The sequence below is a fragment of the Lissotriton vulgaris genome, chromosome 9 (assembly GCF_964263255.1).
Source record: "Lissotriton vulgaris chromosome 9, aLisVul1.2, whole genome shotgun sequence".
NCBI lineage: Eukaryota > Metazoa > Chordata > Amphibia > Caudata > Salamandridae > Lissotriton > Lissotriton vulgaris.
Window position 1 is genome coordinate 846,521,019 of NC_141697.1, and position 986,053 is coordinate 847,507,071.

The window sequence follows — 986,053 nt, forward strand, 5'->3', positions numbered from 1 at the left end:
TTAAGAACCAGCCAGGGGTGGCAAAAGCTATGCTTCAGCCCCTGGTAGGCCTTGGTGGCACCTATGCCCTGGGCACCTATAGTGCATGGTACAGGGGCTGACAAGGAGTCCATTTCCAATTGTGGTATGTACCTATAGCACATGTATTATAAATTTAGAGAGAGAACAGCAGGCTGGGGGTCTGATTAGCAGGCCCACAGCCTCAGTAAGTCGAAAACCAGTGAAGCAAAAAGCAAAAATTGGGGTGACCATAGGATAGCAGACCCTACTCTCCTACAGTGCTGCAAACTTGCTTTAACACATGAACTTTCGAAATAGCGCACTCGCTATAAACTGCATCTACCATGATGCTCCTGGGGTTCACCCGCTGGTGGGTGGAGTTGGAGTGCGACCCATGACCTTCAGTAATATGGCTCCCTTGAGCTAAGAGCTGACGAGCTCGGATCCCGCACCCACGCGCCTTGAGAGGTATCAACCTGAGAACACTTGGCAGCCTGCACAGCAAACCCCTGACCGACCTACACTCTGCTGATGAGGAACAACAATTCCGAAACACCGGTGTCCAGAGTTGGTGCTGCAAACTTGCTTTAACACATGAACTTTCGAAATAGCGCACTCGCTATAAACTGCATCTACCATGATGCTCCTGGGGTTCACCCGCTGGTGGGTGGAGTTGGAGTGCGACCCATGACCTTCAGTAATATGGCTCCCTTGAGCTAAGAGCTGACGAGCTCGGATCCCGCACCCACGCGCCTTGAGAGGTATCAACCTGAGAACACTTGGCAGCCTGCACAGCAAACCCCTGACCGACCTACACTCTGCTGATGAGGAACAACAATTCCGAAACACCGGTGTCCAGAGTTGGTGCTGCAAACTTGCTTTAACACATGAACTTTCGAAATAGCGCACTCGCTATAAACTGCATCTACCATGATGCTCCTGGGGTTCACCCGCTGGTGGGTGGAGTTGGAGTGCGACCCATGACCTTCAGTAATATGGCTCCCTTGAGCTAAGAGCTGACGAGCTCGGATCCCGCACCCACGCGCCTTGAGAGGTATCAACCTGAGAACACTTGGCAGCCTGCACAGCAAACCCCTGACCGACCTACACTCTGCTGATGAGGAACAACAATTCCGAAACACCGGTGTCCAGAGTTGGTGCTGCAAACTTGCTTTAACACATGAACTTTCGAAATAGCGCACTCGCTATAAACTGCATCTACCATGATGCTCCTGGGGTTCACCCGCTGGTGGGTGGAGTTGGAGTGCGACCCATGACCTTCAGTAATATGGCTCCCTTGAGCTAAGAGCTGACGAGCTCGGATCCCGCACCCACGCGCCTTGAGAGGTATCAACCTGAGAACACTTGGCAGCCTGCACAGCAAACCCCTGACCGACCTACACTCTGCTGATGAGGAACAACAATTCCGAAACACCGGTGTCCAGAGTTGGTGCTGCAAACTTGCTTTAACACATGAACTTTCGAAATAGCGCACTCGCTATAAACTGCATCTACCATGATGCTCCTGGGGTTCACCCGCTGGTGGGTGGAGTTGGAGTGCGACCCATGACCTTCAGTAATATGGCTCCCTTGAGCTAAGAGCTGACGAGCTCGGATCCCGCACCCACGCGCCTTGAGAGGTATCAACCTGAGAACACTTGGCAGCCTGCACAGCAAACCCCTGACCGACCTACACTCTGCTGATGAGGAACAACAATTCCGAAACACCGGTGTCCAGAGTTGGTGCTGCAAACTTGCTTTAACACATGAACTTTCGAAATAGCGCACTCGCTATAAACTGCATCTACCATGATGCTCCTGGGGTTCACCCGCTGGTGGGTGGAGTTGGAGTGCGACCCATGACCTTCAGTAATATGGCTCCCTTGAGCTAAGAGCTGACGAGCTCGGATCCCGCACCCACGCGCCTTGAGAGGTATCAACCTGAGAACACTTGGCAGCCTGCACAGCAAACCCCTGACCGACCTACACTCTGCTGATGAGGAACAACAATTCCGAAACACCGGTGTCCAGAGTTGGTGCTGCAAACTTGCTTTAACACATGAACTTTCGAAATAGCGCACTCGCTATAAACTGCATCTACCATGATGCTCCTGGGGTTCACCCGCTGGTGGGTGGAGTTGGAGTGCGACCCATGACCTTCAGTAATATGGCTCCCTTGAGCTAAGAGCTGACGAGCTCGGATCCCGCACCCACGCGCCTTGAGAGGTATCAACCTGAGAACACTTGGCAGCCTGCACAGCAAACCCCTGACCGACCTACACTCTGCTGATGAGGAACAACAATTCCGAAACACCGGTGTCCAGAGTTGGTGCTGCAAACTTGCTTTAACACATGAACTTTCGAAATAGCGCACTAGCTATAAACTGCATCTACCATGATGCTCCTGGGGTTCACCCGCTGGTGGGTGGAGTTGGAGTGCGACCCATGACCTTCAGTAATATGGCTCCCTTGAGCTAAGAGCTGACGAGCTCGGATCCCGCACCCACGCGCCTTGAGAGGTATCAACCTGAGAACACTTGGCAGCCTGCACAGCAAACCCCTGACCGACCTACACTCTGCTGATGAGGAACAACAATTCCGAAACACCGGTGTCCAGAGTTGGTGCTGCAAACTTGCTTTAACACATGAACTTTCGAAATAGCGCACTCGCTATAAACTGCATCTACCATGATGCTCCTGGGGTTCACCCGCTGGTGGGTGGAGTTGGAGTGCGACCCATGACCTTCAGTAATATGGCTCCCTTGAGCTAAGAGCTGACGAGCTCGGATCCCGCACCCACGCGCCTTGAGAGGTATCAACCTGAGAACACTTGGCAGCCTGCACAGCAAACCCCTGACCGACCTACACTCTGCTGATGAGGAACAACAATTCCGAAACACCGGTGTCCAGAGTTGGTGCTGCAAACTTGCTTTAACACATGAACTTTCGAAATAGCGCACTCGCTATAAACTGCATCTACCATGATGCTCCTGGGGTTCACCCGCTGGTGGGTGGAGTTGGAGTGCGACCCATGACCTTCAGTAATATGGCTCCCTTGAGCTAAGAGCTGACGAGCTCGGATCCCGCACCCACGCGCCTTGAGAGGTGTCAACCTGAGAACACTTGGCAGCCTGCACAGCAAACCCCTGACCGACCTACACTCTGCTGATGAGGAACAACAATTCCGAAACACCAGTGTCCAGAGTTGGTGCTGCAAACTTGCTTTAACACATGAACTTTCGAAATAGCGCACTCGCTATAAACTGCATCTACCATGATGCTCCTGGGGTTCACCCGCTGGTGGGTGGAGTTGGAGTGCGACCCATGACCTTCAGTAATATGGCTCCCTTGAGCTAAGAGCTGACGAGCTCGGATCCCGCACCCACGCGCCTTGAGAGGTATCAACCTGAGAACACTTGGCAGCCTGCACAGCAAACCCCTGACCGACCTACACTCTGCTGATGAGGAACAACAATTCCGAAACACCGGTGTCCAGAGTTGGTGCTGCAAACTTGCTTTAACACATGAACTTTCGAAATAGCGCACTCGCTATAAACTGCATCTACCATGATGCTCCTGGGGTTCACCCGCTGGTGGGTGGAGTTGGAGTGCGACCCATGACCTTCAGTAATATGGCTCCCTTGAGCTAAGAGCTGACGAGCTCGGATCCCGCACCCACGCGCCTTGAGAGGTATCAACCTGAGAACACTTGGCAGCCTGCACAGCAAACCCCTGACCGACCTACACTCTGCTGATGAGGAACAACAATTCCGAAACACCGGTGTCCAGAGTTGGTGCTGCAAACTTGCTTTAACACATGAACTTTCGAAATAGCGCACTCGCTATAAACTGCATCTACCATGATGCTCCTGGGGTTCACCCGCTGGTGGGTGGAGTTGGAGTGCGACCCATGACCTTCAGTAATATGGCTCCCTTGAGCTAAGAGCTGACGAGCTCGGATCCCGCACCCACGCGCCTTGAGAGGTATCAACCTGAGAACACTTGGCAGCCTGCACAGCAAACCCCTGACCGACCTACACTCTGCTGATGAGGAACAACAATTCCGAAACACCAGTGTCCAGAGTTGGTGCTGCAAACTTGCTTTAACACATGAACTTTCGAAATAGCGCACTCGCTATAAACTGCATCTACCATGATGCTCCTGGGGTTCACCCGCTGGTGGGTGGAGTTGGAGTGCGACCCATGACCTTCAGTAATATGGCTCCCTTGAGCTAAGAGCTGACGAGCTCGGATCCCGCACCCACGCGCCTTGAGAGGTATCAACCTGAGAACACTTGGCAGCCTGCACAGCAAACCCCTGACCGACCTACACTCTGCTGATGAGGAACAACAATTCCGAAACACCAGTGTCCAGAGTTGGTGCTGCAAACTTGCTTTAACACATGAACTTTCGAAATAGCGCACTCGCTATAAACTGCATCTACCATGATGCTCCTGGGGTTCACCCGCTGGTGGGTGGAGTTGGAGTGCGACCCATGACCTTCAGTAATATGGCTCTCTTGAGCTAAGAGCTGACGAGCTCGGATCCCGCACCCACGCGCCTTGAGAGGTATCAACCTGAGAACACTTGGCAGCCTGCACAGCAAACCCCTGACCGACCTACACTCTGCTGATGAGGAACAACAATTCCGAAACACCGGTGTCCAGAGTTGGTGCTGCAAACTTGCTTTAACACATGAACTTTCGAAATAGCGCACTCGCTATAAACTGCATCTACCATGATGCTCCTGGGGTTCACCCGCTGGTGGGTGGAGTTGGAGTGCGACCCATGACCTTCAGTAATATGGCTCCCTTGAGCTAAGAGCTGACGAGCTCGGATCCCGCACCCACGCGCCTTGAGAGGTATCAACCTGAGAACACTTGGCAGCCTGCACAGCAAACCCCTGACCGACCTACACTCTGCTGATGAGGAACAACAATTCCGAAACACCGGTGTCCAGAGTTGGTGCTGCAAACTTGCTTTAACACATGAACTTTCGAAATAGCGCACTCGCTATAAACTGCATCTACCATGATGCTCCAGGGGTTCACCCGCTGGTGGGTGGAGTTGGAGTGCGACCCATGACCTTCAGTAATATGGCTCCCTTGAGCTAAGAGCTGACGAGCTCGGATCCCGCACCCACGCGCCTTGAGAGGTATCAACCTGAGAACACTTGGCAGCCTGCACAGCAAACCCCTGACCGACCTACACTCTGCTGATGAGGAACAACAATTCCGAAACACCGGTGTCCAGAGTTGGTGCTGCAAACTTGCTTTAACACATGAACTTTCGAAATAGCGCACTCGCTATAAACTGCATCTACCATGATGCTCCTGGGGTTCACCCGCTGGTGGGTGGAGTTGGAGTGCGACCCATGACCTTCAGTAATATGGCTCCCTTGAGCTAAGAGCTGACGAGCTCGGATCCCGCACCCACCCGCCTTGAGAGGTATCAACCTGAGAACACTTGGCAGCCTGCACAGCAAACCCCTGACCGACCTACACTCTGCTGATGAGGAACAACAATTCCGAAACACCGGTGTCCAGAGTTGGTGCTGCAAACTTGCTTTAACACATGAACTTTCGAAATAGCGCACTCGCTATAAACTGCATCTACCATGATGCTCCTGGGGTTCACCCGCTGGTGGGTGGAGTTGGAGTGCGACCCATGACCTTCAGTAATATGGCTCCCTTGAGCTAAGAGCTGACGAGCTCGGATCCCGCACCCACGCGCCTTGAGAGGTATCAACCTGAGAACACTTGGCAGCCTGCACAGCAAACCCCTGACCGACCTACACTCTGCTGATGAGGAACAACAATTCCGAAACACCGGTGTCCAGAGTTGGTGCTGCAAACTTGCTTTAACACATGAACTTTCGAAATAGCGCACTCGCTATAAACTGCATCTACCATGATGCTCCTGGGGTTCACCCGCTGGTGGGTGGAGTTGGAGTGCGACCCATGACCTTCAGTAATATGGCTCCCTTGAGCTAAGAGCTGACGAGCTCGGATCCCGCACCCACGCGCCTTGAGAGGTATCAACCTGAGAACACTTGGCAGCCTGCACAGCAAACCCCTGACCGACCTACACTCTGCTGATGAGGAACAACAATTCCGAAACACCGGTGTCCAGAGTTGGTGCTGCAAACTTGCTTTAACACATGAACTTTCGAAATAGCGCACTCGCTATAAACTGCATCTACCATGATGCTCCTGGGGTTCACCCGCTGGTGGGTGGAGTTGGAGTGCGACCCATGACCTTCAGGCCTAACAACCTCTGGGGCAGTTCCTTAATCAGGGGTAAGATCAGTTCCCTGAGGAGGCTGATCCTGTCCTAATGTCTGGTGAGGGGGAGATTTCTCTTCCTCCTCCATGCTCTCAGTTTGGGTGGAGTGATCCATCATTTCAGGCTTCACAACCCACATATCTGTTTGAGTTTGGGCTGTGGCCATCACAGCCCCGCCAACCTTTTCAGGAGGAGACTCAGTTTGGGTATCTGCTGTTATCATAACAGCTTTGCTATTCTGTTTAGGAAGAGCTTCTGCTAATGATGGGGCTGGGTCTTGCACAGCCCTACCAACCTTTTCAGGAAGGACATCTTGGGTTGGGGCTGTAGCCATTACAGCCCCACTAACCTTTCCATTGGCATTTACCATTCTAGAATGGGTTTCCTGTTCAACCTAGCCCAGGCTGAGATTTCCAAATCATTACCTAGTAGACAGTCTACAGGCAAGTTTGGTGACACTGCCACTCTCTTTGGGCCAGTGACACCTCCCCAGCTGAGACTTACTACTGCCATGGGATGATTGGTTTGTATTCCATCAATGTTTGTTACCTGGTATGTGGCACCTGGTAAAAGTTGCTTAGAGGGGACTATACAGTCAGCCACCATGGTGATGCTAGCCCCTGTGTCTCTAAAGGCTTCAACTTTCAAACCATTGATGATGGGTTCTTGTCTATATTTGCTCAAGGTATTTGGGCAATCAGAGAAGTTGGCAAACCCCATGCCAGTCTCATAAACAAGATCATTTGGGGATGGGGACCTGGATAGGCCAGGGTCCACCTGGGCTCCAAAAAGTAAACCCACCCAGATTCCTGGGTGTGCTCTCACTTCCTGGGGGATTACTGCTGACAGTAACAGGAGGTGTTGGAGATGGCTTTGGAGGTATATTCTCTTTATTGCAATTCTTGGGACAACAGCTGTTTGTTTTCCAATGCCCAACCTGTTTACAGGCATGACAATAAGGCTTTTTCTGAGTTGAAGAAGTGTCTTGGGACCCACCCCCATTCTTGGAGTTTTGGGTCCCTGGGGAAGTCTTTTCCTTGCTTTTATCCCCACCCTTTTCTTGAGGCTTGGTAGACTCCTTCTTCTGGTTACTGTCCTGATTCTTAGGCCTAATCCTGGTTCTGACCCATTTATCCGCCCTCTTTCCCAATTCTTGGGGAGAGGTCAAATCTGAGTCCACCAGGTGCTGGTGTAAGAGCTGGTTCTGACAATTACTTAGGATCTGCTCCCTCATAATCAAATTATACAATCCTGTGAAGTCATGTACTTTGCTGCCATGTAGCCAACCCTCCAGAGCCTTAGTAGCACAATCTACAAAATCAGTCCAGTCCTGTGTCTTTGTCTTCTGGGTGACTCTGAACTTCAACCTGTACTGTTCAGTGGTTAAGCCAAACCCATCTATTAGAGCACTCTTCAGGACTTTGTAGTTTTTAGCCTCCTCATGTCTGACAGTGAGGAGCTTATCTCTCCCTTTCTCTGAAAAGGAGTACCATAAGATTGCTGCCCACTGTTCCTCAGGAACCTGCTGTACCATGCAGGCTCTCTCAAGAGCAGTTATCCACTTGTGGATGTCATCCCCTTCTGTGTAGGGGGGCACAATCTTTGTCAGGTTTCTAGTATTATAGGTCCTGTCTTTCTCTCTGGGATTATTGTTGCTGCCACAAGTGGCATCTAAGCCACACATTTTCTGTTCCCTTGCTAAAGCAAGTTTAACTTGATCCAAGGCTATCTCTTCCCTCTCTATTTGGAGTTGGACAGCCCTCATCCTGGCCCTATGCTCTTTCCTCTGGGGGGAAGTCATTCCCCTTTGAGATTCTCTTGAGACACTAGAAATGTGAGAGTCCCCTGATGGAGATCTCACCCTTCTGTTGCCTGGGAGAATTATGTTATGGGATCTGGGGAGGTGCTGGCCCTCTCCATTCCCATGTAGGTCTAAGTTGGCCTGGTTAAGCCTGGCAACTTCAACCTGGTTACCCCTCTGATCCTGATCCTCAGTGTTAGAAATGGGATTCCTGGCTCTGGCTGGCCAGGGCTTGCGCCAAAGTCAGTCAGAGACCACCACTCCTAAGTCAGGGCAAGGGAGTTACACGCCAAGATAACCCCTGCTCACCCTCTAGGTAACGTGGCGCGAGCAGCAAGGCTAAACTTGGAGGCGATGTGAGTTAAGTATTTGCGCACGCACCCCAGCAACAACACCCAAGGACCACCACAAAGAAAACTCCACACAAGGTTATATATAAAAATAGCCTTTGTATTACACCAAAACACATTAGATAAAACACACACTTTACAATGTGCCAACAGGCACAGGCAGAATTTACAGGGGATATGTACAAGACAGGGCCACATGGACCACTGTCAGGAATCAGCACTTTTAAAACTTAGCACTGGGTAGATTTAGCACTTAGAACATGGAATATAAATCACTGTAGCACAAAATAGAACAGAAAGTACACAACCAGTAACTACTGGTAACCAGGACCTCACTAGCACCACCTGTACTAGGAGAACAACCACCTAAGTATAACAATACATGTAGGGGTGTAAACATATAACACATGATGCATAACATACATTCAGAGGTGTAAGGAACAAGGCACATGACGCATAAAAACACATTCAGAGGTGCAGGGGAGAAAAACACACGATGCCTACAAACATTCAGAGGTGTATTAAAGAAGGAAAACACATGATGCATTAAACAACACTTTCAGCGGTGTATTAAAGAACAATTGCGCCAACTCAGGTAAGTCACCACCTGTGACTGTCCTTAGGCCCTCTGGCCTTGTTGGGGCAAGGACGCCCTGTGTCCCAAAGTCAGGCCTAAACGGAGCAGCTGCCCACGACGTTCTGGGCAGCTGGGACAATGGGGGGGCCACGTGAGAGCCTCTCAGGCTCTGAACAAATGACTGGGCCCCCTTGAGCCTCTCTGGGTTCTCTGCAAACAACTGTGGTGCTTTGGAGCCTCTCGTGGCTCAACAACAAAATATGCCCTTCGTGGGAGTCCCCCCTCTGGGGACTCAAAATAGATTGGGGCACCTAGAGCCTCTTCTGGGGTCTCAACATTGGCGCCTGAGCCCCTCGTGGGCTTCTCGACAAAGGTGCCCTCAGGTCGTTGGAGCGGCCCTCTGCACACCGGGGCCGCTCAGAAACAAAAGGAAACTGCCCCTGGGATCGCGCTACTGGGGGGGTGGACACCGGCAATGTGTCCCGACGCCCCCCCCCCCCCTCTGCTCTGCACACTCACCGGGAGAACAAGGAGACCTTCGGACGGCCCGAGCCTGGCTGGGCTCGAACACCAGCAGTGCCCCTGAGCCCCAAGACGCCCACACTCACCGGGCCTCCTGTGCGGCGGCGGCTCTCTTGAGAGCTCCCGCTCCTCGGGGGCTCTCCGATGCGGCGGCCGGACTCCTTTCTCCCCGGGTCTCTCCCTTCACCTGGGAGCCCCGGCAGGCAACTTCCGGCTTCCTGGTCATGGCGGGCCAGGCCCCGTCACGCTGCAACCTACCTGACTTCCTGCCTCGGGTGGCTGCCAATGACAGCGCGGCCCGAGCAGGGAGGCGGGCACTTCCGGGTCGCACTAGGCAGTGGCCCGGCAATGTTCCAAAACACTCCTCGGCTGTGGCGGTGAACTCGGTGCTACGAGGGGTGGGCTCCCTCTAATTTAAATAAAGCGAAGTGCCCCGAACGGCACAAATGCGAGATGGGCACTCGCTAGGGCCGAAAACCAGCACGCAGGCAAATGATGCCGGGTAGGCACTGGCCAAAGCACCCAGAGTGCTCCTAAGCACCAATGGGCAGAATAAAAGCGCTCTTAAGCGCTCGAAGCCAAGCAAAGCGCCCCCAGGCGCTAGGGGAGAAATGAAGCGCTTCCAGGTGCTTGGCAAAGTCCAGCAAAAGGTCCTAGGTAGGCAGGGGGCAAGGCTGGGCCCAGAGCCAGCTCACTGGGTCTCCAGGCAGGGAGACAATACAAGTGGTGGTCCTCTGGCCCAGCAACAGCAGCAACCCCCTCAGGCAGGATCCTGGAAGAGAACAACATCTGTGGGGACACAGCCCCATTTTTTTACACCACATTCCTTTGTCTAAGGGTGCAGGGTGGGGGAGAAACCAGTCGCAGCTGGTTTTGGAGCACTCTTGATGGCTCAACCACCCATTTCATTCACTGGCAGGGCTAGGGTCATCAGTCGCACCACAGGGGGCGGAGCCAGCATTGTCTTGGGAAAACCCAGCCTCACTCAGGACACAGGTACACTCCTCCCCAGCCATCAGCATGCTAATCTCCACACTCACCACCGGGCAGACCCATCATGACTCATGGAGCCTGGCATCCCACCCAACTCCAGCCAATCACACGCCAGCACCTTCACAGCCCATACACAGCCATGTCTAGAAGTGGCACTTGTACACAAGACACACTCATGCCACATACACCATTGCGCAGCATTCACTCTCACGAGTTCGCACATATCAAATTCGAACCTGTACACCCCACGCATCAGGAACTACCAGGGACACATACATTCCCCATGCATTCCTATGGGAGGGCAGGCCTATCTCATCACATGCACTCAGAGTGCGCAGGCACTTTCCACTGGGACACAGTGAAAGTGCGCAGAACCCAAAAATCACCATCACCAGGTCACCATTACAAGCAAAAAGTCTAGGGGTGAACCTGCCAGAAGGGCCAAGTTCAACACTCAGGCTCATCTACTTCTGAGCCTTCCTCCTCCTCTTCCTCCTCTTCTTCTTCCTCTTGTGGAGTTGTCTCATTCTCAGGGGTGTTCACTCCATCTCTTAAATCTAAGGGAGCTGCACTCGCCTTATCTAAGTCATCCTTTTCCAGGATGGCTATCAGGGAAGGAATGGTGGGGTTTCTACCCCTTTTTAGCCCCCTTGCAGTGCACAAGGCACTCAGGTCTTTGTGGCTAAGTTTGTCATAGCTGAAAGTTGCCTTGGTAAGGTCAACTGTCACAGGGGCAGAGCCTGAAGCTCTTCCTGTGTCAGACATGACTGCTAGTGAGGTGCAAGTGGTGCACTTACCTACACTAAGTGTTTTCCTACTGTACCTTGCTAGTGAGTTGTAGTCAGGGTGTGCTAATCCCTTTAATCTACAACTACTAAGTTCAGTAGAACTTAAATATGCTAAGCTTTTGATTTATATGTACCTGTGATCTTTCAATTTGATAAAAAGATTGCAATGGTAAAACAACAGCAAGCTCAAATCCGCACCGCTGCACACCAATGTGAGAAGCTGGCCTGATATATGATGTTTCCAATTCTTGAACCACCTTGTATCAGTCCAAACAATCCCTTATGGTGTCTGGTTGTAAGTCAACCTTATAGACAAGCTATCTTAATGGTAGCATAGACTAAGCAGCCTTAAAGGCTAAACTCAAGAGGTCGTGTTAAGCGAGCTGTTTTACCAATCACAATCCTGTAATATCAAATGAAAGGACACCACACAAGTATATATTAGAAAAATATATGTGTTTATTTCTAAAATAATCCCCAGTACTCTTTATGAGCAAAGGGGCACAAGCGTTAAATCAAAAGCACAGAATAACATACAAAGTTGCACAATTATGGATGAGGGCGGGTGGCCACTCAAACCATATATTAAGAAAGTGCTATAAGAGATACCAATCGAACAGTGGTTAGGCCTAGGGCCTAGGGAATTGCTGGGAGCAGTCGGGACAAGCAATGCTGTAGTTGGGAAAAGCCTGCGGGATTCGGGTGCAGCGCTTAAAGCACACGCATGCACCAATGCAAAGTCAATGGTGCGTAAAAGTTACACAAATAGAGTTTAAGGATACTTCCGCTGAGCCTAGATGGACAAAACTTTAGACACAGGCCCTAGAGGTGTGTACCAGTGTGGGAACACCGGCGTTGCTGAGTTACCTCACCCACAGGAAGCGGGTGCATAGGGTCGAAGTGGCGTCGGGTTTCGTCACGCAGGTTGTTGGTGCTTGAAGATGAAGATGCTGCAGGCGATGTGAAGGAGAAGTGTCCGGTGTGATCCAAGGGTGGGTCAGAGTAGAAAAGTACCTGAAAGCAGAGGGGACAGAGTCTGGGTCACTCAGCAGTGACCAGGGTGGAACCAGGAGGGAACCAGGCAATGTCGGGCGCAATCAGGTGGTTGTCGAGGAGCTTCTCTCCACTGCCACGTGGGCTCTGGGGTTTCTGCGATGTCCAGGAGCGGGTCACTAGCTGTCCCACGCAGGCTCTCACCGTCGGCGCTGTCGGCTTCAAGATCGGATCAAACAACACTTGGCAAGAGCAATCCACGCAGGACTGGAAGATTGCTTCTCACTCGGACCAGGAGGGTCAGAGCGGGTGCTCCTTTTTAGAGGAGCTGGTGCAAGTCTGGAGCAACCAGAATCACAAGTCGGTTTTAGGTTTTCGCCGGCACAGGGGCCACAAGCCAGCTGGCAAATGACCGGGCCAATGCGTCAAGCCAAATAAAGCAGAAGGGCCCCACGCAGCACTCGTCGAGTGTGGAGGGGTGAGCTTCGGTGCAAGAGTGGCTCAGGGTTGGGGCTTCTGAAACCCCAGTGTACAGCTTCAAGGGTCACTCGTGGGCTGCACAGTCAGCGTCTCGTGGTCTTTTCAAGATGGCGTGCCCCACGCTTCCGGTCGCCTCCACGGGTCTCAGCTCTGCAGGGACTGTGGATCGGGCTGTAAAAAGGCAGGCAAGCTTGATCTCGTCGATCTCTGTCGCTCGAGTTCTGGCGGGAACTGCAACAAAGCAGACGTCGAGGTGCTGGATGGTGCCTGTTTGCACAGGGTGGTCACTCCTTGACCACAAGGGAGATTCTTCAGTCTTCTACGTTGAGTAGGATGTCGAAGGGTTCAGAGTTTCATTTCAAATGTTTCATCAGGATAATCTGAGTGCGTTGGCACTGCTCCCATTCTTATACCAATCTAGGGGGCTGGATTACCTGCTAAGTCCCCGCCTATGGGTGGGACCCAGGAAGGGGGTGGATACACCCCTTTCCTTTGATCCAGGCCGCGCTGGGACTGGGGCTGGTCTGCCCTAGAACCGGTTTGGCCGGATTATACAAGGGGAAGCCTTGTGCTCCCCAGGCAGTGTCTGGTTTCTTTCAAACCTCCCTGCTACAATCCACTATCTCCTGTCTGGGGTGGTGTGACACCTCCCTGTGACAGGAAACCCTTTGTCCAGGCCTCTTTGGCTGAGTTTCGGTCAGCTGCAGGAGGTCAAACTCGTGTCTGTGGCAGAAGCATCCATTTTTGTGGTGCTGAGGCTCCTTTTAAAATCAACCGCGTTTTAGCAAAGTAACATGTTGTCTCCCTCTAGAGGGGTGGAATGCTACCGCCGTTGCCAGGACTGGTGAGGGGGTAGTATTCCAAATCGTATGACACCTTACACGACATATTTTGATAAAGCCAAACCAAAGTTAACATATAACCGCAAGGATTATAATGCACTTAATAGTATATGGTATGGCATTATCCCGGAACAGCTTAGGGAATTGGTCCCGACAGCTGCAGACAGGCTCAGCTCATGCTAGTGCACCATCTCACATAAATACAAGCACTCTGCCTCCAGGATTGTTAAGGCCTGCCATAGGAGTGACTGATAGGTATGTATGTGTCCAGTTAGGTTTAGTTATAGGCATACTATATCTAAGCAAGGGGTGATTACACCACCTTGCCCTAGCTGAGTGATCAGCTAGTTGTGTCAATTTTAGATAGCCAGCCAGGGGTGGCAAAAGATATGCTGCAGCCCCTGGTAGGCCTTGGATGCACCTATGCCCTGGGCACCTATAGTGCTCTGTACAGGGGCTGATAAGGTGACCCAAGCCAATCTAGTTATGCACTTAGGGTACATGGAATCCATTTTACAGAGAGAGCAGATAGCCTGGGGCCCTGATTAGCAGAGAACCAGGCCAACTAAGTCGAAAACCAGCTAAACACAAGGCAAAAAATCTGGGGTAACCATAGTCAGGTAGCCACCTTCCTACAATGGGTCAGAGGCATGCAAGCAACATATATGGTGAACTCATGTACTGTATTCTATTTCCTGCTATCACAACTGTGTAAACTGTACTTGCTTGTCACACCTACACTACAATGTATGGTATTTTTATTATAACCTGTCTGCCCTCCTGTACGTCACTGCGGTATCACTCCAACTATCATGCTAAGGAACTTGAGTAACTTATTGTTTTCTATTACTTTGAAATTCCTATGCTTTGTAATTCTTATTATTTATTTGTTGATTTCTTGAAATTCAATAAAAACTATTTCAAATAAAAAATTTAAAAAAGTAAAAAACGAATGGTAACAGGTAATGTGGAGCGCGGCGCCCTCTTGAGGGACACCGCGCTCCGTTAATTTGTCTAAAAAAACTTTATACAGCATTGGTTTCATTCAGCTGCCGAATCAGCCACTGGCGTCGAAGTTAAGGTGATTCAAGATGGCTGAACGTATCCCAGTTCTACCTCACACTATATCTATCTAATTTTGAGTACAATGTTTACGGTGACTCACATGAACGATGGAGGTTTGTTCATAAGTGGATTGAAAGGTTAGCCATAGTGAAACAGCTGTGACATATTATAGCCATTAGTAAAGGGCTACTGTTGCAGTGTATAAAGAAACGGTCGGCCGCAGCAGCGGAGACTTCAGTTCACACAGGGACTGCATTCAGTTCACAGGGACTGCATTCAGTTCAACGCGCTAACTGTGCACATGACTGATTATGAACATGACAATTTACATTATTTGTATGTGCTTGTATTACATACGGTGCATATCAACTAAGTGGGTGCTCATACTATCTGCAGTTAAAGGATGAAAGCATGGGCCACCCCTGCTATAATTCCCACATTATCCCTGCGGGTTTTGAATGGGCTTTCAGTCCCATGCGCTATTGAAGTTGCCTGTAGGCTATGTTAATGCAGGCTTTTCCCCCTTGGTTTTCTTGTTTTTCTTTTTTGTTTCTCATTTTCTTTCTTCCCTTACTTTAATTCTTTCAATTCATTTTCCCTTTCCGTTGCCTTCCTGCGGCTTCCTTTCTTCCCCATTCTCTTTCCCATTAACTCTTACTTCTTACTCATTTTCTCTTTTTTAATTGATTTGTTCTTCATTCTTTTTTTCTTTGCTTTTCTTTCTCTCATCCTTTTCTCCTCTCCATTCTTTTTCTTTTGTTTTCTCTTCAGTACTCTTCTAATGTTGTTCTCCCATTGTTTCCTAATGCTTTTTGGCCCTAGCTTTCTTTATGGTTCTATTTTTTGCCTTCCTTCGGGCTATTTCATCATAGCCATATAATAAGGTTATTTTTGTGCGCAGCCTCACTTTTTGCCATTAGGTCAAAGTTCATCATTGGTCGAGGGAAGTGTGTTGTTATTCCTTCTGTGGTTATGATTTTGGTAAAAGGAGCCTAGAGGTTTATTTTTCTTAGCACAGATGTCGTGCTTCTTCTCAGAGGACAGGCGGCTGAGCATTTCACATCACAAGAGTAGGTTTTAACAACCATTTGCAATGCAATAGGTCTCGCATTTATGCAAGTTAAAGGTATTGGCTTTGTAAATGACAATTCTTTTTATGTTTTAAAAATCAAAACATAAATATAAGGCAGCGCCATTTACAATGTCAATAGCTCAAACTTGCGTAAATGCAAGACCGATTGCATTGCAAATTCTTGTTTGAAGACAGTCAGTCTTCCCAGGGGTTCAGGAAGTCACTGGCTATAGGACAACAAGATTTTTAGCACAGGATCTCTGGAAACTGCAGGTCGGCAAGATGGCCGGCACTAAAGAGTGGGCTTCACCTCTCCTCCTGTTATATTTCATATTGGTACCCTGACATAGGTCCAGGGAACATCGTACACTTTCCCTACATCATATCTACTGTATAAATACAGCACCTCTTGCTATCAGTAGGCAAGAGGGAACCGAGACTTCAAGGCCGACACACTGACCAGAGACACTGCGGCTCGAGCATACCATCGCTCCAACCGACAGTGGTCTGACTATCCTTTGCAGGGTGCCCAACTTACGTCCAGGACGAAGTCCCACACTCTAACTGTTCAAGTGAGGGGGTTCGACTAAATCCTAGCGGGATTCTTGGCTCTTAGACTCTTAGGCTTAGGCTCTTTCGCACCTACTCACAGGTACATTTAGGTACATATAGACAGGCATCTTAGGAGTACGCACTTTATTTTATAAATGCATTTTTTATTCATGTATGTGTTCATGACTATTGCAAAATGGTAGAACAATACGATTCCTTTTTATTCACTGTACTACTGATTCTATATCTCTGCTACTGTGTCACATTTGTAGCAGCACATTTGTTTAACATGAGAAGAACAACGGTACAATACATTCTTATTGTAAACACGCCCAACTGTTTCTTCTGTGTATCTCTCTGAGAGCAAAACAAGCAAGCATGAGTGACTGGGTGATAAGTAGTATACGAGTCTGAGGTTTGTTGTGTGCTGAGGTTGCCAAAAAATCTCTCTGATAATAGGAGATACTAGTGGCACTGCGAGCAAGCTAATGCAAAACATAGACTAAAATATTCGGTGGAGGTGTACAGAGTCAGTCTACCAGCAGCCCCACAGTATATGTTAACCGTAAACAGCGCAGGTCCTGCGTGAAGTGTACAATAGGAACTACACTATACTCCCCCACCTGAGGGGTGGGGTTGGCAGAGATGGGCACACTTTCTGGACTGCTCACATTTTTCCTGCTGAAAAGTGAGACAGGAAGGGACCTGCTCATGATAGCAGGAGAGGCTGATGACTCTTCCTTACCTGGGCGAGGTGTGAGCACCTCCTCCCAGCAAAGGCCTTATTTCTGGGCCCAGGTGGCAAAAGCTCACACCCCAGGGGTCCAGAAACATGTTTTGTGGTAGCAGGCTGTTGTGTACGAGTCAGGGAACCCACCAGAGGCTGGTAATTTTTTCAGGGGGCATCTCTAAGATGCTCTCTGAGTGCATTGTATAAAAAAGTCCCAAACTGTCATCAGAGTGGGTTTATTATGCTGAGACGTTTGCTACTAAACATTAAGGAATTTAGTAAAGCCATTATGGTGCTGTAGAGTTTGTAATGACAAACGTCAAGACCATATACTCTTTTATGGCTTTACTGCACTTACAATGTTGAAGAATGGACTTACAGACTGTAGGGGTACAGTGTACACACAACTGTACCAGAGGTATACTGCACACAGCTAGAGGGGTGTCTTACCTATACCATAGGCAGTGGGTTGCAGGCATGGCACACAAGTATGTGTACCATGACGACTTTTCCCTTTTCTCTGTACAAAAACAGGCAGCCTGCAATGGCAGTGTGTTTGTGTTGAGGTACAGGACCTCTAAGGGTGACACAATATGTGCAGCAGCCCTTAGAAGCCTTCCCTGGTCACAGTGCCCTTGGTACCAAAAATACCTTTTATAAGGGACTTACATGTGGCCAGAGAGGTGCCAATTGTGAATATCAATGTACAGGTTTGGGAAAGAACACAGGCCCTTGGAATCTGATTGGCAGGGACCCAGGGAACATTAAGTCAAAGTGCACCAGAAATCTGGCAAAAGTGTGGGGGGGAGGGGGTTACTGCCACAGAAACCCAGTGTTGGACTTGGCCCTTCTGAGAGGTTCACCCCTAAACGTTTTGCTTTTAATTGTGACATGGTGTTAGTGATTTTAGGCTTCTGCGCACTTTACCACTGTGTCCCAGGGTAAAGTGCGTGTGTGTAGTGAGGTTGGCCTGCCCTCCCATAGGAATGCATGGGGAATGTATGTGTCCCTGGTAGTTCCTGATGCGTAGGCAGTGCAAGCTCGAGTTTGGCATGTGCGGACTCGTGGCCAGCTCAGTCAGGCATTTTAGTAGTCGAGTTTTAGGATCATCTTTCTCATCAATGGCGACCATCAGCTGGGTGTCGTCAGCATAAGAACACATTTCAACACCCCACTTTCTTCCAATGGCTGCCAATGAGGAAACAAATACATTAAACAGGGTTGGGCTTAATGAAGCCCCCTGAGGAACCCCATATTTAATGTTTCGCTGGGGAGAAATGAAATCACCCAGACACACTGATTGTGTTCGATCCGCCAAAAAGGATTGTAGCCATCCCAATGCTTTGTCTCGAATACCTTTCCCTTCCAGGGCTTTCAGTAGTTGGTCATGTGGTACGGTATCAAAAGCCGCCGATAAATCCAAGAGTATCAGGACGACTGTCTTACCCTGATCCACCTGGGCCCTGATATTATCCGTCACCGCCAAAAGTGTTGTTTCAGTACTGTTGTTCGCCCTGAAACCTGTCTGAGAGACATCCAACAGTTCATTGGCTTCCAAATAAGTGGATAGCCGTCTATTGACCAGTTTCTCCAGCACTTTTGAGAGGTACGGTAACTGGGATATTGGTCGATAGTTGGCAGGGTTGTTTACATCTAATCCTGCTTTTTTTACTAATGGGGTGACTAGGGCCTGCTTCCAAGATCTTGGAAATTTAGCAGAGCCTAAGGAAAGATTGAGTGCTTTCGTTACGGCAGGGCAAATTACAGGGGTTAGCTGAGAAAAAATGTGGTGCGGACATGGATCTAGTGAGGATCCTGACTTAACTTCGAGCATGACTTTGCCTACCTTCGCTTCTGAAAAAGGGCCAAAACTTTCCTTTCTAGACCTTGCCCCTGGGCTTTTGGGAAGTCCTTTGACCTGCAGCGCCTGGGGAGTGCTGGTCTCCCCCTCCAGAAATAGCGTGTTGCGCCGCTGGTGCGGCGATCCCTGCCTCAAGGGATTCCCCGGCATGCGGATCCCCCCTTTTTTGGGCTTATTTGTGCCTACCCTGCATTGTGCCGACTTTCTACCCCCTGTCAGGTGCCCACCCCGATTTAGTAGTTTTCCCGGGAGCCTACCCCGGATATTGCCTGAGTGAAACCACCGCCGCAGCCCGGACTACACCAGAAGTCAGGCAGCCCCGCCGCCAGCACCAACAGGAAGCAAACAGGAGCCTACCGCGTGCTCCTGTGCTGAGAAAGAGAGCCTGCCTCTGCCCTGAAGCTGAGAGCACCGGCCGCAAGAGCAGCGAGGCTCCCCGAGTCCGGCCAATGCAGAAAGCAACAGAGCCGCGAGAGGACGCCGCCACCAGAAACTGCTTAGTACAGCCGGGTGCCGGTGTTGTGTTTGTGAGCCCCCGAGCGGGACTCTGACTACGGGAGCATTTCTTGTGGGCCCCTGAGGGTCCAGGGGGCATTTTGGTATTCCGACTCCCCAGAGGCGGGACTCCAGCGTTTGGGCCATTTGGTACTTCGAGCCTGAGAGGCTCCACCAACGACTGGGGCACATTGTTGTTGAAAGCCCACGAGAGGCTCCGGGGCATTTGTTGATTCATAGTCCCCCGAGTAGGACTCCTATGATTCTGGGGGCCATTGTTCTTTGAGTCCCCCGAGCGAGATAATTTAGGGGGCAGTTTTTGGTGGTAGAGCGGCCCCGGCTGGCAGCGGGCCGCTCCCCCAACACAAAGGCATTTGTTTATTTAGAGCCACAAGGCTCCAGGGCGTACAGTTCGCTTGAGCCCGAGGCTCCCACATGTTCTTTGGCCCTATTGTTTCCTCAAAGCCCCAGAAGAGAGCCAGGAAAGAGAAAGTGCGCCAAAATGGAGCATGCTTTTAATTCCTGTGGTCTGTTTAGATACAGTATGTTAGAGTTGGTAAGGTTCTGTGAAGAGAGAGGCATAGGGGTGGGTGAGTCAGACACCCAGTCCAAACTGAGGGACAACCTAATACTATGCCAAAAGGATCAATGGGATCTTGAGCGCAGTGAGGTGGAAGAAGATGACACTGCCTGGACGCCAGTAGATACTGAAGACCCCACAGATAGGGAGTCCCTTGCTGGGTCCAGTGTCAGGAGCAGCGCCCCATTCCTTTTCTTGTCCCCAGAGGAGTGGGTAGATAGGAGGGAAGAAAGGGAGCATCAGTTGGCTTTAGAGAAACTCCAGAAGGAGAGCTATGAGCATATGAAGAATAGGAAGTTAGCCTTAGAGGAGAAAATGGCATTATGGGCTCAGGAGTTGAGTCTTAAGACGTTGGGCCTTGAACAACAAAAGCTGGCGACTGAGAGGTTCTTAGCGCAGGAGAGGATAGAGGAGGCTGACAGGGCCTTCACCAGAGAGAAATTCGCTCACGAGGGTAGACTATCCTCTGCGCGCAGTTGACGTTTTCTGGACTCCCCAGGGAGGGTTGAGTCCAGTGGTGGCAGCAATATAGACTTCAGTGCAAGAAGTCCCATTCCCAGTTCCCAGAGTATGGTACCTGTTTCCCAAGAAGGTTGAAATTCAGGGGCAGTAGGAAACTGTCTCACCAGTCTTGGGAGGAGTTTGAGGATGAATGTGAGGATGCACTGTTTGAGTGGGTAGAGGTTCACATGGAATCTGATTTTTTCACTCTGTTCAATCTGGTTCTCAGGGATCACCTGCTCAGCTGTTGTTCACCAGGGTTGCGCCAACACCTGTGCTTGCAAAGGAAGCAGGCCTCTGGGAAAGTGCTAGAGGTTCTGAAGAGTCCTTGGTGAGTGATTCCAAAAGTAGTGGTTCAGGTATCTTCTAGCCCAGCATGGTGGAAGAGGTTCAGAGTAGCCCAGCTAGGTCCCAGTATAGTGAGGGGGGTGTAGGGCCTTACGACCTGTGTCAGTGGAACGGGAGTGAGTGGGTGACCAAGAGTCCCCAGCCCTGTCTCAGAGCCTGGATGGTTTCTTCAGGGAACACCAGGTTGGGGAACTAAACTGTCTTGTTAGTCCATTTGAGGAGGATCTCCTAGTGTATAGAGGACCTGGAGCGTCTGTAAATAGAGCTCCATTGGTTCTAGTGTCCGGCAGTGCTACTCCCGAAGTGAGGAGTAATTGGGGGATCGTTCCCCAGTTGAAAAACCAGTGGACCAGGGACTAGCCAGTTGGGCTAGATTCCCGTAGGGGGACTCGGGTGACGCCACTTCTGTTCTGGGGGGTCTTCATGCACTATCAGATGGACAGGGGATGGGAGATCAGCGCCACACAGACAGTCACACAACATATGAGTCATTTTTAGCCTCAGTGGGATGGTGTGTAAGTCCCCAGAAGTCCTGGAGTGCCAGGCAAGTATTCCACCAAAGGTTTTAGACCAGAGGTTGGGAGGCCCGGTTCAGGAGCCGACTGACCTGAAGGGTAGGATGTCTGTAACCAGCGTCCTGACCAGTTCATCTACCAGGGATACCACTCCAGTTGGGAGGGTGCAGAACTCTGGAATGGGGTGCAGAGGGTGGGAGAGCCTGCCTCTGACCACTGTTCAACCTGAGGGGTTAAAAACAGGTTTGGGAGAGTGGTGTTCTAAGGGTACCCCTCGCATGAGGAGGAGGAACCCTAGAAGAAGAGGTAGAGAGAGGAGAGCCTCCCCTGTGACTCCTGGTCTGCCTGAGGGTGTAGACCCTAGGCTGGAGAACCAGTGGCAGTCTAACCCTGTCCTACAGACAGGAAGAGTGGAGAATGGCTACTATGTACCAGGGGTTACTAACCCCCACTCTGTGCATAAGCAAGGACCAGTGGCAAATGGGTGGCCCAGGGCCTGGTCCTGGCCACGGACAACTTGGAAGTAAAAGTGGGGTAGCCCAGTTGTTCCAGATAGGGGTTTTAGAAGGAATCCCATGGGTTCACCGTGGCGTAGAACAGGAGGGTGTCCCTGCAGTTGCGGGCCTGCGTTCGTGTTCTATCGCCCGAAGCAGGGAAGCCCATCACGGTGGTGATTGGTCTACCCTGCGTTTTGGCTGGAACGGGGTTGTGTTGGACTTGGCCCTTCTGGCAGGTTCACCCCTAAACTTTTTGCTTTTAATTGTGACATGGTGTTAGTGATTTTTGGCTTCTGCGCTCTTTACCACTGTGTCCCAGGGTAAAGTGCGTGCGTGTAGTGAGTTTGGCCTGCCCTCCCATAGGAATGCATGGGGAATGTATGTGTCCCTGGTAGTTCCTGATGCGTAGGGAGTGCAAGCTCGAGTTTGGCATGTGCGGACTCGTGTGATTAAATGCTGCGCGATGATGTGTGCGGCATAAATGTGTCTAGTGTGGAAGTGCCAGTTCTAGAAGTTGGCATGTCTGAGTAAATTATGTGAATTGGCTGTCTGGCTTGTGATTGGCTGGAGCCGGCTGGTGAGCCTGGCTCCAGGAGTCAGGATGGGTTTGCCCCAGTGGTGAGTGGAGAGATCTGCATGATGTGAGGGAGGAGTGCACCTGGAACCTGAATAGGGCTGGGCTTTCCCCACACAAAGCTGGCGCCGCCCCCTGTGGTGCGTCTAATGTCCCTAGCCTGGCCAGTGAATGAGAAGAGGGGCTAAGCACACCAGAGTGCTCCAAAACCAGCTGTGACTGGTTTTCCCCCACCCTGCAGACACAGACAAAATGAAAATGTGTATAAAAGAGGGGCTGTGACTCCATGAAAATGTTCTCTTTACCTGATCCTAACTTGGAGGGTGCCTACTGCTGCTGGGCGCCAGGAGGACCACCACTGGGGACTGCCTCCCTGCCTTGAGGGCCCTGTGAGCAGGCCCCTGGGCCCAGCCTTTGCCCCCCTGCCTCCATTTCCTTTCTAGACCTTGTCCTTGGGCTTTTGGGACTCCTTTGACCAGCAGCGCCTGGGGAGTGCTGGTCTCCCCCTCCAGAAATAGCGCGTTGCGCCGCTGGTGCGGGGATCCCTGCCTCAAGGGATTCCCTGGCATTGGGATCCCGCCTTTTTTGGGGTTATTTGTAAGGCAGGTGCCCACCCTGCATTTTGCCGAGCCAATCAGCCAAGTTTTGCGGCATGGGTGCCCACCCCGCTTATTTGCCGACTTTCTACCCCCTGTCGGGTGCCCACCCCGATTTAGTAGTTATCCCGGGAGCCTACCCCGGATATTGCCTGAGTGAACCCACCCCGCAGCCCGGACTATACCGGAAGTCAGGCAGCCCCGCCGAGGTCAAGGGCGTGGCCTCCAGCACCAACAGGAAGCAAACAGGAGCCTACCCCGCGCTCCTGTGCTGAGGAAGGAAGCCCGCCTCTGCCCTGGAGCTGAGAGCACCGGCCGCCAGAGCAGCGAGGCTCCCCCGAGTCCACCCGTTCAGGAAACAAAAGAGCCGCGAGAGGACGCCGCCACCAGAAACTGGTGAGTACAGCCGGGTGCCGGAGTTGTGCCTGTGAGCCCCCGAGCGGGACTCCGACGACGGGAGCATTTCTTGTGGGCCGCCGAGGGTCCAGGGGGCATTTTGGTATTCCGAGTCCCCAGAGGCAGGACTCCAGCGTTTGGGGCCATTTGGTACTTCAAGCCTGAGAGGCTCCACCAACGACCGGGGCACATTGTTGTTGAAAGCCCACAAGTGGCTCTGGGGCATTTGTTGATTCAGAGTCCCCCGAGTGGGACTCCAACGATTCTGGGGGCCATTTTTCTTTGAGCCCCCGAGTGGGACTCCCACATAATTTAGGGGGCAGTTTTTGGTGGTAGAGCAGCCCCGGCTGGCAGTGGGCCGCTCCCCCAACGTCAGGGCATTTGTTTATTTAGAGCCACGAGGCTCCAGGGCACACAGTTCGCTTGAGCCTAGAGGCTCCCACATGTTCTTTGGCCCTATTGTTTCCTCAAAGCCCCAGAAGAGAGCCAGGAGGCACACTGGTGCCAGGCTCAGGTTCTACAGCTGCCCAGCACTTAGTGGGCAGCTGCTACGTTTAGGCCCCTGAGAACCCTTGCGCATCCTTCTTTGGCTGCCTGCGCAGCCTGCCCTGACATTTTGGACACAGGCCGTTTCAGCCCCTGAGAGGCCAGGATGGCCTGGGATCAGTTCTGTGTACTTTTTGGCGCGATTGTAATTACCTGACTAAAGTGATTTCTGCATCATGTGTAATGTCTTTGTGCCTATACCTCTGAATGTATTGTTATGCTTAGGAGGTTGTTTTTCCTAGTATAGTTATGCTAGTGAGCTCATGGTTCTCTGTGTGATATTTGCCTAAGGTGTTTAGGGTTGCGTAGGTGGAACTTACCTTTTACCAGTGGTTACTGGTTGTGTGCTACATTTGTAATTTGGTGCCACAGTTTTCATTTGTGCTATGTGCTAAGCGTGATTCCTACAAGTGCTAATTCTACCAAATGCTAGTTCTAAAAGTGCTTATTCCTGACAGTGGCCCACGTGGCCCTTTCCCATGTATATAATCCCCTGTAAACTCCGCCCGTGCCTGTTGGCACATTTTGAAGTGTGTGTTTATTGACTAATGTGTTTGGTATAATACAAAGGCTATTTTTATATATAACCTTGTGTGGAGTTTCCTTTGTGGTGGGCCTTGGGTGTTGTTGCTGGGTGCGTGTGCAAATAGTTAACCTACATTGCCTCCGGGATTAGCCTTACTGCTCGTGTCACATTACCTAGAGGGTGAGCAGGGGTTATCTTTGGCGTGTAACTCCCATACCCTGACTAGAGTGGTGGTTTCTGCCTGGCTTTGGCGCAATCCTTAGCCAACCGGAAATCGCCATTTCTAACACCCAGCTTCCTATAATATCTAATTCTTTCATAACATTGAATAATATGTTAGTGCATTTTACAAACGATTACTTTGCACTCTCAATAGGTACCCCACATAGGATACAAATCTTTTCCTTTATCAACTCCCCCATCTGATGACAGTGAGTCATCACAGATTAGCCAATCTCATCAGATAAGCCTTTCAAAGATCATCTAGGAAGGTAATCAGCTAGACAAAACAATCTCAACAGATATTGTTGCCATCCTCCATTCCCTGAACTTCTCCATACACCTCAAGTTATTTTAATACCTGTCCAGCAGCCTTTCTATTGATCAATCCTTCTCTTTCTGATCTATTTCCATTTAGTTCACCCTATACCACTTGTATCCCTTCACCAATCCAATCAACACAATGACACAGATGGTAACAATCAATATGGGCTGTTGAATATATCCCATCAATCCACTTCCAAGGTTTGTAAACCATCTCCCACCTACACAAAATCCTTGTCCTACTTTATCCCAAACACCTTCAGTAGCTAGGTCCCTCAATTCCTGATGTAAGTCAGTTATATTACTAATGTCCTTCTGCAAATCCATGCTCATGTCAGGGATATAAGTGCAACACTGTTGGACCTTCAGTGTTCAACAAACTGCCTTATTTTGCGAGCAAAACATCTAAAGCAAGTCAGTTCTGCATTACCATATCCCCGATCGAAAGCATCTTGCCATCTATGAGCAACAAAGATCTGGCAGTGTCTGTAGATAGCTTATCAAATGTAGGCACCTTATACCGCCAGTGCGTTCATCTGTCTAAAATATTTCCTGCAACTGAATACTTGTAATCGAATACCTGTTTTTAAAATTTACTAAAGTGTGAAACCTATTTTTTGGAAGTTCGAAAAAACTGCATTTTACTCTGAAACATTTACTTTACATTTTAGCGATGTGTTGGGCATTAGGGTAGCAAGGGTCTCTCCGGTCCACCACGGCTCCGAATTTGCGGTTTGAGTGGAGAGAGGTAACCCCCTCCGAGTGACACGAAACTTGGGCGCCATTTTGGGCAGTTAGCGCTCTAGCGCCAGGCTGCCTTATTTGCATATAAACACTGCATTCACGAGCGCGCAGCGGACCCGCGCAGCGGGCGTGCCAAAGGTGCGCCAAAGGGAAGCCCGTCTACGCCCGTCCGCACCGGTACGTTGCCAGATGGCAGGAAATTCTGCTCCTTCTATGATGCTGCCCATGATTTACTCGCGGGAGAAGCTGTTGAAGGTAAAGATTTCCATGCACCTTTCGAGCTGTGAAGGCAGGATCTCTCTAGATAATGAAGATCTGTCTAGATGCTGCTCCCACTGTGAATGGAGTATAGGCCAAGTACGAACAATTCAAGGCCCTCCTAAAAGCTCACAGATCTGCCCAAATTCAGGGTTGGAGCCCAGATTAGGCAAAGCCCAGACTATAAACGGCCGGGACAGAACTGTTAATTGTTTTTATATTAATGCACGGTCTCTATCTAAACATGCCTCAGAAATCTGGGACCTGCTAGATGTCCACAAGCCTGATATTTGTTTATTTACTGAAACCTGGCTCTAGCCACACTCTGCGCCTTCCCTAACAATCGCCTTCCCCCTAGAATACACAGTAGTAAGGCTGGATAGAGCAGTGAAGAGGGGAGGAGGACTAGCGATAGCCACCCGCTCCACGCTGAACTTAAAAATTCTGGACACTACCTCTTCACCTAATTTGGAGTTGTTGATTTTTTCTTTGGAATTTGCTAGTTGCCAGAAGGTCACAGGGGCAGTAATGTACCATCCGCCAGGTGAAAATAAAAAGATTTTTTGCACCACACTACTGGAAACCCTTGCCTCTTATGTTCTAAATGCGGACAAGTTCTTTATGGTGGGGGACTTCAACTTTCACTTTGATATCATCACGGACCGTGACACAGAAGATCTCTTGGCATCTATGGACATGTTAGATCTTTCACCTAAAATCAGTGAGCCAACCCATATAGCAGGACATACTCTGGACAATATTTTCACCAATATGTCTACGCTTATAACCAAACCTCTTCTTATAGTAAGCTGGTCTGATCACCTGGGGCTAAGTTTCTCTTTCCCTGCCCATAGAAGTCAGTCCAAGGCCCACGGACGTAAAGTCACCCGCAGACAATGGAGGAAAATTACTCCTACTACATTTGGCCCAGTATTCTCCCCTCCATCCTTTAAGGAGTACAATGATGTAAATGAAGCCATAACTACTCTTGAGAAAGAGATGAGCAGGGTCTTCGACATTATTGCCCCTATAACCATCTATGCAAGACTTTCCCCGCCCCTCTGGTATTCTGACAGTCTGAAATCAGAGAAAGCAGCATGCAGAGTAAAAGAACGTAAATGGAGGAAAACAAAAATCAAATGAAGATAGACTGGCCTATAATGTATCACTGTAATATGGCCAGGCGTTCACATCTAGCCACCCGAATAGGGGGAGCTAAGGGCTCCTCTAAAGAACTCTTCAGAATTCTTAAGGAGTTCACTACCCCTAGTGTGAGCAATCTGGCCTGCCCCCCTTCGCACAAGACTTTTGTGAGGAGCTTGCTCTACATTTCAACAGTACAATAGATAACATCTATAACTCCTTTGCTTTAATTTCGGAGCATATGTCAGAAACCCCAGTTCCAGAGAAGTCCATGCTCCCAAAACTGGAGTATTTTGACTCCGTAACGATGGAGCAAGTCCTTGGGTTATAAAAACAAAGTAAATCAGGTTCTCCAGCTGATGTGGCGCCTCCACACATCATATCTGATTTGGGACGGGAGCTGGCTAACCCTATTTAGGAAATCTATAATCTATCTTTAACGTCTGTCTCGTTTCCGTTGAAATGGAAAAAGGCATTCATTAAACCTTTACCTAAAAAACCCTCGGCTAATCAGGGCGATCTTCAAAATTATAGGCCCATTTCTCTTCTGCCCCTTTGCTCAAAAATCATGGCGTCTATGGTGAACCAGCAACTTTCAGACTATCTGGAACAGCATAATCCTATTGACCCCTCACAGTCGGGCTTCCGTGCAGGCTTCTGCACGGAGTCTGCACTAACTGAGGTGTCAGACACGATCAGGCTGCTTTTGGATGAAGGAACACCTACGATGCTAGTTCTTTTGGACCTATCAGCGGCCTTTGACACCATCTCTCACAGGATCCTATTAGAGAAACTGCGAGGGATTGGTGTCAGGGGGAGGGCGCTGGAGTGGGTTCAGAGCTTCCTCTCTGAAAGATCTCAATGTGTTCAACTGGACACTTTCGTGTCCAGGACCAACATTGTGGATAAGGGGGTTCCTCAGGGCTCTGTGCTAAGTCCCACACTGTTAAATACCTACGTGTCGTCTTTGGCCTCCGTTATTAGATCATGCGGGTTTCATACCATCTCGTATGCCGACGACACGCAGATTGTGGTCCCTATAGAGAAGGACACAGGTGGGACCAGAGACAGATTCAAGCTATGCATGTCCAAAATTGCAGTATGGATGAAAAAGAAGTTCCTGCAATTGAACTCAAATAAAACTGAGATTCTCCTGTTCGGCAAAGCTGAGGAGATATGGACTAAGAATTGGTGGCCGGAGGAACTTGGTGAAGTTCCCGGACCCAAAAATTGGGTAAAAAATCTGGGTGTGCTAATTGACTCTAAACTATCGATGGAGGAGCACGTGAAAACCTTATCTGGCAAATGCTTTGGACTAATCCGTATGCTAAAGAAGATCTTCCCCTGGATTCCGCTCTCCATCAGAAAGGTCCTGCTACAAGCACTTTTAGTCAGCAGGCTTGACTATGGAAATGTCTTGTTGGTAGGGATGAGGGAAGATCTATTTTCTAAGCTTCAAGTCGTGCAAAATAAGGCGGCCCGCTTAGCTCTCAATAAACCTGCACGCACCCCCTCTGCCCCATTACTGAATGAGTTGCATTGGCTACCGATGAGGAAAAGAGCAGTATTTAAGCTCCTGTGTCTGGTTTTCAAAGCCTTGGTTGGGCCAGGAGCAGAATATCTAAGGAAAAAATTAAAATGGCACACTCCATCCCGTCAGCTAAGATCCAGTGGCCCTAAGCTCCTCCAAATACCCAGAATCAAAAAGGTCAGGATGGGTGGGTGTGATTTTTCTCATGTTGCCCCTAAATACTGGAACGCATTACCAGAAGACCTGCGGATCTGTCCCACATCGTGGCCTTTAAGAAAAAACTAAAAACATGGCTATATTAGTGCACTGATGCTGTATATCGTTGTCTGCTTCTTCCGGGTGCCGAGAGATCCCCTTGGGGATGATTTGTGTGCCATACCAATAATAATAATAATAATAATAATAAAAATAACTATGGTAGACAGCTTCCTAATTTTAATATCATTCAACACTTCTCCTATACGAAGTATCAAGGCTCCAAAGATGTCTCCTATAACCTCTCCAGCGCTCACTCTAGGTTTTCATCTACCATTTGTCATGCCACTCAAAGCATCCGGTTCCTACACATGGTATATCTTTTGGAATACCACAGCCAGGTAACTAGTACCATACCACTTATTAGGCAAACCCATGTATGCTTTCTTCCCACACACAAAATAGACTCCTGGAATAGGATATACATTACAATCCAAAAACATATTTTATGGACCATGAATCAAAAATGTGTGATCACACACAATCTCCCCCACAAACATAGAACTACACACTCTCAGCCTGCTTAACACACAACCTTCTTTTGTGTTGCCAGTCTACAGCTAAAGGCCCTGAGCTCCCTTTTGCACGATGATCTAACTCCTCCTTTGTACAATTACGGTATTTGTAAGGGTTATGCCCTTCCTTTACTACAACTCTAAACCTATCTCCTGGTTGTTCTATAAACTTCTTCTCTACATCTGTTAAGGTACAAGTCAATTTGTGTCTATGAGCATAAACAGTATCTAAGGCAGGAAGGAGTAAAGTATAACTCCCTTTAATCTCAACAGTCTTTGGTGTCATATTTGTTCAAATGCTTATAAACTGGCACTTCAGACAATACTACATTATAATTGGAAAAGTAATATTCATAATGGCCTTTCTTATAAAACATACTAAGAAGCAAAATACACCTTATGCCGTAAATTATGGGTAGGTGATGGTAGGTAGGCTACAGATGCGGATAGCTGCATACAAACATAGCAATTCCTAGCTTCTGTAGTGTCTATATATTCGACCAACAATCTAGCCTAAGCATTAAGGTTGAAATCGTCCTTAGATAAATCTCCTTGGAGATGTGGCTCTCCCTTAGCAGCAGAATCATTAGTTGATTCTAGACTACCTCTTTTTGAAACCTCGGCCCAGGGGTAGCCACCTTAGGGACAACATCCTTTCGTCCCTCTTCTAGAAATCTATGAGCTAATTTCGCTATTAGTACTATTATCACTACCACTATAATTATGAGTGTGCCTACAACCCATCTGCCACTACGGTTCAGATTTCCAGACTCCAATTTTAACAGTTTCAGCTTCAACTTGAGTGGAAACTCAGCAGCCACAGACCCTCTTTTCTTGGTTAGGTTCCACTGGAACAAAGCAAGAAACACTAAAGTCTCTTTAGCAGGTCTCAGACACTTTTTAACTATTCTCTTTTCTGTTTTTCTTCTTTTTCTCTTTCTTATTTTCTCTATAGATACAAGTCTGTAAGGCCACCTCAACCCTATTACGCATTCTTTTAAGTGTAATCTCTAATTTTATTCTTCATCCATTCGGATCTAGGTAATCTTCTTCTTAAATACTCTCATCAAAGTTCATAAAGTTCATCCAACATCTGCAACGAGCACTGAGCCCAAGTGTTGTTCAATCAGTTGCAATAAATCAGCTATCAACTCTGCTTCTTTCACCGATCCTGGTTCTATGCCTAGAGGAGGGGAAATAAATATCATTCAGAATAAGGGATCGTTGGCCACTCAGTCTTGGTAGATAGGGGACAAAATGGAAGGAGAGCATGCTCTTCATTCCCAGGAATCTTTAAGAGAACTTCGATTTTCAGCAATGATGTCTCTGAGCTCGCCCTCATTAGGAATGGCAGCTAAATAAATCCACTCAGGTGAAGAGTACCTTCGACAAAGCACTCTAACTCGTTTGGACCTTCTTGAACTCAGACTCTCACCCTCAGCATCACTGAGTTCAGAATAATGACAAGCCCTCTTTCAGGTGCAAGCCTCAGATTCTTTCTTCGTTCTCTTTCTGGCCAGGTCTCTATCGGGTCCGTCCTCGATTTTGACTTCACTTGCCCCGTTCATTCACTGACTCCCTCATTGGGGTCGGGTCCATCTCAGACACCTCCGTCTCGTCTTCTTCCTGGGTATTGTCAGTGCTGTGTTCAACTAGACCCCTCTCTGATCGTTCCAAATCTTGGTCAGCCCACAACAATCCCTCTACAGCTTGGCTCATCCTCTGTGGTGACCTTCCGACCACATCCATCAGTTTGATAGACAGAGGCACTGTATCTTCAGAGGGACTTGGCACTCCTTGTGTGTGAGGGGCATGGATCCAACACAGAACTCCACCACACTTTACAGCAGTCGTAGTCACCAATATAACTTGATATGGTCCACCCCAGCGGGGTTTGAGGCAGTTCTTTCTTCTCTTTACAAGTACACAGTCTCTGGAAAAGAAGTACATCAGCCAATCATTCACAGGAGTAGAGAAGCAAACCATCCGTCATGTTAACAAGTGCATTCGCAGGCACGGCAGGCAATCGTATCGCTCTCCCCATAAGAATCTCATGAGGGGACAAGCCAGTCCTCCTATCAGGGTTACTGCACAGGCTAATAAGCAGTAGGGGCAACTCATCAGGCCATTTCATGGAAGTGGAACCACACACTTTCGCCAATCTGGATTTCAGAATTCTGTTGACCTGCTCACTATTCTTAATGCCTCTGGCTTGTAACAGCAATGCATTCTTTGTTCCATCCTCAAGGCTGCATACAGGAGTTTTAAGACCTGTTAGAAGATTGCCTGGTATATTATGACCACTAATTCTAGTGAGCACCTTGTACCAGTCCAAACGACCCTTATGGTGATTGGTTGTAAGTCAACCTTATAGACCAGCTATCCTAATGGTAGCGTGGACAAAGCAGTCTTAGGCTAAACTCAAGAGGGCATGTGAAGCCAGCTGTTTTACCATATGCAATCCCTTTTAATACCAAATGAAAGGACACCACACAAGCGTTAAACAAAGGACACAGTATAACATACAATACGCTGCACTGTTATGGATAGTCCGGGTGACCACTCAAACCATATATTAAGAAAGTGGTATAAGAACCACGTCACGAACAATGAACAGGCCTAGGGCCTTGGGAATCGCTGGGCCTACACTGGACTAATGAAGGTTAGGTCGGGAGAGGCCCACAGGATACGGGTGCAGAGTCTATAGGCAACCGCGTTTACCATACAAGTCAATAGTGCGCAAAAATCAGAAAGGTATAGGTTTCAGAGACTTCCGACTGGACTAGAACTTAGCCACTTAAAACTGGGACACTAGAGGTGTAATCCCCTATTGGAGCACCAGAGTTAGCTCATTACCTCACCCACAGGAAGCGGGTGCATAGGTGCCAAAGTGTGTCGGGTTTTGTCGGTGAGTTCTATGGAGCCTGTAGATGAAGATGCTGCAGGCAGCCAGGAGAGAAGAGTCCGGTTGGATCCAAGGGTGGATCAAAGATGTAGAGTACCTGAAAGCAAAGGGGACAGAGTTCAGGTCCCTAGCCAGTGACCAGCAAGGAACCAGGAGGGAACCAGGTGATGTCGGGTTGCAATCAGGTTATGTTGAGGTGTTTGTCTCCGCTGCCACGTGGACCAGGAAAGATCGAGGATGACCAGCTGGTGAACACAAGCTGTCCCACAAAGGCTCTTGCTGTCGGCGGTGTCAGTACTCGATTCGGAGTCGCCAAGCCTTGGCAAAGGCAACCCACGCAGGATTCGAAGATGTCTTCTTGATCAGACGGGGAAGGTCAGATTGATGGCTTCTTTTCAGGGGAGCTGGGGACAGTCTGGAGCAACCAGACCAGTAGTGTAGTTTTGTAGTTTTGTCGTCACAGAGACCACTAGCCAACTGGCAAGCGACCGGACAATGCGTCGAGCAGAAAAATGCAAAAGGGCCCCACGCAGCACTCAGCGAGTGTGGAGAGGTGATCTTTGGTGCAAAAGCTGCTCGGGGCTAAGGCCTCTCATACCCCAAAGCACAGCAGCAAGGGAGCCTTGGGAGCTGCACTTGAAGCACTTTGTTGACTTTTCAAGGTGGCCAGTGCCACGTCTCTCGTCGCCTTCACGGTTCTAAGCTTTTCTAGGACTGTGGATCGAGCTGTTGGAAGTCTGGGAGTCTAAGTCTTGTTGGTCTCTGTCGTTCGAGCTCTGGCGGGAGCAACGGCAAAAAAGTCTTGCCGCGCTGATGGTGCCTGTTTGCACAGGGTGGCCACTCCTTGACCACAAGGGAGATTCTTCAGTCTTCTACGTCGAGTAGGATGTCGAAGGGTCCAGATGTATGTTTCAAAGTTTCAGTCAGGATGATCTAACTTGCATTGGCACAGCTCATACCTTTATTCCAAATCAAGGGGCTGGATCACCCGCTAGGTCCCTCCTATGGGTGGAACCTGGGAAGGGGGTGGTTACACACCTTTCCCTTTGTCCAGTTTCGCACCAGAGCTGGAGCTGGAGTGCCCCAGCACCGGTTTGAACTGGGCTATGCATGGGACGCCTTGTGCGCCGAAGGCAGTGTCCAGTTTCATTCAACCCTCCCTGTTACAATCCACTATCTCCTGTCTGGGGTGGTGTAACACCTCCCTGTGACAGGATACCATTTGTCCAGGCCTCCCCTGCCAGAGTTTCGGTCAGCAGCAGGAGGCCAGACTTGTGTCTGTGGTAGCAGCATCCATTTTGTGATGCTGGGGCTCTGGTTAGATCTAAGCGCGTTTAAGCAAAGTAACATGTCTTCTCCCTCTAGAAGGGTGGAATGCTACGGCCATCGCCAGGACTGGCGAGGGGGTAGTATTCCAAAGTGTATGACACCTTACACAACATGTTTTGATAAAGCCAAACCAAAGTTAGCAAGTAACCGCGAGGATTATAATGCACTTAAGAGTATATGGTATAGCAATATCCCAGAACAGCTTAAGGGAGTTGGTCCCGATAGCTGCAGACAGGCTCAGCTCATGCTAGAGCACCATCTCACATAAAACCAAGCACTCTGCCTCCAGGATTGATAAGGCCTGCCATAGGAGTGACTTATAGGTGTATATGTGTCCAGATATAGGTTTAGATATAGGCATACTATATCTAAGCAAGGGGTGATTACACCACCTTGCCCCAGCCGAGTGATCAGCCAGTTGTGTCAGTTTGGATAGCCAGCCAGGGGTGGCAAAAGATATGCTGCATCCCCTGGTAGGCCTTGGATACACCTATGCCCTGGGTACCTATAGTACACTGTACAGGGGCTGATAAGGTGACCCAATGTCCAATTGGGTATGTACCTAAAGTACATGGATGTGAATTTAGAGAGAGAACAGCAGGCTGTGGGTATGATTAGCAGGCCCACAGCCACCTTAAGTCGAAAACCAGTGAGGCAAAAAGCAAAAATTGGGGTGACCATAGGAAAGCAGACCCTACTCTCCTACACAACCCCCCCCCCCCCCCCCAAAACGCAGGGACAATAAACTTAACCTTGACCAGCTAAGTCTTCATGTTCTAAGTGGAAATACCTGGAGAGACCATCTGCATTACCATGGTCAGTCCCTGGTCTGTGTTCCACTGTAAAGTCCATCCCCTGTAGGGAAATGGACCACCTGAGGAGTTTGGGATTTTCACCCTTCATCTGATTTAGCCACAAGAGGGGCTTATGGTCTGTCTGAATCCGGAAGTGAGTGCCAAACAAGTATGGTCTCAACTTCTTCAGGGCCCAAACCACAGCAAAGGCCTCCCTCTCAATGGCTGACCAACTATGAGAAGTTGGCCTGATATGTGATGTTTCCAATTATGGAACCACCTTGTATCAGTCCAAACAATCCCTTATGGTGTCTGGTTGTAAGTCAACCTTATAGACAAGCTATTCTAGTGGTAGCATGGAGTAAGCAGCCTTAAAGGCTAAACTCAAGAGGTCCTGTTAAGCGAGCTGTTTTACCAATCACAATCCTGTAGTACCAAATGAAAGGACACCACACAAGTTATATATAAAAATATATGTATTTATTTCTAAAATAATCCTCTGTACTCTTTATGAGTGCAGAGGCACAAGAGTTAAAACAAAAGCACAGTTAAACATATGAAAGTTGCACAATTATGGATGAGGCCGGGGGGCCACGCAAACCATATATTAAAAAAGTGGTATAAGAGATACCAATCAAACAGTGGTTAGGCCTAGGGCCTAGGGAAGGGCTGGGAGCAGTCGGGACTAGCAATGCTGAAGTCGGGAAAAGCCTGCGGGATTCGGGTGCAGCCCTTAAAGCACAAGCATGCACAAATGCAAAGTCAATGGTGCGTAAAAGTTATAAAGTTATTGTTTAAGGAGACTTCCGCTCAACCTAGCAAGATGAAACTTTAGACACATACACTAGAGGTGTGTACCAGTGTGGTAACACAGGCGTTGATGAGTTACCTCACCCACAGGAAGCGGGTGCACAGGTGCGAAGTAGTGTCGGGTTTTGTCACGCTGGTTGATGGTGCTTGGAGCTGAAGATGCTTCAGGCGTCGAGTCGAGAAGTGTCCGGTGTGATCCAAGGGTGGATCGAAGTTAAAGATGATCTGAAAGCAGAGGGGACAGAGTCTGGGTCACTCAGCAGTTACCAGGCCGGAACCAGATGGAACCAGGCGATGTCGGGCGCTTTCAGGTCGTTGATGGTCGCTTCTCTCCACTGCCACGTGGACTCTGGGGCACCGAGGATGTCCAGGAGTGGATCACGAGCTGACCCACGCAGGTTCTCGCTGTCGGCAGTGTCGGCTTCCGGATTGGAGTCAACAACACTTGGCAAGGGCAACCCATGCAGGATTCAAAGATGGCGTTACACTCGGACCGGAAGGGTCAGAGCGAGCGCTCCTTTTCAGGGGAGCGAGTGCAAGTCTAGAGCAACCAGATTCACAAGTTGGTTTTCAAGGTTCGTCAGGGCAGGGGCCACAAGCCAACGGGCAAGTGACCGGGCCAACGCGTTGAGCCAAAAGATGCAGAAGGGCCCCACGCAGCACTCGGGGAGTGTAGAGGGGTGAGCTTTAGTTCAAGAGAGGCTCTGGGCTGGGGCTTCTCAGACCCCAATGCACAGATTTGAGGATCACTCATGGGCTTCAGGGTCAGCGTCTCGTGGTCTTTCCAAGATGGCGGGCCCCACGCTTGAGGTCGCCTCCACGGGTCTCAGCTCTGCAGGGACTGTGGATCGGGCTGTTAGAAGGCAGGATCGCTTGGTCTTGTTGAACTCTGTCGCTCGAGTTCCGGCGGGAACTGCACCAAAGCAAACGTCAAGTTGCTGGATGGTGCCTGTTTGCACAGGGTGATCACTCCTTGACCACAAGGGAGATTCTTCAGTCTTCTACGTCGAGTAGGATGTCGAAGGGTCCAGAGTTTCGTTTCATAAGTTTCAGTCAGGATAATCTGAGTGCTTTGGCACTGCTCCCATTCTTATACCAATCTAGGAGGCTGGATTACCTGCTAGGTCCCCTCCTATGGGTGGGACCCAGGAAGGGGGTGGTTACACCCCTTTCCCTTTGTCCAGGTCGCGCTGGGACTGGGGCTGGTGTGCCCCAGAACCGGTTTGACCGGATTATGCAAGGGGAAGCCTTGTGCGCCCCAGGCAGTGTCTGGTTTCTTTCAAACCTCCCTGCTACAATCCACTATCTCCTGTCTGGGGTGGTGTGACACCTCCCCGCGACAGGAAAGCCTTTGTCCAGGCCTCCTCGGCAGAGTTTCGGTCAGAAGCAGGAGGCCAGACTTGTGTCTGTGGCAGAAGCGTCCGTTTTGTGATGCTGAGGCTCTATTAAAATCAACCGCGTTTCAGTAAAGTAACATGTCTTCCCCTTCTACAAGGGTGGAATGCTATCTCCGTCAACAGAACGTATGACACCTTACACAACATGTTTTGATAAAGCCAAACCAAAGTTCACATATAACCGCGAGGATTATAATGCACTTAATAGTATATGGTATGGCATTATCCCGGAACAGCTTAGGGAGTTGTTCCCGACAGCTGCAGACAGGCTCAGCTCATGCTCGAGCTCCATCTCACATTAAACCATGCACTCTGCCTCCAGGATTGATAAGGCCTTCCATAGGAGTGACTCACAGGTTTATATGTGTCCAGATATAGGTTTAGATATAGGTATACTATATCTAAGCAAGAGGTGATTACACCAACTTACCCCAGCTGAGTGATCAGCCAGTTGTGTCAATTTAAGAATCAGCAGGGGTGGCAAAAGCTATGCTGCAGCCCCTGGTAGGCCTTGGTGGCACCTATGCCCTGAGCACCTATAGGGGCTGACAAGGAGTGCAGTTCCAATTGGGTTATGTACCTATAGTACATGTATGTGAATTTAGAGAGAGAACAGCAGGCTGGGGGTCTGATTAGCAGGCCCACAGCCTCATTAAGTCGAAAACCAGTGAAGCAAAAAGCAAAAATTGGGGTGACCATAGGATAGCCGACCCTACTCTCCTACACAACCCCCCCCCCCCCAAATGCAGGTACATTAAACTTAACCTTGACCAGATAAGTCTTCATGTTGTAAGTGGAAGTACCTGGAGAGACCATCTGTATTACCATGGTCAGTACCTGGGCGGTGCTCCACTGTAAAGTCCATCCCCTGTAGGGAAATGGACCACCTGAGTAGTTTGGGGTTTTCACCCTTCATCTGATTTAGCCACAAGAGGGGCTTATGGTCTATCTGAATTAGGAAGTGAGCTCCAAACAAGTATGGCCTCAACTTCTTCAGGGCCCAAACCACAGCAAAGGCCTCCCTCTCAATAGCTGACCAACGTTTCTCCCTGGGGGTCAGCCTTCTGCTAATAAAAGCAATGGGCTGGTCATGACCATCTGTATTCGGTTGTGAAAGCACAGCTCCCACCCCAGACTCAGAGGAGGACATAGTCCACATTATAACCATTTGCCGCGAGCTGATGCAGGAGCGCCGGCAACTAATCAGACCAATTTTCAACAAAAACCAAATACGGTCATGCAGACAAGCGGTGCTTGCAAGCTGCTCTGGCCAAGATACTCAACTAAGCTGCTGTCTGGTAAAGTTTTTAATTGCAGTTGATCTTCATTTTAAAAAAAAGTGCACACAACCATAACAGTGTGTTAAGCATACAATGTCAAGTTTCTTTCTCCACACCCAAGCCTCAAAGGAAACTATTGAAAGGCTAACTATACGACATACTTTGCACAAACCAACGGAAGCGGAGGCAGCACTATGCACTTTAAATCGGCGCATCTCGGTCTGTCATCGTTCTGAAGTCAAGATTTTAATAAGGGGGGTACTTTTATCTCACGGACTGCCACTAATATTCGCCGGCCGAAGTGAAGAAACAAGATTATGGACTACCGAGGCCGGGGGTGTGGATTTTCTTCCCAATCTTAAGGCATGTTTTTGTTTAACTATGGCTATTAGCTTTTTTATAAAGAAAATTGAGGTTTTATTGTTTATAATAGTGGGTCAATCATTGTAATGGTTTTAATTAACTGCACAATACATTTATTACTTACTTACCCACCCCCAACTCAGAAGAATCTTTCTGTACAATGAACTGTTTGGAGTAGTCAGGACGCTTCAGGATAGGTGCAGAGCACATGGCCTTCTTCATGTCATCAAATGCCTTTTGACAGCTAACTGTCCACTGAACCTTTTTTGGCATCTTCTTGGATGTCAAGTCATTTAATGGTGTCACAATGGACCCATAGTTCTTCAAAAACTTTCTGTAATGCCCAGTCAGGCCCAAGAAGGCTCTGACTTGTGTCTGGGTAGTTGGAGGAGCCCAGTCGTGTATGGTCTGGATCTTGCTCTCCAATGGTTGAACCTGACCCCCACCTACTAGGTGGCCCAGGTACACAACCTTGCTCTGCCCTATCTGGCACTTAGTAGCCTTGATAGTCAGGCCTGCCTTTTGCAGGGCCTCCAGAACCTTCTTCAGGTGGATCAGGTGATCCTCCCAGGTGGAACTAAAGACAGCAATATCATCTAGATATGCTGCACAAAAGTCATCCAACCCAGCAAGGACTTGATTCACCAACCTTTGGAAGGTGGCAGGTGCATTCTTCAAACCAAAGGGCATTACCACAAACTGATAATGTCCACTAGGGGTAGAGAATGCTGTTTTGGCTTTTGACTCTTCCGCTAACCTGATCTGCCAGTAGCCAGCTGTCAAATCAAATGTGCTCAGAAACTTGGCAGAAGCCAATTTACCAATGAGCTCATCTGCTCTTGGTATGGGATGTGCATCTGTCCTAGTGACAGCATTGAGACCTCTGTAGTCCACACAAAACCTCATTTCTCTCTTTCCATCTTTGGTATGAGGTTTTGGCACAAGGACTACAGGGCTGGCCCATGGGCTCTCAGGTGGCTCAATCACTCCAAGCTCAAGCATCTTTTGCACCTCAGCCTTTATACAATCCCTGACGTGGCCAGGTTGCCTGTAGATTTTATTCTTCACAGGCAGACTGTCACCAGTGTCCACCTCATGGGTGCACCAGTTAGTTTGACTGGGTGTGAGTGAAAACATATGCCTGTGGGCCTGCAACACCTGTCTGCAGTCCACCTGTTACTTCTCAGTGAGGCTGCCTGCCAAGGCTACTCCATCAACTGAACCATCATCAGGGTTCTGGGAAAGCAGGTCTGGGAGAGGGTCACTCTCTTCCTCCTGTTCCCCATCTGTGGCCATGAGCAGGCTCATGTCCTCCCTGTCAACAAATGCTTTCAAACGATTTACAAGGAGCACCCTGTGGGGGCTCCTAGGGGTTCCAAAGTCAACCACATAGGTGACTTCTCCCTTTTTCTCAACAATAGGGTAGGGTCCAGTCCATTTGTCCTGGAGTGCTGCTGGGGGCACTGACTCCAACACCCACACCATCTGCCCTGGCTTGTACTCAACCAGAACAGCCTTTTGATCATGCCAAGCTTTCTGTAATTCTTGACTGGCCGCCAGGTTTTTGGATGCTCTCTCCATGTATTCAGCCATCCGAGGGCGGAAAACCAAGTACATAGTCCACAACATCTAGCTTAGGCTTTTTGAGAGGTAACTCCCATCCTTCCTTCACCAAACATAGTGGACCCCTCACAGGGTGGCCAAACAAAATTTCAAAAGGGCTGTAGCCAACCCCCTTCTGTGGGACCTCTCTGTAAGCAAAGAGCAAGCAGGGTAAAAGGGTGTCCCATTTCTGCCTAAGCTTCTCTGGTAATCCTTTTATCATTCCCTTGAGGGTCTTGTTGAACCTTTCAACAAGCCCATTGCACTGTGGGTGATAGGGTGTGGTAAACTTGTAGTTTACTCCACACTCCTTCCACATTGCCTTTAAGTATCCAGATATGAAGTTGGTACCTCTGTCTGAAAGAACCTCCTTTGGAAAACCCACTCTTGAGAAAACTGCAAGAATGGCCTTTGCCACAGCAGGTGCTGTTGTGGTCCTCAGGGGAATTGCCTCTGGATACCTGGTGGCATGATCCACTACCACCAGTATAAATCTGTGCCTAGATGCTGTTTGAGGATCCATGGGACCCACAATGTCTACTCCAACTCTTTCAAAGGGTACCCCGGCCACAGGTAAGGGTATCAGGGGGGCCTTTGTTGTGCCACCTGACTTACCACTGGCTTGGCAAGTGACACAGGAGCGACAAAACTCCTTGACATTTTCTGACATATGAGGCCAGTGAAAGTGAGGGACAAGCCTGTCCCAAGTCGTGTTCTGGCCTAAGTGTCCTGCAAGGGGAATATCATGGGCCAAGGTAAGAAGGAAGCCCCTAAACTTCAAAGGTATGATCAACCTCCTGGTGGCACCAGCCTTGGGGTCTCTAGCCTCTGAATAAAGGAGCCCATCATCCCAATACACTTTATGGGTACCTTGAGCATTCCCTGCAGCCTCAGCAGCTGCTTGCTGTCTGAGGAGTTCAAGAGAAAGGCAATCTAATTGGGCCTGCCCCAGGTCTGTCCTTGAGGGTCCCCCTGTCCCTAGAAACTCAACCTGATCAGGTTCAAGCTCCTCAGAGACAGTCTCCTCTTGGACTGCAGAACCAGCTTCCTGTGAAGTCTGATCCTCAACCTGGGGCAAATGGGAAGGCACAGCCTTAACCCTTTTGCTCTTCTTTTTGGGTTGTGGTTGGTCTATTGTTCCAAGATCCACCACTGGTTCAGGAAGGCACTTCTTAGCCTGAGTCCTTGTCACTGCAAGGACATGTGCTGAAATCCCTAGCATTTCTGCATGAGTCCTGTACTCCACTTCTGACCAAACTGAGCTTTCGAGATCATTGCCTAACAGACAGTCTACTGGGAGGTCTGCACTCACAACAACGTTCTTTAGGCCACTTACCCTTCCCCAGGAGAAGTTCACAACAGCCACACTATGTGTAGTAGTGGTGTTGCTTGCATTGGTCACTAGGTAATTCTCACCTAGTACAATCTGTCCAGGGTCCACAAAGTCAGGTGTCACCATAGTGACACTGGCACAAGTGTCCCTGTAGGCCTGAGCCAGTTTCTCATTAATCAAAGGCGTCTGCCTATACTTGCCCAGGTTACTGGTACTCACAGTAGTGGACAAAGACAAGTCCACATCATAAAGCAGAACTGCCTGAGTAGGGACTCTGACTAGGCCAGATTCCATCTCAGTACCCAGGGTTAACCCTACTTTGCCCTTAGGTTGTGTACTACCACTGCTGACTGTACTAGGGGGTGCAGGTGCTTTAGGAGCTGCAGTGGTAGGAACTGGATTTTTCTTGGTGCATTCACTCCCCCAATGGGAAATGGACTTACAGGTATTACACCAAGGTTTTTTTGGGCCATCATTCTTCTTCTTTTTGTTACCATTTTGGGAACCACCCTTCTTAATAGAATTTTGTGGGCCTGAAGAAGACTTCTGGTCTTTTTCTTTATCTTTCTTATCCCCACCCTTCTGGTCTGTTTTCTTCTGGACACCACCATGGTTCTGGGGTTTCTGCTTAATCCTTGTTCTGACCCTTTTGTCCGCCTTCTTTCCCAATTCTTGGGGAGAGGTCAGATCAGAGTCAATAAGGTATTGATGCAACAGCTGGTTCTGACAGTTATTAAGGATCTTCTCTCTCATTATAAGATTGTACAATCCTGTATAGTCTGAGACTTTACTTCCCTGCAGCCAACCCTCCAGAGCCTTAGTGGCACAATCAACAAAATCAGTCAAATCCTGGGTCTGCGCTTTTTGGGTGTCTCTGAACAACAACCTGTATTGCTCAGTGGTTAGGCCAAACCCTTCAATAAGAGCACTCTTCGGGACAGAGTCGTTTTTGGCATCCTCTGGTCTAACTGTGAGGAGCCTATCCCTCCCTTTCTCACAAAAGGAGTACCATAAAATTGCAGCCCACTGATCCTGAGGAACCTGCTGCACCATGCAGGCTCTCTCAAGAGCAGTCATCCATTTGTGGATGTCATCCCCTTCCTTGTAGGGGGGCACAATTTTTGTCAGGTTTCTATTATCATAGCCCCTGTCTTTCTCTCTAGGAATTATGCTGCCGCCAGTGGAATCTAATCCACACAACCTTTGTTCTCTTGCTAAAGCAAGTTTAGCTTGAGCCAAGGCTATCTCTTCCCTCTCTATCTGAAGTTGGACAGCCCTCATTCTGGCCCTATGCTCTTTTCACTGAGGGGAAGTCATTCCCCTTTGAGATTCCCTTGAGACACTAAAAATATGAGAGTCCCCTGAGGGAGATCTCAACCTTCTATTGCCTGAGGGAACTCTGTTATAGGATCTGGGGAGGTGCTGGCCCTCTCCATTCCCATGTAGGCCTAAGTTGGTCTGGTTAAGCCTGCCAACTACGACCTGGTTACCCCTCTGATTCTGAACTGACTCCTCTACTTCTGAGTCCTCCTCCTCCTCTTCTTCCTCTTCTTATTCGTCCACCACTGGGGTGTTCTCAGTCTCAGGGGGGTTCACTCCATCTCCTGCATCTAAGGGAACTGTACTCGCCTTATCTAAGTCATCCTTTTCCAGGATGGCTATCAGGGAAGGAATGGTGGGGCTGTGACCCCTTTTTAGCCCTCTTGCAATGCATAAGGCACTCAAGTCTTTATGGCTAAGTTTGTCATAGCTGGAAGTTGCCTTGGTAAGGTCAACTGTCACAGGGGCAGAGCCTGAAGCTCCTCCTGTGCCAGACATGACTGCTAGTGAGGTGCAAGTGGTGCACTTACCTACACTAAGTGTTTTCTTACTGTACCTTGCTAGTGAGTTGTAGGCAGGGTGTGCTAATCCCTTTGATCTACAACTACTAAGTTCAGTAGAACTTAAATATGCTAAGCTTTTGTTTATATGTACGTAAGGTACTTGATGTGATCTTTCAATTTGATAAAAAGATTGCAATGGTAAAACAACAGCAAGGTCAAATCCGCACCGCTGCACACCAATGTGAGAAGTTGGCCTGATATGTGATGTTTCCAGTTCTGGAACCACCCTGTATCAGTCCAAACAATCCCTTATGGTGTCTGGTTGTAAGTCAACCTTATAGACAAGCTATCCTAGTTGTAGCATGGACTAAGCAGCCTTAAAGGCTAAACTCAAGAGGTTGTGTTAAGCGAGCTGTTTTACCAATCACAATCCTGTAATACCAAATGAAAGGACACCACACAAGTTATATATAAAAATATATTTATTTATTTCTAAAATAATCCTCTGTACTCTTTATGAGTGCAGAGGCACAAGCGTTAAAACAAAAGCACAGTTAAACATATGAAAGTTGCACAATTATGGATGAGGCCGGGGGGCCACGCAAACCATATATTAAAAAAGTGGTATAAGAGATACCAATCGAACAGTGGTTAGGCCTAGGGCCTAGGGAATTGCTGGGAGCAGTTGGGACTAGCAATGCTGAAGTCAGGAAAAGCCCGCGGGATTCGGGTGCAGCGCTTAAAGCATAAGCATGCACCAATGCAAATTCAATGGTGCGGAAAAGTTATAAAGTTATAGTTTAAGGAGACTTCCGCTTAACCTAGCAAGATGAAACTTTAGACACATACACTAGAGGTGTGTACCAGTGTGGGAACACCGGCGTTGATGAGTTACCTCACCCACAGGAAGCGGGTGCACAGGTGCGAAGTAGTGTCGGGTTTTGTCACGCTGGTTGATGGTGCTTGGAGCTGAAGATGCTTCAGGCGTCGAGTCGAGAAGTGTCCGGTGTGATCCAAGGGTGGATCGAAGTTAAAGATATAACTTCCTTATAACAGGCGACCTAAACATCCATCTCGAGGATCCCCTTGACACTGGGGCAACCGACTTTATTGACGACCTAGCGGCCTTGGGTCTGCTTCTCGCCAACTCTGACCCAACTCACACGAAAGGGCACCTTCTCGACCCGGTGTTTTCCAACATCCCCTCCCTCCTTTTCATTAATTCCCAACCCCTCCCGTGGACGGACCACTTTCTAGTCACGACCCATCTCCCTGGAGCTTTCAAAAGGCCTCAAAAACCCCCCACCTTCACCAGAGACAGAGCGTGGGCCAGACTCTCGGTGGAGGATTGGTCCACAGCCCTGGACGCTTCGACCCCCAGTCTTTCTGAGGACCCCTCCACCGCCGACTCCCAAGTCAGAGACTGGATATCCTCCACTCTCGACAATATTATCCCCATAAAAAATCGGGAGATCAAAAACAGGATAAAGGGCCAGGCCCCCTGGTATACTCCTGACCTCAGGGACCTACGCAAAGAGTGCAAAAAGGCCGAGAGGCAGTGGAGAAAGGACTGGCTCCACAGTAACAAAGACCTCTACAATAGTGCAGTTAGACGCTACAAATCAGCTCTCAAACTTGCCAAGGCAGGATTCTATGACAACAGAATACAAAACGCCACCAATTCCACAAAAGAAGCGTACCTGATTGTCAAAGAACTCCTCAACATTCCATCAGCACCCACCGTTTCCCATGCCCCCCAGACAGAAGTAATGACTTTGCCTCCTTCTTCGACTCTAAAATCTCGCGAATACTGGACTCTCTCCCCAGCATCACCCCCCACAACTCCACTGATACTGAGGTCTGTACTAACAGCCCGCGGCTGTCCTCCTTTAGAGCAACCTCCCTCATTGAGGTCTCCGCCACGTTAGCCAAAATGAAAAGCGGCTCTCCTCTTGACCCAGCCCCGGCCAGACTATTAAAAGCTGCCGCCCCTAGCATAGCCACTACCATCAGGGATCTCATTAACATCTCCTTGCGCCAAGGCACAGTGCCGCCCAACTGGAAAAATGCGGTTGTCAAAGCCCTGCTAAAAAAACCCCATCTGAATCCTGACGACATGTCTAACTATAGACCCATATCACTCCTTCCCTGCATCAGCAAGATGGCGGAGAAACTAGTTAATTCCCAACTCTCCCAATTCCTTGAGACCAACAAAATCCTGTGCCCATCTCAAACTGGCTTTCGGCCCGGCCAGGGCACGGACACAGCCCTCCTCTCCGTCATTGAGGAATCAAGGCGCATTCTGGATTCAGGAGGATCAGTGTCGGTGATCCTCCTGGACCTCAGTGCCGCCTTTGATACGGTGGATCACCGTGTCCTTCTACATCGCCTGGCCAGGGCAGGAATTGTGGGCTCAGCACACGCCTGGATTAACTCCTTCCTATCAGGCCGTTCATTTCAGGTGTGGGACGGCAACTCTCGCTCAGACCCCCTTCCACTCACATGTGGAGTCCCGCAGGGGTCCTCGCTTAGTCCCACCCTGTTTAATGTTTACATGGCCCCCCTGGAAGACGTCGTGACCCCCTATGGGATCAAAATTGTCAACTACGCTGACGACACCCAACTTGTCGTCTCCCTCTCCCAGCTGGATAAACACCCAGACAGCCTGCGGAACTGCCTCCAGGACATCTACTCCTGGATGTGCGAATCTTCCCTAAAATTGAACGGTTCTAAAACCGAAATTATGCTCCTGGGCAACAAATGGTCATCAATTCCCGCCTCGGTGTGGCCGGACACCTTTGGTGAGATACCCACTCCAAAGACAGAAGTCAAAACGCTAGGCGTTTGGCTGGAACCAAGCCTCACCATGAAGACCCAGGCAACCAAGACCGCTGGAACATGCTTTGGCCTCCTGCGGTCAACCCGCAAAATTCTCCCTCTCCTTCCTCCGCTATCCAGGAAACTGCTGGTTCAAGGGCTCATCCTAGCCAGACTTGACTATAGCAACGCCGTCTACCTCGGTGCACCGGAGTTTACCTTAGCCAAACTCCAACGGGCACAAAACGCTGCGGCAAGGCTCATAATGGACCTCCCCCCTAGAGCCTCTGCCAAATCAGCCCTCAAGGCCCTGCACTGGCTCCCTGTCCGCCAGCGAGTTGAGTTTAAAGCAATGTGCACCAGTCACAAACTCATTAATGGTGCCGGCCCGGCCGCCCTGAAAGACCTGGTCGCCCCCTACAAAGCCCCTAGGTCACTGCGCTCGGACGACGAGCATCTGGCCATCGTCCCTAAATTTAAGAAGGCTCGGACCGGTGGCCGTCGCTTTTCGGTCAAAGCCTCCTCAGGCTGGAACGCACTGCCTCGCCACTTGCGTCTGGAACCCTGCCACGCCCTCTTCCGGAAAAAACTAAAAACTTTCTTATTCCCCAAATAGTCTTCCGGTCCCCCCTCCTCTTGGATATCACAGCTCTATAGCGCGGGGATGCCTCCGGGTCACCAGGCGCTTTATAAATTTATAAATAATAATAATAATTTATAAATTTATAAATAATAATAATGATCTGAAAGCAGAGGGGACAGAGTCTGGGTCACTCAGCAGTGACCAGGCCGGAACCAGATGGAACCAGGCGATGTCGGGCGCTTTCAGGTCGTTGATGGGTTGCTTCTCTCCACTGCCACGTGGACTCTGGGGCACCGAGGATGTCCAGGAGTGGATCACGAGCTGACCCATGCAGGCTCTCGCTGTCGGCGGTGTCGGCTTCCGGATCGGAGTCAACAACACTTGGCAAGGGCAACCCATGCAGGATTCGAAGATGGCGTTACACTCGGACCAGGAGGGTCAGAGCAAGCGCTCCTTTTCAGGGGAGCGAGTGCAAGTCTGGAGCAACCAGATTCACAAGTTGGTTTGCAAGGTTCGTCGGCACAGGGGCCACAAGCCAACGGGCAAGTGACCTGGCCAACCCGTTGAGCTAAAAGATGCAGAAGGGCCCCACGCAGCACTCGGGGAGTGTAGAGGGGTGAGCTTCAGTGCAAGAGAGGCTCAGGGCTGGGGCTTCTCAGACCCCAATGCACAGCTTCGAGGATCACTCGAGGGCTGCACGGTCAGCGTCTCGTGGTCTTTCCAAGATGGCGGGCCCGACGCTTCAGGCCGTCTCCACGGGTCTCAGCTCTGCAGGGACTGTGGATCGAGCTGTTATAAGGCAGGATCGCTTGGTCTTGTCGACCTCTGTCGCTCGAGTTCCGGCAGGAACTGCAACAAAGCAAACGTCGAGGTGCTGGATGGTGCCTGTTTGCACAGGGTGATCACTCCTTGACCACAAGGGAGATTCTTCAGTCTTCTACGTCGAGTAGGATGTCGAAGGGTCCAGAGTTTTGTTTCATAAGTTTCAGTCAGGATAATCTGAGTGCGTTGGCACTGCTCCCATTCTTATACCAATCTAGGGGGCTGGATTACCTTATAGGTCCCCTCCTATGGGTGGGACCCAGGAAGGGGGTGGTGACACCCCTTCCCCTTTGTCCAGGTCGCACTGGGACTCGGGCTGGTGTGCCCCAGAACCGGTTTGACTGGATTATGCAAGGGAAAGCCTTGTGCGGCCCAGGCCGTGTCTGGTTTCTTTCAAACCTCCCTGCTACAATCCACTATCTCCTGTTTGGGGTGGTGTGACACCTCCCCGCGACAGGAAAGCCTTTGTCCAGGCCTCCTTGGCTGAGTTTCGGTCAGCAGCAGGAGGTCAGACTTGTGTCTGTGGCAGAAGCGTCTATTTTGTGATGCTGAAGCTCTTTCAAAATCAACCGCGTTTCAGTAAAGTAACATGTCTTCTCCCTCTAGAAGGGTGGAATGCTATCCCCATCGACAGAACTGTCGAGGGGATAGTATTCCAAATCGTATGACACCTTACACGACATGTTTTGATAAAGCCAAACCAAAGTTAACATATAACTTCGAGGATTATAATGCACTTAATAGTATATGGTATGGCAATATCCCGGAACAGCTTAGGGAGTTGTTCCCGACAGCTGCAGACAGGCTCAGCTCAAGCTCGAGCTCCATCTCACATTAAACCATGCACTCTGCCTCCAGGATTGATAAGGCCTTCCATAGGAGTGACTCACAGTTTTATATGTGTCCAGATATAGGTTTAGATATAGGTATACTATATCTAAGCAAGAGGTGATTACACCAACTTGCCCCAGCTGAGTGATCAGCCAGTTGTGTCAATTTAAGAACCAGCCAGAGGTGGCAAAAGCTATGCTGCAGCCCCTGGTAGGCCTTGGAGGCACCTATGCCCTGAGCACCTATAGTGCATGGTACAGGGGCTGACAAGGAGTCCAGTTCCAATTGGGTTATGTACCTATAGTACATGTATGTGAATTTAGAGAGAGAACAGCAGGCTGGGGGTCTGATTAGCAGACCCGCAGCCTCATTAAGTCGAAAACCAGTGAAGCAAAAAGCAAAAATTGGGGTGACCATAGGATAGCAGACCCTACTCTCCTACACCAACGTTTCTCTCTAGGGGTCAGCCTTCTGCTAATGAAAGCAATGGGCTGGTCTTGACCATCTACATAAAGTAGTGAAAGTGCAGCTCCCACCCCCAACTCAGAAGCATCTGTTTGGACAATGTACTCTTTTAGTAGTCAGGACTCTTTAGGATAGGTGCAGAGCACATGGCCTTCTTCAGGTCATCAAATGCCTATTGACAGCTAACTGTCCACTGAACCTTCTTTGGCATCTTTTTGGATGTCAGATCATTTAATGGTGTCACAATGGACCCATAGTGCTTTACAAATTTCCTGTAGTACCCAGTCAGGCCCAAGAAAACTCTGACCTGTGTCTGGGTGGTTGGAGGAGCCCTGTCCGGTATGATCTGTATCTTGCTCTCCAGTGGTTGAACCTGACCCCAACCTACCAGGTGGCCCAGGTACACAACCTTGCTCTGCCCTTTCTGGCACTTGGTAGCCTTGATAGTTAGGCCTGCCTTTTGCAGGGCCTCCATAACTCCCTTCAGGTGGACCAGGTGGACCAGGTGATCCTCTCAGGTGGAGCAGAAGACAGCAATATCGTCTAGATATGCTGCACAAAAGTCATCCAACCCAGTAAGGACTTGATTCACCAACCTTCGGAAAGTGGCAGGTGCATTCTTCAAACAAAAGGGCATTACCACAAACTGATAATTTTCACTGGGGGTTGAGAATGCTGTTTTTGCTTTTGACTCCTCAGCTAGCCTGATTTGCCCATAACCAGCTGTCAGATCAAATGTGCTCAGAAGCAAATTTATCTTAGAGCTCATTTGCCCTTGGAATAGGATGAGCATCTGTCCCAGTGACAGCATTGAGACCTCTATAGTCCACACAAAATCTCATTTCTCTCTTTCCATCTTTGGTATGAGGTTTTGCACAAGGACTACTGGGCTGGCCCAGGGGCTCTCTGATGGCTCAATTACTCCAAGTTCAAGCATTTTCTGCTCCTCAGCCTTTATACAATCCCTGACATGGTCAGGTTGCCTGTAGATTTTACTCTTCACAGGCAGACTGTCACCAGTGTCCACCTCATGGGTGCACCAGTTAGTTTGACTGGGTGTGAGTGAAAACATGTGTCTGAAAGACTGTAGAACCTGTCTGCAGTCTTGTTGCTGCTGGTCAGTGAGGCTGCCATCTAAGGCCACACCATCAACTGAACCATCTTCTGGGTTATGGGATAACAAGTCTGGGAGAGGGTCACTCTCTTCCTCTTGCTCCCCATCTGTAGCCATGAGCAAGCTCATGTCTTCCCTGTCAACAAATGCTTTCAATCTGTTCACATGGAGCACCCTGTGGGGGCTCCTGGGGGCGCAAAGGTCCACCAAGTAGGTGACCTCTCCCCTTTTCTCAATGATGGTGTGGGGTCCAGACCTTTTGTCTTGGAGAGCTGCTGGGGCCACTGGCTCCATCACCCACACCTTCTGTCCTGGCTGGTACTCAGTCAGCACAGCCTTTTGGTCATGCCAAGCTTTTTGGAGTTCTTAGCTAGCCTCAAGGTTTTTGAATGCTTTCTCCATGTATTCAGCCATCATGGAGCGGAGACCAAGTACATAGTCCGCCATGTCAAGTTTAGGCTTTTTGAGAGGTAACTCCCATCCTTCCTTCACAAGACACAAGGGACCCCTTACAGGATGCCCAAACAAAAGCTCAAAAGGGCTGTAGCCAACCCCCTTTTGTGGGATCTCTCTGTAAGCAAAGAGAAGGCAGGGTAAAAGGATGTCCCATCTTCGCCTAAGCTTTTCAGGTAACCCTTTTATCATCCCTTTTAGGGTCTTGTTGAATCTTTCAACAAGCCCATTGCACTGTGGATGGTAGGGTGTAGTGAATTTGTAGTTAACACCACACTCCTTCCACATTGCTTTTAGATATCCAGACATGAAGTTGGTACCTCTGTCTGAAAGAACCTCCTTTGGAAAGCCCACTCTGGAGAATACTCCAAGTAGGGCCCTTGCCACAACAGGAGCTGTTGTGGTCCTCAGGGGAATTGCCTCTGGATACCTGGTGGCATGATCCACTACCACCAGTATAAATCTGTGCCCAGATGCTGTTGGGGGGTCCATTGGTCCAACAATGTCTATCCCCACTCTTTCAAAGGGTACCCCCACCACAGGTAGTGGTATGAGGGGGGCCTTTGTGGTGCCACCTGATTTGCCACTGGCTTGGCAGGTGACACAGGAGCGACAAAACTCCTTGGTATCTTCTGACAAGCGAGGGACAAGCCTGTCCCAAGTCTTGTTCTGGCCTAAGTGTCCTGCTAAAGGAATATCATGTGCCAAGGTTAGAAGGAAGCCCCTAAATTGCAGAGGTATGACCAACCTCCTGGCAGCACCAGGCTTGGGGTCTCTAGCCTCTGAATAAAGGAGCCCATCATCCCAATACACTCTATGGGTACCTTGAGCATTCCCAGCAGCCTCAGCAGCAGCCTGCTGTCGGAGGGGTTCAAGAGAAGGGCAAGTTAATTGAGCCTGCCCCAGATCTGCCCTTGAGGGTCCCCCAGTCCCCAGAAACTCAACCTGATCAGGTTCAAGCTCTTCAGGGACAGTCTCCTCTTGGATCACAGAATAAGCCTCCTGTGAGGCCTGATCCTCAACCTGGGGCAAGTGGGAAGGCACTGCCTAAACCCTCTTGCTCTTTCTCTTGGGTTGTGCTTGGTCTATTGTTCCAAGATCCAGCATAGGTTCAGGTAAGCACGTTTTGGCCTGTGACCTGGTCACAGCAAGGGCATGTGCTGAAATACCTAGCATCTCTGCATGAGTCCTGTACTCCACTTCTGACCACATTGAATTCTCTAGATCATTGCCCAAAAGACAGTCAACTGGGTGGTCTGCACTTACCACAACTCTCTTGAGGCCATCTACCCCTCCCCAGGAGAAGTTTACAACTGCCACCCTATGGGGAGTAGTGACATTGCGAGCATTGGTCACCAGGTAATTATCACCCAGTATGAATTGTCCAGGGTCCACAAAGTTAGGTGTCACCATTGTGACACTGGCACATGTGTCCCTGTAGGCCTGAGCCACTTTACCATTAATCAATGGTGTCTGCCTGTACTTTCCCAGAGAACTGGGACTCACAGTAAGGGACATATCAATGTCCCCCTCACAGATCAAGACTGCCTGAGTAGGAACTCTGACTAGGCCAGGCTCCATCTCAGTACCCATGGTTAAACCCACTATAACTTTAGTTTGGGGACCACGACTGCTGACTGTACTAGGGGGTGCAGTTGCCTTAGGGACTGCAGTGGCAGGGGCTCCACCTTTCTTAGTGCACTCACTAATCCAGTGAGAAACTGACTTACAGTAATTACACCAAGGTTTCTTTGGGCCATCATTCTTCTTCTTTTTTCCATTTTGGGACCCCCCCTCCTTAGTATTATTTTGGGGGCCTGAAGAAGACTTCTGGTCTTTTTGTTTCTGGTCTCCACCCTTCTGGTCTGCCTTTTTCTGATCACCACCTTGGTTCTGGGGCTTCTACTTAACCCTGGTTCTGACCCATTTGTCTGCCTTCTTTCCCAATTCTTGGGGAGAGGTCAGATCTGAGTCAATCGGGTGCTGATGCAACAACTGGTTCTGGAAATTATTAAGGATCTGTTCTCTCATTATTAGATTGTACACTCCTGTATAGTCTGAAACTTTACTTCCCAGCAACCAACCTTCCAGAGCCTTAGTGGCACAATCAACAAAGTCAGTCCAGTCCTTAGTCTGAGTCTTTTGGGTATCTCTGAACAACAGCCTGTATTGCTCAGTGGTTAGGTCAAACCCTTCAATCAGAGCACTCTTAAGGCCAGAGTAGTTTTTAACATCTTCAGGTCTAACAGTGAGGAGCTTATCTCTTCCTTTTTCTGAAAAGGAAAGCCACAAGATTGCTGCCCATTGGTCCTGAGGAACCTGCTGTACCATGCAGGCTCTCTCAAGAGCAGTTATCCATTTGTGGATGTCATCCCCATCTCTGTAGGGGGCACAATCTTACTCAGGTTTCTATGGTCATAGGACCTGTCTTTATCCTTGGGGATAATGTTGCTGCCACCAGTGGAATCTAATCCACTTAACTTTTGCTCCCTTGCCAAAGCAAGTTTAGCTTGGGCAAGGGCTATCTCTTCCTTCTCTATCTGGAGTTGGACAGCTCTCCTCCTAGCCTCATTTTCCTTTCTCTGAGGGGAAGTCATTCCCCTTTGAGATCCACTAGAGGCATTGGACTGGTCAGATTCCCTTGAGGGAGATCTAACCCTTCTATTCCCAGGGTTAAGTCTACTATTGGGCCTGGAAAGGTGGACACCTTCTCTAGTCCCATGTAGCCTTAAGTTGGCCTGGTTCAGTGCTCTAACTTGAATCTGGTAACCCCCCCCCTTCCTGATCATCTGACTCATTTCCATCCACATCCTCGTCTACCTCTTCAGGATCAACTTCTGGGACATTAATATCATGAGGTGAGTTTTCCTCTCCTATCTTACTTGAAGGACCTGAAGTAGATTCCTTCTTAAGAGCAGCTTTCTCTAGGATTGCTATGAGGATAGGGATGGTGGGGTTGTGACCGCTTTTCAGCCCCCTTGAAGTGCATAAGGGACTCAAGTCCTTGTGGCTGAGTTTTTCATAACTGGATGGTACTTTTTGAGAGTCACCCACAGGTAGAGAACTGGAGGGTTCACCTGTGCCAGGCATGACTAGTGAGGTGTAAGTGGTGCACTTACCTACACTATTTGTTTTCCTACTGGAACCTCTATAGAGGTTGTAGTCAGGGTGTGCTAAGCCCTTTGGTCTACAACCACTAAGTTCAGTAGAACTTAAGTATGCTGAGTTTTGTTTATATGTACCTAGGTACTTGATGTGAGCTTTCAAATGATATTGTCAAAGATTACAATTGGTAAAACAACAGCAAGCTCAAATCCCAACTGCTGCACACCAATGTGAGAAGTTGGCCTGGTATATGATGACCACTAATTCTAGTGAGCACCTTGTACCAGTCCAAACGACCCTTATGGTGATTGGTTGTAAGTCTACCTTATAGACCAGCTATCCTAATGGTAGGGTGGACAAAGCAGTCTTAGGCTAAACTCAAGAGGGCATGTGAAGCCAGCTGTTTTACCATATGCAATCCCTTTTAATACCAAATGAAAGGTGTGAGAAGTTGGCCTGATATATGATGTTTCCAATTCTGGAACCACCTTGTATCAGTCCAAACAATCCCTTATGGTGTCTGGTTGTAAGTCAACCTTATAGACAAGCTATCCTAGGGGTAGCATGGACTAAGCAGCCTGAAAGGCTAAACTCAAGAGGTCGTGTTAAGCGAGCTGTTTTACCAATCACAATCCTGTAATATCAAATGAAAGGACACCACACAAGTATATATTATAAAAATATATGTATTTATTGCTAAAATAATCCCCAGTACTCTTTATGAGCAAAGGGGCACAAGCGTTAAATCAAAAGCACAGAATAACATACAAAGTTGCACAATTATGGATGAGGGCGGGTGGCCACTCAAACCATATATTAAGAAAGTGGTATAAGAGATACCAATCGAACAGTGGTTAGGCCTAGGGCCTAGGGAATTGCTGGGAGCAGTCGGGACAAGCAATGCTGTAGTTGGGAAAAGCCTGCGGGATTCGGGTGCAGCGCTTAAAGCACACGCATGCACCAATGCAAAGTCAATGGTGCGTAAAAGTTACACAGTTAGAGTTTAAGGATACTTCAGCTCAACCTAGAAGGATAAAACTTTAGACACAGACCCTAGAGGTGTGTACCAGTGTGGGAACACCGGTGTTGCTGAGTTACCTCACCCACAGGAAGCGGGTGCATAGGGTTGAAGTGGCGTTGGGTTTCGTCACGCAGGTTGTTGGTGCTTGAAGCTGAAGATGCTGCAGGCAATGTGAAGGAGAAGTGTCCGGTGTGATCCAAGGGTGGATCAGAGTCGTAAAGTACCTGAAAGCAGAGGGGACAGAGTCTGGGTCACTCAGCAGTGACCAGGGTGGAACCAGGCAAATTCGGGCGCAATCAGGTGGTTGTCAAAGAGCTGCCACGTGGGCTCTGGGGCATCTGCGACATCCAGGAGCGGGTAACGAGCTGTCCCACGAAGGCTCTCACCATCGGCGCTGTTGGCTTCAAGATCAGAGCAAACAACACTTGGCAAGAGCAATCCACGCAGGATGGAAGATTGCTTCTCACTCGGACCAGGAGGGTCAGAGCGGGTGCTCCTGTTCAGAGAAGCGGGTGCAAGTCTGGAGCAACCAGAATCACAAGTCGGATTTCAAGTTTCGTTGGCACAGGGGCCACAAGCCAGCGGGCAATTGACCGGGCCAACGCTTTGAGCCAAAGTAAGAACAGAAGGGCCCCACGCAGCACTCGTCGAGTGTTGAGGGGTGAGCTTCAGTGCAAAAGTGGCTCAGGGCTGGGGCTTCTCAAACCCCGTTGTACAGCTTCGAGGGTCTCTCGTGGGCTGCACGGTCAGCGTCTCGTGGTCTTTTCAATATGGCGGGCCCCACGCTTCCGGTCGCCTCCACGGGTCTCAGCTCTGCAGGTACTGTGGATCGGGCTGTTAGAAGGCAGGCAAGCTTGATCTCGTCGATCTCTGTTGCTTGAGTTCCAGCGGGAACTGCAACAAAGCAGACGTCAAGGTGCTGGATGGTGCCTGTTTGCACAGGGTGGTCACTCCTTGACCACAAGGGAGTTTCTTCAGTCTTCTACGTCGAGTAGGATGTCGAAGGGTCCAGAGTTTTGTTTCAAATGTTTCATCAGGATAATCTGAGTGCATTGGCACTGCTCCCATTCTTATACCAATCTAGGGGGCTGGATCACCTGCTAGGTCCCCTCCTATGGGTGGGACCCAGGAAGGGGGTGGATACACCCCTTTCCCTTTGTCCAGGCCACGCTGGGACTGGGGCTGGTTTGCCCCTGAACCGGTTTGGCTGGATTATGCAAGGGGAAGCCTTGTGCTCCCCAGGCAGTGTCTGGTTTCTTTCAAACCTCCCTGCTACAATCCACTATCTCCTGTCTGGGGTGGTGTGACACCTCCCTGTGACAGGAAAGCCTTTGTCCAGGCCTCCTGTGCTGAGTTTCGGTCGGCAGTAGGAGGTCAGATTTGTGTCTGTGGCAGAAGCATCCATTTTGTGGATCTGAGGCTCTTTTAAAAATCAACCGCGTTTTAGCAAAGTAGCATGTTGTCTCCCTCTAGAGGGGTGGAATGCTATCCCCGTTGACAGGACTGTCGAGGGGATAGTATTCCAAATCGTATGACACCTTACATGACATGTTTTGATAAAGCCAAACCAAAGTTAGCATATAACCGCAAGGATTATAATGCACTTAATAGTATATGGTATGGCATTATCCCGGAACAGCTTAGGGAATTGGTCCCGACATCTGCAGACAGGCTAAGCTCATGCTAGAGCACCATCTCACATAAAACCAAGCACTCTGCCTCCAGGATTGTTAAGGCCTGCCATAGGAGTGACTGATAGGTGTATATGTGTCCAGATAGGTTTAGATATAGGCATACTATATCTAAGCAAGGGGTGATTACACCACCTTGCCCCAGCTGAGTGATCAGCCAGTTGTGTCAATTTTAGATAGCCAGCCAGGGGTGGCAAAAGTTATGCTGCAGCCCCTGGTAGGCCTTGGATGCACCTATGCCCTGGGCACCTATAGTGCTCTGTACAGGGGCTGATAAGGTGACCCAAACCAATCTTGTTATGCACCTAGGGTTCATGGAATCCATTTTACAGAGAGAGCAGATAGTCTGGGGCCCTGATTAGCAGGGAACCAGGCCAACTAAGTCGAAAACCAGCTAAGCACAAGGCAAAAAATCTGGGGTAACCATAGTCAGGTAGCCACCATCCTACAAAAGGACACCACACAAGTTATATATTATAAAATATATGTATTTTTTTCTAGAATAATCCCCTTAACTCTTTATGAGCACAGTAGCACAAGCGTTAAACAAAGGACACAGTATAACATACAATAAGCTGCACTATTATGGATAGGTCGGGTGGCCACTCAAACCATATATTAAGAAAGTGGTATAAGAACCACGTCACAAACAATAAACAGGCCTAGGGCCTTGGGAATCACTGGGCCTACACTGGACTAATGAAGGTTAGGTCGGGAGAGGCCCACAGGATACGGGTGCAGCTTCTATAGGCAACCGCGTTTATCATACAAGTCAATGGTGCGCAAAAATCATAAAGTTATAGGTTTCAGAGACTTCCGATTGGACTAGAACTTAGCCACTTAAAACTAGGACACTAGAGGTGTAATCCCCTATGGGAGCACCGGAGTTAGCTTGTTACCTCACCCACAGGAAGCAGGTGCATATGTGCCAAAGTGTGTCGGGTTTCGTCGTGGAGTTCTATGGAGCCTGTAGTTCAAGATGCTGCAGGCGGCTAGGAGACAAGAGTCCGGTTGAATCCAAGGGTGGATCGAAGATGTAAAGTACCTGAAAGCAGAGAGGACAGAGTTCAGGTCACTAGCCAGTGACCAGCGAGGAACCAGGAGGGAACCAGGCGATGTTGGGTTGCAATCAGGTGATGTCGAGGTGTTTGTCTCCGCTGCCACGTGGACCAGGAAAGATCGAGGATGACCAGCTGGTGAACAAGAGCTGTCCCACAAACTCTTGCTGTCGGCGGTTTCAGTACTCGATTCGGAGTCACCAAGCCTTGGCAAAGGCAACCCACGCAGGATTCGAAGATGTCTTCTTGATCGTACCGGGAAGGTCGATCGATGGCTCCTTTTCAGGGGAGCTGGGGCCAGTCTGGAGCAACCAGACCAGCAGTGTAGTTTTGTAGTTTCGTCATCACAGAGGCCACTAGCCAACGGGCAAGCGACCAACAGCGTGTCGAGCAGAAATATGAAAGAGGGCCCCACGCAGCACTCAGTGAGTGTGGAGAGGTGATCTTTGGTGCAAAAGCTGCTCGGGCTGAGGCTTCTCGTACCTCAAAGCACAGCATCGAGGGAGCCTCGGGAGCTGCACAGGAAGCACTTTGTTGACTTTTCAAAATGGCCGGTCCCACATCTCTCGTCGCCTTCAGGGGTCTAAGCTTTGCTAGGACTATGGATTGAGCTGTTGGAAGTCTAGGTCTTGTCGGTCTCTGTTGTTCGAGCTCCGACGGGAGCAACGGCAAAGAAAGTCTTGTCGCGCTGATGGTGCCTGTTTGCACAGGGTGGCCACTCCTTGACCACAAGCGAGATTTTTCAGTCTTCTACATCGAGATGGATGTCGAAGGGTCCAGATGTATGTTTTAAAGTTTCAGTCAGGATGATCTAACTTGCAATGGCACAGCTCCTACCTTTATTCCAAATAAAGGGGCTGGATCACTTGCTGGGTCCCTCCCATCTTTCATCTATTGACACCCAAATGTTGTTGACTCACCTTGTACACCATGATCTGATCCATCCTTACTGCTCCTACTCAGACACTTCCTCCTGCAAGCGTCTCACCTCATCCCAAGTATCTGCCACAGCCAACATCACATTGAAATTGGTCCCTTTCATTTTCTCATTCTTATATTCCCCATTAAAGGTACAAGCATTCAAAGCACATTAATGAACAATTTCATCTGCATAGTTATTTCCAGAAGCCACATAGTCAGCCCCAGTCCAGTGCGTAGAGACCCAGATGAGGTCATGAATACCCTTTGAGAACACAGCTGTCTGAAGTCATGAATAACTCGGAACCCATACTGGTTACAATGTAGATTGTCACACAAAGGTTCTCAGAAACCCAACATACACCAGTCGGAGCAACTAGCTCAGTCACTTGCGGAGAGTGTACTCCTTGTAACCAAGCAGCTTCCACCACACCGGTAACAGTATAAACAGCAAAAGCAGCTCTCAAATTTCATCAATTGTCCCTTAAAGATGAGCCAACAACAAATAGATCATAATCAGAATTGGGCAGTTGATTATCGACAATGTCACGATGTGGTTTGATACACAGTTCAGTGACATCAAGACAGTCAAGGTCTTCACTTTCCTGGAGTAGGTAACAAGGTAGCAGAGTTAAATACAGAGCAACGTTTCAACGTGATGTTTTCACCACCAAAATTATCTGCTCATATTTGTTCAACCAGTTGCTTGTCAAATGTTGCGACTTGGTTCTGGTTAACAAAATTTCACTTTAGTAGGGAACATATACAGTTAATGGGTGACTCATCATGATACTCTTGCATCGTTCAATACTGACACCTGTTGCAACAATGGCTTGAGACATCCAGGCAATGCTGAAGCCAAGGGATCCAAAGTAGCAGAGAAATAGTCAACTGGTGTACAGGCACTACCATGTAACTGTGTGAGGATAGAGAGTGCACACCCTTCTCGTTCATGGAAGAACAACAAAAATGCTTTGTTGCAATCAGGCATTCCTAGAGCCGGAGCGTAGCACAGGCTCTCTCTCAGCTCCATGAAAGCAAATATCCCATCAAACCGGATACATCCTTATGTGTTGGAGTCTTCAAAGGTTTAGCCAACAGGGAGACTGTTGGGAGCCACTGTCGACAGTAGCCCAACATTCCCAGGAACATCCTGACCTCCTTTTGGGTTAGCGGTGGATTCATTTGCATGTTTTCTGACACTCGCGCTGGTGACACCTTCCTCTTGCCCCTCTTGATCGGATGTCTTAAGTACTGCACTTCATTTAGACAATACTGAAGATTACTTGGGGGAAACCTTTTACCCAGCAGCAGCTCGCACAGGAAAACGCTGTGGGGCAGTGAGGCAGGGTGAGGCGGGACAGGGGGGGGGTAGTGGAATTCGACATACAATGGGAATGTGAACAGTAAATTAATAAATAAATAAAACCACTAACCTTGCATTCGCCACATCGCTGAGCTTGTACCTTATGAGCCTGTATATTTTGGGTGGGTTTTATCACCATTTTTAAATATAGGGATTATAATCGAAGTGCACCATGTAGGTGGTGGGCCTTGGGAGTCATTATGGCAAGCAGCAAATTTGAGTTCAGTTTTCAATTCTATTGAGTTGACTGATCACGGCCGTATGCAATTAAAACCATACCATATTGCAAACAGATTCTCGTGTCCTTTGTTGATCGAAGTTCCCACTTCAACTAAAAATCCCGCTTTAAAGACATGGTGTTTTCTGTAAAGTGGACAAAATGCAATTCAAGTTTGAATCAGATGTTGTGCAAAAATACAGCATGTAAATGAATCCGGCCATGGTGTGGAGAAGCTATGGAGGGCTCACGCACTACAAAATACAATGCTGTCATCTGCCATCCATTTACCCACTGTACATCAAAGTTTTAAAAAAGGCAAAGACGGGGGAATGTATGCAATTAACATCAAAAATACTGCATTAATATCAAGGAGTCACAGATACAGAACTCCAATAAAGAGTAGTGCATGAACCTGCATTGGCAATGCACCAAAAGTTATTTTGAATGTAATTAACTTGCCAGTTGAGGAAACAGAAAAGTCAGACAAAAGGAATGGGTTTATTCAGGGTTCAGAAAACTAGCAAGCTGTCTGCACAGAATCAGCCTGATACATCATTCTCCCGTTTTGCGAGGCCCTAATAGAGATTCATAGCGAATCGCTATTAAGGACTCGCAAAACGGGATTCATGTAGAAATTGCATGAAGATATGCGATTCCTACATATTCCTTATTTGCGATTAGCAAATTGCTAATCGCAAATAAGGAATAACTCGCCATTCATTCCTATGCGCCAAAAGGCCCATAGGAATGAATGGAGAGTATTCCTTATTTGCGATTAGCAATTTGCTAATCGCAAATAAGATAGCGATTTGAAGGGTGCCAGGGGTGTCCAAAGGACACTCTGTAGCACCCCTCAAATGAAATTTTACACAGGTGTTGCACACACACATGTCCAAAGGACATGTGTGTGTGTAACATGCAACTCAGAAAAATGCATTTGAATACATTTTTCTGAGTTTTCGCAATTTACCATGAGGTCTGACCTCGCGGTAAATTGCGGCTAGAAATTGCGATTTCGCAAAAATAAATTGGATGATGAATTGCATTTAAGGAATCTCAAATAGAGATTCCTTAAATGTAATTCCTCGCAAAATTGCGAGATCGCAATTAGCGATTTTTACATTTGGGATGCTGAATCCCAAATGCAAAAATCGCTCTCGCAAAGGGCCAGATTCTCAGAATCTGGCCCTTTGCATACGCTATTTTCTTTGAGGAATCGGGCGGATAGTGACCAGATTTGTTGTGTTCTAAATCCTGAGAATTGCCCTGAAAAAGACCTAGCCATAAGAAAGTATGAAAAAAACCTTACCTTAAAAAGAGGGGATTTTGAAAACCTGCTGGTTAATTGACCACAGATAATGTTTCAGGATTTTGTTATAAATATATTAATTCAACCAAGCAAAAGCTTCTTAGTTAGTTGGCTGAGTTGCACACCAGAGAGCTACTCACAGGTAGATGGAGAGCCAGCGTTTGCTCAAGAGCTACTCGGGGGGGGGGGTGTAGCAATTGAAAGAGACACCGGTATCTTCAAGTAATCCGGTTCTTTATTAAAACCCCCAATACAGGAGACATCAGAAGTACAGCAGTAAGTAATCAGGATCCTCTCATAACTGACTCCCACGAACCCCATACACAAGTCAACAATTCCAGAACACAGTAAACATTCCACTGGTACTACATAGCTCTTAAAGCGACATACTACACAATCCCCCTTCTTAATGAAACAATAAAAAAAAATAGATAGTTAAGTACAATCAAACAATTCCAAATGTTTTGGTTTTTTAACAATTCTCCCACTTGAGGTTTTAACAATGGTGTTATTAGGAACACTGGATGTACTTGGTGACGAAATTTTGTCAGTCAAATCATCAGGATACACATTGGATGTAACATTGGATGTACCAGGAATAACATGGGAAGTACCAGGTAACACATTCTCTTCAACTTGTAAATTAAACTCAGGAAAAGAATTACTGTCATGAATGTCAGAGTCCAAACACTCATCCCTAGGTTGATTAAGGTTACACGAGACATCCTTGCACTGAGAACTCTCAGCACTAATGTCCCACCAACATGGTGCACAACTTTTTTCCTCCACTTGGTTTTCCCCTTTGGCTACAGGAGCGAGACGACTAAAATGCCATACCTCTCCATTTTGCAATAAAGCTGTGTTATTCATAACTTTGACTACCAATCTGGGTTCACTGTACCTACTCTCACCCTTGATGGTTTTCCTAGCACTTTTCACATGAACCCATTGGTCCTTAGACAAATTAACCTCTTTAACTCCATGTTTAGAATCATAGTAGATTTTATTCTTCATCTGAGAATTTTTAATGTCCTCTCTCACCTTAGACAAATCACAATTAGTCATACCACCTTTATCCATCCACCCTGGATTGACCTTAGTATGTGGAATTCTGCCTCTCATTAGCGAAAATGGACTTTGATTTGTAGAACCATGAATAGTGTTCCTATAAGCCCAAAGCAACTTTTTTAACTCAAAATTCCATGACAAACTGCCTTTGTTTGCCAATTGTAGCATACCTTTAATACTGCGATTAGCCCTTTCTACAATACCATTTCCAGCCGGATGATAAAGAGCTGTAAATCTCTGTTGTATACCAGAAGACAATAAGTAATTTTTCATTTCTTGGGATTTAAATTGTACTCCATTATCCGACAAAATGTACTTAGGACAACTTTCCCTTAAGAAAATCTCATCCAAGAAATTAACCACGGTCCTGGTATTGATAACATTGACAACACTAATTTCTAACCACCTTGAAAACGTGTCAATCAACACTAAAATGTATTTCTGTACACCATCTTGCCACACAACAGGGCCCATAAAATCAATAGCTAAAACCTCCCAAGGAAGCTTTGGACAATCCGGTGATGCCAATGGTGGATTAAAAGTTGTAAAGGTCTTATCAGAAACCTCACATTGAACACAAGACCTAACACACCTCTCAACTTCAACATCCATCCTAGGCCACCAATACAGTTCCTTTACACGAAGTTTGGTACAAGTAATGCCAGAGTGACCCTCATGACACAGGTCAATAATTTTTTTCCTCAAGTCTTTAGGTGGAACAACTCTATTACCACGAACAACCAACATATCTGAGATACTAAGTTCATCCCGAACTTCCCAGAATCCTCTTAAATCATCATTTACAATCTTCTTATCCATGCCTTTCCAACCTTTAACAACTAGTTGTCTCACCACACTCAAAATCTGATCAGAGTTTTCTGCATCACGCCACTCTTCCTTGCTGAAACTACTCTGAGCATTGTCAAAAGATACATGAGCAATAGAAAAATCATTCCACTGATTTTTATCCAACTCAATCAAAGGCAAAGACATACAACTTAGAAAATCAGCAGTGAAATTCCTTGCACCAGGAACATAACGAATGTTATACATGAAATCCTGGAGTCTCATCGATAATCTAGCTATCCTAGCTGTGGCATTGATGAGACCATCAGTCGTTAACAACTTAATCAAAGGTTTATGATCACACCGAACTACAAACTTCCGTCCCCACAAGAACTTACGGAAATGTTCTAAAGCCCAGACGACAGCAAGTGTTTTCCTCTCAACAACAGAATAACGTTCTTCAGTAGGAGTAAGAGAGCGTGAGGAAAATGCAATGATAACCTCTTCATTGTGTTCATTAATCTGGGTAAGAACACTGCCTAAACCTTTGCTGCTGGCGTCAGTCGTAACAAAGGTATCAGCTGTAGGATCAAAACCTTGTAAACTAGGCGCTTGGGCAATAGCTATTTTTATCTCCTCAAAAGATTTCTGACAAACATTGCACCAATTAAATTGTACTTTGTTTTTCAAAAGAGACCTCATGGTGTGAGTTTTTTCTGAGAATTTGTCAACAAATTTTGCATAAAATTCTGCAAGACCTAAGAATGATCTCAGGTCTTCTTTTGACTTTGGTGCTGGAGCATCCCTGATAGCACTTACCAAACTAGACTTAGGCTTTATCCCTGAGGCACTAACCTCATGCCCAAGGTAAGTGACACTCTTCTACGCAAATGTATATTTTGATGGTTCTGCCGTGACACCTTTACTCTGGAGAAAACTCATAACTTTTCTCAAACGCTCATCATGCACACTCTTGTTAGACCCCATAATCAAAATGTCATCTTGAAAAAAAATCACCCCTTTGAGGTTGCCAAACAATTCATACATTAACCGCTGAAAAACTGCAGCCACGGACGCAAGTCCGAATGGCATGCAGCAAAATTGATAGCACTCAAAAGGGGTACAGAATGCAGTAAGATGTTTACTCATGGGATGTAGAGAAACCTGGTGATATGCACAGGATAAATCAATGGTTGAAAACCATTTAGCACCTCGGGTCAATGTCAGCATCTCATCAATCCTGGGAAGAGGAAATTGATCAACAAAGATGTTATCATTTAAGTACCTTAAATCTATACACATGCGGATTTTCCCATTGGAACGTCTGGCGATCACGATCGGAGAAATCCAATCGGACGCTTCGAGAGGTTCAATTATACCAGCATTTAGCAATTTGTCAATTTCCAATTTTACTTCATCACGGGCAATCAGAGCTATGTGACGCACCTTATGGATTTTTTGCAACAGAATTAGGTTTGACCCTGATCTTATGAGAAAAGCTTTGGAGATTTCCAATACTCCCATTGAAAACTTCAGGAAACTCCTTCATAACCCAAACTTTTGTATTCTCAGATTCACACATAACTAAAACTTGCTCAGGACTAATAGGGTTTAGAATTATGTCCAATGACCGCTGATCTCTCCAGCCTAAAACAGGTGGTCCATCTTCCGCTACATAAAGTTTGCATACAGATCTTCTACCTTTGAATTCAAACATCAAAGTTCTAAAACCTAACATGCCAATATTTTGCCCAGTGTAACTTGAAGGAATTACATCTGAAGGTTGAAATTGTGTTCCAATCTCACACACAAATTTATTGACCCAAATAGATTTAGGTATAATAGTAAATGGCGAGCCAGAATCAGCTTCCACCTGTACATTTATGCCACCAAAAGAAACAATACATAAAGGTTTGTTAGTGTCATCACACGTAATGCTCACAACCACGTGCCTAACTCTGCTGCTAGGGGTATTCGAATTCTCCTCACAAAAACTCTCATCATCATCAGATAAATCAAAATCATCACTTGTTACACAAGCAACTTTAGTTTTCTTTTGTGAACCCCTTCTGCATTGTTTAGAAAAATGACCAATGAGGCCACAAACTGCACATTTAGATGATACAGCAGGACATTTATCAAACCTAGCAGTGTGTGATGTATAAGCCTTCCCAATTTTTTGCTTGTTACAGGTGTGGCAACCTGTAACAAGCAAAAAATTGGGAAGGCTTATCCTGTTTCTTAAAATTCTGGCGTGGTTTCCAATTTTGATATTGTTTCGACTGCTTAAAATTAGGATTTTTATCTCTCCTTGTATCAATGATCTTATTAACAGACATTTGATCACTGGAGCTAGAACTAGAAATAGCCTTCTCACATCTGTCTGAAAGTTCTGCCTTCTTAACTAAAGTAATTATGTCCTTAAGACATGCATCCCCTTCTATTCACAATTTATCTTGAACATTCTTATTTTTGTTGCACATAACAATTTGATCCCTAATCATATCATCATGAAGTGACCCAAATTTGCATGTAATGGCTAAATTTTTAAGTGCAGATATGTAATCCTGAATGCTCTCATTCGTATCCTATTTACGTTTGTAAAAAGTAAGGGGCAGATTTATGTTAACTGGCGCATCCCGAGGGATGCGCCAGTTAACATGCGCCACAGTGCGCCACAGCTACGCCACCCATGGTGCGCCGCATTTATGATGCGGCGCACCATGGGGCAAAAACGGCACAGATACGTCACGCATCTGTGCCGTAAAAGTGACGCATTGCTGGAGTTGTGTCGCAAGCGCGACGCAGCTCCAGCAATGCTCTGGGGGGGCCTATTCTTTCAATGCTGCCTCAAGCCTTACGCCTGCTTCAAGCAGGCGCAGGGTTTTGACGCAGCATTGCCCTGAAAGTGACTGAGTGAAATCTCATAGATTTCACTCAGCCACTTTCAGGAGGCGTTCCTACGCAGGAACGCCCCCCCCCTGCGAAGGAACGCCTCCTCATGGCGCAGTGCTGTACAACGTGACGCATCTCCTAGATGCGTCACGTTGTAAATAGGGCGGATGGATGCGCCACGTTTCCGCGCCATTGCGTCACGCAACGGCGGCGTAAACGTGGCGCAAGCCCTTCATAAATCTGCCCCTAAGTCTGGAGACTGCCACACAAACAATCGGGAAATAATGTTCATCAAGGTCTGAAATAGCACTTTTAAAAACATCAACATCCCCACTCCTCTCGGCTTTCTGCATTTGTAAATATACTCTGAGACCCTCAGGTCCTAAGCAGTGCATAAGAATTCTCTTTTTCCTTTCAGGAGACATAACGTTGCCATTATCTTCAAGAGTAGCTACATAGTTCAAAAAGTACTCTTTCCAATCTAGCCACTTAATGATTGGTTCTCCTGGATTGATTAAAAATTCTTTAGGATCACACAGGTTAACACCCATGTTGCCAGAAGGAGTAGTGTTGCCAGATGGAGTAGTGCTGCCAGAAGGAGTAGAGATTGGGACTGAATTGTCACCTTGTGCAGCAGTAGTTGTTCCTGAATCACGATTCATTGTAAATGATAAGAATAGGAACACAAAAGAAAATGAATAATTAAAATCTGTAGTCTTACTTAAAATTCGATCAAGTAGTAACGCTATGCTGTTGATATTCAAGCTGATGACTTCGTAGTTAACTGCTTGTTGATCGTGCTGAATAAAGCCGATTTGGAAGACTGCACTGTTAAACGCTTGCTAATCGCGTTCAATAAAGCTGGTTTGAAAAGAGAAAAAAAAAACAATATGGCCGACACGTTGCGTGATCCCAGCGTGACCTATGACATAAATACGTAAGGTCTCTGATGAGGAGAACTGTGACGAATGACGTGGAAATCGTCCTCATAGAACTCTCAAGGAAGACTGCATGTGCTGGAGACATGCACACACGCGCTGGCAACTTCGAAAAAAAGAACATGGCACGCTCTTGCAACGGTAAACGGCTCTTTGCTCCCTCGCTGAGTTTAACAAAAGAGCGATACTATTTTAATTTTAAAGTTGAACTATAAAGATCAATTCACTTGAAATATGCTTGCGCTGTAATGTCTACGCATAAGGCTTAAGTAACAGCGAAAGAGCCTTAAAGTTTAAAGTTTAAGAGAAAAGTCGAAAGTTTTGTCTTCTCTTTTTTTAAAAACTCACGAACCACCGGGGTCCAGATACTTCTTTTTACTCCCGATAGGTCCATATAGAGGAAATCGAAACGTTCGAAACTCAATAGGTGATCGGGAGCAGAGGTGCTGGTGGAGCACTCTGTCAGAAGGTTCGAAACCCAGATCGGGGTTCGAGAGCTGAAGTGCTGGCAGAGCACTTTGTCGGAGAAATCGATAACTCTTACCGGGTTTTGGCTGTTAGCTGCAGAGAGGGAGTAACGCAGGCATTGCAAATTTAACTGCGGGTGCTGGTTTTAGCCCTTGGTGGTCCTGTCCTGATCCAGTCTGGCTTTACCTGTCCTGATTCTGATCTGCACCTGCTTGCCTTTATGGTGCCTGCACTTTCGGGGTTCTGTCCTTTAAACTGGCCCGTGGCCAGGGTGAATTCTTCACACCATTCTAGGTAAATATTAAATGTGGGTATGTCATTGTACTGTTTCCTTCTCTATTCCCATCCTCTTGTCACATGCGTAAAGACTGCTTTATAAAAACTCTGCATCTTCTCATTCTAATCGTTATTTCCCTAATGGAGAATTTTCTCTTGTTCAATGCTTGGATGTGAGAAGTTGGCCTGATATATGATGTTTCCAATTCTGGAACCACCTTGTATCAGTCCAAACAATCCCTTATGGTGTCTGGTTGTAAGTCAACCTTATAGACAAGCTATCCTAGAGGTAGCATGGACTAAGCAGCCTGAAAGGCTAAACTCAAGAGGGCGTGTTAAGCGAGCTGTTTTACCAATCACAATCCTGTAATATCAAATGAAAGGACACCACACAAGTATATATTATAAAAATATATGTATTTATTGCTAAAATAATCCCCAGTACTCTTTATGAGCAAAGGGGCACAAGCGTTTAAACAAAAGCACAGTATAACATATGAAAGTTGCACAATTATGGATGAGGCGGGTGGCCACTCAAACCATATATTAAGAAAGTGGTATAAGAGATACCAATCGAACAGTGGTTAGGCCTAGGGCCTAGGGAATCGCTGGGAGCTGTCGGGACTAGCAATGCTGAAGTCGGGAAAAGCCCGCGGGATTCGGGTGCAGCGCTTAAAGCACACGCATGCACCAATGCAAAGTCAATGGTACGTAAAAGTTACACAGTTAGAGTTTAAGGATACTTCCACTCAACCTAGAAGGATAAAACTTTAGACACAGACCCTAGAGGTGTGTACCAGTGTGGGAACACCAGCGTTGCTGAGTTACCTCACCCACAGGAAGCGGTGCATAGGGTCGAAGTGGCGTCGGGTTTCGTCACGCAGGTTGTTGGTGCTTGAAGCTGAAGATGCTGCAGGCGATGTGAAGGAGAAGTGTCCGGTGTGATCCAAGGGTGGATCAGAGTCGTAAAGTACCTGAAAGCAGAGGGGACAGAGTCTGGGTCACTCAGCAGTGACCAGGGTGGAACCAGGACAGAACCGGGCAATGTCGGGCGCAATTAGGTGGTTGTCAAGGAGCTTCTCTCCGCTGCCACGTGAGCTCTGGGGCATCTGCCAAGTCCAGGAGCAGGTCACGAGCTTTCACACAAAGGCTCTCACCGTCGGCGCTGTCGACTTCAAAATCGGAGCAAACAACACTTGGCAAGAGCAATCCACGCAGGACTGGAAGATTGCTTCTCACTCGGACCAGGAGAGTCAGAGCGGGTGCTCCTTTTCAGAGGAGTGGTTGCAAGTCTGGAGCAACCAGAATCACAAGTTGGATTTCAAGTTTCGTCGGCACAGGGGCCACAAGCCAGCGGGCAAGTGACCAGTCCAACGTGTTGAGCCAAAGGAAGCAGAAGGGCCCCACGCAGCACTCGTCGAGTGTAGAGGGGTGAGCTTCGGTGCAAAAGTGGCTCAGGGCTGGGGCTTCTCAAACCCCGTTGTACAGCTTCAAGGGTCACTCGTGGGCTGCACGGTCAGCGTCGCGTTGTCTTTTCAAGATGGCGGGCCCCACGCTTCCGGTCGCCTCCACGGGTCTTAGCTCTGCAGGGACTGTGGATCGGGCTGTTAGAAGGCAGGCAAGCTTGATCTCGTCGATATCTGTTGCTCGAGTTCTGGCGGGAACTGCAACAAAGCAGATGTCGAGGTGCTGGATGGTGCCTGTTTGCACAGGGTGGTCACTCTGTCCTAATTTGACAATGACTGGGTTAGCGTTAAGCTTCTGCTACACGTATTTCCCTTATCTTGGCCTTAGTGTTAAACGCCATTTTGTATGTTGCGGCGGCCATTTTAGAGAACGAGCCGTCTCGTGGTCAGCGTGCCCTTTAGTCCTTTGTCCTTACCACTGACCACTCGAGTTTGCCCAGCAACAGGCTATTTTTAGCAACGGTCAAGCCCGCACATGCGCAGTTCTGTCTGACCAGTCACCTCTCAGGAATGTTCCGTCAAACTGACCAGTACTGTTGTAACTCCTCCCATGAGTTGGCTGTGCTCCAAAAATGACCATATATGTACATAAACTCTGTAAACCTTGTACCGCCTATCTTTTTATTACCTGTATAATGTATAAAAGAGGGACTCACACCAACGTTCGGTGTGATACTTCTTGCATTGCCGAAGGGTGCTGTAGGAATGTACCACCACCCCATGGGGTCTTAATAAACTTGTCTTTTGTACTTTTCAGTTTCCGTACCAACAGTTCTTTTGGTGTAAGTGGGTATTTCTGCGGAGCATGTAGGCCTTGGGAACCCAATACCACAAATTGGCGACCACGAAGGGACTCATCGGCGACTCGGATGCCTGAAGGAGAGGTCGTGTCGAAGGATTGGAAACTCGCCATGGACGCGTACGCTGCCTTTGAGTGACCCGAGTCTGGCACCCGTGGTGTTTTCTTCCTTTCCTTCTGATCTGACCTTCCAGGTGGCGCCGGTCTCCGACTGAGATCCTGATCGTCTGCGTTGCTGTACAGTGCCTGTTTGGCTGATTCGGTTAAAGACCTTGGCAGTTGGAATCTGGACGTTTGAAATTTGGGTAAGAATTGTGAGTGGTAAGGTAGTCTGCGGACGCTTACCGTGGTTCTATGACTGTGACTTTGATTTGAGTTAGCTAACATTTTGAACTTGTGAACTTTGAATATATATGTGTAGTGCACTTCACATAGGCAGGCATGTAGAGATGTTTCTCTAACTACTGTTTGAATTTCGAGGGCACATTTGTGTGAGGCTTGGTAAGTGCCAATTTTTACGGTATCACGCTTTCGTGGTACTCTTTGAACATGCCTGTTTTAAGCACACTCCGAGGGATGTGCTGTCTTGGAAATGGTACAATGTATAGACTAAATGAATCTCAGCCGGCTCCCCCAGAGGGGACTCCAAATAGGGAAATGTATGTGAAACATGGCCTTCCCCCTATATTATATAGCAAGTTATGGCATAAATACACAAAAACAGACCCCGAGTTGCAATGGCCACTACATGGGTCATTTGATTTACGAAAGGTTCAGTTTGTGGAGCAATGTTTGTTTCAGCGCAGATCTCGACAGGATATGTTTGATTGTGTGCGAATGTGGGAGAAAGCAGTGCGTGAACTTATGAAGCGTGAAGTTGCCTTGGCTTCAGGATTCAAGCAAGCCGGGCCGAAGAGGCTGAAATGCCAGAAACCGGTCCCCGGTAGCTTGTCTCCTTTCTGGTAAAGAATTGGCTTTGTAGTTTAGTCTGCCCTGTTCCCATGATACACTGGGCCAGGGACAGACTGATTTGCATATAGCCAGGTTCTGAGCTGGGATGGGGCAGTGAGATAAATAACGGTGATGGATCAAGCCCTGATCTTTGGACTGGGTAAGAGTGGTCTGCTCAATTCAGACACTCTGTTCATCACCACCCCCTTTTGTAAATCGATTTTGGCGGAAAAAGAGCAGCGCAAGGCTGCTCGAGATAAGGCTTTACAGCTTGAGGAGAAGGAGGCGCAGGAGAAGAAAGAGAGGGAGGCACGGGAACGTAATTTGCGAACGACCGGTCAATTTCCTATTCGTCGTCCGCTTTATCCTGTCCTTAATAATGAAATTGATGATTTTTCGTTATTAGATCGATCTCCGCCTCCGTATGTTTTGCCTACGGCTCCGACTGAGGATTCTGGCGATGAAGACCGGGATAAGTCGGAAGGGAAGGATAAATCGGGTGTCAGGTTATCTGCGGAACGAGCCGCGGAGTTGCGTAGTTATGCTAGAAAATTAAATACGAATCACGTAACTGTGGCAGATGTTGTAGCTGAAAGGAGTAAATGGACAGAAAAAGAATTGCTGTGTTTTTTGAATACTTTTGCAGATGAAGTTGTTACTCGATTTCGTAAATATTCAGACACCTTAGAACCTAAGGCTGGGTCGGTCCATCGTGAGAATTTGGATAAAGGTTTATTTGTTCTTTCAGATGTCGATGACCTTTTCAAACGACTGCTCCAGCTACGTGATGAGGCGTCCACATTACGGGAAAAAGAGAAAAAAGCTAAGGAGTCCGTGCCGGGGTCGGAGGAGCAGTCCAAACAGTGTTCTATCCTGGGTTCAGATAAGAATTCTAAAGTGCATGTTATGCCTATGCGTGAAGCTGCACCTTTGTATGTTCCACCAAAAGGGGACGGTACAGATGAGGATAAACTGTCTGCAAATTCAAAGGGGTATTTTATATATAATTGGGTGTATACGCCTTGGAATAGAACTGATGTTATGGCATTGAAAAACGCTTTACCTGATCTCCGTAAGAATCCGGCCGCATTCTATGAAGGGGTGGAGGGGGCCATTTCTTCTTGTGTTATGACTCTTGTTGATATAGATCTTTTCTTTGGATTAATTCTTCCGCCTGATATGTGGAGCTCGATTCGTAAGACTAATGATCAAGCGACGTTCGGGGCGACCTGGAAGGAGTTAGTTCAGGCTGATTTAGACAGGGAACCTGCATGCAAACCATGTGAGCTAATTTTAGAACTCCCAACGGCTATTTTGACCAAACTTAAAACGCTTGTTCCCCCTAAAAAGATCGATTGGACTATGTTAGCTTCGTGCAAACAAAAGCTAGATGAATCGGTGTCAGATTTCTTTACACGCTTCGAAGAGGCGTTCCATGACTATAGTGGGCAATCATTAACAGATGATTCGGGTAGGCATCTGTTCGTTGATAAGTATGTAGCTAATCTCCTACCGGAGATTGCAAAACGATTGAAGACTAGTGAAAGTTCCTGGACCACGGCGACCCCTACGTCTTTGTTAACTATGGCTCAGTATTATGAGCGGCAGGAATTAGAGGCTAAGGAAAGTGTTGATAAGAAAGCGAAAGAGTTGAAGACGAAGGTGATGTTGGCACAGGTTCGTGGTACACAGTTTAGAGGGAACGACAGAGGCAGGCGAGGAGGGAGTAATGCGTCGTACGGTCGTACGGATATTGCGGAGGACCAATGTGCCTATTGTAAAGAGTTTGGGCATTGGGCTGAAGATTGTCCAGTGCTCCGTGAGCAACATAGTCAGCGTGGTCGGGGAGGTGGAAGGTCGAGAAACAATTATTCAGGAGCGAGGGGTGGCGAAAGTGATCGTGGTAGGTTTGAAGCGAGGGGCCGTGGTCAGGATGAACGAAATACTTTTGATCGGCGAAATCAGTACCAGATATCGGAAAATGAGTATGTGGAAAGTCAGGATTATGTGCATGCATAGGATTGCGTAGGATGGGGTGTGGAATCGGTTGAAGTGCAGTAGATCAAAGAGGTCCATATGTATCAGCGGGCGTTTTGGGTTCTACTGATCAGTTTCTAGTTGACACAGGGGCTACTCGTAGCGCTTTGTCTAAAGACTTGGTTCCAAGGGCTCCCCTGTCTGGCGAAACAATAACGTGTATAGGGTTCGACGGCACACTCTCTCCAAGCCCATTATCACAACCTCTTGCATTTTGCATTGACAAATTTTTCAGTTTGAGTCCATTTTTGTTGTTGCCACACACTCCAGACAATATCATGGGCATAGATTTGCTCAAATACTTTCTAGCAACGATACGCTGCACTCCTGAAGGAGTGCGGGTCATTTTGAATGACAATTACCCAGATGTCAGCAGGTTTTGTACCATACAAGAAATTGAAGCATTAGCCTCTCTCCCACACACGTTATGGGCGATATCAGATACGGATGTGGGACAGATGCTTATTCCGCCTATTCGAATTACTGTCAAGGAGGGAGTATCTTTGCCACGTGTTCCACAGTACAAGATCTCCAAAGAAGGTGAAATTGCCCTGACACACATTGTCCAGGATTTGATTATTGCAGGGGTAGTGGAGGAAGTTCCCTACAATGTTTGTAACAGTCCGATACTTCCGATTCTTAAGAAAGATACTGACGACAAAGTCTATCGATTTATTATTGACTTGAGAGAAATAAACAAAATTGTCATTCCCCAGTATCCGGTGGTATCAGACATTACCACCCTACTTACTTTGGTCCCCCCCACAGCTACGACTTTTTCTGTCATTGACCTCAAGAACGCGTTCTTCTCCATTCCCATCCATCCCGATAGCAGATACCTATTTGGCTTCACGTTAAATAATAAATCGTACAGATTTTGTCGTGTTCCCCAAGGTTACACGGAGAGTCCTAGCATCTATAGTCAGGCTTTAAAAAGACAGCTTGACTCTTTTGAATTGCAGTCCGGGGTGGCACTTATACAGTATGTTGACGATCTCCTGTTGGCTGCAGATACCTATGCACAATGTGAGGAGAGTACTCTTGCCTTGCTTTCCTTTTTGGCTCAAAACAATCACAAAGTTTCTAGGAAAAAATTGCAATATTGTAGACCAAAGGTGACCTACCTCGGTCATCTTTTGTCTAAGGAGGGGCGCGCATTAACATCTGATCGAATTCAAGCAATTTTAGATACACCAGTTCCCCGCACTCAGAGAGATGTACGTGCTTTTATAGGATTAACGTCCTTTTGCAGACAGTGGATAATGGGGTTTTCGCACATCATAAAACCTTTGTTAGCGTTATTGTCCAAAACTACACCAATGCCCCTTGAATGGACAGATGAATGTCAGAATGCTTTTGAACAATTGAGACAGGCCCTTTGCTCTGCACCCGTGTTAGGTACACCAGACTACACTAAGATTTTCACGTTGTATGTGCACGAGAAGGATGGGTGTGCATTATCAGTGTTAGTGCAGACACATGGGGATAAGCAGAGACCATGTGCGTACTTCTCGGCCATTCTTGATCCTGTGGCACGAGGTTTGCCTGGGTGTTTCCGAGCAGTCGCAGCAACAGCAGTAGCTATACGGCAGAGTGAGGGAATAGTTTTGTCACATAAACTGTTGGTGTTAGTTCCCCATGCGGTAGACGCTCTGCTAAATCAAACGAAAACACAGCATCTCACGAGCGCACGTTTAACAGGATACGAGCTTACACTTCTGGCGCCACACATCACACTGAAAAGATGCGCTACTCTGAGCCCTGCCACTTTATTGCCGTATCCGACTGCTGAGGGCCAAGAGGAAGAGCACCATGATTGTGTTCTCCTGACCGAAGAACAAACAAAGGGTCGTGTCGATTTACAGGATACGCCACTTCCAGATGTGGATGGGGAACTGTGGGTCGATGGATCGTGTTTGAGGCTGCCAGATGGCACGACTTCTGCAGCATATGCGATCACGACACTTAAGACAGTGGTAGAAACAGCACGAATACCACAGAAATCGGCCCAAGCAGTGGAGCTAATAGCTTTGACAAGAGCCTGCGAATTGAGTGCTGGCTTATGTGTGAACATCTACACAGACAGCCGGTACGCTTTTGGAGTAGTGCATGGCTTCGGCCTACTCTGGAGAGAGCGTGGGTTTTTGACCTCACATGGAGTACACATTATGCACGGAGAACTAGTGCGTGATCTCCTGAATGCGTTACTTTGTCCAAAGAAAGTGGCGATAATCAAATGTAGCGCACATAAAAAGGTCACTGACAAAGTAGGACAAGGAAATGCTTTTGCAGACAGTATAGCAAGACAAACGGCTATGTCACGAAATGACTCCCCTATGTATGTAGTGCAATCGCAGGCTGAGCGATGGCATGATGTTAGAGCGGAGATAGTAGACATTCAGAAGTCAGCCACTGAAGCAGAACTCACAACCTGGGCGGAGGAGGGAGTGCTAGATGACGAGGGTTGTTGGAGGAGCAAAGACATGGAACGATGGAAATTGCCTGCAGCCTACTTGCAAGCGATGGTTCAAATGACACATGGATTGGCACATGTTGGAGCTCTGTCTATTACTCGACTGTTAACACGAGTTTGGGAGCATCCTGAGATTGCCAATACTGCTAAGAGAGTAGTGCAGACTTGTTTGATATGTTTACAGCACAATCCTGCAAAAGGGACGCATACTCCGAAAGGAGGTTTCGTTCCACCTTCTTCGCCATTTGAGGTACTTCAAATGGATTACATCCAGCTTGAGCGTTGCAATAACCTTAAGTATGTCTTAGTGGTGGTGTGTGCTTTTAGCAAATGGGTTGAGGCCTTCCCCACGAAAGATAATACAGCTTTGACAACAGCAAAGGTTCTGCTCAAAGAGTACTTCCCTCGATTTGGAGTTTGCAAATTTTTATGGAGCGATAATGGTCCTCATTTTGTTGGGAAAATTGTGGAATATGTGCTAAAGGGGCTGGGGATTCAGCAGAAGTTTCATGCTGTGTTCCACCCTCAGTCAGCAGGTCTTGTTGAGCGGTATAATGCCACGTTGAAATTGAAACTGGCTAAGATTGTGGCGTCCACGTCATTGAAGTGGCCGGATGCCTTGCCGCTAGCATTACTCTCTCTTAGATCATTGCCCCATTCTCGAACTGGCCTCACACCGTATGAAGTGGTGTTTGGAAGGCCTATGAACATCTGGGGGGTTCCTAAGCCGCGATTGTTACATGATGTGCCTTGTATAATGATGAACGATTATTTGGCACGATTAACAAATGATTTGCTTTCTATTCATCAACAGGTTCGAGAAGCGCTCCCTGACAATTCTATTGGAGAGACCCATAGTCTCCGTCCTGGAGACTATGTCATGGTGAAGTCGTTTGAGAGGACGAACAGCTTGGAACCGAGGTGGCGTGGCCCCGAGCAAGTCCTTTTGGCGACTCGAACAGCTGTGCGAGTGACCAACAGAAAGTGGTGGGTGCATTCAACTCACTGCCGTCGTGTCTCTCCGGATCTGGTGAATCCTACTGTGCTGATCGACTACAAAGAGATCTTGGATAAAGAAAAGAGCCCAGCTGTGACGTCGGCCGAAGTTGAGGGAGCCTTCCCGGACCACACTGTTTCTGGACGACATCGCTACAATTTGCGGCCAAGATAGGAAGAAGATTTTTTTTTTGTTGCGAGACTGGTTGGTTACCGCTCTGGGGTTTGTGAAACGGAAACCGGGAATCTCAAGGGGGGGGATCAGTTCTGCCAAGAGTAGCGACACTCGTCTTGACCCCGGAGAAGAAAACAGCGGCTACCTCGGAGCTCAGCACCATATTTTTCCTTTTTAGATATGTACATTTGAGACATTGTGAACTCTTCGAACTATGGCGTCTTCTGCATCACAAGACAAGAGAATTCTTGGTGCCATCTTGTTTGTACTGACAATTGTGGTGATAGCAGTGATAGCCTGGGTAGTTGAACTTGTGGTGCCTGTACGAGAACATTTGCTGCCGACTACCCCGGCTCCATCTGAACATTTTCACTTCACCTTACCCTACCATGAAGAAAGGCACTGACAGACTTACTTGAACAATAGCTTCATTCAAATTCTGCATCATACTCATAATATGACGAACACGTCTAACTGTTGGGTATGTGGGATGTTGCCTGGTCATCAGAAGAAAGGGGGTACCCCGCTCATTCCGCTCCCATTTTCCCACAATGGTTCCTGTAATGCCTGATATACTCTCTTATTCACTCTGCGATGGCCAACAAAAGGGGGAGTGCTTTTCCGGTTAAACAAAATATGTTACCATGACCGGGATGGTTATCCACGAGCTGAGGGTACTCGATTTGAATGGGAAGAGTACCGCCCGACAACTCATCTGCACCCCGAACTTATAGCAATCAAAGGAACATTAACATGTCCAGTTCACATGTCATTAATGTTATAAATACCAAGGCTGATCTATGTATACGTAATAAAGGTACAATACCGGTTGGAAAAAGTGAATGTAACACAACACTCACCTTTGACAGTCCGAATGGCATATCATTTGTGGCATCCCGAAATACATACTTCATCTGTGGTAATAAAGGCTATCATCAGCTCCCTTTAGGATGGCTAGGTACATGCTATGTCTCTTTTGTATTGCCCCCTGTATTCATTGCCCCACCAATGTACCATAATGATTATGTGCTTTATCACGATTTTGTGTTAAATCGAGTTAAACGTGCTGTGGTCTTAGATGATATGGATCAGACTGACACTGCCTTACAGCAATATGTAGACTTTAATTTGGGATTTTTTTCCTTTGTGGGGGCTGCTTTAAACAGTCGGAAAATTCAACGACTGACCCTTGTTGTGGAGGCTGTAGCTAATGACACTGCTGTTGCATTAGGCAATATAACGGAAGAACTTCAAATATCCAGAATTGTTACGCTTCAGAACCGAATGGTTCTTGATGTGGTTCTAGCTGATCGAGGGGGGGCATGTAGGATTATCGGAAGTAGTTGTTGCGTTTACGTGCCAAACAATTCACCATCTGTATATGATGCAATTTCCAAACTTCACAAAATTGCTGCTGAGATACACACGGACAATGGTACATGGACTTTATCGGGGTGGTTCTGGTCAATGCTGAGTACTTGGGGCTGGAAGCTACTGACAATCCTATGTATTGTAGTTGGGATATTATTCTTCCTATGTTTATGTATACAATGTGGCCCTGCATTATGTTCTATGTGTTTATCAGCCTGTATTCCATCTAGACGAGCTCTTGCCCAAAAAGAATTGATACTTCATAAAGAAGTGGCCCAAATCATGTCAATTGATATCGAAGATGAGTATCCCGACTATGTTCACTATGAGGTAGCTTCGGCTAAACGCTAAAAGGGTCGTCTGTCGTAATTTGACAATGACTGGGTTAGCGTTAAGCTTCTGCTACATGTATTTCCCTTATCTTGGCCTTAGTGTTAAACGCCATTTTGTATGTTGCGGCGGCCATTTTAGAGAACGAGCCGCCTCGTGGTCAGCGTGCCCTTTAGTCCTTTGTCCGTACCACTGACCACTCGAGTTTGACCAGCAACAGGCTATTTTTAGCAACGGTCAAGCCAGCACATGCGCAGTTTTGTCTGACCAGTCACCTCTCAGGAATGTTCCGTCAAACTGACCAGTACTGTTGTAACTCCTCCCATGAGTTGGCTGTGCTCCAAAAATGACCATATATGTACATAAACTCTGTAAACTTTGTACCGCCTATCTTTTTATTACCTGTATAATGTATAAAAGAGGGACTCACACCAACGTTCGGTGTGATACTTCTTGCATTGCCGAAGGGTGCTGTAGGAATGTACCACCACCCCATGGGGTCTTAATAAACTTGTCTTTTGTACTTTTCAGTTTCCGTGCCAACAGTTCTTTTGGTGTAAGTGGGTATTTCTGCGGAGCATGTAGGCCTTGGGAACCCAATACCACAACTCCTTGACCACAAGGGAGATTCTTCAGTCTTCTACGTCGAGTAGGATGTCGAAGGGTCCAGAGTTTCATTTCTTGTGTGTCATCAGGATAATCTGAGTGCGTTGGCACTGCTCCCATTCTTATACCAATCTAGGGGGCTGGATTACCTGCTAGGTCCCCTCCCATGGGTGGGACCCAGGAAGGAGGTGGATACACCCCTTTCCCTTTGACCCAGGCTGCGCTGGGACTGGGGCTAGAGTGCCCCAGAACCGGTTTGGCCGGATTATGCAAGGGGAAGCCTTGTGCTCCCCAGGCAGTGTCTGGTTTCTTTCAAACCTCCCTGCTAAAATCCACTATCTCCTGTCTGGGGTGGTGTGACACCTCCCTGCAACAGGAAAGCCTTTGTCCAGGCCTCCTCTGCTGAGTTTCGGTCAGCAGCAGGAGGTCAGACTTGTGTTTGTGGCAGATGCATCCATTTTGTGGATCTGAGGCTCTTTTAAAAATCAACCGTGTTTCAGTAAAGTAACATGTCTTCTCCCTCTAGAGGGGTGGAATGCTATCCCTGTCGACAGGACTGTCGAGGGGATAGTATTCCAAATTGAATGACACCTTACACGACATGTTTTGATAACGCCAAACCAAAGTTGCTATATAACCGCGAGGATTATAATGCACTTAATAGTATATGGTATGGCATTATCCCGGAGCAGCTTAGGGAGTTCTTCCCAACAGCTGCAGACAGGCTCAGCTCATGCTCGAGCTCCATCTCACATTAAACCACGCACTCTGCCTTCAGGATTGATAAGGCCTTCCATAGGAGTGGCTCACAGGTTTATATGTGTCCAGATATAGGTTTAGATATAGGTATACTATATCTAAGCAAGGGGTGATTACACCAACTTGCCCCATCTGAGTGATCAGCCAGTTGTGTCTATTTAAGAACCAGCCAGGGGTGGCAAAAGCTATGCTGCAGCCCCTGGTAGGCCTTGGTGGCACCTATGCCCTGAGCACCTATAGTGCATGGTACAGGGGCTGACAAGGAGTCCATTTCCAATTGGGTTATGTACCTATAGTACATGTATGTGAATTTAGAGAGAGAACAGCAGGCTGGGGTCTGATTAGCAGGCCTACAGCCTCATTAAGTCGAAAACCAGTGAAGCAAAAAGCAAAAATTGGGGTGACCATAGGATAGTAGACCCTACTCTTGTAGAATAGTAGAATCCTCCTGCTTCGACCCCCACCAGGCAGGCTTTCGGCCTGCACACTCCACTGAAGCAGTAGTCACAACAGTCTTGGACACCCTGCGTGACTGCGCCGACAGACGCTCCCCACAGGCCCTGGTGCTCCTGGACCTTTCGGCCGCTTTTGACACGGTCGATCACAACATCTTGGTCGACCGTGTCGAACAGGCCGGCGTCCGGGACCTAGCAGCCTGTTGGTTGAGATCCTTCTTGACAGACCGCAACCAAACACTACACCTTGGTGATCTAATGGGTGCCAAACAGGCCATCACCTGCGGAGTGCCACAAGGTTCCTCCCTGTCACCTCACCTATTTAATCTTTACATACTTCCCCTGATTCAGACCCTAAGAGACAAACAGGTGAGAGTCTTCAACTACGCAGACGACTTACAACTGCTCTTTACCACCGACAACACTGAAGACTCCATACTGCACTTTCAGTCCACCATGAGTTTCATTAAAACTTGGATGGACCAGAACCAGCTCAAACTAAACCCGGGGAAAACCGAGTTAGTTTTGACCGGCGACAGCACCAAGTACTGGGGCCTCCACTATTGGCCTTCTGAATTAGGCCAAGCTCCAACACCTTCCTTGTCAGCCAAAACACTTGGAGTCACTGTGGACCGCGACCTATCACTGAAAGCGCAAGTAGGTCAGGTGGTCTCCAAGTGCTTTTTCCAACTAAAAAAAATTCGGAAGGGACGCCGTCTGCTTACTTCAGAGGCAATCACCCAGGTTGTGATCTCAACTGTACTGTCCCATCTGGACTACGCGAACGCCATCTACCTAGGTCTTCCCAACTACCTAGTTAAGCGACTCCAGATGGTACAGAACCATGCCTCAAGGCTAATCCTGAACCAACCTAGGCGACACGCAGCTACCCCTCTACTAAAGAAACTACACTGGCTCCCAGTAACCCAGCGCTGTGCCTTTAAAACTGGTTGTATAATCTTCAAGTCCCTCTATTGTAAAAGCCCCTCATTCATTAACCAACTGATTTCCAGATATACTCCATCCCGCAACCTACGCTCACTCCATTTGAGCCTCCTGCAGACGCCCTCCTTCAAACTTAAGTGCGCAGGAGGCCGTAGGTTTGCTACCCTTGCTTCCTGCTTGTGGAATTCCTTCCCCCTGGAGATCCGGAATTGTCAAGACCTCCTCTCTTTCCGGAAAGCCTTGAAGACCTGGCTCTTCAGACAAGCATTTCAATAACGCAACTCCCCCCCTTTGTTCATGTTACTGCTGATCACAGCGCCAAGAAACCAATCGGTGAAAGCGCGCTTTAGAAATATTTTAATAACATAACATAACATAACATACTCTCCTACATTGGATTATGACATTTTAAAGACTTTAGATAAAGAGTTTAAACCTTTCCTGAGTTGTGGTTATTTTGTGAGTGCAAATGTTCTTATTTGACCTATTCTAACACCTTTGATCCCTTAGGACTCTAGGTACCGATGGCGGAGATTGGCACGTCAATGGTATAGGTCCTAAATGAAAATTATAAATCACTGATTAGAGTAAGTGCACAGGTTACCTGATTAAAATCTCCTCATATGTTGTTTATGGGCCCAGGTGAGTATGGTAATCTGAGTCGGGTGACCTGCGCGCTCTATCACTCGCTGCACATGAGTTACCTACCCATTTTGAAATGTTACTCAGTATGCCCAAGTTGGGCCATTAAGCACATAACTCTGAATATCTGGGATGCTCATTATTGGATCATAATCCATAGTTACTGATATTAAAGTGGGGGAGGCCTAGGAAGGTCATACCTAACTGGAAATTCCAAACAGCTGCACTGTAGGGTGCAGGATTCAGGCACACAATCAGATAAAGCATAACCACCTACTTTGTAGAAAATGAGGGGGTGATTTAAGACATAATAACAGAGTGGAAAGCCTTCAAAGTAGTCCTTAGAAGAATATGCTTTAAACATATACTTAAAGAGAGACATTAGATCTATGACAGAGCATATGTAACCTCAAAAAGGTGGTAATGGGGAAACATGGCTATACGAGGACCCAAGGAGGCAAGAGCAAAATACAAAAACCAAACTAGAAATAAAAGATGCTTAATTGTAAAGCATATGCAACAAAACAGAAGCAGAAGGAGACAGGACAGGTACATTACTCACCTGACTGCAGAAATCAACCAACTCAAGACCACCAATATTATGTCAAACTCACCATTGAAGCGACATTAGTCAACACACAAGACAAAATAAAAGTTTACTCAACTTTTCTCCCGTCTACCCTACCAACAAAATAATAATATAGACCCATACTTTCGTACAATTGAGCTCCCTACAATTTCATAGCAACATGTGAAAGACTTACATGCAAGCATAGCTCTGACAGAGATTTTAATTAGCCATAGACCAACCTGCCAGGGATGAACATCAGAGTTTATGGCATCCTTGAGGAATTCTAAGCTACGTGTACCTCACAACTGATAACTTATTGAAAGACAATGTAGGATGAAACAGAGCCCTAACTACCCTAATCAACTACGGAAGAAGTCATATTAGTCTTACCAAAACAGGCTGGCCCAGAAAAAAAGTTGAAACCTATCGGCCTGTGCCAATGTTCATCCTATATATTTACAACAAGGGGTGGTGAGGGACAGAGTCTCTGAATTAAACAGAATACTCTCACCCAGTCAAGAGATCAGGGCTAGATCCAACACCGTTTTTTAGCTCACTGCACCATCCCAGTTTCAGAACCTGGCTGTATGCAAATTAGTCTGTTCCTGTCCCAGTGCATGATGGGAACAGGGCAAACCAAACTACAAAAGCCAATTCTTACACTGGGAAGGAAACAAGCTACCGGGGACCGGTTTCTGGCATTTCAGCCTCTTCGGCCCGGCTTGCTTGAATCCTGATGGTGCAATGAGCAAGGGACTCACATCTGAGCATACCCTTCCACGCTTAGGGTGGACAAAAATATTTACAACAAGGGGTGGTGAGGGACAGAGTCTCTGAATTAAACAGAATACTCTCACCCAGTCAAGAGATCAGGGCTAGATCCAACACCGTTTTTTAGCTCACTGCACCATCCCAGTTTCAGAACCTGGCTGTATGCAAATTAGTCTGTTCCTGTCCCAGTGCATGATGGGAACAGGGCAAACCAAACTACAAAAGCCAATTCTTACACTGGGAAGGAAACAAGCTACCGGGGACCGGTTTCTGGCATTTCAGCCTCTTCGGCCCGGCTTGCTTGAATCCTGATGGTGCAATGAGCAAGGGACTCACATCTGAGCATACCCTTCCACGCATAGGGTGGACAAAAATATTTACAACAAGGGGTGGTGAGGGACAGAGTCTCTGAATTAAACAGAATACTCTCACCCAGTCAAGAGATCAGGGCTAGATCCAACACCGTTTTTTAGCTCACTGCACCATCCCAGTTTCAGAACCTGGCTGTATGCAAATTAATCTGTTCCTGTCCCAGTGCATGATGGGAACAGGGCAAACCAAACTACAAAAGCCAATTCTTACACTGGGAAGGAAACAAGCTCCCGGGGACCGGTTTCTGGCATTACAGCCGTCTTCGGCACGGTTTGCTTGAATCCTGATGGTGCAATGAGCAAGGGTCTCACATCTGAGAATACCCTTCCACGCTTAGGGTGGACAAAAATATTTACAAAAAGGGGTGGTGAGGGACAGAGTCTCTGAATTAAGCAGAAAGCTCTCACCCAGTCAAGAGATCAGGGCTAGATCCAACACCGTTTTTTAGCTCACTGCACCATCCCAGTTTCAGAACCTGGCTGTATGCAAATTAGTCTGTTCCTGTCCCAGTGCATGATGGGAACAGGGCAAACCTTGTTGTAAATCGTTTTTGGCCACTATAGGTGTGGCAGGGTATACTCAGACATGAGTCCCTTTCTCACTGCTCCATCAGGATTCAAGCAAGCCGGGCCGAAGAAGGCTGAAATGCCAGAAACCGGTCCCCGGTAGCTTGTCTCCTTTCTGGTGAAGAATTGGCTTGGTAGTTTAGTCTGCCCTGTTCCCATGATGCACTGGGCCAGGGACAGACTGATTTGCATATAGCCAGGTTCTGAGCTGGGATGGGGCAGTGAGATAAATAACGGTGATGGATCAAGCCCTGATCTTTGGACTGGGTAAGAGTGGTCTGTTTAACTCAGACACTCTGTTCATCACCACCCCCTTTTTGTAAATCGTTTTTGGCCACTATAGGTGTGGCAGGGTATACTCAGACATGAGTCCCTTTCTCACTGCTCCATCAGGATTCAAGCAAGCCGGGCCGAAGAAGGCTGAAATGCCAGAAACCGGTCCCCGGTAGCTTGTCTCCTTTCTGGTGAAGAATTGGCTTGGTAGTTTAGTCTGCCCTGTTCCCATGATGCACTGGGCCAGGGACAGACTGATTTGCATATAGCCAGGTTCTGAGCTGGGATGGGGCAGTGAGATAAATAACGGTGATGGATCAAGCCCTGATCTTTGGACTGGGTAAGAGTGGTCTGTTTAACTCAGACACTCTGTTCATCACCACCCCCTTTTTGTAAATCGTTTTTGGCCACTATAGGTGTGGCAGGGTATACTCAGACATGAGTCCCTTTCTCACTGCTCCATCAGGATTCAAGCAAGCCGGGCCGAAGAAGGCTGAAATGCCAGAAACTGGTCCCCGGTAGCTTGTCTCCTTTCTGGTGAAGAATTGGCTTGGTAGTTTAGTCTGCCCTGTTCCCATGATGCACTGGGCCAGGGACAGACTGATTTGCATATAGCCAGGTTCTGAGCTGGGATGGGGCAGTGAGATAAATAACGGTGATGGATCAAGCCCTGATCTTTGGACTGGGTAAGAGTGGTCTGTTTAACTCAGACACTCTGTTCATCACCACCCCCTTTTTGTAAATCGTTTTTGGCCACTATAGGTGTGGCAGGGTATACTCAGACATGAGTCCCTTTCTCACTGCTCCATCAGGATTCAAGCAAGCCGGGCCGAAGAAGGCTGAAATGCCAGAAACCGGTCCCCGGTAGCTTGTCTCCTTTCTGGTGAAGAATTGGCTTGGTAGTTTAGTCTGCCCTGTTCCCATGATGCACTGGGCCAGGGACAGACTGATTTGCATATAGCCAGGTTCTGAGCTGGGATGGGGCAGTGAGATAAATAACGGTGATGGATCAAGCCCTGATCTTTGGACTGGGTAAGAGTGGTCTGTTTAACTCAGACACTCTGTTCATCACCACCCCCTTTTTGTAAATCGTTTTTGGCCACTATAGGTGTGGCAGGGTATACTCAGACATGAGTCCCTTTCTCACTGCTCCATCAGGATTCAAGCAAGCCGGGCCGAAGAAGGCTGAAATGCCAGAAACCGGTCCCCGGTAGCTTGTCTCCTTTCTGGTGAAGAATTGGCTTGGTAGTTTAGTCTGCCCTGTTCCCATGATGCACTGGGCCAGGGACAGACTGATTTGCATATAGCCAGGTTCTGAGCTGGGATGGGGCAGTGAGATAAATAACGGTGATGGATCAAGCCCTGATCTTTGGACTGGGTAAGAGTGGTCTGTTTAACTCAGACACTCTGTTCATCACCACCCCCTTTTTGTAAATCGTTTTTGGCCACTATAGGTGTGGCAGGGTATACTCAGACATGAGTCCCTTTCTCACTGCTCCATCAGGATTCAAGCAAGCCGGGCCGAAGAAGGCTGAAATGCCAGAAACCGGTCCCCGGTAGCTTGTCTCCTTTCTGGTGAAGAATTGGCTTGGTAGTTTAGTCTGCCCTGTTCCCATGATGCACTGGGCCACGGACAGACTGATTTGCATATAGCCAGGTTCTGAGCTGGGATGGGGCAGTGAGATAAATAACGGTGATGGATCAAGCCCTGATCTTTGGACTGGGTAAGAGTGGTCTGTTTAACTCAGACACTCTGTTCATCACCACCCCCTTTTTGTAAATCGTTTTTGGCCACTATAGGTGTGGCAGGGTATACTCAGACATGAGTCCCTTTCTCACTGCTCCATCAGGATTCAAGCAAGCCGGGCCGAAGAAGGCTGAAATGCCAGAAACCGGTCCCCGGTAGCTTGTCTCCTTTCTGGTGAAGAATTGGCTTGGTAGTTTAGTCTGCCCTGTTCCCATGATGCACTGGGCCAGGGACAGACTGATTTGCATATAGCCAGGTTCTGAGCTGGGATGGGGCAGTGAGATAAATAACGGTGATGGATCAAGCCCTGATCTTTGGACTGGGTAAGAGTGGTCTGTTTAACTCAGACACTCTGTTCATCACCACCCCCTTTTTGTAAATCGTTTTTGGCCACTATAGGTGTGGCAGGGTATACTCAGACATGAGTCCCTTTCTCACTGCTCCATCAGGATTCAAGCAAGCCGGGCCGAAGAAGGCTGAAATGCCAGAAACCGGTCCCCGGTAGCTTGTCTCCTTTCTGGTGAAGAATTGGCTTGGTAGTTTAGTCTGCCCTGTTCCCATGATGCACTGGGCCAGGGACAGACTGATTTGCATATAGCCAGGTTCTGAGCTGGGATGGGGCAGTGAGATAAATAACGGTGATGGATCAAGCCCTGATCTTTGGACTGGGTAAGAGTGGTCTGTTTAACTCAGACACTCTGTTCATCACCACCCCCTTTTTGTAAATCGTTTTTGGCCACTATAGGTGTGGCAGGGTATACTCAGACATGAGTCCCTTTCTCACTGCTCCATCAGGATTCAAGCAAGCCGGGCCGAAGAAGGCTGAAATGCCAGAAACCGGTCCCCGGTAGCTTGTCTCCTTTCTGGTGAAGAATTGGCTTGGTAGTTTAGTCTGCCCTGTTCCCATGATGCACTGGGCCAGGGACAGACTGATTTGCATATAGCCAGGTTCTGAGCTGGGATGGGGCAGTGAGATAAATAACGGTGATGGATCAAGCCCTGATCTTTGGACTGGGTAAGAGTGGTCTGTTTAACTCAGACACTCTGTTCATCACCACCCCCTTTTTGTAAAATGTTCATCCTAGACCGACAGGTCTTAAGCCTTTGACTTCCGTGGACCCCCACTGATTCACTACTGGAATGCCTGGGACCCAGACCTCAGCAATTTCTATGATTTGAACTTCAAAACAATACACAAAACAAAAGAAACGAGCGCACATCAAGTAAACAAATTAGGGCATTTTGTATTTAACTCACAAACAGAAGCAGTCACAAATCAAACTTGTAATTTTAATCAGATGTTTGGAGCATTTCAAAATGGAATTTTATTTCTAAAAGATGAAGTGATACGCTGCATTCCAGCATATTATTTTGTAGTTTGTGGTCCAAATGCAAGCTCTCTTTTTGTCAACATTTATCTGTGCTTCAACTGGGACCACCAATTCTTCATACTAGATTCCTTTTGCTGTACTTGTGGTGTTCCCACAATTCAAGATAAGGATACCAGCTTAATTTTTATCCTCCAATTTCAAATTAATTCACACACAGGGTATTTAAATTTACAATTTTGCTTTTTTATGTATACATACTTCCTTAACCCTTTCCGTGCGTTGTCACGGTGGGCGTGTGCGGAGGACGGCCTGGGGCTGTCCTTACCACGCCCACAGGGGCGTAAAACAGGCCCCCGCAGCCCCCGCGGTGCGGGGAGGCCCCAAGCTCCAGGGGGCCCCCTTGGCACTGCACTCTGGCCCGAGAGCTCCTGAAAGAGCCCGGAGAGGGCCCCTCTAAGTACCGTGCGGGGAGGCCCCCTTACTTTTCGTTACACCAGTGCACGCCCAGTCATAAATCTCCCGCCCGCGGCGGAATTCCAGCCGTGGTCAACGGGTTAATCTGCTAGTAATATTTAGTTTTCTAAACAGTTGTTGGCCCCCTAAGTAAGCTTTGCGAACCCCCAGCTGCCAGCAGACCCCGGGTTAAGAATTACTGCTCTAGTCAATAGAATACTGGCAAAGGAGCTGGCAAATAGGATAATTCTGCTACTCCTGGAAGTGGTACATCACAACCAAAATGCACTTGTCACAGGTTGCAACACCCTCTTAAATCTAAGAAGGCTTTTCTGTTTGATGGATGCAGCTCCTAAAGAGAGGCTCACACTGGTTCCGGTGATATTGGATATTCAAAAACGTTGAAACCCTACAATGGGTAAAGGGTATTTGGTGAAATATTCAATGCTGTGTAAAAATATTAGGAACAGTAAGTATGACTGTGCATATAATCTCCTATATGATTCGTTTCTGGAACTGATGAATTCAGATCGGCAGACTGAGCAGAGTTGAGGTAATTCTTACTAATAGCTGTTAACAGTGCAGATTCAAAGCCACATGAATGTGGCAGCAAGTGTTTTGGAAAAAAAACAAGCTACTATTTATAAACGGTAGATCAGACACAAACATTTTGAAAACCTACTTTTGATTGTTATATTGCACCTCTGGCCTTTATGTGAGAACACCAAACAGATGTACCAACCCACAGCGTACAGCAGAAGGAGGTTAATTGTTCTGTGATAAACAGAAGAGAAGGAAATTGCCTCAGCTAGTGAGGAAGAAGGAAGCCAAAGCCAGGAAATTGCTTCACATTAGTTTTGCTTTGATACCTTTTAGTACAGCAAATTTGCATTTGAATTGAGCTGTCAAGGGGGGTTTATGTATGTTTCTACTGCGCACTGCAGTAATGACTTTTTGCTCATTTTTGTTGCCCACTCTTGCACAGAAGACATTTTGTATTTTTGTCAAAACACGTTGACTGTACCATCGTACATCTTCCCCAGACAATTCCAAAATACAATTTAGACGTTCCCCTTTTGTTTCTGGCTCCCCTGTGGGGTTAGGTGTTCCTTCCCTAGTAAGCACTTCAAGCCTTGATTCTAATGACTGACTGCGTATGGAACCACAGAGAGCTATACAAGCTGGCATAATCGGTTGTACCATCACTTCTCAGCCTAGAGAGGAGGCACTTAGAGCCAGATGTATCAAGATTCCGTTTTGCGAATCCTTAATAGTGATTTTTTGCGAATCGCTATTTAGAATTCGCAAAATGGAATGTATGTACAAAATCGCTATTTTTTAGCGATTCCTTATTATTCTTTATTTGCGAATTGCGAATAATTTCCAATGCATTCCTATGGGCCAGGAGGCCCATAGGAATGATAGTGCAATAATTCTCAAATTGCGAATTCGCAATTTGCTAATCGCAATTTGAGAATTATTTCAAGGGTGCAGGGGTGTCTCGAAGACACCCTGCTGCTCCCCTGAAATCTACATGTGTGTGCATGTGGCACACATACATGCCCTATGGGCATGTATGTGTGTCACATGCCACCCTCACAAATGCCAAATAAGGCATTTTTAAAGGAAATCGCAAATTACCACCAACTACAAGTTGGTGGTAATTTTCGATTTCTTCACACAAAATCGCAATTTAAAAATGTTTCATACATATCATTTAAGGAATCGCAAAATTTGCGATTCCTCAAATGCTATGGTAAAATAAGGAATCGCAAATTATTACGATTCCTTAAATTGTGATTTTTTAATACATTTGAAAAAATGCAAAAAGGCCGTTTGCGAGTCGCAAAGGCCGAAATTCTGCGAATTTCGACCTTTGCGAGTCGCAAAAGCCTTGATACATCTGGCCCTTAATTTGAGCGTTTTACCGGTAATTAATAGTCTATTGCATTCGTTGGAAGTTCCTGGGCTAATAGATTTTGATAATTCTTTGAGCCCTACTGTTCATGAAGTTAGTATAAGGGTGGATGAGGGAGCTAGCGGTATACCTAATGGTCTGTTAAATGCTACGCCTGTATTGCCCCCAGGGAGACTCTGATGACCTCCCTGTCTGTTCTGTCATGGAATATAGCTGGTTTGGATTCTAAGACTAGCTCCCCTGAATGTCAGTCTCTGAGTATGATGTGTGTCTGTTTCAGGCAACCTAGGCTATGGAACCGATGTTCTGCATAGGCTATTTGAATTTTTATGTATCTGCGATTGCAGGTGGAAAAGGTCGACCATCGGGAGGTCTATCAGTCTGGGTCCGCCAAGATATTGGTTTTATGGTGCAGGCTTTAGAGTTTCACAATAAGGATATACTAGCAGTTAGATTATCTTGGGGCAAGGGCAAAAAGCTTGATGTGTATAACATCTATGCGAGGGGTACCAAGGGAAAGAAGTTGGATGTGTTGGTAGCCCTAGATTCATTGCTTGATCACCATTCCAAGGGCAACAATGTAATATTAGCAGCTGATTTTAACCTGACTTTTGAACCTCTTTTAAACGGGAACTCAATTTTTTATGATGCTGAAGATGAGTTGTGGAGTATCCCGAAATTAGATCTAACCCCAGTAAAAAAATGGACTGAAACCATAATTCAGATGAATTCCCTCTGTATGGAGAAAGGCCTGAGAGTCACAAACGGCAGAACCCAGTCAGATAGAGATGGTGCACCCACTTTCAATAATGGCTCTACTCAAAGTCGTATTGATTATGTTTTAATTAATTGTGAGTTATGGCACACACTAAGGGACATGTGTGTTGTTGACCTTATTGAAAGTGATCACAACCCATTAGCTGTGCTTTTTGAAATTAGAGCAGAAAAAGCTATATTCCACCCTGAAGGTGATTTAATAACCCTAGATTTAATTCCATCAAATAATATGAGACGTTTGAAATGGGAAAACTTGCTAGTTAATCCTGAAGTCTTAGCAATGTTGGCAGTAGATGCAACTAATGCAACCTCAGACTTGGAGAAACTTTTGCTCAGTAGGGCCTCGTCCGAGGAGGTTATTGGATTTTATGCAGAGTTTTTTAGACAGCTTCGCACCTACTTTTTTAAGACTTTTAAAAATAAGGGAACCAACCTGAAAAAGGGAAGTGTCTGGTTTAACAAGGATTGTAAGGAGGCATGTAGCTCCCTGGGGAAAGCGATAAAGTGTGGCGACATGCCTATGGTTCGGTATGCTAGGTAGAAATATAAGAAAGCCCAGGAAGTGGCAAAGAAATCCTGGGATGATAAGAGGTGGCAGGAACTTAAAAGCGCCTGTGAAAATAAAAACCAGAAGCTATTTTGGGATGTAGTAAAATGGGGCAGATGCGGGACCCATGCAGAAACAATCAACTATGTAAGCCAAGACCAATTGGTAAGCACTTTCAATTACAATACGAGTGTAGTAACGATGAGGAGGAACAATTTGATCTCCCTTGTGTCTACTACGATGGTTCGGCCTTTAGTAAAGTGGATGTTGAAATTGCATTGGACACCCTGCAGGGAGGCAAAGAGACAGGCCCTGATGGCATCCCAGCTGATATTTTTCTCCATGATAGAACCACATGGAGTTGCTACATTTTACTTTTAATGAACAAAATTGCCAAGGGTGCACCAATCCCTGAGTCCTGGAAAGGAGCTGTGATTATCCCAATATTCAACAAGCATTTGCAATGCAATAGGTCTCGCATTAGGAAAGTGTGAGCTATTGGTATTGTAAATGACACATTTTTTAAATTTGTGATCGCTTTGAAAATATATAAATTAATAGCATTGCTATTCACAAAGCCAATAGCTTACACTTTCCTAATGCGAGTCCTATTGGCTATGGCAATGCTTGTTGGTAGCAAACAAGGACAGTGCTGTTGTGGTGCTGAGTGATGATGTGTTTGGGCTGAGTGATGTGGTGGTGCCCCTGAGTGATGTGGTGGTGCCCCTGAGTGAAGTGGTGGGTCCCTTGAGTGATGTGGTGATACCCCTGAGTGATGTGGTAGTGCCCCTGAGTGATGTGGTGGTGTTCCTGAGTGATGTGGTGGTGTTCTTGAGTGATGTGGTGGTGTTCCAGAGTGATGTGGTGGTGTTCTTGAGTGATGTGGTGGTGTCCCAGAGTGATGTGGTGGTTTCCCCGAGTGATGTGGTGGTGTCCCCGAGTGATGTGGTGGAGTCCCTGAGTGATGTGGTGGTGTCCCCGAGTGATGTGGTGATGTCCCTGAGTGATGTGGTGGTGTCCCTGAGTGATGTGGTGGTGTCCCTGAGTGATGTGGTTGTGCCCCTAAGTGATGGAGGGTGGAGTTGGAGGGTGGAGTTTGAGGGTGAAGTTGGAGTTGGATGGTGGAGTTGGAGTTGGAGGGTGGAGTTGGAGGATGGAGTTGGAGTTGGAGTTGGAGGGTGGAGTTGGAGGGTGGAGGTGGAGTTGGAGGGTGGAGTTGGAGGGTGGAGTTGGAGGGTGAAGGGTGGAGTTGGAGTTGGAGGGTGGAGGGTGGAGCTGGAGGGTGGAGTTGGAGTTGGAGGGTGGAGTTGGAGGGTGGAGTTTATTTCTTCGGTGAGAAGTGTGTATGTACCTTTAAACTAGCTGGAACAAACAAGAGGGTTAGAAATGAGGAGAGTCAGCTGGTAACGGTAAGGCAACCTTTCCAAAGTAGTGGCGAACAGATATATATTACAACAGTGAGCGGCAAGTGATTTACGTTTCTTTTATTTATGCAATGAAGTTCGGCATTTGAATCTATGTATGAACGGTACGGAAACACCCTATTGGTCAGGCATGGTCAACGCAGAACACAATGTTGATTTATAATGCCTGTATAAACTATGATTAAAAACATTGTTTGTTGGTAATGTTTTTAAGTCACTCGTGGTCAATGTCAAAAATCCCCTCGCTCTAATCTATGAAGCAAATTGTGTGGCGGTCATTTTAATCCCTGTCTATTCTATTACATGGGTTGTTAATTTTGCACAGCAAAACTCTCACGGGCATGCTAATCTGGAGCTGGTTTGGGATGAGAATGCAAGCTCCAGATAAAAGTAAATAAAGGCTCACTAGAGCGAGGCCAGCAAGTTCGGGAGCACATTCCTTTGAAGTCTGATGGGGGGCGGGGGAGCGGCTTCCTTTGAAATGTCAAAGTCTTAGAAAGGCACATCGCTAACAACTTGATGGCGGAAAATAAGCACCCAGGAAGTTGTACGAGGCGAATAATTGGGCACGAGCCCGTTTGGCGAGGGAGGAGGCTGCAAGCACGTCTGTGTGGAACGAAAGTGAAAACATCTGTAGAGCACTTCCGAGCTGAAGCAATAAGGGGGTTGAATGGAAACAGGCAGGACAGAGGCTCGTGATGGGAAGAGAAGGTGCTAACTGGGACGGGGTAGGAAAGAGGGGAATGGACGGTGGAAAAGGCAGGTAAAAAGATAGATGATGCGGAGGGCAGGCGAGAAGGGGCGGTTGAAACAAGGTCTCGGCATTGCTGTGGCAGGGGGCGGGCGGGGGAGCGGCAGCCTTTGAAGTCTGATGCCGAGGCTCAGACAAATGGTGGTGTGCGAGCGGCTTCCTTTCAAGTCTGATGGGGGGGCGGGGAGCAAATGGCGCACATGCACTGGCCATAATTCGCATTCCAAAGCCCTCTTTGTAGGATTTTCTGGTGCCCCTCTATATCTCTCGCCAGCAATGCGCAAGCACATTGGCAGACAAGACCTAATAAGTCCAATCCAGGGAACTACAGACCTATAAGTCTAATCGACTCAACTCAAAAAATCATGGGTCATCTTGTATTGGATAAAATCCAGGATTGGCTTATCGGCAGGACATCCTATCTCCCCTTCAAGCAGGCTTTCGTGCGGGCATAAGCACTATTGATCAGACATTTCGCTTCACTCTTCTGTACTTGAAAACGGTGGTCCTGGAAAAATGTAGTCTGTTTGCTGCCCTTGTAGATCTAGGGGCAGCATTAGACCTCGTTTCTCGAAGTAGATTATGGAGAGTCCTGTCTGATCTAAAAATGCCCCATGATTTGCTATCTCTTGTTGCTAGACGCCATAAGGACTACTATGCGAAGATTAGGTGGGGAAGCAAGGACCAGGTCACTCCCGCATTTAGAGTGGGCAGGGGGGTGAGACAAGGCTGCGTTATGGCCCCAACTTTGTTCTCTTTTTTTATAAATGGCGTTGCAAAATTCTTGGAGGATACCCCAACGGATGCACCTATATTGGCGGGCATAAGAATTCTGATTCTTATGTTCGCCGATGATACCCTCTTAATAGCAAAAACTCAGAGTGGTTTACAGCGAGCACTAATACTCTTTGAGGAATTTCGTCACACGAGGGGTCTTGAGATAAATGTCTCAAAAACAAAATATATGACATTCAACCCACAAAGATCCTCAGGAGGAGAAATGCTATTGAACAAGTGCCCCGTGGAGAAGATGAAAGATTTCACATACCTAGGCGTTATTATTCAGGACAACATGAATTGGGGTAAGCATCTAGACATGGCCACACTAAAACATCGCCATTTAGCAGGTACTATATTATCTGAAATTAATGCATCTTTTACCATGCCAGTGACTTCCCCTCTGACTATCTATAACATGAAAGTTGTCAGTGTAGTCCATATACGGGGCAAAACTTTGGGGCTTTAATAATTTGTCTAAACTAGCTGTAGCGGAGAATACTTTCTTCAAAAAAATTGTGAACCTCCCGCAAAGCACCCCGGTAAAGCCCCTGCTTTATAATCTAGGAAGGAAGGCATTGGCGGATTGTGCTAGACTAGGCCCCCTGTTGTACTGGCGGAGAATCTGGACAACTCCGGAACTGGTATATTATGCTGAGGGCTTTAAAGATCTGATACGATGAGATCATTCTAAAAAGATTTCTTGGTTACAGCAAGTTAGATCGCTTTTGTTAAATATTGGTCTTGTGGCCTTGTGGGAGAACCCTGAGAATGCACGGTTCCCGTCCAGAGAGCAAATGAAAGAAATGTATTGGGGATGCGTGGATGCTAATACATTTAGGAATAATGACCCTTTGACACTGACGGGTCAATTCCTCATGGCTAAACCAGTTAAAAAACTAGAACCTTATTGGGACACTATTACAAAGCAACGAGATAGAAAGCTCCTGTTTCAACCAAGAGTAGGCATGCTTCCAGTCAATTTGTTCTCTGCTAGGTGGGAGGCATCAATGGATACTCTTTGCCCCAGTTGCAATGGAAGCCCTGAGTCTTTGGCTGATTTGCTATTTGCCTGCCCCGCCTATATAGTTCTAAGGTGAATATGGCTGGCCCCTATTTGCCGAGCGCTGGGGACAAGGAAATGTGACAAGGCTTTAAGATTGATTCGCACTGAAGCGTGGTTCCCGCTTAACATCGCCGTAGCCAAGTATTTATGTTGGACATGGATTATAAGAGCTAGAGCAATCGTGGCATCATGATCAATGTATATTGTGTATATATTTCCAAATTTTGTAAATCCATGTAAATTCGTGTATATATATGAATTTATACCCGGTCATGGCCGCCTAATGAATAGCACTTTATTGCTCAATTTTTATTGCCATTATGAGCTATGATTCCATGAGTGATTACTGATTTTACTCTTGGTGTTTTTATAACTTTTTATACAGATGGTTCATAATTGAGAGATACTACTCATTCTTCTTTTATCTGTTTTACTGGGTGTTTTATGCATTGGATTATGCTTTTATGACAAAATGTTGAATAAAGCTTTATTGATGATGATGTTGACTGTACCATTCTGAGGTTATTGGAACCCCTCAGCCATTTACCCTGCACGCCTTTACAGTCGGAGTCAATACCCCGCATTCAACATTACCACATGTTACTTTACCAAGCAAGTTGGTATTACAACTTGCTTTAGGGAGCAATGGACTTTGGAATAGTATAAATTACTATTTCAGCTCCATTCGACCAACAGTAGCAAAGGTGTTGAACTTAAAAATCCAACACCAGTTCAAAAATGCACCCCCTACAGCAAGTCGCTGTAACAACGTGCATGCTTAAGTAACGTGTCGTAATGTCGCATGCGAGGTACCAACCTCGTTGTAAAGGCTGCATGATAAATTATGTTTCCCCCATCCTGACGTGCCCTAAGAAAGTCAACAGGCATTTCATTGTTCAGATGCCTGTCCTTGGCTCTCAAGTTTCGGGTGACTCTGCCTTTCAATTATAATCATTTGTGGGGGTACCACAATGACAACCTCATCCTGCAGCTCCTGTTTGCAAAAATCCATTGCAGAATCTGGCAAAGTCCCTGTGGTCTCTGCAGTGGCTAAATGTAACTCATAAAACAACGAACTAATGGTTAAATGAAAGAAATGTAAATGTATAGGAATTTATATATCGCAAATCACCGAGCGGTTTCTAAGCGCTTGCTTAGTGAACACGTCCTGGTATTCCCCTGTGAGATAACCCCAGCAGGTTATCCGCAAGGTGAAAGCCAGGCATCCCATCGCGAGGGGCCGTTGTGGAGATTAAGCAAGCTATTGCCCAGAGTCGCAGAGTGTGAACCCGTGAATCGAGTAGGCACCAGAGCGAGAATTGTCGAGTCCATGGACATTTTATGACTCAAGACCCCGCCGAGCCGGGAATTGAACCCTGGTCCCGGGCTGACCTCTGCTTCCAGGTCTGCCTCCTCTAACCAGTGAGCCACACTTCTCCACAAGGTTTCTAGGGATGGTTCTCAGTCATTGGGTTAGAGGGTTAAGTGCAGGAAGACTGTAGAAAGATTTACATCTAAAGGAGTTGATGGGTGATGATGTCTCATATTAATTACTTAAAATTAGAGCCTCTGACGTTGTTTCTGTATTAAAGAGGTACTCAGTTTAGGGAACCTATAGGGTTTGGCTTGCCCCTGCATGATGCCATCTACAGTTCCCTCTTCAGGGACTAAAAAGAGTCTCATAACTGGGATATTTCCAAGTCTTTAAAACATTTGTGTTCTTTGCTGTTTTTTTGAAGTGGGTTTCTTTCCATGCTAGGTAACTGGCAAGGCAAATACTTGTGCCCTTGGAAGATGTGGTTCCACGCACCCTGTTCAGCAGAGGGTGAGAGTTTCTGTTAAAAGCAGTTATGCATTTCAGTTTATCCTATTATTTTTCAGTCAAAGCAGAAACTTATGTCTTATGTCTCTAAATCTACTCTGAAAATATTTCGAAAAGCTGGCACCACACTAGAAACCTTGGATCATAATCGTTACCCATGATCGCACACTGCACCTTCAACTGCCAGGTGTTAAAGGAATTCTCTGGAGTGCTGGGCTAATAGCTCTGAAGGAGAATGCAGTCCCAACTCAGAACTGAACGTCTGATTCAGAAAACTCGCACCAAAACATTCTTTTTCGTGAAAGTCATTTTGAAAAACTGTTCCATTATGCGCAATTTAGAATGTGGGAGGTTAAAGATCCTCCCACCCAACTACACATAAATGACATGTATATAATTATTTAATGTGTATTTGCTCAATAATTTATTTTAATATACTAGCACCATAAAGTGATTGCAAGATGACTAATTAGCTCTACCTTAAAGCACATAAATAAATAATGTAATTGCCTGATTGCTTGGTAATGATAGAGTAGTAAATGCAGTATTGGTCAATTGTCTCCTAAAACAGTTCTTTGGCCTCCTTGGTTACTTACACCTATTACAAAAGTCTAGTATTCCTAAACACTCTAAAGAGTGTGGTGGGCCATAGATTGGTTTGCCTGGCCAGATGCATCTAACCAGAAAAAATGGCATATTCAATCCTAATTTTACTTTCTACCATCAAGAAAATTTCATCTGGCCCTATACTTCAAGAGAGTACATAGCACCAGTGTCTAACATTGTCCAGACATTAGAAGTTTCTTCAATTTGCAGCCGCAGTTCACCACTATTAATGAATGTTCCGTTATTAAATGTTATAACATTATGTAGAACCAGGCCCTACATTTTTCACCTGACGTTATCAATGTAGACATCATTCCTACACACAATAGTTGTGCTGGTTAATCCCTAGTTCTATGATTGGATGGTCATCTAGCAATGTACCAATGGGTTTTGGAGGATTTCTGGGTTCTGTGTCACATCTGGAATTGTTAAAGCTCACAAAATCATTAGAGCCCTCTTTGTTACAGTCTGAGCCAGAACCTTTATTATTTCTTGATGCATAGTAAATATCTAGGGGTATCCAGCAGTATGCCATCTTTTCACTGCCTTAATGACTAGGGATGAATGTCAAAATGTGTAATCATCTCATGTGTTCTAGGCTGTAGCTTAAATCTCTAGAGAGCTTTGTGGGCAGTTATTGGTCTTTTTCTATGATCACATTTTGGGTTTCACATGCTTCATTCTAAGTATTTGGGACCCCTCAAATGCTTTGAGTCTGATTTAGAGTAAAACACAAAAAGATAATGGACGAAGTGATGAAACTTTTCAGACACTCAACCCCAGTCACTATGAGATCTTCGTTACATCCATTATCATACTTCTGCTCACCTCGCCACCCTATTTCAGACCAGACATATACAAATTCTTGATCCTGTTCCTCTTTTGAACAGTACAGCCCTGAACTGCCAGGCAAGGTCCTTTCTGGACTGTATACAGGCATCCTAGGACCTATTTTGACGTATCGCTCCTCATCAGCCAGGCTAGTTTTAATCCAGTGGCGAAGTGAGCAAGGGACCCACGTCTCACCATACCCTGTCAACTAAGGGTAAACAAGGCAAACCCAATAAGAGGATGGAGGGAGCGCAGAAACTTTTCAGACAATCACCCAAAGTCATCAATAAATCTGAGTTAAATCCATCATTGTTCTTCTACTCACGTTGTAACCCCTGTTCAGACTCAGCCATATGCAAATTAAACTTGACCCTGTTCCTCACTCTGATTAGACAATGCAATGGCTGTCAACTTTTCTAGGTGTTATTCAGAGTATACACCCTGTTTCTAATACCCCTCTATTTTATGAACTACCTGACATCAAACTAGAGCTTGTTCATCTGGATATTACACAAGTACTGTCCTACTCTGGACTGCTCTCCTGATACCTCTTCCACCCATCAGTCCTAATTCAACACACCTATTTATGAAAAGCCTAACCTGCACACAACCCCAACCCTTTCAAGAATTGCTCAACACACATTGCTGTTAATGCATTCCTCTCCCTGAAATAGTCAGATCACATAAAACATCCATAGTTATAAGTTTGTAACATAATCAAAGATTATTCTGTCCAAAGAAGCTCAGAAGAATTTTTTTCTCTTCACCCAGTCACTAATCTCCTACACATCACATCAAAGCGGCCTTTATGAATATAGGTGTGTGGTCTTTAAGGCAAACTCAATTCTGCCCTAACTCAAAACTGTGATCTTGACCCTATGGCATTTACCGGAAACCTGTTTCTGCTCAAACTACATACAATTATTTTACCACTAAGATACAGCATCTCCACTTCAATAAAACACGAACAACAATTGGAGTTATTTATTTATTGTATTTATTTATTAATTTTATTTTATTTTTGTCCTCATTTGTGCGATCTTGTTGTGAAAAACAACAGGATCACCTCTTGCCATGGGCCCTTAGGAAGAGTTAGAAGACCAGGTCTTGATGCCATCAGATTACCATCTTTGCATGGGTTTATACATTGCTTTCCAAGCCCCTACAAACGACATGTGGCTCTTGATTGTGTTTATTTAAATCATTGCACATCCCTTCCTATCCTACCCTCTATAAGTGCCCCATAGACCCCCAATACTTTGTACGTTTGCTTTCCCCTCTGAGACTATTCAAGTTCCGAAATGTATCTACTGACCTAACCCAATCTTCTTCCTTAGGGGGAGAGGGAAGAACCCAATTTATACAGATCTCACGTCTGGCAATTAATATAAGTGTGAACAAAAGGTGTTTCTGGTTCCTTGTAAGGATAGCATTACATTCATTGATATCTAATATGCCAAAAATAACATTAAAAGTTCTTACCTTAAAAGGCGCTTTTAGACTTTCACCAATAATCTTACCAATTTCACACCAATATATGTCTAAATGATGACACGAATGAAACATATGAATATCATTGGACTCCCTCTCTCCACATCTTGGACAATTCTTGGTCACCTGGGAATTCATTTTAGATAGCCTTTCGGGGGTCCAGTAAGATCTGTGCAAAGTAAACAAATGATTTTTCCTGTGAGGTGTAGAAATTATAATGTGCCATAAAAAAGTGCAGGATACTTGCCATGCTTGTTGCGAATCTTGGGCTGGAAAGAACTTCTTTCACTTTAGAACCGGAGTGTCGTTTTCTGTTTCCATCTTTTCCACCAAATGCCAGCACCACTTTGAGACTTCTTTCTTCCCAGGGGCTTTATATAGTTTGTGGTCTAGAGACTCAACGTAGTCTGGCCATGACGCTTGCTCTTTATCCCAGCTCGCCAACTGGTAGAATTTAAACCTAGATATTCCATTGTTTGTCATTTCCACTAACTCGTCCCATGGTTTTAGTTCACCAAGTTCCAGTAACTCTCCTCACCTGGTAATTCCCACTCTTTTCAGTAGCAGCGCTAAATAGTCTCTCATAAATTCAGGGGTTCCAGGAGAGTTCCATACCGGAGCTTGGGGGCTATAGTATGGATACCGCCATAATTTCCTCACACCAGTCCAAAGTTTGAAAGCAGCTCTTGGTATCTTTAACCTATTTTTTTTTAAATACTTTTGATGGCCAAATTTATGTAAGCAGTGACCATGTTTGATCACTGCTTTCCAGTAAGGGGGGGGGGTAAGTCTCATGTCCTCCGAAAAGATGTCTTATATTCTTGAACTGAAAAGCTTTGTAGTAAGATATGAAGTCTGAGCTAGCTATCCCCCCGATTCTTCTTCTGGCTCAGTTTCCTCTAAGCTATCCTGACACTTTTGGATGCCCAAATGAACAAATTTATTTCGCCCTGAACTTATTTCAGATATCGTAAATCAAACTCCAAAGGAATCGTATTGAAAAGGAAAGTAAATTTAGGAAGGATGGCTATTTTTATGACACTGGCCCTCCCCATAAAAGTAAGTGATAAGAAATTCCAGGACTTCAGTAATTTCCTCATCTCTTTAGCTTTTATTTTTATTTTTGTCTTAGCTATGTCATCAATATTTCTCAAGACTTGGATTCCAAGATATTTGATTTTACTTTGGGATACTATTCGTGGGCTTAATATATTCCAATGCATTACCTCAGTTTTCTGATAGTTTATTTGGTAATCAGATATTACTCCAAAGCTTGTTAATATGTCAGTTATGCTATCAAATGACTCATTGAGACTGCTGGTATAAATCATCAAATCGTCTGCATATAATACCACCTTTAAATCCCAACAGTTAAAACTAAAAGGGATAATCTCATCCGAGATCCTGATCACATTGGCTAGTGGCTCTATATATAAATTAAAGAGATGTGGGGAGAGAGGAAATCCCTGCCTGGTGCCTCTTGTAATTTGAAAGACATTTGAGGTACTTCCATTAATAAGTATTTTCCCTATTGGTGCTGAATAGATATTATTAAATACTCATGAAAAATTCTGACCTAAGTTATTGTGTATAATGACTTTTTGTAGATATGCCCAATTGACGGAGTCAGAAGCTTTGGCCGCGTCAAAAGTGAAAATTGCTCGGGGTAACTTCTATTGTATGGCTATGTCAATGGCTCCAAGCAGTTGATGTGTAAGGTTGTGTAACTGTCTCGCTTTAATAAACCCTTTCTGGTCATTGTGTATACGCTTGTCAGATAGGGAGCTTAGTCTCTTTGCTAAAACTTGAGTAAAGATTTTATAATCTGCGCTAAGCAGTGGAATTGGTCTATAAGACTCACAAAGGAGGGGATATATCAGACTAATTGTCGCCTCATTCCAAGATTTTGGAATTGGAAGGCCATCCATAAAAATAGCATTAAAAAGGTCAGTTAGTCTCGGTGCAAAGCAGACTTTCAGAGTCACATAAAGCTCACTAGGTATAGAATCAGGCCCTGCAGCTTTACGTTTTTTGAGATTGGTAATTACATCCAGGACCTCTTTCAAGGTTATGTCTGCATTTAAACTTGTGCATGAGTCTGCATCTAACCTCATTACACGTGAGTTATCTAAGTATGTGTCTATTGCTGTGGGAGACGGTGATAAATCTTCCTCATATAAGGCCTGAAAGAAATGTTCAAAAGCCTCTTCAATGCCTGCCTTATCTCCTATTAATTGTCCACCTTTTCCCTCACGAAGGGGCGTTACCTTGTTTCTATTTAAATCATTTTTAAGTTTCCAGGCTAACAATTTTCCGCTGTTCTCCCCATATTCATAATTTGAGAGAGTACTAGCTTGCCATTTCTTCCTTATTCTTCTCTCAAGATCTAAAACCAGTTCCTGCTTTAGATCATTTATTTCGCTCTTTAGATTAATCTGGTCTTCTGCCACGGTTGTAATATCCATTAAGGCTTGCCTCCCAGGCTTGCCTCCCTAATATGTCAGCTTCAATTTGTGATATATTTAGCTTCTTTAATTTATTTTTACCCATCGCTATGCCTACTAATGTACCTCGGAGCATTGCTTTATAGGCATCCCAGACTGTCGTTTTAGACACATCTCTTTCACTATTTTCCTCAAATTAGTATTCCGTTATAGAACTCAACTCGCTAATAATTTCTTGCTCTAAAAAGAGTGTTCGATCTATAGTCCATCTTCTTTCGCCCTGGGGTGCATCAAGCTTAACTTTTAGAAAAACCGGGGAATGGTCCGAAAGGTGTGCAGGCAAATGTTGGACTTTTTGACATAATTACCTAGAAGATTATCTATGAAGAAAAAATCTATTCTTGAGGCATGTCCATATTTGCAGTTTCTAAAAGTAAATTTATTTATTTGGTCCCCTTTCGAGTGCCAAATATCAATTAAGCCTAAGTCTTCTTTAAGCCTAACCAAGCACTCTCGCATATTGGGTAAATTTAGGACTCTAACGGGGGGTGTCTGTCTTTTTTAGGGTCTATCAAAATATTAAAATCGCCTCCTAATATAATTGGTGTAGACTGTAGTATTAGTTGTGTATATAATGATTGAAGTGGTGCAGGGTCATCTACGTTAGGGCCATAAAATCCCACCACCGTGAGAGCTGTATCCCTGATTTTTATTTTAGCTATGGCCCACCTCCCTCTTGAGTCTACTACTTGTCCGACCAACATGTAGGACTGTGATTTTTTAATAATGATGCCTACACACTTGACATTAGATGCTTGATTCCTGCATACAGAATCCCCAATCCAAATCTCACATTTTATAGCTTCAAGCCATTCATCAAGAGATGTGTTTCTTGTAGTATAAAAACATCACAATTCTGCAATTTGAGGTATTCAAAACTTTTTGGCGCCTCCCCCTTGTTCTTAACCCATTCACATTCCAAGTCATTATACTCAACTCATCCATTAAATTTGAGATCCTTTCCGCTGCTTATAATTCCTACCCTGTCTGCTGTTCAACTTGCATATAGGACAAATATTTGTTTTACTTTTTCTCCCAAATGCTCCCCACCCAAAACCACATCTAATGTGCACAAAAAGAAAACAGAAAAACCGTGTTTACCCCCACCTTGGAAAACCCTCCCTGTTACCATTGAGCAAACCTGGTTACCCAGTGTGCGAACTGTAGTGAATGGATGATTTTTTTAGAGAACAAAGAGGCTCACTACTTATCTTTGTTTATCTGTATGTGATCAAGCAGTAGCTCTGCTTCTTTCGGGTCTCTGTAATTATAGGTTTTATTACGCCACATTATACGTAAAAGGGCTGGAAATCTCATTTGAACGGTGGCTCCTTCGGCCCTAAGGTCCTGCATGTATTTCCCTAGGGCCCACTGTCTATCGGCTGTTGCCTTGGCTATGTCTGAGCGTATTTTGTAATTATATCCATCTCTAGTAGGGGGGAGCCTGCATTTAAAGCCTTGCTCAGTATTTGCTCTTTTATTGAGTAGGTCCTAAAATTAACTAGAACTCTACGTGGTTTTTTCCTACCTCTGTTGATCTGGAATGGGTCTCTGTGGACTCTCTGTATATCTTCATCCACATTTTTAATATCGATATCAGGAATAAAATCTTTCAGGAGGTTTACTACAAAAGACCTTATATCTTGTCCTTCTTTACCTTCTGGAATATTTAATAAACGTAAATTATTTCTCCTGGAGTTGTTTTGTAAGGTCTCAATTTTGTCCTTGAGTTCTCTCTCTGATAGGGCTAACTTCTCGACTTCACTTTGGTAGAGCTTCACTTCCTCTCTGACTTGTTCTAAGGGTCTTTCAACCACTTCCACTCTTTCTACCAGAGCATTAAACTTGGTCTCAAGAAACTCACACGTAGCCTGAATTTTCCCTTGATTTATCTCTGAATTAGCAAACCCAGATTTCATTTCCATTAACAGAGAGGCCTCTAGCCCTCCTATATCTCTTCCCTTTGTAATAGCCTTATCTTGCTCGTTACCTTGACCCTTATCAGGCTGAGGAACATCCTCTATTGGAGTTATTTATTGACAATTTCCTTGAACGTCCTATGCAAAATATATGCAACATTATATAGAAGGGATCCTTCATGTTTTTCCTGAGTGTGTGCTGTGTGACTGAGCTTTCATATGAAGTGCACGGTAACCATGTGCAATGTGAATGGAGACATCTGTGAAGACACATTACGTTGCACACAAGACAGTGCACGATATACCTATTGTGTAAATGATCTAAAAACGTTTCTACCTTTTTGCAATTGAGACTACTGTAACTGGTTTTTATTCACTGCTTCTCACTATTCCAATACTGAATTGGCATTAGAGAATAGAGAGTGACCCAACGAGTGTGTCACATATTGTAAGCCTGTCACAACACAATGTGGATGAGTGGCACTGAGTGCAGTAACTTCTCCACTATTATGGCATGCACACTGCATTTAGCATGCACTATCATGGAATAGGCACTTATAGTCATATACAGAGAATGTCTATAATTATGTCCACTTGTGATTTTTTGCCCTACAGACGGAGCCTGGCAATACAGAGAAATTGCAAACAGACACGAGGAGAAGCTACTCTTCCCTCGCCACAAGAATAGGATAGGGACCCCCCTTCCTTTTAATTCCCTACACATAGAGGGGGATTTTACCTACAGCCCTAAAGAACGTTCTGGACCTTCATGACCCTTACGGACTACAACAATTCGGCACTAGGGTCTTAGGACCATTAACATCCAAAAATGACCCGTTTTTAGAAGTTTATTGACCCAACCAGACCCAAGAATAAAGGGAAACCAGGGGTCTGATTGAGGTTTTTTTATCTTTAAATCCCCCATCCTTCATCTATCTAAGAGCTACCCAACACTGTGGTTGAGCCCACCTCGCCATCTAGGGGTCAGGGTGACCCGATGATGAAGCATGACACCACTAGGGTGTGTGAGGGTAACTAAAAAGAACTCGTTTCCTTTCCCCCTGAACATAAGGACATGACTGGCATGATCCTCGCACTTTAAGTGGGTGAGTGCACAATCCTCCTTACCAAATATAGTGTAATTGTTCCTCATGTTACACACTATCTGACACCTTGTCAAGACATAGTGTTATTGGAGTATTTTGTTGTGAAACATAATTCTCAGGGAGTACATACTCCAGTTACTTTCCTCTCCAAGCCCCGCCCCCCCCCCCCCCCGGCCACTGGAAAGTATAGCAGTGGACCTTTGGTGTTATTGACAAGATGTCATCCATGCAAAACTTTGGAGAGGTAGAGTAGAGTAGAGAAGTAAGTGTGCACCTTGCAAGTATTGTACATTGCCTTTGACAGTTATCTTGGCCTATCTGTCAATTAATTATGAGAGAATTAGATGACTGTGTACAAGTGGAAAAATTGAGCTTGCCTGGATGAAATAATTTTGACACTTATGCCTGTGCAATGTGATAAATTCTGGTCCTCAATGTCAAACAAGATGACCCTGCAGATGTTAACTCACCAAAACATTGCTGATGCTTCAGGGAACTCTAAAATTCCAATTATTGCAAGTGGAAGGATTGACAATGAGAAGTTGGTGCCTGCAGAGACATATTCAAAAGGTACGAGCCATATTGTTCAAGAATTTAATAGCAAATTGGAGGAAGCTGACCTTCGTGTTGTGCTACATGTTGAGTGGGCTGTTTGAAATGGTTCTAATTGAGTCATTGTACTGTCAAATGAACCAGATGTTATTATTATGCTAATTAGATGTGTTGCTATGTTCATAAGTCCAGGATTATCAGAGTTATGGATACATTATGGAACAGGCAAGAAAACACTCTTAATCCAGCTTTATATTCTGTTCAAGAAATTTAACAAAGAGATGCCCATTGTTCTTATCAAAGCACATATTCTTAGGGGTGATGACACCTATGAGCAAAATTGGAACAAAGCTTGGCACTTTAACTGCTGAACCAGTGAAGTTTCTAAAATGATTTGCTGAGACATAAGAAGAATGTGACTTTAATGAATTAGAAAAGTACCTTGTGCCTGTGTGAAAAACGAGTTCCGACTGTTACACATTTGACGATCTTTGGTAAAGTGAGTTCAAGAGTTCAGTCATCCTAAGTGACCTTCCACTGATGTCATATTGTGTGTGTGGACACATTAAAAGAGCATTCTACTTGATTAGATGCAGTGTAAAGGTTGTGGATCATACAAATGTAGAGAAAGATTAGTGTGAATTTGGTTGGGAGGATATTGATCAAGTCCTTAAAAACCTAAGAAATTTCTAAAACCTCTACCCACAGGACTTACACATACATGTACTTGCAAAACCTGTGCTACAAAAAGATGACACTTTCAATATGCTCTTCTCAAATGTTCAATATTCTACAAAGGTACCACATGTGATTGCCGAAGGAGATAACTAAAGTGAACTATGAAAATGTGTCTAAAACAGGAGTGATAAATAATATTTATTTTACAATATTCTGATCATACACATTGTTTGGTGTATATATAAAAGGATTAAAAAACATTATTATTTGTCTCATTTCTATATAAGTCTCTTCTTCCTTTATTATAGTCACCATTTTGGATCTCACTGAGTGTGAACCCATAGCCAGAACTCAGGAGTGGCTTTAAATCTTTATTTGCTGTTTCAGACTCTATAGGAGGAAATCAGCCCAATCAATTTATCTTATGCTGTGGAAAAAACTATAGAATCCTGGAAGAAGTGCTAAATAAACACCAGATTTATTTGGAAGACAACAAATCACGAAAATTTAAAAGAGACGAGAATGACTATATTTCAGGGAGAGTTTTTACCTTTGCTCGCATGTTCGACAATATCCAACTTAACCTACAAAAAGATCAAACCAGCATAGGGGACCTTAACAGTGGCGTTTCCAATAGTGAGTTGGGTATTTCAAGCATTAGAAGTGAACCGAATCAGGGGCCCAGTACTAGCACCAATACAGGCACTACCGTAGTAGCACCTACATCCACATATTTTTTAATGGAAGTGGAATGATACAGGAAAGGGGCCAAAGGGGAATACAACAAACGATGAAACTCTAGCAAAAAATAACAGGAAGTGTTACAACAGATCATTCAGAGACAGAAAAAGAGGGTTATCTGACCAGGTCCAAGACTCAGAAGAAGTAATTGCATCTAACTGTTTAAGGGATGTGGATACCAATGATGTTGCTTTGTGTAATGAGAAATTGAATGATATTGCGATTGTCAACCTATCACAACATGTTCGTAGTGATGATGAAATAAAACGAATGTCTAAAGGCTTGAATTTCTGTCCAGTTTCTAGACCCATTTTTCACTCAAATACCCATTGATGTTTTTAAATTTCTTTGCAAGATGAAACTAAAAAAGTTATTTGCTTTACATCCAAAGTTTGTTACAACTCAGGAGACACCTATAGTTGCATGTAGTAATAGGACTATTCAGGACATGCATAATGTACAAAGTCTTTTAACATTAACTGAAGAGGAACACAATATCCCCACTATGTCACAACTTTTACACAATTTGGATATCCCCACAGATTTAAGTTCAGATAATGGCCTGAAGCCAAAATCTACTTTTCAACCAGTGTTGGGAAGTGACAATACCCTAGAAACCTTTCATTGTTTAGTAACAATCGACTTATTTCAATAGGAGGACTCATATGTACAAAAAGATCTTGTCAAAATTGACAACCTCACAGGGGGCAAAAGGAGAGCTTTAAAAGAACTTAACCAACTCCCAGGTCTAATTTTGATGGAGACCGACAATGGGGGAAATTTGGTCCTTAAGGACACCAGTGACTATCTCCTGGAGATTGACAGACAATTTTCTGATGTGAAAGCGTATGCCAAATTAACATCTAATTCAATGGGGGTTTTTACCAATTTGTTGGAAGTAAACCTTAAAAAATGGAGGGGGCTTGGCATCATCAGTGATCATGAGTTCAAGTATCTATTTGTTCCATGTCCGGGGGCAGCCTGCTGTATGTCTTACCAAAAATTTACAAACCCGTTGGGTTTCCATCAGGCAGACCCATCATTTCGGGAATTGGCTCTTCCACAGAGCACATTTCCGAATATATAGATCACTTATTGCAACAATAGTAAGTAACCTACCTTCCTTTGTCTTAGATACTAAGGATTTGTTGAATCAGCTTAGTGACTTCACTCGGACAGAAGAATGCTGTTTTGTTACATTGGACATTGCCTCCCTTTCTATCTTGATACCTACTGGTTTGAGATTGGAGTCGGTCAGACATTTAATGCTAAGTAGAGATGCTTCCCTTTGGAAACATACTGAAATGTTACTTGAGATGATTGCCTTAGTTCTTGACAACAATGTGTTTTTACGTAATGGCACTTGGTACAAACAACATCAAGGTGTAGCAATTGGGTCCAAATTTTATCCTTCAATAGCAAATCTGTTTTGTGGGTTGGCTTGAAAAAATGTTTGACTGGTCCAAATGTCCCACCCCTCTGATCAATCATGTTGTATATTGGGGGCGCCACATAGATGATATTCTTATGATTTGGACAGCAGATAATGATTTGTTACATGAGTTTTGTACTTTCCTTAACTCTCATAATTGTAATATCGCCTTCACATACCAACATAGCAGAGAGGAAATGTGCTTTTTGGACTTGAAACTACATGTCAAAAATGGTTCCATTCTTTCAACGCTATTTAGGAAACCAACAGTGTGTAACGCAATACTAAGTGCAGATACTGCACATCCTAGATCACAAGTGGAATCCATACCACTTGGCGAAAAAACACGTATTAGACATAACTGCAGCGAAGATGCTGTGTTCTAGAAGGAAATGGGGTATACTATTACAAGGTTTATGACTAGGGGCTATAGTAAAAAAACACTTGAAAAGGCCAAGAACAAAGATTTGGATCTCAATCGTCAAAAATTGTTCACTAACAAAGTCAAGACGAAGAAGGGTACCAAGTTTAAAGATAAGATTTCTCTAATAACGCCATACAATTCAGCCAGCCATGTGCTCTATAACAAGCACTGACACATTTTGCATGTGGACCCAATTGGGAGCAAAATTATACCTGACAGACCAATCAATCAATCAATCAATCAATCAATCAATCAATCAATCAATCATAATACTTGTATAGCGCACTACTCACCCGGAAGGGTCTCAAGGCGCTTTGGGGGAGGGGGTCCTCTACTGCTTGAACAGCCAGGTCTTGAGTTGTCTCCTGAAGGCGAGGTGGTCCTGGGTCAGCCGAAGGTAGATGGGCAGGGAGTTCCATGTCTTGGCAGCCAGGTAGGAGAAGGACCTACCTCCGGCGTTGGCTCTTCGGATGCGTGGTATGGAGGCGAGGGCGAGGCTAGTAGATCGTAGCTGGCGGGTGGGCGTGTAGAAGGTCAGGCGGTCGTTGAGGTACTTGGGGCCCAGGTCATGGAGAGACTTGTGTGCATGGGTGAGGAGCCTGAACGTGATCCTCTTGTTGACGGGGAGCCAGTGCAGGTCCCTCAGGTGGCTGGAGATGTGGCTGCGTCAGGGGATGTTCAGGATGAGTCGGGCGGAGGCGTTCTGGATTCGTTGGAGTCTTTTCTGTAGCTTGGCTGTGGTCCAGGCATAGAGGGAGTTTCCGTAGTCCAGAAGGCTGGTGACGAGGGCCTGGGTGACCGTCTTCCTGGTTTCGGTCGGGATCCATCGGAAGATCTTGCGAAGCATGCGAAGGGTGTGAAAGCATGATGAGGAGACGGCGTTGACTTGTCTGGTCATCGAGAGGGAGGAGTCCAGGATAAAGCCCAGGTTGCGTGCGTGGTCTGTTGGCTTGGGAGCGGTGCCCAGCCTGGGGGCCACCAGGAGTCGTCCCATGCGGAGGGCGATGGTCCCAGGATGAGGACTTCCGTCTTGTCTGAGTTCAGTTTCAGGCGGCTGTTCTTCATCCATTCGGCAACGTCTTTCATCCCTTCGTGTAGGCTGGTTCTGGCGGTGTCGGGGTCTCTGGTGAGGGAGAGGATCAGCTGGGTGTCATCGGCGTAGGAGATGATGTTGAGGTTGTGTTGGCATGCGATGGCAGCAAAGGGTCTCATGTAGACGTTGAAGAAGGTGGGGCTGAGTGACGATCCTTGCGGGACGCCGCAGATGACTACGGCGGCCTCGTAGCAAAACGGGGGGAGGCCGACTCTCTGTGTTCTTCCGGCGAGGAACGAGATGATCCACTCCAATGCCTTCTCTTGGATGCCGGTGTTGCTGAGGCATTGGACTAGGGTGTGGTGGCAGACAGTGTCGAATGCTGCAGAGAGGTCCAGGAGGATGAGTGCCGCTGTTTCTCCGTTGTCGAGCAGGGCTCGGATGTCGTCGGTGGCTGCGATGAGGGAGGTCTCGGTGCTGTGGTTGGCTCTGAAACCGGACTGGGAGGGGTCGAGGGATCCGTTCGTCTCGAGGAAGGCGGTAAGCTGTCTGTTGACAATCTTCTCGATGACTTTGGCAGGAAAAGGAAGGAGCGAGATGGGGCGGACGTTTTTGAGGTCGGTGGGGTCCGCAGTAGGTTTCTTCAGTAGTGCGCTGAGCTCCGCATGCTTCCAGCTCTCCGGGAAGGTGGCGGTGTTGAAGGAGGTGTTGATGACGTCTCGGAGTTGGGGTGCGATGGTGGAGTCAGCCTTGTTGAAGACGTGGTGGGGGCATGGGTCAGTTGGAGATCCGGAGTGGATGGTGTTCATCGTGTGGGCTGTGTCTTCGGTGGTCACCGTGGTCCAGGTGCGGAGGGTGGCGGTGGGGTGCGTTGGTTCGACGGTTGGGTGCGTGGATGGTGCGCCGAAGCTGTTGTGGATGTCGGCAATCTGGTGGTGGAAGTACGAGGCAAGGGAGTCGCAGAGATCCTGTGAAGGAGTGATGTCGTTGTTGCCGGTGCTGGGGTTGGAGAACTCCTTGACGATGTTCCTTGCTGTCGTGGGCGTTGTTGTCCAGTCGTTCCTTCAGTGATTTCTTCTTGGTGGTGCGGATGAGCTGGTGGTGCTTGCGGGTGGCGTGTTTGAGGGCGGTCATGTTGTCAGCGGTCTGGTCGAGGAGCCAGGCTTTCTTGAGGGTGCGGCAGGTCTTCTTGGAGTCCTTGAGTTCGTCGGTGAACCAGGGGGCCTTCTTGCTTCTGGGTCTGTTAGGAGGGTTCTTCAGAGGTGCGAGGTCGTCGGTGCAGGCGGTCAGCCACTGCGTGAAGTTGCGGGCTGCTTCCTTGGGGTCCGTTGTGCTGGCAGGTGGGTTCTGGCTAAGGGAAGTGGTGAGCTGGTCGGCGGTGATCTTGCTCCAGCTTCTGTGAGGAACCTGTTGCGGGTGGTGGTGGGTTGTGTTTTTTCTGAAGCTGAAGTGGATGCAGCTGTGGTCGGTCCAGTGGAGTCCGGTGGAGTGGCTGAAGGTGATGTGCTTGCTGGAAGAGAAGACGGGATCAAGCGTGTGGCCGGCGTAGTGGGGGGGGGGGTGTTGACCAGTTGCTTGAGTCCGAGGTTGGCGAGGTTGTCCAGCAGGGCAGTGGTGTTGCGGTCCTTGTTGTTCTCCAGGTGAAAGTTGTTGTAGATGGGGTCAAACTCTAGGCAATACTTTATGCCCAAGTTTTTATAATCCTAAAACTCCTAACAGGAATACACATTGGATGGGGTCACCCCCAGCTAGTTTCTTTAAATGCGGGCACTGTAGTGGATGCTAATATGGCCTAGATAAAACAAAAAGTTTCAAATATAATACTCATCCGGAACACAATATTAGAACGTTCATCGTTTACTATAATATTTGTTCATGTAAGAAAATCTGTGTTTGTAGTTCTATCAGATCAGCAAAAGAAAGAATACAAGAACATATACAGGTGATTAGGAATGTGAACATTGATTATCCCTTGGCTGTGCATTTTACTTCAACACATGGATCAGCGGAATTAACTTGACCTGGATTAACAAATTGATGGCGGTTGACCTTGGTCTCAATATTGACAGGGAGCTGACAGTATTTTTGAAAGAGTGAAGTGTTGAAGGGGTGTATTGCTGTCTGTTACCTGTCTTTTAAAAAATTAAAAATTTAAAACTTACATTTAAAATGTAAAATCCAAAATCCAGTAATGAAGGATAGAAATTGGGATCCATCTGCTCCACTTCTATATCAAATTTTTGGATAGACTTTATATTGTATATATTGATTATAAATGCTACTTATGTGTAGTTTATATGACCCCAATGTTGAGTTGGGTTGACATTTCCATCATTACATGTAAACTTTTCCCCCCTTGTATCTTTTGCTGCAAAAAATATGTGTGTAATGTGAACTTGAGGTGGAGAGAATATAGGTTAACACTATGCAAGCTAGGCGTAGCTACGCAAACTGCATAGTGCACTGTGCAAAATGCTGTTCGCACTGATTGCACAGTCCAAGATGCTTGTGCAATCAGTGCAAACCGCATCTTGCACAGTGCAAGCAGTTGTTTTACACCGGGATAGGCGTATCTTAGATGCAACAGTTGAGCACGTTTAGTCAATGATTTTAAGTATGTATATTTTATCCGTTTTAAGTATTTTATGGCTCAGAAACCATATAAATGCTTAAACAGTATTATTTCATAATACTTCTTTTACTGTACGCACTTTACTTCATGATAAGTATTGCAATTGTGGCAAATCATTTCTCTTGCATGAGAAAGAAGACTGCTCAATAAATAACAACTTTTATTGAAAACGCCCGTCTCTCTATTTCTCTGCACTCCTGGTGAAACTAAGCATGCACGATTGACTGAGCGAAATAGCTGTCTATTGTTTTCACACAACTCTGGAGATATACTCCTTATTCTAGGGGGAGCAAAGTTGTCATGTTTATGCGGTTGTCAGAAACTAATCCCTTCTTGTATATTCAGGAAAGTTAAACCCTTCCTGTTCACTTGAGAAAGTTTCTAGTGACCCTGAGCTAGCTGGCATACCTAATTAAGTCTAACATATTCAGTAGAGACCTAGTCGACCTCAGTCCTACGTCTAAACTACCGTTTATGTTATTCCAATGTGCAGAGCCTATTGGGAATATAGGAACTACACTACATGTTGCTCAACGTTTGGTAAGGCAATAATCTAACGCAAGATACTAGAGTAACTCAGTCGTGCTGTTCACACAGACCCCTTCTCCCGTAAAAACTCCAATAGACGTCTGGAGTTGGTAAAAGGTTTAATATCCGCCAAAACTTAGTAGGAAAAGATTCCTATGTATTAGTTTTTGGTTTAGTCAACGTTGAAGGATACAGTGTTCCAAAATATTGTGCACCTAATCTTTGTTTCCTTGAAACATACTCTGCAAACTTTCTGTCAGTAAAAATGTCAGATAGCGAGTAAGAAAGGGAGAGAGCTAAATTAGCAGCTCATCTCTTAGCGGAAGACACAAGTCTCCAAAATGATGACCAGAATGCTATCATCATCCTGGTCAATATAAGAAAAACAATAACTATGAAACTTATAAAAAACGGAGTATCATCAAGAGGTGGTATGGTCATATTTGTGGTAGAGGCCCATGAATATCGGCAGACAGAGGTATTCTATTCCTGGATACATTTTCCAGCAGCACATGCTGCGACACGCGAGTTCCACTACTACAAAATAGAGGAACCTCCAGAGGAATACGCCCCTTTTGAGGACGTTGAAATTCCACTAACATACCAAGAGCACCAGCTCTGGTTTAATGGCGTCCTAAAACATCAAAATCACATTACCAGGCTCGGTCCACTAGGTAGACCAGGAGCCACATGGCCGGTTCTAGCCAGCTATACACCACATCCCGGCATTGAAAAAATGTCAGACCGAGAACTTTTAGTTCAACTAAAACAACTAATTAAAGTACATAGACAATTGGTCCAATGTGTCATGCAGACTTCAACAGTCCAACCAGAAATTAGAATTCCACAGCAGACCCCTCATCAGGGGAACACAAATAAAATTACACCATAGACTATACAATCAGTCATTGGTAAATTACCTGCAAAACGGGAACAATTTCCAATCTGGTTAGCTCAAAAAATAACTCAAATAGAGGCAGTATTTCCTGATACTACACCAAATGACAAACACAGAATTCTGACTATCTGTCTTCCAATGGGGATCGCACCACATGTGGAGCATTGTGCCACTTGGGGCACAGTCTTTGCTTCGATATACACAAAAACACATGGTGTTCCGTCTATGGCGGTTATACCAGACGTACTAAGACAGATTCAAAATGAATACGGTCCAGAACCTGCTTTAACTCTAGGTATGAAATTACTGAAAGACTTTAAGCAGGTCTCGGCTATATTACTAGCCAACATAAAAGGAGAAGCAGCATCTGTGGCGATCCACCAATAATTGAAAGAAACAGACATAGCAGACCAACCTTTTGAACTTGCCAGAATAATTGAAAAATCCTATAAAGAATTAGGTAGGGACAGTGTGGGTGGGAAACCACTAAAACCCCAACTAACTGAAAATCCTGAAAAAACCTTTATCAAAAATAATCTCAATACTCCAAAAAAGAGGTGGGAGGGTAATAAACAAACCACTCCCAGAGAAAAACAGTTTCAGTCCAGAGGAAAGTTGCCTCAACGAATAGATAGATCTCCAGAAAGAGGAGGCAAGTCTCCCCAAAGGGAGCCCTCTGAAAAAAGATATAACCTTAGAAATAGGGATAATTTGAGAAAACCTGACAGATATCAAGATATTGATACACGTCTCTCTCGATCTTTTCAGAATTCCTCACAGAAATTGGAAAGAAGAGGACGGTCAGAACACAAAGAAGAGCACGTCAAGTCCAAAGACAAGGAACCTGCTCATCAAAGTAAAAAATTACAATTTCCAAAAAAGAAGGTAGCTAGTATTAAAATAAAACATGCTGAGGATACTGAGGACACAACTGAAAAACGGAGAGTGGGCCCAGACAATGCTAGACAGCGCAGCAGAAGTGACCATAGCTCGCAAGATCCTGATGAATCTTCTGGAGACAGTGGACATGAATGAATACATTCAAGTGGAAACTGCAGACACCAGAGTTAGCATACCCCATAAATTATATGAAATAACATTGCATATAGAGGGGGACAAAACTAGGAAAATAAGAGGTCTCTTTTGGGATAACTTATTTAAAGGCTATGATATCCTTCTAGCTGAGAAAGACTGGCCACCAGAGTTTGTCAGGGAATGCCCACATGGCGAAGAAATGATTATGCCTGCCTCCTCAAATCACATTCCAATTCATAAAAAATACACATTTGCTAAGAAATGGGCAGTGGCCCAAGCCCCTGCATTATATAAAAATCATGTAGGATGGGATGAGGATTCTCCTCACCATAAATTCCAGTTAAAAAATCAACCTACTGTAGATTGTGCTACTAAGGCTCTGGAAGGTTGGCTACATGGCAGCAAAGTACATGACTTTACAGGATTGTATAATTTGATTATGAGGGAGCAGATCCTAAGTAATTGTCAGAACCAGCTTTTACACCAGCACCTGGTGGACTCAGATTTGACCTCTCCCCAAGAATTGGGAAAGAAGGCAAGTAAATGGGTCAGAACCAGGATTAGGCCTAAGAATCAGGGCAATGACCAGAAGAAGGAGTCTACCAAACCTCAAGATAAGGGTGGGGATAAATCCAAAGAGAAGACTTCCCCAGGGCCCCAAAACTCCAAGGATGGGGTTGGGTCCCAAGACACTTCATCTACTCAGAAAAAGCCACACTGCCATGCCTGTAAACATACTGGCCATTGGAAATCAGACAGCTGTTGTCCAAAGAAAGGCAATAAAGAAAATGTTCCTCCAAAAACAGCTCCAACACCTCCTGTCACTGTTAGCAGTGGTCCCCCAGGTGGTGGGAGCACCCCCAAGAATTTGGCTGGGTTTACTTTTGGAGCACATGTGGATTCTGGCCTAACCAGGTCCCCTGACTTAGCGACTCTTGTTTGTGATAATGGCATGGGGTTTGCCAACTTCACTGCTTGCCCAAACACTTTGAGCAAGTACAAACAGGAGCCCCTCATCAATGGTCTGAAAATTGAGGCCTTTAGAGACACAGGGGCTAGCATCACCATGGTGGCTGAATGTCTGGTCCCCTCAAGGCAACTCATACTTGGTGCCACATACCAGGTGACCAATATTGATGTAATTAAAACCAATCATCCCATGGCAGTAGTAAGTCTCAGCTGGGGAGGTGTCATTGGCCCAAAGAGAGTGGCAGTGTCACCAAACTTGCCTGTGGACTGTCTACTAGGAAATGATTTGGAAATCTCAGCCTGGGCTGAGGTTGAACAGGAAATCCATTCTGGAATGGTAAATGTCCATGGAAAGGTTAGTGGGGCTGTGTTGGCCACAACCCCAATCCAAGATGTCCTTCTTGAAAAGGTTGGTAGGGCTGTACAAAGCTCAGCCCCATCTTTAGCAGAAGCCCTTCCTGAACAAGTTAGCAGAGCTGTTATGATAACAGCCCATACCCAAACTGAGTCACCTCCTGAAAAGGTTGGTGGGGCTGTGATGTCCACAGCCCAAACTCAAACTGATTCCTGTGTTGTGAAGCCTGAAATGATAGATCAATCCACACAAACAGAGAGCATGGAGGAGGAAGGGAAATCTCCCTCCCACCAGACATTAGGACAGGATCAGCCTCCTCAGGGAACTGATCTTACCCCTGATGAAGGAACTGTCCCAGAGGTTGTTGGGCCTGACAGAGCCCCTGATGGCAGTGGACACTTCTCAGGTGGGACCCAGTCTGGACCAGGTAACCTGCCCCTCTCTGCCTTGGCTTAGTCAGCCCAGGGCTGCAGAGGACAAGAAGGACAGTGAGCCCCAAAGGGACCCCTGTCAAATAAAGCACCCCCATCAGCAGATTAGGGGCACCGAAGCTAGCAGCCCTAGCCAGGTGAAAACTTTAAAAGCTCCTGAGGGATCCCCCTTAAAATTAGTTAGGGACCTCCCACAGTTGGATTCTGTTGGGCACAGCCAAACCTGGGACCCAAAGGGCCCAAACCTGAACTGTCCCTCCAGTAAGCCAACAAAAGGGACCGAGCCTCCAGCTTTAGGTAGCCAGAGGTTGACCCTGAGAGCACAGTGCAACTCAGTTGAAGAAAGAAAGGCACACATGGTGGAAGATAATTGGAGGAAGCTGAGCCCTAAATTAGTGGAGCCTCACTTCAATTAAGCATGGGCGGAAAATCCGTTACGCTCGCGGATTTTGCGGATTTTGGGTAAATTCGCAATCCGCGAACGCTCGCGAATTTACTGAAAATCCGCAAATTCGCACGCAGTGGATTTTTTTTTCTTTGCGGTGTGAGTTCGCAATTGCGAACATGTAGGTGCGGCGGGCAACAACAATCTCGCACTCGCGAAATAACAAAAATTGCAATTCTGCACAAGAAATCTACTAGCAAGCAGCATAGACCTTCTGAAAATGATGATTTTTATCAGAATAACTCCTCAGGTTGACATTTGCCTGCACTTTTTTGGATTTGAGGCCTTTTGATTTTCTTTGGATAACTTTTGGATTAGAAATCAACTTTCTCATATAAGCTTGGTGGGGCATTACAGTTGCTGTAATGCTGTTCTACAGAAAAACGAGTTTTGCAAAAGTGAAAGCAGGTTCAAAAGTTCAAACTCATCATTAGTAACCGTTCCCTGTAGTGCTTCCTGACAAGGGCCCCTCCTGAGTTCAGTTGCTAGTTGCAACAATTGTATGAGCCTGCTCTTACCCTCACAGCAGGCTCATAGAATAGCTACAAGTAGGCCACAAAGGTCCTGGAAAAAAAATTGCACTGCAACAGAAAGCAAATTACAGACAAGGAAGCAGGTGCCAGACTGGAATTTTAAAACAGTGACACATTAATAAATCAACCCCAAATTAATTCATGTCAGTTGAAGCAGGCAGGTGTGCTTGCTTTTTCCCCCCATAATCTACAGTGATGATGAACCAGAGGGTGGCATTGATGTACCAAAGGGTGGCATGGGTGAAACAGAGGGTGGCAGGGGTGAAACAGAGGGTGCTGGGTACCTGTGATGATGAACCAGACGTAGAAACAACATAATCGTGACCGTTGCGAGCCGACATGTACGTTCGCAATTGCGAACTGTTACAAAACCCTCGCGAACTGTCAGAAATCCTTGCGAACTGGCAGAAATCCTTGCGAACACAAAAAAAAAAATTCGCGAGAATTCGCGGATTTTGCGGATTGCGAGTTCGCAAATTCGCAAAATTCGCGAACGCCAGATTCGCAAAATTCGCCCATGCTTAACTTCAATGCTCCATATCAACATCAGCCTTTTACTTTGCAAAAACACGCCCAAGGTAGTGATTCCCTATGGTGAAGACCCTCTAAAAACCAAAGGGTGAGGGATTGCTTAGTGGACCAAGAGACAGAGGGTAACCATGCTAGTGCAGGTACTTCCTTATATGGCCACTCAGGCAATATAGGCTTACCTGGTTAAGGATAGCCTTATCTCCTTTCGTTTGGGGGGGGGGTGTGTGTAGGAAGGTGGACACCTGACTATGGTTACCCCAGATTTTTTGCCTTGTGTTTAGCTTTTTTTCGACTTAGTTGGCCTGGTTCCCTGCTAATCAGGGCCCCAGGCTATCTGTTCTCTCCTTAAAATGAACTCCATGCACCCTAGGTGCCTAACCAAATTGGTACTGGACACCTTGTCAGCCCCTATATAGTGCACTATAGGTGCCAAGGGCATAGGTGCATCCAAGGCCCACCAGGGGCTGCAGCATAGCTTTTGCCACCCCTGGCTGGTTCTTAAATTGACACAACTGGCTAATCACTCAGCTGGGGCAAGTTGGTGTAATCACCTCTTGCTTAGATATAGTATACCTATATCTAAACCTATATCTGGACACATATAACCCTATAAGTCACTCCTATGGCAGGCCTTATTAATCCTGGAGGCAGAGTGCTTGGTTTAACATGAGATGGTGCTCGAGCATGAGCTGAGCCTGTCTGCAGCTGTCGGGAACAACTCTCTAAGCATTTCCGGGATAATGCCATACCATATACTCTAAAGTGCATTATAATCCATTGCGGTTATGTGCTAACTTTGGTTTGGCTTTATCAAAACATGTCGTGTAAGGTGTCATACAATTTGGACTACTATCCCCTCGACAGTCCTGTCGACGGGGATAGCATCCCACCCTTCTAGAGGGAGAAGACATGTTACTTTACTGAAACGCGGTTAATCCTAACCAGAGCCTCAGCATCACAAAATGGATGCTGCTGCCACAGACACAAGTCTGACCTCCTGCTGCTGACCGAAATTTGGCAGAGGAGGCCTCGTCAAAGGGTTTCCTGTTGCGGGGAGGTGCTACACAACCCCAGACTGGAGATAGTGTATTGGGGCAGGGAGGGCTGAAAGAAACTAGACAGTGCCTGGGGCGCACAAGGCTTCCCCTTGCATAATCCAGTCAAACCGGTTCTGGGGCACACCAACCCCAGTCCCAGCGCGACCCTGGACAAAGGGAAAGGGGTGTAACCACCCACTTCCTGGGTCCCACCCATAGGAGGGACCTAGCAGGTAATCCAGCCCCCTAGATTGGTATAAGAATGGGAGCAGTGCCAACGCACTCAGATTATCCTGACTGAAACTTATGAAATGAAACTCTGGACCCTTCGACATCCTACTCGACGTAGAAGACTGAAGAATCTCCCTTGTGGTCAAGGAGTGACCACCCTGTGCAAACAGGCACCATCCAGCACCTCGACGTTTGCTTTGTTGCAGTTCCCGCCAGAACTCGAGCAACAGAGTTCAACAAGACCCAGCTTGCCTGCCTTCTAGCAGGCCGATCCACAGTCCCTGCAGAGCTGAGACCCGTGGAGGTGACCTGAAGCGCGGGGCCCGCCATCTTGTAAAGACCACGAGGTGCTGACCGTGCAGCATCCAAGGCCCCCTTGAAGCCGTGCATTGGAGTTTGAGAAGCCCCAGCCCTGAGCCTCTCTTGCACCAAAGCTCACCCCTCTACACTCACTGAGTGCTGCGTGGGGCCCTTCTGCATCTTTTGGCTCAACGCATTGGTCCGGTCACTTGCCCGTTGGCTTGTGGCCCCTGTACCGATGAACTTTGAAATCTGACTTATGAGTCTGGTTGCTCCAGGCTTGCCCTCGCTCCCCTGAAAAGGAGCACCCGCTCTGACCCTCCTGGTCTGAGTGTTAAGCGATCTTCGAATCCTGCGTGGGTTGCGCTTGCCAAGAGTTGTTTGCTCCAATCTGGAAGCCGACACCGCCGACAGCGAGAGCCTTTGTGGGAAGCTTGTGATCCACTCCTGGACGCCCTCGGTGGCCCATATTCCACGTGGCAGCGGAGACAAGCTTCCCATCATCGACCTGATTGCGCCCGACATTACCTGGTTCCTTCCTGGTTCCACCCTGGTCACTGCTGAGTGACCCAGACTCTGTCCCCTCTGCTTTCAGATCATCTATATCTTTGATCCACCCTTGGATCACACCGGACACTTCTCTTCTCAACGCCTGCAGCATCTTCATCTTCAGGCACCATCAACCTGCGTGACGAAACCCGACACTACTTCGCACCTGTGCACCTGCTTCCTGTGGGTGAGGTAACTCAGCAACGCCGGTGTTCCTACACTGGTACGCACCTCTAGTATATGTGTCTAAAGTTTCATCCTTCTAGGTTAAGCGGAAGTCTCCTTTTGCAGTAACTTTATAACTTTTACGCACCATTGACATTGCATTGGTGCATGTGTGTGCTTTAAGCGCTGCCCCCGAATCCCGTGGGCTTTTCCCGACTTTAGCATTGCTAGTCCCGACTGCTCCCAGCGATTCCCTACGCCCTAGGCCTAACCAGTGTTCGATTGGTATCTCTTATACTACTTTTTTAATATATGGTTTGCGTGGCCCCCAGGCCTCATCCATAATTGTGCAACTTTTATATGTTTAACTGTGCTTTTGTTTAAACGCTTGTGCCTCTGCACTCATAAAGAGTACAGAGGATTATTCTAGTAATAAATACATATATTTTTATAGTATTTAACTTGTGTGGTGTCCTTTCATTTGATATTACAGGATTGTGATTGGTAAAACAGCTTGTTAACACGAGCTCTTGAGTTAAGCCTTTAAGGCTGCTTAGTCCATGCTACCCTTAGGATAGCTTGTCTATAAGGTTGACTTACAACCATCACCAGAAGGGATTGTTTGGACTGATACAAGGTGCCCCCAGAATTGGAGACATCATATATCAGGCCAACTTCTCACAGGGACTTTGAAAATATTAATAATATGATGCCAGATTTAGAAATGGCAGCAAAATTTACAGAACATGATTATTTAGAAGGTTCATCGAATTATGAAGAAATGTTTTGTTTCAATCACTTTGGAAATCATTATTTGCATAAATCTGCTAATCCTAGAAGTGTTTTCAGTTATAATCAGTGGGAACATTGTCCAACTCCGCCAAAAGGCAGTTCAAAAACATTTTATGAGAAATTCCCATACTTCTCAGGGTTTAATATCACTGATCCAGAAACGTTTTATTTTAAAATTATGAATAAGACAGGAGTGAAAAACATGTTGACAAATACTAAATTGATTTATTCTGAAAATTTTTATGAAAAAATGTCTACATTTGGTTTTGAATTTTGGAGAAACAACATTGAGACAAAAACTGTCTGGGGTACAAAAGAATGGCAGGTACAAGGTTTAGAATCATTTTTTAGAGCCTGCATGATCCCAGAACAAATAATGCTCCTGAATGACACCATTCAACAAACAACCTGTCTTGGCCTAGCCAAGATAAAAGATTTGAACAACCCATCTATACCAAAGTCTATGCCTGATAGAAATAACACTACAGATGAGGGAATAGACGAGTCCTATATTTTACAACAAAATAGAACCATTCCTGATTGGAACAAATGGTTGATCTGGCCCACAGACACTAATAACTGTCAAGATAGATTCCTGAACAAAATACAGGGGTTCAAACAGAATAGGCCAGACCCAAGATATTCCCAGAGACAACATCCAGGGATTATAACAGCATACAGTGTAGGAAAACTTTGCCTAGAATGGCTACAGAAATCCACACTACCCGAAATTAAGCAACACTTGACTTTACTTAAAGAAGGTGCTGACTTGCGAGATTTCGTACTGGGACATCGCAAACAGCGTCAAAAACGTTTCATATACGCCGGTATATACGCAGCCTACAATGAAGCTTGGAAAATAACACAAATTGAAACTGCAGAAAAAATACGAGAAGTTGATCGTATTAATTTGGAAAAATAACTTTCTGTAGTCGACAATGGGTTAACGACTCTGTCCTCCAGAATTTATTCACTGGACAGCATTGTATCATCTGCTATTGATATAATAGAACAGAATATGCTAATTTTACAACATGGTCAATCCCAATTACGTTCTATTGTACAGCTAGGCTGGATGTTACAAAACTTGCATTCAGGCAATGTGCCATGGCGTCTAAGCAACACAACGTCATTATTTTCTATCTTTAACCTTACTGATAGACAAATCTCTTTGGCACAAAGAGGGGCAGACTATACGGTTCTGAGCATTGAAAAACTAGAAAGATTGCCATTGACAATGTCAGAACGACCGGTCATTGAATGGATGATACATGGCACCATTACAATCCTGATAACAACTTTTCAGTTTCAATACTGCCAAAAGTATATACCAGCAGGCCTGTATGAAAGGTTGGGTAAAGGATACATCAAGTCAACCTGGAATTTGCCTTATACACATAGATGTTGGATTGGGGAAAAGAAAGAAGTATTTCTTAGTGGAAACAACTGTAAAAATTCCCTAAGCGGTACACTTCTGTGTCAAGGAATTAACTTGCATGGAGCCTGCGAAGGTTCATCAAACAACCTTTCATGTCACCTGCACAGCACCCCTGCTACACAGATAGAGCCTTTTTTCAGACAGCTTTCCAACGGCAGCTACGTTGTAATTAATGACCGCAGCTGTTGTGGCATGGTGCCAGGAAAAGCCTATCTTGTGAGCGTTACTTCCATGGTCACTTGTTGTATGCAAGTATTGTATCCAAACAGTAATCCAGACATGGAGGTGGCAATATGGCCTTCTTTGAATATCTCTTCTATTCGAATTGATACTTTAAGCAGAATTAAGTCTATTCTTTTACAGACAACTGTGCCTTTAACCTCGTCTAGAGAAATGTATGATCTGCAAGTTGCAAGAACAGCAGCAGAGATACATACCCTATTATCAACAAATTGCCCCATGCATTTAGTAGAAATGTTAAGTCAAATCTTAAACATGTCTGATACCAGTGGCATCGCACATGTATTTAAGACAATTTTTTCAGGACTGCTAACACCCTTCGAAGCAGTTCTTGGCATCTTCTCGAATTTTGTGAATTCTGTGTTCGGTGGCCTGCCTCTTCTTTTGGGACTTGTAGCAGGAATTTTATTTTTCTTCCTTCTGCTCCGATATGGCAAGCCAAGCCACAGACAAAACTCATGCTACGATGGAAGAAACGATCCTAGCAATACGATACCGAGAACGGATCACTAAAGTCCTCGGATTGGCCCGGCTAAGAGATCTGAATACTACCTGGTCTCTTTCATTCAGACCAATCTGGCAAGATTGCATCTTACCTGTGCTTCGATGTCTGCTATGCGGAGAAGAATGCGTGTTGGACATCTGTCTTACACTACCATCAGCAGTACCAATGGATATCAATACTTTGCTTGGTTCGGTAATGTCTCATGCAACGTGTTGTCCCCAGCGGCTACCTATTCTGATGATGGCATTCGTTGAGACTTCACCATTACGATTAGGTGGCGGTGAAGTACGAGATGAAAGTGGCACCACTCAGGTACAACCTTCTGTGAGCATTGCTGATGTAGAAATCGATGATGACAATGATTCTCACATATGCACTCTTTCAGCTTTTTCGGACCTGGTCCAACTTTCACCTACTGTTGTAGACAAATTTTATTCCAGCCTATCTGAGTTAATGTTCTCTCCTAACAACGAGAATAACTTTTGAAATAGCGAGCACACAGCGTTCCCTGAACTTTGAATTCGGCCTTCAGTTTTGATAAACAGAACTCTAAAAAACATTGGAACTATTTTTTTTTCCCTCCCGAGAGAAAAATTATTTTTCTCCAGTTCCAAAAATATTTACCCTTTTTTGGCACATGGTACTCTGCTTAAAGTAGAACTATTCTTAGAGAACAGAACTTCTATTTTTATGAACGCTAGAGATAATATTTTGACTTAGCCTCTAGCACATGTACAGTATTGCATTAATATGTGATGAAATGGTCTCGACCTTCTCTTCTGTATTAAGAGCCATTTCATAAATGTAAATTTCGTGTGATGAAATGGTCTCGACCTTCTCTTCTGTATTAAGAGCCATTTCATAAATGTAATTTTCGCAAATCATTCAGACAAAGTACCATATATGCATTATCTGAATGTTACCTCTGCTTAAAACATACAGTATGATACTCATTTTTCGTGTACATACCATTTCAAATGCATTTTATGTATTTTGGGGTGGGTTGGAAAACACATGCATCGTTATATGTTTAGTATTGCTTAGTATTTAGTAATGATGGACATTATACATGGAGTGGGTGTTGTAATCGCATCTAGGACCCTAATTAAATATTCCCGATTCATGCCCTTATGTGGTAATAACAAATCATATCCTTATAAAGGCATAAGAATCATATCCATATTTAGTCATAGCCAATTCAGTCCAAATACAGCAAGGCTACTCCCCTAGACTCCTAGAAAGTACAACGTGTTCTTTAAACAAACCAAGCCTCCAGCAGCCCGGGAATTCCCCCTGCTTTTGTTTTGATTTGTCCTGGAACTCCTGAGAGTCATGAAATAACTGCCAGTTCTTAGTGACGTCTTATGTCCAACCTTACGTCGAACTCAGCACTTTCCAGGTATAAATATACCAGCATCTGCCTTAAGCAAACACACAGTGGTTTGGAGCAGATTGGCTATCTACTTATCCAAAGCCCAGCTGATGCGAGTGCCGAAGGAAGCCGACCCTCCCATTGACGCACTGAGAGAGATGCTGTCTTTTCTCCTGCCGAGAAAACCAGCTCCAGTGTTTCCAGTCACCCTTGCGGGTTGCTGGGAGATCGAGTCCTGAGAAAGAGATACAAGACCTTCTTCATTCTATAACCAAGGTACGGAGCTGATTAGATCCTCAGAGAATTCTTGATTTAGATTCTTGGCAAAAATAACTTAACTTAAACTGCAGCTCACTTACTCCTTCCAACGTACTAGGCTTAGGTTAGGTACACCGGGGTAGGCGTATCTTAGATGCAACAGTTGAGCACGTTTAGTCAATGATTTTAAGTATGTATATATTTTATCCGTTTTAAGTATCTTATGGCTCAGAAACCATATAAATGATTTTACAGTATTATTTCATAATACTCCCTTTACTGTACGCACTTTACTTCATGATAAGTATTGCAATTGTGGCAAATCATTTCTCTTGCATGAGAAAGAAGACTGCTCAATAAATAACCACTTTTATTGAAAACGCCTGTCTCTCTATTTCTCTGCACTCCTGGTGAAACTAAGCATGCACGATTGACTGAGTGAAATAGCTGTCTATTGTTTTCACACGACTCTGGAGATATACTCCTTATTCTAGGGGGAGCAAAGTTGTCAGGTTTATGCGGTTGTCAGAAACTAATCCCTTCTTGTATATTCACGAAAGTTAACCCCTTCCTGTTCACTCGAGAAAGTTTCTAGTGACCTCTGAGCTAGCTGGCATACCAAATTAAGTCTAACATATTCAGTAGAGACCTAGTCGACCTCAGTCCTACGTCTAAACTACCGTTTATGTTATTCCAATGCGCAGAGCCTATTGGGAATATAGGAACTACACTACAGAACTGCATGCAATAACACCCAGGCTACCACTATTGATGAATAGGTAGCCATTTGCACTTCTGTGGAGGCTACTCCAAAAGGTTTGCCCAACCAACCCGTCCAGACTACGGGGGCAATTCTGAAGAGGAAGCGAGGAGGGGGTGCACTGAGGGGAAAAAAAACAAAATGCCTAAATTGAACAAGCATGGAGACCCGCCCAGTACTATACCCCTATGCCCAGGATTATCACACGTGAATATACCCTCCGTAGTCTCTCCACCAATTACCTTTCTTGTTGGCTCTTTGCCCTCAATGGATGAGGGTTTTTGGCTAAAAATTGGCTGCCTCATCACTTCTTCCTTACAACCTCTATTCGAGAGGCATTCATCGATTGAGGATAGGTTGGTGAAATTTGAACAATTGACTATAACCAACCTAGATGGTATCCAGAAGAACCACCAGCGAATGGACAGGATAAGAAAATAACAACGGATGGATGTAGAGGCTTGGGTGGCAGCAACCTGACCTCCGATATCCATGCTCCTGACCCAATAGAAAGTACACCACACGGGAACATTGTAGTAAGTCACATCGCTGACACTGGCCGAGCCCTTTTGGAAGTTCGAGACTCTGCCAGGAGAGGGAGAGAACAACCACAATTATCGGAAGTGGGCCCGGCCATAATCTTACGGGGGTACAAAGGGATCTGATAATTATGAGAATATGTTGTCACATATTGATTTGCCCCCTGAGTCAGCACCTTACGTTGTTGGGTCCCGGGTTTAGCCGAGGGAAGTTCTGAATCATATATTGAATTAAGGAATAAAATCATCCATTGGCTGAATACCAACAGACCCCTTCCTCCAAATGTACATAGCCAAATCCTGTTTGCCCTCAGAGTAAGTTGGGTAGGTCGGAAAAAGAAGGATATATCAGGCAACTGCATAGTAGTCAATTTTTGAGATAGACGGGCAGTGCGCCATATTTGTGAGGGGCCGCGCCAAAACTTGAGAACCTCTATCCAGGCACTGGATCTTAGCTACTTTTATACCACTACACCAAGTGTCGAGTTGTTTGGTTATCAGGAAAGGACTCGGGAGGAGCGACTTCTACCCAGAAATTCCAGCAACAGAACCGGGTTGGATGGTTTTGGTTTTCTCCCTAGTATCCCCCTAAGAAATAGATATAGTGTTCTTGAAATGGTTGACTGACTAGTGCCAAACCGTATATTCCTCCCCACGTCGTCTAATCATTTGGGTGATTCTACCTTGGGTATGGGGGTTGAGTTTCCGGGCCAACAGTTAGAGCGAAGGGGTGCCTTGGGGCATGAAGAGAGAAAGAGAAATAGCATACTCGGTTCACGTGAGGGTGTGGGTAATTTGGTAGTTGAGTCTAAACCCAATAGCGCAACAACTGGTGAGGAGGGCTCACATTCCCAAACTTCCATGATTATTGTAACAACCCAGGACCGATAGTAAACACAGACAGCGGAGAATTGGAGGTGAATCCCGAGGGTGAGACGGAAGTAAGTCTAAACGGTCTCAAGCTCATGTCATGAAATATAGAAGGACTAATGGGTGAACTAGAGCAGCCGAACTGGGGCAACTTCGTGGATGCTCATGAGATTAGTCTTTTCCAGGAAACCTGGGCCTTAAAACCCTTACACAGAGTAGGCTTCACTGCATATAGTGAGCCAGCAGTGAAAGGTGCAAGAGGCAGACCATCAGGGGGTTTATGCATAAGGGTGGATACACACTTAGGGGCAGATTTATGTTGGGAATGCGCCACGTTTGCGTCACGCAACTGCGGCGTAAATGTGGCGCATCCCTACGACCCATTTACAACGTGACGCATCTAGGCAGATGCGTCACGTTGTAAAGCCCTGCGCTACTTGTGAGTGTTCCGGCACAGGGTGGGCGTTCCAGGGCAGGTGCACCTCGCAAAAGTGGCTAAGTGAAATCTATAAGATGTCACTCAGTCACTTTCAGGCCAATGCTGCGTCAAAACCCTGCGCCTGCTTGAAGCAGGCGTAGGTCTTGACGCAGCATTGTAAAGATGGGGCACCCCCGAGCCTTGCTGGAGCTGCATCGCGCTTGCGACGCAACTCCAGCAATGCGCCACCTTTACGGCACAAATGCCTCACGCATCTGTGCCGTTTTTGCCCCATGGTGCGCTGCATTGTAAATGCGGCGCACCATGGGTGGCGGAGCAGCGGCTCAAAATAACTGGCGCATCCCTGGGGATGCGCCAGTTAACATAAATCTGCCCCAAAGGGTATACTGTGAAGCGAATAGATACCCACTCACCGGATATTTTATGCATCCTCCTCACCAATGTAGATTTACCCAATCTGGCCACCATCAATGTCTATTCCAGGCCACTAAAACATGGGCATACATCACCAACTTTGGATTATTTGGCGGCCCTACTTGCCACACTTTCGAGGAAAGCATCTTCCATTATAGGTGGGGACTTCAATTGTCATTTCGAACTCCTTAATGGGTTGTCATCACTGATTACTTCTGAGGAGGATGTAAGACTATCAATTCCTGCAGCTAATACTTACCCAATAAGGGGATGGACCTCCTTGGTCCTCCAAGTGGCCTCCCTAATTCTCACGCATTCGCTGAGGTCTTGCAATGGCCGGTTCCCAGACGATAACCCGGGGCATTTTACCTGTAACAAATCTGCCCAGGAATCTATAATAGACTATATTTTAATAAACACTGACATCTGGCATAAAGCAGTTAAGTTGTGTGTCCTCCCCGGGGTAGAAAGTGACCATAACCCTCTGGTCCTTACATTAGAAGCACAAGTACCAGAACTAGGGCAAGCTTTGGACCATAACCATTAAGACAATTTAACAGTACTAGAGTCCCCAGATACGATGGCGGACATGTACTCCTGCGTTGTCCCTATGCTGTAAAAGGCAAGTCTTCTCACAGGCATCGGATCCTGTAAGGATGACAACATAGAGTTGGGAAAAGTAAATCAGGATTTGGTCGCAACCCTGGTGGCCTTTTATAGTAACAAACCAATCAAGAGCAATCGCCCCAGAGAAAAAAATCTCTGGTATAACTCGGCATGCAGGGACGCTAAAAGAGTGCTCCTGACATGCCTCAAAAAGGGTGAGAATTTAAGTAAAAGGGAAAGTAGGTCTTTTAAAAAAAAAACGATTTTATATGCTAAAACAGAATGGAAAATGGAGAGATGGGAAAGGCAATAAAAATGCTTTGAATCACAAAGATACAAGAGGCTTTTGAAATTTAATCCATACTGGACGAGTTGAGGGAAAGACTACCATTGAGCCTAATATTAGTAAGGATGCCTGGCGTCTTCATTTTAAGGATTTGTATTCACTCCCAAAAGAAGATCAAAGTACGAACGGAAGCACATGTAATGCCCGAACTTCAGCCTTCTCTGGGGACTCCCTGCCTTGTACCTTGGTCGAGGTGTTTGCTGCTATTGCGAAGGTTCTACCAAACAAGGGCCCTGTGTTAGATAGAATCCCTGGGGACTTGTATAGAAGCGAACAGGCAGTGTGGGCCCCATACCTTCAATTGCTCTTTAACGCAATCCTTAACTGGTTGTCGCCTCCCCCTGGCTGTGGCAGAGATCATCTCAATCTACAAAAAGGGGTCTCCAAACGACCCTGTAAATTACAGGCCAATTAGTCTCATTGACGTGTTCCAAAAAATCTATGCTAGGGTGTTACTGGGCAGGCTTCACGAATGGGTGGAGGACCATGATATTTTAACTCCCCTCCAAGCCGGATTTAGAAGCAAAACATCGACTATAGATCAGTTGTTGAGGTTACAACTGATCTATTGAAATCACATAGTCCTCGAGGCTGGAAATTTTACCTCACGTTTGTGGATTTAAAATCGGCCTTTGATATGGTGGAACTCGATCAGCTGTGGGGCATCTTGTTTGACATGGGGGCCCCACCGTATTTATGCCACCAGTTCAGATGCCTCCATGAGGGAACTTTTGCAAGGGTGAGGTTGGTAGGAATGGGAAACTGACATCTCCCTTTCCCGTTTAAAAGGGGGTGAGACAGGGTTGTGTGCTCGCGCCTACTCTTTTCTCCTTCTTTCTCAACGGGTTAATTGAAGACATTCTTGCTGTTAAAGACATCGACCCCCCACACTGGCAAACCTCAAATTTCCTGCACTAATTTTTGCGGGCAACACTCTGCTCCTCTCGAAATCACCAAAGGGGATGCAGTGTGTTCTAGAGGAATTTAGCCAGTTCTGCAAGAGGAGGAATTGGTGGTTAACATCAAAAAGACAAAATATATGGTCTTTAACGCGGATGTCATCAACTGCCCACGCACTAGAATGGATGGTAGACCCTTGGATAGGGTCTCCATCTTCGATTACTTGGGACTTACCCTAAACGACAAAATGGGGTTGGGGCTCACAAATCAATAAGGTTAATTTAAAACTAACCCGGGCCATCGGATGGATTTTAAAACTTCACAAAACCTCTGCTCTAAAGGCCACAAGCCCGCCAATCGAAATTTTTCAAGTCCAAGCTAGGGGATCCACCTTGTATGGGGCAGAACTGTGGGGGTATTGTGCAGCGAATGTCCTCACAACAACTGAAAATAGTTTAATGAGACAGATCTTAAGTCTGCCCAAAAATACACCCCTAGTACCACTGAGAAAGGATCTGGGTATCTGCCCTATTGCGTATCTACTATCTTCGCGTCCATTGCAGTACTTGCGACGGCTGGTGAGCACCCCAGAATTAGCCCATTATAGGGACGAACTAAAAGTGTTACTGTCCACATTGGAGGTGGGTAGAATCCCCTGGCTGGCCTTCATTAGGGACTCATTCAGAGCAATGGGTAGGGAAGACTTATGGACTGCACCCGAAGTAATCTGTGCAGAAATATAAAAAAAAATCTCTATCAAGTGCCATGAAGGTATATAATGAAATGAAATGAAATGAAAAATTGCACTTATATAGCGTGTAACTACCCGGAGGCCTCGCAGCTAATCTGGCACACATTGTACAGACGGCTGACTCTTCCAGTCTAACATATGGGTTTCTCGATATTAAGTGCCAGTATAAGTTTGAGCAAGTCATAGATACCAACCAATCTGTTTTAGCTAAAAAACTGTTCCTGCAATTTAGATATGGGACGCTCCCACTCAACGCCCGAACTAATAGGTGGGCAGGTTGTATAGGCCCCCCTGTCCTGGGTGTCTAGTGGAAGAATAAACCGTGATTCATGTGTTTTTTTTCTGTTCAGCTTATAAGAGTCCCAGATCTAAGTGGGTGATCCAACTCTGCAGAAACCTGGGTATTACAAACTTTACAGAATTCTTTAGGATTTTAAAAACAGACACTGACCCGGTTTTTGCTGTTGTGATCTCAACATTTTTATTTGCAATTTGGTCTAAGCAAAGGCATCTGCTCGAAAATTGCAATGAGAATTTATAACACCTGTCGCTTACCCACTTCTTTCTGTTTAAGGATCACGCAAGACTTATGGTTATTTGTGTAGGCACTTGTTGATCAATTGACTGAAATATACTAAATGGCTGCTAGATGATGATGGGCTTCAGATATATTTTTGTATGAAAATGTTATTTGGTTTTAATATTTAGATGTTAAATTATATTTTTAAGACATTTATAGAAAACCATATTTCCCATAGTGATGTTTATTTATTGGCCAAGTTTCCTAAAAGTGAGCTCACATTTGTTTGTGTATTATTTATCTTTGTACTTGCCAATTGACTACTTTCCTGATCCTTTTTAAGAGGTTGTAAAAAATTGTGTTCTTTTTAATGTTCTTTTATGGCTGTAATAGCCGAAATAAAGTTTCAATGAATGAATGAACTACTTGTGGGATAGTTACAATGACTTTATAATCATTCATGTGCTCCGTAACAGCATGTGGATGTTTGTAAACTAGGTATTATGTCCATTCTAAGATGGTATCGAATTACGATGTAGAGGCACCTCTGCATGACGTCATCTTGCTCGATTTGAATGAGCAATGCCGCCGGGCCTATGTATGTCTGCGTTTACGATCGTCAACTCGAGGACACCTCCACACGAGGCGGGACGCGTTGATACATGCCAAGTTAGGTCCCTATGGAATCAATCTACTATCCTGTACTTAATTGGCACATAGTTCTGTGGCAGAGAGTATATATTAGACCATTAGCACAGCGTATGTGGGATATGGAGCGCATGTACTTAAAAAGTAGACTAAGATGGTGTGTACTATCCCCTCCCGTTTTAACAGTCGAGGGTACCATTTGGACCCGTTTGCGACCATCATTGCTATATTCAAAGTGGGTGCAAGTTGTCACAAATCTGAAGACGAGTGCTTGGAAATTCACGAGGCACGTGACATAAGTAATGACAACAGTTTTCTCCCTTTATCTACTGATTGGGCATTAAAACCTGGACAGACAGATTAGTTTTGGGAAACGGTGAGGTGATATTTACTTTGTTCTAATTAACTTATTGGCTTGGAAACTAATTTGGCCTGTGTTTTTTTCTACAGCTCTCGTACAGCCGTGACTATATTTGCTGTACTACTAGTTTACATTCCTTGCTCTGAGGCTTTGTTTATTATAATGAGCAGACTGGCTTTCTACAGGTTGTAAGGCCTGAATGCCATGTGTTAAGGCATTAAAGGGCCTTGCATTCGCCCACATTTCCGAAACCAGCCTTTAAAGTTGGATTATACACTAAATGGTATTCTCTGTTGCAATTATTTATAATGCATATTACCTCCTCGTTAGTCTTCCTCGCCACATGACTTACATAGTGAGCATAAGCTCCACGACAGAACCCTCCAAAGCAATAAAAGCCTCCCACCCCCTCCCAACATGGCCGACCAGTCCCACCTGACCTCTATAAGAGGCGGGCCGGCCCAACCAACAGCCTGTTTTTTTTGTTCTGCGCGATTCTCTCCAGAGGCGCTGTACAGGTAAGATGGGCCGGCGTGAGCTGGCTCTTGGGTTTTAGGGTTGAGGACCTGCTCTAGCGGTCCCTGGTGCCTTTAAACCACGAATCCCCCCCCCTCTTCCTTCCCCCGGTCCTGTGGGGCCGGTTAGGTGCTGCTCTAGCGTGCCAGGGGTTTACAGGGGGGGGGAGGCGGCCGGGGTGGTGGGGTGTTGGTGCATTCCCGTGCCTCCCCCGGTCGTTACTGTAGGGCCCTGGCCCGTTGTGGGCTTCGGGTCCGGCGCTGGAGGTTCCCCGGTGTGTGTGCTGGGGCTCCGGTTGTTTTCTGTGCGCTGGACGCATGTGTTCCCGGGTTATTCCCGGTTTTTCTATTGCTGTACGGGCGTCCCCTGAGTAGTTGTGGTTGCCGTGCATATTTGGTCCCGAAGGGTTTGCTTGTGGACTTATGGGGTTGTGCTACACCCGTTTACGGGTAGGGATGCATTCACATGCCTTTGCCCAGGGGGCGCTTCAGTGAGCACTACGTGCTAAGTGACAGGCGTGCTCGGTTAAGTTCCTTACAGCCTGATTCATCAAGGTGAGTAATTGCTATTCCCTAATAGCGATTATTAAGGAATCGCTATTAAGGAATAGCAAAATGCTATTCACCAAGAAATCGCGAAATAAATTGCGATTTCTAATTATTCCTTAATTGCGATTAGCAAATTGCTAATCGCAATTAAGGAATATCTCCCCATTCATTCCTATGGGCCCAAACGCCCATAGGAATGAATGGGAAGACATTTCAATGTGCGAATCGCAATTAGCGATTTGCATATTGAAATTGCGATTTCAAGGGTGCAGGGGTGTCCAAAGGACACCCTGTAGCACCCCTGAAATGTATGCTACATTGGTGTTGCGCACACACATGTCCCAAGGACATGTGTGTGTGTAACATGAAACTTAGAAAAATGCATTTAAATGCATTTTTCTAAGTTTCCGCTATTTACCACGAGGTTTGACCTCGCGGTAAGTAGCGGAAAATTTTAGCAAATTCGCAATTTAAAAATGTTTCAAGAATAGCATTTAAGGAATCTCTAATAGAGATTCCTTAAATGCTATTCCTCGCAAATATGCGAATTCTTAAATAGCGATTTTTGCATTTGGGATGATGAATCCCAAATGCAAAAATACCGCTCGCAAAGGGCCAGATTCTCAGAATCTGGCCCTTTGCGACCGGATTTAACAATGATGAATCAGGCTGTTAAACCCTACAGCCTGACTTCCTGAGTGCTTCTCAGTGTATGTTTTTTACTGTCTCCTGCTGCTCCATTCAATGTGTGGCGTTTACTATTGCAATCTCTTCCTTTATACAGATGGCCAGCCTTGTTTTCTGCCGGAATCCGAAACAAGCAGGCAATGGTCTGGCGAGTTTGGACCCGGGGCCTCATTCATGCAAGGCATGCGCTCTGCCACTGAGCTGCATCCCCGTGTCAACGGCGCCCTTACAGGCGGTACTTGCTCTGCGCCTGGCCGGGGTGGTGTGCCTCGGCGTGCGGCACGTTCCGGTCTGGAGGCGGGCTCGGTCCTACCTCGTTTTGCTGCATACGCTGGCCGGGTCCGGGTGCTCCTCTCCGGCCGGCCTGGGACTCAGTTACGCGGCGCTGGTCGCTGCCGCCTCCCTTCGTGTGTTTCTGACTCCCCTACGGGTCGCGGCGGTTTGCCGCGCTGGTATTGGCTCCGGTCACCTCCCGCCTCTCGGGGGCGGGGTTGGGTTGCCTCCAGGTGCGACCGATGATTCCTTCATCGGTCTTGCGCGGCATTCTCCTGCTGGCGCTGCGATTTGGACGCGGCATGCGCAGCGCGGCTGTCTCCTTCTCGGAGGGTCCGGGGTTCGATCCTCGGTGGGGGCATTTTTGAATTTGGATCGCATTGGTTGGGTTTTCATTCCCATTTCGTATATGTTTTTTATGTCGGCCAAAAACTTTTGCCTGCCCCCGGCTGGCTGTGACATGCATCTCGGGGAGAATGGATTGTGTTGTTTGATGGTCCCTATGATTAGAGCGGCTGGCCCTGCTGCAGAGGTCTAGCCTGGGACCAGGGTTCGATTCCCGGCCTCGGCGGGTCTTGGGCTCTAGAATTCCACGGACCTATTAATAATTTTTACCGCAACAGGAGACCATACGGCCTGTGACATTGTCTCGTTGCCAGCTTTACAGTGCCACACTGGCGCGCTCTATTGGTGCGCGGTGCACCGTGGGGACGGGTCCCTTGTGTCTGTATTCCCTTTCTGGCGCCCTGGGGGCCCGTGCTTTTCTCTTACGGGCCCTTGACCGTCTGGTTGCGCCGGACTCGAGTGAGTTTGTTCTGCTGGGTGGCTGTGCCTTCTGGTCTCCTCGGGCGGCCGGGGTTTCCTTCTTTCGCCGTCTGCGGGGTCTCCCTGTTTTACGGCGCTTTCCCTTCTGGGGGTCCTTACGCGGCGGGGTGCACTGGCCCTCCTCGCCTCGTCTCACTCTCGGTGGCCCCCGTGGGGGGTGTGGCCCTATGGTTGGTGCTGCGGACCCTGGGGCTGTGGTCGGGCCCGGGCCCTGGGTTCGGTTCCCCGCCTCGGCGGGTCTTGGGTTCGGGTTCATCCTCGGTCCTGGTATTTCTCGCCTCGGTGCCTGTGCCTCTCATGGTGTACCATTCTGCGGCTCGGGGCACTAGCTTGTTTTTTCTCCGCTTCGGCACCCACAATACTTCGGATGCCTGGCCTCCACCTTGGGGGGTGTCCGGGTTGGGCGCCTCAGGGAGTTGCCATGATGGGGTCCACTGCAGCTTTCGTGCGAGCGCCTGGTGCCCTGGCGGGTGTGTAGTGCGCTATTTTTGTATCGGGTTGCGCTTCTGTGAAGTGCGGCGTGGCCCCTGCGCAGAGATGTCTCGCAAGTTCGTGTTTTCTTTCCAGGTTAGGTCTCTTTTGCCGCTCTGGTGGCCGCGGGGCTGGCTCGGCCGTCTGGTCTGGCTGCGTCCTTGTCTGCGGTGACGGCTTTTTTGGCAGGACCCGGTACGGATGGCCTGCTCTGGCTGTCTCCGGTCTTTTCCTTTGGGGCCCGCTCCCCCGGGCGTGGCCTTCCTTCGGAATCCTCGTCCGCCTGTGGGTGAGGGCGTCCCGCCCTTGCATGGGTGGGGGCCTTCGGCTTTTCCACCCGGATTTCGGGTGTCAGTCTTCACGGGGTGCGTGCGGGTTTGACGTCCGGGCCCGTGTTACGGCTTTTCCCGGTCTCGTACTGGTGCTGCCGCTCCCTTTTTCGCCCTAGATCCTGCCTTTCGGCCGTCTCACTCCAGGGGGTCCCCTGGGGGGGCGGGGGGCTGTTGCCTCCGTTACGTCCCGTCTTGGGACGTGGCTGTCCCGGTTCTTGGGCTCTTCGGGCCTGCTGGCCGGTGTCCGGCCTGCGAGTGGGCTTGCCTTCTGGCCCGTGGATGGGAACTGTGCTCCTGGCTCGCCTGGTGGTTCTTCTTCGCCGGTTGGGGGTCTTGGTGTTCCCGGTCTGGTCGTGTGATTCATCTCGGCCTCGTATCTTTCGTGGGTGAGGCTTCACGTCAGGCGGTGTATCTCCTCCGTCGGCGCCCTGCTCTAGGTACGGTGGTCCCTTCGGTTCCCGTCTCGGGCTTGTCCTCCTTCGGGGGTCGTGTGCCTGGTCCCGGTACTTCCCTCTGGTTCATTCTGGGGGGGGGCGTCCTTTGGCGCCGGGTCGTTGGGGGTCGTTGTGATCTCCTGCGGTCGCGCGGCTCCTCGTGCTTCGGGTGTTGCGGGCAGTCCTCCTGGCCTGCCGTCTTTTGCACCTGTGCTTCTAGGCCCCCATGTCGGGGTCCGGTCGGTCGCCCTGGTGGTGTAGGGGTCGCCGGTCCTGTCCCTTCGGGCTGTCTTTCCCCCGGGGTCCGACTAGGTGGAGGCGGATCGACTGGTTCGGCTCTTCCTTCGTTGCCTGGTCTCGCCCTGACCCCGGTGGTGTTTCGGCACCTGGTGCCTCGACTCGGTCTGCCCCCGGTGGAGCTGTTCGCGGTCGGGGTCTCGGCCCTCCTGCCCAGGTTCTACTCTCCCCTCCCGGGTCCGGGTGGATGCCCTGTCTTTCGCTTGGCCTTTTCGGTCTGCTGTACGCAATTCCCCCGTTCCCTCGGTTGCCACGGGTCCTCTACTGGATTCGCTTGGGCAGGGCCGGGGTGCTCCTGGGTGCTCGCTTCGGCTGCGCATGTACTGGGTGTGGAGCGAGGCTGAGAAGTTTAGCTTGGCCCCCGCGCTGGGTTGTCACGCATATTCGTTAAGCGTTCCATGTTAGGGTTCCCGGCGGGGTCCACCGCCCCTGGTACCCTCTCCTTGTGCGAACGGACGGTTCAGGCATACTGGCCGATCCCGGTTCTTCCCGTTCCGTGGTTGGGTCCCCCGCTCCAGGAGTCGGTGTTGAGCCGGCTCTTTCTGCGGGCCTGACTCCTTCTGCAGGCCTGATTCTTGAGCGGGTGACGCTGCTTACTCGGGGTTGTTCTTCTGGGGTTGTGGTTTTGCTGCTGGGCTCCCGCAGGTCTTCCACTTTCTCCTCGTGTGCCCGGCACTGGGCTTCCTTCTCGCATTGGGGCGGTTGGCTTGGTGCTGACCCCGCCTCCGTGGACCCCTTGCGGGTCTTGGATGTCCTGGCTGAGGGATTTTCCTTGGGCGTGGCCCCTTCTTCCCTGTGGGCCCGGTGGGCTCCTTGCGGGCCTTCCGCAGTCCGGTGTTCGACGGGCGGGTTTCCCGGGTGGCTCGCTTGGCTCCGGAGTTGTTTTCTCCATTGCCCTCGGACGTTCGGCCAGTCTCCGCCCTTGGGTTCTCTCTCTTGTTCTACGAGCTCTTCTGGGTCCGCCCTTTGTGCCCCTGGCCTCGGTGGCTTTGCGGTTCCTCACCTTTTCGGTGGTGTTTTCCGGGGGGCAGTGGTGTCTGCTGGGCGGATGGGCGTGCGGGGGTCGTGCCTCCGCTCCCCTCCCTTCTTGCGGGTTTTGCCGGACAGGTTGTCCCTCCGGCTTGTCCCCCATTTCCTTCCCGGGGTTCCTTCCCTGGGGTCCCGGGCTCGGGTGGTGTCTTTACCGTTTTTCCCTGCCGGCAAGGTCCCTCTCTTGTCCGTGCTGGTTGTCCGGCGTGCTGTTTTGGCTTTTCTTGGCCGCACGTCTTCCCTTTCCCGGTGGGATGGCCTGTTTGTGGCTTTTGGCCCGGTTCGTTCGGGCCACTAGCCCTCTCTTTCCGCCTTGGTTCGCTGGCTTCCACAGGCTTTCATCCTTTCCTATGCTTCGCTGGGTTCGGTGGATCCGGCGGGGGTCCAGGGTCGGTCCACGGGGAGTGGCTCGGTGTCCTGGGCCCCCTTCATGGGTGTCTCCTTGGTGGAGATTTGTCGGGCGTTGACGTGGTCGTCCCCCCCCCCCCTTGTTCTTGGATCACTTTCAGTCCCGGGGGACGTTGCTGGGGCCGTTCTGAGTGCAGGTGCTGCGGCTCCTGGTTGGCCTACTTTTCCTTTTTGTCTTGATTTCAGGTTTCCTGTGTTCCCTGTTTTCTTTTCATTTATTCTAAATCAACCTTGTGTTGGTTTCTCGGCATCACCGTGTGGTGTTGTTCTTATGGTGGTCAATGAAGCCTTTTTGGCTTGGGTATTTGCTCACTATGTAAGTCATGTGGCGAGGAAGACTAACGAGGAGGTAATGCCCCGGTTACTTACCGGTAATCTTCATTACTCCGAGTATAGTCTTCCTCGCCACATGAGTTCCCTCCCCCCCTCCCTGTCTAGCTATCGGCTTCATTGTTTGCTTGGTAGTTCAGGCTGTTGGTTGGGCCGGCCCGCCTCTTATAGAGGTCAGGTGGGACTGGTCGGCCATGTTGGGAGGGGGTGGGAGGCTTTTTTTGCTTTGGAGGGTTCTGTCGTGGAGCTTATGCTCACTATGTAAGTCATGTGGCGAGGAAGACTATACTCGGAGTAATGAAGATTACCGGTAAGTAACCGGGGCATTATTAACGCACCATCCCTTTTTTAACTATACGCAATGTGTTTTCATCTTTGTATTTTCCACTTCAGATTATCTTTTACCTTTGCTCTTTGAAAATTGGATACACCGAACCGTACATTACTCACAACCCACCACCTATTAGCACTGAAAATCGCTTGAAATTGCATTGAAGGTATGAGTGAGGCATATTACAAGGTTATAGGTACATAATACCCTGTATATATGGAACATATTTGCACTTTAAAGAAAGTGAGCACTCTGGGATTGTTCAATTTTGACTAATTCTGACTATCCTGAACTTTGGATTTGATCTTGTTTTTAATAAGTTAGACTTTGATAATTTTGCCACTCACATATGTGGTCAGAGGTATTTTGTTTTTCCATATCAAATTACATATTTGGCGCCAGATTTGCCCTTCCACTTTCTCAAATTTGTCCCACTCTAGTGCATCTATTGTTTCACTGGCATAGCTCAGTGTGGGTGGGATCTTTATTTTATAGAATGATATAATATGTGAGAAATGTCTTTTCCCACAGTGTGTGTACAAACGGTTGATTGCAAAGGCTTGTGAAATTGCATATGACTACTAGCTGAGCACCTGTTTGTAAATAGTTTTCCAAAGTATGGATAACATTTTACTACTTCCAATTTCTCTTTTCCCAAAAACCAGTGCAACTTTTTTTGACCTTACATCCTTGACAACGAAAAATCATGACTTTACTCTTTAAAATATTTATTTTTAAATAGTACTCTTCTGTATACCTGATCAGCTTGGCAAGTCGTCTTTGTAGTCCAATTGGGGTTAAATCCATTATTATGGCGTTATCTGGATAGAGCAGACAGCTCAGCTCCAAATGTCCTAATTTAGGGGGTTCCCCTTTACTGAGCCCCACTCTTCTTGGTAAATCATTAATATAAATAGAAAAAACTAAAGGGTTCAAAAGTCACCCTTGCTTCAACCCATTATTAGTTACTATTTGTCTTGAGAGGCCTTGTGTTCCCTCTAATAAAACCTGAGTCCAAGTGGAGAAGTGAACAGCAATTACTAATCATAAAAGATTCCCTGGTATCCCCATGATGACCAATTTCCTCCACAGCTTCCCCCGATCTACCCTGTCTAATGCTGTGGAGAAATCTATAAAAGCTGAATATAACGGCATTCCCCGTCTTACTGGATATTTTTCAGTTAAAGTTTACAAAATGGTGATATTATCCAAGGTGCCACTATTTTTATGAAATCCTGTTTGTTCCAAAGGGGTGAAATTATTTCCAAATGCTCACTCTTGCAGATGCGTGAGAATGCTCTTTGCAAATAATTTCCCAGTCGCATCCAGGAGAGAAATCTGTCTAAAACTGGCAGGGGAGTTTTTGGGACCCTTTTTGTATAGTGGAACTATTATACTTCCCTTCCAGGGTTGTGGGATATCACCATGGGTATAACAATGGACAAACAACGGATGCAGAAATTTCACCTACTCTTCACCATCCTGTTTTATTATGGCTATTGGTACGTCATCTGGGCCCATTGCACTGGAATATCTTGCCCCTTTAATGTAACCCTCAATCTCGAAGCATGACAGTGCACCATTGTCACTCCCAGCTGGCGGGGCAATGCTAACCTCTTGATTCTGCCCAACTGCGAGATTTGAAGCATAAAGCTGGGAAAAATACGTGGCCCATTCTGCTTCTGGGATTATAATAGGTTTTGACTTCTCTCTCCCATCACAACATTTTGCAATCAGTACCCAATACTTCCTAGTGTCCCCAGAAAGAGCAACCTCTCAAAGTCAAACCCATTTTGAGTCTTCAACCCTTCAACGATCCAATGTCATTTTCCTTTTCCGTACTTGTTTCAGTCTATTAATTTCTGTTTGCCTTTGTATCGTAGACTGCCTAAATTGGTCTCTAATTAAACCGTTAATTTCCCGATTCCGTTTTTTAATTTCCCATGGTATTATTACTAATAGTGCAAATCTGATGATTTGCTTCTTTTTTTCAAAGGTTCTAATTGCAGCCAAAACTCTCTCAAACCTGTGAACCGGGGTTTCTTTTGTGAAAATAAAGGCAGTATTTTCAAAGACCCTCATAAAATTAGGAAGCAAATTATTTGACCAGCAAGTACGCCCATTATTGTGATTATGTGAGACTTTTTCATCCCTCTTATTTGAGAGTTCAGGATTCTCAGTTTCTATATCCATATTTTCAGCAAAAATACTATGGTCACTCATATTTGTGGTAAATACCTTAAATTGTGTACATACATTAAATAGTTGGTAAGATACTGCCATGTAATCAATTAGGGAGTGACCATATGCGCCCCAAAAGGTATAAGCAGCAGGGGAGTCCTCTGGAAATCTACCATTTAACGTTACAAGGTCTAAAATTCAAAGATTATGCAGAAATAACAAGCCACGTTTATCTGATCTTAGATGTAAATGTACAGGAATTTATATAGCGCAAATCACCAAACAGTTTCTAAGCACTTGCTTAGGGAACCCGTCCTGGTATTCCCCTGTGAGATAACCCCGGCAGGGTATCCGCAAGGTGAAAGCCAGGCATCTCGCCGCGAGGGGCCGTTGTGGAGATTTAGCAAGCTATTGCCCAGAGTCGCAGAGTGTGAACCCATGAATTGAGTGGGCACCGGAGCGAGAATTGTCGAGTCCATGGACATTTTTGACTCAAGATCCCGCCGAGCCGGGAATTGAACCCTGGTCCCGGGCTGATCTCTGCTTCCAGGTCTGCCTCCTCTAACCAGTGAGCCACACTTCTCCACCATAGATGGACCAGCAATACAGAATCTGGGATGGACCATGCCTCTTCCAATTCAGGGTTGGAAAAAGACATAACTGCACTATTAGATAATTTAGCAATAAAATCAACCACCATCATTATACGTGAGCATTCTTTGTTGTTACTTAACCTTTGCACAAAAGTACAGATTGAATAGACCAATGCGTTCAACACTCTCCCTGGAATAATATACACGTTTACCAATAAAAGAGAAACTGCTTGCCCCAAGTTATCTTCACCAATCCTCAACTTCACTCCAATACAGCATTTTAGGAGGTGCTTATAGATCACAGGATCCCATCTTATTGCACAGCTGAGTAAAATAGCTAAACCACCACTTGCTTGCCCTTTTACAGATTTTTTTGCTGTACAAAAATACACATAAAAGTTCTCAAACTGAAAATCCTCCCCCATCCATGTTTCCTGGAGGCAAATTATTTTGGGGTCATATTCTCATAATGATTTAAGCTTTCAACTCCTTTTCCCTACCCCCGCTACATTCCAGGATAGGATTCTTCCCAATTGGCTACCCCCGCACTTTGGGCTTTGTAGTGGATATTTTTGACCCATTCAGGGTACTAGCTACCCAGCTCCACTTAGCTACCTCATCAACTACATTGGGACTACTAAGCCTTCAGGCTTTGGGATCTAAGATGTTAATTTCTCTGTTTCCTAAATTTCTCCCTACTGTGATTTCAATGTCTTTAAGGTTTATAGGGATGTTTGCACCCCTGTTATTAGAGAACCCCTACCCTTGCATCTGAAATCATTTCTGAGCTTCCAGATGGAACTAGGCACAGGGGTACACTAGAAATGACATCTATACCTCTTTTCCTAAAGCAATCTACATTGGCTATTACTAACGCTGAAACTACCCCTGACGTGCATGTAACTCTAGTACTTGGGGTTGTGCTCCTCCAATCTAAGTAGACCACCTCAAGATCTTTACTTGTAATCGGATCCAAGACTTTTATCACTGATAACAACTGCAGCAGGGCACTTCTATTCAGTAACATTGGTTCAGTATTAAACAGCGAGACAAAAAAATAGGTCCTGCTCATATGCACGACTACTGACCCTGTATTCCTTATTGGCCTATTACCTGGCTGCCCTAAGACCGGGCCCCTCTCTAACATGCCCCTGTTACTATTACAAACTATGATCAAGTCCCCCTCCCCAACTATCCCCTGGCCAGTATCAAACCATGCTGGGAAGGTATCCCGTCCACGGGCATGGAGAGGGGCACCTCCAGTAGCTAAATCTTGATCTATTACAGTCTCATGTGAGTTTTCCTATACGTTTCCAGGTGTGGGGTTGATAGAGCGCGCAGGTCACCCAGCTAAAAAAAATGTACTAATACTCACCTGGGCCCATATTATCCACACACCTCAATATTTATTTAGGTAACTCACGCTCTACTATCAGTATAACTTGAGACACTGTGCCTATTCTCTAGTTCCCATACCTATAACCTAGCAATATAGATACTAGGAACCTAAACTCACAGGATCAGGGAGTTGAGTTATAAATTAGGTATACTAGAACATTTATAACATTTGAATAATGAAATAAGCACAGACTCCGGGTAGGTTCAAAGTTTTATCTAATCATCATCATCATATGTCATGAGCTGAAAAGTAATGAGACTATCTATAATCAAGATCATAAAATGCGTATAGCCATGCAGAAGATAGAGAATTTTAATCATTTAGAAACTTGAATTAAAGGGAAGGTAAGAACAAGGGACATGCTAATTTAAATCACTGACTTTCGCAATGCTACTAAAGGAGGGTAAAGAAAGGGTACATACTAAATCAAAACAAACTTTCACAATTCAGATGGCAGTTTTAATAGGAAATGAATTTTTAGGCAATTCAGTTATTCAGGTTTAGCTTATTCACTAAAGGGAAGGTAAGATTTGGAACATACTATTAAATTCAGCTTATTCCCTAAAGGGAAGGTAAGAAAAAGGAACATAAACTATATGGAAATGATTTAGCATTTAGCTAAAGGTGGGTAGGAAAATGGGAACACGCTAGTAATAAATGAAACATGTGAGAATTTTATCTACCAAAGGATGGGGAAAGAAAAGGGAACGTTTGCAATTTAAGCAGACTTTGCAAAATAGGGTAGGATAAGAGATAGGAACACAAGATAATATCAACACCCAGACAGACTTATATTTACCTAGGATAGAGTGAAGACCAACCCTGGCCACGGGTCAGTTGGAAAAGACGGGAAGAAACCCCAAGGACTTAGGTTCCAGTAGGCGAGCAGGTGCAGCTCATGGACGGTCAGGACAGGATAATACCAGAATTTGGATCAGGACCGGTTCATCAAAGGTTTAAGACCAACACCTGCAGCTTCGGATGCAACGCCTGCGCTACTCCCTCTCTGCAAGGAATCTGCCAAAACCCTGATTGGGTTTCCGAACCTTTCAGCAAAGTGCTTCGCCAGCACTTTCACTTCCCAAAACCCCGAATGGGTTTCTCGAACCTCCCAACAGAGTGCTCCGAAGCTCTCTGCTTAAGTCACCTATAAAGTGCGTTGGGTCAGTGACTGGTCAGCTATTCGGACAAGTCGGACAATTTCTCCAGCTAAATCTACGCTAGTTATACTGTTTTTCGTGACAGTGTACCACCCCCCAATGTTGCAAGTGTAAGGATCCCCAATTTTGATTGGACAAGGGAAGAGGACAGGTCATCACACCACCTAGAATTTAGACTTTCTCAGACTTAATTTTCAATTTCTGTACCCGCCCCTCAAATTCCATGTTCTCATGACATATGCCTTTCGTATAACAATGGTGAATATAACAGTTATTACAAATGTATCAAATCCTAGTACAGTTCAGCTTCTTCTCGCTAGGTCGCAGGTCGGTTCCCAGGAGCATCTTGGCTGTGGCTGCCAGCTGGCTGGGTTCCACTGCTGCAGAGTTCTTTTCCCTCCGCAACGTGACTTGCGCAGTAAGGACTTTCAAAATGGAGTAATAAGCACCTCCCAGGCCCAAAGAATACGATACATGAAAAGTAAGAGAAAACAATTTAGAACACAGTAATAAATGATTACACTTTATACCATGAATTTCTATACTACATCCATTACTTTATAATAACTAAAGCATTATTGATTATGCAGAACAGACAGCTTTGCGAAAGCAGCAATGCAAGCTTTGAGCATGTGAGAACACAGAGCAGCCATCTTAGTTTTCATTGCACATGTGCAACCGTTTTCCCTCCAAGACATCGAATACGTCACGTCACATGGTTATGACCAACACATGCGCAGTCTAAATTCCCGCGTAGCAGCGACCATTTTAATATGCAAGTGTATTATGGTTAATAAACACATAGGCAAGCATCTCTCGGACACCCGAATGTTGGAAGAGGGGCAGATTAGTAAGACAAAACAGATTGATTTACATAGTTAGGGGTATTCGAGGTTCATGAATACAAGCAAGTCGCATAACGTGCGAATCCTTGCTCCATCAATCCCCTCTTTGATGATATTTACTATCATAACAATTAATGGAGCCAGATGCCAACTTTTCACATTTCACTCATTTCAATCTCTTCAAACTTTCTATTTAGCTTTTTCTCAGCCCCTTTATTGGGATGAGAATTTTTCACTCTTTTATAAATCTGATTATTTAATTCTTCTAATTCGAGTTCATCCACGTTTCTCTTTACTCCTCTCTTATTCACTGCATACTTCTTTTTGTGTTTTCGACATTTGCAGCAAATTATTATAATAAACACTAGTAAACCTATTACCGCTATTGGCATCAGTATTTTACTCACAAGACTTTTACCTAGATTAGACAACCAACTACCTACTGAGGAGAGACCATCAGTTAGTGTCTTCCAGGCACTATCAACCTCCAGTGGTTTGAGTCCTCTTTCCAAATTGGTGATGTTTTTCACATACCTTTTAATTTCTACACTTTTGTCTGGAATGTAAGTGCAACAATGTTGCGCTTTCAACATTCTACAGACTCCGTCCTCTTTTGCTAATAAGGTGTCAAGAGCAAGTCGATTTTGTAAAACCATAGATCTGATCGCAACCAATTCGGTATTGACCATCAGGAAACCTCCAGCAGTATCAGTTGATAACCGATCTACTACTGTTGACAATTTGCAGAATTGGTGTGTATTCAGAGCCACTCCCACTGTAGGTATCAATGCACTAAATATATCACATATTATTCCTCCAACACTTTCTCTTTTACTCCGTATTAATCCATTAGTGTTTTCATTGTTTCCAGTGACTTCATTTACATGGTTTATCTTTAAAAAGACAATACCAAAATAACAGCTTCCAGCGCATACGCCCACTGGGGCGGGATATTTAACTTTGCGCAGATAGTTCCCTTGTTGCTGCCGCTTTATTTGTTTGCCAGTGATCAAGGACGGAGACACGCCCGAAACACGTTTGGCTCTACATTCGAGCTGTGAGTGACAGGAGGACTACAATCTTCTGATTAAATGGATTCAAGCTCATCTTGTGTGGCTCCCTCATTGTTGGGCAACTCCTTCATTTGTGTGTATATATAGATATATATATTGCAAACACAGACCTGATGTTGCCAAAGCGCTGATTCCTCTGACTTCTCTCTGGACAGCGAAAACCAGGAAATGAACCACCACACAGCAATGAAGTATTTCAGTGCCTTATTCCTCCACCAAAAGCAGACATGATGTGTTTCGACAGGAAAACCCCTGTCTTGATCACATGACATGCCCCAACCTATCAAGTGACTTTATACTTCATATTAGAGCATATACTCCTCCCCCACAATCTTAAAGGTGGACAAAAGACTCAGCAACAATGTGAATATATATAAATAAATATTCCCTCATCTGAACAGAGTCATAAAAACAATGAATAGATAAATGTTGTAACAAATCAGATTATTTCAATTTGAAAATGACTTAATTGATCTGACAATGAATGTAATTGTAGAAAAACTTATGGGCAAGTGCCCTTATTATATCAAACCATTGAAAAGTCTATATTCTTATTAACAACATCATTTAGATTTGAAAAATGTTGCCAAGTGCTGTGTGCTCAGGGCAGTATAAAAAGAAAATAAATTAATTTCAAAAGTGTGTGCTAAAAAAGATAAAAGCAACTCCATCATTAAAATTCATGAATGGCTAGCCATATTTTTTGAAAAAAACTTAAATAAATACCAATGTATTCACCATGATAAAAACATGAGGATACAGTGACAGATAGCTCTAGTTCCACAACTATTGTGTACACATGAAAGTGCTAAGTGCAAAATCAGTGCAAAGCCAGCGAACATTACATGTAGATGTTAAACAATGTATATAAATCAGAATCATTGGAATTATTACATTCATAATTGACTGCTGAAATACTACATGTATATCTGAAAGCTTGGTCTCTGATTCACAATTAATTCAAAATTAACACAATCCCCAAATCTCATAATTTATAGGTTAAAGTCATGTGCAAATAGCAATCAACGGCCCCTCCACTCCACAGACACCAGATAAAACCAGTAAAAACAACCACTAGTAAAGCCGGTTAAAATCCAATAAAAGCAAAGCCAAAAGGCCGCCTAAAACCATCCACACATAACTCAAACCCAATATAAAAAATATATTTATAATAAATATTAATATTCATATTTACAAAATATATCAATATTTTCAAAGAGCATAGCAGCAGATCACCTCAACATGAATCACTAATCATGCAGGTATAGCAGCAAATAGGAACAGTTCACAGAATCACAGACAGTACATAAAAAGATATAAAAAGATTCATAAAAGACCACTTCATAGAAAATTGTATAGATCTTCCCCTGTGTTCAAACCATTAGGCCTTTTTATATCAAGCTGAACAATATACTGACTCTCCAGTCGTCTTAATTTTCTTTCTCTTTTGCCCCCTCTAATAGATTTGGGCACGGCATTAATCATAAAATAATTTAAATCATTTAGATTGTTTTGATGTACCACTTTGAAGTGCCGTGCCACCGGGTAGCTAGAGTCGGAATTAACAATTACACGCAAGGGCTGCAAAATGCGATTAAATACCTGGAGCTTTGTGCTGCCTACATATTTTAAGTGGCATGTATATTCTAAAATGTAGACAGCAAAGTCAGTTTTACATGTAAAAAATCCTTTGATTTTGCACATGTCAGGGGGAAAAGCATCTGAAAATTCTGTTTTATTAACCCCAAATTTACACGCTCTGCAGGAACTGCATTAAAAAATCCAGTCCTGTTGGACAGCCAATTCCCTTTCTCCTGCACCTCGGGACTTGATTTAACCAGGGCATCCCTCATTGAGGGAGCCCGTCTAAATGTTATAGCTGGTGCATCACCTATTTCTGTTGCTACTGTAATGTCAGATTTAAGAATAGGCCAGTTTTTATTGATAATACGTCTGACCAATTTATGGTGACAGCTATATGTTGTTATTAATCAAACCACGATACACACACTACTCTTCTGCAAATTCTATCAGGATTTGAGGAAACAGTGGCTCACTCCTATTTTAAATATTACGGGCCTACGTAGGTGTCGCCCGGCATTCCTTGCTCTTCAATTTCTAGAAGTTGAACCTTTTGCTAAACGGATAGTAAATTTCCTGAAATTGGTCATTAAGCACAGGCAGAATCTAGAGCAGCATTGACCCGTTCCTTCTGTAATAGTAAAAAGTTGATTTGCTTTCTCATTCCCTACATTCTGTTGTACCTTTGTATTAGTACAGAAACTGTGATTGTTTCCTATTTTTAACTTAAAAGCTTTTCACGTTGAGTGTATTGTTTCATTCCGTGTACACGCATTAGCAGCTTATACTCCCATGGTCGTAGCTTTCATATCAGGAGTAAAAAGCGCTTTCCTACAGGAGGAATGGAACATTGAGAAAACCTATTTTTTGCTAATCGTTTTTAATCTATTTTATTATCTGTTTTTATAATCCTTTTTAAATGTATCCTTTTTTACCAACATTTTAAATATACTGTGCTTTTATGGATGTTTTCTCTACAACCGAATAAAGCTTGATTTGATTTGATTAATCTGACTAGAGCTTTTTCTACAGTGGGCTCTCGCTATTAAAGGTGACGGGCTAGGGCTGTCTTTACTAAAAGTTACCGTTGTGTTTTGTTGATTGTGTAATTTGGTTAAAGCTGCTTTTCGATCACTCATCGTATATCCTCTAGTTAAGAATCTCTGTGCTGATTCATTTAAGCATGTAGTTAGGTAATTGACATTACTGCATATCCAGTTGATTCTAAGGAATTCCCCATAGGGAATGCTCTTGATAAGGTGTCTGGAGTAGCATGGAGAGCTGAATTACCAGCTGTTGCCTTTCTGTGAAGTTTAGTGTGTATGATGTTATTCTTAGTATATACCTCTACATTTAGGAATTCTATCCTCCCCTTGCTTACGTGGGCTGTAAACTCCAAGTTCATATTGTTCATATTGTTCATATTGATGACATCAACAAATCTCTGTGCTGAATCGGCAGATCCCTTCCAAACCACACAAACATCATCGATGAAACGCCACCACTTTACAATGTTTTCCATGAACTGGCCACCTTGGACGTGGTGAAGGACATGCTCCTCCCATGAGCCTACATGTAAACATGCATCGCTGGGGGAGAAGCATGCCCCCATCGCCACGCCCCGGAGCTGTTGGTGAACTTGTTTGTTTAACAGAAAGTAGTTGTTGGTCAGGCATAAACGAATCATGGTTAACAACATCTTATTATGTTCGTTAAATCCAACATCTCTATTGGAAAGATATTGTTGGACAGCTTTAAGACCGTCCTCATGGTTTATGCTGGTATATAAGGAGCATATATCCATTACAATGAAACAATATGTTTCATCCCATGTGATCTCCCTGAGTTTTTGCAAAAAATGACCTGTATCCTTGATATAGGAAGGAAGGCTTTCAACATATTCTCTAAGGAAAAAGTCTACATATTTCGACATGCACTCTAGTAATCCTCGCTGAGCTGATATTATAGGACGGCCAGGTACAGGGTTAATCTGCTTGTGTACTTTGGGTATAAAGTACAAGGTGGGAGTTATAGGGTGGTCAGATTTTAAAAAATTGCATTCATAAGACCCTCCCTTTTCCACTGAGCTAGTTCCTTAAAGACTAAATCTTTTGCAAGTTTTAAATCCATAAAAGAAACCTTCCTGTAACATGCTGGATCACTTAGGTGCCTGTTGGCCCCAGTCATATAAGCCTCTCGGGGCCAAAAGACAATATTACCCCCTTAATCAGCATTGTTGACAATTATGTTGTTGTGGTCATTAATTTTTCTCATTAGTTTGGAATATTGTTGTTCCTTGTAGCTCCTATGTTTGTTTTTGACTGTCACATTTCTATTCAAAGCTTTCAAATCATCAATTATATATATATATATATATATATATATATATATATATATATATATATATATATATATATATATATATATATATATATATATATATATATATATATATATATATATATATGTATATTACCTACTGGCGGTCGCCAGTAGGTAGTTATAGTTAGGATTTTTTTCAATGTTAAATCTCAAAATTCTATTTGGAATTTTTTGGCACCGGTTGACGAATCTGCCTGAAAATTTCCTGAAAATGGCCTCTTCAAGCTCCGGTCCTTCCTTGAAAGTTTGGGGGGGATACGTCAAGCGGGGGCCGAGATAAAAGGGGGGTCCCAAAACACGTTTTCCCCATGTTAATTTCCATAGGGCGGTCGATTTCACTTTTAGCCCGAACGGCTGAATGGATTTCCAGCAAACTTGGCAACATTGAAGGGACTGGTAGCCCGATGTGCCTTTGCTATGTCTCAAGATGTGTGCTGCAGTGGATTTTGAGTAATTTAGGTTAAAAAAAATATATATATCTATAGGCGCTCCTGGCGCGACACGCGACTTGTGCGCAGAAAGCTGATTGGCTCTTGGGTGTCTGTAAACATTCTAAACAGTCTGGAGCGGCCGCCATCTTGTGTCTCGGTAAAATCGAGACACAAGGGGTTTGAAAAAAAAAGGGGCAAATGACCATAAGGGGGAAGAGTAGACCCCCTCTGACCCCCTAGGTTTGATGTGGGGGCTAAAATAGGGTCCTGCGGGGCATTAAATTTGTTATTTTTTTTCGTTTTGCGCGGGGGAAGCGCATGGTACGCGCACCGGGAAGCGAAGCACGGGGAAAATCCAGGACCATATTTATGAAGGCCTTGCACTGCCAGTTTTGCGCCACCTGTGCGTCAATTTTTGTGACGCACCAGCGGTGTAAAAAAATGCGCATTGTTACGCAATATTTAAAAAGTGACGCATCTATCTAGATGCATCACTTTTTAAATATAGTGCAACGAGGCACATTTTTTTACACTGCTGGTGCGATGCGTCACTTTTCTGTGCGCACTCCTTGTGACATTCCAGATGTGTCATATTTAATGTATGACGAATCATGTTGCAAGGAGTTACAGATACGTCAGTATTTCTGACATATCTGTAAACATAAAAGTGACGCGAGGCAGGCGCAAGATTTTGACGCAACAGCATCCTAAAAGTGACGCAGAGAAATCTCATAGATTTCAGTACGTCGTTATTACCAAGCTTTTTGCGGGGGAATGCCCCCTCTGCATACATTATACCTGACGCAGATATAATGTGGCGCAGAGTTTTAAAAAGTGACCCATGTACCTAGATGCGTCACTTTTTAAAAATAGCGTCAGGTATAATGCATGCAGAGGGGGTGTTCCCCCGCAAAAAGCTTTGTAATAGCAACGCAGTGAAATCTTTGAGATTTCACTGCGTCACTTTTAGGATGCTGTTGCGTCAAAATCTTGCGCATGCTTTACAGCAGGTGTTAGACTGACGCAAGACCTTTCACATGGTGCTTTTTCCATGTGAAAGGACACATTACTGGAGTTGCGTCACTTTTGTGACGCACTCCAGCGATGCGTTACTTGGAATGTCATAAGGAGTGCGCACAGAAAAGTGACGCATCGCACCAGTGGTGTAAAAAAATGCGCCTCGTTGTGTTATATTTAAAAAGTGACGTATCTAGGTAGATGGGTCACTTTTTAAAATCAAGCGCCACATTATATATCTGCGTGGGGTATAATGCATGCAGAGGGGGTGTTCCTCCGCAAAAAGCTTTGTAATTGCGACGCAGTGAAATCTTTGAGATTTCACTGCGTCACTTTTAGGATGCTGTTGCGTCCTTTAAATATAGTGCAACGAGGCACATTTTTTTACACTGCTGGTGCGATGCGTCACTTTTCTGTGCGCACTCCTTATGACATTCCAGATGTGTCATATTTAATGTATGACGAATCATGTTGCAAGGAGTTACAGATACGTCAGTATTTCTGACATATCTGTAAACATGAAAGTGACGCGAGGCAGGCGCAAGATTTTGACGCAACAGCATCCTAAAAGTGACGCAGAGAAATCTCATAGATTTCAGTACGTCGTTATTACCAAGCTTTTTGCGGGGGATTGCCCCCTCTGCATACATTATACCTGACGCAGATATAATGTGGTGCAGAGTTTTAAAAAGTGACCCATGTACCTAGATGCGTCACTTTTTAAAAATAGCGTCAGGTATAATGCATGCAGAGGGGGTGTTCCCCCGCAAAAAGCTTGGTAATAACGACGCAGTGAAATCTTTGAGATTTCACTGCGTCACTTTTAGGATGCTGTTGCGTCAAAATCTTGCGCCTGCTTCACAGCAGACCTTTCACATGGTGCTTTTTCCATGTGAACGGACACATTACTGGAGTTGCGTCACTTTTGTGACGCACTCCAGCAATGCGTTACTTGGAATGTCATAAGGAGTGCGCACAGAAAAGTGACGCATCGCACCAGTGGTGTAAAAAAATGCGCCTCGTTGCGCTATATTTAAAAAGTGACGTATCTAGGTAGATGGGTCACTTTTTAAAATCAAGCGCCACATTATATCTGCGTGAGGTATAATGTATGCAGAGGGGGTGTTCCCCCGCAAAAAGCTTTGTAATAGCGACGCAGTGAAATCTTTGAGATTTCACTGCGTCACTTTTAGGATGCTGTTGCGTCCTTTAAATATAGTGCAACGAGGCACATTTTTTTACACTGTTGGTGCGATGCGTCACTTTTCTGTGCGCACTCCTTATGACATTCCAGATGTGTCATATTTAATGTATGACGAATCATGTTGCAAGGAGTTACAGATACGTCAGTATTTCTGACATATCTGTAAACATGAAAGTGACGCGAGGCAGGCGCAAGATTTTGACGCAACAGCATCCTAAAAGTGACGCAGAGAAATCTCATAGATTTCAGTACGTCGTTATTACCAAGCTTTTTGCGAGGGATTGCCCCCTCTGCATACATTATACCTGATGCAGATATAATGTGGCGCAGAGTTTTAAAAAGTGACCCATGTACCTAGATGCGTCACTTTTTAAAAATAGCGTCAGGTATAATGCATGCAGAGGGGGTGTTCCCCCGAAAAAGCTTGGTAATAACGACGCAGTGAAATCTTTGAGATTTCACTGCGTCACTTTTAGGATGCTGTTGCGTCAAAATCTTGCGCCTGCTTCACAGCAGACCTTTCACATGGTGCTTTTTTCATGTGAAAGGACACATTACTGGAGTTGCGTCACTTTTGTGACGCACTCCAGCAATGCGTTACTTTTGTGTTTACAGATACGTCAGAAATACTGACATATCTGTAACTCCTTGTGAATTGATTAGTCATATATTAAATATGACATATCTGGAATGTCATAAGGAGTGCGTCCAGAAAAGTGACGCATCGCTGTTTTCACGTAGCGATGCGTCACTTTTCAGAAATGAGGCATCCAGTTTATTCACTGTGTCACCTCTACGACCGTTTCTTGCGTCAATACGTCCCTTTTGCATACATTACACCTGAGGTAGGAATAATGTGGCACAGGGGTTTACAAAGTGATGTATTTACCAAGAAACACCACTTTGTAAATATGAATAAATAAGGTGCATTTTTTATTGGAATGTTGTGTCACAAAAAGTGATGCTTTGGTGGCGTTAAAGTGACGCATGGCTTCATAAATGAAGCCTTCTACCTTCAACTCCAGCAATGCATCTTTTCTTATCCTTCAACACTCCTGTTCTTTTTCAACATTTTCATTGAATATCAACATTCCCCATATTCACTCTTCTTCTCATAACTTTCTTTTCTAACACTCACCTTCTTTCATTCCTCCTACTTCACTTCCTTTCACCTCTCATACCTTTCTGTTCTTTCTCACTCATTCTCCTTTCAATTATCAATGCACTATATTTCACTTACTCTTCATTTTTTTAAGAATATAGCTCTTTGATGAGAATTGGAGGTAGTTCTGAAAAGAACTTTTGGTTTTCTTCTTTTAACTGAACAGGAACAAAAACAGGGAGTGGAAACTGCTCAACAGGAGCAAAAAGAAAACAAAAAAATTAGGGGTGGGAAGGGCAGCGATGGTTCTCCAATGCTCGAACCATGAGCTGGACACTTTGCTCCCCATAGGTGAGGAGTTGATTGCAGTATCTGCATCTGAGGACACCATGGTTAAAAGCAGGTTGTATGTTTGGCACCTGCTCCTGCGATTGCCCTCTCCCAGAAGAAGTTGCTCCTCCGGTTGATGTAGAGGCCCCATCTCTGGGAACCTCTTGTGCCAGAGCCCTGACACTTTCCCGGGCAAAATTCTGGGGGTGCCTCCTCTCCACATGTCGGATCATCGTAAAGTTCCCAAAAGAGTACTTTTTTTTTAGGTCACCCTGTGACAGGACCTGTTTGCAGATCCTGCACTCCACTTTTGGTGCATTCACCTTCTTCTGGTCAGCTGGAATCTTAAAAAATTTCCATATGAAATGTTCCTTCACCTTTGGGGTAGGAGGCTCTTCATTGATGAACTCAGGTTCATCCTCACTGCTGGATTCTCTGGCAGCCATGGTAATTCACAAAAGATCCAGGTGCAAAAAACAGGTCTTTCAGTCACAAAAGTGAAAGAAGAAGTGAAGGAAATGGGTGGGGATTTCATTCATTGTAAAAAAAACTGTTAGCAACCAATGAAAAGTGTTATTTTAGGGTCACATGACCCGACGCGTTTACGCTGCGCGCTCCGGAGCACTTCCGGGTGCGTTTACGCAGCGCGATCGTAGGCGCTTCCGGGGTGCAAACGTGGCGCGATCGAAGGCGCTTCTGGGTGCTTTTACGCGGCGCGAACGTAGGCGCTTCCGAGGGCACTTACGTTGCGCGCCGAAGTGACGTCATCAAACTTTTACAGAAATGCATAATCATTTTCCTTATAAAAAAAAACTAATTTTATTTGTATGGTACGAAATGTTTTGCATTATTATTAACTTTTCATTCATATTTTTTTTCACGAACAACAGTAGCGCTCTGGGTGCGCTTTCAGGTGAGCTCACCGAAAAGCTTACCAGAGAGCTTAGCTGAAAGCTTCTCGGAGCGCGCACCCAGAGCGCAAAAGAAAAAAATTATATAAAAAAAATGAATACTTAAAAAAAAACAGCAAATTGTAAAAAAAAAGAAAAGGTTAGAAACTCGATATACTAAGGAATTAGCATTTAAAAAACCTATGAAATTCACTGAAAAAACCATAGGTTTCACACCAGTTATAGTTAGGAATTAGCATTTAAAAAACCTATCAAATTCACTGAAAAAACCATAGGTTTAACACCAGTTATAGTTAGCTGGAAATTTTACTGATATAAAACCATTGAAATTCCCACGTTATAGTTAGTTGGACTCACTATAACTTGCACGTGTAATGCACTGCTGATGACATCACATATTACATCACTCATGACATGGTCAGTGACATCACTCATGACATCACTGATGACAGAGAGACTGACCTACTTTAACTTGTAATATATGTATTCACTAAGATACACTTAATAAGGCAGATATCCAATTATTTTTTTTTAAAAAAACATCCATTAAGACAATAATTTAAACAAATATTCTTCCATCGACCTTAACATACATATATAAAACATATTTATTTATCTGAAAGACACACATTTACTGGATGGTGTCATCAGTGCATTACACGTGCAAGTTATAGTGAGTCCAACTAACTATAACGTGGGAATTTCAATGGTTTTATATCAGTAAAATTTCCAGCTAACTATAACTGGTGTTAAACCTTTGGTTTTTTCAGTGAATATATATATATATACATATATTCACTGAAAAAACCATAGGTTATAGACCATATATAGTTATGAATTAGCATTTACAAAACCTTAATTTACTCGCCCCACACCATTGAAATTCGCATATATAGTTAGTTGCGCTAACTCTATATCACGCACCCGCAATCCACTGCTGATGATGTCACATATTACATCATTCATGACATGGTCAGTGACATTGATTACTGTATTTATTGAAGGTTCGAATTGTCGACACTTTTGGTACTTGCTCACAATGAATTATCGATATGATTTTGTTGCACTTGTCGCACTTTTTACTATGAAATCAACGACCACTAACTCTGTTATATTTTCCACAAATAAATACCCCCCCCATTTACAGTTCCAGCCTGCTCCGTGGCCGGCCCACGGGGTTGTAGGCCCGTATTTGTGCACCAACATTTTTATTAAAGGTTTTTGAAAAAGCAAACGTAGTTGTAACGCGTAGATTGGTAAGTTTCGAATAAATGGCCACTGCTTCCGATATAAAAAGACAAAAAAAAAAAAAGCAGGTGAAATGAAGCAGCTCGATTAGTTAAGGGTTAAAAAGTATAGTACGCAGAAGCATTGCAAATATGAATGGTCCAGGTTTCTTGTATGTGTTTTTCATTTTTGTACAGCATAAAGCAATCGATAAAGATCCTGGTATTTAGCCTCTACTTTATATGCTACCTGTATCAGGGAAGTTGTTTTAAATGCCCCTAAGCCACCCCGAAGGAATGTCACCTGGCCCCCCTAGTACGAACGAAAACGACCCCGTACCACTGTAGGTTATCTCTCTTCCTCAAAGGAGAGCACGAGCTCGCCCCCACTTTACACCGACTGCCCTTTGTTTTGACCCTCCCCTGCACACGATCCGTAATGCCACACTTGGGCGACCTATGCTATCCACAGGCCTCCGATAATTATCTCTCCCACATTACCGGTCCCCCCTGGGCTTAAACGCCGAGATGGTAGGGACTGCATCCCGTGGAGATAGGCCGAGTATGTAGTAAGGAAAAGCCTTTTCGGGTTTATGCTCGCTGATGTGTTTTAAACGCTGCCCCCGCCCCTTCTTTTTCCCTCTTTTCTGCAGGTCACTTCGGAACGTCCATTAAAGTACGGAAAAATGGTGACTTAACAGCCGATGGGATGGGAAAAAGGGTTTGAATATGGTGCCTATACACTTCCTGATTTCCTTCGAATCGAACGTTAACAGACGTCACGCAGCAAAAAAAAAAAAAAAAAACGCTCACGCGCAGCCGCTGGAAGACAAGTATCAACATATATGAGCATCCTCAGCCACCCTCAGAAAACATAGGGGGTCAGGATACGTCTCCCGTACCCCCTTATACCCATTTCTTGAATTATTTTTCCTCCATCTTGTAATTTAATTAAAACGAAACACAAAATGGCGAATTCCCGTTTCGCGTCCCGATTCGTTACCCAGTTCGCGAACCGGAAAGCGCTTCTTCCGCAAAAAATCAATTTTTTTTTATTTGCCCCACGGGACCCTTTAATAACCCCAACATCATTCCTAGGGGGTCAAGATGGGCCTACCTTGCCCCCTTTCATTAAATTCACCCTTCGTTTTTCTCCTCTTCTTGTCTCTCGATCCTACCGAGAGACAAGATGGCGGCCGCACCGGACTGTTTAGAATGTTGACAGACACCGGAGAGCCAATCAGCTTCGCTTCGCAAAGCTCCGTTACGCGAAAAGTACGCGATCTGGAGCGCTATCCAGGACACTGTCACAGATATATCTGTTTTTTTAAACGTTAATTTCTCAAAATCCACTGGAGCACATATATTGAGACCCAGCAAAGGCACATCGGGCTAACAGTCCCTACAATTTTGCCAAGTTTCGTGTAAATCCATTCAGCCGTTCGAGCTAAAAGTGAGGCCAAACGCCCTATGGAAAAATGAATGGGAAAAATGCGTTTTTGGACCCCCCTTTTTTCTCGGCCCCCCCTTGACGAAACCCCCCCAAATTTTCAGGGGCTGCTCAGAAACGAAATGTGCCATTTTCCTGAAAATTTCAGCCGATTCCGTTCACAAACGCCAAAGTTATTAGACATAGAATTTTCAAAAGTTCCATAGAGAAAAAATCCTAACTATATATACCTACTGGCGACCGCCAGTAGGTAATATATATATATATATATATATATATTACCTACTGGCTATCGCCAGTAGGTATATATAGTTAGAATTTTTTCTCTATGGGACTTTTGAAAATTCTATGTCTAATAACTTTGGCGTTTGTGGACGGAATCGGCTGAAATTTTCCAGAAAATGGCACATTTTGTTTCTGAGCAGCCCCTGAAAATTTGGTGGGGTTTCGTCAAGGGGGGGCTGAGAAAAAAGGGGGGTCCCAAAACGCGTTTTTTGCATTGAGTTTTCCATAGGGCGGTTGGACTCACTTTTAGCTCGAACGGCTGAATGGATTTGCACGAAACTTGGCAAAATTGTAGGGACTGTTAGCCCGATGTGCCTTTGCTAGGTCTCAATATATCTGCTCCAGTAGTTTTTGAGAAATTAACGTTCAAACCAAGATATATATCTGTAACAGCGCTCTGGTCAGCGATCCGGTCCGCTTACTTTTCGCTTATCGGAACTTTGCGCGCAGAAAGCTGATTGGCTCTCCGGTGTCTGTCAACATTCTAAACAGTCCGGAACGGACGCCATCTTGTCTCTCGGTAGGATCGAGAGAGAAGAAGAGGTGGAAAACGAAAGGGGAATGTAATGAAAGGGGGCAAGGTATCCCCCTCTTGACCCCCTAGGAATGTTGTTGGGGTTATTAAAGGGTCCCGTGGGGAAAATAAAAAAAAAATGATTTTTCACGCTAGAAGCGCGGCCGCGAACTGGTAGCGAAACGGGAATTCGCCATTTTGTGCTTCGTTAATTAAATTACTAGTTATAAGTGGGTGCGGGAGACGTATCCTAATCCCCTATGTTTCCTGAGGGTGGCTGAGGAGGCTGATATATGTTGATACATCTCTTCCAGCGGCTGTGCGTGAGCTTTTTTTTTTTTTTTGCTGCGTGACAGTCCGGAGCGGCCGCCATCTTGTCTCTCGGTAGGATCGAGAGAGTAGAAAAGGTGAAAAACTAAGGGGGAATGTAATGAAAGGGGGCAAGGTATCCCCCTCTTGACCCCCTAGGAATGTTGTTGGGGTTATTAAAGGGTCCCGTGGGGAAAATAAAAAAAAAATGATTTTTCACGGTAGAAGCGCTTCACGGGCCGCGAACTGGGCCGCAAACTGGTAGCGAAACGGGAATTCGCCATTTTGTGCTTCGTTAATTAAAGTACTAGGTATAAGGGGGTGCGGGAGACGTATCCTAATCCCCTATGTTTCCTGAGGGTGGCTGAGGAGGCTGATATATGTTGATACATCTCTTCCAGCGGCTGCGCCATCTTGCCTTTTTTCGAATGCCACAATTTTGTCGTGCACGGCAGCCATTTTAGATGCCAGGCTGGTCCCAGGCTATCACCTAACCCTGCGGATGTAGTTTATGGCCCCAGCTGTAGAGAATTCAGACATGCCAATCCTCCTGATTCAGGCGTGTGAGTACTGATTTCAGTGCTAGTCTCCCGCCTCCCGATTTCTGCAAGCAAAAACCCGGGGGCATATTACGAACAACTAGCGATAATTTTTGTCTCTAACTTGTTTAGAGACAAAAATTATCGCCGCACATCGGCGATTTTTATCGCAGATAAACCTTTCTATTATCGCAGAAAAGTCAGCGATATTCATGTATTATCGACCTAATGCTCTTAGCCATGTTATCCACCTCCCACTGGATAACATGGCTAAGAACTGCTCAGGGCAGGTGTTAGATTTTGGAGATATTCGCGCTTAGCGCGAATATCTCCAAAAGTTGGTAATAGAAGGTAGCGATGTTAGGGACTGTTTCCAGTCGCTAACATCTTGGCACGCCACTTTGCATGTCATTAGTGATAAGTATCACTGACATGCAAAGCGGGTTCCAAGATGGTCGCTATCTCCTTTTAGCTGTCACTAACTGGTGTTAGCGACAGCTTGGTAATAGGGAAATAATTTTATCTCCGCTTTCATGGCTTTTAAAGCCAAAAAGGCGGAGATAAACCCCCTTGATAATATGCCCCACGATTCCTTGGGGGTTTCAGCTGACAGGGCTTGGTATTGTGTTACATGGTAATTTTTCCATGAAACGTCAGAGGGTCGATGCAGGGGTTCTAGAAGAGGTGATAAACCATTTAAGCCTCATGAACAAGCGCATGGTCTTTTAAAGATTTGTGAAGTACTCGGGGCGGCGGTGTGTGTGTGCTCTCTTTCAGGAGCGGGCGGGGGGGCACTGCCAGCAACTTGCCAGGTCAGGTAGTGTTCAACACGTGCATCACCCTTTCTCTGCCTGCTATTGAACTCCATGCTTCGGAAAGGTAAGAAAAAGAACGTGCATTTGAGTTTGAAATGTCCGATCCTGCAGCAGCACACTTCCAAAGCCCACACATGACAATAACCCGATTCAAGGCCCCATTCACCCGTTTTTAAAAAAAATAGATAACACTCCAAGAAAGTAAGGTTATAAAACTTTATTAACTACTAACTTTAACGAACGGAACAAAAACTAAAAACATTTAAACATTTCTCAACACAAAAAGCAACAATGGTTAGAAGCTGTCTTTTGTGCGAATAGTCCCAAGGCAGCACAACGTGCAGAGTTCTGGACGGCACCCAGGTGATGTCGCCTGGGTGCCGCACTGGTTTAGGGATCCTACAATGCTGCTCCGAAAATTGGCGTGGGGCGTCCCGGGTGGGGCGGGGGGAGGCCTCGTCAGTAGCGGTCTGTTGTGCGAATAGTCCCAAGGCAGCACAACGTGCAGAGTTCTGGACGGCACCCAGGTGATGTCGCCTGGGTGCCGCACTGGTTTAGGGATCCTACAATGCAGCACAGAAAAACAGCGTGGGGCGTCCCGGGTGGTGCGGGGGGAGGCCTCGTCAGTAGCGGTCTGTGTCCAGTGTCACATGGCTGACACAACATGTACGACAGGCACCCAGGTGATGTCCAGTAAACTGCCGCACTGGTTTTGGTATCCTACAATGCTGCTCCGAAAATTGGTGTGCGGCGGCCCGGGGGGGGGCGTGGGGGAGCCGGCGTGAACGGGCCTCCCCAGGTGGCGGCCATCTAGCTGAGTTGCGCTCGCTCTTGCGGCCACAGCGTCTCGCTCACCATGTTGTTGAGTTGCTCCCACTCTTGCAGTGCAGCGATAGGCGGCTGCCACATGGCTCTTAAAATGGCGGACAGCTCCTCGGTTTTAGGCCTGGTCCACTGAAATGGCCCTGGGACACTTTGGAACTCGGACGCTTGCCTGCTAGGGCTTGGGCTCCATTCACGAAAAGCGTCCCCTCAGCCGTGAAGATTGTATAAAAGTCTTGGGGGGCCCCCGACTCCCGCAGGCTTCCGGTGGGGAGCGGCTGCCATGATTGCTCGCGGAATGACCACGACGGAGCCACGAGATGGTGGTGCTCTCATGCTGACGCCAGCTTCAGTCTGAATGATCCAGAAACAAGGTGGGGCTTTCATCGTTTGGGAAAAAAAAATGTTCTAAACCAATGAAAAGTGTTATTTTTAGGTCATATGACCAAGCCTTCCATCTTTAGGAAACCAAAAGTAAAATGAACCAATGAAAAGTTTTATAAACAAGTCACATGACCTGTTATGCGGCATAGGGCTACAAAAAGCGTAGAAAATCTGTTGGCACGTGAGGCGGCGTCAGTAGCGGACCGATGTGCGAATAGGCCGAAGGCAGCACAACGGGCCGAGATCCGGATGGTACCGAGGTGGTGTCCAGCAAATTGCCGCACTGGTGTGGCCATCCTACAATGCTGCGCCGAAAGACGGCGTGTCCAGCTGAGTTGCGGTCACTGTTGCGGTACAGTGACTCGAACGCGCCGAGATCCGGATGGCACCGAGGTGGTGTCCAGCTAATTGCCGCACTGGTGTGGCCATCCTACAATGCTGCGCCGAAAGACGGCGTGTCCAGCTGAATTGCGGTCACTGTTGCGGTACAGTGACTCGAACGCGCCGAGATCCGGATGGCACCGAGGTGGTGTCCAGCAAATTGCCGCACTGGTGTGGCCATCCTACAATGCTGCGCCGAAAGACGGCGTGTCCAGCTGAGTTGCGGTCACTGTTGCGGTACAGTGAGTCGAACGCGCCGAGATCCGGATGGCACCGAGGTGGTGTCCAGCAAATTGCCGCACTGGTGTGGCCATCCTACAATGCTGCGCCGAAAGACGGCGTGTCCAGCTGAGTTGCGGTCACTGTTGGGGTACAGTGAGTCCAACGCGCCGAGATCTGGATGGCACCGAGGTGGTGTCCAGCAAATTGCCGCACTGGTGTGGCCATCCTACAATGCTGCGCCGAAAGTCGGCGTGGGGTGCCCCGTTGGTTTATGAGGTGATGTCAGTAGTGGATCGATGTGTGAATAGGTCGGAACCAGCACAAGGCGCCCTGCACTGTTGAGCCTTTTTCAATGCCTGTTTTTTGTTGTTTCCCCTCCATCAAAAACAAAACAAAAATACAAGGCGCCAAGATCCGAATGGCAAGTCCTGGATGTTGAGTGCCTCAGTTGAGAGTTCTGAGCAGTGCTTGTAAGACTGTCTGAAGCTTATTTGCACCTGCTGCAGCTTCACTAGGTCCGGCGGAACTTTTTGCCTTTTCCTTTCTGCTTCTTTTCCTACAATGCGTTTCATCTGAAGACACGACCAGGTCCCTGAATGTGTGCAGGGGGACGCTATTGATTGAATGAAAATGGCGGCTTGACACAAAGCTGACTCAAGCGTTACTGTTGGTGCTATACAGACAAAAATTGGTTTTCAGTTTGTACATTCTTCAGGTTTTTTTTTTCCATCCAAGTCTTATTGAGAGTTTGTAGAAAAATGGCTTCAGATTTTCCACATACTACTCTTCAACATTCTTCCTAAATGTAACAATGTGAGACTCACTAGGAGAACGGCTGTTTATCTTTCCTTTCAAAATGCTGCCAACAATATTTTCTGAATGGAAGACACCATCTTGTAGCATAAAGGGCCGAAAGGGGTTCTGGTCTGGCCGATGGTTGGTGGAGACATTTTGACTATATCTTGGACCTGCCCGGCCTCGCCCAAAATGGCGCCGGTATAAATGGGACTCGTAACTCCTTGCCCGCAAATGTATATCTAGAAAATGTTATTGTAAGTGGCCCTGTCGTATTTTAATTACAAAATGTACGTCCACCGATTCCGCAACTGTTAGACACCTTTGTTCTTGCAACCTAATGGCCCGCTCGTTACGTTCTTCTACAGTGTAAATGTCTCCTCATCATATACGATTTCAGTTTGCTCCGTGGCCGGCCCACGTGGTTATAGGCCCGTATTTGTATACTGACATTTTCACAATAAAGGTTTTTAAAACAAAACACGGTAGTAGTATTTACATTTGTAAAGTTTTTACTTTTAGTGACTGTTTTCGAATCAGTAAAAGGCAAGTGAAATAAAGCAGTCCAATTACATGACGGATAAAAGGTATAATATGTAGGAACGCAGTAAAGATAAATGGTCAAGGGCAGTTGTGTTTTTCATGTCTGCAACATAAAGTGATCGATAAGAATCTGATAATCAGGCGTATCGGCGACTAAGACAGCAGGCCGAATCTCTTTTACTCAACGGCTCCGTCATGGAAGGAAGAAACGCCCTTTTTCTCGAAAAAGGAATATATTTTACTTGCAAGACAGTTGTAAATTTTCCGGGAAAGTACATTAGCCTGGAATATTATAACATATGTTTGAAAAAAAAATATTGTTCGAAAATAATAAAAAGCGTAATTTTTAGGTCATATGACCAAGCTTTTCATCATTAAATTAACAAAAGTAAAATGAACCAATGAAAAGTTTTATTAACAAGTCACATGACCTGTTATGCTTACGTTACGCGCTGCGCGCCGCGCCTCGGATCACTTCCGGGTGCGCTAACGCGGCGTGTCATAAAACGCATTACGCGACAACGTAGGTCAAGAATATAGTCTAAATGTCTCCACCAACCAGCGTTCAGAACACAACCCCTTTCAGCAGTCCAAAAAGTTCTGTTAAATGACAACAGAGGGGACAGGCAACAAGAACCATCAGTCAAAGAGGGGAGGGCAAGTTCTTCTCTTCCGGGTCATGTTGGGGCGCTACCGGAACTGATCGAATTGGTAGTCTACAGTGTTTCTGGATGTTTCAGACTAAAGCTGGCGTCAGCATGAGACCACTACCATCTCGTAGCTCCGTCGTGGCCATTCCACGAGCAATCATGGCAGCCGCTCCCCACCAGAAGCCTGCGGGAGTCGGAGGCCCCCAAGACTTTTGTAGAATCTTCACGGCTGAGGGGACGCTTTTCGAGAATGGGACCCAAGCCCTAGCAGACAAGCGTCCGAGTTCCAAGGTGTCCCAGGGCCATTTTAGTGGACCAGGCCCAAAACCGAAGAGCCGGCCGCCATTTTGAGAGTCCTGTGGCAGCCGCCTATCGCTGCACCGCAAGAGCGGGCGCATCTCAACTACATGGTGAGCGAGACGCTGTAGTCGCAAGAGCGGGCGGTAAACAGCTGAATGGCGGAAGAGGCACAGTGTAGCAAAAGCGGGCGGAATGGCAACTAAAACGATAAAGGGGCGCCCCACTACAGCTTGTCTTCAGGTCAAACGGATTGTGGGACAAGGTCCAGAATTGAAGAGTCATCAAAAGGCAAAAAGTTCCGCCGGACCCCGGGAGCCGGCCGCCTATGTCGGGGGCGATCTCAGGCTACACCAGTGCTATAAGACTTGGGGAGGGTGTCGGAGCCAAGCGTCTTCTCCGAGTCCATGGCCGTCACACCGCCCCTCAGGGGCCTCCGTCAAGCTGTTTAGGAAGGTAACATATCACATTGTTTTCTAATGCAGTCAGGTCCACAAACGACACTCACTTACTTTGAGAATAGTGAAGCTGCAGTAGGTGGAAATAAGCTTCAGACAGTGTTACAAGCACTGCTCAGAACTCTTAACTATGGCACCCAACATCCAGAACTTATGCTATTTGAGAATGATAGTGACATCGAAGCATCTCAGGGACCAAAACCATTAACGTACTTTCACGTATGAAAATCTTACTTGGGGAGGGGGCAGGAGCGAAGCGCCCCCTCCCAGTCAGCGCCACCACACCGTATGTTGAAAATCTGAAGCCATCGTTCTACAAAGTCAACCAAACTTGGATTGAAAAATCTAGAAAAATGTACAAACTGAAAACCAGTTTTGGTCTGCATAGCATCAGTAACAACGCTTGAGTCAGCTTTGTGTCAAGCCGCCATTTTGATTCAACAAAGCACAGGCATTGAAAAAGGCTGAAATTCAGAACTCTAAACTATGGCACCCAACATCCAGGAGCTTGCCATCCGGATCTTGGAGCCTTGTGCTGTTTTCGATCTATTCACACATCGGTCCACTACTGACATCATCTTATAAACCAACGTTATGTAAATAGTTTTTTAATAAAATGTTTTACCCTGTTTCTTTGCTGGTGTGTTGTCTATATTTTTAATATTTGCATAGGGTTTGTCGTTATTTTGTGCGGGATGGGTGATGGAGCCGAGCTGTCTTGCAGCGCTCATGGTGTGGAGCTCAGTTCATCTCACTATTTTCGTATTTCTCATGAAGGGTTGTTCCTAATATTTCTATTTTAGCGGGGTCAAAAAGAGATCCAATTAGTGGCCTACTGATTTTGCTCGATTACTTTTACTTTTTTACACGATTTTTCACTATCTGCAAAGACTAAACAGAGTATTGCGACTTTGTGTTTGTTTGTAAATAGAGAATGATCCAAAGAGAACCAATTCTAAAACAGTAAATGCTTGGACAACAATCAATCAAATGGAGAGACAAGGAGGCACGACGGATTACAACGGGGGTAAAGGCCTGCGTTAACTACCCTTCAGTATCTGCAAAGAGAGAGTACTACTAAGGCAAAAGAGGGGAGGGGGGGGGTGCAGCGTTCAAAGCACATCAGCGTGCATAAATACGAAAATGTTTTTATCTATCACGTACTTGACATTTTAAAGCTTTTCATATTTGCTATTAAAAAACCAATGAAATTCACAGAAAAAACCATAGGTTATAGTGGATATATAGTTAGGAATTTGCATTTACAAAACCTTGAAAATTCAATGAAAAAACCATAGGTTATAGGCCATATATAGTTAGGAATTCGCATTTACAAAACCTTATTTTACTCGCATAAAACCATTGAAATTCCATATATAGTTAGAAGCGCTAACTATATATCGCGCACCCGCAATCCACTGCTGATGATGTCACATATTACATCATTCATGACATGGTCAGTGACATCACTGATGACATCACTGATGACATCTCAAATGACATCACTGATGACAACTCAAATGACATCACTGATGACATCTCAAATGACATCACTGATGACAACTCAAATGACATCACTGATGACATCTCATTTGTCATCACTGATCACATCACTCATGTGATAATACAATGAACCTCTTCAGACTCTAATATAACCTTACATACACTCAGTATAAACAGACACTCACAGACTGTCACTCATCCATGGAGTTACTCACACACCTAGTCAGTCATGCAAAGAATCAATCACACCTCCATTTCCTCAACTATAAAGTTATACACATCTTACTTATTCAAACATATAATAACACATATTTATTCTCTTATATAATCCCTGATACAAGCTCACAGTGATCGATACAGCCACTCACACATTCACTGGCTCTTATGTTCAGTTATTTATATATCTCAACTCTCACATGTATTGTGTTTTACATACGTACTTACTTGCACATGTAGCAATGAGAAATCCATTCACTCACCAACACACCCATGCACAGTCAACCGCCCATATAGCTGTTTCCACATGCACTCTTGAACTCATACTCCTAGTGAATCAACTGCTTACACATCTATGCACAGAGTCACGCACCTCCCAGCCACCCACACACACACTCAGCCTCCCATTCAAATACTTGGGCAACCAATCAATAACCCATATGGCCACTCTTATAGCTACTGATCAACACATGCAGCAGCTTACACAACAACAAACATACTGATGCACAAATTAAGACAGTTTAGTCACTAACCCATGCACTCAGTGAGACACATTTAATCACTCACTCATACAGTCAGTCATGCACCTACTAAATTCTTCATCCAGACACTTATACATCCACTCATTCTTCAATATGTGAAACATATTTAAACTTTACAGACACATACAATCACTGGATGTTGTGATCAGTGATGTCATCAGTGATGTCATTTGAGATGTCATCAGTGATGTCATCAGTGATGTCACTGACCATGTCATGAATGATGTAATATGTGACATCATCAGCAGTGGATTGCGGGTGCGCGATATATAGTTAGCGCTTCTAACTATATATGGAATTTCAATGGTTTTATGCGAGTAAAATAAGGTTTTGTAAATGCGAATTCCTAACTATATATGGCCTATAACCTATGGTTTTTTCATTGAATTTTCAAGGTTTTGTAAATGCAAATTCCTAACTATATATCCACTATAACCTATGGTTTTTTCTGTGAATATATATATATATATATATATATATATATATATATATAGTTAGCTAACTATAAGCGCTAACTATATATCGCGCACACGCAATCCACTGCTGATGATGTCACATATTACATCATTCATGACATGGTCAGTGACATCACTGATGACATCACTGATCACAACATCCAGTGATTGTATGTGTCTGTAAAGTTTAAATATGTTTCACATATTGAAGAATGAGTGGATGTATAAGTGTCTGGATGAAGAATTTAGTAGGTGCATGACTGACTGTATGAGTGAGTGATTAAATGTGTCTCACTGAGTACATGGGTTAGTGACTAAACTGTCTTAATTCGTGCATCAGGATGTTTGATGTTGTGTAAGCTGCTGCATGTGTTGATCAGTAGCTATAAGAGTGGCCATATGGGTTATTGATTGGTTGCCCAAATATTTGAATGGGAGGCTGAGTGTGTGTGTGGGTGGCTGGGAGGTGCGTGACTCTGTGCATAGATGTGTAAGCAGTTGATTCACTAGGAGTATGAGTTCAAGAGTGCATGTGGAAACAGCTATATGGGCGGTTGACTGTGCATGGGTGTGTTGGTGAGTGAATGGATTTCTCATTGCTACATGTGCAAGTAAGTACGTATGTAAAACACAATACATGTGAGAGTTGAGATATATAAATAACTGAACATAAGAGCCAGTGAATGTGTGAGTGGCTGTATCGATCACTGTGAGCTTGTATCAGGGATTATATAAGAGAGTAAATATGTGTTATTATATGTTTGAATAAGTAAGATGTGTATAACTGTATAGTTGAGGAAATGGAGGTGTGATTGATTCTTTGCATGACTGACTAGGTGTGTGAGTAACTCCATGGATGAGTGACAGTCTGTGAGTGTCTGTTTATACTGAGTGTATGTAAGGTTATATTAGAGTCTGAAGAGGTTCATTGTATTATCACATGAGTGATGTGATCAGTGATGACAAATGAGATGTCATCAGTGATGTCATTTGAGTTGTCATCAGTGATGTCATTTGAGATGTCATCATTGATATCATTTGAGTTGTCATCAGTGATGTCATTTGAGATGTCATCAGTGATGTCACTGACCATGTCATGAATGATGTAATATGTGACATCATCAGCAGTGGATTGCGTGTGCGCGATATATAGTTAGCGCTTATAGTTAGCTAACTATATATGGAATTTCAATGGTTTTATGCGAGTAAAATAAGGTTTTGTAAATGCTAATTCCTAACTATATATGGCCTATAACCTATGGTTTTTTCATTGAATTTTCAAGGTTTTGTAAATGCAAATTCCTAACTATATATCCACTATAACCTATGGTTTTTTCTGTGAATTTCATTGGTTTTTTAATAGCAAATATGAAAAGCTTTAAAATGTCAAGTACGTGATAGATAAAAACATTTTCGTATTTATGCACGCTGATGTGCTTTGAACGCTGCCCCCCCCCCTCCCCTCTTTTGCCTTAGTAGTACTCTCTCTTTGCAGATACTGAAGGGTAGTTAACGCAGGCCTTTACCCCCGTTGTAATCCGTCGTGCCTCCTTGTCTCTCCATTTGATTGATTGTTGTCCAAGCATTTACTGTTTTAGAATTGGTTCTCTTTGGATCATTCTCTATTTACAAACAAGCACAAAGTCGCAATACTCTGTTTATTCTTTGCAGATAGTGAAAAATCGTGTAAAAAAATAAAAGTAATCGAGCAAAATCAGTAGGCCACTAATTGGATCTCTTTTTGACCTCGCTAAAATAGAAATATTAGGAACAACCCTTCTTGAGAAATACGAAAATAGTGAGATGAACTGAGCTCCACACCATGAGGGCTGCAAGACAGCTCGGCTCCATCACCCATCCCGCACAAAATAACGACAAACCCTATGCAAATATTAAAAATATAGACAACACACCAGCAAAGAAACAGGGTAAAACATTTTATTAAAAAACTATTTACATAACGTTGGTTTATAAGATGATGTCAGTAGTGGACCGATGTGTGAATAGATCGAAAACAGCACAAGGCTCCAAGATCCGGATAGCAAGCTCCTGGATGTTGGGTGCCATAGTTTAGAGTTCTGAATTTCAGCCTTTTTCAATGCCTGTGCTTTGTTGAATCAAAATGGCGGCTTGACACAAAGCTGACTCAAGCGTTGTTACTGATGCTATGCAGACCAAAACTGGTTTTCAGTTTGTACATTTTTCTAGATTTTTCAATCCAAGTTTGGTTGACTTTGTAGAACGATGGCTTCAGATTTTCAACATACGGTGTGGTGGCGCTGACTGGGAGGGGGCGCTTCGCTCCTGCCCCCTCCCCAAGTAAGATTTTCATACGTGAAAGTACGTTAATGGTTTTGGTCCCTGAGATGCTTCGATGTCACTACCATTCTCAAATAGCATAAGTTCTGGATGTTGGGTGCCATAGTTAAGAGTTCTGAGCAGCGCTTGTAACACTGTCTGAAGCTTATTTCCACCTACTGCAGCTTCACTATTCTCAAAGTAAGTGAGTGTCGTTTGTGGACCTGACTGCATTAGAAAACAATGTGATATGTTACCTTCCTAAACAGCTTGACGGAGGCCCCTGAGGGGCGGTGTGATGGCCATGGACTCGGAGAAGACGCTTGGCTCCGACACCCTCCCCAAGTCTTATAGCACTGGTGTAGCCTGAGATCGCCCCCGACATAGGCGGCCGGCTCCCGGGGTCCGGCGGAACTTTTTGCCTTTTGATGACTCTTCAATTCTGGACCTTGTCCCACAATCCGTTTGACCTGAAGACAAGCTGTAGTGGGGCGCCCCTTTATCGTTTTAGTAGCCATTCCGCCCGCTTTTGCTACACTGTGCCTCTTCCGCCATTCAGCTGTTTTCCGCCCGCTCTTGCGACTACAGCGTCTCGCTCACCATGTAGTTGAGATGCGCCCGCTCTTGCGGTGCAGCGATAGGCGGCTGCCACAGGACTCTCAAAATGGCGGCCGGCTCTTCGGTTTTGGGCCTGGTCCACTAAAATGGCCCTGGGACACCTTGGAACTCGGACGCTTGTCTGCTAGGGCTTGGGTCCCATTCTCGAAAAGCGTCCCCTCAGCCGTGAAGATTCTACAAAAGTCTTGGGGGCCTCCGACTCCCGCAGGCTTCTGGTGGGGAGCGGCTGCCATGATTGCTCGTGGAATGGCCACGACGGAGCTACGAGATGGTAGTGGTCTCATGCTGACGCCAGCTTTAGTCTGAAACATCCAGAAACACTGTAGACTACCAATTCGATCAGTTCCGGTAGCGCCCCAACATGACCCGGAAGAGAAGAACTTGCCCTCCCCTCTTTGACTGATGGTTCTTGTTGCCTGTCCCCTCTGTTGTCATTTAACAGAACTTTTTGGACTGCTGAAAGGGGTTGTGTTCTGAACGCTGGTTGGTGGAGACATTTAGACTATATTCTTGACCTACGTTGTCGCGTAATGCGTTTTATGACACGCCGCGTTAGCGCACCCGGAAGTGATCCGAGGCGCGGCGCGCAGCGCGTAACGTAAGCATAACAGGTCATGTGACTTGTTAATAAAACTTTTCATTGGTTCATTTTACTTTTGTTAATTTAATGATGAAAAGCTTGGCCATATGACCTAAAAATTACGCTTTTTATTATTTTCGAACAATATTTTTTTTTCAAACATATGTTATAATATTCCAGGCTAATGTACTTTCCCGGAAAATTTACAACTGTCTTGCAAGTAAAATATATTCCTTTTTCGAGAAAAAGGGCGTTTCTTCCTTCCATGACGGAGCCGTTGAGTAAAAGAGATTCGGCCTGCTGTCTTAGTCGCCGATACGCCTGATTATCAGATTCTTATCGATCACTTTATGTTGCAGACATGAAAAACACAACTGCCCTTGACCATTTATCTTTACTGCGTTCCTACATATTATACCTTTTATCCGTCATGTAATTGGACTGCTTTATTTCACTTGCCTTTTACTGATTCGAAAACAGTCACTAAAAGTAAAAACTTTACAAATGAAAATACTACTACCGTGTTTTGTTTTAAAAACCTTTATTGTGAAAATGTCAGTATACAAATACGGGCCTATAACCACGTGGGCCGGCCACGGAGCAAACTGAAATCGTATATGATGAGGAGACATTTACACTGTAGAAGAACGTAACGAGCGGGCCATTAGGTGACAAGAACAAAGGTGTCTAACAGTTGCGGAATCGGTGGACGTACATTTTGTAATTAAAATACGACAGGGCCACTTACAATAACATTTTCTAGATATACATTTGCGGGCAAAGAGTTACGAGTCCCATTTATACCGGCGCCATTTTGGGCGAGGCCGGGCAGGTCCAAGATATAGTCAAAATGTCTCCACCAACCATCGGCCAGACCAGAACCCCTTTCGGCCCTTTATGCTACAAGATGGTGTCTTCCATTCAGAAAATATTGGTGGCAGCATTTTGAAAGGAAACAGAAACAGCCGTTCTCCTAGTGAGTTTCACATTGTTACATTTAGGAAGAATATTGAAGAGTAGTATGTGGAAAATCTGAAGCCATTTTTCTACAAACTCTCAATCAGACTTGGATGGAAAAAAAAAACCTGAAGAATGTACAAACTGAAAACCAATTTTTGTCTGTATAGCACCAACAGTAACGCTTGAGTCAGCTTTGTGTCAAGCCGCCATTTTCATTCAATCAATGGCGTCCCCCTGCACACATTCAGGGACCTGGTCGTGTCTTCACATGAAACGCATTGTAGGAAAAGAAGCAGAAAGGAAAAGGAAAAAAGTTCCGCCGGACCTAGTGAAGCTGCAGCAGGTGCAAATAAGCTTCAGACAGTCTTACAAGCACTGCTCAGAACTCTCAACTGAGGCACTCAACATCCAGGACTTGCCATTCGGATCTTAGCGCCTTGTATTTTTGTTTTGTTCTTGATGGAGGGGAAACAACAAAAAACAGGCATTGAAAACGGCTCAACTGGAGCAAAAAAAAATTACTTCTTGGGTGCATTAGGGCATTTATGATTTTCGAATGCCGTATTCATCAGGTTGATGCTCATGTTGCCATAGGACAGCATAGCACCACAGTGTATACAAGTTAACTTCATATGTTCAGATGAGGCAGGTGGCATATTTAGCATTCACCTTCTTTGATCCAGGAGGGATGGAGAAAAACTGCCAGATGAAACTTGAAACTTGGCCATCCAGATCTCGGCGCGTTCGACTCACTGTACCGCAACAGTGACCGCAACTCAGCTGGACACGCCGTCTTTCGGCGCAGCATTGTAGGATGGCCACACCAGTGCGGCAATTTGCTAGACACCACCTCGGTGCCATCCGGATCTCGGCGCGTTCGAGTCACTGTACCGCAACAGTGACCGCAATTCAGCTGGACACGCCGTCTTTCAGCGCAGCATTGTAGGATGGCCACACCAGTGCGGCAATTTGCTGGACACCACCTCGGTGCCATCCGGATCTCGGTGCGTTCGAGTCACTGTACCGCAACAGTGACCGCAACTCAGCTGGACACGCCGTCTTTCGGCGCAGCATTGTAGGATGGCCACACCAGTGCGGCAATTTGCTGGACACCACCTCGGTGCCATCCGGATCTCGACGCGTTGTGCTGCCTTCGGCCTATTCGCACATCGGTCCGCTACTGACAGTGACCGCAACTCAGCTGGACACGCCGTCTTTCGGCGCAGCATTGTAGGATGGCCACACCAGTGCGGCAATTTGCTGGACACCACCTCGGTGCCATCCGGATCTCGACGCGTTGTGCTGCCTTCGGCCTATTCGCACATCGGTCCGCTACTGACGCCGCCTCACGTGCCAACGGATTTTCTACGCTTTTTGTAGCCCTATGCCGCAGAACAGGTCATGTGACTTGTTTATAAAACTTTTCATTGGTTCATTTTACTTTTGGTTTCCTAAAGATGGAAGGCTTGGTCATATGACCTAAAAATAACACTTTTCATTGGTTTAGAACATTTTTTTTCCCAAACGATGAAAGCCCCACCTTGTTTCTGGATCATTCAGACTGAAGCTGGCGTCAGCATGAGAGCACCACCATCTCGTGGCTCCGTCGTGGTCATTCCGCGAGCAATCATGGCAGCCGCTCCCCACCGGAAGCCTGCGGGAGTCGGGGGCCCCCAAGACTTTTATACAATCTTCACGGCTGAGGGGACGCTTTTCGAGAATGGAGCCCAAGCCCTAGCAGGCAAGCGTCCGACTTCCAAGGTGTCCCAGGGCCATTTCAGTGGACCAGGCCCAAAACCGAAGAGCCGTCCACCATTTTGACAGCCATGTGGCAGCCGCCTATCGCTGCACTGCAAGAGTGGGAGCAACTCCACAACATGGTGAGCGAGACGCTGTGGCCGCAAGAGCGAGCGCAACTCAGCTAGATGGCCGCCACCTGGGGAGGCCCGTTCACGCCGCCCCCCCCCCCCCCCCGGGCCGCCGCACGCCAATTTTCGGAGCAGCATTGTAGGATACCAAAACCAGTGCGGCAGTTTACTGGACATCACCTGGGTGCCTGTCGTACATGTTGTGTCAGCCATGAGACACTGGACACAGACCGCTACTGACGAGGCCTCCCCCCGCACCACCCGGGACGCCCCACGCTGTTTTTCTGTGCTGCATTGTAGGATCCCTAAACCAGTGCGGCACCCAGGCGACATCACCTGGGTGCCGTCCAGAACTCTGCACGTTGTGCTGCCTTGGGACTATTCGCACAACAGACCGCTACTGACGAGGCCTCCCCCCGCCCCACCCGGGACGCCCCACGCCAATTTTCGGAGCAGCATTGTAGGATCCCTAAACCAGTGCGGCACCCAGGCGACATCACCTGGGTGCCGTCCAGAACTCTGCACGTTGTGCTGCCTTGGGACTATTCGCACAAAAGACAGCTTCTAACCATTGTTGCTTTTTGTGTTAATAAATGTTTAAATGTTTTTAGTTTTTGTTCTGTTCATTATCGTTAAAAGTTAATAAAGTTTTATAACCTTAATTTGTTGGAGTGTTATCTATTTTTTGAAAAACGGGTGAATGGGGCCTTGAATCGGGTTATTGTCATGTGTGGGCTTTGGAAGTGTGCTGCTGCAGGATCGGACATTTCAAACTCAAATGCACGTTCTTTTTCTTACCTTTCCGAAGCATGGAGCGCAATAGCAGACAGAGAAAGGGTGATGCACGTGTTGAACACTACCTGACCTGGCAAGTTGCTGGCAGTGCCCCCCCGCCCGCTCCTGAAAGACGGCACACACACACCGCCGCCCCGAGTACTTCACAAATCTTTAAAAGACCATGCGCTTGTTCATGAGGCTTAAATGGTTTATCACCTCTTCTAGAACCCCTGCATCGACCCTCTGACGTTTCATGGAAAAATAACCATGTAACACAATACCAAGCCCTGTCAGCTGAAACCCCCAAGGAATCGTGGGGCATATTATCAAGGGGGTTTATCTCCGCTTTTTTGGCTTTAAAAGCCATGAAAGCGGAGATAAAATTATCTCCCTATTACCAAGCTGTCGCTAACACCAGTTAGTGACAGCTAAAAGGAGATAGCGACCATCTTGGGCCCCGCTTTGCATGTCAGTGATATTTATCACTAATGACATGCAAAGTGGCGTGCCAAGATGTTAGCGACTGGAAACAGTCCCTAACATCGCTACCTTCTATTACCAACTTTTGGAGATATTCGCGCTAAGCGCGAATATCTCCCAAATCTAACACCTGCCCTGAGCAGTTCTTAGCCATGTTATCCAATGGGAGGTGGATAACATGGCTAAGAGCATTAGGTCAATAATACATGAATATCGCTGACTTTTCTGCGATAATAGCAAGGTTTATCTGCGATAAAAATCGCCGATGTGCGGCGATAATTTTTGTCTCTAAACAAGTTAGAGACAAAAATTATCGCTAGTTGTTCGTAATATGCCCCCGGGTTTTTGCTTGCAGAAATCGGGAGGCGGGAGACTAGCACTGAAATCAGTAGTCACACGCCTGAATCAGGAGGGTTGGCATGTCTGAATTCTCTACAGCTGGGGCCATAAACTACATCCGCAGGGTTAGGTGATAGCCTGGGACCAGCCTGGCATCTAAAATGGCTGCCGTGCACGACAAAATTGTGGCATTCGAAAAAAAGGCCAGATGGCGCAGCCGCTGGAAGAGATGTATCAACATATATCAGCCTCCTCAGCCACCCTCAGGAAACATAGGGGATTAGGATACGTCTCCCGCACCCCCTTATACCTAGTAATTTAATTAACGAAGCACAAAATGGCGAATTCCCGTTTCGCTACCAGTTTGCGGCCCAGTTCGCGGCCCGTGAAGCGCTTCTACCGTGAAAAATCATTTTTTTTTTTATTTTCCCCACGGGACCCTTTAATAACCCCAACAACATTCCTAGGGGGTGAAGAGGGGGATACCTTGCCCCCTTTCATTGAATTCCCCCTTAGTTTTTCACCTTTTCTTCTCTCTCGATCCTACCGAGAGACAAGATGGCGGCCGCTCCGGACTGTCACGCAGCAAAAAAAAAAAAAAGCTCACGCACAGCCGCTGGAAGAGATGTATCAACATATATCAGCCTCCTCACCCACCCTCAGGAAACATAGGGGATTAGGATACGTCTCCCGCACCCACTTATAACTAGTAATTTAATTTACGAAGCACAAAATGGCGAATTCCCGTTTCGCTACCAGTTCGCGGCCGCGCTTCTACCGTGAAAAATCATTTTTTTTTTATTTTCCCCACGGGACCCTTTAATAACCCCAACAACATTCCTAGGGGGTCAAGAGGGGGATACCTTGCCCCCTTTCATTAAATTCCCCCTTCGTTTTCCACCTCTTCTTCTCTCTCGATCCTACCGAGAGACAAGATGGCGTCCGCTCCGGACTGTTTAGAATGTTGACAGACACCGGAGAGCCAATCAGCTTTCTGCGCGCAAAGTTCCGATAAGCGAAAAGTAAGCGGACCGGATCGCTGCCCAGAGCGCTGTTACAGATATATATCTTGGTTTGAACGTTAATTTCTCAAAAACTACTGGAGCACATATATTGAGACCTAGCAAAGGCACATCGGGCTAACAGTCCCTACAATTTTGCCAAGTTTCGTGCAAATCCATTCAGCCGTTCGAGCTAAAAGTGAGTCCAACCGCCCTATGGAAAACTCAATGCAAAAAACGCGTTTTGGGACCCCCCTTTTTTCTCAGCCCCCCCTTGACGAAACCCCACCAAATTTTCAGGGGCTGCTCAGAAACAAAATGTGCCATTTTCCTGAAAATTTCAGCCGATTCCGTCCACAAACGCCAAAGTTATTAGACATAGAATTTTCAAAAGTCCCATAGGGAATTTATCCTAACTATATATACCTACTGGCGATAGCCAGTAGGTAATATATATATATATATATATATATATATATATATATATACTATATCAAAGTAAGGGGTGATTACACCACCTTACCCAGGCTGGAGGTGCAGACCTGTGGTGCAATTTTGGAAGGCTAACCAGGGGTGGCATAATACATGCTTCAGCCCCTGGTAGGCCTCTGGGGTCCCTATGACCTGGGTACCTAGGGTACCATATACAAGGGTGACCCAGTAACCAATCTGGTATGTACCTAAAGTACATGGTATCAATTTAGAGAGAGAACAGCTAGGCTTTGGCCCAGATTAGCAGGGCCATAGCCATACTAAAGTTAAAAAAACAGTGAAACACAGCAAAAAGTGGGGGTAATCATAGGAAGCAGACCCTACTCTCCTACACTCATCATATGTGTCACATTGATCTGATTGTTCAGAGCTTTCCGGGATAGTTGGTGGTACTCGTCCTGTGGTCAGGCAGCTTCTCAGAATCATACCTCTTTACCTCTTTTAGGGCAAAAGTCTCCGGGTACAACTCTTCTGGTTGTGGCCCTTCAGTACCTACAGTTGACTCTCTCGGACCCCCCTCAGGCCAAATGGGTGCTGTCCTAGCAGCTTGCTGGTCCTCAATAGCTTGAATAGCCTTATCCCTCTGTCTCACTGTTACCACCAGTAGATTAGGAACACGTGCTGTTGTATCATCATGGGCACTTGGACTCTGTGGGTATGGCTTACATGCCGAATAGGTGACTAGCATCACCTGAAACTGCCCCTTCCAATACGGTTCCTGACACATTCTATGCACATGTATCTTCAATATTACCCAGTCCCCCGGACTGAGGTCATTGCATTGGTGATGTTGGCCAGGGCTTCGTTCCCAGTGTTCGGTTGGGTTTGACGCCAAGTTTCCCTCCCACCTGCCCTGCTGTCCTGGACCTGTGGCATCACCACTTTAAGCACTGGCGTACTCTTCCTGCCCTCCTCAGATTGTGGGGTGGGGTGATCATCCTCTGAGGCAGGGAGAGTGTTCCAGGCAGCTCTGTTGGTGGTGGTGGTGCTGGAGGCCCCACAGGTTTTTACAGCAGGGGTCAGCGTAGTTATTGTTGCTGAGGTGGTGGCAGGGGGACAGTGGGATCCTACGACCTGTTGCACACTAGCATGCCTGATCGGACGGCTTCTGGCTCCGAATCCAAGCAATATAGGGAGTCTGCATCAGAGAGTCCATGTTCCGGGTAGTGGAGACTGGATCTGCAGGTTGTTGTGATCATCTTCTGCTGTCAGTTCTTGGTCACCTGTGGAACAGGGGGGAAATGGTCATTGAAGTACACCGCTTAAGCTTGGTGTTAGATGTTTCTTATTTACAAGTTATACACCACACAGTTTACATTGATATCACATTGTATGTCTGCATAATACTGTGCATCATGACATGATGTAGAGGTACATACATTACTTGTCCATGGTGTGACATGTCAATAGATACCATGCACCACATGCAGATTTTGTGATTACAAGGACATGTTGTCATCTAACGACTAGCAGCACAACAACTTTATGTGAAGCATCTTTGTTGATTACTCTGCATGGAAGACGTTACATCCGAGCATGAACTAGACATTGTAATCTCATGCATGCCTTTGTCATGTCGTGCTTTGCTTTCTTTGTACTACAGATCATGCTTGTTTTGTTTTCATGTGGGCCTTGATGCTCTGCCCCCATGGCACAGTGCTGCGCATGATTGTGCACTGAATTTCTTCAACATGTGATTTGGTGAGTCACACTTTGGTTTCTGTGACAGTTACATACGCTTAGCTGTGGGATGTGAGGGCTGGTGCGGTCATATGGCCCCATGCTTTTTAAGAGAAATGGTGGGGTGCATGCACTGTCTACTTACCTTTTCTGTGGCACATGTGGGGGGGAATGTATGACACATCTTTCTGGGTGTGTGGTGGAGTGCTCCATTCTGCTGAGCTGTGGGGCAAGGCGGCCTGTTGGGAGTTGTAGTGTTGGCTTCCCACCCACAAACACTCCTCCCTATGAAGATGGCTACCTACCAGTAACTTTGATGAGTGAGATTCAATGTCTGCCACATGGTTTTGGGTGGGGGTGTGGTATTGGGTTCTCCAGGCCTACATACTCCGTAGAATACCCTCTACACCATAACAGATGTTGGCACAGAAACTAGAAAATGCAAAAGACAAGTTTATTAAGACCCCATGGGGTGGTGGTACAATTCCTACAGCACCCTTCGGCAATGCAGGAAGTATCACACCGAACATCGGTGCGAATCCTCTTTTATACAGTTTTACAGTAATAAAAATGTAGGCAGAACATATTTACAGAGTTTTAGGTACATATATGGTCATTTTTGGAACACAGCCAACTCATGGGAGGAGTTACAACACCACTGGTCAATTTGGAGGAACATTCCTAAGTGATGACTGTTCGAACTTAACTGCGCATGTGTGAGCTTGACTAATACTAAAAATAGCCTGTTGCTGGGCAAACTCGAGTGGTCAGTGGTACAGAGGAAGGACAAAAGGGCATGCTGACCACGAGGCAACGCATTCTATAAAATGGCCGCCAACACATTCAAAATGGCTTCCATCAACCATAGTAAAGATAAGGGAAATTCGTGTAGCAAAGCTTAACGCTAACCCGATCACCGTCAGATTACGACAGACGACCCTTTTAGCGTTCAGCTGAAGCTACCTCATAGTGGACATAATCAGGGTACTCATCTTCAATATCAATAGACATAATTTGTACTACCTCTTTATGCATCATTTGTTCATTTTTTGCAATAGCTCATTTAGATGAAATACAAGCAGATAGGCACATGGAACTTAGCACAGGGCCACACTGGATACAGAGGCATAGAAAGAATAATATCCCAATTATTACACATAGAATCGTCAGCAATTTCCAGCCCCATGTACTAAGTAACGTCCAAAACCACCCCGAGAATGTCCATGTACCATTATCAGGATGTATCTCAGCAGCAATTTTATGTAATTTAGATATTGCATCATACACAGAGGGTGAATTATCTGGCACGTATACACAACAACTACTTCCGATAATTCGGCATGCTCCTCCACGATCAGCTAATACTACGTCTAATACCATGCGGTTTTGGAGCGTTACAATTCTAGTAATCTGAAGTTCCTCTGTTAAGTTTCCTAAAGCGAAAGCTGTCTCATTAGCAACAGCTTCTACAACACGTGTCAACCGTCTTATTTTTCGACTGTTCAAAGCAGCTCCAACAAAGGAAAAGAGGCCTAAGTTAAAATCAACATATGGTTGTAACGCAGTGTCGGTCTGATCAATATCTTCAAGAACTAGTGCTCTCTTTACTCTATTCAATATAAAATCATGGTACAGAATGTAGTTATTATGATACATAGGTGGGGCAATAAACACAGGGGGTAATACAAAAGATATGTAACATGTTCCTAACCATCCTATAGGGAGACGATGATAGCCTTTATTTCCACATATGAAGTACGTATTTCGGGAGGCCACAAAATGTAATGCCATTTGGAGTGTCAAAGGTGAGAGTGGTGTTACATTCACTTCTTCCTACTGGGATTGTACCTTTATTACAAACACAAATATCAGCTTTTGTATCGATAACAGTAATCACATGTAAACTGGACATATTTGTATTCCTTTGATTACTATAAATTCGTGGTACTGACACGTTATCAGGGCGGTACTCCTCCCATTCAAACTTAGTTCCTTCAGCTTGTGGATAACCATCTCGATCGTTGAACCAGATTTTGTTGAGTCGAAAAAGCAGCCCACCTTTCGTTGGGCATCGCAAAGTGAATAAAAGTGTATACCAAGCATTACAAGAACCATTATGGGAAAAAGGGAGTGGGATAAGAGGTGTGCCTCCTTTCTTTTGATGTCCAGGCAACATCCCACATACCCAGCAGTTCGAAGTATTGGTCATATTGTGGGTGTGATGTAGAATCTGAATAAAGCTGTTATTCAAATAAGTCTGTCTATGTCGTTCTTCATGATAAGGCAGAGTAAAATGAAAATGTTCAGATGTAATCGGGGTAGTTGGAAATAAATGTTCTCTTACTGGCACCAAGAGTTCTACCACCCAAGCTATCACAGCTATCACAACAATTGTCAAAACAAATAGTACTGCACCAAGAATGCTCTTGTTTCGCATTGCAGAAGATGCCATTGTTCAAAGATCAAAATGTCTCTCAAAAATATCTAAAAAAATAAAAATATGAGTGCTGAGCTCCGAGGTAGCCGTTGGTTTCTTCTCCGAGATTCAAGACAGGTGTCGCTACACTTGGCAAACTGATCCCCCCCCTTGATATTCCCGGCTTCCGTTTCACAAACCTGGAGCGGTAACTCAACCAGTCTCGCACAAAACAACTGCTTGTCGTGGTCGTAGGTTGTATCTCTCTCTTCCAGAAACAGTGTGGTCCGGGAAGGCTCCCTCCGATTCAGTAGACATTACAGCTGGGCTCTTCTCTTCGTCCAAGATGTCTCGATAATCAGACAGCACAGTTGGGTTCACCAGATCCGGAGAGACGCGGCGGCAGTGAGTGGAGTGCACCCACCGCTTCCTGTTGGTGACTCGCACAGCCGTTCGAGTTGCGAGCAACACCTGCTCGGGGCCACGCCACCTCGGCTCCAAGCTGTTTGTTCTCTCAAAGGACCTGACCATCACGTGGTCACCAGGACGAAGATTGTGAGCCTCTCCAATGGAATTGTCGGGGAGCACTTCTCGAACCTGTTGATGAATGGAAAGTAAATCATTTGTTAATCGTGCCAAATAATCGTTCATCATTATACAAGACACATCATGTGACAATCGAGGCTTAGGAACTCCCCATATATTCATAGGCCTTCCAAACACCACTTCATAAGGTGTGAGGCCAGTTCGGGAATGGGGCACTGATCTGATAGATAGCAATGCCAGAGGCAGAGCATCCGGCCATTTCAAAGACGTGGATGCCACGATCTTTGCTAGTTTTAATTTCAGAGTAGCATTATATCGTTCAACAAGACCTGCTGACTGCGGATGGAATACAGCATGAAATTTCTACTGAATTCCCAATCCCTTCATCACATATTCCACAATCTTCCCAACAAAATGAGGACCATTATCGCTCCACAAAAATTTACAAACACCGTAACGAGGGAAGTACTCTTTGAGCAAAACCTTAGCTGTTGTCAGCGCTGTATTATCCTTCGTGGGGAAGGCCTCAATCCATTTACTGAAAGCACACACCACCACTAAGACATACTTAAGGTTATTGCAACGCTCAAGCTGAATGTAATCCATTTGCAGTACTTCAAACGGTGCAGTAGGTGGAACAAACCCTCCTGTCGGAGTATGCGTCCCTTTCGCAGGATTGTGCTGCAAGCATATCAGACAGGTCTGCACTACTCTTTTGGCCATATTGGCAATCTCAGGATGCTCCCAAACTCGCGTTAACAATCGAGTAATTGCAAGAGCTCCAACATGTGCCAATCCATGTGTCATTTGGACCATCGCTTGCAAGTAAGCTGCAGGCAATTTCCATCTTTCCATATCTTTGCTTCGCCAACAACCCTCATCGTCCAGCACTCCCTCTGCTGCCCAAGTTACGAGTTCTGCTTCAGACGCTGATCTCTGAATGTCTAGTATCTCCTCTCTAGCATCATGCCATCGCTCAGCCTGTGATTTCACTACATACATTGGCGAGGCATTTCGTAACATAGCAGTTTCTCTCGCTATGCTATCTGCAAAAGCGTTTCCTTGTCCCACTTTGTCAGTGACCTTTTTGTGCGCACTGCATTTGATTATCGCCACTTTCTTTGGGCAAAGTAACGCATTCAAAAGATCACGCACTAGTTCTCCGTGCATGATATGTACTCCATGCGAAGTCGAAAGCCCACGCTCTCTCCAGAGTAGGCCAAAATCATGCGCTACTCCGAAGGCGTACCGGCTGTCTGTGTAGATATTCACACATAAGCCAGCACTCAATTCGCAGGCTCTTGTCAAGGCTATTAGTTCCGCTGCTTGGGCCGATTTCTGTGGTATTCGTGCTGCTTCTACCACTGTCTTAAGTGTCGTGATCGCATATGCTGCAGAAGTTGTGCCATCTGGCAGCCTTAAACACGATCCATCAACCCACAGTTCCCCATCCACATCTGGAAGTAGCGTATCCTGTAAGTCGACACGACCCTTTGTTTGTTCTTCGGTCAAAAAAACACAATCATGGTGTTCTTCCTCTTGGCCCTCAGCAACCGGATACGGCAATAAAGTAGCAGGGTTCAGGGTAGCACATCTCTTTAGTGTGATGTGTGGCGCCAACAGTGTGAGCTCATATCCTGTTAAACGTGCACTCGTAAGATACTGGGTCTTTGTTTGATTTTGCAGTGCATCTACCGCATGGGGAACTAACACTAGCAATTTGTGTGACAAAACTATTCCCTCACTCTGCCGTATAGCCACTGCTGTTGCTGCAACTGCTCGAAAGCACCCAGGTAATCCTCGTGCCACAGGATCAAGTATTGCCGAAAAATACGTGCAGGGCCTCTGTTTATCCCCGTGTGTCTGCACTAACACTGACAATGCACACCCATCTTTCTCATGTACGTACAACGTGAAAATCTTCATGTAATCCGGTGTACCTAACACTGGTGCAGAACAAAGGGCTTGTCTCAATTGTTCAAAAGCATTCTGACATTCATCTGTCCATTCAAGAGGCATTGGTGTAGTTTTGGATAATAATGCTAACAAAGGTTTTATAATGTGCGAAAACCCCATTATCCACTGTCTACAAAAGGACGTTAAACCTATGAAGGCACGCACATCTCTCTGAGTACGGGGGACTGGTGTATCTAAAATTGCTTGAATTCGATCAGATGTTAATGCACGTCCCTCCTTAGACAAAAGATGACCGAGGTAGGTCACCTTTGGTCTACAGTATTGTAGTTTTTTCCTAGACACTTTGTGATTATTCTGAGCAAGGAAAGAGAGCAAAGCAAGAGTACTCTCCTCACACTGTGCATATGTGTCTGCGGCAAGTAAAATATCATCGACATATTGGATGAGAGCTACTCCAGACTGCAAATCAAAAGAATCGAGCTGTCTTTTTAACGCCTGGCTATAGATGCTAGGACTTTCTGTATAGCCTTGAGGAACTCGACAAAATCTATACGATTTATTATTTAATGTGAAGCCAAATAGATATCTGCTATCGGAATGTATGGGAATGGAAAAGAAGGCATTTTTGAGATCTATTACAGAAAACGTGGTGGCAGTGGGTGGAACCAAAGTAAGTAAGGTGGTGATATCAGACACCACCGGATACTGGGGCACTACAATTTTGTTGATTTCCCTTAAATCAATAATAAATCGATAGACCTTGTCATCAGTATCTTTCTTTAAGATCGGAAGAATCGGGCTGTTACAAACATTGTAGGGAACTTCCTCTACTACTCCTGCAATAATCAAATCCTGAACAATGTGAGTTAAGGCAATTTCACCGTCCCTAGATATTTTGTATTGTGGTACACGTGGCAAAGCCACACCCTCCTTAACAGTTATTCGAATAGGTGGAATGAGCATCTGTCCCACATCCGTGTCCGATGTGGCCCATAACGTATGTGGGAGAGAGGCTAATGCTTCAATTTCTTGCATAGTGCATAGCCTTCCTACATCCGGATAATTGTCATTCAAAATAACCCGCACTCCTTCAGGAGCGCAGCGTATTGTTGCTCGGAAGTATTTAAGCAAATCTTTGCCCATAATATTGTCTGGAGTATTCGGCGACAATAAAAATGGGCACGGGCCGAAAAATCTGTCAATGTAAAACATAAGAGGTTGTGACAATGGGCTAAGAGAGGGTGTTCCATCAAACCCTATGGATGTAATCATTTCGCCAGACAGGGGAGCCCTTGGAACCAAGTTTTTAGACAGAGCACTACGAGTAGCTCCTGTATCAACCAAAAACTGATCAGTAGAACCCAAAACGCCCGCTGATACATATGAACCTCTTTGATCTACTGGCACTTCAACCGATTCCACACCCCATCCTACGCAATCCTATGCGTGTACATAGTCCTGAGACTCTGCATTTTCACCCTCCGATATCTGGTACTGATTCCGTCGATCAAAAGTATTATGATCATCCTGACCACGACCCCTCGCCTCAAACCTACCACGATCACTTGCTCCACCCCTCTCTCCCGAATAACTATTTCGTGTCCTTCCACCTCCTCGACCACGCTGATTACGTTGTTCACGAAGCACCGGACAATCTGAAGTCCAATGCCCAAACTCTTTACAGTATGCACATTGATCCTCAGCAATGTCGGTACGACCAGAAGACGTACCCTACCCTCCTCGCCAGCCTCTATCATTCCCTCTCGGCTGCGTAGCACGAACCTGAGCCAGCATCACTTTTGTCTTTAACTCCTTTGCTTTCTTATCAGTACTTTCTTTGGCCTCTAATTCCTGTCGCTCACAATACTGAGCCATAGTCAACAAAGATGTAGGGGTCGCTGTGGTCCAGGAACTTTCACTAGTTTTTAAACGTTTTGCAATTTCTGGCAGGAGATTAGCCACATACTTATCAACAAACAAATGCCTGCCCGTGTCATCTGTTAATAATTGCCCACTGTAGTCATGAAACGCTTCTTCAAAACGTGAAAAGAAGTCAGAGACCGATTCGTCCTGCTTCTGTTTACAAGATGCTAACATAGTCCAATCGATCTTTTTAGGGGGAACAAGCGTTTTTAGTTTATTCAAGATAGCTGTTGGAAGATCTAAAATTAATTGGCAAGGCTTACATGCAGGTTCCCTATCTAAATCGGCTTGGGCTAAAGCTTTCCAATCCGCTCCCAAAATCGCTTGATCGTCAAACTTACGAATCGCTCTCCACATATCAGGGGGCAATATCACCCCAAAGAAAAGATCGATATCAACTAACGTCATAACACATGAAGAAATAGCCCCTTCCACTCCTTCATAGAAGGCTGCCGGATTTTTACGGGGATCAGGTAAAGCATTTTTCAATGCCATAACATCTGCTCTATTCCAAGGCGTATAAACCCAATTATATACGAAATAACCCTTTGCATCCCCTGACAATTTATCGTCACTTGTACCTTGCCCTTTAGGAGGGACATACAAAGGTGCCGCTTCACGCATAGGCATAACATGAACTGTAGAACGCTTATCTGCTCCAAAGATAGAACACTCTTTGGATTGCTCCGTTGACCCCGGCGCAGGCACGTCTGATGCTTTTCGTGCTTCCCGTAATCTGGACGCCTCATCCCGTAGCTGGACCAACCGTCGGAAAAATTCATCTGCATCTGCAATAACAAATAAACCTTTACTCATATTCTCACGATGAACTGATATATCCTTAGGCTCTAAATCAGGCGAATGTTTCCTAAATCGTTCGACAACTTCATCTCCAAAAACACTTAAAAAATACAACTGTTCTCGTTCCGACCACTTACTCATTACATCTTTAATCTCTGACATAGTTATTTTGTTCAAATTAAGCTTACGAGCAGAACTGCGCAATTCCGCAGCTACACTAGCAGTTAACCTCATACTCTTACTCCCTTGATCATCTTCTTCCGAGTCCTCGTCCGGGGCCGTAGGCAAAACGTACGGGGGCGGGCACCGATCTAATAATGAAAAATCATCAACTTCATTAGTAAGGACAGGGTAAAGCGGACGCCGAATAGGAAATTGACCACTCGTTTGCAAATTACGTTCTCGTGCCTCCCTCTCTTTCTTCTCCTGCAACTCCTTCTCCTCCAGCTGTAAAGCCTTATCTCGAGCAGCCTTACGCTGCTCTTTTTCCGCCAAGGCTATTTCACGCTTCATTCGTTCACGCACTGCTTTCTCCCACATTCGTACACAATCAAACATATCTTGTCTAGACCTGCGCTGAAACAAACATTGCTCCACAAACTGAACCTTTCGTAAATCAAACGACCCATGTAGTGGCCATTGCAACTCGGGATCAGATCTGGTGTACTTATTCCATAATTTACTGTATAATATAGGGGGAAGACCGAATTTCACATACATCTCTCGATTGGGAGTCCCCTCTGGGGGAGCCGGCTGAGATTCATTTAATCGATAAGTGGTACCATTTCCAAGAGAGCACATTCCTCGAAGTGTGCTTAAAACAGGCATGTTCAAAAGTATCACGGAAACGTGATACCGCAAAAAGGGCACTTAATATACTCACACAAATGTTCCGTTCAAACACAAACAAATTTTAGAGAAATATCTCTACATGCCCGCCTATGTGAAGTGCTCTGCACATATAGTTCAAATCATAGAATCAAATGTTAGCTAACTCAAAACATATTCAAAGAGCCACAGTAAGCGTCCGTAGACTATCTTACCAATCACAAGCTTACCAAATTCTCAGATATCCAGGTTCCAACTGCCAAGGTCTTTCATCAAATCAGCCAAACCGGCACTGTACGGCAACTCGAACGAACAGGATCTCAGTCGAGGACCGGCACCACCTGGAAGGTCAGGTCAGAAGGAAAGGAAGAAAACACCGTGGGTGCCAAGACTCGGGTCACTCAGTGGCAGCGTACGCGTCCATGGCGAGTTTCCAATCCTTCGTCACGACCTCTCCTTCGGGCATCCGAGTCGCCGATGAGTCCCTTCGTGGTCGCCAATTTGTGGTATTGGGTTCTCCAGGCCTACATACTCCGTAGAATACCCTCTACACCATAACAGATATTGGCACGGAAACTAGAAAATGCAAAAGACAAGTTTATTAAGACCCCATGGGGTGGTGGTACAATTCCTACAGCACCCTTCGGCAATGCAAGAAATATCACACCGAACATCGGTGCGAGTCCTCTTTTATACAGTTTTACAGTAATAAAAATGTAGGCAGAACACATTTACAGAGTTTTAGGTACATATATGGTCATTTTTGGAACACAGCCAACTCATGGGAGGACTTACAACACCACTGGTCAATTTGGGGGAACATTCTTAAGTGATGACTGTTCGAACTTAACTGTGCATGTGTGAGCTTGACTAATACTAAAAATAGCCTGTTGCTGGGCAAACTCGAGTGGTCAGTGGTACAGAGGAAGGACAAAAGGGCATGCTGACCACGAGGCAACGCATTCTATAAAATGGCCGCCAACACATTCAAAATGGCTTCCATCAACCATAGTCAAGATAAGGGAAATTCGTGTAGCAAAGCTTAATGCTAACCCGATCACCGTCAAATTACGATAGGGGGAGTGCTATATCTTGCTCAGCTTTGGGACAAGGGGGCCTGGTGGGAGTTATAGTGCTAGCCTCCACCCCAAACACACCCTTCCCTGTGAAGATGGCTACCTACCTGTTAGTTTGATGAGGGTGATGTAATGGCTGTCAGATGCTTCTGGGTGGGGTGGGGGGGTGGGGTGGGTGCTCCAACTTGCCGAGCTGTGGGACAAGGGAGCTTGGTGGGAGTTAGAATGCTGGCCTCCCACCCACAGACACCCCTCCCTGTTAAGATGGCTACTTACCTGTTAGTTTGATGAGGGTAACGTAATGGCTGCCACATGCTTCTGGGTGTGATGTGTTGGGTGCTCCACCTTGCTGAGCTGTGGGACCAGGGGGCCTGGTGGGAGTTGGTGTGCTGGCTTCCCACCCACAAACACCCCTGACTGGGGAAATGTCTACCTACTTGTGAAGTTGAGCAGAGGGAGGGAATAGGTTACACGTGGCTCTTTGGGTGGGGGGAATGTTCTATCCGGCTCAGGGGTGAGGTAAAAGAGCATAATCTGGCTACTTACCTATTAGGTGAAGGTGAGCAATGCAAAAGCTGCCACATGGTTGTTCCCTCTCTCCCCAAACTCCCCTTTGGTTGTTGTTGTGTGTTTTCTATTTCTATTTACAGGTACAATGAAACCTCTCATCACTTGGAGAACCAGGTCATAAATTTACCTATTCTTTCACTTATTTCACTACTTTCACCCCCTGGTCCTGAAGAAAGCTGCATGACAAATTGTCAAACAGAGCTGAAACATGTCGACCATTTTATTAGACCACTAAAGTGTGCTAGAATCCATAACAGATTCCACAGCAGCACAAACTCCATTTTTAACAATAGCCCAAATCCAGATTTAATAAAATTTCGAGTACTGGCTATCCGGACTATATTTTAAATCACTCACCACTGTCCTGATCACTTTATTTCCACGATCACTACTGCCTTAAAACTTAAGGTATAACCTCCTGGTGGAGGGTGCACACAAATGAACTGACCCAGTGATTAGGCACGCACGTGTGATACAAGCGGGGACACATCATATACCGCTAACGAAAGCAAGCAAGAGCTAAAAACACACGTGTATGAGGGTCATTTTATTGGGAGACACCCAGTTACCAACCTGCAGACCTGAGTTTTTCGCAGGACAAGTGATCCTTTCCCCATTTGATGAAATGTAATTTAACAGGAGTTTGAAAGGATCGTATCTCCTACTCCCCCCCTACATTGATTACCTGTATCAAGCAGCGCACAGCTGTGGGAGCTCAAAATAGGGAACTGAAAACACATTCATCCCTAAATTATCCACCCCGCCTCAAGAGTCCATCATGGCGGGAAGTTTTGGACTCAGTTACACTTCTGAGGACATTGATGAAATACTTGCCAGACCACCACTGCTCATGGAAGGTGACCTCACCCAGACTCTATCTTCAACAGCGGAATGGGATGAGTTAAGTGAAGCCAAGAAAGAACAAGTACGCACGGCTGTGCATGGGATAATAATGACAGAATACCTCCGGGTTAATGCTGCACCAAGAGGACTCTGGGTAACGAATGCGCCCCGGATTTTTCTCAAAGACCTTGCTTTCAGGACAGATTGGTCCGCTATTTCCTGGAAGTGCACCAGAGACTATTTAGTCCTAATAATAAAGACAGCTACAAGACTAACAAATGAACTAACTGTAAAAATAGAAATCCTTGAGACAAAACTAAACAATACCGTCAACATAACCATCTACAAAACTCGCCTAGAGGAAATCAATAAAGAGATGAAGGAGAGTCAAGAATACTTAATCTAAACAAAATTACAGAAATTAGCGAAAGAACTCAAGAGGTTCTCACTAGAACGAATCCATCCTTACAGCAGTAAAGATTACAAACCCAATGAAAATACCACAAATTTGGATTCCAGTAGTGCCTCATCCAATGACAGTTCAGATCAAAGTGGAGATGAACAGTCAAATCGAGGCAGAGGCAATTTTCGGAATAAAAGAGGATACAGAAGAGGCTATAACACTTCAGGACGCCCTCCATATCATCAGAACAGTGGACAAGGAATGCCCTTCCACCCCTTTAATCCCTTATTCCAAGGATGGCCAAATCCCTATTTCCAACTACCTCTAAACCACCAAATGCAGGCACAAGGCGGACAAAATTACCAACAAGGGATTCCTTTTTTAGGGAATGGCCGAAACAATCGTCGACCAAAACAAAAAGGATTAACCTGGTCCGACCAGACAAGACTGGTCGAGACCAGGAGCGTAACCAAGGCGAAAACAGGTCCCAACCCAACGACCTCATCGTAAACTTGACGAACAAAACCCTCACCAAGGAACAAATAAGTGTCCTAAATAAAGGACTTGGGTACGTACCAACTCCTAAAACAGACATTTTCAGAACAAAATGTGAAATAGCTAATTTCTGTCGCACTCTCAAATTGAAAGCCTTCTTCAAGGATGAAGCACCACCACCCTAAGAAGGAGACACCACTTTGAAAAATAAATCCAATTTCTGTCCCTTGAATTCCCAAGTCCCTATCGAAATCTGTACATTTGAACAGGCCATAATGAAGGAACTAGATGACCTACATCAACAACCACAAAAGGTTTTTCAGAACATCACAAAAGCAGAACAATTGGCCCTAACAGATCTACGGAATGACAAAGAACTAGTAATCAAACCGGCTGACAAAGGGGGGGGGGATAGTACTCCTAACCCAAGAAGGATATGACAAACAATGCACTGATCTACTGGCTGATACAAAATTCTATGAAATCCTTACTTCAGATCCCACTGCACGTTTACAGAAAACAATATCACTCATGATTGAGGAAGCTGAGGCCAATAACTGGCTATCCAAAAAAGAAGCGGACTATCTGGTAACCAAGTCACCTACAACACCCTACTTCTACTCCCTCCCAAAAACGCATAAAGGGAGAATACCACCACCAGGACGACCAATTGTTTCAGGAATTAATTCAATCCTGGAACCATTGTCCGAATTTGCTGACCAGTTTCTGAGACCATTGGTTCAAAAAACCCCTACATATCTCAAAGATACGAGAGATCTTTTGAATTTACTTAACTCCTTTGAATACTCTGAAGATTCCATGCTCCTGGTGGGGCTAGATGTAGAGAGCCTCTACACGAGCCTACCGCAACAAAAAACATTAAACATTCTAGAGAGTATCCTCTTCAGTATTGAATGGCCTCACAAGACCCCTAGACACTTTGTGCTGGAATGTTGCAGACTGGCCTTGATGGAGAATTTTTTCATGTACAAAGATACCCTCTTTCTCCAACGCCATGGGACCTCGATGGGCAGTAGATTTGCCCCCAGCGTGGCTGGTTTGTATGTGAGCAATTTTGAGAACAGGTTCATCCAAAATGAAATCAACCCTTTCCTTGATAACATTGTCTTTTGGAAAAGATATATAGACAATATCATATTGATTTGGAAAGGAGATGAACAGACCCTCAATTACTTTCATCGGTGGCTAAATGACCAAGACGACTGTCTAAAATTCACGTATACTGCCAACAAAGGAACACTAGATTGTCTAGATATAACCATCTTTGCGAAGAACAACTCCCTACATACCAAAACATTTTTCAAACCAACGGCCAAAAACAGCTTACTATCCTTCAAGAGCTTCCACCCCCGGCCATTAAGGGAGAACCTTCCTTACAGTCAATTTCTCCGTCTTAGGAGAAATTGTAGTACGACAAGTGACTACAAGGACCAAGCAAATGACCTTTGTGACAAACTCACAGCACGAGAATATCCCAAGAAAATAATCCTCTCTTGCAAAAAACGTGCGCGAAATCAGCCTAGAGATGCACTGTTGGAAACACACCCTAAGATACGAGATAACAGAACAACATGTGTCACCACCTTTAGTCCAGTCTCAAATAAGGCCAAGAAGATAATCAACAAGAACTGGAAAATAATCACATCGAATAACCTTGAGTGGCCAAAACCCCGTTTTGCCAACAAAAGAAGCAGGAACCTAAAAGATCTGCTAGTTCATACCAGACCTCCACCTAAAAAGAAAAAAGAACAACAGGGTTTATGGAACACTACCCCAATAACAGGACATTATCCCTGTGGAACTTGTTCAGCCTGTGGGACTACCAAACCCACCAAAGAACTGCAATTACTCCCAGATCTGACTTGGAAATTAAAGAGACACACCAATTGCAATACCAGTCATGTAATTTACATGATAACATGTCCATGTCAGATGAGGTATATTGGCATGACCTGCCGCAAGGCCAAACAACGGATGTATGAACACCGCAGCAATGTTAACTGCAAAAGAACAACAACAAAAATGTCTACACATTTCAAAGATTTGGGACATACGGTTCAAGATCTACAGTGGGTCATTTTAGAGACCCTAGAAACTGTAGATAGAAATGCCTCAAAAATTCTGTTTGAAAAAGAAAAACGTTGGGTGCACAGACTCAAGACTGACACCCTGGGCCTCAATGATTCTATCCATTGGCTTGCCCTTAATAGATAACTGAACCTAACAAGATCAATTCTAACTTGGCTACTCTCCCTCCTTAACTCCCCGGTTCAATAACCTTCTCCCTGTAACACAGACTACTTACCAACAATTTTCCAATCAACTTGGTAATTTCATGAGACATAGTATAATAGTGTTCGAAGGTTTAGCAAATTCCACGACATTGCCTAAAATATATAATAAATACACCCGTTGTCCCCATAAAACGTTATTCTTAAAATAACAAGAAAAACTCCAATAACAACCGGCATGCAAAAGGTTTCTTCTATCTCTATACTGCACTGTTTAAAAACATCCGCCCCATCAACCACAACCATTTCCGGGTGGACGGAGGTAGAGACAGCACATGCTGCAGACGAGGACGCGAAGGCGAAAGGTAGAAGACGAAGGCTCCGCGTAACTGCCAGACGGAAAGCACAAGTAAAATCTGCCCACACTAACTAATATTTTACTTCCTCTAGCGCTACCTTCCTCTTCAGAAAACCCCCCTCCCCTGATGAAGCTACTAGCTACTAATAAGGAGGTAGGCACAATCGCTAAGACTCGAGAGAAACTCACGCCCTACCCGATATCAGTCACGGTTCCAAGACCGCCGTTCCCAAATAGAATTTCGGAGGGAAGTTAAAGGGATTCCCGCCTTCTTAAAATAAATATATATTTTTTTTTAAATACACTTTGTAAAACACGGGAAAATGAGAGGCATTTACCCTTTATATTTAGTGGCAATAACGAGAAAACAACTAGTATCTAAAACCCTTCACAAAATCACATTAAGAGCACTTTGTGCCTATAAATAAGCATGTCACATCACCATGCGAGAGAGACGTGAATACACCAATGACCGGTAACAGTTAAGAGCACTATACAACAGTTCAAAGTTCAAAGTTCAAAAGTTTATTATGATTTGGCTCTCATTGAGGGCCACATAAATAACATACATATTAACATAGCAATAATAAACACAAGCTACATACAGCAACAGGAATAACCACTAATTATCTGCAGATAATGCAATCATCAGCATCTCCCGGAAACACATTAATATATATCTAAAAATTCTTTAAAATATTTAAAAATTCTAGAACAGAGCATTTCGTTAGGGGGGCAATAAAGTGCATGGAAGAACATTTTTACATTCACAATTCCCAGTTGTAAACAAATTGGTTTTATCCATTTTTTGCGCATAAGGCGCAATACCGGACAAATAAACAGTACATGGTTAAGATCTTGAACAGCATTATTACATAGATTGCATAAAGGAGAAACTCCATACCATTTTGCTAGGAGTGTATTAAGTGGAAGCAAATTATGACGTAAAAGGTACCATATCCTACGGACACCATGAGGAATGTTCCAAATTAAGTATTGTTGGGCTAGTTTTGGTGTATAGGTTAAGACCAGGGCTTCCCTTTCTTTATACTTCTGTTGGGCGAGTATATCCAGCTTATAACAAAGTTCCCAGGACATACTTTTTAACTTTAACTTTAACTCTAGTGGAGAGAGCAAAAATAACGTGCTTTCATCCAGTTCAAGCAGCGAAAACGCTTTTCTAAAATTTTTTACCAGCTGCGAGAAATCATTAAAGTTGCCCAATAATTCCTTTTTTAAGATTTCTCGTAAGGTGCCTGGTTTACCTCTGGCCAAGCAGGCTACCCATCTTACGAGTGCAGCCAACCCCTGAGCCCAGCAACTTCGCAGTCCGAATTCCAGCCTGCATGAAGATGTAGAGCAGGCTGAATTAAATGAGGAGATTTTCCTTAATACCTTTCCCTCCATTTTTTGCATAAAATCCCATTGTTTCAGAATCACTAATTCCATTCCATAAAGGAGGGTAGCAGGAATTTTCGCTCGGAATACCTCCAAGCATAAGGAGAAATGCCTCTTCCCTGTCGCTTTATACAAAGAACATAATCCCCTACCATGGGCCATTGCTTTTCGAGAACTATGTTCGATGTGGGGCTTCTCACTAAGGTTAGCAGATATTATTTTGCCTAGAAACATGTAGGAATTAACTACCTCAAGTTTTTCTCCGCTTATTGTCCAGTTGAAGCTACTAGATCTGCACTTCTTCTTACCAAAGATGCACATGATTTTGCTTTTAGAGCTATTAATTTTCATATAATGTGCATCAGCGAATTCATTCAATGCATGGAGACGATTAGCGAGACCTTTCGGGGTCAGATCTAAAACAAGTATGTCGTCCGCATACATTAGAATTGATATAGCTGTCCCTCCAATTTTCGGGGCTAGTCCCTCACAATCTGCAACAGCGGTTGGCAAATCGGCCATATACAGGGAAAACAGTGTGGGTGCCAATATACACCCTTGTTTTAGTCCGTTCCGGGAGGGGATAGATTGAGAGAGACCCCTTTCACCGCCTTGTAACACCTTGCACCATGTGTTCCAGTGTAAGGACTTAACTAAATCCAATAAGTATCCCGGCATACCCAATGCCGACAACTTTCTCCACAGCGTCGGACGGTCCACCCTGTCGAACGCTGCGGAGAAATCTATAAATGCTACGTATACGTCACCACCACGTACACGAGCATATTTATCCATAATTACCTGTAGCAATGTTAGGTTATCTAAAGTTCCGTGCTCTTTTCGGAATCCTGTCTGTTCCTTAGGTATAATATTATTTAAATTTGCCCACTCTGTTATTGACACTAATAAAAGTTTAGCAAAAATTTTCCCTATTGCGTCTAATAAGGCAATTAGACGATAATTGGAGGGATTATCCCGATCTCCTTTTTTAAAAATTGGGATCAGGATACTTCCCCGCCAAGAGTCGGGGACTGTTCGAGTTTTAAAACACGCCAGAAATACTGGAAGAAGAATCCTGCTCCAAGTGGTTACGTCTTGCTGGATTATAGACATGGGCAATTCGTCGGGTCCCATAGCCCCGGAGGAGCGCATGCTCTTTATTGCGGTAGCTATGGATTGCTCAGTGGGGAGTTCCATTTTAAAATCGGTATTAAGACCTGGAGCCCATGAATCGCCCCCTGCATCATTAGGCGCATATAAGGTGGTCACAAATTGGGACCAGACATCTTCAGTAATAACAATAGGAGTGGACGTTTTTACAGATCCACATCCTTGCCTTATTATGGACCAAAAATCTCTAGAGTTTTTACAAGTTGATGCCTCTCTTAGCTTGATCCATAAAGTATCTTCTTTGTCTCTTTTTAACTTGGATCTCAATCTTACCCTCCTTCTTTTTAATAGAGCTAACTGTAACTCATTCTCCCCTGATCTATTAAGGTATTGCTTCCTAACAAGTTTATTGATCTCTTTATTTAACCTTAATAGAGGACTAGGAGAAAAATATTTCTTTTTGTGATTTCCGGTACTCCTAGCCATTGCGGTGACTTTTTTAATGAGGTTTTCAAGGAACATGAATTCCCTACCTTGCCAGTAGTCGAGCTCAGTTAGTAATTGGGTAAGGATGTTTTGTACACCCTTGCTATTAATAGATCCCCAATAACATCTATCTGTGTGACAATTAATAGTAAAACCTCTGTTCTTTAAGGACCAGAGGTCAGTTTCAGGGGGTATTAATGAGACAGTTAATTTGATAATTGTATGGTCACTCAAGGGGGTATGAGTGATTACCAAATCTTTAAGAAAAGAGAACGTGTCAAAGTCTGTTATTACATAGTCCAAAATAGATTCTCCCCTAATTGAACCATGTGTATAATTAGCCGGGGTATCTGAAGGCATTCTGCCATTTATAATAATTCCCTCCACGGAACTGAGTTCCCCGAGAAGAATCTTGCCTCTTTTATTAGATTTTATTTTATTGGGCAGGAGGGCTTGGGGAATATTATATACTTCTTCCTTTACTTTATTTCTAAACATGTCTAAAGAAGTATTAGACACTTTACAATTTAGGTCCCCCACCAGTAGTAAGTATGGGGGGTCATCCACCTCTATTAATTGTTTTACATAGGAAAACATACGTTTTAAAACTATCGTAAAATTATCTTCAGGAGGAATGTAGGCATTTAATATTATAAACGAGGACCGTTGAACAACGGAGTCCAGGTTAGAAATGGTTATGGATTGGAATAGATTACTCTCATCCTTGTAATGTGAGAATTGCCATTGTAATGCATTAGATAACAAACAGGCAATTCCGCCTTTAGCATGGCCTTTTTTAGATGGAGTCGCAGCGGCCTCTAGGACGAAGTAGTCATTCCCTCCATATGGAAGAGTTTCACACCATGTTTCTTGGATACATAGCACATCCGCATTCAGGGAGAGGAGATAATCAAATTTCTCAGGGCAATTAGACAAGCCAGCGGCATTCCAAGAGACAATTTTTAAACAGGGGTTAAAGATGTGAAGATGGTCGTGGGTTTCTCGAGGTGGTATATACAACAGTATAGCACAATCACCTCACGCTGACAAGGCATGGAAATGGATGAGTTGACGCCTGAAATGAGAGTGATTCTGCGCTAAGTATTGCCATTTTACAGTTTCTTTAGTCGAAATCAAGTGATTTTGAATGTGTACATATTTGTACTTTATCTAGTTCCTTTTTCCCTCTCTCCCCAATCTCCCCTTTGGTTGTTGTTGTGTGTTTTCTATTTCTATTTACAGGTACAATGAGACCTCTCATCACTTGGAGAATCAGGTTATAAATTTACCTATTCTTTCACTTATTTCACTACTTTCACCCCCTGGTCCTGAAGAAAGCTGCATGACAAATTGTCAAACAGAGCTGAAACATGTCGACCATTTTATTAGACCACTAAAGTGTGCTAGAATCCATAACAGATTCCACAGCAGCACGAACTCCATTTTTAACAATAGCCCGAATCCAGATTTAATAAAATTTCGAGTACTGGCTATCCGGACTATATTTTAAATCACTCACCACTGTCCTGATCACTTTATTTCCACGATCACTACTGCCTTAAAACTTAAGGTATAACCTCCTGGTGGAGGGTGCACACAAATGAACTGACCCAGTGATTACGCACGCACATGTGATACAAGCGGGGACACATCATATACCGCTAACGAAAGCAAGCAAGAGCTAAAAACACACGTGTATGAGGGTCATTTTATTGGGAGACACCCAGTTACCAACCTGCAGACCTGAGTTTTTCGCAGGACAAGTGATCCTTTCCCCATTTGATGAAATGTAATTTAACAGGAGTTTGAAAGGATCGTATCTCCTACTCCCCCCCTACATTGATTACTTCCATCAACCATAGTCAAGATAAGGGAAATTCGTGTAGCAAAGCTTAACGCTAACCCGATCACCGTCAAATTACGACAGGGGGAGTGCTATATCTTGCTCAGCTTTGGGACAAGGGGGCCTGGTGGGAGTTATAGTGCTAGCCTCCAACCCAAACACACCCTTCCCTGTGAAGATGGCTACCTACCTGTTAGTTTGATGAGGGTGATGTAATGGCTGTCAGATGCTTCTGGGTGGGGTGGGGTGGGGTGGTATGGGTGCTCCAACTTGCCGAGCTGTGGGACAAGGGAGCCTGGTGGGAGTTAGAATGCTGGCCTCCCACCCACAGACACCCCTCCCTGTTAAGATGGCTACTTACCTGTTAGTTTGATGAGGGTAACGTAATGGCTGCCACATGCTTCTGGGTGTGATGTGTTGGGTGCTCCACCTTGCTGAGCTGTGGGACCAGGGGGCCTGGTGGGAGTTGGTGTGCTGGCTTCCCACCCACAAACACCCCTGACTGGGGAAATGTCTACCTACTTGTGAAGTTGAGCAGAGGGAGGGAATAGGTTACACGTGGCTCTTTGGGTGGGGGGAATGTTCTATCCTGCTCAGGGGTGAGGTAAAAGAGCATAATCTGGCTACTTACCTGTTAGGTGAAGGTGAGCAATGCAAAAGCTGCCACATGGTTGTGGGTGGGGTGGTGTTCCATCATGCTGAGCTGTGGTACAATGCTGCCTGGTGGGAGTTGTAGTGTTGGGCTCCTACCCACAAACACCCCTCCCTGTTAAGATGGCTGCCTACCTATAAGTTTGGTTGTTGAGATACAATGGCTGTCACATGCTTCTGGCTGGGGGAGTGTTCCATGTTGCTGAACTATGGGACTTGGGGGCCTGTTGGGAGTTGTAGTGGTGGCCTCCCACCCACAGACACCCCTCCCTGTTAAGATGGCTACCTATCTGTTAGTTTGATGAGGGTAATGTAATGGCTGCCACATGCTTCTGGGTGGGAGCTACCTTGCTGAACTGTGGGACATGGGGGCCTGTTGGGAGTTGTGGTGCTGGATTTCCACCCACAAATACCCCTCCCTGTTAAGATAGCAATCTACCTGTAAGTTGGGTTGTGTTAGAACTGGCTATTTCTGGTAGGCTAAGGCGGACGCCAAAGCCAGGCAGAAACCACCAATCTAGTCAGGGCAAGGAAGTCACACGCCAAGATAACCCCTGCTCACCCCCTTGGTAGCTTGGCACGAGCAGTCTAGGCTAAACTCGAAGGCAATGTGTAAAGCATTTGCGTCAGCGCACAATAGCAACAACATACTAGGTACACCACAAAAGAGACTCCACACAAGGTTATTATAAAAATAACGTTTGTATTGTAAAAACACATCAGATAAAATCACACATATACATGGTGCCAATTGGCACGGGCAATATTCACATGGGATTATTCACAAGACAGGGCCACAAGGGCCACTGTCACAATCAGCACTTTAGTAGTAATGAAATACTATCAGAACTTAGACTAAAAGAGTATAAAATCACTGTAGCACAAAGTAACAGTTATGAATCACATCCAGTAACTACTGGGAACAGGTAAGTACACACTACGCAACCCTAAACACCTTAGGAGCATGTCACGCAGGTAACCAGGACCTCACTAGGACCACCTGTACTAGAAAGAACAACCACCTAAGGATAAAATCCACTTAGGGGTATAAATCAGAACACATTACCCATGATGCATGAATATACATTCAGAGGAGTAGCAAAGAAAGAAAACACATGATGTATAGACCTACACATTCAGCGGTGTTAAGGACAGAGCACATGATGTAATCACAATACATTCAGGGGTGCAGCGCAAGGAGACACATGATGACTAAACATTCAGAGGTGCAGCGCGTGGAAAGAAAGACACATAATGCATCAAACATTCAGAGGTGTCAAGAGTAAAGCAATAGCGCAAAAATCACATGAGGCCTAAAAACCTTCAGAGGTGCAGGAATAACACATGATGCAAAAGATCACATTCAGAGGTGCAATAACCATACCATTGCGCAAACTCACATAAGCCGCCACCTGTGGCAGTCCCTAGGCCAACGGCCTTGTTGGGGCTCAGACGCCCTGAGTCTCAGTGTCAGGGTGCGCTGCCATGCAGCGCCAGTCTCAAAGTACCAAAAAGCCTAAACGTAGCAGGTGCCCACTAAGTGCTGGGCACCTGGGGAACAATAAAATTGCGCCAGGGCCCTCACTGGCCCTCAGGCGCCAACTGCGCCACTGCTGGAGCCACACAGGCTCTGGGCATAGCACATGCCCCAGACGTTGGAGCCACAGAGGCTCTTAAACAATGATGCCAACCGTTGGAGCCATACAGGCTCTTAAAACCATGATGCCCCCATGAGCCTCACCGGACTCTAGCCCTCACACTCGGGGGCAAGAAGGGACAAGCACCGAAAATATGCCCCGAAGTCCCCTTCTCGAATATGGCCCTCTCTGGAGCCAACCGGGCTTGTAAACATCACGCGGCCCCTCTGAGCCTCTCTAGGCTCATGCGCGTTGGGGCGACCCACTGCCAACTGGGGCCGCCCTTGAAGGCTTTGTAATGCGTTGAGGCGACCCACTGCCAACTGGGGCCGCCCTTGAAGCCCTCGTGGCTTCGTAATAACAACAGGCGCGCTCTCGCGCCAGGGGGGGGGCGGACACCGGCAACGTGTCCCGGCGCCCCTCCTCCCTTCTGTCCCCCTCTGCCCGGCCCTCAGTCCCGACTCACCGGGTCTCCTGTGCGGCGGGGGCGGGGCTCGGCGGCCACGGAGGAGCTCCTGCTCCTCCCAGACTCTCCTCGCTTGGCCCGGTCCCCCGTCTCGGGACCGGGACGCAGAGTGGAACCAGCCAGGCTCCCGGGGGCAGTCTCTTCTCTCGCGGCAGGACGGGGGCGGTCGAACTTCTCTCTTCCTGCAGGGCTCCCTCGGTACACGGGAGCCCTGCCAACCGGCCGCCTCGTCTCCTCGGGGCCCCCTCAGCCGAGAGGAGCCCCTCGAACGGCCGCCATCTCCAGCGCCTCCTCCTTTCTTCCTCCCGCCTCACAGGCTGAGGGGCGGGACTTCCGGCCGTCCGCGAAGAGATTGGCTGGCCGGCCAGGTACTTCCGGGTCGCCGCGGGCAGCGCGGCGGCCCTCGCTAGGCAGGCAGGCGTGCAGGTAATCAAACTATCGGTGTGGGCAGCCGATCCAAAAGCGCCACATAAGCGAGGTGGGCACTCGTAGATCCAACAAAGATCCAGCGGGGCAAATCCACGCCGGGTGGACACCGGCTCCCAGCAATAAAGCGCTCCTAGCGCTAAACACGATCCACAGCGCTACGGAGCAGGAAAAGCGCTCCTAAGCGCTACAAAGTCCAGAGAAGGCGCTCTCAAGCGCTTGGGGGAAATAAAGCGCCCCAGAGCTCTAGACAGCAGGCAGAGCGCTCCCAGGCGCTCAGGGGGAAGCACAGCGCCTCCAGGCGCTCGAAATCAACTCCAGCGCTCTCCCCAGGAAAAGGCAGCTTCTCCATGCTGCCAAGGTCCCAGAGCTTCCCCAGGGGCAAAGCCAAGTCCCCCCTTCAGCCCAGGCAGGGCAGAAGGGTCCCCCAGGAGTCCAGGAATCCAGGCACCCAGGGGCTGGGCAGCGCCCACCCCTGGTAGATCCAAGTCAGCCACAAGAGCTAGAACAAGAACAACTTGGAAGGAGACTCATCCCCTTCTTATAGCCAGAAATGCCTTTGAAGTACTTCGTGCAAGGGACCCTGAGTGCTGGAATGTTTCTGGTTTTCGTCTTCCTGACAGCTTCAGGGCCAGAGGTGACAGTGGGCCATCAGGAAGGAGAGCTAGCAGGGTGGGTGACAGGCACGGCCCGGCACCACCAGACGCTCTTTCCTCCCATCCCTGACAGCAGAGGGGCCTTTCATCCACGGCTGACTCAGACCCCCTCCTCTGGGGCCTTGCAGACCCTGCAGACCCTGTCCTACTCAAACCGGACAGTCCATCCACCAGCAGGTCCAGGCACTCCTGGGCAGACTCACCAACCAATCACACGCTAGCACCAACTTACACAATTATGCCAACTTCCAAAAGTGGTACTTCTAGACTAGACACAGTCATGCTGCATACATCATTTTGCAGCATTCATTCTCACGAGTTCACACATATCAAACTCGACCCCTGCACTCCCCACACAACAGGAACTACCATGGGCATACATATTCCCCATTCATTCCTATGGGAGGGCAGGTCACTCACTCTTCATACAGAGAGCTCAAGCACTTTACACTGTACCACAGTGAAAAAAGTGCGCAGAGGCCTAGAATCACCAACACCAGGTTCCAGAAACAGGCTAGGAAAAAGCAAAAAGTCTAGGGGTGAACCTGCCCAAAGGGCCGGGTCCAACAGGTTGGTGGGATACAAAGGCTGCCACATGTTTCTGGGTGGGGTGTGAGACAAGGGTGCCTGGTGGGAGTTATAGTGCTGGCTCCCTGTATACATGCCCCCATGGTAATGTTGCTAGCTACCTTTGGGGTGAATCAGAGGGAGTGAAAATTGGATCTGTGAGACATGTGTTGGGGAGAGTATGTTGCAGATGAATGGAATTGGGCCTAGGAGGTGTAGCTTTGTAGTTGTGCAAGACAGTACATAGCAGTGTGATGGTGGACTTTTGTTTGTACTTACCAGCCTCCACTCCCCCAGCTTCTCCTGTGAGACTCTCTGGATGCAGTATGGCAAGCACCTTCTCCTCCCATGCAGTGAATGTTCTTGATGGAATGGGAGGGCCACCGCAACTCATCTGAGCCAGCTGACGGTTCTTGTAGTTCTTTGCTTTCACCTGCCTCTTCAGGTCATGCCACCGCTTCATGATCTCCTTCTTGGTGTGCAGGGTGTTTCCTACTGCATTGACCTTGTTGACTGTCCTTCCCCACATTTGTGCTCTGGTGGCTAATGGTGTCTGTTGGAGCAGCTTATCAAACAATTGTGGTTCTACTCTGATTATCTCATCTGCCATGACTGACAACTCATTGTCAGGGAATGTGGGCATTTTCTTTTGTGCCATGGTGTGTGATGTGCAAATGGTTTGAGGTGCAGGTGTGAGTGTCGTGGGGTGGGGTAGGTGGGTGTGTGTGTGTGTGGGTTGGTGTGCTGGTGAGATGTGTGGTGGTTTGCCTTTCCAGTGTGCTGTAGGGTTTAGTCCCTTCAGGGCTGGAGTAGTGCAATGGATTCTGGTCAAGAAAGGGGCAGGTTTTATACTCACCTATGTGGGTGTGTCAAAATGGTGTATTGCTGTCAGGAGTGTTGTGTGAGTTGTCATGGGATTTATATATTTTTTTAGTTGCCATTGGGGTGTGTCCTTGAGGTGTTTTAGGTGCTTTTGGGGGCTGAGCTAGTTTGATGTGTGCACTTGGTGGCCTTGTGGTGTGTTTATTTTTGTCGACCGCCACAATAGGTCCGGTGCAGCTGCGGAGTTGGGTATGCAACAGCCCTTCCGCCTGCTCTCCTATTCATCACTGTTAACGATCGGGTAGTCGTAAACAGCGGATCATTCCTCTGTCACCTCAATAGTATCCTAATTGTGCGTGCAGTCACTCCGCTGGCCTTGCAACAGATTTGGGTTTTTCCGCCGCTAATCCGACTGCTGCGGATGGATTTTTACCTGCTCCGCTCGCTACCGGCGGTCTTTTGTGACATTGTTCCACCGCGGTCGGATTTTTCTGGCGATTGATCCTAATTGACCACCGGTTTTCCCGCAGTACCTGTGGACGGTTCATTTCTGCTACCATGGCGGTCGGAATGGTTTTCCGACCACCATCCTAAACATATATAATTTACTATTCCCACCCCAAACTGTATTAACTCAGGGAAGGTACTACACCCTAAACATAATATCTTACTCATCCCACTCCAAATTACATTAACTCAGGAAAGATGCTGGACACTAAACATATATAATTTACTATTCCCACTCCAAACTAGAAAAAGTCAGGGATGATGCTGGACACTAAAGATATATAATTTACTATTCCCACTCCAAACTACATTAACTCAGGGAAGATGCTGGACAATAAGCATATATAATTTACTAAAGGAAGTTTCTGGACACTAAACATATATAATATACTATTCTTATACCAAACGGTTTTAACTCTGGGAAAGTGCTAGACACTAAACATATATAATTTACTGTTCCCACTTCAAAATTTATTAACTCAGGGAAAGCGCTGGACACTAAACATATATAATTTACTATTCCCTCTCCAAACTGCATTAACTCATGGAAGGTGCTGTACACTAAACATATATAATTTACTATTCCCACTCCAAACTGTATTCACTCAAGGAAGGTGCTGGACACTAAACATATATAATTTACTATTCCCACAGCAAACTAAAAAAAAGTCAGGGAGGGTGCTGGACACTAAACATAATAATTTACTATTCCCACTTCGAACTGCATTAACTCAGGGAAGATGCTAGACACTAAACATATATAATGCACTATTCCCACTCCAAACTGTATTAACTCAGGGAAGTAGCTGGACACTAAACATATATAATTTAATATTCCCACAGCAAACTAAAAAAAGTCAGGGAAGGTGCTGGACACTAAACATATATCATTTACTATTCTCACCCCAAACTATATTAACTCAAGGGAAATGTACAAAAATACACTCATAAAATTAGAAAAATACATATAAAATAATACACTGTATACATATACATAAACATTTTCCCAATTATAAAAACGTATCCCCCAATAAATATGACTTTTTTTTATAAATGAGATTATAATAAATATTTAAAAAGTACTTAAAAATTAAAAAGATTGTTATTAATTTTATATAGAAATATTAAACATAAGAAATGTACATAATTTGTTTCAAAATCAAACATTAAACATCTTTAAAATTTACTATTTAAAAAAATGTCATTAAGTGTTTTTAATTATTAATCAAAATTTACATTTTTTTAAATACACAATAATACCAGCTTAACACTAAACAACTCTACATTAAATAGGAAATTGTTCTTTTTTTAAATTAATATTTCACTGCTATAGTACCAAATCAAAACAAAAGTTAATATATATGTTAATTTTTATTTCAACTTTTCACAAATTATTTGCAAATTTCACAAAATATCACAAAAAATAATATTTTTTAAATAAATGTATAATTTATTTTTAATATATTTAAAGGTATTATACCCCCTCATCACCTATAACCAAAGCATTCCACTCTTAAATCTTAATAATCTATTTATATCAAATATAATATTTTTTATGAATTTCACTTTTTTTTAAAAACCCTCTCCACCCTTATCCCCTATAATGCCGAAAAAAACTACTATGGTTTTAAATATAACTTTATACATTTTTTTAATATATATTTTTTTAAAACACTCCCCACCCTTATTCCTCATAACCCCAACATCCCGCTCCTAAAACACAAATTTACATTTTTTAAATATTAATGATAAAGAAATGTAATTACATTTTTAATTAAAAAAAATGTAAACACTCCTCACCCTTATCCTCCTACAACACAATTTTTAATATTAATATTAATTTAAAAAAAATTTAATGTAAAATTATATATTTTTTAAATATTCCCCACCATATAACCTATAAAGCCAACATCCCGGCTTAATAGGGGATACAAATTATTAATACATACAAAATATATACTATAATAAAAATTTCACATTTACAAAATCGATATTTTTCAATAACAATATTTTCAAAATTAATATTTTTAACAACAATATTTCATACAACACACTGGCCCATGCATCAAACAAAATACTCCTCGCTAAATTTGCGAATCGTTAAAATAGGACGTTAGCGAGCGCAAAACAATATATTCCAATGCATCAACCCCAATAGCGAAAAAACAACATAATCGCAAAAAAATCCCCTGGTAATTAACCGAATCGCTAATTAGAGATTCGAAAATAGCAAATACATCAATTGAGCGTGCGATTTGCAAATAAAGAATCGCAAAGGAATGCATCAAAAATTTCAAATACCGAATCTCATCAAAATCGCAATTTAGCATGAGCAGAATAAGGGGAATCTCAACCAGGAGGTAAAGTTGATGAAACACAAAAAAAAAATGAAATTTACAGGTGTAAACTATCTGGAACCCTTCAAAAATGGCACTGGAGACCCCGTAAGTTTTTCAAAAAGGCAGCCCTCTACGTGCTTGCAAGGAGGATGAAAATAAATGCAGCAATACAGCGCAGGAGGGGGATCCAGGAGAGGGTATTCAGAGTGCACATTGCATTGCTGGGCCAAAATGACGAGGAAGTATATGACAAGTACCGTCTGAATCGTGCCATGATAATGCGCCTAATTGCTGACCTGGAACCACTACTGCAGCACCAGACCCGTAGGACCAATGCCATTCCAGCGCACGTCCAGGTCCTTTGCAGTCTGCACCTACTGGCATCTGGAAGTTCCCAGGGGACCGTAGCGGTAGCCGGATGAGTCTCACAAAGCGCACTTTCACGCTTCTTCCGTAAATTCATTGATGTCATGCTGACAATGATACATACCCACATCACCTTCCCCACAACCCCACAGCAGTTGAACCAGACCAAACTGGAGTTCTACCAGGTGGCCCAATTCCCCCATGTCATAGGATGCTTTGACTGCATGCATGTCCCCATTTGTCCCCCCTCAGCCAACGAGTACATCTTCCGTAACAGGAAGTCCTATCACTCAATCAACGTCCAGGTCATGTGCAATGCCAAGCACATAATTACGGATATAGTGGAACAATTTCCAGGGAGCACACACGACTCATATATATTCTGGCACAGTGGCATCCACAGGCGTCTGCTCAACAGTGAATTTGGAGATGGACACCTACTTGGTACATACATATACCTATTTCTTACATCATTATCCCATTTGTAATTGCATTCTTGCGGCTAACCCTTTGCTTCCCACCATGTAGGCGACAGCGCATATGCCTTGCTGGAATATATCCTGACCCCCTACCTCAACCCAGCAACACCACAGGACCAGCGCTACAACGCGGCACATATTAGCACGGGAAATGTGGTCAAGAGAACATTCAGGATCCTGAAAAGTCACTTCCAGGTCCTACATAACACTGGTGGTGCATTGCACTACAACCCCGAGACCTGCTGCAGGATTGTAGCAGTATGTGCCATGCTGCACAACATTGCAACCAGAAGGGGGATACCCATTGAGATGGACGGAAATGACAACGATCGAGATGACCAACCACCTGCACAACACCAACAGCCACACATGCCAAACACAGCTGAAGGTCAGAGGAGACGGACATACATCACACAACATCACTTCTGAGCGTGGTAAGAATGAGCCATCACAAAATATCTTTGAATGCAAACGTTTTATTCACATGAGCACAGGTACAAAGTACATTTTCATGTTTAGGAAACATGACGGGCATTGGTTGATTAAATGAAATATAATTGTTAACAGCACGGGAGTGTAATCACAATATTAAAGTGGAACATGGTTACACCACCATGAACAAAGAGGCAGAAATGCATGTCTAGCGCCTCTTACCACGTTACCCCCAGACTCCTGTTGCATGACTCCTCGACATCACCCTGATGTGTGCCTGTGGCTGTTGAGCTGCGCGAACTGCTCCTCCTGCTAGTGGTCTCCGGCACGGACACGCTACTCATGCTCAATGCCTCCTTACTACCCTCCTCTCCTTCCAAGTTGATGGCACTCACTGTCCAAGACTGTAGATGTTCCACAGCAGTGGTCACTTGGCCTAAGGCCTTAGCAACATCCCCGCAGTAATGTCCTAGGTCAATCTGCAGTGACACAGAGCGGCGTGAAAAGACAGCAGTGCTGTTGCAGAGCTTGGTGATAGCCCTAGTATTCGCAAAAAGATGAAGCAAGCTCTGCCGATGCCTCCTGCGCTTAGTGCGTTGTCCTGCTATGACGGCATGGGTGAGCTCCTGTAGGCTCTTGTTTATTTACTGATTCCCCTCTGCAACAACTGTTGTTAGGGCACGGACAGAGTCTGACATCGTGCTCATGTTTTTGGCCAGCTTGGAGATCTGCAGGTTGATTGTGCCCATTTGTCTCCCCTGCAGGCGCTGAACACATAGCATCTGCGACTCAACCCCAGCATAGACATTTGGAACCAGTAATGATTCTAACGCAATCCTGTTCCTGGACCTGCGCCGTTGCCTGACTCGGCAACGTGCTGGTGTTGGAGCTGGTGAAGGAACACGTGTCTGGCTGGGGACTGTTGTGGGTGCCGGGGTCAGCTCAGTTTCCATTTCCTGCGGTGTGGGTACATGTGCCCTGCATTTTGGTGGTCGTGGTGGTGTGGATTGAAGGTCCAGCGGAGTCTCTCCATCCATCACTGCCGGTGTCTCTTAAATGATGAGGCACTCACTGTCATCTAAGTTCACCGGAGATGTGTGTGAAACAGTGCATTGTTATTTTAGTGTGTTCATCTATCTGTTTATCATTTAGCCTATTTCTCACATATTGAATCACAGATTTAAACACACTGTTGGGCATGTACTGTTGATATCTTTTCTTGCGCATTGGTGATTATCCATGCACACTTGGTTAACATGACTACAACTCCCATGATGCTATTCGTATGTGAAGGTATATTTGTAATGGACTTCTTCCTGCACACTGTGATTTGCCTGGGGGGATGTGTATGGGTATACAATATGCAGCGTAGTAGTGCAGACCTGCATCTTACCTTGTTGTGTGGTTGCTGTGCCGGAAGTGTCCATTTGGGTGTCTCCCATGACTGCCTCAGGCTCAATCGTCCCCTCAACGAGGTCCTCCAGGGCCGTGTTGTCGGGTACTTTGGATGGTCCCCCTCCTGTGCCAGCTGCTTCCTTCACCCTTTCTGCTATGCGCTCCTTGGTACGTTTCCTGAGGTCTTACCACCTTTTCTTCAGCTCGTCAATGCTGCGGTGTGTGACTACCAGAGCATTTACCTTCTCCTTAATGCGCAGCCATATTTAGCACTTCTCAGCTTCTGGCACCTTCAGGGACATCTTGCCAAACAGTTTTTCGTGGCTGCTGCTCATCCCCTCTATCAGGTGTTCCAGTTCCCTCTCTGAGAATGTTCTCTTCCTCTTCCTGGGCGTGGCAGTTGTCTTTGCAGCATTGTATTTCCTCCTGGCTAGGTGTAGTGTAGCTGGATTGTGAGGGTGAAGTCTCTCAGGTCAGCTTCAGTCCTCTGCCTCCTCCTCTGACCTCCTCAGGGCACTAAATGAAGCATGAGCTGGATGACTTCCTGGTTGTTATGTCATCAGCCTGCTTTTAGAGCAACCCGTTTTTAGCGAATTCGCTATTACCGATTTTGCTAATACCGATTTCGCTATTACCGATTTCACTATTAGCTAATTTGTTTTTTGCGAATCGCAATCGTGTATTCGGTCTTTTTTAGCGATTTGTAGCGATTCACTAGAAATTACTGAATCTGTACATGCATCCCGATAAGCGATTCCTTATTTTTCACTAATAAAGAATCGCTTTACCGAATTTTGATGCATGTGCCCCACAGTAAATCAATATTCTTGACCGATATGATACACAATATTTTTTACTTTTGACATTTTAAACTCGATATTATAGCAAAACGATATTTGAAACGCAATATTTTATCTACTTACCGTGTGCAAAATGTATTTTCATCCTTTTGTGCCTTTTAATCGGTAATTGTGTCTTGTATTATAATTTTAAAAATCTTGAATCATCAACCCACAACTCTACTGTACTCAACTCTCTCTATGCCACTCCACTGCACCCGAATCCCGTCTATGCCGTTACACTCAACTCTATGCCACTCCACGCTATGACACTCTACTCTACTCTCTGCTACATCAATAACTTTTAGCCATGTTGAACAGCAGCCATGCTGGTGTACAGCATGGCTAAAACACATTGGCAAAGCCAATAGCTCTTTCATTTGCAAGACCTATTGTGTTTGCAAATACTTGCTAGCCCTGGCTCTCCAGTTTCTTTATGTATCAGAAATAACTTGCCTCACAGGCTTTGGCTTTGAAGTGCTGTTCACACAGCATTCCTATTACCAGGAACTGATTACTTTCTGTGCAGCGCTGCCTGATAAATCGGAGCATTAAATGCTCTTCCCGGTGTGAACATTCAGCTCACTTTCAAACGTTTGATTTCCACAGAGTACCAGTAATATTGTAAAACTGCAAATATTCATGCTTGATGACGTTTATGATGCTGTCTGAGGAATATATAGTGAACTGCTGCAAATCTGCTTAATTGTTTGTGTTCTAACTCTACAAAAACTGACACGAGGTCTTAAGCTTTGAGTAGTGCCTTCACTTCGTGGCAGCTGCTAAATGAACTTAATACTTTCCTCATAAGCTTAACGCAGAAGCAGCAAAAAACTGGAGACACGTGATGACACTAGAAACCCCATGGGGTATATTCACAAGAACATGTGATAACTACCGTCAGAGTAGCGTAACGCAACTTTCAACAATGCATCCCATCGCGGGAAAATAACCCTGTGTCAACATGGAATTCACAACAAAGCGGAAGCATGCGATAGTCATCATATAACACGTCATAAATAAGCGAGAAAATCAACACCACGCCGCAAAAATGTGACATGCGAATGCAAAAAAACCTGCGATTAGGCCAATCGCTGTACAAAAATCTGAGAAAACCAGCCACAGGCTTGCAAATGCCACGCCTCTGGTGGGAAAATGCACTATAAAAGAAAGACATACCTTTTAAACTGCATAGCACCATGGATGCACCCGGACCGAGTGCAGAGGACAAGCCGAACCCCAAAGCCCCACGGAGGACCAGCATGGAACCCAGTGTTCGGGCAAAGGCAAGGACGAGAGGAAGAGGAAGACAGGGTTCAGTCCACAGGAAGACCGGATCATCATCACGGAGGTCATAGGACACTACCAACAACTGTCCGCCACCTCCACTGCGGCACTAGAAACCCAAACGGAAATATGGCAGGCCATCGTCAACAATGTCAATGCAGTCGGAGGGGCGAGGAGGTCAAAGGAGGAGGTCAAGAGGCGTTGGCATGAAGTGCACAGCCAAACCAAAGAGAAGCTCTCCGCCAACAGGAAGGCAGCAAGGGGGACTGGAGGTGGGAGTCCTGCAACACAGGAGGAGCTGGATGATCGTGAGGAAATGGTGGCCACAGTCAGCAGTGTGGAGACGGTGGAAGGAATTGGGGGCCTGGACACACCACAATATGACCTGACCCAACCGCAACAAGGTGAGTAACGACCAGAGACAGGGGGGCCGTGGGGAAATTATGTGTAGCACACTGCACACCCACAATGAACCTGGATCATGTCACTGAGAGGCTTGGCACACTGCAGCATATATAGAAACGCCAAGTAGGCCCCCATCCACAATGTGCACAAACGATCACCAATAACACAACTGACCCATGCACATGTGCTGAATCCAGCAAAGCAGCGGCTCTGTGACCCACACTGACTATGCAAGTAACACTGCATGGCCGATGGCATGGCAGCAGCCCAAAAACATGAGATGGCCCACAAATTGACATGGAGGTAGCCCAGTACGGATCACATCCGTAAAGGAGCAGGACACACTTCGACATGTCCACGTGCACACACAACCCCATGCCGTAAAAAAACACGCAGCAGACGAACAATGCCCCGGGCCGCAAAATCTGTCCGAGAGCGCATATAACCCAAGTCAAAGACAAAACAGGCCCGAAAAGCACACAATTCAAAGGCACTCCGCCCCAAAAGAAAAAGGTTACACAAAATCAGAGCTGCAGGGGCAACTCCCCCACAATGCAGCACACACACGTAGCAATCACAGAACATCAGCAATGACAGCAATGAGGTACAAAGTGCAACAGCAGCATCATAGGACACAGCTCACAACAGGTCCTGTACGTGCGTATTAACTGTCAACTCAGATCAGGCATTCCCTGACACTGTGTGATGACAATGCACGGGTACTACCACACATCAGTCATGTAGTCAAAAAACACACTGACTGCCATCAAATAGCCAGCTACACCAAAACAGTCCCAATGTACATTGGCATGCAGTCTGAACGTAAACATCTGCAAATCTCCAACATACATGAACAACTCTGTTAACCTGCATCTCCCCTTTCACATTGCAGAGGAGCAAACAACACTCCAGCAGAGCCGGCCAGACATATCTTCAGTGACGATGAAGAGGACCCCCTGGTCATCTACACCGACACTCTCCAACGGATAGTAGATAGCCTCCGCACCCCATCCCCAGAAGCAGAGCAGGCCACCTGCCCCAAAGGTGAGCCTACCACCTGCACAGAACACACAGCAGGAAACACACATCACCGCGGCTGTTCCCTAGCACCCCCGACTAGTTCATGGAGTTCCAACAACATATGTGGCATTGCCAGGTGGAGTTGGCTGACCAGCTGTGGGTGGGCTTCAAACTCATGGCAGCCAAACTCGATGCCATACGTGGGTGTCTGAGTCCCATCAGGGACCACGTACAGTCCATATCAGACCCCCCCTGTACGCACCATGCTCCACCACAGACCTTGGCTGACCTTGCTGGGGTAATTAATCGAATACAAGAAATGTGTGGTCAGACAGGCACCAGCGATCAGAGCACAGAGTTGGCACAGATGCAGAGGTCAATGGAGACCATGGAGCAGATGCAGGATGGAAGTCTGTCTGCCACGGCTGGGCACCAGCGAGTAGTAACTGGGAACCTCAATGCCCTTCAGTACTTCATCTTGCCATTGCAGACACTGAGCAGGTCCCAGATGACTGCAGCGGGAACATCGACACACACATCTCAGAGCCCTGATATGTCTGTGGCCAACAGTGATGCTGCACCATCACCTTCACAGTCTGTTGTGTCAGTAGCACACAGTGATGCAGCCATCCCCCCACCACACACACCGGACACAGAACCTGTATCAGGTGAGTAAGAAGGGGATGGGAATTACTTTGTGAGGATGGAGGCAGTAGAATCTATCACCGCCATATTCCCGGTCCCTGCCTGGTTATGACCTATGCATCATGCCCTGGGAAACACCTCTTACTGTCCCCCAGAACACTCTGTGGCATGCACCCGGACCCCGACACAAACTGATATTTCATCACTGATGGCCAATTACACACCAATCCTGCTGCGGACTGCACTTTCCCACTTCATAATCAGTTCTCAATCCCCAAAGGACTCTGGTTGGCCCACCACTGGGCTTCCATGTGATGTGGGCTTGGATGGCCACGTATAGCACCAGCTCTGTCACTCACCTGAATGTGAATAAAACATTCTAAATCACACAGATTTGTCATTACTATGTTCACTCACGTATGGAAGTATGGCTGGATGTAGGGACAATGATTGCACATGAAGGTACATTATGGTAACTTCCACCTCTACGCATGTGTATCCATATGACTGACCAAATCGGTAGCAGGCCAGGAGTGGTGGCCTACATCAGATGTGACAACAGAAACAGCATGTCGCACACCCACTTACACACATCTGTGTGGACACATTCTGTTATGATGTATGACATTGCTCCACATGGTCAGAGGTTGCACCCCATACTCACATTGCTGAATTTCCGTAAGTGCACATGTTGGCCAGCACCTAACCCATAACAATGTCTGGCTCACAGAGGTGGAGCTTGCAAAAGGTACACACCACCATTGCACATGTGTCAGTCAGTCCCTCCCTGTGTAGGACGTCCACCGGTTGCCGGATGAGAAACGAACAGGAACCCTGACCGCACTGTCCGTATTGTGACGGCACCTCATGGTGAAATCGCTGCTCGAGTTGTGCCTCCAAGAGAACGCGGATGCGGAGTACGAGCTACCCATTACCTTGTTTTACAGAGGATTATAAGCCATGGTATCATTCAAACTATAAAACGCTATCTAAAAGGCAGAAGGCGACTACCGACTCAAACCTGTCTATATTCCCCGCCTCTCACCCTCCTAAAACACAGATTTAGGAACTTAGGAAGGCGTTGTAAACGTGCCATCTATTGAAAAGGATTGGTCCTCGTTTTCCTGCAGCACATGATACGTTGAGGTGTTTTTGAATTCAAGAGTGCCTGGATATCAGAATTAACTATTTTACTGTTGAGTACAACCCCTCCCTCCCATTCCCTGCCCTGACGAAGGTGAGGCCTATCTTGGAGCCTGGCACCGAAACGCGCGTCGGCGTTGAAACCATCTACCCTGAATTTATCATCTTCTATCCCCGGCCTATGGCTGAGAGGAATATTCAGGATGTTCTCAGAGCAATTTACCTCAAATTCCATCTGAGTTGAATGTTTGAATGAGTTTTGTATGAGTATGATTGGCTGCGATGTATGAAGTTTGTTGAAGTTTGAATGCTGGAAGGTTGATGGGTTGTGTATGCACATATATGTTTTTATCTTATTATTATGAAATTTTTCAAAAAAACGATTTTGTATAATTGTGTTATATATAAAACTATATGAATTAATTACGAATAAAAATTATATATTTTCTATAAAAGTGCCTCTGTCTAAAGTGTATATGACCTTGATTAATTGGTGAGCGCTAAAATGGGTGACTTTTGAAGAATTTGGACTCTGACTGAGCCTAGACTTGATCAAATACGGGGCAGATCTACTCTCCTCTCTATGTAATTTATCCCTCCCTGTGTAGGGACAGTGCTCAATGTGGCACATGAGTGGACAATCAAATCAACACACCTCACAGTTAGACATCAGTGGGGTAACATAGTCTTTATTGGCATGTGTATGTCAGTACGGATGAGGCAATGGACACAACAGGCAGGGACATGCTTAAGACACTTGCACGCAGCATGGGTATATGTTGAGGTTCATACATTGTTGTTGCAACAATGGATAAGAATCATCACGTATGGCAACGCTCCCAGCCCACCTTGCCTTGCTGGATGAGTCAGGTGTTGTTTGGCATCTGCCCATTGCCCCGTGTGAGGGGGCACGACTCACTGCCCGTTGGATCTGCAAAGTGCTCTGCCACCAGAGTGCGCCTATTGTCTGCTCTGCTGACAGTGGTCAGGTGAAAGTGTCCGACAGGTTCACATGTCGTCACACAGTGCTGTGTGTGTGCTGCACCTCAGCAGTGTGTCTGATTTGGCAACATTGCCAAACAAAACTGTGTTGCTACGACCATGGACCTGCCTCGCCTTGCACAGGTGTGTGTACACACACGTTGTTTCACGCACATGCATCCAGAGTTCGGACGATGGCAGACGTGTCCTCTGTTGTGGTGTAATATGTGAGAAATCCCCACGATGCAACATGTTGTTGGGACCTGTGTTGTGGATAACAATCAGATGTGGCTGCAGGAACCTAGTTACTCGTCCATGAATGCCTGTGCAGCTTCATATGCAATGTGTTCCAATAGTACGTCGTTGTCGTGTTCAAGGAACACCAGGGTAAGCCAATCCATTAACTGGTCCGGGCAGGTGTGCTCAGCCCACGCCGTTTCACCAATCTGCAATACAGACCAATAGGGTAGCACCTCTATGTGGTCACTGCACACGAGGAATTGTGCAATCTCCCATGCACAACTGACAATACATACATAGTATGTCAAGGCATCCCATGCACAGCTGTCTCGGTTACACTCCTGTTCGTGATCCAACTGGGAGCGCAGACACAAGTCATAGTCCAATTCATCTACGGTTGTGTTGGATAGACAGACATCCAAGGGACACTCGAATGTGCATGTTCAGCAGCGGAACCAGGGCTGGACGTAGGTGACGTAGGCAATGCGAAAGCTGAGCCGGTAACTGATCCGCAGCACTGCCAGTGGCACTGCGCCTGGTGAATGCAGCATGCGTGCACAGTACTGTTCCACGTGATGGGGGTTGTGCATGTGCCCGGTATGGCCTGCCATTGCCTTGGGGCGTCTCGTGGAACCAGAACTCTTCTATACTGCTGCAGTTGTGAGGAGGATATGCCACAGCTCTGAGCAATGATTCAAATGTGTATGCAACATTGGGCTGAATGGGTTGCTGTTTTCGTGACAGTCAAGGCCATCCCATGCAGGAGTACCTCAGGCAGGGGCTTCAGTGTGTGGTTAGTTCTTTTGCGCAATGCGTGGTGTGGGACTCATCCACATCTGCCATGGTATCTCTCTCAGGGTGTTCAAGGCGCGTTCACGACCAAGGTCTGAGGTGCAGGTGTCCTCCCACCTTCTGCATTGGAACAATGGAGCTTTCATCCCTGAGGTTTGTCTGACTACTACTTGCGGTTTTGGAATGTGATATGGCTTTGTGGCTGAGATTGGGACACAGCCTTGGGCTCATGGTGTACGGATGGTGATACACACACACATGTTGGCATGTGGTGCCAGGTCCCCTGCAAGGCCTTGCGCTGCTTGTGCAATCTCACTCCGTCTCTCTCCCTCGCTCTCTCCCTCTCTTTCTTTTATGGGTGCATGGCACACCTTCTTCTGTTGGATTTCGTCTTCCAGGCTCTGTCCTACGGATTGCCCAGTGTGGACACGATAGAACTCATCCGAATGGTTGTTTTGTCTTTTGTTCTTTTGTTTGTATGGTGTTTTGTGTTGGTGATTGCATTGTTGTATGACTGGTTCTCCATTTTCTGGTGATGCCTGTATGTTGATTTTCCTGCTTTTACGACCTCAGGCAACTTATTTGTTTTGTGATTTGTGGTGTTGGGGTGCAGTTTCTTGGTCTGAGTTCAGGGGGGTCCAGGTGGGGGACAGGCCTCGGTGTATTATTGGTGGGTTTTGTGGACCTCTTGAGTGTCTGTGCTGCATGTTCAGTTGCTCCATGGCATCTGTTTGTCTTCAGGTGTGGCTGTGGGCTGTGCTCCCTTTTGTGGTGCAGACTGTGGTCCAACTTTACACCAGGTCAGAGCAGGTGTAGATTTCCTGCTGCTAACGCGGCTTATCGCATGTTTTGTGTCTTTTTCGCCATTCTCTCTGGTCTTTGTGAATGCTGTGGTGTGGTGTTTTTGCTGCTTTTGGCACGGGAACGCCTACTCTGCATCTCATTAGCGATAGTTGGGGTGGTCCTCTGTTGCGATGTTTTTTGCAGCTGCTATCTCGGGAAAACTGATGCTGTGGGCTGTTAGCACCATGTTGTAAATGATGAGGTAAATTTATCACGACATTGGCTGCGATAAAGTGTCGTTAATTCGGCAATAGCTCCTTGTGAATATACCCCCATATTTTAAGAAAAGTGCAAGGAAAGCTTAGCTTAATGCAGTATTACTTTTGACCATTAGAAACACTAAAGTTGATGCTGGCAGTATATAATATTGAAAGGTAGCTGACTGTTTTTAGGTCTCGCTCGCGTTGCAGCATGAATGTGCTGCCATCGCTTTGCGAGGTATGCAGTATGGAAGCTTCGTGGAAGCTCCGCTCACTCTCTGGCCCATCTTCTTCATTGGCTTAGGTTATAAATGCTGCCTTCCGATTGGTTTTAAGCTTGTTAGTCCCTCCCCATGCCATCCATGTAGGTCATTTGTATCCTTCCATGGCTACTGCCCCTTCACAGCACTGACTTTTCTTCCTGTGCCCCCCCACCCCAGCAGTCCGATTTCTTCTCGCCACCGCCCCCCCGTAGTTTTGTGAGGGTGCAGCGTCTCTGCCATGTGTATGTGCTGTGACTACAGCAGTTTACTTTCGCTTTCAGAAAAGTTCTAGTTCTCTTCGGAAATTCAGCCCCATGATTTGCGGTGTTAAAAACCCAGGTTTTTGCTTCTCTGTGCAGCGCAAGGCACTGCTGGATGGACATTGCCCGTACCCTGCCTGACTCGGCCGGTACAGCGCTCTGTTGTGGCATGGCTGACACAGAGCCCTGCCTTCTCCACCGGATCAGCTGTTTGTTGCCGCTGCAGCGCCAGGACCTCTCATCCGTCCTGCACACAAAGCTTCACATTTCGCTGGAAGGCAGCCACCAGAATCGCTCCCTGGATGACTGAAGTCAATGCCTGGGGCCATGTCAGCCAGCCCTAAGCAATTTTAACCTTACTGGGGAGCGCCCCCGTCTCCCTTACGCCACCACGTCCCAGCCCAGTCTCCGGACGTCCTACCTGCCACGTTGCCCCTGTGCACTGATGCGTTAGATTTTAACGAGGACAATTACCTGCAGGGGTTCAGCAAGGTACAGGGTGAAAGAAGAGATGCTGAATCTCTCTGGGGATGCTAACGGTCCAAGGTTATGCTCGGGAGGCAACTTGCCCTGTTTCCCGCCTATCTGAAGCTTCTCGGCACTGCGTCAGAAGCCACCTGGAAAGTGTTGCACCAGAATTCAGGGGGTCCCTTGGAGCAGCGAGTGCACGCAAACACCAGCCTCCTCCCTGTAAGGGTGCATCGCACAAGGGCTAGCATGTGGAAAACAACTAAATCCTCAGATAACAGGGTTGGTCCTTTAAAAGAGGAGATTCGTCGACTGGCACTCCTTGTAAACACAGCCCTGTGCTTTAAATGGAAATACAGAAGTGCTGGTAAGCACTGTCGGAAACCCTGTTTGCTCCTACAAAAGTGCGATTAACTCCTCCCTCACACTGATCCCATATGAGATGTCTAGTATGCGTGATTTGGGAGATGTGCAGTTGTTATGTATGGAAAATGAAGACCTCTATTAGTGGGGGGAGGGGTAATTAGTAACTCCTAATAATTAATTCAGGGCTTGCCTTTCTGTGAGCCGAATTAATAGGAATGGTCATTGTGCAAGCAGGGTCCAGGCAGCCTCGGAGCCTCACAAGTAGAACTTTGCCTCCTATCTCCCTATGTTGGTAAGTAGCCCAGTGGGGTTTTACTCCCACTTTGGAGTGTCTCAAAAATGCAAAAATCATCATACCCACATGTGTTTCCAACTATGAGATCATATATATTAAGTACACAGTGCTGGCCATTGGTAAAATATATGGGATTTGGGTGCATGGAAGTTCAAGGGTGTAAGTGCTAACTTAAAGCATTGATATGTTCATCTCTGAAGTAACTATTAAAAATTGTGTTATTTTTTACCCTTTTCAGTTCAAGTTCAGCTAGCCAGTTACCTTGCAGCACCATAAGCAGGAGTGAGATTAGTAGTGTGTGTAGAAGTAGTACATTGTCAGCGCACTGTAATTTCAGGCAGCCCGGCCCATCACAGACGCTGAATCTTGGTGGCCTGGACATATTTCCAGGTGAAAACAGCACCACTCTGCTTGCCTGCAACATATCCCAATCTGGCATTCACTCAGAAATTGATCATGAATAAGTGCACGTGAGAAAGTCACAATCAAAACGTAGACTGTGGGAACATTAGGAAACAAGCATTTGCAATGCAATAGGTCTCGCATTAGGAAAGTTTGAGATATTGGTATTGTAAATGACAAATTTTGTATTTATGTGTTGGTTTTGAAAATAGCTAAATTAATAGCTTTGTTATTTACAATGCAAATACTTTTACCTTTCGCAAATGTGACACCTACAGCATTTGTAATGCAATATGTGTTGTATTTACGTGACTTAGATGTATCGATATTACAAATAACAATTGCTTTAAAAAATGTTTAATAATTAATACTTAAATAAAAGTTATTGTAATATTTAAATGGCAATAGCTTAAACTTTTGTAAATAACTTTTGTGAAGATTATGTTCAGTGTATTTTATTGTGACGAAAATCCAATAACAGAAGTGAAATATTAACATCTTTTTGTGACAATTGTAATAAAACTTGAAACATTGAGAGAACATATTTGAACCAGTTGTTGTTGAATGGTTGCACAAAATGATGCTGTTGTGGTGCTGAGTGAAGCTGTGGCGTTCAGTGATGCTGTGGTAGCGCATAGTGATGTTGTGGTGCCCCTGAGTGAAACTGTGGTACCCCTGAGTGATACTGTGGTGGTGCTGAGTGATGCTGTTGTGATGCGATAGATACAGTGAGGGTGAAAGATAGATAGAGGGAGGGTGAAAGAGAGATAGAGGGAGGGAGGGCGAGAGATAGAGGGAGGGAGGGCGAGAGATAGAGGGAGAGAGGGCGAGAGATAGAGGGAGGGCGAGAGATAGAGGAAGGGAGGTCGAGGGATAGAGGGAGGGCGAGGGATAGAGGGAGGACGAGGGATGGAGTGTGGGCGAAGGATGGAGTGTGGGCGAGGGATGGAGTGTGGGGCGAGGGATGGAGTGTGGGGCAAGGGATGAAGTGTGGGGCGAGGGATGGAGTGTGGGGCAGGAGAGGGAGTGGGGGGATGGATGGATGGAGTGGGGGATGGATGGATGGAGTGGGGGGATGGATGGATGGAGTGGGGGGATGGATGGATGGAGTGGTGGGATGGATGGATGGAGTAGGGGGATGGATGGATGGAGTGGGGGACATGGATGGATGGAGTGTGGGGATGGATGGATGGAGTGGGAGTGATGGATGGATGGAGTGGGGGGATGGATGGATGGAGTGGGGGGATGGATGGATGGATGGAGTGGGGGATGGATGGATGGATGGATGGATGGATGGATGGATGGATGGAGTGTGGGGATGGATGGATGGAGTGGGATGGATGGAGTGGGGGGATGAATGGATGGATGGATGGATGGAGTGGGGGTTAATGGATGGATGGAGTGGGGGTGGATGGATGGATGGAGTGGGGGGTGGATGGATGGAGTGGGGAGATGGATTGGGGGGATGAGTGGTGGGATGGATGGATGGAGTTGGATGGATGGATGGAGCGGGATGGATGGATGGAGTGGGGGATGGATGGAGTGGGGGATGGATGGATGGAGTGGGGGGATGGATGGATGAGGGGATGAATGGATGGATGGGGGGATGAATGGATGGATGAGAGGATGAATGGATGGATGGAGTGGGGGGATGGATGGATGGATGGAGTGGGGGGGTGGATGGATGGAGTGGGGGGATGGATGGATGGATGGATGGATGCAGTGGGGGGATGGATGGATGGAGTGGGGGATGGATGGATGGATGGAGTGGGGAATGGATGGATGGAGTGGGGGGATGGATGGAGTGGGATGGATGGATGGAGTGGGATGGATGGATGGAGTGAGGTGGATGGATGGATGGATGGAGTGGGGGGATGAATGGATGGATGGAGTGGGGGTGGATGGATGGAGTGGGGAGTGAATGGATGGGGTGGATGGATGGAGGGAGTGGAGGGTGGATGGATGGTGTGGGGGGATGGATGGATGGAGTGGGGGGATGGAGTGGGGGGATGGATGGATGGAGTGGGATGGATGGATGCAGTGGAGGGGATGAATGGATGGATGGATGGAGTGGGATGGATGGATGAGTGAGGTGGATGGATGGATGGACGGAGTGGGGGGATGGATGGAGTCGGGGGGATGGATGGAGTGGAAGGGTGAATGGATGGATGGATGGAGTGGGGGATGGATGGATGGGGTGATGGAGTGGGGAGATGGATGGATGGAGTGGAGGGGATGAACTACTAGAAGCAAATTTATTTTCGGAAAAGCAATGATTATGGGGGTTACATTTTAAATTACGGGTGTAGTGTGCTGTAACATACACTTTACATGCACCCAGGATAACCATTTAAAGACAACCGTTCATCAATGGCCTAACAAAGGAGAGTTGAATAGACTGTTTTTGGTGGTAGGAGGGAGGGCACCCTACGGGGAGATGGAGCTTTGGAGCTGAATGCTCGGAGCTCGTGAAATGTCCGCCGCGCTGAATTGTTCAAAGCCCTGCAAAAGAAAATAAGCATGTTGTGTACACAGCGGGGGTGGAAGGACAGTTAAATAGACACTGTTTTTGGTGGCAGGAGGGAGGTTGCAAAAGATGGTATTTTCACCATAACGCAAGCAGATTCTGCTTACAAAATAAATAATAAGGCAGCCCCTTCCTCCCGCCCCCGGCACACACACAGACCCTATTCTTAAAACTGGTTTCAAGTCTTGGCGGGACAACATCCTTTGATTCTGGACAAATCACTTATCTTCTCCGTATGTGCCCATCTGTAATGCAACTCGATCCTCATGTAAAACACTCCGAAACCTTCAGGTCGAGTTCGCACCATATTAAAGTGCAAAATAAAACATAAAATACATGAGACTGAATTTAAAAGCACACACTCATATGGAGTGTGTGGACAAAGTTAAAGGATGTGGCGTAACCGCTGGAGTAGTCCTCTTTAAAGGCTGGGGAACTGGGTTTGAGTTTCGGTGGGAGGCTCAACATACACAGCTCCCAGTGTACGAACAAGCGCATGAATAAACTGAATTTGCAGCCCCCCCCGCAAAAAAAAGTATGTGCTATAACAGGACGTGGTGAAAAGTACAGAGCTGCCGACTTTCGTACTTGGAAACAGGTTTCGAGTCTTGCCACTGCCATGCCTACAAAAAAAGATATCGATCAGCAAAATTAAATAAACAGTGGAAATCAAAAAGAAAAAGAAAATTACAAAGGCAATCATTACAACTACCTAATCCGGCAGCGGGGTGGGGGGCGTGTTAGGAGAGTTAAATAGGCAGACTGTTTTTTGGTGGTAGGAGGGAGCAGGGAGGGCACCCTATGGGGAGATGGAGGAGCTTTGGAGCTGAATGCTCGGAGCTCTTGAAATGTCCGCCGCGCTGAATTGTTCAAAGTTATTTAAACGCCCTGCAAAAGAAAATAAGCATGTTGTGCACACAGCGGGGGTGAAAGGACAGTTAAATAGACACTGTTTTTGGTGGTAGGAGGGAGGTTGCAAAAGATGGTATTTTCACCATAACGCAAGCAGATTCTGCTTACAAAATAAACAATGAGGCAGCCCCTTCCTACCGGCCCCGGCACACACACAGACTCTATTCTTCAAACTGGTTTAAAGTCTTGGCGGGCCGACATCCTTTGATTCAGGACAAATCACTTATCTTCTCTGTATGTGCCCATCTGTAATGCAACTCGATCCTCATGTAAAACACTCCGAAACCTTCAGGTCGAGTTCGCACCATATTAAAGTGCAAAATAAAACATAAAATACATGAGACTGAATTTAAAAGCACGCACTCATATGGAGTGTGTGGACAAAGTTAAAGGATGTGGTGTAACAGCTGGAGTAGTCCTCTTTAAAGGCTGGGGAACCGGGTTTGAGTTTTGGTGGGAGGCTCAACATACAGAGCTCCTAGTGTACAAACAAGCGCATGAATAAACTGAATTTGCAGCCCCCCCCCCAAAAAAAGAAGTACGCGCTATAACAGGACGTGGTGAAAAGTACAGAGCTGCCGACTTTCATACTTCGAAACAGGTTTCGAGTCTTGCCACTGCCAAGCCTACAAAAAAAAGATATCGATCAGCACAAATTAAATAAACAGTGGGAATCAAAAATAAAAATAAAATTACAAAGGCAATCGTTAGAACTACTTAAGCCGGCAGCGGGGTAGGGGTGGGGGCGTGTTAGGAGAGTTAAATAGACAGACTGTTGGAGCAGGGAGGGCACCCTACGGGAAGATGGAGGCGCTTTGGAGCTGAATGCTCGGAGCTCGTGAAATGTCCGCCGCGCTGAATTGTTCAAAATTATTTCAGCGCCCTGCAAAAGAAAATAAGCATGTTGTGTACACAGCGGGGGTGGAAGGACAGTTAAACAGACACTGTGTGTGGTGGTAGGAGGGAGGTTGAAAAAGATGGTATTTTCACAATATAACTCAAGCAGATTCTGCTTACAAAATAAACAATGAGGCAGTCCCTTCCTCCCGCCCCCGGCACACACACAGACCCTATTCTTCAAACTGGTTTCAAGTCTTGGAGGGACAACATCCTTTGATTCTGCACAAATCACTTATCTTCTCCGTATGTGCCCATCTGTAATGCAACTCGATCCTCATGTAAAACACTCCGAAACCTTCAAGTCGAGTTCGCACCATATTAAAGTGCAAAATAAAACATAAAAAACAGGAGACAGAGTTTAAAAGCACGCACTCATATGGAGTGTGTGGACAAAGTTAAAGGATGTGGCGTAACAGCTGGAGTAGTCCTCTTTAAAGGCTGGAGAATCGGGTTTGAGTTTCGGTGGGAGGCTCAACATACACAGCTCCCAGTGTACAAACAAGCGCATGAATAGACTGAATTTGCAGCCCCCCCCCCCCAAAAAAAGAAGTACGCGCTATAACAGGACGTGGTGAAAAGTACAGAGCTGCCGACTTTCGTACTTGAAAACAGGTTGCGAGTCTTGCCCCTGCCATGCCTACAAAAAAAGATAGCGATCAGCACAAATTAAATAAACAGTGGGAATCAAAAAGAAAAATAAAATTACAAAGGCAATCGTTAGAACTACTTACGCCGGCAGCGGGGGGGCGTGTAAGGAGAGTTAAATAGACAGACTGTTTTTTTGGTAGTAGGAGGGAGGGCACCCTACGGGGAGATGGAGGCGCTTTGGTGCTGAATGCTCGGAGCTCGTGAAATGTCTGCCACGCTGAATAGTTCAAAGTTATTTAAACGGCCTGCAAAAGTAAATAAGCATGTCGTGTACACAGCAGGGGTGAAAGGACAGTTAAATAGACACTGTTTTTAGTGGTAGGAGGGAGGTTGCAAAGGATGGTATTTTCACCATAACGCAAGCAGATTCTGCTTACAAAATAAACAATGAGGCAGCCCCTTCCTCCCGCCCCCGGCACACACACAGACCCTAATCTTCAAACTGGTTTCAAGTCTTGGCGGGCCGACATCCTTTGATTCAGGACAAATCACTTATCTTCTCTGTATGTGCCCATCTGTAATGCAACTCGATCCTCATGTAAAACACTCCGAAACCTTCAAGTCGAGTTCGCACCATATTAAAGTGCAAAATAAAACATAAAAAACAAGAGACAGAGTTTAAAAGCACGCACTCATATGGAGTGTGTGGACAAAGTTAAAGGATGTGGCGTAACAGCTGGAGTAGTCCTCTTTAAAGGCTGGGGAATCGGGTTTGAGTTTCGGTGGGAGGCTCAACATACACAGCTCCCAGTGTACAAACAAGCGCATGAATAGACTGAATTTGCAGCCCCCCCCCCAAAAAAAAAGTACGCGCTATAACAGGACGTGGTGAAAAGTACAGAGCTGCCGACTTTCATACTTGGAAACAGGTTGCGAGTCTTGCCACTGCCATGCCTACAAAAAAAGATAGCGATCAGCACAAATTAAATAAACAGTGGGAATCAAAAAGAAAAAGAAAATTACAAAGGCAATCGTTAGAACTACTTACGCCGGCAGCGGGGGGCGTGTAAGGAGAGTTAAATAGAAAGACTGTTTTTTTGGTAGTAGGAGGGAGGGCACCCTACGGGGAGATGGAGGCGCTTTGGTGCTGAATGCTCGGAGCTCGTGAAATGTCTGCCGCGCTGAATAGTTCAAAGTTATTTAAACAGCCTGCAAAAGAAAATAAGCATGTTGTGTACACAGCGGGGGTGGAAGGACAGTTAAATAGACTGTTTGTGGGGATAGGAGGGAGGGCACCCTACGGGGAGATGGAGCTTTGGAACTGAATGCTCGGAGCTCGTGAAATGTCCGCCGCGCTTAATTGTTCAAAGGTATTTTTACGCCCTGCAAAAGAAAATAAGCATGTGTTATATTCTTGTTCATTATACTTCTCCTTTAAGTGCATTGCTGTGGTCGCATGCCTGTGCATGTGACATGTTTATCTTTAAAAGTGTTCTCAGTTCTAGAGTTTACTAGCTAGAGTTGAGGTCTGTTAGAAATCAGTACAGGCTGAACTTATTGATTGATGGATGCCATTCGTGCTGCTAATAAATCAAGACTATTTTACCATAAATTTGACTGGATTAATATTACAATTTTGGCGACTAAGGAAATCACAACCTGCAGCACGGATTTAAGTGGTGTTTAGAACCCATTTTTACAATTTTCTCCTGACTGAGAAATTCGTCTGGTATGTACAAAACCTATTTTTAAGCATTTTGATTGTGCCAGCGGCTGTACTTTATCTATGTGGCTTGATAGCACCTGCGGCAGTGTTTTTCATTTATTTTAACCAATTTTTATCCTCTGCTTATTGAATTGAATACGGAGCAAACAATACGGAGCAAACAAAGTGCATTTGTTCGCTGTATTTTCTCTACTGCCTTTGTTTCCGATATTTTCCCTGCTTATTTTATCGACCTCGATATTTAAAATTGAAGTTTCAGCGCATCTTTGGAGTTGAGAGTTCTACGCGACCTTGTTTAATTTTAAAAATTGAAGCTCGGGTCTTACCTGGTCCTGGAACTTTCCTACGCGGCTCTCAATGATGTCAGCAGAGCTAGTTTGTAATGCGCATGTGTGAAGACGTTTATCACGCACCACGCAATACGTCCGGCGGCCATTTTGCAGTTACCATAGTTACACAACGAAACTTCACGGAGACATCGTTTTGAACATCAACATCATTTCGATTCCACATATTTATCTATTTTTCTACGGAAGTAAGCATTTTATTTAATTTCCAACGTTTGATGCATTTAAACCTTTATGTTCCTCTAAAAGTTAATATTTTCAGTGATTTGGTTACTGGTGCTCATTGGGGAAGTTTTTTTTTTGTACATTCATATCCCAGCTTCTCTATGCAATACAATTCAAGGGAAAGCTTATTTATTGGTTCTTTTAAAATTCTTTAGTACATTTTATCATATTTACAAGCAAGATGAATTTTGACCCTCCCACCAAATTTTACAAACAAAAGGTGATCCACCCATGCCATGGACAAGGTGGAAAGAAGAGTTTGTGGCACAAACAAAATACTGGCTTCTCCACAGAGCCTACTGGACCCCATCAAGACTCCACAAAAGCGGAATAGCAGATTCAGGCGAGTGCTGGAACTGTCAGAAAGAGGAGGGCACACTTGAACACCTTATCTTTGGGTGCGTCAAAGTCAAGAGGTTCTGGGCCCAAATAAACGCATTCATAAATGACATGCTCCAAACAGACTTAGTACTAAACTATGTGACACTGGCGACAGGGCATGTAACAGCAAACCTGAACGGCAGGGAAGAAAGAGACCTCCTAGACCTGCTCCTGACAGCAGCCCTGAAGATAATCTTAACGAACTGGAAGAACACGGCGAAAGCAAACTTCAAAACATGGATCAACTGGGTCACCTTCCTAAGAGGAGCAGACAACATCACGGGCAACCTCTCGAAAGAACACACGCCCCAAGAGCACATGTGGAAACAACTCGACGAACATTTAAAGAAGCCACACTAACTCCCCCCCCCCCTCTCTCTTTTTTTCTTCCTCTCTCTCTTCAGCACTGTTGTAAAACTGCCAATGTATATGCCACTTTATTTTTTTCAATAAAAATCCTTAAATCAAAAAAAAAAAGTAAATTACATGAAAGCTATTGATGGTGAGAGGATGGGTGCGGAAGGAAAAAAAGTATCCTTCTTCATTGTATGGGCTCAGAAGGACAAGAAATGTTTAGATCTTTGCCCCAAATTACTTCTAGCAACGAAGGTGGTGGAGATAATTTAAATCCTTATACTGAAGCTCTTGCTAGACTTGAAAAAAGATTTAAACCCAATTTAAGCATTGCACTTAAACGTTTCACGTTCTATACTAGAAAACAGAAAGAAGATTAATCTTTTGAAGATTGTTTAACTTCTCTAAGATCTTTAAGTCTTCATTGTATATTTGGTAACATCACAGATGAAATGATACGGGATCAGATTATTGTTCATGCCAAGTGTAAAAAAAACCCTGGATCAACTGTGGGTTATGGGTGATCGAATTTAGCCGAAACCATTGCTGTAGCTAAGTCACAAGAACAGTCTGATTTATGGATGAACACTGTAAAAAACAACACAGAGAAGAAACAAATTGAGGAGGAAGTTTGTATTGTTAAACATAAACAAGGAAATAAACATGAATCTTCTTTCAACAAAATAAAACAATTTTCTTCTCAAAGGTCTTTCAACCAGAACTTTCAAGGAATGTGTTTCAGATGTGGTAATAAATTTCACATTGCTTCCTTTACAGGTTGTCCTGCTTTAAAGAGAGAATGCAATTTTTGCAAAAGAATTGGACATTTTAGTAACATGTGCAGGGACAGACGATCTCCTGTACAAAATAAAGGGGCTGTATCTTTGATTGCTGAGGGAAGTGTAAACAATTGTATGAGTAGTAAGTTTAGTAGTGAGTCTAATGAATCTAGCAATGAATCGGGTTTTGTGGTATCGATTGTAAATAGTCAATCCGATTTACAACGTAATTCACCAAAATGTATATTTACAGTTTGTGAAATTGATTTATATCTTATGGTGGATTCAGGATCTCCATGGACTATAATTACTCAGGATTATTTTAAGAGTACTATTTCTCATTCAAAAAAGTTAGGCAATATGAATGTACCTGATATTTCTCCCGTTAATTTTTCTGGTACAAGGATTGAAATGATTGGATTTTTCCAAGTTAAAATTCAATTCAAGAACAGGAAAGCCACTATAAAGCTATACATCTCCGTTAAAGGCATCAATGTATTGGGATGGTTTGATCAATGGAAGTTAGGTATCATCTTAAATCCCAGGGCAAAAGAACCTGTCTCTCTGTGTGATGATAGCCTAATGGCTATAGTTGAACTATAGTCTGTAGTTGAACTATCCAATAACTCCCTATTGAGTGGTAAGGGATGTGATATTATCAAACATTTTGATTCAGTTTTCTGTGAAAAGCTAGGGAAACTTAAGAACTTTTCACACAATATTATACTAAAAAAAATCATACACCTGTCATTCAAAAACTCAGAGGAGTTCCTATTAACATTAGAGAAGAACTCAAGGTCATGTTAGATGACTTATTGAAGGAGGGGATTATTGAACCTATAGAGTCCTCAGAGTGGGTATCTCCCATAGTTTTGGGAAGAAAACCGGATCAAAAGTTAAGATTGTGTGTTGACCTGAGAGCGTTAAATTCCAATATAGTTATTGATTGCCATCCGTTACCAAACATAAATGAGTTCGTGTCACTTTTTGATGGTGCAAACATTTTCTCCATATTAGACTTAAGATCTGCCTACCATCAGATCGAATTAACAGAAGAGTCTAGAAAGCTTACAGCATTTATAACGCCACAGGGTCTTTTTCAATATGTACGCATGCCATTTGGACTAGCGTCCGCTGCATTTCTCTTTGAAAGGGTCATGTTTCATATTTTTAGAGATATAGATACAAATGTAAAATGTTTTCAGGACGATATACTGGTTTTTACTAAAGATACAAAAGAACATGAACATCATTTGCGGGAAGTTATGTAAGAGACTACAGAATAATGGTTTAACAGTTAAAGCACATAAGTGCAAACTTTTTCAAGATTCAGTAGAATATTTGGGACATATGTTATCAGGTAAGGGTGTGTTTCCGAAAAAATCCAATGTGGAAGCTATTACTCAAGCTCCAGTTCCAAAAAACAAGGATCAGTTGTTATCATTTGCTGGTATGTGCGAATACTACAGCAAGTTTGTGGTGAACCTTGCCAATAAGATGGAACCGTTGAGAAAGTTGTTGAGACAAGGAGTTGAATATATTTGGTCTGATGTACAACAACAAGCATTTGATGAAATAAAGATAGACATAGTTAAAGCTCCCAATTTAAAACCTTTTAGAATTAACAAAGAATGTATCATCACAGTTGATGCCAGCTTGTATGGTTTGGGTGGAGTGTTGTCTCAAAGGGAAGGTAGTGAGGAATGGAATGTGGCATTTGCGTCGAGAACATTGAATGAGTGTGAGCGTAAGTATTCTGTAATATTGAGCATTTTAGACTTTATGTTTGGGGATCCAAATTTACTTTAAGGACGGATCATAAGCCTTTAGTTAATATTTTATCTGTGGGAGGTGGATGGAATTCCACAGCCAGAATCGCGAGACTAACTTCTAGGTTACAGGAGTATCATTTTGTCACTATTTATGTACCTGGAAAAAAAAATGTTACAGCCGATTGTTTGTCACGCTTGCCGTGTAAGGTGGATGATGTCTGTGTAGTTAATGAATGTGATTTTGTATTAGCTATCCAAGACGTGTTACAAGGGAAATTTAAGATCATCACAGAATCTGATTGGAAAGAAGGTGTTAATAAAGATTCAAGATGGGAAGATTTGGTGAATTATATTCAGAATGGTTGGCCAAATAAAAATCATATCAAGTCGGAGTTGGTGCCATTTTATAGTGTGTCGGATGAGTTGGAATTTGATTGTGGTTTCATTTTCAAGTCTGGCAAATGTATACCGCCAGAGGGCATGCAGGAGATCATTTTACAAGTTGCGCATGACACTCATCCTGGTATTTCGTCCATGAAACGGTTAGTGCGTTCATTTTTCTGGTGGCCAGGTATTGATAGATTTGTTGATAGGACAGTTAGAGAGTGTCAAGAGTGTGTGTGCAAGGAAAGGATGTTAAAGGTATATACTCCACCACTCAAAATAGTGAAATGGCCTTCGGAGCCATGGCAAAAAATTGCTTTTGATATATCGGGTCCTTTTAATATTCTACCAGAATCTTCACGTTATGCCTTGGTGATAGTGATTATAATTCCAAGTGGCCTGAGATGAAGTTTGTTCCTAAGGCTATCACTGAGGCCGTAATTAGTTTTTTTAAAGAAGTTTTCACTAGAGAAGGGTGTCCTTCGATTATGGTTTCTGACAATGGTGTTCAGTTGACTTCTAGTGAAATAGCCAAATTTCTTAAGGACTGTAACATTGTTCACAGGTTAACCTCGTTATACGAACCGCATGAGAATGGTGAAAGGTTTAATCGAGTTTTGAAAAATTTTGTGGTGGAATCAGTCAAATCTGGAGTGAATTGGGTAAGTGCTTTCAGGGGACGTTTGTGGACTTACCGCATTAAACCCCACATTACCACTGAGGTGAGTCCTTTTAAGTTGTTCAAAGGCCGTAATCCAGCATCAGTTTTACTGTCAGTTTTTAGTGAATAAGGATAATATGGATGATGTAGCCAGACGTGTAAGTAGGAGAGTGGGTGAGAATCCTTAGACCAGGTTTGTTATCCAAAGGTTCTAAAAAATTTAGTGATCCCATTCAGATCAGGAAAGTATTCTCCAATAGTGTTATGACACAAGATGGTAAATTTTGGAACATTAAGAAATTAGCAAAATGTACTGCTATGAGTAATGAGAGAAATCAATCTGATAAGCAAAATGAGTTGTTTGGTAATGATTCCATTGCTCATAGAGTGAAAGATACCAAATGTGTCATCTACATGCCTAAAAGATTTGTTAATTGATTTCATGTCTAAAAGACTTCATCTATATACCTAAAGACATGTTAATTGGCTTATGCTTTAACTTTTGTTTTTCTTTGTTATATTGTTTTTTTGTAATAAGGGAGATGTGTTATATTCTTGTTCATTATACTTCTCCTTTAAGTGCATTGCTGCGGTTGCATGCCTGTGCATGTGACATGTTTATCTTTAAGAGTGTTCTCAGTTCTAGAGTTTACTAGCTAGAGTTGAGGTCTGTTAGAAATCAGTACAGGCTGACTTATTGATTGATGGATGCCATTAGTGCTGCTAATAAATCAAGACTCTTTTACCATAAATTTGACTGGATTATAACTACAGCATGTCATGCATAAATACAAAAGCGGGCACCGTACTGTAAAGAAGCATGTCATGTGTATAAATAAACAATGAACAACAAGGGAAACAAGTTTTTAAAAAAGTACACTGGGAGGGGGAGGAGAAATGCGAGACACGGCCTGTCGGCCGTGAAGTGTGAAGCAGTGGAGGGGAGAAATGGGAGACACCGCCTGGCGGCCGCGCAGTGTGGAGCAGTGGGCGGGGGAGCCCTTTGCAGTGAAGCTCTCCGAGGGAAAAGCGCATGCTTGTGTTCAAGTGAACTGTCGGAAATCCGCCTGATGGTTTGAGGACTTATTTTGCCCACTAACATTCTCCCCTATCCATTCCGCGAGCCCTAAAAAATGAGGTCGACACTAGCCCCGGAGACATTTTTAAGCACAGGACCGCCATCTTCCAAGTGGCCTCTGGGCAAGCAAACTTTTCCTCTGTTATAATTCTATTTCCCTATTGCATCCTTTAACATGGAATTCAATAATGCTTGGCTACATTCATGGTGCTTGAATTAGCAGAAGATGCATAGTAAAATTCTAAGTTATTCAGATATATTTTGTGACATTATGTCTTGTGTTACATTTTCAGTTACCACAGTAACTGGAGGAGGTGCGTGGGCAATTATGACTGAAGTTGTTCTCGTTGTACTACCCCAAGAACGCAAGGTTTTGCATACCTATAGTAGTTTATTCCGTTATTAAATGTGTTCCAAAATGCAAGCAAGCAAATGGGGCAACGCAATTCTTGTACAGAAAATGGTCTCTTTTATACTCCTAAGTTTAGGTACGTGTGCATCATTTAGACTGGGTGGAGTGTTGTGCCATCCTGCAGGAATCCATCTTTGGTTCTCCACTGCCTGTGCCACATCAAGTCGCCTCCGGGCGCTTGAAATGTAAATGTAAATGTATAGGCATTTATATAGCTCACTAGTTACCCGTAGGGTCCCAAGGCGCTTCGACCGCTGCGAAACCCTTCCTGGCTTCCCTGAGAGATGGTCCCTTAATGGGTATCTCCAGGGTGAGACCAGGCATCCCCGGCGGTCTGGTGGGGCCGTTAGTGAAGATGAGGCAAGCTAATGCCCAGAGTTGCCGAGTGTGATCGCTGATCAGAGTGGGCACCGAGGCGAGAGAATTATCGAGTCCGCTGACCCTGGTCCAGAAACCTGCCGCGCGGGAATCGAACCCTGGTCCCGGTGAGGTTCCGTGACGATTTGAACCCGTGTTTTCAATATTGTCGGAAATACATAATATTGGTATCAGCGAACCGCAAATGATCCATTTAGCATATCCTGATGTTTTCGCTATGCTACGAGCAAGAGCACTCCTGTTATGAACACATCTCTGATCTACCCACGGCATCCATCTTAGATCATGGCAGCCATTTCGTGTTTCTTGCCCTCACATACGCAATAACCTCTGATCACTTCATTTCGATTAAGGACACGTAGCCTTAGCCGGGGATTCACCTTTTTCATGACACGTGCACCTTAAACCAGATCACGCTGTAGCTGCATGACTCGACAAAGGCTGCCTCCTCTGCCCGAGGCCAGTCCTGCTAAACTGGTCTTCGTGTCCATTGTCCTGATCATGATTAGGCAGCCGAAGCCGGTAGCCTTGCCCATTTACAACCCACAAACATCTCTTATCCCGCTTTCCTATCTTCCACACCTGGCTCCGTTCCTTTCTTTCTGAATCTTTATTAGGGGGAGGTAACGAAATTTACGATGAGGCGGTCCGGCTCTTGAATGCAATATTGACAAGGGATGGTGATGAACTAGTGGGAACCCCTCTTCGTAATGTTTGGCCTCAGATATTATCGACGGTTCCTGTGTAACGCCAAATATTTATTGTTTTAGACACAAAGGTTTTGAGAATGTATTACATGTAAAGAATTCGCCCCCAGCTTAAAATTCAGTATATAAGGAGCAACCCTCTTTGTACAAATTGAACAGGCTCCTAGACACTGCCCATGCGTGGTTTCTGTGACTTCTGTGTCCCTGCAGTAATAAACCTTTGGTCTTTGACGCCATCATCGAGAAGCCCGTGTTTCTGTTCATTTGCGCACCAAGGCAGGTGGAACTCCGGGGTCTTTGGGTGTTGTTCCCTGACACCTCTGGACGGAACCAAAAAGTCCAGAACTCCAATTGGCGCCCAACGTTGGGCGACGTCATTCGGTACCGGTCCAAAAGCCTGAAGAGTTCGAGAAGCTTCGTGTGAAGATTCCTGAGGGAGGCGCCCCACTTCATCGATCCCGGCATATCGCAAAAGTGGCCCGAAGTTCTCTTCCACGAGGGTTCCCGTTCAGGACGGCTGCAGTGGGCCGTTGCCTTGACCGTCGCCCTGTCTTGGACCCGAGGTGCAGTCCTTAGTACAGCGAAACGTGACGGGTTTCTCCTTGGTGACGTCTTCAGTGCCTCAGTTAAGTATTTAGTGGTTGCTAGCTGGTTACTTCGTGAGGGTTGTTAAAATCCTTTTTGGTTCTTGGTTTGGTTTGGTTTTGTAAGATTATCACTGGTTGTTCTGGTTACGATAATCTATTTGGTTTAGTTTGGGTATCGATACATCAGTTCGCTTTTGGTAGGCCTAAGTTCTTGGTTCAGGTGCACATATCTGTTTCGTGTTTCGTTTGTTTTGTGTTCCGGATTGCAAAATGGTAAGTCGGAGAAATTGTATGTTGTCTTGTTTTAGTTGCAACAGTGATTCACGATTGGAGGACTCATGTCTGGTTCCTCCGATTGGGACTCCCCTATATGACTTGTATTGTAAACATGGTGTGGGTCCTATATCTTATAATGAGGTGTGGGTCCGCTACACTAAGAAAGATGGTGTCCTTAGTTGGCCACTGCATGGTAGTTTTGAACCCGAAATTCTTGACAATTTAGAAGCGAAATTGTTTAGGAAGAAAGCCCGGCCGGCAATGTTTGATTCTTTCCGTTACTGGCGAAAAGAATCTAAACAGAGAGAAATGAAAAGATTGAAGAAAGAACAGAAAGAGCAAGAAGAGTTGACTCTAGAGCAAGCGGCTAAGCAGCTGCAAGTTAACGAGTCTGAGAAGGCCATAGAGGTGGCCATCAGAGAGCATAATTTAGCGATCGACAAGTGCTATCCTGCCTTGCCATCGAGAACAGCTAAGATACTGGAGGACCCCGAAAACGATCCTCTGTTATCTTATTTGTTACGGTCACCTCCACCGTATGCACAAGGTACTACGGTTCCACCTTTACCGAATGTTCAATTGCCGGTTGCTGGACAACTTGGTATTCCTGTCCCTCAGAATCAAGCTCCTGTACCTCCTGTGGTCAATGTGAATGTTCCTACGGCTCCTCCTCCTCCTGGGTTGCCGACTTCTATACCTGTATCTGTATCGCTTACACCTACTGTTCCACAAACTATCTTCCTCGATACTCCTACTGTTCCGCTATCTGTTCCTACCTCTACTGTGTTCTCTGCGTCTGCGAGTGTGTTGACTCCACTTTCTGTTCGTCGAAGAATCACTGATTCTGTTTCTAACATTCTGTCTCCTTTCTATAACACTTTAATCAAGACTCCTACTTCTGACTCTGTTCAAAGACGTAGTCAGCTTCTGAGTACTGAAGAACGGGGAATTTTAGATTCCACGGCTCTCAGATGGATTTCGAAGAGTAGGAGATATAGTACGAGAGATGTGCTAGATACATTTATGCAGTGGAAGGAACCAACGCAACGGTATGTTTTTGATGAGATGTGCTCGCTGTTACGTGAGGAAATAGAAGAAGATGATGTTGAATCAAATTTAGAAGATTTAATTAAGGTTCAGAAAGAGTTTGCTGCAGGAATGATAGTAGGCCAAAATATAGAAGAAGCGATGGAACTGATTTTAAGTTATAGAAATGACCCATCACTTCGTTCACCAAGAGATTTAGAGAAAAGTAAGACGAAGCTAAGTCGCCAATATCCAATGAGGGAGGTTCCTCCAATTTGGCGCGAAGCTGTACAAGCTGATGTACCGAATGGTGTTCTTGCCGCTCCGGCCCAATTCCAAAGAGTGTGGATACACATTCCGTGGAAGCGAGCCGAAGTACTAGCAGTGAAGCAGGCCTTGCCAGACCCGCGTAAGAATCCTGCTGGATACTATAAGGAACTAGCGCAGACAGTTGAGGCTTGTATAATGAACTTAGCAGACATCGATATGTTATTTGGTAATGTAGTTCCGCAACCAATTTGGGCTAAAATTCGTAAAGAGAATCATCCAGTTGCCCTAGGTGGTGATTGGGCAGCTATCATTGCAGCGGATGGTGAGCAAGTAGGTGGTGCAAAACCCGAACCCCTAATTGCTAATCTTCCAGGTAGAATAATCGACTTAATGAAGACTCTGATGCCCGCATTGCGTGTTAATTGGGACAAGTTGTCCGCATGCAGGCAAAAGAAAGACGAAAGTGTCTCCGACTTTTTCACAAGGTTCGAAGAGACTTTTGTAGATCATAGTGGTCAGGATATGAGCACAGAAGGAGGACAGAGACTGTTTGTGGATAAGTTTGTGCATAATTTGTTACCTGAGTTATGCAATAAATTAAAGGATTCAGAGAGTGCGTGGGCTGTCTCTACAACTGCGCAAATACTTGCAACTGCACAGTATTATGAAAATAGGGATAAAGAGGAGAAAGAGAAATCAGATAAGAAAACGAAAGACTTAAAGACTAAAGTTCTCTTGCAACAGGCGTATCCGCCTCGCATGAATCAGACTAATACGCAACAAGGGTCGTATCAAAGAACAGATTATAGCTCACCAAGGCCTCAATATCAGTGGAACCAGTGTGCGTACTGTAAGAAAGAGGGTCACTACAAAAATGAGTGTCCAATCTTAGCGCAAAATAATGCAGCAGCAGCTCAGAGAGGTCGTGGTGGTTTTGTGCAAAATTCTAGAGGTCGAGGGCGAGGTGCTATGCCTCCACAGACGAATGATCGTCCTTCCAATCACTTGGATCAACGAAATGGACAATCTGCCCAGCAAAATAGATCTCAACAGTATCTTGTTGAAGACTATTGTGAAGTGGATGAGGGATTTCAGCAAAATGGGTACTAGGACAGCCATGGACAGAGAGAGGGAGTAGTATCCGTTCCAGTAGATCAGAGTGGGCCTTATGTCGCAGTAGCAACATCAGGTGTAGTCGAACCGTTTCTGTTGGATACTGGTGCAGCAAAAAGTTCTATCATTCATGCGAAACTCCCTGGCGCACCTTTGTCTGGCTCAACAAATGTTTCTGTAGGTTTTTCAGGCGCCCCTGTTTACAACCCCATATCTGGTCTTTTGTCTATTTCTGTTGGACCGTGTCAATTAAAAGCCCCTCTTATTTTGACGACGGGTTGTAATGAAAATCTGCTTGGTTTAGACTTGTTAAAACGACTATATGCGACATTGTACTGTTCTCCGGAAGGAGTACAGCTTACATTGGGTAAAAGAATCACCTCTCCGATGTACTTGTCAATGGATGCACTCCCGCCAGAGCTGCGTTCTCTCCCTGATACTCTTTGGGCGACTGGTCCTAACGATGTAGGCCTTTTGGAAATACCACCATATGTAGTCACTTTAAAAGCAAACGTAAAATTTCCACGAATTCCTCAATATAAAATATCTAGTGAAGGTGAGCGTGCACTTCTATTGATTGTACAAGATTTGATTAAGAAAGGTGTGGTTGAAGAAACTAGAGGAAATGTCTGCAACAGTCCTGTATTACCGATTTTGAAACGAACTGATCCTACAAAGCCTCCAGTGTATAGGTTTGTCATCGACCTCAGAGAAGTTAATAAGATTGTGGTCCCGCAGTTTCCTGTGGTTCCAGACATTACTGCCTTGTTAACATTGATTCCTGCTACAGCCACATGGTATTCAGTCATCGACTTGAAGAATGCCTTTTTCAGCATTCCGATAGCCGAAGAAAGCAGGGATATTTTCGGCTTCTGTCTAGGAGGTCGAAGTTTCAGATTTAAACGCGCTCCACAAGGCTATTGTGAGAGCCCATCCATTTACAGTCAGGCACTAAAAAGTCAGTTAGATACCTTTGTCCTTCCTCCAGGTTCTGCCCTAGTACAGTATGTAGACGATCTTCTAGTGGCTGCCGATGACAAGGAAACTTGCAAAGCAGCTACAATTTCGTTATTGCATCATCTGTACAATTTGAATCATAAGGTGTCACCTTCGAAAATGCAATACTGCTGCCAAGAAGTGACCTACCTAGGTCATCTCTTGTCAAAGGAGGGAAGGAAGTTGACCCCAGAGAGAATAAAAGCAATTACGCAGATGAGTGTTCCTCGCACGCAGAGAGAAGTACGTGCCTTTCTAGGTATTACCTCTTACTGTAGACAGTGGATCCCAAATTTTTCTCTTTTAGCAAAACCGTTGGTAGATTTGACTGGGAAAAATGTTCCGAGTCCGGTGCCATGGTCTGATGAATGTCAGGAGAGTTTTACTGAGTTACGAAATGCACTATGTTCAGCTCCTGTATTGGGTACACCCGATTACAGCAAGCCATTCACGCTCTATGTTCACGAGAGAGAAGGTTGCGCGTTGAGTGTTCTGACACAGACATTTGGTAATAAACAACGCCCTTGTGCGTATTTTTCATCAACATTAGATCCGGTAGCTAGAGCGTTACCTAGTTGTTTGAGAGCTACAGCGGTAGCTGCGGCTTCCATTCGACAATCTGCTGGTTTGGTGATGAACAACATGCTAGTGGTCATGGTTCCTCATGCAGTGGATACACTCATGAACCGAACCAAGACACAACACCTTACCAGTGCGAGATTATCTGGTTATGAGCTGACGTTACTAGCGAGTCATATTCAGATCAAAAGATGTAATGTATTGAATCCAGCAACGCTGTTGCCGGCTAATCAAGAGTCGAGTGATTCAGAGCCACATGATTGTGGTTTTAGAACGGAGGAAGAGACAAAAGGACGTATTGATCTGAAAGATACTCCATTATCAGATCCAGATGGCACGCTGTATGTGGATGGGTCATGTTTTAAATTGGAGAATGGTGATGTGACTGCTGCCTATGCGGTAACGACTTTGAAGACGATTGTGGAGACTGCGAGAGTGAGTCAGAATTCTGCCCAAGCTGCAGAAGTAATAGCTCTAACAAGAGCATGTGTTTTAGCTAAGGGAAAGAGAGTGAATGTGTTTACAGATAGTCAGTACGCATTTGGCGTGGCCCATAGTTTTGGCCGTTTGTGGAAAGAAAGAGGTTTCATTACGTCCCATGGGACTAAGATCCAACATGGTCAGCTAGTTAACGATCTGTTGGAATCTCTAACCTTGCCGACTGAAGTTGCGATTGTGAAATGCAGTGCTCATAAAGCAATCACGGATGATGTTGGTCGAGGGAATGCTTTTGCTGACGAAACTGCTAAAAAGACCGCTAGAGACATGATGAGCAGAATGTATGTTGCTACGTCTGCAAGATGGATTGCTGAGTCTGGAATGTGTGAGGATACAATGGAAAGTGTGAAAGAGATTCAGAAAGAGGCAACTGAGGAGGAAAAACGTGTATGGAGAGAAAGTACGGGCAAGTTGGATTCGAATGGGTGTTGGATTGATTTGTCAGAACAGCAGCGTTGGATGTTGCCTGATGCGTATGTGCTTGCAGTGGTGACAATGGCGCATGGAGTAGCGCACATAAGTTCTAAAGGAATCTGTAAGATGTTGGCTCCAGTCTGGAAGAATGATGGGATCAGTAAATGCACAGAGAGAGTGGTGAAAAATTGTATGGTATGCCTGATGCATAATCCTGGTAAGGGAACTCCAACTCCTGCTGGTCACTTCGCTCCTCCTTCCTGCCCCTTTGAAGTGATTCAGTTAGACTTCATTCACATGGATCGCTGTAATAATCTGAAATACGTTCTGGTGGTAGTCTGTGCTTTTTCCAGATGGATCGAAGCATACCCACTAAAGGACAATACTGCCCTATCAACTGCCAAAATTCTTCTCAAAGAATACTTCCCTAGATATGGTATGCCACGGATTGTATGGTCAGATAACGGAAGTGAGTTTATAGGGAAAGTTATGCAGAGTGTGTGTGCTGGTCTGAACATAAAACAAAAGTTCCACAGTGCGAACCATCCCCAGTCTGGTGGTTTAGTTGAGGGTTACAATGGCACCCTCAAACTAAAACTAGCCAAAATACAAGCATCCACGGGTTTGTCCTGGCCAGACGCACTTCCTTTGGCTTTGTTATCAACGAGAGCAACTGTACATTCTAGAGTGGGGCTTAGCCCCTATGAGATTGTCTTTGGCCGCCCGGCAAATATTTGGGGTGTGCCGAGGCCTAAAGAGTTTTGTTCTCTAGAATATCCTATGTTGATCGACTACCTTTACGACTTGACTGCTAAATTGAGTCTTATTCACCAACAGGTTTTCGATGCATTGCCAAAGCCTCCGGAGAGTCCAGGGCATCAGCTGAAACCCGGCGATCAAGTCGTGATCAGAAACTTCGCGAGGACGAAGAACCTTCAGCCCAGATACGTCGGCCCCTTCCAGGTCCTGCTTGCAACGAGAACAGCAGTTCGTGTAGCTGGTCGCAAGCACTGGGTGCACGCGTCCCATGTCAAGCGTGTACCTTTGCCACTTCCTTACGACGATTGGGTGAAGAAGGGAATTGGTGCCTCCGAATTTGAAAAAACGCCAAAGTTTATCCCTTTCAGCGATGCCGAATTGATTACCGACACTCCAAACTCTGACTCTCCTCCTGAAAAGACTCCTTTGAACTCTGAACATTTGTCCTCTGCACCAGAAAAAACTCTGTCATCTGCGAACTTGAACACTGCAACAACTGCTAGTAATACGCTATTTGCCGATCAAACAGTTCCTGCAAAGCAAAGATACAATTTACGACCTCGTAATATGGACAAATAAAGCAAATAAAGCATTGTGATATTTTGAAATTTTGAACTTTTGCCTTCAGCCAGGAAGTTTGCTATTGTTTTATTGTTTTTAAAATTGCCTTGCCGTCTGGGTAGCCGTAGGGTCGTGGCTGTGTGCCTAGTTGAATCTGCGGGGGTCTGACACAAGGTCGATCTTTCTGTTGGTTCTGGGAACTCCCAGGGCTGATAGAGGCATTTTCATCTACGTACACATCATCAGTGGTCGCGAGCGGATTGTAGAAGATGTTAAGTATTTAGTGGTTGCTAGCTGGTTACTTCGTGAGGGTTGTTAAAATCCTTTTTGGTTCTTGGTTTGGTTTGGTTTTGTAAGATTATCACTGGTTGTTCTGGTTACGATAATCTATTTGGTTTAGTTTGGGTATCGATACATCAGTTCGCTTTTGGTAGGCCTAAGTTCTTGGTTCAGGTGCACATATCTGTTTCGTGTTTCGTTTGTTTTGTGTTCCGGATTGCAAAATGGTAAGTCGGAGAAATTGTATGTTGTCTTGTTTTAGTTGCAACAGTGATTCACGATTGGAGGACTCATGTCTGGTTCCTCCGATTGGGACTCCCCTATATGACTTGTATTGTAAACATGGTGTGGGTCCTATATCTTATAATGAGGTGTGGGTCCGCTACACTAAGAAAGATGGTGTCCTTAGTTGGCCACTGCATGGTAGTTTTGAACCCGAAATTCTTGACAATTTAGAAGCGAAATTGTTTAGGAAGAAAGCCCGGCCGGCAATGTTTGATTCTTTCCGTTACTGGCGAAAAGAATCTAAACAGAGAGAAATGAAAAGATTGAAGAAAGAACAGAAAGAGCAAGAAGAGTTGACTCTAGAGCAAGCGGCTAAGCAGCTGCAAGTTAACGAGTCTGAGAAGGCCATAGAGGTGGCCATCAGAGAGCATAATTTAGCGATCGACAAGTGCTATCCTACCTTGCCATCGAGAACAGCTAAGATACTGGAGGACCCCGAAAACGATCCTCTGTTATCTTATTTGTTACGGTCACCTCCACCGTATGCACAAGGTACTACGGTTCCACCTTTACCGAATTTTCAATTGCCGGTTGCTGGACAACTTGGTATTCCTGTCCCTCAGAATCAAGCTCCTGTACCTCCTGTGGTCAATGTGAATGTTCCTACGGCTCCTCCTCCTCCTGGGTTGCCGACTTCTATACCTGTATCTGTATCGCTTACACCTACTGTTCCACAAACTATCTTCCTCGATACTCCTACTGTTCCGCTATCTGTTCCTACCTCTACTGTGTTCTCTGCGTCTGCGAGTGTGTTGACTCCACTTTCTGTTCGTCGAAGAATCACTGATTCTGTTTCTAACATTCTGTCTCCTTTCTATAACACTTTAATCAAGACTCCTACTTCTGACTCTGTTCAAAGACGTAGTCAGCTTCTGAGTACTGAAGAACGGGGAATTTTAGATTCCACGGCTCTCAGATGGATTTCGAAGAGTAGGAGATATAGTACGAGAGATGTGCTAGATACATTTATGCAGTGGAAGGAACCAACGCAACGGTATGTTTTTGATGAGATGTGCTCGCTGTTACGTGAGGAAATAGAAGAAGATGATGTTGAATCAAATTTAGAAGACTTAATTAAGGTTCAGAAAGAGTTTGCTGCAGGAATGATAGTAGGCCAAAATATAGAAGAAGCGATGGAACTGATTTTAAGTTATAGAAATGACCCATCACTTCGTTCACCAAGAGATTTAGAGAAAAGTAAGACGAAGCTAAGTCGCCAATATCCAATGAGGGAGGTTCCTCCAATTTGGCGCGAAGCTGTACAAGCTGATGTACCGAATGGTGTTCTTGCCGCTCCGGCCCAATTCCAAAGAGTGTGGATACACATTCCGTGGAAGCGAGCCGAAGTACTAGCAGTGAAGCAGGCCTTGCCAGACCCGCGTAAGAATCCTGCTGGATACTATAAGGAACTAGCGCAGACAGTTGAGGCTTGTATAATAAACTTAGCAGACATCGATATGTTATTTGGTAATGTAGTTCCGCAACCAATTTGGGCTAAAATTCGTAAAGAGAATCATCCAGTTGCCCTAGGTGGTGATTGGGCAGCTATCATTGCAGCGGATGGTGAGCAAGTAGGTGGTGCAAAACCCGAACCCCTAATTGCTAATCTTCCAGGTAGAATAATCGACTTAATGAAGACTCTGATGCCCGCATTGCGTGTTAATTGGGACAAGTTGTCCGCATGCAGGCAAAAGAAAGACGAAAGTGTCTCCGACTTTTTCACAAGGTTCGAAGAGACTTTTGTAGATCATAGTGGTCAGGATATGAGCACAGAAGGAGGACAGAGACTGTTTGTGGATAAGTTTGTGCATAATTTGTTACCTGAGTTATGCAATAAATTAAAGGATTCAGAGAGTGCGTGGGCTGTCTCTACAACTGCGCAAATACTTGCAACTGCACAGTATTATGAAAATAGGGATAAAGAGGAGAAAGAGAAATCAGATAAGAAAACGAAAGACTTAAAGACTAAAGTTCTCTTGCAACAGGCGTATCTGCCTCGCATGAATCAGACTAATACGCAACAAGGGTCGTATCAAAGAACAGATTATAGCTCACCAAGGCCTCAATATCAGTGGAACCAGTGTGCGTACTGTAAGAAAGAGGGTCACTACAAAAATGAGTGTCCAATCTTAGCGCAAAATAATGCAGCAGCAGCTCAGAGAGGTCGTGGTGGTTTTGTGCAAAATTCTAGAGGTCGAGGGCGAGGTGCTATGCCTCCACAGACGAATGATCGTCCTTCCAATCACTTTGATCAACGAAATGGACAATCTGCCCAGCAAAATAGATCTCAACAGTATCTTGTTGAAGACTATTGTGAAGTGGATGAGGGATTTCAGCAAAATGGGTACTAGGACAGCCATGGACAGAGAGAGGGAGTAGTATCCGTTCCAGTAGATCAGAGTGGGCCTTATGTCGCAGTAGCAACATCAGGTGTAGTCGAACCGTTTCTGTTGGATACTGGTGCAGCAAAAAGTTCTATCATTCATGCGAAACTCCCTGGCGCACCTTTGTCTGGCTCAACAAATGTTTCTGTAGGTTTTTCAGGCGCCCCTGTTTACAACCCCATATCTGGTCTTTTGTCTATTTCTGTTGGACCGTGTCAATTAAAAGCCCCTCTTATTTTGACGACGGGTTGTAATGAAAATCTGCTTGGTTTAGACTTGTTAAAACGACTATATGCGACATTGTACTGTTCTCCGGAAGGAGTACAGCTTACATTGGGTAAAAGAATCACCTCTCCGATGTACTTGTCAATGGATGCACTCCCGCCAGAGCTGCGTTCTCTCCCTGATACTCTTTGGGCGACTGGTCCTAACGATGTAGGCCTTTTGGAAATACCACCATATGTAGTCACTTTAAAAGCAAATGTAAAATTTCCACGAATTCCTCAATATAAAATATCTAGTGAAGGTGAGTGTGCACTTCTATTGATTGTACAAGATTTGATTAAGAAAGGTGTGGTTGAAGAAACTAGAGGAAATGTCTGCAACAGTCCTGTATTACCGATTTTGAAACGAACTGATCCTACAAAGCCTCCAGTGTATAGGTTTGTCATCGACCTCAGAGAAGTTAATAAGATTGTGGTCCCGCAGTTTCCTGTGGTTCCAGACATTACTGCCTTGTTAACATTGATTCCTGCTACAGCCACATGGTTTTCAGTCATCGACTTGAAGAATGCCTTTTTCAGCATTCCGATAGCCGAAGAAAGCAGGGATATTTTCGGCTTCTGTCTAGGAGGTTGAAGTTTCAGATTTAAACGCGCTCCACAAGGCTATTGTGAGAGCCCATCCATTTACAGTCAGGCACTAAAAAGTCAGTTAGATACCTTTGTCCTTCCTCCAGGTTCTGCCCTAGTACAGTATGTAGACGATCTTCTAGTGGCTGCCGATGACAAGGAAACTTGCAAAGCAGCTACAATTTCGTTATTGCATCATCTGTCCAATTTGAATCATAAGGTGTCACCTTCGAAAATGCAATACTGCTGCCAAGAAGTGACCTACCTAGGTCATCTCTTGTCAAAGGAGGGAAGGAAGTTGACCCCAGAGAGAATAAAAGCAATTACGCAGATGAGTGTTCCTCGCACGCAGAGAGAAGTACGTGCCTTTCTAGGTATTACCTCTTACTGTAGACAGTGGATCCCAAATTTTTCTCTTTTAGCAAAACCGTTGGTAGATTTGACTGGGAAAAATGTTCCGAGTCCGGTGCCATGGTCTGATGAATGTCAGGAGAGTTTTACTGAGTTACGAAATGCACTATGTTCAGCTCCTGTATTGGGTACACCCGATTACAGCAAGCCATTCACGCTCTATGTTCACGAGAGAGAAGGTTGCGCGTTGAGTGTTCTGACACAGATATTTGGTAATAAACAACGCCCTTGTGCGTATTTTTCATCAACATTAGATCCGGTAGCTAGAGCGTTACCTAGTTGTTTGAGAGCTACAGCGGCAGCTGCGGCTTCCATTCGACAATCTGCTGGTTTGGTGATGAACAACATGCTAGTGGTCATGGTTCCTCATGCAGTGGATACACTCATGAACCGAACCAAGACACAACACCTTACCAGTGCGAGATTATCTGGTTATGAGCTGACGTTACTAGCGAGTCATATTCAGATCAAAAGATGTAATGTATTGAATCCAGCAACGCTGTTGCCGGCTAATCAAGAGTCGAGTGATTCAGAGCCACATGATTGTGGTTTTAGAACGGAGGAAGAGACAAAAGGACGTATTGATCTGAAAGATACTCCATTATCAGATCCAGATGGCACGCTGTATGTGGATGGGTCATGTTTTAAATTGGAGAATGGTGATGTGACTGCTGCCTATGCGGTAACGACTTTGAAGACGATTGTGGAGACTGCGAGAGTGAGTCAGAATTCTGCCCAAGCTGCAGAAGTAATAGCTCTAACAAGAGCATGTGTTTTAGCTAAGGGAAAGAGAGTGAATGTGTTTACAGATAGTCAGTACGCATTTGGCGTGGCCCATAGTTTTGGCCGTTTGTGGAAAGAAAGAGGTTTCATTACGTCCCATGGGACTAAGATCCAACATGGTCAGCTAGTTAACGATCTGTTGGAATCTCTAACCTTGCCGACTGAAGTTGCGATTGTGAAATGCAGTGCTCATAAAGCAATCACGGATGATGTTGGTCGAGGGAATGCTTTTGCTGACGAAACTGCTAAAAAGACCGCTAGAGACATGATGAGCAGAATGTATGTTGCTACGTCTGCAAGATGGATTGCTGAGTCTGGAATGTGTGAGGATACAATGGAAAGTGTGAGTGAGATTCAGAAAGAGGCAACTGAGGAGGAAAAACGTGTATGGAGAGAAAGTACGGGCAAGTTGGATTCAAATGGGTGTTGGATTGATTTGTCAGAACAGCAGCGTTGGATGTTGCCTGATGCGTATGTGCTTGCAGTGGTGACAATGGCGCATGGAGTAGCGCACATAAGTTCTAAAGGAATCTGTAAGATGTTGGCTCCAGTCTGGAAGAATGATGGGATCAGTAAATGCACAGAGAGAGTGGTGAAAAATTGTATGGTATGCCTGATGCATAATCCTGGTAAGGGAACTCCAACTCCTGCTGGTCACTTCGCTCCTCCTTCCTGCCCCTTTGAAGTGATTCAGTTAGACTTCATTCACATGGATCGCTGTAATAATCTGAAATACGTTCTGGTGGTAGTCTGTGCTTTTTCCAGATGGATCGAAGCATACCCACTAAAGGACAATACTGCCCTATCAACTGCCAAAATTCTTCTCAAAGAATACTTCCCTAGATATGGTATGCCACGGATTGTATGGTCAGATAACGGAAGTGAGTTTATAGGGAAAGTTATGCAGAGTGTGTGTGCTGGTCTGAACATAAAACAAAAGTTCCACAGTGCGAACCATCCCCAGTCTGGTGGTTTAGTTGAGGGTTACAATGGCACCCTCAAACTAAAACTAGCCAAAATACAAGCATCCACGGGTTTGTCCTGGCCAGACGCACTTCCTTTGGCTTTGTTATCAACGAGAGCAACTGTACATTCTAGAGTGGGGCTTAGCCCCTATGAGATTGTCTTTGGCCGCCCGGCAAATATTTGGGGTGTGCCGAGGCCTAAAGAGTTTTGTTCTCTAGAATATCCTATGTTGATCGACTACCTTTACGACTTGACTGCTAAATTGAGTCTTATTCACCAACAGGTTTTCGATGCATTGCCAAAGCCTCCGGAGAGTCCAGGGCATCAGCTGAAACCCGGCGATCAAGTCGTGATCAGAAACTTCGCGAGGACGAAGAACCTTCAGCCCAGATACGTCGGCCCCTTCCAGGTCCTGCTTGCAACGAGAACAGCAGTTCGTGTAGCTGGTCACAAGCACTGGGTGCACGCGTCCCATGTCAAGCGTGTACCTTTGCCACTTCCTTACGACGATTGGGTGAAGAAGGGAATTGGTGCCTTCGAATTTGAAAAAACGCCAAAGTTTATCCCTTTCAGCGATGCCGAATTGATTCCAATTGATTCCAAAGACTCCTTTGAACTCTGAACATTTGTCCTCTGCACCAGAAAAAACTCTGTCATCTGCGAACTTGAACACTGCAACAACTGCTAGTAATACGCTATTTGCCGATCAAACAGTTCCTGCAAAGCAAAGATACAATTTACGACCTCGTAATATGGACAAATAAAGCAGGCAACTGCCCATTGTGATATTTTGAAATTTTGAACTTTTGCCTTCAGCCAGGAAGTTTGCTATTGTTTTATTGTTTTTAAAATTGCCTTGCCGTCTGGGTAGCCGTAGGGTCGTGGCTGTGTGCCTAGTTGAATCTGCGGGGGTCTGACACAAGGTCGATCTTTCTGTTGGTTCTGGGAACTCCCAGAGCTGATAGAGGCATTTTCATCTACGTACACATCATCAGTGGTCGCGAGCGGATTGTAGAAGATGGAACTTCCTGCGCTGCAACGAGAAAATGTGATTTATGTTCACAGAAACAGACTTTACAGAATTCTTCACAGCAAATGCTTTTTGATACAATGTGCCATTACATTTTTGATTGTTTTGATAACATTGGTGGGTGGAATCGTCTTCGGTATGAGTTTAATTTTTGTGCCAGTAGTCACAGTACCTCCCCTTGATCCTGCTACTTCTACTGTTTCTTCTATACACTCTTTTCATTCGTTTCCTGAACATGAGCAAGCTCGACGCTCAGAATTCATTAATAACACTTTTGTACAGCTCTTGCATCAACACCAACTGGTAGTTAACACTACAGACTGCTGGGTGTGTGGTTTGATACCCCACACTATGGATAAAGGTATTCCCTATCTGGTTTTGCCTTTCAGCTACAATGGATCATTTCAGGCCCTTCAAACCATCTTTGCTTATGCCCTTGAAACCTATCCTCCACGTCCACCACGTTCCACTAAATATAACTCTGCTAACAAAGCTTTAGTCCAGGGAATTATTGACATGATCAAGGACGTCAATAATACTCCATCTTACCCTAGAGACGAATTACGAGTATATTTAAGTTGGAATTCTTCAGAGTATCGCCTTAGTTTGGGAGAAAGCAAGCGTAAAAGCTCAACTCCAATCTGGGTCGTACCTCACCGAGGTCAGGTCTGTTTGCAAGGTAATGGGAGAAATCCGAGAGCTCAGCTAGGGAGGAGTGAGTGCGTAGAGACTTATGTGTTTCCGGCTAACTCTTCCCCTGCCTTTCTTACCGCTAGGGGTACTTATTTCATCTGCCGAGACAGAGCTTATACATGGTTGCCTGCCGACTTTTCAGTATCATGTTATATTGCTCGATTGTTGCCCCCAACATACACTGCTTCATCTGACTATCACAGGACCAGAGTAGCGAGAGGTGTCTTCAGCAAGGAAGATACTGCTGGTCAGGAAGCTGGAGACTTCTTCAAAGGCTTCCTTCCGTTCTGGGGGCCTATGGCCAATAGTAGAAACATACGTCAGCTAACACGGGTAGTTGAATCTACTATTACCGAAACTGCTGGTGCCCTTAGCAATTTGACAGCTGAGCTTCAGGCGGATAGACTCATGACGTTGCAGAACCGTATGGTTCTAGACGTAATACTTGCAGATCGAGGTGGGGTATGCAGAATGATCCAATCGAGCTGCTGTGTCTTTATTCCTAATAATGCTCCAACAGTCTATGAGGCGATCTCTAAGCTACACAAGATTTCCGACTCTATTCATGTAGACAAGGGAAACTGGTCCTTCATGGAGTGGTTTTGGACTCTGATATCAGCGTGGGGATGGAAGGTTCTAATGGTCATTGGTGTCATCTTAGTATTCCTATTCTCATGCTGCCTGATTATCCATTGTGGTCCTGCTCTGTGTAGTCTTTGTGCTGCAACCTGCTTTAGGAAACCACCTGCGTTTGGAGAAAAGGCACGAGAAAGGATGATGATACAACAGCATGTCACTGACCTGATGAGCATAGAATTAGACTCTGACATAGACTGAGTAATTGCCTATGTAAGGGCAAAAGGAGGGTCTGAGGTTCCGTGACGATTTGAACCCGTGTTTTCAATATTGTCGGAAATACATAATATTGGTATCAGCGAACCGCAAATGATCCATTTAGCATATCCTGATGTTTTCGCTATGCTACGAGCAAGAGCACTCCTGTTATGAACACATCTCTGATCTACCCACGGCATCCATCTTAGATCATGGCAGCCATTTCGTGTTTCTTGCCCTCACATACGCAATAACCTCTGATCACTTCATTTCGATTAAGGACACGTAGCCTTAGCCGGAGATTCACCTTTTTCATGACACGTGCACCTTAAACTAGATCACGCTGTAGCTGCATGACTCGACAAAGGCTGCCTCCTCTGCCCGAGGCCAGTCCTGCTAAACTGGTCTTCGTGTCCATTGTCCTGATCATGATTAGGCGGCCGAAGCCGGTAGCCTTGCCCATTTACAACCCACAAACATCTCTTATCCCGCTTTCCTATCTTCCACACCTGGCTCCGTTCCTTTCTTTCTGAATCTTTATTAGGGGGAGGTAACGAAATTTACGATGAGGCGGTCCTGCTCTTGAATGCAATATTGACAAGGGATTGTGATGAACTAGTGGGAACCCCTCTTCGTAATGTTTGGCCTCAGATATTATTGACGGTTCCTGTGTAACGTCAAATATTTATTGTTTTAGACACAAAGGTTTTGAGAATGTATTACATGTAAAGAATTCGCCCCCAGCTTAAAATTCAGTATATAAGGAGCAACCCTCTTTGTACAAATTGAACAGGCTCCTAGACACTGCCCATGCGTGGTTTCTGTGACTTCTGTGTCCCTGCAGTAATAAACCTTTGGTCTTTGACGCCACCATCGAGAAGCCCGTGTTTCTGTTCATTTGGGCACCAAGGCAGGTGGAACTCCGGGGTCTTTGGGTGTTGTTCCCTGACACCTCTGGACGGAACCAAAAAGTCCAGAACTCCACCGGGCCGTCCTCTGCTCTCGGGTCTGCCGCCTCTAACCAGTGAGCCACACTACTTCACATGTATGGAGTGCCTCTGTGGCTCCTCTAACACACACACCAGAGTTTTTACCCCCGCTGCTCTCGTCTTTATTTGCCCCAAGCAGTAACTTGCTCCCCGTTTGCACCCTGTCATTGTGATTGTGGGTTCAGATGTCCCCTGGCACATGGGACTGTGCACATCGCATGCATGCTCCTGTGACAGAGTAAATGATTGTTGCGGTACCGTTTGCCATCCACAAGGCTCTTCATATTTTGTAACTTGATTCTGAGGCCTCGTTCTGATCAGATTTCACTCTGGTCCGGACCAAGAGAGTCTGAGAACAAAGCTGGCAAGACTGCGCCAGTGAGTGAAATACGGGCAGGAGACGAAGGGGGCGCTCGCCGCAGATACCAGACCCCATAGCCCACAGCTTGTTATAAAAGTATTTTACTTGCCCCTTTTTTGGTCGAGCATTCAAGACCTATTGTATATACTTTAGTATATACTTATAGGTGTATGTACTTTGTAGGCTCTGGAGATTAGCCCTAGGACTTGTCTGCTTCCACTTAGGGACTTTTTTCTGTTCAGCTGCCTCTATTTAACTGTCTTAATAGAAAACGACCTGCAGATGTCAGTAAAATGCCAGAATTGCTTTCTACTGAGGGACTTTCTTTTTTCTTTTTTTCTGTCAACTGCCTCTTGATAGAAAACTACCAGCAGAGGTCAGTAAAATACCAGAATCACTTTAGCATTCTCTAGATTCTAGTCCATAGAAATTGTCTTCCATAAGCACCCTTAGGCAAAAATATTTTTTTCAAATCTTGTATTTTTAGTGATATGACTGCAAAAGGCCCTGATTTTTATTAAAAACAGAGCTTTGGACTATATCTTTTCCCACTGAAAGGCAATATATTTCTCTCCATGTGTTCCCATACCTGGCTTGTCACGCAGTTTGGTGCCTACTTTCCTCATGTTAAAGATCAGTAGATGTTTCAGCACCCAGGCTAATGTGCTGCATAGCTAAATGCATATAAGGTCCCAAAGGCGAGACCAATTGCATTGCAAATGCTTGTTTCATGCACAACCTCCGTCGTGCTGATGAATGTAATCTCTTCCATCAGAACTTACCAGCCTCCCCCTCAAAGGGCACCCTCATTCAAGAATCTAATCCCTATCCCCCTCATCAGTACAGACACTCACATCACCAAAACAGTTGCGTCAGACCTACACTGTATGCTCCATAACTGCAGATCTGCAACCAAACACAAACTGGAAATCTCCGACACCATCACTCACCACAACCTCGACATGCTCTTTCTCACTGAGACCTGGTTTAATACTCCTCTTACACTTCATTTGATCTTTTGTTACCTACTGACTACTCTATTCTCAGAAACGACAGACCAGGCCAGATCGGAGGAGGTGTTGCGATTATCTTCAGAAACACCCTCCAAATCAAAGCCTCTCCCACTACCCTCTTTTGCATATTTGAATGCCTCTCCCTAGAATTCCAAGTTCATCATGGCACACCCTTCAGGTTCCATACCATCTACCACCCGCCTGGAAATTGCTCTTCCTTCATGGAGGAATTCATTTACTTAATTAGTGACCAATATTAACAGAGCGACAAGCAGATCTTCAAGGTGATTTCATTCTCCACTGGGGCTCTTTGGAAGACTCGGCTGCCAACAAGCTTGCAACCTTTCTTTCCACAAACGATCTTGCACAACACTGCTCGGAAATTACACATGCCAAGGGCTCAATTCTGGACCTTGTGATTTCCAAATCAGACCAGATTACCACTGCTCCACCCATCCTTGTGGACTGGTCTGACCATTTCCTCATTCCCTTCTGTTTTCACCTCTCTCACATTTTAACTCTTGCCCAACCCAAAAGAGCCTCTACGTGGTTCCGCAACACAAAAAACATTGATCTTGAGACTCTATGTGATTCTGCTATGCAGTCTCTTCCTAGTCTAGACCCCAATACGGATGTCAACGATCTCACTCCCCTTTGCCTCTCAATCATCGCAGTCTAAATCGACAAGGTTGCTCCAATCCAAAGCAAAAGGAAAAGACCCACCCCATCAGCTCCTTGGTTCAACAAAGCTCTTTATGACGAAAGGAAAAACCTCAGAATCTTAGAGAAGCACTGGAGACATTCTCCATTCAACCCCAACCTCTCTCTTTTACGTTCAGCAAGATCCATATACCACAAACACATCTTCCAGGAAAAAACATCACACTTCAGATCTCTCCTCGATTCAGCTAAAAACAGACCCAAAAAACTTTTCAACCGCATCAAAAACGCAAATTGTTCTCCCCAAACCATCAAGCCTGAGGATGCATCAAAGAAAGCAACTGAGTTCGCCATATTCTTCGACCAAAAGGTAACATCTCTGGTGGAACAGGTCACCCACCCCACCCCCATCGAGGAGCGAAAATCCTTAGTCACTTGGCAGAACTTTACCGCCATCTCAGAGGTTGATCTCAAATGCATCCGTGAAACCAAACCCTCCAACCATTCCTCCGACCCCATTCGCAGTGGCATCGCCATTGATTTCTATACTATAGGTCTCTCCTACTGGACCAGGCTAGTCAATCTCTTCCTCAGTCAAGGATCCCTCCCAAGTGTCCTCAAAACAGGACAGGTTACCCCCTTCTAAAAAAAACCTCTGCAGATGCAAATGACCTCAATAACTTCTGCCCCATCACCAATCCCCCTTTTCTTTCAAAGATCACAGAAGAATGTGTTGCAAAACAACAGTCCCAACACATTATGGACAATAATCTCCTCGACATGTTCCAGTCGGGCTTTATTCAAAACTGCAGCATTGAAACAACCCTGCTACAAGTGATCGATGATGCGCTGCATATTCTCGATTCAGGGTGTAGGAAGGTGGATACCTGACTATGGTTACCCCAGATTTTTTACCTTGTGTTTAGCTGGTTTTCGACTTAGTTGGCCTGGTTCCCTGCTAATCAGGGCCCCAGGCTATCTGCTCTCTCTGTAAAATGGATTCCATGTACCCTAGGTGTATAACTAAACTGGCTTGGGTCACCTTATCAGCCCCTGTACAGAGCACTATAGGTGCCCAGGGCATAGGTGCATCCAAGGCCTACCAGGGGCTGCAGCATATCTTTTGCCACCCCTGGCTGGCTATCCAAAATTGACACAACTGGCTGATCACTCAGCTGGGGCAATTTGGTGTAATCACCCCTTGCTTAGATATAGTATACCTATATCTAAACCTATATCTTGACACATATATGCCTATAAGTCACTCCTATGGCATGCCTTAACAATCCTGGAGTTAGAGTGCTTGGTTTTATGTGAGATGGTGCTCTAGCATGAGCTGAGCCTGTCTGCAGCTGTCGGGAACAACTCCCTAAGCTGTTCCGGGATAATGCCATACCATATACTATTAAGTGCATTATAATCCATCGCGGTTATATGTTAACTTTGGTTTGGCTTTATCAAAACATGTCATGTAAGGTGTCATACGATTTGAAATACTATCCCCTCGACAGCCCTGTCGATGGGGATAGCATTCCACCCCTCTAGAGGGAGAAGACATGTTACTTTGCTAAAACGCGGTTGATTTTAAAAGAGCCTTAGCATCACAAAATGGACGCTTCTGCCACAGACACGAGTCTGACCTCCTGCTGCTGACCGAAACTCAGCCGAGGAGGCCTGGACAAAGGCTTTCCTGTCGCGGCGAGGTGTCAAACCACCCCAGACAGGAGATAGTGGATTGTAGCAGGGAGGTTTGAAAGAAACCAGACAGTGCCTGGGGAGCACAAGGCTTCCCCTTGCATAATCCGGTCAAACCGATTCTGGGGCACACCAGCCCCAGTCCCAGCGTGACCCTGGACAAAGGGAAAGGGGTGTAACCACCCCCTTCCTGGGTCCCACCCATAGGAGGGGACCTAGCAGGTAATCCAGCCCCCTAGATTGGTATAAGAATGGGAGCAGTGCCAACGCACTCAGATTATCCTGACTGTAGGAAGGTGGCTACCTGACTATGGTTACCCCAGATTTTTTGCCTTGTGTTTAGCTGGTTTTTGACTTAGTTGGCCTGGTTCCCTGCTAATCAGGGCCCCAGGATATCTGCTCTCTCTGTAAAATGGATTCCATGTACCTTAGGTGCACAACTAGATTGGCTTGGGTCAGCTTATCAGCCCCTGTACAGAGCACTATAGGTGCCCAGGGCATAGGTGCATCCAAGGTCTACCAGGGGCTGCAGCATATCTTTTGCCACCCCTGGCTGGCTATCTAAAATTGACACAACTGGCTGATCACTCAGCTGGGGCAAGGTGGTGTAATCACCCCTTGCTTAGATATAGTATGCCTATATCTAAACCTATCTGGACACATATATACCTATCAGTCACTCCTATGGCAGGCCTTAACAATCCTGGAGGCAGAGTGCTTTGTTTTATGTGAGATGGTGCTCTAGCATCAGCTGAGCCTGTCTGCAGCTGTCGGGACAATTCCCTAAGCTGTTCCAGGATAATGCCATACCATATACTATTAAGTGCATTATAATCCTCGCGGTTATATGTCAACTTTGGTTTGGCTTTATCAAAACATGTCGTGTAAGGTGTCATACGATTTGGAATACTACCCCCTCGCCAGTCCTGGTGACGGGGGTAGCATTCCACCCCTCTAGAGGGAGACGACATGTTACTTTACTAAAACGCGGTTGATTTTAAAAGAGCCTCAGATCCACAAAATGGATGCTTCTGCCACACACACAAGTCTGACCTCCTGCTGCCGACCGAAACTCAGCACAGGAGGCCTGGACAAAGGCTTTCCTGTCACCGGGAGGTGTCACACCACCCCGGACAGGAGATAGTGGATTGTAGCAGGGAGGTTTGAAAGAAACCCCCTTTTCTGAATCGTTTTTGGCCACTATAGGTGTGGCAGGGTATACTCAGACATGAGTCCCTTTCTCACTGCACCATCAGGATTCAAGCAAGCCGGGCCGAAGACGGCTGAAATGCCAGAAACCAGTCCCCGGTAGCTTGTCTCCTTTCTGGTGAAGAATTGGCTTGGTAGTTTAGTCTGCCCTGTTCCCATGATGCACTGGGCCAGGGACAGACTGATTTGCATATAGCCAGGTTCTGAGCTGGGATGATGCAGTGAGATAAATAACGGTGATGGATCAAGCTCTGATCTTTGGACTGGGTAAGAGTGGTCTGCTTAATTCAGACACTCTGTTCATCACCACCCCCTTTTCTGAATCGTAGATGCCACTGGTGGCAGCAATATTCCTAGAGAGAAAGACAGGGGCTATGACAATAGAAACCTGACAAAAATTGTGCCCCCCTACACAGAAGGGGATGACATCCACACGTGGATAACTGCTCTTGAGAGAGCCTGCATGGTACAGCAGGTTCCTGAGGAACAGTGGGCAGCAATCTTATGGTACTCCTTTTCAGAGAAAGGGAGAGACAAGCTTCTCACTGTCAGACATGAGGATGCTAAAAACTATAAAGTTCTGAAGAGTGCTCTAATAGATGGGTTTGGCTTAACCACTGAACAGTACAGGTTGAAGTTCAGAGACACCCAGAAGGCACAGACACAGGACTGGACTGATTTTGTAGATTGTGCTACTAAGGCTTTGGAGGGTTGGCTACATGGCAGCAAAGTACATGACTTCACAGGATTGTATAATTTGATTATGAGGGAGCCGATCCTAAGTAATTGTCAGAACCAGCTCTTATACCAGCACCTGGTGGACTCAGATTTGACCTCTCCCTAAGAATTGGGAAAGAGGGCAGATAAATGGGTCAGAACCAGGATTAGGCCTAAGAATCAGGACCATAACCAGAAGAAGGAGTCTACCAAGCCTCAAGATAAGGGTGGGAATAAAAGTAAAGAAAAGACTTCCCCAGGGCCCCAAAACTCCAAGGATGGGGGTGGGTCCCAAGACACTTCATTTACCCAGAAAAAGCCATACTGTCATGTCTGTAAACAGACTGGCCATAGGAAATCAGACAGCTGTTGTCCAAAGAATGGCAATAAAGAGAATACACCTCAAAAGCCAGCTCCAACACCTCCTGTTACTGTCAGCAGTAGTCCCCCAGGAAGTGGGAGCACACCCAGGAATCTGGGTGGGTTTTGTTTTGGAGCACAGGTGGACCCTGGCCTATCCAGGTCCCCATCCCCAAATGATCTTGTTTATGAGACTGGCATGGGGTGTGCCAACTTCTCTGATTGCCCAAATACCTTGAGCAAATATAGACAAGAACCCATCATCAATGGTTTGAAAGTTGAAGCCTTTAGAGACACAGGGGCTAGCATCACTATGGTGGCTGACTGTATAGTCCCCTCTAAGCAACTTTTACCAGGTGCCACATACCAGGTAACAAACATTGATGGAATTCAAGCAAATCATCCTATGGCAGTAGTAAGTCTCAGCTGGGGAGGTGTCACTGGCCCAAAGAGAGTGGCAGTGTCACCAAACTTGCCTGTAGACTGCCTACTATGTAACGATTTGGAAATCTCAGCCTGGGCTGAGGTTGAACAGGAAACCCATTCTAGGATGGTAAATGCCAATGGAAAGGTTAGTGGGGCTGTACTGGCTACAGCCCCAACCAATGTTCCCTCTAATTTTTTTCTTCTGTGTGCGGCAGTTTAGGGTCTCTGTGCGCTGCAGCCATGGCTATGTGCGCCAGAAACCAGACTGCGCGTGTGTGCAGCGCCAAATATCCCTCCAAACTTTTGTTGAAAATACTGTGCTTTTCAACACCAACGGCGCCACATTAAGGGTCTTAAGGCAGATTTGCAATTTGGATACACAGAGGCTTATGCTTGTTTAAATCCGCTGAGTGACGTTAACCATGGTTATGGAATGAGGATATGTCATCTAGAAGTGCGTTCACACTTTGGTTTTCTTTCGAGGCAGCTATCATTTTGCCCGGCTGTTGCTCTGCTGCTTTTATACGTCAGTGTGGTTACGTCTTTCTGGGTCCCTTGATTTCTGGGCGTGCACCGGCGCTGAAATGTTGCTCATGCACATTCGGTATAGCTGCGGTTTCTCTCCGTTGTCGCCTCCTATGGCCTGCCAGCTGCTGTGAGGCATACTGTGGGAGGGGTGGCACCATGCCACCAGAGCTCAGCTACTACCGAAAACGGCGCAGTTCCTCTTCGTCCCACCTTCACCCTCGGTTCTTTTTTTGGCACTTATTCCCTAATCGGCCTGCCTCCGCCCTGGCTTCTGTCTCATTGTCACCTGTCCCACAATTCTCTCTGATGCCCAACCTCTTCTGGTGTGCTAATAATAATAGCAGGAACAATAATGTGTTTTTGTATAGCCCTTTATATACCACGCCTCATTTATAAGGACTGGAAATAGCAAGCAATATTATGCAATCATATAAACTCCAAATGCACGTGGATGTGGGCAGTGAGCATTTTATTAACTTCGGGGTGATGCATGGCTACACTGTTCCAGGCCCTCCGTGCCCCATCATCACAGCTATTCCAAGATATCAGCATACTCTTTCTTTCACATAAAGAAAACTTTGACATTCTAAAAGTATTACTTTTTGTACGTGTGCAAATTTCTGAATATTAAAACAGATATTATATACAGTATTTTATATCAGAGAGACCCCCCTGGGGCCAAATTCTGAAACATTTTCAGGCCCACAGGAGTACAGGGGACGCATTGACTCCCGCAAGACTCCAGCAGGATGGGAAAAACATTATAAAACAAGAATTTGCAGTGCAATAGGTCACACATTTACGACGAGTTTGAGCTACTGGTATTGTAAAGGACAATGCCTTTTATTTATGTGTTGACTTTTTCTTCAGGCATTTGCCAGTTGTCTGGTGCTCATTGGATGCTGGGCGGGAGGTGTGTATTCAAGCTGGTTTGCTAATAAGAAAGATAACACGGGCATCTGGGTACTGGAAGGTGTCCCGCTAATTGCACAGTGTGTGATATGGCTTCTGTCTCAGTGATCGCGGCGTGGCTATGGCTACCTGTGAGTGGGGGAACTCACTGTCCATCCTTAAAAACACTGGAGGCAGGCTGGGGCCACCGGGCGGTAAACTCCTATTCCAGTGGCCCACTGTGGTTCGTGCCCTGATCTTGCCAGTGCCTGCAGCCTCCTGGGTGGCCTTGGCAGAGTCTGTATCGCTGCCGCCAATGGCAATGGAGAGGGATAACCACCGCAATCGGACTCCCATCTGCAGCTGAAATATGTTAAATTTACCAGCCTGTGTCTCGCACCGTGCGATCAGGTGCTAGCTGGTAGTAATGCTCAGAAGGTGTAATAGGTGGCCGGACCGGCGCCGTGTGAGGTATCTAACTGCATGTTTCATGTTGTAGGGCCTCTCTGACATCGGTTCCCTCTTGGGCCGGGTCACTCACATGACATCAGAGAGAGGCCCAGACCCTATGTTTTCCTGATTTTTATGGGAAGGAGGGGCCCACGACAAAGGCTGGCAACCTGTGTTTGGCAAAGGCTGGTAGCAAAAGCCTCCAAACAACAGTACAACCAAAAAAAACAGCCCCTAGGCAATGTACAGAGTCTTGATTTAATATATTGCAAATGAGGTTTCTGATATTGGTATGACTCCAAGTGTATGACTTAGACATGAGTAGCAGGCAGTCTATGTAAGTAGGCGCTTGGGTACCCCACATTGGGGGGGTGAGGGGACTACGTGCTATACAAATACTACAGTGCAATGCGAAATCCCATATGCAAATGGCATAATTATTTTTAGAATTTAACATCTTCTGATTGCATGCTCTCAAAAGGCCTCCTCTGTATTCCTAAAACTATGCATCCCTATAGCTTTTACCGAGGGGCAGCGGTAGTCCGTCACGTCCTGCTGGCTGACACTGCCAGAGCGGGTAGTTTGGTTGTGAGGAACTTAGGCCGTCCAGAATCATGCTGCAGCTCGGTCTACAATGCTACTGTTTCCATATGACCAGCCTGTCCACCGGTGCTCTGCTTTATTTATGATCAGCGGCATTCAATTATAATTTCCGAGCCGGCCGAGGACAGCCAGCAACCTGGACCAAAGTCTAAGACCAAGGCAGATTTCCGCAGGGTGTGTGGCTTGCGGCCTGAGTACACAGCTGCATTGTTGCAGTGTGACTCGCTGACGGGCCAATCTGACTAAAGATCCATTAGTAGACAGTGTTTTACCAGTTGCCAGCCCTGAGTTTTTGTCATTGTTAACACAAATGTACGGAGAGGGCAGGGACTGAAATCTGAGGTCCTTGTGCTGGTGGTACCATCATCTTTGCCTGCAGTGTCGGCCCGGATCCAACAGCAACTCCAGAGCTGAGCCGGAGGTCACTGTCCGAACTGCCTGTAGCTCAGTGTCAGGCTGCCTGCAGCAGCTGATGTGATCTGGTGCCTGCTGCTGGGCAGGTAGGGGCACCGCTCACCGATTGGGGTCGGCCACCCAGCTCGGGTAATGATGTTTATTGGAATTGAGGCTCCTAAACTAGTCTTTACATAATGAAATACAGCCTGTTATCTGTGCGTGCCTCACTCAGCCTCACTCTCCTTTGTAATTTCTAATATTTTAATGTTTCCCGTGTCTTCATTGGTTGATTTTCCTCACGAGAAATTGTCAGTCATAGTCCTTGAAATGTCACTCATAATAGCAAATTATGAAACTGTCACACATGGGAATCTTAAACCTTGGCAGCTATGCCCCTCCCGCTCCGGCCTCTCTTCCCCTGCTCGATCCGCCACCCTCTTCCTCTCCGAGCCCCTGTCTGACAGGCGCCTCCTCCCTTTCTCTTCAGCGTCTGTATTCATATTAATTGCAGCGCACTTGGGCTGCAATTAATCTGAATACTACCTCAATGGCCCTCAATCAGCCCCGCATCTGTGCACTGTTAAGAAAAGAAAAAACAGTGTCAAACACCGCGTGTGCTAAAGCACACGTCGTGTTTGAAACTCAGTTTTTCTTTTCTTAACAGTGCACAGATGCGGGGCTGATTGAGGGCCATTGAGGTAGTATTCAGATTAATTGCAGCCCGTGTGCGCTGTAATTAATATGAATACTAACTCAATGGCCCTCAATCAGCCCCGCAGCGGTGCCCTGACAGGAAAGGAATCGTGCAAGTGCTAGGGCCATTTGCACGTTAACGCGAACTGAAAATGACGGGTTTTCGCGCCGCTCGCACGTTAATAGCGGCGGTGCGAACAGTCTCAGAATGTGCGCGCTAAATAATGAGCACTGCGCGCTTGGGGTGCCTTCAATGCGCGCGAGCGCAGGCGCGCAGGTTATTGGGAACAGTGGCCCCAACCCAAGATGTCCTTCCTGAAAAGGTTGGTAGTGCTGTGCAAGACTCAGCCCCATCGTTAGCAGAAGCTCTTCCTAAACAGAATAGCAAAGCTGTTATGATAACAGCAGAAACCCAAACTGAGTCTCCTCCTGAAAAGGTTGGTGGGGCTGTGATGGCCACAGCCCAAACTCAAACAGATATGTGTGTTGTGAAGCCTGAAATGATGGATCACTCCACCCAAACTGAGAGCATGGAGGAGGAAGAGAAATCTCCCCCTCACCAGACATTAGGACAGGATCAGCCTCCTCAGGGAACTGATCCTACCCCTGATGAAGGAACTGCCCCAGAGGTTGTTAGGCCTGGCCTGACAGAGCCTCTGATGGCAGTGGACCCTTCTCAGGTGGGACCCAGTCTGGAGCAGGTAACCTGCCCCTCTCTACCTTGCCTTAGTCAGCCCAGGGCTGCAGAGGACAAGAAGGACAGTGAGACGCAGAGGGCCCCCTGTCAAATAAAGCACCCCCATCAACAGATTAGGGGCACCAAAACTAGTAGCTCTAGTAAGGTGAAAACTTTAAAAACTCCTGAGGGAGCCCCCTTAAAAATAGTTAGGGACCTCCCACGGATGGATTCTGTTGGGCACAGCTAAACCTGGGACCCAAAGGGCCCAAACCTGAACTGTCCCTACAGCAAGCCAAACAGAGGGACCCAGCCTCCAGCTTTAGGTAGGCAGAGGTTGACCCTGAGAGCACAGTGCAACTCAGTTGAAGAAAGAAAGGCCCACATGGTGGAAGATAATTGGAGGAAGCTGAGCCCTAAATTAGCGGAGCCTGACTTCAATACTCCATATCCAAACCAGCCTTTAACTTTGCATAAACACACCCAAGGTAGTGATTCCCTATGGTGGAGACCCTCTAATACCCCAAGGGTGAGGGGCTGCTTAGTGGACCATGATACAGGGGGTACCCATGCTAGTGCAGGTACTTCCTTATATGGCCACTCAGGCAATACAGGCTTACCTGGACAAGGATAGCCTTATCTCCTTTCGTTTGGGGGGGGGTTGTGTAGGAAGGTGGCTACCTGACTATGGTTACCCCAGATTTTTTGCCTTGTGTTTAGCTGGTTTTCGACTTAGTTGGCCTGGTTCCCTGCTAATCAGGGCCCCAGGCTATCTACTCTCTCTGTAAAATGGATTCCATGCACCCTAGGTGCATAACTAGATTGGCTTGAGTGGGCTTATCAGCCCCTGTACAGAGCACTATAGGTGCCCAGGGCATAGGTGCATCCAAGGTCTACCAGGGGCTGCAGCATATCTTTTGCCACCCCTGGCTGGCTATCTAAAATTGATACAACTGGCTGATCACTCAGCTGGGGCAAGGTGGTGTAATCACCCCTTGCTTAGATATAGTATGCCTATATCTAAACCTATCTGGACACATATATACCTATCAGTCACTTCTATGGCAGGCCTTAACAATCCTGGAGGCAGAGTGCTTGGTTTTATGTGAGATGGTGCTCTAGCATGAGCTGAGCCTGTCTGTAGCTGTCGGGACCAATTCCCTAAGCTGTTCCGGGATAATGCCATACTATATACTATCAAGTGCATCATAATCCTCGCGGTTATATGTCAACTTTGGTTTGGCTTTATCAAAACATGTCGTGTAAGGTGTCATACGATTTGGAATACTACCCCCTCACCAGTCCTGGCGACGGGGGTAGCATTCCACCCCTCTAGAGGGGGACGACATGTTACATTGCTAAAACGCGGTTGATTTTAAAAGAGCCTCAGATCCACAAAATGGATGCTTCTGCTACAGACACAAGTCTGACCTCCTACTGCCGACCAAAACTCAGCACAGGAGGCCTGGACAAAGGCTTTCCTGTCACAGGGAGGTGTCACACCATCCCAGACAGGAGATAGTGGATTGTAGCAGGGAGGTTTGAAAGAAACCAGACACTGCCTGGGGAGCACAAGGCTGCCCTTGTATAATCCGGCCAAACCGGTTCTGGGGCACACCAGCCCCAGTCCCAGCACGGCCTGGATCAAAGGGAAAGGGGTGTATCCACCCTCTTCCTGGGTCCCACCCAAAGGAGGAGACCTAGCAGGTAATCCAGCCCCCAAGATTGGTATAAGAATGGGAGCAGTGCCAACGCACTCAGATTATCCTGATGAAACATAAGAAACAAAACTCTAAACCCTTCGACATCCTACTCGACGTAGAAGACTGAAGAATCTCCCTTGTGGTCAAGGAGTGACCACCCTGTGCAAACAGGCACCATCCAGCACCTCAACGTCTGCTTTGTTGCAGTTCCTGCCGGAACTCGAGCAACAGAGATCGACGAGATCAAGCTTGCCTGCCTTCTTACAGCCCGATCCACAGTCCCTGCAGAGCTGAGACCCGTGGAGGCGACCGGAAGTGTGGGGCACGCCATCTTGAAAAGACCATGAGACGCTGACCGTGCAGCCCACGAGTGACCCTTGAAGCTGTACACCGGGGTTTGAGAAGCCCTAGCTCTGAGCCACTTTTGCACCGAAGCTCACCTCTCCACACTTGACGAGTGCTGCGTGGGGCCCTTCTGCTTTCTTTGGCTCAATGCGTTGGCCCGGTCACTTGCCAGCTGGCTTGTGGCCCCTGTGCCGGCGAAAATCTAAAACCGACTTGCGATTCTGGTTGCTCCAGACTTGCACCAGCTCCTCTGAAAAGGAACCCCCGCTCTGACCCTGCTGGTCCGAGTGAGAAGCAATCTTCAATTCCTGCGTGGATTGCTCTTGCCAAGTGTTGTTGACTCCGATCTTGAAGCCGACAGTGCCGACGGTGAGAGCCTGCATGGGACAGCCAGTGATCCGCTCCTGGACGTCGCAGATGCCCCAGAGCCCACGTGGCAGCGGAGAGAAGCTCCTCGACAACCACCTGATTGCGCCCGACATTGCCTGGTTCCATCCTGGTTCCACCCTGGTCACTGCTGAGTGACATAGACTCTGTCCCCTCTGCTTTCAGGTACTTTTCTACTCTGATCCACCCTTGGGTCACACCGGACACTTCTCCTTCACATCGCCTGCAGCATCTTCAGCTCCAAGCACCAGGAACCTGCGTGACAAAACCCGACGCCACTTCAACCTATGCACCCGCTTCCTGTGGGTGAGGTAACATTGCAACGCCGGTGTTCCCACACTGGTATACACCTCTAGGGCCTGTGTCTAAAGTTTTGTCCTTCTAGGTTCAGCGGAAGTGTCCTTAAACTCTATTTGTGTAACTTTTACGCACCATTGACTTAACATTGGTGCATGCGTGTGCTTTAAGCGCTGCACCCGAATCCCGCTGGCTTTTCCCGACTTCAGCATTGCTTGTCCCGACTGCTCCCAGCGATTCCCTAGGCCCTAGGCCTAACCACTGTTCGATTGGTATCTCTTATACCACTTTTTTAATATATGGTTTGAGTGGCCACCCGCCCTCATCCATAATTGTGCAACTTTGTATGTTATACTGTGCTTTTGATTTAACGCTTGTGCCCCATTGCTCATAAAGAGTACTGGGGATTATTTTTAGTAATAAACACATAGATTTTTTAATATATACTTGTGTGGTGTCCTTTCATTTGATATTACAGGATTGTGATTGGTAAAACAGCTCGCTTAACACAACCTCTTGAGTTTAGCCTTTAAGGCTGCTTAGTCTATGCTACCATTAAGATAGCTCGTCTATACGGTTGACTTACAACCAGACACCATAAGGGATTGTTTGGACTGATACAAGGTGGTTCCAGAATTGGAAACATCATATATCAGGCCAACTTCTCAAACTGACTGAAACTTATGAAACGAAACTCTGGACCCTTCGACATCCTACTCGACGTAGAAGACTGAAGAATCTCCCTTGTGGTCAAGGAGTGACCACCCTGTGCAAACAGGCACCATCCAGCACCTCGACGTTTGCTTTGTTGCAGTTCCCGCCGGAACTCGAGCGACAGAGTTCGACAAGACCAAGCGTGCCTGCCTTCTAACAGCCCGATCCACAGTCCCTGCAGAGCTGAGACCCGTGGAGGCATGGGGCTCGCCATCTTGGAAAGACCACGAGACGCTGACTGTGCAGCCCACAAGTGACCCTCGAAGCTGTACATTGGGGTTTGAGAAGCCCCAGCCCTGAGCCTCTCTTGCACCGAAGCTCACCCCTCTACACTCACCGAGTACTGCGTGGGGCCCTTCTGCATCTTTTGGCTCAACGATTTGGCCCGGTCCCTTGCCCGTTGGCTTGTGGCCCCTGTGCCGACTAACCTTGACATCTAACTTGCGAATCTGGTTGCTCCAGACTTGCACTTGCTCCTCTGAAAAGGAGCACCCGCTCTGACTCTCCTGATCCGAGTAGTAAGCCATCTTCGAGTCCTGCATGGGTTGCGCTTGCCAAGGGTTGTTTGCTCCAATCCGGAAGCCGACACCCCCGCCAGCGAGAGCCTTTGTGGGACAGCTTGTGATCCACTTCTGGACATCCTCGGTGCCCCAGAGTCCACGTGGCAGCGGAGAGAAGCTTCCCAACAGTGACCTGAAAGCACCCGACATTGCCTGGTTCCGTCCTGGTTCCACCCTGGTCACTCCTGAGTGACCCAGACTCTGTCCCCTCTGCTTTCAGTTTATCTTTAACTCTGATACACCCTTGGATCACACCGGACACTTCTCGACTCGACGCCTGCAGCATCTTCAGCTCCAAGCACCATCAACCAGCGTGACAAAACCCGACACTACTTCGCACCTGTGCACTCGCTTCCTGTGGGTGAGGTAACTCAGCAACGCCGGTGTTCCTTCACTGGTACACACCTCTAGTGTATGTGTCTAAAGTTTCATCTTGCTAGGTTAAGCGGAAATCTCCTTTAACTATAACTTTATAACTTTTACGCACCATTGCATTGCATTGGTGCATGTGTGTGCTTTAAGCGCTGCACCCGAATCCTGAGGGCTTTTCCCGACTTCAGCATTGCTAGTCCCGACTGCTCCCAGTGATTCCCTAGGCCCTAGGCCTAACCACTGTTTGATTGGTATCTCTTATAACACTTTTTTAATATATGGTTTGCGTGGCCCCCCGGCCTCATCCATAATTGTGCAACTTTCATATGTTTAACTGTGCTTTTGTTTAAACGCTTGTGCCTCTGCACTCATAAAGAGTACAGAGGATTATTCTAGTAATAAATACATATATTTTATAATATATAACTTGTGTGGTGTCCTTTCATTTGCTATTACAGGATTGTGATTGGTAAAACAGCTCGCTTAACACGACTTCTTGAGTTAAGCCTTTAAGGCTGCTTAGTCCATGCTACCATTAAGGTAGCTTGTCTATAAGGTTGACTTACAACCAGACACCATAAGGGATTGTTTGGACTGATACAAGGTGGTTCCAGAATTGGAAACATCATATATCAGGCCAACTTCTCACACAGGGGAATCGTGCCTTCTGATTCTTCTTGACCTCTCTGCAGCTTTTGACACTGTTAATCACACCACCCTCCTTAACATTCTTCAACAGAGAATAGGCGTGGAAGGCACAGTACTCACATGATTTACCTCTTTCCTCACAAACAGATCCCAAATGATCAAGATTGCAAATAGTCTCTCGTCTCCACTGGTGGTTGGTCAAGGCTCCCTCAAGGCTCTATCCTTGCTCCCACTCTGTTCAATCTCTATCTGGAACCATTAGGGAACTTTCTAAGCAAATCTGGAATCCTCTACCATCTCTACGCGGATGACACCCAAATCTACCTCAAGGTGTCTTCCCCTCATGATCTCTCACTACTCAGCTCTACTCTCAACACTATTCACAACTGGATGCTAGTTCACCAACTCATTCTCAATCCCTCCAAAACGTAATTCCTCCTCATATCTAGCTCTCTCTCTCCGCCTCCAGTTCAAGCCTGGATGGATCAATCAAATCTACTCAACAGTAAACCCATCATTGTGGACTGCGCTAAATCCTTAGGTGTCATACTTGACAAAAGACTCAACCTAATCTCACACATCAACTCCATGGCCAAGAGCGCACGTTATCAACTGCGACTCTTATGGGGGATTTGTCGGTTCTTCCCGTAGAATGACCTAAAAACCTTGGTCCTATCGCTAGTTCTCTCTAGACTTGACTATTGTAATTCTCTTCTGACAGGCCTTCCCAAATCTCACCTCTCCCCCCTCAAATCCGTCCTCCATTCAGCAGCTCGCTTCATTTCAGGGTCCAAACTAAGTGACCACATCACTCCTATCCTGTCTTCTCTCCGATGGCTTCTCATTGAGGCTAGAGCTATCTACAAAACAGCGTGCATCACCCACAAAGCTTTGCACTCTTCCTCCCCTCGCTATCTGGCGAATAAACTCAAACTGTCTGGAGGCTCAAAACCTTCTCGGAATGCGGAAAAGTTCCTTCTTGAACCCCCCTCCTTCAAACTAGAAAAACTGTTGGCACAATCGTTCTCAGGTAATGCGGTGAGAACCTGGAACTCGCTTCCTCCTTCGCTCCGTGCCATCACCTCCATCCAGATCTTCAAAGCGGACCTCAAATCTCTTTTATTCCAAAGACACTTTCAGAACTAATTCCCTCCTTCTCAGACCCTGCCAGAAAGTTCTTTAGTCTTTGTAAATTTGTCACATATGTTTATATTTTTGCTGTACATCCTGTGCTTGCTGTGTTTGAAATTGTTTTCCTTTTGTCTCCGTTGTTTTGATTCTATTGCCTGCTATTGTTCGCCAGGAAGTTCTTTAGTCATTGTAAAATTTGTCATATTTCTTCTTACTTTTGATTGTACACTCTGTTCATGCTATTTTCTTTTGCTCAATGCCTGCAACAGTTCTCTCATGTAACGTAACTGGTTCTATTGTACAGTGCTCTGACACCTTCGGGTAAAGTCCGCGCTTTATAAAAATGCATTAAATAAATAAATAAACATTTCAGTTCAGTTTTCGGAAAAGCGCCACCTAGCGGTAACTTTGAGGTCTCTGCGCTATACAAAGAAATGATAATGCAACACTGCGCCTTAGCTCACTCCTGCTCCAAAAACATGCATTTATGTGCTGCGTGCAAGAACTGTACAGTTATACTGACAGTGGATTTTTTTTTCTTTTGTGCTCTTGAGATAGGTTAAAGCTAAAGTGCAGTTTTAAATACCAGTTTTAAATAACATCCTTTCTTCTTCACTAAAGTCTGGGATTGCTCCCTGCTGTGATCAAACTGGACCTATTGTCTCTGAAAAGTATCGCTGAGTGGCATCGTGGCTGTAATGCCAAGTTCCGATTCCAGTTAACGCTGTTGGGTGTTTCCAGGAGAATTTGCATGCGCACTATTTCTGCCTATATCGTATTTGGGGTGAAAAGTGGCCATCCTAATAAAAGGCTACAGACTGCTGTATACTTTAAAGTAGGGAATGTATATTTTCTACTGCCTACTGCCATAAAAGGGGAAGTCCTTGCTACGGCCCATCCCCCGGATTTGTTTTTATCGCCGCGGGCTGCTTCCAGTTAGAAAGACAGTGTGTGTGCCTCAGAGGAAATAGCACCGCTCAGAAGGCGGAAGGAAGGAGAGAAGGAGTGAGTGAGACTAGAGACAAGTAACGAGCGAGCGCCCGGCCTCCCTCCCCTGCACATCTGGAGACTCTCGGTCTCCTCGGCGCCTCAACCTTCTTTCTTGTCGCGAGCCGGTATCTCTTCGTGGGCCCTCAGTCGTCTTCCCTGCCGGCTTGTGTACGTCCCTCTTTCACGGACTGCTCTGGTATCCCGTCTCGCTTCTCCTCCGAGATGGGGGGTGGCTGCTGCTGGCCGCTGCTGAGAGCCCTGCTGCTGATGGCCGCCCTCAAGGGCCAGGGGTGGCCCCTGCTAGCCGAGGAGCCCTCGTGCCAAGGTGCCTTCGACCTCTACTTCGTGCTCGACAAGTAAGTATAGGCTGCACTTCAGGCACTGGAAAGGGAGCCTTTTTCATCTACGAGAGTTCGATTTTCAGAGCACCGTAATGAAATGCAAGGATTTGTAAGAGTGGCAAGTAGAAAAATAGGTGCAAATAGAACCAATATCCGTGTTTCAGGCTGCTTGCTAGTCGGGAGGGAGGCTATGGATTCCTATTTCTCCCACTGAATATGCCATGAGGAGCGTGAGAGGCAAAAAGAGACAATTGAGTACGGCGATACACTTTTGGGGCGAGGTGGACTTATGAACAAAAATAAGACACTAGCTAGCGATTGCGAAAATTCATAATAAACCGGGACACAAATTTTGAAAAGGACAGAGTTTAAATTGTAATACCCCAATTGTTTAAGCTTTTTGGCTCTCCTGCCATTTAAAGCACAATTGTACTGGAATACCGTGGGAGATATGACTGATTATTATGGAATTAAGTGTATTATTGAGTGTATATCGCTTAGTGGAGACTAATAAAATGATAATATGGCGCCCTGCTGACTAATTGGAGGCGAGCATGGAGAGTATTTTCTCGTTGTTTATGTGTTTACTATTTGATCCCGCTTCACTGTCTATGATTGTGTTATAATAACGGAATCACAGCTCGCGAGCAAAGCGCTGGTCAAAACTAGCAGTCCTGGTTTCTTTCTTTCTCTTGTCAGAGTGATGGGTTGAAGTGTGGACTTTACTTGCTGAAGGTAGGGGCGTAGCTGCCACTGCGGTACATGCGGACTCCCAACCATTCAAGGGGGCCCATTCAGCCCAAGGCCAATGAATATCGGTGAGATATGAATGACTGGGCGGGGGATGAGAGACGGGCTCCTCATCACATTATCAGGGGTGCCACATCATTTTGTGTTAGCCACTGGCTGAAGGAGGACCTCTTCTATCACTTTTGACATAGTGAAAGGTTTTCCTTGTATTTTGCCTTCCTGTTAGCGTTGCTTAAACATATGATAGTTCTTCTCTGAGAGAATTAATCAGGCACATCCTTGATGCAAGCAACTACCAGTGAATCCTCCCGTGTTTGAAAATAAACATTTTAGATGCAGAACCTGAAGCAGAAAATTACACTGTTGCACATTATACTTTATTGTTGTTAAACCTTCTCTTTTACTTAAGAAAAGTATATTTTAGAATGAATGCGTTTTAGTTTCTTACAATGCACTTTATATTTAAAATGTAACTTATGATAATATACATTGTTGCATAAAGAGATTTTAAATATTAGCACTTTATCCCCAGTGGCGGCTGGTGACATTTGAAAGTGGTATGGCGTAAATGTTGGGTATGAGTCCCAAACATTTACGTCATACCACTTTCAAATGACTATGTAGCGTACGACTACTATGTAGCGAGTGAAGTGAAGAAGCTTAATGGACAAACGTGGGATCCAGAGTGGTTCCTCCTGACCAAGAAAAATATTGAAAAAAGATTTACAAATGGTGCATTTGAAAGCAAATGAATTTAGTGAGAAAGCAACGTTTATAAAGCAGTGGGAACGTATAATGTTGAAAAAGTAAATATTAAAAACTGTCCTTTATCTTACTGCATTAATATGTTCAACAGTTACTTTAATGTGAAAATTATTCATCATGACAACTTCAGGCCCTTTAAAGTGTATGCTTTCCCAGTGTCTTGGCTGCATGGGGCATCAGCCTTAGAAGAAAATGCTCTAACCAGGCTTCGGGAAGCACCCACAGCTGCAGGCTGCAATCAGTCATATAGAAGTATATACTGACAGGGCTTTACATCAGATGAAAAAAGTGGGGGCTGTCTAAAAAGGAACATGTAAAATAAAGAGAAACCACCCCTGCCAGTGTAAACAACCTGGGTAGTGACCCATACGCCACTGCACAGTATTCATTTTAGTCGCTCATCCAAAGTGAGACATTCCATGACAACAATGAGAGTGGGCAAGGCTTAGCGCTGCATAGCGCGGGCCGCCATTATGGCGGTTGCGCCGGTCCCCGGTGACCTGGGGGAGGTGGGGGTGTCGCTGAGCCAGTCGATGACACATTTCCCCCACTTCCGCCACGCAGCCAAAGGGGGCATGTTATGGGCATGAACCGGAAGCACTTTAGTGCTTCCGGTTCTAACGATCCTGCAACGTAGGGGCAGACCTGTTTAGACCGACCTGCCCAGTGCCCCCCCTTTAAAAAGGGGGTACGGGGAGCGGGAACAATCTCGTGTTCCTTCGCTCCCCTGCAGGTGCGAAGTCCATATAACATTGTGACTGTCCAAACAGATTTGGTTATGTCACATCTCTACGTGCTATCATGACATGCGTCTCCGCAGCACATACAGAACAAAAAAAAGAAAAAAAAGATTGTAGAAAATACCAGTACACCAATTTGATTTAAAAATATAAGCAGCCTCTTCATTGGGAATAGAAATTTGCACCCTTGCAGCCCCGGGAAAGGAACAGACGAGGAGCGCTGTTTCGATTTGATTTAGAGTTCTCCTGTGAAACCTATTAATAATACGTTTTTTATGACTTTTGTCCACTCTGTGGATACTGTAGTTTGCTATTTGCCATCTTGTGAATTGCTTTAAAAGGCCTCTGAAAGCCCAGACATTAGCACCTATTGCACCTCCTTGTTTGTACCTGAAATATTAATGATATGACTGTCACTCATGGATGACACTAGGGTATACTGCCTGGCGATGAATGAGAGAGCTCCAGTAGCATGCACGTGCAAGCCTTATTGAGAACGAGTATGGCAGCAATTGATTTTATAAACCAAAGAGCAAAAAACATTAGGCATCTGTAGAAGCGTCTTTTAACCCCTTCGATGCTGATGACGAGCTCAGCTCGTCATCAGCCACGGGGGGCGTGTGCGGATGACGAGCTGAGCTCGTCATCTAACGCGGCTTTTAGAAAAAAGCCGCGTAGTGCGAAAATAACCGCCGCAGCGATGCGGTTAAATGTCCTGAAACGGCATTCATTAGGGGCACGACTTTCCAGCAGCAAGCAAAAGAAAGAAATGCATGGGTCATATCTGCACTGGATAGCTCAGTCTGGCGTGGTCTGTGAGTAAATATGAGATTAAAATATGCAGCAGCTCTGGGTAAAGCATGGGAAAACTGTGCTGGTACTTATCTAGATTTAGATCTCTGCATACCTAACATATAAAAGGCCCAACCCTGTGTGGCAGCACAATGTGCCAAATGAACACAACAGCTGACAATGCTTGCCCAAGTGATCATTGGTGAAACAGAGGACCTTGGGATGTTGGCCAGCGATTACAGGGGAGCCCTTTTCTAATATCTACACCCTTTGCCAACATTGACCCACGTCAGTTAGAGTGCTATAATAGAAGGATACCATGTGGCTATAAGGGAGTGTATTAAACAAACAGACAAGATGTATTATATAAAAACATACCAAAAATCAACTTACCTTAGCACCAGAGTCGATATTCTACACTCGAGGCCCGACTCTATCCACATCCCGTGAAGAGCTGAGCAGTTCATGCTGGGTGGGCAAGGTGAAAATAAAACCCCATGCAACTCAGCCAATATGAGCTTTTTATATTAGTAAACAGCATTAGAGCAGTGCAAGGATTGACAAGTGACCATAGCGCTCCATCTGAGAACGATGAGGCTGCGTTGCTTGTCCAGCTCCCTGGCAGATATGTCTAGAGGGAAACCATAAACTGCGCATGTCATGTTGGCCATAAGCAAAATACCGGCCAACCTGATATGACCAGTTCAGTGAAACAGTCCTAGCTGCCAGTCATCAATAAAGCCACTCCCACTACTGTTTGCCAGGAGAGGGCAAGTGTTGTAGCGCCACTTGGTCCATTTTCTTAACTAACCCGTTATTTCCTAGCACTACACTTCAGGTCCATTTAGTTGGTCCTATAATGGATCTTGCTTCGTGCCGAGAGGGCTCAGACATAGAGAATCCAATCCAGTTATCCAGTGAGGACCAGGAATTGGTTAACTGACGTACAAACTCGTATTTAGATTAATAAATTTAACTCTCAAAACTAAGCTATGCAAATGAAGTATTATCACCGGTAGACCAAATCTCCTGAAGATATTCAGTCGAACTAAGATCATGCAAACCAATAATTCAGTTAAAACTATGCAGAATTACAACATTAGTATCTGCTGTCCAGAGATCTCCCAAAATAACCAGTTGAAATGCACAATCAATTATTGGAGACAAATCATGGAAAGACAAAAACAGAATTTAGTTAAAGTTAGATTTTATCAAAATTATTAAAGGAGTGAATACATCAATCTCAGGCATTTAAGATTTAAGAGTGCAGGATCATCAAATCAATTTCTTTGACTGCCTATAAATACCAAAGATTCTAGAAAAGTTCAGGAACGGCCATGAACCGTATTTGCTCAAAGGTACTCTCTCATGGGGGAAAGATGTCGGGGAATAGCGCGCATAGCATATGCATCAGCCAAAAGAAAAACCAATAGAGTTTGCAAGGAAGTTCCAAAAAGTAGGAAGAAGCTAATAATGTGTCTCTGCCTCGCCTCTTTCCATCACATCAATGTATAATATAATCCTCAAGTTCTGAGGTGACACCTCCTGGGTCACCTCATCTGGTCAGACCACTCAGTCCATTGGTCAGTTTGTATTGGGTTATTGGCATGCAGCATAATAAAGACACATATTATAGCAAAAAGGTGGTAACTATCACGTAAGCTGTCAAACCATCTGGTATGTATAACTTCCAAGCAATATTCCTTTTGCAAAAGCACATGAGTGAGTTCAAGAGGACAGTTTCTTATGGCAGATGTTCCCAAAGTAGTGGCATTGATACAACTAATCCTCGTATGTAAATGGGCACTCTCGCAACGAGACATAGTTTCACTTCATATTGAACGTTTACGGAGCTTTTCCATGATAACAGACTCAAGCAAGTAAGGAAAACTTAGGCCTGAATTGATTTTGACTCATAAGACACAGAATGAAAAGTAATACAAATATAAACTTTATTCATAACCATGGGATTCTGTGTATTTCTTTCAACTTATTTGCACTCATAAAGCATTTTAGTTTAATTGCAATTAACATATGTAATTAGGACATATTACTGCATTTCCAAAATACGAACGTGTAAAATTATTTCAAAATATAAATTATTAATATAGTTTCTAGTAATTCACATTAGTACATTTATGACGATTATTCATTAAAAGTTTCAGAGCATTTGGTTTTTAGTATAGAAGTACTGCACCTTTCTCTCCTTTCTCACTTGATGCACAGTTTCACATATACAAAATATGGAGTTAAGAATGAGGCTCCTCAATGACACACATAATATCCTCTAGATTACATTAGTTTCATTAGTGCTTGATAAGTGTTTAGACCACAGGAATTTATCTCTTAATATTTTTTCTATTACGTTTTGAAAATATTCACCAATACTAGTTAAGGGAGTTCAAACTTTGTTATTCATTTGACCAAATCTCATCTAATTTACTCTAGTCAGCATGCTTTAACTATGAAGTAACCGAGTCTTCAAGATTTTGTCATGTTTTCTGTAACGTAAAGTTAGCACAATTGGTGCATGTTTTTCCTCTTTTATTTCAAATGTGTCATAATTGTTTTTTCTGCTTCATCAATCCCCCATTGGATGGTGAATTAAGCCAACCACCATCACCATATCTGATGTCGCATATTACAACTCTGTAGCCTTCATTCATTTTAGTCTAGATTGTTCTAAAGACTTCATTTCTTCATAGTACCCACTTTGTCTGTCTTCCAGTTCTCTTTCAGCTCTTTTCCTTTTTATTCCTCTATTTTTTTTCAGGGTTTTTAAACATCTATAGAACTTAAAGATGATAATCAAAGTCAATATACAGATAGGAATTGTCAAAATGGCTTCAAGATTTTTCCCGACAATCTACTTCCTAAATTTACAAACCATTCATCTATAGAGGGAAAATCCTTTCTCAATTGATTCCCAAGCACCATCAACTTTTAAGTCATTCAAGTCATTTTCAAGACCTGTGATGTTCTTAATGTATCAAATCCATACTTTTATCTGGTTCATAAGTGCAACAATGTTGTACCTTTAGCATTCGGCAGACTCCACTTTGTTTTGCAAGCAGGACATCTAAAGCAAGACAGTTTTGAAGAACCATGGATCTCATAGCAATCATTTCAGTATATATTGCTAGGAATACTCCAGCAGTGTCAGTTGACAGTTTGTCTACTACAATAGAGAGGTTTCGTATATTGTGAGAATTTAGTATCACCCCAACAGATGGCATTATGGCTCCAAAAATGTCCCCAACTATCTCTTCAATACTTGCACCTCTTTTAAGTCTTTGGTGTGTCACTTTGTTGGTTTCATCAGATTGACCCACATGATACATTTTCAGAAAGACTATTCCCATGTAACAAGATCCATACCATTATTTAGGCATCCTATATTAGGCATTTTTTCCCACAGATGTAATAGATTCCACATGTTAGATTGGGGGTCTCTAGTTGTCAGAGGTAGGTACCTTTGACCAAATAGGGACCCTTGTGTCTAGTCAGGGTAAGGGGGTACACTCCTAAAATAACCCCTGCTCACCCCCTTGGTAGGTTGGCACGAGCAGGCAGGCTTATCTCAGAGGCAGTATGTAAAGCATTTGTGAACACATACAGTAACCCAGCGACAACACTACAGATGGACACCACATATGTTGTAGTATGAAAATAAGTATTTTTAAATAGACTTAACACAAGACCACAAATGATAAAAATCCACAATACTGTACTTTAACAAAATGGTGGAAATAGCTTAGTTCTCTTTAGATGATAAGTGCGACACTTTATACTCAATGTACCTTTGGATGCGTAAAACTATACAACGAAAGTGTTGCAGGGAAGGTGTTGTGGCGGTTCCTTACACGCAAGAACGGTAATGCGTTGGTTCCCTACTGCTGCGTAGGGGACGGTGATGCATCGGTTCTTCTCGGCATGGGGAGGTGATGCATTGGTTTCTTACTATGCTTCTGTGGTGATGCGACCAGCAGCGCCGTGATGCGATGAAGATCCGGTGTAATGAAACAAAATGGCATCTTCTTCTTGATGCGACAAAGGTGCGTGCATGCCCGTCGGCTGTGCTGCTATTCGATTAATCTTCTGAGCCGCGACAGGCCCTGCGACACGCTTCTTTGGTGCTGCGACGGCATCTGCTGCGACACTTCTCCAGGAATGATGGGCGCCTCGGTGATGCAGTGCGACAACGGCAGCAGTGGCACACTTTCTCAGCGATGCGACGACAGCGGCTGCTGCAGCGACACGCTTCTCCGGTGATGCGACGGCGTCTGCTGCGAAGGCGACACTCTTCTCCGGTGGTGCAAGGCGCTTCAGGTGATGCAATGGCGGCAGCGGCAGTACGCTTCTCCGGTAATGCAACGGCGTCTCCTGCGACAGCGACACTCTTTTCCGGTGATGCGACGACAAAGGTTGTGGCTGCAGCGGTGACACGCTTCTTCGTCGCGCTTCCAGCTCCCAGCGACACGCAGTCTCTCAGAAGGCCCAGCTCAACAGCAGTCACTTCAATTCCCAGCAAGGGAAGGCAGGGGAGCTGGTTGGTGAAGTCTGTTGTCCCTGAGACTTCAGCAGGAGGCAACTGTGAGAAGTTGGCCCGATATGCAACGTTCGCTATTCTAGCGACCGCTATGTATCGTTCCAACGACCCTTATGGTGTTTGGTTGTAAGTCAACCTATAGACCAGCTATCCTAGTAGCGTGGATACGAGCAGTCTAAGGCTAAAGACTCGAGAGGGCGCGTTAAGCCAGCTGTTTACCACACATGTACCCCTTGAACACCCAGTGAAAGGACACCACACAAGTGTTATGAAAATAAACAGTATATTTATTAAGAATCACAACAGCCCTGTACTCTTTATGAGGACAGGGTACTAAGCACAAACCAAATCTCTTTAGCAAATACTTCAAGTGCACAGTTTAAAGACAAGTGTCCGAGGACACGGAAAGGTTAAGGCAAGTCGGAAGCGAGGGACTCGGGACCCTAGAGTAAGGAGGCTATGCAGGCACCGAAATGCCGAGTTACCTAGCCACGAGGGCTGCGGCTGCACAAGTCTTACAGGCGTCGGGGTCTTCGCTGACGAGCCAGGAGCCGGAAGAAAAGGAGTTGCTGGCCGGCGACCAGTGATGAATAGTTCGTAGAGATCCAAGCCTGGATCGGAGATTGATGAAACCTGAAAGCAGAGGGGACCAAGTTCGTACTACTAGCCAGTAGTCAGAGGGTACCAGGAAGGCACCAGTTGGCCGTCACCTCGACCAGGTGAGTGGGCGACGCTAGGCTCTGCAGTCTCACGGACCAGGGGGCGTTGTCGGCGACCACGGTGGAGGTGCGAGCTGTCCCACGACGGATGTCGCTGTCGGCGTCTTGAGTGGACCAGGAGGGTCCGGGGTGCTTCTCAAAAGATGGAAGCAAGGGCCAGTCTGGAGCAACCAGACCGGCAGTGTTGATTCTTGGTCGTCGTCACAGAAGGGCACAAGCCAGCGGCTAGTGACCAGACAACGTGCTGAGCAGCGAGCAGAAGGGCCCCACGCAGATCGTGGAGATACTGGGAGGCTGCACTTCGGTGCTAGAGCGGCTCAGGGTCGGGGCTTCTCGGACCCCAGAGCACTCACCAGAGAGTTATCTCGATGGTCGTGCTGGTTTTTAAGAGCGTGCAGGTTCTGATGATGGCCGGTCCCTCGAGGTCTCGTCGCACCCACAGATCACAGCTGAGCTGATGACGTGGGTAGAGGTCAGAGGTGCCAGGGAAGCCGGTTCTCGTCGAGCTGGGCCGTCGGATTCCTTGAGGAAGGACTTACAGCAAACCGCAGAGTTCTTAGATGGTGCCCGCTGATGCAGGGTGACTACTCCTTAGTCACAAGGGAGAAATCTTAAGAAGAGTCTTGAAGTCCTTTCGTAGAAAGTATTCTTGATTCAAAGATGATCTAATTTGGAAGGGTCCCCGCTCCGGCCTTTATCCTAAAGAAAGGGGTGGGTACATGACTAGGTCCTGCCCTAAGGGTGGGACCAGGAAGGGGGGTAGTTACACCCCTCTCCCCTGCCGGACTTTCCCCAGGCCAGGGTTGTCGCCCCTGGAACTGGTTCTAACCGGCAGATGCGTAGTGAGCACCGGGGTGCCACTCCGCAGTCACCTTCTCGCAAAAGCCCTACCTACCCAGAATACACAAACCCTGTCTGGGACGGTGCGAACACCGCCCTCGACAGGAAACCCTTTGTCCAAGTGCTCCTCGCTGGAAGGACTCCCAGCAGCAGGAGGTCAGACTTGTGTCTGTGGTGGCAGCATCCATTTTGTGGAACTGAGGCCTTCGTTAACTTTAACCGGGGTTCACAGTTACGTACATGTCGTGTCCCTCTAGAAGGGCGGAATGCTAACCTCGTCGCCAGAGTTGGTGAGAGGACAGCATCCCGATTCGTATGACACCTTACTCGACATGTCTTGATAACGCGACACCGAAGTTACCGATATGGTACGCGTTATCATGGAACAGCCATTGGGTCTTGATTCCGCAAGCTGCAACCGGGCTCGGCTCGGGCCAGAGCTTAGTTCACGCGAGCCCATGCACTCTGCCTTCAGGATTGTCAAGGCCTGCCATAGGAGTGACTGATAGGGACTCGGGTGTTCATTGGAGGGTTAGATATAGGGCTACTATATCTAAAGCAAAGGGTGATTACACGACTTTGCCCCAGCTGTCATGCAGCCAGTTGTGTCAAATTTAGGAGGCCAGTCAGGGGTGGCATAATACATGCTGCAGCCCCTGGCGGCCCTGGATACACCTATGCCCTGGGTTACAGGGTCTGATAAGGTGGCCCAGTACCAATTGGTATATGCACCTAGGGTACATCTTGTAATTTAGAAAGAGAACAGCCAGGCTGTGGGTCTGATTGGCAGGCCCACAGCCAGAGAAAGTCGTAAACCAGTGAAACAAAAGCGAAAAATCTGGGTGATCATGGGATTGCAGACCCTACTCTCCTACATGACCCCCCCCCCAAACGTCGGAACAACTAACTAACCTTGACCAGGTAAGTCTTCTTGTTCTAAGTGGAAATATCTGGAGAGCCCATCGGCATTGCCGTGATCAGTACCAGGTCTATGTTCCACTGTGAAGTCCATCCCCTGTAGGGAAATGGACCACCTAAGCAGTTTGGGGTTTTCACCCTTCATCTGATTTAGCCACAAGAGGGGCTTATGGTCGGTCTGAATCTTGAAGTGAGTGCCAAACAAGTATGGCCTCAGCTTCTTCAGGGCCCAAACCACAGCAAAGGCCTCCCTCTCAATAGCTGACCAATTCTTCTCTCTAGGGGTCAGCCGTCTACTTATAAAAGCAATGGGCTGGTCTTGACCATCAAAATTCAGTTGAGAAAGAACAGCTCCCACACCCAACTCAGAAGCATCTGTTTGGACAATGAATGGTTTGGAGTAGTCCGGACTCTTGAGGATAGGCGCCGTGCACATGGCCTGCTTTAGGTCATCGAAGGCTTTTTGACAGCTCGCTGTCCACTGAACCTTTTTTGGCATTTTCTTACTTGTCAGTTCATTTAATGGTGTCACAATGGACCCATAGTTCCTGACAAACTTCCTGTAGTATCCAGTCAGGCCCAAGAAAGCTCGAACCTGAGTCTGGGTGGTTGGAGGAGCCCAGTCCCTGATTGACTGTATCTTGCTCTCCAGTGGCTGAACCTGACCTCCACCGACAAGGTGGCCCAGGTACACAACCTGTGTCTGCCCTATCTGGCACTTGGTGGCCTTGATAGTGAGACCTGCTGTTTGCAGTGCCTCTAACGTCTTCCGCAGGTGGACCAGGTGATCCTCCCAGGTGGAGCTAAAGACAGCGATATCGTCAAGATACGCCGCACAGAAGTCATCCAGCCCAGTAAGGACATGATTCACCAACCGTTGGAAGGTGGCAGGTGCATTTTTCAGACCAAAGGGCATCACCACGAACTGATAATGCCCACCAGGGGTTGAAAATGCTGTTTTAGGTTTGGCGTCCTCAGCTAACCTGATTTGCCAATACCCAGCTGTCAGGTCAAACGTACTTAAGTAGTTGGCCGAAGCCAGCCTATCAATAAGCTCGTCTGCCCTTGGTATTGGGTGGGCGTCAGTCTTAGTGACTGCATTGAGACCCCTGTAGTCTACGCAAAACCTCATCTCTCTCTTACCACCCTGGGTGTGAGGTTTCGGCACTAGAACTACGGGACTAGCCCAAGGGCTATCCGAGGGTTCAATGACTCCCAGCTCCAACATTTTCTGCACCTCACTTTTGATGCAGTCTCTGACGTGATCAGGCTGCCTGTAGATTTTACTCTTTACGGGCAGGCTGTCACCAGTGTCGACCTCGTGGGTGCACCAATCGGTCTGACTGGGTGTCAGAGAAAACAGATGTCGGAACGACTGAAGAACCTGTTTACAGTCGCTCTGTTGATGGTCGGAGAGGCTGCCGCAAAAGACAACACCATCTACCGAGCCATCGTCAGGATTCTGAGAGAGCAGGTCGGGGAGAGGGTCACTCTCCTCCTCCTGTCCCTCATCTATGGCCATGAGCAAACTCATGTCCTTCCTGTCGACATATGCTTTCAGCCTGTTGACATGAAGCACCCTGTGGGGGCTCCGGGGAGTTCCTAGGTCGACCAGGTAGGTGACCTCTCCCTTTTTCTCCAGGATTGTGTGGGGCCCGGACCATTTGTCCTTGAGTGCTGCTGGGGCCACTGGCTCCAACACCCACACCTTCTGTCCGGGCTGGTAAACAGTCAAGACAGCCTTTTGGTCATGCCAAGCTTTTTGGAGTTCTTGGCTGGCCTTAAGGTTTTCAGATGCCTTTTCCATGTACTCAGCCATCCGCGAGCGGAGGCCAAGCACATAGTCCACTATGTTGGTTGCAGGCTTTTTGAGAGGTCTCTCCCATCCTTCCTTCACCAAACACAGGGGTCCTCTTACAGGATGCCCGTACAAAAGTTCAAAAGGGCTGTAGCCAACCCCCTTCTGTGGGACTTCTCTGTAGGCGAACAAGAGGCAGGGGATCAGGACGTCCCATCTACGCCGAAGCTTTTCCGGTAGTCCATGAATCATCCCTTTTAGGGTCCTGTTGAATCTCTCAACAAGCCCATTGCATTGTGGATGATAGGGTGTGGTGAACTTGTAGTTGACACCACATTCCTTCCACATAGCAGTTAAATAGCTCGACATAAAGTTTGCACCTCTGTCGGAGACGACCTCCTTAGGGAAGCCCACTCTGGAGAATACTCCAACTAGGGCTCTTGCCACAACAGGTGCTGTAGTGGTCCTAAGGGGAATAGCTTCAGGATACCTGGTGGCATGATCCACTACCACCAGTATAAACTTGTGCCCTGATGCTGTCGGTGGTTCCATGGGACCGACGATGTCGATCCCCACCCGTTCAAAGGGCACCCCCACCACAGGCATTGGTATAAGGGGGGCCTTTGTCGTGCCACCTGACTTACCACTGGCTTGGCAAGTGACACAGGAGCGGCAAAATTCCTTGGTATCTTCGTTCATGTGCGGCCAGTGAAAGTGCGAGACAAGCCTGTCCCACGTTTTCGTCTGGCCTAAGTGACCTGCTAAGGGAATCTCGTGGGCCAAGGTAAGTAGGAAACCACGCTGAGACAAGGGGACGACCAGCCTCCTGGTCATGCCAGGCTTGGGGTCTCTTGCCTCAGTGTACAGGAGTCCATCTTCCCAGTATACCTTGTGGGTACCTGTGGCGTTCCCAGCAGCCTCAGCAGCAGCCTGCTGTCTGAGGGGTTCAAGAGAAGGGCAGTCTAATTGGTCCTTCCCCAGATCTTCCCTTGAGGGTCCCCCTGAGCCCAAGAATTCAACTTGATCAAGTTCGAACTCTCTCGGCTCAGTTTCCCTCAATTCCTGTAGGTCAGCCTCCTCTGAGACTTGATCCTCGACCTGGGGCAAGGGGGAAGGCGCAGCCTTAACCCTACTGCTCTTTTTCTTGGGAGGTGTCTGGTCCGTTGTTCCAGGATCCAGCACCTGTTCAGTGGGGCATTTCCTGACCTGTGACCTAGTCACAGCGAACACATGTGCTGGCAAACCTAACATTTCCATGTGAGTCCGGTGCTCCACTTCTGACCATTGTGACGACTCCAAATCATTGCCCAACAAACAATCCACTGGGAGGTCTGGACTAACTACAACCTTCTTTTGGCCAGTTACCCCTCCCCAGGAGAAAGCTACAATTGCCATACTGTGATTGGTAGTGACATTGCTTGCATTGGTCACCAGGAATTCGGTACCTGGCATGATCTGTCCAGGGTCCACGAAGTTAGGCGTCACCATGGTGACGCTGGCACAAGTGTCCCTATAGGCCTGAGCCATCTTTCCATTGATAAAAGGCGTCTGTCTGTATTTGCCCAACGTATTGGGGCTTACGTCAGGGGACACGTCCGCGTCCCCGGTACTGACAAGGACAGCCTGAGTGAGTGTGCCAACTAAGTTGTCACGCCCCTCAGAACCCAGGGTTAACCCTACTAAACCCTTGGGAGGCGCACTACCACTGCTGACTGTACTAGGGGGCACAGGTGCCTTAGGGGCTGCAGTGGCAGGAGTCTGCCCTCCTCCTTTCTTGGTGCACTCACTAAACCAGTGAGACTTACTTTTACAGTACTGGCACCATCGTTTGGATTGGCCTTCTTTCTTCTTTTGGGGAGCCTGACCCCCACCCTCTTTGGGTTGTTGGGGACCTGTCGAAGACTTCTGGTCATTTTGTTCCCCCTTAGAATCTTTACCCTTCTGGTCTGCTTTCTTCTGACCACCTTGATTCTGGCCCTGGTTCTGTTTAACTCTCGTGCGAACCCATTTGTCTGCCTTCTGCCCCAATTCTTGAGGAGAGGTCAGATCCGAGTCGACAAGATGCTGATGCAACAACTGGTTCTGACAATTGTTTAAAATTTGTTCTCTCATCATCAAATTATACAATCCTTTGTAATCAGTAACCTTACTGCCCAGCAACCAGCCCTCAAAAGCCTTAGTGGCACAATCGACAAAATCAGACCAATCTTGAGACTGCGTTTTCTGGGTATCCCTGAACAGCACCCTGTACTGTTCAGTGGTTAGGCCGAACCCTTCAACGAGTGTATTCTTCAAGACTTGGTAATTGTTGGCGTCCTCTACCCTTGTGGTGAGGAGCTTGTCTCTTCCTTTACCTTCAAAGGAGAGCCACAAGATAGCTGCCCACTGACTCTGGGGAACGCCTTGCACAGTGCAGGCCCTCTCCAAAGCAGTAATCCATTTGTGGATGTCGTCCCCTTGTTTAAAGGGGGGCACTATCTTCCCAAGGTGTTTCGTATCGAAACTCTTTTCCCTATTACTAGGTACATTGCTGCCACCAGTGGGGACTGTCCCACTTAACTGTTGCTCTCTAGCGAAAGCAAGCTTTTCCTTGGCCAGGGCAAGTTCTTCCCTTTCGATCCGCAGATTAGCTGCCCTTTCTTTCGCTTCGTACACTCTCCTCTGAGGGGACGTCATCCCTCTTTGAGAAGAGTTGTGAGAGCCGTTGGTATGAAGGGATCTGCCAGAGCCTCTTGATAGAGATCTGGCTCGTCCATTCCCCATGTTAAGCTGACCTGATAGTGGCCCCAGGAGTCCCCCAGTACCGCTATCATGTTTGCTTAAGTTGGACCTGCTTAGTCTGCCGACTTCTACCTGTCCCTTATCTGCCTCGTCCCCTGAGAGATCCTCATCCTCATCCTCCTCCACATCCTCGTTCTCGGTTGCGAGGTGAATGAGGTCAGGATCGTCCCGGGTTCCCTCGAGGGGAGGCATGTCTCCTTCTGGATTAGAAGAGCTACGAAGTTTCTCAGCTCTCCTGGCATCATAAGTCTCCAAGAGACCAATCAGAAAGGACGTTGTGGGGTTAGACCCCTGCTGAATCTTCCGGGAGTGACACAATCGTCTTAACTCCTTGAAGCTCAGCACAGTAAATCCTGAAGGGATGACCTGTGGAGGGTCAACTGACACAAGGGGAGACCCAGAGTTTCCTCCTTTGTCCGACATACTGTTTCTAGTGTGGTGTGAGTGATGCACCTACCTACACTACGTGTTTACCTACTGTACCCTTGCTAAGAGTTGTAGCCAAGGTGTGCTAAGCCTTGAGGAGCTACAACAGCTGGTTCAGTAGAACTCAGAGTATTCTAAGCTTTCGTTATATGTACTAACAGTACTTGTGCGATCTTTCAACAAGATATTCTTAGGATACGTGTGGTAAAACAACAGCAAGCTCAAATCCCAACCGCTGCTCACCAATGTGAGAAGTTGGCCCGATATGCAACGTTCGCTATTCTAGCGACCGCTATGTATCGTTCCAACGACCCTTATGGTGTTTGGTTGTAAGTCAACCTATAGACCAGCTATCCTAGTAGCGTGGATACGAGCAGTCTAAGGCTAAAGACTCGAGAGGGCGCGTTAAGCCAGCTGTTTACCACACATGTACCCCTTGAACACCCAGTGAAAGGACACCACACAAGTGTTATGAAAATAAACAGTATATTTATTAAGAATCACAACAGCCCTGTACTCTTTATGAGGACAGGGTACTAAGCACAAACCAAATCTCTTTAGCAAATACTTCAAGTGCACAGTTTAAAGACAAGTGTCCGAGGACACGGAAAGGTTAAGGCAAGTCGGAAGCGAGGGACTCGGGACCCTAGAGTAAGGAGGCTATGCAGGCACCGAAATGCCGAGTTACCTAGCCACGAGGGCTGCGGCTGCACAAGTCTTACAGGCGTCGGGGTCTTCGCTGACGAGCCAGGAGCCGGAAGAAAAGGAGTTGCTGGCCGGCGACCAGTGATGAATAGTTCGTAGAGATCCAAGCCTGGATCGGAGATTGATGAAACCTGAAAGCAGAGGGGACCAAGTTCGTACTACTAGCCAGTAGTCAGAGGGTACCAGGAAGGCACCAGTTGGCCGTCACCTCGACCAGGTGAGTGGGCGACGCTAGGCTCTGCAGTCTCACGGACCAGGGGGCGTTGTCGGCGACCACGGTGGAGGTGCGAGCTGTCCCACGACGGATGTCGCTGTCGGTGTCTTGAGTGGACCAGGAGGGTCCGGGGTGCTTCTCAAAAGATGGAAGCAAGGGCCAGTCTGGAGCAACCAGACCGGCAGTGTTGATTCTTGGTCGTCGTCACAGAAGGGCACAAGCCAGCGGCTAGTGACCAGACAACGTGCTGAGCAGCGAGCAGAAGGGCCCCACGCAGATCGTGGAGATACTGGGAGGCTGCACTTCGGTGCTAGAGCGGCTCAGGGTCGGGGCTTCTCGGACCCCAGAGCACTCACCAGAGAGTTATCTCGATGGTCGTGCTGGTTTTTAAGAGCGTGCAGGTTCTGATGATGGCCGGTCCCTCGAGGTCTCGTCGCACCCACAGATCACAGCTGAGCTGATGACGTGGGTAGAGGTCAGAGGTGCCAGGGAAGCCGGTTCTCGTCGAGCTGGGCCGTCGGATTCCTTGAGGAAGGACTTACAGCAAACCGCAGAGTTCTTAGATGGTGCCCGCTGATGCAGGGTGACTACTCCTTAGTCACAAGGGAGAAATCTTAAGAAGAGTCTTGAAGTCCTTTCGTAGAAAGTATTCTTGATTCAAAGATGATCTAATTTGGAAGGGTCCCCGCTCCGGCCTTTATCCTAAAGAAAGGGGTGGGTACATGACTAGGTCCTGCCCTAAGGGTGGGACCAGGAAGGGGGGTAGTTACACCCCTCTCCCCTGCCGGACTTTCCCCAGGCCAGGGTTGTCGCCCCTGGAACTGGTTCTAACCGGCAGATGCGTAGTGAGCACCGGGGTGCCACTCCGCAGTCACCTTCTCGCAAAAGCCCTACCTACCCAGAATACACAAACCCTGTCTGGGACGGTGCGAACACCGCCCTCGACAGGAAACCCTTTGTCCAAGTGCTCCTCGCTGGAAGGACTCCCAGCAGCAGGAGGTCAGACTTGTGTCTGTGGTGGCAGCATCCATTTTGTGGAACTGAGGCCTTCGTTAACTTTAACCGGGGTTCACAGTTACGTACATGTCGTGTCCCTCTAGAAGGGCGGAATGCTAACCTCGTCGCCAGAGTTGGTGAGAGGACAGCATCCCGATTCGTATGACACCTTACTCGACATGTCTTGATAACGCGACACCGAAGTTACCGATATGGTACGCGTTATCATGGAACAGCCATTGGGTCTTGATTCCGCAAGCTGCAACCGGGCTCGGCTCGGGCCAGAGCTTAGTTCACGCGAGCCCATGCACTCTGCCTTCAGGATTGTCAAGGCCTGCCATAGGAGTGACTGATAGGGACTCGGGTGTCCATTGGAGGGTTAGATATAGGGCTACTATATCTAAAGCAAAGGGTGATTACACGACTTTGCCCCAGCTGTCATGCAGCCAGTTGTGTCAAATTTAGGAGGCCAGTCAGGGGTGGCATAATACATGCTGCAGCCCCTGGCGGCCCTGGATACACCTATGCCCTGGGTTACAGGGTCTGATAAGGTGGCCCAGTACCAATTGGTATATGCACCTAGGGTACATCTTGTAATTTAGAAAGAGAACAGCCAGGCTGTGGGTCTGATTGGCAGGCCCACAGCCAGAGAAAGTCGTAAACCAGTGAAACAAAAGCGAAAAATCTGGGTGATCATGGGATTGCAGACCCTACTCTCCTACAGCAACCTCTATCTCAAGCCCTTGGAGATCCTTTACAATTTGATTTGAAAGTAGCACAACGTTTCTTTCTCCTTTCTTTGGCAGTCAGGCAACCACTGCAGGCCAATCCCCCAAACAGCACTCAGCTTAGGGATCGTCTCCTCCTCAGTTTCTCTGGTTACTCTCCTCAGGAAAGGTTCTTCTTGTTTCCCAAAGTGATCTAAATTTCTGGGGTTTGAGTCCCCTCTTTTATACTCATTTTCTCTTTGTTCTTTGAAGGCAGAGAGGCCTTTGCCTAGTCCAAACCAGTTCTGGTCAGTCCTGGAGCACTCTGTTTACATGACTCCTTCTTCTCTTTCACAGTGTAGGCCAGGTACATCAGACACACCACAGGAGGTGGAGCCAGCATTGTGGAGGGAAGGCACAGCCCTATTCAGGTCCCAGGTGCAACTCCTCCCACCAATCTACATGTAGATCTCTCTCTTCATCCCTGGGATGGCTCACCCTGTCTCCTGCAATCACCTAGTCCCTGTCACTCAAACTCCAGACAAGGAATACACAATCTAGCAGAGGCAGGCTTGGATAGTTGGGCAAGAAAATACCTACTTACTAAAAGTTATATTTTCAAACACAGAATATTAAAACCAACTTCACTAAAAGATGTATTATATCATTCTGAGTTCAGGCATACTAAACTCAAATTTCTACCTAGTCCCTTGAGTCAGTTAGGATTATAAGATGTTATAATCAAACAGCCTATTCTGGCCTTTGGGAAACAGGTAGTCTTGCAATACTGAAAAATCAAAATGGTTTGTAATTCACTATTAGGACATGCCACACACATCAGGGCGTGTCCTACCTTTTATCTACAATGCACCCTGCCCTTGGGCCTGCCATGGGGTGACTAATATGCAGAAAAGGGAAGGCTTAGGGACTGGCAAGTGGGTGCACTTGCCTAGTCAGCATGGCAGTACCAGACTGCCCACAGGCTCTGCAATGGCAGACCTGAGACACATTTTACAGGCTGCTTCTGTGGGTGGCCCAACCAGTGCTGCAAGCCCACCAGCAGCATTTGGTTTACAAGCCCTAGGCACACGCAGTGCACTGTACTAGGGTCTGACAAGTAAACCAAATCAGCCAATCATTGAGTCACTACTCCATACATAAATTTTACCATGGGGAGCACTTGCACAGTGTCACTGGACAGCAGTGGCACAGTGCCCAAAGCATCTCTAACAAGCAAAAACCAATACAGGATAAACAGCTCCCAGAAACAATCCACAATTTCACAGAACTTGGAAGGTATGTTCACATTCACTGGAACCTGCAAAGTTTGTATCAGCTTCAGTCTTACACCTTAATATACATAGCTTTTCTCTATGTTACCAAGGTAAAGTACTACAGCAGCTCAGTTTCTGATTGTTTTGAGATCGGGTTCCTTAAGTGCTCATGATGGTATCCTTGTATGGTTTGCAGCTTTCATCATGATCTCTCTTCGTTTATCCTCTATAGATCCTACAAATTCCCTTTCTATGTTATACAAGAGGTAGGTTTAGTTTTGTCGTTGTGCATAAGTAGTGTCTAAACTTTGCATAGACTTAAAGAATTCTCCCATCATTTCAGCTGTTTTGGTATCAGGCACAGGATTTAAATGTTTTCTCACAGGCACTTGTGAAAAGATTCAATCATAGTTAGAATAGTAATACTGAAATTGTCCTTTGCCATAAAATAAACTCATTAATACACTACAAAAATCACATGTGTTACAGGCACATGATGATAGGTCACTCCCTCAGAAACGGTTATAGGCAATTGCAAGCACACATAACAGTCTCTAGCATCCATGGTGTCAACATATTCGTACAAAAGGTTTGGACATACATTCATTGAAAAATCACCAATAGACAGATCTCCATGTGATATCTTATCATCTGAAATGCTTAATCAGATTTTGTCATATATTTGATGGGGGAAATGCTAAAGTATAAGGAATACTAAAAGGGCTACAGGAAACATAGCAAGTATACATGCACATATACATTTGTGTTTTGATGATATCGCATTAGGATCCATTGTCTTCCCTGGAACCAGACCTTATGACTTTGATAACAATTTGATTAGATGTTAATAGCATTAGCAGTACAAGTAATATTCTGAAGCTTGTTTTTTCAAGACTTCAGCTATGTTTCTTTACAGTCTTGTAAATGCAGATCCTCAGTAAAGGCACAGTTTGCTTATTTAGAAATGTATTTCAAGACTTTCAGTTGGAACACGGAGTTTCCTCAAGGTGACTCATGCAAACTTGGATTGCTGTAGCAAAAGGCGTGATATTCCTTTTCCCAGTCATACAGTGCCAAGTAAGTCCATTCTGGTGCCACGTATTTTTGACTTGGTATCTTAGCTCTTTTGGACCATCTCACTGATGGTCCTTCTTCATCATGTCGCTTTGTTCAGACTGACTGGAGACTTTTGCAGTTGTTTGTGGTACTCTTCCTTCTGTCACAATGTGTCTCAATCTGTCTTGTCTTCTGGGCTAACGGTCTCCTGGTGCTACTCGCATTTCAGGTGTACTGCTCCCTTCAATGAAGTCAAAATCATGCCTAGTTATCCCTTCTTCTTGTTACCCTTTGGTATCCACAAAAGCTAACTCTCTTGGAGCTCCTCAGGACCAGTGCATGCAGTCCCAGTAATCGGAGCCCCCTCAACAGCATGGTTAGCCTGGGTCATTTGTTTCTCTGTTACCACTGGCACATCTGAAACAGGCACTGTATCTTCAAGAGAACATGGAACCCTGTGAGTATGGGCAGCATGCACCCAATTTGGAAGACCACCACACTTAACAGCAGTTGTAGTTACCAGGATCACCTGGAACGGCTCACGCCAAAGAGGTTCCAATCACGACTTGCGTACATGTTTTTTCACCAGGGCCCAGTCACCAGGAATGAGGTTGTGGCACTGCTCCTGTTGAGGTGCAGTATCTGCTTTCTCAACCCGCTGAGACACACAACATACCATGTCAGCCAGACCTTTCATTTATTGAGTACCAGATCATCTGGAATATTCACCAATGCATTAGAAGGAACTGCAGGCTGTTTCATAGACCTCCCCATCATCTCTTCATGAGGAGATAATCCTGTTCTTCTGTCTGGGGTACCTCTAAAACTCATAAACACCAGAGGCATTGCATCAGGCCATTTTAGAGAAGTTGAATCACACACTTTTGCCGACCTAGATTTCAGTGTTTTGTTTATCTGCTCAACGGTTCCAGAGGCTTCTGGATGATAAGCACAATGGAGCCTTTGGTCAGTTTATAATGCTGCACATAACATCTTTACAACCTCATTGTTAAAATGTGCCAGTCGGTCTGACTCCAAAGAAGTCAAGAATCCAAAAGACAGTATCAACTTCCTCAACAGTAACTTGGCTACAGCTACACTGCCATTTAGTCTTGCAGATGGTCTGATTCAGGCAAATGGGTGTCAAGCATAACTAGCCTTGGTTTTGTACACAACTTAGTCACATCCAAGCAATCATGATTAGCCTCATCAATCCCAATCTCATTCCCAGGAAAGAGCATCAAAGTAGCAGGATTCAGACTCATGCATCTTATCAAAGGCCCATTCACAGCTCCCAAGATTACCGGCTCATACCTCGTAAGGTGGCTGTTTGGGAGGTGTTGCATTCGAGTAAGAGTAAGCAATACCTTAATTGAGTGTGGCACATATACCTTGAGTGGATGTCCCATCACAATGCCCTCACTCTGCTCCAAACCCACACATGTTGCTGCAACAGATTATAAACCTCCAGGCAATGTGGCAGCAACAGGGTCAAGAGTTGCAGAAAAATATGCTACAGGTGTGTGTGCAGTACCATGCATCTGAGCTAGTACTGATAATGCACAGCTCTCGCGCTCACTGCAAAACAGAGTAAAACTCTTGTTGAAATCAGGCATTCCCAAAGCTGGAGCTCGACAAAGACTCTCTCGCAGTTCTGTAAAAGAGATAATGCAATCATCAGTCCAGGGTACCTGCTATGAAACATCTTTGTGTGTCAGCCTCTGGAGAGGTTTTGCTATTAGAGAAAAATTGTCAATCCATTGTCAACAGTAGCCAACCATTCCCAGATGCATGCAAACTTAGTTTTGAGGACTTGGTGAACTCATATTCAGAATCGCAGTGATCCTGTCTTGAGACACGCTCCTTGCTCCTTTCTAAATATGATGTTCAAGATACAGAACATCTCTCTTGCAAAATTGCAATTTGGATGGTGACATCTTATGTCCATTCACAGCCAAATGATTCAGTAAAGTGATGGTATCATGTGTGCAAGCCTCCTGAGTACTTGACGCTACCAGCAAATCGTCAATTAACTTGCTGAGAACAAAATGATTAGACATTTCCATAGACTCACATAGTTTCTTTAAAATCTGATTCAATATTGAGGGGCTTTCTGTTTACCCTCGTGGAACTCACAACCATGCCAAAATACGACTTCTGAACCGAAAAGTAAAAAGATATTGACTGTCCTTGTGCAATGGAATGGAAAAGAAGGCTTGACACAAATCAAGTGACAGAGAACCACTCAGCTTCACATGGAATCTGGAACAAAATCACAGCTGGATTCAGTACCACAGGACAACATTGGACTGCAATCTGATTAATTTTGTGCGAATCTTGAACAATACTATATTTACCTTTGGGTTTCCGCAAACCCATAATAGCAGAGTTACATGGACTTCTCATTAAGTCTTTCAGGATTCTTTGCTCAATCTTCAAATCAATCAAAGAAGCAATCCCTGCAGTTGTTTATGGACTCAAAATGTACTGCGGGATTCGTGGGAATTCAGAATTACGACTCATAGTAATTTTTACTGGAGCCACACCTTTGATCAGACCAATATCTTTTCCTTTAAAGTCCCAAACTTCCGGAAATGTGGTGTCTCTCAATCTAAAGGCAGATCATCTCTAGTTAGCAAGGGGAACAATGCTTAAATTTCTGAATTCTGTTTAGCCAACTTAAAAACAACACCCTCCTCAATAGTGCAACATTCGATTACCTATGGAGTACAGCAATTGAGTTTGCAAAACAAGTCCCTTCCCAGTAAGTTTACTGGACTTGAATCACAGAATACATTTGTGTAAATCCTCAAAAGACCCTATTTTCACATGTTAAGGTTTTGTTACTGGGTTTGATAATTGTCGGTTTGTGACTCCTACAACTTGGTTTCTTTCTCCCGAGAGGGGTAGGTTTGGAACTTCTGCTGTTCTTACAGTGGAATGGGTAGCACCATTGTTAACAAGAAATGAGATAGAAGACCCATTTACTTTGGTGCCCACATAGGGACCACTCTGGTGTACCTCTAAGGATGCGCCAAGCACGCATTCCTCCTCTCCTCTCGGACATCGTAATTGTGACAGGTCTGAATCTGCATTATCTATTTGGATCAAAGAGTATTGCTGAGACCAATTCTGATTTGCATGGGATTCTGCATCTGCATGAAATAATTTATTCAAACTGTATTTCTGGATCTGACCAATCATTTGGGGCATAAGGCCCCCGGGCCCATGTGAATTTGATTTCTTTGCCTGTGAACCTGTTGAGTCGGTACCATTCCATCTGCCCGTGACTGTGCATTTCCAGTATTTTAAATCTGCCCCCATTTCCTTGATGAATTGGATTAAGTTGACATTTGCACTTCCAATGCATTAACTTCCGCAAATTTGTACTGGATTTGTCCTCTTCAATACATCAATTGAAACACCTCGACTTCTACCGTGGGGCTGTATAGCCTGCTGTTGTCCCCCACTTACCCCTAACATCGTTGTAGGTTGCTGTACAACAGGCTTTGAATCAACACCTGCTCCACCTTGACCCTTCTGAATTGCTTTATTTTGGGCAATAATTAATTTCTCCATGAGCTTCTTGTGTTTTGATTTAATATCATCTCCGTAGTATTTTGCATAACAGAGAATTTCTTCTACATGCTGACTCTGCCAACAAATTAAATGTTGCTGGAACCTGCTTCTAATCTCTGGTCTGAGTACATACACAAACCGATAAATAATATGTCCCATATTCTTTTCGGACACATTGTCCATTCCACTGTACTAATTGAATGCCTGCAATAACCTCTCATGTTTCTTTCAATTCTTGAGTCATCCTGTCAATTTTTACCCAATCAATTTCTTTAGGAGAAATGTTCCCTTTAATATAGGTAATGGCTTTGTTATATTTCTCCAACACCTCAGGAGATGGTGCAAGTGTGTGAGCATTCCTTGCTGGTTCTGTTTCGGGCCAATCTACAGCAATTTTAAACTCTGCCCATGTTAGACCTGGCACCATTGGCGTGGGTCTCCCTTCCATTTTTTCTGTTGCCTCGTGTGTTTTCGCTGGTGTTAGATGCTTTGGGCACTGTGCCACTGCTATCCAGTGCCACAGTGCAAGTGCTCCCTATTGTAAATTGATGTATGAATCAGTGGTTCCATGTTTGGCTATTTGGTTTACTTGTCAGACCCTAGTCTAGTGCACTGAGTGTGCCCAGGGTGTGTAAATCCAAATGCTGTGAGTGGGCCTGCAGCACTGGTTGTGCCACCCACAGAAGCAGCCTTGTAAAATGTGTCTAAGGTCTGCCATTGCAGAGCCTGCGTGCCGTCTGGTACTGTCATGCGGACAGGGCTAGTGCACCCACTTGCCAGTTCCTAAACCTTCCCTTTTCTTCATATCAGTCACCCCTATGGTAGGCCCAAGGGCAGGGTGCATTGTAAGTATAAGGTAGCACAAGCCCTGATGTGTGTGGCATGTCCTAATAGGGAATTACAGTCATTTTCGTTTTTCACTATTGCAAGGCTACCTGTTCTCCATACGCCAGAATAGGCTGTTGGATTGTTACATGTTTATAATCCTAACAAACTCAAAGAACATGGTAGAAATTCGAGTTTAGTATGCCTGGACTCAGAATAATAAAATACATCTTTTAGTAAAGTTTATTTTAATATTCTGTGTTTGCAGATACCACTTTTGGAAAGTAGGTATTTGCTTGTCTAACCATTCAAACCTGCCTCTGCTAGGTTGTGTATTCCTTTGTCTGGTTTTGTGAGTGACAGGGCTGGGGAATTCCAAGAGATAGGCTGAGTCACCCAGTGGTGAATAGAGAGATCTGCATCTAGATGGGAGGGAGGAGTTGCACCTGAACCTTGAATAGGGCTGTGCCTGCCTTCCTCAATGCTGGCTCCACCTCCTGGGGAGCGGCTGATGTCTGTGCCTTGCACACTGAAAGGAGAGAAGGAGTCCGGTAAACAAAGTTCTCCAAGACTGTACTTGCCTTCCACAATGCTGGCTCCACCTCCTGTGGGGCGTCTGATGTTTTTGGCCTGCACTGTGAAAGGAAAGAAGAAGTCTGGTAAACAGAGTGCTTAACTGGTTTGGACTGGGCAAAGGCCCCTCTCCCCACAGAGAACAAAGGATTTTACGGTATAAATATTGGGACCCTGATCCCATGAACCTAGATCACTTTTGGACTACAAGAAGAAATCTTTAATGAGGAGAGGAACCTGAAGAAACTGAGGAGAGACTATTCCCAAGCTGAAGTGCTGCTTGGGGGATTGGCCTGCAGTGGTTGCCTTTCTGCCAAAGGAAGGAGAAAGGAACTTTGTGTACTTTGCTTTCAACTTGTGAAGGATCTCCAAGGGTTTGGAAAAGAGCTTGCCGCCTGCTGAAGTCTCAGGGACAACAGACTTCAACCCCCAGCTCCCCAGAGTTCTTGTGAAAGTACCTGATGCTGTTTTGGGCCTTCTGAGCAACTGCGTGTCGCAAGGAGCTGGAAGCGCGAATCAACGAGAAGAAGCGTGTCGCCATCACTGGGCCTGCCGTTGCAACTCCGAAGGTGGGTGTTGCCTCTGGAACTGTCGCACTGCATCGCATCGAAGAGAAGCGTTCCTCAACGAAGAGGAAGCGTGTCGCTGCTGCTGCCGTCGCAACTCCGAAGGAGGGTGTCGCCGCTGTCGTTGTCGCACTGCACCGCATCAGGAGAAGAATCTCACAACGAGGTCGGAGCGTGTCACTGTCGCTGTGCCTGCCGCCGCAACTCCGAAGGAGGGTGTAGCCGCTGGAACTATCGCGCTGCACCGCATCGAAGAAGAGCACCTCGCATCCCCGAGAAGTACGCCGCTGTTGGAGCTGCTGCCGTCGCATCTTGGATGTCGCTGCTATAGTTGTCGCAACATGCGGAAGCTTCACGCATTGTGGGAGAAGAGCGTCGCCGCTGGAGCTTCTGCCGTCGCATCTTGGATGTCGCCGCTGTAGTCCACATATCGAACCGAGAACTTCTCGCATCCCCGAGAAGAGTGCCGCATCTGGAAGATCTTCACGTCTTTATTTCTTTGTATCTGAACTTTGACGCATTTCCCATCGCTGCGACATTGCTTGTCGTGGAAGCGCAACTCAACCTAAGGTACATTGACGCAGAGTGTTGCATCTAAGAACTGAACTGAACTAAGCTTAAATCTACCATCTTAAAGTAATCATAGTGTGTATTTTTGTCGTTTATGGTCTTGTGGTAACTCTATATAAAGTCTACTTATTTTTTATATAAAACCTGTGTGGTGTCCATTTGTAGTGTTTTCACTGGGTTACTGTATGTGGTCACAAATGCTTAACTTACAACGTTTCCGAAGTAAAGCCTTTCTGCTCGTGCCAAGCTACCAAGGGGGTGAGCAGGGGGTATTTTAGGATGTAATCCCCTTATCCTGACTAGAGGAGAGGGTCTCTATTTGTCACAAGTACCTACCTGTGCCAACTAGAGGCCCCCAAATCTAACAGCCCACAAATCAATTGGGACCACAATATCAAATAAGGTATCTAATTCCTTCAGCAAAACTTTGGAAACCTTAACCAACCATTCAACTTATTTGTACCATTCAACAGGATTTTCTCTTAATTTTGGAAAGTCATTTGGAAAGGACAATATGCCTGGTTTAGTCCAGGGGACATGTACATATCTTCCTCCATGTACCTCTCTCACAGGGAGCATCCTCACTTCCTCAACCTCATCATCTTCGATGACTGGGAACATTTGTCCAAACCTTTTTTGTTTCCTTCTTCTTGGCCGATCGACCTTCTAATTTTTTCAGCTCTCCACATTTCTTAAGGATAGATAGTAATGTTTTAATCTGCATCCTCATTCCCAAAGGTCTAATGTTTTCACTGAAGTCTATTCTAGAGAATTGTTGCAATGTTTCTGAATTTTGTACATTCACTCCATATATCTGTACCAATTCAGATAACTTTTCATGTGTGTTTCAAGTACATCTGGTAATGTCCTGGCAGGTGAACAATAATTCATCATCCTGATAAGCAACAATCCTAGCAGGGCTTATCTTCTCTCTATATATAGTCCTTTATGCATTACTACACCATTCATCCGATCAGCATGAAACTTTGGCAAGTTGTGGAGTACACTCCCGCGAAGGTTTCTGGGAAAAAAACCACAAAAAAAACAATTTGTTAAAAGTTGTTGAGTACACTCCCGCGAAGGTTTCTGGCAAAAAAATAAATAAAAAGAAAGACAAATTTGTTAAATATCGGCTCCCCGGCCCCCCAGGGCCCTCATAATCTTTCCAATACTGAACGTTTACAGTTTCCGGTGCGACTCGATTTTGCAATGACCATCAACAAAACACAAGGACAATCGCTGCAAGTGTGTGGACTAGATTTGGAGAATCCGTGCTTCTCACATGGACAACTGTATGTGGCCAGCTAACGCGTTGGAAAACCTTCTGATTTATTCGTGTACGCACCAGACGGAAAAACAAAAAATACCGTGTATCCACTAGCACTCGAATAAATAAACAGAATTAAAACAACACTTTAAAATGTTTTCCATATTAAAATAAATAAGTTTCAATAAAAATGACACAATGTAAATTAAATGTTATCATAACAAGTTTCCTTTCTTCTGAGATCGCAGTAACGCGCGACGGGTAAGCTAGTGGTTCATAGAATCATTTCTTCCAATTCCACTTTGAGTCTCATGACATCAAGGGACCTATCTTTCTTCATTCCCAGGTCCTTTGTTCCATCAATTGCAACATCTGTATCATTCACAGCAGTAACTATGCCTTTAAGCCAATTATCAGATTCTTGAGAGGTTGGACCAGTCTGTCCTTCTGTTGTATTCCCTAATAAATCCTCATGTGGACCTTCTGTTCTTGCAATAGGTGTAGAATGTAAAAGGGACATGTCAGACTCTGGTGTTACCTTCAAAATAATGTTTCTTGTAGTATTTTGAGTTACCTGTGGTGGAGTAACCATAACATTCTCAGGTAAATAGAAAGTTTGGGACTGTTTGGCCTTCCACTGGAAGAATGTAATCTAGTGGAATGTACACTCAAACCAGCGCTAGATCCATAGGAGATATCAGCTGGATTTGGAATTAAAGGTATCTAAGTAGGCTATCTCAATCTCAAATCAGCAGGAGTAGAAGGTGAACCATTTATCCCAGTAGGGACAGACAACATATGTACATGCTTCCTCTACTCCCAAGCTGATATAAAGAAACTACAGGGCCTATAGTCACTGGGACAGCCAAGGCATCTGGCGGATTCTAAACAGTCTGATTATTCACATCAGGTATCCCTATGTTTACACCCACTGGCATGAACGTTGTGTGAGGAACTGGGTCTACAGGCACAGCAGGAATTTCCCCAAATAAGAATTGGTTAAATTCTGAGGTTTACCTTCATTATGAGGTAGATGGACTGTTCAGTATTTACTCATGATAAGAATTCTACACGAACGAGGTGATTATACAAGATCTTGCTCTTAAGCCATTTGCTCCTAGTGGACACCATCAGTGACCAACTACAATACACCTGACTGTATGAACCTTGTATAAGGTTTCACAATAACATGGCTACCTGATGAAGGCACAAGGCCGAAAGAAGCGTAGAATGTATTATTAGCCGTGAGACTGTATTAATAACCAAGAGAGATATATGAATGTATTATTAGCCATGAGAATGTATTAATAATCAAGAGAAATATATGAATATACATCAAATCTTATCCCCCTTCCATCCCTTTTCCCCTGTTTTCTCATATTTAGTGTATAGTGCATTATGAATATGTATATTTAATTGAAAAGATTGTTTGTGTAGATCAATGACTATACTGTATATAGGCAGGTACATCAATTGAGAAATTGCCTTCACAAGTGAATGATATACAATGTTTGATCTTATTAATGAATGTATAAACTTTTCTTCTCCATTCTTTTTAATATAAAAAACTTGATAGAATAAATAATAAAAAAATTGAAAAATAATTTTGACTTGTATACATCTGTGGGTGTTTACATGTTTATGTAATTAGCCAGTCCACTATCTATTGTGTTTCCTATATGTTTTTTTCACATATGTCATGTAGACCCTGATATAGGAAACGTAATTAGCAGTACCCCTTTTAGTTACATATTTATGACTTTTCAAGATGCTTTTTTTCCCCCTATGCTTCCATCCTCCCTCTTTCTCTGTAACTATTATGGGATACATTCTAGTTCTCTCTGCTATATCTGTTCTCCAAGGCTTCTGCTTAGCATCCCATCTAACCTCAACATACCAGTTTGGAGCATTCTTGTACCTCTCCTGAAATTTCAGTTTCTCTTTTTGATTAGCTATATGTTCCCATTCACTAAGGGCCCGATGTAGATAATTCCTATTTACCTACTCTTAAATACCGAATCATACCGATTCGGTATTTAAGAGTAGGTAAATAGGAAGGGGCAGATGTAGGTAATTCTTATTTTAGAATTACCAAATCTGTAAGTCACTTTGACACTCTGTAGCACCCCAATTCCAGGCTTGTGTGCCATGTGGCACACATACATGCCCTAAGGGCATGTCTGTGTGTCACATGGCACAGGTGTACATGCACAGATGTGCATGTACACCTGAATTCGGTATTTTACCCCCCAATTGTATTGGGTGATAAAATACCGAATTCTGAAGGCCTGTAGCACTGTAAACAGTGCTACCTACATCTGGGATTTACCGAATCGGTATAATTACCGATTCGGTATTTTACAGAATCGGTATTTTACAGAATCGGTATTTTACAGAATCGGTATATTTACTGATTCGGTAAATTTACAGATTCTGTAAAATAATGGCCCCTACATTTCAATCACCAAATACCGGTCAGTAACGGCCGAATTCGGCCGTTACCGACCGGTATTTGGTGATCTACATCGGGCCCTTTGTGCCTTAAATTTCATAGGCCTAGGAGGCATTTTAATCTCATATAGTTGTCTCCTCAAATGTTTCAAGAATTCTTATATTAAATGTTCCATATTGGGGGAAAGCTAATGGTCCATCATTTTTGGTGTATTTCATCCAATTTTCAAGCCATATACACATATGATATTCTCTCTCTTGGGACATATACAACACTGGTGTACGCTCAGGCGGGACTGGTACCCCTCCTCCAGTGGGTGCGGGTACATCCTCCGCATTAAGCTCCTACATATTTTCAAAACTTTCATTATTCACCACATTTTAAATGTTGTCCTTTACCAATAACTCACCTCAATCAATTTCTCTTATACTTCCTTGTTTAGATCCTTCACAGCCAATACCAGTGTGTTGCACTGTGATGTAGTCGCCCTATCCCAGCATGACGTTACGCCAACCAGCCAATACCAGCATGCCACACTTTGACATCAATCTCACTCCTCACAGTGGCTAGCACTCCGTTACAATCCTTCATGCATGTTTTCTCAAAGCAAAAATCTTCATATAATGCAAGCTTTTCCAGAAACTCTGTTTGCTGCACTAAAGAAATAATAGGTCCTTTCACACAAGAAATTTAACCAAATCAGGCCCGGACTGGCCGTTGCGGGCACCGGGCAATCCCCCGGTCGGCCGCATGGGTGGGGGCCGGTTTTGGGCCCCCGGGGGCCGTTTTTGTTACAGGGCCGTTTTTTGCGAAATCGGCCCTGTAACAAAAACGGCCAAAAACCGGCCCTGGCAATGAGTGCGGTCGCACCCCCAACCCCCCCGGCCGAGCACTTTGCCAGGGCCGGTTTCGGTTCCCAGTCCGGCCCTGAACCAAATACAATGATCTGATCTACTTTGCATACACTTAAATTGAGACCTTGGCCAGCGCAATCTCACTCAGGCTGATGCAATATGTTTCCCGTGCACTAAAACAATTGTACCAACAGTACCCTCAATCTTACAAAGAAATGGTCCCTTCTCTTGGTGGTAATGCCAATGACATCTCAAGAATAGCACCATTGAAATACAGCAGACAACTTACTCAGCATATGCCACACTTAGACATACCCATAGGTGTATATCCCTGGATCTTAGGTCACAATGGACCCAATAACAATTTAATCTTTTTTGCATAAAGAGCCTCACTCAAGCGTGGACTCCAACTACTTTGCATAACCTCATACAGCCATTTCACATTAACGCATTCTAAGCTCAAGCATTTGAAAAGTGCAACCCTATTGATACTCACACCAATGCTTTAAACAGTCTTTGTCATACTCCTCCATCAGTACCTGCACTTGGTCTCCTTCAACCGAACATAAACTTTGAGTGTGAGCTGGGGTGGACACTCTTTTGACAGGGAATTGCAACGGGGATCTCAGTAGGGACTCCCCTATATCCTAACTTCCTAGCTTCATGGGACAGAAAAAACATACGACATGCTACCGGACAAGTAATGTAAAGGCTATGTCTGCAGTCAGGGGGTCAATGCCCCTGCGCACCATGTGGAACCGCTGCTGACTATCCCTATTATGTGGGTGGGGCATGGGGGAAAAAGGGAGATGTCAAAAACTAGACTTTTCGCATTTTAACTCACAGAGGCTCTTTGCTTTTACTACAGAAAATACCACTGAGCACAATTACTCCAAACTTGCCATGAAAGTAGAAAGTGCCTTTGCCTAGTTTGGTGTAAACCTGTTTTGTAGTCTTTAAGAAATTAGCAGTAAATTGGTTTGGAGTGGGCTTGAAAGGGTTTAAATAGTTAGAAATACCTGGTCCATTAATCTGTGGTTGATTCTTAAGCCCATATTCGCAGACCATCAATGGACTAAATTTAAAGAACTCAAAAGATCTGATTGCATGAGCGACCTTTTTCTCCTATCATGCATTTAGGGTAAGTTGGGGCCAAAGCTGTCTGATTGACTAGTTGCACAAGAGAACATTTATTAGGGGCTTGGAATTGATTTAAGAACCAAGGAATGACCCAGCAAGGTTCAGACAGCTTCTAAGAGGTTGATAATCCCTACAGAATCTGCAAAACCTCCAAACAATAAAAATAAAATAAAAAGCAAAAAATAAAAAATAAAAAAAAGTGGATAGTGGGAGTTGGCTGCCTGCAGTGGGTTCTCTGCAGGTTCAGCCAGTGGCTCTGTGGCCTACACCTGAGCGTCTGTCTTTTGACCGTGTACAGCTGAGGATTGACACCTCCAATGAGTTGGTGTGGCGGGTTGGTACCCGTGTGCCACTGGGAAAAGAATAATTTCAAAGAAGATGGATGAACAGTATGCCATCAAACAACCTTGAAAATCACTGAAAAACGTACAATGAAATTGAAATTATGGTTAGCATGTTTCACGCTCTTAATGGTCTCAGCAGGAGATCCCCAGCACTTCTTTAGGACCAAAGAAAAGGTAAGATACAGTGTATGCATATTAGAGTTTGCCTCATCAAATGAAGTAGTGCCGCCAGTGAGACCCTGGTGGCGCCATCTATTTTGCCAAAAATCTTTGTCCCTGCATATATTTTAAAAAAACAACATTAAGGTAAATCATACTCCTCCTTAAGGTCCAAAAATGTACGAAGTACCCCCTCAGAGAAAGACAAAAGCTGCCCAGCAATGGTTATACTCTTATGTGCCCAAATTTGGCAAACAGTATAGCAAAGTATGTTGTTAAAAGATGTTGGTCCTCTTAATGGAGGCTTTTGCCTTTGGTAATAATAAACACTTTGCACCAGTCAAGCCAGATTTGTCTTGCTGCCTCACTCATCTTGAAGCGCTCACATTTATAATAATTGGGGGTCTGTAAATGTTATAAGGCAACCAATTTGCATCAGGTTCAAGGCCCATCTGTAGTAATCTGTTTTCACAAGCATCGGATTGGTGGCCACACAAGTATTGTCCCAATGGTGCTCAAGAATATAATTTGGAATTAGAGCAGACAGATCTACCTTTATGTAAGGGTAAGTTTATGAAACAAGAACAGGAGCAAGAAACAGAATGGAAAAGAATAAACCCAAGCATTTGAGGATATTCATTGTTACTACTTTACAGTGGCCAACAACAAATTGATAATCAACGACAGAGATGCTTTTTAATGATGTATTGTTTAAAAAAAGCTTCATAGGAGTTTCATAATTTAAACTAACAATCTGCCCGACACCACTGCATTTTATTACCTAAATAGGTTGCTACTGAAACGATCGAAATAGTGAGCTTTTCACACTTTTGATTAATAATTACATGGGATTTAGCAGACTTAGATTTGTACCTAGAATCTTCCACAAAGCACACTGCTTCCTCCTGTTGTACTAGAGGAATAGCTTGTCTGATAGTAGAAGATCAAACGAGTATATCATCTGCATAAGCAGTAATTTTAGTCTTAAATCCATTAATTTCTACATATGATGTACATTCATACTTTATCATAAATTAAAGATAGGGTTCTAGATATATTGCAAATTACATTGGGGTAATGAGGCTCCCGTAACATATTCCACAAGTTATCTGTAGCATGTCGGAAGTTGTCCCAACAATAACCCTTGCAGTAGGACTAGTGCATAGGGTTTGCACTGGATGAAGAAATGATTTGCTAAAACTTATCACACCCATGACTACCCAGGAGGATCATACCAACCTGTCCATGTAGAGTAGGCAGCATCAAATAGGGAGAAAGCACTGTTGCAGATGTATCAAACATTTATTAACCTAAGATAAGTGCAATGCAAGAATCTTCTAACATATTTTAGCATCTGCCTTAATTAAAGAAATAGAGCGAAATATGCTTGCTCTTCAGCAGGTTTCTTCCTTTAAAAAAAATATATCAGTATTAATAATGTTTCATGGGGGGTGGAATTCCCGGGCGCAGATAAACCCCTATAACAATATGTAATATAGTGGGACTAGCAAATTCTAGAAACATTTGTAAAATTTGAGGGGAATGGCATCTTTACTAAAGGCCTTACCAAATGATAAAGATCATATAGCTTGTTTAACATCTGGAGTGTAATAGCATTCAGTGTTGATTTCTTAGTAGAGAACTTAGTTGAGGGACATTAACCTAACCTGTATGAAATAGCTCTCGGATTCTTCAAGAAGAGAGTTTGTATCCTCTGCATATAACTCTTGAAAAATCTGAAATCTAAGACTATCTTGGGATGAATGACAATATTAGTGTCCTCATCCTCAACACTTTTAATAATGGCCACATTAGATCTTTCTGTAGTTTTTGTAAGCCAAAACTCGGCCAAAGGATTTTCCATATTCTTATTCCTGTCCTTTTGAGCAAAATGTGCAGTGTCCGACTTTTCTCTAAGATGCAGAAGAAGTTGAGATCTGCATTCTATCATTGTATATAAATGTCCCTTTTATTAAGAGTACAGAACTAGAAAGCATTAGTGTGTTTTATTTCTAATAAAGCAAACACAAGGAGATGATGGATGGAGTGCTGAAACCTTTCTGACACTCACCCCCAGTCATGGATCAGGTTTGCATCCATCACCGTTCTTTAGCTCTCTTCGCCACGCCAGTTCAGACCCAGCCATATGCAAATCAGCCTTGACCCGGCTCCTTGTGGGAACAGTCCATCCCGAACTGCCAAGCCAGGTCTTCCCTGAATCTGAAACAAGCATCCTGGGACCGGTTTCGTGCTAACACCCCTCATCAACCATGCTAGCTTGAATCCAGTGGCAACGTGAGCAAAGGACCTATGTCTGGGCATACCCTGACAACTTAGGGCGAACAAAGCAAACACAAGGAGATAATGGATGGATGCTGAAACTTTTCAGACACTCACCCCCAGTCACAGATCTGGGTTGAATCCATCATCTTTCTTTAGCTCACTGCGCCACCCCAGTTCAGACTCAGCCATATGCAAATCAGTCTTAACCCTGCTCCTTGTGGGACCAGTCCAGCCCGAACTGCCAAGCCAGGACTTCCCTGGACCGGAAACAAGCATCCGTGGACCAGTTTCAGGGTAACACCCTTCATCAGCCAGGCCAGCTTGAAATCAGTGGCAAAGGGGACCCACGTCTTGGCATACCCTGCCAACTTAGGGTGAACAAAGCAAACACAAGGAGATGATGGATGGAGTGCTGAAACTTTTCAGACTCTCACCCCCAGTCACAGATCTGGGTTGAATCCATCATCGTTCTTTAGCTCACTTCGCCACCCCAGTTCAGACCCAGTCATATGCAAATCAGTCTTGACCCTGTTCCTTGTGGGAACAGTCCAGCCCGAACTGCCAAGCCAGATTTTCCCTGGATCGTCAACAAGCATCCTAGGAACGATTTTGTAGTAATACCCTTCCTCAGCCAGGCTAGCTTGAATCCAGTGGCAAAGTGAGCAAGGGACCCACGTCTGGACATACCCTGCCAACTTAGGACGAAAAAAGGAAACACAAGGAGATAATGGATGGAGTGCTGAAACTTTTCAGACACTCACCCACAGTTACAGATCTGGGTTGAATCCTTCATCATTCTTTAGCTCACTTTGGTAGTAAACTAATACACTTTGGTATTAGTTTAAAAAGATTTACGAGGATTTGTCATACCATGCCAAAGTTATTGGCAAAACAAAACATGCTCTTCCTATGGAAACTAGAGTCCTCATTACGATGGCCTGCGGTCGGACTGCCGGCCTCAGTTACAGTGGTCAAGAGGCCGCCGACAAGCATGCAAGTGGTCCACGTGTCCTGTTGCAATGCGACCGTCTGGTTGGCAGTCACAAAGTGCAGTGTTAAGGAGCACCTTGGGCACATTCATGCACTGTGTGTCAGGCACCATGTGGTACCTGGCACATGGATGTGTGTGCGGGCACTACATGTGGACCCCAGGTGACCCTGCAGTGGCCCCCATGGGAAGGGCCCTGTTTGGATCCTATAAAATCTGTTTCCTACAGTCTTTCCATGGCTAGCAGACCACCATGAAAAGGATGTTGGAAAGGGGCAACAAAATCCCAACAGCGGCACAACCGCCTTTCAAAGGATACGATTATGACCTCTGCCCCGACAAGATCTTAGATCCTGTCAGAGGCGGCAGTCTGTGGCTTGACGGTTGATGGTCTGACTGCATGCATCTTAATGCAGGGATCGGACCGACGGTCTTTCAGCGGTGGGAACGCCACGGCCTCCTGTCGGTGGCGGTCCTGTTGCTATTGTAATGACCCCCTTTTGTAATGACCCCTGGCGGTAGGTTATTTATTTTTATATATATGTTTTGCCAATAACTTTGGTGCCGCATGACCAATCTTCATGAAATTTTCAAAAAACGTCCCTTTTTTGGTTCAACCTCTGCGTTGAAAGTTTCCGGATGAGGGCTGAGAAAAAAGGAGGTCCCAAAATGTGTTATCAGCATGTTATGACTTGGGGGATTTTTAATTTTTTTAAACACGACTACAGCCCAATCACTTAACGGAATTATACCAGATTTGGCAGAAAGCTAGATGTTGGTCCAGAAAGCGTGCTTTTTGTGATTTGGTGTAAATCCATTCAGTAGTTTTAGAGATATTTAAGTTTAAAAAATATAGATATCTGGGAGCCCAAAATTCCTACTAAAATTTGATTGACTGCCAACACTTCAAACCAGGAAGTGTTAGCAGCCATCCTGTGACTCGGTTGCATCGAGTCACAGAAATAAAATGTAAAAAAGAAAAAGGGCCAGGGTGGAAACACCCTCACTGGAACACCCCCAGGCCCAAAAAAGCATTCAGAATGCTCTTGCTTACTATAAGTGGAGAAAAATAGATTTTGGACAGAGGGAACTGCATGTTTACCAGCTCTCTCTGTCCAAAAGCATTGCCAGCTCCCATAGGATGTGGGGAGCCAGCAGGGACCGCAGGGGCCTTCAGGCTCCCCCACGGTCCCCAACGTGAGAAACTGGGTGCCTTGGCCCCCATCCTTGTTTTAAAAAAATAAATAAAGGGCAGGGCTTGGGGATGGGGTCCTTGGGGAAATTATTGGCCCAGGGAAGTGGTCCATGCGGCCTTCTTCCTTTATTTAAAAAAAATGTTGATAAAAGAAAAGGCAGTCCCCAGGGAGGTGGGGTTCTGGGCCTGCGATCGGCCCAGGGAGTGGGAGCTCGGAGCTCCCCTCCCCATTCTAAAAAAACCTGGCCCCTTGGGATGGGGTCCTCTGAGTCAAAATCAGCCCAGGGATTGGGGCCACACGGACCCTCTTCCTTTATAATAAAAAAAAGAAAAAGCTATCAGCCCAACACCAAAGGCCCGCCTTATTTCTGCACTACTCTGCAATTGCACCTCCTGGAGCGCTGCTGACTGGAAGATAACGTCTCCATGGATGCTGAGGGTTCTTGGAGGCCAACAAACCCTCCTGTTACCTCCATTAAGTCCCACACAGTAGGATTGCTGAGAGGTGGTCGGAGGCTAATGTCACTGGCCATGTGATGAGTCATGTAATATGTGAGATCATAAGCAACACATTGCGGAGCATAAGTTCTAGTTAGCTCATGTAACTATGATTGCCGAATTTCACTACTAACCTTTGTTATTTTCAGTGAATTTCTAAGGTTTTTTAAAATTCCATTTGCTTACTATAACGACCCTGTAACATTTGTTTTTTTAAGTGAATAATACATTCACTTGTTGGGTAGGTTCAAAGTTTGTGAGGGTGGACTTACGTTATATATTTAGAACTAAAAGTCCCCGGGGCAGGGATAATTACAAGAACTCACAGGCAAGTTCTTGATTCATAATCTATCATTTATTCAGGGACGGCAAGACCCTTTTCGACTCATGCCTTTATCAATTGCTGCGACAAATGCAAAAACAACAATTGATGGACAGAATGCAGAACAATGTCATACATTCACCCCAGTACAGAGATCTAGGCCTAAATCCATCTTTTTTTTTTTTTTTAGTCCCTTGCTCACTTTGCCACTTGTTTCAAGCAAGCCCGGCTGAAGACCACTGTAATGCCAGAAACCGGTCCTGGGTAGCTTGATTCCGGTCCAGGGAAGACATGACTTGGCAGTTCGGGCTGGACTGTTCCCATGAGGCACAGGGACAGACTGATTTGCATATGGCCATGTCTGAACTGTGGTGGCGGAGTGAGCTAAAGAACGGTGATGGATTAAACCCGGATCAGTTGACTGGGGGTGAGTGTTTGTATTGTCAACGCTCCGTCCATCACCCCCTTTGGTTTTTCTTTGTTCGCCCTAAGTTGGCAGGGTATGCTCAGACGTGAGTCCCCTGCTCACTTTGTCACTGGTTTCAAGCAAGCCCGGCTGAAGACGGCTGTAATGCTAGAATCCGGTCCGGGGAAGCTTGATTCCGGTCCAGGGATGACATGGCTTGGCAGTTCGGGCTGGACTGTTCCCATGAGGCACAGGGTCAGACTGATTTGCATATGGCCATGTCTGAACTGGGGTGGCCGAGTGAGCTAAAGAACGGTGATGGATTAAACCCAGATCAGTTGACTGGGGGTGAGTGTTTGTATTGTCAACGCTCCGTCCATCACCCCCTTTGGTTTTTCTTTGTTCGCCCTAAGTTGGCAGGGTATGCTCAGACGTGAGTCCCTTGCTCACTTTGCCACTGGTTTCAAGCAAGCCCGGCTGAAGACGGCTGTAATGCCAGAAACCGGTCCTAGGAAGCTTGATTCCGGTCCAGGGAAGACCTGGCTTTGCAGTTCGGGCTGGACTGTTCCCATGAGGCACAGGGTCAGACTGATTTGCATATGGCCATGTCTGAACTGGGGTGGCGGAGTGAGCTAAAGAATGGTGATGGATTAAACCCAGATCAGTTGACTGGGGGTGAGTGTTTGTATTGTCAACGCTCCGTCCATCACCCCCTTTGGTTTTTCTTTGTTCGCCCTAAGTTGGCAGGGTAAGCTCAGACGTGAGTCCCTTGCTCACTTTGCCACTGGTTTCAAGCAAGCCCGGCTGAAGACAGCTGTAATGCCAGAAACTTGTCCTGGGAAGCTTGATTCCGTTCCAGGGAAGACCTGGCTTGGCAGTTCGGGCTGGACTGTTCCCATGAGGCACAGGGTCAGACTGATTTGCATATGGCCATGTCTGAACTGGGGTGGCGGAGTGAGCTAAAGAACGGTGATGGATTAAACCCAGATCAGTTAACTGGGGGTGAGTGTTTGTATTGTCAACGCTCCGTCCATCAGCCCCTTTGGTTTTTCTTTGTTCGCCCTAAGTTTGCAGGGTATGCTGAGACGTGAGTCCCTTGCTCACTTCGCCACTGGTTTCAAGCAAGCCCGGATGAAGACGGCTGTAATGCCAGAAACCGGTCCTGGGAAGCTTCATTCCGGTCCAGGGAAGAGATGGCTTGGCAGTTCGGGCTGGACTGTTCCCATGAGGCACAGGGTCAGACTGATTTGCATATGGCCATGTCTGAACTGGGGTGGCGGAGTGAGCTAAAGAACGGTGATGGATTAAACCCAGATCAGTTGACTGGGGGTTAGTGTTTGTATTGTCAACGCTCCGTCCATCACCCACTTTGTTTTTTCTTTGTTCGCCCTAAGTTGGCAGGGTATGCTCAGACGTGAGTTCCTTGCTCACTTTGCCACTGGTTTCAAGCAAGCCCGGCTGAAGACGGCTGTAATGCCAGAAACCGGTCCTGGGAAGCTTGATTCCGGCCCAGGGAAGACATGCCTTGGCAGTTCGGGCTGGACTGTTCCCATGAGGCACTGGGTCAAACTGATTTGCATATGGCCATGTCTGAACTGGGGTGGCGGAGTGAGCTAAAGAACGGTGATGGATTAAACCCAGATCAGTTGACTGGGGGTGAGTGTTTGCATTGTCAACGCTCCGTCCATCACCCCCTTTGGTTTTTCTTTATCAATTGCTGCAACACAAAACAAACATGGTTCGCAAAATGCTTTTAAATCTATCCAATGATGCTCCTATTGGAGGGAAGCAGTGGGCAATGTTAGGACTACGCCATCCAACTACAATACCATTTTTTGGCCACCATCTTGGGTGTACAATACATATATGCAGCATATAGCTATAGTCAGACCCTCCAGGATATCGCGATTTCGCGATTTGCCGCAAAATCGGCACTTTTAAAAAAAATGCAGCGATTTTTACAAAAATGCCCGCGAAATCGGCATTTTTGTAGAAATCGCTGCATTTTTCGCTATATCCTGGGGGGTCTGCTTTATCAGCAGCATTGGAGAGGCACAGCGGGATTGCAACCCTCACACCTCCAGCCCTTGATGACCTGTTAAGAGGTGCTTCGAAGGTGACTGAGAGGGAGAGGCTGCAGGTTCAGGAGCAGTGACATCTATTCACATGCAAACAGCCCTGCCTGATGGTGGAATCCGCGACTGCCATTTCCCTCTTGTTACCCCGAGCCAACAATCAATTTGTCTCCAAGTTGATGCTAATTATCAGATAAAAGCACCTTTCAGTGGCTAGCCTGCGCCCCATTGATCCCACCTCGCACGTGCTTGTTAAGGAGCAGACAGGTTCAGCTATCCAGCCACGGAGAGCCCGAGAGGGGCCAGCCGCAGAGGTCACAGGGTCCCAGGAGGGCAGCACGCGCCAGCAGGTGGAAGAGGGGCTGGGGAGAGGTGAGGTTGGAGGGTTGTCTCTCGAGCTCTGGGGCGGCAAGCGCCCTGCGTCTGTGAATTCCTGTACGAGGCAATGTGTCATGTCTCTGCTATTTAGAGGGGGGCTCACACATTCCATTTCTACCCAGGGCCCGAAACATCCACTCGGCCAGATTACACCCCTGATTACACCGAGGCAGCACGTGGTTCTCTTCACAGAGCGTAATTACTGTCACTAAATTGTAAGCAAACCTCGGTTCTTCAAACATGCAGTCTATAATTTAAGAAAATAAAGAAATGGAAGGGTAGCTGGATGATGGATGAGGAGAAAGATGGATGAGGGGAAGGATGATGGATGAGGTGAAGGATGGATGGATGGAGGGGAAGGATGGATGGGTGAGGGGAAGGATGGATGGATGGAGGGGAAGGATGGATGGATGAGGAGAAGGATGGATGGATGGATGGATGGATGGATGGAGGGGAAGGATGGATGGATGAGGAGAAGGATGGATGGGTGTTGAGGGGAAGGATGGATGATGAGGGGAAGGACAGATGGATGGATGGATGGATGGATGGATGGATGATGGGTGGGTGAAAGGATGGATGGAAGGAAGGATGGCTAAGTGAAAGGGTCGATGGAGAGAGAAAGGGAGGATGGATGGATGACTAAAATAGTGGATGGGTGGAAGGATTAGTAAGTGAAAGGATGGCTGGATTGGTGAAAGGGTAAATGGCTGAATGGATGAGTGAATGGATGGATGGGATGAAGAGTGGATGGATAAGTGTACAGATGGATAGGGTGAAAGGGTGGATGGATAATGGAGATGAGTGAAAGGATGGATGAGGGGATGGATGAAGGGATGGATGAGTGAAATGATAGATGGAAGGATACATGATGGATAGGTTTGCAAACGGTTGAATATGTTTGGAAATGGCTGGGCTTACTTATATACTATTGCGCGACCTCTGATGTGTCTGTAAAACGTACCTATTGTCCTGAAGTTTTGTCCTGAATTTTGAGCTCCTGTCCTGAATTTGTGTCCTGAATTTTGACCCTTTGCCAGTTGGTCACCCTATTCGCTGGCTTGGAGACGGAGCGCCGTGCAGAGATGTCTGTCCCTCAAGATAAACAGACAGAACCACTCAGCCGAGAGAGCTGAGGCGCACACGGGACGGGGTATCTGCAGAGGCGCGCTGGACAAGGGATGAAGTCAGAGGGTTGAGCTCACCTATTGCAGACCATTTCCCCCTGGGAGTGAGCCATGGGAAAAATCCTAGAGGCGAGAAATTTAACACGGGCGTCAAGTGGCCCCATGTCATGGGTGTCAACTTCAATCAGTCCCCGCTTTTAAATCTGAGACGATTTGCAGGCTGACATTTTGCAACGAAACTACAAGTACCAACATGCAGTTCGCTACTGTTTAACAAGTGACCACTTGGCGGTTTTGACTGCTCTTTCTCTAGTGTTTAGGTCTGTCGAACGGGCATCCGGTGGGATATCAGGTCGTGTTCAAAATACACTGTACTATTTAACGTGCTTACTAATAAAAGGGGCAATGGGTATAGCCATCATTAGTGCAGCAGGTACAGTGGCACCAAGCTCTAAGACTATTGCAAGACACAAACTGACCTGCAATGGTACGCCTCTTCTGGCGCAAGGCTTTGCAACGTGACGCATCTGGGAGATGCGTCACGTAGTAAATACCCTGCACCATGGTGCATCTTTTGCGCCGCCGCTGCGTCACAAAAGTGACGCAACGGCGGCGTAAAAGCAGCGCAAGTGGCTTGTAAATCTGCCCCAAAGTGTCTACATTGTAAAGAAACCAAATATACATAGCTTCATGTTGTTAAGTAACTAAAAAAACTAAGATATCTGTGTTTGTTGTAGGAAAAATGGCCACATAAAATGCTGCAAAATTGCCGCTAAATTTCCATATTTGTGCCGCTAAATTTCCATTTTTGTGCCGCTAAATTTGCTAATCCATGCCACTATATCCTGGGGGGTCTGGCTTTATAGATATAAGTCCACTTTATGTTACAGTCAATTCAATTCATAAAGCTTTATTCGGAGCATAGAAAACATGTCCATAAAAGCACACACAGTTATAAATACAGTACATTTGATCAATTTAAAAAAGAAACACATAATACATTATTATCCAGAAGGGGATGGAATAAATAATTAAAAGCACATACTTTTCCTGGCACCAATTGCTTTAAGCAGGAAAGTAGCAGTAAAAAAGCAGATGTCCGGGTGGTGCAATTTAAAAAGCAGTTTCATAGAGTCATTAATTGTTCTTACTCCAAATCTTTTCAGCATAGGCTTTAGGAACATTTTCCTCAGTTCACCATACAGTTGACACAATAAGAGAAAGTGCATAGTGCTCTGCTCAGCATTATTATCACAAGCACAGGGTCCGGATGGACGCATTTTTACGGTGGGGCACGCAACCAGGTAATGCACTGTCCCCATCCTCATCCTGGTCAGCACAAACTGATGCGAAACTCTAGTCACCTGAGTCAAGTACGGTTGGAGTCCAATAAAGTCATTCATACTGTTATACAGCATACAGGTAGAGAGATTCGGTTCCTGCAATGCACTCCTCTCTGCACAATAATTCAAGAAGGTGACTTTCAAATTAGGCTTGGAAATGTCAGAGGCACAATGTCGATCATTGGATACATTAAGCCCAAAAACCTTTTGAAAACTGTCAATCGTATATTTGATCCATGGGATCTTTAAATGATGATCCAAAGTGAGGCAATCATCGATAATGGCTCTATTCAGGGAGGTACCATCATTCAGCCATACCGAGCGCCACAATAATAGGGGTCTTAACATAATCATATCATTCAAAAATTGAATCCCCAATTCCTTGTGGACCAAGTTATTAGAGGTAGATTTGGGTAAACACAGAAGCCTTTTCAAAAAATTATTCTCCTCTACCTGCAGACTCCCGGCTGGTGACACACCCCATACTCCAGCCCCATAGAGGGCCGCGGAAAGACATCTAGATTGGAAAATATTTAACATGTCTTTAATCCGCCTGTTCCCCAACTTCTTAGCGAAAACACATACCCCATTAGCACTCCTCGTCATCTTTGTTTTAACAGCCTTATGCTCTATATCCCAGCAGCCGTTTTTGGAAAATGTAATCCCCAGGTAGCAAAAGTTATCAACTTTATGGACCGGTTCACCTTCTATGAAATAATGGGAATTAAATTTTGTTTTAGATCGTCCTGTCCCACACTCCATAACGTAAGTTTTAGTTCTATTAATCACCAGTTTCCTGCTTTTGATGAACTGTACAAACCTGTCCATCAAACGTTGGAGGCCTAATGGGGTCCTAGACAGCAATACGGCATCATCCGCATAGAGTAACACAGGGATGTTAAAGTTGTTAACTCTCGGGGCATCTGCCGCAACTGTCTGTAGAACAGAATCCACCTCATTAATGAAGAGTGTGAAAAGCAGGGGTGCTAAGACACACCCCTGCCTTATTCCCCTCCCGATCCTGAACTTGCTAGTACACTCCCCATTAGGTCCATACCGGACACTGGTGCATAATTTTTCGTACAGGCGAGCCAGGAAATAGACTATACCTTCGGGTGCTCCCATTTCAATCAGTTTGGCCCAGAGTATAGCGTGGTCTACCATGTCAAAAGCGCTGCTTAGGTCAGCGAAACATAAATATATACACCCTTTTTTGGCCTGGGTATATTTCCCTACCAAAAGTTCTAAGTTTAAGCATTGCTCAATGGTGCCACGCCCCTTCCTAAACCCAAACTGACTGTTGGTTAAAATCCCGTTGGTCTCTGCCCATTCCTCTAATCTGACTAAAAGGACCCGGCTCATAACTTTTACAGATGAATCCAGTAAGGATATTGGCCGGTAATGTTTTGCATCACCCCGATCACCTTTCTTAAAGATGGGGACAATTATTGATTCTGCCCATGTTAACGGTATCTCACAACAAACTGCTGCGTTAAAAGTCTTAACCAACAATGGGCCCCATATCTCCGGGGCTGTCTTGTACACATCTATAGGCACCCCATCTGGTCCCTGGGCCTTCCCTCCCTTACTAGCTCTAATCATATCCATGACCTCAGGTGTGGTGATATTTAGGGCAACGATGGGCCAACCATCTCCAAAGGAGACCGGTCCATTACCAGAGTCAAAAATAATGGAGAAATGTTGGATCCACGATTCCATGCTCACATTTGATGTTAGCTCCGGTACCTTCTCATCCTTAAGAAATGGGCAGTTCACAGTGGCCCAAAACAGTGTACAATTTTTCAATTCTCCAGCTTGGCTAAGATTGTCCCACGCTTCCTGCTGGAGTTCGGCCTTTCTGCGCTTAAGGGTCAAGTTGTAATTCAGCCTAAGTTGGGTCACCAGACTCTTATCTCTGGGTTTAACTGCTAAGGCCTCTTTTAGGCCTTTCCGGGCGATAGTACAAGCATGGTCAAACCATCCCCTTTGTTGTCTACTCTTGTGCCCAGCTATTCTGGTGAACTTTTTGTTGATGATTGCATTAATTCTAACAAAGTGATCAATACTTTCAGACGTGATTGCTTCCTGTTCGAGGATCACCGTAATTTCTGTCATACAACTATTAATGATAGAATCGGATGTTATTTCGGCTTTATCCCCTTTCCACCTCAACCTGAAACCTTTGGGTCTATGGGGTTCAATATTAACAACAGTACCCGAATGGGAAACAGGGGCAGATTTCCAAATCATGGCTTCAATAGTTAAGCAGTTATGGTCACTTAGCATAACATCAACCACCTTCGGTTCTGAGCACAAGGGGATTAGGTTAGAGGACATGCACATAAAATCAATGACAGTATTAGCCCCCCTCCCTATGAAAGTCGGTAAACTTTCTCCCGTCATTCTTCCCATTTTCCAAAATTTCCATATCATGGGCTACCAATAAACAGTTCAGAGATTCTCCATACAGATTATGGGGAAAATGGACATCGGCATCCCCTAAACGATCGAAGACACCACATAAATTCTGATAGGATAAGGGGCAAACTGAAATGTTAAAATCCCCCACAAAAATAAATTCATAAACAACATTAAAATTATTCACAATACTACTTAGCGCATTTTCTAAGTCGTTAATTACTGTGTGCCTGGTACCATCAAATATATTATTATAAAAATTAATCAAGAGGATATTTCTACCCACTTCTTGTGCTAGCCATAGAATTTGGGAGTGAGCCCCCACTAATACATGCTTTTTCACAAAAATTGGTAACTTGACTGAAATCAAAACCAACAACCCCCCTTTTGCCCTACCAGAGGGCGATGCCAAGGCGGGAAGTTCGTAGGATACAAAGCCATCATTACCCTTGAAATGTTTACACCAAGTTTCCTGCAGGCAAATAATGTCAAAAAGACTGATAAATTCTTTCCATCCTAAAATATCCTCTTTGGCCATCAAGCCTGCAACATTCCAGCTGGTGATATAGCAAGTTCCACTTTTCCTACAATGGCTAACATTTGGTGGGCCATCACTAAGTATGGACATGTTCTCATTTAAATTAAAAACCTGAGTGTTATGCCTAGAAGTCTCATCATTTCCTCCAATGGACACACAATCTATAATCACACTATTTACCAATTCATTTTCAGACATGGTTGACTCTCCATTACAATTTTGGGATGGCTGAGTAGTCTTTAGTCAGTCATTTGAGTCTAAACCGCTCAGGGCTTGATATCGATTGAACGTTGGTATCTCCAGGCCCCTATGCCTAGAGTCCCCCCAGCCTCCTCTCCCCCCTGGACTTAGTTTAGGCTGAGCAAATAAATGCCTATAAAAATATCCCAGGGGTCTAAGTGTTATTCCTTGATCGCTAGGTGGGCGTGAGGTAGCTCTGATCAGAGAGGTAGTGGCTAGATGCGGGTCCTTAAAATTCACTATCACACAGTCACCACTAATATTTTTCTCAGATTTACCAATCCATTTAGTCCTGGTTGTAGCCAAGATCTGATCGGTTAAATCTAATGGAAAACCACATTCCAGGTTAAGCCAACTCACAGTTCTATTCTTTAATGACTCATGGGTTTCCATGTTACCGTGAAGCCCTGACTCATTCACGGGTGGTACACTGGTCAGAACTGCCACATACGGGGCACAATCTGGCGGTAAATCCGGTTGGGAATACCCATATCGCCTAGGTTTCCCTGTCCCTGACTTTGGTTTAGCCCCTGGGGTGTTGGCACTCACTATATTTGGGACTAACACAGGCCTGATAGTAGGGGCAGCCTCTGTGACTACGGCTTTTTCAGCAGGAGTGGTCATCTGAATCACCGCTGGAGGTGATTCACTAGACTTCCTGCTAGCTTCAAGGGTAACATGGTCTGAGTTAGATTCCTTCAGTAAGCCCCCTAATCTCACCACCTCCCCTGTAATAAAATCCAGTTTATCCATTAATGGTTTAATTAATGTCTCAACCTTGGCATCAATGATATTAATAAGCAGATGAAGCTGGTCAGAGTCTAATGTTATCTGGTGACTGTTGGCCATAATGGTAGGGTCACAGCTAGTGGTATCAGCTACTGGGGCTAATCTCTTCTTGGCCGGTTTACCTCCTCGTTTTTGTAAAATAGGCCTCCCAAAACTTCTACCTGATCTTAATGTTCTCTGTATTCTGGGGGCTGGAGAATCAAATACACTTAAATCAGAAACATCCGGGGAAGCAGGTACTATATCATTGGGAGGGCACTCAGAGCTGACCAGATTAGACTCATCCCCCGTTATTGTGTTGGTTACGCTAGCCAAATTTGACTCATCCCCAGTTATTGCATTAATTAGGAATGCTACAAGGGGGTCTGGATCACAGCTAACATCAACTAGAGTAGTTGATACCGGCGTTGGTAAGGGGGATTGATAAAAGCACTCAAATCCAGGAGTAGTTGTAGAGTAGCTTTAATATGCAACTCATCGACAAGCACAGCAACAGCAACTGAATCCACAGCAATTGAAATGGCATCATTCTAACAATGATGTAATCAGCTAGGAGATTCTTAAAGATACAGTAAACATAACACATCCCCTTTACATAAAGAAGAAATAAAACAAAGCTTGGAAAACAGTGTAGAGTAACAAGAAAGAAGGAAATACAAGCAATAAAATATTAATGCATCACAAAGTCATTGAACTTCCTGGGGAGCTGTAAGGTCCTCCTAGGAGTAGCTCTTTGGAAACCAGAAGGAGGAGCAGCACTAGGATTACTGGAAACACTAGGAGGAGCAGCACAAGGATTATCAAAGCACCTGGAATCACTATTGAAGTGAGGCTTGGCATCATTGCACTTGGCAAGCTTAGACATATTCCAAGTGCAACCGTTATCCAAAGTGACAACATTTTTCCTAATGGAAACAATGGTGAAAGGACCAATGAAGTTCAAAACACCCTTGTGACCAAATTTCGTTTTTTTCACAAGCACACAATCCCCCACATTCCATTTCCTAGATTTGACAACCATCCTAGCATCATAAAGTTGTTTATATTTCTGCTGATAGTTTGTCAAAGCCTCTCTCCTTTTCACTACCTTTTCAACACTGTCACTACAAACTCTCCCCAGAAGCCAAGTAGGATTCAGCTTAGAGCAAGCTAATCTCCCCCTCAAAGCCTCAAAAGGAGATCTCTGCATGACAGCATTAGGAGTCGTTCGATGTGCCCACCACGTCTCCCTCAAAACACTGGCAAAAGAGACTTTGGACTCCAAAGCCCTCTGCGCACAACTCTTCACCACTCTATTCATCCTTTCTGTGAGACCATTCGCCTGAGGAGAATAAAGAGCTGTTTTCTGATGAATGATTCCCAAGTTACTTAAAAAACAACTCATCTCATTGGATGTGAATTGTACGCCATTGTCAGTGAGTAAGAATTTAGGCACACCTTCAGACACAAACACTTCTTTCAAAAATTCAATCACAGTCCTGGAATTCACAACACCCATGCATTTGGAAACCACCCATTTGGAAGTGTAATCCACCAACAACACAACAAATCTCTCATGAGAAGGCATAAGTTCAAACGGACCTGCAATATCTAACCCCAACTTTGTCCATACAGTAGCAGGAACCTCAACAGGAGAAAGCGGCGCTTGGCTGGAGGTGCGTGATTTATCATTGACAGCACATAAATGACAATCTTTGACTACAGATTCCACCATTCGATCCATACCAGGCCACCAGTACCTTTCTCTAATTCGAGCTTTCTGAAGATTCCTTCCTAAATGCCCTTCGTGAGCAAGATTAACAACTTTTTCCCTTAGGCTATTTGGAGGCACTATTCTGTCACCTCTCATTAAATTATCTTCGAAAATAGACAAGTCATCCTTTATTGTCCAATAAGGCTTCAAATCACACTCAAGAGTATCATAGTTGGGCCATCCGTTCTTGATGACGTTCTTTAATAAACGAAATATGACGTCATCCTCGACACACTGTAACCATGCCTCCTTGGAAATGCTAGACTCCAATATCCAATTTATACATGCGGAGACACCATCAGTAACACAATCTCTTTGAATTGGAAGACGTGGTAAACAATCAGCAGGCTTATTATTCTGTCCAGGAATATACTGCACCCTGAAATTGTACTCCTGCAAGCCTTCACTCCATCTTTTTAACCTGGGAGTCATATGATCAATCTGATGACAAGAGAAAATTTGAACCAAGGGACGATGATCAGATTTCACAATAAACGGTATCCCCCACAAATAAAATTTGAAGTGAAGTACAGACCAAAATACTGCCAATGCTTCTCTTTCAATACATGAATAATTGAACTCAGCTTCCTGACAGCAACTGAATCCACAGCAATTGAAATGGCATCATTCTAACAATGATGTAATCAGCTAGGAGATTCTTAAAGATACAGTAAACATAACAGGGATTTTAACAGAGGCACTGGTAAAGAGCCACGTCCCAAGGAGAGTCGCCGCTCTTTATTTATTTTATCCACTACCTTGATAAGATAGTGGATAAAATACACTGCTCTCCTTCGACATAGTTACACACTCAATCACACAAATATATTAAAAACGAATATAAGCCTTAATGAATAGTATTGGAATATCCGCAATAGTAAACAATTTAAGATAGGGGGCCCAGCACGGGGGGGATCAGTCACAATAGTTCTTTAGTCAGTTGTAGGAGTTCAGTACCTTTTATTTATCTCCTGTATCATCCCGGATGCAGGGTCCGTGGCCCTGCCCTGTCTACTTCTGTCTCTGACTGTCTAGGACTGTCCCGCCCTTGTCCCGGGCTACTCCCGGGCAGCTCCCGCGCACGACTCGCGGGTGCGAGGGGCGTTCCGTGCTTTAAGGCGCCTCCGGGCGCTCGTGCGGCGTCACTCCCGCCGCCGGGGCACCTGGGTATTGTAGTTCTGGCGTCACCGGGAGCACAGGCCGTTTCCCTCACGGCGGTGCTGGAGTGCTGGAGCCTGGACACGCTGGCCGTTCACCTCACGGCTTTTCGGTGAGTCCCCCAAGGAGCTCAGGGCGCTCCGTGCTTTAAGGCGCCTCGGGCGCTCGTGTGGCGTCACTCCCGCCGCCAGGGCACCTGGGTATTGTAGTTCTGGCGTCACCGGGAGCGCTGGCCGTTTCCCTCACGGCGGTGCTGAAGCGCTGGAGCCTGGACACGCTGGCCGTTCACCTCACGGCTTTTCGGTGAGTCCCCCAAGGAGCTCAGGGCGCTCCGTGCTTTAAGGCGCCTCCGGGCGCTCGTGCGGCGTCACTCCTGCCGCCGGGGCACCTGGGTATTGTAGTTCTGGCGTCACCGAGAGCGCTGGCCGTTTCCCTCACGGCGGTGCTGGAGCGCTGGAGCCTGGACGCGCTGGCCGTTCACCTCACGGCTTTTCGGTGAGTCCCCCCATGTTACAGTCAATATTCAACCTATGTTAGGTAATTAGAAGCAAGCCAGTGTAACATCATCCTTATTTCACCATACACTGTCCCCATGAAAAATCTCTCTCTGCATGAGCCACCCTCTGTTGCCTTTATGGGCCGTTGTTTTACAGTCATTTACTGTCCCTCTGGCACAAGCGTTCAATCCCTCTTGCCCGAAACAGCTAATCACAAAGTTGCTCAAATATACTGTTCAAGCTTGGTCCTCAGCGACCCAAACGAAGACCGGCACTTTCCCCTGGGCGTGAGGAGCCCTAGCAAAATTCACCCAATTCCGTTAGTAGATCTGAATGACACACACTCCAGGAGATTATGCAGTAACAATATAATGATTATTGTCAGGCAAATGACCCTACTCATCTGAGCCCCACAGGCCCTTGATCACAGGTACAGGCATAGCATAAAGAAATTTTTTTATGCAGTGAAAAGTGATACTGGTGTGTACAACAAAAACAAACACCATAACAGTTACGTAAAATGGATGTACAAAATGATCACGCATGCATTTGCAAAGCATGTCTTTACCACTCATCACTTACAACATAATGCCTTTACCACCCAAAACTTTGCCATGTATATACCTTCACCATGCCTGCCTTTACAATGCAAGGTAACTATACTTAAGGTAAGTGAAACCGATATATACATATATTAACTACAGGTGGTAGCTAGAAGATAGTTAGAGTTGTAAACATGTTTCCATCGGAAAAGCTTTTTTTAACTTGCCTATATCTTTGGCGCCGCTTGACAAATCTTCACAACATTTTCCAATTTGTTTTTTCAAGTTTGGTCTTGTTGTGCAAGGAAAGTGGCGGGGCGATCTGTCAAGGTGAGGCTGAGAAAAACAGGGGTAACCAATGGGGAGTTTTCACATGCTAATCACAATAGAGATTTTAGACACGACTAGAGCCCAAACAGCTGAATAGAAGTATACCAAATTTGGCAGAAAGGCAGCTCTTGGTCTAGAAAGAACCCTTTTAGGTCGATCATTGCGGCAGCATGCATGCGCTGCTCGCTCTGCGAGGCATGCTGTATTGAGTATGGAATACAAGCTCCGCCCATTCCTCCCATCTTTGCAAATGGCCCGTCCTTCCTAAATTGTTGCTTTTCATTGGTAAATAGGCTTACCACACCGCCGGGGCCTATGCTTCTGCAGCGGTTTCAGTTTCATAGAGTTCGGAGTGCGTTAAAGGAAGTATTGGGCCCTGAAATGGAGGAACCTCCGGAGGTCCCTGAGCTCACTTATGTTATTAATTCCACGTCATCCCATAAACTAATCTCCAACCTGAACAAACTGGGTGTTACACATCAACAGATCCAGCATTCAAAAGCTAGAGATGAGTGGCAAAGAGATCTGCAGCTGCCGATTGATGACGACATGTGGAGATACTGCTGCTCTAGCACGAGAAGACTCTCCCTTAATGGAAGGCATAGACTAGTGCACTTTAAGTTTCTACAGCGGGTATACTACACACCGGAGAGGCTGCACCGATACGGGCTCAGGCAGACGGCGGAATGCGAACGGTGCCACGCGCCGGTTGCAGACTTTATCCACATGGCGTGGTATTGTCCGGGAGTTCAGAGATTTTGGGCGGAAGTTTTCTCAGAGCTCAACACGACTCTGGGCTCGGAGTTGACTATTGGACAGGCATTGGCGCTTCTGGGGTACTCTAAGCCACTTCCGTTATCCCAGCGACGACTTGTAGATATGGCCCTACTGGTGGCCAGAAGGGTAGTTGCCCAGTGTTGGATGAGGGGACCGCTTTCCACCAAGAAGAGATGGGCGGGCGATTTACTCTACTGTTGCACTCAGTCAGAACTTTATAGCGAACTACTCCCTCCCAGAAGCAGGCCCAAAAATTTCTGGGGTCTCTACCAGGCATACATACAGCAGAGTGAGGAGGAGAGCTCGGACAGTGACGGGGCACTGGACCTCCCGGAATCCCCAGAGGGTCATGTGGGGCAGTAGACGTAGTGTCTTGCGGGGAGGGGTGCGGGGGGGGACTTGGTAATAGCACACGCAGTGTCCCTTCCAGGCAGCCTAGATCTTGGAGCAGGGATCCCGGAGTAATAGCTGTAGGCAGTGAAGTATGAACTAGCCGATAGTACCAATTGGAGTACATTACTAGGAACATGATTGCTGGCACACGGGGGAGGGAGGGGGTTAGTTGGGGTAGCTAGTTTGTTTCTAGGCCTTTTTCATATACCTAGGGTTTTGGGCACATGTGAAGGGGCGACCGCCGATGTGTGACTCACGGGCACAGCCGTGGCATGTGTATGTTGGAGAAGTCAGGTACTTGCAAACACTTATGGACCTATACATTCTACTGCATTGATGTGGCTAAACACTGTTGACTCTGCACGTCTGCTGCATTGTACGCCGCCGGGCCCCAGGGATGCCGGCTAAATGGCTGTGTCCAACATGCTTATGCTATGCCGCTAAGTAGAGTTACTTTGACTACACATACGAGATTGTGAGATATGTAATGCATACTGTTTTATGAAGAATAAAGGTCTCTTTATTAAAAAAAATAGGCTTACTGATCCCTCCTTGGTACCGCCTTGTCTGCATTTGTAACCTCCCACAAGGACTGGAATATTTGCTTGTGGTGTTATTCGGTGTGCGTCATATAGTCGGTGAGCACTATTTTCTTTAATGATCTTTCCCTATTACACTAACGACATCGCAGCATGCCTCGGCGCCCACTTTATAATTGTTGTCTTGTCAATAAGAATTACGTTGCCTTGTTTTTTAACAGTACGTAACACTGCATGCAATTACCGCTGAACGAAAATTAAGCAAACAATGGCAGCCGCACTGCTCACCCAACCCCATCTACATCTCCGCTTTTATTTTCACAACATAGGCGTCACGCTTTAGGTTGCATCACGGTGCCCCCTTTTCCATTATTTGCTCCTCGTTTCTGTCCCACACCAAGGCTAAACTTTAAGTATTAGCAATAAGGGTGCCGCACTTCATATTTTAGTAGGCACCCGTTTTTATATATTTTTGGAGGGGTTAATTGATGTTAATATATATATTTTTTAAACCATATTAACACTGCATGTAATCCCGGCTGACCGGGGACTAAGCAAACAATGGCAGCCACACTCGGCTCGCCCAACTCCTTGTTAACATCTCTGCTATGGTGGGGGGAGGAGAGAGAGGGGAGGAGGAGTGACACGCGACCTTCTAATCTGCTTTACTTATCAGACGTAGGTGCAGGGAGATTTTCCTTGTGCCATAGTGAAGTCTGCACCAATGGCTAAGACTCGGAGCCTCACCATACCACCAGGTGGGCTCTGGGCTACTCCTTTGCTGTTCCTGTAGTGGGGTTTGCCAAGCTAGGCCTCCACAGGCTGTAGCAGCAATGCCCCGTCAGTCCTGTAGTGTAGTTCCTATTTTCCCAATAGACTCTGCGCATTGGAATACCATAAACGATAGTTTAGACGTAGGACTGAGGTCGACTAGGTCTCAATTGAATATGTTAGACTTAATTAGGTTTGCCAGCTAGCTCAGAGGTCACTAGAAACTTTCTCGAATGAACAGGGAGTAGTTAACTTCCCTGATTAGACAAGAAGGGATTAGCTTCTGACAACCGCATAAACAAGTTTGCTCCCCCAGAATAAAGAGTATATCTCCAGAGTTGTGTGAAAACAATAGATAGCTATTTCACTCAGTCAATAGTGCATACTTAGTTTCACCAGAGTGCAGAGAAATAGAGAGATGGGCGTTTTCAATAAAAGGTGTTATTTATTGAGCAGTCTTCTTTCTCATGCAAGAGAAGTGAATTGCTATAATTGCAATACTTGTCATAAAGTAAAGTGCGTACAGTAAAAGGAGTATTATGAAATAATACTGTAAAAGCATTGATATGGTTTCTGAGCCATGTGATACTTAAAATGTATAAAATATATACATTACATACAATTATAAAAGTTGACTAAATGTACTCAACTGATGTTTCTAAATACGCCTACCCCAGTGTACCTAACCTAAGCCTAGTACGTGGAAGGAGTAAAGGAGTTTTTTAAGTTAAGTTAGTTTTGCCAAGAATCTGACTCAAGAATTCTCTAAGGATCTAATCAGCTCCGTACCTTGGTTTTAGAATGAAGGAGGTCTTGTATCTCGCTCTCAGGACTCGATCTCCCAGTAACCCGCAAGGGTGACTGGAAACACTGGAGCTGGATTTTCTCGGCAGGAGAAAAAGACAGCGTCTTTCTCAGTGCGTCAAATGGGAGGGACGGCTTCCTTCGGCACTCGCATCAGCTGGGCTTCGGATAAGTAGATAGCCGCTCTGCTCCAAACCACCGTGTGTTGCTTAAGGCAAACGCGGGTATATTTATACCTGGAAGGTGCCGTGTTTGACGTAAGGTTGGACATAAGACGTCAATAAAAGATGTCAATATGAACTGGCCGTTCTTTCGGACTCGCAGGAGTTCTAGGACAAATCAAAACAAAAGCATGGGGAATTCCCAGGTTGCTGGAGGTTTGGTTTGTTGAAAGAACTTGTTGTACTTTCTAGGAGTCTAAGGAAGTAGCCTTGCCGTATTTGGACTGCATTGGCTATGACTAAATATGGATATGATTCTTATGCCTTTATAAGGATATAATTTGTTATAACCACATAAGGGCATACATCGGGAATATTTATTAGGGTCCTAGATACGTTCAAAACAGTCTTTATCACCATCGATGCTCATGACGAGCTGAGCTCGTCATCAGGCACGGCGCTCCAGTGCTCATGACGATCTCAGCTCGTCATGAGTCATGGAACGCTCACACGCGTGGATAATTCCCCTGCTGTGCTGAGCATTCCACGGGAACGGGTGCATCTGTGACGAGCTCAGCTCGTCATGGGCACCGGAGTGCCGTGCCTCATGACGAGCTGTGCTCGTCATGAGCATGTAGGTGCTGTGCGCGCCCCCCAGCACAGCGGGGGAATTACCCCCCGCAGCGAAGGGGTTAACGCCTAACCCCCAGTCAGATCAAAACACCAAGCAGTAGCCACATTTAAGAGTGATGGATGAGAAGAGCATTTGAAATTTGAGACTCATTTCTAAAAATGTTAATCCCTGTAAAGACGTCCAGGAGCATCTCAGGAGTAAACTTTGTAACATATGCAGGCCCACAAGCTAGGAATGTTGTAGAGAAACGCAAGGAGAGACTTACAGTAAAATAAGGAACGTTTTCATACAACAAGTATGTTTGCCATCAGAAATGGATGACACCGGAAGAAAACCAGTGTACTCATGCTTGGAGGGAAACATCTACTACAAGGAATAAGGCCATTTGGTCCATCAATGGCTCCTGACAGACAGTTTGGCTTCACATTTGTGCCATGTGCACTTTCTGGCCTACTTCCCCATGCACTACTCAATGCTCTCTTATTGTCACATAATGAACCCAACTAACCTCATTTTTTTATCCATGTCTCAGTCAGTGAAGCTTGGGCATAGAGCCCTACAACTAATTATGCATTAACCTCTTGGCCAGGTCATGCTTATGTACTGTAGGTTTTGATTTCGAGTTCTCTTTTCCCAACACTGGTGCTCACCCTCACTATTTCCTACCTTTTGTTTTGTCTTTTATTCACACATTATTCCTGGGTGTGTTTTTTCTCTCTCTGGTCAGTGGCTATTTTTTTGTTTTGGTCTTTTTTTTGTGTGGAAATGCAGGCAGCGTTTGAATGAACATCCTGACTGTGTTTGGAATGTGAGAGGCAAAGGATGTCCTGGTCAAGTTCAGGAGTCCAGCAGAGGTCAATTAGAGGGTTTAGAGGAGATGGGAGCGCCAGCCTCCCTGCATCTAGTTGAATGTGAACCTCTGTGTGTCTTTGTATGGATCTTACAGAAACAACTACTTGCAACTGTAAATATTTTGGAACATGCTAAAATGTACTTGTCTTTGTTATGGATATTGAACTTCAAAGTTATTTCGGTCATTTGAAATTCTGCTACAGCGAGAGCATTTAGGTGAAAGCATTTTGTATAAACTTCTGAACTTCTATTCTCAAGCAATCAATCAATACATTGACACTATCAAACAATCAATCAATCAATACATTTGTAAAGCGCACTACTCACCGTGAAAAAAAGAAGGGACTCATATGGCATGGGACGCTTGGGAATTTTGTGATCACATTGTTATAGGTGAGTTGCATTATTTTCCCCATGTTTGCAGATTCCTCTTGTAGCATCCAGACTCACATCTGCAGACGCAGGGCATGGTTATTCTTTAGTGTATAGACTACTAGAGGCTTCCTCGTGGTCTGACCACCTCACCAGTCTGCTTTCCTCCTAAACGTCAAACCAATCCAAGACGGTGCAAAGAACCCAAGATATTTTTAACATCGGTTGTTTATGCCTTGCCTGATGGCTCCCAGTAACAATGGATGGCGCTTGCTATTCCTTCTTGGGCAGGCATTGAGTCTGGAAATATAAAAGAGCCATTGGGGATCTGTGGAATGCCCCACTGCAGGCGAACTGGAGATAATTTACATTCAGATCGAGTCACGTAGTACGGTACTAGCGCCTTTAAGGTTTGCTGTCGTTTAATTCTATTAGCTCACAGACACAATGGTGAGTTGCCCTGAATTTTGCCGTCCACATCCAGATTTTAACTAGGAACCGTGCAAAGGCTGAAAAAAGCTGAGGAACTTGAGGAAAAGGGAGTGCTCTGCTTTGAGCTATCTCTCTACGATATTACACCTTCTAAGCTATATAAGCTTTATAAGCGCAAAACTTACCACGGGATTCAACTTGCAAAACTAAACAAAAATATATAGTACTATTTGCATGACACTGTTCTTCAACTTAAGTGAATGAGCATAGAATAACGTGTTGTTTGGGTATGCATTAATTATAATAATTTTAGGAAAAAAAAAATAATGTATTGGTACCCTAATTTCTCTCCTGGTTCTGTATCATTCACTATGCAGCTGATCGTTCTGCGTAGTTATGGCACCTCAGTACAGCATCACTAAGTGCGTTTTTAGGTGAAGCCTGGGCAGCGAATGCGTTGCTTGGGGAGACATGCTGTATTCGAGTATGGACTTAAAGGTCCCCCCACTCTCCGTTCATATTTTTCATTGACTTGTGTCATTGTCCGTTGTAAATGCTGGCTTCTGATTCGTTAATAGGCTTGTTAGTCCCACCTTAGTACCACCTTGTCTTCATTTGTAACCTCCTATGAGGACTTGCCCTTTTACTTCTGCTGTTACACAGTATGTCTTATTTAGTCTGTAATCACTATTTTCTTTAATGAGTTTCTCTTACTGCAGACAGGACTTGCTTTCCTGCAACATTCAGCAAGTCATGCACGCTTTCACTTTCCAAGCAGCCCGGGACAACGGCAGCTCCTTCTTTGAATATATAGGTCTCGCATTTACAAGAGTTTGAGCTATAGGCTTTGTAAATGATGAGGCCTTTTTGTGTTAATTATCAAAACATAAATACAAGGCATTGTCTTTTACAATGCCAATAGCTTAAACTCTTGTAAATGCAAGACCTATTGCATTGCAAATGCATGTTGTTATTTTGTGTGAATCCATTCAGTAGTGTTTCACTTACTATAAGAAACCCAAATGTGTATATGTAGGGACACAGTATCTCCGAGGATATGACAGTCCGCATGCTGAAATCTGATTGGCTGCCAACACTTCAACCAGGAAGGGTTGGTAGCCTTTTTCAACATTTTTTTTTAAAAACAGGAAAGAGGGCAGGTTAGGAATACCCTGATCCCTTAGGATTGCTCAATGGGTCCCAGAGGAGCCCCAAAAGGGGCACAAAGTGTGGGTTCTGTGCTTGTTTTTCATGAAGCCCTCGGTTGCACCACATTCTGTAGGCAGTTATTAAAAACAAGAGGGGAGCACACAGGGCCCACCTCCTAAGGCTCCTAGAGAACCAGAGACCACAAACTCCCCAGGCTTATTTACAAATTGAAGGGGGGGCACGTGGACCCCTTTCCATGGGCTCTTTTCAGCCCTGGGACTACCACCTCCCTGGGGCTTAATTTAAAATATTGGAAGGGGCCGAGCGGACACCCCTCCATTGGATCCTTTGAGCCCTTGGAACCCTCACCTCCCCAGGGCATAAGACTAATAATTAGCCATGGCCATGTGGACCCACACACCCTGAGGACCACTGCATCCCTGCGGCTAGCATTTACAATATATGTGGGAGGTGGGCTGTGCAACCCCCTCCCGGGCCTTGCATGTCCCTGGGGACTGCCACCTCCCTGCAGTGGCCTGTAAAAAGAGAAAGAGGGAGTCAATTGCACCCCCCTGCAAGAGCCAATAATGGCCCTGGGGACCGCAACCCCCCCCCCCCCCCCCCCCCAGGGCTGGCTCCTGCTGTGTCCCAAAGTCCCCATCCATGGACCATAGCTGTTCGCTTATGCTTAGCAAAAGCAAGAACTTCAGTTTCGGTGGGCGGGAGCTGTCAAAGTGCTCCCGCCTGCTGGAAGTGGAGATGTCATCTCTTTCCCTGCCCGCAGACATACTGTGCCTGGAGTGGTAAAAGGCTTTTGTCATTTTACAGCTCAGCGTGGATGGCACTGTGCTAATCCTATACCTAAAGACTTTGCGGTAGAAATAGCAAAAGGCTAGCCCTTTTTATCTTGGGGTGGATGGCACTTTGCTAATCCTATGCTAGAAAACCAGACATTTGAGGTAAGCAAATTCAGACTGTCGTCGGTGTTGTAGGGTGCTCTATACAAGAGCTGCTTTCCACCTTAACTTGGGAACTACTTCTCTGCTCTTTTTTTGCATAAAATGTATGCAGCACTCTATGCCTTAAAGAGGATTGTTTTATTATATATTCCCTACCTGGTGGAGGTCATCAACAAGTGGTTATAGTTAGGTCTGTTTTTCCAAAAACATAGCGTTTTTTGGTTTGCTACTAACTTTGGCCCCATTTGAGAAATCTTCACAAAACTTCCTGAATAATAAGTTATTCTATCTCAGCACCTTACTAAAACATTTTGGGGTGATCCGCCAAGTGCGGGTCGATAAAAAAAGGGAGGCCAAAATGTAAAATCGCCATGCAGTTTCCATAGACTTCTTAAGCCAGAGCTATAGCAAAAACTGTTGAACGGAATTACACCAGATTCAGCTGGCAGCTAGATCATGGTCTGCAGATTGTGCTTTTAAGGTCTCGCCTGAGCCAGTGCGCATGCGTTGCACTGCAAGACATTTAGTAAGGACGTTAAACTTTGGAACACATGCTCATGCGTGTGCCTTGGTTTTCTTCACTTGCTATTGGCCTTTGCATGCGTCTTTCTATAAAAGACAGCACGCAATTGGCCAAAGGCAGGTGCATGCCCCGTCTTCTCTCTGCCCTGGCCAAGGGTCTGCGGGAGCGAGCACGGCTTTCCTCCCTTGTCATGGCTCATTAAGCACAGCGTGCACTTTCAGCTCCAAATGCGGTTGCTTTCACTTTTGTGTACAGCGCTTGTTTTATTTATTTATTCTTTTCTTTGTGAGCTACTCTCACCACGTCCACCACCACCACGTCCACCACCACCACGTCCACCACCACCATGTCCACCAACACCACGTCCACCATCACGTCGACCACCACATCCACCACCACCACAACATCCACCACCACAACCACCTCCACCACAACGTCCATGTCTGCCACCACCACATCCACCACCACGTTTATGTTTATGTTTATGTTTAAAAGACTTGTAGAGCGCACTCATACCGATTGGTTTCATGGCGCTGTAGAAAAGACAAGGAACAGATTTGAAAGGGCTTTTAGTTGTATACTTGAATTCAGTGCTAGGCTTGCTTATAGAGACAGGTCTTAAGTGCTCTTCTGAATTTCATACGGTCCGGGCAGATTCAGATCTCAAGAGGAAAGGAGTTCCAGAGGCGAGGGGCAAGTGTCGCAAATCGACAGCCACCTGTGCACTTCCGTTTGAAGGAGGGGTTATGCAAAAGTGAGAGATGGGCTGAGCGCAGATTGCGGGTAGGGCTGTGCCTAGTTATCAATTTATCAATAAATTTGGGGCTTTTACAGTGTAGGGATTTAAAGATCATGCAACCTGTTTTAAAGGTATAGCGCTGGGACATGGGGAGCCAGTGACGTTTCATAAGTAGTGGAGTGGCAGATGTTGAGGGAGTCGGAGATGGCCCCATGTCTGTCGGCCAATAGTGTGGGCCCCAGTGTTTGACACTGTCCCCTGTGAGTACCAGCTCAGTCTTACCCGGGTTCAATTTAAGATGATTTTGTTCCATCCAAGCTTGGATGAACCTCATGGTAGACTGAAAGCTGGAAATTGAAATTTCGGTATTATCAATCGTAAAGAGCAATTGCAGATCATCTGCGTAATTGAAAACCGTCACTTGCCTTTCTCTAAGGGACTGGATTAAGGGGAAAATGTATAGATTAAACAAGTGGGGGGACAGGGAGGAGCCCTGTGGGACACCGCAAGGGATTGTCTGTTTGGGGGCAACCAGGTTTCCAATGCGAACTGCCTAAGATCTGTTCTCCCAAAAAGATTTTAACCAGCTGACCACTGTGCCCCAGATACCGGCCTGAATGACACGGTCGATCAAGATGGTATGATCGACTGTGTCGAATGCGGCCAAGAGATTCAGGAGCACCAAGGCCTGAGGGGAGCTGTTGTCTGCGCAGTCGCGCAGTGTATCCAGTACAGTGAGTACAACAGCCTCCGTCGAGTGCGCAGGCCGGAACCCTGCCTGGTGGGGCTCGAGGTAGTTTGACTCCTCCAGAAAGTTGGACAGACATCTGGCTACATGGGCCTCCATCACTTTTGCTTAAAAAAAGGAAGTAAGGAGATAGGGCGGTAGTTTCCCTTGCATGTTGGATCAGCCCCAGGTTTCTTCAGAAGAGGTACCACTGTTGCTTCCTTAAATGCTAATGGGACTTGCCCCGATGATAAAGAGTCATTCAGGAGAGTACAGGCGATTTCAGGGAAGACAGAGAAGCAGTCTCTAAGAATATGGGGGGAACAGCTATCTGAAGGGGCACCAGATTTAACTTTAACGAGGAGCTCTTGAAGTAGCTCTGGGGTGATAGGAGGGAAGCTGCTGAGAGTATAATTATTTATGACAGTAGCAGTGACGAGAATGGTAGAATTGGGAGATTCCGGAATACTGGCTTTGATATCCGAGATTTTCTCGATGAAGTAATTATTAAGTGAGTCACAGAGGGTTTGGGTAGGGGTCATCCTAGGGCGGACACTATCTAAATTGGTTAGTTCATTCAATATAGAAAAAATGTCCTTCGATCTGTTAGTAGAATTGAGGATACGTGAGGGGAAATAAGCAGCTTTAGTGGAAAGGATATCCTTCATATATTCCTTCCGGGCAGTAGTGAATCTACTCTTTAAGTCAGGAGTGTAGCTACGGCGCCATTGTCGCTCGATTTGGCGTAAGGCCAATTTCTTCGCTTTCAGCTCAGTCGAAAACCATCTCTGGGCGTCTGCACGTCGCACCAGTTTAACTTTCTTATAAGGGGCATGTGCGTCACTCGCTGCTTGCAGCCAGCCAGAAAGGTTGGCTTTGTGTATATTAATATCAGAGTGAGGGGGCGGAATAGTGTTGGTAAGTGTCTGCAAGAATTCCATTTTATCTAATGCATTCCATTTCCTAGCCCAGCCACCAGCCATTGTGGCAACTGTCTTGGTGGTAGAATAGACAAGATTCAATTTGAGTAGAAAGTGATCGGACCAAAGGCAGGGGAATGTTGCCGGGGTCATGACCAACGAAGAGTTGGTCCAGACTTGATCCACAATATGGCCTTTACAATGGGTAGGCAGGGGGACCTGCTGAGTAAAATTTAAGTTCATGAGAAGCTCTGTCAGTTCGCTAGAATGCGGGCCTTCAAGGGGGTCATTGAACCAATAGTTGAGGTCACCTAAAAGGAGAAGCCTAGGGTCTATACACGAGCACGCACGCAATGGTTACGTGGGAAAGAGCGAGTTTTAACACCAGATTCTCCCTGTCCGGGAGATTAGGGCAGGTGAGAGCATTTACTTTAAGGTTGGAACGAATAATGGCCGCAACCCCCCCGCCAGGTTTACCCGACGGACGATCAGCATGTAGAATGTAATAATCCAATGGAAGTGCTGCCAGTATGTCAGGGGCAGAGTCGGGTGTCAACCAGGTCTCGGTTAGAAAGAGTATATCAGGTCTGTCTGCAGCCAGCAGGAGAAAGATATCTAGCTGATGTTTCACAAGGGAATGGGTGTTGAGATAGAGAATGGCTAGGGGAAGGAAACTAGGCTCGGTTTGTATGGAGGAGTCTGTTCTTGTAGAATTAATTGGTATCGTAGGTTCCGGAAAGGAAGTGCTAGGATTCCCTGTTTATTGGCCCGATTGCAGATGTCCTTAGGCGGGCGACCTTAACCTACGTTGTATCTAATAAGGTCATCGCAGGGATATGTAATCCTACAGGCAGCATGGCTGGCCCCTGGCCCCGTCTGGGCACGGACGGGTGCAGACGGGCTTGCCTTTGCCGCGCCATCGGCCACCCGCTGCGCGCGTCCGCTGCACGGTCTTGCCAAGGGCTTCATATGTACCACCGTCTACCACGTCCACACCACCACCATGTCCACCAGCACGTCCACCACCATGTCCACCACGTCCACCACCATGTCCACCACCACGATCACATCCACTATGTCCACCACTTCTACCACCACCACCTCCACCACGTCCACCACCACCACGTCCACCGCCATCACGTCCACCACCACCACATCCATTACCAGGTCCACCACCACATTCACGACCACCATGTCCGCCACCACCACATCTACCACCACATCCACCACCACCATGTCCACCACCACCACCACCACGTCCACCACCACCATGTCCACCACCACCACCACGTCCATGTCTGCCACCACCACATCCACCACCATGTCTACCACCACCATGTCCATCACCACCACCACGTCCACCACCTCGTCCACCACCATGTGCACCACGTCCACCACCATGTCCACCACCACGTCCACCACGACCACATCCAACACATCCACGACGTCCACCACCACCACCTCTACCACGTTCACCACCACCACGTCTACCACCAACACGTCCACTACCATGTCCACCACAACATTCACCACCACCACGTCCCCCACCACCACATCCACCACCACATCCACCACCAAATCCACCACCACCATGTCTACCCCCATGTCCACCACCACCAGTTCCACCACCACCATGTCCACCACCACGTCCACCTCCAGATCCACCACCACCATGTCCACCACCACCACATCCAACACCACCACCACGTCCACCACCACGTCCACCACCACGTCCACCACCACATCCACCACCACGTCCACCACCACCACATCCACCACCACATCCACCACCACCACGTCCACCACCACATCCACCACCACTACCATGTCCACCACCACCACCATGTCCACCACCACCATGTGCACCACCACCACCATGCCCACCACCACCACATCCACTACCACATCCACCACCACCACCACATCCACCACCACCACCACCACGTCCACCAACACCACGTCCACCACCCCCACGTCCACCACCACCACCACATCTACCACCACTTTGTCCACCACCATGACGCCCACCACCACAACATCCACCACGTCCACCACCACCACTACCACATCACCACCAAATCCACCACCACTATGTTCACCACCACATCCACCACCACGTCCACCACCATCACCACCCATGACAGGTAAAGCGTCACTGGAGGGCAAGGGAAATAGGAGTGTAAACCCCGGCTGTACATGGGACATTTAAGGATGCACTGAGTGCGAGAACACAGGAATTGGGGCTAAAAGTATTACACCAGACCCAAGATACATTTTGAAGAGGCGCAATGTCACAGGGGCTCCTGTAAAAGCACTAACAGCATCTCTACCTCACAGTGGCATACCTGCACGAGCTACTCACTCAAAATAAGCATTGGCATAGCCAATAGGTCTCGCCTTTGGGACTTTATAAGTGTTTAGCCATGCAACACTTCATGTTATTGCACCAAGGATATTGTGCTGGATAACTAAACACTCATAAGGTCCCAAAGGCGAGACCTATTGGCTATGCCAATACTTGTTGTGATTTGGTGTTAATCTGTTCAGTAGTTTTTTGAGACATTGAGTGTGAAAAATAATTGTATATTTTGGCAGTTGGGCTCGTGAGATTGTTGGAAGCCTTCTGGATGAGCGCCAAATAAAAAATGGAGCCCTGTGATTGGTCAAGAGGCCTGTTTTTCCCATGAGCCTTCACGCTTTTGTGGGAGCGAGAGGCTCCTGCTAGTCCCACAAGAGTGAGTGCTCTGAATGGCTGGCTGTTGCAGTGTTAGAAATAATGTAGTCGCCATTACTGTTTACTGTGAAAAATTGGAGGTGTTGAGGGAATGAAGTAAAAAAGCCACATAAGTGGGTAGCAGAAAAGCATGCTGTACCCCTAGATTTAGACAAGCGATATCTAAGGGATAAGGGCAGTGAAAAAAAGAAATGTATGTTGTATTTAACAATTTTTACGATTTCACTGGATTCTCGCAGGATCATGAATAGTAAAAAGGAGTAGATGAGTTCTCAAAACACTGTATTAGTAGGAATGCATTTTGCGGACCTTATTATTGAGAGTTAGTGTGTAAATCATAAGCACTGTGATAATTAGAATTCTTTATCAAAAAAATTTGATGATGTCCAAAGACGCTTGGGTGATTGTGAAAAATAGGAAGGAGTAGGTGATCACCCTACTACGCACACCCACCATCTGAGATAGAGATCTGAAATGAGATGCTAGCCCCTCCCACACCCTACTGCATACAGATCAATACAAAGAGAGGTCATCTGAGAGAGAGGTGTTACAAGGAAGGGATCACCAGGGCCTAACAAGCTCGGGGAGCGGGCCATGCGACTCTCCTCCCCTTTATTTAAAGAAATAAGACCCAGGGAATGGGGTTCCCAGGGCCTATTAAGGCTCAGCGAGGGGCGTGACCCTCCTCCCCTTCATTTACAAAAAAAGAAGTCCATGGGAATGTGGTCCCCAGTGCCTTGTAAGGCTTGGGGTCGGGCCGTGCTGCCCCCTTACCTTTATTTAAAATTAAAGGTGCTGTGGGATGGGGTCCCCAGGGCCTCATAGGGCTCGGGAAGGGGGGCCTCTTGGTCCCCATCCCCTTTAACAAACATTAGGCTCTAGGAGGAGGGCCACAGTCCCCCCTCTCCTCAAAAAGCACTCTTTGGGATGGGGCCTCCAGATCTGAATAAGGCTCAGGGAACGGGCCACCCTAAAAAAAGGCCCTGGGGATAAAAAAAAGGCCCTGAGGTGGGGTCCCCAGTGCCTAATAAGGCTAGGTATGGGGGAGGTGGCCACCCTCCCCTTTATGTTTAAATCATTAGGTCTCGCCTGTCGATGCGCATGCGCATCGAGCAAGGCGAGAGTATTGGGACTTATCTACTCTTTATCTAACTTGCAAGGAATCGTGGCGATTCCTTGCAGTGCCCGTGACTTTTAAGCTCAATGCGCATGCGCATTGAGCTTAAAAGCGCGTGCACATGCCCCAGCCGCCTGCCTTGCCTACTCTCCCGCCCCCTCACTTCTTGATTGCACGGCCGCTAGGCCGTGCCTCCCCTACTCCTCCTCCTACTCTCCTCCCCTCCCGTCTGTTCCAGCACTCCTCCCACACCCCCGCTCCGCCCCCTCACTCTCTCTGCCCGCCCGCTCTCCACTCTATCAGGCAGCCAGCCGCACTCCTCCCACACCCCCGCTCCGCCCCCTCACTCTCTCTGCCCGCCCGCTCTCCACTCCATCAGGCAGCCAGCTTCAGGAGAGCAATCTGCGGGGTGCCGCCATTTTAGCAGCACGGGCTTTCCCGATCACTCTATTAAACTGTGAACGGCTCACTCACCGTTGACCACTTTCTAAGGTGAGTTTATAGCAACCGAGGCCTGCATGCTCCGATATAGAAAGGCAAGCATCCCATTTTTTTTTTTTTACCCGCTCCGCCCCATCCCCCAGCTCAACTCGTAAATGCTGTTACATCAGATTATGTGGGGTTTTTGTTGTTGTTTTTTTGTTAAAGTACCCATGTCACGTCCCTTACATTTGGTTAATAGATCTCCCAGTACCTTAAACATGTATTTTCCTATTATTTCTAAACGCACAATATCTTTTTCAAAAATACAAACACAATTTAGCACAATTTAACACAAAGCTATTAAAATCCTAGAGATGGAGTTACTGAACAGTTTAAAGGCTGGTGGTCGATGAAACACAATTTACTTCCACTCACCCCCAGCCTACAATGTGGAGCAAAGAGCTGCCCATTTCAGTCACCGGCTCTCTTCATTGTGAGTGACAGCATCTCGCACACGTGCATGGCCGACTAAATTGAAGTCCATTCAGTAACAGATTGGGGCCAATCCCTCTTTTTTTTCTATTTTAATGTCATGTTTTTAAAAAAAATATTTACGAAGGGTCTCTTTTTACTTACCCCCGGCTGAAACCGTGCCCAACTGCCTTTAGCCCTAGGACAACCCTGGTAAACAACCCAAAATCTAACACTGGAAAAAAAGAGTGTAGAGCCGAAGTTCACTTCGTCGTCGCCCCCCCCCCCCCTCCCTTAAATACGTAAGGTTTAGTAAACAGAGAAAGGGCGTTTACAATTATGTTTAACTTTAAAACACAACAAACATCCATCGAAAGGCACGCTAGTTCGTTGCATGTGAAAATATTTTGGAAAACATATTTCCTATCATACTGTAAAAGCAAAGTAATGCATTGAAAGTTGCAAACACGTTATTTACTCGTTCAAGTAGTTTTGCTGATTTGACTGTTGTGGCTTCATTTGTTGTCCATTATTTCAGTAAAACTTAAAATGTGGGCGTCATCCACAGGCAAGTCTGAAAAGACTCGCGGTGACGTCATCATACAGCACATAAGCTTTCATAAATAGGATCGACTAATGCAACATTTATAAAGGCTCGTGTTAAACTTGCTGGTCACACATGTGTACGTACCATCAGTAGGGCCTGCTCCGCCTTTCATCCATCCTTCTGAGATGGATGCGAGGCGTGCAGGCAGATAATATTAACGTGGTTTTTACATTTCAATAAAGCAAAAATACACTTTGGAACAAACGCTATTTAGAGAAAGAAAAAACACTTTTGCAGCCTGAGGGCGAACAACCCGTGGCGTTTGTGACCTCCAATCACACCCCCTGGGGCGCAGCACTTCCTCTCCAAAAATGTGAATGAATAAATTCGTCCTTCCTGGTAACCTCGCGGGCAAAGCATCCCCGCACAACCACAAAAAGAACACAGCTTCCGCTTCCGGCGCACTTGTGCAACCCCTGCCTGTCCTGGGGACATTGCGTCATCCTGCCACCAGAGTAGTAGGCATGCTTTTCAGCTTGAAAATACTAAACCCGGGTTTATCTTTTTATTTTTTTTATCATCATTTAGGTGGTTTGTTAAGCGCTGGTTGTCATTTTTGGACAGCCTCTAGGCGCTGAAGGCCGGATTAGGGACCATCCTGCTCCGTGGTCTCCCAATGCTGACATACCCAGTTCATTTCAGCCCATCTCGCGACACTGACACGACTCCTGAGCCGACATGCACGCCGCGACGCCCGTTTCCAGGCGCATGCCATACGCAGAAAGACACGTTCTGCATTTTTGAAAGTTCAGCTGCTCCTAGCAGCCTCCCCCCGCCTCCCCACCCCGGTGGACCGGGGCCAGATTCACATTAAAGCCGCCCTGAGCTTCTGTTTGTCAAGTGCGCTGGCGCCGCAGGAGCAGTAAATATGTTTACATTATAAAGCGTTTTTACAAACGGGTCAGGGCGCCCCCCCCCCGCTTGCTGAAAAGTATACACAACACGTAACAAAGTGTCCTGTCATCAGGCAAGCGACTGACTCTGCCCCAGCAGAGCTGGCCTTTCAGAGGTAGCATATCTATAAATTCAACAAGGAGCACAGTGGGAAAAAGAAAAGCAGGTGGCCCTCCACTCAAAATCTATTCACACACAAAGACCTGCCTTCTGAGGCGTCTACTTTCCAAGCGCTCCCACTAAAACGTTTGCACAATACTGTCGTTTTCTACTTTACATAAACGCCTCTTATTCCTTTACTTTTTGAGGTCGCTGCATCACCCTCCACCCTCACTCACCCTCAACCCCTCACCCTCCACCCTAACTCACCCTCAACCCTTCGCCCTCAACCTCTCACTCACCCTCACTCACCCTCAACACCTCAGCCTCACCCTCACTCACCCTCACTCACCCTCAACCCCTCACCCTCACTCACAACTCCTCACCCTCACTCACCCTCACCCTCACTCACACTCACCCTCCCTCAACCCCTCACCCTCACTCACCCTCAACCCCTCACCCTCAAACCTTCACCCTCAACCCCTCACTCACCCTCGCTCTCACTCACCCTCACTCAGCCTCAACTACTCTCACTCACCCTCAACCCCTCACCCTCACCCTCACTCACCCTCAACACCTCACTCACCCTCACTCACCCTCACTCACCCTCAACACCTCACCCTCAACCTCAACCCCTCACCCTCACCCTCACTCACCCTCACCCTCACTCACCCTCACCCTCACTCACCCTCACCCTCACTCACCCTCACCCTCACTCACCCTCACCCTCAACCACTCACCCTCAACCACTCACCCTCACTCACCCTCACCCTCCCTCACCCTCACCCTCCCTCACCCTCACCCTCACTCACCCTCACCCTCACTCACCCTCACCCTCCCTCACCCTCACTCACCCTCACTCACCCTCACCCTCACCCTCACTCACCCTCACCCTCACTCACCCTCACTCACCCTCACCCTCACTCACCCTCACCCTCACTCACCCTCACCCTCACTCACCCTCACCCTCACTCACTCACCCTCACTCACCCTCACCCTCACTCACCCTCACCCTCACTCACCCTCACTCACTCACCCTCAACCCCTCACCCTCACTCACCCTCACTCACCCTCACTCACCCTCACTCACTCACCCTCGACCCCTTACCCTCACTCACCCTCAACCCCTCACCCTCACTCACCCTCACCCACCCTCACCCACCCTCACTCACCCTCAACCCCTCACCTTCACTCACCCTCACTCACCCTCACTCTCACTCACCCTCAACCCCTCACCCTCACTCACCCTCAACCCCTCACCCTCACTCACCCTCACTCACCCTCACTCTCACTCACCCTCAACCCCTCACCCTCACTCACCCTCAACCCCTCACCCTCAACCCCTCACCCTCACTCACCCTCAACCCCTCACCCTCACACAGTGCAATAGGTCTCAGACCATTTCAGTTACAGCTTTAAGAAATGTTTATGGCTTTTTTTATTTGTAATTCTTTAGCATTGTCTACAGGAAACAAAAATGCTAAACATTTACAAAAAAAACCCATAAACAATTCTAAAAGCACTAACTCTAATGGTGCGAGACCTATTGCATTTCCAATGCTTGTTTTTATTGTGGCAACACAAAGAAATACAACATACATAGGAGGTGTAAGGCCGAAAATAACATAGGGGATAGGAATCCCCAGGGCCTAATAAGGCCTGGGGAGGGGAATCACATGGACCCTCCCGTTCAAAAAATAGCACCACAGGGCTTAATAAGGCATGGGGAAAGGGCAACTAGGCCCCTCTCCTTTAAAGCAAAAACAAAGGCCCGGGGGTTACAAAAAAGGCCCTGGGGAGTGGGTTCCCCAGGGCCTAATAAGGCTCGGAAGGGGGAAAATGGCTGCCCTCCCCTTTAAAAGAATAAGGGCATTTGGGATGGCGTCCGTAGGGCCTAATAAGGCTCGGGTAGGGGGCCCCCTCCCCTTTGTAATACATAAGAACCTGTGGCCATTGGCCATGCACAGCGGAGGGTTGCTTCTACATACTGTAATGAAATATTACTTTATGTTAAACGACTAGAAATACACGTATAAGTGGTGTTATACTTAGGTTTTATAAAAAGATTTTTTTTTAAACCTTAGATATTCAAAAGGTTATCATTAGGTGAATATGTCAATGATAACATTAACATTTAGTACTGAAAAACACAGAAATTCATCAGTCATAGTTAGCAGAGCTAACTATAACTTGCGTATCCAACATGCACTGCATACAACCCATATATTACATCACTTATGACATGTTTGATGACATTATTTACAACATCACTGATAATATCTCAAATTACTTTGTTGATGACATCATCTAAGCATCTTTTGTACACATTGCTCTATAAATGGGCATAGCATTAGAGCTATGAAAGTAAGTGCAACATAGCTCAGTTTAATATGCCGCTCGTAGTTGTGACTGCGTCCTGTGCTCGCCGAGGGATTCTCTTGCCATTTGCCGGCCCTGAAGTCGGGACCCTTGACCCTTGAGCCCGTGTGCTCTTTCTCTACCTGGACTAATCTGCCTGGTAAACGGAACTCTGCCTGAGCCCGTGTGCTCCATCTCCGGGTTGCCCAGCAGCTGAGGGAGTCGAGGCAGTCAGCGGGAGCGGGACTGCGAGGCACAGAGGTGATTGCTCCTGGTCATCGCGCGCACCTGGTGCCTCTTCCCGCCCCCTCCTCCCTGTCAGCACTTAACGACTCGCGGCCCCCGCTCCGCGGGTACCGCTCGTAGTTGTGACTGCGTCCTGTGCTCGCCGAGGGATTATCTTGCCGTTTGCCGGCCCTGAAGTCGGGACCCTTGACCCTTGAGCCTGTGTGCTCTTTCTCTACCTGGACTAATCTGCCTGGTAAACGGAACTCTGCCTGAGCCCGTGTGCTCCATCTCCGGGTTTGCCCAGCAGCTGAGGGAGTCGAGGCAGTCAGCGGGAGCGGGACTGCGAGGCCCAGAGGTGCTTGCGCCTGGTCATCGCGCGCACCTGGTGCCTCTTCCCGCCCCCTCCTCCCTGTCAGCACTTAACGACTCGCGGCCCCCGCTCCGCGGGAGCCGCTCGTAGTTGTGACTGCGTCCTGTGCTCGCCGAGGGATTTTCTTGCCATTTGCCGGCCCTGAAGTCGGGACCCTTGACCCTTGAGCCCGTGTGCTCTTTCTCTACCTGGACTAATCTGCCTGGTAAACGGAACTCTGCCTGAGCCCGTGTGCTCCATCTCCGGGTTTGCCCAGCAGCTGAGGGAGTCGAGGCAGTCAGCGGGAGCGGGACTGCGAGGCCCAGAGGTGCTTGCGCCTGGTCATCGCGCGCACCTGGTGCCTCTTCCCGCCCCCTCCTCCCTGTCAGCACTTAACGACTCGCGGCCCCCGCTCCGCGGGAGCCGCTCGTAGTTGTGACTGCGTCCTGTGCTCGCCGAGGGATTTTCTTGCCATTTGCCGGCCCTGAAGTCGGGACCCTTGACCCTTGAGCCCGTGTGCTCTTTCTCTACCTGGACTAATCTGCCTGGTAAACGGAACTCTGCCTGAGCCCGTGTGCTCCATCTCCGGGTTTGCCCAGCAGCTGAGGGAGTCGAGGCAGTCAGCGGGAGCGGGACTGCGAGGCCCAGAGGTGCTTGCGCCTGGTCATCGCGCGCACCTGGTGCCTCTTCCCGCCCCCCTCCTCCTACTTAGCCCAGCCTCCAGACGCGTACGCGGGACGCGCGCGGACGGAGGCGTGGGCGAAGCCCGGGCAAAGGGCGGGCCGTTGTGTGGCCGTTAGGTGGCAGTGGGAGGCTGGGCTGGGCCACGTCTTTTTCATTCCCATTGTGTTCTTCCCTAGTCTTGAGTTCCCTTCGAGGTTTAAAGCTCTGCATAGTATCTTCTAGTCCTGAACTGATATTCCTGCTTAAGCCCCATAGGTGTGTATTCCCCTGCCAATATGGACACTGCTTCACCTGGGATTGCGGGGGAAACATCAACAAGGGCACATTAGATAATTATTTCAAGAAATCTACTTCAGAAATTGAAAGAAAAGAAGCCCTAGTGGAGAGAAGGGTGGAGCGTCGTCGTTCCGTCGAGGGTTATAAGGCCGGACTCTCTCTGACATCATCCCCGCATATCATAACGTCCAGTTCAGGGGTGGCCCCTATTACTGAGGACCCTTTCGCTTCCCAGGGAATTCGAGAACTTTTAAGGGACACTTCTCCTACACCTCCCTCTCCTAGGGCCCCACTTAGCCCACCTACTATCGCTCCCTCACCATCCTGTAATTCTGACGTAGGTCAGGAAGTAACACCAGCTACCCTCCATACTGGTAAAATCACCGCCAAAAATCAACCGAGGAAGATAGAGGTCCCGAAAACTCATGGTCCACCGCCCAATAAGAGAAGGAGGAAGGGGGGTCCTATTCAAAAGGGCAAAATTAGCCACTCTGAATTCGGCATGGGGAAAGGGGGGTGCAGCTTCTGCCTCTAAACCAACAGTGGATACAAGACCTGTTATCACTTTAGTGACTACACAAGAAACACCACCACTTATAACTGCCACTGCCTCCTCAAGTACCTACACCGAGGACACTCAGTCGATCGCCCCCACCCTGGAGCTTCTTGAGCAAATGCTTAGGTCGCTCACTTCTCCTATTGTAGACAGATTATTGGCCATTGAACAACGGCTAGGGAACCTGGAACAGGCTATTCTCAACAAGCCGGACAAACAGAAGGCCCCTCCTATTCCTAATTCAGCATTGGCTGCGGTCGGTTTTTCCAATACCTTAAAACCTACTTCAGCCAAGACGGCTCATACAACATCTATTACCACCACAATGGCCTCATTTTCTAAACCCAACGCTCCTGCTAAAATAGTGACCCATAATCCCCAAGGGACTACAACCTCTACCTTTCCTTCCCGACCTGCCATGCATACGGATGGTGCCATCCCGAAGGGAGGAAACAGTACGGCTGCAAGACCATCGCAGCCGGCTGGAGAGAGGGAATCCCTAAGCAGAGTAGCAAAACAAAGAATTCCTCAGGTTGAACTTCCTCCGGAAGCATTACCCTATGTAGTGGTGCTTACGGGTGTTCCCACCCTTGACCCCGATAAGCGAGAAGGCCCATAGCAGCTTAAAAATAAAACCATGTATTGGCTGTCTAAGAATAGGCCACTCCCAGGTAATGTTAATGGGGACACTGTGCATGTGCGTCGACTCCCCTGGTTGGGGGGGCGTGAGAAAGACATTGAGGGCGACTTGATTGTGATCAACTTTAGGGATCCAGAAGCTGTTAGGCACATTTTGAGCTGGATGCCAGGGAAACTAGGCAAATCAATTATGCCGTGCGACCTTACTTATTTCTATCCCAGAGCCCTAGTAGCTCCCCTGTCATGCCCCTGGCCTTCTATGGCCCTGACAGGTAACTTAGGTCCAAAACAAAACAATCATTATTTCCCCCCGCAGCCTGGCCCCATGGTCTCAAAGAATGCATATGGGTGGGAATCTATCCCGCCAAGGGGTTATGGTACCAACCCTAGGAGGTCGGACTATACTCTTGATACAGGGGGGATGGATCATTTGCTTCCTTTCACACCCCTGGAAGTTAGCAATAGATTTGAAGCTTTTTCTGGTTTGGATTCTTGTGATTGACGCCTGGGTACCTCCCCTAGTCATCTTGCTTTAGAGAGGAGGTTAAGCGTACAGGATGTTAAATCTTATTTATCTGGTGCAAACTCCCCTCCTCAGATGCCAAGTGATTCAGATGGCACGACTCAAACCCTTCCAGTCACATCCAACCATAGTCCATCTCCTCCTCCAGGGGTTCCCACCTCACATGTAAGTTGTGACAGTGGTACTACAGGGGGGCAGGGACTTACATTGCATACTTCTTCTAGAGCCCTGAGGGTACTGTCATGGAATGTTGCAGGAATTGCCAATCAAATATACACTGAAGACTGGGACTCCCTAATAACAAATAGTGACATCTGTCTCTTTCAAGAGACATGGGCGAGGGAACCCGTGCCCAAAACTGGCTATGCAACATTTGAAATTCAGGCCACCTGGAATGGCAAGGGGAGGCCCTCGGGTGGTCTGGCGGTGTGGATAGCGTGTCACATTGGTTGCACAGCGGAAACCATAGCCACGTCCTCTCAAGACATTCAGTGCGTTCTACTGAATTGGTCTGGCGCCCCTAAGTTGGCAATTATAAACGTTTACTCCCGCCCAGTTGGCCCAACGGCAGAGTCCACCACACTAGAAGATCTTGTGTCCTTTTTGGGTCAGTTGCCGACCGATTATAAGGTGGTAATGGGTGGAGATTTCAACTGCCACTTCGAGCCCTTGGAGGGCTTGAGGGAAGGGGCCCTTACGGCTGAAGACGACTTCTGGGGCATTCCAGTGTGTCAATCGCCCCACCCTAGATCCTGGTCCCCACTTGCGGTCCAAATTATGTCACTGACCCTTAATTTTGCCCTAAGAGCTTGCAATGGACGTACACCCTCAGACTCCCCCTCAAAATGTACATTCAATAGAAAAAATCATGAGTCACGACTAGACTACATCTTTATAGATACCAGTCTCTGGTCAAAGGTTGAGGATTTCAAAATAATCCCCCGCACAGATAGTGATCACAATGCTCTCTTACTCTCTCTGGCCTATCTCCCAGCATATCCCGGATCACTACCACTTGAGGATAGAGATGATCGGGGTAACCTGGTACTAACCTCCAACAGGCGCAGGGTGAGATGGCAGAAATTTTCCAAGTCAGAAGAAAATATTGGCAACATCTACAATCTGGTGCTGCCTAAATTCGAGGCCCTGGGTGAACTAGTTAGTCAATCCAGTTCCCAGAATTTACATAGAGTTTTACCTCTTATTCACGAAGACCTAGTGGGAGTTCTAGGTGAGGTTCTCTACCCTGAGGTGCCAAAGCCAAAGCAAAAGACCAGAACCTCCTCCTGGTACAACTCAGATTGTAGAAAGGCCAAATCTGACCTTATCACCGCAGTCAAAGATGGTGTCGCTCGGACCAGGGTGGCCGATCTGCGGCGCCAGTACAAGGCCATAATGGCCCGTGCGAGGTCAGACTGGGACTGGGATAGATGGCAAGATCTTTCAGCAGCCCTAACAGCCAAGGACCTTAGAAGATTCTGGTCACTAGTCACCACTGGCTCTGGGGAACTCAAAGCTGCAGTCGAACCCAATATTGCAGCACATATATGGGAAGATCACTTCAGCAAAGTCTATGCAGATACTCTAGAGAATACTGATACCGTTGTTCCAACACTCCTATCCCTTCCTGGGGACACCTTGGAGTTCACGCTAGGGGAAGTGGTCAGTGCAATAGATGGTCTTGCGTTGGGAAAGGCCCAGGGCCTTGATAAACTACCAGGTGACCTTTTCAGGTCCCAACCGGAGATCTGGGCGCCTTACCTTCATATTCTCTTCAACTCAATTGCACACGGAATGGCGATCCCCTGTACTTGGTTGGGGGCAGAGATAGTCCCAATCTTCAAGAAGGGCTGTTCTCTGCTCCCATCCAACTATAGGCCGATCAGCCTCATAGATGTCCCCCAAAAGCTTTATTCCCGACTTCTACTGGACCAACTCCTGGACTGGATGGAGGAAAATGAAATCTTAAGCCCCCTCCAGGCTGGCTTCAGGAAAAATACGTCCACCATGGATCAAATCTTCCGCCTCATCCTCCTTTTTTGGAAATCGGTGAGCATAGAGGGAGGGAGATTGTACATGGTGTTCGTAGACCTGAAGTCAGCATTTGACTTGGTACCACGGAAAAAACTCTGGGAGGTCCTGAAGGAGATGGGAGTGCCCATTAACCTACTACAGGCCATAATAAGACTCCATCAGGGCAACTTTGCCCAGGTACGATGTGGGCGGGGTGGAGTTTTGTCAAAAAGGTTTCCTGTTTCCCGGGGGGTTAGGCAGGGATGCGTCCTTGCCCCTACTCTTTTTTGTCTCTACGTGAACAGTGTTATCTCACACTTAGTTGACGTTAGGGACAATGACGCCCCGGTTTTGGCTGGCAGGAGGGTGCCGGCAATTATGTTTGCCGACGACACCCTCCTGCTCTCCAGATCCCCCATGGGTATTCAGCGAATCCTAGACGGATTTGGTCTTTTCTGCAGGCAGCATGGCCTTGAGATCAACACAGGGAAGACCAAATTCATGATTTTTAACCCCTCTCCCACAACCAGACCTAACCCATCCCTAAATTCCACGGTATTGGAGAGGGTCAAAACATTTCAGTACCTGGGCGTTACACTACATGAGAACCTATCCTGGGGACCACAGATCTCAAGTTCGCGAATAAGGCTTTCTCAACTCTCTGGGGCTATCTTAAGGGTTACGAACACCTCAACCTACAAACCCATAGCCCCTGCAGTTGAGATGTACAAATCACAAGCGAAATCAGCTGCACTTTATGGTAGTGAACTATGGGGACATCAAGCTGCAAATGAGTTGGTGCGTGTCGAAAATAATTTTCTGAGGCGTCTTTTGGCCCTCCCAACTGCAACTCCTCTGTTTCCCTTACGCCTAGATTTGGGTTTACCGTCCATTAGGGAGGACCTTGAATCCAAACCTTTAAGATTCTGGCACAGACTTTGGTCAACAAATTAGCTCAGACACTACAGGCAAGATCTTGTACATGTTATGAACTTAAATCACAGTGATAAGATCCCTTGGCTATCCTTTGTCAAAAGAGAACTGTTCCGGCTCGGTTTCAACGAGCTGTGGGAGGTCCCAGAAACAGGTTGCAATAGGGTCCCCCGGAAAAGACTTGTGGAAGCCTACAAGGAACAAAATCTTGTCTCTCAGGTGACTGCACCCTGCATCGGCACCCTAACTCATCGTTTTACTGAATTCAAAAATTCTTATAAGTTTGAAACCTTTATAGATTTTATTTACCCCATCATGGCAAGGAAGCTATTTATACAGTGGCGGTTCGGCACCCTACCTATCAAATCCTTCACTAGCAAATGGGCCAACGGAGGGGACAAAATATGCCCTGGCTGCAATTCATGCGATGAGGAGGAAATTCATATTCTGTTTTTTTGCCCTTCCTACAAGTCACCCAGGAAATATTGGCTTGTGCCCTTATGTAGGAATATGGGAATAAGGAACTGTGTAACATCTGTCAGAATATTGAAAACTGATTCCTCCCCCTACATTGTCTTCGCAGTCGCAAAATATCTTTTGGCCATGTGGCGCATCAGGTCCAAGTTGATTAAGGCAAAACCACCATAGGATGTATGCCTACACCACTGTGTCATTGTAACCTCTGGCTTCCGCTGACAACGTCTCCTATCATATTCTGTCTATTCTATTTTCAATGATATGAAATGTTGCTGCCTGTTCCTTTTATGCACTTTACATACCAGATTTTAAATGTTACAAATGTTGCTACTTGCTCCCTTCATGCATTTTATAGGTTTGAATTTTAAATGTATGTATGTCTTTCTTATGCATCTTTTATGGCCTAAACGGCCGAAATAAAGAATTTTTGGATTGGATTGGATATGAAGAATTATTACTGCTATCATACCTACAACTCTCATTGGTAACGCAAGCTTGTGTTATGTGCAGTGTTTGCTCTATACCACACACTTCATGGGTATCCATAATCATGTTGACTATGAACCACAGATGAACGGGTAACCTATTCTGCACAAGATATTCAATCTTTTCAATACAACTGTTCAGGGAAAAACAAGTTCCTTCAGATACTGAACCCTGTTACATAACTAATTCCCTGTTCCGGACAGTCTTTACCTGTGTCAAACTCCTGACAGTTACTGAACCTACAGTATAGAACATGTTAAGAATGATGTAATATATGAGGTCATAAGCAGTGCATGCCGGGGGCGCAAGTTATAGTTAGCTCTGCTAACTATAGCTTGTGAATTTTTGTGTATTATTTTAGCCTAAAACATTAATTTTGTGACTGATATCTTCACATAAGTATAACATTACTTTAAGATCTGATTTAGTGAATGTTTTATTATAACTATAATTTTACTTTAACCTCTGTTCTTTCAGTGGAAAAAAATATATACATTTTCAAAATTCATTTGCCACTTATATCAGCCGCAATTTGGAAATTTTCAGGGTCATTCGACAAGCGGGGTCTGAGAAAACAGGGGTCCCAAAACGTGTATTTACAGTTCAATTTCCCATAGGGATTTTTAACATGACTACAGCCCAAATCGCTGAACAGAATTACACCAAATTTGGCAGAAAGCGTGATCTTGGTACAAAAAGAGTGCTTTTTGTAACTTGGTGTAAATCTGTTAATTTGTTTTGGAGTTATTAAAGGAAAAATATTTATGTATATCTAGGGACGTGGAGCCTCCGCAGATGAGACAGATCTCATATTGATATCTAATTAGCTGCCACCACTTCAAGGAAGATTGTATGTATATATATTCTATTCAAAAAGCATGTTTTCTTTTGCGAATATCTTTGGCGCCATTTGACGAATCTTTGACATTTTGAAAACCGCTCAGGTCAGCTCCTGTCTTGAAAAGTTCGGGGTAATTTGTCAAGCGGGGGGCGAGAAAAAAGGGGGGTCCCAAAACGTGTTTTCTCCATGTTAATTTTCATAGGAAACTTTGGACACAGTTACAGCCCGAACTGAATGGCACCACATTTGGCAAAAAGGTAGCTTTTGGTCCAGAAAGCACGCTTTTATTTAAATGGTGTAAATCCGTTCAGTAGTTTTTGAGAGATTAAAACATTTACAGATATCGATATTTGGAAATGGTGGGATCTGATTGACTGAACCCTCCCAATCCCTTTACGGCCCCCACTATTCCTACCACCTGCGGAGTCCCTCAGGGTTCTTCCTTGTCACCGCTACTTTTTAATTTATATCTACGCCCCCTGCTGTACTCCCTTAGGAACACCAGAGTCACCATCTTCAACTACGCAGATGACTTGCAGCTCATCTTTCCTTTAAACACCGAGGACTCAGTGGTAGTGTTTCAAAACACCATGTCTCACATCCTGAGCTGGATGAGCTGCAGTCACCTGAAGCTCAACCCAGGCAAGACTGAGCTGGTCTTGCCTGGGCAGAGTGTACTCAGCTGGAACCCTGTATTTTGGCCAGCCAGCATAGGAGCCCCACCATCTAAATCGCTCTCAGTTAAGAGCCTTGGAATTTTTCTTAGCGAAGATCTTTCTCTGAAAAGGCAGGTCAGCGCAGTGGTGTCCTCCAGTTTATTTCAGCTGAAGAAAATTAAGAAAATCGCTCGTTTCTTCTCTCTGGAAGCGCTCACACAGATTGTCATCTCCCTGGTTCTGTCTAGACTGGATTTTTCCAATAGTCTTTACCTTGGGCTCCAGGCCGGCGAATTAAAACGCCTCCAGTTGATTCAGAATCAGGCAGCCAGACTTATTCTTAATCTACCTAAGAGGCAGTCTGTTAGAGCGGGCCTAAAAAACCTACACTGGTTGCCTGTTGAGCAACGGGTGGCTTTTAAGACCGGATGTATTTTATTTAAGTCCTTACACCAATCTGGTCCCCTATTCATCAGAGACTTGTTCAAAAAATATGACCCTTCCAGGAATCTTCGCTCTATGCATAAACATCTTCTGACTGTCCCTACTTACAAAAGGAAGCGTCTTGGAGGTTGCTGCTTTGACCATCTTGCGGCCGCCTTCTGGAACTCCCTCCCTCTTCACCTTAAAACGTGTGGAAACATTCTCAGCTTCAGACACTCCCTCAAAACATGGCTCTTTTCCCAAGCGTTCTGTTGAGCTCCTCTATGCTTCCTCTGTTTGATGCGTTGTGTCCCTGTCTATAGCGCCATGAAGCCTCCGGGCGAACGAGCGCTCTACAAATACATTTCAATATCAATATCAATATATCAATCACGAGCTTCACTCTGATTGGCTGCTAACACTTCAAACCAAGAAGTGTTGGCAGTCATCTTGTGATTCTTTAGAACAGAATGTAAAAACAATTGTTGACGGACAGAATGCAGATCAATGTCGTACATTCACCCCAATAGAGAGATCTTGGGCTAAATCCATTGTTTTTTTGCTCACCATGACATTCCAGTTTGAACCCAGCCATATGCAAATTAGTCTTGACCCTGTGCCTCATGGGAACAGTCCAGCCCGTATTTCCAAGCCAGGTCCTCCCTGGACTGGAAACAAGCATCCTAGCACTGGTTTTGTGGTTTCACCCCTCTTCAGCCAGGATAGCTTGATTCCAGTGGCATTGAGAGCACGGGAACCATGTCTAGGTATACCCGTCCCACTCGGGGTGACAAAATGCAAAAACAACAGTTGATGACATGGCTTGGCAGTTCGGGCTGGACTGTTCCCATGAGGCACAGGGTCAGACTGATTTACATATGGCCATGTCTGAACTGGGGTGGTGGAGTGAGCTAAAGAATGATGATGGATTAAACCCAGATCAGTTGACCAGGGGTGAGTGTTTGATTTGCTCAAACTCTCCGTCCATCATCCCCTTTGGTATTGCTTTGTTCGCCCTAAGTTGGCAGGGTATACCCAGACATGGGTCCCTTGCTCACATTGCCACTGGATTCAAGCTAGCCTGGCTGATGATGGCTGATTAACCAGAAACCTGTCCCAGGATGTTTGTTTCTGGTCCAGGGAAGACATGGCTTGGCAGTTCGGGCTGGACTGTTCCCATGAGGCACAGGATCAGGCTGGTCTGCAAATGGCCATTTCTGAACTGGGGTGGTGGAGTGAGCTAACGAATGATAATGGATTAATCCCAGATCAGTTGACTAGCGGTGAGTGTTTGATTTGCTCAAACGCTCCGTCCATCATCCCCTTTGGTATCTTTAGAACAGAGTCACAAGAAAAAGGTAAGAAAAGGATAAACAAAGAAAAGGAGGCCAGGTAGGAACTCCCTGACCCTCTAGGTCTAGTCAGAAAAAGCATTTGCTTTATCTTTTTAATCCCCCGGGTGGGCCAGGTCCCGGGGTTATTGTATAACTGGTATGTGGGGGCCCGTGGGGGCCTCAACAGACCCGGGGACGGCCACCTCCCCGGGGTTTTGTTAATTATGTGTGGGGGCACACGGCTCCCCGCAGCCCCGGGGACTGCCAACTCCCCGGGGCTTTTATTTATTTTGGTTGGGGGTCCTCGTGGGCCCCCAAAACCCGGGACCCGCCACCTTCCCCAGGCTTCAAATTTTATTAAAGTTTTGGGGGGGCGCTCATGTGCCCCCCCACACCCCATACTGCCCCAGGGACAACCGCCTCCCCCTCAGGGCACTAATTATTCCAGCCCTGGGGACCACCACCTCCCCGGGGATATCTACAAAATGGGAGCACACCTTGGCTCTGAGAAATTTCCTGGGGTGCCCAACCCCGTTACATTGCAGTTTGCTATGACAGGGCGGGAGCATGGCTTCCGCCCTGTCATAGCAAACACTACTTTGCTTCATGGAAGCGAGGGTAGGAAACCTGCTCTTGCTTCCTGAAGCAAAGCAGAATAGCCTTAGGGGTCCCCGGGGCCAAAAGTGTCCCTGGGAAGGGGGGCCACGCATCCCCCCTCCCATAAATAAATTCAAAAAGAGTCAAAGCCCCGTGGGATCGGGTCCCCGGGGCCGAAAAAGGCCTCTGAGGGAAGGGCACATGGCCCCACTCCTTTAAATGTAAATAAAAAAAAATAAGTGGCCATGCCCAGTGGATTGAGTTCCTAGGGCCTTAATCGGCCTGAGGACAAGGTCGCGCGGCCCCCTTCCCGTTTTTTGAAAAATATTATTTAAAAAATGGTTCAGCCCCTGGGGACAAAAATATAATAAAAGAAGGGGGGCCACACAGCCCCCTTCTTAAAAACAAAACAGAAGGCGGAGTCTCGCCAGAGGCCCCGCCCCCTCCCTGCACTAGTTGGCGAACATGCCTCCTGGCACGTTCTGTGTTTGGGTATTAAGTCCTCTTGAATGCTAAGGGTTCTTAGGGACCAACTAGCCCACCAGGACCTCTAGTATGCACACAGTGGGATTGGTGAGAGGTGGTCTGAGGCCACACCCCTTTTTACACCACTCTGTAAACGAGCCTCTTGGCGCTCTGCTGGTGGGGCGATGAGGTCCCCTTGTGTCCTGAGGACTTCAGGACTAAAGTGGACTTCATCCCCCATGCAGCAGTGCACCAGGAGGGGCATTTGCAGAGTGGTGTAAGAAGGGGGTGTGGCCTCTGAACACTCTCAGCAATCCAGCTGTATGGGGCTAACTGGAGGTAACAGGAGGGCTATTTGGCCCCCAGGGACCCTCAGGAGGGAAGGAGACCTCATCCCCCAACCAAGAGCGCACCAGGAGGCACGTTTGCAGAGTCGTGGAGAAAGGGGGCATGGCCAGTGTCCTCCTCTCAGCAATCCCACTGTGTGGGGCTTACTGGGGGTAACAGGTGGGCTAGTTGGCCCTTAAGGAGCCCCAGCAGCAAGGCAGACTTCAATCCCCATCCAAGAGTGTGCCAGGGAGCTTGTTTACAGAGTGGTGGGCACTAGGGGGTGTGGCCTGCTATGAGAACTTAGCAATCCTGCTGTGTGAGACTTACTGGAGGTAATAGGAGGGGTAGTTGGCCCCTAAGGATGCCCATGCAGTGGGATTGCTAACGGGACTTCAGAGCCCACGCCCCCCTTTCTCCACTACTCTGCAAATGTGCATTCTGGCACACTATTGGTTGGGGGATGAAGTCCACTTTACTCCTGAGGAACTTTGGGGGCCAAGTAGCCCTCCTGGTACCTCTTGTAAGTCCTACACAGCGGAATTCCTAAGCACTGGTTGGAGGCCCAGGCCCCTATCTACACCACTCTGCAAACGCAACTATTATGTTACAGTTAAAGACTAGCATTTAAAAAACCTTAGAAATTCACAGAAAAAGCCATATGTTTCAGGGACGTTAAAGTTACAAATTAGCATTTAAAAAACCTTAGAAATTCACAAAAAAAAACACAGGTTTCAGGGACATTATAGTTGGTTGGACATTTCACTCGTACAAAACCAGACAAATTAGGCTGTTATAGTTAGTTAAGCTAACTATAATGTGCGCCCCCGCAATACACTGCTGATAAAGTCACAAATGACAAACTCATGACATTGTCAGTGACATCACTGATGACCTCATTGATGACATCTCAAATGACATCACTGATGACATCTCTGTCACCTCCTCACACCCTAATATAATGTTTCATACACCTACTGAGAAATACAGACTGACATTCTTGAAACCATAGACACACCAATACCAATTAGAACATACCCACTCACTGATTCATAGGTCTAAACACACATTCACTCACCCATACAGTCACTTATACACTCAGTGACTCATCAATACAGCCACTGATATATGTACTCATACGCCTATACAGATACTCACACACCGCCACTCACCCATAGAGTTATTCACACACCTAGTCAGTCACCCAAAGAATCAATCACACTGCCATTTACTCATTATACAGTTAAGCACACACCACCTCACTTACTCATACAGAGAATAAAACATATGTACGCTCTTATACAATCACTGACACAAGCACACACTCATCCATACAGCCACTCTGACAGTCACTCACTCTCTCATATAGTCACTTATATACTCCAACACTTGTTGTAATCGGATCTAGGACCCTAATTAAATATTCTCGATTCATGCCCTTATGTGGTTCTAACAAATCATATCCTTATAAAGGCATAAAAATCGTATCCATATTTAGTCATAGCCAATGCAGTCCAAAAACGGCAAGGCTACTCCCCTAGACTCCTAGAAAGTACAACGCGTGCTTTAAACAAACCAAGCCTCCAGCAGCCCGGGAATTCCCCCTGCTTTTGTTTTGATTTGTCCTAGAACTCCTGAGAGTCCTGAAAGAACTGCCAGTTCTTAGTGACGTCTTATGTCCAACCTTACGTCAAACTCGGCAACTTCCAGGTATAAATATACCAGCATCTGCCTTAAGCAAACACACAGTGGTTTGGAGCAGATCGGCTATCTACTTATCCGAAGCCCTGCTGATGCGAGTGCCGAATGAAGCCGACCCTCCCATTGACGCACTGAGAGAGACGCTGTCTTTTCTCCTGCCGAGAAATCCAGCTCCAGTGTTTCCAGTCACCTTCGCGGGTTGCTGGGAGATCGAGTCCTGAGAAAGAGATACAAGACCTCCTTCATTCTATAACCAAGGTACGGAGCTGATTAGATCCTCAGAGATTTCTTGATTCAGATTCTTGGCAAAAACGAACTTAACTTAAACTGCAGCTCACTTACTCCTTCCCACGTACTAGGCTTAGGTTAGGTACACCGGGGTAGGCGTATCTTAGAAGCACCAGTTGAGCACGTTTAGTCAATGATTTTAAATATGTATATATTTTATCCATTTAAAGTATCTTATGTTCTGAAACCATATAAATGCTTTTACAGTATTATTTCATAATACTCCTTTTACTGTACGCACTGTACTTCATGATAATTATTGCAATTGTGGCAATTCATTTCTCTTGCATGAGAAAGAAGACTGCTCAATAAATAACCACTTTTATTGAAAACGCCTGTCTCTCTATTTCTCTGCACTCCTGGTGAAACTAAGCATGGACGATTGACTGAGTGAAATAGCTGTCTATTGTTTTCACATGACTCTGGAGATATACTCCTTATTCTAGGGGGAGCAAAGTTTTCATGTTTATGCAGTTGTCAGAAACTAATCCCTTCTTGTATATTCAGGAAAGTTAACTACTTCCTGTTCACTCGAGAAAGTTTCTAGTGACCTCTGAGCTAGCTGGCATACCTAATTAAGTCTAACATATTCAGTAGAGACCTAGATGACCTCAGTCCTACGTCTAAACTACCGTTTATGTTATTCCAATGCCCAGACCCTATTTGGGAATATAGGAACTACACTACATGGCGCCCAACGTTTGGTAAGGCGATAATCTTACGCTAGATACTAGAGTAACTCAGTCGTGCTTTTTACACAGACCCCTTTTCCCGTAAAAACTCCAATAGGCGTCTGGAGTGGGTAAAAGGTTAACATTCGCCAAAACTTAGTAGGAAGAGATTCCTACGTATTAGTTTTTGGTTTAGTCAACGTTGAAGGATACAGTGTTCCAAAATATTGTGCACCTAATCTTTGTTTCCTCGAAACATGCTCTGCAAACTTTCTGTCAGTAAAAATGTCAGATAGTGAGGAAGAAAGGGAGAGAGCTAAATTAGCAGCTCAACTCTTAGCGGAAGACACAAATCTCCAAAATGATGACCAGAATGCTATAATCATCCCGGTCAATATAAGAAAAACAATAACTATGAAACTTATAAACGGAGTATCATCAAGAGGTGGTACAGTCATATTTGTGGTAGAGGCTCATGAATATCGGCAGGCAGAGGTATTCTATTCCTGGATACATTTTCCAGCAGCACATGCTGTGACACGCGAGTTCCACTACTACAAAATAGAGGAATCTCCAGAGGAATATGCCCCTTTCGAGGACGTTGAAATTCCATTAACATACCAAGAGCACAAGCTCTGGTTTAAAGGCACCCCTAAAACATCAAAATCACATTACCAGGCTCGGTCCACTAGGTAGACCAGGAGCCACATGGCTGGTTCTAGCCAGCTATACACCACATCCTGACATTGAAAAAATGTCAGACCGAGAACTTTTAGTTCAACTTAAACAACTAATTAAAATATATAAACAATTAGTTCAATTGACAATTGACGGTACAGCGATCCGCCAAAAATTGAAAGAAACAGACTTAGCAGACCAACCTTTTGAACTTGCCAGAATAATTGAAAAATCCTATGAAGAATTAGGTAGAGATAGTTTGGGTGGGAAACCACTAAAACCCCAAATAACTGAAAATCCTGAAAAGTCTTTCATTAAAAATAATCTCAATTCTCAAAAGAAGAAGTGGGAGGGTAATAAACAAACCACTCCCAGAGAAAAACATTTCCAGTCCAGAGGAAAGTCGCCCCTACGGAGAGATAGATCTCCAGAAGGGGGGGGGGGGCAAGTCTCCACAACAGGAGCCCTCTGAAAAAATATATAACCTTAGAAATAGGGATAATTTGAGAAAACCTGACATATCTGAATTCACCCTGGATTGAACTATGGATTGTGTTAGGTGTACTTTTCCTCCTGCTCTGGCTCATCTTGGTTTTAAGTTTGGGTAGATTTATTGATGGAAAATATAGTACAATGGACACAGCAAGTCAGAACATCAACTTGGTCCTAAAACCACACGGATCTTCTCACATCGAAAAAAGAGAACTATCATCAGTGAACATCACAGTCTTTCCTATACCTGGTAGTGTAGCATGGGACAATACTGACTATGAAATCTATGGCCCAGTTGAGCTCCTGAAATATCCACATCAATTCAAGATTTCTTTAAGTGACTTTGTATCACCTACTACTTTCTCTGATGAATTATCAAGAAATGTATTGCTTCAATCACTTTGGGCGTCATTATTTGCATAAATCTGCTAATCCTAGAAATGTTTTCAGTTATAATCAGTGGGAACATTGTCCAACTCCGCCAAAAGGCAGTTCAAAAACATTTTATGAGAAATTCCCATACTTCTCAGGGTTTAATATCACGGATCCAGAAACTTTTTATTTTAAAATTATGAATAAGACAAGGAGCGAAAAACATGTTGACAAATACTAAATGGTTGATCTGGCCCACAGACACTAATAACTGTCAAGATAGATTCCTGAACAAAATACAGGGGTTCAAACAGAATAGGCCAGAACCAGGATATTCCCAGAGACAACATCCAAGGATTATAACAACATACAGTGTAGGAAAACTTTGCCTAGAATGGCTACAGAAATCCACACTACTCGAAATTAAGCAACACTTGACTTTACTTAAAGAAGGTGCTGACTTGCGAGATTTCTTACTGGGACCTCGCAAACCGCGTCAAAAACGTTTCATATACGCCGGTATATACGCAGCTTACAATGAAGCTTGGAAAATAACACAAATTGAAACTGCAATTTTTTTGGGACTGGTAACACCCTTCGAAGCAGTTCTTGGCATCTTCCGGAATTTCGTGCATTCTGTGTTCGGTGGCCTGCCTCTGATCTTGGGACTCGTAGCAGGAATCTTATTTTTGTTCCTTCTGCTTCAATATGGCAAGTCAAGTCACAGACCAAACCCAGGCAACAATGGAAGAAACGATCCTAGCAATACGATACCGAGAACGGATTACTAAGGTCCTCGGATTGGCTGGGCTAAGAGATCTGAACACTACCTGTTTTTTTTCATTCAGACCAATCTGGCAAGATTGCATCTTACTTGTTCTACGATGCTTGCTTTGCGGAGAAGAATGCGTGTTGGACATCTGTCTTACACTACCATCAGCAGTACCTATGGATATCGATACTTTGCTTGGTTCGGTAAACGCTCATGCAACGTGTTGTCCCCAGCGGCTACCTATTCTGATGAAGGCATTTGTTGAGACCTCACCATTACGATTAGGTGGCGGTGAGGTACGAGATAAAAGCAGCACACAGGTACAACCTTCAGTGAACATTGCTGATCCAGACACCGATGATGGCAATGCTTCGCACATTTGCACTATTTCTACTTTTTCGGACCTGGTCCAACTTTCACCTACTGTTGTAGGCAAATTTTTTACCAGCCTATCTGAGTTAATGTTCTCTCCTAACAACGAGAATAACTTTTGAAATAGCGAGCACACAGCATTCCCTGAACTTTGAATTTGGCCTTCAGTTTTGATAAACAGAACTCTAAAAAACATTGGAACTATTTTTTCCTCCCGGGAGCAAAATTATTTTTCTCCAGTTCCCAAAATATTTACCCTTTTTTGGCACATGGTACTCTGCTTAAAGTAGAACTATTCTTAGAGAACAGAACTTCTACTTTTAGGAACGCTAGAGATAATATTTTGACTTAGCCTCTAACACATGTACAGTATTGCATAAATATGTGATGAAGTGGTCTCGACCTTCTCTTCTGTATTAAGAGCCATTTCATAAATGTACATTTCGGGTGATGAAATGGTCTCGACCTTCTCTTCTGTATTAACAGCCATTTCATAACTGTGATTTTCGCAAATCATTTAGCCAAAGTACCATATATGCATTATCTGAATGTTACCTCTGCTTAAAACGTACAGTATGATACTCATTTTTCATGTACATACCATTTCAAATGCATTTTATGTATTTTGGGGTGGGTTGGAAAACACATGCATCGTTATATGTTTAGTATTGCTTAGTATTTAGTAATGATGGACATTATACGTGGAGTGGGTTTTGTAATCAGATCTAGGATCCTAATTAAATATTCCCGATTCATGCCCTTATGTGGTTATAACAAATCATATCCTTATAAAGGCATAAGAATCATATCCATATTTAGTCATAGCCAATGCAGTCCAAATACGGCAAGGCTACTCCCCATGACTCCTAGAAAGTACAACGCGTTCTTTAAACAAACCAAGCCTCCAGCAGCCCGGGAATTCCCCCTGCTTTTGTTTTGATTTGTCCTAGAACTCCTGAGAGTCCTGAAAGAACTGCCAGTTCTTAGTGACGTCTTATGTCCAACCTTACGTCAAACTCGGCACCTTCCAGGTATAAATATACCAGCATCTGCCTTAAGCAAACACACGGTGGTTTGGAGCAGATCGGCTATCTACTTATCCGAAGCCCAGCTGATGCGAGTGCCGAAGAAAGCCGACCCTCCCATTGACGCACTGAGAGAGACGCTGTCTTTTCTCCTGCCAAGAAATCCAGCTCCAGTGTTTCGAGTCACCCTCGCGGGTTGCTGGGAGATCGAGTCCTGAGAAAGAGATACAAGACCTCCTTCATTCTATAACCAAGGTACGGAACTGATTAGATCCTCAGAGAATTCTTGATTCAGATTCTTGGCAAAAACGAACTTAACTTAAACTGCAGCTCACTTACTCCTTCCGACGTACAAGGCTTAGGTTAGGTACACCGGGGTAGGCGTATCTTAGAAGCACCAGTTGAGCATGTTTAGTCAATGATTTTAAGTATGTATATATTTTATCCATTTTAAGTATCTTATGGCTCAGAAACCATATAAATGCTTTTACAGTATTATTTCATAATACTCCTTTTACTGTACGCACTTTACTTCATGATAAGTATTGCAATTGTGGCAATTCATTTCTCTTGCCTGAGAAAGAAGACTGCTCAATAAATAACCACTTTTATTGAAAACGCCTGTCTCTCTATTTCTCTGCACTCCTGGTGAAACTAAGCATGCACGATTGACTGAGTGAAATAGCTGTCTATTATTTTCACACGACTCTGGAGATATACTCCTTATTCTAGGGGGAGCAAAGTTGTCATGTTTATGCGGTTGTCAGAAACGAATCCCTTCTTCTATATTCAGGAAAGTTAACTCCTTCCTGTTCACTCGAGAAAGTTTCTAGTGACCTCTGAGCTAGCTGGCATACCTAATTAGGTCTAACATATTCAGTAGAGACCTAGATGACCTCAGTCCTACGTCTAAACTACTGTTTATGTTATTCCAATGCGCAGAGCCTATTGGGAATATAGGAACTGCACTACACACTCATATATACTGCCTTTCACATATGTAGTTACTCATTGTACATTGAGGATGCCCTTAACCTGGCCCCACTACTTCTTTGGGTGAAAATGTGGCTGAACCCGAACCTGATGCTAAACCGTCAAATTATTACTGACTGCATGGGGAGAGACAGAGTTAAAGATATAAAATGGCCAAGCTATATTAAGTCTGTTGCTACTCATTTGGGTCGTCCTGATTTGTATAGTAATCCCGAGAGGCTATGTAAAGAGGATGTCACATGGATTAAAACACATTTTATAGAGTCCAGGAACATGCTTCGTGAAGCCCAAGAAATAGAGAAAACAACTGTTAGGGCTCACTACACTGTTGTTTCAACCATGACCATCCAGCCTTATTTGAGGGTAGTGAATAGGCCATACCACCGGTGGCTTCTCACAAAATTCCGTTTCAATCAGATGCACCTTCTTCTGGGTGATTATCCGAAATGGAACAAGCCAAGGTATCATGCCCCATGTAAATGCGATTCTTTCTCTGACCAAGACCAGATCCATTTTGTATTTTTTTTTGTCCTTTTTTTGCGGAGGGGAGAGAAAAATATTTACTACCGCTTTTGAGAAACAGGGGATTTATGCAAGTGAAACCCGCATTGCTGTTTTTACAAATTATGGAGACCCCTATTGTAATGTTTGGGGTTGCTAGTTTTTTGGTTGCAGCCATGAGAGCTAAACGACTTACATCACTGAATACCTCAACAGATGAATGAACCATGTAAATATTGAGATGTAGCATATTATAAAACATATCTCCTTATGATTTGCATAATTAAATTTGCTCCGTATAGTTTTAATTTGTTTTGAATATGGCAATGAACTACCTTTAGAATATAAAAGTGATGTTTTAATCAAGGGGTTTGATCTATCCACAAAGTTAAAAGTAACACCTGAACCCGACTCATCCTGCATAAATGTTCTTTTTAAACGTCCTTTTTTAACATCTTTTTAAATGTATACTACATAATGTACTGTCTTGGTGAAAAATGAATGAAAAGTACGCCTACTTCATTGTCATATGTGTTTCTGTGTTTGTAGTATACTTTTATGATTTTAATTAATCGAATAAAGTATTTTTGACTTGACTTGACTAGTTACTCATACATGTACCACTGAGACGTCCATTCACTCAGTAACACAGCTATACAAATACTCACCCATCCATACAGCCCCTCATAGATGCACTAATGAACCTATACTCCCACTGAATCACCCACTCACAGAACCATGCAGGGAGTCACACACCCCCACCCACACACACAGACACTCAGGCACCCATACAGGTACTCAGACAACCAATCATTAACCCATATAGACACTCATGTAGCTACTCACTAACCTATGCAGCCACTTACAGACAGACTGACAGACTGACCTGCAATACACCTCATACTAAACCTTCAACACTGGAAGGGTTTCCAATACTTTCCAATTCCCTCATGAGTGTGTTCCCTATCACTACTCAGAGTGTTGTGGTGTATCAATTTTGTAAAACCAATGTCATCAAACCATCATAGATGGGTGAGACACATAATATTGAATCCTTGATGCAAGAAATTAAGCGAAATGGATTTTTTCTGAACGAGCAGATCAGGTAGGATTGAACGACTCCATTGAATGAAATAAAGTCAGTAGACACTGAGAACCTGGTGGTTATTCCGTGCCCGCGTTCATTATCATTCTGATCCATTGTTGGTCCCTTTACTACACCGCAATGCCTTGATGATATACAATTTAGTGTTGTGGGTTGTTAGATATTGGTAGGACTATTATTACATGCACCTTAGTTATGCCTGTTATCCATCAGGACAGAGTGATGGTGCAGTAAATGGCTAGATACATGGGCTGATGATGTATACGTGGCAGGCATATGTATTGCACAAATTGGAATATCCTCGGTCCATCACACGGGCACCTGTTGAGAATATTAGCTCCTCCTGTGTATTGTTCAAGGGGTTGAAGCGGGACATAATACTATGCACACCCCTGATGGCTTGTGTTTTTAGATGTCCCCTTTTTGCTACATGAACACTCGTGGACGTTTGTTGGCGAGTGTCTTAGGAAAAGTAAAAATATTTTTAGAAATTTTTTTTTTACAAGTTCTTTAAATGCAGAGGGGCCCTGTCATTACCACCTTGTCCTGTGCAGCTCCCAAAATTAGCATGATGCTCCCCAATCAAGTGTGTAGTCCGTGCCTTTAAAAACCTTGATTTCTTTCATCTGGTTTCACGTTTAGATCTGGCTATCTTTCCACATTTGCTGCTCGTTTACATAAACTGAGTATTTAAAACAACAATCTAACGGACTCTTATAGTCACTGGCTCCACTTTAGGATGGCCATCTTTGGGGAAGGGTTTCTCCATTGACCACATGGGGCGCCCACATAGAGTGAGGGCGGGGTTTGTTACGTACTTCTACAGAGCGGGTGTGAGAGCTCCAGACGGAGCATCACAGACACCGGCGGGACGCAGCAGGGGTAAGACGTATGTGTGCCGGGTCTGTTACATACGGGTAGTGCCGGGCTTTGTGAGCTCTATTATGGAGCGTCATAGATGCCGGAGGTACACGGCAGGGGCAAGGGCTGCACTGCCCGAAACGCGTTGTCGTGAGATGTGAACAATAAAGTTCTTTTTTGCCTGAAAATCTGCTGCAGAGGCCTGAGTCTCCTTCCTCGCCAGGTGCTTGCTGGAAGTGGTCGGGGTAATCTTTGGATATATTTATATATATATGTGATCAAGACTGGGGTAACCTAGTCGAAACGCGTCATGTTGGTGGAAATAAAAACTGCACTTTAAAAGAACTACCTTTCGTTGTGGTCCGTTCCTGGTAAGAAGCGTTGGGTGGAGATTTTGCCCTGGCAAGCTGCTTCTCAAGGACTTGTTTATCATATATATATATATATATATATATATATATATATATATATATATATACATATATATATATATATTCACAGAAAAAACCACAGGTTTTACACACGTTATAGTTAGGAAGTAGCATTTAAAAAACCTATGAAATTCACTGAAAAAACCATAGGTTTGACACATGTTATAGTTAGCTGGAAATTTTACTGATATAAAACCAATGAAATTCCACGTTATAGTTAGTTGGACTCACTATAACTTGCGCGTGCAATGCACTGCTGATGACGTCACATATTACATCACTCATGACATGGTCAGTGACATCACTCATGACATCACTGATGACACCATCCAGTGAATATGTGTCTTTCTGAAAAATAAATATTAGTGAGTAATGTTTAAATATTTAAATATATATATTAGTGTTTCACTTTGTGTATAAGTGGCTACATGTGTTGGTAAGTAGCTACATGCGTATGTATATGGGTTATTAGATGTTTCTCTTAGTATCAGTATGAGTGTCTATATGGTTTGGTGGGGGTATTACTTAGCACATAGATGCATGAGTGACTGACTCTCTGTTTGTATGTGTTTTGAAGACGGCATATGTGCAGGACTGTATGGGTGGATGAGTGTGTATATGTGTTTGTAAGTGAGTGAATGACTGTCTCACTAGTGTCTTTATCAGTAACTACATATGTTTTAATCTAGTATATGTGAATATTGATGTATATAAGTGAGTATATGTGAGAGTAAGAGATTGTAAGAGTTCCTGTTTAAATAAGTATGTGTTTCTATAAGTGATTGTTTAAGAGAATAAATATGTGTAATTTTCAATAGAAGTAAGGTAGAAGTGTGTGTATAACTCTATATTCAAATAAATGGATGTTCAATAGTTTATTTGCACGTGTGAGTATGTGTGTGAGTAACTTTTGGATGACTGTCGGTGTGTAACAGGATGTATAGGTGTATCACTTCATATGATGACTGAGTATATGTATGAGTGACTATATAGAACTGTTGGTGAATGAGTGGATGTGTATATAGATGGTGGAATTACTGAATTGCTTGTTGTAACTGATATGGGTATCTCCATTTTTTTTTTAAATTTCAGTTTCTATTTTTGAATATGTGTTTCAAGGGTTACATTACAGTGAAAGGAGGTCTATCACTATGTCACAAGGATGGTGTCATCAGTGATGTCATGAGTGATGTCACTGACCATGTCATGAGTGATGTAATATGTGACGTCATCAGCAGTGCATTGCACGCGCAAGTTATAGTGAGTCCAACTAACTATAACGTGGAATTTCATTGGTTTTATATCAGTAAAATTTCCAGCTAACTATAACATGTGTCAAACCTATGGTTTTTTCAGTGAATTTCATAGGTTTTTTAAATGCTACTTCCTAACTATAACGTGTGTAAAACCTATGGTTTTTTCTGTGAATTTCATTGGTTTTTAAAATGCTAATTCAGAAATATGTCGTGTATGCAACCTATACTTTTGTCAATAAAGTTGTGGCAATATTTTTTTCGAAAACAAGCTGTTTTCTTCACTGTTCAAGTTGCATAGAGACTCCTTGTAAAGCGATACAGAATTCGAAAGTCTGTACCTTGCCTTTTTTTAAACACATTAAAATTTGTCTGTAAATAAAAATAGCCTTACTAAACTTTCGTGCGCGACCCGGTGTGCGCACTCTCGGCAACAGTTGTCAATAAAATGGATATCGCATTTCCAGGCTTTCGTGCGCGACCGAATGCGCGCACCTGCCTATATATTTCGTGAAAACTTTGCAATTTGAACTTATTGAATTTCTTCATACACCCCTCAAAGAACTTATAGTACGTCAAAGAGACTGTACCTAGACTTCTTTTTTATTCTTATTAATCTTTTCAGTAAATGGAGCCGAATGTCTTTTTAAACTTTCGTGCGTTACCGGATGTACACACCTTGGTATTTTTTTTAGAAATATAAAACGTTTCATACTTTAACAATTGTGTGCTTAAATCCAGCTCAGAAGATATACAAAATTAGGATGGTAGTTGGTTCAACCCGGACCGTTTATTAGAGGTAGATCGTCCGACTCCACCGGAGGACACCCCTAATAAAAAGGACATATATATAAAATGCGGACTAGCCGCTGTATCGTGCTACCAAACTATAACATATAAATCGTTAGAAAAAACAAAAGGAATCGAGCAAAATCAGTAGGCCACTGATGGGATCTCTTTTTGACCTCGCTAAAATAGAAAAATTAGGAACAACCCCTCATGAGAAATATGAAACTAGTGAGAGGAACCGAGCTCGACGCCATGATGGCTGCAAGACAGCTCGGCTCCGCCGCCCACTTCACCCAAAATAACTACAAATATTATAAAGATATACAACACACCAGCAAAGTAACAGGGTAAAACGTTTTATTAAATAACTATTTACATGGCAGCCTGCTGTAACATGAAAACAACACTTTCAATTGGTTCTTAATAGTTTCAATTCTGGAATTTACACGCAGCACTCCACCCACTTCCCTCACTATCTTTTCTACTCTCAAGAGAGAACAACGTCCTACATCTTTCGGAAGACTTTGGTAAAATGGCTACCGTATCTCATTCATCTTCCGAATCTGACCAAAATGATCGACTACCTTTAATAAGAAAAAATAAATCTTTCATCTGGCAAATTTTCACTTATCCTGAAGATCAAAAGAAAGTGAATGCACCAAAAGTAACCTGCACGATATGTGACTTGGTTCTCTCAAGAAGAAATCCAGCAAAAAAATATTCCTTTTCCATGCATACCATGGTGCGGCATGTCAAACAAGTGCACCCTGTGCAATTTGCAGAGGCAACGACAAGAGCCCTGGCCACGCTATTACCATTAGAGGTGGCCAGCACATCTTCTGATCGACGACCTGTATCTCCATCGAGTGCAGAGATGGACTTCAGATATTTAACTATATATGGTCTATAACCTATGGTTTTTTCAGTGATTTTCTTTGGTTTTTTAATAGCAAATATCAAAAGCTTTTTTCTGGAAAATGACTAAAATTAGGTATACATAAGCGGCATTCATTTATGTTCACCACAGTCACTGTTAAAAGTAAAGTGAAAGTCGCGAAACAGTGGCCACGCCATCTAGTCCCTTTTAGGCCCCATCATGCACGTAAGTAACAGCCATTTTCTGTGTCATGGCCTCTCTGCCCACTGCCAATAGCCTATGATTGTTCGAAATTGGTTCTCTTTGGGTCATTCTCTGTTCACAAATAAGCACAGAGTCGCAATACTCTGTTTAGTTTTTGCAGATAGTGAAGGATAGGTAGTGCACACTTTTGTCCCCTTTGTAACCCGTCATGCCTATCTCTGCCCCGTTTGTTGGTAGTTGGTTCAACCCGGACCGTTTATTAGAGGTAGATAGTCCGACTCCACCGGAGGACCCCGCTAATAAAAAGGACATATATATAAAATGCGGACTATCCGCTGTATCGTGCTAGCAAACTATAACATATAAATCGTTAGAAAAAACATGAAACTAGTGAGAGGAACCGAGCTCGACGCCATGATGGCTGCAAGACAGCTCGGCTCCGCCGCCCACCCCGCCCAAAATAACGACAAACACTATGCAAATATTATAAATATATACAACACACCAGCAAAGTAACAGGGTAAAACGTTTTATTAAATAACTATTTACATGGCAGCCTGCTGCAACATGAAAACAACACTTCTAATTGCTTCTTAGTAGTTTCAATTCTGAAATTGAACACCCAGTACATCCAGACGTCATGTCCGACAAGTTGTGTGGGGGGATGCCTTGCTAATGCCGCCACCCCCACCACCTTCTGTAGGAAGGACTCTGGATATGCTTGGTCCCTGAGAGGCTTCGATCTCCCTGCCTTGCACAAATGTCATAAGTTCTGGATGTTGAGTGCCATACTTCAGGGTCCGACAAGTTGTGTGGGGGGATGCCTTGCTAATGCCGCCACCCCCACCACCTTCTGTACGAAGGACTCTGGATATGCTTGGTCCCTGAGAGGCTTCGATGTCCCTGCCTTGCACAAATGTCATAAGTTCTGGATGTTGAGTGCCATACTTCAGGGTCCAAGAAACGCGGACTCGGAGGGGGTGCTTGGCTCCTGCCCCCTCCCCAAGTCTTGTTCCCCTGGTATGGCCTGAGATCGCCCACGACATAAGCGGCCGGCTCCCGGGGTCAGGCGGAACTTGTTGCCTTTTGATGCCTCTTCCATTCTGGACCTTGTCCCACAATCCGTTTGACCTGAAGACACGTCCTGCGGTGCCCTGGTCCGACCATCACATATACCTGCGCCAGGAGACGGCGTGGGGTGCACTGGAAGGGAGAGGCGGCGCGAACGAGCCTCTCCCACCTCACCAGGTGGAGGTTTCTTAGCTACACCCCAGCGCTTCACTCGGCCAGCTGAGTTGCGCCTGCTCCTGCGGCACAGTGCCTCGCTCGGCCAGCTGAATTACGCCTGCTCTTGCTATTACAGCGTCTCACCCGCCATCCGGCTGAATTGCACCCACTCTTCCGATACAGCGACAGGCGGCTGCCACGGAGCTCAGGAAATGGCGGTTGGCTCCACAGACTTGGGCCTGGCCTGCAGGGATGGCTCTGGGCAACCCTGGAACTCGGACGCTTGACTGCTAGGGCATGAGCCCCATTCTCAAAAGCGTCCCCTCAGCCTTGAAGATTCTACAAGAGTCACCGAGGCCCCCGACTCCTGCAGACTTCCGGAGGGGAGCGACTGCCATGATTGCTCGCGGAATGGCCACGACGTAGCCACGAGGTGCTCTCATGCTGACGCCAGCTTCAGTCTGAAACATCCAGAAACACTGTAGACTACCAATTCGATCAGTTCCGGTGGAGCCCCAACGACGTATCGCGTTGTTGCGTAATCCGTCATATGACGCGCCGCGTTAGCGCACCCGGAAGTGCTCCGGTGCGCGAGGCGCGAAGCGCAGCTTCCCGGAAGCAATCCGGGGCGCGGCGCGGAGCGCGTAACGTAAGCATTTACATTTCAGTTGGTTCTCCCTCACAATATTTTCAATGTCACATAAAAGTCACCCATCACCCACTGCCATCTCTGGCTGTTTCCATGGCAACACCTCATTCTGCACCTGGCTGAAGGCACAGGTCAAAAGTTCATATCTCAACGTTCTACAGCAAAGTAACAACACTGTTTTCCCTCCAGAAACACCTGCCTATCCACAGCTCTGTTACATGTCATTTTTTTCACACCCAATAGTACTTTTAGTTTTACATAACATTAACATGCAACGTAGTCTTCAATCTTCACGTATTAGAATCAACCAATCATTTTTTGTTTTTCAACCACACCAAGCCTCATCCATTTTTTTATCCTGACTTTCAGCTTCTAACTACCATTCCACTTCCAGAACCCATCGGAGTATGAGTGCATCTGCCTTGAAAATGAAGGTTTGGCTTTTAGGACACAGCTACATTCACTGGACTGATAAGCGTGGCTCAAATCCACTGGAGTGACTTACAGCACTCACCTATAATTACCTTATAGGAAGTCAGCCGGACAGTGGAGAAGTATAAACAAAAGTCTTTATTAGGCCAAACAACACTCATATGAGAGGGCCCTGTCCGACCTCACTCCTAGGAGTGCGAACGAGAGGACTGACTCTCTGCATCACAGCAATACATTATAATGCAATACATTATAATGCAATACAGTAAATGGGGTACGCCCCTTGTGGAAAATTACCGAGCCTCAGACCAGTGGACAATGCTCTCATACAGCAGGCATCTGCACCTGCAAGGGATACATTATTATCTCTGCTCAAGGCCATGGAGCTAGGCTTCGGCGTCTCTGGGCATGAGAACATTACAGATAACAAGAATTGTTAGTTTCGGTCACAGTGAGCCGAGAAACGAAAACTGCTGTCTTAGTATATTTCTGTATTCCTGCGGGAGGGGCATGAGCGAGCAGAGCCCGCAGGCACAGAGAGTTACACAAAATGGTGGCACACAGGCTAAGCTAAGAAACTAATATGGTCACGCATACATTTGAATATAAGTAATAGGTAAGAATATGAATTCAGCATAAGTGCATATACGAAATGCATTAGTTAGTCATATGATGCTAACTCACACGTCATCATAGGGTAATTAGAGCATCGAAAAGTGAATTCTATCAGACCCTCCTTTTAGCATCATTGGCTAACTATAGCCTCATTTATTTGCCAAAGGTAGTGCCGACATCCATTCTAGGGGCAGGGCTGTATTTCTTCAGTCTAGAACATCTTCGGCAATAAACATCAACCAACTGGCATCAGCAGGAATTTCAGTAATCATAGAAGTGGCATATTGACCATGTAACTTTTTTTTCGGACGTATATTTGCAGCACACATTGAACAACATGGAGGGAGGCAATATATGCAAAGGCAGCATGACAGAATTACACTCACCACTCCAACCAAACCCATCAATATTTTCCAGCCCCAGGAAGAAAAGGCACCCCAGAGCCACCCTTGGAGAGACCATGTCCCATTATCTTGGTGTAATTCAGTCGCTAATCTATGCAATTTTTGCACTGCCAAGTTAACAGTCGGGGCGGAGTCAGGGATATAAACACAGCAAGAGGTCCCGATGACGCGACAGGCCCCGCCCCTATCAGCTAGTATGACGTCAAGAACCATCCTGTTCTGGATCGTAAATAATCTCATAGCCTGAACCTCAACAGAGATGTTAGTCGTAATGTCAGCCTCAACCAGAACCACCTTTTCCATTACCCTAGAGAGTCGTCTAATAGCTCTACTGTTGAATATAGGACCCCAGAAAGGAAGCAAACCCTTAGAAAAATCAGTCCATTGCTGATACGAGGTATCTGTCTGATCAACGTCCTCAACCTGAAGTTCCCTCCTTTTACGCTGCTCTTGCGGCTGCTCCTGAGGACTGGGGAATCGTCGATGAGTTCTGTGATAATCAGAGGGGGCCACATACACGGGAGGAATCATATAAGCCAGGTAGCACACCCCACCCCAACCCTCGGGCAACCATAAGTATCCATTTTCACCGCAAACAAAATAGACACTGGGTGGGGCAATCAAAGAGGGGCTAACGGGCAGGCGTATTGAAGCAGTCACATTACAAGAGCTATTTCCAACCTTGATGGGACCCCTACCCTCTATACAGAAAAATGGTGGAGGACCCACCACAGCCAGAGGTATCAAAGACTTGGAGCTGTCGTTACTCTTAGGGGGATGCCTATAAGACAAAGTGGCGTTCAATTTCATGAAACTATCCCTGAGTCGATCAGTATCATTAGGTGTCAAGAATCGACCCAACTTTTTCTCACATGTCTCTATAAAGGTCTGGTCAAAACGTCCATCAGTGTATATTCGTCCAAGGGAAGCTGAAGGCAAAGGCCGCACTCGCATTGTCATTGTCCACCCCCTATTCTGCAGGCGTGGAGTCAAAGAATCTGGCTGCTGAAAATATTTAACAAGACCTATAAGAGTATACCACCCCACACAACTATTCACTGGAGTTAAAGGGAGAGCGAGGAACCTATCTTTTTTATAGGCAGCAGAAGGTAAAAGCCCACAAACCCAGCAACCTGTCATGTTGGTAGTGGCATGTGCATGATGCAAAGTTTTAATAAAAACATTGTCTTTATAATTTTTACGTATCATTCTCTCACCATAATCGACAGTTATCATTTTGTGTTCCGGAACAGCAGTAGGTGTGGGTGCAAATGTATGAACGGGATAGTGTTTATCTAAGAAAAACAGTATTCCAAGAGTCACCAGAAAGGCAATTAAAACTATTATGATCACTACTATTTTACCCTTTCGGGGGAGGGCCAACCAGGGGGAATCAGGCTCACGTCTCGGGGGAGCTGCAAAAGGCTGCTCCTCATCAGGAATGGGCCGCCCAAAGGGGTACATTTCGAATAATCGTTCAAAAGTATCAAAAATCAAAAAAATAAAAATCACACTGTTACTAAAAAAATAGTCCCAGACAATCCTCAACCGGCCAGAGGGGTTCTTCAACCCTTAAAAAGGGATCTTCTCCCTGTGTCCTTCAAAGCCTCACAGGCAGGCTTTTACCGTCCATACCTACTCCAACGTCGCTGGTCAACACTTTGTAACAAGGGAAGCACTTAATTCGGGCCCCGCGCCACTCTATAGTCTCAAAGAACACAATCTTCGGCTAAACACCAGGGCTCTTACAAGTCCATCCCTACCACTAAATCTTCTTTTTCAGAATGTCCACTAAGCCCTTCTTCCAGTATTTAGTCCGTCATATTCCAGCACTGTACTTATTTTCTTCGGGGCCGCAAATTATAGCGAGTGCTCCCTGGCACTTCGGGGTCAGAAAACAAAGCAGGTGTATCAGTGGCAGATGCTGAACTTTCCGATATCTCTTTGCTAGCAACAAAAGGAGTGGTAGAGCTCACAGTATTCTCAATTCCGCTTCGCTCTTCTCCAATCAGTGAAGCATCCGAGAAAGGAACATACCTCGGGATATGTTCGAACTCCTGGTCAGCGATGCCATCTTGTACCCATTGATCATAGGGCAACGGGAGCGGGACCCTCTTCACATGAGAGGCATGGGTCCACGCTTTTCTGCCTTCAATCCGAAGCGCCGTGCGCGTAGTGAGGAGCACCTGGCGAGGCTCTGACCATCTCGGCTCCAAACAGGACTTCCGCTGATATCTTCGGACGACGACCCAGTCCCCCGGGTGGATGGTGTGTCCAGGCCCCTCTGGCAGCGGCTTCAGAGTGTCTGCTACCTGCTGATGAATAGAACGAAGATCTTTAGTCAAAGCATACAGATAATCCGTCAACAAAGGGTAAGGTATTTCAGTGAAGCATTTAGGCCTAGGCACCCCCCAGATATTGGCCGGGCGGCCGAATACCACTTCATGTGGGGAGACGCCCATTTTTGCATTTACAGTGACTCTCGTGGAAAGCAAAGCTAAGGGAAGTGCATCTGGCCAACGGAGACCTGTACTCTCACATATTTTGGCCATCTTGAGCTTGAGCGTACCATTAAACCGCTCCACGAGTCCTGCTGCCTGAGGGTGTAAGGCTGAATGAAATTTCTGCGATATATGCAAACCTTTACTAATTTGTTTCACCAATTCTGCATTAAAGGACGTGCCATTATCACTCCAGATCACCCTAGGTAACCCGAAGCGGGAGAAATACTCCTTTATCAACATTTTCGCAGTGGACATGGCCGTACAGTCTTTCGTTGGGAACGCCTCCACCCACCTACTAAAAGCACATACGACTACAAGGACGTACTTCAAGTTATTGACTCTTTCCATTTCGATGTAATCCATCTGAATCACCTCAAAAGGGAAAGAGGGGGGTGCAAAATTTCCAGTTGGGACAGGGGTACCCTTCCCAGGATTGTGTCTCAAACACACCATACACTGACGAACCAAATTTGTGGCCATCTTAGAGATATTTTTATTGCTCCACACCGGGTCTAACAATTTGCAAATGCCCTTGGCACTCACATGGGCAGGCCCGTGTGCCATCGTCACTACTGGAAGGACATACGCATTCGGTAACATCCATCGTCTCTTGTCTGTCACATCTGTCCAACATTCATCCGCATCCAGTCGTCCCTGCCCATCCTTCCATGCTCTCAATTCCTCATCCGTCGCTTTGCTTTGTATGTTCTTGACACTCTGTACCGTGTCTGCGAACATATGAACATCTGGGACCCATCGTGCTGGTCCTGCCACAAACATGCGTGGTAATTTTTCTCTAGCAGTCTCTTTTGCTGTCTCATCGGCAAAAGCGTTGCCTCGCTCGACATCGTCCACTATTGTCTTGTGTGCGCTACATTTTATCACAGCCAATCTTTTGGGTAATGTCAGTGCCGTTAGCAGTCATAATATCAGTGGACCATGTTGTATGCGCTGTCCGTGAGACGTCAAAAATCCCCGTTCTGCCCAAAGTCGCCCATAATTATGAGCCACGCCAAAGGCGTATTGGCTGTCAGTGTAAATGTTCACATCCAACCCCTCACTCAACTCACATGCTCTCAGTAAGGCAATAATCTCGGCGGCCTGAGCAGAATTGTAAGGTATTCTAGAAGTCTCCACCACCGTCTGTAATGTTGTTATTGCATACGCTGCTGTCGATGTACCATCTGGTAATTTAAAACAGGATCCATCGACATACAGTTCCCCGTCTGGTTCTTCCATGGGCCTGTCTGTCAGATCCACCCTCCCCTTTGTCTCTTCCTCAGTCCTATACAGACAGTCATGTATGTCATCATCATTTGTGTCAGTATCTGTGGGGATAGGTAACAAGGTGGCGGGGTTCAATGTGGCACACCTTTTAATTGTTACATGGGGCGCAAAAAGAGTCATCTCGTAACCCGTCAGACGAGCGCTTGTTAAATGCTGCGTCTGTGTCCTGTTCAGTAAAATATCCACAGCATGCGGTACCATTACTGTGAGATCTGATCCCAGCACGAGCCCTGCCGATTGTCTTATAGAGACCGCAGCAGCCGCCGTGGCTCTCAGACAGCTCGGCAGCGCTCTTGCCACATTATCGAGCATTGCGGAGAAGTACGCACACGGTCTCTGCTTCCCCCCAAAACACTGAGTTAAGACAGACAACGCGCAACCTTCCGCCTCGTGCACGTAAAGAACAAAAGGCTTCTGGTAATCAGGTGTTCCAAGAACTGGCGCAGAACACAAAGACGTTTTTAGTGACTCAAACGCTTCCTGACATGCGGGGGTCCAGGGTAGGGGTTTGCGCACTTCTTTGGTAGTCAGATACAATAGGGGTTTTGTTAGTAACGCATAGTTAGGTATCCACTGACGACAATACGATGTTATGCCTAGGAACGCGCGCACCTCTCGCTGCGTATTAGGTATTTGCATGTTAGTGATCGCTTTTATGCGCTCCGGCGTCAATCTCCTCCCCACTTTCGAAAGGAGGTGACCGAGGTAGGTGACCTCCGTTCGACAGTATTGAAATTTCGGAAGGGACACTTTATGCCCCCTTTTTGCCAAATGGTGTAACAATTTTACAGTAGCATCCCGACAACCCTGCTCATCATCCGATGCTATTAGGATATCATCCACGTACTGCAACATTACGTTGCCAGGTGGAAGTTCCAGGTCATCCAATTGTGCCTTTAGAGCCTGACTGTATATACTAGGACTCTCAGTGTACCCCTGAGGAATTCTCTTGAAGCGGAAGCTTCGGCCAGCCAATGAGAATCCGAAGAGATAACGGCTTTCCTCATGTACTGGAATACTGAAGAAAGCGTTTTTCAAATCTAGGACAGAGAAATATTTGGCCGAAGGTGGAATCATAGTCAATATTGTAGTGATGTCCGAGACCACCGGATACTGTGGCTCCACTACTCTATTTACTTGCCGCAAATCAATCACAAATCTATAAACATCAGGAGTATTATCAGTAGCATCAGGTGACCGTCTTTTAAGTACAGGCAAAATAGGACTGTTACATATATTCGAATCAGTCTCTTCCACTACTCCAGACTGTATTAAATCTTGAATTATTTGTAACAAGGCCTTCTCACCCTCCCTAGGTATTCTGTATTGTGGAATTCTGGGCAATTTGGCTCCCACCTTCACTCTTATTGACACCGGGGCAATATCCATTCTCCCTACATCATTATCACTGACAGCCCACAAGCTGTCGGGTATGCCTCGAAACTCAGGTGGCAGCGGGTCGTCTTTTGAAAAGCACTGTAGTGGGCGGGCAACATTGGGGCCTAGAGTAAGGTACACGCCATCCGGAGAACAATAAATGGTGGCATGCAATCTCTTCAATAAATCTAAACCCAACAAATTTTCTCCACAATTTGATGTCAATAAAAACGGTGAATCAACAGTAAAGGGACCAATCGTTAACGTGAGAGGTTTAGAAATGGGGCTAATCACCGGAGTTCCTGCGAAACCCACGGATATGTTATTCTTGCCAGACAGAGCCGCCCCTGGGACCCGAGAACGAGCCACTGAACTTTTCATTGCACCCGTATCCACTAGAAATTTCTGTTGAGACCCTAGTAAGTCGGCTTCGACATAAGGTCCCCTCTGATCAACTTCCATAAGTACTGGTCCCATGCTCTGTCCTACGCTGTCCTAGTTGTGGGAGAACCCTGTCAAATCGTCCACTGAGTAATCATCGTTGTAATACTGGCCCCCGCTCCTCTGTGACTGTTGTCTATCTGTCCCGTTGTCAAAGTAATTGCCTCCCGGTCTCCCGCCTCCTTCTGATCGCGCAGCCTGTCTCCCAAAATCACCACTACCTCGTCCACGTCCCCTTCCTGGACCAGTACCTGACTGGAGTGGCGGACAGTCTCGCCACCAATGCCCTTCCTGCTTACACTTGGCGCACTGGTTCGGTCCCAGCCTTTCCCTACTCTCACCTCTCCCAAAACCACCTCCGCGACTCAGCGCCGCACCTCTTCCTCTGCCTCTTGCCACCTGCTGCAACAAAACCCTCGTCTTCAAATCTTTAGCCTTCCTCTCCTGCTTGTCCTTGTTCTCATTTTCCCTGTGCTCGTAATATTGCGCCATACTTAGTATTCCCGAAGGAGAGGACGTCGTCCACGTGCTCTCCGACGCTTGCAGTCTAGCTGATATTTCAGGCAATAAATTTGTGACAAACCTGTTAACAAAGAGTCGCAACCCTCCATCCTGTGACACATCCTGTCCACTAAAATCCATGAACGTTTCCTCAAACCGCGTAAAGAAATCTGAGACCGCCTCATCCTTTTTCTGCTTGCAAGCCGTTAACTTGTCCCAATCCACCTTTTTCGGGGGAATAAGGGAGTGCATATACTTTATTATGCGCCCCGGTAAAACTAATATTTCAGCCCTCGGCTTCTCCCCTGGCTTACGCTCCTTGTCCCAGTCCTGTAACTCCTGCCATGTACCTCCCAGTTCCTCCCTATGATCCGTGCCTTTCACCTGCCGCCACACATCAACCGGGACCAAAAGCCCGAAAAATAATTCCACATCAGCCAACGTCATCACAGTAGAAGACGCTGCTTCCGTAAGCTCTTTATAATAGGCAGTCGGATTCTTTCTGGAATCCGGCAGCTGAGCCTTCAATGACAACACCTCACTTCTCTTCCATGGCGTATACACCCATTGCTCCTGAAAATGCGCATCAATTTTGTTCCTTGTAACAGCCCTCGTGACTGGGTCTAACAACTCGGGGACCTCAGGATGAAAAATAGGGTGCACCTCTCGCATTGGGTGGAGACCTGGGAAGTGGGGTGTACCGACAGAGGGTAATTCATTCCTGTATTGCAATAGCGCGCGCAGACTACTCATCACTTCCTTCACCCCCGTGTTCGTTCTGTACGCTCCAGCCTGTATATCCCGTAAAACCGCCGGAGCCACACCTCCATATCCCTGCTCCCATAGCGGTATCAATACACCAGCCATGTGCCACAAAGCGTGCTGCTGCATCAAGGGCTCAAAATCTTTCATGGTGGACCAAATGTCTTCGAACGAATAAATATTATTCCTGGCCCATTGGCATGCCTGATTAGCCACCATACTTTTTTCATCTAAACCAACTGTAGAACGTGTAAGCAGCTTCCGTACCTGTGAAAACAATCCGCTACCTGCGCCGCGACTCGGTGTTAGCATCTCCTGACTGGGGGTGGTACTAGCTGAAACAGTAGGGAGTGCTAAAGAAAATGGTGAGGGGGCAGGTGAAGTGGTCTGGAGTAGAGAAACGAGGGGTGTCGAGGGCAGGGATAGTTGGGGGGCACTCGCTGAAGGACCTGGTACGGCACTACTAGGGGCCGAAAGTGGCAAGGAGGGGTACAAGGGCTGTGGGGTATAAGGGGGAGGGGGTCGGGCATTCAAAATGTCCTCCATCTCATCAGGGTCATCTTCTCGTACCACATAACTTTTATTTTCTTTCAACCTACAAAGCCTATCTGCGCGCTCCATACGAAGTGCATTTTCATTCCCCACCTGTTCCTTCGCTTTCTGCGCCATAGTCTGGGTGGACTTTTTATACTCCTCTTTCTCCTCTCGCATCTTACGTTTCCTGGCCTCTTTCTGCCACACTCGCAAAGAGTCGAACATACTCTGGCGGCTACGCCTAGCAAACAGTTTGTCTTGCAAATAATCCAATTTAGCTTCATCAAAAGAACCCGTCAAAGGCCATTGTAAATCCACATTATCAGCAGTGTACCGATGCCACAAAGTACCAAACAGAATCGGGACCAGTCCATGTTTAACATACATATCAAAACTCGGCGTCCCTTCAGGGGGTGCAGGCTGGCTCTCGGCCAGTCTAGTATCTGAGGGTCGACAACAGCATCCAAAACATCGCAACTTGCTAAAACAGGGCATCTTTACTTTATCTTGAATCACAACTCAGGTTCATTCACACACAAACATATAGACGGACATCAGAGAACCACGTACACATATACAATATCTCCAAACACGTGTTACCAAATGGGACAAGGCCCGTCGACCAAGTCCTGGGGAACCTGGACTCTACCGCAGACCGAACAGTACGCTAACTGTTCTGAGGAAGGGGAACAAATCCGCCACCCGTGCGGCACTGTGGATCACTGCGCACTTTACCGCGGGAAACCCAGATCACACCTCCACTGAATCACCACACTAGGAGTTCAGGGTAAGCGCACCAGAGTCTGCCCACAATGAGCCACGCCTTCACCACAGTACCATTCGGTCGGATCACTACAAACAATTACCTCGACATACGTCCCCAACCCCGTCAAGTCTGTCAGAGCACCAACTCGTACTCTGAGTTCCCCGGAGCACACTAGCCCCAGGAGCACACCGGCTCCTCAAACCATCGGAGACACTCTAGTCTCCCGGAACACTCCCGTTCCTGAAGCAATCACAGGTGGACCACTCACCTTCCGTAGGCGGCACCGACCTCTACCGTTCTCCACCTCCGGCTGCCAGGACCAACACGGTCAGCTTCAAGTTCCGCCTTCTGGACCCCGGCGTAAGATCCGAACCGGGACCTCTCCCGATCAGCAGGGTGGGGCAGCGCTGCGAGAACCAAGCTCGGCATCAAATGGGATCCCGGGCCCACCGTGCCGACCAGCGGGTCCCCGGTCTTCTGCTACCCACTTACGGGTGAGAAAGATCCTTATCGCGGGGTCCCTATTCGGGCGCCATCTGATAAGCGTGGCTCAAATCCACTGGAGTGACTTACAGCACTCACCTATAATTACCTTATAGGAAGTCAGCCGGACAGTGGAGAAGTATAAACAAAAGTCTTTATTAGGCCAAACAACACTCATATGAGAGGGCCCTGTCCGACCTCACTCCTAGGAGTGCGAACGAGAGGACTGACTCTCTGCATCACAGCAATACATTATAATGCAATACATTATAATGCAATACAGTAAATGGGGTACGCCCCTTGTGGAAAATTACCGAGCCTCAGACCAGTGGACAATGCTCTCATACAGCAGGCATCTGCACCTGCAAGGGATACATTATTATCTCTGCTCAAGGCCATGGAGCTAGGCTTCGGCGTCTCTGGGCATGAGAACATTACAGATAACAAGAATTGTTAGTTTCGGTCACAGTGAGCCGAGAAACGAAAACTGCTGTCTTAGTATATTTCTGTATTCCTGCGGGAGGGGCATGAGCGAGCAGAGCCCGCAGGCACAGAGAGTTACACAAAATGGTGGCACACAGGCTAAGCTAAGAAACTAATATGGTCACGCATACATTTGAATATAAGTAATAGGTAAGAATATGAATTCAGCATAAGTGCATATACGAAATGCATTAGTTAGTCATATGATGCTAACTCACACGTCATCATAGGGTAATTAGAGCATCGAAAAGTGAATTCTATCAGGACTGGAAAATATGCAGCAAGCAGACGAATTTCCAACCTTCATTTACCAAATGTGCAAATAACGTGGATTGGCCAAAGAGGATTGAGATGTCACCAATTAATCCCATTGGTGAAAACTTTTATGCATCTCCCAGAACCACACCTTATAATTGTGCACTGTGGTGGGAACGATCTAGGCACATTGACTGAGGTAGGTCTGGAAATGCTTCTAAAAGACACCTTTCAACAATTGATGACACTTTTTCCTCGAACTGCCTCGGTATATTCCAATATATGCTAAAGACAGAAATGGAATTGGTCCAATCAACATTGTGCACAAATTGAGAAAGCAAGGAGACATGTAAATAAATCTGTTTCTGCATTCCTCAGAGATTATAGCATGGGTTCTATTTACCACAACGACTTGCGTTACCACATGCAAGACATCTATAGGAGAGATGGTGTTCATTTCACGGATGAGGGAAACAGAATCTTCCTCTGCAACATCAGGCTCTGCATCGGTACTTATAAATGCAGAAAAAACTCAATTAACACAAGGGCTCTTTTCAGAGCCACCTTATATCAAAGCACTCAAACTTCTGATTTATCTCCATTTTCACACTCTTGTAAATAGGTGTGCGCGACCGGGTGCGCGCACCACGCAACTTAAAAAAAAAATATATATATATATATTTTCGCCTTTAAGGGCCTTACTGCACACCCTGAGAAAACCTACGCAGCAAAACAATCTCTACCTTCTCCCCTTTCCATGTTCCAACGCTTTGAAATCAACAATATATTTACTCGCAATGACAAAATGGCGGTCAACACTTCCTGATTTCCTTCGAATCGAACGTTAACAGACGTCACGCAGCAAAATTCCGCTCGCGCGCGCAGCCGCTTGAGTGCGCGCACCCATCCGCGCGTATAGATATATAATTGACTTTAACTTTAATTTCCTCAGCAACTACTGAACGGATTTACACCATTCCAAAAAAAGCGTAATCTGCGAGCCGGACTGTACAGTTTTGCCAAATTTCTTATAAATCCATTCAGCCGTTCGACCTGTAGCCGAGTCTAAAGGTCCTATGGAAAATAACATGGAGAAAACACGTTTTGGGACCCCCCTTTTATCTCAGCCCCCACTTGACCAATCCCCCCCAAACTTTTAGGGAAGGAGCGCAGCGGACCGAGCCATCTTCTTTGAGAAATTCGCTAAGATTCTTCAACCAGGGCCAAAGTTATTCCAAATAGAATGTTGAGGATTTCCTATGGAAACTAGGTCCTAACTATAACTACCTACTGGCGACCGCCAGTAGGTAATATATATATATATATATATTCAATGAAAAAACCATGGGTATAGAACATATATAGTTAGGAATTTGCATTTACAAAACCTTATTTTACTCGCATAAAACCATTGAAATTCCATATATAGTTAGATGCGCTAACTATATATCGCGCACCCGCAATCCACTGCTGATGATGTCACATATTACATCATTCATGACATGGTTAGTGACATCACTGATGACATCACTGATGACATCTCAAATGACATCACTGATGACATCACTGATGACAACATCCAGTGACTGTATGTTTCTGTAAAGTTAAAATATGTCTTACATATTGAAGAATGAGTGAATGTATTAGTGTCTGGATGAAGGATTTAGTAGGTGCATGACTGACTGTATGAGTGAGTGATTAAATGTGTCTCACTGAGTGCATGGGTTAGTGACTAAACTGTCTTAATTTGTGCATCATTATGTCTGTTGTTCTACAAACTGCTGCATATGTTGATCAGTAGCTAGATGAGTAACTGTATGGGTTATTCATTGGTTGTCCAAGTATTTGTATGGGAAACTGAGTGTGTGTGTATGGTTGGCTGGGAGGTGTGTGACTCTGTACATAGATGTGTGAGTAGTTGATTCACTATATGTATGGGTTCAAAAGTGCAAGTGGAAACAGCTGTATGGGCGGTTGACTGTGCATGAGTGTATTAGTGAGTGAATGGATATCTCAGTGCTACATGTCAAAGTAAGTACATATGTAAAACACAGTACATGTGAGAGTTGACATATATAAATAACTGTGCATAAGAGCCAGTGAATGTGTGAGTGGCTGTATGGATCATTGTGAACATGTATCAGGGATTGTATAAGAGAGTAAAGTAAATATGTGTTAGTATATGTTTGAATAAGTAAGGTGTGTATAACTGTATAGTTGAGAAAATGGAGGTGTGATTGATTTTTTGCATAACTGACTAGGTGTGTGAGTAACTCCATGGATGAGTGACAGTCTGTGACTGTCTGTTTACACTGATTGTATCTAAGGTTATATTAGAGTCTGAAGAGTTTCATGGTATTATCACATGAATGATATCATCAGTGATGTGATCAGTCATGTCAAATGAGATGTTATCAGTGATTTTATCAGTGATGTCATTTGAGATGTCATCAGTGATGTCATCAGTGATGTCACTAACCATGTCATGAATGATGTAATATGTGACATCATCAGCAGTGGATTGCGGGTGCGCGATATATAGTTAGCGCATCTAACTATATATGGAATTTCAATGGTTTTATGCGAGTAAAATAAGGTTTTGTAAATGCAAATTCCTAACTATATATGTTCTATAACCAATGGTTTTTTCATTGAATTTTCAAGGTTTTGTGATACGGTGCCTCCCTAAACCGCTTGACGGAGGCCCCCGAGGGGCGGTGAGATGGCGCAGACTGGGAGGGGGCGCTTGGCTCCTGCCCCCTCCCCAAGTCGTGTTGCCCTGGTGTGGCCTGAGATCGCCCCCAACATAGGCGGCCGGCTCCCGGGGTCCGGCGGAATTTTTTGCCTTTTGATGACTCTTCCATTCTGGACCTTGTCCCACAATCCGTTTGACCTGAAGACACGCTGTAGTGGGGCGCCCCTTTACCGTTTTAGTTGCCATTCCGCCCGCTTTTGGTACTCTGTGCTTCTTCCGCCATTCAGCTGTTTACCGCCCGCTCTTGCGACTACAGCGTCTCGCTCACCATGTAGTTGAGTTGCTCCCGGTTTTAAGATTTAACAGAACTTTTTGGACTGCTGAAAGCGGTTGTATTCCGACCGCTGGTTGGTGAAGACATTTTGACTATATTCTGGACCTGCGTTGTCGCGTAATGCGTCATATGACGCGCCGCGTTAGCGCACCCGGAAGTGCTCCGGTGCGCAAGGCGCAGCTTCCCGGAAACGATCCAGAGCGCGCCGCGCAGCGCGTAACGTAACCATAACAGGTCATGTGACTTGTTAATAAAACTTTTCATTGGTTCATTTTACTTTTGTTTTCCTAATGATGTAAGACTAGGTCATGTGACCTAAAAATAACACTTTTCATTGGATTAAAACATTTTTTTTCCCAAACGATGAAAGCCCCACCTTGTTTCTGGATGTTTCAGACTGAAGCTGGCGTCACCATGAGAGCACCACCATCTCGTAGCTCCGTCGTGGCCATTCCGCAAGCAATCATGGCAGCCGCTCCCCACCGGAAGCCTGCGGGAGTCGAGGGCCCCCAAGACTTTTGTACAATCTTCAAGGCTGAGGGGACGCTTTCGAGAATGGGACCCAAGCCCTGGCAGACAAGCGTCCGAGTTCCAAGGTGTCCCAGGGCCATTTTACTGGACCAGGCCCAAATCCGAAGAGCCGGCCGCCATTTTAAGAGTCCTGTGGCAGCCGCCTATCGCTGCACCGCAAGAGTGGGAGCAACTCAACTACATCGTGAGCGAGACGCTGTAGCCGTAAGAGCGGGCGGTAAACAGCTGAATGGCGGAAAAGGCACAGTGTAGCAAAAGCGGGCGGAACTTCACAAATCTTTAAAAGACCATGCGCTTGTTCATGAGGCTTAAATGGTTTATCACCCCTTCTAGACCCCCTACATCGACCCTCTGACGTTTCCTGGAAGAATTAGCATGTAACACAATACCAAGCCCTGTCAGCTGAAACCCCCGAGGAATCGTGGGGCATATTATCAAGGGGGTTTATTTCCGCTTTTTTGGCTTTAAAAGCCAAAAAAAAGGAGATAAAATTATCTCCCTTTTACCAAGCTGTCGCTAACACCAGTTAGTGACAGCTAAAAGGAGATAGCGACCATCTTGGGCCCCGCTTTGCATGTCAGTGATATTTATCACTAATGACATGCAAAGTGGGCGTGCCAAGATGTTAGCGACTGGAAACAGTCCCTAACCATCGCTATCTCCTATTACCAACTTTTGGAGATATTCGCGCTAAGCGCGAATATCTCCAAAAGCTAACACCTGCCCTGAGCAGTTTTTAGCCATGTTATCCAATGGAAGGTGGATAACATGGCTAAGAGCATTTGCTGGATAATGCATGAATATCGCTGACTTTTCAGCGATATTCATGCATTGCGGCCGTTTTTTATCGCATTTGCGATAAACCTTGCTAATAGCAAAGTTTATCTGCGATAAAATTCGCCGATGTGCGGCGATAATTTTTGTCTCTAAACAAGTTAGAGACAAAAATTATCGCTAGTTGTTGGTAATATGCCCCCGGGTTTTTCCTTGCAGGATCGGGAGGCGGAAGACTAGCACTGAAATCAGTAGTCTCACGCCTGAATCGGGAGGATTGGTATGTCTGGATTCTCTACAGCTGGGGCCATAAACTACATCCGCAGGGCTAGGTGATAGCCTGGGTCCGGCCTGGACAATCGGACACAGAGGAAGAGGAGTGTCAGAGGGTGCGGTAGTGAATAGGGTGAAAGGGAGGTGTCGGGCGGGCACAGGGTGTGATTCTCAGGGAAGAGCAGCGCAGATGGGGGGAAGTATATGGCCCATGCATGAGAGAGAGAGCGGGGGTGACCAGTGCGTGGGGGAGATGCTTGCGAGGGTGGGGAACCGTGCTGAGAATCGACGGCGTGCAGAGAGAGGGTCTGGTCAAGGCATCTAAAATGGCTGCCGTGCACGACAAAATTGTGGCATTCGACAAAAAGGCAAAATGGCGCAGACAATGTTTATCAATAAGGATTCATTTATAACAAAATATTTACTCGCAGTGACAAAATGGTGGTCAACACTTCCTGATTTCCATCGAATCGAACGTTAACAGACGTCACGCAGCAAAAAAAAAAAAAAAAGCTCACGCACAGCCGCTGGAAGACATGTATCAACATATATGAGCCTCCTCAGCCACCCTCAGAAAACATAAGGGGTCAGGATACGTCTCCCGCACCCCCTTATACCTAGTAATTTAATTAAAATGAAACACAAAATGGCGAATTCCCGTTTCGCTACCAGTTTGCGGCCCAGTTCGCGGCCCGGGAAGCGCTTCTACCGTGAAAAATATATATTTTTTTATTTTCCCCACGGGACCCTTTAATAACCCCAACATCATTCCTAGAGGGTCAAGAGAGGTATACCTTGCCCCCTTTCATTAAATTCCCCCTTCGTTTTTCACCTCTTCTTCTCTCTCGATCCTACCGAGAGATAAGATGGCGACCGCTCCGGACTGTTTAGAATGTTGACAGACACCGGAGAGCCAATCAGCTTTCTGCGCGCAAAGTTCTGTTTCGCGAAAAGTAAGCGGACCGGAGCGCAGCCCGGAGCGCTATTACAGATATATATCTTGTTTTGAACGTTAATTTCTCAAAATCCACTGGAGCACATATATTGAGACCTAGCAAAGGCACATCGGGCTAACAGTCCCTACAATTTTGCCAAGTTTCGTGCAAATCCATTCAGCCGTTCGAGCTAAAAGTGAGGCCAAAGGCCCTATGGAAATTAACATGGGAAAAACGCGTTTTGGGACCCCCCTTTTTTCTCGGCCCCCCTTGACGAAACCCCCCCAAATTTTCGGGGGCTGCTCAGAAACAAAATGTGCCATTTTCCTGAAAATTTCAGCCGATTCCGTCCACAAACGCCAAAGTTATTAGACATAGAATTTTCAAAAGTTCCATAGACAAATAATCCTAACTATATATACCTACTGGCGAGACGCCAGTAGGTAATATATATATATATATATATATATATATATATATATATATATATATATATATATATATATATATATATATATATATATTACCTACTGGCGGTCGCCAGTAGGTATATATAGTTAGGATTTTTTCTCTATGGGACTTTTGAAAATTCTATGTCTAATAACTTTGGCGTTTGTGGACGGAATCGGCTGAAATTTTCAGGAAAATGGCACATTTTGTTTCTGAGCAGCCCCTGAAAATTTGGGGGGGTTTCGTCAAGGGGGGGCCGAGAAAAAAGAGGGGGCCCAAAACGCGTTTTTCCAATTCATTTTTCCATAGGGCGGTTGGCCTCACTTTTAGCTCGAACGGCTGAATGGATTTGCACGAAACTTGGCAAAATTGTAGGGACTGTTAGCCCGATGTGCCTTTGCTAGGTCTCAAGATATGTGCTCCAGTGGATTTTGAGAAATTAACGTTTTAAAAAACAGATATATCTGTGACAGCGTCCCGGGTAGCGCTCCGGTTCGCGTACTTTTCGCGTAACGGAACTTTGCGAAGCAAAGCTGATTGGCTCTCCGGTGTCTGTCAACATTCTAAACAGTCCGGAACGGCCGCCATCTTGTCTCTCGGTAGGATCGAGAGACAAGAGGAGGAGAAAAACCAAGGGGGAATTTAATGAAAGGGGGCAAGGTAGACCCCTCTTGACCCCCTAGGAATGATGTTGGGGTTATTAAAGGGTCCCGTGGGGCAAATAAAAAAAAATTGATTTTTCGCGGTAGAAGCGCTTCCCGGTTCGCGAACCGGTAGCGAAACGGGAATTCGCCATTTTGTGTTTCGTTTTAATTAAATTACAAGATGGAGGAAAAATAATGTGAGAAATGGGTTTAAGGGGGTACGGGAGACGTATCCTGACCCCCTATGTTTTCTGAGGGAGGCTGAGGTGCTCATATATGTTGATATATGTCTTCCAGCGGCTGCGCGTGAGCTGATTTTTTTTTTTGCTGCGTGACATCTGTTAAAGTTCGATTCGAAGGAAATCAGGAAGTGTTGACCACCATTTTGTCACTGTGAGTAAATATATTGTTAAAAATAATTGTTATAAATTAATCCGTATTGATAAACATTGTCTGCGCCATCTTGCCTTTTTTCCAATGCCAGACTTTTGTTGTGCACGGCAGCCATTTTAGATGCCTTGAACAGACCCACTCTCTGCACACCGCCGATCCTCAGCATGGCTCCCCACCCTCACAAGCATCTCCCCCACGCACTGGTCACCCCCGCTCTCTCTCTTATCATGCATGGGCCATAAACCTCCCCCCATCTGCGCTGCTGTTCCCTGAGAATCACACCCTGTGCCCGCCTGGCACCTCCCTTTCACCCTATTCACTACCGCACCCTCTGACACTCCTCTTCCTCTGTGTCCGATTGTCCAGGCCGGTCCCAGGCTATCACCTAGCCCTGCGGATGTAGTTTATGGCCCCAACTGTAAAGAATCACCCCTCTCTAAAGGAGTTACAGTAGATCAAGGCCCCCACCCCATGAGATCCGTCACACCACATGCGTTCCTACTATCTGATAACGATCCTGTATTGTGATTGGGGAGGGGATTCTCACTGTAAGGGTGTGTGGGACCGAGCCTGAAGCGGAAGATTCCAGGGATGCCTTTTTGTACATCAAAGTCTTCACAATTATGTGTCACATTAAAAATATATAGCACTCCAACAAAGTAGTAGGATTATAACACTTTAATAACTTATAAATATATAGAACGCTCCAACAAAGTAAACACGTTAAAAAAAAACATTTTAAACAACTATTTACATGGCAGCCTGCTGCAACATCCATCTCAAAGCAACAATGGGCTGCTTTGGTCTGTCTTTTAGTCGGCAAAATCCGTCGGCCTGTGAGGTGGCGTCAGTAGCGGTCCGTTGTGCGAATAGGCCGAAGGCAGCACAACGCGCCGAGATCCGGACGGCTCCCAGGTGGTGTCCAGCAAGTTGCCGCACTGGTCTGGCCATCCTACAATGCTGCGCCGAAAGACGGCGTGGGGCGCCCCGGGGGGGGAGGCGGCGCGAACGGGCCTCCCCCGCCTCCCCAGGTGGAGGCTCCTCTGCTGCAGTGGGGCGCCCCTTAGCGTTTCAGTCGCCATTCAGCTGAATTGCGCCCGCTCTTGCGGCACAGTGCCTCACCCGCCATCCAGATGAGTTGCGCCCGCTCTTGCGGCACAGTGCCTCACCCGCCATCCAGCTGAGTTGCGCCCGCTCTTGCGGCTACAGCGTCTCGCCCACCATCCAGTTGAATTGCGCCCACTCTTGCAGTGCAGCAATAGACGGCTGCCACAGGACTCTTAAAATGGCGGCCGGCTCTTCGGATTTGGGCCTTGTCCACTAAAATGGCCCTGGGACACATTTGAACTCGGACATTTGCCTGCTAGGGCTTGGGCCCCATTCCCGAAAGCGTCCCCTCAGCCTTGAAGATTCTACAAAATTCATCGGGGCCCCCGACTACCGCAGGCTTCCGGTGGGGAACTGCTGCCATGATTGCTTGCGGAATGGCCACGACGGAGCCACGAGATGGTGGTGCTCTCATGCTGACGCCAGCTTCAGTCTGAAACATCCAGAAACACTGTAGACTACCAATTCGATGACTTCCGGTGGAGCCCCAACGTGACCCGGTAGGGAAGAACTTGCCCTCCCCTCTTTTGACTGATGGTTCTTGTTGCCTGTCCCCTCTGTTGTCATCTAACGGAACCTTTTTGGACAGCCGAGTGAGAAAAAAAAAGGTGGGGCTTTCATCATTTGGGAAAAAAAAATGTTTCAATCCAATGAAAAGTGTTATTTTTAGGTCATATGATCAAGCCTTCCATCATTAGGAAACCAAAAGTAAAATGAACCAATGAAAAGTTTTATAAACAAGTCACATGACCTGTTATGCGGCTTTGGGCTACAAAAAGCCTACAAAATCCGTTGGCCTGAGAGGCGGCGTCAGTAGCGGACCGATGTGCGAATAAGCCGAAGGCAGCACAACGCGCCAAGATCCGGATGGCACCAAGTTGGTGTCCAGCAAGTTGTACTGGTGTGGCCATCCTACAATGCTGCGTCGAAAGACGGCGTGGGGTGCCCGGGGGGGGGGGGGGGGGGGGGGGGGGGAGGCGGCGCGAACGGGCCTCTCCCGCCTCCCCAGCTGGAGGCACCTCATCTGTAGTGGGGCGCCCCTTAGCGTTTCACTCGCTGTCCAGCTGAGTTGCGCCCCCACTTGCTGCTACAGTAGGCCGAGAGCAGCACAACGCGCCGAGATCCGGATGGCACCGAGGTGGTGTCCAGCAAGTTGCCGCACTGGTGTGGCCATCCTACAATGCTGCGCCGAAAGACGGCGTGGAGTGCCCGGGGGGGGGAGGCGGCGCGAACGGGCCTCTCCTGCATCCCCAGGTGGAGGCTCCTCAGTTGCAGTGGGGCGCCCCTTGGCGTTTCACTCGCTATCCAGCTGAGTTCCGCCCGCTCTTGCGGCACAGTGCCTCACCCGCCATCCAGCTGAGTTCCGCCCGCTCTTGCGGCACAGTGCCTCACCCGCCATCCAGCTGAGTTGCGCCCGCTCTTGCGGCTACAGCGTCTCGCCCACCATCCAGCTGAATTGCGCCCACTCTTGCGGTGCAGCGCTATGCGGCTGCAACAGGACTCTCAAAATGACGGCCGGCTATTTGGATTTGGGCCTGGTCCACTAAAATGGCCCTGGGACACCTTGGAACTCGGACGCTTGCCTGCTAGGGCATGGGCCCAATTCCCGAAAGCGTCCCCTCTTTTGACTGATTGTTCTTGTTGCCTATCTCTTCTGTTGTCATTTAACGGAACCTTTTTGGACTGCCGAAAGGGGTTCTGGTCCGACCGCTGGTTGGTGGAGACATTTTGACTATATCCTGGACCTGCCCGGCCTCGCCCAAAATGGCGCCGGTATAAATGGGACTCGTAACTCCTTGTTGTGTACTGGTTGCCCAACCTTGATATCACGAGATACGTATGCAGTTTTGAAGCAAATGGCGGGCGGGGACGAGTACTGATTGAACATTTGGACATCCCTATTGATATTAAGTTCTGATGTGTTATTGATTAGTGTACTATTGAAAGGTCGAATTAACGTCACCCATGGTACTTGCCCGCAAATGTATATCTAGATAATTTTATTGTAACTGGCCCTGTCGTACTTTAATTATAAAGTGTACGTCTACCGATTCCGCAACTGTTAGACACCTTAGTTCTTGCAACCTAATGGCCCGCCCGTAACGTTCTTCTACAGTGTAAATGTCCCCTCCTCATATACGATTACAGTTTGCTCCGTGGCCGGCCCACGTGGTTATAGGCCCGTATTTGTATACTGACATTTTCACAATAAAGGTTTTTAAAATAAAACATGGTAGTAGTACCTAGATTGGTAAAGTTTTGAATAATAGCCACTGTTTTCGAATCAGTAAAAGGCAAGAGAAAAAAAGCAGCCCGATTACATGACGGTTAAAAGGTATAATATGCAGGAAAGCAGTAAAGATAAATGGTCAAGGGCTGTTGTGTTTTCCACTCCTGCAACATAAAGTGATCGATAAGAATCCGATATTCATGCCTATCAGCGACTAAGACAGCAGGTCGAGCCTCTTTTGTTTAACGGCTCCCTCATGGGACGAAGAAACGTCCTTTTTCTCGAAATAGGAATATTTTACTTGCAGGACAGTTGTAAATTTCCCGGGAAAATACATTAGCCTGGAACATTGTTAGTGATAAACTGTAAATGCATCTGGGTCCTTTGCTTTACAAGTCAGAGTGAGAAAAAAAAAGGTGGGGCTTTCATCATTTGGGAAAAAAAAATGTTCGAAACCAATGAAAAGTGTTATTTTTAGGTCATATGACCAAGCCTTCCATCATTAGAAAAACAAAAGTAAAATGAACCAATGAAAAGTTTTATTAACAAGTCACATGACCTGTTATGCTTACGTTACGCGCTGCGCGCCGCGCCCTGGATCGCTTCCGGGAAGCTGCGCCTCGCGCACCGGAGCACTTCCGGGTGCGCTAACGCGGCGCGTCATATGACGCATTACGCGACAACGCAGGTCCAGAATATAGTCAAAATGTCTCCACCAACCAGCGGTCGGAACACAACCCCTTTCAGCAGTCCAAAAAGTTCTGTTAAATGACAACAGAAGGGACAGGCAACAAGAACCATCAGTCAAAGATGGGAGGGCAAGTTCTTCTCTACCGGGTCACGTTGGGGCTCCACCGGAACTGATCGAATTGGTAGTCTACAGTGTTTCTGGATGTTTCAGACTGAAGCTAGCGTCAGCATGAGAGCACCACCATCTCCTGGCTACGTCGTGGCCATTCCGCGAGCAATCATGGCAGTCGCTCCCCACCGGAAGTCTACGGGAGTCGGGGGTCCCGGTGACTGTTGTAGAATCTTCAAGGCTGAGGGGACTCTTTTGGGAATGGGGCCCATGCCCTAGCAGTCAAGCGTCCGAGTTCCACGGTTGCCCAGAGCCATCCTTGCAGGCCAGGCCCAAGTCTGTGGAGCCGACTGCCATTTCATGAGCTCCGTAGCAGCCGCCTGTCGCTGTACCGCAAGATTGGGTGCAATTCCGTTGGATGGCGGGTGAGACCTTGTAATAGCAAGAGCAGGCGCAATTCAGCTGGCCGAGCGAGGCACTGTGTCGCAAGAGCGGGCGCAAGTCAGCTGGTCGAGTGAAGCGCTGGGGTGTAGCTGAGAAACCTCCACCTGGGGAGGTGGGGGAGACTCGTTCTCGCCGCCTCTCCCTTCTAGTGCACCCCACGCCGTCTCCTGGCGCAGGTATATGTGATGGTCGGACCAGGGCACCGCAAGACGTGTCTTCAGGTCAAACGGATTGTGGGACAAGGTGTGGAGCAGGCGCAATTATCTCGGGGGCCTCCGTCAAGCGGTTCAGGGAGGCACCGCATCACATTGTTTTCCAATGCAGTCAGGTCCACAAACAGCCCCCACTTACTTTGAGAACAGTGAAGCTGCAGCAGGTGCAAATAAGCTTCAGACAGTGTTACAAGCGCTGCTCGGAACCCTCAACTATGGCACCCAACATCCAGGACTTATGCCATTTGTGCAAGGCAGTGACATCGAAGCATCTCAGGGACCAAGCAACATACCATATCCAGAGTCCTTCCCACAACCTCTGCCTTCCTTCTTACCTAGTTATTGTTCTTTCACTCCCACTCCAGGCTTTTAGTCTGTGGATGGAAAACCATGAACCTACACTCACCTATGAAAATCTTACTATTGATGGATGATTTTGAGCCACAAACACAAAGGCTTGTTTGGATCGATGTTGCAGCAGGCTGCCATGTAAATAGATATTTAATAAAACGTTTTACCCTGTTACTTGTTGATTTTGAGCCCCAAATACAAAGGCTTGTTTGGATCGATGTTGCAGCAGGCTGCCATGTAAATAGTTATTTAAAAAAACGTTTTACCCTGTTACTTTGCTGGTGTGTTGTATATATTTATAATATTTGCATAGGGTTTGTCGTTATTTTGGGTGGGGTGGGCGGCGGAGCCGAGCTGTCTTGCAGCCATCATGGTGTCGAGCTCAGTTCCTCTCACTAGTTTCGTATTTCTCATGAGGGGTTGTTCATAATGTTTCTATTTTAGGGAGGTCAAAAAGAGATCCCATTAGTGGCTTACTGATTTTGCTTGATTCCTTTTGTTTTTTTAACGATTTTTCACTATCTGCAAAGACTAAACAGAGTATTGCGACTCTGTGCTTGTTTGTAAATAGAGAATGAACCAAAGAGAATCAATTTCAAAACAATAAATGCTAGGATAACAATCAATCAAATGGAGAGGGAAGCAGGCCCGACGGATTACAACGGGGGCAAAGGCCTGCGTTACCTACCCTTCACTATCTGCAAAGAGAGAATACTCCTAAAAGAAAAGAGGAGGGGGGGGGGGCAGCGTTCAAAGCACATCAGCGTGCATAAACACGAAAATGTTTTTACCTACCACGTACTTGACATTTTGAAGCTTTTGATATTTGCTATTAAAAAACCATTGAAATTCACTGAAAAAACCATAGGTTATAACCATATATAGTTAGGAATTAGCATTCACAAAACCTTGAAAATTCACTGAAAAAACCATGGGTTATAGACCATATATAGTTAGGAATTAGCATTTACAAAACCTTATTTTACTCACACAAAACCATTGAAATTTCATATATAGTTAGTTGCACTAACTATATATCGCGCTCCCGCAATCCACTGCTGATCATGTCACATATTACATCATTCATGACATGATCAGTGACATCACTGATGACATCACTGATGACATCACTGATGACATCTCAAATGACATCACTGATGACATCTCATTTGACATTACTGATCACATCACTGATGACATCATTCATGTGATAATACGGTGAACCTCTTCAGACTCTAATATAATCTTAGATACACTCAGAGTAAATAGACACTCACAGACTGTCACTCATCCATGGAGTTACTCACACACCTAGTCAGTCATGCAAAGAATCAATCACACTTCCATTTCCTCAACTATACAGTTATACACACCTTACTTATTCAAACATATACTAACACATATTTACTCTCTTTTACAATCCCTGATACAAGTTCACAATGATCCATACAGCCACTCACAAATTCACTGACTCTTATGCACAGTTATTTATATATGTCAACTCTCACATGTACTGTGTTTTACATATGTACTTACTTTGACATGTAGCACTGAGATATCCATTCACTCACCAATACACTCAACAGTTTGCCCGATAATGCCATGGGATGCCATTGATGCATTCTCTGAAACAGTGTTAAAAGAACTAGTGACAATGAGAGGCAAACATAGAACATCTAAATGGGCTGATAATATCACAGTTCAACAAAGGAACGCACTCAAAACATTAGAACAAGATAAAGAACTCATCATAAAGCCCTCAGATAAGGGCGGAAACGTTGTGCTCCTCACCAGGGAGTACTATCATAAGGAAGCTTTGAAACAACTAACAGATACCCAGTATTATCAAAGAACAGATGGGGAGAGATATAAAGAGAGCATAAAACAGTACGATGAACTTGTAAATAAATGGTACAAAAGATCTATGTTGGGCAGTGAGGAGAATCTCTTCCTACGGAGTAATAATCCAACGATACCCACCTTCTACCACTTGCCAAAACTACATAAAAATGCCACCGAACCACCAGGGAGGCCTATTGTCTCATCGATTAATGTCCTAACGGAGAATATGTCCAGATTCATCAACAGTTTCCTATTTCCTCTGGTGATACAGCTTAAGTCTCATATTAGGGACACCAAAGATTTTCTGATGAAAATTGAGGATTTTATATGGGAACCAACATACCTACTGATGGTACTGGACATATCTAGTCAGTAAAGATGAGGACAATCCATCCACTAAAGATGAGGGTTTTGGAATACCAAAGAGCGATTGAAAAAGTAGATCCATCCTACCCAGTCGCAAGACACTTCAATGAGACACACAACAGGGACAGAAGTAAATTACAATACTTCGGACTGGACAGCATTCCAGCTAGCGTTCGGGGTGGAGACAGGCTAAAACAACCGAGACGTCTTGAATCCAGATATATAATAGACCTGATGACAAAGGCACCTCGAGGGCTAAATAGCGGGGAAGAAATGGTTTTACATTTAGGAAGATAGACAACATATGGTACAAATTAGGATCTCTTTTTTTTTTTTTTTTTTTAATTTTATTGAGAAGATTCCGGGCAACATAAAGGAATACATACATACATAGCTTAACAAGATACAGTTCAGGTATTCAAAAGTGCAAAAAATAACATAATATATAAACACAATCAAAGAGATTCAACCTAATCAGACAATAACACATGCAAAAACATATAAGTAATAAATTCAATCTCTTCACTTTGATCCTTACTTTCTTGCTCATCTATTTTCTCTCCACTTTTTGAGCGGAGCCCATATCTTCAAACCCAATTCCCTCATCTTTCTTCCTTTGAACCTGTACAGACATTCCTCGACATTGTGCATTCCCAGCAGTTTAGTTATCCACAACTGGAAAGTGGGGGCTACAGGATCTTTCCACCCAGCCGAGATTAGAATCCTCAGAACAGCCATGGAGATGAAAATAAAGGCTTCAGCTTCAAACTCTAGCCTTAGACTAGCATCCCTACTGATCAAAACAATAGTAGAGGATAGGGTATCTGTACCTCTAACAACCCTGTTACAAATCTTTCAATTTCTCTAAGGACAGGATTCAAATTCTGACATTTATAAAACATATGTGGTAAGTCTGCTGGTCCTTGGTCACACCTGGGGCATCTATCATTATCCCTCTTACCCCATTTATACAGTTTGGAAGGTGTATAAAATGGTTTTATAATGCAGTGCTTTTAAATTCGAAGCTCTTAAAACCTTTTTATTCATTGCAAGGACATAGTCTACATCCACATCTGGATCGTTAATTCTTTCCGCCCAGTCTGATTCAACTCGACCAATATCATCCCCCAAGCCCTGAAGAAGATAGCTGTATCCAATTTTTATCTTCTTACCACCATTCCTCACATATTTTAGAATTGGGTTGAGCTCCTGAATCCAAATCCTAGGTCTAATAGCCTTCAATGTTTCTTCTAGCTGTCTATATAAGAACCATTGGTTAGTTGGTATGCCAAATTTTTGTTGAAGCACATCGAAGCCCAATATTTCATCCTCTACCATAACATCACCCAAACACTTAATCCCTGCTTCCTTCCATAGCTTACTATTTCTATTCTGTCCAAGATGCTCAAAAGGATTTGCATGCCAGATATCTATGATACAATTAATTTTCGGGATCTTCAAATATCTCATTATTGCTTTCCATAAACCCCAGGCACTCAACATCAGTCTACTCCCACTCCTTTTGAGATATCTACAGTTTATTTCTCGAGTAAACAGACCCACTGCTTTTCTACCAACTAGTAATTCATATATTGTTGGAGTTCTATCTACTATATTTAAGACATCACTATCATCGTATTTAAACAGAATATTCATTTGTAATATTAAACAGGCCCAATGATATAATCTCAAGTTTGGTGCCGTCAAACCCCCACCCTCCAATGGAGCCGATAGTCGAGCTAGAGATCTTCGAATTTTCCCATACTGCCATAAAAATTGTGAAAAGACCGCTTCCATTTTCCTGAAGACACTCTCTTCTACAAGTAAAGGTATGGCCCGGAAAAGATACAGAATTTTTGGGAACATAGACATCTTCAAAACATTCACTCTACCGATTAATGATAAGTGTAGGACATCGATTCTTCTCAGCTCTCTGTCTATTGATGTAATCAAGGGTACGTAATTATCTTGTACAATTTTCTCCACATTCGTATTAATCCTCACCCCCAAATAAACTGCTGAATCCACGTAGCTTCGATCGACCTTATGTATATTCTTAGTACTGATTAATATTGTTTTTCCTTCATTTAGCTTGTATACCGATCGAGACCCAAAAGTTTTAGCTAATTGAATCAATTCTGTTATGGCCATCTGTGGGTTGGTAGTTGTTATTGCCAAATCATCTGCATAGGCCAGTATTTTAGTAGAGTGACCATTCAGTATGACCGGGGAGATTTGATCTGAATCCAAAATTCTTCTAATTAATGGGTCTATGTACAGAGCGAAAAGTATAGGGGAACAGGGACACCCCTGGCGCGTCCCTCTCCTAATAACCACTTCATCTGACTGTAATCCCATAGTTGTAATTCGGGCGACTGGATCTTCATACATGGCTTTTAAAGCTTTCATACAATTCCCTCCAAACCCTCTACTGACCAAAACCTCCCATAAGAATTTCCAGACCACTCGGTCGAAGGCTTTTTCAGCATCTAGGAGAATCATGGCCATCTCCCTCCCCGTGGCAGCCGACGCATCGAACAGTGAGATTGCCCACGAGATGTGGTCTGTCGTACCCCTTCCCGGGACAAACCCATGCTGCCAAGGAGAGACAAGTTGGCCAATGACTCCCCCCATCCTCTTTGCCCACACCTTTGAATACAGTTTAGTGTCTGCATTTATCAAAGATATTGGCCTATAAGAGCCCGGATTATCTTCAGGTTTACCTTTTTTATGGAAGACCACGATGTTAGTCTGTTTCCATGAATCTGGAATCTTCCCTGAGCATACTATTCCATTAAAAAGATCAAGAATTATAGGCAATAATTCCTCCCCTAGAGTTTTATATACCTCAATAGGTATCCCATCTGGGCCTGCAGCTTTTCCTGCTGCAAGTTCTTGTAGAGCAGTTCTGATCTCCTCTGGGGATATATCTTTCTCCAGCTGCTCTGTGTCCTTTTCTTCTAATACTGGATAGGAAATTCCAAAATCTTGTCTAGATGGTATCTGACTGGCCTCTTGATCGTATAATTTTTGGTAAAATCTCTGGAAAACCCCCATTATCTCACTTGGTTCAGTATGTACTATTCCATTCTCTTCAAGCTTCTTTATATTATTCTTATTGAAATCTTGTCTTATGCGCAATGCAAGCGCTCTGCCCGCTTGCTCTCCTGTCTCATATCTTTTAGCTCGCGAAGTCTGATATTCTCTAGTCTCTTTTTGCGTGAATATTCTTAGGATATCCCCTTTAATCAGCGCCATATTTTTAGCCGTTTCCCTCCCATCATTACCTAGTCCTATTTCTTCTGTATGCCGATTTTCTGATTCTGTTAGCTCTGAGAGGAGCCTTTCAAGCTTCTTTCTATCCTCCTTTCTTAATCTTGCGGAGCAGCTAATTGTTTCTCCCCTTAAAGCTGCCTTAAAGGCTTCCCAAACCCCATTCCTGGACGAGCTATATCTATTTATTTCAAAGAACTCCTTTGCCCACTGTTTTATATGTTTAACAAATCTGTCATCGTTTAGGAGTTTCCTTTCAAAAGTCCATTTAGTTGTCTTTTTAGCTAAATTATATAATCTGTATGTCATTATCAAGGGGTTATGATCTGAGACTAATCTTGGTAATTTGGTAATTTTAACCTTACATAACTCACTAGTAGAGACGAAAAAATAATCTAACTTAGAGAATTTCTGAGCTGGAAATGAAAAATATGTATATCCTGGGTCTCCAGTAGCTTTTTCCGACCATACATCAGACAAACCATGAGACTTTACGAGAGAGCTTAATGCTCTATACACCTTCTGTTTACGTCCCTTGTAATTGCCTATTTGCCTCCAATTTACCGAAATGTTTAAATCGCCACATAACACCAAGGGGGTACCCCAATTAGCCAGTTCCTCCTCCATCAAATCGAAAACTGCTGGGTCATCGTCATTTGCACCATATATTACACCTAAAGTGATGCCAAGCTCTAGCTCAACCAGGGCCCATCTACCTGAGCCATCTGTTTTGGTGCGTCTCACTCCCCCCAGATTACATCTCCCCATAATGGCAACCCCCCTTGTTGTAGATGTTTGTGACGAACAGCCTAACAATTTATAACCGGGGATATTCAATAAGTTCCTTTTAGTACAAGGTAGATGTGTTTCTTGGATACAAACTATATCAATATTGTTATACTTCACAAATTGACTCAATCTCTGTCTCTTCTTCCAGTCATTTAGGCCCCCTATATTAATAGTGCATATCCTAATGTCTGACATTATTGTCTTTTTTTAACTCCAACCTGATTGTATCCATACATCTGTCACATACCGATATTTGGCCCTTTTTCATCTCAATACCTTTTTCCCCCTTTTTACCCCCCACCACCATCACCCCCCCTGCCCTCCCCTCCCCCCCCAACTCCACCCCTCCTCCCCTTTGACCCCTCAGCCCCCCCTTCCTCTCCCCCCCTTCCTCCCATTTTCAGAGGCGCTCAGACCCAGCGGTCTGTGCATGTGATGGTTAGCAGTGCTGACTGAAGAGATTCAATATTAGCCATCATGGACCCTTCGACCCGTTTGCCTCCTTAAATCTATGCAACCCCTACACCAACACCCTGCACGGCTCTATCTAGTCACATCCATAATACAACCATAATACAGCCTAGGAGCTTTGAGAATCGAGATACTCCTTCGCTTTGATTTCCGAGGAAAAATACAAGGTTCTCCCACCATTAATTATTTTCAGTTGTGCCGGATTAATTAGATATGCTTGCATGCCCTTGTCCTGAAACGGTTTTATCATCTGTCTGAGTCTCCACCGTCTCTCCACTGTAACATGACAAAAATCCGGCCGTACAAAGAAAGAAAAGCCATCGATATTCTTTTTTAAATCCGGTCTTGCTTTTTCTGAAATTGCCTGTTTCAGGTTAAAATTACCAAGGAAAATTAAAATCGCTCTAGGTTTATCTCCCTCTTTAGCATTCTTATGAATTTTGGCGGGGATACGATGTGCCCTCTGGATCTCCTTCGCCCAGTCCCAACCCTTCAGTTCAGTGAAAGCATGCTCAAAAAGTTTTATTACGAAGGCTCTTGTGTCCGTGTTTTCTGAACCCTCCGGTATTCCAAGAATGCAGAGATTATTTTGTCTTGCTCTGTTTTCCAACGCCTCAAGTTTCCACTGCACATCGATCAGCTGTTCGCCTTGCTGATCCACTTTGCGCGAAGCAGCTGTCGTATCTGACTCTGTTGTGACAATTCTTTCTTCAAGATTGGTCACCCGTTCTCCCAAGTTCGTACATGCTCTCGCCAATTTTCTTACCGCCCCTTGTATTTTCCTGGCTGCAGCTTGTGATTTACGACTCTCTTGTCGAGCCTCTTCTCTGTGTGCCAGTATTTCTTGATGTATTACCTCCAGCAGTGACATCTGTGCTGACTCTCCTCCAGGGCTCTCCACTAGGGGGTTATGCTGAGGCTGCTCATGTCTCTGACCACATACTCCTGGCCCTATATTGGATTTTCCAACTGATGTTGAGGGTAAAACCTCTTCCTTATCGGGATCACTTTCCGAGGCAGAGCCACTATCCTCTTGGTCCAAGCTGCCTTCATCTTCATCCGACCATTCCCCTCCCTCCGAGAGTGAGAAGAAGGCCTCACTAGGAGCCTCTTTTTTATCTTCAAAGTTTTCTGCATTATCTGCATTCTCTGCATTCTCAGTGAACTCTTGCTCCAATTCCTCCTCCAGCTCCTGGATTGGAATTTCAATGGCTGGGTCTAGTACCGGCTTAGTACACTTATTAGGTGAAGGCTGACATAATGACTGAGTGGGATTTTCAATTCTTTCCATTGCGTGTACCTGCACATTACCATCCCCCTCTTTATTTACGGAATCCATCAGCTGACTCTGTAAAGCTAGGTCCTGTTCGATCATCATTTTCCCCTTCAGGTTGTCTTTCTCTGTGCCCCCTGCTTCTGAATCCTCCAACACATCACCAGTAAATTCTTTATCCTTACTTATCTTTTGAAAGATATTCGATATTGGGGTAGTGCCATGGCTAGCTTTCACTGCTCCTTGTTGCGCTGTTTTTTTAACTGGGGATATTAAACTTTGATTCTTCTTTTTTAATCCATCTCCCCCCTTTTCCAATAACAACTCTGCCTGCTCTGCAGCAGCTTTCCTTTTTGCAGCCGCTTTAGCACTGGCACTCATTTTTGGAGCCATAATCTCTTTTCTCCTCTCCTTATCCCCAAAGTGCACCTTACCGCTAGCTTTAATGTCCTGGTCGCTTTCCTCCTCTTCTTTTACAGCTTCCAGCTTGCACCGTGATCCTTTAGGCTCTGCTTCCCCCTGAGGGCTCGTTTTCTTCTTCGTTCTCTGCCGAGACCTGTTCTGCTGCCGAGACCTGTGGAGCAAGCACCGCCCGCCTCGTAGGCTCCGCTTCCAGTCGGCAAACTCCGCGAGCTCCGCAATCAGACCTCCCCCTGTTACGCCTCCTGACGCAACCCTCCTCGCGGTCTGTGTCAGCTCCCGTAGGAGCCGCCTGAGCGGCCGATCGTAGATAAGGGGCATACGGCGAGTTCAGAATCTCCGTTTTTTTTTTCGGAGCCAATCCTTTACAAACCGCAGGGATACACGGTTATACAGTGGCTGGGTGCTGGTGCAGGGTTTAGTCTCCAATACGGGTCATATCGGTTGCCGGCATCTCTCCAGTCGCCCTGCCGCTCAGCCGTCCTAAGCGGCCGCCATCTTGCCTCTCAAGCAAAGGTACAAATTAGGATCTCAACGATGTCAGAACTTGTTGCTACATCCTGTGCCCTCTTAGAGACAACAACAGTATATCTTGGAATATGAATTTCAGACGACCCAAACTGACCACATTTTTGTAACATTTTTGTAATTTTGTACCAGTTGTGATGAACATCTGAGACCTAGAACATTATTGTTTTGTTATCTACGGTTTATGTTTAATTGACTTGATCTAACGGTTTATGGGCTCATAAACTCTTTAGCTTCAACGCAGGGAAAATCTAGCTTTGTGATATGATATGATACAAAGAAAAAACTGTATGTTTATTGCTGCACTATTTTTTTTAAACAGAGAGAGTTCCTACATAGGAAATGTATTGTTTTGTATACAAGACAACATGTGTCAAACTTTTTGGTCAATACAACACCGGGCGGACATTAATTTACAATGGAATAGATAGAATAATGGAGATTGTTTCGCAGTGATACATGCCCTCGTAGGAGGTTCCGAGCGAGGGCGCTTAGCCGATCCACGGCAGTACACTGGGGTTCCACAGATTGGCCAATGTCATGTGATCACATACTGGGATATACAGTACTAACCAGTTTAGATGGGATAGCTACCCATCAGATATCAAGGAACCAGGGAGATCCGCGTTGGGCCAAATTTTGAAACCCACGATTCACACGTGAGATTATACACCCCGATATAGTTTTTATCCGGGGTGACATGCCGATACACGGCAGTATATGTTAAATTCCACTTGTACCACACTTGGGGAGGCAAACATCAGTAAGTTTATAATCTTAAGTTGCTCAACTGGGATTGCTTTTCCATTTAAAGATGGCCCCCGAGCATGTGTTGATGATGCGAGTCCGTTTTTTATGTTTGACGCGTGACACACACAATATGTATGGCTAATCTGCGGAGTGCAATTGACACCGAGGAAGGCTTGAAGCCGAAACACGTCTGTTTACTCTGTGCTAATAAACACGAGTGCGAGCATCAGTCTGTTTACGAGTGCTGTTTTCCTGTTAAAATTACAAGGAATTGGAGCTGCATACATTTGCGGGAACCCACTACCGCAGACTGCACCCACCCGCGAGTGCCCCGACTGACCAGTGGGACTGGGAGCCTCAATATATATATATATATTGTGAGAAGTTGGCCTGATATATGATGTTTCCAATTCTGGAACCACCTTGTATCAGTCCAAACAATCCCTTATGGTGTCTGGTTGTAAGTCAACCTTATAGACAAGCTATCCTAGGGGTAGCATGGACTAAGCAGCCTGAAAGGCTAAACTCAAGAGGTCGTGTTAAGCGAGCTGTTTTACCAATCACAATCCTGTAATATCAAATGAAAGGACACCACACAAGTATATATTATAAAAATATATGTGTTTATTACTAAAATAATCCCCAGTACTCTTTATGAGCAAAGGGGCACAGGCGTTTAAACAAAAGCACAGTATAACATATGAAAGGTGCACAATTATGGATGAGGGCGGGTGGCCACTCAAACCATATATTAAGAAAGTGGTTTAAGAGATACCAATCGAACAGTGGTTAGGCCTAGGGCCTAGGGAATCGCTGGGAGCAGTCGGGACTAGCAATGCTGAAGTCGGGAAAATCCCGCGGGATTCGGGTGCAGCGCTTAAAGCACACGCATGCACCAATGCAAAGTCAATGGTGCGTAAAAGTTAGAAAGTTACTGTTTAAGGATACTTCCGCTCAACCTAGAAGGATAAAACTTTAGACACAGACCCTAGAGGTGTGTACCAGTGTGGGAACACCGGCATTGCTGAGTTACCTCACCCACAGGAAGCGGGTGCATAGGGTCGAAGTGGCGTCGGGCTTCGTCACGCAGGTTGTTGGTGCTTGAAGCTGAAGATGCTGCAGGCGATGTGAAGGAGAAGTGTCCGGCGTGATCCAAGGGTGGATCACTGTCGTAAAGTACCTGAAAGCAGAGGGGACAGAGTCTGGGTCACTCAGCAGTGACCAGGGTGGAACCAGGACGGAACAAGGCAATGTCGGGCGCAATCAGGTGGTTGTCGAGGAGCTTCTCTCCGCTGCCACGTGGGCTCTGGGGAATCTGCGATGTCCAGGAGCGGGTCACAAGCTGTCCCACGAAGGCTCTCACCGTCGGCGCTGTCGGCTTCAAGATTGGAGCAAACAACACTTGGCAAGAGCAATCCACGCAGGACTAGAAGATTGCTACTCACTCGAACCAGGAGGGTCAGAGCGGGTGCTCCTTTTCAGAGGAGCGGGAGCAAGTCTGGAGTAACCAGAATCACAAGTCGGATTTCAAGTTTTGTTGGCACAGGGGCCACAAGCCAGAGGGCAAGTGACCGGGCCAACGCGTTGAGCCAAAAGAAGCAGAAGGGCCCCACACAGCACTCGTTGAGTGTAGAGGGGTGAGCTTCTGTGCAAAAGTGGCTCAGGGCTGGGGCTTCTCAAACTCCAATGTACAGCTTCGAGGGTCACTCGTGGGCTGCACGGTCAGCGTCTCGTGGTTTTTTCAAGATGGCGGGCCCTACGCTTCCGGTCCCGTCCACGGGTCTCAGCTCTGCAGGGACTGTGGATCGGCCTGGTAGAAGGCAGGCAAGCTTGATCTTGTTGATCTCTGTCGCTCGAGTTCCGGCGGGAACTGCAACAAAGCAGACGTCGAGGTGCTGGATCGTGCCTGTTTGCACAGGGTGGTCACTCCTTGACCACAAGGGAGATTCTTCAGTCTTCTACGTTGAGTAGGATGTCGAAGGATCCAGAGTTTCATTTCAAATGTTTCATCAGGATAATCTGAGTGCGTTGGCACTGCTCCCATTCTTATACCAATCTAGGGGGCTGGATTACCTGCTAGGTCCCCTCCTATGGGTGGGACCCAGGAAGGGGGTGGATACACCCCTTTCCCTTTGTCCAGGCCGCGCTGGGATTGGGGCTGGTCTGCCCCAGAACCGGTTTGTCCGGATTATGCAAGGGGAAGCCTTGTGCTCCCCAGGCAGTGTCTGATTTCTTTTAAACCTCCCTGCTACAATCCACTATCTCCTGTCTGGGGTGGTGTGACACCTCCCTGCGACAGGAAAGCCTTTGTCCAGGCCTCCTCGGCTGAGTTTCGGTCAGCAGCAGGAGGTCAGACTTGTGTCTGTGGCAGAAGCATCCATTTTGTGGATCTGAGGCTCTTTTAGAAATCAACCGCTTTTCGGTAAAGTAACATGTCTTCTCCCTCTAGAGGGGTGGAATGCTATCCCCGTCGACAAGACTGTCGAGGGGATAGTATTCCAAATCGTATGACACCTTACACAACATGTTTTGATAAAGCCAAACCAAAGTTAACATATAACCGAGAGGATTATAATGCACTTAATAGTATATGGTATGGCATTATCCCGGAACAGCTTAGGGAGTTGTTCCCGACAGCTGCAGACAGGCTCAGCTCATGCTCGAGCTCCATCTCACATTAAACCACGCACTCTGCCTCCAGGATTGATAAGGCCTTCCATAGGAGTGGTTCACAGGTTTATATGTGTCCAGATATAGGTATACTATATCTAAGCAAGGGGTGATTACACCAACTTGCCCCAGCTGAGTGATCAGCCAGTTGTGTCAATTTAAGAACCAGCCAGGAGTGGCAAAAGCTATGCTGCAGCCCCTGGTAGGCCTTGGTGGCGCCTATGCCCTGAGCACCTATAGTGCATGGTACAGGGGCTGACAAGGAGTCCATTTCCAATTGGGTTATGTACCTATAGTACATGTATGTGAATTTAGAGAGAGAACAGCAGGCTGGGGGTCTGATTAGCAGGCCCACAGCCTCAATAAGTCGAGAACCAGTGAAGCAAAAAGCAAAAATTGGGGTAACTTTTAAGCACCATTGACTTTGCATTGGTGCATGCGCGTGCTTTAAGCGCTGCACCCGAATCCCGCGGGCTTTTCCCGACTTCAGCATTGCTAGTCCCGACTGCTCCCAGCGATTCCCTAGGCCCTAGGCCTAATCACTGTTCGATTGGTATCTCTTATACCACTTTCTTAATATATGGTTTGAGTGGCCACCCGCCCTCATCCATAATTGTGCAACTTTCATATGTTATACTGTGCTTTTGATTTAACGCTTGTGCCCCTTTGCTCATAAAGAGTACTGGGGATTATTTTAGTAATAAACACATATATTTTTATAATATATACTTGTGTGGTGTCTTTTCATTTGATATTACAGGATTGGGATTGGTAAAACAGCTCGCGTAACACGACCTCTTGAGATTAGCCTTTAAGGCTGCTTAGTCCATGCTACCACTAGGATAGCTTGTCTATAAGGTTGACTTACAACCAGACACTATAAGGGATTGTTTGGACTGATACAAGGTGGTTCCAGAATTGGAAACATCATATATCAGGCCAACTTCTCACAATCAGGATAATCTGAGTGCGTTGGCACTGCTCCCATTGTTATACCAATCTAGGGGGCTGGATTACCTGCTAGGTCCCCTCCTATGGGTGGGACCCAGGAAGGGGGTGGATACACCCCTTTCCCTTTGATCCAGGCCGCGCTGGGACTGGGGCTGGTGTGCCCCAGAACCGGTTTGGCGGGATTATGCAAGGGGAAGCCTTGTGCTCCCCAGGCAGTGTCTGGTTTCTTTCAAACCTCCCTGCTACAACCCACTATCTCCTGTCTGGGGTGGTGTGACACCTCCCTGTGACAGGAAATCCTTTGTCCAGGCCTCCTCTGTTGAATTTCGGTCAGCAGCAGGAGGTCAGACTTGTGTCTGTGGCAGAAGCATCCATTTTGTGGATCCGAGGCTCTTTTGAAAATCAACCGCGTTTCAGTAAAGTCACATGTCTTCTCCCTCTAGAGGGGTGGAATGCTATCCCCGTCGACAGGACTGTCGAGGGGATAGTATTCCAAATCGTATGACACCTTACACAACATGTTTTGATAAAGCCAAACCAAAGTTGCTATATAACCGCGAGGATTGTAAGGCACATAATAGTATATGGTTTGGCATTATCCCGGAACAGCTTAGGGAGTTGTTCCCGACAGCTGCAGACAGGCTCAGCTCATGCTAGACCTCCATCTCACATTAAACCACGCACACTGCCTCCAGGATTGATAAGGCCTTCCATAGGAGTGGCTCACAGGTTTATATGTGTCCAGATATAGGTTTAGATATTGGTATACTATATCTAAGCAAGGGGTGATTACACCAACTTGCCCCAGCTGAGTGATCAGCCAGTTGTGTCAATTTAAGAACCAGCCAGGGGTGGCAAAAGCTATGCTGCAGCCCCTGGTAGGCCTTGGTGGCACCTATGCCCTGAGCACCTATAGTGCATGGTACAGGGGCTGACAAGGAGTCCATTTCCAATTGGGTTATGTACCTATAGTACATGTATGTGTATTTAGAGAGAGAACAGCAGGCTGGGGGTCTGATTAGCAGGCCCACAGCCTCAATAAGTCGAAAACCAGTGAAGCAAAAAGCAAAAATTGGGGTGACCATAGGATAGCAGACCCTACTCTCCTACACAACCCCCCCCCCCCCAAACGCAGGGACATTAAACTTAACCTTGACCAGATAAGTCTTCATGTTCTAAGTGGAAGTACCTGGAGAGACCATCTGCATTACCATGGTCAGTCCCTGGGCGGTGTTCCACTGTAAAGTCCATCCCCTGTAGGGAAATAGACCACCTGAGTAGTTTGGGGTTTTCACCCTACATCTGATTTAGCCACAAGAGGGGCTTATGGTCTGTCTGAATTAGGAAGTGAGTTCCAAACAAGTAAGGCCTCAACTTCTTCAGGGCCCAAACCACAGCAAAGGCCTCCCTCTCAATAGCTGACCAACGTTTCTCCCTGGGGGTCAGCCTTCTGCTAATAAAAGCAATGGGCTGGTCTTGACCATCTGTATTCAGTTGTGAAAGCACAGCTCCCACCCCCAACTCAGAAGCATCTGTCTGTACAATGAACTGTTTGGAGTAGTCAGGACTCTTCAGGATAGGTGCAGAGCACATGGCCTTCTTCAGGTCATGAAATGCTTTTTGACAGCTAACTGTCCACTGAACCTTTTTGGGCATCTTCTTGGATGTCAAGCCATTTAATGATGTCACAATGGACCCATAGTTCTTTACAAATTTTCTGTAATACCCAGTCAGGCCCAAGAAGGCTCTGACTTGTGTCTGGGTAGTTGGAGGAGCCCAGTCCTGTATGGTCTGGATCTTGCCCTCCAATGGTTGAACCTGACCCCCACCTACTAGGTGGCCCAGGTACACAACCTTGCTCTGCCCTATCTGGCACTTAGTAGCCTTGATAGTCAGGCCTGTCTTTTGCAGGGCCTCCAGAACCTTCTTCAGGCGGATCAGGTGATCCTCCCAGGTGGAGCTAAAGACAGCAATATCATCTAGATATGCTGCACAAAAGTCATCCAACCCAGCAAGGACTTGATTCAAAAACCTTTGGAAGGTGGCAGGTGCATTCTTCAAACCAAAGGGCATTACCACAAACTGATAATGTCCACTAAAGGTAGAGAATGCTGTTTTGGCTTTTGACTCTGTCAAATCAAATGTGCTCAGAAATTTGGCAGAAGCCAATTTATCAATGAGCTCATCTGCTCTTGGAATGGGATGTGCATCTGTCCTAGTGACAGCATTGAGACCTCTGTAGTCCACACAAAACCTAATTTCTCTCTTTCCATCTTTGGTATGAGGTTTTGGCACCAGGACTACTGGGCTGGCCCATGGGCTCTCTGATGGCTCAATCACTCCAAGCTCTAACATCTTTTGCACCTCAGCCTTTATACAATCCCTGACATGGTCAGGTTGCCTGTAAATTTTATTCTTCACAGGCAGACTGTCACCAGTGTCCACCTCATGGGTGCACCAGTTAGTTTGACTGGGTGTGAGTGAAAACATGTGTATGTGGGCCTGCAAAACCTGTCTGCAGTCCACCTGTTGCTGCTCAGTGAGGCTGCCTGCCAAGGCTACTCCATCAACTGAACCATCATCAGGGTTCTGGAAAAGCAGGTCTGGGAGAGGGTCACTCTCTTCCTCCTGTTCCCCATCTGTGGCCATGAGCAAGCTCATTTCCTCCCTGTCCACAAATGCTTTCAAACGATTCACATGGAGCACCCTGTGGGGGCTCCTAGGGGTTCCAAAGTCAATCACATAGGTGACTTCTCCCTTTTTCTCAACAATAGGGTAGGGTCCAGTCCATTTGTCCTGGAGTGCTGCTGGGGCCACTGGCTCCAACACCCACACCTTCTGCCCTGGCTGGAACTCAACCAGAACAGCCTTTTGGTCATGCCAAGCTTTCTGTAATTCTTGACTGGCCTCCAGATTTTTGCATGCTCTTTCCATATACTCAGCCATCCTGGAGCGGAGACCAAGTACATAGTCCACAACATCTAGCTTAGGCTTTTTGAGAGTAACTCCCATCCTTCCTTCACCAAACATAGTGGACCCCTCAAAGGGTGGCCAAACAAAAGTTCAAAAGGGCTGTAGCCAACCCCCTTTTGTGGGACCTCTCTGTAAGCAAAGAGCAAGCAGGGTAAAAGGGTGTCCCATTTCCACCTACGCTTCTCTGGTAATCCTTTTATCATTCCCTTGAGGGTCTTGTTGAATCTCTCCACAAGCCCATTGCACTGTGGGTGATAGGGTGTGGTAAACTTGTAGTTTACTCCACACTCCTTCCACATTGCCTTTAAGTATCCAGACATGAAGTTGGTACCTCTGTCTGAAAGAACCTCCTTTGGAAAGCCCACTCTTGAGAAAACTGCAATGAGGGCTTTTGCCACAACAGGTGCTGTTGTGGTCCTCAGGGGAATTGCCTCTGGGTACCTGGTGGCATGATCCACTACCACCAGTATAAATCTGTGCCCAGATGCTGTTTGAGGATCCATGGGACCCACGATGTCTATTCCAACTCTTTCAAAGGGTACCCCCACCACAGGTAGTGGTATCAGGGGGGCCTTTGTTGTGCCACCTGACTTACCACTGGCTTGGCAAGTAAAACAGGAGCGACAAAACTCCTTGACATTTTCTGACATATGAGGCCAGTGAAAGTGAGGGACAAGCCTGTCCCAAGTCTTGTTCTGGCCTAGTGTCCTGCAAGGGGAATACCATGGGCCAAGGTAAGAAAGAAGCCCCTAAATTTCAAAGGTATGACCAACCTCCTGGTAGCACCAGGCTTGGGGTCTCTAGCCTCTGAATAAAGGAGCCCATCATCCCAATACACTTTATGGGTACCTTGAGTATTCCCTGCAGCCTCAGCAGCAGCTTGCTGTCTGAGGGGTTCAAGAGAAGGGCAATCTAATTGGGCCTGCCCCAGGTCTGCCCTTGAGGGTCCCCCTGTCCCCAGAAACTCAACCTGATCAGGCTCAAGTTCCTCAGAGACAGTCTCCTCTTGGACTGCAGAATCAGATCCCTGTGGAGGCTGATCCTCAACCTGGGGCAAGTGGGAAGGCACAGCCTTAACTCTCTTGCTCTTTCTCTTGGGTTGTGGTTGGTCTATTGTTCCAAGATCCACCACTGGTTCAGGAAGGCACTTCTTAGCCTGAGACCTTGTCACTGCAAGGACATGTGCTGAAATCCCTAGCATTTCTGCATGAGTCCTGTACTCCACTTCTGACCAAACCGAGCTTTCAAGATCATTGCCTAACAGACAGTCTACTGGGAGGTCTGCACTCACAACAACTTTCTTTAGGCCACTTACCCCTCCCCAGGAGAAGTTCACAACAGCCACACTATGTGTAGTAGTGGAGTTGCTTGCATTGGTCACTAGGTAATTTTCACCTAGTACAGTCTGTCCAGGGTCCACAAAGTCAGGTGTCACCATAGTGACACTGTCACAAGTGTCCCTGTAGGCCTGAGCCAGTTTCTCATTTATCAAAGGCGTCTGCCTATACTTGCCCAGGTTACTGGGGCTCACAGTAGTGGACAAAGATAAGTCCACATCATAAAGCAGGACTGCCTGAGTAGGGACTCTGACTAGGCCAGATTCAATCTCAGTACTCAGGCTCAACCCTACTAAACCCTTGGGTTGTGTCCCACCACTGCTGACTGTACTAGGGGGTACAGGTGCTTTAGGAGCTGCAGTGGTAGGAACTGGGTTTTTCTTGGTGCATTCACTGCCCCAGTGTGAAACTGATTTGCAGGTATTACACCAAGGTTTCTTTGGACCATCATTCTTCTTCTTTTTGTTACCATTTTGGGAACCACCCTCCTTATTAGAATTTTGTGGGCCTGAAGAAGACTTCTGGTCTTTTTCTTTATCTTTCTTATCCCCACCCTTCTGGTCTGTTTTCTTCTGGTCACCACCATGGTTCTGGGGTTTCTGCTTAATCCTTGTTCTGACCCATTTGTCCGTCTTCTTTCCCAATTCTTGGGGAAAGGTCAGATCAGAATCAATAAGGTATTGATGCAACAGCTGGTTCTGACAGTTATTAAGGATCTGCTCTGTCATTATAAGATTGTACAATCCTGTATAGTCTGAGACTTTACTTCCCTGCAGCCAACCTTCCAGAGCCTTAGTGGCACAATCAACAAAATCAGTCCAGTCCTGGTTCTGTGCTTTTTGGGTGTCTCTGAACAACAACCTGTATTGCTTAGTGGTTAGGCCAAACCCGTCAATAAGAGCACTCTTCAGGACAGAGTAGTTTTTGGCATCCTCGGGTCTAACTGTGAGGAGCCTATCCCTCCCTTTCTCAGAAAAGGAGTACCATAAAATTGCAGCCCACTGATCCTGAGGAACCTGCTGTATCATGCAGGCTCTCTCAAGAGCAGTCATCCATTTGTGGATGTCATCCCCTTCCTTGTAGGGGGGCACTATTTTTGTCAGGTTTCTATTATCATAGCCCCTGTCTTTCTATCTAGGAATTATGCTGCCACCAGTGGCATCTAAGCCACACAACTTTTGTTCTCTTGCTAAAGCAAGTTTAGCTTGAGCCAAGGCTATCTCTTCCCTCTCTATCTGGAGTTGGACAGCCCTCATTCTGGCCCTATGCTCTTTTCTCTGGGGGGAAGACATTCCCCTTTGAGATTCCCTGGAGACACTGGAAATATGAGCGTCCCCTGAGGGAGATCTCATCCTTCTATTGCCTGAAGGTACTATGTTATAGGATCTGGGGAGGTGCTGGCCCTCTCCATTCCCATGTAGGTCTAAGTTAGCCTGGTTAAGCCTGGCAACTACAACCTGGTTACCCCTCTGATCCTGATCAGGCTCATCTACTTCTGAGCCCTCCTCCTCCTCTTCCTCTTCTTCTTCCTCTGGAGTGTTCTCATTCTCAGGGGTGTTCACTCCATCTCCTGTTTCTAAGGAAACTGCACTTGCCTTATCTAAGTCATCCTTTTCCAGGATGGCTATCAGGGAAGGAAAGGTGGGGCTGTGACCCCTTTTTAGCCCTCTTGCAATGCATAAGGCACTCAAATCTTTATGGCTACGTTTGTCATAGCTGGAGGTTGCCTTGGTAAGGTCAACTGTCACAAGGGCAGAGCCTGAAGCTCCTCCTCTGCCATACATGACTGCTAGTGAGGTGCAAGTGGTGCACTTACCTACACTAAGTGTTTTCCTACTGTACCTTGCTAGTGAGTTGTAGCCAGGGTGTGCTAAACTCTTTAATCTACAACTACTAAGTTCAGTAGAACTTGAATATGCTAAGCTTTTGTTTGTATGTACCTAAGGTACTTGATGTGATCTTTCAATTTGATAAAAATATTGCAATGGTAAAACAAAAGCAAGCTCAAATCCGCACCGCTGCACACCAATGTGAGAAGTTGGCCTGATATATGATGTTTCCAATTCTGGAACCACCTTTTATCAGTCCAAACAATCCCTTATGGTGTCTGGTTGTAAGTCAACCTTATAGATAAGCTATCCTAGGGGTAGCATGGACTAAGCAGCCTGAAAGGCTAAACTCAAGAGGTCGTGTTAAGCGAGCTGTTTTACCAATCACAATCCTGTAATATCAAATGAAAGGACACCACACAAGTATATATTATAAAAATATATGTGTTTATTACTAAAATAATCCCCAGTACTCTTTATGATCAAAGGGGCACAAGCGTTTGAACAAAAGCACAGTATAACATATGAAAGTTGCACAATTATGGATGAGGGCGGGTGGCCACTCAAACCATATATTAAGAAAGTGGTATAAGAGATACCAATCGAACAGTGGTTAGGCCTAGGGCCTAGGGAATCGCTGGGAGCAGTCGGGACTAGCAATGCTGAAGTCGGGAAAAGCCCGCAGAATTCGGGTGCAGCGCTTAAAGCACACACATGCACCAATGCAATGTCAATGGTGCGTTAAATTTATATAGTTACTGTTAAAAGAGACTTCCGCTTAACCTAGAAGGGCGAAACTTTAGACACATACACTAGAGTTGTGTACCAGTGTAGGAACACCGGCGCTGCTGAGTTTCCTCACCCACAGGAAGCGGGTGCACAGGTGCGAAGTAGTGTCGGGTTTTGTCACGCAGGTTGCCTGAAGATGAAGATGCTGAAGGCGTCGAGAAGAAAAGTGTCCGGTGTGATCCAAGGGTGGATCGAAGATAAAGATGATCTGAAAGCAGAGGGGACAGAGTCTGGGTCACTCAGCAGTGACCAGGGTGGAACCAGGAAGGAACGAGGCAATGTCGGGCGCTTTCAGGTCGCTGTCGTGAAGCTTGTCTCCGCTGCCAGGTGGACTCTGGGGCACCGTGGATGTCTAGGAGTGGATCACGAGCTGTCCCACGAAGGCTCTCGCTGTCGGCGGTGTCGGCTTCCGGATTGGAGCAAACAACCCTTGGCAAGCACAACCCACGCAGGACTCGAAGATCGCTTAATACTCGGACCAGGAGCGTCAGAACGGGTGCTCCTTTTCAGGGGAGCGATGGGCAAGTCTGGAGCAACCAGACTCACAAGTCAGATTTCAAAGTTCGTCGGTACAGGGGCCGCAAGCCAACGGGCAAGCGGCCGGACCAACGCGTTGAGCCAAAAGATGCAGAAGGGCCCCACGCAGCACTCGGTGAGTGTAGAGGGGTGAGCTTTGGTGCAAGAGAGGCTCAGGGCTGGGGCTTCTGAAACCACAATGCACAGCTTCGAGGGGGCCTCGAATGCTGCACGGTCAGCGCTTTGTGGTCTTTCCAAGATGGCGGGCCCCACGCTTCCGGTCACCTCCACGGGTCTCAGCTCTGCAGGGACTGTGGATCGGGCTGTTAGAAGGCAGGCACGCTGGGTCTTGTCGAACTCTGTTGCTCGAGTTCTGGCGGGAACTGCAACAAAGCAAATGTCGAGGTGCTAGATGGTGCCTGTTTGCACCGGGTGGTCACTCCTTGACCACAAGTGAGATTCTTCAGTCTTCTACGTCGAGTAGGATGTCGAAGGATCCAGAGTTTCATTTCATAAGTTTCAGTCAGGATAATCTGAGTGCGTTGGCACTGCTCCTATTCTTATACCAATCTAGGGGGCTGGATTACCTGCAGGTCCCTCCTATGGGTGGGACCCAGGAAGGGGGTGATTACACCCCTTTCCCTTTGTCCAGGGTCGCACTGAAACTGGGGCTGGTGTGCCCCAGAACCGGTTTGACCGGATTATGCAAGGGGAAGCCTTGTGCGCCCCAGGCACTGTCTAGTTTTTTTCAGCCCTCCCTGCCCCAATACACTATCTCCTGTCTGGGGTGGTGTAGCACCTCCCTGCAACAGGAAACCCTTTGTCCAGGCCTCCTCTGCCAAGTTTCGGTCAGCAGCAGGAGGTCAGACTTGTGTCGGTGGCAGCAGCATCCATTTTGTGATGCTGAGGCTCTGGTTAGGATTAACCGCGTTTTAGCAAAGTAACATGTCTTCTCCCTCTAGAAGGGTGGAATGCTATCCCCATCGACAGGACTGTTGAGGGGATAGTATTCCAAATCGTATGACACCTTACACGACATGTTTTGATAAAGCCAAACCAAAGTTAGCAAATAACCGCAATGGATTATAATGCACTTAAGAGTATATGGTGTGACATTATCCCGGAACAGCTAAGGGAGTTGTTCCCAACAGCTGCAGACAGGCTCAGCTCATGCTCGAGCACCATCTCACGTAAAACCAAGCACTCTGCCTCCAGGATTGATAAGGCCTGCCATAGGAGTGACTTATAGGTTTATATGTGTCCAGATATAGGTTTAGATATAGGTATACTATATCTAAGCAAGGGTGATTACACCAACTTGCCCCAGCTGAGTGATCAGCCAGTTGTGTCAATTTAAGAACCAGCCAGGGGTGGCAAAAGCTATGCTGCAGCCCCTGGTAGGCCTTGGATGCACCTATGCCCTTGGCACCTATAGTGCACTATATAGGGGCTGACAAGGGGTCCAGTACCAATTTGGTTATGCACCTAGGATGCATGGAGTCCATTTTAAGGAGAGAGCAGATAGCCTGGGGCCCTGATTAGCAGGGAACCAGGCCAACCAAGTCAAAAACTAGCTAAACACAAGGCAAAAAATCTGGGGTAACCATAGTCAGGTGTCCACCTTCCTACACAACCCCCCCCCCCCCAAACGAAAGGAGATAAGGCTATCCTTGACAAGGTAAGCCTATATTGCCTGAGTGGCCTTATAAGGAAGTACCTGCACTTGCATGGTTACCCCCTGTCTCATGGTCCACCAAGCAATCCCTCACCCTTGGGGTATTAGATGGTCTCCACCATGGGGAATCACTACCTTGGGTGTGTTTTTGCAAAGTAAAAGGCTGGTGTTGATATGGAGTATTGAAGTGAGGCTCCACTAATTTAGGGCTCAGCTTCCTCCAATTATCTTCCACCATGTTTGCCTTTCTTTCTTCAACTGAGTTGCACTGTGCTCTCAGGGTCAACCTCTGGCTACCTAAAGCTGGAGGCTGTGTCCCTTTTGTTGGCTTACTGGAGGGACAGTTCAGGTTTGGGCCCTTTGGGTCCCAGGTTTGGCTGTGCCCAACAGAATCCATCTGTGGGAGGTCCCTAACTACTTTTAAGGGGGATCCCTCAGGAGTTTTTAAAGTTTTCACCTGGCTAGGGCTGCTAGCTTCGGTGCCCCTAATCTGCTGATGGGGGTGCTTTATTTGACAGGGGGCCCTCTGGGGCTCACTGTCCTTCTTGTCCCCTGCAGCCCTGGGCTGACTAAGGCAAGGCAGAGTGGGGCAGGTTACCTGCTCCAGACTGGGTCCCACCTGAGAAGGGTCCACTGCCATCAGAGGTTCTGTCAGGCCAGGCCCAACAACCTCTGGGACAGTTCCTTCATCAGGGGTAAGATCAGTTCCCTGAGGAGGCTGATCCTGTCCTAATGTCTGGTGAGGGGGGAGATTTCTCTTCCTCCTCCATGCTCTCTGTTTGTGTGGAGTGATCCATCATTTCAGGCTTCACAACACAGGAATTAGTTTGAGTTTGGGCTGTGGCCATCACAGCCCCACCAACCTTTTTAGGAGGAGACTCAGTTTGGGTATGGGCTGTTATCATAACAGCTTTGCTAACTTGTTTAGGAAGGGCTTCTGCTAAAGATGGGGCTGAGACTTGCACAGCCCTACCATCCTTTTCAGGAAGGACATCTTGGATTGGGGCTGTGGCCAACACAGCCCCACTAACCTTTCCATGGACATTTACCATTCTAGAATGGATTTCCTGTTCAACCTCAGCCCAGGCTGAGATTTCCAAATCATTTCCTAGTAGACAGTCCACAGGCAAGTTTGGTGACACTGCCTCTCTCTTTGGGCCAAGGACACCTCCCCAGCTGAGACTTACTACTACCATGGGATGATTGGTTTGTATTCCATAAAAATTGGTTACCTGGTATGTGGCACCAGGTATGAGTTGCCTTGAGGGGGCTAGACATTCAGCCACCATGGTGATGCTAGCCCCTGTGTCTCTAAAGGCCTCAATTTTCAGACCATTGATGAGGGGCTCCTGTCTGTACTTGCTCAAAGTGTTTGGGCAAGCAGTTAAGTTGGCAAACCCCATGCCATTATTACAAACAAGAGTAGCTAAGTTAGGGGACCTGGTTAGGCCATAATCCACCTGTGCTCCAAAAGTAAACCCAGCCAAATTCGTGGGGGTGCTCCCACCACCTGGGGGACCACTGCTAACAGTGACAGGAGGTGTTGGAGCTGGTTTGGGAGGAATATTTTCTTTATTGCCATTCTTTGGACAACAGCTGTCTGATTTCCAATGGCCAGTCTGTTTACAGGCATGACAGTATGGCTTTTTCTGAGTAGATGAAGTGTCTTGGGACCCACCCCCATTCTTGGAGTTTTGGGTCCCTGGGGATGTCTTCTCTTTAGATTTATCCCCACCCTTATCTTGAGGTTTGGTAGACTCCTTCTTCTGGTCATTGCCCTGATTCTTAGGCCTAATCCTGGTTCTGACCCATTTGTCTGCCCTCTTACCCAATTCTTGTGGAGAGGTCAGATCTGAGTCCACCAGGTACTGGTGTAAAAGCTGGTTCTGACAATTACTTAGGATCTCCAACCTCATAATCAAAGTATACAATCCTGTAAAGTCATGTACTTTGCTGCCATGTAGCCAACCTTCCAGAGCCTTAGTAGCACAATCTACAAAATCAGTCCGGTCCTGTGTCTGTGTCTTCTGGGTATCTCTGAACTTTAACCTGTATTGTTCAGTGGTTAGGCCAAACCCATCTATCAGAGCACTCTTCAGGACATTGTAATTTTTAGCATCCTCAGGTCTAACTGTGAGGAGCTTATCTCTCCCTTTCTTAGAAAAGGAGTACCATAATATAGCTGCCCACTGTTCTTGAGGAACCTGCCGTACCATGCAGGCTCTCTCCAGAGCAGTCATCCATTTGTGGATGTCATCCCCTTCCTTGTAGGGGGGCACAATCTTTGTCAGGTTTCTAGTATCATAGGACCTGTCTTTCTCTCTAGGAATATTGTTGCTGCCACAAGTGGAATCTAATCCACTCAATTTTTGTTCCCTTGCAAAAGCAAGTTTAGCTTGGGCCAAGGCTACCCCTTCCCTCTCTATCTGGAGTTGGACAGCCCTCAATCTAGCCTTATGTTCTCTTCTCTGGGGGGAAGTCATTTCCCTTTGAGATTCTCTTGAGGCACTAGAAATGTGAGAATCCCTTGAGGGAGATCTCAATCTTCTATTGCCTGGAACAATTCTGCTTTGTACTCTGGGGAGGTGCTGGCCCTCTCCATTTCCAAGTAGGTCCAAGTTGGTTTGGTTAAGCCTCCCCACTAGTACCTGGTTTGTCCTCTGATCTTGATCTGAATCATCATTAGTATCTGATTCAGGTTCCTACTCTATTTCTGGGGAATTCTCAATCTCAGGGGGGGGTCACTCCATCTCCTGCATCTAAGGGAACTGCACTCGCCTTATCTAAATCATCCTTCTCCAGGATGGCTATCAGGATAGGAATGGTAGGGTTGTGACCCTTTCTCAGCCCCCTTGAAGTGCACAGGGCACTCAAGTCCTTGAGGCTGAGGTTGTCATAGCTGGAAGGTGCCTTGGTAAGGTCAACCATCACAGGTGAAGAGCCTGAAGCTCCCTCTGTGCCAGCCATGACTGATAGGGCCATATGTATCATCAAACTATTTTGCATTTCCTAAATAGCAAATTTTAAGGAATCGCTATTTAGGAAATGCAAAATGGTATGTATGAACAAAATTGCATTTTATTTGCGATTCCTTAAGCTTCCTTATTTGCGAATTCGCATTTTGCGAATTCGCAATTAAGGAATAATTTCCAATGCATTCCTATGGGCCAGGAGGCCCTTAGGAATGAATGCAAAATAATTCTCAAATTGCGAATTCGCAATTTGCTAATCGCAATTTGAGAATTATTGCAAGGGTGCAAGGGTGTCTCAAAGACACCCTACTGCACCCCTGAAAAGAACATGTGTGTGCATATGGCGCACATACATGCCCTATGGGCATGTGTGTGCATCATATGCCACCTTTAAAAATGCCAATTTGTGCATTTCTGGAAGAATTCGCAAGTTACCATCAACTGAAAGTTGGTGGTAATTTGCGAATTCTTAAACAAAATTTGCAATCTAAAATTGCTACATACATAGCATTTAAGGAATCACAAATTTGCGATTCTCTAAATGCTATGGAAAAATAAAGAATCGCACAAGTTTGCAATTCCTTATTTTGGGAATGTTTCATACATTCCAAAACGTGCAAAACGGACGTTTGCGAGTCGCAAAGGCCGAAATTCTGCGAATTTTGGCCTTTGCGATTAAAAAACGGCTTGATACATATGGCCCCTAGTGAGGTGTAAGTTGTGCCCTTACCTACACTAAGTGTTTTCCTACTGTACCTTGCTAGTGAGTTGTAGGCAGGGTGTGCTAAGCCCTTTGATCTACAACTACTAAGTTCAGTAGAACTTAAATATGCTAAGCTTTGTTTATATGTACCTAAGGTACTTGATGTGATCTTTCAATTTGATAAAAGATTGCAATGGTAAAACAACAGCAAGCTCAAATCCGCACCGCTGCTCACCAATGTGAGAAGTTGGCCTGATATATGATGTCTCCAATTCTGGGGGCACCTTGTATCAGTCCAAACAATCCCTTATGGTGATGGTTGTAAGTCAACCTTATAGACAAGCTATCCTAAGGGTAGCATGGACTAAGCAGCCTTAAAGGCTTAACTCAAGAGGTTGTGTTAAGCAAGCTGTTTTACCAATCACAATACTGTAATATCAAATGAAAGGACACCACACAAGTTATATATTATAAAAATATATGTATTTATTACTAGAATAATCCTCTGTACTCTTTATGAGTGCAGAGGCACAAGTGTTTAAACAAAAGCACAGTTAAACATATAAAAGTTGCACAATTATGGATGAGACCCAGGGGCCACGCAAACCATATATTAAAAAAGTGGTATAAGAACTGCCAATCGAACAGTGGTTAGGCCTAGGGCCTAGGGAATCGCTGGGAGCATTCGGGACTAGCAATGCTTAAGTCGGGAAAAGCCAGCTGGATTCGGGTGCAGCGCTTAAAGCACACACATGCACCAATGCAATGTCAATGGTGCGTAAAAGTTATAAAGTTACTGTTAAAAGAGACTTCCGCTTAACCTAGAAGGACGAAACTTTAGACACATACACTAGAGTTGTGTACCAGTGTAGGAACACCGGCGTTGCTGAGTTTACTCACCCACAGGAAGCGGGTGCACAGGTGCGAAGTAGTGTCGGGTTTCGTCACGCAGGTTGATGGTGCCTGAAGATGAAGATGCTGCGGGCGTCGAGAAGAAAAGTGTCCGGTGTGATCCAAGGGTGGATCAAAGATAAAGATGATCTGAAAGCAGAGGGGACAGAGTCTGGGTCACTCAGCAGTGACCAGGGTGGAACCAGGAAGGAACCAGGCAATGTCGGGCGCTTTCAGGTCGCTGTCGTGAAGCTTGTCTCTGCTGCCACGTGGACTCTGGGGCACCGAGGATGTCCAGGAGTGGATCACGAGCTGTCTCACAAAGGCTCTCGCTGTCGGCGGTGTCGGCTTCCGGATTGGAGAAAACAACCTTTGGCAAGCGCAACCCACGCAGGACTCGAAGATCGCTTAATACTCGGACCAGGGTGTCAGAGCGGGTGCTCCTTTTCAGGGGAGCGAGGGCAAGTCTGGAGCAACCAGACTCACAAGTCAGATTTCAAAGTTCGTCGGTACAGGGGCCGCAAACCAACGGGCAAGAGACCGAACCAACGCGTTGAGCCAAAAGATGCAGAAGGGCCCCACGCAGCACTCGGTGAGTGTAGAGGGGTGAGCTTCGGTGCAAGAGAGGCTCAGGGCTGGGGCTTCTGAAACCCCTATGCACAGCTTCGAGGGGGCCTCGGATGCTGCACGGTCAGCGCTTCGTGGTCTTTCCAAGATGGCAGGCCCCACGCTTCCGGTCACCTCCACGGGTCTCAGCTCTGCAGGGACTGTGGATCGGGCTGTTAGAAGGCAGGCACGCTGGGTCTTGTCGACTTCTGTCGCTCGAGTTCCGGCGGGAACTGCAACAAAGCAAATGTCGAGGTGCTAGATGGTGCCTGTTTGCACCGGGTGGTCACTCCTTGACCACAAGGGAGATTCTTCAGTCTTCTACGTCGAGTAGGATGTCGAAGGGTCCAGAGTTTCGTTTCATAAGTTTCAGTCAGGATAATCTGAGTGCGTTGGCACTGCTCCCATTCTTATACCAATCTAGGGGGCTGGATTACCTGCTAGGTCCCTCCTATGGGTGGGACCCAGGAAGGGGGTGGTTACACCCCTCTCCCTTTGTCCAGGGTCGCGCTGGGACTGGGGCTGGTGTCCCCCAGAACCGGTTTGACCGGATTATGCAAGGGGAAGCCTTGTGCGCCCCAGGCACTGTCTAGTTTCTTTCAGCCCTTCCTGTCCTAATACACTATCTCCTGTCTGGGGTGGTGTAGCACCTCCCTGCGACAGGAAACCCTTTTGTCCAGGCCTCCTCTGCCAAGTTTCGGTCAGCAGCAGGAGGTCAGACTTGTGTCGGTGGCAGCAGCATCCATTTTGTGATGCTGAGGCTCTGGTTAGGATTAACCGCGTTTTAGCAAAGTAACATGTCTTCTCCCTCTAGAAGGGTGAAATGCTATCCCCGTCGACAGGACTGTCAAGGGGATAGTATTCCAAATCGTATGACACCTTACACAACATGTTTTGATAAAGCCAAACCAAAGTTAGCACATAACCGCGATGGATTATAATGCACTTAAGAGTATATGGTGTGGCATTATCCAGGAACAGCTAAGGGAGTTGTTCCCGACAGCTGCAGACAGGCTCAGCTCATGCTCGAGCACCATCTCACGTAAAACCAAGCACTCTGCCTCCAGGATTGATAACGCCTGCCATGGGAGTGACTTATAGGTTTATATGTGTCCAGATATAGGTTTAGATATAGGTATACTATATCTAAGCAAGGGGTGATTACACCAACTTGAGCCAGCTGAGTGATCAGCCAGTTGTGTCAATTTAAGAACCAGCCGGGGTGGCAAAAGCTATACTGCAGCCCCTGGTAGGCCTTGGATGCACCTATGCCCTTGGCACCTATAGTGCACTATATAGGGGCTGACAAGGTGTCCAGTACCAATTTGGTTATGCACCTAGGGTGCATGGAGTCCATTTTAAGGAGAGAGCAGATAGCCTGGGGCCCTGATTAGCAGGGAACCAGGCCAACTAAGTCGAAAACTAGCTAAACAAAAGGCAAAAAACTCTGGGGTAACCATAGTCAGGTGTCCACCTTCCTACACGGGGCGGTCACCCAACAGTGGGCTGCAAGGGAAAAAACGACCAAGGTAGAGACAAAAAAGAGAAAGGGAAAAAGCAGTAAGGGGGCTACTGAAGAGGGGAGGAGACAAGGAGAATTCCATCAATACAGCCTAGCCAGGTCCCCCATCAACACAGCACAACTGAGCAGGCTTGCAAACATGTACCACAACAAAACTGACGCCAAGACACTAGTGAAAGGATTTGAGGAGGGGTTTGTTATCCCCTTCGAGGGCACCCCGCCCGAGGCAGGGCAAGAAACTTAAAATCGGCCCTGCAACATCCCAAGGTAGTCTCTAAGAAGTTGGGAAAAGAGAAAGCACTAGGCAGAATAGAAGGCCCCTTGCCTCCCCTTTTGCAGGCGGAGCTAGTGGTCTCTCCACTGGGGTGGTACCTAAGAAGGATCCAGGTCAATTTAAATTGATGCATCATCTGTCAACGACGGGATCAGCCCCGAAGCGTACTCAGTGGGTTACGCCACAGTAGACGACGCCATCGACCTTGTACGAGCAGCGGGCCACGGAGCCCTCATGGCTAAAGCAGTCATAGAATATAGAATCGGCATTCCGCCTCTTCCTGGTCCACCCTTCAAGTTTCCACCTCCTGGGTTTTCAGTGGGGGGGACCTCTACTTTGAACATAGCCTTGCCCATGGGTTGTTCAGTGTCTTGTGCATATTTTGAGACCTTCAGCACGTTCCTAGAATGGGCCCTCCACGCCAGGCACAGGGATGGAGGGAAGCTCCATTACCTGGATGACTTCCTGTTCACAGACCCGGCCGATACTGACATGTAGGAGAGTAGGGTCTGCTATCCTATGGTCACCCCAATTTTTGCTTTTTGCTTCACTGGTTTTCGACTTACTGAGGTGTGGGCCTGCTAATCAGACCCCCAGCCTGCTGTTCTCTCTCTAAATGTGTAATACATGTGCTATAGGTACATACCACAATTGGAAATGGACTCCTTGTCAGCCCCTGTACCATGGACTATAGGTGCTCAGAGCATAGGTGCCACCAAGGCCTACCAGGGGCTGAAGCATAGCTTTTGCCACCCCTGGCTGGTTCTTAAATTGACACAACTGGCTGATCACTCAGCTGGGGCAAGTGGGTGTAATCACCCCTTGCTTAGATATAGTATACCTATATCTAACCCTATATCTGGACACATATAAACCTGTGAGTCACTCCTATGGAAGGTCTTACCAATCCTGGAGGCAGAGTGCGTGGTTTTATGTGAGATGGAGCTCTGGCATGAGCTGAGCCTGTCTGCAGCTGTCGGGAACAACTCCCTAAGCTGATCCGGGATAATTGCATACCATATACTCTTAAGTGCCTTATATTCCTCGCGGTTATATAGCAACTTTGGTTTGGCTTTATCAAAACATGTCGTGTAAGGTGTCATACGAATTGGAATACTACCCCCTTGCCAGTTCTGGCGATGGGGGTAGCATTCCACCCTTCTAGAGGGAGAAGACATGTTACTTTACTGAAACGCGGTTGATTTAAAATGAGCCTCAGATCCACAAAATGGATGCCTCTGCCACAGACACGAGTCTGGCCTCCTGCTGCTGACCGAAACTCAGCAAATGGTGGCCTGGACAAAGGGTTTCCTGTCGCAGGGCGGTGTCAAACCACCCCAGACAGGAGATATTGGATTGTAGGAGGGAGGTTTAAAAGAAACCAGACACTGCCTGGGGAGCACAAGGCTGCCCCTTGCATAATCCGGCCAAACCGGTTCTGGGGCACACCAGCCCCAGTCCCAGCGCGGCCTGGATCAAAGGAAAGGGGTGTAACCACCCCCTTCCTGGGTCCCACCCATAGGAGGGGACCTAGCAGGATGTCCAGCCCACCAGATTCGAATAAGAGTGGGAGCAGTGCCAATGCAACTCAGATCATCCTGAAGAAACATAAGAAACGAATTCTGGACCCTTCGACATCCTACTCAACGTAGAAGACTGAAGAATCTCCCTTGTGGTCAAGGAGTGACCACCCTGTGCAAACAGGTACCAACCAGCACCTCGACCCTTGCTTTGTTGCAGTTCCCGCCAGAACTCGAGCGACAGAGATCGACGAGATCAAGCTTGCCTGCCTTCTCCCAGCCCGATCCACAGTCCCTGCAGAGCTGAGAGCTGTGGAGGCGACCGGAAGTGTGGGGCACGCCATCTTGAAAAGGCCATGAGACGCTGACCGTGCAGCCCACGAGTGACCCTCGAAGCTGTACACCGGGGTTTGAGAAGCCCCAACCCTGAGCTACACTTGCACCAAAGCTACCCCCTCCACACTTGACGAGTGCTGCGTGGGGCCCTTCTGCTTGTGTTGGCTCGACGCGTTGGCCCGGTCACTTGCCAGCTGGCTTGTGGCCCCTGTGCCGACGAAAACTTGAACAACTTGCTTTTCTGGTTGCTCCAGATCTGCACCAGCTCCTGTGAAAAGGAGCCCCCACTCTGACCCTGCTGGTCCGAGTGAGAAGCAATCTCCTTGTTCCGCGTGGATTGCTTTTGCCAAGTGCTGTTTGCTGCAATCTTGAAGCCGACGGTGCTGACGGCGAGAACCTGCGTGGGACAGATCGTGACCTGCTCCTGGACATCGCAGATGCCCCAGAGCCCACGTGACAGCGGAGAGAACCCTCTCGACAACCATCTGATTGCTCCCAACATTGCCTGGTTCCGTCCTGGTTCCACCCTGGTCACTGCTGAGTGACCCAGACTCTATCCCCTCTGCTTTCAGATTCATCTCGACTTTGATCCACCCTTGGATCACACCGGACACTTCTGCTTCCCATCGCCTGCAGCTTCTCCAGCTCCAAGCACCAAGAACCTGCGTGTCAAAACCCGACGCCTCTTCGACCCTGTGCACCCACTTCCTGTGGGTGGGGTAACATTGCAACGCCGGTGTGCCCACGTTGGTACACACCTCTAGGGTCTGTGTCTTAAGTTTTGTTCCTCTAGGTTCAGCGGAAGTATCTTTAAACTAACTTTGTGTAACTTTTACGCACCATTGACATTGCATTGGTGCAAGCCGCACTTTACGTGCTGCACCCGAATTCTGCGGGCCTCTCCCGACTTCAGCATTGCTAGTCCTGACTGCTCCCAGCGATTCTCTAGGCCCTAGGCCTAACCACTGTTCGATTGGTATCGCTTATACCATTTTTTTAGTATATGGTTTGAGTGGCCACCCGCCCTCATCCATAATTGTGCAACTTTGTATGTTATACTGTGCTTTTGATTTAACGCTTGTGCCCCTTTGCTCATAAAGAGTACTGGGAATTAATTTAGAAATAAACACATATATTTTTATAATATATAATTGTGTGGTGTCCTTTCATTTGGTATTACAGGATTGTATGTGGTAAAACAGCTCGCTTAACACGACCTCTTAAGTTAAGCCTTTAAGGCTGCTTAGTCCATGCTATCCCTAGGATAGCTTGTCTAACAAGGTTGACTTACAACCAGACACCATAAGGGATTGTTTGGACTGATACAAGGCGGTTCCAGAATTGGAAACACCACATATCAGGCCAACTTCTCACATTGGTGCGCACCGGTGCGGATTTGAGCTTGCTGTTTGTTTTACCATTGCAATCTTTTCATCAAATTGAAAGATCACATCAAGTACCTTAGGTACATATAAATCAAAAGCTTAGCATATTAAGTTCTACTGAACTTAGTAGTTGTAGATTAAAGGGATTAGCACACCCTGACTACAACTCACTAGCAAGGTACAGTAGTAAAACACTTAGTGTAGGTAAGTGCACCACTTACACCTCACTAGCAGTCATGTCTGATACAGGTGGAGCCTCAGGCTCTGCTCCGGTAGCAGTTGACCCTACCAAGGCAACTTCCAGATATGACAACCTTAGCCACAAAGACTTGGGTGCCTTGTGCACAGCAAGGAGGCTAAAAAAGGGCAGAGGCCCTACCATTCCTTCCCTGATAGCTATCCTGGAAAAGGATGACTTAGATAAGGTGAGTCAGGCTCCCTTAGATTCAGGTGAGGGGGTGAACTCCCCTGAGAATTAGGATCTTCCAGAAGAAGAAGAGGAGGAGGAAGAGGAAGAGGAAGGCTCAGAGATAGAGGAGCCTGAAGATCAGGATCAGAGCGTGACCCAGGTACAGATTGCCAGGCTTAACCAGGCCAATCTAGACCTACATGGGAATGGAGACGGCCAGCACCTCCCCAGATCCCATAACTTAATTCTCCCAGGCAACAGGAGGGTGAGATCTCCATCAGGGGACTCTCATGTTTCTAGTGTTTCAAGAGAATCTCAAAGGGGAATGACTTCCCCCCAGAGGAAAGAGCATAGGGCCAGGATGAGGGCTGTCCAACTTCAGATAGAGAGGGAAGAGATAGCCTTGGCTCAAGCTAAACTTGCTTTAGCAAGAGAAAGAAAATTGTGTGGCTTAGATGCCACTGGTGGCAGCAAAGTTCCTAAAGAGAAAGACAGGGCCTATGATAATAGAAACCTGACAAAAAGTGTGCCCCCCTACAAGGAAGGGGATGACATCCACAAATGGATGACTGCTCTTGAGAGGGCCTGCATGGTACAGCAGGTCCCTGAGGATCAGTGGGCAGCAATTTTATGGTACTCCTTTTCTGAGAAAGGGAGGGATAGGCTCCTCACAGTTAGACCTGAAGATGCCAAAAACTACTCTGTCCTGAAGTGTGCTCTTATTGAAGGGTTTGGCCTAACCACTGAGCAATACAGGTTGTTGTTCAGAGACACCCAAAAAGCACAGACTCAGGACTGGACTGATTTTATAGATTGTGCCACTAACGCTCTGGAGGGTTGGCTGCAGGGAAGTAAAGTCTCAGACTATACAGGATTGTACAATCTTATAATGAGAGAGCAGATCCTTAATAACTGTCAGAACCAGCTGTTGCATCAATACCTTATTGACTCTGATTTGACCTCTCCCCAAGAATTGGGAAAGAAGGCAGACAAATGGGTCAGAACAAGGATTAAGCAGAAACCCCAGAACCATGGTGACCAGAAGAAAACAGACCAGAAGGGTGGGAATCAGAAAGATAAAGAAAAGGACCAGAAGTCTTAAGGCCCCCAAACTAGTAATAAGGAGGGTGGTTCCCAAAATTACAAAAAGAAAAAGAAGAATGATGGTCCAAAGAAACCTTGGTGTAATACCTGCAAATCAGTTTCACACTGGGGCAGCGAATGCACTAAGAAAAATCCAGTTCCTGCCACTGCAGCTCCTAAAGCAACTGCACCCCCTAGTACAGTCAGCAGTGGTAGTGCACAGCTTAAGGGGATAGTAGGGTTAACCCTGGGTACTGAGGTGGAATCTGGCCTAGTCAGAATCCCCACACAGGCAGTTCTCCTATATGATGTGGACTTATCTTTGACCACTGCAGTAAGCCCCAGTAACCTGGGCAAATATAGGCAGACTCCCTTAATCAATGAGAAACTGGCTCAGGCCTACAGGGACACTTGTGCCAGTGTCACTATGGTGACACCAGACTTAGTGGACCCTGGTCAGATTGTACTAGGTGAACGTTACCTAGTGACCAATGCAAGCAACTCCACTACTTCACATAGTGTGGTTGTTGTGAACTTCTCCTGGGGAGGGGTAAATGGCCCAAAGAAAGTTGTTGTTAGTGCAGACCTCCCAGTAGACTGTCTGTTAGGCAATGATCTTGAAAGCTCAGTTTGGTCAGAAGTGGAGTACAGGACTCATGCAGAAATGCTAGGGATTTCAGCTCATGTCCTTGCAGTGACAAGGTCTCAGGCTAAGAAGTGCCTTCCTGAACCAGTGGTGGATCTTGAAACATTAGACCAACCACAATCCAAGAGAAGGAGCAAGAGGGTTAAGGCTGTGCCTTCCCACTTGCCCCAGGTTGAGGATCAGGTTTCACAGGAAACTGATTCTGCAGTCCAAGAGGAGACTGTCTCTGAGGAGCTTGAACCTGATCAGGTTGAGTTTCTGGGGACAGGGGGACCCTCAAGGGCAGACCTGGGGCAGGCCCAATTAGATTGCCCTTCCCTTGAACCCCTCAGACAGCAAGCTGCTGCTGAGGCTGCAGGGAATGCTCAAGGTGCCCATACAGTTTATTGGGATGATGGACTCCTTTATTCAGAGGCTAGAGACCCCAAGCCTGGTGCCACCAGGAGGTTGGTTATACCTTTGAAGTTTAGGGGTTTCCTTCTTACCTTGGCCTATGATATTCCCCTTGCAGGACACTTAGGCCAGAATAAGACTTGGGACAGGCTTGTTCCACACTTTCACTGGCCTCACATGTCAGAAAATGTCAAGGAGTTTTGTCGCTCCTGTGTCACTTGCCAAGCCAGTGGTAAGTCAGGTGGCACAACAAAGGCCCCCCTGATACCACTACCTGTGGTGGGGGTACCCTTTGAAAGAGTTGGAATAAATATTGTGGGTCCCATGGATCCTCAAACAGCATCTGGGCACAGATTTATACTGGTGGTAGTGGATCATGCCACCAGGTACCCAGAGGCAATTCCCCTGAGGACCACCACAGCTCCTGTGGTGGCAAAAGCCCTCATTGCAGTTTTCTCAAGAGTGGGCTTTCCAAAGGAGGTTCTTTCAGACAGAGGTACCAACTTTATGTCTGGATACTTAAAATCAATGTGGAAAGAGTGTGGAGTAAGCTATAAGTTTACCACACCCTACCATCCACAGTGCAATGGGCTTGTTGAAAGGTTCAACAAGACCCTAAAGGGAATGATAAAAGGTTTACCAGAGAAGCTTAGGCGGAAATGGGACATCCTTTTACCCTGCTTTGTCTTTGCTTACAGAGAGGTCCCACAGAAGGGGGTTGGCTACAGCCCTTTTGAACTTTTGTTTGGCCACCCTGTGAGGGGTCCATTGTGTTTGGTGAAGGAAGGATGGGAGTTACCTCTCAAAAAGCCTAAGCTAGATATTATGGACTATGTACTTGGTCTCCGCTCCAGGATGGCTGAGTATATGGAGAGAGCATCCAAAAACCTTGAGGCCAGTCAAGAATTACAGAAAGCTTGGCATGACCAAAAGGCTGTTCTGGTTGAGTTCCAGCCAGGGCAGAAGGTGTGGGTTTTGGACCCAGTGGGCCTAGCAGCACTCCAGGACAAATGGACTGGACCCTACCCTATCATTGAGAAAAAGGGAGAAGTCACCTATGTGGTTGACTTTGGCACCCCTAGGAGCCCCCACAGGGTGCTCCATGTAAACCGTTTGAAAGCATTTGTTGACAGGGAGGACATGAGTCTCCTCATGGCCACAGATGGGGATCAGGAGGAAGAGAGTGACCCTCTCCCAGACCTGCTTTCCCAGAACCCTGATGATGGTTCAGTTGATGGAGTAGCCTTGGCAGGCAGCCTCACTGAGCAGCAACAGGTGGACTGCAGACAGGTGTTGCAGGCCCACAGGCATATGTTTTCACTCACACCCAGCCAGACTAATTGGTGCACCCATGAGGTGGACACTGGTGACAGTCTGCCTGTGAAGAATAAGATCTACAGGCAACCTGACCATGTCAGGGATTGTATAACGGCTGAGGTGCAAAAGATGTTGGAGCTTGGAGTGATTGAGCCATCAGAGAGCCCATGGGCTAGCCCAGTGGTCCTTGTGCCAAAACCTCATACCAAAGATGGAAAGAGAGAAATGAGGTTTTGTGTGGACTACAGAGGTCTCAATGCTGTCACTAGGACAGATGCACATCCCATTCCAAGAGCAGATGAGCTCATTGATGAATTGGCTTCTGCCAAGTTTCTGAGCACATTTGATTTGACAGCTGGCTACTGGCAAATCAGACTAGCTGAAGAGTCAAAAGCCAAAACAGCATTCTCTACCCCTAGTGGACATTATCAATTTGTGGTAATGCCCTTTAGTTTGAAGAATGCACCTGCCACCTTCCAAAGGTTGGTGAATCAAGTCCTTGCTGGGTTGGATGACTTTTGCGCAGCATATCTAGATGATATTGCTGTCTTTAGCTCCACCTGGGAGGATCACCTGATCCACCTGAAGAAGGTTCTGGAGGCCCTGCAAAAGGCAGGCCTGACTATCAAGGCTACCAAGTGCTAGATAGGGCAGAGCAAGGTTGTGTACCTGGGCCACCTAGTAGGTGGGGGTCAGGTTCAACCATTGAAGAGCAAGATCCAGACCATACAGGACTGGGCTCCTCCAACTACCCAGACACAAGTCAGAGCCTTCTTGGGCCTGACTGGTTAATACAGAAAATGTGTAAAGAACTATGGGTCCATTGTGACACCTTTGAATGACTTGACATCCAAGAAGATGCCCAAAAAGGTTCAGTGGACAGTTAGCTGTCAAAAGGCATTTGATGACCTGAAGAAGGCCATGTGCTCTGCACCTATCCTGAAGAGTCCTGACTACTCCAAACAGTTCATTGTACAGACAGATGCTTCTGAGTTGGTGGTGGGAGCTGTGCTTTCACAACTTAATCAAGATGGTCAAGACCAGCCCATTGCTTTTATTAGCAGAAGGCTGACCCCCAGGGAGAAACGTTGGTCAGCTATTGAGAGGGAGGCCTTTGCTGTGGTTTGGGCCCTGAAGAAGTTGAGGCCATACTTGTTTGGTACTCACTTCCTAATTCGGACATACCATAAGCCCCTCTTGTGGCTAAATCAGATGAAGGGTGAAAATCCCAAACTGCTCAGGTGGTCCATTTCCCTACAGGGGATGGACTTTACAGTGGAGCACCGCCCAGGGACTGACCATGGTAATGCAGATGGTCTCCCCAGGTACTTCCACTTAGAACATGAAGACTTATCTGGTCAAGGTTAAGTTTAATGTCCCTGCGTTTGGGGGGGGGGGGGGTTGTGTAGGAGAGTAGGGTCTGCTATCCTATGGTCACCCCAATTTTTGCTTTTTGCTTTACTGGTTTTTGACTTACTGAGGCTGTGGGCCTGCTAATCGGACCCCTAGCCTGCTGTTCTCTCTCTAAATTTGTAATACATGTGCTATAGGTACATACCACAATTGGAAATGGACTCCTTGTCAGCCCCTGTACCATGCACTATAGGTGCTCAGGGCATAGGTGCCACCAAGGCCTACCAGGGGCTGAAGCATAGCTTTTGCCACCCCTGGCTGGTTCTTAAATTGACACAACTGGCTGATCACTCAGCTGGGGCAAGTGGGTGTAATCACCCCTTGCTTAGATATAGTATACCTATATCTAACCCTATATCTGGACACATATAAACCTGTGAGTCACTCCTATCGAAGGCCTTACCAATCCTGGAGGCAGCAGAGTGCGTGGTTTTATGTGAGATGGAGCTCTGGCATGAGCTGAGCCTTTTCTGCAGCTGTCGGGAACAACTCCCTAAGCTGATCCGGGATAATGCCATACCATATACTCTTAAGTGCCTTATAATCCTCGCGGTTATATAGCAACTTTGGTTTGGCTTTATCAAAACATGTAGTGTAAGGTGTCATACGAATTGGAATACTACCCCCTCGCCAGTTCTGGCGACGGGGGTAGCATTCCACCCTTCTAGAGGGAGAAGACATGTTACTTTACTGAAACGCGGTTGATTTAAAATGAGCCTCAGATCCACAAATGGATGCCTCTGCCACAGACACGAGTCTGGCCTCCTTCTGCTGACCGAAACTCAGCAAATGGTGGCCTGGACAAAGGGTTTCCTGTCGCAGGGCGGTGTCAAACCACCCCAGACAGAAGATAGTGGATTGTAGCAGGGAGGTTTCAAAGAAACCAGACACTGCCTGGGGAGCACAAGGCTGCCCCTTGCATAATCCGGCCAAACCGGTTCTGGGGCACACCAGCCACAGTCCCAGCGCGGCCTGGATCAAAGGAAAGGGGTGTAACCACCCCCTTCCTGAGTCCCACCCATAGGAGGGGACCTAGCAGGATGTCCAGCCCACCAGATTCGAATAAGAGTGGGAGCAGTGCCAATGCAACTCAGATCATCCTGAAGAAACATAAGAAACAAATTCTGGACCCTTCGACATCCTACTCAATGTAGAAGACTGAAGAATCTCCCTTGTGGTCAAGGAGTGACCACCCTGTGCAAACAGGTAACAACCAGCACCTCGACCCTTGCTTTGTTGCAGTTCCCGCCGGAACTCGAGTGACAGAGATCGACGAGATCAAGCTTGCCTGCCTTCTCCCAGCCCGATCCACAGTCCCTGCAAAGCTGAGACCCGTGGAGGCGACCGGAAGCGTGGGGCACGCCATCTTGAAAAGGCCACGAGACGCTGACCGTGCAGCCCACGAGTGACCCTCGAAGCTGTACACCGGGGTTTGAGAAGCCCCAACCCTGAGCTACACTTGCACCAAAGCTACCCCCTCCACACTCGACGAGTGCAGCGTGGGGCTCTTCTGCTTGTGTTGGCTCGACGCGTTGGCCCGGTCACTTGCCAGCTGGCTTGTGACCCCTGTGCCGACGAAAACTTGAAAACTACTTGCTTTTCTGGTTGCTCCAGATCTGCACCAGCTCTTGTGAAAAGGAGCCCCCACTCTGACCCTCCTGGTCCGAGTGAAAAGCAATCTCCCGGTTCCGCGTGGATTGTTTTTGCCAAGTGCTGTTTGCTGCAATCTTGAAGCCGACGGTGCTGACGGTGAGAGCCTGCATGGGACAGATCGTGACCTGCTCTTGGACATCGCAGATGCCCCAGAGCCCACTTGACAGCGGAGAGAAGCCTCTCGACAACCATCTGATTGCGCCCGACATTGCCTGGTTCCGTCCTGGTTCCACCCTGGTCACTGCTGAGTGACCCAGACTCTGTCCCCTCTGCTTTCAGATTCATCTCGACTTCGATCCACCCTTGGATCACACCGGACACTTCTGCTTCCCATCTCCTGCAGCTTCTCCAGCTCCAAGCACCAAGAACCTGCGTGTCAAAACCGGACGCCTCTTCGACCCTGTGCACCCACTTCCTGTGGGTGAGGTAACATTGCAACGCAGGTTCAGCGGAAGTATCTTTAAACTAACTTTGTGTAACTTTTACGCACCATTGACATTGCATTGGTGCAAGCCGCACTTTACGTGCTGCACCCGAATTCTGCGGGCCTCTCCCGACTTCAGCATTGCTAGTCCTGACTGCTCCCAGCGATGCCCTAGGCCTAACCACTGTTTGATTGGTATCGCTTATATCATTTTTTTAGTATATGGTTTGAGTGGCCACCCGCCCTCATCCATAATTGTGCAACTTTGTATGTTATGCTGTGCTTTTGATTTAACGCTTGTGCCCCTTTTAGAGTACTGGGGATTAATTTAGAAATAAACACATATATTTTTATAATATATAATTGTGTGGTGTCCTTTCATTTGGTATTACAGGATTGTATGTGGTAAAACAGCTCGCTTAACACGACCTCTTAAGTTAAGCCTTTAAGGCTGCTTAGTCCATGCTACCCCTAGGATAGCTTGTCTAACAAGGTTGACTTACAACCAGACACCATAAGGGATTGTTTGGACTGATACAAGGCGGTTCCAGAATTGGAAACACCACATATCAGGCCAACTTCTCACATGACGTATGCGGACAGACTTTAGCCGCATTCCAAGCTTTGGCCAGGGAATTAGAGGTCCCGCTAGCGGCGGAGAAAACAGTGGGCCCAGCAGCAACAATCACGTTCCTAGGGATAGAGCTGGACTCCATTGCAGGCACCTCCAAGTTGCCAGAGGTAAAGGTGACAGAGTTCAGGGAGGATATCAGGAACCTATGTGGAAAAGAAAAAGCGACACTCAGGGAGCTCCAAGGGCTGATTGGTAAGCTCAATTTTGCGGCAAGGGTGATCTCGGCAGGCAGGGTGTTCGCCAGGCGACTGACCCAGTTGACATCAGGCATGACACGCAAACACCACCATGTTAGATTAGGAGCGGGCGTGAAACAGGACCTACAGATCTGGGACTCATTTCTGAGGAACTTTAACGGGATCCTCATCTGGAGGGAAGGATGGGTGACATGGAGGCAGGTCGCACTTTTCACAGACGCAGCCGGTAGCCATGATTTTGGGGCCATCCTGGGCAGCAAGTGGTGCAGGGGGCAATGGCCAAGCGCTTGGCACAGTTCAGGCAAAACAGGGAACTTAACATTCCTCGAACTATTTCCCATCGTGTTGGCTCTGGCGGTTTGGAAACACGAGCTGCGCAACATGAAGCTCACAATCTGGCCCGACAACAAAGGGGTGGTACAATCGATCAACAAAGGGGCGGCCAGGTGCCCAGAGATACTGACACTAATGCGCCATCTGGTTAAATTACAGTTGGAAGGCAACATAGACCTGAGTGCACGGCACGTACCAGGGGTGGAGAATGAGCTGGCAGACGCCCTTTCAAGAGCACAGATGGACAGATTCAGGCATCTGGCACCCTGGCAGATCAGGACATGATCCCTTTCCCGGGGCACGTATGGGACCTAGCGGAGTAGACCTTGCAGTATTGGTGAACCAGGTCCTCGCCCCCGAAGCAGCGAAGAGATATAGGAAGTATGTGGGCACGGTAATGCAGATAGGGGGTATCCAAACCCAGAGGATGCCATGGCAACAGGCACCGCTGTGGAGAGGTTCATCCTTTGGGCATACAACAGTAGGAAATCAAGGTCCTGGGCCCAGGCGCACCTAGCAGCAGTGACACACTTCACAAAGTTAGCGGCTGGGCACGACCCAGCAGCATCTCACTACATCAAGGCAGCCATGAAAGGTTGGAGGTGCGCCGAGGGCAAGAGAAGGGACAGCAGACGGCTGATAGATTTTTCCAAGCGGGCTCTCCTATTAGAAGCCTTGGGAGGAGTCTCGAGGGACGCATTCGAACTCAGCCTATTTAGAGCAGCCTTTGCCATTGCTTTCTTCAGTGCTTTCCGCATCAGCGAACTGGTGGCACCGAACAGGGGGGGGCCGCTGACGACTGCCTACAAGCCAGGGACATAACACTGCAAAGGGCCCAGATTGAGATTCGGCTAAGGCGCTCGAAGACCGACCAGGCTGGGGCGGGGAGCACCATCCGGCTGCACTGCATAGAGGACCTGAGGTATTGCGCAGTATGCTGCCTGCAGGCTTTCATGGCAATTAGACCGGTAGGAGAGGGGCCCCTCTTCAGACACAGGGATGGCAGCCATTTGAGCAGATTCCAATTCACAACGGTAATGCGCCTAGCGTTGAGCAATGCAGGTCTCCCACCTGCCTCCTTGAGGTCCCACTCTTTCAGGATTGGGGCGGCCACGTCAGCAGCTCAGCATGGGATGTCAGAGGAAAGAATAAAAGCAGTGGGTAGGTGGCGATCCCGCGGATTCCAGGCATTTGTCAGGCCCCACCTGGTAAAAAAAATCAATTGATCGTCAACAGGCTCGGGGGCATCACCCCGGTAGCAAACTGACTATTGTAAATGTTACTCCAGCAGGGAGGAGACCTCAGCTGGTGCTGGTGGTGGGCCATTCGTTCGTGGCCAGATTGCAGGCCTGGTGGCAGCAAGCCAGCTGCAAGCGGAAGGATAGGCCGGTGGACACATGCATCCGGTGGTTGGGCAGGCCGGGGATGAGATGGGACCAGCTACCGGCGACGCTGGAGAGAGTGCAGGCAGACACACCCTGGCTCCCTGATGTGTTGATCATCCACTTAGGGGGGAACGACCTGGTGAGCAGGGGAAGGAAGGCGCTCTTCCATGACATCCAGAGAGACCTCACAGAGACGGCCAGAGCGTTTAAGAGTACGGCTGTCATATGGTCGGAGCTCATCAGCAGACCGGTATGGCGCGGGACAGAGTCAAGAAGAGCAGTAGAAAATTGCAGGAGGAAGTTGAACATAGCAACAAGCAAATTCTGCAGAGTCAACGGTATGGAAAGTGTAAGGCACGGGCTCATCCACCCGGGCCGCCCCGAGCTCTATGAAAGGGATGGAGTCCACCTGTCTGATGTTGGATTGGAGGCGTGGTGGAACAACCTGTGGGGTGCGATGGCACTGGCGGGTTGCAAATAAAAAAAGAAACGCCCTGTCTCGGACACAAGGGAGGAGCCGCAGGAAGACGTAAGCCTCCCTGGCGGCGTGGCATAAATAAGGAGATAAACAAGAGGAAGCATTCTCCCAGTATAATTTTAGGTCCAGAGGGGGGAGAAAAGAATAAACTAAGCAAACGGATTACCTCTGATTAGACCTATATTACTTTATCACAGAAATTTATCAGAAATATTGTAGGAAAGGATGCTGTAAGTAAGAGAAAGGCCTGTAATTATTTCAAAACATTATTTTATTATTTTTCTTTTCTGATTTTGTTTTTCAATTTATCTGTTTGTACATAAATACAAATTATTTTGTGACACGCAAACATAATCTTAAATAACAAACTATCTAACTAAGATTTCATAAAGTGCAATTGAAGCAAAACACCCCTAACAATTCATCTTCTCCTATTATCATTCATTCTGTCAAGCATACCTCTACATTAACTACCCATTCCCTCGTGGAAGCTGTGTGTACGCCCTACCTGTTGTTGGAGCACTCGCCTGTGTTCCTGCGTGTTTCTGGACCTGGGATCTTCACAGCGCTACTCACAAGTAGAAGATCACGGATTTGTCCTGTCAATACAAATAGAAATTGAAGAACTCCCCATTTTTTAAATTGGTGTATTCATGTATTTATGTTTTGTCCTATTAGTTTTCTTCCTGAAGAAGGTGATTTAAATATCAACTGTCACCGAAACGTACGTAGGCCGTACACACCAAAGACCTGGACATGTATTATAAATTTAAAAACAATGTATAGATCAGTAAATGACCAAGTGGTAGGACTTCTCTCCTTTACATCTACAGAGGTCTACCTAGAACATTTTGTGTTAGTCTTATGTGAGGTTTTTTCATTATGTCTATATTTGTCTTTTTAGAATGGGTAGTGAATGTAGAGGTATGTATGACAGAATGAATGATAATAGGATAAGATGAATTGTTAGGGGTATTTTGCTTCAATTGCACTTTATGAAATCTTAGTTAGATAGTTTGTTATTTAAGATTATGTTTGCTTGTCACAAAATAATTTGTATTTATGTACAAACAGATAAATTGAAAAACAAAAACAGAAAAGAAAAATAATAAAATAATGTTTTGAAATAATTACAGGCCTTTCTCTTACTTACAGCATCCTTTCCTACCATATTTCTGATAAATTTCTGTGATAAAGTAATATAGGTCTAATCAGAGGTAATCAGTTTGCTTAGAAATAAGGAGATAATACTTGCTACGGAGACACACCGAAGGGTGGTGTGTAAGAATTGGGACCCTCACACTGGGATGCCGAACGGCAGGTTGAGGGGTCTAACAAGGAGAAGGGGGTAGCAAACGGAGACGGCACTCGCCGCCCAGCCCCCGCCGGCTGGCAGGGCCCAACAGAGACCAGCATGGTGGCGAGTAGGGTCCTAACTCCGGGAAGGAAGCTACCCCCGCGCAGAGGAAGCGCTTAGACAACCCAAAGGAGAGAACGAACAAACCGCCAGTCCAAAGGGACAACGAAGTGATCAGCGAAACGCAAGCGGATGATTTATGACCGTGCATGACAAGTCATAAAATAGTGCTGTATGACAAATGCCATATGACGTATGAATATGCATGTATGATAATAAAACTGCGGCCAACATTGCCACTAAGAGAATAAAACAGTGTTGGCTTATTTATTCGGAGGACCATCAAAGGTCCCAGGCATATGGGTACATACGCATGAATGGGTCGCAGTGCGGGGGTGAAGCAATCCACACGTTTGGGAACCTTGACGGCCAGATTCTTAGACGTTAAACCTGACCCTAGATTCGAGTCATTTTGGACTATATAAACCCTCCACTTCCTCGTTAATTGTATATCAAGTTCAGACTAGGACATTTGCCATTAGCATACTTTACCAGTAATTGGAGGGTTGTTTCCCCTACATCAAAACTGTGCCTTGCTTGTTTTGATGCTGATGAAATGGAGGAACACCTCCTATTTTTTCTGCCTGGCGTATAAAAAAAATGGCTCACAGATTGTTCCCCTCCATAGGTTGCTGGGGGGTTCGACAAAACAACAATACAGGGTAATTCTGGGAGTTTGTAAATATAATACTTGGGCCTGCGTAGTATTCTCACTTGCAAAATACCTCAAGTCGATTTAGCATAGGAGAAACTGGCTAAGTGCCCAGATTCAAGCTAATTGTGGGCTAGAATACTGTATTCATATGAATCGTACTGAAGATTTTAAAAGTAACTCATGCAGAAAATCTCTAGCGCAACTTTTTGGAATTAGTAATTTTGTATGTAATGTACTAACCCACTTTTGTCTGTTTAGAAATCTTTTTAATATCTATAATGTATTCTGATAGTTTTATAATTTGTATTTAATTGAAGGAATTACCGATTGTGTATAACTGCTTTCTACAAAATGTGCATGCATTTGACTATGGATTGTATCTGAAATGACCATACACTTTGATTTGAAGAAGAAAGTCAGGTTAGGTGAAAACATGATCACTTTCTTCTCACATCTAAGCACTGAAACAACGCCTTGGTTGTAGTAGACAGACAAAGGAAATATTGAGGGTTGGGGTGCAAACCTCAATGATATACTTTGAAATGCTCTCATGAAGGGAATTCGCTTCAAATGTAATGAAATATTTTCAGGGCAATTCGAGAAGGCGGCAAATTGAGAGTATTTTTAATGCTTATATGTTTCATCTTTGAAAAGCTACTCAGAGCATTGTTCTGATATCCTGTCAGGAATTATTACATCCTGCTGGGAACTTGAACAGCCATAACCTGAACCTGCGGTTGACTCCGTGTATGAGGGCAAGGAGGGCTAGACCACTGTAAGCTTAGAGAGGGCTTGTTAACCGGTTGAACTGTGGTATGTATATTCGCTGTCTTGAGTGCAGGAACCTCACGTCTGTTTATCGCTGTGTTTACAGGTCTGGCAGCATAGGACAAAACTGGCACGAGATCTACGGCTTTGTGGAGAAGCTGACGCAGAGATTTGTAAGGTATTGTGCGCAATTTCTACATTCTGTCCTGAACTTGGAAAGGGGCGTTCATTGCGTCACCCAAGTACATGTTGACACAGAGCTTAGAGAACAAACTATTCGATGCTGCACAGGAAATTGCTTCATTTTTATATTCTTTTCTATCTTAGTTTCCTCCCTGAATTTTCTGAGTAATGTAAGTGACTAAATCGGACTTGACAGGAAGTGATACATGATTCGTTTCTGATTCACCTAACTAGTTCAGACACTGCAGCGTGAGGGAGAGAAACAGACCTGTTATCGGAAAGAGGATGTTTGGTTATGTAAATAAAAATAGTCCAATCAAGCGTGTTGGATTATTGTATCCACTCCTCGGTGTATCATGACTGCTCCCCATCTCTGAAGTATTGTGCATTCATTCATGAGACCTCGTCTGTTGTATTGTCCCCACTCAGGCTCGAGGTCCTCGCAAAGCAGTGTGCCCACTCAGTAAGTGAGGCCTGCTAGGGAGCATTTACCCAACGTATTAGTCAGAAATCATCTGGAATGTTGTCCCCACCCAGTCATGAGAAGCTACCCGGAGCATGTGAGTACTCAAGGGTGAAGCTTCCCTTACCCAGCTGTAATCACTAAAGACTTCTCTTGCACTATGACAATGACCTGTTAGGCTTCCAATGTTTGGTGCTTGCTTATTAAGATCGCGTCTGCTGAATGGTGAGACTTTGACAGTGGTACTGCAGGTAGACATTAAATAAAGGTTATCACCTGGAATAATGGGCTGATTCACAGAGGCATTTATCAATTTTTGAAGTAGTACCCAAGGAGTACTCTTTCATGTACTCTTACACGCCTTTGTGTTTTGGCTCTGAAACTTCCAACTCCTTATTCATAAAACTGCAAACAGGGGAAAGTCCTATCTATACTAATTGTATATGAATATTCCTGGAATATTTAATACCAGTTTAGTTCTTTATGGGCCAATTCACAAAGACATGAAGGAGAGCGTAAAAGAGTACTACAGCACAAACTCTAAATTGCCTTTATGACTAGGCCATACCGTGAATGTGCACAGTCCTTAGTACATGACTCTGGGTACTGCGTACACTCATTTGCGAGATATTCTCAAATAAATTGTGTCCACTCGGGTGCAGGGCTTTTTCCTGGAGTACTGTGCTTATCCACTCAAAAGGAGTACCACAGTCATTCAATAGTGAGACCTCACCTGAAGTATTGTTCCCACTTACATCACCAGGCTTTTTGCCCCATTCTTCATTCTACTGCATCACACCCTGAGGTGAGGAACAGCCTACGTATGCTTGTTGGGTGCTTCCTTAGCACAAACACCGTCGTACACAGTTGACTTTCTGAAGAAGCCCCCACTACACTTATATAAACTGTAAGAATGAGCTTCCTGGCCAGAATTTATTCCGATGAGACACAAGCTGCATTGATACTTCAGGCAGATGCTGCACTGAGATCATTAGGTCATTCTCAGTCAGAGATCTCTCTAGTGACATTCTGTAGTTCCACTACGGAGACACACAAGACTAGGAGTGTCAGTTTATAGAAAAGACCCTCAGCAGACAATTGTCCGTTTGTATTAGCTAATGGAAAGAACATGAACAGATGCTTCATAATTTAATATCTGACATTCCTTCCAGACCAGATCTCTGAAAACCAATTTGAGCTTATAAAATAGAATGCATTGAGTTGCACGCACATTATTCTTTGAAAATGATCTTGTGATAGGGACCAGGTTGTGTTACATTTTGAAAAAGTGCTAGCAGTACCGTTCTTTTCTCCGTTGGAACTTGTCCTTCAAATAAACACTATTATGTGTTTTACACGGGTCTCTTCAATGTTATAGTTGGCAGTAGGAGTAGTATGGTGTTGGAAACCTTAGTGGAAACCTTCGCAAAGTCGAAAGTCAGTAATGTTCATTTTTCACCAGTGCAAATAAAGATTTTTCAGGGCAAACTCAAAGGAGGGAAAAAGTGGACTGAGTGGGGTTAATGTTATTTTACAATAAGACATGGGGCATATGTACAAAAAAATGTTGGTGCTTGGAGATGCGCCAGATTTGGCAGCGCCACGCTCCAACATTTTAAAAACACAGGGATGCCAATGCAAGCACCCTTGCATCATAGTGCAAGGGTGCCTGCGTTGCAGGGAATGATTGTTTATATGCAGGAAGGGACATCTTCCTGCACATAAACAATCCATTATTGCTATTTGTTACTTCTATGTTTGATGCATTTTGCTTCCTGCTTCTCGCTAACAGTATTTCAATGTAAAACTTTGTTGCTGCAGTGTATATGACTTCACCTGCTTCTGTAAACTTATATGCTTTTGATGAATCCTTGTCATTATGCAGAACACTCCATTGTCTATCTGAGTAGGTCTAGGCTCTATAAATATTACCAAGAAAAAAAATTAAACTAAACAGGTCTTTGACTAGGAACATTATTCTTTGGCCCCTGGGTAAAGCACCTCTTGATTCCTCTTGGAGGTTTGTTGCTACCCTCTCTCCCCTCCTTACTATGGTTCCTGCACTTACAATATGTACCAGTACTTTATTGTAGCTTACCTTAAAATAAACAGGAATTGAATTATTCTGGTATGTGCGGTAGATTGAATGAAGGAATAAAACAAGTATAAAGTGCAAATATAAATTACTCTTTATTGCAGGACCCTCTAAGCAGTTTTGGTATATGTGCCAAAGCATCAAACATGTCTTTCTCAAGGGTACTCTTAACATGCTATGTTTACAAATCAGTGCATAGTATGCTAGGTAGCCCAACTGGTTGAGTGTCAGCCATTGACCAGCCAATCGCAGGCTCCTGTAAAGGTTGTCTCAGCTTTTTAGGTCTCGGACCGTAGGCTGCGCTTGCGCAGTCTTGCTCTGAGATTTAATGTTTTTTAGTATGGGGGCTTGAACCTGCCCCTCTTCTCCATTGGCTGGCTGCCTAAACGGAGGCCAGCCATTAGAGGAGAGGGGTGTCACTCTGTTCAAGCCCCGTCTTTTTCCGATTCGGGGGAGTCTTTTTTTCGCTTCTTTCTTGTTTTCTTTCTCTCATCTTCCCATTGGCTGGAATTTTACCTTCCAGCCAATGGGAAGAGGAGAGAAAGAAAACCACGCCCCGATTCAGAAAATGACCGTGCTTTCTCCGAGGCGTTTCTGCTTCGCCTCGTAGAAAGATGGTGGTGTCATGACGTTGTCTGGTCGTGCCACAGACAGAGACTCCCCACCCCCACCTGAGCAGGTACGTTTTTTGGCATTGTTCCCTCGTGCTTTCAGCCCCCATTGTGCAACTGTTCCATCGTGCTTCCCCCCCTCGTTGTGCCTCTGTTCCCTCGTGCTGTGATCCGGTTTTCGTGCCTCTGTGCCCTGCTTGTGATCCAGTTTTTGTGCCTCTGTACCCCCCTGCCCCCTTGTTGCTTGTGCTTGCTGCCCCCTCGTTGCTTGTGCTTGCACTCCTGCCCCTGCCCCCTCGATGCTTGTTGTGCCTCTGTGCCCTGCTTGTTATCCGTTTTTTTTGCCTCTGTGCCCCCTCCCCCTCGTTGCTTGTGCTTGCTCTCCTGCCCCCTCGTTGCTTGTGCTTGCTCCCCTGCCCCCTTGTTGCTTGTGCCTGCTGTCCTGCCCCCCATCATTGCTTGTGCTTGCTGTCCTGCCCCCACGTTGCTTGTGCTTGCTGTCCTGCCCCCTCGTTGCTTGTGCTTGCTCTCCTGCCCCTGCCCCCTCGTTGCTTGTTGTGCCTCTGTGCCCTGCTTGTGATCCGGTTTTTGTGCCTCTGTGCCGCCCTGCTTGTGATCCTGTTTTTGTGCCTCTGTGCCCCCCTGCCCCTCGTTGCTTGTGCTTGCTGCCCCCCCCTCGTGCCTCTGTGCCCTGCTTGTGATCCCGTTTTTGTGCTTCTGTGCCCTGCTTGAGATCTGGTTTTTGTGCCTCTGTACCCCCCTGCCCCCTCGTTGCTTGTGCTTGCTCTACTGCCCCTGCCCCCTCGTTGCTTGTTGTGCCTCTGTGCCCTGCTTGTGATCTGGTTTTTGTGCCTCTCTGCCCCTCTGTCCCCTCGTTGCTTGTGCTTGCTCTCCTGCCCCTGCCCCCTCATTGCTTGTTGTGCCTCTGTGCCCTGCTGGTGATCTGTTTTTTTTGCCTCTGGTTTTTGTGCCTCTGTGTCCCCTTGCCCCCTCGTTGCTTGTGCTTGTTGCCACCTCGTTGCTTGTGCTTGCTCTCCTGCCCCTGCCCCCTCGTTGCTTGTTGTGCCTCTGTGCCCTGCCCTGCTTGTGATCCGGTTTTTGTGCCTCTCTGCCCTGCTTGTGATCCGGTTTTTGTGCCTCTGTGCCCCCCCTGCCCCCTCGTTGCTTGTGATTGCTTCCCACTCGTTGCTTGTGCTTGCTCTCCTGCCCCTGCCACCTCGTTGCTTGTTGTGCCTTTGTGCCCTGTTTGTGTGATCCAGTTTTCGTGCCTCTGTGCCCTGCCCTGCTTGTGATCGGTTTTTGTGCCTCTGTACCCCCCTGTCCCCCCGTCGTTGCTTGTGCTTGCTGCCCCCTCATTGCTTGTGCTTGCTCTCCTGCCCCTGCCCCTCGTTGCTTGTTGTGCCTCTGTGCCCTGCTTGTGTTCCGGGTTTTGTGCCTCTGTGCTGCCCTGCCCCATCGTTGCTTGTGCTTGCTGCCTCCTCATTGCTTGTGCTTTCTCTCCTGCCCCTGCCACCTCGTTGCTTGTTGTGCCTCTGTGCCCTGCTTGTGATCCGGCTTTTGTGCCTCTGTGCCGCCCTGCTTGTGATCCGGTTTTTGTGCCTCTGTGCCCCCCTGCCCCCTCGTTGCGTGTGCTTGCTGCTCCCTCGTTGCTTGTGCTTGCTCTCCTGCCCCTGCCCCCTCATTGCTTATTGTGCCTCTGTCCCTTGCCCTGCTTGTGATCCGGTTTTTGTGCCTCTGTGCCCCCCTGCCCCCTTGTTGCTTGTACTTGCTGCTCCTCGTTGCTTGTGCTTGCTCTCCTGCCCCTGCCCCCTTGTTGCTTGTTCTGCCTCTGTGCCCTGCTTGTGATCCGGTTTTTGTGCCTCTGTGCCCCCCTGCCCCCTCGCTGCTTGTGCTTGCTGCCCCCTCGTTGCTTGTGCTCTCTCCTGCCCCTGCCCCCTCGTTGCTTGTTGTGCCTCGGCGCCCTGCTTGTGATCCGGTTTTTGTGCCTCTGTGCCCTGCTTGTGATCCGGTTTTTGTGCCTCTGTGCCCCCCTGCCCCCGTGTTGCTTGTGCTTGCTGCCCCCTCGTTGCTTGTGCTCGCTCTCCTGCCCCTGCCCCTTCGTTGCTTGTTGTGCCTCTGTGCCCTGCCCTGCTTGTGCCTCTGGTTTTTGTGCCTTTGTGCCCCCCTGCCCCCTCGTTGCTTGTGCTTGCTGCCCCCTCATTGCTTGTGCTTGCTCTCCTGCCCCTGCCCCCTCGTTGCTTGTTGTGCCTTTGTGCCCTGCTTGTGATCCGGTTTTTGTGCCTCTGTGCCCTGCTTGTGATCCGGTTTTTGTGCCTCTGTGCCCTGCCCTGCTTGTGATCGTTTTTTGTGCCTCTGTACCCCCCTGCCCCCTCGTTGCTTGTGCTTGCTGCCCCCTCATTGCTTGTGCTTGCTCTCCTGCCCCTGCCCCTCGTTGCTTGTTGTGCCTCTGTGCCCTGCTTGTGTTCCGGTTTTTGTCCCTCTGTGCCGCCCTGCCCCATCGTTGCTTGTGCTTGCTGCCTCCTCATTGCTTGTGCTTTTTCTCCTGCCCCTGCCACCTCGTTGCTTGTTATGCCTCTGTGCCCTGCTTGTGATCCGGCTTTTGTGCCTCTGTGCCGCCCTGCTTGTGATCCGGTTTTTGTGCCTCTGTGCCCCCCTGCCCCCTCGTTGCTTGTGCTTGCTGCTCCCTCGTTGCTTGTGCTTGCTCTCCTGCCCCTGCCCCCTCATTGTTTATTGTGCCTCTGTCCCCTGCCCTGCTTGTGATCCGGTTTTTGTGCCTCTGTACCCCTCTGCCCCCTTGTTGCTTGTACTTGCTGCTCCTCGTTGCTTGTGCTTGCTGTCCTGCCCCCTCGTTGCTTGTTCTGCCTCTGTGCCCTGCTTGTGATCCGGTTTTTGTGCCTCTGTGCCCCCCTGCCCCCTCACTGCTTGTGCTTGCTGCCCCCTCGTTGCTTGTGCATTCTCTCAGGCCCCTGCCCCCTCGTTGCTTGTTGTGCCTCTGTGCCCTGCTTGTGATCCGGTTTTTGAGCCTCTGTGCCCTGCTTGTGATCCGGTTGTTGTGCCTCTTTGCCCCCCTGCCCCTGTGTTGCTTGTGCTTGCTGCCCCCTCGTTGCTTGTGCTTGCTCTCCTGCCCCTGCCCCCTCGTTGCTTGTTGTGCCTCTGTGCCCTGCACTGCTTGTGCCTCTGGTTTTTGTGCCTATGTGCCCCCCTGTCCCCTTGTTGCTTGTGCTTGCTGCCCCTCGTTCCTTGTGCTTGCTCTCCTGCCCCTGCCCCTGCCCCCTTGTTGCTTGTTGTGCCTCTGTGCCCTGCTTGTGATCCGGTTTTCGTGCCTCTTTGCCCTGCCCTGCTTATGATCCAGTTTTTGTGCCTCTGTTCCCCCCTGCCCCCTCGTTGCTTGTGCCTGCTGCCCCCTCGTTGCTTGTGCTTGCTCTCCTGCCCCTGCTCCCTCGTTGCCTGTTGTGCCTCTGTGCCCTACTTGTGATCCGTTTTTTGTGCCTCTGGTCCACCTTGCTTGTGATCCGGTTTTTGTGCCTCTGTGCCGCCCTTCTTGTGATCCAGTTTTTGTGCCTCTGTGCCGCCCTGCCCCCTCGTTGCTTGTGCTTGTTGCCCCGTCGTTGCCTGTGCTTGTTCTCCTGCCCCTGCCCCCTCGTTGCTTGTTGTGCCTCTGTGCCCTGCTTGTGATCTGGTTTTTGTGCCTCTGTGCCCCCCTGCCCCCTCGTTGCTTGTGCTTTCTCTCCTGCCCCTGCCCCCTTGTTGTTGTTGTGCCTCTGTGCCCTGCTTGTGATCCGGTTTTTGTGCCTCTTTGCCGCCCTGCTTGTGATCCGGTTTTTGTGCCTCTGTGTCCCTCTGCCCCCTCATTGCTTGTGCTTGCTGCCCCCTCGTTGCTTGTGCTTGCTCTCCTGCCCCTGCCCCCTCATTGCTTGTTGTGCCTCTGTGCCCTGCTTGTGATCTGGTGTTTTTGCCTCTGGTTTTTGTGCCTCTGTGTCCCCCGCCCCCTTGTTGCTTGTGCTTGCTGCCACCTCGTTGCTTGTGCTTGCTCTCCTGCCCCTGCCCCCTCGTTGCTTGTTTTGCCTCTGTGCCCTGCCCTGCTTGTGATCCGGTTTTTGTGCCTCTGTGCCCCCCTGCCCCCTTGTTGCTTGCGCTTGCTGCCCCTCGTTGCTTGCGCTTGCTCTCCTGCCCCTGCCCCCTCGTTGCTTGTTGTGCCTCTGTGCCCTGCTTGTGATCCGGTTTTCATGCCTCTGTGCCCTACCCTGCTTGTGATCCGGTTTTTGTGCCTCTGTACCCCCCTGCCCCCTTGTTGCTTGTGCTTGCTGCCCCCTCGTTGCTTATGCTTGCTCTCCTGCCCCTGTCCCCTCGTTGCTTGTTGTGCCTCTGTGCCCTGCTTGTGATCCGTTTTTTGTGCCTCTGTGCCGCCCTGCTTGTGATCCGGTTTTTGTGCCTCTGTGCCGCCCTTCTTGTGATCCAGTTTTTGTGCCTCTGTGCCGCCCTGCCCCCTTGTTGCTTGTGCTTGCTGCCCCCTTGTTGCTTGTTCTTGCTCTCCTGCCCCTGCCCCCTTATTGCTTGTTGTGCTTCTGTGCCCTGCTAGTGATCCGGTTTTTGTGCCTTTGTGCCCTGCTTGTGATCCAGTTTTTGTACCTCTGTGCCCTGCTTGTGCCTCTGTTCCCTGCTTGGGCCTCTGTGCCATGCTTGTGATCCGGTTTTTCGTGCCTTTGTTCCCTAGGGCGTTACTGGGCAGAGAGCTCTGTCTGTGTGAGTATGGCTCTGTCTGTGTGTGTGTTTGGCTCGGTCTGTATGTGTGCGGCTCTGTCTGTGTGTGTGTGGCTCTGTCTGTGTTTGTGTGGCTTTGTCTGTGTGTGTGTGGCTTTGTCTGTGTGTGTGTGGCTTTGTCTATGTGTGTGTGTGGCTCTGTCTGTGTGTGTGTGTGGCTCTGTCTCTGTGTGTGTGTGTGGCTCTGTGAGTGTGTGGCACTGTGTGTGTGTGTGTGGCTCTGTCTGTGTGTGTGTGGCTCTGTCTGTGTGTGTGTGGCTCTGTATCCACTAATACTCTCTACTACTCTCTAATGCTCACCTATTGCGTTTGTAAATGACAATACCATTTATTTATGTTTAAAAAAAAAAGAAAAATATTCCATTTGCAATGCCAATAGCTCTAACTTTAATAAAGCTGAGACCATTGCATTGTAAATGCTTGTTATCCTTTCGAAGATGGTAACATAAGGGCTATTGTTTGGGCAATGGTAATACCTATCCTTAAACTAAGAAGTGTTGTGTGCTACAAAATAGCCATTGTAATATATAACTCAGTTTAGAGGAGTTCTTGGGAGAAGAGAAAGAGAAAAAAGAGCAAGAAATGTGAGCAAGAATAGGGGGAAGAGGGAGAGACAGTCGAAGAGGAACGAAGTGAGAGAAACAGCAAGAGACGGAGCTAAAGAGAGTGATGAAAAGAGAAAATTAGGTGAAGAAGTCAGAATGATAGAAAAAAAAGAGACAGAATAGAGACAGTGAGGGAGCGAGATCTTTTGTGAATTGGTTTTTGTCACCTTTTGATTATACAAGGGCACCTAATATGTAAACCTGATATCAATTAGAGTTTAAATTATTTGACCTGTGATGTAAAGCGGAAATTAGTATAAATCGTAACTCATTTGAAATACAGATGTCTAAAGTCAACACGTCTAAAATTGAGTTCTTAATATACTTTCAATTTATGGTTTGTGTTGATTACTATTTTCGTCTTCAATTTTGGGGAGTCAATACTTGAGCCGGATGTTAATGCTAATGTCATTTATAGTTTAGACTTTTAATTTGCGATGCCAATACTTAACTTGCCCTATTGTTCTCGTGGAACTGGAGTGGATTTAACATTCTCATAGGAGCTGACCTCAAAAGGGCATTGTAGTAAGCTGGCTCTGTATAAACTATACCAAAGTAATGTATGTTGGGCAGAGTCCCATGGATCCTCAGAGGCTTGGAGACGCTAATGTAGATAATACTTTAAGCTCTCTTTTGTGGTACTGTAGTGAGCAGTTAGGCTTATCAGAGGCCTTTGTTAAGCATTTGTGGTACACACTCAGGCAAGTAATTATTACACACACTCGAAGACTGAATCCAAAACCAATTGTTTTGTATAAAAATATTACTTTATTAATTTTATTTTAGGACCAATAGAAACTCAGTTTAAGATAAGTAAAATAGCAATACTTCTCAGCTACAGTACGAATGTGTTTGCAAAAGCAAGAAGTATACTTTACAGCGATACTGAAACTACTTTGTGGTGTCAATCAACAGTAGCAGTAACTTAGCAATCTGAAAGATAGCCACTAAGGGCCTTATTATGAATTTGGCGGTCCTCCCGTAGGCTGCCATGACAGCGTCCTGCAGGAGGACCACCAAAGCTGTTCCCACACCGCCTGCCGGATTATGATTATAATCTGTGGTGGGTGGTGGCATGGCGCCACTGCAACAGGGGCGGTGTGTAAGGCTCATTGTAGAGCTGTACATGCAGACCGTTTCAGTGCCAGCGCCATCTGCAAGTTTCTGCACGGTGCGGCATGCACCATGTGGTGCATGCTGCACCGTGCAGGAACTGAGGGTGCATAAATACTGGGGGCACAACATGTGTCCCCCTGATTGCCCCCACAGGCCCTGCGGTTATACTTTGTGTCTCTCAGCCACCCTATCCTTGGCTGTTGCACTGCCATGAAAAGGTGGCAGTGAGCCAACTCAAAATATGCTCAATGGTGCCGGTTGTTGCACTGCCTGCACATTTTTCCCAAGGAAAGACTGCAGCAGTTATAATAATGTAGGCGGTCCCACAGTGTAGTGGTCATCGGACCACCACTGCAACTATGTGGTCCTATGGACCGCCATAGGCGTGATAAGGCTCTTACTGCAAATAGCAAGAATCACAATGCAATCCTAAGGAAGGAAAACAATTATGCACATTTAAGTACTGGACATACAGATGCAGCGTTCAGGGTTTTAGCCCAACACTGGCCAAGGGTCAGATCAAGGTATGTACCTCACAACCAGCTGCACAGGGGCGGCTCGTTGCTGAGGTCACTGAGCCCAATGTTAGTCAAAGGAGACTGGGGGCACCCACAGAGGTGGCTTGCAGGTAGGTATCCGCAGTTTCAGGACACAGGGCCCGAGGTTGAGGCAAGCTAGGGGGTGAGATGAGCGCCCAATGCCTGTGAATGAGGAATCTCCGTTGCACAAGAAGCTGCAGGATCGGACCAGGAGGCTAGACGAAGGTGACTGTGAGAAGTTGGCCTGGCAGATGATGTCCACTGTTCTAGTGGGCACCTTGCACCAGTCCAAACAACCCTCTGAAAATCAGGTCTTTTTTCGACTTTCCACTTTATTTTCAGAGTACTCTGAAAATAAAGTGGAAAGTCGAAAAAAAGACCTGATTGTTGGAACTTTGATTGAAACTACTTTCTTGGAGCCTTTGAAATTGGAATACTGGACCATTCAAATGTTGGAAGTACACTGGTGGGAGATTGCCCCACAGTGATCTCTGTTCTCTGGACTGACCTGATTTGGTTTTATGATTACAGATATAGTGATAGAGTGTGCTCTGGTGTAGCTGCAAGAATGAAATGTCGAAGGTCCAAGATTTATGTACCAGAGTTTCATCTAAAGTCTCAGTGACTGGGTTCCTATACTTGTACTAAGTTTAGGGTTGGACTAACTCTAGGGTCCCACCTATGGGAGGACCTGGGAAGGAGGTAGTTACACCCCTTCCCCTTTGTCCAGTTTCGCGCCACAGCTGGAGCTGAGTGCCCCAGCAACTGGTTTGAACTGGGAAATGCATGGCACACCTTGTGTGCCCCAGGCTTTGTCTGAAAAGCATTCACTGAATGCAACCCACCCTGCCCCAAAACACTAAAGACTGTCTGGGGAGGAGCTGCTCCTTTTCTTGGTAGGCAACTGGTTCATTATTCCAGAATTCAGTGCTGTCCAGTGTTAGGCTTTCTCACCTGTGATCTAGTCATAGCAAACACATGTGCAGGAATTTAAAGCATTGCTGCATGGGTCCTCAACTCCACTTCAGACCAGGCTGAAGTTTCCAAATCATTGCCAAGCAAGCATTCTGCAGAGAGGTCTGCACTGATCACAACCTTCTTAAGGCCAGTTACCCCTCCCCAGGATAATTCAACAACTGCCATGGCATGGTTAGTCCTGGCATTGCTGGCAGTGATCACTTGGTAAGTCTCACCAAGTATGACTTGTCCAGGGTTCACAAAGTCTGGTGTCACCATGTGACACTGGCCTCTGTGTCCCTGTAGGCATCAGCCTTTTTTCTCATTAATTAAAGGTGTTTGTCAGTACTTGCCCATATTACTGGGACTCACAGAGGAGGTCCTATCCATGCCTCCATCACAGACTAAAACAGCTTGAATGTGCACTCTAACTAGGCCAGAGTCCATCTTAGGTCCTAGAGTTAACCCTACTACACCCTTCTGCTAGTAACCACCACTTGTAGCTGAACTAGGGGGAAAAGTTGCCTTAGGGGCAATGGTGGCTGGAGCTGTCTCCTTTTTTATGCAGTCACTAGTCCAGTAACTATTGTGTTTACAGACTTTGTACCAGGGTTTCTTTTGATCTTCTTTCTTTTTAGATTGGGGACCCCACCATTAAAAGCTTTTTGGGGACCTTGTGAAGACTTTTGGTCTTTACCTTTCTCCCCACCATTTTGATCTGGCTTCTTTTGATCACCATCTTGGTTCTGTACATTCTGCTTCACCATGGTTCTGACCCATTTGTTTGCTTTCTTTCCTAATTCTTGGGGAGAGGTCAGATCAGAGTCTACCAGGTGCTGATGCAACAGCTGGTTCTGACAGTTATTAAGAATTTGTTCTCTCATGATCAGATTATACAATACTGTATAGTCACACACTTTACTGCCCAGTAACCAGCCCTCCATAGCCTTAGTAGCACAATCTACAAAGTCAACCCAGTCCTGAGTCTGTGCCTTCTGGGTGTCTCTGAACTGTATCCTGTACTGTTCAGTGGTTAGCCAAACCCATCTATCAGAGCACTCTTCAGGACCTTGTAATCATCAGCATCCTCTTCTTTTACAGTGAGGAGCTTATCTTTACCTTTGTCTGCAAAGGAGAGCCACAAGATTCCCGGACACTGCTACTTGGGTACCCTCTGTACTTTGCAGGCCCTCTCCAGTGCAGTAATCCATTTGTGGATGTCATCCCCATTCTGATAGGGAGTGACAATCTTGTTTAAGTTTCAATGGTCATAAGACCTATCCCTACCACTAGGGACATTGCTGCCATCATGGGGCTCTAGCCCCATCTTTGTTCTTGCTCTTTCAAGCTCTAGGGTCTCCTTCTCTAAGGCTACTTCTTGTCTCCTTATTCTCAGCTGGGCTTCTTTAATCTTAGCATGATGCTCCCTCTTCTCAAGGGAGGTACCCCTCCTATGAGCAGAGGCAGAGGACCCTACAGATGTACCAGGATGATTAGACTCCTGGGAAGGATACCTTTCTCTTCTAGGCACACCGCCAACTCTACCTAGGGGGACAAAGATAGGGCCACCTTGGCCTTCCTCATCTCCTGGCAGATCTGGATTCCCCAGGTCTAGGTCATTTTCACCTACCTGGTCCACATCATCATCAGAGTCCTGGGGAGGTAACTCACCAGTGTTCTCTTCTTCTGATGTACCCACTGCACTGCCTACCTTGTCAGGATCTGTAGCTTTCTTAAAGTCATCAAGCAATAACACCTCTATAAGGTGTTGGGTATTGGGATTCTGTCCTGGCTTCACTTTTCTTATGGCACACAAACCTCTTAACCCTTGGAAAGAGAAGGTGTCATACTTATATGTCTGTACCAGACTGACATTTGGGGCAGACCCACTGGGTTCTTCCTTTGAAGTCATGACTAGTGAGGTGTGGTGTATGCACCTACCTACACTATTTGCTTTCATACTAAACCTCTTTTGAGTTGTAGAAAGGGTGTGCTAGGCCCTTTACACACAACTCTAAGTTCAGTAGAACTTACTGTATTCTAAGCTTGTATTATATGTACCTATGGTACCTTTTAGTGGATTTTCAAATGATATTCTCAAGATTATCTGGTAAAACAATGCAAGCTGGAATCCCACACACTGCACACCAATGTGAGAAGTTGGCCTGGCATATGATGTCCACTATTCTAGTGGGCACCTTGCACCAGTCCAAACAACCTTTATTGATGGTAGGTTTAGACAACCTTTATAGAAAGCTATCCTAGTGGTAGCTGTGGAGAGCAACCTTCAGGCTAAGTCGTGAAGGAATGTAAAGCAGCTTGTTTCACTAGTCTATAATCTCTTGAAGGATCAAATGAAAGAGCACTGCACCAAGCATATATATATAAAATATATGGATTTACTCTAAACACAACCCCTCTAGTCTCTTTATGAGGCTAGAGGCAAAAGGACAATACAAGAACTTAAATAACAAACAGTAAAATAGCACAGTATACGTTTTGCACTAGAGGCCTCACAAACCATATACTAAGAAAGTGGTATAAGTACCTCTCTCAACACAGAGACCAGGCCTAGAGCCTGTAGAACCGCTGGGGGAACCAGGAACCACCCAAGGTAGGGACGCAGGAGACCCACGGGGGACGCGTGCAGTGTCTAAGCACAGCGTAGAATCACCATTGACTTCTGTGGAGAAAATTAGAGTTACAATGTTTAAAGTTTAAGGACACTTAGGAGTAGACTATGGTAAAACCCTTTCAGTACTGGACACTCCGAGAGTCAAGACCCACAGGAGCACCGAAGTACTCGTGTTACCTCACCTAGGGAAGCCTGGTGCATAGGTGTCTTTTCGTGTCGGGTTTCGTCGTCGATTCCAATGGAGAGCTGCAAAGAAGTGCTACAGGCGTCCAGGAGAAGAGTGTCCGGATGGATCCAAGGGTGGATCGGACATCTGAAGAACCTTAAAGCAGAGGGGACAGAGTCTGGGCCACTAGCCAGTGACCAGGATGGCGACAGGAAGATGCCAGCCGATGTCGGGTGCTTTCAAGTGAAGTAGGTGAAGCTTGACTCTTCAGCCACGTGGTCCAGCAGTCGTCTAAGACAACCAGTAGCTGGATTCGAGCTGCCCCATGTCGAATGTCGAGTTTTGCAGCATCAGTATCCGGATTGGAGCCAACAAGCCTTGGCAACATCAACCCACGCAAGAGGACAAGATTGGCTTCGGTGCAGACCAGCAAGGTCTGAGGGACTCACCCTTGAGAAGGGGAGTCAGGCCACGTCTGGAGCAACCAGGAAAACCCAAAAACCAAAAGGATTATCCTTCGCGGGGACCCACCAGTCGATGGACTAGGAATCGCGAAGGCGCCTTGAGCTGAGATGCTGAAAGCGGGCCCACGGAACACTCGCGGAGTGTAAGTCCACAATCTTTGAAGCAAAAGGTGCTCAGGGCTTGTACTACAAGTAGCCCAATGCACAACTTCGGGAAAGCTTGGGAATTCGATGACTAGCAAATGTCCAGGATGTCCAGGAGTTTCAGTCCCACGTCTCTCGTGATAGCTACAGGTCTCAGCTTCGGTGGGGTCTTGTGTCAGTCTCGGAGATGTCTGGAAGTCCATGTTCTGTGTCGCAGATTCTTCGGGATCCATCAGGAGCCTTGAAAATGCAGACCTGCAAGATGCTTCTTTGGTGCCTGTTTGAACAGGGGAGTCACTCTTTGACACAAAGGGAGATTTCTTCCATCTTCCAGTCGATATGGAATGTCAAAGGTCCAAGATTTATGTATCAGAGTTTCGTCCAGGGTAATCTAAAGTCTCAGTGACAGGGTTGCTGTACTTATGCTAAGTTTAGGGGCTGGACTATCTTTAAGGTCCCTCCTATGGGTGGACCTGGGAAGGGGGTGGGTACACACCTTCCCCTTTGTCCAGTTTCACGACAGAGCTGGGACTCAGTGCCCCAGCAACCGGTTTGAAATGGGAAATGCATGGAACACCTTGTGTGCCCCAGGCAGTGTCTGAAAAGAATTCACTGAATGCAACCCACCCTGCCCCAATACACCAAAGCATGTATGGGGAGGTTCTGGCACCTCCCTTGACAGGAAACCTATTGTCCATGCCTCCCCTGCCGGAGTTTCGTCCAGCAGCAGAAGGTCAGACTCGTGTCTGTGGCAGCATCATCCATTTTGTGATGCTGAGGCTCTTTTAAACATTTACCGGATAAGTATGTGTGTACTTGTCTTTTCCCTCTAGAAGGGTGGAATGCTACCCCGCCGCCAGAACTGGCGGGGGGGGGAGGGGGTAGTATTCCACACCTAACACAACATGTTTTGATGAAGTCATTCCAAAGTTAGCATTAACCGTGAGGATTATAATGCACTTAAGAGTGTATGGTATGTCCATACCACAGAACAGCTATAAAGAAGGGATTCCGAAAGCTGCAGAGCGGCTCAGCTTACGCTAGGGCACCCTCTCACACAAAACTAAGCACTCTGCTTTCAGGATTGTCAAGGCCTGCCATAGGAGTGACTTATAGGCTTATATGTGTCTATATGTATAGTTAGATATAGGTATTCTATATCTAAGTAAGGGGTGCTTACACCACCTTACCCAGGCTGCAAGTGCAGACCTGTGGTGCCATTTCCAAGGGTGGCATAATACATGCTTCAGCCCCTGGTAGGCCTCTGGGGTACCTATGTCCATGGTACCTAAGGTACCATATACTAGGGACTCAAAAGGGTAACCCAGTAACCAATATGGAGTGCACCTAATGTACAGGGAACCAATTTAGAGAGAGAACAGCTAGGCTGTGGTCCTGATTAGCAGGGCCACAGACAGACTAAAGTTGATAAACCAGTGAAACACAGTAAAAAGTGGGGGTAACCATAGGAAGCAGATCCTACTCTCCTACAGTGACCAACAGCTGTGCAGGTCAGTAGAAGTAATGGATGGCTCCCCAGAGAAGGGGGCTGAGGATGCAGGGGTTCCTTCTGACATCGGAATTTATTTAGCGAAGCTGATCGCTGTAAGGGTGACCCTTTGAGATGAGGCTGCAGGCTTCTTCATGGAGCCCAGGAGAGGTCAGCCACTGATGGTTTTGAGGTCAGGATCACTGGGGAGATGTCACAGGACAGGTGGGCCACTCAGCCTCGGGTCATGGGCGTCCGGTGCAGAGAGGGCAAGAGTCATGGTTCCAACTGGATCCGTAATTCTTGTAGTTAGTTTCTTGAGGACAGGACTGCTGTCCTCGGGAGATCTAGTCTTTGTTGAAGTGCAGGCAGTCTTCCTCAGGTTTCTAGAAGTTGCTGGCTGCAGGACAGGCATTGTCTTCTTGCAGAGTCTTTAAAGCTAGAGACCGACCTTTAGGGCTGGGGCCAAGTCAGTAGTTGTATTCAGGATTTGCTGCATGGCATCTTCTTTGTCCTTTTTCTTTTTTGGTTTCCGGAATCTCAGGATCAAGTTTCAGGGCTGCCCCTAAATACCTAATTTATGGGCATCACAGGTACTGGCAGGTAGTAGCCAATGTCTACTTACCTTTAGGGTGCTACACCCTTTGTATGTCCCATTTTTGTGGGTAGGGGGTATCCGCTAGCTAAAGTCCTTTCATCCAATATAGAGGATTTTCTAAGGAGGGGGTCACCTTGGACTAGGACACTTAAGGGATGGTTCTGGCAGAGAGGGGGCACAGCTATCCTGCTTACTATTTTTTCTGCTGACCTTGCTGCCAAAAGTTGTCATTTATCAGAGGGGCGGGCCTCTCCAGTAGCTGAAGAGGATCTGGCTAGCATAATAAAGGGGCAGGAAGCCTTTGAGGCTTACCACCTTGAAGGATGTTCCGGCTTTGTGGTAGCAGACTTTGTTCCTGACCCTCAAGATCACAAGGGCTCCCACCTCAGAGGTTCAGAAATATGTCTGAGGGTGGCAGGCTGGTACATACCAGTCAGCTGTACACTAGGGAGTTGGTCATTTTTCAGGGGGCAACTCTAAGATGTCTTCTGAGTACATTTTGTAATAAATCTAGCACTGGCATCAGTGTGGGTTTATTATGTTGAGATGTTTTATTCCAAACGTCTTAGCATTCACTAAAGCCATCATGGAGCTGTGGAGTTTGTAATCACAAACTCCCAATCCATGTACTCAATATGGCTTCACTGCACTTTTAATGTCTAAGAAATGACTTAGACACTGTAGTGGCATAATGCTCCTGCAGCTATGCCCTCACATGTCATATAGGGCTACCTGTCTTAGTGCTGTGAGGCTGCTTAAGGGGTGACTAGCCTATGCCACAGGCAGTTTCTGTAGGCATGGCACACAGGGATGTGTGCCTGTCAACACCAAAATACACAGTCTGCAATGGCAGTGTATATGTCTTAGGTGAGGCGCCTCTGAAGGTGGCACAATACATGCTGCAGCCCTTAGACACCCTCTCTCGTCACAAGGCCCTTGGTACCAGTGGTACCTTTCACAAGGGACTTATGTAGATCAGAGTTGTGCCAATTGTGGAAACAAAGGTAGTTTTGGGAAAGAACACAGGCACTGGGAACCTGACTGGCAGGGGCCCATTGCACATTCAGTCAAAGTGCATCAGAAATCAGGCAAAAAGTGGGGGTAACCATGCAAAAAGGGGCACTTTCCTACAGTCATCGATTATGTTTGCACAGATGAAAACCCACAATTATATGGAGCAACATTAACACACTTTTATTGCTCTGCCTGGGTTTGTAACCTACATCAATATATCAATCTAGATGAACGTAAAATCATTGACACAAGGAAAAGACATACTGGATCACATAACAAAAATCAAGGGGTGGCAGTACAGTATCACACCCCCCTTGACAGTGTAGGGGATAAGAAACTAAGTCACACAACCTAGATAGTTGCAAAGGAAGTGTCATCTCATGCCCTTTGGCCCTAAATGGAATCTTCACTAGAGGCATCACATTAAAACATCAAAAGACGATGGGCAGAATTGTAAATAACTAAGCCACTGACATTCGAGTCTTTTGGTTTTTACCCACTGCACCACTCTAGTTGGGCAAAACCCATAAGTAAATCAGTCTTGGTCCTGCGCCAGTAGAAACAGAGGAGCCAAAAACGCTAGGTGAAACGCGCTCTTCAAATTAAGACATTCAATACCAGACAATTCTTAGTTATATTGTGTCTTATCACTGAGCTGCACAGTGAGCACAGGGTCCTCCTCTGGACATACTCACTGCACTTAGGGTGTCACATTCAAACAGTCTGATGGAATGTGTGGAATTCTTGAGAAAGGTTTGGCATTTGGTTGAGCCACATTCCAGTCCATCATTTCTTTACTCACTGTGCCACCTCATACAAGGATGATCCTCTATATGCAGGTGTGTCAGAAATAGCTCCATTGACTCCCCTGGATTGTGCACAATACAAGTACTTGGCCACCACTAAACCACCGTAAAATCCTACTAGGAGACCCACTCCCCACATTCCTGTACACTTACCCTCTCTTATCTATGTACAAACACTATAAGTAGCTTAATTAATAACATCATCTCCTAAAACCTTGAGCCTGACTCCTAGCTATTGTAGAATATATACCCCGAAACACACCTGCATTTCAACTGTTTTCAAGAAATTGGCTTTTAAAGAGAAGTTCAATTGGAAATGAAGCTGTTAAAAGTTAGGTATATCTGGACCACTGATGTTGAGATATTCTCTAATTGGCCAACTTAAAAGGGACTAGTCAATCCTGATTGGCTGAGCACAGCATGAACAATATGTTGTAGCACCATTACAGGACTTGGTAATATGGTCCAATTGTCATGAAATTGAATAGAAAAAAATTAAAGGGGGCAGGATGAGTACTCTGTGATCCCCAAAGGGCATGTATTGGATACCAATGGACCTCCCCTTGATTGTCTGGTCACAACATTGACAAGATGTTGTGGCAGCTGTTACAGGACTCAAGTCATTGTCCCCATTCAAATACATTGTAGTGAAAGCCTATTTTTGAAGGTTACAAAAAGGAACACATATGAAGGGTGATAAATGATTTTAGTTACAATAAAAAATCCTTTGTTGGTGTTTTTATACTTATTTTACGAATTCTGATGAGTTCTCTGCTTATATTGCCCTGAGACAAATGCTGACCCTGTACTAACACATGATTCATTGTTTTACTCTCATGATGTTGTCACAAAGGTTATGGAAAGTGCTCTAGAAGCTAAAGCGAGAGCACATTTTCTATATGTTCACACTAACTTCCTCAGCCTTGTGAGAATAAAGTCTGATTTCACAAGTAAATTATATACTTTTAACTGCGCGAGCAGGTTGTAAATTGATTCCCCATAGTTCTACTGCAGCTTCCCACACTGCTCTAATAAGCAACACCAGGAGCACTAATGTTCTGTATTTATCGACAAAAGTGTGACCCACCTGAGCATCATCTTGAAGTAAACGAAGCTGTAAAACCTAAGAAATATCCTAGAAAGGATACTTCAGTAAAGTAAGCAAATTAGTCCTCAAATATCTTCCAGATCCTTTTCATTAAAACATCTGACATGCAGAGTGAAACACTTACTTCCAACTCCCACAGCATCTGTCAGTTTACTCCCTAGCAATCAATTGCAGCATCACCATAGAGTTCCAATGAACAACTAGAGAGCTAATGGTTTGTATTCAAGACAAAAGTGAGTTCGGCTTAAACACTATTTTGTTGGAATAGGAACTGCTGAATTTAAAGGCTTTCCTGAAAAGCAGCGTGAAGTAAATTAGAACTGAGATACTGATGCTGGCATAAAACCAGGGGGTAATAAATGTGAGAAGAGCAATAGCTTTTCAGTAACTCGAGGCATAATGTATTTTTGAAAGAGCTAAAAATAGTTAAGGAGAGAGATGTATGCATAGGTACAGCATCCACCTTCCATGTCTGTTTACTCTACCTACCCATCTTCTCAATCGCATAACAGCTCCCTCATGTTAAAATAGTAGCATTTTGGTAGACGTGTGTGTGTGTGTGTGTGTGTGCGTGTGTGTGTGTGTGTGTGTGTGTGAGAGTGTGTGAGAGAATAGGACTCCTTGAAGATGCCCCCCACTGTTTGCCCTCCATTTACACTACTAGATGCTGGTTTTCGACTCTTGACAGTGCACTGGAGCCTGCCAAAACTGTTAGGTGTGAATCGTCAACCTTAATTGGAAAGTATTTTATACCCTTTAAAGACCCTAGTATATGATAACAGGGGTACCCAGGGCATTGGTGGTAAAGGGGACCCCAGTATGCAGCACGGTTTTGTACCACCCTTGGTGACCCAACTAAACTACTGACAGCAGGCCTCCCATTGTAGACTGCAAGGGCAGTGCAAACTGCTCAAACTCAACTGTGCTCTCACCATGTGTGGGACAGTAAAAAGCACTACCTAAATATATATGTCAGACACCCCTAAGGTAGACCTCCTCAGCCCACGTGGCAGGGTGCAGTATATTAAAGGTGAGGACATATAAGTGCAAACGTATGTGTCGCTATAGTATTGTTCCCCATTGGAAACTACTAAAAGTGTTAGCGGTCATCGGATAACATGAACTGCCAACCGGCACACTTGAGATTGGTAGCTCCATCATGGCACCAGGGGAACATAGGTCGAGGTCGAGGCAGACCTACCACCACTCGCCGCAACACTCGCTCCTGGGGCCCTGACGCTGCGTGTTTCCCCCGCCGCCGTTGCTTGCAACACTGCACGGCCGCTGTGGGGGGGGGACTACAGCTCCCAGCCAGCACAGTGACCAGCACCGCCCACTTCCTGTCTTTGCGTGCCCGGAGGCGCTTAAACTGCGGCAGCTTCCACTGAGGAGCGGGGAACATAGGAGACTCTGCTAGGGTCGAGGCAGACTACCACCACTCGCCGCAACACTCGCTCCTGGGGCCCTGACGCTGCGTGTTTCCCCCGCCGCCGTTGCTTGCCACACTGCACAGCCACTGAGGGGGGGAACTACAGCTCCCAGCCAGCACAGCGACCAGCACCGCCCACTTCCTGTCTTTGCGCGCCCGGAGGCGCTTAAACTGCGGCAGCTTCCTCCGCGTCGCGGACGCGCGCGGGCGGCGCCGGGCTAAGCCCGGGCAAAGGGCGGCCGTCCGGGGCAGGAGGAGGCAGGGCTGGGCTTACCCTCTGACATCGCCTGATTAATGGGTAAGCGCAAGAAATATCCACAGGGAGAGGAGGGGGGGAAAATGCAGAGGTTCCAAGACATTCTGAGAGTATCATATCATACCTTTCCTCTGCTGTGGGAGCACTAACAAAAGAAATTGCAAGCGCCGAGCACGAGCTAGGGCTGGGCCCTATTACGTCTTTAAACAGTAACAACTCTGTTGACACTGCCCACTTATCCCACATCCCCTTACAGCCAGAGGTGATCGTGGTCAACCCACCACCAACTGTGCTACCAGCACCCGCCCCCCCTTCTTGTAACATCTCGGGAAAGACCTCTCAACCAAATCGGCAAGAACCAAAGCAAAACTTGAAAAGACGGAAAAAAACGGAGGGCAATGCTATTACCCCAAATGTGTCAGACGAAAACTTGGGTGCGCAGTTGTAATTGTTATTTGTAAATCGCATTGATCCCCTGTTAGTGGGCATTGCCAAAGACATCGTAGAAACTCTAAATACCTGTCTCACAGGTCTGTTGAAGAAATGTGCATTGATTGATAAAATTGTACAGGGTCATACATCAGCACCAGCATCACATAGCCTGGGAACAGTCCAACAGGGCACATGCCCGATGGAGGGTATTGGCAACAGTGGCCAGCTGTGGGGGAATACCGGGGAGGATGCAGGTAACAATGGGAGCGGGGTCCCAGACACAGCTCCCCTTAGCAGTGAGACTATACACCCTGCCACACGGCCCACGGGTAAGGACTCACAGCCCCTTAGTTTCGTCCCAAGCAGGCGAGTAAAAGAATCACAGGTGAAACTGAACCTGCCCCCGGAGGCCGCACCTTTAGTCGCAGTATTCACGGGTGTCCCACCACTAAATGAGGGACAGTGCGAAACTGCTCAGGATCTTTTAATAAAGGCCAGAGCCTGGTGTGATGACTTTAGTAGTGGCGGGTCTAACATCGCAAGCAGAATTATTATGGTTAGAAGGGTGGGGTGGATTGGGATGCGCCCTAAGACTATTCAAGGAGATTGTGTGGTAGTTAATTTTAATTGTTACAACCAGGCTGATAGCCTGTTTTGGGATGGCTCAGAGCTTTCTAGTTCAGGTCACATGAGGCCGGTACCCCTGGGCTTTTTTTATCCGCCGTCACCAACTTACATTGGGGCATACTGTCTTGTTCCTGTAGGGGGAAGCCTGAATCGTCCAGCTGGAGGGGATAGCGCAGGTGCCTACACTTACACACAAAAAGGGGGGTGGTGATGAACAGAGTGTCTGAGTTAAACAGACCACTCTTACCCAGTCCAAAGATCAGGGCTTGATCCATCACCGTTATTTATCTCACTGCCCCATCCCAGCTCAGAACCTGGCTATATGCAAATCAGTCTGTCCCTGGCCCAGTGCATCATGGGAACAGGGCAGACTAAACTACCAAGCCAATTCTTCACCAGAAAGGAGACAAGCTACCGGGGACCGGTTTCTGGCATTTCAGCCTTCTTCGGCCCGGCTTGCTTGAATCCTGATGGAGCAGTGAGAAAGGGACTCATGTCTGAGTATACCCTGCCACACCTATAGTGGCCAAAAACGATTTACAAAAAGGGGGGTGGTGATGAACAGAGTGTCTGAGTTAAACAGACCACTCTTACCCAGTCCAAAGATCAGGGCTTGATCCATCACCGTTATTTATCTCACTGCCCCATCCCAGCTCAGAACCTGGCTATATGCAAATCAGTCTGTCCCTGGCCCAGTGCATCATGGGAACAGGGCAGACTAAACTACCAAGCCAATTCTTCACCAGAAAGGAGACAAGCTACCGGGGACCGGTTTCTGGCATTTCAGCCTTCTTCGGCCCGGCTTGCTTGAATCCTGATGGAGCAGTGAGAAAGGGACTCATGTCTGAGTATACCCTGCCACACCTATAGTGGCCAAAAACGATTTACAAAAAGGGGGGTGGTGATGAACAGAGTGTCTGAGTTAAACAGACCACTCTTACCCAGTCCAAAGATCAGGGCTTGATCCATCACCGTTATTTATCTCACTGCCCCATCCCAGCTCAGAACCTGGCTATATGCAAATCAGTCTGTCCCTGGCCCAGTGCATCATGGGAACAGGGCAGACTAAACTACCAAGCCAATTCTTCACCAGAAAGGAGACAAGCTACCGGGGACTGGTTTCTGGCATTGCAGCCTTCTTTGGCCCGGCTTGCTTGAATCCTGATGGAGCAGTGAGAAAGGGACTCATGTCTGAGTATACCCTGCCACACCTATAGTGGCCAAAAACGATTTACAAAAAGGGGGGTGGTGATGAACAGAGTGTCTGAGTTAAACAGACCACTCTTACCCAGTCCAAAGATCAGGGCTTGATCCATCACCGTTATTTATCTCACTGCCCCATCCCAGCTCAGAACCTGGCTATATGCAAATCAGTCTGTCCCTGGCCCAGTGCATCATGGGAACAGGGCAGACTAAACTACCAAGCCAATTCTTCACCAGAAAGGAGACAAGCTACCGGGGACCGGTTTCTGGCATTTCAGCCTTCTTCGGCCCGGCTTGCTTGAATCCTGATGGAGCAGTGAGAAAGGGACTCATGTCTGAGTATACCCTGCCACACCTATAGTGGCCAAAAACGATTTACAAAAAGGGGGGTGGTGATGAACAGAGTGTTTGAGTTAAACAGACCACTCTTACCCAATCCAAAGATCAGGGCTTGATCCATCACCGTTATTTATCTCACTGCCCCATCCCAGCTCAGAACCTGGCTATATGCAAATCAGTCTGTCCCTGGCCCAGTGCATCATGGGAACAGGGCAGACTAAACTACCAAGCCAATTCTTCACCAGAAAGGAGACAAGCTACCGGGGACCGGTTTCTGGCATTTCAGCCTTCTTCGGCCAGGCTTGCTTGAATCCTGATGGAGCAGTGAGAAAGGGACTCATGTCTGAGTATACCCTGCCACACCTATAGTGGCCAAAAACGATTTACAAAAAGGGGGGTGGTGATGAACAGAGTGTCTGAGTTAAACAGACCACTCTTACCCAGTCCAAAGATCAGGGCTTGATCCATCACCGTTATTTATCTCACTGCCCCATCCCAGCTCAGAACCTGGCTATATGCAAATCAGTCTGTCCCTGGCCCAGTGCATCATGGGAACAGGGCAGACTAAACTACCAAGCCAATTCTTCACCAGAAAGGAGACAAGCTACCGGGGACCGGTTTCTGGCATTTCAGCCTTCTTCGGCCCGGCTTGCTTGAATCCTGATGGAGCAGTGAGAAAGGGACTCATGTCTGAGTATACCCTGCCACACCTATAGTGGCCAAAAACGATTTACAACAAGGTTTGCCCTGTTCCCATCATGCACTGGGACAGGAACAGACTAATTTGCATACAGCCAGGTTCTGAAACTGGGATGGTGCAGTGAGCTAAAAAACGGTGTTGGATCTAGCCCTGATCTCTTGACTGGGTGAGAGCTTTCTGCTTAATTCAGAGACTCTGTCCCTCACCACCCCTTTTTGCAAATATTTTTGTCCACCCTAAGCGTGGAAGGGTATTCTCAGATGTGAGACCCTTGCTCATTGCACCATCAGGATTCAAGCAAACCGTGCCGAAGACGGCTGTAATGCCAGAAACCGGTCCCCGGGAGCTTGTTTCCTTCCCAGTGTAAGAATTGGCTTTTGTAGTTTGGTTTGCCCTGTTCCCATCATGCACTGGGACAGGAACAGACTAATTTGCATACAGCCAGGTTCTGAAACTGGGATGGTGCAGTGAGCTAAAAAACGGTGTTGGATCTAGCCCTGATCTCTTGACTGGGTGAGAGCTTTCTGCTTAATTCAGAGACTCTGTCCCTCACCACCCCTTTTTGTAAATATTTTTGTCCACCCTAAGCGTGGAAGGGTATTCTCAGATGTGAGACCCTTGCTCATTGCACCATCAGGATTCAAGCAAACCGGGCCGAAGACGGCTGTAATGCCAGAAACCGGTCCCCGGGAGCTTGTTTCCTTCCCAGTGTAAGAATTGGCTTTTGTAGTTTGGTTTGCCCTGTTCCCATCATGCACTGGGACAGGAACAGACTAATTTGCATACAGCCAGGTTCTGAAACTGGGATGGTGCAGTGAGCTAAAAAACGGTGTTGGATCTAGCCCTGATCTCTTGACTGGGTGAGAGCTTTCTGCTTAATTCAGAGACTCTGTCCCTCACCACCCCTTTTTGTAAATATTTTTGTCCACCCTAAGCGTGGAAGGGTATTCTCAGATGTGAGACCCTTGCTCATTGCACCATCAGGATTCAAGCAAACCGGGCCGAAGACGGCTGTAATGCCAGAAACCGGTCCCCGGGAGCTTGTTTCCTTCCCAGTGTAAGAATTGGCTTTTGTAGTTTGGTTTGCCCTGTTCCCATCATGCACTGGGACAGGAACAGACTAATTTGCATACAGCCAGGTTCTGAAACTGGGATGGTGCAGTGAGCTAAAAAACGGTGTTGGATCTAGCCCTGATCTCTTGACTGGGTGAGAGCTTTCTGCTTAATTCAGAGACTCTGTCCCTCACCACCCCTTTTTGTAAATATTTTTGTCCACCCTAAGCGTGGAAGGGTATTCTCAGATGTGAGACCCTTGCTCATTGCACCATCAGGATTCAAGCAAAGCGGGCCGAAGACGGCTGTAATGCCAGAAACCGGTCCCCGGGAGCTTGTTTCCTTCCCAGTGTAAGAATTGGCTTTTGTAGTTTGGTTTGCCCTGTTCCCATCATGCACTGGGACAGGAACAGACTAATTTGCATACAGCCAGGTTCTGAAACTGGGATGGTGCAGTGAGCTAAAAAACGGTGTTGGATCTATCCCTGATCTCTTGACTGGGTGAGAGCTTTCTGCTTAATTCAGAGACTCTGTCCCTCACCACCCCTTTTTGTAAATATTTTTGTCCACCCTAAGCGTGGAAGGGTATTCTCAGATGTGAGACCCTTGCTCATTGCACCATCAGGATTCAAGCAAACCGGGCCGAAGACGGCTGTAATGCCAGAAACCGGTCCCCGGGAGCTTCTTTCCTTCCCAGTGTAAGAATTGGCTTTTGTAGTTTGGTTTGCCCTGTTCCCATCATGCACTGGGACAGGAACAGACTAATTTGCATACAGCCAGGTTCTGAAACTGGGATGGTGCAGTGAGCTAAAAAACGGTGTTGGATCTAGCCCTGATCTCTTGACTGGGTGAGAGCTTTCTGCTTAATTCAGAGACTCTGTTCCTCACCACCCCTTTTTGTAAATATTTTTGTCCACCCTAAGCGTGGAAGGGTATTCTCAGATGTGAGACCCTTGCTCATTGCACCATCAGGATTCAAGCAAACCGGGCCGAAGACGGCTGTAATGCCAGAAACCGGTCCCCGGGAGCTTGTTTCCTTCCCAGTGTAAGAATTGGCTTTTGTAGTTTGGTTTGCCCTGTTCCCATCATGCACTGGGACAGGAACACACTAATTTGCATACAGCCAGGTTCTGAAACTGGGATGGGGCAGTGAGCTAAAAAACGGTGTTGGATCTAGCCCTGATCTCTTGACTGGGTGAGAGCTTTCTGCTTAATTCAGAGACTCTGTCCCTCACCACCCCTTTTTGTAAATATTTTTGTCCGCCCTAAGCGTGGAAGGGTATTCTCAGATGTGAGACCCTTGCTCATTGCACCATCAGGATTCAAGCAAACCGGGCCGAAGACGGCTGTAATGCCAGAAACCGGTCCCCGGGAGCTTGTTTCCTTCCCAGTGTAAGAATTGGCTTTTGTAGTTTGGTTTGCCCTGTTCCCATCATGCACTGGGACAGGAACAGACTAATTTGCATACAGCCAGGTTCTGAAACTGGGATGTTGCAGTGAGCTAAAAAACGGTGTTGGATCTAGCCCTGATCTCTTGACTGGGTGAGAGCTTTCTGCTTAATTCAGAGACTCTGTCCCTCACCACCCCTTTTTGTAAATATTTTTGTCCACCCTAAGCGTGGAAAGGTATTCTCAGATGTGAGACCCTTGCTCTTTGCACCATCAGGATTCAAGCAAACCGGGCCGAAGACGGCTGTAATGCCAGAAACCGGTCCCCGGGAGCTTGTTTCCTTCCCAGTGTAAGAATTGGCTTTTGTCGTTTGGTTTGCCCTGTTCCCATCATGCACTGGGACAGGAACAGACTAATTTGCATACAGCCAGGTTCTGAAACTGGGATGGTGCAGTGAGCTAAAAAACGGTGTTGGATCTATCCCTGATCTCTTGACTGGGTGAGAGCTTTCTGCTTAATTCAGAGACTCTGTCCCTCACCACCCCTTTTTGTAAATATTTTTGTCCACCCTAAGCGTGGAAGGGTATTCTCAGATGTGAGACCCTTGCTCATTGCACCATCAGGATTCAAGCAAACCGGGCCGAAGATGGCTGTAATGCCAGAAACCGGTCCCCGGGAGCTTGTTTCCTTCCCAGTGTAAGAATTGGCTTTTGTAGTTTGGTTTGCCCTGTTCCCCTCATGCACTGGGACAGGAACAGACTAATTTGCATACAGCCAAATTCTGAAACTGGGATGGTGCAGTGAGCTAAAAAACGGTGTTGGATCTAGCCCTGATCTCTTGACTGGGTGAGAGCTTTCTGCTTAATTCAGAGACTCTGTCCCTCACCACCCCTTTTTGTAAATATTTTTGTCCACCCTAAGCGTGGAAGGGTATTCTCAGATGTGAGACCCTTGCTCATTGCACCATCAGGATTCAAGCAAACCGGGCCGAAGACGGCTGTAATGCCAGAAACCGGTCCCCGGGAGCTTGTTTCCTTCCCAGTGTAAGAATTGGCTTTTGTAGTTTGGTGTGCCCTGTTCCCATCATGCACTGGGACAGGAACAGACTAATTTGCATACAGCCAGGTTCTGAAACTGGGTTGGTGCAGTGAGCTAAAAAACGGTGTTGGATCTAGCCCTGATCTCTTGACTGAGTGAGAGCTTTCTGCTTAATTCAGAGACTCTGTCCCTCACCACCCCTTTTTGTAAATACACTTACACACATCTCCCTAGTAGGGGGATAGGCCCCCGGGTGGCTCCTCCCCTCCACCACTATCCACATTTACAGAGGTGTTGGACCAGCTCTAAGTAACCGCTTTGCCCCACTCTCAGAGTTAAAGGAATTGGACTGACAGTCACCCCCGGGTATGACCACCACCCTGAGGGCTCCCATTACCGATGTACCAGCTGTTTGTAAAATCATCAGCTGGAATGTAGCTGGGACCAGAGCAAAGAGGGCAGATGCAACCTGGGTTGACTTTGTTGGCAGTCACAACATTATAGTGATTCAGGAATCGAAGGACACCTCCCCTAGTTTCTGGTTGGATGGTTTTACCAGTTTCATTGCCCCGGCCACTTCAAGTCCTGCCGGCAGGGCCAAGGGTGGCCTTATAACCCTTTTTTCATTAAAACTTAAGGGCACCCTCCACATGGTTAAATCCTGCTCTCCAAATCTCTTAATTGTGGAATGGAAGGTTTCCCCTTGTCACAAAATTATTCTAATCAATTTCTATAATTCTTGGGCCAGGGAAAATGGTAACGAGCATATGGCTGCCCTGGTATTTTTTTTAATAACGGTTAGTCAAAACACTCATACTTCGTTTGAGCTCATCTTAATGGGCGATTTTAATGTTCACCTATGTAATAATATGTGCAATATGGGGTAACCTGAGGGACCAGTTTGCTCAATGATCCCCCACTTTGAGCATACTAAGGCAGGGGAGGCTCTTGAGGAAATGTTGGCCAATTTTAATCTCTTTGAATCAAATATCACTGAGGGAGAGGGAAGAATAGCTACTTATAAAGGCTCTGACCCTGGGTCTGTAATAGACTACATCTTCCCGACCTCAGGCATTTTACACAGGGTTGCGTCTTACAAAACAATTGTATCGATATATAGTGACCACAATCCTGTATTGCTCGAGTTATATTGGGGAGGCCCCGTGGGAGTTAAGCCACTTGAAGTTCAACCTGGCCCGGCCTTAAGCCCTGATACGGTGGGATTTTTTATCTCTTTTCTGATAGCTACAGATCTAGATCCCAACTCAGGTCGACTGAATCTTTGTTACCTGTCATTGAGTAAAAGGCAATCTACTACTAGGTTAATCAAATTAACTTACACGACTCTGAAGAATCACTTACTTCGATAAGTTTAAAGGTTTTATTACAAAGCCAAAGATAACTGAAGGTACAAGCATCTCAAAATAAGGTTCAAAAAGTACACTGGCACTAATACAAACATAAGCTCTCTAAATGTTCTTAGACGGCAGAAGAATACCACCAGCACCAACTCGAACACCATTAAGTTAGCAAGAATAGTCACGATTTGCAATCTGTTCGGCATTTACAAAAAGAAAGAAAATTCAGGTTAGACTGTCCCTACACTAGGCTAAGTGACATCCCTACTTAACAAGATCTTAACCTACATAAAAAAGGTGTCAGCAGTGGTGTCTTCCAAAGAAGATCACTCACCTCCCTTAGTCGCTGGTTGCATCAGTATCTTGCAGTTACCCTATCTGCCTACCCATCCGCTCTCTTAGCTTCTCCAGACCATCTGCTCTGCCTCCACCCAGGGGTGCTGTCCCTAATACAAAATCCCAATTACAGTTGAAACGCCCCTCAGAGACGCCCATCACGTACACCCCTCACGTGGTTTCGGTTCTGGTTTCTTCCATGCTGATACTCCTCTGGGCCCTTCATTAGCGTTGACCTTGCTTCCCAGGCTTCTTCTCCGGCAAGCCGGTACCCCCCAGGAAATTCCTGAGCCCTCCTCCAGGCCTGTGCCTGTCTCCCAGAACAGAGCCCTATTCATTATTTTCCTGATTGGAACCCCCTCGCACCTGCGAACAGACACTCTTGAAGTGGGCCCCAAATTCCGGCATCCATCTTATCTTCTTGCTCGTAAAACTTCAAGCTTAGTTCACAATTTATGCTTAACACGACCCAATTCCAACGAACACGTGCAGATCAAACGAAACGGCCTTATCTCATCCGGCCAGTTAGGATTGCATGAAATGGCCTGTGCACTCTATGAACCCTCGTTCTTAGTTTAAACAATATTCTAACTTATTTCACACTCTGGTTACATGTAACACTTCTACAAAACTTATGATTTCGATTCTATGATTAGTAATGGTATACATTGTGACATCAACACTCCATATCATGTAAAACTGTTGTACATTCTCTTCTCTTCAGCAACTGCCATGTGGCCTACACGTCCTACGTTTAGCAGCATTACATTTTCCCTCTTAACAGTCACATAACATGAACTTAATATCAGCCTAACATTGTTAACACACCTACATTAGTTTTGCACACACATATATGTATTATCTAATGATTAAACATCCTTTTCGTTATGCATTACTGTAAATTTAACACTCTAATACATTGCTTGATTAAACTGGTGCACTTGGCCTATAGATATGGTGCACTTCTACGTTTTTTCTTGATTTGCGCTCTCTCAGTTCCCCCCTTTGATGACCTTTAGGGGTCATCACCATTATAACATCACTTCTGAGGAATTTGATTGAATCAGACGGAACTCGTTGCAGTGCTCCCTCGCTTCATCATCCCTAGAGCCCTCAGACTCCGGTACTGATTATCCTGCATCGCGGCTAACCTCTGCTCCTGTTCTCTCATAGATCTCTGCAACCTTTTTGATCTGTACCATTGATACAGCCGTACCAATCCCCATAATGTAATTACACAGATCACTATGATGATGATAGGTTTCAAGATATACCATATGAAACTTTTCCCTAGGTTGGCGAACCAACCTCCAACTTTACCCATTCCATGACCTACTTTTTCCCACACGTTTATCCGTGTTAGGTCTTCAATCTCCTGGTGTACTTCTGTAATGTTCTGTATACCCTTTTCAAGGGGCTTTGAATTGTCTGGAATGTAAGTGCAACATTCCTGGACCTTCAAAGCTTTACAGACTCTGCCCTCTTTGGCCAACAGAACATCTAGAGCAAGTCGGTTCTGAAGAACCATTGCCCTTATCGATTGCATCTCTCCTTCCACCAGCATAAGGGATCTAGCAGTACTGGCGGATAACCTATCTACAACTGTTGCCAATCTCCGGATTTTGATATCATTCAGGATTATTCCCAACAGAGGGAATGTAGCACGAAATACATCTCCAACTACTTCAGCAGCTCCTACATCCCTTTTCCCTCTGGCTGGAGTTCTATCGTGTATGATCTCCAAATCCTTAGCATGATATATTTTGGGGAAGACAATAGCTAAATAACATGATCCATACCAATTATCCGGTAGTTTCATGTAGGCATTTCTTCCACAGACAAAATATACGTTTGGGATCACTTGCATCCCCTTCAAGAAATCCTTTGTATAATATTCTATTTGGAAGGTATGTTCACAACTTACTTCTCCCACAAACACATTCTCATAATAGGTTTTACCTCTGTATATGCATAGTTTCCCTTTTTGTGTCCGATCTAAAGCTATTGGACCGTTACTACCCTTCCTTTTGTGTTCCTTCTCTTCCTCGGTCCAATCTGTTTTCCATTGCCCTGACATTTTCAGAATCTTTTGTCTTCTCTAACGATCATCCACCTGCCCTATAAACTTTTTCTCAATTTCAGACACCTTACAAGTCAGATTATTTCTTCGGGCATATGAAGTATCTAGCGTGTTCCAAGGAATGAAAAATTTCTTTAATCGGTCCTCCCTCTTATAATAGTCCCATTTATTTAAATGCTTGTAATTCGGGACTTCTGGTAAAACGGCATCATAGTTCGAAAAGTAGTATTCAAAACTATCACGTCCATAAAATATACTTAACAGCAAACTACAGGTGATTCCATATGTCAATGGAAGGTGATGATACCTAATACCCTCGTCTACGGAGGCTGGCAATTGCATGCAGACATAACATTCCTTTGCCTCCATAGTATCAACATATTCATACAGTAACATGGCATAAGCATTTGTTTTGAAATTACCTTGCGATTCATCTACATGTAACCTACGAATTTCTGCTGCTAACAAAGCTTTATCTTTTTCTGTATCTTCCCCCTTTTTCCCAGCATCGTTAGGTTTCGGTGTCACTAGAACTTTTGCTTCTTTTATTGCTTTTTCTTCATTTTCATGTCCCACTATATATGATACAGTAACTACTAAGACTATAAGAAAGATTACTCCCGCTAAAATTGAGCCTACTATACATTTTGCCCTGCGGTTCGGGTTGCCGGTCTCTATGATCCCACGATAGTGTAGTTCGAATCTCTTTGGTTACGATAAAAAGTCTCTTTCTTTGTTCCTTTAACCGTGCTCTTCTTTCGTTTCTTCAGTCTTTCTCGAACCACACCCAGAGCTGACAATCCCTTTTGCAAGTTCAGTCTTTTGAATTATAGCAACAGACAACCCTAGCCCTTCTCCGTCCTCTAAATAAAAAGGTCCCTAATTTTATTCTTCTTCCACTTGGCGCTAGGTTATCTTTCAATCTTGTTTATTTACAAAGTCCTTTAGCTGTCCACAATTATGCGGGTTCCAGCTGCTCTAATCACGTATTCCAGAATCTCTAAATGAAGAGTGATCTCCTCAAGTGATGGCGACGTTGGGTTGAAGGTTGGAAAGCCCATCCGGTTTAGAAATGGATCTCTTATCCTACTCAGGTATGGTGGGGTAGGGATGGTGATTGTCAGTAGTCCTTCGGCTTCAATTCCAGGTACCACCAACACCACTTCCAGTGTTATTATTGGTTCAGCACTGGTCACTGTCACTTCCCTCACCCTCCCGAATCTCCGTGGGCAAGACATCTGCTGCCAGGTAGGTCCACTCAGGAGTAGCGTATCTTCTGCAGGGCACACGCACCCTCCTTGATCTTCTTGGACCTTCTGCCTCTGGATCCTGTGCACTTTCGTCCAGGTCTGAGTCTTCGGATATAGGACCAAGGGTTCTCTCTGGAGTTGACTTCAGGCTTGGCCTCTTCTTTCTTTCAGGCCAACTAGCCTCTCCATGCCTTGTTCTCCTACTTCTTGTTCTCACTCCCAGTTCTTGATCGCTTGCAACTTGATCAGTGTCTGATTCGTACTCACAGCAACTTTCCCCTTCTGTGGCAACGTCAGTTTCACTGTCGTATTGTCCTTCTTCTACTTCATCCGACACGCTCCCAGCTTCTTCCGACACCCCCACAGCTTGACTGGTCCCCTCTATTGTCTCTTCGTTCTCATCCGGATTTTCGTTCGAGAGAGGAGCTGTTTCTTCCAGGGGTGCTGGAACTCTTCGCGTATGGGAGGCGTGAATCCAGTTGGGCAGCCCTCCAACTTTAACAGCAGTATTCGTGGTTAAAATAATCTGAAAGGGTCCGCGCCAACGCACATCCAAGCAATTCTTTCTGACGTGTTTCTTCACCACGACCCAATCACCAGGGCACAGGTCGTGGCACAGGTCTTTAGACGATGGGACTTCGGCAGCCTGCACCTGAAGAGACACAGAATGAATGGCATCAGAAAGTCCCTTGCAATAGTCCAAGATCAAATCATCTGTAATATTCAACAAAGCTGCAGTTGGAATTGATGGCAGTCTCATTGCCCTCCCCATTAAAACTTCATGTGGAGAGAGACCTGTTCTCCTGTCTGGTGTGCTATGTATGCTCATGAGTACTAATGGCAGTGCATCAGGCCAGCTCAAGGATGTCGAAGAACACACTTTGGCAATTCTGGATTTAATTGTCCCATTGATTTGTTTCACGATTCCTGAAGCTTCTGGTCGATAGCTACAGTGCAACTTCTGGTCAATATCCAATGCAGAGCAGAGCATCTTTACAACTTCGCTGTTGAAATGTGTCCCTCTATCTGATTCCAAAGAGGCCGGCACCCCGAACCGTGGTAATAACTCTCTAAGCAACAACTTTGCTACTGTGAGTGTGTCACACCTGCGTGTGGGGTATGCCTCGACCCATCTGGAAAATATGCAGACAACCACCAGAACATACCTCAGACGGTTGCATTTTGGCATTTCAATAAAGTCTAGTTGCATCCGGTTGAAAGGACCACCTGACCTCCCAAAGTGACTCAATGTGACTGGTGTTCTTTTGCCTACATTCAATTGCTGACAGGTTACGCATCGCTGGCACACTGCTTCTGCAGCCACTCTAAACTTGGGGTTATACCAAGTCTGTCTAAATACCCGCAACATGGCATCTCTGCCTAAATGTACTGGACCGTATATCTGTCTTGCCATTGGACTCACTAGTTCATTTGGTAACACTGCCCTTCCATCTGCTGAAACCCAAAAATCCATTTCACTTCTCACACAACCTGCAGTTTCTCATGCTTTTTTCTCAAAGTCTGTTGCGTTTTCTTGTATGCCTCTTAACTCATCCCAGGTAACTACAGTTTCTAGTATCATAGTTAACTCTGTCTTTTCTTGTGTCCCACCCACTTCCACTTCTGTGAAAGAGTATCCTTGCTCCACGCAGTAGCACGCGACCTCATCAGCGTACTTATTACCCTGGGACACAAAATCAGTTCCTTTCGTATGTGTTGCACATTTGACAATGGCAATGGCTGCCGGTCCTTGTAAAGCTTCCAACAGTAATCGTACAAATTCCCCATTTCGAATAGGTGAACCTGAAGAGGTCATGTAACCCCTTTGAGACCACAATTGCCCATAGTCTCAAACTACCCCGAAACCATATTGGCTATCGGTGTAAACGGTGACTCGAATTTTAATACCCGCCAGACAGGCGGTTGTCAATGCAATGATTTCAGCTACCTGAGCGGAATATACTCCTTCCAGGCAAGCGGCTTCCACAACTCCAGTAATGGTGCAAACAGCATAAGCTGCTCTCAACTGACCAGTATTGTCTCTTATACATGAGCCATCAACAAAGAAAATTTCATCAGGGTCGGTTAACGGCTCATCCACAATATCTGGTCTCGGTTTGGTGCATAGTTCAGTCACATCAAGGCAATCGTGATCTTCACAATCATCATCTTCTATATCATTTGGAAGTGGCATCAAAGTAGCAGGATTCAGGACAGAGCATCTCTTAAGGGTCACGTTCTCCGCAGCAAGGATAACTTGCTCGTAGCGCGTGAGCCTGTTATTTGTCAAATGCTGTGTCTTGGTCCTGGTCATTAACAGTTCCACAGAATGCGGTACATACACCACTAACTGGTGTCCCATCACTATGCTTTCACACGTTTCAATGCTGACACCCGTTGCAGCAACGGACTTGAGACATCCGGGCAACGCTGCGGCTACTGGGTCTAAAGTAGCCGAGAAATACGCCACTGGTCTACGGGCATTTCCATGAGTTTGAGCCAGAACTGACAAAGCACAACCTTCTCTTTCGCAACAGAAAAGTAAGAATGGTTTTTCGTAATCTGGCATTCCCAGAGCAGGAGCACGACACAAGTCCTCTCTCAGCTGCAAAAATGCCATCAGACAATCCTTGTCCCATGGTACCGGATCACTCACCTCCTTGTGCGTCAGTTTCTGCAAGTGTTTTGGTTTCAGGGAAAAGTTAGCTATCCACTGTCGGCAATAACCAACCATTCCTAGAAACATTCTGACCTCTCTTTGTGTCGTAGGCGAATTCATGTTCATGATCGCCTCAATCCTGTCGGGTGACACCTTCCGTTTCCCTTTTTCAATGCGGTGACCCAAGTACTGTACTTCTGTCAGACAGTACTGCAATTTGCTCGGAGACACCTTATGCCCATTTTCAGCTAGATGGTTCAGCAAGGTGATGGTGTCTGTCTTACATGCTTCTTCCGTTTCTGACGCAACAAGTAGGTCGTCTATGTACTGTACCAGAACCGAGTTCTGTGGCAGTACTAGACTTTCAAGATTCTTTTTCAATAACTGGTTGAAGATCGATGGGCTTTCTGTATACCCCTGTGGGATACGACACCATGTTAAAACACGACTTCCCAGCTTAAAAGCGAAAAGAAATTGGCTTTCCTCAGCTAATGGAATGGAAAAGAAAGCCTGGCAAAGGTCTATCACTGTGAACCACTCTGCTTGGAATGGTATCTGAAACAATATCACTGATGGATTCGGTACCACTGGACAACATGAGACAACTATGTTATTAATCTTCCTAAGATCCTGCACTATTCTGAATTTACCGCTAGGTTTCCGCAAACCCATGATCGGGGAGTTGCAAGGACTACCCACGATTTCCTTCAGTATTCCCTGCTTAATCATGGAGTCAATCACGGGATTTATTCCGGCAATCGTCTCCGGAGTCAGTTTGTATTGAGGCGTTCTTGGATATTCAGCATTTGGCTTAACCATTATTTTCACTGGTTCTACTCCTTTAATCAATCCTATCTCTTCCCCAGTGAAATCCCACACTTCAGGTGACACCGTCTCTCTTAAGTCCCAAGGAAGCTCCTCCACTGTCAGGGTAGGATACAGTTCTATGCATACTTTTGAGTTTGCGACTTTGAAGGTAGTATCCTCATCATTCGTCTGTACCTCCACTCCCTGAGGCGTGCAGTATATTGTACAGTTTAGCTTGCATAACAAGTCTCTTCCCAACAGACACACAGGGCTAGAATCACATACTACGAACTGATGTTCCTCGCTGTAGTTTCCTATTCTCACTAGCACTGGTTCCGTCAAAGGGTTAGTCATTCTCCTGTTGGCGACTCCTACCACTTGAATTGTTTCCCCTGACATGGGCAGGTTCGGAACCACCGCCGATCTCAAAGTGGATCGCGTAGCCCCGGTATCTACCAAGAAAGTCGTAGGGCATCCTGCAACTTCAGCTTCAACATAAGGTCCTCTGTGATCCACCTCTAAGACTGCGCTGAGGGTGCAGTCCTCCTCTCTATTCACTCGCCGTCCTGTTATAGGATCCACGTAGTAACACTCTTCTCCTCCTACAAAAAGAGGCATTTGTCTATGGACCTTTCCTCCTAGCGCAACCCTTGGTGGCTGGGGAAACTGAGCTCGAGGAGCCAGGGTCCCCCCTTTTACCACCCTATTCTTGGTTACTGCCATCCCTTTGGTTGGGACTGTCTAAATTTCCTCCTCTTCTACCTCTAGTTCCCCATTTTCAGGGTTGTAGGGACACTCGCGTTTTCAATGTCCCACCTCGTGACACTGGTGACACTTTGTCGTCTTTTTCAGTGTAGCAATGTCTATCCTAGGTTTCGAATTTTCCTCACTGTCTTTATTCTGATTATTCGACCTCCTCCCCATCGTCCCTGTTCCCTGATGCTGCTGTCCACCCTTTCCAACCGACTGCATCTGCACCATCATCAACTTCTCCTTAAGTTTCTTTGCTTTAGAATCTATTTCATCACTGCAATACCTTGCGTACCTTAAAACTTCATCTAATGGCTTGTTCTGCCAGCAAATCAAGTGTTGTTGAATCATCAAGCAAATATCAGGTCTCAGTCCCAACACAAACTTCGATACAAACTGCCCTATGTCTTTGGGATCCATCACATCCAATCCACTGTATTGTTTGAATGTTTTCAGCAATCGCTCATAAAATTCATGGACTGTCTCTTTAGGTTCCTGTCTGGTTCTGTCTATTTTCACCCAATCTATGTCTTGGGGTGGCACCTTGTCTTTCAGCCATGTCATCACCCTTTCGTACTTGGCCATCACTGTCTCTGACGGTCCGTTAGTATGTATATCTCTTGCTGGTTCCGATGTGGGCCATTCGACACTAACCTTGCATGCTATCCACAAATCTCCAGGGACCACAATGTCGAATAGAGTGTTCAAATCAATCCACAATACCTTAGAGATCTTAACGAACCTTTCTACCTGCTTGTACCACTCCACCGGGTTCTCCCTTAATTTTGGAAAGGAGTTGGTAAAAGCAGCCAAATCCCCCCTACTCCAGGGCACATGTACATAACTCCCATTTGCTATTTCTCGCAAAGGGTATGCCTCCATCTGCAGTGGCCTTCCCTCTGGGGACATCCCAATCATGCTTCGCCTAACAGTTCCTTTCTTGGACCACCTTTCTTCCCATTTATCCAAATCTCTCCATGTTCTTATTCCTGTGATCAATTCCCTTATGTGCGTCTTTAATCCAGTCGTCCTTCTCTCATCTAGATCCTGATCTGAGTATTGCAACCTATGGTTACCCTGTAATGCCTTTGTTCTCGACAGGTCTACCATATACTTGTCTGCCAGTTCAGACAGTTTCTCGTGAGTTGCTCTTGCTTTACGAGTAATATCCTTAGCCATAAACAACAGCTCATCTTGTTCGTACAAGTCAATTCTTTCTAAAGGCAATGTACCATCTATTATCTAATCCAGGTCAGATTTCAAGCTGTTTACATCAAGCCTCTTTGCCTTTACTACAGCTTTCAGTAGGGTGTCCCTGGGGAACCCATTTACATCTCTCCCATCACAGCTCTGAGTCCTACGTTTGGGCTCAGGCGTATTATGGGGAGTCCTGCCATGCTCCCATCTCTCTAGGTCCCATGCAGTTCCATCCCCCGTTGGTGTGTGGTGAAACACTGCTCTATTTTCCAAGATCCCATGCCTCTCACTCTGTCTATTTTCTCTTGGTGTATGATAAGACACTCCATTACTCCCCATGCTTTCACCATTTCCCTGTTGTCTATTGTCGCTCAACACATGGTAAGTTTCTTCACAGTTTCCCATGTTCTCACAATCCCGTTCCTGTCCTTGATTGCTTGGCGCATGGCGAGACACCTCGTGACTCCCCAGGTTCCCGCGATTCCAGTGCTGTATATTATCACCTGGTGCATGGTGAGTGCACCTAAAGCTATCCCTGTATTCTTGGGTCCTTCAATCCCCTTCACTGTGAATGGGGCGAGATGCCCCACCACACCCTATACTTCTGCCTTCCTGTTCTTGTCCATCCCTACCATGAGAGTGACGGATAGCTCCTTTACTCTCCTGACTGCTTTCGCTAGCCCCATAGTGAGATAAGGTCCCGTTGCCCCGACTTCCACATTCTGCTTCCGTTCTTGACCTACTACTCTGTGACTCCATGGCAGAATCCCATTCTCTCAAATCAGCCCTCAATTCCTTAAAGGATTTTGGTCGTGGTCCCCTCAGATCCATCGGTCCTCTCTGACCCCCCTGTTCTGCCCTGGGATCCACAGCCAAATTCAATGGGGTGCTCCCTGCTCTTGGTCCTGGCGAGTGCCTCCAGGCATTCGTCATGTTATTTCTCCTTTCCATTTCAGCCCTTTCTCTATCTACCCGTACCTGTTCTTTTGCCCGCTCTTTTTCTGGGTTGTAAACCGACACTATAGGACCTATGGTAACTGGTACTTGAAGAGCATCTGGCAATTGGTAAGACTCAGCACATTCCGTTTCCGGCACCTTCTGCACCACGAACCTTCCGACTACTCTCTGTACCGGACTAGGTTGAGGTGTTTCGTCACCTTGGGTAGGTTCCCAATCTGATATAGGAAGTGGTCTGTACCCTTCTATGACAGCCCCATCTGCCCTTGGGAGCCCAACACCGTCTATCTCTCTATTGTACGGAGGTGGTCTATCTATCAATAATCTATTTATTAGGCTATCCTCCGACTCGCTCTCATCGTCTTCCTCTGGAGTACTCTTTTTCCCCGTAACCTCTATCATTGGATACAACTTATCCACTTCAAGAGTCTGTACCCTCCATTTCTTGGCTTCTTCATCCCATTTGGCGTCCTGTACTGCTTTCACCGATCGTCTCACTCTTTCCTGGCGTCTGCTCTGATTCCTGTTGTGCGCCTCTCTAAGCCACGCATTAAGGGCTTCAAACTGTGTTGGTCTAGGCAGAGGTCTCATTGCTGACATGACTGCTTTTAACTGATGCAACGCTTCTAATCTAAATGTTCCGTATTTCAGAAAAGTCAGTTCCTCATTCCCTTCCGTGGTCTTACTCCATTCCGCGAGCCACAGTATGGTATGTAACCCAACATTCGTAGCCATATAATGAGCTGGTGTACCCTCTGGCGGAGCCTCTTCCCCGTAATAAGATTCCCTTCTGTTTCTCTTAAACATCTCTCTCAAGCATTTGAAACACTTCATAATCAAATTCGACAAATTTTCCCCTATTTCTCAGCGTTTGTTTACTTCCTGATGACAATCCACCAATCCTAGCGCGGCTTTCGCTGACCGGCCTATCACAGCGCGGTTCGCGACAATCAGCCTATCACAGCGCGACTCTACACCAACCGGCCTATCACAGCGCGGCTCTCTCTGACGTCACTCGTCTCCCTTCTGCAGCAGTTCCCCTCCTTTCTCCGCTCGTCTCCCGGTCATGCATGCGTCCCATTCATACTTTGAAAATGATTACTTCCGGCCAAGCGATCACTTTCCTTGACTGTACGTCCACAGTCTAACTGTAATTGTCACCTTCTGACGAAATGTCTTTCCGTGTACGTCCAGACAATCGCCTTAACTAATAGGTTACTTACACACAGTAACTTCCGACCTGCGTCCGTTACTCATACACTCACTCTTGCATTCCCCCTATCACGGTCCTGCGGGCGATCAATGGTACCTCATGACCCCCTTTCAATGGTTTGACAATTACTCTGGGTGTTCGATACACCCGAACCACTTAAGCTCTTCTCTGAACTTAGATTTTCACCAGGTTGCGCGCGGTCACAACCCTCTCTCATTCACACTACAGGCATTCAACTCCGCATGACATCACAATACAGATACAACACAAAACACCGCAATCTAGCAACGCATGACCATTTTTATACTCACTCTCGACCGACTCTGCTGCTTTTCTCTCGTACCGTCAGCCCCTTCTTCGGCTGGTAATTCTTCGGCTGCTCATCTCTCGAACTCTAGGGGCCTCGGGGTAATCTTAACCTAGTCTAGATCACCTTCCTCAAGAAGGTAACCATCCTACTACTGCTACCAACTGATACGGTGGGATTTTTGATCTCTTTTCTGATAGCTACAGATCTAGATCCCAACTCAGGTCGACTGAATCTTTGTTACCTGTCATTGAGTAAAAGGCAATCTACTACTAGGTTAATCAAATTAACTTACACAACTCTGAAGAATCACTTACTTCGGATAAGTTTAAAGGTTTTATTACAAAGCCAAAGATAACTGAAGGTACAAGCATCTCAAAATAAGGTTCAAAAAGTACACTGGCACTAATATAAAGCTCTCTAAATGTTCCTAGACGGCAGAAGAATACCACCAGCACCAACTCGAACACCATTAAGTTAGCAAGAATAGTCACGATTTGCAATCTGTTCGGCATTTACAAAAAGAAAGAAAATTCAGGTTAGACTGTCCCTACCCTAGGCTAAGTGACATCCCTACTTAACAAGATCTTAACCTACATAAAAAAGGTGTCAGCAGTGGTGTCTTCCAAAGAAGATCACTCACTTCCCTTAGTCACTGGTTGCATCAGTATCTTGCAGTTACCCTATCTGCCTACCCATCCGCTCTCTTAGCTTCTCCAGACCATCTGCTCTGCCTCCACCCAGGGGTGCTGTCCCTAATACAAAATCCCAATTACAGTTGAAACGCCCCTCAGAGACGCCCATCACGTACCTCACGTGGTTTCGGTTCTGGTTTCTTCCATGCTGATACTCATCTGGGCCCTTCATTAGCGTTGACCTTGCTTCCCAGGCTTCTTCTCCGGCAAGCCGGTACCCCCCAGGAAATTCCTGAGCCCTCCTCCAGGCCTGTGCCTGTCTCCCAGAACAGAGCCCTATTCATTATTTTCCTGATTGGAACCCCCTCGCACCTGCGAACAGACACTCTTGAAGTGGGCCCCAAATTCCGGCATTCATCTTATCTTCTTGCTCGTAAAACTTCAAGCTTAGTTCACAATTTATGCTTAACACGACCCAATTCCATTGAACACGTGCAGATCAAACGAAACGGCCTTATCTCATCCGGCCAGTTAGGATTGCATGAAATGGCCTGTGCACTCTATGAACCCTCGTTCTTAGTTTAAACACTATTCTAACTTATTTCACACTCTGGTTACATGTAACACTTCTACAAAACTTATGATTTCGATTCTATGATTAGTAATGGTATACATTGTGACATCAACACTCCATATCATGTAAAACTGTTGTACATTCTCTTCTCTTCAGCAACTGCCATGTGGCCTACACGTCCTACGTTTAGCAGCATTACATTTTCCCTCCTAACAGTCACATAACATGAACTTAATATCAGCCTAACATTGTTAACACACCTACATTAGTTTTGCACACACATATATGTATTATCTAATGATGAAACATCCTTTTCGTTATGCATTACTGTAAATTTAACACTCTAATACATTGCTTGATTAAACTGGTGCACTTGGCCTATAGATATGGTGCACTTCTACGTTTTTTCTTGATTTGCGCTCTCTCAGCCCCATGGATCAAGGGAGAAGGCTGAAATCGGCGAAGGTGGTTCCCGAAAACTTTTTGGAGGAACTACTCCCGAATATTGAGGGTAATATGTTGATTTGTCAGGACTCGAACGCTACAAACAATAAGATCATGGGTGCCTTTGAAGCAATATGCATACACATTTCTAAGGCACTGTAGGAAGGTGGATACCTGACTATGGTTACCCCAGATTTTTTGCCTTGTGTTTAGCTGGTTTTCGACTTAGTTGGCCTGGTTCCCTGCTAATCAGGGCCCCAGGCTATCTGCTCTTTCCTTAAAATGGACTCCATGCACCCTAGGTGCATAACCAATCTGGTACTGGACACCTTGTCAGCCCCTATACAGTGCACTATAGGTGCCAAGGGCATAGGTGCATCCAAGGCCTACCAGGGGCTGCAGCATAGCTTTTGCCACCCCTGGCTGGTTCTTAAATTGACACACCTGGCTGATCACTCAGCTGGGGCAAGGTGGTGTAATCAACCCTTGCTTAGATATAGTATACCTATATCTAAACCTATATCTGGACACATATAAACCTATAAGTCATTTCTATGGCAGGCCTTATCAATCCTGGAGGCAGAGTGCTTGGCTTTACGTGAGATGGTGCTCTAGCATGAGCTGAGCCTGTCTGCAGCTGTCGGGAACAACTCCCTTAGCTGTTCCGGGATAATGCCATACCATATACTCTTAAGTGGATTATAATCCATCGGGGTTATGTGCTAACTTTGGTTTGCCTTTATCAAAACATGTCGTGTAAGGTGTCATACGATTTGGAATACTATCCCCTCGACATTCCTGTCGACGGGGTTAGCATCCTACCCTTTTAGAGGGAGAAGACATGTTTCTTTACTAAAACACGGTTAATCCTAACCAGAGCCTCAGCATCACAAAATGGATGCTGCTGCCACCGACACAAGTCTGACCTCCTGCTGCTGACCGAAACTTGGCAGAGGAGGCCTGGACAAAGGGTTTCCTGTCGTGGGGAGGTGCTACACCCCCCCAGACAGGAGATAGTGTATTGGGGCAGGGAGGGCTGAAGGAAACTAGACAGTGCCTGGGGCGCACAAGGCTTCCCCTTGCATAATCTGGTCAAACCGGTTCTGGGGCACACCAGCCCCAGTCCCAGCGTGATCCTGGACAAAGGGAAAGGGGTGTAACCACCCCCTTTCTGGGTCCCACCCATAGGAGGGACCTAGCAGGTAATCCAGCCCCCTAGATTGGTATAAGAATGGGAGCAGTGCCAACGCACTCAGATTATCCTGACTGAAATTTATGAAGCAAAACTCTGGACCCTTCGACATCCTACTCGACGAAGAAGACTGAAGAATCTCCCTTGTGGTCAAGGAGTGACCACCCTGTGCAAACAGGCACCATCCAGCACCTCGACGTTTGCTTTGTTGCAGTTCCCGCCGGAACTCGAGTGACAGAGATCGGCAAGACCCAGCGTGCCTGCCTTCTAACAGCCCGATCCACAGTCCCTGCAGAGCTGAGACCCGTGGAGGCGACCTGAAGCGTGGGGCCGGCCATCTTGGCCCTTCTGCATCTTTTGGCTCATCGCGTTGGTCCGGTCGCTTGCCCGTTGGCTAGCGGCCCCAGTACCGATGAACCTTTGAATCTAACTCATGAGTCTGGTTTCTCCAGACTTGCCCTCGCTCCCCTGAAATGGAGCACCTGCTCTGACCCTCCTGGTCCGAGTAAGAAGCGATCTTCAAATCCTGCATGGGTTGCGCTTGCCAAGGGTTGTTTGCTCCAATCTGGAAACCGAGACCACCGACAGCAAGAGCCTGCGTGGGACAGCTCGTGATCCACTCCTGGACATCCTGGGTGCCCCAGAGTCCACGTGGCAGCGGAGACAAGCTTAATGACATCGACCTGATTGCGCCTGACATTGCCTGGTTCCTTCCTGGTTCCACACTGGTCACTGCTGAGTGACCCAGACTCTGTCCCCTCTGCTTTCAGGTACTCTTCATCTTCGATCCACCCTTGGATCGCACCGGACACTTCTCTTCTGGCCCCCTGCAGCATCTTCATCTCCAGGCTCCATAGATCTACACGACGAAAGCCGACACTACTTTGCCCTGTGCACCCGCTTCCTGTGGGTGAGGTAACTCATGAACGCCGGTGCTCCTGTACTGGTATACACCTCTAGTGTCTATGTCTAAAGTTTTGTCCTTCTAGGTCAGTCGGAAGACTCTTAAAACAGTTACTCAATAACTTTTACGCACCATTGACTTTGCATTGGTGCATGTGTGTGCTTTAAGCACTGCACCCGAATCTCGCGGGCTTTTCCCGACTTCAGCATTGCTAGTCCCGACTGCTCTGAGCAATTCCCCAGGCCCTAGGCCTGACCACTGTTCGATTAGTAATACTTATACCACTTTTTTGATATATGGTTTGAGTGGCCCCTGGGCCTCATCCATAATTGTGCAACTTTTATATGTTTAACTGTTACTTTGTTTAAACGCTTGTACTTCTAGACTCATAAAGAGTTTAGAGGATTATTCTAGTAATACATGCATATATTTTTATAATATATAACTTGTGTGGTGTCCTTTCATTTGATATTACAGGATTGTGATTGGTAAAACAGCTTGCTTAACACGACCTCTTGAGTTAAGCCTTTAAGGCTGCTTAGTCCATGCTACCCCTAGGATAGCTTGTCTATAAGGTTGACATACAACCTGACACCATAAGGGATTGTTTGGACTGATACAAGGTGCCCCCAGAATTGGAGACATCATATATCAGGCCAACTTCTCACAGGCACTTACTGTCAAGCCAGGCTCGGGGGGTATTAGACAACATAGATAGTTTGATTCTAATTGCTCAAGAGCCCATAAGGTGTTATTGCAAGCAGTTAAATCCACCCCGAGAGACAAGACAGCTGTTGCTATGTTAAGGAAGGAGTATAAGTAAACAATAAATAGGAGAAAGATCGCCCTAAAAAATGCAGCTTCAGAAAAACTACTTTCTGTCAATGTACTGCCTGACAGTTTCCAGTTTTGGGCCATAATAAACCAGCCTTTCTTCTCTGACTCAGATAATTACGACATGGACTGCGTCATCAATGACGATACTTTGGTGCATCATTTTAGGCATGTGTATGGGGATTTAGATTCTGCAGTTCAAGGAGGACCACGGGTAGTACCCGGGCCTGCTTCCCTTATTTTTACCCAGGGTGAAGTGGAGAGAGCCATTATGGAGACATCCAAGAACAAGGCACCGGGACCGGATGGTGTCCCGGACGATCTCTATAGACTTTTCCCAATGCTCTGGACTGGGGTGCTCACTAATGTTTTTAGGGCAGCAAATGGGAATACCTTCCCTACTACCTGGGCTACATCAATAATTGTGCCAATCTTTAAAAAAGGGCAGCGTAACGATCCGGGATGCTATAGACCCATCTCTCTTTTAGACTCTGCGATTAAGATACTAGGCAGAGTCTTATTATTTAAGTTAAGGGACAACATCGAGAGAGGTGGGGGACTGTCGAACATTCAGTACAGCTTTAGAGCCAAGAGGGGTACCCTGGATCAGTGCTCTAATTTACATCTGTTAATCGCCAAATACACTGTAGCCTGGGAGGGGTCGCTTTTTTTGGCGTTCATGGACCTCTCCTCGGCTTTTAACTTGGTGAACAGGGCTAAGCTCTGGGCAATCCTCTTAGAGATTGGGATTGATGTATCTCTAGTAAACTTTATGGTGTCTCTTCACCAGGACCTGTTCGCGACAATCGGGGTCACAACGGAGGGGAGATGCACTAGTAGTTTTAAGTCAGAGCGAGGGGTGCGCCAGGGTTGTATCCTGGCCCCCCTCCTCTTCACCATCTACATCAACGGCTTGGGCAATCACCTTGAGTCAGTGGAGGGGGACGTTCCGCGTGTAGGAGGAGCCAAAATACCGGCTCTCTTATACGCGGACCATGCGGTTTAAATGGCTCGCACCGGGGTGGGTCTCCAGGGGCTTCTGGACTCCTTTGGCATTTTCATGGACCAATTGGACCTAAAAATAAAAGCCAAAAAGTCTCACACGATGGTGGTCGGTTATCATAGGATTAAACGTAAAACCAAAACCTTTACGAGCAAGGGCGTCATGGTCTCTAGGGTTGCTGTTTTCCCCTACCTGGGGGGTGCTTTTTGATGAGAGGGGTACGTGGGGCCCCCAGGTGAGGGCAAAGAGCAAATCCATGGCCAGATCAATGTCTGCTCTAATGGGGTTTTCGAAGAGGCAAGGGCGAGGCCTATGGAGGCCCTTTTGAAAATCTACAAGTCCAAATGCATTCCAATTGCCACGTACGGATCACCCCTATGGGGATATATGTCTAACAACCTGATCCAAAGGGCTGAGAACAGGTTCTTGAGACACCTTTTGTCTGTCCCGCAGTCCACACCAACCTTTTCAATACATTGCGAGGTGGGTCTGGACTATGTAACCGACAAACTTAACCTGGCCCCTCTTACATTTTGGGTAAAGACGTGGCTCAACCAGGAGTTAAGTCTCAACCACGCAATCTTAACTGATGTTATGTCATTGGACTGTGTCAGGAAAATACCCTGGTTGGAATACTTGAGAAAAACCTTTGCCCTGCTAGGACGCCCTGAACTCTTTCTTTCACCATCCAGCATCAGGAGGGAGGACGTAAATTGGACCAAAGGGCATTTCTTGGAAAGGGCTAGATTGGCTCGTGAAGAGCAGGAATTGTTAAAACCCTCTGTAAGAACACATTACATGCTAATGATTTGTCCCTCGCTCGAGCCATACCTCATGATTGTAACCAAGCCCTTCCATAGACTGCTTCTAATCAAATTTAGGTTCAATCTGATCCATTACCACTTGGGTAACTATCAAACGTGGGCTAAACCTGAGGAGGGTCCTGTTTGCAGTTGTGATACATTTTCAACGCAGGATACCATGCATTTTATCATGTTTTGCGGACTGTTTACTGATATAAGGCGAAAATATCTGGTACCCATCTTGAGGGAGGCAGGTTTCACCTATGTGAGGCCGGCCCTAGTCCACCTACAGTGCCTGAATAACATCCGCACCGTATTCTCCGTGGCCAGCTTTCTAGTAGCGGCAACTAAATTAAATCAAAACAGTGCTCTTTAACCTAGCACAACGTATGCTTCTTAGTCACATGCACTATTTACGCTGTGTATATTATGATTATGTGTACATACTTGATTATGCTGCTTCCTACGGTGTTTTTGTAATTCATGATGTAGATGCTTTTATAATGTTCTTACGTATGTACATAAATGTTTTAATCCTTTTATGATTTTAAAAAAAATCTAATAAAGTGTATTTGACTGACTGACTGACTGACAATAAAATGTCATCTTTGATATCAAACCACGTGCCTTCTCACCCCTGACATGAATCTCATGCCCTGGGTGATGTGGCATGCACCCAGTTAGTGACCATAGAGGGTACCCACCTGGTTGCCCCAGCTTCATTTTGTTCTGGCTGACCAACCTGCGCTGTCCCAGGAGTCGGGAACAAAGCCTTGGGCAGGAAGGAAGTCACACCTCCCTCCTCCCAAGCAGGCTAGTGTGGGGGCACCTTAAGGCTATGGGCCTCCATGGCTACACCCCCTCTGATTTACGCAATTCTACCTGGGCAGGTGGGAAATTAGCTATGCAAGATGGTGTACACCCGAGAAGGCTGGCCACACCTCCAGGGTGAGCAGCCTGGTCTGTACACCACAAATCGATTTCTGCCATCTTTAGGAGTGGCAGAATAGAGGGCTCAGGGTAGAAAAGATGACCTACACCCCCGAATGTGGTCCCCTCAGGAGCTGGTTAGCTGCAGGGATACACTGTCCATTGGCTACCAGCTCCCACACCCCTAACTACCCTAAATCTAGCTTTGAAAGGACCCCCTGACACTAGATCTGAACTACTTTCATCATGAAAGGACCAAGAGGAGAACTGTGTCATTGACAACAGGACTTTGCCCACAGCACCAAAGCAAAAGAGGGATACTGTGGCAACAGATTCAGACCTGAACGAACAACGCTTGTCCTCTACTAAAACTCGGCACTCCTGAAGAGAGGGACCTCTGTGGAAGACAGACGCACCCTCAGAATCCCCAGGACTAGTTGCACTAGTCCACTGCAAACTACAGGTAAAACCATTCACCAGATCCAAACAATCGCTGGCTATCGGGCCCTTCAGGGATTGCCCAAATCCAGGTGGTCTAGTGCATTGTGGGAGTTGTAGTCTTGCCTGCCCTGAAGCTTCAGGCCACTACGTCACTCCCCCGGACCCAGTGAAGTTCTAGTATCTTTTTACTGTGTTTACCGTTGCCAAGGCTTGTTGGCTATCAATCCGATAACCAGACTGCACACTCAATGCTGCATCTACAAAGAACATCGTGCAACTATCATCCGACATCAGCAGTTGTATATATGTTGTGTTTTTCAATTCTGTTTCTTGCAGCACTGTGTAAGAAGTAAAATCGCCAGCAGCGCAGCTCCAGTTAAGCACCAAGGACAACCAGGACAACTCGGACAACTCTGCACCCTGACTCCTTGGGCAAGGGAAAATTGCTCAGTTTGTCATGGCCTGGTCCTGGGGCCTGCATGACTTTAACTCTGTGAAGGCTTCCGTAACTCGACCTTTAAGTGACCAATTGTCACTAATGGTTTTTTACATTGACTGCAATATTAGCTTTTCCATATATTTTACTGTTCCCTGGAAAAAGGTTGAAGCGGCATTATAGTTAAGTATGGTATTCCGATCTTTGCCTATGTTTTCAGAAAAGACCCAGAAATTCACTGGAAAAAAACAAATGTAAAAGTGATGTTATAGTTAGGTGTAGAAATGAGATAGGAACTTATGTATAAAAGCAGAAGCACCCCAGAAATTCTCCATGGTATAGTTTAGAGAACTAACTATAACTTGCACCACTCATCATGCACTGCTTATGACTTCGCATATTACATCACACCGTACTTTTTAAATGCCATCATTGATGGCATCAATGTTGAGAACTCAAATAATACCGACTAATATACAGATAGTAATATAAGGTGAATATAGAGTTATGTATGTACAAATACATGTATATAAACAGATGTGTGGTGGCCCTACAAGCTTTTTCAGTGACCCACTATACCCCGTCCCCATGTTCCTCCCTTTAATTCACTTCTAAAGATGCCACTGGAAGCTGTGGTTAGAAAACTGTACTCAAAACCCACTGAAATTCACCACTTTGTGTTAGCTCCGCAATCCATACTTTGCACGACAGCCATGTAAACCATAAATCACACATCAAAATTCAATGCTTATGACCTCACAATATTTATACCAATGGGTAAAAATACATGAGCACACCATAAAAAAACAACATGTAATCAAAGCAATAAATAGTATTGTATTCATATTCATCACATTAATAGTGTGAATGGCAACTTAATTCTATTCTATTCTATGGTTTGGTAAAGCGCAAACAGCTGCCGCAGCGAAGAGGCGTCCCGGCGCTAAGGAGAATCACAGACCCCCACCTGGGCTAGGAAAAGAGGGAACGAGGTAAACTTAAACAGAGGGGAACAGGAGGGTCTTAATAGCCTTTCGGAAAGTGGGAAGGCTTTCTAAGGAGCGGATATTGAGAGGTAGAGCATTCCAAAGCTTGGCTCCCAAAACCCTAAAGGAGCGTCCGCCAATGCGGCAAAGCTTTGTGCGGGGAACGTTCAGTAAGTACTGGTTAGAGGAACGCAGATCACGTCGTGGAACATAAGGAGTGAGGAGAGATTGTAAGAGAGTAGGGCTTCCCAGTTTAAGGATTTTGAAGGTCATGATGAGGGCTTTGAAGTGAATTCTGGAGTCAACGGGTAGCCAATGCAATTTGCGAATAGTAGCTCTAACTGAGCATCTGCGGGGAAGGCCGACTAATGCTCTTGCCGCCGCATTTTGCACGCGTTGCAGTCGTGTTATTTCTCCTTTGTTGGCGCCTAAGAGGAGGACATTGGCGTAATCCAAGCGAGAGAGGATTGTCGCTTGGATAATAAGTTGTCGGACTTTAGCGTCGAAAAAGCCAAGTATAGGGCTGAGACTCCTCAACAGACCAACACAGGTGGCAGCCACTTTCTTGGTGTGAGTCTGATAACTGAGTGATGCATCCATCCAGACTCCTAGATTTTTTACTAGGGACTTGGGAGGAGGAATGGGGCCTAGGGATGATGGCCACCAGTGCTCATTCCAGTGGCTGGTGTTTTTACCAAGGAGCAGCACTTCCGTTTTTCCCGCGTTGAGCTGTAAATAGTTATCCGTCACCCATAGGGCCACTGCCGCAAGGCCATCCCTGAATCTAGAGGCCAAGATGGAGGGGCCTTCCGTGAGAGTGATGGCCAGCTGGGTGTCGTCGGCATACGACACCAGCGTCAGGCCCCACTCTTTGGCCACTGCTGCAAGTGGCTGCACGTAAAGGTTAAAGAGGGAGGGGCTCAACGCAGAGCCCTGAGGGACTCCCTGTGCAATGGGAGGGGGTTTGGATAAGAATGGAGGGGCTGACACCCGGAAGGATCTGTCCTTTAGGAAGGAGCAGAACCATGTCAGAGCAAGGCCGGAAACTCCAACCGTCTCCAGACGATTAAGAAGGATGTCGTGGGATACCGTGCAAAGGCTGCGCTGAGATCTAGAAGGATCAGCGCAGCACTTTGAACGGAATCTAAGATCGTCCGGAGGTATTCGGAAGTAGCCAGGAGGGCAGACTCCGTACTGTGGCCCGGTCTGAACCCATTTTGGGATGGGTCCAGGATGTTATTCTGGTCCATATCTTGGGACTGGACGCTATTTACATGGGTCTCAGCAAGTTTGGACAGCCATGGGAGCAGAGATATGGGTCGGAAGTTTTCCGGTTTAGATGGATCTAAAGTGGGTTTTTTGATAATGGGTGAGACCCACGCTTGTTTCCAGGCTGTCGGGACACTAGCTGAGAAGAAGGAAAGATTGAGTATGGCAGCTATGGAAGGCAAAAAGAAGTCAAGTGAGTCCATGAAATGAGTAGGGCTCATAGGATCCGCAGGGGAGCCTGATTTCACCTTTCTGCACAGTTTAGTAAGGTCGTCAAGAGAGATATCAGGGATATGAGTTAGGAGGTTACAATTAGAGGTGAAGTTGGTGGGGTTGATAGGATTGGGGGAGTGCTGAGAGAATGCTTTGTAAATATTTTGAACTTTCTCTATAAAGTACGTGGCGAGGTCCTCACATTGTTGCGCAGACGAAATACTGGGGGAAGGTGACCTAGTGCTCTGAAGTTCTTGAACTAGTTTGAAAACTATTTTAGCAGGGTTAGGACTCGAGTTGATATTGTCTGCGTAGAAAGCTGCGCGTGCAGCGCGGATAGCTTTATGGTACAATTTTTGTTTTGATATATAGTTGATTTTGTCCCCACTGTTGAATTTCCTTCTCCAGAGACGCTCAGCTTTTTTACAGTCCTTGAGCATGGATTTAAGGGTGTCATTGTACCAAGGATTGGAGGGTGAGGTGCGCCCTTTGGTCCATTTAGCTGGGATGAGAGCGTCTAGACCTCCCGTAATCCAGTCGTTAAAAGCGCCATATGTCATATTAATGTCCCGGTTGGCCTCCCGATGGAATTCACCAAGGGTGACGTGAAAGTCACTGGTGGATAGTTTGTGCCATGGTCTTTTAAGGCGGCGAGTTGGTTCAGTTGTATGCGCACGACCATTGACTAGTACAGTCAGTTTAATGAGGTAGTGGTCCGTCCATCCCATTGGTATAGGCATCTCTGTTATGACCTCCTGGATGTTGGTAAAAACCGGATCTAAAGTATGTCCAGCTGAATGTGTTGGGGCCTGAATTAGGGAGTTAAGTTGTAAGGCAGAAAGATCTGCAAGAAGATTTTTAATAGTGGAGTCGCTAGAAAGGTCAAAATGAAGGTTGAGGTCACCTAGTATGGTGAAATTAGCAGATTTCGTCACTAGTGAGTTTGCTACCTCAAGAAGAGCTTCGATAAATCTAGAGGCAGATCCAGGTGGGCGGTAGATGTAAAGGCCAGACAGGGCAAAGTGTGGGCTAGTTGTAATTTTAAAGCGGGCACATTCACAGCCGGGGAGGTCTTCTTTGGTGAATGAGCAAGATAATTGCTTTTTGTAAATTACAGCGATGCCGCCGCCTCTCGCATCTCGATTTAAAGTTGACATGTGGTAGTCGTCTGGAAGCGTGAGGTTGGGTATGGCAGACGTGCCGTACCGTAGCCAAGTTTCACAGAGGAAAAGGATGTCAGGGTTTTCATCAAGTATGAGAGAGTTAACCTCAAGGTGATGTTTGGTGAGAGACCTGACATTGAGTTGAAGGATCGTGAGGGGGTAGGTTTAGGTGAGTCTCGTTTTTCTTGAGTACGACGGGGGCTAATAGTAGTAAAGTAGCAAGAATTACAATGGAGACGCGTGTAGCCAAAAGTACCTGTAATGTCAACACATCTCCGCCCAGGGTTCAAGGCAAGGAGGTGTTCTCTATCGTAATGAAGGGGTACCTGAGGAGTTCGACCAGGGGGACTGGCGAGAGGCGATGTTTTGGCGATGACGGGCGTAGACGGCCTTGCCTTAGGCGCGCCCGCTGCGCCCGTCCGCTGTGCGTCCGGTGAATACACATGTTAATCAGGGAGTGAAAAATGGGCGGGGGCATGGCCTCGGAGTGGGCGTGGCCTCGCAGCACGCCGTCAATGGCGGCAGGATTGTTTTCAATTTGGCTATTCCGCTGCAGCGCTAGATCCGCTGCGCGGTCAGATCGAGGGTTCAGGTCCTGAAGAATGCCAGGGACCAAGTGAGTGCAATAGTTTTAAAATAAGCACAGTATTCGTGACACACAAAGGTTAAAATAAGCAATACAGGCTCCCGGCTTCCACCTCAGGGGGAAATGTGTTTCTGGGCAAGAACGCTTGCAGTCAACATCCTATACCGGTAGGCGGGGGCGTGGCCTCGGAGTGGGCGTGGTCTCACAGCACGCCGTCAATGGCGGCAGGATTGTTTTAAATTTGACTATTCCGCTGCAGCGCTAGATCCACTGCGCGGTCAGATCGAGGGTTCAGGTCCTGAAGAATGCCAGGGACCAAGTGAGTGCAATAGTTTTAAAATAAGCAAAGTATTCGTGACACACAAAGGTTAAAATAAGCAATACAGTCTCCCGGCTTCCGCCTCAGGAGGAAATGTGTTTCTGACCTATAAGATCATTGATAACTTCGCATCTGCACATCAAGGGTGAGGTCATGGCTAATGTAATGCTGATTCCCACCATGGTTTGCAGAATGAGCAACACCCAGACTGTTGCAGCTCTTCAGATCACAACACACTTTTCGAACACGCCCATTTAAATACCAGCTAATAGACTGCTCCATACGAATGATGTTCGAGTAAAGTTAAAAATAATTCAATTTATTTTTATTATATATGGCTCCAGTTGACAAATAAATTCCCCAGGGTTCTCATCTTGCTGCGGTTCTTTGTAGCTTCAGAAATGCCAGGAAGGTGCTTGTCACTTTGAGGCTGCAGCACGAAGGTCCATGCTGAGTAGGTACAATTAATAACTTGATGGAAAGCTAGAAGAAAGTTGCACACAAGAGCAATTGAAGGCTCAAGCTTGGCGGCTTCTCTGCATCAAATAAGAGACTGCAGCTCATCTGCAGCTCTTCTTCTTTGACAGATAATGTATGTCTTTCCTGTTGTACATCCTGCCGCTCTGCCTTTCCCGTTCCCGTCATCATTTCCTTTTGCTGCCATTGCAGGTGCAATGTGAAACTCAGCTCTCACTCAATTCTTTTAAACCAGAAAGGTGTTCAGGTCATTCAGCATGCATCCGCTTTCTATGTTTTTTCATCTCAACCTCTAAGATTTTCGACAGTAACATGTCTCCCTTTTGCCATTTGTCATAGAGTGGAGTTGATTTCAGTTCGCCGAAGTTAAACAAGCATTGGCAAAGCCAATAATCTCACCAATGCGAGATCTATTGGCTTTGTCAATGTTTTTTTAGCAATATTATACAGTAGTGCATCTGCTTTGTAGCATGATTAAAAGTACATAAATGTGCTAGGATGTAGTCAATGCTGGTCGCTTTATGTCGCTTTGTTTACCTTCAACCAAGCTTCATCGCAGCCACGCAGCTTTACAACATGGCAAAGAATCCATTGAGAAGGCAAACAGTAGAGCTATTTGTCTTTGTCAATGTTTCTTTGCCATATTGTACAGCTGCATGGCTACTCTGCAGCATGGTCTAAAGTTAAAAAGGTTCTATAAAGCGTACACTCTTGACCACGTCATAGCACTTTTTTTGTACTTTTGGCTATGCTGTACAACATAGCTAAAAACCATTGACAAAGCCAATAGATCTGGCATAGACGAGACCTATTGGCTTTGGCAATGTTTTTTTTTTTTGCAGTGTTTATGTAGCGCAAACTTGGCATTGGATCCCTTTACATGACCGCTAGTTACATTACACAAAGACGCAGTTTCAGTGATACGCCTAGAATCATAGGATGTTGAACCGGGACTGGATCCTGGTTTCCATTTCCAAAGTCATCAGCTTTAGCGGTAATGCCACATCCTCTCCCCTGGCTACAGAAGGATAATTTTGCAGAGTACTGTTGCATCCCTGGCTGTCAAGGGCACAATCAGGTGTTAATTGGAAGCAGGATTTGATGAGAAGCATGGTGGAGCTGTTTAACACTGTCTTTGTGCAAGATTCCAACCTATTCCTCCATGCCGCTTTCCTAGAAACTGTTGTCAAGGGGCTGCAGCCCGCTGCAGTGAGCAGATGTGATCTTGACACAATCAATCATTCAATAAATAGCTTTATTCGGAAGTATGATAACAACCATAACAACATTATGTCAGAATGTATAATGCATAATAGCAAATAAAACAATAATTATAAAGTTAAAACATAAATGTGTTAAAATAATTTTAGGACAACATAGACCTACGAGCTCGCACAGCACATTATGAAAAGGCCCCAACATGCAAAACAATTTCATCATTATGTAGGGTCATTAAAAGTCTAAGGGTGGGCCTGTACTGCCCAGTGCTTTGTAAATACTTTTTTAGTACTGGAATTAAAAACAATCTCACATACCTTACATAAAATGTACAAAAGAGGATAAAGTGGTGCATTGATTGGCCTGAAACATTATCACAGTGACATGGTACAGCCTCTAAATTGTGGACAAAACCCTGGGGAAAGCACAACAGGTATTTCATTGTGTTTGGTCTAAAACGAAATAGCAAAGATCGCTCCCATCTCTATTCCGTGCATGTCAAATGGAATTGGAAGAACAATCAGATTCACATAATTCGATATATGCAGACACATTTAGCTTCACCAAAGTACCCCTTAGGCGCTGTGATTGTTCATAATCATAAAGTGCATGTGCTACTATCTTTTTATCTATAGCAATGCATGTTGATGGTTCAGTGAAAGCAGTTTCCTTTCCAATTTTACGATACTCATCTTTCACATATGCCAACCAGAGAATAAGTGAACCGTTATCCAGAGAGATACAATCCAAAATGATGTTTTGTGTTAGCAAGCCACAATAATACGGGACGAACATTAACACGGTCAGCTTGATAAGGAAGGCTAAGTCCATAACTCATAGTAACTACGTTCAGTTGTTTTTTTAAACCATCAAAGTGTACAAAAAAAGATCCATAATGTCCTAGTCTTCACAAGAGAATAAAGTTGACATGTATAAGTGGACATAAGTTTAAAAAGAATACAAAACAATAAAACAATTATACTTCCAGTTAATCGAACTTCCAATTAAAAGCTTGCACCAGATACAAGTATATACAAATGTAATCTCATGTACAGGACACAATACAGCAATTCCTATGGCCATTGCTTCAGCAGTCTGTTAGTTCCATTATGTTAACAAGACATTGCAATCCAAGCTCTTTATGGCAAATATAGTGTGGAGCAGCAATAGAAACAGACAAAAGTTTTTGACAAAATCTGTTTTCCTCGCTCTGTATGGCCTTTCAATTAAAAAAGCCCCAAATCTCATCACCATACATGGCGATGGGTACACATTGCACCTTATAAATCTGTAAGAGAGGCTTAAGAGAGCCACCCCCAGCAGGTTGGGGGAGGCTACACAAAGAGCCATTAGCCATTGCAAATTTCCACGCAACGGTGCACAATATTAGCCGTTTCATTATTATTTTTTATTATTAAGGGAGATTTGTAGAGCGCATGGTTACGCTAAAAGCGTGTCCCCGCGCTAACTGAAGCACTCAGGGGTAGCAGTAGGGGATGGAGCCCAGCTATTTTGAAAATAGGTGTGTTTTCAATTTCCCCCTGAAACTGGATTCAGAAGGATCCAGACGGAGATTAAGAGGTAGAGCATTCCAGCTCTTAGCCACCAGGTAGCGGAAGGATCTTCCTCCCATGCGAGCCCTTTTCACCCTCGGGACCTTAAGTAGGCCTTCCTGCGAGGAACACAGAGCGCGAGATGGAACGTACCTGGTGACTAGGTTCTGGAGTGGTGCTGGCGCCTTCTTATCAAGGATCCGGTGGCAGGTGCAGAGGGATTTAAATTCAACTCTGCTCCTTACTGGTAACCAGTGGAGGGACTGAAGGGCAGCTTTAGAGTCCGATCTTTTAGGGAGTTTTAATATGAGGCGAGCTGCAGCATTCTGTAGCACCTGAAGTCGATTTATTGCCTTACAGGTAGCTCCCCGATAGAGTAGGTTGCCAAAGTCCAGGCGTGATGTGACCAGGGCATGCACCAGTGTTCTGCGGGCGGCCGTAGGGAGGAGAGCTAGGACCTTCCGTAGATTTTTTAAAATGCTGAAGCAAATGCCCGTCACCCTGTCTATCTGGGGTCCGAACGACAGGTCAGAATCAAGCCAGACCCCAAGATTTCTGACTTCTTGCCGAGGTGTAGGGGCCTCCCCTAGACATGGTGGCCACCATGCCGACGACCAGACAGATGGGTTCCCTCCCACCACGAGCACCTCGGTCTTGTTGACATTTAATTTCAGGCAATTTGTGGACATCCAGGTTGCAAGATCTTGCATGCAAGCCCTGAAACTGTCCATGGCAAGGCCGGGTGCACGTGAGAGGGAGACAACCAGCTGCGTATCGTCGGCATAGGATACAATTCGCAATCCATGCCCCATAGCAATCGGAGCCACTGGGGAGACATAAAGATTGAAAAGGGTTGGGCTCAGGGACGATCCCTGTGGAACGCCCTGACCCAGTCCTATGTCTCTGGAGTAGTGGTCACCTTGGCGGACCTGGAAACTTCTCCCAATCAGGAAGGATTGGATCCATTGGAGTGCGGCTCCAGATATACCTCCATTATTCAGACACTGTAGCAAGGTGGAATGAGCTACAGTGTCGAATGCCGCACTCAGGTCCAATAGGATAAGGGCCATAGTATGACCCTCATCCACCCCCTGTCGTAGGGACTCCACAGCCATCAGTAGTGCCGATTCCGTTGAGTGGCGGGGGCGGAAGCCAAATTGGGTGTCGTGCAATAAGGCAGCTTTGTCCACGAAATCCATAAGTTGAAGATTAACCGTTTTTTCGGCCACCATGGCCAGATAAGGTAAGAGAGAGATAGGCCGTAGGTTGTCTAATTTATCAAAACTGATAGTGGGTTTCTTCCTAAGAGGAAAGACCACCGCCTTTTTCCATTCTTTGGGCACTGTCTTTGTATTGAAAGACACGTCCAGTAGATGCCTAATGTAGGGCTCCAAAACCCCTAGGCTATCCACTAGACGTTTAGGTGTAGTAGGGTCCCGTGGAGAACCCGACTTCACAGATCTGCAGATTTTTAAGAGAGCCTCTGGGGGCGGGGTGACAAAATTGGTCAGTCTAAGTGAGTCTCCCCATTCCCTTGGGCTTTCCACAAACTCTATCCCATCCGTGGGTTGAGTTGGGAAAGCCGAGTAAATTTTAGATAATTTTTCGGCAAAAAAATCTGCGATTCTGTCGCAGGACTCGGGCGAGCAGTCATCAGGGACAGTGGCTGATTTTCCACTAGAAAGAGTTCCTTCGTTGAGTTACCAGCTTCGTTGATCCTGGTCGCGTAATATATAGCTTGCGACTTTCTGATCAAGCCATGGTAGAGTCGCCTCTCTGACAAGTAGGCATCTCTAGTATCTTTAGAGGGAGCCCTACGCCATTGCCTTTCGGCTCTCTTCAATACGCTTTTTGCGTCTTGCAGTTCATTACTGAACCATGGTGCAGTTTTTTGAACACGGCCACTTGATTTGGTTTTAGATAAAGGGGCTGTAAGATCTAGTGCATCGTTGATGCGCTTACAGAGATAGAAGTTAGCCGTGTCTGCATCATCCCCCCCGGGGTCACCTCCTCTGGTCAGTTCCTCGCAAAACTTAGACTGGGAGAAGGTAGCCCATTTTCGCCTGAGATGATACATTGCTGTGGGTTGCAGAGATCTACCTTCAGGAATTTGGATGGTGAAAGGTACCAAATAATGATCCGACCAGGGGATGGGGATGGGAGTCGTCGCTTCTACTTCCCCCCAGTTGACGAATATGGGATCTAGCAGGTTTCCTAACTGATGGGTGGGACCACTTACGATTTGATTCAGTTGTAAAGCTCCTAATACTTGACAAAAGTTCCTACTAGTGTTATCGGAAGGGTTATTAAGATGCAGATTAAGGTCTCAGAGTACCATAAATTTATCTTTGCATAACGTGGTCTCTATAATGCTTTCAACCAGACTCTCCTCAAACCTAGCTGAGGGTCCAGGGGGTCTGTAGATTAACATGCCTTTCAGTGTGCAGTTGTTATTCACTTTGATCGTGAAACTCCCTGCCTCACTGTCCAGGATAGGCGAGTGGTCTAGTTGGTATCGTAGACTTCCCTGGGCAACAATAGCAATGCCCCCTCCTCTACCTATGGGTCTGTCCTGTCTATGTATTGTATATCCCTCTCGGAGTGCCTCTAGGGCATCAGGCGTGGATTCGTCATCTAGCCATGTTTCCGTGAGAAATACCAAATCCCAATGTTTTTCGATGAGTAGATCGTATAGATCTAACTTGTGTTTGCGTAAAGAGCGGACATTAATCAGTCCGCATTGTATAGAATAGTCCGTGGTGACCATACTCCTACCAGGATCATAGGAGAAGTGACAGTGTTCGCAGCCTATGTTATCCTCCACTCGTAGATTGTACTTACACAACTCAGCAGTGCTAGGTCGGAAGGCTAGCAGTTCTTGCTTACTCCACCGTATATGGTTCTCCCGAGGGACATGGGGTGTGGCCCTGGACCGCATACGATCGCGGACGGGCGCAGACGGGCTTGCCTTAGGCGCGCCTTCGGCGGGCAATCGGCGCTCCCGCTGCGCTCGTCCGCTGCGCTTGCGTGAAATGCACATTTATAGAAAAAGGAGTGGGCGTGGCGTCTCGAGTGGGCGTGTCCCAGCGTTCAAGCCGCGATGGCGGCAGTGGAATCTTTCCCTGACAAAGCGCTAGGATCCGCTGTAGCATGGTAACTGGTTGGCGAAAATACAGGGAAAGTGCTCAGGGTTAGTGCACAGTGGTTTTTAAGATACAGATAAGCACAGTTCACAATTTTTAAAAAAGAGCGAGCAAACACCTCCGGCTTCCGCCTCAGAGGTCAACAGTTTTCATTTGGCGCGCTAGCAGTCAGCGTTTTATCAGGGTTTGGGGTGGGCGTGGCCTCTCGAGTGGGCGTGTCCCAGCGTTCAAGCCACGATGGCGGCAGTGAACTCTTTCCCTGACACAGCGCTAGGATCCGCTGTAGCAGGGTAACTGGTTGGCGAAAATACAGGGAAAGTGCTCAGGGTTAGTGCACCGTGGTTTTTAAAATATAGATAAGCACAGTTCACGATTTTTAAAAAAGAGCCTTCAGCTGAAAAAATCATGCCAAGATATGGAAAAGTATGGGTATTGCTCAAATGCTGAGAACCAACCAACATATTTGGTATAGGAACAGCCTTCAGTCCGCATGAAAATGTGACATTGTATCACATTTTTTGCAAATCGAGAAGGGCCATAAAATCCACAAAAGCCTGCACCAGATGACACAGTGCCCTGGGTGCACGAACCATGAGCACTGCGTCATCGCCATATAGTGTTGGTAGTGGCTTCCCGCTCATCTTGACACAGGACAGTCCAACTGTTTGTCTTGTCTCTCTCCGTACAGTTGCTTTAATGTGGGCATGAGATGCAGGACTGCACCTTTAGTAACCTCCTTTCCGTTCAAGCTATTGTTCGTTTTTTGACAGATTTAAGTCTCTCACTGCCTCCTGGAAAAGATGGAGTGAGGAGGTGGTGCTAGGGATAATTCACTACGGGCCAAATGTCAAAACATTTTAGCGGTCAGAAAAGGTCCAATTGGGCCGTTTCTGACTTCAAAAATGCTTTTTCATATGTACAAATGCCAAATTATTATTTGCAGTTTGTTTTAGCAGTTGCTATTTGGAAGGGGCGTGTTCACAACGTCCCTTCCAAATACCGAATTACAGTGTTATGTATGAATGTTTTGTGATCGAATTACGGTTGCAATACATCAGGGGCACATTTAATACGCTTACACGCAGCGCAGCGCAGCAAGCCACCTTGCTACGCTGTTTGAAAGGGCAGGAGTGTGCTGTTTTTAACATGATATAGCACATTCTTGTCCTTTCCTTGCGCTGGTGCACAATGGGCTCCCTAGCGCCAACGCAGGCACCCTTACTCAATGGCGCAAGTGTGCCTGCATTGCATACAGGATTGATTTTTTGCAGAAAGGGACACCTCTTTCTATGTGTGCTACAAAATGCCGCACACTTAGAAAAAAGAAATGAGGAGAAATACAAATATTTCTCCTCGCTACTCCACACCTGGAGAGGCATAGAATTTTGATGCATTCCCAGTTTTACCAGTAATTGTAAATGTGGGAATGTACCAAAATCCATGGATGGATGTGTGGGAACACCCACGCTCCACGGAGTAACACAACGCAGCGATTTGCACAGCGTTGTTCTAGATTTATTAAGCCACACAGGGTCATGCAAGGTGGCCTTGCGTGTCTTGATAAACCTGACTTAGTAGTTGCGAAGCCCTTGCGCCCCCTTGCTTGGCGCAAGGGCGATGCAACTCAATGTTAAATGTACCCCTCTTTTTCCCGACTACTAAAAGGCATTCGTAACCATTTGCAAATGGGAAGGGGCCCCTTCGCATTTGTGATGGTCAGAAATTATATTTTTTAAGGAAAGGCAGTGTGCCCACGGAAAACTGCCTACTCTTAAAAACATGAAACTTCGAGTTCTGGGAAAACGGTCTAAATAAAAAAAAAACGTTTGCTGTATTAAAAAGCAATCACAGACATAGTGGTCTGCTGACCCCAGCAAGCTGCCATCCCTGTGATGGCTATCATTCCTAATGGGTCGCAAATTTCTACCTTTCTCATTAATATTCATGAGGTAGGTCGATTTGCGACCTATTTGGAACCTCAATAGAAAACAATTAGAAGTTTCTTACATTGCAAATTGCGATTTGCTAATTGCCATTCGGTAAGAATAGCAATACCAAGATGTTTTACATATACCCCTAAAAGCTTTTTTATATGACAACTGCTTTAACCGCATGCGCGCTAGCGGGTTTTCCCGCTGCGCGCTGAAATTTAAAAATCGCGGGTAACGTGACAAAGCCAGCTCGTCATGCGCGCAGCGCAGGTAACGCCCATGACGAGCTGGCTTTGTCATCCGCATCGAAGGGGTTAATATAAAAGATGTCTAGTAGAAAAGCCATCAAAAGATTTCTATTATTTTAACAAAAGAAAGAGAGACAAATCGCCTGGATAAGCTCTCTGTCACAGCAGTACACCAGTGGGTAACAGTGTTTACATCGCACGCGCTACAATGCATTTGATTACAACGCGGTCTTTACAAAAAATTACAATGACCGTGTTGTTACAATGCAAGTCATTACATCGCAAGGGGCGTGCTAAACTAAGGAATAGTATAAGTTACTATTCCAACACCTTCTCTACTGTTGCACACGCTGGAGTTGGAATAGTAAATTATACTATTCCTAAATCCAGCGTGGCCCCTACAGCAAGTCGTACAAAAGACTTGCGATGTAATGGTTTGGGTTGTACCAATGCGGTTGTTGTAAGGACCACATTGTAATCGCATGCGTTGTAGAACTTGCGATGTAACATCGCATATTCTACACCAGTACATCCAATTTTACTAAACCAGTTTCTTTTGTTCGGAGGAGGCTGCAGTACTGGGGACCCTGCCCATCGTCTAATTATTCTCCTTGTTCTTTTTCTCTACTGCTTCCTCATTGGCTTTGTAGCTGCCTTTGGCTTGTGGGGAAGGAAACAGCATGTTTTTACAACATGCACAACAGCTGTCGGGTGCCACTCTCAAATTCTAATCTAAGTCATATATTTAGTCTTGATAGGGAAAGTTTGAAGGATGTTAATACATTTTCACAAAAGTTATATGGAGTATTGTGCCAGGGTGGGAGAATGAGGGCTTTTTAAGTTGAAGGAACGCATGTATGGTATGGAAGCACCAAGGAGCGTTTCCTAGGAAGGGAAAACGGCTGTCCACCCACGGCGCTGGCTGAAGAATGTTATTAAAAGTAAAGGGCTCTCCTTGCCTCAGAGTCCCCAAACCGATGGCATACACCTCTGATTTAATCCCTGAGAGGTATCTAATCTGCTTGATCTGTTATGAACCTTCATGTAGGGGTTTTCAGATGGGGAATCCTCCTATATGTGCCTCGGGTATCAGCAGCTTGTCATTCCGGATTGGCTGAGACCACTAAGAATGGGTGCTGCGAAACACTGCTCTCCTGTTCTTGCATTGAGAGGATTCCAATTTCAAAGCATTAAAGTTTGCGTTCGAATGATAAACACTGTTCTCATTGGATAGGTTCAAGCTGCCTACAAGAGATTTCGGAAGGTCTAGTATGGGTGCAACAACCATTCTCGAGATCATTTAGAGATGATTTAGACTTTTACTCCTTGTGCACTTCTTGTAACCTAAACTTCTTGCAGCCTTCGATATTTGTAGCATTTACTATTTATCTCCACTTCAACTTTCATTTCAGTTGCTATTCCAAGGTGTTTCCACTTTTACATCCAGTTTGACTTTTTATGCCAACTGCAAAGATTATGCAAATCATGACCTACATTACAAGTTTGAGCAGTGTGACAACTTTCAAGCTTATGACATCTTTAGCTAATATGTCAATATGAATGCTTGTGCCACCTTTTACATGACAACCTTTATGGCAAGCCAGCATTTACTTGTGTGTTAGGTCGACTGGCCGGAGTAATAATACACCAGTGCAACTGACTTGTCATTCAGCACACAGCAATCGGGAAGCTGTCAGATGAAGACAAAATCCATATAATTACTGGTAAGCAGGGTAAGGATTGCCTATAGCAACTCCTATTGCATGGGAGATATGCTCCAGGTTAATTAATTGTGTGAACTTAAACAAGCTACATTTTTTCTGTGCTGTCTGATAGCAGGGCCGGACTGGCAATAGCGGGCAACGGGCAATCCCCCGGTGTGCCGCATGAATGGGGTCCGGTTTTGTGCACCTGGGGGCCGTTTTTGTTACAGGGCCGTTTTTGCAGCATAGCTGCAAAATCGTCCCTGTACCAAAATCTACCGAAAATCGGCCCCGGCAAAGAGCTTGGCGGCAGCTCCAACCGCCCCCCCCTCACCCACGAGTGGGGAGGGGGGCCGGCCGAGCACTTTGCCAGGGCCGGTTGTGGTTCCCAGTCCGGCCATGTCTGAGAGCCTAGGGAACACAAGTGAAGTTGGTAGCATGATATTAACACAAAAGTGAGTGATCAACAAATGGTAACCATAATTCTCATTAGTTGATGTGTCAGAAATCTTTGAGAAATGGCACCAACTGACAAAGTCACAAGATTAGCATAGAAAGTACTGAGCAACTGCAACAGGTGTTGAAACCGAAGAGCTTTCATCATCATCTGGAAATGTTCTGTTCCGTGAAAAGCTTTATGTTGTGCATTGTGGTAAAATACACTGCTCGTGTAACTTCCTTGTGTCACATATTTCACAGATAGCTCTGCTTGGGAGAACTGATTATTGCGTTTGCTCACTCACCCATCTCCAAAATCAAGAAGAGGCAATAAGTTATAAGCCAGACCTATGGTACAGGGGGTACTCCAGCAGTATCATGTGCAGTTGCCATCTTTGGTTGGAACAACACTGGCAAAACCCAGAGGCATTTAAAGTACAATAAAATAAACTGGCCTGCCATTCTGCAAGCTGATGTTTGTAACATATCTATTGAATGAGTCGTCAAGTAATTACCTATGTTTGTGGCAAAATATCTTTTGCTGCCTCCACTCATTTTGTGGTCTCTTAATATCTTAGCATCCCCTCCACACAAACGCTCACACTCCCAATCCGGCCCTTGGGTGCCCTGGTACAGGTTCCTGTATAAACAGATGTACTCATAAAACAACTATTGCACAGCCAAATACTCTTGTTTTTTTAACACCACCGTCTTCCTAATGCATGAATTCTAAATAACTTTCACCCACTGTATTGCATAAAGTCGGCACAAACCAAAAATTACTTTGACTATGGCCATCAAATACATACCTTCCACTGCATGTCCTGCTCACCTTTTTCTACTCCTATTCAAAATGGTATGTTCTCGTTCGACTGCTACACAAAACGGCATGTCCTCGTACCTATATTTCTATATGAATTTTGTGTGAATTTCCCACATCCCCACCAATAATCCATAACCACTTCCTGCTCACAAACTATTAATCACGTGCCTTCAGTTTGTCAACAGAATTCTTTACCCTAACTACTCCTTAATCAATACTCTAATCCTCATCTACCCTATCCAATCACCTCACCAATCGGCTCCCATGAGCTAACACACCTCCTCCCCTATCCCCATTAGCTCTCTCCTCTAATTCTCTTTGATTCCACTACAAACTGTAGTAAAGCATGGAAGTGGCTCCCTCTGACAACACAAGACTAACCCCAAACCAAAAACCACTACATTAACCACAAACCTTTGGTTCCAAAGTAGCACACTACTCACGATAAAGTACCCCAATGCCTCATTAGTATTTAATGCTATATATATATGATGATAATAATGATATACCACAATTTGCTTGGGTAAGAAGATGACAGATCACCCTGCAGGACAGGACAGCTTTGACAAATGCAGAATTGCTGATGGAGGGCAGGATTTGACCTCACTGGCTCACTGGTTAGAGGCGGCAGACCCGAGAGCAGAGGACGGCCCGGGACCAGGGTTCAATTCCCGGCGCGGCAGGTTTCTGGACCAGGGTCAGCGGACTCGATAATTCTCTCGCCTCGGTGCCCACTCTGATCAGCGATCACACTCGGCAACTCTGGGCACTAGCTTGCCTCATCTTCACTAACGGCCCCACCAGACCGCCGGGGATGCCTGGTCTCACCCTGGAGATACCCATTAAGAGACCATCTCTCAGGGAAGCCAGGAAGGGTTTCGCAGCGGTCGAAGCGCCTTGGGACCCTCCGGGTAAGTAGTGCGCTATATAAATGCCTATACATTTACATTTACATTACTCTCATCTCTGAGCTAGCTACGTTTACAATAGCTACTTTCCATGGTAGAGTAATATTTGGTTTGAAACAGCACCGAAGAAAGGTTTATCTTGCCATCTGTGAGAAAAGCCTTCTTTTATTTTCATTCATTCTGTCTACACTCCTATTAGTAAATGAAGTAGGGCATTGACTGGCCTTCTTCTATCTCTTTGAACAATTCTGGATATAAAGGAAGGACTGACTGTAAGATTCCTGGAAAAATTACTGGACACAGGAAGCTTTAATCTTTTTAAGTGTATTCCTTGAAGAATCCCATCCAACCATAAGCATCAAGCAGTAGCAGTTGATCAGAGCACTCCCACTGCCTCACAACCTACTTGGCTTCTTAGCATGCATTGCTGGGGGGCACTTCTCTACTTTGGTAATTTTGGACTGGGGCCTGGGCAGCATACAGACAATGACATACCACACGAAAGCCTGGGTCCTTGGGCTGCTACAGGGGACAGTGTGTGATAACCCAGTGGGTTCCATGCGCTCAGTGGAGTGTGCTTTCCCTGTAGTGAGAGGGTCTGATGGCTGCCTGAACACCATACTTTGCCTGCTCCTTTGTGGTGCTCCTTTCCGTGAACTACTTTCGGAGGGGTGGTGGACGGTAGCCGGTCTGTTTCTTTCTGTACATTCTCCTGTCTGGCCCAAGATAAGAGGTGAGCTGTAATCCGGGAAGGAGGGACTGGAAACTTTCCCAACATCTCTGTTGGTAATAGTCATGTGGTGCCCCTCGCCCTGCGGTGCTGAATGTGTCTTTGGCCCAGTTGGTCTGTGTGTGCCCCGACCCCTGCTACTAGTGGGCCTTCTAGGTCAGCAGATCGTTTTTTAAAGACCTGCACATCCGTGATCTCATGATTTGATACATTTTAGAAGAACAACCACAGCATGCAGATATATACTGTCTCCATACTTAAATCCGGAGGACTAAAGCACTCTGAGGAAATATTTTCTACTGAACATAAAAACATGTAATTCAGCAATTGCTGGCAGCCCAAGCACAAATATTAAGTGCAAGCCTCTACCTAACCTATGCAACATAAGGTGACTGGAATCAAGATAAAATCACAACCTTTACTATGCCGACATTTCTGCGCTGAAACCCTCACTGGGGGGAAAACATTGATAACATTGTCAAACAACTTTGTGAAGCATACTGTCTTATGTGCTTGCGCCCTGAACCATTAATGACACCTACACTAGAGGTAAGGGCATATATGAACATATACTACCAACATGCTCTGTACCACCACAAGCGAAGCATTTGTCAATTTAAAGTGTGAAAAGTGCAATTGAAAGCATTCCCCAAGCTGCGATCTATAACACTTCAGAATAATCTGCTAACTAATCAAAAACTACAATGGGGAAAGACAACCACCAAACACAACAAATTATAGTTTGATTCCACGTCTGCCATTCACAATCAGCGAAAGAGAGGGGCAGATATCATCAGACTGTTCTCCAGATTCCACTGCTCAGTTTGAGGAACCAAATGTCAGGTCTCTTCTGTTTGAGATGTATAAAAAGGCTCAGCAACAAAGACAATAAAGTTTACCCCTTTGCAAATAGAATGGGGGTAATGAAATATTGGCTCAACAAACAAGGGGATCATTTGGAAGTAGCTAAGGCCTTGCATGTTGTCATGAAGAAACAATCTGGGCATCTTGGGCGTACTGGAATCAACAGTTAGGGCAAGATAGAGAAATTCATCGAATTCATGCTCACCATTTTTTTGGGCATAGGCAGTTTTTCCTGTTTATTCACTTTGGAGCTGGCTCACCTCTCACTTTGGTCAGGAGCTCCGGTCTCTGGTCACCATCACGTCCCATCATTGCACACCTATTTAATTTTCAAGACATGACACAGTGCTAATTCTAGCCAGGGGGAAAGGAGGCATTGTGAATGCTCTCAGTTCTATTTCAATATCCCCGGACTTCACCATGGCGGTGCAGGATACAAGTCTTAAAATGTGGTGCAGGAGACAAGATTAGAATTCTTGCCTGCCAAGAGGAAACAACAGCAGCCAGGCCTCTGATATATTATGCTGTCCTCAATAGGCCTCAGCATCTGAACAGAAGAATTTTGCAGGTGCCTCTCTATGAAGTGACACTGGTAATGTCACCCCTACAACAAAGCTCAATGATGGTGAATGTCCAGAAGCAGAGATATGTGGAAATTGTAGCTATTCTCAAGTGTTCACCTCATCGAAAACACTAAGCCATTTCATCAATACTTCCTCCCGATATAATCTATACTACTAGTATAAAGAGAGAACAGAAACCTTTTGGCAAGGTAAACACGGGAACCACAGCGCCAATCCACACACCCAATACATTGCTGGAATCCTCAGGGTGTGTAGATGGACATAGGCGACATAAAATAAAAAATAAAACGTAAATTAAAAAATAAAAATTTCAAAACAAAGTAGTCCCTTAAAACTAGTGCCGGCCGCGACGTAGCGCTGACCGCGACCTAGACGTGATGACGACAGGCGGGGAGGAGCGGTGACAAGCGGCGAGGAGTGACGGTGAAGTCCGGAGCGGGCGGCTTAGGTAAGGCAAAGGCAGGCGGGAGGCAGGAGGCAGGCCGGAGGCGCGAGGCGGGAGGCGGGCGGGAGGCGGTCTGGGCAAAGGCGGGTGGGAGGCGGGAGGCGGGCGGGAAGCGGTCTGGGCAATGTATAAGGCAAAGGCAGGCGGGAGGCGGTAGGCGGGCAGGAGGCGGTCTGGGCAATGTCGGGGTAGGCGGGGGCAGCGGCGAGGCGGGAGGTGGGAGGTGGGAGGGATGCGGTCTGGGCAATGTCGGGGCGGGCGGGAGTGCACAGCAGCATAAATTGCTGCCCCCAGCCCCCTTCTGCCCCGGGCAACGCCGGGGCGGGCTGCTAGTATCAAATAATCTTAAAAGGAGGATTTGCTTTCATCCATTGCAGATCCTTCATGATACCCAGGGGAGATGTATTATTATCCAGGCTGTGCTGGCAGAAACACTTCACTATCATAATCGTGAACGGACCCGATAAAGAAGATCCAATGTTCATCCAGGAGATGTGGAATAAATGCTTGCAACTATTCCCCCAAGCAATGTTCTCAGAAGGAGACTTAGGGGTTCCATTAGGATGGCGGGCAGACTTTAGTCCACCCGCTACCCTAGCGTGCTGGGACCAGTCGCCAGTGGTGCGACGTTCCCACCATGGCAATTAGGATGCCACGGTGGTGGTGGCATCCTGCATATATTACATTGTGGCAGAAGGTGCTGTAAGCTGCACCCACAACAATGTAATATATGCATTTTGTGCATTGGCATGCACAACATGACTAGCACCGCGCGGTCCCTACCACCTTGTGCATGCCAATGTTGGGGGTACCATGGGTCCCCCACAAGTGCAGCCACCCACCCTACCCACCCCCCTTAGGCCCCGCACCAGGCCCCCAAACAGAATTCTGTATGTCTTTCCATGGCGAAGTCACTGCCATAGAACGGCATTGAAAATGCCACATCCTAATGTGGATGGCTGTGCCTGCAAGGCACTACCACCATATTATGGGCCTTTTCCGCGAAAAAGCAGTGGACGGCCTTTCCGTCCGCCGCGGTACCCCCGCCATGCTAATGTGGTAGGGGTAACAGGCCGTCCAGCTGGTTGTTTTAGCGGGTGGATCACCACCGCAGGTAAGGCGGTGGCGATCCACCTGCCATGCAAATGACTCCCTTTATTTTAACCATAGACCTGCATCTAGATTTATCAGGCTCACCATAGTGCTCACAAACTGCTGCAGGTGCATTATCAACAGAACTAATAAGAGCACATGAACTGGTTGATGTATGGTCTGACAGACATCCCACATCTTGGGAGTGCCCCATCATCTCCATGGTATGCAATACATGGTTCCGAAGTGCTTATGGGTGACTACCAAAGATGTTTGCTGCAGGGAAATATCTGTTCATCACTTAGCTATAATTTTATCTGATCACTCACCAACGCTATTTAACATCAGAATCCCAGAACACAACACCAAGCCCACATCTGTTGACATCCCACCATTGCTTTATCAGATCCGGTGGTCAGAGATGTAGTCAAAGCTGCAGTACTTTACTTTTAATGAAGACTCAGTGGACAGCATGGAAGTGCTGTGGGAAGCAGTCAAAGTCCTCAGTGGCGTCTGGATAGCCAAACAGTGCTGCATTTAAAAAACCCTCAGGACCATATTTGTTAAAAATTAACGCAGCGCAACAAGTCACCTTGCTGCACTGAGTTACATGGAAAGGGCAGGAATGCGCCGTATTTAATACAATACGGCACATTCCTGTCCTTTTCCCTGCACTGGCGTGCCATGGGCTGCCTAGCTCCAATGCAGGCACCCTTTATCCATGGTGCAAGGGTGCCTGCATTGCATGCAGGATTGTTTTCATGCAGGAAGGTCACCTGCCTGCACAAAAGCAATCCCCTGAGGCATATTCCTCTATGTATTTGTGCTGAAAGAGGAAGTAGAGTGTAGAAATAAAGATATTTCTCCTCAATACCCCTCACTTGGGAAGGTAAAGCATTTTGGCGCATACCCAGGTCCACCAGCATTGGTAAATCTGGGAATGCATCAAAAGCCACTGAAGTTGTGTGGGAACACCCATGCAACATCCATGCCCTGCTGTGTGTAGTTACTCCTGATTTATTAAGCTACTCAGAGCCTAGCAAAGAGGCCTTGCGTGGCTTGTTTCATTTTACATTATGCAAACACGATGCAAACCCTTGATAAATATGTCCCTCAGTGCGCCTTCCTTCGCAGACTAGAGCTAGATCTACTCGTGCTAGAGTCCAGGTTAGTAGACTCCTAAGACCCAGGAGTGCTGGCTAAGATACAAAGCAAACCTTCGGTAAATACGGAATTAGCTGGAAGACAGCTTGAATACCCAGCTTATAGACTTATGGAGAAAGTCTGGATAAATCCTACTTTGATACCCCTGGGCTGCAAACACATTTTTTATACAAATAACAAGACGAGAAGAACAGAGTGCTTGATGCAGAATCTGTACTAAACTTTTCCACTAAGTTATATTTCAAACTTTACTCCTCTAAATCCAGTAACATGTGCATCAAAATTAATGGTTATTTTGAAAACATCACTCTGGCATGGCTGGAAAATGCACATTGACAATATTTAGACAAACCCAAAACAAATATATCCACATCCTAGCTCAGCACCTCTTCGTAATGTATGACTGCTATCACTGCTTCCAATCATAATTCTGCTTGACCAGCCGGGCTTTATCCCCGGTAGATCCACGTTGTATAAGTTATTAAGTTATTTTAACTTATTCACTAACTTGGCCAACAGATGGATGCAGCAGCAGTGTTCTTCGATGCCACTGAGGCATTTGACTTATTGGAGTGAGAATTCCTTATTACAACTCTCTAGAGGATGACACAGTGAGCCTCGTTTAAAGATTTGGCTAAATTACTTTATTTCCACCCTACCGCTCAAATCAGACCAAACAACACCATCAATTGGCATTACAAATAACAGTAGACAGGGAACCCCTTATGCACCACCTTCTTTGCTATTTCACTGGAAAAACTGGCTTGCATGCCCAGACATCATCACTCCGATTTAAAACACAATGCTTGTGAAGTAATACCATTCACACATCCAGTACTGTGTGAGAAACTCTTCAGTATGAAGAGTCCATACTATCTTCAGGCTCCTTCTGAGAAGAGATGCCAACATTGTTGAGTGTCACCCGAGTGAATCATATAAAAGGAGGGGGACAGAAGGACAGGAATTCACCAAAGCAGCTATATTCTACAGTAAGATAACACCATAACGAAACAAGTGGAAAATTAATTAATATCATTACCATAGTCATAGCTACTATATACAGCTTAGGATAAATTATGAGACATTTCGTACCTAAGGTAAAAATATTCAAATTATATTCTAGTCTTTGTGCCACTCTGATACAGATTGATGTCTCTTACTTTCTCATTTTCTCTCATACTGTTCATTGCTCATTTCCGCCGTGAGAATCCTATGTTTCATAAAGATGGGATCTTGACAAGCCTGTCCATGATCCCTGTTTGCCCATTGTCCATTCTCACCACATTGCATTTAACACTGGTGATTTGCATAGGTTTACAAAATACACTCAATTTGTTACTACGAGCCACTGGTTTCTTTACCACTGCCCAATCACCCACTGCCCAGTGGTACACTTTGATCCCTTGTCTGACATCATATTGACTGTTGTATTTACATTGATAAAGTTTAATTTTGTCTGCTATGACCTTTCCGTCCTCAGACTGATAACCACCATTAAGCCAGTTTGGACATAGTTTAGTATCATGTTTCCTGACCCTAAAGGATATAAACGGGGCACCCCAGAATGTGCACTGGGGTTGGGATGGTACAACCACAACCATTGCTGTAATACATTTCTCTACAGAATAGCTATTGATGCATGTCATTTGAATACATTAATTTATCATACAGTTAGATCTTTCTACCAACCTGGGCCAATATAGGCTTAATGAGAACAATGAATAGTTCAGAAAAAGTCTTTGATTATGTCCTAAGTGAATTGAACACAATTATCTGTAATCAGACCTCTGGAAATGCCTTCCTCAAAGAAGGTATTTTTCATTAAGATTATGAAACCACTCATGTTAATCTGGGTCATCGATTTAGTTAAAATCCTATACAAGTGATACTCGATCAGTACTAACCTAAACATCTTGTTAATACCAGGGTAATTTAAAGGTTCTATGACATCAAGTGCGACTTTTTCCCATGGACTACCACAAAAGCTAAAGGAGCTTTCCGGTTAATCTTATTGTTGTCGCTGCTAATTTACTGAGTCCATTCCTGGGAACCAGTATAACACTCATGCCCTCCTCTTGTTAATGCTTCTTCTCAAGTGTGCAAGATCTGAGTGATAGTAATTTGTCAATTAAAAAGACCTTGCCCTCAAATATGTCACATTTGCTTCTTACTTCCCAGAGTTTTTAATTCATCCTTTAGGTCACTACATGTAGGAGGCCACCTCTACATAATTCTCTCCTTAATCTGTTTAAGTATTTAATACTGTCCATGGGTTAGAAAGAGACTTATTTAATGCTTTTAATTCCTGATGGGTTGATACGGACAGAATAAGAGGTTTACTGATCCTTATCCCAGAGCTGATATGGAGCTTCATTTAAAGGGTTAGTCAGGTGACAATGCAATGAGGAATTGTCCTCATTCCAATTCAAGTTGGATGTCTCGATTGCACAGGAAATGCTATTTTTACATAGCTGCATCAATGTTTGCGCAAGGCACTTTGATAAAGCACTGGTCGTATAATTTTTCTAGGCTGAGAGCAGCGTTTCATTAAATTCAAACTGTTTATGCCTCTTTGCACAGTCATTTAATGATTCCTCTAAGCTCTTTGATAATGCCTTTTTACACAGTTGCTGTATGTACATTGTACATTCGCACTAAGCATGTTGCACTAGGCATTTGGTAAAGCCCTGTAGCATAATTTTACCAGGCTGACAGGAGCGCTCTCATATGTTCAACCTGTCTATGCCTCTTGGCACAGTTGTGTCAATGTTTTCTTTATTTACTTTGACAATACCTCTTTGCACAGTTGTGTTAATTTTTGATCTAAGCACTTTGACAATGTCTCTGCATGTGCAACCCTAGCAGGTTGATAGGAGATGACGAATCACCTTAAAATTGTTTACACTGTTTTTCCCCCTTTGCACAATAAGCTCTCAATATTTACACTGTTTTTTTCCATTTGTGCAGTAAGACCTCAATATCTGCATGTTGCACTGTCTGAACGATTCTCTGCGAGCTCAAGATCATATATTTTATTTATGTATTTTATAAAGTAGTCTGTGATTTATCTGTGCCAACTTACATGATACAGAAGGGCTAATTATTTTAAATTAGTAAAAATTTCCACATTTTTGTCCCATTGTCTGAAGAGGGACACTCATTGATTGTTAGCTATCTGCCTTTGTATAGCATGATTCTAGATTTGGTTTTATGCACCTTTGTATGACCCATTGGTTCTTAGATAGGCTGAAGTAGAGATTCACTGATTTAAAATGTATTGCATTGGTGATTAAGTTTTGGATTTTGTGTATGTTTATAGTTTTTATTAACCAATAATTTTAGGGAGTCATTAGGATTGCGGTGAAACTGCCATCGTCAGGCTGCTGATGGCGGTTTCACCACCATCGTCAATCACTTCTCCGCCGCCATATAATGATGGTGGGCGGTGTGCTAGCGGACGCAAAGTCCACCCACCACTGGTCTGCCACAGGAAATCGTTTTGATTACCTGACAGACCCGGCCAGCATCCATAAAGGGTGGCGATGCCTAGCAGGCACCACCCGCCAGATTAGGATGCTGCAATAAGCAAGCCTTTAAATAGCGGTTCCCCGACATTCAAAGGTTGGCGGAGATTGACTTTGGGGGACCATTGCTGGCCCTCCTTGTGCAGGGGCACTTTTGTTTTGTGTGCCCCCCCTACATTTCCCTGCACCAGGTGGCAGGTAGTGCGCGATACCTGCCATGTACTGTAGAGAAAAACAAAAAGTGCACTTTTAACATTGGAGAAGGTGCTGCAGCCAGCAGCACCCGCCGCAATGATAAAACTGCATTTTGAGGCGCCATGGTGGCGGCCACATTGTAATTAGTAGGGCAGGAACACCACCATATAGGCAGGTTGTCTCTATCCCCGAGATGACCCCCTTAATCTTTAATTGAATTAAAGTATTTAATTCTTTTCTCTAAACTCCTCCCGCTCATTTTTAACAATTGCTTGAATATTTATTACAATTATTGGTGAGTCGAAATATTGTTCCTTCTCTTCTGTACACTAGATTCCAGTTACCTAATACATACTTTACCTTGAAACAATATCAGTTTTAAGCCTAACCACCACCTACCAATTCAGGATGTGCTGGGTTCTGCTCCATTAGGGGTAAAGAAGAATCTAATACGTTCCTATTTGTAATTGCAGCCCTCCCTAATTAAAACCTGCAATTAGTCACAGCCCAATACCAAGCTAACACTTCCCTTTCTACCTCTGAGTTGCTACGTCCTGGGTTGAGGAAAGAACAGGAGAGGCAAATGGTACAATTTTCTCTTTTTCTCCAAGTACTTGGAAAAGTATGGCTCCTAAACCTTTATTACTTGCATCAGTATGTAAAATAGTTTTCCTTTTAACCTCGAAATTATGCAGAGGACTTTCAAATGGGACAAATCGGATAATTCCGCAGATACTTCTGATTTATGTAATGGAGGACGGCAGGATTTAGTACATGTGTTATCAATTTGTCCAAACGCGATTCTGGTAAAGGCCTGGTGCCGGCATATAAAGCCCATATATTTTAGACATAATCTTAGATCTGCAAGAAGTTTAATTGAGTTTTGTAATTCACCATCGGATGAATTTACCTGTTATAATCTATATAAGTTTTTTAAAGTTTCTTAAGATTGTTTTAATATTGAATGATACAATTGTTTTATTATCTTTTAATCATGTATTTGTTGACCTCGGCTGAAGTCTAAATCAAATTCAATAAAATTCCAGAGGAAGTGCAGGTACTATGGCACTTTTGATCATGTCAAAAGTCTCATGTCATTTTGGACCGCAAATGGACTGATTTCCTCTCCTCAACAGCATACGTGGGGTGTGAGCGATATCTGCAAAATTTCTCACTAACTAATATATGTATTCAACTACTTCTAAAAAATATTTTCGTTTTAGTTTGTCCTTGTTGAAGGCGGTGGAGCATTTTTTACTGCATCAGTCAAGCTTACCTTGGATCTAATTCCATCCGTGGAATCAGCATGCCCCAATGTTCCTGGCCTGCTCGGATCCTCAGGATTGGTTTGATGCTATATGGGGTCCACCTCTCAACCGCCCCTAGTCTGTATTTTGAACAATACACAGACTAAAAGATGGTTAAGCGAGGGAAGGAAAGGATAGGAACAGCAGGGAGGGAGATCTGTGAGAAGACACAAAGAATAACAGAATAAAGATACTAACAGTCTTTCCCTATGTATAATAACACTGTACACTTTGCTAAAGATATTTCTCTATACCTGAAATAAGGTGAGGAAACACTTCTGCTCATTCACCACCCCTGTAATAAGAAAAGGACAGCATGCATAGAAATGAAATAATGGTCTTTGGATCTTTATGCTTAGCATTCATGGAAGCATATTGCATCATCAGACATCAGGTAAATGAAGCAATCCATAAGATGAGGATCAAATCAAGAGTTACGTCACTCTTTATACTTTAGTTGCATGACATGAATCACGGGCAAAATCATAGTTCAGTCACACCAATAAAAGGTCAAATAAACCTTTCCCTCGCAGGAACTCAGAGACATCAAAAGTAGAAGGAGTTCTCCCACGCAGGGAAATATGGACCTTAAGCTTCAATGGAATATCCAGAAAGAATAATGGATCCTTACTTCAAAACAGTGGAGTTTCAAAGTCTAGAACCGTATTAGCCAACACACAAGTAAACTCACAAGCAACTACAACGGTAGTTATACAGGGTTAATAAGCACGATGCGAAATGCCCAAAACTACTGCGCCACTCCCATGGAATCCAGATCGGGGAGAAATAATGGCACCAGGCAGCAATACAGAGTACTGACTACAGAAAATCAGATTCTACAATCAAGAGGAACCTCTGCCAGAAGAAGGACTGCTGAAGGAGCTGATGGAAGATTGCCTTGCTGTGTGCTTTAAGGGCTGACCTATCCTGCTGTCCAACTGAAGGAGAGGAGAAGAAAGGGACTTTGCTGTGTGCTGTGACCCTGCCTGCTTGAACTAAAAAGACTTTGCTGTGTGCTGTGTCTACAACTTGAATCTCCAAGGGCCTGAGAAGAGCTGGCCCCCTGTCTGCAACCCAGGAACATAAAGGTTGCCCAAGGACCACCAGAATCTGCTGTGTCCCCTGAAGCTGCTGTGGGCTGAAGAGATCGTGAAGCCCTGCTGTTTGCCTGACCGTCGGCCCTCTGTTTGGCTGGAGGGTGCCGCGCTGTGCATTGCCTGCCCAACCGGCTGCTGTGCCGTGCTGTGAGGTCGCCGTGTTCATCGACACGTGTTATGTGCAGACCGAAGGTTTGTGGGCCTTCCCCGAGCAGAGCGCACTAAAGCGACCTTTGTGCAGCTTCACCACCGCGACCCGGGGTCAGTAAACCCCCGACGAAGGGCCCCGTACCTTGCTGGTACCAACGCGACTGAGAACGAGCCCGCTACTCTCCGATTGGACGAGAGAGCCGAGCCCCCTCACCAACGCCGCGACGGGATTGGCCCGTGCGGGGTAGCATCACCACTGTTGCCGTGTGGTGATTGGTTAGTGAGAGGAGCGTCATCGCAGGCTTGACCCGGGAGCCGCACTGCCATAGGCTGACTCCCGGGTGCTTTGGAGGCTCGCCCGTTTTGCCGCGATCGGATTGGCCCGCTCGACTGGAGGAGCCGAGAATTCACCGCGATCACCGCCGGGCCCGGGGAAGACTGACCTGAACTCGCCGAGGGATCCGATCGAGTGCTCCAGCCCCCGGCCTGCCGTCTCTGCTCCCCGCTGCTCCCTGGAGAACCGAGAGCGGGCGGAAGAGCGTCCTGAGACCGGCCGGGCTGGAGCGCTAGTGAGCGCTCGCCGCGAGGTGCGCCTGGAAGGGAATCCCCCCTCCCAACAGCATTGCGGTGAGGGTCGCTAGAAGAGCGAAGGGTCCCTGACGCTAGGGGCCGGGTCCCGTGGAATTATAAAACATTGGCATGGTTTCTTTGCTCATTTTAAGAGCGCTTGAATTACAAAGCATTGGCATTGTTTCTTGGCTCATTTTGAGAGCGCTCTAATTACAAATCAGTCGCATACCTTTTTACTGAGGCTAGAGACTTGAGACTATTACTGTTGATACAGAAACTTCCTATTTACCAATGCAACCACTAAGATTATGAGCAACATTCACCTGAAGAAGTAATTAATGTATATTGATGACTCTTTTTTTTTTTTTTTTTTTGAAAACCTTTATTTAGCACTGTTCAAAAGACAAATACGGGCCTACAACCATCCGGCCGGCCTCGACACTTCTTAAGCTAGGTAGCAAAGTATATGTCCACTCGGTATCACGTCAGCACATAGAAGCACAAAACATGTGTCACATTAAATTTCACGAGCACCAAGTGTCAGGAGATATTAAGGTTAATTTTCAAATAATTTTTATATAAGGAGATACAGAAGCTAGAACGGATCAGTGCACAGTACAGCCATCTACGTAATATGCGAGCAACGTCCATCAGGAGATTCAACAAACAATAAACATAGCTAAAGTGGCGGCACAAAGCTAGAACCACAGGACGATGAAACATAACGAGTTGTGCCCCCCAGCCGCTACCCTCCTAACATCAGACCTACCCACTGACCCAGAAAAAGCACATAAGAAAGAGAACAGAAAAAGAGAAAAGTAAGGCCCATAGAAACAAAAAACGAACCAAGGAAGACCCCCCACCCTACACGCATGCCGAGGCTATGGCCTACCCCCCCCTAGCAGTGTGTCTGTCGCCCCAAAAATAGAACCCGAAATGTAGAGACAAGTAAAGAGAGAAATGAAAAAGTCCAGAAAGTCACGGAAAGAAAGGCCCATAGAACTAATTAGGAATAGTAAATTACCCCCCCACCCTACACCAATGCGGAGGCTATGGCCTGCCCCCCCCCCAGCATAGTGCCTGTCGCCCTTGAAAACCCGAAATATAGACAAGAAAGGAGAACAAAATTAAATTAAAAGAAGACAGAAAAACGTGTACACCTATGTTAAAGGGGGTGAGAAAAGAATAAAATGATTCTAATCTAAACCCCCAAAAAGGAGAAGATGGGGAGGAGCCCACGTAACAACAGAGCGTCCGGAACCCTCGGCCATCTATAGCTTCCACACACTGAAAACCCACTGCGCCAAAAGCAGTCGTGTTAAAATGAATTGTCCCAGCATTATAGATGGAAAGAGACAGTTCGCGACGAGCGCACACAACATATACACAGCAATTCCAATCCCAGTCCAGCCCACCCGTGAAACCATGGCGTTATCAATCAGCCTAACCCTGGCCTGATCGCGGGCGTGAGAGTAAGCCAGCCCCTACATGAAGGCCCCGCATCCCGTGCAAACAAAGACAATATGGCCGCTTAGAAGATGTAAGTGAAGTAGAAGCATAAAATGGCCGCCGGCCGTCTGTAGAGGACCCTTCGTCCACCACACAGAGTCCCAACTTGGCATCCAAAGCGCAGGAGTTCCACAGGAAAGAAGACGAAGGCCACAGTAAATGAGTCCTCGAGAGTGTTAGGTGCTGCCCAGCCGGATAGTCCTGCAAACGCGGTGAGGCAGGCAACAATGAAACAGGCGTCAATGGACGAGGAAACAAAGTATCAGCAGCTGAGCGGGAGAATAGTTGATCATGGGTGCCGGGAAAGCCAGTTGCAGGCACCAATGCAGCGCGATCACATACAGCAATTGTATCCCCGTCTGAAGACGAAGGCAGACCCCCGCCTTGCTGGTGACAAACGAGGCGCTCACGACCCGCAGCCGAAAGCATGGAGTCAAACTGCACACTCAGCGCCTGCAAACCTGCACGCATTTGCCAATGAAAGTCCCGTAGGACGGCCAGAACGGAGCCGCATGACAGTGGAGGCTGCATCCCCGCATCGGCGTCAATCCGGGACGGCACTTTAGAGCCGGTGCCTGATGTGGGGAGGGCGAAGCAGGCAGCGGGCAGGACCAGGCTATCGCCCCCCAGCCGCGGGCAGGCAGATAAAGTCATGTGTACCGCGGGACGGTATAGTGGCCGGGGGGGGGGGGGAAGGAGGACGCATCAGAAAGTCAGCTCACCTCAGGTCCTCGCCGCCACAGAGAACGCCGACAGTCGTCACCCGTCCCTCAGGTTTCCCATGCAGCCGGGTAGACGATAGGAAAATGGGGCCAGCAGCCTCTCACAGCGCGTCCCACAGATCGGGGCAGGAGACTCGTTCCTCCGGGGCTTACCTCACAGCCCCAGTCCTTCAGGTGCAGGGTGCAGTAGTTGCTTTGGCCATTACCTCCCAGGCGCAGCCGGCGGCAGTCCGTGATGCGGAGTGAGGTCAGGACCGCGCGGCTCGGATTGGCGCTAGCGGGTCCGGTCACTGCGGAGCCTCCAGGGGCCGGCGAGGGCAACAATGGAGCGAGGGTCCAGGGCGGGGAGCAAAATCACACGCAACTCCGGCATCCGGGCGGGCTGGGACTTAGGGAAAGTACCAGCGTGGTCAGCGCGTCGTCGCACACGTTTCACCTCCAGAAACGGTAAGGATAGGAATCAGGATGTTGCTTCAGAACCAAGGGCCGACGGAGCCGGGCGCTTAAGCGTCTGCTCCGGTCGCCATCTTGGCTCCTCCCCCCATATTGATGATTCTTGCTGCTGAAACTAGATAAAGTTATATATTTTTATAAAAATATACTTACCTTCTCATGTGCTTTGTTGGCCAGAACCACAGGAGGCAACCATTCAGATCACTAAACAGGATCAATAATTCCCAAATCTTTCAGTTTCTTTAGTTTGATAATAATCCTTCATTAACTGTGGAACAGGACACGGTTTATGAATAACTAGCACTGCTCCTGATTTTAGTTTGATCTTATGTTGAAAATCATAATTTTTTCTTTCAGTGATAGAGCTATCCACCGTAAGAACATTTTCAACATTGTTGGGATCAAGAGTAGTACCTAACTCTGTTTTGTACTGCCAGTCTAATAAACATGAGCCTTTGTTAACAGCATAGAACTTTCCAATTGTGGAGCGATCTTTAAAAGATATACTGATTCCAGGATAATTGGAGCCTTATGATCTGCTACCATGTTAGCTATCCAACAGGGTATACCGGGCGCAGTGCTTGTTAATGGTGTCACCAGGTTATGGTTGGTTTTGTTCGCCCCCCCCCCCCTTTGTTTTGTACTTGTTTCCGTGGGTATCTTTCCTTTCTGTCATGTTGGAACTGTCTGGGTGCGACCTTTCTGGATTAGGGGATGGGGGCACATCCGAGCGATGTAGCTGTGGGGCTCCTGGTGTATCTGTAACTGCCTGTGCGCAAGGCAGGTCCACAAACGAAGAAGTTAGGGAAAAGCTGGTTTCTAGCTCGTCTGGCACTACCAGGACAGGGCCTTCCTCTGAGTCCTGGATCTCTATTGTAGGTACTAATGAAAGTCGTCTTTCGGTGTTAACAATAGCGGATGCTACTGCCCCTATAGTTTGCTGCAGCATCTTGTCAATTGCAGTTAAAGATGGTAATGGCTGTGACGTATCAGTTTTTTGTTTCGAGTTGGACCTCAGTGTTGGCATCCTACTCGTCTTAACCCCTTTCCTCATACTTGTGCGTTCTATACTTCTCTAGTTGTATAACAAGTATCCCCCTAGGCAATAGTACTCGCAGAGAAAGTCACAATGTATGTTTTCAGGAAGAAAGCCGGATATAAGGGTTGGGAGACAGTACCTTTGTAAGTTCTTAGTCGCGTGATCACAGGCCTGATGTGAGTGGGGTGGCCCAGCCCAGCCTTATCTGGCCTTTGAGGGCCGTAGAGGGCCCGCCCTTTGCCCGGGCTTCGCTCGGCGTCCCGCTCGCGTCCCGCTACGCAGCAACCAGTCCTTAATAAGGGGGCGTTGCGAGCGGGGGGCGTGGTGTCCAGGGGGCGCGGCGGCAGTTGCTGGCGATGCGCTGTGCCTCCTGGTCAGTGCAGTCACTGACGCTTACTCCGCTTGCTCCGCCTCCCGTGGAATCCTCGTTGCTTCTGGATGGCTTCTGGATGACAGCACCTCCTCAGAGGACAAAAGACCCCAGCGGCCCCTCGCCGACCACGCAAAGCGGCACCCGTGAAGCGGGTGAGGCGAGCGGTGGTGCTAGTCAGCGGTATCCCCTTAGAGAGGGGAAAGGGCAAGCCTCGGTCAGGAGCCTCGAGTCCCGCACAGTGTCTGCACACAGGTATGATGTCCATTAAATACCTTGCAAGCAAGAGTCAAAGGGAATGGCCCAGCCCAGCCTCCTCTGGCCGCTGATGGCCGTAGATGGTCCCGCTCTTGTCCCGGGTTTCTCCCGCGCAGCGGCTAAGCGTATCCGCTTTAAAGGGTCTGTGACGTCCTGTGGGCAGGGCTGACCGGGAGAGTGGACCAGGTGTTCTCGGTCAGGATGCCAGGGACTCCTGGGTGATTGAGTCCCTGAAACGCCGCTCTCACACCAGTCAGGATGTTGAAGTGCCTCACAGCGTCCAAAGCCCCACAAACACGAGTAGAACACAGGTCCCGCAGGTAAACCAAAGTGCAGCAACAACGTGGCTGGTGCGGCGAATTTCGGAAAACAAAGTGCAGGGTTCCGGTCTCCTAACAAAGGCTCCTTGCAGTGTCAGTCACAAGAGGTGTCCCCCTCTCACAAAATATTGTCTTGTTATTGAACATTGGCTCTATAAATTAGAATATAATCTTGAAAACATAGTATGATTCATGAACCATTTAAAATATGTTACATAATTCTTTGGAATACTACAGCAGCAGAACAAGGCAAATTGTACCCTGTGTAACCGGTAAGATAACATGGGTTGCTAAATGAAGTCAATGAGTTTGATTCTAAGTGTAATTCTATATCTGGTGATATATTGTTGCTTAGATCTTGCAGGTCTAATCACAGACGGAGTACCTTCTCATGTGCTTTGTTGGCCAGAACCACAGGAGGCAACCATTCAGATCACTAAACAGGATCAATAATTCCCAAATCTTTCAGTTTCTTTAGTTTGATAATAATCCTTCATTAACTGTGGAACAGGACACGGTTTATGAATAACTAGCACTGCTCCTGATTTTAGTTTGATCTTATGTTGAAAATCATAATTTTTTCTTTCAGTGATAGAGCTATCCACCGTAAGAACATTTTCAACATTGTTGGGATCAAGAGTAGTACCTAACTCTGTTTTGTACTGCCAGTCTAATAAACATGAGCCTTTGTTAACAGCATAGAACTTTCCAATTGTGGAGCGATCTTTAAAAGATATACTGATTCCAGGATAATTGGATCATTGTTGTACCCACTTAGTGAAATATCAGGAGTTTCTATTACATAATCATTTACCTTGAACATTTAATTGAACACTTTACTGTTAACTAATGTAACAAGCATTGGAAATGCAATCGGTCTTGCCTTTGTTCAAGTCAAAGCAATTTGCTTTGCTAATGGTATTGTTTTATATCTTTGTATTAATCAGTGTATGTTTGTGATATGTTGTGATTTTATGTTTTTAGAATTGTATTTGTTAGCTGTGTAGTAGGTTAAAGCATAGTTTAGTAGGAGAGGAGCAGTGCTTAAGACTTAGGTAGGAGAATTATTAGAAGAATAGCATGAGGGTTAATGAAGTATAGTAAGGATTAGAATAACATGTGGCAAAAGAAAAGTGTGCGGATATTAAATAGGGAGAAGGAATGAAGTGTGGATGAGTTTAGTGTTTTGAATGTTGGTAAGTGTGGAGAGCAGTATGAGGTATATTGGTATTGTAAATGACAATGCTTTTTATTTATATTTTTAAAAATCAAAACATAAAAGGCATTCAAAATAGTGTACTTGCGAGACCTAGTGCATTGCAAATACTTGTTGAAGTTGTAAGCCATCAACACAAAGTGGTCCTTTTAATTATACTTGCCCTTCACACACAAATAACAATATTATCCTGATGCTGCCCAGGACACAGAGCAGCGACCATGACTGTACCAAACACCAACGGTGCATGGGGGGGAGAAAAATCAGGGAGGGGGATACATTTAGAAGATAAAAATGACAAATCCTAGTTCAGTATTTAGCAATCAGCCTGTGCAAACCACAACAACGTAACACCCCCAGCATAACACCAGCTTTACTACCCCTTGATTATACAAGACAAGACAAAGTACGCACAACATAAAAAAACATACACACAAGTACAAAGGAGGCGATCAGGAATGACAAATACATGCATTAAGTACATCTTCCGCCTACTTTTGAAATCAATATTTCGTTCAAACTCCCAGAAAACCATTTGATAAATATAGGCCCACGATCAAAAATACGGAATGCCATACATAAAAGGTGTAATGGTTACAGCCTCACTTTGAAAACAAGGGCGTTAAATAGATCCTCAGTGTTGCTCTTTGTGAACGATACTGTTCCTTCCTGCGCCAGTGGGTAGCCAATGATAAATAACTAATTAGAATCTGAGAAATAAAAATAACTTGCAGGCCACGAAGCTTGCATTGCCTACTTAATACAAAGCAACTGTACTAAACCATTCCTGCATTTTGGTTGCAAGTTTTCCATTAAAGTCGAGGCCTAGTGAACACAAACAAAAACAAGCATTAGGAATGCATTAGGGCTCGGGTTTGTTTGAGTTAGAGAAAATGGCATTGTAAATGGCAATGTGTTTTAGGCATGTGTTTTGGAGTGGAAACATGTGGTGTGTGTTGGAGATATGTGTGTTGGATTGGAATGTTATCAATGGTGGCATGCTGCACTTTAACGCAATATCTTTAAAAGGTAAAGTGCAGCATAGTGCGATAGGTACAATATTAATTGGTGGAAGCGTTATCAATTGGTGTGTGCATTGATGTGTGGTGGATGTGTGTGCCTGTAGGAATTTTGCAGTGAGGGCTGTTGGTGTGTGTGTTTGGTGGAAGCGTGTAGTGGTGGCTTGAGGTGTGTATGACTGGTGGTAGCGTGCAGTAAGAGCTGTTAGTGAGTGTGGCTGTCAAGCGTACAGAGCTGGATGGTAATGCGTGTGGTTGGTGAAAGGGTGCACTGACAGCTGTTGATGATTGTGCCAATTGAAAGAGTGGCTGGTGCACTGTCAGCTGTTGGTGTGTGTGTGTGTGTGTTTAGTGAAAGTTGCACTGACATTGTTTGTTGTGTGCGTGAGTGTTTAGCGGCACTGATGCATGGTCGTGTTTGTTTTTGGTGAAAGCGTACATTGATGGTTGTTGGTGTTTGTGCCTGGTGAAAGCATTCATTGACGGCTGGGGGTGTGTTGTTGTGTGTGTTGTTTTCTGTGTAGTGGTGAGTGTGTGGTGGTGAGTCTCTGGGGGTGAGCCTGAGGGGGTGAGTGTGTGGTGGTGAGTGTGTTGTGGTGAGTGGTGATGAGTGTGTGGTGTTGAGAGAGTGAGGTGTGTGGTTTGTGTGTGTGTTATGTGTGTGTGGTGCATGTGTGTGTGGTGTGTGTGTGTGTGGTATGTGTGTGTGTGGTATGTGTGTGTGGTGTATGTGGTGTTTTTTGCACACTCACACATTGCCCCTACACATTCACACACTGCTCACCCGCACACTCCCAATGCCACCCTGCATAGTCACACACTGTTTATCCTGCACACTCATTCTGCACACTAACACAATGTGCACCCTGCACCCTTACACACTGTCTCTGCAGTCACTCTGCACTCACTGTCACTTTACACTCACTCTGCACTCAGTCACTCTAAATCTGCACTCTGAATCTGCACCCTGCACTCTGAACTCTGCACTCACAATCTGCACTCACAATCTGCACCCTCAAATTGCACTCTCAATCTGCACTCTGCACTCACACTATACACTCTGAATCTGCACTCTGAATCTGCACTCTGAATCTGCACTCTGAATCTGCACTCTGCACTCACTATCTGCACTCTGCACTCACAACCTGCACTCTCAATCGGCACTCTCAATCTGCACTCTCAATCTGCACTCTGCACTCACAACCTGCACTCTCAATCGGCACTCTCAATCTGCACTCTCAATCTGCACTCTCAATCTGCACTCTCAATCAATCTGCACTCTCAATCAATCTGCAATCTGAACTCTGCACTCACAATCTGCACTCTGAATCTGCACCCTGCACTCTGAACTCTGCACTCACAATCTGCACTCTGAATCTGCACCCTGAACTCTGCACTCACAATCTGCACTCACAATCTGCACTCTGCACTCTCAGCACACAGCACTCTGCACTGTACAGCACACAGCACTCTACAGCACACATCACTCTTCAGCACACATCACTCTTCAGCACACAGCACTCTACAGCACACAGCACTCTTCAGCACACAGCACTCTTCAGCACACAGCACTCTACAGCACACAGCACTCTACAGCACTTCTCAGCACACAGCACTCTACAGCACACACCACTCTACAGCACACACCACTCTACAGCACACAGCACTTCTCAGGACACAGCACTTCTCAGGACACAGCACTCTACAGCACACATCACACAGCACTCTTCAGCACACAGCACTCTACAGCACACAGCACTCTTCAGCACACAGCACTCTTCAGCACACAGCACTCTACAGCACACAGCACTCTACAGCACACAGCACTTCTCAGGACACAGCACTGTACAGCACACAGCACTCTTCAGCACACAGCACTTTACAGCACACAGCACTTTACAGCACACAGCACTCTTCAGCACACAGCACTCTACAGCACACAGCACTCTACAGCACACAGCAATTCTCAGGATACAGCACTCTACAGCACACAGCACACATCACTCTTCAGCACACAGCACTCTACAGCACACAGCACTCTTCAGGACACAGCACACTACAGCACTCAGCACTCTACAGCACACAGCACTCTACAGCACACAGATGCACACAGCACTAAATGGGAAAAGAATGCACACGTTTTTAGTGTAAAATGTAAACAAATTGTCAACTGTTATATTCCCTAAAAGAAAAACCGAGAACCATTTTGTCAACATTGTGTAGCAATATGACGTGTTTGCCTAAGCAGTGGAAATGCATCTGCGCATTTTGGTCATTAAATAGACTGGAGTGTGCACAGTTTTATTCGGTACCTAAACGGAAACAGCACTGATTTACTCAGTAGGGGAAATAATCTTGCACTGCTTTAGTCCAGAATTGAAAGTGCTCTGTTTATTCCTGGGCGTAACGGAGTGTGGCCTGTTGTGCTTCTGTAACCGAAAGCAACGTGCCGAGGTTTACTTCCAAAATAGACTTGAATGGGGACCATTTATTCACTAATGCAAAGGAGTGTGGACCTTTTATGCTTCAGTAAGGAAAGTGCACTGAGAAGCGAGCATCATTGGCCGTCTCTCTCTCCAAAATACATAATCATATTTCATAGATTGTTTGAAATTGTATATTTTTGGGTGGGAGTTGGTGGGGTAAGGATGGACCCAGTGACCATCCCCTTGAGTTTTGGCAGCACAACAGTGCGTTTCATTTGATGTTAACATCTACCCTTAAAAATCCTGGGCCTCATTGATGAGGCTGTGCGTCACTTTTACGCCGCCGGTGCGTCACTTTTTGTGACGCACCAGTGGTGTAAATGCGCTTTGTTGTGCCATATTTACAAAGTGATACATCTAGGTAGATGCGTCACTTTGTAAACCCCTGCGCCACATTATACCTGCACCAGGTATAATGTATGCAAGGGGGGCGTATTGACGCAAGGAAGGGTTGTAGAAGTGACGCAGTGAAATCTATGAGATTTCACTGCGTCACTTTTAGGACGCCGTTGCGTCAAAATCTTGCGCCTGCCTCACAGCAGGCGCAAGACTGATGCAGGTTCTTTCACATGGGGCTTACCCCATGTGAAAGGACGCATTGCTGGAGTTGCGTCACTTTTGTGACACACTCCAGCAATGCGTCACTTTTGCGCTTACAGATACGTCAGAAATACTGACGTATCTGTAACTCCTTGCGACATGATGCGTCATACATTAAATATGACGCATCAGGAATATCGCAAGGAGTGCGCACTGAGAAGTGACGCATCGCTGCTTTCACGCAGCGATGCGTCATTTCTCATAAATGAGGCCCCCTGTACTTGCCAATTGATGTTGAACATCAGTGGCATTCAGTCGAATTTAAATAGTTTTATTTTTTTTTAAAGGCTGGTCTTGATTGCTGTCAAATAAGGTGTATATTGGCGAAAGCAGTAAACAGTGCTGCAACTACAGCGCAAAATGTTTTCATTGGTGGTAATATTTGGTCAGACTTTAAAATTATTGTGGTGGATGCTGTTAATAATGTGCTACAGTAACCTTTTAAATATGAAGATAGTGTGTTTGCAAATGAAATGGTAGCCTAGGTACAATAATTGTATGATTTGGTAGTAGTAAGCTTTATTTCGATATAGTACATATCATAAAAGCAATACAAAACATCAGTAAAAAACAGTTCAACAGTACTCAATATAAAATGTGCTAAGAGATCAGCAGTAAGATTTAAAAAAACATTAATGGGCGAATTATAAAAGACAGTACGAGCAGGGAGCACATTACTGGATCAACAGCTTCTTTACAGTTCTTATTCGCCATGCCCAGCCTAAGAATTTTGCCATACAGCAGGCAAAAAAGGGGCGGGCATCTGTACGCAATATGCGTAAGGCTTCCAAATGTGATCTCGTTCCCAGGCTCCTACATAAGGGCTTTAACCATCTCGATCTAGGCACTGCATAAGCATTGCACTCGAACAACAGATGGGCGACGGACTCGACCCTTGAGTCACAGAAGGGACAATATGGTACAGTTTGTAGTGGTGGTTTCCAGGTAGAAGTTAACAGTCCTAAAGGGAGTACACCCACCCTGAATTTGAAGTACAATGATCTGTCGCCCGAGTTATGGATTAAGTCCAGGTAGGGTTCCCTATAGGGGAGCTCCTTAACTAGCAGAAACTGGGCAACAGATTTACAATGATTTGGATTGCACATTCTCTCATTGTCCACCCATGACCAATAAGCCTTCTTTAGCAGTTGTTTTGGCGGTGCTGATTTATTGACCTAAGCGTCTCCTAAACCCAACTCATAGAGAAGCCGTTTAACCTCCCTGAGCCAGGTTACCTTATAACAACCCGAAAGGGACAAAAGTTCACTTAGGGCATCTGCGTAACTACACAGTTCAGGGACATTCCATATCATGGACCATAATAACAGGGGACGCAGTTTTGCTTGCTCACATATTGGGCGGGTGCCTGCATCTAGCAGGAGGGGGATTGTAGGGGTACTGTGGGGTAGCCTCATAAGATCTTTATGAAAATTATTTTCGAGGTGGGCCAAGGTGTCAACTCTCTGAATACCCCACAGTTCTGCGCCGTACAGTGCTGCGCTCACAACCCTTGCCCTGTAAATGTCTAATAGTGCCCCGATTGGTTTTATAGATGAGGCACGTTGTTCTTTGAGCAGGGCACCTGCGACCCTCTTATGAGTCAGAAACACCTTTTGGTGGTGTGCCTTCCAACTCATTGTGTCGCAGAGACGTATGCCCAGATAGTCAAATTCTTTGACTCTTTCGAGGGGAACACAGTCTAGAGCAGGAGGGGCAACAGATTTCTTAGGGGGGTTAAGGACAAGGAATTTGGTCTTACCTATATTTATAGCCAGGCCCTTGGTGTCACAAAAGGTTTTGAAACTGGAAAGCAATTTTTGAATGCCCGCTGGTGATTTCGAGATTAGAAGGGTGTCGTCCGCAAATAGGAGCGTCAGAACTTTCCTTCCAGCCAGGGAAGGTGCATCCGATGGATGTTGAAGGAGATGCTCCACCACTCCGTTTACATAAAGAGAGAACAGAGTGGGGGCAAGCACACACCCCTGGCGGACGCCCCTATCTACAGGGATACGAGATGTTTTTTCCCCCTGGACACCCCATCTGATCTTGGTGAAATTGTTTTTATGGAATTTTATAAGCAAGGCCATCAAATAAGAGGGTAGACCTAACCCGTCGAGGACATTCCACAATAGAGCTCGTGGGACCAGGTCGAAGGCTGTTCGCAAGTCTATAAAGACTAAATACAAACTGCCCCCTCCCAGTACCACCACCTTCCAATATATCATTAGAAGGCGAAATGTCTGCTCGATTGTGCCTGTCCCTGTTCTAAAACCTGCTTGAAAATCTGACAGGATCTGTTTTTCTTCTGCCCACTGCAAAATCCTACCCAGTACTACTTTGCCTGCAACCTTTTGAGTTGAGTCCAGCAAACTGATAGGGCGATAGTTGGCTGGGTCGTCCCTACAGCCTTTCTTGAAAATAGGGACGACTTCAGCGCCCCTCCATGAGTCAGGGAGAGAGCCTCCCAGCAAAACCTCATTTAAGAGTGAAGCAATGAATCTGCTCCACAATACTGGGTAGTTCTTCAGCAAGTCACCCGGGATCCCATCAGGGCCTGCAGCCTTATTGGATACGATACACCCAATTGCCCTTTCTACTTCCTGGCTAGTAAAGGGGCTGTCGTTGAATGGAAGGTCAACTGTGGGACTGGGCAAGGAACCCATACTTAAATCAGGTGGCCCTAGTGGAGCAGAGTATAGCTTGGAGAAGTGGGCAAACCAGACGTCACCAGGGATGTTACAAGTTATCTGTTGGTCAATGGGCTTATCCCTGGCTCTCAGTAAGTCCCAGAACCCCTTGGAATCTTTCCTGGTACTTGCCTCTACTAGCTCCCACCAAAAGTTGGATTCGTAAGCCTCCTTTGCCTCAGCCACAGTTTTTTTGTAAAATTTCCTCGCGGATCTAATACTAACTGGGTCCTTATTTTTTACTGCAGAGATAAGTTCCCCCTTGGCAGCTCGGCATTTGGGGGAATACCATTTGTCTCTAGCCTTGGAAACGCCTTTCGGTACAACCCTGGCACTGGATTGGGGAATGATAAACAGTTCACTCAGTGCCGCTATAGTCTCTGTGAACATTGGTAAAACTTTTTTACTAGAGGGACATAAGGCGTCAAGCCGAGGCTCCACCACTGACAAGATGGTCCCGGCTTGCGCCATCCTTGCCTCGTCCGCTGCTGCTTTTGCCCACTTTAGGCGCCTGCCACAGTTTGAGGGAACAATTTCATGGGATGATTTCCACTTGTGGACAGTCTTATCTTGGTTCCCCACCTGCCAAGGGGGAGTAAGGGTTAAGGAAAGAGGGTTATGGTCGCTATCACAAGACACTATGACCTCCATGTCTTGATGGAATGACCAGAGATTGTAATTCAGCATGATGAAGTCAATTCTGGAGGTGTGACCCGTCCTGTTGTACGTATGAGCACCCATAGAATCCGATTTGGATCGACCATTTGTTGGTCTCAAGTTGTGTTCCATGCAAAGAGCATTGATGTCTATCGCACTTTGCGTCCATTTGGGAATCGGGTCGAGGGTCAGGATAGGGATACCTCTCCTTGTATCCTCATCAAAGGTATCCAAAATGTCTTCCCTAGCCAGTGGCTCAAAACAGCAATTGAAGTTGCCTGCAAGAAGTACGTAGGAATCGATGTTGCAAGCAGCTAGATCGCTGCTTAGTCCTGTTGAGGTTAGACATGATGCCCCACCACTGGCGCCCCTCAAATAAAGATTAAATACTTCTAAGTTCCGTCCCCCTTGGCAGTATATAGTTATCCTCTGCAGGTCAGGAGATTGAGTAGTCCTTTGACTTACATTTAAACCCAGAGCAATGCTGACCCATATAAGAAGGCCGCCAGACGGGCGACCTTTGGATCCATGTTGTTGGGAAGCTGGGACAAAGTAGGTTGAGAAGCCTACTCTGTGCCTGGGTTCTTGGCACCAGGTTTCCTGGAGGAGGCAGATGTTGTAGGGTTCTAAGAAAGCGTTCCATTCTGGGTTTTCAAGGTTACGGGCAAGCCCTGCCACATTCCAGCTTACAATCTTTAGCAGGGGTTCACCTGGGGTAGACTGCCTAGGAAAATAGATAGGTGTAGATGGATTAGTCACAGCCGCTCTAGATGGCCTTAGTGGTGGCTCAGTCTGAAGGTAATTAAGAGCCATAACTGCCCCGGGCAGCTTTCTCTCTATTAAGACAGTCTGAGTGGGTGACAGGGGTAACATACAGGGTGAAACCAGCTGATCTTCCACACCTTGAAGACCTAAACCGCTTGGAGCAATCAACCCCCCTTGAAGATCTAAGCTGCTTGGAGCAATCAACCCCCCATGAAAAAGCAAACTATTTGGTGTTCCTACTGGACCTGCTGGAGGGTCAGGAGCTAGAGGTTCGGTTAGCAAACAGGGAGATTCTAGAAGCCCTAGGACCTGTGGTGGCGGTGCTTTTCCCATTGATTGATGAGCAGGTTGCCTAGAGAGTCAATCTACCTCCTCCAGGCCACCAAACCTGTTTGAGGTTGGAAGGCCATTCCAATGTGAGAGGAAATCCTTATGGTTGTTAGGACGGCTTTTCCATGAATGGTGATGTACCAATGACCAGTCATCCGCCTGGTTATGTCTGGGGCGTGGTGGGTAGAAAAAAGACAGCGGCCTAGGTATGACAGGAGACCCTTCGCTGCTGGGCCATGAACAGATATGCTGTGCCGTATGTGGATCGTCAAAAGTCACCACTATACAGTCCCCAGGACTGGTTTTCCTTGTAGGGCCCACCCAGGAAGTTCTACGAACCATCAGGACTCTGCTTCTCCGGCCATTAGGGATAGGTCTATTCACGTTAAGCCAATACATTATCTTGTTTTTCAGGGACCAGTGGTTCTCGTGTTGACCATTACCAATCTGGGGGACGCCCGTCAGCACGACCACATAATCATTGGCCTCTGGGGGAAGATCAATGTAACCCCCTCTAAAGTTATTCTTTGCAGGAGGGCCCTGGATAGGCTGGTGAGCCACTTCACTAGGATGGGGTCTAAGAGGGACTCCAGGATTAGGGTTTACTGGTTGGTGCGTGGAAGCCCGTTTGGGAGCCTTAGGTTTTGTGGTAGTGGAAGTTTGATCCACAGCCACGGTCCTCGGTTTAGGAACCGGCCGTACAGTGGCTGGTACTGGGGGGGAGGTTGCTGAGCTTGAGGTGTAGGAGCTAATGATGTTGGATCAGCTACAGGGAGACCCTGGTTTTCAAGACTTCTCAGGCCGAGAGTGGCCAGAGCAATGATGCTCTTTTCCATCTCAAGTAAGTTGTTTTCGATCCGTGAGAGTCTGAGGTCGAGGGGGGAAAGGAGTTTTTTAAGGGTTTCCCAAACCAGATCTATAAATTCCCTTTCATTCTTGCCCAACCCCTCTGCCTGTGAGCCCTCATCCTCTAGAGTAATGGTGGATGAAGCAGCAGTTGTCCCCTCCCCCCCTCCCTCCCTTGATGGCAGCTTCCTAGGGGTACGCTCTCCTTTTGCATTAGATACCGGGGCACTCGTCAATGCCAGATGTTGTGAGACCGCAATTTTCGCCTTCTTGCGGGAATAGGCAGAGCGGGAGTGGCGTTTTCTTTTGGGTTGTTTGCCACTAGTGGCGCTAGAAAATGTCAGGGGGGGTGGGTTGAAAGTAGCATTCTGATTGTGAGAAGCAACAGATACATTCGCTTCGTCTGATTTAGTTAGTTGCTCTAGCGGCGGGGAAAGGGGGGAGGGAAGCGGGGTCTGGTGAACATCAACCTGCGTGACTACACAATGGGGAATGACGGGACGCTCCGGGGTGACCGCAGCGGCTATGTGGCCTAGGGAGGATTTTTTAGAAGTTGCAATAACCTGGGACAGTCTTCTAGCAGCTACCAATTCTAGGGAGACCCGAGTTTGGAGTTTAGATATGATTTGGATGAATATAGGTCTGTGTAATGAGCACTGCAAATAGTTATATACTACTACAAATCATACTAAAAGGTTAAAAGAAAGATGGCTTTCCCAATGGCACAAACACGCGAAAAGCCTGGCATCTGCCTTCAATTACCGGCACCTCTGACAGCTCGTAATTGAGAATTCATGGCATTCTCCTGGCCGGGGAGACAGCATGCGCGCACTTACAGCTCAAGAAAACTACAGACTCGTGAATGCGCGAACGGACCCTGACATCTGTTAATTTGGAATTTATGGCATCTGAGGCGCGTTCTGGCACGGAATATGCAGGAACTAGAGAGAGCAACATTCCTAGGGCCTATTGCGTGAAGCCTTACAAAAACACAGCTGTGAGAGGACCAATTCCCATGCAGATGGGACAGAACACCACGAAAATTCTCACGCACTGAGGAATTTTAACTTCACCATTCTGAGCCCCTTAACAATACAGCTCGGAGCTCCGCCCCACTTCTGACGAAGTGGTGACGTAGGCCGAGCCCTAAAAAGAAAGACAACACAAATGCATCTGCGACAGTGGATTAATTCAGTCCCCATCCATATTCACACACGTATTGAAATCTAGCCTTAACTGGGATACAGAGAATCCAGTTGGCAGGAAGGGAACGCATGACCCTTTAGAGTTCAACATATGATTACCATAAAAACCGCTTGTGAGCTGCCGTACATAGTTCCATGAGATTTTGTCGTAGCTGATGAGCAGATTTAAAAACAGGGGAACGATGTGGAACACGTCAATATGCCCCCCCCTTTCAGAAGTGAACGTTCGTCCGCCACACTGGGAAGTAAAAATAATGAGGCCGCCAAGTAAGTATGAGTGGATGAAAAAAATCCCAAATTTAACAGGAGAGGTGCAAGCAGAATAAAATATGCACTGAAGGACCTCAGCCGCAAAAAAAATAAAATTGCAAAGATAAATGCTGCAACCTAGCGAAGCAAGAATGACTAAAAGAGGAGATGGTCTGGTTTTAAGCCTGACAACTAGGTATGTGATATGGTTCCATAGCAGCAAGGAGTTAGGCTACGCTGTGAAGATGTCTGCCCATTTCCCATACTGTTAACTGTCTAGCACTTAGCTTTTAGTGGACCGCATCCTCGGGCTTAAGGTAAATGCGACCGATTCTAGCATGAATGCCTCATTAATTGTACCCGTGTAAAAAAGTAAATTTCGACCACCGACTCAATCTCGTGTGACCTGGGAAGAACATGAACCAGACTGCATATTTCGTCAAACTTGAACAGAAGCGCCATCCACTCACGGTCTCGGGCGTGTGGTGCTCGCCTTTCCGCAGCTTAAGATGGCTTCATCCCTAGCACCAACCCGAGACATACGAACGTCGCAAAATAAACATTGTGAACCCCTTGCTTATATCTCATTACTCTGCCCGTCATCTTCTACCCAAACCCCGTGATGTGTTGCAGTATGTCGGATGAAAGATAGAAACAAACAAGCATGCACAGAAAAAAAAACGCATTTGGTAAGCGACCACTAAAATATCACGTTGGGAGATTCCCTCGGATATGTACACAGTTTACATTATGCCCCTTAAACCAACCCCACATCCCCTCCCTGTCACAGGATCGCGCTGGAGCTTGTCTTTATAGGGTCATGTGCTTGGAACACATGGCCCCATAAAGATAAGAAAACGTTTGCGACGGGAAGAAAGCAGGCGAGGGAGTCCAAGTAGGCCGTCCCACAAAGCCAATGGGGAGGCAACGTAGAAATCTCTATTCCAATGGTTGGCCACCGTTTAGCATAAACGGTGACGCCAGCCAATGGAAAAGAGGGGCAGGGCTTAACCCCTTGCACGCTGATGACGGAACCGCTCCGTCATCAGCTGCGGGTGCGATGTGCTGATGACGGAGCGGTTCCGTCATGGCCCGCTCGCCGCTCATGCGCGGCGCGAATTCCGCGCCTCCGCTGAGCATTCTATTGAGCGGGGCGGGCCATGACGGAACCGCTCCGTCATGAGCACAGCTCAACCGAGGCTGGTGACGGAGCGGTTCCGTCAGCAGCATGCGGCCGCCGTGCGGCCGCCCCGCCCCCTTAGCACTGCGGCGGAATAGCCGCCGCAGTGAAGGGGTTAAAGCCTTTTACTGAAACTCCTCAAAAACATTCAGTCTCGCCGAGCGATCTGCGCATGTGCGCAGCCACATTAGCCGAGACCTAAAAAGGGAGCACACGTCTGCTTACACAGAAATAACTAACAAAATATTGCAATCAGGATTGTTTACTTGCATATCATGCTATATGTTTTTACCTGAAAAACTAGTTTGTTCACACTTTGGTTCAGGTATTCAAAAGTGTGAGCTTCTATGCTATCTTGTGTTTTTTCACACTTGTAAAGTGTATCTGTCTGCATATGATAATGACATCTTGGGGACTTTCAGAAGTTGACCTAGGGATGCATTCCACCCGTTGCTTGCTATTGGCTTTGTGGTTTGTAACTCATGTGTTCTTCCTTTCCAGTTTCTGGCTTTATTTGCTTGAGGCTGTCCAGGTTCAATTCGATCGTCCCCTTGCCTAAACCATATTTACAGTATTGTTCCATGAAGTCTTTTTCTGTAAACAGGTCTTCGAATCTTGTTCTTATCTCATTACATTTGCTGGGCATTGAAAGACCTAGGTCAAATGTCAGGCATTGTCTTATCCTTCCGAGTGCTTCCTTTGTTTAAACAGGCCCGTAAATTGTGCTCTTATCTCGTCACATTTGCTGTGCATTCAAAGACCAAGATCAAATGTCATAGGCTGTCTTCCAAGAGCGCTTGTTCATTTTGAATGCTAATCTGCCTGCAAATCTGTCCTCCGAGGTTTTATAGCTGCCATATGGAAGGGAGCAAATATACAACACGAACACGGAGAACAGGGGCCGCTTTCATTCTTTTGTGAAAATGCCATTGTGCTGCAAGCCAGCAAAATATGTGCAACAACTTCCTTTTATCTTGAGCCAAACCAATTTAAATGAGTCATTCTCACATCTCCATGAAAAGCCCTGATGGTTCCTCAGTTGCAAGTATATTGCAGGTATTACAGACGAAATGTGAAAGAGCATTTTGTGTTTCACTCACAGCAATGAACTCATGCTAACCACCAGTGCATCCCCCCCACCCACCACCCCACCCCACTCCCCAGCATTCCTGCAACTCATATTTCAAGTCCCTGGGCTGAGAACCCACTGTGCTGCACCTTATGAGTGACATCCAATGAAAAGAGGCATGTGCAGTTAGGTCTCCCACCATTGTTAATTGTAGTATATATGTTCATCATAGCCACTTGCTGCTAACGTTCTAGATTTCTTGTGGAAAGAGTTAAGAAAATTCTGTGATGAAAAAGTAAATAATGTTAAGAGAGAACATGTGTCTCTACATACAGCTGCTAGGTTGAGTTCCAGCACAATGATATGGGACGTCCAGTCAGATTGTGGGTTTAAAATCTGTTATTTGTCCATTTCTTCAATGTTGAAGTATTTGTTAGAGTGCTGTGCCAGCAGTCCATTCTGTTCATATAAAACTCTCTGAAATAAGATTTAACTTATATAATTCATTAACCAAATCTACCAGAGCTTTCATCGCCTTGATGCATACTGCTCTGTGCTCAATTACTTCGGCAATTTTGATAGCTTCTTGAAGACCTGGGTTTTTAGTTAATAATTTTTAGGTCTCACCGAGCGATGCAGCGCATGCGCTGCTCGGCTTGGCGAGCCTATTGTTGTCGGTTTGGTGGGCTAAGGGGGACAGGCCATATGCGCGCCTGGACAGGCGATGTGCACGCGCATGGCGTCTCCTTTGGCGTCTCCTCTCAAGCGATGTTAGCTTTCACATGCTCCCACCGCGTGCTTCGTTTAGCTTTCAGTTTCACTGCGCACTTCAACTATACAAGGCAGACATATGCGCTGGCTTTCCATTGCATTCTGCGTGCCTTTTCATTTCAGCGTTTCAGCAGAACACACACGCATAGGGACAGGAGATATGCATGTGCGCTTTAACGTGGAGACAGCTTGTTTATAGGCAGGATTAGTTCCCAGGTTCACTCTGCCCTTTTGCAGGCAGCAGCAGGACACTTCTCAGCGACAATGAACCTTCCCCTCTTCCTAGCGGCCGAGGGCCCCCCTCTTTCCTTTCTCCCACTAAACGCTGCTTCTACCCCTCCCATGGGGGGGGGGGGGGGGCGGACGGACCAGGGACACCCTAGCCTACCAAACACACAGTTTTGTCCTCTGGGTATAATCTGCAGCCTCGTGTCCCCAACCCATCACCCCTCCCCGACATAAGTAATATTTCCCCACTGCCCTTGCTCCTTCCCAGTCCCAGAGTCTCCCAAGGAACCCTGCGCCCCTTCCTTACTGGTAAAGCACAGCACATAATGGATCACCTAGGTCGTTATCTACAAGAAAAAGATCCACCAACACGGTTCCAGGAGTCTCCGCATGACAAAATGCACATTGAAAGAAAACTTGTTGAATTTGTTCCGCCGCCCCCGCAGCCAGCAAAGAAAAGTTCAAAAGGTCAAAAGCCACACAAAAATCCGGTCCAGGCACGGCACTGCTGGGCCTGGCGCAGGACAGCAGGGGCTGCTCACTTGCAGGAATCTCCGAACTTGGTTTGTCCGGGAAGGAGGCGCAGTAGAGAGGCTTCTTCCCAGCCACCGGCGGCTCCTCATGCAGACCGGGCTGCCCAGGTCCCGGGGAGGCGCGTAGTGAGAGGCACCCGGAGCACGAGGAGGCTCAGTCCATGCGGCTGCACGGGGATGGGGAGGAGCGCGCTGGAAGCTTTCCATTTTCCCATACATGAAGTACAAGCATTTGTAATGCAATAGGTCTCGCATGTACGCAAGTCTGAGCTATTGGCATTGTAAATGACAATGCCTTTTTTAAGTTTTGGTTTTTAAAACATACATAAAAGGCATTGTCATTTACAGTGGCAATACCTTAAACTTCGTAAATGCGAGACCTATTGCATTGCAAATGCTTGTTCTTGAATGCTTGAATCATAGTATGCCTCAGTGGCTGGTCTTTAATAAGACAGAGTATTGTTTCTCTGCTATTTCTCCTGGTCTTACTATTGGTTCAGGAAGAGTTTCATATATTTTCTTCCCCCCCGAATACCCACATTATCTCTTCACCAATCGCTATTAAATATGACTCAAACTATTTGACCCACTCCTTCCATCGTTTATTTGGATCACCAATTTCATACAGGAAAGGAGATGGCTGTGTTATTCTTGCTGCTGAATTTAAGTCCACTTATGTTTGTTATATTTTTACAGTAGGCTTCAAAACACAGAGTTGCCTGATACCGTATTGCTGCTGTTTACACAAAAATGCAGATTTTGCTTTGAATTACTTTTTGACAATTATTAAATAATTTTAAAATCACTACGGTAAATGCATATCCTGTGAAAATAAAATTTATGAAACTACTATGCAGTGTGTGTATCACTGTGATACACTAAGGGGCCCATTAGGATGTCTGGTGGATCGCCACCGCCATGCGGGCGGTGGCGATCTGCCAGACATCCTCACCCGCCTGCCACCCATTTCCCCCCCGCCATATTACTATGGCGGGGGACCGCAGCGGGCGGAAATACCGTCTGCCGCTTTTCTGCCCCGGTCGCCTTGCGGCCGGGGCGGAAAAGGTTTAATATGGTGGCGGTGTCTATCAGACACCGCCAGCCATATTATCATGGGCCGAAACAGATGCCTGCCACGGAAAGGCAGCTGGTCTTCACTTTGTGGGCCCCCTGCAGGCCCCCATTGTGAAGGCGAGGTGGGGGTGCACCTGGGAGGGATACCTGTGGTACCCCCCTTCATTTGCACTGCGCGGTGCCTGCCACTTTGTGTATGCAAATGCATACATGCATTTTTAGCATTGTGGCGGGCGATGCCGAGAGCACCGCCCGCCACAATGTTAAAAATGCAGGATGCGACCGCCACTGTGGCGGGCGCATCCTAAGGCCCCCAACAGGACCCCCGCCCTTAGGGGGGCGGTCCCATTCTCCGATGCTAATGACCCCCTAAATCTGTAGAATCCTTCTGTTGTTGTTAAGAGGATGAATGTCAATGGTGTATTTTGCCTGAAGGTGTGTGTGTGTAAACATGACACACATATCGTTACATTGGTAATATCCCAAAAGTTGTGCTTTTCATCATGACATGCCAAGTCTGAGGTTTTTGAGAGGGATTCTGTGGTGTGAGGATTCGAGAACAAGAATGTGATTAATTACTGTTGTGTGCATCGCCGTGGTATGCTCATAGGGCCCGATGTAGGTAGCCAAATACCGGTCGGTAACGGCCGAAAATCGGTAATTTCGGCCTTTACCGACCGGTATAAGAGTATCGAGATGTATGTGTTGTAAAAGTTACTGATTCGGTAAAAACCAGTCGGTAAAATACCGAATCGGTATTTCACGAATCGGAATATACCGAATTCATATTTACCGAATCGGTAATTAAGAAATGGTAATTTTCCGATTCGGAACATACCGAATTCTTATTACTGAGTCGGTAAATAAGAAATGGTAAGAAATGGTAAAAACGGCATATCGAGATGTAGGAAACCCAAAAAATACCGAATTCCATGAAAATCGGTATTTAAGAGTCGGTATTTACCATGGATTGAAAGCAGGTGGAAACTAGGTACAGGATATAAAAGAAGGCCCCAAAATGCAACAGTGCAACCACAATGGCGGCTTTCTACATTATGACAAGACGGCTACGGATACAGGCAGCAGGAGAGAGGGTCTGGCTAAGGGAGGAGCAGGTGTATAGGCAGAGGATCACCCTCTTCCAACTGACTGAAGCTGAGATCCTGCAAAGGTACAGACTCCACCCCAGAACCATCCTGGACTTGATCAGGGACCTCCACCCATATCTGGAACACCCAACCCCAAGAACACACGCCATCCCACCCCACGTGCAGGTGTTGTGCTGTCTACACCTTCTTGCTTCTGGGAGCTACCAGCATGTGATTGCTGCGGTAGGTGGGGTGTCCCAGAGCTGCCTGTCACTTTTCTTCAGAAAATTCCTTGACGCCATGATGCAGAGGATGGAACACTACATTGAGTTCCCTGACACACCTGCTGAACTAGCAAAGACCAAAACCGATTTCTACCAACTTGCACAGTTCCCGCACATCATAGGCTGTATCAATGGGACGCACATCCCACTATGCCCACCTGCAGCAACAGAACACATATATAGAAACCGGAAGTCTACGCATTCAATCAATGTGCAGGTGATCTGCATCGCTGCCAACATAATTACGGACATTGTAGCAAAATTTCCAGGGAGTACCCACGACTCCTACATCTTCCAGAATAGTGGGATATACAGACGCCTTGTGGCTGGTGATTTTGGGGATGGATACCTGCTAGGTAAGTAAGTGTGAGACACCCTGATAGTCAATGCAGAAGGATCAATCATGAGTATGTGACTAATCAAAATTTCATTTTCCACCCAGGTGACAGTGCATATGCCCTGCGTTCATTTGTTCTCACCCCCTACCTGAATCCATCCACCAGGAGCGAAAGGCGTTACAACATGGCACACAGAACAATACGTTGCGTGGTGGAACGCACTTTTCGACTGTTTAAAAGCAGATTTAGGTGCCTCCATAAGAGTGGAGGTGCACGACAGTACACACCAATGATCTGTTGCAAAATGATTGCGACCTGCGCCATGCTGCACAATCTTACCACCAAGGAGGGCACAGAGGTAGAACTCACATATCATGAGGACATAGATGATGGGACAGAACAAGCCGATCACAATGCAGCAGGAGCAGCGCCAGCAACAGATGGTAGACTGAGAAGCGCAGAAATAACAAACAGATATTTCTAATAGAGTGATGAAACACAGGCATGTTTAGTTCTTGAAGCACTCAGTTTAATACACACTACTGTACTTCACATATTCAAGACCACATCAACCAAATAAAACTGGGTGGCCAAAGTTCACTTCACTGTGACCTGTCCTGTGTTCTGGATGATATGTTAATGTTTGCGTTTACGCAGTATGTTGTGGGAGCCACGGGGCAGGGGGTCAACTTGCGCAGTGGTGCCAGGGTCATCTGCATGGAGCCTGCTGCTCCGACGAACGTCCTGTACAGGCGTGCTGGATCCACTCCTGCTTGTGGACTCCTCTGTGTCCCCGACACACGTGTTACCAGCAGAGGATGTCTGCTGTGTCAGCAGTACCTCCATAGCAGAGGTCACCCTCCCCATCCCCCTGGACAAGTCACTGCAGCAGTGCACAATGTCAGTCTGCATGTTCACTGACCAGCGGCATAGCAGTGTGGTTGCAGTTGCCAGATGGTTCATGGACTTATTCAGCTGCTTAACTTCATGCCTATTCCCGCGCCTTTCTGTCTGGTCACTCTCCAGCCCGTCACAGAGGGAACCCATGCGCATACCCATGTCTCTCACCCCCTCTGCCATGGACTCCATTCCTTTGGCCTAGGACTCCATTCCTAGGGCCATGGAGCATATCCCCCGATCAATGTTTGACATCCTGCTGTTCAGGATGCACACCTGTCTGGGCACTGCCATGATCCCTTTGGCCTGCATGCGCTGGATCCTCACCATGGTGCTTTCCAAACCAGCAAAGACCCCCTGCATATCATGCCCCTCTTCTCGCGCACGTGCCCTACGACCATGGGTACTTGCACGCCCAGTTCCTAATGACCCCTGTTGCCCTGCGTTGCCAGCCAGAGCTGGAGTGCTAGGTGTGTGAACCTCCACCTCTTCCTCATCAGAGCTTTCCAGGATCCTGAGTGATGGCACGTCCTGCCTCCTTGGCCTCAAATGCACAGAGGACCCTGAGCTTGGTGTTGTGGCACCTGCAGGTGCTGCCGGAGTCTGTGTCTCAAACAGCAGGGGTGACAGTGGCTGTGCTGTGGTGTCTTCCTCCATTGCTGTGGGTGCCTGCATTGTGGAGGTGTCCTCAGGGACAATGCTGGGTCCTGCTGTGTCTGTGGGCTTCTCCCTCGCAGCCGTTGCTGGTGCACTTGCCTCCCCTCCCTGCGCTGTACTGCGCGATGACTTTCCTGTGGGCAGACATGGACAATGATCAACTGTGTGTTTTCATTAGACAAATTCCTATCACACAATTTCCTATACCTCAGCTGCTTGTGTATGGGGAGTGTGGCATTCAGTATTCTGTGTTGGCTGCTTTGATGAATATTCCTATGACTACGACTACCATGATGCATTGCTGGTGACTACTGACATCTGTTCTTGATTGTGATTAAGTCACCCACATTGGGGAAGGGGCCAGGGAATGGGTGGGGATTCATGTCCATACATCTTACCTTTCTTTCTTGCAGCTCTGGCTGAGCTGTCAGCCTCCCCAATACCGTGTATGCTTTCAGGCTCCATGGTGGATTCCACAAGCTGCTCCAGTTCAGTGAGGCTTGGTGCATGGCTCTTCCCTCCACCTGTGGCTGAGGATTCTTTCCTCTGGGTTGCAATCTTCTTTTTGGTGGTGATCCTCAGATCATACCGCCTTTTCTTGATGCCTTCGATTTCACGATGTGTGACCCCTAGGGCATTTACTTTGCTCTGGATCACCAGCCAGGTGTTTCTCTTGACAGACTCTGCTATTTGCAGGGATTGTCTCCCAAAAAGCTGGCTGTAATGCTGCACTACCTCCTCCACCGATTCAGAAAAGGGGGTGGTGATGGACAGAGTATCTGAATTAAGCAGAACACTCGTACCCAGTCAACAGATCAGGGCTTGATCCATCACCGTTTTTTAGCTCACTGCACCATCCCAGCTCAGAACCTGGCTACATGCAAATTAGTCTGTCCCTGGCCCAGTGCATCATGGGAACAGGGCAGACCAAACTACCAAGCCAATTCTTTTACTGGAAAGGAAACAAGTTTCCGGGGACCGGTTTCTGGCATTACAGCCGTCTTCGGCCCGGCTTGCTTGAATCCCGATGGTGCAGTGAGCAAGGGACTCATGTCTGAGCATACCCTTCCACGCTTATGGTGGACAAAACGATTCAGAAAAGGGGGTGGTGATGGACAGAGTATCTGAATTAAGCAGAACACTCGTACCCAGTCAACAGATCAGGGCTTGATCCATCACCGTTTTTTAGCTCACTGCACCATCCCAGCTCAGAACCTGGCTACATGCAAATTAGTCTGTCCCTGGCCCAGTGCATCATGGGAACAGGGCAGACCAAACTACCAAGCCAATTCTTTTACTGGAAAGGAAACAAGTTTCCGGGGACCGGTTTCTGGCATTACAGCCGTCTTCGGCCCGGCTTGCTTGAATCCCGATGGTGCAGTGAGCAAGGGACTCATGTCTGAGCATACCCTTCCACGCTTATGGTGGACAAAACGATTCAGAAAAGGGGGTGGTGATGGACAGAGTATCTGAATTAAGCAGAACACTCGTACCCAGTCAACAGATCAGGGCTTGATCCATCACCGTTTTTTAGCTCACTGCACCATCCCAGCTCAGAACCTGGCTACATGCAAATTAGTCTGTCCCTGGCCCAGTGCATCATGGGAACAGGGCAGACCAAACTACCAAGCCAATTCTTTTACTGGAAAGGAAACAAGTTTCCGGGGACCGGTTTCTGGCATTACAGCCGTCTTCGGCCCGGCTTGCTTGAATCCCGATGGTGCAGTGAGCAAGGGACTCATGTCTGAGCATACCCTTCCACGCTTATGGTGGACAAAACGATTCAGAAAAGGGGGTGGTGATGGACAGAGTATCTGAATTAAGCAGAACACTCGTACCCAGTCAACAGATCAGGGCTTGATCCATCACCGTTTTTTAGCTCACTGCACCATCCCAGCTCAGAACCTGGCTACATGCAAATTAGTCTGTCCCTGGCCCAGTGCATCATGGGAACAGGGCAGACCAAACTACCAAGCCAATTCTTTTACTGGAAAGGAAACAAGTTTCCGGGGACCGGTTTCTGGCATTACAGCCGTCTTCGGCCCGGCTTGCTTGAATCCCGATGGTGCAGTGAGCAAGGGACTCATGTCTGAGCATACCCTTCCACGCTTATGGTGGACAAAACGATTCAGAAAAGGGGGTGGTGATGGACAGAGTATCTGAATTAAGCAGAACACTCGTACCCAGTCAACAGATCAGGGCTTGATCCATCACCGTTTTTTAGCTCACTGCACCATCCCAGCTCAGAACCTGGCTACATGCAAATTAGTCTGTCCCTGGCCCAGTGCATCATGGGAACAGGGCAGACCAAACTACCAAGCCAATTCTTTTACTGGAAAGGAAACAAGTTTCCGGGGACCGGTTTCTGGCATTACAGCCGTCTTCGGCCCGGCTTGCTTGAATCCCGATGGTGCAGTGAGCAAGGGACTCATGTCTGAGCATACCCTTCCACGCTTATGGTGGACAAAACGATTCAGAAAAGGGGGTGGTGATGGACAGAGTATCTGAATTAAGCAGAACACTCGTACCCAGTCAACAGATCAGGGCTTGATCCATCACCGTTTTTTAGCTCACTGCACCATCCCAGCTCAGAACCTGGCTACATGCAAATTAGTCTGTCCCTGGCCCAGTGCATCATGGGAACAGGGCAGACCAAACTACCAAGCCAATTCTTTTACTGGAAAGGAAACAAGTTTCCGGGGACCGGTTTCTGGCATTACAGCCGTCTTCGGCCCGGCTTGCTTGAATCCCGATGGTGCAGTGAGCAAGGGACTCATGTCTGAGCATACCCTTCCACGCTTATGGTGGACAAAACGATTCAGAAAAGGGGGTGGTGATGGACAGAGTATCTGAATTAAGCAGAACACTCGTACCCAGTCAACAGATCAGGGCTTGATCCATCACCGTTTTTTAGCTCACTGCACCATCCCAGCTCAGAACCTGGCTACATGCAAATTAGTCTGTCCCTGGCCCAGTGCATCATGGGAACAGGGCAGACCAAACTACCAAGCCAATTCTTTTACTGGAAAGGAAACAAGTTTCCGGGGACCGGTTTCTGGCATTACAGCCGTCTTCGGCCCGGCTTGCTTGAATCCCGATGGTGCAGTGAGCAAGGGACTCATGTCTGAGCATACCCTTCCACGCTTATGGTGGACAAAACGATTCAGAAAAGGGGGTGGTGATGGACAGAGTATCTGAATTAAGCAGAACACTCGTACCCAGTCAACAGATCAGGGCTTGATCCATCACCGTTTTTTAGCTCCTCCTCCACCAGCACCTGGAGCTCAGTTGTGCTGAATTTCAGCTTCCTTGAATGGGTGATACCGATTCAGTGATTACCGATTTGGAGATTACCAAATCGGTATTTACCGAGTCCGGATTCCGACTGTTACCGATTCGGTATTTTTTACCGATTTTTTTTAGCTACATACAGTTTTCCGATTCATAAATACCGATTCGGTATGAATCGGTATTTATGAACCGGTAAAATGAAATTACCTACATCGGCCCATAGTCTTCTGTTTATGGCAATATGAGACTTTTCCACTTGAAAGCACACCTTCTCAGATGCAGTACCAGCGTATCTACAGATACACAAGAGGCGTGTTTGTAGTAAAGACAACCCCATTTACACTTGCACTAAAGTGGAACAGCATATCCCCAGCTGAGTGGTGGGTGGGCCTACCAACAAGACGACTCTGCATACTAAACATCCAGTGTAGCTGCACAGGAGCAGAGCTCCATTAGTACAGAGTGTGGTGCGGATTGTAAACTCCCAGCTTTCTGTCCACAAGAACAAACTAGGTTGTGTAGAAAGGGTTCACGGATAGAATATTGATTACAAAAAAATAAATGTAAAGAATATCGATGAAAAAATATAGAATGTAAAAATATCGACTTCCTATACTTAAACAGGTAAGTACAAAAATATTGAATCAAAAAAATCGAAGTTAAAAATATAGATGTAAAAAAGTATCGGTTTAGAAATATAAATACAATAGTCCATTTATTAAATACATAAAATATTAATATTATCCTTAACAAAATAAATTAAATTTAATATACATTTTAACTAAATATAAAATTAAACTTAATTTAAAAAATAAACACACAAACATAATAATTTATACATATACATATATTTACTTTAAAATAATTCATTAATTATTATCAATATTTAATTTAGTAACTTTTAAATTATATAAAAATAAAATATGTACATATATCAATAACTTAACATTTAAAAGGAATTTTATAACTAATTAAAACATTAAATTATTTTAAAAAAAATTAAAACATACATTTCACAATACAATAAATACAACAGATGGGAAAATGGTGGATAGCGGAATAATTGAATTTACTATTCCCACTCCAGTAAGTGCATTGTAGGGAAATTGTTGGATAGCAGAGGGGTAAAAAATACTATTCCCACTCCAAAGAGTGCAACAGTAGGGAAAGTGCTGGATTGATGAGGGGCAAAATGTACTATTCCCACTCCATTGATTGCAAAAGTAGGGTAAATGTTGAATAGTGGAAGATTTACATTTACTATTCCAACTCCAGTGAGTGCAACAGTAGGGAAAATGTTGGATAGCGGAGGGGTCAAAAATACTATTACCACTCCAGTGGGTGCAACTGTAGGGAAAGTGTTGTATTGCGAAGGAGTAAAAATTACTATTCACACTCCAAAGATTGGAACAGTAGAGAAAGTGTTGGATAGCAAAGGGGTAAAAATTACTATTCCCACTCCAGTGAGTGCAACTGTAGGGAAAGTGCTGGATAATGAAGGGGGAAAATTTACTATTCCTACTCCAGGGAGTGTAACATTAGGAAAAGTATTGGATGGCGGAGGGCTCAAAGTTACTATTCCCACGCCAGTGAGTGCAACAGTAGGGTAAGTGCTGGTTAGCGGAAGGGTAAAAATTGCTATTTTCCACTCCAGTGAGTGCAACAGTAGGGAAAGTGCTGGATAGCGAAGGGGTACAAATTACTATTCCCACTCCTGTGAGTTCAACAGTAGGGAAAGTATTGGATAGCAGAGGGGTAAAAATTACTATTCCCATTCCAGTGTGTTGCGGCTCCAGGCCTAATCCTCGGGAGCGAAGAAGGACCTTGACTCTCCCACAGGGTACCACCAGATCAGTTTAGTACCGGGTTACTAGTAACTACCCCTAAGGGAGAGATGAGACAGCTCAGGACCACCAAGGTGAAGGACAAGCATGGTATGCTCAGGCACTGCAGAATTATTGGCTGTAAGCGCTGAAGTCCTATCAGGAGGCAAACAAAAAATATTACCAGGTAACTCTGACAATAATTATTTCTATTGTTATATAATATACCCCCAAGAGCTATGTCCTTTCTCAGGTTGTGTACCCCACTAGACTCACCATAATCAGCAACAAGGATGCGTAGAAATGAGGACAATATTCCACATTGGAATATGCACAATGTTGTGCGTAGAATCCAACAAGAATTCAGGTAATACTCCGACAGGGATTCAAGCGTAACTGACTCCAACTTTACGTCAGAATGTTCACTCACAAGGAAAAATAATCCTTACACAGAAGTTTCTTGAGATTGTAGAGTAGAGCTGCTCAAATAGCTAATGTGCAATATTTAATGTACAAAACATTCAGGATATATACAATGCAGCCGAGAGAGAACCGGCAACGCCGCAGTGAGTAAATCAGCAACGCCCTAAAGAAAATTCCCGCCACCGGGGAGGGAAGCGGCCAGGATCAAAAATGTCCAGGATAATTAACAAGGCAGCCGCGAGGGAAGCTGCAATGTCGCCGCAAGGGAAGCGGCAAGCTGTAATAATCCAAAATTAATGCCATCAAGGAAATGACAATGCCGAAAACAGATAAACAAAATAGTAGTGCGCATGCGCAGCACCAATAAACAAAAGACGAGATGGGAATATAAAAAGGTTCCCTAAGAAAACTCGTCACCAAAATTAAAAAACAAAAAAAACGAGGAAAACAAAAGACAAATTGAAAGTACAACAAAACAATTCACCTCAAGTATAGACAGTTCAATCCAAACTTCAAAATGTCAAGGAGGAGATCCAAAGGGGAAAACGAAGATCCAAACAGAATTCCAAAGCAAGGGTAGAAAGGCGTGGTCCACTAGGACGTTAGTTGCCAAGTACCTGTACTTGGGAGCAGGCTTCTGTGACAGGTCATGTGACAGGGTCTAGGAGAGTACACAACCATTTCTCCCTAATGATGCATTCTGATTCTTGTAGTATCTTACACGTAAATCAGATGTAATGCTAATTGGTAACACAGTGAATGCAACTGTAGGGAAAGTGCTGGATAACAAAGGGGTAAAAATTACTGCTCCAGTGAGTGCAACAGTAGGGAAAGTGCTAGATAGCGGAGGAGTGAAAATTACTATTCCCACTCCAGTGAGTACAGTAGTAGGGAAAGTGCTGGATAGCGGAGGAGTAAAAATTACCATTCCTACTCCAGTGAGTGCAACAGTAGGGAAAGTTTTGGATAGCAGAGGGGTAAAAATTACTATACCCACTCCAGTGAGTGCAATAGGAGGGAAAGTATTGGATAGCGGAGGGGTAAAAATTACTATCCCCACTTCAGTGAGTGCAACAGTAGGGAAAGTATTGGTTAGCAAAGGGGTAAAAATTACTATTCCCACTGCCGTGAGTGCACCAGTAGGGAAAGTGGTGGATATCAGAGAAACAAAATTACTAATAACATTTAAACAATTGAAAAAAATTAAATAATCTTTAAAATAAATAAACAATATTTTAAAAATATACGATTAAAAATTATAAACTTATAAAAAGAACATATATTATAATATTAATTACATATAACAAAAAGGTACAAATAGTATATGAAATAAATTAATAAATACATGTATAGACAATTTTTATTTAAAAGGAGCAAATATTACGAAACAAACAAATTATTTAAAACATAAATGTATTTATTTTATTTCTACCACACCAATAAAAAGACTTCATCATTCAGGCCAGGTCCGGGTGCCCAGAATCCTGGGGAGTTTCTACGATCGTCCCAGTTTTTAAGAAAGGAGATCACAACTGCACTACATGCTACAGACCGATCTCTCTTCTGGATTCTGTGGTGAAAGTGGTAGGTGGGGTAATTTTGGAAAGACTCTCTGTGTAGGCTAAAAAAAATAAGATCATGGCAGATATACAGTATGGCTTCCGCACTGGTCACTCCACTCTAGCCCAGTGCTTAAACCTTTATCTTATTACAGGAAAGTACACAATGGCACTCCAGGGTACAATATACATGGCCTTCATGGACCTCTCCTCAGCCTTCGATTGTGTTAACCCGGGGAAGCTGTGGAGGGCCATGAGGGCCATGGGGGTAGAGGATAACCTGGTTAACTTTTTGGGATATCTACACTGTAATACTATGGCGAATATCAAATATGCCCAGGACCTCCAGGTATCCAGCAAATTTAACATCAAGAGAGGGGTGTGCCAGGGATGCATCCTGGCCTCCTTTCTCTTTAATCTGTACATTAATGACCTGGAGAAATATCTTGTTAACACCAAGACTGATTTCCCCCGCATAGGGAAACGGGGTCTCCCCGTTTTACTTTACGCCGATGACGCTGTTCTTATTGCAAGAACATCTAGGGGTTTACAGATTCTATTAGAGGCTTTTCAGAGTTTCATGTCAGAGCGGGACCTGAACATCAACGATGCTAAATCTTTTATTATGCAGGTCGGCACCCGTCCCAAGACCCAGTACCCTTTTGGAGCAGGTAATGCAAAGGTCCCAATAACTCGATCCTTTTGTTATCTGGGGGTGTTGTTTGACGACACCCTTAAATGGGGCCCTCTCCTCCAGAGAAAAAGGGGGGAGGTTACCTGGGCGAATACTGCCATATTTAATTTTGCCTCTAAAATGGGCAAGCGGCCAGTGACGGCATTGTTGAAACTGTATCAGACCAAAAGTGTAGCGAAAGCCAGCTACGGCAGCGAAATTTGGGGTTATGTCGCTTTGGGTGCACTGCAAATAGTTGAGAATGCTTTTTTAAAACGTTTATTAGGGGTGCCTAACAGTACTTCAAATGCGGTGGTACATGAGAAACTGGGAGTGCAAGTTTTAAGTGATATATTGGCTCTACGTCCCATACTTTTTGGGCTAAACTGCTGGTTAAATAAGGAGTTAGTTCTTACCCATCAGATTATTTCTGAAATAATGAGTCTAGATCATAGATTACGCATCCCGTGGGTAAGGTACATAAAAAATTGTTGTGAGGAGCTGGGGCGGACGCATCTTTTTTACAAACCTGACCGGATCATTAAACAAGATGTTGCCTTTACAAATATTATTTTCTTCTAGTAAGGTCTATGAGTAGAGAAGACCAAGATTAGGCAAACAGAGTGTCCGCAGTCATTTACTGTTAAAAACTGTTATGGGCATTGAGCCCTATCTCAAGTACCCCATCTCTACTCAGGAACGTTTTCTATTGACAAGATTCCGGTTAGACTTTTTACATTTGTTAGTAGCAGTACCAAAGGATTAGACATAGTCTGCCCGATTGAATTGATCATGTATGACGCATTTGTTTTAAAAAAAATTATGTATCTGTTGTGTGTACCGTGTAGAATCCTGTACAGCTTATTAATTTGAATAAATTATGCTGAGTCTTGTCAAGAGGATCTTCATGGTTGGTATACTCTTGTTGAACTGTTTTAATATGTTTTAACTATGTACCTTTTATGGTTTTAAAACTTAAAACCGAATAAAGTGTTTTGAAAATTGAAATTGACTTCATCATTCTTATTTAAATGTATTTCCATAATTAACATAACTAATAATGAATTAAAAACATATTTTAATAAAAATATAATAAACATTCATTGAGTACACATTCTTTAGCACTATAATATCCAAAACACACCTAAAATAATTACGTAATTACCATAATTAATTTAAACTAATTAATAATTCATTAAAAAAAATGAATTATTTGCCCCCCTTTCCACCGTTTACACCTATAAACACCACAACGCACACCTAAAATTGATTACGCAATGACTATAATTAATTAATAATTAATTACCTTAAATTAATTAACAACAAATTAATAATTAATTAATACAAAATAAATTACTTCCCACCCTTTCCACCTATAAACACCACAACACACACCTAAAATTAATTACACAAGTACCATCATTAATTACTAATTAATTAATTTAAATAATTAACAACTCATTATTAAATACTTCTTAATTTAATTTACACATTTACCACTATAACATCTCAATTAAACAAATGTTAATAAATAAAAATTATTCAATACATGTAATAGAATTAAATTACTTCCTACCCTATTCCCCAATAAACTCGCAACCCGCTACGGAACAAAAAACACAAAATTCAAATAAAAATATAATAACTACTAAAAATAATCAATACATTTTATAAAATTAAATTACTTCCCACCCTATTTCCCTATAAACCCACAACCTGCTACCGAACTAAATACGTAAAATTCTAATAAAAAAAATTATTAACTACTACAATTTTAACTCATAAAATAAAAATACAAAGTTTTTATACAAAAAAAATACATCACACACATATTAAATATATACTAAAATACATAACTATTAAAAAATTTATATTTTTAACAACTATATTCTTGCAAATGATATTAAACCCTTCAATATTTTTTAAATCGATATTACTTACCTAAAATCGATATTCTTGACAGCGAGATTTTGTCTGACAATATTCCTGACCCACGATATTTTTGACACAATATTTGTGTAATTCAATATTTTTTACTCTATATTCTGTCTGAAAGTTGAATCACTTCTTAGGGTAAGCAGCAAGGATGAATGATCAAACAGAAACACTTGGTTATAGCCCTGTGAAAGAGGTTTTATGAAAGAGGTTAACCGAGGGACAATTTACAAAGTTATTTTGAACCCTCCTTGGCAATTTGCACTTTCTCACGCAGGTTCAAGAATTTCTAGTCTTACCTTGATAGAGGTGGTAATGTTCGTACTGGAAAGCAAGTTCCTATTAGCACTGGGGAAAAGGATGGCTGCCCCCTTCACAGCTTAACATGCTTGTTGCCAATGAAGTTATATCATACAAACTCTAGTACAGTGTATGAAATATTTATTCCAACGTATCTTGCTAGGCTTTCTTCATGCCCTCTTCAAGTGCCTTCTGAGAGAATCCGGTACAAAAGGGGATGCTCCGTTCATCATCACCCCCTTTTGTACCGCTTCTGAGAGAATCCAGCATTCTAAACTGTCACCATTGGGCGAGTGAACCAAATGGAAGAGGTGTAGATGACAAGGACTAGACTACACCAAGACAGTTATACTTTATACAATAAGATTATAGGATGAAAGCACCATATCAAAATGAATGGAAAATAGATTAACAAGATTGCCGTTGCCAAAATATTTTTACAGTTTAGGATAAATTATACCAGTTTGATCGGTTTATACTAAGCTGATGACATAGTACACTTAATACGAAACCCAGGACTTAAGTTATCCCCCATCACCCAAAACTTTATAAAATATTGCCCACTTTCTGGCTTGTCTATCAACCGGTGTAATGAGCAGATCTTTCATATCACTCCAAAACACTGGAATGCTCTTGGATTTCACATTACAACCGTGTTCAGTCTCTAACAAATATCTGGGGATATGTGTCCATCATGATATTAAGGAAATTTTGCAAAAAACGTATGGTGCAGCAACCTTGTAAAAATGGAAGCCGGGTACAATGCTGGATTACCCCTCCTCTTACAATAGCATGCTGAATAACCTTAATGAAAATGGCAATCCTTCCAGAATAGCTGTCCCTCTTTCTTAACATACCAGTCTCATCAACCAAGCCTGATTTCCAACTTCTCAGTTCTCAAATGATAAAATGTACATGGGCTTAGAAGCAACTAAGAATAACATGGGAAATCTCACTCTTTCATACAAGCAGGGCGGATTCTCAGCACCTGACTTCAGACTGTACTATCTGCATTTTTGTACACTATTAGTATGCCCCACCACAATACATGCCCTATTTTAGGTATTGAAAGTGACAGACCATGCCCCATACCTCTAAAACCGCTTTGTGCCATCTGGCTACCCACCCTGTGGCGGTAATTGTCAAAGTAGTATGCCCACCATGGGCCTGGGACAAACTCTGAGTCAGGACATCGCAGGAAAAACATTACTCTTCCTTCACCCTCTCCTTCAAGAATAGCCCCTAGTTACACTAACTCATTAAAAAGAGAGTAACATCACAGCTATGCACCTTATGCCTTTCTAACCTAGGTGGTGTCTTCCTTGATGGCTTTTTCACCCCGCATCAACTGATAATTGACAGTCTATCATACTCTGCTCGATATTTTGCTGTATTACAAACTTTGATGTGTATGGAGAAATACATTCTCCATATTTACCCAATAACAACCTCAACTCAAGACATTGACACTCATGACAGGCTCCAGGTGCGGGATTCCTCCTTCTGGCCTGGTCATGTCATCCAATAGGTACCTGATTGCAAAAAGAAGTTATTAATATTTCCAGTGTGGTGAACCAAACAATCCAATCAACACCTAATATGGCCCCACGGGATTATGTGAGAGATAACCTGACAGAAATACACTGTACACGCATTGCTTCCAGCAAAGAGGCAAGTTGCCTTGCACTTGGGACATGGTTTGACAGCAACAACCAAACACTGGACAAGTGACTTGGTATTCTGTACTAGCAATTACAAACAAATGAGGTAACGATTCCTCGGGCCCCTAGTCAAGAAGATATTTGGGAACCTTTACCCTCCTTTTTGCTATGAGCTCATACTAATTCTACTATGTTCAATTAATCGATTTTTAAGAATAAACCATAAGCGATGTTAGTGATTGTACGATAATTGACATTCACTGAAAGTATTTAACTTGCCAGGATAGCATACTGAAGTCAATACATATGGTATACATCCTGGCATTTTGTCAGAATGTCTTGATCATGCAATTATCTGAGACGATTTATGCAGACGTCTACCATCAAATGTTACCTATCTTATCTTATCTTAACAATAATTTATTCAGCGCATGTTCACCCAAGGGTTTCTTGGCGCTAACCAACATATCCAGAGAAAACCACCTGACGAGGGGCCGTATAGGGATTAGGCTAAGGTCTAGATAAATAACCAGGTCTTAAGTTTCCACCTGAACTGTAAGAGAGTGGTACAGGAACGGATCTCTTTGGTGAGGGAGTTCCACAGTTTAGTGGCAAGTGTGGCAAACCTACGGCCTCCTTTCCGTTGGAGTTTGTAGTGAGGGACAGTCAGGAGGATTTGTGAGGCAGAGCGCAGGCTACGTGAAGGAGTGTATCTAGGGAGGAGCGCCTGGATAAACTTGGGGCTACGTGCATGGAGGGACTTAAAAGTTATGCATGCAGTTTTAAAAAGTACACGCTGAGTAATCGGTAACCAATGCAATTGATTGCTGATTGCCACAGTGGAATGCGGTATATAAGCCTAGCTGCCTGGTTCTGGGGCCATCTGAAGGCGTCTACCCAAAACGATAGAAAGGCCCAGGTAGATGGCGTTGGCGTAGTCTAAATGTGACAACACCAGGGCCGACAAGACCTGGGTCAAAGCAGGTTGGGTAAGCATCCGGCTAAGTTTTTTTTATTTTCCGGAGTTGAAAGAAGCAGGATGAAACCACTGAATTAACTTGAGGTCTTAATGAGAGATCATCATCAATAAGTACACCTAAGCTCTTCACCGTACTGGATGGGGTAGGGGCCAGACCCAGTGATGGAGGCCAATAGTGTGGGCCCCACAAGGATTTGCTTTTACCAAAGAGGACCATTTCTGTCTTCTCAGGGTTTAATTTTAGTTGGTTACTATCCATCCAGTGGCGTATGAAGAGCATGGTGGACTGAAATTGATGGATAGATTCTGGGGAGTCGTCGATAGTGAAGGTAAGTTGCAGATCGTCTGCATAATTAAATGTGTTGACTTTAAAGGATTTTAATGAGTGAAGTAGGGGAAGCATATACATATTAAACAAAAGGGGTGAGAGCAAAGAGCCCTGGGGGACTCCACAAGTGGTGTGGAGTTTAGGAGACAAAATAGGGGACAGGCCCACCACTTTCAAGCTGCCGTTTAGAAACGACCTGACCCAGTCAAAGGCCGAGCCACAGATGCCGGCTAGTCTGACACGGTCGAGAAGGATGTCATGGTCGACCGTGTCAAACGCGGCCGACAAATCAAGCAAGACCAGCGCTTGGGGAATGCCTAAATCAGCATTGTGGCGTAAGGAATCAATTACTGCTGTTATAACCGTTTCAGTTGAATGAGCCGGACGGAAGCCGGCTTGAGCAGAATCCAAAAAGTTGGATTGCTCAATGAAACCTGAGAGATGAGATGTTACATGGGCTTCCAACAGTTTGGCCAGATATGGTAGTAAAGAAATAGGTCTATAATTAGATAAAGTAGTGGCTTCCACGCCAGTTTTTTTTTAAGGGGCATCACTACTGCCTCCTTAAATGAATTAGGCACTATGCCTTGAGTCAGAGAGGTGTTAAGAAGTCTTAATATACGAGAGGGAAAGGCGGAAATCACCTCTTTTAAAACATGGGAAGGACAGCAGTCATATGGAGAACCCGACTTGACCCTGGTCGTGAGGGCAGACAAAGCCAGGCCATCCAAAAGAGGAATGTGATCCATTGAAAGTGGACTAGGGGTGTGAGTGAGGTCAAAAGAAGAAGGGGGACAAATAGGGATACTTGTTTTAATAAGTGCAATTTTATCTAGAAAATAATGGTTCAGGGTATTACAAAAATCCTGCGTGGCTTCAGATTTAAGTTGAGTCCTAGCAGGATTCGTGAGTTTGTCATCGATGGAAAAAATGTCCTTCGATTTGTTGTTAGACATTTCAATAGTTCTGGAAAAGAATTCCGCTTTTGCTAAATAGATGGCCTTCATGTAATCAGAACGGGCCGTCAGATAGTTGTTTTTTTCGAGAGAGTTGTAATTTCTTCTCCAATCACGTTCCTTCTGACGGACAGTTAGTTTTTTTGCCCTCAGGTCAGGAGAGAACCATTTGTGCGTGAGAGATTGACATAAGGTTTTTAATTTTTTCAGCGGAGCATGTATATCACTTGCATTTACCAGCCAGTCTGAGATATTGGCTACAGATTGGTCAAGATCTGCATTATGGGAAGGGATAGAGTTTCTCAAGATGTCCAAGAAGGCTGGAGTATCAAGAGAGCCCCACTTTCTAATTAGGCCTGCTCTGTTGTCAGTGTTTATGGTAGGCTTAGAAATAGCAATGCTAAATTGGATCAAAAAGTGATCAGACCAGACGCATGGGGAGATAATAGGAGGTGAAATACTAAGATTGGAACTCCAGATCTGGTCGAGCGTGTGCCTTTTTATGTGAGTGGCAGTGTTAATATGGTGACTGAAGTTGAGCCCTGTAAGAAGATCCAGGAGCTCGCTCGCCGAAAGGCCGCCAGATGGACTATTGAGCCAATAGTTGAAATCGCCAATTAACAGAATCCTGGTATAATCGGTTACCAGTGTTGCCAATTGGTCACACAGCGAGAAATGGAACGTAGGCATGTTCTGGGGGCGGGGGGGGGTCTATAAATAAGCACACAAAGAAGTGGGGCCGACTTAGAGTCCAATCTGATAACCAAGTTGTCCGCTACCAGGAGGTCAAGGGACGTCAATTTAGAGAATGCTAGGCTTTTATTAATAATTGCTGCTACGCCACCACCCATCTTGCCTGAGGCACGATCTGCCTGCAAAATGTAGTAGTTGTCAGGGAGCGCTGCTAAATTGTCAGGGGAGGAACCACTAGTGAGCCACATTTCTGTAAGGAACAGAATGTCCGGTTTTTGACAATCGAGAAGCAAAAAGATGTCCAGTTGATGTTTTACAAGAGATCTGGTGTTAAGATAAAATATATTTATTTGTTGACTTTCTGCTGGGACAGTCCTCATTTGCGAGGAACTGTGATGTGTTTGTGATGGAGGTTAGTAGATGCCTAGTTGATTAAGGCGACTTACCGTAAGTGGACTGGGAGGGCCGGTGAAACTTCGCAGGTTCACCAGGCTCTCAGATGAATAGGTCGGTGGAAATGTGGCCCCTAGCCCCGGCCTGGCGCGGACGGGCGCAGACGGGCTTGCCTTTAGCGCGCCTTCGGCGCTCTCTCGGCGCGCCCGCTGCGCGGCCGGAAGGGGATACACATTATATGCAAATGAGGGGCCGGTGTAAGGCAGACTGCAGCGTCAACCCTGGGCTACCCCCAAGATGGCGGATCCCCTGCCAGTCCCGGTAACAGCGCCTAATCGGCTGTGCGGGAGGATCAGGCAGAGTTAGGAGTGGAGGGAGGGGGAGTGCGCCAAAGTAAGCAATCAATATTTTAAAAAAGACAAGAACAGTTAAAATTATAGCATTTGATGCATCTATGTGAAAAACAGCAATAAAAAAGTATCTTTATTTTGTTTTTTTTACTTATAATTCCACCTATTTATTTTGTCTGCATTTCAGGTGGCTGGTTAGATGGCAATTAATTGTCATCTTTTTTTAAAGGTGCCAATATAAATTGTTTTAGTGTATTGTAATATTACAGTTGCTTTTGATTAATGTTTGTCTCCTTTATAACAAAATAATTATAAAAATGTATGGCAAAGCTGAAAGTCGCATTATTTACGAAAGCCACTATCAGGCAGCCACATAAGTGAATGTTTTTTAATAAAACAAAATTAGGACGAGCATGTGGCAGTCATGTTTTAGTGGGTACATGTCATTGCATATTCTTCCAACAAAAATCTTGAAAAATACCCATCGCACCAAATGTCAAGACCAGACCTATTGCCTATGCCAATGTTTGTTTCCTTTAACGTCCATCACATTTTATTTAAAACTATGATCACATGTATTGCTTTTCTTAGGATTGAAGACAATTAATTGATTCACTGGAAGGTTTCAGGACTTTGGCTAGCCAGACGTGCACAATTGGGAGTTTTTTTGCAGTGGGAAATAGCGATTTAAAAAAAATCTCTATCTCTGAATAACAAAATAGTCATACAAACAAAGTAAAAACACAGATTAAACATATGAAGGAAAAAAAGCAATCGCTGAAAGAAAGCGTAATATTTACAAATGGGTTAAATTACATTGGCGATGGTCTAGCACCTAGAATGTAACGAGTACATGCAGTACAATATCCCATAAATTTGTAGCCCTCTACATGTAGTAGAAAAACATACATTTACAGTTCATCAAGATTCATATTTTAAAATGTCATGTGCATATTCAGCATTTCCAAAATATTCCATACCGAGAGGCCCCATGCAAAATAGTGCAGTACTATATCATAAAATCAATCAGAGCTCACCATGATTCATATACCAGTGAGGAGAGAAAACATGGGCTTTATATAGTATCCCCAGGCCCCTTGTTGCTAGCATTGCCGGCTTCGTCTGTCTAATTCTCCACGTTCCCAGCAGGAATCTGCTTCCCCCAAATCCAATTAATCAGCTTGAATCCTTTCTTCCTTGCTGCTAGTGGAATTAAGAACAGGTGGGCATTCAAGATATCTTAAACCATTGAGTCTGATTTGGTGCCAACAGATGTAAGAGTAAACATTATATATATAATATGTCAAGTCACCAGGCATAGTAAGGCACATACATAGTAGGTCAAGAGAATCCACCACCTCTTGCAGCTGTCCTGCAATGGAGGTTTTCACCCATGTTAATAGTCCACCTGACGGCCTTCTAGAACCGGATGGAATAGCTGCCTTAGAAAAGTTAGCAATCCCCTAAATTAAAAAAATCCCTGATAGTAATACTGTATTCTTTACAATTAACAAATTGGCATTTGCAAATTGTGCATGTTACAGAGACAACGAATGATACCATCACACATCTGGGAAGAACTGTACCCAAAACAAACCCCGAGACAGAAGTCTGCGAGTACAAAAGAAAGGGCCCTTCAGGATTCAGGCAGGGTATCCACAAGAATTTTCTAGGCATCTCGTTCTCTCCCTTTCAAATGTGCCGAAAGAGTTACATGCAGCTCAACAGACCTGTCAGACAGTATTCGACATTGGCAAAAAGTGTACCCTCAGCACCCAACCCTTCATATTCTAGGGAGTTCAGAAGAGTCATCTCTCCCCATTCAGGTCAGCCTATTGTTTGCTCTTGGGAGGCATGTCACACCTTTTTCCACACCTACTTAAGGCTGAGCACAGGCTTAGAAAGCTGGCAGATGCCTATGCTAATTAGTCTTCTGAGAGTTCAGGCAAGTCAAGGGTAACTTTCTAAAAGTTGCTTATATTTATTGCAAATCTAACTTCAAAATTGAATTGAATGTTTAACAACTGTTAATAACAGTGGTTGAATTATTTTTCTATCCGGTCCCATTCCAGAGATAGAATATTAATATTTACTTATGATTCCCAGTGCTTCTCTGTAGGTCAGCTAGCCTTCCTACAGTGAAAATAGCTCAGTCACTGTAAGGATAGGTTAACTTTACATTTCTACATGTCCTGCATATGTCCTGCATTGTGAACTACAAGGCCGACACGGAGTGAATTATTAATATTTATAAGGAAGCTTTTTACCTGTAAAAAGGTTTTTTTTTTTATAGGCTGCAGTGCATGTTTTGTACTCTTACAGTCAGGCTACATTAGTAGGCCTGAAGCCATGTTGCACCGTCACTGTAGCCGATGCACATTAAGTGCTGCAGTTCACTAGTGGCAATTCACTTCCTGGCCTTGGGTGCATTTTGTACTATATAATAGGGACTTATAGGCAAGGTAATTATACGAGTCTTGAGTATGCCAATTCAACCATGTTTAAAGAGGGAGAACAGGTACTTTACTACTGTTAAGAAGGGTAAAGTGCACAGACTTCTGAAGCCAACAAAAAAGATAGGGCAAAAATCTGGCGGACTATTACACAAAAGATTGTCATTGCCTACATATATACACCATGCTATTTTAGTGAATCAAGGTTTACTGACACAGTAAGCCGGTTTGATAGTCACTAACCATTTTGATAAGGGTTTGTGACTCGCTAAACTGTTGTTTCTCAGGCCCTTTGCATCAAACTGAAACTTGGGGCCTTATTTAGTCTTTGTCAAATGCAGGAAGTCTGCATCTGTCAGATAGTGGTGGGTATCCTGTCTGTCCAATTTGGAGTACATACGGGCCATTAACACTCAAAATAGGGGGGATGGTACACCCACCGCTTTTTGGTAGTTGTCTTCTTGCAGCCGAACTCTAAATAAGACCCAAGAGGGGTTAAATCCTAAGGCTTGAGGAGGTGCTTGCACCGTGTTGCACAGCTTTGCTCTGCACCCGCAGGCTTTTATAATGGTAAGTAAATGGACACAATGCATTGTGTTGCTTTGGCCCACACACGCACCCAAGCAAAACCTCACTAAATAACTCCCACTATGTTTTACTCTTGGTACTATTCAATCCCTGTTGCTTTGTAGGTTGAGCTTGGGCAGCGCATGCGCTGCTCTGCAAGGAATGTTGTATTCAGGTATAGAATAGAAGCTCTACCCATTTCGTGCCCATCTTTTCGATGGGCTCCTGTAACTGTGCTTTCAAAATGGTTACTTTTGATTGATAAATAGGCTTAGTAGTCCCGCCTTGGTACTGCATTGTCAGCATTTGTAATCTCCCATAAGGAATGGAATTTTTTATTTGTTTTGTTAAAGGTCTGATTTTTAGGTCTCGCAGACCTGCGTTGCAGCGCACATGCACTGCCCGTTCTGCGAGGCTTCTTGTAATCAAGCAGATTTCAGAAGTGGAGTGTAGGCTCTGCCCCTTCTTTCTATTGTCTTGCATCATCGTTCAGCAAAACACACAAGATGATGGACGGAATGTTGCACAATGGCAAAACATAAACCCCAGTCACAGATCTTGGTTTAATCCATCGTTATTTTGCTCACCAAGCCACCCCAGTTCAGACATGGTCATATGCAAATCAGTCTTGATCCTGTGCCTCATAGGAACAGTCCACCCCGAACGGCCAAGCCATGGCTTCCCAGGACCGGAATCAAGCATCCTAGGACCGGTTTCTGGCTATCAGCAGTCTTCAGCCAGGATAGCTTGACTCCAGTGGCTTAGTGAGCACGGGACCCACGTCTGAGCATACCCTTCCCACATAGGGGGAACAGCAAAACACACAAGATGATGGACGGACTGTTGCACAATGGCCAAACATTCACCCCCACTCACAGATCTGGGTTTAATCCATCGTTATTTTGCTCACTAAGCCACCCCAGTTCAGACATGTCCATATGCAAATCAGTCTTGACCCTGTGCCTCATGGGAAGAGTCCAGCCCGAACTGCCAAGCCATGTCTTCCCTGGACCGGAATCAAGCATCCTAGGACCGGTTTCTGGCTATCAGCCGTTATCAGCCAGGATAGCTTGATTCCAGTGGCTTAGTGAGCACGGGACCCACGTCTGGGCATATCCTTCCCACATAGGGTGAACAGCAAAACACACAAGATGATGGACGGAATGTTGCAAAATGGCAAAACATTCACCCCCAGTCACAGATCTGGGTTTATTATTTTGCTCACCAAGCCACCCCTGTTCAGACATGGCCATATGCAAATCAGTCTTGACCCTGTGCCTCATGGGATGAGTCCAGCCCGAACTGCCAGGCCATGTCTTCCCTGGACTGGAATCAAGCATCCTAGGACCGGTTTCTGGCTATCAGCCATCATCAGCCAGGATAGTTTGATTCCAGTGGCTTAGTGAGCACGGGACCCACGTCTGGGCATACCCTTCCCACATAGGGTGAACAGCAAAATACACAAGATGATGGACGGAATGTTGCACAATAGCAAAACATTCACCCCTAGTCACAGATCTGGGTTTAATATTTTGCTCACCAAGTCACCCCAGTTCAGACATCAGTCTTGACCCTGTGCCTCATGCGAACAGTCCAGACGAACTGCCAAGCCATGTCTTCCCTGGACCGGAATCAAGCATCCTAGGACTGGTTTCTGGCTATCAACCGTCTTCAGCCAGGATAGCTTGACTGCAGTGGCTTAGTGAGCATGGGACACACGTCTGGGCATACCCTTCCCACATAGGGTGAATAGCAAAACACACAAGATGATGGACGGAATTTTGCACAATGGCAAAACATCACCCCCAGTCACAGATCTGGGTTTAATCCATTGTTATTTTGCTCACCAAGCCACCCCAGTTCAGACATGGCCATATGCAAATCAGTCTTGTCCCTGTGCCTCATTGGAACAGTCCAGCCTGAACTGCCAAGCCATGTCTACCGTGGACCGGAATCAAGAATCGTCGTCATCATGTGTCATCGTTCATACTAAACGCTGGCTTTCGATTGTAAGTGAGGCATTTTAGTCCCTCCTTGTTACCGCCCTGTCTCATTTTGGCCCCCCACACCTGGACTGGATCTTTTACTTGTGGCGTTACACTGTCTCCTTTAACCAGTCGGAAAGAACTACATTTTTTTAGCATAAATACACAGGTGCCGACGCCGACCTTTTACAGTCCCCCATGCTTCTTAACACATACCCTTTCCTCTTAGAGAACTATTACGCTGTTCGCTTTCTGTGGTTGGTAAAAGAAAAGGGCGATCTTGAATTTACTTTTCACTGGTATGTATAACTTCCCGTCAAGCACCTGCAGCTGCTGAGCCTGCACCCAGCAGCAGGGCCGGGTCAGATTACCATGTAGACTGTGCTGGAGGCAGGTCACTGGGGGATCGAAGGAGGGGGCCCTCTATGTCATGGCTTCAATGTAGGCATTACATGCTTGCCATTTACGCAGGTCTGATGTTGTGGAAGTTCGAGCCAGGAAGCGCTGTACTGCGCATGTCTGCCGATAGCAAGTGAAGGATTGGGCATGCGCGACTACTTTTTTTTAAGCTGGGACTATCCCAAAACAACTGGAAAAGTTTGATAAGTGCAGGTCCACTCATGTGTTATTGATTCTAAGGTACTTCCGATGATACGTGTTGGCAATGTTGCGTTGCCAGTAAATGTGGGGGAGTTTAGGGGACAAATGCTTCTGAATGTAAAAAAGAAGAGTCTGTCCCTTGGGCTCGTCGCAGCTCTGATTGTTTCACTGCAGCTGGTGCCAGGCTCATTAAATATTGAGCAGCCATGCTGCCTGCTGTGGGCTCTTGTGTTACCACAGACAGTGAGAGGTGAGAGCAGCAGCAGGATATGCTCTCATGCAGTCTCCACACACCGCGGAGGGGTGCACTGCCCATAAACACCTCGCAGCCGGGGTGTAACTACAATTGGTGAAGAAGGTGCGGTGGCACCTGTGGTAATTGTACCCTGATAACGCTGCAGTTTACTGCCCCAAGAAGTAGGCAAAAAGGTAATTTTGCTTACTTGCACCAGGGCTAATTGCATCTTTGCTGCGCTACAGCTCAAAGCAACAGTGTGTTGACCTTTACAGAACCACAGAGAACAGGAATCCAGCGACAAGGATGCTACGGGCTCTACTGCAAGCAAGGAAATGTCCCCTGAGTACAGTTAGTGTAGTTATATATAGTAATATGTAGGGTTCATTTGTCCCTGGAGCCACTGCACCTGATGAACCATTGACAGCTATGTCCATGCAGGAGACACCAAAAAATAATTGCGGGTTAGAACACAGAATAGTACAAAAATCACACCGGGAGCTAACTACGCCAAGCTCCTACCACCCTAACTTCATAGCACGTTGGAATGCGGTTCATACAGACACATAGCTGGCACACACTGCGGTGACTGATTTCAGAGTGCAAGATTCTTTGGAAAATGAGAGCGTTTCAGAAGATGTCAGTATTTTTTTTAGCGGAAAAGATTTTTTTTGAGAGGGTGAGAGTTTTTCTGTGTGGGATTTTTTTGAGGCTGAGTGTTTTTTAGCGGGTGAAGTTTTTTGGAGGATGAAAACGTTTTTCAGAACTGGGCCTTGTGTTTAGAGAGAGTAAGGGAGTTTAAGAGGATGGGAGTTTTTTTCCACGGGTAATGGTCTCTTTTTATGAGGTTTTTTCCCTTCAGGGGTGATTTTTAGAGGATGGGAGTGTTTAGTACGTAGAAGAGATTTTAGTAGATCATTTTTTGAATGTGTGATTTGTTTTAGTTAGCAGGTGTTTTAAGAGGATGGGAGTGTTTTAAAATTTCGAGGATGTTGTGGGAGGTTAAAATGCGGCTCGCTTTTAAGAGGCTGAATGTGCTTTCAAAGAGTGAGCGTTAATATAGAGAGTGTGAGAGTGGTTAACTAGAGGTATCTTACCATGGTGCTGAACCAAGTGGCTACCAAGCTGTAGAGCGCACAGGACAGGGAGTGAGTGGTCTCAAGGTCTGGCCAGGGGTCAAGCACAGTACATTCTGCACATGCCGGTGACAAGCTCTTGTAGGGAGTGCTCCTCAGCTGCCTGGCGCGGCTCCAGCCCTTTTCTAACTTTAAAAACAGCGCTTCTCGCCTCGCATGCTATTTGTATTATTTACAAAAAATAACGTCTCACCGCTCTCTATACCTTCCTTCAGATGCCAGGGGCGGCCTTAGGCCTGTGCAACTGCACAGGGCCACCAAACCCCAGGGGCCACCATGCCAATATATATCCTTAATGTAATAATCCTCTGAGAATGGATTCATATTTGCGTGCGGTCCCTGGCAGGGATTTGGGGGCCTCTGTTCCACTTCCAAACACCCTGACCCCCCCTCTTCACTGGCCTCTGCGCTACGCCCCGCCGGGACCCCTCTTACGGGCCCCCTACCTACGCTCCCTGCCCAGGGCCACCATCAGCCTAGAGCCGCCCCTGCAGATGCGTCCTCTGTGGAGTGGTATAAATACCATGCAGTGCGTGCGCTAACAACTTGTGCAAGTTATTTTTGTTTTGTAATAAAGCAAAAAAACTCTTTGCATCCAATATATAACAAAATGACACGTTATCCCAGTATTTTATAAAACGGAAACTAATCACCCCTAAGGGTTTCAAGGCGCTGTTGGGAAGATGAAGCAAGTTATTGCCCAGAGTCACGTGGTGCTGGGCTGAGTTGCCACCGGCACTAGAGATGGAACCTTGAGTGAGCCCCGTGCTTCAGAGTCAGCCGCCCTGGCCGCGTTCATGTGCACTGGAATAAAGTATTAGCAGCTATAGCGTTATTGATCGGTCTCATTTTGGAAACTCCAGTCCGTTTCGTTACAGGCTAATAAAGAGACCACTGCTTGTAATGGAAAACTGCAGGTACTCATTCCTCGTGACTTCCTCATTCCCTCGTTGAGCCTCAGAGCCTGCCCTGGTGCCTTGTCTCATTGACTCTCGTCACAGTTCTGGCTCAAACAGCATTCTCAATTAGCTGTCTGGAGAGCGATTCTTGGCCATGTCAGTCCATGTCCGTGTCTCCTATTTGTAGGTCAGGCAGTTTTGTCAGCCTCTTGCATAGCTGCCAAGGTTTCCGGTTGCTACGTGTGAGATGTTCATAATTTCAGTGTAATTATGAGTGACATTTCAACAACTATGAGTGACACTTTCTCGCAAGCAAAATAAAGCAATGAAGACAGGGAAACATATTGATATCAGAAACTACATATAATAAACAACAAAGGAGTGACTGTGATACAAAAAAATATTAAATGTGATAGTTGGGAGGTTTGTTAAAAATAAACTCCGCTGTGCGCCGCACGCGTGATCAATGCTCACACGCGTGTAGAGCACACAGCGGGGTAGTCTCAAAGTCCCAGATTGTGCCCAGGAGACTATCCTCAACTTGGAGAAGAGTATAGGGGCTTGTTGGTCACCCAATCGTGGGTGGAGGGAGAAGACCCTACTTCTTTGAAGGACCCTCACTCACCACTAGTTGGTGACATGCTTCATCATCGGGCCCCCGCTGGGGTGACCGAATGTCTCCCCAGCGTGCTATGACGCCTGGTTACAGCGGAGCAGGATGTGGTGAGTGCAACAGTGCCCAAATTAAGAGGTGACTCAGGGGGCTCAGCTCTGCGTCAACGGTTGATTAGCAACAAAGGTGTGTGGGCTAACGGGATTGATTGAATGATCTCTCGGGGGAGGTGGGTGAGTCGGTGCTTGTAGCACTAAGTTTGGGGGTTCGAGTCCCCGTTCTGAGCACACCTCGGGTCCGGTTTTGTGATTGCCAGAACGCAATAAAGTCAAATCAAAGGGACTCTTATCCCTTTTTGTTCCCACAGGTATTCTCATACATCCCTACCAAGTGTGTAGTGTGGTGTTGATGTATATTTTCCGTGTAATTTCACTGTATATATATTTTTCACACTTAGAGCCTCTCAGGAGGGTGCGCCTTAGCGCGGGCATACCTACTCGACTCACGGGGTCACACTCTGCGACTCTGGGCAATAGCTTGCTTAATCTCCACTACGGCCCCTCGCGGCGGGATGCCTGGCTTTCACCTTGTGGATACCCTGCCGGGGTATCTCACAGGGGAATACCAGGACGGGTTCCCTAAGCAAGCGCCCTGAGACCTTCGGGTGATTTGTGCGCTATATAAATCGAATACATTACATTATAGACATTCGATTATAAAGGGATCCACAAAAAACGATTTAGTATTGGGGCATCTTCTGCTCTGTGTACAATTTTCACTCAACTCTGTTTATTATTGCAGTTTATAAATAAGTAAACATCACAAAAAGTGTTTATCAGATTGCCAACAAGTTATCTTTAGTGTCATTTTAGTAAATCACTCTGTCCACTATGTCCTCAATGCACAGATATCACAGCTAACGTCATGACTCGACATCTCTGTAAGCGATGAATGTCTGATTTATATAATTAAGCTGCGCAAATGTTCACGTGTGTGCATTCCTGCATTAATCAAGCTTTTCTTTTATTGCAGTCCTCGGATGAGATTGTCCTTTGTACTATTTTCTACCCAGGCTTCCATTCTTCTACCGCTGACGGGAGACAGGTCAGTTGAGCAATTTTTGATTTACAGTTTTATCATTTCAACAGAGTTCAGATTGTTTAAAAAGAGTGGGCCTTTAAAGCAATGTTTTAAATAATGTCTTTTCGATCAGTACTTTTAGATTGTTTATGTAATGTCTCTGATATTGTTTTAGTGTATTGACAATATGCACTGAAATTGGAGTGTGCACACCATATATTCTTTGTTTTTAACATTCAGGCGTCCCAAGAAGTATTTTGAGGAATGTTTGAATTAATCTCAACCACTTGGGCTTCCATGAAGATCTGTCACATATGACTCAAGCTGCACCCTTTGCATATGCTTGTTCCCTGTCAGTATTGTCAGAACGAGATAAAAAAAAAACATTTAATTGAATTGGGCTTAGAATAAGTACCAGTGGATTCACTCAAACCATCCATGTTTTATTTTCCCATGTTTTGCTTACTGAAGCCACCATTAATGTTACACTAGTTACTGCCTTTATACATTATTTAGCCATATATTAAACCAAAGCAACTGTTGGGTATAGGTGTGGGAAGGGGTAGGGGTAGGGGTAGGGGTAGGTAGATGGCAGACAAAAGAAATATGTGATACTGTATGTTGTGAAACTGGTTCCCAAACTGTGGTCCACGCCACCCCCAGGGATCCGTGACACAGTCCCAGGGGGTCCACTAGCAGCAGTTGTAAAAGCCCTGCAAAGTTCCTTGTATAATCAGCAGCTTTCGGGCAACAATAACGTTTCAAAATAACTGGTGATTAATGTGCCTGCTGGAGAAAGATGGGAGTTTTGTCCAGTGGCAGCTTTGAGTCATCTAAGGTAGTGCAGAGGGTGAATATGCCTGCTGCAAAAAAACATGCATTTCAATAAACAATGTTTTATGTGCATAGGTCAGTGGGCAACTGCTTTGTCACTGAGATTCTGTTATTACTGTGCAGTTCATAAATTACAATCGTTATCTAGCAAAGTGTGCTATGAACTGCCATCAAAGAGCTGCATGGTACAAGTGGGTAGGTTATGTTTTTTTACCCAGTCTTTATCCTGAAGCTGCTAAAACATGTTTGTTTTTTGTATAAATACATTCTTATTATTAAAGTCAATGCTAAACACTGTGTTATGTTATGTCCTGAGTTTGTGCTTCTTCAGACCAATTACACTTAAAAAAGGCCTACCAGTATGGATGATGTGAATCCTACACTTTGTAGTCCCCTTTAGCTTTATGTAACATTCTCTATACAGTGATTTACACACGTATGATTCCTTGTCTCTGTATGTGTGTGATGTAAAGTGCTCCGACACCCTACACTGGTATGAGAGGTGCTATGAAGCAAATTAAATACATTTGACAGAGTGTCTATGCAGAGAAAAGAGGCACTGTTGAAGGCTGATAGTGAGGGAATCATTGAAGAGCCCCATCAATATATAGGGAGAAATGTGTTTTAACCCCTTCCGTGCTCATGACGAGCTGAGCTCGTCATGAGTTGTGCCGCTCGCATGCTCATGACGAGCTCAGCTAGTCATGTAACGCGGCTTTTTGAAAAAAGCCGCACAGTGCAAAAATAACCGCCGCACGCATGTGGTTAAAATGCACTATTTTCTCCCAATTTTCTCGGGGGAGAGCCCCCCCAAGCCCCCATTGTAATAGTCATGCTCACTCACTGCACTTGATGTGCACCGCGGGGACTGGTCTTACAACATTTGCCAGGGCTGCTTTGAGTTTCCAGTCTGGCAGGAGCAGGAGCTTCATACTACGAAATAAAAGCAAACATTGAAATGTAGTCGCTGAGATACAACATGAACCTTCCCATTAAATGTTTCGATTTTTGCACATTTCTTCAATATAAAATAATACAATCTTTAGTAATTTGAGCATTTGTTTGGAATGCACTTGTTTATATATTTGTTTGCGAATTACAGTTATAATTTTTTTAATTTAAATAGTACAAATGCTTGGGCCCCCCGGCTTCTAGCAGTGACTCAATGATGGTCCTCAGGAGTCAAACGTTTGGGAGCCACTATTGTAAAAGATCCTTCTTCATGTGAGAAATACGGAAATAACCTAAATGATGTGATTTTTATTTTGATGAGCCAGGAAATTGAGCAGACACTGTGGAATATGTTTAGCAAATAGACATCCTTCTTTTTACACAGTCCGTACATTTTAAGTGAACCCACTCCTGACAAATGCAGTCATGATCGACTCCATCCACAATTTCTTTAATCTGGCCCCTTACTCCCTTTCCTGTTTGTCATACTTAAAGCCTTCCAAAGTACCATGCCTCCTATCGTTTCTTTGTGTCCTTCTGCACAGTCGGAATTCAGATGAGTGTATCCTTCCTGTACATGGATTCACAGCTATTTATGTAATGCCGAGCCATGGAGCCCCTCGGTTGCAGTGCTTACTAACCCTGGGCGGAGTTGGCGGAGTGGGGCTTCGCGGAGCTACGCGAAGTGGGCGAGAAACTACGCCCACCTCCGCACTCCGCGTAGCCCCACTCCGCAAACACCACTGGCCGCCAGCCCCGCCACCCGCCTCCCTCCCGCCCTCCCTAAATACTTTCAAATAAAGGAATGAAATAATTTAAAAAGCACTTACCTTGCCCGCCGCTGCCCGCCGCGTCCCCGGGGCTCGCTATCTTCCGTCTTCCATCTTCTTTACTAATGCGCATGCGCGGGCGGCCGCGCATGCGCATTTTCACGAGAAAATGCGCATGCGCGGCCGCCCGCGCACGCGCATTAGTAACGAAGACGGAAGACGGAAGATAGCGAGCCCCGGGGACGCGGCGGGCAGCGGCGGGCAAGGTAAGTGCTTTTTAAATTATTTCATTCCTTTATTTGAAAGTATTTAGGGAGGGCGGGAGGGAGGCGGGTGGCGGCCAGCTACGCTCCGTCTGCGGAGCGTGCGTAGTGCCGCCTGGCTACGCCAGCTCCGCAAAATGCGGAGTAGGCGGCACTACGCACACTCCGTGCACGGAGCGTAGCTGGCCGCCCACCGTTAGTGCTTACCAGTCTGGGCGCATTGACCCGGTCCTTGCTGTTGCCACCGTGGGAGCAGCCAGCCTTAGCAGGTGACTTAGCGCCAACCTACCCTGTGAGATGCATTTTACAGTCTCAGCAGTGGCGGCTGGTGACATTTGAAAGTGGTGAGCGTAAAAAGCTAATCACACTGCACCGTAGCGAGCGAGCGTAGCGAGCGAGGCCGAACCCCCTAAGGAGGGTTCGGGGGGAATTCCCCCCGAGAAAATTTTGAAAAAAGAGTGGACAAATGGTACATTTTCAAGCAAATTTGTGAAAGCAGGAAGGTTAATAAAGCAATTGTGAAAGTGCAGTTATTACATTAATAAAGTGGTGTCATATAACATAGGCAGCTGCTTATTCATCTTCATCATAACCACAGAGCTTCATAACAGACTTTGAAACACAATGCATTGCTGAGTACCTCACAGATGTATTTTAATAACAAACAAATAAACAGGACGGACCAATCCCTGCTACAATTCACCACCTTGCAGTGCTGGATACACTGCGTGGGCAAAAAAACGAGGGCACCCCTGTATGCCCTGGCACTGCCCTTGATAGGCGTACTGCATGGCAACCTCAGAACGAAATTGACCTTTGACCAATTGTCAGCCTTGACAGAGGTGGATTTAAACACAGAAGGAGGCTGCTATCAGCAATCTACCCTTGCCCCGGTAATGACGCTAAACATCCTGTGATTCTGGGCAAATCACTTCATCACTCCATGCCTAACAAAAATGAATGTTTCCTTTTGTAACTGGTACTCATGTAAAGCACCATAACACTTTTTGCGGAGCCTTGAGACTTATGAAACTGAGTTTAGTTATCATCTTTATTAAATGCCCTACTCTGTGGTTTAAAAAACAGTCCTTTGGCTTTCCCGTTACCTCTTTTTCAACAGATCACCGCTAAAGTTGAGAGGGAAATCCTCTTTCATGACCATTCACTAATTGGCTTCTCTGTACACAGATTGGTTTAGGGGGAAGTTGGAGATTAGCCTCTGTGCCCACTGGTTCTTGGCCTCTTTGTCAGTATACCAGCACTAGGGACGAATGGAAAGTCTGTCTCTTTTAGGTGGGACGATAGACTCTGAGAAGAGAGAGCTGGGTGAGGGGCTCTGTCTCAGACAAGCAACAGCTGGGCTCGATATCTCTAAAGTGACAGCTAGCCAATGGGAGTATTTGACCAGAAGGTGGTAGAATAGATGCAGAGAAGAGACAGCTGGGTATGGGGCACAGAGAAGCAACAGGTGGGCTTGATGTATTTTATCTGACAGCTAGCCAATGGGAGGTTTATACAAAAAGGTGGTAGACTAGACTCTGAAAAGAGACAGCTCGGTATGGGGCTCAGAGAAGCTGCATCTAGGGTTGATTACTGTAAAATGACAGCTGGATAATGGGTAATGGTGGGATAATAGAGTCTCAGAGCATGAAAACACACAGCTGCAGCCAGCAAGTGTTTACATTTGTCCGGGGCAGCTCTCTTTTTCACGTTACTTGAACAGGTGACACCAGGGCTCTGATTATAAGTTGCAGGGTACTTGTGTCGTGCAAACTCGGCATAAGTTGGCATTTCATAGAGGAGTAATATGGGCACTAGCATGGCATTACCTGTCACCAGGGAGATACAACTAATGTGCAAAGCTGAGCCTGTATGGTAAACTGCACCAGCCCAAACACCCCCTGAAGTCAGCTCTCGGGTATAACATCAGTGAAAATTATACGAGCCTCAGGGTGATATCCTCAAAATTTGGGCATGGTGGGGAATGAAAGTACTGAGAAACAAAAAGGGTGTGTGGAGGGTCGGGGGGACCATTTTAAAGACCTGTCTGCTCACTCCCCTATACCTAGATTCAAAACACAAAAGAGCAGATCAAGTCTGGGAGAAGTGTGTGTCTGCAATAGCAACCGCGCGGTACTAAAGGTGTCTACGTGAAACAAAGGGTGTCAGACATAGAAACTGTTAGTGACAGGAGGCTGAAAGAATTCCCATCAGACCACCCATTTGGTGGAGTTTGCGTCACGTGGGAATTCATGATCATGCCATCCCAAGACCGACCAGTTAGTGCCGGTGCTGGAATAGATATTCAAAAAGTATCATTATGTGCATCCTAAAGTGATGTGAATTAAGAGAGTGCAGTGCTCGAAAAGATACATGATAATTAAAATTGGCTACCCAGACTCCAAAGGACGTGAAAACTAGAGGTCCGAGTGTCAAAAATTAAAAACACGCTAGGTAGTGAAGACTACGCTATGGCGCTAGGCAGTGTGGTCGACATGTTTCAGCCTTGAGGGCACCTGACCCGGCTTTCTTCAGGACCTTTGATAACAATTATAGCTACTGCAATTACAAATGAGATGTCATAGTGAGAGAAATGCACTGACAAACATGTACTTGAAAAGTTACATCAGAAACTTGAAATACTTAAATGTCCACTGGAAGGGAAGTAATAAATCTTCTTCCTATCAAAAGAGAACCAGAAAGACAATATGTCATGTAACCCCAAGTACCACACAAACACCATAGCACACACACAGAGAGACAATCCAGACACACCTGCATGAATAATTTACATTCTGCATTCGAGAGAAGCATACTAGCGTAATCACATTGAGGAATTTCCTCACGGTGATACTCACCCAGCTTTGTGTGGGTGATGGCCTCACCTCACCCGGCAACAGCTCGGGAGTATGAGGCCCCGCTCTGTAGTGTAGAAGAAAGCACAGTAAGCACACAACTTTACTCTGCCTAGCCAATTGCTCTACACTTAAAATCCAACAGACGTGTGGTAGCTACCCCTCTGCCTGGGTCAACACCGAAAATCATCCAAAGTTACAAGGAAAGTGTAGGAATCGCACATTGGTTGTTGTTAATCATGTTGTGAAACATGTTGTGAAACAAAATCCAGATAATTAGGTACCCCTGGGTAACTCTATTCAAAGTGATATATTAACAACCCTGACCTCTTGTGCAAACAGGTCTCCTGAATAAATGGTAGCTGCATTAACGTTCACCCTTAGGTACCTTAGCCTGTCTTAAATGCTAAGAAAAAACAGAGAGCAAGGACACCACCCCAACGATGAGTAGTGTGGGGGCGAGGGGCCATATTGGCTCTCCTGTCTATGGCTGACTAAGTAGCCAAACCTATTAAGCAAAGCTACAATGCACTGAGGTCAAACCCTGACCGTCTTACCTATCCGTCGGTGCCTCAGAAATGATGGCGAGCGGAAGTGGAGGTAATCTCGAGCCAAGTTACTCCTCCTTAAATAGACTCCCCCAGTGAGGAAACGAGTCCTCTAGACTGTACCACATAGGCAGGAAAACGCCAGGTTTCGCGGAAAAGACTGCTAGCTAGTAGCGCATGCGCAGAGAGGTGACAGAAACTACTCTCTCGCGCATGCGCAGACAGCAGTTCGCGCGAAACCCCCGAGCCACAGCTGTAAAAAGGGGGTTAGCCGTGTAGTATTACATATGGAATATCGACTAACCAGTCGACTTCTTTAATGGATTAATTACAGAAATAATTTAGTGGTTTCCTAAGATTTGAACGTCACTAAGGACAGGTATATTACCGTAGGAGAGATTTTTTGCTGATATGAATTTCACAGATCCCATCGAATCGAGTATAAAAGCCTAATGACACATCCCCAATATTAGATGGAATGGAGCGTAATGCTTCATCACTTGTGTCAGGCGTTGGGAATTGATGTGAGCATGTATCCATAAGTGGACATGGTCTGAGAGCCCGTGTCAAACAGGGAGACATATGTCAGGGGGTGACTAGTCAGTTGACTGGTAATATACCAGGGGGTGACTAGTCAGTTGACTAGTCACCCCCTGACATATGTCTCCCTGTTTGACACGGGCTCTCAGACCATGTCCACTTATGGATACATGCTCACATCAATTCCTAACACCTGACACAAGTGATGAAGCATTACGCTCCATTCCATCTAATATTGGGGATGTGTCATTAGGCTTTTATACTCGATTCGATGGGATCTGTGAAATTCATATCAGCAAAAAATCTCTCCTACGGTAATATACCTGTCCTTAGTGACGTTCAAATCTTAGGAAACCACTAAATTATTTCTGTAATTAATCCATTAAAGAAGTCGACTGGTTAGTCGATATTCCATATGTAATACTACACGGCTAACCCCCTTTTTACAGCTGTGGCTCGGGGGTTTCGCGCGAACTGCTGTCTGCGCATGCGCGAGAGAGTAGTTTCTGTCACCTCTCTGCGCATGCGCTACTAGCTAGCGGTCTTTTCCACGAAACCTGGCGTTTTCCTGCCTATGTGGTACAGTCTAGAGGACTCGTTTCCTCACTGGGGGAGTCTATTTAAGGAGGAGTAACTTGGCTCGAGATTACCTCCACTTCCGCTCGCCATCATTTCTGAGGCACCGACGGATAGGTAAGACGGTCAGGGTTTGACCTCAGTGCATTGTAGCTTTGCTTAATAGGTTTGGCTACTTAGTCAGCCATAGACAGGAGAGCCAATATGGCCCCTCGCCCCCACACTACTCATCGTTGGGGTGGTGTCCTTGCTCTCTGTTTTTTCTTAGCATTTAAGACAGGCTAAGGTACCTAAGGGTGAACGTTAATGCAGCTACCATTTATTCAGGAGACCTGTTTGCACAAGAGGTCAGGGTTGTTAATATATCACTTTGAATAGAGTTACCCAGGGGTACCTAATTATCTGGATTTTGTTTCACAACATGTTTCACAACATGATTAACAACAATCAATGTGCGATTCCTACACTTTCCTTGTAACTTTGGATGATTTTCCGTGTTGACCCAGGCAGAGGGGTAGCTACCACACGTCTGTTGGATTTTAAGTGTAGAGCAATTGGCTAGGCAGAGTAAAGTTGTGTGCTTACTGTGCTTTCTTCTACACTACAGAGCGGGGCCTCATACTCCCGAGCGGTTGCCGGGTGAGGTGAGGCCATCACCCACACAAAGCTGGGTGAGTATCACCGTGAGGAAATTCCTCAATGTGATTAAGCTAGTATGCTTCTCTCGAATGCAGAATGTAAATTATTCATGCAGGTGTGTCTGGATTGTCTCTCTGTGTGTGTGCTATGGTGTTTGTGTGGTACTTGGGGTTACATGACATATTGTCTTTCTGGTTCTCTTTTGATAGGAAGAAGATTTATTACTTCCCTTCCAGTGGACATTTAAGTATTTCAAGTTTCTGATGTAACTTTTCAAGTACATGTTTGTCAGTGCATTTCTCTCACTATGACATCTCATTTGTAATTGCAGTAGCTATAATTGTTATCAAAGGTCCTGAAGAAAGCCGGGTCAGGTGCCCTCAAGGCTGAAACATGTCGACCACACTGCCTAGCGCCATAGCGTAGTCTTCACTACCTAGCGTGTTTTTAATTTTTGACACTCGGACCTCTAGTTTTCACGTCCTTTGGAGTCTGGGTAGCCAATTTTAATTATCATGTATCTTTTCGAGCACTGCACTCTCTTAATTCACATCACTTTAGGATGCACATAATGATACTTTTTGAATATCTATTCCAGCACCGGCACTAACTGGTCGGTCTTGGGATGGCATGATCATGAATTCCCACGTGACGCAAACTCCACCAAATGGGTGGTCTGATGGGAATTCTTTCAGCCTCCTGTCACTAACAGTTTCTATGTCTGACACCCTTTGTTTCACGTAGACACCTTTAGTACCGCGCGGTTGCTATTGCAGACACACACTTCTCCCAGACTTGATCTGCTCTTTTGTGTTTTGAATCTGGGGAATGAAAGTAAACATATCTCCAGAAGCTCAAACTGTCCCTGCCATTTAACCAATGCCATTATTTTATCCCTAAAATGCAGTCGGTCTACAGGTGCAACTCTAGTTAGCTCCTTACCCATCCACTTACATCTCTAAAACAGAGTAATAGGATTTTTTCCAAAAGGGATCGAGAAGAACGGTTTATCAGTTGCTTTATTACATTCTCAAAGCACAGACATAACCCATGAGCTGTTAATAATTTGAAAAATGCAAAGAGTCAGCTTAACTTGATTAATATCGCCATTCAATTTGCGAAAATAACTTATTGTAATAATTAAATAGACATTTCACCACTGGCACATTAATAGATTACTATTTACAGATCAGGAGGGTTGCACTTAATGTGCAAACATAAAATCTAAACGTTATGAATCTGACAATATATATTGCAATAAACTCATCAAAAGGCTTATTCCTAGGATCAGTAGCGATACAAATCAGTCTCACAAACTTCCATTCTCACCAGCCCCTTCAAATATTACAAGGAAAAATGTAGCAACATATGAAAATATATCCTCTGATTTCACAGGCATATTCATTTCGAATCAACATGCTTTAAATACACACTTAAAATTGCCACATAAGGTATTAGTTATTACATTTAATATGCCACGACTACCGTAGGCCTGCACTGTTATGTAAAAGAAAAATAACCTTGTGTGACAGTTTAACATTGATCGATGTATGTGTCTGCCAAATGCAGGGAGATAAATAAGCAGGTGTCGTGTCGATGAATAAACAACACTTCAAGTGAAGGCATTACCTGGCGACGGCGTGCATAAAACGGCGCCAGACACCTAGGAGCGGTGGGTGGCCGAAGGTTAGCCATTTCATGCCCACTCAGTAAAGCACGTGCGCCAACTTTACTAAATGAGGGCCATAAAGTCACTAAAAGCAACACGCGTCTTTCATGTGCTGTGGTGCTTTCAGGTAGATGACGTCAAAAATGTAGGTTATGCCATGGCCATGCCCAAGCGGATCTTTTCACTTAATGTGCCTGCAATAGCTCCTGCAATGAGGCTGCTAATGTTTTTTAATCCCTTCATAAAATAAAAATCATCACAAATATGATCACTATAACCGTTATGTTTTCGCATGAACACGATGCAAACTGCTTACAGCAGCGCACACTCAGTGGCATTATAATCAAAGATCTTGCAGAGCTAGCACTGAGCAACTTTTGCGCGGGAAAGTTTTTATGATCTGAATGTCTCTGCTAGAACAGCATTAAATGCCATTGCGTCATGTAATATGAGACCCTATATAACAGATGCCAAGTGGGAATTGTGTTTTACTGATATCTCTGTAACTTAACTCTTGTGAGGCCCAAAGATCTTTCTTTGTGGTCATGTAAGGCCTATTCAACTGTTTTAATACTTGGACACAAAGAAGTATCACAAAGAAGTATAGTGCACCTGACTACACCAAAGAGGAGCCAGAAGAATGCACAAATCACATGTCCACAGCAGTCATCAGCTAGGCACATGTGTCTCGTATGTTAACAACTGAAGCAAACCGGGTCAGCTTAAATGAAAACACCAATGCTGTGGCATGTAGAGTTCAATTGACATCTATAACACTAAACCACAGACATATACGCAATTCGTGACCACGTCAGTTTAACTAAGAAACATATTTAATGTAATGCACCACGCTAATATCTTGCCAGATAATAAATATGCAATTTTCATGACTACACACTCACACAAACATAGAACTACACAGTTGCCCTGTTCACCAACACCGAACTAGTCACATTCAAATATGCTATATGTGCTTCTAGTGACATATGCTCACTAAGCAAATAGTGGTAGAAAACGTGAGACACTGCATTCCTTCAAATCATACACAGTGCTGTTTCAGACAACCACCCTTAATAATGTATCATTTCAACTGCAGACGCACTGCTCTCAAACTTGTCATGCTAACAAAGAATTATTGACAATTTGACACAAATTCTTTTTCACTTTCCAGGTCTTGGCTGATCCAGAATAGCAAGACGTGAACAAGCACTGCATATTTTTTCCTAAGAAAGGTGGTAACACTTGGGAAGTCTGTTGTGTTGTCTCCGTTTGTGCCGCGGCGTCCTTTGAGATCAGCCGACTTTGCGCTGGTCTGTACCCCTCGTGTTTTGAAAGCTAGAGTGGGTGGTCGGTCCTGCGCAACTCTGGAATTTGCTCCCTGTGTCCATCCGAGCCATTCAGAACCACCTTGCCTTTCGAAAAGGCAATAAAGACCTGGCTTTTCCCGGTGTAATCTTTAACTTTCTCTGGTTCTCACTGAGGAGTCTCTGGATGCGCTGGGACGCCTCGTCGCTGGGGCAGCTATGCGCATTACAAATCCGACAAATTTGGACATTCGGCATTTGTTGGGGAGTCACCTGGTTTCCCTACGGCCCAGCTGTCTGGAAGATTTCTGATTTCTTTATTGCCATCTGTCAAGAAGTCTCCTGATTTCCCTGTTTCCTAGTCCACATCCCTCGGAGAGTCTACAGATTTCCCTAAAGCTTAATTGGACAGTGTGAGGAAGTTGCCCGATTTCCAGATCTCCTATTCAGCCCCTGTAAGAAAATTCCCTCATTTCCCTGCCTTCTAGCCTCTGTCCCAGAAGCCCCAGAATGAATTGTCTTCCAGTTGGCACATAAAAGGGAGTCTTACGATTTCCTTTGACATCCTCTATTTTCCTTCCTCCACTTTACGGCATACACATTTACTGACTCCCTTCCTCACTATTGTCACCTTCAGGCTTTTCTCAAAACTTTCTTAAAATTAATTTTCCACATATTTTTTTACTGCTTTTCACCCCCTTCTAAGGTTCAACTGTAACCACATCTTCTCTTATCAACTTGCTGTCTGTCTCACACACACTCACACTGACTGTTTCAGATCAGCAACTCACAAAACTTTGCCTACAGACACCCTCTCTTAAATCCAACTTTCTATCATTAATCCTTATCAGACACCTCTTCCTCCTGAATCTTTGAGGCCATAACTTTTCTCAAACTCTTCCTTCTCTCTTTCCTGCATCTCTACTTCTTTTTCGCATCTCCCATTTCTCATATGAATTATCTATCCCTCAGTGTATCGGACACACTCTGTTTCTCATGCTATCACTCCGGCATGTTTTAAATGATGAATTTACAAACGTACACTGGTGAAAAAACTGTGCTGCACAATTAGATAAAACTGACCTAGTGGCTTTTGATGTAAGTTGAGCAAACCCAAGCACATGGCTGAAAATGTAAGTAATTGCAGTGATGATATCAAGCAAAAAATTGCTATTTACATGTAAAAAATAAAAAAAGAAGCAAATAAAGGTTCATGCCATTTTTAAATTGCTAGACTTGTGTATTCTTCCATTTTAGGTATTAAAGGGTTAAACCTATGAGGTTGGGGCGGGGGCCATAGGGGGGCAGTCTTATCTGGAGCAGCCCAGCCACCTCCTAAGTAAATACCCTCTAGACAGGGGGACAGGGATGGGGGTGCAACAACTGGTGCAAGAGAGTCAGGCCTCAGTGGGAGGCCAATCGTTTAATTACACATTAACCTATGCAGGCTCTCTTCCCTCCCACCCATTCATGCTGCACACATCACTGTGCCCCTGGCAGCCAACGACCCAGCATGGAGGCCTGGCAGGGGGTGGCTGAGGACAATGAGAGCTTCAGGGAGCAGAGGCCCACTTTCCCCTGTGGCAGGCCTCCACTCCACCAGGCGCCAAAACGGAAACATGCTGCCAATTGCCACGGCATTCGAAAACCCCTTTATTCTTTTATATTCAATCAATGTAGACACAAACACAGGCACCTTAATGCTGGCAGGCGGCTGTCATATAGAACTGCGTGAGTTGGTCTTAAACTGTATTTAAATGCTAGACTTTACAAGCAAAGTCGAATGATGTTGCTATGGGTCAATTTAAGTAAAGTCTAATTATGTTGGCCCCAGTAAATTTTAAAGGCAAGATTTGGTTCTCAACCCACAACCCAAGCAGATAGAGTACCCCGTCTCCCTTCTGAGAATGTATTATCCAAAATAAACATTTACATGGCCTGCCAGTGTCATCTTGCTTTCACCTGCGCACATAAAATATGATTAGTGAGCCTGCCAAGAAAAAAGCGCAAATTAATGCTGCACGTGGATGGTGGGGTTTTAGGGCCGATTTCGGTAAAACCCAGGTCACATTGAGCAGGTGCCTGTCCAGGAGCTGAGTGAGTGCGCACATAAAATACGATTCCTGAGCCTGCCGACTTGCCGAGCAGAAAGCGCAACATGAGGGACGCTCAACTGCCTGTGACTCTAGGCAAATCGCTTAATATAAATCTGTAACAAAGCTCATGTAACGCTGATACCCGAGATCTTAGGGGCTAGTCCGTGCTATAATAAAACTCTAAATAAAATGTAATATGCAATTGCTGTAAAAGCTGCCACCTCCCCGGAGTAACATGCATTAGCTGGTAAATATTGCCACCACCGCAGACTAACGTGCATCAGCTGGCTCGACTCTGCCACATCTACACGTCATTTCCAAAAACGGAATATAATTTGGACGGAGATTAACATTTTCAAATGCCCGCTCACGCTCACGCTCACAAACATAAACTATTATTTTTACACCGGAAAAATTATGTTACTGGCTGGTTTTTTGACATCGCTTCGTGATCAATCGCAAATAACTTCATACGAATCCTTGAACTTTGGGAATTAAAACGTGACACCAATTTCAGAGTCAACGCCCCATCGTTTCATTCTTTTTAAAGAGAATTTTGGGAATTGAAGAAAATACATACTTAATTTTTGCACTTCAAAAGTGCTTAAGATTTCTTTTCTTCTTACTGTAAAGGAAATCCCCAATTGGTGGATGGCGCGGGAAACAGTCTGAGCCTGAGGTCAAGTCTGCGCAGACTCACATCCTCGGCTTCCCCCCTACCACACCCCTTTCCCAACTCGTCACAGGGTGGGTCTCACCACGCCCTGTAATGAGTTGGGAAAGGGCTGGGTGACAGCCTCCACTCCCTGATTGACGTGGAGGGTTAGCGATCCCGGGCTTGGAGATAAAACGCCCGGGGCTAACTCTATCTTCACGCCATCAGGGGGTGGAGACTGGGCTTTGAAGCTCAGTTTTTGCAGAGCTGATGACATCACAGCCTTCAGGGCTGTGAGGTTCTCAGCCGGCAAAACACTTAGGCTTCTGTCAGTCAGTGAGTCTCATGTCACGTGATGCTTCCCTTGAAGTCACGGCGGTGGTATTGGTGACTGGCCGGGGCTGCTGGGGAAGAGAGTAGTGATGTGTTGATTGTGTAACTAACACTAGAGCCAAAATTAGACTTTTAAAACGTATTTTTTTTTAATGAAATAAATATGATTGAGATGCATTTTGGAACCGGGGCGGAGCCCCGACGCCCGTGGGGAGAAACCGCCACTGAGTCTCAGGCACGTTTGTTTGAATCTGGAATGGCAGTAGGGCTTGCATAAGGAGACTTACCATCCATTGGCAGTTTCCACTTAGCAAACCAAAATGCCAATGCAGTGTGGTGGTTTAAACTGGCAAAGCAACACAGATTGTCCATGTGTTCCAATCAACATCTCGGATGAATGGGGGTTGGGATGGCATTGCTCCATGGTGGCTATGGCGCCCTTGGGTTCCATTGCCACATAATTTGACAACGGTTCAGCTATGAGTTATCTTAGTCCTGATTCCCCCTTCTTTTACCAGCCTTGACTGAGAATGAAAAGAGCCATCTGCACTTAATGGCATGGCAAGTGATCAGGAAGGGTTACAGCGGTAGGGTTGTTTAAGGGAGATGTCACAGAGAACCGTCAATCTTGCCAGCTGGCAACTTTGCACCCTCTACACCTTCAGATTTGTGATTCATTACGTATTTTGGATTTTTTTGTGGGATGACTTTGTTTTAAGTGTGTCCATCTTCTTTTGGAGGTCAGTGTTCTGTCTTTTTGGTATTTAGAGAAATGTGCTTGGGGGATCCCATACAGAGGCAATAGTCAAGAACTTCTTGTAGACCTTTAAACACCAGGGGGCTGTGAACCATTTTGGTGCTGGCGAGGCATCTTATGAAGGTGTTATCGCGTCCAACTGGCTATTTTTGAGCTGTCGAACTACGTGGACATCTCTCATCTCATGCATAAAAGGCTATTTTTGTTGGATGTTACATCAGCATAGTAGGTGAGTTGTATTTCTTTCTAAAACTAGTCCTTTTTCTCCACTTTGTTCTGGGCCCCAGTGGTTTTAATGCCAGATCCTTCTTTTCGACCTAATATTTCTTCATCATTTCATTTAAATAGGACATCGTCTTGCCTTATTTTATTACAGATTCAGTGTCTGTGCATGAAGTAGTACTCTATACTTTGGACAATCCTACACCCTGGTCTGCTTATCTGGAGCATATGGCCCTCTTTCAAAAGTCGGAGTCTCTGCCTCTGTCTTTTTGGTCTTTTACAAAGGGTAAGCTTTCTTCCATGTCAGCCCTTAGCCAGCAGATGTATGATGTCATCATATCTGCCTAATTGGTATTGAAGGTTCCTCAACCCACAGGGATCCAGAGGTAACAGTGGTCAGTCTTCCTGAATAACATTTCTAGGACTGTTATCTGGGTATCTCTAGATACTTTAGTATGTCTATATCATTTCTACGTGGGTGTGGTCCCTCATCTGCTTATAGGCCTGTTGTTTTGTATGTAGTCCATATTTGACTTTTGGGTTTCCAATAAATAGATTGGTTTGATATCACTTTTTTGGCGATTACTTTAGTCTCATTGATTCTCATAGACTGTTTGGTACACTCTGAATGTGTAAGGACTGTTATGTAAGGGACTGTGATGAAGGAGGCCGACAAAGGGGCAATGCCCTGACTACTTATCCGTAATCTTCATTAATACGTATTCCAGTCTTATGCGGCCATCCTGTGTTCCCTCCTGCTGATCATTGTTTGTGATTGATTAACAGGAGCTGTATGAGATGTTCGTATACGTTATGCAAGGCAAATAGAAATGATAGGATTCAACATAAACATCTGTGATTGTTTTAAGTGTGTAGGAAGGTGGAATCTGACTGCATGGTTACCCCCACTTTTTTCCTGGTGTTTTGCTGGTTTTCGACTAGTCTGACTGGGATCCTGCTAATCAGGACCCCAGTTTATCTGTTTTCTCACTAAATTGATTGCATGTACTTTAGATACACTCCAGATTGGATTCTGGGGTACCCTTATAAATCCCTAGTATATCGTATACTTTGTACCCAGGGCATAGGTAACCCAGAGGCCTCCCAGGGGCTGCAGCATGTATTATGACACCCCTGAGAGACCATTCAAAATGACACCACAGGTCTGCTACTGCAGTCTGTGTAAGGTGGTGCATGCACCCCTTACTTACATGTAGGTCCACTATATCTATCCTATATCACTGCAGATATAAACCTATCTGTCACTCCTATGGCAGGCCTTTTCAATCCTGAAGGCAGGGTGCTGGATTTTATGTGAGAGGGTGCCCATGCATCAGCAGAGCCCCTCTGCAGCCTTCGGAATCTATTCACCGGGGTTGTTAGTTATGTTATTAGCACTTGTAGAGCGCCCTTGGGTGTCCTGGCGCTAAGTACTGGTCCTCCTGGGAAACGGAGAGAGAATCACTGTGAGAAAATCCATGTCTTCAAGCTTTTCCGAAACATAAGAAGATTTGGAGCATTTTTAAGAAACGAGGGGAGCTCATTCCAGGCTCTCGAGGCACCGTAATTAAAACTCCTGCCTCCCCAATTAGCTTTTTTCAGCCTAGGAACTTGCATTAATTTAGCACTGGTGGATCTCAGTGTCCTCCTTGGCACATACCATTGGAACTTTTGCCTGAGAAATTCTGGACCGATACCATTATTGGCTTTAAAGACTATACAAATAGCTTTAAAGCGGGATCTTTGTTTTATAGGTAGCCAATGAAGCTTCATGAGCTCGCCTCTGACAGAAACAAATTTAGGAGTTCTGGCCAGCAACCTGGCTGCTGCGTTCTGGACTAGTTGGAGCCTATTCATCTGTTGTTTTTGCATATTCAAATATAGAGTATTAAAATAGTCCAACCGCGATGTTATCAGAGCCATGACCACTGTCTTAAGATTACTTTCTGTCAGGAAGAACTTTATTTTCCTTCTGATTCTAAGAATCATAAAACAGGCTGAGGTCACCAAGCTAACTTGGTCTCCCATAACAAGTGTTCGTCCACAACTACCCCCAAGTTTTTTGCCTTCTCGTGGGTGTTGGACAGGGACCCAATTCTTCAGGCTACCATTCTGGTGTCCACACCAGTGGATTGTTTCCGAACTTTAAGACTTCGGTCTTATTAGAATTACGTTTTAGGCAGTTGGAGGACATCCATCTGGATATTGCACTCATGCACTCATGTAAGCGCTCCCCAGTCTCTTTCTCACCTCCTTTACCTATCAACAGCACAATCTGTGTGTCGTCAGCGTAGGAGGTGAGCTGGAAGCCAAAGGATCTGATAACTCCCACTAGAGGTGCCACATATATGTTAAAGAGTGTAGGGCTCAAAGATGATCCCTGTGGCACCCCGCACGGGAGTGTAAAAGGCTTAGATGAATTGCCATCCAAATCTACAATATGGGACCTGTCAGCTAGAAAAGAGTGTATGAGTTTCCACACAAGTCCTTCCACCCTGATCCCTGATAATCGGTCCATCAACAACTTGTGATGGACCATGTCAAAGGCCACGGACAGGTGCAATAAAATCAAGACAGCACTACCTCCTCCATCCACGGCTTCTTTAATTTCCTCCGTGGACTTCAACAGAGCCAACTCAGTGCTGTGATCAGCCCTGAACCCATATTGTGAAGGGTCCAGAGAATTGTTCCGATGGAGAAATGGACTGAGTTGGATATTCATCACTTTCTCCAGAATCTTAGGAGGGAGAGGGAGCTGTGAAATAGGCGTATAGTTGTTGGGATCTTTGGGATCTTAATTCTGCTTTTTCAAAAGTGGGAGAACTAAGGCTTGTTTCCAGATTTTAGGAAATATACCAGAGGCAAAGACTGTGTTAAGCAGGGGGGTAAGATCCATTCCTATCACCTCTGGTATTTTTTTAATGACCCAGGCTGGACAAGGGTCGCTGGGGGCTCCTGAGCGAATCTGTGTCAGGACCCTGACTAATTCTGATAGCTTCAATGGTAGGAAATGATCAAGTGTCCTTGAAAAGTCAGTGCTGTCCAATCTATCCCTAATATCGTCTGACTGTATCATTTCATTAACTTCAGAAAAAGAAGAGAATATCACTTCAACTTTATGTTTAAAGAAATCAGCAATTTCATTACAAAATGAGGGGTTGCTATGTCTCCTGGGAACAGTGGCAGTAGTCAGTTTTTTGACAGTGTTAAAACGTTCCTTAGAATTGGACTTAGCAAGCGTTTTCTGCAAAGAGAAAAAAGTCTTTTAGCTTCAAATAAGATTTGTTTGTAACTTGCAATGGATTGTTTGTATTTTTCCTTATCTGTTTCACTATATTTTTTGCGCCGTGCCCTTTCTTACAGTTTACACTCCAGTTTCTTGGCTCTAAGTTCTTCAGAGTACCAGGGGGCTGATGGTATAGCTCGTTTGGGAGTCCACTTTCTGCTGGGAACTAGTTGATTGCAGGATGTGGCTAGCCATTGATTATAATCGGCTGCCGCAGTTTCCACTTCAATTAGGGGGGGTCGCAACAAGCTGCTTAGGGAGCTCTCAAGTTTATTAATGTCCAGTTTTCCCCAAGCTCTAGTCACTATCCCCTGGGCTTGTTTAATTTTAGCTAGTTGATTCCCACCATACCTGAATAGCACAATGGTCTGACCATGAGAGAGGGGGAACTGAAACACCGCCAAGATCATGGTTGTTTGAATATATATCATCTAGGGTATGTCCATTTACGTGCGTAGGGGTAGTCACCAGCTGGTGAAGACCTCCAGTTTCCATAATTTGATCCAGCTGATGAGTATCAGAGTCCAAGTGGTCTTCTAAATAAAAATTAAAATCCCCCATCACTGTGTAGGAATCTTGACAGAGCCCTTCTTCAATTAAGGTACCCACTGTCTCCAGGAACCCTTTTTTTGGACCTGGTGGACGATATAACAGTATACCTTTAAACATCCTATGATTCATAGAGTGAATAACAAAGGCTAGGGCTTCACATGTTGATTTACCAGCGAGCTCACTCACCATCCTGACAGCACGCCTGCACGCCAGCACGCAGCCTCAGCCCCTGGGTGGGGAACGCTGTAGGTCTCGCCGCCATCGTCCTTCCAACGCGGCTGGAGACTACAGCTCCCAGCGGGCTTTGCGTGCACTTCCTGTCTCCCGCTGTCTTCGCGCCCGGAGGCGCTACAAAGGAGAGACGATCCCTCCGCGTCGAGGGACGCGCGCGGGCGACGCCGGGCGGAGCCCGGGCAGAGGGCGGGCCGTCTGTGGCCGTCCGGGGACGACGAGGGACGGGACGGGCCACCTCCCTTGGCCCCTACGCTCTTCTGATAAAACAACTAAGGTACTGCATTGTGGGCATAGGGAATCTGCATAGGGTATTGAAGCCCTTTTAAAGCCACAAAGCCATTCGCTAAACCCCTACTGCATTACTCAAGAGGATTGGCAGAAACCTACGCTGCACTGTGTTGCTGCGATAAGGCAGGAGTCCTCAAGGGAACGATGTCTACCCACCCCAACACACGCTCGGCGGGGAACAAGTCAAATAAAAGAACAACCCCCAAGATAACACAGGGGGAAACAAAGGAGGGCGCCCAGGCAAAGTGGAACAAACCCACAGCAATTGACCTAATGTTAAAGAAAGTCACAGGGGAAATTGAACGAATGGAACAGAGTTTATCCTCCTCGCCCAATCTCATTGCTATCACTCAAACACCCTCTAGAGACGTATTATTCGTCGATAGCTCAAACACTCAGGGCAGTGTATCACAAACAAATAACGACACAGAGGATGTCCCCTGTGCACAAACCTCAGGGCCAGAAACCCCTGAACTTAATGACACGCCCCATCGGAAAACAAGGAAGCGACTGGGGAGGAATAAGGGATATCAGAGGCTGAGGAAAGTACTCCCACGAGTCAATTCCCCAATATGCATTCAAGAATATAAATCACTAGAAAATAACTCCCATGTTGAATCCATTCCCCCAGGGTGGATCGAGACAATAGTCACAGATATCAAAAAACAGCTAGAATCCTTCATTGCGACTCAACTAAAGCCTATAATGAGCAAGGTGGATAAAATAATGTGCGAGCTCTCTAAACAATCTAAGGCACTAGAGCACTCACTCGCAAAAATTCCCGCTGACCCACCCCAACTAACGGAGGAAGCCATAAATGATAAGGCAAACACAAAGAGGGCCCAAAATAACAACTGTGTCAGCCACTCCCAACAGGCTATAGCTCAGATTCACGAGGCCCCCAAATCTGTCCAAAACCCCAAAGGGGGCACTAACGACAACTCTAGAGGGAGACACCATCAAGGCGTGAATAACACTCAGAGGGAGAAACCCCCCCTACAACCACTAATGCAATGGAGACAAGACGATCGCCCGCAGAGAGAAGGGAATTATAATTACACAGACCTTGATCCCTTTTATAATACCAATACTCAGGCTCCACACATAGATTTACCCCCCGAGGCTAGTCCTTTTGTAATAATCTTTGCAGGGGTTCCAGAAAATAGGCCCAATGAGAGAGAAACACACCATCAACTGCTCTCCAAAATTTCCAAGTGGCTGAATATCCACAGACCCTTAAACAATGGGGAACGTGGAGAGATAGCAAGCGTAAGAAGGGTAAACTGGGTCGGAGGGAGAAAGAAAGACATTAGAGGAGACTGTATAGTTGCGAACTTTACGGACACTAGCCTGGTAGAGTATATCCTGAAGAACCCAAATAGGAACCAAACCAGCACGATTTGCGCACTCCCACTTGGGTATTTTTACCCAAGGATCCGGAACAACAATCGTGTGGATGATGAGGGAGGGTGGACGCTGGCTAGACCACAGCGCCCATATAGACCCAGACTAGCAAGCCACCCCGAACAGCCCTACTCCCAGCGTGATTCCTCTCAATGGAGAAATAGATTTGCCCCATTCCAATCACTAGAGGATATTGATTGACTCACACCCACAGAAAATAACATCATAGGAAGTCCGCCCATTGGTAGTTACCCAGGCCCACAAATAGGGGATGAATCCGGGAGCGAGGAGAGTATATTAATTAGGAGACTAGACTCACCCCGGCCCCAGGGGGAAAAGGAAGAAATAACTAAAATAGATTTATCAACAGATGGGGAGGAGAGAGTAACTGAAACCCACATGGCAAGAGGCAAAGAGAAGAGGGAGGGCTTGACCATCCTATCTTGGAATGTCGCAGGGCTGGAAGCCAAATTAAAAAATAAAGAATGGTTAGAATTTATAAAGCGTTTTCATTTGATAGCGCTCCAAGAAACATGGGCAAGGGACTCGGGCCCATGTCAATTGGAGGGCTACAAGTGTTTCTTTAAATCTGCACAAGGCACAAATTCGGGCAGAGCAAAAGGAGGCCTAGCACTATATGTAGACTTAGACTTGAAAGGATCCTGGTCATATACTGACTGCCCATCAGATAACATACAAGCAGTTAGACTTTCACATCAGGGGGAGAGTCTACTGTTTGTGAATTTCTACAACTCCGGACCGGTGGAGGGAAATTTCCCAATCTTAGCGCAGCTGGAGAGCTGTCTAAATGAGGAATTAGATCAAAGGACGATGGGTCCAGGACCAACTGTCCTGCTGATGGGGGATTTTAATTGCCACCTATGCCCCAAACTACTTCCTTTAACTCCCGACTGGTCAGCTTGTCCTTTAGAAAAGGGCCCCCACTTTTCACACACCAAAGAGGGAACAATTCTGATGAAGTTACTAGACAACTTTGCCCTCACTCAGGTCATGGATCTATCTGCTCTCAAGGCAGGCGAATCTCCAATACCGACATTTAAGGGTAAAGGCGGGGGGTCTATAATAGATTATGTCATGATATCCGCTTGTGCTAGGGAAAGGATCTTAAACACCAGGACAGAATGGAGTCCCTTTAGTGACCACAATCCCATCCTAATAGAAATTAAAGGGAACGATTTCATTAGAAAAGATCTAGGGGTGATCCATCAAACAGAAATCCAACCAACAGACCAAGGGAGACGCTTAAGGTGGTCAGTGATTAACCCCCAAGAATTTTATGTTAAATTAGTCGATGAAGGGAAACCCCACATAGAGACCTGTCTAGATCATACAATAGAGGGCAGAGGAGTAGTAGAGGCGTTCGAATCCTTAACTAAAATTGTAGAGAAACTCCTGATAACCAAGAAGCCCGTAAAACAGTCAGCCACGCCAAGATGGTTTGACTCTAATTGCTCCAAAGCGCTAAGAGATCTAAAACAGAGTTTAAAAAAGACACCAAGGGACAAGGTTGAAATCACTCGTTGCAGACAAAACTATAAAACCCAGGTTAAGATCAGGAAAAGCACCCTCCAAAAAGAAGTCTGGGCAGACTTAAGAGAGGCCGGCGAAAATAAGGACTATGCCCAGTTTTGGAAAATTATAAACAGACCATGTTTTCACGATTCAAGCGCCCCAGCCATCAGCTCAAATATTCTGCCGGAACAATGGATCGCCCATTTTAAATCCTTGTACAACCAGCAGGAGGTAGACATTGGTGATGGAATATGGAGGGGGCCAAGGGCGGAAAAATTTGAATTATCCTTGGATGAAGTCCTTAAAGCAATCCTAGGGTTAACACGAAACAAAGCCCCGGGCCCGGATGGGACCCCCCCGGATCTATTTCTCAGCAATACGGAGCTATGGGCCCCAATGGTAACGAGAGTACTGAATGCAGCCATCAAAACGGGTCTGCCGAGATCATGGTCCACTGCGGTGATTGTCCCGATCTACAAGAAAGGCTGTAGGGACAGCCCGCAGTGCTACAGACCAATCTCGCTCATCGACGTCTCCGCCAAGGTACTTGGGAGGGCACTCCTCAACCGCCTACTAGAATGGACTGATACCCATAACATCTTGGTGGACACCCAGTATGGATTCAGAACAGGCAGGTGAACTACCGACCAGTGCCTTAACCTATACCTTCTCACTGCCAAGTACACCAAGGCGTCTGATGGCACTATGTACATGGGGTTCATGGACTTAGCAGCGGCGTTTGACAATGTCAACAGAGCCAAACTATGGTCGCTCATGTTCAACTTGGGAATCGACCCGGATCTCATTAACATCTTGAGGGAGCTTCATTGGAACACCACTGCCAAGGTCCGCTACAGTGCGGGGGGTGAGTACTGATCCCTTCCTGTGCTCGGGCGGGGTGAGGCAGGGGTGTATCCTGGCGCCTTTCCTGTTCTCCCTCTAGATAAACGGCCTGGAGAGCGACCTGATAGCACTGGGAACTGATTGCCCAAAGGTGGGCTCGCGTCACCTGCCAGTACTTTTGTACGCCGATGACGCGGTCCTCCTAGCCCGAACGGCTGTTGGCCTGCAGCCCTTAATCAAGGGTTTCGCAGATTTCATGAGGAAATTGGACCTCTCCGTCAACATGACAAAATCTTTCATCATGATAGTGGGGAAGAAACCACAGAAGAAATTTGTATTCAAACTGGGGGATCATGTCTTGGACAGTGTCAAAACATTTCCATATCTGGGTCTTTTATTCGATGAGAAGCTAAAGTTCGCCCCTCTGATAGAGGAGAGGGCGGGGAGACGGAGCTATATTAAACTTTGCCCGTCGAATGGGACGTTGGTCCCCAGAGCAGGTGTTGACTTTGTATAGATCAGTCAGTATCTCAAAGACTATTTACGGAGCTGAAGTTTGGGGTTTCAGAGATGCACAACTAATCCAAAGTGAGGAAGAGAAATTCCTAAAAAAACTGTTAAAACTTCCGCTGAGCACCCCCGCAGCAATAACACACAAAGAGCTGGGAATCACATATATAGCTGACTTGATTAGACTGAGACCCATACTGGCCTGGATTAAAATTTGGTCAAACCCCAACGCGGAACTATCCAGACAGATCATCCAGGATTGCCTGACGAAAGAAAAATGCCTTCAAATCCCCTGGCTGAAATATGTTAAAGATACCCTGGGGGAAATAGATGAACAAAGGCTATTTTTGGACCCATCCATGGTGGATATATACTCCAGACACTCAGTACAAGGGCAATTGCTGGATAAATTTAATGGCAGGAGGAGGGAGCTGGACTCTACTAAATCCTCGGCAGTTGCTCACTCGCTAGTATCGAATCAAGCTGGCATGGAACCATACCTCTTTTTATTGTATAGTCAGCATGAGAGGTTTTTAATGACTTGTTTTAGGCTCAATTTGTTGCATCATATTTTAGCTTATCCATTAGGGTTCACTCAAACAATTGAGCAGAAGGGTGCCTGCGGCTGCGACAATAGGTCTCCGCAGGACACCCTTCATTTTGTATTATTGTGTTCCTTTTATAAAACTCAGCGTCAAAGATTTTTAGTAGGTGTTTTAAAAGACTCAAATATTATCCATGCCAAATCTGCCTTACTGTTTCTGCAAAGAGCCACTGAAATGCGAACTCTATGTGCCATTATACGTTTTCTTAAAGTTGCTTTTAAATTGAGAAATACAAGGGGCTGTTGAAATTGGTGGGTTTAGGAGGTATTTAATAGGTTATTCGGGGTTTTGTACTACATTTGCACTTTGGTCCTACTAGTCATAAAAATCTCTTTTTTAACTTGATGCCCTCTTTTTTTTTTTTAACAAAGACACGTTGTTCAGAATGTTTTGCATTTGAGATTATGTATTATCATTATTATGCATTTTTATGATGGTTTTTAACCTTCGAAATAAATAAACGAACTGAACTGACATGTTGATTTGGAAGTAGGAAAAAAATTGGATTTTAGAGAACCATGATAGATGACCGCAAGGCCTCCCCCTTTTTTATGTAACCTGTCCAGGGTATAACAGTGAAACCCAGGGGGGGTGGCCTTCACTAAATCTGGTCCAGAAGCAGGGTCTGTCCAAGCTTCTGTAATAAAGGCAAATTTGATCTCTTGTTCCTGCAGTAACAGAGCGCATTCTACACTATGTTTGACTAGGGATCCAGCATTAAATAACACACATTTTAAGCCGCTTGCCCTGTTTGTGTCTGATTTCTTATGTAAGGAGGTTCTAGACTCATGTACCAGTAAATTAAAAAAACGGGGAAGTTGTACCTGGCAGCTTGCACAGGAAGAGCTCTTGGTACCTCGAACGACGATAGTCATAGGGTTAAGTATACAACATGAAATTCCCTTACCAGGATTCATCCTACATAACTCCTCCCTGGTATAGCTGGTTAATTTTGGAGCCAAAAGGCCAGGGGGACAGGCCCTGTGCCCGGCCTGCGCGCGGACGGGCGCAGACGGGCGCAGACGGGCTTGCCTTTGGTGCGCCTTCGGCGAACCAGCAGCGCGCGTCCGCTGCACGTCCGCGTGCGGGCTAAATATCCCCGCTTTAATCGACTAGACCACTAACTGCTAGCTGAATGTCCCCCCAAGTCGTCGGTTCGATCCCACCCTCCTCCACTTCCCAGTGCAAATCAGCAGAGTTAGGCAGAATTAGGCGAACAGTTTAAAAATGAAATTTGTGCAACAGAGCAGTTAAAAAATGAATTGTGCAATAATTAAAACAGACTAATATCACCAGTCTTATGAGAGTCTTCAATGAGGTCTCACCTGGCGAGCACTCAACACGTCCTTCGCCAGGTGATGCAGCCAACCATATATACTTAAGTGCATTATAACCTTGTGGTAAATGCTAACTTTAAAACAGCTGCATGGACACATGTTGTGTTTGGTGACAAACACCTTGGAATCATACCTCCCCGCCAGTAATGGGTGGGGAGGTATGATTCCACCCTCCTAAAGGGACATATGCGACACACCGGTACACCCAGTACGAGCTTTCATAGGTGTCGCCACTCCTCTGTCCTGACCCTCCCATAGGTGTGTCTCCAGAGTTTGTCCCTTCCTTGGGTATAAAGTTGGAACCCCTGACTACAGGACTTTAGATTTGACCTGGACTAAACTCTGCCACAGAAACCAAGAACTTCGATGATCTACACTAAGCTGGATGACTGAAGAATCTCCCTTGGAGTAAAGGAGTTACTCCCCTGCAAGGCAGGCACCTAAATGTATCTGACCGGATTACATCTCCTGAGGGCTCGAAGATATCTGCAACTCAGGAGGTGGGTTCCAGAGGTCTCTGAGGTTGATCAGCTCTCTCAACAATACTGAGGCCTGTATCCCTTGTGGGGATGGTGCAACCCTAACCCCTATGCACCTTGTACTTTTGCAGCAGCATATGCTTTTCGGTGATCCCTGAGGCTGTGCTTTGGGCTACTTATAGTCCTGACCCCGAGCAGTATTTCCACTGAAGATTTCCGGCCTACACTCCACAAGTGTTCCGTGGGCTGGTACTTTGTGATTCAGCTTGAGGTCCTTTCGCGATCCCTGGTCCGTTGGCCTGTGGGTACCTGTGAAGGTAACTTTACATTTCTGTGGGCTTTTCTGATTGATCCAGATGTGCCCTGACTCTCCATAATTTGGAGAGTCCCCAGGTCCTTGCTGGTCTCCACGGAAGCTGATTTCCTCTGACCGCGTGGGTTGCAGTTGTCAAGGCTTGTTGGTGTTCAATCTGGACACTGACCCCCTCTAGCACTCGACATCCTTTGTGGTACAGCTCACCTCCAGGCTTTGGTCATCATTGACATCTCCTGGTCCCCGTGTCTGCAGAGGCAAAAATTGCGTCATCTCACCTGAAGCGCCCAACATCGGTGGGCATCATCTACCGTGCCCCTGGTCACCCTGACTCTGTCCCCTCTGCTTTCAGGTTCTTCTCACCTGGAATGCAGGCTTGGATTCCACCCGACACTTTTCATCTTCCCGGAAGCAGCACTTTTATGCATCACACAATTGAACACGACGAAGGCTTCCAACATCACTTGACACCTTTGCACCCGGCTCCCCTGGGATAGGTAACACGGGTACTCCAGTACTGACAATGGTGCTGGCCTTAGAACCTTCTATGTTTGAAAGGGTTTGCTCAAAGTCCTCTCCGAAGTGCCCTTAATCTTTAAAATTCCAACCTGTCACTTTCCCATAGAGTTGTACGGAGCCCGCGTCTGTGTTCTCACACTGCACCCGTCCTCCATGGATCCCCTGTGTCACTACTTTGGGTGGTTCCTTGGGGTCCCAGCGATTCTACGTGCTCTAGGCACTGTGTCTAGTCAAGTCATGCTTGTTATACCACTTTCTTAGTATGTGGTTTGGTCTCCCCCTGGAGCCCACTGTGTATTGTGCTATTTACTGTAGTTCTAGTGATTTAATATTGTGTGTGCTCTAATCTCATAAAGAGGTTAGTAGAGAGTGTTTAGTAATCAATACATATATGTTGTATATCTCTTGTGAGGTTCTCCTTTGCTCATTCAGGAGGTTCTGATCTGGTAAAACAAGCTGCTTTACATTCCTTCGAGACTTAGCCTGCAGGCTGCTCTCCATAGCTACCACTAGGATAGCTTTCAATAAAGGTTGTCTCTAACCGAATCATCAATAAGGGTTGTTTGGACTGCTAGAAGGTGCCCAATTTAATTAGTGGGCAGCATATACTAGGCCAACTACTCACAAATGTTATAAAGGATTTAATTTTAAAATAGGGGCATGCATGACTTCCTTGCTTAGGAGTGTGTTCATTTAGTATTGTAAGGATAGTGACAAGGAATGCTAGAACTTGAAATGTGTATGAAATTCACATTTTCTGCATGATCACCCTGGATTTTTCACCTTTAGCTGGACCTTATATTTTTACTGCCTTTAGACCTCTGTGCACTTTACCTCTGTTCCCCAGCAGTAAAGTGCCTGTGCCCACCCCTGTTTAAAAATTGTTGAATTTGCATATTAATTCTTGAAATATTTAAATTACCTAAATGCCTCTAGTATATGGTATAGAATGTACTCAAGGCCTGTAAGTTAAATGTCACAAGTGGACTGCAGCACCTAGACTGCCTTCCACACAGTGACAGTGTACAACATGGTGTCAGCCTACAATTGTAGCCTGGCTGTGGTGTTTTAAATTCTGAAATGTTGTCTGTCAAAATAAACCCATTTTACAGGTCAAAACCTCCCTTTTAAATAGTAATAGCCCCCCCCACCCTTATTTAGGACTTGGAGCCCAGAAGGCAGGGTGCATTGTATTTATAAGTATGACATGTTAAAATCTCAAATTAACATGTCCTTACACCGACTAGCGCCCAAGAGCTATTCTTTTTTTCTGACACAGGCCTATGCAATGATGACATTCAGAGTGCAGATTAAGATCCTTGTACTGTATCTCAAGAATGCGATTAGCTAGAAAAATAAATAAACAATATTTTTTTTTAAGTTATTAAAAATTCAATTCAATTATGAAGTCAGTTTTTAAATGAATATTCAGGGAAATTAACTTTTAGAACATTTCCTTTTTCCTGCCTAAAGTTCCTGGAGGGTTAATTTGCATTTCCTCTGACAGAAAATAGCATTTGAATAGGCGAGAAAAAGGTTTGAAGTGCTTTCCATGAGCAAACAGGCTGACCACCTGAATGGGCAGATATAACTCAATGAACCTGAGAGAATATACAGTGTGGGGCTGTGAGCATTTTTTTAGCATTATAGTACTGTAGCCCACTTGAAGGTCAAATCCTGCTTGACAGATCTGCTGCTTTTACATATAACACTGGGTGCAATCTTGAAAGGATAGGAAAACGGATGCCAAATCAATTCATGTTTTATCCACTGTCTGGTTGCTAGAATCCCCTGCTTTTCTCTACCACACTCCTGGCACTAGGTTTATTGCGGGTACAGTAGCTGCTTCAAATGGATTTTGGTGTTAGATGTGGGAGATCACTAGGACTGTTATAGTACACTCCCCGTATACACCAGAGACCTCAGAGACCAAGTTTAGTGTGGCCAAAGTGTTTTCCATCTTAAAAATCCCCAAAGTTGGTAGGGTTGGTCCCAGGAACCTTTTACCCCATTGGTTATGGCTTGCCCAAGAGTCATTCCCCCCCCATTAGCTCATGCATAAATGTGGCACCTCCAGGCACCCCCTTCAGAACACCCCTGGACCTGTGGAATATCAGAAATGGACTGTACCTGTTTTCTGTGACCTGAGAAGAGCCCTGAAGAACTGGGCCTGCTCTTTTGTACTCAGGACAAAGATGTGGACTCCAGGGAATATAAGGCTGACCACCTGTTGAAGCTGTAGGAACACAAAATGTTACAAAAGGCCTTTTCCTGCACCATCCCAGCTGACTAGTGGCAACTGGACCTGGACTGGACCCTGCTGCTTTGGGCTCTAACTAACACCCTGTGAGTCTGCATGTGCCTCCCCCTGAGGTCCTGGGGACGTTAGAAGAGTACTCCTGTGGTGGATTGGGATTTAAAGAACTAAAGTCAGGAGGTAAAATCTTTGACCAGGATGAAACTGGTTCATGTATCTGACCCGAGCTTCACCCGGTCAGTGTCAAATTGCACCTAGGTTCTGGTCTACTTCAACCACTGACTATCATTGGCACTTTATGCTTCTCCTACTGTGTGATGGTATCATTCATTGTCTCCTTCTATTCCTACTTCAGATTTTAAAAAAATCGAATCTCCTGGTACCCTCTATTAGATTTTGTTACTTCTGTGTCGATTTGTTTAATACATTTTGCTTTATTTCCATAATTCAGTTTGTGATTTTTATTGTTTTGCATTTTTACTTTAATTATGTTTTGGTACTACAGACATACTTCACACATTTCCCTAAATTAAGCCTGTTAGCCCTGTGCCCTTGTTTCTAAGGGGTGTCCTCAGAGTAATTCACTGGCTTTGAGGGTTTACCCTGACAAGGGTTGTGGTTATTTCTTGATATGGGTAGTCACTCACTTCAAATAATAACCCAATTTCTTACAGATTATTAAGGGATACTTGTTAAGTATCTAGGGGCCAGATGTAGGTAAATCTCATTTACAGATTCATAAATACTGAATTTTACCGATTCGGTATTTATGAATCTGTAAATGAGATGTAGGTAAAAATTTGGTATTTTTTACCGAATCGGTAAGATTCGGTATTTACCGTTTCGGTAAATACCGAATCGGTATGTGCTATTGCATCCTATGGGCCTTGAAGCCCATAGGATTCAATAGCAAATACCGATTCGGTATTTACCGAATCTGTAAAAATACCAAATTGCTAAGGGGGACAGGGTGTCACTTTGACACCCTATTGCACCCCTGTAACTGGCTTTTGCGCCATGTGGCACACAGACATGCCCTTAGGGCATGTCTGTGTGCCACATGGCACAGGTGTACATGCACAGATGTGCATGTACACAGGAATTCGTAATTTACCATGCAATTGTATTGCATGGTAAATATCGAATTCTAAAGGACCTGTAGCACTGTTAGAAGTGCTACCTACATCACAAACTACATTTTCGGTATTTTTACCGAATGGTAAATTTACCGAATCTGTAAAATGTACAGAATCGGTAAATTTACTGATTCTGTAATTTTACCGATTCGGTAAAATTACCGAAAATTTAAGTTTTTTTAGCCCCTACATCTCCATAGCCCTTTACCGGTCGGAAACGGCCGAAAATCGGTATTTTCGGCCGTTTCCGACCGGTAAAGGAATACCTACATCTGGCCCTAGGTCTTTTTGACAGAAAGATGTGTCAGAATAATGTGGCCGATTACAATTCTCACATTTGACATCCTGGCTTAGTCATACTCCTCTGCTCCACACCTCTCCATGGTGGTACCTCAAAAAAGCCAAAACAAGACATTGCTATAAATCTGCAATTCATTTTATTGTTAATAATACTGAAGTGAAGGATGTGCTTAACCCCTTCGATGCTCATGATGAGCTCAGCTCGTCATGAGGCACGGTTGAGCTGTGCTGATGACGAGCTGAGCTCGTCATGAACAATCGAAAATCTTGGAATGCAGCACCGGGGGAGAATACCTCTAGCAGCCAAGGTGTTAAAATAGCACGGTCCGGTGATGAAATTGTGGTGCACTTAAAGTTTTCCAGAACCTACAGAGTACACATCATAATAGGTAGGGTTTGGATAGGGCTAGGGGCAGAGTTAAGATTATGGTACATTTATAAGTAGTGTTATGGGTAGTATGGGTAGCTGTTTAGACAATGTTGATATACTGGCTAAAATGCAATGGGTTGATGCTGCAGTAGGGAATGGTTGTGGTATCTAGTTAATTGGTGGCTGATGTAGTGGTAGTTCAAAGTAATAACATAAAACTTATGGAGTCACCAATCACTATTTCCCAGATGCTGGAATTATCTGCCTGGGAAATCTGTCTGATCCCTTACCTTCACTCAACACACTAAAATTCATCCCTTCATAACCTACCTTTCACATAATTAACTTTAAAGTTGCTACTCCTTGCTGAGATTCTATCTGTAGTCCTTCTATGACCATTTTAACTACTGCTCTTTGGTGCTTGTATCATAGCATATCAATACTTGTGGTGAGGTTTGCCCAATATAAACAGTTCTAAACAAGTAGAATAAACAGGTTCTGCACCAAGACACCGGCTGGTCTGTATAGTCCCCTATGTACATGTTCTCGTATACACACTCCATATGCAGACTTTGCATTATGAATTACTAGGAAGTGCTAGCAACTGCAAGACTCTGCGTCTCAAAGAAGAGTAGCTAGTCCAGGCACCATGTACTGGTTACATATTAATATCTATTGTTATCCAGTTTCACTCCACTGAACACTATGCTATTGTTAGAGTCCCGCACTCTCTACCACATTTTTTCATACAAAGCCAACGTTGTCCACTGTGATGGTGTCCTTTGTACCTCTTGCCAATTTGGTGCCTAACCATTCAAATGTATTTCCTTTAGTGCCATCAGAGCCATGAGCGGGGTCCGTTGCAAAATGCCTAATTGTTCCCCGCCCCACAACGACATTGATGGATGCTGCATTTGCACTCGGATGGTGGGGGGAGAACTCACAACAATATTTTATTTCAATGGATTGTCATATTATTTATTTCACATTATTGTATCAACAGTCTCTGCCATTAGAACAGTTACCCCATCCATAGTTTCATGCCAGTAGCAATGACGGGCGTATGGTGTGTGAACGATGAGTCCAGAGATGACCAGAGTGGCAAACCAAAATAATCAATTGGTGATATCTGCTGGGAGGGAACCAAGCATTGAAAGGAACGACAGATGCAAAATATTAACCAACCAGAAAAAAAGAAATTTAAACAGCAGGCCTGCTAACCAACCAAAAGCGATGGGCGTGTCCAAAGTCCCCGATAGCCCATGTAGAAAATACAGCATGCCTGCAGAGCAGCGCATGTGCTGCCCAGGATCGACCTAAAACAGTTCTGTCCTGGCTAATACAGACAAAGCCATAACAAAAAGTTAGGTAATATTAAGCGTATTCAGTTATGCAGTTTTTTCAACAATGATAGGAATCTATACTCTCCACAGCAATTTTGTTAAAGTGAACGAGAGTCTGATAGATACATCAGGTTTATAGCAGATATTTTCCATTCTGGCAAGAACCTGTGAGCTGTCGCTGCATCCGTCAACCCCACAACATTTACTTGCATGTAATGAACGCCTTCTAGGGAGGTCCGCCACCTTAAGCTGCAAACAAAAGATAGAGGCCGTATGCAAGTACCTTGGGAGGACGTTGTGCTCATGTCGAGCAGAAGGAAAGATTCAAATATTAAACCTGCATTGTGACTAGTTAGTGGAAGTTCACAATAATGAATGCGAAATTATGTAATCGAACCTGTAGCAAGGACAATTTCCTTAGATCTTTAAGCTACCTGTGTGATTGATGGAGGGGAGAGGCCTTCGTCCCATCGCAGCCAGTCAAGATAAATGTTAAGGCCTATATATTTCAACAATTTCAAAATAAAATATATACATATATTTTTTTTTAAATCGACGAAGTTCAATAGCTTAATCTGGAAGCCTGAAGCTAGAAACAACTTCATGAGCAATGCTCGTTGTTATATCTAGAGAACGCACAACAACACGTCCACCGGTGTATATGCACTGAGAATTCCTTGTTTATGTGTTAAATTAAACATTGCGCGGCGTGTTTGCTGACTACTGTGGCTGAAGAAAACAAGGATTGAAAGGAAATAAAAATGGTGCACGTGATCCCCGCAGTATTCAAACTTTCAACAGTTTGTACTATCAACCAAATAAATGTACTGCACTATCAACCAAATAAATGATTCTTCCCAACGCCCTCGGGCTGATGTAATAGAATTCTCACGCTCTCTACCCTATCACGGGCCCTAGAATTAATCAACATCAGCTTCTAGTACCAAATGAATACTTTAAGATGCCATGTCAACACGTAACAGCCACCTGCGAGTCCCGAAGAAGGCTATGCTTGCCAAACAGTAAGAAGGATTAACCAATACTTAGTGAGCCTAGTCAAGATAGGGTGAACCTTTGTTTCCACAACAGATGTAAACAGTTTTTTAATAAATGTTTTTATATAGCGCAAACTGAACCCAAAGGTATTGGAGCACTTAACATGAGCCCCAGTTACGTTACACAAGGACACATACATTTTTGGTAGGCACAAAAAGATTAAGTGATTTGCCCAGAATCGCAGGATGTAGAGCTGATGCCCAGACTCACACCTGGGTCCCCAGGTCCAAAGTGGGCAGCTCTGGCCATTACCCTGCACCATTTGGTTCTGTATAGTGAAAACCTTTAAAGGTGACCAGCAGCATTAACCACAAAACTTTACAGCCTTGGCAATGAAGCCTCCAAAAAGTACCAACAAAGAAAGCCCTAATCCTCACAGCATGCGGTTCTCATGGTAGACAGCAATGAAGGCGGGCACAGTAGTGTTCAGTCTCAGTCTTTCCTCTTTAAAGACCTCATGTGCCCGCAGACTAAATATATCCGGCACGAAGATACCGCAGAGGCACGGGATAATCAGAGGTGAAACTATAACATGAGATCCCTGAAGCGGAAACACTCTAAAAACGGTTGGAGTGTTTGCTGTGCCAACCAGGTGGGCTTCCCACTGCCACCATTGAAACAGACCAGCCTCCAAACAAACATGGCACCCTTCATCCGAGGCACATTTCCTTAAGCCAGGAAGTTGAGAACCCTGTTACTGCCGATGTCCAGCCAACAGGAATGAGTATGCCCTGGAGTTTCCAGTGAACTGCAGCCCCAACTTTAACTACAACTGACTGTACCCTCGAGGGAAGCCCTTTGTTGGCGGTTGTTACAGGAAATATACTACTTTTACCTCATTACATAAATTGTGAGGTCCTAAAGATCTGTAACAGCAACAAAGGAGTTTAAGACTAGGCTGTGAAGACTCCATAAAATAAATAAAAAGCCAGAGTGTGGTGGGGGAAAAGTGGACAAGCTTGGGGTAAGGGATGAGCGAGCACGGGGCATGTGTCTGTGGGGGTGCACATCAGGCGTGCAACACCCATTGGGCTCACGGGGCTTCAGCCCCCGTCGTGTGTGTCAGCCCAGGGGGAGACAGTTTTGCGGGCTGGCGGAGCATCAAATTGCAGCCGCACCTGAGTACTTAACAGGTCTTTAAAAGACCATTTATTTGTAAATGAGGCTTTTGTTGTGTGTTCACCCCTTCTTACTGGCACTCTGTCCTTGGTGGAAGAATTAGCCCCCACCTAAATATTCCCCCCCACACCCCCGAAATTTGGCTCTAGTTGTCCGCCTAGTGCGCATTAGGGAGAGAGCTATAACGCATGCACTCTCAAGGAGTGCAGAAAGAAAACATAGGGCCTCATGCACAAATCTTTATTGGTGGTCGCAAATGGCCCGATTCCCAGATTAGGTCCTTTGCGACCGCAAAAAGCATTTTTTAAAGTACCAAAGTTAAATTGCAATTCAGTAACTTATTGTCAAATTGCAGTTTGGGTTTGTGATTCGGTTCAGTATTTGGAAGGGTCGTGTTTAGGGCATTCCTTTTGGTATGTATTAACGTTGTGGGACTGAATTATGTTTGCAAAACATACATTTTTACGTGCTCTTCAAAAGAGTTGGTCCACTGCCCTACCCTTAAAAAATGAAAATTAAAAGTTTCATATGTCTTTTGAAACACATCCTGTTTTCCTTTAAGAAAAAAAGCTGCTTTTTAAAGATAAAAAGTTTGCTTTATTAAAAATAAATCACACACAAGGTGGTCTGCTGACCCCAGCAGACCTCCATTTGTTCCTGTGATTGCTGTGATTCCTAATGGGTCACAAAATCCGACCTACCTCATTAATATTCATGAGGTAGGTCGATTTGTGACCCACTAGGAATCGCAAATTGAAACTCAACAAGTTAGATACATTAGGAATAGCGATTTCCTTATTGCGAATTGCAAAAAAATTGCAATTTGGAATTTGCTGTCCCCAAATTTTGTACATCTTCCCCATAGTTACCTAAATGTGAGCCATAGAATGATATAAGTCAGCCAATGAAAGACACTTTTTTCTAGGGACAAACACAAGAAGAGGAATGCAAGCCATCAAGTAAGAAGCAAGTAATTGTGAGCGACAATAAAGCAAACCAATGGTAAAAGGTGGACAGTCTACAAGCCCCCTGTAGATTTTTGGTGTGGTCTACAAGAGGCTTTCACCTACCGACAGTTAAAAGCGAGACAAGACCTAAAAACGATTCACATTTGTTCAGGTCGCTTATATAGTTACTGCTTCCTTCCCTCCATCTAGTCATGTTCATTTCTCTCACTACTCTGTTAAATCCAGAGATTACTCAGACTAGAGTTTATGGGGCATTGAGTGTTTTGATTCGACATTCATTCAATGCCATATTAACTGCTGCTGCACATGTGTAAAAAAGTGTACCTAACAATTCTCTGGAGTCTATTCACCCTCTGATTAGCCTTGTGTCCAAACTCAATCCTAGCTCAAACCACCCTCTATATATTGTTCTTCCAAGTCTGGGTCTTGTAGCCCACCTCCTTCCTATCGACACTACAGGGTGTCCATGTTTACTGTACATCATCTGCACCAAACCAGTGCAATCAATGTGATGCATAGTTGCTTCAATAGTATACTCTGGTTTAGACGCATACAGCAGTGAAATAACTATAACAAGCCGGGGACAATTACTATCGTATGCACTGCTATTCTATCTTACAGTGACAGTGGTAAATTTTGGCAAAAAGAAAGACACATACAATGGCAATCACTCTATCCTTTTTTAAGCATGTCCTTCTCCAGTATATGTTTAAAGTTGGTTCCCAGCTATAGTAATTAATTACACTTCACCGGCAATGCCAACTCAAACAAAGAGCTACCTAACTCAGATCTCAAGGATTTCAATGGGAACACAAATTACTTATCTTTATTGATCTTCAGGCATGATGCTATGCCAAAATGTTCAGTTATACACAGTACACTTTCTGGCCCTAACTCAGAGCTGAAAGATCCCACTGGGAACATGTAAGCGTGGGGTGGGAGCGGACCGGAATAACAAGCGTGGAGGCCGTATGTAGTGGGCTATCTCGTAGCCGGTTTTTATTACAGTACAGTGTTCCAAGGGTAGGGTACAAGGGAAAAGAGGGTTCTAAAGGATCGCGGGTTCCGGTTCCGAGGTGGTGAGTCTTCCTGTGGTGAAAGTCCAGGGACAGATGTTGGTCTTGACTGGAGTCGTGACTGGTCCGTGAGGCAGCAGTCGGCTCAGCTCCCGGACGGTGGTTCCTCGGAGGGGGGAAAGGAGAGAGAGAATAGGGGCCGTTAGTTCTGTCGGTCAACCCCGGGGTAGGAGACTGTTTCCTTCACCGGAGTGTTGGGGCTAGAGCGAAGGTGAGGAAAGGGAGGGAAAGGTAAGAGAGGAGAAGAGATAGTACGGACAAGGCGGAGGGTGTTTCTGTGCCAGGACGTGGGGGAAGGTTTATCTACACTCGTGATTGTGCCACTCTCACACGTATATACACTCTATTCACAGTGCGCGGTGAAACGTGAGGGGGAGACTCGGTTTTACCAGGATTGTATTTACAGCCTACTATGTACACACACTTACAGGCTACTATTTACACACACGCGGAACTGGTACTCACTTGGCCCGCCGCAACACCGTCCTTGAGTTGCGGCCGCTCTCCAGCTTCCTCCTCTGGACTCCACCAGTCCTCCGTCCAGACCTCGTCTCCTGGTTCGGGTTCGTCTCTCTTCTCCGGGGGTTCTTCGCACGCCGTCTCCTGCCACGAGTCTTCCTGCTCGAACGCGGTGTTGTCGGTTCTTCCTGCTTTTCTGTGGTCCGCCTCCGGATAGGGGGATGGACTTCCGGGGTCGCGGGGATGCACTTCCGGTGTGTTCCGCGTTGGGACTGGTTTCTGCAGGGAAAGAGAAAGGGGTGGAGTCCTGGTTGTGATGGTTGTCCGGGTAACAGGGCATGGTTGTTGTGACCGGGATGGGTGACGTGGTATCAGCGCTGAAGGCGCCGTGGTCCCATCACATCCCCTTCCCCTAGCTGTCTTTCTTGATCGGGTAAGCTGGCAAGGGTATCGGGAAAGATAGTCAGCGTTTGCTTGATCTGCGCCTTTCCTGTGGAGAGTCCTGAACCTGAAGGGCTGCAGGGAAAGGAACCAACGAAGAACCCTTTCGTTGTGTCCCTTGTTACGGGCCATCCATTCCAGCGGGGCATGGTCGGTGTACAGAATGAATTCTCTGCCCTCGAGGTAGTAGCGGAGGCTGTCCACCGCCCATTTGATGGCTAGGGCCTCCTTTTCCACTACAGCGTAGTTTCTCTCCCTGGGAAACAGTTTTCGGCTTAAGAAAAGGATGGGCCGTTCGTCTCCATTGGGGTCTTTCTGTGACAGGACAGCCCCTAGAACCTGTTCGGAGGCGTCCGTCTGGAGAATGAAGGGCTGTGAATAGTCGGGGCTGATGAGAACGGGACTAGACAGTAAGATGTTTTTCAAGTGGTGGAAGGCATCAAGCAAGGAGGGATGCGGTTGTCGTAGGGCCTCTTCGGTTTTTATGGACTTCTTTAACAGGTCTGTTAGGGGGGCTGCGATCTGCGAAAACCGGGGGATAAAGCGTCTATAATACCCTAAAAGGCCCAAGAAGGCTCGTAGTTCTTTCTGGGTTTGGGTAAAAGGAATGGAGTGGATAGCGGTGATTTTGTTGTTTTGCGGGCGGATCAGCCCTTCCCCCAACAGGTATCCCAAGTACTTTACTGTCTGAGCGGCCAAGGTGGTTTTCAAGGGGTTGATCGTGAACCCATAGGACCCCAGGGAGTGTATTACGCTTTTCAGGTGACATAAGTGTTGGTCCCAATCATCACTATAGATGATTATGTCATCCAGATAAGCCCCTGCATATAGAACATGAGGTCGTAACACCAAATTCATAGCCCGCTGAAAGGTGGCTGGGGCCCCGTGTAGCCCGAAGGGCATCACCGTGAATTGATACAGACCTTCGGGGGTGGAGAAGGCCGTCTTCTTTTTATCTTCAGGACGTAAGGGTATCTGCCAATAGCCTTTACAAAGGTCGAGCGTGCTGATATACTTGGCCCTACCTATGCGCTCAATCATTTCATCAACCCGGGGTAAAGGGTATGTATCAAAGGAGGAGATTTTATTAACCTCTCTAAAATCGATGCAAAAACGGACCGATCCGTCAGGTTTTGGCACTAACATGATCGGTGAGTTCCAATCACTGCTGGAGGGTTCGATGATCCCCATGTGCAGCATCTGGGTTACCTCATCCCTAATAATGGGTCTTCGGGCCTCAGGGAGTTGATAAGGCCGCTGACGTACCGTTTTCCCTGGTTCTGTTATAATGGCATGCTCGATGACTGACGTGAGGCCGAGAGAGGAGGAGAATACCTGCTGCAAGGGCTGAAGGGCGGACCGAAGGTCCTGTTTCTGTCTGTCCCTCAGTTCTGAGTCCATACAGGCCTCATAGGGGAGTTCCTGTTCTGGACGGCTGTTCAGGAGGACAGGACGAGGTCCCACCCATTCCTTCAGTAGATTCACATGGAATATCTGTGTGACGGATCACTGAAATAATATCGACTGACAAAATATCGACTTGCCAAAATATCGTGGACAAAATATCGACAGTCAAAATATCGAGTTTGTATCTACAAACAGGTAAGTACAAAAATATCGAGTACAAAATATCGTTAACAAAAATATAGATGTAAAAAATATCGACTTTATTAAAAACAGTGTTAAATTAAATTAATATTACATTTTAATTACTAAAATATACTTAAAACGACTTAAATTAAATTATAAGAATAAAATAATAAATGAAAATAATAAAAATAATTTTTTAAAATCTTATTTGTTGACCCTGAACCCTAAAAATACCCCTTTACCCAAAAACCCAAAACTGACCCTGAACCCTAAAAATACCCCTTTACCCAAAAACCCAAAACTGACCCTGAACCCTAAAAATACCCCTTTACCCATGACCTGAAAACTGACCCTGAACCCTAAAAATACCTCTTTACCCATGACCTGAAAACTGACCCTGAACCCTAAAAATACCCCTTTACCCATGAACTGAAAACTGACCCTGAACCCTAAAAATACCCCTTTACCCATGACCTGAAAACTGACCCTGAACCCTAAAAATACCCCTTTACCCATGAACTGAAAACTGACCCTGAACCCTAAAAATACCCCTTTACCCATGAACTGAAAACTGACCCTGAACCCTAAAAATACCCCTTTACCCATGACCTGAAAACTGACCCTGAACCCTAAAAATACCCCTTTACCCATGAACTGAAAACTGACCCTGAACCCTAAAAATACCCCTTTACCCATGAACTGAAAACTGACCCTGAACCCTAAAAATGCTCCTTTACCCAAAATTTATCAATATTATTTAATTACCAATTAATTATTAATTAACAATAACAATAAAGTAAATATATTAGAACATTAGGTGTAATTATTTTAATAATTAATATTATTTTTTCAAAATTAATTACTTAAAAATAACACAAAATTATATATATAAAAAATGTACTCTAATTAATGTAATTAACTAATTACAATTAATTAATTAACAATTATTTACTAATACAAAATATATTCAAAATTATATTAATTAATTAACTAATTAATATTAACTAATTATCAATTAATTATTAATTAAAAATATTAACAAACATATATTAATTAATTAATTATTATTAAATTACTTCCCACCCTATTCCCCTATAAACCCACAACCCGCTACAGAATTACATTACGCAATTATTATCAAAACAAAATTCATGTAATAAAATATTTTATAACATTAATACACACTATTCACACATATTATTACCTAAAAATACACTATAAAATATTATATATTATTAAAAAATCGATATTTTTGCTATCTATATTTTATACAGTCGATATTACTTCACTTACCTGAAAAACGATATTTTTGTAGTCGATATTATGTCCAGTCGATATTTTGTCCAGTCTATATTTAAAACTCGATATTATGTCCAGTCGATATTTTGGAGTCGATATTTTGTCTCTATACCCTGTGTGACTTGTCGGACAGGATCGAGTTCTATTTCATAGGTCACTGGCGTGACCTGTCTCAGGACAGGAAAGGGGCCTTGCCACTGCCCCAGCAGTTTGTGGTCTGAGGAGGGCATTAGGAGGAGGACCAGTTGACCAGGAAGAAACGAACGAGGTTTTGTGCCTTTGTCGTATTGTTGTTTTTGTTTAGCTTGGGCTGTTACCAGATTCTGTCGTACAATGTCTCTTATTTGACCTAGATGGGTTCTAAGGTTCTGTACGTACTCAGGCAGGGGTCTAGTACGGTCGGGTTCCGCCTTCCAGGCCTCCTTGGCCATATCCAGCAGGGTCCGAGGGGGTCTGCCATACAGAAGCTCATATGGGGAAAAGCCGGTGCTACTTTGGACCTTGCAGCGATGGCAAAGAGGGCTAGGGGTAGCATTTCCTCCCATCTCTTGCTCTCCAAGGCCAGGAGTTTTTTTAGGGTGGTTTTCAGAGTGGCGTTATAACGCTCCACCAGGCCGTCAGTTTGGGGGTGGTAGGCTGACGTCCTGATTTGTTTCACGCCCAATTGGGAGCATACCTGCTTCATGAGGGATGAGACAAAGGGGGTTCCCTGGTCAGTAAGTATCTCCCTAGGAAAGCCCACCCGGGAAAAGATGGAAATTAACGCTTTAGCAATATTCTGGCTGGTAGGCTGGCGGAGCGGTACGGCTTCCGGGAAGCGGGTGGCGTAGTCCACTAGGACCAACGCGTACCGACAGCCGCTTCGGGATGGGAGCATGGGACCTATAATATCCATCCCTACTCTGCTGAAGGGGACATCTATCAGAGGTAGGGGCTGAAGAGGGACTCTAGGAGGTCGATACCGGCTGTTCTTCTGGCAAATGGGGCAGGCCCGACAGTACTGTTTGACTTGCTGGTGGATGCCTGGCCAATAGAACTTTTCCAGGATGGCCTGTCCGGTCTTCTCATCACTGAAGTGGCCCCCAAGCAGATGGCTGTGAGCGAGAAACAACACCTTATCGCGGAAGGGTCCTGGGATTATCAACTGGGATGGTTGTTGGGGTCCCCCTTTTCTATACAATAGACCGTTCTTTTTATAAAAGTGGGGACCTACATGCAATGGATCTTCGTGGTCCAGGGCCCTTCCCCAGGCTTCCTGCAAAACGGGGTCTTCCTGTTGAGCAGCGCGAAATTCTCGGTCGATTTCCCATGGGTGTTCCTCCACCCTCACCGGCAAGGCTGTGGAAAAATTCCTTTTCTCCTTTTTCTTTTGTGTTTTGGTTTTGTGCACCCGGATGGGTGATGCTCCGGCTGGTGGAGGGCTGCCAGAAAAAGGGGCTTCAGACCACCATTGTTCTAAGCTTGCAGTGGTGTCCTGGAGAAGGCGAGGAAGACCGGGATAATCACTGCCCAATATAACCTGTTCAGGTAGGGAAGGAACAAGCCCCACAGTCAGGGTGTTTCCAGGATCCAGGGGGTGTTGCACCTGAATATTGGCCGTCGGCTAAACCTTCGTGTCTCCATGCACACACTGGATGGCCACTGTACCGGTCATCGGCCCTACCGGGTGGGGTAGCTCTTGAGGTCTGAGCACGCTCTGTCTGCATCCTGTGTCTGCAAGGGCCAACACCGGGTGTCCGTCTATACGCACTGGGCGACGAAAAGTAGGAGGAGAGGTCCCCGAGGAGAGACATACATAGTTTCGGGCTATTCCCACCTCCATTGGCTCTTCTTTTTGTGGACATACACGGCGATGTGCCCGTAACCCCCACAATTGTAGCACTGGGGACCAGGTGGTGGGGGTCTGGACATCACCGGGTATGGGAACAGAGGAGACGGATCGGGCTTCCTGGCGAGGAAAGGTCGTGGGCCTCGGGTGTGTCCGTGTGCTTGTGGTCTGTGGCTATGCTCCTCCTTGGGCTTCTGCAAGTCCTGGGCGCGGCTGTATGCGCTGGCTATTTCAATTGCGTTTTCCAGTGTCAGACGCGCATGCTGTTGAACCCACTTTTGGGTGGCAGGATAGAGCGAAGCCAGGAACTGCTCCAGATAAATCTTGGAGAGGATTTCTTCCTTAGTGGCGGTAGAGGACTTCAGCCAACGATCAGCCAGGTCTTTAATCCTGAAGGAGAGGGCTCTTGGTGTCTCCTGTGGTCCCTCTTTTGCTTGGCGGAGTCCTACCCGATAGGTTTCGTCATCGATGCCTAGTCTCTCAAGGATACAGGTCTTGATATCCGCATAGGGGGTTAGTCCCTGTAGATTAGCCTGTTGGTATGCTGCCTGCAATTCGCCAGTCAGTAAAGGACCAAGATAATGACCCCACCGGTCGGGAGGCCAGGCAGCGGCTTGGGCCAGCCGCTCAAAATTAGTAAAAAAGAAATCCGGGTCCTCTCCCGGTACATACTTTTGGAGAACCACCGAAGGAAGGGAGGTGGTGGGTCGTTGTTGGCCTAGGACGTCAGTGAGTTTCCCCAAAGCCTGGTCCTGAGCGGTGCCCTGACCCTTCAGGACATCGTGTAACTGCCCTCTGTCTTCTTCGGTCGTTTTCAAGAACAGCTCCATCATTTTTCCGAGTTGTTCCAGGGAGTCTGCTAACTTCTGTACCGCGGCCTCCATGCTTCCGGTTAATCCCACTTCTGACACCACCTGTAAGCATGGGTTGGGAGCGGACCGGAATAACAAGCGTGGAGGCCGTATGTAGTGGGCTATCTCGTAGCCGGTTTTTATTACAGTACAGTGTTCCAAGGGTAGGGTACAAGGGAAAAGAGGGTTCTAAAGGATCGCGGGTTCCGGTTCCGAGGTGGTGAGTCTTCCTGTGGTGAAAGTCCAGGGACAGATGTTGGTCTTGACTGGAGTCGTGACTGGTCCGTGAGGCAGCAGTCGGCTCAGCTCCCGGACGGTGGTTCCTCGGAGGGGGGAAAGGAGAGAGAGAATAGGGGCCGTTAGTTCTGTCGGTCAAACCCGGGGTAGGAGACTGTTTCCTTCACCGGAGTGTTGGGGCTAGAGCGAAGGTGAGGAAAGGGAGGGGAAGGTAAGAGAGGAGAAGAGATAGTACGGACAAGGCGGAGGGTGTTTCTGTGCCAGGACGTGGGGGAGGGTTTATCTACACTCGTGATTGTGCCACTCTCACACGTATATACACTCTATTCACAGTGCGCGGTGAAACGTGAGGGGGAGACTCGGTTTTACCAGGATTGTATTTACAGCCTACTGTACACACACTTACAGGCTACTATTTACACACACGCGGAACTGGTACTCACTTGGCCCGCCGCAACTCCGTCCTTGAGTTGCGGCCGCTCTCCAGCTTCCTCCTCTGGACTCCACCAGTCCTCCGTCCAGACCTCGTCTCCTGGTTCAGGTTCGTCTCTCTTCTCCGGGGGTTCTTCGCACGCCGTCTCCTGCCACGAGTCTTCCTGCTCGAACGCGGTGTTGTCGGTTCTTCCTGCTTTTCTGTGGTCCGCCTCCGGATAGGGGGATGGACTTCCGGGGTCGCGGGGATGCACTTCCGGTGTGTTCCGCGTTGGGACTGGTTCCTGCAGGGAAAGAGAAAGGGGTGGAGTCCTGGTTGTGATGGTTGTCCGGGTAACAGGGCATGGTTGTTGTGACCGGGATGGGTGACGTGGTATCAGCGCTGAAGGCGCTGTGGTCCCATCACAGAACACTAATGACTTATCTTTATTGATATTCAAAACTGATAGTATCCCAAATTGTTCAAGTACACTATCTGGCCCTTTATGTATATGAACATGTCACTAGCATATGATGAAACCACATGTCTATACACATTAACTTCAATTCCAATAGTCTTGATTGTGCATCTGAGATCGCATGCCAGGGTTCTAATACCAAAGTGAACAGCAGGCATGGCATGGGGAGCGAAAAAACAATGGATTTAGGCCCAGAACTCCGTACTGTGGTGAATGGTTGACATTGTTCAGCATTCTGTCCATCAATTGTTCTTTTTACAGTATCACAAAGAGCCTTCTTAGGTTAAGGAGAGTATTTCTTCCCTGAATAAAGCTACATTGATCAGCCTGCAGCAAGGACTGCATAATGAACATCAATCAGTTAGCCACAATCTTACCCAACACTTTACAATCAAGATTAAGTAAGGATGAGGGGAGATAGAACCACTCCTCTAGAGGATCTCTGCCCGCCTTGGAAAGCACCACAAACAAAACATCTCTAATAGACACCAGTAGGGATCTCCTAGCCTTGGCCACCTCAAAAACCGCTAACAAGCAGGTTGCTAAACGTATGCTGAAAGTGGCATAATATTCCATTGGCAGGCCATCCATGCCCTGCCTTTTCCCTCATGCTTTGTGCTTCAGTGCCAACTGAACCTCCTCCAATCAGTTCCTCCAGTTCAAGCCCCTTCAGTCGGTTAAAACAGGATAATATAACCCTATCTTGATATCCCCCACCACCTCTTCAATCTTTCCTGGCGAGGCCACATACACACCACTGCAAAAAGCTTGAAAGGTGGCATTTATCCCCTGCTGTGTGTGCTCAATATACCCACCACGAGCACGAATCATGTGTAGAGGGGCCGGCACCTGTTAAACTTGAAGTAGCCAGGCTATAAGTGCCACCGGCTTGTTTCCTTCGCAAGTTGATGAGTCACATTATCCCTTTAGTCGATGCTCCTCAATGTATCAAGTAACTCCTTAAAATTCAATCTGTATTTAGCTAGTCAGTAGATTAAGGTAGAGACCTGAATCAAATCTTGTTCTAGAACATGAATATCATTCTCCATTTCTCCTACCTCCCTCAATGAGGACTTCTTCACCCCATGTTTCTTTTGAAGACATAAACCTCTTATGGCCTCCTTAAAGGCATCCCATTATATTGAGAGTTCAGATGCATTATCTCAATTTTCAGAAAAGTAGTGATCAAAATGTACTCTTATCACAGAGCAGAAACTAAGATCCTGCAATACTTCTACTGGTAACCGCCATGTTGGAACTCTCTGACTTAGTAAACCACAACTGAGGTCCAGCTTTAGGGGATTGTGGTCTGACAATGTACATCTCAGATATTCTATGTCCGCCACCCTCGTTCCGACCTCCACATTACAATAAAATAAGTCCATTCTGGTACGAAGGGCATGTAGACCACAATAAAACAAATATTCCCTGGCCTCTGGGTGCCTTAAGCGCCGCAGCTCCAACATCTGTTTATTAAATGCCCATTGTTACTGTTGTCTGGAGGCTGCTGCCTCATAAGCATGGGAGGAGTAGATCTATCCATCACCGTATCAGGGACACAATTCAAGTCCCCACCCCTGCAAAAATGTAGCCATTCAGCAACCCCTCCACCGCCTCATACCTGAGAACAATGAGCAGTAAAGGGTACTCCTGGTGCAATCCAAACCAGCACATCTCTTGCAAATCCTGATTAGGGTTTGCTCATCTCTTATGTTGCTTCATCAGCTCCCGAGCAGAGAGGTGGGTCTCTTGCAGGAATGCAAAGTCTATGTGACTCCACTTGAAGTAAGCGTGAATTCTATATTTTTTTACATGCTACATCATACCCTACACATTCCAGGTCAAAAGTTATATTTATCAGTCTCCACCATGTTGGTAACATGGAATGGACTCTAATGAGAGGGCCACGGGCAGGGAATAGGCACTCATTCGGAATCCCCCCAGTAACCAACAAACTTACAGGTTATGAGCATGGTGCACCGTCGTGGAATAAACATAAACCTGTTCTTAACCCTTACTGATTGGCTATGCATTCAAAAGACACTCCGCCGATAGTGAAAATGACATGAACAGCATTTCACACTTGGAACCTGACAGGAGCTGTGGTACATCTTTGAATAGTGCTACCCAGCAGTCAACCTGCTTCCCCAACAAGAGTTGTGACCTTCCCCTCAGCAACACCATTGTCCCTCACCATCACCTATCCCCACCGTCACCTATTCCAACTCTCCCCCATACAAGTGAATTTGTCCTCTCTCTGCCCTCCGGCACTTCTGAGCCACTAGAGCGGGTGTGCTTAGCAGAACTTGCCTGGAGTTCAAAGTTCGGCTACTGCGAGGGTTCTCTCCCTGACAGCCTGTTCCTTAGTGGGTCTGCTACGTAAACTCCTGCCTCTCTGTTGTTTGTTGCACTGCATCAACCAACCTTCACCCGCAGATTGTGCATCGGGTGGTGTAGTGACACCATTGGTCTTCAAGCATGTCCAGGCCTCCTCGAGGGACAAGAAGAATCTTGCCGACTTACCATCCGTGATTTTCATTTTAGCTGGGAACATAAGGCATAATGGATATTTAACTGCTGGGGTTTAGACTTAATTTCCAAGCAAGATTCACATATTTTCTGCACTTCTGCTGTGTAATCTGGGAATACGTTAACCCAGCTATTCTCCACCAACCAGGTGTCTTTCTTTCTTGCCACCTAAAGTATGTGGTATCGGTTTCTATACTTAAACAGTCAGGCCTTCACTGGTTTTGGTGGAGATCCTGGTGGCAGGGGTCGAATGGGAACCGTGTGCCCTTTTCACTGAAAAGAAAGCAGCCGTTCTATCTTCCAGTACTGTCGAGGCCAGCAATTTCTCCAGAAACAGGTCCATGCATGGGCCCTCAGCTGGTTCCCGAAGGCCCACAAAGCAGGTAATATTACATTGTGAGTCACCGTTAGTATCGACTGCTTTCCACCTCAAAAAGAGCTTTTCCTCCTGCAGAGTACCAAGTTTGGAACTCACACCTGAGAGTAAGTGCCTCAGTGATACCAGTGCAGATTTAATTGTCTCAACACTCTATTTGAGCTTCTTGTGATCTGTGTGCAGCAGACTCACAACAATCACCAATGCATTCAGTTTAGATTTGAAGACAGTCTTGAGATCCCATACTGCTTGCAAAAGCATGTAAACATTTGCTACAAGATCCTGCAGTCTTTTCCACTGTGGGGGGAGGGTCACTGTCTCTGTGTGATCACTAGCATTCTCCGGTCTCACCCAGTGGAGCCTCCAGATAGGTCTGCTGCCAGGAAGGCTCTGACCAAGCCCCCCATTACGTCACAGGGCATATCTACAACAGGATGCCAGATCCAAGCAGGACCCAAGACCAGAACTCAAGAAATAGCTCTCAAACACTGAGCAAGTCATTAATTGCAGTCCACCACACTCCATGTTATGTTATGTTATGTTATATTAATTTATTATGCGCACAGATACTCCAGCCAAGGAGCGTCCCGGCGCAGAGACAAGGTAGAACATAACACAACAGGAGAGTGAAAAACATAAAAGCAACTAAAACAGGAATGTTTTTATAGCCCTCCGGAAAGTCAAGAGGTCCTCCATCAGACGGATTTCAACAGGAAGGGAGTTCCATGCTGACGCGGCCTTTACACTGAACGAGCGGCCTCCCATGCGACTGAGCCTGAATCTGGGAACCACAGCAAGGGCCAAGCCCTGGGAACGGAGGGTACGGGTGGGAACGTAAAAGGAGAGACAGCTAGATAAGATTTCAGGGCCTATACCTCTCAGAATCTTAAAGGCAAGGCACAGAACCTTAAAAAGGATGCGCTTCCTTACAGGGAGCCAATGGAGGGAACGAAGGACACCTGCCACCGAGCTGAATCTGGGCAGTCCGACAATCGCCCTCGCCGCAGCATTCTGAACCCGCTGCAGACGGGTTAACTCGGCCTGGTTGGCCCCAGCCAGAAGAGAGCTGGCATAATCCAGGCGAGAGATGATAGTTGCCTGGATCACCAGCTGCCTGGTCGGGGCGTCAAAGAACTTGAGAACAGGTCTCAAGCCCCTTAGCAGTCCAAAACAACAGGCCGCAGTTTTTTTGGTGTGCCCTACAAAGGAGAGGCCCGCATCCAGCCAAACCCCCAGGTTTTTTACCTCCGATACCGGGGTCGGAGTGGGTCCCAGCTCTGAGGGCCACCATTGGTCACCCCACAACTCCTCTCCCTTGCCGACAACCATCACCTCCGTTTTTGTGGCATTTAGCTGGAGACAGTTGCCTGTCAACCAGCTAGCCACTGCCTTCAGTCCAGACTGAAACCTGGGGGCCTCAATCTCCGCATCCCCGCTGAGAGTAACCGCCAGCTGTGTGTCGTCGGCTTGTGAGACCAGAGTTAGGCCCCACTGCCTAGCGACATCAGCCAGCGGTCTCACGTAGAGGTTGAACAACGTGGGACTCAGCGAGGACCCTTGCGGAACCCCCATGGCCAGCGGTTGGAAATTGGACTTGAAGGGAGGGATGGCAACACAGAAGGAGCGGTCATCTAGAAAGGAGCGGAACCATTGCAACACCTGGCCGCCAATGCCCGTCTCCTCAAGCCGATGCAGGAGGATGCTGTGGTCTACCGTGTCAAAGGCGGTGCTGAGGTCTAATAATATGAGCGCCGCCGTTTGACCAGCATCCAACCTTGCACGGAGATGTTCCACCATCACAAGTAACGCGGTCTCTGTGCTGTGACCGGCACGAAATCTGTTTTGTGTGGGGTCGAGGGCATTGGTCCGTACAAGATGTTCAGACAGGGTCAGATTGACATGGGCCTCTGTAATCTTGGCTGGCCAGGGTAGCAACGAAATGGGGCGATAACTTTCGGGCTTGGACGGGTCCAGGGAGGGCTTTTTGATAATTGGGGACACCACAGCTTGCTTCCACTTAGCTGGAACTACTCCCGTTTCCAAGGAAAGGTTGACAAGGGAACATACAGCTGCACGTCCCATGAAAGCCTGATCTCGAAAGAGAGCAGGCCTTACTGGATCAGATGGAGATCCAGATTTGACTTGCAACGCAAGTTTGTCAAACCCGTCTAAGGTGAGGGGGGGGAAGACAAGCAGAGTAGTCTGATGGTGGGTCCCACTGGCGCTTTCCCGACTGGACCCTATGCTAGGGAATGTCCGATAGATAGCTTGGACTTTCCCCAGAAAATAAGAGGCAAGGGATTCACAGTGGGAAAGGGAGCTTACGGTCGTAGAGGTAGTCCGCTTTGCCATGAGATCTTTTACGGCCTTGAAAATGGCTTTCGACGGATTAGAACTGTTCCGGAAATTCTGAGGCATAGAAAGCCGCTCGAGCTTGACAGATAGCCCGATGGTAGAGCTTGACGGACCTGGCATATGCAGCTTTTAAATCAGCCCCATAGGTCTTCCTCCAGGCCCTCTCAGCCCGTCTACAGGCACCCTTCAGAGCCCGAAGGGCGCCATCGTACCAGGGACTCGACTCTCTAGAGTTGATTATAGTCGATACAGAGAGTCCAAGGCCCTAGTGATCCAGGAACAGAAGAGGTCATACCCCTTTTCTACATCCGTCAAAGGACCCAGCGGCTCCTCTACTAGAAGACGATGGAAGTCTTCTAACCTAAGTTTCTTCCAGGCCCTCTTCTGAACCCGTCTAGCCGAGGAGATGGAAAGGGTGGCTGAGACAGGGCAAAGGATGGACACCAAGAAGTGGTCTGTCCATTCCACCGGCAAGATAGAGGTGATTTTAGTCCCCGGCAGATTGGTAAACAAGGGATCTAAAATATGCCCCCCCGAATGGGTAGGCTGGGAGACCAACTGGGAAAGTTGAAAGGCCTCTAGGTCAGAAGAGATGGAACGCACTGTCAGGCCTGTGAGGGTGTCGAAATGCAGATTCAACCGCCCATGATGGAAAAGTTGGCACAATCTGCGACCAAAGGGCCAACAATGTCGGGGAAAGCATTTCTAAACACCACATCGCTGCATCTAGGCTCCTCACCCCTACACTCCAATCCCTCATCAAAGCGGCTCACTTTCATGCTGCAGGGGCAGCCTACAGACCACTTCGGCTCAAGCCTGATCCCAGGACTTTAGAAGAAGAAAACTAAACACTGGGTCCCACGGCAAAATGGTCCAGGGCTCTTGCCCTTTAGCCCAAATGGAGACCCCAGAACCAAGGCCAGGTTCAACAGGAATTATTCTAGGGTCCGTCCCCTGCAGTTCTTCAACAACAAAAAGGGGGAGGAGGAGGCAGGGTTGATGGCCGTAACCTGTCATGGCGATAGGCACACCAGCACTGCTTCTCCGTCTTTCAGATGTAGTGGTGGCTTAGATGTTCCAACCCTCTCTTCCACTGGGTATCCCTGGCTCCTGTATAGTAGGTGCAGCAGTCTGTCACAGGACTAGGTACACCAGGGGCACCCCATCCAGCAGGACTCTACCGCATTATCCATGGGGCAGACATTTGACATCCTTTTGTGTGGGCATCCAAAGCTCCACTCAGTGAGCCCCACATAGCCTCTGAGTGCTGCCGTTACTGCACAGTGGCACCTCGCCCCCCACAAGGAGAGCTAGGATGCACCAGTCACTGCTCTGATGCTCCCTGCAACGCCAATGATTATGGGAAAGCACTGCTGCAGCACCTAGGCAGCAGCACCACCCATCTTCTGTGCCAGCTGAGGAGTCATCCGTGGTCACCCGGATTCAAGATTAATGCAGACGGGGCTGGAGGTCACTACTCTGCATCTGGTCCGTCTGTCACCTTGGCCATGACGCCCGTACAGTTGATTCCGTTAAGTCGGACACTCAGTCATGTAGTCAACACATGCTTACACATTTAGTTGTGTTCCAGTTACAGATATCATACCATTCCCTCCATTCTAACATGGCACCCATAAGGATGCCTTTACTTCAGACTTCAACAATATAGTGCAGTTATATGCTCAATCACTTTCATTAACACTTTTGATGTAGGAACCTCTTTTGTTAAGATAAAACATACGTACACCTTTAGTTACTTTCCCATTACACATATGATAGCCATTCTCACCATTCTAACTTGGTGCCCACAAGGACGTCTTTAGTTTAGGCAGCAAGGTAGGACACACATATATTGGCAATACACAGCATTGTCGCAAGTTAGATCACACAGATGAGCGTGGCAGAGTTTGCCAACCAAGATATTCTGTAATAGGCATGGCCACACTGCTGTGCATGCAGCCTTCAACTTTGCCAAGAACGGAGATGCTAAGATTTTGTGGTATTTTTCTTAATTTAGACTTTATAGGGCCCGTCATGTTTCAGTTGGAGTCACCTCCTATGTGGAGAACATTGCACACCTCACTAGTTGTCTCATGCCGTTTCCATACGTGTTGAACTTCTAAGCTACGTTAGTCTGGTTTCGATTAAGTAAGAGCGCACAAACTCAGTAATTTCTCTCAACAACGAGAAGGGCCCTACAAGTCTTGCAGTCGAATAAAATGGGATTACCTGTTTTATGTTTTGATTTTATTATGTTTTCACTTTTACTGGCTGCTTCACGAATAATGTATTTCAGTTTATCGTAGTGTGTGTTGCTAACTAAGTGACATTTTGTTCATGGTTTCAGCAGATAAGGAGAGTTCCTCCTTATCCTGAAGAAAGAAAACCATCTCAGAGGGAGAGCTTTAATTTGACTTAACCTCAAAGAATTAAATTGAACTTATTGGAACACAACTAAGGCATATTCTAAATAGGAACCAATGGCTAATTTACTGAATGCATTGACAGTCTCATTCTTCAGGATTTGGAAAGTGAAGGAAGTCTGTAAAACACCCCAATGATAATGCAACAATAAGGCGGCCCTAACCAAGAATGGGGCAGTGTTCTGTGCACAAACCCTCAAATACTCTGACTCCACGCGCTAATATTCAACACCACTTCTATCCACTGGCTTGTCTATCTTTAATCTTGCCGAGCCTCAAACGACTGTTGACCTTCACATACCCGAGGACTAATAAACTGTTGGTTATTCCCAAACCGCACCCATGAACTCCTAACTTAATCTAACAGTCACAATGTTTAGCTCTAGGAGATATGATTTAATGATAACACAAATTATACCTCAACAATCTCCTTCAGTGAGGCCTAAGAATCCAGATAAAAAGGTGAAGACAGGAATGATAGTGAGGTAGCGTTATCATACATGTCAGACCTTACCTACCTCACATGCTTGATACCAGACTGCGAATCTTTGAGTGCCTAGGAGCCTCGTGCATCATATTTTCCAAATGCTCCTTTATTTTAACATTTGCATGCTACTCTGTGTTATATTTTTGCATTCAACCGCGAACATGGCAAAGCAAACCACAGATATGGTCCGCTCACTTATATTCAACTTTCTCCAACTCACTAACGATCTACGAACCAACCACCCAGCGCAGAAGCAGCTGCCCCCAACTCTCACCTCACATTTATGAAGCAATACCACTGGGATCTTTCCATCAACTGTAAAGCTGTTAAAGTCAACCAAGCCAAAACAAAAGATTAATTTGATCCAATCAACAATCTACACTTCAACCTTGCATCTGGACTAATCTCGCAAGCTCCACCCATACCAAGATAATCCGGATTGTAAGTAAAGTCCCTCTTGTACCATCACCTGAGAATACACTCAGGTATATATTTTCATGTTTAGACAATCAGCATAGTTTACCAATAATTATTTATGCAGTTGGTCCCATTGCAATAGGAAGATGTCTACTTGTTGCTTGGGAAGACTGACACTTAGATACAATGGGTGACCGGTATGAGAATGAACAATTGAAAACATTCAAAGTTATCAGGGACGTTAACAAAATCCCAATGGGCTTTTTTTGTTGTACAGGCAGATCACCAGAGTGGTGAGACTGACTTGGGGTACCAGTGCCAAAGAATCAGAGACATATGATGCTCTGTGCACAATGATAACACGTGAAAGGTGGAGGAGAGCAACAGCATCTATTTATCAAGAGCTCTTGAATAAAATTTGTTTGGGAGGAGGATACTGGGTAAGTGTTTTCTAATGGGGAATACTGCTGAGTGGTCACTCTGACCATCTATCTCTCAATTCACAAACGCGGCTAACCTGCTTGGACCGGAGTGGTGTCTTTTGGTTTACTTTACATTGACTAAAAAAGCTGAGCAAACTCTGAAGTGTATTCACCTAGCACTAATATCACCGAAAAGGACCATAATGATGGCATGGAAAACAATTCCCTCCTCCAAAGTCCCCTTTGAATTCAGACTTCCTTGGCTGATCAGAAGCAGATTGTGTAGTACTGAGGGACAATGTGGTTAAAGGGGCGTATGCCGACTGCAAACAGGGGGACAGTGTTTATTTTTTTCGAAAAGACACTCCGGTGTTCCGGGATACTCAAACAGTGGGGCCCATTCACTATAATCAGAAAGTCCCAGACAATCTCGACAGTCCGACCATAATTTGGCCGCCATACGCAGCATCTTCAGATGGACTTTGAATTTTTTTTTAGGAGAGCCAAATTTATACATAAAACCTTGCTCCACTATGCCCACTAGCATAGCTTTAAACATGCCACCTATCAATGAATCATATGGAGTGAGCAGCAGCATCCTACAATTTTTTAGTTTGCATAACAATACAACTGAAGATCTGGTAGGCCCATGACCCCTCGTAATAATTTGCGCCTATGTTTTTTACAGGACAGTCTAATCCCTTTGCCTGCCCAAATAAAAGAGGATATCTTACCCTGGATTTTAAGACTCGCAAACTCTAGGGGGATATTATTAAACAGATAGGTGTATTTCGGTAGAACACACATCTTGATCAGGTTAACCCGCCCATAATGGGAGAGTGGGATTTTCTGCCATCTTTTTAATAAGAGGTTAACCTCTTTTGAGATTCTAACTAGATTGACTGTAGGGATTTGAGTAAAGTCCTGCGTTAATATAATTCCCAAATATCTGAGCTCCTTAGCAAAGATCCCCTCCTGATCTATGATATTCCATGCCATGATCTCAGTTTTGTCATTATTTATTTCATAGCCCAACAATTACCCAAAAGTCTGAGCTTCCGCAAAAAGCTTCGGGAGGGTAAAATTAACATTAGAGGATATTAAGATCAAATCATCGGTATATAGCGCTAATTTCCTCACAAACCCATTTATTTGGAAAGAAGTAATTGTCTAGTTTAGTCTTAAACTCTGGGCTAATGGTTCTATATACAGATCGAACAAAATGGGGGACAACGGACAACCCTGCCTAGTGCTGCGCCCTATTTTGACCACAGGGGAAAGGCCACCGTTAACCAAAATCCAAACCCGGGGGGACTTGTATATTTTTTTAAGAAACCTCCCTGAAACCGTCAACAAAGCCATAGATCTTCACGGTTCTATTCAAGAAGTGCCAGTTCACACGATCAAAGACTTTGGCTGCGTCGACGGTGATGATTGAAAGAGGAAAATCCTGAGATGAAGCCAAATCAACTGCCCCAATTAAAGTATGTATCGGGTCCGACATCTGCCGTCCCGGCAAGAAACCTTTTGGTCCTCATGAATTATTGGCCCTATGATCTTACAAAGCTGATTATTCAAGATTCCAGGAAAGACCTTATAGTCAGCATTTAGTAACAAAATCGGCCAATATGACTGGCACTGAGTAGGATCCTTGCTGAGCTTTAGGATCAATGCAATAACTGCATCATTCCAAGAGTCGGGCAGGGGAGATGTACCATCCAAGATTTCATTGTACATTTTCAACCAGACAGTGATCACCTCCTGCCTCAAAATAGAGTAAACCGCAATCGGAATCGCATCCGGCCCTGCCGCTTTCCTTTTCTTGGCTGAATCTAATACTGTTAATATCTTGCTCCCAGTTACTTCTAAGGTGAGGCTTTTCTGACTATCCTTGGTTCGTTTTGGGAGCTGTTTCCCTTTGAGCCACCCATCTATATGTTCCTCCTCCACCTGAAGGTCTTCCTGATATAACACCTGAAAAAATTGAGCAAATGCTTGTTCTATATTCTCTTTATCTCCCAAGGTTTGTACGCCTACTTTAATCTTAGTAATGTAGTTATTAGATCTATCGACCCTACTCTTCATGTCAAGAAGTTTGCCACAGTTCTCCCCCTGCTCGAAATCGCTCATTTTACTTGCCTCCCATTTTTGGAGTAAGACCTCTTCAGACTTCAGTCTGAACTTCAACTGCAACTTCGCAACTTTCTTTATTAGATTCTCGTTAGCCGTGCTGAGGGAACCTCTGATCTTTAAATCTGCTTCTGCCCCTGATATCTGTAGTTCTAGATCGGCAAGATCTTTCCTCTCAGCCCTAACCCACCCCACAACCGCCCCTTTTAGTGTCCCTTTCAGCCAGGCCTTGAAAGTTTCCCAAACCACGTGTAAGGGGGCTGACCCCAAATTATTCCGAAAAAAGTTGGATGTTTCAGATTTAAAAAAAACAGGGGTTGAGGGCTGCAGAAGAAATCTCCTATTTAAAGTCTATCTCCTCTGGGTAAGTGCTAGGGGGAGTTCTAGATTAAGAGCTATGGCACCATGGTCAGATAAGTATATGGGCAGGTATCCAATTGAACTGACTTTTTCGAGATCTGAGTGTTCCATAAACATATATTCAATTCTAGAGTAATGGGAATTCTTCTTGCTGTAAAAAGAGTATTCTTTTCTTTCTCCCATTTTTTTCCGCCATACATCACAGAGATTGAAGTTTTTTAATATATTCAAGAGATAAGCTTTGACACGCGGAACTGCTATCTGTGTTCTAGGGGATGACCTATAAAGTTGGTTATTTAAAAGCACATTGAAATCTCCTCCCAAAATCAAAGGAGACTCATATCAGCCAGGTCAAGAAAGAGATTATTCATAGGGGTTGCATCATCCTCGTTGGGCCCATAATAACTAACAAATGTATATTTAGACTCCTGACACTTGATTTCGGCAATAACCCAGCGCCCTTTATCATCAACCTGGGACTTAATAAGTTCAACTCCCGAATTCACTTTAAGTATGACCGCAACTCCTTTTGAGCAACATTGCTAGTCTGTGGCTATAACCTTGTCTACCTACCTTACTTTCCCAAACAATGCCTTAGACTCTGATTGTAAAATATGAGTCTCCTGGATCATAAGGATCTTAGCTGAACTGTTTTTTAAGTACTGCAGAATTAGACGCTGTCTCCCTTTAACCCTTAAACCATTTACATTCCAGCTTAGGAATTCGAGATACCGTTTCCCTCCCTGACCTGGTCTCTCCCCCATCATTATCCGACTCCACCCTCTGTTACGACTACTGGAGGTTGTTATGTCACATGAGAATGTTGTTACACCTTTTTTTCCCCCAATGCTCCCCACCAACAAATGTGAAAACCCTTCACCATCCCCCCCCCCCACCAAACCACGGGAACCCTCCCTGACTACCCATTGGCAAAAAACGATTGCCTTTTGGGTCAAAGCCCGCGGCCTAAAAAAATAAGAAAAATAAATAAAATATAAGTGTTGAATCCCCTTAGACTAAAGACTATATGCTAGATTTAATTTGTGCCCAAAAAACTGTCTACTTCCTCCGGAAACCTGAAATTGAACATCTTGTTAGCCCATACAACATTTAGAAAGACAGGGAATCTCAGCTGCACTTGTGCTCCCTGGTCCCTTAGTGCATCCATTCTCTTGCCCAATTCCCGTCTTCTATCCTCTGTAACTCTGGAGATATCAGACCGTATTCTAAAGGAGGCATCCTGAATCTGGATAGACTTCAGTTTAAGAGCTGCCCCCAGTAGTTGCTCCTTAAGAAGATAGGACTGAATGTAAACTAGGATTTTCCTGTTTTTTTTCTGAGCAGGCTTCAACTTAAAAGGGTCCCTGTGGATTCTCTGGATCTCAGTTTCCCAAACATGGGCTGCAGCAATCTGAGGGAAGGCTTTAACTAAAATATCAATAACATATGCTTTTAAATTATCACCTTCCAATCCTTCTTTCAAATCTAAGATCCTAATGTTGTTTGTTCTTGAAATATTTTCAAGCCTTTCCAGTCTTTCTGTTAAATCTCGTTCATTGTCTTTCAATCTGAGCACTTCTTGGGTATTACCATTAACCTCTACGCCCAGTTCCCCACTTTATTCTCAAGGGCTTCCATCCGGTGCATCAGTGCCGACAGATTTTCCTCTAGGCTGGTGCAGGTATCTTGAATTTTCTTCTGATTAGTTTCAGAAGTAGAGAAACAAACCCCGATAGCTGCCTTAACACCCCATGTAATGTGTCCGGACTTTGTGTTTCTGGGATTGGGACGTATCACATGGCTCATCAGATTCAGCTTGGCTGCCACTCCCTGCCCTAGAGTCCATTGTGGTCTCACTTAATGGAGGGAATCGATTAGAAAGAGGAATATCAATATTTAACTCCTGAGACTCATTTGATGCAACCTGGTTGGCGGTTCTCCCAACACCCTGAGGATTAGCCATGAAGTATGACCTAAGTGAGAGAGTCACTTTAGTTACTTTAATAGGGACTTGATTATTCTTCCAACTCTTCACAGGAGGGGATTTCCCAGATTTGTTAAGCGGTTTCCTATCTTTATGATTTGTTACTGAGGTATCCACAACTTGGCGCAATTGTTCAGGTTGTTGTACAAAAGTCTCTCCTCCTACCAGAGCTCGTGATCTCAATGTATACCTTTTGCCTAGAGGAACCTCTGGTTTATTTGGTTTTGATGGGCCCCCCACGATATGCTGATCCCCTCTTTTTTCAAGCTGTCCAGATTGTCAAGATTGTTGTGTGGCTAACTCCATAGAGCAAGGGGCGGTCTCATTCCTTAACTTAGGTACCTTAAATACTTTAGTTGATTTGAGTGCTTTATCACAACATGTCACCAGACGCTTTTCTAGACAGGTTTCTTCTAACACAGCTCTAGACCCAAGCTTAATGCCTAAATCCAGCTATGATTGGCTCCTGACATGGATAATGGGAGGCTTTGTTTCGAGGTTGATTGCACTACATTTGCTGTTTTGACGATAGTTCAGGCAGGAATCAGACAGCTGAGCATAAGGCAGGCACCAGGAACGGCGGCACTCAGCAAGTGCCCCCGCTGCCCTAAACAATGGATAAATGGAATCGCCACGCATCCAGGATTTCACCAACCCAAGGCTTCAATAAGATTCAAGGAAAATCCCCCGCCCCTTACAGCATCGCATAGAGGCAGCGGCTCTGACCTTGCGTCGTCTCCACCGCGCACCCACTAGGTCGCCGTAAACAGGAGACACCGCCCTGCTGGCTGCAGTTCCACTTCGGGTCCTTTCACTCCAGAATCACCGAAAATCACCCTAAATTGGGCAGGGTCACTCAGAGCGGCACAGGAGCTCCAGCGGCAGCCTGGGAGCAGGGGCGGCTCTAGGCTCATGGTTGCCCTGGGCAGGGAGCTTAGGTAGGGGGCCCCCGAAGAGGGGGTCCAGGCTGGGCAGAGCACGGAAGCCAGTGAAGAGGGGGGGGGGGGTCAGGGTGTTTGGAAGTGGAACAGAGCCGGAGGCTGCCAAATCCCTGTCAGGGGCCACCACGCAAATATGTATCCATCCTCAGAGGATTATTACATTAAGTATATATATTAACGTGGTGGCCCCTGGGGTTTGGTGGCCCTGTGCTGGTGCACAGCTTACACGTGCCTAAGGCCGCCCCTGCAGGGAGTCTCAGCACAGACCCAACGTGGCTCCGAACACCGCACTCGCGGCAAACAAAGATGCAGCCTCACAAAGGGGACAGAGGGTAGAGGTGGCAGAGCGACAAGACTGGTAGGCACAAAACCGTTTTAGGGAAAATTCAGGGATTCCAGCATCAGAACAGAATCAAAACCGCATAGAAAAGGCTTGAGGGCAAATGACCAGCGACTGGCGAACTAGCTGGCCGCCATGTTCCCTGACAGGGTGACCGTGTTAGCAATACTGACAATAACTTCTGATTACATCTTCAAGAGACAGCCTACTACTGTATTGGAAGGGCCAGCATGGTGATAATTAGACATACTCGTGATCAGAAGGGGAGTTTACGTATTCCCTGATCTTCAAATCACCCTGTGGTGAATATATTTACATTGGTAAATGTAAACCGTAACATGTCCCTACGTGTCTGAATTTAATCTTAACTGGATTATAACAAATACTAATGGTATGGTCATTAAGAGCATAGTTTGATTGAAATAGGACTGTTCACTAAAGCTGTTGAAATCATTTACATTTATGTAGATTTGCAATGTGTACATTTAAGTTCAAACTGTGGCAAAGAGGTGCGGTTACTAAGAAAAGCAATACACAAATTAAAAGCGATTGTTTCTGTTTGTATGGGCTGAAGCACAAGTAACAATAGATATTACTAGAAACCCGGACTGATGCCAATATCGGCTGTAACGACTGTGCAAATGCAATACTAGCACTCTACCTAAGGGGCTGGTTCAGAGGTTAGGGGACAGGTACTCCACTATAAACATGGCAGAACACCAAAATCTCGGCCCACCCGCTCTATTTATCGTCTGGCAGACTGCTGCCCTTCTGACAGCAGTGCTACCACCACCAATACCGCCACCAATACCACCACCAATACCACCACCACCAATACCACCACTACCAATACCAGTATCACTACCACCACCACCAGTACTACCCCACAACCAATACCCCCACAACCAATACCACTACCACCAATACCACAAATAACATCACCAATACCACCACCTCCAACACCACCAGTACCACCAATACCACCACCACCATGGCCTTCACTCTATCTATGGCCCTCCCTCTATCCATCTATCGCCCTCACTCTATCTGTCGCCCTCTATCTATCTATCTATCTATCTATCTATCTATCTATCTATCTATCTATCTATCTATCTATCTATCTATCTATCCATCTATCTATCTATCGCCCTCAGTCTATCTATGTATCGCCCTCACTTTATCTATCTATCGCCCTCACTGTATTTATCGCCCTCAGTCTATCTATGTATCGGCCTCACTCTATCTATCTATCGCCCTCACTCTATCTATCTATCGCCCTCACTCTATCTATCGCCCTCACTCTATCTATCGCCCTCACTCTATCTATCGCCCTCACTCTATCTATCGCCCTCACTCTATCTATCTGTCGCCCTCACTCTATCTGTAAATAGCCCTCACTATATCTATCTATCGCCCTCACTCTATCTATCGCCCTCGCTATATCTATCTACCTATCGCCCTCACTCTATCGCCCTCACTATATCTATCGCCCTCACTCTATCTATCTATCGCCCTCACTCTATCTATAGCCCTCACTCTATCTATCTATCACCCTCACTCTATCTATCGCCCTCACTCTATCTATCACCCTCACTCTATCTATCTATCTATCTATCTATCTATCTATCTATCTATCTATCTATCTATCTATCTATCTATCTATCTATCTATCTATCTATCTATCTATCTATCTATCGCCCTCTATCTGTCTATCTATCTATCTATCTATCTATCTATCTATCTATCTATCTATCTATCTATCTATCTATCTATCTATCTATCTATCTATCTATCTATCTATCTATCTATCTATCTATCTATCTATCTATCTATCTCCCTCACTCTATCTATCTATCTATCACCCTCACTCTATCTATCTATTGCCCTAACTCTATCTATCTATCTATCGCCCTCACTCTATCTATCTATTTAACGCCCTCTATCTATCTATCACCCTCACTCTATCTATCTGTCTATATAACTATCGCCCTCCCTCTATCTATCTATCGCCCTCCCTTTTTCTATCTATCGCCCTCCCTCTATCTATCGCCCTCACTCTATCTATCTATCTATCGCCCTAACTCTATCTATCTATCTATCGCCCTCACTCTATCTATCTATCTATCGCCCTCTATCTATCTATCTATCACCCTCACTCTATCTATCACCCTCACTCTATCTATCACCCTCACTCTATCTATCTGTCTATATAACTATCGCCCTCCCTCTATCTATCTGTCTATCTAACTATCACCCTCACTCTATCTATCTATCGCCCTCCCTTTTTCTATCTATCGCCCTCCCTCTATCTAGCGCCCTCACTCTATCTATCTATCTATCTATCGCCCTAACTCTATCTATCTATCTATCGCCCTCTATCTATCTATCACCCTCACTCTATCTATCACCCTCACTCTATCTATCTGTCTATATAACTATCGCCCTCCCTCTATCTATCGCCCTCACTCTATCTATCTATCACACTCACTCTATCTATCTATCGCATCACCACAGCATCACTCAGCACCACCACAGAATCACTCAGGAGCACCACAACATCACTCAGGGGCACTACAACATCACTATGCGCTACCACAGCATCACTGAACGCCACAGAATCACTCGTCGCCACCACAACATCACTCAGCGCCACCACAGCATCAATCTGTGCAACCATTCAACAACAACTGGTTCAAATATGTTCTCTCAATGTTTCAAGCTTTATTACAAATGTTACAAAAAGATGTTAATATTTCACTTCTGTTCTTGGATTTTCATCACAATAAAATACACTGAACATAATCTTCACAGAAGTTATTTACAAAAGTTAAAGCTATTGCCATTATAAATCACAATAACTTTTATTTAAGTATTAATTATTAAAAAAATTAAAAGCCATTGTTATTTGTAATATCAATAGATCTAAGTCATGTAAATACAACACATATTGCATTACAAATGCTATAGGTGTCACATTTGTGAAAGTTAAAACTATTGGCATTGTAAATGACAAAGCTATTAATTTCGCTATTTTCAAAACCAACACATAAATAAAATATTTGTCATTTACAATACCAATAGCTCAAACTTTCCTAAGGCGAGACCTATTGCATTGCAAATGCTTGTTTTTCTATCCGTCATGATCAGAAAAAAACTGGCAGGACTGGACACAAAATAAAAAACGACCCTCCCATACCCTGGGGGAGAATTTCCAGGGCGTGGAGATTAATGGGTTTTATTTTTCAAAAACAAACTTCGGTTTTGGGTGTTTGTTCTTGGAACAAAACAAAAATGTTTGGTCCACGGCCGCCGTCTGTAAGATGGAGCCGTGCAATAACCTTTAAAGTCTTCAGAGGAACCACCCTTAAGGCCGTTCCCCTAAAGGCAGCGATCACCGTCCGTCAGGGTGCAGGGCCGGACTGGGAACCAAAACCGGCCCCGGGAAACTGCTCGGCTGGCCCCCCCTGGGGGAGGTTGGGCGTGCGACTGGTTTTCGGCCGATTTTGTTACAGGGCCGATTTTGAAGCTAGGCTGCATAAACGGCCCTGTAACAAAAACTGCCCCCAGGGGCCCAAAACCAGCCCCCACCCTTGCGGAGCACCGGGGGATTGCCCGGTGCCCGCAACGGTCAGTCCGGGCCTGTCAGGGTGTCGGCTGAAATGTCCCCCTCGACCCTAGCAAATGGGGAGACTGCCCTTCAAGCTCTAAATCCGCCCCAAGTGGGATTGCAAAAAAGGGCAACTGTCACCAACTCTCTGTATTCCGATGTTTAGAAAAAACTGGCAACTTCTGACTGTGTATTGATGATCCTTTAATAATCAGCATAACTTGTATTTTTAACCTTCCTAGAGCACAAATCACAAAAGGCCTTGTCGACTTAAGCAAAGTGAAGCCAGCTGGTGACACCTACATGCACGAGGGGTTAAAGCTAGTAAGTATTATCCTGAACATCTAAATATGCTAAAGTGATGAAAGAGAATAGAAACGTGTTCTACCACATCCTTAAATTACTGGGAATGGAATCTTCTGAAAGTTTCATTATAAACAGAATTATTAATTCTTTCAAGGCCTCATTATGACAACTTAATTTTGACACACAAAGTGTACATAATCTCTAGTGGTGCCCTTGTCATTTTATCACTAGGGTTTATTTATTTCTAGGCCTTTGGATATGTTTAATTATTAGAAGATAGTTGCACCATACAAGTTAGTTTGGTAGGGATGTTTCTGAAAACCTTATTACGCTCTCCTCCAGCGGTGAGTAGTGCACCAGGGATTTTGCAAACACTATGAAAACCTACCGACAAACAGTATGTCTCTAGAATAGAATGAATTTCAGGGTACCCATGCCCCTCTGATATGCTCACTTCTGGATGATAAAAAATGATAATGTGCAAAATTCCATTAGAACATCAGGGAGTACTCTTTTTTTAGTGTAAGTCCTAGCAAATTCAGCGTGTAAAAAACGAACGGATATTTATTTGTTAGTTTATACTGTGTCTTCATGATTTCGTAATGTCCAACTACAGTCCTGGAAGTTTCTGCGTATATGTAAGTGATAAGATATTGTGGAGTGCATACTTAGCTGGGAAACAACTGGGGGATTTGGAAAGATGATATGAGGTCATAGATATAGAGATTCTATCATGAAGTGCCGTACCATAGTTCATTATGCTTTAGGACCTGTTTGGAGACTTATGCCATCATTTAGGGTTAGGTAGTGGCCCGCTGTGCACAAGGGCTCCATATTTAGAAATCTCTAAGTGACTAATGGGGAACTCTGTGCATTTTGACAAGTCATGGTTGCTCCTCTGAAGGCACTGAAAGATTGTTGAGAAGTTACCATGTTTCATACAGCTGCTCAAGATTACAATATTTTATTATCATGATTTGGTACTGAAAGAGGTCCTCATAAAATACAGTGAAATATATATATTTTTTCTAAAAACCAATACATACAATATAAAATACATAACATTCTGAAGTATGAGATAAAACCAATCAACTTACAACTTTGCTCTAAGGCCTCATACATAGAAAAAGTGCAAATGCACTATCAATTCATTTAGGGGCACATGCATCAAACCATTTTGCGATCGCTAATAGTGCGAATTGCAAAATTCAGCTATTTGCAATTGCAAAATGGCCTTTTGAGATGCATGTACCTTTTTTGCAATTTGCAATTAAGAAAATAATTTTGGGGGTGATTTCCTTAATTGCGAATGCCTTTAATGGATCGCAAATTGCGATTGCCTAAATACAATTCATTATGCAATCGCAAATTACATTTTCGCAATTTAGAAGCGCAAGTTACGATCAACTTGAAGCTGATGGTAATTTGCAATTCCTTTAAAAAATGCAAATAAATGCATTTTTAAAGTGTGCATGCAATCTCATTCATTCTTATGGGCCTCTAGGACCAAAGGAATGAATGGGAAGCCATTCCTTAATTGAGAATCGCAATTTGCGATTCGCAATTAATGAATGTGTAGGAATCGCTAATATTTTAGCGAAACCTACATGCATAGGCAATTGCGATTCCTAAATTGCGATTCCTTAAAAATTGCAATTTAGGATTCGCAATTCCTTACTTTGATGCATGTGGCCCTTAAACTTTACAACGCAATACTATACAGGCCTAATAAATACAACAAACAGGTAATTCACAATGTTTTAAAGTGCAACGCTAATACAGTACTTCTAATTAACTCATTGAATCCATCATTACAAACAAAGATTAATGCAATACATCTATTTTGTACTGTGCAAATAGTATTTAAAAGCTAAAATTCCGAATTTCTCAAATTCATGACTGAATGCAATTACTATAGTTACAAAAATTCAGACCATTCTAGAAAATATTCCCCTTTTTTTTTTAAATGTAAACATTTTTGCACCAACTATTTCTGATGGTGGTGCAAATAAACATTTCTGGGCCTCCACTACCGTAGTTGTATTTACTTTAAAAACAATGGTCTTAGCAATTTACTCCACAATGAGTGAAGATAAGGACATACAAAAAGCACAGGATCTAAATCTTTAACCCAATTCCCACAGAGCTCACAAGGCCTCTCCGCAGTTGCATAGTTAGGGGGGCTGGAGGGGGCGATCCGCTCTGGGCGGCATAAATTTTAGGGGGGTGGCCTTCCAGCACTAAAAAGCAAGCCCCCCGCTCCTCATTGCATTTGCTGCGAGATGGGAAACGCAGTAAATGCTTGCTAGCACCCACCATTCACTGCGACCGCCATGGGGTGGACGCCGCAGAGACTGCCACAGGCGCCCATAGGGCTAGCTACGCCACTGCCTGTCCTTTGATAGACCTTCCCAGGATCCAGCAATGATTCGTAATGGAAGCAGATGCAACGTCAGTAACAAAATTGTTCTGCGCACACCTTGGAGGAGGTTCCATAGCACATCCAGGTGTGAATTTTTATCTGTGCTACTCTCCAATAATATTCAATTTCGGGCATGCTGAGCACAAAACATGACATCCCTTTTCTGACTCACTTTGTGGATTTATTTTTTAATCACTTTTTTAAGGTGAGCTTCAGAAGGGGAGTCATCCCACTCTGACTTATATTTTGCTGTTCACCCTATGTGGGAAGGGTATGAGCAGACATTGGTCTCTTGCTCACTAAGCCACTGGAGTTAAGCTATCCTGGCTGAAGACGGCTGATAGTCAGAAACCGGTCCTAGGATGCTTGATTCTGGTCCAGGAAAGACATGGCTTGGCAGTTCGAGCTGGACTGTTCCGATGAGGCACAGGGTCAAGACTGATTTGCATATGGCCATGTCTGAACTGGGGTGGTTTGGTGAGCAAAATAACGATGGATTGAACCCAGATCTGTGACTGGGGGTGAATGATTTGCCATTCTTCAACATTCCGTCCATCATCTTGTGTATTTTATTATTTTAAACATATCCAGAGCTTGCATATAGTTAAAAAAGAAGGTACTTCTTCCCTCCAAACAATAAAATATTTCAAGTTTCAATGCAGCTCGGATGGATTCGGGTTCGCCATTCAGTAGATTATAACCCCATTTTAGAACAGAAGCAAAAGCAAACACATTTGTGTAGAGGAGCCCACACTAGACAATTGTATTTAGCCTTCAACTTTCAAAGACACATATGGATTATTTTAATTCTTTTGGAATACCGCATGAACAAAGCGTTTTATCACACATAAATTAAAAGTAAATAGAATATGATCACCCCTCTTCAATGTTTCCTCATGGAGAAGTGTGGCTCACTGGTTAAAAGCGGCAGACCCAGAAACAGAGATCAGACCCGGGACCAGGGTTCAATTCCTGATGCGGCAGGGTCTTGCGCTCAATGTCTGCGGACTCGATAATTCTTGCCTCAGCTCTTACTCTAATCATGGGTCCCACGCTGCAACTCTGGGCAATAGCTTGCTTAATCTCCACAACGGCCCCGACAACACTGGGATGCCTGGCTTCACCTTGGGAGTGCCCAGGAAGGGGCATCTCACAGGGAGAGCCAGGAAGGGTTCCACAGCGTTATACAGCGCCGGGACGTGCCGGTGATGGGCAGCTGTGCACTTTACAAGTATACTACATTTACATTTACATTTACATAATACATACATACATTATAATGCATGCACAGTGACCAGCTTTGTTCTATAAGACCCCAATAAAAAAGTGACACATCAGAAGATTCGTGTTATAGCTCTTGGAATGCTGAAGGTTTGGCAGGCCCACTGGGAATTATAACCTAGAACTGTTAGCTCAAGCTCACAAGCCCATGCATGGTTAGATCCCCCCTTGAAGCCTAAGTCCCCAAGCCCCTTCGCAGCATGCAAAACAATATCAGGATTCCAAAACACATTTACTGTTTCAACCCCCCACCAAGTAAAATGGATTTAGAAATGATTAGCGAATTAAGTCATATGAATTCCAGGTAGCACATAATTGTGTGCTAATGGGCTGAAGCTGACAACAACACATCTGTGTTATATGTCATCTGCACTAAAGCCACCTGACAGGTTGTTTTCAAAAGCAAGTTTTATTAACAACAACACCACTACCAATACCACCATCACCACCACCAATACCACTACCAATACCTCCACCAATACAGCCACCAATACCACCACCATCAATACCACCACCCCATCAATAGCACCACCAATACTACCAACACCAGAACCACCACTATCAGCACAACAAACACCACTAATACCACCACCAATACAGACACAAATACCACCACCACCAATACAACCTCTACCACCATCACCAATACCACCACCTCTACTAATACCACCACCACTACCAATACCACCACCAATACCGCCACCACCAGTACCACCACCGCCAATCCCACCACCACCAATCCAATACCACCACCTCCAGCAATACCAACACCACCAATACCACCAACAATACACCAATACCACCAATACCAACAGCACTGCCAATACCACCACTACCACCAATACCACCACCAATACAAATACCACCACCACCAATACAACCTCTACCGCCAATACCACCATCACCAATACCACCGCCTCTACTAATACCACCACCACTACCAATACCACCACCAACACCACCACTACCAATACCACCACAAATACCAATACCACCACCAGTACCAATACCACCACCAACAATATCACAACCACCACCAATATCACCACAACCACCAATATTTATTTATTTATTTATTAGGAAGCTTATAAAGCGCACAGCTACCCCCAGAGGAGGTGTCCCGGCGCTACAGATTACACACTAAAAGAGAAGAGATAAGCTGCTTTATGAGGTAGTAAACAGCCAAGTTTTGAGTTTGCGTCAGAACACAATCTCCGACTCAATGAACCTAAGATCCAGTGGGAGGCTGTTCCAAAGTTTGGCAGTAACAACTCCGAACGTTCTGCCCCCGCTCCTGGCACGACGAAATCTGGGTATCACCAGGAGACGTAGGCTGTTTGATCTCAACGATCTGACCACAACTACCACCAATACCACCACAACCACCAGTACCACCACCACTCCCAATACCACCACCAATACCCCTACGACCAATACCCCCACTATCACTACCACCACCACCAATACCACCACCACCAATATCACCACCACCAATATCACCACCACCACCAATACCACCACCAATACACCCACCACCAATACCACAGCTACAAATACAAATACCACCATCACCAAGACCAATACCGCCACCACCAATACCAATATCACCACCAACTTAAATACCACATCCACCACCAATACCACATCCAACACCAATACCACCACCAATCCCCCAACACCAATACCACCACCTCCAATACCCCCACCACTAGTACCACCCCACCAATACCAGTACCATCACCACTAGTTCCACCCCAACACCAATACCCCACAACCAATACCACTACCACCAATACCACAAATACCATCACCAATACCACCACCTCCAATACCACCAGTACCACCAATACAACCACCACCAATACCACCAATACCAGCACCACCAATACCACCCTATTACCAACAATACCCGACCACCAATAACAACACCACCAATACCACCAACTCCACCAATACCACCAACAATACCACCACCACCAATACTAAATCACCACCAAACCACCAATACCACCAACTCCACCAATACCAATATCTCTACCAATACCACCACCAATACCAGCACCACCAATACCACCACCACCAATACCACCGCCAATACCACTCACACTAATACCAACACCACCACTAATACAGCCACCACCAATACCACAACCAATAACACCACTAATACCACCACCAATACAACCAATACCACCACCAATACCACCACAAATACCACCACCACCAATACCACCACCACCAATACCACCACCAATACCACCACCACCACAAATATCACCATACCAATACCAGTATCGCTACCACCACCACCAGTAGTACCCCACCACCAATACCCCCACAACCAATACTACCACCTGTACTACCACCACCAATACCACCAACACTATTACCAATACCACCACCACCACTACCAATACCACCACCACCAATACCACCACCACAACCAGTACACCCACCACCACCATCACCACCAATACCACAGCTACAAATACAAATACCACCATCACCAAGACCAATACCGCCACCACCAATACCAAAACCACCACCAATACCAATATCACCACCAACTTAAATACCCCATACACCACCAATACCTCATCCACCACCAATCCCCCAACACCAATACCACCACCACCAATACCACCACCAATACCCCCACCACCAATACAACCCCCACCAATACCAGTACCATCACCACTAGTTCCACCCCCACCACCAGTACCCCACAACCAATACCACTACCACCAATGCCACAAATACCATCACCAATACCACCACCTCCAATACCACCAGTACCACCAACACCACCACCACCAATACCACCAATACCAGCACCACCAATACCACCCCAATACCAACAATACCCGACCACCAATAACACCACCACCAATACCACCAACTCCACCAATACCACCAACAATACCACCACCACCAATACTAAATCACCACCAAACCACCAATACCACCACCACCAATACCAATATCTCTACCAATACCGCCACCAATACCAGCACCACCAATACCACCAATACCACCACCACCAATACCACCACCAATACCACTCACACCAATACCAACACCACCACTAATACAGCCACCACCAATACCACAACCAATAACACCACTAATACTACCACAATACAACCAATACCAACACCAATACCACCACAAATACCACCACCACCAATACTACCACCACCAATACCACCACCAATACCACCACCACCAATACCACCACTACCAATACCAGTATCATTACCACCACCACCAGTACTACCCCACAACCAATACCACTACCACCAATACCACAAATAACATCACCAATACCACTACCACCTCCAACACCATCAGTACCACCAATACCACCACCACCAATACCACCCCAATACCAACAATACCCCTACCACCAATAACACTACCACCACCAATACCAATATCACCACTAAAACCACCAATAATACCACCACCAATACCAATATATCCACCAATACTACCACCAATATCACCACCACCAATTCCAACACCAATACCACCAACAAAACCACCACCAATACCACCACCACCACCAATACCGACACCACCACCACCCATACCAATACTACCACCAATAACGCCACCACCAATACCACAACCAATACCACCAATACTATCACCAGCACCACCACTACCAATACCACCACCAATACAAATACCACCACCACCAATACTACCACCACCACCACCACCAATATCACCACAATCAATAACACCACCACCACCAATTCCAACACCACCAATACCACCACCACCAATACCAGTACTACCACCACCACCAATACCCCCACAACCAATACCACCACCTGTACTGCCACCACCAATACCACAAACATTATTACCAATACCACCACCAACACCAACACCAATACCACCACCAAAACCAGTACGCCCACCACCACCATCACCACCAATACCTCCACCAATACCTACAATACCCTCACCACCAATAACGCCACCACCAATACCACCAACTCCACCAATATCACCACCAATATCACCAACTCTACCAATACCACCACCAATACCTATATCACCACCAATACCAATATCACCGCCACCAATACCAATACCGCCACCAATTCCACCCCCACAAATACCACCACCAATACAACCACCACCAATACCACCACCACCAATACCACCAATGCCACCCCAACCAATACCACCACCAATACAACTACCACCACCACCAATACCACTCACACCAATACCACCACCAATACCAATACCACCACCAATACATCCACATCCACCGCCAATACCAATGCCAATACCACCACCAATCCCCCAACACCAATACCACCACCAATACCACCACCAATACCAGTACCATCACCACTAGTTCCAACCCCACCACCAATACCCCCACAACCAATACCACTACCACCAATATCACAAATACCATCCCAAATACCACCACCTCCAATACCACCAGTACCACCAATACCACCACCACCAATACCACCAATACCAGCACCACCAATACCACCCCAATACCAACAATACCCGACCACCAATAACACCACCACCAATACCACCAACTCCACCAATACCACCAACAATACCACCACCACCAATACTAAATAACCACCAAACCACTAATACCACCACCACCAATACCTCTACCAATACCACCACCAATACCCCCACCACTGATACCACCCCCACCAATACCAGTATCATCACCACTAGTTCCACCCCCACCACCAATACCCCCACAACCAATACCACTACCACCAATACCACAAATACCATCACCAATACCACCACCTCCAATACCACCAGTACCACCAATTCCACCACCACCAATACCACCAATACCACCAATACCAGCACCACCAATACCATCCCAATACCAACAATACCTGACCACCAATAACACCACCACCAATACCACCAACTCCACCAATACCACCAACAATACCACCACCACCAATACTAAATCACCACCAAACCACCAATACCACCACTACCAATACCAATATCTCTACCAATACCACCACCAATACCAGCACCACCAATACAACCACAACCAATACCACCGCCAATACCACTCACACCAATACCAACACCACCACTAATACAGCCACCACCAATACCACAACCAATAACACCACTAATACCACCACAAATACAACCAATACCACCATCAATACCACCACAAATACCACCACCACCAATACTACCACTACCAATACCACCACCAATACCACCACCACCAATACCACCACTACCAATACCAGTATCACTACCACCACCACCAGTACTACCCCACCACCAATACCCCCACAACCAATACCACTACCACCAATACCACAAATACCATCACCAATACCACCACCTCCAACACCATCAGCACCACCAATACCACCACCACCAATACCACCCCAATACCAACAATACCCCTACCACCAATAACACTACCATCACCAATACCAATATCACCACCAAAACCACCAATATACCACCACCAATACCAATATATCCACCAATACTACCACCAATATCACCACCACCAATTCCAACACCAGTACCACCAACAAAACCACCACCAATACCACCACCACCACCAATACTGACACCACCACCACCCACACCAATACTACCACCAATAACGCCACCACCAATACCACAACCAATACCATCAATACTATCACCAGCACCACCACTACCAATACCAATACCACCACCAATACAAATACCACCACCACCAATACTACCACCACCACCAATATCACCACAACCAATAACACCACCACCACCAATTCCAACACCACCAATACCACCACCACCAATACCAGTACTACCACCACCACCACCACCAATACCTCCACAACCAATACCACCACCTGTACTGCCACCACCAATACCACAAGCATTATTACCAATACCACCACCACCAATACCACCACCAAAACCAGTACGCCCACCACCACCATCACCACCAATACCTCCACCAATACCTACAATACCCCCACCACCAATAACGCCACCACCAATACCACCAACTCCACCAATATCACCACCAATATCACCAACTCTACCAATACCACCACTAATACCTATATCACCACCAATACCAATATCACCGCCACCAATACCAATACCGCCACCAATTCCACCCCCACAAATACCACCACCAATTCAACCACCACCAATACCACCACCACCAATACCACCAATGCCACCCCTACCAATACCACCACTAATACAACTACCACCACCACCAATACCAATACCACCACCAATACAACCACATCCACCGCCAATACCAATGCCAATACCACCACCAATCCCCCAACACCAATACCACCACCAATACCACCACCAATACCAGTACCATCACCACTAGTTCCAACCCCACCACCAATACCCCCACAACCAATACCACTACCACCAATATCACAAATACCATCCCAAATACCACCACCTCCAATACCACCAGTACCACCAATACCACCACCACCAATACCACCAATACCAGCACCACCAATACCACCCCAATACCAACAATACCCGACCACCAATAACACCACCACCAATACCACCAACTCCACCAATACCACCAACAATACCACCACCACCAATACTAAATAACCACCAAACCACTAATACCACCACCACCAATACCAATATCTCTACCAATACCACCACCAATACCCCCACCACCGATACCACCCCCACCAATACCAGTATCATCACCACTAGTTCCACCCCCACCACCAATACCCCCACAACCAATACCACTACCACCAATACCACAAATACCATCACCAATACCACCACCTCCAATACCACCGATTCCACCACCACCAATACCACCAATACCAGCACCACCAATACCACCCCAATACCAACAATACCTGACCACCAATATCACCACCACCAATACCACCAACTCCACAAATACCACCAACAATACCACCACCACCAATACTAAATCACCACCAAACCCCCAATACCACCACTACCAATACCAATATCTCTACCAATACCACCACCAATACCAGCACCACCAATACAACCACAACCAATACCACCGCCAATACCACTCACACCAATACCAACACCACCACTAATACAGCCACCACCAATACCACAACCAATAACACCACTAATACCACCACAAATATAACCAATACCACCACCAATACCACCACAAATACCACCACCACCAATACTACCACTACCAATACCACCACCAATACCACCACCACCAATACCACCACTACCAATACCAGTATCACTACCACCACCACCACCACCAGTACTACCCCACCACCAATACCCCCACAACCAATACCACTACCTCCAATACCACAAATACCATCACCAATACCACCACCTCCAACACCATCAGCACCACCAATACCACCACCACCAATACCACCACAATACCAACAATACCCCTACCACCAATAACACTACCATCACCAATACCAATATCACCACCAAAACCACCAATAATACCACCACCAATACCAATATATCCACCAATACCACCACCAATATCACCACCACCAATTCCATCACCAATACCACCAACAAAACCACCACCAATACCACCACCACCACCAATACCACCACCACCCATACCATTCACACAATACCAATACTACCACCAATAACGCCACCACCAATACCACAAGTAATACCACCAATACTATCACCAGCACCACCACTACCAATACCACCACCAATACAAATACCACCACCACTAATACTACCACCACCACCACCACCAATATCACCACAACCAATAACACCACCACCACCACCAATGCCAACACCACCAATACCACCACCAATACCAGTACTACCACCACCACCACCACCAATACGCCCACAACCAATACCACCACCTGTACTACCACCACCAATACCACCAACATTATTACCAATACCACCACCACCACTACCAATACCACCACCACCAATACCACCACCACCAATACCACCACCAAAACCAGTACGCCCACCACCACCATCACCACCAATACCTACAATACCCCCACCACCAATAACGCCACCACCAAGACCACCAACTCCACCAATATCACCACCAATATCACCAACTCCACCAATACAACCACCAATACCTATATCACCACCAATACCAATATCACCACCACCAATACCAATATCGCCACCAATTTCACCCCCACAAATACCACCACCAATACAACCACGACCAATACCACCACCACCAATACCACCAATGCCACCCCTACCAATACCACCACCAATACAACTACCACCACCAATTCCAACACCAACACCACCAACAATACCACCACCACCAATACCACCACCACCAATACCGACACCACCACCACCAATACCATTCACACAATACCAATACTACCACCAATACCGCCACCACCAATACCACAACCAATACCACCACCAATACCACCAATACTATCACCAGCACCACTACTACCAATACCACCACCAATACAACCACCAATACAAATACCACCACCAATACTACCACCACCACCACCAATACCACCACCAACACCAATACCACCACCAAAACCAGTACGCCCACCACCACCATCACCACCAATACCTCCACCAATACCTACAATATCCCCACCACCAGGGCAAAGCTTTTCTTCCTTTTCTTTCAGTTTTCGAGTTTACAGTTAAGGGCCACGCATATTGTAAACTCCGTGCCGGATTCTTTATAAATACATAAAAAGAAAAAAGAGGAGAGGAGAGGAGGAGAGCAGAATATATATATATTTTTTTTAAAGTGCTCTTAGTGAGTTACCACCGATACCACCAATGCCACCCCTACCAATACCACCACCAATACAACTACCACCACCACCAATACCACTCACACCAATACCACCACTCATACCAATACCACCACCAATACAACCACCACCAATACCAATACCACCACCACCACCACCAGTACCACCAATACCACCACCAATACCTCCACCAATACCACCATCAATACCACCACCATCAATACCACCCCCACCCCATCAATACCACCACCAATACTACCAACACCAGTACCACTGCCACCAATACCAGCACAACAAACACCTCTAATACCACCACCATCAATACCAGAACGACCAACACCACCAATACTACCCCCACCAGTACCACCACCACCGATACCACCACTACACCACCTCCACCAATACCACCACCACTACCAACACCACCACCAATACCACCACCAATCCCACGCCCATCAATCCTATATCTCCACCTACAGCAATACCAACACCACTAATACCACCAACAATACTCCAATACCACCACCACTAATACCAATACCACTGCCAATACCACCACCAATACCACCAATACTACCACCAATACCCCAAATACCACCACCAATACCAACAGCAATATTACCACCACCACAAATACCAAGACCACCACCAATACTACCGCCACCACTACCAATACCACCACCACCAATACCACAACCACCACCAATACTACTACAACCACCAATACCACCACCACCGCCAATACCACCACCACCACCATCAATACCCCTACCACCAATACCACCACTACCACCACCACCAATACCATCACCACCACCAATGCCACCACCAATACCACCAATACCAATACCACTGCCACTAATACAAATACCACCACCAAGACCAATACTGCCACCACTAAAACCACAACCACCACCAATACCACTACCACCACCACCAATACCACCACCACCCATAACACCACCAACAATGCCACCACCACTAACACCAGTACCACCACCACCACCAGTACCACCACCAATACCCCTCAACTAATACCACTACCACAAATACCATCACAAATATCACCACCTCAATACCACCAGTACCACCAATACCACCACCACCAATACCAACACCACCACCACCAATACCAATATCGCCACCAATACCACCACCAATGCAACCCCCACCAGCACCACCACCAATACAACCACCACCAATACCACCACCACCAATACCACCATGCCACCCCTACCAATACCATCACCAATACAACTACCACCACCACCAATACAACTCACACCAATACCACCACCAATATCAATACCACCACCAATACAATCACCACAATACTAAATCACCACTAAAACCACCAATACCACTACCACCAATACCAATATCTCCACCAATACTGTGAGAAGTTGGCCTGGTATATGATGCTCACTAGTTCTAGTGATCACCTTGTACCATGCCAAGCAACCCTTATGATGATTGGTTGTAAGTCAACCTTATAGACCAGCAATCCTAGTGGTAGCGTGGACAAAGCAGTCTTAGGCTAAACTCTGAAAGGCATGTCAAGCAAGCTGTTTTACCATATACAATCCCCCTGAATACCAAATGAAAGGACACCACACAGATATATATTGAAAATATATATATATTTACTAACTACAAATATCCCCTATACTCTTTATGAGCACAGAAGCACATGCGTTAAAACAAAACACAGTTAAAATACACAAAAGTTGCACAATATGGATGAGGGCGGGTGGCCACTCAAACCATATATTAAGACAGTGGTATAAGAGATACCAATCGAAAAGGAAGTAGGCCTAGGGCCTTGGGAATCGCTGGAGCTGATCGGGACTAGCAGTGACTAAGTCGGGAAAGGTCCGTGGGACTCGGTGCAGTGTTTAAAGTGCACGCATTCATCAATGCATTGTCTATGGTGCGTAAAAGTTACAAAGTTACAGCCTGATTCATCAAGCATAATTGCGCTCGCAAAGGGCCAGATTCTGAGAATCTGGCCCTTTGCAAGTGCAATTTTTGCTTTTGGGATTCATCATCCCAAAAGCAAAAGTCTCTATTTAAGAAATCGCATATTTGCGAGGAATTGGATTTAAGGAATCTCTAATAGAGATTCCTTAAATCCAATTCATCAACCAATTAGAAAATGCAAAATCTCAATATTTGGTCGCAATTTACCACCAAGTCTGACTTGGTGGTAAATTGCGAAAAAAGAGTAAAAAGCACTTTAGTGCATTTTTTTCTTTTGCATGTTACACACACACATGTCCTTTGGACATGTGTGTGTGCAACACCTGTTCAAATGTGCATTTAACAGGTGCTACAGGGTGTCCTTTGGACACCCCAGGCACCCTTCAAATCGCTATCTTATTTGCGATTAGCAAATTGCTAATCGCAAATAAGGAATACTCCCCATTCATTCCTATGGGCCTTTTGGCCCATAGGAATGAATGGGGAGTTTTTCCTTATTTGCGATTAGCAATTTGCTAATTGCAAATAAGGAATTTGTAGGAATCGCATTTTATTTTGCGATTCCTACATGAATACTGTTTTGCAAGTCTCTAATAGCGATTCCTTATGATTCTCTATTAGAGACTCGCAAAACGGTACCTTGATGAATCAGGCTGTTAGTGTTTTAGGAACCTTCTGAGTGACCTATAAGGATGAAACTTTAGACACAGACCCTAGAGGTGTATACCAGTGTGGGGACACCGGCGTTGCTGAGTTACCTCACCCACAGGAAGCGGGTGCACAGGTGCAAAGTAGTGTCGGGTTTCGTCACGCAGGTCGATGGTATTTGGAGCTGAAGATGCTGCAGGTGGCTCGATGTGAAGAGTTCTGGTGGATCCAAGGGTGGATCTGAAGTGGTGAAGAGCTGAAAGCAGAAGGGACAATGTTCAAAGTCTCTAGCCAGTGACTACCGTAGAACCAGATTGGAACCAGGCGATGTCGGGTGCAAACAGGTGATGAGGTGTAGCTTCTCTCAGCAGCCACGTGGACACGAAGAGGTCGAGGACATCCAGAAGTCGATCACGAGCTGTACCATGAAGGCTCTAGCTGATGGCGGTGTCGGCAACTTGATCAGAGCAAACAGGCCTTGGCTAATGCAAGCCACGCAGGAAGTGAAAAAGGCTTATCACTTGGACCAGCAAGGTCAGAGCGGGTGCTCCTTTTTACAGGAGCGAGGGCAAGTCTGGAGCAACCAGACCCGCAGTGTAGATTGTAGGTTTCGTTGCCAAGATGGCCGCTGACCACGTGGCAAGTGGCCGGGATGGCGCATCGAGTGGCATAATGCAAAAGGGCCCCACGCAGATCATGGAGAAGCTGGGGGCTGATCTTCAGTGCAAAGGCTGCTCGGTTGTGGGGCTTCTCAATCCCTAAAGCACAGCGTCGAGGGTGCCTCGGGTGCTGCGCAGTCAGCTTGTCGGGGGTCTTCCGAGATGTCCGGTTCCACGTCTCTTGGTGCCTCCACGGGTCCCTTCTTTGCAGGGACTGTGGATCAGGCTGTGAGAAGTCTGGGAGACTGGGTCTCATCAGGCTCTGGGCTCGGGCTCTGGCGGGAGGCGGCGGCAAAGCAGATGTCGAGTTGCTGGATGGTGCCTGTGTTCAAAGGGTGGCCACTCCTAGGCCACAAGGGAGATGCTCTTCAGTCTTCTGTGCAGCAGAATGTCGAAGTCCGGCGTCTTCTTAGTTTTAAGTTGATTTCAGGATGATCTGAGGTGCTATGGCACTGCTCCCACTCTTATTCCCAATCTGAGGGGTGGATCACCTGCTAGGTCCCTCCTCTGGGTGGGACCAGGAAGGGGGGCGGTTACACCCCCTTTCCTTTGTCCAGCTCCTCACCAGGCCTGGGCCGGGAAAGTCCCAGGACCGGTTTGGACTGGCTTATGCACGGGGACGCCTTGTGTGCCCCGGGCATGTCTGATTCTATTCAGCCCTGTCCTACCCAATACACAAAATCCTGTCTGGGGTGGTGCTCGCACCTCCCAAGGCAGGAAACCCTTTGTCCAAGCCTCCCTCTGTGGAAGGACTCCCAGCAGCAGGAGGTCAGACGTGTGTCTGTGGTGGCAGCATCCATTTTGTGATGCTGAGGCTCTGGTTAACTTTAACCGGGGTTAAGGCTATGTACATGTTGTGTCCCTTTAGAAGGGTGGAATGCTATCCCCGTCGACAGAACTGTCGAGGGGATAGTATTCCAAATCGCATGACACCTTACTCGACATGTTTTGATAAAGCCAAACCAAAGTTAGCATATAACCGCGAGGATTATAATGCACTTAATAGTATATGGTATGGCAATATCCCGGAACAACTAAGGGAGTTGTTCCCGACAGCTGCAGACAGGCTCAGCTCATGCTAGAGCACCATCTCACATGAAACCACGCACTCTGCCCCCAGGATTGCAGGGGCCTTTAATAGGAATGGCTTATAGGTTAACATGTGTACAGTTAAGGTTAGATATAGGGATACTATATCTAAGCAAGAGGTGATTACACCAACTTACCCCAGCTGAGTGATCAGCCAGTTGTGTCAAATATGGAGGCCAGGCCAGGGGTGGCACAATACATGCTGCAGCCCCTGGTAGGCCTTGGCTACACCTATGCCCTGGGTACCTATGGTACACTGTTACAGGGGCCTATAAGGTGAACCTGTTCCAAATCGTAATACACCTAGAGTGCATCGGTATTAATTTAGAGAGAGAACAGCAGGCTGTGGGTCTGATTAGCAGGCCCACAGCTACATTAAGTCATAAACCAGTGAAGCAAAAAGCAAAAATTCGGGGTGACCATAGGATAGCAGACCCTACTCTCCTACACAACCCCCCCCCCCCCCCAACGCAGGGACATTAGACTAACCTTAACCAGTTGTGTCTTCATGTTCTAAGTGGAAGTACCTGGAGAGACCATCTGCGTTGCCATGGTCAGTCCCTGGGCGGTGCTCCACTGTAAAGTCCATCCCCTGTAGGGAAATGGACCACCTGAGTAGTTTGGGGTTTTCACCCTTCATCTGATTAAGCCATAAGAGGGGCTTATGGTCGGTCTGAATCTTGAAGTGAGTGCCAAATAAGTATGGTCCCAACTTCTTCAGGGCCCACACCACAGCAAAGGCCTCCCTCTCAATAGCTGACCAACGTTTCTCTCTGGGGGTCAGCCTTCTGCTAATAAAAGCAATGGGCTGGTCTTGACCATCTACATTAAGTTGTGAAAGCACAGCTCCCACTCCCAACTCAGAAGCATCTGTTTGGACAATGAACTCTCTTGAGTAGTCAGGATTCTTCAGGATAGGTGCAGAGCACATGGCCTTCTTCAGGTCATCAAATGCCTTTTGACAGTTTACGGTCCACTGAACCTTTTTGGGCATCTTCTTGGATGTCAGATCATTAAGAGGAGTCACAATGGACCCATAGTTCTTAACAAACTTCCTGTAGTACCCAGTCAGGCCCAAGAAAGCTCTGACCTGAGTCTGGGTAGTTGGAGGGGACCAGTCCTTGATGGTCTGGATCTTACTCTCCAGTGGTTGAACTTGGCCTCCACCTACAAGGTGGCCCAAGTATACAACTTTACTCTGCCCTATCTGGCACTTTGTGGCCTTGATAGTGAGGCCTGCCTTTTGCAGAGCCTCTAGCACTTCGTTCAGGTGGACCAGGTGATCCTCCCAGGTGGAGCTGAAGACAGCAATATCATCAAGATATGCTGCGCAAAAGTCATCCAACCCAGAAAGGACTTGATTCACCAACCTCTGGAAGGTGGCAGGTGCATTTTTCAAACCAAAGGACATCACCACAAATTGATAATGCCCACCTGGGGTAGAAAATGCACTTTTGGCTTTAGACTCCTCAGCTAACCTGATTTGCCAGTAGCCAGCTGTCAAGTCAAATGTGCTCAAATATTTGGCAGAAGCCAACTTGTCAATGAGCTCATCTGCCCTTGGAATAGGGTGTGCATCTGTCCTGGTGACAGCATTGAGTCCTCTGTAATCCACACAGAACCTCATCTCTCTCTTGCCATCTTTGGTGTGAGGTTTGGGGACCAGAACCACTGGGCTAGCCCAGTGGCTCTCTGAAGGCTCAATAACACCTAATTCCAGCATCTTTTGCACCTCAATCTTTATACAGTCCCTGACGTGGTCAGGTTGCCTGTAAATCTTGCTCTTTACAGGAAGACTGTCACCAGTGTCCACCACATGGGTACACCAGTTAGTCTGACTGAGTGTCAATGAGAACATATGTCTGTATGACTGCAAAACTTGTCTACAGTCATGTTGCTGATGTTCAGTGAGGCTGCCATCTAAGGCCACACCATCAACTGATCCATCCTCAGGGTTCTGAGTTAACAGGTCTGGGAGAGGGTCACTCTCTTCCTCCTACCCCTCATCTGTAGCCATGAGCAAGCCCATGTCTGCCCTGTCAACATATGCCTTCAGTCTGTTGACATGGAGCACCCTGTGGGGGCTCCTGGGAGTTCCTAGGTCCACCAAGTAGGCAACCTCTCCCTTTTTCTCAACAATTGTATGGGGTCCAGACCATTTGTCTTGGAGTGCTGCTGGGGCCACTGGCTCCAGCACCCATACCTTCTGTCCTGGCTGATACTCAATCAAGACAGCCTTTTGGTCATGCCAAGCTTTCTGTAATTCTTGGCTAGCCCCAAGGTTTTTGGTTGCCTTCTCGATATACTCAGCCAACCTGGAGCGGAGACCAAGTACATAGTCCACTATGTCTTGTTTAGGCTTTTTGAGAGGTAACTCCCATCCTTCCTTCACCAGACATAGGGGTCCTCTTACAGGGTGCCCAAACAACAATTCAAAAGGGTTGAAGCCAACCCCCTTTTGAGGGACCTCTCTGTAAGCAAACAGAAGACAGGGTAGAAGGATGTCCCATCTTCGCCTGAGCTTTTCAGGTAATCCTTTGATCATACCCTTTAGGGTCTTGTTAAATCTTTCAACAAGCCCATTACACTGTGGATGAAAAGGAGTGGTGAACTTGTAGTTGACACCACATTCCTTCCACATAGCTGTCAAGTATCCTGACATGAAGTTGGCACCTCTGTCAGATACTACCTCCTTAGGAAACCCCACTCTGGAGAAAACTCCAAGTAAGGCCCTGGCCACAACAGGAGCTGTTGTGGTCCTAAGTGGAATTGCCTCTGGGTACCTGGTTGCCTGGTCCACCACCACCAGTATGAATCTGTGCCCAGATGCTGTAGGGGGATCCATTGGGCCTACAATATCAATCCGCACTCTTTCAAAGGGAACCCCCACCACAGGTATTGGTATCCGGGGGGCCTTTGTTGTGCCACCTGCTTTACCACTGGCTTGGCAGGTTACACAGGAGCGACAAAACTCCTTGGTGTCTTCAGACATGTGAGGCCAGTGAAAGTGAGGAACAAGCCTGTCCCAAGTCTTATTCTGGCCTAGGTGTCCTGCTAAAGGAATATCATGGGCCAAGGTAAGAAGGAAGCCCCTAAATTGCAGAGGTATAACCAACCTCCTGGTTGTACCAGGCTTGGGGTCTCTACCCTCTGAATAAAGGAGCCCATCATCCCAAATTACTTTATGGGCACCTTGAGCATTCCCAGCAGCCTCAGCAGCAGCCTGCTGTCTGAGGGGTTCAAGGGAAGGACAGGTTAACTGAGCCTGCCCCAAGTCTGCCCTAAAAGGTCCCCCTGTCCCCAGAAACTCAACCTGATCAGGTTCAAGTTCTTCAGGGACAGTTCCTTCAGGGGTCACAAGATCATCTTCCTGTGAAGGCTGATCCTCACTTGTAGGCAGTTGGGAAGGCACAGCCTTTACCCTCCTTTTCTTCTTCTTGGAAGGTGCTTGGTCCATTGTTCCAGGATCCAAGACCTGAGGTTCAGAGAGGCACTTTTTGGCCTGTGACCTGGTCATAGCAAGGGCATGTGATGATGTCCCTAACATCTCTGCATGAGTCCTGTACTCAACTTCTGACCATAAAGAGTTCTCCAGGTCATTGCCCAACAAACATTCAACTGGGAGATCAGCACTAACCACAACTCTTTTTAGGCCAGTTACCCCTCCCCAGGAAAAGTTAACAATTGCCACACTATGTGTAGTGGTGACATTGCTGGCATTGGTCACCAGGTAATTATCACCTGGCAGGTATTGTCCAGGGTCCACAAAGTTAGGTGTCACCATAGTGACACTGGCACATGTGTCCCTGTATGCTTGAGCCACTTTTTCATTAATCAAAGGCGTCTGCCTGTACTTGCCCAGATTACTGGGGCTGACAGTAGGGGTCCAATCTAGTTCCCCATCGCAAACCAGAACAGCCTGTGTGAGGGTTCTGACTAGGCCAGAATCTCCCTCAGTTCCCAAGGTGATACCCACTGCCCCCTTAGTTTGTGGACCAACACTGCTAACTAACTGCAGTGTTGGGGGCTCCACCCTTTTTACACTCACTTGTCCAGTGAGAGGTGTTTTTGCATGTACTACACCAGGGTTTTCTTTGACCTTCTTTCTTCTTCTTCTTGGAAGTTTGGGACCCACCCTCTGTATTAGTTTGGGGCCCTGTTGAAGACTTCTGGTCTTTAGCTCTCTGCTCCCCACCCTTCTGGTCTGTTTTCTTCTGGTCACCACCCTGGTTCTGGTTCTGGTTCTTTTGCTTAACTCTGGTTCTAACCCATTTATCGGCCCTCTTTCCCAATTCTTGGGGAGAGGTCAAATCTGAGTCAACCAATGTTGATGCAACTGCTGGTTCTGACAATTATTTAAAATGTGTCCTCTCATAAGCAAATTGTACAATCCTGTATAATCTGTAACCTTACTTCCCAGCAACCATCCCTCCAGAGCCTTAGTGGCACTTTCAACAAATTCAGACCAGTCCTGAGTCTGTGTCTTCTGGGTATCTCTGAACATTAACCTGTACTGTTCAGTTGTTAAGCCTAACCCATCAATCAGAGCACTCTTCAGGACGAGGTAGTTTCTAGAATCCCCATCACTAACTGTGAGCAGTCTGTCTCGGCCTCTACCTTCAAAGGAGAGCCACAAGATTGCTGCCCACTGCTCCTGAGGGATCTGCTGTACTTTGCAGGCTCTCTCAAGTGCAGTCATCCATTTGTGGATATCATCCCCAGCTTTATAGGGGGGCACAATCTTACTCAGGTTTCTGTTATCAAAAAACCTGTATTTTACTTTTGGTTTTCTACTTCAATAAAAACGACTTGAATTAAAAAAAAAAAGACCTGTCTTTATCCTTTGGGATAATGCTGCCACCAGTGGGCACTAACCCACTCTCTCTAGGCTGTCTTGCTCTAGCAAGTTTCTCTTTGGCCAGGGCAACTTCTAGTTCTTGCTTCTGGGTCCTAAGCTCAGCCTCTCTCATTTTGGCCTCATGTTCCCTTCTCTGAGGGCTAGTCATCCCCCTTCTGGAGTGATCATGAGAGCCTCTAGAAGCTTGGGAGGTGTTGGATTCACCTGAGTGATTCCTCCTCCTCCTTGGCTCCTGGTTAAGTCCACTTGGGGGTCTGAATGGGTTGGACCCACTTTCAGTCCCAAATAGACTTTTACAGCCTGGTTAAGCCTGCTGACTAACACCTGACTATTTCTGCCATCATCAGAGTCACTGCCCTCTCCTTCTGTCTCTTCTTCTTCCTCATCCTCATCAGGCTGAGTAACTCCAGTGTCTGGGGTATCCTCATCTAACTGGACTACAGGGACAAGGGGGTCAGTGTTGTCATCTTCAGTGGGAGAGCCTCCATCAGCATTCCCTGTGGGGTCTGCTTTAGAGGTCTTTAGAGCTTCAGACTAGTTTAAAAGCTCTCTGAGGTGGTCTGTAGTAGGGGTTGGCCCTGTTCTAAGACCTCCTAAGGCACAAAGCTGCCTTAGTTCCTTAAAGGAGAATATAGCAAATTTGGATGGTGCCCTTGAAGGGTCACTCTCAACAGAGACATTCCCAGTGGAACCCTCTGCTCCAGACATTGCTCTAGTGTGGGTGGATATGTTGCAATCTGCCTACACTGGTGTTTACCTACTAAACCTATCTAGTAGTTGTAGTCAGGGTGTGCTACTCCCTATCCTCTACAACAACTAAGTTCAGTAGAACTTAAATATATTAGTCTTGTTTTATATGTACCTAGCAGGTACCTGCTTGATCTTTCAAATGATAATCTTAAAGATTGTAATGGTAAAACAACAGCAAGCTCAAATCCCAATCCGCTGCTCACCAATGTGAGAAGTTGGCCTGGTATATGATGCTCACTAGTTCTAGTGATCACCTTGTACCATGCCAAGCAACCCTTATGATGATTGGTTGTAAGTCAACCTTATAGACCAGCTATCCTAGTGGTAGCGTGGACAAAGCAGTCTTAGGCTAAACTCTGAAAGGCATGTCAAGCAAGCTGTTTTACCATATACAATCCCCTTGAATACCAAATGAAAGGACACCACACAGATATATATTGAAAATATATATATATATTTATTAACTACGAATATCCCCTATACTCTTTATGAGCACAGAAGCACAAGCTTTAAAACAAAACACAGTTAAAATACACAAAAGTTGCACAATATGGATGAGGGCGGGTGGCCACTCAAACCATATATTAAGAAAGTGGTATAAGAGATACCAATTGAAAAGGAAGTAGGCCTAGGGCCTTGGGAATCGCTGGAGCTGATCGGGACTAGCAGTGACTAAGTCGGGAAAGGCCCGCGGGACTCTGGTGCAGTGTTTAAAGTGCACGCATTCACCAATGCATTGTCTATGGTGCGTAAAAGTTACAAAGTTAGTGTTTTAGGAACCTTCTGAGTGACCTATAAGGATGAAACTTTAGACACAGACCCTAGAGGTGTATACCAGTGTGGGAACACCAGCGTTGCTGAGTTACCTCACCCACAGGAAGCGGGTGCACAGGTGCGAAGTAGTGTCGGGTTTCGTCACGCAGGTCGATAGTGCTTGGAGCTGAAGATGCTGCAGGTGGCTCGATGTGAAGAGTTCCGGTGGATTCAAGGGTGGATCTGAAGTGGTGAAGACCTGAAAGCAGAGGGGACAATGTTCAAAGTCTCTAGCCAGTGACTACCGTGGAACCAGATTGGAACCAGGTGATGTCTGGTGCAAACAGGTGATGAGGTGTAGCTTCTCTCAGCAGCCACGTGGACACGAAGAGGTCGAGGATGTCCAGGAGTCGATCACTAGCTGTCCCACGAAGGCGCTAGCTGATAGCGGTGTCGGCAACTTTATCGGAGCAAACAGGCCTTGGCTAATGCAAGCCACGCAAGAAGTGAAAAAGGCTTATCACTCGGACCAGCAAGGTCAGAGCGGGTGCTCCTTTTTACAGGAGCGAGGGCAGGTCTGGAGCAACCAGAACAGTAGTGTAGATTGTAAGATTCGTCGTCAAGATGGCCGCTGACCACGTGGCAAGTGGCCGGGATGGCGCGTCGAGTGGCATGATGCAAAAGGGCCCCACGCAGATCGTGGAGGGCTGATCTTCGGTGCAAAGGCTGCTCAGTTGTGGGGCTTTTCAGTCATCAAAGCACAGCATCGAGGGTGCCTTGGGTGCTGCGCAGTCAGCTTGTCGGGGGTCTTCTGAGATGTCCGGTCCCACGTCTCTTGGTGCCTCCATGGGTCCCTTCTTTGCAGGGACTGTGGATCGGGCTGTGAGAAGTCTGGGAGTCTGGGTCTCGTCAGGCTCCGGGCTCGGGCTCCAGCGGGAGGCGGCGGCAAAGCAAATGTCGAGTTGCTGGATGGTGCCTGTGTTCACAGGGTGGCCACTCCTAGGCCACAAGGGAGATGCTCTTCAGTCTTCTGTGCAGCAGAATGTCGAAGTCCAGCGTCTTCTTAGTTTTAAGTTGATTTCAGGATGATCTGAGGTGCTATGGCACTGCTCCCACTCTTATTCTCAATCGGAGGGGTGGATCACCTGCTAGGTCCCTCCTCTGGGTGGGACCAGGAAGGGGGGCGGTTACACCCCCTTTCCTTTGTCCACCTCCTCCCCAGGCCTGGGTCTGGAAAGTCCCAGGACCGGTTTGGACTGGCTTATGGAAGGGGACACCTTGTGTGCCCCGGGCATGTCTGATTCTATTCAGCCCTGTCCTACCCAATACACAAAATCCTGTCTGGGGTGGTGCTCGCACCTCCCAAGCCAGGAAACCCTTTGTCCAAGCTTCCCTTGCTGGAAGGACTCCCAGCAGCAGGAGGTCAGACTTGTGTCTGTGGTGGCAGAATCCATTTTGTGATGCTGAGGCTCTGGTTAACTTTAACCGGGGTTAAGGCTATGTACATGTTGTGTCCTTTTAGAAGGGTGGAATGCTATCCCCGTCGACAGAACTGTCGAGGGGATAGTATTGCCAATCGTATGACACCTTACTCGACATGTTTTGATAAAGCCAAACCAAAGTTAGCATATAACCGCGAGGATTATAATGCACTTAAGAGTATATGGTATGGCAATATCCCGGAACAGCTAAGGGAGTTGTTCCCGACAGCTGCAGACAGGCTCAGCTCATGCTAGAGCACCATCTCACATGAAACCACGCACTCTGCCCCCAGGATTGCAGGGGCCTTCCATAGGAATGGCTTATATGTTAACATGTGTCCAGTTAAGGTTAGATATAGGGATACTATATCTAAGCAAGAGGTGATTACACCAACTTACCCCAGCTGAGTGATCAGGCCCACAGCCACATTAAGTGATAAACCAGTGAAGCAAAAAGCAAAAATTTGGGGTGACCATAGGATAGCAGACCCTACTCTCCTACAAATACCACCACCACCAATCCCACCACCAATACCACCACCACCAATACCACTCACAACAATACCAACACCACCACTAATACAGCCCCCACCAATACCACAACCAATAACACCACCAATACCACCACCAATACCATCACCACCAATACAACCAATACTATCACCAGTACCCCCACAAATACATATATCACCACCACCAATACTACCACCAGCAATACCGCCACCAATACCCCCACCACCAATACCACCACCACCAATGCCACCACCAATACCCCTACCACCAATACCATTACCACCAATACCACCACTACCAATACCAGTACCACTACCACCAACACCAGTACTGCCCCACCACCAATACCACCACCACTACCAATACCAGTACCACTACCCCCACCACCAGTACTACCCCACCACCAATACCCCCACCACCAATACCCCCACAACCAATACCACTACCACAATTATCACAAATACCATCACCAATACCACCACCTCCAATACCATCAGTACCACCAATACCACCACCACCACCAATACCACCCCAATACCAATAACACCCCTGCCACCAATAACACCACCACCACCAATACCAATATCACCACCAATACCACCACCACCAATACCAATATATCCACCAATACCACCACCAACATCACCACCACCAATTCCACCACCACCACCACCAACAATACCACCACCTCCAATACCACCACCACCACCAATACCAATACCACCACCACCAATACCACTCACACAATACCAATACTACCACCAATACCAAAATCACCACCAATACCGCCACCACCAACACCACAACCAATACCACCACTAATACCACCACCACCATTACCACCAATACTATCACCAGCACCACCACCAATACAAATACCACCAATACTACCACCACCACCAATACCCCCAATACCACACAACTAATACCACCACAACCAATAACACAACCACCAATACCACCACCACCCCCTATGGCAACACCACCAATACCAGTACTACCACCAGTACCACCATCACCAATACCCCCACAACCAATACCACCACCAATACAACCAACACTATTACCAATACCACCAACACTATTACCAATACCGCCACCACCAATACCACCACCACCAGTACGCCCACCACCACCATCACCACCAATACCACCACCAATACCTACAATACCCCCACCACCAATAACACCACCACCAATACCACCAACTCCACCAAAATCACCACCAATACCACCAACTCCACCAATACCACCACCAATACCAATATCACCACCAATACCAACACCACCACCACCAATACCAATATCGCCACCAATACAACCACCAAAACCACCACCAATGTCACCCCCACCAGCACCACCACCAATACAACCACCACCAATTCCACCATCACCACTGATACCACAAATGACACCCCTACCAATACCACCACCAATACAACTAGCACCACCACCAATACCACTCACACCAATACCAACACTAATACCAATATCACCACCAATACAACCACCACCAATACCAATACCACCAACACCACCAGTACCACCACCAATACCTCCATCAATACCACCATCAATACCACCACCATCAATGCCACCCCCACCCCATCAATACCACCACCAATACTACCAACACCAGTACCACTGCCACCAATACCGCCATCACCAATACCGCCACCACCACCAATACCACCACCAATGCAAATACCACCAATAAATCCACTACCATCACCAATGCCACCACCACCTATACTGTGGTATTGGGTTCTCCAGGCCTACATACTCCGCAGAATACCCACTACACCGAAAGAACTGTTGGCACGGAAACTAGAAAATGCAAAAGACAAGTTTATTAAGACCCCATGGGGTGGTGGTACATTCCTACAGCACCCTTCGGTAATGCAAGAAGTATCACCCCGAACATCGGTGTGAGTCCTTCTTTTATACACTATTACAAACATTAAAAGATGGGCGGTACATGGTTACAGAGTTTTCGGTACATATATGGTCATTTTTGGAAGAGGGCGTGGCTTGAGCGCCGAGGGAGATGGCGGCGTGAGCCCGGAGCTCCGTGCCTATTCCCCACAATACTCCTGAAAACGGGGCCAGAGAACCCGCAAGTGCCCCGGCGCCGGTAGCGGACCTGAAGGAGACTGGCTGGGCGAGATCTGAGCTGCTGGCGGCACTGCAGCGCCGAGATCGGCCGCCGATCGCAGCGGCCGCCTGAGCGGAGGGAGAGACGGCGGCGCGCAAGATGGCGGCCGCGACGGAGCCTTGATCGAGGGCTGCGCAGCGGTCCACACACCCGAAGCACACGGAAGGGGCGCGGCCGCCGTCTCGGACGATTCCGACGGCGATCCCCCCGCAGCGGGAGAATCTCCTTGACCCTCGGCTGCGGTGCGCGGCGACCGCGACCGCTAGAAGAATGGGCCGCCAGGTACGCCACTGCAGGCAGAGCTCCCAGGCGGCTTCAATAGCCAGGAGAGCGGAGAGACGAACTGCGACCCAGCCCTGGGCACCGAACTTGATGACGGGTGAGCGGGGGCAGCCCTGAGAGGTGGACCACGGGGGACGGGAACTAGTGCAGCACGGCCCGGGCCCCCCCCGCCCCCACCTCCTTTCTCTTGTCGCCCCCCCGCCGCGAAGGTTCGAATGGTGGATGGAGACATAGCGGAGACGCCCTGCAGGCCAGCGGAGGTCCCCCGGCAGCGCCAAACTCCCGATAGCGCGACACACTTGAGCCGCTAGCCCAGGAGAGGGAAGACGGTATACCTCAGTCCCCAGGGGGCGGGCTGCACGGCAGGCGCTGCTTCTGGAGTGCGGTAACAGCGCAGCGAGTTCCCGTGGCGCACAGGAGCCGGCCACGTGGCTGAGGCCCGAGGGAAGAAAGAACGATCATCCACAGATCCCGGGGGCCGAGAATCACGACAGGCGCCACTTCTGGGGCGCGACATCTGCGAAGCGCGACCCCATAGCGTACAGGGACAGGCCGCGAGGCCGTGGCCCGGGGGGGTCTCAGCCAACCGGGCAGGCCGAGTAGGACGAGGTCAGCCACAATGGGGAAGCCGAGGAACAAGGCGGAGGAGGCAGCGACGTCTGATGCGGCGGAGGGGGGCCCCACCGGGCAGACGGACCTGCAGCGATTGCAGGACCGGATACTGGAAGCCATAACGGCCACTCGAGACGCGCTCCACAACGATATAGCGCAAGTGGCGTCGGGACTGGGCTTGCTCCGGGCGGACCACGATAAATTAAAAGACAGGGTCAAGGACGCTGAAACGGTGATCAAGGACCTGGCGCCGGCTCACAAGGTGATGGAAGGGAAGCTAACGGAAGCCCTGGACCGCATACGCACCCTGGAAAGGCGGGCGGAGGACGCGGAAAATAGAAGCCGGCGCAGCAATGTGCGGATCGTAGGCGTACCGGAGACGGAGGGGACGAGGGACATGGTTGCCTACATGGAGGAATGGCTGAAAACAGTGGTGGCGCCGGAAGGGCTCTCGTCATTCTTCACACTGGAGCGTGCACATAGAGTCCCCTCAGGGCCTCCCAAGCCCGGGCTTCCACCCAGACCGATCATAGCCAAGTTGCTTCATCACAAGGATAGGGATTTGCTCTTGCGGAAAGCTCGAGAGGATGGCCCCTTCCAGATTGCGAACAGCAGGGTCACACTTTTCCCAGATTTCACCTTCGAGACACAGAAGCAGCGGGCCTCCTTCCTTACAATCAAAAAGGAACTGCGGAATGAGGGGATAGCCTACTCGTTGCTTTTCCCAGCCAGGCTCCGAGTGGTGGTGGACGACAAGGCGAGCTTCTTTAACACATCAGCAGAGGCCTGGGACTGGTGGGAGACATACAGAGCTGGGACGGACGGCGCCAGGGCACAGGAGGAGCGGGAGAAGGAGCGGGAGCGTTCGCCACAACGGCCGCGGAAGTCGAAGAGGCTGAGGAAACGAGGGCAGGGGAAGCTGGGACCAACGGCCTCCCAGACTGAGGCAGAACGGCAGGCCGCACTACTGGAAGTGGGGAAGCTGAGTCGAGCGGAGGGCCCCGGTTCTGGGGGGGCCACGGACTCGGACACTCTTATATCGGCCTCAGGTTCAGAATCGGACCGTTCTGGGATTCATCGGACTGGAGGGCCGCTGGTGACGCCGCAGACGGCGGACGAGACCCTGAATGTCTGAACTGCTGGCAGAATACTATGGGTAATGTTTGGAAAGCTGGGAGGGAGACCCATGCCTAAGTATATAGCGGGGGCCGGGGCACACCGGGGTGCTCATAGCAGGGAGGACATGGGAAATTGGGGAGGGAGCGAGGAGCTAGGCGGCGCAGCCCCCCTCTGGACAAGGCCGCGCTCCGTAGGCCCTTAAGGCACCCACGGCTACGGCTGTGTAGTTAAGGCCTGGGTCAATCAGGTGTGGGAGTTTGGATGGGGACTGATATCTTGGTATTGGGGCCTGTTCTGGGGGAGGGGGGGGGTTCCACAGTTGGGGATTGTTTACCCTTTTTGAAGTTATTGACCCTGGGTACACCACGGGTAGGACTGTTGAGATGCTTTGTTTTGTTAAGGGGGGGCACCACCACCATTGAAGGGCGGGAACTGGAGGAAATGTGTCGACCGGATCACTGGGACAATGGCTAATGTGAATAAATTGAACTGTATTACCTGGAATGTGCGGGGCCTACATACCATGCAGCGGAGACACAAAGTACATGCCTATTTAGTGCGGAGGGGAGTGCACATCGCCATGCTGCAGGAGACGCATCTTACACGGCAGGAGGGGGCGGCGCTACAGAGAAGGTGGCGGGGACAGGTTTTCCATACCAGCTACTCAGCATATGCTAGGGGGGTACTAATCTGGATTAGAGCAGGCACACCTTTCCAGCTCACGCGCCAATGGGTGGACCAGGAAGGGAGGTATGTGGTGGCGGAGGGGAAGCTGGAAGGTAGAGATGTTGTCTTAGCTAGCATTTATGCCCCGAATTCGGACCAGCTGGCTTTCCTCACGACACTATCAGGAACGCTGGCTCACTCCCTGGCGGGCCCGGTCCTGCTGGGGGGTGACTTCAACTCCATTGCAGACCCCTTGCTGGATAGGTCCCATCCCCCCTACACGATTCCCCGGTACACAGGCTATCTAGAGGTAGAAGGGAGTGGCAAGAGAGTTGGGAACTGACGGATATCTGGAGAGGGCAACACCCGGCTGACCGAGATTACTCATTCTTCTCCGGACTGCATTACTTGCATGTCCGATTGGACACGATACTCTGCTCCCGGGGGGTGCTGCCATACGTCACGGAATCGGAGTACCTGTCGAGAACGATCTCTGACCATAATCCACTCCTGATCCGGTTAGCTTGGATGGCGGAGAAACCCAGGATCCCGATCTGGAAACTACGGCCTGAGACCTTAGAAGACCCCCTATTCGAGGCGGCCCTGGCGGAGGGGGTGGCCTCATATTTCGCGGAGAATGAAGGGACGGCGACCTCCAGGGCGATGGAATGGAACGCCTTTAAGGTAGTGGTGAGGGGTATCTGCATCAAAGACTATGTAGGCGTGCGAAAAGTGTTGCTGGGCGATCTGGCTAAGGCGGATACTAAGCTGAGGGAAGCGGAAAGGGAGCGGCCCGGACACCCTGAACTCCAGGAGACACTCTGCGCGGCTAGGGAGGCGGTAGCAGTTGAGGTGGAGAGGCTTCGAGCCTTTGACTTCAAGAGGTATGTGCTGCGCTCCCATGTGGACGGCGACAAGGCGGGCACCCTTCTGGCGTGGCTTTCGAACCCCACTAGACGGTACACTCCCATACTCCAACTGAGAGATACGTCGGGCGTAGTACAGCACACTCAGTTGGGCATAGTTGACGGCTTCCGGGAGTATTACGAGGGCCTATATAAGAATGCCCCGGGAGACCGGCCGGGACTAGCAGAACCCTTCTTGACAGGTCTACCTCTACGACGGCTGGAGGCAGAGCAGGCGAAAGACCTGGGCTCGGACATTGAGTTGGGGGAGATCAGGTCGGCGGTGCGACGCATGGCACGAAACAAGTCGCCGGGAATAGACGGGCTCCCCATAGAATTCTATGGCAAATATCTAGATATCCTGGCGCCAAGACTGTTGACCGTCTATAAAGAGGCCAAGGCAGCGGGCCAATTACCGCAGTCAATGCGGGAGGCATTGGTGGTTCCACTGCTGAAGCCCGGTAGAGAGAGTAGTGACCCGGCGTCCTATCGACCACTCTCTATGCTCACCGCAGACTATAAGATTTTGAGCTCCATACTGGCAGCGAGGCTCCTGCCACACATGACGGACCTCGTGCACGAGGACCAGAATGGTTTTATACCAACGCGCAACACCACAATCAATATCAGAAGGCTTGTCCGACTCATGGACGGGTTGAACAGCGGAGCTGGGACGGAACTGGTCCTTTCGGTTGACATTGAAAAAGCCTTCGACAGTCTAGAGTGGGACTACCTCTATGCAGTAATGGAACGGTTTGGGCTGGGGGCTGACTATATTCATTGGACGAAGGTCCTTTATGCGGAGGCGATAGCGAGAGTGAGGGTGGGATCATCGGTGTCCCTCCGATACCCGGTTGAACGAGGCACTCGACAGGGTTGCTCTCTCTCGCCGCTGCTATTTGCACTGGCTATAGAACCGCTAGTGGCACAGGCCCGGACTGGGCGGCACTTCCGTGGAGTGCGGGCCCGAGACGGGCAACATTTCATCTCGCTATATGCCGATGATTTACTGCTATTCCTCCATGACGGCGTTGAGGACTTGCAGGGAGCGGAAGCACTACTAGAGAGCTTCGGAAAGATGTCGGGCCTGAAAGTTAACTGGCCCAAGACGAGCTTGTTCCCGCTGCAGGAGGGCGCTGCCCAGCCGCAACACCGATCGGAAGCAGCTTGGAAGCCTGCCAGTATTAAGTACCTGGGGGTCCAAATTTACCATAAGGCGGAAGACTTGCTTGAGGGCAACCTGGGGCGATGTGTGCGTGGATTGAGGGGCTGCATGACCTTCTGGGCCACATTGCCGCTATCGGTGGCTGGCCGGATCTCCTTGCTGAAGATGGTTGCACTGCCAAGATTATTATATTACTTCCGGACGCTCCCGATCTGGCTACCTAGCTCCTTCTTTAGACTACTTAAATCTCTGATCACAACGTTCATTTGGGGAGCGGGACGGTGTAGAGTGGCGCTGGCCAAGCTCTCTCGCCCGAAAGATGAGGGGGGATTAGCGGTCCCGGACTTCGAGCTTTATTACCTAGCGGCCCAACTGCAGATCTTCACGCAGGAGGTGGCAAGGGTGTTTCGGGGTCCGGAGGATGACATCTTGCGGGGAACGCCCATGCACGTCCTGGCATATATTACTCTCCAACAGCGGCTGGACAATAGGGATTTATCGCTGGAGCAGCGCACGTATGCTGGAACCGGGCACAGAGGAGAGCCAGAATTCGGCGCCCGTATGCACCGGAGATCCCTCTGGGCATGTTAACAGCCCTACCGCATGGCGGGGACTGGTCGCATCTGCAAGGATGGGAAGAAGCGGGAGTGCAAGTGGTGGGGGACCTATACGAAAATGGCGCGCTGCTCCCGTTTCAGGAGTTAATGGAGCGCTTTGACATCCCAAGAGGGGGATTTTTGCTTCATGCAGCGGTAACCAGGGCAATGCAGGCCCACTGGGGCACGGGACTTGAGGAGCCTGAGATGGCAGCAGCGTGCCAGTACACTATGATGGCGGCGGGAACACTCAAGGCGGTAACATGCCTTTACAATCGGATGATAAGAGAGAACATTCCTCCTCTTGCATCTCTGAAAGCCAAGTGGGAGGCGGACCTGGGTAAGGACATGCCAGACACGACATGGGCACAGTTGATCCGAAGGGCCCGCAACAGCACGAGAAACGCTAGATTCCAACTAATCCACTACTACATATTACATAGAGCATACATGACCCCGGGAAGGATCAGGCGATATTTTGGCGCGGAAACAGCGTCCTATCCCCGGTGCCTAGATGAGGGGGCCGAATTAGTGCACATGCTGTGGGCGTGCCCGGCCCTGCGGGGTTATTGGCAGGAAATAGGGGTGGTGCTGAACGAGGTGACTGAAAGGACTATAGACTAGGGACCAGCGGAATGCATCCTGCACTGGTTTCCCCATACCCCCAAAAACAAACTCACGAGCAAGTTCATTGATATGGGACTGATGGTGGCTAAGAGGGAGATCACTAGGAACTGGAAGGCGAGGGTGGGGCCAACTCCACGGAGGTGGCGGCAGGAATTCTTGAAGTGGGCGGCGGCTGACAGCTCATACAGGTACCAGCTTGCGCGCAGGTCCCCTAGCCAGACAGCGGCAGATACAGCGACCTCATGGGAAGTACTGGTACAGGCACTCAGGGACAACGAGGCAGATGAGGATGAAGAGGCCCCCGAGGCAGGAAGGGCGACAGAGACTAGCTGAGGCCCCGAGAGCATCAGATAAACAGGGGGACAGGCACTAGTACTCCAGGAACGAACGCTATAAGTACCTTAGATGGGTGGTGGTGAATGGGGTGGGATAAGGGGGGGAGTTCTAGGTTTTGCGCAGGGGGTGGGAGTTGGGGGTTAGCGCATAAGTTAAGTAGGACTGTAAAAGTAGTCATGCACACGATCCGGACACCGATTACTCCTTTGAACTGAACGTCGGGCATGTAAGCGCAGAGATATCATCGCCGCCCGACCCCCGGGTTGTGGGCATAACGGCTGTGTACTGACCACCAATTAATATTGTATACCTGCTCAATTTTATGAAGCTACTTGCACATGTATGGGCCTGTACAGGCATGACTGCAATAAAAATTATTTTTAAAAAAAAATTAAAAAAAAAATGGTCATTTTTGGAACACAGCCAACTCATGGAAGGAGTTACAACAGTACTGGTCAGTTTGGCGGAACATTCTTGAGTGGTGACTGGTCAGTCGAAACTGCGCATGTGCGGGCTTGACCGTTACTAAAAATAGCCTGTTGCTGGGCAAACTCCAGTGGTCAGTGGTACGGACAAAGGACTAAAGGGCACGCTGACCACGAGGCGGCTCATTCTCTAAAATGGCCGCCGTAACATACAAAATGGCGTTTAACACTAAGGCCAAGATAAGGGAAATACATGTAGCAGAAGCTTAACGCTAACCCAGTCATTGTCAAATTACGACAATACTACCACCAATAACACCACCATTAATACCAATATCCCCAACAAAGCTGTTTTACCATATACAATCCCCTTGAATACCAAATGAAAGGACACCACACAGATATATATTGAAAATATATATATATTTATTAACTACAAATATCCCCTATACTCTTTATGAGCACAGAAGCACAAGCTTTAAAACAAAACACAGTTAAAATACACAAAAGTTGCACAATATGGATGAGGGCGGGTGGCCACTCAAACCATATATTAAGAAAGTGGTATAAGAGATACCAATTGAAAAGGAAGTAGGCCTAGGGCCTTGGGAATCGCTGGAGCTGATCGGGACTAGCAGTGACTAAGTCGGGAAAGGCCCGCGGGACTCGGGTGCAGTGTTTAAAGTGCACGCATTCACCAATGCATTGTCTATGGTGCGTAAAAGTTACAAAGTTAGTGTTTTAGGAACCTTCTGAGTGACCTATAAGGATGAAACTTTAGACACAGACCCTAGAGGTGTATACCAGTGTGGGAACACCAGCGTTGCTGAGTTACCTCACCCACAGGAAGCGGGTGCACAGGTGCGAAGTAGTGTCGGGTTTCGTCACGCAGGTCGATAGTGCTTGGAGCTGAAGATGCTGCAGGTGGCTCGATGTGAAGAGTTCCGGTGGATTCAAGGGTGGATCTGAAGTGGTGAAGACCTGAAAGCAGAGGGGACAATGTTCAAAGTCTCTAGCCAGTGACTACCGTGGAACCAGATTGGAACCAGGTGATGTCGGGTGCAAACAGGTGATGAGGTGTAGCTTCTCTCAGCAGCCACGTGGACACGAAGAGGTCGAGGATGTCCAGGAGTCGATCACGAGCTGTCCCACGAAGGCGCTAGCTGATAGCGGTGTCGGCAACTTTATCGGAGCAAACAGGCCTTGGCTAATGCAAGCCACGCAAGAAGTGAAAAAGGCTTATCACTCGGACCAGCAAGGTCAGAGCGGGTGCTCCTTTTTACAGGAGCGAGGGCAGGTCTGGAGCAACCAGAACAGTATTGTAGATTGTAAGATTCGTCGCCAAGATGGCCGGGATGGCGCGTCGAGTGGCATGATGCAAAAGGGCCCCACGCAGATCGTGGAGAGGCTGAGGGGCTGATCTTCGATGCAAAGGCTGCTCAGTTGTGGGGCTTTTCAGTCATCAAAGCACAGCATCGAGGGTGCCTTGGGTGCTGCGCAGTCAGCTTGTCGGGGGTCTTCCGAGATGTCCGGTCCCACGTCTCTTGGTGCCTCCACGGGTCCCTTCTTTGCAGGGACTGTGGATCGGGCTGTGAGAAGTCTGGGAGTCTGGGTCTCGTCAGGCTCCGGGCTCGGGCTCCGGCGGGAGGCGGCGGCAAAGCAAACGTCAAGTTGCTGGATGGTGCCTGTGTTCACAGGGTGGCCACTCCTAGGCCACAAGGGAGATGCTCTTCAGTCTTCTGTGCAGCAGAATGTCGAAGTCCAGCGTCTTCTTAGTTTTAAGTTGATTTCAGGATGATCTGAGGTGCTATGGCACTGCTCCCACTCTTATTCCCAATCGGAGGGGTGGATCACCTGCTAGGTCCCTCCTCTGGGTGGGACCAGGAAGGGGGGCGGTTACACCCCCTTTCCTTTGTCCACCTCCTCCCCAGGCCTGGGTCTGGAAAATCCCAGGACCGGTTTGGACTGGCTTATGCAAGGGGACACCTTGTGTGCCCCGGGCATGTCTGATTCTATTCAGCCCTGTCCTACCCAATACACAAAATCCTGTCTGGGGTGGTGCTCGCACCTCCCAAGCCAGGAAACCCTTTGTCCAAGCTTCCCTCGCTGGAAGGACTCCCAGCAGCAGGAGGTCAGACTTGTGTCTGTGGTGGCAGCATCCATTTTGTGATGCTGAGGCTCTGGTTAACTTTAACCGGGGTTAAGGCTATGTACATGTTGTGTCCTTTTAGAAGGGTGGAATGCTATCCCCGTCGACAGAACTGTCGAGGGGATAGTATTGCCAATCGTATGACACCTTACTCGACATGTTTTGATAAAGCCAAACCAAAGTTAGCATATAACCGCGAGGATTATAATGCACTTAAGAGTATATGGTATGGCAATATCCCGGAACAGCTAAGGGAGTTGTTCCCGACAGCTGCAGACAGGCTCAGCTCATGCTAGAGCACCATCTCACATGAAACCACGCACTCTGCCCCCAGGATTGCAGGGGCCTTCCATAGGAATGGCTTATATGTTAACATGTGTCCAGTTAAGGTTAGATATAGGGATACTATATCTAAGCAAGAGGTGATTACACCAACTTACCCCAGCTGAATGATCAGGCCCACAGCCACATTAAGTCATAAACCAGTGAAGCAAAAAGCAAAAATTTGGGGTGACCATAGGATAGCAGACCCTACTCTCCTACAAATACCACCACCACCAATCCCACCACCAATCCCACCACCACCACCACCACCACCACCAATACCACTCACAACAATACCAACACCACCACTAATACAGCCACCACCAATACCACAACCAATAACACCACCAATACCATCACCACCAATACAACCAATACTATCACCAGTACCACCACAAATACATATATCACCACCACCAATACTACCACCAGCAATACCGCCACCAATACCCCCACCACCAATACCACCACCACCAATGCCACCACCAATACCCCTACCACCAATGCCACTACCACCAATACCACCACTACCAATACCAGTACCACTACCACCAACACCAGTACTACCCCACCACCAATACCACCACCACCACTACCAATACCAGTACCACTACCCCCACCACCAGTACTACCCCACCACCAATACCCCCACAACCAATACCACTACCACAATTATCACAAATACCATCACCAATACCACCACCTCCAATACCATCAGTACCACCAATACCACCACCACCACCAATACCACCCCAATACCAATAACACCCCTGCCACCAATAACACCACCACCACCAATACCAATATCACCACCAATACCACCACCACCAATACCAATATATCCACCAATACCACCACCAACATCACCACCACCAATTCCACCACCACCACCACCAACAATACCACCACCTCCAATACCACCACCACCACCACCAATACCAATACCACCACCACCAATACCACTCACATAATACCAATACTACCACCAATACCATAATCACCACCAATACCGCCACCACCAACACCACAACCAATACCACCACTAATACCACCACCACCATTACCACCAATACTATCACCAGCACCACCACCAATACTACCACCACCACCAATACCCCCAATACCACACAACCAATACCACCACAACCAATAACACAACCACCAATACCACCACCACCCCCTATGGCAACACCACCAATACCAGTACTACCACCAGTACCACCATCACCAATACCCCCACAACCAATACCACCACCAATACAACCAACACTATTACCAATACCACCAACACTATTACCAATACCGCCACCACCAATACCAGTACGCCCACCACCACCATCACCACCAATACCACCACCAATACCTACAATACCCCCACCACCAATAACACCACCACCAATACCACCAACTCCACCAAAATCACCACCAATACCACCAACTCCACCAATACCACCACCAATACCAATATCACCACCAATACCAACACCACCACCACCAATACCAATATCGCCACCAATACAACCACCAAAACCACCACCAATGTCACCCCCACCAGCACCACCACCAATACAACCACCACCAATACCACCATCACCACCGATACCACAAATGACACCCCTACCAATACCACCACCAATACAACTAGCACCACCACCAATACCACTCACACCAATACCAACACTAATACCAATATCACCACCAATACAACCACCACCAATACCAATACCACCACCACCACCAGTACCACCACCAATACCACCATCAATACCAGTACCATCAATGCCACCCCCACCCCATCAATACCACCACCAATACTACCAACACCAGTACCACTGCCACCAATACCGCCATCACCAATACCACCACCACCACCAATACCACCACCACTGCCAATACCTCCAATACCACCAATGCAAATACCACCTATAAATCCACTACCATCACCAATGCCACCACCACCTATACTGTGGTATTGGGTTCTCCAGGCCTACATACTCCGCAGAATACCCACTACACCGAAAGAACTGTTGGCACGGAAACTAGAAAATGCAAAAGACAAGTTTATTAAGACCCCATGGGATGGTGGTACATTCCTACAGCACCCTTCGGTAATGCAAGAAGTATCACCCCGAACATCGGTGTGAGTCCTTCTTTTATACACTATTACAAACATTAAAAGATGGGCGGTACATGGTTACAGAGTTTTCGGTACATATATGGTCATTTTTGGAACACAGCCAACTCATGGGAGGAGTTACAACAGTACTGGTCAGTTTGGCGGAACATTCCTGAGTGGTGACTGGTCAGTCGAAACTGCGCATGTGCGGGCTTGACCGTTACTAAAAATAGCCTGTTGCTGGGCAAACTCCAGTGGTCAGTGGTACGGACAAAGGACTAAAGGGCACGCTGACCACGAGGCGGCTCATTCTCTAAAATGGCCGCCGTAACATACAAAATGGCGTTTAACACTAAGGCCAAGATAAGGGAAATACGTGTAGCAGAAGCTTAACGCTAACCCAGTCATTGTCAAATTATGACAATACTACCACCAATAACACCACCAATAATACCAATATCCCCAACAATGCCATCACCAGCACCACTAATACCACCACCACCAATCCAACTCAACCCCCACCACCAATACCACCACCAATACCACCATCACCACCAATATCACCACCACCAATACTACCATCACCAATGCCACCACCGCCAATACCACACCGCCAATACCACCACCAATAGTACAACCACCAATACCAGCACCAATATGAATACAACCACCAATACCACCACAACCAATACCACCACCACCAGTGCCCCACCACCAATACCACCAATACCATCACCAATGCCACTAATATCACCACCACCAATACCACCACCACCAATACCACCACCAATAACACCACCAATGCCACCATCAATACCATCATGAATACCAACATCACTAATACCAATACTACCACCAATAATACCAATACCACCACTAATACAATACCACCACCACCACCAATACCACACCACCAAAACCACCAATACCACCACCACCAAAACAACCAAATCCCCCACCAGCAATACCAATACCACCAAGGCCACCAATACCACCACCACAAATACCACCACCACTAATACCAATACCACTACCACCAATACCAATACCACCACCTCAGCACCTCTCACTCTCTAGTAATAGCAGGGGCACTGTATGAGATGAGGCCGGGGCTGCAGTCAAGACCATTCCTCCCTCCCGCCATGCCTGCCATAAAGCACAGCCGGCCCTGCACTTGCAGTTGAGGCCAGGGCCCTACTACAGCTGGAGTGTCTTCTATTCGGCCAAAGATAGCAATGATATTACGCAATGCCACACTGCACACTGTCGGTCCCTTCCTCTGATATTTACAATCTCATAAGCGACCAAAAAGGCCCTCTATTGCAATGAAATAGATCTTGTATTTGCGAGAGTTTAAGCTATTCGTATTGTAAATGACAATGCCTTTTATTTATGTTTCAAAACCCAAAACATAAATAAAAGGCATTGTCATTTACAATGCCAATAGCTCAAGCCTGCGTAAATGTGAGACCTATTGCATTGCAAATACTTGTTAATATGGCATTGCAATACACTGAAACTTGCTGAGACAAATAGAAAATGTATTCTTATTCTTTTACGACAGACAAAGTTATGCTCAGTTATCCATCAATAGTGGTGTTCCTTTGGGTGACAATACTTAATGTATGCATCGTTTCTATTTTAATAATGAAGGATTCCAATACACTGTAGCTTGCTGCATACATAAAGAGGCCCTGCAGGCCTGGGGAGATATGGGAGAGAGTTGAGTTCTGAGCCCCCCTGGCTTTTCATATAAAGGTACTGCTGACCGTACCAACAGCTTTGCTCCATGTTTTTTCTCTTTCTCACTATGTGTCTCTCTCTCACTCTCTGTCTCTCTCTGTGCCACTATTTCTGTCTCTCTGTTTCTTCCCCTCTCTTTCCTGCTACCTCCACTTCCCCGCTTCTCTATTACTATCTTTCTCTCTCCCTCTCTTTCTCCCCCTCTCCATCTGCATCTGTCTCTCTTTTTCACTCTCCCTCTCTTTCCCTCTGCCTCCGCCCCTCTCTCTCTCCCCTCTCTCTCTCTCTCTTTCAATCTATGCCCCTCTCTCTCTCTTACTCTCTCTCTCTCTCTTTCTCTCACCCCCATGCAAGCTGAGGCACCCAAGTGTGCATGTATATTACAAGTATCGGCACAATGTGTTCCTGCCTGAAAAGAAAAATCGCACCTACCAAGACCATGCATAAAAAAACAGGGTGTACAGAAGGCAGAACATGCCTAGGCTTTTTGCACCCGCCCGCTCAGGAGGATTGTAATGAAGACCGGTGAGGAGTACCCTGCAAGGACTCTAATAGTGTTAAAGGGCAGTATGTTGCTCTAGGCCTCAAGGCAGGTTTTCTGCCTAAAGATTCCTACATCGACTTTATGCCACATATAGGGCTGCTATAAAGCCACATAAGATGTACCTCTATGGTGCTGTCCATTGCAAGGCTGCATTTCAGCATGCAGTTGCTACATCCCGCTAGGGCCACGTGACTGGGCTGCTGACTAAAGTGATGCCACACCCATATGACCAGTCACATGACTAAAGTGTTGCCACATCCCACGTGACCACCCCACAGCTCACATGACTATGGTGAGGTCACACCCCACATGACAGGCCTCCTGACTAAGGTGATGTCACATAACATGTGGCCATCCCCACAGGTCACATAACCCGCACAGTCATGTGACCTGGATGTGACCTCACATCCGGGGCAGGTCCCCAGGGGCCTGAAAGTCCAGGCTAGGGACGTGATGTCACCACCGAGTTCGGGATAACTGTCACTTTTAGTTTGATGCAAATTATCTTCCTACTTGGGTGCAGTGGGGACATACAGAGAAGCTGTGGCATTCATTAAAAATGTACTTTTCTTTGCAGGCAAATGAACAAATTGAAAAGGCCGGAGGTCGTACCACCTCCAGTGTAATCATTGCGTTGACCGATGGCAAGTTAGACGGCCTGGTGCCATCATACGCAGAGGAGCAGGTGAGTGAGAGGCTGAAATATTATTTGCCTTATGAAGGGCTCTGGGCATTGGTAGCTTCTTTTGAACTTTCTTATTCTTTTGTGTTTTGTAGGCTGATCGTGCCCGCATCAATGGTGCCAGAGTTTATTGTGTTGGAGTTCATGACTTCAAATTTGAGCAGGTAGGTTGTTGCCAGTAATGAATGCTTTTCTCCTATTTTTGGGATTGATGGTCTAGCTTGATCAGACTGCCATTGCAGCCTACGGTCATTGTTTTATCAGTGGCTCATAATGACAAAAGGGCCTCTACAATGCTACGGGAAGTAACTTAGCATCATACATAGTGGAATAATTGCCCTCAAGAAACAAAGAAAAGTTCTGTCTTGAAAAGGATGCATTCACTACCAACCTTCATTGGCAGTAAAATCCAGGTTAATCTTCCTCTGGCTGGGGAATTTGGACAGCATGAAGACTAAATATAGAACATTGACAACACTGAAAAGGCCTCAAACACAGTGCTCCTGAGATAAGCTGAAGGCGGCTCTGGCATTTAAGCTTGGCAGGGCATTTTGGCCGCTAATATGTGAATGAGCCAGGGTCTCTGGAATATATGAGTCATTAATTGTTGACCACAATTCCAGGGTAGCAAAAATGATCCCAATTCTAAAGAGATACTCTGTTAGCTGTTTACAGAATCAAAAAACCCTTGAACTTTCACCACCTAGCATTCCCCCAGGTCTCCCAATAAAAATTGTACTTCACTTGTGTGTGTAGGCCTAGTGCACCCAACAGGAAATTACCCAAATCGTATTGTGGAGACTTCAAAATTATCAATCGCAATACTGCCTGGTTTTGTGAGGGAGTCACCTGCGTTTATGGTCCCGGGCTCAGTGGCTATCTGGCGTAACCTACAAAACCCAGACATTTCTAAAAACCGAGACACCTAGGAGAGTTCAGGGAGGTGCAACTTGCATGGGTCTCCCAACATTTTCCTACCCAGAATCCCCTGCAAACCTCAAATTGAGCTAAAAAAGAAATCACATTTTTCTCACTTTTCTGGGAGGGAAAGTTGTGGGATCACCGGGCCACCACAAATTTCCTACCACCCACCATTCCACCAGGTCTCACTATAACAAATGAACCTCACTTTGTGTGTAGGCCTAGTGCCCGTGACAGGAAATGACCCAAATCGTACTGTGGAGACTTCAAAATTATCGATCGCAAAACTACCTGTTTTTGCAAGGGAGTCAACTGCATTTTTAGTCCCGGGCTCAGCAGCCATCTAGGGAAACCTACCAAATCTAGCCAGTTCTGAAAACTAGACATCAAGGGGAGTCCAGGAAGGTGTGGCTTGCATGGATCTCCCAAATTTTCCTACCCAGAAACCCCTGTAAACTCAAATTTAGCTAAAATAAAGCTAATTTTTCTCACATTTCTGTGCGGAATCACCACACCGGCACAACTTTCCTATCACCCAGCGTTCCCCACAGTCTCCTGAGTAAAATGATACCTCACCTGTAACTGAGAAGGGTTAAAAACAGAGATTGAGGGGATAGCACAGCGAGCTTAAAGTGCTATATTTTTTTTATATACGTTTTAGGCTGGCTCTGCATTGGATACTCATACAAGTAAAGTATCATTTTTATCGGGAGAATGAGGGGAATGCTGGGTGGAAGGAAATTTGTGCCCACGCAGTGATCCCATATGGATTTGTGAGAAAAATTTGATTTTGTTTTGCTAAATTTGAGGTTTGCAGGGGAATCTGGGTAAGAAAACCTATGGGTATCTACGTAAGCTAAACCTCCCTGGACCCTCCCTGGTGTCTAGTTTTGAGAATTGTCTGGATTTGGCAGGTTTCCCTAGATGGCCGGTAAGCCTGGGACCAAAAATGCTGGTGATTCCCTTGCAAAACCGAGTCGTTTTGTGATAAATATCAATTTGATATCTCCGCAATACGTTTTGGGCCCTTCCCTGTTGCTGGTACTTGGCCCACCCACACAAGTGAGGTACTATTTCTATCAGGAGACCTAGGGTAATTCTGGGTGGAAGGAAATTTGTGTCAGCCCTGTTATCCCACAAATTTCCCACACAGAAATGTGCGGAAAATGTGATTTTTTACTAAATTTGAAGTTTGCAGGGGATTCTGGGTAGGAAAATGTTGGGAGATCAATACAAGCTACACCTCCCTGGACTCCCCAGGGTGTCTAGTATTCAGAAATGTATGGGTTTGGTAGGTTTCCCTAGATGGCCACTGAACCTGGGACCAAAAAAAAGATGACTCGCTCTCAAAACCAGATAGTGGTTTTGCAATCGATAATTTTGAAGTCTCCACAGTATGTTTTTGGTCACTTCCTGTTGCAGGCACTAGGCCTACACACACAAGTGAGGTGCCATTTTTATTGGGAGACTTGGGGGAATGCTGGGTGGGTGGAAGTGTGTGGCTCCCTGCAGATTCCAGAACTTTCCATCACAGAAATGTGAGGAAAATGTGTTTTTGTTACCCAAAGTTTGAGGTTTGCAAGCGATTATGGGTAACAGAACCTGATGAGAGCCACATATGTCACCCCATCCTGGATTCCCTGGGTGTCTAGTTTTCAGAAATGTACAGGTTTTCTAGGTTTCCCTAGATGCCGGCTGAACTAGGGTCTAAAATCCACAGCTAGAACCTTGCGAAAAAAGGGGTCAGTTTTCACTGGAAAAATGTGATGTGCTCATGTTGTGTTTTGGGCCATTTCCTGTCACAGGCACTAGGCCTACCCACACAAGTGAGGTACTTTTTACCTGTAAACTTGGGAAAATGCTGAGTGGTAGAAGTTTATGGCTCTCCACAGATTCCATAACTTTCCATCAGAGAAGTGTGTTTGTTTTTCACAATTTGAGGTTTGCAAGGGATTCTTGGTACAGAACCTGATATGAACCACACCAGTCACCCCACCCTGGATTCCCCTGGGTGTCTAGTTATAAAAATGTAAAGGTTTTCTAGGTTTTCCTTAGGTGCCAGCTGAGCGAGGGTCCAAAATCCACAGCTTGGCACACTGCGAAAATAGGGCCAGTTTTCACTGGAAAAATGTGATGTGCCCAAGCTGTGTTTTGGGCCATTTGCTGTTGCGAGTACTATTCCTACCCACACAAGTGTGGCACCATTTGTATCTGTAAACTTGGGGGAATGCTTGGGGGTAGAAGTTTGTGGCTCCCTACAGATTCCAGAACTTTCCATCACAGAAATGTGTTTGTTTTAAAATGTTTGACGTTTGCAAGGGATTCTGTGTACAAACCTGATGAGAACCAAACAAGTCACTCCATCCTGTATTCCCCTGGGTGTCTAGTTTAAAAAAACGTACAGGTTTGCTAGGGTTCCCTAGGTGCCGGCAGAACTAGGGTCCAAAATCAACAGCCAGGTACATTGCGCAAGAATAGTCTGTTTACATAGGAAAAATCTGATGTGCCCACGTTGTATTTTGGGCCATTTCCTGTCGGGGGCAATAGGCCTACCCACACCAGTGAGGTACCATTTGTATCGGGAGTTGTGTGGGAGTGATTGGTGGGTGGAAGTTTGTGGCTCATCACAGATTCCAGAACTTTTCATTACAGAAAAGTGAGGAAAATTTGTTTTTTTTTTTACAAAGTTTGAGGTTTGCAAAGGATTGTCAGTAACAGAACCTGGTGAGAGCCATACATGTCACCCCATCCTGGATTCCCCTTGGTGTCTAGTTTTTAAAAAGGTACTGGTTTGCTAGGTTTCCTGATATACCTGCTGCTGAGCCAATCTGACTGTGGTGGTGGAATGTTGGTGTGTGAGATGTCTGTGGAATGTTGGTGTTGGTGAGAGTCAATGGAGTATGGGCTGAGCAGCAGGAAGGCTGCCCCCAGTGGAACAGTAGAACAAGTGCTATTACCAATTGGCTTTCTGTGCATTTCTGCCTTCCAAATGTAAGACAAGGCGTAAAAAAGAAATCATTTTGAAAAATGTCCTCTAATTGACATGCTAGTACACGTACCCACAATTTCAGAGACGTACAAATAACCACTGCTTCTAAACTTTATATTTTGTTCCCATTTTGGAAATATGTAGGTTTTCTTGATACCTATTTCTCACTATTTATATTTTACCAAATGAATTGCTATATACATGGTACACAATGAAAAACCACTGCAAGGCACAGCTCAGTTATTGGCTCTGGCTAACTCAGGTTCTTGTTTAACCTACAAGTCCTATATATCCCTGCAACCAGAATGGTCCTTCAGACGTAACAGTATATTGCTTTAAAAAATCTGCCATACTTACAAGAAGTTACTTGTGAAAACGGTGGCACAATTGGCTATTTTTTTTAACTCAATTTTAATATTCTTTTATTTCAACTGTTAGTTTCTATAGGAAACCCTTGAAGGAGCTACACAAATAACCCCTTGCTGAATTCAGACTTTTGTCTACTTTATGGAAATGAATAGCTTTCTGGGATCCATTATTGCTTTTACACCCATTTCTACCACTAACTGGAAGGAGGTTGAAAGCACAAAACATATGAAAAATAGGCCCACTAAAATGCCAAAACTGTGTAGAAAATGTTGTTTGCTGACAAAAGTCTGCCTGTTACTGTAACCTGGGAAGATGGTGATTTCACTACCACAAACTCTTTGTTGATACCATTTGCAGGGGAAAAAACTGATACTTTCTTCTGCAGCACTTTTTCCCCAAAGACCCAAAATATAGCTTTATTTGGCTAATTGTTCAGTCTCCTCCAGGGGAATCAACAAATCCTGGATACCTTTAGAAAGCCCAGGATGTTAGAAGAAAAGGAAACACATTTGTCGAGAATCCCTTATGCGGACAAACGGTTACGGGGGTCTAAGCTCGAACTACCCCAAATAGCCAAAAAAAGCTTAGTGGAGGAAAAGGCCTAACAGCGAAGGGGTCAACAGTCTCTCAATTCCTAGGGCATTTACAAGCTACTGGGACTTCAGCCTCACAGATTAAGATGTCCATAAAACCAAGAGATGCCAAAATAGGGCCATATCTCACATTTACCTGTTATGTAGTTTTTTATATTATATGTTTACTTTTGGGTATTTAGCTTGAGAAATGTTTATTGAAAATAGTGAGTGAAATTCTGGAATATACTATTTGAATTTATGGAGTATCATTCTGAAGGTAAGACTGCAGTATTTACAAAAAATGCTCTGTTCTGTTGAAGAACAGTCTACATAGCTTTACCATTGTTTAAGAAATATTCCATTCTTTACCTAAATATTCCATTTCCAATCAAAGCCCATTTATAGAACACATTTTGTCTGTAGGAGGAACACATTGTTGAACTGTTTTGTTTAAGGTAAAGGTAACAAAGAAATAAATGGGGTGTTAAGGCAGAATTGGGGAGAAGGCCTGGAAACACCTGCACTCAGTCAGTCAGTCAAATTAACTTTATTCGATTTGATAAAATCATACAAAGTACATAAAAACAGTATTATTTACAGTTAAAAAAAGAATTAAACAATTTCATTTGTCAGCAAGTTAATTTGATTGAATAAATGCATTTAAAATATTTAAAAGACCAGTTATGTACATACATTTTCCAGGTTCATGCTCCTTCTAGCTCTGGTTGCTGCCACCAGGAAATTGGCCATGGCAAAAGTAATACAAATGTTGCCCAGTGATTTTAAATATAGCATTGCTGGTCTCACCTGGGAGAAGCCAGCTTCTCTTAGGACTGGTAGCAGGTATTTTTTTCTTTGGGCGGAGAAGAAGTCACAAAACATAACAAAATGTAAACTGTCTTGAACAGAAAAATTGTCACAGGTGCAAGGTGGTGCTAACTCAGGTTTCATCCATTTGTTAAAATTGCCCAAATAAAAATGAATGATATTGAATCTGAATCTTGTTAACAAAAATCTGTGGAAGGGGTTTGTGACAAAACATAAATAAGGCTCAATTGCAAGTGACTGGAGTGTTAAGTAGTGTGTTCGGACGGAGGGTTTAAATAATTCGACTTCTTCTCGCAACATGTATGCCCTAGACATAAACTGTTTTTTTATGAAACACACATCCTGCTTTGTAATACACGAGGGAGAGGTGAATAAATCTGGGCGTCCTAGTTCATTAAAACATTTGTACAAATACGCCAGCCATGGTATCGTGTGGCTGTATTCCAAACTCATCACATCCCTCATGATCATGTGGTTTAATGATAGTTCAGGGTTTAGCCAGGTCTTAAGCCAGTATGTTAGTGGAGCCAGTCTCAGTTTGTCCTGGATATAATCCATACCAAGTTCTGAATGAATGGAAAAAACCGGGGAGGATTGGGGGAGGGACAGGACTGAACGTAGAAAACTATTCTCAGCTACCTGGATTTTGTCTAGGCGTACGTAGCCCCATAAGGAGGCACCATACAAGGCCACGGGAAGGGTTTTGCTGTTATAAACCTGGGTAATGGCCTTCATAGGTCTATGGTCCAGCCTTTTAGCGAAGCTTAAGATGGCCATGGATGTTCTAGTGACCGCTAGGCTTTTTGCCCGTATCTGTGGGCCCCAGGTACCCCTGCTATCAAAAAGGACTCCTAGATAGGGAAACACGGGGACTCCTGAGACTATCTCCCCTTACAAAAAAAGGTTTTTATTCCTCTCTTGGCCCTTTTCCCTTGTCTACCTACGACCATAGTGTGCGATTTGGAGGCATTAACCCTCAGGTCCAACCGGTCCATAAAGGACCCAAATGCATCTAGCAGTTTTTGAAGGCATACCCCTGTGCGTGCTATTAGTACAGCGTCGTCCGCGTATAGGAGAGCAGGGATCTTAACTTCTCCTACACGCGGAACGTCGCTTGCTGCCCCGATTAAGTGTTTGCCTAGGTCGTTTATATAGATGGTGAACAACAGGGGGGCCAGTATGCATCCTTGCCTAACGCCACGTAAAGATCTAAAACGTGACGTGCATCTTCCCTCCTTGGTTACTCTTACAGCAGCAAATAAGTCCTGATGCATAGATGCTATAAACGCCACCAGGTCTACATCAATTCCCATGTTAATTAGAATTTCCCATAGCTTAGACCTGTTGACCAAGTCGAAGGCCGAGGAGAGGTCCATAAATGCTAGATACAAGGACCCCTCCTTGGCCACCGTATACTTGGCAATCAAGAGGTGGAGATTTGAGCACTGTTCTATCGTGCCCCTTTTTTCCCTGAAGCCATACTGTATATCAGCCAGGCCCCCACAGTCCTCCAGGCTGTCTCTTAGTCTGGCTAAAAGGACTCTGCCCAGGATCTTGATAGCAGAGTCGAGCAGGGAGATAGGTCGGTAGCACCCTGGATCGTCCCTTCGGCCCTTTTTAAATATAGGCACTATGGTGGAAGTAGCCCACGTGTTTGGGGGGGGCGAGGTATTTGCGGCTGTGAACACGTTGGCCAGGATGCCAGCCCAGAGTTTCGGGGAATGTAGATAAAAGTCAGCAGGCACCCCGTCTGGGCCAGGGGCTTTATTCCTAGTTGTGGCGCAGATTGCTTTTTCCACTTCCCCGCTGTTAAACTGTAGAGGTGTGACCAACAAACTAGCACAGTTTTGTGAATGCGGCCGGTCCCCCGACTCACCATAGACAGAACTGAAATGGGTTAGCCACTTCTCATCTGGACTCTAATGGAGTGCTACAACTAAAATAAAAAAATAGCTCGGAATTTCTGAGCAGTGGAAGGACACTGGACAAGAAAGCAGCACTTGGGCCATGCTCCAGGGGAGGGACAAACTCCTGAAAAGGAAGTGAAGCTGGCACACGCTGACCAAGGAGAAGCAAGGAAATGAGTCCCAATGAAGATAACCAATAGAAAGCAATTGACAGTCAGTAAGTCCTGTGTAGGTAAACAGAATGTCTTGCAGGCGACAGCGCATGTGTTGTCTAAGGCAAAACGTAAAAAGTCTATGTGCAATGTTCCTGTTGATCTCATAATTCTGATGGGGATGCTAGCTGCTATCATTGGCCCCATCAAATTTAAGATGGTCTTTGTATTTGCAGCCAATGTGGTCACCTTCATGAAAAGCTTTAAATCACTATGCTTCACTATCCCACACCAGTTATGTTCTCTCGCCAATCAGTCACCCCCACTCTGAATTTTTAAAAAATCTGCACACCTCTGCCAGCTGTGCTTTTAGCCAAACTTGGAGGAGTAATGTAGACACCCAGAAGGGTTAAATGATTTGCCATACAGCAGTTGAAATTTACAGGGCTCTCACGTTTAAGATTCAAAGCTTGAGCAACTCCAGTCCATGCTTTTAGGTCTTGTATATAAAGCGCACACAATGTCTCTTCAAGAGCTTTTATTTTCTATCTGTAGGCTTAGAGACCACCTATTTGCTTACCATTGATTGGCATCTTAGTTACGCTCATTTGTTTGCTTCTTATTGGTCAGCTGCTGTAGGGTTCCTACATTTTCAAATTCTTTCTTTTTTTAGGGAGCCTTCTTAGTTCTTAGCTACTACTTCAGTTAAACATGGGTTTTGCAGTATTCTGTTTTTTGTTTCTCCTTAGACAAGGTTTCTGGTCAAGCTATGTATTGAATACAACCGAGAGCACACCAGGGTTTTTAAGGAGAAAAAATAAACTATTCCCAAAATTGCATAAAGAAGTCCTGGTTTTAGACTTAGGGCCTGATTTAGATCTCGGTGGAACAGTTACTCTGTCACAACGGTGGCAGATAACCCCTTTCACCAAAATATAAATCCTATTATATCCTATGGGATTTATAATTCAGCTGACTGGATATCCCTCACAGTTTTGACGGAGTAACTCGTCCACCGAGATCTAAATCAGGCCTTGAGTGGTTTCATAGGCTGAGCACAGATGTGTTAGTGAGGAATTAAGTTATAAGAAGTAGAGCACAAAGATGCCAAAGAGTGCTTTTAAAGCCCATAGTTGTTAACAATAATAGCAGTAGTAACAATAACAAGACTGTAAAACACATTCCTAACACAAAATACTGAAATATATTAAAGAAGTAGTAATTATCAGAACAGCCCTGATAATATGATGATAACAATAATAATGGAACACATTATAATCACAATTGAAAACAGATAGTAATAATTCCAATATTATTAATGGATAAAAGTAATAAAAAAAATACACTTATCATAAGTAATATTAGCTTTAAAAATTATGGTAAAAATAGTATGTACATTTTGTTTTACTTTTGCTATAACATTTGTTGCAAGTGGTTTGCAGCTCTAGCTTTATAATGCTCCAAACATTAGTACTCAGTTTATTGATATCAAAAGGTGACAGGCGAAGTCCCCTATGTCAGGATTCGAATTTGTTATGCTGTAGGTTATACAGATCTCTGCAGCAGACACACTAGCCCCTGAGCTGTCTCTACAGATGCACTTCCTCATCCCCCTTTTAGAGAAGACTGGGGCTCCTCAGCGCTCTCAACCCGTGAACGTTCGAAGATCCAAGCACAACTTTTTTGCTAAACAGAAACCAGGCTTCAAGCAGCGTCAGACTGTGAACTCAAAGCAGCCCTGGCAAATTGTGTCAGACCAGCCCCCGTATGGTGCCTAGTGGATGCAGCAGGTGAGCCTGACAGCTACAAGGAGGGCTTGAGGGGGTTATTCCCCAAGAAAACCTGGCCAGAAATGTAGCTCTTTGATAACCCTTCATAGCTGATAGTGCTAGATTATAATTTTAATTTATGAACAGCACAGTAACAAAAGTGTCTGTGAGAAAAGCAGTATCCTGCTAAGATATGCATATAGAATGCTGTTCTGTGATCTGCATGATACATGTTGTTTGCAGCAGGCACATTAACCATCTGCCCTACCTTAGATGAGCCAAACTGCCACTAGACAAAACTCCTATCTCTCTCCAGCAGGTACATTAATCACCAGAGTTATCTTGACACTTGTATTGTTTTCTGAAAACAACTGGATATACAAGGAACTCTGCAGCAGGTGCTTTAAACCTGCTGCACTCATACAACAATCATTGGCATAGCCCTAAGGTCTCGCCTTTGGGACTTTATAAGTGTTTCACCATGCAGCACATTATCTGGAGTGCTGTGCTGCCAGTGATTGAAGAGCTATACAATTACTATACACTTGGTCATGCAGTGTCATGCAGAATACATGCTTTCCTCATAATACATTTAGGGACACTTTCCAAGGCTTTTCAATGCACAGACATAAAGGCAAATGCCTTGATGCAAGTCAACAGCACCATAAAATGGTGGTAGTTTCTAGTCCTGAACACTATATGAAAGAACAACACATCCATTAAATTGTAGTTAGAGCTCTGGTTTAAATGTGCAGCATGGCTGACCTCAGCTCCCTACCCACAGTAAGTAAGTAAGTAAGTAATATATTTATTGTACAGTTAATTAAAACCTTTACAAAAACGACCATCTCTTACAAAAAAATATTTGGGGGTAAAACTTCAATTTAAAAGGCTGGTAGCCACAATTAAGAGCACAGTAAAAATTGCAAAGAGGGAGACTCCCCCAGCCTTGGTGAGCCACAGTCCAGATTCTTAATTTTTTGTAAGCGGAGATTTTGCAGCAGTTCAAAATTTAAAATAACCTCCCTTGTAATAGTCTTAGCAGCAAAATCGGATAGATGATTGAATACAGGGTAAAGTGTGTGGTGCAGCAACGACTTTTATGGCTCAGTGCAAAGTGGCCTAGATATAATGTTTTTCTTCAAGGCTTGGATGTGCAAGAGTGCTAAGTGCTTGGTGTAATAAAGGTGCTGTCAGAGGCTTTCGCATAGTGGGTCAGCGGGCTGGTTCCAACCCAGCTCCAATGCCACTTCTCAGGTAATCTGGTTGTGTCTTTTTTAGTCTAAGATCAGCAGCAGTTAAGAATTTAACCAGGCAACAGCTTAGTTGAATATCTTCACCAGAGAAGCTTGCTAGCACTGCTTGCCTACAGGACCTTATTTGTTTCTTGTTGAAGAATGGTCTAAGAAGTGAACCGCGCTCCTGCATTAATTCCCTGCATATGGTTATAATGTGCACTATGTCCTCCTCTCGTTCCCCGCAGAGAAGACAAATTGCCGGCTTCGGAGGTCATAACCACAGAGGCAAGTGATATGCAGATGGTAATATGCCTAACCGGAATCTCAGGAACTTCTCTTTTGTGATTTTAGAGAAGTTCGTTTGGAGGAATACTTGGTGGGGTCGCTTTGTTGTAGGACTGTACAGTGACTCTCTGCTGTGTGCACGTTCTGACAAGACAGATTTGTCTTGTATGATAGATTCATTTTTGACAGTGTGCAGCTGTGTTTGTTTTCTCCTTTCTTTGGGGTGATTTCCTCCCACGGTCTCCAGCTCTAGGGGGGCTGCGTGTTAGCAACAACTGAGATACACACAGAGAGAAAAAGCAGTGTCCACTGCCTTACCTCCCTGTATGACTCTGTGTGCACCGAAGTGGGACAGTGAGGCATTGGAGCATAGAAGAAGTATTGTCATGATCACTAATGTGAATTTGCTTCCTCTTTAAGCGGTATCTGAATATTATAGTTGGGTGGTTTAAACATGTGTTGCCTCAGTTTTCCTGTGAATTGTAAGTCACAATATCGAATCGCGGCAGAACAGATAAAGCTATTTATCCTTCCAAAGTCGACAGAATCAATACTGTAGATGTACGAGGTTAGTAAAATAAGTACCACATTGCGATCTTTACGAGGTTGGTAAAATGAGTGCCTTGTCTGCACTTAAAAACAATGGCTATAGCCTGTCTTTGTTTCTGGGTTTTTTATGACAAAGTGAGTTGTACATTGTGAGACAGCCTTGAACTGTCAGGCCAGTGACAAACTATGTAGGAAGCAGACCTTGCAATTGATGGCCCTACCTAAATAAACAACTGCCACTAAGCCCATTGGAATCAGAACTCCACTGCTACAACATTTGTGGTTTGATGCTGGAAAATGTTTCTGTTTTCGGGTGCTTGGCCTTTTTCCTGGAAACCACAGCAGACACTCCTGGTGGGGGCTGCAGATGACCAGCTACCACGTGATTGCTTCTGCATCCAGTTATGGCACCCCGGATTTTGTTATGAATTGGATTACAGATGCCTAGTGAAACAAAACAGGAACTTGCGGGGAAGGTTTTTGGGGTGGTTTTTTTGCAGGGAGCGAGTAACATGAGCACCAATTTCACTCATTTATTTTTTGTAGGCACAGGGAGGTTAAGCAATTTGCCAAGAATTACAGGATGTTGAGCTGACACAGAGACTTGAATCCGGGTTCTCAGGGGCCGATTCACAGAACTAACCTAAGACAAAATCCTAAACTTACTACTTTTGGTATTCACAGAAGTTAGGATTTTGTCTTAAGTTTGTCTTAAGACAAACTTAAGGCAGACTTAAGACAGACTTAAGACAGACTTAAGACAAAATCCTAACTTAAGTCTGTCTTAAGTCTGTTTTAAGACAAACGTAAGACAAAATCCTAACTTCTGTGAATACCAAAAGTAGTACGTTTAGGATTTTGTCTGAAGTTAGTTCTGTGAATCGGGCCCCCAGTGCCCAGGAGGCAGCTCTGGCCATTACATCACATCCTCTCACGTGTGGTTAAAATTAAAAACGGCGGTAGTGGTTTGTTGCGCACACCTCTGTCTGAAAGTCTGGTTAAATAGTAATCATATGTTTCTGCTTGCTTTTGTGTGTATAGCATGCTGGTCTGGAATGAGGTGGCCTGCCTCATGTAACGTACTAGTTAATTTATAAGTGTGATACTACACTTGGTCCTTTCCGCACCTGCTGTAGATGAAAGATTTTTTATGTGCTTACAAAATTATACCTACGTTTCAAAGTACCATTTTATGCATACTTATCTTAAATTAATACTGTGTTCATCTTATTTTTATTCATGTTGCCATTTTTTACGGTTTCCTCTTCACTAATACATCATGTATTTATATCCTACAAAAAATAAATTTCAATGATAATTTTACAGTATTGATGATGTATTTACAATGCACTAACTATACATAGTAATGCTCTCTTACAGAATGTTCCCAATGCATTTCAGGATGTTGTTCAACAGTCGAACACCTATATCAAACACACAACACATTTTCTACAACTTTTGCAAGACCTTCATTTTGAGAATCATACACGTTGGATTATGTGTACCATAGATGTAACTGCTTTATGTACATCTATTCCCTCGTCTGAGGGAATCGAGGCATGTGAATGGGCACTACTGTCACAACCATTACTGGCAGCTAACCAAGTTTTCATCTTGGAAGTACTACAGTTTTGTTTACAACATAGCTGTTTCCAGTGGAATGAAGAGTTTTATTTACAAATCAGTGATACATCTATGGGTTTTGCTGGAGCACCATCATACGCAAACACGTACATGTCCAATTTGAGGAGGATCATATTTTGACTGATGTAGAATGGAACATAAATTTTATATTCTAGCACCGTTTCATCGATGACATATTTTTAGTATGGAATAATACCCAAGAGAAATTGGAGACAAAAATCAAAGAGCTGAACTGCAAAAACAGCCTGATTCAATTCACTCATGAAAGTAGCACGGAACGTATATAATTCTTGGACGTACATATCACCAAAACAAACAAAGCATTATAAACTGCTATACACCACAAAAAAACTGATCGCAATAATTTGTTGCTATAGAGCAGTTTCCATCCTCCTAATCTAATACAGAATCAACCATGTTCACAAATACTAAGGACAAAGAGAATATCATCCTCACTGGAAGAATTCGCAAAAGCTTTACAACAACAAAAACATTTTTTCCAACAACGAGGATATCCAGAGCCAACAATCATAAAGGCAATACACGATTTGAAGTAATACCTAGAAGTAAACTACTCAAAACTAAAGTTAAAGCTACACAAGACCGAGCAAGCTTTGTTTCAAGATTCTCAACTAAATCTATGGCAATCAAAAGGATTATCATCGTGGCTGGGAACTTCTCCAACATGATCCGGATTTTAACAATCTGTTCATACATAAGCCACTATTTGCTTATACCAGAAGTCGTAATATCAAAGAACTATTAACAGCCAGGAAACCTAATTTTGGTCACGCAGGTACTGGTATGATTTTTTTTTAATTGTGTTCATTGCAACAACATCATTTTGGGGAACACAGTTACACATCCACAAACTGGTAAATCAATAAAACTACGGCATTCTACAGATTGTAACTCTACATTTGTGGTTTATTGTATTAAGTGCCCTTGTTGAATGATGTACATTGGGAAAACTGAACACACAATAAAAATCTGAATCACAGAGCACAAGAGCATGATTGCAAACAAAAATCCCAATTCCTATCTTGCTGTGCACTGGATGGAAAAATCATAACATTCCTCAATTGAGGTTTTGATATTGGAAAAACTACAAACTACTGCAGACCAGGATCATTTCAAGCTCCTTTCACAGACAGAAATATAGTGGATCAAAAAATGTAATACCATGATACCTTTTGGACTTAATGACAACACGAGTTGTTATTTATAAACAGTTACTTGGGAATAATTTCTTCTTTTTTGAACACACATCATTGCTTAATCAAGCATAGATTCTAAATCAAAGCCATGCGTGTTCCAGCATAAAACCTGAATTGTAGTATTCAATGCAGTCATTTCAGAGGAATAACATGTATACTTCAAAACTCAAACGGGAGCATTACAGAAACCACTAACATGCTTATGTACAACAAGATAGGGCTCGGTTTCACTGCACACATCCAATGGTCTTAATCAGAGGAAGACTTTAGATTTTCGTTATTCATTTATGAACCCAAAATGCTTATCTAAGTTTTATTAAATGTTGAGGTTTTTCTTACATTTTGAATTGAGTTACTAACACACCAGCGGAACTACTGAGGAGAACATAATTCACAATAGCAAATGGAGGTTGTTCTGGTATTCCTATTTCAGGTTGAATCGAGCAGCACGTTGCATGTATTATGGCTAGTGCATTGAGAGGTACATGCATTTCACCGGTGCAGATAGATATCGCGCGGGTAACTTCTGCAAGTTTGATCTTTATTTTACTTACTTGTGCTTAATCGGAAAATCACATTATGCTAGTTCGCTTGTAGCACAACGATGCAGAGCCCATCTATGGTTTTTCGTAACCTAAATTTTGTTGCATTTCGGGTCCACTTTAATGAGCAATTGCCCTTCTTTACCTATATTTTTTAACCCAGTCCTCTTCAAAAACACATATATTCATCTTTTAGTACTCAACCATTTAGAGATGGCTTTTTATTGTAATTTCAGTCCTTGCACCTTAGTTGTTTTCGGTAGGTTTTATTCAAATTGCATATCAAGTCATAGTTCTTCTGAGGCTGTACACGTTAAATATTTTCTCGAGGCTTATCTTTTAACATTGCACTTGGGTGTAATTTTAACATTTCAAGATGGCCCCCATCGTCTCTTTCATACATACCAATGTGGAATTGTTGTCCTTGGTTTATGTTTACAACATGGGAGTATATTTTGTTCGCATTTCGGCCACGGGTGCCGTCATTCACTAAACAGAAAGCGGATCATCACGCTGAACAAATTCTCTTTACCCGGTGAGAAATGTGATTATTGGTCTTGCTTTTTTATTGCATGCAGAGTAGGCTGGGTAACTAGAAGCATTGGTATCAATCTAATATTGGATATTTATCTTGTGCTTGACAGTATCGCATGAGATTGTTTAAACATATCGCATGAGGAACCAGTGCATCATTGAATTCCGGGTAGTCAACAGGAGATTACAGGTACACAGCATGTTGAGTTTTTGGCGGTTAACATGGTCGCTAGTGAGACCATACAGTTTGGTGTACAATTTGTTTTTCTTTTTCCAGATTAACATAAAACTTTGCCAGGCAGGCATTAGCTTCAAACTACCAAGAGGACTTTCCGTTTCTCTCAGTAAGTGCTTGAAAAATGTAATTATCGCTAAAGCAGTAAACACTTCTGAATTTATGAATGCAGTATTCTAACAATCACCATGAATTCACAGTGTAGATGTGTAAAATGGTGGAGGCTGGCATGGATCAAGGATCCGGTTTACTGGCAAGTTTTAAATATGCAATTGTTTTTGAATGTCCAAAACGGGGTGTGATTGCGGACAAGCGCTTTAGTGAGTAAGTTTGTGAACTCTGAAGCGTGCCACGAAAATATCACTTTGTAGACCTTAAAGTGTTAAATATAAGTCTTTGAATGCGTCCTCTAATCTTAGAGTTCGAAGCTCTGGGCGCTGCTTTGAAAAATCGCAGCTGCGATTATTCATATTAATTCAATGTATCCAAATACAGTTTCAAAGAAAATGAAGAGAATTTTTTTTTCTTTAAATGATGATAATATTTATTCCATATGTCTGTATTCTTCTGTATATGTTGTCATTCACATATTACAGTGCATTTCTCAATTCATTGAGCTTAGATTCATATTACTTTCACGAAGATCCCAATGCATTTCGTGCCCACTTGACACTTCATCAGGGGAATCTAATGGAGATAAGGCGTGAATGTGTGAGGACCCACATGTTCTCATGAACTAATATACACTGAATATAAATCAAGTCAAAAGATCTTTTTTTGGATTATAAAACATCCATAAAAGTACATGTCAAACACAGCAAAAGTAATAGCACAGTCATAGATGATAGAATATAGACAAATAGCAGCTTACAAAGGTACAAATTCATAGCAATAGATAGCTTTGTCATGTGCAAAGAGGCAACCACTAGTGCAAAATATGCAATGCAAATTCCAAAAGGTGACTTTATACATGCACTCTTATTGGTAGTTGAAAAACGAGAGTTCAGGGTGAGCTGTGGGGGTGGTGTACATTGTATACCTTACGTCGGAACCTACATATTGGTGATTTGTCAATTCTAAAAATGCTACAGAAAGCGTGTCTTCAAGTGAGCTGAGCTATAGTGCACTTTAAAGAATACGGGTCGTGAAAATAGTGATATGAAACGTGCCGATCATTGCGTGCATATTAATACGATCCAGAGAGGGTCGAACTCTAAGATTATATTTAACACTTTAAGGTCTACAAAGTGATACCTCCGTTGCAGGCTACAGAGTTCACGAACTTACTCACTAAAGCGCGTGTGCGCAATCACACCCCGTTTTGTAGTTTCTATGATTATTTGATCTACCTGACTGCAGCACAGCAAACAATTAAACTCAAGATGGCGACCTATGATGACATAACAAGAATAACAGACATGCGAGCTGACACATTCGCATACATGGAAGAGGATGCATCTAAAATATATGCACTAATAAATGAGGACACCACACCAATTCTAAACAAACGGAGCAAAGAAAACAACATCCGACAATTAATATACCTCACCAAAAGAGAGATCAATCAACGGCTACATGCCAGTACATTAATCAGATATCACTGAGCACAAAGAATTCCAAGAGGCATAAGAGTTCCACTTAAACCACTATTATGTAAGAACAACTAAAAATTTGTAGAACGTTGGTACGCCATACTCAACAAGTGCTCTTTAGATTTAATTCTACTTATAATAGAAGAACTATCCAAAGTTTTAGAGGATCTGAACAAAGAAATAGCACAATCCAAAAGTGAATTACAAACAATGATGGAACAAGATTATTGGCAAAAAACCTTAGCAGACATCAACCAACAACTAGAAAAATATACAGAAGAGATCAACGAACGAAAAGTTCATAAGTACAAAAGAGATACCATTGATTATAAGATGGGAGAGGTCTATTCGTGGGCTGAAGTATACGCCAGAATACGTCAGAACAAACCGTACACCACCATTACAGAAACTGAAACGTCCTCCTCTGAGGGAGAATCCAGAACCACAAGATCAAAAGGAACGGAAGATACATCAATAGCATCAACATCCTCACAACCAACAACAAGTGGTCCTTTTTTAGGAGAAGGCCAAAAAGAAAACTGAGATCCAGGAGGGGCAAAAGAAATAGACCAAATAACAACAAACTTGAAAGCACCAACACAAACAGGCAAACGCAACAGGGGGAAGAGAACTTGAATGATAATCAACTGGTAATCAATATTTCATCTTATGAACTCAACAAAATGGAAATTCAGACCTTACAAAAAGGTACCTCTTTCGTACCTACTCATCACACCAACAAATTGGAATTAGATGTTAGTTTATTCAACCTAATGCGTAATCTGAGACTTTGCCATTTCTTTGACAACATAATACAGCCAGAACACAATCAAGAAACAGACCAGCAACTAAAACATCTTTGAATTAAGAGCAACTATCAGTCACAAATAAGTCACAAGACCCTAGACTCTGTCGAAACATTAGTAAGCAACGACATCAACAAACTGGATTTAAAAAAACGCACAAAATTCCAGAATTTATCCAAAAAAGAACTTAACATGTTGAGGAAAATATCACATAATCCCAGCATCATTTGTCAAAGAGCAGATAAAGGGGGAGCCCTGGTGTTATGGATACTAGCTTTTATTCATCCCAAGTTAGTGCTCATGTCAATGACAAAGATATATACATTCCGTTTGGATACAATCCCACACAAAAATTTCAAGAACAACTATCTCAGATTTTAACAAAAGCACATGAAGAAGGAACAATCTCGGACAAAACCAAGAAGTTTCTCTCAAAACAAAAGCCAAAAACTCCCACAATCTATATGCTTCCTAAAATCCACAAGGATCACAGACAACCACCATTCCGCCCTATTGTCAATGAAGAAGTATGGATGTGTACCATAGACCTGAAATCGCTCTATACCTCGATTCCACATAACTTGGGCATAGAAGCAATCGAAGGAGCCTTAGTATGTTCACAACTCGACCAGAATTTTCAGTTTTTCCTCATGAAACTTTTAACCGTTGGATACCATCTCCCACACAATACTAATTAGTAGGCTGAGAGATATCGGTATTACAGATATGGCCCTTGCGTGGATAATTTCTTTCCTGTCTGATAGATCTCAAATTACCTCCTTGGGTCCTTTTCTCTCTAAGGAAAAGAAGGTTTCATCAGGAGTTCCGCAAGGCTCTATTTTGAGTCCTTTATTATTTAATATCTATATGGTCCCCCTCATTTCTTTAATTGAGTCATATTGCATATTTGTCACTTCATACGCCGATGATACTCAATTAATTGTACCCTTAGACAGGAACTCCAATGAGGCAGAACAGAACTTAAAGAACTGCCTGACGGAAGTTTTCCAATGGATGGAGAATAATCATTTAAAATGCAACGCCAATAAGACCGAGATTCTGCCCTTGGGGAAAAAAGACCATTTTTGCCCAAGCAAATGTTGGCCAGATGATACTCCTGCCCTGCCCCATGCAGTTGAATCAGCCAGAAATCTGGGAGTCTTGTTTGACTCCACACTTTCCTTTGACCAGCATGTGAGGAATGTGGCAGGGAGCTGCTTCGGCATTATTAAATCTTTGAAAAAGTTTTTTTTTGACTTCCTCCCTACTGATTCAAGAAAGGCTGTGGCTGTAACCCTAATACTCTCTCGGTTAGACTATTGTAATGGCTTGATGGCCGGGGCAAAAAAGGCTACATTAAAGAAACTCCAGAGCGTGCAACACGCCGCTGCCAGATTGGTCTTGAAATTACCTAGAAGGTCCTCGGCATCGCTTGCACTGGTTACCTCTGCATTAGAGGATTTTGTTTAAAATCCTGGTGACGACATTTAGAGCTCTAAACCACACAGGCCAGAGGTACCTTGCTAGAAGATACACTCGCTATGATCCATCTAGAAAATTGAGGTCATCAGGGGGAAACCTGGTCGACATCCCCAGATTTCAGTATAAAACCAAGGGAGGGAAGACCTTGACTGTCCTGGCTTCTAAGGCCTGGAACGCAATCCCCAAAGATCTTAGACTTCTGGACAAAGAGGCCGCCTTTAGGAAGCAATTAAAAACCTGGATCTTCAATCTACCAGATGCCTCCGTATTGGCTGCTATCTAACCTCCTGTGATTGTATTGTACTTTTTTTCAGCGCCTGGATGCTCCTTTCGGAGTGACAGTAGCGCTTTATAAATACCGAATACAAAATACAAATACAAATACAAACCTTCACGCTATATCAAAGCTACTTCAAGTGGAAAGACGAACACTACCTACAGCTCACAGGTACATCTATGGGCCATTGCGCAGTCATATTAAGCGAATATCTTCATTAACAAATTTGAGACAAGATACATTCACAGTCTAGAACATTGGAAGAAACATGCACAGATATTCTTATGTTATATAGACGACATTTTTGTGGTGTGGCAGGGTCCACATACAACCTTGATACAAGCATTGGATCATTTAAACATAATCAATGATCGCATACAATTCACCTATCAAGTTGATAACAAATCTATACCCTATCTGGATGTATTATTGAACATTAAGCAGAACAAAATAGAAACCACTCTGTTAAAAAAATCCACAGACCGCAATAACTTGTTACATTACAGAAGCTTCCATCAGCTGCCCCTCAAAAATCATCTACCCCTCTCACAACTATACAGAGTCAAAAGGATTTTTCAGAAAATACAGAATCACAGATACAAATGGATAACATGATACATCGTTTTCAAGAACGGGGATATCCCCCAAAGATTTTTCAAGAAGCAAAAATTAAGTGCGCTTCCAAAACACAAACAGAATTGCTACAACCAACAATAAAATCCGATGAATCTCTAGTGGTAGTTGTCTCTAAATATTCCACAAAAAGTTATCACTTTAAACATGCTATCCTCAGACACTGGCAAATTCTAGCAAATGAACCGGATTTCAAAGGTATTTTTTAGAGGAAACCAATGTTCGCTTATACCAGGAGCAAAAACATTCAAGAAATGCTGAAACCCACTGTTCAAACTGAAGCATCCATTTATAAAGGAACTTTACCTTGTCACAATTGTAACAATTGCCATTCTATAATCAAAGGAGACACCATCATGCACCCTATGAAAGGTACACCCGTCAGACTAAAAGTAACAACCAATTGCAACACTGCAAACGTTGTCTATCTGTTAAAATACCCATGTGGCCTGGTCTATGTAGGGAAAACCACTAGAAAAATCTAAATCCGGTTATCAGAACACAAAAGTAACATCAGGACCAAAAATGTCAAATCCACCGTAGCTATCCACTTCAATGAGAGAAGACACAATATTTCGCAACTACAATTTACTATTTTAGAAATCATCACCAAAACTGAAGGACAAGACATCAATAAAATACTCTTACAGAATGAAAATGAATGGATTTTTAGACTTGATGCTATGAAGCCCGATAGGCTTAATGACCATTTGGAATTCTCTTGTTATCTGTGATTCGATTGACTTTGATTACACCATTGATAGATCTTCCAGTTTATCATGCAACAGATCTGATTTCATAAGCATGTTATTCAACCTTCTTGAATATTTCTGATATTTTTTGTTTCTATTATGAATGTATTTTACCTTTTCAGCACTTACAGTTCTTAGTGTTCCCACTTGAGTACTCACTCTCCGTGACGTTTAGTTGAGAACACTCACTGTCCACCATCTTAAGATGGCAGTCAAAACGATACGCGAAACACACCACGTGACCTCCTAGTCGCTGTTCATTTCACTCACACAGATTGTTATGCAACGTTATCACTACTTTGTCTCTGAACCATGCACCGCACTTTCAGTTCTCTTCTTCCCACTCATGTACTTACTCCCCGTGAACTTAGTTTCACTATTTACCACTTTAAGATGGCGCTCAAAAACGTGACCTACTAGCCGCCGTCTATTTCACTTACTTATAGACGCCAACGTTGTAATGGCGCTACTCAAGAATCTTTCAGAAGCTCACCGCTGGAGCAGATAGAATTTACTAGAACGGTAAGAGCATACTATACGAGTAGTTTTTTCTAAATTAGGGACATTCATTCGCTGCTCATAACCGAATCGTTTCATCGCAACTTTGCTTTGGACCGCTTCATGTTTGTTTTTAATGGGCACTGCACCTTTTTAACATACATGTAACGATTGGCACGTTTCACATCACTATTTCCGTGACTATTTTCGCGACCCATATTTTGAGCTTTAAACACCTTTTTGATTTTATTGAGCACTGCATCGTATTAATATGCATGCAACGATTGGCACGTTTCATATCACTATTTTCGCAACCCGTATTCTTTAAAGTGCACTATAGTACAGCTCACTTAAAGACACGCTTTCTCTAGCATTTTTAGAATTGACAAATCACCAACATGTAGGTTCCGACGTAGGGTATACAATGTACACCACCCCCACAGCTCACCCTGAACTCTCGTTTTTTAACTACCAATAAAAGTGGCTCACTGGTTAGAGCAGGCAGACCCTGAAGCAGAGGTCAGACCCGGGACCAGGGTTCAATTCCCGACGCGGCAGGGTCTTGAGCTCAAATGTCCATGGACTCGATAATTCTCGCTTCGGTGCCTGACCTAATCATGGGTTCACACTCTGCAACTCTGGGCATTAAGCTTGCTTAATCTCCACAACGGCCCCCCGCGGCGGGATGCCTGGCTTTCACCTTGGGGATGCCCTGTAGGGGCTATCTCACAGGGAAAAACCAGGACGGGTTCCCAAGGCAAGCGCGGAGATGCGGAGATACCCCTTCGGGGGTCGATTCTGGCGCTATATAAGAATATAATAATAATAATATTAATAATTTATATTCAGTGTATATTAGACCATGATAACATGTGTGTCCTCACACATTCACACCTTATCTCCATTAGATTCTCCTGATGAAGTGCCCAGGGGGCACGAAATGCATTGGAATCATCGTGAAAGTAATATGAATCTAAGCTCAATGAATTGAGAAATGCACTGCAATATGTGAATGACAACATATACAGAAGAATACAGACATATGGAAAAAAAATTATCATCATTTAAAAAAAAAAATGTCTCTTCAATTTCTTTTAAACTGTATTTGGATACATTGAATTAATATAAATAATCACAGCCACGATTTTTCAAAGCAGCGCCCAGAGGGTCGAACTCTAAGATTAGAGGACGCATTCAAAGAATTGTTTTTGAATGAACTTTCCTTGGAATTGGTTGTTCGGTTTCGATACGCATGACTCGCATCATATTGAAGCTAACACCGGTACTTGGGACTATTTGACTATGGAACAAATTGCAAATGGCTCTAAACTTGCATGTAAGAAGTACGCTGAATGTCAGCTCCTTCCTGTACATTAATAATTGATTTATTGCTTATGTTTACAGCACACCTGAAGAAGGGATACTCCACATCCCGAAATGCATTGGGAACATTCTGTGAGAGAGCATAACTATGTATAGTTAGTGCATTGTAAATACGTCATCAATATTGTAAAAATTGTCATTGAAATTGATTTTTTGTAAGATACATTAGATGCATTGGCGGAGAGGAATCCGCAAAAAATGGCAATATGAATAAAAATGAGATGAACACAGTATTAATTCATGATTAGTTTGAGTAAAATGGTTACATTGAAACAGAGGTATCATTATGTAAGCACATAAAAAATCTTTTATCTACAGCAGTGAGGAAAGGATCAAGTGTAGTATCCCGCATGTAAAACTGACATAATATGTGAAACAAATTACACAAACCAACTACAAATCAGACCGATCTACAGACGTTTTTAACATGGTTTACGACTGAGCTCCGAAATTAATCTTAAATGTAGGATGTTCTCAAAAACATGTATCACATCTGTGCAGGCCATAGGTAATCCACATTCTTACAGCTTTTAAGGTGTCTTATACACCAGCCACAGGTGCTAAACTTAGACAGCTGTTTAGTAATTGCAGCTAAGTTTGGAAATCCTGATAAGTGCACAATTTCCTCAGCGGGACACTCCTTCAGGGGTCACTCTCTTCACAATTGTAGAAGATGAACTGCTCTGTGACACACTTTGAATCCCCCACTCATGACCCAGAGTCTCTGAATTAGCCCATTGTTGTCCTTCTAATTACTTCTGGCAGGAGATTTCATGGATATAGTTCCTACATCTCATGGCAAGTGCTGCCCCCATCTCGTTGGAAGGGGGTCTGGGGTTGAGGTGGAGGTGGAGGAGAAGGGGAGGAGACAGAGAGGAAGTACCATAGCTGGACAAGGCTTCTGATTGTGAAAGAGGGCAGCACAGTTAAATAGCGGCAAAAAGCACCTGCAACCACCTCATATATCTTTTAAAATGCTAAAATAGCGGCAAAAAGCACCTGCAACCACCTCATATATCTTTTAAAATGCTAAAATGGCAAACAACTTTATTGATATGACGAATGGAAAGAAATTGTAAAAACCTATTGAGTGTAATGGTGCTCTATTAATCAACCATGGAAGGATGAGTCTGCCACGCCTAGATCCAAACTCCTGATCTGCAGAGTTATATAGCCAGGGAAAAACTTCCAGAACTATTGTGCGAGGGGTTATCTTTGGCCTCCCATAGAAAGGTGCAACCATTGAGTGTCAATGATGCTCACTAACTGGTTTATTAATTCCCATTTTCACCACTGGTTGAGGTACATTGGCAAAGTGGCAGCCATGTGAAGCTTTCCTATTGAAGGGTTTAGACTTCAAGAATGTGGTTTATAGTGTTGTGAAAAGCTGGTCTTTATGCCATCCAGTTTAAGGATGTGGAGGAGACCGCTGCAGCACGAGGAGAGGAGACAAATATGACACATTGACCACTTAAAAGCAACATTACAAGCAACTTTTTTTGAAGGACACTAACATGAGCCAAACAAAAGTTGTGGGCAGGCCGTAAGCCCACAAAGTGTATACAGCAAGTCTCAAAGAAAGCGCATGCGTGCTGCCTAGTCTCAACCTAAAAACGGCTCCCAGTAACAACCCCCCTTGCAGCCTCCCAGGCAAACGCCTGATGACTGGTATGGCCAGTCCCACCTTAGACTCAAGCCATCCAGCAGAACCAACTAAACTTCAACCCTGTGCAGTGTACAAATTTACATTTCTTTTACTTAATGGGGGGTTTGAAGTGAGTCATGAACCCAACCTCAAAGTGCCATTTTAACAGTGAAATGAGTAAAAAGTCACACAAAAAGACACTTTTAAGACATTTATCTGCTGCTGGACATAGAGCACACCATCTAATCACTATTTAAATATTTCTGGCTTCTGGTACTGAAAGTTATATTATCATTATTATTAGTATTTTTATTAATATTATGAATATTATAATGTGACACGCTTTGTAGCTTACAAAAAGTATAGTTTTATTTATTCTGTTAACTTAGCATGAAATGGTAATTAGATCTTTTTGGTATTTCCCAGTGTGCCACAGACTTCACATTATCCAATAAGCATACATCCAAAGCCCCCTTGCTCTATTCTACTGTATGTCTATCTCCCTGTCTTGGCAGTGTCTCACTTTCCCTCTTCAGCATCTGCAGTCCTGTTGTCCTTGCTGCGATGCTGTCACGTCCTCCTGTTGTCCGTGCTGCTCTGATATCACTCGCCCTCCTTTCACTGTTTATGTTGCCCCACCCACCTGTCATAAAAAAGCGTGACTCGGACACCACTGGCAGCATCCCTTCAATGTTCATGTTAACCCTGCAGGGCTGAAGCGACCAGGAGCCCATCCTGGCATCCAGCTCGGCGCACTCTCCGCTCATCGACCCGAAAGGCCTAGCAGCGTTGCTGTACTCTGAGGGTGCGAGCAGCACCGTGAGGGGATTTGCGCCAAAGGGCCACGTCGGTGGTTGGGAAAAGGACAACCGGGTGCCTACCCCGGTCTCCTATAGCAGGATCGGCATGCATTTTTGCCTAGCCCGCTCTCCGGTCCTGGGCGATTGAGGAGCCTCGTGGGAGTCAGCACCAGCCCAGCGTGGCAAAGGCAGGCATAGTGGGCGAGGAGCGAGCGGACGGAGAGCAGCCTGTGAAAGATAGCTATCAGCCTTATTCATGAAGGCTAAATCGGCTCGCAAAGGGCCGGATTCTGAGAATCCGGCCCTTTGCGAGTGCGATTTTTGCATTTGGGATTCAGCATCCCAAATGCAAAAATCGCTAATTGCGATGTCGCAAATGTGCGAGGAATTACATTTAAGGAATCTCTATTAGAGATTCCTTAAATGCAATTCAACATCCAACATTCAACATTTTTGCACTCCACACCACCCTGGGTCAGATAATGGCATTATGCAAATCAGCTCTGACCCTGTGCCCCATGGGAACAGTCCAGTCCGAACTACAACAGCCATATCTTTCCCAGACCGGAATCAAGCATCCGAGGACCGGACCGGTTTCGAGGTAACACCTCTCATCAGCCCGGCTAGCTTGACTCCAGTTGTGTGGAGGCTCTGGGACCCACGTCTGAGCTACCCCAGTACACTCAGGGAGAAAATTACAAAAAACAATTTGATGGACAGAATGTAGATCAATGTCTTACATTCACCCCAGTACAAGGATCTGGGCCTAAATCCATCGTTTTTTGCACTCCACACCACCCTGGGTCAGATAATGGCATTATGCAAATCAGCTCTGACCCTGTGCCCCATGGGAACAGTCCAGTCCGAACTACAACAGCCATATCTTTCCCAGACCGGAATCAAGCATCCGAGGACCGGACCGGTTTCGAGGTAACACCTCTCATCAGCCCGGCTAGCTTGACTCCAGTGGTGTGGAGGCTCTGGGACCCACGTCTGAGCTACCCCAGTACACTCAGGGAGAAAATTACAAAAAAAAATTTGATGGACAGAATGTAGATCAATGTCTTACATTCACCCCAGTACAAGGATCTGGGCCTAAATCCATCGTTTTTTGCACTCCACACCACCCTGGGTCAGATAATGGCATTATGCAAATCAGCTCTGACCCTGTGCCCCATGGGAACAGTCCAGTCCGAACTACAACAGCCGTATCTTTCCCAGACCGGAATCAAGCATCCGAGGACCGGACCGGTTTCGAGGTAACACCTCTCATCAGCCCGGCTAGCTTGACTCCAGTGGTGTGGAGGCTCTGGGACCCACGTCTGAGCTACCCCAGTACACTCAGGGAGAAAATTACAAAAAAAAATTTGATGGACAGAATGTAGATCAATGTCTTACATTCACCCCAGTACAAGGATCTGGGCCTAAATCCATCGTTTTTTACACTCCACACCACCCTGGGTCAGATAATGGCATTATGCAAATCAGCTCTGACCCTGTGCCCCATGGGAACAGTCCAGTCCGAACTACAACAGCCATATCTTTCCCAGACCGGAATCAAGCATCCGAGGACCGGACCGGTTTCGAGGTAACACCTCTCATCAGCCCGGCTAGCTTGACTCCAGTGGTGTGGAGGCTCTGGGACCCACGTCTGAGCTACCCCAGTACACTCAGGGAGAAAATTACAAAAAACAATTTGATGGACAGAATGTAGATCAATGTCTTACATTCACCCCAGTACAAGGATCTGGGCCTAAATCCATTGTTTTTTGCACTCCACACCACCCTGGGTCAGATAATGGCATTATGCAAATCAGCTCTGACCCTGTGCCCCATGGGAACAGTCCAGTCCGAACTACAACAGCCATATCTTTCCCAGACCAGAATCAAGCATCCGAGGACCAGACCGGTTTCGAGGTAACACCTCTCATCAGCCCGGCTAGCTTGACTCCAGTGGTGTGGAGGCTCTGGGACCCACGTCTGAGCTACCCCAGTACACTCAGGGAGTAAATTACAAAAAACAATTTGATGGACAGAATGTAGATCAATGTCTTACATTCACCCCAGTACAAGGATCTGGGCCTAAATCCATTGTTTATTGCACTCCACACCACCCTGGGTCAGATAATGGCATTATGCAAATCAGCTCTGACCCTGTGCCCCATGGGAACAGTCCAGTCCGAACTACAACAGCCATATCTTTCCCAGAACGGAATCAAGCATCCGAGGACAGGACCGGTTTCGAGGTAACACCTCTCATCAGCCCGGCTAGCTTGACTCCAGTGGTGTGGAGGCTCTGGGACCCACGTCTGAGCTACCCCAGTACACTCAGGGAGAAAATTACAAAAAACAATTTGATGGACAGAATGTAGATCAATGTCTTACATTCACCCCAGTACAAGGATCGGGGCCTAAATCCATCGTTTTTTGCACTCCACACCACCCTGGGTCAGATAATGGCATTATGCAAATCAGCTCTGACCCTGTGCCCCATGGGAACAGTCCAGTCCGAACTACAACAGCCATATCTTTCCCAGAACGGAATCAAGCATCCGAGGACCGGACCGGTTTCGAGGTAACACCTCTCATCAGCCCGGCTAGCTTGACTCCAGTGGTGTGGAGGCTCTGGGACCCACGTCTGAGCTACCCCAGTACACTCAGGGAGAAAATTACAAAAAACAATTTGATGGACAGAATGTAGATCAATGTCTTACATTCACCCCAGTACAAGGATCGGGCCTAAATCCATCGTTTTTTGCACTCCACACCTCCCTGGGTCAGATAATGGCATTATGCAAATCAGCTCTGACCCTGTGCCCCATGGGAACAGTCCAGTCCGAACTACAACAGCCATATCTTTCCCAGACCGGAATCAAGCATCCGAGGACCGGACCGGTTTCGAGGTAACACCTCTCATCAGCCCGGCTAGCTTGACTCCAGTGGTGTGGAGGCTCTGGGACCCACGTCTGAGCTACCCCAGTACACTGAGGGAGAAAATTACAAAAAACAATTTGATGGACAGAATGTAGATCAATGTCTTACACTCACCCCAGTACAAGGATCTGGGCCTAAATCCATCGTTTTTTGCACTCCACACCACCCTGGGTCAGATAATGGCATTATGCAAATCAGCTCTGACCCTGTGCCCCATGGGAACAGTCCAGTCCGAACTACAACAGCCATATCTTTCCCAGATCGGAATCAAGCATCCGAGGACCGGACCGGTTTCGAGGTAACACCTCTCATCAGCCCGGCTAGCTTGACTCCAGTGGTGTGGAGGCTCTGGGACCCACATCTGAGCTACCCCAGTACACTCAGGGAGAAAATTACAAAAAACAATTTGATGGACAGAATGTAGATCAATGTCTTACATTCACCCCAGTACAAGGATCTGGGCCTAAATCCATCGTTTTTTGCACTCCACACCACCCTGGGTCAGATAATGGCATTATGCAAATCAGCTCTGACCCTGTGCCCCATGGGAACTGTCCAGTCCGACCTACAACAGCCATATCTTTCCCAGAACAGAATCAAGCATCCGAGGACCGGACCAGTTTCAAGGTAACACCTCTCATCAGCCCGGCTAGCTTGACTCCAGTGGTGTGGAGGCTCTGGGACCCACGTCTGAGCTACCCCAGTACACTCAGGGAGAAAATTACAAAAAACAATTTGATGGACAGAATGTAGATCAATGTCTTACATTCACCCCAGTACAAGGATCTGGGCCTAAATCCATCGTTTTTTGCACTCCACACCACCCTGGGTCAGATAATGGCATTATGCAAATCAGCTCTGACCCTGTGCCCCATGGGAACGATGGATTTGGGCCCAGATCTTTTGACTGGGATGAATGTGTGACATTGATCCACATTCGGTCCATCACCTGTTTTGTTTGCAATACCGCCATAAGTGCGCTGGGGATGCTCAGACGTGGGTCCCAGGCACTCCACACCACTGGAGTCAAGCTAGCCGGGCTGATGAGAGGTGTTACCTCGAAACCCGTCCGGTCCTCGGATGCTTGATTCCGTTCTGGGAAGGACATGGCTTTTGTAGTTCGGACTGGACTGTTCCCATGGGGCACAGGGTCAGAGCTGATTTGCATATCGCCATTGTCTAACCCAGGGTGGTGTGGAGTGCAAAAAAACGATGGATTTGGGCCCAGATCTTTTGACTGGGATGAATGTGTGACATTGATCCACATTCGGTCCATCACCTGTTTTGTTTGCAATATCGCCATAAGTGCGCTGGGGATGCTCAGACGTGGCTCCCAGGCACTCCACACCACTGGAGTCAAGCTAGCCGGGCTGATGAGAGGTGTTACCTCGAAACCGGTCCGGTCCTCGGATGCTTGACTCCGTTCTGGGAAGGACATGGCTTTTGTAGTTCGGACTGGACTGTTCCCATGGGGCACAGGGTCAGAGCTGATTTGCATATCGCCATTGTCTAAACCAGGGTGGTGTGGAGTGCAAAAAAACGATGGATTTGGGCCCAGATCTTTTGACTGGGATGAATGTGTGACATTGATCCACATTCGGTCCATCACCTGTTTTGTTTGCAATACCGCCATAAGTGCGCTGGGGATGCTCAGACGTGGGTCCCAGGCACTCCACACCACTGGAGTCAAGCTAGCCGGGCTGATGAGAGGTGTTAACTCGAAACCGGTCCGGTCCTCGGATGCTTGATTCCGTTCTGGGAAGGACATGGCTTTTGTAGTTCGGACTGGACTGTTCCCATGGGGCACAGGATCAGAGCTGATTTGCATATCGCCATTGTCTAACCCAGGGTGGTTTGGAGTGCAAAAAAACGATGGATTTGGGCCCAGATCTTTTGACTGGGATGAATGTGTGACATTGATCCACATTCGGTCCATCACCTGTTTTGTTTGCAATACAGCCACCTGTAGCCAGCATGGCGGAGGCGGGACCAAGCAGTTTGACCACGGACACAGCGGCGAGTGGTGAGCATATCAGTGCAATTGTGCAAGAATGCTTCATAACTATGGCACCACTTTTACTGAAAGGTTTAGGCATACAGGTAGGGGCGACAGGAGCACAGACTGAAGGGCAGCAGGGAAGTATGCAGGGAATAGGCGGTGACAGGAGCCCAGGTGGAGGAGTAGACCTCTGGGTTACTATGGCACCTGATAGACCCAGGCCAGGTGTGTCAGCAACGCTTAGGGGTACAGGTCGCTCCAGGGGTTAGGGGTGAGGTAAGATCACTCACAGTGGATTGGGGAAGTGCGGGGGCGGGATTTTGATCGCTATCTTATCACTCTTGATCTAAACCCCGTTCTGGTCGACTGAACCTTTATTGCCTGTCATTGAGGGAAGAAAGTGCATCTCTTACCAGGTTAATTCAATCAATAAGGGACTCGGCTCGGAAAAACCACAAACTACTTCTAAGTTTAAAGATTTATTATAAGGTTAAGGTTAACTGCAAATACAGGCATCTCAAGATGAGATTCAAAAGATATACGGGCACAACTACATACATGTGCTCTCTGAAAGCCCTCATGCGAGCAAAGAAAACAACAAGTACCAGTTCTAAAATCAAAAGGGCTGCAAGCATAGACACGTATTGTGATCTCTCCGTCATTTAAAGCAGGAGTAAAAATTCAGGTTAGGCTGTCCCTACCCTGCTCTGGATGGTATCCCTACTTAACAGAATCCCAACCTAACAAAAGGTGTCAGTTGTGAATAACTTCCTAGGAAGATCACTCACTCTCAGTTTCTAGGTGAAACCCTATGATCTCCAGTCATGACCCCTCTCTGCCTACCCATCCGCTCTCTAAAAGGTCCTCAGGCATCTGCTCTAACTCCACCCAGGGGTGCTGACCCTAATACAAAAACACAATCTCATTTGAGACGCCCCTCGTGAGACGCCCCTCACGTGGTGTTGCTTCTGGCTTTTTCCATGATGATCTTCATTTGGGCCTCGTGCGTTAGAGTTGACCTTGCTTCTCAGACTCTTCTCCGGCCCGCCGATACCCCTCAAACATTCCTGAACCCTCCTCCATGTCTGTACCGGTCTCCTAAACAGAACTCTATTCATTCGATGTATAATTGGATCCCCCCTCTCACTCGCAGACAGACATCTGCAGCTAGGATCTCAATTCCCATAAACTTCTAACGGAAGTTTGCAACATTATTTCTCGCCACAGCTTGGCTCATACTAATACGTGTAAATCTAAGTCTTTAAACATTTCAGGCCTACAACATTTCTCATAGTGATTATATTCTTCAAATCCTTTCATTAATCAATATATCATGTTAATACTCTACTTTATGATTAAGTAAACACATCTATAAAATATAAACCTATTGAAAACAGAATTACTAAATAACATTAGTGCAATCCACGTCGTGCAAATGAGTACCTTTCCCAACCCTTTCAGCTCCGGCCCTGAGGCCTACTCCGTTCTGTGCTTGCAGCATGACATCCTTACATTTTAGCAGCTACACGACATGGATCAGGATTAATCACGTCTAATATGGTTATACATTTTTCACACATTTCTGCATTAGTTCCACTTCTATATAAAATCTCTAGATTAACTACACATTTCGAAGTATAGGTGAATACATTCTCAGCACTCATGGCATTTCTCTCATGATTTGTGCATACTACGTGTAAGTTTGGGGTACTCATACATTTTTTCAGTTTGCGCTCTCTCAGTTCCCCCCTTTGATGACCTCTCGGGGTCATCACTAACCTTTAAACTGAACTAATTGCTAATGTTCCTCGTTTCTGCGTTTCTAGAGCCCTCAGGCTCCTGTACTGATTGTCTTGTATTGCAGCTAATCTCTGTAGCTGTTCTCTCCGGGATCTCTCCAATCGCCTTGATCTATACCATTTGTATGACCTCACCAATCCCCACAACATGATCACACAGATCAATATTATGATGATAGGTTTCAGCACATACCATACGAAGCTCTTTCCTAAGTTGGCGAACCAACCTCCAACTTCACCTATTCCATGGCCCACTTTTTCCCAAACATTTTCTTTAGTCAGGTCTTCGATCTCTTTGTGAATGTTAGTTATGTTCATGATAACTTTCTCCAGGGGCTTTAAATTGTCTGAAATGTAAGTGCAACATTCCTGGACCTTCAAAGCCTTACAGACTCCGCCCTCTTTTGCTAGCAGGACGTCTAATGCAAGACGGTTCTGAAGCACCATGGCCCTTATCGATTGCATCTCTCCTTCTACCAGCATTAAGGACCTAGCAGTGCTGGCAGACAATCTGTCTACGACTGTTGCCAGTCTCCTAATTTTGACATCATTAAGGATTAGTCCTAAAAGAGGAAATGCAGCTCCAAATACATCTCCAACCATTTCTGCATCTCCTAGGTCTCTTCTCCCCCTTGCTGAAGCCTTGCCCTCGATGATCTCTAAGTCTTGGGCATGGTATATTTTGGGGAAGACAATTGCCAAGTAACATGATCCATACCAGTTATCAGGTAGTCTCACGTAGGCATTTCTCCCACACACAAAATATACATTTGGAATCACTTGCATTCCTTTCAAGAAATCCTTTGTATAATATTCTAATCTGAAAGCATGTTCACAACTGACTTCCCCTACGAATACATTTTCGTAGTACGTTTTGCTTCTGTGAAGACATAACTTCCCTCTCTGCGTTCTATCCAAAGCTATTGGACCACTACTACCCTTTCTTTTGTGTGCCTTCTCTTCCTCGGTCCAATCTGTTTTCCATTGTCCTGATTTTTTTCAAAATCTTTTGCCTCCTGTGTCGATCATCCACTTGCCCTATAAACTTCTTTTCGACTTCTGACACTTTGCATGTCAGGTTATTTCTACGGGCATGTGAAGTATCTAAGGTATCCCAAGGAATGAAGAACTTGGCCAATCTGTCTTCACTCTTCCAGTAGTCCCATTTATTCATTTGCTTGTAATTTGGGACTTCTGGTAACACTGAATCATAATTGGAGAAATAGTATTCAAAACTATCTCTCCCATAAAATATACTAAGCAATAAGCTACATGTAATGCCATAAGTCAGCGGGAGGTGATGATATCGAATGCCTTCATCTGCAGACGCCGGCAACTGCATGCAGACGTAGCAGTCCTTAACCTCCATGGCATCCACGTATTCATACAAAAGTTTGGCATAAGCATTTGACCTAAAGTCGCCTTGGGACTCATCCATATGTAACCTACGGGCTTCTGCTGCTAATAACGCTTTCTCCTGTATGTTTTCTCCTTTCTTACCAGCAACAGTGGGTTTTGGTGTCACTACAGACTTCTCGTCTGATACCTTTGCCTCCCTTTCATGTCCCACTACATATGATACAGTAACTACTAAAGCTTTTAGAAGTATCACTCCTACTATTAGTGTGCCTATTATACATTTGGCTCTATGATTCGGGCTACCGGCTTCCATTTCGTCAGACAGTAGGATTCTCTCCCTTATTCCAACACAAAGTTCTTTTCTTCTCGTTCCTTTACAGTCTCTTTTGCTCCTTCAGTCTTTAGAACCACACAATTGGAAGCTGGCAATCTCCTTTGCAAAAGTCTTTTTAAAGCTTTAACACAGACAACCGTAGCCCTTCTCCGTCAACTTATAGGAAGGTCCCTAAGATTCTCTGCTTCCTAGGCGCTAGGTAATCTTCTTTTTTCTTGCTTATTTACAAAGTCTTTAAGCATCTACTATGAGGCTTGAGCCTGCGGCTTGGACAGCATAGTTCAATATTTCCAAACGAAGAACGTGCTCTTCATGGCTGGTTATCTTTGTTCCAAAGTCGGGGAATTGCAATTCGGTGAAAAACATGTGCTTTAACTTGCTGAGGCGGGGAGGGTTGGGGAGTGTAAACGTTAGTGACCCTTCTGCTTTGACTCCGGGCACTAACAGCTGTACTTCTACTGTGATGATGGGTTCAGAGCTGGACACCAGCACCGCTCTGATCCTCCCTGTCGCTCGTTCCCAAGACATTTGTCGCCAGATATGTCCACTCAGGGGTGGCGTATCTTCTGCTAGGCACACGTACTCTTCTTGACCTTCTTAGATCGGGTGCTTCAGAGCCCTGAGCACCTTCTTCCAGGTCTGAGTCTTCGGATATTGGAGGGAGGGTTCTCTCTGGAGTCGACCTCAGGCTTGAACTCCTTCTTTGAGGCCAGCTGGCTTCTCCACGTCTTACCCTTCTGCTCCTTGTCCTTCTGCTTTGCTCTCGCTCTCTTTCAGCTTGGTCAGAGTCTGATTTGTACTCCCAGCTACTTTCTCCTTCTGTAGCGTCCTCCGTTTCGCTGTTGTACTGACCGTCCTCAGGCTGATCAGACTCGTTCCCAGCTTCTTCTGGCACCTCTACAGCTTGGCTGGCCCCCTCTATGGCTTCTCGGTCCGCAGCTGGACTTCTATCCGAGAGAGGAGCTGTCTCTTCCAGAGGTGCTGGAACCCTCCGCGTATGCGACGCGTGGATCCAATTGGGCAGGCCTCCCACCTTCACTGCAGTGTTCGTGATCAGGATGATCTGGTAGGGCCCACGCCAACGAACATCCAGGCAGCTTCTTCTTACGTGCTTTCGCACAAGCACCCAGTCACCAGGGCACAGGTCATGGCACGGGTCCTGGCACGACGGAACCTCGGCAGCCTGCACCTGAAGGGACACAGAATGAATGGCGTCAGACAGCCCCTTACAATAGTCCAGGATCATATCATCTGTGATGTTTAACAGTGCAGCAGTTGGTACAGACGGCAATCTCATTGCTCTCCCCATTAACACCTCGTGTGGTGATAGTCCCGTTCTTCTGTCTGGGGTACTACGGATGCTCATAAGGACCAATGGCAGAGCATCAGGCCAACTCAGAGACGTTGATGAACACATTTTAGCAATTCAGGCCTTAATGGTACTATTTATCTGCTCCACAATTCCTGATGCTTCTGGTCGGTAACTACAATGCAATTTCTGGTCTATGTTCAGGGCCGCACAAATCATCTTCACAAGCTCGCTGTTGAAATGCGTTCCCCTATCTGATTCCAAAGAGGCCGGTACCCCGAATCTTGGGATGAGTTCCCTAAGCAATAACTTGGCTACTGTGAGGGTGTCACACCTACGTGTAGGGTATGCCTTGACCCATCTGGAAAATACGCAAACAACCACCAAGACATAACGGAGGCGGTTGCACCTTGGCATTTCAATGAAATCTAACTGCATTCTATTAAATGGACCTCCAGACCTCCCTATGTGGCTCAATGCAACTGGTGTTCTTTTTCCTACATTCAGCTGCTGACAGGTCACACAATGCTGGCACACTGCTTCGGCTGCTACTCTGAACTTAGGGTTATACCAGGTTTGTCTGAATACCCTCAGCATAGCATCTCTCCCTAAGTGTACTGGACCATGAATTTGTCTAGCCATTGGGCTCACCATCTCATTGGGTAACACTGCCCTTCCATCTGCTGAAACCCAGAAATGAGCCTCACCCATCACACATCCTGCCTTTTCCCATGTTTGCTTTTCAAAGTCGGGTGCGTTTTCTTGCATGCATTTCAGCTCATCCCAAGTGTCGACAGTTTCCAATATCATGGCTAATTCAGTTCTTACATTTATTCCGCCCACTTCCACCTCCGTGAAAGAGTACCCTTGTTCCGCACAATACCTGGCGACTTCGTCGGCATATCTATTGCCTTGTGACATGAAGTCCATATTCCGAGTATGAGCGGTACACTTTACAACTGCAATACCTGCTGGACATTGCAAAGCTTCTAACAGCAGACGTACAAACTCTCCATTGCGAATGGGAGAACCTGAAGAGGTCATGTAACCTCTTTGAGACCATAACTGCCCGTAATCATGAACTACCCCGTAACCGTATTGGCTGTCGGTGTATATGGTGACTCGAATTTGATTGCTTGCCAGGCAGGCACGCGTTAATGCAATAATCTCAGCTACCTGAGCGGAGTGTACTCCTTCCAGGCATCCAGCTTCCACAACTCCAGTAATTGTACATACAGCGTACGCTGCTCTCAACTGCCCAACTTCGTCTCTTACGCATGAGCCATCGACAAAGAAAACTTCATCGGGGTCAGTCAGTGGCTCATCCACGATGTCGGGTCTCGGTTTGGTGCATAGTTCAGTCACATCAAGGCAATCATGGTCTGTACATACATCATCATCGATGTCACCTGAGAGTGGCATCAAGGTAGCAGGGTTCAAAACAGAGCATCTCTTGAGGGTCACGTTCTCTGCAGCAAGAATGACTTGCTCATAGCGCGTGAGCCTGCTATTGGTCAGATGCTTTGTTTTGGTCCGGGTCATTAGTAGTTCAACAGAGTGTGGCACATACACCTCTAACGGGTGCCCCATTACAATATTTTCACAGGGCTCGATACTGACATCTGTTGCAGCAACGGATTTGAGACATCCGGGCAACGCTGCGGCTACTGGGTCTAAAGTAGCCGAAAAATAGGCAACTGGTCTACGGGCATTCCCATGAATTTGGACCAACACAGACAAAGCACAACCCTCTCTTTCACAACAGTAAAGCAAGAAGATTTTATCGTAATCAGGCATTCCCAGAGCAGGAGCACGACACAGGTCCTCTCTCAGCTGCAGGAACGCCATCAAACAGTCCTTGTCCCATGGTACCGGATCACTCACCTCCTTGTGCGTCAGTTTTTGCAAGGGTTTTGCTTTCAGTGAAAAGTTCGCAATCCACTGTCGGCAATAACCCACCATCCCTAGAAACATCCTGACTTCTCTCTGTGTTTTAGGCGCATTCATCTTCATGATCGCCTCTATCCTGTCTGGTGACACTTTTCGTTTACCTTTCTCTATTCTGTGCCCCAAGTACTGCACTTCTGTCAGGCAGTACTGCAATTTTCCCGGGGACACCTTGTGCCCATTTGCAGCTAGGTGATTTAGCAAGGCAATGGAGTCCTCCCTGCAGGCTTCTTCTGTTTCTGACGCCACAAGTAGGTCGTCTATGTACTGGACCAGAACTGACTTCTGGGTAAGTACTAGACTTTCAAGATTTTTCTTCAACAGCTGGTTAAAGATCGATGGGCTCTCTGTATACCCCTGGGGAATACGACACCATGTTAATACGCGACCTTCCAGCTTAAATGCGAAAAGGAAATGGCTCTCCTCGTCCAGAGGGATCGAAAAGAAAGCCTGGCAAAGATCTATCACAGTGAACCATTCGGCTTGAAACGGTATCTGAAACAGTATCACTGATGGATTCGGTACCACTGGACAACATGAGACAACTATGTTATTAATCTTTCGGAGGTCCTGCACTATTCGGAATTTCCCATTTGGTTTCTGCAAACCCATAATCGGGGAGTTGCATGGACTACCCACGATTTCCTTCAGTATTCCCTGCTTAATCATGGACTCGATCACGGGCTTTATACCTGCAATCGTTTCTGGAGTCAATTTATATTGGGGTGTTCTCGGAAACTCAGCATGCGGTTTCACTACAATTTTCACTGGGTCCACCCCCTTGACCAGTCCAATCTCTTCCCCAGTGAAATCCCACACTTCTGGTGCCACGGTCTCTCTCAGATCCCAGGGGAGCTCATCTACTGTCAAAGTGGGATACAGCTCCACACATATTCTCGAATTTGTGACTTTGAAGTCAGCGTCATCGTCATTAGTCAATACCTCCACTCCCTGTGGTGTGCAGTATATTGTACAATTTAATTTGCACAAAAGGTCTCTACCTAACAGACATACAGGACTAGAATCGCAAACCACAAACTGATGCTCATCGCTGTATTTCCCTATTTTCACCTGCACTGGTTCTGTCAGTGGGCTGGTTATTCTCCTGTTTGCGACCCCCACCACTTGTATTGTCTCTCCAGACATGGGCAGGCCTGGAACTGCGGCTGATCTTATCGTGGATCGAGTGGCTCCTGTGTCCACTAGGAATGTCGTGGGGCACCCTGCCACTTCGGCCTCAACATAGGGTCCCCTATGGTCCACTTCTAAGGCTGCCCCGAGGGTACAGTCTTCTCTTTCCACTCTCTGTCCCGTTAGTGGATCAACGTAATAGCATTCCTCTCCTCCTACAAACAGAGGCATCTGTCTATATGTCTTACCCATAGTCCCTACTCTGGGTGGCTGAGGGAACTGGGCTCGTGGAGGAGGGGTCCCCCCTTTGAGCACCTTTCCTTGGTATGGCGTTATCCCTCTCGCGGGAGTACTCTGGACCTCTTCCTCCTCTATCTCCTGTTCTCCGATTTCAACGTTGTAGGGACACACGCGTTTCCAATGTCCCACCTCGTTACACTGGTGACACCAGGTCGTTTTCTTCAAGGCGGCTATGTCTACCCTAGGTCTAAAGGTGGAATTCTCCTCATTGCCCTTGTTCTGGTTGTTCTGCTTCCTGCCCCCAGTCCCTGTTCCCTGTTGCTGTTGCCCACCCTTACCAGCTGACTGCATCTGCACCACCATTAGTTTCTCTTTTAGCTTCTTTGCCTTTGAGTCTATTTCATCACAGCAGTATCTAGCATATCTCAGAATTTCGTCCAAAGGTTTATTTTGCCAACAAATCAAGTGTTGCTGAATCATTAAACTAATATCCGGTCTTAAACCCAAGACAAACTTAGACACAAACTGCCCTATGTCTTTAGGATCCATTACATCCAGTCCGCTATACTGTTTAAACGCTTTCAGCAATCTCTCATAATATTCGTGAACTGTCTCTTTGGGTTCCTGTCTAGTTCGATCTATTTTGACCCAATCTATGTCCTGCATTGGCACCTTGTCTTTCAGCCAAGTCATCACTCTCTCGAATTTTGCCATTACTATCTCGGACGGTCCATTAGTCCGTGCATCTCTCTCTGGTTCTGCTGTGGGCCACTCAGCACTAACCTTACATGCTGTCCACAAGTCTCCTGGTACCACAATATCAAACAGCGTGTTCAGATCTATCCATAATACTTTGGAGATTTTTACGAACCTCTCCACTTGCTTATACCATTCAACTGGATTCGCCCTTAATTTAGGGAAGGAGTTGGTAAAGGCTGCCAAGTCCCCCCTGCTCCATGGCACATGTACATAGTTCCCATTTGCAACCTCACGCAAAGGGTATTCCTCTATTCTCTGTAGTCCTCCTGGTGTCATACCAAGCATGCTTCTCCTAAAGGGCCCTTTCTTGGACCACCATTCTTCCCATTTATCCAGTGCCCTCCAAATCCTTATTCCAGTGATCAGTTCCCTTATGTGTGTTCTCAATCCTATTGTTCTTCTCTCATCTAGGTCTCGATCTGAATAATGTAGCCTGTGGTTACCCTGTAATGCTTTGGTCCTTGACAGGTCCACCATATATTTGCCTGCTAGTTCAACTAATTTCTCATGGATTGTTCTCGCCTTTCGAGTGATGTCCTTTGCCATGAACAGTATTTCATCCTGCTCATACATTTCCATTCTTTCTAGAGGCAGGGTGCCATCCACCATGTCATCCAGATCTGACTTTAAACTGGCGACATCAAGCCTCTTGGCTTTTATCTCAGCTCGCAGTATGTCTCCCTTAGGGGGTTCGCTGGTCTCTCTTCCGTCCCAGCTCCTTGTCCTGCGCTTGGGCTCAGGAGAGTTAAGGAGAGTTCTCCCTTGTTCCCATCTCTCTAGGTCCCATGCTCGGCCATCCTGTCTCGGAAGGTGATGGAACACGGGCCTGTTTCCCCCAATCTTATTTTGTCCACTCTCGCTGTCCTCCCTCGCTCCCCGGTAGGATTCCCTGCTGTTCTCCCTCTGGTCGTCACTCTCTCTCTGTCTAGTGTCACTCAGTATCTGGTAAGATCCTTCTCGTCTCCCCATCTCCCCAGGACTGCGTTCTGGTCCGTAATCACAGGGGTTATGGCGAGACCTCTCGCAACTCTCGTTCTGTCCACTATTGCCAGACTCATAATGGGTGCACTTAAAACTGTTTCTGTACTCCTGCGTTCTCCTGTCCCCTTCGCTATGGATTGGGCGGGACACCCCCCACACTCAGGGCTCCTGTGCTCCAGGTTTGCTCTACCCTCACTCCTGGCACGATGGGTGTCTCCCCTACTGTCCTGACCCCTCCCGTCCCACTCCGGACTACTTTCATCAGCCCCGCAGTGAGTCCGGGTCCTGCTATCTTGGCTTTCCCTTCCAGCTCCTGCTGCTATGATGCTCTTGTGAGCCTCTACTGCCTCGTTCCATTTCTTCATGTACTCGCTTAGCTCCTGGAAGGATTTCCGTCCTGATCCCCTTAGATCCATCGGCCATCTAGGCCCCCCCGGATCTCCTGTTGGATCTTCTGCTGTATGTACCGGGGTGCTCCACTCCCTTGGTCTTGGCAGCTGACTTGGGGAATTGATCGTGTCATTCCTCCTTGTCATCTCTGCTCTCTCCCTGTCCATCCGTACCTGTTCCTCCCCCCTAGCTCTTTCTGGGTCATAAATCGATACTATAGGGCCTATAGTAACAGGTACTTGCAGGGCATCTGGCAGTGCGTAGGATGTGGCACACTCCGTTTCTGGCACCCTTTGTACCACAAACCTTCCGACCACCTGCTGCACCGGACTAGGTTGGGACAGTTCCTTCTTTGCAGTGGGATCCCAATCGGTAATGGGAAGCGGTCTATGCTCCCCTATGCTGGGCCCCCCCCCTCCACTGTGCTCAACGTTTCCTGTCTCTTTGTTATACGGGGGTGGCCTATCTGTCAGTAACCTATTTATCAAGCTGTCCTCTGTCTCGCTCTCATCATCTTCTTCTAATGGGCTTTTGTTTCCGGGCACTTCTAACACTGGGTACAGTTTGTTTACTTCTATGTTATGCACTCTCCATCTTTTAGCATCCGCATCCCATTTGGCATCCTGCACTGCTCTTACCGATCGTTTCACCCTTTCTTGTCGTCTATTCAGGTTCCTCTCGTGCGCTGCCCTAATCCAGGCATTGAGAGCTTCAAACTGGGTCGGTCTAGGCATAGGTCTCATTGAGGTCATGACTGCTTTTAATCGGTGTAGCACCTCTAATCTGAACGTCCCATACTTTGGAAACGTCAGTTCCTCATTTCCTTCTGTAATCTTACTCCACTCTGAAATCCACATTATTGTGTGTAGCCCAACATTTGCCGCCATGTAATAAGCCGGCGTACCCTCCGGCGGGGCTTCTTCCCCTTCATAAGATCACCGCCTCTCTCTTTTAAAAGCCGCTCTTAACCATTTAAAACACTTCATGATTATACGCACAATTTCCAGCCTCGCTATTCTGTTTACTTCCTGATGACAATCCACCAATCCTAGCGCGGCTTTGCTAGCTGGCCTATCACTAAATTTAAAGAGAGGGGGTCCCAGTAAGGAAAAGGTAATTTCGGAAATAAAGCAAATGAGAAAATAAATGCATCTATAATGTTTTATTCACATTATAGGAGAAGGTAATCAAAACCAAATTGACAAATAACAGTTGTATAAGTGCCCCTGGGGGTAGGGAGGACGTGCAGTCGTGGGGGTAGTGTAAGGAGGGATAGTGCGAATAAAAACACGTATTCATCAAACAGTAATGTCAATTTCAATGTCTGATAAGCAATAAAGAAATCATAAATCAGCAAACGAGTTCACAAAACACATGCCTCATTGTCCGTATTATATACAAATTGTGGGTGGGAGGAGGCTGTGTGGAGGGGGTGAAGAAGTCGACGTTTCGACCCAAGTAGAGCAGGTGTCAGTAAAATCCTTTCAAGAGGGTCTTCATCAGGACGAGAGGGGTAACGGGGCAGACAACCTGAGTTAAATAAATATATTCGATAATTATGTAATATTTAAAAATGAGCACATCACAGAAATTGTGAGGGTAGGCGATATAGAGTGGGCATACCTGATTAAATCGGAGTTATACAGGAGTCAGTGGAAGAATCAACAATTAGGCATTCAGTCCTAGGAGAAATCAATAGGGTGCCCATTAGAGAATTAATCAAAGCAGGTCACGTTCATTGAAAAGGGGAGGCTGGAGAAAGTGTGAACTTACTTGGAAAGTAACAATATCCCAAAGGGGATATGGTGAAAACGATCCGGGTGCTGGGCTGGGTGGGACGGCTTTACTTATCTAGAAGAGGGAACATTATTCAGATGGGGGATCGACCACATTTACATGGCTCAAGGTGTAAAATGAGAGAGCAGGTCGGCGCGGTTTACCGAAGTTTGTAGAGTTCGTATGCCCCCAGCTGTAGGAAAATCCGAGTAGATCAGGATAATACTCCTACGGTGAAGAGGGAGAGGGGTATCAGTACTCGAACGCTCGAGTTGACCAGTACTAGCGCACGCTATTATCAGGGCCGATATCGGGCTTACCGGTCATTTGGTGATTCCGTAGAAGTCGGGCGTCTCTCTCGGCTTCCTCGAGGAGAACGCCGGGCTTCCTGTTGCTATGGTAGTCATAGCAACCGAGGGTCACATGTTCATAAGGGGTGAAGACAGACTCAGCCAGTGGCCCGTAGTCAGAGCAACTAGTTACACAATTGAATTCCGAAAACCGCTCATGTCGTGGACCATCCGTAATTAGTGAAGAGTATTAAATTAAGGTCATAAGCATTGGATTCGAGTGTAATTAAGGTGTACCCCAGAAGTGGGTGTAAAGTTTGAAGCGAACAGGATCAACTGCTCTAGTTGGTTTACCGATATCGTAATTTACATTACCATGGATACATGGCACCCTGATGTGATGTAGAGCGACAATGTGCTCCCCTGCCAACTGCCTTGACCATCCTGGGATAGGTCCGCAGTACAACTGTTTATCTATGCGTATCTACTAAGTTGGACCTTTTGTAAAATCTTTTACCCATTTGCACATTATTTCGACAGTCTGTCCGCTTACTAATATATCTATGCTAATTGATCCTGTTCGCTTCAAACTTTACACCCACTTCTGGGGTACACCTTATGAACATGTGACCCTCGGTTGCTATGACTACCATAGCAACAGGAAGCCCGGCGTTCTCCTCGAGGAAGCCGAGAGAGACGCCCGACTTCTACGGAATCACCAAATGACCGGTAAGCCCGATATCGGCCCTGATAATAGCGTGCGCTAGTACTGGTCAACTCGAGCATTCTCGAGTACTGATACCCCTCTCCCTCTTCACCGTAGGAGTATTATCCTGATCTACTCGGATTTTCCTACAGCTGGGGGCATACGAACTCTACAAACTTCGGTAAGCCGCGCCGACCTGCTCTCTCATTTTACACCTTGAGCCATGTAAATGTGGTTGATCCCCCATCTGAATAATGTTCCCTCTTCTAGATAAGTAAAGCCGTCCCACCCAGCCCAGCACCCGGATCGTTTTCACCATATCCCCTTTGGGATATTGTTACTTTCCAAGTAAGTTCACACTTTCTCCAGCCTCCCCTTTTCAATGAGCGTGACCTGCTTTGATTAATTCTCTAATGGGCACCCTATTGATTTCTCCTAGGACTGAATGCCTAATTGTTGATTCTTCCACTGACTCCTGTATAACTCTGATTTAATCAGGTATGCCCACTCTATATCGCCTACCCTCACAATTTCTGTGATGTGCTCATTTTTAAATATTACATAATTATCGAATATATTTATTTAACTCAGGTTGTCTGCCCCGTTACCCCTCTCGTCCTGATGAAGACCCTCTTGCAAGGATTTTACTGACACCTGCTCTACTTGGGTCGAAACGTCGACTTCTTCACCCCCTCCACACAGCCTCCTCCCACCCACAATTTGTATATAATACGGACAATGAGGCATGTGTTTTGTGAACTCGTTTGCTGATTTATGATTTCTTTATTGCTTATCAGACATTGAAATTGACATTACTGTTTGATGAATACGTGTTTTTATTCGCACTATCCCTCCTTATACTACCCCCACGACTGCACGTCCTCCCTACCCCCAGGGGCACTTATACAACTGTTATTTGTCAATTTGGTTTTGATTACCTTCTCCTATAATGTGAATAAAACATTATAGATGTATTTATTTTCTCATTTGCTTTATTTCCGAAATTACCTTTTCCTTACTGGGACCCCCTCTCTTTAATGCTAGACACCCAGGTCCCAGTGACTTTATTGGGTCAACCCTCCTCTTGATACTAAGCTGGCCTATCACAGCGCGGTCTCGCTCCGGCCGGCCAATCCCAGCGCGGCACTTTCTGACGTCACTCGTCTCCGCTTCGCAGCAGCACCCCTCCTTTCTCAGCTCGTCTCCCGGTCATGCATGCGTCCCATTCATACACTGAAAAATGACTACTTCCGACCAAGCGGTCACTTCTCTCGACTGTACGTCCACAGTCTATCTGTAATTGTCACCACAACTGACGAAATGTCTATCGTCTCTCTGATAGGTTGCTTACACACACAGTAACTTCCTACCAGCGTCCGTTACTCACGCACTCACTCTTACGTTCCCCCTATCTCGGTCCTGCGGGCGATCAATGGTACCTCATGACCCCCTTCACACTGGTTGACAATTACTCTGGATGTCCGATACACCCGAACCACTTAAGCTCTCCTTGAACTTAAGATTTTCACCAGTTGCGCGCGCTCACAACCTGTTCCACAGTCACTCTACAGGCATTCAACTCCGCCAGACATTACAACATAGATACAACACAAAAACACCGCAATCTAACACGCATGACGCTTTATACTCACTCTCGACCGATACTGCTGCTTTTCTGTCTCACGTCATCCGGACCTTCTTCGGCGGGCGGTTCTTCTGATCATCGATCTCTAGGGGCCTTGGGGTAATCTAACCTGGCCTAGATCACCTTCCTCAAGAAGGCAACCATCCTCTACAGCTACCAACTGCGGGGGCGGGATTTTGATCGCTATCTTATCACTCTTGATCTAAACCCCGTTCTGGTCGACTGAACCTTTATTGCCTGTCATTGAGGGAAGAAAGTGCATCTCTTACCAGGTTAATTCAATCAATAAGGGACTCGGCTCGGAAAAACCACAAACTACTTCTAAGTTTAAAGATTTATTATAAGGTTAAGGTTAACTGCAAATACAGGCATCTCAAGATGAGATTCAAAAGATATACGGGCACAACTACATACATGTGCTCTCTGAAAGCCCTCAGGCGAGCAAAGAAAACAACAAGTACCAGTTCTAAAATCAAAAGGGCTGCAAGCATAGACACGTATTGTGATCTCTCCGTCATTTAAAGCAGGAGTAAAAATTCAGGTTAGGCTGTCCCTACCCTGCTCTGGATGGTATCCCTACTTAACAGAATCCCAACCTAACAAAAGGTGTCAGTTGTGAATATCTTCCTAGGAAGATCACTCACTCTCAGTTTCTAGGTGAAACCCTATGATCTCCAGTCATGACCCCTCTCTGCCTACCCATCCGCTCTCTAAAAGGTCCTCAGGCATCTTCTCTAACTCCACCCAGGGGTGCTGACCCTAATACAAAAACACAATCTCATTTGAGACGCCCCTCACGTGGTGTTGCTTCTGGCTTTTTCCATGATGATCTTCATTTGGGCCTCGTGCGTTAGAGTTGACCTTGCTTCTCAGACTCTTCTCCGGCCCGCCGATACCCCTCAAACATTCCTGAACCCTCCTCCATGTCTGTACCGGTCTCCTAAACAGAACTCTATTCATTCGATGTATAATTGGATCCCCCCCTCTCACTCGCAGACAGACATCTGCAGCTAGGATCCCAATTCACATAAACTTCTAACGGAAGTTTGCAACATTATTTCTCGCCACAGCTTGGCTCATACTAATACGTGTAAATCTAAGTCTTTAAACATTTCAGACCTACAACATTTCTCATAGTGATTATATTCTTCAAATCCTTTCATTAATCAATATATCATGTTAATACTCTACTTTATGATTAAGTAAACACATCTATAAAATATAAACCTATTGAAAACAGAATTACTAAATAACATTAGTGCAATCCACGTCGTGCAAATGAGTACCTTTCCCAACCCTTTCAGCTCCGGCCCTGAGGCCTACTCCGTTCTGTGCTTGCAGCATGACATCCTTACATTTTAGCAGCTACACGACATGGATCAGGATTAATCACGTCTAATAAGGTTATACATTTTTCACACATTTCTGCATTAGTTCCACTTCTATAAAAAATCTCTAGATTAACTACACATTTCGAAGTATAGGTGAATACATTCTCAGCACTCATGGCATTTCTCTCATGATTTGTGCATACTACGTGTAAGTTTGGGGTACTCATACATTTTGTTCAGTTTGCGCTCTCTCAGAAGCACTACCCCAGCAACCATCCCTCCCACCACAACAGCGGCACCCGACGCATATACACGACCCTCACCTGGTCCAGCATCATTAACCACCAGGGCCACAGGGCTAGCTAGCCTCATACCGCTGGCGGTCAAGGAAAGAATTTGGAGGAAGGAATTTATTGATATATTTTCATTGCAGGAGATACAGTTAGAGGGGCTTGACTTGACCACCTGCGATAAGAAGGATGAGGATAAAAGGGAAAGAAGGAAATAGCATAAGGAGAGAAATTTTGATAACTGGCTAGACGCGTTCCGAATAAGGGCTTCATAATAGTGGAGAAATGTTCGCGCTGCGTAGCCAACCTAAGGCTTTATGAAGCCAATATCCATAATGCGCAGAGACAATTCCCAGGCGATGCATTGCTGGAATATGATAAAGGGTTCCGGCTAAAAATGCAAACACACCCGGAAATGGGGTGGAACGAGAAGAATGTATCTGGTTTCATTCACAAAATGATGGTGGCTAGGGAGGCCAAGTCATGGGAGGGAAGAAACTATCAGTCCTTTCACAAGGGAAAGGGGAGGCCTTTTCAAAAACCCAAACAATTCGACTTGTGGAAAGCACCGCACAGCAGCAGGACACGGCAATCTGCTGGAAGTTCGAAGTAAATGAATGTACCTACGGGGCGTCATGCAAATTCCAGCATATCTGCTCCTCCTGCGGGGGAGTCACCCAGCAGTGGGGTGCAAACGAAGGAAAGATCAGAAAGGAAACAGGAAAGAGAAAAATAAACAGTGAATCAGACAAGGGGGCGCGAGGGGACAACAGGGTTCCAAAATTACAGGCTAGCACGGTCCCCATCAACACGCACCTGTTACGTAAGCTAGCCAACAGTTACCACAACAAGACGGACACTGAGACTCTAGTTCACGGTTTTGAAGAAGGTTTCCCCATCCTGTTTACAGGCCCCCTACCGCCAGACAGTGCCAGAAATCTAAAATCAGCGATGCAGCACCCAGGGGTAGTGACAAAGATAATAGAGTAGGAGAGGGTTTTGTGTGGAATAGAGGGCCCCCTCCCCTCTCACATTAGCAAGGAACTGGTGATCTCTCCACTGGGGTAGTCCCCAAAAAGGAGCAAAGGCAAAACCGGCTAATTCACCATTTGTCATTCCCAGATGGTACTTCAGTAAACGATGGGATCAGCACAGAGGTATGTTCAGTGAACTGTGCCACGATAGACACTGCCATCGACCTAGTTAGAGCAACAGGCCGGGGGGCCCTCATTACAAAGATTGACATCGAGTCGGCCTTTCGCTTACTCCCAGTTCACCCCTCGAGCTTTCATCTATTAGGTTTCCAATGGTAGGGAGACCTCTATTTCGACAAAGCAATGGGGTGCTCTGTATCATGTGCCTATTTTTAAATATTTAGCACCTTTATCGAATGGGCACTCCACGTCAGGCATCCCTCGGGTGGAAAGCTCCACTACTTGGACGATTTCCTTTTCACTGGTCCCGCGGCTTCAGCCGAGTGCGGCGACACTCTGACTGCATTTGTAGATTTGGCAGGGGAACTAGGGATCCCCGTTTCAGCGAAAAAGGCAGTGGGCCCAGGGACAAAAATCACATTCCTAGGAATAGAGCTAAACTTAGTCGCCGGCACATCCAGGCTCCCTCCAGAAAAGGTGGAGGATTTCAGGGAAGAAATTAGGAGCCTCTGCGGGCGTGAGAAGGCAACACTGAGGGACCTCCAGAGGCTCATAGGCAAGCTGAACTTTGCAGCCAGGGTAATCCCAGCAGGCAGGGCATTCGCCAGGCGTTTGACCCAATTAACATGTAGGCTCACCCATAAGCACCACCACGTCAGGCTCCGGGCAGAAGTCAAGAAAGACCTATTCCTAGCAGACTTCAATGGATTACTGATCTGGAGGGAAGGCTGGGTAACTAGCAAACAGAATGCGCTGTTCACAGACGCGTCCAGCAGCACAGGTTTTGGGGCAATCCTGGACAAGAAATGGTATGCAGGGCAATGGCCTAGCATCTGGCACAGGGTGGGCATAACCATCAATATCACCTTTTTGGAACTATTCCCTATTATAGTCACACTCACTGTTTAGAAGCAAGAATTGCACAGCATGAAGCTAACACTATAGTCCAACAACAAGGGAGTTGTACAGGCGATTAACAAAGAAACAGCCAAGTGCCTAGATACACTACGATTAATGCGCTTATTGGTTAAGTTATAGCTGGAAGGCAACATAGAACTGAGAGCGCGCCACGTACCAGGGGTGGACATCGAAGTTGCAGACGCCCTCTCCAGGGCACAGATTGAAAAGTTAAGGGAGCTGGCACCTGATGCAGAGCAGGGCATTACCCCTTTCCCGGGCCAGCTGTGGGACCTGGCGGGGTATATTTATCGGAGCTGGTCAGCCAAGCCCTTACTCCGGAAGCAGCTAGGAGATACAAAATGTATATCGGCACTGTAATGCGGGTGAGGGGTATCCAGTCTTTGTGCAATATGGGGGCCACAAGCAGAGCAGCAGAACAATTCTTACAGTGGGTGTTGAACTCACAGAAATCCAGGTCATGGACGCTAGCCCACCTGTCCACCAAGGTATGCTACGCCAAGCTAGAGACCGGGCTGGATCCCGTGGCCACTCACTACATCAAAGCGGCAATGAAGGGGTGGAAGCGCACAGAAGGCGTAAGGAGGTTTAACAGACGCCCAATAGACGACACAAAGCTGGGCGTGTTGTTGGGAGCACTGCAGGGCACCACAAAGGACAACTTTGTGCACCTCCTACTCAGGGCAGCATTTTCCACCGCTTTCTTCGGGGAGTTTCACATTAGGGAATTAGTAGCACCTTCAAGGACAGGACCAGCGAAACACTGCCTAAAGGCAAGTGATGGACTGGGTAAGAGTGGTCTGCTTAATTCAGACACTCTGTTCATCACCACCCCCTTTTCTGTATCGTTTTTGGCCACTATAGGTGTGGCAGGGTATACTCAGACATGAGTCCCTTTCTCACTGCTCCATCAGGATTCAAGCAAGCCGGGCCGAAGAGGCTGAAATGCCAGAAACCGGTCCCCGGTAGCTTGTCTCCTTTCTGGTGAAGAATTGGCTTGGTAGTTTGGTCTGCCCTGTTCCCATGATGCACTGGGCCAGGGACAGACTAATTTGCATATAGCCAGGTTCTGAGCTGGGATGGGGCAGTGAGATAAATAACGGTGATGGATCAAGCCCTGATCTTTGGACTGGGTAAGAGTGGTCTGCTTAATTCAGACACTCTGTTCATCACCACCCCCTTTTCTGTATCGTTAAAGGCAAGTGATGTCACACCTAAAACAGGGGAAATAGACATCCTACTGAGGCAATCAAAGACAGATCAAACTGGCAGAGGGGCGGTAGTAAGTTTACCGTGCATTGAGGACCAGAACTGCTGTGCAGGGTGCTGCTTGCCTGCCTTCATGACAGTGTGACCAGACGGTACACACCTTAGAAGATTCCAGTTCACCGCGATCATGCTCCTCACACTCAGCAAAGCAGGGCTGCCACCGTCCGGTTTTGAGTCCCATTCATTCAGGATTGGGGCCGCCACGATGGCTGGGCAACATGGGATGACGAGGCCGGGATACAAGCTGTAGGTAGATGGCAGTCACAGGCGTACCGGACCTATGTAACGCCCCAGTTGCTATAAACAGCAGCACCTGCCGGGGGAGGGTGGAGGTGTGTTTTCCCCCTCAGCCAGGCAACTAAGTGACATGTTATCATTACCTCGGCAGGACGGAGACCACGCTTGGTGTGGGTGGTGATCTACTCTTTCATAACGCGGATGCAATCCTGGTGGTGGCAGAGGGGGCACAAAGCAAGAAGAATAGCCAGTGGTCACCTGCATACAGTGGTTTGGCCAACCGGGAATTGAATGGGACCAGCTGCCTGCGACCCTCATGGAACTGCAGGCAGAGGTGGCCTGGCACTCGGATATTTTGATCATACATTTGGGGGGGAATGATTTGGTCAGGCGAGGGAGGAAAGATCTTCTTCAAGATATACAGAGAGACCTGTTGGAGGCAGGCAAGGCTTTTGGGGGCACCGCCATCATTTGGCCAGAGCTGATCAGCAGAAACGAATGGCGCGGGCCCAATCAGAGAAAGCGGCCATGAACTCACCGAAAACGCTGAACCTCACTGTGAGCAAATTCTGCAGAACCAATGGTTTTGAAATGGTAAGGCACGGGCTCATCCACACTGCTCGCCCGGAGTTCTATGCAAAATATGGGGTGCACCTGTCGGAGGAGGGCATGGGAGTCTTCTGGAACAACCTGGGGGGCACAATGGCGTTAACAGGTTGCAGATGAAATGGCCTAAGAAGGAAGGAAGGGGGGAGCCGCAGGAAGATGGAAGCCTCCCTGACGGCGTGGCAAGAAACTACGGGGATAATGGTTGGTACGGAGGCACACCGGAGTTCGGTGTGCCGGAATAGGACCACTCACCTTGGGATGCTTCACCACTGGGTGAGTTCGCCTAAGGGTGGTGTGTAGAACCACTCACTTTGGGATGCCTTATGGCTGGGTGAGTTGGCTTACCACAAGGGGGTAGCAAACGGAGACAGCCGTCGCTGCCCAGCCTACGCCGGATGGTAGGGCACAAGAGACAGACAAGGTAGCAAGTTGTGGCCTAACTCTGGGACAGATGCTACACCCCCCACCCAAAGAGAGGGCAAACCCAACCAAATGGAGCAACGACCCAGTGGGGCCAAGTGACAATACTAGCCTGCAAATAACCTATACAATGAACTGTCAGTGTAATCTGCTATTGGGCAATGTACATATGATCTACGCAAATGCAATGCATAATGAGATGCAAATGAGGCATGACACAAAGATGACAGTTCACCAATAATGATTTATGGCATGATACGCAAAGGTATGCCATATATATATATATATATATATATATATATATATATATATATATATATATATATATATATATATATATATATATATATATATATATATATATACTCCTCCAGTCCTGCTTCAGCTACAAACAGGTCTGACACATGCTGGGGTTACCAACTTCAATTTTATTGCCACCAAAGTGCACTGTTGCCAATCATCGCGTTGTCCACACTTTCAGCCCCTGGCAGACGCGTTTCGGCGGTTGCCTTCCTCAGTGCCGGGTATCTGCTGAGTGTGCTAAGTTGAACCTTTTCGCGGGGCTTCCGTTATAAACCCACAGAGGACCCTGATTGGTTGGGTACCGTTGTAGTAGATATATATAAACAAGGCTCCTCCTCAGCACGCTCTGCGCTCGCAGACACCGCTTCCACGCCAGCAAAATGAAGGACGGACCAGCAAAGTCAGCAAGATGTTATTTATTTAACAAATCCCACAGAACCAGCGACGCGTTTCGGGCAAAGGTGCCCTTGTTCACGCTGCAACATAGTCAGAATTTGAATGCTTTTTTATATACTTTTGTTGAAGAATATCACCACCCCCTAGTGGTGACCTCCAGTGTCACATGTGTCACATGTGCAACAAACAGTGTAAACATACTATCGCTGCAAGTCTTTCTTTAACATTGCATATGAAAAAATTATTACTGGTTAAATCCATGTATTAAAAGAAGCCACAAATTCCATTCAATAGTAAAACATGTTCGGAGGCTAATATTTGCCAGTCATCAAAGATCTGAATTTCTTTAAACTAGCAAAATATATGTTGACAGTATAAATACAATAGTCATGATCCTCTGAGCAAAACATTGTTGAATAATTACCCCATCAGGTTATTTGTAGCATTTCTTTTAACATGTGCAAGTCTAGATCTGGTTTCTCCTAATAGGGACCCTAACTAGGAGAAAAGGCACCAAAAGTGGAGAAACTGATCGACCAATAGACAAACTCTGCAGTATCTAGATGGATAAAGTCATATACTATAGGAAGTGATGCATTTCTTCGATATTATTGAGCCCGTTCGGCCAACGGCTATCGAGCTCTAAAATGAATTTGGTCTCCAATTTTCTGAGCTGCAGTTCACGATCACCCCCTCTTTTGTGAAATGGGACTGCTCCATAACAAAATAACTCAGGCACGTCAGGTCATTGTTGTGGACCCTTTTAAAGTGACGGGCGACCGGATAGGCCGGGTCACTGTGTAATATTGCCCGTAAGTGCTGCAATATCCGGACATGCACCTGGAGCTTAGTGCTTCCAACATATCTAAGTCCACAGCTGCATGTCAGGACGTAAACAGCATGGTCCGTTTTACTAGAGAAGTTGCCCAAAATTGGTTTGGCAATAGTGCTAAAGGGAGTGGAGTAATGCGAGATAGTGGTGCCAAATTTACAAGCACGGCAGTTTGAGCATCTGAAAAAACCCCGAGCAGGTCGTAACCAAGGTATTTTAGTTTTGAGCTCAGGGGCTGCTCTATCCAGGGAATTGCCCATAGTTTTGGCGCGTCTGAAGGTAACAGTAGGGGAAGCAGGCAATCTGGCATTAAGTATATGGTCGCTAAGGACGATGGGCCAGTTCTTATTGATTATAGACTTAATTTTCCTATCCTCTCTACTGTATGTAGTGATCAGGCGTGGGCATTCAACTTGAGGCTCTGTTACGATGGGGGTTTCTGCCACAGGAGTTATCATCGGAAAGAGACTTTCCCTGGACCGAGATAAAGATTTTTCAATGGCTGTCTTCAAGATGGTATCAGAATAACCCCTCGCCTTTAACCGTATCATAAGTTCTCCTAAACATGTTTTGTGATCAGAAGGAGAACTACAGATCCTCTTCAGCCTTAAAATCTCGCCATAGGGAATTCCTGAGATGGTGTGTCTAGGGTGCATGCTAGTTGCGTGCAGTGTGGCATTGCCCGCAGTAGGTTTTCTGTGAAGAGTGGTATTAAGTGTGCGGTTTGTAACGTACACCTCAACATCTAAAAATTGGATTCTGTTTTTGTCAATATGCGCAGTAAAGTTGAGATTAAGGGGGTTGTTATTTATCTCTTGAATAAATGAAAGGGCTTCCTCTTTAGTACCTCTCCAAGCTATAAAAATATTGTCTATGTACCTCAAGAAACAGCTCACATGGCCATCCATCCAGGCTTTGTGGCGCACATTGAGGACCTGCTCCTCCCACCAGCCAACGTGCAAGCACGCATAGCTGGGAGAGAAGCAGGCCCCCATCGCCACCCCTCTAAGCTGTCTGAAAATCTCTTTACCAAAAGAGAAAAAATTATTGTGGAGGCACCATTTCATGAAACACAAAATGACCTTATTATGTTCGTAATATGTGATCGATCGCTTGGAAAGGTAATGCTTTACTGCTGAAAGTCCTTGTTCGTGATCAATACTTGTGTAAAGCGCCTCTACATCTAATGAGATGAGCCACATATCATTATCCCATTCAATAGTTGCAATTTTACTTATAAAATCACTAGTGTCACGTGTGAAGCTTGGTAGTTGTTTTACAAAGTCTTGGAGAAAAAAATCAATATATTCCCCAACTTTTTCACCCACACTACCAATAGCAGACACGATTGGCCTGCCAGGTACCGGTTGCACAGCTTTGTGTACCTTTGGGATAAGGTAAAGAGATGGCAAGACAGGAAAGTTAATACACATGAATTTGTATTCCTCTGATGAAATTAAGCCCTCTCTTTTCCATTGGCCCAACATCTTGTGTAGTTTACACTTGGCGTTCTCATATTCTTTGTGTGAGGCTTTGACATAACACCGGGGGTCGTCAAGTTGGCGTTTGGCCTCACTGATGTAATCCTGTTTGGGCCAAATTACTAGATTACCCCCTTTGTCCGATTTCTTGATCACGATTTCATGATTGTCCCCCAGTTTTTTCATCAACTTATCATAAGCGCGTTTGATATGTATCTCCTTTTTTCTGTGTTTGTTGTTGACTTTTGAATAAAGCTTTTTGATGTCGTTGGTAACGCAGTCGTGGAAAATGTCTATTGCATCTTTAGGCATTAGCGAGATGTATTTGGATTTGCTCCGAAATGGACTCAGGCCAGCACCCTTTTGAGAAATGGATATTTTTCTTAAACGACTTTGTGTGGCCTCATCAGGATCCATTTCTGAATTATTGGGAGAGTCAAGCAAGTCGTTTGCGTCCAGAAAGGTGTGTGTGTCAGCAGCACATAGTTGGTTGATGTCGCTAAGCACATTTTCTTCACCTAAATTGTCTGTTTTGTTGAGATCTTTGGCGGATTTTAAGCAAAATGTTTTTTCAATTTTAGTTTCCTTATGAAACAAAATAAGTCTACCCTGGTCATGGCATAATTGAATCTCTGAACAGGTGAATAGTTCAATCCCAATGAAAATAGTTGCTCTTCTGCCTTGTTTAAGGTAACATTGGAAAGATTGATAATCGTTTTGTCCATTAATGGCGTTTCCCCCATGTTTTCTTCTTCTTTTTTGTTGTTGTGCACCGGCGTTGTTTCCGTTTGCGCCGTCGTGCTTTCCGGCGTTGATTGCTCCTTTGCCTGTTTGCGAGTTGGGTTGCAATGACCTCAGGGTCTGAAGCCTCTCCTCCACAACAAAATCCATTTCTTGCTGGAGGTTGAGTGTTTCCAGTCCTATTGAGTTTAAATCAGAGTTGGAAGAACAAGACGATAAAGAGTCTACACTAGATGCGCTTGTTAGGGATGAGATGTCGCTGCCAGGTTCATTGCTTTCGTTGTTAACAGCGCCTGATGCCATAGTATTAGTACTTGAGGCAGGCATAGTGTTGTTGGTATTACTTCCCATTGCATTTTTGTTTTTGGTATACGCTTGTCTTTTAGCTGTATTATACTTGCGTGAGAATGTAAAAATCCTGCCATAACGATAGTCATCGGCATCTCGAGTGAATTTGGTGGCTTTGCGTGTCTTTATTTTTTCCTCGTGTTTGCGCACCTGTTCATTCATAATATCTGTCAGTTTCTTAATCTCTTGGGGTTCCGGGCAAGCATTTATTTCCATTTCAATTGTTTTAATTTACCCTAACAACTTTATACGATCGCTGGCAGCATATTTGATTAATATGCAAACAGAGACTGCCCTCCTCTCCGTCACGGATGCCATACGCCTATCTCTGGACAGAGGGCTGTCTGTGGTGTTGGTGCTGTTGGACTTGTCCGCAGCATTCGACACCATATCCCACGCCATTCTCCTTACCAGATTAAAGGAGATAGGCATTGACAGATCTGCCTTGGCGTGGTTCACCAGCTTTCTCTCAGAGCGCACCCAGAAGGTGAATATGGGCTCCTTTACTTCCACCTCGGCTAATATCATCAGAGGAGTCCCGCAGGGCTCTTGTCTTAGCCCTACGTTGTTCAACGTATATGTCTCCTCTCTGGCCAACATGACGAGGTCCTTTGGGTTTATGCCTATCTCCTACGCTGACGACACGCAGCTGCTATTTACTTTTAAGACCTTTACCCCGGAGATAAGACAAGCTTTCTCCAACGGCATGACTGCAATCGCCAGCTGGATGGCCAAGAACTTTCTACAGTGCAATGTGGGAAAGTCTGAGGTCATGTTATTTGGGGAGGCGAGAATCCTCTGGACCCCAGATTGGTGGCCTTCCAGCCTGGGTCAGGCCCCGCTCCCTAAACAGGTAGTAAAAAACCTGGGGGTTCGTCTAGACCATGACCTTACCCTTTCTCATCATGCCAGCACCACTGCAGGGTCCTGCTTCCATATTATTGGCCTCCTTCGGAAGGTGTTTCCCCTTCTACCTGACGACACTCGGAAGACCTTGGTCCAGGCCCTCGTTTTGAGCCGCCTGGACTATTGTAATGGCCTACTTTTAGCTGCCAATGAGGGAGTGCTCAATAAACTACAGGTGGTGCAGAACACCGCGGCTCGGCTGGTGACCAACACCCCCCCCAGAACACCGTCCCTCCCCCTCCTTAGGGCCCTTCACTGGCTTCCTATCCGGAAACGGGTAGAATTCAAGATTTGCTGTGTGATACACAAGAGTTTACACAATCTGGGACCCTATTACTTGGCGGATAAATTTGTTTATCACCGTCCATCCCGCATCCTTAGGTCCACCAACCAACTGTTACTTCAGGTTCCCAGACATTACAAGACCAGACAGGGAGGCCGCGCCCTCTCCATCATGGGTCCTCGTCTATGGAACAACCTCCCCCTTTCTCTTAGAGAATGCCCGAGTCACTCAGCTTTCAGGAAATGCCTAAAGACAGCACTATTCTAGGAGGAGCTCTCTCGACCTGTTCACCTCACAGCTCCGCGCGGAGATACACCTTCGGGTGTGATGCCGGCGCGTAATAAGCCTATAAATAAATAAATAAATAAATAAATAAACAAGATTCATAGAAGCGGCTAGATTACTTTCGCCCCATTCTTGCAGCATAGCCGGATCTGGTTTATCGAAACTAGGCGCCAAGAGAATGCGCAATCCCCGGGGGACACGGCCAACCTCCTCATATTTACTCAGGGATTTATGCTCCCACCATTTAGTGCATTCTGCTGTACGTAATTTTTCCAACTCTTTAAACAACAACTTTAAATTCCTTGTTTGTGCTGTGTTAGTACCACTTTGCGATGGTGCCTTGTCATGACCTATATATATACGTATTTGTAATAAAACTGCGGCCAACAAATGACCACCACAAGACAAGAGTGTACGTTAGCTTATTTATGGTAAGGAATACAAGGATGGAAAGTTGGGGAGTGGGCAATGTGCACGGGTTATCTGCAAAGATAACAGTGTGAAAGTGATACCAAGTCAAAAAGTGATGTACTCTAAAGGTGAAGGGCATATATTTTCAGCAACAATAAAGTAAATAATTACGCACTCTAAGAAAGAAAGGAGAAACATGAAATGACGAAATAGAAGCAGTGATTGTTCTACTAGAGCTGGAACTGAATAGGACAACTTTTTAGGTAGATGTGCACAAGCAATTTACGGTATAGTGAAGAGAACCAATCGCTTAAGTGGGCGGACTTACTTCCCCATGCTACCCTGTGGTAGGTGGAAGCAAAATGTGAATGACAGTGACACTTGAAAAGACCAACAAAGGAAAAGGGTTGACTGAAAGTTCCCACATGCTTCAATATGCAAGTAGTTTTGTTATGAATTATTTGGGAAACTTGGAGCTAGCCACACAGACAGCTAACGATCAGGGCCGGACTGGCCTTTTATTCCGTCTGGCATTTCCCCGGAGGTTCTGGTGCCTCTGGTAGTCGGTTATTAAGGGCCCTGAACTTTTTTTGAGCCTCTGATGTTTTGTGCCACTCTCTGAGGACAATTACAGCAGGCACAAGGGGGCTTCAGGATAGAGAGAGAGTTTAGAGAACGATATGTGAGAGATAGAAGGAGAATAACGGATAATGGAATGGATGACTGGAAGCGAACAAGAGATTGAAAGAGGGGAGGAAGAGACAGGGATTTTTGCCACAGAATTAACACAACAGCTCCATGGATCTCCTTTGTAGATAAATACAAATGAGACACATGGAACTGTTGTCTTATTTATGTCTGATATTGTACCCTAGTACAGTTTTTGGACATAAAAGATTTGGTCCTAGTTATAGTTATGATATTTTGTCTAGGGTTGCTTTTGGTTCCCAACCCAGCCCTGCTAGCAGCGTTCTTAGTCCAGACTTGAAACAACAGTACTCTAGGCCGTGTTCACTTTTTGTAGTGTTCAATCCTTGTTCTTTCTATGCTTTCAACCATGGTCGATTGCCAATCAACCATGGCAGATTGGCAAAAAAAATCAGATAAGATTCTGCTGCTGATTAATCTACACATGTAAACCTCACCCCTGACACTACCAAACAATTCAGTGCATATGGCTCGAATACTGGCAACTTACTTGATTCCACCAAACTCCCAGCTTTGTCATATATTGTTCACCTCACCAAGAGACACAGAAGAAATGATTTACCAAGGATCACACAGTGTGCTCAATTGGTGCAGATGTGAAAAGATGACATGGTCCTTGGCCCACACTAAAGTACTTTGATATTCAACCACTTCTCAGCCCTGTGCAGCTCTTTTTTTTTCGTAATGTGCTTTTGGTACACTAGTCTGTGTCTGCTGCAGTAAGGGAAGATCATCTTATATTGACAAGATGCCAGCATGCTAATACGTGAGAAGTCTAAAAGGAAACGTCGCTGTTGATTCCAGTATGACGTTCCTTGTGCAACAATCTCAAAAGGGCACGTTTTTATCACCGAATACACCTTGCCATACATGAATGAGGCTAAAAATCAAACAAGCCACTACTATAGAAAGTAGGGCATTCTTTTTTTTTCTTTTCTTTATTGTTCAGTTCATAGCATGTAATACTTACAAATCAATTGTTTAAATCATTGATGCAAACATAAATTAAAAATAAAGACCACAAAACGTAGGAGGTTAATGCTATTCAGAGCGACATCTCCATGTGCTGTATCATGGGCCCCCAAATTTGTGCCCCCAATTTTTTCTTCTTCAGTGATTTAATACTATACAAACTATATTCCAAATTAAATACATTATAAAACTTTGCTCGCCACATTTCCCAACGATGGTGCTTCAGGCTGAAGCCACATAGAAGCAACACACAATCGAGCAACTGCAACAGCCATAAACATAAGGTATCTAAATGGATAGCAAACCTGAGCAGGCTGAATACCCGCCCCCACGCCTGTTAACATTAACTCACTGGAAATACACACATTGACCTCTGTGATCTGAGTTAAAAACTGCGATATACAATCTCTAAACTGAATTAACACTGTACAATCAAAAGATATATGTATAATATCAGCTTTCTCCATCTGACACCTATAGCATTTACTGTTGTGCCCCCCCACGTCATCATCTTGACAGGAGTGTGATATAAATTAGACAAGGTCTTATAATGTTGGGTATGCAAGCTTGCTGTCAACATAACTTTGGCTGCTGTATCAATTGATTGTAGCACATTGATTGTGCCTGTGATCCTGAATCTCTCACTCCACTTCACATCGTGTCTCTCTATATCATCCAGTTGAGTCTCAATCAATATGCCATATAATGTCCAAATCTTAGCTCTTTTTTTCACTGCCTCTATTAAAACATTGGGTGCTATTGCTGTATGCCTACAGTGCTTACCTAAATAGTCACACATTTGTAAAAATCTAAAGAAGTTGTTTTTGGGCAAATTAAACTGTTCTACTGACTCTAAAAAAGAAGCAATTATCCCACCTCTATAAATATCCCCTAAATGTTGAATCCCCTTATCGCGCCAACTACACATCTTTGCATCCCAAAAAATAGTGGGGAATAGTTCTATAGAGTTTAGAGGTGTATAGTAATTTATTATTGATACAAATGTCTGTATTGTCTTCCAGGCTTTATTGGCTGTACTAAAAAATTTAAAACGCGTTCTCTTGAAGTAGCTAGGCTCAAAAACTTAAATAAAGCCTCACTGGCCTGAGTCTCCATCAGCATTTGATATATATCGGATGCCTCTGCTAATTGTTCTTCCGCTTCAGTCACCAGATACTGCATATTTTGAAGGAGGCAGACTAAGTTATAAAATGTGAAGTTAGGTCCTGCCCCCCCGTTCTAATGGTAGCGTCATATACTTCGAAGCACGGCGAGCTTTCTTCTGACCGCACATAAACCTATCAGCAGGGGATTGTAACTGTAACAATTGAGGATGTGTTAACTCAAGAGGAACAGTCCTAAAATAGAACATTGCCTTGGGAAGTATACACATTTTGAGCACATTACACCTCCCTACCATTGACAAGCGCAGGCACTCAAACCTTTCCAATTGCCGCTGAGCCGAAGATACTATGTCTGCCCAGTTGACTTCAACAACCTCTTGGAGTGACATCCTAATTTTTATACCAAGATATCTGGCTTCTCACATAACACATGCTTCTCCAGGACCGAGTCCTTCGGTGCAAACAATCTGGGTTTTAGATACATTCAACCTATAGCCGGGTACTTCTCCATATTTCTGAGTCAGGTTCTCAATCTGCGTAACCGCTTGCTCTGGGTTTGATGTTACTACCGCTATATCATCAGCGTAAGCGAGGACGCGCACTTCATGTTGCCCACATATCATTGACTTAATCTTATAGTTTTTTCCAACAATAATAACAACGGGTTACTATAGATAGCAAAGAGCAGGGGCGAACAAGGACACCCCTGCCTTGTTCCCCTAGTAATATATACAAAGGATGACTCTCTGCCCAGTGTGCATATTTTAGCTGCTTGGGGTCTTTTATACATAGTTTGTATAGATGTTATGTAACGGGGTCCAAACCCCATCTTCAGCATAACAGCACAGAGAAACAACCATGATACACGGTTGAACGCTTTTTCAGCGTCTACTAAAATTATTCCTATATGCTTTTGCTGTACATTAGCATAATCTATCATTGCAATCACCCTGTGTATGTGGTTAACCGTACTCCTGCCTGGTATAAAACTGTGTTGGTGCCTAGAGACTAACGGGGAAATAACTTGAGCCAGCCTTGTTGCAAGAACTTTTGAGTACACCTTACCATCTGCGTTTATTAATGATATGGGTCTATACGACCCAGGAGGACTTGCTGATTTATCTTTCTTTTTGAAGACCACAATGTTGGCATTGTCCCAAGGGGGTGGTGAAATCCCTGCCTGGGCCTCTAGAAATGTAGCCAGCATATCTTCTTTTATGATAGAAAAAAGTATACAATATATCTCCAACAGAAGTTCATCTGGCCCTGATAGTGAGCCCAATGCTTTCTCCAACTCTAGCATTGTAATTGGGACTTCCAGCTCGTCTCGTTCTTCTTGTCCAAGCCCAGTTAAATCTAATGTCTGCAAAAACTGTTCTATGTTGGCCTGCTTAACTTTGTCTTGTGTATAAAGCTCTTTATAATAGGAGTGGAACACCTCCAATATTCCTTCCATAGTCTCAACCCCGCCCCGTTTCCCATCTTCCAACATTTCAATTCTCTGGGCTGCTTGCCTGCCCTGCAATCTTTGAGCTAAACATCAACAATGATAGCAAAACCATGATGAAGACAGAGAAAATTATGTAAAAAAGAACCTGCACAATGAGCCTGTGTAGGGTAGTGAAAGAAAAAGGTTATGCAACCCTGGTTTTGAGAGATGGAGCCCTAAGAAAAAGTCTGCATTAAGGTTTTTACAAATTACACACTGCCAACCCCCCCTCAAAATGTCACCTCCACATTTAGCAGCAGACATCTCTCAAACTCATATTGTTGGCATAACCATATCTAAACCACCTTCACATCCACCAGTGCAATCTGACAGCTCACCCTTCAATAAATACAACCTGAATACCCACACAATTAATTGAGTGTACATCAGTGGCGGCTCCTCCACTATGGCAGCGGAGTGTCACCCCACTGCTTTTAAGCAGTGCCAAAGTAGAAACATTAAATGATAATAATTTAGAGTTATTATCATTTTATGCTCCGTGTCCTGGTGCTTTGCCGGCGGGAGGGGCTGTTCTGTTCGTTGACCAGGGAAGGAGTGGTTTGCCCACTCTTAAATACACAATGACTGTGTGGTCGGCCCTCTTGGGCCGCCCAAAACAGTCATGCTCACTTCCCTGTTTTCCATGCAGGCTGCAATACACCCACATGGAAAACATGCCCACCCCTCCAGCCCCTGGCTGAGTGCTGTGTCACTGCACTCAGACCAATCACATTGATTGGCTTAAGGGAGGGAGCTTGGCTGCCTGCTTCCTGTTCCTGAAGTCGGAGGAAAGAGAGCAGGAGCATGGACGCAGAACCAGGCCTCAAGGTGAGTTTAATTCCCCTCCCCCACTCGAACTCCCGCCCTCCTTGTGACCCCCGCGACTCCCTTCGATTCATGCACCATGCACCATGCCCCACCCCACTAGCCATGCCGGCTGCCACTGCTCTAAATTTCAAAGTAAAAGGTATCAGGAACAGACCCACATAAAAATAAGTGTAAGTCACCCAGTATCCATGGATAAGAACAAATGGTGATAAAGGTAACTCACAAGAAAAAAGGCACTTGCAATTCCAGTTCCAACTAGCACTTTCAAGAGAATATTGGCCTTCATATGGAAATATTGCTACTTTTCATAGAAAGACTACCCAAGTGGAGAAATTTAGGAACAGCGAAAGACACTGCAATATATGGCCATTAATCAGATCTACACTAGACTACACTAGCTAATAAGAACTTTGCGCATCCTAGACATGTTACACTGCCATCATTGTGCACTGGAAATGACCTACCTGACCTATTTGTTTACAGTTACACTGTTCACCTATTCACGGTCATCTCATCCTGAAGGAGTCAGCCCTACGTAAACACACATGATCTGCCATTCCATACACAGGCTAACGGTGAATTACATCAGCCTTCTAGACCTAAGAGCATCATAACAACAAAGCTACCCTGTGTAAATGTATTATAATACATTACATCGCAAACTTTGCTGCATCGCTACAGTATGTAGGTGTGAGAAGGGCAAAAAACAAGAGCACCCTTACCCTGGCAGGGTAAAACTTGGCAAAAGTTAGCACAGCCATACATGGACTTTCTTTAGGCTGCCACTTTCAACCCCTGTTACTGCCTTTGTGACCACTAGCCTCAGAGGTATATAAGCTATGAAGCAAAATCAGTGTAAAGAAAATTAGGGCATCCCTACATTCCGTACTGTCTGACTGTTTTTAATTATGCTAATAGTGCATAATATTTTATTATTCACTATTAGTGTAATAAAAAATAAAGCACACGTAGGACCTTTTGGTAGCAGCTGTGGCAAGTAAAAGTGTTTTAAATGTGTGTTGTATGCATGCTTGCAGGCAAAAGTGTGGGTAAGTGAGAGAGCATGCATATGTGTGACCAAGTGTGTCTGTATGTGTAAACATGTGTGTGTGAGAGTCAAGTGACAGATAGTAAACGAGATTGAGACCACGACTTTCGGCAGGTTAGCCCAGCATCATGTGACTCTGGGCAATAGCTCGCTTACGGACAGATTCATCAACTTAAAATCGGCTCGCAAAAGGCCAGATTCTGAGAATCTGGCCCTTTGCGAGCGCAATTTTTGCATTTGGGATTCATCATCCCAAATGCAAAAATCGCTATTATAGAATTCGCAATTTTGCGAGGAATTGCATTTAAGGAATCTCTATTTGAGATTCCTTAAATGCAATTCATGAAACATTTAAAAATTGCGAATTCGCAATTTTGGCCCGCTATTTACCGCGAAGTCAAACCTTGTGGTAAATAGCGGAAACTTAGAAAAATGCACTTAAGTGCATTTTTCTAAGTTCTATGTTACACACACACATGTCCTTGGGACATGTGTGTGCGTAACACCAGCGTTCAAATTCATTTCAGGGGTGCAACAGGGTGTCCTTTGGTCACCCCTGCACCCTTGAAATCGCAAACTCAAAATGCGAATCACTAATAGCGATTCGCACATTGTTATGTCTTCCCATTCATTCCTATGGGCCTTTAGGCCCATAGGAATGAATGGGGAGTTATTCCTTATCGCAAATAAGGAAGCTGTAGGAATAGCAAAATAAATTGCGATTTGTACATGAATCCCGTTTTGCGAGTCTGTAATAGCGATTCCTTAATATTCGCTATTACAGACTCGCAAAACGGGACTTTGATGAATCTAGGGGTTAATCTTCCAGACGGCCCCCAGCGCCGGGACACCACTTCAGAGGTAGCTGTGTGCTTTACAAATGCATATTTGATGCAAGGCAACGCCGCATCACAGTTGTTGTACTCCTGTGTCAAATCTAATAAAATATGATGCATTTTTCTCTTCCCATGTGCTTACTCACTTTTGGTAGCCACACCCCAATGCACACACCCTTTCACCATGGTGCAAGGGCATTTCTGTTCTCTGAAGCATAGGTTTGGTATTGGAAGTGGTGCCTTCAAGTACAAAACCTATACTTTAAGGTTTTTGGAGGAAATGTGTGTCTTCCAATGTGTGTAGATATGGAATTGTGTCAAAGCCCATGGGTGGTTGCATGGGATAGTCCATGCACCACCCATTGAATGCCCCCTGATGCAAAATAATGCAAAGCAGTGCATGGCACAATTTTGTGTTACTTTAGGATACTAACCAGCACAAATGCTCAATTGTTGTTCATGTGGAATGCCTTCCTGGAAAAGATATGGGTCAGGGACCTCATGATGTCACTTTCTGTAATGACATTAATGTCAAGGGGTTTATGATGTCACTTCCAGCGTTCTCAAATTTCCAGAGTTCCAAAAAAGTAACTTGTCTACCTTTCAAGGATAACAGCTCTTCGACATTTAGCAGCTGGGTCTTGCAAATAAAGCACATAATTTCAAATGTTTGGAAATCATTTTTGTTAGGGTGTGGCAGATTTAGATACTGCTGCATAAAACTGAAATATGTGGGTCATGGAGGAGCAAGCAGGATTATGCACAGCAGTCCTTAGTTGAAGTGAAAAATACACAGTTGTGACATCTGCCTGCCACCCACCCTCCAACCTCATGTGTCAAGAATTAAAGACAAAGCGCCCACATTCACAACAGGGAGGGGGTGACGTGAGGGAAAGTGTAGGGGGTAGGATACATGTGATATGATTCATTCAGTGACAAGTCTTATTCAAAATACTAAGACAATGTACATGTGGTCCCTTAACATCAGGGCCACAGTTAAAGTCTCCAAAGGAGTCCAAAATAATAAATCACGAAAAGGCCTGCCTCCGTTATAGCCGTAAATGTCTAAATGGGGACCGGAGCTGGCCGTAGGTTATGTAGCAGGCCTTTTCGTGATTTATTATTTTGGACTCCTTTGGAGACTTTAACTGTGGCCCTGATGTTAAGGGACCACATGTACATTGTCTTAGTATTTTGGATATGACTTGTCACTGAATGAATCATATCACATGTATCCTACCCCCTACACTTTCCTTCACGTCACCCCCTCCCTGTTGTGAATGTGGGCGCGTACACTGTATATAAAACAAATGTATAATGGATATTACATCTATTAATTAGGATGTATGCAATCTTGAAGTAAAACCTCTTTGCATCAAAAAAGTTGTTTTTGAAATTATTGACACAAATGGTATGAATTTGTAATTCCTTTCTTTTGGTCTCGGGACCCCTTCCCTTCTTTCCTACTGGGTATGACTGGGTTAGCTACTTTGTCAGTTGAACAGTTCGAGACCCCGCAGCCAATGATGGTGTCTTCATAGAAGCATGTGAATGCCTGCAGTCTTCCATATGTAACACCTCCCATCCATATGCTACTAATGCCCTTGTCCATAAAGCAAGAATAACCTCCAGTATTCCAGAACAGCAGCATGCTTGCACGCATAACACACTTACACATTCTCTCACGCACACATTCTCACTGTAACCCTTGTACTCCTTTGTACTCTGTCATAGTCACACGCAGACACGCTGCCACTCACCATTCCATTAGCCAATCTGCTTTTATTGTGTTAGGAAAGCTTGCTTCTGCTATACATGCCTTGCCTTTTAGTGAAGCTTAATAAAAACATATTCTCTATATGGTTTTCAAAAATAATAATATATTGCTCTGTAAATGTTTGTTACAAGTATGATTTGAATGAAAAGTGCACTTCCTTTAAATAGCTAAATGGGGCTTATATTTGGTTTCACGTGTAGCTCAAGCAGTTAATGGAAATGAACTAATCTGTGTTCTAACATGTAATATCACACCATCAAACTGATCTTATAAAATGCTTGACTTCTTCAGCAATTCAAAAAAGGGGGTGGTGATAAACAGAGTGTCTGAATTAAGCAGACCACTCTTACCCAGTCCAAAGATCAGGGCTTGATCCATCACCGTTATTTAGCTCACTGCACCATCCCAGCTCAGAACCTGGCTATATGCAAATTAGTCTGTCCCTGGCCCAGTGCATCATGGGAACAGGGCAGACCAAACTACCAAGCCAATTCTTCACCGGAAAGGAGACAAGCTTCCGGGGACCGGTTTCTGGCATTTCAGCCGTCGTCGGCCCGGCTTGCTTGTATCCTGATGGTGCAGTGAGCAAGGGACTCATGTCTGAGTATACCCTGCCACACCTATAGTGGCCAAAAACGATTCAAAAAAGGGGGTAGTGATGAACAGAGTGTCTGAATTAAGCAGACCACTCTTACCCAGTCCAAAGATCAGGGCTTGATCCATCACCGTTATTTAGCTCACTGCACCATCCCAGCTCAGAACCTGGCTATATGCAAATTAGTCTGTCCCTGGCCCAGTGCATCATGGGAACAGGGCAGACCAAACTACCAAGCCAATTCTTCACCGGAAAGGAGACAAGCTTCCGGGGACCGGTTTCTGGCATTTCAGCCGTCGTCGGCCCGGCTTGCTTGAATCCTGATGGTGCAGTGAGCAAGGGACTCATGTCTGAGTATACCCTGCCACACCTATAGTGGCCAAAAACGATTCAAAAAAAGTGGTGGTGATGAACAGAGTTTCTGAATTAAGCAGACCACTCTTACCCAGTCCAAAGATCAGGGCTTGATCCATCACCGTTATTTAGCTCACTGCACCATCCCAGCTCAGAACCTGGCTATATACAAATTAGTCTGTCCCTGGCCCAGTGCATCATGGGAACAAGGCAGACCAAACTACCAAGCCAATTCTTCACCGGAAAGGAGACAAGCTTCTGGGGACCGGTTTCTGGCATTTCAGCCGTCGTCGGCCCGGCTTGCTTGAATCCTGATGGTGCAGTGAGCAAGGGACTCATGTCTGAGTATACCCTGCCACACCTATAGTGGCCAAAAACGATTCAAAAAAGCGGGTGGTGATGAACAGAGTGTCTGAATTAAGCAGACCACTCTTACCCAGTCCAAAGATCAGGGCTTGATCCATCACCGTTATTTAGCTCACTGCACCATCCCAGCTCAGAACCTGGCTATATGCAAATTAGTCTGTCCCTGGCCCAGTGCATCATGGGAACAGGGCAGACCAAACTACCAAGCCAATTCTTCACCAGAAAGGAGACAAGCTTCCGGGGACCGGTTACTGGCATTTCAGCCGTCGTCGGCCCGGCTTGCTTGAATCCTGATGGTGCAGTGAGCAAGGGACTCAAGTCTGAGTATACCCTGCCACACCTATAGTGGCCAAAAACGATTCAAAAAAGGGGGTGGTGATGAACAGAGTGTCTGAATTAAGCAGACCACTCTTACCCAGTCCAAAGATCAGGGCTTGATCCATCACCGTTATTTAGCTCACTGCACCATACCAGCTCATAACCTGGCTATATGCAAATTAGTCTGTCCCTGGCCCAGTGCATCATGGGAACAGGGCAGACCAAACTACCAAGCCAATTCTTCACCGGAAAGGAGACAAGCTTCCGGGGACCGGTTTCTGGCATTTCAGCCGTCGTCGGCCCGGCTTGCTTGAATGCTGATGGTGCAGTGAGCAAGGGACTCATGTCTGAGTATACCCTGCCACACCTATAGTGGCCGAAAACGATTCAAAAAAGGGGGTGGTGATGAACAGAGTGTCTGAATTAAGCAGACCACTCTTACCCAGTCCAAAGATCAGGGCTTGATCCATCACCGTTATTTAGCTCACTGCACCATCCCAGCTCAGAACCTGGCTATATGCAAATTAGTCTGTCCCTGGCCCAGCGCATCATGGGAACAGGGCAGACCAAACTACCAAGCCAATTCTTCACCAGAAAGGAGACAAGCTTCCGGGGACCGGTTTCTGGCATTTCAGCCGTCGTCGGCCCGGCTTGCTTCAATCAATCAATCAATCAAAGACATTTGTAGAGCGCACTACTTACCCGGAGGGTCTCAAGGCGCTTGGGGGGGGGGGTGCTGCTACTGCTCGAACAGCCAGGTCTTGAGCTTCTTCCTGAAGGAGAGGTGGTCTTGGGTCAGGCGCAGGTCGGTCGGGAGGGAGTTCAGGGTCTTGGCGGCCAGGTAGGAGAAGGATCTTCCTCCTGTTGTCGCTCTTCAGATGCGGGGGACGGCAGCGAGGGCGTGGTTGGTCGATCGGAGGAGGCGTTTGGGAGCGGAGATGTTGAGGCGGTTGTTGAGGTAGCTCGGGCCTTGGTCGTGTAGGGCTTTGTGTGTGTGGGTGAGGAGACGGAAGGTGATTCTCTTGTTGACGGGAGCCAGTGCAGGTCTCTCGGATGTCCGGTGATGTGGCTGCGTCGGGGGATGTCGAGGATGAGTCTGGCTGAGGCGTTCTGGATCCGCTGGAGTCTCTTCTGGAGCTTGGCGGTGGTTCCGGCGTAGTGGGCGTTGCCGTAGTCCAGTCGGCTGGTGACGAGTGCCTGGGTGACCGTCTTCCTGGTCTCGGTGGGGATCCACCGGAAGATCTTCCGTAGCATGCGCAGGATGTTAAAACAGGACGCGGAGACAGCGTTGACTTGTCTGGTCATGGAGAGGGAGGAGTCCAGGATGAAGCCCAGGTTGCATGCGTGGTCTGTTGGTTTGGGTGCGGTGCCCAGGGCGGGGGGCCACCAGGAGTCGTCCCAGGCAGAGGGCGAGGAGCCCAGGATGAGGACTTCCGTCTTGTCTGAGTTCAGTTTCAGGCGGCTGGTCGTCATCCACTCGGCTACGTCTTTCATCCCTTCGTGAAGGTCGGCTCTGGCGGCGGCGGGGTCGTTGGTCAGGGAGAGGATCAGCTGGGTGTCCTGATGGTGCAGTGAGCAAGGGACTCATGTCTGAGTATACCCTGCCACACCTATAGTGGCCAAAAACGATTCAAAAAAGGGGGTGGTGATGAACAGAGTGTCTGAATTAAGCAGACCACTCTTACCCAGTCCAAAGATCAGGGCTTGATCCATCACCGTTATTTAGCTCACTGCACCATCCCAGCTCAGAACCTGGCTATATGCAAATTAGTCTGTCCCTGGCCCAGTGCATCATGGGAACAGGGCAGACCAAACTACCAAGCCAATTTTTCACCGGAAAGGAGACAAGCTTCCGGGGACCGGTTTCTGGCATTTCAGCCGTCGTCGGCCGGGCTTGCTTGAATCCTGATGGTGCAGTGAGCAAGGGACTCATGTCTGAGTATACCCTGCCACACCTATAGTGGCCAAAAACGATTCAAAAAAGGGGGTGGTGATGAACAGAGTGTCTGAATTAAGCAGACCACTCTTACCCAGTCCAAAGATCAGGGCTTGATCCATCACCGTTATTTAGCTCACTGCACCATCCCAGCTCAGAACCTGGCTATTTGCAAATTAGTCTGTCCCTGGCCCAGTGCATCATGGGAACAGGGCAGACCAAACTACCAAGCCAATTCTTCACCGGAAAGGAGACAAGCTTCCGGGGACCGGTTTCTGGCATTTCAGCCGTCGTCGGCCCAGCTTACTTGAATCCTGATGGTGCAGTGAGCAAGGGACTCATGTCTGAGTATACCCTGCCACACCTATAGTGGCCAAAAACGATTCAAAAAAGGGGGTGGTGATGAACAGAGTGTCTGAATTAAGCAGACCACTCTTAGCCAGTCCAAAGATCAGGGCTTGATCCATCACCGTTATTTAGCTCACTGCACCATCCCAGCTCAGAACCTGGCTATATGCAAATTAGTCTGTCCCTGTCCCAGTGCATCATGGGAACAGGGCAGACCAAACTCCCAAGCCAATTCTTCACCGGAAAGGAGACAAGCTTCCGGGGACCAGTTTCTGGCATTTCAGCTGTCGTCGGCCCAGCTTGCTTGAATCCTGATGGTGCAGTGAGCAAGGGACTCATGTCTGAGTATACCCTGCCACACCTATAGTGGCCAAAGCGATTCAAAAAAGGGGGTGGTGATGAACAGAGTGTCTGAATTAAGCAGACCACTCTTACCCAGTGCAAAGATCAGGGCTTGATCCATCACCGTTATTTAGCTCACTGCACCATCCCAGCTCAGAACCTGGCTATATGCAAATTAGTCTGTCCCTGGCCCAGTGCATCATGGGAACAGGGCAGACCAAACTACCAAGCCAATTCTTCACCGGAAAGGAGACAAGCTTCCGGGGACCGGTTTCTGGCATTTCAGCCGTCGTCGGCCCGGCTTGCTTGAATGCTGATGGTGCAGTGAGCAAGGGACTCATGTCTGAGTATACCCTGCCACACCTATAGTGGCCAAAAACGATTCAAACAAGCATTTACAATGCAATGGTTTTGCCTTTGTTAAAGTTAGAGCTATTGGCATTGCTCTTGACATTATTTTTATTTGTTTTTTTTAACATAAATAAATGGCATTGTCATTTACAATGCCACTAGCTTTATCTATCGCAAATGACACACACAAACACACACAGAGCCCCCCACACACAGCCACACAGAGCCCCCCACACACACAGCCCCCCACACACAGCCACACATAGCCCCCCACACACACAGCCACACAAAGCTTCCTACACACACAGCCACACAGAGCCCTCCACACACACCAACACAGCACAAGCAGGCAACAGGGGCACACGGAGGCACAAGCAGGCAACAGGGGCACACGGAGGCAGAAGCAGGCAACAGGGGCACACAGAGGCACAAGCAGGCAACAGGGGCACACAGAGGCACAAGCAGGCAACAGGGGCACACAGAGGCACAAGCAGCCAACAGGGGCACACAGAGGCACAAGCAGGCAACAGGGGCACACAGAGGCACAAGCAGACAACAGGGGCACACGCAACAGGGGCACGAAAACGGAGGCACAAGCAGGCAACAGGGGCACGAAAACGGAGGCACAAGCAGGCAACAGGGGCACGAAAACGGAAGCACAAGCAGGCAACAGGGGCACACGGAGGCACAAGCAGGCAAGCTCTGTACCCCCACGCCGGGACGCACGCGCGTGAACATATTAGCTACATTCTATTAAGCACAAGCACTAAGGAAACCCCAGCAAACACTCATGTGCACAACCCTAAACCACCAGGGAGCTTTCGTTTAAAATCCTATCGACCTAATGCCGCTTGGCACCCTGCTGCAGGCCTGTGTACATTAAGTGACCTTAACACCATCACTGGTAGTAATATCTATGCAAAACATTACCTCAAAGTCACATAACGGCACCAAAATGGTTACAGCTGGTAATTTATAAAGTATAAAATCTAAACTTAAGACATAGTAGAATAAAAGCTTCAACATAGCTGGAAAAAAAATAACCTGCCTACCCTGTTCTATGAACACAGGACTCCATGTCTCAAATCTGCCCATTATTCGATTAAATATATATCAGTGCATACCAGCCCCAAATAGTTGGCCCCACCAACCAACTGATACCATGTACGCGGACACAACCAACTGACAGCGCAATTGATGGACCGTCCCGTCCCCTTGATGACAACTGACCCTGTACATACCAAGTAACACATTTTCAAGAGGTTTCATGATTCTCAACTACTGCCTGTCCTTCATTAGACTCACGACCTGGTGACAAGAATAGGACCCCTTTCAAACACCAACCTCTACCTGATGCCGGAGACTCTTCGTCCCATTGTTCCATACCACCTCCCAACCCCGTTCCTCTTGCCAACCATACCTTCCCTTGGAAGCACAGGGCTCTATAAATCGCATGTTTTGCCCCACTTTCCAGTTCTCTTACCTGCGGAGTCCTGGGCAAGGGCTGCCCGCTGCTGCCGGGACTGGCAGGTCCATGGTGTCCTCTCTGCTGTGCGGCCCCCCAGCCTCCAGCTCCAGGCGGACCTCCATATTGCGGGGCCAGGGCTCCGTCAGGACCTTCGGGAGGGTAGCCGGGGTAAGCGCGGGCGGGCGCGGTCAGCAACTGGTTCAGAGTCGGGGTGGCGGTGGGAGAGCCCCCTAGGAAGCGCTGGGGGCCTCCAGGGTAGGGCTTAGCGCGAGGGTAGGGCGGGTAGGCCCGGCCTGGATAGGGAGGGTATGCCGGGTAGTAAGATTCTGGGGGCTCTCGGTAGGGCGCACCATAACCACCAGGCTGATAGGCAGTCGGCTCCGGGGGGCTGGTGGGTCCGTTGCTTTCGGGGGCGGCCGGCTCTCCGCCGCCGGGAGGAGAGGCCTCTTCTTCGCCGGGGCCACTTTCCGGCCCGCTGTCTGCGGCCACCTCGCCCGGCTCCTCGGGTCCCCCGCTTGGCTTCAGCTCCGGGGGACTGCCGAGGCCTGAAGGGGGGGCTGCGGCCGAGGCCACCTGCGCGGCCATCACCGGGGAGGCGGAGGGCTGCTCAGTGCGCAAGAGGCCTGCTCCCGGCCCCGCGGCCCCGGCACATTCCCCACACTGCCCGGGATGGGAGCGCTGGATCCCGGGAGGGGAGACCCGGGGTCTTTGGGGGGGACGGTCGGTAAAACCGGGAGAAGGGCCGTTAGGCCCAGGAGTACGAGAGGGCGTCTGCAAACCCGACAGCCAAGGTGGGGAGTCCGGGAGTAGGGGGTCGAGAGGGCTCCAGAGGCCCGAGTAGGCCTAACCGGAGAGACGGTGATCGGTAGAGGAGGAGTGGTGTGGCCGGGGACGAAGGGGGCTGCCAGTGGGCGGAGGCCCGAGAGCCTGCGGTAGTGTTGGGGGTTGCCTTGACTGGGGTCCTGTGCGCTCCCGCTTGGCCCGGTCCGCCCTTCTGTTCGCTCCTCGCCCGCCGCCGCTCCTCTCTCTCTCTCACTCCGACACGAGGCTCAGCGGCAGCTCTGCCAGTTTACCGAGAACCGCGAAGCGCGCAGAAACCCGGAGCGGAGCCAGCGCTGGGCGGAGCGGGACCGGCCCGGAGCACCAAGAACAGTCAGCCCGGCAGAGCGCCAGAGCCGGAGCGGAGTACAACGAGAGTCGGGGCCGCACAAAGAGCCGGAAACCGGCCAAGAAGCCGAGCGGAGCGGGGCCGGAAACAGGGTGCACAGTCGGTGAAAGAGGTGAAACCCGGAACGGAGACCAGGGGGAGGGGAGTCTGCGGGGAGCGGGCCTGGCTGAGACAACAGGAAAGCACGGTCACCAGCGGGAGGGGGGCGGGAACGGGGACGGGAGACACTGCGAGCAGGAGAGGGGGTGGGAACAGCGGGAAATTAAAGCAAGCTGTCACCTGGACTTCTTCCGGGTGCCTTCAATGCCGGACCGGATTCGGGGGCGTTCCCGGCTTTCGGCTGACGTCGCGTGACGTCGGCAAAAGCCAAAGAATCTCGGGAATGCCCCCGTGTCTCCTCCGGCATTGACGGACAGGCCCCTCGTCCAATGGCTAGGCTCCATTTATGGAGCCAGCCAATGAATGACGAGGGCCGACCCAAACCCACACTACAGTTCTCATTAGGTTTTCGCCTGCGCGAAAAAGCTGCGCAGAGCGCAGCTTTCGCCAGGCAAAACCTAAAAAGGGGGTGGTGATGAACAGAGTGTCTGAATTAAGCAGACCACTCTTACCCAGTCCAAAGATCAGGGCTTGATCCATCACCGTTATTTAGCTCACTGCACCATCCCAGCTCAGAACCTGGCTATATGCAAATTAGTCTGTCCCTGGCCCAGTGCATCATGGGAACAGGGCAGACCAAACTACTAAGCCAATTCTTCACCGGAAAGGAGACAAGCTTCTGGGGACCGGTTTCTGGCATTTCAGCCGTCGTCGGCCCGGCTTGCTTGTATCCTGATGGTGCAGTCAGCAAGGGACTCATGTCTGAGTATACCCTGCCACACCTATAGTGGCCAAAAACGATTCAAAAAAGGGGGTAGTGATGAACAGAGTGTCTGAATTAAGCAGACCACTCTTACCCAGTCCAAAGATCAGGGCTTGATCCATCACTGTTATTTAGCTCACTGCACCATCCCAGCTCAGAACCTGGCTATATGCAAATTAGTCTGTCCCTGGCCCAGTGCATCATGGGAACAGGGCAGACCAAACTACCAAGCCAATTCTTCACCGGAAAGGAGACAAGCTTCCGGGGACCGGTTTCTGGCATTTCAGCCGTCGTCGGCCCGGCTTGCTTGAATCCTGATGGTGCAGTGAGCAAGGGACTCATGTCTGAGTATACCCTGCCACACCTATAGTGGCCAAAAACGATTCAAAAAAAGGGGTGGTGATGAACAGAGTGTCTGAATTAAGCAGACCACTCTTACCCAGTCCAAAGATGAGGGCTTGATCCATCACCGTTATTTAGCTCACTGCACCATCCCAGCTCAGAACCTGGCTATATACAAATTAGTCTGTCCCTGGCCCAGTGCATCATGGGAACAAGGCAGACCAAACTACCAAGCCAATTCTTCACCGGAAAGGAGACAAGCTTCTGGGGACCGGTTTCTGGCATTTCAGCCGTCGTCGGCCCGGCTTGCTTGAATCCTGATGGTGCAGTGAGCAAGGGACTCATGTCTGAGTATACCCTGCCACACCTATAGTGGCCAAAAACGATTAAAAAAAGGGGGTGGTGATGAACAGAGTGTCTGAATTAAGCAGACCACTCTTACCCAGTCCAAAGATCAGGGCTTGATCCATCACCGTTATTTAGCTCACTGCACCATCCCAGCTCAGAACCTGGCTATATGCAAATTAGTCTGTCCCTGGCCCAGTGCATCATGGGAACAGGGCAGACCAAACTACCAAGCCAATTCTTCACCAGAAAGGAGACAAGCTTCCGGGGACCGGTTTCTGGCATTTCAGCCGTCGTCGGCCCGGCTTGCTTGAATCCTGATGGTGCAGTGAGCAAGGGACTCAAGTCTGAGTATACCCTGCCACACCTATAGTGGCCAAAAACGATTCAAAAAAGGGGGTGGTGATGAACAGAGTGTCTGAATTAAGCAGACCACTCTTACCCAGTCCAAAGATCAGGGCTTGATCCATCACCGTTATTTAGCTCACTGCACCATACCATCTCAGAACCTGGCTATATGCAAATTAGTCTGTCCCTGGCCCAGTGCATCATGGGAACAGGGCAGACCAAACTACCAAGCCAATTCTTCACCGGAAAGGAGACAAGCTTCCGGGGACCGGTTTCTGGCATTTCAGCCGTCGTCGGCCCGGCTTGCTTGAATGCTGATGGTGCAGTGAGCAAGGGACTCATGTCTGAGTTTACCCTGCCACACCTATAGTGGCCAAAAACGATTCAAAAAAGGGGGTGGTGATGAACAGAGTGTCTGAATTAAGCAGACCACTCTTACCCAGTCCAAAGATCACGGCTTGATCCATCACCGTTATTTAGCTCACTGCACCATCCCAGCTCAGAACCTGGCTATATGCAAATTAGTCTGTCCCTGGCCCAGTGCATCATGGGATCAGGGCAGACCAAACTACCAAGCCAATTCTTCACCAGAAAGGAGACAAGCTTCCGGGGACCGGTTTCTGGCATTTCAGCCGTCGTCGGCCTGGCTTGCTTCAATCAATCAATCAATCAAAGACATTTGTAGAGCGCACTACTTACCCGGAGGGTCTCAAGGCGCTTGGGGGGGGGGGGGGGGTGCTGCTACTGCTCGAACAGCCAGGTCTTGAGCTTCTTCCTGAAGGAGAGGTGATCTTGGGTCAGGCGCAGGTCGGTCGGGAGGGAGTTCCAGGTCTTGGCGGCCAGGTAGGAGAAGGATCTTCCTCCTGTTGTCGCTCTTCGGATGCGGGGGACGGCGGCGAGGGCGTGGTTGGTCGATCGGAGGAGGCGTTTGGGAGCGTAGATGTTGAGGCGGTTGTTGAGGTAGCTCGGGCCTTGGTCGTGTAGGGCTTTGTGTGTGTGAGTGAGGAGACGGAAGGTGATTCTCTTGTTGACGGGAGCCAGTGCAGGTCTCTCGGATGTCCGGTGATGTGGCTGCGTCGGGGGATGTCGAGGATGAGTCTGACTGAGGCGTTCTGGATCCGCTGGAGTCTCTTCTGGAGCTTGGCGGTGGTTCAGGCGTAGTGGGCGTTGCCGTAGTCCAGTCGGCTGGTGACGAGGGCCTGGGTGACCGTCTTCCTGGTCTCGGTGGGGATCCACCGGAAGATCTTCCGTAGCATGCGCAGGATGTTAAAACAGGACGCGGAGACGGCGTTGACTTGTCTCGTCATGGATAGGGAGGAGTCCAGGATGAAGCCCAGGTTGCGTGCGTGGCCTGTTGGTTTGGGTGCGGTGCCCAGGGCGGGGGGCCACCAGGAGTCGTCCCAGGCAGAGGGCGAGGAGCCCAGGATGAGGACTTCCGTCTTGTCTGAGTTCAGTTTCAGGCGGCTGGTCGTCATCCACTCGGCTACGTCTTTCATCCCTTCGTGAAGGTCGGCTCTGGCGGCGGCGGGGTCGTTGGTCAGGGAGAGGATCAGCTGGGTGTCCTGATGGTGCAGTGAGCAAGGGACTCATGTCTGAGTATACCCTGCCACACCTATAGTGGCCAAAAACGATTAAAAAAAGGGGGTGGTGATGAACAGAGTGTCTGAATTAAGCAGACCACTCTTACCCAGTCCAAAGATCAGGGCTTGATCCATCACCGTTATTTAGCTCACTGCACCATCCCAGCTCAGAACCTGGCTATATGCAAATTAGTCTGTCCCTGGCCCAGTGCATCATGGGAACAGGGCAGACCAAACTACCAAGCCAATTTTTCACCGGAAAGGAGACAAGCTTCCGGGGACCGGTTTCTGGCATTTCAGCCGTCGTCGGCCCGGCTTGCTTGAATCCTGATGGTGCAGTGAGCAAGGGACTCATGTCTGAGTATACCCTGCCACACCTATAGTGGCCAAAAACGATTCAAAAAAGGGGGTGGTGATGAACAGAGTGTCTGAATTAAGCAGACCACTCTTACCCAGTCCAAAGATCAGGGCTTGATCCATCACCGTTATTTAGCTCACTGCACCATCCCAGCTCAGAACCTGGCTATATGCAAATTAGTCTGTCCCTGGCCCAGTGCATCATGGGAACAGGGCAGACCAAACTACCAACCAATTCTTCACCGGAAAGGAGACAAGCTTCCGGGGACCGGTTTCTGGCATTTCAGCCGTCGTCGGCCCAGCTTGCTTGAATCCTGATGGTGCAGTGAGCAAGGGACTCATGTCTGAGTATACCCTGCCACACCTATAGTGGCCAAAAACGATTCAAAAAAGGGGGTGGTGATGAACAGAGTGTCTGAATTAAGCAGACCACTCTTACCCAGTCCAAAGATCAGGGCTTGATCCATCACCGTTATTTAGCTCACTGCACCATCCCAGCTCAGAACCTGGCTATATGCAAATTAGTCTGTCCCTGTCCCAGTGCATCATGGGAACAGGGCAGACCAAACTCCCAAGCCAATTCTTCACCGGAAAGGAGACAAGCTTCCGGGGACCAGTTTCTGGCATTTCAGCTGTCGTCGGCCCGGCTTGCTTGAATCCTGATGGTGCAGTGAGCAAGGGACTCATGTCTGAGTATACCCTGCCACACCTATAGTGGCCAAAGCGATTAAAAAAAGGGGGTGGTGATGAACAGAGTGTCTGAATTAAGCAGACCACTCTTACCCAGTCCAAAGATCAGGGCTTGATCCATCACCGTTATTTAGCTCACTGCACCATCCCAGCTCAGAACCTGGCTATATGCAAATTAGTCTGTCCCTGGCCCAGTGCATCATGGGAACAGGGCAGACCAAACTACCAAGCCAATTCTTCACCGGAAAGGAGACAAGCTTCCGGGGACCGGTTTCTGGCATTTCAGCCGTCGTCGGCCCGGCTTGCTTGAATGCAGATGGTGCAGTGAGCAAGGGACTCATGTCTGAGTATACCCTGCCACACCTATAGTGGCCAAAAACGATTCAAACAAGCATTTACAATGCAATGGTTTTGCCTTTGTTAAAGTTAGAGCTATTGGCATTGCTCTTGACATTATTTTTATTTATGTTTTTTTTAACATAAATAAATGGCATTGTCATTTACAATGCCACTAGCTTTATCTATCGCAAATGACACACACAAACACACACAGAGCCCCCCACACACAGCCACACAGAGCCCCCCACACACACAGCCCCCCACACACAGCCACACAGAGCCCCCCACACACACAGCCACACAAAGCTTCCTACACACACAGCCACACAGAGCCCTCCACACACACCAACACAGCACATGCAGGCAACAGGGGCACACGGAGGCACAAGCAGGCAACAGGGGCACACGGAGGCAGAAGCAGGCAACAGGGGCACACAGAGGCACAAGCAGGCAACAGGGGCACACAGAGGCACAAGCAGGCAACAGGGGCACACAGAGGCACAAGCAGGCAACAGGGGCACACAGAGGCACAAGCAGGCAACAGGGGCACACAGAGGCACAAGCAGACAACAGGGGCACACACAACAGGGGCACGAAAACGGAGGCACAAGCGGGCAACAGGGGCACGAAAACGGAGGCACAAGCAGGCAACAGGGGCACGAAAACGGAAGCACAAGCAGGCAACAGGGGCACACGGAGGCACAAGCAGGCAAGCTCTGTACCCCCACGCCGGGACGCACGCGCGTGAACATATTAGCTACATTCTATTAAGCACAAGCACTAAGGACACCCCAGCAAACACTCATGTGCACAACCCTAAACCACCAGGGAGCTTTCGTTTAAAATCCTATCGACCTAATGCCGCTTGGCACCCTGCTGCAGGCCTGTGTACATTAAGTGACCTTAACACCATCACTGGTAGTAATATCTATGCAAAACATTACCTCAAAGTCACATAACGGCACCAAAATGGTTACAGCTGGTAATTTATAAAGTATAAAATCTAAACTTAAGACATAGTAGAATAAAAGCTTCAACATAGCTGGAAAAAAAATAACCTGCCTACCCTGTTCTATGAACACAGGACCCCATGTCTCAAATCTGCCCATTATTTGATTAAATATATATCAGTGCATACCAGCCCCAAATAGTTGGCCCCACCAACCAACTGATACCATGTACGCGGACACAACCAACTGACAGCGCAATTGAAGGACCGTCCCGTCCCCTTGATGACAACTGACCCTGTACATACCAAGTAACACATTTTCAAGAGGTTTCATGATTCCCAACTACTGCCTGTCCTTCATTAGACTCACGACCTGGTGACAAGAATAGGACCCCTTTCAAACACCAACCTCTACCTGATGCCGGAGACTCTTCGTCCCATTGTTCCATACCACCTCCCACCCCCGTTCCTCTTGCCAACCATACCTTCCCTTGGAAGCACAGGGCTCTATAAATCGCATGTTTTGCCCCACTTTCCAGTTCTCTTACCTGCGGAGTCCTGGGCAAGGGCTGCCCGCTGCTGCCGGGACTGGCAGGTCCATGGTGTCCTCTCTGCTGTGCGGCCCCCCAGCCTCCAGCTCCAGGTGGACCTCCATATTGCGGGGCCGGGGCTCCGTCAGAACCTTCGGGAGGGTAGCCGGGGTAAGCGCGGGCGGGCGCGGTCAGCAACTGGTTCAGAGTCGGGGTGGCGGTGGGAGAGCCCCCTAGGAAGCGCTGGGGGCCTCCAGGGTAGGGCTTAGCGCGAGGGTAGGGCGGGTAGGCCCGGCCTGGATAGGGAGGTATGCCGGGTAGTAAGATTCTGGGGGCTCTCGGTAGGGCGCACCATAACCACCAGGCTGATAGGCAGTCGGCTCCAGGGGGCTGGTGGGTCCGTTGCTTTCGGGGGCGGCCGGCTCTCCGCCGCCGGGAGGAGAGGCCTCTTCTTCGTCGGGGCCACTTTCCGGCCCGCTGTCTGCGGCCACCTCGCCCGGCTCCTCGGGTCCCCCGCTTGGCTTCAGCTCCGGGGGACTGCCGAGGCCTGAAGTGGGGGCTGCGGCCGAGGACACCTGCGCGGCCATCACCGGGGAGGCGGAGGGCTGCTCAGTGCGCAAGAGGCCTGCTCCCGGCCCCGCGGCCCCGGCACATTCCCCACACTGCCCGGGATGGGAGCGCTGGATCCCGGGAGGTGAGACCTGGGGTCTTTTGGGGGGACGGTCGGTAAAACCGGGAGAAGGGCCGTTAGGCCCAGGAGTACGAGAGGGCGTCTGCAAACCCGACAGCCAAGGTGGGGAGTCCGGGAGTAGGGGGTCGAGAGGGCTCCAGAGGCCCGAGTAGGCCTAACCGGAGAGACGGTGATCGGTAGAGGAGGAGTGGTGTGGCCGGGGACGAAGGGGGCTGCCAGTGGGCGGAGGCCCGAGAGCCTGCGGTAGTGTTGGGGGTTGCCTTGGCTGGGGTCCTGTGCGCTCCCGCTTGGCCCGGTCCGCCCTTCTGTTCGCTCCTCGCCCGCCGCCGCTCCTCTCGCTCTCTCACTCCGACACGAGGCTCAGCGGCAGCTCTGCCATTTTACCGAGAACCGCGGAGCGCGCAGAAACCCGGAGCGGAGCCAGCGCCGGGCGGAGCGGGACCAGCCCGGAGCACAAAGAACAGTCAGCCCGGCAGAGCGCCAGAGCCGGAGCGGAGTACAACGGGAGTCGGGGCCGCACAAAGAGCCGGAAACCGGCCAAGAAGCCGAGCGGAGCGGGGCCGGAAACAGGGTGCACAGTCGGTGAAAGAGGTGAAACCCGGAACGGAGATCAGGGGGAGGGGAGTCTGCGGGGAGCGGGCCTGGCTGAGACAACAGGAAAGCACGGTCACCAGCGGGAGGGGGGCGGGAACGGGGACGGGAGACACTGCGAGCAGGAGAGGGGGTGGGAACAGCGGGAAATTAAAGCAAGCACTCACCTGGACTTCTTCCGGGTGCCTTCAATGCCGGACCGGATTCGGGGGCGTTCCCGGCTTTCGGCTGACGTCGCGTGACGTCGGCAAAAGCCAAAGAATCTCGGGAACGCCCCCGTGTCTCCTCCGGCATTGACGGACAGGCCCCTCGTCCAATGGCTAGGCTCCATTTATGGAGCCAGCCAATGAATGACGAGGGCCGACCCAAACCCACACTACAGTTCTCATTAGGTTTTCGCCTGCACGAAAAAGCTGCGCAGAGCGCAGCTTTCGCCAGGCAAAACCTAAAAAGGGGGTGGTGATGAACAGAGTGTCTGAATTAAGCAGACCACTCTTACCCAGTCCAAAGATCAGGGCTTGATCCATCACCGTTATTTAGCTCACTGCACCATCCCAGCTCAGAACCTGGCTATATGCAAATTAGTCTGTCCCTGGCCCAGTGCATCATGGGAACAGGGCAGACCAAACTACCAAGCCAATTCTTCACCGGAAAGGAGACAAGCTTCTGGGGACCGGTTTCTGGCATTTCAGCTGTCGTCGGCCCGGCTTGCTTGAATCCTGATGGTGCAGTGAGCAAGGGACTCATGTCTGAGTATACCCTGCCACACCTATAGTGGCCAAAAACGATTAAAAAAAGGGGTGGTGATGAACAGAGTGTCTGAATTAAGCAGACCACTCTTACCCAGTCCAAAGATCAGGGCTTGATCCATCATCGTTATTTAGCTCACTATACCATCCCAGCTCAGAACCTGTCTATATGCAAATTAGTCTGTCCCTGGCCCAGTGCATCATGGGAACAGGGTAGACCAAACTACCAAGCCAATTCTTCACCGGAAAGGAGACAAGCTTCCGGGGACCGGTTTCTGGCATTTCAGCCGTCGTCGGCCCGGCTTGCTTGAATCCTGATGGTGCAGTGAGCAAGGGACTCATGTCTGAGTATACCCTGCCACACCTATAGTGGCCAAAAACGATTCAAAAAAGGGGGTGGTGATGAACAGAGTGTCTGAATTAAGCAGACCACTCTTACCCAGTCCAAAGATCAGGGCTTGATCCATCACCGTTATTTAGCTCACTGCACCATCCCAGCTCAGAACCTGGCTATATGCAAATTAGTCTGTCCCTGGCCCAGTGCATCATGGGAACAGGGCAGACGCTTGTTTCCTTCCCAGTGTAAGAATTGGCTTGGTAGTTTGGTTTACCCTGTTCCCATCATGCACTGGGACAGGAACAGACTAATTTGCATATAGCCAGGTTCTGAGCTGGGATGGTGCAGTGAGCTAAAAAACGGTCTTAGATCTAGCCCTGACCTCTTGACTGGGTGAGAGTATTCTGCTCAATTCAGAAACTCTGTCCATCACCACCCCTTGTTGTTAAATGACTTCTTCAGCTGTCATTGCTTTTATCCAGTAACATTTTGCATTTTTGGATTTTTGAGACTCAACTTACAATGTAAAAAACAGAAAGGTCCGGAAGCATTGTGATGAATGGAAATCCAGGTATGGCTTAAAGTGTCACACGATCCTCAATCCAGCACCAGACCCAAATCCTCAGCCATAGTCCCCTCCTTGTGCATTCCACATCCTCAGCCCACTCTCCTCCCTTGCACTAGCCCAATTGTTAAAGATGGATTTAAGTAGGCATCTAGTACCATGGATAGAGCAGGTATTCTGTGGGTGCTTTTTTAGAAATATGTGTGTATCCATGAGAGTTGTTTAATATTTATAGGAGTGGAGTAAGAGGTGTGGTCATGTAAGTGCAGGGTGATGGTGAATAGTCTGAGTGAGTGCAGCATAAGTGGTACAAGTGTAGGGTGAAAATGTGCTGACGTGAGTGTCAGGTGATCTGCATGAATGCAATGTAAGAGGAGGACTCATGTGAGTGTTGGGTTAGCAGAATGCATGCAGAGTTAGAGGAGTAAGTGCAGGGTGTGTTAGCGGTGTAAATGCAGGGTGAATTGTGTGCCTATGTGTGGTACAGGATGAGAGCCGAGAGTGAAGGGTGATCTGTGAGAGTTACTGGTGACTGCATGGTAAGAGGAGTTACTGCAGAGTGACTGGTATGTCCCTATGAGTTCAAGCAGACTATTATCCCTGTGTGCAGGCAGGATGAATAGAGTGCCTGTATGAATGCAGTCTGAGAGGTTTGTCCATGTGAGTGCAGGGTGAGAGGAGAAAGTGCAGCGTGCGTGCTGTGACTACAGGGTGAGTGCAGTGCTTGTTTGCGTGGTGTGAGTGCAGGGTGAGTACTGTTCCCATGTCAGTGTTGATGTGAGTAAAGATGCTCTCAAAGATGTGAGTGAAGATTGAGCTTTGTGGGTGGCAGTAAGTGATGTGACAGTGCAAGATTAGTGTGGGGGGAGTGACTGCAGGGTGAGTGATGTGACATACAACTTTAGGTGCGAGTGAAAGTGCAGAGTAGGAGGAATGAATGCATGGTGAGCGATGTGCTTGTTTGAGTGACATTGCAAAGTGAGCAATGAGAGTGGCAGGTGAGTGAAGTGTCACATGAGTGCAGGGTGAGTAGTGTCCTCGTGTAAGTGCAGGGTGAAAAGCATGAGTGCATGATGAGTGGTGTGAGTGCAATGTGATCACTGTGAGCATTGTGCTAATGTAACCGCAAGTTAAGTGGAGGGAGAACAGTGTTAGTTCATGGTGAGGGACATGAGTGCAGTGTGATCACTGTGAGTGTAGGGTGAGCAGTGAAAGTGACAAGTGAGTAGAGTATGCATGCCGTGTGAGTGGTGTGCTTATGTGAGTGCTGGGTAGGAGAGGGGGAATGGCAAAAGTGCATGGTGAGCAGTGTGAGTGCAGTGTGATCGCTGTGAGTGCAGGGTGAGCGTGAAAGTGAAGGGTGAATAATGAGAATGAGGAGTGAGTTGTCTGAATGCAGGATGTATTCCAAAACACATGTAGTAACTCAGCATTGTATTGCTGGCTGGCGTAGAGTTTCAGATAAGATGGCATCAATCAGAGATAAAGGTTTTAGGAAATAAGTAATTTGCTGATCCTGCAACAAACTTTCAGTCTCCTAATCAGGGTTGCCACCAGTAATTTGATGTCCCAGTTAGTACAAAAATAAGCAACATCACCTAAAGTCTGTATTTTTAGAACTTATCTGTGCATACTTCAAACAGCAAATACAATTAAAAAGCCTTTTAAATGTGTTCTAGGGCTACAATAAGGATCCATGACGTATTATTACTGATTAGGTTTAATTAAATACAATAAAACAAAGAAAGAAAAGTCATGTTACAAATGAATGCATACCATTTTTTTGCAGCCCTCTATAGTTTCAAGGCGAGGCCTTTGCAGACTCTTTAAACAAAAACAAATGTGCAGTATTTTCTTTTGGAGAGCTGGCATCCTTACTCGTGAGATGCCTTGTCATTAAATACATTTTCCTGCTGTGGCAATAAAAATAAAATGCAAATGTAAGGAATAAAGAAGAGGCAGAGTGGGGACCCGGGGGTACTGGAACCAGTGAACAAAACAAACAAAGCCTAGTTAACCAGCTCCAAAGGGATGTAAATGGTATTTTAAAGACCTGTGAAAAACTTGTGTGTGGCATAGATAAGACTCCAGACACTGGCCAGCCGAGCTTACAACAGCTCCAGCAGCACCTGCCCATACTGAGACACACGTCAGGGGGGGCTGCATCCCTTTAAGCCCTATGGGCTTTGTGCACCTGCAAGGAGGGGGCCTTGGTGTAGAGAGAGGGCTGCTACCCTAGAGAAGCATGCAGCTGTGACGGAAAAGCATGCTATTACTTTCGGAGGTAGAGCAATGACTCAACTATCCAACAATCTAGAAGGACCCAAGACCTACAGCCTAATTCAGCAAGGCTTACCACATAGGACGAGGTTTGTGTGGACGCCTATCGCTTCTACCATAGTATCCAGACTTCTACTCACCACTGGGCCTCAGACGCGGGGCACTCTGTACCTTCACACCAGCGAGAGAGGGCAAGACTGAATACTGAGCCGCCAGGCATCAGGGCAACTTGCTCTGACTGAAACGCTACTGCGTGGAGGCCATTTAGCCATAATCTAAGACTTGAACTCACTAGAGGGTCCCAACTGGAAAATTGCCTCACATAAACGGGAATAACCACAATCCTTTGACAGGGAATTGGGACTTAAGAGCTGACCTAGAGAAGGCTAGTGCACCTGCCTTGAGAAGATTGTGTACCTTGTTTGTGCACAAAATACATGGGCGAAAACCAATGCACTACCCCTTTAATGCCTTCCTGGCGCACGGTAATGCAAGGCAGTGCAATATGTTGCCTTGCGTTAGTATTTTTTTAAAGCCATGCATAAACTATCCTATGATACTATTTCCTCTCTGTATGTGTGCTGCAGAATGCATCAAACATACAAAGAAGAAATTACTCCAGCCTTAGGTAGACTTACCAGTTTGGTGTAAACCTATTTTAACAAGTCTATGCACCAAAATACATTGGTGGATACATGGGTATGCCCAAGCACTGTCCATGTAATGCCTAGCTGACACAAGGTTATGCAAGGCAAGGCAATGTGTTTCCTTGCATTAGTTTGTGTTTCAAAGTCACACAAATGGGATTTATATAATACTGTAAATCCCAAATTAGTTTTTGCGTTGTGGTTGTGCAGGAAAAGTGATGCAACCACAACGCAAAATCTTGCCCTCAACTTATACATTTATTTTTTCTAAACCCTGCCACAAAGAAATTGGCAACAAGAAAAAACATGACAGTAAGTCTGTTCTGCTTAATTAGTTGCAAAGTCTGAATTCAAAAATATCTTATGGGTTTAAGGCACCTGCTGTGGAGAATAAGTAAATCAGAAGGAATAATAACAATTTTAAGATAACTCTGGTGGTTAACGCATTTGCTGGAAAGATCTGTGTTTTGTCTAGTCCAAGTTTTGATTTAAAGTAGCATAGAGGGTTATTGTGTCTCCTGTGAAAAACATCATGTAACAAGCAGTTGAAAGATTTTTTTATTTTATGTGACAGGTAAGTGCGTTATTGGTTTTAACACAGAGATCCATTTGTTTCTTGCAGTTGCATTGTAATTCCTCTAATATATCACAATGAGTGAATATGAATTATGATATGTAACTCCTACACCTTGTAACCCTCACTGTCTTATCATTCACCCAATTATTTGTTAAAAATCTCCCACTTTCTTCTTCTAAAATGTTGGCAGGTGAGTGTACATTGATTTACAAACTCGTATGATTTATTGTCAATGTAATGTGTATGTGTGATGCAAAGCGCTCTTACACCCTGAATTGGGATGAGTAGTGCTATAAAAAAATAGAAGTATTTAATTTATTATTTTGTGTAACAGGCCAACACATTTGGCTTTCTTACAGTGCACACATATCTCTATTATACATGGAATGAACAAAGTCAAAAGCATGCTTCTCTTAAGTAAGTTTGAGGTGCTAACAAGCTGTGTGCCTTTGTTTCTATTCCACTGCATTTGCAGCTAAGTGTGAGGCTCCAGATAGCTCCCAGCCAGGACACTCCAACAAAAGGCAGTCTGATGCCCCTTAAATTCTACCTATTTATGGGCCCAGCTGGAGTCTGAAATAGGAAAGACCCCCTCGCCGCCTGCATGTTGTTGCTGGGATCAAAAGCAGACATTGTGCAGGCACTCCTGAGTGGGGAAACAGCCTTTACAATTCAACTGTTATAACACATTTTATGGGCCCAGCTGGAGTCTGAAATAGGAAAGACTCCCTCGCCCCCTGCATGTTTTTGCTGGGATCAAAAGCAGACATTGTGCAGGCACTCCTGAGTGGGGAAACAGCCTTTACAATTCAACTGTTATAACACATTTTATGGGCCCAGCTGGAGTCTGAAATAAGGAAGACTCCCTCGCCGCCTGCATGTTGTTGCTGGGATCAAAAGCAGACATTGTGCAGGCACTCCTGAGTGGGGAAACAGCCTTTACAATTCAACTGTTATAACGCATTTTATGGGCCCAGCTGGAGTCTGAAATAGGGAAGACTCCCTCGTCGCCTGCATGTTGTTGCTGGGATCAAAAGCAGACATTGTGCAGGCACTCCTGAGTGGGGAAACAGCCTTTACAACGCAACTGTTATAACGCATTTAATGGGCCCAGCAGGAGTCTGAAATAGGAAAGACTCCCTCGCCGCCTGCATGTTTTTGCTGGGATCAAAAGCAGACATTGTGCAGGCACTCCTGAGTGGGGAAACAGCCTTTACAACGCAACTGTTATAACGCATGCCATTACATCGCATGGCATTGCAATGAAAAAGGTGTGTAGCAGTGGGTAGAAGGTGTTGGATTTAACTCCAACACCTTCTCTACTGTTGCACACACTGGAGTTGGAATAGAAAATGTATCTATTCCAACTTCCAACGCACCCCGACAGCAAGTTGGGGTAAATGTATGCGTTTTAAGGGCATGTGTTGTAATGGCATGCGTTGTAACGTCATACAACCTCCCGAGTGTGTCCCGATGTTTGTAAATCACACTGGGAGAGTTCTGCATATTTAACAATGGGGCACAACTCCTTTGCCATGTGGACAGCGTCCACTCTGTGAAAATAACGGGTGTACTGCATCCACCAGTATGTAGCCCTACTTGTGCCCTGGTTTTAACACTAAAATTAATTCTTGATATGAGTTCCAAATGAGTGCATACCTCTTGTGTGTTGCTGTGGAACTCTAAAAATAGCAAGCGGAAGCACGCAGCCTAGGTCTGAGCAGTTTGTTTGGAGCTGTCGGACCTTTGAAAAATGAAAACACATCAATAAAATTTATAAAAACACAAATAAATATAAATAGTGCGTTGGACAAACAATTCTAGCACAGAAAAGGAATACATTTATTGGGAATGCCAGAATACCATCACTTATAGTCTATTCAGCCATTGGCAGAAGTGGATTGACCCATTGCCCCATTCTGTGCTGTGCTGGTCGGAAGCAAACAGTGAATGACAACTGAACAGACCTATGGATGAATAGGACTCCCATAAAGTCTGATATGTATATATGTATTTCTGTATAATAAGTTATTTCTTAAAACAGTTGGCCTGACCTAAATATTTTTAGAGCCTATGTGTTCAGAGATGTTTTAAGGCATGGGCAAAGTGGGCTCTGTCCTAGGGTCCCAGCATTTAAGGGGCCACCCTTATAGACACAGGTCTGTGCTGCGAGTCTTGCACTGATGACTGTGAATAATTCATGAACAGAATGTTTAAATATTGTTATAAATACGGTTTCCTTTAATTTATTTTAATGTAGTTGATGTGTGAGAATCTATAACAGACATTTTGCAGAGTAATGTTTTTATGTGTCATGTAATATTCATTGAAAAGTTTCTTTTAGACCAAAACGGGACCTTACATATGAGAAATAAGAGGGTATCACAGAGATTTTGCAGTACTGTTACTGTGCTCCTGCTCTGTTACAATTTTTAAAACACATATAACTATCCCTGAATATTAGATGTAAACACATTTAGAATTTGGATGAGTTGCCTGTACACTGCCAGCGACCTGGCCAAAGAGGGCATGAAAGAGCTGAAACTGGATCATAAATTCAAAGCTGTTTCGAACAGGGGCCCCCAAAATACATTTGGCCCAGTGCCCCCACACTCCTTAGGATGTCCCTGTATGTGTTTACAGCCTTCCATCCATCGTCTGTCACTACCAGTTTTTTTGAAGCTGTAAGGGTCTGAGAGAGAAGTTCTTTCTCTTTAACATTTGTGTTGCCTGTTTTTAGTTGCCAGCATGTTCTTAGGCGGTATTTCCAGTTTAGTGTGCCACCAAACCTCAGCCCTCCTCTTTCACTTTCATGCAAGTGGATTCTGGGAGCATTGCATCAGTGCTTCATTCCATCTTTACCCAGGACAAGTGGTAGTGCTTACAGATATAAATGCAAGGGAGATTATAATGGAAAGAGGCTCTACAAACAATTGGTAAAACAAGTAACATTATCCAAAACAACCCAAATAAGACAGGTTCTCATCTCATACCAGCTCTCTTGGGCATTTCATTTCTCTGAAGGCCTACTTTAGTTTGTGGCGATTATAGGGCTAAACACATTTATGCTCTTGGATGATTTCCTTTTATCTTTGATGCCTTTTTATCTTTTCAAATAACTTATCCTGTCAAACAAAAAGTATGATTTATGGTGCACCAACATGCACTCCAAGCAATTTTCTGTTCAGATCTTAAGAGCAAAAAACAAAAAACCAAAAATATATATATATATATATATATATATATATATATATATATATATATATATTACCTACTGGCGATAGCCAGTAGGTATATATAGTTACGACCTAGTTACCATAGGAAATGCCGAACATTCTATTGGGAATAACTTCGGCGCCGATTGAGGGATCTGCCTGTAATTTTCCTTAAACTTGCCTCGCTGCGTTCCGCTCGTTCCCTGAAAGTTTCGGGGGGATTCGTCAAGCGGGGGCTGAGAAAAAAGGGGGGGTCCTAAAACGTGTTTTCCCCATGTTAATTTCCATAGGGACATTCTGACAAAACGGCTGAACGGAATTACACCAGATTTGGAAAAATGGTAGGGACTGGTATGCAGCAGTGCCTTTTGTATGTTTGGTGTAAATCCCTCCAGCAGTTTTTGAAAAAATTGAATGTGAAATGTAGCCCAATGCAATTTTCCATAGGACCTTTAGACACGGCTACAGCCCGAACGGCTAAATGGAACTACACCAAACTTGGCAAAATGGTAGGGACTGGTATGCAGAAGTGCCTTATTCATATTTGGTGAAAATCCCTCCAGTAGTTGTTGAGAAAATTCAATTTTCCCAAATTATATATCTATATGTGGGACCCCGTGAGTGCACGTAAGCTTACTGTACTCTGTACCTTCCCGAGTACAAGCTGCATGCTGTATGTATGTATGTATATGTATGTATAGGCATTTATATAGCGCACTACTTACCCGGAGGGTCCCAAGGCGCTTCGACCGCTGCGAAACCCTTCCTGGTTTCCCTGAGAGATGGTCCCTTAATGGGTATCTCCAGGGTGGGACCAGGCATCCCCGGCGGTCTGGTGGGGCCGTTAGTGAAGATGAGGCAAGCTCATGCCCAGAGTTGCCGAGTGTGATCGCTGATCAGAGTGGGCACTGAGGCGAGAGAATTATCGAGTCCGCTGACCCTGGTCCAGAAACCTGCCGCGCCGGGAATCGAACCCTGGTCCCGGGCCGTCCTCTGCTCTCGGGTCTGCCGCCTCTAACCAGTGAGCCACACTACTTCACTGCTTGACTGATTGACTGCTACTGTCTGTGAACATTCCAAAACAGAAATTGTTGGCAGCCATCTTGTGCCTCGGTAGACTGAGGCACAGGAAAGCAGAAAAACAAACGTGTAGAACTCAAAAAGGGGGTTAGGGTAGAAGCACCCTGACCCCCTTGGCCTGCTCAGGGGGTCCCACAAGGCCCCCCCTGGCCCCCACCCCAAAAAAAATCAGAAAAATCGTGAGGGTATGCGCCCCGTGTGCGCACAGTACGAGTACCGTACGAGTACCGTGCGCTCACCCCGTGATTTTTCGAAAAAAAAAAATATTTTTTTTTTGGGCCTTGTGGGTCCTTGTGGGACCCCCTGAGCAGGCCTAGGGGGTCAGGGTGCTTCTACCCTGCCCCCTTTGCGTGTTTTGTACCTTTGTTTCACTGCTTTCTTGTGCCTTGGTTCTACCGAGGCACAAGATGGCTGCCAACACTTTCTGGTTTGGAGTGTTGACGGACAGTGGCAGCCAATCAGCATGCTTTTCACAGGAAAGCAGCATGCTCATTGGCTGTCAACACTTCTAACCAGGAAGTGTTGGCATTCATCTTGTGCTAGGTAGACCGAGACACAAAAGAAGCAGAGCTCACAGCCCACACAGCTCTCACAGCCCACACAGCTCTCATAGCCCTCACAGCCCACACAGCCCTCACAGCCCTCACAGCCCACACAGCTCTCACAGCCCACACAGCTCTCACAGCTCTCACAGCCCACACAGCTCTCACAGCCCACACAGCTCTCACAGCTCTCACAGCCCACACAGCCCACACTCTCACAGCCCACATAGCTCTCACAGCCCACACAGCTCTCACAGCCCACACAGCCCTCACAGCCCACACAGCTCTCACAGCCCACACAGCCCACACAGCCCTCACAGCCCACACAGCTCTCACAGCCCACACAGCTCTCACAGCTCTCACAGCCCACACAGCCCACACAGCTCTCACAGCCCACACAGCTCTCACAGCCCACACAGCCCTCACAGCCCACACAGCTCACATGCCACACAGCTCTCACAGCTCTCACAGCCCACACAGCTCTCACAGCCCACACAGCTCTCACAGCCCACACAGCCCTCACAGCTCACACAGCCCTCACAGCCCACACAGCTCACATCCCACACAGCTCTCACAGCACGCACAGCCCACACAGCCCTAACAGTCCACACAGCTCACATCCCACACAGCCCTCACAGCCCACACAGCTCTCACAGCCCACACAGCTCTCACAGCTCACACAGCTCTCACTGCCCACACAGCTCTCACAGCTCTCACGGCTCTCACAGCCCACACAGCCCACACTCTCACAGCCCACACAGCCCACACAGCTCTCACAGCCCACACAGCTCTCACAGCCCACACAGCTCTCACAGCCTACACAGCTCTCACAGCCCACACAGCTCTCACAGCCCACACAGCTCTCACAGCCCACTCAGCTCTCATGGCCCACACAGCCCTCATAGCTCACACAGCCCTCACAGTCCACACAGCTCATATCCCACACAGCTCTCACAGCTCTCACAGCCCACACAGCCCTCACAGCCCTCACAGCCCACACAGCTCACATCCCACACAGCCCTCACAGCCCACACAGCTCTCACAGCCCACACAGCTCACACAGCTCTCACAGCTCTCACAGCTCTCACAGCCCACACAGCTCTCACAGCCCACACAGCTCTCAGAGCCCACACAGCTCTCACAGCCCACACAGCTCTCACAGCCCACACAGCCCTCACAGCCCACACAGCTCACATCCCACACAGCTCTCACAGCTCTCACAGCCCATACAGCTCTCACAGCCCACACAGCTCTCACAGCCCACACAGCCCACACAGCTCTCACAGGCTTCACAGCCCTCACAGCCCTCACAGCCCACACAACTCTCACAGCCCACACAGCTCTCACAGCCCACACAGCTCTCACAGCCCACACAGTTCTCACAGCCCACACAGCTCTCACAGCCCACACAGCCCTCACAGCCCACACAGCTCACATCCCACACAGCTCTCACAGCTCTCACAGCCCATACAGCTCTCACAGCCCACACAGCTCTCACAGCCCACACAGCTCTCCCAGGCCTCACAGGCCTCACAGCCCTCACAGCCCACACAGCCCACACAGCCCACACTCGCACAGCCCACACAGCCCTCACAGCCCACACAGGTCTGGCAAAGATAATACCAGCAGCGAACAAGCACTGGCAAAGACAATAATGGCAGCATACAAACACTGGCAAAGACAATAACGGCAGCAAAGAAACACAGGCAAAGGCAATACCAGCAGTGAACAAACACTGGCAAAGATAATACAATCGGGGGGCAAGGGCACTAAAAACGGCACAATCAGGGGACAGAAGGCCCGACAAACGGCACAATCAGGGGGCAGAAGGCAAGAAAAAATGGCACAATTAGTGGGCAGAAGGCACGAAATACGGCACAATCAGGGAGCAGAAGGCAAGAAATACAGCACAATCATGGTGTAGAAGGCAAGAAATATGGCACAATCAAGTCAAGTCAAGTCAGAGAATTTATATAGCGCACTACCTACCCAGAGGGTCTCAAGGCGCTTAGAAATAGGAGGAGGATTACTTGTCAAATATCCACGTTTTAAGTTGCTTTCTGAATGCTAGATGGTTCTGGGTGAGGCGAAGGTAGGCGGGGAGTGAGTTCCAAGTTTTAGCAGCCAGGTAAGAGAATGATCTGCCTCCCATGGTGGTCTTGTTGATGCGAGGTACGGTGGCGAGGGCTTGGCTGGAAGAGCGAAGTTGGCGGGAGGGGGTGTAGAAGGATAGTCGTGAGTTGAGGCATTCTGGTCCGATGTCGTAGAGTTATTTGTGTGCGTGGGTTAGCAGTCGGAAGGTGATTCTCTTATTGACGGGTAGCCAGTGGAGGTCTTTCAGGTGACCAGAGATGTGTTCGTTGCGTGGGATGTCTAATATGATCCTGGCTGAGGCGTTTTGGATTCGTTGGAGTTTCTTCTGGAGTTTAGCGGACGTACCTGCGTAGAGGGTGTTTCCGTAGTCCAGACGGCTCGTGACTAGAGCATGGGTGACTGTTTTCCTTGTTTCGGTGGGGATCCAGCTAAATGTTTTTCTGAGCATGCGAAGAATGTTGAAGCAGGATGAGGAAACAGCGCTGACTTGTCTGTTCATTGAGAGTGAAGAATCCAGGATGACGCCTAGGTTCCGTGCGTGGTCTGTCGGGATGGGTGCTTTTCCAAGGGCTTCCGGCCACCAGGAGTCGTCCCATGCAGAGGGGGATGTACCTAAGATGAGGACTTCTGTTTTGTCCGAGTTCAGTTTCAGACGGCTTTGTTTCATCCATTCGGCAACTTCTTTCATTCCTTCGTGTAGGTTAGTTTTGGCGGTGCTGGGGTCATTGGTGAGAGATAGGATCAATTGAGTGTCATCCGCGTAAGAGATGATGTTGAGGTTGTGTTGGCGGGCGATGGCCGCGAGTGGGCTCATGTAAACGTTGAAGAGGGTGGGGCTGAATGAGGATCCTTGAGGTACGCCACAGATGACTTCAGTGGCCTCGGACTTGAATGGTGGGAGGCGGACTCTCTGGGTTCTTCCGGTGAGGAATGAGGTGATCCATTCAAGTGCTTTTCCTTGTATTCCGATGTTATTGAGGCGTTGTAACAGGGTGCTGTGACAAACTGTGTCAAATGCTGCCGAGAGGTCGAGGAGGATGAGGGCGACTGTGTCTCCATTGTCCAATAGAGATCGAATGTCGTCTGATGCTGCGATGAGGGCGGTCTCAGTGCTGTGTTTTGCTCGGAAGCCAGATTGTGAGGAGTCAAGGGATTTGTTGGCTTCGAGGAAAGCGGCGAGCTGGTTGTTGACGGCTTTCTCGATGACTTTGGCCGGGAATGGAAGGAGCGAAATGGGTCGGTAATTTTTGAGTTCGGTGGGGTCCGCTGTGGGTTTTTTCAGAAGGGCGGTGAGTTCAGCGTGTTTCAAGCTCTCCGGGAAGGTGGCGGAGTTGAAGGAGCAGTTGATGACGTCTCGTAGGTGCGGTGCTATGACGGAGTCTGCTTTGTTGAAGATGTGATGAGGACATGGGTCAGTGGGGGAGCCTGAGTGGATGGAATTCATCAGGCGGATTGTATCCTCAGTAGAGATTGGGTTCCAGTCGTTGAGGGTGTTCACGGGGGGAGAGTGTTCAGCAAATGGTTGGGTGGGCAAGAAATAGGGAACAATCAGGGGGGCAGAAGCCAAGAAATATGGTACAATCAGGGGGGCAGAAGCAAGAAATACGGCACAATCAGGGGGGCAGAAGGCAAGAAATACGGCACAATCAGAGAGCATCTTGCTCCGGTCCAAAAATCGGATCCCTAGGGCTGCTCAGGTGGTCCCATAAGGATATTAACATATTTAAATGTGATCCGCTAATAGAATTAGCATTTAAAAAACCTTGCAAATTCACAGAAAAAAACATAGGTTTCAGGCCTTATATAGTTAGGAATTAGCATTTAAAAAACCTCGCAAATTCACTGAAAAAAACATAGGTTTCAGGCCTTATATAGTTAGGAATTAGCATATAAAAAAACCTTTGAAATTCACTGAAAAAACCATAGGTTTCAGGCCTTATATAGTTAGGAATTAGCATTTACAAAACCATTGAAAATGCTCCTATATAGTTAGTTGTACTAACTATATTTCGCGCACCCGCAATCCACTGCTGATGATGTCACATATTACATCATTCATGACATGGTCAGTGACATCATTGATGGCATCACTGATGACATCTCAAATGACATCACTGAGGATATCACTGATGACATCTCAATTGACATCACTGATGATATCATTCATGTGATAATATTTATGTTGGTTGCAAAACACCAGGTATGTTAAGGTGCAAGAAACAGCCAAAACTGAACAAAATAATATGTGGCAAGTGACTTCAAGATTTTGTGACCTAATAAGGCAATTTAAATGGGTACATACTTCCTCAATCACTCACAATGTCCTAATGTTTGTGTGACGATTGAAGTTCATCTTCGACAAATAAAAATAAAAAATAAAATAAAACTTTATCTGGTTAGAAATAAAAGCAGTAACATAATTCAGCATCTGTCCACATTTGCCCTGCTACCCACACGTTGATTGTGTCTTTTCCTTGAAACCTATTCAGTGGTTTACTGATTTTCTGCTAGGTTTGAGATTTCTAAATACCACATTCTTTCAAGGGATTTTCAAGGGATTTCTGGGTTACATTTTATCCATAGAGGGTAACTCCGTTGCTGAGGCTGATGGGAATTGTTAAAACTCCCCTTTATATAGAGGACGTATCCAAAGAATTTCACTGTGACAGAGTTGAGGCACTTTTTCCACTCTTGATTCTGTGTAGACATCATGCATGTGTGTAAATATATATGTGGTATTTATATAGCACAAACCTAGTGAAAGGCAGTAGGGCTCTGTCAAAATGCAACCTCATGATATGTTGGTAAGAGAGAAAAGGTGGGGCAAATCCCAACAATTAATTAAACATGTTTGTCTGTTTTTGTTTGCATACAGCTGGTGAAAATTGCAGATTCGAAAGATCAAGTTTTCCCTGTGGAAGGAGGATTCACAGCTCTGAAAGGCATTATTAACTCTGTGAGTCAAAGTAGTTATGTGAATGTATCTTTTTAAAGTCAGTTTAACAGGTGGATTCTTTTCATGTTTTGTTTTTGTCCTCCCAGTTGAATAAGTGGAACGTACATCCTCAGCTCAGCCTTAGTGTCTATAATTATAGGGCATTTGTGTTAGTGATGCCCAAAGTAAAACAATAAAAGTACCGAAGAGTAGATTGTGATAGAATAGTGGTGTGTGAAGCAATCAGACAAAATGGTTAAATAATTTTCTTAGATGTGACTCTGGATTGACTCTCCTCATTTTCTTTAATCTTTTTGTGTATTAAAGTTTTGTAATTATTGCAGAATAATAGGCTTTGTTCCTGACGAGTTAGATAAAGAGGAGATTGCATATTTTGCTGCTACACCATGACACCGCTTTCCACGTAGTTTTTATTACGTCTCGCCTAGGCAGCACGCATGCGGTGTTCTAGGAAAAGACCTTTAGGAATCGGTCTGCACTTTTCAGCAGCTCGTGCACGCCAGGCATCCACCTTGCGGGAGCAAGCAGCACTGCGCAGGGTGCTATCTGGAGAGGAGGATCATATTTTCCAAACGCCGTACATGCACGAGCTCTTGTTGTTTTTGTGTAGTAGCGCATTGGTACCATTAGAGGGAAACTATAGTATTTGTTACACATTGAGGGCCATAATTTAAAGGCTGTGAGGCACCTCGGCTGCTGGAATGTTATCTCCAGTTATACTGATGTTGTGTTTTCCGCGCTTGTTGCTTTTCTATGGGGAGCGGTTTAAACGTTTTTCCACCCGTCCCTGCTCCATTAGCTCTTTCCCTACCTTCTTCCACTCAGTGATAGCCTCCTCCCTTGGGGACCTGCTCATCAACCTCAGTTTATATTACCCCTCTGCATGATCTTAGAAAGCCAAATGCTCTTTTCAGTCCTCACCTTAAAAAAAAAAAGCAAACGTGTTTATGCTTAAACCCTGGAATGTCAGCGACTTGCAGAAACCCCTATCTCCTGGCACACACCTGTTTGCTTACAGTTTTAGCATCTCCGGTCAGTTTCCTGCTTTAAACACCCACTATGAAATATTAACTTTAAAAACACTGGTACAAGGGGGTATCATCTCCTTGTTAAAACTATATGTGGCTGTGAGTTGTTTCACTGTCCAAGGTAAGCAAGCATGCAAAACCTCTTGCATCATAATTTTGTTTTGAGTTCCTATTTCCTAACATTGCACTGCTGTTTGGAATGCATATTTGCAACGCTTTCAGCGGGGCTGGGACCTTGTAGCGCTATAAATACAAGCACCACTATTTCATATTTCACTAACCAGCATTCACTTCTGTGGACACACATATATTTTTTGCAGTTTTATCTTGCTTTTTTTTATTGCAAACTCAACCCAAAGATGTACATGAGCACCAGTTAGCATTATCATTGCTCCTTCCTTCCACCTACCCCTTACAAAGAAGTGCCAGACCTGCATGGGACTAAAAATCGATATTATTTTGGCTTTCTAGCCTGCTAGCCACCATCCCACTAGTAACTATACCCATGACCATCAGGTGCCAACATTTGCCCTGTATTATTCATGTGCCAGCCGACATTAGGGAGCAGGGTGCGAGATCATTCATCACAGTCTACTGCTTTCCATGTAAACACATAGGTTGGATTTAACGGTATTTAATGTTGTGTGAAGCAACACATTTTTCTCATTAATTGTGTAAATTTATTTACGGACACAAGTTTGTCTAAATGTATTGTGATGCTAAGGAAAGTTGTAGAGAAGAGTTTAAAAAATTGTATGTCTCTTATTTTATCTAGAGCCTTTTTTAAAGAATTGAACATGACCCCTGCAAATGTGGAAGACTTGTTTAATATGCCCTTAGATTACGATGAATTTTTGTAGCAGGTTGCTCGTGGCAGTCGGCAATCACAGTGCAAGCAGGCTTACTTCAAAAGGCTGGCTGACAAATACTTGCACCTTCAGCTGTGCTACTGATGACAACTTTTACCCCCTTTAAGCCCTAGTGAAGCACAGAGACATCCGTTAAATTAAGCGGTACAAAAGGGGGTGGTAATGGACGGAGCATCTGAACCAATCAAACACTCACACCCAGTCAAAAGATCTGGGTTTGATCCATCACCGTTCTTTAGCCCACTCTGCCACCCCAGTTCAGACATGGCTATATGCAAATCAGTCTGACCCTGTGCCTCATGGGAACAGTCCAGCCCGAACTGCCATGCCATGCCTTCCCTGGACCGGAAACAAGCTTCCGAAGACCGGTTTCTGGCATTCCAGCCGTCTTCAGCCCGGCTTGCTTGAAACCAGTGGCAAAGTGAGCAAGGGACTCACGTCTGAGCATACCCTGCCACACTTATGGCGGCCAAAAGCGGTACAAAAGGGGGTGGTGATGGACGGAGCATCTGAACCAATCAAACACTCACACCCAGTCAAAAGATCTGGGTTTGATCCGTCACCGTTCTTTAGCCCACTCTGCCACCCCAGTTCAGACATGGCTATATGTAAATCAGTCTGACCCTGTGCCTCATGGGAACAGTCCAGCCCGAACTGCCAAGCCATGCCTTCCCTGGACCGGAAACAAGCTTCCGAGGACCGGTTTCTGGCATTCCAGCCGTCTTCAGCCCAGCTTGCTTGAATCCAGTGGCAAAGTGAGCAAGGGACTCACGTCTGAGCATACCCTGCCACACTTATGGCGGCCAAAAGCGGTACAAAAGGGGGTGGTGATGGACGGAGCATCTGAACCAATCAAACACTCACACCCAGTCAAAAGATCTGGGTTTGATCCATCACCGTTCTTTAGCCCACTCTGCCACCCCAGTTCAGACATGGCTATACAAGCAAGCCGGGCTGAAGACTGCTGGAATGCCAGAAACCGGTCCTCGGAAGCTTGTTTCCGGTCCAGGGAAGACATGGCTTGGCAGTTCGGGCTGGACTGTTCCCATGAGGCACAGGGTCAGACTGATTTGCATATAGCCATGTCTGAACTGGGGTGGCAGAGTGGGCTAAAGAACGGTGATGGATTAAACCCAGATCTTTTGACTGGGTGTGAGTGTTTGATTGATTCAGATGCTCCGTCCATTACCACCCCCTTTTGTACCACTTTTGGCCGCCATAAGTGTGGCAGGGTATGCTCAGACGTGAGTCCCTTGCTCACTTTGCACCTGGATTCAAGCAAGCCGGGCTGAAGACGGCTGGAATGCCAGAAACCGGTCCTCGGAAGCTTGTTTCCGGTCCAAGGAAGGCATGGCTTTGCAGTTCGGGCTGGACTATTCCCATGAGGCACAGGGTCAGACTGATTTGCATATAGCCATGTCTGAACTGGGGTGGCAGAGTGGGCTAAAGAACGGTGATGGATTAAACCCAGATCTTTTGACTGGGTGTTAGTGTTTGATTGATTCAGATGCTCCGTCCATTACCACCCCCTTTTGTACCGCTTTTGGCCGCCATAAGTGTGGCAGGTTATGCTCAGACGTGAGTACCTTGCTCACTTTGCCACTAGATTCAAGCAAGCTGGGCTGAAGACGGCTGGAATGCCAGAAACCGGTCCTCGGAAGCTTGTTTCCGGTCCAGGGAAGGAATGGCTTGGCAGTTCGGGCTGGACTGTTGCCATGAGGCACAGGGTCAGACTGATTTGCATATAGCCATGTCTGAACTGGGGTGGCAGAGTGGGCTAAAGAACGGTGATGGATTAAACCCAGATCTTTTGACTGGGTGTGAGTGTTTGATTGATTCAGATGCTCCGTCCATTACCACCCCCTTTTGTACCGCTTTTGGCCACCATAAGTGTGGCAGGGTATGCTCAGACGTGAGTGCCTTGCTCACTTTGCCACTGGATTCAAGCAAGCCGGGCTGAAGACGGCTGGAATGCCAGAAACCGGTCCTCGGAAGCTTGTTTCCGGTCCAGGGAAGGCATGGCTTGGCAGTTCGGGCTGGACTGTTCCCATGAGGCACAGGGTCAGACTGATTTGCATATAGCCATGTCTGAACTGGGGTGGCAGAGTGGGCTAAAGAACGGTGATGGATTAAACCCAGATCTTTTGACTGGGTGTGAGTGTTTGATTGATTCAGATGCTCCGTCCATTACCACCCCCTTTTGTACCGCTTTTGGCCGCCATAAGTGTGGCAGGGTATGCTCAGACGTGAGTCCCTTGCTCACTTTGCCACTGGATTCAAGCAAGCCGGGCTGAAGACGGCTGGAATGCCAGAAACCGGTCCTCGGAAGCTTGTTTCCGGTCCAGGGAAGGCATGGCTTGGCAGTTCGGGCTGGACTGTTCCCATGAGGCACAGGGTCAGACTGATTTGCATATAGCCATGTCTGAACTGGGGTGGCAGAGTGGGCTAAAGGACGGTGATGGATTAAACCCAGATCTTTTGACTGGGTGTGAGTGTTTGATTGATTCAGATGCTCTGTCCATTACCACCCCCTTTTGTACCGCATCCGTTAAATCAAGAGCACATAAGAATGGCGCTCTCCGCAAACCTAAATTGAACTCTTTTACCACCAAGTTCTCGAAGGTGGAATGTGAAAAGGGGAGTATAAAGATCGTGAAATATTTATCCACTTTTGACAAAAGTGCAAATCCTCAATGCTTGTTTTTTGCTTAAACATATTTTTTAAAAGGGCATGTTTACTGTACTTAGCGTACCTGAAACTTTTAAGGTTTCAATCGCTGGTTTTCTAAAGGAATCCTACAGAAAGGGTTAATAATTATACAGCCGTTGCGAAGTAATGGTACTCAATTTATTGACCATTGAAGGATAGAAGACAGGGTTGTCTTTACATTTCGAACTTGTGACCTGCAAGTTTCAGAGGCAGCGTTCAACTCGCTGAGCCATTTGGTAGCCTAACTATGCAAGTTATGACTAAGTAATGAAACCATTTGCTATTACCGTTTAAGGAAACAGTTTTTCTGGTAACTAAGACATTGTGGTAAATGGTGCATAGCGTCAGCTGTGCCGTCTACACTGGCTCTGTAACCTATACAATGCAGTGTGTGCTCAGGCGGGCACAGGAGTTGAGTGCTCGTAAACAGTGACCTAGAAATACCACTTTCAGTGCGGTAAAGTCAACAGCCCTACTTCAGGAATACCACTAGTATGTGCTTCCACGAGTGCGGCTCACCTCGAGATTTTATCTGCGACACAGAATGAATAAAGGCTGCCGTGAGCTAGCCCACTTTGTTGTGTTTGTGTGCGTCCCTTTTTGGCTGGTTGGGATCAGTTCATTAAGTTCAGTTTCTTACAGTTGCGGTCTATATACCAGGACTCCCACTGCAGTGACACCACAGGGCACCCACCCCAGTAACACCACAAGACTCCCACCTCTTTGAGATCACAGGACTCTGCAGGTAGCGGATCTCCTCCCTCATACTCTGCCCAGGATGTGGGCACCACCCTTAAGATCGAGGATTCTGTTCTAGTGTACTGCCCCTCGAAGATGCAGGAACATCATGCCTGGGAGACCTGCCATGATAAGTCAATATTCTTTTCGCTCCTATCGACTTGAAACATCTTGAACCACTGGTGCTGGATAAAAGTTATGGAGGCAGGCTCCTCTCCTCTCCTAGTATCACAAGTGTTGCACTATCTACGGCATAGACACAACTCCATGCCAGCATTCTTATCAGCCTGAAAGTAAAAGGAAAACTATTTTAATAATTTATTTGCCTTTTTAAAAATACGTAAGGAGATGTAATATACATGAATGATACCAGCTGTTGAAACCTGTGTTTACACTCCAGGTCCACTGATTTGTGTTAAAACTCTGTGGTCGAGTGGAGCTCCCAATCTTTTCAAAGCGAAGCATGTGTGACCTAAGCAGGAACTTGGAAGACCTAGTAGTAACTATTTAGATACATGGCTGTTCTTCTTCATATGTCTGCAGAGTAAACAAGGGGGCGACCTGCCTCCAAGAGACTACTTTTGCATCAAGGTCAGAAATATGGTGCACCACTGCTTTTTACAGGGGCCATCTTTAGAAGTTACCAATGCCCTCATGGAGACAAATTACCTTAGCCTTAGAACAGGCTGAATATTTCATAATTACATTTTAAATCAATTTATAAGCACAAAGCTCAAGCTCATGCAGTTAAAAAATTGTCTAGCACAACTACTGCTGTTAAACGAAATGTGACTGGTTGCTCTGTCTACTTTCTGATCTTTGTAAACTCGCAGCTTGTGTGCTGCATAGATAAACACATATAGGGTCCCAAAGGTGAGACCTATTGGCTATGCCAATTCTTGTTATATATATATATATATATATATATATATATATATATATATATATATATATATATATATATATATATATATATATATATATATATATATATATATATATATATATTTATATATCTATATTACCTACTGGCGGTCGCCAGTAGGTATATATAGTTAGGATTTTTTCCCTATGGGATTTTTGAAAATTCTATGTCTAATAACTTTGGCGTTTGTGGACGGAATTGGCTAAAATTTTCTGGAAAATGGCACACTTTGTTTCTGAGCAGCCCCTGAAAATTTGGGGGGGGTTCGGCAAGGGGGGCCCGAGAAAAAAGGGGGGTCCCAAAACGCGTTTTTCCCATGTTAATTTCCATAGGGCGGTTGGCCTCACTTTTAGCCCGAACGGCTGAATGGATTTGCACGAAACTTGGCAAAATTGTAGGGACTGTTAGCCCGATGTGCCTTTGCTAGGTCTCAATATATGTGCTCCAGTGGATTTTGAGTAATTTAGGTTCAAAAAAAGATATGTATCTGTAACAGCGCTCCGGGTAGCGCTCCGGTTCGCGTACTTTTCGCGTAACGGAACTTTGCGATGCGAAGCTGATTGGCTCTCTGGTGTCTGTCAACATTCTAAACAGTCCGGAGCGGCCGCCATCTTGTCTCTCGGTAGGATTGAGAGACAAGAGGAGGCCAAAACAAAGGGGGAAATTACCATAAGGGGGCATAGTAGATCCTCGTTGACCCCCTAGGTTTTATGTGGAGGTTTTAAAAGGGCCCAGCAGGGCAAAAAAAAAAAAAAAAAATTTTTTTTTTCGTGGTGAGCGCCTAGTCCGCGAACCGGAAAGCGTTCTGGGCAGCGTACTATAAGGAAAAAAGAATGATAGACTTTTCAAATACTGTATGTTAATTGTTTGTTGTTTTTGTTGATTATTTGGGGTTAACTCCCGGTTCGCATACCGGCGAGCGAACCGGAAAGCGAACTAAAAAAAAACAGCTTGCCAGAGTGTTACACTTTCTAGCAATTTTTGTAAAAAGGGGAGGTAGTTCTGAAAAGAACTTTTTTTTTTTCTTTTATATATTTTTTTTCTTTTTTGAACATTATTTCATTTTTTTGTATTTTTTGAACACTTTTTAGTTTTTTTTGTTTTTTTTCAAAGGGAAAGAACAGAAAGAGGCATTGAAAATGGCTGAACAGGAGCAAAAAAAAAAATTAAAACTTCTTGCGTTTGGAACATTGGTGTTTCTCGAAAGCCAGATTAATCAATTTCACACTCATGTTAGCGCATGAAATTAGTGTTCCACAATACAAGCATGTCAACTTCAGATGCACAATTTTTTTTTGTATGTTTGGCACTGTTTCGTTCGCCTCTGCATGCAAGTTTCAGAGGCAGCGTTCAACTCGCTGAGCCATTTGGTAGCCTAACTATGCAAGTTATGACTAAGTAATGAAACCATTTGCTATTACCGTTTAAGAAAACAGTTTTTCTGGTAACTAAGACATTGTGGTAAATGATGCATAGCGTCAGCTGTGCCGTCTACACTGGCTCTGTAACCTATACAATGCAGTGTGTGCTCAGGCGGGCACAGGAGTTGAGTGCTCGTAAACAGTGACCTAGAAATACCACTTTCAGTGCGGTAAAGTCAACAGCCCTACTTCAGGAATACCACTAGTATGTGCTTCCACGAGTGCGGCTCACCTCGAGATTTTATCTGCGACACAGAATGAATAAAGGCTGCCGTGAGCTAGCCCACTTTGTTGTGTTTGTGTGCGTCCCTTTTTGGCTGGTTGGGATCAGTTCATTAAGTGCAGTTTCTTACAGTTGCGGTCTATATACCAGGACTCCCACTGCAGTGACACCACAGGGCACCCACCCCAGTAACACCACAAGATCAGAAGATGTTCTAGCCACCGAAGTTTGGGGGTTCTGTTGTAGTTCACGCATCTCTGCACGACTATAGTTAATTGGATGCCACCTCTGCATATGTCGGTGCATCGTGTGATTTCCAAAGCTGTATTTTTTATTAGTTCCCCTGGATAACTTTTCTTTGCAGATAAGGCACGTAGCATGGCGTGCATTGACTTTTTTTTCTCCAGGAGGAATGCTAAAAAATTGCCTGATAAAGCTTTCTTTCCGATGAGATACCCGGGGTAACTCTTGGACAAATTGTGGTCCCTCTTCTTCCTCTCCGTCTTCTTCTTCCTCTTCCTCCTCTATGTTTCCAATAAATTGTGCAGGGTGTCCTCTCTTCCTATTAGGAGATGGTGGTGGTGGTGGTGGGGGTGCAGAAGCTGAAGCTACTATTGAAGCCATCAGAGAAAATGTTCAGGTCTTCCTTTCTCAAAGTTGAAAGTCAGAGTGAGAAAAAAGGTGGGGGCTTTCATCATTTGGGAAAAGAAATAGTTCTAAACCAATGAAAAGTGTTATTTTTAGGTCACATGACCTAGTGTTACATCATTAGGAAACCAAAAGTGAAATGAACCAATGAAAAGTGTTATTACCGAGTCACATGACCTGCTGTGTTTACGTTTAGCGCTTTGCTCCGCTTTCCGGTCCGCTTCCGAGTCCGCTAACTTGGCGCGTCAAATGACGTATTACGCGACAACGCAAAACGTCATTCTAACGTAACAGTTACGCTAAAGGAACGTTTACCGGTTCGCGGACCGAGTCACGGCTTTAAATTGAGCTAACGGGAAGCTGACCGGTTCGCGGACTGGGAGCGAAACAAAAAAAATTTTTCAAAAAAATTGTATAAAAAACATGTAAAATATATTTTAAGATTTAAAGAAGAATACATTTTACAGCTACAGATATTAGCTTTTAAAAAACCAATGAAATTCACTGAAAAAACCATAGGTTATAGACCATATAAAGTTAGGAATTAGCATTTACAAAACCTTGAAAATTCTCTGAAAAAACCATAGGTTATAGACCATATATAGTTAGGAATTAGCATTTACAAAACCTTATTTTACTCACACAAAACCATTGAAATTCCATATATAGTTAGTTGCACTAACTATATATCGCGCACCCGCAATCCACTGCTGATGATGTCACATATTACATCATTCATGACATGGTCAGTGACATCACTGATGACATCACTGACAAAAATTGCAAATAAAGAATATATTAAAAGTGATTGAGTGCAAGTATCTCAGTTTCTTTAAAAAGGGAAGAGCCCCTCCCTATTTCATATTCATCAATCTGACAGATGTAAATACACGGCAGCAACCAAAAAATGCAAAACAATACTATTGACTGAAAATTTTGCAATTTATAAATTTGGAACAGTCCATTCTAACAACCAAACAGTATGATTAAGTCAAGCTCTGGTATAGGTGCACCTTATTTTCTGAAGAGAACTACAAACAAGTGTATAGGTCCTCACTGGCGTTAAGACCTCCAGGGGCACGACTGTTAAGTTCTAAGATGTACCTAGTTTCAAGTACCCTGAGCAGCCCATCCCTATTACCCCCTCTCTTCAGGGGTGGCACACAATCTATAACAAAATAGACAAGATGTTTGGGATCACTCCCGTGTACCGCCTGAAAATGGCGTGCCACAGGGTAGGCTTGTTCCTTATTGGTGATTGCCCTCAAGTGCTGCAGTATTCTCCTGTGAACCGGCAGCCGGGTACTCCCTACATACCTGAGTTCACAGGGGCACTGCAGCACATAAACGGCAAACTCCGTTTTGCAAGATAACTGTTTAGTTATCAGAACTGGATCTTCCTTGAAAGGAATGAAATAACGTGTTGTATTGCATCCGTTTTTACAGGCTTTGCAGCTGGAACATTTCAGAAACCCTTTCCTCAAATATGTCACATATTACATCATTCATGACATGGTTAGTGACATCACTGATGACATCACTGATGACATCTCAAATGACATCACTGATGACATCACTGACATCTCATTTGACATTACTGATTACACCACTGATGATATCATTTATGTGATAATACATCTTCAGACTCTAATATAACCTTAGATACACTCAGTGTAAACAGGCACTCACAGACTGTCACACATCCATGGAGTTACTCACACACCTAGTCAGTCATGCAAAGAATCAATCACAACTCCATTTCCTCAACTATATAGTTATACACACTTTACTTATTCAAACATATAGTAACACATATTTACTCTCTTATACAATCCCTGATACAAGCTCACAGTGATTCATACAGCCACTCACACATTCACTGGCTCTTATCCACAGTTATTTATATATGTCAACTCTCACATGTATTGTGTTTTACATACATACTTACTTGCACATGTAGCACTGAGATATCCATTCACTCACCAACACACCCATGCACAGTCAACCGCCCATATAGCTGTTTCCACATGCACTCTTGAACTCATACACCTAGTGAATCAACTGCTTACACATCTATGCACAGAGTCACACACCTCCCAGCCACCCACACACACACTCAGCCTCCCATTCAAATACTTGGGCAACCAATCAATAACCCATATAGCCACTCTTATAGCTACTGATCAACACATGCAGCAGCTTACACAACAACAGACATACTGATGCACAAATTAAGACAGTTTAGTCACTAACCCATGCACTCAGTGAGACACATTTAATCACTCACTCATACAGTCAGTCATGCACCTACTAAATCCTTCATCCAGACACTTATACATCCACTCATTCTTCAATATGTAAGACATATTTTAACTTTACAGAAACATACAGTCACTGGATGTTGTCATCAGTGATGTCATTTGAGATGTCATCAGTGATGTCATTTGAGATGTCATCAGTGATGTCATCAGTGATGTCACTAACCATGTCATGAATGATGTAATATGTGACATCATCAGCAGTGGATTGCGGGTGCGCGATATATAGTTAGCGCTTATAACTATATATGGAATTTCAATGGTTTTATGCGAGTAAAATAAGGTTTTGTAAATGCAAATCCCTAACTATATATGGCCTAAAACCAATGGTTTTTTCATTGAATTTTCAAGGTTTTGTAAATGCAAATTCCTAACTATATATCCACTATAACCTATGGTTTTTTCTGTGAATTTCATTGGTTTTTTAATAGCAAATATGAAAAGCTTTAAAATGTCAAGTACGTGATAGATAAAAACATTTTCGTATTTATGCACGCTGATGTGCTTTGAACGCTGCACCCCCCCCCCTCCCCTCTTTTGTCTTAGTAGTACTCTCTCTTTGCAGATAGTGAACGGTAGTTAACGCAAGCCTTTGCCCCCGTTGTAATCCGTCGTGCCTGCTTGTCTCTCCATTTGATTGATTGTTGTCCAAGCATTTACTGTTTTAGAATTGGTTCTCTTTGGATCATTCTCTATTTACAAACAAGCACAAAGTCGCAATACTCTGTTTAGTCTTTGCAGATAGTGAAAAATCGTGTAAAAAAATAAAAGTAATCGAGCAAAATCAGTAGGCCACTAATTCGATCTCTTTTTGACCTCGGTAAAATACAAACATTAGGAATAACCCTTCATGAGAAATACGAAAATAGTGAAATGAACTGAGCTCCACACCATGAGGGCTGCAAAACAGCTCGACTCCGCAACCCACACCGCCCAAAATAACGACAAACCCTATGCAAATATTATAAATATACACAACACACCAGCAAAGAAACAGAGTAAAACATTTTATTAAAAAACTATTTACATAACTATTTTATACTTTTTATTGCCCGATCCGGCTAGCTCAATCGATCGAGCATGAAACTCATGCACTGATAACAAGCGTTGAGAGTTTGTAGAATGATGGCTTCAGATTTTCCACATACGGTGTAGTGGCGCGAACTGGCAGGGGGCGTTTGGTTTCAACCCCTTCTCCAAATAAGATTTTCATATGTGAATGTTCGTTCATGCTTTTTGTCCCTGAGTTGCTTCCATGTCACTGCCTTACATAAATGGCATAAGTCCTGGTTGTTGAGTGCCATACTTCAGAGTTCTAAGCAGCTCTTGTAACACTGTTTAAACCTTATTTGCACCTGCTGCAGCTTCACTATTCAAAGTAAGTGGAGTCCATTTGTGGACCTGACTGCATTAGAAAACAATGTGATACGGTGCCTCCCTAAACCGCTTGACGGAGGCCCCCGAGGGGCGGTGAGATGGCGCGGACTGAGAGGGGGCGCTTGGCTCCTGCCCCCTCCCCAAGTCGTGTTGCCCTGGTGAGGCCTGAGATCGCCCCCGGCATAGGCGGCCGGCTCCCGGGGTCCGGCGGAATTTTTTCCCTTTTGAAGAATCTTCCATTCTGGACCTTGTCCCACAATCCGTTTGACCTGAAGACACGCTGTCGTGGGACGCCCCTTTACCGTTTTAGTTGCCATTCCGCCCGCTTTTGGTACTCTGTGCCTCTTCCGCCATTCAGCTGTTTACTGCCCGCTCTTGCGACTACAACGTCTCGCTCACCATGTAGTTGAGTTGCTCCCACTCTTAAGATTTAACCGAACTTTTTGGACTGCTGAAAGCGGTTGTATTCCGACCGCTGGTTGGTGGAGACATTTTGACTATATTCTGGACCTGCATTGTCGCGTAATGCGTCATATGACGCGACGCGTTAGCGCACCCGGAAGTGCTCCGCTGCGCAAGGCGCAGCTTCCCTGAAACGATCCAGAGCGCGCCGCGCAGCGCGTAACGTAAGCATAACAGGTCATGTGACTTGTTAATAAAACTTTTCATTGGTTCATTTTACTTTTCTTTTCCTAATTATGTAAGACTAGGTCATGTGACCTAAAAATAACACTTTTCATTGGATTAAAACATTTTTTTTCCCAAACGATGAAAGCCCCACCTTGTTTCTGAATGTTTCAGACTGAAGCTGGCGTCACCATGAGAGCACCACCATCTGGTAGCTCCGTCGTGGCCATTCCGCAAGCAATCATGGCAGCCGCTCCCCACCGGAAGCCTGCGGGAGTCGACGGCCCCCAAAACTTTTGTACAATCTTCAAGGCTGAGGGGACGCTTTCGAGAATGGAACCCAAGCCCTGGCAGACAAGCGTCCGAGTTCCAAGGTGTCCCAGGGCCATTTTACTGGACCAGGCCCAAATCCGAAGAGCCGACCGCCATTTTAAGAGTCCTGTGGAAGCCGCCTATCGCTGCACCGCAAGAGTGGGAGCAACTCAACTACATGGTGAGCGAGACGCTGTAGCCGTAAGAGCGGGCGCTAAACAGCTGAATGGCGGAAAAGGCACAGTGTAGCAAAAGCGGGCGGAATGGCGACTGAAACGATAAAGGGGCGCCCCACTACAGCAGACAAGCCTCCGCCATGTGCTTCAAAACTGCATATGTATCTCGTGATATCAAGGTTGGGCAACCAGTACACAACAAGCAGTTACGAGTCCCATTTACACCGGCGCCATTTTGGGCGCGGCCGGGCAGGTCCAGGATCTACTGAAGCATAACAAATGAGGCTGACGTCTCTGAAGCAGTTGACGAACAGCAGGACATAGCAAATAAACATGAACTCTCTAAAGCTGTTAACTCACTGCAGAACAAAACAAGTGAACCTGAAACCTCTGGAATAATTGTCGCTGAAAAGAACAACACACAAAACTCTGTAGAGCCTGAAGAAAAAAAAACAGAAGGGCACTGTAGTTTCAGACACACTTAACACTAATGACTAAACAAAGATATCGTCTGTTTATGAAGCAGTTATCATCTTGACAGAATTGACAAAGAAGTGTACAGACACCAATGCTATTAAGAAACACAAGGAAATCCTAACGCATCAGCATTCTCGGAAGAGGTTGACACAGATAACATCTTAAGGAACAAAGAAAGACCTGTTCACTCTTGACACCCCAGGTGCTGTGTATGTTGCACTATAGTGCTGCATCGAGAAAACGGACAACCCTATTGATGTGGATTTTTCATTATTGCTTATTGTAAAGAAATGGCGACTCCCCCCTTTAGCAGATTAGCTAAATGTTTGCGTAATTTAGGCATAAAAGTTATATTATTGTTGTTGTTGTTGTTATCGTTATAGTTCTGGTTAATTTCAAAAAATGGTTAAATATATTTACAGTTTTTGTTGCGTTCGTTATATTTAAATGTTAATAAAGTTTTAAAATCTAACTTTGTTGGAGTGCTATATATGTTTAAAAAATCGGGTGAATGGGGCCTTGAATCGGGTTATTGTCATGTGTGGGCTTTGCAAGAGTACTGCTACAAGATCGGACATTTCAAACTCAAATGCACGTTCTTTTTCTTACCTTTCCGAAGCATGGAGCGCAATAGCAGGCAGAGAAAGGGTGATGCACGTGTTGAACACTGCCAGGCCTGCAAATTGCTGGCAGTGCCCCCCCGCCCGCTCCTGAAAGAGGGCACGCACACACACCGCCGCCCCGAGTACTTCACAAATCTTTAAAAGACCATGCGCTTGTTCATGAGGCTTAAATGGTTTATCACCCCTTCTAGAACCCCTGCATCGACCCTCTGACGTTTCCTGGAAGAATTAGCACGTAACACAATACCAAGTCCTGTCAGCTGAAACCCCCGAGAAATCATGGGGCATATTATCAAGGGGGTTTATTTCCGCTTTTTTGGCTTTAAAAGCCAAAAAAAAAGAGATAAAATGATCTCCCTATTACCAAGCTGTCGCTAACACCAGTTAGTGACAGCTAAAAGGAGATAGCGACCATCTTGGGCCCCGCTTTGCATATCAGTGATATTTATCACTAATGACATGCAAAGTGGGCGTGCCAAGATTTTAGCGACTGGAAACAGTCCCTAACCATCGCTATCTCCTATTACCAACTTTTGGAGATATTCGCGCTAAGCGCGAATATCTCCAAAACCTAACACCTGCCCTGAGCAGTTTTAGCCATGTTATCCAATGGGAAGTGGATAACATGGCTAAAAGCATTTGCTGGATAATGCATGAATATCGCTGACTTTTCAACGATATTCATGCATTGCGGCCGTTTTTTATCGCATTTGCGATAAACCTTGCTAATAGCAAGGTTTATGTGCGATAAAATTCGCCGAAGTGCGGCGATAATTTTTGTCTCTAAACAAGTTAGAGACAAAAATTACCGCTAGTTGTTGGTAATATGCCCCCGGGTTTTTCCTTGCAGGAATCGGGAAGCGAAAGACTAGCACTGAAATCAGTAGTCTCACGCCTGAATCGGGAGGGTTGGCATGTCTGCATACTCTACAGCTGGAGCCATAAACTACATCCGCAGGGCTAGGTGATAGCCTAGGTCCGACCTGGACAATCGGACACAGAGGAAGAGGAGTGTCAGAGGGTGCGGTAGTGAATAGGGTGAAAGGGAGGTGTTGGGCGGGAGCAGCGCAGATGGGGGGAAGTATATGTCCCATGCATGAGAGAGAGAGTGGGGGTGACCAGTGCGTGGGGGAGATGCTTGCGAGGGTGGGGAGCCATGCTGAGGATCGGCGGCGTGCAGAGAGTGGCCCTGGTCAAGGCATCTAAAATGGCTGCCGTGCACGACAAAATTGTGGCATTGGACAAAAACGCAAGATGGCGCAGACAATGTTTATCAATAAGGATTCATTTATAACAAAATATTTACTCGCAGTGACAAAATGGTGGTCAACACTTCCTGATTTCCATCGAATCGAACGTTAACAGACGTCACGCAGCAAAAAAAAAAAAAAAAGCTCACGCACAGAGCAGTTTTTAGCCATGTTATCCAATGGAAGGTGGATAACATGGCTAAGAGCATTTGCTGGATAATGCATGAATATCGCTGACTTTTCAGCGATATTCATGCATTGTGGCCGATGTGCGGCGATAATTTTTGTCTCTAAACAATTAAAACGAAGCACAAAATGGCGAATTCCCGTTTCGCTACCAGTTTGCGGCCCAGTTCGCGGCCCGTGAAGCGCTTCTACCGTGAAAAATCATTTTTTTTTATTTTCCCCACGGGACCCTTTAATAACCCCAACAACATTCCTAGGGGGTCAAGAGGGGTATACCTTGCCCCCTTTCAATAAATTCCCCCTTCGTTTTTCACCTCTTCTTCTCTCTCGATCCTACCGAGAGATAAGATGGCGGCCGCTCCGGACTGTTTAGAATGTTGACAGACACCGGAGAGCCAATCAGCTTTCTGCGCGCAAAGTTCCGTTTCGCGAAAAGTAAGCGGACCGGATCGCTGCCCGGAGCGCTGTTACAGATATATATCTTGTTTTGAACGTTAATTTCTCAAAAACTACTGGAGCACATATATTGAGACATAGCAAAGGCACATCGGGCTAACAGTCCCTACAAGTTTGCCAAGTTTCGTGCAAATCCATTCAGCCGTTCGAGCTAAAAGTGAGTCCAACCGCCCTATGGAAAAATGAATGGGAAAAACGCGTTTTGGGACCCCCCTTTTTTCTCAGCCCCCCCGTGACGAAACCCCACCAAATTTTCAGGGGCTGCTCAGAAACAAAATGTGCCATTTTCCTGAAAATTTCAGCCGATTCCGTCCTCAAACGCCAAAGTTATTAGACATAGAATTTTCAAAAATCCCATAGGGAATTAATCCTAACTATATATACCTACTGGCGATAGCCAGTAGGTAATATATATATATATATATATATATGTATATATATATATATATATATATATATATATATATATATATATATATATATATATATATATTCACAGAAAAAACCATAGGTTATAGTGGATATATAGTTAGGAATTTGCATTTACAAAACCTTGAAAATTCAATGAAAAAACCATAGGTTATAGGCCATATATAGTTAGGAATTAGCATTTACAAAACCTTATTTTACTCGCATAAAACCATTGAAATTCCATATATAGTTAGCTAACTATAAGCGCTAACTATATATCGCGCACCCGCAATCCACTGCTGATGATGTCACATATTACATCATTCATGACATGGTCAGTGACATCACTGATGACATCACTGATGACATCTCAAATGACATCACTGATGACATCACTGATGACAACATCCAGTGACTGTATGTTTCTGTAAAGTTAAAATATGTCTTACATATTGAAGAATGAGTGGATGTATAAATGTCTGGATGAAGAATTTAGTAGGTGCATGACTGACTGTATGAAACAGTGATTAAATGTGTCTCACTGAGTGCATGGGTTAGTGACTAAACTGTCTTAATTTGTGCATCAGTATGTTTGTTGTTGTGTAAGCTGCTGCATGTGTTGATCAGTAGCTATAAGAGTGGCCATATGGGTTATTGATTGGTTGCCCAAGTATTTGAATGGGAGGCTGAGTGTGTGTGTGGGTGGCTGGGAGGTGCGTGACTCTGTGCATAGATGTGTAAGCAGTTGATTCACTAGGAGTATGAGTTCAAGAGTGCATGTGGAAACAGCTATATGGGCGGTTGACTGTGCATGGGTGTGTTGGTGAGTGAATGGATTTCTCATTGCTACATGTGCAAGTAAGTACGTATGTAAAACACAATACATGTGAGAGTTGAGATATATAAATAACTGAACATAAGAGCCAGTGAATGTGTGAGTGGCTGTATCGATCACTGTGAGCTTGTATCAGGGATTATATAAGAGAGTAAATATGTGTTATTATATGTTTGAATAAGTAAGATGTGTATAACTGTATAGTTGAGGAAATGGAGGTGTGATTGATTCTTTGCATGACTGACTAGGTGTGTGAGTAACTCCATGGATGAGTGACAGTCTGTGAGTGTCTGTTTATACTGAGTGTATGTAAGGTTATATTAGAGTCTGAAGAGGTTCATTGTATTATCACATGAGTGATGTGATCAGTGATGACAAATGAGATGTCATCAGTGATGTCATTTGAGTTGTCATCAGTGATGTCATCAGTGATGTCATTTGAGATGTCATCATTGATATCATTTGAGTTGTCATCAGTGATGTCATTTGAGATGTCATCAGTGATGTCATCAGTGATGTCACTGACCATGTCATGAATGATGTAATATGTGACATCATCAGCAGTGGATTGCGGGTGCGCGATATATAGTTAGCGCTTATAGTTAGCTAACTATATATGGAATTTCAATGGTTTTATGCGAGTAAAATAAGGTTTTGTAAATGCTAATTCCTAACTATATATGGCCTATAACCTATGGTTTTTTCATTGAATTTTCAAGGTTTTGTAAATGCAAATTCCTAACTATATATCCACTATAACCTATGGTTTTTTCTGTGAATTTCATTGGTTTTTTAATAGCAAATATGAAAAGCTTTAAAATGTCAAGTACGTGATAGATAAAAACATTTTCGTATTTATGCACGCTGATGTGCTTTGAACGCTGCCCCCCCCCCCTCCCCTCTTTTGCCTTAGTAGTACTCTCTCTTTGCAGATACAGAAGGGTAGTTAACGCAGGCCTTTACCCCCGTTGTAATCCGTCGTACCTCCTTGTCTCTCCATTTGATTGATTGTTGTCCAAGCATTTACGGTTTTAGAATTGGTTCTCTTTGGATCATTCTCTATTTACAAACAAGCACAAAGTCGCAATACTCTGTTTAGTCTTTGCAGATAGTGAAAAATCGTGTAAAAAAATAAAAGTAATCGAGCAAAATCAGTAGGCCACTAATTGGATCTCTTTTTGACCTCGCTAAAATAGAAATATTAGGAACAACCCTTCTTGAGAAATACGAAAATAGTGAGATGAACTGAGCTCCACACCATGAGGGCTGCAAGACAGCTCGGCTCCATCACCCATCCCGCACAAAATAATGACAAACCCTATGCAAATATTAAAAATATAGACAACACACCAGCAAAGAAACAGGGTAAAACATTTTATTAAAAAACTATTTACATAACGTTGGTTTATAAGATGATGTCAGTAGTGGACCGATGTGTGAATAGATCGAAAACAGCACAAGGCTCCAAGATCCGGATAGCAAGCTCCTGGATGTTGGGTGCCATAGTTTAGAGTTCTAAATTTCAGCCTTTTTCAATGCCTGTGCTTTGTTGAATCAAAATGGCGGCTTGACACAAAGCTGACTCAAGCGTTGTTACTGATGCAATGCAGACCAAAACTGGTTTTCAGTTTGTACATTTTTCTAGATTTTTCAATCCAAGTTTGGTTGACTTTGTAGAACGATGGCTTCAGATTTTCAACATACGGTGTGGTGGCGCTGACTGGGAGGGGGCGCTTCGCTCCTGCCCCCTCCCCAAGTAAGATTTTCATACGTGAAAGTACGTTAATGGTTTTGGTCCCTGAGATGCTTCGATGTCACTACCATTCTCAAATAGCATAAGTTCTGGATGTTGGGTGCCATAGTTAAGAGTTCTGAGCAGCGCTTGTAACACTGTCTGAAGCTTATTTCCACCTACTGCAGCTTCACTATTCTCAAAGTAAGTGAGTGTCGTTTGTGGACCTGACTGCATTAGAAAACAATGTCATATGTTACCTTCCTAAACAGCTTGACGGAGGCCCCTGAGGGGCGCTGTGATGGCCATGGACTCGGAGAAGACGCTTGGCTCCGACACCCTCCCCAAGTCTTATAGCACTGGTGTAGCCTGAGATCGCCCCCGACATAGGCGGCCGGCTCCCGGGGTCCGGCGGTACTTTTTGCCTTTTGATGACTCTTCAATTCTGGACCTTGTCCCACAATCCGTTTGACCTGAAGACAAGCTGTAGTGAGGCGCCCCTTTATCGTTTTAGTTGCCATTCCGCCCGCTTTTGCTACACTGTGCCTCTTCCGCCATTCAGCTGTTTTCCGCCCGCTCTTGCGACTACAGCGTCTCGCTCACCATGTAGTTGAGATGCGCCCGCTCTTGCGGTGCAGCGATAGGCGGCTGCCACAGGACTCTCAAAATGGCGGCCGGCTCTTCGGTTTTGGGCCTGGTCCACTAAAATGGCCCTGGGACACCTTGGAACTCGGACGCTTGTCTGCTAGGGCTTGGGTCCCATTCTCGAAAAGCGTCCCTTCAGCCGTGAAGATTCTACAAAAGTCATGGGGGCCTCCGACTCCCGCAGGCTTCTGGTGGGGAGCGGCTGCCATGATTGCTCGTGGAATGGCCACGACGGAGCTACGAGATGGTAGTGGTCTCATGCTGACGCCAGCTTTAGTCTGAAACATCCAGAAACACTGTAGACTACCAATTCGATCAGTTCCGGTAGCGCCCCAACATGACCCGGAAGAGAAGAACTTGCCCTCCCCTCTTTGACTGATGGTTCTTGTTGCCTGTCCCCTCTGTTGTCATTTAACAGAACTTTTTGGACTGCTGAAAGGGGTTGTGTTCTGAACGCTGGTTGGTGGAGACATTTAGACTATATTCTTGACCTACGTTGTCGCGTAATGCGTTTTATGACACGCTGCGTTAGCGCACCCGGAAGTGATCCGAGGCGCGGCGCGCAGCGCGTAACGTAAGCATAACAGGTCATGTGACTTGTTAATAAAACTTTTCATTGGTTCATTTTACTTTTGTTAATTTAATGATGAAAAGCTTGGTCATATGACCTAAAAATTACGCTTTTTATTTTTTTCGAACAATATTTTTTTTTCAAACATATGTTATAATATTCCAGGCTAATGTACTTTCCCGGAAAATTTACAACTGTCTTGCAAGTAAAATATATTCCTTTTTCGAGAAAAAGGGCGTTTCTTCCTTCCATGACGGAGCCGTTGAGTAAAAGAGATTCGGCCTGCTGTCTTAGTCGCCGATACGCCTGATTATCAGATTCTTATCGATCACTTTATGTTGCAGACATGAAAAACACAACTGCCCTTGACCATTTATCTTTACTGCGTTCCTACATATTATACCTTTTATCCGTCATGTAATTGGACTGCTTTATTTCACTTGCCTTTTACTGATTCGAAAACAGTCACTAAAAGTAAAAACTTTACAAATGAAAATACTACTACCGTGTTTTGTTTTAAAAACCTTTATTGTGAAAATGTCAGTATACAAATACGGGCCTATAACCACGTGGGCCGGCCACGGAGCAAACTCAAATCGTATATGATGAGGAGACATTTACACTGTAGAAGAACGTAACGAGCGGGCCATTAGGTGACAAGAACAAAGGTGTCTAACAGTTGCGGAATCGGTGGACGTACATTTTGTAATTAAAATACGACAGGGCCACTTACAATAACATTTTCTAGATATACATTTGCGGGCAAAGAGTTACGAGTCCCATTTATACCGGCGCCATTTTGGGCGAGGCCGGGCAGGTCCAAGATATAGTCAAAATGTCTCCACCAACCATCGGCCAGACCAGAACCCCTTTCGGCCCTTTATGTTACAAGATGGTGTCTTCCATTCAGAAAATATTGGTGGCAGCATTTTGAAAGGAAACAGAAACAGCCGTTCTCCTAGTGAGTTTCACATTGTTACATTTAGGAAGAATGTTGAAGAGTAGTATGTGGAAAATCTGAAGCCATTTTTCTACAAACTCTCAATCAGACTTGGATGGAAAAAAAAACCTGAAGAATGTACAAACTGAAAACCAATTTTTGTCTGTATAGCACCAACAGTAACGCTTGAGTCAGCTTTGTGTCAAGCCGCCATTTTCATTCAATCAATAGCGTCCCCCTGCACACATTCAGGGACCTGGTCGTGTCTTCAGATGAAACGCATTGTAGGAAAAGAAGCAGAAAGGAAAAGGAAAAAAGTTCCGCCGGACCTAGTGAAGCTGCAGCAGGTGCAAATAAGCTTCAGACAGTCTTACAAGCACTGCTCAGAACTCTCAACTGAGGCACTCAACATCCAGGACTTGCCATTCGGATCTTGGCGCCTTGTATTTTTGTTTTGTTTTTGATGGAGGGGAAAGAACAAAAAACAGACATTGAAAAAGGCTCAACAGTGCAGGGCGCCTTGTGCTGGTTCCGACCTATTCACACATCGGTCCGCTACTGACATCACCTCTTAAACCAACGGGGCACCCCACGCCGACTTTCGGCGCAGCATTGTAGGATGGCCACACCAGTGCGGCAATTTGCTGGACACCACCTCGGTGCCATCCAGATCTCGGCGCGTTCATTCATTCAATAGCGTCCCCCTGCACACATTCAGGGACCTGGTCGTGTCTTCAGAAGAAACGCATTGTAGGAAAAGAAGCAGAAAGGAAAAGGCAACAAGTTCCGCCGGACCTAGTGAAGCTGCAGCAGGTGCAAATAAGCTTCAGACAGTTCTACAAGCACTGCTCAGAAATCTCAACTGAGGCACTCAACATCCAGGACTTGCCATTCGGATCTTGGCGCCTTGTGCTGGTTCCGACCTATTCACACATCAGTCCACTACTGACATCACCTCATAAGCCAACGGGGCACCCCACGCCGACTTCCGGCGCAGCATTGTAGGATGGCCACACCAGTGCAGCCACTTGCTGGACACCACCTCGGTGCCATCCGGATCTCAGCGCGTTCGAGTCACTGTGCCGGAAGAGTGACCGGAACTCAGCTGAACACGCCGTCTTTCGGCACAGCATTGTAGGATGGCCACACCAGTACGGCAATTTGCTGGACACCACCTCGGCGCCATCCGGATCTCGGCGCGTTCGAGTCACTGTACCGCAACAGTGACCGCAATTCAGCTGGACACGCCGTCTTTCGGCGCAGCATTGTAGGATGGCCACACCAGTGCGGCAATTTGCTGGACACCACCTCGGTGCCATCCGGATCTCGGCGCGTTGTGCTGCCTTCGGCCTATTCGCACATCGGTCCGCTACTGACGCCGCCTCACGTGCCAACGGATTTTCTACGCTTTTTGTAGCCCTATGTCGCATAACAGGTCATGTGACTTGTTTATAAAACTTTTCATTGGTTCATTTTACTTTTGGTTTCCTAAAGATGGAAGGCTTGGTCATATGACCTAAAAATAACACTTTTCATTGGTTTAGAACATTTTTTTTTCCCAAACGATGAAAGCCCCACCTTGTTTCTGGATCATTCAGACTGAAGCTGGCGTCAGCATGAGAGCACCACCATCTCGTGGCTCCGTCGTGGTCATTCCGCGAGCAATCATGGCAGCCGCTCCCCACCGGAAGCCTGCGGGAGTCGGGGGCCCCCAAGACTTTTATACAATCTTCACGGCTGAGGGGACGCTTTTCGAGAATGGAGCCCAAGCCCTAGCAGGCAAGCGTCCGACTTCCAAGGTGTCCCAGGGCCATTTCAGTGGACCAGGCCCAAAACCGAAGAGCCGTCCGCCATTTTGACAGCCATGTGGCAGCCGCCTATCGCTGCACTGCAAGAGTGGGAGCAACTCCACAACATGGTGAGCGAGACGCTGTGGCCGCAAGAGCGAGCGCAAATCAGCTAGATGGCCGCCACCTGGGGAGGCCCGTTCACGCCGCCACCCCCCCCCCCCCCCCCCGGGCCGCCGCACGCCAATTTTCGGAGCAGCATTGTAGGATACCAAAACCAGTGCGGCAGTTTACTGGACATCACCTGGGTGCCTGTCGTACATGTTGTGTCAGCCATGTGACACTGGACACAGACCGCTACTGACGAGGCCTCCCCCCGCACCACCCGGGACGCCCCACGCTGTTTTTCTGTGCTGCATTGTAGGATCCCTAAACCAGTGCGGCACCCAGGCGACATCACCTGGGTGCCGTCCAGAACTCTGCACGTTGTGCTGCCTTGGGACTATTCGCACAACAGACCGCTACTGACGAGGCCTCCCCCCGCCCCACCCGGGACGCCCCACGCCAATTTTCGGAGCAGCATTGTAGGATCCCTAAACCAGTGCGGCACCCAGGCGACATCACCTGGGTGCCGTCCAGAACTCTGCACGTTGTGCTGCCTTGGGACTATTCGCACAAAAGACAGCTTCTAACCATTGTTGCTTTTTGTGTTAATAAATGTTTAAATGTTTTTAGTTTTTGTTCTGTTCATTATCGTTAAAAGTTAATAAAGTTTTATAACCTTACTTTGTTGGAGTGTTATCTATTTTTTTAAAAACGGGTGAATGGGGCTTTGAATCGGGTTATTGTCATGTGTGGGCTTTGGAAGTGTGCTGCTGCAGGATCGGACATTTCAAACTCAAATGCACGTTCTTTTTCTTACCTTTCCGAAGCATGGAGCGCAATAGCAGACAGAGAAAGGGTGATGCACGTGTTGAACACTACCTGACCTGGCAAGTTGCTGGCAGTGCCCCCCCGCCCGCTCCTGAAAGAGGGCACACACACACCGCCGCCCCGAGTACTTCACAAATCTTTAAAAGACCATGCGCTTGTTCATGAGGCTTAAATGGTTTATCACCTCTTCTAGAACCCCTGCATCGACCCTCTGACGTTTCCTGGAAAAATTACCATGTAACACAATACCAAGCCCTGTCAGCTGAAACCCCCAAGGAATCGTGGGGCATATTATCAAGGGGGTTTATCTCCGCTTTTTTGGCTTTAAAAGCCATGAAAGCGGAGATAAAATTATTTCCCTATTATCAAGCTGTCGCTAACACCAGTTAGTGACAGCTAAAAGGAGATAGCGACCATCTTGGGCCCCGCTTTGCATGTCAGTGATACTTATCACTAATGACATGCAAAGTGGCGTGCCAAGATGTTAGCGACTAGAAACAGTCCCTAACATCGCTACCTTCTATTACCAACTTTTGGAGATATTCGCGCTAAGCGCGAATATCTCCAAAATCTAACACCTGCCCTGAGCAGTTCTTAGCCATGTTATCCAATGGGAGGTGGATAACATGGCTAAGAGCATTAGGTCGATAATACATGAATATCGCTGACTTTTCTGCGATAATAGCAAGGTTTATCTGCGATAAAAATCGCCGATGTGCGGCGATAATTTTTGTCTCTAAACAAGTTAGAGACAAAAATTATCGCTAGTTGTTCGTAATATGCCCCCGGGTTTTTGCTTGCAGAAATCGGGAGGCGGGAGACTAGCACTGAAATCAGTACTCACACGCCTGAATCAGGAGGATTGGCATGTCTGAATTCTCTACAGCTGGGGCCATAAACTACATCCGCAGGGGTAGGTGATAGCCTGGGACCAGCCTGGCATTTAAAATGGCTGCCGTGCACGACAAAATTGTGGCATTCGAAAAAAGGCAAGATGGCGCAGCCGCTGGAAGAGATATATCAACATATATCAGCCTCCTCAGCCACCCTCAGGAAACATAGGGGATTAGGATATGTCTCCCGCACCCCCTTATACCTACTACTTTAATTAACGAAGCACAAAATGGCGAATTCCCGTTTCACTACCAGTTTGCGGCCCAGTTCGCGGCCCGTGAAGCGCTTCTACCGTGAAAAATCTTTTTTTTTTATTTTCCCCATGGGACCCTTTAATAACCCCAACAACATTCCTAGGGGGTCAAGAGGGGGATACCTTGCCCCCTTTCATTAAATTCCCCCTTCGTTTTCCACCTCTTCTTCTCTCTCGATCCTACCGAGAGACAAGATGGCGTCCGCTCCGGACTGTTTAGAATGTTGACAGACACCGGAGAGCCAATCAGCTTTCTGCGCGCAAAGTTCCGATAAGCGAAAAGTAAGCGGACCGGATCGCTGCCCAGAGCGCTGTTACAGATATATATCTTGGTTTGAACGTTAATTTCTCAAAAACTACTGGAGCACATATATTGAGACCTAGCAAAGGCACATCGGGCTAACAGTCCCTACAATTTTGCCAAGTTTCGTGCAAATCCATTCAGCCGTTCGAGCTAAAAGTGAGTCCAACCGCCCTATGGAAAACTCAATGTAAAAAACGCGTTTTGGGACCCCCCTTTTTTCTCAGCCCCCCCTTGACGAAACCCCACCAAATTTTCAGGAGCTGCTCAGAAACAAAATGTGCCATTTTCCTGGAAATTTCAGCCGATTCCGTCCACAAACGCCAAAGTTATTAGACATAGAATTTTCAGAAATCCCATAGGGAATTAATCCTAACTATATATACCTACTGGCGATAGCCAGTAGGTAATATATATATATATATATATATATATATATATATATATATATATATTCACTGAAAAAACCATAGACCATATATAGTTAGGAATTAGCATTTACAAAACCTTATTTTACTCACACAAAACCATTGAAATTTCATATATAGTTAGTTGCACTAACTATATATCGCACACCCGCAATCCACTGCTGATGATGTCACATATTACATCATTCATGACATGGTCAGTGACATCACTGATGACATCACTGATGACATCTCAAATGACATCACTGATGACATCTCAAATGACATCACTGATAACATCTCAAATGACATCACTGATGACATCACAGATGACATCTCAAATGACATCACTGATGACATCACTGATGACATCTCATTTGACATCAATGGTCACATCACTGATGATATCATTCATGTGACAATACAATGCATCTCCTCACACTTTAATATAACCTCTGTTACATCCAGTGTAAAATACAGAATATAATTTTTTAAACCATTGACACACCAATACTAGTTACTACATACGCACTCACTGATTCCTATGTCTACACACACATTCACTCATTCACCCATACAATCATTCATACATACAATCACTCATCTTTACAACACTATCATATGCACTCATACACCTATACAGACACTCACACTCTGCCACTCATCCATGGAGTTACTCACACACCTAGTCAGTCCTGTAAAGAATCAATCACACTTCCATTTTCTAATCAATACAGTTAAACATAGAGTACCTTACATTTTCAAACATATACTAACACATACTTACTCTCTTATACAATCATTGATACAAGAACACATTGATCTGCACAGAGTCACACATCTCCCAGCCAGCCACACACACACTCAGTCTCCCATACAAATACTTGGACAATCAATCAATAACCCATATAGTTACTCATATAGCTACTGATCAACACATGCAGCAGTTTACAGAACAACAGACATAATGATGCACAAATTAAGACAGTTTAGTCACTAACCCATGCACTCAGTGAGACACATTTAATCACTCACTCATACAGTCAGTCACGCACCTACTAAATCCTTCATCCAGACACTTCTACATCTACTCATTCTTCAATATGTAAAACATATTTAAACTTTACAGAAACACACAGTCACTGGATGATGTCATCAGTGATGTCATTTGAGATGTCATCAGTGATGTCATCAGTGATGTCACTGACCATGTCATGAATGATGTAATATGTGACATCATCAGCAATGGATTGCGGGTGCGCGATATATAGTTAGTGCAACTAACTATATATGAAATTTCAATAGTTTTGTGTGAGTAAAACAAGGTTTTGTAAATGCTAATTCCTAACTATATATGGTCTATAACCTATGGTTTTTTCAGTGAATATATATATATATATATATTCAATGAAAAAACCATAGGTTATACTCCATATATAGTTAGGAATTAGCATTTACAAAACCTTATTTTACTCGCATAAAACCATTGAAATTCCATATATAGTTAGATGCGCTAACTATATATCGCGCACCCGCAATCCACTGCTGATGATGTCACATATTACATCATTCATGACATGGTCAGTGACATCACTGATGACATCACTGATGACAACATCCAGTGACTGTATGTTTCTGTAAAGTTAAAATATGTCTTACATATTGAAGAATGAGTGGATGTATAAGTGTCTGGATGAAGGATTTAGTAGGTGCATGACTGACTGTATGAGTGAGTGATTAAATGTGTCTCACTGAGTGCATGGGTTAGTGACTAAACTGTCTTAATTTGCGCATCATTATGTCTGTTGTTCTGTAAACTGTTGCATGTGTTGATAAGTAGCTATATGAGTAACTATATGGGTTATTGATTGGTTGCCCAAGTATTTGTATGGGAGACTGAGTGTGTGTGTGGGTGGCTGGGAGGTGTATGACTCTGTGCATAGATGTGTGAGCAGTTGATTCACTAGATGTATGGTTTCAAAAGTGCATGTGGAAAAAGCTGTATGGGCGGTTGACTGTGTGCATGAGTGTATTGGTGAGTGAATGGATATCTCAGTGCTACATGTCAAAGTAAGTACATATGTAAAACACAGTACATGTGAGAGTTGACATATATAAATAACTGTGCATAAGAGCCAGTGAATGTGTGAGTGGCTGTATGGATCATTGTGAACTTGTATCAGGGATTGTATAAGAGAGTAAATATGTGTTAGTATATGTTTGAATAAGTAAAGTTTGTATAACTGTATAGTTGAGGAAATGGAGGTGTGATTGATTCTTTGCATAACTGACTAGGTGTGTGAGTAACTCCATGGATGAGTGACAGTCTGTGAGTGTCTGTTTACACTGATTGTATCTAAGGTTATATTAGAGTCTGAAGAGGTTCATCGTATTATCACATGAATGATATCATCAGTGATGTCATCAGTCATGTCAAATGAGATGTCATCAGTGATGTCATCAGTGATGTCATTTGAGATGTCATCAGTGATGTCATTTGAGATGTCATTTGAGATGTCATCAGTGATGTCATCAGTGATGTCACTGACCATGTCATGAATGATGTAATAAGTGACATCATCAGCAGTGGATTGCGGGTGCGCGATATATAGTTAGCGCATCTAACTATATATGGAATTTCAATGGTTTTATGCGAGTAAAATAAGGTTTTGTAAATGCTAATTCCTAACTATATATGGAGTATAACCTATGGTTTTTTCATTGAATTTCAATGGTTTTTTGAAAGCAAATATTTCTATCTCTAAAATGTATTTTTCTTTAAATCAAAAAATATATTGTACATTTTTTTATACAATTTTTTTTTAAAAAAAATTGTTCCGCTCCTAGTCCGCGAACTAGTCAGCTTCCCGTTAGCTGAATTCAAAGCCGCGACTTGGTGCGCGAGCCGGTAATCGCTCCTTAAGCGTGACTGTTACGTTATCATGACGTTTTGCGTTGTCGCGTAATACGTTATCCGACGTGCCAAGTTAGCGGATTGGATAGCGGCGCAAAGCGCGAAACGTAAAGACAGCAGGTCATGTGACTCGATAATAACACTTTTCATTAGTTCATTTCACTTTTGGTTTCCTAATGATGTAATACTAAGTCATGTGATCTAAAATTAACACTTTTCATTGGTTTAGAACTTTGGCTTTTCCCAAATGATGAAAACCCCTCCTTCTTTCCTCACTCTGACTTTCATCTTGATGAGAGAAAGACCTTTGTACAATCCAGGGAAATGGCTTCTGTTGTAGCTTCTGGTAGTGTTCCCCCACCACCACCTCCACCTCCTCATGGAAAGAAAGGACCACCAACTCAACCAATCTTTCAAGAAGAGGAAGAGCGGGAAGAGGAGGAAGAGTCTGAATATTTGCCTGAGGAGCCCAGGAAATACAACAGGAAGGAAAATTTCATTTGGCAATTTTTCAAATTTCCACCAGGGCAAAAGAAAGTGAACGCCAGGTATGTCTTTTGCCGAATCTGTGACGAACGTCTTTCTAGAGGCACGGATAAAAAATATAGTTATGGGAATTTCACTATGCACAGACACATGAGCAGGTGGCACCCAAATAACTACAGTGCAGCTCAGCTTCGAGACGAACAACAGAATTCACCAGCAATAGCCAGAAGATCGGTTGTGCCAGAAATAACGGGACCTGAAGCAAGGGAGCTGATCCCAAATATTCAAATGGACATGGGGGAAGTCAAACAAGTTTGTATGAGGTGCAATCAAACATTATGCTACCGCGAAAGTAGTATAACTCTTATCATTAGAGCCATCAAAAATCATGTATGTCCAAAACGCCCCCAAAAATAAATTCTTCTTTTTTTTGTTGCTCCTGTTGAGCCCTCTTCGATGAATCATTTTTGTTTCCCCCCCCTCCCCCCAAAAAATAAAAAAAAATACAAAATGTTCAGAAAAAAACAAAAAAATATAAAAAATGTTCAGAAAAGTAATAAAAAAAATTTAAAACAACAAAAACAAAAAAAAAGTTCTTTTCAGAACTACCTCCCCATTATTAAAAAAAATTGGTAGAATTCTTTGAACTCTGCCAAGCTCTATTTCTATTAGTTCGCTCCCAGTTCGCTATCCGGTACGCGAACTTTGAGCGCACCAAAAAATTTTTTTTAAAAAAAAGGAACAGTAAGTATAAGGAAAGAAAACAGACAGCTATGTTACTATAAAGATAGCTATAGGGAGTAAAGAAAAGATACTGTGACCCGCAATTCACTTCTGATCATGTCATATATTACACTATTTTTCACATAGTCAGTGACATCATCAGCAGTGGATTGCGAGTAACAGTTTTTTTTGTTTACGTCCTATAGCTCTCTTTTTTGTAACATAACTGTCTGTTTCCTATCCTTAAACTTACTGTTCGTTTTTTTAACGAGATAACAGATATGCCCAATTATTACATCATTCATAACATAGTCAGTGACATCATCAGCAGTGGAATGCAGGTTAAAAAAGTAGAAAACATTTACCTTATAATTCTTGTTAATTTTTATCGAAAATTTTTCATACATTCAATCTGTAAAAGAGAGAACAAACATTTCCAAAAATATTAAAACATGTATTTAAAAATTAGAAAAAAGAAGGGAAAAGGTTCAAGAAGAAACACTTTTTAAACAACTTTGACACTTATATAAACCTCTACTTCTCTACGACCCCTACACAATCCTAAATATATTTATTTTCAACAAACAGTATCTTCATGCTGATGAAATGAGGCCTATTTTGAAATATGATGCTTCTTTTGCATTGCTTATGTCTCACAATTGTGATGCCATAACAGCGCAAAAGAGATGTGAAACCATCATAAAATTGTGTCTAACATTTAAAATGATTATTTTAGGATGCAAATAAGATGTGTGCTTTCAAGAGCTTTCTTTGAGGTGAGGCCTCTTTTCTTTTTTTAAAAAAAAACAGTACCCAGAAGTACAGCACTATAAGCATTAAAATTGACACTTACAGAAGACTCAGCTTACCCATATGTACCTCACATTTCTAAATGTATATCATAAGTACAAAAACGATAACATTAATTATACATGTTAAATGGTTTATTTTTGCTGTTCTCAGAATGTATCAAATTTCACTTAAATCAGTGACTTGAAGGTATTCATCATATAACAGCGGGGAAAAAAAAACACAATCAAAATGACTGTGTTTAAAAAACCCATACAACCTAAGAAATCTGATTTCAAAACTCCTTAAAATTGACTTACTTTCAATGACGTCGAATGATCTCCTATAAACAGCATCCACTCTGTTGTGCTATAAATATTTTCAGCCCGCTACTTTCTGAAAGAAAACCTCCATCGATACGTAAAATATGTTACATAGAAAAAAAAACTTCTCTCATTCTATCACATGTTTCCACTAGGCCAAATCATGTTGCCGCGATTCGCAAGTCTTATATTTCTTCAAATCAAATCCCGACATTTTCTATTTACGCAACTTTCAAAAATAAAATATTTGAGATTATTTTCACAATCCTGGACTACTAATATCTTACTCTTCTTTGTCACTCATGTTCTCCTTTTCCTATGACACTGATACTGCTTACTATGAAGCAGACCTACTTGCATCAGGTTTATATAGTTGGATTTTTAATCTAGACAGCATTGCAGACTTACATTCCCTCTACTTAAAATTTTGGTTTTAAAAACACCAGGTAAGAATTTTTAAGGTCAAACGGCAATTTTTTTTTGAAAGTTACAACGGAATCATTACAGAATGACCAGCCGTTTCCAGACTTTAAGTAAGCTGTATAATGTCCTGATGTTGTTGATGGACCTTCATGATAGATAATTGCTACAGTTACAAAAGTCCTCCCTGATATTGACAGCTGAGAAGCCACAAATTTTTTTATTAAAGTTGACAATTTTGATCCATCAGGCCTACATCGTTGGATCATTAAAATGACATACTGGCTATATCTACGTATAAATAATGTTGACATCATATCACATTTACATTGGCTACACTCCATGTTGTGATCCGCTGCATTTACTAGCTTATTAAAGGAGACTGATTTACTGTCTGGCAAAGTTAAATATATAAATCTTTCTGAGTCTACACTAGTAGTACTTGATACCATACAGTTCTCGCAGTCATGCTGCCATTGATAAGAAAGCCCAAACAGGTGATCTACATCTACACCCTCATCTTGCAATACATCAAGCATATACATTAAAAACTCCTGACAATCTTGCTGATTATTTTCAGAGAAGTCTGTTTGACCTGAACATTCATCTAACAGATAACGAACTTCAGACACACTTTCTACTTTTGTTCGATCAGTGCTACATTTCTCTAACACAGAATTCAACAAGCAGCATAAACTTTGCTCCGAATTGAACACAATCTGTTCTTTTAAACTCTCTAGTGAAAAGAGAACATTAACCACTACATTTGCATAGCAGTTGACACCAGAACTGTTTTCAAATTGAAAACCGACAACATCTTCAACAGAATCCACTTTCTTTCTGCTAACAACTTTCGGTTCATTGACTTTTAGTCTTTTTGCAACAACCTCCCTACTATTACTGATATTTCTACGTTTCTGGCCTACCACACGTTTCTCAAACAAAGGATATTGAGGCAAATGTGGCGCATACTCTCTTCTTAACCTATTGTATTCCTTAACACAATCTAGATCCGCACAAATGTTTGTGACATCACAGTCAATCAAGTACAATCCCGATAAAGTTCTAACTCGTGACAATGCCACATATGCCATACCCTCCTTGAACACAGAACTGCCAATATTCACCAATGCACAGTCTACACTTAAACCTTGCGATTTATGGATTGTCACCGCATATGCCAAGCAAACAGGAAACTGTTTACGGCGAACATATAAGTCTTTAACAAGCAAAAACCTAGCAGAACAACGACCAATTTGCTGTACTTCCTCAATGCCATCAAATTTAATTCTTAAAAATTCGATTCCATCTCTATTTTTGTATTTCTCCAAATCAACAACATTACCCATTGATCCATTTACTAGACCTCTTTCTACATGTAAATTCCTTCTCAAAATGATTCGGCAATTTAAACACACATTCAAAGTCTTTTCAAAACCCGCTGTTTTAGATATAGTCTTCTCTAATGAATCCAATTTTGATTTCAAATTGTCTGACAAAATAATTGTTGATCCCATGTGCTCTAATTTCTCGATAGCTTCAAGTTTCACAATCTCTTGCTTTTCTAAATTCAACATTTTATTGTTGAAGATGGCACATTCTGCAAGAGTTGGCATGAGACATATCCCGGACTTCTTCTCAGTAATTTTCTGAAAAATATTCTCAGGCACAATCTCTTGTTTGGGATATAAATTTGACAGTAATCGTGCATTTAAAGCTTCTCTCCCATGCTCGGTCACTTTTCCAATTCTAATGTCTTGTAGAATATTCTTGTAATCTTCATCCTTTGCCTGACGCATATTTTCATGCAGTTCTGCATAATTGAAGTTTAACCATATATTGACGTTGCCAATGCTCCCTAGGCACTTCCTGGTATCTTCATGTGTGAGTATTTTGAACACAGGTTGACCTTTTACTGGTGTCAGCTGCAGAAGATCTCCAAAAACAATGATGTGTTTGCCACCAAATAACACATCATATTCAGTTTTAAGTACTTCTTGCATTCTCAAATGCACAAAGGCAAGCATGAGATTGGAAACCATGCTTACTTCGTCAATGATAAGTAGTTTCATTTTCCTCAAGACTCTTGAAACTTCACAGCAAGCATCCCCAGATAACTTGTTGTATTGTAATTTGTTGTCATGCTCCACCGGCAGCATCAGTAGACGATGCAAAGTAATACCTTTAATGTTATGTGCTGCCAGTCCAGTAGGAGCGGTGACAACACAAGACAGCGATGACTTAGTCCTTTCCTGCAAATAACAAGAAATTGCTTTAATGAGGAAACTCTTTCCAGTTCCCGCTTCTCCACTCACGTACAGTCGGACAGGCTTCAATGACGTACATGAGCACTCTTTCTTCTCATGACTTAATCCGTGCTCAATTTCCTTGGTAACTTCATCATATATTTTCCTCTGCTCAACGTTGAGTTGTTTTTCCAAGTCTTCTAAGTTAACTGAATCCTCCTGAGCATGTGCCATGGCTCTTTCCACTTCATTCATAGCAGTGGCAGCTTCATTTTCGATAATAGGTCCTCCAAGTGGATCTTGACTCAATGAAACAGAACTCTGACTGTCCTGAGAACTGTCTCTGGCAATCTCGGCTGCAATCGTTGCTTCCTGCTCAATTTCCAAAGTTAGCATTTCTTGATATTTAGGAAAAGCAGGACATTCTATGGACTCCTTGGCTGCATTAAAAGAGTCTTCGTAACAGAGGAAATCTCCAAGCAGTTCCTCTTCTGCACGCCAAGGCTTGAAAAGTTGCAAAAGTGCTAAATAGAAAAACTCCTTTCTTTCTGGAGATTCACCACTCAATTTTCGATGGTTTACTAATTGGCATTTTCTTTGCTTGACCAGGCATCCCTCACTTCCAATTACAGCATACACTCCTTTCTCAATATCTTCTTTGATGTTCCTCTTGAATATATAATTTTGGAGAACCTCATATAGACAAACATTCTCAAGGTGACTGCTTCGATTTGGATAATATGTATCCAACATGTTGGTCTTCAAAATGTCGGTACTGTTTGGCTCCTTTTCCGCCAAATACTCAATTTCCCGGACAGGTTTTAGAACTCGATTTCGCGTTGCAGCAAGACCAAGACTGGCCCAAACGATACTCCTAGATTTGGCATAGAGACTTGCTGAAGACAATCGATCTGAACATTCGTAAGCTCCGATTTCTCGATGCGACAACATCTTCAGACTGAAACTATACAATTTCTTGCTGAGGCTCTTTTCATGGGATATGTCCTGCCACATATCCTTCAGTTCTGTCTTTTCTTTTTTGGTGATGTAAGATGTCACATACCGAGCCACAGCCATGCAGTTGTCACCCACAAACTGTATATCCATGTTAGCATTCCACATGGACAAAATCACTGGGTTGTAGTCATTGATGTACTTGGACTCTTCGTTCCTTTTCAAATTGTATGTATTTTTGGGTGATTTCCTCGTCACATTATGTCGTAGTGAAGACATCAAACTGTTCACTTTTCCTTTAGAAATCACCGGCCGTGGAAAGTTGAAACGACATTTGGTGTAGAACTTGTCCTTGTTTCTGAATTTACGACGACAGTACTTTCCACAACGATGGCTTTGGAAACGTAGAACTTGTTCTCTTAGGCTTTTCTTCTCCGTTGCATTTGGAACAGCACACGTAGAATACTGTTCTATGAAATTCATCACTAAGTCATCGGGATCTGTTCCAAATTTAGGAGCATCCTTGATCCACAACAACATATGTATATGAGGAGCACCTCTTGCTTGGTACTCCTTTCTCCAAAAGAAATCCAACACCTCTCCAAGAGGTGGATTCTTCTTATTTGTGATGAAAGACATCATAGCTTCAAATTTATGATTGAAGTACCTGCATACATTCACAGGATCCAAAGAACACAGTTCTCCAGGTGTCTTGAATTCAATGTTTTCAATATTTCCATTTGCTTCTCGTAGAAATTCAAGTAAGTCTTCCCAGCCATACTCAGCACAGCTCAGAGTGAGGAACCATGTCGGAGTTCCTAAGTTCCTCAGCATACATTTTAAATCACCATGACGACGATACCAATACTCATTAGTACCACGCTGACACGCCATGAGATTAATTAGGTGAGAATCCAAAATACTATCTTGGACATTAACTTTATGCATAAAGTCTCTTGCCGAGATATTTCGCATCTGTATACCACTTTTCAAGATGTGGTTCACTGCATATGACAGTCCAGACAGATCGCTTTCAAACAGGAGATGAAACAAATAGGGAATGCATTGACGAAACCTAGGATCTTCTCCATACAATCGTAAAGTCCGGTATTCAGACGCAGGAATTTGATGAGATCGCTCATCATATCTTCCTCCTCGACCTGTGGGAAATAGCTGTGGGAAACACCGAGCTTCCAAACTTTCCTCCCAAACACTAATGGGACTCCCTTTGGCTTGTTTCATTTGAAACAACTCAATAGCATTCCCCATGACTTCCTTGGAATGCAATGGATGAACACTATAATGTTCATATATTTCTTCACTTTTAGAGGCCTCTACTTTCTCAATTTGCCCAGCACACAAATCGCTATCCTCTTCATCACTTACTTCCTCTTCTGCAACATACACATTCTTATAATACTTATTATTTTTCTTCAAATACACTGTTGCCTTTTTGACTTTCCTAACATCCACTAAATCTTGCCATATTTTCTTATTCTTTGTCGGAACCCCATTAACCAAGATAACCAGAGGTTCCTCTTCCACTTCTTCTACTCCAATTGTGTTAATGTTTTTATTCAAATCTAAAGGCAAATAAACAACTCTTCCCTTTAATCCTCTCTGTAAATCTGCTGGAGGCAACTTCCCTGTCTTTGGCTCCATTCTTACAATAGCCTGAAAGGGATGAATACTTTGAATCAAAATAGATTCATAAGTATTTAAATCCTTCAATTCAGAAGGAATCTCAACCAATTCAAGATTATTATGAACTGCCCTAGCAGGCATCTGGTTTTGGTTTAATTTATTACAACAATAAGTACACACACGTTGATCCGATCCCAAATCAAACTAATTTTCTACCATCAAGTATGTGGCAAAATCCTTCCATTCACTATTATTTTCCCTTTCACTTTTTGCATATAAATCCACTACCTTAGTCTGATTCTTATAATAAGTACGTCGACAACAAACACAAGTGAAATTAGGCCTCTCACTTGATTTCATCTGAAACGTGGCAATTTCCTTCTGAAAATTATCTGTACTGTAAACCTGTACATTATCTTCCACATTACTCTCTATTTCAGGGTCAATTTGAACATTCTCATTTTTACTACTAAAGTAACAAAACTCAATTTCTTCACAAATATTCTTCACATCTATTTCAGAACCATGCAAAAGAGCAGCACATAATTGTTTAAGCATAATTGCTGGACTCTTTGCATAATACAACATTCTCACTAATTTTCTCACTTTATTATGATGCACTGCTAGCATCCTGAAATGATGAAAAACACTCTGGCATACTCTCCTGGAAAGACAAGCCAGTGAATGACCACGCAAACCTGTTATTTGTCTCACTCTGCAAGGATCTAAATCTTGCAACAACTTCATTTTCTGCTTTAAACTTTTCTTATTAAATGTCCGTATAAAATCACAAAGCAAATTGATGGAAACCTGTCGCACACTGCAAATAGAACTACACTTCCAAATGTACACAGGACCCTTAGGACGTCTTCCTAAAACCTCATCACTTAGCGCCTCTTCTGTCTCTGTTGTCACAAGTTGTTCTTTTTCAACTGGAGAACCATCCTTCACTTCATAAGCTCGACCACTGGTGTCAACTGCAAACACCAAATCATTATCCTGAAAATAACTCTCCTCATTAAAAAATGCCTCACAACTAGAACTATGCATCCATTCTCCGGAAAAAACTTCACAAAAGTTAGTACGATTTACTACTCTCTTCCATCTACTTTTAGTTTTGAAATCAGAAATTACCTTGCTTAGTTTCCTAATTCTATTGATTACCAAAATAAACAACTTTCGCTTAATTTCAAAAGCATGATCAATAATTTTCTCTACATTTTTCTTCTTCTTATAAAATGCCGCTTTCTGTTGGCCTTTTTTTTAAATATTTTTCAATAAATTAACTATTATCCTATTACGGAACATTCGATGTCGAATGTCCCTAAACTGTTCTTTCCTTCTACTATCATGCACAGAGTTATCTCTTCCTCTACCAGTAACATTTTTGATGGGTCTCTCCTTTCCATTTAAATTGCTTTTCTTTTTGAGGACTGAAACATTTTTTGGAGAAATACTTTTTTTATGACAAATATTTCTTAAGAATGATTTCGTGCTCTTACCCGGACCTTTCTTGGTGTTTTGACAAGTATTTGGGGAAGAGGACTGCTGCAATAAAACATCATCCTGCTGTCTTTGACGTTTTCTCGCCTTTCTCATTCTGTTTTTTGTAGGCATTTTCCAAACTATGAAAGAATCTGCAGTTGAATCTGTGGAAAAATGTATTAAAAAATGTTATTAACCACTATTACCAAACAGTAAATGAATAACAGTCATCAAAAACTTAATGCCCTTCTTATTATTTAACATAGCAAATCAAGGCATATGACTGAGTATAATGTTATTTTTCTTTTTTAAATGGAAAGCGTTCTTCATGGTGCAAGTTTCTTGTAAATACGCTCCCACCTGCGAAAAGGAACTTAGCAATGCAAAGCTGCTTGGGTCCCCAGTGTCTGTCAACATTCTAAACAGTCCGGAGCGGCCGCCATCTTATCTCTCGGTAGGATCGAGAGAGAAGAAAAGGTGAAAAACGAAGGGGAAATTTAATAAAATGGGGTAAAGTATACCCCAGTTAACCCCCTAGGAATGTTGTTGGAATTTTTTAAAGGGTCCCCTGAGGAAAATAAAGAAATATATATTTTTCACGATAGAACCGCTTCCCAAATACCGAACTGGTCCGCAAACTGCACGAGAATACGCCATTTTGTGCGTCGTTTTAATTAAATTACTAGGAATAAGGAGGTGCGGGAGACGTATCCTATTTCCTTATATTTTCTGAGAGTGGCTGAGGAGTCTCATATATGTTGATACATGTGTTCCAGCGACTGTGCGTGAGCTTTTTTTAAATTCTTGCTGCGTGACGTCTGTTAACGTTCGATTCAAAGGAAATCAGGAACTGTTGACCACCAATTTCTCAGTACGATAAAATCTTTCGAGATATATTATCAAGCCTGTGCGCTAAAATTATCGCCGATAAAGCGGCGACAATGGGCTTGATAATATACTCTGTGAAATTCCAATCGAAGCCCATTTTAGATGTCTTTACATCTAGCATGTACTTCGATTGGAAATCCATAGAGCATATTATCAAGCCCATTATCGCCGCTTTATCGGTCGTTTTCGGCTGATAAAGCGGCGATAATTGAAGCGCACAGGCTTGATAAAATACCACATTGTTATAAATGAATCCTTATTGAGACACAATGTCTGCGCCAATTTGCCTTTTTTACAATGCCACAATTTTGTCGTGCACGGCAGCCATTTTACATGCCAGGCTGGTCTCAGCCTATCACCTAGCCCTGCGAATGTAGGGAAATATTATCAAACCTGTACACTAAAATCTATTTCTATATCACTACAGACAAAGCCACAATTTAAAAACACAGCTTTCTTCATCATTTTCTCCTTAGCGATAAAAAGCGGTAGCAATGCATGAATATCACGCTGAAAAGTCAGCGATATTCATGCATTATCCTGCAAATGCTCTTAGCCATGTTATCCACCTCCTATTGGATAACATGGCTAAGAACTGCTCGCAAATGCGAAAAAAAACGGTCGCAATGCATGAATATCACGCTGAAAAGTCAGCGATATTCATGCATTATCCTGCAAATGCTCTTAGCCATGTTATCCACCACCCATTGAATAACATGACTAAATACTGCTCAGAGCCCCATGAGGAACGCTTTCCATTTAAAAGAGAAAACATATCATCATAGAAAAGAATCGTTTTTAAACACAGCATATAAATCAATTGTATACCTGCATTCAAGAGGAAATGACTGAAAATGTCCTTGAGACACACGAAAGCGTTTTCTGGAATACCCTTGCACCATTTTTCCGACATTATTAACATGGCTATGTAACTCCCATAATCAAAATCTAAATTTGCCAAGCGCAGGTGAGAACGTATTTACAAGACACTTGCCCCATGAGGAATGCTTTCCATTTAAAAATGAAAAAATAACATCAAAGACACTCAAATGCCTTATAAATATGACCCAAAACAACCTATGAAACTCTAACAGTACATATCCAAAATTTAATTGTTTTCAAAATGGTTTTTAAAAACAACATATCTGTTTCAGCTTACATAAAAGACCATGGAATGCGCTTCATATACAACAATACCTTGAGTTACTACATGCCGGAATCCTACACCGAATATGCAAATACAATTTCTCAAAGAAACAAAATCTATTTCTATATCACTATAGACAAAGCCACAGTTTTAAAAACACAGCTTTCTTCATCATTTTCTCCTTAAATCATTCTATTCTATATCTAAAATAAATAAATCTTTTCTCACCTTAGCAAATACTTTTTGAGTTTTGAAAACAGTCTCAGAAATACACCAAATTGTCTTCAGCAGAAGAAAAACGATGCACTCCAGAGGCTGCAGCTATTGAAAGCACAGAAATACAGATATTCATTTCACATATCTCTCATATTAGCCAATCATAACTCTTCCCTCACTTTTTTCAAATCAAAACCCTTCCCCCCCTCTGCCCTCTCTGCCTTTTTTTTGCTTAGCAACGACCTCCTGAAAGACCTCTCATGTTTGCAAGTTCACACAACAATGTTTCAATTGAACTCTGAACTCTCAGTGCACCTGCATATCCAGTGCAATCTTTCATTAAAAGTTTCTTCCTTGACCATTGAAATTACATGTTTCAAGAACACATCCATGCACCCTAACTTTCTGTTTTCAGAAATGGAAATGCGCCAATCACTGCTAATGAATAATTAGCATTGGAAATCCACAGTTTTTTTTCTTTACAAACTCCTACTGTTTCAACTGCCCTTTCATTACCACACTTCATCTGACTGCAGCACAACCTTCTCCCACCATGTTTAACGTCTGGATTGTTGGACATAGTTACATCCACTGGGCTCAAAGGTATGCTGACAACAGAAATTTACACAACCTCAATTTACAGGATGTGGAAATTAAATGGTTGGGCCAAAGAGGATTAAAATGTCACCAATTGATACCATTGGTGAAAACCTTTATGCATTTGCCAAAACCTGACCTCTTAATAGTGCACTGTGGAGGAAATGATTTAGGCACTATGACTGGGGTTGGTCTGGAAATGCTTTTAAAGGACACCTTTGAGCAATTAATGGCACTTTTTCCTCAAACTGCCTTGGTATATTCCAATATATGCCAAAGACAGAAATGGAGGTGGTCCAACCAATTTGGTCCACAAATTGAGAAAGCGAGGAAGCATGTAAACAAATCTGTTTCAGCTTTCATGAGAGACCATGGAATGGGCTCCCTGTACAATAATAACTTGCGTTACTACATGCAAGATATCTACAGAGGAGATGGAGTTCACTTCTCAGATGAGGGCAACAGAATTTTCATTCTGAATTTAAGAATGTGCATTGGTACCTACTTATAAGTACCTAAATGGAACATAAACCCAAAAGCTCTTCTCAGAGCTACCCTTCATCTGATCACTCACAATTAATACTTTTCTCTAACTTATTTCTGTAATTTTCAACAAACTACGCTCAAAGAGCGCTACCCGGTACGCGAACTGGAAGCTAACCACCCAAAATTATTTTAAAAATGTTTTTTCTCCGCACATATGGTCCTCCTCAGCCACCCTCAGAAAACCTGGGGGGTCAAAATACTTGTACCGTGTCCCCTTCTACCCTTTCTGAACATTATTTAACCTCCATTTTATATGTTAATTCGACCGAAACACAAAATGGTGGACTCCCGTTACGCTTCTAGTTCGCGGACTAAACTGCTTCCCGGGAAGCGGCCCAAAGAAAAGGTGGGAAAGTAATTCAAAGAAAAAGGACTGGAGACACTCTCACCAAATGTAGATTAACTCATACTACATAACAATCCCTTTCATTTTCACAAATTTGATTGAAATTCCATTTAGCCATTAAGCCTGTAGACCTCTCTAAATACCTTGAGGTAAATTACTTCACAAAACACATCTGAAGTGTTGGAATTGACAACCAATAAAAATCTTACTTTCATTTTCTACTTTTATTACCTGATATTTGATTGGTTATATACCTAAATATATATAAAGGAAGAGAAGAAAACACAGCCATTTTGACTGCTACTTCTTGTTGTACATCACATTTCAATACTTACCTAAGACTTCAACTTGTTTCTGAAGGTAAGTTGTATATTGAACACTATAACTTGATATGGTAGACTTTTTCTGATACATATACACTATCCCTCTGTAGTAGTAATGGATTTAGATAGACTTCTCTGTTATAGTTAGGAATGGAGTTAGGCTTCTCTTCGTTAAATTAGATACACTTTTTTTATAGTCCTATTTCCACTCTGATACTATACACTGCCAAAAGAAAAATTCACTGATAAAAACTACCTATCTAAAATTAATCCCAACAGTGCCCAATCTCTACTAATATATATTTTCTTATTCAAAATTTCAGGCAAAATGGAAGGCGAACAACAAGTTTCATTTTCGATTGAACTGAAGGAGAGCAGCCAAGACAAACTTGATGACTTTATGGATGACAGTAGAGACCACGAACTTCTACAATGTGTTGAAGCAGTAGACAACTTGCTTCAAAATGAAAAACAATTACACCCTATAATAAATTATGACATTTCTGACAATGAAATGTTAGAAAATTTAATAAAGTATGAAACACAATCATAATAAAAAAAATAAATAAATAAAGAAAACAAAAAAAAACTAACAAAAACAACAAATATTTAACATACAGTATTAAAAAAATCTATCATTCTTTTATCCTTATAGTACGCTGCCCAGAGCGCTACCCGGTTCGCGTACTAGGAGCTCACCACGCATAAATAATTTTTTTTTTTTTTTTTTTTTTTGCCCTGCAGAAACCTTTTACAACCTTCACATAAAACCTAGGAGGTCAGGGAGGATCTACTATGCCCCCTTATCGAAATTTCCCCCTTTGTTTTGGCCTCCTCTTATCTCTCGATCCTACCGAGAGACAAGATGGCGGCCGCACCGGACTGTTTAGAATGTTGACAGACACCGGAGACCCAATCAGCTTCGCTTCGCATAGTTCCGATAAGCGAAAAGTACGCGAACCGGATCGCTGCCCGGAGCGCTGTTACAGATATATATCTTGATTTAAACGTTAATTTCTCAAAATCCACTGAAGCACATATATTGAGACCTAGCAAAGGCACATCGGGCTAACAGTCCCTACAATTTTGCCAAGTTTCGTGCAAATCCATTCAGCCGTTCGAGCTAAAAGTGAGTCCAACCGCCCTATGGAAAACTCAATGTTAAAAACGCGTTTTGGGACCCCCCTTTTTTCTCAGGCCCCCCTTGACGAAACCCCCCCAAATTTTCAGGGGCTGCTCAGAAACAAAATGTGCCATTTTCCTGAAAATTTCAGCCGATTCCGTCCACAAACGCCAAAGTTATTAGGCATAGAATTTTCAGAAATCCCATAGGGAAAAAATCCTAACTATATATACCTACTGGCGACCGCCAGTAGGTAATATTTATATATATATATATATATATATATATATATATATATATATATATATATATATATATATATATATATATATATATATATATATATATATATATATATATATATGGGACACGGTGTGCTCATCAGTGTGTGCATCAGCTTTATGATTTACAGTACTCTGTCCCTCATTAAATCTTTGGTGTCGTAGTAAAGGTTCCGTTATTACCTTAACTGGTGAATTTTTCCATCATTGTAGGGGTTGTAGACACCATTCTATTCTATCGTCCTTAACAAGTGTTACATTTGTGCCTGTGATTTCAGGTGATGGCAGTGACAATAATTTTTAGTGACTGAGACTTAATTCTCATCATCTAACTTCGATCCAGAGCAATGGAGCACGAGGTATGCCGCATCCAGGGATGCGTACATTTCTATTAACATTTTGGCTTGAGGACCCTGGTTTCTAAAACAATCATTTTCCTTTTTACAAATAGTTCCCATGGACCCGAATCACACCGCCCTGATGAGAATCCTGTAAACCACGTAACGGGATTCGAAACGCGTCGGCATTTCTCCCTCTTAGACATTTAATGCTAATGCTACTGGTGCAGAAATGGGCATTTTTTCCTGAGTTGTACTGATTCATTCTATCTCCGGTCTTGGGGTTTGATTTTGAAAAGTCTCTTATTCCCCAAGTTGTCTATTGATTATTGTGATTTTCTCATTGTTTATAATTAATTTGTTCATAATGTTCAAGATTAATTTTTCCATGTCACAATCACGTACACATTGTTGATGTATATTTATTCACATGTTCACTGTTGTGTTTTTTCACTGTATATATTCACAATCTGTTTTTCAAACTGTATATGGCCATACATGAAGTTGAAGGCGATCTTCTGTTTGCGTGCGATAAAAGAAAAAATATTTTGATAACTGAGTCAAAATCAAAAGACACAAATAATTGTCAGGGTAAGCTAAGAAAGTTTTGTTTATCCGTAAACCACCATTCATTGTTTCAATCAACATTGGAGGTATAGGCAAAAATCCCCTAGTTTATACAGTATTGTGGCCCTGCCTACCCTCCTTCCCACTGGGCCCAACCACCCCTGTTTTTTGAATTTTCGAGCGGGCACGTGCCCGAGTGAATAGAGATCGACAAAAAAAGTGTCCTCCTTATTGTTCTTTTGAGAATTAATTTTCTTGCAGGAGTCCCTTCTGCTGCCGAGTATGGCAGACAAAGATATGCTGTCCATCACGGAAAGCCATATCCAAAATCTTATTGAGTCCTCGCCATTTTCTTCCATTACTCTCAGCACCTCAGCTAAGCAGCAAAATGAGGCAGACAAACTAATTTGGCTCCAAAAAAAGCACATAAGAACCGAACTCCACGGCCACTTTTTACTTAAACACCTAAAAGCAGGGACTATTCCTTGGGGCCTTCAGGTCAAAAACATTCCTGTCATCTTCACAGAGGATACAGACTATAAAAAGGTTTTAGTCAAATCAACACTAAGTGTAGTAGAGATTTAATGGTGCATACCATAGAGACAGCCCAACGTATTTGTAGCCAGGAAGAGAAGGAAATTGAAGACCTGATCAAAACCATTAATGACAATCAGACTACCACTGAAGCAAAGGTGCTCCTAGACAAAATTGAAAAAGAAATTGCACTGTTCAAAGACAACACTCTGAATATTAAATCAGCTCAATTCGATAGAGACTCCAAATCATTCAGGTTAGAACAGGTATATCCTTTTCTTAAAGAAGACTTATACACTTCTGGAGAGTCACGGGGTGCTCTAAACACATTCCAGGGTAAGTCTAGAAACAGATTTATAACATTCTCCGACACAACTTCATCCGACTCTTCCCCCGAATCTAGGCAAACAAATTCCAAAAGACGAGGTGCAGCAGCAGCATCTTCTCCTTTTTTATCCAGGGGCGGCCAAACGAGAGCTCGCTTCAAGCAGCCATGGCAGATGCGAACTCGCAACAAATTCTACAAGAATTAGAGGTGTCTACTATAGTCAAGTTTATTTTATTATGATAAGGAACTCTTTATGAGGTCCACATAAAACAACATGTACATACAAAATAAGAAATACGTAAAATATTAATCCATCACAATTACAAAAGACATCTTAATACAGGTCCAAAAAACATTTAAAAAAGTTGTACAGTTTAAAAGCAAACATTTCATTAGGAGGGTTAATCAAGGCTGCCTTAAACGAAGAAGCAGATAATATGTTAAGTTGTAAGAAAATTGGTCTTAACCATCTACGCCTGCAAGACATCAACGTAGGACAAACAAACATGACGTGATCTAAGTCCTGATCATACAATTGACAAAGATCACAGCATGCCGAATGACCAAACCAGCTGGCATGTAGAACTTTCAGCGGAAGCAAATTATGTCTTAGTAAATATACCAGGCGCCTGGCGCCATGGGAGATGTTCCAATGCATATACGGTTGAGCTTTCCGCAGGGTATAAGATTCAATAACAGGCGTACAACCTTTTTTCGCTAGACAGAGATCTCTATCCTGACAATACCCCAATTCCCAAGATGCTGACCTCAGGACAGTTTTTAATTGAAGAGAGGACAATGAGAATAAATTCTCCTCGTCCAATTTCAATTGTAACACAGCAAATCTGAAGTTTTTTACAATCAGTGAGAAGTCATTAAAAGATCCTAATAATTCATTTTTTATAAGATCTCTTAAGGTATTAGGTTCACCTTTAGATAGAGCTACTACCCAACGTATGATACTTGCCAGACCTTGAACCCAGCTGCTACGTAAGCCCAGTTCCTGTCTCAAGGAGGCAGTTGAATTTGCTGTACCTACCGAAATTAAACTACGTAAAATTTTCCCTTCCGCAGAGTTTAAAAAACTCCACTTTTTTTGATCAACTAACTCAATTCCGTATAACAGGGAGGCCGGAACTTTCGCTCTGAAAACATCTAAGAGAATAGAAAAATGCCTTCTACCTGTGGCTTTATACAGGGAAACTAAACTCTTTCCCTGCGAAATAGCCTTCCGAGAGTTAGTGTCAATGTGTTGTTTGTCACTTAAGTTATAAGTGACAATTTTGCCTAGGAAGGTATAAGATTTCACACATTCCAGTTTTTTCCCCCCCGCAACCCATGGATAGTTAAGGCATTTAGGCTTCTTTCTACCAGAGAAACAAATCACCTTGCTTTTTGCCGTGTTTATTGATAAGAAATGGCTTTCAGCATAATCAGAGAGTGCATGCAACCGATTGTTCAGGCCCTTTGGCGTGAGATCCAAAATCAGGATGTCGTCTGCATACATAAGGCATGCAATTGCAACTCCACCCAAGGACGGGGCAATGCCGGTGCAAGCAAAAAGAGTGATGGGTAAGTCAACTGTATATAAGGAAAATAGCAAAGGAGCCAAAAGGCAACCTTGCTTCAACCCGTTGGAAGTGGGGATTAATTTAGATACACCACGATCACCTCCAAGTAGAACTCTGCACCAAGTGTCAGAATAGAGGGCGCGAATTAACTTAATAAGGAATAAGGGCATACCTAAATTAGATAACTTTCTCCACAACAAATTTCTATCTACCTTATCAAAGGCGGTGGAGAAGTCAATAAAGGCGCCATATACCTGACCACCACGGACTTTCACATATTTTTCATTAATAACTTGCAATGCAGTCAGGTTATCTAAAGTTCCATGATTTTGTCTAAAACCTGTTTGCTCCATGGGAAGGATTTTATGTTCAGATACCCATTGGTTCATTAAAGTAAGCACACATTTTGCAAAGACCTTACCAATGGCATCAAGCAAGGCAATTTGGCGATAGTTTTGTGGTAGATCTCTTGCCCCTTTTTTATATAAAGGGACAATAATACTTCCTTTCCAGGAGGGGGGGACTGTTCCGCTAGAGAAACAAAATTTAAACACTGGAAAGAGTATTTTGCTCCAAAGTTCACTCTGGTTTTTTAATACTGAAATTGGGATTTTATCAGGACCCATCGCACCAGAGGAACGCATATTCTTAATGGCACATTCAATTTCCTTTTCCGTTGGACAGTCAAGTATACGTGAAACATTATCAGAATCAACTTTAAAAACAAGAGAATTATTGTTACTGTACAACTTCTCGATATAATGAACCCACACCTGTTCCTCTATGGCAATAGGCGAAGGACTGGCTCTGGTACCACAACCTTTGCCAATTAAGGACCAGAATGTCTTGGCTTGACCATTATAAGAAGCTTCCCTCAGTTGGATCCAGAGGGCATCTTCCTTAGAACGTTTTAAGCGGGCCTGAAGCCTAGCTCTCCTTCTTTTTAAAATAGACAACTTCGACTTTGCTTCTTGAGAGAAGAATAAAAATTGTCCCCTTACAACTTTGTTTATTTCTCTGTTTAAAGCCCGTAAAGAATGAGGGACTACGGGGGATTGTTTCACACCTGGTTTCTTTTTTGCACTAACAGTCACAGAATCTAAAAAATTATTAAAACACAACAGCTCTCTCCCTTCCCAAAGGGGTAAATTCTCAACAGTAAAATTCAAAAGAGGCGCCAGATTTTCAACAGTACACAGGTTCCAAAAACATTTCCCTGAGCTGGAATCAAAATTCACAGAATCTGTATCCAGACTCCACGGATCCACTTTCGGAAGATTAACGGAGACAGAAAGCATCAATGCATTATGGTCACTAAGATTAGACTCAATGACCTTCATATCCTTCAATAAGTGAAAACCTGCATAATCTACCGTGATAAAATCAATAATAGAATTTCCCTTATTAGATTTACGCGTATAAGCTGCCGGGATATCAGATGGAAGCCTCCCATTTACTATTAAGCATTCAGCTTTAAGTAAACCATCTAATATAAGTTTACCTCTTTTGTTAGTTTTAATTTTGGGGGGAAACTGGGCAGATGGTATATTCAAAGACTCTTCCAGTGGAATATTTCTAAACAACTCCAACCCACAGTTGGATATATTACAATTTAAATCCCCAAACATTAACACATGTGGAGTTGGGGAAATATCCAACACTTTAGTTAAAAAAGTGAACAGAGTTTTTAGACCAGCATTAAAACTACAATTGGGGGGGATATAAATGTTTACCACAATCAACAATCTATTAGGGCAATCTTCAAATACATCTTTTAACGTTATTGCTAGGAACAGTTTTCCTGGATCTAAATAATGTGAATAGTTCCATTGCAATCTGTTGGATAACAAACATGCTAACCCTCCCTTAGCATGGCCCCTTCTAGTGCTGGTTGCACTGCAATCCAAAACAAAATAGTCTTTTTCCAAGGCTAATCTTCCTTCAACCCATGTTTCCTGCAAACAGATTATATCTGCTTTTAGAGAATGAAGCAAACCCAATTTCTCCTTATAATCCTTGAATCCGGCCGAGTTCCATGAGATAAGTTTCAGCTCTCTGTTAAAAATTAGAATGATGTTTAGAACCAGGAGCTGATTTACTCGCTAGAACACTGGGTAACCAACTCCATTTAGAATGATCATCCTTCACTGTCTGCTTAAGGGGAGGGTTTTTATATGAAACAAGTCTTTCATTCCTAGCCACACAGATTTTTAAGTCCTCTGATCTGAGATTAGACCAATCCGACAGCGGCACTTCCGTATTAGAGGGAAGTGATGGTAAAGAATTAGCAAAAATACTTTGAGTACGTTTTTCCCCAAAGTATGGCATGACATCAATCCCTATAACTTGTAATTCTTCAGCCCACTGTAGAACAAGATTTAACACAACTTTCGAATGAAATTTCACCCTTGTTGATCTTAATGGTTTCCCCATGTAGGAGTTAAGGAGAAGTACAATGTCTAGATCGGACGTTTGAATTAATTTCAAACTTTCGATCTCTTTAAAACATAACAATAGGGCGGATCTATTTAAAATTAAATCTGGTTCAAATAAGGGAGAAAAATCGAGATAAAACGTATCCACATTTATTTTTTCTTTTGGGACAATAACTGTCGTTGAAGATGGAACCTGAAAAGGTGTTGCTGTAGGATTCAAGGAGGACAGGCACGGGATGACAGATGGAGAGGTAACCTTAGAAATAACTTGACATGATCCTGCTTTATCATTACAATAAGAAAAAGGATTGGCAGAAGAGTAGGAAACCTTGGGAAGGAAAGGATTAGTAAAGCTTATAGGACCTAAACCAGAGGAAGGGGCGTCTTCTTTGGGTAAGACAACCCTGACTTCTACATGAGAGGTAGGAGACTGCTCCACCTGTGGGGAATCGTCTATACTTACTTCAACATTCTTATCAAAAAGGAGTTTCCTCTGTCTTTTTTTAGCGAACCTTCGGATGGGTTTCCTCTTCTTCATTCTACTCTTTTTGTATTTCAAGGGGCTCACTTTTACCATCAAACCCGTATTTACTTTAGGAATCTCTTCTTCTTTACTTGATGGCAAGGAGAAAATCGGAAAAAGGGAAGGAATTTCGGATTTAGGAGTGGGAGGGGATGTTACTATTACCTCTATCTTGTCACTAATTGGAGCTATACAATTAGCGCCAGCCGAAACCACTTTGGAAGGATTGGTGACAGCTAAGAAAACTGCAGGCTTCTTTTCCTTTTGATCTTCTGTCAACGGAGAAGATAGAGCTGAATTTAAAGCTGCCGAAGCGGAGAGAGCGCTTGTTTTCGGAGGCACCAACAGCGAAGCCGATGGTATGGGGAGATCTGGCACTAACTCCCTTTTACTTAACAAGAGAACCTGCAAAATTTGTGTTACAGTGTCAAAAATACATTCCGAACCTCCCACAAACTTTTCAAGTAAACTTAGAATTGAAGAAAGAATTGATTCCAAAGAGGACAAAGAATTAGAAATTAACCTCCCATTAATATTTGGAGACCCCTCAGCTAAATTATTCAACACTGGACCTGAGCAGGATGTAAAATTTAATTGTGGAAGAGAAAAATCTAATTTATTAGAGGGTGTGCTACTTAGAGGACCGGTACTTGAAATCGTTATTACTTCCTCTAAGGGCTCACCTTTTGGGATCCCCTGTAACGATCCCACCCGCGCCCTATGAGCTGTTAAATCAATGTCAGGCAGCGTAAAATCATTACCTACTACCGGGGATTTAACTAACTCGGATGGAAAAAGATCAGTATTCACTGAAGTTTTAGGAGCATCCATTAGTACAACTTGGGAGGGGACAATTTTGTCAGATTTTGAGGGCTTATTACCTAAAGATTCAAGGGGAACATTCTGTTTCAGAAGTACATTGTTTGACGCCAAAGGCGAGTCCCTTAGTACTTCAGGACTAACTAGAATAGGCAAAGATTGACTAGCAACCAAGCTTAAACTAGAGGAAACCTCAATGACCCCATTAGCAGGCACCGATTCGCTAGATCCTGGGATTTCATTCGGGGACTGCAAATCAGTGGGTTTATCTTTCCCTTTGTCCCATAAATTGAATAGCTGGCATTGACCTTTCAATTGCATGGCAGAGGCAATTTTGTTCCTTAGGGGGTTGGATTTGGTTTTAGACCCAGATCTCCCCACAATCACTCGGCCAGAGCGTAATTTTTTAGCCGTCATGAGACTATATTAAAAGGAGAGAGTAATTAAAATAATAGCAATTGAGACGTAAAACGCCGAATGAATAAAACCTTAAAATGCAATACAAGCCTATGGATACAACAACACACCAATTTGATACCGGAGAGCCAAGGGAGGGGGCCCAGCCCAGCCTTCTTCAGCCTCTGACGGCCTCAGACGGTCCCGCCCTTGTCCCGGGCTTCTCCCGGCGCGCTCCCGCGCGCTCCCGCGTTGCGGTGACACAAAGGAGGATTATAGCCGCGCTGAGGCGGGGGAGGAGCCAGCAGGGAGAGCGGGTCAGCTGCTGGTGATGCCGAGTGTCAGGCGCTCCTGGGACTTGAAGTCCTCGCCTGACCACGCTCGCAGCCCTGCACACACCACCACCACAGAGGCTCAGTTTAAAGCAGTCCTCACGGTCACAGCGCACTTCCAGCAGTGCTAGCAAAGCACCAAAGGCGAAGCGGGACCCGCGGAGCGGGTTCCGCGAGTAGTTGTAGAAGGAGATTCCAGGAAGAGCAGCTCCAGCGTGCTCGCAGTCCGAAGCTCCCACTTCTGTCCAAACAAGCAACAGGTGAGGAAACAAACAGGGAAACTGACGAGCTGGATTTAGCCGCGCTGAGGCGGGGGAGGAGCCAGCAGGGAGAGCGGGTCAGCTGCTGGTGATGCCGAGTGTCAGGCGCTCCTGGGACTTGAAGTCCTCGCCTGACCACGCTCGCAGCCCTGCACACACCACCACCACAGAGGCTCAGTTTAAAGCAGTCCTCACGGTCACAGCGCACTTCCAGCAGCGCTAGCAAAGCACCAAAGGCGAAGCGGGACCCGCGGAGCGGGTTCCGCGAGTAGTTGTAGAAGGAGATTCCAGGAAGAACAGCTCCAGCGTGCTCGCAGTCCGAAGCTCCCACTTCTGTCCAAACAAGCAACAGGTGAATCTCTCCAACAAACAATTATCGAGAGATGAAGAAATGCTTTTGAACCTGGGCCTCAAATTTGTCCCTAATAAAAGAACTGATTTCACAAAACTAAAATGTGAGGCACTAGATTTTTGTCGTAAGATCAGGTTAAAGACTTTCTTTGCCGGTGCCGAAATGACGTCAATGCAGGAAACTACTGGACTTCGAGTTAAATCGAGGTTCACCCCATAACAAACATTCCGAAACAGATCATTGCTCTCAAGCAAGCTGTCCTGTCCTCTCTCACGAAACTCGAAAAGACAAAAAGTTTTGTAAAAAACAACATCAGTAAAGGCCTAAGCAAAGCAATTGGTGATCTTAAATCAGACACATCGATTGTTATAAAACAGGCGGGCAAGGGCGGGGCTGTAGTCCTATGGCCCCGTCCCATGTACCTTGCAGAAGGCCAATCACACGTCAATAATCGAGAGTGGTACAGACCCTCAAAAGAAGATCCTGTCCATGCGATTCAGGACAAAATTGCAAGAATCACAAAGACAGGACTGGATGAAGGCTTTTTAGGGCCCAAAGAGTTTGAATTTCTCAACAAGAAATCACAGAGAACGCCAGTTCTCTATTTCTTGCCGAAAATACATAAAAATGAAAGGGCACCACCAGGCAGACCAATAGTGTCTGGGTGTGACTCCGCGCTTGAGCCGGTATCTAAATATATTGATTTCTTCTTAAAACCTTTCATTGTACATGTGAAATCATACCTCAGGGATACGACGGACTTCATCACTCGAACAGAGGGGCGCACATTCAATGAACAAACTGAACTGATGGTGACATTAGATGTCGCCTCGCTTTATACCCAAATACCGCAAGATGAGGCACTTGAGGTTATAGAGCTTTATCTTGAACAACGAGATAGGCCCCACAGGGTGCCCTCTTCATTCATTGTATCACTGGCTGAGATCACTCTACGGAGCAACTATTTCAAGTTTACAAATGAATTTTTCATTCAAATCAAAGGGACAGCCATGGGCTGCCCCTATGCGCCGGAGCTGGCAGTGCTGTACATGGCACAATATGAGGAAAGATACATATATAATGGTAACCCTTTCTCATGTCATATCAACCAATGGCTGAGATACATCGACGACGTCTGGCTCCTGTGGCAGGGGAGCCAGACGGAACTTGACCAATTCCATGTATGGTTAAACTCGCGGCACCCTGACATCAAATTCACGCTGAAATCCAGTCAACAAAAAGTGACCTTCCTTGACGTCACAGAAGGGACCAGCGAAGCTAAGTTGACAACCATTCTACACAAGAAAGAAACTGACAGAAATACAATTCTCCATTACACAAGCTCACATCCACAATGCTTAAAAGAAAACTTACCTTATGGGCAACTATTAAGGATAAGACGTAATTGCACAAACTTGTCCGACTTTGAGTCACACGCAACAACATTCTGCAGTGAAATGGCGAAACGGGGGTACCCTAAAAAGCTATTAAAGCATTCAAAAAACAGGGCCAGATTTACTCCAAGAGAGACTCTACTTCAGGTCAAAGAAAAAAGTGAATTAGATAAATTGGTGTGTGTCACCACTTTCGGTCAACACACAAATCACTTTAAACGCATTATCCTAAAGAACTGGCACTTACTGGAAACGCTTGAGTACCCCCTATCAAAACCCATCTTCGCCATGCGGAAGAACACAAGTATAGGGCAACAACTCATTAAAGCAGACAGTCACATCCCGCCACCAAAAAGTGACCTTATAGCACAGTGGAATCTGAAACCTATATGTGGGCACCACAAATGTGGCAATTGCGTATCGTGTTCTACAACACTGGAAGGCAATACATTCACTAATAATGGTGTTAAATGGAAACATGAAGCATTCACAAACTGCAAGACCAGAAATGTGGTCTATGCTGTGGTATGTCCGTGCAACAGAGTGTACATTGGCAAGACAAGCCAACCCATCAACGCAAGAATAACCCAACATCGCTCGCGAATAAAGAAAAAAGTTATGTCCGCACCAATGGTTGAACATTTTGTAAATAACAACCACAGCGAAAATGAGTTCAAATGGACAACATTGGTTTGGATAGATTCTAAACATCAGTCTGATGTTGATACCATGCTATTGCGCAAAGAGGCATACTTGATTCTAAAATTCGACAGTGTCAACAAGGGCTTGAACAGTCTAAGCGAAATCAATAGGGCTTAAGAACCATAGATTCACGCTTGAACACCAAATCCCAGAAGACATCAGAATGTATCCATGACCACACAGGTCCTGATTGGTCACAAGCAAATCACATGGGATATGTATGTTTCAACCGCCACCGCCGCGGACACCTACAATCAGAGTGTGCCGTGCTGGAGTGAGATTGACGAGTGGTGCTCACTGCACAGTTGAACGGTAAGCCCTAGACCCAAAACACTGCGAACCTTTTCCATTCTGTAAAGTTCACAATCAGCTGAGTGATTCCTTTTCCCCTTGTCCCTTCAGAATCACACAGAAAGAAATTATTCAAACACCGGAGCGACGATTTTCCCGCGCCGGCAGAATCGTACACAAGTAAGTCTTCTCACCCCGTGTACACACCAGCTTCACGGGTCAGCGGACTCAGACCAATCCCCATTTTTTGTAAATTTCTTACAGAGATGTAACCAGGTCAACAAAGAAACAATTTGTCCCGGGCAACGGCACACTGGCCGCTGGACCACGATAAATAAATGTAACATTTTTTCCTTCCCCCGCACACCGTTTGAGGTGAGCTACTTTCAGCTCCCGCTATAACGGTGCACTTACCCAAATCTCACTCTGTTGCAGTTCATTTCCACGGCATAGACGAACCCAATAAGCAAGCGCAGCCTTGGGCAAGAACTACACGAGGTATGCCGCATCCAGGGATGCGTACATTTCTATTAACATTTTGGCTTGAGGACCCTGGTTTCTAAAACAATCATTTTCCTTTTTACAAATAGTTCCCATGGACCCGAATCACACCGCCCTGATGAGAATCCTGTAAACCACGTAACGGGATTCGGAACGCGTCGGCATTTCTCCCTCTTAGACATTTAATGCTAATGTTACTGGTGCAGAAATGGGCATTTTTTCCTGAGTTGTACTGATTCATTCTATCTCAGGTCTTGGGGTTTGATTTTGAAAAGTCTCTTATTCCCCAAGTTGTCTATTGATTATTGTGATTTTCTCATTGTTTATAATTAATTTGTTCATAATGTTCAAGATTAATTTGTCCATGTCACAATCACGTACACATTGTTGATGTATATTTATTCACATGTTCACTGTTGTGTTTTTTCACTGTATATATTCACAATCTGTTTTTCAAACTGTATATGGCCATACATGAAGTTGAAGGCGATCTTCTGTTTGAGTGCGATAAAAGAAAAAATATTTTGATAACTGAGTCAAAATCAAAAGACACAAATCATTGTCAGGGTAAACTAATAAAGTTTTGTTTATCCGTAAACCACCATTCATTGTTTCAATCAACATTGGAGGTATAGGCAAAAATCCCCTAGTTTATACCGTATTGTGGCCCTGCCTACCCTCCTTCCCACTGGGCCCAACAACCCCTGTTTTTTCAATTTAAAAATATGGCATACAACATTCCCCTAGACTTTGAATGAGATATTTTGCATATTTGTCCAGTTAGAAGTAATGACATTTAATACAGTAGCTAATAATAAATCAACTAATTTACCCTGGATATGAAAATCAAAGATCTGACCATATTTTATACCTGGATATAAATCACAGTACACAATTTATATCCTCTTCCAACTTTAACTCTACTAGTTAATCTTCTCTACTCCCACCAAGGTTCTTGAATAGTTGCTATATGGGATATACACTCATGTATAATTATAAATGCTGTGCGCTATTAGAAGTGCTATGTGAATCATTGCATATTATAAAACCAGTTTCTAAAACTTCTCCTAAAGAAGTTTTTCAGTTGTTATACTGATTGAAGCAAGCATCAGGAAGATCATTGAATTGTTTAAAGTCTTGAAATAAATGTATAGTTGTTTCCTGAACCAGTTGAGAGACCCAGTAAATACCTATTGATCTCCATTCCTTCCAAAATATAACTTTGTTATAAACCTTGATATTATTGCACCATGTAGGAGACATAATAATTGTTCTTCAGAAAGATAATGTACGACAAGATGTTTTCCGAAAAATAAGAATGAATATCCAGGTGATGACAAAAATCTGTATCATTGTATTGTATGTATGCATTTTTTTTAAAGGAAAAGGGATATAAGCCAGAATTTTCCAAATCCTGTCAACTTACCCTCTAATTTTCTACAATTAGCTTATTCCCCCTTGGTTTGTGGTAGTAGGTGTGTCGATTCTCACATAATTCCCCCAAATGTTCCGTCTATATTTAATATTCCAGTGTCAAACCAATTTGCCCCTTTGGAGGATGTAGACTGACTGAGAGGCCCGGAAGTTTTTAATAAATATAAACTTGGAATGTGGGCCCCTGAATCTTCGTGTGATTTAAACCAGGCTTATAGACAGCCCATAGCGAATACTGGGGAGGGCAGGGAGTTACAGGAGCAGGTTACTTCTCCCTGTAAGAGGTTATACGAATCTGGTGGTTCTCATACCACTATTTATGCCTCTCTAGCTCCTGTCCACCTGGACTCTCTGGGGGGGGGGGGGGGGGGGGGTTGGAGACTTCCCAGGAGAATAAACTTAAAATTCTATCCTGGAACGTGGCAGGCCTATCTAATAAAATTGCCTGCCTCGACTGGGGGTCTTTCATAGACCAATATGATATATGCCTACTTCAGGAGACATGGGCAAGGGAGAAGACTGTAAGACTGGGCTTTGCATCATTTAATCATTTGGCAACGATGGGGGAAAGGGGCAGACCATATAGGGGGTTATCTATATTGGTAGCATCACATTTGGGTTGTACGGTGACACAACTAACTACTCCAACTATTGACCTTCAGTGTGTCACACTCAATTTCCCATCCATTCTCAGGGTGCCTTTTATTAACGTTTATTCTCGCCCTGTTAAGATTGGGAAAGAATAAATAACTTTGGCCCTGCTTGATACTGTCATCCCCACCGTTTCTGGTGATAGTCTATTGATCATTGCAGGTGATTTTAATTGCCAATATGAGCCCTTACCTGCCATTGGAAATTCTTTAACCACAGAAGAGGATGAGCAATGGTCTATACCTGAGCTCCAAATCACTCCAATTAAGGCTTGGTCACCATTGGCACTCCAATTGAACTCAATAACTAAGGCCCGCTCTATGAGAGCCTGCAATGGACGCACCCAGTCTGATCGTGAAGGTAAGGCCACGTTCAATCGCATTGGCCAAACATCTCGGATAGATTATATCCTGGTCGAGACAAGGACATGGCCTACGGTCACCAATTTTGAAATTTAATTCCGACATGATAGTGACCATAACGCTCTGGTCCTAAACCTGAGACTACCGACAGTGGCATTTCCCAAGGGAGTAAACCAACGCAGAACAGCGAATTGAATCTTTCTAATAATGGAAGAAGGCTCAAATGGCCCGTGGTAAAACAATCCCTAGATAAAATGAGTGCCTTATATTCAGTTGTCTATAAGATCTTTATGGAGGTTAGTGGTTGTATTGAGCTTGGACAAGAAGAGATGGCAAATAAAAACTCAAAACTACATCTGGGGTTGGTGGCAGTATTGGCTGATCTACTCAATCCGGTAGTGACCAAACATAGGCTAAACCAGAAGACCCAGTCATGGTTTGATGAAAACTGTAAAATGGCAAAGTCTCTTTTAATTGAGTCACTTAAAGCCCCAGTTAGGAATCTAGTAAAACTTAGGAGGCAGAAATACAAGCAGGCTATTGCAGAGGCCAAGCAGAAATGGGAAAACAATAGATGGGACCATATAAAATGTGCCCTGGGTAATAGGAACATGCGGGAATTCTGGGCAATAGTGAGAACTGGCAGTATCTATGGTTATGTTGCAGATGAGCCGAGCATTCCATCCGAGAGATGGATGGAACACTTTGGGGCGTTGTATTCGACAGAAGTAGGTTCCTCTATGAGCCTTGTAACGCCCCTGAATAACCACAATGACTTCTCATTCAGCCTGGAAGACACTCCCACATTGTCTACTTTTAAACCAGTAGTAGGCACAGAGATCACACTGTTGGAGGTGGAGGGTGCGATAAGGAGACTCTCTGCAGGAAAAGCCCCTGGTATTGACAAATTCCCCAGGAATCTTTATAGGGACCAACCTGTGATCTGGACCCCGTACTTATGTCTGATGTTTAATGTCATACTTCAAGGCTCCCCCATACCTGAAACCTGGCTGGGAGCGGAAATTGTCCCAGTATTTAAAAAGGGCTCCCCCTTAATCCCTGCAAATTACCGCCTGATCAGTTTGATCGACGTAAGTCAAAAACTCTTTGCACAGATTATCCTCGATCGCCTCCAGACCTGGATGGAGGAATCTGAGATATTGAGCCCCTACCAAGCCGGATTTAGGGAAGAAACATCCACCGTAGACCAACTCCTAAGACTGCAACTTCTATATTGGAAAACGGTGAAAGTAGAGGGTGGCAGCCTCTACTTAATTTTTGTCGACCTTAAGACGGCATTCGATCTGGTACCCCGGGATATTCTGTCGGAAGTTCTGGCAGATATGGGGATTCCTATCTATCTTCTTAACATTCTTAAGAGACTCCATTTAAACAGCTTTGCACAGGTCAGAAGTGGCAAAAGGGGTGCCCTGACACCTAGGTTCGTGGTCAATAGAGGAGTGGGACAGGGATGCGTCCTGGCGCCCACCCTCTTCTGTCTCTTTGTTAATGCCCTAATTGCTCATCTCAGAGGGGTCAAAGATATCGATGCCACCCAAGCTACGAAAGGAGCAGGTAGTGGCACTTATGTTTGCCGATGACACCCTCCTACTGTCCAAATCCCTGATGGGAATACAGCGTGCCCTAGATAGTTTTGCCAGCTTTTGTGAGAAAAGGGGGTTGGAGATTAACACCTTAAAGACAAAATACACGATCTGCAATCCACCAAAGATCACCTGTTCCAATCCTTCTTTAAATGGTATCATCTTAGATAGGGTTACTGTATTTGAATACCTGGGTATTACCCTTACTGACAACATGGAGTGGGGCCCTCAGATAGCCAAGGCTAAACTTAGGCTGGTACAGACAACATGAGGGGTTCTAAAATTGCCCAGGGAATCCACCTCCAAACCAGTTGCCTCCATTTTGGAAATGTATAAAGCTCAAGCCTGGGGAGCCATTTTATACGGGGCAGAACTGTGGGGACACTGTTCAACTGAATATATCCTCAAGGCAGAAAATTGCTTTCTGAGATCTTTGCTGTCTCTCCCAGTCAGTACTCCCCTTATCCCTCTAAGACTGGATCTAGGTATCAGACCCATAGACGAAGAAATTGGTCTTCGCCCTCTATCATATTGGCGTAGACTATGGGTAACCCCAGAACTGAGGTATTTTAGAGAGGAAGTTAAAGAACTTATGGGACTCCCTGGGACAGCCAAATATGGTTTGCATACATAAGAAATGAGAGCAAGAGGCTAGGCTACCCGGATTTTTGGAGCAACCCTGAAGTCGCTTTTTTGAAGGTGTCCCGTGCTGATTTGGCGAAATTCCATTGCAGCCAACAACTGGAGAATATTGTTACTAACTCTTTGCTGGGTTCCCTATCTCTAGTCTTTCTGAGTAATAAAGATGAGTACAAACTTGAGCCATTTATGGATGAGATTGTTCCTAGTGAAGCTAGTAAGCTCTATGTCCAATTTAGACATGGCACATTACCACTCAGGAAGATCATTGAATTGCTTAAAGTCTTGAAATATATGTATCGTTGTTTCCTGAACCAGTTGAGCGACCCAGTAAATACCTATTGATCTCCATTCCTTCCAAAATATAACTTTGTTATAAACCTTGATATTATTGCACCATGTAGGAGACATAATAACTGTTCTTCAGAAAGATAATCTACGACAAGATGTTTTCCAGAAAAACAAGAATGAATATCCAGGTGATCACAAAAATCTGTGTCTTTGTGTTGTATGTATGATTTTTTTTAAAGGAAAAGGGATATAAGCCAGAATTTTCCAAATCCTGTCAACCTACTCTCTAATTTTCATATTTTATGATGCAATATCCCAAACTAAATGCAGAATGATATCTAAAAAGATTCAGAAATTTGACTTCTTCATTAGCCTATGATCTCCTTAGATTTTCTAAAGACATTCTTTCTCTTTTTTAAATCTAAAAAAATGTAAATAACAAACGTTGACTCATTTTACAATATTTTAGGTATTCTTATCAGCAACTTCCACAAAGGAAAACTAATATTTTTAATTGTATTCAATATACCCAACTAAGACAATAACAAAGGTGACTACTTATGAGTCAAAGGGGCAACTTTTTTAATAGTCTTTATTTGTCATTTTCTCATACGTATATATCAGTCCGCACAGGGCTTTTAGTGCATTCACTGCTGGCAGTTTTCATTTTACATTGGTAACAACTATTTCCATAAATAATGATCTCAGACATGAGTCAACATCTGGGGCCTGTTTACAAGTTTGCGGTGTGGGAGCAGGACCGGCCTGATCCTGCACCGTCAAACCCGTGGTTGAATGCCCCCACCCCACCAGATTAGGAGTTTTCTCCTGGTCTGGTAGGCGATTTTTATGGCATTCCCAGGGCGGTGCCTATAAAAAAGGCACCTCAATGGGAACGTCAAAATCAGTACCTGCATGGCATAGATTGTTGCAGTCCATGCTGTGCAGGTACTGAGGTGCATGCAGGCAGGGGGCCACAAAATGTGCCCCCCTGCATGCATCCCCAGAGTTGTACAAGAGGTCCCTGTAGAGCCCCCTTTGTTTCCTCTCCACCATGGTTGTACGTGGAGGTGGAACCGCCAAGAAAACTGTGGCGGAAAGGAAACTCATAATTAGGCATGGGCGGATTTTGCAGATTGGCAATCCGCGAATTTGCGAATTTGCGGATTGCGAAAATCCGCAAAATCCGCGAATCCTCGCGGATTTTTTTTTTTGTGTTCGCACGGGTTTCTGCAAGTTCGCGAGGGTTTTGTACAATTTCGCAAATTGCGAAATTGTACAAAACGCTCGCGAACTTGCAGAAACCTGTGCGAACACAATGTGCCTACTCATGTATGTGCCTCTTGTGTGTATAAAAGGTCAGAGAAAGATCAGTTCAGCAGATGAAGAGAAAGAAGCTCCTGGTCACAGGAACAGCACGGGTATTGCGGTCGTGAAAGTCAAGGATGCAAAGTCTATCCAGCATCACAGCTGATTTTCCACGGTAGATTTGGGAAGAAGGCACACCTGTCCAGCCTCGACGACGCTCACGATTGTTTTTGGGCTAATGAATGAGTCACTGAATTTGAGCATCAACTAGTTCGAGCGACCATGTGTGTGTTACTATGCAATCGCCCCGAAGGGCGCAGGGGTCCCTTGAGTGAGCTGTAACTATTTTACAATGGCGCCAGCAAGCTGCCAGCGTTGTTGTAAAATAGTTACAAAGTTAGCTTGCACAGGAAGCACTTAGATAAAATAAAGCAGCACCTGCTTCGTTTTATCTAGTGGTTCCTGTGCAAGCTAACTTTGTAACTATTTTTCAACGGCGCTGGCAGCTTGCTGGCGCCATTGTAAAATAGTTACATGAGTGGGGGTTCAACTTTTGAACCCGTTACGTCCACGGATTTTTTTTTGCGGATTTTGCGGGAAATCCGCAAAATTCGCGGATTGCGGATTTCCCAAAAATCCGCAAAATCCGCGGGCGTAACGGATTTCCCGCTCATGCCTACTCGTAATATGCTTGTTGGAACCGCAATGGTCCTGCCAAGTATATTGCAGTCTCAAGACCGCCTACCGCTACCAGGGCACTCTAAGCCCTGGCAGTTGCGAAGGTCCCAGGGCAGCCCTACTGCCCTAGTTGTAATAGGGTGGTCGGAAGACCGCCGCCACCACGCCCCATGAGTTCAGCGGTCTTCTAGCGGTCCATGGACTGCCAGACTCGTAATTAGCCCCTTAATCTATCTTAACCTCTTGGGTGCCTATGACGAGCTCAGCTCATCATGCAGCATGGTGGCGCTGTGCTGATGACGAGCTGAGCTCGTCATGACCGTTACGGAACGCCCACGCGGGGATAGTTCCCCTGCTGTGCTGGGGGTTCCATTGGAACGACCGTGGTCAGCTCGTCATCAGCACAGTGCCACCATGCTGCATGATGAGCTGAGCTTGTCATGAGCACCCTGGCACCGCGTGCGGCCCCCCTCCCCCGCGCCGCGGGGAAATTAGCCCCGCGAGAAAGGGGTTAATATTTCCTAAGCCATGCAAGGGTTTCTACTCTATTAGTTGTCTTATTCTCACCTTTCTATCGGTACTGTGTCCTTCCTAGTCTCACGATGATCTACCATCAATGAGCGCTATCAGTTTTCTAATCATTTCCACCCACTTCTCTATGTCTTCTTCAGCATTTTCATCAATTCTGGTGGCCCTGATTTTGGATCTTCCGCTGGTGCCCTCTCCTCAAAATCATATTCACAAGTTTCTTTCTTCTTTGCAAGGAGCATGCCCAAGTCTACAAATCTGTGACATTTTACTACCTTTGGTCACAGGCATTAAATTTAACAGGCTTTGATTAATTGATATTTGTGTAGTAGTTCCCATGATGAAGTGCAACTTAAAATACAACCTGATTCCAATATTCGTCTATGATCCTACAGGAACGCGTCATGTGTATAAAATCAGTGGTTGTCTCTCACCATCTGGGCAAAATATTTGTTGGGGTAGGTTTTGTTCAGTTTTAGGGGAGTCAGACAGGTGCAATGTAGTAAATTGCTCTGTACTAAAATGAATTTAGCATTGCTTAAAACATTTTTTACATGTAAACAGAACTTTTCACTTTCAGTACCAGCAGTAGCTTGTGGATGCTGGTGTCCTATTGATGTCTTGCTTTCAGTTGCCCTGCAGTTTTCTATCTCTTGGTGCTTTTTAAAAGCAGAAAATTAACTTCTCTGCCTGTCCCAAGTGTAATATTGCCACCATTGTTTTTGCTACATTTCCGGGAACCTCCTACAGAAGTACCAAGCTCTCATCCCGAAATTTCCTTGTGCTTTTTCATATGTAATAAAAAGGTGTCTCGGTAAAGATGTCCACAGCCCCTCTGCTTTCAAAGATGCAACTTTAGTTTTAATCCTATATAAATTATAATTCCTTGTGTTCTGCATAGCACTATGGTAACACACACCTAGGTATATATATTCTTTATATTTTCTATGTTAAGCCAAATACTTTGAAATACATCTTTAGAGTAGAATGTATTAAATGAAAAAAGTCTCTGTTTTGTCAATATGTAATTTGTAGTCTGGAACCTTAGACACATTTTCCACTTCCTTAAACATGCTGATAAAGCAGTATCTGGCTCAGAAACATGTAATAGATTTGATTCTGCACAGGCAGAACATTAAACCTCTCCACTTGCATAAACATAGCCCGAAATGTAGGTAGACCTTCTCAGCCTTTCTAATAAAAGAAGGCTACAGTACTAAAATAAACAACAAAGGGGAAAAGAGGCACCATTGTCTAGCACCTTTTTATGTAAAAAATTGTGAGCTTTAACCCCATTCACAAAACAGTTTCTCCGGGGGAACTATAAAGTAAAGCAATAGATTTCATCATATTTATGCTAGAACCTAACTAATGCAAAGCCGTTATCATAACATCCCACCTACTCCATTTTCAGCATTGTGTATTAGTAGCCACTGATGCTTTACTTCTAGGGGTCTCACAAATAACATTTGAGAACGTTCTAGAATTATCACTTATAAAACACCCCTTCACAAATAATGATTGTTCATGTCCTACAAAATGAAGTATACATTTATTGATATACATAACCAATAGTCTTGCATATTGTCAGGTTGTGAAAGTGTTGTCTTATGTGTTCTGGCAACAGTCCGCCTCACTACTGAGAGTGTGTCCCTTTCCGTGCTAACTAGACTAAATGAGACTGGATCAACCATTGGAGCGGCAGGGGAAGGAGGAGAAAGATGAAGCGAGATATAGAGAGAGGTATAGCGAGAAAGAGAGAGAAAAGAGGCACACACAACTCTTCTTCGGTATGGCTCTCTCTCCTGTGTAGTCTGGTCACAGTCCAGGTAATCACAAAGTCTCTCTCTCCCAGGAGGTAGTGCAACTCACTAGTCAAAAAAGGTACATGTGGTATTTTAATGATAGTCAGAAATGCATGATTTTCTAAACATATAAATAAGCATCGATACTCACCGTCTTCTAAAGGGTGGGTCACAGTGAACGTAAGCCAGGAAGAAGAGAAGCCGGTAAGCCCCAAACTCTGTCAAGGATTTGGGATACATCTGAGTAGGGAAATGAAGTGGGAGAAACACAGCAAGACAACAAAGCCAAAGCAGAATCGAATGAGCAAGGTCAGCATAAATGTGAAAATGTGCCTGAGAGTCATAAAGATAAATCCACAGAAAAACACCAGGGCCGAAACAGAATCAGAAGAGCCATGGCAGGATAAACAGGCAAAGAGGAGGGAAGTCAATGCCAAGCAGAATCCAAAGTGTAAGGTCCGTGTGACCAGGCAAGTAGGTCAAGGAACCGTAAAGAGAGACTACAACAGAGATGGGGGACAGAAACGATGGATGAACTAGTGCCAATTTAGAGCCCCCCAAAAAAATGCCAACCAATTTCTTTGTGCTTTCCTGAACATGGAGCAAACAAGCACAGACACCACAGTTGAGACGCGAGACGGCCGTTCTCTAGATACAAGGGACAATTAAGATCACAGGTCCAAAGTAAAGACTCATAACCACAGCACATACGCCGACCAACCACAGAAAAGTATTGATCTCAGACGCGGAACCACTACACTTACAAGTGAAATCCCCTGAGGAAGGCACTCATTGTGCCGAAATGCATTGGGCATGATATCAAGATGTGTTATGAATTGAGAATGTGGTTGTGATTTAGTTCATAGAAAGTGTGATCATTAAATTGAATATATTGTATGATTATAATGCAAAATGATTGTTGTATAACATGTGACACATAACATGAATCATATTGCGTAATGATGAAACAAATAAATCAATGAAAAGTATTTGATTTATTATTGAGTACGTTGCATAGAATTAGAAGGTGTGGTATATCACTAAATGAACAGTGCGTGACTGGACTGACAATTCTGTTGGCCTGAACCCACAAAATTCAAAGGATTGACGCCCCTTATCAGTCACAGCACCATTGGAACAGTAGGATAAACACGAGGATAACAGGAGTGCTCCCCGCGAACCCCCCATTCACTTCCTGAACATTAGAACATTGGAATGTTGGGAGCTCCATTGAAAACAATGGAGTGCTCTGGGCTTATAATGGCTGGTATAAGCCTGGAGCCCCAACATTCCAATGTTTCTTTGTCCACATCTCTGGCTGTGAACAAAGGCTTCAGGGAACCTTAGGGGATTCCAATGCCCTCATGCTCCCTAAAGGCTTTGTGTTTTTGTTAGAACATTCTGTCCTCTAGTGACAGAATGTTCTAATAGCCTTATAGCCCTTCGTAGATGGGCTATATCGCTATTAAAGTCCCTCTCCCTTGTTAAAGGCCCTTGCCTTCGGCTCGGGGCCTTTAACGCTGGAGAGGGCCTTTAATAGCCGGTATAGCCCTCTACGGCGGGCTATAAGGCTATATTAAATATTGCTGCTGTGTTGTGACACTCAAGTCCCAACTTTGACTAAGGCCAGACAGCTATTCATGGCACTCCAATCACTATAGACTGATGTACCACAGCCTTAAAGGAAAACACCTCACTGCTGTTCTCGTCTTCTTTGCATAAGCTCTGAAATCCTGCTAGTTCCTGAAGCATATATTTAGCAATCTAGAATAATTAGGGTGATGGGCTATAGATTTTCATTGTGAAGGATCTTGTTCTGTTTTATTGTATCAGACACAACATGGCTTCTGAAAATGATCTTTCAGCCTGGTTAATAAAGTTAAACTAACCATATAGTAATACTAGTTTAGACACAAACAGTTTGAATAACTGTAAGACATTTTCCTTCCAAAGCATGTTCTATGCTGCATACATTTCTGACAATTCTCTATCTCTTACCAAAGGTATTAAATCCACCTTAGCTTGAGCCTCTCCTTGCAAAGATTCAAAATAGTTGTTGTGTAATAGATTAGAGGGTCTGTTATTAGGTGTATACATTTCTGCATAGTTCTCAGCAAAGCATTTTGAAATTTCTGAATCTTTAAAAACATTTCTATCATCATAAATAACATTCTTAACATGACATGTCTTCATATTTATTTCAAGAGACAAATCTGCCATTCCGTTGACCAGAGTCATGACCTATACATGTTCCGACACAGCTGGTCCAACGTCATTCTGATTCAGGCAAAACATTGCCACTGGCCAGCAGTCACCCTCAAGTACTCCAAAATCTTTTTTCTCCTACTCTAAACATAGTCAGCATGGTCCAGGTGATGACACTGGAGATGATTGGGATAATACATCCCACTACTACGATGGTGGTAACATTCATATGGACCTACCAGTAGCCAGTGGTTCGGAAACCTTCCCTGACATTGGCTTGAGTTCCCACTTGGGTCCCCCCAGGAGAATCGGTCTCTTTCGCTCTAGTCATCTGGAGTGCAGTCAAACATTTGATTTGTAGCTGCAATATATTGAGGTCAAAACTAACATACTGACTGAGGTTCTGCTGCCTTTGCAAACCTCCTCAGATCTATTCTGTCCTTTCAACCAGATTCCGACTGACACCCTGATGGGCACTTGAACCAAACCTTGCCCTTGCCCAACAATAAACAGGCACGTGGCTAGATTCCCTAGACCTGCCTCATGTGACCTTGTCTTTCTCACACAGCATACCTTAGAAACATATAGAATAATTGGGAAAACAGATGTTCTACTCAGCCAGTCTGACCCTTCGTTAAGTTGATGGCAGCCGCCTCCTTGGATGATACCTGCATGCAGTATTGGACATTGTCAGCGATATCTTGCCTGAAGCACCAAATTAATTTTGCTCTGTGCCATTTGAAAGCACTTGGCTCTTCAAGGACAAACCAGACTCAACATGGGAGTGCTACAAAGAAAGCAGGGCTGTAGCATTCTTACCCTGCCTTTCTGAGCCAGTGCAGTAGTATCCCTATCAATTTCTCCCCTTTTGAGGTTTCTGAAGGGGTTTGGCACGAAGACAAATGCCAATGCCCTCCACACCAGCAACAGAACCCCAGGTGTTCTTTCAGACTGAATCCAGCCATACAATGTCCAGGCCCTCAGAGGCAATGTACTGCCCCATTCTCCTGGGCCTGCCCCAACTTCAGCCTCCAATCTGCCTTCGCTTTCCCTCAGCGGCACATGGCCACCCTGTTGGAAGCAGGATAAGTTATTACCTTTCCAGATGGCGGAGCATCACATTCTACAAATGGGTGCTTCATATAGTTCAGCAAGGATAGACCCTGTCTTTACTGCCTGACCCTCTGTGTATCCCACCCACATCAGAGTGGTTTTTCCAATACCATTTGTCCATTCTGATGCAATAAGTCCAGGATCTCTTGGGCATGGGTTCCATTACTGGATATAGGAATAGGATGGTACTCCCATTATATGTTGGTGCTGCAGGAGGACAAAAGCCTTCATCCTATTTTACATCTCCTTTCTCTCAACTTCTCCCTGGAAAAGGACACCTTCAGGATGCTCATGTTGGCTCAGGTTCTATCTGCCATAGATTCAGGGGACTGAATGATGGACTGGGCCTGCAGGATGCCCATTTTCATATCTCTGTCTTGTAGTCCCACAGGCATTACCTGCAGTTCAAGGTGGGACAAGAGCATCTTCTGTTTAAAGTGCTCCCTTTCTGCATCAACAGTGCTTGTTGGTGGACTCAGCAGAACCTTTTGGATTCTTTCCAGGTTTTGAAGGTTACTGTAAAAGACCTTCAGCTGTGGCTGCTCGACCACAACTGGACCGGCAGCAGAATCCAATCTCCAACCGACCCCGAGTTGATGGTGGTGATGGATGAATCTCTGCTAGGTTGGAAAGGTCCATGGGAGAGATGGAGAACAGATCGCGCTGGTCTCTGGCAACATGTTTGAGTTATGGGCCAGCCACTTGGCATTGAAGGTCTTCCTGCCAGTCAGTAAAGAGAGAATGGTTCAAGTTCTCACTGCCAACACTTCTGCCATGTGGTGCTACAACAAGCAGGGTAGTATGGCGTTGTAGGTCCTGTGCCAGGAGTCTCTGTGCTTCTGGGCGCAGTTGAACCATCAGGGCATGTCCCTGGTCATGAACTACCTGGCAGGATCTTTGAATACAGGGCAGATGATCAGATCAGAAATGGCGGTTACACCTTAAGGTGGCACAAGGTGTCTTCCAGCACTGGGAAGAAACCTTGCTTTATGTCTTCGTCTCGTCTGAAAAAGTGCACTGTCAACACTTTTGCTGGAGTTTCCATGAAGGTTCTGTTAGGGAGACGCATCCCACCTAGAGTGGAGCTCGGGCCTCCTGTATGCCTACCCACTTCTTCCTCTGTTGCCTTGAGTTCAGAGCAAGATCAAGAATGACCGGGAAAGTCATCCTAGTGGTCGGATTGAGCCTGGGGAGGTTAGTACCCAGAACTTCTGGGCAAAAACATCTGTCCTCATATCAGGCTGCTGCATATGGAAGGTTTTTCTGTACCAGCAGCTGGCAGGGTCCTGTACTCTGGCGTTTGCAAACTTCACCTTCATGACAGTTGACTGCTTTTGACCTCCTTCCTGAAGTCATGGATGTCCTTCTAGTGACAAGATGTCAATCTGCAAAAATCCATTTACAAGGAGCAATAGGATAAGTACGTAGCCTGGTGCAGTTCCGAACATACAGACTCATTACAAGCAAAGTTGTCTAATGTTCTTATTTTTGTGCTGTTTTAGCCCATCAAGGACTTGCTGTGGTTTCTGGGCAATATGTCAGCACTGGGGGGCTTTTTGCACTTGCTGGTCTAGCTAATCTATTTTAAAAAACCTGTCGTGATGCTTTTTCTCGAAGATTTATTGGATATGTTTCCACCCTAACCAATTGTAACACAACAGAGGGACTTTAATTTGGTTCTCACATTCCTTCCATGTATCCCATTTGAGCCTGTACACAACTGACCTTTCCTTCTCCTCACTCTCAAAACTTGTTATAATGTGAGCTGTCACCTGAGTGTACTTTGAGCTCTGTACATTCAGCCACTGTGCATTACTTTCTTCCTTGACAAAGTGATGTTACAGATCAGAGCAGTGTTTGTTCCAAAAGCCTTTATTCCTTTCCATTTCGGACAATCCATAAGGCTTCCGGCATTCTTTGCTCCACCCCACCTTTTGAAAGAGGAGGAGAAACACAATCATTTGGAGTACCAAGGATCATCACGTGGATGATCAGCTCTTCGTGGGGTTTTCTGGGCACAGAAGGGTAGGATAGTGCACAAAAGGGTTGTATCAGGTTAGATAATTCTGTGAATTAAAATAAGCTACATATAGACCAAGGAGCGCATTCCCTGTCGGGTCTCGGGCTCATTCAACCAGAGCAAGGGCTCTACCACTGCTTTGGCAGACAAAATACCTAGTCTGGACCCTGTCGGGACTCAGAGCTCATTCAACCAGAGCAAGGGTTCTGCCACTACGTTGGCAGACAAAATACCTAGTCTGGACCCTGTCGGGTCTCGGAGCTCATTCGACCAGAGCCAAGGGTTCTACCACTGTGTTGGTCACGACACGCATACAGCCCCCCCTTTATCCGGTCTCCTCATCAACTGCCGCTCTACGGTAAAGCAAGCCGCTGATGTAGCCAATCTCATCCTCAACTTAAACACAGACGTAGCAATCCTGACTGAATCCTGGCTTAATGAATCCTCTTCTCCCTGCCTAGACCTTCTAGTCCAGCTCAACTATCACATCGTAAGACTGGACAGGCAATCACAAAGAAAAGATGGTGGCATAGCCTGCATCTACCGCTCCAACCTCCTTATCACTGAACTTCTAACCAAACCTACGGATTCCTGCGAATATCTTGCCCTCTCCGTCTGCAACAGCACCACCCTTCAGTGCAGACTGCACATCTTTTACCAGCCCCAGGCAAAAATGATACTTTCACAGACTACCTCATGGAAATCATCACGGCCAAGGCCTCCCATAACTCCAATAACATTTTTCTTGGTGACTTCAACTTGCACTGGGACGACCCCAAGGACCCACAGGTCAACGCCATCAGAGACTTCTTGGACGACCGATCCCTTACCCAAGCCTGCTCCCTCCCTACTCACTCGAAAGGTGCCATTCTAGACGGGATCATCTCTACGGAATCTGTGGTCAAACTTACCTCCATAGATCCTTGCGACTGGTCTGACAACCACACTATCACCTTCCGTCTGCCTTGCACTCACAAGACATGGACACCGGAACCGGTGATCCCCAAAAGATGGATCAGAGACACCAAGAACCTTGGCCACCAGAAAATGGCTGCCCGCTGTGCATCCGACCTCCCCCCCATATCACCACGGTCGACAACCTCACTGAACACTATTCCACAATGATCTCCAATATAATTGATGACCTTGCTCCGCTAAAACAGAAAAGAACACAGATCAAGTACAGGAACCCTTGGTTCAACGGATCCCTTAACAATGAGAGGAGCTCCCTCCAGTAAACAGAACGGAACTGGAAAAAGCACCCTTCCGCAGACCATCTTAAACTTCTCCGGCAAGCCAGAAACACCTTTAACAAAAATATCATCAACTCAAAAAAATAATTCTTCAGAACTGAACTGGATAACGCTAAGAATAGACCTCGCAAATTAATCGAGTTGGTCAAACACATATCCAACAAACTATCTAATTCTTCCAAAGAAACCCCTATATCTCCAATCCCATGCGAGCAATTCTCCTCCTTCTTCTGTGATAAAATCTCTGCCCTAGGAAAGGAACTTATGTCTGCTCCCTATTCTCAATCCCATCCGGTTCTTTCTCCACACTCCGCCTTGCCCTCCCAGACCTCCTTCAAAAACCAAGCGTTATGGTCCAACTTCAAAGTCTATGATGAACAATCGGTTTCAAAAATTCTTTCCTCTTTAAGCCCCAACAACCACTTCAACAGGCCTCTCCCGTCAAACTGCCTTGCCGCTGCCTCTTAGGCTATCATCCCCTCTTGGATGACAATAATCAACTCCTCCCTCCTACAGGGATCGATTCCTGACTCTCTCAAAGCCGGCCAGGTTGTCCCCATCTTAAAAAAACCTACACTAGATCCGGCTTCTCCTGACAACTACAGACCCATCTCAAATATCCATCTCCTAGCTAAAGTGCTGGAAAGATGTGTACAACAACAGCTGAGCCAATACATCACCAACTTTCACCTTCTAGATGACTTGCAATCTGGTTTCAGACCTGGGCACAGCACGGAAACCACACTCCTCCACATTGTGGATGATGCCCTTCAAGCCCTTGACAAAGGCAAAATCTGCCTCTTGATCCTCCTTGACCTATCCTCGGCTTTTGACACGGTTAACCACGAAATTCTCCTGAATCAAACTTAGGATGGGCCTGGATGGCACCGTTCTGGCATGGTTTAGGTCCTTCCTCCAGAACTGCTCACAGAGAGTCCTGATCAATGGCAACATATCCGCTTCCTCTCCGATCACAGTTGGAGTCCCTCAAGGCTCAACCCTGTTCCCTATACCTCGAACCGATCTCAGAGGTGCTGCGTACTGCCAATATCTCCTACCACATATATGCTGATGACACACAGCTCTACATCAAAATCTCTTCCCCAGAGGACATCCGCTCCCTAAACGAGGCCTTAAAGCTGACAGTTCACTGGCTCACATCAAACCAGCATAAACTCAACGCCAAAAAAACTGAGTTCCTCTTAATCTCACCACCGAACGCCAATACAGACATTCAAGTTTGGATCAAGGCTATCACAGCGCTAAACTGCTTTCCTACCATTGTGGACTCTGCTAAACCCCTAGGAATTACCTTAGACGGCAACCTGAACTGCGGGGCTATATCAGCACGATGGCCAAAACTGCCAGATTTCATTTGAACTTCCTAAGAAACCTGAAACCTTTCCTCGACCCCCAGATCTAAAATCGGCAATTCAGGCTCTAGTCATCTCCAGGCTAGAATATGGTTGCTCCACCCTCGCAGGCCTACATAAGACCTCTCTGGCACCCTTGAAAGCCTGCCTCAACGCCGCTGCCAGACTTTTAACTGGCTCTAAGAAGTTTGACCATATCTCACCCCACCTTAAAGCTCTGAACTGGCTTCCGCTTGAGGCCAGAATCCAATTTAAGCTGGCTTGCATCATCCACAAGGCTCTCTACTCCAAGTCCCCTGCTTTTCTCGCACATAAACTTGTTTTATGTGGAGGAGCCAGAAACGCCCGGTCCGCCAGAGCCCTTTTGCTCCAATCTGCAAGCTTCAAGAAAAAAATAACCTACAATCGGGCTTTCTCCTGAACCGCACAAAGAATATGGAACTCACTCCCACCCGCCATCAGAAGAATACCGTCTCTAGCTCACTTCAAAAAGGAGACCAAAACTTTCCTAATGGGCAAATTCCTCTTCTAATGCTCATGTTACATTCTCCTCCGTAACCTGACTTTACCTATCATTATGGCATTATCCCTGGCCCCCTCTCCTTTTGTTACCCACCCTGCTCTTCCGAACAATCTTCCAGGGGTGCTGAGACTGCTTTCTAGCTTATTGTATCATTTTGTTCCTATCCCAATAGGTAGTCGGATATTATGATTGTTTGTCTTTCCATGTACTGTATCTTTCTATGTGCTCCCTATCCCTTCTACTCTCTGCCCCTTTTGTCCTGTTATCCCACCCAATACTACTGTAAAGCGCTCTGATACCCTCACGGGTACGGTTCGCGCTCTATAAAACACTAAAAAAAAAAATAAAGGAATTGGCAGATGGAAAACCTAATCTGTCAGGCCTCGGTGGGCATCAGTCCTCACATGCATGAAGCCAACAGGGTTATTACTTTGTAAATTATGTATTAGAAGCTTTCTAGCTCATATGAGCTTATCGACAGGACTTTACTTCTCAAATCATGCACTGAAAGCTCTTATTGATTTATCAATGGCTCTATAAGCCATGTAAGAACGTATTGTGCATCTGAAATGTATGTCTGTTTTTACTTATTTGTATTTGAGTTTTATCTATGTATTTTTATGCTGTTCGTTTTTAAGCTTTTATAGATTTTATAAATCCGAAAAAGATTGAAATTTGATTTGATTCACAAAAGCATCAGTCCCTGAAAATGCTTTATCAGAAGAGTAATGCCGTCTTTCATGTGACACATTCTTCCGGCGGATATCTCTACTTGGCTCTTGCTGCACAATGCTGAAAAACAGCTGGGAGTAAGTAGTGTTTGCATCTGCTGTTGTTACGAACTTAACGACTAAACACAGTGGCATGTGCTCCCCCCCTCCCTCAAGCTCTGCAGATAGCTGGGTCGCCAAATGTATGTGCTACCCTCTTTGTATTAGATACATACTAAAGTAAAACTGTAATTCGAGTAGTGGGTGAAGTTGTGCTCATGTAATTAATCAACAGAAAACACCCTTGTGTACAGTTCCAGAGAGGCAGGCGCCAAGCAAGTGATGACTCACCCCACCAAGCCCTGCCAAAAAATCCCAGCTGTACACTAGGGTGAAACAAAAAAAAAAGTCATTCCAATGAAGCAAATGAGCCCTTGAAATATTCAAACAACTGTTATCTGGCAGCCATTTTAGTAGACTCCACGAGTTTCAGACTTCAAAAAATGCTGCTCAATAGAATGGCCAAAATCCGTCATGCATGTATTGTAATTGCATTTATATAGCGCTTACTACCCCTGACGAGGCGACAAAGCTCTTTTTCGGAGAGTAGCACGCTACTCTTGGACCCATAAAGGATTAGTGTTGAATTAGTAGAGTGAAATATGAAAGTAATTAAAGCGGTGGATAGGTTAATCAGTTATTTGGATTCGGAAGGATAGCGGAAGGAAAGAAGAGGAAAAAAAGGTTTGCATTTATATAGCGCTTTTGTTACCCCTGATGGGGTGTGGAAGTGCCCCCTTTTGGGGGGGGGGCAGTAGTCGCTACTCCGGAAACCGATAAAGAGTTAGTGGTGAATTAGTATAGTGAAATATGAAAGCAACTTGAGTTGTTGATATTAGTCAATTATTTGGAGCGAGAAGAATAGCTGAGGGATAGAAGGGGGAGGAAGGTTTACATTCATATAGCGCTTGTTACCCCTGAAGGGGTGTTGAAGCGCTTTTCTGGTGAGTAGCACACTATTCCGGAACCCATAAAGGAATAGTATTGAAAATTAGTATAGTGAAATATGAAGCAATTTGAGTGGTGGATATGTTATTCAGTTATTTGGATAGAGAAGGGTGTCCATCTTGCAAAGGTATTGTAAATAATTTAGTGTTGTTTTAAAGATCAAGCATGGCTGACACATATAGACACATGTGTTGGCCATCATGGAATTGCAAAACAAGTATGCACCATTGATAACAGCATTCCATAACTATCTCCTGGCATAGAGGAAGTGGCCACTTGGAATGCGGCACACTGCAGGTGAAATGAGTGGCAAGCATCCCATTAGCTCTGCCTGAGAAGCTATAGTATCCTTTAGAGAAACATTAAAATAGAAAAAGAGAAGAAGCAAAGAAATGGAAGGGGAACTATAATAGGAGAGCAGTTAAAGCTTGAGACTGCCCAGCCAGCCCTGATACTGATGAGGACTCATTTTCAGGTGGATGTACACACATGATCAAAAAATGCCATCACTTATAGGAAAAGAGCCTATGGATGGTGCAGACTGAACTGTTACCAGGAGCGGCTGGTAACATATTTCATAATCTTTATTTCGGTACATTAGAACCATAAAAGATACATAAAAACATAAACTCATATTATTACAGGGTCCATGTAAGGATACTAGCGAGTTGTTTTTACAAAGAAACACCGGTAGGGGTATCTATTCATTACATTTAAAACCTTAATTTAAGTAAGTTAAAAAGGCATCGAAACAAAATATTCAGGGAATTCGAGGTTTAAATCCATAACCAGTCAAAATTTTCGAATATTATTAAAATAGTAAAACAATTATTATATATACACTTCGTAGTTCAAGAGCAATATGATTAACAATATCGTTTTATTAAGAGTTGCTCTAATATTTTAATCATAACAATAAAAAGATTCCCTAAAGTTTCAGGCCCACCTTGGCTCGTACAAAATTTATTGCTAGCAAAATTCTACTAATACCAAAAATAATAACCGGGCTAGTATCAGTTTTTAGGATCCTTTCCACCTCCTTATATGATCGCACTCCTAAGTTGAAACAGAGCGGTTTGATTAATCTTTTTCTAGCTACAACATAAGCTGGGCAAAAGAACAAAATGTGCGACTCATCTTCTCTGACTTTGCCTGAGCATAGGGTGCATAAATCATTCATCTTTTCAATGTGATTATTTGACCACCTGGCCACAGTTGCGTTTGTTTTCAATACTCCATATCTATATTCATATATAGTGTTTTAGCCAGTGGTGGATGTACCTCATCCAGAAACTGCTTGAAGTGAGCACTATCTTTGAACAAAAGAAACTTGCTTGTTAAAGTTCCACCCGCTCGTTCATTTAACACACTGTGTTCAATATATGCCCAGAATGAAAATTTCAATACCCTTTTTGAGTGTTGTGTCAGTGTTGATGGGTCATCCCAAAACTGCGATAGACCAATCCTTTTCAACCATGTACGAACATGTTTTAACCAGGTGATGCTATTATTCTGATCCAGTTCCATTATTTCTTTTAGAATATCTTTATAGCCTAGCAACTCCGGTGTCGACCAAAGTCTTACCCAAAGTGTCAATGGCCTCAGGATCGTATAATGATCCGTGCATTTCATATTCAGATCACGCATAATTGGTATTAATTGTGTACGTACAGGCAGTCTTAATAATGCTCTGTAAAATTTATTTTCGCTGATCTCAAAGACCTTATTGCTCGAGGTTCCCCATATACTATGACTGTTCCCATGTCTTTTTATAATTGGTAAAGTATTTTGCGTTAAAGTCACTTTGCTTTTTAGGTCGAGCGTAGAGAAGGACCTCTTGTATACTTTAGTATACCTATTTGCTTACTAAATATGTGGACACGAGTTGGATGCGCGCATTTTCCGTCTCGGATTTGGCCTCGTGAGCGCGCGTTTGCTGCTGGCATGAGCTGTGAGCGTGTACGGCGGCGTCAGCAGCGTCTGTTCTCGCGCTCCCCCATGCTTTCACTTTTGCGACGCAACATGAGCCTCTCGCAGGCATCTTCACTGCGGCTAAAGGATGCGCCTGCTTGAGATGCCGGCGAGGAACCGGGATGAGTCCAATATAACGCCTTGTTTGTTTTTGGATCCATTTCACGGCGAAGCCGCGATCTCATAACCCAAACTCGTTTTAGGACTTGTGCCCTGCTCATACAGTTAAAGCGTGGCGTTCCTCAGTGTTGGACTGCAGGTAAGTTTTCATCTTGGATGCGGACACCTGACTCATGTTTAAAAGCGGTTCTACTTGGAAAATAATTCTCTAGTCTGAAGTAGCCTAACCCATGGTGCCACCGTCTTGCGGAAGCTACTACTCTTCACTTCCTGGGTGCAGATAAGAAATGTGATGAATTACCAGCCTGTGTTTTCAGCAGGAGGAGCCACTTTTAAAGATAAAGCCTTACATTTTTCTTTTATTATTTGCCCGTTTTACATACAACTTCAACTCAGAAGTGGCTTTTGGTATCGTACACCCGCACGTCTTTTTTTCTCACAGTAGAGGACAAAGGCTGCAACTATTACGTCATGTGACAACGTCACTGGGCGCTAGTAGCATCCGCTCAAAGTCCCTATCACCAGTCCCCTTCCCACCCTGGCTGCCCTGCTCTTTACCTGACTCGAGCACCACCTTTTCCATTGCTAGTACCCGTTCTGTTTTTTTAAATCTAATTTAAACCATGTCTCCCTGTCCTGTCGGCTCTGGGACCGACACCTGTGCCACTGAGTCTTCTCCTGGGGATACCTGCCCCATTTCTAATGTTCCTAAAGATAGCTGTCCCACAGGTAACCCTGACTCCTGTAACTCGGCTGCTTCTGGCGCTGCTGCTTTCCCTACTGATACATGCAGTACTGGCAACGCGTGACACTACGATAATCTGCTCTTTAGCCCCATCTGCTAGCATCTATCCTTCACAGGCTCTTCATGCAACCGGGCGTTTACCAGCCGTTAATGCCTAGCTGTCTGTCTGGCTGTCCCTTTTGCTTGGGTGTGCCTGCGCTCCTTTTCCTTCCCGGTAATACAAATTCTTATCATACTCTGTGATCTCACCTATTGGTGTTGCTGCACTGTTTTTCTCACACCATATAACACTTTATTTCACCGTAGGTTGTGCATGCGACTGCCCTTTGTTTGCTTGCTAACTATAATATCCCCCCCCCCCCCATCCACGGATGGGGGGCAAATATTACACCTCTCGTTTCACACACTCTGCGTGTCTCTGAAATGTTTGCCCCCAGGGACATCACCACTCAAAATATCAAAGCTGTTGTCGGATAAGGTGTGGGGACCTCTGTGGCTGTAGATGCGCAGAATATACAGTACATTAAATAATTAGGAAACATGCTTGCAAAATACAACTTTTTCACCAAATAACTGGCACTGTCTACTCTGAATTTGGGGCTTGATGAATAACACACTTTTGCATTCCCAAATCTTACGATTTGCAAAAGCACAATGTTTGTGAATGCAAATGTTTTATGTTCTATGTTCTAATCCCATTTTGTGAGTTTGAAAAACGTTTCCAGCTCGCATAATGTGTTTTTGTGATCCCTCAGAATTACAATTAGGAGGGGGCATGAATGGTGCATACTCATGGCCACTGGAATTATGCAGTAAGAGGGGGCCTAATTATCAAGCATGGTTGAGTAAATTAGGTGGCAAGAAAAGGCAAAGTGTGCAGAATAATGCGCCACACTTTGTGATTGTATTACTCAATTATTTTGTAATTTTTACACTCGTTAAAACTGTCTGGGTCTTGGTTGCACGTCATTAGTACTAGTTTAATATCCAAATATAGTAACAAGCAACAAAAAAGTAAACAGTTAATGTAGGGGTTCTGCATGGCAACACGTGCCGCTGTGTTTTTAGTAACTGTTGGAGCATTTGAGCACAAAACAATTTTGTTTTATTTTAAGATTATGCAGCAGACGATGGATTATGTGGTAAATGCAATAAAACTATATATACGCAAAAAATGCTTTAATCCACCTCCAGGTACTCCCTACCCTTTATGGAGGTCCCTTCTTTCTCCAGTTGTCACAGGCTTCCCTCTTTCTCTTCCTCCTTCTTTCCCCCTTGTGTATTGTATCAGTCTTATGCTAGGCGCAAAAATTTCATAAGGAAACATAAAGCCAGTCCCCACGAGGAGTGGCACGCCCCCCCCCCACAACCACTGTCTCAAATTAAGCACTAGTTACAGATCAAACACTGTTACAGATGGCATATGTGATCTTAAGAACAGTGGAGTCCATGGCAGTTGATAACGCCATTTTGACACTATTTCTGTAGATCTCCAAAAACTAGCAGCACCTCTGTTTGGCAGGTTGGTAGTACAGCTTCTTCACAGTAAGCATGAGCGAATTTTGCGGATCTCGCGTTCGCGAATTTTGCGGATTTGCGGATTCGCAATCCGCAAAATCCGCGAATTCCCGCGAATTTGCGGATTTTTTTTTTTTTGTGTTCGCCCGTGTTTCTGCCAGTTCGCGAGGGTTTTGTACACTTTCGCAAATTGCGAACTTACCTGTCGGGTCGCAAGTTTCGCGAACTTGTTGTTTCTACGTGTCCAGCCTGTTTGGGACACTCTTCTTCATCACTGCCACTCTCTGTCACCACTGCCACTCTCTGACTACTCATGCCACCCTCTGGCCCACCCATGCCACCCTCTGTTTCATCACCACACCCTCTGGTTGTCCAGTGTACATTATTTTCGGCAAAGCAAAGCACACCTTCCCTGCCTCAAGTGACCTGAATTAATTTGGGGCTGATTCATGTGTCACAGAATATTTTTTTAGCTGGCACCTGCTTCCTTAGTGCGCCCTGATTAGTGATCTTTTGCACTTGCTATGCTTTCATTGTTGCAAAATTAGTTACAACACCTGCCCTGCCCCAACTGACAATAATGAATTAGGGGCTGATTAATGGATTTTAACTTCCAGCCTGGCTCCTGCTTGTCTCCCTTAGCTGTAATTCAGGACCTTTGTGGCATATGTGTAACTATTCTGAGGTTCAGAGCAGGGTCACATACTAGTTTCAACTGGCAACTGAACTCTGGAGGGGCCCCTCAGGAAGCACTCCAGGAAATGGCTACTAATGATGAGCCTGAACTTTTGAACCTGGTAAGTAGTTACTTTCAGTTTTGCTAAGATCGTATTTCTGCAATTTTGCACTTATTCGCGGGGCGCGAACTCACGCGAACAGTGCGAGCAGTGCGAGCAAAATCCGCTGCTCGCGGATTTGCGGATTTTGCGGGAAATTCGCAAATCTCGCGGATTGCGGATTTCCCGAAAATCCGCAAAATCCGCGAGCGGAACGGATTTTCCGCCCACGCCTACTTCACAGTCACTTTTATGGAAATTATTTGGAAAAACAAGTTACAATATAAAAAGGCAATATCCATAGTTACCTTCAAGCATGCGGTAAGCACATCACAATTATTTCAGTGAACAATCAGTACTTTTATGAGTTTATACACTAGAATTCAGCAAGCCGATTATCTTGACACCGTAACATCCGGATAAAAGAATGAAATACATTTTGCACTCAGCCGCCTAAGGGTGTTTACAAACCTTGAAATCTGCATTTCTGGGCTTCAATCCCTCTATCAGCCCTCTGTCAGGAGTTGCTTTTACATATTGGGTCTTGTGTACTCAAATGATATGTCTAATATACTTAAAGGGGCTTTCAGCTACCTTCATTCATTCATTTATTGGTCTGATGTAGCTTTCACATTTTGCTTTTTCCCACTACAGCATGGGGCAATCAATTTAAACTAGTGGTTAACTTAATTATGAGTGACTGCATTTTGCTCTTTCACAAAGAGCACATCAAAACACAAGGTAGTTCCCTCCAGTGCCGGTTTTTTTGTTTTTACTTTACAATTATTTTAATGTAGTCTTTGTGTTTAGAGCCTGATATGTTAACAGGTAGTTTTTGATGTGAGTATAGGGCACATTCCAGCTTTATCAGCACCCATCGTCTGCTAATGTGGTGTCCTTGTTTCTCTGACTGCTACTATGTCACATCAGCTTACATTAAGTCTGACTAGTGTGCTCTAATCTTCTCACCACCCCTATCTTTGTTTGTTTCCTTCCTCCATTCTCTCATTGTCTTCTCTCTTTTCCTCTCTTCCCTTTTTAGGTCTCGACTATTTCTATTCCGCAGGGATTGATAGGCGAGATTATAGTAGGCGGTTAAAAAACTCTACCAAACTTGAGGATCACGTACAGTTCATGTGATATATGCGCGTGCACGCCATCGCCAGCCATGTCACACCACCATTTGTCTGTGCCTCGCATCAGACTTCAAAGGCTGCCGCGCCCCGCGTGCACATCGCGCACCACCATTTGTCTGAGCCTCAGCATCAGACTTCAAAGGCTGCCGCTCCCCCACCCACCCCCTCCCCCGCCACAGCAATGCCGAGAGCTTGTTTTCTCTACCTTCCGTCAATGTGTCTGTTCTCCTTTTTACTGTCTCTTCTTCCTCTTGATGTGCTTTCGCAGGGCCCTTGTCTCTTTTCCTCCTCTGTAAGAGCTCTCAAACTTTCTCTCATGTCTATATACCTGGTCCCTCGCCTCTGTCTCTCCCCTTAGGTTTCTCCATCTGTATACTACTGACTCTTTATTGTTGCTCCCTTTGCATCCGTCCTTTTCACCCCCAGTCTGTTGCTCTTCCTCCCCACCAGGCCCTCTCAATCCCTAGCATCTCTCCCTGTCTCTCTCTCATCAGTGTATTCCTCCTCCCTCTCTCCTTCTCTGTGCCCCTTACACTTCCAGCCATGTTCTCTCCATCTCTATATTTGTTAAGTGAACTAGTAAAGCGCTTACTGGAATGTGTACCCCCCTATAGCGCTGTTTTTGAAACTTCCACGAGTCATTGTTTTTGGTTGTGTTCGAACCCGTACGGTTTAAGGGGGCATCATATTGGGCTGAGACCCTAAGGTTAGAACCATCTACACCCCACCAATAATTTAAATGAGAGAAGATCTCCCACCCCGCTAGCTATACTTTCCAACTCGACGTGATACCGCCACAAAACTGGGTAATGTAACTAAGGATTTCTTCTGAGGACACACTAAAATCACTGATCAAAAAATACTAACCTTGGATTCCTGTAGTGTGCTACTCTCCTTAAAGTGCTTCAACGCCCCCTCAGTACAGTAGGCACTATATAAATGCAATATCCCTCTAAACTTAGTCTCTGTGGGAAAGGGGTAGCGGGACAGTCTTGGTACCGGTCTGGTACAGAGATGCCTGGTGCACAGCTCTCAATCCTCGAGCTGGAGGGTTCTCTGGTATGGGCTGCGGCAGCGCCAGCAGGACTCCAAGGATGGTTCACGTAGATGAGCCGCGGCAGCACCAGCAGGACTCCAAGGATGGTTCACGAAGATGAGCCGCGGCAGCGCCAGCAGGACTCCAAGGATGTTTCACGAAGATGAGCCGCGGCAGCGCCAGCAGGACTCCAAGGATGGTTCACGAAGATGAGCCACGGCAGCGCCAGCAGGACTCCAAGGATGGTTCACAAAGATGAGCCGCGGCAGCGCCAGCAGGACTCCAAGAAGGGTTGCAAGAAGATGAGTTTGTCTCGGTGTCTCTCGACTCCAGGATACAACTGCCATCCTGCTCTGGAGCTGCCCCAGTTATGGGTCTGGTGCCCTTTGATGTCCGGACCCTCGCACTTGGAGGTCGGAGGGTCCGGGATGTGCGAGTCCAGACACCCAGCAGGGGGTTGGAGCCGCGCCCAGGGAGGCTGGGGGCGATCGAAACCAGGCAGATGGGGGACCATCGAAACTCCTTCCCCCATTGACTCGTCAAGTGGTCTCTTTACCCCCTGGTCGGATCGTGGTGCCTCGATGTCGGGGCTTTGCTGGGCCTGAGGCTGGGGTCGGGCCGAGGCCACGAGGCCTGGTCGTGGAGGGTCCAAGATGGAGGCTGGGCCGGAGACGAGGGTCCGGACCAGCCGAGAGGGTTGAGGAGATGAGGTCGAGTTCCGTCGGGGAAGAGCTGGGGCGGCCCGGAGGGGCGGCACTCGTGGAAGGTGCTGCTCTTGGCCGGGGAACAGGGGTCGAGGTAGTCCGGGACCCGCCATGCGGGAGGAGTGGGGCCACGCCACGAGGCCATGTCCAACACGCGTTCCCCCCCAGCTGAAGGCAGGGAGAGTCACCCATCTTCTTGGGTATTCTCCTCGCCGAGGCGGAAGAAGCGGGACAGGCCGTCTGCGTTGGCGTGGTCGTTGCCGGGGCGATGCTCCACAGTGAAGTCCATCCCTTGCAGGGAGATGGACCAACGCAACAGCTTCGGATTCTCCCCTCGCATCTGCATCAGCCATTGCAGAGGTCGGTGGTCAGTTTGTACCCGGAAGTGGGTGCCGAAGAGGTAGGGTCGGAGCTTCTTGAGGGCCCACATCACGGCGAAGTCCTCCCGCTCAATGGTGCTCCAGCGCTGTTCTCAGGCCAGCAGACGTCGGCTAATGAAGGCGACTGGCTGGTCAATCCCCTCTGCATTGATTTGGGAGAGAACTGTGATAGAATTCACTTTTCGATGCCCCAATCACCCCCCTTCTCATATGTAAGTTAGCATCATATGGCTAACTAATGGAGTTCGTATATATACCTATGTTGAATTATTTCCGTTTGCTACTTTATTATTCAACTGTATGTGAGACGATATTAGTTCCTTAGCTTAGCTTGTGTGTCGCCATTTTGTGCATCCCTCTGTGTCCGCGAGCCTCACTCGCTCATCTGCCCCTCCCGCAGGAATAGAGAATTTCACTAAGACAGCAGTTTTCGTTTCTCGGCTTACTGTGGCCGAAACTAACAAGTCTCTTTATCAGTAATGTTCTCATGCCCCAGAGATGCTGAAGCCTAGCTCCATGGCCTTGAGTAAAGATAGCGATGTATCCTTTGCAGGTGCAGATGCCTGCTGTATGATGGCATTGTTCACTGGTCTGGGTTTCAGTAATTTTCCAGAAGGGGCGTACCCTAATGAACTGTATTGCATCATAATGTATTGCTGTGATGCAGAGAGGCAGTCCTCTCGTTCGCACTCCTAGGAGTGAGGTCGGACAGGGTCCTCTCATATGAGTGTTGTTTGGCCTAATAAAGACTCTTGTTTATTCTTCTCCACTGTCCGGCTGACTTCCTATACAGTTGCAAGTTACTATAGGTGAGTGCGGTAAGTCACTCGGGTGGATTTGAGCCACGCTTATCAACTGCTCCGACGCCGTGATCGGAGGCATCGGACTGTACTATGAATTCCCGGCTGTAGTCGGGGGCTTGGAGCACGGGTGCGGTGCACATTGCCGTCTTGAGGGTCTCAAAGGCGGCCTGACACTCAGGTGTCCAGTGGACCTTCGGTGGATGTTTCTTTGACGTGAGCTCTGTAAGGGGGCCCACAATGCTGCCGTAGTCTTTCACAAAGCGCCGGTAATATCCTGTGAGCCCCAGGAAGGCTCGGACCTCTGTTTGGGTGACCGGGGGTTCCCAGGGCCGGATGGCGGCGATCTTGGGTTTGAGGGGGGCCACCTGGCCACTTCCCACCTGGTGCCCCAGGTAGGTCACAAACCCTTGGCCGATTTGGCACTTGCTGGCTTTTATTGTTAGTCCTGCCCGTCGGAGGGCGGCCAAGACCTCATGGAGGTGTTGGAGGTGTTCAGCCCAGTGGAGACTGTACACCGCAATATCGTCTAGGTAGGCAGCGCTGAACTCCTCGAGCCCCGCCAGCACCTTATTCACCAGTCTCTGGAACGTGGCGGGGGCGTTTTTCATCCCGAAGGGCATCACCTTGAAGTGGTAGTGGCCATCAGGGGTGGAGAAGGCGGATCGATCCTGGGCGCCCGGGGTGAGGCTGCTCTGCCAGTAGCCTGCAGTTAGGTCGAAGGTGCTCAGGTAGCGGGCGGCCCCCAGGCGGTCGATCAGCTCATCAGCCCGAGGGATGGGGTGAGCGTCTGTTCGGGTGACGGCGTTCAAGCCCCGGTAGTCCATACAAAATCTGAGTTCGGGGGCGACACCAGGGGCGGCGGCCTTGGAGACCAGCACGACCGGGCTGGCCCATGGACTGTCGGAGGGCTCGATCACTCCTAGAGCCAGCATCTTGGACACTTCCGACTGGATGCAGGCGCGCACCCGATCGGGAACTCGGTAGGCCCGGTGCCGGATAGGTGGGCTATCCCCGGTGTCGACATCGTGGAGGCACCATGGGGTGACCCCGGGGGTGAGAGAGAATAGATCGGCAATTTGCTGTAATAAGTCTTGGTAGCCTTGGCGTTGTGCTGGGGTCAGGGTGGAAGAGAGGTTGACTCCTTCCACGGAGCCGTCTTTTTCGAGGGTCTTCAGGAGGTCGGGTAGGGGCTCGGAGTCCTCTTCAGCCCCACTGTCGGTAGCCATCAGGAGGCTAAGTTCTGAGCGAACAAAGTGAGGCTTAAGTCGGTTGGCATGGAGGACCCGGAGGGGGTTCCTGGGGGACTCCATGTCCACCAGGTAGGTGACAGGGCCCTAGCGCTCCACCACTTTGAAGGGGCCCGGCAATTTGTCCTGGAGGGCGCATGGTTCGACCGGGGACATGACCCAGACCTGTTGTCCCGGCTCGAACTCAATGGACGAGGTGTTTTGATCATACCACCGTTTCATGTCTTCTTGGCTGGCTTCGAGGTTGGCCTTGGCAAGTTCCCTGAACCGCCACGTCTGGTTCCGGAGGGTCAGGAGGTACCGGTACACATCAGGAGGAGCATTCTGGGTGGCCACCTCCCATCCTTCTTTGACCAGACTTAGGGGACCCCGGACGGGGTGCCCATACAATAGTTCGAAGGGGCTGAATCCCAGGGACTTCTGTGGGACCTCCCGGTAGGCAAATAGGAGGCAGGGCAGCAACACGTCCCATTGGCGTCGTAAGGGCTCCTCCAGGCCCATGATCATACCCTTGAGGGTGCGATTGAAGCGTTCTACCAGTCCGTTCCCTTGCGGGTGGTAGGGGGTCATGAACTTGTATGTGACCCCGCACTGTTGCCAGAGGGACTTCATGTATCGGGAGATGAAGTTCGTGCCCCGATCACTGACGACTTCTCGGGGGAAGCCCACCCGTGAGAAGATCCCCATCAGGGCTCGGCCCACCACGGGCGCTGTCACGGTCCGGAGAGGTATGGCCTCCGGATAGCAGGTGGCATGGTCCACCAGGACGAGTATGAACCGGTGACCTTGCGATGTCTGGGGCTCCAGGAGCCCCACAATGTCAATCCCTACCCGCTCAAAGGGAGTGTTGATGACCGGGAAGGGTTGCAGGGGGACTTTTATTTTTCTGCCGCTCTTCCCGCTGGCCTGGCAGGTGGGGCAGGCTCGGCAGTGGTTGATCACATCGTTCCTCATCTTGGGCCAGTAGAAATGGGTCACCAGGCGGCTGTAAGTTTTGTCCTGCCCCAGGTGCCCGGCGAGAGGTACATCATGAGCCAGGTTCAGGAGGAAGTCTCTGAATCGGAGGGGGACTACCAGCACCCGGCTGGCCCCTAGCTCGGCAATCTTCTGTTCGCTGTAGAGAAGCTCATTGTCCCAATAGACCCAGTGAGCCCCCGAGGCATCCCCTGCGCTCTGGGCTGCGGCTTGCTGTCGGATCCCCTCGAGGGAGGGGCACGTTTTTTGTTCTTTGCGGAACTGTTCTTGAGTGGGGCCACCTTCTTGGTGCCACTGGGCCAGCTCCGGGAGGTCGCGGAGTGGGTCAGTTTCTTCATCGTTGGGCCCCGGTGGACCGGGGGTGGTGTCTTCCGTGACGACGGGCGGTGGAGGCTCGGGCCACTCGGGTTCTTCAGTGGAGGGGATGGCGCGGGCGGCCATGGATCGGGTCGTCGCACAGACCCATTCAGGGAGGCCAAGCATCCCCAGGTGCTCCCTCCGCTCAACGGCAGTCCAGGGGGAGCTCTCGAGGTCGTTCCCCAGGAGGCAGTCTACGGGGGCATCGTCTCGGACGGTCACTTTCAGCATGCCCGACACTCCCCCCCATTCAAAGGGGACGCGGGCCATCTGGCACAGGCTTTCGGAGTTATCCGCAGACCGTACTAGGCATAGCACATTGGGCAGGATTTGATCCGGGGTCACCAGATGGCTACGGACGGCCGTTACGCTGGATCCCGTGTCGCGGAGGGCTTCGGCCCGGTGTCCATTAATGGTGACCCACTGGCTGTACTTCTGCGTATTGGCCGGGATGGGGGCCCGTGGGACCATGTCTCTTTCGCCCAGACATACCAGGGACATGGCTGCGGGTTCCCACTCGGGCTGGTACTGTTCATAGTCTTCGACTTCTTCTTCGCCTTGTTCCTCCCCTAGGGAGACGGCGGTGATCTGGCGGTTTAGCGGACCCGTGGGGTTGGATGGTTGGTTTCTCGGACAGTTGGGGTCATTGGCGTAATGACCGGGTCGCTGGCATTTGTGGCAGATAACGTTGGAGCGGGATCCCGGCTGTGCTGGGGGGCTTCCTCTCCCGGCCAGGGATGGGGGAGTGCTGGCGAGAGGCACCGTGGCGGTGTCCCGACCCCGGCCCTGGCCTCCTCCTCCTCCTCGCGGACGGTGGGACCCCTGGGAGGCTCGGCCTTGATCTCCCGCCCAGTTCCGGGGGACCCGGGTACTCTCCCATCGATCCGCTTCAATGGCGAGTTTCCGGGGCTCGGTCAATTTACTGTCGAGGAGATGCTGCCTTAGTTCGACGAAACAGTTATTGGAAAGGTGCTCCCATACGATGAGATCGAACAATTGTTCGTAGGTGGTGACCTGGCTACCCTTGATCCACCCTTCTAGGGCCCTGCTAAAAAAGTTCACATATTCTACCCAGGTGGTACCGGGGATCCTTTTACAGCCACGGAATCGCTGCCGGTACATCTCGGGGGTGAGCCCATAGCGAGTGATGAGGGCGGCTTTCATATGCCCGTAGGAGGTCATCGCCGCGTCGGGGAGCTGTAGCAGGGCATCTCTCCCTTCGTTGACGAATCTCCCCCACAGCCCGGCCCCCCAGTCTTTTCGCGGAACCCGGTGGGAGGTCATGGCTACCTCGTAGGCCTTAAACCATTGCTGGACGTCGTCGTTCTTGTAGTACTCTCGGACGACATCTTTGGGGATGTGGACCTTGGTGTCCATAGAGGGAGTGGAGCTCTGGTTCTCGGAGACGCCGATGTCCCTGTTTTGTTTCCTAATTTCTAGTTCCTTCAAACCGCGCTCGTGTTCGTACGCGAGCTTTTTCTCCTCCAGCTCCCTCTGGCTTTTTTTCTCTTCCCGTTCTCCCTGTAATCGTAGGTGTTCAAGGGCTATCTTCTTTTCCGCTAGTTTCAGTTCCCCATCTAGGCGGAGTCTAGCCAGTTCCAACTCGTGGAGCAGGCTCCTCTCTCGTTCTCGGGCATCCTCGTGAGAGAGGCCCGTGTTCCTCTCTTCCTCGGGGGTTGCAAGGTTCTCAGTGATTGTAATGTTTTCGTTTTGGGGAGGCGACGCTCCCGCCTCCACCCAAGTCTGCAGGGCCTGCTTGAGGTCGTCTTTGGTGCTTAGTCCTGTGGTAGCGATACCCAAGTCTATGCAGAATTGCTTCAATTCCTTGTGACTGTACTCTTCCAGCCGTTCCATCTGGAATTTTGCGGTTGTTCCGGTTTCTTTCGTCGTCATGGTCGCTGTGTGTTTTTCGTTTGTAGTGGGGTGAGTTACTCTCCGTACGATTTGCGTCGGCTCGAATCGCGCCGCTGGCCACCAATGTTAGACGGGAAACCTAAGGGTCGGCCGAGCAAGGGGGAGAGGCCTCCTGGCGAGGGCCTTCTCCTCGGATCGTACGGCGAGCACCCACCCCCCCACAGATGGACGCCACACAAAGGTAGGTTCTTAACACTTTTATCGGTATTCTTTGGCAGGTTATTGCAACGATACAGAAGGAACAGGATGCTGGGATCCCTCTAAACTTAGTCTCTGTGGGAATGGGGTAGCAGGACAGTCTTGGTACCGGTCTGGTACAGGGATGCCTGGCGCACAGCTCTCAATCCTCGAGCTGGAGGGTTCTCTGGTATGGGCCGCGGCAGCGCCAGCAGGACTCCAAGGATGGTTCACGTAGATGAGCCGCGGCAGCGCCAGCAGGACTCCAAGGATGTTTCACGAAGATGAGCCACGGCAGCGCCAGCAGGACTCCAAGGATGGTTCACGAAGATGAGCCGCGGCAGCGCCAGCAGGACTCCAAGGATGGTTCACGAAGATGAGCCGCGGCAGCGCCAGCAGGACTCCAAGAAGGGTTGCAAGAAGATGAGTTTGTCTCGGTGTCTCTCGACTCCAGGATACAACTGCCTTCCTGCTCTGGAGCTGCCCCAGTTATAGGTCTGGTGCCCTTTGATGTCCGGACCCTCGCACTTGGAGGTCGGAGGGTCCGGGATGTGCGAGTCCAGACACCCAGCAGGGGGGTGGAGCCAGCGCCCAGGGAGGCTGGGGGCGATCGAAACCAGGCGGATGGGGGACCATCGAAACTCCTTCCCCCATTGACTCGTCAAGTGGTCTCTTTACCCCCTGGTCGGATCGTGGTGCCTCGATGTCGGGACTTTGCTGGGCCTGAGGCTGGGGTCGGGCCGAGGCCACGAGGCCTGGTCGTGGAGGGTCCAAGATGGCGGCTGGGCCGGAGACGAGGGTCCGGGAAAGGGGTCCGGACCAGCCGAGAGGGTTGAGGAGATGAGGTCGAGTTCCGTCGGGGAAGAACTGGGGCGGCCCGGAGGGGCGGCACTCGTGGAAGGTGCTACTCTTGGCCGGGGAACAGGGGTCGAGGTAGTCCGGCGACCCGCCATGCGGGAGGAGTGGGGCCACGCCACGAGGCCATATGCAACAATAGCCAAGTCTATTGTTTCATGATGGACATGGGCGTAGCTTGGTCAGTAAGATTTGGGAGGGGAGTGGGAGTCAGCTTCAGAGTTCCAGACAATCATGCTGCCATATAATGGTAACATATATAATGCGACCAGCAGGGCGCAAAGAGAGGCTTAAGGGAGAGCGGAAAGGGAAGGATTGCGGATTGGCAGGAGTACTGGGTGAGAGAAACACAAGATTTTGTCAAATAAACAATTTTTTGGGGGACTTTCAAAACAGAGATGCGTTTGTGTTTTTGTAGCTGTGCGCATGCACAAATCCCAGGTGAAATCCGACAGGCATCTCACCACAATCGACTAAAAGACCCCTTCCGAAGCTTCGCCCTTGGTGATGGATTATACTGGGACACGGGTCGATTAGATTGTGCTATGAATGACATCCCTCTCTCTGTACATTTTCTTACCTCCCTGTCCCTCTCAGCCTCCTTACCATAGCGCCATATTTAATCTATGCCTCTCGCTTCATGCCTCTCGCTTCCTCCCTCACACCCTCACCCTCACACCCTCACCCTCACACCCCCTCACCCTCACAACCCCTCACCCTCACACACCCTCTCAGCCTCACTCACCCTCTCACCCACCTTCACTCACCCTCTCACCCTCACCCACCCTCTCACCCTCACACACCCTCAAACACCCTCTCACCCACCCTCATACCCCTCACCCTAACCCCACACACCCTCACACCCCCACAACCCCTCACCCTCACACCCCCTCACCCTCACACCCCCTCACACACCCTCACCCTCACTCACCCTCTCACCCTCACACACCCTCTCACCCTCACACCCCCTCACCCTCACACACCCTCACTCCCCCTCACACACCCTCACTCCCCCTCACACACCCTCACTCCCCCTCACACACCCTCTCACCCTCACCCCCCTCACCCTCACCCCCCTCACCCTCACACCCCCTCACCCTCACACCCCCTCACCCTCACACCCCCTCACCCTCACACCCCTCACTCCCCCTCACACACCCTCTCACCCTCACACCTCCTCACCCCCCTCACACCCTCACCCACCCCTCATACACTCCCTCATCCACACACACCCTCACCCTTACACACCCTCACACCCCCCTCACACCCCTCACCCCCCTCACACCCTCACCCACCCCCCTCACACCCTCACCCCCCTCACACACCCCCTCACCCACACACACCTTCACCCTTACAAACCCTCACACCCCCTCACACCCCCTCACACCCTCACACCCTCACACACCCCCTCACCCACACACACCCTCACCAAACACACACACACACACCCTCACCCTTACACACCCTCACACACCCTCACCCCCTCACCCTCACACCCCTGTCACCCTCACCCCCGTCACCCTCACCCTTCCTCACACCCACACCCTCACAACCCAACACCCTCACCCTCACCCCTCACACCCCCTCAAACCCCCACACCCTCGCACCACTCACCCTCATACACCCCCTCACTCTCACACACCCTCACCCTCACTCCCCCTCACCCTCACACCCCCTCACCCACACACACCCTCACACCCCCACAGACCCTCACCCCCTCATCCTCACACCCCCTCACCCTCCCTCACCCTCACACACCCTCACCAGCATAGCATAACACAACATAGCATAGCATAACAAAACACAGCATAGCATAGCATAGCATAACAAAAAAAGCATAGGATAGCAAAACAAAACATAGCATAACAAAACAAAACATAGCATAACAAAACAAAGCATAGCATAATAAAACACAACAAAACATAGCATAGCATAACAAAACATAGCAGAGGATCACCAAGCATAGCATAGCAAAACATAGCATAGCATAACAAAACACAGGATAGCAAAACAACACATAGCATAGCATACAGCATCACTCCGCACCACCACAGCATCATTCAGGGGCACCACAACATCACTATGCGCTACCACAGCATCACTGAACGCCACAGCATCACTCGTTCGCCATCACAACATCACTCAGCGCCACCACAGCATCAATTTGTGCAACCATTCAACAACACCTGGTTCAAATATGTTCTCTCAATGTTTCAAGCTTTATTACAAATGTAATAAAAAGATGTTAATATTTCACTTCTGTTCTTAGATTTTCGTCACAATAAAATACACTGAACATACAGCTAGATTCATGAAGCATTTTTGCGGGCGCAAACGGTGCGAATCGCAGAATTCGGCCGTTTGCGCCCGCAAAAATGGCATTTGAAATTCATCATTGGGACATGTACTCGCAATTTGAGAAATCGCAAAAAAATTCGATTTTTCAAATTGCGATCGCATTTAAGGAATCTCAATTTGAGATTCCTTAAATGCTATTCATAACCCAATAAAAAATTGCGAATTCGCTATTTTTTGACGCAATTTACCGCAAAGTCAGACTTCGTGATAAATTGCGAAAACAGAGAAAAATGCACTTTTGTGCATTTTTCTCAGTTGTATGTTACACACACACATGTCCTTTGGACATGTGTGTGCGCAACATAAGTCTAATTTACATTTCAGGGGTGCTACAGGGTGTCCAGTGGACACCCCTAGCACCCTTGAAATCGCATCCTTATTTGCGATTAGCAAATTGCTAATCGCAATTAAGGAATAACTCCCCATTCATTCCTATGAGCCTTGGGCCTTTAGGCCCATAGGAATGAATGGGGAGTTATTCCTTATTTGCGATTAGCAATTTGCTAATCGCAAATAAGGAATGTGTAGGAATCGCAATTTATTTTGCGATTCCTACATGAATCCCGTTTTGCAAGTCTGTAATAGCGATTCCTTATTACTCGCTATTACAGACTCGCAAAACATGCCGATGATGAATCGGGCTGATAATCTTCACAAAAGTTATTTACAAAACTTTAAGCTATTGCCATTATAAATTACAATAACTTTTATTTAAGTATTAATTATTGAAAAAAAATTAAAAGCCACTGTTATTTGTAATATCAATACATGTAAGTCACGTAAATACAACACATATTGCATTACAAATGCTGTAGGTGTCACATTTGCGAAAGTTATAACTATTGGCATTGTAAATGACAAAGCTATTAATTTCGCTATTTTCAAAAACAAAACATAAATAAAAAAATTGTCATTTACAATACCAATAGCTCAAACTTTCCTAATGCGAGACCTATTGCATTGCAAATGCTTGTTTCTATTTGGGTTTTCCATGATCATTTGGAGTCCAGGGAAACACCCACATTGTTAAAATTCTGTATGTGTTCCGACTTTTGACCATTTAAAAACAAATTTCCTCTAAACATTTTGTGAGGATTAATGGCCATATATTTGGTCTTGGTATTAATCTCAAGGCCCTTATCGTTACAATATATCTGAAAGAAACAGGTTAGTATTAGATTCCTTACCTTAGAATATCCCCAGGCGTCAAACTGGATCCGGAAATGTTTGCGTAGCAGTCCCCTTGCGCGTCGGTAGGCGTCGTCCGCGTCCGTCATCGGCGTCGTGGGCGCCGTGATGACGTCGTCGGAGTACTTAGACGCCGCCTCCGCGCCCTGACGTCAGTTCTTCTTTTTTCTGCGCCAGCAGCGCAGATCCGGAAAAAGTGGTACCCATAGTCACTTTTTGACTAACTTTTTTGATCCTTTTGATCATTTTTCAGAGTCTTCGACTCTGAACGGTGCCGGTAGGGATGCCTGGATTTAAACCCTGTGAGGATTGCGACCGACTGATGTCGGTTACCGACCCTCACCGCTGGTGCCTTCACTGTCTCGGCTTCGACCACAACGACAAGGCCTACCCGACTGCCGAGCCCTGACGTCGAAAGCTAGGTGGGAGCAGTCCCGCAAGCGGCTCGAGCTCCGGCAGTCGGCCCCGTGCCGTGAGAAGTCCCGGTCCATACGGAGGTCGAGGGACCGGTCGCGGGGTCGAAGCCATCATAGCTCCGGGAGTCACCATCGGTCTTCGGGCTCGAAGTCGTCAGGTACGCACAAGAAGTCAAAGAGACGTCATCGCTCTTCCGACTCCCCCCGACACTCGTGCGATGCGGCCGGGGGTTCGGGTGAACCGCCCACGTCGCTCCGTCGGAGTCATGGGCGTCGCGGCCTGCTTCATACCCTCCGGTCCCTAGGCAGGACGCAACGCCGGAGGAGAAAGAGCGCTTCCTCATGGCCATGAGGTCTCTCTCTCCTCCGATGGGCTCCGCGGCACCTTCGGGTCCAGCGGACCCGTCTGGGGGCCCGAGCGGGTTGGGTGCTTCGGCCCCGACGCCGGCGGGTGATTCGGCCCGGCGCCGCAGGGCCCCGCTGGATACGCTTCCGGATCCGGGTTGTCGCCGGTTGACCTGACGACCTCACTGGCGCCGATCCCTAGGGTGTCACCTCCGGCGCCGCCTTCGGGCGACGCCGTCCCCGATGCCTCCCTCGATCCAGTTCCGGCGTCGGAGCGGCGCCGCTGGGCGCCGCTCTCGACGTCGCTTGGAGAGTTCTACTTCAACGAACCGGCCCCATCCTTTGACAACCCTGATTATCAGGAAATGGGTGATGAGGAGTATTGGGAGGGGTCTGAGGACCCTCTGACACGTGAGTGTCAGTCCCAGCACTACTGGACAGGTGAAGTTGGGAATGCCAGTGGTCTGGACACTTCGCCGGACACTGGTTTTGTCTCACCTCCTACCGTGGCTACGGAGGAGGGGGCAACCTACAGTGTGGTGCTGACGCGGGCGGCCAAGGCCTTGGGCCTTGAGCTCGCCGTTACGGCCGTGAGGACTAACCTCCTCACTGAGGTCCTTAAACCGCAGTCAAGCTCGGCTGAGCCTCTGCTGCCGTTTAATGAGGCCTTGACTGACGTTCTTTTGGGCACTTAGTCCAGGCCCGCTACAGGTCCGCCTGTAGATAGGAACGTGGCCAGACGCCACCGCCCGGCCCCGGCGCTGGGTTCTAATATGATTTATTGGCAAGGTATGGACTCCTAGAGATGATGGAAGATATGTGATAGCAAGTCAGAACTCTTTGCCTTTTGTGTGTTACCACTCCACTCCCAAGATACCTTGATGTAAATGGAAATATTTTCATACATTTTATTATTGTGAATTTTATTATTAAAAATTACAATTACAGTAAATGTAATTGTATAAATTGATGATAATTATAGGAGGAATTATGATTATATTAAGTACATCAAGTCAAGTCAAGTCAAGATTTATATAGCGCGCTACATACCCATAGGGTCTCAAGGCGCTTGAGGAAGGGTGGGGAATTACTTGTCGAATATCCAAGTTTTAAGTTGCTTTCTGAATGCTAGGTGGTTCTGAGTAAGGCGAAGGTGAGTGGGAAGTGAGTTCCAGGTTTTAGCTGCCAGGTAGGAGAAGGATCTACCTCCCATGGTGGTTTTGTTGATGTGGGGTATAGTGTCAAGGGCTTGGTTGGAGGATCGTAGCTGACGGGAGGGGGTGTAGAAGGACAGTCGTGTGTTGAGGCATTCGGGTCCAAGTTCGTAAAGGGCTTTGTGTGCGTGGGTCAGGAGGCGGAAAGTAATCCTCTTATTTACGGGGAGCCAGTGGAGGCCTTTCAGGTGACCAGAGATGTGTTCTTTACGTGGGATGTCTAGTATGAGCCTGGCTAAAGCGTTCTGGATGCGTTGGAGTTTTTTCTGGAGTTTTGCGGTGGTACCGGCGTATAGGGTGTTTCCGTAGTCCAGGCGGCTCGTGATCAGTGCGTGGGTGACCGTTTTTCTAGTTTCGGTGGGGATCCAGCGAAATGTTTTTTTGAGCATGCGAAGGATGTTGAAGCAAGATGATGAAACGGCGTTAACTTGTCTGGTCATCAAGAGTGAGGAGTCCAGGATGACGCCCAGGTTCCGTGCGTGGTCCGTCGGGGTGGGTGCTTTCCCAAGGGCCTCTGGCCACCAGGAGTCATCCCAGGTGGAGGGGGAGGAGCCTAAGATGAGGACTTCTGTTTTGTCTGAGTTCAGTTTCAGGCGGCTGTGCTTCATCCACTCGGCTACTTCTTTCATTCCTTCGTGTAAGTTGGTTTTGGCGGTGTTAGGGTCTTTGGTGAGTGAGAGGATCAGTTGGGTGTCGACAGCGTAGGAGATGATGTTGAGATTGTGTTGGCAAACGATGGCCGCAAGGGGGCTCATGTATACGTTGAAGAGGGTGGGGCTGAGTGACGATCCCTGTGGCACGCCGCAGATGACTTCAGAGGCCTCTGACTTGAATGGTGGGAGGCGGACTCTCTGGGTTCTTCCGGTGAGGAACGAGGTGATCCATTCCAGTGCTTTTCCTTGGATTCCGACGTTTCTGAGGCGCTGTAGAAGGGTGCTATGACAGACTGTGTCGAAGGCAGCGGAGAGGTCGAGGAGGATGAGGGCGACTGTGTCTCCATTGTCTAGTAGAGTTCGAATGTCGTCTGTTGCTGCGATAAGTGCGGTCTCAGTGCTGTGTTTGGCTCGGAAGCCGGACTGTGAGGAGTCGAGGGATTTGTTGGTTTCGAGGAAGGTGGCGAGCTGGTTGTTGACACCTTTCTCGATGACTTTGGCCGGGAATGGAAGGAGCGAGATGGGGCGGTAGTTTTTGAGTTCGGTGGGGTCAGCTGTGGGTTTTTTCAGAAGGGCCCTGAGTTCTGCATGTTTCCAGCTTTCCGGGAAGGTGGCGGAGTTGAGGGAGCAGTTGATGACATCTCGGAGGTATGGTGCTATGATGGAGTCTGCTTTGTTGAAGATGTGGTGAGGGCATGGGTCAGTTGGGGATCCTGAGTGGATGGAGTTCATCAGGCGGATGGTGTCCTCAGTGGAGATTGGGTTCCAGACGTTGAGGATGTTCAGGGGGGGTGAAGGTCCTGCAGAAGGTTGGGTGGGTAGGTCTCCGGGTTGGTTGTCAAAGCTGTTGTGGATGTCTGCGATTTTGTTGTGGAAGAAGGAAGCTAGGGAGTTGCAGAGGGCTTTGGAGGGGGTGATGTCGTTGGAGTTGGCTGATGGGTTGGTAAATTCTTTGACGATGTTGAATAATTCCTTGCTGTTGTGGGCGTTGTTATCTAGCCGGTCTTTGAATGCGGCTTTCTTGGCAGACCGGATTAGTTGGTGGTGTATGCGGGTGGCGTTTTTGAAGGCGTCCCTGGTGCTGGTGTTTGGGTCTTTTTTCCAGGCCTTTTCGAGGGAGCGACAGATTTTCTTCGATTTCTTAAGATCATCGTTGAACCAGGGGGCGTTTTTGCTGCCTAGTTTGATTTGACGTTTTTTCAATGGTGCTAGGATGTCGGCGCTGTTGGATAGCCATTGGGTGAGGTTAATGGCTGCTAGGTCGGGGTTTGAGGAGTGGGCAAGGAGGTTTAGAAGAAGCGATGAGGAGATCTGGTCGATGGTGATTTTGTTCCAGTTTCTTCGCAGGGTGGGTTGAGGATGGTTGTGGATTGTGGTCTTATTGTAGATAAAGTGAACGCAGCTGTAGTCCGTCCAATGAAGAGCTGTGGTGTGACTGAAAGAGACATGTTTGCTGGAGGTGAAGATGGGGTCGAGTGTGTGACCTGCAATGTGGGTGGGGGTAGTGACAAGTTGTTTCAGTCCGAGGTTGGCGAGATTGTCCAGAAGGGTGGAGGTGCTGCTGTCATTGCTCTTTTCCAGGTGAAAATTGAGGTCTCCCAATAGAATGTAGTCTTCGGAGGGGAGGGCGTGTGGGGTGATAAAGTCAGTGATGTCGTCACTGAATTGTGCACGAGGTCCTGGAGGCCGGTAGAGGAGGGTGCCTCTGAGAGTGGTCTTGGGATCGGTGTGGATCTGGAAGTGGAGGTGTTCGGCGCTGGCAAGGTTGACGTCTGAGCTGGTTGAGATGCGGATGGAGTTCTTATGGACGATAGCGATGCCTCCTCCTGTTTGCTTGATGCGGTCCTTACGGATGATCTTGTAGCCTTCCGGGATGGCAATGGTGATATCTGGGGCTGAAGAGGCATTCATCCATGTCTCTGTTAGGAAGGCGACGTCCGGAGAGATGGTGTCTAGTAGATTCCAGAGGTCGATGGCGTGACTGTGGACCGAGCGGGTGTTGAGCAGGATGCATTTAAGGTGGTTGGTATCAGGCTTATGTTTGGTGTTGGTGGATGAGGAGTTGGTTTTGGGGCCGTCGAACTTGCAGGAGTTACAAGAGAAGGGTCCATGGGTGTGTCCAGGAGCGGCTTGGACGCAGTTGGGGGAGCGGCCGGGGTTAAGGGCTAGGAGGGTGGTGGCATCGTAAGTGATGCGAGTGGGCTGGGCATTAAGGGAACCAGGGGGTCTGGCGCTAGGCGCGGTCCAGGCGCGGACGGGCGTAGACGGGCTTACCTTTGGCGCACCTTCGGCGCAACAGGGGCGCGACCGCTGCGCGTGACCGCTGCTCGCAAAAGCTCCTGTCATAAGTGGATGGTGGAAGGGGAGGGGCGAGGCAGGCTCAGATGGGAGGCGGGAGCGTGATTGGAGGGACGGGCTTGGACGTCACACTAAGCAAATGGCTGCAACAATAACAACTTTAAGCAGGGGGAGGTTGGGGCGAGCAGTGGAGCGCTATTACTGCAAAATGGAATTACAAATGATAATGCTATGATGGGCAGCACAAAGCAGCGCTATGAGCAGAGCACGTGAAAAGTAGAAAGCGGCGCTACGATTTTAGCACAGTGAAAATGAATTACAAAGCAGCGCTAAGGTCAGATCACAATTAAATCCCAATGCGGCGCAGTGATATAGTTTCAGGATGAAAGCAGGTTGCACACCCTTGTTTCCTGTCCACCCATCCCACCCCGAGAGCTTGGTCATCCAGGCCTCCAACTCCCAGACCGCATTCTCGACGGCTCCGCCCGATCGGGAATCCAAGAGGTACGAGCAATACGGCAAGAAGGTATTCTCCTCCCTGAGTTTGGGACTGTGGTCTTCCAACACCACGTGCCTCTTGGGCCGCTACACCCACTCTCTGTGGGACACTGTCGCGGATGTGCTGCCAGAATGCCCGGCGGAGGTCAGGGCTAAACTCGCCCAAGCCCTTGCGGAGGGTCGAGATGCAGCACGTTTTTCCATCCGGTGTGGACTGGATACCACCGACTCATTGGGCAGAGCGATGGCAACGACGGTGGCGATTCGTCGCCACGCCTGGTTGAGGTCCGCCAACTTTTCGGCCGATGTCCAGAATACACTCATGGATATGCCGTTTGATGGCCTTCGCCTTCTTGGCGACAAGGCAGACCATGCGCTTGAGCGCTTTAAGGACTCCAGGGCTACAGGCAAGTCCTTGGACCTCTCGGCCCGCGCCTGCAAACGGGTGCCTTTCGCTCCTTTCGCTCCTTTTCGTGGCCAAGGAAGGGGCGCCCCCACACGTGCTGCCAGCTACGCACAGCAGACAACGCGGTGGCGGCCGTGGAAACCGCCGTGGTGGCGATCGGGGACAACGGCGAGGTCAGTCCACACCTACCACTGCAGCATCCGCCTCAAAACCCTCCTAGTCCGAGCTTTCAGGCCCATGTGACGCCAGTGGGGGGCTGGGTTCGCCATCACCTCCTCCACTGGCGCACTGTCACATAGGACAGGTGAGTGCTGCAAATCGTCCGAAGGGGCTACTCCCTCCCCTTCGAGGCGACCCCTCCAGCAATGCCACCGCAATACCACCGCATGTCGGGGGATCACTAGCGACTTCTGCAAGAGGAAGTTATGGCCCTCTTGGCCAAGGGGGCCATCGAGCACGTTCCTGGGCCAGAAGTAGGGTGTGGTTGTTACTCCCACTACTTTCTGGTGCCTAAGAAGGGCAAAGGGGGCCTACGCCCTATCTTGGATCTACAGAACGTCAACAGCTTCCTCCGGAAGGAGAAGTTCAAAATGCTGACACTGGATCAGGTCTTAGCTGCCCTGAACCCAGTGGACTGGATGGTAGCGTTGGACTTGCAGAACGCTTCTTTCCACATTCCCGTCCGTGCGCCCACCGTGCTCCCCTTCGGCCTTACCAGCGCCCCACGGGTGTTCACGAAGGTCGCAGCTCATCTGCGCAGGTTAGGGGTTTCAGTCTTCCCCTACCTCGACGACTGGTTGTTGAAGGCGGGCTCGCCCCCGACAGTCGTCAGCCACCTCCAGACGACTGCAGACCTCCTGCACTAGCTGGGGTTCTCCATCAATGTGCCGAAGTCACACCTGTGCCCCTCCCAGAAGCTCCTCTTCATCGGAGCGGTTCTCGACTCGGCACAGTTTCGAGTTTATCCTCCCGAACAGCGGGTTCGGGATTTTCAGGCTCTGATTCCGATCTTTCAGCCTTTATCCCGAGTCTCGGTCAGGTTGACACTGCGGCTTCTGGGACTGATGGCCTCCTGCATCCTTCTGGTGCATCATGCACGATGGCGGATGCGGGCTCTGCAGTGGGACCTGAAGTTTCAGTGGGCCCAGCATCAGGGCAACCTGTCCGACCATGTCCTGATCTCGGAGGGCACTGCGAGACATCTGCAGTGGTGGCTCACGGACCGCGATTGGGTCAGCGGCAGATCCCTCTCCCTTCCCCAACCGGAGCACGTAGTTTTGACGGACGCGTCCCTCCAGGGCTGGGGAGGCCACATGGGAGAGGCGGAGATCAGAGGTCTCTGGGCTCCGGCGAAGTCCCGGCTCCATATTAACCTTTTGGAGCTGCAGGCGATTCATCTAGCACTGAAGGCATTCCTCCCCTCTGTCCGGGGGAGTGTAGTGCAGGTGTTCACGGACAACACCACTGCCATGTGGTACTGCAACAAACAGGGCGGGGTGGGGTTGTGGACCCTCTGCCAGGAGGCTCTGCGCCTCTGGCAGTGGCTGGAACATCAGGGCGTGACCCTGGTGGTTCAACACCTGGCAGGTTCTCTGAACGCCAGGGCGGACGAACTCAGCCGCCGGTGCATGATGGATCACGAATGGCGTCTGAACTCGGACGTGGTGCAAGGTCTCTTTCTGCAGTGGGGAGAGCCTTGGTTATATCTATTCGCCACCGAAGAGAACGCGCAATGTCATCAGTTCTGCACGTTGGAATTTCCAAGGCGGCACTCGCTCGGAGACGCTTTTCGTCGCAAGTGGAGTTGCGGTCTGTTGTACGCCTTTCCGCCCATACCACTTCTGCCCAGAGTGCTGAAGAAGATCAAACGCGACCGGGCCCAAGTCATCCTTGTGGCACCGGACTGGGCACGAAGGTACTGGTATCCCGAACTACTCAGTATGTCAGTCGATCCCCCGGTTCGTCTGCCTCTTCAGGAGGACCTTCTGTCGCAGCAGCAGGGGACGGTCCTCCACCTGAACCTGTCCAGTCTCCACCTCCATGCTTGGAGATTGAGCGGCGACAGTTTAGGCCATTTGACTTGCCTCCTGAAGTCTGTAATGTTATTCTGGCAGCCAGGCGTCCCTCCACAAAGTCGGTATACGCCTGCAGGTGGAACAGATTTGTGGCATGGTGCACAGCAAAGGCTGTGGATCCTCTCTCTGCCACTCTTTCTGAGGTTCTTCTCTTCCTTCTTTCTCTTGCCCAGCAAGGCTCTGCTCTGGGCACTATCAAGGGCTACCTTTCTGCCCTTTCAGCCTTTCTAAGGCTGCCTGATCAACCCTCTTTGTTCAAGTCCCCTATTGTAACTCGTTTTCTGAAAGGCAACACACTGTTCCGTTTGTGATGCCTCAGTGGGACTTGAACCTTGTTCTTACCTATCTGATGTGCGCGCCCTTTGAGCCACTTCACAACTGTCCTCTCCGCCTTCTTACTCTGAAGACTGCCTTCCTGGTTGCCATCACCTCTGCCAGGAGAGTGAGTGAGCTCCAGGCTCTTTCTTCCAAACCTCCTTTCCTTTCTGTCGATCAGGACAAGGTTGTGTTGCGGACTAGACCCTCTTTCCTGCCCAAGGTTGTCAAGGCCTTCCACATTGGGCAGTCTATCACCTTGCCCACCTTCTTTCCGCATCCGCATCCCTCAAAGGAGGAAGAGCGGCTCCACCGTCTGGACCCAAAACATGCGCTTTCATTCTATCTAGACCGCACTCGCCAGTTCCGTGTGGATGACCAACTCTTTGTTGGTTACGTGGGCGCTCAGACTGGACGGGCGGTGCACAAGCTGGCCATCTCTGGGTGGGTCGTCTTGTGTAGCAAGCCTTGTTACTCCTTGGCGAAGAAGGAGCCTCCTGTTGGGCTAAGGGCCCATTCCACTCGGGCCACGGCAGGCTACCACTGCCCTGGGCCGGGGAGTCCCCTTGCAGGACATCTGTCAGGCAGCTACGTGGGCCTCGCTGCGCACGTTTGCAAGACACTACTGCCTGGACAGCCAAGTCCCGAGGGATGGCTTCTTTGGCCGTTCCGTCCTCCAGGACTTTCTGGTGTGATTATTGGTTCTCAGACCCACCACCAGGGTCGGTATTGCTGGGGTATCTATTCTAAGGTAAGGAATCTAATACTAACCTGTTTCTTTCAGATGAACAAGTTACTTACCTTCGGTAATGATATATCTGTAAGAAGCAGTATTTAGTATTAGATTCCTTACCGCCCCACCCATCCTCCCCGTTCTGCGAACCGATATCTAGGGTTAAGGTCATCCCCTTTCAGGGCCCTAGTTTCAATGGCACCAGTGTTGGTTTTTAACATGGCTCTGCGTTTCTGGCGCAGAAAAGCTTTGTCTAAGAACTGATGTTAGCGTGCGGAGGCGGCGTCTAAGTACACCGACAATGTCATCACGGCGCCCACGACGCGGACGACGGACGCTGCGCCGCGGACGACGCCTCCCGACGCGCAAGGGTACTGCTACGCAAAAATTTCCGGATCCAGTCTGATGCCTGGGGATATTCTAAGGTAAGGAATCTAATACTAACTACTGTTTCTTACAGATATATCGTTACCGAAGGTAAGTAACTTGTTCGTTTGGAATGAATTTAATAAGCATTGTAGTCCCCTGGGCGTTTGGGATATTAATATAGTATCATCAGGGAATAGGAGGGCTGGTATCCTTTCTCCCCTTAGTTTTGGTGCATCATTTTTACAGCCCTCCAAGAAGGATGGAATGTAGTTGACAAATAATGAAAATAACGTGGGTGCCAAAACGCAGCCTTGGCGAACCCCCCTCTTTATAGGGATTGGACTTGTCAGTTCACCCCTTGGGCCCCACCTAGCCTTGGCATAGTTGTTTTCATGCAGTCTCATAATCTGTTGTAAGAGATTAGCTGGCAGCCCTTGGCAGCTCAAAGACTCCTATAACAAATCACAGGGAATAAGATCAAACGCAGCCCTGAGATCTACAAAAGCTAGATATAAATGTCCCTTTAACTGGTAACATATAAAAACGGTGTGGCGAGCGAAGTGCCTCACTGTATCCCAAAACACATTTACGTTAAAGAAAAATACAAAAAACAAAGCACTCACATGCCATACAATTACATAAAAATAAAGTAAATTCACTTACCAGGCCTATGTCCTCTGTGTCCTAGCAGTCCGTGGCTCTGATGGACACCAGTGGAAGCGTAAACTTCCCTAACCCATTCAGACGCGGCTCTCATGCTGCATGAGAACAGCGCCTGGATTGGGTGGAGCGGGCTGAATAGATGCTCCTTCAGACCGTGTAGGCCTGTGATTGGTCTCCACTCAGCTGTAGAAGGCACTTCGCCTGTGTCACTTTGGCTAGCACAAGACAGCCAGCCAAACTGACTTGTGCACTTTTTCAGTGTCAGGCCAGACACTCACCAGTCCTCTGCGCAGAAGAGGACATGCCCCTCCTTCACCTGCTCATGGGCAGGCTGACAGTTGTGGAGCACTTTGTGAGTAATGAAAGGGCAATGAAATCATTTCATTGCCATTTTATTTTTCACATTGCTTTTGTGAGACTCGCAAATTCCTCCGCCCTCACGGAGAAACTGCAGCTGACCGTTACCTCATGCAGCTCACTGTCATCAGTGGAAGCAGAGTGTAAATGACACTCAGACAGATCAGTGGCAGAACAGAGTGGGCGCAAAGGTCCCCTATTTATCTATATGGATATATATTCATACATATATATGAATGTAAACATTATTGAATGATTTTGTATTACAAGATCCTGGCAGACATCTAAGAAGAGTTTCTAACAAGAATTATCACTGTGCTAATCTTAATGATAAACAAAAAGGTAATTTGAAATTTCACGTAACTTATCTGTAGGCTTTAATACAGAAAAATTACAATCCACCCTTAAATGACTGTTGATTTTAACATATGCTTTTGAAAATCATTATAGCTGGCTGGTGTTTATCATAACTTTTCAGAATAAAAAGATCAGACCTATGGCAACAGAAATATGTTTTCCTAGTGAGCCAGTTAGGCCTGTAGCCATTACCAGTGACTTATCACCATAACCAACTCTGTCCTCCTGTACTGAGCATAAGCTTTCCGGCGAAGCAACCACCAGGCACACACTCATAAACAACATATTATGCAAAGTTAAAGTTGGCAAAGAAAAATTCTATCTGTTCTAAGAGGGCCACACATAGATTCTGACAGTACAAATCTTCTATATCCACTGTCTGTCAGAGGGATAACCAGCACCAAATTGCTTACCTTCTATGGTAATTTGTGAAATTACATCCAACAAAAGATCAATCTTTAGGCTTTTTTAATACCAATCTACCCTTAAATGCCTTTTGACTTGAACAAGCTTTTCACCATCGGTATTTCAGGCCTACTGCTTTATCATAACTTCTTATTATAAGCAATCAACCCAATAACCTCTATCATTGGCTTGTCACTGTAAGCAATTCAAACTAACTGTGTTGATTCGAAAGACTTCCTACAAGGTGACCATCATGTAACCATTAGTATAATTACAGGTATGTTCAAAATATAATTGTCCAAACAATAAAGAATCCCCACTAATACAGCCCAATAACTATTATAATCATGCAAATGGTTTATCCCTATGGTTTGTCCAGGCAGGTCACCAGCACACAACCCTTGCCTTCTACGGTAATCTGCAAGATTCCATGTAACAAAATATACAGGCTTTAGCACAGTGCAATAACAATTAACGCTTAAAGGCTGTTTGCCTTTAACACATACTTTTCACAATAAGTAAGTGAGTAAGGCCTACGCCAGAACTCCAGCACTCGACACATGGGTAAAGGGTATGATAGAATGGGCCACCTCTGAAAAGATACATGTGAATAAGTACTAGACGGGATGATAGACTGGCTGGCAATTTAATGGGATGGCTGAAATGGTTAACTTGTTAACAGCCCCCCCCTCCCCCAGATGCCAGACCTCCCTGAATGGATGTGGAGCATTGGGGTAGGGAAGGTAGGGCACCTGCTATTTTGAGAAACCGAGCAATGAAAAGACCTATTTTCCCGGTGATATCTGAGCTACATTGAAAAATATATTTCAGGGAAGAAATAAGAAAAGGAGAGAGATAAGGAAGGGTATGTACACCCCGATTTTAAGCCCCTGGAAAATGGATGGGGAAATAATGTTTTTGTATCATAAGTGTAAGACAAGTGGAGAATATAGGGGAAGGGCACCTTGGAAGGAGAGCCTTGGAGGAGCGAATTTTGAAAGGAGTTAACAGAGTGAAGTTGCATCAGTTTGTATTGTTTACAGTTGATTGGCACATAATGTTGCACTATTATCAAATTCTTAGATGCCTTGTAAGTGAACAACTCCAATATGCGATGCAGAGACTTACTTTGTATGCTTTAATATTTAAAAGCAAAAAGAACAATTGATGGACAGAATACAGAACAATGTCACACATTCACCCCAGTACAGAGATCTGGGCCAAAATCCATAGTTCTTTTTGCTCACCATGCCATTCTAGTTTGGACCCAGCCATATGCAAATCATTCTTGACCCTGCGCCCAATGGGAACAGTCCAGCCTGAACTGCCAGGTCAGGCCAGGCCAGGTCCTCCTTGGACTGGAAACAAGCATCCTAGGTTCGGTTTCGGGCTTTCAGCCCTCACCAGCCCTCATCAGCCAGGATAGCTTGACTCCAGTGGCATGGAGAACACGGGACCCACGTCTGGGCATACCCTTTCCACTCGGGGTGACAAATGCAGTCAGAACAATTGATGGACAGAATGCAGAACAATGTCATACATTCACCCGAGTACAGAGATCTGGTCCTAAATCCATCATTTTTTTTGGCTCACCATACCATTCCAGTTTGGAACCAGCCATATGTAAATCAGTCTTGGCCCTGATATCTAGTTTTCTGTAACCGCATTGCTATTGGGATCTGCCGCGCCGGGAAACCCTTTGTTGGGTAGCTGTGCGCATTACAAATGTAAACAAATAAATAAAATAAATAGGACCGTTTTTTGGCTTTCAGCCCGCATCAGCCAGGATTGCTTGACTCCAGTGGCATGGAGAGCACAGGACCCACTTTTGGGCATACCAGTCCCACTCGGGGTGACAAATGCAAAAAGAACAATTGATGGACAGAATGCAGAACAATGTCATACATTCACCCCAGTACAGATATCTGGGCCTAAATCCATCGTTCTTTTTGCTCACCATGCCATTCCAGTTTGGACCCAGCCATATGCAAATCAGTCTTGAACCTGCGCCCAATGGTAACAATTCAGCCCGAACTGCCAGGCCAGGTCCTCCCTGGACTGGAAACAAGCATCCTAGGACCGGTTTCCGTCTTTCAGTCCTCATCAGCTAGGATAGCTTGACTCCAGTGGCATGGGGAACACAGGACCCACATCTGGTCATACCCGTCCCACTCGGGGTGAAAAATGCAAAAAGAACAATTGATGGACAGAGTGCAGAACAATGTCATACATTCACCCCAGTACAGAGATCATACTGTGCCACTGGATTCAGCCTATCCTGGCTGAAGAGGGGTGAAACCCCGAAACCGGTCATAGGATGCTTGTTTCCGGTCCAGGGAGGACCTGACGTGGCAGTTCGGGCTGGACTGTTCCCATGAGGCACAGGGCCAAGATTGATTTGCATATGGTCAGGTCTAAACCGAGGTTCCATGGTGAGCAAATGAATTATGGATTTAACCCAGATCTCTTGACTGGCGGTGAATGTTTTGATTGGTTCTGAATTCCGTCCATCAGTTGTGTGTTTTTTACTTTTTCACCCTAAGTGCGCCGGGTATGCCCAAACGTGGGTCCCGGGCTCACTGTGCCACTGGATTCAAGCTATCTTGGCTGAAGAGGGGTGAAACCCCGAAACTGGTCCTAGAATGCTTGTTTCCGGTCCAGAGAGGACCTGGCTTGGCAGTTCGGGATGGACTGTTCCCATGAGGCACAGGGCCAAGACTGATTTGCATATGGCCAGGTCTAAACTGAAGTGGCATGGTAAGCAAAAGAATGATGGATTTAACCCAGATCTCTTGACTGGGGGTGAATGTTTTTATTGGTTCTGCATTCTGTCCATCAATTGTGTGTCTTTTACTTTCTCAACCTAAGTGTGCCGTGTATGCCCAGATGTGGGTCCCGGGCTCACTGAGCCACTGGATTCAAGCTTTCCTGGCTGAAGAGGGGTGAAACCCCGAAACTGGTCCTAGGATGCTTGTTTCCGGTCCAGGGAGGACCTGGCTTGGAAGTTCGGCCTGGACTTTTCCCATGAGGCACAGCGCCAAGACTGATTTGCATATGACCAGGTCTAAACTGGGGTGGCATGGTGAGCAAAAGAATGATGGATTTAACCCAGATCTCTCGACTGGGGTTGAATGTTTTGATTGGTTCTGCATTCTGTCCATCAATTGTGTGTCTTTTGCTTTCTCAAACTAAGTGCTCCGTGTATGCCCAGATGTGGGTCCCGGGCTCACTGAGCCACTGGATTCAAGCTATCCTGGCGGAAGAGGGGTGAAACCCCGAAACCGGTCCTAGGATGCTTATTTACGGTCCAGGGCGGACCTGGCTTGGAAGTTTGGGCTGGACTGTTCCCATGAGGCACAGCGCCAAGACTGATTTGCATATGGCTAGGTCTAAACTGGGGTGGCATGGTGAGCAAAAGAATGATGGATTTAACCCAGATCTCTTGATTGGGGGAGAATGTTTTGATTGGTTCTGCATTCCGTCCATCAATTGTGTGTCTTTTGCTTAATATTTAAAACGGCAAAACCTTATAAAAATGATATATAAAAAAGTAAGTGAGGCCTACTTGCTATGTCATAACTGTTCATTTAAGCACATCATACCCAAGGATTATGAGGTAACTTTTTTCCAGTGAACTGATAAGGCCTCTACCCTTTGCCAATGGCTTGCCAGTATATACATCCCAGGCCTACGGAGGTGTTCAGAAGCTGGCAACCATCAGTCATACATTGATAAAAGTACAAATATGTACCACATTACGTTTGGCAAAACAATATACAGCCGCTCTCGATAGAGCATAACAAGAATCTTCACAGTGAAATTCTACTCCCAGCAATTGTCTGACCAATACCATTGCCCTTGCTTAGGATGGTAATCTTTGAGATTACATGTAACCACTTGCCTTTCTACAACCAGTAACCTATTATGGCAGCAATCCACTGTTAGAGCCCTAATGGCTTTACCATATACTTTTCACAATAAATAAGCCAAGCCTACGGAATTTGTAATAAAGTTTCACGAGAATAGGCCAGACAAGTCCCATTGGGTATAACATTTCCGTGCACACTTATCAAGGCCTACAGCAATCATCATTATCACTGTAATAAACTCCCTCTTAGGGCTAGATGTAGGTAATTTTAATTTACCGATTCGAAAATACAGAATTTTACTGATTCGGTATTTTCGAATCGGTAAATGCAATGTAGGTAATTAATCGGTAAAAAATACAGAATCGTTAAGATTCGTATTTACCAAATCGGTAATTAACGATTCGGTATTTGCTATTCATTCCTATGTGCTTGGAGGCCCATAGGAATGAAGGTCTATTACGGAATCGGTAATTACCGATTCTGTAAAATTGGAAAAAGTCAAGGTTAGCAGGGTGTCACTTTGACACCCTGTTGCACCCCTGATTAGTGCTGGTGTGCACATGTGGCATACATACATGCCCTAAGGGCATGTATGTCTGTCACATGGCACAGGTGTAAATGCACAGTCATTTATGCATTTACATATGAATTCCTTATTTACCACCAACTAATAGTTGGTGGTAAATAACGAATTCTTAAAGCCCAGAAGCACTGTTTACATTGCTTCCTACATCTCATTTACCGATTCGGTAAATACTGAATCGGTAAATGATGATTTGGTAAATACCGAATCGGTAAATACCGATTCGTTATTTACCGAATCGGTAAAAAAGCCTCCTACATAGGAAAAGGCTTTTACCAGTCGGTAACGGCCGATTTCGGCCGTTACCAACCGGTAAAAGCCTACCTACATCTGGCCATTAGTCTTCACTCTTGCTCAGTCTTCGCTTCCTTTAACCCCTTCGCTGCGGCGGCTATTCTGCCGCAGCGCTAAGGGGGTGGGGCGGCCGCGCGGCGGTTCCGTGCTTGTGACGCTGCTCAAAAAGAGGATAAAACATTCTAAAAGTGTCAAGTCTTCGAATCCTTCTTAACCCCTTGCATGCTTGTGACGGAACAGCTCCGTCGCAAGCCTCGGGTGAGCTGTGCTTGTGACGGAACGGTTCCGTCACGAACCCGCCCGCCCATTAATTCGTCAGCGCAGGCGCGGAATTCGCGCCGCGCAGGCGCGGCGAGCGGGCCGTGACGGAACCGTTCCGTCACAAGCACAGCTCACCCGAGGCTTGTGACGGAGCTGTTCCGTCACAAGCATGCAAGGGGTTAAGAAGGATTCGAAGACTTGACACTTTTAAAATGTTTTATCCTCTTTTTGAGCAGCGCCACGCCAAAATACTCCTCCAGGAGTGAGTCGTGTATGATTCCAAATTTTCAAATAATAATAATAAATAATGAAATAAAAAATAATCATTGGTTTATCACCATAACCAACTCAAGCCTATTGTACTGAGCAAAAGCTTTACCACAAGGCAACTATCAGGCATACAATCATAAAAAAGCAGACGTATACAATATTACAGTTTGCAAAGCAAACTAGTATCTCTCCTAACAGGGTTTAACAAGGATTCTCACAGTGCAAGTCTTCTTTACTCATGGGTTATCAGAGAGGGTAACAAACATCAAAACCCTTGCCTGCCAAGGTAATCTATAAGATTCAATGTAATAGAAAACCTACCTGTGGGCTTTAATTCAGGGTAATAACAATCCACCCTTAAAAGCCTATAACTGATGTGTTTCATAATCACTGTCAGGCCTGCAGCTTTTATAATATATTTTGATAATAAACAATCAGTCATACCACCATTATCACTTGCTTCTCCCCATCACCAACTTAAGCCCGTTGTATTGAGAGTACGTTTTCCTTAAGGTAACCATCTGGTATACAGTCATAGCAGTGCAAATATATACAAAAGTACAGTTGGCAAAGCAAAATATTAACTTCCTAAGAGAGCATAGGAAGAATTAATGTAGCTCATATCACTTTGCCCTACTGCTGGGTTGATCACCAACTCGAAACCCTTGCCTCTAACTGTAATCTGTGAAATTCCATGTGACAGAGTACCTGCCCACAAGCTTCAGCACAGTGCAATAACAATCCATCTTAGAAAAACCTATTGTCTCTAAAGTATGCTTTTCACAATAAGTAGGTCAAGTTTCATGTCTTTGACACAACGTTTCATAACAAATAGGCCAAACCTTTGAAATCTGGCTTGCTTTTCCTAATAAACTGATGAAGCCTTTACTCTTTAACATTGGCTTCACACCTTACCCAACATCAGCCTAGTCAAGCGCACAAAGTTGTGAAGTTGTGAAGTTGTGAAGTTACAAATATGTTGAAAAATACAGCATTCAACACAATATGCAAGCCCTATCAAGAGGGACTAAAACAAATTGTCACAGTGAAAGCCCCCAGGGTTTATCAGGGTGGGTGGCCACTTTCAAATCTCTTGTCTATGTCACTAATATGCGATATTCCATACAAAAATGTGCCTATCTGTAGGCTTTAATATAGAGTAATAATAATGCACTCCTAAATGCCTATCAACTTTAACATATGTTTTTCACAATAAATACATCCTAATGTGTGGTCAGAGCCAAAGCCTTCATCCTGGCGATTCTCACATAATGGTCTGGCGACAGCTGCACTGTCAAGCCAGACCATAGAAGCAACATACTGTTATGGAGTCATCTGCTGGTCTGACCACAAATACTGACAATCCAGATGCATAAATGGGTAGCATCATAAAAAGTTTGAGAAGTGACTTAGCAACTCTGGGCTGGTTGTAAAATATTGCATGAATCATTGGATAATTTTATTGTACTGATATTAACCATTTGTTTGCTGGAAAGCCCCCCGAAGTGACTTGCAGTAAAATTAAGAACGGATATACCAAAAATAAGGGTATTAATAAGATATTTAAAGAGGTTGATGGCAGGAATTACAAGGGCCAACAGTTCTCATATTAACTGATAAAAAAACACTAAAATATCCCAGGTGGGTTTTAGTCCTATTTTAATAAATATAACTACTTAGAGAATAAGATTTGTGCCACGATTGCAGTGCTTTCAAGTTTAATGGGGTTATCTGCCTGTGTGGTTATGATAGCAAAATGCTGAGTGAAAAGTGTGAATGTGTGCTTAGTAGCTCTGATTTATTCATTACGACTAAATATTTATAGTGAAAAACAGAAGCGACAGTCACAATGTTGTGAGTGTGCTACAATGGTATACTAACTAAATACCATTCACTGTGGCATCTGTTACTAACTAGCATAATGTAGTATCCTCATGTAATGTGTATGTACTTGCATCCAGCTGCTCAGCCCTGTGTGTGTGCATTCTTATTGGAACGCTAGTCTGTGTGGAATGTTGGATGCATCAGAGTGTCAGTTAAGGATGGGCTGAACGGCCAGTGGGCTGCTCCTGATGGGGCTGTGAGTTACCTGTTATCTTAACCATGACTTCTGCTAATAAACATCAACTACAAGTACCTGAATTAGTCTACGGTGTCTACTTATCTACACCTGTACCTGTGGGACTTACCCACTACACATTACTGGGGTTGGAAACGCTTTTCAGGCTCATTACTGGGCTCAAAAGATTCAGCCCTGAGGTCTCTCCTGAAAGGAGGTAGTTAAGTAGAAATTCGCTGCTCAGCTGACCCGGCAGGAGCAAACGTATGCCAAAAATGTATGCAGAATTAGCTTTTCAGTGAATAGCAGCCAGGGACATTTTAGCTATTTTTACTTGTAAGTGGGGTTGGAAACTCTTTTCAGGCTCAGTACTGGGCTCAAAACATGCAGCCCTGAGGTCTCTCATGATAGAAGGTGGTTACTAACTAGCATCACTTTAGAAATTCATACCAAACGATAAAGTACTAAACAATATAACACAACTTATCAACTTCAGCAGCAAACACCTTTCACCAGGACACTCCCTGCCACGCATCCTTCTGAACAGCTCACCAGCACAAAATCAACAATTCGGTCTACAACTTCATTATACAAAACTGGATAATGGTGAAACCGAGTAATAAACACACTATACTTCGTAAGAACGGCTACTCTCTCTAACTAAGCACAGAATCACTCAAAATGGAAGAGGCTTGTAGTAATCTGCACTTTTCAGCTGAGCTAATCAAATAATTAATTCTACTGCCATTCATAGAAAACGTCCTAAAATTCAAGCTTAACTCGCCCCTGCGTAATATCATCTTTCTATTTATTCACCACAGAGCCTCAGTCTGAAATAATGTGTTCCTTGATTTTATCTATCCTTAAACATTCCAAAAAACATAAAAATGCCTCACTCAAGAGCTGTTAGCCTTGGACTCTTTTGTTGACTTAGAATCGAAATTTGCCTAGGTTAGTGACGGTAAGTTTCAATTCTATTAAGGACACGGAGTCGAGGATTATGCTTGTATCTTTCTTTGCTTTCATTTCTAACCAATACACAGCAGCCAGAAAAGCAAAAATGACTTTTTTCTCTCAAAAACATAGAGAAAAACAACATTTTCTTCTTAATCCAAACTAGAAAAACTTGCTCAAAACATCCACTCTCATGAGTCCGTAGGGCAGTGCAGCAACAGAGTCCTTCTACAATGTCCATGAGTCATAGACAGCGCCTCCATCTTGTGAACCCCTCCTCTTTCTTCGCGCGAGTCACGCCTGAACACTACTGATCCTGTTTGGCTCCCTCATTTCCTGTAATACAATGAAAACCACATGAGATCACTGAAGACCCTAACTCAAGAATAAAGCACCAACACCTTTTGAATGCAAACTTCTCAATATGGACAGCAACGCATATAACAGTAAAGCCATAAACAAGTTACTTACTTAAATATGAGTGGGTTCGCATTAGTGGTGCAACAGGAGGGATAATCCCCGCCTCCGTGTCCTTAATAGAATTAAAACTTACCGGCACTAACCTAGGCAAATTTCAATTCTATGTCAGGACCGGAGGATCCGATTATGCTAGTTCAAAGCTTACTTACCACCAAATTTGCAACATCCACCACTGGTTTGAAATAAAACCGCTTAAAGGTGGAATCCGAAGACCAATCCGCAGCTCGCATGAGATCCTCCAAGCGAGCTCCCAGGTAAAACGCCTTCGAGGCCATAGCCCCCCTAGCGGAGTGAGCACCAAACTGCTTAGTGTCTATACCCGCCTATTGCATGACCCAACGCACCCACCTAGCAATGGTGGGGGAAGAGACGGCCTTGTGCGGTTTCCGTAAAGCAATAAGAAGCTGTCTCTCGCCCAGAGGGCATAACTCAGAAGTTAAGTCTTCATAGACTTTCAGACAATGCACGACACACAGCTTGGGCACATCCACAAAAGCCAGATATGAAATTGTTCTTGAAGCCGATTTTGTCCGGCGACCAATCATAAGCGTCACTCCATCCGGGAAAAACACCCTCGCAGTGATATCCTGGGCATGCACATCTGAGACCTTGTAACAAGAAACTAGACATAGCAACATGGCTAACTTGGCAGAAATTTTCTTCAGAGAAAGATATTTATTTTGCTGCCAGGACAGGAATAAATTGAGAACCACATTGACATCCCACAAGACAGAATACCACAGCTCTGGAGGCAAGGCTAACTGGATGCCTCTCACGAGCCGGCAAATAAAAGGATGTTCGCCCACAGGGGAACCGTCCACCGGACAGTGGGCCGCTGAAATAGCCGATCGCATAGCATTAATAGTTCTGTAAGCCAAACCGTCCGTCGCCAATTCCGCTCAAAAATTTAGTATGGAAACAACTCCCGCGACCACAGGATCTAACCGCCTGATTCATGAAGCAAAATTGCATTCGCAAAGGGCAAGATTCTCAGAATCTTGCCTTTTGCGAGTGCAATTTTGGCATTTGGGATTCACAATCCCAAATGCTAAAATCGCTAATGAGGAATTAGCAAATATGCGAGGATTAGCATTCAAGGAATCTCTATTAGAGATTCCTTAAATGCTATTCATGACACTTGCAAAAATTGCGATTTAGCAAAATTGGGCCGCTATTTACCGAGAGGTCAGACCTCTCGGTAAATAGCAAAAACATAGAAAAATGCTTTTAAAAGCATTTTTCTAAGTTGCATGTTGCACACACACATGTCCTTTGGACATGTGTGTGCGCAACACCTGTTCAAATGTGCATTTTAGGGGTGCTACAGGGTGTCCTTTGGACACCCCTGGCACCCTTAAAATCGCTATCTGATTTGCGAGTAGCAAATTGCTACTCGCAAATAAGGGATACTCCCCATTCATTCCTATGGGCCTTTTGGCCCATAGGAATGAATGGGGAGAAATTCCTTTTTTTGCGAGTAGCAAATTGCTACTCGCAAATAGAGAACATGTAGGAATCGCTATTGATTTAGCAATTCCTACATGAATGCCGTTTTGCGTGTCCTCAATAGCGAGTCGCTATGATTCGCTATTAGGGCCACGCAAAACGGCCCGTACATGAATCAGGCTGCAAGTCCTGTCGAAGACAAGTCCAGTCGAAGACACCAACGTAGCCAATTCCTCCAGGTGGATCGATAGCGCTTGGAGGTACTTGAGGCCCAAGCCTTAGATAAGAGGGACACAGCCGAGTTTGAAATACCTGGGAGCGACCAGCGTCGCCTGAAAGCCGCCAAGCCATGAGGTGGAGAGAACCCTGAGCGATCAGGTGATGCTGCTCCCCGACCGGATTCAGAAGAAGGTGAGGAAACCGGGGACTGGGATTGGAAAATCCCAAGAAAGTTCCAGAAGAACTGGAAACCACACTTGGTACCTCCAAATTGGTGTTGCCAACACCACCTCCGCCATCTGACGGTGAACCTGGGCCGCTAACCTCACGATCACGGAGAACCAGGGAAACACATAACTCCGCTCCTTCCCCCACTCCTGCAGAAAGGCATCCATTGCCTGCGCAAGGGGGTCCGGCCTCCAACTGAAAAACCTTGAAAGCTGATAGTCCAGCCTGTACGCAAACAGATCCACCAAGAAAAGGCCCCAGAGGCTGTTCAGCCACCAGAAAACCTGAACATCCAACTTCCACTGGCTGGAATCCCAAAGATGACGGGAATGCCAGTCCGCTACCAGATTGGCCTGGCCCGGAAGGTACTCCGCCGTCACCGATATGTGGTGGTCCAGGCACAAACTCCTTAGCAAAGTTGGCCAAGGCTTGAGACCGAGGACCACCCACCGGTTGATGTAACGCACTGCTGAGAGATTGTCCATCTTCAAAAGGACGCAGGACCGAACTCTGTCCCTGGTCCAACACCGGACCGCGAAAGAACCCGCCAGTAGTTCTAAACAATTGATATGTAGAGCTTGCTCATCTAACGACCAAGCGTCGCCAGTAGAGAAAGCGCCGCAACTGGCATCCCACCCCGATGTGCTGGCGTTGGATTCTATCACGATGTCGGGGGGGGGGTCCCGAAGATGGCCCTGCCATTCTAGGCATCCATATTGGAGAGCCTCCTTGACATTTCCTCCCAGACCTCCTCCGAGAGAGGGACCATCTGTCGTAGTACAAACCTCTCCGGAGATGATGCGCCTTCAAGCGCTGCAGGGCGCCATAATGCATGGGCCCCGGAAAAATTGCCTGGATGGAAGAGGAGAGAAGGCCTACCACCCAGGCAATCTGACGAAGGGAAATGTACGACTTGGACACTGTCTGACGAAGTAGGTGCTGAATCTTGGCAATCTTCCGGGAAGGAAGACTCAGAGCCGCGTGGACCAAGTCCACCACAAAGCGTTGAAAGACTGTTCTCTGAGTGGGGAGAAGTACAAACTTGTCGCCGTTGATAATGAACCCCAAGCTCTGTAAAAGGGAAATTGTCTACTGCAATTGAAAGGTCAACTTTTGAGAGTATTGTGCCAGAAGAAGAATGTCGTCCAAATAGACGTTCATCCGAACACCCTGGCTTCATAAGAACTCCACCGCTGGTTGGAGGACCTTTGTGAAGCACCAGGGGGCCGAGGACAGACCGAACGGAAGGACGGTAAACTCGTACACCTGCTGCTTCCACTGTAACTGCAAAAAACAACGATGGGGAGGATGGATCGGGACCACGAGATACCTTGAGATCTAACCGCACCATCCAGTCGTTCGGAAGGAGATGAATCCCCTCCATTTCGAAATGACGGTAGACCAACCAACCGTTGAACTCCTTCAAATTGATAACCGGACGCCGCCCCGTCCGTTTTCTCCACTAGGAAGATATTGCTCAGACACCCATGGGGATGCAGGTCCGACCGACAGACTGCTCTTTTGCGCAAGAGCTCAGATATCTCCTCGTTCACGAGACGCGAATCAGCCTCTGAGAAAACGATAGGGCGAGGGGGACCTGTTTGTTGGGGTGAATCGAAAAAACTCTATGTGGAACCCCCGAATGGTTAGAAGAACCCAAGCATCGCTTGTAATGGCCCGCCAGGCCTCCCGAAAGGCCGCCAACCGACCCCCAATCTGGACTTGAGAAGGAGGAATGAGACTAACCGTTGGAAACAGGTCCCCCCGGCATTGTTTCTGTATCTTCCGCTGCCCCGAAACTTCTGACCTCTGGTCAGATAAACGTTGGTATAGTTGGCCGTAGAGATGTATTGTCCTCTCCCGGAGCCTTGCCCCCTGCCAGGGTTCTGCTGACCGCCACGGCCAGTCGCGTGGCCCCTGCCACGACAGGCCCTGCCAGAAAAACTAGATTGAAACACACGCTTAATGTTGGACTGGGCCTTGTCCAAACTTGTGAAATTGGCCACCGGGGGCCCCTCCTGGGGGACCGCCGCCACCAACCCCGAAGGGTCCAAATGTGCAAGCGCCAATTTTGCGCACTCAACAATTATGTGGTTTGACACCCGCTCCTCCATGGGCCCCACAACATCATTTACGCATCTGAAGATGGACTCGTCCACCGCCTCAAAAAACTGATCATCCAAAGGTAGGTACTGGACCTGCTCCTCCTCATAGAACTCATCCTGATTGTGGGGTGGGGGGTGGATGTATGCTCCTACCGCTGACCAACAAAACCCCAGGAGGCTTCTGGACAAAAGCCACAGAACCCTTTAAATGTAACAAGGCCAAAACCTGCTTGTGGTGGAAAAATGCAGGCAAGGCTATACGAGGCCCTTAAAGTGCGCAATATGTGTGAAACGCGGTACTAAACCCTCAAATAGAGGCCACAGAACACCTCATGCACGCGCAGGCCCTTAGCTCTCTGACGGGGCCCTTACTGCCACCCAGCGCGCTTGAATAATTGCTCCCAAATGCGGAATCTGCTTTCAAGCCCGCAGGCACTCACCACAGAGGCGCAGCAATACGGACCCCCACCGGGGAGTAGCACTAATCAAAACGTGGGACAATACGGACCCCCGAGGGGGCGTTCAAGGTATGGCAGTAGAGGACAAGGCTCACAGGACCGTTCATCTCGCCGCGCGTCTCCCTTTCTGAAAAGACACGTCTCGCGTCTCGAGATGTTATACCCCCCCTGGCGGTCAGATGAAAGTACAGCAAATAAACAGCAAATAACGGGCGCGGCCACGAAAGGAGCAAAAAGCTCCCGCGGCCAAGGGGAATCTGTAAAGGCAAAACCCCAACGAGTCCCTACAACAAATCCGGGTCCCGCCCTCACATTGTCAAATATGTACCAAACTGACAAGAAAAGACAGCAAGAGAAAAGGGACTTATCTGGACTGCGAAGCAGCGAAGAAAGAGGAGGGGTTCACAAGATGGAGGCGCATTCTATGACTCATGGTCATTGTAGAAGGACTCTGTTGCTGCACTGCCCTTTGGACTCATGGGAGTGGATGTTTTGAGAAAGTTTTTCTTGTTTGGATTAAGAAGAAAATGTTGTTTTTCTCTATGTTGTTGAGAGAAAAAGGTCATTTTTGCTTTTCTGGCTGCTGTGTTAGAAATTAAAGCGAAGAAAGATACAAGCATAATCGGAGCCTCCGGTCCTGACATAGAATCACTCCGGTGACACAGAGAGATCAAGGAACTCACTCCCACAATGCACACTTTCAGTTTAATTTCAATGTATTTATTCATGCTTCCAGCCCATTGAGGACAGAGGAAGTAGAAAATAAATAGAATAGATGGTACTAAAGGAGAAGTAAACAAATAAAGAGCAAATTAATTCAGCCTCATCCATTTGTAGCTCATTCCCTATAGTGCAGGAGAGCTTTATCACTGAGGATTCAGATAGAGTGATTGGTTCACTATTTTGCTTAGTTATTCAGTTTCACAGGGCTCATCCTTCTCACAAAAGCTTGCCCACCCCTTAATAGATTTCTTCCTCTCTATATCCCAGCTTTTGGACAATTAGGTTTGAGTACTTGACAGCAGACATGATATGTTATGTTCTCATCATTTTGTGAGTAGGGATACAAAGAATAGGCATGTTAGGGACTCAATGCACAGCTTAGGAAGTTGACTGGCTTCGGTTAGGCTTTCTGGAACAGGGCCTTACAGCCTGATTCATGTAGCTGAATTGCGCCCGCAATCGCTGCGAAAACGCAAATGCGGGCGCAATTTCCGTATTCGGCATTCAACAACAAAATAGCGAATTCGCTAACACATATTAGCGAATTCGCTAATATAATCGCAGAATCCCTGCCGCTGAGCATTAGCGAATCGGTAATAGCGACACACCACGGAATCTGCGAAAATAATAGCGAATTCGCAATAGGAAATCGCAATCGGCATTCAAGAAAAATCGCAATTAGCGAAAAACCCAAAAATCGCTATTTGCACGGCGCAAAATAAGGACAGCTCAAAGCAGGTGGTAACCATGAAAGGCATAGAAATTTTTTTTCAAAAAACTGTTGTCCTATCACCAACAGGGCCAGGCCTGACCAATCACACATAAGGACATTCAGTAGCAGCATTAGGCTTTCCACAATGCCTGGGATGTACATGGTGGTGAGGCGGCGAAGGCTACAGCGAGCAGCACGGAGGAGACGCATGAGGCAGGCGAGGATTTACCGGCTGCGGGTCACCTTGCTGGGCCAAACCAGAGAACAGATTTATGCTAAATACAGGCTGAATGGGGAAATGATCACCTGGCTGATACAAGAACTCGACCCCATCATGCAGCACCCAACAAGGCGAAACAATTCTGTGCCCACACATGTGCAGGTATTGAGTAGCCTGCACCTCCTGGCCTCCGGAAGCTTCCAGGGGGTAGTAGCGGCCGCTGGGGGAATATCCCAGCCCACCATGTCACGCTGCCTCAACAGTTTTGTAGACGCCATGCTCACCCAGCTACACCGTCACATCAAATTCCCCGCCAGCCAACAGGAATTGGACATGACAAAGCTACAATTCTACAATGTAGCCCATTTTCCACATGTGCTCGGATGCATAGACTGTACCCACGTCGCCGTCTGCCCACCAGCTGGCATGGAGTATATGTTCCGCAACAGAAAGTGCTACCACTCCCTCAACATCCAGATGGTCTGCAATGCCAAGACATACATCACTGACATTGTCTCACGGTACCCAGGGAGTACCCATGACTCCTTCATCTTCCGGCACAGCGCACTCCACACACGGCTGGTCAGGGGAGAGTTTGGGGAAGGACACCTACTTGGTAAGTACACTTTGATTGAAAAGTCACATTGCAAAGATGTAACAGCGCAGCACAGGCAATCACCATCTGCTCCTCCCATTCAGGTGACAGTGGCTACGCCCTCCGTGAATACCTCCTGACCCCATACCTCAACCCTGCTACACCCCAGCAACGGCGCTACAATATTGCTCACATACGGACAAGAAATTGCATAGAAAGGACATTTGGCCTGCTCAAGAGCAGGTTCCGCATACTGCACAAGACAGGTGGGGCCATGTATTACAGTCCTGCAAAGTGCTGCCGCATAGTGGCTGTCTGCGCAATACTACATAACATGGCAACCAAGCGCCGGATACCTGTTGACATCTCTGGCAGTGAATCTGAGGGGGACAACCAGCCACCTGCACATGCGCGCCATGCACAAGGGGAGACCCCAGCAGAAGGGCACAGACGTCGCAACCACATCACAGTGAACAGTTTCTAGTACAACCACTGCCATCACCCCACGAATCGACAATGCATGCAAAATGTAAAGAAGACACAACGCTAATGTGTGTAGGAAAAGAAATGTATTTGTTCACTTCACAAAAGTAAATGTAATGGTCCGTGCCAAAGGTCAAAATAAAAGTATCTGTTCACTTCACAAAAGTAAATGTAATGGTCCGTGCCAAAGGTCAAAATAAAAGTATCTGTTCACTTCACAAAATTAAATGTAATGGTCCGTGCCAAAGGTCAAAATAAAAGTATCTGTTCACTTCACAAAAGTAAATGTAATGGTCCGTACCAAAGGTCAAAATAAAAGTATCTGTTCACTTCACAAAAGTAAAAGTAATGGTCCGTGCCAAATTAGTCCCACACACAGTATTCCGTCATACTGCTGTGCTTGCCAGGCTTCACCTCAGCCTGTGCCAGTGGTTATTCCAGTCCTCTAGGTGTGCCTAGAGCGTGCCCCTCCACAACGCCTCTGAGGGCCTTCCTCCTCCGGGGCGTCAGGCAATGGGGGGGTCCTGGTGCTGCGGGTGGGTAGTGGGGCCTGTGAGGCTGATTGCGAGCTCAGGCTGGACGCCCCCTCACTCGCATCATCACCCCCCACAACAGATGGAATGGGTGGAGGGTGCAGAGCCACGACAGCTGTGGTGAGGGTCTCCAGCACCCTCGACATGTCCACACTGCACTGTATGACAGTGTGCTGCTGTGTCAGACAGCGCCTCGCCAGTAGGGAAGTGGCATTTGCTGACACGTAGCTCGCCCTGCTGTAGGTGCCAAGCTGTGTCAGCAGTTGGCGGTGGTGCCGGCGTTGGCCACCGTACATTCGATTCATGGCGCGGGTGTTAGCCTCCACGGCTGCAGCTATGCGGGCCATTCCATTGCCCACCCCGGCCAGGTCGGCCCTCATTCCTTCAATCTGTGTAGCTACACAGGCCACGTTGCGGCCAATGTTGCATAGTTGCAGGTGAATTGCCCCCTGCTGCCGTGCCTGGCGCTGATGTATGTGCAGCATCCGTCGCTCGATGCTGAGCCGCGCCTGTCCTTCTCCATTGGCCCGCCTGGTAGCAGCTGCGGATCGCTGGCGTGACCTGCCACGCCTGCCCTGCTGGCCGGATTGTGAGGCTGGGGGCTGACTGGACAGTGGCGCAGCCCCGGATGTTGAGGCGCCAGCTGATGGGGATGAGGCCACCGGTGTTGCAGGTGTGCTCGTCGCTGGGGGTGTGCCTGCTGGTGTGGCTGTGGCAGTCGCTGCGGGGGCCACAGGAGTGACTGACCTGGCTTTAGCTCTGGGAGGAGCAGCGGTGGCAGGGAGCACAATGGGTGCTGCGATGGCAGCAGATGAGGGCGCTGCAGCAGTTGCAGGTGGGACGCTGCCGGTGAAAGTTGATGGTGGTACAGTTGCAGCGTTAGGGGCTGCTGCCTGGGTATGTGTTGGCTCCTCCAGGACGCTGTCGTCTATCACCAGCCTGTCACTGTCACTGGTATCTCCACCTGTGGGGGTAAGTGGAGGACCATTAGTTGTATGCATCTGGCAGACGTGCAGTTGCAACATGCATGCTGGGTGACATTCCCTGAATGGCAGTGGCTTTGTGTGCATTGGGACCTGACTACATCTCCCACAATGGCTGCATTGTGGTACTACTACATTGTGGTCAGACTACATCTCCCACAATGCTTCAGGGCAATACTTGATGTGCAACAATTACATGCCTATGGGACATTGGGGGGGCCTATTTGGTCATGGACATCCATAGGGGGCAGGGTCGCAGTCGCATGCCACTTACCTTGGGTGTCTTGTGTGGGGGCGGATGAGTCCAGTGCAGTGAAACCCACAACGGCCTCCATCTCGAGGGTGTTTTCCACCTGGTCCTCCAGGGGGGTGTTCGGTGGTACCGTCGGACCTCCTCCGCCTGTGCCCGAGGACTCCCCGAGGCGCGCCGCCACCTTCTCCTTGGCACGGCCTCGGAGGTCGTACCACCTCTTCTTCAGTTCTTCAAGGGACCTTGACGCCACTCCCACAGAGTTAACTGCAGAGGCTATCCCCTGCCAAATGCGTCTCTTCTCCATCTCCGGGACCCTCCTGGAATTTGCACCGAACAGCTGGTCGTGGTTAGCCACGACTCCCTCGATGAGGTGCTCCAGCTCCTGCTCGCTGAATTTCAACTTTCGCTTCCTCCCAGCCGAGCTGCTGGTCCCCGGTGCAGCTTCCTCTGCCATGTTATGGTTTGTGGCTCAGTGGTGCACTCTACAAGCCAAGATGTGCAGCTGCTCTTCGATCTGCTCCCTGTCTCTCTGCCTCACTGTGGAGAATGGTGCTCGGAACCGGCAGCTTCCTGGTTGTGATGTCATCACTGGGCTCGAAATGCGACTTCCCGTTTTCCCGATCTCGCGAGTTTGCGATCTCGCAAATAGCGATATCGCTAATAGCGATATCGCTATTTGCGAGATCGCAGTCCAGCCGCAGGTAGGCCGAAATAGCGATTAATCTGCGATTAATCGCAATTTCGATCGGATCGCTATCGGATTTTGCGATCGCGTGCGAATCGCTTTTTTTTATCGCAATTCTTCATGAATTCGGATTTGCGATTTCTGAATAGCGACTCGCTATTTTTCGCTATTTCAGAATCGCAAATGCCGATGTTCATGAATATGGCGGTTAGTCATTACCAGGATAACACTAAAGGGCACAAAGTGCATGGTGTTCGTGCCTTAGGAACATTTCTACCATAATTAAACAAGCCAGACTCATGTCTCTCTCTTGCACATTTCTAGCTGGTGTATAATATCTGTAAAACTGAGGGAGTCTGTTTCTAATTAATGTACAAAGAATGATGCTAGAAGCGGGATTCAGCACATCCTTTCGATTAAGACATTTAAACTCTCTTGATATGTTTGTCTTACTGGGATTTTTCAGATCAGACCTCTGGGCTTCATTGTACCAAACAATATTGTTTCCACCATCTAGGGTCTTGATCTGAAGGAAGTGACCCAATTAGGGCAACCCAGGTCACTCGCGACCACTTGTCTGCCTTCCAAACAAATGAAGAGTCGGTCAGACAGTAGAGAATACAAACCCAGTATATTTATTCAGATACACTTGAGTGGAGCCCAGTCTGCCCAGTCTCTGTGAATTGCTGCAGAGGGACTGACCTCAGCAAAAATAATGATACATTATGTTGAATTCAGAACCAATGAAGGCCCTCCCAATTTAGAAATTTCCAGTTGGAGGCGGCTGTAGGAGAGCATTGTAGGGTGAGTGCGTGTTTGGCAAGCAGGAGCACCAAGGATGCAAAACAGGTGCGTACTTTGTATTGTTTTCAGGGCTAGAAGATGCCCAACAAGCATGCTTCCCAGATGTGTATATCAGGCAATTCTGTGACCTTATGCCGGGTGTTGTCAACTGTTTGCCAGTGGTGTTGGAGGGCCGGGCAGGACCATAGCCTATGTATTAGGTATGCATCTAGCACCCCAAAGCGTGTGCAGATCGCTTGTGCGCTGTGGAAATGACGGTTTATTTGAGCTGGGATGAGTACCCTCTGTGCGGAAGGAAGAATTGTATGTCTTGAAACTAGAGTTTAGAGAGACCTGCTGAGGGAAGTCTAGGACTTGTGTTCATTCCTTATCATGCACCACTCTCCCATACTCATTCTCTCATTTCTGCTGAAGCGAGTCTAGAGGGACCACTGACAAGTATCAGATGGCTTTGTAGAGCCAGGTAATAAGGTGTCGGCCATTCCCCATTATACGTTTTGTCTGGACAACAGGGTGGGTGGCAAGTTCTGCATCCACAGTATTCCTGAAGGACATGGCAGGTGTAGGCAAACTGTCTGTGAAGAAGGAATTGGCCGGGTGGAAGGTTATAGTCCAACATCAACCAATTGAACTAAAGGAGATGTTGGTCTACAAACAGGTCATCTATGGTGTGGAGTGACTGAGCCGTGGAAGCATGGGAGACCTACCAGGAGTAACGCTGGGGCATACGCCACGGTGTGGGTTGCTAAGTGGTATATGCAATTTATGCATTCCGGGCCACTGCCACTTGTAGTGGTTGTACAGGGGCAGTTGTGGATTTTGAGAGCAGGAAGTTGCAGAGCGTGGATGAAGAAAGGACTCCCTCCTCACGGCTAGTCTCTTCCATGTATCGTCCGGCAGTCTATCGTGAAAGCCATTGCAGTTGAGCTCCTAAATTGTAGGGTTCAAACAAGGGAGTGCCAAGACCTTCGTGATCTACCAGTAATTGCAGTCTCCAAAGAGCAACTCCATGTCGTGTGGTGCTCCAGATAAGATTACCTAATATGGTGTCCAATTCTTTGAAAAATGGACACGGAGAGACTACTGATAGATTGGCAAAATAGTAAAGTAGCGAGGTAAAAGAACCATAGGGCTGCTCGACCACCAAGGGCTAGAGGAAGTGACTGCCAGAAATGAATTAGTGCCCTCATCCCAGGCAATGCGACTCCAAGGTTATCCTCATGCAAGTCAAGCGGGTGTGGTATAAACGATTCCCGAGGTAACGGAGTGTTGTTTCCTGCTAGTGAAGTGTAGTGTCACCCAGGTAGACAAGTCAGGCCAAGTCAGGCCAGATTGAGGAGGTGTATAGCCGTTTTCTCCTAGTTTACTCGCAGTCCTGCAGCTGCGGCAAACTCGGTCAAGGCGTTTCATAGTGGGGAATGATCCAGGATGACGTCCCGGAGATATACCAGCAAGTTATCTGCATATAATGGCTCAGAGTGGGTACTATCCCCCAGTGGTATACCCCAATTATGACCTTCCAACCTCAGTCGTATGACTGGGGTTCATTGTGAGAGCAAATAGCAGAGGAAACAGAGAACAACCCTGTCTGGTCCATCGGTGTACCAGGAAAGAGGCAGAGATGGAGTGACCTAGTCGCACCCTAGAAGTTGTTTTAATGCAAAGTAGTTTTGTATAAGCCAGCAGTCTAGGGCCCACACCCTGACGAGTGAGCACAAGGAGAGGTATGGCCATGTCAGCATATGAAATGCCTTCTCCGGGTCCAGTATTAGGCATGCAGCCTTTGGAAATCATCTTGGACATGGAAGAGGTGACCGATATTTTATAACTTGTTACGTCCCAGAACCAATCCATTCTGATCTTTGTGAATTAATTCCAGAAGAATACAGGCATAACGGCCTGCAAGTATTTTTCAAGTATTTTATAATTCGCACCCGGAATTGCTATTGGGCGATACAACGATAATCGTAGGGGTTCTCTGCCCGGTTTGCAGAGACTAAAAGGGATTCCCCCAACAAGGTGGGGAGTTCCCCTGCTGTCAACACAGCTTCATACAATGCAGCCAAGTGGGGTGCCAGGAGTGTCGGAAAGGTGCTGTAATATTCAAAAGGTAGGCAGTATATCCTAGGTGCCTTGTTGCAGGCAAGGTATCAGATTCACAGAGCCACGTCTTCTGTGGTTATTTAGTGCTTGACTGATATTGGTGGGAATTCGGGGCATCTCAATCCTGGTTAGGAAGTATAGTGAGTGCTCCTCTAAATAGTTAGTGTGAGAAGTTGGCCTGGTATATGATGGTCACTATTCTAGTGAACACCTTGCACCAGTCCAAATGACCCTTATGGTGATTGGTTGTAAGTCAACCTTATAGACCAGCTATCCTAGGGTTGCGTGGACAAAAGCAGTCTTAGGCTAAACTCAAGAGGGCATGTGAAGCCAGCTGTTTTACCATATGCAATCCTTTTAACATCAAATGAAAGGACACCACACAAGTTATATATTATAAAATATATGTATTTATTACTAGAATAATCCCCTATACTCTTTACGAGCACAGAAGCACAAGCGTTAAACAAAGAACTTCATATAACATACAAAAGTTTCACAAATATGGATAGGCCCTGGTGGCCACTCAAACCATATACTCAAATAGTGGTATAAGAACCAGGTCACGAACAATGGTAAGGCCTAGGGCCTTGAGAATCGCTGGGACTACACTGGACTAACGAAGGTTAGGACATAGGAGGCCCAAAGGATGCGGGTGCAGTGTCTATAGGCACTCGCGTTTACCATACAAATTAATGGTGCGTAAAAATTAGAAAGTTACTGTTTTAGGAGTCTTCCGACTGGACTAGTACTTAGCCACTTAAAACTAGGACACTAGAGGTGTAAACCACTAGAGGAGCACCGGAGTACTCCCGTTACCTCACCCACAGGAAGCGGGTGCATAGGTGTCAAAGTGCGTCGGGTTTCGTCGTGGAGTTCTATGGAGCCTGGAGGTAAAGATGCTGCAGGCGACCAGGAAAAAAGAATCCGGTTGAATCCATGGGTGGATCAAAGATGGAGAGTACCTGAAAGCAGAGGGGACAGAGTCTGGGTCACTAGCCAGTGACCAGGAAGGAACCAGGAAGGAACCAGGCGATATCGGGTTGCAATCAGGTGGTGTTGTGAAGCTTGTCTCCGCTGCCACGTGGACCAGGAAGGATCGAGGACAACCAGGTGGTGGACACGAGCTGTCCCACAAAGGCTCTCGCTGTTGGCGGTGTCGGTTCTTGAATCGGAGTCAATAGGCCTCGGCAAATGCAACCCCTGCAGAACTCGAAGATGGCTTCTGGGTCAGACCGGGAAGGTCTGATGGGCTGCTCCTTTTCAGGGGAGCAAGGGTCAGTCTGGAGCAACCAGACCAGCAGTTAAAATTCGAAGGTTCATCGTCTCAGAGGCCACTAGCCAACGGGCAAGTGACCGGACAACGCGTCGAGCAGGAAAATGCAAAAGGGCCCCACGCAGCACTCGGTGAGTGTGGAGAGGTGATCTTTGGTGCAAAAGCTGCTCGGGGCTGGGGCTTCTAAATCCCCAATGCCCAGCTTCGAGGGTGCCTCGGGAGCTGCACAGGAAGCACTTTCCTGGCTTTCCAAGATGGCCGGTCCCACGTCTCTCGTCACCTCCACGGGTCTCAGCTTTGCTGGGACTGTGGATCGGGCTGTTGGAAGTCTGGAAATCCGGTTCTTGTCAGTCTCTATCGTTCGAACTCCGGCGGGAGCAACAACACAGAAAACCTTTGAGCGCTGATGGTGCCTGTTTGTGCAGGCTGGTCACTCCTTGACCACAAGGGAGATTCTTCAGTCTTCTGCGTCGAGTAGGATGTCGAAGGGTCCAGAGTTTCATTTCAAAGTTTCAGCCAGTATGATCTAATGTCTATGGGCACAGCTCCTACCTTTATTCCAAATCAAGGGGCTGGATCTCCTGCTACGTCCCTCCTATGGGTGGGACCCAGGAAGGGGGTGGTTACACCCCTTTCCCTTTGTCCAGTTTCGCGCCAGAGCTCATGCTGGAGTTCCCGGCACCAGTTTGAACTGGGCTTTGCCTGGGACACCTTGTGCGCCCCAGGCAGTGCCTAGTTTCATTCAACCCTCCCTGCCCCAATCCACTATCTCCTGTCTGGGGTGGTGTAACACCTCCCTGTGACAGGAAACCTTTTGTCCAGGCCTCCCCTGCTGGAGTTTTGGTCAGCAGCAGGAGGCCAGACTTGTGTCTGTGGCAGCAGCATCCATTTTGTGATGCTGAGGCTCTGGTTAGTTTTAACCGCGTTTAAGGAAAGTAACATGTCTTGTCCCTCTAGAAGGGTGGAATGCTACCGTCGTCGCCAGGACTGGCTAGGGGGTAGTATTCCAAAGCGTATGACACCTTACACGACAAGTTTTGATAAAGCCAAACCATAGGTAGCATTCAACCGCGAGGTTCTTAATGCACTTAAGAGTATATGGTATGGCAATATCCCAGAACAGCTATAAGGACTTGGTTCCAAAAGCTGCAGACAGGCTCAGCTCATGCTAGAGCACCATCTCACATAAAACCAAGCACTCTGCCTCAAGGATTGTTAAGGCCTGCCATAGGAGTGACTTATAGGTGTATATGTGTCCAGATATAGGTTCAGACATAGGTATACTATATCTAAGCAAGGGGTGATTACACGACCTTGCCCCAGCTGAGTGATCAGCCAGTTGTGTCAGTTTGGATGGCCTGCCAGGGGTGCCAAAAGATATGCTGCAGCCCCTGGTAGGCCTTGGATACACCAATGCCCTGGGTACCCATAGTACACTGTACAGGGGCTCATAAGGTGACCCAATCCCAATTGGTGATGTACCTAAAGTACATGGTTGTGAATTTAGAGAGAGAACAGCAGGGCTGTGGGTCTGATTAGTAGGCCCACAGCCACATTAAGTCGAAAACATGTGAAGCAAAAAGCAAAAAGTGGGGTGACCATAGGAAAGCAGACCCTACTCTCCTACAGTTAGATCCTGTTGTATTAGCCAGGCCAGAAGGTGTCTGAATTTTTTGCATTCCCTGTGGACATTTGCTGCATGGGCAGTAAAATTAAAGCAACGGGGGCGCTCTAATAGTGCAGCATATGGCGTTTTGACTGCCATGAGTTATGTGGTCAATGCAAGATCACGGTCTGCAGCCTTCCCCAGTTTGGTAAGCTGGCGTTCAGCATCTGTGATCTCCCTATCGAGTGACCTTAGGACTCCTACTATCTACTGAATGCAGAAGCCTCTGTGCACTACCTCCAGGGCATCCAATTATATTGTCCTAGTGGATGCCGTATTATGATTGTCAGTAAAATAGTGGTGGATACTGTCGCCATGCTCATCACAGAAGATGGGGTTTTCCCGGCAGTCACCAAGAAAAGAATACGATCAAGACGCATGTGCAGTTTGTGAGGCACTGAATAAAAGGAGTACAATTTGGTGGTGAGATTGTGGGATCATTGTGCAGCCTGTACATGGGAAGGGGAGTGTGTTAGAGGATGATGGGATGTATCAAGGGCTATGTCAAATACACCATTATAGTCCCTTCCAAGAAACCCGGGAAGTGTAGTTTTGTAGGCTAGGGCCACTGAGAGGGCATCCCAGAAGTGTCCATGGTCAGAATTAGGAGCGTCTATGCTCCCGAGGAGTATGGATCAACCATCTGGGCACCCTCCAAAAGTGCGTAGCATTCCTCCTTATCTATGATAGTATCTAACACCTGAAATGGGATACCTTTCCGAACCCAAATGAGGAGACCCCGTGCGTATGCTAAGAATGTAGTTTTGTGGATTATGCCCCCCCAACGCTTACGAAGGTGCTCAAGTTCTTACTTTGTAGTGTGTGTCTCCTGCAATAAGACAATCTGGGCTTTCTGATGCTTTATGTAGGAATGGACTGTGTATCACTTGCAGGCTGCATGCATACTATGTACGTTTAGTGTGAGGAGGCGGAAATCAGTGTTTGTAGGTAGCATGATGCTGCATTAGGACTGGGGGTTCTGGGGATGGGGCTTGTCGCTAGGGGCATCATCCCATTGTTATAGCTCATCCATTGTGGGTGGGGTGCATATTCCTGCCCTACCGTAGTAAACCAATCAAGAGAGTAACTGAGGGTACAGAACCATTGCATGGTTGGAAGGAATTTAACAGGGGAAGCCTATTGCAACAACAGGCAGCACACCCAAACAAGATGTCTGTACCTAGAGACCTAAGGTATAGTGGGGGGTGACCAAGCTTTAAATGACAAGACTTTTGCTCATCGGCCCGTGTTTGTAAGGAGAAAAAGTGGGGGATCCAGCCCATGGATGCCGAGGGGCTCTCCGGTTGTGACACCTAGGTGAAGAAGCTATGATATAAATGTTATCTTGAGTGGGGGACTGCCAGGGGATTGTGCAGTGTGCATGTGTGGGGACCTGGGAGGTGCTAAGGAAAGGTGGGCGTCTATTCCTTGTCAGAGCCGGAGAGGGTATGGTTGGGTTAAAGAGTTGCCAGTAAATCACAACACCATAGTACGACAAATAAATGTATACAGTCAGGTTACATTGATTTCAGGAGGCATCTGGAGGATTCTGGAGGATTCACTTATACAAGTGTGTCTTTAGTTTGTGGTGTCACACTTGGTGGATTCATTGAGCCCTGGTGCAAGCTGTTTGAGGGCAGAGGGTCATCATCCATGGTGAAAATGTGTGGGCCCTTCTCTACGTCTATGTCAACGGTGGTGGTTCCCATGGCAGCAGGTGCCTGTAGGGCCTGACTCTTATTTACTAATATCTGTTCCGAATTCCGGGCAGTCTTCGGAGTGGATCGGGATGCAGAGGTATGTTGGGGTTTACTCTGCCGTTTCCGGCATGGTTTGGGGCAGTTGAGGTCAGGGCAGGACGATGTGGGGCAGTCATGCATAGTGCTGGTCTGGCGAGTCCTAGGTGTTTTTGAGATCAGTAAAGAAGCGTGAGATGCTTTGGAACATGATCTTGAGCCACGCCAGGAACAGTCATGAGTATTGGACTCCTAGTTGTCAAAAATGTTGTTTGACTTCTAGAAAAGAGGCTTGTTGCTGCTGAACTGCCCTAGTGTAATCAGGGAACACCATGACCACTTTGTCCTAAACTCAGAGAGAGCCAGAAAGGCGAACTGCACAAAGGATGGCATCCCGGACACTAAAATGGAGTAATTTCGCCAACATCAGGTGTGGAGAGGAGCTGATAGGGGGCTGCTGAGTTAGTACTCAGTGCACTGTCTATGTCAAGAGGTCAAGTATTGCCCCTCACATGTTAAGGAGTGGTTACTTTAAAACTGCATTTGCCTACGTTCTTCCACCCAAATTTAAGCATATGGTATAATCCGGGTTTACCTGAAATTTTTAGTGATCCGATAGCTAGAGTGTGGGCTAATCACGGTATAAACCACCTCTCCGATTTATACGGATCATTAGGCTTTTTAACATTTGATACCTTAAGAACACTTTACAAACTACCTGTAAATGCTCTCTTTAAATACACACAGATACGTGACTTCTTCATGAATAAAATGAAACTAAGGGAAATTTTAGACTCAGAAATATGGACTTACATTTACGGGGAAACAAACAGCGAACTAATTAGCTTGGGGTACAAATGTCTCTGTCTATCTAAACCTGATGACTGTGTCAAAATCGCACAGAAGTGGACAACTACTTTAGGACTTCCCATTTCTTCAAATAATATCTCAACTTTTTTTTATAAGAGTAACTTTTTAACTAATTCTTCTAGTTTAAAACTTCAATCCTACAAGACTGTATGCCAGCTATACTATACGCCGCTTCACTTCTCTAAATGGTCAGGGAACAATTCATCACCCGAACGTATAATATGCCCAAAATGCGATCTACTAGCAGCAGATATAGTACACATAATTTTTTCCTGCCCTGCTCTACAAACACTATGGGATGAAATAGAAAAAGTGTTGAAACTGTATAAATTGTTTTTTGGTAAAATATCCGCCGAGATGATAATTTTGGGAATACAACCAAACACTGCTACTTATAAGGACCTAATGTTTATTCTAATTTCTTGTGCAAGATTGATAATTGCTAGGGCTTGGATTTCTGATAAACCACCAGTGGTAGCCGAATGGTGGCTACTGGTAAACGAGATATATGATATGGAACTTTCAACTGCAAAAATTCGAGGGATTGGTTCTTTGAAGAAAGTTGATAAAATTTGGGGCAATTTGTTCCCTATTCACGATTTGTGAATAGCTCCTGATGTATTCTTTTCTTCTTATACTGTAGATTTCCTTGCCTATCTTTTATTTGATTAAGCTTTCAAGGAATTCATGTACCTTAACTTTATTTTTTTATTTTTACTATCGTTGTAAAATATTTCATTTTTGAAATGTAAGTTTGCTTGTGCTGTCAATAAAAAAATCAATAAAAAAAATCAATAAAAAAAAATAAAACTGCATTTGCCTCAGAGGCCCAAATCTTACTAGGCTAAGTATTAGAATACAGAGTAAAACTGAATAAACACAATGACACCAATATGACTCAAATCCTATAAGGGGAACCTAAGATATACATTTTTAAGGTTTAAAGTAGTAATAGCTTCAAAAAGCACGAAACGCCAATGATAGTAAATGGTTGTGTTGCCTTACGCGACCTGGTGGCAATTTGAGGCTCCCTGTGATGGAGTGCAGTTGGGATACTCTAACTAGGTTCATCCTGGTAAAAGATTTTACAGTTTTACATTTTCCTTTAAGTCCCAATCCACTGCAGGAAAAAAACGAACATTAGGGAATGCAGTTAGAGACTTCATGGTGTCAGCAGGGTACTTGTACCCTATTGGTTAGGACATGCCCAGGAGTCAATCCATTCCACAAGCTTGTGCGAGGCATATGAGGTATATGTGGCATCTCCAGGAAACCTCTTGAAAACACTCCTGGATTTGAGGAAGAAAAGAAGAGGACAGGACCTGCTTTCTGTGACCGGAGAAGAGCCCTAAAGAACTGGACCGGCTCCCAATTGTATCCAGGACAAAGAAGTAAAAACCATGGGTCATAAGACTGACCTCCTGTTAAAGATAAAGGGGCACAACAAACTACAACAATCCTTTTCTAGCAACTGCTCAGATGAACAGTAGCAACTTGACCTAGATTGGACCCTCCTGTTGGCCTCTGCCTGCCACCCTAAGTGTCTCTAAGTGCCGCCCCTGAGGTCATAGGGGGCTTTAGAAATGTAGGGGCACATGCATCATTGAGACATTTTGCACTTCTTAATTTGCGAAAAATACCGAATTGCAAATTAAGAATTGCAAAATGCTATGCATCATTATTTTCGGTATTTATTTGTTATTCGGTAAAAATCGCAATTTTTACCGAATCCCAAATAAATACCGAATTCTTAAGTGCATTTTCGCAATTCCCATTGATTCCTATGGGCCAAAAGGCCCATAGGAGTCAATGGGAAGGCTTTTACAAATTCGCAATTTGTTGATGCATTCCAAGGGTGCAGGGGGGGGTCCAAAGGACCCCCCCCCTGCACCCCTGAAATGCATTTGAAAGTTCATGTTTCACACACACATGTCCTAAGGACATGTGTGTCTGTAACATGACAGTTTAAAAAATGATTTTTTTTGCTTTTTGACAGATTTTCGCAAATTACCACGAGGGTCAACCTCGTGGTAATTTGCACTTCCAATTTCAAAATTCGCATTTTTTTTTAAATTGATGCATTGCATTTAAGGAATCGCACAAATGCGATTCCTTAAATGCATTTGCATTTTTAAGAAATGCAAAAAAAATACGAATTTTGAAAAAGAGTTTGATGCATCCCAAAAACGTATTTAGGAAGTGCAAACGGCCGAATTTACAGATTCGCACCGTTTGCACTTCCTAAATAGGTTGATGCATGTGCCCCGTACTCCTGTGTAGTACTAGGAGTTAAAGGACTAGTCATAAAGTAATATTTTTGACCAGGACGAACCTGGTTGGTGTATCTGACTCACTCTCTATCGCAGTCAGCTTCAAATTGCATCTAGGTCCCAGTTTACTGCAGCCTTCAACTATTATTGGCAGTTGATGCTTCATGTAGCTATTCCTACTTAAAACTTAAAAAAGATAATTTTTCGAGTTTCCTTTATTGGATGTTTGTCGTTTTGGTGTTACTCCTTTTTAGGTCGAGCCTAATGGCAGCGCGCATGCGCTGCTCGTTCTGCGAGGCAAGCTGTGATGGAGTATGTTCTGGAAGCCGCACCCACTCTGCCCATATTTGTCATTGGCTTGTGTCATTGACCTTCGTAAATGCTAGCTTCTGATTCTTAAATAGGATTGATAGTCCCTCCTTAGTGCTGCCTTGTCTTCATTTGTACCCTCTCATAGAGACTGGTCCTTTTACTTGGCTTGTTACAGGGTCTCCGTTTTAAGTCGGTGAGCACTATGTTTTTTGGTGAACTAACTAATGGGGACAATGGCGGCTGCTTCTTGCATTGGCAGTGCGTCCACACTGGACAATGTCGGCCGCTTTCCACATTGAGCGATGTGCCACTCTAACTTTAAAAGTTACACAATGATGATGCTTTTTTGTTGTAGTTTCTTACTTTTGAAATGAACACGGCATCCGCTTCAGGGACATATTGTATTGCAGAGCGCTTTCTCTTAGCTTTTATTTTTTTAAAATAAAATTGCATGCTGAGCACGTCGCCCGTTTAAGGGACACCGCACTCTGCAATACAATAGGTCTCACTTTTGCACAAGTTTGACCTATTGGTATTTTAAATGAAAATGCCTTTCACTATTATAAAAGGCAAGTTACACAATGATGATGCTTTTTTGTTGTAGTTTCTTACTTTTGAAATGAACACGGCATCCGCTTCAGGGACATATTGTATTGCAGAGCGCTTTCTCTTAGCTTTTATTTTTTTAAAATAAAATTGCATGCTGAGCACGTCGCCCGTTTAAGGGACACCGCACCCTGCAATACAATAGGTCTCACTTTTGCACAAGTTTGACCTATTGGTATTTTAAATGAAAATGCCTTTCACTATTATAAAAGGCATTGCCATTTGCAATGGCAATAGCTCAAAATCTCGCAATTGCGAGACCTATTGCATTGTAAATGCTTGTTCTAATTCTGTTTGGGACTTTTATTGTGTTCCATTTCAACTTTATTACTGTTTTGGTACTGCATATACTATTCCATTCCAATAAGCTTTATTCGACATGTTAAGTCATAATAGCACACACAAATACATCTAAGACAATTCATAAAGCATCTAAAATCAGTTCATAATACACCATGTCAAATAAGATACACGCCCAAATGGATGGATAAATACAATTACCATAAAAACGCTATGTACAAATATAAAAATTACAGTAAGAATTATTGTGATAAAACTTTGTAGTTGTTCATAATACGGACTTCAGATTTTGAAGCGAGGTGGTTAATAAAAAGGGGCAAATAATCCCACAAAGAAAAGATACTATACAGCATGACGTAATCTCATTTAATCTAAAGCTTAATCTTGGTGACGTGCTCTTATTGCCCATGCCCACCCCAGGTATTTCGCCATTGCTATAACAATCACTTCTGTTGTGTCGGTTTTTAGGATTCTTTCAGCTTCACTGGCCCTTCTTGTTCCCAAGAGCTTACAAATTGGTGTCAACCAGACACGACGTGGGGCATTGTATCCAATACATTCAAACAATATATGGGCCAGTGATTCTTTGCCATACTGGCATACCGGACACAAGTCATTGCTATGTTTGGACCATTTACAGGTAAAAACTCTTAATGGCAATATACCTACCCTAAACTGGAAGTATAGTTTCCGCTAGTGGGACTTTGTGAAAAAATCTCAATGTTGTTCCAGCCTAGGAATAGGTTTACTGTCCGGAAATAGCCCTGTTAAAGAAGAAGACTCACAACTTCTCACAATATTAATCTGGGCCGATTCCCAATATTTGGCCTTCAGAATCTTTTTGCGTGGAAAAGTGGTGTTTTTAGGATCCACCCACAAAGAGTTCATGCCAATGTCCGTTAGGATAGCTCTAAGCTCCCTCAACCATTTTATTTGGTGCAATGTGTCTTTCCTTATTATATCTAGGAAACCAGCCGCATGTTCTGAGAGCTCAGGGTTGGACCAGAGTCTACGCCAGTATAAAAGAAAACGTAGTTTAGCAGTGTCTGCAATTGACTTTCTCCCAAGATCGTTCAGTAAGGGGCGTGTCAGGGTATTCTGTGGCAAGTTGGTAATATTTCTAAAAAACGTATTTTCAGAAAGTGTGAGTTTACATACATTCTCATGCCCCCAAAGCTCTGCACACTATAAGGCAGAGCTGATGACTTTCATATTATAAATCTCGATTGCCGGGCTGATTATCTTATAGAATGAGGTGTTATATTCCTTTTGCAGCACCTCTGCCAGTTGTCTGTGTTTTAGGGATGCTATATCGACCAGGTGTGCCCAATTTAGCCCCTCCTGAATGTTTACCCCTAGGTATGTGAACTCCTTGACTTGCTCAAGCAGGAGATTGTTCATTTTAGTGCCCCCCTTGAAGGCCCTATGCGGATTAAAGGTCATCAATTTTGTTTTAGACTCATTGACCTCCAATCCATGCCTCGAGCAGAACTCCTCGAAAATTGTTAGCGCTCTCTGGAGCCCGCTCTGCGTCTTGGAAATTATCAATGTGTCATCTGCGAACATTATTTTGGGAACTTTTTCACCTGCTAGTGTCCGGGCATTCGTGGGGGTTGACCTCATACAGTTCACTATTCCATTGATGTATAAGGAAAATAGTGTCAGGCCAATTACACATTGCCCTAAATTAAGTCTGTCTGCTCCATGACCTAGCTGCCAGAGACTTGAACGGTTCACCCAGACAAGGGCTATGATTATTCTTTGAAGTGGGTAGTCGCCCACCCAAATTAATAATCCAATATTTTCCAGTGGTTCCCTGATCTTTTTGTTTCACCTGATTTAGAATTAGGCATTAATGGAAAATCCTCCAGTTTCTCTGAAAGTCCTAAATTCACGGGAGAACCTCATCTCCTAATGGTACATAATTATTAGCATGATTTAACCAAGCACAAGTCCAGGTTTTGATGGACTTGTACTCACATAAACGTCACTTCCTCACCAAGAATGGCACTAAATGCAGCCTGGCAGCTAAATAGTGCTATTGGTTTATCACTGTGAAATTTACGTCAGAACTTTCTTTGCTCTGGCTTGATCTAACTTAAGTGTTTGCTTAAACAGTGTATCTACAATTCAAAAACATTTTAAAAGCGATGCCTGAGCTTCCAGAATGTTAACAACAGCAATGAACTATCTATTTTTAGATATTGACCCTTGTATCATTCCTACATCATGATTCTGTGGTTTCTCTAAGGAGGGGCTGCGAGGATGTATGGACTTGGTGCAATGTATTTGGTCCTGTTATAATTAACCAAGCATGTCTGTGTGCCAGTGCCAGATTAAACCCTGTGGAGGACACGAGGCAGTCGAAATTTCACCCCCTCCCTCACAAATTATCCCCTAATACCCAATGCACTGTATTCTTTTTACAAACTGACAGCTGCTAGATAATTACCTACTTTATGTGAATCCGAGGCCTCTGGTTTATGTTTTTTAAGTTGTTAATGAGTACATTACATTAATACCATGTTTTCTTTATGGAGTCCTTAATGTAAAGTTTTAGTTTCTTTGAGTTGATTCGTTTTTTTCCATCTTTTGAAAACAATATTCAAGAAAGCTTGATTGTAATTTTCTTTCAAGATCAAAACACTATTATTTGGATCCTTTTTCGTGGGGCCCCTAAACGGAGTATCCCCTGCTCACCAGAAGTAACTTCTTCACATCTGGCAGCACCGCTAAATCACTTGGAGCACTCTGCCAACATCTCCAGCTGTGCGCTTGGGATTCATGCTCTCTCTCTCCCTGGTACTTCCTCGCATTGATGCTGGGACTGCTTGGAGTGCAGTTTCAAAAGTACGCTCACGCATACAGCTGAATATTGTGAGTATCTTGAAAGATGGCCAGAGGTTAGTCAGCTGCTTGAAAGCCAAAACCACAGATGAGGCCTAAGAGCTTAAAGGCTGAAAGAAAGAATCAGTGTGAATGGAGCACAAATGCAGTAGTTGTGGTACGGCAGCGGTACCTCTTCAGGTGTCCGAAGGCCACTCAGGAGACCTATTTGTTTATGACCAGTGTTCTACTGTATCTATGGAGTGGAGTTGAATGTTTTTTAAATCCAAGAAAACACAGCAATCCTCCTTTCCAATTTACAGGTGATGCTCTGTCTACAGGGAGTAACAAGTGAGAGTTAAATCGGGTTTGAGTGCTTCACTCAGCTTAGTGCAGCACACTCTTCATTCTGACAGCCATCTTTACAATATGATGGCTTTGCCCGATCCCTGCCTTTTGAACTGTTATCTTGTTGTGATAACAGACCTGAGCTGAAACAGTTCCACTTGGTTTCTCTTCATGCGACTTGCCCCTGAATGTCTTTAATCAGGAGATGTCTTCTAATATACTCAGTATAGCCAATCATTTTCTTGCAGAACTCAATATGCTATTTTTCTGTCTATTGGCGCCAAGCAGCGGCAGCAGCTTTTACTTGACCCCAATGTAGCATTAGGGGAGTCAGGCTTTGCCCTTTGCTTAATGGCTTCCACTCCTCCTACTTTTTAGCCATACCATGAGAGCACCATGTTCAGCACTTCAGCTCATCGGTCAACTGCTAAGAGCAAAACCCATGCACCTCCTGACAGTGAGCCACCCAATCAAAAAATCCCAAACTCCTGGTTACTGCTGCTCGCATTTATGTCAAGTACGTGAAGGATCCCGTCCATGATAAGGGAGTCTTTATACCTGTATTCTAACTGCCCTCCTTATGGCAGCAGATCTGCTACTGTCAAATAATGACGAAAGGATGCAAAACTTTCTAGGGCTGCCTAGAACCTGCCCTGTTGGTCACCATCATAGTCAGCAGACTCCGAATTTCTGGGATCTGCTCCTCAGCCCTGCGGATCAGATTAAGAAATGACAGCGAGGGAATGGAAAAAGAGGGATTGTGTTAAGGTCAGCGCTGGTGCGAAAGTTTTCAGAGTTGCATGCAAAGTTATATTTTGCTCTTTGGAAGCTCCCTGCACCCTTGCAGCAAGGTCATTGTTTAGTCCTTATGGCCGTTTTTGGTGTTACCAATAAGGCTGCTGCCTGCACTGGCCTGCTTTTGCACAGACACTCGTTAAGTGCACTGACAAAGTTATGAATCGCATTTGAATCCAGATTAGGGGTAGGCGATAAATTATGCTCTACTGGCAGAGTTTGCACAGTTTTACCCACTCTCTATTATATTCAGGGCCGGACTGGGAACCAAAACCGGCCCTGGCACACTGCTTAGTCCCCCCCCCCCCCCAGGGCTGAGGGGGGGTGCGGCCGAGCTGTTTGCTAGGGCCGGTTTCGGCCGATTTTGTTACAAGGGGCCGATATTGCCGGCCCCCAGTAACAAAAGCAGCCCCCGGGGGCCCAAAACCGGCCCCCACCCAGCAGCCTACCGGGGAAAGGCCCAGTGCCCGCTATGGCCAGTCCGGACTTCATTATATTTATAATGCAGAGTTCGGCAAAACTCCACCAACCGCCATGTGGCAGAGTTTTTTCTCACTAACGAGAATTGAAGTCCCCTAGCACGATTTTTGAGTGCTAGAAATTAGAACAGCATCCGGCAAGATTTCCTCAATGTGGTCAGTCACAGGCAGTCAGGACCATGTGAACAGAGAAAAATCTGCCGCTCGTGTTGAGTAAACTGCTGCATAAATAGAAAATGTATTTGACCGGCAGCAAAGAAGCAGCACCCTCTGGCGAACTGTGTGGTGCCATTCACACTGATTTTGCAGCACCAAACAAGCTCTCGGCACTAAAAATCACAACCTGCTGATTCCGCCCGCTCGCAGAACTTTGCAGGATCTTGCTGAATTGTTATGTAACTCCATGGAATTCCACCGAGTGAAACTCTTCAACTACTACCCACCCCTAATCCAGATTCTGCGTTCAGTACAGCAAGTCAATCTTTAAATGGCAATTGCAGTAATGCTTCCTGCAACCTTTATACCGAAGGAGCCAACAGTAGCTCCCTACTTCATTTGTAGCAAGCCTTACATCATGAAATAACATAGTAAGGGCAGGTGCATTGTGCATGCCTGTGAGGGTAGAAACACTGATATGAACAGTGAATCCTTCGAGTGTATTTCTGCGCCCCCTAAAGCATAAACCCTTATGCTAGTTCCTAAAACTGCACATTTTAAAATTGAACTAATAAAAAGGACATCACCTTGTAAACAGTGGTCTTAACATTGCAAGCTTTTTGAGGCGAATCTACGCGGTAGCCTCAATACAGACTAAGCATGGGCGAATTTAGCGAATCTGGCGTTCGCGAATTTTGCGAATTTGCGAACTCGCAATCCGCAAAATCCGCGAATTCCCGCGAATTTGCAGATTTTTTTTTTTGTATTCGCAAGGATTTTTGCCAGTTCGCGAGGGTTTTGTACCAGTTCGCAATTGCGAACTTACATGTCGGCTCGCAACGGTCGCGATTATGTTGTTTCTACGTCTGGTTCATCATCACAGGTTCCTAGCACCCTCTGTTTCACCCCTGCCACCCTCTGTTTCACCCATGCCACCCTCTGGTACATCAATGCCACCCTCTGGTTCATCATCACTGTAGATTATGGGGGGGAAAAGCAAGCATACCTGCCCTGCTTCAACTGACATGAATTAATTTGGGGTTGATTTATTAATGTGTCACTGTTTTAAAATTCCAGTCTGGCACCTGCTTCCTTATCTGTAATTTGCTTTCTGTTGCAGTGCAATTTTTTTTTTCAGGACCTTTGTGGCCTACTTGTAGCTATTCTATGAGCCTGCTGTGAGGGTCAGAGCAGGGTCATACAATTGTTGCAACTAGCAACTGAACTCTGGAGGGGCCACAGTCAGGAAGCACTACAGGGAATGGTTACTAATGATGAGTTTGAACTTTTGCACCTGCTGAATGCTTTCACTTTTTCAAAACTCGTTTTTCTGCAGAACAGCATTACAGCAACTGTAATGCCCCAAACAAGCTTAATTGTGAAAGTTGATTTCTAATCCAAAAGTGATCCAAAGAAAGTCAAAAGGCCTCAAATCAAAAAAAGTGCAGGCAAATGTCAACCTGAGGAGTTATTCTGATAACAATCATCATTTTCAGAAGGTCTATGCTGCTTGCTAGTGGATTTCTTGTGCAGAATTGCAATTTTTGTAATTTCGCGAGTGCGAGATTGTTGCTGCCCGCCGCACCTACATGTTCGCAATTGCGAACTTACACCGCACGCCGCAAAATTGTATCACCAAGAAAAAAAAATCCGCTGCGTGCGAAATTGCGGATTTTCGGTAAATTCGCGAGCGTTCGCGGATTGCGAATTTACCGAAAATCCGCGAGCGTAACGGATTTTCCGCCCATGCTTAATACAGACACAGACTGGCTTGAAAGCTGCCATCAAATTCCACTGCTTGCTTGTTTTGATCAGCTTAAGAACTAAGGTATTCCTTATATCAAGGCCTTGTGTACATACCAAAATGCAATCGATGAGTGTGACAATGTCGAAACAAGGGAAACATTTCCTGTTTATTCTTTCATTGGACTTTATACGTTCTTTTTCAGCACGCGGACGCTCCAACGGAAGAACGTCAGTATCTTTGTAGGGCTGGGTCTGACATTTACATCCGGCTTCCTGTTTATATACAACATTTAATATTTTGAGCTATTATATAACAATAGTATAATCGAAAACAATTCTCTTTCTATTTCTAACCTGTAAAGCTGCTTTGTTTACTGAGTATCCGCAGCACACACTGCCCCCAGGTGGTTATGTAATCTCGAAAGCTTTCATTGAACAACTAGGTGCCAGAACTAACTGTAACGCACAGTACATTCTATCTTTCAAACACTGATACGTTACTCTGCCATAAGAATCTCTCTGAAGGCAGTAAATGGGACATGGGCAAAGCAAAGGAAATTTTGGTGTGTGCAAGTACGAAAAAGGAAGGTAATGTAAATGCTGTAAACATCACTAGCGACTCCTCATCTGCCATATTGTGTCAGGATCTGGAACCTCATATTTGCGTATTGTCTACTTCTGGAGCTAACACATCGGGAGGGTTTTACCTAGTACTGATGGCCTCATCTTGAGTGTTATAATGTCTGAAGTGTGGTTATTTCGGGTGGGCTCATTTTATCCAATGTGTCCTTTTCCAAAGGCTTCGTCTGGCAGATTCTGTGATGTTCTGGAGGACGCATTTTAAGAAGGATGAAGGCAGACTTGAAACAGTTAAGAGGAGAGACGTAAATGTTGCATGCTTTAAGCTACAGGTTCCCTAAGTACAGGTTCAAGGATGAAAATATTTATTTACTGCAGGAAGGGGGATGGCTAGAGAAAGTAAGAGACATATTCACATGCCCCTAACGCCACCACAACCTCACTTTTCTTGGCATTGTGGTGGCGATAAGGGCTTCCCTTATTCACAAGGTGGCGTTCAGCCACTTAAAGTGGCTTAATGCTGCCTTGTGTATAAGGCACCCTTTCACACTATACTTAGCGTGAAAGAGTTGGGCAATGGGTGTTGTAGTGGGCGACCACCGCAACACCCATTGATTTTGACGATGCCCGATATTTAGAAGTGTGGCATAAATATGGCGCAGCACCAAAATTCAGACCAGGGAAAACCTGGACTTACCCTGACGCAACCAGGAGAAATTATTAATGTCTCCTAGTTTTTGCTGTTTCCACAGTGCTACGTTATGCAGCACACATACAAACAGCAAAACGCAGTGATTGCTTATGTGCAGGAAGATGTCTCTACATGCACACAAAAAATAATTTAAAAAAATTACGTTTTCCAACTTCTATGTGTGCTGCATTAAAAGCACACATAGAAGTTTCAAAACCCTATTTCAGATTGTTTATGTGCAGGAAGGGACACCTTCTTGCACATAAACAATCATTCCCCTCAACGCAGGCACAATTGCACTATGGTGCAAAGGTTGCAGTGTGGGCACTAGGCAGCAAAATTAGTGCCAGCACAGAGGGAAACACAAGGCTGCACCGTATTCTTTTAAATATGGTGCAGCCCTGCATTTCAGAAAGGGCGCAGCGTTAGGCCAAGGAAGCTGACGCTGTGCTCCGCCACTTCCTTGTAAATATGCCCCTACATTTTTAGCAGAAAAGAATTGTTACAACTATAAATCAGAATATGCACCTATATAGAGGACTAAAAGCAGTAACACGAAAATATTTTAGTTCATGGAAAGGATCAGCAGTAGTGCAGATTCTTCGAACTGAATTTGTAGGTAGATTAAAATAATCTAAAAAAACATAACAGGCAAAGAGAAGCAGCATTTCTGGACAAGAAGCAGAGCTGGGCATGGAGGATTTATGGGGCATATTTACTAAAAACTGGTGGAGCCCGGTGTTACGCCAACATTGCTAACGCCTCACTACGTCATTTTCAAAACGCATGGATGCACCGTATTAATAAGAATGCAGCATAACCCTGTATTTTTCCTAGGACTCGCGCTAAAGGAGCTGCTGGGCGCCAGTACAGGCACCCTTAAACCATATTGCAAGGGTGCCTGTGCTTCAGGAGTGATTGTCTACGCGCAGGAAGGGACTCCTTCCTGCACATAAACAATCTTTACAGGCAATTGCTGTTTGTATGTGTGCTGCAGAATGCAGCACACATGTAAAGAGCAAAATATGAGGAGAAATGAAACATTTAAGACTAGGTATTCCCTGGTGATATTTTGGCACTGCCCCATACCTTCTAAATATGGGGTAGTGTAAAAAAACAATGAGTTTTGCGGCAGCACGCCCACTGCAACACTGATTAAATGCCCCTTTCATGCTAAGAGGCATATTTACAAGCCCCTATCGCCACGGAACATCACTTTTCCTGACGTTCATGTGGCGATAGGGGCTTTGCCTTATTTCAAGGCAGTGTTAATCCACTAAGGCCCCCTTTCATGCTGTACTTAGCGTGAAAGGGGCGGGCAATGGGTATTGCTGTGGGTGTTCTACCCCAACACCCATCTATACTGACGCTGACCCGTATTTACAAGGGTTTCTGAAGTGGTGGAGTGAGGCGGTAAGCCGAAAATGGTAACGCCTCACTCCGCCATTTCCCTTGTTAATATGCCCCTAAGTGTTGTGTGAATAGGAGCATTATTTACAAGGCGGTGTTCAGCCACGTAAAGTGGCTCAACGCAGCCTTCTAAATATGGCAAAGGACTTAGCGCCACCAGAACACCAGGAAAAGTGACGTTAACTCCTTGCAAATTAGCCCCTATTTGTCAAATGTAGGCATTTGAAGGGCTGCTAAAAGAGGCTTGGCGATAATTGTCCATTTTCCAAAACCATGCTGTTATAACATATTCGTAATGAAGACCACACAGTAACAGTAATGCTGCAGCTCAACAGAGCCCCTATGATTACCATACAGCATTTCTTCTAAGTAACCGTGAAGGTGTGCACACATGAAGAGGTTTTCTTTCACACAAGACAGGTGTCTGGAAGGGGCTTCTTGTGGGCAATGTCAAAACAATATGGGGTCTGCTGAGCGAGTATGCTGTCCACCCTCAGCATGTAGGAGTCTGCCAATGGTGGTGCAGCTTTTCTGTGCTGTTCACAACTGTTGGACAGGCCTCGTGAAGGGCCCGCTCCCTCCCCGCATGATAGGGCCCGGACACCGGCTCTTCCTCTACCCCCTGAAAGAACCACCCCGGCAACCCGCCGAAGCAACCCGCAACCCGTCCCCAACGGGACGCCTGCTCCCGAACATCCCAGCATCGGCTGTCCCGGGCCTCCTTCAGCACCATCGCCCCGGCCCAGCCGCCATCTTGGACACTGCACCACGAGGCCGCGTGGCCTCGGCTCGACCTCAACCCTGGGCCTGGCCAGGCCCCGACATCGAGGCACCACCATCCACCCGGGAGGTGAAGAGACCACTTGGCAGGTCAATGGGAGAAAGGAGTGTCGATGGCTCTCCCCCGCCAGGTGCCGATCGCCCCCGGCCTCCCCGGGTGCTGGCTCCACCCCCCTGCTGGGTGTCTGGACTCCCTCATCTCGGACCTCCCGACCCCCAAGTGCGAGGGTCCGGACATCAAAGGAGACCAGACCTATAACTGGGGCAGCTCCAGAGCAGGAAGGCAGTTGTATACTGGAGTCGAGAGACACCTTGAAGAACTCATCCTTGACGGACTGCTGGCGCTGCCGCAGCCCTGCCCTGTGAACTATCTCCGAAGCCTGCTGGCGCTGTCGCAGCCCTCTGCAACGTGCATCTTCATCGGGACCTGCTGGCGCTGCCGCGGCCCATCTTCGAGAATCATCGCTCTGCCTGCTGGCGCTGCCGCGGCCCTCTGCAACGTGCCTCTTCATCGGGACCTGCTGGCGCTGCCGCGGCCCTCTGCAACGTGAAGTCATCCTAGCCTGCTGGCGCTGCCGCGGCCCTCTGCAACGTAAAGTCATCCTAGCCTGCTGGCGCTGCAGCGGCCCTTCTTGCTGAGAACTATCATCTAAGCCTGCTGGCGACGCCGCGGCCCGACCTTGCCGACACCTGAGCTCGAGGATTGTGAGCTCCTTCTGGCCGCCCCTGTACCACACCGGTACCAAGACTGTCCCGCTACCCCTGATCCTTCAGAGACTAGAATTGGGAGGATCCTCGTGTCCTACCCTCCGGGTCCCCGTCTAACAACAACTGATTCCATTAATTACACATTGATAGGTTCACCTTTAAGCACGGCCACAGGGGCTTCTTGAATGGGAGGGCAGAATGTTTCACATGCTGCAACTTTTGATCATGTTCAGCTGTGCAGTTGGTATTTCAGCCTATATTTGGGAGGATGTGGTGGTATGACATCAAAGGTGTGCCCCCGCTCTGTAGCTGCCAAACCAGCGCGCGCTGTGAGCTTGAAGGGCGGGCAGTCTGTGGAGTTTAGAGGCTAGGCTTTCAGTAGCAGATTAGGAGTCCATGTGGAACTTTGCTAGATTACTTCATCAAAATGTACTTTCAATTCATGGTTTCTAGTAGGGCTGGGTAATAAGAAGCACAAAACAGAGGTTCATTCTGCACCAGAAGAATCAGAGAAATTCTTGTTGGTCGTTTGGCAGACAATTAGGCCGTTGAGACATCTAGCTGTTGCATTTCAATGGTTCAATTTATGTCTGGGGCCTGCTATATATGGCAGCGAGAATGTGAGGGCTGCTGGCCTGAGGAAGATTTCGACTGGGCTTGGCAGCGAGTGCTCCATGCCCAGACAGTAACTTGCGTGTGGGCATGCGGGCATGCACCAAACCGCATTGTTGTCATAATTGTGACGGCTGTCACCTGCCTCTGCTAGGACTTGTCACCATATGCTCATTGCCCCGCCTCCTTCTACTACTCTTTCACTATGCATTCACCTCTCTGCTCCCTTCAGATGCTGTTAGAAATGGAGATTTCTGGTTGGCTAAGGCTTGCGCCAAAGCCAGGCAGAAACCACCACTCTAGTCAGGGCAAGGAAGTTACACGCCAAAGATAACCCCTGCTTACCCCCTTGGTAGCTTGGCACGAGCAGTCAGGCTTATCCCGGAGGCAATGTGTAAAGCGTTTGCGCGCGCACCCAGCAACAACACCCAAGGCCCACCACTTTGTAGGAATAGCACTTAGAACATAGAATACTTATAGCACTACATAACCATTGTAGAACACAACCAGTAACCACTGGTAAAAGGTAGGTACACACTACGCAATCCTAACCACCTTAGGCATATATCGCGCAGGGAACCCTGAACTCACTAGCATAAACAACACTAGGTAAACACAACCTCCTAAGCATTAAAAAACACATGTAGAGGTATAGGCATATAGGCATTGCATATTATGCACAAATCACAATAGGCAAGTATTCTCTCTAGCACAGTAGGTCATCACATAGCGCAAAATTCACATAATGCATAATCATGTACACCAAGCAAGGGCACAACACATGGAACTGTCCCCAGGCCAACTTGGCTTCTCAGGGGGGCTGAAACGCCCTTTGTCCACAATGTCAGGGCTGGGCTGCGCAGGCAGCCAAAGAAGAATGCGCAAGGGTTCTTAGGGTTTAAACGATGCAGCTGCCCACTAAGTGCTGGGCAGCTGGGGAACTGAGCCTGGGCACCAGCGTGCACCCTGGCTCTCCTCTGGGGCTCTGAATACAAAAATGTGGCCAAACACGACGTGGTAGCCACGTAGGCTCTAAACACAAAATTCCCCACACGTTGGAGCCTCGTGGGCTCTGGGACCAAAATGCTGCCACCAACAACGGGGAAGCCCCTTGGGCTCTGAATGATCACGAAAGGCCCCGGGAGCCTCGTGGTCTCTAAAACAAATATGTGGCCAATCAACGTTGGTGCCTCTCGGGCTCTGATTAACCCAATGCGCATTGGAACCTCGTGGGCTCGAAACAACAATGCCCCCTGATGTTAGAGCCTCATGGGCTATAGATACAAAATGCCCTCGTGTTCGTTGGAGCGGGCCGCTGACTTCCGGGGCCGCTCTACAACTAGATTGGAGCTTTCCCCACACCGAGGCGCCCGCACTCACTGGGACCTGTGGCGGGGGCTCCTCTTTCGGCGCTGCTTCCTGGGGCGGCTCTTGGACTCGGCAGGCACCCATGGGGGCTCTCCTCACAACACGGGAGCCCTGCCTGGGTTTGCCGGATCGCCTGACTTCACCTGGGCCGCCGGAGAGCTCCCGCTCCTCGGGGCTCTCCTTCCACACTCCTCGGCTGCACTCCGGGCCTCTCCCTCGCTCTTGGGAGCCCGGGGGAGAGACGCAGACGTCCTCTGGTCGCGTCGGGTGTATGCAGGGTGGGCTCCCGCCCTCTTCCTGTTCTCTCCCCTTCACTTCCGGGTCGCCGCAGGCAGAGCAGCGGCCCTTAGCAGTTAAATTTGCGGCGGCTGCAGACTGACATACGGGGTAGGCTCCTAATTTAAGAACACGGTCCCTGGCATGGTGGGCATCCGCTAGGGGTACTTAAAAGCAGCAGATCTGCGGGGTGGGCACCCGCGCCGCACACAACGCAGGGTGGGCTCCTGCCCCCTCAAATATAAAACAAGCGGCAGCCAGACCAAACAGCGCTCCTGGAAAGTAGAAGTAAAGCGCTTCCCAGGCGCTTTAGGAAACAAAGTCACAAGTCCAGGCAAAGTCCAGAAAAAGTGCTTAGGAAGGCGGGGGGGGGCAAAGGCTGGGACCAGGGGCCAGCTCACAGGGCCCTCCAGGCAGGGAGGCAGTCCCCATTGGCGGTCCTCCTGGCGCCCAGCAGCAGCAGCAGGCTAACAACAGTAGAACAACTTGCATGGGGTCACAGCCCCTTTTTATACACATAGCTTCTTTGTTTCTAGGGTGCAGGGTGTGGGAAAACCAGACGCAGCTGGTTCTGGAGCACTGTATTGTGCTCAGCCCCTCTCCCCATTCACAGGACAGGCTAGGGACATCAGTCCCACCACAGGGGGTGGAGCCAGCATTGTGTAGGTAAGGCCCAGCCCTATTCAGGTCCCAGGTACACTCCTCCCACCCATCTGGATGTAAATCTCTCTATTCACCACCGGGGCAGACCCATCCTGACTCCTGGAGCCAGGCACACCAGCCAACTCCAGCAATCACAAGCCAGACAGTCAATTCACATTTATTACACAGACATGCAAACTTCTAGAAGTGGCACTTCCACACTAGACACATTAAATCCACACACATCAGCGTGCAGCATTTACTCTCACGAGTTTGTACATACCAAACTCGACCCTGCACTCCCCACACATCAGGAACTACCATGGACACACACATTCCCCATGCATTCCTATGGGACGGCAAGCCAATCTCACCACACGCACTCAGAGTGCGCACGCACTTTACACTGGGACACAGTGTTAAAGTGCGCAGAAGCCAAAAACAACCAACACCAAGTCACATATAAAAGCAAAATGTTTAGGGGTGAACCTGCCAAAAGGGCCAAGTCCAACACATGCTTTCACCGTGTGCACATTTCTGTACCACCTTCTGCCCTTCCTCACCGTGCACCTCTCTCTGCTCCCTTCAGCTGCCACCCCTGCTCCCTTCTGTTCTTCCTCGCCGTGCACTCATCTCTCTGTTCCATTCAGCTGCTATCACTGTGTGCACATTTCTGTACTCCCTTCTGTCCTTTCGCACTGTGCACTCATCTCCCTGCTCCCTTCAGCTGCCGTCCCTGCTCCCTTCTACCGTGCACTCATCTCTCTGCTTCCTTCAGCTGCTGCCCCTGCTCCCGTCTGTCTATTCTCACCATGCACTCATCTCCCTGCTCCCTTCAGCTGCTATCACAGTGTGCACATTTCTGTACACCCTCCTGTCTTTTCGCACTGTGCACTCCTCTCTCTGCTCCCTTCAGCTGCCACCCCTGCTCCCTCCTGTTCTTTCGCCCGTGCACTCATCTCTCTGCTCCCTTTAGCTGTTATCACTGTGCACACATTTCTATACACCCTTCTGTCCTTTCTCACTGTGCTCTCATGTCTCTGCTCCCTTCAGCCGCTATCACCGTGTGCACATTTCTGTACTCCCTTCTGTCCTTTCTCACCATGCACTCACCTCTCTTCTCCTTTCAGCTGCTATCACTGTGTGCACATTTCTATACTCCCTTCTGTCCTTTCTCACTGTGCTCTCATGTCTCTGCTCCCTTCAGCCGCTATCAGCGTGTGCACATTTCTGTACTCCCTTCTGTCCTTTTGCACCGTGCACTCATGTCTCTGCTCCCTTCAGCTGCCACCCCTGCTCCCTTCTCTCCTTTCTCACTGTGCACATATCTCTCTGCTCCCTTCAGCTACCGCCCCTGCTCCCTTCTGTCCTTTCTCACCGTGCACTCATCTCCCTGCTCCCTTCAGCTACCGCCCCTGCTCCCTTCTGTCCTTTCGCACCGTGCACTAATTTCTCTGCTCCCTTCAGCTTTTATCACTGTGTGCACATTTCTATACTCCCTTCTGTCCTTTCTCACCATGCACTCACCTTTCTGCTCCTTTCAGCTGCTATCACTGTGTGCACATTTCTGTACTCCCTCCTGTCCTTTCGCACCGTGCACTCCTCTCTCTGCTCCCTTCAGCTACCACCCCCTGCTACCTTCTGTCCTTTCTCACTCTGCACTCATTTCTCTGCTCCCTTCAGCTGATATCACCATGTGCACATTTCTGTACTCCTTCCTGCCTTTTCACACCGTGCACTCATCTCTCTGCTCCCTTCAGCCGTCGTCCCTGCTACCATCTGTCCTTTCTCCCCATGCACTTATCTCTCTGCTCCCTTCAGCTGATATCACCATGTGCACATTTCTGTACTCCTTCCCGCCTTTTCACACCGTGCACTCATCTCTCTGCTCCCTTCAGCTGTCGCCCCTGCTACCATCTGTCCTTTCTCCCCATGCACTCATCTCTCTGCTCCCTTTAGCTGCTATCACCGTGTGCACATTTCTGTACTCCGTTCTGTCCTTTCTCACTGTGCATTCATCTCTCTACTCCCATCAGCTGCTGCCCCAGCTCCCTTCTGTCCTTTCTCACCATGCACTCATCTCTCTACTCCCTTCAGTTGCCGCCCCTGCTCCCTTCTGTCGTTTCTCACCGTGCACTCATCTCTCTGCTCCCTGCAGCTCCCACCCCTACTCCCTTCTGTCCTTCCTCACCGTGCACTCATCTCTATGCTCCCTTCAGCTGCTATCACCGTGTGCACATTTATGTACTCCCTCCTGTTCTTTTGCACCGTGCACTCATTTCTCTGTTCCCTTCTGTCCTTTCTCACAGTGCAATCATTTCCGCTCCCTTCAGCTGCTATCGCTGTGTGCACATTTCTGTACTCCCTTCTGTAATTTCTCACCCTGCACTCATGTCTTTGCTCCCTTCAGCTTCCACCCCTACTCCCTTCAGACCTTTTGCACTCATCTCTCTACTCCCTTCAGCTGACCCCCTGCTCCATTCTGTATTTTCTCACTGTGCACTCATCTGTCTGCTCCCTTCAGATGCCGCCCCTGCTCCCTTCTGTCCTTTCGCACCGTGCACTCATCTCCCTGCTCCCTTCAGCTGCCACCCCTGCTCCCTTCCATCATTTCTCACTGTGCACTCATCTCTCTAATCCCTTCAGCTGCTATCACTGTGTGCACATTTCTGTACTCCCTTCTGTCCTTTCGCACCGTGCAATCATCTCTCTGCTCCCTTCAGCCGCTATCACAGTGTGCACATTTTTGTACTCCCTTCTGTCCTTTCTCACCGTGCACTCACCGCTCTGCTCCTTTCAGCTGCTATCACTGTGTGCACATTTCTGTACTCCCTTCTGTCCTTTTGCACCGTGCACTCATTTCTCTGCTCCCTTCAGCTGCCACCCCTGCTCCCTTCTCTCCTTTCTCACCGTGCACTCATCTCTCTGCTCCCTTCAGCTACCGCCCCTGCTCCCTTCCGTCCTTTCGCACCGTGCACTCATCTCTCTGCTCCCTTCAGCTTTTATCACTGTGTGCACATTTCTATACTCCCTTCTGTCCTTTCTCACCATGCACTCACCTTTCTGCTCCTTTCAGCTGCTATCACTGTGTGCACATTTCTGTACTCCCTCCTATCCTTTCGCACCGTGCACTCCTCTCTCTGCTCCCTTCAGCTGTCGTCCCTGCTACCATCTGTCCTTTCTCCCCATGCACTCATCTCTCTGCTCCCTTTAGCTGCTATCACCTTGTGCACATTTCTGTACTCCGTTCTGTCCTTTCTCACTGTGCATTCATCTCTCTACTCCCATCAGCTGCCGCCCCAGCTCCCTTCTGTCCTTTCTCACCATGCACTCATCTCTCTGCTCCCTTCAGCTGCCGCCCCTGCTCCCTTCTGTCGTTTCTCACTGTGCACTCATCTCTCTGCTCCCTTCAGCTTCCACCCCTACTCTCTTCAGACCTTTTGCACTCATCTCTCTACTCCCTTCAGCTGCCCCCTTGCTCCCTTCTGTATTTTCTCACTGTGCACTCATCTGTCTGCTCCATTCAGATGCCGCTCCTGCTCCCTTCTGTCCTTTCGCACCGTGCAATCATCTCTCTGCTCCCTTCAGCTACCGCCCCTGCTCCCTTCTGTCCTTTCGCACCGTGCACTCATCTCTCAGCTCCCTTCAGCTGCCACCCCTGCTCCCTTCCATCATTTCTCACTGTGCACTCATCTCTCTAATCCCTTCAGCTGCTATCACTGTGTGAACATTTCTGTACTCCCTTCTGTCCTTTCGCACCGTGCAATCATCTCTCTGCTCCCTTCAGCTGCCACCCCTGCTCCCTTCCATCATTTCTCACTGTGCACTCATCTCTCTCATCCCTTCAGCTGCTATCACTGTGTGCACATTTCTGTACTCCGTTCTGTCCTTTCGCACCGTGCAATCATCTCTCTGCTTCCTTCAGCTACCGCCCCTGCTCCCTTCTGTCCTTTCACACTGTGCACTCATCTCTGCTCCCTTCAGCTACCCCCTGCTGCCTTCTGACCTTTCGCACTGTGCATTAATCTCTCTGCTCCCTTCAGCTGCCACTCCTGCTCCCTTCTGTCCTTTCTCACTGTGCATTCATCTCTCTGCTCCCTTCAGCTGCCACCCCTGCTCCCTTCTGTCCTTTCGCACCGTGCAATTATCTCTCTGCTCCCTTCAGCTCCCGCCCCTGCTCCCTTCTGTCCTATCGCACTGTGCACTCATCTCTCTGCTCCCTTCAGCTGCCACCTCTGCTCCCTTCGATCATTTCTCACTGTGCACTCATCTCTCTAATCCCTTCAGCTGCTAACACTGTGTGCACGTTTCTGTACTCCCTTCTGTCCTTTCGCACCGTGCACTCATCTCTCTACTCCCTTCAGCTGCCACCCCTGCTCCCTTCCATCATTTCTCACTGTGCACTCATCTCTCTAATCCCTTCAGCTGCTAACACTGTGTGCACGTTTCTGTACTCCCTTCTGTCCTTTCGCACCGTGCACTCATCTCTCTACTCCCTTCAGCTGCCACCCCTGCTCCCTTCCATCATTTCTCACTGTGCAATCATCTCTCTGCTCCCTTCAGCTACCGCCCCTGCTCCCTTCTGTCCTTTCACACTGTGCACTCATCTCTGCTCCCTTCAGCTACCCCCCTGCTGCCTTCTGACCTTTCGCACTGTGCATTAATCTCTCTGCTCCCTTCAGCTGCCACTCCTGCTCCCTTCTGTCCTTTCTCACTGTGCATTCATCTCTCTGCTCCCTTCAGCTGCCACCCCTGCTCCCTTCTGTCCTTTCTCACAGTGCACTCATCTCTGCTCCCTTCAGCTGCTATCATTGTGTGCACATTATTGTACTCCCTTCTGTCCTTTTTTGTCGGGGAGATGAAATCGCAGGTACACTAGATGGGGTTAAGCTGTTTTTTTATTGGTCTTAGGACCCTTTTCTTGCGAATAGCCAGTCTATAGTATGGCAGGGGTGGCTCGGATTCTTTCTCCGGTGAAACACGACCTCTGGCCGCATGGGCGTAGGAAGTGTGGGGGATACGGGGGACATATCCCCCCCAGATTTTGTAGTGGGGGGACGCGGGGGACGAGGTGATGAAAGAATTTCTCCTCTCTCTTCTGTCTGTGGCAGGGCCATTGGTATGTCAAAGCGCGAGTGCTTTGACGTGCTAATGGCCCTGCACTTGACCTGTGCCCTTCCCTTTTGTTGTGCGTCAAAAACTCCAAGAAGGTTTTCACACCTCATCACTCGCCCCCACAGCTGATTGCAGTCTGAATTTCCAGGACGAATCAAGAGAGGTAGTTAAGTTTGTAGATTGCTCACTACTGACAGCCACAGCCCACTGGCGTGATCCAGCACTGCGGGGCTCCAGGTCACCAAAAGATTCATGCTGTGTGTGTAATAACAAGGCCCTCCTATCCCTGATCCAAGGCAGTGTTTCATGTGCTGTGATGAGTACAGTTGAGTTCTGCTCATATTACCCGAGATGGAGTCCGGTGCGAGCATGTTTGTGGTAGTGTACGCAGCAAAATGTAAAACAAGTTTATTGCTATTAGAAAAATGAAAGATTCCTGTGCTTATAAAAGGAGTTCACGTACGAGTTAATTTTTGTGCGAATCAATCTGCTGAGGTGTATCTACAAGCAGTACTGTATGTGAATGTGCACCTCTTTTGGAAGCACTAACATGTACGTTTCAGTTTATTTCTAAAAACTTAAACAACGCTTCTCCAGTAATAACATGGATTGTGGAGTCTCTTTAAATTGTTTTTCAAGCCAAATGTACCAGATATGCAAACTATGTGTAGTTCCTTTTAATATGCCCACATATTGTCTGCACTGAAAAAACACAGGGCCTCATTTATGAAAAGTGACGCATCGCTGCGTGAAAACAGCGATGCGTCACTTTTCACTGTGCACTCCTTGCGACACCAATGATGCGTCATATTTAATGTATGACGCATCATGTCGCAAGGAGTTACAGATACGTCAGTATTTCTGACGTATCTGTAAGCGCAAAAGTGACGCATTGCTGGAGTGTGTCACAAAAGTGACGCAACTCCAGCAATGTTCCCTTTCACATGGGGCAAGCCCCATGTGAAAGGGCCTGCGTCAGTCTTACGCCTGCTGTGAGGCAGGCGCAAGATTTTGACGCAACGGCGTCCTAAAAGTGACGCAGTAAAATCTCATAGATTTCACTGCGTCACTTCAACGACCCTTCCTTGCGTCAATACGCCCCCCCTTGCATACATTATACCTGGCGCAGGTATAATGGGGCGCAGGGGTTTACAAAGTGACGCATCTACCTAGATGCGTCACTTTGTAAATACGGTGCAACAAGGCACATTGTTTAAGCTGCTGGTGCGTCACAAAAAGTGACGCACCGGTGGCGTAAAAGTGAGGCACGGCCTCATAAATGAGGCCCATAATTTTCTTCCACATGGTGTCAAGATTACAGTTTGGGCCTGTAATATTTTCTCCCAGTTAGTATCGTATTTTAGTATTTTGCATGCAAATCTATTTTTAACGGTGGGACTCCTGAACCTTTAAACGTTCACTTTAGCTACAAATATATTTAGTATTGAGGTGCTTTCCCAGAGTCTGTGTGACCTCCAGCCCCTTTGAATTGGTCCACTGCAACACTGTGGAGTATTCACAACATATGAGTGTGGAAGAAACGTTAAAAAATTTATTGTAATGAGTTAGTGGACCATAACTGAAGCTGTTTACTTTATAAAATATTGTTTTGCCCATAAAGCTTAAATTGCTTTCAGATTAGTCAATTGAGTTGGTGTTAATAGTCTGTGCAGCTGGACTGCAAGGAGGAGTCTCCTGTTTGCGCCCTTCCATTTCTGGTGCTTTGCAGCAATTTTAAGATATCCTTAGAGTTTTTCATTGCTCGTATGGGTGTAATTTCTGATATTTATATGTTTCTCTCGTCTTCATTGCTCACGAGAAAGTGTCACTCATAGTCATTGATATGTCACTCATAATTATACTGATATTATGAAAATGTCCAACAAAGCATTCTGAAACCTTGGCAGCTATGCTGACTGCATCCTGCCCCTCCTCAGCTGGGACCCTACTTTATTTGACTGTTTCACACTGCACAATTCAGCCACTCAAAAGCCTAATGTTTTGTTTAAATATTTGAGCAGTTAAACCTCGCCCTGGAACATGAGAACAATTAGCACCAGACATAGTCTAAGCACACATCTTGCATTATATTGTGTTAGATGTGTTTGTTTGTCCTAATATTTACATAAATAACAATTTAAATACCACTATTTTGTCTTATTTCAAATTTTATACCACTATCCAGTCCAGGGTTTCGGAGTTCCTTAAATCACACATCCACGTTATACAAAGACAATAAATCATATGTACGTAAATCAATTTACAGGATGTGTTACATAAGATAGTGAGGGTTACAAGGTGTAGGAGTCGCATGTTGACTCCTTCACGCCAAGGCAGTATACTTTGGATGTCCCTGATCCCCACAGGCCTTCTGGAGAACCTGGATGATGCACAGACACAGATGACTCAGAAGACTTGAAGAGCAGTGAGGCCAGGAGCAGTAGGAGTCTTCCTTGATGCAGTCTTGGGTCCAGTCGAAGTCCGCCGAAGTCCAAGTGTCAAAATGGTCAAAGAGTGTCTTGGTTTCAGAGGTTGAGAGTCTTGTTCCACGAAGAATCTGAGGACCTACCCACAGGGGAGCCCTTAATTACCCTAAGGAAAGGTTGGAACGACTCGGGGGTCCCTCCCAGGGGAGGGGTTGGACAAAGGGAAGGATACTCCCATGGTCTTTGTCCAGTTTCGCGCCAAAGTGGAAGCCTGGGGTTCCTGAACTGGCAAATGTGCCCTTCAAAGCAGTCTGAAGCCACCGGCAAGCCACACCTCCCTGTGACAGGAAACATATTTTTCTACCTTCTCGTGTCGAGCTCAGTAGCAGTAGGGCAGAATTGAGTCTGTGGTTGGCGGCAGCACTAGGTTGCTGGCAGACCCTGAAAGGCTGTTACTTGGAGTACAGGGGGTCCCCTGAAGAGCCCCCCAGTACTTGGGATCATCCTTGTAGCGCTAGAATTGGTGTTGAGATATGATTCCAACATGTTTGCTACAAAACATGACCAGGTCCAGTGCAGCCATTATATAGTTAGACATCACGTAATAACTGATGTCCACTATATACCTTAAAATGGCTGACCGCTCTTACAAAGCCTGGAGAATCAAATCCGGGGTTTGTAGGGGTGTCCAGCTCATGCAGGGGCACCCTCACATTTGTAACCAAGCACCCTTTCTATCATAGGGGTGACTTATAGATTTTGAGTGCAGTGACCTCACACATAAGGAAATATATCTGTTGTGAGAGGTGCAAGCAGCATCTCACACAGGCTGCAATGGCAGGTCTGTACTCAAGTTTAAGTGGACTTCCACAGTTGGCAAAATACATGCTGCAGCCCATGGGAGCCTCTGGTGTACCTATGCCCTGAGTACCTTAGTACCATATACTAGTGACTTATAAGGGTACACCAGTAGCCAATTGTGGCTGTACCAAAGTACTTACCAGAGCCAATTTATGGGAGAGAGCACAGTTGCTGGGGTCCAGACTAGCAGGATCCAAGCAGTCTACAGACAAAACACACTGACACCAGATACAAAGTGGGGGTAACCATGAAAGCAGATTCTGCTTTCCTACACCCCCAAACGTAAGGACATGAGGCTAACCTTGCCCATTTGAGTCTTCATTTTCTAAGTGGAAATATCTGGAAAGTCCATCTTTGTTGGCATGGTTACTCCCAGGTCTACGTTCTACTGAAAAGTCCATCCCCTGTAGAGAAATGGACCACCTCAAAAGTTGAGGTTTTCACCCTTCATCTGTTTAAGCCATAAGAGGGGCTTATGGTCTATCTGAACAATGAAGTGAGTGACAAACAGGAATGGCCTCAACTTCAAGGTCCAGGCCACAGGAAAGGCCTCCCTCTTATCTGACCAATGCTTCTCCCTGAGCATCAACTTTCTGCTTATAAAAGCTACTGGTTGATCCTGACCTTCTGAATGAAGCTGTGACAATACTGCACATATCCCTATCTCAGAAGCATCTGTTTGTACAATGAATTCTTTGGAGTAATTAGGACTTTGCATAATTGGAGCTAAATGTCCACTGAATTTCTTAGGCATTCTTTTGGGGGTGGGGCACTACTACCACTAGTGCTATTGCTAGGGGCACTAGGAGTTTTAGGATTAATAGTAGCAGTATTGGTGTGGCCTTATTCCTTACACAAATAGCACCAAGGTTTCTTGTTAGAGGAGGAAGATGAATTGGACCTACCCCCAGAGGAAGATTTTTTGAGGACCTTCAGAAGACTCTTTTTTTCTTTAAATTTCTTCCCACTTTTCTCTTGAACCTTAGAAGAATCTTGGTTCTTCTGGTCACTACTACCATGAGACTTTTGTTTCACCCTGGTGCGGACCCACTCATCTGCCTTCTTTCCAAATCTTGGGGAGATGTCAGATCTGAGTCCACCATGTACTGGTGCAGTTGCTGATTTTGACAATTATTAAGGATGTGCTTGCTCACAAGTAAATTGTACAGTCCCTCACAATCATGCACATTACTTCTATGAAGCCAGCCTTCCAGAGCCTTAATAGCACTATATACAAAATCTACCCAGTCTTAAGTGTTTGCCTTTTGTGTGTCCCTAAACTTAACCCTGTATTGCTCAGTGGTTAACCCAAACCCACCTATGATGGCACTATTCAAGACTTTGTAATTGTCTGCATCTTCTTCCTTCACAGTTAAGAGTTTATCTCTATCTTTGTTAGCAAAGGAGAGCCACAGAATAGCTGCCCACTGACCCTGAGGAACCTTCTGAACTACACAGGCCCTCTCTAAAGCAGAAATCCGCTTATGAATGTCATCACCTGCTGGTAAGGAGGGACTATCCTGCTCAAGTTCCTAGTGTCAAAGGAGTGTTCCCTAACTCTAGGTTCACTAGTGCTGCCACCATGGGATGATTCTAATACCAAATTCTTCTAAGCCCTCTGGACTTCTAGGGTTTCCTTATCTAGGGCCAAATGTTCTTTCTTGATTCTGAGCTTTGCTCGCTCAACAGTGAACAGGTGGGATTCCATTTCTAAAGAATACTCTCTCTTGCTAGAGATGGAGGTCTCTATTGCAATGGCGGAGGAGGGACCTCCCCTGAGCACTTTGTTCCCCCCAGGAGGAACAAAGGGGGTCCTACCTCAAGGGCATCCCTCTGTGTCACTAGAGATATTCCCTGGGGACTAGAGTTCTCCAGTAAGGGGTCTTCAGACTCCTCTTCGACATGCTCAGAAGCAGAGTCATTGGTGTTGGACACCCCGGCTCATCTTCTGAAGCATCACCACCCATATCCAAGTTATCCTGCCCATCTGACCTTTTTTCTTTGTAGCAATAACTATTCTCCAAAGATTACGTCACTGTTAATATGCAACTCCCCAAATGTCACTTGTAAATAAACATAGTCTTGAGCATGGTCTCCACGCTTTCAATTAAATGCTCAATATTTTAGCTCGAATAATCCTAGCACAAGGCATATTTGCTTGTTTTGAGAATTTTATAGTTTTTGTGAGCCTCCCATATAACAAAGTTTTTGTACTTTAGTGCATTCCATGCACTACTCATTTGTGCACTGCTAAACAAGGGGTTTCCAAAAGGGATCCAACTGACTTCAGTACTCAGACACACAGAATCCTATACCATGTTATTAAACCTGTCAGTCTTGTGTGGTCTTCCCCCAAACATTTTGCCTGCTTACCTCCTCTTTATACTGATTCTTTTCGTTGGCCTTAGGACTCTGAGCACTTTACCGCAGCTGACCATTGCTAAAATGTGTGTACTTCTCCCCCAAACATGGTAACATTGGTGTATACACAACTAGCATATTTAATTTACTTACAAGTATCTTATTACAGTGGTATACCAAATACCCAGGGCCTGTAAATTAAATGCTACATGTGGGTCTGCATCACTGACTGTGCTACCCACACAGGTAGCCCTTTAACCATATCTCATGCCTGCCAATGCAGAGCAGCCTGTGTGTGCAATTTTACTGCCATGTCGACTTGGTATTCAAAACCCCTTGCCAAGCCTTAAACTTTTCTTTTTTTACACATAAGTCACCCTTAAGGTAGGCCCTTGGTAGCCCATAGGTCTGGGTGCTATGTTACTAAAAGGTAGGGCATGTACATTTAAGTTTTGCATGTCCTTGTAGTGAAAAACACCTACATTTGTTGTTTACTTCTGTGAAGCCTACTCCTCTCATAGATGAACATTGGGAATTCATCTGTACACTCTTTTGAGCTGTAATTCCTATTTAGAAAAGAGAAGCTGTGTCATGTTTTGCTTCTTTGGAATGGCAATGATAAATCCTCTTTACTGGTAAGATTGGATTTCATATTACTATTTGACATATACCACTTTTACAAAGTGGACATTTCTCTGCTCTTACAGCTCTGCGTGCTTCTACTCTCTCTCAGATACACTCCAATATTACTCCAGTTGCATTTTGAGGTTTAGGAATATTGCAAAGAGAAATCAGTTTATTCTTCCTTTTTCTTCCCACCTTTGTTTGCTTGTTGCATGAAGATGTATGTTTCAAAAATATGTTCTTTCACATTTGGTCTAATTACTTTGTGAATATAAATAACAATTAAAACATAGTTGCAAACTGTGACTACATGCCTGCCTTTATCAATGTTTCACTACAAAACTATGGGGCATATTAGCAAGGAACCTCGTAAAAATGATCGCCGTTTTAGCGGAAGAAAACTGCTGCTAAAACGGCGATAATGGGCTTGCTAATATGCGTTGTAGAATTCCTATAGAAGCCCAGGTTAGATGTGCAGGACATCTAACCTGGGCTTCTATTGGAATTCTATACGCATATTAGCAAGCCCATTATCGTTGTTTTAGCGGCAGTTTCCTGTCGCTAACACTGCGATAATTTTAACGAGGTTCCTTGCTAATATGCCCCTATGTGATTGTATTTGTTTAACGTAGTGTACGGTTCTCAGACAATGGTCGATTTGTATCGGGTCACTGGAAACTCCAAAAGGTTGTCCTTGTCCCCCCCAGAAATTGAGTGTCTCCTACGCCCCTGCCTCTGGGGGAGCTCCTTCCTCGTCCTGTCCACTCCATGGTGACGTCGTCGTAGGTGTAGGGATTCTGATTCCCAGACCGACAGAACCAAGATCCATGGGAACGAAGATGATGCTTCTTCACTCCTGTAGGGTATAGCCACCTCAAACCTATTGGCCACACTGAGATATACTACTACCCCCCAGGGCGTGGAGAGACAGGAAAGGACCACCTGGACGTCTTCCTGTAGTAAGGAACTGTAAATCAGATAAACCTAGGGACAGGGAGACAAAAGTAAAAACTTTATAGAGATATGAAAGCGATGCTAAAAGTAAGTTCGAAAGATCAAGATTGCACATTGTATGCTTGCCCATACTTACATGTACTTTAATCACATGAACTTAAATGCATCTCTCCAAGAAATTCCAAGGAAATAAAAGATATGCAGAGTTCCTTTTGAAAAGTTCTTTAGCAATATCAATTAGCAGTGTTCATTAGTGCTCAGGTAAGAATGAGACCAAAGAAAAATCAGAGAGGTTCACTAAATGAAGCTTGAGCGAAGCTAGAGTCTTCAATAGGACAAGCAACCAAAGTATATATTAACTTATGGCAGGAGGCAAGTCGAACTAGTATGGAAGAGAGAGAGACAGTGAGTAACTTCTCTCTTAGCACAATGTGTGTCCATTTTGAGTAGGCGGAAAATAAATGCTCGAACAAATGTTATAAAAAAATTGCCCGGTACCAGTAAGAATTACACCCTCTGTGTACTTTGTTGTATTTAGCAATAAATATTAAGTTGGTACATTCCGATCCTCCCCCAGTCCTGCCCCAGTTGGGCTGACCTTTTCCCTGCATGTCAACGTTCTAAGGTACACTCCCGTCAGTACATGACTGGCAGGGTTATGGATGTCGTGTTTCTGTGTCATCTCTGAATAAAGGACTACAAGTTATAAGGTGTTGTCTTTACTTACAATATACTTCTAATTGACAAGCACAGCTCCGGCTTATCGAAAAATCAGGGCGTTGTAATTAGTGCGTCTCGCGCCGTGAGGGGGAAAGGAAAGACAAGCCTCGCGTCCGAGGCTAAAAAAAGGAAAGTACCCCAAACCGGGTGACTCGAGCGCAAACTCGTGCTGAGTAACAAAAGCAAAGCAGCATCTTGAACAGGTGTGCAGTGCGACCTTGTGCTTGATAAACAAAGTCGCGTTTGAAAGCAGGCAGCGCGACCTCGCGCTTGACAAAAAAAGCCGCTTTGAATGCTAGCAGCTCACTATCAAAATAAATCTAAACTCTGTGTAGGAATCCAATAGTAGAAAACAGGTCCGAAGCAGGATAGCACGGCAAGTCCACTACTCGAGCAGGCAAGAAGAAAGGGGCGTGGTCCAACGCATGAAGGAAAGCCAAGCACCTGGTACCAGGAGCTGGCAGGCTATATGCTGTAGTAGGTCAGCTGACTTCTCCTATTGCACCATGGGAAAGCATACAAGGCGACTTCCCTCACAATGAATTCTGGGACTAGTAGTTTCTTGAGTGTGGGGGGACAGTGAAAGGGTGCAAGAGGCCTGGCGGCTGACAGTTCTCCCCCCTAACGGCCTATTCACTGGTCTAGGTTTAGAAGGCTGTAAGGCATGGAATCTTCTCACTAATACTGGGGCATGAATATTCTCTGCTGGTTCCCAAGTTCTATCTTCAGGAGCATATCCTACCCAATCTACCAGGTATTGTAGTCTCCGGTGGTGTCTCCGAGAATCCACAATACGTCTGACTTCGTACTCTAGTTCCCCGTCAACGGTAATTGGAGGAGGTGGAGGTTCAGGATATGAAGGATTGACAAAAGATTTAAGCAGAGATGTATAAAATACGGGATGGATATGCATGTCTGATGGCAATTCTAATTTCATGGCTACAGGGTTAACTACTTGTACTATCAATCAATCAATCAGAGTACTTGTAAAGCGCGCTACTCACCCGTGAGGGTCTCAAGGCGCTATGGGGAAGAGGGTGCTGCTACTGCTCGAAGAGCCAGGTCTTGAGGAGTCTTCTGAAGGCAAGTAGGTCTTGGGTCTGCCGTATGTGGGTAAGGAGGGTGTGCCAAGTCTTGGCGGCAAGGTAGGAGAAGGATCTGCCGCCGGAGGTCGTTCGTTGGATGCGGGGGACAGCGGCGAGGGCGAGGCTGGCGGAGTGGAGCTTGCGGGTGGGGGTGTAATAGCTGAGTCTGCTGTTCAGGTGGGCTGGTCCGGCGTTGTGGAGTGCTTTGTGCGCGTGGGTGAGGAGCTTGAAGGTGATCCTCTTGTCGACCGGGAGCCAGTGTAGGTCTCTCAGGTGGGGGGTGATGCGGCTGCGGCGGGGGACATTGACGATCAGTCGGGCGGAGGCGTTTTGGATGCGTTGTAGTCATCGTAGGTGTTTGGCTGGGATTCCTGCGTAGAGTGCGTTGACCTAGTCCAGTCTTGTACTGACGAGGGCATGTGTCACCGTTCTTCTTGTTTCGGTCGGGATCCACTTGTAAATCCTGCGGAGCATGCGGAGGGTGTTGTAGCAGGAGGAGGAGACGGCGTTGACCTGCTTAGACATAGAGAGGGAGGAGTCGAGGATGAATCCTAGGTTGCATGCATGGTCAGTGGGTGTAGGTGGTGTTCCCAGTGTGGTCGGCCACCAGGAGTCATCCCAGGCTGAGGGGGTGGGTCCGAGGATGAGGACCTCCGTCTTGTCCGAGTTCAGCTTCAGACGGCTGCTCCTCATCCAGCCGGCGATGGCCTTCATTCCCTCGTGGAGGTTGGTTCTGGCGGTGTGTGAGTTTGAGTTTAAGTTTGAGTTTAAAAACACTTTTAAAGCGCACGTATACCGGCGGTTTCTTGGCGCTGTAGCTAGCGGGAACTGAGGTTTAGGAGCAGGGAGGGTGGAAGGGACGCTTATTCAAAGGCCTTTGTGAATAAGTAGGTTTTAAGATTTTTACGGAATTGGGGATAGAGGGTGATAGCGCGAAGTTGAAGGGGAAGGGAATTCCAGAGGGTAGGTGCAAGAATGGCAAATTTGGAGCCGCCCCACTTCTTTCTCCGGAAGCGTGGGATGGTGAGGAGAGACTGGGAAGACGAACGTAGGTCCCTGGAGGGGACATAAGAGACAAGATCGGAGGAGATGAAGGTGGGTGCCAGACCCGATCGGGCCAGGAAGGTGATGGATGCGAGCTTGAATAGAATTCTAGCTCGCACGGGGAGCCAATGAAGAGATTTCAGAAGTGGGGTAGAGCGGTGGAATTTAGGGAGGTTGAAAGCCAGGCGGGCCGCCTGGTTTTGGATCTGTTGTAGGCGACGCAGACTGTATGCAGGGATACCGGCATACAGAGCGTTCCCATAGTCCAGGCGGGACACCACCATGGCCAGAATGATAAGTTTGAGGGCAGAGAAGGTGAAGAAACGGGACACCTTGCGTATAGTACGCAGTGAAAGGAAGGAAGAAGATACCACAGAGCTAACCTGGGAGTGAAGGGTGAGTTGGGAGTTAAGTTTTATGCCTAATGTTTTGACTGAGGAGGAGGGAACAGGAGGAGGGCCAAGAGAGGGGGGCCAGAAGAGAGGGGACCAGGGCCTGGATGAACCACCCGTCAGCACCAACTCGGTTTTATCCGGGTTGAGTTTGAGGTGGTTGTGGCTCATCCAGTCCCCGATGTGGAACATGACAGTTTGAAAGTTAAGGACAGCAGAAGGAGAGGAAAGATCAAAGACCAGCTGGAGGTCATCCGCATAATTAAATACGGCGACCTCCATCTGTTGAAGAGAGAAAATAAGAGGGGCAATATATAGATTGAACAAAAGGGGGGAAAGAGAGGAACCTTGGGGGACCCCGCACTGAACTTTCCGGAAATCCGCTGTGAAGTCACCCAGGCGGACACCCTGGGTGCGGTCGCTCAGGAAGGAGGATAACCAGACCAGGGCAGTCCCCCCGATCCCCGCCGCTCCGATACGGGAAAGTAAGATGTTGTGATCCACCGTATCAAAGGCGGCTGAAAGATCGAGGAGCACAAGGGCCTGGTGCTTATTGGTATCCATACCCTCCCTGAGGGTGTCGAGAACCGACATCACAACGGACTCCGTAGAGTGTGCGGGGCGGAAACCAGCTTGACGGGGGGCAAGGGCTCCATGTTTTTCCACAAAGGAGCTCAGAGCGCAGGTGACGTGGCGCTCGAGCACCTTGGCCAGAAATGGCAGGAGGGAGATGGGACGGAAGTTGGCAGGGACAGAGGGATCTGCCCCAGGTTTTTTCAGGATGGGCACAATTACCGCAGACTTCAAGGAGTTAGGGACTGTGCCTTGAGCAAGGGAACTGTTGAGGAGGTGAAGGGGGGGATCTGGACAAGAAACAAAGATGTGACGGAGGATGTGGGCAGGACAAGGGTCAAGTGGGGAGCCAGATTTGATCAAAGGCACCAATGAGGTCAGATTATCCCGAGTGATAGGGGGAAAGGTGGTCAGTTTGCCTTTGGGAGGGGGACATTGAGGGTCAACAAAAGATGGGGAAGGTGGAGGGATGTTGGCCTTGATGGTGACAATTTTGTGGATGAAATAATTATTGAGAGAGAGACAGAGGTCTTCGGACGGGGCTGGTTTTAGCGTAGTTCTGTCCGAGAACGCCAGGTTGTGGACGATGGAGAATATCTCCTTAGACTGGTTCTCCGCTGCTAAAATTTTGGAGGAGAAATAAGCTGTTTTGGCCTCCAGGATGCCTTTTTTGTACTGGCTGAGGATGTTGATATATTCCAGTTTCAGAGTGGGGCAGTAGTTTCTCCTCCAAGCCCGCTCCGCGTGGCGAACTGTTAGTTTGGTGGCTTTAAGCTCTTTATTAAACCACCGGTTGGCGTCTTTGTCGCGTTAAGAAGTGATGCGCTTGAGCGGGGCAACGGAGTCGCAGCTGTGGAAGAGCCACTGATCTATGGCGTCAACCTGGGAGACGGTAGTAAAGCCATGAAGAGACGGGAGAGAGCTGGTAAGGAGGGAGGAGAGATTCTCAAGGTTGACACGGCCCCATGATCGGACCCAGGTGTTTTTGGGCCGGGAGGGCTTGGCTGGGGGAAGAATAGGAAGGAGAAATGAAATCAGGTGGTGGTCGGACCAAGGGCAAGGGGAGATAGATAGTGACTCCACAGGGCAGTTCAGGGACCAGATCTGGTCAAGCAGGTGACCTTTGATGTGGGTAGGGGAGTGAACATGAGATATGAAGTTGAGGGAGTGAAGGGTTTCGGAAAATTCCTTTGATGATGGACATTCAGCGGGATCAGAGGGCCAAAAATTAAAGTCGCCAAGGAGCAAGATGGAGGAATTGTTGACTGTAATGGTGGCCAGGACCTCCAAAAAGTCAGGAAGAAACTGTAGGGGGGACTGAGGGGGACGATAAGTGAGGAAGCAGGTTAGAGGGGGAGAGGTAGATACTGTGCGAATCACCAGAAATTCAGTGGTAGCAATGTTAGGTAGGGATAGTATTTGAAAAGGGAGATCGGTACGTGCGATGACCGCCACGCCGCCCCCGGCTCTGCCTGAAGGGCGGTCAGCCCTAAGGGCATAGTAGGAGGCCGGAAGGGTGGATAGGAGTGCAGGGAGGGAGTCATCGCAGAACCAGGTCTCAGTTAAGAAGAGGAGATCTGGAGCATGAAGATCCAGCAAGACCGAAAGTTCATGCGCGTGGGCAACGGCGGACCGGGTGTTGAGGTAGAAGGCTGTGAGGTTTTTAGGGGTTGGCGGAGGAGCAGACCTACAAGACGTGGGCGGGGTATCCAATGTAGGAAGAGGGCGAGGGAGGGGGGAGAGGGAAGCTATGCCGAGAGCAGAGATGCGAGAGCTGATAGTGGCCGAAATGGGCCAGGGGCCCTGGTAGCCGCGAAGAAGGTCCGGGGTGTAGGTGGTAGGTGGGGCAGAGTGTAGAGCCCCTAGTCCCGGCCGGTCGCGGACGGGCGCAGACGGGCTTGCCTTAGGCGCGCCTTCGGCGCGCAATCGTCGCGCCCGCTGCGCTCGTCCGCTGCGCTTCCTACCAAGACACATAATTTATGGCAGTGGGACAAGGTGTTGGAGGGGGCGTGGCCAACAGAGGGGGCGTGTCTGTGGCGCGCCTCGCGCTCGAGAATGGGGGCTGGAAGAAGGGGGTCGTTGCAGCGTGTAGCGCTGTTTAAAAGATGCCAAGAAGTGCAGGTAGGAGGGGGGAGTGACAGGAACAAAGTGTCACAAGTAAATTTTTAAAATCAGAGTTATGCTTTCTCCCGGCTTTTCGCCTCAGGAGTCCAATCGCTAGTGAGGCGCCTGGCGTCTGCGCACACTATTTATATAAACTGCCGAGGGGGCGTGGCCAACAGAGGGGGCGTGTCTGTGGCGCGCCTCGCGCTCGAGAATGGCGGCTGGAAGAAGGGGGTCGTTGCAGCGTGTAGCGCTGTTTAAAAGATGCCAAGAAGTGCAGGTAGGAGGGGGGAGTGACAGGAACAAAGTATCACAAGTAAATTTTTAAAATCAGAGTTATGCTTTCTCCCGGCTTTTCGCCTCAGGAGTCCAATCGCTAGTGAGGCGCCTGGCGTCTGCGCACACTATTTATACAAACTGCCGAGGGGGCGTGGCCAACAGAGGGGGCGTGTCTGTGGCACGCCTCGCGCTCGAGAATGGCGGCTGGAAGAAGGGGGTCGTTGCAGCGTGTAGCGCTGTTTAAAAGATGCCAAGAAGTGCAGGTAGGAGGGGGGAGTGACAGGAACAAAGTATCACAAGTACATTTTTAAAATCAGAGTTATGCTTTCTCCCGGCTTTTCGCCTCAGGAGTCCAATCGCTAGAGTCCTTGGTGAGAGAGGATGAGCTGGGTGTCGTCGGCGTAGGAGATGATGTTGAGGTTGTGAAGGCGGGCCACTTGTGCGAGTGGGACCATGTAGACGTTGAACAGCGTCGGGCTGAGAGATGAGCCCATGGGGGACGCCGCAGATGATGCCGGTGGCTTTGGATCGGAAGGGTGGGAGGCGGACGCTCTGGGTTCTGCCCGAGAGGAAGGACGTGGTCCAGTCAAGGGCCTTCTCTTGGATTCCGGCTTCTAGGAGGCGTGTCTTTAGAGTGCGATGGCAGACCGTGCCAAAGGCGGCTGACAGGTCCAGCAGGATGAGGACTGATGTTTCGCCGTTGTCTACTTGGCGCCTGATGTTGTCTGTGGTGGCAATGAGGGCTGTCTCGGTGCTGTGGTTTTGTCTGAATCCGGACTGGGACGGGTCCAAGTTGTTGTTGTCTTCCAGGTGGCGGGCCAATTGCATGTTGACGATTTTTTTGATGACCTTTGCCGGGAACGGGAGCAGGGAGACGGGCCGAAGTTCTTGAGGTCCTTGGGGTCCTTGGGGTCCGCCTTGGGCTTCTTGAGGAGGGCGTTGATTTCGGCGTGCTTCTAGCTTTCCGTGAATGTCGCTGTTTCAAAGGAGATGTTGATGACCTTCCGTAGTTGGGGTGCGATGGCTGCGTCTGCTTTGTTGAATACGTGGTATGGGCACGGGTCTGACGGAGATCCTGAGTGGATGGAGTTCATGACCTTGCGTGTCTCGTCGTCGTTGACGTTGGACCAGGAGATCAGGCGGTTGGCGCTGGTAGTGTTTACAGGTGAGGTGGAGTCTAGCGTAGTCGGGGTGGTCGTGGTGTTGAAGCTGTTGTGGATGTCAGCGATCTTGCTGTGGAAGAAGATGGCTAGTGAGTCAGACAGTTCTTGTGAGGGCGAGATGTCGTTGGCGTTGGCGCTGGGGTTGCAGCGTCTGGCATATATGGGGAGGTGGGAAGGAGGAGCAGCTGGGAGGCGGGAGAAGCGAGTGGGCAGGGGGCAGGCCGCAGGGGGCACAGTGGTACAGAAAGCAAAATGGAGCACAAGGGGGGAAACGAGTGGCACAGAGCAGAAAACGAGGCACAAAGAGGGGGAAACAGTGGTACAGAAGGCAAAATATGGCACAAGGGGGGTAACGAGTGGCACAGAGCAAAAAACGAGGCACGACGAGGGGGAAACAGTGGTACAGAAGGCAAAATGGGGCACAAGGGGGGGAAACGAGTGGCACAGAGTAGAAAATGAGACACAAAAGAGGGAGACAGTGGCACAGAAGCAAAAAGAACGGAGGACACTTACCAGCGGCAGTAGCAGCGGCAGCAGGAGCACACAGTCGGAGCTGCGTGGAGGGGGAGCGACCTACCAGGAGGGTCAGGGGTCGCTCACCTTACCACGCAGCGTCCGGCATATATGGGAAGGTGGGAGGGAGGAGCAGCTGGGAGGCGGGAGCAGCGATTCGGCAGTGGGCAGTCAGGGGGGAAGGGCTGTAGGGGGCACAGTGGAGGGGGAAACAAGTGCAACAGAAGGCAAGAGGAGCACAAAAAACGAGTGGAACAGAGGGCAGAAGGGCACAAAAAACGAGGTAAAAATGAGTGGCACAGAGGGCAAAAAACACGAGTGGAACAGTGGGCAGAAGGGCACAAAAAACGAGGGGAAAACGGGTGGAACAGAGGGCAGAAAGGCACAGAAAACGAGGGAAAAACAGGTGGAACAGAGGGCAGAAAGGCACATAAAACGAAGGAAAAACAGATGGAACTGAGTGCAGAAAAGCACAAAAAACGAGGGAAAGCGGGTGGATGTGAGAAGTTGGCCTGATATATGATGTTTCCAATTCTGGAAACACCTTGTATCAGTCCAAACAATCCCTTATGGTGTCTGGTTGTAAGGCAACCTTATTAGACAAACTATCCTAGTGGTAGCATGGACTAAGCAGCCTTAAAGGCTAAACTCAAGAGGTCGTGTTAAGCGAGCTGTTTTACCAATCACAATCCTGTAATACCAAATGAAAGGACACCACACAAGTATATATTATAAAAATATAAGTGTTTATTACTAAAAATAATCCCCAGTACTCTTTATGAGGAAAGGGGCACAAGCGTTAAATCAAAAGCACAGTATAACATATGAAAGTTGCACAATTATGGATGAGGGCGGGTGGCCACTCAAACCATATATTAAGAAAGTGGTGTAAGAGATACCAATCGAACAGTGGTTAGGCCTAGGGCCTAGGGAATCGCTGGGAGCAGTCGGGACAAGCAATGCTGAAGTCGGGAAAAGCCCGCAGGATTCGGGTGCAGCGCTTAAAGCACACGCATGCACCAATGAAAAGTCAATGGTGCGTAAAAGTTATACAAATAGAGTTTAAGGATACTTCCGCTGAACCTAGAAGGACAAAACTTTAGACACAGACCCTAGAGGTGTGTACCAGTGTGGGAACACCGGCGTTGCTGAGTTATGCGGGGAATGAGATTTTGATACCCTTTTTGATCACTTAGATACTTATCTCATTCTTCTATTTGGATCGATTATTTTCTGTCATTGAGTAAAAGACAAATCCCGCATAGGTTAAATAAACCCCATAAACTGACGCAACTCTGAAGAACCACTTACGACTGATGAAGTTTTAAAATTTAATATAATCAGAATAAGTTGCATATACAATCCTCTCAGGATAAGATTCAACAAGTATACAGGAACTAAAAGGAACATAAATTCCCTAAAGAACCTCAGTCTACAAAAGAATACAATTAAAGTCAATTCCAATATCAGCAGATTAAAAAGCATAGACACAAAGTGGTTCTGTTGCGTCATCTACAAAAAGAAAATAAACAAGTTAATTCTGTCCCTACTCTGTACTAGGTGACATCCCTACTTCGCAAGTTCCTTACCTAAAAAGGTGTCAGCAGTTTGACTTCCAAAGAAGTTCAAACTCTCTTAACCCCTAATGGTAACTTATATTGAGAAACAGTATCCTCTCTGCCTACCCATCCGCTCTCTAAGGGTCCTCGGCCTACTGTTCTCTCGCGCTCTGCTGTTCTGCGCTCGCTCCTAACTTCTCCTCCCCAGGGTGCTGTCCCTAAATACACAATCACAGTATGGGTGGAACGCCCCTTGACGCCCACCACGTACACATACATATGATGTCATTTCTGGCTCTTTCCATAGCTTCATCTCTTCGCATCGTCCGTTAAGTTGACCTTGCTTCGTAGGCACCATCTTCGTCTTCTTGCTGGTGACTTCATTGACATTCCAATTGACACTTTCAGAGCAAAGTCTATCACCTCAACAGACCTTTATTCTTTACGACTGTATTCGTAACCTCATTTGGTCCTGTGAACGGTCATTTCTAAACAAGACTCAAATTCCAAGCGTCTCTTATCTCACTTAGGCCATAAACTTCGTCCAGCATTGTCACCTTAAATCTAGCAAGACCTTTGACTCTTGTCTCGCACATTCAGATCAAGGCTATCCACTGTTCCTGTGAGCCCACTAAATTACATACAGCGGACTACACTCCTGCGAACCCTTGGTCAGTTAGGTTAAAATCACACATGACCAAACCTTTCCAACATTCCTACAAACCCTTCTACACAGTATAACCTTTAACACACATTTATATATAATCGAATTTAGCAAATCAGTGATTATACGCGAATGCATTCTACATAGAATACAACATTTATATTTCTCGTGCTTACATAGTGCTATACATACTCTCTGCACATTTCTTCGCTTTACGTTTCGTCTTCTTCCTCCGTTTAATAATTACACACGTATATTCAGTTTTGCACGTTCTACTATTCTTAAGCATTACTATACATTTCTATATTAGCCCACTATGTATACGGGCCTTTCTAATTCTAATACACTTTATAGAGTACATACAGATACATTTCCTATTACATTGGTTACATCGGCTAATTTTACGCTACAAGTGTTAACTTCACGTTATAGATTCTACGTTTATGCGATATGCTTGTGAATATGTTACAGATATATTTTTTATTCAAATTGCGCTCTCTCAGTTACCTCACCCACAGGAAGCTGGTGTATAGGGTCAAAGTGGCGTCGGGTTTCGTCACGCAGGTTGTTGGTGCTTGAAGCTGAAGATGCTGCAGGCGATGTGAAGGAGAAGTGTCCGGTGTGATCCAAGGGTGGATCAGAGTTGCAGAGTACCTGAAAGCAGAGGGGACAGAGTCTGGGTCACTCAGGGTGGAACAGGATGGAACCAGGCAATGTTGGGCGCAATCAGGTGGTTGTCGAGGAGCTTCTCTCCGCTGCCACGTGGGCTCTGGGGCATCTGCGACGTCCAGGAGCAGGTCACGAGCTGTCCCACGCAGGCTCTCACCGTCGGCGCTGTTGGCTTCAAGATCGGAGCAAACAACACTTGGCAAGAGCAATCCATGCGGGATTGGAAGATTGCTTCTCACTCGGACCAGGAGGGTCAGAGCAGGGGCTCCTTTTCAGAGGAGTGGGTGCAAGTCTGGAGCAACCAGAATCATAAGTCGTATTTCGGTTTTCGTCAGCACAGGGGCCACAAGCCAGCTGGCAAGTGACCGGGCCAACGCGTTGAGCCAAAGAAGCAGAAGGGCCCCACGCAGCACTCGTCGAGTGTAGAGGGGTGAGCTTCGGTGCACAAGTGGCTCAGGGTTGGGGCTTCTCAAACCCCAGTGTACAGCTTCGAGGGTCACTCGTGGGCTGCACAGTCAGCGTCTCATGGTCTTTTCAAGATGGCGTGCCCCACGCTTCCGGTCGCCTCCACGGGTCTCAGCTCTGCAGGGACTGTGGATCGGGCTAAAAGAAGGCAGGCAAGCTTGATATCGTCGATCTCTGTCGCTCGACTTCCGGCGGGAACTGCAACAAAGCAGACGTCAAGGTGCTGGATGGTGCCTGTTTGCACAGGGTGGTCACTCCTTGACCACAAGGGAGATTCTTCAGTCTTCTACGTCGGGTAGGATGTCGAAGGGTCCAGAGTTTTGTTTCAAATGTTTCATCAGGATAATCTGAGTGCGTTGGCACTGCTCCCATTCTTATACCAATCTAGGGGGCTGGATTACCTGCTAGGTCCCCTCCTATGGGTGGGGCCCAAGAAGGGGGTGGATACACCCCTTTCCCTTTGATCCAGGCCGCGCTGGGACTGGGGTTGGGGTGCCCCAGAACCGGTTTGGCCCGATTATGCAAGGGGCAGCCTTGTGCTCCCCAGGCAGTGTCTGGTTTCTTTCAAACCTCCCTGCTACAATCCACTATCTCCTGTCTGGGGTGGTGTAACACCTCCCTGCGACAGGAAAGCCTTTGTCCAGGCCTCCTCTGCTGAGTTTCGGTCAGCAGCAGGCGGTCAGACTTGCGTCTGTGGCAGAAGCATCCATTTTGTGGATCTGAGGCTCTTTTTAAAAATCAACCGCGTTTCAGTAAAGTAACATGTCTTCTCCCTCTAGAGGGGTGGAATGCTATCCCCGTCGACAGGACTGTCGAGGGGATAGTATTCCAAATCGTATGACACCTTACACGACATGTTTTGATAAAGCCAAACCAAAGTTGCTATATAACCGCGAGGATTATAATGCACTCAATAGTATATGGTATGGCATTATCCCTGAACAGCTTAGGGAATTGGTCCCGACAGCTGCAGACAGGCTCAGCTCATGCTAGAGCACCACCTTACATAAAACCAAGCACTCTGCCTCCAGGATTGTTAAGGCCTGCCATAGGAGTGACTGATAGGTATATATGTGTCCAGATAGGTTTAGATATAGGCATACTATATCCAAGCAAGGGGTGATTACACCACCTTGCCCCAGCTGAGTGATCAGCCAGTTGTGTCAAATTTAGCTAGCCAGCCAGGGGTGGCAAAAGTTATGCTGCAGCCCCTGGTAGGCCTTGGATGCACCTATGCCCTGGGCACCTACAGTGCTCTGTACAGGGGCTGATAAGGTGACCCAAGCCAATCTAGTTATGCACCTAGGGTACATGGAATCCATTTTACAGAGAGAGTAGATAGCCTGGGGCCCTGATTAGCATGGAACAAGGCCAACTAAGTCGAAAACCAGCTAAATACAAGGCAAAAAATCTGGGGTAACCATAGTCAGGTAGCCACCTTCCTACAGTGGAACAGAGGGCAGAAAGGCACAAAAAACGAGGGGAAAACGGGTGGAACAGAGGGCAGAAAGGCTAAAAAAACGAAGGAAAAACGGATGGAACAGATGGCAGAAAACGAGGCACAATAGGGGGAGACAGTGGCACAAAGCAGAAAACGAGGCACAAGAGGGGGGACAGTGGCACAGAATCAAATCAAATCAAATCAAATAAACTTTATTCGGTTGTTCGTTTTGACAACCATAAAAGTATTTACATTACAATTAATAAAACACATAATCATCTAAAAGAGAGAATTCAATTGCAATTAAAAATCACAAAATTAAGAGTACTAGACTATATCAAACATTGAAGACCGTTTAAAAATAGAATTCCTTTAACAACAAATATAAATAACAATTCATATATCAGTATTATTATCCTTCCATACTGTTTCTGAATTTAACTGCCAACTTTAAAAAACTACATATGAACAAAGTGTATTCACAGTTTAGCAGCTGTAGAAAATATTGTGCAGGGCGAAATTGTACAAAGTTCAATTTTTTCAAACAGGGTTTCAAGTATAACTTCCTTGGTATGGCATAAAAAGGACAAAAAACCAGAAAGTGTGCCAGGTCTTGCGGAGACTTATCGTCGCAGCCGCAAGCCGGCAACACTTGACCTCGATGAGAACCCCTAGGAACAGCCAACAAAAAATGAAACAGGTTGAACCTGAACCTTGTCAGCAGGAAACGGTCGTAACTCGACATTTGCCATGTCAGGTAGGGTTCCGTAAACAAAATGCTTTTAATTAATATATGGTTACGTACACTTTCTTTTTTTAGTTCACATGATTCCCTTTCCTGTTGTTTAGAGTCAATAAAAGCATTTTTGACCGTAATAAGATCCATTTTAGTGATGGATTCCGGAAATAGAAAAAGTTCAGAGCGGCCTAGATCAGTAAAGCACTTAGATAAGTACTTAAGCCAAGGAACCTCCTTCCTGTTATCCCATGTAAGTGCTTCTCTTAGAATAAGCTTGGTAAGTGGGATATTATCATTTAGCCAACAATTCATCCAGCATAACAAGGGATTCACTGCAATTTTATCGCATACGTACGGAACCCCCAGTTCTTCATGCACAGAAAAATTTGCTGTACCCCTGGGGACCCTTAAAATCTGTTTTAAAAAATTATTTTCGACTATCTGTAGAGCATCCAGGGGAACATATCCCCATATTTCACTGCCATAACAAGCTGTGGTTACACTTTTGGCCTTGTAAAGTTGGAGTAGAGCGGCAACTGGGCTATTTCCCATTTTTTTTTAGAAATCCAATATAGCCGCATTTACCCTAGTAACATCTCCCTTCTTTTTTTGAATCACGGGTCCCCAATTTAGTTGACTGTCAAAGAGGACCCCGAGGTAGGAGAATGTGTGAGTTACAGGGATTTCTACTCCAGCTACATTTAGGCGATTTGATTATTTAAAGCCTTGACCAACCTTCATTATGTAGGATTTGGTGTTGTTAATACTTAAATCTCTTGTCTTCATAAATGTGTAAAAGGAATCTAATAAAATTTGGAGTCCATTGGCCGTTCTAGATAAAAGGACTGCGTCGTCCGCATATAATAGAACCGGCAGTCCTTTTCGACCAATGTACGGATAATCTGTGTTGGTGCTTAAAAGGTGCTCTTCCAAATCATTAATGTATAGGTTAAAGAGGAACGGGGCCAAGATGCACCCTTGCCGGACGCCTCGATACACTCCAAAGTCTTTGGTCACTTTTAGGTCCTGGGTGTATCTGACATTCGCTTTAGTATCTGAGTGCATATCTTCTAAAAAATTTACTAGGTTTTTATCCACGCCCATTTTTTCCATGGCGCCCCAGAGCTTCTCACGATTCACGCAATCGAAAGCCGAGGAAAGGTCCATGAACGCCATGTGAATCGTTCCTCTTCGAGCCTTGGTATACTTCCCAATGATAAGATACAAATTAAGACATTGAGAGATGGTAGAGTGTCCAGGCCTGAAACCATACTGGATTGGAGATATTATATTATTTTCCTCTGACCAACTGATCAATCTATTTAAAAAGACTCCTCCTACCACTTTTGCCACGGAGTTTATTAGTGATATTGGTCTGTAGCAGGCCGGGCTGCTACGGTCTCCTTTCTTGAATATAGGCACAATTGTAGATACCCCCCATGATTTTGGGCATCCACATAACACGGCAGCATTAAGTACTGCTGTAAGTACCGGCGCCCATAGTGCTACACATGATTTAAAGAGGTCAGGCGGAAGTCCGTCAGGACCTGGGGCCTTATTATTTGATAGACCTTTAATTCCTTTGGTTATTTCATCATTTGAGAAACATAGTGAAATTTCTCTACTTTTATTTAAGCTGTGTTCTGCCTGTGACTCATTGTTTTTAAAAGTAGAGCTGAAGTGGTTTATCCATTCTTCCTCTGAGATGTTTGTGCCAACAATTGAGATGCTAGGACAATCAAATATTGGTTTATTGATTATCTCCCAGAACTTCGAGCTGTTTTTTAGTGTCTCGGGGTCTAACAGTGACTCCCATACACTTTTTTTAACTGCTCGCTTGCGGGCGGCCAGTGACTTCTTATATTCAGCCCGCAAGCCCCTGATGATCAGTGGATCTCTTGGTTTTGTGTTTAGGGCTTTCTTAAGCTCACGACTAGCCTTCGAACAGTCACTGTCAAACCATTTCGGGTTGCTATTTGAATTGATTCTCCCCTTGATAGGTATCGTTAAAAATGACTCCACCTTCTTGGCTATCTCCTTGAAGGATGTCAAGATTTGCAACGGTGCTGATGCAGGAGATGTGCATACCGTCAGTTCATGGTTACATACTACATTAATAGCGGTATAAAATTGATCGCAATCCACCATTGACCATTTTAGGCGACGCTTGCCATTAATGCATTTTAAAAGGCCACGGTCCTCTCGAGAGTTGCGTTTTTCAAGTAAACTCATGCCCATAGTAATGCATAAAGGGTTGTGGTCGCTGTAAATACTCATAAGGATCAAAAATTCCTCAATGATATTAACAAAGTCAACTGAAAGAAGAATATGGTCTATATATGATCCTGTAGCATGACCTTTAAAGGTAGGGGTTAGGAATACAGTTTGATCAGGTACTGTCGACATTGCCGTGAATAGATTGTTTTCATTCATTAAGTCGTTTAAACCTGTACCCCTCCGCGAGTGTTCAAAGTGTATTCCTTCCATACTATTACAACCCAATTGTCCAGCAGGTCTCACGCTAGGGTTCCCACATAAATGTGTATTAAAGTCACCCACTAGGATTTTAAGACGTGGCAGAGAGCTGTCATTTGCCCCTAGCAAAACACGTAAGGATTCTATATTGCAATCTCCAAACAGGTTCACAGCATTATAAAAATTAATCAATACAAAGTTAGTTTTACACCTTTTAAGTTCCAGGATCTGGATGTTATTATTACCAGAGTGGTGTTCAGTTTTGTGACATATGAGCGACAAGTTAACAAAGATAGCCAAACCCCCTTTAGCTCTTCCACTAGCAGATGGGATTGCCGGAATTATAAAGCTCTGATATCCTTCAATGTATAAGTTTCTCCCTACTACCCAGGTTTCTTGGAGACATATTATGGGGTATTTTTTAACAAAGTGCAACCAATCTTTGTCTTTCAGTTTATCAGAGAGTCCAGCTATGTTCCATGATAACAGTGGCACAGAAGCAAAAAATACGGAGGACACTTACCAGCGGCAGCGGCAGTAGGAGCACACAGTCGGAGCTGCGTGGAGGGGGAGCGACCTACCAGGAGGGCCAGGGAAAGGACCCATATATCTTGTTTGAAGTTTACGAGGTCCCGGCAATTTAAGGTTGTTCGTGGATAGCCAGACTCGATCTCCCACAGCGTATTCAGGTGCAGGCTGCCTACGAGTGTCAGCGTATTTTATCATCTGTTGTTTGGCTTCAAGTAGTGCTTATTTGGCCTGTTCCCAAATAGACTTTAGCAGCTTGTGGTGTTCAGCAGCTGCTGGCACATCCAGCATTTCTGTCGAGGGGTGTAAAGGAAGGAATTTAGGATGACATCCAGAAACAAAATAAAAAGGAGAGATCTTGGAGGCAGAGTGCGTAGAATTATTATAAGCGAACTCTGCCTAAGGTAGAGCTTGAACCCAGTCACTGGTAATGGTGCTAAGTAAACACCGCAAAAACTGCCTAAGAGTTTGATTGGTTCTCTCTTTCTGCCCATCTGTTTGAGGATGGAAAGCCGAAGAGAGCCTGTGATCTATGTGCAGTGCATGCATAGTCCTTGCCAGAATTTGGACACAAACTGAGGGTCTCGGTCTGAAACAATCACAGAGGGTAACCCATGCAATTTAACTATGTTTTCTATGAATACCTCAACCAGTTCTTTGGCTTTGGGAAGCTTCTTAAGAGGAATGAAATGTGTCATTTTGGATAACATATCCACTACTACTAGTATAACCGTAAACCCTCTGCTGACGTGGAGTTCTAAGATAAAATCCATGCTGATACAGGACCAAGGGTAATCAGGGACAGGCAAAGGCTGTAAGAGCCCAGATGGGGCACAATGTAGTGTTTTCTGTCGAGCGCATGTGGGACAAGCTTTAACAAATGCAGAAATGTCCTGAGACATCCCTTTCCACCAGAACCATCTCTGACAGGTTTGCAATGTTTTTTCTCTCCCAGGGTGTGCAGCCATGGGTATAATATGACACCATTTCATAATCTGTAGTCTTACATTTTCTGAAGGGATAAACAAACGGTTTTTGTGGTAGAACAATCCCTTCATGATTTTCTTTAAAGGATCGGCCAACCATCTTTCTCTATCCAATGTAGCGAACTCCTGCTCTAATTGTAAGAAAAAAGAGCCAGAGTCCACCTCTTGATGCTCACCCAGTGCTATGATTTTATGCTCTGGTATAATGGGTACAAGGGTCTCCTCAAAATACTTGTAATCTTTTCCTAACCGAGATAGGGCATCAGCTTTGCCATGCTTGGTCCCAGGACGAAAGGTAATGACAAAGTCATTTTCAGAAAAAAAAGGAAACCCATCTCATCTGTCTGGGGGTGAGGGCTTTGGCAGACCGAAAAAACTGGAGGTTCCTATGGTCTGAATAAATAGTAATGGTGTGAGGAGACCCTAAAAGATAGTGACGCCACTCTTGGAAGGCCATCTTGATAGCTAAGAGTTCTCGTTCCCCTATGGTGTAATTCTGTTCTGCCTGTGATAGGGTTTTCAAGAAATAGGCTACGGGATGGAGGGCGCCTGATTTTACATCTCTCTGTGACAAGACCCCGCCTACTGCGTACTGAGAGGCATCCGCTTCCACAAAATATGGCTGTGTCTCATCTGCATGTCTCATAATGGGAGCCGATGTAAATCTGTTCTTCAAAGCACAGAAGGCGGTTTCAGCAGCATTATCCCATTCAAATACTACTCTCTTTTTTATTAACCTGGTTATTGGAGCCACGAATTCAGAGAAATTATGTATAAATCTCCGATAAAAATTTGCGAAACCTAAAAAGAATTGTACTTCTTTGACAGTTTTGGGACTAGCCCAGTTGGTAATGGCAGATACTTTAGTAGGATCCATGTGAACACCCTCAGGGGATATAACAAAATCTAAGAAGTCCACTTTCTGTGAATGGAAGAGACACTTATCCAGTTTGGCGAACAACTGATTATCTTGAAGCCTTTGGAGTATCAACCTTACATGCTTCACGTGCTCCTGTTCATTCTGAGAATAAATCAAGTTGTCGTCAATGTAAACGATCACGAATATGTCAAGATATTCTCGGAGTATTTCATTTACAAAAAATTGAAATGCCGCAGGGGCATTACATAAGCTGAAGGGCATTACACAGTATTCATATAGTCCGAACTTAGTGCGGAAAGCCGTCTTCCACTCATCTCCCTCCCGCACTCTGATTAGATGGTAAGCCCCCCTTAAATCAAGCTTAGTAAAGATCTTAACTTTACGCACCTGATCCAAAAGATTGTAGATGAGTGGAAGAGGGTATTTGTTCTTTACTGTCACCTTGTTCAGCGCTCTATTATCCAGGCACGCTCTCAATCCCCTTCTCTCTTAGGGATAAAAAAATCGGAGAGGAAACTGGAGAGGTTGAATGGCATAGAGGGAGGGGTGGAGTGGGCGGGAGGAGCAGCTGGGAGGCAGGAGCGGGGTGGCGCGGGGAGGGGATCGGGGTACAGAAGGCAAAAGGGGGGGCGGGCCGCAGGGGAGCAGCGGCAGGGAGCGGGGAGGGCGAGAAAAGATGGCTAGAACGAAACAAAAACAAGCACTGGTAGCGAGCAGGTAGGGAGACCAGGCACACTCACGGAGAGCCGTGCGGCGGGTGGAGCGACCGTCACCGACCAGGGTCAGGTCAGGTCACAGCTCCCCGTCGCGCTGGAACACCTTAAGTATCCGGAGGGAGGAGCAGTTGGGAGGAGGGAGCGGGGTGGCACGGGAAGGGGATCGGGGTACAGAAGGCAAAAGGGGGGGCGGGCCGCAGGGGAGCAGCGGCAGGGAGCGGGGAGGGCGAGAAAAGACGGCGAGAATGAAACAAAAACAAGCACTGGTAGCGAGCAGGTAGAGGCAGGTAGGGAGACCGGGCACACTCATGGAGAGCCGCGCGGCGGGTGGAGCTACCGTCACCGACCAGGGGCAGGTCAGGTCACCTGATAAATATGGCAATCCCCCATAGACTGGAAAGCAATCATTTCTCCACTTGTTTTTGACTTGGGGCAATGAGGCAACATAGGAAAATGCTACCAAAAATGCCCTAGGTTGTGCTGTGCTTGAGGGTTCTAACTCAAGGAGGGCTCTAAAGTTGAACGCTAATTCTACCTCTGAAGATGCCATTGAAAAAGTCTATGATATACTATTTTCTACTCTAAATCTAGTAGCTGGCAAGTTAGATAATAGTGAACTTCTTTTAGCCAGTCATAATGATTGCTTGTCAAAGCTTAAGGAGGATTTTGAGAAGGATTTCAAGCCTGCAAGGAAATCAGCTAAACCCAATTTTTTGTGTAATTCTACATGCAGGGAAGCAAAGCATGCCCTGCTGAATGCAACAAAAGAAGGGCACAGACGTGTGATTCGATTAACCAGCGCTCAATATTAAACTGCACTCATGACAACCCAAGGAAAGTGGAATGATGACTTATGGGCCGACCTTTGAAGCACGACAACCAGTAAAGATGTTAATACATTTTGTCACATCGTGAAACATGCTCTTCCCATACAGCAATGTGTTCAGAATTCATACACAGGGTGGAGTATGGGACAATCATTTAAAGTTTCTGTACGCAAATAGTGCCCCTTTGACCTGTGAGCTATGTGTAGATGAATCCACCACCCTAACTCCTTAGTAGAGTGTGACGATCACCACACTGAACAATTCCTATATTTTTCTTTAATAGCTACTGAGAGGGCTGTACCTATGCAAAAGAAGGGGAAGGCTGCTGGCCTAGATAAGATCCCTGTGGATCTTTTTCTTTCAAATATCTGGGTCCAATACATCAATACAACTTGAAAGCCATTCTGGCATGTATTCCTATACCTCAAACATGGATAGTCTTGGAAATTGTACCCATATATATAAAGGCTTCCAGTGATATGCCGCATAATGATCGCCCCATTACTCTGATAGACTCAACTGAGAACATTTTTTGCCGACAAATCCTCGATAAGCTCAATGGGTGGATAGCTGATGGGCAAGTGATTATCTGCTTTCAAGCTGGCTTCCAAGATAATGTGGGCATTTTTGATCAATCCTTCAGATTTCTGGTAACCAAGTGGAAGACGTTCAACATTAGTGGCTGCAACTTGTTTGCTGCCTTTGTTGACCTCCGTTCTGCTTTCGACATGGTTCCGAGGGAGAAATTGTGGGCATGCTGAGGGAGCAGTAGATGTCCCATGAAGATTTAGACATTTTGGTTACACTGCATGAGTGCACTTATGCCCAAGTGAGATGGGACCCTAATGGTGATTTGCGAAGCATATTTTTTATAGAAAGGGGGATCCGTGAGGGCTCCGTCCTGGCCCCACCCTGTTTTTATTATTTATTAATGGGTGTGTGTATTTCCTAACTGATTGTCAGAATGACTCTCCTACATTAGCAGGATTCAAGGTCCCTGCCTTGTTCTTCGCTGAAGACACCCTTTTGCTGTCAAAGACTGCTAGGGGGCTGTCAACTTTGCTGCAACCATTTTCTCTTTTTTGTGACCAGTCTGGCCTTGCCCTGAATACAACTAAGACCAACTATATGGTCTTTAATCCAAGTAAAAACTACAGGGGGAGATAATCGCTGAAGGTGCCTCCCTCAATACAGTGATAGATTTTGATTTTCTTGGTGTTAGAATATCATACTCCAACTCTTGGGTGGCCCAGGTTCAAAAGAGTGTTGTTACATTAAAACACAGGGCCAGGGCCTTACTTGAATTTTTTTTAAAATTTATTTATTTATTTTTTCATTTCAAAAGAATTTTATTGTTATAAAGAAGCAAATGAAGATACAGAATACAAGTATACGTGATACAATTGATAGCAGATAAAAAGCAATCAGAAGCTGAAAATCAAAAATGAGTCGTAGCAAATACATCCATAAACAAAAATAGTCTGCCAAAAACAGAAAAATGAATTAATTAAAATAAGGTAAGTAGCTTAGGCAGAGTCCACAATCAAGAGTATCACTATCAGCTGGTATAATCAGGGGAAGAGAGGAAAGGAAAGAAGAAAGAAGAAAGAAAGAGAAAAAGAGGGAAAAGCTGGAAAAAGGAGAGAAGACAGAGAAGGAGGAGAAGACAGAAGGAGAGAAGGATTTCCAACGAACTAACCCGACAAACAAGACGCCATTCAACCAGACAAATCGAAGGGATATTGGTCAACCAACCCCTTTGATGACAAATCCATATAGTTATCCAGAGCATTCCAAACTCCACTAGCAATAGATGGAGAAAGGTGAGCGTAGAAGGAATCCATTGGTATAAAAAATCAATCATAGAAAATGCTTCTTTCTCATCTTCTTCAGGAAGGCCAAAAATGCACAGGTTGGATCTGCGGTGACGATCCTCTTGCTCAGTGAGATCCCTCCGCAATGCCGCCATTGAGCGCTCTAATTGGCAAAGAGATCTAGATTGCTTTTGCGTAGTATCTTCTGTACCACTAATACGTGTTTCCGTGGCTGAAACACGAAGGGAGAGAGCCTTAAGGTCATTTCTGATGGCTGACACCTCCACTTGCAGCAAATCTGTGTTAGTCTTGGTAGACTGCGCAATGACATGAACATCATTCAGACGCGTCAGAATAGTCTCCAGAGTGGAATTGGTGTCCTTTTGTGAAGACTCAGGTGTAGGAGATAATTGTTTGGACCTCTTAAGAGAGGTTTTGGAGTCCTTTGCATCTTTTGCATTCGGTAACAAGCCCATATTCGCAGCCATAGAGCTCACAGGCACAGAAGAGAAAAAATAAAACCACTTCAGGTAAGTGAGGCCAGCAAAAGTTCAGAGGAATTAGGAGGTGCTCACACGAAATGTGAGTAAATAACTGGGCAAAAATAACAGAGCGCACTCTCAGCAAGCAAAGCAGAGCAAAATATAATGGCGGACTTACATGGGAAAAAAGAGGAAACTCAATACACCTATGATATGCCCCTGCATATAGTAGTAGAACACTTTCATAAATCAGAAGCCGAGAGGTAATGTAGCACTGAGCAGCTGAAGCACATCACAAAAGCAGTGGAAACCCACAGTATCAGCTCACATGCATTCCTGGCAAGTTTGTAACAGTAGCGCTGCCGTCTGAGGAGAAATTCCGAACTCCGACATCAAAGGAATTCAAGATGGCGGCCGCTCGTGAAAATACCAGCGTCACTTAAAAATGATAAAATGCAGAGAGCGGCAGCTCGAAGAGGAAGGAAAATGCCCTCAAACTACACACGGCGACTTCATAAACCTGGGAGAGGCTTTCGACGAAGATGGGCCACCTGGAAACCGCAGAAAAACTCTGACGGACCCTGTTCGCCTTAGAGCTCAAGCGCAAACCGCCATCTCAAAGCGGGGCGCAAGCCACGCCCCCTTACTTGAATTTATTAAAACAGTCAAGTCTCACCCAATTAATCCCCCTCTGAAAATATATAGGACACAAGGTTTAAATGCGGTGTTGTTTGGAAGCTAATTATAGGCATATTCAGACTTGGCCTATCTGGGTTGAGAAGAAAACAAATTTGTGCAATTATTATTAGTATTCCCCCGAGTTGCCCCTCGCTACCAGTGTGAGAAGTAGGCCTGGTATGTGATGCTCACTAATTGTAGTGATCACCTTGTACCCGGCCAAACAACCCTTATGATGATTGGTTGTAAGTCAACCTTACAGACCAGCTATCTGGGTTGAGAAGAAAACAAATTTGTGCAATTATTATTAGTATTCCCCAGAGTTGCCCCTCGCTACCAGTGTGAGAAGTTGGCCTGGTATGTGAATCTCACTAATTCTAGTGATCACCTTGTACCATGCCAAACAACCCTTATGATGATTGGTTGTAAGTCAACCTTATAGACCAGCTATCCTAGTAGCGTGGACAAAGCAGTCTTAGGCTAAACTCGGTAAAGGCATGTGAAGCAAGCTGTTTTACCATACACAATCCCCTTGAATACCAAATGAAAGGACATCACACAGATATATATTGAATATATATATATATATATATATTTATTTACTACAAACTCCCCTGTACTCTTTATGAGCACAGAAGCAAATGCGTTAAAACAAAACACAGTTTAAATATACAAAAGTTGAACAATATGGATGAGCCCTAGGGGCCACCTAAACCATATACTAAAATAGTGGTATAAGAACCACCTAGCTGAAAGGAAGTAGGCCTAGGGCCTGGGGAAACGCTGGAGCTGTTCGGAACTAACAGTGATGAAGTCGGGAAAGGCCTGCGGGACTGTGCGGAAAGTGCACGCATATACCAATGTTAAGTCAATGGTGTGTAAAAGTTACAAAGTTAGTTATTAAGGAACCTTCCGAGTGACCTAGAAGAATGAAACTTTATACACAGACACTAGAGGTGTATACCAGTGTAGGAACACCGGCCTTGGTGTGTTACCTCACCCACAGGTAGCAGGTGCACAGGTGCGAAGTAGTGTCGGGTTTCGTCACGCAGGTCGATGGTGCTTGGAGCTGAAGATGCTGCAGGCGGCTCAATGTGAAGAGTTCCGGTGGATCCAAGGGTGGATCTGAAGTGGTGAAGACCTGAGAGCAGAGGGGACAATGTTCAAAGTCACTAGCCAGTGACTACCGTGGAACCAGGATGGAACCAGGCGATGTCGGGTGCAAACAGGCGATGAGGTGCAGCTTGTCTCCCCAGCCACGTGGACACGAAGAGGTCGAGGACATCCAGGAGTCGATCACAAGTTGTCCCACAAAGGCTCTAGCTGATGGGGGTGTCGGCAACTTGATTGGAGCAAACAGGCCTTGGCTAATGCAAGCCACGCAGGAAGTGGAAAAAGCTTATCACTCAATCCAGCAAGGTCAGAGCGGGAGCTCCTTTTTACAGGAGCGAGGGCAAGTCTGGAGCAACCAGACCCCCAGTGTAGATTATAGGTTTCGTCGCCAAGATCGCCGCTGACCACGTGGCAAGTGGCCGGAATGGCGTGTCGAGTGGCACGATGCAAAAGGGACCCATGCAGATTGTGGGGGGGCTGATCTTCAGTGCAAGGGCTGCTCGGTTGTGGGGCTTCTCAATCCCCAAAGCACAGCGTCGAGGGTGCCTCGGGTGCTGTGCAGTCAGCTTATCGGGGGTCTTTCGAGATGTCCAGTCCCACGTCTCTCGGTGCCTCCACAGGTCCCTTCTTTGCAGGGACTGTGGATCGGGCGGTGAGAAGTCTGGGAGTCTGGGTCTCGTCAGGCTCTGGGCTCGGGCTCCGGCAGGAGGCGGCGGCAAAGCAGATGTCGAGTTGCTGGATGGTGCCTGTGTTCACAGGGTGACCACTCCTAGGCCACAAGGGAGATGCTCTTCAGTCTTCTGTGCAGCAGAATGCCGAAGTCCAGTTGTCTTATTTTCAAGTTGATTCAGGATGATCTGAGGTGCTATGGCACTGCTCCCACTCTTATTCCCAATCAAAGGGGTGGATCACCTGCTAGGTCCCTCCTCTGGGTGGGACCAGGAAGGGGGGTGGTTACACCCCCTTTCCTTTGTCCAGCTCCTCGCCAGGCTTGGGTCTGGAAAGTCCCAGGACCGGTTTGGACTGGCTTATGCACGAGGACACCTTGTGTGCCCCGGGCATGTCTGATTCTATTCAGCCCTGTCCTACCCAATACACAAAATCCTGTCTGGGGTGGTGCTTGCACCTCCCAAGGCAGGAAACCCTTTGTCCAAGCCTCCCTCGCTGGAAGGACCCCCAGCAGCAGGAGGTCAGACTTGTGTCTGTGGTGGCAGCATCCATTTTGTGATGCTGAGGCTCGAGTTTAACTTTAACCGGGGTTCAGGTTATGTACATGTCGTGTCCCTCTAGAAGGGTGGAATGATATCCCCGTTGACAGAACTGTCGAGGGGATAGTATTCCAATTCATATGACACCTAACTCAACATGTTTTGATAAAGCCAAACCAAAGATAGCATATAACCACAAGGATTATATTGCGCTTAAGAGTATATGGTATGGCAGTATCCCGGAACAGCTAAGGGAGTTGTTCCCGACAGCTGCAGACAGGCTCAGCTCATGCTAGAGCACCATCTCACGTGTAACCACACACTCTGCCTCCAGGATTGCAGAGGCCTTCCATAGGAATGGCTTATAGGTTAACATATGTCCAGTTAAGGTTAGATATAGGGATACTATATCTAAGTAAGAGGTAATTACGCCAACTTACCCCAGCTGAGTGATCAGCCAGTTGTTTCAAATATGGAGGCCAGGCCAGGGGTGGCATAACACATGCTGCAGCCCCTGGTAGGCCTTGGCTACACCTATGCCCTGGGTACCTATGGTACACTGTTACAGGGGCCTATAAGGTGAACCAGTTCCAATTCGTAATGCACCTAGAGTGCATTGGTATCAATTTAGAGAGAGAACAGCAGGCTGTGGGTCTGATTAGCAGGCCCACAGCAACATTAAGTCATAAACCAGTGAAGCAAAAAGCAGAAATTTGGGGTGACCATAGGATAGCAGACCCTACTCTCCTACACAACCCCCCCCCCAAACGCAGGGACATTAGACTAACCTTGACCAATTGTGTCTTCATGTTCTAAGTGGAAGTACCTGGAGAGACCATCTGCATTGCCATGGTCAGTCCCTGGGCGGTGCTCCGCTGTAAAGTCCATCCCCTGTAGGGAAATGGACCACCTGAGTAGTTTGGGGTTTTCACCCTTCATCTTATTAAGCCATAAGAGGGGCTTATGGTCGGTCTGAATCAAGGAAGTGAGTGCCAAACAAGTATGGTCTCAACTTCTTCAGGGCCCACACCACAGCAAAGGCCTCCCTCTCAATAGCTGACCAACGTTTCTCTCTGGGGGTCAGCCTTCTGCTAATAAAAGCAATGGGCTGGTCTTGACCATCTACATTAAGTTGTGAAAGCACAGCTCCCACTCCCAACTCAGAAGCATCTGTTTGGACAATGAACTCTCTTGAGTAGTCAGGACTCTTCAGGATAGGTGCAGAGCACATGGCCTTCTTCAGGTCATCAAATGCCCTTTGACAGTTTACTGTCCACTGAACCTTTTTGGGCATCTTCTTAGATGTCAGATCATTAAGAGGGGTCACAATGGACCCATGGTTCTTAACAAACTTCCTGTAGTACCCAGTCAGGCCCAAGAAAGCTCTGACCTGAGTCTGGGTAGTTGGAGGGGACCACTAGTCCTTTATGGTGTGGATCTTACCCTCCAGTGGCTGAACTTGGCCTCCACCTACAAGGTGGCCCAAGTACACAACCTTACTCTGCCCTATCTGGCACTCGGTGGCCTTGAAAGTGAGGCCTGCCTTTTGCAGAGCCTCAAGCACTTCCTTCAGGTGGAACAGGTGATCCTCCCAGGTGGAGCTGAAGACAGCAATATCATCTAGATATGCTGCACAAAAGTCATCCAACCCAGTAAGGACTTGATTCACCAACCTTTGGAAGGTGGCAGGTGCAGTTTTCAAACCAAAGGGCATCACCACAAATTGGTAATGCCCACCTGGGGTAGAAAATACAGTTTTGGCTTTAGACTCCTCAGCTAACCTGATTTGCCAGTAGCCAGCTCTCAAGTCAAATGTTTGGCAGAAGCCAACTTGTCAATGAGCTCATCTGCCCTTGGAATAGGGTGTGCATCTGTCCTGGTGACAGCATTGAGTCTTCTGTAATCCACACAGAACCTCATCTCTCTCTTGCCATCTTTGGTGTGAGGTTTGGGGACCAGAACCACTGGGCTAGCCCAGGGGCTCTTGAAGGCTCAATAATACCTAATTCCAGCATCTTTTGCACCTCAGTCTTTATACAGTCCCTGACGTGGTCAGGTTGCCTGTAAATCATGCACTTTACAGGAAGACTGTCACCAGTGTCCACCACATGGGTACACCAGTTAGTCTGACTGGGTGTCAATGAGAACATATGTCTATATGACTGCAAAACTTGTCTACAGTCATGTTGCTGATGTTCAGTGAGGCTGCCATCCAAGGCCACACCATCAACTGAGCCATCTTCAGGGTTCTGAGTGAGCAGGTCTGGGAGAGGGTCACTCTCTTCCTCCTGTCCCTCATCTGTAGCCATGAGCAAGTCCATGTCTGCCCTGTCAACATATGCCTTCAGTCTGTTGACATGGAGCACCCTGTGGGGGCTCCTGGGAGGTCCTAGGTCCACCAAGTAGGTAACCTCTCCCTTTTCCTCAACAATTGTATGGGGTCCAGACCATTTGTCTTGCAGTGCTGCTGGGTCCACTGGCTCCAACACCCATACCTTCTGTCCAGGCTGATACTCAGTCAAGACAGCCTTTTGGTCATGCCAAGCTTTCTGTAATTTTGGCTAGCCTCAAGGTTTTTGGATGCCTTCTCCATATACTCAGCCATCCTGGAGCGGAGACCAAGTACATAGTCCACTATGCCTTGTTTAGGCTTTTTGAGAGGTAACTCCAATCCTTCCCTCACCAGACATAGGGGTCATCTTACAGGGTGCCCAAACAACAATTCAAAGGGGCTAAAGCCAACCCCCTTTTGTGGGACCTCTCTGTAAGCAAACAGAAGGCAGGGTAGAAGGATGTCCCATCTCCACCTGAGCTTTTCTGGTAATCCTTTGATCATACCCTTTAGGGTCTTGTTAAATCTTTCAACAAGCATATTACATTGTGGATGATAAGGAGTGGTGAACTTGTAGTTGACACCACATTCCTTCCACATAGCTGTCAAGTATCCTAACATGAAGTTGGCACCTCTGTCAGATACTACCTCCTTAGGAAACCCCACTCTGGAGAAAACTCCAAGTAAGGCCCTGGCCACAACAGGAGCTGTTGTGGTCCTAAGTGGAATTGCCTCTGGGTACCTGGTGGCATAGTCCACCACCACCAGTATGAATCTGTGCCCAGATGCTGTAGGGGGATCCATTGGACCTACAATATCAATCCCCACTCTTTCAAAGGGAACCCCCACCACAGGTAGTGGTATCAGGGGGGCCTTTGTGGTGCCACCTGCTTTACCACTGGCTTGGCAGGTTACACAGGAGCGACAAAACTCCTTGGTGTCTTCAGACATGTGAGGTCAGTGAAAGTGAGGGACAAGCCTGTCCCAAGTCTTATTCTGACCTAGGTGTCCTGCTAAGGGAATATCATGGGCCAAGGTAAGAAGGAAGCCCCTAAATTGCAGAGGTATAACCAACCTCCTGGTTGTACAAGGCTTGGGGCCTCTACCCTCTGAATAAAGGAGCCCATAATCCCAATACACTCTATGGGTACCTTGAGCATTCCCAGCAGCTTCAGCAGCAGCCTGCTGTCTGAGGGGTTCAAGAGAAGGACAGGTTAACTGAGCCTGCCCCAAGTCTGCCCTAGAAGGTCCCCCTGCCCCTAGAAACTCAACCTGATCAGGTTCAAGCTCTTCAGGGACAGTTCCTTCAGGGGTCTCAAGATCATCTTTCTGTGAAGGCTGATCCGCACTTGCAGGCAGTTGGGAAGGCACAGCCTTTACCCTCCTGTTCTTCTTCTTGGAAGGTGCTTGGTCCATTGTTCCAGGATCCAAGACCTGAGGTTCAGAGAGGCACTTTTTGGCCTGTGACCTGGTCACAGCAAGGACATGTGATGATATCCCTAACATCTCTGCATGAGTCCTGTACTCAACTTCTGACCATAGAGAGTTCTCCGGGTCATTGCCCAACAAACATTCAACTGGGAGATCAGCACTAACCACAACTCTTTTTAGGCCAGTTACCCCTTCCCAGGAAAAGTTAACAACTGCCACAATATGTGTAGTAGTGACATTGCTGGCATTGGTACACCTGGCAGGTATTGTCCAGGGTCCACAAAGCTAGGTGTCACCACAGTGACACTGGCACATGTGTCCCTGTATGCTTGAGCCACTTTTTCATTAATCAAAGGCGTCTGCCTGTACTTGCCCAGATTACTGGGGCTGACAGTAGGGGTCCAATCTAGTTCCCCATCACAAATCAGAACAGCCTGTGTAGGGGTTCTGACTAAGCCAGAATCTCCCTCAGTTCCCAAGGTGATACCCACTACCCCCTTAGTTTGTGGACCAACACTGCTGATTGTACTAGTGGGTGCAGGTGCCTTAGCGGCTGCAGTGTCGGGCTCCACCCTTTTTACACTCACTTGTCCAGTGAGAGGTGTTTTTACATGTACTACACCAGGGTTTTCTTTGACCTTCTTTCTTCTTCTTCTTGGAAGTTTGGGACCCACCCTCAGTATTAGTTTGGGGCCTGTTGAAGACTTCTGGTCTTTAACTTTCTGCTCCCCACCCTTCTGGTCTGTTTTCTTTTGGTCACCACCCTGGTTCTGGTTCTGGTTATTTTGCTTAACTCTGGTTCTAACCCATTTGTCTGCCCTCTTTCCCAATTCTTGGGGAGAGGTCAGATCTGAGTCAACCAAATGTTGATGCAACTGCTGGTTCTGCCAATTATTTAAAATGTGTTCTCTCATAAGCAAATTGTACAATCCTTCATAGTCTGTAACCTTACTTCCCAGCAACCATCCCTCCAGAGCCTTAGTGGCACATTCAACAAATTCAGACCAGCCCTGATTCTGTGTCTTCTGGGTATCTCTGAACATTAACCTGTACTGTTCAGTGGTTAAGCCTAACCCATCAATCAGAGCACTCTTCAGGACCAGGTAGTCTCTAGAATCCCCATCACTAACTGTGAGGAGTCTGTCTCTGCCTCTACCTTCAAAGGAGAGCCACAAGATTGCTACCCACTGCTCCTGAGGGATCTGCTGTACTTTGCAGGCTCTCTCAAGTGCAGTCATCCATTTGTGGATATTATCCCCAGCTTTGTTGGGGGGCACAATCTTACTCAGGTTTCTGTTATCAAAAGACCTGTCTTTATCCTTAGGGATAATGCTGCCACCAGTGGGTACTAACCCACTCTCTCTAGACTGCCTTGCTCTAGCAAGTTTCTCTTGGGCCAGGGCAACCTCTAATTCTTGCTTCTGGATCCTAAGTTCAGCCTCTCTCATTTTGGCCTCATGTTCCCTTCTCTGAGGGCTAGTCAACCCCCTTCTGGAGTGACCATGAGATCCTCTAGAAGCCTGGGAGGTATTGGATTCACCTGAGTGATTCCTCCTCCTCCTATTCTCCTGGTTAAGTCCACCTGGGTGCCTGGGTAAGGTCATCCTTACTTCAGTCCCAAATACACTTAATTTAGCCTGGGTAAGCCGGCTGGCTGGCATCTGACTATTTCTTCCATCATCAGAGTCACTGCTCCCCCCTTCTGTCTCCTCTTCTTCTTCCTCCTCATCAGGCTGAATATCTCCAGTGACTTGGTAATCCTCATCTACCTGGACTATGGGGACAGGGGTATCAGTATTGTCATCTTCAGTGGGAGAGCCTCCTTCAGCATTCCCTGTGGGGTCTGCTTTAGAGGTCTTTAGAGCTTCAGACTGGTCTAAAAGCTCTCTAAGGTGGTCTGTACTAGGGGTTGGCCCTGTCTTGAGACCTCTTGAGGCACAAAGCTGCCTCAAGTCCTTAAAATTAAGCATAGCAAATTTGGATGGTGCCCTTGGAGGGTCACTCTCAACAGAGGCATTCCCAGTGGAACCCTCTGCTCCAGACATTGCTCTAGTGTGGGTGGATATGTTGCAATCTACCTACACTGGTGTTTACCTACTAAACCTATCTAGTAGTTGTAGTCAGGGTGTGCTACTCCCTAACCTCTACAACAACTAAGTTCAGTAGAACTCAAGTATACTAGTCTTGTTTTATATGTACCTAGCAGGTACCTGTATGATCTTTCAAATGATACTCTCAAAGATTGTAATGGTAAAACAAACAGCAAGCTCAAATCCCAAACGCTGCTCACCAATGTGAGAAGTTGGCCTGGTATGTGATGCGCACTAATTCTAGTGATCACCTTGTACCATGCCAAACAACCCTTATGATGATTGGTTGTAAGCCAACCTTATAGACCAGCTATCCTAGTAGCGTGGACCAAGCAGTCTTAGGCTAAACTCTGTAAAGGTATGTGAAGCAAGCTGTTTTACCATACACAATCCCCTTGAATACCAAATGAAAGGACACCACACAGATATATATTGAAAATATATATATATTTATTTACTACAAACTCCCCTATACTCTTTATGAGCACAGAAGCAAATGTGTTAAAACAAAACACAGTTTAAATATACAAAAGTTGCACAATATGGATGAGCCCTAGGGGCCACCTAACCCATATACTAAAATAGTGGTATAAGAACCACCTAGCTGAAAGGAAATAGACTTAGGGCCTGGGGAATCGCTGGAGCTGTTCGGGACTAACAGTGATGAAGTCGGGAAAGGCCTGCGGGACTCAGGTGCAGTGCGGAAAGTGCACGCATATACCAATGTTAAGTCAATGGTGCGTAAAAGTTACCAAGTTAGTTATTAAGGAACCTTCCGAGTGACCTAGAAGAATGAAACCTTAGACACAGACACTAGAGGTGTGTACCAGTGTAGGAACACCGACGTTGCTGAGTTACCTCACCCACAGGAAGCAGGTGCACAGGTGCGAAGTAGTGTTGGGTTTCGTCACGCAGGTCGATGGTGCTTGGAGCTGAAGATGCTGCAGGCGGCTCGATGTGAAGAGTTCCGGTGGATCCAAAGGTGGATCTGAAGTGGTGAAAACCTGAAAGCAGAGGGGACAATGTTCAATGTCACTAGCCAGTGACTACCGTGGAACCAGGATGGAACCAGGCGATGTCGGGTGCAAACAGGCGATGAGGTGCAGCTGGTCTCCTCAGCCACGTGGACACGAAGAGGTAGTGTAGTTCCTATTTTCCCTATAGGCCCTGCGCTTTGGAATAACATAAACAGCAGTGTAGACGTAGGACTGAGGTCTTCTAGTTCTCTACTGACTATGTTAGACTTAATTTAGGTTTGCGCCAGCTAGCTAAGAGGTCACTGGAAACTTTCCTGACTGAATAGGAAGTGATCAGCTTCCCTGGCTCAGACAAGAAGGGATTCAGCTTCCGACAACCGCATAAACATGACAACTTTGCTCCCCAGAATAAGAGTCAATCTCTAGAGTCGTGTGAAACAATAGATAGCTATTTCACTCAGTCAGACGTGCGTTCTTAGTTTCACCAGGGTGCAGAGAAGAGAGAGACAGGCGTTTTCAATAAAAGATATTATTTATTGAGCAGTCTTCCTTCTCATGCAAGAGAAATGAATTGCCACAATTGCAAGACTTGCTATGATAAAAAGTGCGTACAGTAAAAGGAGTATTACGAAATAATACTGTAAAAGCATTGATATGGTTTCTTAGCCATAAGATAGTTAAAATGAATAAAATATATACATTCATATATACATTGGCTAACAACCTCAACTGGTGCTTTTAACTACGCCTACCCCGGTGTACCTGACCTAAGCCTAATACCTGGGAGGGAGTAAGTAAGTAGCAGTTTAAGTTAAGTTGGTTTTGCCAAGAGTTTGATTCAAGAATTCTCTCTAAGGGTTTAGTCAGCACCGTACCTCTGGAATAGAATGTAGGGGGTCTGGTATCTCCCTCTCAGGACCCGATATCTCAGTCACCCGCAAGGGTAGGCTGGAAACGCCGGAGCTGGATTTTCTCGGCAGGAGAAAAGACAGCGTCTTTCTCAGCGCGTCAAAGAGGAGGGGCAGCGTCCGTGGGCTTCTCGCATCTTCTGGGCTCTCTGCAAGGGGACAGCTGTTCTGCTCCAGTATTTACCACCACCGTGTTTGCTTAAGGCAACGTTGGTATATTTATACCTGAAAGGTGCCGAGTTTGACGTAAGTTTTTGGACATAAGACGCCAATAAAGATGTCACTAAGAACTGGTCGTTCTTACAGTGCTCGCAGGAGTTCTATTACTAATCAAAACAAAGCAAGCGGGGCTTTCTCAGGTTGCTGGGGGTTTGGTGTGTCGAAAGAACTCGGTGTGCTCTCTAGGAATCTAAGGAAGTGGCTTCTGCTGTGTCATGGACTGCAGAGGCGAGTTACTGAAATATGGCTCTGATTATTATGCCATTATAGGGATATTTATTGATTATAGCAGTATAGGGGCATAAGGTCACAATATTGATCGGGTTCCTAGATAAAACACATCACCCACTCCACGATTTTATGTCCATCAAATTACTAAAAACGTAAGCAATAAGATGCATGTGTATTCCTACCCACCCCAAAATACATTTTGCATTTGAAATGGTGTATATGAAATACATGAAAATGGTAATAGGTACTGTACGTTTTCAGCAGGGTAATCATTTAAAAAACATTTGTGCATATATATTGGGGCTAAAACTGAGGTGCTAGTGATAGGGGGAGATGGGGCGAGCTGGACTCAGGAATGGTGGCCGCCCTGCCTTGGCTCTCTGCCCATCCCATGCAGTGAGGCCAAGAACCTGGGGGTCTGGGTTGATCCTAAACTCTCTTTTGAGAGTCATGTTGACAAATTGGTGGGGAAATGCTTTGGGGTTATGAAGACCCTAAATCGCACTCTGGACCTACTGCCACTTGAGGCCAGACGCATTATGATCCAAGCTCTGGTCACTTCTCGCATGGACTATGCGAATGTGCTGCTATTAGGAACTACGGAGAAGAACCTGAGAAGACTGCAAGTGCTGCAAAATACGGCGGCCCGTCTAGTCCTCAGACTCCCCAAAAGAACAGCATCCAAGCCTACTTTGGCTGCCCTTCATTGGCTTCCTGTAAAGAAGAGAATCCTCTTTAAAGCCCTCCTTTTTTGTTACAGGATAACCTCTGCAGAAGCGCCAGGGTATTTGAAGGATTTGGCTATCCCATATCTACCCCAAAGAGCACTTCGCTCGGCGGGTATGGGTCTCCTTACAGTTCCTCGTGTAAGAAAAGCCAGGATGGGAGGCCGCTCCTTTCGGGTGCTGGCAGCCACCCAGTGGAACAGCCTTCCACCTGTGATCAGACTAGCCGATACTGAAACTATGTTCCGGAAACTTTTAAAAACTCATCTGTTTGCCCTGTAGGGATTGATGCCCCTCCCCGTTTGATTCTCGCTCCACAGCGCGGGGACACGCCGAGATGGCGTAACCAGGCGCTTTAGAAACTCCTTTATTATTATTATTATTATTATATTCAGTTTGAACGATTTTGCGAAAATTACACATGAAATGTCTCTTAATACAGAAAAGAAGGGCGAGACTATTTCATCACATACAAATACAATTGCTGTAAAATGGGCTAGAGGCTGAGGTAATATTTTGTCTCTAGATCTACTAAAAATAGAAGCTCTGTTCTTTATAAATAGTTCTACTTTAAGCAAAGTACGTGTGCCAGAAAAAGGTAAATATTTTGGAATGTTTGGAAAACAATAATTTTATGATGAGTGGGGCAAAAATAGTTCCAAACGCTTTTCAGTAGCTTTTGTTTATCAAAGCCGAAGGCCGAATTCAGAGTTCATGGGAACGTTGTGTGGCGGATTGTTTTCCAAAAAGTTATTGTTTCTGTTCAGGGGAGAACCTCATTTCAGACAGGCTCGCAAAGAATTGGTCTACATATTCAGGTGACAATTCAACCAAGTTCGATAATGCTGTAACTTGGCAGTTGTGACAATGATTGCTATCATCGATTTCAGGATCAGCAATGCTCACAGAAGGTCGTACCTGGGTGGGGTTGCTTTCATTTCTTGCTTCACTGCCACCACCTAGTCGTAGCGCAGGAGTCTCAACGAATGCCATCATCAGGATTGGTAACCGCTGGGGACAACACGATGCATGAGCCGTTACTGGACTTAGCAAAGTATCGATATCCATTGGTACTGCTGATTGTAGTGCAAGACAGGTGTCTAACACGCATTCCTCTTCGCATAGCATACATCGAAGCACAGGTAGGATGCAGGTCTGCCATATAGGTCTGAATGAAAGAAACCAGGTCATATTCAGATCTCTTAGCCGGGCTAGTCCAAGGACTTTAGTTATGCGGTCCCGGTAGCGTATTGCTAGGATCGTTTCTTCCATCCTTGCCGGAGTCATGTCTGCGTTTTGGCTTGCCATATCGGAGCAGAAGGGTCAAAAATAAAATCCCTGCTATGACTCCCAAAAGTAGTGGTAGGCCGCCAAAGACTGAATGGACAAAATTGGGAAAGATGCCCAGGACTGCTTCGAAGGGTGTTAACAGTCCCGAAAAAATTGTCTTAAATACATACGAGATACCACTGGCATTCGACATATTTAGGATTTGGCTAAGCATTTCTGTGAAATGCACGGGGCAATTTGTTGATAAAAGTGTATGTATTTCTGCAGTTGTACTTGCAACTTGGAGATCATACGTCTCTTTTGATGACGTGATGGGCACTGTTGTCTGTAAAAGCACAGACTTCATTCTGCTTAAAGTATCAATTCATATAGAAGAGATATTCAACGGAGGCCAAATCGGAGCCACTGAGTCTCCAGGGCCATTTGGATACAATGCTTGCATACAGCAAGTGACCATGGAACTGACGCTTAAGAGATATGCTTTCCCTGGCACCAAGCCACAACAGCTGTGATCCATTATTAAAACGTAACTCCAGTTAGAAAGCTGTCTAAAGAATGGCTCTATCTGTGTTGCAGGTGTGCCGTGCTGGTGGCATGAAAGGTTATTTGAAGTTCCCTCAAAGGCCCCATGCAATTTAATACCTTGGCACAAAAGTATACCGCTTAGTGATTGTTTACAATCATTACCACTAAGAAATACATTTTTGTTGTTGTCATTGTAACATGTATGTGTATAAGGTAATTTCCCTGATGACTTAATGTATCCTTTACCCAACCTTTCATACTGGCCTGCTGGTATATACTTTAGGCAATTTTTAAATTGGAAAGTTGTTATCGGAATTGTGATTATTCAGTGTATTATCCATTCAATGACAGGTCTTTCTGACAGTGTCAATGGTAATCTCTCAAGTTTTTCGATGCTCAGGATTGTATAGTCTGCTCCTTTCTGTGCCAAACTGATTTGTTTATCAGTAAGGTTAAAGATAGAAAACAATGACGTTATGTTGATTAAACGCCATGGCACATAGCCTGAACGGAGGTTTTGCAACGTCCAGCATAGCTGTACAATAGAACGTAATTGAGACTGGCCATGTTGTAACATTAGCAAGTCCTGGTCTATTATATCAATAGCAGATGATACAATACTGTCCAGTGAATATATTCTGGAGGACAGAGTCATTAACCCATTGTCCACAACAGAAAGTGATTTTTCCAAATGAATACGATCAATTTCCCGTATTTTCTCTGCTGTCTCAATTTGAGTTACTTTCCATGCCTCGTTGTAAGCAGCATATATACTGGCCGCTATGAAATGTTTCTGACGCTGTTTGCGTGGTCCCATTATGAAATCGCGCAAGTCAGCACCATCTGTAAGTAAAGACAAGTGTTGCTTAATTTGTGCCAGTGTGGATGTTTGTAGCCATTCAAGGCATAGTTTCCCTACACTGTATGTTGTTACTATCCCTGGATGTTGTCTCTGGGAGTATCTAGGGTCTGGTCTGGTCTGGTCATTTTTAACCCCTGTATTTTGTTCAGGAATCTGTCTTGACAGTTATTCGTGTCTGTAGGCCAGATTAACCACTTTTTCCAATCAGGATGTGTTCTGTTTTCATTTAAAATTTGGGATACGTCTACTTCAATATCTGTGGTTGCATTATCAGGTATTGGCTTTGGAATAGACGGTTTGTTAAGGTCTTTAATCTTGGCTAGGCCAAGACAGGTCGTTTGTTGAATTGTGTCATTCAAGAACATTATTTGTTCTGGGATCATGCAGGCTCGAAATAATGCTTCTAGGCCTTGTACCTGCCAATCTTTTGTACGCCAGATGGTTTTTGTTTCAATGATATTCTTCCAGAAATCAAAACCAAATGTAATCATTTTTTTCATAATCATATATCAATTTAGTATTTGTCAGCATGGTTTTTGTCCCTGTTTTATCTAACAGTTTATAATAAAATGTTTCTGCATCACTTGTGTTAAACCCTGAGAAGTATTGGAATTTCTCATAGAATGTTTTTGAACTGCTTTTAGGTGGAGTAGCACAATGTTCCCATTGGTTGTATTTAAAAACATTTCTAGGTTGAGCAGATTTATGTAAATAGTGGTCTGCATAATGAGTAAAACAGTACATCTGTTCATAATTCGATGAACTTTGCAAATAATCATGTTCTGTAAATTTTGCTGACAAAACTAAATCTGACATCATATTATTTATACTTTCAAAGTCTCAATCATCAGAGAATGTACTTCGTTTTACGAAGTCACTTAATGAAACCTTAAACTGATGAGGATATTTCAAGAGCTCGACCGGGCCATATATTTCGTAGTCTGTTTTGTCCCAAACTACCCCGCCGGGTATTGGAATGGCTGTGACATTCACTGATGATAGTTCTCTTTTCTTGATGTGAGATGATTTGTGAGGCTTCAGAACTACGTTGATGTTCTGACTTGCTGTGTCCATTGTACTGTATTTTCCCTCAATGAATTTTCCCAAACAAAGTACCATGATGAGCCAAAGCAGGAGGAAAAATACACCTAGCCCAATCCAAAATTCTAACCATGGAGAAATAAGATAGGTTTCTTTGAAAGAGTTCGCTTGCTTTTTCTGTAAAAGTCTTTGTTGCTGGCGTTACTTCAGTGTCGTTAAGATCTTCAGAAAAGTTATCGAAATTGATGAGGTAGCCAGATGCAGTTCTGTCGATTGTTGGAATTGTTTTCTCCATTTGGCTTTCATTAGCACATTCTGATGCTACATCATTGCAGACTGGTGTTTCATGACGAACTGTTTCAATTTGGGTTTCAAGAGGCACAAGTTCCATAGCATTTCTGCATAGTCCTTTTTTCTTCACTGCAGGTTTATCAAATGTGATTAGTCTTCCAGTTTGAACCTCTTAGATACTAGCAAATTTGGGTATTCTGTTACTTCTCGGGAGTCCACTGGGCCTACTATTTATTATAGGCCACATGATTGTGGTTTTACCAGGTCGATGGATACAACTCTGTTCTCCTTTCTACCAGCAAGGGGTGGTAGTACTACTGATCTTGTTCCGTTGATTGCTAAGACAGGTACTGCTTTTCTGTAAGAAGGCCCAAATTCCATCTTCACCGCTATTTTCTCTCTGACCAGATCCCCAATCTTTGGAATCCAGACAGGTCTTGCTGGGACAGGTGGTGTATCTTCAGTGGTTGTTGGCTGTTGCTTTAACTTTATGTTGCTCAGGGCTTTTCTTGTTTCATTAAAGTCCTGTAAAACAGCCAAACGATCTTTGATGTCAAAGCCTTTTTTCTTATCTTCTACCACTGAAGCATGACAATCTAAGTCCTGAACATACATTCTAGTTCCGAACAATAGTTCGTACGGGCTGAAACCTTTTAGAGAATTTCTTGGCAAGTTGTTAAGACTACGTTGGACACTTGTTAATTGCTGGACCCACCCATCACCCGAACCTAATACCTTTGCTGTTATAGATTGCTTTATGTCTCGGTTTTTTCTTTCCACTACCCCGTTTCCCTCAGGTTGGAAGGGACAAGAGAACCGCAACCCAATGCCCATGCTAGTCATGGCCTCCTTATAGGCTCGAGAGCTAAAAGCAGGACCCTGGTCAGAATGAAGCATGGCAATTGCGTATGTGCCGATAAAGACTCGCAAATCTTTTATAACAGTTCTGGCGTCAGCCGAGCGCTGGGGCCACATTTTTAATTGAATATAGTCTTAAAAGAAATTCATAGGACGCTGGATTTTATGTGTAGACAGCCCTATGCTACCTACAGAAATGGCCATGGCATTACTCCGGTTGGCTCGTTACTGCGGTCTCTGTTGCAGTCTGGACAGCTCTTTGCAAATTTATAATGTTGCAGGCTCATCCCCGGCCACCAGTATTCTGATTGTAATTCTGTCAGAGATTACTTCATCTGTTTGTGCCTTGGACCCAATCCCATGTGTGCGTCTGCTATTAAAAAGATTCTCCGATTCGTGTTTGGAATTACCCTATCCCCCCTCCAGGGATTCGAGCAAAAGGAACCGAGTTTGCATCAATTACGTATGTATAATTGAGTGCATAGTTCACAGGTAGTGCTGCACAGTTGCCTTTTAAAGACGTTTTTACCGCCAGCATGGTTTCCCCGCCTATGTATTTTTCTGAACGCTTTTTTGTGGCTACGGAAGCCGGTTTAGTTGCTTCTGCTGTGGCTGAATTAGCCAATGAATTCCCTGCAACGTGAACGCCATCACGTTGATGAATCAGAGTGTGTATCGCGTGAGTCTTTTGTAGTTCTTTCTGTAAAAGAACTACTTGTTTCCAAAGCATTTTATGCTTGATTGTGGCACCTGTGTCATCTTTGTAATAATTTTGAACCCAGTTCTGCAAATCATTATTGTAAGAATTGACGCAAAAATGCGAATCGCAGACGATTAGTGTCGGGAATTCACGTTCGGCATTTTCAAGCGCCATCTTTAAAGATCTGATTTCAGCTCGCAGAGCCGAACATTTTCTCAGTGATTCAGTTTTTGTTATTTTCGGTCTGAATTTACCGCAGAGCCAGTGACCTTTTACAATCGCGCAGGCTGCATCGTAGGATTTATCATCTACATTGTAATGCTGTACAAATCTGTCTGTATAGATTATACAAGAGTACTGTTCTAGAGGCAGAATTTCAATTGGCAGAGGATATTCTTTTTCATATTTTAAATCATTCAGTTTTTTCATGTTCGGGACAAAATAGTATGTCACGTCTTCTGCAGCAAGAGAATTTTCCCACTGTATCCATTTCGGATCTAGTGCCACTGTTTTTAGATTTACTGGGCTGAATAGCGCCTCGAAGGCTGATTCTGCTGTGAAAACAGTTATTCTTTTGCCTTGGGCTAGGGCTCGTTCTCTTGCTACAGCAGTCTGAACTGCCTTTACAGTATTTTCTGTGAGACTGAATGTTTTTTCTGCTTGTGTGTACAAATGTGATTTGTAAGCTATTGGTACCGTTTCTCCCTCATTAGAGGTCAGGTACGTGAATCTGCATCTTCCTGGGATGACCCGGATTACAAGGTTGTGTGTATTGTCACGTGTTTCTAATTTTGTTTTAGCTAACATGTCTGTTTGCAGTGATCTCAAAATGTCTGTGTGTTTTTGAGTCCAGTTGATTGGTTTAAAATCAGGTTTTTTCAATTCGTAGAGAGGTTTAACCCTCTCTGCATAGTTTAGAATGTAAGTTCTTCCAAAATTCAGGAAGCCTAGAATCGAGTGTAAGTTCTTCAGCGTTTTCGGTGCTTGGAGTACAGCGCACTTCTCTAAGAAGTTGTCCGCTAGGCATTTTCCTTCACTTGATAATTCATATCCTAAAAATAAGACTGTTAGATGGGCAATTCTTGACTTTTTAAAGTGGAATTTGTAACCCTCTGCTGCGAACCCAAGTATTATGGTGTTCACTCTTTTCAAGTGAGTATCCAAGTCGTCGTCTGTGAGATAGATGTCATCGACATAAGATAATGCCTCATCATCATATATTTGTAGTAACTCTGTTACTCTGGCTGAGAATAATCCTGGGCTATTCTTGAATCCCTGTGGGAGCCTACAGAAATTTTTCTGTGACCCCATTATTGAGAAAGCGGTCAAGTACCTGGCTTCTGGTGCAATATTGTGACAAAAGAAACCATTAGATATGTGTAATGTTGTTTTGTATTTTTTGCGAACTATGTTATTCATTAGTGCCGCACTGAGCGAATTTTGTACCGCAAATGATTTGCAACATGAGTTAAGGTGTCTGTAGTCCAAGACTAGACGATACGAATCGTCTGGTTTGGAGACAGGAAAAAAGGATTGTTCATTTGAGAGGTGCATGTTTCAATCACCCCTTGGTATTCAAGTTGATCTAAAATCTCCCTGACCTGTTTTTTAGCTTCTTGCTTAATTGGGTACTGCTTTTGTGCAGTTGGTTGACAGGTTGACATTTTAACTGGATTTTGTGAGGAGGAAAAGGAGAATCCTCATCCCATCCTACATGATTTTTATATAATGCAGGTGCTTGAGCTACTGCCCATTTCCTTGCATATACATATTTAGTGTGAATTGGAATATGATTTGAGAAGGCAGGCATAATCATTTCTTCGCCATGAGGGCACTCCCTGACAAACTCTGGGGGCCAATTTTTCTCAGCTAACAGGATGTCATAGCCTTTTGAGAGATTATCCCAAAATAGACCCCTTATTTTCCTAGTCTTATCTCCCTCTATACGCAGTGGTATTTCGTATATCTTATGAGGTTCGCTAACTCTGGTATCTGCAGTTTCTACTTGAATGTATTCATTCGTGTCCACTGTCTCCAGATGACTCATCAGGATCTTGCGAGCTATGCTGACTTCTGCTGCACTGTCTAGCATTGTCTGTGCCCACTCTCCGTTTTTCAGCTGTGTCCTCAGGATTCTCGGCATGTTCGATTACTCTAATACTGGCTACCTTCTTTCATGGAAATTGTAATTTTTTACTTTGAGCAGGTTCCTTATCTTTGGACTTGGTGTGCTCTTCCCTTGGATCTGACCGTCCTCTTCTTTCCGATTTCTACGAAAAAGATCGAGAGGGACGTGTATCAATGCTTTGATATCTATCAGGTTTTTCCAAGTTATCCCTATTTCTAAGGTTATATCTTTTTTCAGAGTGTTCCCTCTGGGGAGACTGGTGTTCTCGGTTCGGAGTTTTTTCCCTCCGCCAAGGAGACCTTCCTCTGGAATTGAAAACTTTTTCTTTGGGAGTGGATTGTTTATTTCCATCCCAGCTCTTTTTAGGAGTGTTTAGATTATTTTTAACAAATAATTTTTCAGGATTTTCAAGTAGTTGGGGTTTTACTGGTTTCCCATCCAAACTATCTCTACCTAATTCTTCATAGCATTTTTCTATGATTCTGGCAAGTTCAATTGGTTGCTCTGTTATATCTGTTTCTTTCAATTTCTGGCGGATTGCCACAGATGCTGCTTCTCCTTTTATGTTGGCTAATAATATAGCCGAGACCTGCTTGAAGTCTTTCAGTAATTTCATACCAAGAGTTAAAGCAGGTTCTGGACCTTATTCATTCTGAATTTGTTTTACCACATCTGGTATTACCGCCATGGACGGAACACCATGTGTTTTTGTGTAAATGGAAGCAAAGACTGTAGCCCAAGTGTCACAGTCCTCCACATGTGGTGCGACTCCCATTGGGAGGCAGATAGTCAGAATTCTGTGTTTCTCAATAGGGGTAGTATTCGGGAATACTGCCTCTATCAGAGGTATTTTTTGTGCTAGCCAGAATGGAATTTGTTCCCGTTTTGCAGGTGTTTTTCCAAGACATGATTGTATATTCTGTGGTGTGATTTTATTTGTGTTCCCCTGATGAGGGGTTAGCTGTGGAATATTAACAGCTGTTTGGACCGTTGCAGTCCGCATTACATATTGGACTAACTGTCTGTGTATTTTAATTAATAATTTTAGCTGTGCTAAAAGTTCTTCTCTTGACATTTCATCAATGTCTGGATGTGGTGTGTAGCTGGCTAGAACCGGCCACGTTGCTCCTGGTCTACCTAGTGGACCGAGCCTGGTAATGTGATCATTATGTTTTAGGGCGCCTTTAAACCAGAGCAGGTGCTCTTGGTATTTTAATGGGATTTCAATCTCCTCGAAAGGAGCGTACTCTTCCGGTGGTTCCTCTATTTTGTAATAGTGAAACTCGTGTGTTGTTGCGTTTGCCGCTGGAAAGTTTATTCATGAATAGAATACCTCTGTCTGCCGATATTCGTGTGCCTCTATCACGAAAATGACTGTACCACCTCGTGCTGACAGTCCGTTTTCTATAAGTTTTAAAGTTATAGTTTTTCTTATGTTTGCCGGGATGATAATTGCACCCGGTTCATTAATCCCTGTAACATCGAAACCAAGTTGATTTGTGTCTACTGCGACTTCATTGGTTCCGTTGTTATCGCCATTATTTGACATTGTTTTAATGAAAGTTTGCAGAGAAGGTTTCAAGGAAATAAAGATTAGGTGCACAATATTTCGGAACACTGTATCCTTCAACGTTGCCTAAACCAGAAACTCTACATAGGAATCTCTTCCTACTAAGTTCCGGCGGATTTTAACCTTTCACCCACTCCAGACGTCTATTGGAGTATTTATGGGAGAAAGAGTCTGTGTGAAAAAGCACGACTGAGTTACTCTAACGTCTTGCATTAGTTTTATCACCTTACCAAACGTTGGGCGCCATGTAGTGTAGTTCCTATTTTCCCTATAGGCCCTGCGCATTGGAATAACTTATACAGCAGTGTAGACGTAGGACTGAGGTCTTCTAGGTCTCTACTGACTATGTTAGACTTAATTTAGGTTTGCGCCAGCTAGCTCAGAGGTCACTGGAAACTTTCTTGACTGAATAGGAAGTGATCAGCTTCCCTGGCTCAGACAAGAAGGGATTCAGCTTCCGACAACCGCATAAACATGACAACTTTTCTCCCCAGAATAAGAGTCAATCTCTAGAGTCGTGTGAAACAATAGACAGCTATTTCACTCAGTCAGACGTGCGTTCTTAGTTTCACCAGGGTGCAGAGAAGAGAGAGACGGGCGTTTTCAATAAAAGATATTATTTATTGAGCAGTCTTCCTTCTCATGCAAGAGAAATGAATTGCCACAATTGCAAGACTTGTTATGATAAAAAGTGCGTACAGTAAAAGGAGTATTACAAAATAATACTGTAAAAGCATTGATATGGTTTCTTAGCCATAAGATAGTTAAAATGAATAAAATATATACATTCATATATACATTGGCTAACGACCTCAACTGGTGCTTCTAACTACGCCTACCCCGGTGTACCTGACCTAAGCCTAATACGTGGGAGGGAGTAAGTAAGTAGGTAGCAGTTTAAGTTAAGTTGGTTTTGCCAAGAGTTTGATTCAAGAATTCTCTCTAAGGGTTTAGTCAGCACCGTACCTCTGGAATAGAATGTAGGAGGTCTGGTATCTCCCTCTCAGGACCCGATATCCCAGTCACCCGCAAGGGTAGGCTGGAAACGCCAGAGCTGGATTTTCTCAGCAGGTGAAAAGACAGCGTCTTTTTCAGCGCGTCAAAGAGGAAGGGCAGCGTCCGTGGGCTTCTCGCATCTGCTGGGCTCTCTGCAAGGGGACAGCTGTTCTGCTCCAGTATTCACCACCACCTTGTTTGCTTAAGGCAACGTTGGTATATTTATACCTGAAAGGTGCCGAGTTTGACTCCCAGTTTGACGTAAGTTTTTGGACATAAGACGTCAATAAAGATGTCACTAAGAACTGGTCGTTCTTACAGTGCTCGCATAAGTTCTATTACTAATCAAAACAAAGCAAGCGGGGCTTTCCCAGGTTGCTGGGGGTTTGGTGTGTCGAAAGAACTTGGTGTGTTCTCTAGGAATCTAAGGAAGTGGCTTCTGCTGTGTCATGGACTGCAGAGGCGAGTTACTGAAATATGGCTCTGATTATTATGCCATTATAGGGATATTTATTGATTATAGCCGTATAGGGGCATAAGGTCACAATATTGATCGGTTTCCGAGATAAAACACATCAGAGGACGTCCAGGAGTCGATCACAAGCTGTCCCACGAAGTCTCTTGCTGATGGCGGTGTCAGCAACTTGATTGGAGCAAACAGGCCTTGGCTAATGCAAGCCACGCAGGAAGTGGAAAAAGCTTATCACTTGGACCAGCAAGGTCAGAGCGGGTGCTCCTTTTTACAGGAGCGAGGGCAAGTCTGGAGCAACCAGACCTGCAGTGTAGATTATAGGTTTCATCGCCAAGATGGCCGCTGACCACGTGGCAAGTGGCCGGGATGGCGCGTCGAGTGGCACGATGCAAAAGGGCCCCACACAGATCGTGGAGATGCTGGGGGGCTGATCTTCGGTGCAAGGGCTGCTCAGTTGTGGGGCTTCTCAATCCCCGAAGTACAGTGTCGAGGGTGCCTCGGGTGCTGCGCAGTCAGCTTCTTGAGGGTCTTTCGAGATGTCCGGTCCCACGTCTCTCGGTGCCTCCACGGGTCCCTTCTTTGCAGGGACTGTGGATCCGGCGGTGAGAAGTCTGGGAGTCTGGGTCTTGTCAGGCTCTGGGCTTGGGCTCCGGCAGGAGGCGGCGGCAAAGCAGACGTCGAGTTGCTGGATGGTGCCTGTGTTCACAGGGTGGCCACTCCTAGGCCACAAGGGAGATGCTTTCAGTCTTCTGTGCAGCAGAATGTCGAAGTCCAGTCGTCTTATTATTTTCAACTTGATTCAGGATGATCTGAGGGGCTATGGCACTGCTCCCACTCTTATTCCCAATCTGAGGGGTGGATCACCTGCTAGGTCCCTCCTCTGGGTGGGACCAGGAAGGGGGCGGTTACACCCCCTTTCCTTTGTCCAGCTAGTCACCAGGCCTGGGTATGGAAAGTCCCAGGACCGGTTTGCACTGGCTTATGCACGAGGACACCTTGTGTGCCCTGGGTATGTCTGATTCTATTCAGCCCTGTCCTACCCAATACACAAAATCCTGACTGGGGTGGTGCTCGCACCTCCCAAGGCAGGAAACCCTTTGTCCAAGCCTACCTCGCTGGAAGGACTCCCAGCAGCAGGAGGTCAGACTTGTGTCTATGGTGGCAGCATCCATTTTGTGATGCTGAGGCTCGAGTTTAACTTTAACGGAGGTTCAGGTTATGTACATGTCGTGTCCCTCTAGAAGGGTGGAATGCTATCCCCGTCGACAGAACTGTTGAGGGGATAGTATTCCAATTCGTATGACACCTTACTCGACATGTTTTGATAAAGCCAAACAAAAGATAGCATATAACCGCGAGGGTTATTATGCGCTTAAGAGTATATGGTATGGCAGTATCCCGGAACAGCTAAGGGAGTTGTTCCCGACAGCTGCAGACAGGCTCAGCTCATGCGAGAGCACCGTCTCACATGTAACCACGCACTCTGCCTCCAGGATTGCAGAGGCCTTCCATAGGAGTGGCTTATAGGTTAACATGTGTCCAGTTAAGGTTAGATATAGGGATACTACATCTAAGTAAGAGGTGATTACACCAACCTACCCCAGCTGAGTGATCAGCCAGTTGTGTCAAATATGGAGGCCAGGCCAGGGGTGGCATAATACATGCTGCAGCCCCTGGTAGGCCTTGGCTACACCTATGCCCTGGGTACCTATGGTACACTGTTACAGGGGCCTATAAGGTGAACCAGTTCCAATTTGTAATGCACTTAGAGTGCATTGGTATCAATTTAGACAGAGAACAGCAGGCTGTGGGTCTGATTAGCAGGCCCACAGCCACATTATGTCATAAACCAGTGAAGCAAAAAGCAAAAATTTGGGGTGACCATAGTATAGCAGACCCTACTCTCCTACAACCAGTATGATTCGATCTTGAATTAGAGCCTTTGGGCCTGGTTGCCAAATTTTGCCCATTAGTTTATTGGGTGCATATCTGGAAGTCAGAGGCACTGAAGCTACATAGGGAGGGATTTGCTGCCATTCTCGGAAAGTCAGGAGCTTCACGGAAAATCCATTGGCTGAGATCGAACAAGGTGAACTTGATGGAGCTTGACCCGGAATTTTTTGGGGAATTCTCTTAACTTATTGGCCAGGTAACCTTGGAATTGTTAAGAGTGAGGTTCAAGGACAGGCACTATGCTAAACGTATGGCCCGTGGCGCTGCAGGTGTGTTAACTCAATTTTATTTTACTCTCGAAGTGCCTCTGTGATATCTCTCTATTTGAAAATTTGCCAAGCATTCTGCCCCTCACAGCATTTTCAAGCACTTGGCTACCTAATGCCGGAAGATCCACAGCATGCCGTGTCTGTTCCTATTACGAGGCAGAGGAATATTTTCTTTCTCTTGTCCCACATATTCAGCAAGTCGCTCTAAATAAATAATCCTGGCATGCTGCACATTGGGTCTACTCCATCGGACATCTGTGCTGTTGGCTTTTAAGAAAGGACAAGATCTGCTTGCTGTGTATGCTGTAGTGAAGTACTTGCAGGGTTCATGGTACAAGTGGACAAGTCTTTTAATGTAACTTTTAAATTCATCATGGTTGCACTATCTCGCTCACTTTCACATGTATTTTCATTTTAGCTCCCATGTATTGCTGCGCAGCTGTCAGTCTTATGTAGTACATGACTATCACAAGGTTTCCTTTTTTCTGGTTTTATAATGCTTTAGATTTGTACTGTATCATTAACATGCTTTAAAACTGGATTTTTAAGTGATGACCTTTGTCACTGATGGACTACAGTTTGCCTTTTTCTCTTTGTTGAGTGGTCCATTCAAGACTTGCTGTTTGATTTCTATATCTGTTTTTGTTGAATAGTATTTGTCATAGTATACTGTTTTATCATACTTTGTGTACTTTAATGGTTTGTAATAACCAAATAATGTTATGATGATGATGGAAAAAATAGAAATTAGGAAACCAACAAGTAAGCATATTTTTTATGTTTTGTGGAGTGTGCTGGAAACAAATATTGTAATGCTATTAAAACAAATCAATGCACTTGGTTATGCCATTTCCACACATTATCGTTGTGCGCTATATAGTTTTATTAGTAAAAATGTATGTCTCTGGAAATGTAATGCTCATTTCAATTGAAAATGTCTGACCTGCAATGGAAGTGCACAACCACGCCATGCATATTCCTAGCTATGGCACTCCACTCAATGACACTCTACGCCATTCCACTCTACCCCACTCTATGCCACTCCACTACACTGTACGCCACTCTACTCTATGCCACTGTACTACATTCCATTCTACTCTACTCCACAATATGCCATTTTACTCTATTCTATGCCACTCTTAATCACTCTACTCCACTTCACTCCACTCTATAGCACTCCACTCTACGCCACTCCACTCTACTCAATGACACTCTACTCCAATCTGACACTCCACTCTAGCCAAGCCCACACTATGACACTCTACTCCACTCTCACACTCCACTCTACTTCACTCTTCGCCACTCCACTTTACGCCATTCCACTCTATGACACTTTACGCCACTTCACTTTAGGCCACTCTATTCCAATCTACACTACTCCACTAAACTCTACGCCAATCCACTCCACTCTGTGACACTCCACTCTACAACACTCCACTCTAAGACACTCCACGCCACTCCACAACTTTCTATGTCACTCTACGACACTCCACTCTATGCCACTTTAAAAAACTCCACTTTATGACACTCTAAACCACTCCACGCTACATCACTCTATGACACTCCATTCTATGCCACTCTACAACATTCCATCCCATGACTCTTTGCATCATTCTACTTTATGTCACTCTACTTTAATGCCACTCTATCCCACTCTAATCTACTCTATGCCAGTCTAATCTACACTATGCCACTCTAATTTACTCTACTCTACTCCACTCCATGACAGTTTATGACCCTTTGCTCTACAACCATCCACAGCATTCCATTCTGACACTCTACACCACTCCACTTCCCTCTACTCCACTCTAGAACACTCTACACCACTCTATACCACTCTACTGTATGACACTCTACTTCACGCTATACCAATCCACTCTATGCTCCTCCACTCTATGGTGCTCTACTGCACTCTATGCCATTTTACTCTATGACCCTCTGCTCCACTCTATGCAATTCCCTCTAATCCACTTTTCTCCACTCTATTCCACGACATACTACTCTACACCACTCTAGACCACCCCACTGTATGCCACCCCACTCTATCACTCTCTATGCCACTTCACAACACTCTGTTCCACTGTATGCCCCACCAGTCTTCCCCATCCACTCTACGCCACTCTACACCACTCCACTCTACACCCCTCTTCACCCCTACACTTTACTCTACAACAGTCCACCCTAACCCACAACACTCCACTTTATGACACTCCACTTCACTCTACTTCACAAAACTCCACGGAACTCGACTCTACTCTAAGACACTCTTCGACACTCCACTCTGCGCCACTACTTTCCACTATTTGCCACTTCACAATCCTTCCCTCCAGTCTATGCCACTTTAAGGCACTCCGGGTCAACACACCTTACGACACATCTACTCCACTCTACAGCATTCCACTCTACAACATCACACTCACTCCACTCTCCACCACTAACTTTTAGCAATGCCGAACAGCAGCAATGCTGGTATTCAACATGGCTAAAACACATCAGCAAAGTCAATAGCACTTGCTTGTTTATGATGTAAATTCATTTTGGAGTAGGATCATTGGGCCTTAACTAGTTTGGGTCCTGAGACAGAGAGCTTTGTCTGACCTTACTTGTGACAATCTTCCCCTAATTAAGGGATTAACATTTATATAATTCAATATGATCTGTCATCTAAATAAATACAACAAAATAGGCAGATGCTGTCTTTACCCTTTCCTTACTCTGTCATCAACTGCATCAAAAAATCTTAACCACATTAAGGTATTTTTGTTTTTTCCCCATTTTCTATTTTTGTAGATCTTGAAACAGTCATGTACGGAGGTTCTGCAGGTCGAACCGTCAAGTGTGTGTGCTGGAGGTAAGTTAGTATTTTCATTCACAAACCACTTACATATCTGCCAACAAATACCATTTCATCAGGGTAAATTTCAGCCAGACCTGGCTTGTCAGCCAGTAGCACTAAGAATTCTGGAAGGTATAGTCTCACATTTCTCTCAACATGGATTTAAATCTAAGTATGCTTAGTGTTAATAGGTCTTAAATGGTCTTAAAGGTTGCTTATTGTACCTTAAAGTGAAATACTTTATTGTTCACAGCCAGCAACCATGCCACATCAAAGATGAGTAAAACATGTCATGGAAATGATATCACTAACCTGAATATACCCTTATAAAATAAGCCTATAAAAGACTTCTCAATTTTTTCTAGCTACTCTTCCAGCCGAGTGGTATCTTCTAGTTTTTTAGCAGCACTCTCTCAGCATATGATTTGTTTGACCCTTATTTTCTTGCATCCCTTCTCTTCCCAAGCTTGAGGTTCCTTCCATCAAAACAGCGTTGTTGGTTTACTTCTTGCCAATTTGCCTTAGCCTTTCTGCCAGATTTCATGTTAAGCCATATGTAGCCCCTTCTCACCTCACTGTATTGTAGCATTGTCTGTTTCACCAAGGCATCCTTTAATTTTAATTTTCCTCTTTCACACTATGGATGTTCCATTGGTTTCGGCATTATCTTTATTTGCTCCCCTACAATATACCTCTGCATTATTACTTCACATAAATTAATTTTGAGCTTTAAGTAGGGCTTTCATTCTTAAGGCAGATTGCCCCTCGTGCTCCATGCCCCCAAGCATTGCTGAGTACCACGGCTTCTGTCTATACTTCTTAGACCCATTTATAACTTGTCGGACAAGAGTAGTCCCTGGCAAACACAAGAGAGTACCCTGACCCCCAAACCCTTGGTCAGTCTGCTTCATTTTGAGAGAGAATTACCTTAAAAATTCGGTCAATGGAGCCCAGTTGACTTCATCAACTGAATACTTCCTCCAACAGCTTGACAGACTGGGGGCCGGTGAAGGAAGGACATTACACCACCTGCTCCATTAAGAGAATATGCCCGGTCCATGAACACAGTCCTTCTGCCTGTAGTTCCACAAATAGACACCTTTTGTCTCCATTACTATTATGGAAGATTTATAATGCCGTTGCCCATACTACTTTGGGACAACTCTCCATGCAGCTCTCCATCCTGTGCCTCTGGCATTGGCTTGACGAGCAAATCCTCTGGTTCTCCACCACACAACTTTCTGACAAACTTGTATAGACCCCTCATGATTCTAACACACCTTGAAGGGGAAATCCTATGCCGTCTAAAACCCATATCTTTAACAATCCCTTGGACAACTATATGCTTGGACCCTTAGCTATCCAGCACCTGCTCTATCTAATGTGGTCTTATCTGCCCACATAGCGGAAAAAGTGAATGTCTGGATCAGTTTGTTAATCCTAGAAATACATGTATATGCATGTGTACTAAGTGTACCCCATATCTCATGTTTACTCTCACACCCTAGTTCCTACTACCAAGGGGCTGAAGGACTGGCTTCTGGATGTCCCCACTCCTTTAGTTAAGGTCATGGATTTAGTTGAGTCTGCCTCAGACTGGTCTGACCTTGATGTGGAAATGTTTAGTGGATGGCCGAGAAGCTTTTTGTGCCTTCTCGACAATGCTAGCACAGTCCTGTAAAAAGAGGGGTATCTTGATTAAATGTAACCTGTGCTATGTAGGAAGGTCCAAATCTCTTTTCATGCTTTCTGGGACACCTTTATGAAAGAACTTTCCCAAAACATTGGTGATTTTACATCTGAAAGAAGCAAAATGACATGTTCTTTACCAAATGTGGCTGTACTAAAGCTCAAAGTGGCAGCCTCCTCTGCTAACAGCATTGTACAATCAGAGGCCTTTTGCTAGGTCATGGAAGAGTTGGCAGAGCTGACCTCTTCTACTAGCAGCTCTGCAGAGCCAGGAGTTCCAATGGCACCTTGTCTACACCCAAGACTGAGAAGCACTAGATATTCCTCCCTTAAAACCTAGATCTATTCTTCTACAAATTGGGGGTAGATTTGCATTCTTTTTGTGTAGATGCGCCATCATCACATAAAACCCATGGGTTCTGGAAACACTCAAAGGAAATGGCATGTATTTGGTCAGCCCTCCTTCCCAGATCATTATTCCCCACCAATCCCTTTCCCATTATATCAGGCTTTTCTGATAGTTCAGAAGATCTGTTTACAAAAGGAACCTAACAAGAATGACTCTTAGAGGCAAATAGGCATTTAAGCACCATTTTGGTTATAGAAAAGAAGGACAATGTAGGTAGGCAGACTGTTATTATTGTTTGCTTGCTTAATTCATGTTTTTATGCCTATTTCAAGATGAAGTGTATTCATCTCCCCTGAGAATTTTCTGTAAAAGAGCTGGTTCACCACTCTGGATCTGCAGTATGTATACCTTTCCCAAACGCTGCAAGCATCAACATTTCCTTAAATGTATTTTGGGTAGAAGACAATGGAAATTCACCCGCCTTCCTTTCTTCAGTGGGCTAGTGCTTCACCAAACTGATGTGCTGCCCTGCCGCCTGGCATCATGTCCACATCATGTTTCTTATTGTCTACTGCAACTATATTCTGATTACAGCGTATTCATACCAAGAATCATTTTCACATAAGCTTCGCAATTTCTCTCAGGAGTTAAAATTCCTGAGCTTCTTGATCAACACAGTCACCTAGTAGGTAAAGGTATATAGCTTAGTCAGTCACATTATTGACAAAAACAGTAGCAGGTCGAAAAAATATGCAGTGTGTCACCCCATATACAGCATGAATCGACTAAAACTAAGTAACCAAATATTCAAAAAAGCTTAGATACTTTTATTTGATAATTATATTTTTTTCACTATTTTCTTTAACCACATGGCTGCTAGGCGTTTTCCCGTCCTGCGCTGAAGAACCAAAATCACCATAATTCATGACGAGCTGGCCTTGTCATCCGCGCACGGCAGGTAAGCGCCATGACGAGCCCAGCTCGTCATTAGCTTCGAAGGGGTTAAGTATTGCCATTCAAATATTTGAACAATATATACATCAGACAACAATTCATATGGAGCGGTACAACCAAAACTTAGAGAAGTTGATGGAGGCAAGGCGGTAGAAAAGACTACGCGCGTTCCGGCGTTATCGCCTTCATCAGGTCACCGTCTTATTGCACTGATCAGACAAGTAGATATATCTTTTCCAATATTCAATGCTCGTGAATGGATGATTAAAAACTCCGAAATGGAGTAAGTGTCTGCCTCAAACTCAGACGGCAGTTCTGGTTAAGGAGAGTATGGCGTGGTTGACAAATCAAATGGTTAAAAAGGACGTTCCAAAAAGACGTTCCAATGTTTAACTCTGATATTATCCAAAAGTCACCATGCTTCAAAGACGAAGAGCGCTGAACTAATTCTGGTTCAATTAAAAATGAGCAGCAAAAGCCGGAGAAAGGATGATTTCGCATATAAGATAGGCACCGCCCTAGACAAAAAAGGTCTTCATGTCGGCAAGGGGTTCGGTAGCTCGCCTAACACTGGCGATGACGAGATGGCAGCGGTTTGTACACCTGCCAGCTAAAAAACACCCCGCTGCTAAATTGTGAAAGGTTTCTGAACTCACGCTCGCAAAGCCCCCCATTTTTCCCCTATAAAAGTTGGCACACAATTTGGGGATTCTATCTTCCTGCCAGTCTTTTTTCCAGGCCCTGTTCATTACCATGTAGCACAGCATCTTAGTGGCCCCCTATCTGCATAATTGTCTTGTGAGCGGTCCATGTTTCAAAGTTCTTGTGGATATCACAAGAGACTTTGACATGTTTGGTTGGACAGAAAGAGATCTGAGATCATTCCTGGTCTCAATAATGAGAATGCTGATGTGCACAGATGCATTCCATAGAACAGCAGAGATTAAACTCTAGCTATAGAGATGTTTATCTGAAATAAGGCACTTACCGGGTAGATTCTATAGCTTAGAGCTGATACCTTTAAGTACTTTCTTCTTCAGATAGCACCTGTTTCGAAGGGACTCAGTTTGGGCACCTTCTTCTAGATTTATTACAGCCTCCTGACTTATATTTTGTCATCCTATGCCGTGATTCCTTGACTTCTCTTCAGGAAGAGATCCATTCTGGAGATGATGGTCTTGTTGGCTCCTTTTTGGAAGTCTACAGGCTGGTTCACAACTCTCCTGCTGTAGGCAATTGGCAACCTCATTTATCTTCACTGCCTCCCATCCCGCTGTCCATGCTAGTCGAAGCAGCTCACAATCTGTCATCCAGGGCCACCTAGCAATGGTGGCCTCGAGGATATCTGGTACTCAACTATATCAGGACTTTCGGCTTTGGCTGAGTAGTTCATTCAAAATGCTGTATCTCTAGCAATTTGTAAAAGCTATAGATAAGATTCGTCCCATTAAGTTTGCTTGTGAAGTGCAGGAGTTTGTATCTCCTTTCAGTAGTTGGTACTCTGGAGATTATAACTTGAGCTTTAGCCCTCAAATTGACAAGACAAACTAAGACCTTGACCTCCAGGATTGTTTATTTGGCCTTTCTTGGTAACCGTGGCCTATGTGCTGGTTAGTCCCTCAGGGCCAATGACAGGAAAAATAAATCCTCTTGTCTTCCACTCAGTTTTTGATCTCACTCTGCTCTCAATTTTTGGATTATTTCCAGCGGCATATTTACAAGCACCTAATGCCAATGGAATGTCACTTTTTCTGATATTCCTGTGGTGATAGGGACTTCACCTTATTCACAAGGGGGCGTTATGCCACTTAACATGGCTTAATGCTGCCTTGTGAATAAGGCACCCTTTCACACTATACTTAGAGTGAAATTGGGTTGGCAATGGGTGTTGCAGTGGGTGTTCTGCCACAATACCCATTGATTTTGACCCTGCCCCATATTTACAAGCGTGGCATAAATATGGGACAGTGGCAAAATTATGACTGGGGAAAACCTGGTCTTAAACAGGTGAAACGAAAAGAAAGGCTTTATTTCTCCTCGTTTTTTCTGTTTCTATGTCTGCTGCATTGTGCAGCACGCATAGAAATAGCAAAACGCCATGTATGATTGTTTAAGTGCAGGAAGGTGTGCCTTCCTGCAGATAAACAATCATTCTCATAACACAGGCACCCTTGTACTATGGAGCAAGGCAGCCTGTGAAGTTGCTAAGCAGCTTAATTTAACGCCAGCGCAGGGAGAAATTCAGGGCTGCACCATATTGTAGTAAATGTGGTGCAGCCATAGGTTGCTAAAGTGACAGAGTGCGACATTAGAAGGCTTAACGCCGCACTCCGCCAATTTACTTGTAAATATGCCCCTCAGTGTAATTCTTAGCCCACTAAATGTGCTACATTTGGATTACGTACTTTACGCTAATTATGAACTCAAAAATACTTGTATTCAAACATTCTCTGATAATTTAACATCATTAACAAATTTACCAAATCAATTTTTATTGTATAATTGTTAATAATCCCACGCACTATTATGAGTACAATAATCCTGAATAAGAAGTGCAATATAACATCTTGTTTAGGCAAAATATAAACCATTGCATATATAACTGATCAATGACATCCTAGCCATTTTTTTCTGATGCTTTTTATTGACTCTGTGTACAGAAATCTGTCTTCTATGTTAATTTTCATCTTTCTGAAAAATATTACATATGTGGACCCCGATTCAAACATACTATCTGTTTACTGGCAATCTTCAAAGAATATGAGTGTCTTCGTTTCATTTTGGATGAACTGTATCCTATAGTTTATTTCTCCATCATCATAACATCTAAATTAGATATGGTAGGTTCTATTGAAATCTTAAGGTTCGATTAGAGGTAACCAGCAGTGACAGTATCTTGTCATTATTCCATATGGATGTAGATACCACTGATATTCCTTTCGCAGTACCATCTATATGAATTTCAAACATTCACTATATTTATGAATGCGTGTACTTGATATTCCTTTAGCACAAACGTAGCCAAAAGGCAGGGGAGAGCTGTACATGTTAAAGGCAAGTCATGAGTATTTGGAGAGGTAGAAGAGTTGTGGACAGTTAGTGCATTGTGATTATGTTTACTTTAAAGAGGTGAGGCTTCTACACTTCCCTAAATTGGAGCAGCATTGGGGCAGTCCTGATGATATGGGGATTTTGTTCCAGATCCATCCTTGGTGCATAGACAGAAAAGGCCTGCTGTCTTGTTTTTTCTTGTTTACATTTCGTAGTCTGCAGTTTGTTGGTGTCCTGGCTGTGCCGAGAACCAACAGAGATGGTGAGTCTATTTGCAAGTTAAGTGGGGGTGCTGGTTATGATAGCTTTGTAAATGATGCAGCTGGTTTTAAAGATGACGTGTGATGGCCAAGGGAGCCAATGGAGTTCCACCAGGTTGCAGTCATGTGATCATATTTCTTCAGAGATCTGGATGAGATGCGCTGTGTGTAGTCTTGGAGGACATAGAGTATGTCGCTATCTCCATCCAGATGAGAAAGTTCAAGAGCTTGAATAGCTGTTCTAAAGTCGCTTTCTAGAAATAACAGTTTGACTTTTTGTCAGAAGAGAGAGCTTGTGCCAGGGCGAATCCAAGGGATTTGGCATTCAGTGAGCGCCCGGATTTTGAAACCATCTAGGGTGATGCCAGTGAGAAAGGTTTATACTACATTTTGTTTGTTGCTCTTGCCAAATGATATAAATATTATCTTGGTTGGGTTGAGATTTGGCTAGGCGCTGTACATCTAGGTCTGGATGATGTACAACCAGGCACTGGATTTCTGAAGCAGAGGAGACTTTCAAGTAGAGTTGTGTATCATCAGCTTATTGTAAATCTTGTTGCAGTTATCTGTGAGTATACTCCATACAGCGCCATGTCAAGTTTTGAACATGACAGGAGACAGTTTGGAAACCTCCACATGTGCCAGGGATCTTTTGTGACCTGGACGAGCCCATGTGAACAAACTGGTGTTGGTTTGAACCTCGAAGAACATTTCCATTAAGCCCATTTGCACCTCAAAGGTGCCTATTAGGATGAGAAGGTTGATTGTCTCAAAGGCGTCTGAGCCATCCATCAATATCAGGAGACAGGGATCATCTTCATCTCTGGTTAAGAGAAGGCGTCTCTGTCCTGCGGTAGACTGGTAGTCATGCAGTAGATGGTTAGCACTGATGTGATCTTGGAGTTGACAGTATACTGGTGTTTTCATTGATCTTGCTTATAAATGGTAGTTGAGTGATGGGCTGGTTGTTGGCTAGGTCATCAGAGTCTAGTCTAGGTTTCTTTTGGAATGGGAGGACTTCCCAATCTTGAGAGCTTCTGGGAAGATACCTTGAGTGAGGGAGGCATTGACAATGCTAATTCGGAATAAGAGAGGATTTCCAGAGAAAGCTTTAATGAACGCTCCATAGTAAGACATCAACTTCATAAGAAATGATTTCAGAGACTTGAGTATGTCAGACATATCTGTAAAAGATAGGACTTTGAGAGCTGAAAAGTGCAGTATTCTACAGGAAGAGAAGAGTGTGAGAGATGAAGTAGGCTTGATAACATCAATGAGCTGGTGACTCTTCTGTATTTTGTTTACTGAAGAAGAGGTTGATGGCATTGTACTTTTCTAAGGCGTGAGGAAAGGGATTTATGGCTCTGGCAGGAGGTTGGTGCATTGTGTCTAGTATTTTACTATGAGTGATGTGATGAGCTGTCTGTGTGATGCACCTAGGGCATTCAGTATCAAGAGGAGGCCAGGAGCCCTGTTTTTCTTCCATTTTCTTTCCTGTTTGTGAATGGATTCTTTATTGTCAGCAAGATCTTTAGAATATCAGGGTGCTGAAGCCTTTGGCTTGCACTTGCATATTGTAATATGAGCCTGTACATTCACACAACGTTCAAGAAATTGTTGAATTTGTTTAGAAGGGTGTTGAAATTAGACGTGGAGTTGATGGGCTGAGAGATGAGTTCCAGCATTAGGTTTTCTATGGGGAACTTTTTGAAGATCTGAAGGTTTGTTCTTTTCTTTTTTGTTGACTTTATTCTTTGGAAGTATGTTGAGCAGGGAGATAGGGATGGCAGATTGTTGGGTCTAGTCCAAGGGTAATGGTGGTTTGAATTGGATTGCTGGTGATGTTGAGGAGATAAAATCAAGGATGTGGCCTGTGGATTATGTTGATTGTGTGACATACTGTGCCACTTTGAGTGTATCAATGAGGTTGAATTGGGTGTCTCTTATTTTTTAAAGTTTTTATTGTCTGAGAGGTTAAAGCCACCCAAGAGGATGGTGTGGGCATTTCAGAAGGGCAAGGTGGGCCGGAGATCTGAGAATTTATCAAGGAAGCCCTCGTTCTACCTGGGAGGCCCGTAGATGAGATGGAATGTGGCGTTCTGAGTTGCAAAGAGAAGGAAATGGCATGTCAGCAGCTCCATGTATTTGAGTGTTACTTGACTAGTGTGCAGGACCAGTAGGACTTAAGGATGACATTGAGGCCTCCTGCCTTCTTATGGGTGCGATCACCATGATGGGTGCTATAGCCTGTGGAAAGAAGGACATCTAAGATGTTCGAAGATGTGGGGGTCTACCTTATTCCTACGATGAAGAGGGTAACAAGAACTGCAGAGTTGGGAATATGCGTTCTGTATTACAAGGGTGTGTAGTATTTAATAGGGTGTGTATGAGGTTGTGCAAAAGCTATGCGAGTCTCTCGGATGTCTACATCTGGGTGTGAGCAAGGGGATTGGCAATATGGGGTGCAGAGGGAGGCAATTGATTATAATCTTAACTTGTAGGTTTCACTAGATCTGAGGTTCTGGTCCATAGCCCTTCAGGCCTCAACAGGCAATGCCCTTATCTGTGTCCACCCTTTGCTGGGGATGCCAGAGTGATGAGAAAAACAGGCGATGGAATGCACTGGAGAGTGGATCAAAGTAGGGAGAAGGCAGGAAGTAATGTTACTTCCTGTGTAGATGGATGATGGGAAATACAGTGATGACACTTCCCGTGCAGGTTGGTGATGGGAAAGGCAGTCCTCTTGCTTGGCTTCTTCTTTTAAAGACAGCTTTGGTGGGAAATCAGTGATTTCATATACTGTGCAGATGATTGAGGGGAATACAGGGATGTTACTTTCTGTTCAATTGTATGATGGGAAATGTAGTGATGTCACTACCTGTGTAGGTGAATGATTTTTAATGAAGTCCTCTTGGCTTTTTCTATTAAAGACAGTTTGGGCTGGAAACCATTGAAGTCACTTTATTCACTTCTTGTGGAGATGGATGATTTCATTGAAGTCCCTTTCTGTGCAGGTTGATGATGGAAAATAATCCTCCTGCTTGGCGCCTTCTTTTAAACACAGTTTTGGGTGGAAAACCAGTGATGTTCACTTACTATGTAGATATAAGATGGGAAATCTTGGGATGTCACTTCCTATGCACCTGGATGATGGGAAATGCAGTGATGTAATTTCCTGTGGAAATCTAATGATGCACTTTGCTGTGCAGGTGGATAATGGGAAATCCAGTGACGTCACTTCCGGTGCAGAAGGATGATGAGATATGCAGTGATGTCCCTTGCTGTGCAGGTGTATGATGGGAAATTAGTTATTTTGCTTGACTTCTTCTTTAAAGACAGTTTTGGCAAGAAACCAGTGATGTTATTTCCTGTGCAGATGGATGATGGGAAATACAGTGATGCAATTTGCTGTGCAGAAGGATGATAGGAAATGCAATGATGTCCCTTGCTGTGCAGGTGGAGGATGGAAACTTAAGTTATTTTACTTGGCTTCTTCTTATAAAGACAGTTTTGACAGTTTTTCATTTTTCATTTGGAGGGAATCCTACCTGTGGGCAGACGCTGGTACTCCTGCTCCTGGGCTCCTGACGCTGTAGTCTCGCCGCCGCCGCTTTCCACCTCGCGGCTAGAGACTACAGCTCCCAGGGTGCTTTGCGCCCATTTCCTACTTCCGGTTTCCGGCCACAGCGCGCCCGGAGGCGCTACTTGAACTGGACGCTCCCTCGGTGGAGCGGGGGCTGGAATTTCATTTGGAGGGAATCCTACCTGTGGGCAGACGCTGGTACTCCTGCTCCTGGGCTCCTGACGCTGTAGTCTCGCCGCCGCTTTCCACCTCGCGGCTAGAGACTACAGCTCCCAGGGTGCTTTGCGCCCATTTCCTACTTCCGGTTTCCGGCCACAGCGCGCCCGGAGGCGCTACTTGAACTGGACGCTCCCTCGGTGGAGCGGGGGCTGGAATTTCATTTGGAGGGAATCCTACCTGTGGGCAGACGCTGGTACTCCTGCTCCTGGGCTCCTGACGCTGTAGTCTCGCCGCTGACGCTTTCCACCTCGCGGCTAGAGACTACAGCTCCCAGGGTGCTTTGCGCCCATTTCCTACTTCCGGTTTCCGGCCACAGCGCGCCCGGAGGCGCTACTTGAACTGGACACTCCCTCCGCGTCACGGGACGCGCGCGGGACCGCGCCGGGCTAAGCCCGGGCAAAGGGCGGGCCCTCTGTGGCCCTCAGAGGCACGAGGAGGACGGGACGGGCCACATTTCTTGGCTCTAACGCTAAAGATTGTGATACATAAGGGGGCATACGAACTTTCTTTACTACAGCCAGAGAATGGAAAAACTTATTCTGAGCTATGCATCACCTACCACTATTTGTGAAATGGTTATTGATGATCGTCGTCAACTGCTATCCCCGTCACACACCCCTGTTAATCTGCCAAACTTGCCCTATTGGGAGGAACTAAATGCACTGTGCGGGACTAACTTTGTTCCGGTAACATCCCCCTCCCCCATAAAAGGCCCTAGTATTAACACTCCCCCTGACAGACCATGTGAACTTTCCCTATTACCCAATAAGGATAACATCGAGGCAACTGCTCTATCGCTGGGCCAAAGAGTGAAAAGGAAACATGAAGGGGCAATTGATTGCGAACTCCAACCTAAAATACTAAAACGCTGTATTGATCCCCCATCGCCTGTTATTAACTCCATCACACCCAGGGGGTTCAGTGAAAATTTGGATGCCAAAGTACCATCGCTGCAATTGCAACTACTGCCCCAGCTCGAACAGTTGTTAAACTCTGTAATAGCACCCCTGCTAGAACAAATTTCCGCTTTAGGGGATAGGCTGACAAGTATAGAGTCCGCCATAAAAGCCAACTCTTTACCTGTTATAAAGATGACATCACCCAATTGCTCTATTCCACGTTCTGTTCCTGAAGTGCCTTTGTTAATTGATACAACAAAAAATGTTCCAGCCCCAAGCAAGTTACCTCCAACTGCTACTAAAACCGCACACAAACCTTTGGTTAATACAAAAAAGGTCCAGATTGATAGACGGCCTCCTAAGAGTCAACCCCCACCGGTCACTAAAGTTGCCCCCAATCCCTTGTTAACAAATCACTCTGCTATTAGAGCAGAGCATAACAGAACTGCACATATAGACCTACCTCCAGAAGCCGCCCCCTTTGTGCTAGTTCTTTCGGGAGTTCCAGCTCCCGCTCACAGGAAACCCGAGAGATACCAGGACCTATTGTACAAGGTCATTTTCTGGCTTGATAAAAATAGACCCCTGCCACCAAATATGGATGGTGGTATCCTGAGTGTTAGAAGGGTGGGCTGGTTAGGGTCACTAGCCAAGGACATTCCGGGGGACTTAATCCTTGTTAAATTTAGGAATAGGAACATCGTCCCCTACCTACGATCCTCACAGCCCCATGAAGGTGACGGTCCCATCTCCATTTGGGATTTGTATGATTTTTATCCGTGTACCCCACACATCCCCTTATTAAAATCTACAGCAGTTTACAATTGTTTGCTAGAAAGGGGTGATATTAGCCCTTCAGCCCCCCATAGACACGACATACCCTATTAATACTGTAATGGTTGAATAGCTGTTACTAAGGGTCTAGTTTATATTTTACCCCAGTCAGTAATGTGGTTTCATGTAGTATGTTCTTAGACCAGGTATAGGCTCCTATAGATTGGGCATATTTTTCTTTTTAACTTGTATAATATGTAACTACGAAGTGCTAATAGCTAAGTGTCTATTCTGTTAAACTATTTTTTCCGGGAAGCATTCCTGAATAGACCATTTATATCTGTATTAACATTGACACTAACGTCTTTCTATGCAATTTAATTGTTTTTTAAACAAGATTCTTGAAGGAATATTTTAATTGTCTGTATAAATCTGTACATATTAGTTGTGTGTTTTGTATATGTATTTTATATGCCTGTCTTTTATGAAGAAGAACTTCGAAATAAAGACGTTAAAAACTGATATATATATATATATATATATATATATATATATATATATATATATATATATGTATATATATATTCAATGAAAAAACCATAGGTTATAGACCATATATAGTTAGGAATTCGCATTTACAAAACCTTATTTTACTCGCATAAAACCATTGAAATTCCATATATAGTTAGTTGCGCTAACTATATATCGCGCACCCGCAATCCACTGCTGATGATGTCACATATTACATCATTCATGACATGGTCAGTGACATCACTGATGACATCACTGATGACATCTCAAATGACATCACTGATGACATCACTGATGACATCTCATTTGACATTACTGATCACATCACTGATGATATCATTCATGTGATAATACGATGAACCTCTTCAGACTCTAATATAACCTTAGATACAATCAGTGTAAACAGACACTCACAGACTGTCACTCATCCATGGAGTTACTCACACACCTAGTCAGTCATGCAAAGAATCAATCACACCTCCATTTCCTCAACTATACAGTTATACAAACTTTACTTATTCAAACATATACTAACACATATTTACTCTCTTATACAATCCCTGATACAAGTTCACAATGATCCATACAGCCACTCACACATTCACTGGCTCTTATGCACAGTTATTTATATATGTCAACTCTCACATGTACTGTGTTTTACATATGTACTTACTTTGACATGTAGCACTGAGATATCCATTCACTCACCAATACACTCATGCACACAGTCAACCGCCCATACAGCTGTTACCACATGCACTTTTGAAACCATACCTCTAGTGAATCAACTGCTCACACATCTATGCACAGAGTCATACACCTCCCAGCCACCCACACACACACTCAGTCTCCCATACAAATACTAAGGTAACCAATCAATAACCCATATAGTTACTCATATAGCTACTTATCAACACATGCAACAGTTTACAGAACAACAGACATAATGATGCACAAATTAAGACAGTTTAGTCACTAACCCATGCACTCAGTGAGACACATTTAATCACTCACTCATACAGTCAGTCATGCACCTACTAAATCCTTCATCCAGACACTTATACATCCACTCATTCTTCAATATGTAAGACATATTTTAACTTCACAGAAACATACAGTCACTGGATGTTGTCATCAGTGATGTCATTTGAGATGTCATCAGTGATGTCATCAGTGATGTCACTGACCATGTCATGAATGATGTAATATGTGACATCATCAGCAGTGGATTGCGGGTGCGCGATATATAGTTAGCGCAACTAACTATA

General features: G+C 46.0%; 2 protein-coding genes across 2 annotated transcripts; both read left to right on the plus strand.

Moving 5' to 3' along the window:
• The first annotated feature begins 267,372 nt into the window (after positions 1 to 267,372).
• On the plus strand, positions 267,373 to 972,806 carry LOC147692352 (anthrax toxin receptor 2-like). Its single transcript, XM_086939524.1, has 9 exons — positions 267,373 to 267,743; positions 434,476 to 434,547; positions 562,135 to 562,206; positions 624,931 to 625,012; positions 666,574 to 666,681; positions 666,774 to 666,842; positions 762,727 to 762,807; positions 972,431 to 972,491; positions 972,730 to 972,806. Exons 1-9 carry the CDS (start codon positions 267,610 to 267,612, stop codon positions 972,804 to 972,806), a joined length of 756 nt encoding a protein of 251 aa, XP_086795650.1. The 5' UTR covers positions 267,373 to 267,609.
• LOC147692353 (uncharacterized) lies at positions 806,999 to 817,194 on the plus strand. Its single transcript, XM_086936779.1, has 2 exons — positions 806,999 to 808,317; positions 814,787 to 817,194. The coding sequence occupies exon 2, from the start codon at positions 815,203 to 815,205 to the stop codon at positions 816,997 to 816,999; it is 1,797 nt and encodes a 598-aa protein (XP_086792905.1). The 5' UTR covers positions 806,999 to 808,317; positions 814,787 to 815,202; the 3' UTR covers positions 817,000 to 817,194.
• Positions 972,807 to 986,053: the final 13,247 nt, after the last annotated feature.

Bases quoted from the DNA above. Each gene is read 5' to 3' on its own strand.
- LOC147692353 (XM_086936779.1), top strand. From the start codon at position 815,203: ATGTACCTTGCAGAAGGCCAATCACACGTCAATAATCGAGAGTGGTAC.
- LOC147692352 (XM_086939524.1), top strand. From the start codon at position 267,610: ATGGGGGGTGGCTGCTGCTGGCCGCTGCTGAGAGCCCTGCTGCTGATG. The intron at 625,013-666,573 runs GTAAGTATTATC...TTTTCTTTGCAG, and splicing joins TGCACGAGGGGTTAAAGCTA to GCAAATGAACAAATTGAAAA. The intron at 666,682-666,773 runs GTGAGTGAGAGG...TGTGTTTTGTAG, and splicing joins CATCATACGCAGAGGAGCAG to GCTGATCGTGCCCGCATCAA.